The sequence below is a fragment of the Neovison vison genome, chromosome 12 (genome assembly GCF_020171115.1).
Source record: "Neovison vison isolate M4711 chromosome 12, ASM_NN_V1, whole genome shotgun sequence".
NCBI lineage: Eukaryota > Metazoa > Chordata > Mammalia > Carnivora > Mustelidae > Neogale > Neogale vison.
In genome coordinates, this window is record NC_058102.1 from 40,298,770 (window position 1) to 41,452,202 (window position 1,153,433).

A 1,153,433-nucleotide genomic window follows, 5' to 3' on the forward strand; every position below is an offset into this window, starting at 1 on the left:
CTACACAACATTATCTACTACCAAACCCACACATGCACGTGCACACACACATGTACACACACACTTGATATCTGTTATATCTTGGCTTTTGTTTGATAAATTTAAATGAGACAAGCTGGTGACTTATAGCTGACTATATGTATATCTATTCAGGACAACATATTTAGTAATATTGTAAAAGCTGAATCAAGGATAGTATATATGAATTTCATAGCTATTAGAATGAATAATATCTTAGTAAAATTATGAATAGCAACGTATTCAGGATAAGTATACTACCAATAGAATGCAGAAATATGATCCAATGCAATTACAGTTAATTTTGGAAGTACTCACATTTAAAAAAAAAGATTTTTCAAAAGAACATGAAGAAAGATTGCCACAAATATAGCAAAGAAAACATGGGGGGAGATAGGTCAAAGTAGAGGCGAAATAAATATTATACCTCCTATAATATTCTGAGACACAGAGCAGACACTGGAATAAGAGAGTAGTAGACTTCCTTTACAGTATCAGCCTAGCTCATTATGACCCTGTAATTTACCTCCTCAAAAACATACAAGGGAAACAACTAGGAAAACATGTTTAAAATCCATAACCTTCACTCTATGTCCACACTTTACTGAACTCTTACTGTATACTTGACCCAAGCTTCTGTCCCCTGAGTTTCTTTCCCCTGAAAATCTAGAATTTAAAAGGTTAAGAATTCTGGTTCAAGTAAACTGATCTTTTCTTTTTATCTTTTAAGCATGAATAAGCAAATATAAGCCAGACATTTTCCACAAGCCATATAGGCCATAAAAAGGAAATAGTCAGCCTAGGGTGCCTGGGTGGCTCGGTGGGTTTAATATCTGACTTCAGCTCAGTTCATGATCTCAGAGTCCTGGGATCCAGTCCCTCCTCCAGTTCCCCTACTCAGTGGGGAGTCTATTTGTCCCTCTCTCTCTGCCCCTTACCCTCTCTGTCTCTCAAATAAATAAGTAAAATCTTAAAAAGAAATAGTCAACCTTTAAGGGTAGAATAATACAACAAATATACAGAGGTAGGCTACAACATTTCTAAAAGTTATCTAATTCCTGATTGCAATCTCTCTTTTTGAGACTTTAGTACTTTTTTCTTTGGTTTCATGAAAGTTCTCTGTCCTATACTTTCTTATAATAAATTTCCTCCACTCTTAATCTTGTTGAAGTTTATTTCTCATACTTGTAATCAATATTCCTGGCCAATGTAGGGAGAATTGAAAATCTAGAATAGAAGAAATTTTTATCCAAATGAAGATATGTTTTTCAGGTTAAGTCTTTCTATATGTATATGCAATCAAGTAAAGAAAGTACTGGATTTGTTTAATGTGGCAGCACATAGATAAAATGTATTATGTTGTATGACTAAATGGTAAAGCTAGTACCGTTCTCCAAACACATGGCTACACTATGAGAAAGACCCAGAATTTGGCATTCTGAATGTACATGCACATGCACACACACACACACACACACACACACATTCTGTGTATAAACCTTTTCACGTAGAAATATGAAAGGAATGGGTAACTCAAATGTTTTGAAGGGTGAATCTGATTTCTTGATGATATGATCACCACTTATTGCTTCCACTGAATGTCCGATTGTAGAGACACAGCCTTAGCAGGCTTAAACACCAAGATAGGCTTCAAATGAATTTCCTGACATCCCTTTCCTTGGAGGCCATTAAGAGAACTGACAAGTACTTGCTTTTGGAAGAAGATTTCTAAGCTTATGAATAATCAGGGAAGTGGATAAAGTAGAGCTGAAATGATATAAAGATGTGCTTAAAATTTTTTTGCCATAGTTCCTCAAGGTTTATGGTAACTTTCATCTATGAAATTATTAATAGTATTACAGTAGTCTTCCCTTATCCACAGTTTTACTTTCCATGGTTTCCGCTACTCACTGTCAACCAAGATCCAGAAGTAACATGATCCTCCTTGTTACATATCATCAGAAGGGCAATAGTGGCCCAATATAATGTCACAATGCTCATGTCATTCATCTCACTTCATCTCATCACATAGGCATTTTATTCTCCCATAGCACCACAGGAAGAAGAGTTAAGTACAAAAAAAAAAAGAGAGAGAGAGACCACATTCACATAACTTTTATTACACTCTATTATTATCATTGTTCTATTTTATTACTGCTGTTAATTGCTTGTCTAATTTATAAATGAAACTGATCGTAGGTATGTATATATAGGAAAAACTATAGTATATATATAGGGTTTGGTACTATCTGTGGTTTCAAGCATTTGTTAGGGGTCTTGGAAAATAACCCCTGCAGATAAGAGGAGCTGCTGTAATTTACTATAAAAATTTGGGAAGGTTTAGGAGTGCCTGGGTTGCTTAGAGGGTTAAGAGCCTGACTTTGGCTCAGGTCATGATCTGGGTTCGGAGTCCTGGGATCGATCTCCACATCAGCATCCCTGCTCGGCAGGGAGTCTGATTCTTCTTCTGTTTCTCTCTCTCTCTCAAATAAATATTTAAAAATTTTTTGAAAAAGTTTAAAATCAGTATTTGACTGCTTCTTATATGACAACCTTTTCTCTTACCATAATAATAAATGGGAAATAATAAGTAGCAGCTACTAAGAGCTTAATATATGCATGTCAGGCATTGTGCTGAGTTCTTTCATTTTCCTTACTTTTGATGACAATTTATATACTTCTTACCCTTCGTATAATAAACAATTACTCTGTGACACAGACAAAAGCAAGACATAAAACTGAGATTAAGTAACTTGCCCTCACTTGGGATCTGAAGCCAGTTTCAGTTTGACCACAAAGTTCATGCTCTTCTACCCATGGTGCCATATTGCCATTATTCATCTTCATACCTCTGAACAATTAGAATTCATTTTGATCAAAACACATATCACTTTAACCTCTATGTACAGTAGAGTCCCACAGACTTCTATTTCAATGTAACTTGATGAAGTGGAACCAATCAGTTTATCCATACCGTGTTCTATGCAGGATTAATGACATTCACTTTGGTATCTTAGCTTTGTTTACTCTCTGCTTCTCTTACTGAAACTGTTTCTCACCTTCAGATAGTTTTCTGTAGAGTAAAATCAGTCTTTCTGAGGCCATTCTAAAAGAAACAATTGGGAGTTAAGATAAAGAAAGATGTATTTAAGTCACAAAATATTTTCTATCCTGTCTCCTCTGCCTTCAAAGATAGAATCCAGCCTTATAGGGATTTTCACCATTTGGAAAAAAAAAAATCCATTCTGACACAGCATATGCCAAAAGAAATATTCTTCTAAAATATCCTTTCTCCTCTTCTAAAATGTTACTTTGAAATGCCAGCCCATAATTTCCAAGCAGCATACACTATTGTAAAAATCAAAAGAAATTTAGTGTTTTTCATCTGAAAAATACATTCAATGTGCAAATTTAGTGCTTCAGTTTTGGATGTGGAGAGTTGGATATTCTTCAGACTTCTTCCCTGTAATTCGATGCGACATGTCTAGCAGCATGGGTATTCTCTTTTTTGGATGGAGAGACAAGATGTGAGGGTGGGTGACAATGGTTGTAGTGACCATGTGCAGTTAAGAACATTGTGCATAACTCAGGGAATTCCACTTTTACTATGTAAGTGTGCCACAAAATTCCAGTTGGGTACTCATTAGCCTGGGAGAGGAAAATAAAACAAAAGAAAAAAAATACCTCAAGATATATTTTTAATTTTCAAAGAGTTCCATTTCAGATCTCTTAAGTCTACAACAATATCTACTTTATTTATTGATACAGGTCCTATAAAATGCCTCCATTCAGTCAGCTGCTTTGGTTGACTTTGACAGTAATTTGACTTTAGGCCTAACTTCCACTTCTCTTTCTTGATGTCCACGATTAACTCTCATGTATTTGCCCTACTCAGAGAGCTGACAGATCACTTTTCAATCTTATTTCAGGCCCTTAAGAGTTAAAGAAGTCTTTCACTCTGAGAATGATGTTTATTTAAACTACTGAAAAAGACCTTAAAGACTTATGTATTTCAGATAACAATAACACACATAGTAAACCTCATGAAGAAACAAAAAAAACCATTTTTATGGAAACTAATGAATCATTACTTATTCCATCTTCTCTAATAATATGATATGCAAATAAACAAAGGCAAACAATTTAAACAAATGAGCCGATGGAAATTTGAAGGGTCAGAGTGGATAGGTGGAGATGACCGATGTTCCGGGGGTGAGGAGGAGACCTATAAACAAATGACAAAATCTGATCCAGATAATGGGAAGAAAATGATTGCTCAGTTAAGACAAAGGCTCAAGCTAAAAAGAAGCCGTGCAGAGGTACCCTAAGAAACAGGTAAAAGCCCCACCCAAAAATGTAAAACTGGTGTCATTTGTGCCAGTGAAGAGTGGACAAGATGTGCAACAGACTGTGGTTAGCCAGGGGTGGGTGAGGCTGAGGAAAAGTCTTGTTGGATGCCATGACTGACAGGCAGTAGCTGGATCAGAACTACCGCTTCTCTGAGGGGAGCTATATGAAGGTCATGGCAGCAGGAGAAAGTAAGAATACTTACTCCTGGGAAGCAGAAGCTCCCAACTGACAAAGTTTGTCACTTTGCTTGAGATTGTTTCTGGAGCCTAGATCCCCTTCCAAAGAGAGGAGGCTTCTATCTCTATGAGGTGGTGTTATCCTGGGCCTAAGTATAGTTGCTGTGGTAAAAAAATAGCACCTGCATAGCTCAGGCAATATATAGGTTTCTTGGAAGCTTTATGGATTCCTTGAATGGTGCATGAGTTGTTGAGGAAAGCCAGTTTAGTCACTTGAGAGCTAGAGATCATAAAGGACAAACTGAAAGGAGATGGAAGTTGTAAGATATCCCAAGTCATCCCTACACACCTCCACCCACCCCACCCCCCACACATGCACAGTTTAAACACACTGTTCTGGAAACAACAGGAGGAGCTTTGAAGAGTCCAGGTTCAAAATAATCTTGTGTTATCAATTTAGGTATGTACTCTTCCTTCCAGTTTAGCACTCATGACAAATTACAGCATTACTCGCTTCTCCACCTACACAGAATCTAACATGACTCAAAGTAAATGCCTAAGTTCTCTATGCATGACACACAGAGAAGCCTGTCAGTTCCTTTCTCCTGTTCCCAAATCTCGTGGTGCACACCCAGTTCTTTTAAAGTGTTCAAGGGTAGGGCATCTGGGTGGCTCCATCAGCTAAGTGTCTGACTCTTGATTTCAGCTCAGGTCATGATCTCAAGGTCTGGATCTCAGTGTTGTGAGTTCAAGCCCCACGTTGGGCTCTGCACTGGGTGTGGAGCCTACTAAAATAAAGTAAATATAATAAAATAAAATAATAATTAAAGGGCTCAAGGGGCATTTTAGTCTAACTTGGTCCTCTCCAGATGCAGCTGGTGAATCATGCCCTAATGAAAAAGGCGAGTTATTTTCCAGGCTTCTCTGATAGCCAAAGGGTCGAGGTATCTTGGTGACCTGAATGTCACATTTTCAGAGGGATGCTCACTCCCAGCCTAATGGTCACATGACCTGCTCTAGCTTTTCAATCTTAAAGATCTTACAATTCACTCAGTGTCAATGAAAGGGGGTTCTGTGGCTGGCAACAGGTGAAGCTGAAGGTAGAAAGGGTTATTAACAAAACTTTCTAGAGATCTTTGGGTTAAATCACTTATAAACCTACAGGATTTCAGAGGGATTAGGTAGCAGTGATTTGTCTGTAAATGGATAGAGGATTGGGCATTAAGATGCAGCTTCCTGAGTATGATACGACTCAAGAACCTGATGATTAACTGTCTCTAACAATCTAGACACGCTGTAGGAAGGACAAACACACTAAAGCAGACTTTTCAACAATACAAGAAGAAGCCAGAGACCATGGGATAGTGATACACAGTTCTGAACTGTTCTGAACTGTTAATCTAGAATCATGGACTAGCATAAACGTTCACCTGGAAAGGAAGTAAAATAATGACATTTCAGAAAAACGAAAACTGAGCATTTACCACAAACAGAGATTCAATAAAAAAAACTTCTAGAAGGAGAGTGAACCAAAAAGGAAAAAGCTCAGTGAAAGAAGTTAATGGTGATCAAAGGAAATCATAAAAGTGTAACTGAATCTAAGCAAATGATAATTGCATAAAGCAACAGAATTAATAATTATCTGGGAGGTAAAAACCAAGATTGTTCTGATGGAACTACAATACTGGAAAACAATACTATGTAAATTGGAAGGAAGTAATGGATGTCAAAGCATACTGAATTGTTTAGAATCAGCCTAGAGATATTCATTAACTTTGGATTTTGTTAAATATGCATGTTAAATTCAATGTTTAGGGGTGACCACTAAAGAAAAGAATTGAGGTTTTAACTTCTGAATCAGCAGAGGAAAGCATATAATGTAAAACTATCTCAAACATTCTGAAAGAAGGCACTGTGTATTAAAAAAAAAGAAGAAAAAGCATGACAAATTGAAAGCTAGAAGTAGCCATTAGAAATAAGAGCAAGTATCTTCATAAATAAAATAAATATAAAGTAATTCAATTTATCTGTTAAAATAGATATTTTTAGATTATGTTAAATTATTCTAGCTCTATTGTTTAAAGAGACAAATCGAAAACATAAAGACCCAGAAATACATTAAAAATGAAAAATGGGGCGCCTGGGTGGCTCAGTGGGTTAAGCTGCTCCCTTCAGCTCAGGTCATGATCTCAGGGTCCTGGGATCGAGTCCCACATCGGGCTCTCTGCTCAGCAGGGAGCCTGCTTCCCTCTCTCTCTCTGCCTGCCTCTCCATCTACTTGTGATTTCTCTCTGTCAAATAAATAAATAAAATCTTTAAAAAAAAAAAATGAAAATTACGACAGCTATATAACCATCAAATACAATAAACTCAAAGGTTAAAAAAAAGAAAAACATGCTAAAATAAAGGGGAACACAATATAACAATTAAGTAGTTAAATCACCAGGAAGACATAATATAATAATCCTAAAATTAATTTAAACATAATAACACAAACTTAGAAGGACATAAGGCAAAAAATGAAAGAATTACAAGAAGAAATTAGTGAGGCTAAGTTAAAGTAAGGAAATTATATGTACTTGGGTGCAGAAAATTTGAAAACATCATTCTTAGTTGATAGGTCAGCAAACAAAATAAATGTGTGAGTTTATAGAAGCTTGAACAATAGGATAAAAATATGCCCATGTATCATATGCTTGTATAAAATAGCATTCAAAAATTGAAGAATGGTCTCAGGAACAAATGGAACATTTATGCTAATTAACAACACAGTACATTAAATAATCAAGCCTTAATCAATCAAGACTTCCACACCAGGAAGCTGAGTTTGCCACTCACCCCATATTTTTGTTTGCTTGTTTACCATGGTAGCCATGAAAAAAATTAATATAAAACTCACAAGCACATTATTGAGAGGGAAAATTGTAGGACAGGTAAACATATGGAGCATCATACCATTAACAGTAAAAATATAAACCTGTATTTTAAGTTTTCAAGTTCGAGATGCCCACCTCTTAGAGGTAGTAAATAAAGAGTATGTGGTTCGAGACTAGGGAAACATTTTTTGTAATGTTTTATTTCTTGGGGCTGCTACACAAGTATTCATTATATCACTGTTTATGTCTTTTTGTATGCCTGGAAATTTTGTCATCAAAAACAAACTAACAAAGAAATAAATATGCCCTATATATCTCTTATAATAGAATTCAATTCATAACAACTTTCTTGAAAAAAGATAAATGGTTCAATCTCTCAAAATAAAAAGAAAGCAATAGAAGATAATTTTATGCTTGAGGATAGAAATACATTTCATAAGGTGAACAAAACAAAGTCAAAGTAAAATTAGAGTAAATTAACCATTCCAAAGCATTATGTCTTATTGGAATGCAGTAGCCAAAATCTACCATCATGTTTGTCCCCACACTGTATTATGAGATGTGTTAATGGGAATTCTTGGTGAAAGTTTAGGAAACATTACAAATTGTATCTCCTCATGGAAAAATCACAAGGCACATTATTACATGAAATGGCTCTCAGAAACTAGCTGTAAAAGAAGGCTGCTTCATTTTGTTTAGCTTCATTTCCCAAACTGATTTGATTATAAAACTCTTGTTCTAAGGAATGCCTATTAGCAAATCTTCAGGATGTTAATGTTCCATTGAACAAGTTTAAGACATATTGCCCTAAACATTTATTTCTTCAAGACATAACTAAATGGGAAATACTTTAGCCATTTATTTTTAATTTCTATAAAAAGGAAGGGGTACTCAATCATTTTTGAGGTGAATACCCCAAATATGTTTCTTCCTTCCTAAGCCTGTCTCTTGTCATTTCTTTAGTTAAAATTAAAAGAGAGAGTGTTTTGATTACAGGAAAGAACTTGTTAACCATCAGGCCTTTATTCTTAACTACAGGTAGTTTTTATTCAAATATTTTTATTCAGTTTGATTTTTTCACTCATTGCAAAAGCAAAACAGAAAAATTAAATATGAAAACAAATAAAGAAGAAAATAAACCTATTTCAAATACAGATATAACTACTGTTTTGGTCTTTTAGGTATGTTCAACTGAAACATCCTCTTTCTACTCCCCCCTCATTTCCCTCAAATAACCTGATTCCTATTCTAAAAATAATATATTATCATCCCTGAAAGCCAGCGTTTTCACAACTGACACACAGCATCTTAGATTTAATCAATGTAAGTTCATCACACAAGCTCAACATCAAAGGCATAGTTCAAGGAAGGCATCTTCAGTCAGGCTCTCAGCACCAGGGTTAAATTTTTCTCTTACCAAAAGAGCAATTCAAGAGCTCCATTGATCAGTCCTTTTATTGACTGTCAGAGGAGAATATCCAGCAATATTTCCATTATTGCTGTGTCACCTTCATTTCATTCATGTACCTATAACCTCATTTATTCATCCACATAACTAGAAATGCCCTCTACTTAACTTAAAAATAAAGATGTATGCTCCTTCCTTAAACTGAACTGGACTATATAGACCAGAGTATAGCATAGTGAATGTATAGAGAAAACAAAGAGAGGGAGAGAGAGAGAATTCAGTCTCATTTTGGCATTGGCTCTCAAGTAAAACCTGCAGCAATCAGAGCTAAATACCATTTCATTAATGCTATATTTAGGCCAGTGAAGTGTTATTTTGTGGAAATAAAAAATATGGTTGAGTTATATGAAACCACTACAGTCTATGAGCAGTCCTGCTGGCACGAAACTGATGGGAGACCCTCTCTCCTAGGCTCCTAATGATCCTGAAATGGTCTGATACTTTGTTCCAGCCCCTCCCAGCCTCACGTTAGAAACCTTCCTGCTAGCCCTAGAGGCAGGCCAAACTGCAATTGAAAAGAAGGCCCTAGAATGGACCTGAGGTTCAGTTTCTCCCAGTTGCGGTCCACAACAAGTTCAGTCCACTTAGAGACCCACTAGGAGACATACCCACCTGTGCTCCTGGAGGTAAGCCTATCAACCTCAGTATGACTACAGAGTCTGAAATGGTCTTGTAACTCAACATCAGCCTCTCTCAGCCATGGTCATGGAGTGGTCCTAACTACCCAGAAAGTGGTGGAAAACTAGTCTCTCTATGCCTCCAGAGCAAGTTCTATAAACCTCAACCTTGGCTGTGGACCAGAAGCAGCCCTAGAACTCAGCTGTAGCCCTTCCCAGCCAATGTTTGGATTTAATCCTCTCCACCCATCCAGTGTCCTGGCAGGAGCCCTCCCAGATATCCGACAGGAGCCATAGATCTGTGTACCTGGTAACAGATCTGCTATTTAAGGACCCAGCTGTGGACCCAGAAGTGGTTCCTTGTCCCAACATCACCTACTGAACTAGGTCCGAGAGGCAGTCCCTTCCACTTAGGGGCCAAACAGGATCCATGTATGCCCAAGACCCTAGTAATAAACCTGCCAACCAATGACCTCACTGCAGACCCAATAACAGCTTTATTTAAGGCAAAAATTAATAAAACTGAAGGGAGAAATAGATAGCAATATAGTAATAATAAGGAGATTTATTACTCCACTTCTAAAATTGAATAGATCATCCAGACAGAAAATCAATACAGAAATAGCAGACCTGACTAACACTACACACCAAATGGACCTAATAGACATATACAGAACATTTCATTCAAATGCATCAGAATACACATTCTTCAAAAGTGCACATGGAACATTTTCCAGGATAAATCATATGTTGGGTCAAAAAGAAACTCTTAACGGATTTAGGAAAATTGACTTCATATAAAGTATCTTCTCTGAGCACAATGGCATGAAACCAGAGCTCAAGAACAGGAAGAAAATTAGAAATTTCACAAATATGTGGATATTAAACAACATACTCCTGAGTAATCAATGGGTCAAAGAAGAAATCACAAAATAAATCAGAAGGTATATTGAGACATACAAAAATGGGAACACAACATATCAAAATTTATGAGAATAGCAAAAGTAATTTTAAAAAGGAAGTTTATAGCAATGAATGTCTACATTTTAAAAAAGAAAGGAAAAATTCAAAACATTTAACTTCTTAACTGAAAGAAACAGAAAAAGAGCAAACTCAGCTAAAAATAGCAGAGGAAAAAAATGGGAGAAATCAAAGCAAAATAAATGAAATAGAGACAAGAAAGACAATTTTTTAAAAACTCAGCAAAACTAAAAGCTGTTTCTTTTTTGAAAAGATAAACAAAATTGAAAAAACTTGAGGTAAACTAGAATTCAACGAAAAAGAGAGGACTCAAAGAAATTATAAAGAAAGAAAAGACATTACAATCGATGCCACAAATTATTTGCAAATCATATATATATGACAAATGGTTAATATCCAAAATATATAAAGAACTCATACAATTCAATAGCAAAAAGGAGGGGAAAAAAAAGAGCAAAGGACCCAAATAAACATTTTTCCAAATAAGACATACAAACAGCCAACAGGTAGATGAAAAGGTGCTTGACATCACCAATTATCAGGGAAATACAAATCAAAACCATAAGGAGATATCATCTCACATCTCTATCATCAAAGATACAAGAGATAACAAGTGTTGGCAAGGATAAAGAAAAAGCAAAATACTTGCTATGCTATAGCAAGGGAATGTATAGAAGGGAATGTACTATAGAAGGGAATGTAAATTGGTACAGCCATATGGGAAAAGTATGGAGATTCCTTAAAACATGAAAACTAGATCTACCATATGATCCAGCAATTTCACTTATGGGATTATTTCCAAAAGAAATGAAATCACTATATCAAAGAGGTACTGGCACCCCCAGGTTAACTGCATCATTATTTATAATAGCCAAGACATGGAAACAATCTAAATGTTGAATGAATGAATGGATAAAGAATATGGGGATATATACACAATTGAATATCACTTGGCTATCAAAAGGAAGGACCTCCTGCTGTTTGCAACAAAATAGGTGGACACTGAGCACATTATGCTAAGTGTAATAAGTGAGACAGAAAGACAAAACTGTGTGATCTTACTTATATGTGGAATCTCAAAAAGTTAAACTTATAGAAACAAAGAGTAGAATGGTAGTTTCCAGGAGCTAAGGGCTGAGGAAAATGGGATGTTGGTCGAAGAGTATAAACCTTTAGCTGTCAGATGAATAATTTCTGGAGATCTAATGTACAACATGGCAACTATAGTTAATAATGCTGTATTATAATAGTTAGAGTTTGCGAGGACACTAAATCTCAAATATTCTTACCACACACACACAAAGTATTTATGTGAGGTGATGGATATAAATGACCTTATTTTACTCATCACTTCATTGTATATTTGTGTCTCAAGTCATCATGTTTTATACTTTAAACTTATACAATGCTATATGTCAGTTACATCTCAGTAAAGTTTGGGGGAAAAAGAAGGTTATACTAAACAACTATAATTTGGGGTAAAGGAATACTGTGTTATAACTGCCTTATCTGCAATTTAGAGGTTTTCTTACTACTTAAATATATATCATAAATCAATACTTCTGGCTTCAGAAAGTATTATGTCTGCAACCTTATTATATAGGCACAGTTTTCAATTACTCTAATACATTTATAATAAAATATTAATTTAAAATCAAATAAATAGGTATAACTGTGATTATAAATGAAAAGAAGCTTGTATATGGTATCTTTGTCCTTGAATAGCCTGTATTTTTCAGTAATATGTTTATTTAATATGCTCTTTTGTTCTCAGTTGTTATCTTCATAAGTCATAGTGCACAGTCTACTACCATTCATAATTAGCTATACAAACTAATTGATTAGAATTTTATTTTTTAATTCCTCAAACTCATGGTCATGAGAAAAATTTTATGAATTTGGAAAGAATTCTTATTTTCCCCTTGAAAGGTAACTAAGTCAACCATGATATTGCTTTCAGATAGAGAACTACAAATGGGAGAGTTCACATTTGCTTTTGCCAGTAATTCTATATCAGAGTTGTATTCAGGCAATTTCAGAAATATTTTAAAGAGACAGTGGGAATGGGCAAGATGGTGGAGAAGTAGGGGACCCTATAACAACCCGTCCCCTGAATTGAGCTGGATATCTATCAGAGCATTCTGAACACCCTGAAACATCCTGAGATATAAGATTATACACTTCTGGAGCTCTATGGAGCCAGATGATCATCAGTGGAGAGGTAAAAAGGAAGGAGTTGGGACTGTGAGAACAGATATCAGAGGACAGACAGAAGGGGAAGGGAGCCACCAGAAGCCAGCCATTGGAAAGTAATACCCCAGTGAAAAATTGCCCTGCACTTGGGGAATAGTGATAGCTTGGAGACAGTGACTGTGAGATAAGAAGGGACTGAAAACAGCACTCAAACAGAACAAAGGGACTTAAGAGATAATTGTTGGGAAGATGGCTGGTCCCAGGATCAACCATGGCTGTCACCCAGACCAGTATCTCTCATGGTATTGGTGGCACAGGGGCACAGAGACAAGCATGATCTAGGGTCAACCACTTAGAAGACTGCTGGGGGCATGAACCACCTGTGGAAGGCTGCAGTATTCAACAGCATTAGCAGAGGGGGAGTCTGTGTGTTCTGGACCATTCAGAGAGGAACAGATTGTGGCTTCTCCCTGAGGCAGAGGTCTGGGTGAGACAGTTTACTTTGCTCTGACCCTCCGAAAAGGCACAAAAAGCCACCAGGGAACAAAAGCCTCTAGAAAACAAAAGCCTCCAGAGAACAAAAGCCAGAAAAACTGGTTTCCACGGAGCCCAGCCCCTTGATAGCAGGCAGGGCAACTCCACCCTAGCAGGATTAACTGAAAAATAACATGTCAGGCCCCCTCCCCCAGAAGACAAGCTGAAATAATAAGAGGACAACAACCACAGGGTCCCCATAAAACTGTAAATATATAACAGTATGTATGTATGTATGTATGTATGTAGGTGTATATATATATACACACATACACACATAAAATTGGTGTGTGCGTGTGTGTGTGTGTGTGTATATAGATATATAGATACATAGATAGATATTTCAGTTCTTCCTGGGTGTATCTTGTTATCTTTGTTAGAGAATTCAACTTTCCAGAGATACAGGGAAATTAAAACTTTATATATATATCGAGATATCGAGATATATCTCGATATATATCTCGATATATATATATAGATATAAATATCTATATCTAGATAGATAGAGAGATAGATATAGATATATATATATATATCTATCCATATCTAGATAGATATAGATAGATAGATAGATAGATCTCTATATCTATCTATATCCTGGGTATATCTTGTTATCTTTAATGTTAGAGAATTCAACTTTCCAGAGATACAGGGAAATTAAGACTTTATATATATATATCTATATATATCGATATATATCTATATATAGATAGATATAAAGATACATTTATATCTATCTATATGTACATAGATATAGATAGATAGATAGATAGATAGATAAAGTTTTAATTTCCCTGTATCTCTGGAAAGTTGAATTCTCTAACAGAGATAACAAGATACACCCAGGAAGAACTGAAATACCCTTCCTCACCCACATCAAGGGATTATGACCACCTTCCTGTCACCACCCTCTTTTAATTTTTATTATTTTTTTTCTTTTGTCAGTCATTTTGTTTGTTTGCTTTTGCTTTTGTACTTTAGAAATCTTACTCTTGGGGCTCATTCATGCTGGTGGTTTTTTTTTTTTTCTTTCTTTCTTTTTGGTGCTAATTTCTGATTGCTCCAGAATTTCCTAGGGTGCACATTGCCTGGATAGTGGTTGATATATTCAGCTATACATCTCCTCAACCACAACTCGACAGAATGACAAGGAGGAGGAATTCCCAACAAAGAAAATAACCAGAGACAATGGCCTCTCCAGAAGATCTAATGGATTGGATCTAAGCAAGATATCAGAAAGAGACTTCCGGGTAGCAGTTATGAAGACAATAGGCAGGAGAAAACTATTATTGACAATATAGATTTGTTAAAGGCAGAAGTGAGACCAGATCTGGCAGAACTTAAAAATGTTATCAATGAGATACAATCTCATCTAGATACTTTAACAGGTAGGGTAAATGAGGCAGAAGAACGAATTAGTGATCTTGAAGACAAACTGATAGAAAATGAGCAGGAGGAGGCCTGGAACAAACAGTTTAAAATCCATGAAAACAGAATTAGAGAAATAAAAGACACCATGAAATGTTCCAATATCAGAATTATTGGGATCCCTGAAGGGCGTGGAGAGAGAGAGAGAAGACTAGAAGATATATTTGAAGAAATTGTACCTGAGAACTTCTCTAATCTGGGGAGAGAAACAAGTAATCATGTCCTAAAGGCAGACAGGACATCCCCAAGATCAATGAGGGTAGATCAACCCTTAGGCATGTAATAGTAAAACTCACAAATCTTAGAACCAAGGAAACCATTTTAAGGGCAGTTAGGGGGAAGAGATTCCTTACATACAGAGGGAGGAACATCAGAATAACTTCAGACCTGTCCGGAGATACCTGGCAAGCCAGAAAGATCTGGTAAGATGTACTCAGGGTACTAAATCAGAAGAATATGCATCCAAGAATTTTTATCCAGCAAGGCTGTCATTCAAAATGGATGGAAAGATAAGAGGCTTCCAGGACCAGCAGAGACTGAAAGAGTATGTGACCACTAAGACAGCCTTGCAAGAAATATTAAGGGGGTTTCTATAAAAGGAGAAAGACCCCAAACCTGATATAGAACAGAGATATACAAAGGCAATCCATAGAAAGAAGGACATCACAGGCAACATGATGAAAATAAAATCTTATCTGTCAATAGTCACTTTCAACATGAATGGCCTAAATGTTCCCATAAAAGAGCACAGGGTTAAAAAAAAAAAAAAAAAAAGGATAAGTTTGCAGATTGGATAAAAAAACAGGACCCATCCATGTGCTGTCTACAACAGACTCATTTTGAACCTAAAGATACATCCAGACTGAAAGTGAAGGGATGGAGAACCATCTTTCATGCCAATGGACCTCAAAAGAAAGCTGAGGTATCAATTTTCATACTGCATGAACAAGATTTTAAGTGAAAGACTATAGTTAGAGATACAGAAGGACACTATATCATTCTTAAAGACTCCATCTAACAAGAAGATAAAACAATTGTAAATATCCGTACCCCCAATATGGAAGCAACCAAATACATAAGCCTAATGTTAACCAAAATGGGCATATTAATAATAATACATTAATAGTAGGGGACGTTAACACTCCACTCTCAGCAATAGACAGATCAGCTAAGCAGAAAATCAATAAAGAAACAAGAGCTTCAAATAACATACTGGACCAGGTAGACCTCACAGATATCACAGAACATTCCACCTTAAAACAACAGAATACTCATTCTTCTTGAATGCACATGGAACTTTCTCCCGAATAGACCACATACTAGGTCACAAATCACATCTCAACTGATACCAAAAGATTGAGATAATTCCTTGCATATTCTCAGACAACAAAGCTGTGAAACTGGAACTCAACCACAAGAAAAAGTTTGGAAGAAATTCAAACACTTAGAAGCTAAAGACCATCCTACTCAAGAATGTTTGGGTCAATCAGGAAATCAAAAAAGAACTTAATCAATTTATGGAAACCAAAGAGAATGAAGACACATCAATCCAAAACCTATGGGATACAGCAAAGACAGTCCTAAGGGGGAAATCCATAGCCATTAAGCCTCACTTAGAAAAATAGAAAAATCCTGAATATACAAATTATCTTTATACCTTAAAGATCTGGAGAATCAAGAACAAATTAAACTTAACCCATGCATGAGAAGGGAAATAATTAAGATTAGAGCAGAGATCGGGCGCCTGGGTGGTTCAGTGGGTTAAAGCCTCTGCCTTCTGCTCAGGTCATGATCCCAGGGTCCTGGGATCGAACTCCACATTGGGCTCTCTGCTTGGCGGGGAGCCTGCTTCCTCCCCTCTCTCTCTCTGCCTGCCTCTCTGCCTACTTGTGATCTCTGTCTCTCAAATAAATAAATAAAATCTTAAAAAAAAAAAAGATTAGAGTAGAGATCAATGAATTAGAAATCAGAAATACAGTAGAACACATTAATGAAACTAGAAGCTGGTTCTTTAAAGAATTAAAAAGCTCAATAAACCACTGGCCAGACTTATCCAAAAGAAAAGAGAAAGGACTCAAATTAATAAAATTATGAATGAAAGGGGGAGATCATGATTAACACCAAGAAAATAGAAATAATCATCAGAAACTATTAACAACAGCTATAATCCAATAAGTTAAGCAACCTTGCAGAAATGGATGCATTCCAAGAAACCTATAAACTTCCAAGACTTACACAGGAAGAAACTGACAACCTGAATAGACCAATAACTAGTAATGAGATTGAAGCAGTGATCAAAAACCTCCCCCAAAACAGAGGCCTGATGGCTTCCCTGGGGAATTCTACCAAATATATATATATATATATATTCCTATTCTTCTGAAGCTATTTCAAAAAATAGAAATAGAAGGAGAACTTCCAGACTCTATCAGGCCAGCATTATCTTGATCCCAAAACCAGGCAAAGACCCCATCAAAAAGGATACTTTCAGATCAATATCCCTGATGAATGTGGATGCCAAAATTCTCAACAAGATCTTAGCTAATAGAATCCAACAGTACATTAAAAGAATTATCCACCACGACCAGGTGAAATTTATCCCTAAGATGCAAGGGTGGTTCAACATTCACAAATCAATCAATGTGATAGAACAAATCAATAAGAGAAGAGAGAAGAACCACAAGGTTCTCTCAATTGATGCAGAAAAAGCATTTAGTAAAATACAACATCCTTTCCTGATTAAAACTCTTCAAAGTATAGGGATAGAGGGAACATTCCTCAACTTCATAAAATCCATCTATGAAAAACCCACAGGGCTTATCCTTCTCAATGGAGAAAAGCTGAGAGCCTTCCCATTGAGATCTGGAACACAAGAAGGATGCCCACTCTTGCCACTATTGTTCAACATAGTACTAGAAGTCCTAGCAACAACAATCAGACAAGGAAAAGAAATAAAAGGTATTTAAATTGGCAAATAAGAAGTCAAACTCTCTCTTCGCAAATGACATGATATTCCATGTGGAAAATCCAAAATTCTCCACCTCCAAATTAGTAGAACTCATATAGCAATTCAGTAATGTGGCAGGATACAAAATCAATGCACATAAATCAGTTGTTTTCTTATACACTAACAATAAAACTGTAGAAAGAGAAATTAGAAAATCGGTCCCATTTACAATAGCATCAAAAACCATAAGATACCTTAGAATAAATCTAAGCAAAGAGGTAAATGATCTATACTCTATGAAATTGAAAGAAATTGAAGACAAAAAGATGGAAAAACATTCCCTGCTCATGGATTGGAAGAATAAACATCATTAAAGTGACTATGCTGCCAAGAGCAATCTATATTTTCAATGCCATCCCAATCAAAATACCAATGGCATTTTTCAAAATGCTGTAACAAACAATCCTAAAATATGTATGGAACCAGAAAAGACTCCAAATTGCCAAGGAAATGTTGAAAAAGAAAAGCAAAGCTGGGGGCATCACGTTACCTGATTTCAAGCTATATTACAAATCTGTGAACACCAAGACAGCATGGTACTGGCACAAAAGCAGACATGTAGATCAATGGGACAGAATAAAGAGAGCCCAGATATGGACCCTCAACTCTATGGTCAACTAATCTTCAACAAAGCAGGAAAAAATATCCAATGGAAAAAAGATGGTCTCTTCAATAAATGGTGCTGGAAAATTGGACTCCTATATACAGAAGTATGAAACTCAGCCATTCTCTTACACCATACACAGAGGTAAACTCTAAATGAATGAAAGACCTCAATGTGAGACAGGAATCCATCAAAATCCTAGAGGAGAACATAGCCAATAACATCTATAATATGGGCCACAGCAACTTCTTTCAAGACCTGTCTCCAAAGGCAAAGGAAACAAAAGCAAAAATGAACTTTTGGGACTTTATCAGGATAAAAAGTTTCTGCACAGCAAAGGAAACAGTCAACAAAACAAAGAGGCAACCCGCAGAATGGGAGAAGATATTTGCAAATGACACTACAGACAAAAGGCTGACATCCAAGATGCATAAAGAACTTCTCAAACTGAATACCCAAAAAATAGAAAATCAAGTCAAAAAATGGGCAGAGAACATGAGCAGATACTTTTCCAAAGAAGACATACAAATGTCTAACAAAGAAATGAAAAAGTGTTCATCATCATTGGCCATCAGGGAAATTAAAATCAAAACCAGATCAAGATACCACCTTACACCAGTTAGAATGGCAACGACAAGGCAAGAAACAACAAATGTTGGAGAGGATGTGAAGAAAGGGGAACCCTGCTACACTGTTGGTGGGAATGCAAGTTAGTATAGCCACTTTGGAAAACAGTGTGGAGGTTCCTCAAAACATTAAAAATAGAGCTACCCTATTACCCAGCAATTGCATTACTAGGTGTTACCCCAACGATACATATGTAGGGAAAGGACCATATGCACCCCAATATTCATAGCAGCAATGTCCATAATAGCCAAAATGTGGAAAGAAACAAGATGCCTTTCAACAGATGAATGCATAAAGATGTGGTCCATATACACAATGGAATATTAGCCCTCAGAAAGGATGAATACCTAACTTTTGCAACAACTTGGATGGGACTGGAGGAGATTATGCTAAGTCAAATAAGTTAAACAGAGAAAGTCAATGATCATATGGTTTCACTTATTTGTGGAATGTTAGTAATAGTATGGAGGACATTAGGAGAAGGTAAAAATGAAGGGGGAGAAATCAGAGTGGGAGACAAACCATGAGAGACTATGGACTCCAGGAAACAAACTGAGAGCTTTAGAAGGAAGGTGGGTGTGGGGATGGGTAAATCTGGTGATGGGTGTTAAGGAGAACACAGATTGCATGAAGCACTGGGTGTTATACACAAACAATGAATCATGGAACACTACATCAAAAACTAATGATGTACTGTACGGTGACTAACATAACACGATAAAAAAATAAAAATAATAAAAATAAGATTATTATTTTTTTAAAGATTTTATTTATTCATTTGACAGAGATTACAAGTAGAGTGGCAGACAGAGAGGAGGAAGCAGGCTCCCCACTGAGCGGAGTGCCTGATGCGATGCGATGCGGGGCTTGATCCCAAGACCCTGGGATCATGACCCGAGCCAAAGGCAGAGGCTTTAACCCACTGAGCCACCTAGGCACCCCAAAAATAACATCATTTGTCAAAAAACGAGAGACAACCAAACACCAGATACACAGAAATGAGAATGGAAGGAATAAAAGTACTAAGTGCAAAAGTAATAAACATGCTATTGAAAGCCTTTGGGAAAAAGAAATTGATCTACGTTTTGCAGCTGGGCATTATTTTTTAGCCATTTGAAGAACTAATGAGCTTAAAAGTTAATCCTCCAGTTTTTTCCAAATGTTAGCACATTTAACCTAATTCATGAAATGTTCTCAGGTTTGAAGTTATCAACAGATTATTAGAGACTCAGTAAATTTTCTTCTTGCCACTCTGATAGCATTCCTGTAACCTCCAGTGTCTTTCATTAACACAGAGATCCCATTTTACAAATAAAGTGAAAACCAAACCAAACCAAACAACTTCAAATGTTCTGTCAGTTGTTGAAATATGTGATCAGCTTAGTTTATAGTGTATAGAAAACACTGATAAGCAAGTTAAATAAAATTATAAATAAGCTACTTCTCTAAAGCCAACCACAGAATAATAATGTTATATTTTATTTTATTTTTTAATGTTATATTTTAAAGACATATGCGAAAAAAATATTCTTGGCAAAATAAAAAAGAAATTAAGGAGGAAAAATGAGAAGTATGTAAGTCTATCTTTGACATCAATGTCCCTTTGTTCTCTCTGACCTCACTCCTCATTGTTCCTTCTTTCCCTCCATGTGCTAAATGCTGATTTTCTATCCTCTCTGACTCCAAATCAATTTATGTCTCAAGATTTTCTTCATCCTCTCTACTCCATTATCTAAGGTTCTCAATTTAAAGAGCCATTTTCTCTATGTGTTAGATTAGTATTTCCCCCACCTGTCTGAGAATCAGAATCATCTAGGTATCTTTAAAAATATAACAGATCCGGGCTCCACCTGAGATCAACAAATCCAAAATACTGAAATTAAGGTCCAGTGTTTAAATTTGCTTCCCTGATGATTTTGATAATCTAGTATGGGAAGACTGATCAACCAGCTGAGATCACTGACAAGTTTTAAAAAAATAAATCCAAGAAACAACAGATTGTTAAATTTACATACTTCAGGATCTTGTTTGCATTTTAACAGGACATTCCGTGGCAACACTCCTAAAGTAAAGTGGTAATTTTAGATATTTGGGGCATTTCCTTGCATAGTCATCAAATACTTACAGAGAACCATACTGGGCTTTTCCAGTTACTATACCAGACCATAGAGAAAGAAAAATGACTGAGGTGTTGCTTTTGCAATAATGCAACTATAAGAAGGGGAAAATAACAAGAAACAGATGAATTTTAAACACAATAGAAATAGGAGCAAAGACCTATGGGAGAAGTCTAGAAAGTAGGTAACTCTTCCTTGGAGAGTTAGGGAAAATGTTATTGGAAGAGGTGATATTTAAACAGGTCAAAAGATAAGTAGTTTGCCAAGTACGCAAAGACAAACACTACAAGATGGGAAAATGGTAAACGGTACAGTCTTCCTGGGCTCTGGATTATAGAGCTGGTGGACAGAGGGATGATACTGAAAGCATGACTGAAGAAGCCCCACTGTGAAGGAATTTGAATACCCTGCTATGTTGTTTCTACCTTAGCCCAAAGATAGATCAGGAGGATCCATTTGGTTGCAAGGGACAGAAATCTCAGATAAAACTGTCTCAGGAGGAGCATCAGTTTCTCCTTGAACCAGGAGTCCAAACCCCACCCCAGGACTTCTCTCTGACATCTTGGTTTCTTCCATGTTGTTTTTTATCTCAGGATTTACCTGGTGACAACAATATTGCCAGAGATGGACACCTGGGTGGCTCTGGTGGTTAAGTGTCTGCCTTCTGCTGAGGTCATGATCCCACTGTCCCACATTGGGCTCCCTGCTCAGTGGGGAGCCTGCTTCTCCCTCTGTGCCTCCCCACCCTTGTGGGCTCTCTCTTTCTCACAAAAATCAATACATAAAATCTTAAAAAAAAAAAAAAAAAGCTGCCAGAGAGTTAGAGCTACATTCTTCCCACGTACTAATCCAAAGGAAAACAATGTCAATTTTCCATAGCTCTCTTCTGAATCTCCAGAGAATCTTTCAAGTGTCCAAACAGTTGATAACTGCCTGGTGCTCGCAGGTTCTACTCCAGGCAGCCTGTTTCTTCCATGGCTCTAAAACACGTTCTAAGAACCAATCCAATTGTACCAATTCGGCTTACAGTCTGACCCCTGAACAAATCACTGCACTGGGAAATGAGAGGGGATGGCAGGGGAAGTTGATTGGTCAGGACTGGCCAAATAGCCATCTAAAGAAACCCTGTGATTAGGGGAATTTGGTACCCTCATTGAAAGCCCCCCCCAAAAGGGGGGGGGTTGAATGCTGAGTATCAGAAACAAACAATATATATTATAACAAGTAATTCTGGTAGCAGGCTGAAGAATTGAGTGAAAAGAAACTGACATCAGTCAAAACAAAATATAATAGCCTAAATTCAATTAGATGGAGTTCAGGAGGAGAAACAAAATATGAAATCATTTATTTAGTAGGATCTATTAAGCCTCAGATGATAGGGAGAGGGGGTGGAGGCAAAGGAGTTGATGCCAACTCAAGTTTCTACATTTCACTGCCACTAACATCACCGTTTATATGCACAACTGAGCCCCATGTTAGCGGTATCTTCACACTTTCTCTGGGTAGTCTCTGTGCTCGTAAGATCCAAATGAGTAGATGCCAAATCTCTCTGCAATAATTAAGACTATGAACACACTGAGAATCTTGCACTAATATACCCTCACATAAGTGCAGAAGCATACATTTTCTTGGATTTTAATCTATGTGCTGCTAATTAATGCAATGTTAATTAAAATTGTGAGTTTGTGATACTGTTATTGCCATTACAGCTGACTTTTCAGAAGAAACTTTTAAAAAGGTATCCCTATGAGTCCTTGAAAAGAAACATGACTCTGAAATGTTTCTATTATTTGATTTTAACTGTTCAAAAACATCCTTAATTACTGCTTGAAAACAGCTTCAGCAAAAGGTATTTTAAACAAATTGGAATTGTTATAATAGAACTAATTCAAAAACTCTTTGTTTACTTTAAAGGATGCTAAATAGAAAAGGTAAATTTTAGATTGAGCTAATCAAAGGATCCATTGGAAATAACATTTTTTCAGTCTTGTCTACTCCATTAGTCTTTCAACTTACTGCTCATTATTTAAAAAGATAGAATGTTTTATACACAATATGCAAGCAATTTAAATTACCTAAATGAATCCCTTTAAGTAGCTGTCATCTGTATCTGAACATTCCTTGACAGAGTAATTCCAGATCCCATTTAACTATGTTATTCAGTATTTTACTGACACACCACTTTCATGATTGTCTACACACTTAAAACGTATTACATCTAGATTTCACTCAAAAAGCATAGACAACGCATGTCTGCTTTGTACTTATTTGTTACATAAAATATATTCTTATAAGGAGACCATGTATTTAAAATGTGTTTTATGCTGCTTTGAGGGTAACTGTAAGGAGTTAGAAGTAGGTAGAACAAAGAAGGCAAGCTGTAGTCACATTCTTCAGATTCAGTGACTTAAAAATTAGAGTAAGAACATGAACAAGCCAGGATGCAAGAAGACTCTACAAATCTGCACAGAAATTGGCAATACTCATGATATTTTCATGGGGAATTCCAACTAGAAAAAACACCTATTAAATGGACACTCATCCAGGAGGCAAATATGATGGAAGTCACAATCTACAGAGACAAAGAATTCTTTTTTTTTTTTTTTTTAAGATTTTATTTATTTATTTGACAGAGAGAGATCACAAGTAGGCAGAGAGGCAGGCAGAGAGAGAGAGGAGGAAGCAGGCTCCCTGCTGAGCAGAGAGCCTGATGCGGGACTTGATCCCAGGACCCTGAGATCACGACCTGAGCCGAAGGCAGTGGCTTAACCCACTGAGCCACCCAGGCGCCCCGAGACAAAGAATTCTTGACCCTCAGTGTCTTCTCTGCCATTTGGGATCGGAGAAACAGAGAGGAGGAAGCCAGGAGAGAAGTTAAGGAAAGGTTTAATTGCATAAATGTTCAGCCAGGTCACATTTGGTTAAAATAATGATAAGTGCTGTGACCTTGGACTTTCAGTTCCTGAGCCTCATCTTCCTTGCTTACTAAATGTGGCCCATAATAACTGACTTCAAAGGTGATATTCAAAGTAGTTAAAAATTAGTAAGGTACAAGTTCCAATCAATCAGCACAGAAGTGTGACCAGTGAAAACAGATACAGATAGTGAATTACAGCTTAATATCTGCCTTCCCTCTTCCCACAAAGTTGATATGGTGATTCAATGATATGGCAATAAAAGCTGTAACAGCACAGTATCTAAATAGGAGGTCAAATTATTTATCTTGTTTTTCTGCTTCTTTTTATAACTTGCCCTTGACTCAGTGCCCGAGACTGACTCCATGTACCATTTTTATTTACAAGGACACCATTTCCAGAAAGTTCTACACTTAGATGAGGGCCTAAAAAAGGCTTTGTCCAACTCCAGGAGCTACAGATAATTTGTTATCTGTTAAAAAAAAAAAGTTAGCTTAAATGTCCTTTACTTTTGTAACTTCTTTCTATGCTCATTCTTTTAAAATTCCCTTAATATACCATCTAAGTACTGATGATTCCTAATTCTATGTCTCCAACCCAAATCTCCCCAACTACATCTTTAACGGTTATATTTTATTCATTCATTCACTCATTCATTCATTCAACAAATATTTATTTAGCAACTGCTAGATGCCAAGTCTCTGCTAAGCATTGATTATTTAGTAGTGAACAAAATAGATATCCCAACCAAAACACATCCCCCAAAAAAGCCAAATCTTTCACTAGAATCAGTTCATTTTTCCATCTTTCCTAATTCAGTGAGTGGCATCACCAATTAACCAATTGGTAAAGTCAGAGTCTTGCCTAACATACTTAATTCTTCCTCCTTACTCTCCATACTCCTCACAAAGCCAACCTCATCAATCATGAAGGTTGATTCTCTAAAACATACTGTTTCCATATACTACAAAGCTTTAGCAATCAAAACAGTATGGTACTGGTTAAAAAAAAAAAAAGAGAGACACATAAATCAATGGAACAGAACAGAAAGCCCAGAAATAAACTCACATTTATACAGTCAATTAGTTTTTTTAAAAGAAGGCAAGAATATGGGGCATCTGGGTGGCTCAGTGGGTTAAGGCCTCTGCCTTTGGCTCGGGTCATGATCCTGGGGTCCTGGGATGGAGCCCCGCATCGGGCTCTCTGCTCAGCGGGGAGCCTGCTTCCCTTCCTCTCTCTCTGCCTACTTGTGATCTCTGTCAAATAAATAAACAAAATCTTTAAAAAATATTTAAAAAAAAGAAGGCAAGAATATGCAATGGGAAAATGACAGTCTCTTCAACAAATAGTGTTTGGAGAACTGGACAGCTAGATGCAAAAGAATGAAACTATACTATTTTCTTACACCATAAACAAAAATAAATTCAAAATGGATTAAAGACTTAAATGTGAAACCCAAAACCATAAAAATCCTGGAAGAGATCATGGGCAATACTTTCTCTGACATTGGCCACAGTAATTTTTCTAGATATGTCTCCTGAGACAAAGGAAACAAAAGCGAAAATATACTATTGGGACTACAACAAAATAAAAAGTTTCTGCACAGTGAAGGAAACCTTCAACAAAACTAAAAGGCAACCTACTGAATGGGAAAAGATATTTGCAAATGACATATCTGTTAAAGGATTAGTATCCAAAATATATAAAGAGCTTATCCACCTAAACATTTTAAAAAAACCTCAAATAATCCAATTAAAAATGGGCAGATATTTCTCCAAAGAAGATATTCAGATGACCAACAGACACAGGGAAAGATGTTTAACATCCCTCATCATCATCATTAGGTAAATGGAAATCAAAACCAAAATGAGACACCATTTTATACATATCAGAATGGCTAAAATAAACAACACAAGAAACATGGTGTTGGCAAGGATGTGGAGAAAAAGGAACCTTCATGCATGCACTGCTGGTGACAATGCAAACTGGCACAGCCACTGTGGAAAACAGTATGGAGGTTCCTCAAAAAATGAAAAATAGAATTATTATATGATCCAGTAATTTCACTGCTGGGTATTTACCCAAAGAATATAAAACACCATCATAGAAAGATATAGGCACCCCTCTGTTTATTGCAGCATTATTTACAATAGCCAAATCATAGAAATAGCCTAGGTGTCCACTGATAGAGGAATGAATAAAGAAGGTATGGAATATGTACATACAAATATGTATGTATATGCACAGTGGAATATTAGTCATAAAAAAGGATAAAATCTTGCCATTTGCAAGAAACATAGATGGATCTAGAGGGTATAAAGTTAAATGAAATAAGTCAGTCAAAAAAGACAAATACCATATGATTCCACTCGTGTCAAATTTAAGAAACAAAACACAGAAAGAAAAAAGAGACAAACCCCTCAAAAAAAAAAAAAAAAAACAGACAAAAAAAGAAACAAAAAGCTAGACTCTTAAATACAGAGAACAAACCAATGTTTACCAGAAGGAGGTGGGTTGGAAGATGAGTGAAGAAAGTGAAGGAGATTAAGAGTACACTTGTCATGATGAGCACTGAGTCATGTGTAGAATTGGTGAATCACTATATTGTACACCTCAAACTAATATCACACTGTTAACTATACTGAAATTAAGGTTGTTAATAAAATTGGTTGCACAATAAAATAAAAATAAAATAAAATAATCAAATTAAAATAGCAGACTGTTTGCTGATGACTTTGTTAGGAACATATTGAGAGAAAAAGAATATTTGCATTCTGTACCCATTTTAACAATTTTTTTATTTAAAAAAACACTTTTGCAATGTTAGAGTGTGATGCTTTACATTTGATTATTTTTTTTAAATAAAATAAAGTAAAATAAAAGCACATTTACTTGACAGACAGAAAGCTTTTCCTCCCTCACCTCTTTTTTTCAGAGTCCTGAAGCATTATTGCTCTGGCCCTCGGTGGCCTCCATAGTACCTTAAATGATCATTTTGATATTGATTCCATCTTGAGATGTGTTCCACAGCAATTGTAACCTCTGACTTCCCGACTTTCCCATTGAAATGTGTACGTTTCATTCCTGCTAAGAAGCAACCCACATGTTTTGTCTTTTGAAGCTCCAGTCTCAGCCTAAAATTTTCTTTGCTATTACACTTTATATTCTATCAGCAAGAGGCAAGGTTCAGGAGGAGAACGCTGCTCTTTTGGCGGTGTTATATTCCATCCAAGTTTGCACAACATCTGAAATTGCAGACTGAAACAGGGGGTCAAATACATAGTAGCAACTGCTGGGCTTTGAAAAGCCTTTTTTCACTTTACTAAAAAAAAAAAATCCTGCTAGGCCCATGCTGTCCTATCACAGTTATGGCCTTTCTTTGAATAACTTTATATTCAAACTTTTGCTTTATTTTATGGCTAAGAGAATTTCACACATCAAAGAAGTTTCAGGCAGGTCAAAAGAGGTACCTGAGTAAATGCTAAGATTGTCCCTACAAGGCAAAGAACAATATAAAAACCAACATATACCCATAAAGCATATAGCTGCATATAGCAGCTGCATTTTTTAACCTGTTATATCACTTCACAACTTTTTGCTTTTTCAGAGTTTTAAATCAATACATAATCCTATCATGATTTAACACATGCTTACCAAGACTAGTCTGTGAGGCTCAAACCAAGCCTTTCTTTTAAGAAAGGGGGACATGAAATGAAGGAGTCGAGCTTTATTTAAAGAATAAAGAATATGCATAAAGAGCCTATTAAATTTGTTTATAGAGAGACTATCACTCATAGTCCCCAAATTAAAATTTACTCTCAATTTTCTTCTGGCCATTTCCTTGAATATAACAGAACATTTCAAAGGGAATCATACATGGTCTTCCTTCATAAAGAAGAACAGTACCATTGAAAGACAGTCAGACTGCCTCATGAAACCTAAGTGAATTTTGCCATAGTCTTTTGTTTACTCACTAATTCAGTCAATAAATATTGCAAAAGTACTTAAAATATATCAGTACTTAAAATATATCAGTGTTGCAGGCTGAGGTTATAATTGTAGTTAAAGCAGAAAAAGAGCCTGTACTCAGACATCTTAAGTTCTGATGGAAGAGGCAGGAATTAATGAAATAATGCTGCAAATACCCATTTATAACATGGGAAGAGTTATATGAGGAGATGAGGAACCTAATTTAACCCATGCCCTTCAGTTTTTGTCTACAGTGATTATTGCTTTATTCTTGAAAGCAAAGAGCCATTGAGAAGTTGGAAAGCACTGACTTCAGTCCAGGGATACATGTATACGGAAAACCCAGGAATGACCCATCTTTATTCCATATACCTCTGCATGGACTCCCATTTCGAAAACATTCCCACGAGAAAGGGTAAGAATAACCCCAACTTGTGTTCTTTCTGGTTGTCACGTTTCATTTTATCCCCAGCTACACCCTTCCTTCACTTTGAGAAGATTATTAGGTATCATGATAGAAACACAGGTTTTAAACTTTTTTTTTTTAGTTTATTTATTTGACAGAGATCACAAACAGGCAGAGAGGCAGGCAGAGAGAGAAAGGAAGAGAAGTAGGCTTCCCGCTGAGCAGAGAGCCCGATGTGGGGCTCAATTCCAGGATCCTGGGATCATGACTTGAGCTGAAGGCAGAGGCTTTAACCCACTGAGTCACCCAGGTGCCCCTAGAAACACAGGTTTTAGAATAGTGAATTCACCACTGGACAGTTTTTAATTTTTAATTTAATCTAATTTAATTTAATTTTTAATTGCTGCATCTCAGTTTCCCTGTCTGTAACAGGAGGATACCACTTTCCTTGAAGGGGTTATGATGGGGATTAAATACTGCAATTTAAGTATGAGTCCCTTCTGGTACCTGATAGACTTAAAACAGATTATCTTCTGGCGTGGGGCACTCTTTTCTCTTATAAAAATTACTGACCCCCTTTGTCTATGATTTCACCTCCAAACCATATACAACTGCCTATCTCATATCTCTGCAGGGTTATCTAAGATGCATTTCAAATTTAACATATAGAAAAACTGAACTTGAAAATTATCTCACTACCGTCAGGTCAACCCTACCCCATAGCCCTGCCATCTCCCATCCTGGCCCCCCAAATTCACCTAACATTGAAATTATACTCATCTTCTCTCTTTCTCTTAGATGCCATATTTAATTATCAATAAATGCTGTCAGGTTTACTTTCAAAATATATTATAACCTTACTACCTACCATCACTTTCCATGATGAAAATTTTGATATAAGCTCTTTCTGTATCTCATCATCTCGCCAATCTCCATGCTTCTACTTTTGAGTCTATGGAGAGTAGACAAAGCGATCCTTCTCAAATAGAAAAGCTATGCCACTCACCTATTCAAAGCATGCCAGTGGTTTCCCATTGCAATTAGAATAAAAATCAAAGTCCCAACCATAACTTATGAGCTCTTCTGTGATCTGGCCACTCAGGATCACCTCCATAATTTTTATCTCCCACAAATTTTCTCTTTAGTCATTCCATTTCAGCCACTTTCCCTACCTTGCAGCTTCTTAACTGTACTACTATTTCCTCTGCCTAGAATGCTATTCACAAAATATCCATTTGACTTATTCCAACTCTTGCAGCTCAAACTGCATTCCATTACTTTGTCCTTTTCTCAGCATCATCACTGAATTCTGCTATTTAAAACCCTCTGCTAAGTCCTTCCCTGACTTTAGAATACAGGTAAATCTTTTAGGAACACCATGCATGAGACTTCATTGTCTAACCATGACATAACTCTGTAGACTCACCTTCCACCATCCATCTGCCTCTACACTGGGTTTTTTTTTGTTGTTGTTGTTGTTGTTGTTTTTCTTCCTATGATACTTTTCCCATGTTGACTGCAAGAAATTCTTCTGGGTTGTAATTACAATATTTGAACTCAAGGCAACTTGATGCCTGTGGTTCTGCCTCTTTTCATCCATGGTTGGACACTTTGATACAAAACAAAGGAAAAATGTGCTCACTCTGATCATGTATATTGGCTTACTGAGTGCACTGTTGTTCTCCCCACAATATTTCACAGCTATCCTGCCTGATGTTATGCCCTCAGAGGGCTATGGACTGTTGTTTCCCCCTTCTTATGTCCTAGTAACTTCTTCCTGTCATCTCTCCGTTGCCTATACCTAGTTCAGTAGAGTTCAAGGGCGGCAGGCTGTTGTCCTTGCTAGCAGACGCTGCCATTCAGGAGACGACCATTGCTGCTTCAGGTCTGCCATATGATGAATCAGAGATAACGCGAATGGAACTCCTCCAGAAGACTATTTACATCCTCTGGGCGGGAACTAGAAAATGTAGATGAAAGATAACGGATAAAATCATCATGGATGACTCTATTTCTTTACAGTAAGTTTATTCTTTCTACTCAAATTCATGCTCATGCTTGGGTATTACTCAGCTACATTTATGGCTCCTATTTATTTTGTCCATTTGGTTGCCTATAAAATATTTATTACCCATTTCTGTTCACACATTGCTTCTGCCTGAGGATGAAGAAAAAAAAAAAAGAAGAATGAAGCACAGTGGCTGATATGTATAGGCACTGAATAGTACTTTTAAATAATAATAAAAAGGGGCACCTGGGTGGCTCAGTGGGTTAAACCCTCTGTCTTCGGCTCAGGTCATGATCCCAGGGTCCTTGGATTGAGCCCCACAATAGGCTCTCTGCTCAGTGGGGAGCCTGCTTCCTCCTCTCTCTCTCTCTCTCTGCCTACTTGTGATCTGTCTGTCAAATAAATAAATAAATTTTTAAAATCTTTAAAAAAATAATAATAATAATAACTTGATGACTGACAAACATAATATCTATCTCCAAAGACATTCTCTTTAGCAGAAAAGATAGGAAGGCAAGCACAATAGAAGAGCACTGCCTTTAAGGCAGTTATAAAATCCACCTAGAACAGTGCCTGTTATATAGTAGGTCACAGATATTTGAGGGATGAATGAAAATGAATGAGTAGGGAGGCACTAATTATTCTGAGTTGACAGAAAATTAAACACCAATCTCTAGCTCTATGCAGAAGGAATCACTGCACAGGTATCATCTGAGATAGATCTGAAGTTTGCTTAGCTATTTGCTAGATGCATCAGGGAAGGATGATTTGTTGAATATAGGAACAGTATGTGCTAAGCTGAGCTACAGAAATTATGGGGCCCTGCACAAGATGAAAACACGAGATCAGATCCCGTGTGCAAAAAGTAGGGGCGAAGGTGGTGTTAAAAGTACTTAAAATACAAACTTTTTCCTGTCTTCCATGGTCTTTCGCCCACTTCCCATCAGGTTTATTATTTGCCTTTTAATATTGTTCTAAGGAGAAAAATTTAAATTTTTAAATATGATCATAAATTGTGCTATTCATCATTTTATTTTTTATGATATCAGTTTTAAATGAAAATATAAAAACTTTTAACTTGTGTGGGGAGTCACTGAATCACAGATTTTGTATCTCACCACTCATATGTGTGTATCAAATAACAGAAGTGCTACGAAAGCGTATCAATTCTAGTTCACTTTTTGATACACACACATTCTACCACTCTCTACTTTCAGGCTTAGTGATGAAGAGAAGGGAAAGACTGAACGAAAAAGGACCTACGGGCTGTCTCTAACTTTCCCTTTTATTCCATGTCATCATTTCCATATAAGTAGTTGACTAATATAGAGAAGTAATACAAGTGATAAAGAATTTCACAGGATTCCCTGGTATTTTGAGTTTCTTACAACACCACTGTCTTCCTTTTGCATCTGAAGCCTACTCAGACTCAATAGGAAAGTGTGGCCTCTCAGGCTGCCTGTGACCCTGCTGCCTCAACTATAGATTTAATACACGTACCTTGTTTAGAGTTACGCTGACCTTCAACAACAACTTCCACTACATGCTGCATCCATGGGGCATTCCATGGGTAAATAAACAAAAGCAAAGTCAGATACATGTTGTTATTAATTCTCTCTGTTCGTGTTCATGCTCCCTTGTTCCTTGGAACATCACTTAAAAAACACAAGTTCAAAGTTAAAATTACGTACACTTTTCAGACCACTAGAGCACAGCATTCAGTGAAGCATGGGGCCCTTGCATGTATGGAACTCTGTCCAACCACACAGACTGCATGTTCATGAAGCATGCCCTTTTTCAAAGGCACAGAAGCATGAGCCAGAGGTGTGTCCAGGGAACCTGGCATAGTCCTGCTGTGAGGTCTTCATGGAGTGTGAAGGGAGTATAAGTGAAGTTGTGGCCAGAGAGATAGACAGGGTGAAGTTTCCCTTTGCATTTTGCTTAGGAAATTTCCCCAATTCAGGTCTGTGGGGACAAAGGACAGAGGCCCCGTCTGAGTGCATGTTCTGAGTCAGGCTGCCAGGGTTCAGTATCTGCTCCAAATGAGTCCTTGGAAAAATTACTTATATTCTCTGTGTCTCAGAGTCCTCATTTATAAAAAGTATAAGATAAGAATTGCAAAAGCATTAGTACAGTGGTGGACCTTTAGCAAACACACAATATGTATTAGGTATTATTACATAAACTCTAGGACCAGCTGTTCAAACACTTACTGATCATGTTATTCACCGGGTCTCAGGTAAACAACACTTACATAGAAACCTGGATGATGGCAATAAAGGACTGTCAAAGCAACTTTAATCATGGCAAGAGAAGGATCGTAAGAAAGCATACTGAAGTGATGCTCATCACAGCAGAAGACAGTATTAGAAACAGACACTAACTACAACTGGCCAGCCCAATGTTTCATTTACCAAGAAAGCAACTGGAGGATTTGTCAGCAACGTGAATGAAAGCAGCACACTCATATGGGTTAAACAAGTGCTGTGAAAATTTGATTCTTTAAGAGACCTTCAAGTGTTTAAGTAAACATCTCCATTAAATCGTGTAAACCTCAGATGACATGGACATTTCTCCAAAATGAGACCACCTTAAATATTTTTAAATATTTAAGACTACCTTTAAATATTTTTAAATCAGATTTTGACTAGAATCTTCGTGATAGACTTTAATAAACATTTCAGTGAGATTTCATTTATAACACATGTAGGTCCACCTTCTTATAAATGTTAATGGCCCATATGTGCAAATTGGCCCATTTGCCAATAGACAAATTTATTTGCAAATTGACCTATTCTCTCTACCCCAAAATTCAAATAAACATTTAGACTCATCTAGAAGCAGAAAAAATCATTACCATTCTTAGTTGGTACAAAGACTCTATCCATATTGGAAATGAATAAGCACCTATAATAGACTTTTATCTTTGCTCAACTATATTTCATGTCCAGACAACAGCTGAGTTTACAAATTATAAAACAAATATCACTTCATTACATGAAACCCTTTAATAACTTTCCATTGCAATTAGAATAAAACTAAAACTATTTAATATAATGTTAAAGATTGATATTACCTTCTATCTTCATAATTCTGGACTTCCAGATTCTAGAATATATCACCAAGCGCCTTCCCTTGTATTTGACATGACCTCTGCCCAGAATTCTCTGGTTCTAGGTCTTTCCATAGCTAACTTCTAACATCCATTGAAATCTCAGTTGAAATATCATTTTCTCACAATAACCTTCTCTGCCTGTTCTTTTAAAAGTGTTCCTCTCCTAGTCCACTTGCTATTCCATTATAATAGATTTTTTTAATCCTCAGAGCACTTTTATTCTTTAAAATTCTTATTTTGTGTTACATGTTATTGTCTTATCCTAGATACAAGCTCTAGTAATCAGGGTTTTTTTTTTTTTTATTATTGCTGCTATATCTCCATCATTCAAAACTGTCTCTGGCACCTAATAGAAACTTACCATAAATATTTGGCTGAATAAATGAACAAACGGATGCAAAACCTGCCTCTTTGATTTTATTTTTCACCCTCTTATTCTTTCCATTATAGTTTATGATGTTTTTCAGAAGTATAAGCAATTATTCATTTGGTGTTCTAATTGATTTCTGCTAAAGAGAGTTAATACTTTACTTTGGTTTGGAAAAGCCTTTGTTGTTTATCTTATTTGGGCAGAACACATTAGCTTATTCTCTAAAATACACACTCAAAAAACAATCAAATTCTTACAGAAGAATTGAAACAAATATTACAGCTCCAAACACTGTCTTAACCAGGGAATATTAGGAACTACAGCTATAAACAAATCAATCTAGGGGGCAGAAATCATTCATTCATGCTCCAATCTTACAAGGTCCTACTCAATCTCATAATATTGTGTGAAGCATCCCTAGAGCCCTCCACTCTTCTCAGTTCAATTAATCACTACTGAATCTAAATTCCTATATCTACTTTTTTATACCTACCTCTGCTAGAGTGCCAAATTTATATTTAACTATTTAGGTATCTGTCTCTTCTGCTAAACTAAAAATCCTTTGATGCAGAAATCATATTTGTTTACCTATCTAGCCCCAGTGCCTATTACAGAGAAGGACTCAAACATTTTAGTGAATGCATAGTCAATCTGTCTGACAATCTTCAGAGTGCTTAGAGACCTACAGATTTGCTAATACTGTATTAATGTCTATAGGAAAAAATATAAGCATAAATTTGGGGCTGGGAACTAGAAAGCCCTGTTTCATAATCCAGACCCACCCCTTGCTAACAGGGTGACTTTAAGCACATTATGCAACCCATAGAAGACAGTTCCATCACCTCAAGACAGAATTGTAAAACATTTCTAAAGAGTTTTCATGAGGATTAGATAAGATGACATTTCTGAAAAGTTTACCATAGTGCCTAGGACATAGCAAGTACTAAATAGAGAAGACAACTGTTAGAGGTGGGGAAGGAGCTTATGGTTAAAATGATGGGCATGAATACAAGAAACTGCACATAATTCTCTTTACTTCCTGTAAAAAAACCATACGGAACTAAAAGTTTGATATGTATTGAGGAGGAATGTTCCTCTGTACATTCACCGCTGATTTTATGGTCATCAGGGATTAAATTAATCCACAAAAGGCCATTTTTTTCTTATTATTGTTTTTATTGGGCCACAGAAAGTTTTTATTTTTGTCCGATTAACTGGCAATAACACAGACTATCCATATTGAATTTGACTTTTATAAAACTCAACAAATGTCCACTTGGGTTTAAAAATGTAGTCAGAGCCATATCAGTTGTTTTCCTGAAATAGGAGTCAACAATCCATGGTTCCGCTTGTGATCTAAATATTGGGTTTTACACAACCTACGAGTTAAGAATGGGTAGTACAATTTTAAACAGCTGAAAAAAATTAAAAGGGAGGCTTTTTCAAGACAACCTGAGAATTAGATATGAAATGCAAGTTTCAATGTCCATGAATAATGATCTGTTGAAACACAGTCTTCACAGAATAGTGTTGATGGGGCACCTGGGTCGCTCAATGGGTTAAGTCTCTGCCTTCAGCTCAGGTCATGATCCCAGGGTCCTGGGATTAAGTCCCACATTGGGCTCTCTGCTCAGCAGGGAGCCTGCTTCCTCCTCTCTCTCCCTCTCTCTGCCTGCCTCTGTGCCTACTTGTGATCCCTGTCTGTCAAATAAATAAATAAAATCTTAAAAAAAAAAAAAAAAAAAGAATAGTGTTGATAGAATTCAGTAACTGTGAGAGAATCCATGGCCAACAAAGTTTAAAATATTTATTGACCCTCTTCAAAAAATAAATAAATAAAGTTTTACAGCACTTACCGAAAAGCCAAGGATTGTCTTTATTTCCATACACTAAGAGAAAGGATTGCTGTCTCCAAAACTTCTTCACCTGCTCCACCGTATGCCGCCAACCCCCTGCGTGTGTCTTCAGTTTGTCTGCTCACACAGGCACTCCTACAGGAACATGAATTTATTAGCTCAGCACATCAGTCTTGTCTCCAATATAAGGTGATGTTTTAGGGGCCAAATCCAACACTTTCTTAATTTACTATACTTGTAAAAACTGCTTCAGATTCACTATAACTGACTTTAAAACTGAGGACATTCTCTTTATTTTATTTAACTAATCTAACCTGACTTTTCAAGAAGTGGGCTATGTGGTGAAAGAGCTGGAAAGACCATATGTAATGTTTGGCCCAAGCTATGCACCATTACTCGGCTTGATGTACACCTTGAAATAAAGTCAATTTTCTTTTTTGCTTTGCTAAGAGATAGAGAGATGTATTTGTTCTTGGGCTTCATGAAGCACCGGAATAAGTAAGTCGCCATTTCATTTACTCGATGATAAACTTCAAGGAAAATAAAAATGTAATAGAGAGAAAATTAGCATGTCATTTATTATACCAGATAGTCCTCCTGAGACATGACTGTGCTCTTTTTTTTTAATCCTTTGACTTCCTTACCTCCATTTTTGGTGCCCAAGACAAATCCGAATCAGTGAAAGCACTGAGCCACAAACTCAACTTTCCATTTCTCATTTTCCAAGGAAATCAACAAATTTGAACAGATAACAGAGCCAGAGAATTGCTACACAATACTATTGCCCTCAATTAACATTTCCTCTGGGCAATCCACACTGACATAAAAGTTCCCTTTGTCTCCAGTCGACATCTTAAGGAAACAGGTGTAAATTGATGAAAGAGAGAGGAATATTTTGGATTGGGCTTGTTAGGATAACATCTAAGCGGATATCTTTTTTTTTTTTTTTTTCTCTTAGTCAACTCTTAAAAGAAGAAGCAGAGTCCTTAAAATATTTCCCATTTATTTTGAAGTCATCATCGTCCAGATTGATTGAAATACTGCTCTGTGATGGCTACCAGACCTTGAACACTAAATTCCATATAAGAAGTGAAGCACATCATTGTATGCTTTCAGGATGAAAATGATCAAAATGCTCATCCAGGCACTGAAACAATCACTAAGGTCTTAAACGACAAATTCACCAAACACACAAACACACACACACACACACACACACACACACACACACACCCCAAAAGCATTTACACATAAATATGTAACTGGACAAAGCTAGATATTTGCGAACTAGTCCCATGAATTAAGACAATCCTTCTAGTTGCTGGAAAATGTAAAAATTGGAATGCTGTATGTGGGCTTCTCCGTAGCTTGCTCACTCTGTCTTAAGAGAAATAGCATTTAGATACTGTTTTCCTCAGACATGGAGCCAGAGAAAAAAGCATTTTACAATTTCAAAGCTGAAAAGAAGAGTGACAGGATAGAGATATATCAGCTGATAAAAGTAATGCTGACCAGGAAGCTTTTAAATTATTTTCAAAATCTTTTATCAAGCTATATTCTATTACAGAATATGGCGGCTTTTTAAATTGGATTTCCCTCAAGCTGCAAAAGTGAGCTTGTTGTTCTGCTACAATCTCCTTTGAGGGAGCTCCAGGGTTATTAACCCTCTAACTTAAGAAATGCAGACAATATTCCAAAGCCTAGTTCTGAGAGAAGTTGGCATGTGAGAATGTATGGAGAGCCTGCAGAGTGTGTGTTCACTAATTCAACTATTATTTATTGAGCCCAGTAGATGCTGCGGATATGTGGGGACCAAGGGTAGGCTTCCCCCAAATGTGCTACTTTGGCATATGAATTGTTTTAAATTAAAATCACTTAAGAAGAAGCCAGTGCAAAAAAAAAAGAATGCTCTGACCTCCTTTTGTCTCCAGAAAGCAGAATATAAATCTCCCATGTGAAAGGTAACTTCCTTGTACCAGGGGTTAGATAGATATCCTTATTGTCAGACATAGGAAATTTAGTTAGAAACTGCATAAAAACAAAAGTTGTTCTTTCTTTCTTTCTTTTTATTTTTTATTTTTTTTTTACTAATTTACTACCTCAGCCTAAATTCTGATTAGAATTGCTTCTTAGCTGAAGCTTCCAAACACACATTTTCTCTGTCTTGTCAATTCTCACAGATTTATGTTTCTTTGTTTAAAAAGTATAAAAATGCTTGTCTTGGTCATTTCTCTGGGTCTCAATTTCAATGTTGGCCTCCATGTGTACATAAGTAAACTTTGTTGTTGTTTTCTTCTCTTAATCTGTATTAGATGAATTTTACTGTTAGACCAGCTAGAAGAATCTTGAAGAAGAAGGAGGAGGAAATCTTCCAGCTAGAGGAATCTTGAAGAGGAAGAGGAAAGAATATCTTTCCTCTCCAAAGGATACATCAGCAGGAAAAAAAAAAAAAAAAAAAAAAAAGCAGACAAAAATCCCCACCAAAGTGGAGTTTACCTTCCAGTTGAGGGATACAGAAAACAAAAAATGTAACAAACAAGTGAATTACATAGTATATTAAAGATGTTCAATACAATGGAAAAAAAATAAAGCAAGGTAAGAAGGACTGAAGTTGGGGGAGTTACAATTTTAAAAGAAATAGTAAAAAATGCAGGCCTCATTGAAAAGGAAACATTTGAATATCTGAGTGGTTCTTATCTTGGAGAAGAATGATTCAGAGAGAGGACATAGCCTATACAATAGGCTTGAGGTCAGGACATGCCCAGTGAGTTTGAAAAATATGAAGGAAGCCACTAGGGGTTAGGCATAGAATGAGTGAGGGTAAACATAGTAGGCAAAGTACAAATTAAGGGAAAAAGGAGCAGGTCAAGTAAGTGTTTAGAGTAATAATCTGAAAAAAAAATGAGGTCTCACTGGCAGGTTTCAGGCAGAGGCATATTGTGATGTTGATGTTGTAAAATATATTGCCTTGAGATGGCATGAACATTTTAGAAAGTGAAGTTTATTCTCATACACGAAGCATGACTTGTCTCATATGAGATGGGGCACTACAAGGATAACACACTAAAACACCCGCTTAGAACACAGGAGAACTGAGTAGTGCCAGGTTTCCTGTGTGATAAGTGAGTCATTTAATTTCTCTATGTCTCCAAAAAGTTGTAAAGATTAATGCTACCTGCTATGTGTCTCTCTCAGAATGGTTTGAGGAACTGGGAAGATCATGGAAGAAAGATAAAGTGTCAGATCAATATGGGGTGTCTTACAGCTCGAGTTGATGACGATCTTGTGTACATTTTGGTTGTCACAGCGATTATAGTCCTTTCTATCAGGAGTGAGAATGTCAACGCTGAGGCTAGAAAGTCAAATTTTTAGAAGATCTTTATAGTTGTGAGAATGATAGGATATAAAGTATCTATAAGAGCTTTACAGGGATAATGTTGTAGAGGTGCTGACAGGAGGCCACAATGCTAGATGGCAGATCAATCCATCAGATGGAAAACTCAGAAGTGAATGTAAAATATGGGAGGAAAAGCTCAATCCCAAGTCAAGCATGTCACCAATATTAAGTGACAGTGCTTGCTACTGGGAAAACTAAGAACGAAAATGAGATTTGCCATGATGAAAATGTCTGACTTGTCTTTTTCCATCCCTACTCAGGCAGGAAGGTAGATTTTTGTGAGCCAAAAAATGAAATGAAATTAGATACTTTTTAATGTCAAAAATAGGAGTGAAATGTTTCCTCAGACATAGCTTACATAGGAAAAATATATCAATAGGCATAAATAAAAATGGTAGAATAACACTAGACTCTCTTGTATAATGTAAGAGCAGATAAAATCCTGCAGGTCATCTTTCACAGAATACAGATTATGGAAAACAAGTTTGCTCCATTAAGATATTTACTCTATGATTCAGAGATTTTTTTTAAATGGTTTTTTGATTTATGATTTTAAAAATCTATTACATTAACTGTATGTAGAAACATTAGCTCCTCCATGAAAATAAAGTGAATAGGTTTATCAAATATCTTTTCCTAAAAGATCTAGTAGGATAGACACATGAAATAGAACGGTCCAGGTACTAGTGAATAAAACCTGAGGAAAGCATTTCCCAAAGTGATTTGCTAACAGATTTTGCTGAAAGGGGTAGTTGGGGTTTATAGTCAAATCAATTTGGGAAATACTTGCCAAGATCATATCATGCATCTAAAAAGGGCAAACCAAATAGGTTAACATGGTAGGACACTCTGAAGGAGGAATGTAGGAATTTCTAGCTAGAAATCCAGTGAGAGTCACAATGCAAAGAGAAATCTCAACGAGAAAGTTTCTTAGTTTACACTTTTGCTGAATATACACCTGTCATAGTATATGGAAAAAAAATATTTTTAGAGCAACTGATATCCTCTTTTAGAGCTATATAAGCTGAGACTCCAAGAGATCAAGTGATTTACCTCAGGCCATAGAGCTGAGATTTGGTCTTAAATTCATGTCTTTCATCAAAGTAATACTCTTTGACTTCTAAACCTCTAAATATCATCTTAAAAATGAAAGATTCTTACAATAAACTTATGATACTCTTGTCTCCTTTTTGGTGGATTATTCCTAATGATTTTTGCCACGGGAGCTGAGTTTTCCTTTTTTGGAAGAGAATCTCCCAGTTCCTATTAAAAAAACTCTATGTACCTACCAAGTGTTCCATATATACAGTGAGCTAAACGTTTGGTCTAAGTTTTACTTTTTTTTTTTTTTTAACTTTCCCTTATCATTTTATCAATCAATAAAATTTTTATAAGTGTTTGCTGATCTGAGATAATTACAGAGATGTTAGAAAGATACTGTGACAATATATGCCATAAGACATAGATGTATCATAAGTTTTGATCTGATATGCAAAATGTACTAGGATACAATACATTCAAAGACAGCAATCCCGACAAAAATGTAATGCATCTACAGAGAGACACACATACACACATAAAAATGACTGTAGGCAAAAAGATTATGACAACTGAATAAGTTCCATAATCTAGTTAAATATTTTTGTACCAAGGTCAGTTTCCTGGTTTATATATTATGCTTATAGTTACATAAGTTGTCACCATTGTGGAAAGCTGGATGAAGATATACAGAGTCTATATATTATTTTTTCAACTTTCTGAGTCTATAACTGCTTCAAAATGAACAGTTAAAAATGGACAAAATACAAAAACAAAGAAAGCATAATTTGGAAAGGGGTCCGTAGACCTCCTCAGGCTGCAAAAGGAGCACATGGCACAAAAAATTCAAGAACCCCTGGCCTAATTTTTGGTAACCACAAGAAGAGGACAGAACTAAAGAGAAGACTAGGTATCCTCTGTAGGGCTCCTTCACTTTGAGAAAATTCAAGGAGATCCCTTTTCAGGAATCTTGGAGAATCTTTGTTTCTTCAACTGTTCAATGGTTCATTCCCAAAGCCCCATGTGATCCAGAAGCAAGAGAACTTTTGCAGTATTTTTGCTGAGTATTTCTGAACTAACTTGGACCTCTACAGACTTCCTTTTTTTGGCAAGGGGGGAGAAGCAGGCTCCCTGCTGAGCAGAGAGCCTGATGTGGACCCTGAGATCATGACCTAAGCCAAAGGCAGAGACTTTAACTCACTGAGCCGTCCAGGTGCCCCTAACAAATTACATTTCATAATTAAGTCTATTACTAAGATAATTGGCCCAAGAAATGTATTTTTCAAAACTATTTTCGTCAATAATATAGTTCCAAATAAATAAAACAAATGTAATGTTTGGAGTAGATATCTATGCATACCAAAAATGAAACACGAACATATTGACTGTTTAGAAGAGGTTGAAAATGTACTTAAATTTCTTCAAATAATTTTTGCTTAAATTGCAACAATGGGACATAACTTTGCACCTCAAATATGAAATGTCACTTTTAGAATGGAAGCTGAGCCTATTTGATTTTTAAAAGAAAGGGAACAAATTTCAATATCTCCACACTACATATAGTCATTCTAATCAAACAGATTCATATCCATTAGTGCAAGTGTGGAACATACTTTGAAAAGTATCTTGGAACTTCTTTTGCCTCTTAATTATCATTAGTGTTGAATGCAGAGAGCACATTTAGTAAGCTCAGAAAGAGTCCAGGCTGATTCCTCTAGCAGTGCCCTAAGGCATTTGTATTAGTTTGCTAAGTTTGCCGTAACAAATTACCACAAAGCAGATAATTTGTTTAAAACAACAGAAATTTATTCTGTCATAGTTCTGGATCCCAGAAGTTCAAAAATAAGGCGAGTGAAGAGCTCCTTCTGAGCCTCTGAGGAAAAATCTGTCCCATTCTCTGGTTTTAGCTTCTGGTACCTGGCAGCCATCTTTCCTGTGTCTTGGTTTAGCACTATGTAACTCCCATCTCTGCTTCCACATTTCACTTTCTCCTTTTTTGTATCTGTATCTTCAGTCTTCCTCTAACTTTCTATTATAGGGACACCTGACACTGGATGTAGGACCCAGTCCAAATCCAGAATGGTTTCATCTCAAGATCCTTAACTGCATTTAAGAAGAGCCTTTTCCAAATAAGATCACATTCACAAATTTTAAAGATTAGGATTTGGATATCTATCTTTTGGGAGGCTTTAGTCAACTCATCACTGCAATGATCTATTTTAAAACTAAACAAGAGATGCAGGTTGCCTGATTCCAGAATAAACTGATCACTCTAACCCATGAGAACTTTTCTCCTTAGCATGTGATAAAGACAAAACTTAAAAAAGAAGCTAGTGTCTGGATAAATCAAATACAGTCAGGTAAGTGTTGCCAGTAACAGCGTTTGAGCAACATAGACAAAAATCATCCAGACCAAAACCTAGACGATATTATGAAAAGGAACTATTGATACATGACAACAAAACTGTTGATGAAACCTCAGTAAAAGGTTTTTTTTTATTTTATTTTATTTTATTTTATTATTTTCCTTCTTTTTTCTTTTTTAGTGTATATATAATAGAGCAAATGATCAATGTCTGGATAATTTTGTTCATGAAGATAGAATTCTATTTTCTCAGAGAAAAGCATGTCTATTGACCTCTATATTTCTGCCTCTCTGTTATGCCTTACTGCAGGATTCCTCCCTTACCTCCTAGACAAAGCTGATGCTATATTTATCGTGTGAGATTCTGAAAAGAATCACAGATAACATGTATTTGACATCTTACAAGATTGTGTAAGATGTTGGCAGGATAAGATTTCAGTTCTCTGATGTTTTTAGAAATCCTGCATTCTCCTTTGCAGTCGAAATAATGACCATGGTGCCTTCCTTTATGTAAGGAGTTTTAATGGTCAGGGACCTAGAATACCTGATTTCGTGAAGTATGCCTTTTATCTCCCTAGAAATAGTGCCTTACAGTCTCTGACTACCTATAAAGCCATATGAACCTGAATTGTTCAAATCTTAAATTTGGACCTCTCTAGATTAGAACATTCTAAATGATATAATGAATCTATCTAAACCTGCATTCATCTTGCACACAGCAGGCTGACTGGATGAAAACACAGAAAGTGCCTATTAAGTTCTGGTCTAGAAGCATTCTACAATGAAATGTGTTCACTGGAGTTGATTTCCACAGTCAGCTACATTAATCACTAGGTTCTCAGCTGTTAGGTTTGGCATGTTTGCTGCCTAATATGTAAAAGAGGCTGGGTAAATCTTACCAGTTCTTTGACAAGCAGCTATATAGTTTTTTATTCTTTATTACAGAATAAGAATCCTACTAAAAAATGAATTTTTTTTGATCACTCAATGTCAAGCAAGTCAGAAAGTATTAGTTCATAATGTACTTTTCAGTGTTTAAACATTAAAAATGGTGATGTACAAAGCAATATGGAACAAATTGTATGCAGAGGATAAGGTGGGAACTTTAAAGGATTTGGGGAGAAAATTAGCCTCAACAGCACTGAGAAGTTTGCTTTCTTTCCTTTCTCCCTCTTTTCCTTGATGATGGAAGAGAAATAATTTTTTACCCTTCTAGGTTCTTGGCTAAGACCCATCCTATCTTGCTCACTGTAAAAAAAAAAAAAGAGAGAGAGAGAGAGAGAGAGAGAGAGATTAACAGGAGAAAAACAAACAGCAGTTTAATAACATGTACACCTCCTGCATACATGAGAGATACTCAGGAAAACTAAGTAACTCCCCAAAATAGCCCTATCCAGCAACTTAAATACTAACCTCAGCTAATGACAAAAGAAGATGTTGGGGAAGGCAGGGAGCCTAATCCTGGGAGGTTATCAAACAAAGCACAGTAAACAAGAGTATGATTGTTATGCACATTTAACTAAGTGCCTTCACCATTAACAGAGTTTCTAGAAATTTAGTGTTCTTTTCCTCTAGCTACATATAGGGACACCCTTACAAAAGAAGATTTATCTTATAAAGTTCTCCTACAAAAGGGTAACTTCTACCTGGTTTCCAGAGTTTCTTCCATGTCTTAGTTAAAAATAAACCATATATATATATGGTTACATGTATCCATATATATGGATACATTTGGAAATTCTGCTTTCTTGCACCTCTCTCCCTTTCTCCCTCACTGTTTCCTTCCCAACATCCCTCCTTCCCTTCCTTTCTCCCTTTTCTTCTTTCTTTCACTTTTTTCTTTCTTTCTCTCGTTCCATCCTTCCTTTCAACCTTCCTTCCTTTCTTTCTGTTCTTTCTTTTTTTCTTCCTTCTTTCTTTCATTCATTCTTTTCTCTTTCTTTCAAAGTTTGGAAATGCCATGATTTACTCCATACTTCTGACAAGCCATGAGACATACGGAAATAAACTTGGATGATTCACATTCAGTTGGATGAATCTTTATAGTTGTGAGACTGTTATGATAATAGGATACCTTTCATTCTTTTTTTTTTTTTACCTTTTTTTTTTTTTTACCTTTCATTCTTTTATACATTCAATAATGTCTATGACTACCCACTATGTGTCAGCGAATTAGACACTAGGGATTCAACAATGAACAAGATATTCAGGAAGCTCAGGTTCTAAAGAAGGAAACGACAAATTAAAAAATCAGATCTAGTTATGGTTAAACAGTTTGCTATGATAGAGTAAGAAGAAATAGTTCATTATTACAAACAATAACAAGATAGAGCAGAATAATCTGATTTGTATACCATAGTCAAACATAGAGAAAATGCAATTTTATAGTCAATTTTATGCTACTTGGCATAAGAGAATAATGAGTCCAGAATAATCAAATGCTGTAGTTGATGAAGTAATTCTTTGAATATCAGACAATATCAATATCACTTACTGAAAGGAATGTAAAATGTGTTCTGACACATGTGGATTGAGTATCATTTATATGCAAGGTACTGACTATCCAGTATAAGTGATACAGAGCTGAGTAAGACCTAGACTTTTTCACTTGTGAGTTTATAATTTGGAAGAGACTTACACACACAAATAACCACATTACCAAAAAAAAAAAAAAAAAAAAAAAAGCTGCCAAAAATCAAAGGAGCAATTCTTTTACAACATGAGTCAGATTACATCACTCCTCCACCGAGATTTTCAAATGGCTTCCTTTCTCACTGAATATAAATGTCAATGTCCTTGCAATGAGGTTCAAGGCCCTACACAATCTGTCTACTATTGTATCTTTGACCTCATCAACTCCTATCACCTAGCTTACTCTATTCGACCACACAAGATCTGTGTTGTACACAAATCACCAGACACTATCCCACATGAAACCTTTAGATCTGGTTCTTTCCTCTATATAATCACCTGGTTAACCCTCTCACCTCTCTCAAGACCTGTCTCAAATATTGCCTTCTAAAGGAGGACTAATGGCTCCTTTACTTAAAATTAAGTTACCGACTCCACCACACCCTTTTTCAAATTCCTTTATCCTACTCTTGTTTTTTTCATTCTATTATGATTATTATCTATTAGTGTACTGTAAAAATTACTCAGCTATCATGTGTGTTTCTTGTTCATCTCTGCCAAATAGAATATAAACCCCATGTAGATAGGGATTCTAACTGTTTCCTGTTTAATTCTTTGATTCATTCTAAGCATCAGATCAATATCTGAAACATAGTAGGTGCTCAATAAACAACTACTGAATAAATTAATGAATGATCAGCTTTGATTGGAGGGAAAAGTCAGTGGAAGAAAATCACTCATGACTTAATATATGAGGCGGTACCTTGATGATAAAGAAGAACTTTGACAGGAAGAGATGGTCTTCCTGAATCATCTATCCTTCTTCAGAGTATTACTCTTTCATCATGTAGAGGATATTTCTCAAACACAGGTAAATTCATAAAATTTCTCTATGTAACTATATAGTAGATAAGTATGACTTATAAGATATGATCATAAAACAAGTTTACTTTGTCCTTGTCATATATTTAGGTGTTTTCTTTCCACTGGATGAAATTCTTAGGATTCTTTTCATCATTCCAAGGAAATGGTCACTTTTTTTTTTTTTTTTTAAAGATTTTATCTATTTATTTGACAGAGAGAGATCACAAGCAGGCAGAGAGGCAGGCAGAGAGAGAGAGAGAAGGAAGCAGGCTCCCGGCTGAGCAAAGAGCCCGATGCGGGGCTCGATCCCAGGACCCTGCGATCATGACCTGAGCCGAAGGCAGCGGCTTAACCCACTGAGCCACCCAGGCGCCCCGGAAATGGTCACTTTTAATCAGAATTACTATCTCACTTTTATAAGTAAATTATTAAGTACAACTTTTTTTAAACACAGACATGTATCCTTTCCACTGTGGTGGGGGAAGTTTGCAGAGAGAAGGGAGCTCACAATAAAGAAAGGGGCATGGTTGAGCTTCTCCCTCCCTCTTCCCAGCTTGAAAATACTAGTTTCTGAACACTAGTGGGTTAAATCCAGGAAGGACAGAGCAGAATGGAGGACATAAGAGAACTTACTGTCCAAGCTGCAGTTCGTAGGTCTAGCAGCTGTTCAGAGCAGACTCTCCCTCATTAGAGCTTTCACGGGCTCTCTGGAGATTGCTCAATCGCTGATGATCTCTCACTGGAAGTTCCCTAAATCCAAACAAAAGCATCTTTAGTCTGAGTGCCCAGATACTACTTCTACATCCCACATAATCCAAATTCCAGAAACTCAAGTGTGTTTGCTCCTGCAGGCAGCCTTTTACATAAGACCTTAGAAAGAGACTTCCATTAGTTCCTGACCTACCTGGGGCCCAAAGAAAACACTAAAAAATTCAATCATTTTTGCTACAACAAAAAGAGCTTCTCTTTTACCCTAGCTATTAGGTTGGTTATCCAGTTGTTTTTCTGCTTTTAGAATTTGAAAGCAGGGGGCGCCTGGGTGGCTCAGTGGGTTAAGCCGCTGCCTTCGGCTCAGGTCATGATCTCGGGGTCCCAGGATCGAGTCCCACATCGGGCTCTCTGCTCAGTGGGGAGCCTGCTTCCTCCTCTCTCTCTCTCTCTCTCTCTCTGCCTGCCTCTCTGCCTACTTGTGATCCCTGTCTTCAAATAAATAAATAAAATCTTAAAAAAAAAAAAAAGAATTTGTAAGCAGAAGTCAACTATCTGCTTACTCTATCTCTGCCCTCCCCTGCAAAAATTGCAGAAAGTATGTATTAAGATATTGGAGTGGTCTTAAAAACACATCTTTTGATCGCAGGTGAAGGAAAAGCACACCCAACTCTCCCCATTATGAATGGATTTGAGACACATCACAGCCTTCTCTATTGTCTCTCAGTCTCCACTCAATGAACCTTATATATATTTGATAACCTTTTGACCAATGACTGTGGCAAACTTGAAAAGGAGCAGTGGCCAGTTGTTGTTTGTGAAAATTCTATAGGATTGTCTGCTCACTGCTTATTTCAGTCCCTGTTGTGGTACTTGTATTCTTAAAATTTGGCTGAAACTTTCATTCTAACATCCAATCCAATTACATAGGCAAAAATCTTCTCTACTCCCCAGTTACTCATAAGATAAAGTCTAAACTTGTGAACTAGCATTCACATGTTTACAATATAGCTTCATATTTGCTTCCCAATCTTGTCTTCCATAATGTACCTGTAATACTTTCAAGTGTTATAGTCTTTAACTCATTTATTCAACAAATACCTATTTAAGCACAACAACGTTCCAGATCAGGTTCTAGACCTTATATGCATATCAAGGGTGAATATGTGAAACTAGTTATCTTTTCCCAAATATATCATAAACTATACAGTTTTTTTTTTATTCTTCTCATGTCATCTCCACTTTATGGAATTCCATTTCATTCTTCTCTGAATAGTAACTTGAAATTCATCTTTCACTTCTCTAAAATCACCTTCTCTGTGGAGCTGACCCTGAATTCCCTGGCAGCATTCTTCCTTTTATTCAGTGTTCCTGCTGTGCTTTATTGATCCACGCCAACACATCATTATATTTTGAGCTGTATATGTCAGAATCATCTATTAGTTAAGAAGAAACATTATATTTCTAGATTTAATTTCTAATAACTTAACTAGGCATTGTTGTCTCATAATAGAATAAAAATGAACTGGGAAAGGAATGTTTTTTACTGGGATGTAGGTGGGTAGCCACAGACACACTTGCAGACCAGTAGATCAATCTAGAATGTAGTATGCATTAACTGGTGGAAGACAAGGCTTTAAATGTAGATCAGATCAATATTAGGTGATATTCTGACAGGTCTTGAATGCCATGGGGAGGAATAAATGTGTAGTTAATTCAGCAAGCAAAAAAGTTATAAAAAGCTTCAAAGAGAGGCATTATGAGAGTTGAATAATATGACAATATTACCCGAGTTGCTTTGAAGTAGGACAAGACCAAATAGTTATTAAAATAGTTATTAATTTGTAACATGAAAAAGAAGGAGACACTACATGAATCACTGTGATACAAGAAACTATCTTTAAGAAAGGGTCAAAAAGAAAAGTAAAAGATACTCCAATTAATCCTGAATGATTGGCAGAATGATAACATAATAGTTGTGGGAGTTCAGAAGGGAAAGAAGGTGATTCTTGGTCTAGTTTGGACATGTTAGTTTTGTGTGAAAAGTGAGACACTCTACAAAGATTTTCAAGAGGCAGACTGAAGCACTGACTAGTAGTGGGGTCCTTTATGAAAGATTTTGATAGAGAATCATGACAATTTGTAACGAAACACAGAGCAATGTTTAATTAAAAAACTATATGAAATGTGCATTTATTTGTAAGAGATAATTAACAAATAAAAAAAGGAGAAGAAAATCAATAAAAAGCATATAAGAAAGGGTTTCAGTGTAAGAAAAGGAGAACAGTGCCTGATCCAGTAGATTCTCATTCTCCTTAAGGAAAAGAAGAAAAAAACCAAAAAAACAAAAAACACCCAAATCAGTGAAACATTGCCCTTATAAAATTGAAACTGATGACAAAGATGAGGAAAACTGTTGATAAACAGTATACTTATTGAATTAAAGAACACTTTAGTCGGAATCAATAATTAGCAAACCTGACATCACAGAAAATTTAATTAGTGATTTACAGGACAAGACTGAGAAGGAACTGAGGAATCCAGAAGAAAAGAGCAAAGAGAGTGTACAGTCAGAGAAAATGAGAAAAATGGCAAGTCTCATGGAAATGCAGATAATATAAGAGATTCATAAAAGAAAGAAGAATAAGTACATTATAACAATAATCAAAGAGGAATTCTAGAAAAATACTCAGTTTTTAAAAATAATCTATATTTTGAGGTTGAGAGACTAGCCATCTTCCAAGCAAACTAATAACAAAATTTACACAACAAAAAATAGCTTGGTGACATTAGTGAATTCTAAGCATAAAGAATGCTTCACACAAAGAAAAAGCAAAGTGTAAGACTGAGCCAACATTCCTTTCAAACACCAAATGCCAGAGCACAAGGGAACAACACCCCTAGAGGTTGAAAGCAAAGACTGTGACCCATGATTTCCACATTCTGCCTAGCTGCTGTTCAAATGTGAAGGCAGTAGCTGGACAAAGTCTCGTAAAATAGACCATTAAGATATGATGAGCCTAGGGTGTTTTATACAACTGATAAATTATTGAACCCTATATCTGAAACAAATGTACTATATGTTAGCTAATAGAATTTAAATAAAAAATAAAAATAAAACAATTATCTATCCATCCAGTTAATATCTATCCCACATGTTTATGACCATCAAATCTTGATCTTCTACTTAAATCTGTTTCCTGAGCTCCAGACTCACATATTTAACTACTAACAGAATCGAAGTCCTTCTCCACATTGCCACCAGAATGATCTTTTCTAAAATGCTGTTTTGATCATTTCACTTCTTTGAATGAATCATTTGATTTATGGTTTGTTTCTTTGTCCTTAGGATAAAGTCCAAGCTTTTCCATACAATTGAAAGCATTATCTCAATCTGTCTAGTGTTCACTCTTGATTCCAGCTAAGGTCGTGATGTCAGGGTAATGGGATCAAGTTCCTCATGGAGGCCTAACTCAGGCTCCACACTCAGCAGGGGGTCTGCTCGAGATTCTCTCTCTTTCCGTTGCCCCCGGCCCATCTCCCTGCTCCCGCTCTGTCTCTCAAATAAATGAATCCTTTTTTAAAAAAGAATATTATGTTCTCTTTATTTTTTTTTAAAGATTTATTTATTTATTTTAGAGTGAGACAGAGAAAGAGCATGTATGTAGGGTAGGGGGTTGTTGAGTAGGAGGACAGAGGGAAAGAATACCAAGCAGACTCCCCACTTGAGCAAAGAACCTGATGTGGGGCTTGATCCCAAACCCATGAGATCATGACCTGAGCTGAAACCAAGAGTCATATACTTAACTGACTAAGCCACCCAGGCACCTCTATTATGCTCTGTTTAAATGGCAATAGAATGCATAAAATAATATCTGTAGTAATCCAAATTTAACTGACCATATGACTGACAGATTTAACATGTTATTATTTCTTACATTAAATAAAATATAATAAAATATTTTAATGATGTACTTGGTAGGACTGAGTTTATATATTTTTACCTTAAAAAATAAAAATTTTCATAATCATGGAAATATTTCTAAAAACAGATCATATAAGAGATTTCAAAGAAAACTTAAACAATTCATAATAATCTTATCAGTGGTTATTTTTAAGGTTATGAGTCACTTTAATGACTTTATATACATTCCAAAGTTTTTATAATTAGTAGATATTATTTCTATCAATAGGAAAATTAAGCCTACCTTTTAAAAATCTAGACAAAAAGAAAAATGTGGAATGGTTGAGGTAGATGAGGACAATACAGACCAGACTGCTTGATGATTAGATCATTTGCAACTTTTCCGAGAGAATGTTGGGAAAGATGCCAGATCACATGGCACTATGGAACAGTGAGACAAAGAAAGTGTCAGGGGAAAGCAGAGGAAACAAAAATGGGGTTAGAGAGTAATGAGAGTGAGGGAATTCCATGCCTGAAATATGATAGATTAAGTAAGATTAATTATCTTTTGCTTTCTTTTCCTCTACATTTCCAGCTCTCTAGAATTAATGACATCGTATGTGTCTACTTATTCCTACAAGTAAATACTCAGCATATACTCACCACATCCCTGAACTTTCTACATCCATCTAAACTTTCTATAAGAGGCACATTTCACCTTATTTGATTTTAGTAGTAGCATGTGACATTGGTAAAAACCTCCTCCCTCTTTTTTTCAAACAGATGCTTACTTTTTCCTCCTTGACTATTCTCTTGATACTCCTTCTGAATTGGCATCCATGTAGACAGAGAAGCAAGTCTAGACTTAGCAAGTCTGAGCAGATGGTGCTTAGAAGAAAGTTAAAGTATACAAAAATTAAGGTGTATAAAAGATTGTAACTAGAGAGAAGATTTTGATATTTTACTTCTTGGATTACAGAGATTACTAAAATATGTAGGTGGCTGAGACAGAAAAAGAAATTGTAGTTTTTGCACAGAGGGACTATGGCCTCGGAAATTTCAGCAGTATCATCAAGATGCTTTGTTGAACTGTATACAGGCTAAACTGGTTTTACAACGCATTCTAAATTATACTTGCATGAAGTATACTGTTCCCTAAAATTCCAGTTCAAATGTAGGTGTGGATAAGTGGTTAGCTCCTCAAAGTAATCCAGAATCTCAGGTTCTCTCTGTTTTGTTCCTTCACCTTCCCCTAGGAAGGTGCTTTCCTTTTCTAAATAGTCTGCAAGAAGCAGAAGAAGGGAAGCTTAAGGCAAGCAACTGACCTGGAAATCATATAGTTCTTACGCTCCTAGCCCACAGGCCAGAGCTTAGTCACATGGCATATCTAAGGAACATGGAAGACAGGGACAGTTGCAAAGAAGGTTTAGATCGATAGTCTCTGGCTGGTTGACAGTGTTCTAATAAATATAATGAGGTTCTTCATTAAAAGAAGAAATGAAGACTGCATATTGGAAGTCTGCATAAATATAAGGTAATTAGTAGTTTCAGAAACAAAGTTAAAATACAGGGTAGAACAAAGGACTGTGAAACAAATGTTGAAATCTTGAGGAAAGAATTATCTTCTCTGGGCAGTAGGCAGGTGCCTTCAAGACAACAAAGGAAGTGCAATAGGTAGAGCACATGAATTTTATTAAAGAAAATATCCTAGATTCCTCCTTGAGAATGTTCAAGTCTTTTTCTGAGATTGTGAGTTTTAGTGCCTTTGAGAAGAGGAAAACTAAAGAGAAACAGTATGTGCCGAGAGTGTGACACGTATTTACATATTCGTGGAAGAATGTGGACCCCAAATTTTAAAAAGGAAGATGTGAGCACAGAAGCCATTTTCTTTCTAGAAAGAAAAATTAGGTAAAATGAGAAGAAAAAAATGTTTTTGGAGAAATCGTGTCAATACCCAGGTTAGGAGAAACAGGAGAAGTGAGTATACATTGACTAAAAGATAACTGAAATGATATCCTCTTTTTTTTACATAGCTTTCTCATCTTTCATGTTGTCTTCATTTTAGCAGTTCTTTGGAAATTATTATGACCAAACTTAACTCTCCCTGAATTTGAGTAGAATTTATAAATAAAGCACATGAGATATGAGAATTATTATGACCAAACTTAACTCTCCCTGAATTTGAGTAGAATTTATAAAGTACATGAGATGTGAAAATTATTATGACCAAATTTAACTCTTCCTGAATTTGAGTAGAATTTATAAATAAAGTACATGAGATATGAGATATAAAAATAACAAATCGGGCAAAATTTCAATTACAGTGTGAATTTGACAAACTAACCAGATTAATCTGGACTATTGAAATAACAAATGTACTTCAGAAACTGCCATTCCCCAAGTGCTATCTCACTTGGTTGGTTGCACCACACCTCCTATGTTGGGGGACCAATGAGAAGACCGGGGGACAGCTGGCGTATATTCTCTGCCTGCTTGTCCAAGTAATTTTCCTGAGTCAAGTCACAGCTTCTGGTGTTGGATTTATTTTTCTGGTACTAGTGACAATAGAAAGATTTTAAGTAGTAGGTAACATGCCTTGATTGCATTTTAAAGAGTTAACTGTGGTGGCAGAGAGGAAAATTAATGAAAATGGAATCAAAAGGGAGAACACTTGAGAAATTAGCACTATAAAACCAAATGAGAGAAGATACAAAAGGAATTACTCTGTCCTGTAGGCCAGTAGGACATGATTATGACCACAGCTTATCAATATACTCTAAAGGCACAGAAACATAACCTAAATGATAGGGAATGAAACATATACCTTGTTTTACAATGGGTTTGGAAGAACCCAGAATCTTTGAATATGATAGCCAATGCCACTGAATCTTTTCTAGATGGTAGTATTTTTTATAAGTTCAGGTTTATTTTGAAATGCTTACAGGGTTGGTTAACTTCTACTACAAGATGGAGGATCCATGACCACAATAATACCTCATAAGAAATTATTTTGTTATTCTTATTTCTGTTTGGTGGACCTTCAATGCTATGCTTTTAGAAATGTAGTACTTTGGTATGTCCCATCAAATTTTGCATCAGAACACTTGAAAAGTTTGATGTCTGTTATTCAGTGGCCTCTTGACTATATACTAATAGATTTCCAGTCCACTGAGAAACCCTCACAGACACTTTTTAGACTTTCAAAGCTATGATTAAATGTGCCTTTACATCAAAAATCAATCTTTTTTAAAGCATGCAAGGGATTTGCTCTGCAGAGCAGAAACTAAAATGCTAGACAGGCTCTCCTAGACTTTCAAAATATCTGTCTCTTCCCCTTGCAGGAAGTCATTGTTCCTCGGGCTGTTTGTAGAGGCATATTTTCAAAGGCCCCCAAGCCTCAATTAAAATCACATTAGTTTAAGAACATGCTCATTTATTACAGGATATTCTTGAATTATACAAAAGTTACACGCTAAAAATATAGCAATCAGCAATTAGTAGATGTGCCTTTTTGATACTTTGGTTGTTTAGCTAAACAGCACATTGTCTTTATTTTTTGGACTCTTTCATATAATACATGTAAGAGATTTATTTTCAAGTAGTTCTACTAATTCGATAAAGCAAATAATAGTTTTCTCTATAGCACTGTCATAATAATAAAATAAAATATTACAGATAAATTTTTTCTAGCATTTATTGAATTCCCCATGTATAAGATACACAGATAATTGATTTTTATTTAGTTGTTTGTTTGTTTGTTTTTTAAATAATTTTAGAGACTTCCTGTGTTTGTTAACCTTTCTTCTCCTAAAAGGTATGTAAGCTCCCTGGAGACAAGTATTCTATCTTACATTCTTCTTAATTTCATTACCATATTTAGCACAGTACCGAACGCTCATAGGTAATCCTCAAAAGTACTAACAATGAACCTTTAATAGTACAAGTTATAACAATTCATTTTTACTTCGTGAGGTACAAATAATAGCCCCAGTCAGTTCAATAAGCAGAACAGTAAGTAGATTTTGATTAACAGGGTCTATTGTCATTGATCTGGCATTATAAATCATTCACAGTTTTTCATGTGGTCAAACTACAATGCTAAAGTAGTCAATAAAACCTTTTCACCAGTTGTCCCAAATATCATATTGACCTCTTACAGGCTTTGTGATATCATTGTCTCTTACATTTGCTTCAACTGTATCATTTTGTTATATATCTAAGCTTTAATTTGTACCACTACTTCTTTATTAAATATCAGGCCTCCCTGTGGTTTCCCACTATGTCTTCATGATGTTCCAATGCTAAATTATTTTGTTAATTTGCTAAAAACAAAACAAAACAAACCAAAAAAAAAAGTGAACTTGAGTTAATGGAAGAGATCTGCATATGATCATAGATTACTTGGCAGGTGCTGGCACAACACATCCCAAGGAAAGACTTTGATTATTTATCAGTTTGCAAGAAGTAGGTCCTGAAACTTAGAGATACTCAATAGGAACACAAAGTAAAATTCTAGAAGAAAGTGATTCACATTTCCAATGGAATTATCCAGAGTAACTCAAACTCAACTAAAATCCAACACCACATCTTCTCTCTCAAATCTGTTATATTTTGCAGATTGGTGAATACACCATACATTCTTTCATCCACACCAGCAACATGACTTCTTTTGCCTTCTTACACTCCACATTTAGTCAATAAATACTATTGATTCTGTCTTCTTGATATTTTTCAAATCTCCTTACTTCTTTCCACCCACACCCAAGGCAACCAGTGTATGTTGTAACTATTATTATCCTTCCCTTGGTGTACTTCAAAAGCTTCTTGACTCATTTGTCTGCCTCTAGGTTTGCTGCATAATTCCATTCACTGCATTGCTTCCATCATTTGTTTTCCAAATCAACTATGATCAAGTCCCTCTTAGGTTATATACATCCCAGACTCCTTGTAGCTTCCAAGATAAAATCCAAATTTCCTAGAAGGTCAATCTATGACCTTTCTTCATCTCTTACACCCAACCAGTGATCTTACACTTCAAGCAATTTTCATATTGGATTTATGTTGTTGTATCTGGCTGCCTACTTCAGCCAGTAGGAGTAGTTACTCCTACTTCAACTCCTTTATACCTAGACAACTTATACCTTAAATCTTCCACACAATTCTCTCTCTCTCTTTTTTTAAAATTCATTTGATAGAGAGACACACAGTGAGAAAGGGAATATAAGCAAGGGGAGTAGGAGAGGGAGGAGCAGGCTTCCTGTTGAGTAGGGAGCCCAATGCAGGGCTCAATCCCAGGACCTTGGGATGATGACCTGAGCTGAAGGCAGATGTTTAATGACTGAGCCACCCAGGTGCCCCCTTCCACACAATTCTTATGTTTCACCTCCTCTAAGCTTCATGCCATCTAAAGAACACTTTATTGCCTTATCTTCTATTGCCTTTGACTAAAATAAAGTTTTGAAAGCCTAATTCCAAGGAAGGCTGAATTTTTTGTTGTTGTTTTCAGTTTGCTTTTTATTTTATTTTATTTTATTTTTGCTTTTCTTTTTTATGAAAGATAAAATGATCTTTGGAATTTGTTAGGATTAAGAAGAAGAGAAAATGCAAGTTCTGCTACTTGGAAGTGTCAAGGAGAGGGAAAATAGTGAAACAGAAATAATGCCAAAATCATGTGTCAACTGACACATCAAATAAGCATAATTTTCAAACTGGAAACAGGGAATAAGAAATAACAAAAAGTCAAAAACGAATTAATAATTTCCCATTGCTACTATAAAAAATCATCACAAGTTTTGTGTTATCCTATAGTTCTGGAGGTCAGATGTGCAAAAATGGGTCTGTCTCACTGAACTGAATCAAGGTGTCAGCAGGACTGTAATCCTTTCTGGAGACTCTAGAGAAGATTTTATTTTCTCATTTTTTCCATCTTCTTGAGGTTGCCTTCATTCCTTGGTTCATATCCTCCTCCATTTTCAAAACCAGTATTGGCCAGTCAAGTCTTGCTTACGTTGAATCACTCTGATAATTGATTCTTCTCTCTCCCTCTTTCTAAAGCCTTACAATTGCTTTGAGCCTATTCAATAATCAAGGATAATCTATTTTAAGGTCAGTTGATTAACAAACTTAATTACTTCTGTGATCTTAATTTCCCCTTGTCATGTAATCATACTCATAGTTTCCTGGATCTAAGATGTAGACATCTTGGAGGTGGGGTAAGGATACATTATTCTAGGTACCACAACAGATAATGATATCACAAAAGTAGACATCCTTTTTTTTTTTAAGATTTTATTTATTTATTTGACAGAGATCACAAGTAGGCAGAGAGGCAGGCAGAGAGAGAGAAGGAAGCAGGCTCCCTGCTGAGCAGAGAGCCCAATGCAGAGCTCTATCCCAGGACCCTGGGATCATGATCTGATCCAAAGTTAACCCACTGAGCCACCCAGGAGCCCCTCTTTTTTTTTTTTTTTTTTTTTTAAGAAATCTAGGTTTGTTTATAGTAAGGTCTCGTGATTAATTTGAGAGATTCCGTAGTCAGAAATACCTTGCAATCCTTACCAGAAAAATTATCAAAACTCCCTGTATAGGAGGTCCCTAGTCTTGAAGTCTGGGGAAAATTAATTTTTCTCTGGTAGTGTTGTGGGATATACATGCTTTTAAAGCATAAAGTCTCTTCACACAATCACTGCATTGTAAAATGGAACAATGAGTTATTTTGAGACTTAAATGACTCAAAATATATAAAGTGTGAAATACATAAAATGGTCCATAACATGATGAAAGAGCTCAATAAATAATACTTATCAGCATTTTATGTCTCAGGGAATGGTAGCGGTTATCATTACAAAGCTAGAAAAAAAGTGTTTCTTTTAAACCTACCAAGAATTTAAGTTAGATGCCTTTGGAAAATATCAGAATTATTTTTAGACAAAAAACTACCTTATCTAGACATCTAAATAGGTGCTTTTAGGATTATGAAAGCTAAGGCCTTGTGGATGTGGTGTAGGAGGATAGTGAAGTAATAAAAAAAAACTACATTTGGATACAGGAGGGAATTTTGTAGAGATGGACAAGGCCATGGAGTGAAGGTCCAGCATTATGACAAAAGCAGAGGCCAGATGAGACTATTGGTCAGTGAAATATTCTCCAACACAGAGAAAGCTAAAAGACTTGTAAAAATCCTGATTATAACAATAGATATGTTGTTCTTTGTTCAGTACTGTGCCAAACACCTCTATTACCTGTTATAATTTTAGTAGAAGGTGGTTTCCATCAGCACTCTGGTTTTAGTGGCGCCATGGGGAATGAGGCAAAAAGGGCCAGTGATCAGCTGGGTACAAAGCAGCCTGAGCATGCAGTGGGCATGGTTAGATCAGGCACACAGAGAAGTGAAGGCCATATGGAGAGTGACTCATCAGGGATATGAGACAAATCTCTTTTTTTCCAAATGTACTAGAGGAAGGAAAACTGGTTTTTTTTTTCTTCTTTTTTGAGAAAAAGGAAAGCAGAGGGAGTTGTTCATTTCTGATCTCACCCATTTTCTGTTACAGAAATTAGTGCTCTCCAGATACCAGTTATTATTTTGGTGAATTATTCATGTTACGATGATGATTATAGTTTTTGTTATTATTTCCAGGTGATCTACATTATTTCAACATTAAGAAATATCTGAGAGACCCCTGGGTAGCTCAGTCGGGTAAGCATCTGCCTTCAGCTCAGGTCATGAACCAGCATCCTGGGATGGAGTCCCGCGTTGGCCTCCTTGCTCAGTGAGGAGTCTGCTTCTCCCTCTGCCTGCTGCTCCCCCTGCTTGTTCTCTCTCTCTGGTAAATAAATTTTAAAAAGTCTTTTAAAAGAGGAGATATTTGAAATTTTTTTCAGAGGCATCATAAGGAATATTTAAGAGATATTGGGATTACCCAAGAAGCATAAAAAGAATGAAAAGTGTCATATCACAATCCTCTAAAAAGGAAATATTTTATGTTCTAGTATATAAAAATAGGTTAACAATGTAAGTCTTCACAAAAACCTAAAATTTATTACTTAACTAAAGAATTGTACTTTGAATATATTTACTAGGTCACTAAGAATTTGAATAGATTCTCTCCACAAAAAAATGTCATGTGGAATATTTTTTCTATTTTAAAGAGATTTCTAAGCTTTATAAGGCAACTGAGTTTCCTAAAAAGACAATTTTTTTAAGATTTTATTTTTAAATAATCTCTATACCCAACCAGGGCCTTGAACCTACAACCCCAAGATCAAGAGCCGCATGCTCCACTGAAAGAGCAAGTCAGGAGCCTCTAAAAAGATAATTTTTGCCACAAAGGTAGGATGCAGTAGAAAAGTTTCTTCCAAAGAATAAATTTTTTCCAAAAAGTAATGTTGTTTCTTAGGATATTATGTCAACCTCTCCTGATTATTAAGTTATAAACATAACAGTTCTCTGTAAGTCCAAAAGATATATCATAATCTAAAAATATATAATGTAAATAAGATGCAGTATTTCCCAATCTGCTTCTATATATCTTATTTCCTACGATAAAAATATTTTAACCTCCTTCAGTTCTACAACCTACTGTAGATGTTCCAAATGTAGAACATAGGTGGTAATACTTTACTTTTTAAAGATTTATTTATTTACTTTAGATCCAGGAGGGGCAGAGGGAGAGAGAGAATACCAAGCAGAATCTCCACAGAGCACAGAGCCCAGAGCCCAGAGCCCAGGGCAGGGCTCTATCCCATGACCCTGAGCTGAATTCAAGAGTCGGCCACTCAACCCACTGAGCCACCCAGGCACCCCCATAGGAATACTTTAAATCATACTGTAAAATAAGGCAGACATCCCCAATTATATAAAAACCAGTGATTTTTTAATGGATCGTGTATAAACATATCTGCAGGAGAGATTCTAAGAGAGCCCCAATCATCCTTATCTTCTGGTACTCATGACGTTGTACAATCCCCTCTCCTTGAGGGTGATGATGCTGTTTCTAACCAATAGAATACAGCAAAGGTGATGGAATGTCACTTCCATGACATTCTTACATAAAGTTATGACATCTGTCCAGCTAAGAGTCCACCTCTCTTACTGGGTTTGACAAAGCAATATTGGGAAAGCCACATATGAATGAACTGAAAGTGGCCTCTAACTAACAGCCAGCATGAAACTGAAGACTTAGCTCTAACCATCCACAAAAAGTGAATACTGGCAGTAACTACCCGAGTTTAAAAGCACATTTATCAAGCTTTTAGATGAGAATGCAGTTGTGCCTGACCATTTGACTCTAGCTTTGTAGAGGACCCAGTGAAGCTATGCCTGAAGCTCCAGCACACAGAAAATGTGAGATAATGAATGCAAATATTTTTATTAAATTTTTAATTTTGAGATAGTTGTGGATTTCCATGTAGTTATATGAAATACTACAGAGATATACTATGTACCCTTTCCTCAGTTTCCCTAATGAAACATTTTTGCAAAATTACAGCATAGTATCTCAACCAGGATATTGATATTGATACCCTCAAGGTATAAAAAATTCCCATCAGTATAAGGACCCTCATGTTGCCCTTTTATGTTGGAGTAATATAATCAGTCTTAAAATCTGGTAGGCTGATTCCTCTTCATTATTCATCTTTTATAAAATTGATCACCTTTTTCAGTTCCTTTGCCTTTGATATAAATTTAGAATAATCTTGTCTATTTCTACAGAATATCATGATGGGATTTTTATTATGATCATCTTAAATCTGTATATCAATTAGGAGAGAATTGACATATTTACTATCTGAATCTCCCAATCTATGAAAACATCGTATTTCTCCATTTATTTAGATTCTTAGGCATAGATTCTATGATTTTTTTGTAATCAGCATTGTGTCATTTTCATCATGAGTCTTGTACATGTCTTTTTTTTTTGTAAAATTTATACCCATCATTCCTTTCATTTGTTTTAGTAATTCTGTCCACGTGTTTGCGAGCATTTAGAACTAAAATTGATTTTTGTACATTTATTCTGTAACCTGTGATGTTGCTTAAACTGTTTTTGTTTGTTTAAGAATTCTTGGATTTGGGGCGCCTGGGTGGCTCAGTGGGTTAAAGCCATGGCCTTCAGCTCAGGTCATGATCTCAGGGTCCTGGGATTGAGCCCCGCATTGGGCTCTCTGCTCAGTGGGGAGCCTGTTTCCCTTCCTCTCTCTCTGCCTGCCTTTCTCCCTACTTGTGATCTCTGTCTGTCAAATAAATAAATAAAACCTTAAAAAAAAAAAAAAAAGAATTCTTGGAATAATCTATGTAGACTATCATGTCATTTAAAAGGAAAGACAATTTTAGCTCTTTTTTTTAATCTGCATTTTTAAAATTTCCTTTCTTACTGTACTGGCTAAATTGTACTGTGTTAAATAAGAGTGATGAGAACAGATATCCTTGCTTTGTTCTTGAAATTAAGAAGGAAGCACTCAGTCTTTCTTCATGAAGTATAAGTTTGATTGTAGGATTTTTATATATGATTTTTTATCAAGCTGAGGAAGTTTTCCTTTATTACTAGTTTTCTGAAAGATTTTATCATAAAAGAGTGGGAAATTTTGTCAAATTCTTTTTCTGAAATGGGTTATGTGATCATGTGGATTTTCTTTTAGCTTGTTAGTATGGTGGATTATATTCATGTATTTTCAAATACTGAAACAGCCTTGCATCCTGTAATAAAGCCTACTTGATCATGATATATAATTATTTATGACTAAATTCTACCTGCTAATATTTTCTTAAGGAATGATGCATCTAATTCATGAGGAATATCAGTCTGTAGTTCCCTTTTTTTGTACTCCTGTCTTTGTCTAGTTTTTGTATCCCAATAATACTAGCTCATAAAATGAATTGGGAATGATCACTCTTTTTCTATTTTCTGGAAGAAGCTATTTTGAACTGGTGTTAATTCTTCTTTAAAAGTTTGGTATATAATTCTCCAGTGAAACCATCTGGAACTAGACTTTGTTTTGTTTTGTTTTAAATTGTTAATTCAAATTCCTTAATATTTATGGGGCTGTTCTAGTTATATATTTTATATTGAGTGAATTAAGGCAGTTTGTGTTTTTTGAAATATGTGTCTGTTGTCAAATTTATATGTGTAGATTTGTTCATGGATTCCTCATTATGTTTTTAATGTTTTCAGGATCTGTAGTGATGTACCCTGTTTCATCCCTGATACCAGTAATTTCTGTTTTGTTTGGGGTTTTTTGTTAGTTTTGATGAAGATTTGCCAATCTTATTGGTCTTTTTAAAGAACCAGACCTTTATATTGTTGGTTTTTACTATTCTGTGTTCAATTTTATCTACTTCTTTTTTTTATTAGTACAATGTATTTTTTATTATGTTCAGTTAGCCAGCATATAGCACATCATAAGTTTTTGATGTAGTGAATGAATTTTATTGATTTCTACTCTCATCTTTATTTCCTCCCTCATGCTTACTTTGGGATTTATTTTTCTTTTCTTTTTTAGGATTTCTTAGGAGGAAATATTACATTATTTCCAATATATTCTTTTAATACTATAAATTTCCTTGTTGGCACTGATTTAACTGTACTCCGCAAATTTTAATATGTTGCGTTTTCATTTTATCAATGAATTATTTTATCAATTCATTTGATCAATGAATTATTTAGAACTGTGCTGTTTAGTTTTCTAGGTGTTGGAAATTTTTCTGTTATTTTTCTGTTACCAATTTTCAGTTTAATTCCAAATAATGTATCTGATGAGTCCAGTACTGAAAAAACATAAAGAACTCTTACAATTCAACAACAAAAACAGACAACCAAATTTAAAAAATAGACAAAGGACTTGAAAAAAACATCTCCCACATACATAGTAATAGCCAACAGGCACATAAAAAATCCTCATCATTAATCATTAGGGAAATACAAATCAAAACCACAATGAGATAAAACTTCAAACCAACTAGCTAGTTGTAGCACTTATAGTAATAAAATGCTAATAATAATAGACAAAAACAAGTGTTGGTGATGGTGTGGAAAAGAACCATCATAAATTGAATACTGTAAAGTGTGCAGCTGTGAAAAACATTTGACAGCTCCTCAAAAAAGCAAACACCAATTACCCCGATGATCCAGCAATTCCACTCGTAGAGTGGAAAGACCCAAAAGAATTGAAAACATGTGTTCAAGGAAAAACTAATGCATGAATGTTCCTAGCAGTACTGTTTACATTAGCCAAAAGTGGAAACAATCCAAGTATTAGTCAACAAATGCATAGATAAATATATCCATATGAGGGAATATAATTCAGCCATAAAAAAGAATAAAATACTGATAGGTGCCACAACATAAATGAACTTTGATAATACAATACTAAGTGAAAGAAGCCAGAGACAAAAGGCCACATATTATATGAAATATCCAGGGTAGGTTAAGTTTGTAGAGAAAGAAAGTATAATAGAGGTTTCTTAGAACTTAGGGAAATAGGGCTGACAGCTAAATTATATAGGGTTGGTTCTTTTTATGGCAATGAAAGGGTTCTGAAATTGTGATGATGGTTGCACATAACTGGGAGTATAGTAAAAGCCATTGAATTTTACATTTGAAATGGACGAATTGTACAGTAAGTAAATTACATCTCAATAAAGCTGTTTTGTTTTTTTTTTTTTAAATATGAATGTGGGATGCCTGGGTAGCTTAGTCAGTTAAGTATCTGTCTTCAGCTCAGACCATGATCCTAGGGTCCTGAGATCAAGCCCTGCATAAAGCCCCCTACTCAGCAGGGAGTCTGCTTCTCCCTCTCCCTCTGCTGCTCTCTCCATCAAATAAATGAATAAAATCTTAAAAATAAATAAATAATAGAAATATGATTATGATTAAATTATAAATTATCATGTTGAAAAACAAATAATGTCATCTCAAAAAACAAAGAAAGAAAACTCGCAATCATGTCAATTTCTAGGTCCCAAGATCCCTAACCAGTCTACCTTCTTCTCTCCACCTTTCAGTTTCTTTCTGTTTGCTTTCTGTATAATGCCCAGGGATTTTACTTTTACTTATCAAAAAAAATAGGCAAAGTTATATCCATTCTATCTTCCTGGAGGTAGAATTCCCCAGTGTGTGTTATGTAAAGCTGATAAATTTGTAGTAAGATTGTTACACAACAATAAATAATACAACATGTAATGGTATTTGTGACCATTAAGCCCTAGGAGGTAAGTATTTATCACAGAGAATCACTGTAAGCATTAAATTACAAAATGTCAATAAGATGATAATAGTATACAAATATCCCCTATATCCCAGCTTTACATCATGGTAGAGCATAGATAGATAAGCATTCAAATACCTGTTCTTCCAATTTGTAAAAATGTCCACTCATCAGTGCTTCCAAACCCTAGTGGCATGTTACAAATACCTGGGAAAGTTTAAAAAATTATAAATACCTCATGAAAGAGTGATTAAATAAGAATATCTAAGCATGGATCCCTTGAGTCCAGAATTTTAAAAAGTTGTCATATAATTCTGACAAGTCAGTGAGTTTTAGGAAACATTCCTCTAAACCTCTCTAAAATTGTCTCTGCCTCTGTAAAATGATGATTATAATGGGATAATAACAAGACAATGATACTGGAGTCACTACTTGCTATAAGACATAAATAACCTAACTCAAGTTCCGAGCCCAGTACCAGAATTTTGAAGTTGCCAAAGTACGAGCTTTATTAATCAGGTTCATAAATACCTGCACTACTTCTTGGGTCTGCCACTGATCAAGTTACACAACCTGTGAGCCTCAGTTTCCTCATTTCTAAGGTGGAAGAAACTGTACTTAACTCACGGAGTTTATGTAAGGTGAAATGAGATAAAAAATATAAAAGTGCTGTACAAATTGTAGGTGCATTAATTCCCATACCTTCTTTCTTAAATGTCTCTATAAAACACAAATAAAAGAACATCTGTGTTGTTCAGTCAATTGAGATTTTAGCTCAGGTCATAAACTCAGGGTCTGGAATCGAGCCCCACCTTGGGCTCTCTGTATGATGGGGAGCCTGCTTCTCCCTTTGCCTGCTGTTCCTTACGCTTGCACTGACTCTCTCTGTCATATAAATAGGTAAAATCTAAAAACAAAATAAACAAACAAAAACAAAAAAGTACACACACGCAAATAAAATCACTCGTATCATGATATAAATTTTTGTACAGAGTTTTAAATGCTAGCAAGGAAAAACACACCTTATATTGGTCCAGCCATCTGGATGCTACTGATAATTCGTTGACTTCTTCTAGGCCTGGCAACTGGTATAGGAAGGTTTTCAGGGTAAGAGGTATATATGTTTGCCTCCAAAAGAAAAGAGTAGGCTTATTTTTCAGTTATCAATTTTTGGCCTTTGCTCATTACTTCCTCCACACTATTTTTTGTTCCTTTACCAAGATTTCTGCATATCACTCTTGTCCCACGAGTTACTGTGTTCAAAATGCCAAAATGCCATCCCCAGGATGTCTCCACTGACATTCTAAAATTACTGTGCATTTAAGAAGTCCTGTTGGGGAGCCTGGTTGGCTCAGTCAGTTAAGCATCTGCCTTCAGCTCAGGTCATGATCTCAGGGTCCTATGATCAAGCCCTGCGTTGGTCTCCCTTCTTAGTGAGGAGTTTGCTTCTCCCTCTCCCTCAGCCTCCTTCCACCCCACCCCCCAGATCATGATCTCTCTCTCTCTCTCTCTCTCAAATAAATAAATAAAATCTTAAAATAAATAATAAATAAATAAATAAATAAATAAGGTCCTGTTGTGTTTGTGAATTTGAGACTGTCTCCTCAAAAGTTAGCTGTCTTGAAAGATTTTCCAGGATATGCAAGGAGGAATTCTAAGATATTTCTCTGCACTGTCTGTCTTTTCTTCTAACCTCATGAAATGTGCTCAGAATCCACACAAGTGGGTGATATTATAGAACACACAACACAGACTTCTGGGGACCGGGACATGTCACGCAAACCCAGAAATGCCATGTTCCAGCTATCTATCAAGATTCACGGATTTCACATTTTGATTTAGGAAACACAAGGTTTACTCAGACCCCTACCAATCTGAGGGTTTGGTTGATTGCAGAAAATCAATAATTTTTGGAACTTTACCAAATTATTCCTTCTCTGGTATAGTTAATTAAACTGTAAAATATTACTTGACCTGTTATTTTACCTTTAAACAATTGGGCCAGTGAAAGCATGATTAGATTCTAGAGTCTAACATTTGGGATTACACGGCACACCACATCAGAAGTTGAAATAACCTACTGAACTCATTATAAGAGCTCTTAAGACAAAACCCCTCATTCTGTAATAAATAGACTTAATATAAAATGACAAAAGAATATATAATGCCCAAAGGAAAACAATTACATTTTCCATTTATGATTACCATTAGAATAACTATGTCACATTGTGCAAGTGAGATAGTAAAATGGCTTCTTTGAATAAGCTACTGCCAAGGTATTTTTGGAAAAGAATATTTTACAACAACAGAAATGAGTCATCCGTAAATACACATTATATTTTCTAAACAGATTCTTTTGATCAGGGTCTGGGTTTAATTTTTGGCCAACTTTTAAATGCTTTTATACAAAAGAAATATTTTTAGCTGAGTCATGATATTCTTTTCATTTTCGGAAATAGTTTTATGGGATCAGTGTTGGGAGGCTAAAAATAAATGGATCAGATACTAACAATAGCATGTAGAGGAGGACAAAAATGGCTAGCATTTAGAGTAGCGATTTTGGATTCCTGGATTTCTCTTGACTTCTATACCTTGAAAAAGTCAAAGCCTTTTATTTTCTTGAATCTAAACAGAAGTAAAATGGACTGTCAACTATTCTAATCCAAAGTAAGATGCTATTTTCCTACTAGAGAGTACTATTAACTCTCCCCTGAGAAAGATAGGTTATATAAGAGCCAAATAAATAAGACTCCCTTTAGAGGACCCTAAGAGTGCGTATAATGAGCCTTAAAATCAATGGGAGCCCCTTTGACAGCTGAAATTAGATGTCTCATAATGTTTGCCAGCTTCACAGAGCATTGTATATTTTGAAGGTACCCTCTCTGCCTTTGTGCTCCTTTATCTTCATTTCCTCTCTCGTTAAAAATACTATTTTGCCCTTTTGCTAACCTTTCATGGGCTTAGGGACTTTCTTTTAAAACCTAACAACAAAACCATGAATTGGTGGGATCAGCACTGCTAACAGCAAATTAACCTGGGAGAATATGCACCTTGGGGTTATTCAATAACACATTACCATTGGTAATTTTTATTTTGAAGTGTGGGCTTCTTTCCATTTTATGTCACATGGCATTTAGATACAAAAATGAATAAAGATTACAGAGAGTTGCCTAAAAGAAACAAATGCCTTATGATGTTGCAGTATCGGTGACATTCTCGTGTCTAAAGATATAGTAGTGAAATGTGAGGCACAGGTTTAGAGTCAGAAGAAGGAAATGGGAAACTAGCTAGCTAGTTCAAAGCAGGTTTCTTAGGGACAATGGAAAACTACGGAAGTAAGGTATCACCACTTATTAAACAGACGGACAAAGCAACATGCTATTTAATAAAATACCTTAAAAATAGATGTACTTTGCAAAATTTTTCACAACTTACTCTGAAAGTTTATTTTAAGGAAGAAGACTTAATGAGAAAATTATTCATTTCAGGCACTATGTTTTCTATTATAAAATGGTATGACCTACAGCAGCCTCTGAGGCCCTATCCTGACCACTCACTTAAAATCCAGCCCCTCATCTCCAACAGGGCATCCTGATTAACCTTAACTTGTTCTACTTTTTCTTTCTCGTGAATTCTAAAACAACCATGTAATTTACATATCTTCTGTGTTTCTTTTTTATTGCAGATCTTTTCCTATGAAAATATAAAATCTACAAGGGCAAAGGTCTTTGTTTTAATCATTTGTGTATCCCAAGAGTGTTGAATAATGCCTACACAACATATTTGTTGAACAACTGAATGAAAAGTACTATGATATGTATTAACCAGGATCTTTTTTTTTCTACCAGATAGAAATGAAACCACTGGGAGCATAGTTTTCAGTGTTGGCTCTAACATTTTGTCTCTGTATTAACTATTTACTATAAATTACTCTTCCTGCCTTCATTTTTTTTTTAAGATTTTATTTATTTATTGGACAGAGATCACAAGTAGGCAGAGAGGCAGGCAGAGAGAGAGACAGAGAGAGGAGAAAGCAGGCTCCCTGCTGAGCAGAGAGCCCAATTCGGGGCTCGATCCCAGGACCCTGAGATCATGACCTGAGCCGAAGGCAGAGGCTTTAACCCACTGAGCCACCCAGGTGCCCCCTGCCTTCATTTTTTAAACATAAACTGTATGGTTTGAAAAATACTGCATTTTCTTCTAGTCTCAAAGCATTTATGCAATAAAATCAGAAACAGACTTATGACCATATACACAATTATGTATAATTTCTTGTGGCAGCATAGTGTTAAATACTGAAAGTATTTAATCATCTGCTAGTCTCCATTCTTTTATTTATTTATTTTTTAGGATTTTATTTTGAAAGAGAGAGCATGCCCATATGTGCAAGTGAGGGTGGGCTGGGGAAGAGCGGAGGGAGAAGGGAGAAGGGGGAGAAAAGAGTTCAAGCAGACTCTGCACTGAGCATGGAGACCTTCATGGGGCTTGATCTCACAACCCTGAGATCATGACCTGAGCTGAAACCAAGAGCTGGATGCTCAACCAACTAAACCACCTAGGCACCCTAGACTTCATTTAAATTTAATCACTATTTTAAAGACACTGTCTCCAAATACAGTTACATTCTGAAGCATTGGGATTAGGTCTTTAACATATAAATTTTGAAGGAGGGAACAAAATTCAGGGCATAAGAGGAATTAGGATGGGTTGAGAGAGATTTATATAATCTCTGTGGCAAAGATCAGCAAAAAACATTAGAGAATATCTAGAAATCAGAAAAGTATACATAAATATTACATATATATATACACAAATATATAGACATATATATTTTTCTTACTTGAAAACAGTCTGTTCTATTCTATCTTCTAAAGTGGAATTAATGTTCCAAAACAGTTTCCTTCAATGAGCCAAGGAAAAGAAGGTGTCTATTCAAATAGCAAACATATCAGCAGGCATCTAATGCCAGTCTAGTGCCCTCTGGAGATGCTGTATATTGGCTTGCAGTCTATTTTCTTCTAGCCATATGGTTTTGTGCAGATGATTTAGCACGAAAATAACCTTCTTCAGTGAATAGTGGTACCGTGTGCAGAAAGCTCTGCCTTCCTTTTTTAACCACTCACAGAGGTGTAACCCCCACAGGAAAAGCATCTGTCCTCCAGCAACAGTTCAGAAATTGGAGGTTATAGATTTGACAACTCCCTGAAATGTCACAAAGAATCATTTTCTAAACAGAAATTTGCCATTCCTTATATTGAAGTTTAGAACTTTACAATGAGACACAAGCTCTTTCAAAATCGGTGGGGTTGAATTTTATATATATATTTTTTACTATTTAAATAAATATTTTATTCTGAGGATCCATTAAACCAATGCAGTCTACTACTTTTTCCCCACTTTCTTATTTTATTTGTTCTTTATTTAAAGAACAGAGGAGTGCTTGGGTGGATAGAGCCCCATGTTGGTCTCCATGCTCAGTGTGGAGTCTGCTTGAGATTCTCTCTCTCCCTCTCCCTCTGTACCTCCCCTATTTGTGCACATACTCTCTCTATATAAAATAAATAAAATCTTTAAAAATTAATTAACTAATTAATAGGATGAGGTCATTGTGAGAGCTCTAATTCAATCTAGTGTCCTTGTAAGAAGAGAAAATATGGACATAGGCATGTACAGAGGAAAGACCACGTGAAGAAAAGGAGAGAAGATGGCCGTCTACAAGTCACAGACTCCTCAAACACATTCTTTCTTTCCAGCCCTCAGAAGGAACCAACCCCTGTAGACATTTTGATCATGAGAAAATAAAATTTTGGGTGTTTTTATTACCTAGTCTGTAGTATTCTCTCATGAAAGCCTTAACAAACTAACACAATAAACAAGAATCTAAACACAGTCTTTTTTGGCATTAATTGAGAATAACTAGCAAATTGATGGAGGACAGGTGATTTCTGCTCCTATAAAGAAGACAACAATCAGAGGCCATTACCCATTTGAAAAAAAAGACCACTTAGGGATGAAAGTAAACATAATAGTAAATGTACAAATAATTTCAGAGAAATAATAAAGATAAATGCAGAGCAACTAATGTTTGCTGTGTACTTCTCCAAGCCCTCTTTTGTTTAATGCTATCAACCCTGGAAGTAGATTTCTAGACTTCAGTCTGCAGGTTTGCTTGTCCAGTATGCACAGCTGGGACTTGAACCCAAGTACTTTCACTTTAATTCCTATTCTATCATGATGTCACTTCTGTGTCCTAATTTTATTGGGCTTTTTTTTTTTTTTTAAGATTTTATTTATTTATTTGTGTGTGGGAGAGAGAGAGAGCGAGAGCTCAGGCAGGGGAAGCTGCAGGTAGAAGGAGAAGGAGACTCCCCATTGAACAGGAAGTCCAATGCATGACTCCATCCCAGGACGCTGGGATCATGAACTGAGCCGAGGGCAGACACTTAATCAGCTGAGCCACCCAGGTGACCCTGGGCTTAATTTCTTCTATGATAATTGTCCTTAGTGAAGGAAGTTCAAAAAAACTTTTTGTACCTTGGTAGGCAATGGCAATACTAGCAATCAGTATATGTATTAAGTAAGTTATTTATAATTGCTAATAATTTCAAATTATTAATTATATTAATAGTTATAATAACAACTAATTCAGCTCCTCAAAACACTAAGACCCACTCAAACTTGTAGGTTTATAATTTGTGCCTTAAAATTGAATGGCAAAATGTATTAATCACTATTTAGAGTACCTAAGATATAATGCAGAAATACCTCAATTAAGCAGAACTCTGTTACTGTCAGCATGATTACTGCTACATTTATTGTTATGGGGTTACAAATGATTCCTTTCTTTTTTGTTATTATCTATATTGTTATATAATGAAAAGAGATGTTTAGGAAGAGGGAATTGTAAATTTTCTAACATCGAATAGACAATTATATCTAGCAAGTTTATTTACAAATCAGGAAAAACTAGATAATATGTTTTCATTAAAGTTTTGACCAAAAACATTGGAAAATATAGCATGGTGTGTTTTTATATGGCATTTTATCACTTTATACATTCACTATAGTTTGTATAGACATGTTTTAACCTCTACTGATTTATAAATTCTTGAGAACAAGATTCATGTTTAATTCATCTTTGCAACCTCACTGATTTCTTTATAGTATGTGTTCAATAAGTACTGACTCACAAATGAGTCAATTCAAACCAAAATAGTTTTGTGTTTCACTCAGATATTTAAAATATGGGCTCAATCAGAATAATCCCCTGAGTAATTATTTCATATCAAAGAAAACTTGTGCATCAAAATAAGAGTATTTACACCTTAGATTCTAAACAAATGAAACACTAACATATGGTAGAGTCCTTTCATCTGTGTTAAACAGATCTTTAATATTAATTTATGAGTGGTGTTTATTAAATTTTTATGGCATGAAAAAGTATTCTTCCTTAAATCCTCTGTATTTGGTCTATGCCATAAGAAACCAAAGTCCATTAGTCTAGCTTTATTTATGTCATCACCTTGGCACACAGGACTCCCCTGGGATATTTGGAAAGTAACCATTCTCTCCTGCTGTTTCAATTAGCACTCTAGAACACTCATTATCTTTAGTAGAAACTATCTTTGAAACCCTTCAGCATGAAATATGTTTTTTGACTGTTCAGAGGTAAAAGGTTTAGGGTTTTTATTAAGGGACTCACATAGGGATGAAAATTATAAGTGGTGGAAGACCTTAGCCAAAACATTCAGAGAAAGTGATCGTCAGTCCCTCCTGCTGCTTAGCAAAATAGCCAAGTCCCTATATTAGGGCATAGCTGAGGTTAAAATGCTAGGAACACATTTTTCTAGCTCTCCGAATGAGAGAGACTTTGATTCCTAAACCATCTTCCTCATCAGCTAGATTACAAACCTGCTTTCTCATTCTGCCTGCCCTTGAGCTGAGAAGGTAAGAACATTTCTTTCATCTTTCCCCATTTGACTATGTGGCTCCAACCACCAGCCAACAAGGTTACTAAGCTCCTTTTCCAGGGAGAGGCTGTACTGCCATACATTATCAGCAGAGAAGAACTGGGGTGTGAGAGGAAATTATCTTTGCCTTTGAAGATTTCCAAACATGAGATACCTGGGCAAGTTAAATCCTGCATACATTTCTTTTATTGGACTATATAGAGAAAGACGCAGATTTGAGCATACTATAATGAGAAAGACAGGTGAGATAAAATAAGGATCCTTAGCTCACACAAATTGGCCTTATTTTTAGGCAAGTACCCCACATGAATTTGAGAACACATGCCATTTACTGAAAGGTGACCTTATTAGGAAAATTAGCAACTACATGCTGTAAAGGCATGAAATGTATGATAAAATGGTTCTAAAAATATCCTAGCACAGCCCTCACATTTTCAGAGAGAGGCTACTTGATTAATGCAGGTGAAATCAAGGTTTATCAAGGTTTATCAAAGTCTCATCTTCTTTTAAGCAAACCATTGTTTTAATATAAAGATTTAGAGAAATTCTTATCAAAACGTTTTATTTCCCATTAAAAGGTTGCTGGGGATATGCGAGTGTGTGTGTGTGTGTTTTATGTTTCCTACAATCTCAGCTGTTGTTGGAAGCAACTAGCAATGGTGTTTTGATAAACAGATAAAGACAATGTGCAGCAAGTCACTGAGAGAGGGAAGCCAATTTCTAGAACCATTTTGTGATAACTTTAATCTCTTCTTATATATTTTCCTTGCAATATGCCTTATGATCAATAAATAGGTTTCTCAATGTTCCTGAGATTGATTGGTTTCACCACAAGCAAGAAATTCTATTCCACCTAAGTTCACTGAGTACCATCCCCAACACAATTTTTGCTATCTTCCCCATGACCCACTCTATCTCTCACTTTTTCATAAAACATTTTGGTGAAAAGGGGAAAAACCTAAGGGTGATTAGGAACTGTGACAGGTATTTCTTTGCCAAACGTTGACCTCTGGAAAGTAGGGATTAGTTAACACTGAGTTTCTGGCTACACAAAAGTGAAAACCTTTTATAAAAGTGAAAGGTCAACACCTAAATTATCACATCTACTGAGTGTCAAATAATCAATAGACACCATTAAAACGGATTATAAACAGGTCATGCTTGTACAGGCCTTTATTTTACTGAAAGAAAACTCTTGAACTTTTGTCCTTTCCATGTGGAAATATGAGAGGTTAAAATAGCAATGGCTTCCCACTGGCAAGATATTTCTTCTTAATATTCTACAATAGTGTTGCCTGGAACATTTTCTCTTGAAATATTCAGCTAATGCAAACAAAGAGAGTTGGGAATCGAAGTAGATCAGGGAGATGTAGCTTGAAAGGAAGGGAGTGGGTGGTAATTTGATTAGGAAGTCAGGACAGCCAGTTCTGAAACAAAAGTTATTTCACAAAAGACTCACTGAAATGGACTAAAAGTAAAAAGGGAAAACAACTATAAGTTCTATAGTTAATATTTATGGGGAGTCTTATTACTTTGAAAGCAAGGTTAACTAACTTTATAAAACAAACTGATCTCTTTTTTCTTTTCTTTCTTTTTTTTTTGTAAGCGTCTAAATCTCAATTATCTTGGGATTCTATGCATGAGTAGGCCCTGATGGTGCCTTAGGTGTTACACGAATTCCATCATGTTTTCTTCTGAAGGAAAGGGAGATGTTTTATTTTTTTGAATTTGAATTTTATGTCCTTCATGCCAGAGAGCTTACTGTAAGTGCTCAGTATAGGATAACATAGATGTACACATGCTTAGAAAATTAGAAATTTATTTCTGGGGTGCCTGGGTGGCTCAGTGGGTTAAGCCGCTGCCTTCGGCTCAGGTCATGATCTCAGGGTCCTGGGATCAAGTCCCACATCGGGCTCTCTGCTCAGCGGGGAGCCTGCTTCCCTCTCTCACTCTCTCTCTGCTTGCCTCTCTGCCTACTTGTGATCTCTGTCTGTCAAATAAATAAATAAAATCTTTAAAAAAAAAAAAAGAAATTTATTTCTGTCTGCAGGAAGGGAGTTGACTAGAATCATTCAGTAATCCCACAGATTTATATTCAGTTTTTCTGGGTTTTAAGCAAACACAAAGTCAAGGAAAATGTAATCTTTGACCTTACAAAGATCACATTTTGTAAAAAAAGCTATATGATCCTTAGGTCAAAAATTACATTTTCCTTTTGTTAAATAAAACATATTCAAAATTATGAAAGGTTATAAAGTGCTGTGAAATTGAGAGGAATAAAAAAAAAAAGAAAAAGAAATAGTTCTTCATAGAGAAAGTAGCAAAGGTTTTATTGAAGTAGGAGCCCTTGAATTGGCCCTTAACACTTGGGCAAATTATACTAAGGATGAATGTTGGACACAGTGGATACATTAACAAGAACAAAGAGGCATGAGAAGGTGGATGTGGTTCCTGAGACTGAGTAATCCAGTCTGACTAGAGAACAGAGTGGGAAAAGGAATCCAGAAAAGGCAATTTGATAAATATCCTCCATGTTCTTGAATACCAAGCTGAGGAATTTGGACTTTACTCCTCAAGCAATGAATGACAATGAGAACTATTCTAGACAGCATGCATTTTACACCTTCTAAAACCAGTTCTGTACTTATGCTATATCATTTAATTTCCTCATCAGCCCCATTAGATAAACAACTTACATGCAGGAATCTATAAATGGGATTTAAGCGATTCTTAAGCCACAGCGCTTACCCCTACATGACCTCTTCACAGTCATGAACATCTCTGAGAATCTCAACAAAGCTACAAACTTCTCCCCAGAAAAATTTATATGCACATATGCAAGCAAAATCTTTCTGCACTTTCAGGATATTCACTAATACTGGTTTTCATTATCTGTAGAAACTCTCAAACTATCCAAAGATAGCACCTCGTGAAGCAATTCATTGTCTCTAATTCCATGATCCAGTAATATTTCAATATGAGGACATATCAGAAAATGTTAAGGAAGTAAGTTATTAAGTAAGTCATTATTTTTTTTCTTATCTATGGAAACAGAATATATAAATTAAATGACTAATTAAAACAATGTAATAATTTCACCCCAAATTTGGAAATGTTCCTCTTACAATGTAAGAACAACAGATTAACCTAAACAAACAACAGATTGGACCATACCACCACTTAAATCTCTTTAATGTTTTACTAGCTACTGTTCTATTTGTCTTAATATTTTATATAATGCTCTCTCATTTTTAAAAGCCTAAATATCATTGCAACTTTACCCATATTTTCCAATTCAAATATCAACATTTTTATCAATTGAGAATTCTCATATTTTAGTTGTTCAGAGGACTAGTCTGTAGGAACAGAATGTCTAAATCTGAGTCCCAAATCTGTACTTCCTAGCCATATGAACCTAGACACAGTACTGCTTTTTCCTTGAAAGATTATTATATCTAGAAAATTTCTAAATGATAGAAAAAATAGAAAGATCTTCTACTAACTCAACTCTACAACCATGTTTTAAGAACTTAGTTGGTGCAACAGCACTAAATCTGGAAATAAAGTATTTTAAAAAGGAAAAAGTTAAAAATAAGAACAAGCTGACAGCACACTAAACGAGAAAGACACGTAAGTAATAAACAGTATAGAGTATATAAAAAAGGTATCCATGAAAGGTCAGAAGAACACAACTGAAGAAATAATAAATGATGGCTGAAGTGGTATGATAAAGAGGGGATGTTTGAGTGGGGCCTTCCAGGAGGGGTTTTCTAGGTTGACCTAGCTTATTGTTGAAACAATTCTCTCTCTCTCTCTCTCTCTCTCTCTCTTTTTTAAGATTTTATTTATTTATTTGAGAAAGAGCAAGCTAAAGAGAGAGACAGCACATGCAAGAGCACATAAGCCAGTGGGGAGGGACAGAGGGAGAAGGAAAAGCTGACTCCCTCGGAGCAGGGAGCCTGATGTGGGGCTCCATCCTAGAACCCTGGGATCATGACCTGAGCAGAAGCAGAGGATTAATGGACTGAGCCACCCAGGCACTGGAAACAGTTCTCAATGTAAAATGGCAGCTTCCATCCTCACCTAACACATTAGTCCATGGAATAGAGTTTATGCTTCAGGATAAAAATATGTAAGCAAGAGAGAAATGCTATATCTCAGTTTAAACACTACTTACTCATCCTTATATTATGATTGTAAAAGCACAACACCTTTTCAGTTACACGGGAAAACACATTACTTATATGAAATTCAGGTAGGAGAAAAAGACAGATCATATAAATGATTTTCATAAAACAAGAAAACAAAGGTGAACTCAATTTTTTTCCAAGAATTTGAAATTCCCTTATTCATAATATAAGGGAAAAGTCAACGTTCCTGGCAACTCATCAACTCATATTTTTTTTAAATTTATTTATTTTTTTAATAAACATACAATGTACTTTTATCCCCAGGGGTACAGGTCTGTGAATCACCAGGTTTACACATTTCAAAGCATTCATCATAGCATGTACCCTCCCCAATGTCCATATCCCCACCACCCTCTCCTGTCTCCCCTCCCCCCAGCAACCCTCAGTCTGTTTTTTGAGATTGAGTCTTTCATGGTTTGTCTCGCTCCCAATCCCACCTTCTTTCATTTTTTCTTTTCCTACCCCCCAACCCCCCACATTGCATCTCCACGTCCTCATATCAGGGAGATCATCAACTCATATTAATTAATTTCCTTTTCTCGATTAAAAATACAGTTTTTAAGTAATTTTGTTTTCTATTATCTTTGGGGAAATGTGTTTTCTCTTGTTAATCATGAAGTAATTGCATTTTTTTAGTACATTGAAAGACAATTTGTATACTCTCTATTGGAAATATAAATGTATATGCAACATATTCTCACATGTGGATATTTCTGTGGAATAAAAAGTATTTGAGTCTGCATAAACTAATATATTTGCTAGCAATATTTTCTCACTCAAAACATTTATGTCAGTTTCTGCAGATTGGTGTGGGGCTGACCACTGTGAAATTCTTTACTCAATGCTCTGATGGGCAAGGTGGGTTGCAATCCACAACCAACCCAAAATGAGCCCTAACAGCTCTGGGAGGGCATCATGTGCTCAGACTAGAACATGAATAATATCTCCTGAAATTACAGAGCTAATGTTCTGGCACAGGGACAATTTGGGAGGCCAAATACATTATGTATCAACAGTTTCAAAATTCTTGGGCACCTGGGTGGCTCAGTGGGTTAAAGCCTCTGCCTTCGGCTCAGGTCATGATCCCAGGGTCCTGGGATCGAGCCCCGCATTGGGCTCTCTGCTCAGCAGGGAGCCTGCTTCCTCCTCTCTCTCTGCCTGCCTCTCTGCCTACTTGGGATCTGTCTGTCAAATAAATAAATAAAAATCTTAAAAAAAAAAAAACCAGTTTGAAAATTCTTATGACCTATATTGATTAACACTAAACCATACAAATGCCACTATTTCTAAATGTATATTCTGACCAAGAATGGGCATCTCCCCCTCAAATGACTTTTCCGACTTCGCCTGGAAACAGGACTCTATCACCAAGATTTATTGAATTTTTTAAAACATTTTTATTTATGTATTTGACAGAGTGATAGAAAGAGAGAGAGAGCACGCGCACAAGCAGGCAGAGTGGCAGGCAGAGGGAGAGGGAGAAGCAGGCTCCCCACTAAGCAGAGCACCTGATGCGGGGCTCGATCTCAGGACCCCGGGATCATGACCCAAGCTGAAGGCAGCGACTTAACTGACTGAGCCATCCAGGTGCCTCGATTTAATTAATTTTTAATCTGTACTAGTCACCATGTTAAGCATTCTGTAAACTTTTACTTCTATTTTCTATTTTAGAGAAGAAAAAAATCCAAGGTGAACAGAAATTAAGAGATTTGTCCAAAGTCATACACCTGGTTTAAGACGAGAACTAGAATTTGAATGAAGGATACACTACATTTCCAAATTTTTACCCAGCTAATAAGTCCTTGAATGACTACTAGCAAAAGAGTGAGGTATATACAAAAGATCCAATCCAAGTTCTACACATTTCTATGGAAGCCTAAACTGTTCTAGATTAGTAAATAAATCAGCAGAAATAACACCCTCGACGCTGGTAAACAACTGTTTATCCGGCAGAAAAGAAAATGTACCTTTGCTAATTAGAACTAAGGATTAGATTTTATTTTTTGCTTTATTTAAATTCAAGTTAGTTAACACACAATGTGGTATTGGTTTCAGGAGTAGAATTTAGTGATTCGCCACTTACATATAATACCCAATGGTCATCAAAACAAGTTGCCCATCACCCATTTAGCCCATCCCCCCACCCACCACCCCTCCAGCAACCCTCAGTTTGTTCTCTTAACTATAAGGTCTCTTATGTTGTGCCTCTCTGTTTTTATCTTATTCTATTTTTCTTCCCTTCCCCTTTGTCCATCTGTTTTGTTTCTTAAATTCCATGTTAGTGAAATCATATTTGCCTTTCTCTTACTTATTTCAGTTAGCATAATACACTCTATTTCCATCCATGTTGTTGCAAATTACAAGATTTCATTCTTTTTGAATCCATTCATCAGTCAATGGACATTTGGGTTCTTTCTATAATCTGGCTATTGTTGAGTAGTGCTGCTATAAACATTGGGGTGCATGCGCTCCTTTGAATCATCACTTTCGTACCCTTTGGATAAATACCCAGTAGTCCCTTGCTGGATCATAGGGTAGTTCTCTTTTTAGCTTTTTGAGGAAACTCCACAGTTTTCCAGAGTGGCTGCACCCATTTGCATCCCCACCAACAATGTAAGATCTGCGTTCTCAACATCTGTTGTTTTCGGACTTCTTAATTTTAGCCATTCTGACAGGTGTGTGGTCGTATCTCACTGTGATTTTGATTTGTGTTTCCCTGATCAGGAGTGATGTTAAGCATTTTTTCATGTGGCTGTTAGCCATTTGTATGTCTTCTTGGGAGAAATGACTGTTTGTGTCTCCTGCCCATTTCTTAACTGGATTATTTAATTTTAGGATGTTTATTTTGATGTGTTCTTTATAGATTCTGGATACCCACTCTTTATCAGATAGGTTATTCACAAATATCTTCTCCCAATCCATCAGTTGCAAGGAAAACAAAAGGAAAAATGAACTATTGGTACCTCATCAAGATGAAAAGCTTCTGCACAGTGAAGGAAACAACTAATAAAACTAAAAAGATTAGATTTTTAAGTTCTCTTATCCCCAGGTGGGCTTGAACAGTTAGTGCAGGGTCAAGAATCTAGCCGGTCAAGAATCAGACCGCCTCCACCTTAAGTTTTTACTCTTTACTCACTTGAGAAGTAACATAATCACTATGATAACCAATTGACAAGTGCCCTAACAACCAGCTGCCTGAAGCCCAGAGAATGGTTCTTCTCAATGTGCAATTTCTTTCAGTGTCACAGGAAGTAGGATTTTGCATCCCTGAGTTTTCCAAACAACATAAAGGTTATTCCACATTGCATAAAATCTTTTTAGCCTAGAGCCTTTTTGCAAGGCAGACCTGGCCATGAACTACTAAAAGTTTCCTTGAGCTTAAACCTAGGATTAGAGTTACAATTCAGAAGTACTAGAATACTACTTGTTTAATGAAAGAGTGGATAAATTAGTAAAGCCAGATTTGACATTTGACATGCTGACGATCACCTATTATAGCATATCTTAAGGTCAATGATCACATCTTATTTATTCTTTTGTCTCCTAAACTTGAAAGAGTGACGTCATATGGTGTATATTCAACAAACATTTGTGGACAAATTCTTTGGTCACTTGATATATCATGACCCTGCTTAGACTTCATAACAAAGGTTTTAGATATGCTATTATTATTCTATATTTTAAATGAGGTGGTTATATCTTTTTTCCCAAGAAGATGAAACTGGCAAGTGACTGAGTTGAAATTCAAACCAGAACTTCTGACCTTAAATCTAGTTTTCAAAGTGACATCAGTGACTTGAATGATTCAAAAATTTATAACCAATGACAAGATTTAACGTATCATCCCCAAACTGTGAGGAAACATCATTAGGCATTGTCAATACTCATTGAATCCTCATCACAGTCTTGAGAGGTGACTGTTATTATTCCAATTTCACAGATATAAAAAGGAAGCTTCGAAATGTGAAAACAGTTGCCCAAGGTAAGAGGACTAGAAAATGACTACTTACTATGTGTTGAGTGCTTTATATTTTTAACTTCTCAAAGAACTCGGGAAGGATTTGAACCTCAAAAATCAAACTCCAATGTCCATACTACATGATGTTTCTATAGTCAGTGAGATTTATTTTAATTTCCTGAATATAATAGTAAATATTTAGCTTCAAAGAGATTTTTAAAAATGCTAATACACATAAGATACAAATTCCCAGGTCTTTCCGGTTTAAAGAATTCGGTCAATATCCAGAACACTTGTTGGACTTCACAATCTGAAATCCATACTTCATCCTCATATACGAGGCTTCCTTCTTTAGTTAGCCTGTTTTGAATATTGAAATATAAACCTCAACTGTGGCACCTCATTTGATCCTACATTCATAAATAAAATAACGTAATTCAAACTAAAACATTCAAGATAAAATATTCACCCATCATATTAAAGAAAAATTAGCTTCTGTAGATTGCTTTGTGAATGGGTTTGATAGTTTAAAGACTCAGAGTTTTATTTCATGCAAAACAAGATAAGCGGTAACCATTCTAATAAAAGTCAACTTCTAAATCTAAAATTGAGGCTAACGAGGCGAGGTCCTGCTTTGATAACCTTGAACATTTTGGAGAAAGGAAATAGTTATCTGCCCTTTCCACAGCTCTGCAGTGAAGATAAGCCAGAAAGAAAGCATGACAGTGTGTATTTTGCACGGAGATGATTTAACAGAGATTTAAAAATGAAAAGTAAATAAAAAGGGATACCCTTTCCTTCATACTGGTAACATAGATATTTGCTGGTTTCTTTTGGGGGGGGTTGGTGTTTGGTTGGGAGATTTTGTTATTTTTAGTTTTTTAGTTTCTAAGCTCTTGAGAGTAAAGATTCGTGTTTCATCTATGCTGTATAAATCACCAAGCAACCTAGCCATGCTCCATAAATATATAATAAGATACACAGGAACACAAACATTACAGCAAGAGAACGAAGACCACGGTGACCCAACTTCTCAATTTATGCGTGCCCTTCAATTTCTTTTGGTTCTGATTCAAATTCTCAGGACCTCTGAGCTTCTTCCCAATGAGTTTCTCTTTCTGTATACCTAAAGACTTACCTTAAACTTCAAATCCAGCAGTTACTAACATTGGCTAAATCTTACAAAGTAATTTTGAAATTAGCATTTTTTTAAAAGATTTTATTTATTTATTTCACAGAGAAAGAGAACACAAGTAGGCAGAGAGGCAGGCAGAGAGAGAGAGGGAGAAGAAGGCTCCCTGCTGAGCAGAGAGCCCAATGAGAGGCTCAATCCTAGGACCTTGAGATCATGACCTGAGCTGAAGGCAGAGGCTTAACCCGCTGAGCCACCCAGGTGCCCCTGAAATTAGCTTCTTAATAGTGCTGAATTTATGAAGTACAACAAAGGTCTCTACTTTATCAAATAGTAGAAAAATAACTATAGTTAAATTGATCAACTTAAACATTATACTCCAATTCCAAGAGGATAAGGAAATGCGTGAAGACTTAATGAATCCAGAACTAAGGAGGGAATTCAACAGAAGAACTCTCAGACAGATTGCTTAGGATAAAAATATTAATGCCAAATTACATAAAATGATCTCCAGATGCAGAAACAGAGAGCATATGAGTATGTTCCTCCAAATGTGAGTAAGATTCTCTAAAAATTTCCAATGTTGGTCACTGCTATATAAAAACAGAGCAGTGATTTATTAAAAAAAAAGTGTATACAAGAGAATTTTTCATAGCTCCTTTCATAATTATTAAACCAAATATTGGGGGCAAAGGATTAGACACTCCTATGAAATTGTTTCCCAATTTATATCTCCTTAAAGAAATGTTATTAAATAAATAATTAATATTTTATCCCAAAAGCATATTAAACTACTACAGTAAAGTTCTGGTATAATGAATAATTGTGCTTAACTTTTAGTTTCCCTGGTGCAGAAATGCACCAAATTTTTATTGGATAAATTGGCTAATAACAAATTTATTTTAATTTTAGTCCTAATGGAGGGACAGTCAGATTCCATCCCCCCTTCACTTGTCAACTTGACTTTCTCCTGTTCTAAGCATTTGGATATTATATATACTTTTGATCTAATTTAGGTTTTAGAAATATAAACATGCTGATTCCTTTTTGGTATATGCAAATGAGGCATATATTGCAACTGAGGCAATTAAGTATTTAGGGTGAAAAATTGTAAGAGAAATTAGTTTGTAAAACTATAAAGAATCAGCTATTTTTTAAATTCTTATCTCCTTCTCTGAGGGAGATATAAAAAATCTCTGAGGCAGATTTTATTTCAGTTCACACATATTTCGTGACTCCTTTCAGAGCTCCTTCTTGCAGAAGGATGTTACATCTCCACCCTCTTTAATCAATTGACCATGTGACTTGTTTGGGCCAATAAAATGTGAGGGGGGTGATGGTATCACTTCTGAACCAAACTTAAAGAGCGAGTGCATGATTTGCGTGTTCTCTAATGTCTTTGTCAACTCAGCCACTGGGCAGTGTTCCAAGGAATGACTACTTGATCATGGATCGTGTCATAAAGATAACATGGAATAAAGCCATAGGTGTCCTACAATGGACATATAGTATGAAAAAGAATTTTTTTTTTAGGTAAGTCACTAATATTTTGTAGTTGTTGCCACAGAATTACCTAACCTATTGTCTCTAATATACTTTCCATCAAATTGCCTTGAAAATAGTTGATAATTTGTTTCGAGGGAGTAACTAGCCATTATTCACACATTAGAACCTCTAGAAGAATTTATTCAATAAGCTCACTTATTATAAGGAATTAATTGCAAACAGTGAACAAATTATTGTTGCTGTGGTCATGTAACAGGACATAGAAATCATTTTGCTTTAAAATTCTCTTTGTTAACCAGATTTTATCCAAGCCTATTAAATAAAATTATCACACCCAAGTTTAAGCCATGACTGTAATAATGTGAGCTTTCTCCTTTTAGAATATTTTCATATAGAGAACCAAGAGTGAAAAACATAATTGGTGAAACCACATATAATTATTCCACTTTCTGAAAGAAGTACGTACATTTAATTTTTTTTTCTAAGAACAACAAAAAAAGCCCTGCTCCCTGGTCCAATGAGAAACATTAAATGCAGGGGAAAATGTTCTTTGGTTCAAAGCCCAAATTTTCCCACTTCACTTCTCATTTTGTACTTGAAGTGCTGCGACTGAGGAGTGATTTTACAGTGTAAACATCTCGGTATTCCTTTCATTTCTAGTAGTTGTTAATGGGCTTTTATTGCGACTTTTGAGGATTATTTATTTATTGCCATATAACAGGTCTGATAGATCATATCTAAACTACAAGGAGGTGACTAGGTGCATATGCATAATTATGCAGATTACTGATTAGCATCAGTAATCCTGAAAGAGAGGTAGGGAGGGGAAAAGGAGAGGGATAAAGGAAGAAAGAGAGGGACAGAGGAGAGGAGGAGGAAAGTCAGAGCAATAAGCCACACAGTGGCCTCAGAAACGGAATGGACATGTTTTATTATATCACCTTTTCTGTTAAAAATAGAAGAACTTCAGAATATGCTTTTTGAGAAGGATTTGGAGTTAGGAAAGTCTTCTTTTATAATAACACATGGATAGATTTTCCAGCTCATTATAAAATGTGAGCCAGTAAAACAACAAGTTTACCAGACTAAGAAAATAAAAATATCAAGATGTTTTCTCAATTTAAGCTACACTGTGAAGGCCTTAATTGTATGCTATTCTTAAAAAGATGGTCTGTCCCACTAATAATTTTCATATTCTACCTTTAGATGAAAGATGGTCAGTCTTCAAGAAGTCCAGCAGTTACCCTACTATACCAGGCACCTAATGTCTGACTACGGATATGGTTTTGTTTTCATATCTGTATCAACAACATCTTTATTTGCAAGGTCTGTCATTCTGACTTGCCTGTAAATAATGATTTCCTCTTCACGAGTCTGTGCCCATCTCCCTCAGACAGGAGTCCGCAGCGAATGGAGGCGAGTTCTAACGTCCAGAGTACACAAACGTCTTGTCCTAGAAAGAGATTTTTAGTAATTATCATTCTGAGAAAGGGGTGGGGGATAAAAGTTAAAAAACGCTCTCGGTTCGATGAACCGTTTCCTATGTTTTCTCCTTCCAGAAAAATAAAATATACACAAATGAAAGGTATAAAAGCAAACAGGTATAGCAATACTGTTTCACTGTTCAGTGATCAGCAAAAGCTCTTCAAAAGCAGTTAGGGTGAAGGAAATCTCTTGGTCTTTGATGAAATTTGTTGAAATGACAATGATTAGAAATAAGAAATATCTGCAGGAAAGAAGCTAGGCTTCTCTCCCTCAAAAACCAGAGAAAAGACAAAAGACAGAACTTTGAATGATGTTGATTAGATACTAGACAGGGCAGCCAGAGAAACCTAAATGTCTCAGTTTGTTTGTTTGTTTGTTTTAAGCGGGAAAATGATACAAAAAATAAAATAAAATAAGAAAATAGTCTCAATATTCAAAAATAGAGTATGCTATTCTGAACTAAAGGAGTAAAGCTTCTGATTTGGATGATCAATTATAAGATGTTAGGAATAAAAGATGTTTTCCTAAGGGAAACTACTATGCGGCCGAGAAAGTATTTTCATATGGCAATATTATTTCTAATAATATCTGAATTGATAAGTATAACTATTTGATAAATGTGCCTGATCTCGGCCTCAGTATCAATCTTAGCTGTTCAGGAAAGCTACAGCCCACGTGGAACCATCTGCCTAAGTGTGTTTGCTTCTGTGCTATCTTTAGGGCATTATGACATGCTGGTCTTAATCCCTAGCCATGAATATGGCATCTAGTAGAAGTTGGCCAATGAAACCTTGAACTGAAGTTTTCACCTCTGAGACAGGCTTGATGGCACTGGCCTTTAAATGTCAGAGGCTGTGCAGAAAAGGTCGAAACACTCCTCTTAAAGATCTAGCAGCACCACGACCCTCCCTGCTGATGAATATGAAGCAGGTATCTCATTTTTTTTTTTAAACCTAGAAAATTTATGTTCCCCAAATTGCAAGCATGGGCCAACCTTTGTCTCTCTTGTCCTTCAACTAAGAGAAAACTATTATACTCAACAACTCTCCTAAAGGTAATCCTTAATATCCAAAAGATGTATCTGAATCATCTTCTCAAAGGGAGGGAAGTTAAATCTGTGACAAGTGGGACTCCTGGAGTTGCAGAACAGACATTGATTAACGGTAAACATGAAGAGCTTATACTCCTAAGGAAAGTGATATTTTTACCCCTGATCGCCTAGCATATGGGTTCTCTTTCTTGAAAACTGTTTTAAAGTTTAAAGTGGGAATAAGAAAAAACATATATATTTACAGAAAGGACAAATACAGCTCATTAATATTTTTATTTATTTATTTATTTATTGTGGTTTATTTATTTTTTATTTTTTTAATTTCTTTTCAGTGTATCAAAATTCATTGTTTATGTACCACACCAAGTGTTCCATGCAATACGTGCCCTCCATAATACCTACCACCAGGCTCACTCATTAATATTTTTCATTGAACATTTATAGGCATTTTTATAAATATCCACAAAAGTCAGATAGTGAATGGAAATCATTCATCTAGAAGAACACTGTCCAAAAGAAATATAAACAGAGACACCATATGCAATTTTAAATTCTCTAGTAGCCAAAAAAAAAAAAAAAAAATTCTCTAGTAGCCATATTGTTGAAGTAAAAAAAAAGAGAGAGAAATGAATTTTAATATATTTAAACTAATTTTATTTTAATAAATTAATATTAAATCAAACATACACTGTATTTGTTTTGAAATCTGAATTAAAATTAAATAAAATTAAAAGGTAGTCTTTCAGTTGTAATGACTACATTTCAAGAGCCCAATAGCCACACATGATCAGCAGCTCCAATATTATAATACACAACCTGGGAACACATCAGGTTCAATGCACACTCATGGAAAAGTTGAGGAAACAGAAGCTCATGTAGAAAAAAATGAACTTCTTAAGACTACATTGCTAGAGAGTCATGCACCCTCAACTATAACCTTTTGTGTGTGCATGTGTGGGCTTATGATATTTCTTCTATGTAAAGTTTTGTTGAACTGAAAAGTGCTAAGTTGACATTTCACACCCTAAAGTAGAAAATTTTGAGGACTAGCTCTAGTTTTTATTATTTAATAGCTCAGCTAGATGAAAATGAATTCATTGATTATGCTATAAAATTCTGAAGTTTCCAAATGAAGCTCTTTGTGACATATGCAAGGGCTGTCCAGAGGGGTGAGGAGAAATGGGCACTTTTCGGGCTCACATTTTACTCTTTTCCTGAAGTCAGTCAACTCTCCAAAAATCATCACAGGTCACCTTCTCATGATTTTGCTTCTCATTTTAGTTTGCCACATGGTTACAGGTTTTTACTTAGGTTGACTTGGGTTCTTTACTGAGAGTCAGCCACATTCCAGAAATAAAATACATGTCATGCCATATCCAGGTTCTTTTTTACAGTGTGTTTTCAGACAACTGGCCACAGGCAGAGTCACTTCAATTAACTCAACTGTACTAGATGATGGATCTCCTTCACTGTGGGACCTCTCATCCATCATAAGGCACACCCTGCCTCAGTAAAAATAATACATCATTACAGGGCTCAGGGCCATAAGAGCAAACAACCATAAAGAATAATATACAAAAGAATGTGTTTTATCAGCACAGAATAGGGCCACATCAAACAAAAATTTCAAATCCTCTTCAGGTATAAGTACATTTTCCTTACAAAACTTCTCTTGTTTGATGCCACCTTTGCCTGCTACAAACATACTCTGTTGCTCTGTAAAATTCGGAGTCATCTTTTGCCTTCTCAGACCTTATATCTCTTTCATTGAATTATCTTCTAATGCCCTGCACTGAACTGGGAACTATCCCAGCGCCTTGTCAAATCCTTTTATTTTTGTTATGAAGCAGGTTTTACCTGAAGGAGATGCCCATTTGTTGCCAAACTTAATTAAGGGAAGTTGGATCTTTTAGAGCAGGAAAGCATGTGAGTTGCTAAGTAGTAAAGGGCATTTTCTGTGTTTTTCTACAGCACTAACACCATGTTCTTTTTATCGAAGCAAATAGAACACTTCTAGCCCCTGCTTACATGGTGCCCATCATTTGATCATCATTATCCCCATTGAGCAGGTGAGGAAATTGAGATCGTGAAAGGTAATTGGAGCTACCTAGTGCTAGGAAGCAGAAGCCAGCGCTAGAAGTCATTAACTTTTGTCAATTTCCACAGCACAGCTGAGGCACTATGGTTTTGAAAAAGAACAGATGGTAAGTGAAGGAAGGACGAAGACAGAGTCCTTCCTTTAGTAACTGGGAAGGCTGTCGGGTGCTATTCTGCATGCTAAACAGCAAAGAAATTCCAGACATTGAAAGCAAGCCACATTGCCTTATAGGAGGCTGTAAAAATAGTTTTCTTTGTAAAGGGTGGCCTATATTTAAAATATCCTGTGTCCTATTTTCAGGGGGTTCAGTTCAAACAGGTGTTTTTGTTTTTGTTTCTTTTTAATAGCAGGTGGTCTTCTCAGTGGTCTGTTTAAAATGGATTACCCTAAGCAATCAGCTACCATCGCTTAGTGATTTCTCTCTCCCTGTCTCTGTCTCCCTCTGCCATTCATTTCGGCAGAGCATTCAGACAACTCTAATCCACAGATTAAGTCTATCCCTTTTTCCCCTGACAAATAGATTCCACCCTAGCAAGATTTAGCTTCTTGCTACAGAAACTTTAGGGGGAAAAAAATGCCTTCTGTAATGCAAACTTGATGACCAGGGAATCTGGATACTTTGCTATTATGAGATTATTTTCCATGTGCCCATGATGTTTTGCCTCCTTGATATGTAAGGGTAGTGTCACTTTAAGCTATGAAGTATACATTTTTTCTACCACACGTATGTCAATGATGTTTCAGATAAACTAAATTACTCAACTTTTAGCTACCTACTCTGAAGTGGCAGCAATATGGTAGCCTCCAGCTATCTGGTCCTATTAGCCCTTGAAATGTGATGAGTTCAAATTGAGCTACACTGTTCAGTGCAAAATACACACTGGACATTGAAGACTTAGTACAAAACAAATCAAAATATCTCAATAATGTTTAATACTGATTATATATTGAAATAATAATTGGGATACATGTGGCTAAAATTTATCTTTAAAATTAATTTTACCTTTTCTAAAACATTTTTTAGTGTACTTATCAGAAATATTAAAACTATACATGTGACTTATTCTATTTCCACTGGACAAGAATACTATAGAGCAGAAGTTGGCAAATTTTTTCTTGTGAAGGCTCAGATAGTAAATATTTTAGGTTTTGCAGCCATATGGTCTCTGTTCCAATTACTCATCTCCACCAGGATAGCATGAAAGCAGCCATAGACAATACACAGATGAATGAACATGGCTGTGTTCCAATAAAACTTTATTCATGAACACTGAAATTTGAATTTCATGTAATTTTCATGTGTCATAAAATATTCTTCTTCTTCTTTTGATTTTCTCCCAGCAATTTAAAAATACGAGAAAGAGTCTTCACAGGTCACATAAGAATGGATGGTGGGGGGGACAGTCTGTTAGAATTTGCCAATGGGACAAAGTTTGCTTATTCCTTTGAAGTATGGGTTACAGAAAGTGCAATGTAGGGACAATTCAATCATCCAACAAAGCTTATTGTCCATGCTAAACATGACCAAGTTATATTAGAAGATTAGGAGAGAAAAGAAAACCTTAAATGAGATTTGCAGGGTTGAAAAAAGAGGCAAGATTACCAGATTGATTTTGCATGTGTCACAAACCACAGAAATCCTTTTTTTAAAAAATCCACAGCAATTAATACTTCGATTTTTATCACAAATATTCTAGTAAATAGTAAATTTTTAAAATTTTCTTTTTTTATTCATCTCCACACCCAACACGGGGCTCAAACTCAAAACCCCAAGATCAAGAGTTGCAATGCTCTTCTGACTGAGCCAGCCAGGAACCCTGTCAGGAGATTTTTCTCATACAAGTCTTAAAAATGCAAGAGACGATGAAGCTGAGACAGAAGGTAGAAAAGAACTCACAGATGTTAGCTAATTCTCCTGCATAAGTTTCAGTTTGCCCTGCCTGCTGGGCAGTGGGTGAATTAGCCAGCGAGACTGAAAAGAGAAATCTGTGCAGAGTGAAGTCTGTGTCTTGGTAAAGCTGAAAAACAGATGACGTTTTTTACCCATCTCTTCCATCTTTGCCCATTAGTCCCTGACTTCATATAGTTTATAGTCTAGTAGACCAAGTGCGCTTCAAAGCAAATAAACAGATATATTGCTTAAGAATGTGAAAATGCTACAAAATAAGGGATGAGTGTACTAGAAGAGTGTTGGTCAAACTTAAACATCCATATGTTTATGTAATCTGAGGATCTTGTTAGACGGTAGAACATGATCTAGCAGGTCTGGGTGATACCTACATTCTACATGTCATACGAGCTTCTAGGTGAGGCTGGTATTCTTGGTCCTTGGAACAGTTCATTCAAATGCAGAGTTCACAAGGGTGGTCATTTGTGTCTACTGTTATCTCTGTGATTAACTTATGTATCCAAAGTACCTTGAACAGTGCTTAGTACATAACGGTGCTTAGGCACTGAGTAAATACTCAATAAATACGTTTTACATGAATGAAAATTGATATAAGAGAAAATCACATGGAGAGACAGATCATTTAGACTGAGGTATCTAAAAAGGTCTCTGATGGAGAAATGTTTTAGCTGAGGCTGAATAAATAACAATATCCGGAGCCCTCTTCCTTTCTGAATGTCATCACAGTGTCCCTATTCCCTCCATTGCTTATTCTCAACTATAAGAACGGGTCATCATGAAATAATTCAAATAAAGATAAAAATTATGGATAAGAGTCAAATATGTTGCCTATGACATTTGCATTCCAAATGTTGGTGCTGGGAGAAGGAATATTTTCTAAAGAATGACTCTCTCATGGTGGAGTTTGATGACTAATGACAACTGAATAGAGAAGTATTTGTCCTTTTATCAATGTCCTTTTGATTATACCAAATAATACAATTTACTAACAGTCTCTGCACAAAACTAGTGATACAATCATTAACAAGTATGAATCACGTTTTCTTCAAAAATTAAGGCTAGCACTATTTATATTAACATTTCCACTTACAGAAGAACTGACAAAATAATAGTATGTAAATGTTGCAAAGGATCTGAGAGATTATCTAGTTCAAATACTTTAAGATAGGAACTTTTTATTCTGTAGCCTGCCTTTGAACGGTCGTCCTGAGCTTCCTTAGGAAACAATCCATTCCATGACTAGTACCTGGCAAATGATACTAAGTTACTACTTGAATGATTTCTCTCTTCCTAAAACTTTCATCCTCTGGTTCTGGTTCATCTAGCCAACAGATGCTAAGATCCAACAAATAGCTAAGATATAGCAGTATAGTCATGCATGGGCCCCACTTATATCATTCTGCCCTCTGGAGCCCATCAGAATATATCTGATCTATCTTCTCTTTGACAGCATCTCATAATTTTGAAAGACAGTTATTCTTAAAGACATGGAAAGCTACCCATTCATCTTTATGAGAAGGTATTTTATTTGGTCGTTCTTTCACAACTGTCATGTGCCAGCTGCTGGCCTAAGCACCAGGGATATTGTTCTGCACAAGACAGACATGGTCCTTGTCCCCACGGACATTAAAGTTCATCTGGAAGTACTTGCATTCAACAAGTTGATACAATACTGAGTATGATGACAAGACAAGAAACGATGCTCTGAGATCCAGGTGGTCAGAGGGTAGGGTTCCTAACAAACTGACATTTAAACTGAAATCTAAAGGATTGAGGTTTACCGGTGTGGGGGGAAGAATATCCGAGACTAGGGAACAGCAGGTGCAAACATCCCATTTAAGAAAGAGAAGGCCACATCTGGAACAAAGATGGCTCAAGCATAGTATATGAAAGGAAAGTGTTAGTAAGACGAAACTGGGGTGGGAGAGTGATCAGGTCGTGAAGGACTTTGTAATTTAATTTGAAGGTTTTATATTTTAGCCAAAGGACAAGGGTTTTAATAAGATACTGACATGATCAGATTTGAATTGTGTAATGGTTGCTCTAGCTTTGGTGTTCAGAATGGGATGAAGATAAATAAAGCTAGAGGAAGGGGGATATGTCAATGTTTCTCAAAAATGTAGCATGCATGTAAATTACCTTGGGATCACAATGGAGATAATAAGTAGGTTCAGATGAGGGCTGGGATTCCATATTTCTAATAAGCTCCTCGGTGATGGATGCTAATGAGCTAAGGTCCTCACTTTGAGGACAGATAGAAGAATAGAAGGCTACTGGGTGAGAAATGGCAGAGACTGGATGAGGTGACAGCAGGAAAGTTGGAAGAGAAGTAGATGGGTTCAAGTGAGTTTTAGAAAATGGACTTTAGTTAGTCTTCATAACTGATTGCTGTGGGAGATGAAAAAAGGATGCCTCCTGGGGCTTAGCAAATAGAGACGCAGGGTTTGTGCTGTCTTTAAACATATTTTTTATAATTCAAAACAAAACTCTTAATAATTTTCAGCTTCTCATAAATATAACAAGTTTTCTCCAGTCCGTTGTCTCTGGTCTATAAAATCTGATATATTTATTCTAAAATGTGTTAAGTGGCTTAGAAAACGCATAAGCTTAGGCATATTGCCTTGATGCAGTATTTGGGTTTTTTAAAGACAAACAGTCTAGGGATTAGCTCTCTGTCTACATAGCAACATGCACACTCAGTATCTTTAGTCTCGCAAGTATACAGATCTATACACGTCTACAGGGCACTCTGGACTTCAAGGGACTGCATACCAAAGGGGTCCCTTTTTGGCTTTAGTAGCAGAAATGGGTAACAAGAGATGAAAAGTCTCATTTCCTAAATTTTTACTACTGGTGTGGTAGTAGTAGTGAAAATCACATTTCTGCAACATGGTTCTTAACAGCTAGGATTCCTTCTACACTCCCACAGAGCATTCCCTGGCAGATTTGTGTTAAACAGAAGAGGTAATTTAAAGGTTTGATTATTATAGATTTCTTGAAGTTTAGCACACATAGCAATTGCAGCCAGCCTTGCTAGAATAGATGGGGGTTGGGGAAGGAATCTGATATATTGAAACAATGTAAACTCTGAGAGACAGCTCATATCCATTTTGTGTTCTATGAACAAAGTTATTCTGGCATAGGATTGATGAGCAGGTCCTAGGCTTGTCAGCTGACTTGGAGAGCCAAAATATTTCTGGTTACGAAGTTTAAAAAAGATTGTTGTTTATGGTATATATTCCATAGTTTTCCATCTACTTAAATTGAAGTTGACAGAAATTCAAAGTCAATACCTTCCTTATAAGGTGATCCTTTGTGATGTAATTACAGAATGAAATCTCTTGGCTGAAATAGGATTGTCTCCCCTAGAAAAGACATTAAAAAGAAATAGAGATGACCAATAAACCATCTGAGAACCTAGATGAGTAGCCATGAAAGGAAGTTAAATCATTTCTTTAATTCTCTTGAATGCTGTCAGAAAATAACATAATTTGGTTGAAACAAGTAATTCAAACTATGATGCAGAGACCAAGACATTGCTGAAGTCCTTCCCAGGAAAAGCCAGGCAGTCCTCAAAGATCAGAAGACATCTTTGGGATAGCTGCCCAGCACTGTTTTTCTGACGACTCCCCTGCTGACCAACGAGGATGGGTCCCTGTGGCAAAGATAATTCTATTTCCTTTACTCCTTGGCTCAAGGGTAGAGAGAATTTCCCAGGCTCCCTTGCAGGCAGATGGATCCTGTGATTGAGCTCCGCCCATGGCAAGTGGGTGGAAGTGCTGAATGTCGCTCCCAAGCCTGGGGCCTGAAAACCTTCTCTCCACCTGTTGGCATCCCCATTACAGAAGATCCAGCAGAGAGCTCTGATACCATAGAAGAAGCTGAAGTCACAAAATCCCCTGATTCATTTTTATCTATTCTTTTATCATGGCAGTATCATACCATAAGGAATATAGTCTGGATGAACCATGTCTTACAACTCCAGGATCCAAGGTAATTGGCCCAAGAGTGAGTAGCTCACTCTTGTTGGGCCAGCTTCCCATCTCTGGCTGCTGACCTCTGAAACTCAGGGCATAGCAGTTTAGGAGCCTGGAGCAGCCTCCTTTGGTTGCATGCAGGTGGAAGCAAATAAAACCAGTCTGTGGAAATGGGCAAGCAGGCAGACTGCACAGGAGAGTGACCGTGAGGCCACAGAGAGATAATGTGAGATGTGAGGCAACAGCTCGGTGTCTTGAAAATCTGCTATTTCCTGGTTCTCTCTGCTCATGAAACCAATCTTCTCTTTTAACTGTAGTCTTGATGGAAGACTGGGAGTTGGAAAAATTCCTACAGAAGGCTTCCTATCAAGGCCATTTATTGCTCTTCTTCCTGAGACTTATAATTGAATTCATTCCAGTGAAGATTCAAGAATTCAAATTACACTGTTTCTGTTCAGTAATTTGGGTTATTCTTCCACAATTGCAATGGGGAGCAAGAACCACTATCCCATCTGGACTGCCTGTTGCTTAATTTCAAGTCACGCTGTTTGTTCAGAACAGTGAGGCCCATTAGCTAAATGAAGACCCCTCTGGCCTCTGGTGAGAAGAGGGAAAGAAGGAATGGGTTCAAATATTTTGATGCAATTTAGGAAGAAGGAAGGGAAGACAAAAGAAGTTGATGGTGGATAAGAAACATAGTAGCTGCAAGTGGAAAGGAAAAATAAGGCAGAAAAAAACTGAGAAAAGTAGGGAAAGCTGACATTGTACGCTCACCGATATGCCTCTTGCTGGCTGGTCAAGTTTATCACTAACGGGAGCATCAAAAACAACTAAAAGGAAAAAAAAATCTTTTTGCTCTTAAAGCCTCAACCGGTTCAATCTTCTTGGAAACAAACTGCTGTTATGAGGAAAAGATAAGAATCTTCCTGTGTTTGGATCTAAAGTATTGGCGGGGTAGTGGAGGGAAGGGGGTGCAGAGCTGTTGGGAAGTGCAGCAGTTTCTCTGTAGAACTGTTAAACCATGCATCTGAATGCTATGAAGATGGGAGGAGTGGGAATCGATATCCTGAAGGGAAAAGCAAGTAAAAATGTGCAGACTACTGAAAGATCTTTGTATAGATGAAGCAATTTTTAAATTGGTTGGCAAGCCAACCAATCATTATTTTCAAGCAATGATGATGCATGCTCCTGTTGTTCTAGATTGTGTTGCTTTGTTCATCTCTGAGCATCCTGTCTCTAGTACCTTCTGCACTCAACTTCTCTTGTTATATGTTAATACCATAAATCTGACTATCCATGTCTTGTATAAAAACTCCTCATGTCATGCCATATTTTCAAATTAAGCAGTATTTCCTAACTAGTGCAATGCAAAATGTCCTTAACATATACGTTTGGGCTTACATTTTTCTTTTTCCTAAATTCCCACCTATTTGGAAAGAAGACTTCATTGAGCCTGATGGTAAAAGGAATCTCCAGAACATAGAAATAGGACCACATTCCACAATTCATCAAAATGAAATGTTTCTTATATTCAAGATAGTCTTGCATAGCCTTTTTACACTCTGTTTTCCTATCTTTATTTGTGTTGTTTTGGGGCATTACCAATTAATATTGCTTTAGTATTGTGAATGTATAATATTTATATAATAATATCCCCCAATATATAGTGGAAACTTAAAGGATTAATTCTAATCTCTCTGACCATTATACAAGTTGATGTGAAAATGTTGGGATTTAGGAGCCAGTGGTCAAGAAAGAATTCTTGAGGTGTCTTTGGTGCAAAAAGGACATTAGTTTAATTAAAGCACGGGGCAGGACCCATGGGCAGAAAGAGCTGCACTGGGGTCATAAGGAGTGCCCCATTATATACCTTGAAGTTGGGAAGGGGTTAGAGATGCCTTAAGTCTCTAAGGAATTTGGGAGCAAGGTTTTCAGGACCTTGAGGAGGCTAGCTGTTGTTAGGAAAGGTCATTTTTTTCTGTCTAGTAAAATCTTAGTCATGAGACCCTTCAGATGTCTATCAGTGTGAGCCATATGCTTGAAGGATGATTGCTAATATATATCTTAGGGAGGTAGAGATTAAAGGAAGCTTCCAGAGGAATTTTTATTTGTTAAAGGAGACTAATAGGATCCTGGAGGTCAGACTAATGATAAGCTAAGGTTGCTTTTTTCCCCTTAGCACAGTATTAACATTGAGGCAGTTGAATTCCTAGAGGAAGGTCACTCTGCCTATCTCAAGGACTTGTCAATGGACTGTAGGTAGTAAAGAAATTGCCTTTGCTCTCCACATCACAAATGACCAGATATTGTTTTGATCCGATTAATTCCACGGGCTTTTTAATCATACAATGGAGACGTGGCTCCTTCCCTGACTTCTTTCTTGCTCAGTCCCTGAAGCTACATCATTTGTTTGTTTCCATCTTTCTCATAAGCAAATTTCAGCAACCAGAACAGCATAAGCAGCTTGCAGTCATTTAAAGGAAGGTATGGCAGATACTATACATTTCAATGATAGTGTGTTTGAAAAGTAATCTCTGAGCAGTTAACTTAAATAATTTTTAAAAATAAAAATTTAAAAATCAGGTGATTTCTTCAACCTAATAACCTTTTAAACTGCCGTTATTTCATGAGATTACTTTGTGCAATGGTTTTCCATGTTGTTTGTTGGACGTGGAACTACATAAACATGAAAATGGATAGCTGCTGTGTTCACTTCGAAATGAGCTATTTGGCTCTGATTACTCAACTCTTGTGACCTTAGAATTGTAGTGTATTTCCTCCAAAAGAAAGAAACATGGCACATAAATGTGCCCGAGACAAGCTTGTATCACTTTTTGCCACAGCACTGGACCAGACCATTCTAAACTTGGAATGCTGCACTGCCATCTGGGGGATAAAATTTTAAGAGTCATTTGCTGTTGAGCCGGGAGGGAGAGAGGGGCGAGATTCCCCAACAATCTGAAGAAATCTGGAACAATGAGAATGTTTCTCAGATACAATGTGAAGACCTGTACTCTACTTTGGATTGTTCACCAAAAGTAAAATATATACATCTAAATCCCTTCCCTTCTTTCAAAATAGGGGTTTGTTATTATAATGTGTCACTTTCTTTTTTAAATTATATTTCATTTCCTGTAAGTCATAATTTGAACTCAAATGAATTGTACGGGTTGTCTGTCATAAATTCCTAATTGCAGAGATAATGAAATTGAAGTCCAAATATTGCTACAACTTGCCATGTCATTATAACTTACTACTGGTGAATCCAAGAGACCCAAGTCCCTGTCTCCCAGTGGAATGCCCTCATTTTGGCAAGACCCTGTTCCCAATAATAGCAGAACATAGATAGTTCCCAACCTTGTAAACAGTCACTTGCTCTTCCAGTAGTAAAACACAAGTACAAGTTTTGACTCTAAGGTTCCACTTACATTTTCATTGTTGTTGGAAGGCAGATAAATAAGATACTAATGTAGTTAACATTATAAATTTACTTTTTTAAAGATTTTTTTATTTATTTGAGAGTGAGAGAAAGCATGAGCCCAGTGAGGGGCAGATGTAGGAGAAGATTCCCCGCTGAACAGAGAGCCCAGTGTGGGACTTGATCCCAGAACCCTGGGATCATGACCTGGGCCAAATGCAGATGCTCAACAGACTGAGCCACCCAGGCGCCCCACATTATGAATTTTAAAAAACAAAACAAACAAAAACAGAAAACCGAAACCACATTAATTTGACCTCTGTTTAGTAAGACAGGTAATCATTGGGTTATATGAGAAGCAGAAATAAATCATGAATTACCAAGAAACATGGCTCCTTGTGGTCACCTATTTTTTTTTCTGTTAATTTTTAAATTATTTGCTCTCTATATGCATCAGTAACACTGCTCGTTTCATTTGTTCATCAGTTTTTATAACATTCCTGTTCAAAAAGGACTGGGCAACGTACTGATAGGAACTAAAACTAACTTATCCTTACTTGCATTAAAATTCAAAAATCCTAAATCTTTTTCTTCAATGGACAGGATTCCCAAGGGTCTGACACTTCTGCATTGGAACCAGCAGAGTCATCCTGTGAATCCCTGCAGGGCTTCCTCTATCTGTCCAATCCTTTAGGCATAATAGATAGGATACCTTACTCCCTTAGCCAAACTTCTAGAAGCCTGCATACCAGACAGCTCAAAGCATTTTGCATTTGGAATAACTGGTAAAGGGAAGCAAAATTTACTGTACCAAAATATGCCACTTAGGCACGAGGATTATCTTGAGCTGGTTATTTTTGAGAAACTGCAGATACAGGGGAAGCTCTGAAAACTAGGTCAGCTTTCTGCAAGAGATGTTTATGTTTTCAAGAGAAAACTCCGTTTGTAAGGGTATCTCCCTCTCTATCCCAGGAAAAAGAAGAGGACCAAATCTCTAGAAAAGCTTTTCTTTCTTCCTTCCTTCCTTTCTTTCTTTCTTTCTAACTCTTTTTGTTTGTTTTTGAGAGAGAGAGAGAGAGAGAGAGCGCGAGCGAGCACACAAACGGGGGGAGGGGGAGGGGCAGAGGGAGAACAGATTCCTTCATCCCAGGACCCCAAGATCCTAACCTGAGCAGAAGTCAGACGCTTAACTGAGCCACAGAGGCACCCCAATCTGTTTTTTTATTATGGGGGGTCTCAGCCAAGAACCTAGAAGTTTTAAGAGGAAGTTGTTTGACCTTCCCTACACAGCTACAGATGTCCTGTCTAGGGAAAGCTGACAGCATAAATACCATAGAAAGGCATTGAGTTTATGAGCCCTTTATCTACTGAGGTGTCAAGAAGAGAAGCTTAGGAGACACGACATTAAAAAAATATTAATGGAATTAATACAATGGAACAGTGTAAACTTTTTAAAACTACAACCTGCCGCAAAAATAAATTTTATTGTCAATCACACACACATATATGCATAAAGCATCCATTCATATGCTGTAACAGAGAGACTTCTTTTTTTAAGGTTCTTTTATTTATTTGACACAGAGAAAGCGAGTACAAGTAGGCAGAGTGACAGGCAGAGGGAGAGGGCAAGCGGGCTCCCCACTGAGCAGGGAGCCTGATACGAGACTCGATCCCAGGACCCTGTGATTCCTGGGATCATGACCTGAGCTGAAGGCAGCCACTTACCCGACTGAGCCACCCAGGCATCCCCAGAGAGACTTCTTATATAACAATGATTTCAACAAGAGAAAAGTTCATTGCTCTCACGTAAAATTCCAAAAGGGTGACCCAGGCCTGCAGTGTTGACCCAGGTTCCTCCTATCTTGGTGTCCTGCTTTCCTGATCAGACCCCTTTTTGTGTAAGATCGGTGCTTTACTTCCAGTCACCATGCCCACATTCAATTAGTGGGAAGGAGAAGAGAAAAAGGTGACATACCTCTTCTCTTAAAGGACATACCACAGAAGTTATAAAAATCACTTTATTCATATTCCAGTGGCAGGACTTAATCATATAGCCACATCCAGATGCAAAAAAACTGGGAGATACAGGCTTGTACTGAGTGACCATGTCCCAAATTAATATCCTATTACATGCAAAAAGGTGTGTTAGATACGGTAACACTAGCTGCTATTTAAAAACAGAAAAAGAGGGGCGCCTGCGTGGCTCAGGGGGTTAAAGCCTCTGCCTTCGGCTCAGGTCATGATCTCAGGGTCCTGGGATCGAGCCCCGCATCAGGCTTTCTGCTCAGCGGGGAGCCTGCTTCCTCCTCTCTCTCTGCCTGCCTCTCTGCCTACTTGTGATCTCTGCCTGTCAAATAAATTAAAAAAAAAACCTTTAAAAAAAAAAAAAAACAGAAAAAGAGGGGTGACTGGGTGGCTTCGTTGATTAAGCATCTGACTCATGGTTTCAGCTCAGTCCTTGATTTCAGGGTCCTGAGATCTAGTCCCATTTCAGGCTCTCCATTGGGCGTGCAACCTGCTTAAGATTCTCTTTCTCTTTCCCTCTTCCTCTGCCCCTCCCCTGCTGCATACACCCTCTCACTCAATCTCTTAAAAAAAAAAAAAAAAAAAAGAGGGAGCGTCCCCTTCAAATACAAAATAGGTCAAACACAATAAAAGTTTCTTCCTCACTCACGTTTGGGATTTGTTCAGAAACCCAGGCTGATGCTGGCTCTGTCATATTCAATATATGAATTCTATCACTGGGGGGTGGCGGAGGGGTTGTCCTGTCCTTTCCAGCCATGAGAAAGGGAGGAAAGAGGATAAAGAAGGTATTCTTGTTTCTTAAACAACTTGGTCAAGAAATGACAGACTCTACATGTCACATGGAGTTGCATTCTTTGGCAAGTAGTTGGTTATGTGATCCCATCTGGGAATTAGAAGGGCTAGAAAATGTAGTCCCTGAATCCTGAGATTGACTCTGTCCTATGAAAGGGAATGTGAATTCTGGTGGAAAGGGTTTTCTCTGCACCAGAAAAGGAGAACAGATATGGAGGTCTACCTGTGGCTTTGCCTTCCTTGTCCATCCAGACCACATCTCCATTCTCAGCCGTCCTTAGAACATGCTCCTTCCAACCCACCAGCTGAGATAGACAACCCCAAAGATTCATCTAAGTCCTGCCTCCGGTTCTAAGTCTGGCATCTCTGGGTGATATGCATTTCTACCAAGCTGGAAGTGGCTTCGCATGAACTTACAATCTATATCTCAAAATTGAGTTATCCAGCCAGACTAATATATGGTAGTTACTATGTAATGGGATCAACATCATGAACTCAGTTCTGAAACAGGAAAAGAACAGCACCACAGAAAGAACTCACTATCATGGCAGTAATTTCCTATGTTAAGCTATCTGGCAGCCTTTGGTTCCCTTTTCTGGGGCATCCCACCTTGGTCTTTATCTTGCCAATGTGTGACTTTGCCTTGAGCGATGTTCTTGCATGTCCATTACTTTCCCAGCCACATAAGAGATACACATCAGAACGGATTCCCAATTTGGAAGCTTCAGAATTTTGGCAGGCTGCTTCCTCCTGGTTGGACAGGTTTAGGGAGACAAAGTTGGTTTTAAGGGGTGAACTATAACAGAATTTTGCAAGTCTGGCCCACAAGTTCTCTGGTTAACACCAGTCAACAAAAAACTACAGAAGGTCAATGGACTCTTTATTTCCATCAGTTCTGGTTGCAAGTAAATAAAGACCAAGTTTTCATTGGTACATTGCTTTTTAGCCTGAAAATTCTGGTCTTTTGTTTACTTGCTTCTGTGCCCTGTCAATCACTCTCTTGCTCAATTTAATAGTGACTACCTTCAGGCCAAATAAAACAATTGTCTTCAGTAAGAAGGCAACATCTTTAATCTAATGTTTCCCACTGGGCTGGCTTCTACTGTCTGATAGTCTTAATGGTTTGTCCAGTCGTATCTCCAGCAAAGACTGTTTCTTGATTTAGAGACTCATTTTATCACTGCCTCCATTTGGGCACAAATGGCATTGTTTCTTGTCAGAACTGATTTACAAGGCCCTGCATTATAAGACTCTCAATTTAGATGGCAGGCCAAAGAAACAGAAAGTCTACCTTGCCAGAACTTTTTTCATTGTCTTCTTTTCCTCCTTGCAAGTAGCCAGTTCTAACTTGAGTTCACCTCTCTGGTACATGTCAGTTGGGGAAAAAAAAAAAAAATGTTTTTAATTAAAAAAAATAAACAGCTGTCAGGGAGGAAGAACCTCTGCCCTATAAGGTCCTTATAGCTGGACTTAGAATCGAATTGACATGAGAACAATTAAAAGGGGAAACTCAAATTTAATAGGTGTACATACGGGGAATGCACAGAAACATGAAATTCCAAAGAAAATGAAGCAACGGGAAGTTTCTGTGACCTAAAGAGGGAGGCAGGGTCTGAGGATACAAAGGGAAGAAAGGCCATTAAGGGGAAGGTGAAGGAGATGTCTTAAAAAACAAAGGTTGCCTTATTATGCAGATAAGCTTCTTGATTAAGGGGAGTGTCTGTTAATTGCCTGGTACACCTCATCCTTTTCAAAGTAAATCTAGGCAGCTGAGTACCAAGAGCAATGCCTGCACCTACTGGGTTTTGATTACTTTTAGCTCAAAATAATGTTTGTGCCAGAGTGGCCCATCTTGGAGCAGCCTGCCTTGGCCCCTACACAGCCTATAGATAACACAAGTATTAACAGTTTGTTGGCTCATGATCTTACGTTCAAGAGCTCCCCAAGTCATTTGGCAAGTATTTTGTTACAACATACCGATTGTCAACAGCTTTCTAGTCCAACATTTATGTCTTCACTCCATGCCACCTAATCACTAAGCCACTATAATATTTTTAAGTGTTGTTTCTACAGCTCCAGTCCCAGATACCATGGTCTGTATTAATTGGAATATCAATTCAACCACGGTTAGAGAGAATCCAAAAGAGTAAAGAGAATCCAAAAGAATAAATAAATAAATAAGAGAGTTCTTGATGTCTTAGTTAGAAGTGAGCTAGAAAGTCCTGGGCTGATGTAAAGTTTCCATAATAATCAGGGATCCAAGCTCACTAGATCTTCTTATCTGGTCATTTTCAGTATGTGATTTCTGTTTAGTGGTTTGGCTACTCTAGCTGTCATCAGTATGTGTGCATTCTAGCTAAAGGGGAGGTCACAGAAAGGAAGGTGTTGCATTTCACTCCCTCAAAGGCACAACATGAAAATAGCATACTTCTGTTCATATCCCTTTAGCCAGAATTAGGATGTAAGGGAGGGAAATAATCTTTTTTGCCCATCCATCTTGGATTTTCCAATGGAAAACCGATAAATTAGACTGGCCAAAGACAGACTAACAAGAGAAAGACAAGCAGCAGTTTATTAACATGTACACTGTGCATGGGCACATGGGAATACCCATAAAGGCGTTCACCAAAGGGCTGATTAGAACTTGGGCTTATATACCACCTTAGGCAAAACAAAGGAAAAGAAGTTCAGAGGTTCTGGGCAGGGGACTTTGTTATGGGAATGATGAAGTTTTAGAACATAGGTGAGGTTCGGTGGGGTGAGGTCCAGAGCTGATGACCAAGAAAGAATTCTTGAGACATCTTTGGTGCAAAATGGTGGTTTATTAAAGCAGGGGGACAGGACCGGTGGGCAGGAAGAGCTGCTGCCAGGGATGTGAGGGATGTGAGGGATGGCAGGTTATGTACCCTGTGGTAGGGGGAAGGTGAGGAACAGGGGGGTTTCAATGGAGTTTTCATATGCTAAAGAGGGCCTACAAGGTGCTGAGACACTGGAGGTCGGAGGTCAGCGGTCCTGCGGCTTGATCAATGTCATCTTAAGGGAAGCCATTAACATCAAGATAGTTGGGAGATTCCTGGTAGGATATCACATTTCTGCTATCGAGCATCTTTGTTAGTGAGATTTAGGTTCAGAAGAGATTTAACTTTATTGTGTTATTGATAAGGTAACTTCTTTGTTTGTAGATCTCTAGGACATTTGTAAACCAAGGGAGACTCCGGTCCTGCAGGATTGTGATCTCTGCAAGTTAACTATTTGCTTTTCCTTTAGGGCAGCCAGGAGTGCCTGAGGAATGTCACACATATTACCGAGGGGAGCAAGCCGAGAGGGGGTGCAAGGTGCCAGCTTTTGCTTTGTCCTCAGCCAGCCTCCTGCTCCCTCATCAGGAAGATGTCCAGATAAGAATGATAAACAAATTATTTACTAAGATTTGTTATACATATTTAACTTAGGGGGAGGGGCCTTTCCCCTGGTAAATTGTTAAGAACCCTCCACTTCCTGGAATGGGAGAGGGAGACATCTTTTACAAATGTAAATTTCCCTTACAAAGGGAAGATGTGTGCCCTATTTTTAGAGCTTTTCCTGCCTATGCTAATTTTGAATGGGTGTTAGCTCAAAATAAGTCCATATGCCAAAGAGGCAATTTTGGGGTGGCATAGTACAGGACCCTTCGAAATGTTAAGCCCATACAGCTACAGGGTGCTAGGCAAATGTAGTTGAAATGTAGTTATATATTATTTAGAGAAGAGAAGAATAGGTATCTGTGAAAAACTAACAGTCTTTTCCATTCCTTTGTTATATAAGTGAAACAGAAATCCAACAACATGAAATCCCCCCTATTTGTGTAGCCCTGTAAACTGGGGAAGACCTTAGGATCTGAGACCTCAACCCAGCCCACCCAAAACACGTGGCTGGAGGCTCTTGGCCTCATCACAAGAAAAGATTCAAGGGCAGGCACAAACAAGAGGATAAACAGTACAAGGAAGAAAGTTCATTAAGGAAGAAGTATACTCTCAAGATGGGAGTGGGTGAGTTCCAGAAAGAGCTGTGCCCCCTGGGTTTAAGTTTCTATCTTTTATTGACAGTTGGTAACAAGAGGATGAAATATTGATTACTTAAGGCAGGGATTTCTTGGAAGCAGGGGTTATAGACTTTTTCTTCCTTATTTGTTCAGGGGTCTCCTGTCATGGTCCCTTAGACAGGCGATTTTAGTATGTGAATGATGAGGGAGCACGAGGCTGGCTGAAGACAAAGCAAAAGCTGGCGCCTTGCACCCCCCTCCCCATCCATTCCCTCTCAGTCATACGCGTAGCATCCCTCAGGCAGCCCTGACTGCCAGGAACAATAAGCAAATAGTTAACTTGCAGAGCTCACAATCCTGCTAGACAGGAGTCTCCCTTGGCTTACAAATGTCCTAAATCTCACTAACAAAAACGATTGATAGCAGGATTGTGACACCCCACCAAAAAGTCTCCCAACTATCTTAATGTTAATGGCTGGTCTAAAGACAACATTGATCCAGCCACAAGGGCAAGGCCTCCAGTAGGCCTGAGACATCCTGGCACCTTGTAGGCCCTCTTAAGCATATGAAAACTCCATTGAAACCTCCCTTCCCCTCACCTTCCCCCAACCGCAGGGTACATAACCTGCCATCCCTCACAACCCAGGGCAGCAGCTCTTCCTGCCCACGGGTCCTGTCCCTGTGCTTTAATAAACCACCACTTTGCACCAAAGATGTCTCAAGAATTCTTTCTTGGTCTTCGGCTCCGGACCTCAGCCCACGGAACCTCACCTAGGTTCTAGAACTTCATCATGAATGTAGTGTAATGAAGTAATGAAGGAATAATCTAAACTGTGGCCTACTTTGTCGGCCATCTTGGGGCTGTATGGTTTGATCTAGTTTCTTGAGGTTTTGTTTGGGAGTGCTGCCAGGACAAGCCTCTGACTTGCTCCTAATTGGCCAGGATTTCCTCTTTGCTGGCCTCTGGACATCCTTTTATAACCTAACTGCCTACTCTAGCATTTATATGACCCTCCAATATTTTCTACAACAGTCTATTCTAGTAATAATGCTAGTTAATCCCACAAATTTAATTTTGCACTTTGCAGGCTGTGGGTCTAGAAGGCAAATTTAAGAATTCTGTATCTTTGATTATTAAAAGAACCTTAATGATAATCTCAGGTGTGGGGTGGTTTCAGAACAACAACAAACAAACAGAAAAGCCTCCTCCCTGACACAGTACAAAATAATAAGCACAAAAGAGAAGAAAGGGAAAATAAATCTCTCCTATCAGCCTTTAACTGGAAAAAAAAAAAGTCCTCCACACTTAGATATAAAAAGCTTGGAAATGCAAGTACCTGGAGATATAAACACATGACTGTGAATGAGTTTCTGTGGATTTCACACCCTGCAGGGTAACTATAGTCTACTATATTTGCTATTCAAAATAAATAATAATACCCCTGCTACCATTCCTCAAAGTCTTAGGATCCCTCTGAGCTCACAATCACATCCTTTTCAGACTGCATTTATCCCCAGCACATGACTAGGACAGGAAAAAACAGCTGTCTTTTTCTCAGAACAGGTCTGAGGGTGTACTCCATATGGTTTCACAATAGAAAAAATATGTATATAAATGTACATTTTTTAAAAGTAATTGTTTTTCCTTTTTAGCTTTTTAAAAATTTCAGTTTTGGAATTACATGAAATCCCAGAGGAAAATAAACACTAATTCTCACTAGATAAAAATTTCAACAGTGAACAAGGTTTTGCGAGTGTTCAAACATAAATGAATTTTAGACAACGCTTTATTTTAAAACTGTGGTGGTTTGAAGCAATATATTGACTCTTCAGAGAAGGTGGTACTGCTGAACTCTGATGCTTCTGGTTTTTTTTTTATTATTATTGTTATTTAAATAAAATTGCTTTTAAAATAGCATATGCCATTAAGGTTTTTAGTCACAGAAATAATGAATTCAACATCTCATAAGTATTTCCAAGGCAGATATAAAATGCAAATCCATGTCTGAGCATTTAGGTATTATTTTATCTACGAGGACAAGCTAACAAAGAATCCCAGCTCTTTTTCCAGCCGCCCCCAAAGTAATGAGGACCATATCTAACACATTTATCACTTTTCATTCTTCTTCAGTTCAACCACAGTCTGAATTGATTACCACTGCTCTGATGTTCCCAGTATTTTGACATAATAAGGTATAATATCTAGAAACTATTTTTCCTTGACCATTAAAAGATGCTATTTCATAAGTGCCAACTTTTCTAACATATATAAGAAAACAAGTGGTAATTCCAAGCAGATGGCATTTAAGTAATTCTATTTCAGAATCACTACTCTTTTATGTTCCCTCTCTCCTGTACCCCTAACCAAGCTTCCCTTTGACCATGATAGAGAGGAGTCTAGCTGACCTGTTATTTGGCTTATACAAACTTCATAGTGACCCACATTAGTTGTATCTATGCACACAAATGTTAGCTTTAAATCCCATCCCTCTTTATCTCATACCTGAACCTTGAGCACTGTGCCGTCACCTAAACATTATATAACTCTGGCTCCAAGTGGTGCCTTGCTTTATTTGCGTTTATGGCATCTGATTTATTTGCGATTACTTTCCTGCTTTTAGTAATCCTAATGCCACCCCCTCTCCTGTATGCACCCTTAAAATCTCATGCTTACCTGGAGTTTGTATTTAACAGACTGCAATTGCCTCTGTTCATAACTGCCCTTTTACTCAGACCATGAATAACTTAAGAATGTAGCCTGTACCCAGTTCATCTTGTTTACACCAGCATCTAGAACAGCACCATACATAATAACACCTTCTCTAATGAATTCATAAACATGAGACTATGAAAGGGCTTGTAACAGCAAGAACACACAGTGCCATGGAGTGGGAGTGGAAGGAGCAGGAGGGTGGGGAGGATGAAGGGAGAGAATGTTTAATAAACTGCTACAGGAAAGTCACCATTAAACATTCACATCTCATATTTCCGACTCATGGGCATTTTCCAAATTTAAAGTTGATTTGGATGCAATTACAACATTTATAAAATACGTAAGTATTAAATTGGGTAAACATTTTTATTCTCTTAATTTGCAAAGGCTGAAATTTTGCCCAACTCAAGTAACAATCATCCTTAAGTCTCAGATTCTGATGCTAAACCTGAGTTTTCTGGGCTAGCAGCTAGAGCACCTGTGATAGCTCAAAATGGAAGTCATCTGGTGACTAACATCTACCAAGACATTAACAATCAGCCTCCCCGCTGAGCAAAGAGCCCAGTCCTGGACTTGATCCCAGGACACCAGGATCATGACCTGAGCCAATGGCAGAAGCTTAACTGACTGAGCCACCTGGGCACCCGTAATTTTCAATAAATTTTTAAATTTATTTCTATAGCTTCCTTAGCTACAGCTAGCATGTATACACTGTTTCCTCTTAGATAGTATTTAATCATTAAGAACTAAGATTTCTAGCATTTACACTGATATCACATGGTCCACAGCACACAGCAAAAGTGACTCACACTGTTATAAATTATATACCAATAATAATACTAGTAATAAGGAATAACAGTGGAAGGCAATTAAAACTGTTTTGTCCTTGGGAAGATTTGCCTAAGGCCTTCTGTGAGCCAGACTGATAAGAGGTAGCATTCCTCTCTTCTGCTATAATATGTCTGATATTTTTTCTTAGTAGTAGAGAAAATTTGGGACAAACAAATAAACAAACAAACCACAGTCACTTGAGAAAGAACCTCACTTTAAAGTGGTTTCACAAAGGGTACCTGCAGGAATTGACCCAGCTACAAAACCACAGCCAATTCCATATGATATGAGAAGCCACTAAGAAACTCAACCCTCCTCATAAATAAACAGTTGCTTTTTCCTGAAGCTTGCATGTCCCTACACTATCTTGCAAGGTAGACTCAAACAGAAAGAAAAAGAACAGGCTGTAATATCCTACTTTAGGATTAATCAGGCAGCAAGATAGAACTGGATTGCTTATTTACTTACCTGTTCAGAAAATATTACTGTTTGGTGTGTACTCACTGAGCACTAGCACCTGAGGCCAAAGTCAATCAAGATGAGTTGCTTAGAGTCCAGTAGGGGGAGACACACATGGGAGACAATGTATGCAATCCATTTTTGAACACAAATAGCAGTCTCTAGGCAAAAAGTCAGGACACAAAGAATTCTATCTGCTTATCAAGGAAAGTCCTCACAGGGCAAATAACACATAGAGAAATGTTTAAAAAAAAAAAAGGCAGAGAAACGAAAGAGATGGGTCAGGAAATAGAAAAGGACATCTGAAAAACTACAAATTTGTTGATATAGTTGGAAGAGGTAAGGAAAGGCGGCAAAGGAGTTAAGGTAGGAAAAATGGTAAAGGTTGATATCACCAATGCCTCTGCAAATCACACTAGGTGTTTGAATATCATCTTGAAGTCAACAAAGAGCCTGAAAATAAATTGCCAACAAGGGCACCCCTCAGGGAACTATTCCAGTGGTCCAAGAGGAAAATAATAATGGCTTAGATGATTCAGTGATGGTAAAAATAGATAAGAAGTGGTTAAATCAAGAAATGTTAATGAGAAAATATATATAAGCACTAGCTTGCTTCTGGGCAAATAGAAATTACTAAATATGTATTGACTATATGTGTTGTATTTATTATCTACAAGCAGATTACTTTTAGTAAAGTAGTGGGCTCAGAAAAATCTCCTGGTTGTTTAAGGTATTGATAAGGATCCTTCTATTCTCAACAATGCAACAGCAATAATGGCCCTAGATCTAAGCATGAGAGGTCTATGCTTGAGTATAGTACTGTAGAGAGCCTGAAATGTTTCTTTTCTGGCCACACCCATCTTCAGAGGGTAAGGAAGATAGATTCAAGGAAACCTGCCCAATTAGATTCTCTAGTCCTCCTCTTCTGTATCATACTCCTGGTACAAAGAAACCCAAATTCCATGTCCATGTGACCGTAGCCTGCCCCACATTTTGCTAGCATCTCTTCCTTATGTTGCTCATCCTAAGAGCAAAACTAGCCACTGGTATTCACATCACTAGGCTGGAATGGGAAGACTAAGGGACAGCTGTGGCTGGAGTCAGGGATGAAGCCGGGATGCAGGAATGCCATGTCTACATGTGAGTCAGAGAGTCTCCTACATTATGGGTTGGACACAATGGTGGATAGAAAAGCGGAGAAGGCAGCAGGCCATAGGCCAGGGCCCCTAGGGCTAGAAGATGGCCTCTTTGTAGCACAGATATATGAAGAGTCCAAGCATTCTAAAGTCAAAACTTGGTTTTTCATATCATTCTGAAGGTTTATTTGTTAAGACTGGAAGATAGAATGTATTTGATGAATTAATTTGTTTAAATATGTAGAGATATGATATATAGGCCTCTATTTACACACTTGTCCTAAGCCCTGCAAAGATCAGGGATGAAAGTTTATGTAAAACTGAATTTTCTTGAAAAACCTTAGTGAACAAAAATCTTAGATAAAATTCAAAAAATACTTACAAATACAGAAATGTTTTCTCAAGAAACTGAGAAATACTTACAAAATCACAGAAAAACAGAGATAGATAGAAAACAGAGAAGAAAAAATAACATGAGAGACATGATGAGAAATGTCTTTCAGACCAAAGAGGAGAATAAAAGGAAAAGAGGGGAAACAAAATTCCCAAAGAAGTAATGTCTAAAAACTTTAAGACTCCCTGTACTCTTTGGGTACAGGGAGCTCAATCCATCCCAAGCTGAATACACAAAAATGAATCAAAACCCAAACTTATAATAGTAAAAATTTCATTTTAAAAAAGGGAGAATGTCAAAGCAATGATAGGGGAAAGATGTAATATGCACATAGAGATAAAAGAACAAAGGAAGCCAAAAGCCAGAGGAATAATACCTTCAAACTTCAAGAACATAGTAACTGTTCACTCGGAATTGAGTCCACTAATAAACTACCATTAAAGAGCTAAGTGCAATAAAGTCATTTTCAGATAAAGGTGAATACTTTATTACAAATAAAACCTCATTTAAAAAACTTGCTTGGGGAAAGTAAGGAAACAAATCCAAAAACACCAAAGAATCGAATATATCATCTTAGAGCAAAAAAAAAAAATAAATAAACATAAATAAATTGAAAGAAACATTAACAGTAAAAGTTGATCATTACCATCGTGATAATGTCAAATTTGGGCAGTGTTATGGGTTGAACTGAGACCACCAGCATTCATGTATTAAAGTCCTTAACCCCTAGTAGTTCAGAATGTGACAGTACTTGGAGAAAGGGTCTTTGCAGAGATAATCAAGGTCATAATGACCTTATGGGGGTGGACCCTAATCTGACTGGAGTCTTTATAAAAAGGAAATTTGGACCCAGTGACATGCATACAAGGAAGCTGATACAAAGAAACAAAGGGAAAAATGACCTTCCACAAGCCAAGAAGAGCAGCTGAAACAGATCTTCTCTCCCAGCCCTCTGAAAGAACCAACACTTTGATTCTGGATATCTAGACTCTAAAACTTTGAGACAACAAAGTTCTGTGTTTTAAGCCACATAGACTGTGGCTAAAAACCAAAGTTAGAATTATAACTTTGTCATTAATGACACGTAAGACTGGGTGGCTTTAAAACTCTAAAGCCCAAGAATGTGATGAAGGTATTAATAGCAGATTTTAAGCACACATGGGAAAATTATGGAATGAATAACAGAAATAGGACGTGTACTTCCAAAATCAATTGGAGGGGGCAGAAGAGAATTGAAAGCAAAAGCTTAGTTTAAAAAGAAAGAAGGCAATAAATAAGAAGGAAATACATAAATACAGGGAAAATAGAAAGTACATAGTGAGGTGACTGCACATATTAATATGGCATTTATCTTAAAATAAACTAAATTCAACAGTCTAAAGAAAAAAATAAGATTAAAAAGTAAAATCTAGCAATATCACTTACAAAAAAACTTAAGAACATGCTCACATATAACCAGGTGTCTAAAGAAATTCTGAGAAGCTGTTTGGGAAAAGAATTTTAAAAAATATCATAGGGATGGTTATAAGAGTAAAATATCCTTTGGTATATCTTTAAAAAATGTGTGGCAGACAGGTGCCTGGATGGCTCAGTTGGTTAAGCCACCAACTCTTGATTTTAGCTCAGACTGAGATAGAGATTTCAGGGTCCTGAGACTGAGCCCCACCTCACAACAGGCTCTTCCCAGGGGAGTGGAGTCTGCCTAAAATTCTCCATCTGCGGCTCCCCCCACCCCATCCTCACCTCTCACCCGCACACACATGCAAGTGTACTTTCTCTCTCTCTCTCCCTCTCTGTGCATGTATGTGTGTGTGTAAAAATAAATAAAAATAAAATAGGGCGCCTGGGTGGCTCAGTTGGCTAAGCAACTGCCTTCTGCTCACACCATGATCCTGGAGTGCCAGGATGGAATCCCACATCAGGGTCCCCACTCAGCAGGGAGTGTGCTTCTCCCTCTGACCCTCCCCCTTTCATGCTCTCTCTCTCTCATTCTCTCTCTCTCAAATAAAAAAAAAAAAAAAAACTTAAGAAAATAAATTAAAATTCAGGGCATAGCCTTATAAATTATTTTTCAAGTAACTTAAGTAATAGTTATTTCCCATCCCCACTAAAAGGCGGCATATATTATTTATATAACAACAGATAATTAGGTAGAAAATATTAGTTCTTCTTTCCTTTTTAATAGCTGCAAAATATGTTGTTTTTAATAAAAAATTTACTTTCCTAAATTAAAACATTAAGGCTCCACAAAGACAAGAAACTGCTTTCTTAAAGTACCTTTTCTGCACTAAGTATAAATGAATATCATACGTTGTAAGACATAACTTTTGAAGCAAATTTGATAGTCATTAAATGATTAGTATAGTACCTGTCTAGAGATTGCAAAACGAAATAAAGTTTCAGCTAGAAACCCTGAAGTATATGTCTTCACTTTTTTGATAAATCATATACTAGGTCAGCTGGAAATTAATATAGTAATTACCTATAATTAGACAGATAAAAAAATTACTACTTACAACTCATCAAGCAAGCAAAGAATTTGTGACTCCAAATATGTGAAAAGAGATCATCTTAGAGATAGAACTTTTTTTAATTTGCTAGAAAAACAATCATTAAACTTTTTTTTTTTTTTTTACTGGTCACAGTATATCTGTTTCCCAAACTTAATGAAGTGGCGGGGGGGTGGGAGGTTGGGGTACCAGGTGGTGGGTATTATAGAGGGCACAGCTTGCATGGAGCACTGGGTGTGGTGAAAAAATAATGAATACTGTTTTTCTGAAAATAAATAAATTGGGGAAAAAAAAAAACAAAACCAGATTTTTTTCTATATTTTCATGTATGATGTACATAATGTATATAGTACTAAACACATTAAGATGTATTAAAATGAAGAAATTCTAGGAGTATCTGACTGCTTCACATTTAAAGCAATGGTCTTAGCACTAAAGGAAGTTTGAACTGGGTAATTCTTGATTGTCTGTGGGGAGGGGGAAGGAGGCTGTCCTGTGCACTGCACGATGTTAAGCAGCATCCCTAATCTTTATCGGTTATACACAGGCAGCACCGCCCTGGTTCTTCCCCCTCCTTCCCTGAAATTGTGATGGTCAAAAATGTCCACAGAGGCCACCTGGGCGGCTCAGTTGGTTAAGTTTCTGCCTTTGGCTCAGGTCTGGATCCCAGAGTCCTGGAATCTAGCCTCTCCCTCTACCCTTTACCCCACTCATGTCCGTGCTTTATTGCTGTCTCTCTTTCAAATAAATAAGTAAAAATCTTTAAAAGAAAAATGTCTACAGACATTGCAAAATGTCTTCTGCGGAGCAAAGTCATCCCTGGTTGAGAATTACTAATTTGAGTATTTCTAGCTTTTTCTTTTTTTCTTAGTGATGCTTCCATAGTCTCAATTTTATCTAATTTCATTTTAGATTATAAATATGCCCAACATGTAACTAAGACAAAGATTGACACTTGAATGGAAGCAGTGATATTTATATAAAGCACAGCTTTTACAAGGTATTTTTAAGTAGGTTTAAACATTTTTAGTTCTCTAATATGATTATTAAGAAAGCTCATAAGCATTTTTTGTGGCTGGCTTAATATCTCAGTTGCAGATAGGACCTCAGTGCAAATATGATTTAAAGAAAGGGGAGTTTGAGGATATCTTGTCCAATCCAAGGCCAGGAGACTATCTGGGATATTGTGAAGCCCAGAAATATTATCACTCCTGTTCTCATTATATGCCTACTTTATATTTTTATTTTAAACATTTTACCATGAAAATTTTCAATTATATACAAAATTCTAGGGAAGAGTATAATTAACACCAATTCACCCATAACTCAAGTTCTTCAATTACAATATTCTGTATTCTCGTCTCATATTTTACTTCCCTTTTCCGTTCTACGCTATTGAAGCATACAAAAGCACATTCTAAACATTAGAACATTTCATTAGTAAATATTTCTGTACATACTGCTGAAAGATGTGCACTGTTTTGTACTATAACCATAAACCATTATTACATTTAAATTCAAATGAAAATTAATTTGTTGATACTATCAAATATCCTATCAGTGTTAAAGGTCCTTGATTGTATCACAAATGTCTTTTAATTGTTGATTTGTTCAAACTAGTGTCCAAACAAGTTCAATATTTAGTACTTGTTTGATTTGTCACTTAAATGTGTTTCAATCTATAATACTTCCTAGGTCCTCTTTTTTTTTTTTTCCCCTAGTCCTTTTGATTGGTCAAAGAAACTGGATTATTTGTCTTATAGAATTTTCTAAAGTATGGATTTTGCTAACTCTATTTCTTTACCATTTAATATCCTTTGTCCTGTGTCTATCCTCTAATTTGGTATTTAGAGCTAGATGTTGATCAGACTCAGGTTCAAATTTTTGAAAAGAATATTTCATAGGTTGGGGGCACCTGGGTGGCTCAGTGGGTTAAAGCCTCTGCCTTCGGCTCAGGTCATGGTCCCAGGGTCCTGGGATCGAGCCCCGCGTCGGGTTCTCTACTCAGGGGGGAGCCTGCTTCCTCATCTCTCTCTGCCTGCTTCTCTGCCTACTTGTGATCTCTGTCAAATAAATAAATAAAATAAAATAAAAAGATTTAAAAAAAAAAAAAAAGAATATTTCATAGGTTGTACTACAATAGTTCTTACTGCATTATATCAGATGACCAAAAAATGTCAAATAGGGGCACCTGGGTGGCTCAGTGGGTTGAGCTTCTGCCTTTGGCTCGGGTCATGGTCTCAGGATCCTGGGACTGAGTCCCACATCGGGCTCCCTGCTCAGCGGGGAGCCTGCTTCCCCCCTCCCTCTGCTGCTCCCCCCACTTGTGCTCTCTCTCCTTCTCTCACTCTGTCAAATAAATAAATTCTTAAAAAAAAAAATGTCAAATAGTCTCTTTTTTGTGAAGTCCCCCATCTCTGCTTCGTTCTTTATTAAATGTCTATTTGTCCAAAATCATGTATCCAGCATCATGTAGCTTTAATGTGTGCAATGATGCCAACATTGACAACTAGTTTTGTTTAAAGTCACAGTGAGACCATTATCAATGACTCTCTATTTTTAAATGGATTCTAAATCGTGCTTGAGCAATAATACCATCATTGCAATAACAGGATAACTTCCCAAATATCATTTGAAGAGGCTAAAACGCATTCAAATGTATAATTGCTAGTAAATTTGTTTAAAACCAAAATGTCATGGTCTTATAACCACACTATAAAGCTGGTGACAACACTAATAATCATGATCCCTTAGATGGGACTAGTGCTTTAGACCTTACTAAGCAGTTTCACCTCCATAATTTTAATCGGTTCTCAAGACAGATGAGAGGCAATGCTGGGAAGCTGGCTTATGCATTCAGGATGGATACGGAACTGCATGCCTACCTGAGAGTCCATCTGTTGTCCTCCAGCAGAAGACACTTCAGGGTTGACAATATTGTCACTTTTGTAATGAATACAGTGTTTCTACCAGTGATTGCTTACTCAATTTAATAATCAACTTCAGAATAAGAAAACAAAAGTAGCAAAATTGAACTGGTCTTGACAAAAAATACTGTTAAGTCAGGATACACAGGTTAGCAGGGATCACCTACATCCTATTTTGGAAGAGGATACTGAAGCCAAAAGTAAAAAACATAAAAATGAGGTAATCATCTGTGGGTATTGTGTTTACATTTATTAATTTACCTAGCAATTTACTAAGTAACTATTATTAATTACTGATTCGTATTATCTGTGCATAGAAATGTAGCATTACCCAATACTACACTAGACTGAGACATTAAAAATTCAAAATTAGATCTCCCTGAGAAAATGTTGACAGAAGGCCTGTCAGCGAGATGTATGTACTAGTTCCTAGCCAGGCTGTTTCAAAGACAGGAAAAGAGTAAAAAATAAATCAAACATATGGATGCTCATGAAGACAGGAAAGATTATTTAACTTCATTATATTAAATATAACTATATCCTTTCTGGTTTGATAAATATTTAAGGATCTTGTATATTCAAGGATCTAAAACTGGTGTTATGAAAGCATAGCTATGGTTGGAAAGAGTCTGATTTCAAGCATGTAGGTTAATGTGAAATGTGGTAAGCAGTTAAAATAAACAATTAAAATGAAAGATAAATGTTGCAAGGGCTATTAAAATATTACAAGTAAAAACTATAGAAAGCTAATTCCAACTAGGGGTAGTTAAAAAGATTACACCAAAGAGGTGACAATTTTAAAGGAAGAATAACATTCAGGCCTTCTAGGCAGAGAAGAAAGCTTGAGCAAAACACGGAGGTTTTAAAAAAAGTTTGGGTCATGTAGAAGGAACAATACACATCATGGCTTGAGAAAAGAGTAATCCGGAGGAAGGATAAAGGCAAGAGATAAAAGCTCAGGGGGGTGAAATTGGGAGGGCTTGGATCCCATGCTAGGGAATAGGCTTTATTTTACTGACAATGAGATAGCTTCCAAGTATTTTTAGGAAGTACACACATGTTTAATACACTGATGTAGAAACATTCTTCTGTCACCTATATTAAAGAGTAATTTAAAGGGAAGAAGTGGGGACGCCTGGGTGGCTCAGTGGGTTAAGCTGCTGCTTTCGGCTCAGGTCATGATCTCAGGGTCCTGGGATCGAGTCCCGCATCGGGCTCTCTGCTCAGCAGGGAGCCTGCTTCCTCCTCTCTCTCTGCCTACTTGTGATCTCTCTCTGTCAAATAAATAAATAAAATTTAAAAAAAAAATAAATAAAGGGAAGAAGTGTAGGGGCAACAGGACAGTTCAGCTGGTTAGGCCTCTGCCTTTGGCTCAGGTCATGATCCCAGAATCATGGGACACTTGTGCACTCTCTCTCTACCTCTCAAATAAATAAAATCTTAAATAAGTAAATAAACAAAAGGAATATCAACAGATGAATGGATAAAGAAGATGTGGTGGGGTGCCTGGGTGGCTCAGTAGGTTAAAGCCTCTGCCTTCGGCTCAGGTCATGATCTCAGGGTCCTGGGATCGAGCCCCACATCGGGCTCTCTGCTCAGCAGGGAGCCTGCTTCCCTTCCTCTCTTTCTGCCTGCCTGTCTGCCTAGTTGTGATCTCTGTCTGTCAAATGAAAAAATAAAATCTCTTAAAAAGAAAAAGAAGATGTGGTATATGTATACAATGGAATATTACTCAGCCATCAGAAAGGATGAATCCTTACCATTTACATCAACATGGATGGAACTAGAGGGTATTATGCTGAACAAAATAAGTCAATCAGAGAAAGGCAATTATATGGTTTCACTCAAATATGGAGTATAAGAAACAGTGCAAAGGAACATAGGGGAAAGGAGGGAAAAGTGAATGGGAAGTCATCAGAGACAGACAAAATCCATGAGAGATTCTTAACTATAAGAAAAAAACTAAGGGTTGCTGGAGGGGAGGTGGTGGAGGGGATAGGGTAATTGGGTGATTGGCATTAAGGAAGGCATGTAATGTGATGAGCACTAGGTGTTATACACAACTGAACTCTGCATCTGAAACCAATGATGTAGAATATGTTGGCTAATTGAATTTAAATTAAAATAAATCAATAAACTACAAAGAAAAAGAAGTGTAGAGATGGTCGAGGAGAGAGCCAACCAATCTCTAACTTAAGAAATGAAGGTAGGGAAGAAAAAAAAAGCAAGTTGAAGAAAGAAATAGCTTGGCTATGACCACATGATTCCTAAAACTACCTGTCACATCAATTTGATGTGTCCATTTTTCAATCAGGCTTTTGTGTGTACAATTCTATTTGGGTTTCTAAATAATGTAGCTTTATAATAACATTAACCACATCAACTGGATAACGGTATAGATGTACATGATTTCATTCTTTCTGCCACAAAATGGTATCTAACAATGCCAAGCACATTTAATAAATTTTCACTTAGTGAATTTTTTAAAGGTCAAATATGAAAAAATTGTACTCTGCAAGCACAACTAAAGACCACAACCACTCAAAAGCCTGCCTGAAACTCACTTAATGTTTCTATATAAATTATATGGTTGAAAATAATATCTGAAAATGTCTATCTTTGGGGCCAGGATAAGTTCTTAAACTTGGAAAAGATTTGCATGAGAAAAAGAGGGAGAATTAATCCAGAAGTTAAATTTTATATCTGGGTGAAAATTTTTTAAAATCCTATGATGATAATCAGGTTGCTACCATCTAGAAAAAGCAGAAAGTACAACATTATATACATATCAGTGTTTACGATGATTAGAAAGAAAATATCTGAGAGTTTATATCTCTCTACACCGCAGAGAGGCCAGCAGGACTGGTGAGAGGAAAGCCCTCAACAACCTATGTAATGTCAGGACTTGCAACAGATTTTTGTTTCCATCTTATGTAAATTTCTGAATGCAATTTAAATCAACATCCTGTTGCAAGATATTGGAACAAATAGAAAGCCAGTTAATTTCTAGTGTCTTCCTGTCTCCTGGGTCCCATGGGGTCTCACTGAATTCTATTGCCACTCCATCTGCCAGCCTAGGGTAGCCCCAGGGGACTGTCTCCCTATTTTTGTTATATTTTGTTGCTTTTAATTATTCCATTATAATAGGGATTTTTTTCTATGTAGATTAGCTTTTCTCTTTCACATTTAAATATATTCCATCTCCTCCCAGATCAGACTAAAGCATGCATTATCTATGGCTGATGAAGAATCTGGGCAAGCTGGGATCATCACAACAGGAATTGTAATGATCTGATCACTTACTTGTTCACAGACTCTTAAACTAACCTGGAAGTGACCGTACTCTTCATTCATTCATTTCTTTATCCAACTAGTAAATATTTCCCGAATACCTACTTTATTCCAAATCCTGTCCTAGACACTGGAGGTACATTGTGAACAAAACTCTTTTCTTCAAGGAGCTTATGTACTAGTTATGCTTCCAGAAAAACAAATGGGTAATACTTTAGGTGGTGATACATTCTATGGGAAAACAAAGAGTATTAAGGAGAGTAACGTCAACTTGGGTTTGGGGTGGGGTGAAGGGAAAGTGCTATCTTTAAAGGGGACTCAGTGAAGACCTTGCTGATAAGATGACATTTGAACAAATCCCAAAGGAGAAGAAGTATTAAACCATGTGGATAAATGGTAGAAGAGAATTCCTGATAAATGAAAGAGCAAGACAAAGAACCTGAGAAGGAAGAGTGCTTGGTTCAGTTGAGGAAGTGTAAGAAGATTGACCAGTAAATCTGAAGGAGTATGAGGTAGCAGGGTGACTTGTGCCCAGGTGACTGAATGACCACACAGATTGGAAAGTATCAATGAAGGAATATATTGCTGATAGCTCCAGAGAGAAAGTGACATGCCATACCACGCAAAGCTACCTAGGGATGCGGTAGGTTTGTCAGGAGGTAGAAGCATGAGTGAGGGGAAAGCATAGGACATAGATTTTATTGGAGTTTCTGTGGGAAAAGTAAGGCAGGGCAAGGTAAATAGCTGAGGACTGGCTAGTTTCAATAAGTCCAGCAGATTTAGGAACATTGGAGCTATCTGTAGTGTTCTAATATCTGGCCCTTACTTGGTTAAGGGTAGGAAAAACACTGGCTTGGTGTGGGAGTTAGGTAGAGGAAGTGGTTGGGAATGTAGACTCAGGTTTGGCTGGAGGGTTTGCAAGGTAATCTTCACGTGCCTGTAAAAACTGGATCACCGGGGGATGTAAACACATTTGGCCATTAATTTGGCCCCATGATTAGTGGATGCCAAATAGACAAATACAGAATTTGGAAAAACACAGAACACAGTGGTAGGACACAATGCCAGAAAAGTCAAAGACTGCAGATGATTAATACAGGTGTCTATATGCCACTGCAAGTATTTTAGATTTTACTCCAGGTAAGAAAGCAGTTGAAAAGTCTTGAGTAAAGGGTGACATGACCTGATCTACATTTTAAAGGGAACTCTGCCATTGCTGTGTTGCTCTGGTAGAAACAGGTTGAGGGCAGATAGAAGAACATTGGTAGTTTGATTTTTTACTTATTAAGTTTGAGGTGTCTAGTAGATAACGTAGATGTTGAAAGGCAAGTAAGTTATATGAATATGTCCCTAATTATATATTTGGAAATTTTTGGTGTATTTCAGATTTTTTTAAGGCCATGAAACTGAATAAGGTCCTTCCAGAGAGCAGGCGTGGTTACAGAAGTATGGTTGAGCTCTGAGGGACCGCAACATTGTGGGGTCAGAGTAACGAGAAGAAACCAATAAAAAAGACTCAGAGGAACAGTCAGCAAGAAAAGAGAAGTATAGTGTTTTGAAAGCTATGTGGAAAACCTGTTTTGAGAAGGAAGGGATCAGCAAGTGTCAAATTCTCCTCAAATTTTTTAAGATGAGATTGACTGGATTTAGCAATTTGAGGTCTTTGGTAACATTGATGTGTTTTGATGGAGGAGCATGGATGAGATACTGGTTAGAGAAGATTCAAGAAAAAAAATGTGTGTAGAGAAATTTGAGAGAGTAGAGACCTTTTCACAGAGTTTTGTTGCATAGGATTTTGGAGACTGGCAGGGTAGAGGCTAGGCAGATATAGATAAATGCTAGGTCAAGGAAATTGTTTTGCTTTTAACACAGTTGCTGTCACAGCATGTTTTATATGTCTGTGGGAATGAGTCAGTAAAGTGGGAAAAAATAAAGATACTGAATAGAGAAGGAGAAATTAATGGGAAACGTTTTTAAGTAAGAGGGGAGAAAATCAGGTATGCAAATAAGAGGGTTTTTTTTTTTAAGATTTTATTTATTTGACAGATAGAGATCACAAGTAGACAGAGAGGCAAGCAGAGAGAGAGGAAGGGAAACAGGCTCCCTGCTGAGCAGAGAGCCTGACACAGGGCTCAATCCCAGGACCCCGGGATCATGACCTGAGCCAAAGGCAGAGGCTTAACCCACTGAGCCACCCAGGTGCCCCGCAAATAAGAGAGTCTTAAGTGCAAGCGCATTTAATCCATGGCAATAGTAGATATGTAATGGCAGAGGGCTGGATGTTATTTCCTGATCGCTTCATGTTTTCTTCAGTATAATAAGAAACTCAGATTGCAGAATGGAGAGGAGGTATTGGATCTTTTCCAGTTCACATCTCTGAAATATATACCATCTTCCCCTGAAGGACAAACAAGAGCTAGCCTACTTCAGGGTGCGTAGTTACTGGGCCACATTACTAGAGGAGGCTGTGCAGGGTACACCACAGCTAGAATACCCCCTTCCATGTAATTCAGATATGCCTCTTTGGAGAAATGTGGCTTTATGCCACCTCCACTGGGAATTTATTATTTAAAACAAGTTTTCTCTAAGGATACTCTGTGCCCCTTGCAAATATGTTCCCACTAAACCTATTGTACTATTTGCTAGATATGTCCAGGCTTTTGTGATTCCTAGAAATATACTCAATCCTGGTTCCAATGAGATGGATATTAATGTTACATAACTATGCATTTACCAATTCTGTCAAGTGTTGTGAAAGGAGGGGGTAAATATTGAGCTGAAGTCTGAAAGAGGAGGAGAAAAGGCAAAAAGGAGGAGAAGAAAGAGTATGCACAAAGACCCTGAAATGGGCCTTGGAGAAACTGGTAAGAGGCCAGTGAGGGAGGATCATAGAAAGGAGAATGATGAAAACAGGGAGTGACAAGGTTGGGAGAGAGGCAGAATTATGCCATTTAGAACATGCTAGGTCATTTTCTAAATTCTGATTTTTTTTTTAAGATTTTATTTATTTATTTCACACAGAGAGAGATCACAAGTAGGCAGAGAGACAGGCAAGGGTGGGGGAGGGGGAGCAGACTCCCTGCTGAGCAGAGAGCCTGATGTGGGGCTCGATCCCAGGACCCTGAGATCATGACCCGAGCCAAAGGCAGTAGCTCAATCCACTGAGCCACCCAGGCGCCCCTACATTCTGATCTTTATTAAAAGCCCAATGGAAAGCCAGTGAAGTCAGTTATGCAAAGATATGGCGTGATCAGAGTTGCCTTTGCAAAAGCAGTTCAGATCTAAGCCGGCCAAAGATGGAAGATTGGTTTTCCTTTTCCTGCAGTCAGCCCCAAGTGTAGGTACAGTGGTTTAAAGGAGACACAGAGAATCAGAATGTATGAGCAAATGCTCTAGGTCTTTAAAGGACAAAAGAATGAACATACGAAACAAAGCTGGGAAGGTAAGAGATCTATTCCATCATTTAATTCTTCTATTTTGCAGTTCTATCTCCCATAGACTTTAACCATCTCAGTATGTCTAACCAGAAAGTTCCTTTCCTGAATCTTCCCTTGAAGATTTACTGAATTTTTCCTGGATCCAGTGCTGATCTCTTCTTCTTTCTCACTGAATCTTAAGAAAGATCTTCTCTCCAGCTTTCCCAAAGACTCCATATGCTCAGAACTTACACTTTCTTACAGCACACCTTTCCCTCCACTGTACTATTTCTTGCTTCTGAATTCCCACCACTATAGGTAGTTGTACTTTCTCACTTCCCATAAATCACTCACAGCCTGTGAACTACAGCTGTCTTTTCCTCTAGCACTCTGTAAGAAACCTTCAATCTTATGGCAAGATCCAATGATGAAATGAAAGTATTGCCCAAGACTAAGCAATCATTTATTTTAAAGCAACCAGGTAGAATTAATTAGGTTGATAATTTGATCAATTTGGGAATTTCATCAAAATAACAGTGTGCTGAAGAATTGCTATGATACTAGATATTGGGTTTCAGCTATATTTCACCATTATATTGATCTAAAATTTCCTCACAGTTAAGAGACCCAATTATAGAGGAGAGAGTTTGATACAGTTTTTCTTTTAATATGGAAAAGTCACTGATTATGATGAGCATTAATCAAGTTGTTAAGGGACACCATAACCACTAATGAAGAAGGAAACAAAAGGTTAAAATATTTTTTAAATAAGTGAATAAATGTTTTTATATGACCAACTTGAAATGTACATATCATTATCTTAAAACATAATTGGTTTTATGAGCTTTAAAATGTTTTTAGATTAATTTGCTCAATAATGATAACACCACCATCTAGACTGCATATTTTTCACACAATATGTGTAGGTTTACACACATCAGCATGATTTTTAAATTATAAACCTTTTCATAGTGATACGGAATTACTAATAGGGACAATATAATAGCACTAATTCAAAAAAATCCCTCTGAAACATCTTTGAGACTTGCTTTCTATCTCTTCTTAGCGATTAATTTGATTGAAGGATCTCCTGAGTTAATTCCACAAGTGAGTTCTCATGGGTAACCTTCAATTTTTCTAGTCAATGGCAATTTGAAATGAAATTTCACCAAAGTTCAGTATAAAAGATAAGCTTTGGGCTAGGAAGATATATATATATCTATACACACACACACACACACACACACACACACACACACACATCCATCCATCCATCTATCTATCTATATATGAAACAGTCTTGTTCTTTGTATTTTTACATTAAAAATTACATTTATAAGGTGTGGAGGAGGACACTTTCAGTCATTTAAACAACAGACATTCCCTTCTCTGTCCTGCCCTTTATTGGTGGATCCTACTTTCCAAATCATAGAGGTGAAAAATGCCACATAGTCTCTAAAGTAGAGCATGGGCATATGACTCAACTTCTCTTAATGAAACCCAAGGTTAAGCTTGCTGATAGATTCCTGAGAAACACTTTTGTTCTTCATAAAAAAGAGGATATGCTGCCTAAAACTGTGGTAGCCTTCTAGTGACCATGAGGAAACATACCTATGAATACAAGCCAGTACATGGAAATTGGAGAGCAGAAAGGGGGAAAGCACTTGAGTCCCAAATGTCATAGTAAAGTCTCTGAAGCAACTTGGAGACATTCTACCCTTGTATGTATTTATGAGCTATTACTTTTCCACCTTGTGTAAACCATCTTTGTTTAGGAAAAATGACCTAATTAAGTCTCTAAAAAACATGTTAAACATCTTACTAGTAGTTACAAATAGAAAGGTAATGGAGAGTTCTTATCTCTAGATGCTTTTAACAGAATCTATCTTGATCAGATTGTTAATGGTAAACAAACCTGGAATTTATGAATTTATGAGGCATGACCAGCTACAAAATGTCATGGCAGCTACATAATTAACACAATATAAAATGAAGAGTTTTATGACCATCACATCTCTCTTTGTGTCAGCAATGCCCTGAATGTACCACTTAGAAAATTAGAATTATATTAAATCTGGGGCAGGGTGGATACTACTGTTTTAAGGAAAAGCATAGAAAACTGTGTCATTAGTCCTGGACTTTACCATATTTTACCCCAATTTCCTTTGAGTTATTAGAACAGTTTGATACAGGGTAGTATCTCTGGACTTTGTGAACGTGATTCAACAATTGAGCCCTTAATGGTATCTCCTTGTCAGTTTCTATAACTTTTATTTTTTATGAGAAATATAAAATAGCAACTCAAGCAAGACCACAGTATTTCAGAAGACATCTGAACAGCGATATTTGATGCTTTCTTCCCTCTAATTAACTCTGTATGAGTTCTTCCTAACAAAAAGCCAGATTCTGAAGCTGGTCACAGATCAAATTTTTATGGTGGTGTGAGATCTGAAGAGAAAGACTGTACATCCTGGAGAAATCCTGGATTTTAAGCTGAGTTCAGTAAAAGGTTGTTTCATTTGAGGAGGGGTTTGGGGAAGTATGCTTAAGTTAGAGGAAGGAGTATGTGTCTGGATATTTAATGTCTTATTGTGGAAACTAAAATTTGCTCTCAAATCCACTCTTTCCTTCTTACATAAGAATAGGGTTTTTGGTTGGGCACAAAGCTGCTTACTGTAAGACATTTCCCCACTTCCCTTACAGCTATGGACTCATGGCTAAGCTGTGGACTCATGGCCAAGTTCTGGCCAATGAAATGTGAATGGGGTTGTTGTGTCCAATTTCCAAATTATGGCCATAAAGGAAGGAAATATGCCTTCTGTTTTCCATTTTTATTCTTCTTTCCTCTAACTAGCAAAAATATTGTACCATGAGATAGAAGTTGTTTGTTAAAGATGAAAGGGCAACAGAATAGAAGGAGCCTGGATTTTTGATATTTAAGGAATTACCATGCTAGCCAGGACCAAATTCCTAGGCTTGCACATGAAAGAGAAAAAATTACCTTTTGATCAAGCCTCTATGATCTTTGCTTTCTATTACTGAGCTGAACCAATATTTAAACTATTATATTCATTCACCTCCATAATGATTTGGCATTCATCCTCTCTATATACATCTTATATTTGGTCCTTTATATACATAATGTTTTAATGTTTTTCATTTTTGGTCCTTTATATACATAATGTTTTAATGTTTTTCATTTTCTCTTTAAAAAAAACTTAACATGTTCAACAAAACGTGTTATTATAATGCAAAAAATGAATAGATATTGCACATCTAGCAATTTGTCATGTCAGATTATTTTAATAAATGAACAAAATACAATTTTTAGTGGTGCATGGGCTTAAAATATTATTTAACAAATGTATTTCTCAATTATCACCAACCACAGATTTTCCTCACCTGTTATTTTAAGAAATTGTTAACATTTGCCTAAAGTTCTCAATATAAACTCTTTCTTGCACCGTGAGCCTTCCCAAAAATAGTCAGGTAGTTTAAAATTTATTCCTAGAAAATCATGTTGGTTGGAAGAATGTCAATACAGAAGCTCCTATATTCATGAACTTTTAAAGTAACAAGTTTCGTGCATGTTAAAAAACTGCACTATACGGCAAAAGTACCAGAACTCTTTATAGGAATATGGAAGAGGGGTAATATAAGGTTATTTTATTTTCCTTCACTTTTTTTTTTTTTGTTCTGTTTCAGGTTGGCTTTACATATTTTACGAATTTATGCTTACCAACACTGGTAAAATGCAAAAGGATGTGAGAATGTGAAAAGTTCTTAGAAAAGAAGGTTTCTGATTTGGAAGGAAAATAGTATTGACAAAAATAAGGAATTTATGAGAAAATAATGTTGCATGTACCTAAAGAAATCATAGTACAAAGCATTATCTTAAAGACAAAGAGTAAATTGTGCAATGTATGGAAAGAGTTATGGGCCTTTCCAATATGTAGCCATCAAGTGATAAGAAAAATGAGTTACAAATGGGAAAGCCACATCTGTGTGGCTGGATCTCTACTCTAGCTAACAAACTTTACCAGATGTTGAACTCATTGCAAGGGCATTAAAAATATTGACTGATTTCTGCTTGCCCCTGCCCAGAGATTCTAATTTAATTAGTCTGTGATGTAGTATGTGGCCTGGATATCTAGATCTCTTAAATCTCTCCAAATAGCGCTAATGTACAGCCAAGATTGAGTATCACTGAATTAAGGTAATAGGTAATATTACCAACTAATATTAAGACAAGAGAAGTTTGGGAATTCATTCAAAACCTTAAATTTAGGATTGCAGAAGGGTCTGATTATAAAACTATATCAAGCCACAGGTCAAAGCCTATTACCCCATTTATAATGAAGTAGACCCTTAGATTCTATAAGGGAACACTGGCCAATAGAACTTTCTACAATGATGGAAATGTTCTCTATCTTCACTTTCTAATACAATACCACTTGCCACATGTGATTACTGAGGACTGGAAAGGGACAAACAGGACTGAAGAAATTACTAATTTTGATATAGTTCTAAAGTTTGGATATAATTTTGCTAATAAATATTTTAAATTAATGTTATAATTAAATTTTCATTAATCTATATGTAAATTTAAATAACCACAAGGGGCAAGTGGCTGTCTTACTGGATAGCACAGCTCTAAGACAAACTCAAAGAGCATCAAGTTGGAACATAATCTGATTCCAAAGATTTTCAATATTAAAAAAATGGGTGGCCTATTTTAAATAAATTTGTTGTACAGAGCATACATTTGCAAGGAAAAATACCACCAATTTTTTTTAAAGTTCCAAAAATATAGTCATATTCTTATAACTCCAGAAAGAACTAGAAACTTAAACCATCCTTTGTAAATCTTGAACTGCTATACAAATAGGTTTATAAACAGACTTTCAGAACAAAAATCCAGTTGTAAGTATGAATTTATGCATGGTCTTTATTTTGATGATTTTTATTAAATCTACCACTTAATCTATAAATGTAAAAGTACAGCAATGAGCGTCATGTCTAAAATAAATTCATATGATGGCACACATATGGATATAAACTAAGTATCTGTGCCAATAATATAAGCATATATTCTTTTTTCATCTTTACTTGAATAACTAGAAGTATGTACTTACTATAAGCTAGACACTGTGCTTATAAGTTTAGATGCATATTCTCATTTTATTCTCATAATCATCTACTGAGGTAGGTACTATCTATCATCCATATTAAACACATGAAAAAGGGAAGAATCATACCAGTTTGTAATTTTTAAAAATTCACCCAGTTCATGAATGTTACAGTGGAATGCTGCATTCTGTCTTTATTACAGTAACAATTGACAAACATTTATAATTACATAAGGATATTTAATAATGTTAATTTTATTGCTATTCAACATTTCAATACCACTACTGAAGTAAATGCTCTATTAGAAGAAAATAATTGCTTACGGTCTGACCATCTGAGCAAGGTGTTACTTGTTTGTATTTGTGAAGGCATTTTCATTTTGTAACTATACCACTTATATTTCTACAGCTCCAGCTCTCCAGCAGTACTTTGAACAAAGCCAAATTCTAGAAGCCACAGTAACACAAATTCATTTCTATTCATAAATTAGAACAATTGTTTGCTTCCAATTGGCTCCTGTAGTTTTGCCAAGGTAACAAGAACAAAAGAAGGATAATGATTATCACCCATGCCTTTTGTTTTGGAACTATTCATTAAGTAAAGATAATTTAGCCAAAATACACTTCAAAAAGACTTGCTGATTTGTGCGTTTCTCACAAATGCATTTAGCAAGTGACAATGGCATTTAAAATCTAAACTTATAGTAAAGAGATATCACAGGATTTTGAAACAGCAAAGCCATTTCTTGCTGCTGAAATGCAAGAATGAAGAGACCAAAAAAAAAAAAAAATGAGACCTTGTGAACATGTCTAAAAATGTGACACCAACACACTGAACATCCATCTCAAGCTGTCTCCTGAAAACTTGATGTACACTTAAAATGCACGCCACTGCCATATCGGGGACTTTTTCAAAATTTATCACCTGGTTTTGTATATTTTACTCTAGATTCCACTAGGAAGATGTAGAACTAACTGAATTACTGTCACCAGCCACTGAGTTCTTGCAAGGTTATTCTCCAAATACCTTGAAGATGAATACCTCCAAGGCCTCATCTAATAGACTAAAAGTGCCATGTTCAATCAGTGAGATGAGACAATACATTTGAAGACTTATGCTATCATATATCTTCATTGTTGCCTTTACTTTGAGTTAACATAAAAGTATATGTTCTTATTAATATTTTCAATCTTTAAAAAATATGGAGCCCTCTAAAAGTCCAACTATAAATCAGCTACTTATTGAATAATATATATGATATGTATGTGCTTGTTTCATCTCATTTAATCCTTTCAGGGCTATGAAGAAGACACCATTTTTCCATAGTTTTCCCATAAGGAAACTGAAAGTAAGAGGTATATGACTTTCCCAAAGTAACACAGCTAGTGGGAAGGTAAGCCTAGTGTGCCATGCTCTTGACCATTTTCCTCTATGCCTAGCTAGGAATGTACCTGGGGATAATTAAGTGTTCTAGTCCTTCATGTGTGAAAATAGACACATTTCCTTCACAGAAAAAACCTACTTTGAAAAAAACAGGAAATGTAACCATTTAATATACTCCAAAGCAATCCTTACTTTCCCACACGTTGTCCAGAATGGTCAACAGAAATCATTTCTTTCACTTTTATAACAGTGTGGAGTATTCTTCTTTTTCTGATATTAAATGAATTTAAAATCATAACTTTATGAACTTTAATCCACTGTATTATGTTTTTATTCTACACTGTGAATTGACTCTTTATTGAGAACTCAAATTGAGTCAAAAGTAAATTATCACATTGTTACAGAGCAACAGAACAGGTGGTAGCCCAAGTCTAGATGGTAAAACAAGACCATGTAAATAGAAGAAGAAAATACAGGCACATTTCTTTATTGCCTTAGAGTAGAGAAAAACTTCCAAATTACAACCTCAATTCCAAAGTCATTAAAAGCTGTATAAATTCAACTTTTGCATGAAAAACACTACAAGCAAAAGCAAATTACAAGTAAAATCTTCAAATGATATATCTCACAGAAAGAATATATAAGAAGCTCCTAGTGGATTAAAAAGTAAAATATGTATGTGTGTATATATGTGTGTGTATATATTTTATATATATATATATATGTAGAAAAATAGGCAAAGAAAGTAAACCTAATTTTTTTTTAAGATTTTATTTATTTATTTGACAGATAGAGAACATAAGCAGGCAGAGAGGCAGGCAGAGAGAGAGGAGAAAGCAAGCTCCTGCTGAGCAGAGAGCCCGATTTGATGCCAGGGCTTGATCCCAGGTCCCCGGGATCATGACCTGAGCTGAAGGCAGAGGCTTTAACCCACTGAGACACCCAGGCGCCCAGAACCTAATGTTTATAGGTTAAAAGAAAAACAAAGTCTCAAACATATGAAAGCATACTCAACATCTCTCAGAATAAAAAAAAAAAAAAAAAGCATACCAAAAACTATACCAAGATATAATTTTAACCCCTATAAATAGAGCAAAAATCTAAAATATACAGCAAACTCTCTTAGCCAGTTGTGAGGAAATAATTCCTCTAATATACTGCTTGTGGGAGTAAAAAGGTGTAACCCCAGTGGAGACAACTTGATGATGACTCAAAACAAAAATGCATTTACTGTTCAATCCATCCATCCCTACGTCTAAGAATCTAGTCTGCCAATTTACATATGTATGTATAATAGGGCATGTCTACAGGGTTATTCATTGTAATATTTTTCTGTAATAGCTAAAGACTGAGAATAAAAGCAACAACAGGCCTATCATTAGGTACGTATGTTATAACTGACTTAACCACTATCCTTTGGTTGAATTGTTTTCCCTTTTTCACCTTTCTCTCCCAATATTATATGCCCCAGCCAAGAAGGGAAACAACATAAATTGGGCTGTGACAGCATGGAATTCTGGGAGTGAGTGAGACCCAGAAAGAGCCAAATTAAAGTTGCTGAGGAAACATGGTAACAGAACTCACCTGACCTCCCTGCTTTGGAGAGAAACTGGCAGGGTATGATCACCAAGTCAGAGGACGGAGGCAAATTTGAGCTAGATCCCAGGCAGTAATTAATTTCAAAGGGAAGTATAACTCTAAGGAAGAAGACTGAGGTCATGGCATTAGAAGAAGAAACAGAAGGAAGAGTCATTTGAAAGATACACAGGTCTTTCAGAAATGGTGAGAAAGAAAAAAATATATATTTCAGATAATTTTCCTGAGAAATTTAGCTCATAATTTGAGGGTTATGTCAGAGCCCTGAGGAGATAAGAAATACCTCAGGACAAAAAAAAAAAAAAAAAAAAAGCAAATAAGCAAATACCACCTTCTTTCCTATCCCCAACCAGGTCAGGATAGATTTACTAAGATGTTGCCTGACAGGACTGCAGGATTGCCAAGCTTCATGTTTCTTCCCAGAAACTTTTGCAGTTGGTCTTAACACAGTATAGGAACATTTCAGAACTTGATTCATTAATGGTAAGAAAGCTTTTAACATATTACATGACTAAGAAATATTCTTACTTGCCAAGAAGTAGAGCTCCGGATCGTGGTTTTACCATCCTGTCAGGTTAAAAAAAAGAGACAGAGGGAGACTAACACACAATAAATACATTTTATTAATAAATTACAAGTTTATCTTCTGCTGATTAATACCTTAAGTTGAATTACAGTTACAAAGACAGTGACCAATTACTTGCTATTGATAGAGCTTTTATTTCAATAGTGGTATTGAAATGTTGAATACCATTTATGATGGGTTGGGGGGAGGGGAAAGACAAGAAATAAGCATTAATTATATCTTGTTTGTGGTAGGCAAAATGTCAACATGTGCCTTTCATTTTCTCACTTAAGGGTCACATAAAGATTAAAAATTAGGCATTATTATCCTTCATTTTGGAGATGAGAAAATTGGGATTTTGGTGGGTTTTAAGACTACTCTAGTGGCAGAGATCAAACGTGAATATGAATGGCCTGATTCTAAAGTTTACACTCCTCCGAAACTACACCACATTGTCTTTATACCAAAAGCCAAGAACAGAGATTTGCAAATTAACAGGTTAGTCTGCCATAGTTTTCATGGTGCTTGCAGAATACACGAGAATCCTGGATCAGAGACAGAGGATACTTTATTAGTCACAGAAATAGAAAAAGCCAGAATATCATAATTTTTTATGTATCAGTTCCTCAAGCTCCACTTCCCCCAGGGTGACATAAAGAAATGCAGGTGACACCCGCACATGCAGTGAGCTGTGTTACCAGAGGAGAACCCTCAGGTATTTTAATAATCCATATAATATGATAAGTACTACTGCCTTTAGCCCTAGGAGGAGACATCATTCCTATTATACTGAATAGTAAAAAGGTACTACCCCTATCATGTAAGGCGGTTTGCCATGAAACATCCTTGAAAAGATTAGTCACAAAAAAAAGCCATCTGTGGTTCTGTTCACAAAATGTCCAGAAATGAGAGACCTGTGAAGAACTGTCTCCCAACACCAAATGAAGGATCATATTGTACTATTGTTTTACAAAGAATTTGTAACAATTTGAAATTCCTTCTGAAGAGTTTATGTGTATAACTTTCCCAATAAATTCATCTGTACCTGGGTACAATCGTCTCTATAACACTATTAACTTAATAACTAAGATGTAGAATTATTCGCAAGATTGAATTGACATCTGTTCTACTATAAAATAATGATCCCCATGCAATTATATTTAATATTGGTATATTCTTCTGAGAAAATTGTTTATTTGTATGTTTCTCTCAGAACTTTAAAGTGTATTTTGAATGTTTCTTTATAAAATATAGATATTAATTGTTTGTATGTAGTAAAATGGCTTTCCATTTTGTCTTATTTTCATTTTATTATACCTTATAAAAAGAACTTAGAAGTTTTTTTGCTTTTGAATTGTGGAAGGCTCTATAAACACTTTCACTATTTTTTTCCTACTACCTCAATAATATAGAAATTACCTCACAGGATTGGTAGTTATTAATTTTAATTTCAGCTACTTTTTTAGAAAATTTGAGTTTATATTAAAATGTTTCTATATAATGTTTCTATAGATGTTGAATTATTAAAATTAAAGACTTAAAATAAACATATATTTTTCAGAGGGCTTCTGTGTATATTACTTCAATTACTCTCCAGAAGAAAAAATATAAATAATCTACAGAAAAATCTAGTAAAATGTGTAGGATAGAGGTCAGAGTCTTGGAAAGGATATGATCATTTTATCTTATCATCTATTTAACAGTTGAACTCCTGAAATGATATATTTATCTAACAACAGTCTAGCCTATTCTGGAATAACCCAAATTAGGAAATGATTATTCTTGAGTGACTCATTCTAACTTGGCATAGGATAACTCTTTTCCAAAAATCCCCTTTAAGTCAAGGCTAAACCTCTTTAACTTTCAGTTTCCTGTTTATACTGTTGGAACCATGTACAGCAGGCTTAGTCTCTTATTCCTGTGACAATGAAGAAAAATGTTATTGTCTCCCCTAAATCTACTCTCCTATAGCACGATCATCCCTCATGCCATCAATCCTTCTTTTTGTGTCTCTTCACCATGTGATTTACCATAACCTTAAACGTTGGAAAATCAAAATTCCAATCATAAACTGATTGATGAAAATAGAGAGCCATCTTGCCCATGCTGATTTGAAATATTATACTTTCACAAATTTGTAAATTTTCACTTAGATTTCAAAGGCTTTTTGGTCAGTTTTTGGTTCTGAGCCGTATCTCAATATCTCATTGTCCTTTTTTTCACTGGTGAAAATGGGCGATGTTAGGGTAAAACTTGAAGTCCTGGACTTGATTTATTGGATTCAGCCCAAAAAACTGTCATGGCATTTCACATCTTGATATAAAAATGCATTGCATTTGTAAGGCTATACCTTGTATCACCACAGATTTTATCAATATACCTACACAAATCCCCTATCTGTGGATACAATACTGGATCATATAGAAACCTCTAGCCTATATGAGTAGATACCTCCTTTCTGATTAGCGTGGTTATAATTTGTTTTCTCACTTAGTAAGTTACCTCATCTTTTTGCTGATACCCAAAGCTTAAACATGAGGTTTTCATGATAAATCCTCTTAAATGTCTTGCTGTAATCCAGATGTGCTAGCTTTTCATACTTCCATTATCTGTGCTATCCTAAGTACAAGGAAATAATTACTTATAATACTCATAACAATGAAGCCCACCTTTAAAATGCTGAATCTTATTCTAATCATACTGGCAATCTGGGCAATTGTCAGGAAATCAAAAAGATGCAGAAAAACTGAGCAGCAATCAGATATTCTAGATGTAGCAATAGGTCTGAATCAGTTATTTAGAAATTTGTTAGAGCTGCATTAAACAATAGCCAAACAAATTTGAAAAGAATCACTTCTGTTGTGCATAAAAAAGCAGAAGGAATTTTTCTATGTGCACAGGTCCAGCTGTAACTAGAACATTAAGTTTTCTTGTCCTCTGTGATTATTTAAAATAGTCTTGCAAGTGCTAAGGCTATAATTTCTGAATATGTAAAGTTTTAGGAGGCCATATTTTAGCTACAGAAATCTAACTGATTAAATCATTTTGTAATATATAGTTTAAGTTTCAATATATTAAGCATATATAAATCACAATTTTATTAGATGGAAGTTAGTAGAACTGAGGCTTTAAGATACATTGACTTTTAATTATACACACAATTGATAGGAACATTTCGACTTAAATGACTAGTTGATTAGTTCAAAAAGTTGTCAGGCTAATTTTGAGTTTACCAAACTTTTTTTTTTTTAAAGAAAAGTGATTACTTAAATTAACTGGACGTTTCATGCAAAAGAGTCTATTAAGTGGATAATTAATATTTTTAATTACTGTGTTTTATAGATGGACAAATGAGAGTTAACAATTCAATCTAATATGTATTTGTCCATTTATCTAATAACTTTTTTTTTCCTAAGAATTCCTATCTCCAATTACTGCTATAAGATGGAACCACTGATAAGACATATATATCATTCTGCAAAAAGTGCAGCACTTACTGGATGATGTAGGATATGATTTATTCTGTTTGGAATAATATCTTCTTATAAATAAATTATAAACAATTTCATTAGAAGGGTTTTTGAAAGTCTTGTTTATTGGACTGATTATTTTAATAGTCTTGCCATGTATTATAAAATTATTTGTTAGAGTGCTTATGGAATTTGAGCTGTAAGAATTGAACTAAATTAATTCTGACCCTGGAAATGTTATTAAATCATGAGACTTTGTCAATGTACTGCCTATGATGTCAGGATCAGATAGGATTTTGAAGAAAATGCCCATTTAAACTAAATACCAAAAAATGTAGATGAAGAGTATCCATTGCTGGGAGATTTCAATAAAATTCTGTGCTTGAGTTTTAGTAGATGTTAAGAGAACATGGCAACACAAGGGCTTTGTCTACAAAAGTAGAACAGAACATAAGTTGGTTATAGTACCTTTCATTGGTTAGGAAAAGAGGTATCTCTAGGACAAGAAGCCTCAAAGAAAACAGATAGAGACCCCAGACCAAATTCACTCTGATCATATCTTTCACTCATAGAATTTAAGAAATTTCAGGTATTCTTGACATATCTATAGATAGGAATCCTTAGAGGCCAAAAAGATTTGAAAAACCAGTTTTGAGAAGTGGTAAAAAAAAATAATAATAATAACCCCAACACTATTACACATAGTATGAATATGATCAACTCACCCTTTGGACTTCGGGCAAAGTATATCTCAATTATCCAGCAGCATTGTTGGCTGCTCTCTACATAGCTTTTAAAAATGGAAATACTGATATGCTAAAAAATATATTAATATTTTTTATCTATGGAAAACTGCTAGTTGTTTCCTGACATCCTTTTCTCCATCTTCCAAAATAATGGGATTATAGCTGAGTATGTGGCTACCTAGCTAGAGACAAAATTTCTCAGGCCCCTTGCAGGGGATGGTCGTAAGACTAAAGTCACAATAGAATGTGCACTAAAGAGCAACCCACCTCTTCACTTACTTTAAATGAAATTGATGCCCTCCACTTGCTGGTTTTTTTGTGGGGTTTTTGTTGTTGTTGTTTATTTCTGTTTTTGCTATTGTTTAGTTTCAGGGGTTGATTCATCAGCTGCATCCAGTGTTACATTACATTAAGTGCCCTCCTTAATGTCCATCACCCAATTACGCTATCCTCCCAACCCACCTTCCCTCCAGCAACCCTCAGTTTGTTCCCTATAGTTAAAAGGGTCTCTTATAGTTGGCCTCCATCTCTGTTTTTATCTTATTTTTCCTTCCCTTCCCCTATGTTCATCTGTTTTGTTTCTTAAATTCCACATATGAGTGAATTCATAGATTTGTCCTACTCGACTCTGACCTTATTTTGCTTAGCATAATACACTCTATTTCCATCCATGCCATTGCAAATGGCAAGATTTCATTCTTTTTTGATGGCTGGGTAATACCACATCTTCTTCATGCTTTCATTAGTCAATGGACATCTGGGTTCTCTCCATACTTTGGCTAATGGGGACATTGCTATAAACATTGGAGTGCATGTGCCCCTTTGAATCACTATCTTTGTCTTTGGATAAATACCCAGTAGTGCAATTGCTGGGTCATACAGTAGTTTTTATTTTTAACTTTTTGAGAAATATCCATACTTTCCAGAGTGGCCATACCAGTTTGCATTTCCTCTGACAAGATAGCAGTGTTCCCCTTTCTCCACATCCTCACCAACATCTATTGTTTCTTGAGTTGTTAATTTTAGCCATTCTGACTGGTGTGAGGTAGCACATTGAAGTTTTGATTTGTATTTCCCTGATGATGATTGATGTTGAGAATTTTTGCATGTGTCTGTTACTAGTTGTACATCTTCTTTGGAGAAATGTCTGTTCGTGTCTTCTGCCCATTTCTTGACTGGATTTTTTTGTTTTGGGGTGTTAAGTTTGGTAAGTTCTTTATAGATTTTGGATATCAGCCCTTTATCTGATAAGACACTTGCAAATATCTTCCCCATTTTGTTGGTGGTCTTTCAGTTTCGTTGGCTGTTTCCTTTGCTGAAAGTTTTTATCTTGATGAAGTCCCAATAGTTCATGTTTGCTTTTGTTTCCTTTGCTTCTGTAGACATGTCTAGTAAAAATTTGATATGGCGGGGTCACCTGGGGGGCTTAGTCATTAAGCATCTGCCTTTAGCTCAGGTCATGATCCCAGGGTTCTGAGATCAAGCCCTGCATCAGGCTTATAGCTCAGCAGGAAGCCTGCTTCTCCCTCTCCCACTCCCCTCTGTTTTTATTCCCTCTCTCACTGTCTCTCTCTCTGTCAAATAAATAAAATCTTAAACAAAAAAAAGTTACCGTGGCCAAGGTCAAAGAAGTTGCTGCTTATCTTCCTCAATTTCTTTCTTTACTACTCTAGGATTTTGATGGACTCCTGTCTCACATTTAGGTCTTTCATCCACTTTTAGTTTATTTTTGTGTATGGTGTAAGAAAGTGGTTCAGTTTCATTCTTCTGCATGTGGCTGTCCAATTTTTCCAATAGCGTTTATTTTTTTTAAAAGATTCTATTTATTTATTTGATAGAAAGAGAGAGATCACAAGTAGGCAGAGAGGCAGGCAGAGTGAGGGGGAAGCAGGCTCCCTGCTGGGCAGAGAGCCGGAGATGGGGCTCCATCCCAGGACTTTGAGATCATGACATGAGCTGAAGGCAGAGGCTTAACCCACTGAGCCACCCAGGTGCCTCCCAATACCATTAATTAAAATGACTGTCTTTTCAGCATGGTTCTGGCATAAAAATAGACACATAGACCAGTGGAACAGAGTAGAGAGCCCAGATATGGACCCTCAACTCTCTGGTCAAATAATCTTCGACAAAGCAGGAAAAAATATACAGTGGAAAAAAGTCTCTTCAATAAATGGTGCTGGGAAAATTGGACAGCTATATGTAGAAGAATGAAACTCGACCATTCTCTTATTCCGTACACAAAGATAAACTTGAAATGGATAAAAGCTCTCAATGTGAGACAGGAATCCATCAGAATCCTAGAGAAGAACATAGGCAGTAAGCTCTTTGACATCAGCCACAGCAACTTCTTTCAAGATATGTCTCCAAAGGCAAAGGAAACAAAAGCAAAAATGAACTTTTGGGACTTCATCAAGATCAAAAGCTTCTGACCAGCAAAGGAAACAGTCAACAAAAGGAAGAGGCAACCCACGGAATGGGAGAAGATATTTGCAAATGACAGTACAGACAAAAGGCTGATATCCAGGATCTATAAAGAACTTCTCAAACTTAACACACAAAAAACATATAATCATGTCAAAAAGTGGGCAGAAGACATGAACAGACACTTCTCCAATGAAGACATACAAATGGCTATCAGACACATGAAAAAACGTTCATCATCACTAGCTATCAGGGAGATCCAAATTAAAACCACATTGAGATACCACCTTACACCAGTTAGAATGGCCAAAATTAGCAAGACAGGAAACAATGTGTGTGGGAAATGATGTGGAGAAAGGGGAACCCTCTTACACTGTTGGTGGGAATGCAAGTTGGTGCAGCCAATTTGGAGAACAGTGTAGAGATTCCTCAAGAAATTAAAAATAGAGCTTCCCTATGACATAGCTTCCCTATGGCCCTGCAATTATACTACTGGGTATTTACCACAAAGATACAGATGTAGTGAAAAGAAGGGCCATTTGTACCCCAATGTTCATAGCAGCAATGGCCACAGTCGCCAAACTATGGAAAGAACCAAGATGTCCTTCAATGGATGAATGGATAAGGAAGGTGTGGTCCATATACACTATGGAGTATTATGCCTCCATCAGAAAGGATGAATACCCAACTTTTGTATCAACATGGATGGGATTGGAAGAGATTGTGCTGAGTGAAATAAGTCAAGCAGAAAGAGTCAATTATCATATGGTTTCACTTATTTGTGGAGCATAAGAAATAACACAGAGGACATGGGGAGATGGAGAGGAGAAGGGAGTTGAGGGAAATTGGAGGGGGAGATGAACCATGAGAGACTATGGACTCTGAAAAACAATCTGAGGGTTTTGAAGGGGCAGGGTGGTGGGGAGACTGGTGGTGGGTATTATGGAGGGCACATATTGCATGGAGCACTGGGTGTGGTGCATAAAAATGAATTCTGTTACTGAAAATAAATTAAATAAAAAGAAAAAAAATAATTACAGTAAAAAGTGAAAATAAACCTGAGAACTACAAAATGCAATATACAACATTTCAGCTTCCCTACTTTATACTAGAAAATACCCAGAGCTAGGTATCTACTTCCATTAAACAATGTAATTTTTTCCCTCTTTGAGTCGGAGATACAAGTAGCTGAGCCATTCTATCATTTTCATTTAAAGTGATGATCTCTCACCTAGCATGTGCAACTGTATCAGACAGAATCTAATGGCCACAAAGAGATTATAATAGTAATAATGCAGTTTCATAAACCTAACTTCTAAAAATGTTCTTTATCTTCTTATGAGATAGGAAATTCTTAAAATTGAAATGATTTTATTGAGGTAGTATATAGTGCATTGGGTAAGGTCACAAAATGTAAGATGATATAGAAACTGAGGGTTTTGGAGGGGAGGGGTGGGAGAGTAGGGGGTAGGGGAGGTGAGCCTTGTGGTGGGTATTAAGGAGGGCACATATTGCATGGAGCACTGGGTGTGGTGCATAAGCAATGAATAAACAATGAAACTTGAAAATGTGAAAAAAATAAACTAAAATTAAGATGTTAAAAAAATAAAAATAAAGAAAAGACTGCCTTTTTTCCATTGGATATTCTTTCCTGCTTTGTCAGAGATTAGCTGACCATAGAGTTGAGGGCCTAGTTCTGGGTTCTTTTTTCTATTCCATGTATCTATGTGTCTGTTTTGTGTCAGTACCCTAGTGTCTTGATGATGACAGCTCTGTAATACAGCTTGAAGCCTGGAATTGTGATGCCTCTAATTTGGTTTTCTTTTTCAACATTACTTTGACTATTTGGGGGTCTTTTCTGGTTCTATACAAATTTTAGGATTATTTGTTCCAACCCTGTGAAAAATGCTGGTGTTATTTTGATAGGAATTGTATTGAATGTTTAGATGGCTTTAGGTAGTTTTAGATATTTTAACAACACTTTTTCTTCCAATCCATGAGCATGGGATGTTTTTACATTTCTTGTGTCTTCCTCAATTTCTTTCATAAGTATTCTGTAGTTTTCAGAGTACAGATCTTTTTACCTCTTTGGTTAGGTTTATTACTAGGTATCTTATGGCTTTTGGAGCAATTGTAAATGGGATCAATTCCTTGATTTCTCTTTCTGCTGTTTTGTTTTTGGTGTATAGAAATGCAACAGACTTCCCTGCATTGATTTTATATCCTGTGACTATACTGAATTCCTGTATCAGTCCTAGCAATTTTTTGGTAGAGTCTTTCAGGTTTTCTATATATAGTATCATGTCATCTGTGAATCCATTTGCTGTTTTTATCACCTTCCAGATAGGTGATGACCCACTTCAAACACACATATTATCTGTGGGGGAGGAGGGAGAGAATGGAAGGAAAATTTCCCTAGTGCCTTCTCAAGCTGGTCTGCTCCTCTACCTATGACTAGCTGGATTACTAAATTAAAAAAAAAAAATAAATTACAGCATGTTTGAATAATTATATTTGAGGATCTCATTGATAAAGCAATTTAGCCTTGACCCTAAGGAATACAACTCTTCTCATCCTATTCAGTATAGCACCCTATACTGTGGAATTCTTAAAGGGAAGTAAACAACTTATTTACCTAATCCAAAGCCTGGCCCCCAGTAGGCTTCAAGAAATTACGTACTAAGAAATATGTACTGAATAGATAATAAATTCTCTCCACAGAGTAACTAGTTTTGGTAGTCTACCACAGTGTTACACACACACACACACACACAAACTTCATATATTTGAAGTTAGTAATCATATTATTCCTCTCCAGGTTAAATGCCAATTCTTTTAACCTTTCCATGTAGGACTGACTTTTCAACCCTTTAATCATTATGTCACTGTCACTCTTCTACAAATTCTGTACAGTTTCTAAACATTTATTTAAAATGTGATAATCAAATACGCACATAAACTGTACAGTGAAGGCATTTAGAACATGTCACCCCAAAATATGCTGCTTTACATTGTACTGTTGTGAGTTACAGGCTCTTGAAAAACACCAGAGTGCTGACCTCCTCTCTTTTTCTTAAAAGCAGAAAAATTCCAATATGAAAACAAGAAGCAAAGGGAATTACTAGGGACAAAAGCTTGAGACTGAGAAAAAAACTATATGGACCTAGTTAAAATAATTCTCATTTGCCTTTAGCTTCCCCACAATTAATATAAATATGTGTGCTTTTCTCCTGTTAATCTGCTGTTTGTCAGCTTAATTCTTAGGCACAGCTGAAAAACCCTGAGAGGCTCCAGGTAAAAATTTGCTTCCTCTGCAACAGGAAGATTTTGTCTAATGGAAATTAAAATGGAAGGATTATTTTCCAAGTACTACATGTGATATTCAAGCATATTGTAGCAGGTTGGCAAGAATGCTTAGTTGTTCACCAGAGAACCACAATAATAACTGTATTTACCTCAGGACCTAAAAAATGCTTTACTATTTGTCTAAGCTATTTCTTTGCCACTGTAAATTATTATCTTTACCATTAGTACCTACTTACTGATATCTCTTCTTCCTTTGAATTCCATTGTGTTTTGTGGGACTACATCATTTTTATATCTATAAATGTAGTAATCAGATTTTGATACCTTTGACAAGTTATCATAAAATTATCAAATAAGATAGAGAAGATCTCTATGAATTATCATCTGAATTATCATCTGAAATATCAAGTTGATCCAGAGCCACAGATAGCTACCTATGCTGTGATCTTACTTGTTATCAACATGTGAATCAACTCCATATAATAAAACTTGCTTTAATCAAACAGATTGTATTTCTCTCACCTAATAATAAGCCCAAAAATGGAACAAGGGATAATTACTATATCTGTCATGCATTACATGGGGACAGTCCAGAATAGAATTCCTAGATTATGGAGAATTTGTCATTAAGCAGAATAAGAACTAAAATCGGTAATTATCTCTTCTTTTCTATTAATCTGCATAACTCTGTCTTCACTAGCCATGCTACTACATAACACTAAACTAAGTTATAGCACAATATCTGATCATCAATTTTGGTATTTATGTAATCTATAATTTCTGAAATTCCTTATTTTACTCCTCACGAAAAACATTTCAATATTTCTCCTTAACCAGCCCTCTGGGACTATGAGGCCCATGCTGCCAAGGAACATCAATAAATAAATAAAACCATTTCTAAACTATTTGGGCCTTCACCCCCCCCAAAAAAAATTCTTCCTTTCCCAAATTAAGTCTTGAAAGAAGAATAGAACTTAATGAGTGGACTTACTAAGTCTCTGATCAGTTGTGTCTATGCAAAAATAGCTTAGAACAGCCCTATTTAATGTGGAATACTTTCTGAATATAAGAATTCAGACACACACTTTTAATATATATTTTTTAAGGTTTTGTTTATTTATTTATTTGACAGAGATCACAAGTAGGCAGAGAAGCAGGCAGAGAGAGGCGGGGCGTGGGGGGAGCAGGCTCCCTACTGAGCAGAGAGCCGGAAGCAGGGCTCCATCCCAGGACCCTGGGATCATGACCTGAGCCGAAGGCAGAGGCTTAACCCACTGAGCCACCCAGGCACCCCTAATATATATATATTTTTCTTGCAGGTAGTTTACATTCCTCATTCTGAATAGAACAATAAGCTTTTATGGTGCACATTTTCTATGTTTTAGTGTATGGCTATTTAATCTGTTCCCAAATCTAGTGGATTAAGGGAGATCTCAATACTTACTACATATTTTTCATTCAGGAGCCCTCTGACAGTATAATCAACCCTCAGAAGACACTGAACGTTCAAGCCATATGGCAAGTATCATGGGAAAATGTCTTGACTTTGAGATTAGATGTGCCTCTACATATAATGGGGGGACCCTCAAGTCATTGGAGCTTTCAGACCCTATATCCTTACCTGGGAATAGAATTTACGCTATCTCCCTGCAAGATAGGAATTTCAATGGTCCCACTCCATTACGGCCAGTCTTCATTATTCCTTCCTAGAATGTCTTACCAGAATTAGGATTTCACAGCAATTATTTCCAAAAACCTCACTGAAAGGAACTTAGTAAAAGACATTTTAGCATGCTCTGCACCTCTGAAAGTTGACAACCTTTGGAATGGTACACAAAGCCTATTATTTTCTATCCTTCTAGTCTCCAGAATTATAGATCTGTAGGTAAACAGTAGCTTCTGTCATTTTTGAAATATTTATTATTTTGCTAAAATAATGCACTAAATGTTGAAACACTGACAGCTAAAAAGATACAAGCCCAGCACTTACTCATTGTAATTCCATTTGAATCTCTGCCTCAGCGATGTGTTTGTCTTCCACTTTGCCTCTTTGTTTACGGTTTTTCACATTCGCACTGCCTGCACGTTTATTATATAAGCTTGTGCATTTCGGGTGTTTACTAAGTTTTACCGTAAGAGAGATTATTTCACAATTCTGTAAACCTTCCACTGTAAGGATGATATGCTTTATTCACATTATCTTGTGGCTATTTTTCAAAGTTTTTAATTTACATTTTACTATAGGAATTTTAATGCCATTTTTCAAAACAAAACTGTTCCTCCATATAGTGGATTATATGCAGTTTTAAACTTATCCCTGGATGCACAGTTAAACAGCTACTTATTAGTGAAAAACATGTTTTAAATAATTAGCTTCCAATATTTCCCTTTTAACTCATGTGCAATAATGGAGCTGCAGAGAGGAGAATCTATGATCTTCCCCATGAGAAGCAAGGGCTAGTCAAACTCTGTCTGCAGGCTCAAGCATGAGGCTGCAGGATGAATGTTTCTAGCTATGTGGGGAAGCCACTGTGGCTCAGGGACAGGGTCCTCCTCACTTGGCTTTTTCTTCCGGCAACTCTTCTTACAGGGACACAGTCCTGTTGGATTAGGGACCCACCCTTATGATCTCATTTAGCCTTAATTCTTTCTTCAAAGGCCTTATCTCCAAAAACAGTCATAGTCATAATGAGGGTAGGGCTTCAACAAATAACTTGAGGTGGGGGGGGGGAGTCAGGCGAGACACACAGGATTCAGTTCCTAACAACATCAGTGCTACCCATACTATATAGAAAAATCTGTCTCCTTTGCGAGTCAAAACCCCAACATACTAACAGAGCTTCACTGAAGGAACAAGAAATGTGTATTTCCGGGGTAACTATGGATGCACGCTGCAGAGGGGAGTGGGGAAATAATATAATTTGGTCCTGCATGCACACACTACACTACAGGAGAGACACTCCTTTCTAATCAGGGCTGCATTCTGAGGAATTATTAAAAAACTACTTTATTAGTCATAATAAGGAAAATCAGTTACGGGACACATACATGCACACAACAAATGTGCTTTGAGCATATACCTTTTCATGCAACAAAAGATGCTAGCTACAGTGGACACAACTGTAATTAAATCAGACTAAATTTCTGTATTCATGGCACTTATGTTCTAATAGCTCTTAAATATCTACTAATATTTTGAAGGAGGAGAAGAGAACTCCATTTTGTAAAAAAAAAAAAAAAAAAAAGTGACACAAGAGACTAATGGGGTAAACGATAACTCCTCCGTGCATTCGCTTCCTCATCTGAAATGTGAGGAGTTCAGATGAGAAGACTTCAAGGATTCTGGCTAGTTCCATGATTCTGTTCTGTTGCACCCACGGTGACATCTGTGACCTCCAGAGCCAAGACTCAATCTTCTCAGATGCCGCCAAGGGCCAGCATTTATTCCGAAGTGCCCCCGATGTGTGTTGACTGATGGAAACAAAGTAGCTCTGAACTACTCACAAAGCAGTGACAAAGGTGACTCTGTGGCACAGCCACATCCCACGGAAGAGCAGAGGAACAGTTGAAGACAAATGAATCCCAACAAGGATTTGGGAGGTTTGCCTTGCTTCCTTCTTGCCCTGCAGGTTCAGCCTAAGGAGAGCGGGCAGGTCTCAGGAACACAGTCCAGCCACATCACAGCATGGACCTCTGCAGTGCTGACTCAGAGCCCGCCCCTCCCGCCCCCCAACAGGGTAGGGATGTGGGGAGCAATTTACACACGTGTTCACCATCTATGCAAGGCTCTGGAGTTCACAAGATTTCTGTCCTCGGTTATAATAGGGAGCAGAGTGTGGGTGCAAAGCCTCTTTGAAATTCTCTTTGTGTTTTGCTTTCCATCCTTCTGCGACAGATCTCTGAGTTTCTCTGCAAGGAGGTGCTGAGAAGACAAAAGCCTACCTTTGGAGCCCTGAATGTGTGTCTCAATCATTTCCAAAAGACTTTGTGAAAGATGGCCTTTCTCTTTGCTTTTCTAGCACCGTTTCACTTTCTTCCTTCAAAAGAAGGACCTCTGCGGGAGGTTTTGTACCTCTCGTCCCATCCCGGCCCCTTCATGTGAATCTTCATCAGCAGTTCTAGGGCAGTGGTTCTCAAATTTTAACCTGAATCAGAATTACCTGGAAGGTTTGTTAAAGCGCAGATTGCTGGGCCCTGTGGGCAGTTTCTGATTCTGGAGACCCACCTGAGAATTTGCAGTTCTAACAAGCACCCGGGATGCTGCCCCTGCTGCCCTGGGGAACGCCATTCCAGAGCCCCACCTGGTTGGGGTACCCACCAAGAATCAAACTGCATATTATTTTCCACACTCTTAAGTATATTTTTAATGGCAAACTATTTTACTGCCCCCCGAATATCATTTTTGCTAACAGTACACATTTTGAAAGCCTGAAATTCCTAGCTTCATGTGAAAAGTAGACCCGTTGGCCGGCTTGCCTCAATCCCTGAATTACACAGAATAACAGGAATGTGAACAGACATCTGAGATGAGCCTTGATGACATCATGCCCCATCCACGGAGTTATTGGTGTAGGAGCATTAATCCAAGGGAAAGGATACAGTTCTTTCTCGTCTTCTTTCCCTTGCTGTAGAAGCATATCTTCTGTTTGTTTTCTCCCCCATAATAACCATCTCAAACACTTATAAATAAGCACACTATGATAAGTAAATTCAGGGCCTAAAAGAAAGAGAAAGTCCAGGGGCACCTGGGTGGCTCAGTCATTAAGCTTCTGCCTTTGGCTCAGATCATGATCCTGGGGTCTTGGAACTGAGCCTCATGTCGGGGGAACCCTGCTCGGCGGGGAACCTGCTTCTCCCTCTCCCTCTCCCTGCCCGGCCCAGCCGCTCTTTCTCTCAAATAAATAAGTATAAAAATAAAATCTTAACAAAGTAAAAAATTTTAAAAAGAGAGAGAAAAGCCAGTTCTTCCAAAGTGAAACTGTCCCCCAGATTCCCTATTCATTATTTTCAACTCAACCTTAGATTCTGATACAACACTTTTTTTAAAAAAACCACTTACAAAATGAGGATATAAGACAGGTTATTTAATCTCTCAAAGCCTCAATGCCTTCATTTATAAAGCAATAGTAATGCAATTTGCCTCCTCATATTTTTATAGGGACGAAATCTCTAACATTCCCCATCGCTGAGCCATGAAATTCTGCTGATTGCTTTTTCTCTTTTCTCTCTTCCTCCTACCTCTGATTATTCTAATATTTCATTAAAAGTAGGGATTAAAAACAGATATTATAGGGAAACAATATACTTTACCATGCTTCTATGTTTGGTCTTGGTGTAAAGTATAATTGTTCTGAAGTTAAGATCTCTGTTGATTAAGCTTTGTTTCTTGCTGTTAGCTTTCTAAGTTGACTTTAATTCATTTCCTATTTGTATTTATTAGTGTTTAAATTAGATGTCACCCCATTAGAAAAATCCTCCCTTCCTTGCATCCTGTTCAATCCATTTTCCAGAGTTTAATGCTTCCTTGAATTATTGTTAAGACCTTGAGCAGGGCAGAAAATGCTTAACATATTAATTTGTATGTTCTTTTTCATCTCTGCATTTATATTAGAAAGTATAATTGAGAATTCCCAGGGTTTGATAGGGATACAGCAATAATACACATTTCTGAGCACTTATTACATGACAACCATTGTTCTGTTTGCTCCTGCCTCCTTTAATTTTCACAATTCTTTGAGCTATTATAACCATCCCAATGAAAATGTGTAAAATGAGGCACAAAAAAAATCGGAGGACAGACAAATCTCAAAATAGGTTTCAGAGTCAGAATTTTAATCCTATCTGATTCCAAAGATCTTAGGTTAATTATTACACTAACTCCTGTGTTAAACTTGGAATAGTTTTGTCTTATCAACACAATGTCCAACTATTATGTAACAGAACAATTCCACAAGAATCACATCATGGATAAGAATGTGATTTTTTACTTGGTGCTACCAAAAAAATATATATAAAATTGATATATTCTCATTATATTCTGACATTTTAAAAATCTTCATTCTTTCTTCAAATTCTTCTCCATCCCTAGCCACCAGTCTCCATACTCTATACACATAATAAGAAATATATAGTCAGAAAAAGTTAATTTTATCAGCTACCACATATTAAAAGTCTAGTCTTTGTCACTACATTTTTATATATCAGATGGTGATAAAGGATGAAGCCAGGAAAGCTTACAATTTTGTCTAGCCTTTTAAACCACTGCAATAACAGTGCTATCTTGGTCCCCTGGATATGAAAGCAAACATGCACAAACAATCTGTGTCTTCGAAGTCAATCATTTCATATGATGCCTGGGAAATTATATTTGTTGCTATTAAGACAAGCTCCCAAACTCCTATTTTTTATGACTAGAATCTCTCAACATCTTTTGGCCTAAAAATTCTAGAAAGAAACAGACTCACCAGTTACCATTCAGTCAGATGGCTATGATTTTAGGAGGATGGCAGGTGCTAGCTATAACACATATTGATCATCACAAGGGGAAAAAAATACACAGATCACTAAAAACAGAATAGATTGCATTTGTCAGTCATCCTTTTTCTATATATTCCATTTGATTGATATTCCTCTATGTTAGGACCAGTTCTTAAACTAGAATTTTCTGGAGCAAAGGCCAGAAGTGGCAAGATCTTTGATGAAAGAAAGAACAACAACAACAACAACAACAGGAGCACCTGGATGGCCCAGTCAGTTAAGGGAATGACTCTGGTTTTGGCTCAGGTCATGATCTCAGGGTTATGAGATCAAGACCCATGTTGGGCTCTATGCTCCATACAGAATCTGCTTAAGACTCTCTCTCCCTCTCCCACTGCAACCCTCCCCCAAATAATTAAATCTTAAAAAACTAAAAATAAAAAACAAACAACAAACAAATAAAAACAAACAACAAACTTTAAGGTGTTAAGAGACACAATATTTTAGTGGGAAGAAAAGACACTTTGCCAACATGAAATCTGGGATTGAGAGTGAGGGCAAAGAGGGGAAGGCAGAAGGGAGGATATACAGGAGAAGCAAAAGCCACTGAGCTGAAGTTGATATATTTGCAACAGGATGACACAGAGAGCCAAGGGAGAGTGTTTACAGAAGGAAACAGAAATAATTCAAAGCCCTTGAGATGGCTTTTTCAGTTTTCAAGCAGCTGGTTCTCTACCAGGTCTCTGCACAGGCTGAGATGGGGGCAAGGGTGGGAGGAGGGATGCCAGTGAAGAAACATCCATCACATATTCAAATATCCCATATTCACCTGAGTCGGTAAATACCACATAGTCCAACCCTGTGATCCTCTGTGGATCAGTTTCCTGTGGCTGCTGTAACAAATGACCACAGACTTTGTGTCATTGAACAAGACGGAAACATATTCTCTCACAGTGATGGGGGCCTGGGAAGTCTGAAATCAAGGTATCAGCAGGGCTGGCCTCCCTCCGAAGATTCTATCTAGCAAAGATTCTTCAGTTGCTAGCCTCTTTCAGTTCCTGGTGGCACTTGGCATTTCTAGACTGTGGTGGCATCACTCCAATCTCTGCCTATGTGTCACATCACTTTTTTTTTTTTTCCTTTGCATTAGGTTCTCTCAAATCTCCTTCTTTCTCTTACATGGACACTTATTATTGGATTTAGGGCCCACCAGGATACTCTGGGATGATCTCATCTCAAGATCATCACCTGAATCACATCTGCCAAAATTCTTTTTTCCAAGTAAGGTAATATTAATAGGTTCCAAGGGTTTGACAAATGTGTACCTTTTGGACAAGGGACAGGGAGTGCCATTCAACCAACTACAACCTGATTAAATATTTCTCATAAATTCAGTCTCTGACAAAGTGCAACATGTTGTCTCTTTTCCTAGGGATAATTCTTCCCTACTTCAGATGAGTTTGAGCTCAGTCTTCTCTTGGTGCAAGTATGTGGGGGACAGAGAACAAAGAGAATGGGGTACAGCTATTCTTTATGAAAGACTGGACTTCTTCTCCAGCCCATATAAAATCCTAGTTCTTTGAAAAGTGTTCTAAAGATGGCTTCTTAATATTATGATACCTACTACCAACAGAAATATGTGAAGAAAAAAAAAACACCCTTTACATCACCAAAAGCAATTTTCTTAGGACAAGCTACAAGTTTAGAGCCAATCCTCACTCTTTCAGGCCACCAGGGATCTACTGAAGACCAATAACAGTCATAAATTCCAGGTCTGAACAACCTAAAAGAAAAATGTCTAATCTGCATCCAAGACCCAGAGTAAATCTTGTCCTTGAACATCTGGCTTGATGTGATACTGAAGTGTTTTTGTCTATGTTTCCAAAATGGGCATCGTCACCATGGGTGTATGCTGGAAGTGAAGGACTGATTATAGGTGACCAAACAAAAGGTTGCTTCTCTACTCTTATCTAATAGATTACATAAGAATAAGATTGTGGACTTCTGGAATGCAATACATTTTCTCTCCCAAAGCATATGGCCAAGGACTTCAGAAGGAGTTATGAATATTAATTACAATTAGACCCACTAATTAAGTTTTAAAAATCAAATGATACATAACAGAATGGACCTTATGAAAGTTATCGTGTTTCTTGGCAAACTAATAGTAGATAAATGGACATAAGCACTCCAAGATTTTAACTACTATAATCTATGTCATACCCAGGAAGAAGCAGAAAATAAAAATCAAACAACAAAAACCATGATGTGATGAAAACACCCGAGATCCATTTCAAAAACCCACTGCATGTCCTGCATTGTCCTTCCCATCACCCATGTATGGATACCCTGCAGCGAATAATTGGCAGTAGAAAAATGAAGCCAGTCCTTTGCAGAGTTTAGTTTCCAATGTAGTTATTTTTTTTTAATTCTGCAGAGGCCCTTCCTCTTAATTCGGTATTAATAACATCACAAAGCACCTTCTCTACTTCGCATTCACTCCATAACCTTCCTGTGTTTGCCTCTTTAAAGACAAAGCTAACTTGCAAACACAGTTTGCTTCACTGGAGGGAATAATACAGTGCGTACTGATGTGGGGAATTTCCAGCCCTCACTCTAAGGGGTTAACAATCCCGAAGACAACAAAAAATAGCTCTCTCTCCTCCCTCCATCCTCCCTTGCTCTCTCCTCACCCGTGGTGGTTCTCACTTCCCTGGCTCTCTGTCCCTAGGTTCCAAATAAGGTCCCAGCTGTCAGCATGGCGCTGCAGTGGGAGTGGTGTGAAGGCAATGAACAGGACCATTGATCATTGTTTATCTTCACTGCTTACAGAGAATCTCTGGGCAAGAGAAGAGTCTTGGCCAGGCAGAAAGAACTGAGAGTGCTGCATGGTTTTGGTATTTTGGAACAATGCATTAAGCTTATTAAGTTCAGAATATTCCGCAAGTTAAAATAGCTGTTTGCTTTTCATCATGTTTGCCTCAGTGAAGAAATATATGTACTTACATCTAAAAACATAAATCCAGAGTCTCTGTAAAGCAAATATGGGGAAGAGACTCTTTACCCCCACAGTTCTATACTGAAGCAATGTGAGTGACAAAAAAAAACAAAAAGAAAACCGCTCAAGCGTGACCATTTTAGTCCGATAGCTGTGCATTTTGTAGACAAAAAGAACAAAAGTAAGGAACACTCAAATTACCGTTTGCAAAATAGCATGAATTTTTAGCATATAGCATGAACCATGGAAGCGATACAAGTTGTTCTTTAAAAGCTTTGGATAAGCTTTTAAAGTTATGGATCTGCAACACAAACAAATTTAAACCCAAGAAGACATCCTGTTGCCATGACGACATGATACACTAGCTTCCTGTCATCATGGATCCTGGGCTTCTGGAATATGATCACACCCTGTACTTCAGCATTCTCTGATAACAATGTGCTGCTTTTAAATCTTATTAATTTATCACTCAGATGTTTGTTTTTAGCCTTAAAAAAATAGAATGTCACAGGCAAATAATCTAGCACAAACAAGTATCACATATTATTTCTTCCAAAATGATTGACCTGATGTTTGTGCTATCTGTGAACTTACACCAGAAAATCTTTAAATTAGACAAATAAAGTCCATTGTTCAAAAATGGTAAGTGTCACTTGTCAGAGTCGCTGGTTTTTAATGCTTCCATGACAAGCCATTTACTAATCGGAAAGCTCACAGATATTTATGGTGATATCTTATTCATTTCATAATAATGTCTACCAATACGCTTTTTAAAAAAGAGAGAGGAACAGAGGACAGGCCCTAACTTGTCACAAACAACCTGAGTCAAAAAGAATCTCTTTTGAAGCACAAGACAAACAGAGTAAGAGGATTTTCTATCTGTCCAGGCAGAGGACAACCTACCACGAGTCCCTCATCCTCTTCCCCAGATTTTCCTTGCCTTGTCCTTATCTTACTGTTTTGGAAGTGATAACAAATGGGAAGCTATGCTGCATTACCATTTTCTTTCTTTCAGTAAACATAGAACAAGCATTTTTATTTTTTAGTACAAAAAAAGATGAGAGAAAAACATCTCAGCCTAGAGAAAAAGGCAAATGTGAGAAAAATTGTAATTATATTACAATTTCCTTAAAGGCTCTAATCCTGAAATGTAGAAGATTCCATAAAATCACAGAGTGTAGGGCTCAAAGAGCCTCTTGGCACAGATAAAGCTCTAGAGGAGAGGTTATGTTTCAGGCAAGCAATTTTCCAGGCAATGAAGGATGAAAAGGAGAGGGACGATTTCAAGGAAAGGACACAAAACTTGGGGATTCAGACCCTATTTTGGGAATCCCATCAGGTCTGTATTCCTAGAGGGAGGTGCAGGTGGGCAAATAGTATTAAAAATGTTTAGCACAATATAGAATCCATACTTTGTCCTATAAAGTACAGGGACCCACCAAAAAATTACAAGACATGAGAACACAAACTCAAAGGGTTTTAGAAAGATTACTCTAAGAGAATGATAGAGGAGGCATTTGGGCTGAGGTGAGGTTGAAGACAGGAGGCTACTTTCACAGTCCAAGTGAGACAGACTTGAACAAATACAGTGTCTATAAGGAGATTTGGGAAAATTTTGAATGTAACTTCAACAAATCTTGGTAATCTAGCGAATATAGAGGTTAAAGAGGAGGAATTATTTCTGGCATGAGTGATTCGGTGAATGTTGTTACAGTTTTCTACAATGAGAAGTATGATTCAGGACATGGACATGGGCAGATGGATTAGTGAATTATAGAAAATCTCTACCAGTAAGACTATAAGAAGTGAAGAGAGAATATCAAATACCAAATGATGCTTATACAGAGGTAGACAAACAAGAAAGCCAGAAATGGACAGCTTTTCTTCAACGAAGGCATTTCAAGAAGAGAGTCTGCTATACTGAAATGTATTTAAATGCTTCCAGTGTGACAAAGATATCCATTAATATGAAAAAGATACATGTATATCCTATTTAACACTTTATAGTACATTCTTGTACAATGTACCAGTATCCTTTGATCTCTGTCACAAATCTGTGACTGGATTAGGTAATATTATTCCTTTTATTTTATGGAAGAGAAAACTGAAGGTCAGACAGGTTAGCTAACCCCCCCAGGTTACACTGCTGCCAGTCCAGGACTGCAAAATCCATATTCTTCAGATACATCATTAAATAATCGAGTTCTGCCTGAACTGCCTGTAAAGGTTTATTTCATGAAAGTACATAGAAAATCATTTCATTAATTAAGACCATTCCACATCTTCTCCAGTATAGAAGTGATTTAAATAGCAAAACAAATAGTATTTGGAGATAATTGTTCTCAGTAGGACTCTAAGCTTATTTTTACCCGGAATTTGTGGAACTGAGATATAACAATTATAAAGAGAAGGAAGGAAAAGTAGAAGGAATTGTCATAACATTTTCTGAAGAAGATATTTTTACTCAAGTCAGAGAATCAATGTAATTTTTACCCTCGAGTGAATACTGCCCACATCACGGTGATAATTATTATCCATTACCTCTTTCAGATGCACAAACAGAATACTCAGTTTTAGACTCACTAAGTAATGTGGCAACCTATTAACTGAGCCAAAGAAAATAATCAATAGAAAGGATAAAATTATTCCAAGGATTCCCTTAGAAATGTTTCAAAAATAGCACAACTAGGTCTCTTGCATAGATGTTAAAGGGTAAGTGGTAAAATGCTTGAAAAATCTGCCTCATCCTGAAAAAGTAGCACCAAAAACAATGAAAATATCTGATTAAGAGCTAAAACTAAAGCCTCACTTGCACAAACACCTCTCAGAACTCTAGCAGATTCTACAAAGGTCATTAAGAAGTCAGAAAGGATCCTAGGAGCTATCTTTATCATAGTGCGGTCACAGGGAATAGCAATAGGATCTTATTGGTCTTTGTAAAAATGAAAATTAGTACTCGTAAAGCTTAAACAGCACTTTGTGTCACTTAATTTTTTTTTTTTTTATTTCAGTCTAAAATTCTTTTTTGGGTTAGGTGAGCAGATACTGTTTCCACCATTTAAGAATGAGGAATTGTTGCCTTGGGGAAGTTAGTGATATTTGCCCAGTTTTATCAGAAGGAGAAAGAAGAAAGCAAGAATACGAATTCATGTGTTCTGACTCCTAAGTTTGTATATCCGGTCACGATACCCCTCTGTGCTTTTTTCTATAACCTTCTACTCTAACACTCCCACAGTAAAACCCATGAAATAATCTTTTACCAGATTGGAAGAAATCAAATCATATTGAGATGTCAGCTGTCTCACGGCAATTATGTTTTATTATGAGATTACTCATCTGGTGCATAGGCAGCTAATTCCTTTTTCTTTTCTAAACATAAAGCATGTTTACAAATAGCCAGGAGTGCGTCCTAGGTTCTATTAAACCCCTAGTGTGTTACTGCAGGACGTAGAGACTGCATTTTAATTATACACAGTGATTTCATAACTCAGTCCCATGGCAAATCATTATAATAAACACTTCAAAAGAAGCCTTATTTCTTTATGCATAATGCAAGTATCAAATACAATGACCTTTCTTGTATTTGTACATTAGTGATTTTATTTTAGTAAGGGTAATGAATTCCTTTGCTTCTCGATTTGATCTTTGTTTTTGTAAAATATTAATCATCTGGTATTCTTTATAAGTCAAATCTTAAAGTCTCTTTGCTATAACCAAAAATATAAACACAGAATTCTCAGACAATAATTATGGATTTCCTAAGCCTCTTAACAGTATTTCAAGTAGGCCAGCTAAAACATGTCTGCAAACAGAAAAGGAAAGTCCCCAGAGCTTTAATCCTGGGACTTTCTCAGGGAATGAAGTAGTTCTACAAAGTGTACTGGGCTTCTTTGGAGAGTCTTAAGAAATTGTGCCTCATGCCATCAATATTAGGCTTCCAGGGTAAGGCAAGTATTTAAGTTACTGATTAAGTTAAGTTTGGGATCCATGTGTGACATACTTCTATGTTTCTACCCGTAAGTCTCCCAGAATTCATGAGACCTGAGTTTGAACACTGTCAACAAGTATATTGCCCCAAAATACAGATTGATACACCATAATTATTATTATATTTAAATAATACTTATATAATTATCACAGTTATAGTTAACTATAATTTATTCTTTTCTTCAACACTTTTTTAAGCATCTACTATGTGCCAATCACTGTGCTGGGAGCTGGAAATATAAGGAAGAGATCATAGCCTGTTCTCAAGGAAGTGACATCATCTTCATCATCATCATTATCGTAATAACAAGTCCTTGTCATTATGAAACATATCTCCATATGAATGTAATTTTTCGAAAAATGATTCCACATTGAAAAACGATTTTCCTACACATAAACTGAGGTATTTCCTCCTGATCTTTAGAATTCTGGAACTTGAAGAGTGTTTCCATCTATTTTCACTCACCTCTGTTAAGATTTATACTGCTCAATTAACATTTTTGGGGGAGAAGTCAGTCCCTAAGTTCCTTTTTGGGGAATGAAAAAAAAAAAAAAATCCTGGGTATGCTCCTAAATGCAACATTACCACCAATTCTAAGAATTTAGGAGATGAGTCATACAGGGAAAGAGAAACATATAGGAAAATTGCTAGATAATTTGAAGCAAGGAGGACAAGGAAACTCAGAGCCAGAGAGAGAATAGATGAAGATTAAGATAGGAAAAGAGAGGAGGTGTGAGAAAAACAGATAACTGATGTTATTAGGAGGTAAAAAGATACTCAAGCAATATGCTTGACGGTGGTACCAACACATTAGTTCATCACATCACAGGTCACTAGTAATTTGTGAGATGCAATGCCTCAACTCTGATGACACTATATTATCTATACTTGCAATAAAATCTTGGGGCGCCTGGGAGGCTCAGTGGGTTAAAGCCTCTGCCTTCGGCTCCGGTCATGACCCCAGGGTCCTGGGATCGAGCCCCGCATCAGGCTCTTTGCTCCGCAGGGAGCCTGCTTCCTCCCCTCTCCTTCTGCCTGTCTCTCTGCCTACTTGTGATCTTTGCCTGTCAAATAAATAAAATAAAAATCTAAAAAAAAAAAAATCTCTGCATAACTATTATTCCAAATATAGTTACTCCTAAACCATTTCATGACAAATTTAATAATGATAACATTCACTGAGTTGTTTGTAGGTCAACATGTTAAATGCTAAGAAACATTATCTGTTCTTAATAATCAACTCTCCATGAGGTGTGTGTATACACAGAAACATACACAATTATCACACACCATGATGCAGCTTTCTGGTTGAAGAAATTATAAAACACAGGGCTTAATTCATCATGTTCCTTTCCATTTGCCCCTCCATGGCCTCCCAAAAACTTGACATAAATGCTGGAGTCTAAAAGAAGCGTTCAGATAATTAATGTAACCTTGCATAAGGTTATTTTCCCTCTTGAAGTCTCAATTCTTCATATTTAAAATAAATAAAAGTGAGCATATCAGTATCGCTGAAGAAGATAATTCATATAAAATTATTTCATTTATAGCTGGAAAAAAATAAAGACTCAATAAATAAATTAAAAGAGTTATTATCCTTACCATCATCATCCTCGTTAGCTGATTAGAAACCAATATTAAGCATCAAGATGGTAGGATTTGCACCCGCGGTTAACTGACCAATATTTTATATTTTATAATACATCAGGGTATATATTGGCTTAAAAATAAAAGGCTCAAGTTTCATATCAATTATGAAAAGCTTCTTTTTTTTTTTTTTTAAAGATTTTATTTATTTATTTGACAGAGAGAGATCACAAGTAGCCAGAGAGGCAGGCAGAGAGAGAGAGAGGAGGAAGCAGGCTTCCTGCAGAGCAGAGAGCCCAATGCGGGACTCGATCCCAGGACCCTGAGATCATGACCTGAGCCGAAGGCAGCGGCTTAACCCACTGAGCCACCCAGGCGCCCTGAAAAAGCTTCTTTAACAGTGTCTAGACTATAAGCCCTCAACAAACAACACTGAGTTTAATGTAATTAGGTGGAAATACACAAATACTGCTAATATCTGGCATTACTGCAAACAGCTGAGGACCTCACATTCTGGCCCATGCCCCTCGTGCCCATGGGTTCTGAAAAGTGTTGTAAGGGACACCATAGTGTTACAGCTCCTTTGATAGTACACAGGGACCAGTATATGATTACCTTGCTAATGTCTATCACGCAGGTTGCAAGGAGTAGAATAATATTTTTGCAAGAGTAAATAATTTCCCACTTGTTAATTTCCTCTTTTGCCCTCTGCTCAGCTCCTGCTCTGCCCTGGGAACATCGCCTCCCCTGGCGGCCATTCCATGCATGTGGTGGAGCTCTTCAGGACTTAACTAAGGGAGCAGAAAGCAAAGCCAAAGAGGAGTCCCTCAGCTGCAATGTGTTAAAGCTTAGTAGTCGTTTTAGGGAAAAAGAGAGAATTGTAAGCATAAACAAATTCTCTGAGAAAGGCAGGTTGAAGAAAATAGTACGGCCCAGAATTCTGAGTAACAAACAAAAAAGAAGGAAGACTGTCAGATCGAGCCCAATGTGGTCAGGTAAACGGGAAAAAACAGGTATTAAAAGAGGTTTGTGTGGACCAGACCAGTTAGTTGAGTGGATACCTACAAACTCAGACAACATGAAAAACCATAAGCTCTCCCTCTACAGGAATTGTCTTCCTCCCTTCAGACTGCTATCACAAAAATACCATGGACTGGGGGACCCATAAACAATAGAAATTTCTTTCTCACCTTTCTCGAGGCTGGGAAGTCCAAGATCAAAGCGCAGTCCGATTCCTAGTCCGGGCAGAGCCCGCTCCCTGGCTCACAAAGGGCTGTTTTCTCACTGTGTCCTTCCACAGAAAGAGCAAAGTAGTTCTCTGAGGTCTCTATTTTTGATTAATTTTTCTTAACAGGCCCTGGCAGCTGGGTGTGGTCCCCAAAAGCTCCTGCTTGTGACATGACCTCTTTCTACCCAGCCCAGACCCAGAACGGAGTCCACGGAGCCTGAACGCTGAGTCAGCAGCCCGCACCTGTGCAGTTTACACACACCGGCCCTCACTCAAGCTCTCCTGGCCTGTTGCATAGGGCCTGCCCTAGCTAACCAGGTCATATTCCTGGAGCCAGAGCTTTCCAGAACTGTGCCACTGATGAAGCTGATTGATGGCTGCCATCAAACACCTCTGGCTCTTCCATCTTATGGTCCTTGGGCCCCATCTGGCAATTGTGATTTCCAGTTGTCTCCTCTGGGCTCTCTTTATAAAACCACCAATCCTGTGCATGCGAGTAACACCCTCGTGACAGAATCTGAACACCATCGGAGTGGAAAGAAGGTTCCTACATAGGAATTTTGGGGAAACACATTGAGTTTGTAGCAGAGATAGTACATACATAAACTTCCAGTATTTAGCCACAATCCTAAAAAGGAGAGGTTCAAGCTGTTCTTACATTTATGTCATGTGAGAAATGTTACTACATTTCTGTCATGTGAAACTTAGATTGGAAATTGAATATTTCTATGAAATACAATGTTATTTTTTGTTGCAGCTGAATTATACCTACTCTACATATCCTAGTTCTGCGTCACTTCATAATATGTATTTAAATACACTTACAGACATATCAATATAGCTATACTATTATGGAGTTAATGTCTAATAAATTATACATAGTAAATACCACATAATTTTTTCCTTAGGGATCTATAAACATCTCAAAGGAAGAATTCTCTTTTATTCATCTTTATATTAGCAGGGTGTAATGCAATTTCTGAACTTGGTAAGTATCTACAGTATCTCTTAGACTATTAAGTAGTCATTGAGTTAAATTAAATGACTACTATTTAGTAGTACTTTTCATGTGTAGGAAAGTGACATGATCGGACAATGTGCCTTGAAAACATTAATTCAGAAGCTCCAAGTAAGATAGCCTGAATAGTTCAGGCTACTGAAACCAGGGGAGAAGGGTATAAGGATCTGAATTAGGTTGGTGACATTGGAAACAAAAGGAGGACCCAAATCAGAAGGCCAAGTAGGAACTGATAAAACTTGGCCACAATTTCCTGTTTTAGACCTAGACATTTGTTGGGTTGAGCCTAATACAGTTTCTATCTCTTGGCCAAGTATTTGAGGATACAAAGTAAATATTAGCTGTCAGCAATAATGAGGGACTAACAAAAATAACTTGAGACAGAATTCAGTTTTAGAAAGAATAGTATTTCAGCAGCATTTTATGAATTTAAATATTCTATTTATTTAAAAATGCAAAAGATACCTATTAAGACTTTGAAAATGCTCTATGTAATAAAGATCATAAATATGGTTCCAAGTACTCAACTTCAACAATAATAGTAAAAGCAATTATTATCTGTTTTCAATAAACAATCACATGAGTAAATGCACATGTAATACAACTTGCTAGATATACTTCTAGCATACTTCTAGATATACTTCTAGATACAACTTCTCTAGATATACTTCTAACTGGAATTAGAACTGTTGCCAACTCCACACTTAAAGAAATAGTTTTTACTATACCTGGGATCTTTATTATCTTTGAACTATGATGAAATGGAATGTATCCTAAAGAAGAAATAAAAGATATTCAGGTCTCCATGGTCAGATCAAGGTGAAGGGTAACACTTTATCACTACAGGATACAAAATTTAGCCATTATACCTATTAAATAAAAAAATTGCAAATACATTTTTATCATTCAAATTTTCACTATAAAAAAATAAGAAAAACTAGTCAAAAAATACCTTGAGTATATATAGAATCTTATAGCAATCCATTTGTCTGTAAATTTTATGCTTTATTTAACAGACTATAATTTAGATGGAATTGGTAGAAAATTACAATTCTGGCCCTTCTTTTGTGAGTTGCTCTGAAAGAGAATTGATTTTAATGTTCTATGAAATAAATTCGGAGGAAACCCAATCTCTATTTTGCAGAATTCTTTAGGGGCCATATTTGTACAACAGTTTAATACAATCCCAATAGTTATAATATGCAATAACGGAGTCAAATGATTTTATTATTTTTATGTTTTTAATTAAATCATAAAAATTACCCAAGTGCACACCAAAAAGTACTAGTTACACATGCAAACAGAGGCAATTAAACTGAAAGGCTTTAATTTTTTAAAAAACTGCAATTACAAAAAAGGCAGTTTATTAATTATTGAAATTAAATCATAAGGACAAACCACAGTGCTATATTTGGAAGCCTTAAGGACTTGCTGGGGGACTACTTCAGAGTTAAGGGAGTCCAGTGATGAACTGCCCACGATGAGAAAAATCTGAATGGCTCAGTCATTGTCTGTTTGGCTCAGGTCATACATAATCCCCGAGTCTTGGGATGGAGACCCGCTTTGGGCTCCCCGCTTGACGGGAAGCCTGGTTCTCCCTCTTCCCCTGCTTGTTCCCTCTCTCGCTCTCTCTCTCTGTCAAATAAATAAGTAAAATTAAAAAAAAAATCCCGGTGGAAGAAGAAAGCCACCTACCTCTAACAGCATGCCTCACCCCTGCCATATGAGTCACGCATGCTCAGACCCTACTGGCTCTCCCACCACCAGCTTTGCTAAGGGACATGTGGTTTCCATGCTTCCTTGCACACCTATCACAAAACTGTCTTGCATGCATAGAATGGGTCCTCATTCTTAACAAACATCACAAACAATTCATTACTGTGTTATTAACTTCTTTCTCGTCTTGGGAGGAATGGTAAGGATTGGAGAGAAAAAATAATAATAATAATAACCTGTGTGCTTGCCGTACCCACAGGGAATTCAGATGAAAATGTTCATGGCCACAGCTGTCTTCTGTGGAAGCTGGTGGCGTAGGCAAATGGCATTCAGGAGTACAGCCTGCTATGAGCTCACTCTTAACTAAAGGTAACTGCGCCTAAAAGGCTCCTTCATTTTCTGATCCACAGGATATCTCTAAATAGTTTCTGAGGGGCCAGGAATCAACCTGAAATTTCTTCAGAATTATTTGGTACCAACAGCCCTCACTGTACAGTTTTCTCTTTCTCTTTCTTTCTTTCTTTCCTCCTTTCTTTCTTTCTGATTCTGTTTATTTACTTATGAGTGAGAACTAGCAAGTAAGACAGCACAATCAGGGAGGAGGGGCAGAGGGAGAGTGAAAAGTAGATTCCCCCTGAGCAGGGAGCCCCACCTTGAGGCTCCATGCCAGGAACCCAGGATCCTTACCCCAATCATAGGCAGACACTTAATCGATTGAGCCACCCAGGTGTCCCAACGGACAGTTTTCTACAATCATGTTGGCTCTGCCATTGGCTACCAAACTAAAGGGTGGCTGCTGGTCTATGCAGCAAAAAGCCCTGCCCCAAAAGCATTTCTTAAACCAGATGGAGAAGTTCCAAATCAACCAGATTATCTTTTAAGGATGAGGCAGGCAGAGATTTTGATGATATTTGAAAAAGCCTTTAGAAAGCCAAAGCTATGAAAAATTAGAAGCCAGAGTGAATAATAATGAAAAAGTAATTATAGATCCCAGAACCTTAGAAGAAGACACAGAACAAAACAAGTCACCAAAATCATAGCACAGCTGGCTCCTGCATTGCTTTGACATACCCACTTCACATCGTGTGTATGGGAATACTACCTTACTTTCTGGAATCACAAGATGCTTCAGCTCATCTTATGTATTTATTGACTCAGGGTAAGAATTAGCCATTTCTCCAAGGAGCCCTTAAATTCAAAATCTATGCACTAGTTGTGCTCATCTCTATTGAGATGATATTAATGTAATTTTTTAAAAAGATTTTATTTATTTATTCAAAAGAAACAGAGATTACAAGTAGGTAGAAGGGCAGGCAGAGAGAGAGGGGGGAAGCAGGCTCCCCGCTGAGCAGAAAGCCCGATGCGGGAATCGATCCCAGGACCCAAAGTTCATGACCTGAGCCGAAGGCAGAGGCTTAACCCACTGAGCCACCCAGGTGCCCTGATATTAATGTAATTTTGACCAAAATTGTCAAAGGCTAACAAACCTAGCCTTATCATGCTGAAAGACCATTTACTGATGGGGAAATGTTGGAGTTCAGAGCCAAGGACCAAGAAAGAATTCTCTAGATGACTTTGGTGCAAAATGCGGTTTTATTTAAAGCACAGCACAGGACACATGGGCAGAAAGGGCTCCCCCAGGATGTGAGGAGCGACTGATTATATGCTATGGAGTTGGGGGAGGTAAAGACAAGGGAAGTCTCCAGAGGGGTTTTCATATGCTACAGAAGAATCAGAGGGTGCTGGCTATTGCCAAGCTAAGGCTGTTTTCCCCTCTACCAAGGTGTTAACCTTAAGACTGGGGAGTTCCTGGAGGAAGTATTCATCAAAGGCTGCCTCAAGTATTCCTCTACAGGCTGCAAGTTACAGGGAAATAGATCTACTTTTCCTTTTAGCCTTTCTCCCCCTCATCATCTACCACCCTTGCTACTCCACTAAACCTGAGTTCAACCACCAAATTTTAAATCCATTAGAACTATTGTATCCACTAGAACTTAGTCTATTCACTGAAGACAAATACAATGTGTGGCACAAAGTGCTTGGCTCAGAGTGAAAGGTTGAAAATATCCTCATACTGACCTTCTGAGGAAAGATAATTAACATCCCCGTTTACCAATGAAGAAACAACACAGGCAATTCTAATAACTTGTTCAGGTAACACAGATCAGACAGGCTTAGGTTGGAGTCCTCTTCTCTTCATCCCCACAGCAAACTGCCTCTTTTTTTTCCCCCCTAAAATAAGAATTTTCACTAATACTTTAATTCTTAAGGACTTCTCCTCTAAACCAGCCAATGAAGCCTGGCTTATGTAACTTTCCAGAACACAGACTGCCAGTTGGCAACTTGAACAGAGGGCAAATGTGGGGTGTTTCTGCAGATGGCAGATATCGCTGATAGGTTTTAGCACTCTGCCAATGAGCTCCTGCTGGCCCTCAAAGTCTTCCTCAGCAAGCTCCAGCCGCCACCATTAACAAGTCAAAGTCATCATCCCTGTGTAGAGATTGGCAATATCATTCTAAAAAGGTAATTACATGAATATATGAAGTTAAATGGATCTGACCAAGACACATAATGATTGCTCAGTCCCATTTAAAGCACGTATAATGAGTGGAAAAGCTGGCCTCAAAACGGAGATCCTTTGGACCATTAAATGAGCAACCACTCCCTATATTAAGAGCTGGCAATTAAGATCACACATTTATTTTCCCCTCCATGTTTTCCTGACTCTTCTCAACACGAGATTAAAGAGCTTTACAGACCAGAGTCCTGAGGTTGGGAGCTCAAAGTTAGGACTTCTCCAGTTTTATCTACATCCCCCTTTTCCAGTCCCTGGCATTGATAGAGTAGACAATCTTTGGTGATATATTGTACCATTTCAGCAAGAGAATCTGTTCATTTATATCAGGAATGGCACAGCCTTCACCTTTGGCAATCTAAACACTGAACATGAGAATTCGCAGAAGTTTCTACTGAGCAGAAGTTTACAACAACTTTACCAAACTCAAAGATTCCCAAAGGGAGAATGAATAAAAGCTTCAGGAAATCTGCATTGTCTGAGTCAAGGCATTAAATAAACAGATTACCTTCTTTTCTGCATTCATCTCAGACAAAACAAAACTGGCATTTTTGTTGCATTATTGAGATCCGGCCTCAGAAAGGTGAAAGAAATTGTGTCCTCTTAGATGGAATTTAGGAAGAATAATTGCTTGTTTGTGGGAAATTCCTACCTGCAAGGAAATAATCTAAATGCTGAGTCAAAAGTCTTCACAGGGATTTTAGCATGGTTCTGATGGTAGTTGAAAAAAAAGCTGTCCTTTTTATTCCTTTTAGAGAATTTTGATAGTCAGAAACCAAACATAAGAAGAGAATATAATGGAATCTGAAATGGAAATGTTGGGGTGCAGAGCCCATGACTAAGAAAGAATTCTCAAGATGTTTTTGGTGCAGAAATGTGGTTTTATTAAACTACCAGAACAGGACCCATGGGCAGGGAGAGCTGCCCTGGGATTGTGAGGAGCAACTGATTACACACAGTGGAGTTGTAAACTAGGGAGAGGTTAAAAACTAGGGAAGTTTCCAAAAGGACTTTCCTGTGCTTAAGAAAACTCAAGTTAAGGTGACTGTTGTTGTTTCCTTTAAATTCAATTAATTAACATAAACTTTATTATTATTTTCAGAGGTAGAGGGTCAGTGATTCATCAGTCTTTTATAATACCCAGTGCTCATTACGTCACATGCCCTCCTTAATGTCCATCACCCAGTTACCCCTCCTCTCACCCCCTTCCCCTCCAGCAAACTTTAGCTTGTCTCCTATGATTAAGAGTCTCTTGTGGTTTATTTCCCTAATTTCATCTTGTTTTATTTTTTTCTCTTTTCCCCTATGATCTTCTATTTTGTTTCTTATATTCCACATACGAGTGAGATCATATGATAATTGTCTTTCTCTGATTGACTTATTTTTGCTTACCACAACACCCTTTAGTTCCTTCCCTGTCGTTGAAAATGCAAAATTTCACTTTTTTTGATGGCTGAGTAGAATTCCATTACACAACACACAAACACAGACATATATATATCACATTCCACTGTGCGTGTATATATAGATACTAGTGTGTGTGTGTGTGTGTGTGTGTGTGTATTTTTTACATCTTCTTTATCCATTCATTTGTTGATGGACATCTGGTCTCTTTCCATAGTTTGGCTATTGTGGACATTGCTGCTGTAAACATTGGGGCACACGTGCCCCCTCAGATCACTACATTTGTATCTTTGGAGTAAATACTTAGTAGTGCAATTGCTGGGTCACAGGGTAGCTCTATTTTCAGCTTTTTGAGGAACCTCCATACTGTCTTCCAGAGTGCCTGCACCAGCTTCCATTCCCACCAACAGTATAAGATGGTTCCCCTTTCTCTGCATCCTTGTCAACATCTGTCATTTCCTGACTTGTTACTTTAGCCATTTTGACTGGTGTGAAGTAATACCTAATTGTGGTTTTGATTTGTATTTCCCTGATGCTGAGTGATGTTGAGCATTTTTCCATGTGTGAGTTAGCCATTTGTATGTCTTCCTTGCCAAAATGTCTGTTCATGTCTTCTGCCCATTTCTTGATTGGATTATTCTTTGGGTGCTGAGTTTGATAAATTCTTTGTAGATTTTGGATGCCAGTCTTCTAACTGATAAAATTTTGCAAATATCTTCTCTCATTCTGTTGGTTGTCTTTTGATTTTGTTGATTTTCCTTTGTTGTGTGAAAGCTTTTTATCTTAATGAAGTCCCAATAGTTCATTTTTGCCTCTGTTTCCCTTGGAAGCTAAGGTTGTTTTTCCCTTTAGCAAGGTATGGACATTGAGATTGGGAGTTCCTGGAGGAATGTCATACTCTGCCTGCCTCAGGTATTTGTCAATGGTGTCTGCAAGACATAAGGAAATTTAATTTTATCTACATATGATTTTGTCTTTGTCCCCCACATCATAATCCATAGAATAACCAAATTCAAATTTTAAAGTGATACCAATGTAAGCTTCTAACATATAAAACATATGGTATAATCTAACAGGTTCCAAATGGAGCAATTGAAGTAACAAAATAATCTAAAAAATTGCACAAGGCAATACAAACAAAGAGTCCTACATTATTTATATTATAAAAATATGTTCTAAAATTCCCCTAAAAACATATTTCATTGCAAGACTGCATGTTCTTTAAATGATTGATCTTTAATGAATTATATTTAAATAAAATGGTATTATTTTTCAATCTTAAAATGCAACATACTTATTATTAAAAAAAAATGAAATATTACCAAAAGCTTAAAAACAAAAGATAAAATGAGAAATATAACCATTCAGAGATAATAGCAAACATTTGGTTATCTTTTCAGAAAATCCATCACGCTTTTACTCTAAGAACATTACATAAATTTGATAAAACAAAAGTTACATTCTCTAGCTTATCTATTTAAAAAAATCATTGTTTATGGGCAATTTTATTTTTAATTTTTAATTTTATTTTTTAACTGTTTCAATATTCATTGTTTATGTACTACACCCAGTGCTTCATGTGATATGTGCCCTCCTTAATACCCACCACCAGCCTCACCTAACCCCCACCCCTTCTCCCCTCCAAAACTCTGTTTGTTTCTCAGAGTCCATAGTCTCTCATGGTTTGTCTCCCCTTCTGATTTCCCCCAACTCACTCTTCCTTTCCTTCTACTAATGTCCTCTGTGTTATTCCTTATGCTCCACAAGTAAGTGAAACCATACGATACTTGACTCTCTCTGCTTGACTTATTTCACTCAGCATAATCTCCTCCAGTCCCTTCCATGTAGATAAAATTCATCCTTTCTGATGGAGGCATAATATTCCATTGTATATATAGACTATATCTTCTTTATCCATTTGTCCATTGAAGGGCATCTTGGCTCTTTCCACAGTTTGGTGACTGTGGTCATTGCTGCTATGAACATTTGGGTACAGATGGCACTTCCTTTCACTACATCTGTATCTTTGGGGTAAATACCTGGTAGTGCAATTGCAGGGTAATAAGGTAGCTCTATTTTTAATCTCTTTTTTTATTTTTTAATTTAACTTAATTTTTTTTTCAGTGTTCCAAAATTCATTGTTTATGAACCACACCCAGTACTCCATGCACTACGTGCCCTCCATAATACCCACCACCAGGCTCACCCAAGCCCCTACCCTGCTCCCCTCCAAAACCCTCAGTTTGTTTCTCAGAGTCCATATTCTCTCATGGTTTGTCTCTACCTCCAATTTCTATGGGCAACTTTTAATATCCATTAACTATCAATCAACAGACCAACTTATAGTAGTGAAATGTTTCCTGTGTGATGGTATCATATTTAACTAATCCTACATGATGCACATATTTCCACTTTTTGTTACTATAAAGCTCTGAGCACACCTAATGTATGAATCTTTATGTGTATATCTGATATTCTTTATGAGAAATTCTTAAAGGTAGAGTTACTGTACTCAATTTATTCATTTTAAATTTGCATGGATTATGCCAATAGTGAAACTGGGTATAAATTTTCAAGGAAAATCTTTAGTTATAGTGGTTAGACTAAATTTCTCAAGCTCAGGGTTGCTATTATCTTGGGCTTTGCTCTATTCTCAATGTCAGAACTATGGCTAGCATGTAGTTAGCACCCAATAAATATTAGTTGAATAAATTAATAATGGTTTGGTTGACTTTTAAATAATTAATTTACATGTAATTAGTTTTATATTTGAAACTGACTCCAGCTGTTCTTAGCCCCTCTTCTTTGACATAACTGTTGAGAACATTTTGCCAAGGAAATTTAAGGATAAATTCTCTCTCCTCACATTCCACATGAGTTACGTACCCACTGTGCTCTGCTACTCACCAGTTCTTATGACCTTTGGCTGAATATTTAATATCTTTGAGTCTTCAATTTTCCATTAGTGGGATGAATATAAATAAACCCCACTTTACCAGCTTGTCAGGATTGTTGTGAGATTTAAACAATGTAAAATGAGGCAAAAGCACTCCATACACAATAAAATGGTCTACAAATAAAAGAGATTAACAATTAAAGACAGGTTTAATGTTCTGGAATGCACTCTACTCAACTCATATTAACCTGAAAAGATTTCTGCAAACATTCTCAAGCTCCAGACTCAGAGGCTATGGCTTCCAGTGCCCACCTACAGATGATGCATCATCATGGCGATTTCTTATAAGATTGGGGAAATGGCATTTGTTTTCACTTTTATCTGTTCTACTTAGACGAACAATGTTTCTTATTGATTTTCAGCAACAAAGTCACTTCCTTCTTCCAAGCGTGACATTTGCTATTATCTCTTTGCAAGCACACAAATCTAAAAGCAACACCATAAAAAAATAAAAAATAAAACCCTCATAGCTTAAGTATTGATTAAAATCAAGCTTGGTTCATTAAAAACACTGCTGGGATTTGAAGCACTTAGAGGTAATCTTTTCTTTTCCTCAGCATTAAAAAATGTAGTGATTTATAGATCTCCACAGTTCTAAGATAGGAGTTAGTTGTTATTTAAGTAAGCTTGGATTAAAAAAAATTGTAAGTTAGAGTCCAAATTTTTCCCTCATTCTATTTAATGTCTAAATAGGGGAAGATGATTTTTTCCTCTTAATAATAATAATAATATATCTTATCAATATTTGTAAAGTACTTTTTCTATCATAAGGATTTTTCATGTAATGTATCCTTAACTTTGACTTCTCCCTGAATTTCTTAGTCCTCCTCCAAAAGAGACAAGGTCAAGGATGTGGTAGAGGTGAGACTGAGCAGTCACTAGCTGCTGTCTTTAGGGATCCTCCCAGAGAGGGAAAAATCTGTGCTCCTGTCAAAAGGAAATATGTGTCCTGATCTCAACCAACAGCATTGTGTCCCTCTTCAAGCCAGGTGTCATCTTGGTTAGAAAGAAGAGTGGTGAGTCATCTGATGACCCAGACCCTTTGCCTTCTTAAAAGGGCATTCAGCTTGCACCCCACCATAAACAGAGGGAAATAAAGACATTGCAAAGAATTCTTAAACTTGCTTAAAACCCTCTGAGACTAAATTTTGTCATTGACTTGTGTATTTAGTTTGTTTTTTTGTTTTTAACACTGATTATCCTGTGCATTGGTGATCTTAATGTTCAGTATTAACACACATCCATAATAGTTTTTGTCCTATCCTTGTATTAACTGTACTATTATGACCTTACTTTAAAGGTGACAAATTTTTACTTAAAATTTATTTTAAAGGGAGTTTCAAATCTACATACTTTAAAACTGTACGGATAAAATGATTACCAATAACAGTGCAATAAAAACAAAATGGTAAAAACTTACTGTTGAAGCTATTTCTCTCTTTTTGAAAGAAAAGTGGTAGAAAAGTGTTAAGAGAAATAGTCCCAAAAATGTTTGCTCTTAGTTGGTCAGAGGACTGACAGAGAATTGGAAATGGAGTTATGTTCTTAGTCATTGTTACGTAAAACCATGTCCATGTACCACCTAAAAGATTTCTCTATATCCAGTGATACCTATCCTTTGGAAACACAGTAATGCTATATTTTTTCATGATGTGTCTTTTGAGCTATTTAACCTCCAATTCTGGTCTCCTACTTAAAAGGATAAAGCAGAAGTATAAAAACCATTTTAGTGTGCAAGTAAAATATCCAAATTGAATTTTCCAATTTTCATCTAGATTTACTGATATTGTTTGGGTATCATCTCTGACTTTGGCTAAAAAATCATAACAAAGACCATAAGAACAGAAGGTATTCTATTAACCCAGAATGACCTCCCTCCAAAAAAGTTTTAGACAAAGAAGCACTATACAGTGTTTCTCAAACTTTTGTGTGCATGTAATTTATTTGCAGATGTAAAACTGCAGGTCTGGGTGAGGTCTAAAGTTTTGTATCTCCAACAAAAGTTCAGATGATGTCAGTGATGCTGGTTAGGGTATGCAATCAAGTAGCAATGCATAGGTTCTTGATTCAGGTTCTGGAGTTATAATCCATCAAATTCCAGCATCAGCTTTTCATAAATATGTGAATATGAAAAAATTATTTAATTTCTTGAAGATTGCATCCTCTTCTGTTAAATGTGATCATAAGAAAGACAGGGAAACCTACTTCATAAAAGAATATTTCATCTGTTCTTCAAACAAAGATCCTTAGTAAATGGTCCAAATTCTATTAATAGATCTTGAAAACACCTGCAATATCTTATTATATTCATGATTATCTCTTATTATACTTCTTTAATAGCCCTTCTAAGGCTACAGGGTAGAGTCATAATTCATTGACATGGTTATGAAACTTAACCTGGCTTGGGTTGCCTGGTGGTTCAGTTGGTTCAGAGTCTGCCTTTAGCTGGTCATGATCTCAGGGTCCTAGGATCAAGTCCCGCTTTGGGCTCCTTGCTTATCAGGGAGCCTGCTTTTCCTCTGCCTGCTGGTCTCCCTACTTGTGCTCTCTCTTTCTCTCTGACAAATAAATAAAATATTTTTTAAAAAGAAACAAAAAGAAAAGAAAAGAAAGAAACTTAACCAGACTTGTAATTATACCTCTAGTACTACTTTCTAGCTCTCCATCTTTAGCTACACTAAAGTATCAGACTAAATAGGTCATGTTTTCTTTTATCTCTATGCCTTTAAGAGAATAAGAGCACTAGAAGTCAAGTGTATTTCACCTTCCAGGAAAATACAAAGTATCTTCCATGCAATAGACCTTTATTATCTTACTCTTTTTGCATTATATAGTTTATCATATGGATTTTTTTTAAATGATACAGTTACTCTCTTGATTCTCCCACTATTATATGGTACATACCTGGAAGCAACAGTCCTGCATCAGTGTACCTTCAGCAGTCTGTAGAATAGTGAGAACTTAATATTAGTTTCATTGTACTACTTGGTGCTAAATACTTGTTGAATTAATGATAATCAGAGCTAAAATGATATATTCATGCTTATAAAGCCATTCCTCTCACTCATTCAGGACAATTTTCACTCATCAAGGAATATAATAATGTTTAGCTAGCTACCACTCAATACATATTAAAAGATCACTATTGTAAATAATTTCTAAAATGATGTAAATTGACCCATTATTCATAATCAGTAATATTAAAACTCTTTACAAAAGAACTGTATCATGTTTGAAATCTTATGTACCCTATTATATAATGTATTTTTGTGTTGATTTTAAAACATAAAAATTTTACATTAATTTTCATAAAATGTTTTTTATTTTCTAATCCATTTCTGATCTCTTTCATTAATTAATGATGCCCTTTTTTTGAGAGAGAGAGAATACACGTGAGTGGCAATGGGGTCGTGGTGGGTAGGCTGGGAGTTGGTGAGGGAGGGAAAAAGAGAACCTCAGTCTGGGCTCAATGCAAGGCTTGATCTTAGGACCCGAGATCATGACTTGAGCCAAAATCAACAGGTCACTCAATTGTTCAACTGACTGAGCCACCCAGGTACCCCTAATTAATGATGCTTTTAAGATATCAACACCAGAAATAATTCCTGAATTGAGAAAAATCCACAGTATGTATCAGATTTTTCTAGTAGGAAATTTTTCTCTTTCTTTTTGAATATTTTGAGATCCCATGTTTAATTTTAAAACTATTTTTCTTACTAAATGAAACTACAAATAGTTTATATTGTTACCATACTGGTATTTTTGACATTGAGAAGCATTTTAAAGTCTTTGACCTTTGTGATTCTAATCGTTAAAATTTTTTCTTTAAATTGTGATGTGTGGGTGCCTGGGTGGCTCAGTGGGTTAAGCCGCTGCCTTCGGCTCAGGTCATGATCCTGGGGTCTTAAGATCGAGTCCCACATCGGGCTCTCTGTTCAGTGGGGAGCCTGCTTCCCCCTCTCTCTCTCTGCCTGCCTCTCTGCCTGCTTGTGATCTCTCTCTCTGTCAAATAAATAAATAAAATCTTAAAAAAAAATAAATAAATTGTGATGTGTGTGTGTGTGTATAATGTTACTTGTTAAAATCAATATTGTCTTGAACACAATAAAATTAAGTATATGGAAGAAAATGACAAGAGGTTTCTACCACTTGGTAAGCAATTTGCAGTGATTACAAAGGAGAAATGTCCAGAGTATTCTCTAAAACATTGTATAACATAGGTAACTGGTACTGGAAATTTTGATATGTATCTTCTTTTTACATGAAATTGCTACAAGTGTCTAGAATTCATTGATTCATTGTACTGAATGTCTCATATAAATACCCCTTGAAGATTTTTTTTTTTTTTTTCAAATAAAGAGGTAGGAGTACTACTTTTAACTCTGGCTATAAAGAACTAGTTTGTTTCAGACAAATCCTCTCACCAATAACAATATGGGAAGATGGAAAACAAATGTTAAAACATCTGTTTCAAGACATGGGGAAACTACTAAGGTACCTAAACTGATAGCCACGATTCTGAAGAGAAGTACAGAGGCACAATCTTACATTTAGTACATCTTTTGTTCGGGAAGCATTTGACAGTTCATTAGTAATGCATGAGCAACTGAGTAGCTTTTAGCAGTTTCAAAACAGGGCTAGAAAGAAGAAAAAATAAATGTAGTAAGAGCCTGTCAATGAGAGGGATTCTGGTAAAATTCCCAAATTTTCAATTAAGATGTTTGAAAGTCTATACTAAAGATTTAATGGAGAATCAGAAAGTCTTCGTAGTGTCAGAAACCTAATTTCATCTATGGTTGGTTTAAACAAACTTCTCCTAAGTCTAACTCCTGTTAGAGGCAAGAGAAAATCCTCAACAAAGAAAAATAACATATTTGAAAGACTCAAAGTATGTCTGTAATTTTTAATATATAATATTCAACATGCAGTCAAAAATTACCTGACACAGCAATAAACCACACCATTCCTGACATATCCCCTTGCCATAATAAAGGGTAAAAAAGAAAAAGACCTATAGGAGATTCTGATATTTGAGCTATCAGGCATGGACTTTGAAATATCTATGGTTAATACATTAAAGAAAATCAGGGGGTATATGATTAACATCAGCATAAAACCAGGATTTATGAAGAATTACTGTGGAAACTGTGGAAAATCTAGAACTAGAGAAGACAATAAATATCAAAAACAAATAACTCAATAGATGGGTTCAACAGCAGATTAGACACAGCTAAAGAGAGGACCAGTTGGAAGATGGAAAAGCTAGTAGAACATATCTAGACTAAAGCATAGACAGTTAAAAAGAAAGGAAAATACAGAACACAAGTCTATACACTAAACTACAAAATCTTACCTAGAGACATTAAACAACGCATAAATATTTGGAGGGATTTTCATAGATTAGTAGACTCAGTAATGTAAAGAATCAATTTTCTCCAAATTTATATATAATATCAATGAAATGTCAACTAAAAATCCAGATTTGTTCATGGAATTTGACAAACTGATTTTAAAATGACAAGGATAGCAAGACCACTGTGAAGAAAATAGAGGTTATATGATGACCTATATGTAAGTGACCATTCTCAATCTTCTCTCATATAAATTTGGTTATATTTTTTCTCAATATATAAGTTTTTATTTATTTTTTATTTTGAAAGATTTTATTTATTTATTTGACAGAGAGAGAAAGGGAGAGCCCAAGCAGGGGGTAGTGGCAGCAGAGGGAGAGAGAGAAGCAAGCTTTCCTCTGAGTGAGGAGCCTAATGTGGGGCTAGATCCCAGGACCCTGGGGTCATGACCTGAGCCAAAGGCAGACACATAACCAGCTGAGCCACCCAGGCACACCAATAAATAACCTTTTTTAAAAAATCAGTGAATCATGTTATATATACTATTTTTCCACCAAGTAATTTATCATCTATTATTCTTTAAATGGTCATGTTTTCACAGCCATTATCATAAAGATACACATATACTGAAGGCAAAATAGGACAATTCATATTAATGATATAATTCACCTGTGAAATAAAGAATCAAATACCATCATTGTCTCTTAACCATTTCTATACACATCTTTCACTACATTCAGATTGTAATTAAATAGCATTGTTTAATAAGGATTTTTTTTCAATTTTGCTGCCTTTTTTTGACCCAAACATTTTTTACTGCTTTTACAATATGTTATTAGTGACTACAATAATAAGTACCTAAGAAGGTAAGCTCACATAGCAGTCTAGAACTTGACCTTCTTAGGAAATGCTAAAGCTGACCTTGAAATAAACTTTAAGAAATTCTTTAATTTACTATTTTAAATTATTATTTTATTATGTTTTACAAACAGAACTTTTCTCCTTTTATCTGTAAAATCTTTGGATATTTTTTATTTAAATTTTCCATAGAAAAGACATACAGTTATGTAATTTTTGCTCAGAAGGCTGACTTACTTTACTTTTGGTGTTTATATTTTAAATAAGCATATAAATACATCCTCATCTTTCTTGATTGTTTATTGCCACTTATCATCAAATCACCTATTATGATTGGAATGATGATAATATCTACTTTGCTGTTGTCTTAATAATTTAATGTTCCTTTAAATTTACTGGATTATGATATATTTAGCAGGTTCATTCTTATACTTCAATCATTCTTTAATTTTTTTAATTTCTGAATTATTGTCTAAAGTTAATATTTTTTTAAATAAAGTGTTATAAATGGAAAATTATGGATGCAAGTGAATCACAAACCTGGAACTATTTGACACTTCTACTGAGAAAATAGAACAAGGAATACAACATGTAACCAAAAGATCTGATCTACAGTAGTTGCAGCTAGATAAATAGATATTTGAGAGTCAAATTTTTTTTAAGTAGTTAAAAGCAAAAATTAAGCTAGTTCATAAGGTAATAAATAAAATCTTCAAAAGAGATTTTCAATGTGATCCTCTTATATTTCTAACTTCAACAAGAAATTGTCACAGTGCATCTCTGCTATGTATTAGCATATTTTTGTTTAAGCTAATAGGCCCTGTTCACATTGATGCAACTGTACCATGGAATTCCATGGTACCACAAAAGTACTCACTGTTAAAAAGTATTTGTGAGATTGGCTGACACAGTAAAGTAGGATTCTACTGACTTTCCATATGAGCATGTATTAAAATACTTTTACAGACTAAATGCATTAAAAAAACATTTTTTGTTCAAATATTTAGAGAAAATTGCCATGGAACTGAAATGTGTTTTGTTTATCCTGCAGAAACTTACAGTATCCTAGGGGAAAGTCACTGTCATGCTTCTGTGAATGTCATCTGGAAGGTACTCTACCTTGAGAAGCATGACTTCAGGTGCTCTGAAATACACCACTGGTTTAAGCCAGGTCACCAGAGAACTGGCTGCATTAAATAGATTTCCTTGGTCTTCTTTATTCAAACTGTGCTTCAGTATGATGTTTTCACTAAATAAACAAAGAGGTATCTTTTCTGGATATGTTTTAGTTACTACTGTTACTTAATGGAAAACTCATTACTTTAAGAAAGTTCATTGCAAGATACACCTTGAAAATAAGAGAGATGAAATAAAAGGCAAATCTAAAAATAGTGAGTGGGAGGTGTTTGGTGATCAAGAGTAACTTCATTTCTGTACCTCTACTCCCTACCTTACCCTACCCCAACCTTGGTGCATATAATATGAATAAATGAGATGATTGCATGCAACATTAATACATAATGGGTTTTTAATTTACTTTTTTTATTGAATTGTAGTTGGCATATAATATTACATTAGTTTCAATTACACAACATAATAATATAGTCCTTCAATATTTATATACACTATGAAGTGATCACCACAATAAATCTTGCTATCATCGTACAAGTTGTTATAATATTTTTATTTATATTCTCTGTGCTGTATATTACATCCTTCTGCTTTATTTGTTTTATAACTGAAAGTTTGTACCTTTTAATCCCCATAACATTTTATTTTATGTCAGTAGGAAGACTTTAAAAGTAGTGAATGTAAGGCGCAAATATATCAATGAAAAATATCCAATCTTAGTTAACATATCCATTATCTGTAGAAATTATAGTTCTAACAGATAAGAAAGAAAACAAAAATAGAACTCAAAATCGAAGGGCTGAGAAAATATATTAGTTATATCCAACCAGTGGCATAGTCTCACTTCACTGAGGATTGCAGATTCTAATCTGACTTGTAAATTAGGCAATATTAAGTCTTAAATTCTCCATTTTGTGCTACCTGACCAATGTGCTCAGTGGTAAATGGCTATAAGAAAGGGTTTCATTGAAGTAGTCAAGAATGCAAAACAAACAAACAAAATCACCCTGGTTCTGAGCATCTTCAGAATATATCCCTGGATTACATCTCTGGTTGATAAGCAATATCAACAAAGAAAGTAACCTTAAAAAATTTACCTTATTGACACATTCCTAAATTAATTGGAACAAATTAGAAGATTTATCTCTTAGGTGATTCTTTGGGTACATAAAGAAGAAACTTAGTATTTTAAAGTTTATAGTTATAATATGTAAGTATATATGAAATATATAAAGGCATTTAACTTTCCAAGTTTATAAAAGCAATGACATATTAATCAAAATTTTCTTTAAAGTAATTGTTTACAATTCCTAGACTCACAAACAAAAGAACAATATTTATAAACCAAGCCTAAAATCTAAAGGAATATCTAACGTCTTTATAAATAAAATATAAATTTTAAAACCAAAGTTGAGGGGTGCCTAAGAGGCTCAGTGGGTTAAAGCCTCCGCCTTTGGCTCGGGTCATGATCCATCCCAGGGTGCCTGCTCAGCAGGGAGCCTGCTTCCTCCTCTCTCTGCCTGTCTGCCTACTTGTGAACTCTGTCAAATAAATGAATAAATAAATCTTTAAAAAATAATAAATAAATAAATAAATAAACCAAAGTTTAACTCTGAATAATATTTTGAGTCTGCAAAAGCCACTTTGAAGTCATCAAAATTCACATTAACAATATAAAATTTAAAAGTTGATGAAATTATCTTTTTCATAATCATGATTTGCACTATGGGTAAATTGTAACAGATATTATCAAACATAACAGGGGTCTTATTGTCCCTCTGTAGGAAAACAAGTTTTACATGCAATTGATCAGTCAGTAAACTTCACTGGATATGGTATAACTTGTGAAAACTTTCATGATATTAATAATAAGACATATTTGGGGCACCTGGGTGGCTCATTCAATTGTGTCTGACTCTTGATTTCAGCTCAGGTCATGATCTCAGGGTCTTGAGATTGAGCAAAATGTCAGGATCTGCACTCAACAGGGAGTAGAGATTCTCTCTCTCCCTCTCCTTCTGCCCCTCCCCACCTCACTTTCTCATTCTCTCTCTCTCTCATAAAGAAATCTTAAAAATATAATAAGACTTGCTCATTAACATGAAATAAATTTAGTCAATCTACCTTATAACCGGAGTTCAGATATTTTCAATGATACCTTTGCTATCATATTTAAATTTATAATGTTGCATAATATGCATTCAAGTATTTATTTTACTCTGTTGAGATTTGAATATGAATAAACTAGTGAAGAACAAATGTCTGTGAACGGTACAACCCCACAAGATACTTTTCATATTACAGTTTATATAAATAGTGCACCTCAGATTAGCAGCATGGCCACTGATCATCCATAGTCATAGTAATTTTTCCAAAAATGGTACATTTTACAAAAGTTGAAAAGTTACTGAATTAAGTGTTGTTTGCTTCCTATGGCTCATCTGAAGTCTTAATTTGCCATCTAACATGTTTTAACTTACAAGACAATATTTTATTTTTGATCTCCCAGTAGCATGCTGTTGTAACTAGACAGATTTTTTTTTACAGCAAAGTGAATTTTAGATTATCTAATATTGCTTCATAATGTTATGAAAGGAATTATAGGCATTGAAGTAATGCACATTACTCCCACATTTTTCACCTCACTGTGCAGTCAGCCAAATTATATATTTATTAATTTTGTTAAGCTGGCCTCATGAGTCAATAGATTGAATAGAGTCCCTGTTAATTAAGTTTGCTGATGAAATGACTAGAAGCTTGGAGAATAGCTTTGGAATTAAAAATGAGTTTAACCAGCTGGAGGGGATTTATGCATTGGATAAGGATTGGACCAGATGACCTCTGTGGTCTTTTTCAACTCCGGGATTCTATAAAAGACTGAGAAATCAATATAACAGGAATTTATATGGAATGAGTTCAATGTAACAAAATGCTAGATGAAACTAATTCATCAAAAATATATACATTACATATGATTAAAATCAACAATGAATGGTAGCCACAGACATGATTTTAGATTCCAACAGAGAGACAATCTAAACATACGTTAGCAAGTTAGGTTGTTTTAAGCATGATTCTAAGATACATTGCTTGCTACAGATTTTTCTATAGAATATTTTTTTATTATGTGTCAGAGTCCAGCAGGGGCTCAAACAACTTATAGTCTCTATATTAAGGTTAATCAGTAAGGTTACATTTTCCTATAACTAATGGAACTCCTGTAGCTAAATTAAATTTTGACCAATAAAATGTGTATAGAAGTGATATACATCAATTTCAGTCCTTCCTTATAAATTTGTCCTAATATAATCTCACATTCTCTTTTTCTTTCTTTTTTTGGATCACCTATCATAGAGTAACCTCCAAAGCAAATTTGGATGCCTTGAATCAAAAACAGACTCAGATCTAAAAAGATACATATACATATACAATCTTTACTTTTTTATGTTTTTAAAGATTTTATTTATTTATTTGACAGAGAGAGACACAGTGAGAGAGGGAACACAAGCAGGGGGAGCAGGAAAGGGAGAAGCAGGCTCCCCGCTGAGCAGGGAGCTGGATGCAGAGATCAATCCCCGAACCCCGAGATCATGACCCGAGCCAAAGGCAGATGCCCAACTACTGAGCCACCCAGGCACCCCCAAATATATGATTTTTAAATGCACAATTAGAAATAGCTGAAGTCACGAATAGGTATTTAAAAAGAGATATCAAAATATCCAATAAGGATATGAAAAGATATTCAACTTCATTGGTTATCAAGAAAGCACAAGTTAAAACCTCAATGAAATATTAATACCTACTATCAAAATGGTCATGATGTAAGAATAACTTACATAGCCAAGTAGTGGTAAGACTATGAAAGAACAGAAATTCTTATGTACTGATAATAAAAGTATAAATTGAGAAAGAGTTTGGTGATACTGCTACAGTTAATCATACACATAATCTGTAATCTAGCAATCCCACTCCTACTTATTTCCCCAATAGAAATGCATACACAGTTGCACCAAATGACATATAAAGGAATGCTCAAAACAACTTTATTCATAATAGACAAAATGGAAGAAAATATTCATAAACACTAGGATGGATATATAAATTGTGCTATATTCATATAACAGAATGTCATAGAACATCAACAACAACAAAAAGATTCCTTTATTCAAGGCAGATTTATATAACATTGAACAAATAGTCCAAAAACAAAGACCAACAAACATAATAATATTTATATGAAGTTCAAAAATAAGAAAATCAATTAATGGGAATAGAAATAAAACAGTAGTTACTTCCAGTGTGTAAAGGGAAATAGGAGACTTGAAGTGGATTGAAGGAGGTTTCTGGAATGCTCAGAATGTTGCAGGTTTGATTTGGTTTGTAATTCCATCAGTGTTTTCATTATAAAAATTTATGGGAGCTTCAAACCTAAAATTTGTACACTTCAAATTTTAAAAATGTTTAACAAAAAAAGTTAGTCTAATGAGCCTAGATTAAATGTCCCAAATACACATCTGAAACATTAAAACAGTAGAAATGTACAATTTCCTTTCTTAAAGGAGATTCAATCCTTTAAATGCAATCATGTCCAGAGCGAGGCTGAGAGATTAGATGACCTTTCTGGGTCCCTCTTGGCCCTATGATCCTTGATATTTCCTACAATGTGTTGTTTTCTTAAAACCCCCTTTAGTCTTTCCATTTTTCTAGTATTGTATTGTTCAGGACTGAATTTAATACTATAGGGGGTTTCTCACAAGGGCAACATAAGTAGAAAGCCTGTCACCACCCTAATAAGTAATATGATGGAATTGTATCCAGTGGGCAATCTCAAAGGCATGTGTGCAGTCCTGCTACAATTGGATGGATAATGCAAGGTCATACCCTAGTCTCTCTCTGCTCTCACCTCTGGATATTTACCATTATTTCTTCACAAGTTTTCCTTTATGTTGCATGCTTCATACTAGACTTACCCCCCCACCCCTGCCGATATATATAGCCTGTTTTTTCTGGAAGTTCCCCAAGTAAAACATTTACTCTGGAGTAATAAGCTTATAGATTTGAAGACAACTACATTAATTGACACTACAACACTTGTTCCAGACTTTTAAGGTTCTCCAAAGGCTGTCATTTTAGGACTTTCATTCAAACTTTATACCACTGAATGGTTTGGGGCAACTACAGAAAAACAGCATTCCGCTGGTATTGTGCATCTGTGTATATAGCAATCTCTAAATGCAACTAATGGAATCTCAGCGTGAAACCAGAAAGATTTTTCCAAACTCATTACAGTTGCAGGTTACTCTAGTTGAAAAATTGATTTTGCACAGGAAAGTAAAAATCTAACTTCACAGAGTCATCAATCACTGGGAAAACATAACAGAGACCTGGATGCAAAATTTATCCATTCACAATTCTTAGGAAATTTTTATGTCATTCAAATGCAAGCAAAATTTCAATATAATTTTAAAGAGAACGTATATGAATGCAAATATAATATTAATGCATATTTTACAAAAAATTTTAAGTAAAATGTCAATTATTAGGTATTGTAGTCCATAGAAAATTTACAAGAAAATACATAGTAACTAGAATTTATTTTCATTCAAGAACCTCCTACTTGGGACGCCTGGGTGGCGCAGTTGGTTAAACGACTGCCTCCGGCTCAGGGCGTGATCCTGGAGTCCCGGGATCGAGTCCCACATCAGGCTCCCAGCTCCATGGGGAGTCTGCTTCGCTCTCTGACCTTCTCCTCGCTCATTCTCTCTCTCACTGTCTCTCTCTCTCTCAAATAAATAAAATAAAATCTTTAAAAAAAAAAAAAAAGAAAAAAAAAAGAACCTCCTACTTAAGGTAATTAATCCTAAGTGATACCCATCATTTAGCATGCCTAATAGACAACTTAGGTTTTTTTAATTCATTTATTCACTCATTCATTGACTCCCTTAACAATTTTTTTTTCTTTTAAAGATTCAACTGCTTAAAAGGAAGGACAGACATTATAAACCATAATAGTAGCCTCGTGTTTCTAAAAAAGAATTCTGAAATTATTTCTCAATATCCATGGATTTCAAGGATCCCTACTAGAAAAACACTGGTCTAGTTTATTTCAGATCAATAATGATATCCTCATAAAGAGTTTTGCGAATGTGGATTCCTCAACCAGGCCTAAAGTTCTGTCTCCAGCTGCCAAACAGAGTTGTTATGTAAGTCAGAGAAGAATTTTCATTAATTTCCACTTCCTGTATTTATAAAGTTGGTGTTTTGGGTATCTTCCCCTTTAACGTTATACCAAACCTGCGGAAGGCAGCCTCCAAGATGGCTGCCAACATCCCACTTCCTGGTATTCACACCTTTGTGTCCCTTGAGTGTGGGCTAGGCTTAACTGACTTAGAACAGAATGCCGCAAAACTGACTAGAATGTTATTTCTGAGATTGTGCTGTAGAAAAGACCATGGTCTACATTCGGCTGCTTGTTCTCTTTTGCTTTCACACTCATTTGTTCTAAGGGAAGCCATTTGCCACATTGTGAGCTGCCCTATGCAGAGAACACATGGAAAGGAAAAGAAGAAGTTCTCTGGCCAACAAATATTAAGGATCTAAATCCTGCCAACAGCAGTCAAGGAATTCTCCTGCCAACAAGCCATCAAAAAATTAAATCCTGTGAGGAACTGAATCTTACCAACTACATTACTGAGTTTGGAAGTAAATTTTCTCCCACTTGAGCTTTTGGATGAGAACAAAACATATAGCATGATTAAAACATCAAGAGAAATCTTCAGGAGAGGCATTCAGCTAAGCTGTTACTTTCTAGAAACAGAGAAGTTTTAAGATAATAATGGTGTTTTGAGCCACTAAGGTTTGGGGCAGTTTGCTATACAGCAATAGACAATTCAGTTACTTTTTTATATCTCTAGAAAAATAGAATTAACTTATCATATCTTGTGATTAGATTCTGAATTTAAAAATGTTTTGAAAATATTAACAGTTATTAAAATTGGGTTATGAATCTATTGGGGCTTATGACATTCTTTACCTTTGTATGTTTTTAAAAAACACAAAACTTCTTAAAATGCTTTATATAATCTGAAAGAGAATCTACATTTCCACTTCTCTTTTTCTCTTCAGATTAAATATTCTTCCTCTTACATTTTCTTATAGGAATTGTTCCTCATTTTTTTAAATTAGTTTTTTCCACATATTTTAGAGCCTATTGATATAATTAGATACATTTATCCAAAAGCAACCTGACATAAAGAAGAAAGCCTTAAGAGATTTTATTAAATGTAGAATCTGTAGGATAAAAAGATTTCTAACTCACAAGTTCATGCAAAAAGTATGGACTTTATAATAAAGTAAACCTGAGTTTAAAACCATGCAAGAATAGTTATTATTACCAATCTTCAACTTTTAATCTTTAAAACTTCAATGAAACTTGCTTCATTGGCCTATGACAGAGTATTAAGATAACACTAGCTAACATTTGGTGAATAAATATTATGCAGTAAGCAATTATTTTTCTTTCTCTTAAATCTTATATAAAACATAAAAGAGGCAATGAGATAGATTCTGTTATTATTTTTCTACTTATCAATAGGGAAACTAGGCACTGAAATATTGTTAGCTTTCCCAAGGACACACAGATAGTAAGTGATGAAGCTGGGTAATGAACTGAAATTTTAATCACTAAACTATGCTATTAATAAGATAATTATATTATGTATCTAAAACAGTATCTAGCACTGAGAAAGCACCAGCTTAATTTCTTTCTTTTCATCATCCTCATGCAAATATAGATTTGAGAGGCAGTGAGATAACTGTATTTGCCATGTTTCTGTTGACATGTGTTATATAACTATTTCCAAATTTCCAAAGTTTAAAGCAACAAGCATTTATTTCATGCTTACAGGTCTATAGGTTGTCTGGGAATGTTCTCTTTTACACTTAAATTAGATTCAAGAACTTATTTCTCATTCTAGTCCCCCAAATACCCAGGTCAAGTGCTTTTCATTTCAGATCAAAGAATCTCCAAGAAAACTGAGCGAAAGCTTTTAATGTTTCTTGGGGCTTCAACTCAAAACTGGTATATTCTAAATGCACCCTCTTTCCATTGCCAAATGAAGTTACATGGCCAAGCCCAAAGTCAATGGCATAGGAAAATATACTAGGCTCACAATGAATCATGCTAGGGAGGAGAAGAAAGGAAGAATTACAGATAAATAATACAGTTTACCACAGAATTCATGGAAATGTATAAAATATACACTACATAGTTGGATATTTAATGTTTAAATTCTATATATCCTAAAATTCTACACTTTTAGCACAACTTAAAAATTGCTTTCTAAAAACATCAATAATAAATAAAAATTAATTTCTATGCAAAGGGGACTGTCAATAAAATAAAAACACAACCTACTGAATGAAAGAGGATATATGCAAATGATTTATCTGATAAGGGATTGATATTCAAACTAAAGAACTTACACAACTCAACACCAAAAATAATAATTCAATTAAAAAATGGGCAGAGGATCTGAACAGACATTTTTCCAAAGAAGACATCTATATGGCCAACAGACATGTGAAAATATGGTCAACGTCATTCATCACCAGGGAAATGCAAATCAAAACCACAATGAGAGATCACCTTATACTTGTCAGAATGACTAGAATCAAAAGGACAAGAAATTACAAGTGTTTGCAAGGACACGGAAGAAAAGGAACTCTTGTGCACTATTGGTGGGAATGGAAATTGGTACAGCCACTAAGGAAAATAGTATGGAGTTTCTGCTAGAAATTAAGAATAGAATTGCCATGTGATCCAGTAATTCCATTACTGGGTATTTACACAAAGAAAATGTAAACATGAATTTGAAAACATATGTGTGCCCCTATGTTTATTGCAGCATTATTTATAATAACCAAGATATGGAAGCCACCCAAGTGTCCATCTATATATGAATGGATAAAGATGTGGGGTGCTGTGTGTATAACATATTTATTACTAATGTTAAGTGTAATCAGTCAGTCAGAAAAAGCAAATACCATATGATTTCACTCATGTGGAATTTTAAGAAACAAAACAAAACAGATGAACAAACAATCAGAAAAAGAAAGAAAGGCAAAAGAAAATAGCTCTTAAAATTAGAACAAACTGGTGTTTGCCAAAGGGAAAGTGAGTAGGGGGCTGGGTGAAATAGATAAAGGGATTAAGAGTACACTTTTCTTGAGCACTGAGACATATATAGAATTGCTGAATGGTTACACCGTACACCCAAAACTAATATCACTCTACATGTTCATTATCTGTCTACCATCCATCTGTCTGTCTATCTATCTATCTATCATGCTTGTCCTAATTCTTTATTGGTCACCTCTAGGCCTGTGCTCAGCTAGGTGGGCTGTAAGGAAGGGGCCACCGCTCACCTGCTCCCAGCTGGGAGAATGAGAAGGCCTCGCTCTTAGCCTCCCAGTGTTAGGGATTGAAGGGGCAGGTATAGCCTTTCCTGAGCCAGCATGGGGTATCCATGTAAGAGCACAGGTGGGGGTCGAGAGCCCAAGATTTCCACCTGTGAGCCTAGCTGTGTTTGGAGTATTCCTTGCTGTCATCCATAGTGAGCTTTATTGTGTCATTGCCTGGCTTGCATCCAGTAGAACAGATTTCCCCATGCTCATTTGTGGGTTAGAAGTCTTGGACCAGCTGCAGAGCTGTGTCCATGGAACACCCAGAAGCAGATCATTGACAATGATTGGTGAAGTACACACTTGCCATGAATGATAAACAGGCCCCTGGAGGCAATGCCTTCGTCTTCCTTCAGCACACCAGAACCTTGGGACAAGCTTCTGGTTACATTGACAGGCAGGGGCATGTTCAGGGGGTCCAAGCCTCCTTCCTTCTCAGGAGGATCGGGCTTCTTGATCCAAGCCAGGTGGGTGAACTGAGAGTAGTCAGAGAGCCCAGAGCTACCAGCCTAGCTTGCCAAAATCCTCAGCATGTTCTCTGAAAATGATCTCCATGGATCAGACAAGAGGTGATGGTTCAGTAGATAGAAAAAGAGGACCAGAGTATTTACCTCTGTAGTCAGAAAGCTTCACCTCCTTGAAAGTGCCATGCACCACAGAGGTGTCTCAAGGTCTAGGGTGGGCTTTTGCTGTGCATGTTTTCTGAGGCTATGACAAAGCTGCATGAGCAAGGGTGGGATGTGCAGACTGGCAGACTGGGGAACACACATTTTGGTATGCCATTATACTTCAATTAAAAAAAAATTTTTTTAAAGGGAAAAAAATGCTTCCTACCCTACAAGTTATTCTCTTATTAACACTGTATATGTATTAACACAAGCCATCCGTTTCTATTTTTATACCATTTTTTTAAAATAAAGAAAACATGGATCTTGAGTCATTCTCAGGAAACTTTTGCATAACTCCTCAACTTATTGCCTATTGGCTCATAAGTAGTATCTCCAGCAACTGAATTATTTTAGACATTACGTCCACAGTTAATATGATTTTAAATGTATATTGTTTTCTAGGCACCTCTAAGTAAAAGCTTTCACAACTGTAGTCTGATTCCCATGTGTAGAATACAACTGATACTTGTTTTAATTAATTCTCCACAGCTGCCCTCTATTGCACTGGCAAACTTAAGAATCATCAGAAGACTTAGTGTTTCAATTAGACTCTTATTCCTTACCACTCTTTGGCTATCAAGGACAGTGTTGCTGCTATTGCCTTTACCCAGGGATACCTCTCCTCAGGGCCTCCATTTTATTCATTGTTTTGTTTGCTTGTTTTAGAATGAATGGTTTAGGTGTCTGTCTCCCTCAGTGAAGAAGCTGAATGTGATTTACCTTAGTACTATTTACACCTATTCCAGTGCCTGAAACCTAGTAGGTACCCAATATATGCCAATTAAAGGAAGATTGGCTGAATAAACAGATGATGCATTTCAATGTTACAGAGTGAAGTTCTATTTTGAAAATAATAGCTTTTGACTCAGAAATATCCAAATTGATTTATTTTATGTAGAAAACTATCACCAAGTAAGATGAAAAAAGATCAACTTTTTATAAATTTATCATGCAAGACACGTTGGGATCAAGATGGTATAGTCAAGGAACTCTATGTGGTTGGCATGAACTTCCACTGGCATGTAAGAAACAGCTCTAATTCCAAAGAATAAAGGCTACCATGCTATGTAAAATAGCAAGCATCCTAGATATACCCCAGAGCTCAGATCCACGGCTTCTGATTAGATGGAAAAATGCAATCCCAAGAGGCATTACTGGGGTGAAGTAATTATTGTAGAAAGAGAGTAGTCATTTTAAAAGCATATCAAAGTTCCTGCCCCAGGTTCACCTTTAGTACATCAGAGTTTAAGTTCAGGTTGGCAACAGATCTCAATTTCAACTGTACCTTAGGAAAGAGAAAAAGAAAAGGGAGAAAGATGGCATTACTGAATAGTATTTTCTAGGCATTGCCTTGAATGTCTGCACATACATTATTTATTTATTCAATACATGTTTAGTGAATGTCTAGTTGTGTTATGTATCATTTTATGTGCAAGGCAGAAATAAAGAACAGTATGAAGTCCAGTGAAGGATATTTAGAATTATATATAAAATAGTAAGACATTTCAGGTACAATTTGTTCTATGAGAACATAAGACTTCAACCTGGACATGAGGGCAATGGGAAAGCTTCCAGTGGAGGAAGTAGATATTAAGCTGAGAACTGGAGGGTGAATGAGAGTTAGCCAAGGGAGATTTCCAAAGAAAGAAAAACATGGCAACTCAATGTATTTCTTTTATAAGCCATGCTGTTCAGTTTGGACTGGAGAATTTGAGAACCACTGTCAATTTTCACTTGTCATTTTGACAGTCTCCTAAAGATTGATTGATTGATTTTAGAGAAAGAGAGCAAGCATGTGCAAGCAAGAGGGAGAGGGAAAGAATCTCAAACAGACTCCCCACAGAGTGTAGAATCTAATGAAGGGCCCAAGTACATTACTCTGAGATTATGACCTGAGCGCAAATCAGGAGATGGACACTTAATGGACATCACATGCCCCTGACAATGTTTTATATGAACATCCTTCCCTTTGGTAGAATTCCCAAAGGGAAGGTATGGGAATATTCCTTCCCCCAAACCCTGGAAAGCTGGGGTCCTATCAGGGGTCAAACTCGCTCAATCAGAGAAGACTTTGTCTGTAACATATTCTTGGTCACAGTTGGTTGCTCTTATTTGCAACCCAATTCCCTGATAATTCAGTCTTTAAAGGATTATAAGCAGAAAAGTGGCAAACAGAGGTTTGCAGTTTAGGACAATTTGTCTAACTGTGCAGTTTATAACATGAAGGAGGGTGTCTAGTCAAGGAGTCTAGTTCTGGGAGTCTGCCATCAGCCAAATTAGAGATGCCAATGGCCACCTATAGTGGTGTCACTGGGCAAGGAGAATAGCCAGTGGCCCTAAGGGACACTGATGGAGAATTTACAAATATGAAGGAGTTAAGGAGGAGGAAAGATGGTGGCTTGCTTCATTCCCATGCAACACATTTACTGACCAACTTCTGAGGACACGTTATGGTATAGAGGCAACTATATGGAAGAAATAATACAGGTGCAACAGTTAGAGTTTAAATAAGCAAAAACCTTTCTCAGAGTGACTTAAACAGGAATTTTTTAAATCATTTATCTGAGAGTTCAAAGATAAGATTATTGATTTTAATCTAGTAGCTAAATTAAATCTTTCTGATATTGTTTTTGTGTCTTTTCTTATTGGGAGGTATGACTAGGATTAGTGCATTTTGGAGCCACAAATCTGGGCCCAAAAATGCTTGGAAAAAACAGGGCCACCTCTTCTTGTATCTATCTCTTAAGGGAAAGTCCATATTCTCCAACAGTTCCAGAAAACTTCTCCTCCTTCATCACGGTTGTATATTAAGACATGTGTTCATTCATGAAATAATTATTATTGCTAGAAAATTACATGTGTTACAGGCTTAAGCATGGGTTCCTCTAACAAAATTTAGGGAAAAAATATAGTAGTAATAAATAGAGTGATGGTAAAAATAAACAGTATTAGCAATCTTAAGGGACAAGATGGTAATAGAACATAGAGTTTTTTTTAATCACAAGAGAATAGTACAAGTAACTTTGTGCCAATGTTTGAAAAGATAGACAAAATGGGCAATTTTAGGGCGCCTGAGTGGCTCAGTGGATTAAGCCGCTGCCTTGGGCTCAGAGGGATTGAGCGCCGCATCGGGCTCTTTGCTCAGTGGGGAGCCTGCTTCTCTCTCTCTCTCTCTGCCTGACTCTCTGCCTACTTGTGATCTCTCTCTCTGTGTCAAATAAATAAATAAATAAAATTAAAAAAAAATTTTTTTAAATGGGCAATTTTATTAAAAATATAAGTTACTAAAATTGATTTAATAAGTAGAAAAATTGAATAGACCAGCAGCCATTAAAAAACTGTATTGGTTGGGGATACAGGAGGACAAAAAAAAAAAAAAAACACAAGAGGCCTTCTCTAAAATAAGCAGTAGATCCAGATCATTGCACCCATAAGTTTTAATGGATGTTAAAGTTATTAATAACCCATGGGTGTCTGGGTGGCTAAGTCAGTTAAGTGCCTGCCTTTAGCTCAGTTCATGATCCCAGGGTCCGGGGATCCAGTCCCACATTGGGCTCCCTGCTCAGTGGGGAGTCTGTTTCTCCCTCTGTCCCTCCCCCACCTCATGCTCTCTCACTCTCTCACACTCTCTCAAATAAAAATCCAAAGAAACAATGACAAAGTTGTTAGTAATCCTTATACTACCAAATTATTTTCGAAACAAAAAAATAATGGAAAATGATACTCATTTTATGAATCTAATATAGAATATATGGGAATTAGGTAAGGTATAAAAATTAAATTATAGTTAAATCTCACCTTTCAAAAAACATGAAAAAATAAAAAGAAAGCAGAAATCAAATTCAACCCAATCTAGTAAAAAGTAGTAAAAAATACCAAAAATGTTTATCTCAAGAATGCGAGGTTGCTATAATGCATTTTTATTTATTTATTTACTTATATATTTGACAGACAGAGATCACAAGTAGGCAGAGAGGCAGACCCAGGGTGGGGTGTAGAGGAAGCAGGCTCCTGGCTGAGCAGAGAGCCCGATGCGGGGTTTGATCCAAGGACCCCGAGTTCATGACCTGAGCTGAAGGCAGAGGCTTTAACCCACTGAGCCACCCAGGCGCCCCATATAATGCATTTTTTTAAAAATTACCAATTCAATATAAAACATGTATGTAGTACCTCAAAGATCATATGATGAAGAAAAAAATAGGTGCAGAAAAATACCGTTTGAAAAATACAGCACCTATTTATTTAAAAAGCAATTTAGGAGTCAATGGGAACATCTTTACCTGATAAAGTGCTACCAAAAATCTGTAGGAATATTATTCCTGAGTCAAATGTAAGAATCTTTCCTACTAATGTGAGAAATAAAACAAGTATTCTGTTATCATTCAGTTATTGAACATCACATGGGTTGTCCTGGCCAATATTATAAACTCAAGAAAAGTAAATATGAGACACACAAATTTAAAAAGAAGTCACAAAATAGTTGCTATTTACATAGAATATCTAATACAATCTTAGACTGCATTCTATCAAATAGAAGTTTTAGTAAGTTTGTTGAATACAAAATCAACATACTAAAATCATTAGAATTCTTATAAGTAAGCAATAATAAATTAGAAAATCCTATGCAGGATATAAATATTCACAGTAGCAATGCAAATTATATCCACCTTTAGTACCTGTTAGGACTGAGTTAAATTGAAATTATGTGAAACAGTCAAAGAAAAAAATATAAATTATTAAAGTACACAAATGTGGATAAGTGGATAGATAGATCAGATTCATGTTTATACAGAAAGCAGAACATGTCCATCTTGGCCAATTTTGGGTGGCGCGCACACTGATATTTTTTATATTACTTATTGTAACTTGCTGCATATTTTTTTAACTTTTCAAAACAAAAACAAATCAATAAAAGGAGTTTCATGTTTCTGAAGAGAAAAATATATTCTACTACACAAATTAATAACATAAATTTCCTACCAATGCTTTTTGTAAGTAAAAGTTTGAACCTAGTATTTTATTCCTAAGACAAAGGCAGAAATGTTTCATAGAGTGTCTGCCTAAAAATATTTGCTGCTTGAAACCAGGAAATAAGAAAGTCTATTTAAAAGTACATAAAAAGTAGTATGATAGGATTAAAATCTTAAGTAAAAAATCCCAAAGTAATTTCCTGCCCCTGTTTTCATTAAAATGATTATGTCAATATAGAGTCTCAAGATAAGTATATTATAAAATTGTTGTACTCTTCACTCATTCAGAAAGAAATCAAACAAGTGAATATGACTGGAAAAGTGTTTATGAAGCAAAGTGAGGTAAGTTTTGAGGAAAATAATATTTTTCAAGATTTTTCCAATGTATTTTTTTAAGTCTTAATTTTATTCATAAGTACTACATTCATTCCTGCAAAAACACTAAATCACTAAATCATACATATCTTCTGTCTGAAAGGTATTAACACCTTTCAGCATATCCATAAAACAGGATTATTTTTTCCTGGAGAATTACTGAAGGATATTTTTCTCATCCTAGTTCCAAATATTATTAGATATTTGACACTTTTGGATGATTTAAATTACTTTTGATGAGCTCAAGATATACTTTTATCACATTGCTTCCTCGAACCAAGAGGAGAGAAAATTACATATCAGTTTTATCTTATCACCAAGATTAGACTAATCTAAAATGGGAATAAAAGCAAAATTTTAACAAAAAATATGTATTTGGGGGTCAAATATTGGCATGTATTGTAACCTTGACTTTAGTCCTTCTCCTCGTAAGAGCTGGGAGCTTGGGAAATCATTGATGGTTCAGTAAAGGATCCAGAGAGCTTCATGGCAATGAACTATAAATCCTGAATGTTTTCCTGTCCAAATATGTACTGGTATTGTCCCAACTGTTAATATTCTCCACATGATTAAAATCCAATTTAAATTTTATTGTTTCTTAATGTTTTCCCAATTGATTAAAATTAGATATGATCTCTGCCCAAAAGCTGATTTGGGGGTTTGTGCGAACCATGCTTAACAGAGTACTCTCCTGGATTTGGGAGAAACATTCAGATCATCTGGGTCAAGCCTCTTTCCAATGAATAAATTATTTCCTTTCGTAACAATGCCAGCAAATAAGCTACCTTCTACTTCAACACTGCTAAGTGCTTACTAACTTCAAAAGATACTTCCCATGGCCAATCTAATACCCAATGTCACTACCTCCCTTTCTCCTTACTCACCCAAACCAGAAAGCAAAGGGTCATAAAAAACAAATCCAGATTTAGATAAAGACTTTATTTGGAAGGAAGACTAGAGCATTAGGAAGAACTCACTGATCTCAGAAATCTAGAAGCATCTCAATATCAAACAGAAAGGCTTGGGGAGCCTGGGTGGCTCAGTGGGTTAGGCCGCTGCCTTCGGCTCAGGTCATGATCTCAGGGTCCCGGGATTGAGTTCCGCGTCGGGCTCTCTGCTCAGCGGGGAGCCTGCTTCCTCCTCTCTCTCTCTGTCTGCCTGCCTCTCTGCCTACTTGTGATCTCTGTCAAATAAATAAATAAAATCTTAAAAAAAAAAAAAAAAAACAGAAAGGCTTTTCTTGTAGAGGGAGTAAGCAGTAACAAGGAAAGTTAACAAAAAAATGCAGAGTAAGCAGACTGCATATTTTTTGTGGTTTGACAGAGAATGTCTTTCCTAGGTCAGCTACTTCTCAACCTAAGCTGATGAGGGGAGAGTTCTGCTTGTTAGTACTTGCTTAGGGGGCAAGTTGACATTCTCTAGAGAAGAGAGAAGCCTGACTACAGTTTGGCTGAAACAAAGCAAAGATTTAAAAATGGTCAATTCTGATCACTAGGTGAGAAACAATGACTTGTATCTAGAAGGTGTTTTTGTGATGTTGTCCTGGCCTTTGAGATGCAAACAGAAAATTATTTCTGGTTTTGTTTTCTGGATCAAAAGGGACCGACATGGCTGACAATATCTTTTGCAGATTTGATGACCTACAAGTAGGACAGTAACCCAAGGAATCTGAGAAAGAAAACTACAAATGATGAGAGACAGAAAGAGCCTGGGGTACCCGAGTGGCTCAGTCAGTTAAACATCTGGGATTGAGCCCCTGAGTCTCAGACTCTCTGCTCAGTGGGGAGCCTGCTTCTCCCACTCCCCCTGCTTGTGTTCTCCCTTTCCCTCTTACTCAAATAAATAAATAAGTTGCTGTTAACAATAGTCCAATTTTTGTTACTTGCAGCCAAACACAATCTTAACTGATAGGAGACACATATTTAATAGTCTACTCTGAACTTTTTGCCAAAAAATGAACATTATTCTTCTCTAAGGTACCTAAAATCTCCATTGTACTTTTCTTGAAAAAATTTTCACATTTACAAGACCTCAGTCCTGTGGATTTTCAATGATTTTTCAAACATATTTCCAAAAATGAAATGAAAGTAAATAAATATATATCTTTATAAGAAGCCAAATGTTAATGTTAATATTAGTGTGTGTGTGTGTGTGTGTGTGTGTGTGTGTATCTTTTCATCCTGCCAGTGCCTATGCAGTAAATACTCCATAAATATTTTCGAATAATTCCATGAAATTTCTAATTCTGACAAATTATAAACATTAAGAGGACTTGGAAAGCTCTTTGAGTTTTAGTGGCATTTCAAAACATCACCACTGTGCTAATAGCTACATGACAAGAATTAACTAAAACTAAATATGGTTATCTTTCTGAAAGTCTTTTTAAAAGTTAATCGAATTATTTCAATTGCATTAGAGAAGTACAATATTTAAAGAAATCCTGTGGTGAAACCTTTTCACAAATGTAATGTCTCCCTTGCCCATAATTTATCTGCTGGGTTTTTATATTGCTCTAAGCAGAAATTGGAAGACACTAACATTTGCTATAGTCCATTATATAAGCGTTAACCAGGATGTCAGCGAACAGTTTAAATAGTTGTCAGGGAGATAGAGGAGAAGCAAAAGGTAGTTCAGGGAAAAAGCCAACACTCTTCCAGTCAAGAATTCTACTTAATGAGGTGATCTTATCTGGAAGCAGCTTGATTCTACCAACCAGCTTTGCTGAGGGTAGGTCTAGGTGTCACTTTATGGTCTATGAAATGTTCGTCTTCTAAGTAACTCTGTATCTCTCCTGGTTTACTAAGATCCTCATTGTATCTATAAAGTTTCAAATTTTGAAGTTCACAAATTCCCTTCTATCAGATCTATATGCATTTGGGGGGGGTGATCAGAGTTTTGGCAGATATAAAATCTGATTGAGCCTTGATGCTGCCTGAGATGGAGTCCTCTAGGATCTGTATAGTATTATATAAGGACAATTAGAAAACAAAGACCAATAAAATATATAAGTCACTTGGATGAAATGTACAGCACAGGGAATACAATCAGTAATATTGTAATCACTTTGTGTGGTGATGGGATGTTAACTACGCTTACTGTGATAAGCATTTTGTAATACACATAATTGTCAAATCGCTATACTGTACACCTGAAATTAATAATATATGCCAACTGTAGTTCAGTTAAAAAAGAAAAAAAAAAGTTGCTCTTTGTCCCACATCAGGCCATTTGATGTACTTTGGCCAATGTAATTGAAACTGACCCATGGCATTTTTTGAACAAAATATTAGGATCCCACATGAGGCTCTGCCATTTCTCATTTCTATTTTTGTCTGTCACATATTTTTCTAACATCATGTACCAAGATATTAAGGTCTGTTTTTCCAGCTTCGTCCTGGATTGAAGATGTGAAGTAGAGTCACAGTCAAACTGAAGGTAATATGTAATATGATTAAAAATATATATATATTTATTGTTGTAAGTCTCTGAGATTTGGGGGTTCTTTGTTATCAATCTAGACTAAGCTAATATAGAGCATTATTCTAAAATGGAAGGAATAAAAATTAGAATGTCTTTTTAAAAAAAGGAAGAAAAGACCAGATAATCCGTCCTATCACTGTCATATTTAAACTAATTCCCTTAAGGAAGATAAACATCAAAATGAGTTTTAAATGTGACTCTCAATAGACTTACTGCATGCTCAATGAGGAAAAAAATTAATCCAAAGAGGGATGCTATGTTATCATATATCAAAAAATTATATCTTTCAAGCATAGTGAACGATTGCAAAAGTTTAGCATTACCCATTATAAGTATTTAAAATACATTTTAAAAGGTTTATAATTAGGAATTCAATAATTCATTCATTTATTTATTTGAGAGTGAGAGAGAGCATTCATGTGGGCGGGAGGAGCAGAGGGAGAGGGAGAGGAAGTCAATTTTAGACTCATTCTGAGGGTGGGGCCTTACTAGGGGCTCCATCTCATGACCCCGAGATCATGATCTGAACCAAAGCCAAAAGTCAGGCACTTAACCAGCTGAGGCAGGTGTCCCTAGGAATTTAATTATACATAAGTAAATGCATTCTTCTATATTTTGTGTGTCCAAACACAATAGTCATTATATTTTAGATATAAAACATTTAAGCATTTTAAAACACTTTCTTGGCAATTCCCTTTGAATAATTCACTTTCCTTAGCAAAACTGCTAATCATGAAATGCAAAATTAAGCTTCATATTAGGTGCTAAATGAAAGATAATACATTCTCAATTAAAATCTCAAATATGTGTAATACTGAGTTTTCTATCAGTATATTATGCTTCTCTTTATGTAAGGACACAAAACAATAGAAATATTAAGGGCAAAGTTTTAAAACGTAAAAACTGTCACTAAAGCCTTTCAATAAAACTGTCCTATACCAGAAAATGTCTGATATTATTTGAAAGGCATTCAATTCTGAGCACTTTCCTGGTATTTATAAATGATTTTTATCTGAAAGAAGAAATGTATTTCTTACAAGGCTTTTACAAAGAAAGTGCTAGATATTTTTTTATTGTTTTTAAACAATACTCAACTATTATATTGATCAAGTTACAGTGCATTTCAGAGCCCTGCATTTTGCCCAGAGTATTTGACCATAAGAGCTCTGTAAATCAAGTTTTTATAATGTTTATCACCGAGGTCTGCAGACTGAATTCAGGGAGGAATAAGAGAAAGAAGGAAGAATTGGAAAACAACTGAAAAAACATACCTATAATAACTGTATATTTAATATGGAATGAGTGATAATTATTCTGCCCAATCTGCCATGTTTTTGCAGATCAAATGGCAATTATTTAAGGAAAGGGAATATTATTGTACATTCTGATTTACTCATTATCTCTTCAATCCCTCTCAGCTTTTATGACTTTGAGAGATCTATATAAATATGCTATTTGCATTGAATAATTACATCAAGGGACTTGAACATTTAAGTATTGCTTTCTTTCAAAGTAGAGGGCACGTCAAGCCAGACTGGTTATGGAGACTAATCCTAACAGTCCTGGGGCCTGGGCTGGCTGCCGGCAGCAGAAAGACCTCTGCCACACTGTCATTATCATGGGCCGTCTGCTGGATGGCTGACCTCAGCTTCCCTCTGCTCCCCCAGAGCCCTTTATACTCAGTGATTAATGAACTGTAAAATAACAACCAGTCTTAGAGCAAGTCAGAATTCCTTCCCATGAATACTAAAGGAAATGCAGTTTCTTCCCTAAAGTTGTCAAGATTTTATGGGCAAAACTTTTTTTCTTTTTCTACCCTCTGGCTCTAATGACTATTTTGTTACCAGTCAACCTAGGAATCGTATGTCAAGCCAGATACTCCCAAGACTTCTCAAGTTCTGTAGCAACGCTAAGGTGCTGCTCTAGATTTTCATCCATTTATTCTAAACTCCTCCAACCATGATGATTGCTGATTAACGCTTTCAAAACTCCCATCTTGGGGCTGGACGTTGGCATGAGGGCCTTTGTGAAAGAGAAAGAAAGCAATGAAGCAAATGTAATTTTAGAGCTGAGAGGAGGCTGATGTCCTAAAGCTTGCATAACTGAATCAGAAATTCTCCACGTGCAGAGCAATGCTGCTTCTAATAATAATATTGTTTCTCTAAGAAGAGAAAATGCAACGACGGTGAGATCATAGCTAAGGGGAAAACCACAAGTTCAGGAAAAAAGAAAACAGAAAATCTAAGGGAAAAAGGATGAGCCCTGATTTAATGCCAGTACATTGATTTCTAGACTTCTCATCTAAACTGCATTTCCCAGCAAACCCTTTTTGCTTAAGAATCAAAATTCCAGTTGATTTCAAAGATTATCATAGATACTGAGTATGAACAACTAAAAGCTGACTTTAGCTCTCCCTATACTTGGATTTAGCAAACATTTTGTAATTAAGTTCTCTGAATGAAATAAATTCATTCTCTTTTGAAGCCATGCTTTGTCATCCTCCATTCTATCATAGAAAAATAGTAAAAGGTGAAGTAATACATAATGCCCAAGTATAAGCTCTTCTAATTCTAGCGCTGGTATATAAAATTGCACTGGCTAAAAACACATTTCTTATTTTTTTCTTTTGAATTATACTTTATCGCTTTTGCAACATTTAGATTTCCATGTAGAGTTCTTGTTTCTTATATTTCAAGAATAAATATTTTAGTGTTCTTTGCCCTGGAAATCAAATTCAAAACTCCTCAAGCATCTTACATTAAAATTTATTTCTTTTCCTTCCAACACTCATTCTTCCTTACCAATATCTATATTATAGATTATAAATATAATTATATATGTATTATTTTTTTCTGAGATCTGTGAATTCACATCATGACATATTAGGATACCTCAACACTTTGATAGAGCACAAACATTATTTTTGAGAATTTAGAACAAACATTAGTTACCCAGTAACCTTTAGTCAGTAATCTTGAGATACAGAGGCCAAAAGAAATTCTAAAAACTTAAGGCATCAGAAGATGTTTTAAATGATTTCTAAATCATTTTAGTGATTTAGAATTAAATCATTTGTATGATTCTAAATCATATAAAAATATGCTTTGTTCAAACAGAATCGTTCCATTTTGTGTATATGAAAAGGCCTTTCCTGATGAAAGTTTAGGTTCAAATGCTCTTTGCTTGTAGCTTCAGAATTACAATTGTCTTCAATTTCTCAGTGCAGGGGAAACAGCAACAAGAAATGAATATGACTGTGAATTGACCTATTGAGGATCAGTGCAGGTGTCTGGACTCTTAAATGAGTGTTCACTGTAAGATTCAAAATGACTAACAAAATAACTCAAAATGCTAGATTACTGTTTTCTCAAATCTATGTTTTCTTCACATAGATTATGGCCTTAGTCTCATAGGAGTTCAGGAGCTCAGAAATACAGAACACAGGCCTAAAATGTCTTAAAAGGTATCAAGTTTTTCACAACTGTTTCAAGAGATGAAACATGAGGTCAAAAGTTCTGCCCAACTTCATGTTGTTGTTGTTATTGCTGTTTTTCTTGATTTTTATCCATTCTCTGGTATCTATGTTAGGGAATGACGCTCCACAGGAAGGGCACCGAATAGCAGGAGTACTCTGAGGAATCACGGAAATGTGGCCGCTGGAGCAACTGTTCTCCTCATTGGTTGCATGGCACCATTGAGAAAGCATCCCATTGGTTGACTTTTTCTCTACCCACGTACTTCTTGATATAGCCATCAACTCTTGGGTTCTATATATACCCTAGGAACTACCTCTGCGAAAAGCAAGGTTCTGACAGAGGAAAACTACAAAAGAAATACATTATTTTTTCACCTCGTTGTTTACTTCAACATCCTTATTTGAAAACAAAATGAACCATGTATAATATTTACTCAAAGGACTCATATTATCCATTAAGGATGTATCAAAGATTAACGTATTGCTACCAAATCATCAAGGTGTAAGATTTATACCTGTTAGTTCTGCAAATAGATAGCCCATTCAAATATTCGTTCATCCAACAATATTTATTGATAACATGTTGGTTCACAGAAATTATTCTGTGTGCTGAGCATAAAGTAGTATACAGGGAAAGAAACATCACCCAATCCCAAAGACTTTACATGTAGAGGAAGGAGACAGAAAAGATATAACTTGACAGAGATGATAATTTCATAAATTGTCCTGATTGACGATAGAACCCGATGCTGTAACACAGTGTCTAAAATAGGAAGGAAACAACTTTAGAGTATTCAAGGAAGGATTTTTCAAGAAAGTATCATTTGAGTTGTTCACTTTGGGTATCAAGTTCCCTTCTATAGCTTTAGGGGCAGGGAATCTGCGTTGCCTACCTGTGCATATCTCACAACACCTAGCAAATTGTCTGCTTGGAACAATTACTTGCGAAGAGGACAGAAATGAGGAGGTGAAGTCAGTTCTCTATCCCATACTTTTCAGACAAATGAAGGAGAATGTGTCCAACCAGGAGAGAAGAACTTGGAAGCACGCGAAGTACTCTCCTTCCCAAGGAGGAGAGTGACATAACTAGTAGGGTCATTAGGGAGAAGAACCTGAACCTGTCAGTCCCTGCCCTGGTATTTCTTTCTAGCAGTGTTGCCTCAAGATACACACTTTCTCTGCTTTCTGAAAGCAGGGGCTGCCTCTACCAAGGGGAGATGTCCGCATTTCTGACTGTACAGATTTTATTCTAAAGGAAAAAAAAAATGAGGAGGCTTGATGGTATATGAAACACATTTTCTATTTCAGCTTATTTATAATACGGCTGTGATTTTTTGATCTCTGTCTCTCTCTTACTCTATCTTGAAAAAAACAAAACAAGACAAAACAAAACAGAACTCAAGACTGCTTGATGAATGAAATGAAGGAGTGTATACCAAGTAGAGGTGGATAACCCACCCTCCTGTCTCAGCCTTATATTTGGGCTTATTAAAAGTCACTACTCTTGGAAGATTCAGGAAATAAAATAAGAATCTAAATCAGCATCCTCTTTGTAAAATTGCCTCACCTGGCGGCCAAGAGAGCCACAATAATGTGGGAAAGATATGTTGTGACTTTTTTTCTCCAAACTAAAGACCTCTCAACTTCAAAGAATTGAGGTCTGAGTGCTAAATATCTTTGCAACCAAGACTAATGAGAACTTATATCAGGGAGAATGCTTCACATACAGAAAGAGGCAAGTTTCATGCATTGCTAATCAGCCAAATATCCTCATTTATTTCAATCCAGCTTTGTATGCCTGAAGACTGATATTTTAGAAGCTAGGAATTTTAAATTCTCAAAACAGTGAAATGAACCTAAATATTCCCTGATTAAATAATTGTTACATAGGATACTAATATCTAATATTCTTTCACTTAAACTAGAACTGATATAAAGCAGATACTCCCCAGACCCTCTTGAGGTTCTATTTTTTTAATTTTAATTTTATTTTTATTTTTTAGAAGAATTATTTATTTATTTATTTGAGAGAGTTTGAGAGAGACAGCACAAGAAGGGGAGACAGGTAGAGGCAGCGGGAGAAGCAGACTTTCCACAGAACAGGGAGCCCGATGCTGGAGTTGATCCCAGGACCCTGGGGTCATGACCTGAGCCAAAGGCATATGCTTAACAACTGAACAACACACCTTGAGATTCTTGAGAAACCTGCTTCTGTACCACACTTTAACTCATTGAGAAAAGCTTATTAGATCTTTTTAAGAAATATTAAGTAATATTTTAATTTAATTGATTATATACGATAATTCACAATGTCAATGCACTTGTTAGGGATAACTCCTCCAAGAAAATTCCCACCATCCCATCTATGTCTAAATACTACATTTCTAAAATAAAGACCATGAGTCACACCCTAGAATCCTAGTTCTAAAGGATCTAAAGTTCTAAATCTTAGTTCCTAAATTCATCAGCAAAGCAAAATACAAGTGAGAATTACTTTTTGTTTTAAAAAGTGACATTCAAAGATTTTCTTCTAATTCTCTTAAAGATTTAATGGTTTTTGTATTATTTCTTTTCTAGAACGATCTTTTTCTAGACCATTCTAAAGTGGCCACTTCTTCTAAAATAAACACCAGATGATTTCTGGGAAGCAGATTGTACCAGTACTATTCTGTTAGAATATGGCAATTACCTAACAATTTTACTGTCACTGAAAAAAAAATTTAAAAATAACATCTTTGCTGCATACAACTAAACATCCTCTTATATCCGGCAGGACATTAATTTAGATTTTAATTCAAATATTCCACCCCTTAAAACTTCTTCAATTTCCTCTTCATGAATTCAACATTTTGACTTGAATACACCAGAAGGGAATCAAAGCTTAAGCCATTATGGTCAGTGGGATTACAGTATTAGCCACCCAGGCACAGGCTCACCTGTTAACAATCTCCAACAACGTCTCAAATGGAAACACCAATCAATGAAATTATTCCACTGAAGCCAGGCTTCCTCCGTGATGATCTCACTCTAATGACGTTTTTCACAAGTTATCATAAAGACAGTGTTGGCTAGCAGGAAGAAGCACTAAGCTTCACTGAAACTAAAACTATCACAATCAAAGAGGCAATTTATAGCTGTCAGCCCCTTGGCATTGCATGAACACCAGACTGGACTAAAACATTACCTCTCTATGGGTCTCTCATAAATTTCCACATCACCACATGTTTATATACAAATTCTTACCCATTCAGAAATCTCTGAGTACCTAAACACCTGGTTGAGTCTTGGCCTTAGAGGAAAGGGATATTTAGGAAGTTTTTGGTGAGAAGAAGTTGGTCCCAAATCTCTCACATTTAAATGAATTTTCCAAAGGAGCACAATCCAGAACTGGGACTATCTCCAAATCTCCCATCTATACCATATGACATATGATCTAGGTCCAATACACCCTCTGATACCTCCACACCGGAGCACAACCAAACTCTGATGTGCAGTCTGATCTGCTCACCCACGGGCTTGCCCTCTCCTTCACAATGGTGAGTCCCAAGATCATTGCACTTTGATGCTCTTTTCTTTCCTTTTCCAAAGTCAACATGGCAAAAGCAGTTCTTCTGTTCTGCTAGTAACACCACTATCCTTTTTTTCTTTCCAAACAATGATCTACTTTTCCACTCATGACCCACATAGTGAGTTATGCATGTCTTGAAAATATGAAAAAGAAATCCTCAGACTTAGTGTTTCAGGCTTGTCTAAAAAATAATAATGTGAAATATTCGGGCAGTTATTCATGGCAATAATACAAGACAGATGTAGGATTTATAAAAAAAATATGTAACACTAATTAAAATAGGGTAAATAAATATGCTTTATTTAGAGAAACTGGGGGAGATACTTTTAAACATCCAGGATGTTTAAACATCCTTCTGGTGTTCCCTTTCTCATGGAGGGGATTCAAATAGGGTAACATTTCTAGATTTTCACTGTCCCATCACTTACTTCTCCTGAGGTATAAATAATGACTTAAAACTATTGGTTATCTTGCAATGAAAAACTGGGAAGTTCACTTACCTCTCCTTCTCTTTCTCCTTGGACCCAGGGTGTTCGCAGGATATACATATTTGTTTTGTTTCTCTATGTTCACATCCCAAGCATGAAGGACTGGCCCCAAAGCCAGGATTACCCGTGGCTAAGTCTATCTAAGTCTCTGGCTTTATATTAAATATTCCACCTTCCTTTAGCTATATGCCACCATCTACAATGTCAGTGTTATCAATATTGCTGCTTTCCTCTTTGTCTTATACCTCATTTCTTCAGAACTCAGGTAGCAAATTTATTTTTGTTTCCTATGCTCCCCAAACCCTAGATTGTTTGAAGAACCACAGCAAATTAAGTAAAATGTAATGATATCACCCACTAGAAGGAATAATCGAAAGATCATTACTATATGTTTGGAATAGTCAAATACCCATTCTTTTCTCATGTTGTTTTATTTTTTTCCCCTGACCTACCAGCGTATCATAAAAGCATTTTAGCATAATATGGCAATTACCTGAACCACCTGCTCAAATATGTAATAGGACATTAATATTTGCAAAAGTTAATTTTATTAACTACAGAGCAATAAGTTCATATGAAGTTATAGTCAAATGATAATTAATAGCTAACACTTTTGAATGCTCTGTGAAGCTAATCCTGCTGAAGACATTATATCTTATTTAAACTTGAAAACAGCTCTATTAAGAGCACTGTTGCCAGGTTAAAATTTAAGCATGGAAAGCCTATTGGAGGACATAGAGCTCTTTGAGGATTGAAAGCCACGTCTGGGGGCACCTGGGTGGCTCAGTGGGTTAAAGCCTCTGCCTTCAGCTCAGGTCATGATCCCAGGGTCCTGGGATCCAGCCCTCATCGGGCTCTCTCCTTGGCTTCCTCCTCTCTCTCTGTCTGCCTCTCTGCCTACTCATGATCTCTGCCTGTCAAATAAATAAATAAAATATTAAAAAAAAAAAAAAAGAAAGAAAGCCATGTCTGTTTACTCTCAAGGTCTGTGTGCTCTAAAATACTTGCTGTTCAAATCTCAACAATGTGCAAAAAAGCCCACATATCAATCAAGAACACGGCACTGCAAAACTCATAGATTTCATTAGAAACCCATTGTCTTTAAACAAAAGATTTGCCTAAAAGATAATATGTAAAATGAAGATTCTTCAGGTTTCAAGGAAGAGAGATACATTTCAGTAATTGGAGATCCATCCTCAGGACACATGGGAAAGAACTAAAGGAAGCAGTCCCAGTTGCCATGTAGTCAAACCCCTGCAGAGTTGAGATGCTGTTCAGCATCTTATAAAAACAAATTCAGCAGCTCCTCAATGTACTGAAATATTTACGCCCTGACATAACTGTGACTCAACAGCTCTATTCATTTCTTTTTCTCTCTCCATAGGCTTCTTCTTCCCCTTTTTTTTTTATTTTTTTTTTTTGGTTAATTCCTATTCTGCTCCTAAGTGCCTTTAATCTTCTCCACGACTTCTGCTTTCTGTGGACATCAATTGCTTCATGGCTTTCGTTACAGATGAGCCCCACTCAGATCGTTGGCTTTCTGACTTGTTCAGAGTCGAGCTATCACAGGTTGATGGATTATTGTTTTCATGCTTTTGACTTCATCCTCCTCTAATGCTATATAACAAGCAATTTTCTTCCTGAAGCAGACTTTCTTTTGCTTATCCTGAAACCTCTTCTTTGATGTCTCATCATGTTTGATCCTAATTATTTCAAAGAAAGACAATGCCTTTGATGTTATCCTTACTTGCTTAAGAGGCATATAGATTTGCTCTAAGACACAGTATGTCGCCATTTCATTTAAATTTTTTCTACTTTTGTGTCAGTCCACCAGTTTTTCATTGTGTTTTCTTTTAAGCATTATTGATGATGTTGGCAGGTGACTACGGTAGCACGAATTGGTATTAACATCTTGCACAGCGATACGGTTGTAAATATATGTTTTAGTTATTATTGCAATATAAAATTGAATTACAAGTTGAGCCATCTTTGGGTTATTTTTTTCTCAGTAGACATATTCTTCACCATCACCTTGGGTGGTGATACATTTCACCTTCCTGTCCATAGAGACAGACGTTAACCATCCTATCACCTGCCCCTGACCGCAGTAAGTGGCCCAGGAATGGATTCATGACCAAAACAAAATCAATCAGAGCCCTTTGCCGGTAGGCTAACAGTTCCTCTTTAGAAAAATTCTCTAATAATGTGCTTCCACTATTGTCCACTAACCGCTATTTTTACCACAGGGAAAAAAAAACTTGTCTACCATAGAAAGAAACTGAATCAAGGAGAGATGAGCAAAGAGAGACAGGCAAAAAGAGATGGGAAAGAGAGAGAGGAAAATTTCTGATTGAGGCCAAGCCCCAGTTCTTAATCCTTAACCCCCTCAGAAGTGCCTGAGCCCTGAAGTTGTTTCTTTATATTGTGGGTTACTCCAGTGCCTTTCCAAGAAATCCTTTTTATTGCTTAAACTTATTTGTGTTAGGTTTCCTTCACTTTGCACCTGAAAATGCTATGATATAGCATCCTTCTTAGATGGTCACACATCTGTGCTCCCTAATACAGAAAACCCCGACTGTGTCTTTCAAATTCTATCTGGTAGAAACCATCTTTGTTTAACAGACTTCTCATTCAAGGCCACTTGAATGTGCCTCTGATTCACCAAGGGTAACACAAACAAATTCATCCTTTATCCCCCATCTACGGTTCCTATGTAACTTCCTATGCATTTCTTCATTATCCCTTCAATTTCTTACTTCCTATTCATTTTTTCTGGAATAGCAGTGCAGATTCTTTTTTTTTTTTTTTCAGCATTGCAGATTCTTTATGCAAAGCTGTGTATCTGATTTCCATCTCCTCTGTCTTCTGTGTGCCACTCCCCACAGTCATCTATTTAGATGTCATTTTGAGCAACACCGTTCAACTTCAGATGAAATTTTAAAATCTGTACGCTAAGTCTAAACTTCTCAAGCTGAAATTCAAGGCTATTTTTGTGGCTATTCCTGTCATTTCTACCTAAGCTCTCACTATTTTCTTTCAGAAATCCCACAATGACCCACACAATGTCCCCTCGTCACATATTTTTATTTCTAGCTCTGCACCATCCATTTTACCTAGGATGCCTTCCCTATTTTCATTTTATTTTCTAAGCTTTGTCAAGCTCTGTTTTTTCCTTGGAGAATGTGTCTGCCCAGAGGCAAGATAAACTAATCAAGAAGAATTGAAACTAAGTGTGATGAGGGTGGAGAAAAACATTCAGATAAATATGTAAATCAATTTCCTATGGCAAACAAGTAGCTAATATATTCAAAGAAGGAAAACATTGTGGGAGGTGCCAGCAAGTCTTAGGAGAAAACAATTGAATGAGCAACCATTAATTACACTTCTAACCTCAAATGTAAATGTATATCATTGTGAAGGTCCCAATTAATGTGAGTTTTAATAGTTTTCTTTTTTTTTCTTTTCTTTTTTTTTAAGATTTTATTTATTTATCTGACAGAGAAAGATCACAAGCAGGCAGAGAGGCAGGCAGAGAGAGAGGAGGAAGCAGGCTCCCTACTGAGCAGAGAGCCTGATGCGGGGCTCGATCCCAGGACCCTGAGATCATGACCCGAGCCGAAGGCAGTGGCTTAACCCACTGAGCCACCCAGGCGCCCAATGTGAGTTTTAAATTGTAAGAAAAAAATTAAAATCAATGTGTAGACTTTGTAGAGTTCTATGAAGAGGGGAATACAGTGTTAGAAGGATGTGCAGACCAACAAAGAGTGGCATAGTTTTATGTTCTCCTAGAAAACCAGTATCTTAACAGGTAAAGATTACTGAAGAACACCTAGAAGATATATATATATATATATATATAGAGAGAGAGAGAGAGAGAGAGAGAGAGAGAGAGAGATAATTATATATAAATAAAATGTGATTGGGACTCCAGGGTGGCTCAGTCTGCCTTTGGCTCAGGATCCCAGCATTCTGGGATCAAGTCTGGCTCCTTGCTCAGCAGGGAGCCTTCTTCCCCCCTCTGCCTGCTGCTCCCCTTGCTTGTGCTCTCTCTCCGACAAATAAATAAAATCTTTAAAAACAAATTAAAGAGCAATGATTGCCCCAGTGAGATTTTGCTATGGGGTTAGAGGTTGGATCACAGGGTTAGTGTTGGAGATTGGGTAAAATTCAGATTAGGGCCACGAGATGGAGAATAAGAAACTCCTTCAGAAATAAGACTTAACAGTATGCTGAAAGAATCATTTCACTCAAAAAAGTGTCTTACAAGTTCTATATTAGCTTTGCTGAAAATTAAAACTCCCAAAGAGAGGAGGAATTATCCAAGGGAAATTATTGAGACTCTAATTAGGACCAATAAAGAGGACTGAATGGCAAAATGAGTAAGATGCAAAACTTGCAAAAAAGATGTTAAAATACCATGAACATGTTGGCCTGAAGAGAGCCGGCATGACTGTATTAATGGCAAGCACAGCATGCTTTAATATAAAAAGATTAGGAGATAAAAAATGGTCTCTACATAATAAAAATAATACTTAACAGAAAAATGTGACAATTTAAAATATCAGCATATACCTAAGAACAATCTCAGAATATGGTTGAGATGACTATCTAGAGAAATTAGAAATTCTGCTACCATAGTGGGAAATGTAAAAATATCTGCATACCTCCTGTGGTAATTGGAATAGTCGGTGGGTAAATAGTCAATAAGAATATAAAAGAGTTGAATATTATCTATTAATATATTTGGTCTGATGATGCATATATAGAACCACTCACACCGGGATTTAAGACTACATGATTTTTTCAAGCTCACATGATATTTTTACAAAAGATTTATCATGTATCAAAAATAAAATGAGTTTCAAGCAAATACCAAAAAATAGATATCATGTAGAGCACATTCTTAATGGTAAAGCAAGTCCCTTAGGTATACATGATTTTTAAATAACTTAAGGAGAAACCCATTTGCAAAGCATAAAAAAACATTAAACTCAGATTTAAAAAATAAGAGAAATTGGCATAAATTTAAAATATCCAAATGTGAAAATGATGCATGTTTAAACTTGTTAAACACGACCTTTCCTGATATGAATATTGAAAATGAACTGCAAATTTTCCTCAAATTCCCTACCTGAGTTGAAAAGTCCTATTAAAAATCAACATCTGTATACCAGGAAAAATGTTGAATTTATACCCTACCCAGGACCATAGAAGGCAATGTGGCTTCAGTCTATGCTGGATTATCTCCACATATTCCCTGGACACTATGGTTTGCTAATATCGGGAAACTTGGCATAGTATCAACCTGGGTCCAGTTGAAAATATCTTTAACCTACTATTTCATTGATTATTTATTTATATTATGGAACATACACTATGTATGCATTACAAATGTCATTTGCATCTGATACTGCATCTTTATTTAATAGTGAAAATAAAAGCAAAAATGGTTATAGATGTTTTCTATTATACAAAAAGCTTTGTATTAAAGTTTTAGTGACATGTGGAGAAACTTGACCAAGGGCTTTGGATGGTCTGAGAATGCATTTTGAGTACTATTTAAAAATCAGAATAGAATAGGCAAAAATGTTCAGTCCAACATATTTCCAGGTACATATTATGTATTGATAACAAGGGATGCCCATATTAACAATCATTGAATGAGGACAATGAAATCTTAATACCAGTCTAGATACAAACAACTAAGGAAAAAATAATGCAGGAATTTTATTTAGGAGCATAGATATAATAATCCTACATAAAATATTGTCAGAGAAAATGAAGCAAGGTATGTAAAAATACCATAAAATTTTATTTATCTTGCACATGCAAAGATTATTTTATAGTTGAAAATCCAACTAACTATGCTAACAGATAAGAGAAAAAAAGGGAATTGAAATTGATATGGGGAAAGGATTTGGGGAAAAAAAAAAAAAAAAAACAACTTTTGAAACTGGACAAATAGAAACCTTCTTAACCTGTTAGAAGGTACCTGAGCAAAAAAACTACAGAAAACATGCTTAAAAGTAAAACAGGAGAAGCATTTCCTTTAAAGTCACCAGAGGAGAAGAATCTCACCATTACCACTGTAACAGTTACCTACTGCTGCGAAACAACTGCCCCCAGAACTTTGTGCTGTATAAAAACAATGATTTACTGATTCTCATGATTCTGTGACTTGACTGGGCTCAGATGGGATGACTTGTGTATTCCAAGTAAGTCTCTGTGGGCCTGCTCATATTCGTTCGGGCTAAAGAATTCAAGATGGTCTCAGTCACATGCCCAGTTCCTAACCTGGGATAGTCGGGTCCTCTCTCACTCTACTTGTATGCTTTTCTCCTCTAGGGCCTCTTCTCCTGGATAGGCTTTCATTCCCTAGACTCTCTGTGTGTGGCCTCTTCAGTGGGAATGCTCAGGCTCCTTTACACTGGATCTCAGGAATCTCAAGAGGGAAAACGCAGAAACTGCAAGGTTTCCTAAAGTATGGGCTTTTGAACTCAGACAGGCACAATCTTTGCAATGTTCTATAGTTTAGCAGAAGCTAATACTAGGCCAGATTCACTGTAGGAGGAGATTACATGAAGGCATGAACATAGAGAAGAATTTGCTTGCTGGGCATCACTTTGTATTAATCTGCCACGGCCATTTCATTTCAAGTTTCATTAGAGATTTTATCCATCGTACTAAAATGAGAAGGAGGAAAAACATGATAAAGATGATAATGATGAAAATATTAATGATTGGGAGGAAACTTATTTAAGGATTATAGAATTGTATATACAGAAAATCCAAGAGAATGAAAAAAAAAGTAAGAACAAAACCATTACTGCCAATAATCTGAATATAAAATTAGTATGTGAAAATAATTTTTACAAACCATAAACACAACACTTTTAAATTGTTTTATTTTTTAATTATTTTAAAAGATATCTATATTAGCAAAAAGTCAACATGAAGTACATAAGAATATGCAGCAAAGATGTTCAAGACCTATTTGAGAAAAATGACTGATATTTAAGAATGCCAAGTAAGTGGCGAGAGATTGCAAATGGAGGATTCCCAGTATCATAAAGCAGGTAATGTTTCCAATATCAATCTGTAAATTTAATGAAATTGTAATGAAAATTATAAGATTTTCCATGAAACTTAATAAATTAATGTTACAATTAATGTTAAAGTGTGAAAAGCCAAGAACAGTCAAGACAAATGTGAGAAAGAAGACGAACAAGAGTTGGGGACTTGCCCTACTACATATCAAGACCTAATTAAAAATAGTAATTAAGCCAATGTGCCATTGTTGTAGGGATATGTCATAGGGACAAATGAAAACAAACAGAATAGTCTAGAAACATGCATTCATATCTTCAAAATTTACAAATGGTAGATGCGTGATTAGTAAGTAGTGGGGAAAGAATGTGTTATGATCTTGACACAATTATTCATCCACAGGAAAAAATACAGAATTTTATTCCTAACACATAGTGCATAATAATATTTCTTTAAAACAGATTAAAATATTTCATTGTATAAAGTAAAACACTGAAATGTTTCTGATAAAAGACAGGAAAAAATATTTTGTTAAAGATTTTATTTATTTATTTGACAGACAGCAATCACAAATAGGCAGAGAGTGAGAGGAGGAATCAGGCTCCCCACTGAGCAGAAAGCCCGAAGTGGGGCTCGATCCCAGGACCCTGGGACCATGACCTGAGCCCAAGGCAGAGGCTTTAACCCACTGAACCACCCAGGCGCCCCAGGAAAAATATTTTTAAGACTCTGAGTAAACAGGAAGCAAAAGCACAAGGAATAAAGTAAAAGAGAGATAAATGGGATTACATTAACAATTAAAAGCTCCTGCATAGCCAAAGACATTGTAAGAAACAGAAATTATAAACAACGGCACAAGAGAAAGCAAATGCAATGAATCACCTGATAATATATTATTATCAGAAAATATTTTAAGACCTTCAAATTAATAAGAAAATGAAGGTAAGATAGAGAAATGATCATATAATATGGACAGACAATAAAAGTGGGAAATCCAAAATGTCCAACAAATAAATAAGGGTTATTTCGTTTTTTTGAAAATGACAAATGAAAATTTAAAATGATTTGGCAAATTTTAAGCTATCTAAAGATTACACAAGTTTTTAAGAGAGTAGGGACATTCATATCATGCTCGTAGAAGCATGAATTTGTGCAATTTCTTTGGAGAATAATTTAACAATATAAACTTGAAAGTACCTAATGAAACCTTCACACATTTACCCTTGGACCATATAGACAAGAATGGTTCTTCAGCATTGTTTATAATAGCAGAAAAATGGAGTCCAACTTATCAAAGCAGAAGCATGAATACATTTGGAATACCCTTATAACTGGAGAGCGATAGCTGTAAAAATTGATAAAATAGAGCTATCTTATAAACACAGATGAATCTCATAAATACAATGTTGAGAGGGGAAAAAAAAGTAAATTGCTTGAGGGCTGTATAATTTTATACCAATTATATAAAGTTATAAAGTATTCAAATCAACCAAAATAATGTTTATGTATGTTTAAATGTCTAGTAAAACTATCTTTATATGATTTTGATTAAAAAATTCAACAGAGTAGTTAATTCAATTTAAAAAATATCTGTAATGTTTTATTTCATCATCTTGGTGGTAAACCTATGGATGTTCATATTATCCATGCTTTTGTGTACATGCCCTTGAAATATTATAAAAGTTAAAAAAATAGAATTATAGGAGCACCTGGGTGGCTCAGATGGTTAAGCATCTGCCTTCGACTCAGGTCATGATCTCCAGGTCCTGGGATCGAGCCCCAGAGCCCCTTGTGGGGCCGGCTCCCTGCTCCTCCAGGAGTTTGCTTCTTCCTCTCCCTCTGCCTCTCCCCCTGCTTGTGCTCGTTCTGTCTCTCTCTCAAATAAATAAATAAATAATATCTTTTAAAAAACAGAATTATAGAGACTGGGAATGACGCAGGAAATTTGAAATTTGGCAAATGATGATCTCCTATTTTAAAAAGAGAACAGGGACAGATTTTCCATTCATCTTTCAACAAACATTTGTTGTAATTCCACTGTGTGCCAGGCATAGTGCTAGGCTCTAGAAAAAACAGCAGTGAAAAGAAAGATGCCTTCAATGTTTACATGGTATCTATAATTGGAATATTACACAACCTACAGACAGGATTTCTGTGGTACTGACTTAAAAATTTTCTAACTCATGGTTAAAGTTCTGGTGGCTTATAATAAAACAGAACAAGTCACACCAGGCTAACTTTATTTATTTAAGGCTAACTTCATCTATTTCTTTTAAGGGTTTTAAGAGATCCCATTTTTTTTTTTAATACTGTACAACTCAGGTCTCTACTTTGATCTACTAACATAGATGTTTTGCTTGTTTTTTTAATGGCTTGGGCAACATTTTAGATGATATGTTAATTTCATTTTTCCACATAAAATTTGAAGAAATAAAAAATGCTAATATGAAAATACCAGTATACCAAATAAACCAAAATCATGTCAAAATTCTTTATTTTTTTCTTCCCCAAACCACACAGCTTGTCATAAATTTACAAATACTCTCATGGCATAAATATTTATAAAATCACTCTCTAAAATTCATTGCTATCAATTGCAGTGGTTTGATGGGTTTATCCCAACTAGTCATGAGTGACGTTGAAAGTTATATGGTTACAGCTAATGATAGAGTCCAAGTTTTCAAATGATTTTCTTTTTAAAAGAGCATAGAGAGTAGATACCACATGTATCTCAGAGAGAATATATTAATCACTGTTACTTTAGCATATATTATATATCATCACCACTTTTCATTTTGCTTGGCTTTTGATCATAGAACTTATTAAGAAAAATCTTGCAAAGGAGAGAATTGACCCTTTTAGTCACCAAGATTCCATGAAAAGAAAAGGTACCTCAGAGCAGAACATTTTGGCAATGCGTAAAACATTAGCACACCCAGGAACACTTCAGACACCCAAACAGGATTTGAATGCAGGACGTCTAAACTCCATAGTCTACACTCTACATCCACAGTGTACAGCTGATCTGTTGTACAGCTCCGCCCACCCCAAACTTAAGCAGGTAGGAGAATCACTTGGAAGACTTGTTAAAATGCAATGCAGCCCACCTCTGGAGATACTAGAAGTCAGATAATTTGCATTTCTAAAAAGGTGGTTCAGAAACTACTGACCCCTTAGTCTTTGTTTATTGGCTTGTGTCTTTAAAGCAAGAGAAACTTTATCACCCTAGCACAGTAAATTACAGCCTTACTTCACAACAGCAAGATGGAATAAACCCCTTTCAATCTTATGATTACAGGAAGCCCTTTCCCACAACAATGTGGTTTATAGCTCAAAGACAACCAAAGCATGGTTTACATAATAATTTAAAAAACATGTTTTGCCTGTCAAAATGCAGAGAAAAGGCGTACATACGAGGAGGCAATTTCTTATGATCCTTCTACAGGGAAAATAAGAGTCAAAAGACAGTAAGCATCCAAGCTTCTGGAATCTGTTGGGCTTAAGGGCTAAACTCTGTCCACTATCTGCTTACAGGTATAAACTCAAGAGCTAGTATTTCAGCCGAGACTGACTTCAGCTCAGGAAACAAAATGGGCATTTTACATTAAAGCTTCTCACACTCAATTTGGTTTCTAAAAGAGGAAGCTAATTTGAGGGAAACATGCAAATCTTCGCTCCAGAGATAGACTGAGGAGGTTGCCTTGAACAAAGCCTGAGCATTATATTAGTTGGGTTCTCCGGGGCCCAGCCTATCTGCAGAAAGACAGCTGCTTGAATTTATACACCAATTAAAGATTTCACAGGCTTAAATCACTTTCTTTTACAAGAACATTCAACTTGTGTACTTAGAAAGTAAATCAATGGAATATTCTGTTTAAGAGGGAAAAAAAGCATATACTGTGAGCTTTTTACCATAAGAATTAAATATTGGGGGAAATAATTCTCTCTCTCTCTTTCTTAAAGATTTCATTTATTTATTTATTTATTTGAGAGAGAGAGAGAGAAAGAGAGAGTGCACCCACACAAATGCAGGGAGGAGGGGCACAGTGAGAGGAGAAGCAGACTCTATACTGCACAAGGAGCCCAATGAGGGACTCCATCCCAGGACCCTGAGATCATGACCTGAGCCAAAGGCAGACGCTTAACCAACTGAACCACCCAGGTCCCCGTGGGGGGAATAATTTTCAAATACAGTAGCAATATAGTTTGGCTATGAAACCTCCTCAATTGTCTGCTTGGTAAGTCCGAAAATGACTAATATGTCAGCCTTCCTGCAGTAAAGTCCTCTACTTGAAAACTTGAAGTTTCAGGTCTTAAAGTTGTAATTTGCTGGTATGTTTTATCTTTACTTTACTGTCATGTCTTGGCACATAGCGATTTCTTGAGAAGTTAAAAAGTTTGTTTGTAAATACTGCCACTTCTGTGTTGAGAAAGAACTTTTGAACCCCCGTTTCCCATATTTTCAGGAACAATGAAAAACAATATATTTTGTGGTTTCTGCTCATTAAAAACCAACATAAAGGGGGTGTGGAGAAAAATGGATAAGCATTAATTCGTTCCAGTTCATGCTGTATTTCCAGTGTGTGTTATTAAAATGTTTTTGTTAGCTCTTAAACCTGAGGCTCTTGCTTTGGGGAACAAAATGTAGGCATATACAAAATGCTCATAAATTATGTTAATATTGATCAATATGAATGCATACCTTACAAGAAGCCTATAAAAAATTAATGCTAATGGTAAAAGGAACACAATGCAGATATCTAAAGGCCCTGAGTCAAGAGTATCTCTCCACTCAATTCCTTAGACAAATGAGGATGTACCCAAATGATTCCTTTCGTAACCTAGTGACAAGCCCATGAGATGCTGTAATTCTACTATGTTAAATCAGTTTTAATTTGTCCCTTGTTACTAAGCATGTAAGCACTATCAGGAGAGGAGAAAATGCCTATTTAGAAATTATTTGTGCTGACTACCATGTCTTAATTGTCTTTAAACTGCTCTGCTAAAAGATTCACTTTGAAATAAATATAATGATACAAGTTTACATCTGGGAGTCCAGTAAATATTTGTTTTGAGGAGCTTGCACTATCCAGGAGAGATTCTTTGGGGAGTCCATAGGAGAGTTTTTATCCAAGAGGAGAAAGATTTGGAGGTAGATTTTGAGGGCCTCCTTGAGCCCATGTAGCTATTTTAAATCATGGCAAAAAAAAAAAAAAATAGCCACACTCCTATATTCAGTCAGTTTCAAAAATTATTTATATGCATTTTTCTTGCATAAGCACTAGAGAAGAGAATTGTAAGAAGTATCCGGTGGAGTTAAACAAGGGCATCTTCCCTGGCAAGGAGGCAAGGTTTTTCTGAGGAGCTTTCAACCTGTGTTCTTCCAAGTTAATACAAATCAGCTAAGGGAGGGGCAAATGGAAAGGAGAAGGAAAACCATGATCCAGCCATAGAGAACACTGGGTGTGAAAACCGTGATGAAAGAAGTAGAGAGAGCTTGAGAAACAGAGTAACAGTCGCTGTGATGAAGGTGGAGAAACAAGGGCAAAGGAAAGCCTGAGATGAGGCTGGGAGCGTCCAGACCAAGAAGGTGTGGTTACTGACATGACGGAGCGCCCACCTACTCTAAGAGTGAGGGGGGACTCCTGAGGGTTTCAAGCAAGAAGATGTCATAACAGTACTCACCTCTTTCAGAAAACCTCTCTCCTTGCTGTGTGGAGAATTGATGGCTGAGTAAGAGGGGAGGCAGAGGGGCCATGAAGGAGATTTCCTTAGTCCAGGAAAATGAAGGCAGTCTGCACCAACTGGGTGGGAGGGGAGATAGACAAAATGCTTATTTATAGAGGAAAACGGAGGAAAGTAAAGAATAGGGGAAAAGGAGCTCTCAAAGATGAGTGCTGTATTTCTGGCTTAAGAAATGGTAAGGTAAGAGAAGCAGTAACCTGAACCAAGAATGGGGTTGATGCATTTATTTGGAAAATATTCATTGGATACTTGCTACATGCCAAGTACCATTCTAGATGCTTGAACATAGAGCCACTCTATCAGCATTGTAATAATGTTGGATATTCGTTGAGTTTTTAATATGTCCTAAGCACTATAATACATATGTATTCGCCTCACCCTTAGTGGGATAGAATAAGAACTATTTTCTCCATTTCGCAGGGGAGAAAAGTGAGGCATAAAATGTTTAAGAAACACACAGTAAGTAGTAAATTCAGAATCGAAACTAGGCAAACTGGCTCTAGGGTTGATGATTTTATTTTTTTTTTATTTATTTATTTTTAAGATGTACTTATTTATTTGAGAAAGACAGAGAGATAGAAAGAGCATGAGAGTTGGGGGGGGGGGACAGAGGGGGAGGAGCAGACTCTCCACTGAGAGTGGGGCTCCACTCCAGAAACCTGAGTTCACGACCTGAGCAGAAACCAAGAGTCACAGGGCAGCTGAGCCCCTCAGGTGCCCATGGAGTGGGTGATTTTAAACACTGTGCTGAACTACAGAACAGAAGCGATCATTGCACAAGTGTGGACTGAGCCACTAGGTGCAGCAAACACCTTCCTGTGCTCTCCAGGTCTAGGTCAAACAGGAAGGGTTAATAAATGTTGCAGTTGACACACATATGGAGACACAATTGCCTGGTCTCCCAACTGCAGGGGTTTCATCATGCAAACATGTCACTTTTGCAAAGTCAAATATATGTGATTAACACCAAAAGGGAGAGAAGAAAGCAATCACAAATTCAACAGTGTGGAAGTTGTCTGCTGCCATTCCAGTCAATGGAGGTTATCCCTGGGGTCAGCATAAAGTGAGAAAGGTGATCGCCTGTCAATTGAGTTCGTTCCTGATTGCCTCCCCAAAACATGTACTTCTCCCAGTGGTGAATGTGACTCTTGTGTTAAGGCTCACGCTCCATCCCCCCATCCCCAACCCCAACAGAAGTACTTCATCAGGTATGCATATGGAAGAACTAAGGCAGCTTGCATCGTTCCATACTAAGATATCACATATTGCCAATGTGACACCTTCTAAAGGGACGTTGTGCTAGATTGTGTTGTTGATCCCATTTGTGCTGAAGATTTTATTTTTATTCTCTGTTCTCTGCAACTCCCAGTAATAGCATCATACACCCCTACTCAGTGCACGTGACTTGAAATGTCTTTCCCGGTGAAAGCAATACCCTTCCCACTGTCATCATTTTCGGCCTCAGCCTTGTCACTCGCCTTGGACAGTGGGACATAAGCAGGGGTGAAACTTTTTATACCTGAACTCGAAGAGCCATCAAATGGTTTCCCCTTGGCTCTTTTCTCCCCTACCACAAATATAGTATGTACCAGAAAAGGACTGACTGTTCCTACAGTTTGGATCTCAGAATGAAGAAAACTTTTGGAATCAACTGGCAAGTAAATCTAGCCAACATCTAACATGAAAAAGAAATGGATCTTTGTGTTTAAACTTCTGAAACTGGGGGCCATTTTATTACTGCAGGATAACATAGTCTAAACAACACAAAAATCCAAAATTACTTTAGCCTGAATTTGAATGTATGAGAATTTCACTTTAAATTCACCTTTAGAAGCTATCCCACATTAAGATGCAGCTCCAGGTAATTTTAGGGAGTTTCTACTCACCCCTCCTAACTACAGAACTCAGATCTCATAACTGAGGTCATAACTGAGGTCATTAATAGAAGACCTACGAGCAGGGCAGTTTCAACCCCCAAATGACAAACTTTGTCTTTGGTCCCCACAATGAAAGCTGCAGATCTTCAGAGGGGCTGGCCCTGGGTGCCTATTTGGACTACTGGCTCCAGTAACTCGTGCTGAACTTTTCCCATTCTGGTCTTCTGCCACTAGGATTAACAGCTTTAGAAATTCACTGCAAAAGCTTTTCTGAGGGAAAAGGAATAGCAGTAATGACAAATACACACTCATGTTTCTTGTCCATTTGTTCTCCCTGATCTCGGTTCAAGATGAATATCTCGTTTCTACATTACAGACAGATGGCTGGCTGGCTGCCACATTCCTTAGACTGGAAACCTGATTTTGCCTTTTTTCAGAGGTAATGAATGTTTTCTTTATAAAGTCTGTGCTAATTCACGAGGTACACCTTCATCAACTCAAGGTCTTATATAAACTCCTGGGTTTTGCTACATTTTAGTCTTAGTATCAACTAACTTCAATCCTTGTCAGTAATGGAATCTTTCTCTCTCTCTGTCTCTCTCTCATACACACACACACACACAAATCCTCAGGTCATCGACCACTATTTCTGAATGTTTTCTTCTATACTTAATATCTGGCAATGACAAAATGTCATTTTGTAGAAGTACCATTAGCACAACACACCTGAGAGACAAGTTCTACACAAACTTGAGATGAGAAGAGGAAGACAGAGAAGAGATCCTTGGAAATTTTTCCCTGATGATATATAACTCAGTATAAAGAGATGGCAGTAAAATGACAACAAGGTCCCTTGATGAGCTTGAGCACCAATTATCTCCCTAGCCCTTGATTTTTTTTTTCCCATACACAAAATCACATAAAGAAACGGTCATATAGGTTTACCTAGGGAAGGAGGAAATGTATCCCTAGTAGTACCAATAGTTTGAAATTAAACAAAAAATTCCAAGGAAATAAGCCCATATGAAATTATCATTTTGACTTCAGCTGTGACAAAAAGATTTCTGATCACTGCCTTTCTGGACATTAAGTGGAAAGAAAGTGAGTCTCTCCCTTAGCATTCTTCTCAGGCTTTGTATGCCAATCTTGCTTAGGAGTTATGTTTTTTCCTTAAAATTTAAACACCCTTTTCCTCCCACCCACCAGATAGAATGCCAAGTGCTGTTCTCTAATCAGCTATTGATTTGGTGCCATCTGTTACCTAAGAAGCACGATTTCAAGAAAAGCAATGGTGTGGCATCTCTTAGCTTAAATTGTTCTAGTCAACCTCTACTTCCAAAGGACTAGACATAAAACTGTTTATTTCCTGTCTGCCACCTGATTGGTTTATGACTACTTATTATTTATAATTTGTATCTAAATGAATTTATAAAATATAATGGAAATTTGCACTTGAGTGGATAGGTTACACAGAAGACTTTTAAACCATTATTTTCTTCAGTCGGGAGGTTCTCATGGGCAGGTTAGTCTCCCAAGTGAGCTTCCTAATAAACATCCTTTCCCATAAGATTTCTCCACTTATTTCTGGCATTGCTAATTCTTATATTTCTCCCTCTTTGGGGTAAAAAAAAAAATCAATGAAGGAAATCTATACCATTCTTCAGTCTGAATATCACCATTTATTAAAAATACTGTAGTATGAAAGGATATTCTTTAACTGCTGGTCAAAACAGAAGTTTGATATGATGCCATCATTGAATTCATAATTATACTCATTTTAACCATATAGCAGTGAATGAACCAAACATCTCTATTATTTCACATGATACAAATTCTAATTTCCTAAATCTTTGGCCTTTTCCTTCTTTGTTTACCTAACCATCTATTTAATTTATACACATTTTCTCTAGTTATGTTCCCTTTGTTTTCAAGAAACAGATAAACCTTAAGCCAAAACAAAGAAAAAGTGAGGTTATTAATTATAACCATAAATATTGTGATTTATTGGATGCTCAGAAATAGAAACCAAAGTACCATTATATCTAACTGAGACCAAGACAAGAAAGTCAAGGATTAAGAGGACTGACTCTCTCGGGTCATAGTGTCTACAACACATATATATTGAATAACTTCTATGTGCAAGGCACAGTCTAAGCAACAGAAATGAAAAATTGGACATTAGCCAATTATTTAAAATACTTTACAAAAATAGAAAAACTGTAGGGAGTAGAAATAGTAGATATGCAGGGCTCAGATAAGATTGAGAGTATAGTAAAGTTTTCTTAGAAATGAAGATGAGCACTGGATATTACATACAACTAATGAATCATTGAACACTACATCAAAAATTAATTATGGGGGTGCCTGGGTGGCTCAGTGGGTTAAGCCTCTGCCTTTGGCTCAGGTCATGATCCCAGGGTCCTGGGATGAAGCCTCAAATCGGGCTCTCTGCTCAGCAGGAAGCCTACTTCCTCCTCTCTCTCTGCCTGCCTACCTGTGATCTGTCTGTCAAATAAATAAATAAAATCTTTTAAAAAATAAATAAAATGAAGTTGAGATTGGCATCATAAGAATAAACAGAAGGTAATCGGGCAGGTTGTGCTATGAACTTTTTAGTACAATTGTGTGTTGTCTCAAATTGATATGTCCGCTTCATTCTTCTGTCTATGCAGTTTCTTTTAGCAATTTATAAGTTTTGCACAGACCCAAAATACAGATGATTGCAAATCTGGAAATCATGCATGCATTAGACTGTTACAGGCAGACTATGGTCTCTCTTGTTTGATGGACAATCTAATTAACTTAGCCTGATCTATGAAGGATTTGGCTAATATTAGGCAATGCCACTAGTCCAATTAACGTCTAGAGGGGGATGAGGGCAGGGAAGGTCCTGAATTAAATGGCTGTGTTTATTAGTCAAGGGTATCCAAGAAGGAAAAGTAGATTGCAGCAAATGAGCTGATTGCCGTATCTAGAATGCACATCTTTTCAAGCGCACGCACACAGAGGCAGGGCGTCACGGGCAATTGTCTGTGGTTTTTCACTGGTGGTGAGCAGTTGCGCACACCCTAATCCAGCTCACTCTAGGATTGCTAGGCAGTGTGTGGCAAGAGCTGAGGAATGGCCAAAGGCAGGAACACTCAGTGGCTATTAAAATAAAACCAACTTCCTTGGTGAGGTATTCATGACCTTGACTTGACTAGTTCTGGTCTCTACCCATGTATAAAGTACTATTATGGTTTGAAAAGTATTCTGTTGATAGCTACAGTATATGAATATTTACAATAAAATTACTCTATCAGTAATAATTAGTAGTAAATCATTGGGTTCTAGAGTCAGACAGACCCCAACTTGGATCTAATACTATAATAGTTACCTAACATGGTCATGTTGTAAGATTCTTCACCCTAAAATGAAGGTAACAATGCCTGCATATCAGTTAAGAATTCTGTGGGATAGCATGTAATAGACAAATCAAGAGTGGTGACTTAAACACAGATGGCTACATCACTCTCATAAACGAATTACAGATAAAAGCAATTTCCAACTGGTATAAGGCTCCAGAAAGTTATCCAGAACTTAGGATCCTCTATCTTTGTGCTCTCTCTTGTTCAGCACAGGCTTCTGTCCTCAAGCTACCATGGACCACGATAGCCGCTGAGTCATTAGGAATCATGTCTGCACTCCAGAGAGTTAAAAAGAGAAAGAGGGGGAAGAGGGTGAGCTCAAAAAGAAAGACCTCCCTGAAGTTCCTTCCACAAGGCAAATCTGTGCACATGCTATAGGTTGGTACTCAGTCGTGTAAGTGCATGAAGCTGCAATGGAGTCCTTTAGCTAGTGTTTGTCATGTAGATAAAATATGGGTACAAAGGAGAACAGGGGAATTAGACTGGTAGGCAAGCAGTCCTCTCTACCACCATGTTCCCCCAAAGGACTGCATGCAGATTAAACGAGTTAATACACATTAAACCCTGAGCACAGTGCCTGATACATTGTCGCACTCAGAAGCCAGCCAATCGCCAGGTATATTAAATTCTACTATAACTCCTTAAAAAGGAAATTATCTATTATTCTGAAATATGTAAATACCCTTAGTCTATTTGTATTTATTGCATTTTAAAGGAAATGATTTTAAAAGGTCATAGAATATGGAGGAAATATAGTTTAAACCAAGAGCTAAAAACTGTGCTGAAAAAAAATTATGCTTTGGAGAGTTCATAAATCAACAAAAATTTATTAAATAAAAGATCTGAAAGCTAAGAAACTGCAGAAAACTACATATATAGGAAAGGAAATGGTTTCCTTGATGTCTAGAATATTTCTCAATAATAACTCAGAAGAGATGATAATAGAATGTGGGCTTTTCCTCAATACTTCACAGATTTTCACACAGTTCAGCACAAGTGCTTGTGTGGGTGGAGAAAGGAGGGGAAGCGGTGTGTTCCTGTTCTTCCTCAGACGTCTTTAGGCTCCGCTCACTGAGTCTCCTCTGTCTATTTTTCCATCCTCCCCCTTTTTCCCCTTTTCTCCAAGTCTCCAAGTCCTTTTCCCCCTCCCTTTGCATTCTCCTCTGGAACTGTTCTGTTGTGCTACTTTGCAATGTTTTTGAGGTTTGATGCAAAGCATAATCAATGTTTTTTATCCTTTTTTAGAGGATACATCATCGTGAATCACTGTTTCTAGGCAGGAGCTGGTGCCAAGTTCTCTTAATGCTAATTCTCTTGTTCAGTGCTCTCTCAAAAGTAAAATGGAAATAAACTGCTAGAAACACAGCAGAATGGGTTTCAGCATCATACAGACCTCAGTGTGTGCTACCATATGAGAAGCAAATTACTTGTTCTCAGCCTCAGTTTCCCTTTCCCTCAAACTGATGTAATAACAGCATATGTCACAGAAGGACTTATGATATAGATTGAATATGGTATAATATTATTATGGTACAATAAGAAACATGGAACAGATAAATGTTAGCTTTGATAATAATGATGATAATAATGAAAGATGACATCAAAATTCTATAGCTAAGCCCCTGGTATCTACAAAATATTGTTATCAAATAATTATTTTATTAAATAATAATTATTTTATTATACTATTAGGTCAATGAGAACTTTCCACATGGAGCCAAACAAATAAACAAAGCTACAAAACAAATATGGATTGTTTGATTCATCTTTGGGTGAATTTCATTCCCTGGTTGAATACCACAAATTGTCCAAAGTCTGTCTTTGTGGCTACATTCCCAGAGCTAAGACGGTTATTCGCTTTCTGTATGATGAAATACGATACCTACTCTCTGCCTTCCATCATTTCGTCTTACCCAGAAATAGATCATCTTTCAGTTTAACTTTTTCCTTGTAACTTGAAATCATTTCCTCACTGTTCATCATTTTCTCAACAGAATAGTCCAGACTTTATCTGGTAATCTATACAGTATCAGTCTGCACTGATAAACCTTTAGTCTAACTAGGGGGATATGTTTATCCTGTGCCTGACCATCTGAAATAAATGCTCCCACTCATTCACTTTCTTCCAAAGCACATATGGTGTTGTTCTGATAATCCTTTTCCCCAAGGCACTGACATATCTTCACAGACTTTCCCTACCTTTGTCAAAAGCAAGGGTTCTTAAACTGTTTGGGCTGATGGTTGTTTCTGAAAATCTGATGAAAAAGATTCTATTTAGGATGAGGGCAATTCACAGATGTTGCTACAGACTGAATGTGTCCCCCCACAAAATACATGTTAAAATCTTAAACCTCAAAGTGATGGAATTGAGAGGTGGGGCCTCTGGGAGGTGATTAGGTCGTAAGGGTGGAGCTCTCATGAACAGGATTAGTGCCCTTATAAAAGAGACCCCAGAGAGAGGAGTTTCCCCTTCCCCCCTATGAGTATAAAACAAGAAATCTGTATCCTAGAAAAGGATCCTCACCCAACCATGGTGGCACCCTGATCTCAGACTTCCAGCCTTCAGAACTGTGAAAATTAAATGTTTGTTGTTTATAAGCCATTCAGTTTATGGGATTTTTGTCACAGCAGCCTGAACAAACTAAGACATTGCTTAATCGCCAAGTGGCATTTCTACCTTCCTTTTGCATTTGTTTTTTCCCCAGAAGTTAACACTTTCAAAAAGTGGCCCTTTACATCTCATGAACACTCAAACTCCCTCCTGTGGCCCATGCTCTGATCTATTGGGTATGTATTTAGTATTTTCACACCTCCTCGGGAGGCTTGATAGTTCTGACAGTGGTTTGAATCAACTGTGGACTCACGCTAGCTCCCTTCTTCTCCCTCCATAATGGCTCATAGCCTCCTCTGCTTACCACAAGGCCTGGGGGCAGGAGGTGCTGGATGACAGTGTTAGAGACCCCAAGTTGGATTTTCCTGTTTTGGCTTTCTGTCTTTGAATTTATACAAAGTTTAAAATTCTCTGTAAATTATTTTTTTAAAGATTTTATTTGTTTATTTGACAGATAGAAATAACAAGTAGGCAGAAAGGCAGGCAGAGAGTGAGGAGGAAGCAAGCTCCCCGCAGAGCAGAGAGCCAGACATGGGGCTCGATCCCAGGACCCTGGGATCATGACCCGAGCTGAAGGCAGAGGCTTTAACCCACTGAGCCACCCAGATACTCCCTCTGTAAATTATTTTGAAGGTGTTGGTTTGGTATAGTTTTATTCTTCCCTCTTTGTTGATCTCTATTGTTTTAGGAAGAAACACTAGGACATAAGGACAGAGACAGCCACCCTTATCTTTAACTCTGAAATTCCTCACAGATAATTCTGTTATCAGTGTGAAGGGCAGGTTAAAAAAGAGGTTAAAAAATGAGAAGACTCACTTGGCGTTATTTCAATAGTGTACGTAAAATGTACTGAGGGCCATGATGAACTCTGGAAATGAAGTTATGGCAGGTTCAGATGATATTAAGAATCTGGTAAGTGACTCTGGGAAACAAAGCAAGGGTTGCAAAGGGGAGGGGGCGGGGGGAAGGGGTAACTGGTTGATGGGTATTAAGGAGGGCATGTGCTGTGATGAGAACTGGGTGCTATATAGAAGTAATGAATCGTTGACCACTACATCAAAAAGTAATGATGTTGACTAACGGAACATAACAATTGAATTAATTAATTAAAAACGAATCTGGTGTCAAGCAGACAGAAGAAAGGGTGACCACTAGGTTTCTGACTTGATCATTGTGATCACTATGGAGGAACCATTTGGAGATGAAGAAGACAGGATGGGGCAGATGGGGGAAGGAGGGGAGTACAGATAGGAAGGATTTAATGAGTTTCATTTCAAAACTAGGAGTTTGGGATGCCTGAGAAATATCCAGGAGGATTTTCTCACTGGGAATTTAGAAATAGAGAGCACACAAAAATGTTACAACTAAAGATAGAAATCTGGAAGTCCACAGCATAAAGCTGATAGAAGAAGCTGTGTTCATGTGTGAGGTTTTTCAAAGAAAAGGGAGTAGGAAAGTATGAAGGAGGAAAATCTGCCAGGATGAGAACTGGGAAGGAGCTTCTACCACTGGCAGTGGCTGAGGAAGAGGAGCCAGTGCTGAGATTTAGAAAAGAAGAGTTGGCAAGCCAGAGCAAAATGCAGGACAGCCCCATCTTGGAAGCTGAGGGTGAAATCAGTTTCTTGGTGGAAGTGTTGGTCCATCTTGTAAGTACCCTACAGAAAATAAAGGAGGAAGGGAAGATATGAATATTGAGTTGCTTGAGACTAAAGACCTGTCACAGTTCTTAGCATTAGGCCATTGGTGATGTTTGCAAAGAACACTTCTTATGGGTTGCTGAGGGTGAAGGTGAGGATCCAGAGAGTTGAAGAATGAGTAAGAGGTGAAGAATTGGGGGCTGGAAGCATAGACTTCTTTTCTATAGTGCTTTATCCATGGCAGTCCCTGAAGGACAAAATAAGAACTATAGTTAAAGTAATAGACCTAAAGACACTCCCCCAACATTTAACACACCTGACCTGTGACCCTTTGGGCTATATTTGTACTTGATCTTTCTTCCATTTTAAATGGGACGTTCCGGGGTTCCTGGGTGGCTCAGTGGGTTAAAGCCTCTGGCTTCGGCTCAGGCCATGATCCCAGGGTCCTGGGATTGAGCCCTGTATTGGCACTCTGCCCAGCGGGGAGCCTGCTTCCCCCTCTCTCTCTCTCTCTCTCTCTCTCTCTGCCTGTCTCTTTGCTCACTTGTGATCTCTGTCTGTCAAATAAATAAATAAAATCTTTTAAAAAGGGGGGGGCATTAAATGGGAAGTTCATTTATGGAAGAATATGTATCTAAGTTCTGTATGTATCGCCAGATGAACTCAATAAGTATCGCCAGTATGAACTCAGTATGATGAACTCAATAAGAATCTGTTGGCTCAATGAATGAACCAATGAGACTCTAAGAGCCAAGACCCGACTGTGTTCCAAATCCCTGGCATAACACTTAGTCCCATTTTCAGGTGTCCACTGCCTGAAACATTTAGCCTCCAATTTGAAACAATGAAGAGATACCCAACCCTTAGCTTATTTTGTGAGACGTGACTGACAGCCCCTGGCAGCCATAGTAGAGGAGCTATTAGGACACTAGGAACCCTGCCGGCATGCATCCTATGTAAATGACCACTCTGACAGCTCCTCTCTAAAAAGGGCCTTTCAGACCCTAGTGTGCTTTACCACTGATCTGTCGTTGTACAAGTAAAGAAATATTTTTTCATCTGTAACTTCCCACAGGCACTTATTTAATTTTATTGCTGCTCTCTGTCATGCTGCCCGGCAAATATCCCTTGAGCCTGTTTTGATGAGTAGCAGGGTTTGCCCTGATTGTGTGATTCGCAAGCACTTCTTAAAGTGAGACTCCAGCATGGACTTTCAGGTCTTATCCACGTCAGCTCTGTTTTGAAAGGAAGGCTCTGACTGATAGAAATTTAAGAGAACATACCACTGAGCATGAACACAAAAGCAACAGCATGTACACGGAGCTACAGAAAGGGACAGAACAAACGTGCCAGAGCTTCGTTTTTAAGAGGAAAGAACCAAAGGACAAATGTGGACCAAAATATCCAATGCAAGATTTCATAATCCTTTTGACTTTCACCCCAGGTGTGGCTTCCTATATAGGCCAGCGATTTTTTTTTGAAAGCCAAATAAATAAGTGCAATAAGAGTGTTTCTTGTTAGACTTGTAATCTAAACATCTGGCAATGCTTAATTGGGCCAGCTGGCTGTGGTGGTCCCATGCTTAATATTTGCATGACACTGGCTTGAATTCCTCAAATTTCCTATGATTATCTGGATAGAGATGTGGAAGGCAAGCTACATTTCTCCATATCAGTTCAGCTTGCTTGTCAATCTTAATTCCAAATTGTGTCTACTGTGTGTACAATCCTTTGTTCTAGACTCCACAGCCCTACCGGGTCACACATGGATACTTTTATCTTGCCAATTTCCTCCAACCCAAGATGACAAATATTGTAGATTTTATTTGAGAATTTGGAGACAAGAGTGCAAGAGGTAGATTTACTTAGATGCACAGCAGGACGAACAACTTAACATTGACTATTAGACGCCTCTGGCCTTAAAAATCCTGGAACTTACCCAGGGAATTTGTGGCAACCATTTTTTCGACCAGGGTTTTTGCTTTGTGCCGTGTTGCTGCTCCTTTTCTCCCCAAACCAAACTCACTCACCCATGGTTCCCAATAAGAGGTTTTAGATAATTTTTTCTCTAGAACCATTTAGCTAGCCCTCTGTTTTATTGCAAAACATCTGCTCATGCCCAAAGGGCCTCATCCTTCTATTTATGACCAAATAAGACTATTCTCTCCCTAGAAGGAGTTCTATACCAGTCCTTAAAATAATGCAATTTTTCCTCTCTCTGCTATTTCAAAATAGAGCTTGCATGCTGGGGCTGTCCCTGCTATGGAAATTTTGTACTTCTCTCATTACATTCTCATTAAAAAATAAATAAATAAATACATAAATAAAAGAAATGAAGACACAAAGATTTATTTTGCATCTTTTGCTTTTGCCCCTAAAGAATTTACCCTAACTCCTCCCCCCCATCTTGAGCTAATCTTTCTTTACAGAGTCTCAAGAAAATGTTTAAAGAAGGAAAAGTGGACTTTAGTTCTGAGCATGTTCCCTGTAGTCACCAGCCTCCACCCTGGTTCAACTCATCCAGGGGTTTATTATATACTCCTGTGATGATTAATTTCATGTGTCAACTTGCCAAGGTCACTGGATGCCCAGACAGTAAGTCAAACATAATTCTGGTGTCTGTGAGAGTGTTCTTGAATGAGATTAACATTTGAATCAGTAGACTGAGTAAAGCAGATGTAGTTCATAGAAGAGTTGTTATCATGTTAGTCAGATTTATGACCTTGTCATTGTCTTTATTTGAAGATTAAGCATGGTTTAAGTATGGGTACCAACTTGAAAAGGGATGGATTTGTGATGGTTAATTTTATATGTCAACATTTTTTAAAAGGTTTTCACTGACATTTTATTTTATCCATTTTAATGTAAGCAAATTTTATCAACTCAAACAAAAATACTGATTATATTTTGCACCTGTTTTTAAAGCAATGTATTTCTAATAAATAAAAGGTTTTCTGAAACACACATTTTAAACCAACCATAGCTTACATCCCACATAAGGCAGCAGTAAGGTCTTTAGAATTTCTCAGGACTGGGAAGATTGTGGTCATAATATCCAGCACTGTAAATGATGTGTAATTTTTAATTTTTAAGAAACAAAAGACCAAAAAAATGGATGTCGACATTTGGACAAACATTATTCTGTGTATGTCTGTGTGCTTTTAATGAGATTAACATTTGAGTCAGTAGGTGGAGTAAAATAGATTGCCTTCCCTAAGGTGGGTGGCCTTCATCCAATCAGTTGAAGAATTTGAATAGAACAAAAAGGCTGTAGGAAAAGGTTCTGCTTTGGTCTGACTGCTGAGATGAGACATTGGCTCTCCCTGTTCTCAGGCCTTTGGCTCCGATGGAACTTAAGCCCTATGCTAAGAGAGACAAATTTGTTCAGTGTAATTTTCTGAATGAGAAACTGCTATTTCCTAGACACTGTTTGGGTACCATATACAAAGCAGGAACCAAACAGACCAAAGTCTTCCCTCATATAACAAACACCCATTGGAGAAAGACAGAAATGAGAAAAATAACAGGTCAATTATTTAATACAATGGAAAGTGCTACACAGAAAATGAAAAACAAGGGAGATGAATAGAGAGTAGGGATGGCAGTAGCAATTTTTTTAAATCAAGTTGTTGGAGAATGGTTCAATGACAAGGTGACATTTAGGCAAATATCGGTACATTAGTTTCCTATTGCTGCTGTAACAAACTATCACAAACCAAGTGGCTTAAAACAACCGACATTTATTCTATTTCTGATGGTCACAAGTCCAAAATCAATTTCATTCGGAAGAAACCAGGGTGTTAGCAGGGCCATGCTCACTCTGGAGTCCCTAAGGAAGAATTTGTTTCCTGACCATTTCCAGTTTCTAGATTGCATTCCTTGGATCAGAGCTCCTGCTTCCATCTTCCAAGCCAGAAATACGGTATCTGGCTCTGGTGGTCACAGTGCCCTTTCTGCATCTACTTTCCCTCTGTATCCTCTTACATAAGTACGTTTACAGTTGTATTTAGGGCCCACTTGGATAATTTAGGATAATCTTTCCATCTCCAGATCCTGATTTTCATCACATCTGCAAAACTCTATGGCTTTATCAGATAACATTTGCAGGTACCAAGGATTAGAAACTGGCTCTTTGGGGGCCATCAGTGAAACTACAGCAGGTAGAAAAGGAGTAAGCCATGCAAATGTTGGGAGAAGATCTCTCCAGGAATATAGAATGACGATTACAGAAGTGCTGAGCCATGCAGATTCCTGTGTAGTCAATGACTCAAGGGAAGCCAGTACGGCTGGAGTGAACTAAGCAAGCACAGAGCAGCAGGTGAGGTCAGATAAAGAATGAAGAGCAGAGCGTCTACTGGCAGAAGAGAGTCCAATCACCCTTGTGAGCTTTTTAAACTTTATCTTCTCCTTAAAGGCCCTATCTCCAAATAGAATCACAGTCTGAATACCAGAGGTTAGGGCTACCAAAATAATACACCATCACTGAGTGGTATTTATTCTAGAAATATAAGATTGCTTTAATATTAGAAAATCTATTAACTTTATATATCATATTATTTTATCTAGGGGAAAATTATGATTATCTTCATAATTGTGGTATTGCAAATACCTTTGACAAAATTCAACACCCATTATTTAAAAAAAAAAAAAAAGCCCTCAAGGTAAGAATTGAGACATAGATGCTTTCTTAAAATGTGTGTGTAGGTGTAAGAAGTAATAGCTTACTTCTTAAGGTATTATCTTATTTAAAGGGGAACTACTACATGCATTTCTACTATCTCTTCTGCTAGTTAATATCATGCTAGAAATGTTAGTCAAAATACTTACACAAAAGTAGTTAAAAGAGACTAGGAATAATGAAGTAATACCATCTCTGGAGGGGAAGAGGGTGGGGAGATGGAGAAACCGCATGATGGGCATTAAGGAGGGCATGTGATATAATGAGCACTGGGCGTTATATATGACTGATGAATAACTGAACTCTACCTCTGAAACTATACTATATGTTAATTACTAGAATTTAATATAAACTTAAAAAAAAGTAATACCATTTCTACTTGCAGATAATATGATAGTACACTTGAAAATCCCCAGGGAATCAATGATAAAATTAACTCAAACAATAAAATAATTCAGTGAAGAAAGAAAATATTAAATTAACATAAAAAATCAATAGTCTTCATATACACATATAACAGTAGTTCAAGAACATAAAGGTAAAGGAAAGATCCATTTAAAATAGCATCAAATAAAATAGACTACTTAGGAATAAATGTACAAAATCTCTGTGAGGAAGAACTGTACAACACACCCAAAGGTCACAAAAGTCAATCTAAAAAACTGAAAGACGTTTTCTGTTCTTGAGTAGAATGCCTCAATATAGAGATGTCAACTGATTTACAAGATTAATGCAATCCCAATAAAAATGCAAACAAGCTATTTTTGCAGTTAAATAATTTGCTATTTAAATTCATATGGAAAAGCAAACATGTAGGAATAACATGGAAAAAAATGACTAAAGGAGATTTATGAGAAGACGACTAGCCCAGTAGATACTAAAACAGACTGTTATAGAGTCCCTATAATTAAGAGTATGTTACTGTGCATTTCTAGACAAATAGATCAGTGGATTAGAATAGAAAGTCCATAACTAAACAAACAAACAAAAAAACAAATGGAAACTTAATATACAACACAGACAGCATTGAAAATCTCTGCCTAAAGCTGGACATTTTTAAATAAATGGTGTTCAGTCAACTAAAGAGTTGTTTGGAAAAAAAGATAAAATTAGATCCATATCTAGCACCAGAAACAAGAATAAACTCCAAATGAATCAGAAATCTAATTGAAAAACGAAACTAAACAAATCATATGAGAACACAAAGATGAATTCCTCTTTAACCTCATTATAGGGAAAGGCTTTCTAACTGTGACTCAAAATCTAGAGGCTCTAAGAAAGGATAGGTAAACTTGACAGCAGTTAGGTTCCCCCCCTGTAATTTGCATGAAAATAAAGCCCTAAACAAAGTATAAAGAAAACTAACCGACTCTTTATACTTTGTTTAGGGCTTTATTTCACAAAGGGCTAATACCCCTAACATATAAATAACTCTTAAAATTTAGAGGAAAATACAAATAATACATTATTTCTTAATAAAAACAATAAAAAAATTAAAAGGAAAATTATAACAACCCAATAAAAATGTCAAAAAGGTATGAACAGACAATTCTCAAAAAAAAAAAAAAAGATTAAAAATTATCCTCAAACACAAGGGAAAAAAGTTCAAGCTCACTCCTAATGAAAGAATTGCAAATTAAGACAATGCAAAAATATCATTGTCCGTATATCATATTGCAAAAAAATTTCAAACACAATAGAACATTCTGTGAGTGAGACTTGGGAGGGGGAAATTGCCAGTAGGAAGGCATATAGGTACAGGCCTATATATAGGGAAATGTAGCATCAACGAACAAAACTACACACTAACACATCTTTCAACCCAACAGTCATACTTCTAGAAATCTACTCTGAAAATACACCACCAAGAATGAACACATATGCCTAAGGTCATTCATTGCAGCACTGTTTCTAGTAACAAAATATTAAAACAACCCAAATATCCATACAAAGGAAAGTGGTTGAGTAAAATCTAGGACATCCCCATGATGCAAGTCCTATGCAGCTGTTATAGAAGCATTAGGAAGATGCCTACGGACGGATATGGAATGATTTCAAGAATATACTGTTAAGGGCGCCTGGGTGGCTCAGTGGGTTAAGAATATACTGTTCAGTGAAAGACACAAAGCATAAGATTATGCTACCAGGGGATATAAGAAAAACACACTTATTTGCTCCTTTGTACAGAATAAGTGCTGGAAGGATGAACCAAAAACTAAATAGAACTGATTCCCTATAAAAAATGATGGAAAGGGGTGGCAAGAAGCAGGGACTAGGAAGGGGGTAGCAGGAACAGGACGAAATCATACTTCTCTGAGTCTATTGTTTGGTATAGCTCTGATGTATAGACCCACAGTAATGTATCACGTACCCAAAAAAGAAAAAAAGGAAACCAACAAGGATGGGGAGGAGCCCAAAATAGAATATAAACCCTGACAAGGGAACTCTATTCCATGAATTATATGAAGAGCAACCACACTCATTTGCAAGAGGGAAGAGGTGGGGGAAAAAGAACTAACCTATATAACTTTGGACATTGCAAGGCCAAAAGAACTGTGCATAAGTGCTGTGATCCAGGAATAAAAATATTTCTCCCAGTGGGATGGGTGAGAAATTCAGAAACAATTCATATGTATTCTAGATTCAAATAAATAAGTAAACATACAGTAGATAAGAAGAGCCAGGTTGGAGTTTGAAGCTAAAAGCCTAAGGAAGAAAGCTAAAAATGAACCCTAGTTTTTGGATTGAAAATTCAATTATCTCAGTGAAAACTTGTGGGTTTTAATTCATATGCAAGTATATTTATATACATAAATATAGGTATTTGAGTATGACTGAATTAGCATATATATATATGTATTCCTTACCTCTGTCTGAAAATAGGTGAAAAGCAATGACATCCCAGTAACAATGAGGACACGTAGTGCCCAGATCCAGTTTCTAAACGCTATCCTTCAATAAAAGGAACCAGGGATCCCTGGAGAAACAGTTGGTTGCAGGACTGAGGGAGTGAAAATATAAGATGAGCCTGAAAATTATGTGGTATCAGATAGTATGAAAGTGTTGAAAAAAAATAGATGGAGACTTGTCAAAAACATAGGCACCAATCTAAAGAAGTTTCTAATGGATAAAGCCAGAACAATTTTAGGCCCTCCTCAATAAAATAAATAATAAAATTTAAAAATTGTATTAGATTACAACCCATAAAAAATCCTAAAAAAATTAAAAAGAGGGGCACCTGGGTGGCTCAGTGGGTTAAGCCGCTGCCTTCGGCTCAGGTCATGATCTCAGGGTCCTGAGATCGAGTCCCGCATCGGGCTCTCTGCTCAGCAGGGAGCCTGCTTCCCTCTATCTCTCTCTCTGTCTGCCTCTCCGTCTACTTGTGATCTCTCTCTGTTAAACAAATAAATAAAATCTTTAAAAAAAAAAATTAAAAAGAGAACCAACATATGATTCACTTATGAATATTTATCCCAAGAAAATGAAAATACCAGTTTGAAGAGATATATGCACCCCTATGTTCATAGCAGTATTATTTACAATAGTCAAGATATGGAAGCAACCTGAGTGTCCATCGATGGATGAATGGCTAAGGAAAATGTGGTATATATAAAAACTGGAGTATTAGCTGTAAAAAAGAATGCGATTTTGACAACATAGATGAATGTAGAAGATATTATTCTAAGTGAAATATATCAGACAAAGACAAATGCTATATGATTTCATTTATATATTGAATCTATAAAACAAAACAAATAGATACACAAAACACAACAGAAACAGATGCACAGATACAGGAAACAAAGTATTAGTTCTCAGAGTAGGAGAGGCTGGGGAGGTGGACAAAGTAGGTGAAGAGGACTAAGAAGTACAGATTTTTAGTTATAAAATAAATAAGTCATGGGGATATAATATACAGCATAGGGAATATCATCAATAATATTGTAATACTTTTGTACAGTGACAGATGGTGACCAGAGTTATCATGGGGATCCTTTTGTAATGTATAAAAACCTTGAATCACTATGCTGTTCACCTGAAACTATTAAGATATTGTACATCAATTAAACTTCAATAAAACAAACAAATACATAATGGTGGAATAATGAAAAATCCACAAGTCCATATTGATACAAATAAATAATCACACATCTTTATTTAACACATTAGGAAGAAAAGATAGCCCTTTAAAATTCTATTTAATAATATAGAGAGAAATATGAATTCACTATTGGCAAATACCACAGTAATAATCTTTTGCAGACAAGATCAGCAGATAGATGCTAAAATTATTGATCAAACATTTGAAGAAAATGTAGATTTGTGCATTCTGAAAGTAACTTCCAAAGAAATTTGTTAACTGCAAAGGAGAAGATAGTAACTTTACAGTGAAGGAATACAGCAGAAACCACCCTAAACAAGTAATCAAGGTCAACATTCCTGGTAATCAAACTTATCAACATCATGAACATGATTTCATTTATATATTGAATGGATAGGATACATGATAGGATGTATTGAAGAGGACACAAATCATTTCTGTGGTCTACTTGCCAAAAAAGTATATCCTCAATTCAATTATGAGAAGACTTTAAGCATCCAAAATTGAAGAGCACTCCCCAAATAACTGATTGATAACCTTCGAAAGCATCAAGATCATTTTTTTTAGTATATGTGCTGCCGAAGCGAGCACGAAAGCATCAAGATCATGAAGGACAAGCAGTGACTTATAAAAGATAAGAAAAGACAAAGGGGCTGTTACCAACTGCAGGAGACTAAAGAAGGAATAAAATTTTAAAGTTAAAGGGGACTCTGAATGGAATTCTGGAATAGCCGACATCAGTGAAATAACTGGTCAAATTCAAATAAGGCTTTAGTTCAGTTAATAAGATTATACCAATGTTTATTTCCTGGTTTTAGCAGTTAAAGGATGGCTCAGGGCTATAAAAAAGAGAAAGATGAAAATTCTGTGCTATTTTTGCTAGTTTTCTGTAAGTCTAAAATTTATTTTATTATTTTTTTAAGATTTTATTTATTTATTTGACACACAGAGATCACAAGTGGGCAGAGAGGCAGGTAGAGAGAGAGGGGGGAAGCAGTCTCCCCCCTGAGCAGAGAGCCAGATGTGGGGCTCGATCCCAGGACCCTGAGATCATTACCTGAGCCGAAGGCAGAGGCTTTGTAAGGGCCTACTTAGCCAGAACAACTCCCTCTCAGTTAAATAGCCATTTTGTTGTTTGTGCAGTAAAACTTAAACTGACCCTGCCCCCGCCACCACCACCCAAATGAACTTACTTAAAAGCAAGTCTGGGAAACCAGTAAAATATGGTTGACCAGTCCCTGATAACAGAGCCCAAATACAAGGACGCGTCAGATCAGGTGGAGATAACAGAGCCCAGAATGCAAGGACGAGTCAGGCCAGGTGGAGACATCCAATCAGTAAAGCACACATACTATCTCCCTAACCACCAAAGAATGTAAACCCTGCCTTTTGGGCGCCAAACTTGAGTGCCAGTTCCGACCAGAGTGATAGGCTAGTTCAAACAGCTACTGTAGGGTAAATTGTAATTCAATTGGCCACCCATGTGTGACCTAACATGACTATGCAACTTTCTCTGTGTGTTACAATCTCACTGGCCAGTGGCCAGGCTCAACCACATGGCCTTTGCTCTATAAAAGCTAGTTTGTAAGGCTGGGGGTCATCTCTCTCTCTATAGGAGAGAGCCTCGACCAGTCAGTTTGATTCTCGATACTGGCACGAAATAAAGTTTTGCTTGACTTTCACATTGTATCAGTCTTGCTCCTTTGATAATGGACCCCATCAGCTTAACCAACTGAGCCACCCAAGCGCCCCTGTAAGTCTAAAGTTAAAATACACACACACACACACACACACACACACACACAAACAATTATTGGGCTCTGATTTATCACAACAGCAAGGTCCAAATAATCTAATTGTTTCTTTTTGCAACCCAAAGTCTTGGAACTCTCCTATGATATATCCTTTAAGAGTCCTGGTTGTTGGGCTTCTCTTTTGAGTATATGCCTTGCTGCCACATGCCTACCCAATAAGACATTCACTGGTGCTTTTATAGAGCACATCCAAAATCCAGCTCTGCTTGCTCATAATCCAAGAGACATAACTGACCCTGGCTAGTTTAAAGAATGACTTTTCGAATCTATTTTCAAGGTTTAGTTTTTCTATATACAAGTGGAAAATTTATTGAAAGAAATAATTTTAAATTTAAAGTGGGTTCTATGTGAGCTTTCCTTCTTTCATTTAATATAAAACGTTCACATCCTGTTGTCTTAAGAGTTAAAACAAGTTTTGAAATCTAGAGAAATATTTCATTATGAGTACAAGGAGACAGATGAAAGAAGTGGTAGTAGAAGACAAAGTTGACTTTTGATAATAATTTTTACTACTTTCAATTTTAATATGCCACGACTCAACTTCCTGTCTGACTACATCTGGAAGCCTCTTCTCTACTAAGTTATATAAACTGAGGAGTGATGTCAAACAGAGTGGAAGGTGTTTACTCACCAGGAAATATCTATTTCCTCATTGTGAATCTTCAACACTAATTTTCTGGCTTATTTCTCCTTCACTCCTATCTCTGCATCTCTTGCCATCTACCGAGGCTTCCAAATCTCTCTATCTCCACCAGGATACAACAGCACTAATTTTAAAAAATAAGAGTTAAAATACCATCTAACTGTGAATTTGCAGTAAGAACTCCCTGATTCTGATGTAGGTCTGTATCAGAATGCAAATATATTTAATGATAGGGCTAGTTTGAAACTAGGCAAAATTGTGAAGAAACTGAAATTTATCCACTTTTCTTACCTTCCTCATTTTTTCACTCAAACATACATACCTACATACATAATACATTTATTTACTTATTTATCTATTTATTTGAAAATTATATAGAGAGAGTGAAATGAGAAAACATCCATTAGAGTTTCATACTTTGGTAGGAAAACAGATAAACAAGCAAATATGGTATCATGTAAGGGCTATAATATTTGTATGAATCTTCTTTGATTTAAACAACAACATTGATCTGAATAAAGGATGTGCTTTTATACAAAATGTAAAGTTTTTTTAGCTTAGACCAATAAAAAGAAATGATGGTATAGACAAAACAACCATTAATTTAATCTCTTGTAATTTAATTGTTTTCTTCCCATGGCACTAATTCTTTACCTTTCTTGTGCTCATCATAGCATTCTGCTTTGTCTACAATTTATCTTCAAAGAACCATCTTCCCCAGTATTCTTGTGGTCTTTTAAAATGAAGGCTATGCTGCCCATTTCCTCCTGCTCTTAACACTTAGGGATATGCCATCTCCACTGAGAAGTTTTGATTGCCTGCAAATATTTCAGAACAAAACAAAACAAACACAAATCTTATTTGGTAAAAATCATTTTGGTTTGATGAATCTAGTCAAGTGAAAATATTGGGTTGGTTCCTGTGTTTAATGTCCTGTTTTCTCTAATAACCCTTCATTCTGTGGTGAGGGGCAGAGGAGCAAGAAGAACAAGGACCGTTATTTATTTTTACTCGACATAACTCACATTGCTGTCAACATGTAATCTAGGGCTGTCTGGAAGTCTAGAGTAACTCCTAAAGTTCTTTCCTTGGATTGTAGCTGTTCCTTGAAAGCTAAAACTTTCCAAGTGCTGGTTTTATACTCCTGGGCACTTGCCCACATCGATGTGTTGTCTCTTGGACATGGTTGTAAGTGATTACGTTTTGGAGAAACAAATTCGTGACAGTCATTCTTAGATTATAATCTAAATAATTAATTCCCTTCTGATTTTTCTATGAATTACTAGTCAACTCCTCTCCTTGTCTCTAGTCCATGTATATGCTAGAACATGGGTTATATTCATTGTGCTATTCACTAAGTATGTTGTAGTTATTAGCACCATTCACTAAAGAAGAGAGAAACAAACTTTTGTTGCATTAAGCTTCTATCGTTTGGGGATATTTATCACTGCGGCAAACCATAGCCTATTTTTACTGGTGTCCTGCTGAACATGCAGAATTCAGTATGGTGAACACAGTGATTTCCCCTCCAGGAGCTAAAGGTCTGGTGGCAGAAAAGAAGAGTTTCATCCTGGATGAAAGCATTCAGTCTTTACTCATCAATGAGTGCCTACTATGCACCAGTCAGAAAAATGGAGAGCAAATAGGAGGTTGCAGCCCGTCTTTATTGAGCTTAGGTAAAGTGTTATGACACTGCTAATGTAGGTGACGGTTATGGTGCAAAAAGAGTCACAAAATGGGGAACTTTGAACTGGCTGGGGAACTCCAGAAAGACTAACTGAAGTAGTTAGATGTGTCTTGAGATATGAATAATGAAAACAAATTAATAAGGTAAGGAGATGTAAGAAGTCTTCTGAGCACAGGGATCCGCATGTGCGAAGACACAGTAAGAAAAGCGTGAGCGGGAAGAACTCGAACAAGGCGGGGGTGATGGGAGCTGAGTGAACAAAGAATGAAGTGTGATGAGATGAAGCTGGAGGTAGTCCGTGTTGAAAAGTTGTGTCTTAACTTTTAAAGTGCCACAGAAGCTCCTGAAGAGTTACTGCGGGGGTTATGGAGATTAGATTTGTATTTCAAAAGAATCATGTGGAGAACCGATCTGAGCGGCTACTGGTAGAGCAGAGGTTATTACAGTAGCCTAAATGGAAATAGAAATAGTGGATTCACAGAAATCTAAAGGATAAAAATCAGCAAAGCTCAGTAATGAATAGGAATCAAAGATAAAAAGAAGTAGGAACAATTCCTAGGTTATTGTCTTGAGTAAGGCTCTGCTCATACTTCCCTTCACAGAAATATGGCGATACTGACAAAGGGGAGGAAAATCTTTCCCTCAATCCTCCTGTGCTCAATGGCTGGGGCCCATGAGTCCCACTGCTGAAAGACAGATTAACAAGAGAAAATATAGGCTTAATTATGTAAATATGCACAAAACTTCACAAAGAAACATGTGCCTCAAGGAGGCAGCCAGATGAAGGAGGTTTATATACCATCTAGGCTAAACAAAAGGAAAGGAAAGAAACTTATGGGAAAGGGAAAGGGGGAAATGGGTAGTAAGTAAGAGTTGCAAACTACAGTATACATCTCTCAGGTAATAAAAGTTCTCTTCAGAAATAGCTCCCTTCCTGATATTTCCTGAGATTTCTCCCTTCCTGAGATTTCTTTACAAATGGAAAATTTCTTTACAAAGGGGAAACTTAGACTCTATTTTTAGACAGGGGAAGGTGAAGAGCTTTTTCTGTCTCTGTTCTCAGTTGCCTTTAACTCAGAATAATCCAAATGTCAAAAGGGCATTTTTTAGGGAGCATATTCTGGCACCTTTCATGCCAAATTAAGGATGGCTGAGGATGAGTATGAGTTCCCACTGAGATGTGCAAGAAGAAATGTCAGCGGTATTGAATACCATTGATTATGTTTTTTCTTAAATCTTTTTTTTTTTGTTTGTTTATTTATTTGACAGAGATCACAAGTAGGCGGAGAGGCAGGCAGAGAGAGAGGAGGAAGCAGGCTCCCTGCTGAGTAGAGAGCCCAATGTGGAGCTCGATTCCAGGACCCCGGGATCATGACCTGAGCTGAAGGCAGAGGCTTTAACCCACTGAGCCACCCAGGTGCCCCTTGATTATGTTTTCTTGAAAATACTTTCTTCTCTTGGTATCTACCTGGTATTCTTCTTACCTTTCTATATCCTCTTAGGAAGTATATTTGCCTCTCCTGAACTCTAAATGTGGGAGTGCCCCAGCACTGTGCTTGGACTCCTCTCTTCTCTATCTTGCTTGCTCCCTACGTGATCTCACCCAGTGCCATGACTTCCCATACCACCTACCCTGTGACAGCTCACCAGTTGGGATCTAAGCCTCGAATGTTGTGTTATCGAGAAGCTGGCACCTACACGACAAGAATTTTATAGGTTTTCTTTCATGCATCTCCTGTTAACTTTCTTTCAAGATCTCCTGTTAACTGTCTGCCTCCCACACTGAAACACAGGGGGGCTTCCTTTGTGATCCACAGAAGAGGGAGGGCCTTGAACTCACAAATAAACAAACTTTAAAAGGCTGTTTGAAACAGAGCAGTCAGCAGACAGTTGGAAAGCATTCATATATACATTTGAAGATATGGAAGAAAATCACTTTTTTTAGAAGATCAAGAAGAAATATGGAATTGAGCATTGTTCAGAAGTTTAAAATGCCCACATAAGTAAAACAGAATATCTTTATGTTATTTTAGTTTTAATGTTCCGAATTGGTTCCATGGCGTCCTGGTGACTATAGAGGACCTGATTTCACAATATCCACATGGGAATACTTTGCAGAACTCCAGATTTATATCTGCAACCTCTCACCGGGCATCTCTGTGAGGATGTCAAATACACATCTCAAAGTCAACCTGTCAAACTCGAGCCTCTGCATCTACCCACCAACACCTCCTGCACCTGTTGCCATTGCAATTAACAGTAACACTGTCGTTTCATCCTCACATGCCAAAATCTTTGGAGTTGTCATAGTCTGAATTCTCTGGAGAAGCAGTGCACCAATAGGAAAGGAAACAAATATAAGGGGATGATGTGGGAAGCAAAGTCCAAAGAAAAAGATAAGTTTCTTTTCTGCCTACAATCCACTGACAAGTCCTTGAAACAGGTAAAGTGATCTAATCAGTTGTCTTGATGTTGACACTTTGCTAAGAGCAAAAGGAAATATTAGCTTAATAATATCTCGACCGCCTAGGATCCTGTGAGTCTAGTTTAAACATATAGAAATTCCTTTGGAAACTTCCTTCATCACTACCCGCCAAGATATAGGTTAGCAATTATCCTCCAAGCATATGGTCCACTGATACACATTTGAAAGGTCTCATGACTACAATTTTATGGAAGAGTAATAAATGACCTTTTTCTAACAATAGCTAGTCCCCTCGGGGTCCTGGAAACCTTGCTTCCAAAATTCCTTAGTGACTTACGCTATCCCTAAAACCCTCCCAACTTGAAAGCATAGAATCAGTCACCAGTCTCCACCCCAGGGCAGCTCTTTCTGCCCACCAGGCCCGTCCCCATGCTTCAATAAAACCACCTTTTTGCACCAAAGATGTCTCAGAATTCTTTCTGGACCATTTTCTCTTGAACCCCAACACTTCCACATCAGAGGACATGAGTTTATTTGACTGAAATGCAAAGTTCAAGGTGCAGGTGATTAGTGTGGGATGAATTTGAATTAGTTCACAGGAGCTGACTATAAAATGCCTTATGGGAACTTGATGCCAGATAATGGGGGGGGGGGGACACTGGAAATTTTAAGAAAGGAAGCGACAAGGCCTATTTCTATTCCAAAAAATTAAATCATAAACTTAAAATCGCAATTTAGACAATGTAGTAGAGAGGCCAAGAAGTTGAGTGGTTGCTCCTGAAAAGATCTTGCCTACAATAAGCTGACTGTCAGTGTTACTGTGTCTTCTCAAGGAGAGAGACACAAAAGGGCCAACAACATTATTAAACGTGGGAATCCACCTCCATGAAATATAAACAAAAATTATTACGAAAAAAGTGACATGATTATAGGTTTCTATGTTGCATTGAAATAAAAAGTCATTTTGAGATAATAAACAAATATCATTGTAACAATGATTTGGGTACACACGGGAACTGAGGAACTAATTATTTTCCCCCTCTAAAGTGTCTACTGCTGTTTATCAAGCTTGCGAGATAAATGCTTTAATTCATTGCATTTCCATAAATCCCCTTGCAGTGCCTTCTTTATCAGCACACTTACAAAATGAATTGGTTTTTCTAACACTTACTAACTTTTTTCAATTAGCATACTTATATTTGCACTTTATTTAATTCAGTTTTTCTTCAGTTAAAGTATCTTATCAACTTATCACCAAAAAGTGGATTCCAGAATCAATCAGAATTTAAAAATTTAATTTCCTCCCTTATGAATAGAGTCCACCTCTTCTCACTTCTGCATGATACCCACTGCTTTCATGAAATCAAAACCAGTAACTCTGCCCTTGGTAGGGTTAGCTGCTGTAAAAGAACTGAAAAATTAAATTGCAAGTTGGCACAAAAGCTTGGTATATCACGAAGACTGACTACTTTTCTTTTTTTTTTTTTCTTTCAAAAAAGAATTAAACTCTCCAGGCATGAATTTTCCTTAATGTGAATTGTTTTTTTCCTCCTCGGGACATAGAACTTAGTAACTTAATTTGTATTTACATTACAATCAAGAAACAACATTCTGCCTTTTATAATACTCACTATATATATCAGAATAATAAGTATCCATATACATTTTTGTTGTTTTTACTTCTCTAAGTACCTCCTAAAAGAGGATGAAGTAGCATTTCAGAAATGGGAGGAAGAAATAGAAGGATGTAGTTAAACTTTAAGCACATGAAAGAACAGAACAGATCTAAGGTGATCTGTTGTACAAAGAGCTCTTGGGTACTTTCAAATATTAGCCTGGACAAGAGAACAGCTGCCTTTTCCTCATTCCTTCTCCTTGGATACAGAGTGACTCAGATTTGATTTATTCGGCTCCTGTTTTTTATCCATTTCTGAGCCTTCCGGATGCAAATCCAATACCACCCACCTGAAGTCTGACCCCTCAGCTTAACTAAATTTTAGACCACCTTCTTCCTAAGTATAGGCTCCTGACATCCTTTTTCTTTCCTTCCCCACCCCCCCTCCCCGACATCCCTTTTCTTAGAGCATTTACTTTATTCTTTCTCTGACCATTTGGAACACAAATTTTCTACAACCCAGGAATGCCCTTCTCAGACCCATAAGCCACTTTTTTTGAAATGTAGTCAGAGAGAAAGAAAGAAAGAAGAGAGAAAGGAATGAATGAATGAATGAATGAATTCAGTCCCAGTCTCCCCATCCCTGAGGGAGGACTGGAGCCTAATTTAATGATAAGCACTAATTAGCAAACTCAGACGGGTTAATCACACAGACATCCATGGCCTTCCACTCCTTTCATTCTAGCTCACTTCAGTGCTTAAAACTCTCCCACCTTTTGTTGCAGTGAAATTTAGTTCATTCTCTCTCTCTTATTGCAATAACCTCGACTCTTATACTAATAGTCTTGAATAAAGTCTTCCTTGCCTCTAGAGCTCCACAGAAGCAATTTGACAGATCACAGGCTGATGTTGCCCGTTGGTGGAGACAGAGCTTTGTTTAGGCATAGTTTTAATGGTTAAGCCCCCAAAGGACCAAGAATACATAACTGGAGGTTTTGAGTGTGTGTGCCTGGGTGTGTGTATGCCTGGGTGTGTGTGTGTGTGCACGTGCACGCGCACATGTGTGCGTGTGTTGTATGGGTGAGTTAGGGAACATCTGACCCTTGGTTTCACTTTCTCATCTATAGAAGCCCTGTCTCATCCTTCCCCTCCGGGGGGTGAGGAGTGAATTGTTTATGCAGTAACCTTGAGAATAGAGATCTGTTGACAATAAAGCCAACTTGGCAGGGCAGCCTGAGAGAGTAAAGTAAGCATTATGTGTTTGTTAAATTAGTCAACTGAAATATAAACAAATAAGTTTCGAATTCAGGCACACAGCAGGTAGATCATTTCTGACATTCTCAAATGCTATTTTTCAGGTCAGTGCTTACAACAAATTGAAGATACTAAACTTACAAATTCTGTTAAAATACTTAAGGAGATTTAATTAAGTTGCTCAAGGAATTGAGTGTTTAAAAGAGTTTAAATCATTAGACTTGAGCTAATCAATATTAATTAAAGAATAAGTAAAAGAGTTAAGGTGCCTGGTCTTTCCCAAATGCAATATTTAGATTTATAAATGACATGATAAAATTTGGGAAAAACAACTTAAAAACTTAAGGAAAATGTGGCAAGAAATTGAAAATTTAACTGCAAACTGTAAAAGTATATTAATTGCCAAAAGGTATTCTAGAAACTCACATTAACTAATAAAATACAAATAATTCCAATCTTTCAGGGGTTATTTTGAAAAGCATGATAGCAGACGTGAATGCCACTAAACGCTCAATAAATGGATTCTGAATATTGACTCTGGGGAAATTATCTGTACAGACTTCTTTAGAAGATTTTATTTATTTCAGGGAAAGAGAGAGAGGAGGAGGATGAGAGAGGGAAGGAGAGGGAGGGGGAAAGAATCTTAAGATAATTAGGCACTGAGCGTGGAGCTTGATAACAGCTTGATAACTGCTCAAACCCAGGACCTGAGATCATAACCTGAGCAGACACCAAGAGACAAATGCTCTGGGCGCCTGGGTGGCTCAGTGGGTTAAGCCGCTGCCTTGGGCTCAGGTCATGATCTCAGGGTCCTGGGATCGAGGCCCGCATCGGGCTCTCTGCTCAGCAGGGAGCCTGCTTCCTCCTCTCTCTCTGCCTGCCTCTCTGCCTGCTTGTGATCTCTCTCTGTCAAATAAATAAATAAAATCTTTAAAAAAAAAAAAGAGACAAATGCTCTGACAGAGCCACCCAGTACCTTATCTGTATAAACTTTGAATAGTTTTTTTTTTTAAAGATACCAGTAATCAAAAGTTAATGGCCTTTTAAGATAAATCTTCTGTATTCTAAAATGTCAAGAAAAATATTATTTATTTTTAATTATATTTATTTTAGAAAACATATTGTTAAAAAGAAGACACCGGGCCAAAAATGGAGTCCTTTATGCCTCATATCTCCAAATCAAGACTTAATCACTTTCAGCTTTCCCAGAAATGGAAGCGTGAACCAGTCACATCCAAATCACCTGATCAGCACTAGTTAGGTAATCCGCCTCACAGGCCCCTGTGATCCCCTGCTGGAAAGTGACCTTACAATAGGCAACCTGCTTCTTTGTCTAGTTTAGCTTCCTTGCGCCCACTCCTTTCTGCCTAAAAGTCTTTCATTTTGCACAGTTCCTTGAAGCTTCTTCCTGTCTGCTAGACGGGATGGTACCCGATTCATGAATCACTGAATGAAGCCAACAAAATCTTTAAAATTTACTCCGTTGAATTTTTGTTTTTTAACAATATCAAATTTCAATAAGTCCTCCTTTACCCAGTGTCCCAATTCTACACATGAGTGAAATTTTTAATTTTTAATGTTGTCAAACCCACCTAACATGGAGTCATTTACACTGGGAAAAAAAATGGAGGAGGCAATTGCAGGCACGTGAAAGAAAATTTAAAAAATTTAGCCTTACCTAACGTAAGATGCCAGAATTCACAGCTCTTTTTAGAAATCAGCGGAGGGTACCTACTGAACCCCACAGGCCCGGTCTGTTGATGCCAGCTCTGGACTTTCCTTGTTTCCCTGACTCGCCTATCCTGACCCAAGCAAGGAAGAAGACCACGAGGCAACCAGTCAGCTGAAAAAGCCAAACAACTTCCACGTTTGCTTGTAAAAATTCCTTCATCTATAAGCAACTCAGAACTCACTATTCCTGTAGCCTTGGGTTTCCGGGATTGTAGGGTGAAACCCTTGCAATAAATTCACCTTCTGCCTTTGTTTTACTCAGTGTGCTGAGTTTGGTTTTTGACAGTGTTTTAAGGATATGAGACACCTTTTACTAGAAATAAGCATGACACAAATAGAGAACTGCCATCTACCTTTACTGTTTTAAATTATTATACAGGTAGAAGGCATTACGCTGAGTAAAACTGACTCACGGAGTATTTCTGTTCTAGTTGTATTGACACACACATACAAAATACAACAACAGCAACAACAAAACCCTGAAATACGAGAGCTACTCTGTAAAGAGATTTCATTACTTACTGGAGCCCCCAAAGATTCAGGTATATTTGGCTTAAGTTACAGAACAGGTAGGAACTGGACAGTGGCTGTGATGCAAATGCATTTTATATAACTAAATGTCCACTGTCACATATGTGATTTACCCAGTTATCAAACAGTCCCTATGGGTTACATAATACATTTCAAGGAAATCTAATATATTCCGTGAGCATCAGCAAATAATTTAGTGAAAACATGGGAACTTCCTCTACTCAGACTTATGAAGGCTGGTCTTGTTTCTCTGAGCAAATGCATCACAAAGATAGCATTACCATGTAAATGGATGCCATCAATGGAAAATCAGTGGCACTTAATAAAAAAGCTAATTGCAACACATTCAAGAAGAAAAACCTGGAGAGACTTCTCAGAAGCTAAGTGAAAAATAGCTTTGGGTTTAAGTGTCATTAAAGAAAGAAACTAAACAGAATGCAAAAATGTGGGAATGTGGGGAGGTAACAAGGCAGAGTGGAAGGAGATGAAAGAAGACTTCTGCAAACGGATTTGAGGGAGGAGAAAAGGAAAGAGGAAGCAGGAACAGTGAAATCCCCATCAATAACAAGGGGAGGCATTTCTCAAGGCCATTCCATGAAGTAGAAAAAGAGGACCCTGGAGAAAACAGCATGCCCCAAGGCCAATCTGTTGTACCGGGCACGGGCTGACCTAGCTCTGTGAGCTGTCAGGGAGAGAATAGTGTGTGCATAGCTGAGGGAGAAATTCAGACCTTTCTATTTTTCATTAGTTCAATAAAAACCAGGACACAATCAACATAACAAAAGGTGTGCCGATTACTTAATATAATTCTACTGCATTCATCAAAAGCCTTTCTCTCTTAAAAAACCTGTTCTCCACAAGTTGTTAGATGTCTTACAGAAAATGAAATGCATCATCAAGGAAACCCTTGTGCTCAGATGCATTAGGGAAAGCACAGACAGGAACACCTACTGGATATGCTGTGAAGTGCAAGGAGAGGTTCTCCATTTAAACATCCCTCCCCTCAGGGCTTGCTACGGTGGGGAGGTGGAGGAGGGGATTGGAAATCCTTCTTGGAGAGTCATGGGGTTAGGCATTCTTTGAAGTCCTCAGCTAGCTAACTGAAAGAAAAGCTAGACTTCTTTGTTAGGCAGGATCCTCATCTCTAATGGATAATAAAGCTGTAGATGGCAACATGGGGCTACCTCTCCAGCTTTTCTTCTTTGTAAAGAACCCCAATTAATATGAGTTGGCTGGAGAGAAACATTTTACTACTGTGAACCTGCCATCTTGATCAGAGCCCACTGGGCAAGGGAGGCTACATGATTCTAGCTAAGCCCATCAGGATCTTTTGCTTAAGAATTTAAACTGAGATACGCAGAAATGAGGAATTGCAAATGGAGATGAATGAAACAGTTCTAGGATTTTTGTCCCTCAAATCTGAATTACCTAGGCACCACTTTTAAGTGAGGAAAATATCATGGAATTCCAGTATGATCATAAAATTCTTTTATAAAATGACATAATCATAAATAAGAATAACCCTATATTTGTATTTATAACCACTATCCATTTATAAGATCAAAGACAGTTACAAATAAACAAAATTATACAATCACTAATAGTCAAAATATTAAAGATCATGTGAAGAGAATGCTGTTTTGCTTAAAGTAATCTATGGAAAGCTCAATGTGTTAAGATGATGAACCAGTTTTCCCATGACTGACCTTAATTCAGATAGCATGTGTGACATGACAGGTTGATGTTACAGACATCTCATGCACCCCTTGTTACAAAATAACTTTGACTTCCTTCTTTCATCAATAGTTCTTACCCTTTGGAACAGCACGCTTGGAGCTCCATTATAAATATCCAAATTCAAGGATTTAAATGAAGCACAGAAATTGATTAGCAGTATTTGGTTTTAAAATAGTTGCTCAAATGATTTAGAATGTGTTAATTTCTTTAAAAAATAATCATTATCCCAAACATCTCAAGTATTTAAATCTCCATAAAAATAACAAAATATATCCATGTTTTCCTAAGCCTTTGAAGGTCCCAATTTGAGTCTCATTACTCCAAAGCAACACTGTCTATCCAATAGAAACTTCTGAGATAGTAAGAATTTTCCATCTGCGCTATCTGTACAACAGCCACTGACCACATGTGGCTGTAGAGTTACTTAAAATGTAACTAATGGGATTGGCAAATTGAATATTAAATTTTATTTAATTTTAACCAATTTAAATTTAAATAGCCATATGTGGCTGCCAGCTGCCTTAATAGCCAGCAGCTGTACTTTCTTTTCCCGAATACCTGTCAAATGTTGGCTTTACAAAATATTATTAAAACGCCTCTTTGTATAACAAAGTACCCATGCAATTTAGTAACTTTAGACAACAAGCATTTATTTGCTCCCAGAGTTTCCATGAATCAGGAATTTGGGAATAGCTTAGCTGAACAACTATATGAAATATTATTATTAATTAATAATAATAGCATTAATTATGTTTATATAATATTAATACTTTCATTAATGTTTCATATAAATATAAAAATAGAGTGTCCCAAGTCATAAGTCCTATAGCACTTCAGTGACAGAAATGGGATCTGAATCCACAAAATCTGGCTCCAAAAGGCTATGCTTTTTCTTCTTCTTTTTTCTTTTTTTAAGACTTTATTTATTTATTTGTCAGAGAGAGAGAGGATGCACAAGCAGGGAAGCGGCAGACAGAGGGAGAAGCAGGCTCCCCAATGAGCAAGGAGCCCAGTATGGGACACTGATCCCAGGACCCTGGGACCCTGACCTGAGCTAAAGGCAGATGCCTAACTTACTAGCCACCCAGGCATCCCTAAGAGCTATGCTTCTAAGAGTACAGCTATGCTGTACTCTTCTGCTACTCTAAATGACATCCCTGTTCACAACAGAAAAAACTTCTAGACCTCTTATCCTGTTAAGTAGAGCCTCTACAAGCTGCTGGCCCACAACAACCCTTAGCTAATCCCATTACTTTAACCTTCATCAACTCCCGCCTTCCCTCCTACAGCCCCCAAGTACGTGGCCAACCGGCTCTCCACCACCTCTGTCTGCACCTTCATGCTTTCTGAACCTGGAAAATCCTGTTGAATGGGGTGTAAACACAGAGAAACCAGCACATGAGAAGCGGCAGGACTCCCAACTGCCACCGTGTCGTACATCTGAATTCTGAGGCTAAGGAATCCAACTTTGACAAACAATGTAATCTTTCAGACTGTTTTGTAAGTGTTTATTTAGACTCTCAGCTGAAGAACAGGGAAAATGAAATTTAGTGCCGAGCTGTGTGAACATGGTCTGACTCCTGGATAATTTATGTTTTATGACAGATTCTATTTTCTGCTGCTGGCATGATTACACAGGAATCCATTTGTCCACTGAAAGTACATTTGTGTCTTTTGCATGGGCTAACTCAGTGGTAGCATTTAATTTGTGCCATATTATTCACTTATCAGCCCAAAAGACAGTACATGCTCAGAATTACTAAGTTATTGAAATGTTATTACAAGAATCAGTCTTGAGAGGCAAAAGGAACGTTCATGTGTAGCCTGAGATTGTCTCATTATCTTTAAAGTGCAGATATCATTGAGATGATTAGTTTCCTGGATAAATTTAGGTTTGAAAGGTGTGAATATGTACTCCGTCAGAAAGGTTGTGTTGAGTGTTATTTATTGGGCAGTGCAACTGTGGAAAACTGAAATACGTACAGAGTGAACCTGGGTAGATATACACCAGTAGGGTCTGGTGCAGTCCATTGAAGAGTGACCTTCTGAAAGATATTGTCATTTATCAAGTCTCACCAATTGTTGTAGTAGTGGCACGTGGCCCAATGTTGCTCTGATTTTAAGAGGAACCAGATTTCTGAATATCTATATGGAATACCCTGATGTTTAAATGTTGATAAGTGTAGTAGGCATAATTCTAACAGTGACTCCTCATGATTCACTTCCATGTGGAATCCTTTTCCCTTAGAATGTGAATGGGCTCTGTTATAGGAATGAGATACTATTACTCCCCTGTTACATTACGTGGCAAAAGGCTGATTGTCTAGGTAAGCCTACTATAATCACAGACTATCAAAAGGAGAAAGTGCATGGACACCACAAGCTTTTGCTGGGTTTGGAGCTATGCAAGGCCACACTCAAGGACTGAGAAGCCTATAGAGGCTGAGCCCAGGCTGACAGCCAGCAAGAAAATGGGGACGTTGGTCCCACAACCCCAAGGAACTGAATTCTGCCAATGACCTAGATAAGCTTGGAAACGAGTTCTTCCCCAGAGGTTCCAAGTGGGAACTCATTCTAGCCAACACTTCCATTTTGGTCTTCTAAGACGCTGAGCAGAGAGCCTAACCGACCCAGCTGATTTATGACCAGCAAACAGACTCTGAGATAATAACGGCTGTTGTTTTAGGTTGCTATCTATGTGGTTATTTGTTAGCCAGTGACAGAAAAGTAATATTGTAAGAAATTAAAACTATTTAAGAAACTGTTAGTAGTCAATCAGTATGCCTCAAAGAAGCATTGGTTCACAAGCTCTGGTATAGCTCAGGTGAGGTGAGTCGGTTTAGACAGAAGGCGGTCTAGCATTCCTCCATCTTCTGATGGAACAAACTATACACTGTGCTTCTTACGGTTCTTACTTACGGGCATCTTAAAAGTTCAACTGTGATTTGAAATGCAAATAAAAAATGGCCACATTTTGGATAATGGGTAAAAGCATAAGATGATCATGTGTAAATGCATTACTAGAGACAGGTTTTTGGCTTTGTGGATATTTGCTCTGTTCGCAAGGTTGGTTCATTGAGGTAAATCAAGAAGACAGGGAATTTTGTTAACATTTTTTCCTAAAAATGCATTGGGGATAATTGTTTCTTTAAAACTATTGTTGGCCTACACAAATCTGCTTCATGTATTTCTTGATCGAGGATGTAAAATAGATGGTGACTGTTGGCATCCCTAAAAGTTCTCCAGCTTGAATACCATGTAGTGGATGGGGGCACGTTCAGAAATTCCATGAGAGGTAGTTTTTATTTGGGTAAATAAATTTTAGAAGAGTATTCCGAGTGGCTCTGGGAATAAACTTTTTCTCATTGCATAGATAACAACATTCTTTGGCTGAACTGTTTCTTAAATATAAAAATGATTAATCAGCAAGTACCTTCTCTGGCAGCCCTTCGAAGACTCTCCTTATCTATTCAGCATAGTTAACTGAACAACTGGTGTGTTCAAGACACTGTGTTGTGGATAAAACTCTGAGAACAAAGATGACTGAAAAGACATGCCTGCAGCTAGCTAGCTGCAAGGATCTCCTTTTTCTTCCTTCTTTAATCTTCCTGTTATAGATAGAAGTGAGCATGTGTGGGGTTCTGTTAAACATGTTACCAAGATTTCTTGGTATGTGTCCCGCCACTGCCCCCCACGACCATGCACACAAATATCAATTTGAAGACAGTTGGACTTCCTCAGTTGCAGGGGAAAAAGCTGGGGAACTTCCGCTCTCCCCCCCCCCCCCCCCCCCCCCCGTATTGGCTCCAACTGCTTGCAGAGACCCTGCCCAGGGATGCTTACTGCATACAAGCTGGTAAGCTGGATTTGCACACAAGTGGATTTAAGAGACCATTCTGTCCTCTTGGGCAGATGAGTGTTACCGGGTGCGTATCTTCCCATTCACTTAAGTTCCTCTTGGTCTGGGCAAATTCCACTAAACTGTAGGGCTTTTGAGAGCAGGCTGGGGCTCTGGAGAACTTTTGAGGGTAACCTGGCTAATAATCTTTGCAGGAGATTTTTACAAATGCAACTTGTTCGGGCTCTAGCTCAGCTCCCTCCTCCCCTGCACCCCGGCCCTCACCCTGGGGGTGGAGATGGAGAGAGAGAGTGTCCTTTCCTTCCACAATTCCTCCTAGGTGACATTTCTATTCCCTAGGCCCAAGACCAAAATGTGGGGAGAGGAGAAAAATTTCCCTTTCATTAGCACTTATTGTGTCTTTAAAAGCAGCCATTTGTTTACTCGGTAGAGTCATAAGGTAATGGATATTCATGAAATAAAACAAATGTCTAAATGTTAGGGACCACAGGTGATTCTTAGTTATCAGTTTGGGAATGCTGAAACTTACCTAAAATGTAACTATCACAGTATCCTTGTTGTTTCTTTTGGAATTTTCCAGTTAGTGTCCCAGGCATCTTAAAGAAGACATGCATTTAGCTAACTTGTTATCCTTTGATTGAACAGTAGTGTTTACGCTGGGATTCTTCTTTTTCTTCAATTTAGGTCCTATGTTTTCTATATAAAGTTATATAAGAGATTTTTTTGCTACTTTCTAAAAATTGGTTATAGACTACTTTGTAGAGATATTCTATGATATTATTAACACATCACAATATGCCAGAAGCTATAATTCTTCGGCCACAAAAATCTGTTGTTGTTGTTTTTTTTCTCTCCAAATTAACCCTGGGGTTGATTTGTCAATGAGAGGTAACAATGTAAACTTGCTTGCAGCATTTTTCTATGGTATGTTCAAACTCCTTTTCCACTTTTACCTTATTGGTGTTAAAATCTGCAACTTGACCTTTCTTTGAAATTAATGGTCACACAGTAACTGTAGGTTGGGTTCTAGCAGTATCAATATTTGCTTGGCTAGAAAAAATGTTTTCATCTGTTTGCCCATAATTTATTTTCTAGTTCTCTGAAGGTCCTGCATATCTTTTGCAATTCATTCCGCAAGGAGGAAATTTCCAGAGCAGACTGCAAATCCATGGTGTCCTACAGGAGCAAGGCGGGAGTCAACCTCATGTCGCCACCACACCAGCTGGTCACCCAGAAACTTTGCTCTCCACTGTTGTTTTATGCTAATGACATTTTATTTTCAGGCCGGTGATTCGTATAACATTAGCATCAATTATAATTTCTTTGATAGGGTAATTAATTCTTTTCACTTAAACCCTAATGTGTGGTGGGACTATTAATAATTTCAAATTTCTGAGTGTGCCACCAGTATGACAGACATCTTTTTCTCAATCTTGTTAGTAAAATGCTTGGTTCAAACTGAAAAAAGCAAATGGCTAAAGAGCACAGTGTATATATATATATATATATATATATGCTAATTACTGTGCTACTCTGGCAAGAGGACTACTATGTTCTTTATAGTCAGCACTGGGGCTTCTGCAGATGAACTAAATTTCTAATAGCAGCACTTTAAAAAAAGGTAGTTAAGGAAATAATGGTGTTTCAGGTCTTGGAAATAAATAATCACTAAGCTTTAATATGTAAGTAAAAGAAAGGAAAAAAAAATTATATTTGAGAAATACCCATGCAGTTTTCAGGGTTTCTAGGAAACCAGATTAACAATCACAATGTCATTTGGTGAACAGCAAATGTGGGCAAGAGAAGTGAATCGCCCCAGGGACGTTTTATGCAGATCATGAAAAACACCACTTTAATCTGCTGCTTCTCTCTCACTGAATATGCAAATCTATTTTTAGTGTATTGGTAGAGATTGCTGTATTACACTGTCTCCAATATCTTAAACCATTTTCTCTTCGTATTTATGTATGTTAATATTATCAATAGTTTTGCAGTGAAATTCTGATCTTGTGTTGGGAGTAATACTGCTATTTCAAATGTCTTTTGAATGGTTACATTTTTCTTCTTTTTCTTGTTCTTCTTCATTTTTTTTTTTTTTTTAATCTAGAGAAGAGAATCATTTCCTGTCAGGCAAAAGGACAATTTGAGCTAAGTTCCTTCTTTATCCAAATGGAGGATGAGTAGGTATCCTTCGTCCTGGGATGATAGAGCAAACTGGAATTCAAATTTTTAACTTAAGGGTAATTATCCAAAATTTAAACTTAAAACTCATATTCAATTTATGCTAACTATGTTTGGAACAACTTACTGTGTGAATCTATTTTTTTAACTATTTGATTTTTTTAAAAAGATTTATTTATTTATTTGAGAGTGCGCACACACACATGTGTGCACAGGTGCCTTGGTGTCGGGGAGACAAGCAGACTCCCCGATGAGACCATGCCCTGACCTGAAATCAAGATCTGGACACTCAACTGACTGAGCCACCTAGGTGCCCCCTAACCATTTTTTGAATTCTGAGGACAGATCAAGTTCTTCCAATAAAGGCTGTGTCCAAATTGACATGTGCTAAAAGAGTAAAATACATGCTGGATTTTAAAGATTTAGTTCAAAAAATAAAAGAAAATACAAAATTTTATTAAAAATCTTATTAAAAAGCATTTTAACCTGATTATATATTGGAATGATAATATTTCTGTATGATGGGATAATAAAGTACATTATTATAATCAATTTCACCTGTTCCTCCTTTTGTTAATATGGCTACTAAACATTTTTAGATTGTGTATGTGGCTCTCTTATTTCCACCATATGTTCTGCAATAGCCTAGATTATGAAGCATGAACATAGTCCATTGAGAAATCACTGGTGCTGGAAAAGGCCCTCCTCTAATTTCTATGTAGTGACCAGACTGGAGGATTTACCTTTAGTCACCATGAGCCTGAGTCTGGCTATTCTTTGTGCTTGCTTTTGGCCTCGAAAGTTCAACCAATACCAGGTTTCTGGGCAGCATTTCTCCATCATTATCAGAACTTCAGAGCTTCTAGCCCTACTAGTAACCTGCTGAAGAGCCTGCCCAGTGCCCATAACAGTGGTAACCCATGGGAGGGCTAGACTAGGGGATGGAAGCTGTATACCAGGACAGCCATTTGCCTTGGAACTAGGCAGCCCACCTTCTAAGAGGTGCTGATGTTCTGCAAATGATCTCTCCACTCCACTCTAGCAATGTACAGAGAGTTTGGTCCCGCTTCTCCACCTTTGACACTACCTTCTCAAACAAGCTTATACTCGCTGCCTCACATCGGCACGCTGGATTAAGACCAAACCAAATCAGACGCAACTATCGAAAATACAAGCATTGACGTGTTCACAGATGGGTTCTGACAGGACTTCTAAATTTTCTACTATCCCCTGAGAATATGGTTTCTGAGAACTGAGAAACACACATCTTTTGCATCGCAATGTCTAGAATGACTGCGGCTACACTGGGTGCCTTTAGTTATCTTATATACCCTAAAGTCTTTTATACCCTAAAGTTACCATCTTTAGGGTATAAAAATCTAGATGAATGTAAATGATGGGTTAGTTGATTATTCCTGGAAAAATCACAAAACATGATGAGAGTCAAGATTTCTGACTCTGAATTCAATGTGTGTTTTTTTTCTTTCTTCCCTTATACCCCTCCTTTATAAATGTCACATTAATGGGCAAAGATATGTATTATACAAATTGAAAAATAAAGGCCAGATGAATTATAAAGATGTCCCCCACATCTCTCAAATTTTAGTCTCTATCTTCTTCACTTGGTCAAGATCTTTCCAGTGGGAAAACATCCCAAAATGAAATTCACAACTTCACTTCTCATTTCTATACTAAGGATTCCTATTTTGATCTTTTCAGCCTCCACTTGTCTTCAAGGCTCTAGTGCTACATTTCCAACTGTTTCATCCGTTCCTCAAAAACCCCACACATTTAAATTGCACTATATATAACCAAGTAATCTTCAAAGGACTTGAAAAGCAGAAAGAAAAAGAAAACTTGGTAGAAAGTATGTAGTACATTACATCTAAAGGGAAAACAAATTCTAAGTGTGAGGCAGTATTTTGTCTTTACCGGATTACACAAAGCCTTGGGTTATCTACTTCCTTCCTTGGTCACCAAATAGCTTCTAATTAATCTGGCTTCCCAGGAAGCTCCTCACCTGAAAAGTGGTTCTTCTTGAATTTAATACGTTTTGCTTTACAGAAGCTAATGTTCTGTTGCTACCTCCACATACAGAAACATTTTTATTCAATTTATATGTAATGAGAATCACTATATTCTAAGCCTTGAAATTGAACAATTAAGTGGCATAAGATAAGCATATAAAATATCTATCTTATTATAGAATATAATAATATATAATTTCTAGAAAAGTCAATAAATCAGATTCTTGACCTAGTCTGAAGAACCAGAAAGGCTTGTCTAAGGTAATAGCATTTGAGAATGTATAAGGGCCTTGGGGTAAAAGGAAGTAAATTACTGTAAAAGAAATATTATTTTAATCCCGGTCTGGGATAAAACCTTATTGCTTTGATATAATTAGTAATCTCCTTATTTGAATAAATTAGAACTCTGATAATTGTTTAATTATTTGTGGGATCAATATTGGTCTTGGGAGACCAATCACTCATACATCCATCTGACAGCCACGAGTCTGCAGACCTTGAAACTGAGTATTTTTTGTCTAATCTATATAGTCTATAAATGCCTCTACTAGGAGAGAAACTTTTAAATTGGCCCACTAGAGGTTTTTCCCACGCAGGAAGGTTATAATAAACCTCTGACATGTGCTCATAGCTAAATTGTCTAGAAAGTTGTTGTTATTGCCTCAAGAATTCCTTCTAGGTGTATAATTAGGTTAACATCATACAGAACGCAACCAAAATGGGGGCACTGGATGTGGTGAAAAAGAAAACCAAGGGATAAGCAAAATAGAGATCAAGCAAGGAATTGTTCTTTGATATTTGGATCTTACTCATAAACACAAGATATAAAAAAGATAGGGGGGTGATTATATTTACATTTTATAGTGACCAGTTTTTCTAGGATATGATATCCAATAGGAATATAAACATGTGGGTCACCAATACAGCAACAGATTTAATGTAAATTTTCTAGCAGTCGCAGCAGAAAAAGTAAAGAGGATCAGGTAAATTAATTGTATACCACAATTAATATAACCCAAGATATTGACAGGGTTTTCATTTTAACATGTAATGAATGTAAAAAATTATTTACTCAGTTGTTCATCAACTTCAACTCAATACTGTGCTCTTCTAGAATAGAAGGTGAATTGTTGAAAGTTCCAGTAACAAAGGTTTATTGTTATTTTTTACAATTTTATGGAAAACAACTTGAGAACTTTCCTTTTTCCTCTAATAAGATTATAGTTCAAAATGTACTATGTTTAATTATGAATATGCTCTCTTATTGATGAGTGTCCGCATAAATAAGAGATAATGGATGCTTCAGGAGGAGATCCTCCATATCATTCTCCAGATCACTTCCAACAAATTAAAAATAACATTGCATTCAGAAATGCAATATTTTATGTTAGTGCCTCCCGCCATCCAAAAAACCAAAACACAATGGAAGCTTCTTTTAAAACATCTTAGCTTATGAAAGGCATAGCATTAACAGTTTTTGAGGTACCTTATTTCTTACAAAAATGTACGGGTTTTTTAAATGTGAAAATCCAAAAGGCTGAAATAAAAGCACCTGAATTTCTCCAAATTCAAATATAATACATTTGGCCATTCATTCTATCCGTGCCTGAATACAATCTTATGAAGAGATACTATAATTATGCCATTTTACAGATGAGAAAACTGGATGAAAGATGTACTTTTAGCAAGACTAAGGTATTACCTTGGATGTATTTACAAACTGAATCCTGAAAATATGTGTTGTACTACTGGATATAATTAACTTATTTTAATGACAGTGTCATTGCAGCAGCTAATATTTGTTCAAATTTTCCTGAGTAGGCATTGTTTTAAATGCTTTACAGATCCAAACCTAATCCCCCAGCATCCCTATAGGTAGATACGTTTACTATAAACTCCATTTTTTAAATGAGGGAATTAAAAGATAAATTCTTTAAAAAAAATTTTAGTAAGTTAAAATGCTTCACACATTGTTCTCAAGAATGTTTCAAAATAGTCTAATACATATTTTATAATTATTAGTTTATACTAATAGTTGTAAAAGCAGCTACATCTATGGAGGGCTTTGTAAATGTAGGGCACTGTTCAGGCATTTGGATGTAATAACTTACTTGATCATCATGGTACTCTGTGAGAGGGGTGGTACTATTATTATCAGTAATAATAATACTGAGGCATCCAGTAATAAGTAATCAATAATAAAACAGAGGCATCCAGAATGTGGGTAAACGGGCTAACATCACACACATAAGAAGGACAGCGGGATTCTTATAGTGCATGTGCCAAAACTGTATTCAAGTTTTGTATTAATTCAGTGCTTACCTGGTTAGGATGAAAGGTGGAAATTTCCTTCATTTTCCAAACTGTGAATGAAGAAACGAACGCATCAATTTTGGATGATTGACTCAACTTAACTAATGCCTTCCCCCTCCACAACTGTCCTAATCAAAAGTTTTCCTGTTTTAAAAAACCAAAACCCTACGTGTATCATCCAAATGTACATTCTTATTACTGGGGTTGTAACTCAAGATATTTCTTTTAAAAGTCTAATTTTAAAGGGAGTTTTCTTTTTCTAATCTCTATTAAAAGTTAAGCACCACCAAAAAAATTATTTGGCTTTAACATAATCTTTTAGAACTAAAAGTTTAGTTGAGGATTTAGTGAAATATATGCAAAGAAACACTTAATAAGTTGATTTAACTAATATCAACTTTCTATTTTACATTAACTTTTATTTTATAATCAAGCATTTAGATAGACTAGTGAGAGTTTTCTAAAAATATTCACTGAATAACTTCATTAAAAAGTGTATCTTGGGCCTTTAGTTAATTTATTTACTCAAAGCTATGTGATCCTCTCTCTAAGGTATATAAAAGAAACATTTACACACATCCCTACTGATGGCACATAAATAGTACAAACAACGGGCACCTGGGTGGCTCAGTGGGTTAAAGCCTCTGCCTTTGATTCAGGTCATGGTCTCAGGGTCCTGGGATTGTGCCCCACGTCGGGCTTTCTGCTTGGCGGGGAGCCTGCGTCCCTCTCTTTCTTCCTGCCTCTCTGCCTACTTGTGATCTGTCTGTCAAATTAATGAAATCTTAAAAAAAAAATTAATACAAGCAACATTTTAAGGCTGGACACTTTTGGTGCACGATTATTCAGTTTTTCCTCCATATATAGATACCACACCTTGTTGTCAATAAATAATTCCACTTTAATGGCAAAGTAATAATTTAGACAGATACAGGGTGCACATTTGCAAAAAAATATATGCAAGCTGGTTTACAAGCTAGAGGAACAATAAACCAATAGAAAATACATCATCCAGTTAAGTCCATTGACACCAAGTACTTATTATTGGGGCTTTACAAAGACTACAAAACTTTTCAGATGATTTATTTCACTGTTTCTGCCTATTTACATGATATGTTACATCAAAAATGTACAAAATATAAAATGTATACAGACAAATGTTTCACAAACTAGTTTAAGTTGTAAACTAGGTGAACCTACTGGGATGTATTGCAGGAATTTGTGTTTATGATCATGTTTGGACTGTGTTTCTCAAAATGACAGGGAAAGATTAGCAATTTCTTTTAGATCACGTATCATACAAGGGCAACTAGTCACTCATCCAGCTACATATACTGATGTTTTACGACAGCTCTGATCCATGTTTGAGGCTTCAAAGTCAGGGTGACAATTCTATGTGCATAAATTCAGTTCAGTTTTCCCTTGGGGCAATAGCACCGTGTAGGACCTATAGACTTAGCGACACTCTGAAAAGGGCTCAGAGGTCTCGTGTTGTTGTTGTTCTCTAGCAACTGACCCACGGGTGGTCACAGAGAGTAGCACCAATGGCACATCACGAAAGCAACCCATCTTCGCACGCCTAGAACAAGTCTACAGCATGGCCTGGCCCTTCGGTTCGGAAAACTCAAAACCCCGTCCTCTTGTGTGTGGTGGTAACTTCTCCCATGATCCCAACTGGTTTTCATGCACGCTCTTTAAAGCCTGCCACAACAGGTGCACTTTCGGACATTTTTACTTTTCCAAAAATGTATTGGCTTCATGGACAGTTTTGAAGCATGCTCACTCTAGCACTGAAAGCTCCTGCATCATCATAACCACTGTAAATACAGGACAAACACACCAGATAATAACAGCTTTGAGGGTTTGCATTCTGTATTTGTTTGCAATGTACAGGAAATCTCAGCAAGTGAAACACCTCTTAACACCAACAGGATTAAAGTACATTTGTGTGTGTGTGTGTGTGTTTGTTTCAATTTGTGCAAGATTTTTTAAATGATTATTTACAATACCTACCCAGTAGACTGTGCAAATCTAACCTTCTTTTACAGTATAAACGCTTCTGCTTCCACAGTGACGTCACTGCTTCAGTGTTCTTTAATGCTGAATTTCTCATGTACAACGATAGTAATCAAAACAACATGCTCAAAACCAAGAGAATTAGTAAGAAGAAGAAAAGGAGTAGGGGAGGAAAAGCCAAATAGTTGTGCTCATTTGCAACTAGTGCTTCCAGCTCTGCTGGGTAAGAATTCCCATTCTCCCTCCTTCTACAACTCTTTTGCCTAGAACTGGATGGAGGTAAGCCACATGTCTTTGCTTTGAAGTGACGGTCAAAGAGGGTTTCTGGGTTAACTGGAACATTTTGGAGGACAGACGATCTATTCCCAAAGCAAAAACACTGATTTTTTTTTTCTCTTGTCCAATTCTTCCGAAAAAAAAAAAAAAAAAAAGGAACCCCCAGACCCCCAAAACTGAAACAGATATCTAGAGGTGAGGCTACTGTGTTAACTTGTGTTGCTTGGTTAGAAATGAAAAGACAGTGAAGATTACCAATGGTTTAGGATTTAAACCAACTGTTAAACTGTCATAGAAATCTGTTTTAAGGCAGTGAGACAGCACCATAGGAAATGTTCCTTCTTTCACTGAAAAGGCTCCAACGAATAAAGCCCTAAGAAAGCCTTTTGTCAGTGTTGACTAATAATTGGTATAAAACTCTTGTTAAGGGAGTGGGCAGGTGGTTTAAAACAACCTTATAAAACCTGTGGTAAAAACAACCTTATAAAACCTGTGACTCATACACGAGAAAGTTGGCGGAGCACATCGTGTGAACGTGGCAGTTAGGAATGACATTGGCACGTCTCCAGCTTGCCGTGCTCGCGTCTGCCGGGCGGTGGCGCGATTCCGCTTGTGCTGACGGAGGACTGGCCTCTTGGCTTCGTTTCGGACGGGGGTGAGCGCACAGCACAAACGCCGCTGGAGCCCTGTGACCAGCACCATGTGGCACGAGGGAGGCTGGACGGAGAAGAAGGGGCCCCGCTCGGGGGAGGACGGGCCCCCTCAGAGGAAACGAAAGGAAGGGACAAAGAAAGGGGCTGCATTGTAAACTTTTAAAGAGGAAAAAACAGAAAGTCCAGTTTGGCTACCCCATGTGCAATCTATTCAGTGGCCCTGTCCTTAGGGTCCTTTCCAGTTGAGTAATGGAGCCGGACACCACTCCACGGATATTAAAAAACAAAAAACAAAAAACAAAAAAACAACTGCCTAGAAATAAAATAAAGTTAAGCTTGCGTTTCAATCGAGCATCTTGGCGGTTCAGACTTCGCTCTGCTCCTCGGAGACCACGACTCTGGGTCAGGGCCCTTGACAGGGTGCTTTCATACTGGCAGTGGTTTCGTGAAAATACCTTCCTTCCTTCCTTGTTAAACCTTTAGCCAAAGCATCCTCTCTTCCCCTAACTTCGTTCACCCCCTAGAGAGTAGATTCAAGAGATGAATCTAAAATGTCGTCATGGTGGCTGGTGCTATCGCTGTCACAGCTTTGTGTGCCCGAGTAATTGGCTGCTTCTTGGAGTTTCATTAGCATATTCATCTGAAGAAAGAAAAAGAGACATCGATGTAGGCAGTGATGCAGTGAGCGAGCCAGCCCCATTAACACACACGGCCCGGAGCCACACGCACGGACGCAGCGCGCCTCATCCCATCCCAGCGAGACGCGGAAACAAGGTCAGGCCCGTATGAGTCGCCTCCGGCTCCTGTCCCGGTTCTGCCCGAACAGGGCTACGACACCAAACCATAAGGACCCAACAGGGCCTCTAGATAGCTCTTTCATTTGGGGTTGTGAATGAATACGGCTCCAGCAGGGAGACTGGGAGAGAAACTGTATCACAGCTGGACATCTGGGCTCGTGGCTGGAGAGCACGCCAAGCTTCTCGGCTTTCTGGCGCGGAGAAGCAGAAAGCATTGAATGGCAAGTGAAAGTCGTGGATGTTCAGACACACACAGACGCGCGCGCGAGCGCGTGCACAGGCTCCCGCGAGAGAAGGAGGGGATGGAGTGGAATGACGCCAGCTGCTGCACACAAACGCACCATCTGCTGTTTAGGGGCTGACCTCGAAAGGGGTCACTGAATGAAGCCGACCATGAGCGTTTGAAGAGGGAGAGGGAGAGGATCACTGTCAAGTTTCTGTTGTTGTTGAATTTCTGGCTAAAATATGATTGATCTGTCACTGAAAACAAAAGCCACCTTCTGGAACAATAGCAGCTGTCTCGGGTTTCCCCGTTGATAGGGCAATGGTAATGTTTGTTCCAGAAAAAGGGACATACGCCTGAAAGCACCTGGGGAGAAAGACAGCCAGCGTTTCCATGTACTACAAAATAAAAGGCAGCCAGCTTGCTGGCTTTTGATAGATCTGCAGATCCACTGTTAGAGGAAAAAGGAAAGATTGCTTAAAAGCAAATTGTGGATAACCTGTTCAATGATTTTATTACAAAGTGCAGGAAAACTGGCATGGGTCTTCATGAAAGAAGTAAGACTTGTTTTCTTGTCGAGGGTTTCTAGAAGTGGTCCTAATCTTTATATTGTTTAATGCATAGTCATTTTATTATTTTATAAAGTAATCCAAGTTGTTCCTTTTTTTTTTCTTTCCCAAATTAGAGGACTGGAGAATCTGATCCAATAAAAAAGAGAAATCTAAAAAAAAGGATTCCTTAGACATATGTTAGGCTATGGATGCTTGTGTGTTCTGTGTAAAATGCATGTTCAATAAATGCTTGTGAAATAGATAATAGATGATAATCAACAATTTTAGCAAGGAGGCCTTTCTGACAGAGAGGCTACAGTGATAGCATATTTTAAAGTCATTTTAATATTCTTCAGGACAACATTTTTCAATATAATTGTTAGGCTAAGTCTCTGAATTTATTAAATCAGCTGTATACAGATATGAAATGAAAGTAGTTAGTGACAGCCTATCAAACCCAATAAAGCAAAAGCCTAATGTCTCCATAAACATGCACTTTCTCTCTCTTCTTACCCCTCTCTCTCTGTCTCTCACCCACACCCCCCCCACCATGCACATTCATATTGCCTCCCTCCTTTCTGATGTCAGTTCCTCCATCATTAGTCACTGGCTGTATGTTCAAGCATTTGGGTGAAGATAATTTGTATAACACCATTGTGTGTTGAGTGTCCTCCTGATTTACTAAGAGTAGAAATTGTAAATGAGGTCTATTTTAAGGGTTATGATTCTAACCTCGGTCAAATATTTGAAATCACTTGAATGCTGAATGCTGTAAAAGTTTTATGGTGTAATAGAAGCATCATGAAAATCTTGATTTTTTAAAATGGTGCCATATAGTAAATATGCTTTATTAGAATAAGTTCCAAGTCTTAGATTCATAATAAATGTACACATGGGATTCAATTTGCCTTCTCATAGTGTTGCTTTGTGCATTCAAGTAAAAGGGGATTACAAGAGGGGGCAAGGTTACAAATATGATCCAATAGTCACTGGGATAGATCATTATTCTCTGCAAAAGAATGTCCTTCCTCTCCTCTCCTCTGCTTTCCCCACATTCATAATCATAAATATAATGTCTATGATTTGTAATTGCTCAGTTCCTTATCACCTCTGCTATTACCAATCCGCTGGGCTCCTAGCCTCCATCCTCTCGTCTTTAATCTCTCTTCTGCTCTGTTACCAAAGAGATCTTGATAACCTGCAAATCCAGCTAACATAAGTCCCCTGCCCAAACACCTTTGATAGCTCTTCATTATTTATGTGATAAAGTTTTAACTTCCTACAAAGATAAACAAGCCTTGGCAGGCTTTTGTAGCTCTCATTCTTCTTGCAGACTTTTGTAGTTCTAATTTTTCTTGCCTTTTTGTTCTAATCCCATCCATCCGCAGATAGCGTTTTTATTCATATTCATTTTTATTACAGTGTTCTAAATTCACCTGCTGCTTCCTTAATTTCGGATGTATTCCATCCAATCACATGATGGAACATCTGTTCTTCCTTCTAGACACAGCTTAAGAGTCTCCTCCTTTATAAAGCTTTTTCCTAATCGCTTCCTCAGTGGACTCCCAACTTTATCTAGCATGTGACTCTACCATCATTTTACTATAATTTATATAGGTAGACGTCTCTTCCCAGTAATGAACTATGAGCTTCTTGAGACCAAAAATGGTATTTTATTTATCTTTTTTATTTATCTACCAAGTCTTGGCCCTGAGGATATACTTATTAATACCTGTTGAAAGAATGAATGCGTTTGTTGGTGAGGAATAAAATACTGTGAGATGCACCAAAAACTTGTATCCTTGTTCATATCCAACATATTTCTGACATTAAATAGTGGATTTTTTCCAAATATTTTTGATTTAGATTGGACTGCAAATGTGTTTTTACTCGATACCAGTAATTATAGAACTATAACAAAATAAAAGCAGATAGAATATTTATTTTCTTATCAGAAGGTGCCTGATCCGAAGATTGACTTTTGGATGATAAGTCTTTTGCTATTTAGCACACCATAATCTCCTGTTTCTTAAGAGGTTTAGTTGAGCAGCCATTTAAGAATCAGATTTTTTAACCCCAATTTTTATTCAGTATGGGAGACCCTGGATCTCTTTTCCATACTAGAACATAAGAGCATTCAGAGCCAGGGAAGAGTGTGATGGGTTTAGCTGATTGGAACCGGGAAGTTGAGGGCATCCCGTAAGGGTTCCTTACTCGACAGTTTAATTTTTCAAAACAAACTCTATAAAGCTTCTCCTTACCTGGAACAGACACAGTATATCAACACACAAAGAGTTTATAAAATTCAGATGTAATAACCCATACTTGTATCCTAAAGTTAATATTTTTTCTTAAATATGAACCATTCTATAGGCAATTAATTAGTATTTGCTCACAATTATGCTGCATCTAAACCAATTCCTCCATTACTGTTGATTTCAAGTTATGTCTGAGCTAAAAAGCCAACTACCTGTTAGAAAAAGAAAGATCCAGGCCCTTAAGGATTTTATGGTCTAGAGCAAAAGTCCAATTTGGAAGTCCTATATGAGTTCTCTGGACTCTAAGAAGAGCTTTGTAAATATTTCCATGACTCTACGGAACCCTTTGAAATAGTATGCACAATTTTCTGCCTCTGTTTTTGTGTGTGTGTTTGGTTTGTGTCTGCGCGTGCACGTGTCTTTTGCCCTGGAAAAGATCTTAAAAATCTATCATCTTGTTCACATATAACCACCAAAATATTAAGACTGGTCAGCTGAGATGATAATGTATATATGTTGGGTTGTGAGTACACTAATATTCCAAAAAATATCAAATCACTTTATGTTCTTGGGTATAGTCATAGGTTATGATTTTTAATAATTTCCTTTTTTGTTTTAAATAACATAATGGCCTTTATTTCAGTATTTTTTTTCTGTATTGATTGTACAGGTCCAATGACTTCTGTAACCATAGAATGGTAAGCTAATAAATGCATTACACCTGAAACCAATCTATACAAATTCATCTATAAATATGAAAAAAATACATGAAAAATAAAATACTTTTCCTAATAATACTACTTACTTAATAGTCTCAGAGTACTCATAGTTTGGAGTTTTATTGACCTTTATTAAACCATACAGAACTACAAATTAAGAAAGACAGGGAGAATCAGGGGGAATAACTTCCCTTTGATTTCCAAGTCAGTTTAGTCTTCTCAACTGTAGGCAACAAAAGACTAATTGTAAATCTAGTCAGAAGAGTTGATATATGTAAAATATTATATTAAGAACAAAATCCGGTTTTCTCTTAATACCTAGTGAATTGAGTCATGTAATGTTGAAGACTTATTAATTTACATAATTTTCTGCATAATAAAATAAAAATTATGGTCACAGAGTTCAGCCTGGTTTTAGTGTTTCTTGATTATTAAGCATACAAGTTTGGTCTTTCATTTTAAGAATTTAACCTAGGGAAGGTAAGCCAAAGGAAAAAGAATTAAAAACAGAATACCTGTATCAGAGCAGTCCCAAATACCACCTAAGATAACTAGTATCTTTGATACAAATGACTAAATATTGATGACAACACACTGTAGTTAAGATTATATTGGAAGAATCACATAGCAGCTTCTTACCAGAGGATCCCCTTCTGTGTCACTTTGTGGAATGTGCTTTGAGGTTGTGGCTTCCTTAGTGGATATGCAGCCCTCATACCCAACATCTTCTGGTCTCAACTGAAGTAATGCTGGACCATCCTGAGGCAGAGATGCTGAGCTCCATGGGTATGTGTCAAGTACCCACTTCGAGGGGTCTTCCCAAGGTGCCCGTTTCCCATACATCTACAGAATGATCATATATTTAATACATATCTAATACATTCCTACTCAGTAAAACAGGTGACCACTAATTGAGTGATTCCTTTGTACATTGAGTTCTTATGGAACTTTCAAGAGACTTGTGTCCATATACAATTTTCCAGTTTGTAAATATATGTCCATCCACCTAACTCTCTTTAAACTTGAAGGAGAGATAAAGATGAACATCTGGGATAGATAGTCAGCATTTGGGAGAGAGTACAAAGGGGATTTATTTTAAATGCATATAGAATTCACATATAGAAATATGCCCATATTTATCTTTATTAGTGATTTTATAAACCAAAAGAAAACTCAAAGTTGAGGAAGGAAAGTTCCAGTGATGGAGAATTGAAGAAAGCTGTGCTAGGCATTAAACAGAGTTCTCTACTAAGGTGCACTTTGCAAAGATGATAAATACAGTAAGAGACTTTCTCTTTTTCAACTTCACTCTACTCAAAGTTTCTTTGAAAATAAAAATAATTTTTCTGATAATCATTTTCTCTGGATTAATTTCCTCTAATAATCTCATTGGTTCCTGTAAAAACTCTTTTTTAGATGTTTATTTATAAGGCCAACAGTAAAAGAAGAGGAAAATGGGAAATGAAAGCATTCATGTTGTCAGGACCCAAAAGGAAGCAAGAAAGAGATGATAATGGATCACGTACTGGTAGTGGAGGAAAGGGGAGAAGATGAATGTAAGACATGTTACAAATTTTTAATTAGGAAGGGCACACTGCAGAAACAGAGGTAGAATGTACTTTATAAACAAGTACCAGACTGTAGGGGGACAGAAAGAAAAGCTAAAATGAAGAGAAGAGGGCAGTAACATGGGCAAACTAGGTCTTTGATGTACTTCCCTCAACCCTGCCTTGACCTCCTCCTCCTTCCCTTCTACAAGCCTGGTTACCAGGCGCATATATGGTCTCAGCACACTGGGAGGTGTTCTACATGGCCTACTGTGGTTCAGTGATCAAAAGCAAAATGGTGGATACTGACACCACAGAAGGTACATGAATTGCCTTGAGTTATCTTTCAGGTTTCTCCCAGAGGAACTATATGAGGTTGTGTCAGCCTTGCCTTCAGAAAAAGAGAAAGAAGGAAAGAGACAGCAAGCAAGCAAGCAAGCAAGCAGGCCAGGTCCTGATATCTGCGTATCCCTTGGGAGATGAAGGTAGGAGTAGCAATCACTATCACTATATAATAGATACATAGTTTATATGGCTAGTGAGAGTTTTGAAGCAAAAGTTTTTCTCAGTTAAAAACCTACTTTATAGGGGCGCGGCGCCTGGGTGGCTCAGTGGGTTGAGCCGCTGCCTTCGGCTCAGGTCATGATCTCAGGGTCCTGGGATCGAGTCCCACATCGGGCTCTCTGCTCAGCAGGGAGCCTGCTTCCTCCTCTCTCTCTGCCTGCCTCTCTGCCTACTTGTGACCTCTCTCTGTCAAATAAATAAAATCTTAAAAAAAAAAAAACCTACTTTATAAATCTAAAAAAACAGCTTGTATACAACTTAAGCTAACTTAAGGAAAATGTGTCATTCTTGGAAAGTAAATGTTACACAAAAATTATGAAGGTCTAGAATCAACTGATGCCAGCCTTTTGAAGAATTATACAAGATAGCAAAATTGGAGGTGACCAATAAAATGCTAAATAGGTCCAATACTAAATTTCAGTGTAAAACAGATGTTATAGAAAAATAATTGAAAGAAGATTTAAATATTAAAATATTATAAAATTATAAAATATTAAATATTTAAATAATTAGAATAATGTGAATTTGCTGTTGCCATTTCAATAAAGGTAGAATCATTAGAATAAAAATCAGAATCCATTTTATCACCAGTGTTTTCTTCCAACTAGAACATCTGACAGAGAGCATTCCCTATGGTTCCTCATCAGACCATGCATTTGAAAAGAGATTTTTCTATTCCACTCAACTCAGAGTTTCATCTTTGCAAGAAGACTTTGTTTTTTCATCTCTTGCTCCAATTCAAGGTTCTTTGTTACCAGTAGGTCCAAGGGGATTGTTCGTAACACACATGATTCCTTTTCTTCCTTTTCTTACAGAAAACATATATGGACCAACACTAGGAATATCATCTGCCAATGGGCTTATGGCTGAGCACATCCTTCAGTAGTAATGAAAAATGTCTACCTATTTTTCTTATCTCTCCTGGGTACTGGGCTTCCCCCCATACATTCCCTACACATTACGGTTGATTCAGCATTTACACTAACCTACTACTAAACATCTAGAACCACAAAGAGAAATGAGACGTTTTTTTCTCCTCTTCAAAAATAATTTTGAAATATCTCTTAATTTTAGTCTAGGAAACTGGTATTACTCTAAGGGTTATACTTTTGCCTAAATGAAAGCTATATAAAATTCTAATTCTCTGGATAGTGTTTTTTTTTTTTAAATTTATTTATTTATTTGACAGAGAGTGAGAGAGAGCACAAGCAGGCAGAGTAGCAGGCAGAGGGAGAGGGAGAAGCAGGCACCCCGCCAAGCAAGAAGCCTGACATGGGGTTTGATCCTAGGACCCTGGGATCATGACCCGAGCTGAAGGCAGTTGCCCAACCAACTGAGCCACCCAGGCATCCCTCCGGATAGTGTTTTAAAAATAATATTGACTTAAACATTTTTTAAACAAGAACTGAAACAGTTTTTAAAAATTAGACTTAAGGAAGCTAAGTAGTGTTAGGTATTGCTATTTTTGAGTTTAGGCAGTCTTCTTTTTCTTTATCTGTATTAGTAAACACATGGGAAATAAAGAGATTTTATATATAAAAACTTGGATGACAGCTTATTAATACTGAAACTATATGAAGAGAATTTTCATTTATGGAGTATTATGCCTCCATTGAAAGGATGAATACCCAACTTTTGTAGCAACATGGACGGGACTGGAAGAGATTATGCTGAGTGAAATAAGTCAAGCAGAGAGAGCCAATTATCATATGGTTTCACTTATTTGTGGAGCAGAACAATAACATGGAGGACATGGGGAGATGGAGAGGAGAAGGGAGTTGAGGGAAATTGGAAGGGGAGGTGAACCATGAGAGAATATGGACACTGAAAAAAAACCTGAGGGTTTTGAAGGGGCGGGGGGGTGGGAGGTTGCGGGAACCAGGTGGTGGGTATTGGGGAGGGCATGTATTTCATGGAGCACTGGGTGTGATGCAAAAACAATGAATACTGTTACACTAAAAAGAAATTTTAAAAAATAATAATAATAAATAAATAAATATTGGTTTAAAAAATATGACTTCCAGCATTTTATAAACTTTCACATAAATTTCTTTTTTGTATAAAATGATTGACATTGAGAAATTCAATTCACACCTTAGCATAACAGTTTCAGAGGAACCCAGAAAAGTGAGATGTTATATTTAAAAAATATAAACTTTTGGTATAGTCTTTTATTTTATTGGAACCAAACAACAACTGGGGCTAGATTGGCTCATAGCCTTCAAATAGGAAACTGTATTACTTAAATCTGGAATAAAACTAGTAGATAGTATGCTCTAGGATCATTATCTCTGAAGATTCTGAGCACATCTTCCAAATATTTATTCATCGTGTTCACCAGAACCATCGTGATGGTTCTAAATACTGCCATTCAAAGGAAAGGATAGGAAGGAGTATAGATCACCAGTGACTTTTTAAAGGATAAATACCTAACGCACTATTGCAGATGACAAATGTGAAAAGCAAGAACTGTATCTTAATTCTAGTAGCAGTTGTAATAGTCAGAGATAGAGATGCCTAAGCAAAAACTTCCTAAACTTTAGATGAGTTGTAGAAAAGATTAGATCCTTTACAATAAGCTGGATGATTATGAAGTAAAAATCTTAAAGATTCAACCTTGAGGTTTACAATTCTACAATTTCATGAAAGCTCAAATCCAATTTGAGGAGATAGTCAATTTTGTTGAGAAACAGAATTTTCTTATTAGTGATGTATTTTGAATTTTCCATTAAGAGTACATAGAAGAGACAGCGTAGGGCCTCATGACACGAGGTAGATGAGAGGAACAGCAGGAATGCTGCTAAATCAACCTGCCATAGATTTTAAAAAGTCAATTGCCTTAGAATGTAGAGCATTCCCTCCAAATAGTAAAGGATCTTACGAGTGAGGTTAAAGGGTTTCAGACAATGAAACATACAAAAAACAGGGAACCCGTAAGCAGAAACTACTTGTTGCAAACTATATGTTAAGAGAAGAAATGATCAAGGCCCATGTTAACATGTCTGTCTTATAAGATACAGAACTGTCCAATTAGCTGGCTTTCAACAGATTGCTATTATCCATGGCAATAAGTTTGTTTGGCCTTAAATGGGTAGTTATTGGAATAAAGGTTTTCTCCTTCTCCACGTATTAATTTTCAGAACAGAATACACAATAAATAGTTACATGCTAATTGACCTTTAAAACTTTACCAATATGTTTATATAGTTCATGCCTTCAGTTTCTGTATAAATACCCAGAGAAAAGAATGTTCTTTGCTTTAAAGGATGATTTTGCTTGTTTTTAAACAGTAAAGAATATTGAATACTATACCTGAAGACCTTCTCTCACTGCCTCCAGAATGTAAGGTACCAAAGAATAGTTCCAGAGATCCATGAACCACACTCTAGAACCTTCTACATCCATAGGGCAAGGAAGGAAAAGTCGGGGGCCTAAGAAGAAGCAAACCATTTTGAGAACCATTACATGTAACAACCTAAACACATAAATATTCGAGACATAATTTGGGGGGAGTTAATAATATATCTTGCAGGATTCTTAAACAATTACAATCTTAGCCATCTTGATTATTATCAAAGTATGTTTTTCTGAAGACTCAATCTCCTGAACTCTTCTTCCTTTTACCTTAAAATCTTAACATAAGAACATAACTTATTAGAGTTAAGAGAAACCCTAAAGGTCATAATCCGTCAACCTGCCCCATTTTATAGATGCTGAAACTGTGCTGAACTAAATTCCCAAATATAAAATATGTTATTATTTGCAGAGTGGGACTCAGCTTTGGTCTTCTGATCTCAATTATCAAATTCTTCTTTTTCATTTACCTTGTATCTTTGGTGAATATATCTTTATAATCCAGCAAAATAGGAAAGAGACTTTTATACATGCAATTTTAGAAGGATTAGAAAAATAAATATTTTTATGCCAACCAAAGAGAATTAATTCAGTTTTGCCTTGATGAAAAATATGAAACACCTTAGTTATCCATAATCTATAAAACACCTAAATTATCTCTAACTAAAATCTTCTCTCATAACTATATTTGATGTGAACCATTGGCTAAAATTTGTTTTTTATCATAAAAAGGGAATTTAAACAGATATAATTTATTTCAAATGGTTATCTGATTTTTATATATTTGGCTGTATTAAACTCATGTGATTCCAGTCAAATCTTAGAAAACCATAATTGTCAAGCATAATGAATCTAATCAGAAATATAAAGCTTAGAAGAAGGCAAACTTTCAGAAGGAAAAAAGAAAACTTAAATCTTCAGGAGCAAGAAAAAAATTAGCTTTTCTTGTTATTTTCTACCATCCAATCTGGCCATCTTACCACGTACTCTTAGTTCCTGGAAAATGGCATATTGCAGTTTTGGAACTCACCAATGGTAACATCAGAAGAACTGTGTGTTTCCAAAAAACTGTTGAGATGATGCCATGTCTTAGGAATCCAATCTATAATTTTGACTAAGTCATTATTGCGTATATTCCTTTCAATCTCTATCTCTATCAGTTTCCTTCGAAGGTATCTACCTAAAAAGCCTTTCACAGGTTCTGTGTGGTTTGCACATAGCACCCACCTACAAAAAGACAAAAAAAAAAATTATATATATACATATATATATATATATATTCAGAAATCTTTAAATAAATTAAGTTTTAAGTCCACGGTATTCTCTTTCCAATATAAATAAAGAATGTTCCTATGTCAATTGGTGGCTCATTTTAATGATCAAACGGGTTAGGAGATCTCTTAGCATTAGAGGTATACAAAATAACTTTTCTTTTTAAGCTAAAGCAAAGCTCATGTGCGTCAGAAGTGAGTGGGAGTCTACACGCTGAGTACTCTTCTGTAGGAGAATCACAAATCCTGAAATAGGAACTCTCTTCACATTCCTCACACTTTGAAGAAAAGTGCTCTACTTTAGCTGGTGACATAGTGAGCAGGACAAACATTTCTTTCCCTTCCTTTCTTTTTTCTTTTTCTTTCTTTTTTTTTTTTAAAGAAACAATTCCGATTACAGGTTGAAGATCACAAAATGTCTGCTTGAGAAAGAGTGTCAGAAGAAGTGAGAATTATTTTCACACCACAGGTCACCACTGGCAGGATCTGTCAATGTACAAATGGGAAAACACTAACCAAAAGCAAACAGAAAGAGACAATACAACAAAACAAAACAAAACAAAACAAAGCATTCAATTTATCTTTACCTGAAATTGTGATGCAGCTCTAGATTTGGTGATGAAGAAACTCCCTGATTCATTGTTCCAATAATATATGGACTGGAAAATAAAATTAAATATGTTGATGTGCTGAAGGTAGAAGAGATCAGTCTATTAAAATCGCCTTAAAAAACAATGTAGGTAAATATGGATTATTCCAATTAACATTAGGCTTTACAAGGGTGATTTTGTAATGTTAGGTGGAAAAATAACAAAGATCATTGAGCTGTAAATTTGGATTTGGGCTTCTAATTTCAGCTCTAACATCCTAGGAAAATCATTTTACCTTTCTGAGCCTGAGTTTACTCATCTATAAAATAAAAAGGTTAGATGGAATAATCACAGTAATCTCATTTCACTCTAATGTCTTGTGACTCTTATGATTATAATCAAATTCATTAATTTTCCCTCTTTCATTATTTCATAGATATTTTAAAGTTTCTTAATGATGAGAAAATTTGTATTCTTGTTTCAAAGCTGATCTTATGATGATCTACTTTTAACATATAAAAAATCTCTAGCAGAGATTAATGGGGATATTGCACCGTTAAAACTAATATTTAGGTTGCTCTTATATGTCTTTCCTTTAGAGGCCATCTTTAGTGGGTTTTCAGATTTTTTTATACCCTACTTCAACCTTTACTTTCATTGTAAATTTTTAAAAGTTAGACTCATTAATGATGATATATCTGAACGCGTTAAATTTATCTTTACAGAAGGTTGAATTTAAACTTCGATATGGAGGAAAAGTGAAACCAGAGCTCAGAGCTTCATTTTAATTCTTAATTTCCTTGATCTAAACGTTCTGTCATTGACATTGGTCTCCCAGACCTTCCACATATCCATAGAAGATAACACCATCAAGTAAATCATGTTTCCATAAAAGTTGCCTGGAACATAATTGCTGAATGAATAAATAAATGTTTCAAGAAATGCACAGGGATTTTTTTTTTGGGGGGGGGAATATGTTCTAATATTAATGAAGCCTTCTTAAATTCATGGCATCCACCACAGGTTTTAAAAGGTATAAAGACATTAGAAACAAATCAGGTCATTTTTTTCATATTTCATCACTCAAAATATTTCATAAGCATACCATTTGTTGTATTTACAGTTGAGAAAACCATTGAAGATATCACTCAAAGAGCCCACATGATGAAGGTTATCAAGAATTATTACAACAGGGAGCTCTACACCATTATTATCCGCACTGCACTGTTCAGCCAGGTTAGCAAGATACTGTTGCAACTCCTTGGAAAAAAAATAAAGGAAACAAACACATCAATGATCGATTTATACCAATGGCAAGCAATTCATAGTTTAGGAATAGCACACTTTGTCTGCCATCCAGTAACTTTGACTAAAACCCATAGGTCATGGCGCTGATATAAAACAAAGCAAAGAAATATAATGCTGAGAAAATATATTTTTTAAAGAAAAGAGCAAACAGAAAAGCCAATACAGAACAGTTGCTGCAAATAGAAAATTTTGAAAACAAAAGCATGTTTCTCTGTTGTGTCCCCTTAAAAAAAGAAAAAAAAAAAAAGAGGGGGCAGTGAGTTCTGCATATGAGCTCTTATAATAAACCATAAATATTGAGACTTTATTCTTGCTTTTGGTATTACAGTGTTAAAAGTGGATTTCAGCAAACCTTACAATAAATCCAAGGAGGCACACCTAAATTTCCACTAATACTTTAAATGTTTTAATTCTAGTTCATTTCAATAGGGTACATGAAATCACAGCCCCAGGACTTAGAGAGATGTATGGCTATTATTTATAATATTCATGCAACTTCTATGATTTTAAACAAAGACAAAATTTGTTGTGGTTCCCTGGGTCACTTGACATTAGCATTTAGCATTTCTTGAGCTTATTGGTTTTTTTTTTTTAAAGGTATTATTCCTTTCTAATAGCTTTTAATCTAAATATGATAACCAGTTCATTGATTGACTGCTCTCACAGATGGGTAGGCCAGACACATAATTAGGTTTCTTAAAATTATCCTAATCAGGAAGAACATTTCCATAATATTTGCATATTTACAATGACATTTTCAATTTGTAAATCCTGGTCAGGGTTAAAAAACCATTTCTGGCAGCCAGGTAGTTGAACATGGATAACCACTCATCCTAGAGGTCGCCACCCTCTGTCTGTAATACTACTTTTAGAACTAAAAGAAGAAGAGGTTAAGAAAACAGTGGCCAGGGTTTTGAGGCATTTAGTAATATATTAAGTTCAAATATAAAATTTATTAGAAAACTAATGCACTAGATAGCTTACATTGAGCCAATCACATTGAACAAATATAGCCTAAATCAGAGAATACAGAAAAATATGCTTCAACTAATGAATAGTCTGGAGAATTTCATTCATCTTAAAAGACAAAAATGGAATTTATATCAATAATTTACCCATGTTAAGTCATTTATTCATTTATAAAACACTGACTGCCTATCTTCTACATTCATCGCTCTAGACAATCCCCTGAGGTGTACAAAAATAATGGATCATCATTCAAGTTAGTAAGTTGAACATTAATTATGACTGAATCAAGTACTTTTCTTGGCATAGGTGTTGAAAAGACTTCCCTGGTAGGCTTTAAGATGATCACATTAAGTACTAAAATTTAAATATGATAAATCGATATCATAATATATATCGATTTAAATACGATATCATAATATATTATGAGCTACGAAAGGTCAGGAGAGGAGATTTTGCCTAGGTGGCAGGTTTCAAGGAAAGCTTTCTAGAGAAGGAAATGCTGGAGCTTGGGAGGGTGATACGTAACTCATGGTTATGGTAGGTACATACATAACTAATAAAGGTACAAAATGTAATACAAAACATCCCATTAGAGAGGTTAAAAGGGGAGTCGTGGTCTGTAGGAAGAAGAAGGATTAATTCCAGCTGGGGGATCCTGATGGACTTACATAGCCAGGTGAAATTTTGGGATGAATTCTGAAAAGTGAGAAGAATTCTAAATGATAATTGAGCGGTTATTTATCCTTTCCAAACACCTTAGCAAGCACTTATTATGCTCCAGGTACTTTGGTATTAAGGATTCAGAGAATATTTCTCCATTCCAGGAATTTAGAATTGATAAGCAGAAAGGCAGTTCAAAAAGTAAACCACAAAAACAGTGTGGTAAGTGAAATGCACAAAACATTATAGGGAAACTTAAGAGAGGCACCTCATCCAGACTTGTTCAGAGAACAGGGTCCTTGGGGACAAACTATTGAAGTACAAATAATAAAGAGTGAAAGCTGGAAGGTATGAGCGTGTGATGTGTTTGGGGAAAAATAAGTGCTCTGTTTTTATAAGAGAAATTGTGCATGGCAGTGGTGTTGCAATGAAAAAGAAAATAGACTTTGAATCTATGCAGAAAAATTTGGATCGTTCTACATAAACAAATGTGAACGAACAACTTTTTTTTTTTTTTCAGTAGGGAAAGAGCAATTTATCAAAAGTAACAGAAATACCAAAGAGATAATGATTAATTAGAAATGGAAAAGCATTCAAAAAAAAAAAAAAAAGAAATGGAAAAGCATTCAAGAAGCTTATTACCCAGAATAGTGGGTTACGTGTGTGTGTGTGTGTGTGTGTGTGTGTGTGTGTAAAAAACCAAACTGTAATTCACAGTAGAAAAAACAATGTAGGGTGCCTAGGTGGCTCAGTGGGTTAAGCCTCTGCCTTCGGCTAGGGTTGTGGTCTCAGGGGTTCTGGGATCGGCCCCCCTGTTGGGCTCTCTGCTCAGCGGGGAGCCTCCTCTCTCTCTCTCTCTGTCAAATAAATAAATAAATAATCTTTTAAAAAAGTCACAAAACCTATGTATCTGTGATGCCTGGGTGGCTCAGAGGGTTAAGCGCCTGCCTTCAGCTTATCCCAGGCTCCTAGGATCGAGTCCCCCATCGGGCTCCTTGCTCAGTGTGGAGCTTGTTTCTCCTTCTCGCTCTGCCTCTCTCTCTGACAAATAAATAAATAAAATCTTTTAAAAAATAATGTATTGGGGTGGCTGGGTGGCGCAGTGGGTTAAAGCCTCTGCCTTCAGTTCAGGTCATGATCCCAGGATCCTGGAATCGAGCCCCATGTATGGCTCTCTGCTCCTCGGGGAGCCTGCTTTCTCCTCTCTCTCTGCCTGCCTCTCTGCCTGCTTGTGATCTCTGTCTGTCAAATAAATAAATAAAATCTTAAAAAAAATAATGTATTAAAAGAGCATACATGAAAGATTTTGTTCAAAGCATGTAAACCTTACTTGTACTGCCGAAAAAGACTTTCTGGTGGTAGTATTATTTTCTACTAACCTTTTATTTTTAGGATTAGGTAATGTTTCGATGCTTAAAAATGGAAGAAGAGCTTTCCAAATAGAGGGAAAAGAGTAATTAAAGGCAGAAACATAAAAAAATGTGGTAAGAAATAAACTAGTAGTATATGTTTTGTGAATATAAATAATGTTAAGTAAATTGGAAAGAAGTGTTTGCAACCTGGTATGATTTGAAAGGTTACTGAATTTTTCCTACTGGCAGCAAAGAAACAATGAATGTTCTTCGTGAAGTCCTGAGTAATGTAGTCAGATTCATGATTTCAAAATGTGGTAAGTATATTGTAGAGGGGAAGAGGAACCAGTCAAGAGAATAACAAAACTGCTGAAGCCAAGAGAAAATATGGGACTCAATAGGGATGGTACAGGTGTGGGAAGATTTTGACTTTGTACAGAAAAGAATAGAAAAATGTTGCAGTGTTTAATGCAGTCAGACTTCAATAATGAAAAGATACTATATTTTTCATGAGATGAAGGGAAAAATCAGAGAGGGAGAGAAGGGAGATTTAACACAAGTTGTGAACCAAGCAGTTAGAAAACAGTTGCTGTCATCCCAGCGATAGTGTTAATTTTGGTGGGAGGGTGATGGGAGCGGAGATGGATGGAAGAAGATGGATTTGGTATTTTTTCAGAGCTGAACCTGGGTTTTCTAAACTTGTGTATGTGGTAGAAATGTATGTGTATGCTAAGGGAAAGGCCTCCTATTGAGGAGGGCAGGCTTGGCTACCAGTGTCCAATGTGAATCAATGCAAATTGAAATGAGGGGAGTTATGCAGGTGAGAACAGAAGTGGGAGAGAACAGAATGTTGGGTCGTCTTTTCATTTACCAGGAGGTGAAGGAGGCTGAGAAGGAGCTTGCTGGAGGGTAAGAAGGAAACAGAATGATAATCTCGAAAATTAGAGGAATTTCTAGAAAGGGAGGATTGTCTATGGCAATTTGCTATCCATAAGCAATAAAGAGAGAAAGAGAGAGAGGGAGAGAGGAGAGATACAGAGAAAAGAAGCAAAGGGCATTGAATTTGGTAATTAAGACATCACTGAGGGATTGTGGGAAAGTAGGGCCATTCAATTCTCATGATTCTCTCTCATCTTGAGAAGGGCAGTAGTCCTCTTTGGGAATCCAATGAAAGCTATGGCTGCAAGGGGACAAAGTTATACACAAACAATTTTGTCATATAACTTGAGTTTTTCTCAGACCCTTTTGAAATCACTTTATAACCCCCACTATCACTTAATTGGGGTTCAATCTTAGATCGAAGTACTGATGCATTAGCATTAAAATTTTCATGTCCAAGATCTAATTAGGCAAAAGAAAACAGGTGTATCTATCAGATGGACATTGATAATTAGATGAATCCCATACTCTGAAAATATACGGAGAGATCCGCAGTTCTGTAAAAGCTGTTGATCATTGCCTTCTTTGGTTTTGACTCTAGACCCCAAAAAATGAATCTGCCAAGACCAGTTTTCTGATCTTTTCCTACCTAACATTCCAAGTGTTTTCATCTGGCCACATATTATTTACTAAATCCATCTCTAGCCTTCTGGGCTCACTAGATCAAATGTCACAAAGTGTAATTGCTTATGTGTACTGCTCTCGATCAAAATATCCCAGCTGGCAGCTCAAGGGAGGGCTTTGAGAGCAGGAAGAGGGACAGGATGTAAAATGCAAGGGGGTACCAAACACGTGAAAAGATTTTTTTTCTTTTGATGGTTTTATTGTTTGACGTTTTTTTGAATCCATAAGTGTTTTTTTGGCTTTGTCTCTTCATTGCTTCCTATAGCCTAGCATATCGCCCGTCAGCCATGACATGGCTTCATTTTTCAGGGACAGGATTTATTACTTCATGCCTCGTTCTCACTTTACTTTAGTAAATCTACACTGTGAGCAGCTGCCCCTCAGACAGTCTCATCTACTCATCCTCACTCCTTTATACCATTCTCACTTACCCGCTCCTCACATAAAAGCAAACCAATGCAAACAAAAACCATTGCAGATTCTCTGAGAATTTGGCAAGAATTGGCTAAATTCTCTAGCAACGACGATATCCCGCATTGCTGACAGCTCATTCAGATCTTACAACAGAAAGAAACAATACACGTTTGGTAGTTGTATTTTGTGCTTTCTTGATGCCAAATGCCACATGATTTGTCCAGGGATTTTTCCTATTACTACTTCCGAGCCTCATTAGTTCTGTTCCAATGCTCTTGGCTAGGCTTTATTTGTCATTGTTTTTTGTAATAACAAACATTAAGCTCACCTACTAATGACACAAGTGATTTTATTCAGGAAAAGAAGAAAATAAGAGTGCTGGTAATATTTGGTGACAATTTTTTTTAAAGATTAGTATAATATTATTAAGAACATCTCCAAACACTAAACAGTTTTTTGACTGAAATAAAAAGAACCTAAATATAACAGTAGATTTGAGGAGTGAGGCAGATTTTATAAGTATAAATAACTTTCTAAGTATAAATTTTATTAGTGTAAATTACCAAATGTTTTATTATACCATGTTAAACTACATTCTAATGAAGCCCAAATCACTCTACTTGATGAAAAATTTGATTTTAAGTGATCCCCAACTTTGTCAAAATGACATGGTTTCCTATAACAAATCTATTATCTTTTTACCAACCACTTGTTTTTTTCATAAGGAAGTCACTTCTAAAGTCATACCAACATTGGGGGAAATTCAAAGAATACACTGAAGATGGTTAAGGGACATAATCCTTTCCTCTTTCTCGCTGAGAAGAAAAAAGAATGGTGGTAAAAATGCTTTTTTAAGTAACGTTCTGAGGAGACCTAAAATTTGCAGGAGGCATTAAACATGTAGGCTGAAGCAAACAAATGACTCTACTCTTTATACTTCTGTTTAGAGAAGAGTCAAATGTTCGACCTCAGGTTACATGTCTCTATTTCATTGAAATGAGAATGGGTGGTTCAACAATTTGAAGGGTGATGAGTTCCAAGAAAATATTTGGAATTCATGAGCTATATTTATTTAACTTGAAGAGATCCCAGCATATTTTATGTACATCATTGCTTTCCTTGAAAACTACATATAAGACAGTTTTGAACAAAGTTTGGGGGGTCATGTTTGCATGGCTCTGTATTTGTGAAAGAAATCTTCATTGAAAGCTATTATACATTAATTGCATATATATATCTCCCCCGTTCCCCACCACCTACCCCTATCCACCACCTACCCCCACACTCTTAGCTCTTACCATGCCCCTACTACTTTTTCCATATTACAGCTGGGAAAACCAAGCCAAAGGAAATTCAGCTATCTGCCTTAGATTTCAGTTGGTCAGTGATAGGGACTTAATAAACTACTCCATTAAGAACATTTTTATTGAGAAATAATTGAGATACATCCTTGCATAAACTTAAGGTGAACAGCATGATGATTGGATTTGCACATATCGTGAGATAATTATCACCATAGGTTCAGCTATTATCGTCCTTCTCATATAGATCCAATAAAAAAGAAAAGAAAGAAGAATTTTCTTGTGAAGGGAACTCTCAGAATTTACTCCCTTAACAACTTTTCTGTATGTCATACAGCAGTGTTAGCTATGGTCATCATTTTAATATTATATCCCAAGTACTTATTTATCCTGTAACTGCAAGTTTGTAACTTTTAACCATTTTCTTACAATTCCTGTCCCCCATCCTCTGCCTCAGGTAATTTTTTTTTTTTTGAGATTCCATATATAAGTGAGATCATACAGTATTTGTCTTCCTCTGACATTTCGCTTAACATAATGCTTTCAAAGTCTATCCATTTTTAGCAAATAGTAGGATTTCCTCATCTTTTTTATGGATGGATAATATTTCACTGTGTGTATATACATACACACACATACACACACACACACACACATATATGTATCTATACACCAATTTTTTTTTCAGGGACACTTAAGTTGTTTCCATATCTTAGTTATTGTAAGTAATGCTTCTATAAACATGGGGGGGACGCAATTTTTTTTTTGAGTTAGTATTTTTATTTCCTTTGGATACATTCCTAGAAATGGAACTGCTGGATCATATGGCAGTACTATTTTTAATTTTTGAGGTTCCTTCCACTGTTTTTCATACTGACTATTTCAATTAGCAATCCCTCCAACAGTCAAGGGTCCCCTTTTCTCTATATCCCTACCAGCCTGGTATCTCCCGTCTTTTTGTTATCGCCTGTCTTTTTTTTTTAATTAAATTTATTTATTTTCAGCATAACAGTATTCATTATTTTTGCACCCAGTGCTCCATGCAATCCGTGCCCTCTATAATACCTACCACCTGGTACCCCAACCTCCCCACCCCCCGCCACTTCAAACCCCTCAGATTGTTTTTCAGAGTCCATAGTCTCTCCAATTTCCCTTCCAATTTCCCCCAACTCCCTTCTCCTCTCTATCTCCCCATGTCCTCCATGCTATTTGTTATGCTCCACAAATAAGTGAAACCATATGGTAATTGACTCTCTCTTCTTGACTTATTTCACTCAGCATAATCTCTTCCAGTTCCAGTCCCGTCTTTTTGATGATGGCCATTCTAACAGGCATGAGGTGATATCTCATTGTGGTTTTAATTTGCATTTCCCTAATGACTAGTGATGTTGAGCATCTTTTCATGTGTCTGTTGATCTTTTGTATACCTTCTTTGGAGAATGCCTGTTCAGGTCCCTTGTTCATTTTTTTAATTGGTTCATATGTTTTCTTGCTATTGAGTGGAATGAGTTTTTTCTATATTTTGGATATGAACCCCTTCACAGATATATATGGTTTGTAAATATTTTCTCCAATTCTGTAGGTTGTCTTTTCACTTTGTTGATGGTTCATTTTGCTGTGCGGAAGTTTTTAGTTTGACGTATTCCCACTTGTTTATTTTTTATTTTGTTACTTGTACTCCAGGTGTCCTATCCAAAAAATCATTACCAAGACCCATGTCAAGGAGTTTTATTGCTATGTTTTCTTCTAGGAGTTTCATGGTTTCAGGTCTTACATTTAAATCTTTAGTTGATGGTATAGACTTGGGTTCATTTCTAGGCTTTTGATTCTGTTTCATTGTGCCTGCCAATTCTATGCATTTATTGTCATGGCAATACCTTACTATCTTAATGACTATACTTTTATAGTATAGTTGAAATTAGGAAGTGTGATCTCCTGCTTTGTTCTTCTTTCTCAGGTTTCTTTGTCTATTCAGAGTCTTTCATGGTTCCATATATATTTTATGAGGGTGTTTTTTTTTTTTTTGACTTCTACAAGAAATGCCATTGGAATCTTGATAGCAATTGCATTGAATCTATAGATAGTTTTTGTTAGTTTTAATAATATTAATTCTTCCAACCCATGAACATGTGATGCCTATCTGTCTTCTTCAATTTCTTTCATCAATGTAATGTAAATTTAGTTATGTAAATATTATGTAAAATAAGTTTAATTTATAAGCATTTTATTGTTTTTGATGCTACTATAAATGAGATCAACTTCTTCATTTCTTTTTCAGTAAATCCATTGTTGGTGTATAGAAACACAACTAATTTCTGTTTGTTAATTTTATATCCTGCAACTTTATTAAATTCATTAATTAAATCTAACAGGGTTTTCTGGGGGTGGAGTCTTTAGAATTTTCTATATATAAAATCATGTCATCTGCATATAGAGCCAATTTTACTTCTTTCTTTCTGATTCTGATATCTTTTCTTCACCCCCTCTCACTTCCCCTCCTCCTCCTTCTTCTCCTTCTCCTCCTCCTCCTTCTTCTTCTTTGCCTGATTGCTCTAGCTGGGACTTCTAGGACTATGCTGAATAGAAATGATGAGAGTCAGCATCTTTGTTTTGTTCCTGATCTTAAAGGAAAATCTAACAACATTTTACCACTGATTGTGGTGTTAGCTGTGGGCTTGTCATATATGGCCTTTGTTAAGAAGTGTTCCTTCTAAACATAATTTGTTAAGAGTTTTTATCATGAATGATATACTTTGTCAAATGTTGTCTCTGCATCTATTGAGATAATCATATGATTTGTGTTCATTCTCTGTGCCATATCACATTGATTAATTTCTCTATGTTGAACTATCTTTGTACCCTAGGGATACATCCCACTTGATCATGGTGAAAGATCTTTTTAATGTGCTACTGAATTTGATTTGATTTCAATATTTTTTTGAAAGCTTTTACATCTATACTCATCAAGAATATTGTCTATAGTTTTCTTTTCTAGCAGTATCACTTTCTAGTTTTGGTATCAGGAGGATGCTGGCCTCGTGAGTTTTGGATTGTCCCATCATCTTCAAAGTTTTGGAGGAGTTTGAGAAGGACTGGTGTTAGTTCTTCTTTGAATGTTTGACAAAATTCACCAGCGAAGCTATCTGCTCCTGAGTTTTCCTTCTTTGGGAGATTTTTGGTTACTGATTCAATCTCCTTACAAGTAATTGGTCTATTCAGATTTTCTATTTCTTCCGGATTCAGTCATGGTAAGTTGTTAAGTTTTTTTCCGTTGCTTTTTCTGTAGCTTTTCCGTTGCTCTTAGGTTGTCTAGATTTTGGTTTATTATTCATAACATTAAGAAATGTTTTGTTCACTAAACTGTATGTCTGGTTTATTTCAAGAATCCAATCCAAATTTTGTGACCTGAATTTATTTCTGAAAATTTGTAAGCCTGAATTTTCTGAGTCACTGGGTTAGTTTAGATCATCTAACCAGGTTATCTTTGGAAAAATGACATCACCCAGTGTCATGTGGATTCCATCAAGGTATTGCCCATAACAGACAAAGTTTCTTAAGAGAAGCTTAGGCTGAATTGATTGAGAATGTAATGTGTACTTATAGGCAAAAATATTCCAGCATTAGGAAATGTTAGGCATGAAGTATTTTCTTTTTAGGATTCTTTGTTTTACTCATAATGTATGAAAGTACTGGCTAGGTTTTATAGCCCCCTCATGCCTATTTAATAGCTGAGAGTGCTCAAGCTGATTATTATGGTACATTAGACCTTCGTTGATGGCAAAATGAAATATGGTTCAATTTCCTAAGGTTTTTAAGCAGAAATCCTATAGAAATAAAATGTAAGCAAATTGCTACTCCCAGAATTTCTGCCTAGACTATTCTAATCATACCCACATCCTCCTGGCTGTAACACCCCAGTTAATTCCCACCTATTTATTAAGACCCAGGTCAAGTATTGACTTTTTATAAAGCTCTAATTCTTCCAGGAAGAATTATATTTTCCCCTCTTGCTTCTACAGAACTCTGCATGGATCTCTTTCTACTCTAACACTTCCCAGATGGATGTCTAAGAGAAATCAGACAATAGAGACTTGTCATTTTCTTCTGTATATTCTCAATGCTTGAGAAGTACCTGTTAACTGCATGTTACCAAAGAGCAGTCTTGTTTAAACTCATGAAAAAGGGTTAAATCATCCACCAGATTTTAGTTTTAGTCAGAGAGGTGGTAGGCTTCCATGTTCAAAATGGGTTTCACATAATCTTATAGCTTAATTGCTTAAAACACTTACGATAAGTAGCAACAATTCTCTTAGGAATTTGTGACTTACCTTACTTGACTTGTGGTCCACATTAAAAGTGGCAATTGCATCCTCTGTTTTTTTCCTCCCAGATTTGGTTATTACATATTCAGCAAGTTTGTTTGCTAAATAGGTCTTTCCAGTACCACTGGGTCCTGAGAGTATAATTCTGTGATGCTCCATCAACAAGTTAAAGTACCTCTGGGTAATTGGTTTAGGAATCAGTGTATCAAAAACAAAACTGTCCAAACTGTTTTCTTCTACCCCTGAAGGAGAAACAAAAGGAACAGCATGCCTTATTGTTCTACAGAAGCTGGAATTTAAAATACAGTGTTAACCCACAACAGAGTTTTATTGGTCATGGGAATGCGGGCTTTGTAAAATGCTTTCCTTGATATTTCTAACTCACAACCACGTGTTGCCATTTTAAGACAAAAAAGCATTACTAATAAGGCAGAGTGAACATCTAAATGAACCTAAGTGCTTTCCTTTTGTTCAGGCTTTCCTCCACTGTCTACTTCAGGTTTCCCACTTACGTTTCCAGAGAAAAGTGGAAGAATTACTATAAATTCTATTATAATATCTTCCTTCCCTCTGAAGGTGGTAGTTTTGTTAAGAATAAGTGTACAAATTAAAATACATATGTATTTTCTTCCCTTTTTCTTCCTATTTTCTCTTCCTCTTCATTCTCTTCTATCTCTCATTATAAACCCCAGCTGTTCAACCACTTAAGCTTCGGAAGAATATGAATTGTGATATTTGGCAAGGAATTAAGAAGTAAAGCAATAGTATCCCCTTTTACTACTAACCCAAGCACCTTAATCACAAAATCAAATGTTGGCAAATTCCTCTATTAATCCAGTTTATAGAGATCTGTTCTGGCTCTTTAACATATATGAACAAAGAATTAGAGAGACAAGTATACTTCAGATATTCCATTTGCCTATAATTAATCACATCATCCAAAGCAAACAGAATTTCTTAGCCCCAATTCTTAACATCTATTCTCTATCCCCAGTGGGTATTTATTGGGTACACATATTTTAAAATCAAAGTACAGTGATGAATTTATTACTCTGGGATAGGCAAAAAATTCTTTGTGTCCTCCCAAAATGAAAGATGATAATGGGAAAAACCTAGAAATTTGAAGTTCCCTAAATCACATTCCTATTCTTGAGTCTTGGAGAATCTTCAAAATTACATTCCAAGTTTCACATCCCAGAAGTCAAAGAATTTCATTTACTTGAATTTTAGTGTTTTTAGTAAGATTTCAGTGTTTTAAAAATAAATATGTCCCATTTCATACTAAAACTATCAATGTAGTTAACACAATTTTCAAATACAAAAATCTGAAGTAAAACTAAAAAAAAAAAAAAGAGAGAGAAATGGAGGGAGGAGGGGAGGGATATGGGGAGGGAGGGAAGAAAGAAGGAAGGGAGGAAGAAAAAAATGGATGTTGGTTTAAAAAATACAGTTTGTTTTCTTTTCGTTTTTGTTTTTACCTTTCAGGTTCACAGTAATAATGTTATTATCTCCAACAAGGTATCCACAAGGCAGCAGTTCAGGCACTTCTAGGCTGTGAGATCTAATTAAATCTCCTATACAGTAGCTAGCAATGCAGTCAGAGCTCAGACCAAGGCTAGTGGATGTATCAATTCGGAACACATATTCCTAAAATGATACATACAAAAAGAAAGTCAAAACAGAGATTCAACTCATCTACAACAAATAAAAAACTCATGGGGATACGAAGCTAGCTGTCAAGAATTTTGGAATTGGTAATAAAAGAATTATTAATATCACGCAGCATAAAGAGAGAAAGCTTTCCTTACTACTTGAAATGGAGGCAAGAAAAAGCAGATGTGTCTACATTACTAAAGCTAAGGAAAGCATCTAAAATAAAGCATATTCAAAAATTAATATCAAGATATCTTGCACAGCTTACCTTAAAGAGACGTCTAATTACACCATCTAAGACATCCCACTTGGTTTTTCCACTAACGCCAATGGATCCTATCAAATATGCCTGAGACTTCTGATCCTAAAAAAGAATAAAATAAAACATGATAAAACCCAGTTATATGTCTTGTTTTATTACTCTATTTTCTAATAAAACACACTAATGTACTAATAATTAAGGACTAAAATGTTTATTAACCCTATGCTATGGATGTTATTGTAACAGACATGTATAGTTTATTATATAAAATAAAACATATCCCAACAAACTAAACAAATGAAGTAACATCAATAACAACAACAAGAAAGAATGAGATGAGATGAAGTGGAATGGTATGGAAAACTGATTCATGACCTGTTTGGTAGTAGGAAAAATAGTCTTTTTCTTTAATGCAGTGGGTGCATTCTGGAAGAGAAGCAGCTTGGTGGAAAGGAGAAGGTGACAGAGATGGACGAGAACTATTTCATATGAGCCCTAGAACTTCATCTTATTCATTTTTGATCCTATCTTTGCTAAGTCTAAAAATCACTTTTTTCATTTGTTAATTTAGATTATACCTAAAATCTAATCTGTCTTTTTTTTTTTTTTTTAAGATTTATTTTGTCTATTTTAGAGACAGAGAGAGAGCACTCCTGGGGGAAGGGCAGAGGGAGAGGGAGAATCTTAAGCAGCTTCCCCACTGAGTGCAGAGCCTGATGTGGGGCTCAATCTCACAACCCTGAGATCACAAACTGAGCCAAAACCAAGAGGGACATTTAACTGACTGTGCCACCCAGACACCTCTAAAGTCTAATCCATCTTTTTAGAAATGTGTTATTCACAGTAGCATGGCATTCACATATTTACAAAACAGTTCCCATTTTGAATTTATCAGAAAATCCACTAAAAGAACACGTCAGGGAATCCTACAGGACTCACTTTATCAAGGAAAGAATCCCTTTCAAAACAAAGAATGGTCCCAAATTTATTATTATTTTTTGTCACATGGGATTTTGAGGACTTTCTACATATATTGGACAAATAATTCCAGATTTATAGTCTAAGTGGAGCCTTTTTTACGATGACTGGAAATGGTCATGTAAAAGTAAGTATGAGGCCAGTAGATAGAATTAGCTTGTTGATACATTTCAATCCTGATTCTGGTCGCCTACTGCATTCACCCTTAAAAGGTGTTAGAATAATACCTAAGTCAGATATTAGGAGATATGGATTCTACAACACAGAATTACCTACCTAATTCTACTACCTAATTAAAGAAATGTGACTTTAGGTAAGTCACTTAGCCACCTTAGAGTCTCGATTTTTTATCTGTAACTTTTACCACTATAAGGGTAAATGATTATTGTCATCATTTAGATATAATTCAAGTTAGAAGCCAATACCTTTTCCAGAAAGAGTTAAGAAATTCACAGCAAACCATTGTGATTTTTTTTAGTACTCTTATGGACTGAATGTTTATGTCTCCCCAAAATCCATATGTTAGAGCCATAACTCTGTGATAATTTTTGGAAATGGAGACTTTAGGAAGAAGTCAGAGTAGGTCAGTAGAATGGGGCTCTCATGATGAGATTAGTAACTTATAAATACGGGAGGAGAGAGAGACCTCCATCTCTCTCTCTCTCTCTCTCTCTCTCTCTCTCTCCAAGTACACAGACTTTGGAAAGGACATAAGAAGACATATCAAGAAGTTAGCTATCTGCAATGCAATGAGAGATTCCTCACTAGGAACCAAATCAGCCAGCATCTTGATCTTGGGCTTCACAGTGATGATAAAACACATTTTTGATGTTTGGACCACCCAATCTATAGTATTTTGTTATAAAAGCTCAAGAAGACTAAGACAACTACCTTCAATGTTCAAAAACCTCACTTTTTAGAATTATTTTTAAAAAGAAAACTTGTTTCCCAGTATTATTGTTACCCAGGCAAAATGAATGCTCATACTATGTTTTGTAAGTAGCTGCTTTTAAATTAGAGCAAGTTTAAGCTTCACTGAGACTATTACAGCCTTTTGCATGAAGACCCACTTGGGAAAATCTGGCATAAATCTGCAGCTCAAGCAGAAAGTTTATGGCATTGGAATTCTTTGAATATTTGCTCAGTGTAAAAATTCACAAGTGCTATCTTACTTTTCAAGCTTCAAAACTTCAATTATTTTAAAATTCCAAAGGAGTTTTTGTTTTTTCTTTTTGATAAGAAAAAATTCAGAGACTTACAAATTTGTGTTCTTGGCCACTCAACTACAAATTCAGCTTAAAATAATACTTTTAGTTTTAAAAAAGGACTTGAGTCATGATAACAAAATTTGATTCCAGAAAAGTTAAAATATTTTCCTCATCAACTTAGACTTTGCTTAAAAAATGATACATACACGTAGCATCAATGGAATTATCATACTAAGTTCAGTGAATACTTCTTTCCAGGGTCTATAATATTCATACAGCTTATAGTCTCCTCTTTGTACAATGACTATATTGATAACTCTGGTAACATGTTACTACATATCATAAATACACCTGTATTTTAAAGGTGACACCAAAAGAATGTTAGACAAGATGTTGTTGTCAAACAAAGCAATGTTACTTTTTTGAAGTTCTAGAAATGAGAATGGTTGACAACCAATGTTGCCAGTGAATGAACGTGATGTACTGAGACACATTTCTACTTATATGATGGTATCATTTCTTTTAAGTCCCTAACTTCCATGCCTCTACAACATATTAAGCCAATGCCAAGATACATACGCTGATAGTATATTTACTAGGACAAACACTCAAATATACAATAGATTTGATTCATGGTCATGTTCATAATTCAGTTAAAGAATTTAAGATTAAGAACATACCTTTGCTCGGCCATAGCCCTTGCTTATGGAGACGATAATTTTCACACTGCGGCCATCTTTGTGTCCAGTTCCATCGCCAGCCTCATCTAGCAAAATATCTACCAAAGTTTCACACCACAATAGAGTCACATTAGCTTGGAACTGTTTATTTTCATTGTTTTCTCCCTCATAGTGTTATAACTTTCAGTGGGAATATTTGGTCTTTTTGTTTCCCATTCTAGCCTAACTAGTTTGAAAAATCTCAGCTTTCAAGAAGATGAATTAGTGTGCTTGGACTGAAGGTTCAGTCTAAGAATTTATTTCTGCCTTCAAAGACCTTCACCCACATGCTGGGCCATTGTCTTCAGATGAGGAAATAAAGGGTTTCTTTTTCTATTATACCCAGGTCTGAGGAATACCTGAGTAATACTCAGTTACCATTGTAACTGTGACAAACTGAAAAGCAATTTGACTTTTCTAACCAACCTAAAATATCCAAACTCAATACCCATGCAATTTACGAATGCTAAGGTGCTGAGATTGGCTGTCAACTGAAATTATTTTCAAGCATCTGGCACATATCCAGCTTTACTATTGCTTACCTTGTATCTATAATCGTTAGGTTATTGAATTTCAACCATAGCATTATACTTCCCTATGGAAGTACATTAATTATCACTTTCCTGTACCCTTCATGCTTATAGTTTTTAAAACCAAAATAGTATTTCTAGTAATCAGCTAAGACTTACAGAAGCATGATAAAGCTAGCTAACCTTCAAAGCACCAGCCTTTAAATGGAATTAAAGATTAATTTTCAAAATATATTATATGAGATTAATGTCCATTTGGATAATTACTAACATCAACTATCCCACATATAAGTTTTCCTTTGACAATAATGTTATTATAGAACTCAGTTACGTGCTAAAAAGCACATGTGTCTGGTGACATGGGGCCTCAATTACTCTGACTAAATTTATAGAGATAAAGGCTGTGAATGTACTATCAGAGAAATGATAATTTAATCAAATACCTTCTGAAAATGAAATGGTCCTATTATCTTAATAATTAAGAGTATGTAATTTCACAAAGGAAGAAGTAAAAATAATCAAAAATCAAGAGAATTTGAGGAACATGGATATTTTTGCTAGATTTTTTTTTTTTTATTGGAAGGCCATGCATTGCCTTCATTTATTGTAGCTAGAAATTTTTAAATCATCAAAGATAATCTCCTTACTAGAAATTTATCTTACCAGATCAATATGTTCAGAACCTCTCACTTTATTGCTTATCTCAGTCAAAAATAAAACTCTTTAGTAAGTGTCATTTAATCCTCTTGCTCTTTTTCTTAGAAGTTTAGAATAGATTACCATTGACTGCCTACTTCTAAATTTCTGGTAGGCTGTGACCAAATTATCTCTTTAGTGCTTTGCTCCATTAGTCATAAATGTTTATAAATATTCAAAAATATTTACTAAATGTAAATGATACCAGGAACTGTGTTGGGCATTAGGAATGAATGCTAAGAAGCAAAATGAATTTTTTGCTCTTTTGGAGTATACATTCTCCTAGTGTAATTTTAGAATGTGTTAAATGCAAGAAATAATGGGCATGAAGCAGTGAAACAATAACCAAAGGAAGTTGGCTCTACATGGATAGGTCATCCAGGAAGCCTTCCTTGAGGAGGCGCTGTTTAGACTTAAGACCAGCAAGACCTAGGAAAAGAGGTCCAGAAAACAAGAACAGATGCAAAAGCCTTGATGAAAGAGCTGGGTGTGTTTAAGGCTCAGACAAATGCTCTGCCTGGCTGGACTGTGGAGATCAAGTTGGGGGCAGGGAAGAGTAGTATGAAATGATGAGATGGACAAGGGCCAGGTCGTGAGGGCCTAGTTCTCCACAGCAAGACATTTAGTCTGATTTCTGATCTACTTCTCTGTTCAGGTTTGCTTTGGAACCTGTTACTCCTTTCATGTTATGTTTATTTTTTAAAAAATGTGCTGAAAATATGGAATTTCTCCTGAGAGCAGAAGTAAGTATTTACAATAAATGAATGTATGACTCTCCTCGACATATTGTATGTGGTTAATTAAAGCAAAATGAGTATAGTAGTAAAAAGGTCAGGTACTGGCTTCATACAGACCTGGGTTCAAATATTAGCTCTGCCTCCTACTAATCACATGATCTTGAACAAATTATTATCATCTCTTTTCTCAGTCTTGGTTTCCTCATATGTAAAATGGGGCTCACACAGCACCTACTACATAGGGTTACTGAGACCATCAGAGATAATGCTTTTATAGTACTTTATCCTCAGTGTTTAATAAGGTCAGCTGTTCTAACCATTATTCCCTTTTTCTGTGTGTTTATTGTAACTCCTTCTCTTCATAGTGGGGGGAGGAGCACATCATGACTCACTATGTGTCTCCCCCTGTTCCCAATATATTGGTAAGATGATCACCTGAAGAAACAACTCCAAGAAAAAAATGAAAACAGCAAATTTTTGAGGCAAAACTTTTCTATGGGGGTTGGTTTTATTTTTTTGTTTGTTTTGCAGAAAACCAGTTATGGTCCTCTGTCAATATTTTGAAGGAAGAATAAAAAGACCTGGCATTCTGGTTATAATCAAGTGAAATTCTGAACAAAAAAATGAAGGCTTTTCAAATTCTGTGTTTACTGGCTATATAGAATATGCAGTTATAAATCAGGAACCAAACATTTGTCAATTATCCACTGCCCTGCCTACCCCTCACCTTTTATAACAAATTGATCATGAACCCTAGAAAGTTTTTTTACTAAAAAATCTCAATGGAAAGGGACTTCTGATCTAATTTTGAACCCAGTAAATAAGAGTGAAGATGGTGAAAACCGTATCCTAGTCATGTGATTTAATCTTTTGTTACTTCAGATACAATTGTCACTAGTAAAAAATAATTAGGGAAATAAAATAATAATGAACTACAAAGAATTAATAAAATGAGTAATAAAAAGTACAATTTTGAAACCCTTCCCCCCAAAAAATTTACCTCAAATTCTGAATCATGGACATCTGTATTTTCAGTCTGAGAAACTATATTTGCTTTATTTAATTTATATTTATCTTTATGAATTTTAGTCTTTCCTGGACATGAATTTTAGTTTCATTTTTATTTGGCTTCAGTTTCTAAGCTATCTTTAGTATTAACTATGCCCCCTTTAAACCTTATTATATTTCAATGAGATAAAACAAAATCATGTAACAAGCAGGGAAATCTTGCCATGATGTTGTCCAGGCCCCTGTCTTTCCTTAGGAGTCAAGCCAGGACAAGAGAGTCACTGACTGCTTTTGGCTATGAAACCTGCTTCTTTTCTCCATTAGGTTCATCATGGACAAGCCAACACACAGGATATTGCTCAGGGCTCCCAGAATCTACACATTAAAATTTTCTGGTTTTTCCTTTTTTAACATCTTTTGAAAAACTTGGGTAATAACACCTTAGGGACAATTTACTCATCCAAGTTACTATCACAGTCCCATAGTTCTAATTTACTGTGTGGTTTAGGAGTTCATTTAATTATGACATCTCTTTATTTTCTCAGCTATTGATATTTATTTTACTTGATGTTTTTTCTCTGAATTCATTTCTCTTCCCCCAAACCTGCGAAATGTTTTTCTGAATTTCAAGGAGTTCCTACTTGCCTTTTTAGTCCTCACCTGTCTTTTCTAAGAAGAAAGCAAGTTATACATTTGAACCATTCATTTTACATTATGAGGGACAGATATAATGGTAGAATTACTAAAATTCTGACTTTGTAGAAGAGATGTGATTTAGTAACAATTTCATCAACATCAGCATGCTGTGTCTCTGTTTCTCTTCCTCATCTTCTGCTATATTTAGTGTCATTTAAGGCAAGCCTGGAAGAACTATATAGTTTTATAATGGAATCTACAGCTGCCCAGGAACATGTATATCATTGGTTTCCAAGCGTCATCTGGTGGCTAAGTTTTGCAATTACCACAGATCGTCGCGTAAACCTCTCCTAAACTCAATCTTCTATACATAAAATGATTCAGGGCCATAGGAGCTGTTACACTTTATAAATGAAGAGTTGGTCAGATACTAAGATAACATTATATCAGATGACTCTATTTGCTATGAAATAAAACTGTATCCTTGTCCCATTATTAGTACCCTTGAACACAGTAACAGAATCCAGTGAGTTCTTTTCATTTGTTTGTTGAAAATTTAATAGAACTGGGCCCTGGGTGATGTAGTAGACTTATGTTCTCTCCGGATAACATCATACAAGATATGGTCAAATTTACAGAGAGGTGCTGATATACTCATCAATGGGCTTCATACCCTTTAAACACCATGAAATTGCATGGGATTACTAGTATTATAGTCGTAAGTACTAATGCTTAGCGCTGAGAACATTATTTTTCTTTATGGTGTTCATAATCATTAAGGAGGTACTTTTCAAACGCAAGTAATTTTTTAAATGATATGAAAACCATGATCTCTTAGGTCCTTCACTCTTTCACAGAGCATGTTCTTTTGAAGTTATAATAAAGTAGAAGAAATGGGGCTATTTCCAAGAATTGAGAGGGCTCACATTTTTATGAGGGTAAAGTGAGAAGAGTGGCAGGTGAGATTCCCCAAATTCCAGCCCCCTCCCCACTCACGAAGTCACGGGAATGATGTGATTCAGGCAGGTGTGTACACAAAATTACCTGAGGTAACAGACTCTGTAATGTTCAGATTGTTCAGGGAAAGGCCCAACGACTGCCGTGAAGATGAGGACGATGCGGTGCTTGAGGACTCTGAGGGTGGGCGAGCGGGTTTGGCTGTGTTACCAGTTTCTGCCTTCAATCGGTCATTTTCCGCCTTCAGTATTTCAATTTCATTCTGTTGTGAGGGTGGGAAGTATGAAAAAAAAAAAAATCCAGCTAGTTGGAGTGAGAAAAATGGCACCAATGCTTTTATCAGACTTGATTATTTGGTTTATTAAATAAAGCATGTGGCGATATGTTAAGTAAACAATTATAAACTATGAAAACAGGATTTCCTCCACAGAAGGAAAGTCCACCTACTCTCTTTCTTACATACGTATATTTGTGTATTCACAAACATAGATGCACTAACCATTAGAATTTGTTTAAGCATTTTTTATATAGATCTTATATTTGAGGAGTCTTCCAGGACTTGATCCCATTTGAATCAAGAACAACAATTTTTAAAGCATTCATAAAATTTCTCATTTGAAGATTTCATTTATTTATTTGACAGAGAGAGACAGAGAGTTTGCACAAGCAGGGGAACAGCAAGCAGAGGGAGAGGGAGAGGGAGAAGCCGGCTCCCTGCTGGGCAGGACCCTGGGATCATGACCTGAGTCAAAGCCAAGTCAAAGACAGACACTTAATTGACTGAGATACCCATGTGCCCCCAAATTTCTCATTTTAAACATACTGTTAAAATCTTACAGGTAAATAATTCCATCTGTAATAATATCCTGAACTCATGGAGAGTTGAAAACCAGAGTCAAACAGAAACAATATAAAAAAGGTGATTTAAAATTATTTCAAAACCCCAGATAACATCTGAAAGAGTTTCTGTTCCTTCAAAATGGGGGCGCTAGGCTTCTAAAAACCACAAAGACCTTTTGGTGAATATACACAGTGGCAGATAAATATGCTCAGCAATGAGCTTTTCTTATTTCAGCCCTCTACGATACCCAGCGATTACCGGTTTATAATAATAAAATGTAAACTTAGCCTGAGCACAGACTGGTTCTGAAATTAACCTTCAGATGCTTCCCCAAATACAAAAGCTTTACTTCTACAGATGGCATTCCACATCACTTTTATTTTTATATTTAGAAAGCTTGTGTTAAACTTCTGTAGTTTCCTCATTACTTCCCTCCCCTCCAATAGAAAATAGGTAAAGGCAACTGAAAGTCAGATTTCAAAAGAAGGGGAAAAAGGCCAACACAAAGGTAAATCACGGGATAGTGAAGACGCGACGTTTGTCATAGTTTCTCGGCAAACTCAGCTCTCAAGTGAACCCAATCACTGGTACAAGTGTCTTGAATGGCCCTTGAGTGCAACTGGCCAGTGGGTACTCTCACTTCCCACCCTGGCTTTGACAAAATGCTCCATTCAGTGTTAGGAGATGAGGGGCAAAGCTTGAATAAACAGACTGTTTCCATGGTGGGTTTCAAAGGGAGATTTGTTTTTATAATAACCAAGAGTGGCAACGACATAGTATTTTTGTCTCTCCTCTTTGCTCCTGCAAGGTGGTCAGCACTGACCTGCATCCGGTTCATGGCTTCCCGGATCTGGTCAAGGTGATGAGCAGAGCTGAGGGCCTCTAGTCGAATATCTGTTAATTTTAACTCCTTTTCTCTGAGCTCGCTCTTCAGCTGCAGAATTATCTCTGCCTCAGCCTCTGTGCACTCACAGATCCTGAAGAAGGAAACAAACACAAAATCAGTTGCCAGGAGGGAAACCAGGGGATCAGGAAAAGCAATGCTTCCTTTAAGGCTGAACTGCGATATTATCCAGCAGCTACAGAGGTTCTGTGCTGCCAGCAAAACCTAAAGAGAAGGAGAAAGAGTTTTACAAACAGTAATACATTTCCAAGTTCAAAACTGGAATCAGGAACAGTCTTTTTCCTTTAATCCTTTCTTCCTATTTTTCTGAAGTTTAAAAACAATCCATTATTATTCAAGACCAATTAATCTTCAAAATATCCTTGCGGCTGATATTCATGAGACTGCATAGCATCACACCATCTCATTCTGCCATTCTTCAAGGGACTTAAATTTCTATTTGCAATTTAGGAAATATTTTTTTAAAGTACTCATGTTTTTAAAACTGATTATTATTATTATTATTATTTGCAAAACTGTGCAAAGTGTAACATTATTTGCTACCACACTGTCTTCAAGTTACCATGAAAATCCAATATAAATATTGTAGAAAATAAATCAGGGAGATTAGTTGTGGACATTTAAATAATGGATGAGTGTTATATAATCTCCCCGGTCAGCTCAGCTGATTTAGGAGATCAAAGCTAATGAAGCTAAATCACAGGTTTCAACCCATGCAAGTGGACTAGTCGAGGGCTCCTTGAAGGTCATCCACATTACTTCCTCATTATTTTGTTGTTATTGTTGTTTTGTGGGTAGTTTTGCAGTAAAGAAGGTGCGAGAACTTGTTTTTGATGAACTAGTATCTTTCCCATTTAAAAATATGAGGACTACCTTGTTGATTACAAAATGTTAGTGGTAGGTTCCTCTTTCCTACATAAGTGATGAAATTATCTGGGATACACAAGCATCTTAAATGGTCCTATTAGTGGCTCTGTTCTACATGACAGTGCAAGCCTAGTCATCATCATGGGCACCCGAAGAAATCCGATTTAAACAGTATATAAAACAGAATCACCTCATCAAAGCACACGTGGTACGTTCTCAAGATTTCATCCATTCTTGTAACATCAAACGGTGAGCTACTATAAAAATGCTATGCTAGGTTATCTAATGGAATTAAAGGCAAACGGATTACAGCCTGGTTTTTAGGAAAACAAGCTGGACTTCAAAACCAGGAAGACAGAGGAGGAGGTTTCTATCGTTGAAATGCATGCGAGGGATTTTAGAAAGAGCAAAGGCAAACGCTGCTGAGTTAGAACCGGCATCTTGGCAAGTTGCATGCATCACACGCCATTTTACCGGGATCTATGCTTGTAGATCACAGGGCCATTTTGCCGTTTCTTTGGTGGCCAGACAAGGGGCGACCTGCATGGAATGCACAGTGAGGCAGAGACATGGACAAAGGCCATTTTGCACAGAAGTGAGACTGATGACACAGAAGAGTGGAGCGTGAGGTGGCAAAGCACACGGACTCTCATGTGTGAAAAAGGAAGGAGAAACCAGGGCTGCCCACAGTTCTCAGGTAGATCAGAAAACCACCCGCACAGATGGTGTCACCTGACTGCATTTACAACACACACAGGGGCTTGGCCTGCCGCTGTTTTTAAAAGAGACTTCAGCATCCTGCGGAGGGGAGTGACTTACGCCGAGGCCGACTGTGAGGGCTTCATGGATGTGGACCCACAGTCCCCCGCGTGGTGGGGCACTTTTGGCGATGCTGGGAGGGATGAGTCAGTGAGCTCTTCGATGTCCGAATGGGAGGAAGGAGGCTTGGTGGACTTCTTCTTCCCAAAGGCTTGTTTGAATGAGCTTCTCAGCTGAAAAGAGGAGAGGAATGACCCTTCTTGTCTGTGTGCATGTGGAGAATTTGGCTTTGGGGCGTTAGTTTGCAGGTGCTATCCTAGCCACTGCCTGGGGTCAGTACGGACAAGCAGAGTATTAACAGGTGCAGCACGGTATCTCTAGAAAACAACGATACCGTGTTTTGTGTTTTGTTTTATTCTTATATTAATCCAGCGCAGCGCAAACACGGAAGGCTTTGAAATAGTGCAAGGTCAAGGGCATGGCTGTCAGAGCACTCATTTAAAACTAAGTACCTTGAAGGGATCTCCACTCCCAATGCTTCTCTCTTCAAGGCAATTTGTTTTAAATGGGCCACTTTAGCGCTACAATCAAGTCATGTCCTGCTGACAGTATAAACTTAAAAAGCAAAATGAAATCAAATTCACCTAACACCTCATTAATTGTGATTTTTCTATTCAAATTTTCAATTCCCATGCTATTCAAAACCGGAATTGGTATCCCCTACAGCTCTATTCAGAAAGTGTTTTTTGTTTTTTGTTTTTTTACCTCTTCTCTTTAAAATTTGAGATTAAAATGAAAAGACACAAAGAAAAGACATACAAGGTAATCTGTTTTTGAAAGGTATAAAAAGCCTACTGCCAAAATGAATAGCATTCATGCCAAGGTAGGGTATTTTTTATAGATGCATGCCAAATTGTCCACGGTTTATATTCACCTCACTTCCTCTAGAGTTCACCTTGCAGAAACATGAAAGAGTGTGGAATTACAAATCAAGGGAATGAAGGCTGATCAGTATTTTAAAATATTACCTTATAAACATTTTTTTTAAAACAAAGAAGATATTTCTTTCATTATTTATAGCAGGCACTCAGCAAAATCCTCTGGTAGTTATGTTTTGGATTTCATCAATAGTTGTACTTATTTAAGAAACTACCTTCATTTCATGGTATTAAAAAAAATCCTTTACTGCATGGTTTTTAAACATTTTGCTGTGATAGCGTCTTCCCCTCAATTTTTTAGCAATTGCTTAGTATCATCATAAATTCTATTTCTAGCACATGTAAAGCATTGTTCTGGGAAAGTACATTTCTGTATTTCTGCTATACTCTCTTCCAAAAAAAAAAAATAAAATAAACAAAAAACAAACAAACAGACCCAGAAAGCAGACATTAATGTAGTTGATTTCTGAGGAGGTGAATCTTTATTCACACTATATCCTGTTGAAGTGAGAGGGGGGAGGCTTTCAAGGTTTCTTCTTTCCCTTTCTTTACAATTCATTTCCTCTCCTCTTCCTCCATCCCTGCCACAGTATCACCTCCACACCACCATCTTTTCTTCTCCCTCATCTCCAGGGTAAATCCCTGCCCTGTCATTTATTAATAGATGTCATCTCAGTTTTCTTACAACAACTTTATAAAATCGGTATTAATTGTCCTATTTTTGTAGATGAGAAAACATAGGCCCCCTCAAAAAGTGAAGTCGCCTGCCTATGGTCCAAGTATTAAGGGGCAGAGTTGGGATGCAAACCCAAGAGTAGTCCTGACCAAAACCTCTCCTCCTCAGCACCAAGCCACCCTGATTCTGGTGAAGAGTACTGCCTTCCGGGGGACCGGTGACTTGAGGGAGTCCCTTTGTAAACTGCTACAGACTTCTAAATCTCCAAATAAAACAAACCTGACTCATCGTGCACTAATAAGCTTTTGAATGAGATGGATGACCAGGGCTTACCCAGTTTTTCTTCTTCTTTTTCTTGGAGTCAGCATCATTACCACTACCAATGCTGGAATGGCTTGTGGCACTGTTGATACTAGAAACACTTTCAGAAGAATGCTGTCTTCTGATGCGGAGATCTAGCAACAGACAGAACACCACATTAGCTCCCAAAGACTTTCACTGTGAACAAATAAGACTTTTATGCTTTCTTGAGAGGAAGTCTGCGAATAAAAGTCAACACGGCTTTGTACAGATCATTTCAGTGCAGTTTTGGATTTGTAAGTTTAATAAAGTACCACCTTATTTGCTTTAATTAACTGGGTTATCGGCATTAAGATTCACTGGTATCTCCTAAGTCTGTAGCTCTGCTGGTTTAATGAATTCTGAGTTTTATCCAAAAATGAAATGCTATGCTAGTGATTTCTCCTGAATACCTGGATCAAGCAGATCTTCCAAAGTGATTTATTCCAAATGATTACTTCCATGGCATAAATGGAAACTCATAATAGCATGAGAATTAATTGTGTCTTTTTAATATCAGTGCTTTGAATAAAGCTACCGAAGCCAAATATATTAATTTTCCATTTCACAGAATCATACCATAATAGAGTCAAAACAAACTTTTGAAGTCATTTAAGCAATTCAATTCAGGTGACGAATTTTTGAAGTGCAAAGAAGTAACTTAACCAAGGTCAAAGAACCTGTGAGGGAAAGGTGCTCAAGAGAGAAACTGCATAGATTGCATGTGTAAACTAAACAGGAAACATATTTAAGACAGTGCAATTCTTCCATCATAGTCCCACCCGTGACCTGGAATAGTAATAACGGTAATAATAATAACAACATGTAATATTAAAGCTAGCTTTTACTATGTGTTTACTCTGTCCTGGGATTATCTAATTTCATTCTGTTTTTTTTTTTTTTCTTTTAAAGATTTTATTTACTTATTTGAGAGAGAAAGAGAGCACAACCAGGGGAAGTAGCAGAGGGAGAGGAAAAAGCAGATTCCCCATTGATCAGGGAGCCCAACACAGGGCTCAATTCCAGGACCCTGAGATCATGCGTGACCTGAGCTGAAGGCAGATGCTTGACCAACTGAGTCACCCAGGCGCCCCTTATCTAATTTTATTCTTAAAGCAAAGTGTTGAAGTAAGTTTAATTATGAAAAGTAATTTCATCAGAGCCACACAGATGAAATACAAAAGAGCTAATCCAACAGCTAGGCAGACTCTAATATCTGTTGTACTAAATGCTATGTGATATGGGCTTGCCATACTTCTCAAAAGCATGTAGTGCTTCTTTAGTCACACAAGATAACTTGAAAAAAATAACATTTGATATTTAATCATGTTGAAGATACCCACTTATTCCATACAATCAGCTTATAAAATTTATTTATAATTGTTGAAACTGCAATTTCATCTACTTACTGTGAACTGATAATAAGTGTTAGTGGAGACACTAAGAAATTATAAAATTTTTTTAAGGTCAAGTCTGCTTTAAGGCCAAACCTATTACTATATTTAATCGGCATCAATTAAGATTTGTCAAGCAAAAAATCTCAGTGGAACTTCCAAGGTGTCAGAAATTATAATATAGCTTTCAAAAAGCTTCCATAGAAACAATAGTATAAAAGCAAAGCCTTTCCGGTTGACTGCTTTATTTAACATTACAACACCCCATGACAATGAAGCTATAACTGTTACTTTCAAATATAATAAGGGAGTATATGTGTGGGTACGTAATACATGTATACATATCTCTAACCTTAGAGTTATATACATACATATCAGTAATTACCTTAATTTTTCCATTAAGATAATAAGCATGGTGACAATTTCATAGGAGGGAAAAAATAAAACAATTTTTCAGGATCCATAGAGTTGGGCCTTTTAAAAGTCCTTTAAAAAATAATGATGAGACTTTACTGTGGTTACATGCCCAAAATATTGCTCAAAATACTATCAATGTCAAAACTTAAATGAAGGTGAGATGCCTAAATTATAACCATAACCGCTATTTCTGCTTCTGTACCTTCACTTGCTAACCCATGAGGAGATGGAAAATTACCAGTAAACTTTCTGGAGGCCCTCTGTAACCACACAACCCCCGCCCAGAATTGAACCTAGCAGAGTGGCCGCTCCTGGACCCCCACCGGCTCTGGGCCGAGAGATAACAGCCATCTGGCGCCAGAGAAACCCCCACCCAGAATTGGACATGACAAAGTGACTGCTCCCAAACCTCCCACCCAGCTTTGGGTATGGGAGATAATAACTATCTGGCACCCCGCCGCTTGACAGGGAGACCCCGGCCAATCCTGAGGTGACACATACCCTAGCGGTGCCAACCAAGCAGTTTGAAGAACAACAGCCCTTTGACCTAACCAATAATCTGTTCCCAGCCTTTTCCGGCTCTATAGCGCGCCAGTCATATTATAGAGTTGCTGTTTGATTTTACTGCGGTATGTAGTGATTTGTTATGAGATACTATGATGTATGCTAAGTCCCTGCCTCCCCAAAAATAGAGTATAAAAAGTGCTGTGATCCTGAGCTCAGGACCTCTTAGCGTCACCGGAAACGAGTGCGCGGAGGTCCGGGTTCGAACTCGTAATAAACGACCCTTGTTGTTTGGCTTTGACTCTGGACTCTGTTGGTCGTCTTTGGGAGGTCTCGGAATTTGGGCACAACAAAGGCATTTATTTATGCATGCTATTTTGATTGAACAATAAAGAAGCACAGTATCCCTTAATCAACAAATATGGAAGTTATATGAATAAAGAAAAGAAAAATATGCTGGTATTTATTTGTGTTTTGAATTTCTGCTGTGACTGTCTATAAGCTTTTGTGATCAAGATACATTATTTGTTAGGTTTTTCCCTAGTAACCGACTTTCACAAATAAAGCAATTATACTAGGTGTTAAAGTACTCCAGAGTTTTTATTATATCCAAAAATTAATAAATTGTATTTAACTTTGATTGACCCTCAAAATTTAAGAAGATGAGTTAATTCTTACTTTCGTAAGTCAAAAGTAGTCCTTAAGGGTATTATTTACTTTCAGTTATGATGGCATTTACCAATAAAGATTAGCAGAGGAATGATTTCAATGATATCATGGAATGAAATGAATGCATTTTACTCATCTCTAACAATTCCTTTCTAGTGCTTGTAAGTATTGATGCAGTACATGTGACATCATAGAGCTTTGTAGAGAATGGTTGGCCCAATGGATATCGACAATATGAGTGAATGGAGAAGCTTATTTTACAAGTCTGTATTTCAGTTACATACTTGTTCATCCATTCCTTTCCTTTTCTTACCCTCCATACCAGCACTGCCCGGGTTCAAGCTATCACTATCACTTACTTACCTGCTTGACAGCAAGAATGGCTGTCCAAATTTCTCACCTTCAAACCCTTCAATAGATGGTAACTAGAGAATTCTCTTTAAAAGGAAAACATCATCACTCCCATACTTAAGACTCTTCAACAGATTCCCATTTTAATAAGAAAGAAAGCATTCTAACTCTTAAACAGGGCCTAAAATTCCCTCAGTAGTCTGGTCAGTAATTCTCTCTCTAACCTGGTTCTATGTGTTGTAACTTTGCTCACTGTACCAGTCCCATAAAGGCACTAGTCCATTTTCTATCTCAAGGCTCTTCTGGAATAGTCCTCTCTCAATACTTGAGTTGATCATTATTCCTTGGAGCTCCCTTTAAATGTTGCTTTCTGGGGAAGGCCTTTCCTGACTATGAACCTCTAGGAGGTTCCCTGGTACCCTTGTTTTCCATGGGCACCTAGGCCTGTTGCTTTTATAACCTAACTATTTTGGCATACATATTCAGCTCTGTCAGCGATCACAGTTGTTTATTTCCTGCTCTCCCACAAGACTAAAAGCTTAATGGATACAAAGATTATATCTGTTTTGTTTATCATTGTATACTCGGGATGCTGAACAAATTATGGCAAGTGGTAGGCAATCAACAATCATTTGTAAGTAATATTATTATTATTCATTGAATATAACTATATTTGCCTAACATTCCTAAAACAGTATTCACTGTTGATAGCAATTTACTACATGTTTTGTTGAACTGTATCTGGCATATCACAAGGAAAAATTTTATTCTATGTTTGTACACAAAGGTAGTGACTTAAAAAACAATAGTATATTTTGAAAAATAAAAGTAAAATTTTCCATTACTTTAATTTTCATATATAGTTATATAGATGTATTTCTATATAGTTAAAGTTATACAGAGATCTATTCACATCTCTGTGGCAGTTGACTGTGAGCCCTTGAGTAAGGACTTTTTTGGAAATCTTTATATTTTGAGATATAACAGAGTGGATAGTATATACTAGGTGTTCAAAGAACATTTGTGCATGAATAAATAAATTTATTATATTATAGACTACTATTATTTATCATGCCTGGTTGATAAACATGATGCACAAATAGAAAATAGAAAGTTACATTCATTATGTGAATTTTTCATAGTTTGGCCTGCCTGTGTTGCCCCACTCCAAATATATATTGTAAGATTATATGTTACAAATTTATCTAAGATAAATATATAAAATTCTCAAAAGCCAAATCTCAATATGATTTCAGACTCTAAGTTTATAGCTTGTACAATCACCTTAATAACCAATGGAAAACAACACAATTAGTCCAAGAGACTTTATTTTCTCCATGTTACATCAATGGTCAACATAGTAAAAATCAGTTTTTGTTCACTGAATTGAATACGAAGTTTTAATATTACATAAACCTAATCTAAATATCCTATATACATTTATAATTCCTGTTTCTGTGCATTTTAAATCTTGTAAAAATATTTTTAAATCTTTCTTGACCAATTTGAATATTAACTGTTATACTCTTGCTTATTTTATGTGTCTCTCCCACATACAGCAGAGGAGTTCCTTTTTTTCAGTTCCAGTAGGTATACAAGGGTACCTGTTGGCTACAATAAAAAGAATCCTTCCAGAAAGTTTTACTTCAGTGACTTGTACTGCATTAAAGAAAGGATTAAGCCTTTTAAAATCCCTTCTGGACCTATTTACGACATGAAGATTTAGAACATAAGCTGCTTTATTATAGCTCTAAGATAAGCTTTAAATATGCAGTAATTTTCCATGCGGCATATAAATCAACTCCCCCACATGGAAAGTTGCTAAATTCTTAACAGAAGTAGCCCCTAGAGAACTAGTTTTTCCTTCAATTTAAGAATATCTCACTTTATATAATTTTTCCCTAAAATTTAAATTCAAGTGATTAAAAAATTACATTTTTAAAATCAAAATTCAAATAAGCCCCTTTTGTGTCATAAGGCATCATCATGGCCACTTGGATTGAAAAAAAACAAACAACCCTACCGTTGATCAGAAAAGGCTGAACTTACATAAATTAAGGCACCAAAATATACTACAAATTTGGATAGAAGCACAGTATTTCCAGAAAGATATCACAAGGGGACCTCTTCCAGCTTAAGGGTCAAGGAGGCATATTTAGTCCAACTCTTATAAGGTTTCAAAAAGTTTTTATGTTGAAAATTTTAAGGAGATATAACCAGAACACAAAAAGAACTTCTAGAGAATTAGAAGTAGTTCAGGGTAGCTGAAATATACAACATGACAAAAAAGCAGAGAATAAGGTCTAAAGCAGTGTCTAGCTAGTAAGTGGCAGCCAATAAATATTTGCTGAATGAACAAAGCTGGTGAAGAAAGATTATGTCATGTTAAGAAGTTTGCATTTCATCCTAAGGGCAATGGGACATCTGTATATATATGTTGTTGACAACAGCTTTGGTTTCAGAATGATATAAAGTGGTGCAGGATGAAAGGCAGGAAGGATTTAGGAGTTTGTGGTCATAGTTCAGGGGAGAGATGAGAGATGGTGTTAGGAGGATCAGAGAAAAGGGAACAGATCCGAGAGATATTTAACAGGTAGAATCAATAGAGCTTAGTGATTTAATGAAGAGAAGAGGATTTATGAATGACATCTGGATTTATGGCTATATATAGAAGGATGGAGGTACCGTTTACTGAGGCAAGGAACACTGAAGGCAAAGCAGGCGAAGAGGGAAGATGACAAGTTCAAATTTGGAGATGTTGAGTTTAGTGTGACAAACAGACATCCAAAGATAACCAAAGACAGCTCTCTCTGGGGCAGCTAGATTTACAGATCTGTAACTCAAAAGAGGAGCCAGGCCTGGAGAGATATATTGGACAGTTATCAACACATAAATGATAATTATAGCTAGAGGAGTAGATGAGTTTGTACAGACTTTTAGAGAGGATGAAGAGACTCACAGTGTACCAAATCTTAAAGGAAGTCAATTGAGGACTGGGTTTTTAAGAAATACCAACATTTAACAAACGGACATAAAGGAGTGACCCTGCAAAACAAACTTTGAAAGAGAGTTCAAAGAATCCGGAGAAAAACTAAGAGTGTGTAGAGATGAATGTGATTGGTAGGATAGAAGGACATCAATATCAAATGCTATTTACATGTCAAATATGATAAGAATTTTAAAACGTTGTACTGGATTTTGTGTCCTGTAAGTCATTATGGATCCTGGAGAGAACAGTTTTTTTTTTTTTTATTTTTTTTTTATTTTATTTTATTTATTTGAGAGAGAGAGACAGTGAGAGAGATCATGAGCGAGGAGAAGGTCAGAGGGAGAAGCAGACTCCCCATGGAGCTGGGAGCCTGATGTGGGACTCGATCCCGGGACTCCAGGATCACGCCCTGAGCCAGAGGCAGTCGTTTAACCAACTGCGCCACCCAGGCGTCCCCTGGAGAGAACAGTTTTGGTTTGATAGTAGGAGAAGCCATATTTCAGAGGTCTGAAGTGTGACTGACTGTTGGAGACATTAAAAGATTCCATAAAATGGTCCCAGGATTCACCTGGAAATGGGAAAGTACATGATAGGGCATTCAGGGTTTAGAAAAGCTTTTTTTTTTTTTTTTTTTTTTTTTTTTTGGTATGCTGGTGAAGAGTTAGGACATGAATAAGTAGAACCTATGCAAAGAAAAAAAAATGACATGACATGAATACAAAGCATCTCTTCAGTGGGAAACTAAGGAAGGTATGGTGGTAAATAAGATTATTTTATTATTATATTTTAAGATTTTATTTATTCATTTGAAAGAGAGAGACCGAGAAAGCACACAAGCAGGCAGGGAGAGGCAGAGGGAGAGGGTGAAGCAGACTCCCCGCTGAGCCAGCCAAGAGCCTGATGCAGAACTCGATCCCAGGATCTGGAGATCGTGACCTGAGCCAAAGGTAGACACTTAACCATGTGCCCCTATTATTGTTGAGAACTGATGAAGCATAGTAATAATGAAAAGTAGACTTTCGGTCCTTTTTCTTACTGTTTTTAACATTTCAGTAAGATATGTACCTGTCTATTGCCTCCATCCAGAATGATATTTTCCTCATACCTATTACTTGATATTTCACCATATAAATTATTTTATTTTTGTTTACAGATCTAGATTTTCAGACTCCTTACAGGGTGTGTTTTGCTTGAAGTCAGATATAAATGCATTAAGCAACCTCCCCTAACCCCACTTTCACCAAATCAAAGAGAAAATTGTGTGCATAGAGGCAAATTCCTTAAGGTTAACTAAAAAATTATTGATAAGGAAATCTATTATTCTTAATTTCTGGCATTTTGACTACATTAAGGCCTACTTATTCATTATAAAAGGCAGTGCCACTGAATAAAAGCAGCTTCACTCCAATAAACAAAATAAAATGGGTATTTATTATATTGAATGAAAAAATGGCAGTATTTCTAAATATACCTTTGGGAGGATGGTCTGGACCATTCAGTGCTCCCTGGATAGCAGCCTGGGCAGCAGAATTCTGGGCCTTCAGCATTTCAATGGTTTCTCTTAGTTCTATAAGTTCAGATTCCTGTGAAACAAACAGAATTTAGAAGTTTTAATGCCTAGAGAGAAAAATAAAATGTCCTTGTTCATAATTCACCATCACACGGGTTTCATTTTATGTAGTACTAATGTCTGGGGAGATTTGGATGCCTGACTGACCTTGTCAAGTCATATCTAACAACTTCTTATTTATCTAAATGTAAAGGAGAATTTTAGAAAAATGTCTTGGTTATTCTCATATAAATGTGATCTGAATAGTCTTTATTCCTTTCAAAGGGTAGCATCTAAAGCTGACCAATGCAACATAAAGCAAGACATCACACTGCACATTTGATACCACACTTATTAATACCACCATGATTAGATCAGAGAGTAGTGAGCAGAATTGCATAGGTGCCTCACATGGCATTTACTGTCAGCCGGAAACCCTGAATTCTTGTTGAATGAATGACTTCAGATTTTGTCTCCTTTATATTGCCCTTGGGGAACTGATTCTTTATGTTCAAGTATAAAAGCAGGAACTCATCCCTACCTTGCCTTAACTACACGTCATCTTATTAAATTCTGCTGGGCAAATCAAGGTCATCTTAGATTCTGATACTTTTCATCCAGTAATATTCCCAGTATGGAGACCCAATTTTACCAAGCCAAAGCAACACAGGATTTTTTTTTTTTAAGTGAATAGAAGTACATGCAATCTATAGCCCTTAAATGATACCAATTTATTAAAAAAAAAAAAAAAAGGTAGCCTACACATCAAATTGTTATGAAACATCTCTTTTCTTATTGAACTCAGGGTAACTTTAAGATGTGTCCCAATGAACATAGACATGATTTTTCACAGTTATCTAAGTGAATTGTCAGAAATGACTACAGGGAAAAATGAAGAAGATAGGATATATGCCTCTCCAAAAAAGGAAGTAGAATATTATTTCAGCATGGGCAGTATTTCCCTGAGGAGCTCAAAAACAAGGGGCAGTGGTGACAACTCTAAAAATTAGAATTGTTGTCAGCCTCTTAGAAGGAGAATCCCTAGGGAATGTAAATTGTCATTCATCATTTTCTGTAGCATCTTTGGCAGAAATTCAAAGAATCAGGCTCAGTTTCTTCACTCTATAGTAAATAGCTTATTCCTAGTCTCCATCTCCCAGAATATATTAAAAAGGTAAGATCACCACAATTGCTTTTGGAGGAAACATCTTCAGATGTAAGAACATCCAGAGACTAGTCTAACCCTAGACACTTAAAAAAAAAAAAAAACTAAAAAACTAAAAAACCCAAAAAACATAAAATAGGCAATGCTAAGTGAAATGATAGCCAAGTTTGGAATGGATACCTAGTATGTCCTATAACTATTTTCACTGGATATCTGACATATTTCTAATAGAGGACAGATAATTAAAATGATAATAAACCCTCTTACAGACTTCTAATAGTTTATAAGTCAAAGAATCTCATAATGAGCGATCTGTAGCAACCTTCCAGATTCACAGCTGGATCTTCAAATATTTGACTGTAATTTAATTTGCATATATTCATCAAAAAGGAAAAATAACATGTTTGTGGAAAATTTCCACTGCCATAATACAAAATTCAGACCCAATTCATCATAATTTCTCACTCTCTTCAAGTTCTATCTATAATTTTGTCCCTTGCTCAATCAGTAATAGGTAAGTTTTCCAAAATTTAATGTATTTTCCATTTAAAATAAATCTCCCAATAGTAAAATATTTACAGAAATTCATTCTACCTTTACCAGAAAACTTCAAAAAAGGAATTCTATAGTGCATACTTAATGAATCACATAATTTAAATAATAATTTTACAACATATAGACTAGAATACACATTAAATTTTAATGAAAATCCAATTTTCATCCTTGAATTTAAAATCAAGAGTGCTTGTACTATGGATTAAAAAAATCTGCTGAAAAATGTGGCCTTAGGTTGAAAGAATAAAAATGGAATGAGATCTCATGCAAAGGTCTAAAAAATACAGCTTAATTTTATGAGTAGGCTGACTTATTTCAATGTCTAAACTTTAAACTTTTCTAGAGAAATCTCTCCTCAAAACTGTTTTTAAAAAGATTAGAAGTGGAATGCTCAGGGAATATTGCTTTTTCAGAAAACTGCATTTAATATGAGATAGAAGAATGATCACTTTTAAAATTAAGTATCTTTTTTTTTTAAGATTTTATTTATTTATATGACAGAGATCACAAGTAGGCAGAGAGGCAGGCAGAGAGAGAGAGAGGAGGAAGCAGGCTCCCTGCTGAGCAGAGAGCCCAATGCAGGGGCTCGATCCCAGGACCCTGAGATCATGATCTGAGCCGAAGGCAGCAGCTTAACCCACTGAGCCACCCAGGCACCCACTAAAATTAAGTGTCCTCTTTAAAAATATTATTTATTTATTTGAGAAAGAGCAGACACAAGTGGCTGGGGGAGGGGCAGAGGAAGAGGGAGAAGCAGACTCCCCACTGGACAGGGAGTCTGATGTGGGGCTCGATCCCCAGACCCTGGGGATCATGACCTGGGTCAAAGGCAGAACCTCAATTAACTGAGCCACCCAGGTGCCCCTAAAATTAAGTAGCTTTAAAAACACAACAGCTATTAAGAGGCTAGTTGTTATACAGCATGGAACAATAGACCCAAAGGCAGAATAACTAGGTAACACGTACATTCATTATGTAAAGTGGGAAAATCATATGTATGAAAATCATATGTATGAAAAATGAAAAAAATACATATGAAAAAATTAGCCAAATTCATATTAGCAGTTCTTCAGGGGAACTTGATAAGTATAAGTAAGGGCCTATAAGATATTCCAGTGACTTTCATTAAAAAGATAGTTAACAATCTGAGGGGTTTGAAGTGGCGGAGGGGTGGGAGGTTGGGGTACCAGGTGGTGGGTATTATAGAGGGCACGGCTTGCATGGAGCACTGGGTGTGGTGAAAAAATAATGAATACTGTTTTTCTGAAAATAAATAAATTGGAAAAAAAAAAAGATAGTTAAATTTAACACTGATAATCTCTCCAAACCTGAACTAGGTGTCTCTTCATATCTGCAAAAATCCCTTCCTTCTTCCTTATTTCAGTTAATGAGATCCACCTTCCACATCACTCAAACTATCACTCTATCCCTTTCACTGAGTTTTCCCATATGATTTCTCCCTTTGCTTTAAGTATTTTTCTCACCATTAAAGGCCTGGTGAAATATCTTCATACACTTGAAACCTCTTAGCTTTCCTTTCAGATAAAAAAGTCCCTTCTCTGCACTTTCCGACCATTTAATGCATTCAGCTTATTTAGTTGTTGTAGACTTTATCTTTTCTCTGATATTTATGATCTCAGTACATTTTGGGATGATTTTGTTCAAATGTTCTGGTCTATGTTAAACAGGTGTTTCTCTCCTTCAAAGAATAATGTAAAGCTTCAATTCTACGTATGTTTTAACAATGGGGTGTTTGATCACCTACAGTGCCATATCAAAACATCTGTGATGTTATTGTTCATTCTAAACAGAAAGTCTGGATATGGCTAAGTCAGTGAAATCATTTCCTTCGGAAGGCAACAAAGTCAGGTTTCCCTTTCTCTCTTCCAGTAGTAAGTACATAAAGATTAATAAAAGCACTTTAAAATGAAAACTTGGCTGAGACTTAGAAATTGTTTTATAATAGTTTGTTTCTAGTCTTCTTTTCCTTCTTCTTCATAATTACAGTTGGTGGTTCACATTTATTTTTAAGCTATATATCTTTTTTAAAAAATATTTTTTTATTTATTTTAGAGAGAGAACCTAAGCAGGATGGGCGGAGGGAGAGGAAGAAAGAATCCCAAACAGGCTGTGAGCTGAGCACAGGGCCCCAGGCAGGGCTAGATATCACAACCCTAAGATCACTATCTTGAGATCACGACCTGAGCTAAGACCAAGAGTCAGACCCTCAACTGATTATGCCACCCAGAGTATCCCTTAATTTATATTTTTCTAAGATGACTATAATGCTTAGAAATTACGATGCTGCTTCCAAGTACAATTATGAAAGCCTCTTTTTTTGAGGGGGGGGGTGCCTGGTGTGGAGTAGATCAGAAATATAATAAGAAGCAAGTTCTAGAAATAGCCAAATATAAAATCATTTGACACTCCGAAATATTTTCATTTAGTCTCTTTATTTTGAAGGGGACCAAATAAAAGATACTTCAGTTTTGAGACTCTTTATTCAACTTCCAGAAGAAAACCCTGGAAAACGTATATGCCATCAAGATATAGGCTTAATGCCTCTTCTAATTCAGTAGTTATATACTGTATATACAGTATATACATTATATACTAAAGAGAAGACAGGACCTAGGATGATTCTGTACAGGATCTTAGGAATAGATGATCAGATTATACTTTGTTGGTATTTTTCCACTTTTCAAAAGTGGGAACTAAACTGAAACTTCCTTCACCTATAATAAGCTCTTCAAGATAACAATGCCCCAGACATCTGCTTTTTCCAAGACAGTTTCTCGTGTAAAACAAGCTGGATGGAGCCAGTATCTTTTCTAACTGCTTTGTACATGTCTCTGAGGCTAACCGAGTTATCAAGGTCAGACTTAGAATGCTTCAAAATGAGGTGATCAAATACTTTGTCATAATACTAGCCCTAACCTAGTGGCTCTTCCAACCTAATTTCCTAACTGCATCTGACCTCCTTCCAAATTTCTTCTGGACACAGGCCTTGCTGAAAATCCTACAGGCTTGGCTCAACCAATTTGACCTTCTAGGCAAGACTTAAAAATTTGCACTAAACCTGCTTTTGCTTCCTTACACTGGCACTCAGTTAATCTTACACTATCTAGCTGTAGTTTCTTTGAACATGTCCTACTCTCCATGCCTATGTATGTGCCTTGAAAGCTTGTAAATTTTTCTACTGAAATAACCCAACCAGCCCTGACTATAACAAAATGCTCTAAGTTCCCTGAATTCCAGTAGTGCAAGTAACTTGATTCCATGAATAACATGGATTCAAGCTCTCCTTTGCTCTAAAAGGCTAGTGAACATATTTTCTGACTCTAGTGATACATATTTTTTAAAGATTTTATTATTTATCTGACAAAGAGAGATCACAGTATGCAGAGAGTGAGGGGGAAGCATGCTGAGCAGAGAGTCCAATGCGGGGCTTGATCCCAGGACCCTGAGGATCATGACTGAGCCGAAGGCAGAGGCTTTAACCCACTGAGCTACCCAGGCGCCCCTCTAGTGATACATTTTCAAAAACACTTCTATATGACAAATATTTTAACCTGAAATGGGAAGAGTTAATGTAAAGACCCAATTCAATGAAATTTTTAGCTAGTTTCACATTATCTATTTTCAGATAATTGGCTTTGCATTTTCTCATTTTTAATGCTTAAGCGTCTATTCATCTAGTCACCAAAAAAGTAGCTTCACAGAGGTAAGAGTGAGCAAACCCCAGACTTCACAGTTGGCCTGAGGATCAGTATCTGAGCTCTACCACTTCTACAAAAAGATATCCCTCTGTTGTCTCTGACATTCCTGTTAATTAATTATTTTGAGCGAGAGAGAGAGAGAGAGAGAGAGAGAGGCAGAGAGGCAGAGAGAGCATCTTAAGCAGGCTTCACGCCCAGCAGGGACCTGGATCTCAGCATCACAACCCTGAGATCATGACCTGAGCTGAAATCAAGAGTCAGACATTTAATCAACTGAGCCACCCACGTGCCCCTGTGTTCTGACATTCTAAAAAGACTAACCAAGTACACCTCAATATATGTTCTAATGGCCTCTGGCACAACTGCTCCAGGGAAATAATTTGAAAGTCTTCAAATTATCAGTGAGTATAGCCTTAGTAAGTTCGCTGGAATTTAGCAGTAGTTCTGAAAAAAAATTCATTCATAAAAATACAGATTTGTAAAATTCTTGCCATTTTGATGACTTGCATTACAGCCTTTGCCATCTGGTATTCTAGAACAAAATAAGGTGCTGAACAAAAATTTGAATAGCATTTTTTTTTTCAGTTCTGACAAGGATGGTACAAAGGTTGTACCACTCCAGATGCAGAGAAAAAAGTTATTTTTATCACATATAATAGATATCTCGGGCCATTAAATCTTAATTCTCTCAAAGAATCTTGATGGAGAAGTGCTAATGAAGGGACAAGGACCATAAATCCAGGCAAAATTCTTTTTTTTCTTAAGATTTTATTTATTTATTTGACAGAGATCACAAGAAGGCAGAGAGGCAGGCAGAGAGAGAAAGGGGAAAGCAGGCTCCCTGCTGAGCAGAGAGCCCGATGTGGGGCTCGATCCCAGAACCCTGAGCTCATGACCTGAGCCGAAGGCAGAGGCTTAACCTACTGAGCCACCCAGGCGCCCCTCCAGACAAAATTCTTGATCAGACTATGTAAGTGTTGCCATCTGTTGAACCTTAGGTTAGGTATAGGGCAATACTTAGAGACAATTTCTCTGTCCAGCTAACAAGCATTCATGACAAGTATCTCAATTTTTCCTACTTATAAACTTACTATTATGTAGCACGTAGCCTTCCAGTCGCTACTGAGGATGCTATTAAACTGTCTGGGAAATCCTGATGAACTGATCTTCATTAACTAACTTTTATCATGTTAGTTTAGAGTCAAAAGCCTTGGAATGGCTCCTTGTTTTCAAGGACCAAATTCCCTAGACATCTTTCTAGCCTTAGTTTCACGTTTTCCCTCTCCAAGTCCCTTAATGTCTCCTTTAATGTCCCTCCTTGCTGCTCATGCTCACTGTGCCCCTTCTTCTACAACATGTAGTCCCCCGTTTTCCTGGAATTCTTCTTCTTCATCCTCCTAGAGCCCAAAGGGCCCTCTCGGTGCCGCATCTACTCCCATCTCCCACCCCACCATCTTCTACCCCTACCCCTACTTCTAACCGTGCCATCTTCACTTCTGGAACCAAAGTCAAGATTCAGTGGTCCCCTGTGAGCCCACTCAGGACACTATATTATTATATTTCCAATGGCACCCCAAATTTTCTGCCTCCCGAGCGATTCATACATGTCTTTTCCTTCTCACCAGGCTATAAATGTATAAAAGCCGTGCTCTGGTAAGAGAACCAGGAGTCCAGATATGGCACCTGGGAACAAGGAAAGATTTTAAGACACTATTCAAGGAAGTGGACTTGGTCTATAAAATCAAGCTAAAATTTTGATACAGCATTCAGGCTATTGATGCCATATGATTGTTGAAAATCATACTTTGAAGCCAGAAGAAGTCCAGACACTTGGATTTGAGTCCCAGCTTCATTTACGTTTAAGCATGTAGCCAAGAACATGTAACCATCTTGGCTTTTGTTGCTTCATGTGTTAGCATCCCACCTTGCCTCCCAACATCCTCACTCTCAACATTCTCAGTGGTGCTTATCCTCACCTGGAATCCTGTATTTATAATCCTAACCTATCACCTATTAGAAAATAAACTCTATTTTATATTATAACCAGTTATAAACTAGGATGTAAACAGCATGTGTGTGTATGTGTATATAAATAAAATGCATACATATATTATATGGAGTATATGTTACCTACATATATGTATTTCACTGCTGAATTCTCACTAGCTAGAGCCGTCTCTCATACACAGTAGAAATTCAACATGCTTTGGTGAATGATTAAATGGGCAAATGAGCCTTGGAACTTGAAGAACAGAGTTTCAAAACCTCTGCTCTATATGCACTAATCTTTTTCCCAGGATTGTTGGATCACCAGAGAGCAATATACCCTTTTATCTCAGCTCCCTAAAGAAATGACTTTACTGAAATATGATTAAATGTTATGCCCTCAGCTTTTAGAGAAATGTCTATTTGAACAGCGGTTTTGCCTTTTGTTATTCCATGACCCCAATTTAAGAAACTTTACAATAAATTTGTCCTTGAATTCAGTGCCAAAAAGTTTGTCTCTTCGATCTAAATTATGCTCTTCTGGTCAGAAAATGAGAACAGACGGACCAAGCAATCTCCCTTTGTGCCTTAGCCTCCTTGACATTCAACTCCTTTCAGGGCTTTGTGGTACTGATTACACAGGCTCAGGCATCTTGTTATATACATTTCTCTGCTTGTTTGCACTAGATTCTGTTATGGAATTGAGCCATTTCATATTGCAATTAATTTTATGATTCCCAAAGCCACCTTGGAAGTACGCAAGTTATAAATCTCAGATTAGTAAAATAAACTACTTACTAATGTTGTTGTGTGTGTACGGCTTGGATTGAGACATGCAATCACTTTATTTTCAGTTAAAAAATGGCAAGGCAATTTCAGACACCATGATATCTTCTGAGAAAATTTTATAGTTTTGGCAATGTTCCTTTATGGTTAATGTGCACACAGTTATAAAATTCCGTGTATTATGCAGATACATTTAAAAACACTCAGGCATTATTCAGAGGCATTACAAATTAACAAATGCATCATAGTTTTTCAATATCTATGAGAAGTTTAACTTATAAATACAAAAGAATCGAAGGAAATATGGGATGGTAAAAAATGCTAATTTTGATTTCTTGAAGACACTGAGACTTGAATACTAACCATGATTTTTAGCAAGACACTGGCATGTGATCAATGATGAATTTGGTTTAACCTACTTTTTTTTTTTTTAATGGAAAAAAGGAGGGAAATGTAAAGAAAGGTAACATTTTTTTTGGACTATCCACTGTATGTGGCCTTAGATCGTATCTTGTTTATTGCTCAGAGTGATTCTGCAAGGTAGTTATTATAAACCTGACTTCTAAAATGATGACCGTGAGGGTCAGCAAAAGAAGACTCGACAGCTCTTAAGAGGTTCCCCGAGATTCATACTCAAGCTTCCCTGGGCTCCAATATTCATATTCTTCCCCACTTGGCTGCCCTAAATGACCTCGTCATCCTGTTTGCTGAGCTCTTAGGTTATATAGTGAAGTGGTAAACTGGACAGCTTCTCTCCCTTTCAAAAAAAGATGAAGATAAAATTCCTGTGCCCAAGAGGCATTTGTCACCTTCCCTTACAGAACAGGTTTGACAGGGATGCACAGTATTCTCTTCCATGGGCAGGGGAAAATCTCTGAAATAGGAGAATGAAGATAAGGGCAAATAAAACAGAGTTTGCTAATTACACCAGGCTAGTACAGGAATATTTGGTTTTCTCCTGAGTTTAATTGGTCTGTTCATTCAGGTTTTTTTTTTTTTAATTTAACTTAAAAAAAATGGTAAACTGACAAAATGGTAACATATACTAGTTCTCTAAAGCTAATGACATACTTTACAGAACTGAAGACAGAGCTGAAGCCATTTCTCAGGACAGAAATAGGTACTGATTCTGAAAATATTCAAAGCCTTCTTGATTTTGGATCGCTTTGGAAATTAGACGAAAACTATGGACGTCTGCTCATATTATGCCCATATGCAGTTTTTACAAATGTTTCCATATAGTTTTAGAGACTTCATCTGTCTCTTACACTGATCCAAGGTCTCAGGTCAGGGTTACCAAAATAATGGCTGAGAGGTAAGTTACTGGTCCTCCAATGGAAAGTGTCCATATTCTTTCCTGGCAACATGAACCTTTTCGATATGTTTGCCTCATGAACTAAATTCTCCTGTTTCTTTCTTTTTAGAATTCCTTCCCCCCTTCCATAAAACCCTTTGGGTTTATTTTAAGATTTTTGATATGAGTTAACTTTACTTTTCAAAGACAGCAATTCAGATGCCAACTAACCCACATTACTCCAAAAGGACACAAATTTTCAGTTAGCATTCTGTATTTCTAAACTTCAGCTCAGGATCAGTGTTTCAGCCTCTTGTCCCACAGATGCTGTAACGTGAGCCCCTTCCTTTACAGAGTCCTCGCCTCTCCTCCAGACTTTTTCCACAGCCATCTCTGCCTATAGCCATCATCTGTATCTGGCCTACAGACCACGTGTTTGTGAAAATTCTTATCGGAGTGCAATTCTTGCCAACTGTATAACAAGTTGTTCCTAGAATATTCTAACTCTTCTCCTATACAACTGTTTCTCTTCCTAAACATTGGTATTCTTTTAATAGGTCCAACTGGGAGTAAAATAATAGACTGCCTGGGAAGAACTTCGTGTGTGTGGGCCCGTGTGTGTGTGTGTGCATGTGATGTGTGAGCTCTGCTTTGGGTTAAACTGAATCATATGTCTTTAAAAATTAAAATTTGAAAAGAAAAAAGTATTATCTTGTCATTTTCCAGTTTAGTGTGTAATGTATCCTCTGCCACATTATGTTTAAGGAGCTGTCCCTCATGCATTGTTTAAACATTCTCTGCAACTTGCTGTCTTATTTCAAGCCCCCCGTGGCAATTCTTAGACATACCTTCTGTTCTGCTGTCATGGTTAGACTCTGCAGCCGGCCAGTCATATTCCCTAAACTCTTCTCAAAAGCTGCTACGAGGTGAGCCTGGGAACAAAAATGGAAGGAACACGTTTTGAATGTCAGAACCTTATGTGGATGGATGACAACTCTTGATTTTATAAAATGCTTAATTTCAGGTATTCTAACTCTTTAAATACCAAGACCGTCATGGTTAGCTTTCAATGACGACTCTCCTTCAACGTAAATCTTTGTTTATGTCATTTCTAAACTTCAGTTTAAATTCAGCGCTTCCATCTCTTGACATTTAATGTGAGTTCAACTTCTGAAAAGGGATGGTATTTTGCAAATAACAACACCTTCTGACTTGCATATCACAGGGGATTTGACACCCAAAATACTGAATAAAGTTCAGAGTTGCCAAGTTTTTAGACTTAAAACTCAAGAGGAGGCCACTGCCACCACCGATGGACAAATGTTTCTCATTTTCATACGTGCATGATGACCTTTGCAGATACTGTTAGCTCCTTCATTGTCATGATCCTCTTTTTCAAGTGTCAGACATCTGCTGACAGTTAACACACCATCTTTCCTCTTTTTGTGTGTACAAAGAATGGAATCAGAAAGAGTTGTCTTCACTTTCCAAACTCCTTTCAATGAGAGGGCTTTTATTTCTACTTTATTCCCTTCAACTAAGGAAGTGCAGGGAGGCCAGCTAGAGATGATATTCAGTCACATTTTATTTAAGTTTTCATGGATTTGGGGTTTTATTTTAAATCTCAGGGAATTATACATATTGAGGTATAAGACACTAACTCTTATGATTAAGAATTATTTGACAATCTTATAGCTCTTGAATAGGCCAGTGTCTGTTGGCATGCCGTTATCCAACAGCTTCACTCACAGAATATTAAGCATGGAGAGGTGCTTCAATCTCTCACTGTTGCTGGAGGAGACCTACAGGTGCCTTTTTAAAAATTTTTTATTTATACATTTTAATTAACATATAATGTATTATTTGCTTCAGGGTACACGTCTGCGAATCATCAGTCTTACACAATTCACAGCATCCACCATAGCACATACCCTCCCCAATGTCCATCACCCAACCACCCTCTTCCTACCCCTCCCACCCCCCAGCAACCCTCAGTTTGTTTCCTGAGATTGAGAGTCTCTTATGGTTTGTCTCCCTTTCCAGTCCCATCCTGTCTTATCTTAGACTGATTGAATTTTATTATGCCCTCACAAAGATACAATGATAGAACATTCTACACCTTACATCTATAAAAAACTATACGTGTCAAGGGTGGGGAAATTTGACAATCCTTGGGAAAAGATTAATTTTTTAAGAGAAGGGAGTAAAAGGACTTATTAAAATACATCACCTTGTTACTCTAGTAGAGCTGAAAAGCTGAGGTAACTATTATCAGACACATGCCAGAAGTTCCAAGAATTAGGGCACTAGAAATTTATTCCATTAGTTGTAACAGCTAGAAGTTTATTCCACTACTGATAACAGCAAGAATTTTATTCCATTATTGGTAACAGCTAGAATGTACAAGTCTCTTTCATTAGTATCACATATAAAGGCGTCTTTGTTCCCAGCTCTGAGCTTATCTTGTGCTCCCTTTCTTTTCCTGACACAGCAATATAAAGATCATTTGTGAAGAATACTTCAATTAATCTTCAGTCCACCAGTACAAATCTTTATTCTTTTTCCACTCTCTCTTGCCTCCATCTCCCCACCCCCTGCCCCACCAACTGGCTGGCTCTCTCTCTCTCTCTCTCTCTCTCTCTCAATCTCATACACACACACACACATGCACATAACCTTGAGAATTATACTCCAAGGCTAGTTAGCAGATTTATTAGGATAAATAACACTCTTTAAGAAAAAAGAACAGTATCTCGTAGTTGAAAATGTTTCCAACAACAAGGAATATCCTTTCATCGGACTTACTATATCAGAGATTAGCATAAGGTTATGTTCCATTTTCTCTCATACATAAACTTTTCTATTGTAAAAAAAATTTAAGTGAACAAAACCATATTAAACCATATTAACCATATTAAAAGTGAACAAAATGAAAACGCACAGCTCACTGGTTTCTCAAGTGAACATTCATACACTCCCCAGCCACGTCAAGAAGATTGTAGAAGTTCTCCCTTACCTTTCCCCCGTCTTCCCCTCTCCCTGCCCCAAAGATAACCACTATTATTGTAACACTTATGATAATTATTTTCTTCCTTCTCCTTATAATTACACAACTAAGCTTGCATCTCTAAACACCATGTTTTAGCTTGTCTATTTTTAAAACTATCAGAGTGGAATCATATGCCACAATTTTTTTGTGACTGTTTTCCTTTTCTTAACATTGTGTTTCTGAGATTCAAACATGTGGTATGTCACAGGGGTTAGATTTTTGCTGGAATGCATTGCTTTATGTGATTTATAATATATTTGTCCATGATTGACCATTTGTGCCGATTTCCATTTAGGTTATTAACAATAATCCCACTGTGAGTATACAATGGGTTACTAACTCCTAAAATAAAATCTCTCACTTTCTTTTAGAATAGAGAAAATTCTGGCTGGAAACCACTGTTAATATGTACTTAAAGAAATGCAAGATTCTACTCAATATTGTAATTTTAATTCTCCCAAACAACTGTGCAGCTTTATTATCAGATATATAAACTTGAATGTATAAACTCAGAAGGAAATTTTACTTTTACCTTCTATGCATATTTTCTCAGTTAAGCAGGAGTTAAAATATGACAAAGAAAATAGGAATGTGAATATGCTGAATAAATATACTGCCTGTATTTTGTAGCTACTAGTTAATACAAAACATTCACTATGACAATGTCAGTTTTTAATTTTTGGAACATTGCTGTTCATTAATTACTCATACGAAAATGTATAAGAGGTTACCAAAGAACATTTTAAGTCACATTATTCTCCATGAAAAATATTTTGTGAGTATGTTAGTGAAATACTGCTTTAAATTTATGTGGTCTTGGCTTAGATTATCAGATTAACTTTGTTACTTTGAAGGTAATACAGGTTAAATTTCTCACCAGTTGGATTAATGGAAAGGGAGTCCAAGAGACCAATAACAGGAACCATTCCTACCAGTGATGATCTTTGTCAACTCAGTGGAAGGAAAATGGAAAGTAAAACCAATTGAGTATAAAGCAATAGATCTTACCTGAAAAACTTAATAAAATGATGACTTTTTTTAAATTGTGGATTTTTAGGGGGGGTATTGATCATGGTTTAGTTGCTGCTGACTTTTTCATTAACAGCTGCATAATTTTCAAGCCAGAGCAAAATTATATCAATATGATACAATCCCTGACTTGTATTAGGTAAAGTTTGTCAAGGGAATAAAATAGACACAGATGCATATTAGTTAAGGGAAGGTATTTCTGGTACATACTGTCTTTAGTTTTAGAATCCCATAATATAATCCAAATCTTTACATAAAGAGAATTATTGTGCTGCTAAACGGTAAGATGGAAAATTATGAAAAGTGCCTGCATTGTACTCACTCACCCAGAATTTAGTGACAGTCCATCAACCAAAAATGATATACATAGATTTATATAGAGATGTATATAAATGTGACTTTATATTTGTAAATCAACAGATGTACTGAAAATGATTCTGAAATTATCATAAATAAGGTTTTGCATTTCTTTTACACATCATAAAATCGTTCCTTCAATGTTTGTCGTTGTTAATACGTACAAAATTGTTTTCTGTAAAAGGAGATGCAGAAAAGCAAGAGTAACTGCCAGAATACATAAAAATATTAAATAGAGCAAAAAATAGGACACAATCCTAAACAAAATAATACCCGAGAGATTTTTGGCTAAAAGACATATGTGCTGAAAGGAAAAAAAAAAAAAAGTACCCTTTATTTTGTGACATATTCATTCAGTGGTATCTTTGAAAAATGGAAATAATACTGTCTTAGAACCCATTTCTAAATATGTAAGAGCTGAGGTTCATAAACAAAATATATTAGAACATAAACTAATGCTCCCCATCGGACTTGGCTGTAGGTGAGAGGCCAGAGGGCCCCTGGCCCCTGCATGATATGACCATATGTTCACAGATGCTTGCTGGGGCGCTCCTCTTTTCTTCCTGTTCATAGGTGGGGTACTGATTCAGAGAAGGCTGGACAGCAGTCTGCCAACATACCCTCTCTCCTTTCTAAAAACATCCTAGTAGAAAGGACTTTACAGAGAGTCCTCCAGGGGCTTTCTGAAGCTCTAATGAGAGAACTTCAAAAGTGGATGGGAAGACTCAGTCACATTCTACTGAATGAAGGTTTACTTTACCAGTCAAATGAGGAGTGAGTTGGTTGGACACCTTTCTAATTTACCATGGCTCCTTTTTTTTTTTTTAAGATCTGTTTATTTATTAGAGAGAGAGAGAGAGAGAGAGAAAGCAGGGGGAGAAGGAAAGAGAGTCTCAAGCAGAATCCACCCTGAGCACAGACCCCAACATGGGGCTTGATCTCACGACCCTGAGATCATGACCTGAGCCAAAACCAAGAGTCAGATGCTTAACTGACTGCCGTACCCAGGCGCACCTGCTGCTGCTCCTTTTAACAAAGTGGAGAAGAAGCATTTTAGTAGAGAAGCAGGTAAGTTTCAAACGTAAAAATTAAAACATGGGTTATTGTGTGGACTCTTTATAAAAAGATTATTGCCTGGACCAAACACAGATCAACTAAGAGATCAATTAAAAAAAAAACCCAAATTAAGGAAAATCATTTTAGTCTTGATAGAGTGATTAAATATTGAGTAAAAAATGAATATCTAGATACTTAAATAATTATTAAATTTCAAAAAATAACAATTAATTAAAATCTTATCTCAGGGCACCTGGGTGGCTCAGTCAGTTAGGCGTCTGCCTTTGACTCAGGTCATGATCCCAAGGTCCCGGGATGAAGCCTGGTGTAAGACTCCCAGCTCAGCGGGTAATCTACTTCTCCCTCTGCTTGCCACTTCCCTTGCTTGTGCTTGCTCGACCTCTCTCTCAAATAATAAATAAAATCTTTAAAAAATCATGGTTCCTTTGCTACTTCACTTCTATACAATAATGCTAATTGTACTGATCTTATTCAACAAGAAACTAAAAGGTTTACTCTTTTACTCTAAATAAAGCTTTTGTCTAAATAAAGGTTTTACTCTTTTAGTCTAAATAAACTAAAAAAAATACAAGGTTTATCTTTACTTCCAAATAGGATTACAAAGTTAAAAATAATTTTTGGCTTACATTAAAAAGTTCTGTACAAATAATTTCATTCAGTCTGTATTATGATTAATTTCTGTATATGTATAATATGTATATGTATAATATATATATATAATAAGCACATGTATAATATATGTATAATATAAGCATATATTACGCACATCAACAGATATTAGCAAATATCTGAATTTGTTACTTTGAATATCTGAACATACTCTCTGAATGAAATTTAAATGCAGTATTTTTTAGAACTATTTTTTAGAAAAAATAAAATATTAACAAAAAAATTCTACGATGATTCGTATGCTCTGAGATCTAAAGTGACATTGTAAACCAAATGGTAAAGAAAGTAAGTTCATAATGATTTACAGTGAATAGGTAACTTACGAGTAATTTGAATTTCTAAATGTATAAAGATTATATGTGTAAAAATACAAATTGACATAGACATACAAGACCACTGAGTAGAAAACCATGATAGAAATTTATCATGGTTTGTTTTATCCAATGACATATGAAGGGATATTTTGGTTGTTTGTGATTTTTTAAAAAATAAAGTTGCTATATATAGTTTTTTTCTGTGGCTCTTAGGTGATATCAGAATATTTATAAAATGTATTATGAAGTGAAAAAAAAGGCATGCAAAATAGGATATAATTTAAGCTCCCATCCTTATGCAAAAAGCACTACTAAGTGTAACATAGATGTGGCGAGGGGAAGCTGGAGACATTTGGGCATTTTCTCTAAGACCAGCACTTTTTAAACAAAATTGTCTATTTGACACTACTTCCTCTAATTCTGTATTCATTTCTTTTTCCATTATTGTTCCTTGAGGAGACACTGTAGATGCTTTTTTCCTAATAGTCCACTTTCTCCATGATGTTATAATACCATAGATATGTGGGATACCTGTTTATGTACTCTATGAGTAAATGTTTTATGGATAAAAGGTATAAGATTTTTCACCAAAAAAAAAAAAAAAAAACCTAAAAAACAATTTTCACCCTCTGGTGGTCCTACCAATGCTCTGCTGAGAGTATCTGAGGTAAGGTCATGAAAACACATCAGTGAAAATCAGTGTGGTCTGTATGACCGGAGAGCACAAGTGGTAGGTAGCCAATGACTGACACTTTTAAAATATTTTTGTTCCCTTTCCAAACAATGGCACAGGTCAAATTTCAGAACTGCTCCCTTATGTTAAAAGTTGGGTGCTTCTGTGTGTGTGTGTGTGTGTGTGTGTGTACGTGTAAGCCTTTGCAAGTGTGTACTACATATATGTATTCATGGCTATAAAAACAGATCAATGTTGAAAGGAAATACAAGAAACTAACAATCGAATATTACACGGCCATAAAAAAGGATGAGATTTTGCCTTTTGAGACAACATAAATGGACCTTGAGTTATTATGCTAAGTGAAACACAAATGAGAGAAAAGAGAAAAGCAAATGGCGTATGGTTCCACTTTTAAATGAAATCTGAAAAAAAAAAAAAAATGAACAAGCAAAAAGCAGAACCAGAACTATAAATACAGAGAATGAACTGATGGGGGCAGAGGGGAAGCAGGTGGGCAAATAGGTGAAGGGGAGAGGGAGACACAGGCCTCAGTTCATGAAATGAGTAAATCATGGGAACAGAAAACAGAGCATAAGGAATACAGTTAATGATATTGTAATAGTGATGTAATGGATAAGATGGTCACCAGTTCTTGCAGTGAACGTAGCATAATGTACAAATTTGTCAAATCACTAAGCTGCACACCTGAAACCAATGTCTCATCATGTGTCAACTATTACCCCCACCCCAACCCAACACCTATATTTAGGAAGGGTATCTGAGGGAAAAAATATATATATATTTTTTATTATATATTTTTTTTAGTTTCAGTTTTCCTTTTTATTATTTATTTATTTATTTATTTTTTTGAATTTTCTATTTTTTTTTCCAATTCAGTTTTCCTTTTTAATACCATATGCATGTAATGCTTTTTAAATGGCAACAGTTTAAAAATACTATAAAAGTTCCAATTCCATAATGTAGAGAGGATGTTTATTATGCTAATACCTGCATATATAAATTCATGTGAGAGACATTTACACAATAAAGTAAAATTCTGATGAATCATTAAAGACATCTGCAAATATCTTGGTTATTCAAGGCATAGGGCGTGTCACTGAGCCTTCCTCATAAAAGATAAACCCAACCCCGTGTGTTTTTGACACTTACATTTGACATTTACACTGTCATATGTCCTCTTGGTAAAGATTCAGGAACCCAGACAGAGTATTTTATACTATTATTCATCCAGCCTATAGTATAAAATTTATAGCTGCTTCTGAACTATTTAAGACTTATTCTTAGATGTAAACTATAGCTTAAATAATTCCGTTCTCTTCCAGTATTGCCCCCCAAATTCTCTAAAACTCTGAGTTTTAACAATCCCCTGACAACATCTATAAAAATAAATACACACAATCCCAAATGAATCTGATTCTCCCAAAGTTGAGAAGATAAAACCCCTTCAAACACACTGCGAAAATGAATCTACGGTGAGGGAAATGACTTCCTTACATGCTGTCGAAGTTATATTATACCATACTTTTTATCCTTAAAATCCCTCTTAATCAAGTCCTACCCTGTGGGACTACACCTGCTCTCTCTTGCTATGTCCTGCTTTGTCCAGGACGTAGAAAAACGTCAATGGAGAGTAGGGATTGGTGAGGCAGATGATGGTCCCAAAGCTACACTGAACAGATTAATGTTGAAGGGATGTGGCAGGACATATGGCAAAACAGCAGGAGCTTCCTTAGTCCTCACTGCTGCTCCTGACTCTATGCTGCTTAGGACCAGGCACAATGCCACACGGTCCCCTGTACTATTCTGCATCTGTTCTCAGGACTCCCTGGCACACTGAAAGATATCCAATAAATGTTAATATTATTGATGGTCTTTGTTGGCATTTTTTTTGCCATTCTCAATGGGTCAAACTGTTGTGAGAAGGCTGCCAAAATTTTTAAGAGAACTATCTCTCATTTACAGTATTGCTCGGATACCCAAATTTGGACCTAATTTTTTTTTGGGGGGGGTGGGATTTAATAGGATGCTTAAGTAATGGCCCAGTAAATTGCACTGAAGAAGTCAGGGCACATAGAATTTTTTATCTTCCAAAGTTAATAGCTATCAACCCCCAACGATATGGTGGCTTGAAAAAAAAATCTAAGGAGAGTAATAAAAATAAGACATAAGAAAAGAGATAGCTCTTCAAACTGTTACTAATATTTCCAACTTTAGAAGAAATAAAAATTAACCATGTCAAATAGGGTTTACATTTCATTACTCAGTGTGCAGGAAAGTTTACCTTTATATGAGTGACTGAAGACTGTTTTGAGACATTTAAAGTTTGCAAAATTATCCCATTTACTACATACAAATCTGTTTTAATATATCAAAAAAGAATCAAAAGTGACTTACATTTGCTGAAAGTTGAGATGTGAGGGTAGCAACTTTTTCTTGTGAGGCAACCAGTTCTCGCCGCAGTTTGTGGATTTGCTGAGTGTAATTTAAAAAGATCAGTTCAATAAGTTAGATTTTTCCTTAAAACTAAGAATTCAATCCAAGAAAGCAAATACTATATTTCGCTCATGCAACCTCTTAATTAGTGTATCAGTACTAACTCCTGAAAAACCAAAGAAATGTGAACACTAGCTAAATATATAGTAACAGTTGAATGCCACGTGTCAGGAGAGGTAAGTGACTATGTTCGAGGTTAGGACTCAAATGTGCGAATTAAAGGATGCTTGCTTGCTCCATGGTTCCCCTTGCCCGGCTCTAGAATCCGCTGACTTTCTCTGTTGATTCTTCTAGCTCTGGGAATTAGTGATAATAAAGCTCAAGCAGTAAAATATTTTCTTTTTAAAAACTAAATATACACGTACACATTTCTTCTAGGTCCTCATTTAGCCAAAAGTACTGAATATTCTAGCATGGTGTTTAGCATGGAGTTTTAGCAAAAAAAAATTCAGTTTTTTTGATGCATGCTTATTTTAATTTTCTGTAGTTTGGCAACTTCCAGAAGCTGTAGACTATCCTGGAGTCACTGAAAGTTGGCTTATTTCCAGATATATTGAGTCCATATTTGAAAATAATTTTATTAGATAGAGTTTCAATGACTAACACTCAGAGAAGTCTTCCCAAATCTTTATTATAATTCCTGTTATTCATTGAGTTACTATAAATTCAGAGAAGAAATGCTTTATAGATTACCTACAGTTTAAAACTGAGGGGGAATTTAGTAATACTGTTCAAATAATTAGATAAGCCAACAAAATAAATATGCTAGTTGCCTTCCTGTTTAGCTAAGTTCACAGTGGAATAAAATTGAACCGAATAAAGGCAATATTTCATATCGCATTTAAATGGTTAATATAAGCACTTTCTGCAAATAAATCTGCATGCCTCCTGTTGCTGAGACATGTAAACACAGATTAGTAAGGGTAAAACATCGACTACCATCTGACGCTAAGTCTATAAGTAGACTTCTGGTCTCAAAGGTTCTTAGTTACTTAGATGCCAAACATTGCACTCTAATTCTTCTCATTTCTGCAAAAAGAAGTCTCTGTTGCCGTGGGTGGACTTTTGGGATACTGTTTCAGTTTGAAAGAGCATTCCTGACATAGTTCATTAACTGTCTTTTTTTCTTCCCCCCTCTTTTGTGGAAAAGAAATGGTAGTCAACATTGAGGAACTCAAAGAAAGTTGTGGACTTTAAGCTGGAAGCAGAGACTGTGGACACTTACATAATTTCACCAAATGTGAATCCATTTTGTTCCTGGTTTTTTTTTAAAAGGCGATACACTAGCCCCAAATAGGACTTGACTTACATTTGAATGATGACCACATATAGTCCCAGAAAACAGACCATCTATTTTATCTTAAACCAATACAAATCCAAAGAGCCTTTCTCAAATTAATAGTATCTATTATAAGATCCTTTACAATGTAATCTTGGAAACATTTTAATAATGTAAATTATTTTTAAAAAACCATGACCCATTAAGGGGAGGAATGATACAAGGCGAGGTCAGAGAAGTACTAATCAGGCAAACAGGCAACATTTGAATACCTCAGTAACCATATTATAACCAAATTAGAAGTGTTGTCCTGTCCATGTAAATAAAATAACCTAGGGTTTTTTCCCCTAAACATATTCACTTTTTTGTATAGCAATTATAAAGATCAAATTGCTATAATCAATACTATTTTGATATTTTTAAACACAGCACAAATTTTACATAAAGCAAAGTGAGGCAAGGAGTTCCTTTGCAAAAGCTACTGCCAAGACACTGATATTCTCTGTGGTCTGATTGCCTCAGTGTAAGCCAATCAAATAGTCATTACCACACCCTGAATAAAGGCCTAATTAAAGTCCTGTTCTCCTTGGGTAGGACAATTATTTCACAAAGGGAAATAAAAAGAATATTCTCTCCAGGTTGCAATCTGATTTGTACATGATTGCGACAAAGTATTTGTGAAATGTGTGTGATTAGTTCTATATACCACACTAGACATAAAGTGGCTATTAGAGAAGCAAAATTCTGGCATGAAACAGATGGGCTGGGTTGCTGGTAGCTTCTATTGTGGAGGTCTGGTGCCTAAGATTCAACAGTTTCATTAATCCTATGCAGTTAATCTCACAGGCGCTGGGGAAAGGAGACTACAATAAATGTGCAAGACCACACATTCATTCGTTCAGCAGATTCAATGAGTGCTTAGTACTACAGGCAATTTGTTAGTTGTTGATCTCAAACTCCATTCTAGAACGTAAGAGGAGGGCTTGCTTTTAAAAACTTCCTTTCATTTTTTTTATGAGGAAATACCAAAGACCATTTAACAACTAGAGCATTGCTTCCATCAGCAGCACGGGAGAGCTATGCCACTGTATCATAGAGCCCTCCAGTGGTGGAAACATTCATTTCATCACAAATGTAAACAAACGTCAAATACAAGCATGCTACAAACTTTACCTCTGAATGAGCTTTTTCTTCAGCCTGTAAAAGACAAAAGGTAAAAAATCATCTATAAATAACCAATGTCATTTTGTCCCACAAGTATAAATGAATCATTCCATTGTATAATTAAGATACTATGATCCAACATAAGACTAGTAAAATACATACGATAGTAAAATACATGTTATTTTATATTATTATCAGTGACTGATACTTATATTGTATTTATACATTATAATTATGATGGTATTATTATATTATCATTATGATAGGAACCTTTAGTATTGCAATTTAATGCTTCCTTATATATAAATGGTATATTGAAAATGTAGGTCATTTGATTCATGGATATATAACATGCCTTAAAAGCAAAGTTGGAATTAAAGACGATGTTACTCTAAGATTCAGTCTATAAGAAACAAAAACAAAAGTAGTTATAAAATTATACTCTAAAAAAGGAAATGACACAGATTTTTTTCAGACATATAATAGAAAATGCACTCCATGATATTAGGGAGATCTTCAGCCAAGACTTGGGAGTCTTAATTTCACTCTGTGATTTACAAATCATTAAAAAAAAGCCAAATAAAGCTGGAGAGAACATATTGACCTCTACTGATAGCCACAGAAAAGCAGTTCATTAGTTTCTATCTTCTTTCACTGTCCCTAATGATGATTCATTAAGTTTACTGAGCTGCAAGTCAGCAAAACAGTAAAATGCCCAGTGTCAAGATGGTGATAAAAGTGGCTGGCAAACATCTTGAGTCATACACATTATGGCAATGAGGATTGCTGGAGAAACTCACAGGCTATTTTGGACTCAGTTACAGAAAATTCCTAGCTCTGTTTTTCTTCTTTGTGCTGGGCTGCAAAACGCCAGAAAATGAGTTATGTGCACCATTACATTTGGGAAGCTCCCTTACTCTGGAAAAAGCTGGAGAATGAAAATATCGCTGAACACTACAAATCTGCCTGCTCCCTTGAGCCATTTCAAAGCAAAAACAAAACAAAGCAAAACAAAAACAACAAAAAAAAACACCTCTTATCTCCTATCTCTCCTTTGGGGATATTTCCTGGTTAACTGATGCAGAAGTACGTGAACTACTTTTTATCCCCCCCCCTTTTTTTCTACAGAAAACATAAAATAAAACAAAGGAAAATAAATAAATAAAAAGACATTTTTATGCATAAGTATTTCTTGAGTGTTCTCTTTCCTGTATTTTCTCTACTCTTAAAAATAATGTATAGTTAATAATATAGTATTTAAATAACAGAGTAGTTAAACAGTAGAATCCTAATAGCCTTTATAAGGAAACTGTTTTAAAAATCAATGCTAGGTACACCAGGGTGGCTCAGTGGGTTAAGCCTCTGCTTTCGGCTCAGGTCATGATCTCGGGATCATGGGATCTCATGGGATCGAGCCCCTGCATCGGGCTTTCTGCTCAGCAGGGAGCCTGCTTCCTCCTCTCTCTCTGCCTGCCTCTCTGCCTATTTGTGATCTCTCTTTGTCAAGTAAATAAATAAAATCTTTAGAATAAAATAAAAAAAATAAAAATCAAGAAAAATCAATGCTAATGTAAGACTTGAATATTTTACATCCCAACTTTAATTTTTAAGGGAAAATTTTATTTTTTAATTCTAATAATTTTAAGGTTTTAGATACAGTTTGTTTCTAAATCAGAAGTAAAGAACTCATTTTAAGATAGAAATTTCATCTTAAAGCCAAAGAAAGCTGGAAGTTGTTTGCCTTAAGACATATGGTACAATTAACTGTGACTATTTGTTTTCCCTAGAACTTCACATGTTTATTGCCACTGTATTCTGCCCAAATCCTGCTCCAAGTCCTACCAGGATTATATAAAACTGATAATAAATAATTTGTTTGTTTAAAAAAAAGCAATGTATTCTATTTAACAAAAAAGTTAAGAAGATACCATATTTTCTCATTAAAATAGCCTCAAGTTATATATACTACCCATAAGCATAACCATTATATATATTAATTCTATAGGTATTATATATAATAATGACTTTTCTTGTCCTTGTGTTTTCAGAATTATCTTTTTCCTTAATCTTTGCCTCTGTTCATACCCCGTGGCTATTAATACTAGGTAAGGTGTTATCACCAAGCTGAGGCAGTGTGGCGGGATATTAACATTATGTTTCTTTCAGCGATTCAGGCTTGGGATTAATGATGATGGAACGTGATTACTTGCCATTTTTAAATGATGGTTTTGAACCAAGCCCAGTGTCCTGAAGGATGGTAAACAGTATAAAACGTTTTGCCTAAATAAAAATACATCAGATGATTCTTTATTCCATAAACCATTAATTGGCCATTCATTAACCCATTCAAAGTTACTAAAAAAAATTTCCTTCAGCATTAGCTGTGTATTGAGAAATATGTTAATGTACCAAATGTAGCTCCTGCTCTTATTACTATAAATTAGATTCCAAGTACAAAACAGATTCAATAAAATGTTTAGTATATAATCAGTCAGAAAGAACCTATTTACTGTAAGGATCAAAGGGCCAGGAATATAAAGAATAAAAAAAAGAGCTCTAGGGGCGCCTGAGTGGTTCAGTGGGTTAAAGCCTCTGCCTTCGGCTCAGGTCATGATCCCAGGGTCCTGGGATCGAGCCCATATCGGACTCTTTGCTCAGCAGGGAACCTGCTTTCCTCTCTCTCTCTCTGCCTGCCTCTCTGCCTACTTGTGATGTCTGTCAAATAAATAAATAAAATCTTAAAAAAAAAAAAGAGCTCTAGAATTAAAAAGAAAAATCACACACTCTTCCTCAGCCTATTTTCCCCACCTTTCATAGAGATATGGATAATAAGCAGTAGGTCTTTCCTATGAGAAAAGCAACAGCACAGTCATAACTAAGAACCCAAACTGAGTAAGAAAAGAAGAGGCGGCAGAGGCAGGAACCAGCCTGAGAAGACAGGCCAACATCTAAAGGGGGTAATGCCAAGTGACGGTAAACCTGGAGGAGTTTAACCTCAGGGTTGCTCCATATTCTGATGACATTAAAAGAATTTAGCAATTTGAATTTTTAGATAAAAGCTCCAGATTTCACAGTGTTGTCTTGGATTTAAACACAAGCACACAAACTCTTAAGTTTGCCAAAGGTAACAACTTGGCAGATGAAATTAGGCCTGTGATTTCCAACCAATATGCAAATTCCTGCAATCTTTCTGCTCAGAATTCTGTAAGGTGATATACTCAACTGTATAACAAGATACTCTGGAAAATTTACCGAACCATTAACGACAGAAGCTTTAAAAGATCTACAGGGGGAGAATCCTCCCAATGAGATTTGTTAGACTGATGACTTTATAGGTAAATGTTCTTTGCAACCAGCCATCGTTATTAGTTTTATTATCTCTAAGTGAAATACATACAGCAAATATATACTTCTATAAGCTATATACATGATGTTAGAGTAAACAAGGTTCATACTCATGGTTCATAAAACAGTATTTTGCCTAATAAGAGCAGATAGAGCTTAATATTCCTTTTTTTTTTAAATTTAGAATGCTGTTAAGTTCAGAATTTTTTTTTAAACATTTTATTTATTTATTTGTCAGTATGAGAGAGAGGACACACAAGCAGAAGGAGAAGCAGGTTTCCCACTGAGCAAGGAGCCTGGAGGGCTTGATTCCATGACTCTGGGATCATGACCTAAATCAAAGGTAGATGCTAGCCGACTGAGCCAGCCAGGAGTCCTGAGCCTAATATTCTTCTTTTAACCAAAAAAAAAAAAAAAAAAAAAAGGACTTTTTCTCCCCATAGACACTTAAATTATTTTATGAAGGCACGCCATGCAGTTGTGTTAGTTATATACTGCAGAACTTCAAAAGATGCAATTCACATAGACTATGATATAAACAGTGCTCTTAGAACCATGTAGGACACCATAATTTTTATAATTTATGGTATACAATATTTATTTATTTTCATTTTTTATAATTAATTTTTATTTATAATATTAATTTTTATAATTATGGTACACAATATTCCTGGTCTTCTCTATGTGAGACCCATGGGATAGATGGGATAGGCCTGGCGGTTGTTTTCCAATTTTATTCTACAGGTATAGTCCAGAGAGACTTAGCAGCCTGCCTGATGTCACACAATAGCCACTGATAGAGTTAGGCAAGAATGCAAATCAAATTAATCTGGATCCCCAGTCCTTAAAGGCGTGAAAAAAAATGATAAAATTGCCTTTGCCTTCATGGTTTAAAAAGCACTTTCACAGATATTTTCTCATTGCCAGTGGAATCTCAGTGCATGATAATGGGGGACGGAAGTCAAAAGGACTCCTCATTATCTCTGATTTTTCTCTTTATCAGTCCTCCAAATACGCATTTATTTGAATTAACTCTAGATTATTTATGAATTCAAGAATATAATTTCTGGGACGCCTGGGTGGCTCAGTTGGTTAAGCGGCTGCCTTTGGCTCAGGTCATGATCTTAGCGTCCTGGGATCGAGTCCCACATCGGGCTCCTTGCTCAGCAGGGAGCCTGCTTCTCCCTCTGCCTCTGCCTGCCATTCTGTCTGCCTGTGCTCGCTCTCTCTCCCTCTCTCTCTCTGATAAATAAAATCTTTAAAAAAAAAAAAAGAATATAATTTCTATCATGTTCTGTACAACTATTTGAATTCCCTAATATCCTAAAAAATCACCTTCTCATGTGGCTTGATCACCTAATCCATTCTTTTCACACATAACACAAGGGTGTTTTTATTTCTAAATTTTGGCATAAGCGTATACATATATAGTCACTTTATTTTAATCTCTGTTCCCATTTTGTATCATACTGATACTACAATATTTCTCTTTCATGCTTTCTGATTGACATCTGCTCTTATTTATTTATTTATTTAGGTGGGAGAAAATATATATATATATATATTTTTAAGACTTTTTAAAATATTATTTATTAATTTATTTGATAGAGATCACAAGTAGTCAGCGAGGCAGGCAGAGAGAGAGGAAGAAGCAGGCTCCCTGCTGAGCAGAGAGAGCCCAATGCGGGGCTCGATCCCAGTTCTGGGATCATGACCTGAGCCGAAGGCAGAGGCCTTAACCCACTGAGCCACCCAGGCACCCCTTAAGACTTTTATTTATTTGCCAGAGAGAGACACAGCGAGAGAGGGAACACAACCGGAGTGGGAGAGGGAGGAACAGGCTTCCCACTGAGCAGAGAGCCCGATTTGGGCTCCATCCCAGGACGCTGGGGTTGTGAAGAAGGCAGACGCTTAATAATTGAGCCACCCAGGTGCTCCAAGGGAGAGAGACAATCTCAAGAAGGCTCCATTCCCAGCATGGAACCCAATGTGGGGCTGGATCTCACAATCCTGAGATCATGACCAGAGCCAAAACCAAGAGTCAGACGGTTTTTACAGTTTCTACAGTTTTTTTAATGTCCCTTCTCTGTTCTCTATAAACCTGCAATATCCAATACAGTAGCTACTAGGCACATGTGCCTACTGAAAGTTACATTAATGAAACTCAAAAATTCAGTTCCTCCATCACACCAGAGACACTACAAATACTCAACAGCCACACGTGGCCAGAGGTTACTGTATTAGTGCAAGACAGAGCATTTTTATTATCACAACATTTTCTAGTGGACTCTGGTTACATACTAATTGGCCATTTGTCTTCCCTTAAACCATTCTCCTTTTCTTCTTGAGTTTTTCTCAGGCTGAATGAAGGTAATTTTATCCAAATACTATTTTTGCACATATTTAAAATATTTAATCAATCTGCATCTTTTTTAAAAGAAAATTATTTACTCATTTGAGAGGGAGAAAGAGCAAGAGAGGAGGGGAGAGGCAGAGGGGAAAGCAGACCCCTCACTGCGTGGGGACCCTGACATGGAGCTTGATCCCAGGACCCTGAGGTCATGACCTGAGCCGAAGGCTGAAACTTCACCCTCTGAGCCACCCAGGCACCCCTCATGCTGCATCTTTTGATGTTAAGCAGAGACTTCAACCACAATGGTTTAAGTCAGAGCACATCCCGCAACAAGCAGTGGCATTGGGCCAATTAGGAGGGACACTCAGTGTTAACATATTTCTTTTATCTGTTTTTTTCCAAAGCATTTCACCTTTCTCACTTCTTATCCATTTGCCAAAGCAGTAAATTTAAATAACAATAGTGATTTTTTCATTTATAGAGTGTAATTGGCAAATTAAAAGGAGAAATGATGAGAAAAATACTGTCTTTCCCAACAGTAGTCTGATCTTGAGTAACTATCCAAAGCAGTAACTATACAAGATGAGTTTTTAAAAGGAGGGCCCTAACATTGAAACCTAATGAAATGAGTAAAGCAATTAGTATTGCCCATCACGCTTAAATGGTCAGTGACAGCAAAGACTGAACTTTTTATGAACCTTTCAGTACTGGACTTAGGATTATTCACTGCTCAAGTCCCAGTGAAATTCAGTAAACTAAATAGATCTCACTCTTGGGATGCCTGGGTGGCTTAGTCAGTTAAGCATCTGCCTTCGGCTTAGACCATGATCCCAGGGTCCTGGGATCGAGTCCTGCTTCAGGCTCTTTGCTCAGTGGGGAACCTGCCTCTCCTTCTGCTCGCTGCTCCCCCTGTTTGTGCTCTCTCTCTCTGACAAATAAATAAAATCTTTAAAATAAATAAATAGACATCACCGTTATAGAGAAAATACCATAGGACCATCACCAGTCACGGTTCAGAGATCTGAACAAGGAAAACTAGTCAATATCATAAATTTATGGTACAGCCCAGTACATGGGTTCAGGGATTCCTAGTCATACCTCAATAGGTTTTACGAGATTCAGTTTTTCATGCACTCACTGATTTTCCTAAGTACACAAACGTCAAGTGAAGGCAAATCTAAGCGGGCCAAAGAGGGGCTGGCCCAGCGGCACCTGTCAGTGGATGGGGTATGAGGTCGCTCAGCACAGACCCTTATCTCACCGTGTAACTTCTGTGTCAATATCAATCTACTGAATCATCTGTGTGCTCGGAAACAGTAGAAGCTTTCTTTTCACAGCGGATACTTACTGTTGAGTAAAGAGAAGAAGTGCTGGAGACCAGTGATAATGAAGAACCGTGAACTGGAAAAAGCAAAAAAGAACAAGAGGTGATATAATGAAGTCCGCTCAGAACCAGCAGGTCTTTGCTGGAGAGTGGAGGATAGGGAGGCGGGGGAGTAAAATAGTAACAGCTAGATCTAAGAATCGGAGGGCAATTCTGCTGTTATTTTTTTGAAGTCAAATTGTTGAGACATGGGAAGGTCCCACACCTGTCCCCCTAAGATACCTCCTTCATCACGTTAGACAGGATTGGACAAACACAAGCCCTTTGAGAAGACCGTGGTTTATTTAAAGTTATAGTAAACATCCACAGAATAAATAACCAGAAAATAGTGGAAATCTAAAATAAAGTTGCCAAAAACTTTTAAACTTAAAAAAAAAAAACTTTATGTGTTTTATTTATTTCATTTTTATACAACAGAGATCCATTTTCACTGTTTTCACTGTATGCTTTCAGGGGAATAAGCATTTTATTGAACTTGCTATTTCAACATTATCTGTGATGAGTTGATTATGCTCTTTTAAATGGAAAATTATTGTTTCTTTTGTACTTCTAATCATAGAAAAAATGCTTATTTCAAGGTGGTGTCTCAGTGAAATTAAGAGTGGTTATTGCATACTGTCTTTTACTGAGGTATACCAAAATACCATTTTAAACAATTGATAGGCTGTTTTATATTTCTGCACATCTGATGTGTGAAGCCCAACGGGTGGTAAAAGTGTGCTTAATTATATTTGTAGAAAAGTCCTTCCTCTTTTCACTGTGGGGTAAAGTTATTTCTGAATATTCATCCATTCAACAAACATTAGTTGGGCCCACCCAATGTGACAGGCCCTTCCTAGTTTCTGGGACTATAAAACTGATGACACGATCCTAGGAGTTTAAAAAAAAAAAGTAGAAAGGTATACAACTAAGAAGATAATTACAATAGAGTAAAAAATACTCTCTGGTACTACAAGGGTATGTGGGAGATGCTCACAAGCTGGTCGAGGGGCTACTGGGAAAACTGTGTAGGATTGTGGCAGTGGGTCTCAAAAGATAGGGATGAATTTGAGGGACACCAGGAAGAACCTCTTTAAAACTGACTTCATTCATATAAACATGTGGTCAAAAGAGCAATGAAGGACAACTCCCAGATATCTTGCTCAAGCAACTGTCACCACTCTGTGAGGTGGGCAAAATGTTAGTCATCTAAAGAACACAATACAAATACAATTACACATTCTTTCAACCTCCAACAACAGTATGCACTAAGTATGCACCAGAATGCACTAAGATTTTTGGCACGGTGTGCAGAAGGCAGGTGGACAATGAATCGGGAGATCTTAATTCTGGTCTGTTGCTACTACCTGCTATTTAGGGGTCTAAACCTCCTACTGTGTGGCTGTTTCTTTATCTTCACGGTGATCATTGAGCAGAGAGGGCATCAGTAAAGCCCCTTCCACCTCACTAGTTCAATAATCCCTTGATTGTAGACCACAATGTAAGAATTAAAATAGTTCAGCGTTCAGTGTTCAGTGTATGGGCATCAGAAAGCCATCTTGCCCACTCAGACTGGTGTTCAGTAATTGAGATTATTTAAACCTCATACACAGAAGGCCAGACTTTCCCAAGCATATGAAGAGCATTCCATCTGTAAACGAGGCACTCTAGAAGAGCCATCAGTATGCACAGCAAATTATTTTTATGGTATTATAAGATGCCAGTCTGTGAAGAGAGTGATAGAACCATCTCAAAAAAGCAATGACTTTACATTTCCAATTAGTTCAATTTGGTCCATCTAGTCTGCCACAATCAGGAGACTCCCAGGGTGTAATCTACTGTCACGATGAACTCTGTGGTTCAGTTAATATCCCCAAAGGTAGTGGCAGTGACGGTCAACCGATTTAGTGTCAGCAGATTAAATGGACAGTAGTAGCCAGAAAGCATGAAATCAATGCTCATAGCTATCTAAACTTTGAATCGGAAGAGCCTTTAACAAAGTAGGAAGGAGAAAGAGAAAGGAACAGAACTACTCCCTCATTTCATTTTCATGACAAATCTGTGAGATTACAGATGCAAAAATTAGCACTGACTGATAAAGTTAAGAAATTGGCCGAAGTTCAGACCACAAATAAATGGATGACCAGAGGCTTACAACTTGATATATTTCAGGATCTGGAGTCCTTTCTTTTATACATAATCATTAAAGACTAAGATAGTTGGCTGATTTCATATTTGGTTTTGTTCTTTTTTAAAATTTTATTTTATTTTATTTAAATTCAATGAATATATAATGTATTATTAGTTTCAGTGGTAGAGGTCAGTGATACTTCAGTTGTATATAACACTCAGTGCTCATCACACGACGTGCCCTCCTTAATGCCCCTCACCCAGTTACCCCATTCCCTTCAGCAGCTCTGTTTGTTTCCCATGGTTAAAAGTCTCTTGTGGTTTTTCTCCCTCTCTGATTATGTCTTGTTTTATTTTTCCTGCCCTTTTCCTATGCCCCTCTGGTTTGTTTCTAAAATTCTACATATGAGTGAGATCCTGTGATAATTATCTTCCTTCGATTGGCTTATTTTGCTTAGCTTAATACCCTCTAGTTTTATCTATATCCTTGCAGATGGCAAGCAATTGCACTCCTAGGTATTTACCCCAAAGATAAAAATGTCTGATTTTATTCTGAGCAATTTAAACTTTTATGTTTACCCTTATTTTATTCTTAGCTGATATGCTTTATAGTATGTGTGCCACAATTTTTCTTTAGGGATACTTTAAAAAAATCATTCATTAAATTGAAGAGGAAAATCTCTCAAATATTAATTATCAAATTTCACACCTGCAGTTATACAGTTAAAAAAATTACATACCTTTGAACATCAATTGTCTCCTGAGTTTTTTGAATAGAACTATTATAAAGTATTCACATAGAACCTTATTACGTTGGATAAGAAAATGAAATTTAGAAGACTTAAAGTAGACATGATATGAATTCTATTATGATATAACAAGAACCAACACCAGAGGGAGTTTCTGAGAATACAAGCTGGCAATGTGTGGTAGTTTCATAAGGTAATTTTTCTGGTTCATGTATCTTTATGATTCTTTAACCGAGATGTCAGACAAAACTGGCTCTGATATTGGACACACCAGAGCAAACAGTCTCTAAAACAATGAGGATTTCTGTTTGAGAACACCAAATTTGTTCTGAACTGTTCTATAACCAAGTATTAATCTACACAATTTCTGGCATATTTCCAAATGCATAAAGAAACAGAAGGTAATGCAGACTAAAACCTCTTCAAGCTTCAGGGCTCCCTAAATGAGAGTTACACTTAACTCATTTATTTACTCTTCAGGAACCCTTGTGATGACAACTGATGTGACAGTTTTCATCTCTGAGTTAAATAAAGGAACTCCATCTTTATTTCCCCCTACGCCTACCTTCTTCCATGCTGTCTCGGAATGAGCCTGAATGACTGATGGCACGTGGCCTTTCTTCCAGAGACGTGGCACTCCCACAAAGCTGGGAGTCATCGTAGAGATCGAAGGAAGAGTCTTGGGCTGGGATGCTATTGGAACGCATCATGCTGGGCCCAGGAAGGTTAAATTGAGACAGATTGGTTGGGCTCACTGAAAAACAAAGCACACATAGACTCATTATTCTGGGGCTTGGATGATGAAAACAGTTGGCTGCTGGAAAGTGAGAATGTGATCCCAATTCTACGGAAACGTGAATTTAATGGGTGTCTCTATTGAAGGCAGGCTGACAGTCTGCCCCTGAAATGTTCAATAACAGTCTCAGGAGAGTCCCTCTTTTCTCTAACACTTTCAAGGCCAGCGGTATGTCCATTTCTAAAGCAATATTAAACAAAGCTGCCAAGCAACCTCTTTTGTTCATGCTAGAAATACAACAGCATGGTATATCCTGCTGGAGATTATGAAGAAAAGGTTGCCTGCGTAGGCTCTGTAGGTTTCTTTTCAAGAAGAATACACCTCTTTAATGGAAAAAAACAAAATCGAAAAGAAAACACAAGAAATGTCCCACGAAGACCCTTTTGAAGCTTCCAGACAAAGACTTTCATCATTCTGAGTTCTGAATTTATGTAAGTCCATGGTCAGCACCATCATTATTATCAGAGTTAGTTATAAAAGAAGAATATGAAATTTTTCTTTAAATGAAATATAATATATGTGGTTTATCGCTTATCATCAGTTTAATCACACTGAACTCTTCCACTGCATCTAAGACCAGAGTCCAGACGGAAGCCTGTCTAATGTCACAAACCTGTTATGTTTCCCAAACAGTATCTCATGTTCATAATTTGAAACAAGAATTTATTTACTTAGGGTTCATTGCCAAAGAGTTCTAATAACATCAGCTTTTTATGCCAACTGATAATTACGAATTTAAAGAAAGATGTGGTTGACTAAAAGTACACCTGCTTCAGAAGCAATACCATCTTTTAAAATGTGGAACAAAAGCAAAGCACAAAATTGAGAAAGATATTTATCACAAATGTTCATATTTAAGAAAAGTAAGTTGTTACAGAAATGTGAGGTGGGAGACAGGAACCACTTACGCCATCACAAAACCTGTGGGTACTTTAAAAAACTTAGGGAATGCACGTCACTGGTTTAGAATGAGTGATTATCATTTCAAAATTTGCTATTTTTTTCTTTGACATGGGAATTACATTTCTTTTTAATATAATGACTGGCTTTCAAAACAATGTAAAGTAAGAGGCATATATACTGAGAGGCAAATGAAAGGGAATATCTTCTATTTTCCAGACACTATGCTGGATGTTTTATAGGTTTTGATGAATTCATACACAGAACAACACTCTGATAGAGTGGTTGTGGATTGGAATAAAAAAAAAAGGACAAGAAAAAGGAAAGAAATAAAAGATTTAGAATTATATCTGTGTGTGCATATATGAAATACAATAAAAGATGAAAGAAATTGTGGATGTGCAAAGTGTGCAATCTGTTGGAAGAAAGAAACCCTGCAGGAAGGAAAGAAAGAAGAAAAGAAGGGAGGTGAGGAAGAGAGAGAGAGAGTGAGGGGGGAGAGGGGAGAGATGGGAAAGAGGGCGAATGAGAAAATAGTGGGGGTAAGAATTCAGTTACTCAAATTAATGTCAGGTATTGAAAAGATTGACAGGAGACAGAGGGTATCTAGCAAACTCATCATTCCAAGTAGTTGGGTTTTATTTCAGATGTTGCATAAAATTAAAGTTAATTTCATATTCTTATGAGTTTATAAAAAACATTTTCAATTTAGTTTTTGAAGTTAAAATTTTAAGCTTCTTGCTATGTTTTATAATTACAATTATAAGTAAAGGCTATACCATCTGTTTTCATTATGAGGCAAATAAGTGTCTCCCTGTGAAGGTGTAGCAGCAAAAACTTGGTTATTTAATAGGAATTCATTAGCTCATATGGACCCATAACCAAAATAATTGTTTTCTATTGCCAAAGCTTTATTCTGTAAAGCAGGAAAAATTATAAGAGAAAAGAAAGAGCTGTGAGTGTCCTATAGGATTGGAAAAGTTGGAAAGCCCAAACTATTCAAGAATTTGGACAACTGGTGGGTCCATTAGTAGAAAAATGGTTGTAGCAAAATAATAATAATAATAATTATAATAATGAGACTACTTTATATGTGATTTTATAGAATAGAAATCTAATTTTAAAAGCATTGGATCTATTAAATTAAAACTGGCATGTTTAGACTTTTTTCATTACTTTGTCACTCTTCCCTATGTTTTCTGTGACATTTATACCAATGATTTTACACTTCATACAAATGATGCTAAGCACAAAGTAATGCAATGGCTTAATTTGTCACTTTTTTTCCTTGTACTTATCAAAAAACATTCACAGGGAATATTCATATTCATTTTAACGAGAGCTTTGAAATTCTATTCATTTTGATTACCTGTAAAAAAGTGATCTTAGAGTCATGGAGTTACTTTTTCCTTCTTCTTATTTATAGTTTGTTTTTCTACAGCAGTATGATAAATTTTGCAAGGATTTAAAAAAATTAAGCAAATGTTTTTTCTTAAATGTTTTTAAAAACAAGCAAACTTGCTTGTTTTTAAGCAAAAAACAAGGAGATGTTTTACTGTTTTTTAAGAGGACTCTGAGAAAAACCCCTAAGCTTGAAGTCAGGTGTTCTGGGATCAATTCCTGCCTCTGACCCTTATGAATGGTGAGACCTTTTTGTGAGTGAAATGACCGCTCTGTGCCTCTGGATTCTAGACTGTAAAATCACAGCCGTCGCACCGATGTCAAGTTGTTGCTCATTGTCACAAACAATAAGCTGCATAACCTTTGGAAAGTGTTTTGTGACTAGCCAGCCATCAAACAAATAAAAGAGACTCTTAAGGTGTCTTTATCTTTTCCTTAAGTGAACATGTTTTATAATATGTTTTACGTAGAGATCGCAGTGCTCCTGTGAGGGCAGATGGTCAAAGAAACAAGACGAAATGGTGTTCAGAATATTTTACCCAAGTTGGAAAAGTGGTATTTTCCTGTGGCAGAAGATGACATGGCGGAAGGGGAGAGCAGAGGGGACTGGTTGCCAGCATCCTGCAGCCCTCCGGTGGAATGCGAGCGCAGCCACTCTTTGCCCTCTTCTTGGTTGGCCTGCCGAGACGATGGGGTGTATCTGCAAAACAGCACAGCTCAGACACTGAAGCACATCTACGGGGGCAAGGCAATACCAGGACAAGGAAACAATTGAGAGGAGCTTACTATTCAGACTGAACAACATTCTCAAACAGATTGAATCTAATTATAATTGCTTAGTTCTTCCAGATGATCTGACACCATCTGTGTGAATCTCACAGGGGGAAAAAAAATAAAGGATTTTGAAAGGAAAATTATGCTTCTGTGAGATATGTACTTGAAAATCATAAGCAATGAGCAGACAGCCAAGTTAATTGAGAGGGACTCAAAAGCACAGTGCTTGGAAGGATGTGAAGATGGTGAAAGCACAGACTAAATATGGTAGACAGTGCTAGGCCAGGAGCCAAGGGAACTGGGGTGATGGCCACAGAAAGGCATAGGAAATGGAACACAAATTGACAGATCTTTTTTGGAAAAAAAAAAAAGGAAAACATTAAAAAATACCACATTTATTTGGTTAAAATGGCACTTGACATCATGTCAGGATTTTTTTTTAAAAAAAAGGGGGAAAAATGGGCTCACTTTAGTAGAAAATAAATTTCTGGAACAAAATCTTGAAATGGAATAATTGCAAGCTGTTTCCTATTATGAAGGGACTGGCGAGAAAAATGATAACAGGGAAAGACCTATTTGGCCAGTGCTCATTTTCACCAGAGTAAATAAATTCTTAACATCGAAGAACAGTTGACTCATTAAGTTCACATGTGTTATACCTCTATTAGTCATTCATTTTCTATCCTCTCTTCAGATTAAATTGTATAGTAAAGGAAGGCCATGGATTAAATTTTCATTTTAGTTTTTATGATGAACTGAATGATGACTTTGAGATTATTACGTTATCCTAGACTAATTCACTATCTAAATGGACTAGCACTCCTGAAAAACCGAAATGAAAACTCCGGAGTTTTTACCAAAAGGATTCTTTAAAAATTCATACCTTAATTATAGTATTTGTCCTCTGATGATGAAAATGTATTTTCTTTGATTCAAATTAGAGCATCCTTCAACCTTTCAACATTAACTGGCCACATCTGTAGACTATATGGGTCGAGGTTTTGCAAGCATATGCCTCCAAGATGCAAACGTTAGGGAAGTTAATTTTATTTTAATTTATAGAAGTGAGTTCTGAAATTTACCAAAAATTGCTGCTCCCCAAATAATGACATTAGACTGGATTTAATTTACGTGGTCTTGACCTCTACCGGTATCTCTAACCAGAGGCTTATCTCATCAACTCCTCAGGCCAGAGAAAACATTAGGATTAAAATTGATGCCATCCTCAATGGCAGATACCTCATCGCAAACAAAGAAAGAAAGAGGGAGAGAGACAGCACACAAAGTTTACGTAACAACAGACAAAGGCAGCAATGGGGCTGAGAGAAATATCTACCTTAGTCCCTTTTTGGGTAGTGTATTTCTGTCAAGCTGCATGCTGTTAAAACAAAGAAAACCCCTAAGGACATAATGCAAACAAAACCTCCAAATTACACATCCAACAAAAACGGTTCTCTAAACTTCACAAAATAAAATTTTTGTCACACATATTTCATGCTTAACTTACTGGAAAAGGCCAACCAAAGGTGACCAGAGGTCTACTGTTTTAACATGTTCGATGATAATTTAGTGACAGGATTATGAGCAGGTAGACTAAGTCATTTGTTGACATAATTCCCCTGTAGGTTCTGTTTACCTACCGCTATGGTGGTTTTTGCTTCCGTGTGCAACTGACTAGACTTCCACTGTGATTTCAAAAGCAAGAGAATCATAGGTAGAAATCAGATAGATCTGTTCTCCCTAAGTTAAAGTGACAACTTCTAATGGGCAGAGGAGATATAAAATACCTTAATACTTAATTTTTGTATTTATATTATTTTTAATAAAAATAAAGACAGATCTATCCATTTGTATAGAAGAGAAGAAAAATATAATAAATATTGCTTGAAATGTAATGTTTCTGGCACCATTTATTTAAATATTTAATAGAATTAATCTATGCCATCTTTTGGAAATTCGAAGTTAGGTATTTAAAGGCTCTAAGTTTTATCAGGCTCTATTTTAAAGAATTCTCAACTGGCCATAGAAAGGGATGAAAGGTTGTGTCTGGAGAAAATGAGAAATGGCCTCTCTAAAAATAGAAGAGGGTGTCAACAGCTAAGTGGGACAAGTCTAGGGGTTTCTGTTACAATTTCTGGCATGTGAATAACCAAAGAATAAAATTAATTTGAATTTGAGGAATGATAGCTCTCTTACAGTAGAACCTCCAATGATCAAAATAAATACACAGGATATGCAAAATGGGGATGATATAACACAAATGCAAACACATCAATTTGAAAATTAATCACTCAAAATCAAAGCTAAAATGTTTTCTTCTATGTGTACTCCATTATTTAGCACTGCAGTAGAAAGCAACCAAAGACATTAAATGACTTTATTTATTGGGAATGTCCACATAAGGTAAATATCCTGTTATGCAGACACCAGTTCTAGTATACATTTTGACTACATAAGGTTTTTTCATGGTGTGCATAAGCAAACAAAAAGGAATCAGACTGAACAAATGTGAAAAACCTATAAATAGGAACTATGGTCAAACTAAAGCATTAATATGGTCAGGAAACACTTTAAAGGTTATCTTTTTCACGCGTGCAGATTTATTAAAGCTTGACCTTCCAAAGGAGATTGAAAATAGGCACTGTTTGCCAAAATTATCAACTGTCTAAAGTGCACGTATTTATATCACACAGAGAATTTAATGAAAGAAAAATTAAAAAAAAACATTTAAATTTGCCAATATAAGTTTTTTCAAACTTTAGAAATATCTGATTGAATCCGGATACTAATCATTTTATAATGTAGACACTTTCCACACACCCTGAAAGGTCACAAGCTCCTATGCCTGCAAGAACCCGCAGGCAGTGGCAACAACGAGGGAGAGGGGGGATTTTAGCCAACAGTCTGAGGAGGTCAGGCCCAGTCTGTTCCAAGCCAACAGAAGCTCTGCAGGGCTCCTTGAGCTGGTATTTCCAAACAAGCTAGCAATGTGTAAAGTTTATTACTACTTTAGATTATTTTTAAAGTTTGATTAGGTAAGAAAAAAAAAAGTTTGGTTAGGTTACAAAAAGCAAAACAAACTAAACAGAGTAACTGGGAACTGGTTATGGCTCAGGGGCCACCCATGATTTGGAGCAGCTGGAGGGAAAATTATTGAAGAATTTTTTGTGATTATTTATTATTTTATGACATTTTAATGAAAAAGGAATTTGAACCAAGTGAAAAGCTTTATGAAAAACTACTGATCCAATAATATTAAGATATGAATATATCAGTAAAATATTTTGAAATTGTAGATAGGTAAATCCTGAACTTTTACACATCTCTATCATATCACTCTAAATACTTTGTTTGCGATATTTACACATTAGCACATTTTCTGTCAGGTGTGGCTCTTTGGTTTCCTTAGCTGGCTGCTTAATTCTAATTAAGACTGGATCTCTCAGATGATCTTATTTTCTCTTCAATAGATCTTAAACTTTCTCAAATGTAACCTTAAAGATTAGAATAAATTGCTATTACCTGCAAATTTGTTCCCAAGAAAAAGTACAACCTCTCATATTAAAAATTATTTCAAACCAATAATATTCTGGGAGGAATTAATTAATATTTATATCATATATTATACCTAGGAAAGTTATTTTATTTTTCATACTTTACTATTCATCAATACATTGCACTAAGAATCAAGGGCAAAATATGAATTTATTTAAAATTAGCCTAAGCTTTATTTTAGAAAAATTGTTTATCTGGTTATTTTTAATACTGGAACACTTCCATTTGTAAAGCTGGTCTATTTCAAAAACTGATCAACAACAAGAAGATTTACTTAAAGGAAATTTGTGACTACATATTTGTCAGTGTATTTGTAAATGAAAATGTATCTTGGCTTCTGCTAAAATACAGATAAAAGTAAAATACTAACATTACATTTGTATCTATAAAACTCAATTTATTCTCTGGTTTGATTTGAAGTTTACTTGGTTACAAACAGTTGTCTACTTTTCTGGTTTTTTGATACCTGACAGGCAAGAATTCTACCACTGAACCACCAATGCCTGATTTTTTAATATCTGAAGGCGAGAGAAATAGGTTGATGGCTAAGTGGTCAGCTTAATACAGCAATATTGGTGATTTAAAAAATTAGTAATTTGGAAGGTGACTTGGGTTAATAAATAATGACCTCTTTGCATGTGCTTATGAAATTGTTACTTGGCTTCCTCGCATTATCAGTATACAATCAAAGATGCATTCGTTAAAACTATAGGTTGTTAACAGATTTTCAATACAATTTGATTTTCTTGTTACAAGTCTTAAAAATGTCATACGAAAGTGCCCATTTACCTTAAAGCATGGAAACTTAAATCCAAGATGCTGGAGGAAGCCTAATTTCTGAGCTAGAAACTTAAATGAAACAGTACTTGTTTTCATGTATATAGTTGATCTTTACATATGCTATCTATAATGACAAAACTAGAAAGGACACAGATGCAAATGGCTACAGTTTAGTCTCTATCCCCCTGTGTTTGTCTTGTGTCTCTTGGCCCAGTTTTTTGTTGATGAAGAAAAACATTATTTTATAATCAGCAGCCTACCATAGAACTATCAAGCATAAATGTTTAGAAAGAATTTAGAGAATATAAATAATTCTCTTATCAGGGGATGTCTCATGGACATGGCTGTCCGTGTCCATGAGGACACCAAGAGGTACAGTGGGAGGGAAGCCATGTTTTACATTTCACAAAGGCAAGAGAAATGGAAGAACAGTGGGAAATTTTAGATTGAGGGACAACTAGTGCCATGTGGTAAGAGTCTAGGTAAGACCTTTAGTCAATGTTTTAAAAAATGAATCGGGAATTAAGGCTGGAAGTCTGGAAAAGGGGTGATAGGTCATCCTCAGTAACAGACTGAACAAAAGCTTAGGGAACCATATTGGGCATTTCCAGTGGCTGGTAGTGCTTTCACAAACAACACAACTAAGATATGTGGCCAACAGCATTTTTAAAAGCTTTAGGTTTGTCAAGAAACAAATTACATTAAGTTTATCTACGAAAAGAGGCAATTCAGGACATTTTCCAGGAGGAAGAAGTCAGCACCAAAATACCTGAGAAAGGATTTTTGGGGTGAGAGAATCTAAAGACATTTTGGTTAACAGTGACATTTTCTGGTAAGTATATTTAGTAAAGAATGCCTCTTTATGTTTCTCATTGTAAATTTAAAAAAAAAAACTGCTTAAACCAATGGGAAACACTTTATAAAATGATTTATTTTCAAGAGGCTTATTAAAAATATTACTGGTGTTATTAATTTTCTCTAAGAATTCATATCTGACAATTGGCTTTTTTTCCAACTCAACTACGATTCCCCAGTGATCTTTTTGCTCTTTTCCTATACGAGCACTAATAAAGCAAACTTAACATATTGCTCAGAGCCCAATTGTAGAATCCATTTAAATACAGTCTTTAAAAATGCTCAAATTATCATAAGGAGCTATGTTGTCTTGGAGCTTAGGCCAAATCATTAACATGTCTTGAGAAGACATCATTTAATACATAAACATATGCTTCGAATTTCATTCAAATTGCCTGTTTGGTACATATGTATGCATTCATATTAAGAAACTTAATTATACAATTACCCTATTCTTCTTGGCTTTTTTTTTTTTCCTTCTACGAACTTGGTAGTAAGAGCAAACAAAAGGCCCAGCCTCCTTTATCTTCTATCCCTTTAATTTTATATTCCTTCACAGAGTGGCATTCCCACTGACATCAAGGAAATTTGGTGGGGGAGGAGGGTAGGCACAGCGTGGGGAGGAAGGAGGGGAAGACTTCATCAATGCCTCTAGGAAAGCTCACCTTTCTGAGAGAGTAGATCTCACACTACCCGTTCTCATGAGCAGGCTCTGCACCTCGTGAGTGCCTGTGGTCAGTCCAGACAGGGAGCCATGATGGCTGAGGGGGAGGTCAATAGACTCAGAGCTCGTATGGAGGCTAGTCATGGACTGGTAACTTGGAGTGTCCTTGCTGCCAGCAGAGGAACTGCTCAGATTGGCAGCCCACACGAGACCACCTGAGGTGAAAGAGTGGACCGATGCTGGGCTGGAAGCCAACGAGTGACTTAAGCTTATAACATCTGTAGTTAAGTCTGAGGGTTTATTGAAGAGAGGGCTGCTGCTGCCACTCAGCCCACCAGCACTGCCCATGCTGCCCGTACCAGACGACGGTGACTCCAGACTGCCTTGCCGCGCTAATGTGGTACTAGGACTGGGCATTACTGAGGAGGATTTCACACCCTCAGTATTAGGTGCAGAGGCAGATTTGCCACCTGCCTTGGCACCAAACAACCTAAAAGAAAAACAAATAACAACTTCAGTTGTTCCGAGACACTAATATCCACATTAAATATCTAGGGTTACAGTACACAGAGCCAAGTGTGCTTTGGCGCCTGAGCTGCCAAGCACTTCCTGTCTCTATGTTAATGAACTTTATAAGCTCGAACTTCTTAATCTCGTGCCAAAAAATCTCTCATATCACCATAAGTGTAAGTTGGTACTGGGCTGCCACCCAGGGGGTGGGGAGGAAAGGGGCAAAATAAAAGTAGATCAAACATGAAAATCCTTGGCTTTCACAGGTTAAGTGATTATGAGATTCTTTCGAGAAAATTAAAGAGTTTGAGCACACTTGCTGTTACCTATTTACAGAACCATTATAATGAAACAACTTCTACGCATTCGGTAGGTAACACTTAAATTGTTTTTTTTTTTTTTTTCTTTTCTTTCTTTCTTTCTTTTTTTCACTGTAACAGTTTATTTAGAAACTAAAAGGAGTGCTTAAGGCAAGGTTTGGAGGTTATGTTACTTATCTGGTGGCCTGAGTGACGGCAGTCGGTTAGAAATGTGATTGGACACTGTTGGCAACATGTTGGTTTGTGTGTATTTTCCTCAAGAGAGACCAGAGGTTTTATGTCCGTTGCCAGGGCTATTCAAGTATATATTTATAATAGTGATTTGAAACATAGTTGGTGCTAACTTAGATGTTGGAGTTCAGTTCAGAAAACATTTTAGTTTTGTAAATGGAGCAGATGATATAATCAAATTTATGTAAATATGGAAATAAAGTGATATGAAGTAATGGCGTAATGATTACTAACTAATTAAGTTGCAATGAAATCTGTATTTCCTATAGTGAAAAATATTTTATGACGAATATGAGAAATTGTTTCATAGGTAATGGGCCACTGGAGGGCACTATTGGCTTTTATTTAAACAACAGAAATAATTACTCCCACTACAAGTCATTATTCTTTCCAATGAGAATCAACATTTCAAAAAGCCAGTTTTTCAGAATTAGTATTTCTACTGAGGCATATAACATCTAGGTTTTCAAACAATCACGTATCTGAGATTGCTTGAAATGTAAATATTCCAAGACCCTTTATTTCCCAGTTATCAAGGTTCTTGGTTTATTCATTGTAATAAAAACAAACATTTAAAATACTTAACATATAGTGGACTCTAAATAGTACTCTATCATTTCATAAACAAGAAAACAGAACCAGAGAGGTTTAACCATTTGTCCCAAGTCTTTAATGCTATGTATTTTCTTGCCACTTAAAATATATTAGTATTTGAAACAATCATAGTCCACACATTCAGTACTAAAGATAGTCCCTCTACAGAAACCAAGTTATACTGCTCATCAGAGTCCTATCCAAGAAAGCTGATGAAGCTACAAATCCTCACCCACCCCAGAGTTGAAACCCTATATGAAACATCCAGCTGTTTTCAAATTCTGTCCATGATATACCTTGATTTTCATTCATATGTTAAGATATGGTGCTACACCATTTTCCAATCTAATCTCTTACAAGGAAAACAGTTTCATCTACATTCATGATCATTGACTCATTAAGAGCCAGCAAGATCATAAACACTGGAAATGAATACCAATAGTCATGAAGACCTATTTTATTTTATTTTTAATTGTGAAAAGGAGAGATGGAAATCTATGGAAATTTTACAAGTGATTATTTTATTACTACCCCTCGGTATTGCCTTCTATTTTTAAGTTTCTTATAAATGCTGTTTGTGTTGCTAATATTCGATGGATAGTGGGACTGAGAAGTTTGAGCATTTCTCAAAATGAACACCATTTTTTCCCCTAGCTATTTATAAGGTCAGCTCTTTAAAACTCTCTGCACTCAGAAACTAAAAGAATCTAAGATATATGAACTTTAGAACATACATTTAGGATATACATGTATATCCTAAATGTGTGTGTGTGTGTGTGTGTGCATGCACACACACACGTTTAGGATACAGGATTTAGGACACACGCGGATTATTTATATTTATTAAACAGTTCCCGTGAATCCTACAGTATAGCATTTTCTATTTTCCCAGCGTCATTTTACACATTCTTACCTTCGAAACGTAGGTGAGGCAATGTCAGGATACTTAGATCCTGGCTGCCTGAGCCCTTGTGTCCCACAGGCACTGGCAGAGGTAGGGCTGGATTTGGGGGAACCTGACAAAGAAACACTCTCTGAATCTGAGACTGCTACTTTTTCCTTCTCCTTGTCTGTCTGGTTGACAGTAACGGGGCTCGAGCGCCCTGACCCAATCTTAGTGGGTTCTCTGAGTTTCGAGGTGGAGGCACCAGCTGACTTGCTGCTGACGTTGGAATCGATGCTGCTGGTGCTGGACCTGTGGCCGCCTCTGCCAGGGATGCCGCTGGTGCTGGATTTGGAAGGGCGAGGCAAACTACGGTACTGGAGGGAGGTCTTGGAGCCCACATGCAGCACACCATCTTCCTGATTCTGGGAACCGTCCAGACTGGTTTTTCTCCCTGCATTTGACTTCCCACCAATGGCAGCAGATTTGGGAATTTTACCCAGGGTGGCTGACCCGCTTGTTATTGTTGCCCCACTGCTTGTGATCATAGTAGATGACCCTACTCCGCTTGGTTTCTTAAATCCAAAAGAGCTGGGAGCAGCTGATCTTCCAATGCCCGACGGGGGCTTTTTCCCCTCATCTCCGCTGCTTTTTCCTGCGTCTGAAGGAGACCTCTGTAGAGATGACCCTTTTAGGGGAGTTTTGCCTTTCTCTGAAGCTTTGGCATCATCCGTTTTCCCTAATTAATGAGAAATACACAAATATACATGCATGTGCATTTTGATGAACACAGTAACCTTTCTGTAAAGACATGTAAAAATGTGAATACATCTTAAATTACTTCAGTTTCTATCTATTTATTTAGATCTCAATAGGTACAAGCTTTAACATATCAAGAGGATTGCCTACAAAGCTATAAAAATACGGCTCTTCGAGGAAATGTGACGAGTGATGAAGGAGATAAAATGAAAACACATATTTTTGCAATTTGTTACTGTCTTATATCTCACAACTCTCTTCCTTTATCAGGATGGCACTTAATCTTATCAAGCTAAGTGCTAGAAAAAGAATTCATTTGAATATCTGGAAGACGCTTCTACTTAGAGTCCTCTGGTACAACAATACCTCCCGTGGCACTATTTAAAATTAGGCACCATTTTTAAAATAGGGAAAAAAATCTTAAAAAAAAAAAAAAAAGGAGAGAGTACAATTTGGCAGAAGTCTTTCACTCTCTTCTTTCTTAAAGTATAATTCACAAATGGTGTTTCAAATCTCCAGCCGTCCAACCCATCACATTAGTGTGATTGCTCTTGCCTCTCAGTGGTGATAGTGAAATTTAGTGGCATATTTAACATAAATAGTCCAAACTTTCATAAGGAAGGCAGAAGGAAAGCAATCTTATTTTTATTAAGCCGACTTCTTTTATTTCCGCATGAACAGAAATGACTATGACAGAATAAAGACACTCAATAGCCCCAAATTATAATGGTGCTCCCTCAAGAATGCCTAGATTGTTATATTCATGTGGACTTCTATGGTAAAGTATGTGAAATTTACATGGAAAAGAATAACTATACAGAGAAGAATATGATTTAATTAAAAATAAAGCTCGTATTAACGTGAACAAAGATGGAATGGAAACCGTAAATTAAAACATTTTTGCATAACAGCTGTGAAGTGACAAGCCTACCCGGGGTCTTGAGTGCACTCGTTCCAGCTTTCTGCCTAGAGGACGCTCCTCCTTGGGCAGACATGCCCCTTCTCCAGGAACCTGTCTGGGAGATGGACAGGGAGGCTTTCTGTGCTGTCTTCTCGGGGTCTTCAGGAAGTCCTGAGGAAACACCTTTCCACTTGCCAGTGCCATCCCCATGGCTGTCTAAGTCCTCCTCTGGTTTTTTCAGCTCCTCGGTAGTATCCCATGTCTCATCTGTCGTAGAACGTTTCTCGGAATCTGTCTTCAGCTATGGGGAAAATATTACAAGAAACTTTGGGCAGGAAAATCTATAAAGTGTGAATAGGCCCTGGAATGTACCTTCAGATAACTGGTTAAAAAAAAAAAAAAAGCACTGATTTATATTTCAAAAGAATTCCAAAGACTCCTATTTTTATCTCTGTCTTCATTTAAGTTTCATTAATTTTGGCCACGTAATTCTTACTTGCACATATTAGAGAATGTCAGAATAAATATGTGCAGAAAACCCCAAATTAAATACTCCAGAGAGGAAGGAATTTTCTATGTCAAATTTAACAAGGGAAAGGAGGACAAGATAAAACTTAATTATCTAATATCCACTCTTGATTTACCATTCTCAAGAGATGTAGTGATTTATTTCAGAGATCAATATAAAATTAATCAAGAACTATCTAAAAATGGGCTATTAAAATAATTTTTAGGGTTAAAAATATCAATATTATAAAAAGAGATATGGAACAGTAAGTCTTTCTGGGTTGGCCTGTAATCAATAGGAAAAAAACACATAAACACAAGTTACTTCTGTTTATACGATTATATCAGATTCAAAGGTCATGCTATATTTTAATCTCAGATGAAACGGTTTGGGGAGTAAACCTGGGAGAAGCACTGGAGAAAGAAGGCAGGCAACTCACCTGTGTGTTCTTCCTGGAGGGGACTGTGATGTTGGAGTAAGAGCTGACCGAGGATGTGGTGTTCAAGTCGTCCGTGCTGATATTATCAAGGGTGTCACTGAGACCACTGCTCACAGAGCTGCTGTCATCCCAGCTAAAGGCAAGACACACAGCAGCAATGAGCTACACACAGGAGGCTTGAGGGACGTCACCTATATTTCCATATAACATTTATCATGTATCAGGAAGATAATCCTCACTTTTTTAATCTCATGATGAAAAATTATTGACTTTCCATTTTAGGAGAATCATATTACAAAAGAAATTGAAAGTAGGCCTGAGGATAACCTTATCTGATATTTGCAAAGAACCACTGTTTAGTACAGATCCAGGCTCCAGGAGAGTATCTATAGAATGAATGAAAACACTAAAACAAATACGCCATGGTATCAGGAAAGAATAAAACCACCAATGATTTTCCCCCTGGAAAAAGCAACATAGCATGTAAGAATTCAGTTTTTGTTCTAAGAGTTTAAAAAACAAAACACACACACACACACACACACCCAACAACTGTGCTTCAGTTAGGAATCAGTAAGTCATTCCACATTCTTTCTCCTACCATAGCAACTACTAAGGATTCACCAACACTTGAACTTCGAGTTTCATTTCTATCATATCATCACTCCTGCCATACCTCACAGTTTCTGGCCTGCAATCAATAAACAATAACCTCTTATTTGGCCTTCCTGCCTGTGGTCTTTCTCAATACAACTTCATTGCTAAATTTGGGTCAATGATCAAAATGATCACAAAAATTCACATCTGGCCCTGTCACTTCCCTTCTTCAGAGACGTTTCTTTACCAAAGCCATAGATTCTGAAATAGAATGCACTCGCCTCACAGGATGAACAAGGCAATCCATTGGGACATAAGAAAAAAATATTTGAAATTCTGAATATATTTGTTTTTAATCTAAAGAAAAAAAAAAACAAAATAGGCTATATTAATATTCATGTGCAGGCTAATGTGTGCACTCTCATTGAGTCAATGTGTCAGATGATGTGGAAGTAACGTAGGATAAACAGGGTAACTTGAATGAGAATGGCATCTCTGCAGTTCAAAGGGGTGGGACCCAGTTCCCTCATTTACTGGCTGGTTCTCAGTCTGCTGTGCTGTCCTGCTGCTTACCTGTGCTCTGTTAAACAAATTCACACCCATAGGATACCTATATTAGATACAGACAAAAGTTAAGTTTCATAAAATGGATAAGTGTCTTTAAAAACAATGTCTGCATTAGGAGAATATCCATAATGAAAGCATAAGCAAACCACAGAGGAACAGTGGTGAACTGCTAGTTTTCCTCCTCTGGTATGTGTGTTTTATGAGGTGTGTCATAAATTCAAAACAACAGTGATATGTTGAGATCACACATGAAACCAATAAGAAATGCAACTATCAAGAAGAAAATAAAATTTGAATTTATAGCAAACAGTGTTAATGATGATCCTTCCCTAGCTGTATATTTTGTTTGTGATATTAGCTCCTGATAGCATAATCCAATGAAAAATGGGCAGAAGAAAAGACATTTCTCCAAAGACGACGTGCAGATGGCCAACAGACACATAAAAAGATGCTCATCATCACTTATCATCAGGGAAATGCAAATCAAAACCACAATGACATATTACCTCATACCTGTTAGAATGGCTAAAATCAACAACACAAGAAACAACAAGTGTTCGCAAGGATATAGAGAAAAAGGAACCTTCATGTTCTGTTGGTAGGAATGAAAACTGGTGCAGCCACTGTGGGAAACAGTATGGAGGTTCCTTAAAGACTTAAACATAGAACTAGCCTACACCAAGCAAAATAAGTCACAGAAACACAAGTACTGCATGATTTTACCCATACGTGGACTTGAAGAGACAAAACAAGTGAGGAAAGGGGGAAAAGAGAGGGAGAGTAGAGAGAGACAAACCAAGAAACAGACTTTTAACTATAGGGAGCAAACTGATGGTTATCGGAGGGAAAGCAGATAGTGGGATGCATGAAGCAGGTGATGGGAAGTAACGAGGGCACTTCTGATGAGCACCAAGTGATGTGTGGAAGTGTTGAATCATGTATTCTACACCTGAAACTAATGTAACACTGTATATTAAGTGGAATTAAAACAAAAACTTCAAAAAATGTAATTTTCCTCAAATTTTAAAAGTATAGTGTTATTTCTCTCTTCTCCTCTGGATTCCAGAATCTTCCTCCTAATACTGGAATTGCCTTTACAAAGGACAATAAATCCATGAATTGAGTGCTTACTGTGTGTCCTACTCTTCTAATTACTTTATATTATATAATCCTCAAATAAATCTATGAGACAGGCATTGCAAAGATTAAGGTAGGGGGTGCCTGGGTGGCTCAGTCAGTTAAGCATCTGTCTTTGGCTCATGTCATGATCCTAGGATCCTGAAACTGAGTCGCACATCAGGCAGGACGCTGCTTCTCCCTCTGCCTGCCATTCCCCCCTACTTGTGCTCTCTCTCTCTCTCTCTCTCTGACAAATAAATAAATAAAATCTTAAAAAAGAAAGAAAGAAAGAAAGAAAGAAAGAAAGAAAGAAGGAAAGAAAGAGGAGGGGGGAGGGAGGAAGGAAGGAAGGAAAGAAGAGAGGGAGGGAGGTGGTTTCAGGTAGGTTAAATGACATGCCTAAGAGCACATGATTGACTTGGGATTTGAACCCAGGAATTATGTTCCATGGCTTGATTAGCATTATGCTCCCCTGCCTCTGAGCTTTTCACCCCTTCTCTCTTGAAATATATCAATGATGAGTCTTCAAGTTCTTTGCAAAGTTCACAGAGTCCTGCAAATCCTTTACTTTTTCCTCTTCTTTGGGATTCCTTTGAATTCGTCAATATTTAGAAATTTTTTTTTTATTTATTATTTTTTTTAACATTTAAAAATTTTTTTCCCCAATTTATTTATTTTCAGAAAAACATTATTCATTATTTTTTCACCACACCCAGTGCTCCATGCAAGCTGTGCCCTCTATAATACCCACCACCTGGTACCCCAACCTCCCACCCCCCCGCCACTTCAAACCCTTCAGACTGTTTTTCAGAGTCCATACTCTCTCATGGTTCACCTCCCCTTCCAATTTACCCAAATTCCCTACTACTCTCTAATGCCCCTTGTCCTCCATGCTATTGGTTATGCTCCACAAATGAGTGAAACCATATGATAATTGACTCTCTCTGCTTGACTGATTTCACTCAGCATAATCTCTTCCAGTCCCGTCCATGTTGCTACAAAAGTTGGATATTCGTCCTTTCTGATGGAGGCATAATACTCCATAGTGTATATGGACCACATCTTCCTTATCCATTCATCCATTGAAGGGCATCTTGGTTCTTTCCATAGTTTGGCGACTGTGGCCATTGCTGCTATAAACATTGGGGTACAGATGGCCCTTCTTTTCACGACATCTGTATCTTTGGGGTAAATACCCAGGAGTGCAATTGCAGGGTCGTAGGGAAGCTCTATTTTTAATTTCTTGAGGAATCTCCACACTGTTCTCCAAAGAGGCTGCACCAACTTGCAATCCCACCAACAGTGTAAGAGGGTTCCCCTTTCTCCACATCCTCTCCAACACATGTTGTTTCCTGTTTTGTTAATTTTGGCCATTCTAACTGGTGTAAGGTGATATCTCAATGTGGTTTTAATTTGAATCTCCCTGAGGGCTAATGATGATGAGCATTTTTTCATGTGTCTGATAGCCATTTGTATGTCTTGATTGGAGAAGTGTCTGTTCATATCTTCTGCCCATTTTTTGATGTGTTTGTCTGTTTCGTGTGGGTTGAGTTTGAGGAGTTCATTATAGATCCTGGATATCAACCTTTTGTCTGTACTGTCATTTGCAAATATCTTCTCCCATTCCGTGGGTTGCCTCTTTGTTTTTTTGACTGTTTCCTTTGCTGTGCAGAAGCTTTTGATTTTGATGAAGTCCCAGAAGTTTATTTTCGCTTTTGTTTCCTTTGCCTTTGGAGACGTATCTTGAAAGAAGTTGCTGTGGCTGATATCAAAGAGATTACTGCCTATGTTCTCCTCTAAGATTCTGATAGATTCCTGTCTCACGTTGAGGTCTTTTATCCATTTTGAGTTGATCTTTGTGTACGGTGTAAGAGAATGGTCGAGTTTCATTCTTCTACATATAGCTGTCCAGTTTTCCCAGCACCATTTATTGAAGAGACTGTCTTTTTTCCACTGTATATTTTTTCCTGTTTTGTCGAAGATTAATTGACCATAGAGTTGAGGGTCCATATCTGGGCTCTCTACTCTGTTCCACTGGTCTATGTGTCTGTTTTTATGCCAGTACCATGCTGTCTTGGTGATCACAGCTTTGTAATAAAGCTTGAAATCAGGTAAGGTGATGCCGCCAGCTTTATTTTTGTTTTTCAACATTTCCTTGGCGATTCGGGGTCTCTTCTGATTCCATACAAATTTTAGGATTATTTGCTCCAGCTCTTTGAAGAATGCCGGTGGAATTTTGATCGGAATGGCATTAAAAGTATAGATTGCTCTAGGCAGTATAGACATTTTAACAATGTTTATTCTTCCGATCCAAGAGCATGGAATGGTCTTCCATCTTTTTGTGTCTTCTTCGATTTCTTTCATGAGTGTTCTATAGTTCCTCAAGTATAGATCCTTTACCTCTTTAGTTAGGTTTATTCCAATATTTAGAAATTTATCTTAACTCACCTTTTACATTCTTTCTTGGAAATTCCCTAGTCTTCCATAACTTCCATATCACCTCTGTGGTTTTGACATTTAGATTCACATCTTTAACCAGACTTGTTCCTGACTACCAAATAAGCATTTCCAGTCTTCTACTGGACAGTGTGTCTAGGATGTCTTTTCAACATCTCAAAATCACTCTGCTAGATTCCATCATTTCTCCTTAAAAATTATTCTCGCTTTCAGTTACTGACATTACCTATTAATCTTTCTGTCATAAAATCTGAGTATTTTTTCCTCTCTTCCTGGCTCTATTCTTAGTTATCACTAATCCTTGAAAAATCCTTCTCAGCTACAAATAACTCGGCCACCCTTTTCCATATATGCACTGCCTCTGCTTGTCCTTCCTTCCATAAAAGTTATTAGTAAGTATCCACTCCGTTTCATTAAACAATGAGTAAATTATAACCCCTCTACTTGAAGAACTCAGTGTTTATTGTTGAAGACAAAAATTTAAACAAAAGATGACAATATAACATCGTAAGCTGTTTTAATTAGAGGTGAGTGTAATATGTATGGCATGGCAAAGCTTCCATCACTTATTTGAAGAGTTGAAGAATTATTTCTCAATACGAATATTGTGGAGTGATAAAATAATCTATGTTAATCACTATAATGTAGCATCTATCACCTGATATATCCATTTTTTGTGCCTTTCTATATTCTTGATCATAATCTGATTTACCCAAAGTCAGGATTGTATTTGATTTATCTTTATAATCCCAGTACATTCCATGTTGTCTACTGCTGAAGAGATGACTAGTAGATGTTTGTTAAATGAATGAAATGATTTTACTTTGGAAAATGCTGCTTCTATTCAGTAATGTTAAGTTAGAACAAATCCCATAATAAATGTAGATTTTGAGAAAATTTTGTTCAACACATTTCTTTGCTAAACAAACTTAAAGGGACAAATTTTGATTGATGACAACATTATCTTCCTAATCTATCCTGTGATTTTGACTTTCATCTTTGATTTTTGTGGATACCAGAAATCTCCCTGGCTAGTATGCAATTAATCTTGTTTATTATGGCACACTTAATTAAGTTGAAAAAGCTTCATAAAAATAGGGTTTTTTTACTGAAAAAAAAGATAATTTACTCACATAATTAGCTCTGAGGTCTCAAGCCTCATCAATATATTTTCTCCATCCTTTCATTTTTAATTTCATTAAGATGTGCTAAGAATTCTTGATGATATTATTTATAAAAGGGCAACTCTCTTTCTCTTCCAAGTTACAGATCTGTTACTCTCCTAAATTTTTCTCAACAATCTAGGACAGCTCAATACATGACAAATCTGTGGATCTTATCCACATAGATTGCATTTACACATTGGATTGTTCCCAGTTTTTAAATACTATGAATAAAACTGTTAAGAACATTCTCCTATATTCTGCTTGTGTGACATTTTAGAACAGACGAAACGACAGATATGTGGGATGACCAGTGACGGCCAGTGGTCAGAAGTAGGTGAAGATTCATGGTGGCCATACATGGCTTGAGGCATATGTCAAAACTCAAAACTATAGGGAAAAAATTATTACTCAGTTAAAAGCCAAAAATGTAGCCAGTTAGCCTGTTGGCAAATGACAATTTAGATATACACTAGATTACTAACTGTTCCAAGAATAGAATGATTTTTTTTTTTTTGGGCATGTCTTTTAAGAGTGCGTATTTAAATATTCAATAACTCAATGGGGCTAAGGATCTATTTGATTTATCTGGTCGTGCATTTGTAGCTCTGACCCCCATATGTACCTCTGGATTCAAGCAGAAATAGACCTGCTTGAAAACAGATGTATTACATGTTCAAGGTCTGCTTTTTCTTCCTTTTTATAATGAAGAATTTTGAAATATTAATTAAATTATTATTATTACTATTATTATTCTATTGTTATTATTATTATTCTTAAAGAGAGAGAGAGACAGAGCAGGAGAACGGAGAAAGCAGGAGAATCTTAAGCAAACTCCATGCCCAGCACAGAGCCCAACACAGTCTCAGTCTCACAACCCTGAGATCATGACCTGAGCCAAAATCAAGAGTCAGATGCCCAACCAACTGAGCTGCCCAGATGCGCCTAACTAAAGAACAGGTAAAATAAGTTTGCAGATTTAAAACCAATTCTGGAGGAAAAGGCTATTTTTCAACACAGTCATTTTTCATGTAGTAGCAATTCATACAGCAGGTACTCAGCCAGGCTCTACAATGGTTCATATTGCCTGGTCAACTGTCCTACTTCTACATGAACAAGTAAAACACATTTTCTTTCAATAAATAATTCTGATACTTCAGGCATCTAATAGTAACCTCAATCTCAATTTGATAGCTCATTAAATATTCCATTAATGATCTAAATGAACATGCATATTACTACTGATTCCTCTAGAAGTACTGTGTTCTAACCCTAATGCAATTCTAATTATGAGAATGTTGTGTAGAAAGTTCTGGATACACTCATTCTTTCTAAGGGAAAAGTAGACAACATTTGCATAACAAAATGAAAGCATCACTTCAAAAAACACCCTATTCCAAGATAGCTTTGTTTTGTATTTTCGTTCTTTATGGCAATTTAAATAATACACAAAAGAAGAGACAGACACTTTTAAAATATATATATATACTTAGACACCATGACATCTGCAATAATAATTTAAAAAATACGAAGAATCAGGGGTCTATCTAGGCTTTGTGCTTTGGCACCATTATGTTAAACCAACTAATTTCTTCTCAAAACTAAATAAACACAAAACCACTTAGACTTATGCCATATCTTCTTTCTTTCTTTGTTTATCAGCAAACACAATGCACTACCTGTCAAGTTTGAGCATTGCAACCACTGAAGTGTAAATTCTATATTACTTCAGGGTCATTGACAGAAAGCAATGTAGTGTATTTCAAAAAAGATTTATTCAGCATTTCCCTGGAAAATATTTCATTATCAAGAAAAAAAAGACTTCTGAATTGGAAAAACCCAAGTATATAACAACAAGAACATGCTAAAAATAATTTTATAATTTTATGTTAAAAATATTCTTTTGGAGAGCCTGGGTGGCTCAGTTATTAGCAGTCCAACCCTTGATTTTGGTTCAGGTCATAAGGAATATATTTATTCTCCTCAAATTATAAAATGGTCATTAATTACAGGATTTTTTTTTTTTTTTTTTTAGTTTTAGTTTTAGCTTATACTTTCCGAAAGTGTTTTTTTTTTCTTTTTTTTTTTTTTTTTTAAGATTTCTTTCATTTACTTGTCAGAGATAGAGAGCAAAAGCAGGGGAAAAGCAGGCAGAGGGAGAAGCAGGCTCCCCATCAAGCAAGGAGCCCAATGTGGGACTTGACCCTAAGACTCTGGGACCATAACCTGAGCCACCCAGGAGTCTTACCTTCAAAGGTATTTCATCCTGCCAATGTTCATTAATTATGCAAAAATAGCAGAGTTTAGGAGCAAGTTTAGAATCTAGTTGTAATGTCTTTTTCCCTGTGAATCCTCTCATGAAATCCAAGGAAACTAATTCTTCCACATCTGTGTTTTACTCTAGCATGCTTCCACTGTACTGCAGTTTATCTGCTCACAAAGCTATTTTAGCCACAGGATAATGTTTGAGGGCAAGGAGAGTGGCTTGTTTCTTGGAATCTCTGTACCCAGGTTGGCATCTGGCCCATGACAGTTTCTCCACATTTGCAAAATAAATCAATAAATGATCTAGTCTCACATAGTAACAATCTATAGCCTTCATCTGATTCATTCACTCATCCTAACCCTTCAGTGGGCAAATAATTTTGAATTGTGGCTAAAAAAAAAAAAAATCAAAGGGAAAAAGTGAGGGAAAAAAATCAAAGGGAAAAACCAGTTAGAGGGACCTGCTAAGTTTGAGCAGGTAATTTTTGAAGAGGTAATTTTCAGTAAGCATTATGTAAACAAGCGAAGGCTGAAGAAAGGCCATCTGTGAAAGTGGAGGAGAGAGCATTGAAGAAAGAGGAGACAAATGTAAAGACCCAGAAACAGCAGAAGTCAAGGTACAGCAGGCAAGGGGAAATGGGGAAGTTCTGAGATTGCAAAAGTAGGCATGGCTAGCCCCTAAGGGATTTTACAGACAATGTGGAGAAACTCAACCTCCTTAGAGGCAAAATAAAAACATCAAATAGATTTAAGCAGTTAAATGACATTAGGATATATATTTTAACAAGTATTTTAGTATTATGAATATACTGGAGGTAAGGAAGAGTAGAAGCAAGAAGCTCAACGAGGAGGCTATTGTGACCTTGTTTCTGATCGGGGAAATACTTAAAAGAAGGCACTCACAAGATATATTTGGAGGTAAAAATGGTAGAATTTGTTCTTGGTTGGTGTGACATCATAATAAATATATATTTATTTCTCTCTTTCTTGGATTCCTGATATAGAGCTCCTAAACTTTTGTAATTTCTTGAGTGATAAGGGTACCAGGATCATCTCTTGTTCTAATATCTGGTCTTCAACCCCAGTACCTAACATAGGGCTCCTGAGCCTCTTGGAATTTCCTGAGTAATAGTATTATCTTCTGTTCTAATGAGGGAAACTTTGGTTGGCTGCAGATAGCTCACTGATTTTTTTTTAACCCCAATTCATAATCATTTGCACATTTAAGTGTAGAATGAGTAGATGAATTATAGTTCAGGCCTTACTTTGTGACTATGTAAGATGAGATCATTTATCGACTTATCCCACACCTCTGTCCTCTGGGATGGGAGAGAGACAGAATATTCAGTTAATAATGTATCATGCCTATGTGATGAAGCTTCCATAAAAATTCATAAATTACAAGTTTTGGAGAGTTTCCAAGATGGTGAATACATGGAGGTGTTGGGAGCCTCGTGTGCCGGGAGAGGGCATGGAAGTTCTATACTCCTTCTCTAATTTTTGCCCTATGTACCTCCACTATTGGCTGTTCAGATAATGTTCAGTATCTTTTGTCATATTCTTTATAACAAACTAGTGAATATAAATAGCTGCTACCCTGAGTTTTGTGAGGCATCCTAGCAAATTACCAAATGTGGAAGGAGTCGTGGGAACCCCCATTGTAGCCAGTAAGTCAAAAATATAGGAAGCTTGGACTTGCAATTGGTATCTGAAGTGGGGGAAGTCTTTTGGGATTGAAGCCTTAACTTACGGGATCTGATGTTCACATCCAGATAGTGCCAGACTTGAGTTGAATTCAACTGTAGGACTGGCAGCTGGGGTGAGAGAATTGATTGCTGTGGGAAAAGCCCCAAACATTTGGTGTCAGAAGCATTCTATGAGTAGAGACTTTTTTTAGTTCTCTTTTATTAGTTACAATGTGTAAAAGAGGGGGGAAAAAAAGATTTTAGATCTCTTTTATACTTTCTACCAGCACCAGAGGCATGAATGTATTTTCAGAAAAGTAAAGAATCCATCAGTAGGATTCAAAATATAATTTTAATCCCAAATTCAGTTTGCACTTGGAAACATTAGTTTCACATACCATGGGAAACTGATAGTCTACTGTATCATAATTTAAGTGTATAACTCTTGATAAATTGATAATTCATGTAAACATAAAGTAAAAACCTTTCTATTTTCATTATTTTTAGTATGTACAAAATGCTATGTATTTACCTATGAAACATTCATAGAGATTACATTTCTACCATGTGGGTTTTGGGTAAGGAGAGCAATCAATAAACTCAAGGTACTAAACTTTTAGTTCCCTTTTCTTTTCTCTAGAAAACAAATAATGAAGATTTATTATATTGTAGCATCAGATAAGGTAAGATAAATGAAAAATGAAAAGCCCTTGTTCTTTACAAAAGAAAGCCCTAAGTAGATGTGGTTAAATGGGATGAAGGATGTTAGCGTGAAATGAATTTAGGCAGTCAGGCAGATTTGTATGTTTTAATGATATCTGAAGCAGATAAGAAACATCTATTTTTGTTTTTATTATAATATGAGCTGAAATCACAAGAGATAAAATGATCTTACTTAAAATTACTTTGCAGAAACACATTACTAGCATAACGCTTACTGTAATTTTGCTAGCTTCTCCCAGTGTTCATTTTCATGATGCTGTTATATGGTTGGAATAGGTACAAGTTTATTTAAAAGTTTCTGTTAGTGATAAGCTGAGACTATAACGTATGACATGAAAGTTAACCCAAGGAATCATTAAGATCCACTGGCATCATTTTATATCTTATATTAATTTCAAAGCCAGTATGTGCTTGTTGTGTAAAACTAGGCAGTCCCAACAGATATAAAAGAGACAGAGTGAATCATCTGCAATCCCACTCAGAAGAAACAACCACTAACATTTTGCTGATTTCTATCCATTCATTTTCTAGATGCACTGTATGAACAGAAACCAATTAATCTGGCTGAGACCTTGCTGATTATAATATTGGTATCTGTTATTCATTAATCACTTATTTTATATGACATTTTCATGATTTTGAATGTCCTTAAAATCTTTCTGACATAATGATATCATATAAATTATTATATATTTAACCATTTCTGTTTTAGGAAATATGATATACTTGTAATTTTCTTACTCTTCTAAGTAAGACTTCAACGAATACCTTTGTACATTTATGTTTACATAAAAGGTTACATTCAAGATTATTTTCTTGGCATAAATTCCTAGAAAGGGAATTAGTGATTCACAGGATATAAACATTTGAAACACTACAGATGCAATGTAACTGCTGAAGAACACATCATTTTCTATTCTTGCCAGCCATATACCTATGTTAACCCTACAAAATCCTAGTAGTTTCAGGTAACATGGTTTTTGTCAGTAATCTGAAAATTGCTCAGTTTAGTTTTAATCTACATTGATTAAATTGTGAGATTAAATGCTCTGTAGGTTTATTGGCTATTGTTAAATCCATAAATCATCTGTCTTTTTCACAGTTTAAGTTATTTGTATTACATTTTTATATGTACAAATTCTTTCAAATATTTTTCCCCTCTATTTCTGGGTTTTTACTTTAATTAGTGATTATCTATTTTTTGACATTTTAATATATACGTTTCAAAAATATTTTAACCAATTCCATCAATCTTGCTTCTATAATATCTTCTCCCAAGAAATTTTAGATATATAATTTGATTTCTCTTCCTTTCCCTTCTTTGATATTCCATTTTTGTGGTAAGGTGAGAAACTTTGGTAATTATTTCTTTCTATTTATTATTATGATTCACTTATCAAGCCTTAATATATGACACATATTAGGGTATTTTTAATGATCATTGAGTATGTTCCACTGACCTATTTAGTGATTTCTTTAGTAATACAATGTTGCTTTAGCTTTTATAATGATGTTCAGAGGTTTTTCTTTAAGGCAGACTACAACTTTAAAATATATATTTAACTAAGAATTCAAGCCTTTCAAAAACCTTCTCAAAATTACTGAAATTAGCTGTTACTCTAAAAAATTATTACCATGCATAGTTTTACTCAGTAGTACATGAAATATTTATAGAATGGTTTCATTATGGCAGATATTAAGAATATAGAAAGCAGTATGATAGTATAGAGATATGACTTTTGCTTTATTGAGAAAAATGTATAATTCTTCCTTTTGAGAATTCGCAGGCTTTTTCGATATCTGAACATTTAGCCACAGGCATTTTACTTAATAAATAGCAATCACAGCTATTAATCCTTAGCTAAATTGTCTCCCCTCTCAAAAACCTTCTTTATCACTTGAAATCTTTTTGGCATTAGCTATTTCTTTCAGAAGAATAGAAGCACCCAAATGACTATAATTTCAAGGTTGCGTGGAAAGAGAAACATTATGTAGAAATAAAAGAGCTTAGATAAAGCTCAACAACTTAGCTGCAGACCTAACTGTGAACAAGGTTGAAAATGCAAACCTGTTCTGTGTTACCTTACTTGAAAGAGCCTACATTAAGGTTAAAGAACTCACCAAAATATTTTTAAGAGAAAAATATTTTTAACAATAAAGAAATATTTTTGCTCTGAGATATCTAAAATAGATAATATAAAAACATTTCAGATTCCTCCATCTTAAAACATTGAGAACACTGTCTTGGTAAAGAACATTCCTTAAAACAGTCACTTTAGTGAGTGAAGATCTCTAGAAGGGGGTGAAAGACAGTTCACAATTAGATATTTGCCAGGAAATCCACATCCCAGCTCTGAAAAACAACAGATGGCAGCAGTAACAATGAAAAGTTACAGCAGATCCTGTCTGGCACACTTTCAAAATGGTCATTTATATTTCCTATCACAAACAGCTAAGTGCTGTCTCCTTATACTGTATGCATAGATATAAAAGGAAAAAAAAATGCAATAATGACACTTGAATTGCCTTAACAGGGAAAGAAATAAACTTGAAAGCAAGGTTGAGGTGACAGCAAGCCTCTGGCCAGGTGTCAGATCCTGAGATTTCCCAGGCATAAACCCATTGCTGATGCTTTGCCCAAACTCCTTCCAGGTTTGAAAGCTTGCCAGTGTCTCCCAGGCTACTGTTATATTTCCCACACCTTTTCTCTGTGTTTCTGAGCCCTGCTTAGTAACTGTCATTTGATTCTGCTTCCTTCCAGAAGATTTCAGTCCAGTGGTTTTTGTTGCTGATCCTGAACCATAACATCTGATCAGATTTATTTGTGTTCCTTTCAGCAGGAGGTGAGGATTCAGAAAAGGTGATGCTTAAAAGATGAAACAGTGGTGGGTCAAGAGATCATCTGTCACCCCAGGCAAGCAAAGTGGAGTCAGGGCACACCCAAGAAGAAAGTCGGGCAGAACAGAAGCAAGCAAGAGAGAGGTCGCAGAGTCCTAGCACAGTGCAGAATTAGGGGATTTACAGGAGTTTAAAAGTCTCAAAACATAAACAGGAGAGAGGTGATATCCAGATGTGATTAAAAACAAACAAACAAAAAAGACTTTGTCATCCAGAGCACTCTTTGATCCCCAAAAAGGAGCATTTCTGGGATGCCTGGGTGGCTCAGTCGTTAAGCATCTGCCTTGGGCTCATGTCATGATCCCAGGGTCCTGGGATCTAGCCCTGCATTGGGCTCTCTGCTGGGCAGGAAGCCTGCCTCTCCCTCTCCCACCCGTCTGCTTGTGTTCCTTCTCTCACTATGTCTCTGTCAAATAAATAAAATCTTTTTTTAAAAGTGGGGGGAATTTCTATCACTAGAGCAGAAATCAACATCCCAGGGTTTGGTAAAGGCAAACAGAAGGGTCTGAGAGAAAGAATGATAGAAGGATCGGATGAAAAGCAACTCCTGAGGGGAGAGGCAAGATGGTGGAGCAGTAGCAGACTGAGATGCTATCAGGCTGCAGGAGTTCAGCTAGATATGTATCAAACCATTCTGAACACCTACAAACACAACAGGAGATAGAAGAAAAGAAGAGCAGTAATTCTAGGAACAGAAAAATCAACCACGTTCTGAAAGGTAGGATGTGCAAAGAAGTGAATACGAAGTGACAGGAAGATAGACCGTGGGGGGAGGGGACAGCTCCCAGCAAGCAGTGGAGCAGCAGAGCACAAAATCAGAACTTTCAGAAGTCTGCTCCACTGAGGGATATTGCTCCAGAGGCTAAGCGGGGGTAGAGCCCTCCGGGGACAGTGTGGTCTCAGGTCCCACGGAGTCACAGAAAGATCAGGGGTGTCTAAGTGTGCCAGAGCCGCCAGGTATTGGAGCAGGGAAGTCAGCTGCAGAGACAGAGCCAAGGAGTGAGCTTTCAGATCGGGGTTACCTGAAACCGTGATCCAAGGCACAGTTGGACCACTGTTCTTCAAGCAGGAACCCCACAAGTGGCAGATCCGGGGAGACTGACCTTCCTCCTCTGGAGGAGCAGTGCGACAGGAATCTGTTGTGTTTGGGGCCATGCATCAGAGACAGAAACACTTGGTCACAGGCTGGGTGAGCCCCAGTGCAGCCATAGACCAGGGAGATGGGAGTGATTAACTGCTTTTCTCTAAGGGCGCAGTGAGGGGAGGGGCCCTGAGCTCTCAGCTGCCATAGGCTGGAGACTAGGAGACCGCCATTTTCATTCCTGTCTTCCAAAGCAGCATGGAAAGCATTCAGGGAACAAAAGCTCAGAGAATGAACCTGAGCAGATTACTTAGCCCAGGCCCTGGCAAGGGTGGTGCAGTTCTGCCTCAGACAAAGACATTTGAGAATCACTGCAACAAGCCTCTCCTCCAGAAGGTCAGTAAGAACATCCAGCCAAGACCAAGCTCTCTGATCAAGGAGAAAAGCAGAACTCCAGAGCAAGGGGAGAGCAATGCATAGAATTCATGGCTTTCTCCCCATGATCCTTTAGTCTTTCAAAGTTAAATTAAATTTTTAACTTTTTTTCATATTTCAATTTTTTAACTTCTCTTTTAACGTTTTTTAACTAGGTAATCTTAACAATATCTTTCTAAAAAAATTTTTAACCCTCATTATTATATAATATAATATATTATTATATTCTTATTCTTCATTGTATTCAACCTTATTTTTTGTATACATATAGGGTGTTTTTTTTAATATAAAAAGTTTTGGGATATGATTTCTTCCAATAGATCAAAATATAACCTAAATCTAGCACAGGGCGTTGTCCTAGTCTTCAGCCTAAGCAAATTCTTTCCACTTTTTTCTTTCTTTCTCTCTTTATACAACCAATTTATCAATTCCTTTTTTAGAATTTTTTTAAAATTTTTATCTTTATATTCATATTCCATCTCTTCATCATGTTTACTCTTATTTTTGTATATTTATAAGTTTTTTTTTCTTTAAAATTTTGGGATATAGTTTCTTCTAAGAGACCAAAACACACACAAAATCAAGTGGGTAGCTCTGTTCTATTCACCCGTCATATATATATATATATATATATATATTTTTTTTTTTTTTTTTAATTTCTTTTTACCCCTTTCTTCTCTCCCTGGTTTAGGATCTCTTCTGTTTGGTTTGCATACATTTTTTGGGATTTTTTTTGCCACTCTTTTAGTATTTTATTCTCTCATTCATAAATTCATATCCAGATAAAATGACAAGGCAGAAAAATTCACCACATACACACACGGAACAAGAGGCGGAACTGACAGCTAGGTACCTAATCAATATGGACATTAGTAATATGTCAGATCTAGAGTTCAGATTGATGATTCTCAAGGAGATAGCTGGGCTCAAAAAAGGCATGAAGATATTAGAGAAACACTGTCTGGAGAAATAAAATCCCTTCTGGAGAAATAAAAGAACTAAAATCTAACCAAGCTGAAATAAAAAAAAAAAAAAGCCATTGATGAGGTGCAATAAAAAATGAAGGCTCTTGCTGCTAGGATAAATGAGGCAGAAAAGAGAATTAGTGATATAGAAGACCAAATGACAGAGAATAAAGAAACTAACAAAAGAGAAAAAAACAACTACTGTACCATGAGGGGAGAATTCACAAGATAAGTGATGTCATAAGATGAAACAATATTAGAATAATTGAGATTCCAGAAGAAGAAAGACAGAGGGGGCAGAGGTATACTAGAGCAAATTATAGTAGAGAATTTCCCTCATATGGCCAAGGGAACAAGCATCAAAATCCAGGAAGCATAGAGAATTGTCCTCAAAATCAATAAAAATATGTCTAGCCCCATCCATCATCTAATAGTAAAACTTACAAGTCTTAGTGACAAAGAGAAAATCCTGAAAGCAGCTCAGGACAAGAAGTCTGTAACATACAATGGTAGAAATATTAGATTGTCAACAGATTTAACCGCAGAGACCTGGCAGGCCAGAAAGAACTGGCATGATATATTCAGAGGACTAAATGAGAAAAATATGCAGCCAAGAATACCCAGCTACACTATCACTGAAAATGTCTACAATAGCCAGCCTATGGAAAGAACCTAGATATCCATCAACAGATGAATGGATAAAGAAGATGTGGTATATATATCCAATGGAATACTATGCAACCATCAAAAAAAATAAATCTTGCCATTTGCAATGATGTGGATGGGACTAGAGGGTATTATGCTGAGTGAAATAAGTCTAACAGAAAAAGACAATTATCATATGATCTCCCTGAAAAGAGGAAGTTGAGAGGCAGGGTGGGCAGTTTTGGGGGCAGGGTAGGAAGAAATGAAACAAGATGGGATCGGGAGGGAGACAAACCATAAGAGAATCTTAATCTCACAAAACACACTGAGGGTTGCTGGGGGTAGGGAGATAGGGAGAGGGTGGTTGGGTTATGGGCATTGGGGAAGGTATGTGCTATGGTGAGTGCTGTGAAGTGTGTAAGCCTGACATTTCATAGACCTGTAACCCTGGGGCAAATAATACATTATGTGTTAATAAAAATAGTTAATAAAGAAAAGCAACTCCTCCTTTCCTGGTCATTTGTGATGCAGGTTGTGATGTTATTCCTTGTTCTTCTCAAAGGAGAAGAACCAGGCTTTATTCTATAATCATTGCAGAATCCAGCATTGGTTGCAGCACATCCTATGTGATGTTGATTCATAGGACTGATCTTGAGAATTTTATGTCTCTTCCAAATAGTGAATTTATACTACCTTGTGTTAGCTTCAGTAATAAGATATCTAAAAAACTCATCTCAGGCTAAAATGATTTAAAATGTTAGGATCAACACTCAATTTTATCAGTAGGGTTTATTCCAATCTACCCCATCTCTGATTTTCCATATGGGTTCCTTCTAGGGTTGTCCATAGCTTGACAGCAAATGTCTTTATATGGTTCTAGGGGAGCATGGATTTGAAAGTAGTGTGGTCTAGATTTCAGCTACAAAGTCATTCAGCCATGCATATTTGAGCAGTGTACAACCTATGAAATCCTGCATGACCATCCTGGGTATCACCATGGGAGCACCTGCCCAGGACAAAAACTTAGAGTTCTCCATCTTGCATAACTTCAGTCTCTATATCCGATTGGTCACCAAGCTCAATCTGATTTGCATTGTCTCCATTTGCATTTCTTATCCCCACAGCCACTGTCTTAACTAATGATCTCTCCACTGCCAGTAGCCTACTGCCATCTCATAATTGCTATGTCTGTCTCAGGTCTGGGTTTTCAATGTATCCTCCAAAGAGCCAGAACAAATTACTTAGCATGGCTGTTAAAACTCAGCATGGTACAAAGACTCTTTAAAGTCTATAATTTAGGGGCACCTGGGTGGCTCAGTTGGTTAAGCAACTGCCTTCAGCTCAGGTCATGATCCTGGAGTCCCGGGATTGAGCCCCGTATCAGGCTCCCTGCTTAGCAGGGAGTCTTCTTCTCCCTCCGTCCCTCCCCCTTCTTATGTTCTCTTTCTCATTCTCTCTCTCTCTCAAATGAATAAAATCTTTAAAAAAAATGTATGGTTTAGCCTAGTTCCCCATTGCTTCCTTGCATACAGTCACACTGAGCTACTTCGCCCTAAGAGTGTTCTCTCAATTTGATGAATTCATGCATTCATTAATGCATTTCTCTACCCATACATTCTTCTCAGACTACTATGTGTCCCCAGTTATATTGTCCTCCCTCTCAAAAACCTTCTCCAAATGAACTTCCTCTATATTCTGAGAGTCTCTAGTTCACGTATTTATAATTTTCATTATAACACTTTCTCATCAAGTTGTTATTGCTTTTTTTATTTATCTATATTTTTCACTGGGAGGTGATCTGCTTGAAGGTAGTTATGGACAGATTTTTTATTACATGAAACATTTTGTAAAATATATGTGTGTGTATGTGTATGTATATATATTTATTGATATGTTTACAAAAGTCCCAAGTTACCTTAATAACAGGTTTATACAAGATTGGGGGATTTAATTCTCAGAAAGCTAAACAATTACAAGCCCTCTAATTTCTGCTTATCTTTTAAACAAAGTTTCTAAAAATAAAATCCCTCCTTCATTTTTTCTTCAAATGCTATCATGTGAAAGACTGGTTTGAGTCCAGTGAGGATTTCCGTGAGGCAAAAGGTGTAGATTTCGGCATTCCTAAGCCAAGTCTTTCCAATGATCTTCCTTCCTTTTTCATACCTCCTCCCTAAGTGGTCTCATTCAATCTCATTATAACAAAATCTTCAGTTCAGACCTATACAAAGTAGCTAAGTTTTACTGAGTGCCTAAAATACATAAAAGACAGTATGTCCAATACTAGATTCACTGCTTAACTCACTCTGTGGACAAGCAGAAACTATGACTAAGTGAACTACAAATATAACTCTCCATCTGTGCTCACACTAGAGGATGGGCTCTTTGAGGGGAGTGCTAAAATGAACACCAGGAATACTTCATGTTTGTAAACAACATTCATTCATGTTCTCTCTCTCTCTCTTACCCTTACTCTTCCATCAAGATTTGAGCTTGGATTGATTGAGGAAGTTTACAGAAGGCACTTCCAGCAACTGGATTATCTTCTTATGAAGCCATTATCACTTGCAAGACTCTTGGGAACTGAGGTCTCATTAAGTGTGCAAGGTATTGACAAAGTAAATGTATAGTAGGAAACACTTTGCCATCATACCAAGTCAGCTGGCATATCAAGAAATATTTTCTAATATCTTTGATGTGCAAGGCACTACAAGCATTATGTCCTTCTGCTTTATAATCTGGCAATTAAAAACAACTTTACTTTTTCTTCAATCTTCATCATGTTCTTGAGTTTTCTAAAGAATAGGACACATTTATAATTATGTATTTACAAAGTGTCATAATTATGACTTCAAAGAATTAAATGCTTTAGGATGCTCAGAATGGTATGGTAAGGCTAAGGTAGTCCTCGAAGTTTAAATATGTAATTTGTAACCATCTCAGTAATTATTGTAGTTTATCAGGTACAAATTTTTGATTTGGGAATTATTTTCTTCTCATTAAAATTTTATAACATTACATCTATTGAATCATTTCAACTAAAAACAAACACTGCATTACTTAACAACCTGGACATAATGTAAACATAAGTATTCCAAATTAATATTTTCTAGACTTACTATTGGGATCAAGGACAAGCCAACTTCATTGTTTCATGTTAGGAAGAAATTCTCAGCTGGCTCAAGACTTCACAATTATCTCTACAGGTTTTTAATAAACTCTTCAATGAAGGGAGACTAAATGAATACCTAATCCTCTGTATTCAAACTGGTACTTTAGAACTTCTTAAAAAATAAAACAGGAATAAAATGATTATTATTTTTAAGACCCATGTCTGGGGCGCCTGGGTGGCTCAGTGGTTAAGCCTCTGCCTTCGGCTCAGGTCATGATCTCAGGGTCCTGGGATCGAGCCCCGCATCGGGCTCTCTGCTCAGTGGAGAGCCTGTTTCCTCCTCTCTCTCTCTTCCTGCCTCTCTGCCTACTCGTGATCTCTCTGTCAAATAAATAAATAAATAAATCTTTAAAAAAAAAAAAAAAGACCCATGTCTGTAAATGACATTTCTTTGAATATGCTCTGGAATTAATATATCTCCTAATGTAAAAGTAAAGATGATTTTGGGTAGAGAATAATGTTTACTGGGAAAGGAAAAGCTTGTCTACATTTCCACTTAATGCTCTGCTGTCCTTTTGTTTTGTTTTTGTTAATCCCTAGAGTCCTTTTGTTTTGCCAAACTGAAGCACAGTTTCAGGCCTCTAATCCTTACAGCTTTTCCACTGCTTTGCAAATCTTTATACCATACTGATGTGTGTTTTATTTCCAAATATATACCTGGATTTGTTGTATCACTTCCGTCACAGCTTCATATATTATTAGAGTTTGAGTACTTTATTTAGTTAGTTAGTTATTAAAGATTTCATTTATTTATTCATGAGAGACAGAAGCAGAGAGAGAGGCATAGGGAGACGAAGGCTCTCCAGAGAGCAGAGAGCCTGATGTGGGACTGGATCCCAGGACCACGGGATGGTGACCTGAGCCAACAGCAGATGTTTACCCAACCGAGCCACCCAGGTGCCCGATTTTGAGTACTTTAGATTTCCTAACCAAAACTTAAAATGTCCCATCTATTCTTTTATTCCATTCTTGATTTATTGGGCACCATCTATATTCCAGGCTCGGTACTAATTCACGATTATAAAAGGGTAAATAAAAATTGGATTTTGTCCTCAAAAAGCATGTAAGATGGAGAAAAAGATAGATGGATAAACCTCTGTAACTGAGAACCTGAATTTTAACTTATTTTCAGTCAAATAACAGAAAAACAAGAATGCATCTTGTAAAACCTATATCTGAATTTGCTTGTTCTCAAAAAAACCGAACAAACAACAACAAAGTAACAGATCTAGCCATAAAAACTTGAAATGTCATTCAATGAATTGTATTCATTGTTTACTGTTTTATAATTTCTTTTTTCATTTATTCACTGCTCCTCCAAGGATTTGCTAGGAGCTTACTCAGCCTATAAAGATGAACAGAACAAAATCCAGCCACCTAGAAAGTGACCAAATGAAAATTATTGCAGGAAGTAGACATGAGTTAACAAGTTTCCTTGGGGGATATGAAAAACTAACTAGTTAACATTTAATCAACATACAAAAATAAAATACACACCTTGTGTGTACTAGGCAGCAGGGAGAAACAAAATGTCTGCATCCCTTAGAAAAAAACAGCCTTAGAATTTAGTTTAAGGCCCAAGTGAATGTGGATCAAGTAGTTTGGAAAATAATGAATACTTTCAAAGGGTGGGTTTCGTTTTTGTGTTAGAAATCTACTGCCATACCAACATGAGCACATGCTCAAAGATATATTTATATTATATATTACAATGTTCCTTCAACATAAGCCACTATTCCATATGGGGCTGACCTCTCCCTGCCTTCTCAATTCCCAATTTAAACAGGTTCCAATTTGCAATGTTACTTAAAATAGCCTTGAACTTGAACGTGAACTTTCCATAAATGTAGGGGAGCGTACAAAAAATCTAGGCTATGTGGAATTTGTGCCCTAGTTTATCTTGTGCATTATTGTATTCCCAATGCTTTGTATACAGTAGTTTGAATACTTGCTGGAAGAATAATGAATGAATGCCGAAGGCTGAAAAATATTAGGAAAATCAAAGTAGTACCATCTTCTTTCTCACCATCATGACTGCTCTTTAACTTTGCATGAGAGCTATTTTGATAAGGGACCGAGCATGATAGTGCTGTTATATGATGTCTAGGTTCAAAACGAAAAGTCAAAAGGAAGAAAAGGAGAAACCAAACTAGAAATGCATCCCATTAACAGATGAATTGCTGGCTATACTGTGATTCATACATTGTTTTAACTTAACACTTATTTTAAGTTACGTTTTTGATCAATTGAACCTGCTGAGTGGGGATTTATCATAGGATCAGTTGCTGAACTATTAATTTCCAACAGTTTAAAAATTGTCAGCATTTATCAAAGAACAATTTATTTTAGCAAGAAAGGGCCAATAATGCACCCCTAAAGAACCCATCAGAATCATCTTCTGAAGCCAACTTTAAGTTTATAAAACTAAGGTTTTGTTTTTTGGGTTTTTTTTCAAGATTTTATCCATTTACTTGATAGACAGAGATCACAAGTAGGCAGAGAGGAGGCAGGCAGAGAGAGAAGGGGGGAGGCAGGCTCCCCGCCGAGCAGAGAGCCCCATGTGGGACTTGATCCCAGAACCCTGGGATCATGACCTGAGCCGAAGACAGAGGCTTTAACCCACTGAGCCACCCAGGTGTCACACAAAACTAAAGTTTTATCCTCAAAGAGCCTTTAAATAAATGTCGAAACATCAGTAAGAATCAGTAGGTATTATTTCTATGACTTTATCACTTCAAGTACATACCCTCAGCAGAGTTTTCTTAATTAACTAGGTTAGTAAATCAGTTCTTTTTCAAAAAGGCATTTTTTAAATGTAAAACCTCACACTTTTCAATTATATTATGTCATTTTCCAATATAATAGTCACTTGAGTAAAAGCCCAAATCTCTTCAGAAATATTCTCTCTCTCTCTCTCTCTCACACACACACACACACACACATAGGGCAGAAATAGCTCAGGCACTTTGCAAGATACTATTCATCTTTCAATTGTATTGTTAGAGTTTGGAAGTGAAAAGATGGATCCCCTGAAAAGACAGGTATTTTCACATCTTTTTAACTTTAATCTCTAAAATCAATGACTTAGAAACATGAAAGCAACTATTATGGATCTTCTTCATCACTTTAAACATAGGTCATGAAGACAGTCCTATGATGTCCACCATAGCAGTTATTGTTTTAGAGAAAATTTAAAAAACATACATGGTTCTTACCTAATTTTAACAAAAGAACATACAAAGGAAGTACCCAGGATAGCTCTCTGAAAATGTTCACAGTACACTGACTACAAAGCTCTAGTCAATGTCAATGATATCATGATCATTGGAAAAATATCGCCCAAAGCTCATTCATCATATACTGCATATTAATCTAAGAGTTTGAATCATTTAAGACACAATTCCCATCATCAGATTTAACAAGCATCTTTAGAAAACGTGGTTAATATATAATAATACTAGAAAACGAGGCTTTAATTTCAGACAAGCTTAAATTAGAGACTCGGACAAATTTCTTAACACCTGTGAATTTTCCATTGTTTAATATAATACCATTTACATTCATCTGCAGTACAAGACCAAAGAAGTATGGTTGTAAGAACACTTGCAAAATAATTCAACTTTCAGATTATTTTTTGGATAGTCCTATATACAAAGTAAAGTAGCCATCACTTGATGTAGGGCATACAAGAGAAGGTACAAGAGAAGGAGAAACCTATGTAATAATTCTAATTTTGCAAAAAGGTGATTCTAATTTTGCAAAAAGGTAATAGAGGTTAATAAAACACATAAACAAAAATCATATAAAAGTTAGGCAGTGCAGATTAGAAAGAGAGAGCTTATACCAGAGTTTGAGAGATAGATAATTTTTCAAAAATCTTTTTTTTTTTTTTTAAGATTTTATTTTTGGAGCACTAGCGTGGCTCAGTTGGTTAAGTGTCCAACTCTTGATTTCAGCTCAGGTCATGATCTCAGGGTCATGAAACTGAGCACCATGTCAGGCTCTACTCTGGGTGGGGAGCCTGCTTAAGATTCTCTCCCTCCACTCTTTCCCCTGACCATCTCAAAAAAAAAAAAAAAATTTTTTTTTTCTCTTTAAGTAATCTCTATACCGAAGGTGGGGTTTTGAATTTGAGATCAAGGGTTGCATGCTCTACTCACTAGCCAGCCAGGTACCCCAGAGATAGGTAATTTTAAAAAGATATAGAAGGGAGAGCAAAATCATAGAAGGATTGAAGATACCAGCCCAGCTGGAAATCTAGCTGAAAAAGAATAAAATATGAGGTTGAGTAGATATAATGGAGCACTTGGGATCTGAAATTATTTCTTAATAGATGACACAGATGTAGTGGCTAAGGAAGAACAGTAAAGTAGGATATATATATATATATATATATATATATATATGGGATCCCAGGTATCAACATACATATGGTAAGGAGGAAGAGGGGAACCAACTTCCTACAATACCTAGTATCTCATCATAACTTCAGAGTCACAGTTTCCACTCTTACATCTATTACTAACTGGGCATTCAACTTGGATACTGAATTAGATTAAAAAATCATTCATAATGCTAAACCTAAAAACCATCATCCAGCTGATAAAATAACTGCAATGAAATTTATTTCATCTCAGAAAGAAGGGAATGAAACTAGATAAAAGAAACCTTTGGAAAGACAAATATAACATATCTTTGAAAAAAACCTAAGTATTCAGGGGACTTATGGGCTATTTTTTTTAAGGTTTTATTTATGTATTTGACAGACAGAGACTACAAGTAGGCAGAGAGACAGGCAGAGAGAGAGAAGGGGAAGCAGGCTCCCCGCTGAGCAGAGAGCCCAACGTGGGGCTCAATCCCAGGACCCAGGGACCGTGACCTGAGCTGAAAGCAGAGACTTTAACCCACTGAGCCACCCAGGTACCCCTTAGGAACTATTTTTTGACAAATCAGAAACACCGGTATGTCTTGGTTCTTTTCATATGTTAAGATGAAGTTTAATATGTTTGTATGTTCATCTGAATGTTTTATTATAATTATGACCTCACCGTATCACTTAACATTTATCTCTTCCTTGTTTGTTTCAACAGTATTAGCTATATCTCTACTGCAGCCTCAGAGGGAAGAACTTGTAGAGGGAAGATCTGAGCTTATAAATGGGTTTAGTCTATAAAGTTGTAAATTTGGGGGGGTAGGGAACAATGATAAGCTGGTTGACTAAATCACAAATATAAATTACTTTTTCTGCCATTTCTGCACAGTACAGTGCACAAATGTGTCTACTATGCTGATGTCAAAATGTAAAGAGGATAGAGTCTATTCATAATCCCAAATTCTAAGAGATCAACAAGCAGTTACTAACAATTAACTGTGTAGCTTCTTGTGAAATGTTAAAAGCTGGAAGTACTAATCCAAATGTCAGTAAGAGATGTTTGAGATTGTAATATGCATATATGTTTTCTTGGATCCCATCTTTGCTGGTACAGTTTGTCTTCTGTCCCACTATGTAGTGATTTGGTCCAGCTCATGTTGTCAGATTCTGGGTGACTTTCAAATTCTTTGGGGACCCCTGTAAAAGCAAACTGTTGCTGTCTAAGAGAAGGAAGACCTAGAGAGCTTAGCAGTCACAAAGGCAGTTGCATTTACATGAAGTTCTGATTAAGAGGGCTTTAGTTGCTCCCTGAGCTCCTCTTGAAAGAAGGACAAAAAGAGAAATGGGATAAAGGTCTTTTTGATTTTCTCTTCTGGAGAGGACACTATTAGCATCACCTGTAAGTTTACAGTCCAGTGCGTTTCAACAAACTCCTCAAAACAGTAACAGGACCAGATGCAAAACTAGTGTGATCATTGGGTCTTCCCTCCTTGTCTATTTAGTTGAGATAATATTGTTTGTAGTGCTATCCATTCACATACTCTATAATAACAGTGTTTTTATTTTTTTTCTTGGAAAGATATTTGGAAAGGAGAGGATGACTGAATGAATTTTACCTTTTTAACCTGTTATATTTTGTCTGTAAGATGCTCTATATTTTTCTTCACATACATTTCAGAACCACTAATTGATTTTAATGTATTTTATATATTGTGTGAATTACATAACAATAAATGTTATTGCTGTCATCATAAAAAAGATGTATATGTTAAATGAATAACCAACATATAAAATTGAATGAACTATCTAGGTGAAAACAAAAATATGCATATGAAAAAAGCTGTGGGGTTTTTCTCTATTGAGCAAAAGCTTTCTATGATGTTATTGATTTTGCAATAAAAAATAGTTTCTATTAATCATGTTGTTCTATAAATGAATATTCAAATCATTCTTTTATTAGGAGCTCATCTATAAAACTAGGGAAAATAAATATATCCTAATTAAATAAAAAGGATCTAGAGGACTCTAAAAAATAATCAACTGGCTGCTGTAATTCTAAAATACTTTGCACAATTTACAATGAAAAAAATCAAGAGGATAATTCATTTTAGTGTTTGTTCTTTATAAACTATTATTTCTAGAAAGAGAAAAGAAGGTGAGACCTTCCATTTTATGAAGAATCTTGACCACTGCTACCATTCACTAATACTGCTGTCATCAGGTTGGAAAAAAAAAAAATTACACAACGTAAAACCATATGTTAATTCCCACCCAGGTCACTACCCCACCTCCTAAATACCCATTTCTTGGCTGTGCATTGCAATTTGGAGGGATGTTACATTAATAGAGTATAGAGGCTTACGCATTCCTTCTGAATCTATCTAATGTCTTCCAAACTCATCTGTGCCATACAGGACAGAATACACATGTGGATACCAATGAAATCTTTAATCCTCCCTGAGGCTGTTGATTTCCAGCTAAAAGCCAGATTTCTAGAATTAGATCATACATGTCAAGGTCTGCTACAAAATCAGCGCTCATAGAAGATTTATGTATCTTGGCAGCTTAGCAAAGAAATCCCCAATTTCAGTGAGATCAAGAGAACCATTTTTAGAAAATCACTGCCAGACCTGAAGCTAATTTCCTCTAATTCTACGACATCTGTAAGCCTCATATGGGAGTCTGGGTTTTAATCAGCCCTGCATTCTAACAAATGGCTAGTGATGCTTAAAGAAAGTAAACACCAAATACCATTTCACAGGAAAACCACAAGATAGCATAAAAGAACAATATGGGCTACAGACCCTAGAACACATATTGTTTCATTGACAACTCTGAAGACTTATAGGCATTTAACTCAAAAACAGGAAAAAATGTTGGTGTCACAAAAGGAACGCTCTTCACCAAAGATTCTTTTTTGCTAGTATGAAAGATGACTGGAGAAACCACTGTATCCTTAACACAGAGCTATCTCTCAATGGCAACCACATTTCAATTAAAGAAGTGATGGTAGAGAACGAAATGCAAAAATGAATCTGGGACAAAGTGGGCTGCAAAAAATACTAAAAGTGAAATAGAGATCTCTTTTCAAGTGTTTAATTTTGGCCTTCATTATTTCTTCAAGTCAAATGGAATTGTCCCTTGGTGGTGCTTAATTCCTTTAAAATTTTTTCATCACCATATGCTTTTTCATAAATCATAAAGCTTCAGAAGCTGATGGTAAACAGTACCAACATTGTCCAAAGAACCTTTCATAATCTCACCATGATAAAAATTAGCAATAAATACACATGCTTACAGCCATACTTACACAAAGAACAAGAAATAAGCATTTGGGTGTAATAGATCTAGAAAGAAATATGTTATTACTCAAAGTGCTGCATACATTTTCTAATTTCATTTAATTTTTATTTGCATTTTTCACATAATTGGCTAATAACGCAAATCCCAGGCATTCTTGTTAAATTGTCAAACGAATTTTTAACTCTAGTAAATAAAGAACATGTGCTTTATAGAAAGACTTCAAGAAAAGCAAAGGTAAACAAAGCCAGAGTTAATGTTTTCTTTCTGTAATTCTGTTAATAATACTGCTAATACTGATTCGATATTCAAAACAAGCCAGGAACTACCTTCACATTTTACAGGCATAATCTCATTTAAGCTTCTCAACAATCCTGTAAGGTAAATATTGTTACTATTTTGCAGAGAAGGAAACAGGTTAAGAAAAAGGAAGTAATTTGCCCAATCTGAACAAGTTACAAAGGGGGAAAGGTAAACTCATACCTTTGGCCTGTGAGCTTGTGTTTTTAATTTCTATGACATATAAATTCATGTAATCCTGAATCTACCACTTAGTGAGTCTAGGAGACTTAACAGTGGATCACTGATCCACATTTCTAACAGGATGCATTTTTACTTCACATTTGAGCTTGGATTTTCAAAATTTGTGAACCAGGCTACTCTGTGTCCTATAGTTACACATTTCATCCTTCTTTGCCAAATGTAGGTGCTCCCAAATTATCTGTTCTTGGCTATATTTGAGATCCCCAACACTGACCTTTCCCTAAGTGCCAGATTTGCATTTCAAACTGCCTGCTTGAGTTCCTGGATGTTCAACTGATACAATATATATTTCTTATTGAATTCATCTTCTTCCTTCCCAAATCCATCCTTTCTACTAGATATTCTATTTCTGCCCATCATTCTGACAATCACTTAGGACAGAAACCAGTATGAATCATCACTATAGCAAATGGTATTATTCACAAATATTCTATCCCCTCTTCCCTGTTTGTGGCTTATACAAGCCAGTTTGACTTTGACATTGGTCATCTGGTGTGTTGAGCCAATGGGATGTAAGCAGATATGGCAAATCCTACATCCTTTAGGGAGTAGTGTACTATTTCTATCAAGTCTCTTGTTCTTCTTCTCTGTCTTAAGATATACCAAACAGGGGTGACTCCTTCAGTCTAGATCTAGGAATGAGAAAACAAGTCAAGCCATAGAATCCAACCCACAGTTTGGCATACATTGAAAACAAGGAGTAGATGTTATAGTTATTGCAAGCCATTGATATTAGAGGATTATCTCTTGTTACTGTAAATATAGACTTTTGTTTTACTTTCGTCTTGACATCAAATCCATTGCAATTTGTATTAGTTCTACATTTATAATGTATCTTCTATTTATTTATATGCCACCATACCCTCATCGTGCTGATCATAACCCATCTCTTTGGTGATTGTAATTCCTTATGTCTTTTTCTCTAGTTTCTGATCTATCTAACTGTTTCTGAAATGCAATTTGATATTTTACTTCCCTATTCAAATATCATAAATGATTCTCCAAGTTTGGAGGGGGAAGTCTCATAGAAGACTAAGTAACCAATTTATCAAATAGTGCTATAGGTCCCATCAGAAGAGCAATAAGAAATGAACATTGGATTTAGCAACATGTTTGACATCAACAAAAATCATCCTAACCTTAACAAGAAAGTTCATTTATTACTTTAGTAAAAACAGTTTTGGAAAAGTAGAGTATATTTAAGTGACAACAGGAAGAGAGAAATTAGAGATAGCAAGATAAAACTGGAAAGAGTTTCAAGAGTTTTGGTTTAAAAAAAGGACAGATAAAGAGGGTATGCTCAAGGGGAATATGGAATTTGGTGAGGGGGCTTTTGTTTTGTTTTGTCTGGTTTTGTTTGTTTGAGAAATCTCACATGTTGGTTCACTGATGATAATAACCTAGTGGAATGAAAATTGACCCTACAGGATAGCTTAGAAACAATGGAGCTATTAATGCTGAACAGAAGAGAGGGGATGGGACCCTCTGTCCTAACTGGAGAATTTGGCCTTAGATAGTAGCTGAGGCAATCCCTGCAGTGCAACAGGAGATAATATAAGTAAGCTATAAGGAAGGAGGTTGCCAGGGTGATGAGAGTTATATTTGCATTGCTTCTGTTTTCTCAGAGAAACCTTAAACACGCTAACTGAGGATAAGAATGGAAAGAAGAGATCAGAGGTTTGAGGAAAAAGGAACAAGTATGAATTATTTGCCAGAGAATGGAAGCATGAGTGGCTCAGAAAATGGAGGATTTCTGGGAACACCAGGATGACTAGTCCTGAACTTACTAGGAAATTAGTCTGCATGATTTATCAAACTTTCTTATTATATTCAGCTGGGAAGGTGCAGAGCAGAAGAAATGCTGGGCTCAGCTAAAGATTGAAGTTTTGCTAGTAAATTAAGCAAAAAAAAAAAAAAAGAAAGAAAGAAAGAAAGAAAGAAAGAAAGGAGCAGTAGAGTAGAAGGGTATCTATATCCAAAAAGATGTGGGTTTTTTTGTTTGTTTGTTTGTTTGTTTGTTTTAATGAACCATGGACTCTAACCTATACAAAGAAGAATATGGGGATGCAATGAAAGTATGGGATTCTGACAAATTTGGAATCAATAGACTACAGGTCCTGGTAGAATATTATTCATGATGCTGGAATGATAAAAGCAGTGAACTAGAAAAGTAGTAGTGGTTATTGAAAATATGATATTCAAAATTGTTTCAGTGGAGAGTGTGAAGCTTTTAGTAACAACCAGTTCTAGGTTGTGACAATGGGAGTGTGGCTAAACTCAAGTGGAAAGCAAGATCACTGGAGGGTGAGAGGTGTCAAGTTTCTGAGAAATGAGGCTGTTACAAAGTATATATAGTTGCTGATATATTATAACAAGAGTAAAAATCTTGAATAACTCAGGGAGAGTGGCTTAAGATTCTGGGAATGACAATACCATGGGGAGGTAACAGGTGGAGTAGACAAATGGTGAGGACTTTAAAACTGGATGTTTTTAGGGAGGAGAAGGAATGAAAATGTATTCAAGGAAGGAGGACATTTACCCTTCATGCAGGTCCAGTGATAGGAAGGTTGTGTGCGAAGGACTGTATGGAAATCAAGCACAGTGGGAAAGGCAATTCAATAACAATAGGGGGAAGGACGTGACTCAAGAAGAGATTACGGATAGAGGCAATGCTGCTGACAGTGGATTTGAATTCTAAGAAGCACAGTAAAACTACACCAGGTATTAGGGAGGTATGGAAAAAGGAGTTTTATAAGGGAAGATTTACAGAACTATACAACTATGGGGATATAGGTATGAGGGAGAACCTTTTAATTGCCACATTAAATGTATGTCTTAAAATTTTGATATATGTAAACACAAAGTTTGTAAAATAAATACCTTCTGTTAAAATGTTAACAATAGGGAAACTATACCATACTTGGCTTTCATATAATAATAGATGAACAGAAATCATGCACAGTATGTGTGAAACAAAGTTATCAAAGTATTCAACACCTAAGTTTGCCCTCAAGGTAAATCCTACTGGGCATGTGTGTGTGTATGTGTGTGTGTGTGTGTGTGTGTGTTGTGTGTGAGGGGGTGGGGGGGTGGAGGTGGGGAAGAGTTAACTCAACCTAAAAAACATGTTTTGGGGCGCCTGGGTGGCTCAGTGGGTTAGGCCGCTGCCTTCAGCTCAGGTCATGATCCCGGGGTCCTGGGATCGAGCCCCGCATCGGGCTCTCCGCTCAGTGGGGAGCTGCTTCCTCCTCTCTCTCTGCCTGCTTGTCATCTCTCTCTGTCAAATAAATAAATAAAAATCTTTAAAAGAAGAGGACAGGAAAGGAAAGAAAAGGAAACAAAACTAAATGAAACGAAACAGAAGGAAAGGAAAGAAAAAGTACCTTTGTGGTGTGATCAGAAGCAGAAACACACAGTATGGGTTACAAAGGGAAAGGGACCAGTAAACACGGAGGACTCAGCACTGAGATGCCTGACTCCAAGGAGGATAGCCAGTAGCTCTATGCCCTTCTCCTGAACAGAGCGAGAGAGAATCATTTCCACATAGGAAATGGAGCACCTCAGAAAAGATTTTCCCCACTTCAAGATCTGCCCCCATCAAGTTGCGCCTGTGTGTAAATAGGTCTCGGCCAGGAGGTTCAAAGAGAAAGCAGCAAGAGACCAAGAGAGTGAATGATTGTTGACAGTGAGCAAGAGACTGTCAGGAGGACAGACAGCTGAGAGGGACACTGATGACAGACTACATTTCCCTTATTCATCTCCTGCCATTCACATCCCATAAAGGTTGCAATCAGCAGCCTGGGGCCCTTCAGCTGGGCTGAGCACTGAGAACCGTGTCTGCGCTAGACACACCCTGAACCTTGCAGAGCTGAACGAAAAGGCATGTCATTAGCAGGACCTATCTATTGGCAATAATGAAAGGTTTCATAGTGTTTGTTGACTCTGACCAATAAATATTCCTTCAAAAAAAGAACATTCCTTTGAATCTGAAAAACCAGCCTCACTCTCTCTTAACATATTACAGTGCGATACAGTTCATCATATATTAGAGATACTATAAAAATGTAAATAACTGAATGTTTCATATACACATTAAACAAAGACTCCTATAACTTGATGGGTTTTTTTTCCCTGAGGGAGGAAGAAAAAATCAAACTCAGACTGCTTTATTTTCTGCCTTGTTGCTTTTCCTCTTCATACCTGCTAGCTTGTCACATATATATATAATCTCTAAAACACACCAGACTCCATTTATGATTGCTAAACTGCTGGTGGGTGACAGGATTTTGAATTAGCCTATTTGTTATTATCCTGTGCATGTGCTCTGCTAAATAAAGTCATAAGACAAACAAGTTTGAGATAATTAGATGGTGCTGATTGTACTTGCAGTATGCACTTGACTTTTGTGATTAATTCCGTAGTAAAGACTACACAGATTGTCCTCTGCGAAACAGAGCACTGCAATAGGAGAAAAAAAATCCAGGGTCCCTAAGTGACAATTTCAACACTATTATCTTAACGGGACCCTGATATCTTGGAAAAACTCCAAGGCCGCAGCCAATCAATGGTTATGATCTATTTTAGAAAAAAAAAACTAAACTATAACAGGAAAAGATAAAATCTAAAATCATAATCAATACTGATGCCCACTGTGTTAATGAGCTGCTGTTATTACAATAACAATGGAGTCAAAAGGTTAAGGAAAGTGTGGTGAGGAAGCATTTAATCCAAGAGAGAACATTTACGCAGGTGAAAATTTATTGTAAAAACATGTTTGAAGAGAGAAAACATTTAAAAGTTAACTTAAGGCTCACTCTATGTATCACACAGACAACTTAATTTTATAAAAGGGTTCCTGGGAATCTTTAGAAAATGAGAGAAAGAGACCTGTTCTACTCCTGCCGCCTGCTTGTCAAGGGAATGTGACATTCTCCTTTTCCACCTTCCACTAGCCCTTCGTACTTTCAGACGTCAACCCACACCATCAGTATCTACTCTGGAAAAGATAATTTTAAGTGAGAAGAATCTGATCTATAACCTATCCCTAAACTGCTCTAGTCAGAAATGTCAGAAAAGAAAGCCCATGCGGGTATACTTTGGGATTCTATTGTCAACAGGATACGTATGTGTGTGGAGGAAGGAACATGTTCTTAAGGTATTAAAATATAAACTAAACACATTTAATAATATAATGCGTTTGCTCTCCATGCTTCAGTTACCTTATTTGAAAAATGCAGAATACAGCATCTTCGACTACAAATACAAAGCACTTAGCACAGCATCTCTTATGTGGTTAGGTGAATGTTAAGTCTCCTTCCCTTTCTGCCATATGCAGGAAAGTGAGTAACCCTCACTTATCCTCTATGGAAGTGATGGAAACTCCATCTGGTGGACAGGCCTAGTCACTTTTGTGTTCTCTTTGAAGAGGGTTCCATTCTAGAGGTATGATCAGTGCACCAGGGTATCTAACTATTCTCTAATTAAAGAAGCCTCATGTTTGTTTTCTTATTTGTAGAGAAGTGAGTGTTTTAAAAAATCAACTTAGGGCACCTGAGTGTCTCAGTTGGTGAAGTATTTGATTCTTGATTTCGGCTCAGGTAATGATCTCAGGGTCGTAGGACTGAACCCCAACTTGGATGAACATGGAACTGGCTTGGGATTCTCTCCCTCTCCTGATGCCCCTCCCCATTCACTCTCTTTCTCTCTCTCTCAGAATAAAAATCAACTCAACATTTTCTTCTGGGAAGACAAAGGGGGAATTGTTCTTGGCACTACATAAGATACTTTTGTATATTATCTTATGTATTTCCTACAATAGTCCTATTGAAATAGGTTTGAAATGATGAAGCAAATAGTAAACACTAAATATTGAACAACAAGTAACAAAAAACACTGTCTTCTTTGCTGATTAAAAAAAAAAAAAAAAGTCATCTGGGATGCCTGGGTGGCTCAGTGGGTTAAGCCTCTGCCTTCAGCTCAGGTCATGATCTCAGGGTCCTGGGATGGAGCCCCACATTGTGCTTCTCTGCTCAGCAGGGAGCCTGGTTCCCTCCTCTCTCTCTGCCTGCCTCTCTGCCTACTCGTGATCTCTCTCTGTCAAATGAATGAATAAAATCTTTAAAAAAGAAAAAAAAGTCATCAGTCATGGAAATAATGCATTGATCAATGGCAGGTGAATTAAGACATCAAAGAGGGAGGATACCATGCATTGTTTTGAGGCATATTTCTTTAAAAATTGATGACTATGGGGTAATTTTTCTAAAGACAGTCTCAGATAGGTAAGCTATAAATCTAGGTCATTTATATGAAAGAACCTCACACAGTATTTCCACTAAAAAAAAAACCATGTAGAATTCCTGCGCTAACCCATCCTTGGCCTGGCTATAGGGCTCAATCATACGTAGGCTGTGCATGCTGAGAGCGCTCTGGCTACAAAACGCGTGACACCTCCCAACAACAAGGCACAGTCCCAGCTGGGGACTTCAAATGACAGATTGATTTTAGAGTCGATTCTGTCTGCTGCTTGGACACAGGAGGATATGATTTGTGTGAGTCTTACTCTTCATATACTTAGAGAACCAGAGAGCTAAGGCTCTTAACCAGCAGCCTATTTATCAGAAATATGACCCAAATGAGTATCTTTTCTTTATAACTGATTTTTAGAAATATTGCTGTCCTTTTGCTAAAATGAGGAAGCATTCAGATGACTGATACTCTTCCCCATTTTCTTCTGGGTGTTTTGTAAGGTGGAGGCAGCCACTCATACAGGGCTGTCTTTCCATTTTTTCTGTTAAGTTCTATATATCTGTTACTGTACAGCAGGGGTGCTGAGAGAGAAGCTATGGCTTTCACTTTAGAAGGACAGAAAGAGGGAGACACAGGTCTGATACTTGTTACTTTGCCTCCTACTAGCCATGGGGTTTGATGTAGCACAAAGAGAATGAAGGTGTTATGGTTGAACGGTTTGCCATTCCCCTTCCCCAGCCAATGTCCCAGTCCTAACCCCCATCACTTCAGAATGTGACCGGATTGGGAGGTGGGTTACTCAGTTAACGTGTTATTTAGTTACTTAGTTACAAAGTTACTTAGTTAAAGTAAGGTCGTTAGGGTATGCACTCACACAATATGACTTGTATTCTTAGAAGAAGGGGAAGTCTGGACATAGACACACACAAAGGAAGACAATGTGGAAGAGAGAGGACAGCAAATTCAAGACCAAGAGGGAGGCCTAGGACAGATCCCTCCCTCAAGATCCTCAAGAGTTAAACCTACCAACACCTAGGTTTTCTACTTCAATTCTAGCCTCCAAGACTGTGAGACAATACAGTTCTATTGTTTAAATGACCCAATTTACAGTTGTTTCAGCAGCCCTTGCAAACATACAAAGAATAAATATCAGGCTTAAAAATGCCTTGGAACAAGAGTCACTGAACCATGGGTATGGACCACATTCAAATTATGGACCCACGAGCTAAGAATGTCCTTTATATTTTTACATAGTTAAAAAGCTTGCTGCAATTTTTTTCTCTCATCATCCAATCAATTTCTTGATTTTGCCTCTTACTCTATAAAGCTTAAAAATATTTTCAGCCTGACCTTTTCCAGAAAGAAGTTGCTGACACTTGGCTTAGATAAGAATCAAGTTGAGTTCACTTTTAACCTTGTCATTTAATTATAAGAAGTTCAGTTAACTTTACTGAGCTTTCTTAATATAGAATAAGTCTTTTTAACAACTCTCTGGATTTCACAGAATTAGGGTCAAGGAGTAAACAAAAAATGACATTGTGGAATAACTTAAGAAATGTAAAAATGTCTATACACATATAATTATATTTTCCCAGATATATTAATATAAACTATATATACACCAAATTATGAAAGTACATACTTTCACTCTATAAATTTTCTAAACTCAGAGATCAGTTCTGTGCTATTTTAAACAAAATCAAACATACTTCAGACCTTTTTTTTTTTTTTTTTTTTTTAAAGATCCTCAGAATACTGAGGGGAGAGAGAGAGAGAGAGAGAACACAATTTGGAGGCAGAGGGAGAAGGAGAAGCAGACACCCTGCTGAGTGAAGAGCACCATGTGGGATCCAATCCTGGGACCCTGGGATCATGATATGAGCTGAAGGCAGACACTTAACCAACTGCGCCACCCAGACACCCCATACTTCAGAACTTCTGAAGAAAACTGCCTTTGGATATCCTAGTATTACATCTTGCTATTTAAGTTTTGGTTTGAGAGATACCTGGGTGGTACAGTCTATTAAGCATCTGATTCTTCATTTCAGCTCATGTTGTGATCTCAGGGTTCTAAGATTGAGCCTCACCATCAGGCTCCATGGTCAGCACAGAGTCTGCTTGAGATTCTCTCTTCTCCCTCTGCCCCTCCCACTTGTGGCTCTCTCTTTCTCAAATAAATAGATAAATCTTTAAGTTTCTGGTTTGAGTGTCCTGGTCAAAACACTTTTAAAAAGACCACCTGCTAGAGTAAAATCAACAGAATGTACTTATAAAATGTTATATGTCAATTACATCTCAATTTTTTTTTTAAAAAGAGGCAAATAGCAATATTCTGGATCATATGATTTCAAAAGACATTCATACATAACAATTCTTCTCCACAAAGTCTTCAAATGTTAACATCCTTAAATACATGCTTCTTTTTTAGACCTATGCTTTAAAAACAACTCTCCACAAAATAAAGAATAAATTCATTCATTCACACACTCACTCATTTATATAAATATTTGTTGCATAACAGAAATGTATTAGGCTCAATCTTAGATGCTGAAAATATAAAATCAGATAAGACATGGCAAAAATCATCTTGATATTATGTGTAGGTCACTATATAATACAAGATGCACAAGACAAAATGGGGTTTCAGGACAACAGATGTATATTTTGTAATAAGAACTGCATTTGAGACTGGGGGTACAGGGATGAATGGGATGCTGTCACTATCCTTGGATATGTCACAAGCTTCTGGGAGAGACAGACACATAAACAGAGTCTTCAAAATAGCAGAGTGAACTGTAAGAATGAAATATACCCAGTGCACAGAGATGGTACAATGAGATGCCTAGGGTTTTCAGGGGAGTTCATAAAGGACATAACACCTGAAGCGAATCTTGCAGAACAAGTAAGAATTATGAAGGAAGACAGAATGGGTATCCGGTTGAGTATGGGATTCCAGTCTAAGCAAAGGCAGGAAACAGCAGACTTAGTGGGGAGTCGGGGGACAATAACTAGTCCAGTACTTTCAAAGTGTAAACTGTGAGTCCTGGCAAGGCATGAGACGAAGTAAAGCTGTGAGCAGAAGCTAGGATGTCCAGGTTTGGAATAGAAGAAGGGAAGGAGGACACACATGCACTGGTAATTTTATAGATAAAACATTTTATAGATAAAGCACTGGTAATTTTATAGATAAAGTAATTTTATAGATAAAGATGTAAGCAAAAGACTTAGACAGTTAATGAGCTTTTGGCTACAGTGATTAGTTCAAGAATGTGCATAGGATAAGGTTTTTTTATGTCCAATCCTAGTAATTCTTAGGAACCTGGCAGAGGCATGCTTCTCTCCCACTGGACTTGAACCTTGAATTATATAGTACTGAGAATAAGCTGACTTAACCCAAGGAGCGTGAAGCCTACCTATACAAAATACTACAGTGGAGCTAAGAGATAAAGAAAACTGGATACTAGATCCAACAACATCCAAACTCAGAACTACCTATGGACTTTTCAGTTATGGGAACAATGCAAGCCTTTTTTTCTTAAGCCATTTTTGGTAAGATTGTCTGTCAGAATCATAAAAGGCCTAAGAATGTAACTAGCTATTATTAATATTTCATACAACTTGTGAGCATAAAAAATGAGGCTAAGAGCGGCCAATGGCTTAACTGGGATCAAAATCAAGAATTCAAACTCAAAACCCCTTTTGAATAACCAATTTTGCCAACGTCTATCTCACAATACTATGTTTTCTCCACATGTATACTGCTCATAGTGATGTAATGACATGTGGTCAGTAAGCACATGACAGATAGATGGGAAAAGCAGAGGGTAAATGATGCTGCTGATCAGATGGTCTCACACCTTGTTGTCAGGGTCATGGGACCAAGTAAAGGGGAAAGCTGAGAGTCGTCATGTTATCGTATAAGCCCTATTTAATTACTTTGTGGTCAGCCCTCAGCTGTACCCTGTATCCCATTGAGATGCCATATTTTTCTCTCTCCAGAGAATAATCTCAGAGAATCTTTTGCTATACTAGAAAAGGGACAGTTGCCTGGTTATTCGTGGGTTAGGCTAGAAATCTGGGGATCAGATTATTTCCTAAATACCCTTTGATCCAATTCCTTCCATTTTTACTTCACATTTATCCTTACATCCCAAGATAACCAATCCTAAAATTCCCAGCCTACGGGGGTGCCGATGGTGTGAACTGCCTTGCTTCCTGACCTCACTACAGTGTTTCACAGTGTGCTCAGTGCTTTCCTGCAGTTGCTGAATCAACAGCCTTTCTCCCTCTGTTCTGTTGCATTCACAGCTTTTTTTGTTATTGTTGTTCTCTGTATTCTGGCTCCTGTGGCTTTACATATTTAAGAAAATCTTTTCACTAATATATTGGGAGAGTTTTTAGTAGCATCAGAGCTGCTATGATATTTGAGTGTGAAAATAGTTCTGCTATAAAATCAACCACACCAAAGTATTCTAAAAAGAATTTAGCAGTTAATTTGAATCTGAACAGCATTTCTATTGGTTTTTACTAGGATCAGCCTGTTCTAGCCACTGGCTTAGAAAAGACATCAGGAGACATCGAATTGAAGCTGGAAAAGGTTTCAAAAAAATCAATATGAGTTTTAAATCTGCTTATCTGTTTTACTTCCACTTGTCCAAAATTATTTTTCTTTTTCTTTCTTTTTTTTTTTTTTTGTGGAGCCCAATTCAGGGCTTGAACTCACACCCTGAGATCAAAAACTGAGCTGAGATCAAGAGTCAGATGCTAACCCAACCAAGCCACCCAGGTGCCCCTATTTTTACTTTTATATAATAAATATTTGGGTTGTCAAACAGACATGGATTATCCAAACCATCTGGGAACAGAGTACAATATACTATTAGAGAAACAAGTAATAGGGTTTTATTCTGTAAGAAATGAGGTACCTCTGGATATTTAATTAAATTTGAAGAGGAAACACAGTTTCAGTCAACAGTGTTTACCTCAGCAGCAAAATCTGGCTGATAAAATATTGTAAAAGTATAACGAATTCACAAATTCTAAGAATATAAAAAACCCTAAATATATGACTGAAATTAAAAAAAAGCAAAAATAATTTATAAACTTTAATCATAAGGAAAGACATTTACATGGAAAAATTAAATTAAATTCCAAGTATACATACACACACACACACACACACACAAACATGCAACTGTAGACATGTGAGGCATCCTCTTCTATAAGCTCAACATTTTATCTTTTTAGAAAACAATACATGGGTATAGACATAAAACCAAATATGTAAGATTCTGCTAATTAATGCCTTTGCCAATTCAATCAGAAATTTGATGAATGTCTTCAATTTAATGGCTGATTACACAAACTACTTAGATATGTTCATTCCAAATGCCAAAATAGCATGCAATCATCATAAGTCATAATTTAAAGTAATATTTAATACTATGTGTATTGTTTATTATGTAAATTAAGAAGGCAGGATACTCTATCGTCTAGATGATGTGACCCAAACTGTGTAAAGGAAGTGGCTAGGACACGTTGGAGGAAATACATCAAAGCAATACTCTTGGTTGTTTGGGGATGGGTGGGATTCCTCTTTGTGGTCTTATGTATTCCTCTTTGTGGTCTTATGTATACTGTGAATTTTCCTCAGTAATCACAGAAAACTTTATATAATAACAAAATAACAATTTAATTCAGAAAATAAGTACTCATTTATAATGAAAACACTTACATGTGCAACTTATCTGCAAAAACATATGGAAGCTCTGCTAACGCTTAAAAATCCAGCTCAATGAGAATATTTTCAACCATTTCAAACACAAATTAAGTCAAGCAAGGAAAAGGAATATAAACGGAGTACATGTGACTCTATTAAACAAGTCCATGCCACCCACTCTATACAGCTGGACTGAGGAAGATACAGAATATATCAACTGCCAGCCGGAAGCCCTCAATTTAATGATCCCAAGTTGAGTGTCTCACCCCATCAGTTGGCCTGTTAAAAAAAGAATTCACCCTTAGTTCTTACAGGAAAAAAACAAAAACAAAAAACAACACAAAAACATACACAAGTGTTTAATGTTATATATGAAACTTCTTAAATCAAATTAAGCAACTAAATTAGATGCTACAGTTTCTCCTATTTTATTACTCTTGGGTTGGGGGATGTACTATAAAAGGCCCACATCACTTTTCCCTTCAAATAAATACTCTCTTAATATTTTTCTGTATAAAACCTGAATATATTTCTCCCCTTTCCATTTTTCTAATGTTTCCTAGAGGTTTTAAGAAATAAATATTTTGACATGCATTAGGTTTCAAGATAAATATATATATATATATAGATATATATATCTATATATCAAAACTCTGCGAAATTGTTTTACTCATATTAACAAACTAGCCAGCATTTGAGAATCTCTAATACATGTTTAAGTTCATTTTGCTTTTAGGTTTATCAGCAATCTGCACTAGAATAGAATATGATTTTATATATGTAAGGGAATATAGCAACATCTATGAAGTTGAATAAAATATATCTGTTCATATTTTACAGACATGTTTAAAATAAAATAGAAAAACGAGAGTGAGAGGCAAGATGGCGGAAGACTACAAGACTGAAATGACATCAGATCCCAGAAGTTCAGCTAGATAGGTATCAAACCATTCTGAATACCTACAAACTCAACAGGAGATCCAAGAGAAGAAGAGCAGAAAATCTAGGAACAGTAAATCGACACTTTGGGGAAGGTAGGATGTGCAGAGACGGGAACCCGAAGCAATGGGATGAGAGACCACGGGGGGAGGGGCCAGATCCCAGCAAGCGGCAGAGCAGGGAAACTCAAAATCAGAACTTTTAGAAGTCTGCTCCACTGAGGGACATCGTTCCAGAGGCTAAGCAGGGGTAAAACCCTCAGGGGGACAGTGTGGTCTCAAGGTCCCACGGGTCACAAAAAGATCAGGGGTATCTGAGTGTGCAGAGCTGCCAGGCATCAGAGCAGGAAAGCTGACTATAGAGACAGAGCCGAGGAGTGAGCTTTCAGATCATGGTTACCATAAACCATGATCCAAGGCACAGTTGGGCCACTGCTCTTCGAGCAGGGACTCCAGAGGTGGCAGATCCTGGGAGACTCACCTTCCTCCTCCAGGAGGACTGGCGCGGGAGCATGCAGCAGAAATCTGCTGAGTTTGGAGACTACAAACAGGGATGTGCACCAGAGATAGAAACACTCAGTCACAGGCCAGGTGCGCTTGGAGTATGGCCAGAGACCAGGGAGACAGGAGTGATTATCTGCTTATCTCTGAGGGAGCGCAAAGGACCAGGGCCCAAGCTCTCAGCTCCCCCAGGCCAGAGATTGGGAGGCCCCATTTTCATACCTGTCCTCCAGAGCTCTAAGGAAAGCGTTCAGGGAACAAAGGCTCCAAGAACAAACCCGAGGAGATTATTTAGCCCGGTCCCTTGCAAAGGTGGTGCAATTCCGCCTCGGGCAAAGAAATTTGAGAGTCACTGCAACAGGCCTTTCCCAGAGAAGATCAGCAAGAACATCCAGACAAGACCAAGCTCACCAATCAAGGAGAAATGCAGAACTCCAGAGCTAGGAGAAAGTAACGCATAAAATTCATGGCTTTTTACCCATAATCCTTTAATCCTTCAAAGTTAAATTTTTCTTTTCTTTTCTTTTCTTTTTTCTCTTATTCTATTTTTTTTAACTTTTCCTCATTTCTCTTTTAAAGTTTTTTAAACTAGTTTATCTTAACAATACACTTCTTTAAAAAAACATCTTTTTAAACCTTCAGTGTTGTGGTCATATTTTATCCCACCATTTTATTTAAACTTATTTTTTGTATACATATAGATTTTTTGGGGTTTTTTTTTGTTTTCTTTTTAATTTAGGGACTCAATTTCTTCTAATAGATCAAAATATATCCAAATCTAAGACATGGATTTTTTCTAGTCTCCAGCCTAAGCACATTTCCTCCTCTTTTTTTTTTTTCTCTCTATTTCCAACCAACTTATCAATTCTTTTTTTTAGAATTTTTAAAAAATTTTCATCTTTACAGTCATATTCCATCCCTTCATAATACTTGCCCTTATTGTTCTATATATATAAGTTTTTCTTTCTTTCAAATTTTGGAAGGTAGTTTCTTCTAAAAGACCAAAATACATGCAAAATTATGTGGGTGGCTCTGTTCTATTCACCAGTCTAAAGTGTGTGTGTGTGTGTGTGTGTGTGCACGCACGTGCGTGTGGGTGTGTATTTTATTTATTTATATATCTTTATACATATAAATATATATATATTTCATTTTTAAATTTTTATTTCTTTTTTTCCCTTGCTTCTCCCTCTACTTTTGGATCTCTTCTTATTTGGTTAGCATACATTTTTCAGGGGTCTTTTCCACCCTTTCAGTATTTTATTCCTTCAATCATATATTCTTATCTGGATAAAATGACAAGGCAGAAAAGCTAACCACAAAAAAAGAATAAGAGGCAGTACTGATGGCTAGGGACCTAATCAATACAGTCACTGGTAATATATCAGAGCTAGAGTTCAGAATGATGATTCTCAAGGTGCTAGCTGGGCTCAAAAAAGGCATGGAGGACATCAGAAAAACCCGTTCTGGAGAAATGAAATCCCTTTCTGGAGAAATAAAAGAACTAAAATCTAACCAAGCTGAAATCAAAAAAGTTATTAATGAGGTGCAATATAAAATGGAGGCTCTTACTGCTAGGATAAATGAGGCAGAAGAGAGAATTAGTGATATAGAAGACCAAATGACAGATATAAAGAACCGGAGCAAAAGAGAGACAAACAACTACTGAACCACAAAGGGAAAATTTGCGAGTTAAGTATACTATAAGACAAAAAAATATTAGAATAATTGGGATTCCAGAAGAAGAAGAGATAGAGGGACAGAAGGTATACTGGAGTGAATTATAATAGAGCAATTCCTTAATATGCCCAAGGGAGCAAACATCAAAATCCAGGAGGCAGAGAGAACCCCCTCAAAATCAATAAAAATAGGTCCACACCCTGTCATCTAATAGTAAAACTTACAAGTCTTAGTGACAAAGAGAAAATCCTGAAAACAGCTTGGGACAAGAAATCTGTAACATACAATGGTAGAAATATTAGATTGGCAGCAGACTTAGCCACAGAGACCTGGCAGGGCAGAAAGAACTGGCATGATATATTCAGAGCATTAAATGAGAAAATATGCAGCCAAGAATACTATATCCAGTTAGATTTTCATTGAAAATGGAAGGAGAGATAAAAAGCTTTCAGCACAAATATTAAAAGAACTTGCAAACACCAAATCAGCCCTACAGGAAATATTGAAAGGGTCCCTCTAAGCAAAGAGAGAGCCTGAAAGTAGTAGACCAGAAAGGAAAAGAGACAATATACAGTAACAGTCACCTTACAGGCAATACAATGGTACTAAATTCATATCTTTCAATAGTTACCCTGAATGTAAATGGGCTAAATGCCCAAATCAAAAGACACAGGTGATCAGAATGGATAAAAAACAAAACCCATCAATATGTTGTTTCCAAGAAACTCATTTTTTTCACCCAAAGACACCTCCAGATTTAAAGTGAGGGGGTGGAAAACCATTTACCATGCTAATGGACATCAAAAGAAAGCTGGCAATCCTTATATCAGATAGATTAGATTTTAAGCCAAAGACTATACTAAGAGATGAGGAAGGACACTTTATTGAACCCAGAGGGTCTGTCCAACAGGGAGATCTAACAATTTAAGTATCTATGTCCCTAACATGGAAGCAGTCAACTATGTAAACGAATTAATAACAAAATCAAAGAAACACATTGACAATAATACAATAATAGTAGGGAATGTTAACATACCCCTCACTGAAATGGACAGATCATCCAAGTCAAAGATCAACAAGGAAATAAAGGCCTTAAACAACACACTGGACCAGATGGACATCACAGATATATTCAGACATTCCATCCCAAAGCAACAGAATATACACTCTTCTCTACTGCACATGGAACATTCTCCAGAATAGATCCTATCCTGGGTCACAAATCAGGTCTCAACCAGTACCAAAAGACTGGGATTATTCCCTGCATATATTCAGACCATAACACTCTGAAGGTAGAACTCAATCACAAGAAAAAGATGGAAAAAACTCAAATACTTGGAAGCTAAAGAGCATCCTACTCAAGAATGAATGGGTCAACCAGGAAATTAAAGAAGAATTGAAAAAATTCATGGAAACAAATGATAATGAAACCACAACTGTTAAAATCTGTGGGACATAGCAAAGGCGGTCCTGAGAGGAAAGTATATAGCTACACAAGCCTTTCTCAAGAAACAAGAAGGGTCTCAAGTACACAACCTAACTCTACACCTAAAGGAGCTGGAGAAAGAACAGGTAAGAAAACCTAATCCCAGCAGGAGAAAAGAAATAATAAAGACCAGAGCAAAATCAATGAAATAGAAACCAAAAGAACAGTAGAACAAATCAACAAAACTAGGAGCTGGTTCTATGAAAGAATTAATAAGATTGATAAACCCCTGGCCAGACTAATCAGAAAGAAAAGAGGAAGGACCCAAATAAATACAATCATGAATGAAAGAGGAGAGATCACAATCAACACTGAAGAAATGCAAATGATTATAAGAACATATTATGACCAACAATATGCCAGCAAATTTGACAATCTGGAAGAGATGGATATATTCCTAGAGACATATAAACTATCAAAACTGAACCAGGAAGAAACAGAAAACCTGAAGAGACCCATAACCAGTAAGGAGATTAAAGCAGTCATCAAAAATCTCCCAGCAAACAAGAGCCCAGGGCCAGATGGCTTCGTAGGGGAATTCTACCAAATATTTAAAGAAAATTAATACCTATTCTCCTGAAACTGTTCCAAAAAAATACAAATGGAAGGAAAACTTCCAAACACATTTTATGAGGCCAGGATTACCTTGATCCCAAACCGGACAAAGACCCCATCAAGTAGGAAAATTACAAACCAATATCCAACAAACACAGATATGAAAATTCTTACCAAAACACTAGCCAATAGGATCCAACAGTATATTAAAAAAAATTATTCACCACAACCAAGTGGGATTTATTCCTGGGCTGCAAGGTTGGCTCAACATCCACAAATCAATCAATGTAATATAATACATTAATAAAAGAAAGAACAAGAACCATATGATACTTTCAATAGATGCTGAAAAAGTATTTGACAAAGTACAATATTCTTTTTTGATCAAAACTCTTCACAGTGTAGGGATAGAGGGCACATGTCTCAATATCATCAAAGCCATCTATGAAAAACCCACAGAGAATATCATTCTTAATGGGGAAAAACTCAGAGCTTTTCCCTTAAAATCAGGAACATAGCAGGGATGTGACTATCACCTCTGCTATTCAACATAGTACTACAAGTCCTAGCCTCAGCAATCAGACAACAAAAAGGAATTAAAGGCATCCGAATCAGCAAAGAAGTCAAACTCTCACTCTTTGCAGATGATATGATACTTTGTGCTCGCTTCGGCAGCACATATACTAAAATTGGAACGATACAGATGATATGATACTTTATGTGGAAACCCCAAAAGACTCCACTCCAAAACTGCTAGAACTCATTCATACAGGAATTCCAGTAAAGTGTCAGGATATAAAAACCAATGCACAGAAATGAGTTGCATTTCTATATACCAACAACAAGACAGAAGAAAGAGAAATTAAGGAGTCAATCCCATTTACAATTGCACCCAAAACCATAAGATACCTAGGAATAAACCTAACCAAGAAGACAAAGAATCCATACTCAGGAAAGTATAAAGTACTCATGAAAGAAATGGAGGAAGACACTAAGAAATGGAAAAATGTTCCATGCTAATGGATTTGAAGAACAAATATTGTGAAAATGTCTATGCTACCTAAAGCAATTTACACATTTATTGCAACCATCCATTTTTTTCAAAGAAATGGAAAAAATAATACTAACATTTGTATGGAACCAGAAAAGACCCCAAATAGGAGGAATTTTGAAAAAGAAAACCAAAGTTGGTGGCATCACAATTCCAGACTTCAAGCTCTATTACAAAGTTGTCATCATCAAGACAGTATGGTACTAGCACAAAAAGAGACAAATCGATCAATAGAACAGAATAGAGAGCCCAGAACTAGACACTCAGTTTTATGGTCAACTAATCTTTGACAAAGCAGGAAAGAATGTCCAATGGAAAAAAGACAGTCTCTTCAACAAATGGTGTTGGGAAAATTGGACAGCCACATGCAGAAAAAGGAACCTGAACCATTTCCTTACACCACACACAAAAATAGACTCCAAATGGATGAAAGGCCTTAATGTGAGACAGGAATCCATCAAAATCCTTGAGGAGAACACAGGAAGCAATCTCTTCAACCTCAGCTGCAGCAACTTCTCCCTAGAAACATTGCCAAATGCAAGGAAAGCAAGGGCAAACATAAACTATTGGGATTTCATCAAGATCAAAAGCTTTTGACAGCAAAAGAAAAGTCAACAAAACCAAGAGACAAGTGACAGAATGGGAGAAGGTATTTGTAAATGACATGTCAGATAAAGGGCTAGTATCCAAAATGTATAAAGAACTTATCAAACTCAACACCAAAAGAACAAATAATCCAATCAAGAAATGGGCAGAAGACATGAAAAGACATTTCTGAAAAAAGACATCCAGACACATGAAGAAGTGCTCCCAGTCACTCAGCATCAGGAAAATACAAGTCAAAACCACAATGAGATACCACCTCACACCAGTCAGAAGGGCTAAACTTAACAAGTCAGGAAATGACAGATGCTGGGGAGGATGTGCAGAAAGGGGAACCCTCCTACCTGTTGGTGGGAATGCAAGCTGGTATAACCACTCTGCAAAACAGCATGGAAGTTCCTCAAAAGTTAAAAATACCTTACGACCCAGCAATGGCACTACTGGGTATTTACCCTGAAGATACAAATGTAGTGATCTCGAAGGTTTATAGTAGCAATGTCCACAACAGCAAAACTATGCAAAGAACATAGATGTCCATCAATAGACGAATGGATAAAGAAGTGGTATACATATATACAATGGAATACTATGCAGCCTTCAAAATAAATGAACTCTTGTCATTTGCAACAATGTGGATGGAACTAGAGGGTATTATGCTGAGTGAAATAAGTCAATCAGAGAAAGACAATTATCACATGATCTCCCTGATTTGAGGAAGGTGAGAGACAGAGTGGGGGGTTTGAGGGTAGGGAAGGAAAAAATGAAACAAGATGGGATCAGGAGGGAGACAAACCATAAGAGACTCTTAATCTCATGAAACAAACTGAGGTTTGCTAGAAAGAGGTAGTGGGGAGAGGGTGGTTGGCTTATGGACATTGGGGAGGGTATGTGATACAGTGAGTGCTGTGAAGTGTGTAAGCCTGATGATTCACAGACCTGTAGCCCTGGGGCAAATTATACATTATATGTTAATAAAAATAATAAAAAATAGAATAATGAAAGACTTTACAAAATCCGACATTATACATCCAGGCATGATAAAAACATTTATCTAAATTAATAATGTTATGAATAATAGTAAGTGCACGGGAACTGGATTTTAATCTTCCCATTACAGTTAATTAACAAAGTGTTTACAGGCAAGTTTCTTAATCTAAGACTTTTTTGCCTCATAAAATGGCAGTAATAAGATCCATTTCATAGGGCTGTTGTAAAGATAAAATACAACAATATATTTAAGTAATATGGCATGTAGGCTACACATAACTATTCCTCAATGCTGATAGCTATTATAGCTAATTTTTATTATAACAACCTTGATTCCTCCCCTTCTTCCTCCTCCTTACCATCTTTGTAAGATTATTAGTAAATTGTTTTGGAAGGAGATATGGTAAAACTACTGCATAAATAAGAGTACTGATGACCATCTCTTCTGTTAGAAGAATAATCTATAATGGCGAAGTTTGGCCATATTTAATGTCAGGAACAGTCCTTCAAAAAGGTGGTAGAACTTAGAGTCACCTGGATCCATGTGCAGAAAAATATTAAAAGGTATCCCAAACAAAAGTATCTACTGCTTAGGCTAGTTGGATTGTCCAAGTATCCTTTCAATCTCAATGACTTTTAAACTTTCATAATCTCTACTCTAATTCCCCTGCATACAGGGCCCCCCAGGATTGAGCACAGTGCTTGGTAGAGGGTAGGTTCTCAATAGTTTTTCTTATGTGAATGAATTCTATGATGGGTACTACGTAACAATACTGGAGGTTTAACAGATTATTAAAAATGAGGTCAGTTAATTCTGAGACCTGGATCACAGGACAGAAGTTCAGCAGCCGTTCATAAGCCTACAATGGTGACATCCTACAAGGGTGTCAAAGGAAAGTTGTAAGGGCAAATAAAACTTTTTCTACATCTCTAATATTTTGCACTGGTCTCTTTCTACTTAGAGTAAAGAAACAAGAGCAAAAAAAAAAAAAAGGCAGGCCACTTTATTATGAAATGAAATAATTATATTTACTTTATCTATTTCCATCTCAGCTTATTCATCTTTTTTGTGTTTACTTTTAATTACAGTGGAAAGCCAGTAAGCTAATGAAGGGAATACTTAAGATATGGGACTATACTGATTCTGTGATTATATTAGAACAAATCAACACAGAATAGGATGAATTATTAGAGTGTACACACACTAGTGACAAGCATCATGAATCCGACCCCTCGAGATATTTGCTTGATGGCTTAGGAGAAATCTCTGTTGCCTTTACTTCTCCTATTTGGAGAACTTGTGGAAATATCAAAGGTCTCACATCCTTAGAAGTAACTCCTCATGTGATTTTGTGAGAATTTGCCATGGATGCTGTTGTAAAGGCAGTTTAGGATTCGGCACACTTATACTGTAGAAGTAGGGCAAAGGGATCCAAAATATACGACTGTGAAGAGTTTCCTTTTTTTGAAAATCCCCTTATTTTTCTAACCTTAGAGCTTCCACAAATAATTCATAAATCATCAATCCCCTCCCTGGGAGTTCTGTAACCAGAGAAGATTGACTCCTATCACCAGAGATGAGAAGGACAAGAAATCACTTAAACAGACATTGTCACAAAGCTATCGCATCTCTCATCTCTTCTAAATGTCCTTTTATTTTTCCCAGAAGTCCTCTGTTTTCCCTTCTTCCACCCTTTTCCCCTACTAGGAGAGTAAATGCTAAATTCTCATCACAAGGAGAAAATTTTTTTCCTCTTCTCTTTTTATTCTATTCATATGAAAAGATGAATGTTAGCTCAACCTATTGTGGTAATCATTTCACTATACATGGAAACCAAACCACCATGCTGTCTGCCTTTAACTTGTACAGTGATGTATGTCAATTATTTTTCAATAAACCTGGGGGAAAACAGATGTCATTTAAGTCCATATTGTAATTGCCTCCTTGAGTCACATTTTCTGTCACTTTCCACATACGTATTTGAATAAAAATATGTCTTGTTTCTTGCTAATTTCTTTTGCAGCATAATTTGAAGGCCCCAAACACTAAACCTAAGAGAACAGAGGAAAACTCCCTGGCCATCCCCAACAAAGGATTTAGTATGACTAGTGTTTTGTTGTAGGCTTCCCTTGATATATTGAGTTACAATGACTGATAACCTGAGGGCCATGTAAAATCATGACAATCCCTTAATGCCTTTTGTAAACTCTTCCATCAACTGTGATCTCAGCATCTGAACTGCAGTATCACAAACCAAGCCAATCTGTCTGTTAGCAAAATACAAAAATAACAATTTCTATGATGTATTATGCCTTTCTATTTTCAAAAGGTCATGATTCAACACACAAAAATCAGTAAAAAATATAAATAGTTAAACTGATGAGTTTACAACTGAAATTAACAATCATAGATTTAAGAATATGCCTTGGATAGCAATGTAACCATCCAGATAATCCAGAATGGGCCTGGATTTGTGGAATTTTGCTCATTTTCCAAAAAGAGTTTATCACCTGGAAATTTATCTTCCCCTCCTTTGAGACTCATTCTGTCATTATTGAGTTGTTGGTCATGTGGGTAAATCATCTTACTAACCAGATTTGGACTTCTCTGACCATGCTACTTGAGTACCTTGGCTATTGCTTGTACCTGGCTCAATCATCCAAGACACCACTACCGCTCCAGTGTTAAACTCCATACTATTATAGGCTATTATTTGGTATGAACCTTTTCCAATTAACTTCATTTGTCCATGGAATTTGACATTGCTGCCTCGTTCCTCTACTCTCTATCTCAAAAATAACAGTTAGCCCTATTTGTTCTTAAATTTTGTGTGAGCGCTCTTTTCTCTGCCTCATCAGTGGCTACTTTATTCTCTCTTTAAATATCAAGGGTTCATTCTCAGGGCTGGTTTCCCCAGTCTACATCATAGATACAAATGTGCCCTTAGCCTGCACAGTGCTGATTCACGTAGTGGTTTAAACAAGATTAATTAGCGCCACTGAGGGAGGCTATGGCTGGGAAACTGACCTGAGATTGTCCTGTCTTACATTATAAACTTGGAACTGGGCTCAAAGAGTTTTGCTGGCTTCTCATGACTCGTGGCATTTTCTTTCTGTATAGCTGATATCCTCACCAGCGTACCTCTATGGGTAACTTTAAGGCATTAGGAAGTTTACACAACCATACATGAAAATGTACACTGTCCCTTGCTTTATATAGGCTTCTCTGTAATTTCCTTTATTTTCTGCCAGTGAAGAAAATGTGTATCTTTAACTAATTATTGATCTTACAGATCTCTTAACACAGTTACCAGTATGTAAAAATTGGGAGATACCTCAACAAAGTCCAGAGTCAGACTTCACTTGAAAAATCAAATGGTCTGGCAATAATTAGCCCCTCCTTTCCACATCTCTGCATTTCCACAGGCAGCAACCTCTAGAGTTAATGGTGACCGCCCCCTTTAGACTGGTCCTGTTTAACATAGCCCTTCTGTTTCATTCATTTCACCTGATCTTCCTGACCCAGAAGGATTTGACCTTAATTAATGCACACACTACATACATATACATAGTCAGTACTTTAATCCAGCATTTATATGGAGATTAACCTGTATCACCAAGGATAAAACCACCTGGGAGTTACGCAATGGGATGGATTGAACTGTGACCCCCTTTCCTCAAAGCTGAAGCCCTAACCCTCAATGTGATGATATTTGAAGAAGGGCCTTTTGAGAGGTAATTAAGGTTAAATGAGCTCATAGTGGTGGGGCCCTACTCTAATAGAACTGACGTCCTTACACAAACAGGAAGAAAAGTGAGACATCTTCCGCTTTCTCCCTGAGGGAGCACGGAGGAAAGGCTGCGTGAGGACTTGGCGAGAAGGTGGCCTTCTACGAATCAGGAAGAAAGCTCTCACCGGATAATGACTTTTCCAGCCCTGCACTCATGGACGTGTAGTCTTTGGTACACATCCATTGTTTAAGCCACCCAGGCTGTGTATTTTGTCAAGGCAGCCTGCGAAGAGTCCCCATTCCCACTCTCCAGCTAGAAGCTCATCTCCTTTCCCCTGGACTTTTGTAGTTACTTTCCGAGCAGTCTGCCTATCTTTGTACCATCTCTCTTCGCTATTTGCTGTGGGTGAGTTATTATTAAAATACAATCAGCATGACACATGCTCTTGGTTTGAAATTTAAAAAGAAAACTAATTAAAATTAGTAAAATAGCCCCTTATCACTTCTAGGTCCAAATACTCTAGAACAGCCCTCCAGGTCCTTTGTTGTCATCCTTGTCCACATTCCCAGTGCCCTAGCAAAATCCCATTATAAATGGGTCTGACAAGGACTCTTTTTGACCAAACTTCACTCAGGGTCCTCTGAGGTCTCTTCTTGACTAGTCCTTGACTTTGACCCATTGTTGGGCCTGCCTAGCCCAGTTTTAGCAAGAAAACTGCCTGCTAGGGCATTTTAGAGAGATTCCTCCACCTTGATATGCGAGCACCTGTGATATCTGGTTATAGTACTCAACCCCCACTCGAATTACCTGATCACCCTGGCCTCTTTTCAGCAAGAATCTTAAGTGAGCTTAGCAAGAATCCCCCTACCCTTGACGTCTTCTCTTAGTAATTTTCCATCCACTGATCCCCTCATTCTGCTTATTGGCTATGAATCCCCACGTGTTCTTGTTGTATTCAGAATTGAGCCCAGTCATATATATATACTAAGATCTCCTTCCCCCAGCTGCAACAATTCCTTATGAAATCTGTTTTCACTGCCTTAATAACTGCCACTTCTAGTTTTCTATAATATCCCCTTAAACTAAACTCTTCAATGCTTCCATGCTCTCCAATTCCACATTTCTTTGAATTTCTCCCAGGCCATATGTCAAAAAGTTTTGCTTTCTTTATGACCCCATTTAAAACCTACTGCTTTTTGAAGACTTTCCTTATTCTCCTGGGTAGGAATAATCACTTCCCTTTGGGGTGCTTCTAAGATACTATGTGTATACATCTATTATGACTTAATCAATTTTATTTATCACTTTATTTTTTGCTTACATTATTCTGTATGACCATTAAACTCAAGGTCTTGCATCTTTATTTTTCTGTTTTGTTTTTACCCAAGGTGCTATTATTATGCTTAAATGCACTCAGGAGGTAATTATATGTTTATTTATCAAATTTATTAAATATTTGTTAATATTTGTTAATGCTAGCAGGGAAGCTAGTGTCAGGACAGTAATAGGAGTTAATAAAAACCAAAACAACAACTATTTTCAAACTTTTGCCCCAAATTACCATTTCAATATAGTGTAAGCCAATTGTTTAAGTGTATATGAATTAGGATTGACTTCATTATAACCAGGGCCAAATGGATAAAGGTCACACATTTTAACTGTCTGTTATGAATTTCCCAAACCGTCTCCAACATGTCTACAAGGATTAGTCCCATTCTGTAATCTTCTTTTGGTCAGCATAAAAAGGAAATGGGGATGGTATTGGATTGATATGGAAAATGAAAGAACTGTAATATCTTCAAGTAATAAAATACTTAAGATATACCACAGTTGTCCATTGAAGCATCCTCCTTTCCTTGGGGCTGTTTCAATCTGCTGGGAAGAAGATTTCAGCTGTTCTCTATTGCCCATCCCATTTTTTTTTTAAAGATTTTATTTATTTATTTGACACTCAGAGATCACAAGTAGACAGAGAGGCAGGCAGAGAGAGGGGAGGAAGCAGGCTCCCCGCTGAATAAAGAGCGCAATACGGGGCTCGATCCTAGGACCCTGGGATCATGACCTGAGCCAAAGGCAGAGGCTTTAACCCACTGAGCCACTCAGGTGCCCCTGCCCATCCCATTTTAACCAAACTTTGATTAAAGGGGAAACATTATAACCTTCACTAAATTAACACAAGCAATTCAAATCCATTGCTATCCTAGCCAGCTGCCTACTTTGCTCTTATGTAATGCATTTTCAGTGATCACGCTTATAGAGAAAATGTCTATGAAATATGAAAAAATAATAAAACACTTTTTTCTTTGCTCTTAAGGTGTTTTTTTTTTTTAACCAGTGAACTATTATAAGACCTACATTTACTAATTTACTAAAATGAACCAAGCACTAACATTTTTCATTTTATTTAAAAGACCCCTGACTAAGGTAGCTGGGAAACTGTTAAGTATAAGAGGTAAAAGACCCAAGTCTTTGCACTATTATAACTGTTAAATGAAGGTATTAGGCAAAATCAGCATTTCTTAAAATATCACAGGAACAAATTATTATAGAGAAGAAAATGGGGAAATCAGTGATAAAAAATGTTTTAGGGAGCACTGAATTAAATCTAATAGTTTTTATTTTGAAGTACAGGACTTCTCAGTATCTTTTCTGAGTAAAACTAAGCAAAGAGGTAGTACCTTAGAGCTATTCTTACCTATCCTCTTTGGAATGGATATCAGAATTAAGAAAGCTTTATGAAACAACATCCTGTACAAGGAGGTTTTTAAATTAACAGAAGGACTTACACAACTATAATATTTAACACTATACATTTTTAAACCATCTACATCCTGAATCACTTCCTGAATATAGGATTTTAAAAGATCTTCAGACTTATCTATAATAAAAGACGAACTCCTATCTCTGCTGATAGCAGGATTTTCCCTATGGTCTTATTGGTGTTTAATACATACAAGTGATTAAAGCGGTTTTTGGATTCCTTAAATTCTACAATTCTTTCAAAAATGCAATTCTCAGAAGCTGACTCTAACAAATGGAGACAATTTATTTCAGGGGCAATGTGTCATTAATTGATCTAATTTAAAGATTAGTGTCAGTGTTATTTTGATATTCTCTTTCCCCTGATGGAGTACAGCTAAAAAAAAGTGAATAAAAACTTCAAAATCTCCCTTTTTAAAAATTTTAAAATGTTTATGCTAAGTGTCTATGGTTTCATCAAACTGGCATCTAGTTGTTTATTTTAAGATGGTGGTTTGGTAATTTCAGTATCCGTAAGAATGAATCACCTGGAGGGCCTGTTGAAGATCACTGGGCCCACCCCAGAGTTTCCCCTTCAGTAAATCTTGGATAGAGCTAATCTGTATTTCTATCAAGTTCCCAAGAAATGCTGATGCTGCTGACTTAGTTACCACACTTTAAGAACCACTGCTTTCACAGGTCTCAATTTGTTCTACACACAACTGGGCTTTCCAGCTGGTCTGAGGTTCCTCTACCAGGCCCCAAGCTGGAACCTCATAAGAGCAAAGAGAGCTGGTTATCCCAACTAACCCCTTATAAAATAAGGATCCTTTGTATCATTTCCTAGGTTCTGCCACCATGATCTTATTTCCTAAAGACCAATGGCCTGTCCCTCTTCTTTAATATCTTCCATTGTCAACTAAGAATATGCAGGTCCTTAGTTTCAAAATGCAGTCCAAATTGTAGATTTCTTCCTCTTGAATTACTGCTTCCTGTTTTTCCACATAACCCCTTCCCTCTTTTGGTAATATCCTCACAGAAAGTTGGCTCTGGCCTCATTTGCCTCTCTACTCATTTGAACTCTATTGCTAGCCATATATGAATGTATAGCTTTTAGTCATTCCTTTGTTCTTTAACTCCATAAGTATTTGCTAAAGGCTCTTAATATAATGAATATGACAAAACTTCTGCATTCATGGGCTTACATCGTAACTGGGGAGATATAAGATAAACATGTAAAAAATAAGTAAGTATGAAATATTCCAGGAGTGATGGGGCACGTGGAAGAAAACAATAGAAAGTAATGAGTAAGAAAGTATATGTAAATCAAATGTATCTTAGACTCTCTGGAATCATTTCTCTGAGAAGGCAACATTCAACAATGTTGTGATAGAGGAGTTAATGCAGCTAATGTAGAAAAGGGCGTTCCAAATGGAGGAAGCATCAATTCAAGAGCAGAAAGAAGACCAGGCTGGTTGAAGGCATCAGGAAGGGAAAATGGCTGAAGAGATCAGGTTGGTGGTGGGGAAGCAAAATTTTTCATAATCTTTGTGTAACCACCTGCTTCTCTCACACATACCCGGTCTACAGACCAAATATGTCTATCTTAGTCTCCTAGTGGAAACTGTCTTCTGGCCAGCAGGAATTAAAATATCAACAGCATTATTTAAAGAGCATTTAGAGCCCCAAATCCCCTCCTTGCCCCAGCTCAGTGGATGGCAGGCATGTCTATTCCCACCCCAGTAGAAATCTGCAGTTTTATTCTCTAGAGAGGTCTCTGAACTATATGATACCAGGCACATCCCCTCACCCTAGATCTAAGAGAGTGGCTTCCTGAACACAGGAAAAGAAAAGCTACAAAACAGCCTACTTATCCTGGAGAAGACCCCAAATTTTTAAAAAGTGGTGGTATTTCTGAAAATGGGTGTGAAGATAGAGATAAAAACAGAGGGACTAACTGAATATCTATTTTAAAGAGTTAAGCCCTGGGACACCTGGGTGGCTCAGTGGGTTAAGCTGCTGGCTTTGGTTCAGGTCATGATCTCAGGGTCCTGGGATCGAGTCCCGCATCTGGCTCCTTGCTCAACAGGGAGACTGCTTCTCTCAACATAGTTTGAGTGAGGAGAAACTGATAACTGATATCAAAATCCAAACCTTCTGAGTTGGCTATGTTAAAATGTGCAATGAATTGTGCACAGTTTCTACTTCAGAATGTGGATACATTAAATCACAACCTTTTGTCCTCTTCCTCAGTGCTAACTTTAGTAAAGAACCACTCTAGGTACTGATATGTCATAGTTTTAGAAATGGCAATACCTTCCTGATGAATAAAGTCAAAATTCTGAGTGAAGAGAGGGCAAAATCAGGTCAGAAGTATGTCTTACAATACTGTTTTACAAGAACAATATTTTCTAACAGCAGTGATTCTGATCAAATTGACAAAACAACTTTGAGCAAAATAACTAGCACACACATGCACACGTGCATACACACACACACACACACACACACAGAGCTTTAAACATCCTGAAACAATTACAAAACAGAAATTAGCCTAAGGCAAGAGTTCTATGCTTTCAACAAACTCCTCAAGAAAACCATCAAGTTTATTGTACCTGATAATTTGAATTCTTATAATCTTTATATCATTAGCCTCCAAGTAAATTTGAGAATATCCAAACCTAAACAAACTTATCAGCCAGGGTTCTTTTCAAGGAAGGAACATAAGTCTATGTGTATCATTTTGCTTTTACAGATATTAAAATTTGCTGCTACATACTTAAAAGTTGTTAAATATTCTCACCAATGCAGTATAGGGAGCTAAATAAGTCTTGTAAGAAAAACTAGCTTAGTTTTAAGAACATTTCAAAATAATTATTATATTGAAATAAAAAGTCTTAACTTATACTGTCAAACCCTAGGATCTCATTTCTGAAATTGCTTTATGCTGTTCTCACTATCATAAATGCTGATAGCATTACCTGTCCGCATCCACTGTCACGTCATGAACTCCTCTCTGGATGGCCTCTCTGGAAGTAGTTGTGTCTGGTATTCTATTCAGACTTCTAGTATACAGGTTGAGCCCTCCATCTGTCATGTACCTGAAAGTAAATGTGTAATTAATCAACATAAAATTAAATGATCTCATCTGTGTAATTTAACAGGGTTCACAATTTTTAATAATTATGCAAATGTGCTTTATTACAGTTTTTTCTATAGAAACATTTTACTCAACAGGAAGAATTTGAGTATTTTTCAAGTTTATTAGGAAATCAATCTTCCTTACTATAACAACTAACTAGCCTACTAGCCTATTCATTTTTTCCCCTTTTGTTAAAATTTTGGACAGGCTTGGAGATAATTTAACTCTTAGAAAAATAAGAGCAAGATCATTTCATTTTATAAGTATCATTTTTGAAGCAATGAAGGTCACAAGAGTAATGGAATATTACTTAACCTAAAACTAGATTAAGTTATTTGATAAGTAAAATGTATCTTACCAATTGACCACAAGGATAAAATAATAGTCAAGATGCATCAAATGTTTGTCAGAAACTGTTCTAAAAAGTTTAATAATATGTTTAATATTATTAATATTAAATAGTTTAATAATATTTTTATCACCATATTAGAGAAAGAAAATAAGTAAGCACAAAAGGGTTAAGTAACATTTTACTCAACCAGTCATGGCAGAACTAAGAAATAACTCTAGAAAGTTGGCTCCAGAATTATTTTAACCACCACACATTACTATCTGAAGTGAAGGGTCACACTGTCTGACCCACTTCCTGTTTTTGAGAACTACTTCCAGGACATCACAGGAACACCATCATTGCACAGGGATGGTAGACCAAATACTACTGGCAATCCTGCTTCCACGGCTATGGACTAGGGCACATTGTTTAATCTCCTACCCCATGCTGGGCTAATCAGATTTTTCTTTCTCGAGAACTAGGATTAAAAGACAGCTCCTCAGGCTTTCTGTGTGAATACAGTTGATGATAATGAACACCCAGGAGATGTATTTATCTCCAGCAGACATAAGAAGCTACAAAGAAAGCTGGTCAGCAAAGTAAAAACAACCCCCAGGTGCACAAAAGGAAGCAGAGACACTTGGCCACGTGGTTTCAACTTCACAACTCGTCCTTGGGTTCTAAGAGGTACTCTTGCTTATTTATAATCATGACCGTAATTTGCTTAAGCAAATTTAAGTTGATTTCAATTTTTGTGATAAAAACTGTTTAATCATGACGATATTGAAGACTGACCAAATAGTTAAAGCTAGGATTATGAAACTGGCTAATGACTTCCATGATCAATAAATTCTGTCCTTACTAGTTGAAGGAACTTGAAGAAGTTTCTTAAACTGTGCCTTAATTTCTTCCTCTGAAAATGGGAAGAACAGATTTTATGATAAAGGAAAAATACAAAAAGATCTTAATATGAGAACCTCATAAAAAGTAGCTATTTGTTATTCACAGTCTCTTCCTCATATTTTGAAAAGGAAATAAATGAATTTTATATATAAAACTTAGGTCATACTGCATTATCCTTATAAGGGACTCTACATGGTGAGTTTTCTTGATCAGTAAAGAATTCAATCCCACCAACCGGAAAAAAATAAAGGAGGACTTTTGCTCCAAAATGTATTAAACACTGATCTACTCTTTTAGATAAGAAATACTAGATACAATTTCATTTTTTTTTTATAACTAATTCATGGTTAGGAGCATCAGTTAAATTAAAAGAGTGAAGGGACATTTGTCCTTCATGCATTTTCATTTGTCAGCTGTCCCATCTTGGGGTTGTAGTTCAGGGTTTATTCTTTTTTTTTTTTTAATGATTTTTTTATAGATTATTTATTTATTTGATAGAGAGAGATCACAAGTAGGCAGAGAGGTGGGCAGAGAGAGAAGGGGGAAGCAGGCTCCCTGCTGAGCAGAGAGCCCGACGTGGGATCCCAGGACCCTGAGATCATGATCCGAGCTGAAGGCAGAGGCTTAAACCACTGAGCCACCCAGGCGCCCCCAGGGTTTATTCTTACTTTCAATTTCTTACCATATTTCCCACACAGTACTAGACAAATATCTAAATGTTTTTATGGCCTTATAAGGTAGAGTTTGTGGAATTCCTGGTAAAGTAAAAGTGTTTAGTGGCAAATGTTTTTCTCAATCATTTTCCTTTTGAAATTGTGTTTCATGATTTTTTAATAGATTATTTATTTATTTATTTGATAGACAGAGAGAGATCACAAGTAGGCAGAGAGGCAGGCAGAGAGAGAGGGGCAAACAGGCTCCCTGCTGAGCAGAGAGCCTGACCTGGGGCTCGATCCCAGGACCCTGAGATCATGACCTGAGCTGAAGGCAGAGGCTTAAACCACTGAGCCACCCAGGCGCCCCTGAAATTGTGTTTCTAAAGGTTGAGGGTAGTTGATATTTCTCCAGATAGGTGAGCTACTCCCTTTGCCCTTTTTAAAAATACTACCAACATATGTGGGCGCCTGGGTGGCTAAGTTGTTTAAGCAACTGCCTTCGGCTCAGATCTTGATCTCAGAGTCCCAGGATTGAGTCCCACACTGGGCTCCCAACTCCATAGGGAGTCTGCTTCTCCCTCTGATCTTCTCAGCTCTCATGCTCTCTCTCACTCTCTCCCTCTCAAATAAATAAATAAAATCTTCTAAAAAAATAAAAAATAAAAACTACCAACATGCTTAATCTTAACCTTGGAGGAAGCTGTAACAATGTGAACCACTATGTTTCATATATGTCTCATTTCATGTCTGTTTTCTTCATCTGTGCATCTCCGAAACTGTTTAACAAAGGTTTTCCATATAACTGGGGATCAACAAATATGTGATTCAAAAGGCTTCCATATTATAAAAAGAAAGCATTATAGCTTATTTCAGTAACTTTACCCATAATGGTGATGCATGAAAATAAGAAATAAGATGACAGATCACTTCTATTAGAAATATAACATTCTAATTTTCCATATTTACAGAAGAGTAAGTTCTATAGACAAATATTAACTGTTTTTGAAAACTAATTTTCCAAAGGGAAAAAAAAACATGTGTTTAAAACCTCAATAAATTAAGAGAAAACCTATTTTTGGGGGAAACATTTCAAAGGATAGTCATTTTTCTTGGGCCCTTCAATTTTCCAGTTCATATCAAGTAGGTTTACAAGAGGTATTAATTGAATCAAAAAATACTCAGTTATATGAGGTGCCTGGTTGGCTCAGTGGATTAAGCCTCTGGTGTCTGCTTGGGTCATGATCTCAGGGTCCTGGGATCGAGCCCCACATCGGACTCTCTGCTCAGCGGGGAGCCTGCTTCCTTCTCTCACTCTCTTTCTGCCTTCCCCCTCCCTCTCTCTGCATGTCTCTCTGCCTTGTGATCCCTGTCTGTTAAATAAATAAAATCTTTTAAAAAGGTGCTCTGTTGTAATTCCTCTGTTTACACAGACATACTCTCATTTGAGTGTTGGTAGGGCATTTTTATAACAGAACCATGACTTTGTTACTTAAAAAACAATATACAGTATGGAGGTCCCACAAGCAGTTAAAAATAGGGCTACCATATAATCCAGCAATTGCACTATGAGAGATTTATGCCAAAGATACAAATACTATGATCCAAAGAGGCATCTGCAACTCAATGTTTATAGCAGCAATGTCCACAATAGCCAAACTATGGAAAGAGCTCAGATGCCCATCGACAGATGAATGGATAAAGATGTGGTATATATGTACAATGAGATATTATTCAGCCATCAGAAAGGTTGAAATCTTATCATTTACACTGAAGTGGATGGAACTGGAGGGTATTATGCTGAGTGAAATAAGTCAATCAGAGAAAGACAATTATCCACAATATATGTGTAATATAAGAGACAGAGCAGAGTACCACAGGGCAAGGGAAGGAAAACTGAATGGGAGGAAATCAGAGAGGGAAACAAATCATGAGAGACTCTTAAATATAGGAAAAAACAAAAACAAACCTGAAGGTTGCTGGATGGGAGGTGGATGGGAGATGGGATAACGGGGTGATAGGCATTAAGGAGGGCATGTGATGTGGAACGCACTGCGGGTTATATGCAACAGATGAGTAACTGAACTGTACATCTGAAACTAATGATGTACTATTTTATGTTGGCTAATTGAATTTAAGTTAAAAAAAAAAAAACACATCAGGCATTACACAAGTAAGACATATCCCTGATTTGAATTTTTTCTTGGTAATCCTTCCTTCTTTCATTCTTTCTGAAGGATTTAAAAATCTGTAAGAACATGAACTTCATAGCTCCTTTAGAAATATTATACTACGGTCTGGGAGCTATCAATGTTAGGGGGTCATTTTGAAAGAATAATGTAAAATTTAAAAAGTGATTTCCTAACAGTGCTATATCTAAACTTCAAAACTGTCAGCCAAGATAAATTTAAGAAGAGATAATAGACACAGGGAAGATTGGTACAAAAAGTTGGAACAAAACTTGTGAGGGTTACTGACAAAAAATGAATTACCTCTAACTATGAAAGTCAGAATAATTTTAGCCATGTTCAAATTCAATAAGTTGTAAAAGAATTCACATAAAAAAAAAAGTCTCACAAAGCATTTCCTAATTCTTTGTCACTTCTACTGACAGCCTGCTTCTTTTCGTGTCGGCAAATTTGCATACTCATGGCATTTACTTTAGGTGTCTACTATCCAAATTAATATTTCTAGACCATATTATTCCATCTTGCTCTAAAATTAGGTACTAAACTGTTTCTAATGCATAGATAGGTGGCTTTCTCATAAGCACTTCAAATATAGAAAAAAAACTGACCATATATTAACTTCACCACTAAAACTCATGTTCCTTTTGTGCATGCTATGATGGTTAAAGGGAAAGACACCATCTACCCAGTCAATAATCTAGATATATCACTCCTTCTTGTCACTCACTACCCACCGCTACTATAAGATGGAGTCTGTTCAAATCTGTGAATCTGCATAATTATGCTCTAATTATGTCTGGAATTCACTGAAATATGATTTATAAAATTTATTTCTTATATTGTTCAAATCCTACTTTCTCAATGAACAGAAATCCATACAATTCTACCATCAGAGTAATTACATACTTTCTGAAAAAAAAAAAAACAACCTTTTGGGGAAATATATATTTTTGTAGGTGTATAAGATATAAAAGTATATATCAAATAATAATAAAAATACTGACTTTCATGCACCTGCTACCCGGCTTCAGAAATACAACATTTGCAGTTTCTTCAACATCCATATAGGTTCTTCCCACTCACATTCCCAAACCTCCCTTCTGGAGGCATCTACTGTCCTGGATTTCATTAGCTTTCCCCTACTTTTCTTCATGGTTTTGCCACATGGGCTTGTATTCCTAAAAATATACTGTTTAGCATCTCCTGGATTTGAACTTTATATAAATCGAGTCATACTATGTAAAATCTTTTTTAACTTCTTTCCCTCACCCAAAATTAATTTTTGCAATTATCTATCTTCATGTGTATCATTGCATTATTCATTTTATAGTTTTATTATTCTGTTTTTAGAAATGTGCTGGTTGATTAATCCATTTGACTATTACAGACATTTGAGTTGTTTTTTGTCTTTGTGCTGCCACGAACACTTGCGTACCAACAATTTCTTGTGCTCAGAAGCAAGAACTTAACTAAGGTCTAGATCTAGAAAGGAAATCACTGGATCATAAGAGACGTATACCTATATTTAGCCTTACTAGTCACTGATAAACAGTTTTTAAAAGAGTTTCAGAGGGATGCCTGGGTGGCTCAGTTGGTTGGTCGACTGCCTTCGGCTCAGGTCATGATCCCGGAGTCCTGGGATTGAGTCCCGCATCAGGCTCCCAGCTCTCTCTCACTGTCTCTCTCTCAAATAAATAAATAAAATCTTTTTAAAAAAATTAGAAAAAAGAAAAGAGTTTCAGAATAAACATCTACTAGTCTATAGGTGAGAAGTCTCATTTTGGTTTGGTTTACAAATTCCAGATTACCAAGCAGGTTGATTATATTTTCACTTTGTTATAAGCCATTTATGTTTTATCGGTGTTGGCTAATGGAATTTAAATTTTTAAAAATGCTGATTTTATTAAAAAGACTCCATTTCAAAATTTTCAAGCAGATTGCTTGTGCAATCTGTAATCATGTGTAACCAGTCGTGATGCTTTCTAAGTGATATAAATATATATGACCAAGTAAATACAATAACCCATCAAAAGAAAGGTCTGTTTATATCTTTTGCTCATTTTTAAAATAGTATTAAGTTTTTAAAATTTTAATTCCAATCTAGTTAACATGTAGTGTGTTATACTAGTTTCAGGTATACAACACAGTGATTCAATACTTCTATACGTTACTCCGTGCTCATCACGATAATGTACTCTTTTTTCTTTTATCCATTTGACCCATCCCCCTGCCTACCGCCCCTCTGGCAACCACCAATTCTCTATACTTAATAGTCTGTTTCTTGATCTGTTCTCTCTCTCTCTCTCATCTTTCCTTTGTTCATTTGTTTTGTTTCTTAAATTCCACATATGAGTGAAATCATATGGTATTTGCCTTTCTCTGTTTTACTTACTTTCTCTTGCTCAGTTTTCTATTGGATACAATGCTATGTTCTGTTTTCCTTTTTTCTTTCCTCATTGACACTAATCCTTTATTAGTTACATGTGTTGCATGTATTTGTGGCTTCTATAGGATTTTATCTTGACACTTTTCTCCTGCTTATTTTTATGTGAAATTCATTTTTCTGAATAAAAAGAAACAATGCAGATACCTTTCCAACTTGACACAGTAATTGCCTCTGTTGTTTTTGTTTAGTGTTTTAAAAAGCAGTCATTAGGTTTTTGAGATTTTTGGATTCTGTTTCCATCTCTCACTTTCTTCCAGACTGTCACGTTCACCTTCGTTGCCAATTTTTTTTTTTTTCAATTTGCTTCTGCTCCCAGAAGATGTCTCTTAGTGTGGGGTCCTGTCCTGAAAGGGGGTTGTCATTGGGCACCTTAATGAACTAGTTCATAGGAACTAGACTATTCTATTCTGTTCAGACATGACCTTCTGCCTTTATTCTCCCTTGTTGGTCAAGGGGTCAAAAGCCCTCCCAGCTTCAGCTGCCAACTTCAAATGCTCTGTGAGTTTTCTAGTCAGTTTTTTGACTATTTTGGGTTCTTCTGTTCTTGTTACCAGATGCCCCAGTGCCTATCTCTGTTTCCTCTGAAACAGACAGTGATCCCACGCTTTGGCTCTTGGATGTCTGTCCTTAGCTGTTTACTTGGGGGCTGAGATGATACTTTGTCATCAGCTTTTATGTGTGAACAATGATTGTGATTTTTTGGGTTGTGCTAGCTGGTTGCTTTTTCTGTTTTCGTGGGGGATTTGGGAAGATTCAAAACCTAGACTTGCATAACTTATTAGAATTCTGCGTTTTTACATTCAAATTTCATGTCAGCCACTATATGTTACAATTCACTTTCTTTTTTTTTTTTTTTTAAAAAGATTTTACTTATTTGATAGAGAGAGAGACAGCCAGAGAGGGAACACAAGCAAGGGGAGTGGGAGAGGGAGAAGCAGGCTTCGGAGCTTGATCCCAAGATCCTGGGACCATGACCTTAAGCCAAAGGCAGATGCTTAATGACTGAGCCACCCAGGCACTCCACAATTAGCTATTTTTTAATGACATGAACACACAAGCTTTTCTTCTTCTTCTTTTTTTTTAATCCTTAAAGGCACAACCATTCGGCATCTTCTTTTTGATGAACACAGATAATATTAACTACTGTCCCCTAGATCATACATGCTAGCTTAAAAAAAAAAAAAAACTATACTAATAATGACTGATGGCTGTGAAGCTCTGTTCTTTTGTAAAAAATTAACTCCTAGGAGAGAAATGTGTACATGTAGACATGTTGACAGTCTCACAAGGTCAGCATGTCACAATGACGGAGAGTACAGACTGGAGACAGAATGCTGGGTTCAAGTCCAGCACTGCCTGTTTTTTTTTTTTTTTTTTTAATTTAATTAAAATTTTTATTAAAATTTATTAAAATTTTTTTTCTCCCAATTTATTTATTTTCAGAAAAACAGTATTCATTATTTTTTCACCACACCCAGTGCTCCATGCAAGCTGCGCCCTCTATAATACCCACCACCTGGTACCCCAACCTCCCACCCCCCCCGCCACTTCAAACCCCTCAGATTGTTTTTCAGAGTCCAGCACTGCCTGTTTTAAGAAATTTTAAATTCCCAGAAACTGGTTCATTTTCTGAGTTCCATTTAAAGTCACTTAAACTATTCATGCTTCCACTGCTTCATTGGTAAAATGGAGATAATAATCATAGATTTACTTCTTACAGTTACGGTGAGACATAAATGAGTCAACAAATGTCAAAGGCATAGAATGCTGTCTAGCACAGAATAAGTGCCATGTCCGTGTTGGCTTGTACTATCAACTCTCTTTCCAATAGGACCACCACCTCCACCAAACATAACTCTCCCGTCTTGAATATGAAAGGAGTAGAAGCATTACAATTAGGAGTCTTTGGTTTGTCACATATATTCTTTCACCCCAACACTTTAACCTGCCCTTCCCAATGGTACACATGCTTCAGATCATCAAGTTTACTAAGGGTGAATGGAGGGAGGATCGAGGGAGAAGAAGGATAAAAGTATTCACCTTCCTTTGTAAAAAGGCCACTTCTCAGAATTAAATTACTTTGTGTTCAGGCCATATGACTTAAAGTAGAATTTTAGGTTATGTTCTGACTCAACTATTTATACCGTGACACCTGCAGATCACTTCAATTGCCACCCAATTAAAAACGTAACTTTCTCCCCTATTTTCCAGCATGTTCCTTTTTTATTTCATAAATGGAGGTGTTTTCAGAGACTCATTATAAGAGGGCTTCTTCTGACTAAATCCTAATTACTGGCAGATTCACATTCCCAAGTGTTTAAAGTAATTTCAGAAAGAGAAGAAAAAGATAAGTCTTTATATGCTTCAGGAAATTCTGAATTCTCAGAATGCTGATTAACTAGTTTTCTGAGTTCTGTCTAAGGTACATGAGAAAGTGAAACTCCATTCCCATTCACTTCATGACATTCCTTGTGGTTACATGAGGAAAAAAATCTTAAATTAAACACCTTCGTTCATTACTGTGTCTTTTGAGCTCTTTGTCCCTTTAATCACTGAAACATACTTATAAAAATTGGGAACAGAAAATTAACTTTGTGACTCAATTTTTTCATGAACCATAGCACAGACATTTCAATGCCCTTTTTTCCTCACTTTAAACATCATCAAATTAAAATTCCCCCTGGGATATCTCTAACCCTCTCATCTTTGCTCCTTTTAATTCTGGGCTGAGGCATCGGGCTACATCCTAGAGATGTCAATGATTTTCTGTGTAAACTGGTGAGCAATGAAGCAGAACAGTCCTAAGCATGGTGAGTTACGACCAGCCGTATCATCTGCTGACCATGCCTTCTCACCTCCCACCCAGGGGACAGAACTGCCACCCAGGAACACTTTAAAATTCCAGTGTTCCTGGACTCTGCCACAGGAAAGAGAAAATGCCAAATGCTCAACAGGTCACCATCACCAGGGGAAACTTTCATATAGGATTTGTGGGTTTTTTAGTTTTTCTTTAAATATACTGAATGTGAATGACACCATAAAACACGTGGGCCACTGATGCATATTTAAATAGGCTCATTCTACCCAAGACTTTATTTGAAAGACTGGTAGGGAACAAAAGTGAACAGAAGTCTGAACTGGGTTTCCACTGAAGCAGGAAACAAGTAGGAAGGACAATGGATGTGACTTTATTATTATTATTTTTTTCTTCTTGTTTCTCATGAGTGAATTCAGCAGAAATTACCCAGATCTCATCAAACAACTTCCTCTTCCTTCTAGGCATAAAGCTGTACCATATTTGCTGGCCTTTCTTCTAATTAGATGTGGCCATTCAGCTGTTTTGAATAAGGGAATGTGTGTAGAAGTTATCTGCACCTTTAGTAAGCCTGATACATATGAAATACTCTCACACCAAGATTCTTCTTCTCTTTTGCCACCTGCTTATTGAATGTCAATGCTCAGGGTGATCCTGGGATTGTAACAGAATTATTCACTTCAGTCTTGTTCTCTGAGAGACTATATGGTGGACATTCCCAACTGAAGACAGAAATAACAGCGAGGGTTTTATTTGAAGGAGAAATCAACTCTGGGTTAAGTTACAAGATTTTGAGATTTCTTGCTTACAGAAGTAACTGTTAACTAATACAGTGGGAATCCTGGAAAATACAAAATGTTTCTGAGTATTGGTACACCTGTAATTTATATTATTATATATAGAACTCAGCTGTTTTTAAAAACTGCCTTAAGAGGGCACCTGGGTGGCTCAGTGGGTTAAGCCGCTGCCTTCGGCTCAGGTCATGATCTCGGGGTCCCGGGATCGAGTCCCACATCGGGCTCTCTGCTCAGCGGGGAGCCTGCTTCCTCCTCTCTCTCTCTCTGCCTGCCTCTCTGCCTACTTGTGATCTCTGTCTGTCAAATAAATAAATAAAATCTTTAAAAAAAAAAAACTGCCTTAAGAAAAAACTACTAATCTAAGAATGTATACACACATACTTACTTACAAACGTGTATGTATTAGTTACGCATTCACTGAACAAATGAGCTCCTATGAAAATATAAAAAACACTAGCATGGGGGTCATGTGGTATCTTGCCTATATTGCTCACTCCTGCACCCACAGCCCCAAAATGCTACCTGGCATACAGGGTGAACTCAGAAATATATTTTGGATACACATTTCACCTCAGGATCCTTCTCTCAATTCTTTTCCCAGAAGTCCACACATCTCCCACCATTTCCACTATCTTCTTCTATAGGAGACCACACTCGCCATCATATCTCTACCCTGAAAACTACTGCTTTTCCAACTTTTACCACAATGTCGTCCACTCTCTGTTTCTAACTCTACACTCATCATCTCCCTTCTGCTTTCTCAAAAAAGAAAAAAAAAAAAAGCCTCTTTTTCTGCCTATTTTCTCTAAAGCTATAATTTCCCCTTTCTGGCGCTTACAAAATGGGCATCTTATCTGAATTCACTGCCTCTCTTTAAGCCCTTATGAGTAGCACCTATCACTTTTTCTGGAAATTTCTCCTTCGTGGTATCTCCCATATCAGTTTTTCCGCTCCCTTCATCCCCATCAAAGCTACTCCCATATTTCTGGCCTATAGACCTTCACCTCAAGTTCTGCAGTAGTGTCTGAAATCTACCATCAGAGCTCCTCCTCTCAATACATTTTGCATATTTCCCCTGAGGGGGACTTTCAGAAATCATCTTCATGACCTCTTCTGTGTGGCTACTAAATAATCTTAAGAAACAGTGATTTCCACTGCTTAGAGTACACAGTTTAAATTTCTAAGCATAACGTTATTGAGGCCTGTCACAATAGACCCTATCTCTCAAAATTAAATATTCAGATTCCATGACTCTCGATTAAAGGAAAGGTCAGTGAATGTCCTCTAATCCAACTGTCCCTCTGATTCTAAAAATTATATTTTAGTCAAGTTCACTGAATGACATTCTTTCTACAATATTTCTCCTTTTCTTACAGATATTCTCTTAAAACATTTCCCTCCTCTATAGCTATTTAAATTAAACTATTTCCTTTTCTTATCCCCTCCTTTCTATCTCATGCCTGGATTTAACACTTTCTCTTTCTTCTGAACTTTTAGCTAAGTTCTTATCTGTACAAAACTTTTGAAATTACTCACACATTGCATTGTCCATGTCCATTGATTTCTGATTTAAATTACTCCCAAGATATGCATGTTTTCTCTCCCCAGATAAGCATTTTCTGTATATATAAATAAATAGTCAATCTTCATTATTCACAAACTCCATATTTACAAATTTGCTTACTTGCTAAAATTTGCAAATCAATAACTGCAACACTTCCATGATCATTCACAGACAGGTGCAGAGCAGCAATTTGAGTTGCCCGTGAGGACATTCCCAGCTGAGGTCAAATAAATAAGGTGACATTCTCACCTCTTGATTTGGCTCCCTTACTGTTAATGTCTCCTTTTTACAGGCTCTTTAGAGCCATATTTTCTGCATTTTTGTGCTCCCTGTTGGAGATTCTGCTGCTTAAAATGCCCCCTCAAGTGTAGTCTTGAGGTATTCTTTTGTCCCAAAGTGTAGGAGGGCTGTGGTGTGTCTCGCAAAAAACTATGACTTAGATAAACTTCATTTAGGCATGAATTACAGTGCTGTGAAGGCATGAGCTCAATGTTAATGAGTCTATAATATGTATTAATTCACAAATAAGGTAGCTTTAAATTGAAATACACATAAAACAAGATTATATTCTGATGAGTTGATAAAAATGTTGTGACCCAAAGCTCACAGGAACTATGTCTGTATTTCCCCTAGGAGCAATGGTTCAATATTCACTAATTCAGTATATGTGGTGACTACTGCAGATAAGGAGATTGACTGCCTGTGTGTGTGTGAGTGTGTGTCTGTCTGTCTGTGTGTATATTCTATGTATATGTATATATGAGTGTATACATTAATATGTGCATGTGTGTATGTATAAATATGCTATATTTATGTATATAATTAAATCTTTATTCAGGGGGATGGAAGAGGTCTCTCTGTAGTTCACCTGCTTGCTGTGCCCCGGCTCGGAGAGCAGTCATCGAACCGTGCTGCAATTCATGGTTTATGGCAACATCAAGCTGAGAGCCCACTCCTAGGCTAACTGATTGCAGCCAGCTCCCTTGCTCTAGTGCCTGGGAACTCTGATGCAGTCAGGCACCCCAATCTTCCTGTGGCCCCAAGAATCCTGAAACCACAGTGTCCCACCTAGCATTCCACCCCACCTTGCCACCTGACTCATGAACAGTTACTCAGCAAATTCAAATCAAAACCACAGTGAGATACCACTTCACACCAGAATGGCTAAAATTAACAAGACAGGAAACAACAGGTGTTGGCAAAGATTCAGAGAAAGGGGAACCCTCATACACCGTTGGTGGGAATGCAAGCTGGGACAGCCACTCTGGAAAACAGTATGGAGGTTCCTCAAAACATTGAAAATAGAGCTACCTTAAGACCCAGCAACTAAACTACTAGGTATTTACCCCAAAGATACAAATGTAGTGATCTGAAGAGGAATCTGCACCCCAATGTTTATAGCAGCAATGTCTACAATAGGTAAACCATGGAAAAAGCCCAGAAGTCCATCAACAGATGAATGAATAAAGAAGATGTTGTGTATATATATACATATACACACACACACATATAATGGAATACTATGCAGCCATCAAAACAAATGAAATCTTGCCATTTGTAACTACATGGATGGAACTAGAGGGCATTATGCTGAGCGAAATAAGTCAATCAGAGAAAGACAATTGTCATCTGATCTCACTGATATGTGGCATTTAAGAAACAAAAGCAGAGGATCATAGGGGAAGGGAAGGAAAAATAAATCAAGATGAAATCAGAGAGGGAGACAAGTCATAAGAGACTCTTAACCATAAAGATAAAGTGAAGGCTGCTGGAGGGAAGGGGTGTAAGGAGATGGGGTAACTGGGTGAAGGGCATTAAGGAGGACAGGTGATGTGATGAGCACTGGGTATTATGTAAGACTGATGAGGGTTGCCTCGGTGGCTCAGTCGTTAAGCGCCTGCCTTTGGCTCAGGTCATGATCCCAGGGTCCTGGGATTGAGCTCCACATCAGGCTCCATGCTCAGTGGGAAGCCTGCTTCTCCCTCTCCCACTCCCCTGCTTGTGTTTTCTCTCTTGCTGTGTCTCTCTGTCAAATAAATAAACAAAATCTTAAAAAAAAATAAACAAAAAAAAAAACCACTGATGGATCACTGACCTCTACTTCTGAAATTAATAATATACTATATGATAATTAATTGAATTTAAATAAAAAATAAATCTTCATCCAATAGTGAATATAAAAACACATATGCTCTCGGGGCGCCTGGGTGGCTCAGTGGGTTAAAGTCTCTGCCTTCGGCTCAGGTTATGATCCCAGGGTCCTGGGATCGAGCCCCCCACAACTGGGCTCTCTGCTCAGCAGGGAGCTTGCTTCCTCCTCTCTCTGACTGCCTCTCTGCCTACTTGTAATCTCTGTCTGTCAAATAAAAAAAAAAAATACATATGCTCTCACTTAAAGAGATGAAGAAAGAAAAGAGAAGGAGATAGGAGTGAAGAGTAGAAACAGTGGGTGAGAAAAGGGAGAGACAGGAGAAAAAGTTCATGCTTTCAAAAGTTTAGCTCCTGTGCTGCCCAAACTGGGTATCCTCACCCCCAGATGGTATTTAATATGGACAAAAATGATAACAATAACATCTACAAGTTAGTGTGATTATTAATGATAATAAATGGAATTATGATGCTGATGACAAATTTACTCAACTCTCATACTGTGACAGGCTTTGAGTAAGTACAATTTTGTGGGTTATTTCCTTAATTCCTAATAATTTTGTGGAGATTCTGCAATTTCATCCTTATTACAGAAAGCAAAGAGTTTGGGCAAATTAAGCCCCCATGGCATCCACAGACAGCAAATTGTAGAAAGGAATTTAAATTAGACTCTGACTCCAGCAGCATCTCAACTACCTCCTACCCTAACTGACCGCAATCTGTCTCCCGAATTCTAAACTGTTGAAATTTAGGCATCTGGGAAGGAGCACGAATGAAAGCACTGGATATGGGGACATCACAGCAGAGCTATACATCGAAAGCTCTTCTGTAATTTTTTTTTTTAAGTCTGTCACCTTTCAAATAAGATTTTCTTTTTTCTTTTCTTCTTTTCTTTTCTTTCATGAAGGATGTCAGGAAGGTTACTCATATAGAAGAATGCTTTTTGATACTGGTTCTCTCAGATGTATAAGGACAAAAAGTAGGTCAAATCCCTAAATTTAGCATTTTGGAAAATCATGAAAATTATAAACTTGATTTGGGAAGCTTTTCCTTGCATTACAGAGCCAAGGTTTTGAAGCCAGATGTATGTGACTTCTAATGCAAGTCTCCCTTTTCCTTAGCATTATACAATCGTGGCTAGTTAGGATAAGGTTTTGTATCTGTAAGGAATTATAATTATTTATAGAAGTAGCTTTAATAGAGTATCCTATTGCCTCCACTGGGGCTCATTTTCAGATTGGGCTGAATACTCCACATTGCCAAAATCTTTAAGAGTTTTATAATCACAACATTTTTTGCAGATTACAATAGAAAACAGAAGAAAAACAAAGGCTATGATTTAAAAAATAAATCTGATACTATCAAAAGAGATTGAAAATCTCAATTTTAAAACGATTTTCCCTCAAGTTAGATTGGAGGTGCATAACTAAAGAAAGCTAGAAAATATCTATCTTCAAAAAGTTAGAGGCAGTTTTGACAAACCAAATTGAAAAACTAAAATCTAGCAGCCCCGCAAAACTCCTCCTGTCCCCTTCCCACATCTTTTACTACAAAATCTGTGACTTAAGAATTGTGTGAAAATCACTCCAAAAAGCACAGGGCACATTTGGTTCTCTCAACTAACAACAGAAAGATTTAAGGGCATACAATGAAAAGATTTTATAGAAGTTTTAGATATTTTACTCTTCATGAATGAGCAGAAGAGAAGGTCTGATACATCCCCAAACAACCTTCAGTTTTTCATGAGTTCTAATGACTTTGTGAGCTGACCGAATTACTTTTTCTCTAGCTCATGCATCTTAGTAGAACATTCCCTGTCTGTGTAATGTTGGTAGACACCAAGGCCACTTACCCACTATTGATGTCATCAGCCCTGAGACTTTTCCCAAGGATATCACCGTCACTCATATATCCACCAACGTCAACTTCAGAAGACATGTCCAGGTCACTGCTTGCTTTCTCACTCATGTCAATTTGGGATATGTTTCCCAGTCGAGAGACAGCTGCCCGACGGAGAGGTGTTGTGTACATGAACCTTGAGGGGTCTGTGTGGATGAATCGGCTGGTACCACTGCGAGGGTAGCCAGCCCCCAGGGAGGGAGCATCTCCAGCCTGAAGTCGAGGACATGCCTGACCCAACCTCCAGGTCATGGGAGTGGGTCGGCTTGTCAGGTTGGGTATGGTCCTTCCATTCACTTCTGTTGTCACAGTGCTGTCAAATGTTGTCTCCAGGGTGCTGGCAAACAAAGGAAGAAAGAACTATACTCGGATTCACTTGGGATCATAGACCAAGAATACATGAAGACAGGAAAGGCTAGAGCTGAGTCATTTCTTAGAAGTATGTCATTTTCATGAAAGTCAAATTATACTTTCATGATGAGATGCAAAACGCCTCTGCAGATGTCAGCATGCGGGATGGGGCATTCATTAGAAGATTGTTGTTTTGCTTTTTTGCTTTTGAAAGAAAGGTCATTGTCACATTTTAGAAAAAGCAAAATTGTGTTTCACAGTTTCAACCAACCCTTCACCTAACCCCAGTGGCTTCCCAGAACTATTCTGGAAGTTGAGACCAATTGTGTTTCAGAGTCTCTCTGTACCCCCATCCCCACTCCTGCCCCAGATGCATTTCAACTGCAACTTCTGTCCACTGTTCTTTGTCACAGGCAAGGAAATCTACTTGGTTGTGATGGTGATAATTTCAGTAGCTATTTTAGTTTGAAAGGGATACTCTATAGAAGAAGAGATGGATGGGAAAAAAAAGTCCTAGGGTATATGCTAAGAAGTAGCCAGCTGAATGTCCTGTAAAATTTAAGTGAGAAAATAGTAAGGGGAAATTGAATTTTTTCTTTATTCTTAGAAGATGTTAAGTTCTTGATAGTCATTTTTTTTTTCTTTATTGGCCCAACAATATATAGAATTGAGAAAAAAACCTGTGGCTTATCTGGGTCCCACGAAGACTGGACATAGTCTCCTCTAAATTTTGCCTCAAATCTGCTATGTTTTTAACTGTTCTCATTCTTCTTGTTTCAGGGTCTTCACCTGGAAAAGTAACATAATAATATATTTGCCAGTCAAGTCATTTACTGATCTCAGAATAACTGCATACATAGATAAGTAATATAAATTCTTCTCCTTAAAAATATAACAATAGGTAGGAAATTCCAAATGGCTACTATCTGAAAAGTGCAATTCTTCTTTCTACATTCACATTCAATAAAATGTGAATAGAAACAAATGTATCATTACAAGTAATAACTGATGAGGAGTGATGATAATACAATAATACTTTGTAGATCCATGACCTTAATCATTGCGAAGTGACAGTGATTAATTCAGTAATATACTATTTAGTACTCCACATTACTGAGCTTAATTTAAAAATCTGAAATTATTTGGAACCTAATTAATCTCATAATTACCTATTTCTAGGTCTAGTCAGGAGAGTAAGATAAACTTACCTTGTAGCAATTACACATTTGGGCTCTGGGGAATAAGATAGAGGTCTTTTCTTACAGAGGCAATACCATTATAAGTCTTCTATTAACATTGGGAGGCTATATTTTTAAATAAAAATATGTTGATTTTTTCTACACTTTCTACAGGGACTCACAAAATACCCCTGTGCCACCAGAGTGCCAATAAAGTCCCCAGCATCTAAACCCAGCATGTGTTTAATACGCTTGAAACCCACAGGTTTCCAATGTGACAAATGCTGGCCTTGCTCAACCACCACCTCTCTTTCAGATGCAGAGGTGCCATTAAATGAGTTTGATTATGGACATGTAATACTTCCAAGCCAGTGGCCACCTGAAACTGGTCTATTTGGAGACTGAAAAGAACATGGGGACACAATAGAAGAAGTAGAGAAATTAAAAAAAAAAAAAAAAGAAAGAAAGATGAGGGGTAGGAGTCAAGATGGCAGAGGATTAGCAGACTGAGATGATGTTAGGTCACAGGAGTTCAGCTAGGTAGTTATCAAAGCATTCCTAACACCGACAACCCAACAGGAGATCGAAAAGAAGCAGCAATTGTAGAAACAGAAAATGGACCACTTTCTAAAAGGTAGGATGTGTGGAGAAGTGAATCTGAAGGGACGAGAAGAGAGGCCGTGGAAGGAAGGGCCAGTTCCCGACAAGCGACAGAGCAATGGAGCACAAAATTCTAACTTTTAAAAGTCTGCTCCAGACTGGGTGGCTCAGTGGGTTAAGCCTCTGCCTTCAGATCAGGTCGTGATCTCAGGGTCCTGGGATCAAGCCCCACATTGGGCTCTCTGCTTGGCAGGGAGTCTGCTTCTACCCCCCGCCCCATCTGCTACTCTGCCTACTTGTGATCGCTGAATAAATAAATAAAATCTTTAAAAAAAAAAAAAAGTCTGCTCCACCGAGGGACATCACTCCAGAGTCCAACCAGGGGTGGAGCGCTCAAAGGGACAGTGTGGTCTCAGGTGCTGCAAGGTCACAGAAGGATCGGAGGTGTCTGAGTGTAGCAGAGCTCACAGGTATCACAATGGGGAAGCCGGCTACAGAGATGGAGCTGAGGAGTAGACTCTCAGCTCAGAGTTACCTTAAACTGTGATCCATGGCATAGTCAGGCCCCTGCTTTTTGAGCAGGGACCCCACAAATGGCAGATCTGGGGAGACCCAACTTCCTTCTCTGGATGCAGGAATCTGCTGTGTTTGGAGACTCCAAATGAGGCTGTGTGCCAGAGACTGAAACGTTCGGTCACTTGGAGCGAGGCTGGAGGCCAGGGAGACAGGAATGACTGCTTTTCTAGGAGGGTGCACTGAGGAGTGGGGAACCAAGCTCTCAGATAATCCGGGCCAGAGATTGGGAGGCCACCATTTTCATTCCTGTCCTCCAGAGCTCTACAGAAAACATTCAGGGAACAAGAGCTCCCGAGAACAAACCCGATCAGATTACTTAGGCCAGCCACTGGCAAGGGGGCACAGTTGGACCTCGGGCAAAGACATCTAAGAATCACTAAAACAGGTCCCTCCTCCAGAAGATTAGCAAGAATATCCAGCCAAGACCAAGCTCACTGATCAAGGAGAATAGCAGAATTCCAGAGGAAGGGAAAGCAAAGAATGGAATTCATGACTTTCTCCTCATGATTCTTTAGTCTTGCAAAGTTAATTAAATTTTAAATTTTTTCTTATTCTAATTTTTTTAACTTTTCATATTTCCTATTTAACTTTTATTAACTAGTTTATCTTAACAATACCTTTCTTTAAAAAAAAACTTTTAAAATCTCCATTATTATAGTCATATTTCATCCTTCATTGGATCTAACTTTATTTTTTGTATACATATAGTGTTTTATCTTCTAAAAAATTTTTGGCATAATATTTCTTCTAATACATCAAAATATACCCTAAATATAGCACAGGGTATTGTTCTAGTCTCCAGCCTGAGCACATTCTCTCCACTTACTTTTTCCAACCAAATTATCAATTCCTGTTTTAGAATTTTTTTAAAATTTTCATCTTTACAGTCATAGTCAATCCCTTCATCATTTTACCCTTATTTTTGTATATATACAAGTTTTTCTTTCTTTAAAATTTTAGGAGGTACTTTCTTCTAAGGGACCAAAATATACCCAAAATCAAGTGGATGGCTCTGTTCTATTCACCAGTCTAATATATATATGTATCTATATATATAGAAGAACTATATATATACACATGCATATATATAGTTTAAAAAAATTAAAGAAAAATCAATTCTTACATATATATATACATGTACCCCCTCACCTCTCCCTCCAATTTTGGGTCTCTTCTGATTTGGTTTGTGTACATTTTCCTGGTGTCTTTAACACCCTTTTACTACTTTATTCTCTCATTCATATATTCTTATCTGGATAAAATGACAGGGTGGAAAAATCACCATACACAAAAAAGAACAAGAGGCAGTATTGAAGGCTATGGACCTAATCAATACAGACATTGGCAATATGTCAGATCCAGAGTCCAGAATGATGATTCTCAAGGTGTTAGCTAGGCTCGAAAAAGGCATGGAAGATATCAGAGAAACCCTGTCTGGGGAAATAAAAGCCCTTTTTGGAGAAATAGAAGAACTAAAATCTAACCAGGTTGAAATCAAAAAGCTGTTAATGAGTGCAATAAAAAATGGAAGCTCTTACTGCTACGACAAATGAGGCAGAAGAGAGAATTAGTGATATAGAAGACCAAATGATGGAGAATAAAGCAGCTAAGCAAAAAGAGACAAACAACTACTGGACCATGAGGGGAGAATTTGTGAGATAAGTGATATCATAAGATGAAACAATATTAGAATAATTGGGATTCCAGAAGAAGAAGAAAGAGGGGGGGGGCAGAAGGTATATTGGAGCAAATTATAATAGAGAATGCCCCTAATATGGCCAAGGGAACAAACATCAAAACCCAGGAGACACACACAACCCCCCTCAAAATCAATAAAAATAGGTCCATACCCTGTCATCTAATAGTAAAACTGACAAGTATTAATGACAAAGAGAAAATCCTGAAAGCAGCCCAGGACAATAGTCTGTAACATACAATAGTAAAAATATGAGATTGGCAGCACACTTATCCACAGAGACCTGGCAGGCCAGAAAGAACTGGCATTATATATTCAGAGCACTAAATGAGAAAAACATGCAGTCAAGAATACTATATCCAGCTAGGCTATCATTAAAAATAGAAAGAGAGACCAAAAGATTCCAGGACAAACAAAAACTTAAAGATTTGTATATGCCAATCCAACCCTACAGGAAATATTGAAAGGGTTCCTCTAAGCAAAGAGAGAGTCTGAAAGTAGTAGACCAGAAAGGAATGGAGACAATATACAGTAACAGTCACCTTACAGGCAATACAATGGTACTAAATTCATATCTTTCAATAGTTACCCTGAATGTAAATGGGCTAAATGACCCATTCAAAAGACACAGGTATCGAAATGGATTTTTTTTTAAAAAGCCATTAATATACTGTCTACAAGAAACTCATTTTAGACCCAAAGACACCTCCAGATTTAAAGTGAGGGGGTGGAAAACCATTCACCATGCTAAAGGACATCAAAAGAAAGCTGGGCTGGCAATCCTTATATCAGATACATTAGATTTTAAGCCAAAGACTATACTAAGAGATGAGGAATGACACTATATGGAACCCAAAGGGTCTGTCGAACAAAGAGATCTAACAATTTTAAATATCTATGCCCCTAACATAAGAGCAGCGAACTATATAAACCAATTAATAGCAAAATCAAAGAAATGCATCAACAATAATACAATAATAGTACGGAACATTAACATTCCCCTCACTGAAATGGACAGATTATCCAAGTAAAAGATCAACAAGGAAATAAAGGCCTTAAATGACACATTGGACCAGGTGGAATCACAGTTATATTCAGAACATTCCATCCCAAGCAATAGAATACACACTCTTCTCTACTGCACATGGAACATTCTCCAGAATAGATCCCATCCTGGGCCACAAATCAGGTCTCAACCGGTACCAAAAGACTGGGATCATCCCCTGCATGTATTAAGATCACAATGCTCTGAAGCTAGAACTCAATCACAAGAGGAAAGTTGGAAAGAACTCAAATACATGGAGGTTAAAGAGCATCCTACTCAAGAATGAATGGGTCAACCAGGAACTTAAAGAAGAACTGAAACAATTCATGGAAACAAATGATAAAGAAAACACAACTGATCAAAATCTGTGGGACACAGCAAGGGCAGTCCTGAGACAGAAATATATAGCAACACAAGCCTTTCTCAAGAAAGAAGAAAGATCTCAAGTACACAACCTAACCCTAAACCTAAAGGAGCTGGAGAAACAACAGCAAAGAAAGCCTAAACCCAGCAGGAGAAGAGAAATCATAAAGATCAGAGCAGAAATCAAAGAAATAGAAACCAAAAAAAAAAAAAACAGTGGAACAGATCAATGAAACTAGGAGCTGGTTCTTTGAAAGAATTAATAAGATTGATAAGTCCCTGGCCAGACTAATCAAAAGAAAAGAGAAAGGACCCAAATAAATAAAATCATGAATAACAGAGGGGAGATTACAACCAACACCAAAGAAATATATACAATTATAAGAACATATTAGGAACAACTATATGCCAGCAAATTTGGCAATCTGGAAGAAATGGATGCATTCCTAGGAACCTATAAACTACCAAAAATGAACCAAGAAGAAATAAAGAACCTAAACAGACCCATAACCAGTAAGGAGATTGAAGCAGTCATCTAAAATCTCCAAACAAACAAGAGCCCAGGGCCAGACAGCTTCCCAGGGGAATTCTACCAAACATTTAAAGAAAAATTAATACCTATTCTCCTGAAACTGTTCCAAAAAATACAAATGGAAGGAAAATTGCCAAACTCATTTATGAGGCCAGTATTACCTTGATCCCAAAACCAACAAAGACCCCATCAAACAGGAAAATTACAGACCAATTCCTTGATGAACATAGATATGAAAATTCTCACCAAAATACTAGCCAATAGGATCCAACAGTACATTAAAAGGATTATTCACCATGACCAAGTGGGATTTATTCCTGGGTTGCAAGGTTGGTTCAACATCTACAAATCAATCAGTGTGATACATTACATTAATAAAAGAAAGAAGAACCATGTGATACTCTCAATAGATGCTGAAAAAGCATCTGACAAAGTATATCATCCTTTTGTGATCAAAACTCTTCAAAGTGTAGGGACAGAGGGTACATACCTCAATATCATGAAAGCCATCTATAAAAAACCCGCAGCAAATATCATTCTCAATGGAGAAAAACTAAGAGTTTTTCCGCTAAGTTCAGGAACAAGGCAGGGATATCCATTATCACCACTGCTATTCAACATAGTATCAGAAGTCCCAGCCTCCGCAATCAGACAACAAAAACAACAACAAAATTAAAGGCAGCCAAATCAGCAAATAAGGAGTCAAACTATCACTCTTTGCAGATGATATGATACTTTATGTGGAAAACCTAAAAGACTCCACTCCAAAACTGGAATTCAGTAAATTGTCAGGATATAAAATCAATGCACAGAAATCAGTTGCATTTCTATACACCAACAACAAGACAGAAGAAAGAGAAATTAAGAAGTCGATCCCATTTACAATTGCACCCAAACCATAAGATACCTAGGGATAAACCTAACCAAAGAGGCAAAGAATCTATACTCAGAAAACTATGAAGTACTCATGAAAGAAATGGAGGAATACACAAAGAAATGGATAATGTTCCATGCTCATGGATTGGAAGAACAAATATTGTGAAAATGTCTATGCTACCTAAAACAATCTACACATTTATTGCAATCCCTACCAAATATCATCAAATTTTTTCAAAGAAATGGAACATATAATCTTAAAATTTATATTGAACCTAAAAGACCCCAAATAGCAGAGGAATGTTGATAAGGAAAGCCAAAGTTGGTGGCATCACGATTCCAGACTTCAAGCTCTATTACAAAGCTGTCATCATTAAGACGTATAGTACTGGCACAAAAACAGACACATAGATCAATAGAGCAGAACAGAGAGCCCAGAAATAGACACTCAACTCTATGGTCAATTAATCTTTGACAAAGCAGGAAAGAATGTCCAATGGAAAAAAGACAGTCTCTTCAACAAGTGGTGTTGGGAAAACTGGACAGCCACATGCAGAAAGATGAACCTGGACCATTTCCTTACACCACACACAAAAATAGACTCCAAATGGATGAAAGACCTTAGTGTGAGAAAGGAATCCATCAACATTCTGGAGGAGAACATAGGCAGCAACCTCTTTGATCTCAGCCACAGCAACTTCTTCATAGAAACACAGCCAAAGGCAAGGGAAGCAAGGGTAAAAATGAACTATTGGGACGTCATCAAGATCAAAAGCTTTGCACAGCAAAGGAAACAGTCAACAAAATCAAAAAACAACTGACAGAATGGGAGAAGATATTTGCAAACAATGTATCAGATAAAGGGTAGTATCCAATATCTATAAAGAATTTATCAAATTCAATACCCAAAGAATAAACAATCCAATCAAGAAATGGGCAGAGGATATGAACAAACATTTCTGCAAGGAAGACATCCAGATGGTTAACAGACACATGAAAAAGTGCTCCAGATCCCTTGGTGTCAGGGAAATATAAATCAAAATCACAATGAGATACCTCGTCACACCAGTCAGAATGGCTAAAATTAACAAGTCAGGAAATGACAGATGTTGGAGAGGATGCGGATAAAGGGGAACCCTCCTACACTGTTGGTGGGAAGGACTCTGGAAAACAGTATGGAGGTTCCTCAAAAAGTTGAAAATGGAGCTACCCTTGACCCAGCAATTGCACTACTGGGTAGTTAGCCTAAAGATAGGAATGTAGTCACCCAAAAGGGCACATGCATCCGAATGTTTATAACAGCAATGTCCACAGTAGCCTAACTATGGAAAGAACCTAGATGTCCACCAAAAGATGAATGGATAAAGAAGATGTGGTATATATCTACAATGGAATACTATGCAGCCATCAAAAGAAATGAAATCTTCCCATTTGCAACAACGTGGATGGAACTAGAGGGTATTAGGCTGAGCGAAATAAGTCAATCAGAGAAAGACAATTATCATATGATCTCCTGATATGAAGAATTTGAAAGGCAAAGTGGGGGACTTGGGGGTAGGGAAGAAAAAAATGAAACAAGATAGGGTCAGGAGGGAGATAATCTTTAAGTGACTCTTAGTCTCACAAACCAAACTGAGAGTTGCCAGGGGATAGGGAGAGGGAGGTTGGGTTATGGACATTGGGGAGGGTATGTGATATGGTGAGTGCTGTGAGTTGTGTAAGCCTGACGATTTACAGACCTGTCCCCCTGGGGTCAGTATATGTTTATTTTTAAAAGTAATTTAAAAGGGGCACCAGGTGGCTCAGTGGGTTAAGCCTCTGCCTTCAGCTCAGGTCATGATCTCAGGGTCCTGGGATCGAGCCCCACATCAGGCTCTCTGCTCAGCAGGGAGTCTGCTTCCCCCTCTCTCTGCCTTTCTCTCTACCTACTTGTGTTCTCTCTCTGTGTCAAATCAATAAGTAAAATCTTTAAAACAAGTAATAAAAAAATCTATTTGTTCTATTTCTGAGAGTTGCCTGTTAAAGTTTCTAGTGATGATTGTGAATTTATCTCCTTCCCCATTTAGTTTTGTCAGTTTTTGTTTTATGGACTTCAAAGCTCTGTTATTAGGTGTATTATGTTCAGAATTGCCCTGTCAGTTGATACATTCAATACTTTATCATTATAAAGTAAAGTATCTGTCTCTAACTTGGACAATATTTCTTGTTTGAAGTCTACTTTGTCTGATAGAAATGCAATTACACTAGCTTTCTTATGATTTGTGTTTGGATGGTGTATATTTTTTCTATCTTTTTACTTTTAAACTCTTTGTGACTCTAAAGTGTGTATTCATATTGGCAAGATAAATTTCAGTCTTACATTAATCATTCTGATAATCTCTGTTTTTAATTGTAAGTTTTAATCCAATCACATTTAATATAGTAATTAATATAATAAAAAAAGAAAGATGAATGAAGAAAGGAAGGGAGGGAAGAAGGGAGGTAGGGGTATGGATGGGCTAAGCGGAGGGAAGGTATGAGAAGGAGAGGGGAAGAGAAGCAAGTAAAGGACAGGGATAGCGGGAAAGAGAAGGGAATGGAAGGAAAGGAAAAACAAAAGGGAAAGTGAAGTTAGAAAATAGCATATATTAAACTTCTATATGAAAGCCATCACACAGACAGGTGAAGATGTATATCTACAGTCTGTTTCAAGAATATTGGTAGATATTTGATGTGTTCATTTTCTTCTACAGAATTCATGCCAGATTAAAAAAATATATATACAGCAAATGCACCCACTTAACATGTATAATATCAGCATAGCGCTGGTAGGGATTTCAGAGAATGTCTGTCCTTGCCTCTCAGCCAGTGAGGAAACTCATCTATGCCTCACTTGGGAGATAGCCATGGGCCTCTGCCTTAAACTTCCAAGATTGGAGAGGCATCCTCTCAGGAAGAGATGGCTCCTTCTACTCTTGGACAGGTCTAAATGTGAAAACATTTCTGAGGATGGACAATTTGTCTCCCTTTCATTTCCATCTAGTGGTCCTAGATACTCTGTAAGCCACTCAACTTTCAGAGACTGGAACACACCCACTGCCCATTCCTCTATTTTCTTCTTCAGCCAAACATCACTATGTTGTTCATTTTTCCTCATCCCAAATGGTTGCCAAAACATCCACCATTCTGCTGCCAGTCTGTAAATATCTACTTTTTAATTGACAAAATATTTGGACAATTAAAATATGCTTAAAAATAGCGTTATTACTTCAACCTTAGAAAGTATAAAAAATGCTTACTATATCATCAAGATAGAAAAATATGTATTGTACACTCATGCACATGGCATAAACTTTTCCTACACTATTTAAAGGCATGCAATCCCTAACTTCATAAATTAACGTCACTTTAAAACTCAAAGCTGTTAATAACCCTTGAGATTCTAATAATAATCTCTCCAGAACTTCATCCCACCCTTCTCATAAATATAACAGCATATTTGAAAAATGGCTAGAAAGAAGCCTACTTTTTACTTCTAAATAACCTGGTAAAACCCTGAAATAAAGAAGGAGCATGTAAGGAAAATCTTAAAGAGTAGGATATCATTACAGCCGAAGGAAAGGCAGAGGTGATCAGAGAGATTTTACTTCAAGTGGGTAAAAGAAATAGTGAAGAATGAAACAAAATTGGAGAAGCACTAGAGCCAGTATTAGACTACAAGATTCTAAGCGATGGTAAGAACTGAGAAGTCTTAAGGGCGGGAAATATTGAGATGACCTTTACAGGAGGGAGGAGGGAATACAGTTATTGACCCTACACAAGGTCACAAAATATACCATTACACATCACCTGTCCTTGGCCTCCTTCCCTCTGTGAGAACTCTTACACTGTAATCAAGTTGCATTTCAATCACTTGTCCCTACCCTAGCATGATATTTGAATTATTTTCAGTACCTTCTTAATATAAATTATAGGAACATTGTATTTTCAGAAGTTCCATTTCACTAAATGTTTTCTCACATCTTCATCTTTTTTTTTTTTTAAAGATTTTATTTATTTATTTGTCAGAGAGAGAGCAAGCGAGAGCGAGCACAGGCAGACAGAGTGGAAGGCAGAGTCAGAGGGAGAAGCAGGCTCCCCGCGGAGCAAGGAGCTCGATGTGGGACTCGATCCCAGGACGCTGGGATCATGACCTGAGCCAAAGGCAGCTGCTTAACCAACTGAGCCACCCAGGTGTCCCTCACATCTTCATCTTTTAAACACCCTTTCTCTGGGGTTCCTGGGTGACTCAGGTGGCATTGGAGTCTTGGTTTCGGCTCAGGTTGTGATCTCATGGGTTGTAGGATCGAGCCCCACACAAAGCCAGGCTCCCTGCTCAGCTCAGAGTCTGCTTGAAGATTCTCTCCCTCTGCCCTTCCCCACCCCCATGCGCACTCTCTCTCAAATACATAAATATAAATAAATAGATAAATAAATAAATATCCTTCTTCCAATCCAACAGCCATCTTAGATCCTTGGTTTTTCCAACTGCATACATTTTTGTTTATACAGCTTCTCTCCGATTTCAGAACCACAAGCTCCTTTCCTTCTTTGGTTTTATTCACCACGATATTCACTCACATGGCACTACACCGTTCATGACAACCAGACAGATATTTTCCTCCCAGTACTTAATTGAACAAAACATAATTGCTGCCTCATTCAGGTTATGGAAGATCACTACCAAGCCCAAATCTAAAGCAGTGAATGTTTTCAATGACCCACAAAAGTCAAAATACAATTAAATACACTTTACAAACCCGTTTAGGATTATGCAAATCTGAAACATCCTATAAATTTGTATCCAAATGATGTCTAGAAGATTGGGGGAGGGATGGGAGCCTCAACTGAAAAGCCCAAATGTAAAAGCACAAGTAAAATGACACATTTAGTGACAAATAAAATTTAGCAGAGAAAAATACATATGATAAATTCATTCAGTGTTATATCTCCTCTTACTTCCAAACTCTCAAAGCCATTAAGGCTCAGTTGAGACCCCTCTCTTTGCCCCACTTACAGAAGACACTTTATAAGCAACGAGAAAGCAGTTTACAACCATGTTAAAAACTTAAACTGAATTCCAAAATATGCCATTTTGGAAAATGTATGTAAGCCCTTACTATCCTGTCTCATAATCAGGAGGCCTCTTTTGGGGAAAAACAGTAGCTTTTACATTTTTGCTTAGGGGTAGATGGGCCACTTAATCTGTGCGGTCCTGCTCTTACTTTTTAGGCTTTAATTATATACATTGTAATTAACACTGCCAGCACTGTCATCTTTTAATAGGAAGTCAAATTATATATGAATGAACCTGACTCACAGAGAATTATGTCCTCTACATCACCTACTTTGCAAATGTTATTATTTAGAGTACAGCTGCCTGATTTATTTTGAGAACCCTAATTTTACAGATGTCCCCAACAGTGATTTGGATGGAAATTTTCAAATTCTCTTAAGATAGATACTTTGAGCAGAAAATAGCCAAAACACAGCCAACTACCTTTTAAATATTCTCCTATATAGTTGCAGCACAGACTCTAGTCTAATCTATTAGGATTCTCAAGACTAAAGAGATGAACTCTAGGAACCCGGCCTAAAAATTAACCTGGAAGAGGCCATTTTGAGTCCGAAGCAGAATCTATTCAAGCATGTGGCAGAAATCCTGAAATTCTTGTGTGCTCTGGGCTTGGATATATTTGCCAATTTAACATGCATCATTATTGAGGCAATTGTATTGGAGGGCTTCATTATCCTGATATGATTATTCATGTCACAACTATCTGAATAAATTCTTCCTTACTTTTTTGCTCGCATTTTGAATACTGGCACAAGTTGGGGTGGAGGAAGCCTTAAAAAGAATAATCCCATAAATATAATAAGCAGATGCTCAGTTTAAAAACCACGGAATATACAGACTCCTATTGAGAGATTACCCTCTGACGGTAGTGTTCCAAGTTATTTATGCACAAAAAGGCATATGTCACATACACACCCACATTCAGCATGGTATAATTTAGCAGAGCAACCAACAAATACTGGCAGGGGATGGCTCTCTGTTCATATCTTCAAGAGTACTTATATATAAGGTACTTAGAACGAGATAAATGCTATTACTTTCAAGGCAAAAGATGAATATTATTTGATCCTGCAGTTCAGAGGATCAAAAGAATAAAAAGATCCTTAAGGAGTAAGACTCCCTCCCCTGCCTTTGTACTGCATAGAGGACTTTCATGAGAAACAGTTCATCACAGATACCACACAATGGTGAAGAAGTCAATCTTCTACGTCTGAGCACCTGGTGCATTCAGATTCAGATTCAGAAATCACTATTCCCATGCCCGTGGAAACATTACTCATCTAAAGCCAAACAGACATGAAAAATCAAGCATTATTTGCCGCTGTCTCTCTAAGCTTTCTTCTTCTAAAGCTGGTTCACTAAGATTCCAGAAAGCTTCATCAAACATCTGGTAACAGGAGAGATTACACAGAGAATAAAACACATCCACATTTAGCATCAGCTATATGAACCAGAAACAAAGAGATCACTGGTCAGGTTTAATTCTTTCAAATATGGGGAGACTTTTATGAAGTTTTCTTGTAAACATACATATTAACAAAATACAATGTGGTCAAGAGTTTGAAACTTATGGATTTTTGCAGAAGATACCCTGTGATGGAAATGCACTTTGGTAGAACACTCAGTGAGAATAACAATTAAAATGGACCCAGGCTGGCTACTTAGGTAGGCAGCAAAGTCCAAACTGAAACAAAATAGAAGAATTACTCCAGATATCTTCACAGCTTATTAATTACAGATTATGTGAGAAGTTGTTACTAGACTTAGGCCATCAAAAAGGCCTACTTTGTAAAGTATAAATATAGTTCATAGTCACTGACACAGTAGTTGAAATAGTTATAATGTACACACTTGGGAGAATTTTTTTGCCAAACACCAAAAAAAAAAAAAAAAAAAGCAATGTGTGAGTAAAGCTGTTCAAAAGAGGCCTCTGCATTTCTGAAAGTGTTACTAGCATGCCTGGTGCTTGTCACTGAAGTACAAACGAGGACCATCTATTTGGATACCACTGAGGCAGCAGAAGAAACTGACTATACAAAACATTTCCCCAAGACATTTCCCCTTCACTGTTCATTGCATGTTTGTGGTGAGGTCACCTTGAGGAAAATTCAATAAATAAGTCCCATTAATTACTAAGTAACAAACATGTTTGCAATTGTAAAACATTAACCACTCCTTTATGGATGTCTAGAATGTCCCAGATACCAGGCCAATAGTGCCCAGGGCAGATTGCTGCTATCTATTTTCTCCACATAGACTTTACAACTGGTTCTCAAAGTTCAGCTTTACAAAGAAAATAATGGCAACAAGTAATTAATTTTTTTTTTTTTTTGAGTCACCAGCTTTAAAAATCCCCCGTCAGAAGAATGGAAGCTATTTAGCCAATGCAAATGGGCAGCTTCTTAAAATCCCATCCTCCTTCTGGGGGAACAAATCCGACTTACCTAACAAGTCAGTGTAAAGTGCCTGTTCCAGGTCGCCCAGCATTGTGAGGATCACATCCTCGTCCAGATGAGCTGTGCCTTCCCGCAGGCAGCTTTCTCCCTCCTCCTCAGCCCAGCTCCTGCTGATGCTGCTTTGCCTAGAGGACACGTTTTCATCTTCAGACCTGCTATCTTCATCACTCTCGCCTTCCAAGCCCTTTCTGGAAGACCAGCCCTCCAAGCCCTCACTGCCTGACTGGCTAGTGGGCAGAAGGCTCCAGGCCCCCGGACCACCGGTGTGGTACAGGGACTGCACAGAGCGCGAGACAAATCTGGACAGTGAACGCCTCTCCGCATAGTCTGATTCTCTCTGGCTGGCCTTTGCGGCATTTCCAAACCAGTTGGAAATGCGCACAGTGGGTCTCCTCTCCCCTTCGCTGGTGAGGGCAAGATTGGTCAGAGACTTCTGCTTCTGAAGGCAAGCTCCCCTTCGCCTTACTTCTTTGCTCCGAAACACAGAGAGTTCAGCCGGCCGCTGCATGGCTTTTCTAGGGGCTTCTTCTTTTCAACTGGACCTCATATTGTCTTTTACACAGAGAGAGCAACTGGCATTTTTGGTTTTAATTAACACATGCACTTCAGGAAAAATCCCAACAGGTGCCAACATTCACATAAGACTCTAGAGCGATGGTACAATTAGTCAATTGCCCACAATCAAGCTTGCCACATTCTCTTTCTAATCAGCAGTACTTACAAGCATTTTGCTTGAGTGTATCTGAAGCAGAAAAGAGTTCACCAAAGACACTGCTCCAGCCGAAAGTAGCACAGGAAGCCAACTACGTTTTCCAGTCTTCCTCCAATCACGTGTCTCAGCAGGACGATGGGTCCACATTTCCCTGTATCACTTCTGTGTTCCCAAACGCGAGGCACCAGTGATCTCACTCACGGTTTTTTGTTTTATTCTTTTCTTTTCTTCTCTTTCTTTCTTTCTTCCTTTTTTCCCCCCCTACTTCTCACCAGCCCTTCACTGATCTAGGTCTGCAGCTCTTGACTCTAGATGAGCTGACACATTGCAACGCATACAGCCTCCGCATCGGAGCCTCCGAAGAGCAGAAATTTAGCACCGGAGCCCAGTGCTGCACGAGCGTCTGGGGCTTTAGTATTCCACCTGCATTCTCAGATCTATGGCCCTTCCTTGCTGCTGCAGTGGATGCTGCTGGCTGCCATGGCAGCAAACATCCTGCTAAATTAGAACAGAAGCACGAAAGCGGCTGTCCAGCCTAGAATGCCACAGGTTTCAAAGCCAAGCCCGAACGAGAGGCTACACTATTAACCCTCTGCACATTTAAATCACTCCTGGCCACCCAGCCCCAGATGCGGACACACACACACACACACACTCTCACACACTCACACATTCTCTGATTCGGAGAATGACAGAGTAATTCTCTATAGCTGCAGGCAGCTGAAGCAGGCAGATCTGCCTTCTGAATGTTGGGATTTGTGCTGTAAAAGCACAAATCAAATTCAAGAGTGTAAAGGACCTAAAAAACGTAGCATGACACTCTCCACTGGCTGGCAGATAATGCTTTAAAGGGAAAGACTTCACCTCATCTGTCAAGGGCTTGTTATGCTGAAGCTATTTAGTAAAATCCTAACAGGACAATTAAAAAATCAAGACTTCTTCCTGTAAAAATTAGCAAAGAAAATAACAAGAGGATTTTCCCCAATATTTTCACTCAAAGCATAATTAAAAGTTGATGTCCAAGAATGCAGAAAATAAGTAATGACAAAAAAATATAAAATACAAATTGTGTTTTTTGATACTGAGCATTTTTTCTGGTCTACTATTGCAGCAGCAGTAGCTCTTTGTTTTTTAATATTTTAATAAAAACAGACAATTTATTATATTTATCCTGTACTGATTGTGTATATTCACCAGCACCCCAAAATTCTAAATTTAGGAAAACTTTTAAAATGCTTATTAAGTTAGTAGGAACCATGTGTACTATTTAAAGCTAAGGAGAAGAGTATTAAAAATTTTTTTTGAGGTTTTCTGCCCATAAACATTCCATATGAAAAAGAGGAAAGTGGAAAAAAATACATAGAAATAGTGGTGCCTTTCCAACTGATAAGTCCCTATCATTTTCTGAACTAATAAGATCAAATTACCTCTGAGCTTTCACTTCATATTGAGTACCTCAACTAAGGGAAATGCTCAATTTCTTAACTATATAAATTAGCATTATAATATACAGTGCCTATACCTTTACATATGATAATAACCTTCTTTGCAAAGCTAATTAATTCTTAAGATCAGCCCCAAGGAAGATCATAGCTAGATCTGTTTCACACACATATATAAAAGGAAATTAAATGAGAGGCAATTTTTTATGATTATTTGCAGAAAAGAAATTGCAGTTAAGCAAACAAATCTATGAATGTGAATACTGATTTTCAATTCTTCGGTCTTTAAAAATAAATTTCTTAATTTCTTATATGCAGTGTGCTTAAATGAGGGTACAAATGTCAAATCATAGAAACTGAGGATAGAAATTGATGATTATCCTTATAAAAACATCATCGTACAAAGTGTTTTTTTTAAAAGATGAAAATGCCACTCCCCTCTAGATTCCTAAGCAATACATTTCTTTTTCATTTGGAATTACTGTGACCCAGTAAATCACCAGGTTATAAGACTACAGATTTAATGATGCTATATAACTTTATTTTCTCTGACATGTATTACACTAAAGTACACACGTAGTGTACTCTTGAGTCTCACAGATTCATAAAAAAGGGAATTCTTATGCTTTAGACATCAAAATTAGTGAAAACAATAATTATGTCCTCTTCTTATACAAAGGAGCTTGTTACCAATCAGCTTAAACCAGTGGTTAAACTTCAGTCTTCAGAACTCTCAGAGGACTCATTAAGTTATAGCTTGCTGGGCCCCAGCCCCATCCCTACTCATTTAGTAGGTCTGAAAGGGGCTCGAGACTGCATTTCTAACATATTTTGGTGATGCAGATACTGCTGGTTCTGGGACCCCACTTTGATAACTACTGGCCCTAGACTCCTGTTTTTCAACTGGGTTGAGGATATTCAACTGGGTTAAGGCACATTCAGCAACATCGGAAAACATTTTCAGTTGTTACAACTGGGTAGTGTGGTGCTTCTAACACCTAGTAGGTAGAGGTCAGTGATGTTGATACCCCCGACAATGACAGGACAGCCCCCCACAACAAAGAATTATGCAGACTACAATGTCAGTATTGCCAAGGTAGAAAAATTCTGGCTTAGACTAAGTTATGTTGAATCTACAAATGTTTTAGAAATTCTAGTGGCTTACAAAAACAAAGATGCACTTTTGTTCACATGAACGTCCACTATGTTGGCTGCAACTCTGATCCAATTACCCCTAATACTAAGACCCATGCTAAAAGAGGAGGAAGAGTCTTCAGACATGTTCATACTATGACAGAGGAACAAGCAATGGGAGATCCAAGCAAACTGACTCTTAAAGTTTCTGTTCAGGAATGGCCCACGTCATTTTTCCACTCACATTTCATTGGTCAAATTAAATCACATGGTCTATCCTGGTTCATGGATCAGGAAATATAATCTTCGAGTACGGGTAGACCCAGGAAGGGGCTGATAAGAAGTAACTGGTTATTTTGAATAACCCTAACAGAAAACATCAAAAGGGTGTATCTTTAGCTAAAAATATTGTTGTCAACTTGCAGCTACAATCGTTTTTCCCCTGGAACCACATCAGTTCATCAATTTAAACTGAATAACAGTGGGGAACCCACTTCTTACTTCTGCAGAGGTAGCTATACCTGTTTCCTTTGGATGTGCATTCATTTATGGGTATAATTATACTTACTTGCATTCACCCACATAAATGTATGTTATACAAAGTAGAGGAAAAAGCTTTGGTGCATAGATGAATATACATTATCAATACTAAAAGTGAGAATCACTCTAATTTTACCAAGATTTAAATTAAGCATAGCTTCTATAATGTTCTAAAAAGGAATACTTTTCAGCTTTTAATAAACATAATTATAAAGTGGCCATTTAAGTAAGAGATCGAAACTGACTTAAATTACCTGAGCTTGATTTCTTAATCTTTCTAAATATTCAAGAAAAAGGCAACTTAAGTAATCATTCACAAAAGTCTTAAATACCAGATATTGACCATTATTCAAGACAAAGTCTGATAAGTCAGAAAAGAAAACACATGTAACCATTACCTTATCCTGCTTCATCTAAATTCTCACTTCTAAAATGATTTCCCAAATTCATTCAATTATGTTATTACCTTTTCACAAATGGCATGACAGCTTTGCTAATACCAAGGCAGTCTGGCACTTTCAATGTTTTTCAGTGAGTACAAATTTTAGATAAAGTTTAAAAAATGCATTAAACAGATGTTATACATGTTGGTAAAAAGCCTTAGGCACAAAATAAGGGCAAGGGTGAACCTATGTAAAAACAAACAAACAAAAAGCAAAAAAACAAAACAAAACAAAAAACACCTAAAAACTTTTCTGAATGATTCCAGTGGACTAAAAAACACAGCTCACTTTACATTTGGCAAGCTCTCTTGGAACTTCATAAAAGGGATAGTCTCTGAGGTCACATTCTTTCTGTCAATGAATGTAAGAATGAAACCCAAGCCATAGCAGTAAAATCTGAGCCACCACTCTGGCTGGACTTGGAGTATCGAAGTTGTGGCATGAATCTTGAAGGATAGGCAAGAAGCTCACTCACCCATTGCCACAAATTATTTAGTATTTTCCATCTGACTGCAATAATTAATGGAACCCCCACATTATTAGATAGGGTAAAAAAATCCCTAAGTTTCCCCCCTAAGAAAATGACAAGTAATAGGAAACTTGAATGATATACACAAAGAATTCCGAGGGATAGAAGGTCACCAAATTGAAAAGATCTTGCGTTTTCTCCCGTATGCCATTTTATTGTAATTCATTTCTGATATGTTTCTTCATACCATTTTTTAACTCCATTTTAACTTCCACTACCATTTAATCACAAAGACAGTGTTTTTTGTAACTTCATGTGAATTACCGTGTAGATGAAAGTGTAAAGATCTAAGCTTCCTGGCTAACTTCATGAATCTAGCAAACCTGCTTTTCAGTGTGAACCATTCAAGTCTCTCCTTAATGGTATCATGAATCATTACATGTCACGCCTCTTGCAGGTCATGCAATAGGGATGCTTTTCACATTGTTTAAGCATAAAAAGGGATTTTTCCTGGGGAACAAAACAGAAGAATGCAGGGAAGGGGGATGGATAATTTTAGGCATGGCTTGTGCACAGGGGGTCAGACATTACCTACAATGACCTTGAGCTCATTCTCTCCTGCTCTTGATTCCGTTTTTTGATGTTTATTTCACTTGAGGGTGAAGGTAACTGCCGGAAGGTCCTAGCTTCTTTTGATTTGTGTTGAGTCTACTGGAAAAACGATGTCTCTCTTCTAATAGCCTTAGGAAAAGTTCTGAGATTTATTCTCATTGGTTCTGACTAAACTGAATTGGGCCACATGTCCTTCTTGAAAGGGTCACTGTGGTTAAGGGAAAAGGTTGTTCTGATTTGATCTGCTTGTGTCAATTTTACTTGAACCACATAAGCAGTGATTGATAGGGCAATGGTTTCCCCCACCAGAAAAAAAGAAGAAGAAGAAGAAGAAGAAGAAATAAGATTAAGGTGCCATTATTATTAGCAGATAGGGTAAGGGATACTGGTCAGCCAAAACTATACCAGGATATCAAGGCATATTTACTATGAAGCCGATGGTTCTTAAGATACAGATCTTCTAACCAGCTTATGCTTCTTCCTAAAACACTACGTGTAATTTTATATTTCTATTTTTATATTATTTTCACACTCCCTCAAATAGCATAGACTTCAAAAATTCTCAAAACCGGATCTTATCCTGCCAAGACTAAATCCATCAGAGTTCTATATCATTAGGGCTACTTCTCTTGGAGAGCAGGACAGAATTAGTCCCCAGTGAGGCCCCCGCAGCAACCGTTACCAGCAAGAGTTCAACAATAACAATAGCACTGAAATTTCTGGTTATAAAAAACCAGTGAACTACCAAGATTCCAGTGAACTTAAGAAAAGTTCCCACTTTTATAATAAAAAAAAAAAACAAATGAAATTAATAAGTAGAATCTTTTTTTCAAATTGTTTTCATTGAAGTTGTTTCTTCCTGGAATATGATTTTAAGCCCTATCTAACTCTTCACGGCTAACTTAGCTGCTCCCAGGCCTCTAGTAATTTAATTATTTGTGGTGTTAACTTTTGTGTCTTACCCTTCCGTAACAGGGCTCATGTGTTAGTCATGTTTGTTTTCCCAATCCTTGCAACGCCCAGCATGGATAAGGTACCAAGCAAAGATTACTGAAAATATGGGTGAAGGAATAAAACTCTATCTCACAACAGTCCTGTGAGTTTATTAAGCATCACAGTCATCTCACAAAAGAAAAAAAAGGAAAACAAGGAACAATTAAGCTAAATGATGGCAGCGCAGAAGCCGGAAGTATATTTTTCTACTTCCTAGAACATTTCACTTCCCTTATTTCATCTTGTCTTTGAAGAAATATTCTGTGGGCTCAGCAACGATTTCAAGCACTTTTGTGGTCTGTGGTTTCTCTAGCAGCCAGAATACAGTAGGGACAACAGAAATCAGGAGAAGAAAGAAAGAAAGGAAGGGGTCAAGAGAAGTTCTGTTTTTGATTTTTTAAAAAATTAAAACAGGAGATAACTAGCACCCTGAGGACTACAGAGAATGATTTGGAGCAGAGGGAGCTATTAAGGAGGTAGAAGAGAAAGTAATCTGAGGAAAGGTGGAAAGAATGTGTATAAATGTTGTAGATGTGGTAGCAGGGGTGTATGAGATTCTTATCTCTCTGCTTTAATTTTTTGCAATGAAATCAACATCAAGGTCATCATTTAAGGGAGAGGATAGAAGAGGTGGAATGGTAAGTTTGAGAAGAAAAGGTATAAAATTGTCATCTAAGAGCTTGAGAGGGTTCTCAGATGGAAAAAAAAAAGAATGCATGAACTGAAGAAATACAAAATGATTACTAGGCAGCACTAAATATTCTTTAAATGTTGGGGGCCATAAATATAAAGTGAATCACATCACCATGGGACAAGTTTTCCTCCAGGTTCATTCAGTGCTGGTACGGAACTGGTGGAGGGTTGAACATAACCAGTACTGTGACTTTAACAAAGGAAGTAAGAGGGGAGCAAGAGTAAAGTGTATATGCAAAAGTCAAACTGCATTCAGTTACACAGGAGTTCAGTGAGTTAGGGTGGGGGGCAGGATGGAGAAAGAATATGCAGTTTGATGAGGGTTAGTGAAATGCTGTGGGATCACCATTTAGACCCAATAGGAATAGAATTTTAAAATGGGATCCATATTTAAATCAGCATTTAGAAATTCTAGTAGAAGCACTGGTAGAGTTGGACCAAAAGAAAGAGCACTGAAAAGCCAGGATGAAATCAGCAAGATTGGGATGCCTCGAAGTGAGTCTGCGGGGAAGCTGCAGAGACTGATTGATGATGCCTGCATGGAGGGTAGGACCATGAGCTGAAGTAACTCAGAAGGGATTAGAAGACAAGATCATTAGAAGAAAGACCAGGGTATGCTAATCATCCTCTCATCACTGGTCTACCTGTATACTCTCACCTAGATTCTTCCAATTACAGCACTCAATTTATAGCTTACTAATCATAAATGAATATCCTCTTCTAGAAAATCTCAAGTTTGCCTCAGAGAATTTTTTACTATTTTATCATTTTATTTTACTATTATTTTATTTATTTATTTGACAGACAGAGATCACAAGTAGGCAGAGAGGCAGGCAGGGAGAGGAGGAAGCAGGCTCTCCATGGAGCAGAGAGCCCAATGTGAAGCTTGATCCCAGGACCCTGGAATCATGAGCTGAACCTATTTTATCATTTTAAACAAATTACAGAAATGACACAGATAAGATTCATTTCACCATTTATTTGCTGTTTTCTTTATTATACTCCTATCTAGATCACAGACTCAAATCTATAATTTCATATAAATAATTAACAAAAATGCAAAGTAATATTATACCTCCAATAAATCCATTAAGTCATTATGTTGTGTTCAAGTTTAGTTTATATTTCACTTCTAAATGGTATATTTAAAACAGCAGAATATTAAATGGAAATATTAGCTGAAAATGTGAAAAAATGATCAAGCAGTGGACAGAATAAGAAACCAGAGGAAAAAATCAAATATGGATTATTTAAATAGAGATACTCAGTGATATATAAATTTCAAATAAACAATGTTCCTTGTGAAATTCCCATAAAGATTAGAATTCAAACTGTACTAAATGCATTTTATCTTACGTACTTGAGCTCTAGTATTTCATAGGTATCTTGATATATAATTGAAGACATTCATGAATACAGAAATGTCTGAAGTATATGAATCTTCATGCCTACTAAGTTTTAAAAATATCTAGTCACAATACATATATCCATCATCATTCTGATTATGAGACTACCTAGAGCTATGGGAAAGCCAAAGCTTCCCGCAACAACTGAAAAATCTGCAAATACCATCCCGATTTCTATGTCTTGCCATCACCTTTTCTACCTTTACTCAGTACTGGCCCACTGTAATCTTCACACAAACTTCTAATGCCTGATGATGCCACTGATAATTCTACAAGGACCCTTTGATGGTGTTATCAATGTTGTCATTATCTACTGGAAGATATTGTGTTAATGACTGCAGCCTGCCAAAGTATTCAAGTTCATCAAAGTGGAGAAGCTCTTTAGCACCCAAATTTGTGATATGGTTATTTTTATAAGCTTCAGGACAATTCTTTGAATCTTTGGGGTACAATAGCAAATTTTTTTATATTAAATATTTCTTTTTATTTTTTCTTCAGAATTTACCAGGGCTGACCAGAAACTTACTGGAATAACAGATATACCACTACTTCTAGGAATTCTTACATTTAGATAAAATGTTCTTAAATTCTTTTTCCCCTAGGAGCACGTATTTTGCTAAGAGCTTTCTTAGTTGCTCACAAATATGGACCTATATAATACAATTACACCAAAGGTCTTCCACATATGCCTATGTTTACCTGGGCCCTAGGAAAAAAAAAAACCTTAGAGTAACACAGAAAAGTGTGTTTTATATACTTAAAAGTCTGACAAATTGTGTCTGGGTATGAATATGGGGTTTTTTTCTTAAATTATTTCTATATAATGAAATATTTCCATAATTAGATTTTTTTTCCTAAATAAACATTTGGAGCCATCATGTAAGAGTTTTCTAAATAGTACAGAATTGAAAAAAGAGAGGGTTAGATTGGCCATGGAATATTTGCATTAACATCTGATCCTTAACATTTTTTAAATCTCCAAATATATTCAAGGGCTGTCTTATTTAACAATGGAAAGTTTTCTAGAACTTCTCTTATATTGAACTTGACTAAAGGTGAGAATGACTTAAAGATCTCAACCTCTAAAAGCGCTACCATTCTTTACAAAATTCTTCACAGAACAACAAAGAGATCACCCTGAGCAAAGTAGCCAAATATCTAAGAATCTCTGAAGTATGAGATGTACACAGTCCATTTATGCTTAAGAAAAAACAGTATAGCACAGTAACGCTTAATAAAAAGACTGACAGAGAGATTGCGAAAATTCTGAGGTTTGACCTACCCATCAATCAGGTCACTTACCAGATATCTCCTCTAGGCACTGCTTAGCAGTTTTATTATATGATAAATCCATCTTAGTAGGACTGGTACAGGAGTCAGCAGATGGTAAAGAGGTACCTTCATTTTCTGAATGTGATCTGAAATTAACCAAAAAGACAGAAACATATAGCAATTGTTTTCACCAGTGACTCAAATTTCTCTTGTACAAGCAGAAATCAACATGTTAAACGTTTTCTATCAAGGTAAGTAAGCATTTCCTAATGACAGAGACATTCCAAAACTATCTATTAGAGATAGTCTTTATTATACTTTTCATATACAACCCAAGTAGGAGTGAGATATTAAATCATATTTCCTAGACTTTCCTAAACCTGAAAGCTTGTAATTACCAGTAGTTGTATTTTGGAGAAGAAAAAGATGAAAAGATTCAACTTTTTTTTCTGTTGTTTTAGAAAAAAAAGTCTGGCTAAGTTGTGTTCTTGTCAGAATAACCAATAAAAGTACTGAAAGCACCCCTAAAATTATTTTTCCATGAAAATTCTAGAAAATATATCCTAAAATTGGAAGTATAAGTAAAAACAAATTTCAGAAAAGTTGAAGTCAATGAAAACCAAACTCTCATTAAAATTTCATCTACCCTGTTGGGGCGCCTGGGTGGCTCAGTGGGTTAAGGCCTCTGCCTTCGGCTCAGGTCATGATCTCAGGGTCCTGGGATCAAGCCCCACATCAGGCTGTCTGCTCAGCAAGGAGCCTGCTTCCTCCTCTCTCTCCGCCTGCCTCTCTGCCTACTTGTGATCTCTGTCTGTCAAATAAATAAATAAAATCTTTAAAAAAAATTGCATCTACTGTATATTTTATGTTTATGTGTGTGTGTATGCATTGGTATGTATTTGTGTGTGTGAGTAACATGTAGAGAGTAGGTCTAACCAAATGAAAAGCACGCAACAGACCGACTGCATATATTCTGACATTCCAATCTTACTTCATACATTGCTTCTTCCTTTTATGCACAGGTGAATGTTTTAAGAAGCATGATCTTTCTTGATGCAGCTTCAAAATCTACATATATTCGATCCAAATCACCACATTTAAAAAAATCTACCTTGTGAACTACTAAGACACAGTGGAGGCAAGGCACTATAGTATTGTATGCTAGACTGTGTCCTTTGGAGACTTCTCATTTGCTGGGCGTCCCATTTGTATGACCGGGTTTGGACCATGGCAAGAGGTCACTAAATAGTTCTCACTTTTAAAAACATCTATAGAGAATATTTATATGTGAAAGGAAAATGCAGTATGTTTTTTTCTGAATCAATTTTTAATTAATATGTTATTTTTATTCTATATCCTGGTGTTGTTTGAAAGGAAATAGATCATAATCACCAAAAATACTTTGAATTGATCTGACAGATATAAAAACTCTGAGCTCATTAGGATTTTAAGAAATCATGGAAAACTTTATGCTGTATGTATGGGTATATATGTATATACAGAGATTGATATAGAAAAGAAAGAGCTATGTAAGAATTTATACAAATGGTTTCTGTTGATTTCTGGCAGACTATCCTTATTTTATTCTAACTTAAAACTGAATATAAAAAGCGTGGCAAAATTAAGAAAGAGAATATTGTATCCAAGTGACAGGATGTACCATAAAGGCCAGTTTACCTCAATGTTCCTAAAATCAACACATCTTAGTCTTCACCTTCCTTGATGTTTTGGCAGCATTTAGAACAGAAGACCATTAGTCTTTTCATGAAATTGCCCTACCCTGGCTTCTATTACAAAAATCTTCCAGTTTGTATCCCATTCTCTATGAATGCTACTTTTCTCCTCTTTTGTTCTCTTTTACCCAATCATTAAATGTTTTTTTTTTTTTAAAGATTTTATTTATTTATTTGACAGAGAGAAATCACAAGTAGATGGAGAGGCAGGCAGAGAGAGAGAGGGAAGCAGGCTCCCTGCCAAACAGAGAGCCCGATGCGGGACTCGATCCCAGGACCCTGAGATCATGACCTGAGCCGAAGGCAGCGGCTTAAGCCACTGAGCCACCCAGGCACCCCCAATCATTAAATGTTTTTATGCTCTTCATTGTATCCCAATGCCTTGCCCTTGCCTTCCAATCATTAAATGTTTTTATGCTCTTCATTGTATCCCAATGCCTTGCCCTAGTCTCACATTATGCTGCACTCAGGAAATAGTTGATAAATAAAAAATCTTACTAGTAGTGACAATAAAATAGCATTACTGGAGCATAGCACGTGGAAGAAAGCATGGTATAAGGGTGCATGCACTGGGCTTCAGTGTAAAACTTGGCTCTCTAACTACCTACTTATTAACTCATGTGACCTTGTTAAGGTACCTATCCTACTTGAATCTCAATTTGCTCATGTATGAAAGCAAAGAAAAATATGCTCCTTGAAAAATAATTGTGAACTCAAGCATTATTATTACTCAGGGTTTGGAAAGGCATTCTCTTGAGGCATGTAGGATTCTGGTCGACATTAAAATGTGGGGAATGTATCTGGCTCTCTGTATAGCCCATTTCTTTTCTTCTCTGGCTCCCAGGTTCTCCTATAGCCCTGTCTATTGATACCCCTTGCTATTCACTGCTAAAGCCCACTATAGTTGGCTCCTCTACTTGGGCTCATTTCTCACCGGCCACTGTCCTTCCCTGACCTGATCCTTAGCCAGCTGTCTATGAATGAAGGGAAAAAATCCTCTGAAGTTTTCTAAGGACTTTTGTTACTCACTGAAGAAGTTTAAACGGAGAGTATGTAGTGAGATGGGAGACCCCAGGGAAAGCTGACTGGCTGCTTGCCAGGAAGGCAGGGTGCCTTGGTAAACTGGCTGTGAGCCAGGATTAGCCTCTAGTCCTGCAGACTCAGTATTCACACACTGATCTCTCAGAAGCTGAGTCACATTAAGTAGTTCACTGTGATGGCTGTCTAAAGCCCAGTGCCAATTGGTTCTTATTAGAACAAGATCAGCAGCTGTTGTAGGAGCCTGAATGCCTGTGGTCATGTTAGTTACAAAGATTCACAGTATCTCCCTCTGGAAAAATCTGCATGGAGCAAAAGCATATTCAGAACGTGTTTTGAGAGTACAAATTTTGCTTTGCTCTGAACAAACAGATCTTAAAAAGTACTGCTCAGGAGCTGACTGTGGCTATCTTCCTCAGTATGTGAGACCTGGTACTCTGCAGTATCAGCCATCTCCACACCCCTGTCTGAGTCTCTCTCTCTCTCTCTCTCTTTTTAAGAATTTCCTTTATTTATTCGACAGACAGAGATCACAAGTAGGCAGAGAGTCAGGCAGAGAGAGGGAAGCAGGTTTCCCACTGTGCAGAGAGCCCGATGCGGAACTCGATCCCAGGACCCTGAGATCATGACCTGAGCCGAAGGCAGAGCCTTAACCCACTGAGCCACCCAGGCACCCCGAGTCTCTTTTATAAAAAGTATGCATGCTTCTGACAGCTCAGTCTTCTCTCAGGAACCTTTGTTTTATTTTATTATATGAATCTGTCAGTGTGTGTTTCTGGCTGATTCCCTCTTTATTATCCTTTTTTATTTTAAGTCACAAGAGGCAATCTTATTTACCTTATTTTCAAGTTCTTTGGTGTATTTTCCATGGTATTCCCTATATCAGCAATGCTATCATTGGAAAAAGGTTGATCAAGGAAAGGAACATAGAAAGGTTAAATTTTAAATAATTATAAAAAGGACTTGGAAGTCATCTCTGGTTTGCATGGACATGTAAATGGGTCCAGATCTCTGTTTTACATATGTTATGAGCCATTCATTTCTCCAGGATTTCCACTCCAGTCTCCGGAGGGGCAATCACTGCTAACTGGTAAAGATTTAACTTTTATACAAATGATCAAAGAAGTTCAGGTAAATCTCTGAAGATTCCCAACATGTCCTCTCTTTTTGTGCATGTTTCATTCTAATAAAATAAAGGGATCTGGGGTTGCTGCATGAAACAATTTCTGAAGAGTTCAGAATCAATAGTGCTCTTCAATCAAAGGGTACATCTTGACAGATATAATAGATACTAAAGTGGCATCATCCACTGTTCCCACATAAACTGATACTGCATTTTCCTCATATTGATTGGAAAAAGAAAAAGTAAGTGTCATGATGTTCCTTTAAAATATTTAGAAGATATGTCCTGTGCAGACTAATAACTGCATTTACAACATGGTCAATATGTTACAAACACCCATTGAAACTGTAAAATACAGCACTGCAAAAAAATACCATTTAATTCATTTAGAGTGCTAATAAGCCAGGCTCTCAGTGTTAGTATCTGTTGCTAAGGGGATAGTGGTGAAAAATCTAGACTTCATTGATGATTTACATAAAAGCTCTTTCCTGTCTCTGTGCACTTACTATGTGTCAAATACTAGGCCTGGTATTCCTGTTGTTATGGAATGAATGCCTGTTTCTTCCCCCAAATTCTTATGTTGAAAACTAATCTCCAATATGATAGTATTAAGGGATGGAGACTTTGGGGGCTAGTTAGGTCTTGAGGGTAGAGCACTGATGTCTGGGATTAGTGCTGTTGTAGAAGAGACCGCAGAGAACTCCATTGCCCCTTCTGCCATATGAGAGCAGAGTGAGAAGATGGTCATCTATGAACCAGGAAGCAAGCTCTCACCAGACATGGAATGTGCCAGCACTTTGATCTCAGACTTCCTGGCCTGCAGAATCATGAGAAATAAATATTTGCTGTTTAAGCCACTTGGTCTATGATATTTTTGTGATAGCAGTTTGAACAGATCAAGACACTTATAATGTAGGTACTACAGATAAATTTAGGCTTCTAGAGATTAGTAATTTGTCTATGGAACAAGCTGGTTGGCAGTCATTCTGTATTTGAAACTGGCTGCCTCTAAATACTGTTTTTTAACTGCTACCCTCCAGTTTAATACCATCCAAATGCCCCTGGACACTATTTTAGTACATTTAAGTTCTCCTTCGTGGACACATACCTCACTCACTAAGTTAATAACACACAATATTTGAATGTGACAATATCTATTGGTCTACCTGAAATATTATTCTCTGTTCTTTACTACCTTAAATTTTTACTCTTGAGAAAAAGAAGCTATTATACACACCACTTAAAGGAATTCAACAATAAGCCTAGATACCATTAACTGGCAAATTTCAAATTTCATAACTATGGGTGTTTTCTTATTGATTTATATGAATCAAGGTATATCTTCCTGGGGTGCCTGGGTGGCTCAGTGGGTTAAAGCCTCTGTCTTTGGCTCAGGTCATGATCCCAGGGTCCTGGGATCGAGCCCCGCATCGGGCTCTCTGCTCAGCAGGGAGCGTGCTTCCCCCTCCCTCTCTCTCTGCCTTCCTCTCTGCCTACTTGTGATCTCTGTCTGTCAAGTAAATAAATAATAATAATAATAAAGATATATATTCCTGTGCATTCATCTTAACATGGATCTAGTCACAAATATGAACACAAGTAGAACTGGTCTTTTTTTTTCACAGTCTGTACAATTTATACACAGAGACAGGGACCCAGCCTGGGCCCCTGTATCCCCTACAAATATAGAGTTCTCTCTACAAAATATAGATAATTTAGCTCCCTAGAACAATGTGGGGGGGTGGGAGAGGGACAGCAAAAGGAGGAAGGTTGAGATCGACCCTCTGAGGGAGCAGAGGGCAGGGTCTGGAGGGATGAAGGCACCATCAGCACTGAGAGGTGAGGGAAGGGAAGGGGGCTACAGGAGGGTGGCCAGAGGCTGGGGGCCCAGGGTCTGGGTACACCAGAGTGGGGCCTCTGAGGTCAGTGTTTGTGAGGGGAAGGGGCTCACTAGTGTCTTTGGTAGGGGCTGAAGGCACCACTGGTAGGGACTGGGGTTGCACAGGAGTCATAAATAGAAATAGGGTGATGGGGGCGGGAAGCATCATCAGGTAGCAATATTAATTAATGTTCTTACAGTTCTTGATTTATAAATCCAACAAAGGCAAAGAAAAGTATCTTTCCAAAACCACCAATGGTTCTGCTTTCTTCTTTCCTTCCCAGTGGGAAGGCGGAATGGTGACAACCAGGGCCAAGGACAGAAATCTGTCAGGGTAAAAAGCAGTTCAGTGTGGAAGGGAGATATGTTAGATTCAGGTGGGTTGAGCAAATCAGAAAACATAGTGAGGGGGTGCCTGTGTGGCTCAGTGGGTTAAGACTCTGCCTTTGGCTCAGGTCATGATCTCAGGGTTCTGGGATCGAGCCTTGTACGCTCAACAGGGAACCTCCTTCCCCCCTCCTTCTGCCTGACTCTCTGCCTACTTCTGATCTCTCTCTGTCAAATAAATGAATAAATAAAATCTTTAAAAAAAAAGAAAAAGAAAACAAAACATAGTGAGGATAATGGAAGCCAGGTTTCTCCGTTGACTAAAGGAAATACAAGTAGAGGAAGGGAAAATACATATTGTCCTCAATTTATGACAGAGTTAAATTCCGATAAACCCATTGTAAGTTGGAAATATGAAAATACCGTAAGTTGAAAATGAATTTACTAATAGACTGAACACCATAGCTCAGCCTAGTCTACCTTAGATGTGCTCAGAACACTTACATTAACTTCCACTGGGCAAAACCATCTCACACAAAGCCCATTTTACAACAAAGTGTTGAATATCCCACGTAATTTATTGAATACTATACTGAAAGAGACACACGGGATGGTTGTATGGGGACAGAAGGGTTGTACGGGCATCAGTTTTTTTACTCCCGTGATTGCTGGCTGACAGGCTGTGAGCTCCTCCTGCTACTCGGCATCACCAGAGAGAGGACCGTACTGCATATCAGTCGCCTGGGCAAAAATCAAATCCCAACGTATGGTTTCTACTGAGTGCATATTTGCTTTGACACTGCTGTAAGTTGAGAGCTGTCTGTCTTTGTGTGTATATATATCATAGATAGCTCACAGATGCTGAAAAAAATAATGATATAAGTGTGTATGTGGGAGCACACATATATTGGGAGGAGTGAGATCTTGGTTTCTAAATATCACTCTCTACAAAGAGAAATCAGGACTCCTTAGTAGAAGCTGCTGCCAAGACAGGGAGAGGACAAGATGAGCCTGGAACTCCTTGAGCCAAAAAGAAATGAAGCTCTCAAAGAATAATGAGAGCAGAAGCCAGCTTGAAGAGGATCCCAGTAGTGAAATCTGAGAAAATGTAAGCATTAAAATAGTCATGTCAATGGATTATAATCCACTGAATACAATCGGAATCCATTAGACCACACAATTTGAAGAGAGAAGAAGGGAGAAGGAGAAAGCCAAGGCATAAATGCACAAGGAATGTGAAGGATTAGAAATCATTTGACCTCTATTAAAGTAAAATATTAATTTCCACAAGAAATCTCAATGGATGCTAAGCCTTACAGGTAAAAGTAGATCAAGGAATAGACTTTTCATAAAGAGTCTCAAAATATCTTCCCACAAAAATACTTATTAAATACAAATGGGGCAAAGTAACTCTAGAGTGAAAAACCCGGACAGACATTATCTTAATCAAGGGAGAAAATTTAACACCACCAAAATGGGAAGCAGAGATATTGTTGCTACCTGATAGGGTGCAATGGAAAGAACACAGCAGAATTTCTGTGACAAATTCTAGAAAACAGAAAACAAACATACAAACAAACAAACAAAAAACAGAATATGCAGCTAAACGTGAGGAAATCGCAGACAAACCCAAATTAAGAAACATTCTACAAAAGCCTGTCTTCAGCATATCAGCTTCACGAAAGCCAAGGAAAGAAAAGGACTGCTCCAGACTGAGGGATATTAGGAAAACCGGACACCCGGATTCAATAGTAATCCTGAATCCGTCAACGGGATCTCTCTGGCACAATCAGTGAAATTGAATAAAGTCTCTGGGTGCTCTGAGTAAAGTGTATGTGGGAGTTCTTTGTACTGTTCTTGCAAATTTTCTGTAAGCTTAAAATTTTTCCAAGAGCACATAAAATATAGAAAGAAGAAACAGCAGTGGTTCAATTGGGCAATCTGGCAGTAAACCCTGGAAGCTAACTACAGAAGGTATTTGATAAAGCTTTTCTGCTGAGAAAATGCCAGCTCTTAGCACTATCCCACACAACAGGCCTTCTTCTAGTGGTGTCTGTATTCCATCTTCAAAATACTGCTGTGTGAGGGAGTTTCAACTGCTACCCGACGCACCGATCTATATCGAATCTAGCAAAAGATCAGCTCGCCAAGGCAAGCATTCAATAAGCTGCAGTTGGTCCTGACGACCAATTATGTCCAGTTCACATAAAACCACAATTGCAGCCTAATCTGTAATGGTAGCTGCAGGGCTCACAGAAGCTTTTACTGCATGATGGTTATCTGCTCTACATTTCAATCTGGGTAAATTCACAGCTCCTCCTACTCAATTTACTGGTTCAACAAATTAGCCAAACTTAAAACCCCGTGAGTAAGCATTTTCAAAATTGATGTTTTGCATACTTTACCTTCCAAAACTTAGTATATTCAAGTGTCAATTTTCCATGTCACTTTCTAGGCAAATCTGAAATCTCGCAAAAACTGGTTACAACAAAAATTTCTCCTGAGAACCCATGATGCTATGGTATAAGATATCTGAAAGGAGAAAACCTCTAAACTCAGACTTTAGTGACCTAATTTTACAAATCAAGTGTGTATAGAGGGTCTCTTCTTATATTTAATTCATAGCTTTGAGATGCATGATGATTTTCTTCTCTGTACAACAACGTCTTGGCTTATCTAAGGGTTGGGCTCTTTGTGTGTGTGTGTTGTGTTGTGTGTGCGTGTGCGCACGTGCTCACACAAGCGTGTGTGTATTACCCGCACTCCTGATTCTGCTTCCCTTTGCCTTTAGATGTTTGCTTTATGTCCAATGCACACTATTTTCCTGGCATTTACCACGAGTGGTCAGAAAATAAGGAAAAGAATAAGCACTGCAAAATAACAACTTATTAATCTGGTTAATAGCTATTTTTAAATTTATTGCGGGTTGCTAAAAAGCTTGAGGTTTAGGAAAAATGTACAGGTCTCTCTTTTCCCCTTCTTTGCCTATCTACTTTACTATTTGACTCCATCTATCTTTGTAATCATGAAGAATATAGCTCTAAAATAATGAATACAAAAGCAATGTAAGAAAAATAACACAGGGAAAGAAGGGAGCTTAGGTAACAATTTTTTAATTCCAGGAGAGGAAAATAAGTTTGAAGGCAGCATAAAGGGTAGACCAAGAAGGAACACCAAGAAAGAAGGGAGAAAGACCAGGAACAAATGAAGCTTCCTTTCTTACTATGCTCTCCATTCTCCTTCCTTTCTTCCTGTAATTGGAACCTTTAATTCAAGTCTTAACAAAGATATCTCTGAAAGTTTGGAAGTTTCTCCCTCCTCTAGCCATTAAACATGGTATAAACTAAGCTGTCCTCTTCCATTAACAATCTATTTTCCACACTGAAGACACATCAATTTTTCTGACCATGCTTCACACACACACACACACACACACACACACACACGTGAGTCTAAGTACCTGATATTCAAGAATTTCTACTACAATTAGGCTCCAATCAACCTTCCTTTTCCAGGAAAATCCATTCAACTCACTGACTACCCTACGCATCTGGTGTTTATCCCGTTTTTATGGTTCCTTCAGTCTTGCAATTCCTTCCCTGTACTCCTCATTTTTGCATGCCTAAATCTATCTTTCAGAACCCAGCTCAAGTGCCACTATCTCTGATTCCAACAGCTAGCAGTAATTTGCCATGTTTTGAAGTCTCAATGTATCCAATCTGGTTTACTGCTAGAGAGATTTACACTTCCTGCTTCATTCTGTAGTGATCTTTAAGACAGTCTTTTGCCTACTGTATTATGGACGATGAAAGGAAAATGACATATGGACGTGTGTGTTTCACTCTATCCTTGATGCCTCATGTGTAGTAGATACTTAGTAAGTAGTCATTAAAGGAAGGGAAAAAAATAAGTAAATGAATGTTCTGAAGAGAAGATATTTTATTCTTTAAATATTTCAAAGCTGTTTATATTTCAATTAAGCATCTCATTTATAGGAAGAGGTTTCAGAATTTTCCCTGTTCCACTGCACATTTTTGTTAGCTGTTCTATTCTATTCAACCCGTGTTGATGGTGCCACATTCAACAATTTTATTTGGTGTCTCCTGTGGGTTGGGTCTATCCTGGGCCTTACGCTACTAAATAAAAAAGACAACACTTGCACTCAATGAGCTTACATTATAGCTGGAAATGGCTGAAATCATATTTAATAATAAGTTATCAAAATAATAACAGATAATGAGAAACTCCGTGAATTAAGTATAAGAGGAAGGGCACCTGGGTGGCTCAGTGAGTTAAAGCCTCTGCCTTCAGCTCGGGTCATGGTCCCAGGGTCCTGGGATTGAGCCCTACATAGGGCTCTCTGCTCAGCAGGGAGCCTGCTTCCCTGCGCTCTCTGCCTGCCTCTCTGCCTACTTGTGATCTCTTTCAAATAAATAAATAAAATCTTTTAAAAATTTTCAAAAAATTATGAGAGGATGATGTCATATGATTTGGTAAGAGGCATACTGAATGTTTCTTTGAACCAGATGACTAGAGAGAGCTTCTGGAAAGAGGAAGCATGTAAGCAGAGAGCTGATAAGAAGAAGTACCCTGCTTTGCTCTGGAAGAGAGTCATTATAGGTAGAGAAATTGTCCATGACTATGGCCCCTAAACAGGATAGGTTAGTTTGTTGAGACACATGATGAAGGGAGGGGCTCAGTGCACTACAGGGAGAATGGTATGAGTGTGGCTTGTGGGCTAGACAGGGGCCAGGTTAGTTGGGCAAGGTGTTTGGGTTTCATTTTTTTTTTTTTTTAAGTATAATGGATATTCAATAGATTGTCTCATGGATTGGAATGATATATATGATTTATACTTTCAGAAGGTGAGAGTCCCTGCTGTGTGAAGGATGTTACTGGAATGGAACAAAAGGTAGGTAAGAACTGGTGATGACGGCCTAGACCAGGACAGGGAGGGTGGAAATTGAGAGAAATACCTAGTTGAGGGTAAAATTGGGGGAAAGAGCCAACAGGAGTAGCTGAAAAAGAGATGTACAGGGACAGAGTGGCTGAACTGCAGAACAAAATATGGATTCTTTCTAAATTTTCTTCCTTAGTCTCCCACACCAAAAAACCATGCATCGCAACCTCTAGTTTCTGTAGTAGCTCAGTTACTAGCGTTTGCCCAGTACTTTTTAATTTGCCTACTACTTGTTCCATAAGGCTTGGATTGTAAAATTATAGAATGTCAAATTTGGATGATGCCACAACATTGACAAATTCTAACTCATGCTGTAAATCTTGTCTCTTGTCTTATCTCCTCTGGATACATTCACTGACTCCGTCCTCATGCAAGACTTAGGAAAACCATTCTACACTATTTTTTGTGTATACTTCCATAAGAGCAATGAGTTTTTATTTTTATTATATTCTATAATTATCTCCCATAGACTGAGCTTCCTGAAGGCAGAGGCTTAAAAAAAAAAAAAAAGGACCCTTCATAACTCTTATTCCATAGTATTGGCAGAATGAGTGATGAGTACATAAATGAAAAAGTATTTGGTGCTTTTCCTTTACCTAAACTAGGGCAACCTGTCATTCTATCTTTTTTTTTTTTTTTTAAGATTTTATTTATTTGACAGAGAAAGAGAAATCACAAGTAGGCAGAGAGGCAGGCAGAGAGAGAGAGGGGAGAAAGCAGGTTCCCTGAGGAGCAGAGAGCCCGACGTGGGGCTCGATCCCAGAACCCTGGGATCATGACCTGAGCCGAAGGCAGAGGCTTTAACCCACTGAGCCACCCAGGCGCCCCAATTTTATCATTTCTTAAATTATCTCTGGTAGTTACCTTAATACTTACAAAGGTAGCGTATTCCATTCCAATAGGTTTAAATATTGGGAACTTTTGACATTAAATGAAAATACTCTTTCTCAAAATTTTCACCTTTGACTTCAGTTATCTCCACTCATTAAATGGATAAAGATATACTAAGTTCAAAATGACTTTTTTCACATTGTAGTGACAAATGAGTTACAAAACCTTAATATAGAACATCCTTGCATTATATAGGAAGTAGGACTAATATGAAATCCATCAACTTCCAGAACTCAACATTATATTTATAGAACTCTTGACATTCAATTTGTAAGAAAGAGTATTATGAAGCATATATTAGAGTCCCAGAAGAAATAATTAATAACCTAGCCTGACCTCACTGGGCTGCAAAAAAGGGAAAAATACTACCATCAGCCATCTATATTCCCATTTTATAGAAGTTATTTAATTATCTCTAAATGTCAAAAATATGTATATTTAAACACATACATACAAATATATGTATCCTAAAATTATATTACTTCCAACCAATTAAGCATTTCCCATCATAAATGAATTCTTATTAGAAATTTTGCAATCTATTAGTCACATCTTGGCAGCCAGAATTTTTCTAGTAATAATACTTCATATTTCTATACACAGAGAAAGAACTGATGAGCAAAGAAGGGCATACTAGAGGTCTACGTATAGTTGGGTTAAAAGGCAAACCCCTACTAGTCCTGTGACTTTAAGAGATGAGTCATGTTCTGATTTGAAATCTCTGATTCTTCACCTCTGTAGAATGGAGATAACATTCTTTTCTCATGAGGTTATGATAAAGTTTAAATGAGAGAATGAACATAAATCTTGTAACATACAGACTTGCACTACCTACTCAACAACATTATAAAGTAGTTAATTATTATTATTATCTTATCAAATAATTAGCAACTCCTAGAAAGTCTGTCAGACATTTTGAAGGAAGAATTCTTAAATGGGCTTGGAGCAGGCAGAGTCCAAAGTACATCAGGGGGTCATATAATCCAAACTACGTGACTTTGTGATATAAATAGCTTTCACTGACAGTTAAAAAGCTTAACTGTTAATTACTCTACCTTGAGGAGATTTATATTATCATTTATAAAATTATTTTTAATTTATAGAAGACTCCCAGCAATTATTGCCTCCTACATAGACTATGATATGAAATTTTCTTATTAGATGGTTTTATTTCCAACTACCTTATATTATTCATAATGACACAACTAATTGTTGATATTTGTAAGTCATTCACTCTGAACCTGGCTCCGTGCTAAAGTCTTTACATGGGGTTGCCTTACTTAATCTTTAAAACACCTAAATAAGGTGTATATTCTTAACCACCACCCTTTATAGGGTTATAAACTGAAATTTGGGCAAGACTGTTCACCATGTGGCAGGTACTGTTCCAAGCCCTGTATAAATATTAATTCAATCTTCAAAATAGCTTTATGAGACAATGTCTATTATCATCCCCATTTTACAGATTAGGAATCGAGGCTCAGAATCTTTAAATATTTTGCCCAAAGTCCCATGGCTAATAAATGACCAACAGAGGCAAACTGATTCCAACACAGGCAAACTGGCTCTCGGGGTCATCTTCTCAACAATGCAAGATGTTGTTTCTGAACAATGACAGAACCAACAGACTTCACAGCCTATATTCTTAGCTACTTGGCTGAATTACCTCGGTTTTATAATCCTTATTTCAAAAAGGACAAATTCAGAGGTTGGACAACCTGGCAAGGACACACAGCTGATCCACGGTTGAAACTGTAAGCTGTACTCCTTCCTCTTTTTATTTTATTTTTTGTTTTTTATTATTTTTTTCTAAAGATTTTATTTATTTATTTGACAGAGAGAGACAGTGAGAGAGGAAACACAAGCGGGGGAGTGGGAGGGGGAGCAGCAGACTTCCCACTGAGCAGGGAGCTGGATGCTGGGCTCAATCCCAGGACCCTGGGTCATGACTGGAGGTAAAGGAAGATGCTTGATCACTGAGCCCCCCAGGTGCCCCTCCGCTGGATACTTTATGACAAAGAAACAAACAATCCTATTGCTACTTCCAGGACGATGCTTGCCAACCTGGCAGGTACAGTCTTTCTGCTTAGATTTGCACTTTCCTGTGAAACTCATTTGTGGTGATTTGAAATGACTGATGCTTCCACAGAATATATTAGAGATGCATGAGTGAGCTGAGTATGGCATATTTAAAACTTTGTGATTTTTTTTCTTACATATTTGGAATGTGAATTATGATTTGACATCTTAAATTCTCATTTGTCAGATAGGGAGTCCGGACTTAGAGCTGACTCCCGTATGATCCAAAGACAAAGGTTTTAAATGAATTGCTGCTACTAAAGGCAGAAAAGCAGACCTAAAAAAGAGCTGAAATGCAATAATTAGAAACTTGCTTTGCTGAGTACATGAAGCACCAGAAAAGCACCTACATTTTTCATTGAAGGAAAACAAATCCTTATAATTATTTTCTTTACTTAAAAAACCCATACATTTAACAAATTTAATATGCTTTTAAGCTATATAATATTGATGCTTATTTAATTATAGCAGGTCCTACTTCCTATTCAGAAAATTTCTTTCCTGTTGTCGAACTTCCAACCTGCCGAAAGGTCAGATGTTATTACTCCCTACGCATTTCCTCACAGAAAAGGCAGTGAATAAAAATGGAGACAAAGCAGGGACTGACATGTTTCTAATCAATGAAAACAAACCACACAACAGACAAAATGTGCTATTTTTATAACTATATAGTAGAATGAGTATTTTAAAATATAGCATATATTGACATATCTTAAACCTTATAAAATAAAGAATTATAATGCAAAAACTAATAAATTAAGCACAATTATAAGAATTATGTAGATGATTATTTGGGGCTAGGAACTTATGATTAGCTATAGGAAAGTAATATAAATTTTAAGCTGGGAGAGCAATGCCTTAAAAACAACATTTAACAAACACAGTGTACCAGAATATATAATAAACATATGCATGACCCTGTTATTCTTCTCAGCTTTTTACGTAGGTACTGTTACTCCTATTGACAACTGTAGAAAATGAGATTAAGAGATGTTAAGTAACTTGTTCAAAGTCACACAGCTGGTAAGTACCAGGGCAGGACATTTAATCCACAGGTGTCTGATTCCAGAGCCTGCCCCTTTAACCATCATGACATATTTTCTCTCAAGGGTGAAACAAAAATATCTGTGAACTTTATAAAACTAAGAATTACTTTAAAATACTAATAATAAAAGTAGCAGTAGAAGTCATAATGGTAATAGACAAAGGAGAGAATCATGGCATCTGGATTTTCCTTCTTCTCTGAGAACAAGAAAGCTAACTTCTGAAGGCTTCAAGAGGAAGGCCTACAAAGAAGGGTGGAGAGGACAGAAGATGGGAAGAGGAGGAAGAATAGGCCTAGAGCATACTAGATCTTTTTATTTTCTTAAAACATTAAATCCTAGCCCTTTATTTTCAGACCAAAGAGTTCCAAAATGATAAAGTAAAACACAGCTCTAGTAACTTTCATCACGATGCGCGGAGTAGGAAGAGCTGTAGGAGTTCACAACCGTGGATGCACAGCAGCCATCTTACCTGTAAATGAACGGAGCCACCGTGGCGGTGTTGGGGTGGCTGTGTTGTTGCTGCTGAGGGAGTTGGACAGCACCGTTCCCTGTGGTCTGCCCACCACCTTGTGCCACCAGTGCAGCACAGGAGCCAGGGGGAGGGGCTTGGCTGGCTTCCCTTCCTTCCAAAGGAGCAGGGCAATTGGATATGCTTGCTTTCTCAGTGGTCATGGGCTTGGGTAAGGACTGGGAAGGGCTTCCCTTGGTAGTCCTGAATTTTTCTGACTCTTTGCTCACTGCACTGCCAGGTGAAACGGTCTGCTTTGCTGTGGGAACCTTCGAGCCCGGTTTTGGAATGCCACTGGAAGAAGGGATTAAGCTTTCTTTCTTAGCTGCTGCCGTCTTGCTACCCTTTGGGATCAAGCTTGCAATTTTAGAAGTCTTTTTCGGAGCTGTCTCTGTCACCTGATCCTTCTCATCCTTGACCGGTTTTTCAGTGCAAACTTTATTTTTGTCCCTGTTCTTTTCCTCTTTTTCCTTTGGCTGTAGCAAAGACTTTTTATTGCTGAGATGTTTGCTTCCAGCTTTTGGAGGGGCTAATTTAGGGGACACTTTGGGGCTGCTGTTGGTTGAGCCACCGCTATTCAGACCACTGTTAAACCCTTCCGTCTCGCCAGATTCAGAAAAGGCATCGTCATCTTTCCCCCCATCACTGGTCCCTGAACTGGGAGGCTGAGGGGGACGTAAAGCAGTCCGGGCATTGACCAGCTTGAATTTTTCAAGCATGGATTTCTGGCCCGAGGAGGCTGTTTTGACCCCTTCTGATACAGGGGGCTTCAGTCTGTCTGCCGATGGTGTGGGGGAGGTGGCTGGGTTGGACTGTTTCACGGTCAGCATGGTGGAGGTGGCACTGTGCTTGACATTCATGGACTTGCTGCGCCAGGGCTTGCTGGAGCTCGGAGAAGGGATGGCAGACGCAGGGGGCTGCCCCGCTGTGCCAGGGGGCTGCGTGTTACCATTTACACCTGAAGATGGCTGAGGTCCTTTGGAGGAATCTGGACGTGAAGACAAAATAATAAAGAACAGGTTAATGATATTTGATCATGTATATCATAGCCCTGAGTACTTCTAACCACAGAAACAGTTAAGGATCTCTCCTGTGAGCTGAACGCAGCCCTGCTCCATGGCATCAGTCACCTTGGTGATATGGCTGTTTTGATATTGTACATCAAAAATTCAGGATCTGAGAGCCACTGATTTTGGAAAACAACTTTTGCTTTTGCTTTTTCCTTCCTAAAATTACTCTTACCTAGATAAACTTGGCTCATAGATATCATAAATATTAGATAGATAGTCAGAGATATCTAAAGACAAAATATTATCCTTCCCTTAAGCAATTCTTTATATTTTTTCCAATTACTGCTGTACCTCAGAGCAATAAATTGATTCTGCATATAGTCATATAAAATATGTTGTAAAATAAATGTTGAGAAATCATTTGACCTTATATGGAAACTACCTTTTTGTTATCTGATTGAATGTGCTTATGAATTAGGACTTAGCTCGTAGTTAATACTGTTAACTTTGATTTTTATAAAAAAATTGAAATTTAGGCTTATATGGGTCAGATATAATACATATATGTTGTACATATTATATATGTTATATATTTATATAAAATATGCATTTATATCTAGATATATTTATATTATATATGTATCATATAATATATATAATATATATTATATATTATACAAATCTATATAACAACCCTACAAGGTAGGTATTGATATTTTATCCCTATTTTATAAATAAAAAACAAAGGAAAGAAAAACTGCAGAACTTGTTCAAGGTCACCCAGCCTGGATTTGAACACAAGTTAGAGCTGGTGCTCTTAACCAGCATACCTGTAGCCTCCTGAAGTGATCTGAGCAAACCTTAAATACTAGTGAAAACTCAAGCTACTTTTGTGGGGCTATGGAAATAAGGCCTTTTTCTATAAGAACTTTATAATGCACGTGTTTACTTACTTTTTGCTCAGAAATCTCATTATGGTATGAACTATTCTATGACTCTTTGGTTCTAACACTGACTGATGTCTGATTACAAGTCTCATTTTTAAGTACAAAAAACTAAATCAAAGAGGTATTTTATAACATGGGATAGAATAGAAAGAACTGAGCTTGGAGTTTAAAGACCTCAGTATAAATGTTAATTCACATTGGGGAGCAATAGAATTCTGGTCATTTACCTTACACTTCATCTGTTGTAAATGCCTCCTTCTTTCTTTCTTTTTTTTTTTTTGGAAACATGAAATGATCAGTGACAAAATTAGATATCTAGGTAACAGAGGCATCATTTAGCACTGTTTACAGAATAGATATTGGTAAATAGATGCAGAGCTATTTTTTTTAAAGATTTCATTTATTTATTTCACAGAGGTCACAAGTAGGCAGAGAGGCAGGCAGAGAAAGAGAGAGAGAGAGAGAGAGGAGGAAGCAGGCTCCCCGCAGAGCAGAGAGCCTGATGTGGGGTTCGATCCTAGAACCCTGGGATCATGACCCGAGCTGAAGGCAGAGGCTTTAACCCACTGAGACACCCAGGTGCCTGCAGAGCTATTTTTGATGAAATAGCTCTGTTCAATGGAAATATTTTATAAATAATATCCTCTCTATAATATTCAGAAATTAGAGCCAATTTAATTCCATTAAATATTCACAATATACTACAATGTTTTTAATTTTAAATGTTTTCTTCAAAATGCATGAAAAATGATATGTGATCAAACCAATCAGTACCAAGTACTACTCTTAACAATTTTTCAGAAAAGGAAATTAAGGGGCTCCTGGGTGGCTCAGTGGGTTAAAGCCTCTGCCTTTGGCTCAGGTCATGATCCCAGGGTCCTGGGATCGAGCCCCACATTGGGCTCTCTGCTCAGCAGGGAGCCTGCTTCCCTTCCTCTCTCTCTGCCTGCCTCTCTGCCTACTTGTGATCGCTGTCTGTCAAATAAATAAATAAAATCTTAAAAAAAAAAGGAAAGGAAATTAATACACAAAAAGAGAAAATAAAGAAATTAGAGACACAAAAAGAGGTTAAATTATTAGTTGAATATTTGTGTGAGTTAAACTTTTTTAAACTAAGTGTGCCTAAAATGACATAAGATTTGTGAACTTTATGTTAACAAGAATGGACAAATGCATTTTATATTCAATAATTTATTCTGCCAAATTTTTATTTAAATTCCAGTTTGTTAACGTACAGTATAACATTAGTTTCAGGTGTAGGATTTAGTGATTTATCACTTACATACAACACCCAATGCTCATCTCAAGAGCCCTCCTTAATATTTGTTTTAAAAACTGGTATACTAGAGATTATAGATGATGGTGGAGGAGTAGCCAATGAAATATCATTAGGTTCCAGGAGATCAGCTAGATAGTAATCAGTCCAATCTGAACACCTACAAACTCAACAGGAGATAGAAGAGAAGAAGAGCAGCAATCCTAGGAATAGAAAATCGACCACTTTCTCGGGGTCTGAAAGGTAAGACAGGCGGAGAAGTGAATCTGAAGCAATGGGAAGATACTCCGCGGGGGGAGGGGCCAGCTCGGGACAAGCAGTGGAGCAATGAAGCACAAAATCAGAACTTTGACAAGTCTGCTCCACTGAGGGATGTTGCTCCAGAGGCTAAGCAAGGGTGGGGCCCTAGTGGGGACAGTCTTGTCTCAGGACCCGCAGGGTCACAGAAAGACCGGGGATGTCTGAGTGTGGCAGAGTTACCAGGTATCAGAGCAGGGAAGCCAGCTACAGAGATGGAGCCAAAGAGTGAGATCTCATCTCAGTGCTAAACCATTATCTAAGGCACAGTTGGATCTCTGCTCTTCAAGTAGGGATCCCACAAGTGGAAAATCCAGAGAGATCCCCTTCATCCTCATCTGGGAGGACCAGCGCAGGAGCATGTGAAAGGAATCTGCTGGATTTGGAGAATCCAAATGTAGCTGTGCGCCAGAGAGAGAAACGCTTGGTCACAGGCAGGGTGAGCACGGAGCACAGACAGAGACATGGCCTTTTTCCCCATGATCCTTCAGTCTTGCAAAGTTAAATTATTTTATTTTTTTTATTCTATTTTTTAAAACTTTTCTTCTTTCCTCTTTCAATTTTTTTTAAGATTTTATTTATTTATTTGACAGACAGAGATCACAAGTAGGCAGAGAGGCAGGTAGAGAGAGAGAAGGAAGCAGGCTCCCTACTGAGCAGAGAGCCTGATGTGGGGCTCGATCCCAGGACTCTGGGATTATGACCTGGGCCGAAGGCAGAGGTTTTAACCCACTGAGCCACCCAGGCACCCCTCTTCTTTTAATTTTTAAAACTATTTTAATAATACCTTTTTAAAAAAAATAAGATACTTTTAAAATATTCATTGTTATAGTTCTATTTTATCCCTTCTTTTTTTCTTCTTTTTCCAACCAACTTATCTTATTGATTCCTTTTTTAGAATCTTTAATTATCATCTTTACAATCATATTCCATCCCTTCATTGTGTTTACCCTTCTTTATATATATACATATAAATTTTTCTTTCTTTAAAATTTTGGAAGTTAGTTTCTTCTAAGAGACCAGAATACACCCAAATTCAAGTGGGTGGCTCTATTCTACTCACCAGCCTAATACATATAATTTTTTATTTTTTGTTTTTCTTTTTCCCCCTTTCTTCTCCTCCTGGTTTAGTGTATCTTCTGATTTGGTTACCATATATTTTTCTGGGGTCTTTCCCACCCTTTCAGTATTTTATTCCCTTTTTCATATATTCTTCTCTAAATAAAATAATAAGGCAGAAAAACGCAACCCCAAAAAAACAGAACAATAGTCAGAACCAATGGCTAGGGACCTAATCAATATGGACATATGTAATATGTCAGAACTAGAGTCCAGAATGATGATTCTCAAGGGGGTAGCTGGGATCAAAAAAGACATGGAAGATATTAGAGAAATACTGTCTGGAGAAATAAAAGCCCGTTCTGGAGAAATAAAAGAGCTAAAATCCAATGAAGCTGAAATCAAAAAAAGCTATTAATGAGGTGAAATAAAAAATGAGGCTCTTACTGCTAGGACAAATGAGGCAGAAGAGAGAATTAGTGATATAGAAGCACAAATGATGGAGAATAAAGAAGCTGAGAAAAAGAAAGAAAAACAACTACTGGACCACGAGGGGAGAATTCGAGAGATAAGTGGTATCATAAAATGAAACAATATTAGAATAATTGGGATTCCAGAAGAAGAAGAAAGAGAGAGGGGGGCAGAATGTATATTGGAGCAAATTATAGTAGAGAATTTCCTTAATATGGCCAAGGAAACAAGCATCAAAATCCAGGAGGCATAGAGAATTCTCCTCAAAATCAATAAAAATAGGTCCAACCCCATCATCTAATAGTAAAACTTACAAGTCTTAGTGACAAAGAGAAAATCCTGAAAGCAGCTCAGGACAAGAAGTCTCTAACATAAAATGGTAGAAATATTAGTTGGGCAGCAGACTTAACCACAGAGACCTGGCAGGCCAGAAAGAACTGGCATGATATATTCAGAGAACTAAATGAGACAAATATGCAGCCAAGAATACTATATCCAGCTAGGCTGTCATTAAAAATAGAAGGAGAGAAAAAAACTTCCAGGATTAACAAAAATTAAAAGAATTTGCAAACACCAAAACAGCCCTATAGGAAATATTGTACGGGGTCCTCAAAGCAAAGAGAGAGCCTAAAAGTAGTAGACCAGAAAGGAACAGAGGCAATCTACAGTAACAATCACTTTACAGGCAATATTATGGCACAAAATTCATATCTTCCAATAGTTACCCTGAATGTAAATGGGCTAAATGCCCCATTCAAAGGACACAGGGTATCAGAATGGAAAAATAAGATCCATTGATATGCTGTCTACAAAAAAGTCATTTTAGATCCAAAGACACCTCCAGATTGAAAGTGAGGAGGTTTAAAACAATTTACCATGCTAATGAACATCAAAAGAAAGCTGAGGTGGCAATCCTTATATCAGATACATTAGATTTTAAGTCGAAGATTTTAAGTCGAATATCAAAAGAAAGCTGAGGTGGCAATCCTTATATCAGATACATTAGATTTTAAGTGGAGGAGGGACATTATATCATACTCAAAGTGTCTGTCCAACAAGAAGATCTAACAATTTTAGATATCTATACCCCTAACATGGAAGCAGATAACTATATAAACCACTTAACAACAAAATCAAAGAAACACATTGATAATTATACAGTAATAGTAGGGGACTTTAACACCCACCTCACTGAAATGGACAGATCATCCAAGCAAAAGATCAACAAGGAAATATAGGTCTTAAATGACACACTGGACCAGATGGACATCACAGATATATTCAGAACATTCCATGCCAAAGCAACAGAATACACATTCTTCTTTAGTGCATATGGAACATTCTCCAGAATAGATCCCATCCTGGGTCACAAATCAGGTCTCAACTTGTACCAAAAGATTGGGATCATTCCCTGCATATTTTCAGACCACAATGCTCTGAAGCTAGAATTCAATTACAAGAGAAAAGTTGGAAAGAACTTAAATGCCTGGAAGCTAAACAGCATCCCACTAAAGAACGAATGCTTCAACCAGGAAATTAAAGAAAAAATTCATGAAAATGAAAAACAACTGTTCAAAATCTTTGGGACACAGCAAAGGCGGCCCTGAGAGGAAACTATATAGCGATAAAAGCCTTTCTCAAGAAACAAGAAAGTTCTCAAGTATACAACCTAACACTACACCTAAAGGAGATGGAGAAAGAACAGCAAAGAAAGCCTAAACCCAGCAGGAGAAGATAAATCATAAAGATCAGAACAGAAATCAATGAAATAGAAACCAAAAGAACAGTAGAAAAAAAAAATCAATGAATCTAGGAGCTGGTTCTTTGAAAGAATTAATAAGATTGATAAGCCCCTGGCCAGACTTATGAAAAAGAAAAGAGAAAGGGACCAAATAAATAAAATTATGAATGAAAGAGGAGAGTAATGACCAAAACTAAAGAAATACAAACAATTATAAGAACATATTATGAGCAACTATACACCAGCACATTTGACAATATGGAAGAAATGGATGCATTCCTAGAAACCTATAAACTACTAAAACTAAACCAAGAAGAAACAGAAAACCTGAATAGACCCATAACCAGTAAGGAGATGGAAGCAGTCATCAAAAATCTCCAAATAAAAAAGACCCCAGGGCCAGACAGCTTCCCAGAGGAATTCTACCAAACATTCAAAGAGGAATTAATACCTATTCTCCTGAAATTATTAAAAAAAAATACAAATGGAAGGAAAACTTCCAAACTCATTTTATGAGGCCAGCATTACCTTGATCCCAAAACCAGACAAAGACCCCATGAAATAGGAAAATTACAAACCAATATCCAACAAACACAGATATGAAAATTCTTACCAATCTACTAGCCAATAGGATCCAACAGTATATTAAAAGGTTTATTCACCACGACCAAGTGGAATTTATTCCTGAGCTGCAAGGTTGGTTCAACATCCATCAATCAATGTGATACAATACATTAATAAAAGCAAGAACAAGAACCATATGATACTCTCAATAGATGCTGAAAAAGCATTTGACAAAGTACAGCATCCTTTCTTCATCAAAACTCTTCACAGTGTAGAGATAGAGGGCACATACCTCAATATCATCAAAGCCATCTATGAAAAGCATGCGAAGAATATCATTCTCAATGGGGAAAAACTGAGAGCTTTTAAGCTAAGGTCAGGAACATCGCAGGGAGGTCCATTATCACCACTGCTATTCAACATAGTACTAGAAGTCCTAGCCTCAGCGATTAGACAACAAAAAGAAATTAAAGGCATCCGAACCAGCAAAGGAGTTAAACTATCACTCTTTGTAGATGATTGGATACTTTATGTGGGAAAACCCAAAAGACTGCACTCCAAAACTGCTAAAACTCATACAGAAATTCAGTAAAGTATCAGGATATAAACCAATGCACAGAAATCACCCGCATTTTTATACATCAGCAACAAGACAGAAGAAATAGAAATTAAGAAGTCGGTTCCAATTACAATTGCACCCAAAACCATAAGATACCTAGTAATAAACCTAACCAAAGAGGCAAAGAATCTGTACTCAGAAAACTATAAAGTAGTCATGAAGGAAATGGAGGAAGACACAAAGAAATAGAAAAATATTCCATGCTCATGGATTGGAAGAACAAATATTGTGAAAATGTCTATGCTACCTAAAACAATCTACACATTTAACGTGATCCCTATCAAAATACCATCAATTTTTTTTCAACGAAATGGAGCAAATAATCCTAAAATTTGTATGGAACCAGAAAAGACCCCAAGTAGTCAGAGGAATGTTGAAAAAGCAAGCCAAAGTTGGTGGTATCACAAGTCCAGACTTCAAGCTCTATTACAAAGCTGTCATCATTAAGACAGTATGGTACTGGCACAAAAATAGACACACAGATCAATGGAACAGAGTAAAGAGCCCAGAAATAGATACTCAACTCTATGGTCAACTAATCTTCGACAAAGCAGGAACGAATGTCCAATGGAAAAAAGACAGTCTCTTCAACAAATGGTTTTGGGAAAATTGGACAGCCACATGCAGAAGAATGAAACTGGACCATTTCCTTACACCACATACGAAAATAGACACAAAATGGATGAAAGACCTCAATGTGAGACAGGAATCTATCAAAATCCTTGAGGGGAATACAGGCAGCAACCCCTTTGACCTCATCTGCAGCAACTTCTCCCTATAAACATCCCCAGAGGCAAGGGAAGCAAGGGCAAAAATGAACTATTGGGACTTCATCAAGATCAGAAGCTCTTGCACAGCAAAGGAAACAGTCAACAAAAGCAAAAGACAACTGACAGAATTTGGAGAAGATATTTGCAAATGACATCACAGATAAAGGGCTAGTTACCAAAATCTATAAAGAACTTATCAAACTCAACACCCAAAGAACAAATAATCCAATCCAGAAATGTGCAGGGCGGGGGGCACCTGGGTGGCTCAGTGTGTTAAGCCTCTGCCTTAGGCTCATGTCATGATTTCAGGGTCCTGGGATCAAGCCCCACATTGGGCTCTCTGCTCAGCAGGGAGCCTGCTTCTTCCTCTCTCCCTGCCTGCCTCTCTGCCTCCTTGTGATCTCTCTCTCTGTCAAATAAATAAATAAAATCTTTAAGAAAAATTGAAAAAGAAAGAAAGAAATGGGTGAGGATATGAATACACATTTCTGCAAAGAAGACATCCAGATGGCCAATAGACACATGAAAAAGTGCTCCACATCACCCTGCATCAAGGAAATACAAATCAAAACCACAATGAGATACCACCTCACACCAGTCAGAATGACTAAAATAAACAAGTCAGGAAACAACAGCTGTTGGCAAGGATGCAGAGAAAGAAGAACCCTCCTATACTGTTAGTGGGAATGAAAGCTGGTGTAGCGACTCTGGAAAACAGCACGGAGGTTCCTCAAAAAGTTGAAAATAGAGCTATAATATGACTCAGCAATCGCACTACTGGGTATTTACCCTAAAGATACAAATGTAGTGATCTGAAGGGGCATGTGCACCCGAATGCTTATAGCAGCAACATCCACAATAGTCAAAATATGGAAAGAACCTAGATGTCCATCAACAGATGAATGGATAAAGAAGATGTGGTGTATATATATATATATATATATATATATATATATATATATATGTATATATACCTATATATACACACAATGGAATACTATGTAGCCATCAAATGAAATGAAATCTTGCCGGTTGCAACGACGTGGATGGAAGTAGAGGGTATTGTGTTGAACAAAATAAGTGAATCAGAGAAAGACAATTATCATATGATCTCTCTGATATGAGGAATTTGAGAGCCAGGGCAGGAGGGGTAGGGAAGGAAAAAATGAAAGAGGATGGGATCAGGAGGGAGACAAACCGTAAGAGACTCTTAATCTCAAAAGTAAACTGAGGCTTGCTAGTGGGTGGAAGGGTAGGGAGAGAGTGGTTGCATTATGGACATTGGGGACGGTAAGTGCTATGTTAAGTGCTGAGAAGTGTGTAAGCCTAACAATTCACAGACCTGCACCCCTGCAGCAAATTATATATTATATGTTAATAAAAATAATTAAAAAAATTGTATACAACTTTAATTCTAATACTCCTTGCTTTTCTACAATTCCATATTTCAACTGGCAAAAGTTAGCGTAAGACTGTACATACATACTCTACATGAAAATGTAATAGTTTACTGAAAAGTCAAAATGCTTACATGGTATATGTAAAGTGTACAGCCTATGATGATAAATTGATTTTTTCAGTATTTGTGTTAATTCTGTAATTGTGTCCATTTCTAGAATATTTGTAGAAATCTATTAGTTTTGTACATAAACAGTAAGGTGTTCTGAAAAACAGTTTTGACTAATTCAAAACAAATCCAACAAGCTTCAAAGTACCCAATGTCTCAAATACATTCACTCTCTGTTAGTGGATTTTAATCTTTTACTTCAATCTCTTTTAAATACAGGTACTTCAATCTCTTTTAAATATAGGTTATTCTAAATTTTTTTCACTTACACATTAAGATCCCTTCCAGAAACCGGTAACATTTCATCATAATTTGAATCATTCTCAGTAGCAGAATGAACACACTGACTACCTGCAGTTAGAAATGCCTACCAGGGGCCCCTGGGTGGCTCAGTGGGTTGAAGCCTCTGCCTTCAGCTCGGGTCATGATCCCAGGGTCCTGGGATCGAACCCCACATCAGACTCTCTGCTCAGCGGGGAGCCTGCTTCCCTTCCTCTCTCTCTCTGCCTGCCTCTCTGCCTACTTGTGATCTATGTCTGTCAAATAAATAAATAAAATCTTTAAAAAAAAAAATAAAGAAATGCCTACCAAATATGTCTTCAGAATATTTCCCATTTATTGGTAAGGTCTGAACTTTGACCTCACTTCCTTCGGAAAAAACAGCAACAACCACCACCACCAAAAACCAAAAAAGAAACCAGAAGCATTATCCCCACCCCCATTTCTGATCATCAAGTCCAGCATCAAGTCCAGATTCAGTGGCTCCTTTGCATTTTTCCATAGCTTATTATTTCCTCTCCTATAACCATTATAACTCCGGTAAAATTGCCTGTTTTGTACTATACTGTAGGTTCCATTAAAGCAAAGACCATGCCTATTATGATCGTGCACAGACTGTTTGACATCCTACGTGTTCAACTTAATAGAGGTTCTCAAAGTTTACTGTGCATGTAAGTGACATGAGGGCCCATGGACTACACACCACATTGTGATTCAGCAGATCTGCTGTGGGCCCTGAGATTCTGCATTTCTAACAAGCTCCAGAGGAAGAGGATGCTGCTGGTCACAAACCAGGTTTCGAATAACAAAGGTTGAATGGACTCAGAAATGCTGGCAATTGCTGACAGTATCAGCTCTCAAGAATGTTTCTTATGACAGTACCCAATTGGGCTGAATTTCTAAATGTTCCCTAGCTGTGCAACATGAATATTCTTTGCCCTGTGAATTTTCAGAACCTTATCCAGTTCTGAATTCACTGGGTGTTTGACAGTTTGTGGCAAGAGGCTCTGCAAACAAAAGAAGCCCATCAGGTTTTCCTGATGGCCACCTATTTAGTGCGGAGCTTCTGTGTATCTGCAACTCGCTTAAGAAGTCAGGAGACTCTTATCCCTGTGTGCCTGGGAGCTCTCATGGGAATGAGAAAAAGGTGGAAGAGAATGTGGCAGGAGGCTTCTGAAGTGTATAGCCATCAGCCAGATAGACTGCCACAACAGGTCAAGCGCAGAAGAGGAATTTCAACACCGCTACTCTCAGAAATGAGTCAGGAGAGACTCAACATTACGACATCCACATCCAAACCACAGCCATGGTCACAGTAACAGTGTAAAAGCATTCTCAGGTGAGTACCCACATAGAAACCACTTCTGGAAGCTCCACTCTCAATCTGTCCACAGCCTGTCTTACTGAGCAACAGTGAGGTGCTTCAGGTCTCATTAAGAGGGCAAATCATCGTTGTTGTACATCACAAAGGCACTGGAATAATAAGAGTCTCCTTGTACTCCTCACAGTCAAGCGTGCATGACAGCAGTGGAGGAAAAGCTAGCCAGCTCCTCGGAAGTGGGTACTGCCACAGATTCTAGTCTCTCTGATTTCCACGTTCAATGTTAAGTAGCCCGGTCTCACAGGTATTTTCCTGAATGTTGAAAACTCAGGTTCGGACTATGAATGAGTTGTTATCTAGGTATGAGGAAATGCCCAGATATCTAATGCACATATTTTTAAAGGCATCCTAGCAATGGATCTGCCTTGAATTTGCAGAACCTGTCTCTGCCTTCAGCCCTGCCTTCTGGTCTCTAGACCCTAAAAGAGAAATTTTCTTCTACTCATTCTCCTTTCCTTCCTCCTCTTCCTCCACCTCCACATACCCCATCATCAGTTCTGCTACAACCAAATAATATTGTTTATCAACTGCTTACTTGTTCCCCAAGCACTTTGATCCACAGTATCACACTGAAAGCTCTTCATACAGGGGATCTCACTTAAACCCTTAATAATCTGCAATATACTTATGATTTCTCTTATTATAAATGGGAAAACTGAAGCTTAAAAAGCAAAAGCAACTTGTTCCAATTCACACATATAATAAAAAACTTAGAAAAGAGAAAATCAAAATGGGAGCTCAGGTTTTTCTGACTCTAAATTTTGGAGGCTTTTCAATCTCTCTTGTTTCTATGTGTTCACTGCCTACCCAGAAATTCTGCTGGTGTGGCTCTCCAGAAAGCCACATTTTGTCACAGTAGTGAAGTTATTTGGGTAATTCCTTGAAGCACGGTGTCCCTCTTCCTCGATGAGCCAAATACAAGTGGGGAGAATATGATAGGAGACCCTTTCTACTTAGTACCTTATATACTATCTCCTTGGGCAACCTACCTGCATCATCCTTCTGAGTTGATAGAGGAATAAATTTTAATTCATGCTTAGAAAATATATAAATTGACAGAGTTAAATTTTAGTTATCTTATCACACACACACACACACACACACCCCCACACCCACCCACACACACACACACACACACACACAGTTGATGACCTGGAAAAAATGCCAATCTAGTTCTAGTAAAATTAATACACATGGACAAATTTAATAGTCACAACAGGTATATGGAAAGTTTAGATAAGGACATTTCTCTGTGGAATGTTAGCTAGCTTTAGAGTTTAGTGCCATGTTGCCAACACTGCCATTAGTCTGAGAAAGGACGCAGGCATGGGCTTCAACCTATTTACCTCTTCTTCCTTGCTGAATAGTATGGTGCTTAGAGGCAAGCAAACCAGCTTTCAACTTAAAAAGTAGCAACAGAATAACAATACACCAAGTAACAAAAATGATGACAATAGCACCATGTATTTTCAAGCATTCACTGTGTAGGGGACACGGTACTCCCTGTTATCTCTGATCCCTGCTAAACACAGGGAAACTTCAGTATCACAGGTCATTGTGAAAGGAAGGAAATGATTAATTGATGTGACCATGGCAATTAGTCACCTTAGATTCTCATTTCACAAGAACACACCAAAATACATTTGAACCATTTAAAGGATTATTTTTTTTTTTTTTAAATTTAAAAAGATGTAGCATTCAAATCCGAATATGTCTTGTTACCAACTGGGCCCTTGTTCCCCTGAGCACATGGCCTTCCATGAATGATTACTCGTGCAATGTCTCAATTGTCAACTTTAGGATGACCTAACAGAAACACGGAATGGGATTACAGGGAGCCTAGAGGAGCTATCCGTTCTGCTCATGCAATGTTACAGTGCCACTTTGTGGCGTATTGTGAAATTTAGGGAAGCTTTCACTCACCAGCCAGTTTTTGTAAAAAAAATATGTAATTTATGTATAGGCATGTATAATACGTGCACACCTCAACATGTAAGCATTTATACATAAGCAAACAACATATATTCTCATCTCTCTTTTTTAAAATTATTAACATATAATGTATTATTTGCCCAAGGGGTACAGGTCTGTGAATTATCACGCTTACACACTTCACAGCACTCACCATAACACATTCCCTTCCCAATGTCCATAACCCAGCCACCCTATCCCCCACCCCCAGAAACCCACAGTTTATTTTCAGGTCTCTTTAATTTATCACCTAATATATATACTTACTTACATTATCTCATGAAAATCCCTAGTTTTAGCCTATAATTTTCATTTCACATTTATTTTAGGCTTTTTAAGTCTCAAGGAAACAAAGCAATATAATAAGTAAAATATATTTGCATTGCCTCAAAAAGAAAATAAACAGTTTAGTTCTTTGATACTACAGTAATTTCAGAGCAATTAACAATAACAGCAATAAAAAAGAAGTAATTAAGAATCAGAAAGCTACATTTTAGCAGTCAAAGTTCCATGACTAATGCGACATTCACATTAAACTTATAGTTTTAAAATTTTAACAGCGATGTTGCCAAATTCTCAGTATCAATCCTTTTCAATCTATGTTGAGTATAAAGGAAAGTGAACCTTTCATAGCAGAAGACACTTTCTTAGGACCCAGGAGAACAGAAAGGACATCTCTCTAGTAGATGTGCAGGTACAATGTAAGAGTCACTTGGAAGAAACAATCAAAAGATGGCAAAATGCCCTCCAGTACCGTGGCACATTTCTTAGCAACGTAAAAAACAACTCTCTGCTACAAACTCTGTCAAGCAACAAGTGTTTACCGAGCATAATTCAGATACTGAATTCCAAGTAAATCTAGCGATATTTACATTCCTAATAATATGAAACTGTGTAGCTTTTTAAAATATTTAATACTCAAATTTTATACAACAAGAATGATTTCTTAAGATAAGCTGCTTCAAACATGGAAAGTGTAGATATAAATGAACCAGGGCACTCTTTTCACGTGATCCCTGATTTCCAGGGAACACATATTTAATTTTTCTTTAAAGCATACATCTTGCCCATAATATACAGGCAAAATGATAAATGCTGGCATCAGAACATATTACTCGTTGTCAGTATCTGAATGGCAGGTCACCGAGAGAAGAAACTGGAGACTCTCAGAAGAAATTCTCCACAAACAGCGATATCCTCACATCACCATTTCTTCTGGAAAAAAAAAAAATCTGTTCCCACATTCCATTTCAGCAGAAGGGTGCCACCCCATGGCCTCTGACTGTAACAACGTTTCTTTTCGGCCTTTTCTGCAAAGGAGCAGCTATGGTTCCATTCACTGATATTAGAACTCATTTGGTAAAAGGGTGAAATGAACACCCTAGTTCTTGAATTGTATTAGTAGCACAATGATATTAGATGGATTTTTCGAAGTGGTAGTTTTTGATTTCTCTATTTCCTTTCATCAGTCACACAACTTGAAAATAAGTTAGTTTTACAATGCTATACAGGTAGAAAGCTACTGTACTTTCAACAGTATGTTTTTTAATAGGGAAATGAAACTGTTTTAATTGTGAATAAATCTTTATTTCCTATCACACATTCTAGAGATTCTTCAAGTGGTTCATATAACTCATCACCCAAGACTTGTTAAAGAAAGTAGAAAGTATATTTCCACGTAGAAGCATTTGGGGAACACACTGCAGACAATGTGGTTAATCCCTCAAGTAAAACATCTTAATTTGTTAAATTTATATGTTATACTTTCTAATAACTAAAAAAGGAATAGCAATTGATTAGAATACTCAAGTTAGTACTTTCTGAATTCTGTCATTATAATAGTGTGACATATGAAAACTTTGACTTAGTTTTCACCTTACTTGATCATATCTAGGATATGTACGCAGGCCAGTCTGTGACAGAGATCAGCTTGTCGGTAGAGGAATCTTCTATTTTTATATAGATTGTGCTACCACTATAAATATCCATGTCAAACAGATTAAATAAAACATTCCTATCCAAAAAGACCATTCTAATAGGCTAAAGAGTAAATTATAAATTGTTTTGTGTGTGATGTTTATTATTGTTTTGTTTGCTCTTATAATTTAAGATAATTTTTTAAAAGATTATTTATTTATTTAAGAGAGAGGGAGAGAGTGTGTGTGCACAAGTGGCAGAAAGGACAGAGGGAGAGGGAGAGAGGGAGAATCTCAAGCAGACTCCACCTTGAGTGTGGAGCCTGATGTGACACACCATCTCACGAGCCTGAGATCATGACATGAGCCGAAATCAGGAGCCAGATGCTTAACCACCTGAGCCACCCAGGTGCCAAGATAATATTTTAGAAATACAAAATAGCATGGTAATTTAGAAACATTGATATTGGATGTATTGCTAAAGTTGTAACTCCACGTTAATAGAAAATGCCATGTAACAGTCATAGGATGCAATTTATGCTTCAATTCTTATCGGCAGTATATAATATAAATATATAATGCCTATATTGGACATATTATAAATCTTTCAATTCTATTGAATTTTTAATTATTTGGGAATTAAAAGTAATGAAAACCCTGGTATTTTGCTGTAGATGTGGACCTAAGGAAATCTGCTTCTTTGAATCAAAAACATTATAATGTATGTTGTCTGTCTCCACCTTGTGGGTATTATAAAGATTACTACTTCTTAATTTTGTTCATAAGAGAGGTTGAATGGCTATGAAAAAATAGAAATCCTTGTCTACCTTTAGGTTTTACTTTTAGACACCAGAAATACAGAAAAACTTTTCACATGACCGAAAATTTCAGATACATTATGATACCAAAGGGTTGGATTATCTAAAGCAATTCTAAATCTCTTTGCCAATGTTATTAGTAGTTCTTGCAAAAAAATTACATAATTGTAGAATCCTGTATTTAAACTGGGTATATGAACAGTCCATCCAACACACTGTATGTCTAAAGGAACTTTCCTTTAGACTTTCATAGCACATACAGACTTTGTATGACACTTCCTAGGAAAGTCATAAAACAAAGAAGAAAGTTTTTGTAAGTGTTGTCTCCCTTTCCCTTAGGAAAAGCACAGGTGTCCAGTAAAATTTCTTAGGTTCCTAAATCAGAGGTTTTATTTTAAATTTCAAAGACAAACTTTTGACTTCCAATTGTGCATTATTTTCTTTTCTTCCCACTCCGCTCAAGAACAGAGAATATTCTAGGGATCAAGACACTGCCTCGCTTTCAGGGATTTATGTTCTGTTCAATTTTGTTTTAAAGCATGAGAAACTTTCACTAAAGTGTCTGATTCTTATCTGTCAATTCATGTCTAAATTAGAGAAGGTTGTTAGATCACATCATCTGTATGAAACAATTTGAAATGATCTAATTTGAGCAAAAAAGTTCCTACCTGGTTGAATTTGCCAGCTATTCTACTAACTAAGCATGATCGTTACTTTTGAACTTCTTGTTTTGTTCGTTGCATAGAAAGTTAAATACTGTAAAGAGAAGTTAAAGTTCTTTGAAGTTGAAGAAACTACCAAAAGCCAGCCACAGGCCTTAGTCCCTCACACAGTCACTCTGCCTACGAGGGTATAGGCTCTTGATTTTCTTATGGTTTAGATGTGAAATGCACAGTCTCTTACATGAACCCATGCTCCACAGTGTAATGTATCAAGCAAGCCACTCATTAAATGTACACTGTGCACAACACAGAGAATTGTGTATCATCTGGTTAAAATATAATTTGCCTTTAACACAGATTTCTACTAAGTGTCCTTTTTTCCCAATGATTTTGTGATCTGGTATTTCTATCCTGTATTCTAATCGAGAAAATAAAACAAATAAAACAAACATGGATAATTTGTCTCTTTAGAGAAAACGAAGATCACATTATTTCTGTGTCCTGCTCCTATCAAAGATTAAATACCCATCCCAATTACAACTCAAGTTTTGATGCCCAGAACACTTATGGCAGTTATGTCAACTGAAGCTAAAGACTCAAACAAACCTAATACAGATTTATGATTTTATAATAATTGTTCCTAAAACATAAAAAGATAAAAGAAAATGCTATTTATATGCAACCAGGAGGAAATGTTTTGGGGAAACAGATTTTACACTCAGGTTTATAATTAGCTACTTTAAAATAAACGAGTTTACTCTCTTAAAATATTCTTCAGATAAAAAAAGCCCTGAAGAAAACTGGAATTCTGGAGGGGGCAGTTAGAAAACATGAAACCACACTGATAACAACTCCATTCCAAAAGGCATTAACACTGCTCAAATATTGGACTTAGCATGTAATTTACAAGACCAATACGTTAGACTTGTGCCATAATGATGTAACAGGCCAACACTTACCTTTTTCATTGCCATTTGCATAATTTGGAGGCTTGTTTTTGTCAATGCTGTTAAAGCTCTGACTTCTCCTATTTAAATTAGAGGCTCCCTGGACTTTGCTGTTGCTGCCTGCAGTTGGCACCCTAGAGGGACCTGGAAGCCTGAAATAATATAAGAAAAATTACATCATTTTTGTATATTACAAAAAGATAAGGGGTAAGAGGTTCTGATCAGGGAAGCTTTAGTGGAAAAAGCACAACATATGATGTTCTAAAATCTGTTTGGCAGAAAATGGTGGTTTAAGTGATAAATAAGCTAAACACAAGAATTAAGAATCTTCAGAGAAATCTTATTTTATTTTTCAATAAACATGCCCTCAAATGATACTAAGAATGTAGAGCAGTTAGAAATAAAGTAACCTTTAACTAAAAAAGTCATACTTACAACACCTCTGAGGAATGGCACTTTGACTTAAAAATACTGTAACAATTACATGAAAAGCAAGGGAAATAACTCAAACGTATTGTGTTCTCAAGGTGTTAATCACCTATTTGCTTTTGTTGTTAAGTGGTTCTTTTTGATGTATGGGACATTTGTTTTTCTCTTAGATAGCTGTTTCCTAAGTCAACTTGATAATAACAAGAAGAATAAAGTTACTGAACAAATTGCTAATAGCAAATGCTTATTGCATATGTAAGATAGTAAGCTATTCTGATTCAAGCATGATGCAGAGACCAAAGTCACGAGTTGATTTGTATTTTACAGGTCTGTCTCAAAAAAAATTTTTTTTCTTTAATCATTTTGCCAGAAATAAGCACCTAGACATTAGCTAATTATCTTACAAGTGTGGCCAGCTGATCACAAAGGTGATATGACAAGAAAGGATGCAGGTCTCCTAAGCAGAGAATCTCTGTTAACAGAATGCAATGTAAAATACACCTACAGGGACAGTGACTTCAGCTAGTCTTTGGAGATGAAAGACAGGACAAGAGGAAATAATAGGCAGACTGTGTTAAAATTAGGGGAAGTTTGACGTTAGGTTGTGATCTGCAGTTATTCTATGCAGACTAAATTTAAGTATCAGTGTGGATCATTTCTGTCACTGTTTAAGCAGTTTCCATCTTGAAATTTCAAGTATCAATTATTCATGAATTGTGCCTACAATATACAATCACTGTATTGTACTCTACCCTGTTAACATATTATATATGTACAGTAAACAATCTGGATAAATTAAGAACTAGTAATTAAGAACAAATATTGGCATTCTAATTCATATTTAACAACATGGTACTAAAGGATGTCAGCCTCTTTGCTAGCATTTGCTGCCACCATGTGAATGTCACTGTGTACTGCTCAGATAATTTCTATTTTAAAAGAAATGAAACTCCAGGCCTTATAAATGAAGCACAGAAATTTTTAATGTTCTCTATACTAAGTTTTTAAAATGAGAGAGCGTTTATATCTGATATATTTGTGCCCAATATATCACAATTTCAAGATCAGTTGTTACTATTTTCATATTTTAACTCACCTTCATAATTAATATATTATTTCCATAAATTATTAGGAAATCAAACTTTTAACACTCATAGTTATTTTTTTAAATAGTAACAGGTATTGCAACAGGGAATGAACATCAGGAAAACAAAAATTCCAACTTAAAAACAGAAGTGTTGCTTTCTTGGAATAGTTAATAGTTTCAAAATGTTGACTGTATTCTGGAGTTTAAATACATATGGCTAATAAATAGTTCCTTCAGCTATTTTGCCAATTAGAAGCTGTGCCATGTACAAGATTGGAAACTTTTCCAAATGATTCCAGCACTTAACTTTTACTCAGATGGATCTACAGGGTATGTAAGTATAGCACAAAACCACAGACACCAGGAATTTAGAGTACCAATGACTGCACTCTGAAAAAGGACTCAATTAATTAATTTGGCCAAATGCCCCACTCATAATAAATCCAAGAACTATCCCTGCAGACACAGCTACAGACTTAGAAAGTTCATTCCAAACTCACACGTATAAACAAATTTTGTCACAGAACTTGCCCTGCTTGCAATGAAACTTGACCTGTTTCTAGAAAGCAATTAAAATGCGTTTTAATCTTTATTGTGACCCATGAAGGCAAGTGATCTTTAGTTCTCAGAAGAACAAATTAAAACAAATTAAAAAATCCATTTGCTCTTCTCATTACCCTAATTTGACAGGCAGCCAGAGCTCCAGATCATTCATCAAAGTAATAAAAAGAGAAATGAGAATGAAGCCAACAAAAGACAGAGAGAGAGAGAGAGAGAGAAATGTTCTATTAAATTAATGTACTTAAAATATATTTTATATGCATGAGTCTTAGAAGTAGTAATAAAAAATTGTACAAGGCAGGTCACTGTTTTTTTGCACATTTGAATTTACATCATTTTTCCTACTTTAAATTAAATGCCCTTTAAATTTTTCTCTCCAGAATCATTTTAATTACTATGGAAATGAACATAACTTAGAAAACCAAGGCAAGAGAAAAAGCACATACCTCACGTCAAGGCATCATAAGCAGTCCCTGTGGTCAAACATTGCATAATATGATACATTATCAGAGCAGTGATTAGGAAGCCACAAGTGAGGGAGATGTCACATAGAATCACATAATAATCAAGGGTGCAAAACACATATGCTGTGGCTTTACTCAGCTGCACCATCATGCCTTCGGCAACTTAACATTTTTTTTTAATAAATCATACACTTTCAATATACATTTATCTATCAGTATTTTCCAAACAGTACATCATACAGTCATTTCCTATAACAGGCTGTCTTTAAAATATGTATGTCATAAAGAAGCAAAACTTTATACTATTATATGTAAAGGAACAATCCAGGTTAACTTGGTGACCTGGTGCTAACCTTCCCACAAAAAACTGTCAGTATTTCTCAATTCTGCCTCGAAATGTGCAGTAATTAATGTATGCCCATCTCCAAAAACAATTACATTCTTGTCATGTAACTTCCAGATTCTGTAACCTGGAAGGAATGGGGCCTTCAAAGTCATGTTTTCCCTGACTTTCTCTAAGCCTAGAAGCTAGACTTCAGCCCAGTCGTAACAGTATATATAACAAAACTAAAACAGAAGAAGTCAGAACCCATTTAATGATCTAACACAGACATGCTCATCCTGGAGAATGCATATGGAAATCCACTTGGAGGAATTCAGTCTTCTAAACTTTTCATCCAGAAGTATGTAATTTATGAAAAAAATTTAGTATGATAGGACAAAATATCACTGGGCAGTTACTTTATCATCACTAACAAGCAATAAATTAGAGATATTAACTGACCTAGTAGGCTTTTTTTGACTGGTTGCAATTCCACTGTGATTAGACTGAGTTGCATATCTGGCTGCCAGACTGTATGAGGAGAAACAGAGAAATTGAATTAAAGAGATTCTTTGAACATGGAAAGAAAGCACAACATTACAAGAAAACTATGAGTTAATGAAATGCGATTGGAACATGTATAAGCATGTATAAAGGATAAATTAATTAGAAAATCATGATAATGCAACATATATACTGTGACCTTTGATAAATGAACACACTATGAAACAATGCAGGGCACCCCATGGAATTAAGTGTGTCATCATTGACTTTAAAATTATGGCCATGTGATAGTGTTCATATTATTTTGAGTAGGATTTCATTTCATAAAGAAATTCAACCTTTGTAAATAACTGGAAAAATTTCAGGAAAGCTTAAGTTTGACTTTACATAATACAACGAGCTCTTTCTCAAAGAGGTTAAAATGAACAGAAAGAGCATGAGAGTCATTATTTTCTTTAGTAAGCTCTTCAAATTTGCTGCTTTCACTTGAATATCATTTCCAGAACCAAATGACTAAAATATTTAGTTTCTGACAAATGTATTGTTTGATCTCGAGTCCTGGATAGAAAGTTTTAAGGAAGCGAACAAAACAAGATGGTTTTCTAAAGAAAGAACTATGTAAAAGTTAAATGGAATAAATTGGAGTCAAATTCTCCAGCTGAACAACTGAACAACTATTAATGACAGTTTCTGGGCATTCTTGAGTTGTAGTTCTTAATAATTTTTAAATCAAAATCTTTGATCAAAGACACAAAAGAAAGCATTATTTAAACCGAGTTCCAAAGAACAGCGAATATTTTACAAACAAAAATGAAATTTTGCATTTAAACTAATTCCTGAATTACCTGAGTGTTCTGAAATTAGTGTTTTGAAGCATACAGTGAGACCCCGTTAGATCTGAAACATGTTCACATATCCTGCGATTGGTCATGGATTGATGCCTAAGTGGAGAATCACTTTTCAGGTGAATTGTGAGGGAGCACAAAGGCCCTTAAAAAGAGCCCGGACAGAAAAGAATATATCCTCATAGCTAGGAAGCTTTTCAGAACACTTATTTCTCACATTCGATATATATTATTTATTTGCATATAATAAATTCTGTATCCTAACTACATTGGACACTGAGAAAATTCTCCCAACTGCTTCAGTTAACAATGATAGCGAGAATAATGTAAAAATAAAAACCAAAGTGTCTGAATGAAATGAGATATTAATTTAAAATCTAAATTTCAAATACAAGCACCCAAAGTGAAGAAATATTTATTGCGCGTGAACTTCTCAGTCTATTTTGTCAATCCAGAGAAAGAGACCTACCTCAAGGTTCACTACTATGCCTTACCCTGTATTCTACAAATTGAACACAAATATTAGCTGGAGAAATGACAATGAAATAATGTACTTTCCTTCAGGAAACAGAAACCATCTCATAGCATTTTCTTGCATGATTTTAAGGAAGTTCAGTAATTTCCAGGATAGAAGTGGGGTAGGGGAAGAAAACCTAGAAAGGTCAACTGACTTGCTAAAATCAGTTTGGTTTTATGGCCCACGTGTGTTTTCTAATTTATTATGAGAGAACAATATTCTACATACTGCCTAGATTTTTGTTCCAAATTCTCATAACTTAATCCTTTGAAACTTGGCTTCTGTTCTGCTTCCCTTGCGCTAGCGAAACTGTTGTATGAAGAACACAGGACTTTAATTAATTCCACCATTCTCCAACATCTTTTATCTGACCCATATTGCTCCCTCTGCCTTTGTGAATCTCTCTCTTTCATAGATGGTAATACCAGTGAGCTCACTGGATTTGTCCACCATCATTCTCATTCATTTTCTCTTTCCTTCACTGAGTGCTTTTCCTTTATTGAGCTCTTTAAGGCATGATTTTTCATAGGTCCTCTGTCCTCAAACACTTGTATGCATTCTTTTGCTTAGCAATTCATTTTTTACCTCAGACTTTAAGTAAAATCTACTATAAACAAGTGTTAATATGTGAGTCACACTCCCAACTGCCAATATTAACTGAGGAAAAGATGTCCACTTCTATGATTTTCAGAGTCACCACTTTAAACACCATTTTTTTTTCTTTTAACCCCCTAGTCTTAATCGGATCCTTCCTCTAATTTCTTGATTTCTATTCACAGGATCATCATTTTCTTTAGTCCAATGGGCATGAAACCTCAGTAGTTGACTCTTCTCCTTTTCTTTTTAATTATTGTCAGTAGGCTGTCACTCTGATTCAACTTCTACAAATCCATTTACATTTATGTTCTCTTCCAATTTCCTTGTTTATTGCACTAAATCAAGCCCACAACACTTCCCACAATGCCTCTGGGTCCTTTTGTTTTTCTTAATCTTCTACCTGGCTCTGTCTCCACACTCAGTAGAAAACCACTATTTTTCCCCCATATTTGCTTGCAATACTATATCCCACATTTCAGACTTACAGTCTAGTCACAGAGTAGGTGAGGTGGTACAGCTCATGCAATTTATTGGTAAAACAGACACAAGAGACATGTAGACACAGCTCTGAGGCAAGACAGGGAAGATAAATAGAATCAGAACACTAATAAACTAGGAATTTTCAAAGTATCTGGATTGAGAATAGCGTATTTTTTCCCTGGAAAGATTGCCAAATGAGACTCCTTCTAGCTAATGGGTGGTAAAAATATCAGAACCAGAAGCACAAAAGAAATGCATATTTTGAGACTTCTTGTGGGTTCTATCAAAAAGTATCTGTTCATTTGATAAAGTAAAATATTAAGAGAGTGCTTTTTTACTTCCCTAAAATGGAAGACAAGAACGGAGACTAGAGACAGTCAAATGAATTTTTAAAAATGAAACTCATCTGGTGCTCAATACAAAGAAAGATCTAAACTACCAGAACTTTCTAATCGACCTTTATCACAAACTCCCATGTGGAACTATAATATCCACTTATTATAAGGAAAGAAAAACTTCTCCATGTAAACATATCCTGCATTTTAACTTACACAGTTTTACCAATTGCCAGAACCTTGCTATTCAAAGTGTTATCCAAAGACCAACAAAACTGGTATCACCTGGAACTTTTTAGAAGTACTGGATCTCAGGTCTCATCCTGGAGTCTCTGCATTTTAGCAGGATTCTGATGCATAATAAAATTGAAAAAGCTGTGCTCTACAGAATACCCACAAATATTCAACCTTGGAAGAAAAAACTTTGCAGTTTCTAAAGTGAAACAGCATAATCTAAACATCTCAGGAGTCATGCTTCATCATCTATGCTCTAGGGGCTCTGGATACTATTGATATCATCCTTTTAGAAATCCTTATCTCACTTAGCTTCTCTAATGCAACAGCTACCTCTACGGCTACTCCTACTTCCCAAATAACTGTTGACTCACTCCCACCCCCCCTACTTAATTGTTGTACTGTTACCACGAGTATTTTCAAAATTGTAATCCTAGGCAACAGCTGATCTACCCCTCTATTCTTTCTATCTCAGATCTACATTCTATACTCAAATCTCAATCCTAAACTCAATCTCTTTCTTAAATATCACCTTGAGATCCCTAAATATTATACCCAGATCACCTAGATTTCTCCCAGATATTCCAAAAATGTTCAAAACAACTCATTTTCCTTCTTTCAAACCATCCTCTCTCTCCAACTTTGCTACGTAATTTGACTGTCACCATTTTCTCCACTGAACAATACGGAGTTGGCTTGATCATTACCTACTGTTTTTCTTCCGCTGTGTCATCTCTCTTACAGACTCTAATAATATGTCTTCACTGGTCTCACTGTTTTCAGTCCATTTTTATTCCCAGACAAATCAAATCATTCCTCTCAGTCAACAGAATGCACTTTCCCAAGGAAAAATGAATGCCAGCTGCTTTCTTTGAAATTGCTGTTGACCGCCGTTGTCCACAAGATAAAATCCAAGCCCTGTGATTTGGTTTACAATATTTCAGTACGTCCCCTCAGACTCTTACAGCCTCATCCACTCAGCGTATTTCCACCCCATGTTCTCCACTGTCACCACACCTCTGCTCCTTGCCTACGGCCTCTGTTCCTGTGGGTCCATGGCTTTTCACATCAGGTTTCCTTCATCTGAAATGCCAGTCCTTCCCTTCCCTGCATTATAAAATCCTACTCCTAGTTCAAAATTTTGCTCAAATCTCGCCTTCTTGTTGAAGCATTTCTCAAGTTTCCCAGAGTTAATTTTGTCCTCTCCTGGTCCACGAATCTTAATTCTCCTCTAATTATTAGGCTAATATGGGAATTTATCATGGTAAATATCTGCACCCTGAGAAGATTGTTTTATTTACAAGGACAGGAATTATGTTATGTCCACTTTGCGTTCTCAGCTCCTTTCATGGGTTTATAATGTGTTCAGTAACTAAATAATTGATTTATATTTACTAACTAGTATTATCAAACAATGATTTATTATATCTCCAACTTTTAAGCAAGGGGGACTGTTTTAAGAAAGGGTTTATCAGAAGTATATTAAAGGAAGAAAAAAAACATTCATCTTCATTGTGTCTTTATTAAGTGATCTGCAGTTTATTTATTTTCTCATTTATCCCTTATAATAGTGCTACAAAGGTGACATCTGTTCCTGACTGGAAATATGAAACCATAGATATTATATATTAACTTATCTGTACAAATTATACATCTTAAAAATAACAGTACTAAAATTTGAACTTTGGTCTGTTAGAGTCTATACAATCTTTGCTATGTTCTGCCATACTATCTTTCTATCTTTTTTTACTGCAAATTGATAACAAATTGCAGTATTTTAATGCTTCTTTTTCTATTAATTCATTGCCCTGTGGATTTATGAATATCTCTAAGACATAATATGTCATTATTATTATTATTATTTCAATACTGTTATAAAATAGCAACTCTTCTAATATCAAATAAATCTACTTCAAAAGGTACTCTTTAGCATTCAGACAGATAATATTAATAATTTCATTCAATAGATCATTTTATAAAGAAATCAAGAATATGCAATAAGACAATTTGACAGAGTAAGATACTTTCACAGTATTTAAGCAACTCTCCTCAAAAATCTTCCAAGTAAACACTCTCTTTTGAATTTTTAAGCAACATTTAATTGGGGCTAGGAAACTGACATAATAATTATAGCCCACGGCTCCCATGTCCATTGCACAGATGATTAATCAATCAATCACAGAATTCTTTCCTCGTAAGCCCTGTGGTAGCTTCAAAATCCATGCCCAGGATTCAAGCAATCCTTATTAATCAAAAGAATTAGAATGAGAATGAAAACTAATTTGAATTTCTTCTTTATTGTCTCATCAAAATATTAAGATTTGAGTGGCTCAGTACAGGATTTTTTTTAAAAGATTCTATTTCTAGTATAGTTATTCTAGCAGTGAACTTCCATGTACAAATAAAAGTATATAATCTCATTCCTTAGTTTTTATCCTCAAAAATCAAACTGGACCCAGACATAACACACACATGAATCATTAAAAATCAACAAAACATAATATCTCAGCTTCACACAATCTATCATTCCTTATTTTCATTAGCTACTACCAAGTTTCTTCTGAAAAAATCTCAGTTGAAACAGTGGGTATTTGAATTGTCTCAATTCGTGTTTAATTATTATGATAATTAAAAACATTTTTTTCTTATTTATTCATTCTACAAATATCCTTTTAACACCTATTGTTTGCCCAGGTAAGAACCTGGAGAGCCACAACAACTTGCTAGGCAATTGGACCTTTGTCCTGAAGCAGTAGAAAATACCAAAAGTTTTTGACTGCAGAATAAATGATAAATTCTCAGACTGAAGAGATCCTCTCTTAGATATGTAAAGGAGGAAGTGGGGAAGGAAGGAGGTAGGGACATTTAGTAAGACCAAATTTCCCATTTAGGAGACCAAATGGGAAATTGCTGCTATAATTCAGGCATCATTTGGTGAAGTTCTGAAAGAAGACAGAAGTAGAGAATATAGAAGTAAATGATAAATGAGATGAGTTATAATGGTAGCTGTAGGAACTGAAGCAGAGGGAAGAATTTAGGATGGCTCCTGGGCCTCTGGCTTGAGTGGCACAGGATGGTTACCTAGAGGCAGAGTAGGAAAAGGAGACTGAACATCCTTGGTATAGTTTCTGATGAGAAAAAAAATCAAGACTCGACTTCTAGATTATGTTACAGTCACATAGTGAATAAAGTAACAGGATATACTTGGAAAGCTGGATATTCTGTGGTGAGTAAACCCACCTTTACAGTGCAGCTAAGGTAAAGATCATTTTATGATCTTACTGTAATGGTTCTCTTATAAAGTACATAAACACTTTTGGATGGTGAATGAATAAATAAATGAGAAATTGACTTCACATCCTTAAGGTTTTCAAAGTGGCAGTCTGGTAAAGATACTGTGAAATTAGATTCAGTTTTGTGTTCTATTTATTCTAATAAGCACATATTTATTGATGTAGTCAGGAAATCAATTATCATAGAAGACTTTTATTGATTGCCTATATGTACTGGCATTATGCTAGAAAAAGTCCATTTGGAAAAATTAGATTTATACATGCCAGGCTTGTTTCACTATGGAAAGTATAACCTTTAAAACCATGTATACTAATTCAAACTCCTTTCTTAAAAGTGTAATTTGATATTTAATGGAAAATGAATTTACCGCAACCTTGAAAGGCGCAATATAAGAATATTAGGCAGGTGTGTACAAGTGGTACAATAAAATCTTTCTCTTCCATGAATTATTAAACTAAAATATCAATAGTAAAAATCTAATACATTGGTTTGTAGCACAGAATTTAGAGTTGGGCTGCTTGCTCTACCTGAATACCAGCTTCGCTTTTGTTGTTCTCTGTCCCTGTTTCCTCAACTGTTAAATAAGGATGGTAACTTTACCTACCTCAAGGCTTTGTTGTTGTTGCTTTTCATCTTTTTTAAATTAACGTATAATGTATTATTTGCCCCAGGGGTACAGGTCTGTGAATCGTCAGGCTTACACACTTCACGGTACTCACTTCATATACCTGCCCCAATGTCCCTAACACAACCACCCTCTCCCTACCCCTCTCCCCTCCATCCCCCACAACCCTCAGTTTACCTCAAGGTTTTTATGGGGTTTAAGCTGTAAATCACTTAGAAGAGTGTCTGGCTTACATAAGTGTTATAACAGTTAAAAGGAAAATTCAGAGGAATTCAGATGTACATTTGAGAGTCCCTGAATGAACTAGCCCCCACAGGAAGCTCTATAAATATTCTGATGAATTCATACAACATAACTTCCTACGTTTCCCAATCCCTATAATTCCTCTGCTCTCTTGTGCTTGGTCTTCCCAACACATCTTTGGTTCTCACCTATCACTTCTGAGGTTACTCTGTTTTAGATTACTCCAAATCCCACAAGTATGGACCTCTCATACAGTAGTTGAGCTTCAACTCTGGTTCTCAGTCTCTAGATTTATAATTACCTTGGGACCATGATTTATTGAAAGCAAAGTTAATGAAGTCTCCTTCTCCCTCCAACGTCCCTGGATACTACACACTCTTCTCATTTCCTGAACTCAACAGTATGAATCTCTACAGGTCCCAATAAGACATCCATGAAACACCATTCCCAAAGCAGCTTGCGTAGGATGAGACTTTCAGAACCTGTAATTCTCAGCAATGTACATAATTCAAAAAGTGTCTCAAATACAGATTTTATTGAATGTTTTTATTGTATAATATACTGCTTAGATGAAAATACAGTTTGATATGCTTAAAAAATACAGTATATTTATTTTACTATTTCAACCAGTGTTTTGTTTTAGATTCATACTCTAGATTTTACATCTAATTTGAAAGACAAGGATAAAAAGTCTCAAAAAATGAGACATTCCTCAAAACAACCACAAAAACAATTTGCCTTGAAGAAGATACTGAACTAGCTACCGTAAGTCCGAATGTATTGTAAAACAAATGAAAAGAACCTTCTCTTGTTTGTTCACTTTACCAGTAAGTTCGGTTGCTACAATTTTGCTCTGAGACCTCCTTTTTTTGCCCAGCTTTACACTTTTTCCCTCAGTAATCTCTTCCACTTCTACTGTTTCAATTAAAACAAAAACAAAATAAAACAAAACAACCAAAGAAAAAACAGGGTCAAACAACTTTCCCATGTCTGTATCTCTGGCCCTGACCTCTCTTCTGGGCTCCAGAGACACTAGACACCACTATCTAGAATTCCCATTAAATTATCAAATTCATGAAACCCAAAGGTGAATTTTTTTTCCTCCACCTCCTTCTTTTCATCTGTGTCCACTATTTCATCATTTTTCTCCTTACTGAAAAGTATCACTATCCAACGAGTAAAAAAAATAAATAAAAAATAAAAACAAAATAAATGTTTCACCCTTACTTCCAAACCGTCCCCAAGTCCATTTTCCTAGTCAGAAACTCGTGCCTATTAACATTACTCTGTTCACTTTCCTACCATTTTAGCTGCAGTACCCTTCCCACTCCTCTCCCCAAAGCACATCTTTCCTCTATCCTGTCACCATGGTTATGCTTCTAAGTTATAAACGGCATCATCTTTCCTCTGCTAAAAAAATCTCCAAAACAATCGTCCTTTACATTCAGGAAATAAGTCCCATCTCTTAGACATAACAACCAAAGCCTCTATTTACTGTCTTCGGGCACCTCTCTAGTCTTACCTGTCATCATACCCTGTGGCAATTTAAACACAGAGCTATCATACACCCTTCTGCATTCCTTTCATTAGGAGGTAAAATCTTCATTCCACTGACCCTCTGCTTGAATCTGGGTGGGCTTGTCACTCCATCAACCAATAGGTCACCATGTAAGAAGCACCATGTTCTTGTGACTGCCATGTTGGAGAAGCTTTGTGTGGTTGCTATTCTGGCTAAGCTGCCAGGCACATGGAGTAAAAAGTCACCTTGGCAGTGGATTCTCTAGCCACACCTACTCCGCCTCCCAGGAGTCTATGACACCTCAGCCACTCTACCCTTCCCTGTGGAAGTCCCAAACACTGTGAGCAGAGACAAGACATCTCCACTGGGCCCTGTCTGATTCCAAGGCTCACAAAATCCATGAGTATAATCAAATGGTTATTGTTTTGCACAACTATATTTGGGGTATTTCTTTTCGAACAACAATGGATACTCAGAACACACTTCTATTTACACTTTTTCCTTGTCCAAATACTTGGAGTTTCCTGAATGTAAATAGCATTTAATTCATGAGTGCCCTCATCTAGGCTCTTGCCTCTGACTGCTCTCACTAAGTAACTCTGTTGGATTAGGTAGTGATGAGGGTGCACGAGGCTGGCTGAAGACAAAGCAAAAGCTGGCGCCTTGCATCCCCCTCTCCACCCGCTCCCCTCCGTAATGTGTGTAGCATTCCTCAGGCACCCCTGACTGCCATAATCGATAAACAAATAGTTAACTTGCAGAGATCACAATCCTGCAAGACAGGAATCTCCCTTGCTCTACAAATGTCCTGGAGATCTACAAACAGGGAGGTTACCTTATCAATAGCACAAATTTCCAGAGGCAAATAACTTTCAGTTCCTCAAGACTTAATGTCTCCCTCCCCATCATAAACAAAACTGGAGGAGGCTGAGGTAGAAGGGAATGTAAATGATAGCAGGATCACAACACCCCATCAAGAATCTCCCAACTATCTTGATGTTAATGGCTGGCCTAAAGATGACATTGATGAAGCCACAAGGGCAAGGCCTCCTCCAGGCACCTTGTAGGCTCTCTTAAACATATGAAAACTCCGTTGAAACCTCCCTTTCCCTCACCTTCCCCCAACCGCAAGGTATATAACCTGCCATCCCTCACAACCCGGGGCAGCAGCTTTTCCTGCCCACGGGTCCTGTCTCCATGCTTAAGCCTCTGCCATTTGGCTCAGGTCATGATCCCAGGGTCCCCGTGCTTTAATAAACCACCATTTTGCACCAAAGATGTCTCAAGAATTCTTTCTTGGTCATTGGCTCCGGACCTCAGCCCACTGAACCTCACCTAGGTTCTAGAACTTCATCAGTAGCATACCTGATTGAACTACCTGTTTAAACATCTAGGTCTTCTATTACACTGTCAACAATTTGAATAGTAAAAATATCACCATATCTGGACCAAAAATCTGGCATAACTTTTGGCACGCAGTGAGGGCTGGATCTTTATTTTTTGAAAGGTCATAGCTGAACTTTCAAATCACTGATGAAAAAGAACACTGGGCTCTAATGCAATATGTGAAGAATCATTAGGAACAATATCGTCTTTCATTCAAATATTTCATTTCATTTCCATATGGTATTTGCTGACTGTATAGTGACTGACTCATCAAAACATAAAAATCAGACACAAAACAGTTATTCTTAAAGTATACATACTTAATACAAGCATAATTGAATAAACTATGTTTATCAGAACAAGGTAGAATCTAAAGGCAATTTTTTTGTCTATGTAGGTATTTTAACTCCTCATCTATATTAAGAAATTGTATAAAAAATTATTTAGGAAACCCTTTACTCCAATCTTATCTATTTACCATTAAGTCTTAGAGCCACACAAACATACTATGAGTAGAAGTCCCTACACAGAGTCCCTCTACAGTCAGACATTTAGTGCTTTTGATATCCAAAGAAAGAGAAAAACACGCTTAATCATAACATCACATTTGTCCTTTTAACAGCACTATTCTTAAGGAACCAAGGAAGAATACAAAGAAATCACAAAATAGGAGGTAAAAAATTTCTTGGCTATGGGTTTTGTGGACAATTTATACCTTTCAATTATGGTTCTATTGGTACCATGTTAAAAAGGTAGAAATTCTCTCCTCCCAAATATACTGAAAATAGCTTGAGAGAAAATTAGGACGAGGTTACCCAACACATACTATAATTAAGTATATGAGAAGAAAGTCTTAAAAGATGTTTAGACAAAATAACAAATACAACAAAGTAACAAGTTTTGAAAATAGTAAAGCATACCCACTAACATTTTAAGATTAAAATATATTCCCTTATATTTTCCCTATAATTCCCTATAATTGCTAAAGGTAGATAGAAAACCATACATTCAGAATTAAGATCCAAAGAATTCTCTGAATCAAATTCTTCCTTTAGTGTAAAGACTTTCCCTTTTGCGGGATCCTTGTGCAATGTTATAAAATGGTAACTGATGTGCTAATAGCTCTAAGAAAGAGGGAGGTGTTCACCACTGGTGCAAAAATATCTTTTACACCTCAACACTAAATATGCTCCTTCAAAAATATTTAAGATGTTTTGCAACAGCTACATGCATATTAGAGTACGTGATAAAAATACGGTCCCTATATTTAAATTTTGCTGAGACTTCACTGAAAACAGTTATTGCCTAATCCATAAATGAGTCAGAAACTCAGCTTTCATCCACATGTGTTTCTTTTTAGTAGCTGGGTGGCTGAAATATCATCCTGATTATATGTGAGACAGGTTACTGTGATAACTTATCCCATTAGTGAAATATGGTATGTAAATATATTATAACCTCTGTGTTATCTTAAATTTCAACTGACAGTTAATAAGGCCACCTGCATGGTCTGTCTTTGTGGGATCTCAAAACAGTAACTAAAGAGGGAGATGCCTATGTAAGATATTACTGCATCAAAGTCTCATGCTCTTTTAGGAATGCAGAATTTTCAGATAAAGGGCAACTCAGGAAACCAGGCTCATATTTCTTTCACAGTCTTACCATAAATGAAATTTTCCAACAATGCTTTTACTTACAAATAGCTCAAAGCATTACCCTGCTCCATGGATCTTTGCAACTTAAAAATTATCAGTATGGAGTAAAATTGCATCACAGTAAATTGAGTGCTCCATTCCAAAAGATTATTTTAATGCAATGCAATCAATCAATCAATACCATATCTGGACCTTGAGTACTAGTAGACAAAGTTTTTTTGTTAAGCTAAAAATCTGAACAAGCTTTGGTAAAGACTATCCTGGTTGGTGAAAACGCTGAATTATTTAGTACTTTCAAAAGACAAAAAGTGTTGTACTAAACACAAAATATGTTAATGCCTTTCTTGGTACACAAGTTCCTGAAAATGGCCTTTAATTATTATACTTACAAAATAATTATATAAATGCATGTCTATGCAGTGTTTTTGAAGATCTATGAAAGAGTCTACTTTATAGAGTCTTTATAATTGGACTATCCTCAATTTATGGCAGAGCAAATGCAATCATCACTGTATTCAGTTTCATGCTAATAAGGAGTGGCTGGGGTTTCAAAACATCTCGATGCTGAGCTTTGGCCTAGAGTCTGCCAGGGAGGGAAGGCTGATTCTGTTTACACATCTTTTCAGACTGAAAGGTCAATCAGAAAGGGAGAGACTGCGGACACTGTCAGAAATTGCAGCACAGGAAATGGATGCTAAGAGGCAAATGTTGACAGTGTGCTTTATGGAGGAAAGGGATCCTAGACCAATAGTTAAAGTCTCCTGGGCGAGACTGTCTCAGCTACAGATATGTTACAAGTCCCCAAAATCCAATTATGAGTTCGTCCTGTCATTCCAGTTATTATTTGGTTTTCTACGTAGCTCTGACTGCAAGAAAATAGTTCAGTGGTCATACTGACATGACTATTATGGTTACTATAAGACTTGCATTTTCTATTGTTAAGTCAGTAAGCAGAATACAGTCTCTATTGGAAAACAGATTAATATAAAGTAATTTCATATGGTACAAGACTGAAGGTATAATAACCAAGCCTACATTGTCAGTGCTCTATTTGAGAAGAAAGTATACCATAAATACTAAAAACCAAATAGAGCCCAAACAATGTCGAGTGTTTGGGAGACAACGTTCATAAAATATATTAATTATCCTGAGTCATTGCGATGATACACGAATCACATTTTGGTTGTTTCAAGAACAAATGATGAAATACTGACTAACCATCGTTTTACATAGACATGTGTGTCAAAAAACACGTCTTAACTTGTAAATTAGTAGCAGTCTAATACTTTAAAAAGTATATTATATTCTCCCAGTTCCACTAAAAAGTTAGAGTATAATTGTGATATTTTTATTTTCTACCCGAAGAAATTAGGTTCAGTTAATTGACTTTTATTTTTTTAATGAAGAAAAGGAAATTAACAGAACCAAAAATGATTTTGTCCGTGTCTTCTGAGACTCAAATTCACATTATTCTCTTTTTCCTAATATGATGCTATTAACATGCTGAAAGGGGAATAATTAAAGTTTCCAACATCAAGAATGACAGGATTGAGAACAAGTGACATCAATAGACAAGAGACTTCAACAGACTTTGAAAAACTGAAAATAAATGGAATAGAATTAATGGAGAACATATAGGAGAGGAGTTTCATCCTGGTGTACACAGAGGAAGGTTTTAGTCTAGAAAAATAGGAGGGAAGCTGGACTAGGATATTGAAGAGAAAATGAAGGGATTATAAAAAGGAGATTAATCAAATATCTATGTCAAACACTATCAATGACCACCCTGTGGCCAGAACTAAGGAAACCAATTAGTTAAGCATCCAAATAAACAAGAAGCAATTTTAACTACAATAAGTGAATAATCCCAGAAAAATAATGCTGGCATAGATGGGTTCCTCAATATACCTTGACTGATCCCTCTAAAGCATCGTCAAATGAACTCTGGTCAATTCTTTAAGTTATTGATCAGTTTATGATTGCATTCAAACAAATACCAACGTTCAATAGACATTCAAGAAAGTCTTTGAACAGGAAAGAATCACAGTGTATACATCCTGATTCTATAGAACATATTGCTAATAGCCATTAGGTAAACACTCCATTGGTTTGAAAGCTTTTAGAATCAATCTCTAAATCACATGAACCTTAATTTTAAGAAAGTGCAGATGACAGAGATTGGAAATTGTTAGTGGGTGAGGGGAGAACAAGAAATGCCACTAGCTATATTTTATAACACAGAATGGCAAGAGATATACTACAGTTGACTAAGAAAGAACAAAGATGTTATTTCATTATATAAATTTATAAGGTTAACCAATAAAAGAACTAAAAAGAGTGAAATTTAATTATGTGGTAGCACTCCTAGAAAGACCCGTCCATACACTACTGACCACCTCACTTTTCAAGTCTCCTCTAGGAGTTCTTGCTATCACCCATTGGCTCAATACAAGTGAGCTTCTGACCCTAATCCTCGTCTTCTTCTCCCCATCTATACACATATTTTTGGTGACTTCATCACCTCTAGTCTCATAGTTTCTATTATTTCTATATGCTTGTATCTCCAGAATTTTTGTCTATAGCATTAAGCTGTCCCTTAAACTCCAGTCTTGCAATTTCAATTGCCTTCTTAGTCTTTCCACTTGGATATACCTAGCAGACACCATAAAATTGTCATGTTTATAGGTAAATATTTGACCTTCTCCATACCAAGCCTGTTCTTCCCACATTCTTTCCCTTTTCAGTAAATGGAAACATCATCTTTCCAATGAAGAGTCATCCCACTGCAAGTCTGGTCTAATTCCACTGATAATGTCTTCAAAATATATTTCAAACTGACCTTCCTCTCTCGGCTTCCAATATGGTACTCCAAGCTTTTCTCCACAAGTCCTTGTTTTCACCTCTTCCTCACTATAATCTATTCCCAGCAGAGCAGCCAGACTGACCCTTTGATTTTTTATACCTGTTTATGTTCCTCCTCACGCTATATGGTAACTTTCCATCCCTCCTGGAGTAAAATCCAATGTCCTTATAATGGCAACAGGGTATATTAGTGTCTCCCTGCTCTTGCTCAGAATTAATCCTACTCTTCTCCTGCCTCCTTCCTTCTGATCCATCCCAACTGTGGTATTTCCTCTTCTTAAAATAAACCAGACAGGCTCCAAACTCAAGGTCTCAGCTCTTGTCTTCTATCAGCCTGAAATTCTCTCCCACAACATAACCACAACCACTAACTAGTTCTCTCACCTCCTCTCCTCAGTATCATCAGAGTGAAGATTTTCCCAAAACCCAAATCAAATTTGCATGAATATAGCTTCTACACATCATGTTTCCTTTTTTCCTGGTTTATTTTTCTCCAGCATCAATGGTGCAGTTAGTGGTACATATTTTAATATTTTATTGCCTCCCATCAATAGGATGTAAGCTTCACGAGGGCAAGAATTCCTTTGTCTCTTTTGTCCTCTGCTCTATCTTTAGTGCCTGGAAGAGTGCCTCGAACATACTAAGTGTTTAATAAATATTTATTTGTTGAACACATTAATGGGAAATGGGAGAGATGGGGAGTATGTGAATCAAAAGATAATGATCAAATTAATGAATAAAACCTAGAGTCAGAAGTATTTTATTTGGCAACATGGGAAGACTACTAAAGTAAATACCTAAAATAATTGAAGGGCTTACCTCTGTGTACCTAGACTGGCATGAAAACGTCTGAGTATTAGGCTGTTATTTTTAATATTGAGGATATTATTACTTTGCATTACTTTTATATATTTAATAAACGTTAGAAGTGGAATGGACAGAACCGATCAGAGAAAATGAGAAAGTAGGGACCAAGGATGAGGCTGACTTGAGGTTTCCAACATGAGTCAGAATATTTCATTATACATGTGACATGATTGTAAAGAGGGTAGAAGGTAAGGTAAAAGTGGCTGGGTTGAGTGTCTATTACGTGATAAGTGTTATGCTATGGGGGGGCACTTTATACATGAATTACTCTGTGAGGTCTTCTCAATGCCCTCTTGAGGAAGTTATCTCCATTCTGACTGTAGAGGTAAGAACACTGCTATTTGAACAGGTTAAAATCATGTGCCCAATGCCACACCACTGGGGACTGGCAGGCAGAATTTAAACCCATGTTTGTCTGACTCTAAAATAACTAAAATTATATAGATGCTGCTTCATCTATCACAACAGAAGTATAAGTAGTTGTCAAGCTTTTAAAATGGCGAAATAAAAGCACAGAACATAAGGAAAGCATGTATGTTGTGTATATATGCTCTTTTAAGATTATGCCCTCTTGGTTTCCTAAATCAAGCAATTGAAGAGCAATTTCCTTCCCCTCAGTTCTTTTTCTCTAGGAAAGAAAAAAATCCTGCCTTAAAAAAAAAAAATTCATAAATGTCCTTTGTGTTTTGTTTTGTTTAAAGTTTAATTGATTCACTGACTTTTTTGAAGAGCACACTATAGGCCACAACACAGAGCTGAGTTAAGAAACTAATTGAAGCCAGGTTCATGAGGGCTTAAATTACCAGAGCCTTCCTGTCATCTTAAATTAAACGTCCTCATATACTTTGCAAGATTTATAACCCCAGGCTGAAAAGCTGTAAACTGTCCCAGTTTCTGAGTGAATCCCTCAGAAGGAAATGATGTTTCCTGGAAAAGAGAAAGGCAAATGTCCTTAATGGGAGGAGGGTTCTAAGAGCAATGTGTGTGGCAGGGGTCACGGGAACCTTGGCAAGGGACTACAGAGGAAATAGACAAGTCACTCAAAGAACATGTGTCCATAGATGTTGCTCTTTGACTTGTGAGTCCTTATTGAGAAAGTTCATCTAAACTGCAAGTGGATGCATATTTGATTTTCTCCTACAAATAAAAAGCAGAAGGGCAAATGTGGGAATCATAATCTCCCAAATTCTGAAAATAGCAATTATAATAGACTTATCAACATTACTGACTTTCATGTTTCTATGATGTACACAATTTCTTACCTGTCTCTACCTTTATAATCAATTTCTTTTCTTTTTATATGTTTTCTTTTTATAAAACATAAACACGTTTGTTCACACAATTCAATAATCACTATTTGTGAGTTCGTAAAATTCACTATTTATTAATAGGAAGGAAAACTATTTAATAGTCTGAACAACAATTGAGCTAAAAGGTCCACATTTTAAAGGAAAAACTACTTGTTTGTAAAGCTTTTAGAAAATAAAAATCATCATCTTTTACAAAGGCTTTCATGCTAATACTTCATACATAACTGAGCAGTACATAAGAAAAACGAATTTTCGGTATATAATTTTCTTTCACTATAATTATTTACCAGATAGACTCAAGAAAATTATCCATTCAGGACATACATTCTGCTCATTTTAGGTTGGTCTCATGTGCCAGGCATTGTGAAAGATTTTGGTGAAATTAAACTTCCTGTTACCTTTCATGTCAAATAGAACTTTCATTGTCAAAACTCACCACAGGGAAAAGTATGATTAGCAGAAATATCCTGATGCTCAAACCATATTTACTGATCAAATGAATTTTGAGTTGGAAAATATACCATTTATTTCTACTTTGCTTTCTAGAATAAGAAACTGGGGCGCCTGGGTGGCTCAGTGGGTTAAAGCCTCCGCCTTCAGCTCAGGTCATGGTCTCAGGGTCCTGGGATTGAGCCCCACATCGGGCTCTCTGCTCAGTGGGGAGTCTGTTTCTCCCTCTCTCTCTCTGTCTGCCTCTCTGCATGTTTGTGATCTCTCTCTCTCTCATTCTTTCTGTCAAATAAATGAATTTTTAAAAAAAAATTTTAAAAAAATAAATAATACTTCCCCATCTCTTAGTTAATACTTGGAGAAAATAACTATGATTTCAACTCTTAAGTAAGATTTTTATCACTTTATATTAAAACATTTTCACATCTTCCCAGTTGATTGAAGAAAGGACCTTTAATCTATTACTTTTTTAAAGTTTCTTTCTTTCTTCCTCCCTCCCTTCGTTCCTCCCTTCTTTCCTTCTTCCCTTCCTTTTTCTTTCCTTCCATCCTTTTCTTCTTTTTCTTTCTCGTTTCTCTTTCTTTTTTCCTCCTTGCCTCCTTCACTCCTTCCCTTCCTGAGTCCCAGCTTTATTTTAAGACAGATACTATAAGTGGATAATTCCAGTAACAATAATAATAATAATCTCCACTGCATACCATTTTGAAACTAACTGCAGTTCAATACCATGACCACGCCCAAAATCAAGAACAAATTTAATTATTTTTATTCTATAAATTTTATAATACACACAATTTTCGCTATGAATCACTTACAATTTTAAATATGCATGTTCTTACTTAAAATTGGAAGCAGCCATAATACAAATTTGTTAATTCTTACATTATCTTGTTGCAGAAATAATTGTTGAAAATTGTGTGTATGCTCTGTGTCTATCCCTTGGGCTATACCAGTGACCAAAATATAAAAAATACTGCTGAATTAATAGTGCCTACATTTTACAGGGAAACGACAATAATAAATGATGAATATAATAAATAAGTACATTGAAATTAAAGGTTGATTAAAGGCAAGAAAAAATAAAAAGTATGGCAAAGTACAACAGGGAGCGAACACGGGCAGCTTGTAGTAGTAAAAGGGTCTTAGTCAAGGTAAGCATCAGTGACAAGATAACATGTGGGCCATTGCCTTGAAGCAGGTGAGAGATTTAACCAAGCAGCTAGCAGACAGAGTATTCCAGGCAAAGGAATCAGCAAAAGCATGTCTCTGAAGGTGGGAGCAAGCCTGGGCTATTAGAGACCATTGCAAGGCTTTGAGCAGGGAGTGATGTGTGCCTAGTATGTTCAAAATGTTTTATACTGTAGTGACTCAGGGAACCCAAAAACAACCTCATAAGATGGATGCCATTTTTAATTCTTTTAACAAATGAGAACACTGATGCACTGAGAGGTCAGGTAAGTTACCTGAGGCCCAACAATGAGAAAGTGTTGAAATTCAGATCCAGGTGCCGGCAGTGTGATTCTAGCGGCAAACTTTGAGTAACTAGAGCTCTAGTTGCCACTGGAACAGGACACACACACACTTGCACATGTGTACACACACACGTGCGTGGGTATGTCCTCATGTATATGTACCTACATATCCACAAATATATATACACAAGAGTGGAGAAAGAGCTGAGAAACCAGTAAAGGAAAGTTTGTTAGGCATACTCTGGTCCTCCTGGTCCATGTTTTATTTTCTCTCTTGTGTACTTGTTAACGTTTAGGTCTAAGTGTCTGTTTAAATGAAAGAAGTTTCAAATGACTGAAAACATTTGGAATTATTTGCAAAATAGAAATTCCTAATGTATAAAATAAATATTGTGGGAATATATATAGTTACATCAGTTTATTTTAAATAAAAAGAACAAAACAAAACTCTTATTGAACTGAAATCATGTGCCCTTAAAATTTTTTATGAGTTGACAGAGAAGAAATATAAGAACATTTTCTGGCAAAATATCTAGAATAATATAGCAACCAGTCATTTAAGCTATTTACTTGGGAAGAGCTTTAGAATTAACAGAAAGTCTTCATAAATCATGACTTATGACTTATGAGTCACATCTGAAGCAAAGAAGATAAATGTGTCACTGGGTTTCTTTTTTTCTGCATTAATTATCTTTGTTTTACTATGTAGACATAAAGTAAACATCCTTTCTTATGTATATACTATGGCTTTTGAAAAATACTTAACATACATTGATTGTTGTACATAAATTCTAATTCATAGGCTGTTTCTCTGTACCAAATCTATGTAAACGGAAATAAGTATTAATGTTTGAAATATAATATTCTGTAAAACAGGTAATAAATTCTATTAAGATGAAGACATGTAACCCCTGTACATCAGGGTCATAACTATTATGTTTAGTACAGCACATACTCCACATTATCAACTCATTATCAGTCTGCAAAGTAATTAAAAGTAATTAAGTTTATCACAAGGCAAATTCCTTAAGAGTCTACCTCAGTCTCAAAGGACACTGGTGAAAAGAATACTTTTCAAAATCTTCCAATGAAAAGAAAAAAATTGCTCTCTCCAAAATGGTATAAAATTACCATCCCTACTATATATAGGGCTTTATATTTTTAAATAAAATATTGTTCCATAACAGCCCTGCATATCTAGCAAGAATGAGAAAAACAATCTCCCCAGAAGGGTCATAACCACTGAGAAATTCTAGGCAAGAAATTCCACATGGCAGATACAGAAATAGACTGAGGTAAAGTAAAGACAAATGATACTGCGTATCACTTCCAGAGTTAACATGTTTTGTATAATACCACTTAATTCTCTATGTTTTCCCAGCTACTATTCTTGCTTCTCGTCAATTCAAATAACTTAAACCAAACTCTAGGAAATATTATTTCTGGCAGTTTTCAAAATCTGGATCTCTTTCTACCAACCATCTCCCCCAAATAATCATAATAATAATAATAAAAAAGATATTTCCTCTCCCCCATTCTTAAAGAAATCCAAAGAACTTCCCCTGTGGAGAATTTTGTTTTCACTTTGACTTTTGTAGGATTTTACTTACATCACAAAAAGCCAGGACGAGCTTTAAGAAGAAAAGCATATCTGCATTACTGACTAATGAGAAACATCTTTTATCACTCCCTGAACCATGCAGTATATTCTATGTTTTTTGATAAAGTTACAATTTTTCTTTATTGACTTCATAATTCATTAGTGAGTCAAATCCGCCCAAATGAATAGAGGATACTTGGTCATACAGAGAAAAGAAGTATTGCTTAATATGAAGAAAGGGCTGGCTGGCAGATGAAAGAGAAGAGGAATTCTCAACTGTTGAATATTTGACAGTAAGTGGGGGCAGGGGAGGTGGTATGTGAATGTAATTTCGAATTTTACTCTAACTTTGTGAGTCAATACTAAATACCAAAAATAAACTCAGGGTACACTGAGCATTACTAGGTTTCACGCTTGCCTTCTAAGATGGAGAAAGTTAAATATTTACATCTTTTTGATATGTATATATACTCTTAAAGATGATGAATTTTTGCATATTAGACATTCTCCCTCTGAAGGAAAAACAATCAGCTATTTACACAATAGAGCTAATGACCCAATACCCTGGTCATTGGTGAGGACCAAATGAGCAGTGCGCAGGAAACTTGTTAATTTCATTTCATTCTGTGATCATTTTTTTTGATGTGTCAATTTAGCCAGGCTTACTCAGTCCACTTGTTCAATCAAACAGTAATCTAGGTGCTGCTGAGAAAGTATTTTGTGGAGGCGGTTAAAGCCCGTAGCAGCTGACTTTGGGCTCTAGGATAAGCTCCTAGATAATCTGGGTAGGTCTGATTCCCTGCTTGAAAGGTCTTAAAGGCAGGATGGAGGCTTCCTTGAAGAAGAAATTCTACCTGTATATGAAAGTTCTGGCACCCGCTGAGAGTTTCAGCCTGCCCTTCCTGCTGGGATGCCCTTAGGGTTTCAGACTTGCTCAGTTAGTCCCAAGGACCATGTAAACTAATTCTTCACAGTAAATCTCTTAATCCCTTCCTGATTCTGCATCTCTGGTTGATCCCTGACTGATAAAATCCCAAATTGGAAAACAGTGCTAACGGAAAAGGGAAGGAAGTTGCCATGATTTGTTAGCACCCCACCCCAGGCTGTGTCTACAATGCACCAACAGACTCAAGTCAGATGAACACATGCATGCGTGTTTAAAAATACACACACACGCACACACATGCACACAATCACACATTAAAAACAGTATGTCCCACAGACACTCAAATCCGAAAGTTTAACAGACCCAAAATTTTTAACAGATTTAATTAACTGAACACAAGCCTCAATTAAGAGATAACAACACAACCAGAGAGTAGGACTCATAGCCCATTCTAAACAAAAATCTGAAGAAGGAAACAACGGTGCCACGTCACTCACAAGAAATACATTTCACACACTTTGATACAAACCACCATTATCTTTAGAAAACAAACACAAATATCTCACCTCAAATTAATAAAGGTTGCTCATCCAACCATAAGAAAAAAGTGGTCTTAACGTCTATGACATTGGTCAAATTACATCATAACACGGATGCAGCTACATAAATATGTTTTCCAATCTCACAAACAGTAAGTCGTTAAAAAAAAAAAAAAAAAAAAAAAGGACAAACAAACAAAAAACAGTTTACGTCCAGACAAGTTAGTTTTACACACACGCCCTGCTTCCCTTCCTTACCTGGACTGCATATCTTGCTGGGTTTTGGCCTGACTGGCTTCTGCCTGAGGGGAGCCGTGGCTGACCCGCTGCTGAAGCTCCACCAGGGACTGGTAATACTGTTGCTGATGGTGTTGTTGCTGCTTGTAACGAGACAAACTGAAAAACAGCCCTAGAATGGCTTTTAAGTTTCCATTTCTTATTTCTGCATCAAAGGGAAAATATAAAAACAGTAGCATATGAAATGAATGCAGTTTTCCTTTTTATTTATTTATTTATTTATTATTTATTTATTTGTCACAAACGCAATTCCAGTTGCCATTCTCTTAGACTAAATCTGGGGAGATAGAAATGCACCTCGAGTCTCGAAGTCACAGATTCCAGCAAATCTGAATTTACTGAAGCATCATACATTTCCAAAGAGCCTGGAGCTTCAGGGACGGAGTGATGGGATGGAAGGTAGAGAGAACAAAACGTGTAGGAGCAAGGCTCTTTGCTGATCGTCAACTGCAATTTTTCTAGAGTTTGCTTCTTCCCAGATATGGATGGGCTTTCTGTCTTGTGCTAATCATGTGATTCAGCATTCTGCCTCCCTCACAAAGTCTCAGCTGCTACCAACACAGTGATGGCTAAGAACTGAAAAAGATGGCCACTTAAATGTCTGTTGTCCTACATTTTTTTTTTTTAAAGATTTTATTTATTTGACAGACAGACCAGAAGTGGGCAGAGAGGCAGGCAGAGAGAGGGAAGCAGGCTCCTGCGAGCAGAGAGCCCGATGCGGGGCTGGATCCCAGGACTCTGAGATCATGACCTGAGCTGAAGGCAGAGGCTTTAACCCACTGAGCCACCCAGGCGCCCCTGTTGTCCTACATTTTAAGTAAAGATGGCGTGGGTGCACCTTATAATGGCAACTAGATTTATAGCTGTCCTCCTAAATCACCTAACAATCAATTTATTAAAATGTTTATGTATTTATATGTATGACTATACATGTAATATCCCAAAAGTACATATAATAAGTATTTTAATGGCCCAATTTTTCTCTTGACTCATATTACATATTAATAAATAATAAAGATCAGCTTATTCATGTCTTTAGATAACAACTGAATAACTTAAATGTAAATCCTAGTTCTAGTACATGGAGCTCTTAAATTCTTACACTGAATAAAAACTTAAACACCCAAAGTAAGCTACAATCTGAACTTCTCTTTCTTTTACTTGTAGTCATAATTTAAAGTTTTGGAGAAACGGAAGTAAAATTTGAACTAAGGCTATGAAAACTGTAATTATATACTAAATAAAACATAACATTGGGAATAAAATACATCCTCTTGTGAAGCCAAGGTTTTATGTTTCCTTTTTGTAGTTTAGGGTATTAACAAACTATTCTGATTTCTTGCTCTCTGATGGTTTATAAATGTCACACCATATATGCAGTAGAATTATTCATTTAAAGTGAAAATGAGATGCACCCCACAAACTTTCTCACAGTTGTCATAATATAGAAGAGTTAGTCTGATCAATATGAAGCTATAGTAAGGAAGTATTAATGTTCTCATGTAAATCTAGATGATCTTAAAGGTTTTTAAAATTTCTTGTTTTCTTACTATGCATATTTTATTAACTTAGAAAATTATTTTGAGCATTTACATATTTTTAGAAGATAAATGAAAATCAATGGGTTTCTTTTACTAAAGAATGTCATATGAGAAGACAGAGATATAATATGAACAAAAGGTAACACTTTTAACTTACTTTTAACCACTGAAAAAGTAAAATATTTTCCTGGGGAATTTTATCAACTTTTATTCTAAGTTACAGAATCTCAGTTAGGTTTGAACCTAAGGTTTTTGGCCCCCAAATGTGTAATTTAATATTATATAACATATCATATAAGTGTAAAAGACAAAGGAAATTTCAAACAAAAAAATGAATATAGAAGAAAAATTGAGAAAACCCAATAATTCTACTAAATGTTCATTGTATTTCAGAAGCCACATAATTCCTCTTTTTCCAATGAGAGAAAATTTTTAAAACTTAGACCTGTCTAATATTTCAAGTATATGTTGGGGGAAAAGACTATTCAGAATAAGGGACTAAAGCAGAAGCATTAACCAATCTAAATTGTTGCAGCATATACCAGTATCTAGCAGAATTTTAGCATATAAGTTAATATTCTAATAAAATAGTGGTTATTGTGGATCCCAAAGACTTGCTATTTCATAGCCTTAGCAACTAGATTTTGTTATAGTACTTGAAAAGTTTTCCTAAAACTATGTGAAAGACAAAGATTTAAAAAAAAAAATCCCTCTTTTTCCAGTTTTCTGTATTTTAATTTTAGTAATGATCCTTTAAATCTTTAATGACTTTAAAGCTTTTACATAAGACAGCTATTAAATATTTTAATTGCTAATTATTTCAGAACTCATGATGACTTATTTAAACTTACCAAATATTTCAACTAGGACTACCAATTTGATATGATACTGACAAAATAATATTTGCAGATTAATTATACTATTTTTCCTGAATTTAGTCTATCTATAATGCAGTATTACCTATGTATCCATCCATCCCTCTACTTAAGACTCTAAAAATACTATACACTGATAATAACATAAAAATGTTTTGTTAATCTACCCCTCTCCCACACACTCAGTCATGAAAATAACAGTTTTGGCAAAATAAGGAACATATATAAGTAATTAAAGCATACATTAATAACCATTGCATTTATGTTTCTATTACTTTGGAAACTTGACTTCATGCATTAAGAAGCTATGTACTCCCACTTTACATTTCTTATAATACAAAAACTTTTTTTTTTTTTTATAACTTGGGTGTTATTTGCGACAACTGTGCCTTTTCTTACCTTCAGCAGATAGACCTTGAACATTTACTCCTCTGGCTGCTAGAAAACTAAGGCAGACATCAACATTTTCAATCTGTAACATGAAAAGCAGTGAAAAGGCAACTTAGAGGGTTATTTTTAAATAAACAAATGAGCTAAAATGAAACCAGAGAGTAAGATAAGGAAAGAATGAATACTTTACATTCATTTCATACTAGAGATCTTTACCAGAGTTTAACTAGAATTATTTCGGATAATTGTAGAACGAATATAAAGCTTGCATTGTCTGGGTTGGTAGTCATAAACAATTCATAAAGGCCTGATGAAGAATGGCATTCTCACAGATTAGCAACCCACCTACTTAACATAAAACTGGATTTTGTATTTCACAACTAGGTCTCAATGAAAGCATCCATACAGGAGGAGACCTGCTTATGCATGTTGTAGAATGTTAGGATGTGGGTAATTGGGATTCAAACAGAAATAGTTGGTCATTATGCCAGAGGGTTGGTATGAAACAAATAAAGCGTATTTTCATCTTGAACTATAACTAAGTCTTTACTTTAAAAAGTGTATTTGTACATTAACAGTTGTATATTCTTCTAATTAAATTTAGGTATTATCTTTATAATTTAAGATTGTGGTGCCATGGCTTTTAAACAGTTGGTTTTGATATGATTACCAGTTTGAAACCATTTAGAGTGATAGGTAGAAACAAAAACCCAAAAACTCTAAATGATTGATTTATGTTAATTCACAGGTTGATCTCAATATTGATGTATGGTGTTATACAGTGAAGTTAAACAGTTAAGACTTCTTTAAAAAAATGTAGGAAACTAGAAAGTTCTAGTTCTTTATGAGTCATCTCCCTGGGTTGTTCTGGTATTCCATAAATCTTGAAATTCTAAAGTAAATAGAAGATTTAAAGTTAATACTTGGCAAGATACTGTTTTCTATCCCATTAAATTCTCATCCAAAGCTATGCATAAGAACATACAAAATTCTGCCAATGTCCTCTCTAGCCTAGCTTCATAGAAAGGACAAAATGTCTTTTAAATAAAAGAAAAAGAAAAAAAAGAGACTCAAAATCTGTCCTTATACAATGGGCAATTATTTATATTCCTTTTTAAATATAATTTTATGCAAAACTAATATTCAATGAGATGTTCTTTGTTTAAAAATGATTGCAGCTAAGATATAAACATTTACGTTGAGGAAAATGATTTTTATTTATTTCAAAATAAGTGTTACTAAGAAGAAAAGTTGTTTTATTGAAATCATTCTACTAAAACAAAACAAAACAAAATCCCAAAAAACAGAAAATTGGAAGTCACAGAATATAATATGACCAAACAAATCTTGTTTTGCCCATCAGCATCTAAATATCCAATAAGGTTATGGTGCTTAAATCTTTTCTTTTCTTCACCTTTCACTTTGCTACTAGAAAATAAGACTGTATAAGGAAGAAAATAAGGAGAAAAGAAAAGAAATTGGAAAAACAGGATGTTCTACTGCATTAATCTAAAATGTCCTTTTAGGGGCACCTGGGTGGCTGAGTTGGTTAAATGTCTACCTTCGGCTCAGGTCATGATCCCAGGGTCCTGGGATTGAGCCCCACGTTGGGCTCTCTGCTCAGCAGTGGAGTATGCTTCTCCCTCTCCTATTCCCTCTGCCTCTGCCTGTGCTCACTCACTCACTCTCAAATTAATAAGTTTTAAAAAATGTTATTTTAAATTTTTTAGGGCCATTAAATACAATAAGAGAAACACACCAAATAATTATTGTGGTCTAATACCAAGAGAACTGAATTGAATATCTTTTAATGCTTGCCATAATAGTTCCAATGCTGCTGATTTCCTACCAAGTATATACTTTTTCAGAAAATAAGAAGATTCTAAACATATGCAATTTACTAAAAAATGTTCACAGGCTATTACTGCCTAAATTTTAGTTATTTTTATTACATACAAACATATTAATTCACTATAAGACCTACGAAAGGTTAACAAATAGCATCTTTAATAATATTGTCAGATTGTTTTTTGTGGCTACCATTTAAACCGTATAAAAAATAAACTAGTGTCTGGAGTGGGTATTAAAGACAAAGAACTCTTAGCACGCACCATAAACTAGGGAAAATAAAATTAAATAAATTTAATTTATTTAATAAATAAATATTTATTTATTTTCTTTGAAAATAAAATAATTCCTATTAGAGCCTTAATGGAGTAGAGAAAATATACTGACAGTATATTCAAGAATATTTGTTTATATATTCAGGTATGGGTTTTTTGAGACCGAGCCCCTGCATGACAGGGACTCTATTTTGTTCACTCATGCACCTTCAGCAACCTAAGGTATCTGACAGGGGTTCTGTGCACACTTAATGAAGGACAGAGATAAAAAGGAGTGGTGGCCAATACATCCCTATGGAAAGGAGTAGAGGGCTCAGGGATAGACACAGAAAGAGAGAGAGGAGGAGGAGAGAGAAAGAGGGAGAGTGAGGAGGAGAGGCAAAGGGAGAGAGGGAGAGAAGGAGGGAGTAGAAAGTAGAGAGAGAGAGAGAGGGAGAAAGAGGGAGAGAGAGATCATTTGATTCAGAGCCTGTAAGTTCAATTCTCTTTGGGATTTTTAGTAATAGACCACTCTGAAGTCCCTGACAGACTCCAGACCAAAAAAAAATAATAATAATAAAAAAATAAAAAATAAAAAATCAGAAACTCTGTGGTTTGGGGCTGAAATTCAGTTTGTTTTCAAATTTTAGCTCCCAGTGTCAGTCTACCTTCCTCTTTACAGACTAAGCAACTGACCTCCAGAGAAGATCTCATATAAAGATGAGCTAAAGAAGCCAACAAAAGTATTATATTTTCTATTCCCAATGTCCATGAAATTCAAGATGTACAAAATTAAACACTGAAAATATTAGAATAGTGATGAACTTTGGAAGGTTATAGTCTGGAAAGTTGTATGTGGGGAAGGGGCATGCTGGAAGTGTCCTTTGTTTTGATCTGAGTGTGACTATACAGGTATATACATATTAAAAAATCAACCAGCTATATACTTAAGATTGGAGTACTTTATATATTTTCTATGTTTGTTTTACCTTAATTCCTATTAGAGTACTTTACACTCTTATATGTGTGTTTTACTTCAATTAAAAATAAAAATAAAATGATCAGCCCCCTGTTTTATCGAAAATAAAGGCATACAAGAATAGAAGTACAGAAACATAATGGGAGACTGTTACAAGTAGTTAAGTGAATGATGATGGTGTTTTAGACCATCATGGTGACAGTGAAGTGACTCAGATTCTGGGTAGAAGTTGAAGAAATTTAGTTGGAAGATATGGCATTAATAACAATAAAAGGTGAGGAGTCAAGGATGACCATGATACTATATAATTCATGCACTTTACATTTTATGCCGTGGTATTTTATATATACATCGCCACATAGCAGTGACCCAGAGAAATTCATTTTCCGTTTTGTGGGCACCATGCTTCTGACATGGCTCAAGTCGCAGTCACATCCATAGCTCATGGATAGTCACTCCCAGGACTTTTCCGTCCCTACTCTGATGTCATGCACAATTTATTGGGTCTATATGTGGCTTACATTTTATTGGCTCGGCGCACCCACTTTGCCTCTCTTTTCCTGTTAAATTTAAGCATGGCTACATGAAATATATAAAAATATTGACTTTGTAACAAAAAAACCCACAAAGTTTCTAAGTTTGAAATCCAGGTTCTAAGTTCTAAACCCAGTCAATAACATCTAGTCAGAACTTTGAAAATCTCTGGGTGCACTGAGACTTGAGGCTTTTTGTATTCTATGAAAATATCTATAATTATCACAATGTATAAACAAAAAGTCATTTTTGCTCAAATTCACATGAAAATGGACTGCTGTGTGTGTTTTCCTTATCAAAGACACAAATTCAATAGAAGTTGGCTCATAGTTTTGGAATTCAGTAGTTTCTATTTGTGTAATAGTATTTTGGAGCACTACCATTTAATTTTGTTTATGTCTTATAAAATCAAATCCTTCAATTATTCATTCATCAAATATTTATTAAATTTATTTTATGTGTGGAATTATGCTCAGCACACAGATAAAAATTTCAAGACACAGCCATTATTCTCATATTTTCTAAAGAGTATTGACTCATTTCTAATATTTTCCACACTCTCATGAAAAATGAAAGGGATTTTTCAAAACAGATTTAATGTCTAATCTCATAATTGTACTTTTATCCTGACCGTTATGAACTTGCTAAATACAAGTATATATACTGCTAAATCCCAAATTGGGTTTCAAACAAGGAAAAGAAGTGTTTTCATTATCTTCATTTATGAAAACTCAGACAGTCATCATTGAAGTTGTGCTTTCAAAGTTTTTTAAACCTGAAGGTCAATATACATTCTCAACATACTAATCACAGAAGATTATACTGGAAATATTTGTATTTATTCATCTTATTGTTGAATAAACTATTCCAAAAATTGGAGAATTTTTAATGAGCACAGTTCTTTACTGAACTCCTACATATTAAGCTGCATGTTTTAGGACAGCTAGCCTTTTAGTATTTTTACTATAAAACTAGTACAACCTGTTTTGGAAAATGTGACTAGAGGCATCTTTCACAGTGTTAATGAAGTTATACCTTATTCATTCACATGTTTCTTTCACTTTAACTTATGGATACTTAATGAAAGCTATATTAGGTCCTAAATATCTGGTATGATTAATGTGAACTTTATATTTTGTGATTAAATTTAAACCATGGCACTACCACTTTAACAATGAATGATAAATTCATTCAGCAACTACTGAATGTTTATTATATGCAAAGAGCTCTGCTAGACGGTGAAGGGATATAAAAATGAATTATAAAGTCTTTGCCTTTGTGAGCTTGTAAAATAGCTGGAGACAAAAAAGACTGATAAATCACTATCACATAAGGCATAATATGAGAAATTTTAAAAAAAGAATTACAAACAATACAGCCACAGAGAGAATGGACTTATCAATTTTCACTACACATCTGGGAAAAGCATCAGAGAAGAATCATTAAAACTTGAAGGTTAGTCTGACTTTGGTAAGTTAGACAAGTGTCAGAAGGAGGATTGGGCATGCCTACCAGAGCAACCAACAGCAAAATTGCTCATAAAGATGTCTGAGAATAGATTGTGCCAGTCTCTACTTTCCGCAGTTATGTTTAGAGAGCTGAATTTGGCCTGCAATTGAAAAGCCTTTGTTGCCCTTGAATTCTGAAAACCACTATAATATAAAAAGTGAAATAATTGTAAACCAGGTAGCAGCTATAATACCTCAAAGTCTGAGTTCTCTCTACAGATACAATGCATCCTGGTTAGAACATGCCTGACCTACTTGATTATGTGGTTATGAATCATACATAGAGAATGTCTAAAAGAATATAAACAAAATTTAGCTTTTTTTTAAAATCTCTGGATGGTAGATTCTCTTGTGACTTATGCTATTTTTGATTAAGCACAGGTCCTACTTTTCTCATTATAACTGTGCACTGGTAATATCACCACATAATTTAAATAAATGTGATTTCAACCAAAAAAATAGATAAAATTGCTGAGTTTGAGTGAACCCCCATTCTATCATAGAATTCAAATAGTAATATAACTTTTAGCCTAAGATTTTAATCAGATATACATTTGTCTGGAGACCTTAAAAAATGCAGAGTATTTTTACATTGATTAAAGTTTTTGATTTTGGTTTTTGTTTACTCATTCAACGATTAGTTGCTCATTGGACATGTCCATTTCTTTAAAAATACATAGTTCTATAGGACAGAGATATTTCTAATGTAGTGCAAGCAATTTTATAGTTAGAGAAGCACGGACTCCTGAAGAAGCATGAAGGAGGGTCTACGCTGGAATAGAGGTCAAGTAACTAGGAAATAACAGTTGTTAGTAACTAAGACTTATCTAACATAGTTACAAAGATATTTTCATCCGAGGTTGCCATTACTATACCTTTTTACAATGAAGAAGATGTTGATCAGAGAATTAAATTGACATGCTCAAAGTCACACAGAGAAAATATATCAAAACCAGAGCGCATGTTATTAACCCCCACATTTTCCTCTTTAAAAGGAAGCTTGAGCTAGTCCCTGAAAGGTTATGAAATAAGAGGATGTGGCATGAGGCGGATCCAGGGAAGGAGCACTATGTGAACTGGTGATGGTTGAGAAACATCCCAAGTTAAGGGACCAGCAAAGAATTCAGAATGTTGAGGGTGAACTTCACCTAAATCTTTCTTCACGCCTTCATTGTTTACCAATGTGAAAAAAGGCTACTCCAAAAGGTGAAACCTTTAATCAGTTTCAAGATCCAAAGTGGGAAGTGAGATCACCAGAAGGGATGCCAGGAACAAGAATCTCGAAATCTGGAGAATCTAGTGGCAGGAGACAAGAAGACAGAATCTATCCCATAGAGGCTGGCTGGGGAACATCCTTCAGGACCTGGTAGGAGTCTGGGCTTGATCTCAAAGCCCAGGTAGCTAATGGTGTATTTTATGCAAAAGAAGAAATGGTCAGTGATGCTTGGAAGACATCTCTATTATATAATCACAGAGTTCATGCACAGATTTATCGATAGTCTTAAAGTTTCACACATCGATTTCTACTCATACTATCTGCAGTGCTCTCTGACTTTTCAAAATCATACTTTAATGTATTTTGTTTAACAAAGCCATTCCTAACACGTTACCTTCACAAGATAGTAGGTGAACAAGCTGCATTTGGAAAAACCCTATACTACATGTCAAGAATGGAAGCAGGGAGAATGGTTGGGAAGCTACTTTTCCCTCTACTTCTCAACAACCTTGCACAGGGAGTTCATGCAGAGTTTTAAGCCCAAATGCTAAATCTTTTTCATCTTCACCATCACCTCTGGTAAATTTTTATACAATTTTTCTGCATAACATACTTTTTATAAACTTACACAATTAATAAGTAGCAGAGCCAGACTTCAATTCAACCCCGTCAGTCTCCAGTGAGCTTGCTCTCTCCACCACACTAAGCTTCCTACCATTGTAATTTAGACCTTCTGACAGACATTTTGAGCCTCTGAATCAAGCTTTCTACATGATTGAAAGGCAGCTCTGATACAGTACTTGGCCAAAATAGGGGCTCAATAAATATTTGGTTGAGTGTAAAGGCAAAACTCTATAGTGGGAAGGTAAAGACAGAAATAGTATGCAAGATCTACTTGTTCTATACACACTGTCTAAGTTCAAGATTAAATTCTTCCAAATTAAATCTCAAATATCCAATGCACTTTTAACCCTGGCATATTAACATATAGAATGACTGATGTGGCCACAAGCCAAAGAATATTGGCAGTCACCAGAAGCTACAACAGGCAAGGAATGAATTTCTCCCAGAGTCTCTGAAGGGAGCACAGAACTGAAAATACTTTTGATTTTGGTCCTGTGGTACTGATTTCAGACTTCTGGCCTCTAGAACTCTGCGAGCTTAAATTTCTTTTGTTTTAAGCCCCCAGTTGTTTGATAATTTGCAACGCCAACCACAGGTAATGCATATAATTATCTAATCAAAAGGCATAGATTACACAATTTTAACAAGACAGAGTTAGCTGGGGTCTGTGAGCATGCAGATTTCCAGACCTTGTGCTCTGGATTTTGATTTGTTAAGCCTTTGGGGAGGGGATAAGACATGCAATTTAATGTCATTGTTATACTAAGCCACATATCTCCCTTTTCCATCTCAAGTTACTTTGTGTTGTGGGATAGGGAGAGGAGGGAGACAGTAATTTTGTTTTACTTTGGGGTTTGTTTTTGTGCTGAATTGGACTGTGGTTAGTTGCAAGGAGTTACTTTATTAATTAAGCAGTAGAGTATAATAATTAAAAGTTTTGCAGACAAGTAAAATGTGATTTACCTCCTACTATTGTAATTTATACAATGTAAGACATTGAGAAAGTTTTTATTCCCCTGAAGCCTCAGCTTCCTTATCTATGAAATAGGATTAAAAATATTTTCCACACGGGGTACCTGGGTGGCTCAGTGGGTTAAAGCCTCTGCCTTTGGCTCAGGTCATGGTCTCAGGGTCCTGGGATTGAGCCCCGCATCAGGCTCTCTGCTTGGCAAGGAGTCTGCTTCCTCCTCTCTCTCTGCCTGCCTCTCTGCCTACTTGTGATCTCTGTATGTCAAATAAATAAATAAAATCTTTAAAAAAAATTTTTCCACATAATATATGAGGATTAAAGGTGTTTATACTAGGCATCTGTGTATATGTATGTGTTTATACTTATGCATATATAGATATATCTAATATATATTATATTAGAAATGCTTTATATAAACAAATCTATGCTGTAACAGAATCTATGTGTGTATGTTTAAATAGATGGATATATACAATAAAGATAGATGTTTTTGTGTGTGTGTGTGTGTGTGTGTGTATATATATGGATGGATATAGATATAGATATGGAAAGTCATTAGTATTTTATCAGATAAAAGTTATTTTTGTTTAAATTCTACTATACTATTTTAACTGACTTGGTAATTAGAGAATAGTGAACATTGTTTAATATTTTTTGTGAATTATATATAGTTAACCTTAATAAGCTATAATTACTAATATATTATCAATATTAAATTATAAAAAATTACATCAGTATTCATTGACTTGAAGATATACTCTTTGGGTTTTAATGGATTCCTGCTTTTCAGTGTGTTTCAGAGAATAAGACAAAGAATCTTACTCTTTTACTATGAAGTTATAAATTTGGCTTGAACTTAAATAGCATTTATTTATATAGAGGACTAAAGTTACATATTTGCCAATTTGCTATTTTGTGATGAAATTATTTTGGCAAATGCAAATTTCTTTTTTTTTTCCAATTTATTTATTTTCAGAAAAACAGTATTCATTATTTTTTCACCACACCCAGTGCTCCATGCAGGCAAATGCAAATTTCATCACAAAATCTATACACTATTATTTATCTCACGCACCCATACCCTCCCCAATCTAACCAAAGTTTATATCCATAGATAGGAAACAACAGTATAGTATTTTTAAAAAATAATATATATTGCATGGGTGGGAGAAGGAAGGGAGAGGAACCAAAATATCAAAGAAGAAGGAAGTAGGGGGGCACCAGGGTGGTTCAGTTGGTTAAGCATATGCCTTCAGCTCAGGTCATGATCTCAGAGTCCTGGGATAGAATCCCCAAACTGGGGATGCTCAGTGGGGAAACTTCTTCTCCCTCTCCCACTGCCCCTCCCCCTTGTTCTTGTTTTGTCTCTCTTTCTGTCTCTCTCTCAAATAAATAAAATCTTTTTTCTTTTCTTTTTTTTTCTTTAAAGATTTTATTTATTTATTGGACACAGAAAGAAAGAGATCACAAGTAGGCAGAGAAGCAGGCAGAGAGAGAGGGGGAAGCAGGTTCCCCGTTGAGCAGAGAGCCCCATGCGGGGCTCGATCCCAGGACCTTGAGATCATGACCTGAAGAGAAGGCAGAGGCTTAACCCACTAAGCCACCCTGGTACTTCTCAAATAAATAAAATCTTTAAAAAAAAAAAAAAAAGGAAGAAGAAGAAGAAGGGAGGGGGAGAGAGGAGTAAGAAGAGGAGGAGAGGGAGGTAGAAGAGAGGGTAAAAATCCAGACTTGACTTCTTTTGTCAAACTTATTTATTAATAAGTTAAAAAGCAACTTGGTCTAGACTCAAAGAGACATGAGAACCAATACTGGTTCTTCCTGAACCTGTTCAGTGAGACCCTGTTCCTTTGTAGATTTGCTGTGATGCTAAATGAAAAATGCAAGCAAATCATTCAGCACAACACCAGACATACATGGCTGACATTCAATCATTAAAGTGGTTAAGTAAGTGAAGCTGATATTGTTGAGTGCTCTACAATTTGGTTTCTATGATATGATTTCAAAATATTTTTTGTTACATTTGAAACACAGCTAATATAAATCAAGTGGGCAATATGATTTTTCAAGGGTATTTCACGAATTTTTATCTGAATCTACTTCGATGAGTCAGTTTGACTCAATTTATGTTAAAATCATTTAAATATAATATCATAAAGTAACTAAGTTGGACATTTCTACTGATTTTTACAAATAATTTATCTCATCCAAGATAAACTTTTCAAGTGATTATACTGAGATCAAATGAACAAGACTCTCCTACTTCATCTCCTTTTTCTCTTTTTATAAAAGTAATTTGTGCATTATTTGTCATAAGTTTTTAAGCTAAGAATGTCTTAATTCTTTTTTAAAATGGCCTCATATCTTAGTATATTATCTGCGAAATTACAGTTTTTCAAAATTGTTCTGTTATATATTTTATCACTGAGTATGGTATGTGGTCATTTTCTATGAAATTTCAAAAAAGAGACTGAAAAATATGGAACAGTAAGTCCTTTTAAAAGAGATTAAATTATTGAAGATAACAAAAACTACATTTATGAAAGGATTGTTACAAAATATACTTTGTAATAATAGGTATGATTGCACTTTGTCTTTACTGGGATATGACCTAGTGGTAGGAAACAATTTACAGCAATTAAGTTAAAAATATCAGGATGGGGCACCTGGACGGCTCAGTCAGCTAAGCATCCAACTCTTAATTTTGGCTCAGTCTGTGATCCCAGGGTCCTGAGATCAGCCCTTTGAGAAGCCTTGACCTGGCTCAGTGATCAGTGGGGAGTCTGCTAGAGATTCTCTCTCTCCCTCTTCTCTTCCCCTCTGCTCCTGCTTCCCCTTCCTCTCTCTTTCTCTCTAAAATAAATAAATAAATATTTAAAAAATGGATAAAGAACATCCTAAATGTTTAAGAAATCCAATATATAGTTGGAATATTAACTATGGCTCACAATGGTTACTAGACATGCATATATAAAACTTACTATTTTTCCTCAAATAAAAGAAAAAATATATATATTCTCTCCAAAAAGAAAAAAGAAAAAAATTACACAGATTCTGAATCTAATTCAAAACTAGTTACTTCCTTTCAATGTCTATCTGTCCTAATAATAGCATGAACCAATATAAATATTGATACTCATGAACACATTTAAACTATTTATTCTGTAATATAAAGTAATGTAGCAAAACATTCTTGTATTTTGAACATTTATTTAATATCTTAATGGTAAACCAGACAACTCCAATAAAAATATGATTCCCATGATACTTTTGTTTTTCTTTGTACATTGGACTTAATACATTTTAAGATCTTATTTTACTTACTATGAAGATACTTTTATAAAGCTATAGAGAGTGAAAACCCAAACATATCTCTAAGATAAAATAATGAACAGAAACCATGGTCATTGGTGTTTTGTTAAATCAATCTAGCAAGTCAGCGTTCCATTGCTCTAATTTCCTCACTGCAGAAATAAGCAGAGACCGAGCATTCACTGAATGGGTCACACAGTCTGAATCAGAATTGGAATTAGAATTCCAGTGACCATTGTCCGTCCAACTTAACATACTTCTTTTAATGTTTCCATATTTTAACTTTTTTAGTAATATAGAACAACCTCTAGAGACAAATACAGTTTTAAAAATCATCAGGGTGATATTCTAATAACTTAAGTATAAATTTATTATTATTATTTTTTTAAGATTTTATTTATTTATTTGACAGAGATCACAAGTAGGCAGAGAGGCAAACAGAGAAGAGAAAGCAGGCTCCCTGCTGAGCAGAGAGCCCGATGCGGGGCTCCATCCCAGGATCCTGGGATCATGACCTGAGCCGAAGGCAGAGGCTTTAACCCACTGAGCCACCCAGGCGCCCCTTAAGTATAAATTTATTGACGCTAGTAGTTTATGCTTATTATTCCAAAGTTTGAACTCATATGAAAATAATGAAATTATGATGAAAACTACAAAGTAGAAATTTCTACTTAGCATTTCATTAGAGATCAGAGCTATATTTGTAGTAAAGCATTTGTCTTCATTAAGCTATCTTTTTCTAGCCATTCCAGAAGATGAACAGTTTCAAAAATGGCAGAGGATCATGTGAATGGACTAACTTAGCAATATTCCACTCCTCTGAGTCATAATGCTAGAATCCTGCAGTGTGCCATTTATAAGATTTTATTAAACCTTTAAGAGCATTCCAATATTTTATCTCTTCCCTATTTGGTCAGAAACCTCATCTTCCTATCTTACCTAAATAGATCCTTTAAAAGAGAAGCAATTATAAGCAGTGGCTAAAAAAATCAAAACTTTAAAGGACAGAATACTGATAAAAGCATAAAATACTTTTACTAGGAAGAACAGTTTCACCATCCAGATAAGTATAAAATTATTGAAATGGAATGAAGAGGTCTATAAACTCCATAATTGTATTATTCTGGAAGTCATAATCCCGTGGGACTTGGAAATGGAGAATTAAACCAAATTTTCTACCTTCAAGGAATAAAAAAGTTTAAGAGGCATAAGATTTCCCCAAATCCTCTTATCAGCAAATGTTAAACAACGTGATATGTTGGAAATTAAGACTGAAAGTTGTGGCTGAAACATAACTGAGCTATTACAGTGAGGTCATGGGAGGAGTCAATAAGAAGGTAGGATGAGTTGTGAACCCCATTTGTTAGATCCTCAGCTCTACAGTATGATCAAAATCTTGGTTTACTTCACATCATCAAATTTCCTAATCCCTCTATGCATTTGTGAAGCTCCTTCAATGTAATAGTCTATTTTAAAATAAAGGAAAATTTGTCTTCCCAACAACTTTTCCCCTACATGTCTTACATTTTTGTCTAAGAACCTAGCACTTGTGCCTCTGCTTTTCAAATACATGTTGGGCATTTTTCTGCTATTTTTAATCTACTGGGCATTCTGGACATTCCGAGTATTTATAGTTTACTAATTTATTTCCTTGTGTAATCTCACCAAAGTGTGGCATGCTGCATATATTTTGAATTCTGATACCACCCACCTAGAAATTACTCAACAGGTGCAACCCATATCAGTAACTTCATCTCTGGATAAGGTTAAATATAGTGTTGAATAAGCTCCTTCAAACTGAGTTCCGTTTTTAAGAATGAGTTTAGTCTCAAGTTTATTAAGAAACATAACCATGACTTTGAGACTTAGAATAAATGTGAATCAAATCTCTCAATAATTATGCCAATAAATTGGTACAAGGCAAGTTCATATTTCTCTTAATATGTGTTTGTTAGCCTATGTAACTTGAAAGGTTTATTGTTAAATTTTCCTCACCCATTTCGAGATATAATTGAATTTTTCTTTATATTATAAGGTAAGATAGAGAATCCCATAAAAAAGCATATTATTATTCTCTAGGACTCTGAAGATATCTTATTGATGAATTCCTTCAATTTCTATTTAATCCATTTTCAGATATCCACATTTCACACAATCATATCCCATTGTATCAACAAAGGAAAATGTATCCCTTTTTTTCCAATCTTCTACACAGACTCCATACTTCTTCCTTTGCCACTTCCTTTAGGATTTAGCATCATCTCTTGTCTCCCCAATCCCTGGGTCCTCCTCTCTCCTTGCTGCTTCCTCTTTCTCTACCAATTTCCCTCCTTCCAAAAACTCCCTTCATTTTTCTACCTTCTCAAACAAACAATTATATATATTTGTACAAATATATATACATATACATATGTGTGTATGCATATATAATTTTTCCCTTCAATAAGAAAACTCCTAGAAAGATTATTCAAGGCTCAGTGTATATGTGTACCTCTATTACTCTTTAATACATGGTTACCCTATAGAAGACATTTTCATAAAGGTCATTAATGTCTGTCCGATTGCTAAAACCAACTTCTTCGTTCCAACACACAAACTAGTTGGTTAAGTAGCATTTGACAGTATCTGCCACTTTCTGCTCATCTTACTTTGCCCCATCTCCCTGGGTTAGTCCAAATACTCCAGTTTAAGTTACCATAGCTACCCTAAGGATCCACAAACCATATGTGTGGATCCACCCTCTTAAAGATGGGCTCATTCTCTCACCAATCTTTCCATTTCTTGACTCTACACCTTTGCTCATCACATATATATTGGTATTCCTCAATGTGAGAACTTCAAATTTCTTCCCTCCTGACTTTATACAGACCTTCTGTTGAGATCTCATCCTTTTCCATGGCTTCAGTCATTACCTGTGTACCAGGTATATTCTAATACCTTGCTTGTCACCTTTAGGAACACACACCTAATTGGCTGAAGTCACCTTTCTGCTTGATGTCCCAGTGGATAGATCAAAGTCTCCTTTCAAAATTTGAATTTGTGGGCGCCTGGGTGGCTCAGTGGGTTAAGCCGCTGCCTTTGGCTCAGGTCATGATCTCAGGGTCCTGGGATCGAGTCCCGCATCGGGCTCTCTGCTCTGCAGGGAGCCTGCTTCCTCCTCTCCCTCTCTCTGCCTGCCTCTCTGTCTGCTTGTGATCTCTGTCTGTCAAATAAATAAATAAAATCTTTAAAAAAAAAAATTTGAATTTGTTATCCCCCCCTTTCTACCTTTAGTTGTGTTCTCCCTCTGTAGTAATCATGTCTAACAAAACTTATCAGGCCATATATGCGGGATCATTTTATACTTCCTATATTCTTCACCTCCCACATCCAAATGGAGACTAAAACACAAACTCTACAATTCCCAGAAAGCACCTAGGGTGATCTATTTTTAAATATTAACATCAAATAATGCCTCAGTCCAGCTCTAAAAGCCTTCCAAATGCTCCCCAACCAACTTAGAATAACATGCAAACTCCTTACTTTGGCCCTAGTTGATCAGGCTTCCATGATCCCATCCAAACACCTCACTGTCCTCAAACCACAGCAGTCTTCTATCTGTTGCAGGTATGCACAAAGCTCACTCCCTTCGTAATACTTTTTGTTTTTGCTTCTGCAACGTTGTTGGTATTATTTACTTCAATATTTGTCCCTCTGATCTCAAATAACCCTACATCTTGTCCCTTAAGTGCTCAGCAAATATTGGCTCAGTATGGATTACCTGGTTGTTATTCATCAGAATATTTATCAATGTATTATGGATCCATGCCAGGAGAGAACTTACATTCTTAAAGGCTTAGAACCGTCCAAAAAGGTTATCAAATTCGAAATTTAAAAACAAAGACAATTGGTTACTAGAAACAGTAGCACACCTAGTTTTACCTTACCTTTTGCTATTAAACACAAACAGCAAGCAAAGATCACAGAAGATGAGAAATACAAAAGGGTGTAGTGAAAGGAGTTCTGTGAATAAGGACAGAACTCACCGTTTTGGCTATTAAGCAATATAGAAGCAGGCAACATCCTGTTTGGAATAGATGTATCAAATTCATAATCCTAGCCATGCTCTCTCATGCTCTCTTTTCTATACTTCCTCATCTTAGTTAAAACCTGGAATTTTAATTCATTAATAATATAGTACCAATGCCAGTTCTTAAGAACAGAGGCAAAAATAATTCAACCAAAAAAGCTACATTTTTGTCATACGTATTATTCTGAATAAACACATAGAGGGCATGCCAATTTCAGATTCAAAATTCAACCACATCAGAAAAAAAATTTTTTTTTTAATGTAAAAAATGAGAGGATACAAGTCACTCTCTACTCAAAATTCAATGAGATTCTGACCAATACTATATGGCTGGAAAACTACCTTTTTCACAGCATTTACATTTCTTAGGCTTTGGTTTTTCTGTGTTTCATTTTTCAAATCAAAAGCAGAAAATATTAACATAACACATATACTAGATGTTATTTGACATTTAGGAGCTAATAAGGAGTAGGATGCAATAAAAAATTAACGGAGTCTGATACTTATGAGAATGTTTTCACAGATTTGCAGATCTTTGGTACAGATGTTTCAGATAAATATCTAGGACTAAATTCCTCTCCATAGTTATGAGTTTTGGAGATGCTCTTTCCCCCCACCCCCTTCTGTCATGGTTGTTTACTGGACTCTCTGTAATCAGAATCAGATTGGAATGACAGCACAGAAGATGTGTTTTAGTATCTAGAACTTCTATATAATTGAAATAATAAAAGAAAAACCAAGTGTTGAGTTTAAGAAACATAATATATGATACTCAGGGACCACAGAGCTCTTTAAGCTAAAGTCCTAAAAATCTTTAAGCAGGTGTTAATTCATGAATGCATCCGAATAGAGTTTGTAACAGCACTATTATGTATTTCCATATCAGTTTAGGTAGTAAAGAATGTCCGTGATTATATGTCATTATTATACCCTAATTAAGGTTCATTATACAGATGAGAAAGCTGAGACTCAGAGAGGTTACATCTCTTTTACAGTATCACACAGTGATTATTTTAGGAGGGTCTGAAGGTATTACAATTACTTTCAGTAAAACTATAATTAATTTTCAGAGAGTCACAAATGCACCCAGAATAATTAGATCAGGAATTTCCTTAAAACTGAAGTATTTTGTTTTTTTTAAGAAAATTGTTTTTTATGGCGATTTTTTCACAACAGTTACACAGAATTTATGATATTGTAGTAGTTTCTTAGAACATTTATTAATCACACACACACACACACACACACACACACACACACAACAACCAGATGTGCTAGTTAGTCACTGTTCAAGAATAAATTCCTTTTATTGTTTTGGATTTCAGTATTCTGACCTTAAGGAAAGTAAGTCAGCATACCAAAAGAGTTCACTTCTTTTTTTTTTTTTTTTTTTTTTTTTTTTTTTAACTCTTCCAATCTCTGACAATTAAGAACACTCATCAATTCGCTTAAAATGCCTATTTGGTGCTATAAAGAGTCTTGAAGGAAGCCTCATCTTATGGATTTTGGATATCACTCCTGATTATATCCACTGACATAATTTTAATGAAGGCATTCGTACTTCAGATTTTCCTATACAATTAAGTTGTGGCTATTTAATTTAGAGAGCAAGGAATTTTATCTTAGCATTTTATCCATCTATTTTTTTTAATTACAAAACTTTAAGCTTTACCATTTGGTAAAGATAAAAAGAGGGCTGGGGAAGACACACACCTTTAGATCAACAGCTTTCTGGAAAATGCTGTGAATCATATCTCACGATCAGTCACTCCTCAGAAAACTTCCAGCAGCATGCCTTTGGGGCCATTTCCAAAAGTGCTTAAGAGTCCATGTGTTAACACAGGACTGTTATGAACAAAGAAAATACCATTTATATATATTTTAAGATGCACATGGCACGTTCTGTTCTTCAAACCAGTTGTTCAGACAGAAAGACTCCACTTAAAATTGGAAATGTGATTCACTGCCAGCAAAACCAGTGTTAAAGTATTCAGATACCAGAACAACAACAAAAAGTCAAGATCTGAGAAAACACCTGGAGATAAGTTATTCAGGAGTTACACATATTCAACTGTGCTGATGCTATCACTTGTTCATAAATTGCATTCAAAGAAATACATATGATAGAATGTGATCAAATGATTTCTTAAGCAGGAAGGCATGCCAAAGAAATTTCTAGTCCATTTATAAAGGTAGTTTAACCGGAAGTGAAGATGAGCATTATATTTTAGAATAAATATGATTCTTACCATCTGAGATTGACTCCTAGGACATCCATTGATATCTTCAACTTTTTCATTTGCTAAAGCCAAGAAATAAAATAAAAGAGAGAAAAAAAGAATGACATGCTTAAGCAATGAAGTGAAACACAAAAAAAGGAGACTAAGAAAAACCAAACAAAATAAAAGAAAACAACAAAACAAGCACAATGCTGCTGCTACATTCACTCTGTCTCCCAAGCCATGTACGAGAGGACACACTTGTTAGCTGCTGCCAGTTCCATATGCACAAATCAGGCAAAAAAAAAAAAAAAAAAAAAAAAAAGTGAGTGAGAAGGAAGTTGCTGCTAATTCTTTAGCCCGTGCCAAATGACTGCTGACATGAAACCTTTCACAATTGTCCCTGCTGGATCAGGATACAGTTTCAAGGAATCTCCGAGTATATGAGTGGCTCTAACTAACAAAATGCGCGCATGGGAGACATATGGTTTAATGAAGCGTTCGTTTCTTACAGTTCAGTGTATGTAAAGATACAGTTCTAGCCATTTAAAAGTATAGCCAAACTGCTTTTTTCAAACACTCTCACATAAACATTTTTAATTAAACCCTGGGAGAGCTACATGGATCTCAGAGACTCACGGACAGAGTTCCTATGCATTCAACTGAAATTGTGTTTCACCAAGGCGGGTGGGGGCAGAGACTTCCACGGTTCTCCCCAGAGGGCAGGTCTTACCGATGATCTGGATGATTTCAGCTAGCAGGACTCCATCTGCAATGTCTTGTTGCAAATCCTTGATCAGCCGCTTGTGGCCCGATTTTGCTAGGTAGTGGTTGGCCCAGTCAGTATAAATCTGTTGAACAGAGGGGGAGAAGAAGTGCGATGGTGTGAGAGAAAATAGAGACAATAAAAATGCTTAAGACAAATGTTGGATTCAAAGGGAAGCTATTCTGGATCACATTCCAGTTTAAGAAGTCATAGCTCAAAAGGAAATAGTTGTAAAATAATTTTATACAGCTCTCTCTCCCACTTATCTCTTGTTTCAAAGGAGGATGATTCACTCTCTTTCAAAATCAGGGACTCGTCACTTGTGACACAGCAAAACTCCCTTCCCGGATGACTACTGAGGAAACTCCTGTTTGCAAATCAGTTGGGATTTCACTCTTTCCCTTGGTGCTGTCATACTGAAAATAATCCTGCCTGTCCTTGTAAAAGGAAACCACCTGGACTGATTTATACAAGAACCTATTATGAACATTTCTGTTTCTCCAAGACTTTATTGGATTTGTCATATGAGATACTGTATGTGACAATATTTTGGCATCACGCTATGATATAATCGCAAATGCCGAAGATATTTTACTTGGACTGTCATCTCCCATTTAAGCCTCTTGAAATGTGTTTATATAAGAAAATAGAGGAAGCAAATACAGTTATTCCATAGAAATTACAAAACAGAATTGAGGAGTGGATTATAAATTACAAGGTTGGCAGTCTGGCCTAAAGTAGAGGTGACTCTTCCATGGTAAATTAGGACATAGAGAAAAGCTGGAATTGTTAACAATTTTCACAAACTGAAACACTTCTGATTTTTCAAATGTTATGAGACACCTAAGGTCATCTAATTATAAGGGAATAAATAAGCATTAAGATGTTTCAGCTTTATGGGTGGCCCCTATAAATATATTAGTAAGTTTATAAAAAGGCAGACTAAGAAGAACACAATATCTGAAATGACAATAGAGGAGAGGACCTGATTGAGAAATATACGTACAAAAATGTGCTACAGAAACACGAACTGGGAACATAGTGGAACCTGGACACAAGAAGTGAAGGCAAGGGGCAGCTGGGTGGCTCAATCGGTTAAGTTTCTGCCTCTTGGTTTCAGCCATGTCCTGAACTCAGGGTCCTGAGATGGAACCCCCTACTCAGGCTCTGAGCTCAGCAGGGAGTCTACCTGAAGATTCTCTTCCTCTGCTCTCCCCAGCAAGGTTCCTGCATGCCTGCCAGTTCTTTCTCTCTCTCAAATAAATAAATAAATCTTTAAGGAAAAAAAAGGGGGGGGGGAGCGAAGGGCCTTCCCCAGAGAAGTGACCAGATAAAGAAAGGCAGAGTGGCAAAGGAATCAAAGACACAGTTGAAAAATTTATAGTTAAGGTAGCAAGTCTTAAATTAGGACAAATTAGACTGGAAAGATAAATTGAATCTTTTAGTCATAAGCACCGAATGCCAAGCAAATTATTAAAAAAATTATTACTTTTTGTTTTTAACAAGACCAATACATGTTTTTAACATGAAACAAAATAAATCAGAAGTATAGAAACTAAGACGTAAAAGTTTCCCCACAACTTGCAACCCCTACTCACTTTTCAATACTTTGGTATGAAAACTTCTAGAATTTTTTCTATGACTACACACTTCACCACATGACATCACATTACATACCTACACATACATAGACACACGACAGGATTTTTAACCAAAGATGGCTCAAATTTCACATATCATTCTGTGCTTCTCAACTTTTTACATAATGATATTTTAATAACACTGCTACAGCCATTTTACCTATATGTACCTCAATATTTTTGATGTTATATTGGACATAATATCAATCCTCTTGTTGAAAGATATTTAATTTGTTTAAATATGTTCCTATCACATCTAAAGTTGTAAGAGACATCCTTAAAATGTATCTTCACATACTTAACACCCTAGTAATTTTATAGGACCAAAACCTAATAGTGGGACTGTTGTTTTTTTTTTTTTTAATGGATCCTAGATACAAACATTCCAAAATAAAACTTAGAAGTCAGAGAAAGTATTTCCTTAGTTTAGAAAATACAAAGTGACATCTTAATGCAATGTAGTGGTGATTAAATTTCCTAAAAGACTATATATAATTGGAAGCATTCAACTGGATAAGAAAAAAAATAAGCACAACAATATTATACCTCCTTTCCCTATGTTCATGATCCTCTTTATATCAAAGATATTAGTGGAGAAAAGTTACTTGCATACATGTCTGCCAAATAAGAAAACAAAAACATGGTTCTTGGATACTCTTACTTGGGGATCATTTTCCTCAAAATTTTATTCTACTTGTATTTCCTGTTTTGCACTAGAAAAATATAATTTTACAAGGATATACTGTTCAGAATCCAAAATGTTGAGGACTTTCCCCTTATCGATACATCATTCAAATGATAGCATTAACTGTTGGCCTTCTACTACAAATTTTAGGTTGAGTCAGACTGGATTTGTGCCCTTATCCCCATAGGCAGTAAGTTATAGGGACCAGCTGACTTTAAAGCATCCCACAAAGATGAAGAACATGAGTTCTGGAGACAGTACACCTGGCTTTAGGCCTAGCAGACCTCTTACTGCCCTCTGCCCACCCACCAACCCAAGATGTTGGATAAGTTTCATATCCTTTCTAAACCTTAATTTCCCCATCTACAAAATAAGCGTGATAATAATTCTTACATTGCAGGACTGTGTCAGGACTAAATAAGATAGCACTTGTAAAGTCCCCTTCACAGAGTTAGACCTAAAGAAATGTCTGCTCTTATTATCGTCATTATGGTATCTAGTATTAGCCACGGTGGCTTTCCAGCAAGTATTTATTAAGGGTATTGTTTTGTAGACTTTAAAAATTTTGAGAGGATTGGCAGAAGATTGAAAGAAAATGGACTCCTTGTTTCTTTCTTTCTTTTTTTAAGATTGTACTTATTTATCAGAAAGAGAGAGAGAGGGCATAAACAGGGGAGGGGGAGAAGCAGACTCCCCAATGAGCAGGAAGCCCCACATGGGCTTGATCTCAGGAACCTCGGGTCATGATCCAAGCTGAAGGCAGACACTCAACCCCTGAGCCACCATCCTGCCAACCCAGACTCCTTGCTTCCGACACCACTCATGTCTCTGACTCCTCCTAACTTCTTTCTGATTCATTGTGGCCACGGATCTGTCTGCCATCCAAACTCAGAGGCATGAATCTAATCCCAAGGTTGCAGTGTTCTCATTCGGGTCTGCAACACCCCCTTTGGGATCCACGGCCACCAGGTTCTATGTTGCAAGTACTCTGTTTTACGAAGGCACTAAATTGTGCACAAAACACTTACTCAAATACACACAGACTGGAATGTATTAGAAATGAAAGTAAGAATACTTTCATTCTCCTAATGCATTCCACCAGCGTCTTAGCCTCTATCCAAATTACTTCTGGAACTTAGGTGAGAAAACAGATGGGACACTAGTTGATTGGTTTCAAGACCAATCAGGTTTCAAGACCAGGCCTGGAAAAGCCTCTGATTTAGCTCATGAAATGTTTTTTACTTGATCCAGGATTTCTTCCAGAGGATTCCCAAACCTAAGTGCTTTGACTTGTCTCGCATCTTTAATATGTGAAGCATTGCTTAGACCACAATCTCTGACTTCAGTTGCAACCAGCAAAATCAATTCAGACTATATAAATAAACTGAAGATAAATCTCCTTTTAAAAAAGACCTTGTACTTATTTTTTCTTAGTATGTGTAAAAGATACTTAAGCCCCTTCAAGCAAATTAGTACCTTGCAAATAGATGTTATAACCTAGATGAAATATAAAACAATTACAAAGTAACTTATAAATATATTTTAATATCATATTTAAACTTGTTTTTGTTGTTGAAAACCTTATGTATATAAATTGGAGAAAAAAGTGGTTGAAACATGAGGTATATCTAATGAAGATAGTCTTCAAGCAAAGGGTACAGAGTATATAAATATATGCAAAACTCACCAGTAAAATTATTGTACAACTCTGATAAAAGAGGATACAAACAACCTTGTCAACTGTTATATTAGAATCAACTCTTAAAATAAATACAACAGAATGGTAAAATCGTGTCCAGATTTTTGATCTGAACTCCAAGTTGCCTTTGGTTCATTGCCCCCTACCCTAACACATACACAAATCACAATATGTAATCCCTTGGCCTCACTTGAAATGAGCTACAAAATGAGTGGTAATGATTTCTGTAGGATTATGCTATAAAGTAACAACTATAGGTTTTTAGTGAAAAAATTGATATAATTGGGCACAATATCAAATTAATCATAAATTAATATTTAGTCATCAAGGCCTGGCTGAAGCTTTAAATAAAATTTATCTCTAAACATCTGAAGCCAGTTTTCCTCACCTTTTTAACTCCATTATTGTAAATATAAATGTCATCTCATATGGTAAATGTATTTTAGGAAATTCTGAAAAATTAATGAGATTAGACTTACCAAACGATACTTAGAAGTTCAGGTAAAATCATATATATATATATATATATATATATTCATTTACCATAATTAAATATGATAAAAATCAAAAGTATGGTGGCATAATTTATATTTCATATTAATCAGCATGAATTTTAGGACCTATTATGCAATATATGTATCCTTTGAGGAACGTTCTATATTGTTGGAATTTCTGCTCTGTCACGTGATGTCCATCTGAGCACTGACTGAACATCATTTTCTCTCAGTGTCAGAGCTTTTGTCTTCGGTAAAATGGTAATCATAGTATTACCCACTAATGGGATTATTGTGTGGATTGGATGAATTTATACTTTTGGAACACAGCCTTTCACTTAACAAGTATTTGTCAAATGCTGAATATTATTATTCTCTATTTTAATATATATTTATATTACAATGAGATTATTAATATTATGAGCTATTATAATTTTCAAATCCTTAAATCCTAGTTACCTGCCCAAAAATAGTTAACCTAACTAAGGAAAACTGCTGCAAGACCTAATGATCTCTTAGTTTAGTCATTTGCTCTTACAATATTTCTCCTACAGTGCTTATTTCTCATTAAAAGGTAATTGGTTCAAATAGAAGGAAATAAATGTGCCCATATGACTTCTGTCCAGTGAACTTGTCACAGCAAAAAAACAGCAGAAGAACATCTACTTTGATTCTCCACAGAGTCCTAAGTGTTTGTTTAAAGTATTATTTTTTTTACTATAATGTGACACATAGCCTTTGTATATCACAGCACACTGCCCCTGAAGTTTTACACCAATATTTAATTTGGTATTTGATGAGTATATTATAAGTAACCTAACAGTTATAGAAAAGTAATTATGACTTTTTGTTATTACATGCACTACTCTTAGGTATATAAATGTTTCAAAGAAATACAATATTTTTAATGAGTGTTAAATGATCAGAAAGTATAAAGTGGACTAGAGGAAAAGAAAACCTCATTTAAGAACCTACTTTAATAGAAAGACACAAAATTATAACCTGATTGAAAATATTATAAATGTCATCAATTGATTTTTAAATGTTAGCTGAGCTAGATTTATTCCTGCACCTACTTACACAACTAGTTTTTTCCCCAACATTCAAGCAGCAGCTATATATTCCTACAAAGCACTGCTCTCTGATATTTTCAAACTATTGGCTTTGAGAAGTCATATAAGATGTTTTAACCCACAACAGAAATTGTGTTGAAAACCAATGAATTCAACGGCAATAACTAGGCTTCTATATCTTCAAAAGCTATATAAGACTAAGTACATAAAATTGACAAATAAATGGTAGATTAGGGAAGTGTAATCATGACATAAGTATTTTTCCCACAAAGATGAAAACTTATAGTGGTAAGAGAATTGAAGGAAGGCAAGGTCCTGAGAGCTTACCTAACAGGCCAACTGTCTCGGCTGAGTTTCATAGTATCATTTGGACCTGAAAAGGGACTTTGATAGACAAGGTCTACCAAAACAATATCGAAAAGCATCCATTTTATTTCTAAAATCCTGAGAACCATATGGAATTATCAAAGAGGAAGCTAGTTATTCTAGAGAGCACTTGGAATAAGACAGGAAGGATGCATAGTTCTAATACAGGAAAGTAGTTAGAAGAGGTGGGGGGAGATGGGAGTACAGTTACAATGCAATTCTGACAGGTACTGTAAGTTTCAGCACTCACCAGACGGGTGTTGGTGGATACTAGTATCCATGGCAAGATGTCCCATCCTGGCGCCATGATAATTAGTAACCATGCTTACCAACCCTCCCAGAACCAATCATTCCAGGGAGAAAAGATGAACAAAGGAAGGTGAAGAATCTGGAACTGAGTGAAAGTTTTCCTCGAAGACTGAACTTCAAATCAGAAGCGACTGAATTATTTTGCACTAGGAGCAATAAATTTTTTGCTACTGCACATAAAGAGATGTTTGGGAGGTGAATTTATACATTTATTATTTTTAAAAGATGTAATTTTGTACATCTCAGTTTTAGGACTCAAAAATTCATGAATGTATGCAATACTGGATAAAGGAGGTTGAGAAATTACAACTTGGAATTTAGACATGAAACATTCTATTTTGATAAAAAGTCAATCACAGACTGAAACTTTAGATGCTGTTACAGAACTGGTATGAACAAGAGATCCATGGAGTCTAATCTCATGACCCTTACAGACATCTCAATACTGAAGACTATGTGGTATTACTAAGAAGGGAACTCATTCAATGTTTTTGGTCACACTGATATGGTCGTAATATATGCAAAAGATTCATCACGTAAATGGTTGAACTCAGCTGGTTTATTTCATTTTTACATCAAGGAAAATGCTGGTTTTTTTAATGGAGTTTCTCATTATTATGTATAACTGCAATGAAAGGAATAAAATATCTAAGAATAAATTTAACCAAGGAGATGAAAGACTTATACTCTGAAAACTGCAAATAAATTGAAGAAGACACAAACAAATGGAACAACATACCATGCCCATCAACTGGAAGAATTAGTATTGTTAAAATGTCTTTGCTACACAAAGCAATCTACGGATTCAGAGTAATCCGTATCAAAATACCAATAGTATTTTTCATACAACTAAATTTGATAATCCTAAATTTGTATAGGACCACAAAATACCCTAAAAAGCCAAAGCAATCTTGAGAAAGAAGAACAAAGCTGGAGGTATCCCAATTCCAGATTTCAAGATATGCTACAAAACTATGGTCATCAAAACAATATGGTACTAGGACAAAATAATACACATAGATCAAGAGAACAGGACACAATGTCCAGAAATACACTCATATTTATATGGTCAATTAACTTATGACAAAGGAGGTAGGAATATACAATGGAGAAAAGGCAGTCTCTTTAATAAATGGTGCTGGGAAAACGGGACAGCTACATGCAGAACAAGGAAAGTGAACCACCTTCTGACATCATATACAAAAATAAACTCAAAATGGTTTAGACACCTAACAGTGAGACCTGAAACCATAAAACTCCTGGAAGAAAGCACTAACAATAATCTCTGCACCATTGTCCGTAGCAACATATTAATGAATATGTCTTTTCAGGCACAGGGAACAAAAAAAAAAAAATAAACTATTAAGATTACAGCAAAATTAAAAGCTTCTGCTCAGTGAAAGAAATCAGTAAAATAAAAAGTCAACCTAATCAATAGGAAAAGATACTTGCAAATTAGTGTCTGATGAGAGTTTAATATTCAAAACATATAAAGAACTTGCACAACTCAACATAAAAGAAAAACTGATTAAAAATTGGGTGGAAGACCTGACTAGACATTTCTCCAAAGAAAACATATAGATGGCCAACAGACACATGAAAATAGGTCAACATCAGAGAAATGCAAATCAAAATCACAATGAAACATCACCTCACACCCATCAGAATGTCCAGTATCAAAACCACAAGAAATAACGTGTTGGCAAAGATGTGGAGAAAAGGGACCCTTCATTCACAACTGGTGAGAATGTAAATTGTTACAATCACTGTGGAAAATAGAATGGAGGTGTCTCAAAAAATTAGAGCCAATACCATATGACCCAGTAATTCCACTACTGGTTTATTACTCAAAGAAAATGAAAACACTAATTTGAAAAGATATATGTATCCCAAGTTTATTGCAGCATTATTTACAATAGCCAAAATATGGAAGCAACCCATGTTTCTATTGATGGGTGGATGCATGAATAAAGAAGATGTGGAAAATTATTCAGCCATAAAGAGAGTATGAGATTTTGCCATTTGAGACAACATGGGTGGATATAGGGGGTATTATGCTAAGTGAAATGAGTCAGACAGAGAAAGACAAATATCATATGATTTCACTTATACGTGAAATCCAAAAGAACAAAACAAATGAACAAACCAACAGAAACTCACAAAGAATAAACTGGAGGTTGCAAGCGGAGAGAAGGTTGGGTGATGGGTGAAATAGGTGAAGGAGATTAAGAAGTACAAACTCCAAGTTACAAAATAAATTAGTCACAGAGATGCAAAGTGTAGCATAGGTAATACAATCAGTAATACTGTAATAATATTGTGTGGTGACTATACTTATGGTGGTGAACATTGAGTAATGTATAGATGTGTCTAACCACTACGCTATATACCTGGAACTAATATAACACTGCATGTCAACTATACCTCAATGATAAAAGTTGTTTTAAAAAAAAAAAAAAAATTTTTTTTTTTTTTAGTTTAAATAAATCAAATAAAATGCATAAAACAACTTCGTAGGGGTTCGTTAAATTTATAGATTTTAATTATGGCAACAAATAAATATTGGAAAAGCATTTATTTTGACATCTAAATCTTTTGGGGACTCTGCAAGAAATAAAACTTCATATTAGAGAAAGAATTTTCAAGCTGAAATGTTTGTTTAAAATTGACTATTAATGAGCCAACAACTCCAGAAAATTAGTGAATGGTCTATGAAGGTAGGTAAATTCTAAAGTAAACATAAAACTCATTTTGATAATTTCCCTTAACTTTTTCTTTATTTCTCACATCCAATCTCTGACCCAGTTCTATTAATTTTATCTCCTTAATACCTCTTGACCCTTCTGCTCCATTACTGCTATAATCACTCTGGTTTAGCTTTTCATCACCTCTCACCCAAATTGCTTTACCAGTCCTAAAAACAGTCTGAGTGTAGGCAGACTAAACCTTAAACTATTCTATACAGTATAAATAGTGATTGCTTTAAAATGCAAAACTGATCAAGTAATTTACATTCCTACTTAAAATTCACCTAAGAGCTCCCACTTACTTTGAGAAAGGAAATTTCCTTATGAAGCCAACTTATTTTTTTTAACTGTTTGTTTCTTTTCTTTTTTTTTATGCTGTTAGTCAATAATTAATGATGTATGGTATGATGACTAACAAAGCCAATTTATTCTTTTTAAAAGCGAATTGGTTTAAAGAAAAGTAGCCAAAAGGGCGGGGGGCGGGGGAGGAAAAAAGGAAAAAGGAAGGTGTAGCTGTGAAGGCTCCAGAAGAATGAAGACTGAGGAAAGTCACATAAAAAGATGGGCTTTGATAAGCAGAAAAAAGGGGAAAGCATATTCCACCAGCAGATACAGGTATAACAGAACATAAAAAGGTCAGAGGTATGAAACAGCATACTGAATTCACTGAATACAGAATAATTCCATTTGGTCGGAGCATGGGGAAGAGGTACATGGAAAGACTAGGGGTAAGAGACTAGGACTCAGTGTGTGAGGGGAGGGGTTATATATAAAGTTAAGATGGCTGCATCAATGCTTTTAGGTGAACTTTAGCTTATTTATATATAGGGACTATAAACGTGACAGTTAAGACTGTATTTCTTTCTTTCTTTTTTTTTTAAGATTTTATTTATTTGTTTGACAGAGATCACAAGTAGGGAGAGAGGCAGGCAGAGAGAGGGTGGGGAAGCAGGCTCCCTGCTGAGCAGAGAGCCTGATGTGGGGTTCGATCCCAGGACCCTGGGATCATGATCTGAGCTGAACGCAGCGGCTTTAACCCACTGAGCCACCCAGGCGCCTCATATTTCTAAACTGTAGCTCTGGTGCAGCTAGAAAGGCTGGTGGAGATCAGAGAAAACGCGCACAAAAGGAGCTTACTTAAGAGGCTAGAGGAAGACTTCAACTTTCTAGATGGATAGAAAATACTTTTCTGCCCTGTGTTTTCTAGAAAATCTCTTTCAATACAGCAAGAGGAAGAAAACAAAACTCAAACTCTATTTCCCATGATCACAATACATGAATATGGAAAACAGGTGAAAGAATGATAAATGATTTAGCAAAGAGGAATAAAGAAAGAGTAAGCCCACAGGAGCCTGCCGAGGGAGACAGCATAGCAATGTCAACAGATTTTCCCAGAGAACTCCAGTGGAGCGCAGGAAGTGCGGGCATCAGACCAAACAGAAGGTGGGGTGAATCAGAGTCAAGAGATGTAGGACTACTTGCCTCCCCATCATGCTCTGAAGAGCCAGTAAATGTAGGCCAGGGAAAAGCCAGATTTGAGCTTCTAGGCAGACAGGAGGGTGGCGGCATAGGAATGAAAACGGAAGGTTAAATGAAATTATGCATCCTGATGTTGTGACTTCAGCAACTGTCTTCCCCCTTTTCAGAAATGCAGGGTTATATACCCCCCACCCTCAATCCAGCCAGAAATGGAAATCTTTCTCTGACAACAGTGGTCATCCCTGAGACCAACAGACATTCAAGTTCAAGGTGACCCATCAATCAACCAGCTGGCCTGTGGATAGTCTATAATGAATTCTAGAGGACAATAAGAATTGTGTGTTTGTAAGAGCACAGCTTTATACTGTCTCAACTTCATAAAAAGAGTTAGAGGTTACCAAATGTTTGATGAGATCTTTTAAAATAAAATATAGATGCTAGATAAACACAAAAAAGAAGTCAGACTAAAATACAGTAAAAATCAGGGGCAGAAGGAAACTTCAAGAAAATTATAGTATTAGTGTCTCCTACTTGGACTCCAAAAATAGCCGGGCTTATAGCCTTTATAACCGTCTTTACATCATCCATATAAATGACACACTCAGAGTTGCACAGTTGTGTGTGGTAGCCTTGATAGGCAAATATAAAAGAATTCTAAAAATGCCTTCATTTTTTTGTTTTTAAGAAAATATAAATATTTATTTAATTTTTTAAAAAAAAGTTTTGATTTTAGGTACGAAGGAGAAAACTTCTTAGTGCTGGCCCGTATATTAAAATTCTAATCCATGTCACATATATTAACAATAACATATTCCCTGTGAAGGGATTACCAGTCTTAAGTAAACATGAATAAGCTTCAAATACATGCATAAATGTCACTTTATATTAATACTGCATTTAACTTTCCCAGTTCCTTGAGAGAGAACTTCCTGACTAAGAATACACCTAAGCTGTCCATAGTATTTATTGTGGCCGTAAGCCAGATGGAACAAGTAATCACCATCAATATTTTCAAATCTGGCACATGGAATCCTATGCATCCCAGTGATACATTTCCTCGATATGTAGCTATAAAATGTACCCCTTAATTCAAATTTCAGATTTTACTGGAATGAAAATTATATTGATATTTTCACTTACAACTGCATATATCTGTTTAAATTTATAGCCACAAATTATTCGCGTGGACTATAATGAAATCTCTTTATTTTCACACTGTGGATAGGAAATTTTTAGATGAACAGATAAAGACCTCGAGATAAGCTGATAGGAAAAGAATGGATAGGGCTTATTGTGTGAACTCCAGTATGTTCTGATTTCTTTCACCTGTGGTTTCTTTATAGAAAAAAATAACCAAGGCCATAATATAAACCATGGCACCCATGATCAAATCAAACTGGCCAACACTGACTGAGCAGTGCTCCGCTGGGTATTGTAAGCAACACTAAAAAGTAAAAGGCACAGAGTTTGTCCTTGAGGAGGGAAGGAAGGCAGGGGGAGGGAACAGGTTAGCCAATTTTGAGAAACTTCTAGGTCTTCTCCATAATGATGCCTGCCTAGTCTTTCCCCCACCTCACCCATGGAGTGGCATTCCAGCTCCTGGACTCTCTGTCCAAATCGTCACTTCCCACACTCTTGTGAAGATTCCTCACCATTCACTTGAGGCCATATGTATTGCTCTCTAATCTTTCCTACTCCAAATGTAAAGAATACTTTGTCTCTCGAGTCCATTTTTCTCCCCTAACCTTAGGTATTAATCATCCTGAGCAATTTCATTACTGGTGTGGACAATCTATCAAACACTAGCCCAGAAAGTAAATATATAATGAAGAACCATCTACCCTGTCTTAAATGCACAGTGCCTATTTTTAATGATCTTTTCTTCTACAGATTATATGACATTTTGTAAATTTTTGAAAAGGACTTGAATATTAAGATTATGTAGCATGATTCTGGTATTAACGTGTATGTGTGGTGTGTATGTGTGTGTGTGTGTGTGTGTGTGTGTGTGTGTGTTCCAACCCAACGAAGGGCTTGAACTCATGACCCTGAGAATAAAAGTTGCATGCTATACAAACTAAGGTAACCAGGCACCCAATTTTGGTTTTAATTTAAATTTTATTTCACTTAACTTCAATTGCATTTCCACTACTAACAGCAGTATGACAGAAAGGGGAGGGGTGGCTGTGCAGAATTCTTTCTCCAAGATGATGTCTATTAGTAATAGTGTTGAGAGTAAAGCACTGTTTTAAACATGTAAAATGACTTAACTCACTCAATCCTCAAAACTCCCTAAGAGGATACTATCATTCCATTTGAGAGATGAGGATCTTGAAACAGAGAAGTGTTTTCCCCATGTCACAACAGTAAATGTTGCACCGAACCCAGATTTTCTGGCTTAAATCCACACTCTCAGCCCAAACAAAGGTAATATTTCATTTACAAGCCTTGCTTAATTCTAGCCTCTACAGTTATTTCCATTGTATCTGACATCCATCTCAAAATACGGTGAAAAACCTCCTTTATCTGACTGCTACAACATCTGGCATTTATAGAATGTCCTATGGGGAATGCATCCTAACAGCTTGCAAAATTGTAATAATGCAGGTGACAACAAGAGCTAAAATCTGCATATTAAACTGTACCAAAGAGTATTTTAGGAAATCAGTTAGGAGGACTTTTAGTACTCACACTTTTCTAGAGAGAAATAAGTCATGCTCCTTGAGATTCTTTGCTTTTATCTCAGTCTGTAATTGATGTCAATTGATAATGCAAAGGAATTCAAGGTAAATACTAGCAACCATCCTTTCAAAGACCAAATCAAGTGGCAGGAAATGCTTAAGAAAATAGTGCCCATGATGGGGCGCCTGGGTGGCTCAGTGGGTTAAAGCCTCTGCCTTCGCCTCAGTCATGATCCCAGAGTCCTAGAATCGAGCCCCCGCATCGGGCTCTCTGCTCGGCAGGGGGCCTGCTTCCTCCTCTCTCCCTGCCTGCCTCTCTGCCTACTTGTGATCTATGTATGTCAAATAAATAAATAAAATCTTTAAAAAAAAAAAAAAAAGAAAATAGTGCTCATGAAACATGAAGTGAAGAGAGAATAAACATGTCTATGTCTTAGCATTTCAGAGTTTCTTGGCTTCTGAATTGGGTATCTCCAATCACATGCCAGTAATAAGTGGTGAGGAATAGGCTTGAGAGAAACTCTTAGTGTAAACCAAAGTTTCACGAAGTATGGTCCAGGATCAACATCATCAGAATCATCTAGGAACTTGTTAGAAATGCAAATTCTCAGTCCTCAACCCAGATCTACTGACTCAGAAAGCCCGGAAGTGGGATCAGTGATTTGAGTTTTAACCAGACCTCCAGGTGATTCTGATGTGTACAGATGAACCCTGTTCACAGATAGAACTGCTTTTATTTCTAACACTTTAAACTGTATTTTCTTGTAAAGAGGATGCTATTCTTCATAAGGGAAAGGCAGAAAAGGCTTATGGTTTATACAGCATTTCCCCTTATCTCCTAAATGTTTCTTGCTATCAAGAAAAACACACCAGGCCCATAAAATACTGATTTGAAAATGCCCTTTGCAAACCATTCATTCCCATCTTTTAAATCCTTTAAATGATGAGTGATAAAGGTAGGCATCTATTTCAAAGGTTTTTTTTCCAAATTTAAAAAAAAAATGCACACTTCTTTATTTAGAAAGAAATGAAGGAGTGGTTTGCATTTACTTAGACTGAAAACATAGAACTTGGAAGCTGAGAGAGAACACTCTTCCTGCTGTGCTAAAAAGCCACAGTGGAAAGTAATGGAAATACAAATGCATCACCCTGGGGGTTATAATACATCCAGCCAGACCTCAGGAGGGAGCAGGAGTAAGATTTCTGGGGGAGAAAAAAAGGATACTTTTCAAAATATTTGTTCTCTTGACATCTTTCTTTCCTTTTTTAAGATAGCTCTACGCAAACGCAACACTATTTGGAAGATTTTGTTGAGCCTTACTAGAATATATTCTATTTTCATAAATACTGGAAATGCTTCCCAACGATGACAAATGATGATAAAATACACACACAAATGCGACACATGGTGAGATCTGTCATCTAGTGTTTTTTTCTCTAAAGACACTTTGATGAAAAAATAAATAAAAAATGAGTAAATTAAAAAAAATGACTCAATGGAGCCACGTTATATTACAATCAGACCCAATTATTCATCAGCTTCCAGCAGGTGGTTTCTCCTCCTGCAGGGACATGCTATAGCTCCACATCACCACGGGTAGGGGCTCAAGCCACATAACACAAGCCCATCAGTCGCTGTGGTCGCTACTATGCCGCTTTGTCACAAAGCAAAGGAAAACTGCTGACAGACTGAAACCACCACATTAGTCAGGCTCCCGACCACTAAGAGGGTATCAAGACTTTAGAAGCCACCACATTAACAGTCACCTTAAAAACCGCCCTATTTCATCTTGAAATTCTTTCATTTTTAAATGAGCCCCAATTGAGAGATCACTAAGAATACCATTTGCATCCCTTACAAATTATTGTACTGCATTAAATAAAATGGAGAAAAAGGTGGAAAAAAGAAACCAAAAACAAAGATTGTTCACTATAGGATTTTATATTGTATCTATATGCAAGTACAAGCAGAGAAAAACCAAAAATTCTAACTAGGCTGTTATTTTAAGTTCAAGCCCATAAACCAAATTTTACAGTCTGTTTCCTTATAAAACCTATTCCTATGATTGAAGTTGCTCCTCAAGAGGTATGTGAAATGTTGTGTGAAACATTCACCCAAAACGGATGACTCCGAAGTTAAACTTCTTACAAGCAGGGAGGCTGATCTGAGTAGATGTTCTTTAGCTCCTAAACCTTCCAAGAAGAAAGTTAAAGATAGAAAAGAAAAGATAAAAAAATAAAAAAGATAAAAGAGAGATAAAGAAAGGTAAAGTTAAACTGTGAAGGATTTCAGAGCCGAGAGGATAGAGCCTGGAGTCAGAAATTCGAGACTCCTTTCCCAGTCCCAACACTTACTAGATGATCCTGAGTTTCCTCCTTTTTGATGCAAGGATCACATCCTGACCTACCCAGTCTCTCTCCTAGGATTACTGTGAGGATTAATGGTATGAGAAAGCATTTGCAAAAGCACAATGTGTTACACATTATAAGGCATCGTTATTATAATCAGTAACATGTTATCCATGAATTATATTCGAAACCATATTCCCCCAAAACAAACATACCATTATTTCAAAGAATTTTGCCCTTGCATAGCAAGAGGGACTACTCTTTGTTTTTTTAATTGCATTAATATCACACAGAAACTAATTTGTTTCCATAAAATAAACTTACGTTGAATTTCTTCCCTGTTCATTAATGAGGTATTATCTAGTCTGTTCCAAGAAAAGTTATAATACTTCAGCCCTCTATTTGACAATTGTGCAACTACTCCTCAAGTTTTATGAAGAGTTGACCCAGCCAGGAATGCACTTCCAACTTCTTCATGACTGCTAGTTCCCCCACAGCCAACTCTTGTCAGGGAACTTACTACATTCAAGCTGCCGTTTGGCAAAATTTGTGCTCTACCTTCCATAGCATAGAATATTCTCTAGCAAGCACAGGGACTTCTTTCCTTACATGTTAAGTGAGGACATGCAGACTAGTTCTCAACAATGGAATGTGAGCTGGAGTGATAGGCTTCTTCTCCAAGCTTCACCCACACAATACTCCTTACCCTATTTTTCATCCCTTGTCTCCTCAGGTTGGCTAGAAACCCATACTAAGCAGGATGTAGAAGCTGCCTAATGAAAATGGCAGAGCTTCCATCAGTCTGAGTTTCTGTGTGAGTCCACAAAACAGAACATCTCAACTCTGGGGCGCCTGGGTGGCTCAGTGTTTAAGCCTCTGCCTTCAGCTCAGGTCATGGTCTCGGGGTCCTGGGATCAAGCCCCACATTGGGCTCTCCGCTCAGTGGGGAGCCTGCTTCCCCCTCTCTCTCTGCCTGCCTCTCTGCCTACTTGTGATCTCGCTCTGTCAAATAAATAAATAAAATCTTAAAAAAAAAAAATCCCAACTCTACACACCAAAACGAGGAAACCCTTGGTCTGTATGTGCTTGACAAATTAACAGCTATTGTGTGGAACCACGGAAATCTAGGAGTTTATTACAGACTAGTGTTAATTTAATTACCTTCTTGTAGCCAAAGACTCTTTGAAGAACACCTTCCTTATGTCCAAGAATTCAACTGTGCGTCCAATAGAGGGCTAACTTCCACTCCCAATATTTCTATTTCCCTTCCAGATGCCATTGCCCTGGACCCACAAACCTTACCAAGGACTTTCTCTTTATTCTTGATTATCTTTCATTAATTGACTGAATGTGCATTCTTTGAGCATGAGCTCATCACCACTAGGAACTCCTCTTTCCTCTTTCAGAAGCTCTGAGCTTGGACCCCCAGCAGCTCTATGCAGTTTGTTACTACCGGTCCTGGGATGTGGGGTGTGGGCATAGGTTGTCAAATTTCCATACCTGGGATCTTTGAAACTTGGTATAATATTTTGGGTGTTTTTTTCAACAATGATGAAAACATGACTAAGTATTAAACATCTGACATTTGGGTATTAAATTAAATTTGATGGCTTAAAATTATGTAAAAATATAATGTTTTTAAAAAATTCAGAATCTACACTCTCATAATCAAGTTGATAGAATTCTGCAATGATAGAGAATGTATTTTTTAATTTCTCAAATTGGATTTACGTTTTGCCATACACTCCTGTGACATTTCTTTACTCTCTTTTATAGATGGATCCATATGCAAAGAAAATATCATTTATAATATTAATTATGGTATTTAAAATGAAAATTAAATATCCAATAATAGGGAGATTATTATTAAATATGATTTCTTCACACTATAAATTATTGAGTAGGCATAAAAAATGGAGATTATGATCCTTGTATAGCAAAATGAAAAAGTAGGATGCAACAAAGTAGAAAATAAAACAATCTTGAGATGTGCATATAAAAATATTGGAATTAAAAACAGGTTATACTAGTATTTGGAATGAGAGTGATTAATTTTACAGATTTTTTTATATTTTAATTTTATATATAAGTATATATTATTTAATTTATTATATTTATGTGATTTATATTTAATTTTATATTTTAAAATTCTGTTTAATTATATTTCATATATAATTAAAACTGATTTCAAAGCATTACTTCACAGGTCTTCCAAGAAAATCTGTGAGAATACTATAAGAGAAAGTTTTGGTTTTCTAAGGGGAAACAAAATATGCAGTGTGACTTTGAATTTACATCAGCAGTATGAACTCTAATTATTTACTATCATTCCCACAGAGAGAGCCACAAGTTAACAAGAGGGTTTTAGACCACACATAGGCTGAGGAACGTATGTCAAGCTGACAAGAGTAAAGTCAACTCTGGACAAAGGTAGGGGCCAAAGCTTGCACACGGCTTGCAAGGGCAAAGTACTTGGGAGTGGTCCCTTGAGGTCCAGAAAGTCAGACCAATACTTTCATAGGGTAACAACAGAGAGCAGGCATGTGGGAACTGCAAAAGTCAGGATAAACGTGATGAGAGATTCTCCCAAAAGGAGCAGAGCAGAGGTAGGTGAATAACTAAAAGATCAAAGGATCACCCCTTGTCCTCCATGATATTTGTTATGCTCCACAAATAAGTGAAACCATATGATAATTGACTCTCTCTGCTTGACTTATTTCACTAAGCACAATCTCTTCCAGTCCCATCCATGTTGCTACAAAAGTTGGGTATTCATCCTTTCTGATGGAGGCATAATACTCCATAGTGTATATGGACCACATCTTCCTTATCCATTCGTCCGTTGAAGGGCATCTTGGTTCTTTCCATAGTTTGGCGACCGTGGCCATTGCTGCTATAAACATTGGGGTACAGATGGCCCTTTTCACAACATCTGTATCCTTGGGGTAAATACTCAGGAGTGCAATGGCAGGGTCATAGGGAAGTTCTATTTTTAATTTCTTGAGGAATCTCCACACTGTTCTCCAAAAGAAGCTGCACCAACTTGCATTCCCACCAACAGTGTAAGAGGGTTCCCCTTTCTCCACATCCTCTCCAACACATGTTGTTTCCTGTTTTGTTAATTTTGGCCATTCTAACTGGTATAAGGTGATATCTCAATGTGGTTTTAATTTGAATCTCCCTGAGTGCTAGTGATGATGAACATTTTTTCATGTGTCTGCTAGCCATTTGTATGTCTTGATTGGAGAAGTGTCTGTTCATATCTTCTGCCCATTGTTTGATATGTTTGCCTGTTTCATGTGTGTTGAGTTTGAGGAGTTCATTATAGATCCTGGATATCAACCTTTTGTCTGTACTGTCATTTGCAAATATCTTCTCCCATTCCATGGGTTGCCTCTTTGTTTTCTTGACTGTTTAGACCATGGACTCCGAAAAACAATCTGAGGGGTTTGAAGTGGCGGGGGGTGGGAGGTTGGGGTACCAGGTGGTGGTTATTATAGAGGGCACGGATTGCATGGAGCACTGGGTGTGGTGAAAAAATAATGAATACTGTTTTTCTGAAAATAAATTAATTAATAAAAAAAGAAAAGAAAAAAGAAAAAAAGATCAAAGGATCAGAGGAGAAGTGGGATGTTCACAGGAGCCCAGCGAAACAGAAAAACAATTAGAAGATCAAATGCAAAACAGTGGTCACAGCTCAGAGATTTTCAAACACAGAGGCAGTGAACTATCCCAGAGTTGCTACTCTGGCATATTCGGGGAGAGCAGGTAATTGGAACTGATGGCTGAATTAAGGAATCTCTTCAGGGTTGGCAGAGGCAGCAGCTTCCTTTAAGCAAATGACCAGAAACTCCTGCCCTTCAAATTCACTGACACGAAGATTCAGAGATACAGCTTTGATCTAGGTGCACAGTTCCCATGAAGTCACGATGGGCACCTCACCCCAGTATGGGACTTACTGCTATGTGCCGGCACTTTACGGTATTATATCATTTACCCTCCAAAGAACCCTATGACATCGGCATTGCTATATTCATGTTCCACAGGAGACAACGGAAGATCAAATCAGTTTACCAGCTTGCCCAAAGTCAATAAAGAGTTAGTCAAAGAGCCAGGCTGGAAATTGATTCTCTCTAATACCCATACATTTTCAACATTACCACACTATCTTCCTGTTGGTATAAACATTAAAAAAAGGTGACTTTGCATTTTTCAAGGTGTTTGTCCTTGGGATGCCCTTTATATGCCCATAAAATAACTGCTTTCCCCAAGAATATGTCACTTTAACCCTATGTTTTCTAGTAGATTTTTCATCTTTTCACATTAGAAGGCTCATTAACTTCAAGGTAAAGGAATTTAGCTATGAGAAAAAAAGCAAATTGTTAGACAAGACTTCTCAAGTCAGTCCCAAGCTGCAGCTGTTCAAAACAGCATTGTTTTTTGGTTATAATATATTTGGGTTAATGACAGGTTACCCCAGGCTGCCAGTCTCTCTGAGTGTGGAAGGATACCTAATTCTGAGCTGTCGAATTATAAAGGGCACCACTGTCCCATGGCTACAGTTCTCCAACTGTTCTGTGGAGAAGAAAGATGAAATGTGGGTCTTCATCGCTATGACTCCAGCAACTATTTGCAGTTGGTATTAATTTAGCAGAAGAACATTTACTAAACTAAAATTCTGAATCATAATTTGAATAAAAATTAACATTTATAGGACTCCATTTCTTTTTTTTTTTTTTTAAGATTTTATTTATTTATTTGACAGAGAAATAGAGAGCACAAGTAAGCAGAGCAGCAGGCAGAGGGAGAGAGAGAAGCAGGCTCTCTGCTGAACAGGAAGCCCGATGTGGGGCTCGATCCCAGGACCCTGGAACCATGGCCTGAGCAGAAGGCAGCTGCTTAACCAACTGAGCCACGCAGGCGCCCCTAGGACTCCATTTCTTAAAGATACATGTCTTCAGTTACTAGATGTATAATGACCAAAAATAAAACAAAACAAAAAACAAAACAAGACACACACAAACACACCAAAAACCAAAACCCTCATGTCTTTTCTCAAAGCAGTGTAAATTGAAGGTTAAGTCTTTGTCAAAATGTCTATTGAATATTTCACATAACCTAACCCTTAAATTTCAGATTCTTCACTGGCAGTTGACTCTTGAGACTGGGAATCCTTTTCATTTTTATAATGAGATCTCTAGAAAGCCATTTTTTCCAACTAAAATTCTCTACTCAGATCTACCTATAGTGCTCCATTCCCTTTATTGACAAGGGTATGAGCAGATACCACAAAGAACCAGAATGGTGACTTTTGAAGATCTTATACTTTTCCTATTTATAAGAAAAAGTGGTCACTAATGTCATTTCACTTTCTGACAATCTTTTCTCTCCCAAGACAAGTAGCATCCAAGCATATATTTTTTTAAAGATTTATTTTTATTTATTTGACACAGAGAGAGAAAAAGAGAGAGAGATCACAAGTAGGCAGAGAGGCAGGCAGAGAGAGAGGGAGAAGCAGGCTCCCTGCTGAGCAGAAACCCCAATACAGGGCTCGATCCCAGGACCCTGAGACCACGACCTGAACCAAAGACAGAGGCTTAACCCACTGAGCCACCCAGGTGCCCCCCAAGCATAATTATTTTAAAATATAACATTTTGTGACAAACATTGATGACTAACATTTGGATTTATGGTTGCAAATCAAGTCCAAAATGATGACAACTATTTGGCTATACGAGCTGAGTGTTTGAGTACTGGGGCATAAAAGGTAGTTCAAACATTTGCATTTGTCTTTCAGCAAGTTCTTAATTTCAAAATACAGCTGACCCTTGAACAACATGGATTTGAACTATGCAGATCCACTTATACACATAATTTTTACAGTAAATACAGTATAGTACTATAAATGTATTTGCTCTTCCTTATGACTTTTTTTAGAATTAAGATTTTATTGATCTATTTTAGAGAGAGAGAGCACACACAAGCAGGGGAGAGGGGCAGGAGAGGTGGAGAGAGAATCTCAAGCTGATTCCATGCTAAGTGCAGAGCCCGACACAGGCTCCATCTCAAGTCCCGAGACTATGACCTGAGCTGAAACCAAGAATTGGATGCCTAACCAACTGAGCCACCCAGGCTTAGTTATTATTATAATAATGGATAATAACATTATTATTATTGTTGTTATTTTCTTAATAACTTTTTTTCTAGCTTACTTTATTGTTAAAATACAGTATATCAATCTTATAATATGGAAAATATGTGTTCATCAACTATTGTGACAAGAGGCCACCAGATAATCAAAGCTCAATTAGGTTTTTACATTGAATAAACAGTGGCTCTCTGAAAGCCAGAATTCTGTTGATCTGAAAAATTTAAGCAAAAGGAGTATAATTGACACTAAGCACAGTATATATGCAAATTGTCTTGATGAAAACATGTCTATTCTTATAAGAAAACAGATGTTTGTTAAATTAACATGATTATTTTGCCTTGAAATACATAACAATGTTCTTCAGTGGTTACTAGGTAACTTATTTTAGTTTAAAAAATAAGCTAAATTACAGACCTTAGAACATTTTTAAAAAGATTTTTATTTATTGGGGCGCCTGGGTGGCTCAGTGTGTTAAGCCGCTGCCTTCGGCTCAGGTCATGATCTCAGGGTCCTGGGATCGAGTCCCACATCCGGCTCTCTGCTCGGCAGGGAGCCTGCTTCCCTTCCTCTCTCTCTGCCTGCCTCTCTGCCTACTTGTGATCTCGCTCTGTCAAATAAATAAATAAAATCTTAAAAAAAAAAAAAAAAGATTTTTATTTATTTATTTGACAGAGAGAGATCACAAGTAAGCCAAAAGGAGTGGGTTCCATTTTCTCATGATGATATGGAATCTACTTGTCTCTCCTTGAATTGAGACTGGCCATCTGACTTGCTTTGTTCAATGTGACTTTGGCAACATGATATAGGCACACTGTACAGAAAGATATAAATGAAATAGAAAGGCACACTGTATGATGGGTCTTCCCTATTTGCAACTCTTAAAACTCGGAGGTGCCATGTGAATAATCCTGGAGAATTGGAGGAAAGACCATGTGGCAAGAAGCCCTCGTTGCCCCAGCTGTATCCAATGAAGCCATTATACACCGAGAGCTTGCCGAGAGCCATACAACCCTTAGAAACAGTCACCTGGCTGGCTGGCAGCTGACCCCAAACATGAAAGCACCAGGAGCAGAGATAACTGCCCTGATAAGGCCAGCCCAATCATCAGTCCACAAAATTGTGACTCCGTAAACAGTTGTTATCTTGAGATAGGGAGTTTGGAGTCTGTTGGTTTTGTAGCAAAACCTACCTAATACACTTTCTAGTAACTCAACTTAGATGTGGATGTGCTAACAGAATCAGTAACTAATAGCTGTGGACTAGCCAGCATAAAAGACTTCTATAATACAGATTATAACCACACTCAGCCAAATGGTTTCTGTTTATAGATCAGTGGCTATAAGCAAGCTAATATGGTTCCTCAAAGAAAATAGCCTCCACCATGAAAGCTTGTCCAAAGGAAGGGTCACAAAGTGGTGTTTAATATGTTTCATTTAGGAAGAACTCTAATAATGAAAGTAGAAGGGATCCCTAGGGTCCAGGGAAAAGAGAGAAATATCACAACTGACCATTCCATATGGAAGGATAGATGCCAGAATATTGCTCTTCAGGAATAAAGTGCTAATGCTTGATTTTGATTAGTTCAATCTGTGCTTTATATAGTTTATTGATCCTCCTGCCTGAAAATAATGCTGTTGACCATCTATAGATGAATGGAAGTTCTACAAAACGCCATTCCATGCTTTCTACCTTAAAGAATAGAAACTATCAATTAAAAGGATTCATTTGACCATTGCCTTTATTTTTATTTTATTTATTCAACTTACTTTTTTTTTAAGTAGGCTCCACACCGAACATGGGGCTTGAACTCATAGCCCTGAGATCAAGAGGCACCTGCTCTACCAACTGAGCCAGCCCTTAGATGCAAAAAGTCACTGTACTGAGTCAGGGTCCAGTCAGGAAAATGGAACCCACTCCTGATGTTTTACATAGAAGGAACTAAATTTGTGGCCACTGATGACAAAAACAATGGAACAATCATGAATGCAAGGTGAAGCAGGGAATGTTTCCCCCAGGTGTTAGCAAGAGCAGAAGGCCACAATGACTCCTGCAGCAGGAGGGAAAATAAGTGTGGGATTCTGAATCCCTGAAGGAAGATTTAAGTGATGGAAACTAGAGCTGGCAGGATGGGAGACCACAGAAGGGGGGACACACCCACTGCATAAAATGCCAACCTACCACCCAAGAACAATCGCTGATTAAAGTACTTCCTGATACAACAGAAACAAAGGTGGAAGGTAGATTTTGCACTTTTTGTACTTTTGCGGAAATAAACACTAAAATGCATGGAAAACCTGCCTTCCTTCTCTTTCAACTAATGCCTGATCTTCTTTACTCTGTTTCTAATATAATCTCTACACCAGGAGCTCCTCTCCGGGTGGGATTTTAATCATTTCTTCTTCCTTGCTTCTGGGCCTTTCAGTTGAAAGGGCTAGACTCCCACAAGGTGCAATCAGAAAGGGGCTTTAGTCTTTCTCTCCATAACAGTCCTCTGGATTTGCTCTGTCCTTTTCTCTAAATGAAATACTGGGTCAGTTATATTTTCCTCATGATTTTCAAATAATAGATATTTCTTTATTTCCTACATTAAGAAAACTTGTGCAATCAACGACATCTATAAATCTAGTCTAGCTTTGGGGCATCACCTTCACTGGTCTGTCTGCTCATAATGGTCTTCCATGGGTAAACTGTCCACGTAGCCATTTCATTCATCTCTGTGCTCAAATAGGACAACTTCAGAGATGCCGTCATTAAATTCCGTGATAGAATACTTTCCCTACTGCAATTCTATCACTAAGTCCACATGTTGCTTTTTAACTTGTCTCCCAATTCCCTTCATTCCCTCAATTAGAGAAGCTTCCTGTCATTCATCACTCTGTCTTGTTCACTGCTGTATCTCCAGTGGCATGGACAAGGTTTAGCTCATAGGAATAAATAATGATGGGATAAATAAATGTCAATGGGGTAAAATGAATGAATGAGGAACGCATGACACCACAGTAAGTATCTTACCAATCTTACAACTTTTTTGTTGCTACAGCTCTACTAGAGAAAATAATATTGCAGTCAATTTAATTATTGCTTGGAGATAAAGTAATTACCACCAAAGATCATAAAAAATTTACCCTCCTGATCCTGACAAATTTTTGCAGATAAAAAATGGCAATAGTTACATTAAAAGACACAAAGAATACACTATTTAGTTGAATTACTTGATTCTGGCTGGAAGACCTTTTCTTTCTTTAAACATGAAGAGACCCAGTGGGAAATGCCTGGCTTGCATGTCTGTTTTTGTCAAACGTTCAACAGTAACTGATAATCTCTACATCTGTTATTTATTTGACAATTCTCCAGAGGGCCATACAAGTGGAAATTTCAGAGAAGCCCTAAACAAATTCTGTAGCTCTATACAATGCTAGGAAGAATTTGTAACTGTTATAGATGTGTTAGGTTTAATTCAATCATTCACACAAACAGCAGTTTAGTGCTACATTCTTCTTCTTAAAGTATGTAATGTGAAATGCTGTGATGTGTCCACTATTGCATTTAAAAATGAAAATTAATTACACATTGAAATTAAGCCACTGAGCTCAGGGAGGAGGTAAAAGTCAATGAAAACTTGCAGCTGGTCAGGAAGTAAATCCAGGGTGGAGAGATTTTTGCAGAGCTCAGGAAGATAGGAGGATTGTAAAGCATGAAGGAAGACATTAAGATTTTGTTATGATGTTTTCAAGATTGTTTCAACTTGAATGAAGAAGATGCAACCTATCTCCCTAAACTTACATTACATAACTAAACTCAATGATCTCAGAAATTAATGAGCTGCATTTGGCATGGATTTTTAAAAGCCATTAAATGATCTATTCTGTAAATAATATGTATGCTGTAACACATGCATTATGTGAAAAACACTGAGACCATAAAATAAAGACAAAACATTTATGCATTTGTTTGCATGGTAATGGGTTTTCATTAATAGTTTCGAGTTAAAAATGTCTGTTTTATGAATGTGAACAGATATCTGAAAATAGCTTTTTACAAGCAATTCATTTTAGTCCACAGTGGATGAGGCAAAACCCTATGGACTGTCACTCTATATTCATGCAAAAAGGGGGGCAGCGAGGGGGGGAAGCAAGACATATAGGTTATCCCACCAGGCACTAACTAATCCTTTGAGGAAATTTAATCCATGCCTGTGACCATAATTTATTTTAATGGAATCCCTGAACAAGAAGTTGTCTTTCCAGTATCATTTTTAAATCAAAGCAAAATCATTTATCTTGTAATTTCATGACAGAAGAACATCTGCAGTAAAACACTAGAGAGCACTCCTCACTAAGGTATCAAAGTAACTGCTAAACTCCAAGGCCCAGCTGAAGTACAAGCAGTATAAGTCATCTGTGTACCTCTAAAAACATCTTACACCTTCTCAACTGATTGACTGATTAACTGCTTGATGAGTGAATAAATGATTAAAGCCCTCCATAGGAATCAAAGGCATGATCTTTTTATGTCAAGAAGACCAAGAAGTATTAGCCTATGGAAGAGATTGTTGGATGATTCTCTCTTGAAGCAGTTGAAAAAGTTGGCATAGATACAAAATATAAAAATTATGGGAAGCATTAACCAGCTAAACATCTGCTGAAATTTTCATTCAATTAAAAGCAGAGCATCATAAAACCTCAACTGGCTTCCTTAACATGTCATGGCTCCAAGGTGAAGGGGGACTTCTGCTATGGATATGATTAAGAATCACAAAGAATTAAGAAAAAAAAGTCAAAATTCAATGACTCTACATTGTACACTGGGCACAGTGCTTAAAAAAAGGTGTGTGAGAAATCCAAGATCCCCATCAGACTGAAAAAGTGTACGTACAATCAACAGAAAAGAAGAAGAGGCACGTCACTAAGGAAACATAAACTTTCAAAATCCTCCATAAAAAGATGAAGCCCAGTATAAGTATTGTTTAAACACTGTAATTAGTTACATTCTAAAGACAGAACTTCAGTGAGAGTAGATAAAAACACTCAACTCCTGTTTTCCTTCCAACCTCTCTACCAAGAATGGTATGTATGTGTATGTGTGTGTATGTGTGTGTGTATATATATATATATATACATATATATATACATATATATGTATATATATATAATCCAATTTGACCTCCCTAGGTCAGACTATCCTGAAAACTTAAAGAAAAAAAATCAACGAAACAGAGTAAATACAGTGCATATAAAACTCTTAGAATAACGCCTCATACATTAGTATGTTACCTACAACCATCATCACAATCTTCATTATTATTATAAGATATATTAAACTTGGAGTGCTTTACTGAGTGGAATAAATATTACAGGAACTATTTAGAATTTTCTACCCATAACATGCACACCACTGTAAGTGGGCTACTATTGGAATACACATTTGAACTCTCCTTTTGTTTCTTCCTTCCTTTAGTTTAGCTAAATGGCTCTCCTCTGAATATAAGAACGTCTATGTTTATGATATATGAAGTAAAACTGTATATATATATGACACATAGCCATATACGACATGTTTTGGAGCCAATTATGCAATGTTAAGTGTTTTTCCCTTCACTATGCACATTTTTCATGTCACAATGGACGTAAGAAATTCTACCAAACAAGAGGGACTCAAATATTACGGCGAATCTGGAAATAGCATCATAAGGGTCACTGAAACAACTGAAGATCAGAGAAACTCCAGGAAAAGTTTTCTAGATACTTTAAACATGCTAAAATCCTCAAGTACACGTTACTGATTTTCCAGAGCTCTTGAAAAAAAAATACATTTTTAAAGCAGTATAGAGATAAGAACGACAACAACACACCTTTAAGAAATAGAGACTGATCCAATTTTCAAAACTGGGAAAAACGTGTGTGTACAGATCACTAGCTTGACGTGGACTTAGGGAAAAATTCTAGTGAGACATACTGAGCAATTGATTTGTGAGCACTTACAAATTAAAAGATATATCTAGCAATAAGATTTTGTTTACTAGGAATAAGTCAATTCAAATTAGTATCATATCATTGCAATTGGATTATTAGTTATTGGTTTATAGGCCCATCACTCCATTCTCTGCCTCCATGGGTACACTGTCTTTTCCTCATGTGCTTGTATCCAAATCTCCCTCTTTTCAAAAGGACACAGGTCATTAGATTAGGGCTCACTAATAATCCCATATGGATTAGGCTCCCATAATCCAGTATGATATCATCCTAACTTGACTACACTGACATAGACCGTATTTCAAAACAAGGTACAATAGGTTAGGACTCCAACATACCTCTTCAGGGGACACAACTTAATCCCTAACAGTACTATATTCAAGGTTTTACATCGTGTTGCCTCAATGGTTTCTATAAACTCAGTGGTGTAGATCTCATTCCCATCTAACTGATGACAAACAAGCTTTCCTAAGATTAAGGTATTTTCTTTAGAATGACACAGCAACTAAAAGGCAGTCTTGATATAAACATGAAACTGCCTTATTACAAAGCCTACGTTTCTGAAACTGGGGTATGAATACCATGGATTTAAAAAAAATTGTGGTCATCTGTCATACAAGAATCTTTTTGGTTAACATGGTCCATCTCATGGAAATCAACTTCATCTACCAACAGGTGACTTAAAACATTAGTTTTATGTTAAAATTAAAACACTTCATAATGGAATACAAAATTTACAGTGGGTATTATAAATAATTTTCACTTCAAATATATTATTCACGTCCAGAGGACTGATTTTTGGCAAATACGTAAGTACAAATTGACTCTATCAGTCTATAGATATTTTTTTTTTAAGATTTTTTTTTTTTTTTAATTTATCAGAGAGAGAGAGGGGGAGAGAGCAAGCACAGGCAGACAGAATGGCAGGCAGAGGCAGAGGGAGAAGCAGGCTCCCTGCTGAGCAAGGAGCCCGATGTAGGACTCGATCCCAGGACGCTGGGATCATGATCTGAGCCGAAGGCAGCTGCTTAAACAACTGAGCCACCCAGACGTCCCTATAGATACTTTTTAAGTTAACAAGAAACTAGAGAAGTGTTGCAGGAATGATAGGTGTCTTTGTCTACAGGATGGACCAGCACTTGCCAAACTCCCCTGGAAGAGGATGCAATTATATGAATCTAAACTGATAATAAGCCAAAGTACTCTATAATCTGTTGACATTAGTTGATCTTTTAACAGAAACAGACACAAGATTGCGATAGAAAATCTTAATTTGGGCATGATAGATCAATAGTTTTATAACTTGACTTGGTAGCAAAATTTCATGCTCTCACTAGTCAATAGGTTAGACACAATTTATGAAAATGCCAGATTTTGATCCTATTTCCTCAAGGGAATTCTAGATCTTCCAAAATCTAGGACTGATTACGCATCCGATTTTCTTTTATCATCAAGTTTTAAGGCACTGGAACACTTTTCTCATCAAGATGGCTTACGGCTCTCTTCCCTGCCACATTGCTGTATAATTATTCTTCAGCTAATGTTTGGTTAAAACAATACCCCACTTCCCTAAGGATATTCACTTATTATTCATTTATTCAGAATCTGTTTATTATGCATATATTATTTGCTAGGTACTATATAACTGGCTGATAAAAGTATAAAAAGATGGCAATTCACTTTTATCTCAAATACAGAAATTTGGGGGTTTTTCCTTCTACCTCTTTTGTCATTTGTCTCTACTTGTTAGCATCTATCTGTATCCTTGGTATGTAGCTCTCTGGCTTTCTCTCCAAGGTTTACTTATCATTTCTCTTTTTGTGTTTGTTTTGTTTTTTGGTTTGAAGGGTTTTTTCCATTCACCAGCTTTCAAGCAATATGGACTTGGAGGAATTGCACATTTTCTTCCTGAGCTCTCAGGGAGCATACTGGACACATATTATAGGGTACAGCCTGTGAGCTTTTAGCTCTATTTTTCCACAGAGGTCACTTTTTTGGGTGTCCTGGGATTTCTGTGTCACTCATTTCACATGTAGAGCCAGTTGTTGGAACTGCAGTTTCCCAGATAGGAGGATTGATTTTATTTATTTATTTATTTATTTATTTATTTATTTATTTGACAGAGAGAGAGATCACAAGTAGGCAGAGAGGCAGGCAGAGAGAGAGAGGAAAGCAGGCTCTCCGCTCAGCGGAGAGCCTGATGCGGGACTCGATCCCAGGACCCTGGGATCATGACCTGAGCCTCAGGCAGCGGCTTAACCCACTGAGCCACCCAGGCGCCCCACCCAGATAGGAGGATTTAATGCTGCTTGTGACAGATGAGAGCAAGTTGCTGAAGTTCAGGGCAAATATAAACCTATGCATATGCAAGAGAGAGTTTTAGATTATAATAAATTTTTAGCAATCTGTTAAACATAATACTCCATATTTGCTATCATTGAACTCCTGGTAGAGCATAGGTTAAGAAGACCTTAATAACAAAATAGTACAATTCTAGGGGCACCTGGGTAGCTCAATGGGTTAAAGCTTCTGCCTTCGGCTCAGGTCATGATCCCAGGGTCCTGGGATGGAGCCCACATCCGGCTCTCTGCTCAGCAAGAAGCCTGCTTCCCCCCACCCCCGCCTGCCTCTCTGCCTGCTTCTGATCTCTGTCTGTCAAATAAATAAATAAAATCTTTAAAAAGAAAAAATAAATAAATAAAATATTAAATAACAAAATAGTACAAATCTAAAAGAACCTTAAAATCATAAGGATCCTGTAAAGAGGTCTCAAGAATGACAACCGGCAAGACATTTAAATGATTGCTTAAATATGATTATCTATCTTAGTCCCGAAAGGCATCTATCCCACCAGGGGAAGGTACACTATGCTCATTTTTAGACATTCATTTTTGTATGACTAAAGTAAATTGTGATACCTTTAAAAATGTGCATTGTAACTATAGACTGAGCCTAGTTCAATCATTTCCATAGAATCTATGATAAATCATAAAAATGGAGGCAATTAGGGGCGCTTGAGTGGCTCAGTCAGTTAAGCATCTACCTTGGTCTGGGGTCATGATCTCAGGGTTCTGGGACGCAGGCTCCCTGCTCAGCGGGGATTCTGCTTCTTCCTCTCCCACTTCCCCTCCCCTGCTTTCACACATGCACTCTCTGAAATAAATTAATGAAAAAATCTTAAACTGAGGCAATTATTCGACAATAGTCTGAGGTATTCATGAAAAATTATTTGTATGAGAAAAATGAAAGTAAATTCTCCATTTCCACTGAATCAAAATAGAGAATGGGTGATGCTTTCAAAAGGTGACTGAACTTCATGCCAGTAGCTGATTTTTTGAAAGACCTAAGTATGTTGTGTGTTCCAATAAAATGTTCCAGAAAAGAACTACTTCTACTTAAAAGAGAACTAACAAGCTGGTCTGCTTTTCCTTCTGTGACTACAAACTCCAGCAGGTAGTACCAAAATATCCTTATCATATGATTTCTCTTTTTACATACGGAGTTGACATCTCTTGGGTTCCTTCCTTCTATCACGATTTACGTTGATCAACCTTGATCAGTTTGAAACAGTCTTTATATAGATGGAAATATTCCTCTCTATATTGAACTGATGTTCTACCAAAATCAAGAAAGAATAATGTCCTTGAAAAATTTTCAACCACATATGTTCTGAGACACATTTACTGATTTTTATTTCCTATTTTAAAATTTATTTCATCTTTAATTATCAAACTGTTACAAAATCCTATACCTAAATATGTAAATCTTGTAACAACAGTAGCCATATTTGGAGCACTTGTTACATGTTAGGACTTATATTAGGGGCTTTATATTCAGTATCTAATGTAATGCTCACAGTGAAACTACAAGGCAAATATTATTACCCCAGTTTTACAGATAAGGAAATAGCAACTAAGAAAACTTCAGTAGCTTGAGCAGTGTCAAACAACAAACGGTCATTATTTGAATCCAGTCTGCCTATTTTCACATCTATGTTCTTTCCACTGAACTATGGAATTTATGGTTTGTTTTTCCTTTCAAGTTCTTTAAATACAAACTGTTCAACCTATTTTCATAGGCAAGAGTAAAATGTTGTTATTAAACAGAAGGAGCAATCTGATATATAAAGTATGCAAAGGAGAAAAATCTCTTAGAATCATAACCTGAGTGTTTCTCTGAAATATTGTGAATAGTAAGGCAGTGGAAAAATCCATCTATTAATCAAGGTCATTTAGCTATACCTAAGCCAGTTATCAAAGGAAAGCATACATTTTTATGATGAATATTATTTTCAGAAAAAGAGTATAAAATCCAAATATTATTATAAAATGAAATTGATCCAATTTCTAAAACTACTTAGGCACCAGAAGCCATAGAATAACAAGAATCTATTGTAATTATACACACACACACACACACATACACACATACTGTGTGTATAATTACAATAGATTCTTGTGTGCCTCTGGTGCCTAAGTAGTTGTGTGTGTGTGTGTGTAATATATTTTAAGTTGCAGTCTCTCTCTCTTAAAAATATTTGTTTCATTGTTTCTTCTTCTTCTAACAAACACATTTATGTATATACTGATGTGATGCCCATTTGGAAAACATTTTGTATTTCTTAAATAACTAATTAACTAAATAAATAAAAACTTGCCAGTTTTCAGTGAAACACAATATATTTAGCCCATAAGAAGTCGTAAACAATATGTCAGCTTCAATACTTTCTAGATGCATATGCTATGCTGTTGGTTTTATATTATATTTACAATATGGCAATTTTATTATTTATGGATATTTTCCAATATGTAATTAGTAGTCTATGTGGAAACAAGTAATTCTGAAAATAAGTTATCGTGAAACATCCTGCTGACAAATAAACATATAATCTGTGATTGCTACTTACATACAAAACCTCATTTTATTTTAAAATGAGGATAAAATATAAGAAAATATGCCAAAAACCACTGTTAACCACAATTCTATAGTTTCTACATGGGGGTGGTTTATTTTTGGCTTTCCAGAATATTATGGAAAAAAATTATGTGGCAATCACTGTGTTCAATACATAGGCCACGAACTTTATTTAGCTATTCAGCACTGTGAAAAGAACGACTCTCCTTAAAGTTATATAGTGCTAGCTACTTTACTCCCAGCTAATAAAATGTTATAAAATAATAGTTTAATAGCTAACATCTAGATAGATTTCCTGTGAACCAAACATTCATGTGAGCCCTTATATGAATTAAATCATTAAGTCCCCACAACAACCCTGTGAAGTAGGCACTATTTTTACTCTATCCTACACAGAAAAAGAGGTAAGAAACAAACAAAAAAATCTGTCAAAATCGGACACCTAGTATGTGTTAGAGATCAGATCTGAATCCAGGTTGTCTGGCTCAGAGTTTTAATACTCTGCTACACTGCTTCAAGATTATTTATGAATCCTTTAAAGCTAGCCCAATACTCCTTCCAGTATTGGAAGCGTTCCTTCCAGGCAGTACTGATGGTCACCCTTATGTGGATTGCAATAAATGTAAACTCATGCAAAGAATTAGCTGAAAAGGGAGTTTATTTTGAAGATTCAGAGGTTTGTCTGTTCTAAGGACAGTGTGCTGGGCCTGGAGAACCCATAAACACATAATTGAAATTAATTGGAAAGCCCTTGGGGGAAAAAGCTTACTCTTTCCTTTCTTCTCTTCCCCACATTCTCCCCTCCACTCCCCTCTTCTCCATCTCTCTGTCTCTGTCTCTAATGTCTTTCATGACTGTTTTCCCCCACTTCATTCTTTGCTAGTATGGCTAAATTGGTTTCCTCTGTTCTGCGAGTCCATAGCAAATCCACATCTGATATTTCTGAGCTAATATCCAATACATATTAGCAATACAATACAGAAGAAATAAAATCGGCAGAGCTTGGACCAAAAGTCCACCCTTTATCTAACCAGAAGGGACCAGAGTGGGCAAGGTTCATGGCATGCTACCTATTCAGTAGACTGTGGGATAAGAACTCACAGAAGTGAAGGCAGCCAACACGCCCTCATGACAGATGTACTCTAGTATTTAATAGCAATCCAAATGTTCCAGTGAGCTCAGAAAGTTTCCTTTGTGATCAAAACACAAAAGTAAAAAGTAAAAATAATTTACACAAAAGTAAATTACTATAGGCACGCCTGGCTGCCTCAGTAAGAAGGGCATACGACTCTTCTTCTTGGGGTCATGAGTTCAAACCCTACACGGGGTGTAGAGATTACTGAAATGAGTAAACAAAAACTCAAAAAATAATTTTGAAAAAGCAAATCACTGTGGTAATATTTGTGTTTACATTTTTATGGGTTTGGCCAGCCACAGTTAATATAGTTTTTATTAAACAATGGAATAATTACTATTGCTATAAATGATAAACATATTATTTCTAGAGTCTGAGTTGCATTACAATTAATTCAAAAAACCTCCAAGAGTGAGAAAATGCATTAAACGAGGAAATAGAATTCCAGTGAATATAAATGTATAACTGAATATGTAAACTGAAAATATAAGCTGAATGTATTTGGAAGTCGATGTGAAAAAGGAAAAAAATGCAAACTGTTATGGCACCAAATCTGGACAAATCACTCAAGTTTTCCAGTTTTTTGCCATCTTATAATTTGACTTATACATTTTGAAAGCCTCTCTACTTTTAAAATTATACAGTACTTTTTTCCCTCCTACAAAAACAGTATTTGAGGAAATGATCTTAAATATAAAGAGAATTTCCTTCGAACAAAATGATTCATTGGCTATATAAAGACATATATGGAAAAGAAAACCATTCTTCCCACCTGTTCACTACCAGTAAAACAAATAAATAAATAGAAATTATATATTTTGGGAGTTTTCCCCCAAAGTAGTTTCTACAGCTCATACTACATTTATTCATCTTAAATCTGAATTTTCAGATTCTAGTTGGCATTTAAAGATTATAGGTAACATTTTGTTATGCCAAAAGGTGAGTTTTTAATGAAATAATTTCAGGAACATCAAAAGGTATTTAGAGATCAGGGGAAGAGCATATTAACTTTACTATCAATGAGCAGTAAATATGGAAAGAACTTTTCATTCCTTGATTTGCACATTGAATTTATACTTTTTTTAAAAATCTTTTTCTTAGTATTTTAAAAATGAGGTGCTTGCTTAAACTAATGCAGCCATATGGCAAGACCAGTACAGAAGGAAAACATACATTGACTCTTGTGCAGATAAAGTGTAGAAGGAAAATTAGAGTAGAGAGAAGTATAATGAAATAGTCATGACAACAACTTTTGGCTCTCAGCACAAAATAAGATAGGAAAAAAATTAAGGAAATATGGCAGTAGTTCTAAAGTAAATTTAACAAGTACTCCTGTGTCTTTCTAGTCCCTCTTCACTTGGTTTTCATGACCACCTACCTTTTGGGATAATCTTTACTGCATTCTTCATAGCCCCCATTTCATGGTCTACACAACGGAAAAACAACAAAATGGTTCATTCATTCTAATGGCTGATCAGCTAGTCAAATTAACGGTGTTGTGGAACTAATTTAGTTGAACTAATTCACAGAGTAAGCACCATCATCCAAAAGCCAATTTTGGATGTAGCACCATCCTAATTAAAGTAGATTAAGTAAGAAAGATAATTCAAAGAAATCTTGCCATCAATAAAATATCAAGTCAAAATGTCAGAGGTTAATTTTTTAAAGCAACTTAAAACAACCAAAATATAATGCCAGAAATAATATTACAAATATAAATCCCTTGTTTCAGAGATAGGAATAAAGGTAAGGACAGTTATGATGAAATCACTTACTATCCAGCTCCAACCCTTTTTCTCCTGGCGCCATATGTATATTCATATGGTGGACGAGTACTGCTAAATCGAGAGGGCTCTTCTATGTGGCACTCAGATAGACATTACTGGAGAATTTCAGAGCTGCATATTCATGCAAGTCCAGGGACTCCAAACAGAAATAAAAGAGAAGTTCTCCCCCTTAAGGAACTAGGGTAGCTCAGCTGAAAATGGTAGAAAAGGGAAGCTTCAGCTAAATCAGAATCTGAAGCAGAGACAAGGAATATAGCAAAACAAACAAACAAACAAACAATTATGGTTGACTCAGGGAACAAGAGAAGAAAGGATCTATGACAAAGATAGTCTAGATTTGGGGAATTATACAGAGGGAGCAATCTTCCCATGAGCTTCATTTTCCATGCTGGACTCAGGTAGGTTTTTCAGAGGCTGACATTATGTTGTTAAATTTCCTTTATGACCAAAATTTTTTACTTTTCTTGCTCTCAAGATGACTAGGCTGTGAGAGCAGAGATAAGGATGGCATAGTGAAAAAGATCAAATGAATCAAGCAATAGGACTGCCAGGTTCTCTTTCCATACAAAAGCAAAGAGGCAGACACCAGGCCCATCCTGTATGGAAATCTTAATGAGATTTTAAACTAGAAGAAATCAGATGAGAACAAAATAGGCTCTTTTACTGAGAAGTCTATTTAGCAGATTTGGAGTTGAAAGGAGCAAAACGATGATCAATATTTCAAGAGTAGCCAAAGAAAAGAAAAAGAATTAGTACATAGTCAAGGAATTATTCGAACACACAGAAGAAAAAGAGATTGAGGAATAGAAAGTAAGCGGACTAAATTAAGGGTCTCTGGTAACTAGTGAATGAACAGTGTGTTTTGAAAAAAGTATACAGATTTTAAAATTTTGAACACATAAAATATGCCTCACATAACCTATGATTCAAAGGTTATTAAAATTTTAGACTCTATACCCTTCCCTGCTCCAAAATTCACATTAAACCATCAGGAAGAATCAGTTCAAATCTGTTTCCTCAAGAAGCTTTGGACAAATCAACCTGAATCCCCAGAATTTAATCTTCACAAAGCCCTGGCCAGTGCATTTTATGACCCCATCTTCCAGCCCTCCCAATACACTGCCTGTGTCCAGGTTAGAGATGACTTCCAAGTGTTAGATTCACTGGCCAATTTTCAGTTCTCGTCTACTTGACTTGTCAGCAACTTTTGATATAGCAGTGTTCTGCTCCCTGAGCCCCTTCTTCACTTGGCTTCCAGGATAACACATTCTTAGGTTTTCCTTCTCTATCCCTGGCTGCTGTTTCTTGGTCTCCACTAATGATTTTTCTTCTTCTCTCTGACCTCTACACGTTGATATTCCTCCAGTTTCAGTACCTAAACCTACTCTCTTTTCAATTTACATTCTCTCGGAGATTTTGTCAGATTTCATGGCTTTAAGTACTACCCATACATTACTACTCCAAAATGATTAACTATAGTTGTCACCCTCCCCCTGATGTCCAGATGTCTTTTTCCAACTCCTAACCCAATATAACTATTTAGGTATCCAAAAAGTATCTTGTGATAGTGAATCTTATATGTCAGGTGGTTGGAGTCACAAGATGCCCAGGTATCTGTTAAAACATAATTTCTAGGTGTGTCTGTGAGGGTTTTCCCAAAGACAACATGAGAGTTTGTTTTTTGTTTTTTGTTTTGTTTTGTGTTTTGAGAGTTTGTTTTGAATATAAGAGTGATATTTTGAGTTTATGGCCCTCCCCAATGTGGATGGGCATCACTTAATCCTTTGAGGGCCTGAATAGAACAAAAAGGGAGAGGTGAGTTGAATTCACTCTATGCCTGACTGATGAAGCTGGGACATAGATCTTCTGCCTTAGCAGTCCTGTTTCAGGCCTTCAGACTCAGACTGGAATCCATCATTGGCCATCTGGCTCTCAGACTTTCATGGGGCCCAAACTAAGCCATCAGCTTACTTGGGTCACCATCTTGCAGAAGGCAGTGTGGGACTTGCCGGACTCCTAAAATCATGAGCCAGTGCCATATACTAAATCTCATTATATACATACCCCTTTGGTTCTATTTCTCTCTCAAAAACCCTAATATACATCTCAAACTTAACATTTCCACAACTGAGCTGCTGATCCCTACTTCACCCACACTGGCTCCCCTCTTACATTCTTTCCCATCTCATTTCACAGCAATTATACCCTTCCAACTGGTCAATCTAAAACCTTGGTGCGATCCTTGACTACCCTCTTACTCTTATTCTATGTATGATCTGTCAGGAAATTCTGATAACTTTATGCTTTAATTTATATTTCACAGGTGTTTAACTGAATAAAAAAATGATATTCATGTGGTTTGACTAGCCTGATGAGAGTCAAAATGCAAATGTATTATGCAAAGCTTTCTTTATCATGTTGTAAAAGATTGATATGATACGATTAAAAAAAAAACACCAAGGGCCAGAAATCCAGTATCAGGCCAAGAGTGTGTGGTCTTAGTCTACTAAGTCTACGAACTCCCATAATCATCATATTCTCCTCTTTGAAATGGTAATAGAATTATCCAATCTATAATGGCTGTTTTAAGAAATAAATGAAATATAAATCTCAAAAGAAATGAAGTGCCATATGAAAATAGGTACTTATAATAAAAATGATAGATGATCTGAAGCACTCTAGTATTAGGTCAGATGTGGATTACTTGGAGACAGAGCTATGAAGAAGCAAATGTGTGTAAAATAACAAGTTGAGCTCCACAAGAGTAGAATCCATAGCAAATACACAGATTTCCTCTCTGGAGGCTTCCATACAATTGTACAATCCCTACAGGGCTTTGAATAACATGAATACCAATGAACACAGACATTTATACATGCATACCCCCCACACACCTGCAAATGACCCCATGTCCATAATATGCCAATATAAAAGAAAATAAGAGGAAATAGGAACACAGGATTAGCTGATAAAAACTATATGTACCGTTCATGGAGATATAAAATAAAGAGCCACAATAACCAGATTAATACTTAGCATTAGCCCTGCTAAGTATTAATATATAATATATAATACTTGAAATTTGAATTGCTGTGACAAAGTCAACAAAAGGGTAACCAAGACCCAGCTAGCAAAAGGCTGCTTTGTTCCTGGGTGTAAGAGATATGAGAAAGTAGAGATGAAGCAAAATGGCAAGAAAGGGCAATAAAAAATGAGGTCAGAACTCTAAGACTACATGGAGAATGCCAGTAAATACTTAAACCTTCGGGGCACCTGGGTGGCTCAGTTGCTTAAGCATTTGCCTTTGGCTCAGGTCATGATCCTGGAGTCCCAGATTGAATTCTGCATTGGGTTCCCTGCCCATTGGGGTATCTGCCTCTCCCTCTCCCTCTGTCCCTTTTTCAGCTCATGTTCTCTCTATACCTCATGCTCTCAAATAAAATCTTAAAAAAAAAAAAAAAAACAACTCTAAACCTTCTATCAAATTAAAGGAAGGATGTGATATGACAGTATGCATTAGTCATTTAATGAAACACCCTGTAATGGTTTCAGATTTACTTTCATGAGGGTTTAGATGAAGTATCAATGATAATCAATAATGGGCATGAGACAAGCACAAGAAAAAAATAACAAAGGATAGACCTACAATTCAAAGTCACAACCTTTAGAGAAAAATCAATTTTTTTTATGCCTTTCTAGAACAGAGCTTGTCAAATATTCATGAGCCTAAAAATCCCCCAGGCTTGCTAAAATGCAGATTCTGTCTCTGAAGACCTGGGACAGAGCCCTACATTCCGTACTTTTTAAAATTTTATCTATTAATTGTTTTAAGTAATCTCACACCCAACATGGGGCTCAAACTCATGGTCTGAAGATCAAGAGTCACAGGTTCTTCCAACTGAGCTATCCAGGTGCCCCTGAGATTCTGTATTTTTAAAAAGTTCACAGGTGATTCTCTGGTCACTGGTCCACTGACCACAATTTCATCAGTGAGTTTCTGGTGTGTAAGCAATTTGAGAGACTAAATGGGATTTCTATGGCTGTTCATTCGCCTCCTGTAGGCCATAACCTAACAGCTTTACTCTATTTGACCCACACAATTTAAAGATAACATTTAAAAAGCAGACTTCCCCAAACAATGGGTTTCCTGGTTCCCTTAAAATACTAGCATGGCTGGCATCACTTGGTCTGAAATTTTATACCGAGTGAAAGTCACCCCATTTAGAGAAGGCATGCTCCCTCCAACTCCCATATTGCTATCCTGTGCAATTGTTAGGTTGACTTCATTTAGTAGAGAAATAGTTTTCCATATTCATGTATCTGTCAAAACTGAGAAAACAAACTTAAACCAAGTGGAATCATGTCATGGACTTTTCCCACAATCAATCATTTGTATTATCTGCCAATCCCCTTTATATTTTGACTTTGTAACACATAGTCTTATTCAACTACCTATTTCTAGTACCTAAGACAGAACCTGGCAAACAGCAATGTGAACTGAATGTCTAATAGAAAACAGAGACTCAGGGGTGCCTGAGTGGCTCAGTGAGTTAAAGCCTCTGCCTTCGGCTCGGGTCATGATCCCAGGGTCCTGGGATCGGGCCCCGCTTTGGGCTCTCTGCTCAGGAGGGAGCCTGCTTCCCCCACCCTCTCTCTGCCTGCCTCTTTGCCTACTTGTGATCTCTCTCTCTCTCTCTGTCAAATAAATAAATAAAAAATCTTAAAAAAAACAAAAAAAGAAAAGAAAACAGAGACTCAGAATCAAAGGCATTCTTTTGGAATCCTTTAGTGGTGCTCTGTTTTGTTACACCAATATTTCCACTGTGAACCTGGTTTCCACATGCAGGCAGATTCAAGTATTATACAACTACTTACAGTGAACCCATACATCCATAATTCATCTTTTAGATGAATTTTGTGAATTGAAGAATTAGAGGATGGGGCTACAGTGATTTGCCTCTTGAAAAAAATCATGATTACTGGTATCAGCAATGATGAAAAAATTAGAAGTCCAACTTTACCATATATTGCTTAATTCATTACTTTTCTAACACTAGCACTTTCTCAGTTTTTTTTTTTTGTTTTTTTTTTTTTTTAAAGATTTTATTTATTTATTTGAGAGAGAGAGAGAGACAGTGAGAGAGAGCACGAGCGAGGAGAAGGTCAGAGAGCGAAGCAGACTCCCCATGGAGCTGGGAGCCCGATGCGGGACTCGATCCCGGGACTCCAGGATCACGCCCTGAGCCGAAGGCAGTCGTCCAACCAACTGAGCCACCCAGGCGTCAGTTTTTGACATGTTTCCATTGTCCCAAAAAATGTCATAAAAGGGTGTTCCTTTTTCCTTTTTTACTGGAAATTGAGATCAAAAGGCAAATTACATTGCCTCAAAAGGTCAGAATAAAATTAAATCCCACTTTCAGTGGTTATAAATCATAATTTATGACTTTGCAAAGGAGAGAGACACATGACTCCTTTTATCAGATCTGTGTATTCTGTTTAAAAAGAAACATTTGGGTAAATGTTTCCAGACAGAATTTTTAAAATACTTATGTGTACACACACACACTCACACTATATATGTATATTATGGGACAAAGTAGCATGGAGGGAAGGCAGACCTGAAACAAATCATGATGCCTGCTTAAAGGAAACACTTTTAAATACTTAAAAATATATACACTGTTAATATATTTTATATAAAGCTTGCAAGTAAATTTTGCATTGAGAATAGAGCTGAGAACATTAACAAGGTACAATCAAAGCCAAAATAATATAAAGGCAAATTCTAATCAAAATACTTATCTTGTATTTGGAGAGTATATTCTATGTTTTCTATGCTATAGCATGTCCAAGAATAAAAAAAAAAAATGTTCCCTTTAGTGATTACCATAAAATGACCGACTGGCAAGTTTTCAAAATTATACCATCTATAATCTACATTTCCCTTTCTCCTTCCTTCCCACAAAATATACACACACCACAATTCCTTTCTTTTTAAAATCTATTTTAAAATTGGTCAGCCCCAGATAAACCAGCAAGTCTCTGCTGACTTTTCACCTATTTTATTCCTACTGCTGGTATTGTTCATACTTGATATCTCCATTCTCTTCATTGTACTTTGTCACTAGGGTCCTAGCTATGTGGGACCCCAACTGGATAAATCTGTGAAAATATATACTTTTCAAGAAATATGGCTGTCCTGGGGCTCCTGTGTGGCTCAGTTGGTTAAGCATCTGCCTTCAACTCAGGTCATGATCCTGGGGTCCTGGGATTGAGTCCAGCTCTTGCACAGAGGTGACTCTGCTTCTCCCCCTCCGTCTCTCTCAAATAAATAAATAAAATCTTAAATATATATATATTTTATATATATATAGTATATATATATATTATATAAAAATATAACTATATATATATATATATAGTTGTCCTTATCTGTTTTCTTCAGAACTCATGATCTTATTTCTCTTTCAAACATGTCCTAATTTGCTAATATTTTAATGAGTTACTCCTCTATACATGGGACATTTGATGACAAGTAGGTAGAATATGTGAGAAGTATCTGCCAGAGCAGAGGTAGAAAACTGGATTAAGCCCTCCCAAGATGCTTTGTCTGGCAAGCACAGTATTTTTAAAATATTTTAGCTAGTCTTTAAAACTCAGAATATTTCACATAAGATTTCAGACTTTTAGCTTCTTTTGAGAACTTTCTAAGGAAGTTCTAGCAACACTGGGCCCACATTCTTGAACGTCACTCATGAGCTGGGAGCCTACCCAAGTCAGCCAATTCTCTTCACCATCCCTTGTTGTCTTCTTATACTCAGCCTTTTGTATACATTTGCTTTTCTTGTCTGGTCATTGTAGACATTTGAGTTTACAATTCCTATGCTACATATTGCCACATTCTTTCTAGTTCTACTGCTGTAATTGGTAGGGTTGATGAAAATAATGAAGTCCTGAGAATCTGTTTTTCTTTTTCCTTAATAGTCAAGCCTGGTTTACTAGCAGTAAATTTTTCCGAGCCCAAATTACTGTAATTTTTATATTCACGTGAACTATGATGTAGAGCAAGATTTAAAAATATATAACATATTTTATTTTCCCTAGCTTTTATCTGGGCTTATGAGCCTGATTTTGAATCTTATTTTAGGGATAGGAACCTTTCCAGGTTGTGTTCATAACTGACATGCTGGAGCACAGTGACAACACTCTCTTGTTAGTTAATTGGAAAAACACTGGGGCAAAGTACCAAAGTCAACAGACTAAAGTAAAGCTCCTCTCCTTTCTGGAAGTCAGGAGGTAAAGATGAAGCTGAAGTTCTGGAATTCGGGTCAAATCATGTGCTTGAAAGAGGAAACCAGGTAAAGAACTTAAAGAAAGACAACAGCCCTGATGAGCAAAAATAAGTTTTCCTATGTCCTCTTTGACAGCTGGGCGCCTGGGTGGCTCAGTGGGTTAAGCCGCTGCCTTTGGCTCGGGTCATGATCTCAGGGTCCTGGGATCGAGTCCCGCATGGGGCTCTCTGCTCAGCGGGGAGCCTGCTTCCTCCTCTCTCTCTGCCTGCCTCTCTGCCTACTTGTGATCTCTATCAAATAATGTAGACATTATGTCTACATTTTTCTAATTAATTGCTTGACAATTTATCAAGCAATTAATAAAACCACTTATGCTTTTTATTGTAATCTTGGCTTAGATCATTCCTCCCTATCATCTGTGGGAATATTGTTAATATAGTACTCTGACCAGAAATTATCATCATTAAAGTGTTCTATGGTCAGATAAGTTTGAAAAAACTTGTGTGTAGGCCAATTCCTCTAAACCCATGAGACCAACAGAGTGGCTGATTTGCCTTCTCAAAGGCTTCAGCTAGACTAGTAAGAGGGGAAATTACATCTGCAAAGTTACTGGTCACAGAGCAGCAAAGAGGAGAGAATCGTGGGATCAATGACACATTAAGGTGGAGAAAAACAAATGGACTTAATGATAAATTGTTCTTCCCTGGAAGGCAGCATAATGTTAACAGAAGTGCATTAGATTGTAAAGACTGCATTAGGCTTCAATGCCATCCCTATAGCTGTTGACCTGTTTCATGGAAGGAGTATTTATTAAATTGCTATATTTGATTGTGACTTATTATACATTTTATACAGTATAATATATCATATTAAATCATTTAACTTGGGTCATTACTGTTTCAAAGAATGTAATAAGCCACAAAATAAAAGCACTGGAAATGTGCTGGACTGCACAAAACAAAAACAAAAATCCTACATTTGAGAGAAGAAAAGTGAAATGGCCACTACCCCAAAAAGACTTATATTTATCTGCCAAGAGTATTAACAAGGAGATGAGACAAGGCATTTTATGGCATAGTTTGAGTTCAACATAATAGGAAAACAATGCTCACTACAGAAATAGTTACTGAGTTAATATCAAAATAACCTTTGATAGTAAATTCATACTGAGTCACAATAGATAGAGAAGACCTTGTATAAACTACCAGGAAAATATATTTGATTTATTTTGTTAATTTGTTTGGTTTCACTTACCTATTTTTAAGGCAGTAATACTGAGAAAAAGTTCTAATATTTCATTAGAAACACTAGCTTAGTAGGGAGTCCTACTTATAAAATGGGATAATCTTGCTTAAGAAAGGATAGAAATTATGCGATTAACCACAGCTGCTTTGGAGAATCATCTTGTGTCTAAATTGTTACATAATTTGCTATATTAGAATGCTGGGCACAATTCCTTCCCTTTGAGCTAGTTTCTGAAATGTTACAGGCATTTCAGATTTGGTGTGACCTAAATCTACTTTTAGAAGAACTTACAGCTTTCCTACAGTTTACAAATAGCTCTTTAAGACACTTTGGATTTATCCAATGAACACTTTGTGCAAAAAGTCATCCACATAGTTAAAATACTAATCTTCTGATTTATATAGTGAAGTTTAGGGATATTTTCTAAGTCAAAATAGAGCAGGCTATTTACCGTAAGAAGAACTTATAAATACCAAAGCAAAATGGATATTGTATACATTAAAAAGGAAAGGTAAGAAATAGAATTTTTTTAAAGATTTTATTTATTTATTTGACAGACAGAGATCACAAGTAGGCAGAGAGGCAGGCAGAGAGAGAGAGAGAGAGGGAGGGAGGAAGCAGGCTCCCCGCTGAGCAGAAATCCCGATGTGGGGCTCCATCCCAGGACCCTGAGATCATGACCAGAGCCAAAGGCAGAGGCTTTAACCCACTGAGCCACCCATGCACCCCTAGAATTTTTTTTTTCAAAAATTCCAACCATGGCTAACTAGATATGAAATAGATATGAGCTAAGGCATAACAATTATATTTATTATCTTTATTTCATAATTTCTTTAAAATTAAAGAAATAAAAACAGATGCAAATAGCAAAGTTCTCATGCAGTTCATTCATTAAAAATACTTAACCAAGAAGTAAGATTTGATTAAATTTGAATTATATAATTTGTTTAGAACAAGAATTCATAAAATGAAGCCATATGGGACTAATATAGACATAATTAAATTTTATGAAGATTAGAAAGATTCATTTATCATTCTTAGGTTTTTCTCTTATTTTCACCTCCCACTGGTTTAAGTTTTGAATAGCTATCCAAACCAGGCTTCAGACAGCTACAGGGTAAAAGTGATACCTACAACATGTATCTATACACAAACTAAATTTACAGTAGCTGTTTCTTGTATATTGCAGAGAAGACAACAGATGCATAGGAATGGTGTAACTATTAGACATATTTCCCCACAGCAATGTGAAGACTAGAATTTTCTTCCACTATAGAAATACAATCTACTTTGAGGTATTTTTTAATTGAAATAAGTTTTACATATATATATGTAAAACTTACATGAATAAGGCACCGTCACTATCCTTGAGGGACTTACAATCTAATGTGTTAAACTAAGAGATGGATAACGTATATTCAACATAACTTAAGTATGAGATAGAGACACATCCACTGTGATGATAGTAGGGGGAGGTACAGAAGTTCAAAAGAGTTGGGAAAATGTAACCACTGAACAGCATGTTGTGTGAGGAGAAGCCATTCAGTGTTACTAGAGCAGAGAATTGAGGCTGTATATGAATGAACACGGGGACCAGATCACAGCATCCCTACATGCCATGTTGGGCAGGTGGGACTTCACCCTGCGGCAATAGGGAACATTTACATGGATGTGGTGTGGTTAAATTTACATCTTGCAGGCAACAGCTGAAAGATTGGTTGGGAGGTCTAAGACTGGATTGAAACTATCAAAAACGTGCCTTTAGAGAGTACTGATGAGAAATGATAATGACTGGAACTAGGGCAGTGATCATAGGGACAGTTGGGGGGGGTAGACTGAAGAAATGCTTAAGACATAAAATAAGCAGGACTTGGTGCCTGATTTCATAACAGGAATGAGGAATAGATATTTGGGTTATATAGAAAAACGATGTATTTAACGGGGAGGAGGAATTCCCAAAAAATTTTATTGTTTGTTTAAATAAAAGTATTCTTAAATGAAAAGATTTAGTTGCTTCCGTTGTCAAGAAAGGTGAGAAAGATCATGCAACTAGAGCTTTTATTCAGTTTGGATTAAATTTGGTCTTAAGCAAGAGGACAGTTAAGGGATGACATATTTTACTTCAGCAATGTTCTTTTAGGAATCTGATCCCTACAATATATCTAAGTTCATGTTAACGTGAAATAAATCACCATAGGTTGATAAATTTAGAATGAACATTAGCAGTTACTCTGAATTGGAGATCAGAGCATATTCAAACATTTTTGACTCATGAAAGGACTCCTATGGGGCAGATACAAACTACAAAAAGCAAGCAATCTCCATATATGACCAACATCACTTATATCTCTATGTGAACGCTTATTATACAACAAACTATCACACATTTATTGAGCACTTATTCTGCACAAGGTAATGCTGTGAGCTTCTGTCATTTCTTCCCTGAAAATAAAAAGCATATATACGTATATAGCTACAAAAAAAGCCAGTAGCAGTGCAATCTCTGGCAAACTGCTTGACTGTCTTAGACTTTAGATTGACTGTTTTTATAATTAGAAAACTGAATTCTAAGAAAGCCATTGCAACTCTGTGACATAAATGGGGAAATCCAGTCATACTTTACTATAATAAAACACTTATTAATTCCTAGAATGTTTTTTATTATTTTTTTCTTTTTTGTTTTTTTTTAAAAAAGATCTGTCTATCTGAGAAAGAGAGAACATGAGCAGGAAGGAAGGGCAGAAGGAGAGGGACAAGCAGACTCCCCACTGAGCAGGGATTCCCAATGCAGGGCTAAATCCCAGGCCCCTGAGATCATGGCCTGAGCTGAAGGCAAACGCTTAACTGAATGAGCCACCCAGACATCCTTAATTGCTTTTTTTCTTAATCTCTATAGGAATAATCTCATATTTTCAGAAACAATGGTGAAATACTTACATGGTTAGACTCCTTTACCTTACAGCAAATGACACAAAATTTGACATGATATACTAGCTATTGCAGATGTTATGTTCCATGAATGCAAATTTTTCCAACACTGAAGATAAGATTCCAGAAATGTTCCATCTATCAGCATTATCAACCTTATCATCGTACTTGGGATAAGATATATTTTTCATAATTTATCATTTCTGTAAATGAGGCACATTTCATAATAATTTGGCACTGTCAACATTTCTTTTCCTCCCTCTAAATTTTCATTAAACTGATGGTGAATCTGAGAATTGAAGGAATAAAGAAATTATCAGAGCTGCCATTTATTAAGACATGGAGTTGCTTCTAGGCACTGTGCTAAAGGGCACCCAGTTATTAATTTAACAAACTGGTCTTAGAAAGCAGCTCTGCCTTTGTTTGAATGACCTATAAACAAAGATCAAAGCTACGCTGAATACTAGGACTCCCATAAGGTTACTTTGGGCTCTGTTTTAAATTACTATAAAATTACCGGAAAAACATTTTAGGTGGCCAAATGTAATTTGTTTTATACCTTTTATAAAATAATGGCAGGAAAGTATAATCCATCTTTTCTAGGAAAGATTTTCAGTTGGAACTGTGATTTCTGGTTTCCTGGTGGTAAACTGAAAGTCAGGAAAAACAGAAAAAAACAAGTAACTAACTAAAGAACACAGCAAAAACCTAATTCAGCCGAGACCATCATTGAGAAAAAGAAAAGTAGGGGCGCCTGGGTGGCTCAGTGGGTTGGGCCGCTGCCTTCGGCTCGGGTCATGGTCTCAGGGTCCTGGGATCGAGCCCCACATCGGGCTCTCTGCTCAATGGGGAGCCTGCTTCCTCCTCTCTCTCTGCCTGCCTCTCTGCCTACTTGTGATCTCTCTCTGTCAAATAAATAAAATCTTTAAAAAAAAAAAGAGAAAAAGAAAAGTAACTCTTTTTAATGTGAAATACACTCTCTTGATAAACATCTTCGAAGAAAACAGCTTTTTAACCAAATACAATTCCAAACTGGGGGCTGACCAGTGGGAACGCTGTTAATGACTGACAGCCATATTCAATGAATGCTAATGGATGATTAAATCTGATCCTCACATATACGTCATGAAAGACTCCAGCTGAGCTAATAAGCATTTGGAAACATGGTAGTGACTTGAGATTTCACCTGGGAACACACGGCTTTCAACACTGGAGTGGGGTAGGGAGAAAGACCAATCTTATAGCTAGCTCCTAAGGTCAAAATCACTAGAATAAAACACCTTTAGGGGTGCCTGGGTAGTTCAGTTGGTTAAGCGACTGCCTTTGGCTCAGGTCATGATCCTGGAATCCCAGGATCAAGTCCTACATCAGGCTCCCTGATCAGCAGGGAGTCTGCTTCTTCCTCTGACCCTCTTCCCCTTTCATGGTCTCTCTCCCACTTTCTTTTTTTATTTTTTTTCTCTCTCTCTCAAGTAAATAAATAAAATCTTTAAAAAAAAGTTAAAAAAACCTCCTTTGAAAAACATCATGTCCACAATATACTCATATTTATCCTGAGATTCACTAAGTTAAACCTGAAGGGAAGATGAAAACACGAATATCTAGATATTCTGCCTTAAAAATAATTAAACAGTATCATTAACTGGCAGGTGGGTGAAAACAGCATTAAAGAACTGGTCAGATTCTAAGGGTGCAGTTCTCATGCTATGTAGATAGTATCTACCGAAGCTGTCCAGGAATTAGGCTGAGTAGTGCTACACAGAGGCGATAGGTAGAGAACATTAAAGGATTCCCACTTTTCTTTAGGGTTATCCTCCTTCTACTTAACAAGGAGTCTCTATAAAATAATTGCATGCTAACGGAATTGCCTGAGGTCCTCACAGTGAGGGGGAATCACATTTTACTGGATGTGACTCCACTAGGAAACATCTGCTATTTGCTAAAGAAAGGTTTCCTCCCTCAGGCTCCTTGCTGATGTTTTCCCAGAATGAGAAATACAACGAGAGGCACAGAATTATGCCACTTGTTACATCTTTATTACTCTGAAATGGAGATTAAGACAGGTTTTTATGAAGTGCCATTGGGAAGTTGGGAAGGCTTGGGACTCCTATTCACTCTTACCCATTGCAGAATCATAAAAGGAAAATTCATATTAATAATAACTGCTATCATTTATAAGGCACTTGAGCTAGGCACATTTTTATAAATGTGGTCACATTTATGGTATTCCTGTAAGGGAGACATTATCGCCATTATGTATCAGTAAGGAAACAGAGAGTACAGAACTCAAGTCATTTATCCAAGGTCCTGGCTACCAGGCAGGAGGGTCAGCTTTGGAACCCACACCCAAGGGACTCCATTATCACCTGCTTTGTATTACACATTATGTAAAAGAAGACATTGGCTTAACATGAGAAAATGCTTTTTAAAAAGTTATAGCTCACCAACAGTGAACCAAACTGGCTTGAAGTAGTGAACTCTGATAATTACATGTGATAATTATATGCATCCATATGCAGAGCACTTTATAGTAGTAAAAGATTTTTCACATCATGATCTCATTCAGCTTATATAGCCCTGTGGGTCAAATATTATTTTAATTCCTGTTAAACATGAAATCCATGAACATGAATCTTGCATTATGCAGAAAGCTGATTTAGATGCCTACTAAATCCCTATAGCTCCCCAAAAGTGTTGAGGAGAAATTTTGAGCCTGGGGACTTTCCAAGTTTCCTCGGTTAATCTGGACTCTTGTAATTCTCCCTTACTACCTCAGAAACAGTTCCTCTGGCATCAACTGTATGTGATGGCATAGAGCAACTGACCTCCAAGGCACTGTTACATTCCTCATTTGAGAGTTGCTTCCTCTTGAAAGAGTCAGTAAAATGAAAAAAAAATTTTGTCTGGGACAAAGTCGGTGTACACATACACATAAATATGTTCAACTAGAAACAAATCTATCAATGGAAGTATCTCTCTCTATAAACTCCTTATTGAACTGTATGACTCTTACAAAGACATTAAATTTTCTCAGCCATTCTCAGAAAGCAGTCAGGTCAGAATTTGATGGCCAAAGGCTGTTTCTAGAGCAAAGGGAAGAGAAACAATGAGAACTCTAAAAACCATTATACAATTAAAATAAATCAAATATAATCAGCATGTCTAAGCTCCATCCTACAGAGACATCAAGGTCAGATCAAATTAAGCTTTTTTTTTTACAAGTTTTCCAGAAAATTGAGAAGATAGTACACAGAGTTCCCATATACATAGCATCCAATTTCCTCTATTATTAACATCTTAAAATACTATGGATATTTGTTACATTTAATGAATCAGTGTTGCTACATTATTATTTTTTTTTAATATTTTTATTTATTTATTTTAGAAAGAGGGAGAGAGGAGTACCAGTGGGAAGACAGGCAGAGGGAAAGAATCTCTAGCAGATTCCTACTGAATGCAGAGCCATAGGACGGGCTTGATCTCATAACCCTGAGATCACAACCTAAGCTAAAATCAAGAGTCAGATGTTCAACCAACTGAGCCACTCAGGCATCCTTGCTACATTATTATTAACTAAAATCCATATTTCATTCAGATTTCATTAGCTTTGAACGAATGCCCTCTTTCTGTTCCAGGATCTCTTTCAGTATACCATGATACATTTAGTTGGCATGTTGGCTTAGGCTCCTCTTGCCTGTGCCGATTTCTCAGACTCCCTTTGAATTAGATGACCTTGACAGTTCTGAGGAGCACTAGTAAGGTATTTTATAGGCTGTCCATCTACTGAAATTTGTCTAATGTTTTTCTCATGATTATATTCATTTAACAGGTTTGGGGAAGGAAGACCACAGAAGTAAAAGCATTATGTTACTCACATCACATCAAAGGTAAATACTACCAACATGATTTAGCACTTTGAATATTGACCTTAGTCACATGGCTGAAGTAGTAGTGTCTGACAGGTTTTTACACTGTTAAGTTTACCTAACTCTCTTCACCACTACTTTCCATACTATACTCTCCAGAAAGTAGTGACTACTTAGCCTGTGATTGAGAAGGTGGGAGTTATGCTTTCCAATTTTGGGTGGTGTATCTACATAATTTATTTGGCAGTCTTACACACAGGAGGTTGTCTCTTCTCCCCATTTATTTATTTGCTCAATTCTTTGTATCACTAAATGCTCATGGATATTTATTTTATTCTGTAGGCTATCCTATGGTATTACTTTATTTTCTTCTTTAAATTGTTTGAGTTTTGACTATTGGAGGTACATTTAGTTGACTTCTGTATGCCACCTGAATATACTCCCACAAATGATACACACATTTTGCTTTCCTTATTTAATGGCACTACAAGAGCTCCAGTATCATCATATGCATTTCTTATTCTAGAACCATCATATGCATTTCTTATTCATTGCATGTGAAGGCAACATAAAATTGTTTCCAAACATGCAAAGCCTCATGAATATACTAAGCATTAAAATGAATTAGTAGAAAATTTATTCTGATATATTAAGAGTTAAAAGAAATACAAGTGAACAAAACCCACTGGAATTATTAAGTTCAATACATTTACTAATTTAAAAATAATTAACAATGGAATTAAAATCCCAAGGATCATGACATAGAAATGGAATCAGCTTGGGGGGGACAAAATAAAAGGGACATGTTCATTACATATATATATGTATATACTGTAAACTTTTCACAGTTTAATGTATTCTGGCTTTTCCTATGAAACTTAAGATACAACAAATCAAGATTTTATAAGAATGTAAAGTAGTAACTAAAAATTCTCAGTTAATTTCCTGCATGTATCTATAAATATTTCCATATTTAACTATCTGAATTTATATTAAGCTAAACATGAATCCAAGTGAACGTCTCCAATTTTAATTGAGGAAGGGATGTAGATATTCATGGAGCGTACTAAACATTTTGTGAGATATTTCAAATCAGACATTTCAAATTAAGACAATTTTTTTAGCAATTCTCTTATTTTTTTATTTATTTTTAAATTTTAATTACAGTTCAGTTAACATATAGTGTTATATTAGATTCAGGTGAATAATATGGTGATCCAATAATTCTATAAATTATTCACTGCTTATCATGACAAGGGTACTTTTAATCCCCTTCATCTATTTCATCCATCCCCCACTCATCTCCCCTCTGGTAATCACCAGTTTGTTCCCTATAGTTAAGAGATGGTTTTTTGGTTTGTCTTTTTTTCTTATTTCACTTGTTTTATTTTCTAAATATCATATATAAATGAAATAGCACGGTATTTGTCTTTCTCTGACTTATTTCACTTAGCATTATATCCTCTAAATCCATCCATGTTGTTGCAAATGGCAAGATTCCATTCTTATTTTTTTTTTAAAGGGTTGTAATATTCCACTGTGTATATACACCACTTCTTAGTCCATTCATCTTTCAATGGGCACTTGGGATGTTTCCGTATTTTGGCTCTTGTAAATGTAAACAATGCTGTAATAAACATAGGGGTGCACTTAACTTCTCAAATTGGTGTCTTCATATTCTTTGGGTACACACCCAGTAGTAGAATTATTGGCTCATATGGTAATTCTATTTTTTAATTTTTTGAGGAACATCAATACTTTTCCACAATGATTGCACCACTATGCATTCCCACCTTTTTCTCCACATCCTTGCCAACACTTGTTCTTTGAGTTTTTTTATTTTAGCTATTCTGAGAGGTGTGAGGTGATATCACATTATGCTTTTGAGGTGTATTTCCCTGATTATGAGTGATGTTGAGATCTTTTCATGTGTCTGTTGGCCATCTGTACATCTTTTTCGGAGAAATATCTGCTCATGTCTTCTGCCCATTTTTTAATTGGCGTGTGGGGTTTTATAGGCGTTAAGTTGCATAACTTTATAAATATGTAAAAAAAAAATTAGTACTATCTCTTTATCAAACATATCATTTGCAATTATCTTCTCCCAATCAATAGGTTGCTTTTTAGTTTTGTTGGTTATTTCTTTTTTTGTGCAGAAGCTTTATTTTTATATAATCTCAATAGTTTATTTTGCTTTTCTTTTCCTAGCCTCAGGAGACCATGTCTAGAAAAATGTTGGTATGTTAGATGTCAGAAAAATTACTGCCTATGCTCTCCTTTAGGATTTTTATGGTTTCAGGTTTCAACTTAGGTCTTGAATTCATTTTGAGTTAATTTTTTGTGTATAGTATAAAAAAATGGTCCAGTTTCAGTTTTTGCAGGTAGTTGTTCAGTTTTCCAAACACTTTGTTGATGAAATTGTCTTCTTCCCATTACATATTCCTGACTCCTTTATTGAAGATTAATTGACAAAAAAATGGTGGGCTCATTTCTGGGCTCTCTCCTCTTTTCTATTGATCTATGTCTATATTTGTGCTAGTACCATACTGTTTTGATTACTACAGCTTTGAAGTATACATTGAAATCTGAGATTGTGATACCTCTGGTATTGTTCTTCTTTTTCAAGATTGCTTTTTATTCAGTCTTTTGTGGTTCCTTACAAAATTTAGGAACATTTGTTTTGGTTTTGTGAAAAAGGGTGTTGGTATTTTGATAGGGATTTCAATAAATGTGCAGATTGCTTTGGGTAGTTTGGACATTTTAAAAATATTTGTTCTTCTAATCCATGAACATGGAATATCTTTCCATTTCTTGGTGCTGTCTTCAATTTCTTTCATCAGTGTTTTATAGTTTCTGTAGTAAAGGTCTTTCACATTCTTGGTTAAGTTTATTCCTAGGTATTTTATTATTTTGGAGCCATTGTAAATGGGATTTTTTTCTTAATTTCTCTCTGTGTTATTATTATTAGTGTATAGAAACACAGTGGATTTTGTATATTGATTTTGTATCCTGAGACTTTACTGAATTCATTGATCAGTTCTAGTATTTTTTTTTTAAGATTTTATTTATTTATTTGACAGAGAGAGATCACAAGTAGGTGGAGAGACAGGTAGAGAAAGAGGGGGAAGCAGGCTCCCTGTCGAGCAGAGAGCCCGATGCAGGGCTCAATCCCAGGACCCTGAGATCATGACCTGAGCCGAAGGCAGAGGCGCAACCCACAGAGCCACCCAGGTGCCCCAGTTCTAGTAGTTTTTTGTTTGTTTGTTTGTGGAGTTTCTGGATTTTCTGTATATAGATAGTATTGTGTCATCTGTAAATGGTAAAATTTTACATCTTCCTTAAAATTTGACTCTGACTTTTTATTTTTCTTCCTTTCTGATTGCTGTGTCTAAAACTTCCAGCATATGTTGAAGAAAAGTGGTAAACAGTGGACATCCTTGTCTTGTTCCTCATTTCAGAGGAAAAGCTATTAGTTTTTCACATTGGGTAAGATGTTAGCTGTGACTTTTTCATATATGACCTTTATCATGTTGAGGTATGTTCCCTCTAAGCCTACTTTTTTGAGGGTTTTAATCACGAATAGATGATGTACTTTGTCAAATGCTTTTTCTGCATTTATTGAAATGATATGAGTTTTGTCCTTTCTTTTATTGATGTGATGTATTGTGTTGATGGATTTGTAAATAATGAATCAACCTTAAACCCCAGGAGTAAATCCCAATTGATTGTGATGAATGATTTTTTTCAGCATATTTTTGGATCCAATTTGCTAATATTATGTTGAGGATATTTGCACTAATGTTCATCACAGATGTTGGCCTGTGGTTTTCTTTTTTTGTAGTGTCTTTACTTGGTTTTGATATCGAGGTAATGCTGACCCCCTAGAAGGAAGTTGAAAACCTTCCTCTCCTATATTTTGGAATAGTTTGAGAAGAATAGGTATTAACTCTTTAAATATTTGGTAGAATTAATCTATGAAGCCCTCTGGTCCTGGACTTCTGTTTTTTGGATTACTAATTCAATTTTATTGCTGGTAATTGATCTGTTCAAATTTTCAATTTTTTCCTGATTCAGTTTTTGTAGGTTATATAGTTCTAGGAATTTACCCATTCCTTCTAGATTGCTCAATGTGCTGACATATAATTTTTCACAAAAAATCTTATAATCCTTTGAATTACTGTGGTGTTGGTTGTTATTTCTCCTCTTACATTTGTGATATTGTTTATTTGAGTCCTCTCTCTTTTTAAATCTGGCTAAAGGCTTATTGATTTTGATCTTTTCAAAGAACCAGCTCCTAGTTTTACTTATCTGTTCTTTTGTTTTGTCTTTGTTTTTAATTTCTACGGCATTTATTTCTGCTTTGATCTCTATTATTTCCTTTCTTATATTTGTTTTGTTTGTTGTTCTTTTTCTAGCTTTTTAAGGTGTAAGATTAAGTTATTTGAGATTTTTCTTCCTTCTTGTGGTAGGCCAGTATTGCTATAAATATCTCTCAGAACAGTTTTATCTGTATCCCAAACTTTTAGGATTGCTGTGTTTTCATTTTCATTTTTCTCCGTATATTTTTTATTTCCTCTTTGATTTCTTGGTTGACCCAACCATTGTTTAGTAGACTGTTTTGTGTTTTGTTCTGTTTTTTAAGCCTCCACATATTTGTGTTCTTTCCAGATTTTTTCTCATGGTTGATTTCTAGTTTCTTGGTGGTGTGGTCAGAAAAGACACATCAAATGACTTCAATCTTCTTGAATTTATTGAAGCTTGTTTTATGTCATAATATGTGATCTATTCTGGAAAATGTTCCATATGCACTTGAAAGGAAGATGTATTCTGCTGATTCATGATGGAATATTCTGAATATATCTGTTAAATTCATCTGATCCAATGTATGCTTTAAAGCCCCTGTTTCCTTACTGATTTTCTGTTTAGATGATCTATTCATTGATATAAGTGTGGTGTTAAAACCTTCTACTAATATTGTATTACTATTAATTAGTTCCTTTATGTTTGTTATTGGCTGCTTTATGTACTTGAGTGCTCCCCTGTTGGGTGCATAAATATTTCAAATTATTATAACTTTTTGTTGGATCTTTCCCTTTATAATTATGGAGTGTCCTTCTTCGTCTCTTGTTACACTCTCTTTTAAAGTCTATTTTGTTTGATATAAGTAGTGCTATCCTGGCTTTCTTTTTGCTTCCATTTGCATGATAAATGATTCTCCATCCCTTCACTTTCAATCTGCATGTGCCTTTAGGTCTGATGTGAGTCTCTCACTGGCAGCATATAGATGGGTCCTGTTTTTCTTTTTATCTACTCTGTCACTCTGTGTCTTTTGATTGGAATGTTCAGTTCATTTACATTGAAAGTAATTATTGATAGGTATGTACTTATTGCCATTTGTTACTTGTTTTCTGATTGCTTTTGTAGTTCTTCTCTGTTCCTTTCTTCTCTTGTTCTTTTGTCTTATGGTTTGCTGGTTTCTTTGGTGATATACTTGAATTCCTTTCTCTTTATTTTGTTTTTTTTTTTAATATCTATTGATTTTGACTTGTGGTTACCATTAGGTATGTACATAATATCTTATGCATATAACAATCTGTTTAAAGTTGATGATCACAAGTTTGAACACATCCTTTACTCCTCTCCACCTGACATTTGAGGTATATGTGTCTTAGTTTACATTTTTTATTTTGTGAATCCGTATACTGATATTTATAGATATTCTTAATTTTACTGCTTTTGTGCTTCCTACTTTTCTTACTTTGATCTTTCCTTTCCACTCAGTGAGTCTCCTTAACATTTCTTATACTGCTGGGTTAGGGGTAAATAATTCCTTTAAATTTTGTTTGTCTGAGAAAGTCTTTATCTCTCCTTCTATTCCAATGAAAGCCTTGCTGGATAGAGAATTCTTAGCTTCAGGTTTTTTGTTTATGTTTTTGTTTTTCTTTTGGCATTTTGACTATTTCGTGCCATTCTCTTCTGGCCTGCAAAGTTTCTGCTGATATTTCAGCTGATATCCTTATGAGGTTTTCCTTGTATATAACTGTCTTCTTTTCTCTTTTGGCTTTTAAAATTCTTATTCTATCAGTACTTTTTGTTGCTTTAATTACTATTTGTCTTGCTGTGGACCTCCTTGGATTGATTTTGTTGGTGGCTCTCAGTATCTCATGAATATGGATGACTTTTTCCCTCTCTAGATTGAAAAGGTTTCAGTTATTATTTCTTCAGATAAATTTTCTGCCTCCTTTTCTCTCTCTTCTCTTTCTAGGATCCCTATAATGCAAATGTTATTACACTGGATGGTGTCACTGAGTTTCCTGAGACCATTCCTGAGTTACTTATTCTTATTTTTTAGTCATTTATTATTAGTAGTCATTTACTAATTAGTCTTTTTTTTTTTTCCCTCTCTCTCCCCATTTAGCTTGGTTCCTTTGCATTAATCTGTCCTCCAGGTCACTGGTCCATTCTTCTGCTTCCTCTGGTCTACTATTTATTCCATCTGGTGAATTTTTAATTTCAGTAATGAATTCTTTATCTCTCAATTGTTTCTTTTTTATGTTTTTTATCTCTTTGTTAAGGGTTTCACTGAGGTCCTCCACTCTTTTTGAGTTCAGTGAGTATCTCTATGACCATTCCTTTAAATTCTCTATAGGCATTTTACTTATTTCTATTTCGTTTACTTTTTTTGCTGTGATTTTGTTCTGTTCTTTCATTTGGGACATATTTCCCTACCTCCTCATTTTGTCTAACTCTCTGTGTGGTAAAAATGTCAGCTATGTCTCCTGCTCTTGAAAGTAGTGGTCTGATGAAGAAGAGGTCCTATGATGTCCTGCAGTGTCCCTTGTTCACCAGAACCTGGCTCTTCAGGCATTTTTCCTCTGTATGTTGCAAGCAGCCTCCTGTTGTAGCTGAGCTGATTTGCCTTCAGTCCATTTGTCTGCAATGGCTGTCTTTGTCTGTTGTGGGCAGGATTTGGTCCCTAAGTTGTTAGTGTGCCAGTCTGAGACCACCCTGGGTTTAAGTTGCATCAGATAAGGTGTTTTCCAGAGATACAGTAGCAGCAAACTTCAAGGCACGTTCCTTGTGTTGTTCCATGAGAAACTTTAGCTGGTGGGCGAAGTCTGTAATCAGACCAGATATCTGCCCCCATCCCACTTCTGGAACACAGTTGGACTGGTGTGTGTGGTTATTTTCCTTACCCATATGGCATGAGTCATTCTGAAATAGTGCTGGTCCCTGTTGGGACTGCTTGCATACTGCCAGGCTTGTGGAACAGCTTTGGATGGCCTCTGGTCAAGGGCATATTGAAGGGGACAGGTCTGTAGGAGAACATGGGGAACAGGTCATGGTGTCAGCAAGGTCCATGAGGGTCCACTGCAGGAGGGCACCTGCTTCCTCTGGAGACCAAGGCATCCTAAGTTGTATGAGGCAGATCCATAAAAGCATGCAGGAGTGGGGTGTACAGTGTTAGCAACATTTGTTCAGTTCTGCTGTGCGAGGGGACTGGAGTTGAGGCAAGGCTGGTGGAGGTGTGTCTTCAGGAGAACACAGGGGTTGGGTGTGCTGTTAGCAACTCATGTAGGGAATGTGGCATGGTAGCATGGTACAGTGTAGGTATCTGTGTGGGTAGGCTGGGAGGAGGGGAAGAGAAATGCACCAACCAGCTTCCTTATTCCTGGAGAAGTCTCCCAAGGATCTCTGCCCCTCCAGTATACACTCTGAGATTAGTAAATAAATCTTCTTCCCATATACCTCAGACATTTTCAACCTGCTACTTCCATGCCGGATATTTATAAGGCTGTTTATAGTGCTGTCTCTTTAAGGGTGGGGACTCAGTTTCCTCCTGCCTTCCCCACTCTCCTGAGCCCTCTGCCAATTTTTAAAGCTCTGCTGTTGGTGTTAACTCTTGCTGATTTTAAGAAATCACAAAATTTGGCTCCTCTGGTTTCCAAAGCTAAATGTTTTTAGGATTTGTTTCCTCATGTGAATTTCCCATGCCTGGTGTGAGGGTCTGTTTTTCCCCCCTCTCAGCATCCACGGCATCCCTCCAACCCACTGACAGTCCCACGGGTCCATTTAGCTTCCAACCATGTCTTTGCTCTTCCTACCCTCTTCAACGTGGCCTCTTCTCTACATTTAACTGTAAAGAATCTGTTCTGCCATTCTTCTGGTCATTTATACTGATGGGAGTGTTATCTAGTTATATTCAAGGGACAGGGTAAACTTAGGATCCTCCTACTCCACCATCTTCTGCAAATTGCCAAATTAAGACAATTTTTAAGTACTGTTATTAAGAACAAAAGTGTCCATTCTGTTATCGTTCAAAATGCATACTGAAGATTATGATCATTTTCATGTAGAACTGAGGGAAGAAAAATGACTTCTCATCAGTAACAACTAAAGCTGGGGCACCCGTGTGGCTCAGTCATTAAGCATCTGCCTTCAGCTCAGGTCATAATCCTGGGGTCCTGGGATTGAGCCCCACATCAGGCTCCCTGCTCAGTGGGAAGCCTGCTTCTCCCTGTCCCACTTCCCCTCAATGTGTTCCCTCTCTAGCTATGTCAATTAAATAAATAAAATCTCAAAAAAAAAGAAAGAAAGAAAGAAAGAAAGAAACACAAAAAGCAGAAAAAAATATCTAGACAATCAAATCCTAAAGACTTGACAAACTGATTCACCAGATTAACTTTTATATTAAAATAAGAGTCCAAAAATGGATTATAAGTCATCAATATATCTTACATTTATCATGGGAAACACAATTAAAAACACATTTGTTTTTAGCTATGATTTTTTTCTTTTGTCTTTTATACTTTCTTTTAAATGGAAAAAACTTCCCCCTTTATGTTGAAATGATGTTACAAATACATTCATCATACTTAGTGACACTTTCCACTAAATTAAATGCATGTATGTATGCATTATCAAAAACTATGAAAAACTCTTCAACTCAGTTAAAGGTTCATTAATAAAAAATAAAAACCGATTCCTCAAGAAACAGGATATTTACTTCATCTCTTTCATGCATAATCTCAAACCGTTATTATGTTAATCCCACTTCCCTATCGTCCTGCCCTGAATGCTATGAATGTTCTGAGTGTTTGTAAAATCAGAGCTAAGTAGATTATTTATTTTACATCATCTTTCATCCGATCAGTGTTGAAGAAGTGGAAGAGCAATGACCAATTTCTTTAATCATAAAATATGGTAGGAATGTTAATTTCAACTTTGGTGATATAACTTTCATGTCCAAAACAATTGACTATGAAACCATTTATGATATAATAAAATTATATATATACAAAACAATGAAAATAAAATACTAGTAGAAACATAAATCAATTACATTTCTACATTTATTTTCATATCTACATTATTTCTTTTAACAGTTTGATGGAAATAAAGACAATAGCAGATTAACAGCGCCACTCTCACTCTACCCTATGCACTGGAAAAAGACTAGAACTTGAAATACTAAGTTGCTTCTCCAATATGCCATATTTTTCTAAAATGACTACAACGGTGAAGAGGAAATCATGATGCATCTCTATAGCTATTGCTTGCTAATAAAGGAGCATAGAAATTGAGGCAAAGAACATTAGAGAAAACTCATTAATAATGACTTTGCACAAGAATGTGAATGGAGACATAAAAGTCCACATTGCGGACTATTCACTAATAATGCTAATAATGCTTGAAATGTATTATGTAGCATGTAATTTGTACACAGCCTAAATATTTCCAATCAAAATATATAACTCATGTGAGCAGGAATATAATAAAAATACTATTTATCAAATAATTACTTGCTTCATTTTTACTATATTCAATATTTTATTCAAAAGTTCACTCATTTAGTAAGTATTTATTGTGCGATTTGATATGCTAGTTGATGTCTTAGTAATGAGGAACATGACATTAAATGAAACAATCTCCTTGTTCTCATAGGACTAACATTTGAATCAGAAAATTAATTGATAATTACAATGCATTGATAAATGTTATGAAGAAAAATAGAGTAGGATAATTAGATGAGTAGCAAGATGTTCTTTTCAGAAATGTAGTCAGAGATGATTATTTTTCCCAAAATTTTATTTATTTAGAGACACCTGGGTGACCCAGTTTGTTAAGCATCTGCCTTTGGGTCAGGTCATGATCCCAGGGTCCTGGGATCAAGTTCCTCACTGGACTCCTTGCTCAACAGGGAGCCTGTTTCTTCCTCTGCCTGCCACTCCCCCTGTTGTACTCTCTCTCAAATAAACAAATAAAAATCTTTTTAAAATTAATTAATTTATTTATTTGAGAGAGGAAGAGAGAAAGCATTAACAGGGAGGGAAGGTCAGAAGGAGAGGGATAAGCACACTCCACACTGAGAAGGGAGCCCAATGCAGGGATCCATCCAAGAAGGTTGAGATCATGACTTGAGCTGAAGGCAGACGCATAACCCTCTGAGCCACTCAGGCAACCTGAGAAGATCTTTTTGAAAAGGTGGTATTTGAGCAAAAAAACTGTATGAAATAAAGGAATGAGACTTATAAACACTTAAGGGCTAGATACTTCAGGTAGAAGGGCAACACGTACAAAGGTCCTGAAGCAGCCATGGGTGGCATGCTCGTGAATAGCAATTTAAATGTTTATAATCTGTTGTTAGTTTAAATTTTAAATTTAAGAGAATTTCCAAAAAATGTTTTTGGGGGAAAACATACTTTAAAAATTATTAGTTCTATATGAAAACGAACAAAGATGACAACAAAGCCTTCCTTATACCTTTTTTGGTGACAGCTAAAATCTTGCTACCTTCATTGGTCTCTTCATTCTCTGAGTGTTTTTGTTTTTCAGAAGTCTAGCACTAAAAGTTACAATATACTTAAGTTAACACAAACTCCACGGTACTTTGGCAGCAATACGCAGGGCATTTTACCCCCATATGTTATCTCAAACATACTATGCCTCAAACATAGGCTTATGTTATTTAATATTCAGTTAAAGAAATAGCAATCTCTTCCTATACTAGAGGGAAAAAATGAACAATAAATTGTAAGCTGATATCATACACAAAACCATCATGAGTGGTATGCTCTGATTTAGGAAAATCTCAAATGCAATTGTTACTAGAGTTTCTTCTCTGCTTACATACTGATTTATAGAAGTTATTTTTTATATAAATTCTATCCACTTATCCCTTATTGAAATGTATTTCATATATTTAAATTGACTATGAGCTATTAAGGTTTAGCAAAGTTGATTCATTCTTCAGCCCATGGATCAAAGAGTAATTTCAGCTTTCAAGTCTTATTTTAGAAATACATTGCAAAGGTGGGGTTATGAGTGAAACAGGTGAAGAGGATTAAGAGTATACTTCGCTTGATGAGCACTGACTAATATATGGAATTGTTGAATCACTATATTGTAACCCTAAAACTAATATAACATGGTATGTTAATTATTCTAGAATTAAAATTCTTAAAATAAAAAATGAAAAATAAGAAAGGAAGAAAAGGGAGGGAAGGAGGAAAGGAAAGAAGGAAGGAAGGCAGGCGGCCAGGCAAATGTTTTATAAGGCTATAGTTGCCACAGATAATAACTCCTTGAATAGATCTGGACAGAGTAAATTGAAAACCTTCTGGAAAGGATTCACCATTCTAGATGCCATTAAAAACATTCATGATTCATGGGAGGAGGTCAAAATATCAACATTAACAGGAGTTTGGAACAACTTGATTCCAACACCCACGGATGACTCTGAGAGGTTCAAGACTTCATTGGATGAAGTAGCTGCAGATGTGGTGGAAATAGAAAGAGAATGAGAATTAGAAGTGGAGCTTGAAGATATGGCCGAATGGCCACAATCTCATGATAAAATTTCAATGAACAAGGAGTTATTTCTTATGGATGAGCAAAGAAAGTGATTTCTAGAGATGGAATCTAGTCCTCGTGGAGACGCTATAAAGCATGTCGGAATGACAGAGGCAGAATACTACATAAACTTAGCTGATAAAGCTATAGCGGGGTTTAAGCCCATGGATCAAGGAGTAATTTTTTTTTTTCTCTTTCCTTTTTCTATTGTGTTAAGTATAAGAATTTCCAATTCTGAAAGAAATTCTACTGTGGAATAAAATACTATCGAACAGCTTTAGCAATAAAGTATTTTTAAGATATTTTTTAAACAAAGCCTCAGTAAAGTTAGCTATATTCATTCTCAATTCTCACCACCCTTGTAAGTGCTTGGATTCAACAGCTAAAGCTAACATAAATGAACATAAATGAACCTACCATGGGCTAGTTACTTTCATGGCTAGGTTATTCCATCTTTCTCTTATCAGTGTGAGCATGCACACATGTGTGAGGATGCATATACAGAGGAGTATATTTTTATCCCTTTTGTCTTCAAAGAACAGAATCCTTCCTAAAGCAACATGAAAATAGTGAAAGGAAGCAGTGTTTACATAGGTTCTTACTTTGCGTTTAAGTTAAAGATAATGAATATCTGAGAATTTCATGAAAAATGACAGGTGTTTTTCAGAATTTAATTTAAACCCTCTTCCTCTCTTGGTTTATCAGATCCTCATGGATTAGCTTCTTCTTGTCAGGCGTCCCACTTTCAGTCTTCCTCTTCCTAATTCTCCTTAAACACTGGTTATATATTTTTTTCATTCTACCTGCTCTCCTGTCACCATCCACACATCTCCAGCATCACAACAGTAGCAACATGATGAACTTATTGACTTGTTAACTATCTCACTTTCAGTCCCAATATTTCTCCCTAATTCTGATTCCTAAATCTCTCACTAATAAAGATCTAATTTTTCCTTAAGAATATTTGCAAGAAATTTCCTGAAAAAAAAATTTCTAGGCTTTATTCTGACTTATTTGATGACCTAAATTATATATATATTTGATCTCTATATATTCTTGACTGAAAAGTATAGAGATGTGATGACTATTAGAAATTTTTATTCATACTAGTACTGTATATTATTTTATAGTAACATACTTATTATATTTTTTTTTGCTAAATTGTCATAGACATAAAGTTTGGGTTGGATAACAAGAAAAGGCAGAAACCCCCTCAAAATCAATAAAAATAGGTCCACACCCCATCATATAATAATAAAACTTACAAGTCATACTGAAAAAGAGAAAATCCTGAAAGCAGATTGGGACAAGTAGTCTGTAACATAAAGTGGTAAAATATTAGACTGGCAGCAGACTTATCCACAGAGACCTGGCAGGCCAGAAAGAACAGGCATGATTTATTCAGAGCACTAAATGAGAAAAATGTGCAGCCAAGAATACTATATCCCTCGAGGCTATCACTGAAAATAGGAGAGATAAAAAGCTCTCAGGACAAACAAAAACTAAAAGAATTTGTAAACACTAAATCAGCCCTACAGGAAATATTGAAAGGGGTCCTTTAAACAAAGAGAAAGCCTAAAGGTAGTAGATCAGAAAGGAACAGAGATAATCTACAGTAATAGTCACCTTACAGGCAATACAATGCCACTAAATTCATATCTTTCAATAGTTACCCTGGATGTAAATGGGCTAAATGCCCCAGTCAAAAGCCACAGGGTATCAGAATGGATAAAAAAAACCCCAAGATCCATTGATGATATGCTGTCTGTAAGAAACTCACTTTATCCAAAGACACCTCCAGATTGAAAGTGAAGGGGTGGAAAACAATTTACCATGCTAATGGACATCAAAAGAAAGCTGGAGTGGCAATCCTTATATCAGATAAATTAGATTTTAAGCCAAAGACTATAATAAGAGATGAGGAGGGACAAGATATCATACTCAAAGGGTCAGTCCAACAAGAAGATCTAAAGATTTTAAATATCTATGCCCCTAACATGGGAGCACCCAATTATATAAACCAATTAATAACAAAATCAAAGAAACACATCAACAATAATACAATAATAGCAGGGAATATTAACATCCTGCTCACTGAAAGGGACAGATCAGTCAAGCAAAAGATCAGCAAGGAAATAAAGGCCTTAAAAGACACACAGGACCAGATGGACATCACAGATATATTCAGAACATTCCATCCCAAAGCAGTAGAATATGCATTCGCCTCTAGTGAATATGTGACATTCTCCAGAATAGATCACATCTGGGTCACAAATCAGGTCTCAACTGGTACCAAAAGATTGGGATCATTCCCTGCATATTTTCAGACCATAATGCTCTGAAGCTAGAACTCAATCACAAGAGGAAAGTTGGAAAGAACCCAGATACATGAAGGCTAAAGAACATCCTATTAAAGAATGAATGGGTCAACCAGGAAAATAAAGAAGAACTGAAAAGAATTCATGGAAACAAATGAAAGTGAAAACAACTCTTCAAAATCTTTGGGACACAGCAAAGGCAGTCCTGAGAGGAAAGTATAGAAAAAAAGAAATGAAAAAGAAATAGAAAACATGAATAAACCTATAACCGGTAAGGAGATTGAAACAATCATCAAAAATCTCCCAACAAACAAGAGCCTGGGGCCAGACAGCTTCCCAGGGGAATTCTACCAAACATTTAAAGAAAAGTTGATACCTATTCTCTTGAAACTGTTCCAAAAATTAGAAATGGAAGGAGAACTTCCAAACACATTTTATGAGGCTAGCATTACCTTGATTCCCTAAACCAGACAAAGACCCCACCCAAAAGGAGAATTACAGACCAATATCCTTGATGAACACAAATGTGAAAATTCTCACCAAAATACTAGCCAATAGGCTCCAATAGTTCATTTAAAGGATTATTCACCACAACCAAGTGGGATTTATTCCTGAGCTGCAAGGTTGGTTCAACATCTGTAAATCAATCAATATGATACAATACATTAATAAAAGCAAGAACAAGAATGATATGATACATATGATACTCCAATAGATGCTGAAAAAGCATTTGACAAATATAGCATCCTTTCTTCATCAAAATTCTTCAAAGTGTAGGGATTATGGGTACATAACTCAATATCATCAAAGCCATCTCTGAAAAACCCACAGTGAATATCATTCTTAATAGGGAAAAACTGAGAACTTTTCCCCTAAGGTCAGGAACAAGGCAGGAATGTCCATTATCACCACTGCTATTCAACATAGTACTAGAAGTCCTAGTCTCAGCAATAAAACAATAAAAAGAAATAAAAGGCATTGAATTGGCAAAGAAGTCAAACTCTCACTCTCTGATACTCTATGTGGAAAACCCAAAAGACCAGTCCAGAACTGCTAGAACTGATACAGGAATTCTGTAAAGTGTCAGGATATAAAACCAATGCACAGAAATCAGTTGTATTTCTATACACCAAAAGCGAGGCAAGGTACCCAAAACCATACGATACCTAGAAGTAAGCCTAACCAAAGAGGCAAAGAATCTGTACTCAGAAAACTATCAAGTACTCGTGAAAGAAATGGAGGAAGACACAAAGGAATGGATAATGTTCCATGCTCATGGATTGGAAGAACAAATATTGTGAAAATGTCTATGCTACCTAAAGCAATCTACACATTTAATGCAATCCCTATCAAAATGCCATCATTTTTTTTTTCAATGAAATGTAACAAATAATATTAGCATTTGTATGGAACAGAGAACACCCCGAATAGCCAGAGGAATGTTGAAAAAGAAAGCCAAAGTTGGTGGCATCACAATTTCAGACTTCAAGCTCTATTACAAAGCTGTCATCACCAAGACAGTATGGTACTGGCACAAAAACAGACACACAGATCAATGGAACAGAATAGAGAGCCCAGAAATAGACCCTCAACTCTATGGTCAAGTAATCTTCGACAAAGCAGGAAAGAATGTCCAATGGAAAAAAGACAGTCTTTTCAACAAATGGAGTTGGGAAAATTGGACAACCATATGCAGAACAGTGAAACTGGACCATTTCCTTACAGCACACACAAAAATAGACTCCAAATGGATGAAAGACCTCAATGTGAGACAGGAATCCATCGAAGACCTTAGGAGAACACAGGCAGCAATCTCTTCGACCTCAGCTGCAGCAACTTCTTCCTAGAAACTTCCTCAAAGGCAAGGGAAGCAAGGGCAAAAATGAACTATTGGGACTTTATCAAGATAAAAGGCTTTTGCACAGCAAAGGAAACCGTCAACAAAACCAAAAGACAACTGACAGAATGGGGGAAGATATTTGAAAATGACATGTCAGATAAAGGGCTAGTATCCACAATCTATAAAGACTTTATCAATCTCAACACCCGAAGAACAAATAATCCAATCAAGAAATGGACAGAAGACATGAACACACATTTCTGCAAAGAGGACATCCAGATGGCCAACAGACTCATGAAAAAGTGCTCACCATGACTCAGTATCAGGGAAATGCAAATCAAAACCACAATGAGATACAACCTCATACAAGTCAGAATGGCTAAAATTAACAAGCCAGGAAAGGACAGATGTTGGAGAGGATGCAGAGAAAGGGGAACCCTATTACACTGTTGGTGGGAATGTAAGCTGGTGCAGCCACTCTGGGAAATAGTATGGAGGTTCCTCAAAAAGTTGAAAATAGAGCTACCCTATGACCCAACAATGGCAATACTGGGTATTTACCCTAAAGTTACAAATGTAGTTTTCCAAAGGGGCATGTGTACCCAAATATTTATAGCAGCAATGTGCACAATAGCCAAACCATGGAAAGAACCTAGATGCCCATCAACACATGTATGGATAAAGAAGATGTGGTACATATACACAGTGAATACTATGCAGCCCTCAAAAGAAATGAAATCTTGCCATTTGCAATGACGTGGATGGAACTAGAGAGTATTATGCTGAGTGAAATAAGACAATTATCATATGATCTCCCTGTTATGAGGGATTTGAGAGGCAGCGTGGGGGGTTTGGGGGGGTAGGAAAGGGAAAAAATGAAACAAGATGGGATCAGGAGGGAGATAAACCATAATAGACTATTTTTCTTACAAAACAGACTATGGGTTGCTGCAGGAGAGGGGCGGTTAGAGAGGTTAGTTGGGTTATGGACACTGGTGAGAGTATGTGATATGGTGAGTGCTGTGAAGTGTGTAAGCATGAAGATTCACAGACCTGTACTCCTGGGGCAAATAAAACCTTATATGTTAATAAAAATGATTAATAAAAAGAATAGGTGCACCATCAAGTGAAATTCAATAAATGTTCTGCTTGTAATTATGTGCCATATTATTTAAACTTATTTTTATGTATGATTTAAAAAAAAAGAATTGAAGACATGCATCTTACATTAATTAATATGTTACATAGTATGTCTAGTATATATTAAACATATAGAAATACATTGTTGGGCAAAAATATCACAGGTTTTGCACCCATAAAACTAATGGCCTAATGGGGATAAAAACATTCAACAAATAATTATAATCAATATATTCTTTTTTTTTTTAAAGATTTTATTTATTTATTTGACAGACAGAGATTACAAGAAGGCAGAGAGAGAGAGGAAGAAGCAGGCTCCCTGCTGAGCAGTGAGCCAGACACGGGTTTCTATCCCAGGACCCTGGGATAATGACCTGAGTCGAAGGCAGAGGCTTTTCCTGACTGAGCCACCCAGGCGCCCCTAAAATCAATATATTCTTAAAAATGTTGGAATGATGTGGACAGAGCGAGGGAGTATTATGCTAAGCAAAGTCAGTCAGTCAGACAAAGACAAATACCATATGATTTCACTCATATGTGGAATTTAAGAATCAAAACAAATGATCTTAAGAAAAAAAAGAGAGACAAACCAAGAAATAAGACTCTTAACTACACAGAACAAACTGAGGATTACCAGAGGGCAGACGGTAGGGGGGTTGGGCTAAATAAGTATGGAGATTAAGTAGTACACTTGTGATGAGCACCAGGTGTTGTAAGTAAGTGCTGAGTCACTAAACTGTACACCTGAAACAAATATGATTAATTACTTACCAATTTACTAATTACTAATATTACTAATAAATTAATTAATTACTAATTAACTAGAATTTAAATAAAACTTTTAAAAATGAGATAAGATCTCTGGATGAAAATAACATGTTATCAAAAGAGAGTACAAAGCAAAGGAAACTGATTTGACTTCCAGAGTGTTGACAGGTGGTCAAGGGACCTGAGGCAGTAAAGTCTGAGATAAAATCAGAAAATGAGTAAGAGTTAACCAGGTGGAGGGTAAGGGAAGAAAGCTACCAATAGAAATGGCATTTCCACAAATTCTCAGGAATAAGGGGGGGACATGCTATGTTCAAAATGGCTGATATGATCAGGATCATTTCTATTAAGATAAATTTTCATTTATTTAATGATCATGGACATAAACTGTCATTGCATTGGATGATTAGTTTCATAAAAACCATCACTACAATAACATATTTCAATACAATATTGAACATATAACATTTTTCAATATAATATTGTTGTTGCTTGACATTTATGGCCCCAAATGGGATATTTACTTACTATATGTCAAGAATTTTATATCATTATTTAATGGAATCCTGTAACAGCTGGAGAATTGATACTTACAGAGGTTAGGCAATTTGCCCAAGGTCACGGAGCTGATAAGGGGCAAATTTAAGAACTCAATCATCCCAGTCCAAAGCCCAGCTTCTTTCCACTTGGGCTTATTTCCACCATATTAATTAGGACTCCACATTCTCAGCTAGTAAGCAGAACATTCTCACTCTTCTTAAATGATTATTTTAAATGGTTTGTACTAATGTGCAAGGGTAGTTTTCACAGAGTGATGTGTATGGCACTCGTACAATCATTTAAATTAACCAGGCTTCATCCAAGAGTTGAGTTTCTTAGGAGGACCTATATTTATATTTAGTCCATAGGAATGTATGCCCTGGCTCTGTTTCTTTCCTCATTACAGTCCAGAGATCACAGCATGTTGTTTGTTCTGCTCAAATTCTACCTAATGTTAATAGTTCTCTGTAAAGTTTGAAGACTCAAAGAAAATGACTTTGGTTTACCATAGAACCAAAGAATCCACAATGCAGAGTTGGTGACTGAGGTATGTGGTATGAGCAGACTCCATTCCCTGGTGTTCCCTCGTGCCTCACCTACACGTGTCCTAATTTGAGTGGCCTTGGCACCCTGTAGTCTACTAAGTCAGTGCAGTCCAGAACTGCAGGCTACTTTTTACATTGTTTTTGACCTAAGAGATGAGCTCATAATAGTACCTTACTATACTTTGTGGTCATCCAAGAAATATTCATCGCTATACTACAGTTACTCAAACTAATAACCTTAGTGTTTTCATTTTTATTACACTGGTGGGTCTCATCAAGGGTTTAGTGTTATGGATCTAGGAATGGACTGCAAACCACATTCAGAAATGGTCGCATTTTATTCTTATGCTCTAGAACATTCTACATGTTTGATCCCGCTTTTAAAAAAAAAAAAAAAAACCACATTTTCTACTCCTTTCCTCACATCCATCTGTTCATTACTTTCAAGGGCCATTCAACACTGACCTCCTTGTAACTATCAGCTTCAGCTATATGTAATTTCACTTAGTTTAAATAATACTTAGGACTTTATATAGTAACCTGTATTTTATTTTATTTATTATTTTTTAAAGATTTTATTTATTTATTTGAGAGAGAGAGACAGTGAGAGAGAGCATGAGCAAGGAGAAGGTCAGAGAGCGAAGCAGACTCCCCATGGAGCTGGGAGCCTGATGTGGGACTCGATCCCGGGACTCCAGGATCACGCCCTGAGCCGAAGGCAGTCGTCCAACCAACTGCGCCACCCAGGCGTCCCTAACCTGTATTTTAATAGCAACTTCTACATGTTTTTAAAATGTATAAGTCCAGTATATGTATTTCAGCTTTGAAATGCAGACACACTTACAGAGAAATGATTAATGGGAACCAACATGTAATAAATACAGTGGTCAACCAGAACAAAGAAAAATTATGGGATCTTAGACTTCATCTACTTCCTCCTTCAATATTTGCATTTATCATTCTAAATGCCGGCTATCTTTTAAACTGTTATATTTATTGCTTGTTTTGACTGTCCGTTACTAAGTTTAATTCACACCAAGTTATCTGCATGTTCTAAAGAACAAATTTATCTTTTCATAGTTCTACTGAAAAGGAAGGTAAGTGTAAGTGAGAGGTTTTCAAAACATTATCTTCATTGAGGATAGATGTTTTCTCTTACTTGATGAAATAATTTAGCTATACACTAAAGCTTTGATGAAATATAGAAAGAATTTCTTTCCATTTAAAACTATTAAATGAGTTATTCAAGAGTTATTCACGGAGTTATTCAAGAATATACAGTACTGGGCGCCTGGGTGGCTCAGTGGGTTAAGCCTCTGCCTTCGGCTCAGGTCATGATCTCAGGGTCCCGGGATCGAGTCCCGCATCAGGCTCTCTGCTCAGCACGGAGCCTGCTTCCTCCTCTCTCTCTCTCTGCCTGCCTCTCTGCCTACTTGTGATCTCTCTCTGTCAAATAAATAAATAAAATATTTTTTTAAAAAAAGAGAATATACAGTACTGATATATCATTTATGTCTCAAACTTATGACATTTTAAATCCTAATCAAAAGGCAAACTTCTTGCAACTAACCAACACAGCAAAATTTTCTCGAGTCACTTCTCAACATTTTTCTGTGGTAGTAATTAAAATTGTGTAAAATCTTAATTATTGGTCTTGATGTGGGATAGGAAAAAAAATGTTTTGTTCAGCATCCTGTGGTTGTTGGATCATCTTGCTTCTCTGATTCAAATCAAAGTGCCTCTGTGCCTGCAGAGACCAGGAGGCTTGTGGAATGTGCATGAGCCAGTAGTCACTTAAGCTAACTCATTCCTACTGTACCAAGGTCTTTTTAAAAAACTCCTTTCTTACATCTGGTATCATTGTATGAATCCTCAAAACCATACTAATTGGAACTTAAGCCTTATGTGATCAATTTCAATTCACTGTGTTCAAAAATTACTTTTCTTATGGATTTGGATTTTTGCTTTTTTGTAGTTAAAATATTTTGTGCCTTCAAACCATATGCTCAAAACTTTGTTAGTAACATTATATAAAATATATTTGATAAACAAATAATAGAAAAAATGTTATCAAATATTGTTTTAGTGGCAGGCTGACAAAATCCCATAATGAAGGTCAATGAGCCATAATCCCAAAGCAGCTGGTTCTCTTTCCATGCATTTAAAAAGATATTTGTTGATTACCAACTATACACAAAGTAAGAGATCTCAAAACTTAGGGAAATGGGAGAAATGGATAGTGACTATTAAACAAACGGATTTCTTTTTTTTTTTTTTAAGATTTTATTTATTTATTTGACAAAGAGATACACAGCAAGAGAGGGAACACAAGAAGAACAAGTGGGAGAGGGAGAAGCAAGCTCCCCGCGGAGTAGGGAACCCTATTCAGGGCTCAATCCCAGGGCCTTGGGATCACGATCTGAGCCACAGGCAGACGCCCAATGACTGAGCCAACCAGGTGCCCCAAATGAACAGATTAGAGTGACAAAGAGTGCATACAGTAGAGGAGAGGCAATCAGTTGTCTTACATTGTAGAGTTATATAGTAGAAGTTTTGTTCATTCACTCGTTTCTTGTTAAATAATTTATCTTATAACTTATAAACATCCCTAAATACTATTCTTTAATATTACTCTCTTAAATTATAATACATAAAAAATTTAAGCAAAACAAAATTTTTATTAGTACTACTAACAAAACATTTTCAGGATCAAACATTAACTAATTAGCACATCTCACATACAAAGAGTCATAGTTCCAAAGAACTGCAAATTCTCCCTTGGAAAATATATTTGTGATAACAGAAGATTAGAAAAGAAAAACAAATTCCACTGTGTTTGTTGGAAAAGGACTTGAAATAGTGGTGATACAGACATTATGAGTGTGGAGGGAAACAACTATTCTTTCTTGCTCATTGGAAATGTTTCGCCTATCAGTTTTTCCTCTCACTTAAAAGAAAAATAAAATAAAAATAGGATAAAAACATACAGATCTGGGGCACCTGGGTGATTATTTTGGTTAAGCGTTCGTTGGCTCTTGATTTCAGCTCAGGTCATGATCTCAGCATCATGAGATGGAGTCCTGCGTCAGGCTCCCCACTTCAGGGGCAGTCTGCTTGACAGTCTCTCTCCCTGCTCTCTGCCCCTCCCCCTGCTCATTTTCTCTCTCAAGTAAATAAATCTTTAAGAAAGAAAGAAAAGAATACAGACTCATCTACATTAACTACAAAAGAATTTTGAATTGCAGAATGAATAAATTACAGTCTCATCATGTATTTTTACAGAATAGCCTAATGCAAATAAACATTCTAAATTTCCTCACCAACTAGTCACGTTCCAGCTAAATCCATCATTTGTCGACAATACAAATGCTACTCAAGACATAAAGGGGTCAGGGTTGAACAAGAATAAGACATGTAAGGTCTTTCCCCTCATGGTAGAGACATTCTTGAAAAAACAAATGAATAAGAGAATTACAGATTGAAATACATACTATGAAGGAAATTTTTTTTTAAAGATTTTATTTATTCATTTGACAGAGATCACAAGTAGGCAGAGAGGCAGGCAGAGAGAGAGGAGGAAGCAGGCTCCCTGCTGAGCAGAGAGCCTGATGCAGGGCTCGATCCCAGGACCCTGAGATCATAACCTGAGCCGAAGGCAGAGGCTTTAACCCACTGAGCCACCAGGCGTCCCTGAAGGAAATTTTTAAAAGGGTAATATGATATATAGTGGATTGGCAGTGGGGACTTCAGATAGGAAAGGGTTGCTTAAGAGGTAAGCAGCGTTGCCACTGGAATGTATTTCTGAGAGAAGTCCACTTCTATTCAGATTAGCCACAAGAATTTGTATAACCTTTGCTCTCTCAGACATCTCAGAAATTATAACTCTCTACAACAAAGCTTTATAAATACTTACCATATAGAGTGGCATTTGGACAGCAAGGTCCTCCTCTCCGTTGTACCAGGGAAATTCTTAGAGTGGAAATTAGCTAGACTACATGTGATACTTTAAAATAGGTATTTAAAATAAGAATTAATTGACATGAAAAGGACTCAAAGCCATATGATAACAAAGTATGTTATACAAAGTATGTTCATACAAATTTCATTATTATACTCTGATGCATTGGGAAACTACTGAGCCCTCCTTCTGAGTAGATATGTCATGACCCAAACCAATAGATTTTAGAAATATCTAAAATGTTCGGGCACCTGGGTGGCTCAGTGGGTTAAAGCCTCTGCTTTTGGCTCAGGTCATGATCCCAGGGTCCTGGGATCGAGGCCCGCATCGGGCTCTCTGCTCTGCAGGGAGCCTGCTTCCTCCTCTCTCTCTGCCTGCCTCTCTGCCTACTTGTGATCTCTCTCTGTCAAATAAATAAATAAAAATCTTAAAAAAAAAAAAAGAAAAGAAATATCTAAAATGTTCAATAGAATCACTTATGCTATTCTTTACATTAAAAAAATGCAATACCTAATTATGAAGACTTAAAAAACTGTCCACTGAATAGTGACTGTCAAGAAGGAACTACGAAGGGATCAAAAATTAAAAAAGTTTAACCAGTAGTCAGGGGTCTTTCCCGTAGATATCCTGACATCTGTTGAAGAGCCCTGAGCTTCTATGACATTAAATATAGGTGATTCACTGTAACATTCCTTACAAAAATAAGTTAAAAGTTAGCCTTGTCAAACAAGTATGTATTCTGAATACCTATCTTTAGCAGAAGTATTATTTGTTTACTCTTTACATTTTGTTTCTCTAGTGTTTGGACAGTTGGCACTCCCAGCCCTTCCATTTTAAATATAAACCTGTTGTATTTGGTATGAGCAGCTGCAAATAATTTAACAAAGATTTTCAAGATGTCAATTCCTTAAGTATATGCGTGCAGTTCATCAAGTCACTGGCAAAAAAGTTTTCATTAACAAAGAAGAAAGGGAATTCAGAATGGTAACATGCAGTGTTTAATATGGATAGAAATAAAGAAATGGAATACTTTATCATCAAGATATTTTTTCATCAAGATGAGAGAAAAAAGAAGGCAAAGGTTTCCTGACCTTCTACGATTGAGTGTGACAGTACCCTCCTTCATCCTGTCCCCATTCGAGTTTTAAAATAAATAGTTGCTTCATCCAAGAAACTTCTGCCTGATTTATATGGAAACATGAGATAAGCTATTGTTTAATCAAAATAATGTTTTGGGAAAAAATAAAAAGGTCTCATATCACCATCAATGAAGCAATGCTTTCCCTTTGGGCTTTCATTTATTTAACAAATTCAAACAGAAAGAGAATAATAATCTCTTTTTATACCATTTTATCATTTGTTTGATACACTCCTTGGGCCCTGCTAGGAAGGATTACAGGACAGATTATTAACTTAATAAATGTTTTCTCTCTTGGTTCCATCTCAAAAACAGAACATCAAGCCAAAGTAAACACTCTCAAATTATTCTACATATTCCATAAGCTGGCCACAACGGATTCAGCATTGATTTTTAGAAGATGCTCCAACTTTCTCTTCACCTCCCCACAAACTCCTTTGGCATTACAAAACGCTAAACAAATTCATCTTGTTGACAAGCAGAACTAATTCAAGAAAGGCCAGATACCTCATTACCTTTGTCATGAAACTTAAGAAAATTAAAATGTCACACCAAATTTTCCTTTGGACAAAAGCCTTGTCAGGGACAGATGATAAACTGCTCTTTTCTATACACTTAACTTAAAAGCACTTAAAAAACATCATTTTGATGATATGCAAAAGAAAATCAATTGTTACTTTTTTGGTACTCCTCCAAAGACCTATGAACAGAAATATAATTCATTTTAATGTGTGTCCCACATCTGGAGAAATCTCAGAAGAGCTGTATTTGCCCATTAATTAAAATAACAATCATCACAATATTATCCATTGCGAAAATCAGAAAACATGTCAGAAATGAGACAGCAGAACGTTATCTTTCTTGTGTGTGGAACTCCTTCTTGACCATCAACTGTATATTTTAAAGGCACTCCAGACAAATACAATTTATATGTCAGTTGACAAAAATGATTGAAATCCTACCCAATGTTTATGCACATTGGTAGTAGCCTGGTAAGGGAAGGACTAGTTTTCCAATGGCTTAAAAGAATGAACTTCATTCTACAAAGTTTAAATATAGTGTACGATAAAATATATAATAGTAAACGAGCTTAGAAAACTTATTTAAAATCTCAGGAAACCTCCTCTAAGATTCTGAGTTGTTCCGTTTATTTTTGTTTTGTTTCCATAATCTACTCCCTCCCCAACCCCAACAATTTAAAACTCAATTGGCTTCTATGATATTTGGCCAGAAGTTAATAGTAACCCTAAGGTATTCATCCGATTATTTACGCAGCAGGTTACAAGTATCCAAGAGAGACCTTCCACCATGTTTCATTTGTTATTTAACCATCTGCTTTATTTTTTCATGATACAACATGAAGCTTTACTTGCTGAAGCATTTCTGAATGTGTTCTTAAGACAGATATACAGGACAGACTCATGGAAACATCATTTCAGATATCTTAGTATTTGACTAGAGCATAAATGGCATTATTTAGCCCGTTAAGATCATCCTCTCTAATCATGACCAACACCATATAACAGGAAGATGACAAGTCACAAACCCTCTAGATAGGGTTGATTAAGTAAGGAGTTTCTTTTCTTTTTCTTATTTTTTCAAAGATTTTATTTGTTTATTTGACAGAGAGAGAAAGAGAGCGAACAAGCAGAGGGAGTGGCAGGCAGAGGGAGAGGGAGAAGCAGGATCCCCACTGAGCAGAGAACCCAACATGGGGCTCAATCCCAGGACACTGGGATCATAACCTGAGCTGAAGGCAGATGCTTAACATACTGAGCCACCCACTTCCATGCAAATGTGTGCACATATTCTCTCTCAAATAAAAAACATCTTTTAAAAAAGGGATTAATGGGATTTTCCAATATTCTGCTTTTAAGTGACTATCATTTTTCATAAACATATATCAAATGAATATTGTACAGTATAGCCAAATAATTCAGACAAATATGATCACGTTTACCCACTCTGTGAAGGATAGTTTTGATCTTCAAGCCCTTTATTCACTTCCCTTTAATGGGCCAATTAAAACAGCTTGACTAAGGATTACTGAAATGCTAAATTCACTGCCATTCAAAATTATATGAGACACTGCCAGCAACCCTTCCCACTTGGCTGTAAACCCATATGGAGCTCTACTTAAAAATTTAAACCTGACTTTAGGCATCTCACATCTGCATCTAATATTTTGACTGTAAAAACTAACTTCATTGTATTTAAATGTCAAATACAGACTTGGGAGTATTGTGTTTTATTCAAATAAAATAATGCCAATTTATTCCAATCCCAAAGTAATAATGCTTTATTAAATAACTGCAATTTCTGCCCTATACCAAGAAAAAACTTTTTAAGAAGAGAAATATTATTTAGCAATTAGAAAAATAAATATTTTGTTTGTTTGTTTGTTTGTTTGAATACTTATGATTGTCAATTCTGGTGTAGCACTATTTTGGAAATAGTTCTTCTTTTTTTTTTTGGTAAGATTTATTTATTTATTGGAGACAGAGAGTTAGCGGGGTGGGGGGGGAGAACAGAGGGGGAGGGAGAATCCCAAGCATACTCACAGGGAACATAACTCAAAGCTCAATCCCAGGATCCCAAGATTATTACCTGAGCCAAAATCAAGAGTTGAATATTTAACCAGCTCTGCCATCCAGGCACCCCTGGAAATGGTTATTTCTCATTCAAGTATAGAAAAGGATACAAAAGTTACTATTTAAACTTCAGCTATATTTTAATTCTCTAATTTTTAAATAGTATACATAAAATGTTTAACAATACACAATACATATATATGTCTGTTTATATGTATAGTTTTATATACAAATGTCTATAGTTTTATATATGTAATATATATTTATATACTTTATAAAAATGTGTGTGCTGAATGTGTACATATATGTGTGTGTATGTTTATGTCTATACTGGATATTCATATATCTCTAGATATATACCAGTAAAGTAAGCACCCCTCTATCCTTGATCCCTAAGTTTCTCAGTTTCCCTTCCCTCCGTGGAATGTTACTACTTTCATATGTATCTTTCCAAGGCTAGTCTGCACATAAATAAATGCATATGTACACATACATATACATATATTTTGTGTGTATTTGATTGTAAAAATGGAAGTATACTACCCATCATGCTCTGTACTCTACTGTTTCCACTTTCTTGTGTCTTTCATTATTAGTACATGTATAATCAATCACATTCTTTTTAATAAATACAGAAATATTTTAAATATGCTTTACTTATTAATAGAAGTTGATCTAACTTATGCTGAAATAGAATTAAGCACAAGATAAGTGAAAATGGTGACAGTGTGAGCAAAAGAAGAAAAAGAAATACAAGAAATATGAGGCATGTCAAAGTTCAAATTCAAGGCAAAAGTATTATTTTAAATATTTTCTTGAAAAGCAGAAATAGACAGCAAAAAGGTTATCAATATAGCCTTTGCTATCACTCAAAAAACTGTTTTTCCAATTGAGTCACATCTGATTTTCTTTAAGCCTAAAATATTTTCACTCTCTTACACAACCTTTGCCCTGGGGGCCAAAAGTCATATCTCATGGGACGATGCATTTTTCTTAGACAAAACTGAGTAATTTTAAGACTGAAGTAATATGTTGGGTTATTTCTGAGACACACCTGGAGTAAAAATTTACAAGGACTTATAATATAATTGCTAAAGTAGTAACTTGGGAGCATAAGAGATTCTTAAGGAAAGTTTATAATCATGATTAAAATATGCAAACAGTTTGATGAATTAAAGAAAATGACAACTAACTGGAAATTTTTTCTCCTCTCTTGAAAAGACTGAAGAGAGATTGCAAGCAGTCATAAAACTGACTTGGGTTTCTCATTCATTGTTAGGGTGGCTAAAAGTACGTTATAGTGAATGACACATACACATTTTCTAAAATTGTAATGAAAATAAACTAGAAGAAATCTTTGTCAACACATGACAGTCAATAAACATAAAAAGTTTTATAATCTCAAACCCTTATCTTACCATCATACAGGGTAAAGAAACTTGTATCCCTCTCAATAGAAAACCATAATAGAATTATCCAAGGCAACGTCTCCTCTGCTAATCACTCCACATGCAATTGTATAGTTAATGAGATTTTATAAGATAGTGTTTGGACTGGTTTGGGCTTTGATAGAGCAACTATTGTTATTCAGATAGGCATACTTATGCTGCAGGATTTTCCTTTAAATTTTCCTGGGGTTTAACATGAGCAAACTTTTGATTTGTGAGTTTTGCTTTCCCTGAAGAAAAGTGGTCATACTACAGTGAAAGAAAAGAGGCTCCCCTAGTTCTGGAAGTCGAATTCCCACAGTGGGAAAAACCACAATGAGATAGTGGTAATAAAATATGGCTGTGAGTTCCCGATCTCTCTTCAACAGAGCTGCTTTCTCACTGACTCTTCTGGTAAATCTCTATTAAAATTGTGTACATAAACAGCTAGAGTCTTAGATATTAACTTTAACATGGCAGCTATACACATTATACTTCCTGAGAACCTTAGGTATTACTGAACCTTGGGAAATCTAATTAATAACACAGTCCTCACAAAACATTTCTTGGAACATATGTACTTTGAGTCAAATTCTTCATCCACATGGAATCCAATCTTCCCTAAACCTCCTGTCTCCCATTTTCATTTTCTTTTCATGTTTTCCACCTCCCATGAATAGTGAATTTTTCAAGCCATACTCCAGAGCTTAAAATACTGCAATGTACTTTACAACGTGGATGATGGATAACTTTCTGAAATATTATAAGCTATTGTGTTTTATTTTAGAAGCCACTGCCAAAAGTAAAAATCACAGGCCAGATTCCTAACTCCCTTGGAACTCTCCTATAGACGTGACCCCTTGAAATTCCTAAGTCCATGAAATAAATATGGATAGTATTTTGTCTCAAATGCAAACTGTGTTTTTATTCTTGGCAAATTGCAGGGGCAACGTTTGGTATCTAATGTGAATTTTCTTTTCAGTCATGTTATTTGTATCCTTACAAAGATATCAAAAACAAATATGCAAACAAAAAAACAATAAGGAAGCTCATCGACTTCGTGTCATAAAAATATAAGCAACTCCGTGGCATCGTAAACCCAAGTATGGATATGTGGTAGGGGGAGGTCATTGTCATCTATAGATTTCATCTATGCAATATAGATTTTTATTATCCCCAGTTTCAAGGTATGCTCTTATATCTGAATATTGAATGAAATTTTTTGCAAGAACATTCAAATATGATTAATTTTTTTGAGGAAAATATTACCCAAGGAAGACTTTTTTTCCCCAAAACCTTGTTTTGTCTTGTCCTTGAAAAAAATCCAAGAAATGTCATGTATAACTAAAGATAATAGTTTAAAAATTCAGACAAAGAGAACTGTTAGAAACCAAAATGATGACCCTTTAACATTCAGCATTACAAGTATTGCTGGATATATGAAAGAAATAGAATTGATTGCATTTTCATTTGAGTGGCTGAATTAATGAGACTTTAATTTTTGAAACTTTTTAGTTTTGACCTTCCTATTTCATGTAACCATCACCACTAAAAAAAAGAAAGGAAGAAAAGAAAGAAAACAAAGACTTTCCACAATTATCATATGATTTCACAGAAAATTGAAATCAAAATCTTGGAGTACCTGACAGTAGTTATCACTCTTTAAAGGCCCACTTTATTCAGGTACTGTAAAAGAGACATCCAATTCTTATAAGAAACTCCATAAAGGCCACATTATAACCTCCATTTGAGAGATAAAAGACAGGCACTCAGAAAAGTTAAATATTCAAGGCTATTCCTTCAAAAAGTGGTAGGGCTGGGATTTGTATGTAATACTGTCTGGTTCCAACATTCATGCTTGAATTCCTCCCCAAGTGTATCAGAAACATGTAGGTTTGGATTTCCCAACTGGTATCTCATTTTTCAGATTATCATAATAAACGTGTTTGTTCTAAAACAGTTAAAGATTTATTCCACACAAAGCCAGAAAAATAGTTTTAAATATTCAACAAGGCTAAATGAAGTCTAAACAATTAGAATTTAATCTTTCTTACCCTCTCATTGTCCCAAGTAAGTAAAAATTTAGAACCCGTCAAAATCCATAAAGCTTATTTTCAGAAAATATCACTTCTTATTGCCAAATTAAACCATTCAAAGTGTAGAACACAGAATTGCACATTATTTGGGGGAAATTTGTAAAAACACCATTCCCTAATATTCAAATATTTAATGCTATTTAGAAAACAGATGTGGATAATTAGCTATACTTTCCCTGTTTTCAGCCTAACATTTTAATGTTATGTATTCCCAAACACTGTAAAATAATTTAATAGTGAGTGGTGCCTGGGTGGCTCAGTGGGTTGGTTCAGCCTCTGCCTTCAGCTCAGGTCATGATCTGGAATCGAGCCCCGAAATGGGCTCTCTGCTCAGCAGGGAGCCTGCTTCCTCCTCTCTCTCTGCCTGCCTCTCTGCCTACTTGTGATCTCTCTCTGTCAAATAAATACATAAAATCTTTAAAAAAATAATAATTTAATAGTGAGAATATTATTTTTATTAATTTACTTTTTGTTGCACCACTTAACTCTGTGAACTTTTTCCATTAGAAAATATTCCTTTTTTTTTTTTTTTAAGATTTTCTTTATTTATTTGAGAGAAAGAGAGAGTGAGAGAGAGCATGAGAGGGGAGAAGGTCTGAGGGAGAAGTAGACTCTCCATGGAGCTGGGAGCCCGACATGGGACTCGATCCCAGAACTCTGGGATCATGACCTGAGCTGAAGGCAGTCACTTAACCAACTGAGCCCCCAAGCGCCCCACTGGAAAATAATTGAAGCGAATATTTTGAAATTATTTCCGAAGTTAAAAACTTTAAGTGAAAGATTATACTGAGCCCCTAATAAGCCAAATATAGTCTCAATTCAAATAATCTAAATTTCCAATGTCTATTTTTACACTTGAAAACAAAGGTAACAACTCTAGTATGAGAAAATAGACCTCAAGGCTCACAAGATACCAAGAGCCAGCATTAAGAACTTATGAGCAATTTATCAGTATTTCCTCCAAATTTTCACCCTGCCATTATCACCTCATAAAGTGGTATTTATGCTCAGATTTAAATAGCTATGTGTTACAAGAACAAATAACAGGACTTGCAAGCCCTACTTTTTTATGACAGAGAACAAAGAACATGGTCTGTAAAATTCTTAACATATATCCAGAGGTAAAAATAATTATATAATGCCCCTTTTCACTCCATAGCATAGGTGCCAGAATAAAGTGTATTTTGAGAAATTATACTGATGTGAAATTAATGTTCTAGAACTTATGGAAAAGTAAATTTTAATAATAAAACTTACATGCAAATAAAGTTCATAGTATTATTAGGAAAATCCAGTACACATCTGTGTGAGTTGGCATTTGCTATAAAATATACTACTAAAAATTTAGTGAATTAAAACAACCTTTTTTTTTTTTTTTCTTTTTTGGCTCATGATACTAAGAGTTGACAGTTCAGGCTATAATCAGTTGAGCTGTCATTCACTTGAATTTGGCCAATCTCACACAGGTATCTACAGAATGCTGGCGAGCTGGTAGTTGAATCTGTCAGATGTCTGGCATTAGCTAGCCATTGGTTGGGGTCTTGTGTCACGTGCCCATTCATTACCCAGTAGGCTAGCCCAGGCTTACTCACATAACAGTTCCCAAGATCAGCAAGTGGAAAAGCTACAGGCCTCTTGAAACCTAGGCTCAGAATTGCCAGTGTCTCTTCAACTACATTCTATTGCTCAAAGCAAATTACAAGGCAGCCCAGATTCAGAATGGAGGTAAAAAGACTCTAGTACTCTGTTTTGATGGGAGGCGCTGCAAAGTATTATAGAATTTTTATATCACAATGTCACTAAATCAACACTTTGTGAGAAATTAGAAGAATAATGTAATGTCCTTTAGAAATATCATCGACTGATGAAAGCAGATTCTTTTTTTTTTTTAAAGATTTAATTTATTTATTTGACAGAGAAAGATCACAAGTAGGCAGAGAGAGAGAGAGAGAGAGGGAAGCAGGCTCCCCGCTGAGCGGAGAGCCCGATGCGGGACTCAATACCAGGACCCGGAGATCATGACCTGAGCCGAAGGCAGCGGCTTAACCCACTGAGCCACCCAGGCACCCCTGAAAGCAGATTCTAACAAATTAAACTTTTTCATTTTGTGACAGTGTTAATAAATTGGCATCCAAGGGAGTCACAAAGACATAGATATTTTGATTCTGAAAAAATTTCTGGAGATGATTTCACTGATTTTTCACAAAAACATACTAAAATTCAGCCTATACAATAGGGAAGAGTTGGATAATTTCAAAGGTATTTAGAGAATTATAACTAAAGAGTAATGATTAACAGAACATTGTCTACTTTGAATATTTTAGGGAACATCCAAAAGATATCATAATTAGCATTCCTAAGCAGTAGATGCTTACACTTAAAAGATTGAGATGGTAACTCATTCAGTTTAGAGATTAGAAAAGATACTAGAGGGGTGCCTGGGTGGCTCAGTGAGTTAAGCCTCTGCCTTTGGCTTGGGTCATGATCTTAGAGTCCTGGGATGGAGCCCCACATCTGGCTCTCTGCTCAGCAGGGAGCCTGTTTCCCCTTCTCACTCTGCCTGCCTACTTATGATCCCTCTCTCTTTGAGAAATAAAGGAATAAAATCTTTAATAAATAAATAAATAGCATGACTGATAAGCAAAGTGGAAATTAGCATACTTGGACTTAAAATCACATGCTATCATCTGAAGAAAAATGCTATGAACATTGTGGCATATATATATATATATCAGTAAATTTAAAAAATAAATAAATTTATATATATAGATATAGATATAGATGATATAGATATAGATATTTTTTTTAAATTTGCAAGCAGACTCCCCAGAGCAGGGAGCCTGACACAGGACTCAATCCTAGGACCCTGAGATTATGACAAGAGCCTAAATCAAGGGTCTGATGCTTAACTAACTGAGTCACCTAGGTAAACCTGGTACATTTATCTTTTTTTTTTCAATTTATTTGTTTTCAGAAAAACAGTATTCATTATTTTTTTCACCACACCCAGTGCTCCATGCAATCCGTGCCCTCTATAATACCCACCACCTGGTACCCCAACCTCCCACCCTGCCACCACTTCCAACCCCTCAGATTGTTTTTCAGAGTCCATAGTCTCTCGTGGTTCACCTCCCCTTCCAATTTACCCCAACTCCCTTCTCCTCTCTAACACCCCTTGTCCTCCATGCTATTTGTTATGCTCCACAAATAAGTGAAACCATATGATAATTGATTCTCTCTGCTTGATTTATTTCACTCAGCATAATCTCTTCCAGTCCCGTCCATGTTGCTACAAAAGTTGGGTATTCATCCTTTCTGATGGAGGCATAATACTCCATAGTGTATATGGACCACATCTTCCTTATCCATTCATCCGTTGAAGGGCATCTTGGTTCTTTCCAGAGTTTGGCGACCGTGGCCATTGCTGCTATAAACATTGGGGTACAGATGGCCCTTTTTTCACAACATCTGTATCTTTGGGGTAAATACCTAGGAGTGCAATTGCAGGGTCATAGGGAAGCTCAATTTTTAATTTCTTGAGGAATCTCCACACTGTTCTCCAAAGAGGCTGCATCAACTTGCATTCCCACCAACAGTGTAAGAGGGTTCCCCTTTCTCCACATCCTCTCCAACACATGTTGTTTCCTGTTTTGTTAATTTTGGCCATTCTAACTGGTGTAAGGTGATATCTCAATGTGGTTTTAATTTGAATCTCCCTGAGTGCTAGTGATGATGAACATTTTTTCATGTGTCTGATAGCCATTTGTATGTCTTGATTGGAGAAGTGTCTGTTCATATCTTCTACCCATTGTTTGATATGTTTGCCTGTTTCGTGTGTGTTGAGTTTGAGGAGTTCATTATAGATCCTGGATATCAACCTTTTGTCTGTACTGTCATTTGCAATTATCTTCTCCCATTCCGTGGGTTGCCTCTTTGTTTTTTTGACTGTTTCCTTTGCTGTGCAGAAGCTTTTGATTTTGATGAAGTCCCAAAAGTTTATTTTCGCTTTTGTTTCCTTTGCCTTTGGAGACATATCTTGAAAGAAGTTGCTGTGGCTGATATCGAAGAGATTACTGCCTATGTTCTCCTCTAGGATTCTGATGGATTCCCGTCTCACGTTGAGGTCTTTTATCCATTTTGAGTTTATCTTTGTATACGGTGTAAGAGAATGGTCGAGTTTCATTCTTCTACATATAGCTGTCCAGTTTTCCCAGCACCATTTATTGAAGAGACTGTCTTTTTTCCACTGCATATTTTTTCCTGTTTTGTCGAAGATTAATTGACCATAGAGTTGAGGCTCTCTACTCTGTTCCACTGGTCTATGTGTCTGTTTTTATGCCAGTACCATGCTGTCTTGGTGACCACAGCTTTGTAATAAAGCTTGAAATCAGGTAACGTGATGCCGCCAGCTTTATTTTTGTTTTTCAACATTTCCTTAGTGATTTGGGGTCTCTTCTGATTCCATACAAATTTTAGGATTATTTGCTCCAGCTCTTTGAAGAATGCCAGTGGAATTTTGATCAGAATGGCATTAAAAGTATAGATTGTTCTAGGCAGCATAGACATTTTAACAATGTTTATTCTTCTGATCCAAGAGCATGGAATGGTCTTCCATCTATTTGTGTCTTCTTCAATTTCTTTCATGAGTGTTCTGTAGTTCCTCGAGTACAGATCCTTTACCTCTTTGGTTAGGTTTATTCCCAGGTATCTTATGGTTCTTGGTGCTATAGTAAATGGAATCGATTCTCTAATTTCCCTTTCTGTATTTTCCTTGTTAGTGTATAAGAAAGCCACTGATTTCTGCACATTGACTTTGTATCCTGCCACGTTGCTGAATTGCTGTATGAGTTCTAGTAGTTTGGGGGTGGAGTCTTTTGAGTTTTCCATATAAAGAATCATGCCATCTGCGAAGAGAGAGAGTTTGACTTCTTCATTACCAATTTGGATACATTTTATTTCTCTTTGTTGTCTGATTGCTGTTGCTAGGACTTCTAATAATATGTTGAACAAGAGTGGTGACAGTGGGCATCCTTGTCTTATTCCTGATCTCAACGGGAAGGCTGCAAGCTTTTTCCCATTGAGGATGATATTTGCTGTGCGTCTTTCATAGATAGATTTGATGAGGTTCAGGAATGTTCCCTCTATCCCTATACTTTGAAGCATTTTAATCAGGAACGGATGCTGGATTTTGTCACATGCTTTTTCTGCATCAATTGAGGGGACCATGTGTTTCTTCTCTCTTCTCATATTAATTTGTTGTATCACATTGATTGATTTGCGAATGTTGAACCATCCTTGTAGCCCAGGGATGAATAGCACCTGATCATGGTGGATAATCTTTTTAATGTGCTGTTGGATCCTGTTGGCTAGGATCTTGTTGAGAATCTTAGCATCCATAGTCATCAGTGATATTGGTCTAAAATTCTCCTTTTTGGTAGGGTCTTTGCCTGGTTTGGGGATCAGGGTAATGCTGGCTTCATAGAAAGAGTCTGGAAGTTTTCTTTCTGCTTCAATTTTTTGAAACAGCTTCAGGAGAATAGGTGTTATTTCTTCTTTGAAGGTTTGGTAGAATTCCCCAGGGAATCCGTCAGGTCCTGGGCTCTTGTTTTTTGGGAGGTTTTTGATCACTGCTTCAATCTCGTTATTAGATATCGGTCTATTCAGGTTGTCGATTTCTTCCTGGTTCAATGTTGATAGTTTATATTTTTCCAGGAATGCATCCATTTCATCTAGGTTGCTAAGGTTATTGGCATATAACTGTTGATAATAACTTCTGATGATTGTTTCTACTTCCTTCGTGTTCGTTGTGATTTCTCCCTTTTCATTCATAATTTTATGAATTTGGGCTTTCTCTCTTTTCTTTTGGATTAGTGTGGCCAATGGTTTATTGATCTTATTGATTCTTTCAAAAAACCAGCTTCTAGTTTCATTGATACGTTCTACTGTATCTCTGGTTTCTACTTCATTGATCTCAGCTCTAATCTTGATGATTTCCCTTCTTATATGTGGAGTTGGTTTGATTTGTTGTTGATTCTCCACTTCTTTAAGGTGTAGAGACAGCTGATGTGTTCTAGATTTTTCAATTTTTTTGAGGGAGGCTTGGATGGCTATGTATTTTCCCCATAGGACCGCCTTTGCTGTATCCCATAGGTTTTGGACCGAAGTGTCTTCATTCTCATTGGTTTCCATGAATTGTTTCAGTTCTTCTTTGATCTCCTGGTTGATCCAAGCATTCTTAAGCAAGGTGGTCTTTAGCTTCCAGGTGTTTGAGTTCCTTCTGAACTTTTCCTTGTAATTGAGCTCCAGTTTCAAAGCATTGTGATCTGAGAATATGCAGGGAATAATCTCAGTCTTTTGGTATCGGTTGAGTCCTGATTTGTGACCCAGTATGTGGTCTATTCTGGAGAAGGTTCCGTGTGCACTTGAGAAGAATGAGTATTCTGTTGTTTTAGGGTGAAATGTTATGTATATATCTATGAGGTCCATCTGGTCCAATGTGTCATTCAATGCATTTATCTTTAATTTCAATATAGACAACACATACATACACACACACACACACACAATAGGGTTATAGTGATCATACAGCTTTATATCCTATTTTGTTCATTTATCTTTATATCAAAAATATAGTCCTATATTGTTAAATATTCTCAGAAAGCAAGGTTTCCAATAACAAGTAATTTTTGTATATCCTCAAACAAACTGAAAATGTAGGAGGACACTTGGGTTGACAATAATTATAAAATAAATCTAGAGGATTTATTCCAATTCAAGTTTAGTATGTACAAATAGTATGAAGCACTGCTAAAAAGAAGATAAAACTACTTTAGGTTGAATCAACGAAACAGGCTGGATGCAGTGTAAGAACTAATAGAATCATGGTCCTTTTCTTGGTAAAACCTCACAGAACTGCTGCCTTCTATTAACTTTTAATTTTAGATGTCAGTAACTAATTAGGCTAGACCAAAAGCAGAATAACCAGACAGTAAAGAACCTAGATTCCATATCCTGTACAGAATAAAGCCTTATGCTCTAAAAGAAGGATAAAAATTTTCACATCCCCACCTCCTTGTAAAGCTGAAAGTATCCTTTCACATGCCTGCTTCCCCATGTCTGATCTCCTCCAGACTTTTATTCACCTTTGTGCCCCTGAAACCTATAAAGTTTAGGATGTGATAGGACTCGTATACTCTCTGTTGAATAAATAAGTAAATGAAAAAATACATTAGTGAAGTAGAACCAGTAAGTGGATGTTACAGAGAGGTAGTTTTTACCTGAATATAAGAAAAAATATAATTTGTGAGACACTAATCCCTGGTCACGAGAAGGATTCTGTCTGGGTTCCTACATTAAGATGAGAAGTTTCATCAGATTACTTCATGGATTCAAAGATAATAAGACACAAAATAAAATGGACTTTAATTATTAAAAATGTGGACCTGGTTATCTCAATTCTATACTATGAATAATTCTGCATGTTTTAGTATATTTAATATCTTATTTATATAAAAGCAGCTATCAAATATATTATGCATTTTCAATTTTATATCTCAAATCATGTTTTCTTATATGTAGAGTAGCTCAGTGTCCTTTGAATAGGCAATCTTATATAAGATACAGAAAAATTGACATATGGGATTATATTAAATTAAGGATTTATGTTCTTCAAAAGAAATCATTCCTAGAGAGTGAAAAGGCTTCCACAGGGTGGAAAAAGATATTGACAAAATGTGTATCCAACAAAGGACCTACTGTCAGACCATTCTCTAGACCATTAAGTGAAGAAACTCATGACTTAGTAGAAGTGAGCAAAAATCCTAAACAGACACTTCACAAAATAGGATATCTAAAAAATCTATTCAATATATGAGAAGATGATCAATGTCATTAGTCATCAGGAAAATGTATATTAATACTACAATCTCACTACAAAGAAGAAACTATAAATCTGTGGCCTCATACCAATCAATAAGGATACCTATTGTGACCAGAGACGAGGAAAAGCCAGAGATATATGCAAGGTGGTAAGCAATGTGGTATGCGCACTTAGGAAAACCACAACAGTATCCACTAAAGTTGAGCATGTGCATTGTCTGTGCCCTTGCAGTTTCACTCCCAGGTATTTACTTAACAGACAGTTTCATATGTTCACAAAAGACATGCACAAGAATTTTCACAACATTATTCATAAAGCCCCCAATCTTAAACCTTCTAAATGGCTACATTCATGGAAGGATTAAAAAAACAAATTTTGCAGAAACGCATGCTCTGAAATAACATGAATTCTTTAGAATAAACCAGTCAAGTCCACCTACAGCAATATGCAAACATATGCAATGATAATGATGGAAAATGTAGTAGAACAGAATCCATATTTCATAATTTCATTTGTATATAAAGGACAAAACAGGCAAACACTAATATATACTCTTAGAAACTAGGATAGTGATGTCCACCACTAGAACTCAAGGGGGAGGGATTTCTAGGATGCTGGCAATGGCTGTTTCCTGCTCTGAGCAACTTATACAGATATGTCCTTTTTCTGAAAATTCATGGGCTATATATTTATAACATGTATACTTCATGTTTGTATTTATTATGCCTCAGTACAAATTTAAAAATAAAAGTTACAATGTTTTCTAACAAGCTAAATATTTTACTAAGTGATTTTCACAAACTTACAGTGAATGATAACATGTTATCATGTTTCTTAAATATAATAGAAACTTTTAGGACAGCTATTCCATTGTGAAGATCAGTTAGTCCACTGCTAACTTAAATTATGTGATGAGCAGGCCACATCTATCCATACTTTCAAGTATCAGCTTTTATTTCCTTAAAGTCATCATTTCTTTTATAGTCTTGCCCTTTTGACTCAATTCCTCCTTCTACCATAATAGTTCTCATTCTTCCACATACTTCAGAGGAATTACATAAAAGGCAGAATTAGCTGGGTCATTTTACTTTTGTCACCTGGCTCCTTTATGTTTTGGTTTCCTTGTCTGTAAAGCACGACTAATAATATACACAAATACTAAATGGAAATGCATTTAAAGTATCTTCACCAGTGTCTGGCGAGTATTACTTGATGAGTGATAGCCATTATTAGTAACAGTCTTTCATGAGTTACATAATAGACATTGAGACCGGTATTAAAAAATACTTTCAACAGTTTACAATGAAAGTTGGGAAAAAATACAATAAGCTATGAATTTCATCAAATCATGATGTATACATTCCTATATTTATATAGGAGGGAACATATTTTTGAGATATTAAAACAGCATATTCTTTTCCTTATTTATCTCTATTTTTTAGTTGATCTTTGGTTCCTCCATCCAATTGAAACAATGACAATTATTATTTCAAGAATACAGAATTCAGGCCATAAGAACAACAAAAAATCATGGCTCAACTTTATATCAAAAAAATTTTTTCAAGTTCATAGTGACAAAATAGTCTCGAAAGTCAGGATTTTCAACAAAATAAAGTGTTCTCCATGTTGCAAAAGCTTTCCTTTACCTTTCAAATGAAAATCTAGACCACAGAGTTATATGTTGAAACACAGCACAGAGCATACAGGAGGTATATTCAGAGAGGCTAACTGTGATGGTGAGATAAATAAAAGTTCAAATATCAGGAAGACAGGAGATTCAGAAGGGTTGTATATAAGATAAAATGCCATTAGAATCTGAGAAAGAATCTGCTGTCCCCATATCCCCAAGAACAGCCACAGGGCTGTTGAACAAGAAAAATTTCCAGGTAGATTGAAGATCAAGGTGAAAGCTAAGAGGATTTGTGTCTCACTTCCCACCTAAAATGTACAGTGTCCCTTGTCCATTTTGAATAGCCACAGTAAAGGGAAAATGGCAACAGGATGTGGTTAGACAGGTGGGCCTTGAGAAAGCACTTCTTATATATATATGAATTCAGAAGTTTCTATGTATCTCTATGGGGTTATGTAAAAATGTGGAGAGGACTATTGTACCCAAAGAGAGCTGGCATTAGGACAAGGTAGATGCGGAGTTTGGGCAATGTTAGCCACCAGTGGGCGTCCACACAATACCCAAAACCCAAGTCTCAGCAGAGAGCAGCATAGCATGCCCAGTAACCAGGCATATGGCGCTATCTTAGCACTGAACAGCAAGGACCCACATGGTAGCACGCAAACCCAAGTGGCTCTTTCTCCATACCTTATTACCCTGAGTACACACTAGCTTCCCTAAACACATTGCTTTGATTCATCCACAGACCCCATTTTATAAATGAGAAAAAAGATGAGAAACTTCATTAAGAAAGGAAACAGCACATATAAGAAGTTTGACCTTCAAATTACTATGCAGTTCTTTAACGAGGCTTTATTAAACAACAACAACAAAAAGTCCAATTTTGTTTTCTCCATCCTCACCAATCTCCTTTTCCACAACCACCATCACAAATGGCATTTCAGAGCAAGAAGAGATACGCTGTAGAAAATACTGAGTTATATTTTCTTGTACATCTAAGAAGTAGTATGTCTTAAAGCCCTTTAAGTAAAACATATAAATTACAATGCACTTGGCTGAATTTACTACACTACAATGGATTTGAGATTAGTTAAAGGAAGATTCAGACCATACATCACCCTAGACAAGGGAAAACTCTATCAACATCCATAAACCTACCCTGGCAATAGCACATGGGACATTGTTACTGAATAAAGTGATCTCACCAGTTATGTTCTAACTGACAAGAAAATCGAGGAATGCCAAGATGCTTTTAGGTGTTGGACCATGACTTGAACACATTCCACCTCCTTACTGATTCTCCAGCACACGGCTATGGTTGGCTTGCTATAAGACAGACTATGAGTCTTGGATTTAATGTAAAAGTTACATTCATTTTCCTAAGCAGGTTTGTAAGATAACTAAGTAATAGTTATGAACAAATAGAACATTCAGGTCATAGCTTTTATATTCACTTTTTAAGATGAAACTGTTTTAAAACAGTCTAATTCAGTTTGCTGGTCCTAATTTTACCAATGTACAAAAAAGAGATACTTGCATTAGAAGATCCTCCACTATCTCTTCCACAAGTAATATTTAATATTTCAGGAAATCATCATTGAATTAGGGTAGATTTGCTCAAGAGGGACTAGTATACTATACTGAAGCCAAAATTATGAAGATTTATGAAGATTTTGGGTGGCTCAGTCAGTTAAGCATCTGCCTTCAGCTCAGGTCATGATCCCATTGTCCTGGGATGGAGCCCCCACATTGGACTTCTCACTTGGTGGGGACTGTGCTTTTCCCTCTGACCCTTCTCCCACTCGTTTGCTCTCTCGCTTTCTCTCTCTCTTTCTGTCACTCTTGCTCTCAAATAAGTAAATAAAAAAAGAAAAATCTAAAAAAAGACAAAAAAATTATGAAGATTTTGACCTTGAATCACTAAAATAGCAGAAATATAATAAAATAGAAGAGCCAAAATTTATATCCCGTCATAAGTAGGATCTTAGGATAGTTCTTCGTGAAATACAGACATAAGGTAAATCATGAGACAAAAGAATAAAATTATAAAAAATTCAGTGTCTTTTTTTTTTTAAGTCCAACTGTTAAGTTTAAACCCCTATTATGTGCAAGGCACTATGTTATATTCAACAAATGATTCTGGAAACACTAGGCAGCTACATGCAAAAGAATGAATCTGGACTAGGTTCTTATAGCATACATGAAAACAAATTCAAAAGAGTTTTCAAAGACCGAAATAGTTTTAGAGACCTGAAACCATAAAACTCCTGGTAGAAAACATGCAGTAGCCCCTTTATCATCAACCTGAGCAACATTCCTCTAGGTATGTCTCCTTAGGAAAGTGGAACAAAACCAAAATGAAACTATTGGGACTACAGAAAAATTTAAAAAAAAAAAAAAAGCTTGCACTGTGAAGGAAACCATCAATGAAAAAAAGGCAACCTATGGAGTAACAGAAGACACATTCAAATGATGTATCTGAAACGGGTTTAATATCCAAAATATATAAAGAACTTACACAACTCAACACCAGAAAACCAAACAATTTCATTAAAAATGGGCAGAAGACCTTTCCAAAGAAGACACACAGACGATCAACAGACACATACACAGAGGCTCAACATAGCTAATTATCAGGAAAATGCAAATCAAAAGCAATGAGATATTCCCTCAAACTAGTCAGAATGGCTAGTGTCCAAAGATAAGAAATAACGAGTGTTGGTGAAGATGTGGCAAATGTAAATTGGTGCAAGCAGTGTGGGAAACAGAACAGAGGTTACTCAAAAAATTAAAAACAAACAATATGATCTAGTAATTCCAGGAGTGGGTATTTACTTAAAGAAAACAAAAACCCTAATTCAAAAAGATATCTCCCCTCCCCACAGGTTAATTTCAGCATTACGTGCAAAAGTTCAGACCCTGGAGCAATCCAAGTGTCTGCTGATAAATGAATGGATCAAGAAGTTGTGGTATAGTCATAAGAAAGAATGGAATCCTGCCATTTGTAAAATATGTATATAGACCTAGATGTATTATATAAAGTGAAATGAGTCATACAGAGAAAGACAGATAACATATGATTTCATTTATATGTGGAATCTAGAAAACAAAAGAAAGAAACAAACAAGAAAAGCAGAAACAGATTAAAAAATACAGAGAACTGGCTAGTTGCCAGAGGGGAGGGCATGGGGAGATGGGCAAATGGGTGAAGGGGAGTGGGAGGTACAGACTTTCAGTGATGGGATGAAGAAGTCACGGGGATGAAAGATACTGCATAGGGAATAGAGTCAATGGTACTGTCATTGTGGCAGATGGCAACTACATATGAGCATAGCATTGTATAGACTGTTGAATCACTATGTTGTACATCGGAAACTCATGTAACATGTGTGTTGACTATACTTTAATTAAAAAAAATTAAAGACACTGTTTTAGAGATCTCAATGGATGTAACCATGAGTCAAATTGACCTCCTCTTAAAGTAAGGGCTTAAGTGAAAAAATCAGTTCAGTAAGATTACAGAGAACCTTGAAATTACCAAGATTGTAGCTTTGCTAGGGAAGATTAATTTGTTAACAGTGTCTAGGAAGGACTAGTATCACTTTATAGCCACAAAAATCAAAGAAAACACTTCTGTCATACAATCACTCTGAGAAGTTCAAAACCTATGATCTATAAACCTCAAAAAACTGGCAAACATAGCACAGTCGGTCTTTTAGTCTTTTGGAGTATATATCAAATTGAATGGAATCATGCTGGGAAGACTAAGTTTCGTGGTCTTTCTTAAGGAGATTTTTCTCTATTTACCTGGATTCTGCCCTCTAAAATAAAGAGCAATAGCAGAGTTGAAATCACCTACTACTGGAGAACATTTGGCATATGTAGGACACATTTTGTTCAACACATGATAAGGTAAGTACCTCTGTATTCTTTATGCCCCTGCCAGGGTAAACCGTTCCGAGTGTTTAGTAAATTATGTGCTGTATTGAAAATAGTATGAGCTCATTATTCATTATTTGTAATAGAGGACAAAGTTCCTGTGTGTCTCCAACTTGACTACTTCCAACAGAGAAATGGTTTTGATTTATTTGGACTAAAATACTTGGGAGTATAATGGAAGGAGGGTAAGAACTTCTTACTGATTTTTCCCATTAAACATTCTTGGGTAAACCTGAGAAATTACTCCACAGGATGGATCTTATATTCGTTCAGTAGCCTCAGTTTTCAGTAAGGAGCAAAATTCACCAGCTTAACTCAGAGCAGTCTTGTTATTTCAATATGGCTGTTTCTATTTATAAAGTTACACAATCAAGTCGGTTCCTTCTCCCTCCCTGTCTGAGACACAGTTTACAAAACACACACACACACACACACACACACACACACACAGAGTCATTACATAATTGCATTGCCAGGAAATCAAAGCATTGCTTTCTGGTGGAGCATAAAAGATCTGCACCTTGACTTACATCTTACTCATCTTACTCATCCTAAATCACATCTGCTCTTTGGGGCACTTTCTCCTGGCTGAAGAATTTGCTCTGAAGTTTACTACGTTCATGAGAAGGCCGCTTCTGCTATTCTGACTATTCGTGTTGTGGTTTTACAGATGTCCTGCAAATGAAAGCCTGCTGCACAACAGGAAGTACACGCTGCCAAGTCCTTTGGAGAGGAGCAGTGTATCCACAAGAGGATCCAGGTGGTAAGACATTTGAACAAAAGCTTTACACAACTGCCTTTGAAAAGAAGAAAGCAGAAGACAAGGCAGACATTGGCACTCACTCTAACTCTCTCTTCAACTTAATGGCAGCTGCACCAAATGGATATGTTCATGCAACTCAATGTTGTGACAGGGTGATGTCTATGGGAACTTTCCTCTGGAACAAATAAGCTACAAGAAGAACAGGATGAGCACAGGGATAAAAGGGCAAAGACTTTCTTGCAACTTCTTAAAATGGTAAATTTGATTAAAATTGGATTGTTCTTTTTCAAAGCTTGAGAAGAAAAAGGGATATATCAGTGTTGTGATATCCATGCTCCACGTAACATCTTTTCTCATATTGCAAGCAGAATGAATTGCAGATAAAATCAGCACCTGAATCACTCTTCGCCTAGAAGGACTTCTTTCCTTCTGAATTCTCTGCAGCATTCTCTTCCAGTTGGATTTTATTTTCTCCCTTCCAATTCACTCAGCTTGATTCACATAGGCCATACATAAGGGCTAAACAAAACGTTTTTTGCCCGAGGGAATTAATTTTCTGCCTGGGATAATGAGACAAAATGTGATGCAATTCCTCCCTTGATTTTAAAATGTTTAGTTATCTTGAAGGCAACTGTCCTCATCCAATAAAAACAGAGAAGGAAAACGGATGACCTTAAAAAAACAGATTTCTGAAATCCAAGATTCTCACACACACAAATGCCTCTGATAATTCTGGGTGTAGACAGATGCTCTCTTCCTTTTTGTGCTTCCCAAACATTCTGTCAATGGTCTATTGTTAAAATGCGGACTTTCTCCCAGACCACATCCTGTCTGTCTTACACAGGAGAAGCATGCCACTGAAGGAAGCTGAAAGTCCTGTTCTTTGTGGTCTAGAAAGAACTAACTGCACATACCTCAAGGTATCACTTCATTCAACTCAGGGCCCATAGGAGTTATGCTGGAAATCACCCGATGAACTCAGAGCAATAGGCTACCTTTGTCTACATCTTCCACACAGAAGGAAGAATACATTCATTATTGTCAACACTGGTTAAAATTGTATGGATAAGGAAAGAGCAGATGCAAATATTTGAACCTCATTAAAAACATCATTTGTTTGAAAAACACAACATCCATAGAGATTACTTGCCATTAAAGAAAATATATGTTGTTATATCCGAACAGAGAACTGACAACGTCTGACCCCAAACTGTTAATTAAATAAGGAGATATTTTTAAAATGATTAATCAAAAATATATTTTGAACTACAGAATTGAAATGAATAAGTAGAGAATTATAAAAAGCCAGAATAAAACTAAAGAGGGAAAACAAGAACATCTGATTCAGAATTAGGGTGACTAACCATCCCAGCGTGTTCCAGACAGCAAGATTCCCAAATTAAGAAATCTGTGCTGATAAAATCAGGACAGTCTCGAGAAAACCAGTACAACTGGTCATCCTAAGTAAACTTGATCAAAATTTTTACTTAATGGTTTTGTATAGAAGGTACTGATGAGGACAGAAAACAATAACTAAAATCTGTAAAGAAAATATTGAGAAAGTTGTTATTCAAATTACATAGGAATGTCTCTAAAAATGTCCATAGGAAATATTTCTTTGTACACTAGAAACAAAGATGTGACTCTCCTGAGCAAATATTAGCTCATGCTTTAGGCACTGATTAAAACAGCACTTGCTTAACCTTTATGTATGAGCAACTCGAAAGCTCAGATTCAAATGTGTAGGTGACCTCCAGCTACGATACAAAATATCACGGCTCAAATTTGATATATTTTTATATTGCAGCCCTTCCTCTACCATTATCCTTTTCTGTTTTTTAATTCTTATAATCCCATTTTATTTGCAAATGTTTTGAAATCTTCTATGTTGTCTCTGCTTTTTAATTCTACTAAATCCTTTTTTCAAACAAAGCAGGATCTAAATCCATGATTCTAAACTGGGGGCAATTTTTCCCCCAGGAGACAGACCATGTCTGGGGACATTTTTGATTGTCACAACTGGAGGGGATAAATCTATTCTAAATTAAACAAACATACCCCAAATGTATAATAAAAGTAATGATTATTGAAAATCAGAATTGTAATTATTTTTGAGGTAATATTAATTTAAAATGTAATACTGCCATAAAAAGAATGAATATAAATTTCTAAAAGAGTCCCAGTTGTTGCAAGCATATTTCCTGTAAACCCTATCATGGTACATACACACATATACCAATATATACGTTTTGCCTTGTGCATGGCAAGTATGCAATAAATAGTTGATGATGGACTAAATGATTGGATGAATGAGTAACAAAGACAAGAAAAGTTACCTAGGATCCACGATGTATACCTAGAAGTGGCTATTGGAGGGATTTACATTTGTGAAATAGCAGCCTGGTTTTAGAATAGAATAGGTCTAGCCTGAATCAGAGGAAAACAACAGAGAGAACACATTGTTGGAGATGATAAACTCTGTGTTCAATGTAAGAAAGCAACACACAGTGTAGATATCAAAAAGTCAGCCACAGGAAGGAAGAAACAGCTATAAAAAGCAGATGGTTTAAAGAGAAAGGAAATGTGAAACATAACCCCCCAAAATATATGGGTCAAAATATTAACAAAAGGTTCTGGCAAAAGTATCACTGTAGAAATTCAATAAACTTTCCAAAAAAAAAAAAAAAGCACAACAAAATTATATTAAAAATATAAGCATTCAGGGACAATAAAGAGAAACATATAACATTTGTGTATTTTTTAGAGTCTAAAAAGTGAGCAATTTAAATTGATCCAAAGCTAAACAGTAAACCCTGGCAAAGAGAAATAGAAACCTGAATAGAAATAGTCCTATGTGCACAACTAAAGACCAATTAAGTCATATAGAAATTTATCTTGAATTTGAAAAGAGGTTGTTTTAGTATTGTTTCTTACAGTTGCATACCATGGTCTGAAAGGATTACCTTGAGTTGCTTCTTTCAATGATGATGATGGGTTTGTCAATGAACCATTTACACATTCCCACTAGGACCCCTTTGGAAAAATTTGTAATGTGTTGACAGAAGCTGGATCATGTCTTCAGGCCAAGAGAGCAGATACTCCCTCACACAACTATGCAGCCACCCGCTGGACCACAGCTAGAAGCCAGCCAATGCCTCCCTCCTGGGGTTATGTCCAAGTCCATCCTGATTTTCTCAATGACCCTTCTAGAATTCACATCTTATATTGCCTTGGATTTCTGGTTCCCAGCTCTAATGGAGAGCTTCCGTATTCAGCAAAAGAAGAATGCTAAAAACTGAGTAATGAAGCAAATAGAAACAAAGGTACAGAACCAAGATAGAGTTGCTTTCAGGATGGGAGTTTGGATCAGCAGATTGGAACAGGAGAAACTGAAGGTGGTTATCAAAATTGCAAGGTGGGGAGAAGCCAGAGGAGTCATGAGACCACAGTGAATTTTTTAATACTTGTGTATAAATGCACCCAGTCTATTTTTTTTAAGATTTTATTTATTTATTTGACAGAGAGAGATCACAAGTAGGCAAAGAGGCAGGCAGAGAGAGAGGAGGAAGCAGGCTCCCCGCTGAGCAGAGAGCCCAATGCGGGACTCAATCCCAGGACCCTGAGATCATGACCTGAGCCGAAGTCAGCAGCTTAACCCACTGAGCCACCCAGGCACCCCCCAGTCTATTTTTTTAAAAAGCTAAGTTAACTGCAAGATTTTCTCTATATACACTTAGTGACTTGAGTGCAATTATGGCCCTTCACATATTCATGTGTTATGTTTAAAGACACATCCTTATATTTCAGGACAACTTGACAACCTGAAAGATACTTTGGATTACCCAAGAATATTTTTAATATGGTAAATTCTTTTTTTTTTAATATTTTATTTATTTATTTGACAGACAGATATCACAAGTAAGCACAGAGGCAGGCAGAGAGAGAAGAGGAAGCAGGCTCTCCGCCGAGCAGAGAGCCCGATGCTGGGCTCCATCCCAAGAGCCTGGGATAATGACCTGAGCTGAAGGCAGAGGCTCTAACCCACTGAGCCACCCAGGCACCCCAATATGGTAAATTCTTGAAAATCTGACAAATTAGGCAGTCTCTGGCTAATAAACCATTTCCCTTAATTTCAAGACACACAAGTAGACTAATTCCTAGTCATTGTCTAAGTTCTGACCAACTCAGAGTTGGTTAGAATGGAAGTGAATGGAAGTGACATGTGAAATTTCTCAGTCTCTTATGCAATCTTCCATTTTTTTCTCTTTCACTGATGGCTACTTGGAGGTGGGATGATGGAACCTTAGACTGGAAGGAATCTGGTTGTTACCATATGCATGTGTCAGCAAACTTTTTCTATAAAGGGTCAGATAGTAAATATTTTAGTCTTTACAGGCAAGACTCTATTATAATTACTCAACTCTGCTATTACAGCACAAAACCAACCACAGGCCACATACACACACCAATGGCATGACAGTGTTGCAATAAAACTTCACTTAATAAAACCAGGTGCCAGCCCAGATTTGGTCTATAGACCATAGTTCATCAAGACTCACTATATGGAACAGGTAAATATAAATGAAAAGTAAATTCCTACAGTGTTAAGCCACTGAGACCTTGAGTTCATCTGCTACAGAAATTGGCATTACTTTAACACAATGCCATGTTGATGGCTCATAAAATTTTACACATTTCATGATGGAAAACTGTAACCTGTCCACTTCAGGTTTTCAGTTTTATGAGAGTCCTTTATGACACTGAAATAAAACAAAAAGTGATGGTATGGGGGCATCTGGGTGGCTGAGTGGGTTAAAGCTTCTGCCTTTGGCTCAGGTCATGATCCCAGGATTCTGGGATCAAGCCCCGAATCAGGCTCTCTGCTCAGCAGGGAGCCTGCTTCCCCCCCTCTCTCTGCCTTCCTCTCTGCCTACTTGTGATCTCTCTCTCTCTCTGTCAAATAAAGAAATAAAATTTAAAAAAAAAATTTTTTTTAAGTAATGCTCTGTCATTTTGTTTGTTTTCTTTTCTCTTCTTTCATGGAGACTGCATCAGTTATTTTATCGGGAAAATGGTAAATTTTTACCAATGCTCTCTCATCTGGTGACTTTATCTGCAGACAGAATTGCAACACTTTTTAACAAATCATTTCATTTACTGGGAAGAGTGGGGAAATCCTGCCATATATCCAATTAATGAACTCTCCCACAGATATTGAATTTCTCTATTGGTCCTAGTGACTAGAAATTCAAAGAAAAGTACTTTTTTAAAGCCAAAATGGAGCAGCAGTGGGAGCTGGGAGAGAGGAAACATTAAAAGTGAATCTTGTCAAAGATTAATTCACGATTCCTGCAAGAATCCATAGTTTCCCCCTCCCCATTATGTGACTAAGTGTCCACACAGATAAGTGAATAACATTGATTTTGACTATGGTTTTTAAATTGTTGTGAGAGAGAGAGGGAGAGGGAGACTGACACACTAAGGTTGAAATTCCTGCTCTACTTTAGCACCAATCTGAGTTCAACTCCTATATATGTTTAATTAGAATAATAAATTGGATATAGGCTATAGAATGTGATTAGTGCTCAAAAAGTATTAGTAATTATCATTAGTTTTAATTGCTACTTGCTATCAAGTTCACAAATTATCATTTCCAACCAAACTATAAGTTTTGCATGAAAAAAATGTAACCATCAAGACTTAAAATTCTGTGGATTACTAGTAATTAATAAATGTACCCAAACATCCAATGCTTCTTTTACTAGACTTGTCCCTCTTCCATTGCTCTATAGCTTGGTCTTCTGGTAAAAATTTTGCTTTATCACACTCTTCTTCACTTCTGTATTTTTTAGCTTCTCTCCCTTCATTTTTTCTATCTATGTTTCATTTCATCATCACCTTTCTAAAACATAGACTTATTCGTGTCATGATGGCATCTCCCCCTCCCCACCAAAATAAGTTCAAACAACTTACTGGACAGTCATCTTCCCAGTGCTTCGACTCAACTTCATCTCTTTAACTTGCATCCTACATTCTAGGATTGCTGAGTAATTAAAGTATACTGTTCCAAACACAGCACAATAGTACACATTTTGGTAAATACCTGTCTACGTAAAATGTGGGTTTTTTCCCCCCAGATATATCTGGCTAAACAAAGCCACCAGTCAACACATGGCAAGACTATTATTTTTCCTGTGCACAAAGAATTAACCACTACCTTCTTTGTTGTACTATCAGCTCTTACTATCACTAGTTTTGTGGTAAATTCTCAGATATTTTTATAATATTATATAATAGGTAAGTTGACTACCAAGTACATACTGGATGCTCTGTTGGAATATAGTTTATATGCAATATCTCATTTATTCTTCACACTAATTTTATGAGGTAGTTTATATTTTTGACATTTTGTAAATGAAGAAACTAAGGCTTAAGTACTAATTGACTCACCAAGATTACTGGGCCAGTAAATATTGGAGCATTCCAGAAAGAGAATTGTGGTCAGCAGATGTGAAGTGCTACAAACAGGATGAAAACGAGAGCTAAAATGTGACTAAAAATTAATTAAGTAATTAATTAAAATGTTAATCAAAAAGAGATGTCTTTTCAAAAGCTATTTCTAACCTCTAGGAAAACAGAATAGGAGTCAGAAATCAGAAAAAGTAAAGCAAACACAAAGCCTGGAATAGTGGCACTGAACAAATAATAACCTTTCAAGAAATATATATGCAAATTATTGACAGATGATCATCTGAAACAGACTGAAGGAAATAATGATAATATTAAAAAATACTAGGGATGAAACCATAAAACTCCTAGAAGAAAACACAGCCAGTAACCTCTTTAACACCAACCTTAGCACGTCTCCACAGGCAAGTGGAACAAAAGCAAAATAAAACTACTGGGACTACACCAAAATTAAAAATTTTTTCACAATAAAGGAAACCTACAAGAAAGGAAACTTTTGAAACAAAAGGCAACCTACAGAACAGCAAATGATATATGCAAAGGCTGTATCTGATAAGGGTTTAATATCCAAAATATATAAAGAACTTATACAGCTCAACACCAAACAAACAAAGAAACGGGCAGAAGACCTGAATAGACACACAGATGACCAACAGACACATGAACAGATGCTCGGCCTCCCTGATTATAAGGCAAATGCAATTCAAAAGCAATGAGATACTGCCTCAAACTAGTCAGAACGGCTATTATCAAAAAGACAAGAAATAGCAAGTATTGATAAGGATGTGGAGGAAAGGGAACCCTTATACTGCTGATTGGAATGTAAACTGGTAAAACTAGTGTGGAAAACAGTACAGAATTTCCTAAAAAAAAAATTAAAATAGACCATATGATCCAGTAATTCTACTACTGGGTATTACCCAAAGAATATGAAAATACCAATTTGAAAAGATAGATGGACCCCTATGTTTATTGCAGCACAATTTCCAATAGTGTAGAAATGGAAACAACTCAAGTGCCCATTTACAGAAAAGTGGATAAAGAAGATGTAGTATATATATACAATGGAATATTACTCAGCCATAGGAAAGAATGGACTCTTGCCATTTGCAACAACATGGGTGGACCCAGAAGGTATTGTGCTAAGTGAAATAAGTCAGCTGGAGAAAGACAAATATCATATGCTTTCACTTATCTAGGCAAAAAAACAAACAAGAAAATAAAAAGCAGAAACAGATTCATAAATACAGAGAACAAACTGATGATTGCTAGGGAAAAGGGGAGTGGAAAGATGGGGAAAATGGGTAAAAGGGAGTAAGAGGTAGTCTTCCAGTTATGGAATGAACAAGTCATGGGGATGAAATATACAGCATAGGAGATATATTTAATGATATTGTAATAGCACTGTGTGGTGTTGGGTGATAGCAAACTTGTGGTGAGCACAGCATAAATAGCAGGGTTGTTGAACCACTATGTTACACACTTGAAACTAAGGTAACATGGGTCAATTTTACTTCAATAAAAAAATGGCGAAAAAAAAAAAAAAAAGCAACAACTTGAGCAATTTTGGAAGCTGAATCTAAAGCACTGCTTCTCAGCTGGGTTTGATTTTGCCCTCTCTTTGGATACGTTTTACAGTGTCTAGAGACATTTTTGTTTGTCAGATCTGAAGAATGCTACTGGCATGTAATCACTAATAGCATGGATGCTGCTAAATAATCTGTAATAGTAAGACTGACCCAGACAACAAAGAATTATTAGGTCCACAATGTGCCAAGTTTGAAAAATCCTGATCCAAAGGATCCACTGGAGGAGGGGAGGAGATTGAAAAAATGAGATAAAAGAGGTAACTGCTAGGACAAAATTGGGAAGAAGGAGAAAGGGAGTGGATAAAAAACGTTACCTTCAGCAAACCTTTATCAAGAGCTATTAACTTCATTTCCAAGGATAAAGACATTGAAGTTTGGAGAATTTAAGTGACTTAACTTTTCAGGTTCTAGAAGAAGTTTAAGTCAAATCTCTGAGCTCTAATGTGATGTTCTTTTAACTATGCCATCTAATGCATTAAGTTCAAGATTGAAGATAATTTTTGGAATTGTCACAGCATACAACCATGAAGCAATTGTGCTTAAAAATTAGTGACATATCTATTGGTTTTATGTATCTACATATATTTATTGCCTTCCTTTATATCAAAGAAAAGAAACATGTCTAGTAGAAAAGTTTAAGAAATTCAGAAGAACATGCTGGGCAAATGGGCATCAAATATACATACAATATTGACAGCTGAAGAAAAACAATAAAAAAGTTGTATGAGATTTTCAATAATATTTAATCACTTTTAATTTACCCAAGAATATTTGGTAATTTCATAGTTGAAAGCATGAGATATAATTCTTTAAGGACTTTGTAAAGTACAAACTAAAATAACAAACACAGTATTAAATTGCTACAGTTCTACAAACAGTTACTCAAGAGAAATAAATGTATGATATTGAAAAGCTTAGGATTCTGCCAGTAGAGAAAATGTTAAAACTCAAGGATCATTACAACATTGTTTATACCACTGCTACCACAAAGGCAAAAACAATTAAAACAACCATTAACAGTTTAACCATGAAACATAGAATATGAGCCATAACCAGAAAAAGAAATACTCATGGTTCTTTAAGTACAAATAAGTAAATGTGCAAACACAGCAGAAACAGGCAAGGAAGGCGGAACATCTAGAGAGACCCAAGGGTTGACCTGTGCAGCTGTAGGTCTGGCAAGCTTTGGAAGTGCTACCATGTGAGCCAGCCAACAGGAGTGTCGACAGTCCTCAGCAATCAGGCATCTTCTCCAAGAAGGAAACAGCTGGAGGCCAGAGTCAGTCATCTACTTTATTGACATCTGCTGCTATTATTCTATCATGGGGTTTCTTTTATTTATTTCTGTTATTTGAAAAATTCAGTAGAGACCATGTGTCAACTTAATTGTCTTCTGAAAATTCTAGGCACTTGGGCACACCATGATTTATTTGCAATTCACTAGCAGTGCTAATCAAATATTTAAAACAAACCTTACTAGTCTATATAGAAATCAAGTCAATGAATAGTTCTCTCCCACTGACACAGCAAAGTCTTCACTGCAGTGTTATTAGATAAGAGTAATGTCTTCTGGAGGCACACAGCCTTGGACTGAATCTCTATTCTACTACACTTTAGCACTGAAATATTGGTAAGTAATATAACCCTCTCTGCCTCAGTTTCTTTGTCTATGAAATGAGGGTAATAACAGTACCTATAACATAGGGCTATTGTGGGGACTGATGGGACACTCCATAAATTGTCCGGCCCACTATCAGGCATATAACAAGCCTCTATAAACATTAGTACTCCTTTTCTGCTCTGATTTCTCCTAAATAACATTATTGTGTAATTTTGTCTCATTCTTACATTAAAAGCCTTCCCCAATGTCTATCTAATGAAGTTTGCTTCCATGTATAACCTGACCTAAACCTGCTCCTTTCCATAAACATTATCCTCAAATTATAGTGGTTTACTCACTGGGCATTCTCTGCCAATCATTCATTCAACAAACGCTTTTGTCCTTTCTATACTTGAGTCCTATCTGCCCATTGAATACCAACTATTTGGTGAAGTCTTTCCTTAAGGCTCCATTCAAAAAGGATTTCTCTCATCCCTAAAATCGACAAAAATATTGCCCTCAATAGCAATACTATTCATTCAATATATTTGCTTGTCTATATTGCTATTCATACTTTTAAAAAAAATACTCGACTTAAGGTTTAAGTATCTTCTGTTTTTAAAACAGCAGTGCTAACACACTATGAATGTAATATTAAGAACAAATCTCTACCTTAATTTTCCTTGCAACTGGTAGAGTAAGAAAATGAAACAAATGTCCATACTAACATGGTCAAGGAGGCCTTTACTCTTTCAAGAATTTCCTTCAGACCTCCCTAACTGGATGTAAACTTTTCTTCCTTTTAACCTCCACAACAAATTGTTTATTCTTTTCTTTAACTTCTGAACTGACTCAGGAGTTGGTGAGATTTGGGGGATAAGATATAGCTACAAAAAAAAAAAACTTCAATTATATCTTGAAGAGAAAGTATAATGTAATAAACAAAAACAAACAAACAAAAGCTTTGTAGGAGCAAACCTAGATTCAAATTCTGGATTTTGGTACTGGTTAACCACCTGATCATCTTATGAATGTCTCCCACTCTATCTGAGTTTATTTCTCTGTAAATGTGGATAATTCAAAGCCCTCTTTGAAATGTCATGAGAAAAAAAAATAAGAAATATCCTATAAAGAACAAAGTAGGTACTCAAAATTATTTTCTATAATAATGTAAAGAATCTTCAGTTTGCATGGGTAATCAAAGAGGGAAAAAATGAGTGGGCCCGAAACTGACAGTAAAGAGAGAGAAATGACAGTAAAAAGGAGGAGGAAAAGCGAGGTGGCGGACCAAGCTGGAACAAGGCTGGGGAATCAAAAAAGAAAGCTAATGTGATGGGTATGGCCAGGGGACTTTCATGAACAAGGATGTCGAATGCTTAATTGCATGTGATTTGCTGAGCTGTGACAAAATAGAAGCCCCTTTCTTAATTTTAATCTCTTGATTCTCGGTTTCCAAAGCAAAGTGACTCTCTTCATTATGTGGATGAATACCCAGGAAGAATGGAAAAACCAACCATATGAAGAGACACATTAGAAAAGTCAAAGAAAATAAGAATTCAGAACAAGAAACAGCTAGAGAAATATAGATGGAACTACAATAGAAGAAAAGGCGACAACAATTAAAGACAGGAATGGTTGCATAGGCCTTGGAATTGTAAACAGGCCCATTGGATGTGGAAGAACCTTTAATGAAGCAGAGTGTGTCTTTCTAAAGGAGCAAAACTCAATTATCCACTCAAGACTGAGAGACAGATGCCACAAACTGACGGGCAAAAGAGAGAGACAGGTTCCCTGACAATTTCAAGAAGCCACCCTACCAGCTATGGACTGCTTACTTTCATATATCCTTTACATGAGAATATAGGCTAAGTGAAATAAGTCAATCAGAGAAAGACCATTATCATATATGATTTTTCTCATATGTGGAATTTAAAAAACAAGACAGAGGATCATAGGGGAAGGGAGGGGAAAAAGAAATTAAGACAAAATCAGAGAGGGAGACAAACCATAAGAGACTCTTTACTCTAGGAAAAAAAACGGAGGGTTGCTGGAGGGGAGGTGTGTGATACATAGGTAACTGGGTGATGGGCACTCAGGAGAGCACTTGATGTAGTAAACACTGGGTGCTTTATGCAATGAATGGAATCACTAAACTTTACCTGAAACTAATTATACAGTATATGCTAATTAACTGAATTTAAGTTTTTAAAAAAGAAAAAGAAATAAACGCCTGTGCTGTTTATCTTATTATTAAGTTGAGTTTCCTACTATTTGCAGTTAAATCTGATTATCTCTAATGCAACTTTCTTGGTCATGTCTGCTATTTTCTTAAATTCTATTTTTTCAGAGTTTATAAGAATCTTTAAATATACTTTTTTGACATTTAAAAATATTCTGAAATGCTGACAAGGCATTCTTTAAATTTGTTTGAAAAAGTTTTTTAATCTGCCAAGTGGCATGTTAAAAACATCCCCTAACTACAACATTGCTTACCACAGAGTCTTATTGGAATATCAGATGTGTGATTGATATGTTTGTTAACCAAAGAGATGAACCAAAATTCTATTGCAAACAGTATTTATGATGCAAAAGTCTTAGGCCACGGCTGTTTAGCAAAATGGAAGTTTGACTAAACCTGCAGATCAGAGGCATGGTCAGCAAAGAGAAAGGGTCTACCTATTCTTTCCATCTAATCCCAACAAGTTGTAGTGGGTACATGGAACATTAAAACAGAACTTTGTGGCATTTGCTTTTAATTTTTTGCATAAAGTAAAATACTTTTAGTCTTTTGTTAATAATTTATCCTTCCTTTCGTTTACCCTGAATTACTTACATTAGACTGAGAACTATAAGCCTACAATTAACTTTTTAAAATATTCTATTTAGGTATTTGACAGAGAAAGAGATCACAAGTAGGCAGAACGGCAGGCAAAGAGAGAGGGGGGAAGCAGGCTCCCTGCTGAGCAAAGAGCCCAGCGCCATGTGGGGCTTGGTGCCAGGACCCTGAGATCATGACTTTAGCCAAAGGCAGTGACCTAACCCACGGAGCCACCCAGGCACCCCCAAGTAATTATCTTTTAACTGATTTTTCTTGTGTGATTGTCTAAAGTTTTCTTAAAATACAAAAGGAATAATATAACTTTAGAGCTACAAGTACTTTAAAAATCATTCACTCCACACCTTCTGTTTTAAGAGTAAATGATCCAAACAGTCTAATGAACTTAACGAAATCTTTGTCAGAATAATTCTTCATTGATTGATGATTGACTGATTGATTGATTGATTCATTCATTCATTCATCTATTAATCCATTCAACTACTGTTTAATTATCTGAGGCATAAGGCACTGGGCAGCGGGAGCCGTATCACAGTATAAATAAGACCCTGCCATCTGCATATTTTCAATTCACTAAGAATAGAAATAAATCATCCAGATAATTAAAATACAATGTAAATAAGTGTGCTTTAACTATTACTACAGCCAGAGAATCACAAGAGAGGAAAGGAGAGTAAGGGGTAGCTAGCAAAGACTTCAGGGAAAAATTTGCATTTGGCCGTTCCTTAGAAGACTTGAACAGGTGGAGCCGCACGAATGGAGATTTCAGACCAAAGGGGTGGCTCTCTTTGTAACTTCTAGATGGGATTTCAATACAAAGTTTTTTCTTAAATTATTTTAAAATTGCATTTGGGTGGGAAAGTAAAATCAAAGCAGTCCCTTAACCAGAAGTGAGAACAGCAACTTTGGAAACCCTGATGTCATAGTTAGTGCTGCATTAAAAGGTGATGTTTATCAGGATACAAATGGAGCTCCCTAAGGTTCAGCAACTGAAAGGCCATGCAAGTGTGCATCTGGAGAAAACAACTGCAGTATGGCTTAGAAACCAAGAGCTACGAACCACTGCTCAGAAAATATCGTAAATTAAATGACTGAAAAAGATGTCAGTAATAAGTAAAACAGTAGGGTTTCAATTTACAAGTGAAAATCCAGACAAATGTGCAATATCAAGGAAAATAATATTTCGTTTTTGTTCACAGAGCAATGAATTAAGAAGTCTAAGAGACATATATTCAAACAGAAAATGTTTAAAATACAAATGGCATTTAGAAAATGTGACAGCATCTGTATGGATTTTAACAGATAAATCTCCTTCTTTTACATTCTAATATACATGAATAATAGGTCCCTTTTTCTCATATTTGTGACTGTTAATGGCTATTAGTAACAAAGTGCTGTCTAAGACTAACGAGGCAATTCATCAATAAATAGTACTGATAACAAACATGCATTTTCAGAGAAATTTATCAATGACTTTTGCTACAACCATAAATTATCAATACACTTTTACATAAGCTAAATATTTAGCTTTTCAGCTGCACAAACTACTTACTTTTTTATACCGGTGTTCCTCTACCACTCCCCATTTCACAACATGCTTTACATTCCACCTACAAGGAAATCTGCATTTTAGCTCTGTAGGTCTGCAAGTAACCTTCAGCTACTAACCTTACTGTCTTCTGTCTCTTTAGCTTTTTCTTGGAGGAGTTTCTTCTCTCCAAATTCACAGGTTGATTTTAATGTGAGCTGACAAGAAAGCATTGAGCTCTCTGTTTCAGTAAGTTCCAAAGGTCCTGAAGAATAGGGCTGTGACCCAGTAGTGCCAAGATTTGGTATCAGAAGAGCAGTATGAACAGGCTTTGACCCAACAGCTGGCTGTCTCAGTTTTGAGGCAACCCCAAGTACAGGCATGGCTTCTATAAAAGTATCTTCTTGCTGCCAAAGAAAATGCTTCTAACCTCAGTCTGGTAGACTCCAACTTTAGTATTTCCAGAACAAATACTTTAAACAAAACTAGCGGTCATCATGATTCAAAAAGAAAAAAAAAAACAAAACCCTAATAATATAACTTCCAGGAAGAGGCAAAACTTCCCTTCATCTTTAGTAAGTATCTTTCTTTCTTGCTGGCTCAAATGGCTTATATTCTCATCATTCTCTCTCTCCCTCTTAGCCTCGCTCTCTCTCTGTTCAGTGAGTCAGTGCCTATGTAATATTAAATACTCCTTTGGGGAGTAAACTTTTCTTGAAGGTAACTGTTACAAAGCTCCTTCTCTAGGATTAAAGAGCTCCTAGTTATACTTTTTCCTCCCACTACAGCAGTCTGAATCTGAGAGCTGAGAATAAAAAAGAGGAGAGAAACAAAAGGAAAAGTCTTCAGTCCAACTGTCAAGGCAGCCAAAAGACCACAATAGTGGAAGGACAGGAGTTCTTCCTGACTTCAGAAATAACCAGTCTACATTCTCTTTTTAAAGAAAACTGTATTTCCCCCAGTTTAAAAAAAAAAAGAGAGAATGGACAGGATTAATGGCCAAAACAAACAGCTGTTGGAAGAACTTTTAGCCCGGAAACAATCTCAGCAATGAAGCTGTTTGTCTGATTTCCAGCTATTTTTCACTACTGACAGCCATGAACCACTGTGCTCATTCTGTTTTTATCCCATGAAATCAGGTTAAATTCATGCCACAGTGCAACTAGCTAAATGTGTTAAATCACTCAGCAGACTATACCTGCCTAGGTTATGAAAATACAGTAAATGCGGATGGCAAGACACTAGATACATAGCAATTATTGTTCTAAATTTAATAACAATAATGATATTAATATTCACAGCTAACATGTATGTGGAATGTTTTATATAGCAGTTACTTCACATTTCACCAGTGGGACCACGCAAGAATAGGCACACTTATTCTCTCCACTACAGAAAAAGGATAAGACTCAGATTCGTATAAGTAATTTGACCAAAGTCATGCAGTTAAAAAGTGCAAGGGCCTGTACTCTTTAGAGTAACTTAAGAAACCACCTTAGAAACAATTTAAAATAACGCTGTTATTCAAGCTCTTTAGGTCTAAACTGAAATCGTAATGTACTAAATATCCAAATATATACTTAGTGACTATGAACAATGCTGCTTCTATCCATAAAATTATTTTATTATATTTTGATTATGTTCTATTTCTGGTAAAAGCATGTCTAAATCCATAACAAAAGCAAGGGGTAAGTTTTTAAGAAATATCTGAGATGTGTGCAATAATGTCTTTAAAGTAGCTGCACTTAGTGGGTATACCAATAAATTCCTCCATCATTTAGTAAATATTATATTTATGGGATGGTGTTAAAATTTCAATAGTATTACCTAATAACAGGAATTTATTTCATATCCCTTGAGTTTTTGTTGAAGATTCTAAGACACAGATGTACTCCTTTTTTTTCTTTATTTAGAAAATCTATGTTATAGTCATGAAATATTTTAAGAATTAGTAATATTACAAGTGACGTTCCTAGAAAAATGAGTGTACATTTAATGGACATTCAATAAATAATAGCAATTATAAGAATCATAATTATTATTGTAGAAAATAATCTCTTTATAGTAAGAAATTATTTTTCTACTACTTCCAACTCTATATAAATTATTTTGTAGTTTTAGGTAAGAAGCAGTAATTTACAGATAAAAGCTAATAATTAAAGTTGAATTTGTATCTTCTTTTGATATAAACATGGAAGAAACTCAAATACAAATTAGAAATCTTGCCAACTGTAAAAAAGAAAGTAACTCAAGTGGGATTTACTCAATTGTATTGTAAGAAACAAACACAACACCAGAGGCAAGAAAGACATGATCACTCTGAGGAAGTAAGTTACTTTGTAATTAACAAGCCATTAATACACCATCCCTTCCAGAGACTGAAAGATATTGCAAAGCAGGATATACTCATGTTCCTAAAATGGGGTTTAAAGTATTTGAGAAGACACATGCATCCTGCAACCCCGACATAGCAAACAAAATGGCATACCCAAAATAATAGAACTTGTGAGGAAAATAACTTCTGGGAAGACCACCAAAAACATGCAACTTTGGGAACAGATCACTAGCAAACATAACATTTGTACCTTGGAAGATGATCTGGACCACCCAAGCAAGAAGGTCAGCCCAGAGCCTAAAAACATACAAGCAAACAAACAAAAAACAAAGCAAACAACAATGCTCCACAATTGAGGGGGAATGACTGGCAATATGTTAATTAGAATTGGCAGAAAAGGGGCACCTGGGTGGCTCAGTGGGTTAAAGCCTCTGCCTTTGGCTCAGGTCATGATCGCAGGGTCCTGGGATCGAGCCCCTCATCGGGCTCTCTGCTCAGTGGGGAGTCTGCTTCCCCCGCTTTCTCTGCCTGCCTCTCTGCCTATTTGTGATTTCTGTCTATCAAATAAATAAATAAAATCTTAAAAAAAAAAAAAAGAATTGGCAGGAAAAATCCAGCTGGAAGGCAAACTCTGAGCCAATAGGCTTGCCACTGAAATGGGCACAGGGTGGGGGGCAATGCAATTGCAAATATTTAAGAGCCACATTAAGAAAAGGGGTATGTTCCTTTGGTCATGGAGCCCCTGATATTGGTTCTTGGCTTTTTTTTTTAATTTTCTTAAAACCAAAAGGGCCCCCACTGACTATTTAGATCAAAGCTGAGGGCCTTCTTTTTCCACTCAAGGTTATAATTCAATTCTGATTCAATTCTGCCCACTTGGGGGCATAAATCACATATAAAGCTTTGCAACTTCTACATTATACTAACATGATTCTATTTACCAATTGCAGGTGAGCTAATTGGTATTTTAGAAACATATGCCAGAGCAGAACACACTGTATATAATCAAATTGAAAAAAGCAAAAACAATAAAAACAGTGCTTTCAGTCAGTAAGATGTCTTTTCACTTTGAAACACCTTTTGCTTATTGGATCATATCATTTCACTGAAATATAGGCTTGAAAACAATTGCCACTGTTGACCAATTCTACGAAATAACATCTATCACCAAGAGCAATAAAAACTAATTTATTCTAGAGAATTTTTGGTGTGCCAAGAACTGTCATCCCATTCCAACCTAAAAAACATCACCTTTGAGCAGGTGATGACAAAGGCCTGGAAGAGTTCAACAGTTAGCTTAAAGTCACAGAAAATGGTTTTTATTAATTAGTTGATTTATGTATTTGAGAGAGAGAGAAAGAGAGCACGTGAGCATGTGATAAAGGGGAGGTGCTGGGGAGGGGAAGATGGAGGAAAGAAGAAGCAGACTCTACACTGAGCACAGTAGGGCTTGATCTCACAACCCTGAGATCATGACCTGAGCCCAAACCAAGTGTCCAATGCTTAACCAACTGAGCCACCCAGATACCCCAGAAAATGGGGTTTATCAAACCAGGTTCAACAAACCATCTCCTACAGTGCTTGCTAAACATATAGATTACTGGATTCATCCTAAACCCACCATGTAAGAATCATGAGGACAAGAGAAAAATCTGAGAATAGAATTTAAGTAAACTGATTCTCCTATACACTAAAATTTAAGGTCTATATTTTAGATGATTTGTAAATTGACAGTTCAGGGAACAGATTAAAATTGTACTGCCTAGAGTCAAATCTCTATTTCCTCACTTATTAGCTGTATGAATTTGTAAGTTAGTATACATCAGTTTTACCACCTATAAAATGGGAAAAAATAATTTCATTCCTTTTACAATGTTGCTGAGAATTAAAAGAATTAAATGTATGAAGTCATTAGTGCATGATCTGCCACATAGTAAGTGCTCAGTAATGTTGGCTATTAACGTTATAAGACATATAATAACCTTAAAAATTATCGAGGTAAGGTCAAGAAGCATTAAGTGAAAAATTTGGCCCCGATCATAAAGGTTAACAGAACTGAGCTCAGGGGAAAAGACTGAAAACTTTAAAAAAAGATAAATGATTTGTCCTTTCCCTGAAATACACTACCATCTAAAGCCAAGATGAGGAATGCTTAGGTGACTCAGTGGGTTAAAGCCTCTGCCTTCGGCTCAGGTCATGATCCCAGGGTCCTGACATTGAGCCTCGCATCAGGCTCTCTGCTCAATGAGGAGCCTGCTTCTCCCTCTCTCTCTCTGCCTGCCTCTCTGCCTACTTGTGATCTCTGTCTGTCAAAAAAATAAATAAATCTTTAAAGCCAAGCTGAGTTTCAGGCAATAAGAAAATTACAACCTAGCTGAATTATAACATCAGTGAATTTAAAAATAAATAATAACACTTAATGAAATGGACAATTTGTTATTATTTATAAGAAAGAGAGAAAGAAAAAATAACCAACTACCAAGCAACACTAAGAACATGCTTACAAATGGACAAAATATAAAATATGATTGGCCTCTCAATTCGGAAGTTTGCTAAAATAAAGAGAGTCACATTTCCGTGAAATAAAAATTACATGTAAAATCCAGCAATTCTAAAGAAATAATTCAATGTAACCAGAACTACAATAAGATGGGAAATTTCCTTCATCCTAAAAAGTTCTCTCCCTGCCAACCCAGGCAACCAAAGAAGTATTTTCTGACATTAGTTTTATTTTTTCTAGGATTCCTTTTAATTGAAATTATGCAGTATTTTAGTGTCTGGTCTTTTTCACTTCACATGATGCTTTTGAGATGTATCCATGTTATGTGGATCAAGGATTCTTCTTTTTGTATGGCTGAGATGTGTTCCACTGTGTGGATAAAGCACAACTTGTTTATGCATTCACCAGTTGGAGGATATTGTAAATAAAGGTCTACCAATATTTGAATAGTTTTGTGGTGATATTTATCATATATTTGCATGGATAAATAACTAGGAAGAAATTGATGGCATATTTGATAAGTAAAGTATTAAATTGTATTAAGAAACTGTTAACCATCTTTCAAACATATCATTTTGACCTACCACTAGCAGAACTTCAATACTTCATATTGCAGAACTTTAATGTTAGCAATTCTAGTGAGGTGCAATGGTATATCAGTGCAGTTTTAATTTAAATTTTTTCTAATAATTTATTTCCATTGAGTGTATTTTCATGTTTATTTGCATGCAATCCATATATCATCTTTGAAATGTCTGTTTAAAATGTTTGATCTTGTTTTTTTAAATCTTATTATTGAGTTTCAATAGCTCTTTACATATTTTGGAAACATATGTTTGCTTAGATAGACACTTTAAAAACATTTTCTCCCAGTTTATACAAGGTTCTTAAGAGAAAATTCTCCATATATTTCTCACATTTTTACAGTCTTGGCACCAGACACCATAACTTACTTCACTTTTATGCTGAAATATGTTTTCAAGAATTTTTCTTGTTTTCAAGCAAAGAGGCATGGAAGATAGAAAAAAATAGGCTTGAAAGATAAAAATGGTGGGCATTTCCCTCTGAAGTAAAGAGTAGTCTTATTTACTGCCTGTTATAAAAAAAGATAATGCCTCCCACAAGCTAAAAATGTCAGGCAGCTTTGCTCACAACTAATTATAAAAGATTTGTGCTTCTTAGGTTCAAAGTTTCTCTTCTATAACCCAATTCAAGGCATGTGCAGACATCATCTGGTCCTTATCACACTGTCCTGTAGGAAATGGGGCTTGAGGAACTTGCACAAGAAGATGGGATATTCTCCTATCGCTATTGCTGTAAGTAATAAATTGACCCTAGTCTCTAAGGGAGGAGTGCAATGTCCTCTGCACTACAAACAGGTAGTGTGTTTCAGCATCTTTTATGAAGATGCAACATGTTAGCTTATTGGCTTGTAAACAGAGTAAAATCCCAGACCCTTCATAGCTCTTTACACCCTTCTGTTATCTTAATATTGTCTTTTAACAATATTGTCAGTTTTTGCTTTATGTGTTTTAAAGCTTTATCATTGGCCTTATGTACATTAAAGATTATTATTTCCCTTTGATGAACTGACTCCTTTAACATACTTAATGAAAAGTCTTTATTTTATTTGTTAATATTTGTTTGTTATTTGTTAATATTTCTTATTCTGAAGTCTATTTTCACAATGGATGACGATTCTTTTGATTACTGTTTGGTAGAACTTTTCCATCTTTTTACTTTGAATATGTATGTATCTTTACATGTAAAGTGGATTTCCAGCAGATGATGCATATTTCACCCTGTTCTTTGATTGTGTCTGATAATCTATGCCTCTCAACTGGAGTATTTAAGCCATTTCAAATTCATGTAACTATGAAGATGATTGGTTTAAGTCTCCCATATGCCATTATTTTTCTATTTGTTCTTTATTGTTTTTCCCCTTTACTGCCTTCTTTGGATCAATTCAATTTTTTTAAACTAAGTTAGAAATTTTCCTTCAGTATTTTCTTTCAGTATTTTAAAGATTTCTCTGTTTTCAATGTGCATGGTTTCTAAGAAGTCCGTTGAAATTCTCATCTCTGTTCCTCTCTATGTACTGTGACTATTTTATTCCGCTTCTGTTAATTTTTTTCCCTTTCACGCATTTTTAATATGTTTCTTCTATTTTGTGTTCATTGAACTTCTTTATAGCTTTGTCAAATTGGAGAAGTTTTTGACAATTATTTTAAAAAGTATTTGACTACTTCCCTCTTTCTTTCTGGGGCTCTCATTACACATGTGTTGGACCATTTGGTTTTCTTCCATAGGTTACTAATACTCTGTTTATTCTTTTTTTTTTTTTTTTTTTAAGATATTATTTATTTGAGAGAGTGAGAGAGTATGAAAGGAGAGAGGGTCAGAGGGAGAAGCAGACTTCCCCCTGAGTGGGGAGCCAGATGCGGGACTCCATCCTGGGACTCCGGGATCATGACCTGAACCCAAGACAGCCACTTGATCAATGGAGCCACCCATGTGCCTGTCTGTTTATTCTTTAAATCTTTTTAACTCTGTTATTCATTTTGCATTCAATTAGCTTCTGCCTCTATATTTTCAAGTACACCAGTCTGCTTCTACAATATTTAATCCATTGTTAAGCTCATCCAGTGAATTCTATTTCAGATAATACATTTTAAGTCTCTAGAAGTTCCATTGAGTATCTCTGATGATCACCCTTTCTCTTCTCATCATATTTATGCTTTCTTTTACCTTCATGAATTTCGGGGAATATTTATAGTAGCTGTTTAACATTCTTGTCCACTGATTTCATCATCTCTGTCATCTTGGGGTGTTTCTATTAATGGACCTTTTTTGCTTCAGGATATGAATCACTGTTATACTACTTTTTGCATGCCTGGTAATTTTTTACTGCATGTTAGACATTTTGAATTATACATTGTTGTGTGTTGGATTTTAAGGTGTGTTTGACTTTGTAACAGTATACAATTAAGTCACTTTTGAAACTTTATTATAAGCTATGTTAAAGAAAGCACAGAGAAGCTTATTGTCTAGAACTAATTTAATACCACTCCCAAAGAAATAAACTTTTTTGAACTCTAACAAATGCCTCACGCCTTACGTGGTTTCTCTACTTTCACTGGGGGAAATCCCAAGTATTCTTAGACTTGTGTGAGTTGTAGGAATTGTTTATCATATGGCTTCTGATGCTTCTTTCCCTGGCCTTTGCTTGTGTCCTCTCAGACATGCACAGTTTTATCCTCTATGAAACACTGAGGGAAACATCTAAGTTTTCAGTGTCCATTCTCATTCTCTCATTCTTTCTCTCTCCCATTAATTTTCTTTCTCTCTCTCTCCACAGTTTTTCTTTTATAGTACATTATGTGAAAAATTTCAGACCTCTATACTATCCTGAACTTTGATTTCAGTCTCTATAACTCAGCATGAATCCTGAATTTTATTTGAGTTTTCTATCTCTACTCTGTGATCTGGAGATTATCTCCAGAAATTCAGCTGACACAACAATAGGATTCTCCTTTTATTATCCTTCTCTCAGAAATCACAGAGCTGTGCTACCTTTTGTCCAGAGGCTGAATAATACTGTTTTACACACTCTTGTCCAGTTTCTAGTTGTTTCAGGTATGACAATGTATCAGATCCCTCTTAGTCTACAATGTCTAGAAGCATTAAGTAAAGTGTTATATTCTTACTTCTTTTTGTTTTGTTTTGTTTTTAAATCCATCCTGAAAACATACTGGGTTAGTTTTTCACATTAGACCTCAAAAACTTCCACTGTTTTTTTTTAGTTTTCTTCATCTAGCTAAGAACTAAACCTTAGGGAAGAAATATTTTGTACTGATGGCTTGCAAAGTGTTTGATCAACTGAATTAGATTGTCTTCCAAATATAATGAGGAAATATAAATAATAAAAAATATAAGATATAGTGATCATGGAGTTAAGACTATTCTCCAGACTTGTCTTGAAACACTTAAAACACTGAGGTCTATTTTAGAATATCTCTTGCCAGAATCCCTATTGGCATCATTTTTTTTCAGGGATCTGGGAAAAATCTGATACATAGAGAAGTATTAGATGTATAGTATATTTAAGGGGGCAATAAGCCAAAATATGCCTTTATTGTGGTACTGAGAATGGGAAAAGAAGGTAAACCAGCTGTCTAAAACATAAAGGCAGGTGATGAGTATAAAGAAGACAATAATAAAACAGTTAATGGACAGTTGAAAATGCACACGATGCCCATTCAAATGAGGAACAACTCAGGAAAGGTGGAAGCTGCTTATATCTGCTCTATGGCATACATTTACCATTTTACAGGCTTCCTTACAATATGCTACTGATATAGTTAATTGAGCAAATAAAATTCATCAAATTCAGAAGGCTGCTTAACCATGAAGTATAATGAAAAGCAAATGTAGTGAGCTTTGAAATGGCATTGCATGTTAGACTCTCCCTTTTAGAATATCACCCCCGGAATCAAAAATACATACATCTGGAGAAGGGACAGCTATTTTATTAAAACAAAATCTCTTCGATAGTCTTGCCAGATAAATTTCAGTGCTCCAACAAGGCAGTAGACCCTACAAATCTAAAAAAAAAAAAAAATTCAAAAAGGACATTGACAACTTTTAAAACAGTTATATTTGAAAGAACTGTTCTTGTTGGCATGCATGTACAAAAATACATTGTGTTATAAAGGTAAATAAGGGCATCTCTTAATCCAATTCATGAGAGTTTGCTTCTGGGAAGTGCAGCCAAATAATTTTGGGCATAACAATATATAAAACATTATTTTATAAAAGTATCTTTTTCACTACTGTTCCCTTGCCACTTTTATTACTTTCAGCTAGTTTTGAATATTATATATAAATAACACTTGCTTAAAATAAAAAGGGATGACCCATCAAAATATAACTGCTTAAAAGGTAAAAATAAAAATGTTTCTGGCAAAGGTTGTACACAGTAGTTGTGAAGAATCTGTAGGAATATCACTTGGAATACCGCATATTCTTACATCCCAAACACCCCAGGGCATGTAATATAACCACTGCCCTTAATCTCTCAGAGTAAAAGTGTTAACTATCCTCTGCTTTACTTAAAAAAAACTGAGGGTGCCTCAGATTTCTTTTAAGAACTGACAAGAAATAATTTCTAAAGTTCTCTTTTTAAGCTACTTATTTTTATGTTTTAACACAGGGTAGCAATACAATCACCTGTGATTTCAACTAAAAAACTGAATTAAATAAATTGCTGCCTGTGATCAGAAGATATTTCCCTTAGTTCCAGCAAAGGGAATTTTAGATATGCTAACATTCATATCCACTCTACAAGACCACCCAGAAAACCCACTCAAATCAACAGTTTCACAAAGGTGGTCTTTATCGAATCACGCAATATTTTACTGAGAACTCTGGGGATATTTCAAAATAGCTGTGCGCATGGGGCCAAGGAGTGGAGCAGGAGGAAGATATTGAGAGATTCGGCAAGATCTCCTTGTTATGCAACCTACCTGAAAGCATGGAAAAGAGAATGGGGAATTAGATGTGTGAAAAGAAAAACATGGGGTCTATTGATTAACCTCCTACTATTCTGAGTATATTATTCAGCTGTTTGGTCAGCAACACAAAATTCTGTATGTGTTCTAAGCATCTGTTTAATCCACTGAGCAAAACTAGTGATCCTGGGCCACCATTTGAGGTTGTAGTGCCTTTTACATCTGGAGTGTGGCAGGGCCCAATGTTCTCAGCTACATACAATGACCCTATTTTCAATTGCCCAGAAATAAGATGAAGCCAATAACTGAGAGCCATGTTCATCTGTCAGGAATAGCTCATCCATTAGATTCAGAAATATATAGAAAATAGACCAACAAGAGGAGCAAGCTTTGAATACATCCCTAGAAAAGAAAATCTGAGTGAATGAATTTGAAGATTTCCTCTTCCTTCTTATCTGCCTTCACCAGAATAATCTTTATGTATTTTCTTTTACTGACATTATTTTTATCCTACTTCACCATCTGTTTTCTGTGCCAATTAGTATTCTCAATCGAATGTTGATGTCCAGATATACATTTTATTCACTTCCATATTAGCTGAGTCTCAAGGGTTCCTTTTATTGAAATTTCAGAATGAAAGGATGATTTCTGATAGCAATAGAGACTGTTGTCTAACTCTTTCTTACATATTCTTTGGTTATTGGTTTTATGAACAACATATATGTTAACCTAAAATATCTCCTTCCTGTTCTAAATGCTTAAACAGTGAAAATGACTGAATAGAAAAGCGTAATGTTGAAAAGGTATGACAGATTTCTGTAAAGATGATTTTTAATTCAAGAACTTTTTTATCATCATCAAGATAAGATACATAGAATGAGCTTCTTATTTTTAGCAAAGTTGAAATTTTAGACTAAGACTACGATTTCTATTTGTGTTCTTAATCTTTTACCTTGCACTCATATATGCTTGATAAACATTTTACAACATTCTGTTTCTTATATCCCTACAATGCTTCCACAAAATATTTCCAAGCTTTAAAGGGTGGGCAAGGATGAAAATAGAAAAAAAAGAAAAAGATAACTAAGCTTAATACCCAAAATTTTAGTCTACATTTCTTATTCAATAGGTACAATTTTTTAATGAATCGGAGAAGTCTGCAAACTTAAAAGAAGTGAGAATGAAGAAAATTTTGCTGATAATCTGCTATTTAGTAGCTGGTGATAAATAAGATTTTTATCTAATACAAGAGGAAGTTCAACTCTTAGTAACATCAGATTAAAATTCTCATTATTAGTCAACTCTTGCACATTCAGGATGAGTAGCATATATATACCATAGTTATGTTAGTATTCAGTTCAGGCATAAACGCAAAAGGGAGTGAGGTGAGGGGGAACCACTAAAAATATTTAGAAGATTCCCACTGGTCTCATAAAAAGTTCCCAGATACATCTATTGCTGCCATGAGCTTTCTGTTTGCCAAGTTCTATAATAGCAACAAGAAGCTTTTGAAATCAATCAATTCCACTATCACTGACAGATACCATCTCAGTCACTGGAAAGGCCTGCAATGGATTTTAAGAATATAGGGGAAATTTGCACAGCCAAAATAAAATGAAATAAAGTACCATTAGATTTGCTGAAATGAGATGGGCTGAAATCTATCAACAATGGGTACAAAACATATAGCATGTGAACCTGGAATATAGAATTAGGAAAATAAGCCATATGCTAACTTTTAAAATAATATGACTTTTCATTAATTAAATCTGGCTATTAATGGGTACATTGATTTTCATATTCTTTATCACAAATAAACTAAAATCCCTCACATATATTTCTGAAATGTATAGAATAAAAGCTTCTTCTCTCAAATTCAGGTAGGATACAAGATAAAATGTCAAAGATGAAAAATAGTCTATTATTTGTCTCTTCTTCTGGAAACACTTGCTGATGGACTCCATCAGATATTAACCTAGATTCTTGCAAATGAAATGTCTTACTCCTGCCTTTCCTAACAGAAGTGTTAATTGAAAGGCCATTGAAAACAAATGGTGTTAACATTCACATACTCTCAATCCTGGGTACAACACAGCCAACTCCCCACACTTTGCGACAAAAAACGGGCAAAAAAAGCAAAACAAAACTCTTTGAAGAAACATAAATGGAATGTTTCATAATTCTAATTGGATAGGATAGATTCGTCTCCCATAAAGCCAATTTCCCTGTTTCCTATTAAACATTAAAATTGTTAATTAGAAATATATCATTTTCATAGGACAGTTTTAAAAACCATGCCTGAAAGTACATGCGTGCTCCAAGTTTAATTTCTGTAATTCTTTCTGGAATAATGGCATATTTGCATTTTCTACCGTACATACTCCAGATTCTCATGAAACAAAATATTTGGGATTTCTCTGAGAAGAACATTAGGAAAAATAAATTCAATTGTATGTATTACTAAGAGTTATTTAAATTATTAAACTCCCACTTTCATTGAAATTGCTTTTTGTTTATATTCATCAAAAAGGAATCCTTAACTTTCTCCTGCCTGTGTGTTTTCTTGTTGTCTTGCTCTCTTCCTCTCTCTCTCTCTCTCTCACACATACACACACACACACACAGTCTCCACACATATTTCTTTCACCGCACCTCAGCTACTAATTCACCTGCTTAATGCATCTCACTTAAAAAGTACTTTCTGGGGGCGCGTGGGTGGCTCAGTGGGTTAAAGCCTCTGCCTTCGGCTCCGGTCATGATCCCAGGGTCCTGGGATCGAGCCCCACGTCAGGCTCTCTGCTCAGCAGGGAGTCTGCTTCCTCCTCTCTCTCTGCCTCTCTCTCTGCCTGTCTCTCTGCATCCTTGTGATCTCTGTCTGTCAAATAAATAGATAAAATCTTTAAAAAAAAAAAAAGTACTTTCTGAAGAGCCTGGAGCTACTAAATGATAAAATCAGATTCTACGGATGTAGGCCTCTTCATACTGCTTAGGAAATATGCAAAAATATTGCCTGATCTCTCAAAGATTCTTAGAAACCCATTTCCCCAGTTGAATTTACCGCTGAGGGTTCAACGAAGATAAATGGGAGACAGGCGCCGAGGTTTTCCCCACCAGCTTGCATCCCTCAGATGGGTTTTAAGAACTATCTTACATAGCAAGCATGTGGAGACCATAACTGCTACAGTGTACATAAACAAGGAAAATAATGAAAATAACACACCATGAAAACTATAATAAAGGTGAAATGACCATTTAATTGCACATCTGGCAACATGAAGCAGTGAAAAAGAGAAAATGCTTTGCTGGAGAAACCTCAGGAGAGGTTAACATTTGCCTCTGCAGTAAAAAAGCAGAGTGTGGTCTTGACAGGAGTACTAGAACTTTGCAGAGCATTTTAATCAACAAGTAATGCTGTCAAGGACACTTTACAGGGGAAAAAAAAATAAAAGGAAATAAAGAAAGAAAGTGTTTTTTTTTTTTTTTTTTTTTAAATATTAAGTAAACTCAGAGCTTTTCCTCTTGAGTTTTTCTCCAGAGGATTTGATTTAAACAAAGCATCTCTGGCAAAGAAGAAGGCTTATTATTCCTTCACAGACTACTCAGTGTAAGTGTGAAATTACCAGTAAATCTTAAAGAGGGTAGAGCAATTTCAGGCAATGCTAAACAGGGAGTTCCATTTCCATGAGCTTTAAAATCTGCCTCTTCTCTCTCTGTCCCATTTACGTTTTACTGGGGCCATTTCTTCCTATGCGTTTGAGACCCTACATAAATTCCAAAAAATGGACCCCCAAAATGTCTACAGTAAATGAGAGTCAAAAAAGAGCCAATCAGAAGATGCAAAGAGCATGATAACAGATTAGAAAGGAAAGGATAAAAAAAACGAAAATAAAAGGAGCGAGCGCAGTCTGACGTAGGAGGTAAAACACCAGCTCTGCAGGTACACCTGCACCAGATCTAGCTTGTTAATCAGCAAGAATTCACAGCAAGAAACACATATTTGGAACTTTACCACTCTCTCTCTCAACTTTAAGCTTTAAAAGTTCACTGAAAAACAAGCACTTTGTCCATCATTTAGGGATCATAAAGATGCTTAGAATTGAGCCAAGAAACATAAAACCCTACACCTCCATTATTTATTTCAAATAACTTGTTACATATTTGCCTTTTAATATAAAAATCTATTTTTTTCTCCAATCCTGGCTTAGGGAAGGGGGCAGAGGGGTGGCAAATAATAATAAAACAGGGGCGCCTGGGTGGCTCAGTGGTTTAGTCCTCTGCCTTCAGCTCAGGTCATGATCTCGGGGTCCTGGGATCGAGCCCCACATTGGGCTCTCTGCTCAGCGGGGAGCCTGCTTCCCCCTCTCTCTCTGCCTGCCCTCTGCGTACTTGTGATCTCTCTCTGTCTATCAAATAAATAGATAAAAATCTTAAAAAAATAATAATAAAGCAACGTAAGCATAAAGCAAAGTAGAACAAGACAATGTTCCTGTCAGGGATAGTGAAAGCCTGCCATGTGCACTGGGTGCAGGAAGAATAGAGCTAAGCCAGTGTGGGGCCCACAGCTGGGGTATGAGTGTGAAGCAGAGAACTGTGCTTGTCAGAGGCTACCTGGTGGTTCCACCTTCCTTCCTCCAGTCATTGGTACTTGCCCCGAATAAAGATGCAGGATTTCTGGAGTGCCCGGAATGATACATTTATAGGAAAGTAAGCAAAAGGAAATAAATTCCATCATCAGAACCTATCTGAAAATATTGACTCAGTACCAACTCTTTTCTGAAAATGAGAACAGTGATTTTCCAGTATATTCACTTTTAAAAGGCTGACAAAGTCCTTCTCTTCACAAACATACACCTTCTCTGATGGAGCTAACACATTTATTTACATATTGACCACATTGGGGGATGGTCAACAACTCTGAAAATCTAGATGAATACATTAGATGATATAATAAGTCTATCTATGCTTCCAGACTTTCTGCTTCTGGTATATTTAACAGCTTTTACTCTTAATCCCTTTTGCACGAATATCACATTCATCTCCCCCTAACACATCTTGGTAATTATCCATGAATCTCCGCCTATCCATTCTTAATTATTCTTCCCTCAAGTTTCTTCCGGCCTTTGAAATTCTATCTTCTATTTCCTCCATACTCCTGCTTTTATTCCCTGCATTCTAAAATCACTTGATATATGAATCTAGCTCAATATATAATTTAATGCATTTCAGTTTCTCACCTCCCCTAGTGTACACTTAAATATTAAGAGGTTCCAAAATACCATAAATTATCAATAAAACGTTATCCAGTTTTCCTTAGACATCAGATTATTATTTTATTGGAATATCTAAAAGTTGTTAAGTACCACACCCAAGTTCTAGTTGTGATAGATCATACTTGGCAATCTAAAAATTACAGTGTACTGTTCAGAAAGGATGTGGAGATGAGAGGTATGAGAAAAAAAGATCTGATGAATTATGACAACTCAGGAAGCCATGACCACACTCTATATTAAAACTAAACTGTTCTAAAATCAAGATATAATTATATGAGACTATGACATAATTTTAAATGCTGCAACTTACTAGAGATCATACACACAACAATTTAGAAAGCTGTTCATCAGTGCACATGTCAGGATTTTTCTGATGCATTATATTTAACCCAGCTAATCATAGTAGAGACCAATAGTCTCTTTAAACATTTAAAAGGAAAGGTGAATATTTATTGTATGCTCCTGAAAATACATACACCATCATCCTAGCAGAGAAAATAGGAGCATCACCACATAGCCGTGTCTTCCTAGAATAAGATATTCAAGTTTCGCCACTTGGATTTTTAAAGTGATTGCATCACTGCCCACTCACGTATCGTCCTGCTCAAGGCAGATGTTCATTGGCTTCTATATGGACAATAGAAGAAACTGTGATGCCGTAAATAAGAAGACTGCACTGAACTAAATAGTAAGCTATGACTAAAATTACTTTCTGCAATTTATTTGCTTTTTGCATTATTTATTTATTCAGACTAGAATTTTACTTCAAAATAATGAAGAACATCTGACTTGTGGTGAATAGAGCCAGAACTAAAATTCAAGCAATGTGTAATCCTTCCAACAGCAGGGCTCAGCACCTTGTCCATGACACTGCTCTACTGGGACATGCCTAACAGTTCCCGTCCCTGACAGCTTTCAAGGACCCTTCCCTTATCAGTGCCACCTTAAATGATAGCAAAATTAGTACATCTTGCTGCGTGCATCTCCGCTCTCCGGGAAAATAAAAATTTCTCTTCCTCTCCCCAAAGTGGGGATCGCACTCAAGGCACTCTTGAAGTTTCCGACCTCCCTGATTCACAGAACCAGCAGCAGCATTCCAATCACAAGGCAGGACAGAGATGGTCTTGGTTGAAAGCTTGTACCTCCAGTGTTTTATTGTTTGGTTCTTGTTGGTTTTTAATCACAGGTGAGTCATACTAATGGGCAATTCCTGTCTAATAAAGGAGGAAAGGGGGCCTGTGCTAGTGAAGACTCCCATTATCAGGTTACACACTGCTTCCCCACAGTTTCTTAGTCCATTTCACAGAACCCACTTTTCTTCCCCCCTCCTTCTGTAACTGCCTCTGCTTACCACACATCAGTTGTTTTTATTGGCTCTAACCCAGCCCATCCTTTTGAATTCAGCCTCCTCTCCCAGTTGTTGTTTTCCTGGTGTAACATTTCAAATAAAGATTTCCATTGCTTTGGTGTCACTTTATTTATTTCTCTTTTAATCTGCATGGTGTAGAGTTTGGTGGAAGTAGAGTTCAATGCCAGACCATGGCAGAGAAAGCAGGACATCTGACTTGGAGACCACAGCTTCCCAAAGGATTGAGAAATCCGTCCTAGGAAGGGAAATGCTAAGAGCTGTTGGAATGTTCTCCCAAAATCAGAGTTTTCCTTCAACTTATGAAAGGCCATGCGTCTTCTTGGGCATCGACACATCACCACCTCTGAAAGATCAGACTTGTGACTGTTCATAAACCTCTTGCTTGACATTAGCTCAGTGTCTTTAACATTGTCTGGCTTCAGAATCACCTGGAGAGTTTGCTATAGCACAGATGGCTAGGGCCCACCCCCAGGGCCTCTGAAATTGTTGATCTGGGTCCTGAGGATTTGCTTCTCTAGCAAGTTCCTAAATGCCATTGATCTCAGGACCTTATCCTGTGAACTACTGTTTTGTAGTGTACCATAAAGAGCAGAGCAAGAAACAGGATCTACTTCTAAAAATAACTTAGATGCATTTACATTAGATGCCAAAAAAAAAAAAATACTGAATGATATGAGGACATTGGAGTTTTAAAATTTGCGACTCTTTACTGAAATATTTTTGATTAGCACCAGACTTTAATCTTTCAAGTACTTGCTATTATATTAGTCACATGAATCAATCTAGTACCGGCCATGTGGCCGCTGACCAGTCACATCTTTATGCTTCTTTTTGAACCATCGCTTAGGATACACATCTGTTCTGTCTTCTCTAAGCCCTTTTGTTTGGATGTGTTCTTCTTTCTCCCAGGCTACTTTCTGTGGGATGGCTTTAGAATTAAGAATAGATCCTTCATGTGTGACTGTAACTACTAGAAGGAGGATGCAAAGTTAGTTGCTAACCAAACTGACAGAAAAGCTTAATCAATGAAGCCTGGCGATATGAATGGCAGGAACTAATGGGCACTTCCAGGGCCTCCTAAGATCAATTCCAGATTTGTCTTTTACTCTGCTTAAAGATCATGTTCTTATGAAAGAAATTTGACTCATGAAACTTGGGTCACGTTCTATCCTTCAGCCAGGAGAAGTAAAGTACCTTGATATATCATCCCACCAAGACAGTATCTAATTGCAATGGCTAGTTTCCAAAAGTAAATGAGTGTGCTATCAGCAAAAGAATTAGCAATAAATGTCAGGCAGGTGAAAACAAAAGATGTCCAATGCACACAGGTTCCTTGCTTGTATATAAACTGCCTTGGTGCCAGTGGTTGAGAGAATCCCATTACCTATAAGAGTTCAGTGACTTTTTTTTTTTTTTCCCAATTTATTTATTTTCAGAAAAACAGTATTCATTATTTTTTCACCACACCCAGTGCTCCATGCAAGCTGTGCCCTCTATAATACCCACCACCTGGTACCCCAACCTCCCACCCCCCCACCACTTCAAACCCCTCAGACTGTTTTTCAGAGTCCATAGTCTCTCATGGTTCATCTCCCCTTCCAATTTACCCAAAAGCACATACCCTCCCCAATGTCCATAACCTTCCCCCCTTCTCCCAACGCCCCTCCCCCCAGCAACCCACAGTTTGTTTCGTGAGATTAAGAGTCACTTATGGTTTGTCTCCCTCCCTATCCCATCAGTGACTTTTTATTTACATAAATTGTCTATCAATTCTTGAGTTTGACTCAGTGATCAAATGTGGGTTTTATTATATTAGAAATAAAGTTCCTCAGTATTTGACTGGGACTAGATCTCTGATCTCTGAAGTGATCATGGAAATCAGGGTAGGAAGAAGAAATTTATTAAATTGCATTTCATTATTTAAGTTATTTATCATCATGTTTGATAGACTAAATGGTTGGGTTTCCATCAGAATAGGATTTCCAGATATTTCCAGTCCAAGGAGGGCATAAAGCAAGTCGAAGGCCTAGAACTGGAAGTTGACGTTTGTTCCAATTAAAGAATTTCAATTGCGTGGAGTTTAGCAACAGGATATGGGTTGTTATTTCAGGCTAGGGGCAGTAAAAGAAAACAATGGAAAATACACATCTCACGGAATGAAGGAATCCAAGGAGAATGGAAAATTTTTTTTCTACGCTTATGTTTACCAATTTGCTGAAAATTATGAAGAAACGTCAAGTCAAGGTTGAGGGTAAATAAAGATATGTTGACAATGGAATCAGGACTCATTGGTGAATTAATCAGCATCTCCTAAGAATAACCCTAATTGATGACCAATTTAGAGTATTATGAAGATAAAAAGGAAAGGGTTCAAATAAAACAAGAAGTAAACTTCAATTTTGAATTCATACACAGTAGAAAATAATTATAATGAAATAGGTTTATGAAAAAAACAATCATAAACTTAAAAAGAAGTTTTCCATTAATGCAAAAATTTAAACTGAATACAGTTTTAATATTCACAAAATGATCCTTTCTTAGTATATCAAATAAATAGTAGGTCATAATTTGTCCCTAAATCACTATCATGTCATAAAAATATGATCCAGCAATTTCACTCCTGGACAGATACCCTAAAGAATTAAAAACAGATACTAAAAAATCACACGCACGTGCATGGTCATAGCAGCACTATTCATAATAGCCAAAAGGTGGAAACAGACCAAAGGTCCATCAACAGATGAGTGGAAAAACAAATTGTGGTTTATACATACAATAAAATATGCAGCCATAAAAAGGAAAGAAGCACTGATATATGCTACAATGTGAATGAACCTTGAAAACATTACGGTGAGTGAAAGAAGCCAGAAACAAAGCTTATACAGCCTAGGATTCCAACTTCAATGAAATAGCCATTAGAGGTAAACACATAGACAGAATGCAGACTAGTGCTTGCCAGGGCTGGGAAGAAAGAGGAAATGGGGACCAACTGCTTAATGATTACAGGTTTCCTTTTGAGGTGACTGAAAACCTTAGATTGAGCTGGTCGCCGCACAACACTGGCAACGTGCTAAACGCCACTGAATTGTTCACTTCAAAATGGTTAACTTTGTGTTATCTTATTTTACATCACCGCACCAAATGTCTCTCTTCCTTTTTTCCACTTATCAATGTCCTTGTCATCTAGAGCCAGTTCAAATGCCATTTTACTTACTAGCAACTTCCTTGACAATTCCAAACCCGTTAACCTTCACTTTCCCAAGTGTTTATGTTGCATTTCACAGTCAGTCATTCCGTCAGCGGATATTTATTAAGAACCTACTATGTTTTGGGCACTGTAAAGACTTTTTGGTGAACCTGTTCTGACAACTGGAAAGAATTATTTAATCAAACTAAAGAAAGCCTAGCATCAAACCAACAAAAGTGCTTTAGTAAAAAGAAACATTCTTTAAGACATAAAACTAAATAACCTGGCTGAGATTTGGTAGAGGTGGTAATCAGGAAAGACTTCTCTTAATACATGTTTTATCATATGCTCTCTTAAATATGAATAACTATAATTAATTTATGTAATTAAATTATAATATCCTAGAGGTCAGGAGCTTTTATATACTAGAAAACGTAACCAGGAACTATGCAAATTATCACTCATAAGTGATACTGAGGAGAGCCTGAGCGGCTCAGTCGGTTAAGAGTCTGCCTTCAGCTCAGGTCATGATCCCAGGGTCCTGGGATTAAGCACTGAGAAGGGCTCCTTGCTCAGCATGGAGTCTGCGGCTCCCTCTGCCTGTGCCCCTCCTCTTGCTTTCTCCCTCTCTCAAAGAAACAGATAAATTCTTTTTAAAAAAAAAAAAAGTGATACTGAAAAAAATGGAAGAATGGTAAATGATGAGTAGACATTTATGGACAATAAAAACAGAGGGTGAAGAACTGTACTTAGAGAACTTTCTAGTAGTAGCTAAAAACCACAATACTAGTTAATGCTTTATTCTTACAGTTTTAAAAACTCATCCACTATGCATGTTTACATGTCATGTTTGAGGCAAATCTCTTAAATTGAAAAGGTTAAATTTTTGCATTTAAGAATTCTAATTGTTTGGAATATTTATTATCAGTAGTCGTATCGGGGGAATCTGATTATAAAGGTATTTGTTTTATGTTTTATCATTGTTTGCACATTTTAAAATGAGCAAGTATTTTGAATTAAAATGAGAAAATGGATTTACGATAAAGAAAATTTGTGACAATTAGAAAGAAACCTTAATTTGAATATTGGCCTACTTTTATTCATACTGTCTAGGCAGAAATATTTGTTAAGTGAAAAGAATTAAAACATTTTTTAAAAGATTTATTTATTTTAGAGTAAGAGACAGAGTACACAGTAAGGAGGGGCAGAGGGAGAAGGGGAGAGAGCCTTACTAGCCTCCCTGGTAAACATGAAGCCCAATGCAGGGCTCAATCCTATGACCCTGAGATCATGGCCTGAGCCAAAATCAAGAGTTGGATGCCCAACCAACTGAGCCTCCCAAGTGCCCCAAGAATAAAACATTTTTAAGAAATGCATTTGCTGACATTGTGCCTGAAATTTCTCAGTTCTACTGTAATTACTTCTTAAAAAAAACTGTTTAAACCTGGAAAAGAAAATCTGTTCAAGCCCTTGCTGATCTGTAAGACTGCCTTAAGTTTTAAAATACTTTCTCATTCTAAAAGTTATCAGTCTATTAATGAAATCATGTAATATTTTAAACCAATCATTCATTGAGAACAGATCAGATTATTAATTGGCACAAAATCATGTTCCTTACACATAGAAATGTGTAAAATAACTAAGAAATTCAGAAAACAGACCAAAAGAAAGAGAAATTAAACTGAAAAAGAAGGCAAAACCTGGATCAATCTTGAGCAGAACAGTTTGAATAGTCAGGCATTTGAGAATCTGGTTTTAATAGATCCTTGATTTAATATTTTTACAACAGCAAAGGTGACAAGCCAATAAAAATATTTGGCAATTCAATTTTTGCTGCATTGGAGCAACCAGGAACCCAACCAAAAACAGATCTGATACAAAAACCAAGTACATATCTGCCAAACATTAAAGCCAAAATGATTTGTAATTCACCGTGGAAAAAGCCACACAACAGTGGTTTTGCTGTGAAATGGAAATTAGCTATTTAACCCAATTTAAATGACAGAGTTCAAATATAAAGAATAAACAGCTCACATCAATAAAGCATTTTTTATTCTGAATTCTATCATAACTAAAAAAAAATCAAGAAAGATAGTAACTAATTCCTCAGGTTCACTGGTTAAAACATAAAATAATAAAGCAAGCAAGAAAGCTAGGCAGTGTGATATTTGCTATTAAAATGTCATTGAACATAGGATGTTATATAATAAATGTAACCTTCTAAATGATTAAGAAGTTTCCAAGTATTAAGTGCATAAGAAAAATGTAGTTTTTGAAGTTATTTTAGGCTTCATTGACATAATTTACTTCCAGGACGTTTACACTACCCTAGGATCCATTTTTAGAAACTAATTATTTGAATATCTCAGAGAAGGGTTCTGTTTTATTTTTGAATACCTAAGAATACTAGCAAACACATTTCTTCTTTTTCCTTATTTCCTTCCTAAAAATGTACAGATAACACTGATTGGGCTATAAATGTAAACCACACAGTTAATGTAATATAAAATTCATGACACACTTGGGGCAGCAGAGTGGCTCTGTTGGCTGGGTGACTGCCTTCAGCTCAGGTCATGATCCTAGACTGCCAGGAGTGAGTCCTGCATCGGGCTCCCTGCTCAGTGGGGAGTCTGCTTCTCCCTCTGCCTGCTGCTCCCTTTGACTGTGTTCTCTGTCCCCCTCTCTCATTCTGTCTCTTAAATAAATAAATAAATAAATAGATCTTTAAAATTCTTGATAAGCAACTTCTCAAATCTCCTATGTTTCATTTTCTAGAGTCAATTATTGTGGGAAGATTGATTACATTTACTATAAAAAGTTATACAAATCTTTTTAGCTTATTCCTGTCCAGTAACTGGTGAACATCTAGACTATGTTTGGGCTAAGAGAAAAGAGAAGAAAAAGGTGACATAGGTAGCATTAAAACCTATCCCAAGCCCTGTGGGCAAAAATCCTTTCCCATATTCTTATATTTATGCAATACTTTAATGACGGAAGCTTCTTTTAAAAGATGGATTATTTTAAATAGTGGTTTTGGCCCCTTTTATCTCTATAGATACAATTCAAGGATGTTCAAAATGGGGACCCTGAGAGACTAAATGACCATCCATCCAGTCACTCATTTATTAAATATCCAGTTAGCAACAACTATAAGCAAAAGTGCTATAAAGAGTGAGAGACAGAAGACATGGCATCTCTCACTCAGTAACTTACTAACTGAAAAGAAAGTTTAAACAAGGACCTTTTCATTTAGAAATCACTGAAGAGGGAAAATGAAAGGGTGCTACACACAAAAGGCTGGAGAATGGAGTAACTCTAGAACATGAGGGGCAGGACTCAGTTCTTCCAGGTAATATCCTGAAGTCTTAGGGAACAACTTAGAAAAAGCACACCGAGTTGTATTAGTAAGAACAAAACCCAAGAAAGTAAAATTTAACTTTATATACTCAGTTTTCCAATTTTTTAAGGAGCTCATTACTTTTTTAGAGCTTTAGTATAAAACATATTCCAAGTTTAATTTTTATTTTCTAAAGAAAGAATTTTTAAAAATACTAATGTTTTCTAAGCCTCTGAAAATCAGTGCTGTAAACACATACTATCAAGAGAGAAATTTCCAGGCGCACCTGAGTGGCTCAGTGGCTTAAAGGCTCTGCTTTCCGCTCAGGTCATGATCCCAGGGTCCTGGGATGGAGCCCCACATCAGGCTCTCTGTTCAGCAGGAAGCCTTCTTCCTCCTCTCTCTGCCTGCCTCTCTGCCTACTTGTTATCTCTGTCTGTCAAATAAATAAATAAAATCTTTAAAAAGAGAGAGAGAGAAATTTCCAGAGGTTCTGGAACAGCCAGCCTTCTCACCTTCTGGATCTATGTATGTACAAGAGAGATAAACAGAAATGGTAAGACTGTGGATTTGGAAAATAGGAGAGGAAATTAAAATTCACATAATAATTTAAGATTAATACATATCCAAAACCACTTTCAGTCAAGGTTTAGTTTTGTTTACAGTTTGTTTCATGTATTCTACATGATGATAGAAATGACATATTCGGTATGTTACACGATCATATAATTGGGAGAAAGGAATTGCCATTGACTAATGTCTACGTGACAGCCACTCTGCCAACTTGCTTTCATGTACTTAGTTCACTGAATCCTCAACTACCAAACTCCGAGGGAGGATATATCAATTTGTTATTGTTGTTGGAATTCAGATCCTGTAGGATTAAGTGCTGTACTCAAGGTTAGTCTGGATTAGAATCTAGATTAAAGAATAATTTTTTTCAGACTCTAATGCTCAGGTACTCTAATGCTCTAATACTCAAAGCAAAGAAACAGGTATTGGGTTGGTAAGAAAAGATGGCTGTCATGTTTTTTCTAATTCCTCTTTAACAAAATTATAGAATAAACTGAATAATCATAATGTTCTAAAAAGTGATGAGGACCATCCTAGATGAATAAAGGAACTTTTTTTTAAAGATTTTATTTATTTATTTGACAGAGAGAGATCACAAGTAGGCAGAGAGGCAGGCGGGGGGGGGGAAGCGGGCTCCCTGCTGAGCAGAGAGCCCGATGTGGGGCTCGATCCCAGGACCCTGGGATCATGACCTGAGCCAAAAGCAGAGGCTTTAACCCACTGAGTCACCCAGGCACCCCGAATAAAGAAACGTTAAAGAAAAAAAAAATCTAATAACCTCTCATAAAAAGCACAGAAATGAATAAGGAGTTTTCTATTCATGTGTTTCATCTCACATATCTGTATTTACTAAAAAGCAGATCTGAAAAATATTCTCCTAATTAATTCTTCACAACTTATTTTGGTATAATCTCAGATATATAGGCAATTTAACAGATGTCAGAGTGTGTTCTTCATGTTTTAAAAGTACAGTTACATAATTACTTCTAAGTAAAATAATAAATTGTTGATAGACCATAGTTGCTTCTATTGTACTTAAAAACCAAGTGAAAAAAATGTCTGTTTTCTTTCTTAGTAAATATTATAAAACTAATGCTACTATCAAGCCAATGACTTAGGCAGGAAGGGTGCAAAAGCTCTCATTACTTCATTAAGTATTTAGTAACCATCATATTTTTCAGATTCCTTCGATAAAAATATGAGCCCCAAGAATATCAGACCACTGTACATCTACTTTATACCATAGTAGAAAACACTTTCCTACAACAATAGCCAAACTGAAGTTGGTGTGATTTGTAGATGTGAATGCTTCAGTTTATTAGCTTTGGGAGTTAAGTTCTATGTTCCATTTCTGCTTTGGGAACAGTTTCATTCTAAAGCCCACCCATAAATATAGCCAGTCTCTTCCTGCATTACCCTTTTCCCTTTTGGCCTATTCCTATACTCGGCAAGCCAAATTGAATTTTCAGAATGGCTGCCAAGTTCAAGTCCTCAAAAGCCATTTCATGACATTACTGTTGATGTTCCATAAGAGCACAAGTTCATTATTATAAAACTGCTATTCACCCATAGTCTGACATGCTTCAACTAAGTTCTACCTCTCAGAAAGCAAGTGGATATGATGGTGAAAACAAAACCTGTTAGCACATTAATTGTGTCATCAAATTTTTCTGACATCGATTCCCAGCATTCACCAAGATTAATTTGTTGACATTCTGGAACAAACAAATGGACTGTAATTGTAATTAAATAAGTATAAATAAATTTAAAAATTATATGTATATCTAAGATATACACACAGTTATGATATTGCATGGGACACTAATCAAAAGTCTGTATTCTGCAGTTGGGTAGCCAAGTATCCCCATGTAACACAGTGGCAGCAGGCCCCATCCTAGTCAGGCCGGGGAGTACCCAGCCTCAGAGTGCCACGGCCACACATGTTATGCCTCTTGACTGCTGAATCTGGTGGCCAGAGGGGAGTGCATTTATGGGACCTACATTTCTGAAATAATCAGAGAAATAGCCCTTGGCAAGATACCATCTCCAGTGCACTGTATAAATGGCAGATTGAAACACAACTCCAGCTTCCTATGAAAAGAGCCAATTTTCTTGTCACGGAGACCAAGGGGCAACGTTTAGGTTTGCCACACATCCCATGGCTACAGAGATGCCCTCAGAAGACACGGGCAAGAAAACCCCATATTAGTGTCCTATTATGCCATCAACAAAGCTCACTGATACCTCCAAGAAGAGAGCTTATATATACATCTAAAGCCACAATTTGTGCAACTTTCACTCAGGGCATACCTCCAGATCTCCTGCTCTGGAAGTCAGCATGGTTTACAATTATAGCCCACTGGACAGTTTGTATTTATGTATCTTAAAAGCTGCTGTCCAAGAATCTGGCCTACAATTAGCCTGAAACTGGGCACTATCTGAGTCCCCTTCCTTTGGAACACTGACAGGTCTTGGAATAACCTCAACAATGGGGACCCATCAAGATTTAGATAATCATAAAGGTCCAAGGATCAACCAAAAGCTGGGGCAAATTTGCATGAACAGGTTCATCTATACAAGTTCCTCTCCTTTATGACTGGGAGAGATAGCTGTTTCACCTAATACATAGAAACAAATACAAAGAGTCAAGCAAAATGAGGACACAGAGGAAAATGTTCCAAACAAAAAGAACAAGTTTAGGAAAAGACCTTAATGGAACAGAAAAGCAACCAACCTGATAAAGAGTTCAAAGTAATAATCATAAAGATGCTAACCACACACAGAAGAATGGATAAACAAAGTGAGAACTTGAACAAAGAAATGTAAAACATAAGAGGGTAACAAACAGAAGTCAGAGAGTTGAAAAGTACCACAATTGAACTATAAATAAATAAATAAATATGTGTGGGGTGTGTGTGTGTCATATACATACATACATACGTGAGGGGTTCAACAGCATATTAGATAAAGTAGGGGACTAGATAAAGTAGAAGAATGGATCAGCAACCTGGAAGATAGTGTAGTGGAAATCACCCAATCAGAGCAGCAAAAAGAAAAAAGAATTTTCAAATAGTGAAAGTCTCTTAAGGGAACTATTGGACAACATCAAGCAGAAAAATATCCACATTACAGAAGTCCCCAAAAGAGAAGAGTGAGAGAAAGGTCTAGAAAACTTATTTGAAGAAATGATGGCTGAAAACTACCTTAACTTGGAAAAGAAACAGATACTCAGCTCCAGGAAACGAAGAGAATTTTAAATAAGATAAACTGAAAGACAGCCACACCAAGACAGTTTGTCATTAAAATGTCAAAATTTAAAGATAAGATATTAAAAGCAGCAAGAGAAAGAATAACTTGTTACATACAAGGGAACCCCATAAAACTATCAGCTGATTTCCCAGCAGAAAATTTGCAGGCCAGAAGAGAGTAGCAAAATATATTCAAAGTACTAAAAGGAAAAACCTTTTAATTAAGAATAGTCTACTCAGCAAAATTATCATTCATAGTGGAAGAAAAGATAAAGAGTTTTCCAGACAAGCAAAAACTGAAGATACTCACCACTACTAAACTGCACTTATAAGAAATGTTAAAGGGACTAGAATAAACTAAAAAGAAAGGAACTAACAAATAACAAAAAAAACATAAAAATAAAAATCTCACTATTAAATGCAAATATGTAGTAAAGATAGTGGATTAACCACTTACAAAGCTAACATTAGGGTTAAAAGACAAGAATAGTAAAAAATAAATATAATTACAACAATTACTTAAGGAATACACAAAATAAAAAGATGTAAAACAATGACATCAAAAAAAAAGAAAACTTGAGGGGGAAAAATGCAGTTTAGAATGCACTCAAACTGAAAAGACCATGAACTGACAACAGACTGTTACATACACAGGATGTTATATGGTAACCACAAACCAAAAATCTATAGCAGATACACAAAAGAGAATAAGAAACAAATCTAAAAATAGCACTAAAGAAAATCATCAAACAACAAGGGCAGAGAGCAGAATACACATTCTTCTCTTGTGCACACTAATCATTCTCTCAGATAGATCACATGCTAGGTCAAAAAACAAGTCTTAAAGGACTGAAATCATATTAAGCGTCTTCTATGACAAAAATGGTATAAAACAAGAAATCAATTATATGAGGAAAACTGGAAAAATTCCAAATATGTGGAGGTTAAAGAACATGCTACTAAACAACCAGTGGACCAAAAAAGAAATTAAAAAAAAAAAAGAAATATGTATCTGGATACAAATGAAAATAGAAATACAACAGTTCAAAAGCTATAGGATGGGATGCAGCAAAAGCCATTTTAAAAGAGAAGTTTATAGCAATACAGGCCTACCTCAAAACACAATATGAAATACACAATCTAACTCTATACTTAAAAGATATAGAAAAAAGAACATTAGAAGGCCATGGTTAGTGGAAGAATAGAAACAGTAAAAATCAGAATGAAAATAAATGAAATAAAAAGACAATGGACAATATTGATGAAATTAAGAGCTGGCTCATTCAAAAGAAACAAAATTGACAAAACTTTAGCTAAGATAGCCAAGAGAAAAAAAAAGAGAGGGCTCAAATAAATGAAATGGGAAGTAAAAGAGAAGTTACAACTAATACCACAGAAATACAAAGGAGAATAAGAGAATACTAAGATAATTACATCCTGGCAACCTATATGGAATGGATAAATTCCTAGAAACATATGATCTACCAAGACTAACTCATGAAGATACAGATAATCTTAACAAACCAATTATTAGCAAAGAGATTGAATCAGTAATCAAAACCCCCCAACAAACAGAAGTCCAGGGACAGATGGCTTCACTGATGAAACTTACCAAACATTAAAAAATTTAATATCTAAACTTCTGAAACTCTTTCAAAAAATTTGAAAGAAGGGAATGCTTCCAAATTCATTTTATAAAGCCAGACTTACCCTGATACAAAAACCAGACATGGACACTACAAAAAAGGAAATTATAAGCCAATATCCCTAATGGACTTGGAAATAAAAATCCTCAAAAAAAATTTTTTTTCTAAAGAAGACATACAGCTGGCCAACAGGTACATGAAGAAATGTTCAATATTACTAATTATGAAGGAAGTGAAAATCAAAGCCATAATGAGATAATACATTACACCTTTTATAATTGGTTTTATCAAAAAGACAAGAGAGAACAGGTACTGACAAGGGTGTGGAAAAAAGGAAGCCCTCAGGGTGCCTGGGTGGTTTGGTCAGTTAAGCATCCAACCCTAGATTTTTGGCTCAGGTCAAGATCTTGGAGTGGTGAGATCAAATCCTGCCTCAGGTTCTACATTTAGTAAGGAGTCTGCTTGAGATTCTTTCCCTCTCCACCCACCCCCATGCTCCCTAGTGCCCTCTCCCTCTCTCTCAAATAAATAAATAAATCTCTCCTTAAAAGAAGAAGAAGAAGAAGGTGGTGGAGGAGGAGGAGTTAAAGGAGGAGGAGGAGGAGGAGGAGGAAAAGAAAAACCTCACACACTGTTGGTAGCAACATAAATTAGTACAACTGTAACGGAAAATAGTATAGAGGTTTCTCAAAAAGTTAAAATAGAACACATGATCCAGCTCTTCCACTTTTAGGTATTTATATGAAGAATACGAAATAGTAAGTTGAAAAGGCACGTGCACCTAATGTTCCTTGCATTATGACAGCCAAGATATAGAAACAAAATGTATCCAATTATGGATGAATGGAAAAAGAAGATGTGAGATGACAGACAGACACACAGTGTAATACTACTCAACCCTAAGAAGGAAGGAATGCTTGCCATCTGCAACAACATGGATAGAACTTGAAGGTATTATGCTAAATGAAATAAGAGAAAGGTCAGTAGAGTCAGTATTGAACTACTTCACTTATATATGAAATCTAAATCAAACACAAAAACACATAGATTAAAAAAACAGATTGGTGGGGCGCCTGGGTGGCTCAGTGGGTTAAAGCCTCTGCCTTCGGCTCAGGTCATGATCTTAGGGTCCTGGGATCGAGCCCCGCATCGGGCTCTCTGCTCAGCAGGGAGCTTGCTTCCTCCTCTCTCTCTGCCTGCCTCTCTGCCTACTTGTGATCTCTCTCTGTCAAATAAATAAATAAAATATTTAAAAAAAAAAAAAACAGATTGGTGACTACCAGAGGGGAAGGGGATGGGGATTAGTGATACAGGTAAATGGGCTCAACTTTACGGTGATGGATGGTACAGACTTATGGTGATCATCAATCTGCAATGCACATAAGACAAATTATAGTGCTGTATACATGAAACTCATATAAGCTAAATATTGATTTTGCCCCCTCAAAATGAATAAATCACATGTATCCTGGTGAACACATTTTAAAAAGTGAGAAAAGCCTAATTTTCCTGAATACATAATTGATGATAGAATATGTCAGAACTGCAGACTGAATACATAACAGAGGGTATAAGATCATCGGAATTGCAGAAATCATGGGGCATCTGGGTGGCTCAGTCAGTTAAGCATCCAACTCTCCATTTTGGGCTCAGGTCTTGATCTCAGAGTAGTGAGATAGAGCCCAGAGAGGGTTTGGCATTGGGTCTGGAACCTGCTTAATATCCTTTTTCTCTCCCTCTCCCTCTGCCCCTCCATCCCCGCTCTCCAATAGCATGCCCTCTTAAAAAAAAAAAAAAAAAGAAAGAATTGCAGAAATCATTTTTTAAAAGGATTATTTATTTATTTGAGAGAGAGAGCAGGGTGGGGGGAAGAGCAGAGGGAGAAGAAGTCATAAGCAGACTCTATGCTGAGCACGGAGCCTGATGTGGGGGTTGGTCTCATGACCCTGACATCATGACTTGAGCCGAAACCAAAAGCCAGGTGCTTAACCGACTGCACCACCCAGTCACCCCTTGTAGAAATTATTTTAAAAATTGACTGCAGAAATGTATAGTGGTGATAACTGTACAACAATCCTAATGCACTAAATACCTCTGGAAATTAAACTTGAAAATAGAGTGGCAAATACTGTTTATTTTGCATCTAGTTCATTTGCGTTAGCTGTTGTACATACATAATCTCCACCCTCACGGACAGTATGAAAAAGGGTTATTATTTTCATTTCATAGTAAAAGGAAGTTAAAAATTTATAACAAGTTCACACTTTAAAAATGAAAGCAAATCACTACTCAAATCTAAATATCTCTGACCTTGCTGCATTATGGTCTGAAAAATATAAAGCCTGGTGTTAAATACCATAGTTTTATTTAGATAGATCGCTGGCAAAATCAATCTAGATCAATAGCTGGGGAGCTGATCCTGACTTGGGGACAGTTAGAGGTGAAGATCTTAAAAACTACTTAGTTCAAGTAACAATAAGAAAATGAAGCTCCTAACAGTTTAATTTATTTGCCCAAGATTTTACTGATCCTTAGAAAAGAGGACTTTTGGTTGTCCTAGAGAAACCAAGAAACCAGTAAGTTGATACCAAGATTGCTGCCCTTTTTTCTCTTCCTTTGGGGAAGGACACTAAAAGGGTATATGTGGAGAGGGGGGTGGTAGATAAGAATGCCTTTAAAAACATAAAGTAAGGGGAGCCTGGGTGGCTCAGTCTGTTAAGTGTCTGTCTTTTGGCTCAGGTCATGATTCCAGGGTCTTGGGATCGAGCCCTGAGTCAGGCTCCCTGCTCAGTGGGGAGCCTGATTCTGTGCCTCCCTTTGCCTGCTGCTCCCCCTACTTGTGGATGCTCTCTGTCAAATAAATATATAAAAATCTTTAAAAATAAAACAAAACAAACAAACACAAAAATAAAACATGAAGTAAATGGAGGAAAGCATAAAGATAAAGTGGGCCTCAGTCAGTATGGGCTGCCCAGAGTGGTGTAGTCAGGGAGAGAGCCTCTAACTTGCACTCCTGAAGGTACCTGCATTGCCTGGACTCTGAATTAAGTTACTGGGCCTACTAAGGGCCCTCTTGGTGGTAAATCCCATAGGTTAGGGGCAATGTCCAGGATCCCAGACCCAGACAGAAGATATTGTAAAGTCTCAAAGGCCAGCAAGCCTCTAAGATAAGCCAAGGTCTAGTCAACCAGAGTGCAAAGTAGGTTCTATCCAAACCACAAAGTTAGTCTACCCACTGCACTAGTAGCCGTCCTCACCTGCAAAGACTAAGAGCCAGGTGGACAAAGGTAATCCTTTAGGATCAGAGAAACCAGAAGCTTCAGTACCCAAGAAACCCAACCTTTTTACCCATGAGATTATCCAAGTCACTCACTCCTCATCACCTTATACTCAGACTAGTCTAGGAAACACTGTCCCTAGAACGGGAGCAGATGACTGAGCGATCCAAGATTATATACATTCTCCTAGAGATGCTGAGAATCGCCTAAATAGCCATCGTTATATAGCTTATCTATTTTTTTTTTTTCCCAGTGTGGGCCTTTAAGAAGGAAACCAACTCTGCTTAAAGAAAAAGAATGGGTCCACTGTGCATCTCAGTTTTGTGAGTAAATTTGCTATCATTTCCTCTATGGTTATTTCTATTACGAATGACAGTAGGGGTACCAAAAACAAGCTTATTCCTGCTGGTGGAAGCTGGTGTAGTAGTAAAAGAAGTTTCAGAGTTATAATATGCAAAACAGACACTTGCTGAATCTTGAAAAGCTAATGGGTAATCACCTCGCCCATGAAGAAATGTTCTCCAAACAGTGGGAACAGGAGGATAAAGTTAGGCAGTAGGTGCCAGAAAAAAAGGACCAAAAAAAAAGAAAGTAGCTCAGTCATAGCTGGAGGAAAAGGAGCGGCCAATGACTAATAAACCAAGTGACAACCTAAGCAAGAAGCATTTGATGAAGAGCCAGTAAAAAACTAGAAAAAAATTTCTTAAGGGATGGATATGATAATCAGATATATGTTTCAGGAAATCCTACTCCGGCAGAGAAATGGAAAATATATTGGAGAGGAGGTGGGGGGGGTTTAAGATCAGAATAAGGGAAATAGGTTCATTGGAATAAAGCATACCAAGAAATTATTAGAGCCTGAACTAACACTGTGACAACAGAAGGGGAAAAGAGGGGATAAACTATCAGATAAGTTGGGTAATATGGTCATGACTTTTGTTACTACACTATTGTGAATGGGGCACGAGGTAAGAGGGACACTTCTCTAATGGCTGCCAGAGCTCTAGCTGGCAAAGATGCAGAAGAGGACACCACATACGAGGTAAGGGAAAGAAAAGGAAGGGCTGAGGTCAGGGAGCAAGGGTATGGAGAAGATAATGAACCACTGAGGAGGAATATAAATTTTGTATTTATTTTGATCTACTATAAGGATTTCATCTCATGGAATCTCAATTACTGTGTCTTGGAAATGGAAGTCTTATGATTTCACCATCCTGAAGGCAGTAGTCATATTTGGAATCTCTACGGATTAAACATAATAGAAGGAAGGAGAAGGAAAAGGGAGGTGAGAAGGAAGAGGAAGAGGAAACACCTGCAAAAGTCTTTAAAAAAAAAAAAAAAAACACCTAAATGCTTTCAAGATAGTCCATGTGTAAAACTCATTATGTCAAAGTATATTGGAAGATTCATAGACTTTTAGAATTGAAAGACACCTTAGAGATCATGTAATCCAAGTGAGCATTTTTATAGATGAGGCAACAGGGGTAGAGAGGGAATAAGAAACCTGGCCAAGACCACACAAGGGAGATCAGCACAGGACTGGTCTTCCTAGCATGCTACCTGCTGACCACACTCAGTATTTACTTAAGGCGCAGTCTATCACAGACTGACAACAGAATGTGGCATGATTTTACCTACTGATATTGCTTCCAAACATTCAGGATTTCTAATTTTACTAGAAACATCTCAACATAATTATGAATACTCTCTACTAACAAAAAAAAAAAAAAAGAGAGATGTATAAATACATGCAATATACTTTCAAGAAATCCATAGTCAGGACATTATTTGGGTCTATAATTCTAGGAGAATTATCCATATTTTATAGCTGAGGCCACCAAGGTAAGTTAAATGTACTCCCCAGGGTCACAGAGCTAATAACTTCTAGAATCAGGACTTGAACAATGTAAGCAGAGTCTAAATTCTTTAACTCTCATACAATGTATCTCAACTACTTTTTTTTTTTGCCTCAAAATAACGGGGCTAATAAACATTATAATGATATTGAAATTATCTTCAACAACATGCTATTTAAATCCAGACCTAAGTATTATCAAGATAAGTCCATGAATAATTTTAAAGTGTGTGTGTGTGTGTATGTGTATACTCCATATTAATACCACTTGGTAAATCACATATAGATAAATAGTCTCCCAAAGACTGATAAATAACAACAACAAAAAAGAGATTCTTTATAAAAACTACTTAACTTAGCTCCAGGAATCACTACCAGGTAAAGGCTTATGATTTCAGACCCATTAGACAATGAACATGTCAACAAAACAGCAATGCCAGTAAAGTATGTTGATCACATCAGTTGTCTATGCATAACGTTCCCTTCAAACATCTACAAAGCTGCTCTTGGTCCTAAAGGACACGTGTGACAGATGAGCCACACAAATAAGAACTTCGGTGCTTCTCTTTAGTTGCCATTGGTCCATCAGCTCTTCAACCTGAGAAAGTCACAGTCCAAGCAGGTGGGGGAATAGAGGGAGTACTTTTTAACCAACCTAAAGTAACGCATAGTTCTAAGATTTCAAAGCTCTTCTTCCTGGATATTTTTAAGTAATGAAACAATCAGTGGTAACAGAACTGGGGATGATGTATGCTGAGAGCCTGAAGGACAAGACATCCCTTAGAAGAACACGTGATACTCTTAAGACCTAACTTCCACCATGAGGAAGATTAGAAAAGATGGACCTTGAGACATTAGAAATGACAGAAGCCAGCAATGTGGGGCTAGGAAAGAGCGGAGACTTAAAGATTCAGAGATTTCTTTCGTATAATCCTTCCATCTATGCCCCTAACTTGTAACACGAGCTCGAACAGGAACTTTCTCAAGGGTCTACCTCGTATGCTGCCTCCATCTGAACTGCTTCAAAATGTTAAAAGAAATCACACTTTTTTTGTTTGAAATACATGGCTGTTGACCTACTGCCCAAATGAACAAAAATGTTTTATTTGGCCCATTTTACAATGAAATAAAATGATGTTTCAAAAAACATTCTCTTTAAATTATCCTAGTGTTACAAGGACAAAAAAGTCACTGCAGTTTTAACATATGAACAACATTAAAATGACATATGAAAAATATTAAAATACATGTATAATAGTCAACATTTGGAAATGATAGCAGGCAAAGGAGTATATGATGAACAATCCAAAAACATAAAGCTTTAACTCAGGGCGGGGGGAAGCAAATAAAATACCAGTGTTCTCTTATTTCAATGTAATCAGAATTATCTTATTCTCTATCATCTACTTTTCAAATAGAAATAAGTAGTACCACACAGCAGTTAGAAGCATAACAAAATAGATAATTTCAGTTATTTTTGAGGAATCACTTAGAGGGGGTTTTGTGTGTGGGTTTTTTTGGTTTTTGTTTTGTTTTGTTTTGTTTTTGGAGAGACTATTTGGCAAAATCTCGACTGCAATGATTTTTACTGGAAAGATTTCATGGGCTCCCACAGCTTAGGTGAGAGAATTTGATCTCAGACTCCAAGCCAAAATTCTTATAAATCTACACTCATCAAAAAAAGATCACTCAGATTCTGCTAAGCCTTAACTTGTTTAAGGTTTAATATGACAAAACATCGCCTCATCTCAATAACACAGGGTTTTCTAGTAAGGGATTTGTACCAGAAGTAAAAGGGGAGGAGGGATGACCACTGGTTTCTTGTGTTTCCAACGTCTGTCCTTTGCAAACTGCCCTGATAAAAAGCCTCTTGAAGGTACTAGGCCATTAGTACCACCATTATTACTTTCATCAGAAAGGCCACAGAGTAAATAGCTCACACATATCCAGCACTCTATGCATATTAATAAGCTTACAAACAAGGTAGGAACTATCATGAGACTGAGCTTCTACTCATACTTGCCCAGCTATCTGGAATGTCCTTGTTCTCATTTCTTCAATGACCCTTCAAAGATCAGCTCAGTTTCTGCCTTCCCCTGGAGCTCATCTGCAAGACATCAGTACTGAAATTCGTTTCCAAAGAGCTTACCTTCTTTCTTTGTCCCTTGTCTTCTTTTGTTCCCTCTCTCTTCTTCTTACTTCTTTACCTCAATACCTCTAGGAAGACATCTAAAACCCTACTCTTTTTTTTTTTTTTAGATTTTATTTATTTATTAGTCAGAGAGAGAAGGAGTGAGTGAGCATAAGCAGGGAAAGCAGCAGGCAGAAGGAGAAGCAGGCTCCCCGCTGAGCTGGGAGCCCGATGTGGGACTCAATCCCGGGACGCTGGGATCATGACCTGAGCCAAAGGCAGCCGGTTCACCAACTGAGCCACCCAGGCGTCCCTAAACCCCAACTCTTTTCCAATTAGCATCCCAATCTCTGTTTAGGGGATCTCCCCTCGTTGTATATTATCTTGAGAAACGGTGCTTACTTCCCACTAAGGAAACAAAAACAGTAATATCTTCATTACCTTGTTCAGGCCACAGGCAAATCTGAGGCTCTCCAACGTTTTTAGAATAGCAAATGATACCATAATTAATATGGGGGCAGCTAGGGGTCAGAGTGGAGACATGAAAACCACATGACCTTCACTTTGGCTCTGGCTGATCAGCACTCTGCTGTGTCTATGGTTCCTGTCCATTTCCAAGTCTGGACCTCTAGCTCCCCACTGATTCACTGAACTTGCATTATCCTCATTAATTTCCATTTTGCTTTTGTGAGTTAGTCTCTATGACTTGATACTAAGATTCTTTGACTGATCTATCTCCTAACATCAACTCCATCCAAATTGATCCAGCCTACTGCTCCTCCAGCCGCACAATACTTTAGGTAACATAAGATACTAATTCAAAGAACTGCTTCATGACCAAATGGACTTTTGGCATAAGCTGAGTTCTAGTTCTGACTCTCACCTGTACCTCTACATTCACATGCCCTTAGCAGCTAACTTTCTGCCTTAGATGATAGTAGTTTTACTGTTCTTCTTTTAGTTACGTTGTCCTGGTTTTGTGTTCCATGCATACTCTAACTTCTGATAGCTCTATCTACCCATCTACCAACAATTTCAGATACTGATTTTAACCAATATATAGTTTGAGCCTCCATTCAAGGTGTGTATCTTTTTATGTTGATCAGTTCCTCCATCTTCTGTTCCTGCTGTTATTAATTCAGAATGGCAGGCTCCTATAAAAAACCTCTCTCAGCCTTGCCACCTCAAGGAATTCATTCTATTCCACAGTCCTTCTATATTTTTAGTTTCTCTATGCTTTTTGTTCCAGAATTATCCCTTTCTTCACTGATAATTTTGTTGCACATCCTAAATGACTTTAGTTTGAGTTCTTCTCCATGAGATCATCGGACTCTCTGCCAAGTCCAGTGTTCTAATCCATTTAGCAATAGGCTAGTGTGAACAGGGAAACAGGGAATGTTACATTCACATCCACAATTGAAGAGAGTAGCTGTGCTGACTTTGTGGGATTAACATCCTTCTATTTAGCATAATCATATTGTATTTAGCATAACCATAGCTCACAGAGTATTGTTATTGGGTGGCAGGTACTAGCCTAAGAATTTAACGTGTATAGTCTTATTTGATCCTCAGAATTTCCCTCTTAAATTGGCATTACAGTCCTCATCTATTGATTAAAAAAAAAAACATATCCTGAAGGTCAGAGGCATTATATATAGCTTCACATAATCAGTGGATGGCAGAATCAGAACAGAAAACCAAATTATTCTGATCCCAAAATCTGTTATTTTAACCACTACACTTTGACTTCAATCTGCCCCTATATACACACACCCATGAAAAAGTCAACAAATCCTACCCTGGTAATTGAGCCCTCCATGATTTGCCTCTATTTACCTTTCCAGGTTCATCTCCCCCTCTGTCCTTACCACTCTCAGCCACATGGAATCTGAACTCCAGGCAAATTAAAGTGCATGTGTCAACAAATAAGCTATACCCTTAATTGATATTCCTTTAGTAATGTGATTTCCTCTGATGTATAACAGTCTCACCCTTATAAACGCCATTTTCAGTCCTATATATTCCACTCGACCCAGATCAAATGCCTTTTTTTCCATGAAGCCTGCCCCATTCCCTGACTTTAAAATAATTTGCCTATTATTTTCAGTCCTATACCACTTTATTTTCTTGCTGCATAATTCACACCTCTCCAACTCAACTAGATGTTGAGTTCCTTGGAAGATCACATTGTGGTCTTCTCTTCTCCATATGTCCGCTTTGTACCAAACTCTTCTGTGGTAGGTTCAGCTGCTGGATTCACTTAAGTAAATTACTGCCTGATCATGTTCCCAGCACATCCTGTGGGAAGGGAATGTGGCTGTCAGATGCTGGCCATCAGAAGCCACCAGATCTACACTTGCTCTTCTTCCTTCATAACTGCAAGCTTCGTGCACTCCATCTGGGGAGGTTCTCCTACCAGACCTAAGAAGAAGGTCATGTGTTTATACTTTACAAGTACAAAGGAGAGGATTGGCTCCAATAGTCCTAATAAGTAAAACATTAAACAGCAGCTGGAATCTATAGCCAACACTGAAGTTAATACAGTACCTTATAAAAGGGCATCCTTAATATTACAAGATGAAAAACAGAGAGACAGTCACATATAGAAAGACTTGATGATATAAATGAATGTAAAAAATATTTTCCATGGGTAATTTGTGATGGGCCGCCTAACAACATAATGAGAAAAACAATCGCTAAGGAACTGCTTCCTCTCTTGCTCCCTCCCACCTCCACTTCACCTCCAGAGAGTCTGTAAACACAGCCTGGAACATTGCGTCAGCATATATTCCATCTTCACACTAAGATGGAAAAAATAACTGCAAATAAAAGGAGGAAAATTTCAAGTTTGTTCTCAGATGGGGAAAGCTCAACTAAGTAATAAATATTCTAGAATAATAGCAACATGTGACTTGGTCTGTTTTCATCTGGATACTATTTTAAGCTCTGCTAGGATTTTCTTAGGCTTTCCTGTTGCAAGTGAGATGATCCCTTTGGAGAAGATACAGCTATGAAAACCTCAAGGCGGGGCACCTGGGAGGCTCAGTCAGTTAAGCTTTGCCTTAGGGTTGGGTCCTGATCTCAGGGTCCTGGGATCGAGGCCCTGAATTGGGCACCCTGCTCAGTGTGGAGTCTGCTTCTCCCCCTCCTTCCGTCCCTCCCCATTACCCTTCACCCTGCTCTCTCTCAAATAAATAAATAGAATCTTAAAAAATTTTTTCAAGGATGTACAGAGGATTAAAAACTGTGCAGAAAAGTTTGACTAAGTTGTCTCTATGTGTCTCTATGCAGGCAGGGTAAGCTAACGGCTTAAAGGCTGTTTGCTCAAGACAGGGAGTCTTAAGTTCTTTCTAGGACAAGTCACATCATAATTATGGTCAAATTCATGAGGCTAAGCTTTAATTTATGAAGCAAGTTTTCATTTTAAATTTCATTTGAGTCATAGCTTTTCCAACTAAGGTGATCATAATTATTATCTGGTCTAATGTATTTTAAAATTATATTTTAAGGAAACAGAAGAACTTCATAAAAGAAAGGAAGGAAAGAGAGAAATGACAAGAGAAAAAGAAAATGAGAAGAGAAGAGAGAGAAGGAGAAGAGAAGGGGAAGCAATTAAAAAAGAAAAGAAAAGGAAAGACAAGACAAATTTCATAAAGAATTTCAACATGCTGCTTAGGTTAAAGTAAACATAGGGACCAGAGTTCTATAACGATGCTAACACCTCCATCCATCTCCCCAAACTGTTCCAAATGCAACTTGGAGTACTCCTAGGAATCTAAAATTTTATTTTTAGTGAAATTGCTTTAGTTTTACACATGAGGGAAGTGGCACATAGACTGTTAGGGTGGCCTCTTGGGGTTCACATCTTTGTGTAAAAACCTCTCCTGAGTGTGCGTGGGACATGTGAGTTGCTTCTAACCAACAGACTATACTATAGCAAAGGTGATGAGGCGTCATCACCTTTCCCAGGATTACACTATAATATGCAAAACTTCTTGCTAACCAATTTGCCCTAGTATCTCTCCCCTTTCCCACTTTGAAGAAGCAAGATGGCATGGATCCTACAGCCCCAGAGAAGTGCCAAGAATCTTGCCAAGAGCCAGGCAAGTAGAGGAAGCAGATGCTTCCCTAGTCAGGCTTCTAGAACAAAACACAGTCCTGTTCAACACATTGATTTCCACAGATCCTAAGCAGACCTCTGACCAACAGAAACTGTGAGAAAAATAAATATATGTTGTTTTAAGCCACTAAGTGTGTGGTAATTTTTATGCAGTATAAACAACTAATAAGAAGAACCAACACTCAAAAAATATACCTAAGCAAGAGTCAAGGTTACAAGTCAGTTTTCATGATGAGAACTTTCTATCTCCACATTACCCACAAGGAAAATAAATGTGACCAAGAGGGCCTTAAGGATCTCCTTAATTTGATTTAACTTTAGACAGATTTCTTTTTCTGTCTTCTCTTTTCTGGAGAATTTACTTAAGAATACTTGCTACTGTCAATTCTTTCTCTGTCCGTTTAAGATGTAACTCTTCCCTTGGCCTCTAGGCTATTCTACTACTTGGGAATATCTTTTCCAAGAACCTGGGAGCCTTCCCTTTGAAATGTAACAAAGAAGGATTGAGTCTCAATCTCCCAGCCTCTGTGGGAGTAGCAATCTAATTTAGAGACACCACCAGCTAGCAAACACACTGACCAGCCTCTCCACTAATGTCCTCCAGAACTTTCCCACTAGCTCAAAGCAAACTGTTTCAGTAGCACTAAACGCTTCTCTCTTCTATTGTATAGTCTTGAGCCTCATCGCAATAGTCATGTCTCCTCTTGGAATAGTTATGAATAAAGTCTTCCTTGTCTGTTTCACACCATCCAGGATGTGCCCAATTCCATGAGGTACCATTCATATATATTCACATCGAACTTCATGGAATTTTGATACATGGTAGTTGAACTGTACACAGTTCTTACCAATGGGCTGTTTAAAACAGTTTATAAAGTTCTCTTCTTCAGCACTCCTGGATGGTTTGAGTTTACATATAGGCCATATAGAATTCAACTTGAGAATATGTCCATTTTATTGGAATGGTTAGTTTTATACCCCTTGAGATGTTATTTTAGTGTTGGTTTCACCCAGCTCAAGGGTAGAAACCAAAAATTTAATTTATACCCTCTGGGTGTGATTTTTTAGGGTTGTGACAAAGTTTCAACCCCAAACTACAAATGTCAGTGATTTCACAACATTTATGCAAAACTGACACTTGCAGGAGAAACGATGTGACCAACTGCCCTAAAAGAGTCCATACAAAAACAAAATTTAAGTATGAACTTCAATAATACATTCTCACTTTGTTACAGAGTGACACAGGCTTGTACCTAAGAGACTTCTTTTTTTATTTACATTTTCAAAGTCTATTAATGTTATGTGTTTTATTAATAATTTGAGGAAAATACCAATTCCAACACATGCACTACATATTATAGTTTAATTTAGTCTTTGAGACATCCAATCTCAAAAATCACTAGACAAACTGATTCTGTCTCTCTTTGTCCCAAAGAGAACAGTTGACGCTATGTAATTACATACACATTTATTATCTAGGATTGAGAACTCTTTTGCTTAAAGACAATAATTTTCTACTTTACTAATATATATATCTTCCTTGTTCTAGCAAACTACTTTCTGTCATTTTAAAATGAACTTTCCCCTCAATTTTAATATAAAATAATACACATTTATTGCACCAATTTAGAAAACAAAAGTGTAAAACAACAACGAAAATGATCTATAATTTTACCAAAAATAATGGTTAATATTTTTGATATTTTTATTTAAAGAAAAAAAACACACCTTGCAATCATCCTGATTAAACTCTTACATCCTCAGCCATCCTCAGCCTTATATCTTAACAGGTTGATAAAGGATTTTTTTCCCCTAGGTGATTAATAATTCTTTCCAAACATCCTTTTAAGTGGCTACACAATATTTCATGGAATAAACGTATCATGGATCACTTAATCTTTGCCCTCCTACTTTTTAAAAAGACTTACTTTAGACAGAGAGAGAGAGAGAATGAATGAGTGGGAACGACAGAGGGAGAGGGACAGAGAATCTGAAACAGACGCCCTGCTGAGCACAGAGCCCCATGCAGGGTTCCATCTCTCAACCCTGAGATCAGGACCTGACCCAAAACCAAGAGTTGGCCTCTTAACAGACTGCACCACCCAGACCCTGCAATCCTTGCTTTCCTATTAAATATATGCTTAAACATTGGAATATGCTAAACAGAATCTGAACTGGGCCAAATGGATAAGGAAAAGAATCCTCCCATTTATTTCTATTAACCTCTGTTTAAAGAGTGTAAAACTCTCTGCTCTTGTTTAGACTGGTTCAGAAGCCATGTATATCTGTGGTGCTATCATAGAGCAGGACTCTAGTGAGCTTAGGGATTGGTGACTTTGAGGCATAAGGTTAGAAAGGTACCGTACCTTCTTAAGGCCATCATCACTCTTCTACTGAAAAAATGGTTGAATGAATGAAGCTCTCGGTAACAACAGCTGGAATTCGTCCCCTACATTTGGTAACCTGCAGAAATTCATAGAAAGTCTATATGCTTATACCCTCATGCGTCTTCCTAGAGAGGGATCACGGCTTTCACCAGATGTTCAAAAGGTCTGTGACCCACAAAAAGGATTTAGCTATTAAAATACAGGAAAATGGGGCACCTGGGTGGCTCAGTGGGCTAAGCTTCTGCCTTCGGTTCAGGTCATGATCTCAGGGTCCTGGGATCGAGCCCCGCATCCGGCTCTCTGCTCAGCAGGGAGCCTGCCTCCTCCTCTCTCTCTGCCTGCCTTCTCTGCCTACTTGTGATCTCTCTCTCTCAAATAAATAAATAAACTCTTTAAAATATAAAATAAAATAAAATACAGGAAAAGTTCAATACATATCAAAAGATTAATTTGTAATAAGACATATGTATCCTATTGCTTATCTTCCTTTTCTGTGAAAGAGCTAGTTATTTTTATTTATAGGGTTATAAAATGTTGCCAACCTGGAATCTACCTCAATAGCCTTTAGTTTGGTTTTCAGTGGTCAAGACACATAGGGCAGGTGAAATTCACATGTAACACACCAGTAGGGCTTCTGTGAATGGTCCAGCAAGTTGTACTTGCCCTAGTAGTTCCTGGCCCAAGAGAGATGGGGACTAAAATCCTTGTCATGCTCGGATGACAAAAGCACAAGTCTTGACCTTCAGATGTATTCTTTGGGAGGACAAAATACCTTCTTTTTAATTCATATGAAGCTACCACAAGGACTAGTGGCCATCACAGGTAAAAAGACAAACTTCTGTTTACGTGCCACTCCCAGCATTAGATGTAAATTTACCTCTTTCAGCACATTTGAGGAAGTGAACAAGGCTCTTATTTAAGATCACATTATAAGGACCATCTAGTTATCAACAATTAATATTAAAATATAACACTTTGCTATTATTATTTAGTTAGGTTTGGCCACAAAAATATTGGCATTTGTGACCTACCTCACAATACGTGGAGTGCAATGCTATCGTGAGAAAAATATTTCAAGCAACATGTATCTTGGAAGCTGTTTCTTGATTTATTTTTAATTTCATCTGTTGCCAAAAATTTTAAGGTAGTCTATATAGCTACTGAAATAAGACAAGGCATACATTTCAAAATAAATGAATAAAGAAATTAATTTGAAAGAACATGAGAATAAGAAAGATAAGTCAAAAGTGAAGTTAAAGACAATTATATATTGTAAGATGAAATCCATCTGCTAGAGACTGGTCATGAACTCAAATTAACTTTTGCAAGAGGCAAATAGACTATTTAAATAGAATATCCATGTCCAGAGCCATCAGTTCCTGATATAGAATTGTAGTTTGCAAATCTACTTATTTTTATTCACAGTAGAAGCACAACTAATCTTGGTACTAAGACCAGACAGAAATTTCTCCCAGAGGTCCTCATAGGAGGACACTGTGATATATAAATACAGTAAACAGAATCATGTGTTTCATATATCTTTATCTTTTAACTTTCTCAATGGAGACTGTCGGATTCACAATACATTATAATTCAGATATTAGATTTTAACAGAGATTAGAATGTGGTTTGGGTATATAGTCTTTGCCAGCCTATCTTAATAAGGGGGAGGTTATAGTCTATTTAAATGCAGAGTTTCAAAGCAATCATCTGCTTGCAGGAGTCAACCTGCAGGAGTATTCTGTGATGCTGAAGAGTAACTGTCCCTTAATGGGCATGTGACTTCCAGCAGCCCATAGGTCCCATGGTTGCCTTCATTCAATTTTGATATTTTCTTGGTTTTTCTAGTCCTTTCAGTTTGTAATACCCAGTCTACAGGAATGGATGATGTGTACCTTCTTCAAAGAATCTTCCATAAATACTCTTTCTCACTCCAGATTTTGATAAGCATTTTGGAGCAGTAATACAAAAATAATATCCTCTAAGAGGATATTATCCCAAATGTAGCTAGTCTATGTTGCTGACTGTGCACTGATTATACAAACAAGTAAGCAAGGATATGACCAGCATTAACTTATGAAGGCTAACAAAGTCTATTCTATCTCTTTTGTTGTTATTATTGTTAGGTATTTTTTTAAAAACATATAATGTATTATTTGCCCCAGGGGTACAGGTCTGTGAATCATCAGGCTTACTACACATTTCACAGCACTCACCATAACACATACCCTCCCCATCCCTCCCATTCCCCAGCAACCCTCAGTTTGTTTCATGAGATTAAGAGTCTCTTCTGGTTTACCTCCCTCCTGATTGCATCTTGTTTCATTTTTTCCCTCCCTATCCCCCATAATCCCCCACCTGCCTCTCAAATTCCTCATATCAGAGAGATCATATGACAATTGTGTTCCTCTGATTGACTTATTTCGTTCAGCATAATACCCTCTAGTTCCATCCACGTTGTCGCAAATGGCAAGATTTCATTTCTTTTGATGGCTGCATAGTATTCCATTGTGTGTGTGTGTGTGTGTGTGTGTGTGTGTGTGTGTGTGTGTATATATACATATATACCACTTATTCTTTATCCATTCATCTGTTGATGGACATCTAGGTTCCTTCCATAAGTTTGGCTATTGTGGACTTTGCTGCTATAAACACTCAGGTGCATGTGCCCCTTCAGATCACTACATTTGTAACTTTAAGGTAAACACCCAGTAGTGCGATTGCTGGGTCGTAGGGTAGCTCTATTTTCAACTTTTTGAGGAAACTCCATACTGTTTTCCAGAGTGGCTGCACCAGCTTGCATTCCCACCAACAGTGTGGGAGGGTTTTCCTTTCTCCACATCTTCACCAACATCTGTCATTTCCTGACTGGTTAATCTTTGCAAAGAAGACATCCAAATGTCCCTTCTATCTCTTAATGGAAGTGGAGGAAAGGAGAGCAATGATTGGATAACAGAAGGCACATCTTAATAGACCTAGTGCAGTTTTTAAGAATTTTACCATCTGAGTATCTAAGTAGATGACATGCATACTTTCCTAGCCTCTATAGCTTGGCAACTGTGCATGCTGTTCACCTGAACATAAAAATCACAACTAGTAATTGCTATTTGATCCCCCAGGAAACCAAATTCATCCATAATGATTCTGTAATATTAATAAAAACAGTATATGAACTCAAGCATTTTGTTTGTTTGTTTGTTTTTTAAAGATTTTGTTTATTTATTTATTTGACAGACAGAGATCACAAGTAGGCAGAGAGGCAGGCAGAGAGAGAGGAGGAAGCAGGCTCTCTGTCGAGCAGAGAGCCCGATGTGGGGCTCGTTCCCAAGACTCTGGGATCATGACCTGAGCCGAAGGCAGAGGCTTTAACCCAGTGAGCCACCCAGGCGCCCCGAACTCAAGCGTTTTTAACCCATGACCAATTTCCTATCATCGTGAAAGCTACTGCTTTTTATTCATTAATGTGACAGCAGGGATTGGTTGACATATTTAAAAATAAGATACGGTGTAATTACAAAATCAAGTTGGTAAAATATCAAGCTACATACTATATATGAGGCAAAGTTGCATGTGAAGTTGTCAAAATACATATTTGAAAACTAATCTATGAGAATTTTTCTATTAAAAGTATACCTCCTCATGTCCCTCAACACCAATCTCTACTTGCCTTTCCTGCCCTTGTTCCCCCAAAGATCTTACCAGTGTCTAACATATTACATATTTTACTTTATTTATCTTACTTATTATCTGACTCCCCTATTAAATTTAAAACTCCACTAAGACAAGAATTATTTTTCCACTTCACCAAGCCAGAGATTGCATATCTTCAGTATATAGAAATGTTCCCAGCACTTAGTAGGTACTTGATAAATATCTGTGAAGGAATGAACAGAATGATTTGCAGTGACTTTTCTTTAAAATGTGTAGAAGACCTTGCAAAAACCCACGCCAAATGACAGAGACATTATATAATTTTTCCAATATAAGATGTCATCTGTGTTGCTTTTCTTTTGAAATCTAGGCAGTAACAATCAAAGCCTTTCTCCTTTGGTCTACATTAATTTCAATACATTCTTATCTTTGAACACTATCACTAGAGAAAACAGTATAAAACTGATGACTTTGGCAGAGGGACTTCTGATAAGATGAGACTAAATAATCAACAGTTTAGGAAAAAAGAAATCTCTGATTGTTTTGTTACTCAAACGCCAACCAGATATATATCATATAATGATATATCTATTGTATTGGATGTCTTTGTAGCTAATAGGAACATTCACCTGTTTCTGTGACTAAAGATGATTAAAAAATTGGGATGATAGAACGTCAGAAACTAGCCTATTTTTTCACTATTACATGTCTTCATCTAATATATATGCTTTTGAAACATTTAAATTTATCTGTTGTTCATGAACGGTCATAATGCAAACAACTAAAGGAGACAGGAACAGCTGGTAGGAAAGACTAGCAATCTGTTTAGTGCATTAAGTCAGGTCTGGGTGCTATCATGTAACATGTGTGTCCCACAAGCACATTTTGGCCATCAACAGTCATCCTAAACCTCAGTAAGAATTCAACACGGATTCCAACTGCTTGAACCATCAAGGATTTTCCTTTTAAAACAGCTTCTCATGTGACTGTGAGGTTTATCCATTGAAATAGAACCTCTCAAACCAAGAAGAAACTTAAGATAAAAGGATAACCAAACCAAAAAACTCAGCTTAGTTTTCAAGTAATATAAAATTCCCTACCTGCTAGCATCACCTTACTAATTTTGTTCAGCGAAGTCACCATCAATGTTAACACTATCATTACACTTAACAAAGCTTTGCTTCTGAAATTTCCTTCTAGAAAAACATACAGCCATAAAATGAGTGGCAAGTAGAGTTAAAATCAAAGGTTTATGAATAAAAATATTTAGTTTGGTGGCAAGTTTTTGTTTTTTCCTAATTAACTACAAGATTTCAAAATTAAAGCATTCTCCCCTTACTTTTTTTTTTTAAATCATTTTTATGTTTTATGACGTGTTGCTCAGAAAGTATGGGGCAAAGTTCTTGAAAACACTTCACAGAATCAGTATAACTTATAGATCGGACAAACCTAAATTTGAATACTGGGTTTGTCCTGAATTAGCACTGTTACCTGAAGCAACTTACACACCTCTCCAAGCCCCATGTGCAAGAGGAACTAATAGTGTTACCAAATTCAGGGCTGATGTAAGTTCTAAATGAGATCATCATGCAAAACCCCTAACACAATACCTGATGCATCTTAAAAGGATGATAAATACTAGCTATTATTAATAGATATCAATGTTGAATATATGGTATAAATTTTTCATACCTGGTCACATTCTGGATTAATCTAAATCCAAATGGTGAAGCCTTAAGACTTCAGATAAAAGTTAAGGAATGAGTGGACAGGCTCCTCAAAGTTAGGGGTAAGTGTGACTGCTTGGCTACACCATTAACTATTCAGATCTGAAGCTCGTGGCAACTATTGGGACAAGGTGTATCTAAATCAAAGTCAACTTTCTGGGTCAATTTTTCAAGAGATCTAGAGAAGTTCAGACAAAAGTCCCTACTAAATAACACTCCCCTTGTTACCTGGGAGGACAAATTATTGATTGGCCTGATTCCGTGACATGCTCAACCCCAGAAACATCCATCTCCAAGGCTACTTTCAGCAGCAAACCTCTGGAGGTCTCTAACTCAGACTTCTCTTCATTTAGAAGTGCCCCATCTCTAAGATTGTAAACTGACAATCTACTCTCTTCCCACAGGCATTTTAGCTTCCTCATTTCTGATTTCTTCACTTCTGTGATTGTTCCCCTCAGTGCCACTATTTCTCTCACAAAACAAAGAATACCATCTCTATCCTCAGGCTCTTAATACCCTCCAATGCTCCCCCCACACCCCCCAAAAGAAAAAACAAAACAAAATCAAGAACTCTAGTCCTCACAGCTGTCATGCATCTTACATTTTCCTATGCCTACTGGTATCTCAAATACAACATACCCAAATTCAAGTCCACCACGTTCTCTAAAAAGGCAACTTCTCCTTCTTATTTATTTCTCTAGCTCTGTTTTAAAAGAAAGTAACTCAAATATCCCAGTTATTGGTCCAACATTCATTTCACTAGACATACGTACTGATGGTAATTTACTACCTCAAATAGGAACTGACAGGTTTGTTTTTTTAATTAACAATATTCACTATCAAGTTAAGTGGGATTAAAATCAATATAGGGTATGGTCAATTAATGTTTAATAATAATGATGGTAATTGTTTTGAAAATCACTTCCTTGTTGAGTCAGCTGACTTTCTAAAATGGCAATATATTTCAACACTAATGTCAGAGACATTAATTTAATTACAAAATAAGCCATTCTAGTTGAGAACATTATTAAATCACTATAATGATTCAAGTTTTATCTTACTAATTTACAAGAAGGCAATATCTTTATTTATTAACCCATGATCAGAATGTCTTCTCAAACTTTCCTTTGACTTCTCTTTGATGTGGATGTACTATTTACTCTTTCGGGACAAGGAAAGGTACAGAAGAAGTTTCAGATGTCAAAGTAGTTATCTGGCTAACTGTACAAAACAGATCAACATTCCCCTTTTCAAATACAGTAACTACTGCACTATCAGAAAATGCTTCTGACAAATGGTATGACCACTCTGGGAGCTGGCCTCTTCTGTTAGTTATTACTAACAAACTGTGCATTTTACATACGTCTAAAGTTATCCTAGAAATTATATTTGAAAGCTTGGAAGCCATATAAAGCTGGGCTTTGTATCAAATGTAATTTGTATTAAACACAGAATTTACTGAGAACTTTTTCATAAATATACAGCAACTACATGTGGTAGTTAAAAACAAAGGCTCTGGAACTGACTTGCCTGAATTTAAATCGGAGCTTGCTTCTTTCCTATAGGAGTTACCTTGAGCAGATCATTTAAGCTCTCTATGCTGCTTCCTTAACTGTATGATGGCAATGAAAATATCTGGTTTTTAATGAGGATTAGATACATTAAGTCATGTAGAACATATATTAATTCACAGTAAATTTTCATTCAGTATCTGCTAATAGTATTTTCCCAAGCAAAGCAGTATCAATGAGCAAAATGAATTTAAGGAAGAAGTGAGTCTCAAATATTATCAGGCACCCACATGTGCCAAGTTTGCACTAACTACTTTACAGAGATTGTCTCCTGTGGTTCCCACAATAGTCCTATAGGAAATTCGACACCTATTCATTATGGAGAAGTCAAACTGAGGCTTCGTGAGTTTAAGGAACTTAGGTAAGAGTATAAAACCACCACACCGGAAGCCAAGATCTGAACCTGCCTCTCTAACTTTCTACCACACCTCTTAATAGTCTTTTCTTCCCTTTTAGTAAAATTCTTAATTTACTAATTTTAGAACCCTCATATTTTTAAGCTGGATTACATCTTAAGTAGAACCTAATCAATATAGTCACTTTTATAAGTAGGAGACAGAGAATTTACATCCTTCACAAAAATGAAATCAAAATGCATCACAGATATAAACACAAAAACACAAAACTACAAAATTCTCAAAAGATGACCTAGATGACCTTGGCATGGTGATGCCGTTTTTGATACAACAACAAAGATACGTCCCATGAAAGAAATCATTGTCAAGCTGAACTTCATTAAATGAAAAACTTCTGCTCTGCAAAAGACAATATCGAGAGAGCAAAAAAGGCAAGCTACAGACTTAAGAGAATCTTCAAAAAAAAAATGATAAAGTTCAGTTATATAAAATATATACAGGTCTCCTAAAACTCAACAATAAGAAAACAAAAATCCAGGGGCACCGGGGTGGCTCAGTCAGTTGAGCATCTGCCTTCAGCTCAGATCATGATCCCCAGGATCCTGGGATCCAGCCCCACATCGGTCTCCCTGCTCAGCGGGGAGTCTACTACTATTTATCTCCCCCAGCAACCACCCTACTCATAGCTCATTTTCTCGTTCACTCTCTCTCTCAAATACATAAATAAAATCTTAAAAAAAAAATGGCCAAAATCCAGAACACTGACAACAAGAAATGCTGGTGAGGATGTGAAGCGACAGGAACTCTCCCCCTTGCTGGGGCTGCACAACGATACACCAGTTTGGAAGCTTATTATAAAACTAAACATACTATTGCCATGCAATCGGTAATCACTCTTCTTGGTATTTACGCAATGGAGTTGGAAATTCATGTTCACACAAACGCTTGCATGTGGATGTTTACTAGCCTAATTCAAAACTGCCAAAACTTGGAAGCAACCAAAATATCTTTCAATGTGTGAATGAAAAAGAAACTTGCATACGCCAACAATGAAATATTATACAATGGTAAAAAGAAATGAGCTATCAAGACATAAAGAAAAGACATAAAGAAAACTTAAATACAGGATGCCTGGGTGGCTCAGTCAGTTAAGCATCTGTCTTCGGCTCAGGTCATGATCACAAAGTCATGGGAAAGAGTCCTACATTGGGCTTCTTGCTCAGCGGGGAGCCTGCTTCTACCTCTGCCTGCAGCTCCTCCTTCTTGTGCTTGCTTGCTCTCTGACAAATCAATAAATAAAATCTTAACCAAAAAAAGAAAACTTAAATACATATTACAATGTAAAAGAAGACAATTCAGAAAGTCTACATATTATATAATTCCAATTATATAACATTCCAGGAATGCAAAACCTATGGAGACAATGAAAAGTTAAGGAATTATCAGGCGGTAGGGAGGGGGTAGGGAAATGAATAGGGCAAGGCATGGAGGGCACTTTACTTTAGGGCAGTGATAGTATATTGTACGTTTTCATGGTGGATATGTAACATACATTTTTCCAAACCCACTGAACGTATAATACCAAGAGTGAAATTTTAGGCAAACTGTGGATTAATCGTAGGTGATTATGATGGGTCATTGTGGGTTTATCCCTGATATAAAAAGAAAAATGTACATTTTGGTGAATGATGTTGATAATGAGAGAGGCTATGAATGTGTGGGGGCAAGGAGTATATGGGCCATCCCTGTACCTTCCTTAATTTTCCTATAAACCTGGAACTGCCCTAAAAAATTATAATAAAGTCTTAAAAAATAGGAGATGACTCAAGCCCAGAGTGTTGAAGTGTCTTGTCCTGAGACCATGTAGCTATCCCCTTTTTCCCTTTCTTCACTTATCAATATATTTTACTGCTACAATCATCCTCTTGGAATGTAAAAAAACAAACAAACAAACAAAACAGTTCATTGGCCATTATCTACATTAGACAGTGATTTGATGAATATGCATTAGGCCATGATAAACAGGGAATGAAATGGGCCAACCACTAAGGGAAGTGGAAGCCAGGTTCTGAAACTGACATAAAAAGAAGAGTTTTGTTGGTGGATTACAGTTGTGCCAAAAGGGGAGTTAAGTATCACTGGGAAAGAAAATGAAGAGAAAGAAATGGGTAGTGTTGATACGGAAAAGGAACTGACAGATTTTCTACCTCCTCCTTAAAACCAGTTGTAATTTCTTCCATGTCTTGTGTCTTCACTATCTTCCATTTTTCTAGCTCCATCATTTCTCTTGTATGATAAATGGGATCTGATATGATAAATGTATGATAAATGCGATCTATCTGGGAGCAACAACAACAAAACAAGTCGGCCTGGGTAAGTGTTCAGTTGCCACTTCCTTTCTCTCCTCCTTCAAGATGTGAGACCACTCAACTTCTCTTCTTTCTCACATCCCTTAAATTCCTCAACCAGAACAACTGCTCTCTCCCAACCAGTCAGCCAGGATAGGTCTTGCTCTGAAATTCAACAGTCATTTCACATTTGGTTTCACATGCCTCCTTCAAAGTTCACCACGGATTTCTTCCTTCTTTGTTGCATTTTTCTCTTCCTGTTTTTGTTGTTGTTGTTGTTTAAGATTTTGTTTATTTATTTGAGGGAGAGAGTGAGAGAGAGAATGAGAGGGGAGAGGATCAGAGGGAGAAGCAGACTCCCTGCACGGGAAGCCTGATGCGGGACTCAATCCCAGGACACCAGGATCATGACCTGAGCCAAAGGGAGTCACTTAACTGACCGAGCCACCAAGGCCCCCTCTTCCCATTTCTATGTTATAATTTTCTCTTGGTTCTCCTCCTTCTCTCATTCTCTGATGTTGATATCCTCTTCCTATCCAGTGAGTTTCCTCAAGGCTTCACTGTCTTCTTTCTACTTTGAGTCTGTCAGACGAACTTGAGTCTCCTTTTCTCCAAATGTACCATCTCCACCTTTCCTGACTCAGTTCTTACTACCTGCCACACAAATTCTAGGCTTGAGCCATACTGCTCCTCCAATATCCCATGTTCCTTTAGAACTGCATATCGTTCTTCATGCCATTTCTTTTATGTAGATGGTCCTTTTCTTCTTTGATTTCCTAGCAGTGTAGCTTAAAAATCATCTTAATTGAATGCTTGAAACAGTTTAAGCTGCTGCTGCTTCTGCGCTCTTACTAGTCTGCAGCAACTATCACATTCTTTGGAATTTGGACTCTTCCAGGAGAATGAGCTCTTCAAAGGCATCTCAAAATACATCATATATGTTCATCACCTTAGTGACTGTCACTAGGATTCACAGGCCCTAGGATTCACAGGCCCTCTCACAATTAGTTTTTGATATTTTGATCAGCGAGCAGATTTGGAGTTATGGGGCAAGTAGCCAACATGGATATTTAGAAAGGCAACAGAGCATAGAGCTGAGGCCAAAGTGGCTGAGAAAGGGATTTGTGGCTGAGGGTCTCAGAAAGGGCAGAGAACTTTGGGGTCTGAAAAATTCAGGTCTGACAGCAAGACTGCTGTCAGAAATCTTCCTTTAACCCAGGGTATAAAAATATTACGCTATTCCAAAAGGATTTTTGTAAAGAAGAAAGTTTAAAGGATTAGGATTTCTAGGGATTTCCACTTTCCAAATACCATTTTAAAATTTAATAGCCTTCGTAATGTTTTATGCTTATGAAAAGTTTTAAACAGGTTTCTTAACCTACCATAACTGACAACACATCATTAAGAGATTTTACAAGAGGGCATAGGGAGGACTGGCTTGCTAGTGCACACCCAGATACTTCCTGGATGAGGTATATATTACATGAGCTGGGATAGTGTCCAAAACAATGACACAGACTTGCTTTTACAAATGTCACCTATACACGGACATGGATATATAGCAATTTATGCTCCCAGTTATGCCATTTAAAAATGAGAGGTCCTGTAGATAATTCAGAGGCACAGACATCCTGTCAGAAAATAAAGAAGAAAATGTGGTAATTCTATTAACAATGAAATATTTTATTGGGTTTAAAATCAGTGTAAAACCAATTTAATATTCGCTCCTTCTATAATCCCATAAAGTAATAAAAAAATTAATGTCATGCTTAAATCATTGAAATCTCAAAGGCAGTTAAAACCTATTTTGGAACTTTATTAAAGTGATCCTGAAATGTTTCAGGGTTAAATCTGTCTTTAGATCCCTAAATAGATATAAGCAGTTTCTTTTTACCTTCCTTTCAAAATCATCAATGACTGGTCCCAGCTACAAAATGGTTAGGGTCCTATGTGTGGGTCTTAAATCTTACACCAAATCTCTATGACAGCCTATGTGGTAATATTTGCACTTGATAAGTGACAATTGGGGTGTTTTTATTGATTTTCAATAGATCCCATTATCCAGTATATGAATGTCATACACACACATAAACAATGCCGATAATATTATGTACAACTGAATTAGAAAAGACGGTGCCTGTGCACAAATGGTCACACACAGAAAAGAGCAGCATCTAAAATGCTGAAGGCATTCAGCATTCATTTCAGAAGGCATTCATTCACCTGTGAGAATAGTTAACAACATCAGGAGGACAAGTTTAGAAAAGAAAAGAGGACTTAGGGCAGAGAAAAAATTATTTTCCCATAATTAAATAGCTATAGTAGGTAAAACCACCTTTTAAAACTAGGCAAGAAAGGCCCAGCCCTCAGGGGCTTCCACATTTGAAATTGCTTCCTGGAAATTTTCTTTTTTCTTTTCCTTTTTCTTTTCAAAATAGCTTTATTGAGATAAAATCAATATACAAAAAATACACATAATTAATGTATACAACTTGATGAGTTTGGACATAGGCACAAACCCATGAAACCATCACCACCAAGTAATAGACTTATCCATTACTTCCAAAAGTTTCCTTCGTGTGTGCATGTGTGTGGTCAGAGCATTTAACATGAGCTCTATCCTCTTGACAAACTCTTAAATGCACAATGTATTATTAACTCTAGGTGCTATACTGTACAGCAGACTTTTAGAAATTACTCATCTTGCAAAACTAAAACCTCTATCACTCCATTAAAATTTTCACCTCTCTGGTGTCTGGAAACTGCCAAGGTCTGTAGTGCTACTTAGGTATGACACTCCAAACCCAGACCAGACCACATGGTATCCACTCTTACTTTTTCTGTTAAAGATCTTCTCTAATTCTTTATCCCAGGAATGGAGTCAGTGGGATGCTCTGAGGAGCTTAGGGACTCACACCTATCTTAGGGCTTAATGGCTTTGTCCTAGTTATAAGACAGCAGCCTGGTAAGTGATCCTCCCACTACTTAGTGCAGTGTTTCTTTAATATGATTATACAAGGAATTGTAAATGGGATTGTTTCCTTAATTTATCTGATAGTGCATTAATAGACCACAGAAATGCAAACGATTTTCACATATTGGTTTTGTATGTTACTACTTTACTGACTTCGTTTATTAGTTCCAAAAATCTTTTTGAAAGAGCAATAGGGTTTTCCTTGTACACTATATCATCCATCTACAAATTTTGATAGTTTTCTTTTTCCTTTCCAATTTGATTGCTTTTTTTCTTTTTCTTGCCTAATGGTCTAGCTAGAACTTCCAATACCACATTAAATAAGGCTAGGGTGGGCATCCTTGTCTTGTTCCTGATCTTAGAGGAAAAGCTTACAGCTTTTTCACTATTGAATATGATGTTAGCTGGGTGCCTCAGTGGCTCAATATGTTAAGTATCTGACACTTCATTTTGGCTTAGGTCACAATCTCAGGGTCGAAAGATCGAGCTCGTGTCTGGCTCCATACTGGGTATGGAGCCTGCTTAAGATTCTCTCTCAGGGCACCTGGGTGGCTCAGTTGGTTAAGCATCTGCCTTCAGCTCAGGTCACGATCCCAGGGTCCTGAGATTGAACCCTGCATTAGGCTCCCTGCTTCTCCTTCTCCCTCTTCCTGTTGCTCACCCTTCTTGCTCTCTCTCTCTCTTTTTGCCAAATAAATGACTAAAATCTTAGGGGAAAAAGAAAAATCTCTATCTCCCTCTGCCCACCCCCGCAACAGCTCGCAATCTCTCTAAATAAAGAAAAGAATATGTTAGCTGCAAGTTTGTCATAATATGGCCTTTATTATATTGAGGTATGTTCCCTCAATACTTTGTTGACTTTTCTTTAATCATAAATGGATGTGGACTTATGTCAAATTGCTGCTTCTGCATCCTTTGAGATGATGATGATTTTAATTCCTTCATTTTGTGAATGTGTTGTATGATATTCACTGATTTGTGGACATTGAACCATCCTTGCATCCCATAAATCCCACTTGATCATAGTGTATGATCCTTTTATGGTACTGTTAATATTACGGTACTTTGCTAATATTTTGTTGAGAATTTCTGGATCTATGTTCATCAGGGTTACTGTCCTGTAATTTCCCTTTTTTGTGGTATTCTTGTCTGGTTTTGGTTATCAGTGTAATGTTAGCTTTGTAAAATGAATTTATAAGAGTTTACTCCTCTTCCATTTGTTGGATGAGTTTGGGAAGAATTGGTACTAATTCATCCTTGAATATTTGGTAAAATTTACCAATGAAGCCATCAGGCCCTGGGCTTCTTTTGTTGGGAGGATTTTGATTATTGAGTCAAGCTCCTTGCTATTAATTGTTTGTTTGTTTTCAGATTTTCTATTTCTCATATTGAGTCTTGGTAGACTGTATGTTTATAGGAATTTATTATTTTCTAGGTTGTCCAATTTGTTGGCATATAATTGTCCATTGTACTTTCTTTTTTTTTTTTTTTAAAGATTTTATTTGTTTATTTGACAGAGATCACAAGTAGACAGAGAGGCAGGCATAGAGAGAGAGAGGAAAGCAGACTTCCTGCCGAGCAGATAGCCCGATGCGGGACTCGATCCCAGGACCCTGGGATCATGACCTGAGCCGAAGGCAGCGGCTTAACCCACTGAGCCACCCAGGCGCCCCTCCATTGTACTTTCTTACAATCCTTCCTATTTCTGTGGTATTAGTCATAACAAAGTCGCTTTCTGTTATTGCCTTCCCTCTACTAATTTTGGGATTCGCTTTTCTTTTTCTAGTTCCCTTAGCTGTGAACTTGAATTGTTTATTTGAGACTTTAGACTTTACTCATTTCTTGAGGTAGGTATTTATCACTATGACCTTCCCTCTTAGAACCACTTTTGCTGCAGCCCCCTCAGCAGCAAAGGATCAGAGTTCTTCCATTACTCTGTTAACAGACTAAACTACATTGTTTTGTGCAATGACTATGCGTATTCCCACTTAACATAGGAAACCATACAGTGTTGGTTGTAGGTTACTTGGTTTCTATTTTCTTCACTCTTCTCTCCTCTGAGCCATCCAGTTAATTACCATCTTCGTGTAATTCCACCACTTCACATAGTAATAAATATTCTTATAACTTGAAACTACTACTGAAAACTACTACTGCTTAAAACTACTACTAAAACAAAACAAAAAAACAAAAAACTACTACTAAAACTACTGCTATTACCATTACCACTACAATATTACTACTACTGCTGGTATTCTCACTACTGCTACCATTACTAATAAACTACTATTACTAATAAACCTAAGATATTCTCAAATACTATTTTGAACTTACATTTGACTTCTAAGTGAATTTGAATTCAAATGAGATTGTTAAGAGTGCCACTATATATTCTCCTAACATACAACAACCTAGCAGAGACCAGAATAGTAAAAGAAAGGAAGGTTGAGTATGTCCACATGTCAGACACAGTACTAATATAATCTTCATTTGGCTTTTTCTTTTTAAAATGGTAAATTATTTTTCTTCTTCACATTGTATTAAGGAGCAACCTTAAGGGTTGATCTATAGATACACCTTCTGTCTCTCTATTGGATCTAATGTAGAACCAATGTCCACAGTAATCAATCACAGCAGGACTCACTGTTACCTCTGATTTAAAGGTTCTGTGCCTGAGTCAATCTTGGCTCAGATTTTCAGCACCTTAGTGATACTTTCTTATGGTTCCATGGGTCTTGGGTCTACTTCCCAGATATGGTGCTCTTCCTATCATATGGGTCCTAAATTGCCCATACTTTTCCTTCATTACCAAAAATCTATGCATTGGGAGAAAAGTTTCCTACTCTTGTCTTTTGCAATCTGTAAACAGAAATGCGGTACTGCCCTATTTCCCATCATGTTTCCCTGATTCATTACTATGCCTAAGATTTTAAACCATTCTGGGACAAGGACTATACTTGGAAATTCATCTAGTGATGGGCACCCAGAAACCCCTCTACTTTATGCAATGCACTGTTTATGGAATAGCACTTTGCTTCTAATATGTATTCCATATTCATGCTACACAGGCAAGTACCTGCCACTTTCGGCATACCTATACTTTCTGCTGATGTGCTCAACCAGTTGGACCCCTTGCAGAGATGGGACTATCAACTTTAGTCACCTGGGGTAAGCTTAAGACCTCTGTCAGAGAATCAGCAGTAGCTGGGTGTGTTTTCTTCTGCTTTAAAGCGATCAGGACTTGACGTATCATAATTCATTTCCTACAGGTCCATCTATCTGGGAACACCCTATCACTCTGAACTAATTATGGTCCTATTTCCTAGTACTCCCAGTTTCTGGAATCACACTTGTGCTTGATCTTATTTTGGCACCCTACTGGCCCAGGGCTGTGATCATCTCCCTTTCTCCCTGCCTTTGGAGGCTCCGTATAGTCCTAGAATCATACCATACTAAGTCCAACCTATAAGTCAACACTAAAAAAGAGTCACAAAATAGATCTTATATGATTGATAATGTTTCTTTTGCTTTTACCAAGAATTTCATCTGAAATGGAGTTCATTTTCAATACAACTTCTTCATAATGATGGCTTTGAAGTTCCACTTACTGACAGCTCAAGCAATATTAAAAACAAGACTACTTATGCCTTTTCAAACTCTTCAGCTGCTGCTAATACAAGTGACACTAAACAATAGCCAAAAGCAACAGTAAAGGCTTAGAGATGCTAATGCAGGTTAACATTTTACTTTGAAATTCACACTTATGGCAAGAAACCCTGTCTCCAAAGCAAACTTGCATGCTGCTCTGTGGTTCCCCAGAAATCCATCTGTCCACTCCTACCCCATTCAGGACAGTGGACCAAGGCCAAGATATTTCCTCAGAATAAAAATCATCCCCACCTGAATGTGTAACTAAAATCCTGACAAAAGGAAAATTATTTTGGAGTAAGATTCAAAAGATTTTTGGGTTTTTGTTGTTGTTGTTTTTTTTTTACATTGCTACTCGGGACTTAAAACACACTGCTTTCCTCATACACATGGATATTTCCTGCCATATCTGGATTTAATATTGGTTCTAATCGAGACTCAAAACATTGAGCATACTCTATACCAGAGACCTTTTGATGTTCATAATGGTTAAAAGTCCAGGCTGTTCAAATTAACATTAAAAAGGTTCCCGTTCCCTTGGACTTATAACTGATCCTGGGAAGGAAATAAAAAAATATTTATATATAAATTTATATATATATATACACATATGTATATGTGTGTGTGTGTGTATATATATATATATATATATGATCACTTTCAATTTGCTCTTTGAGTATCTGCTACGTGCAGAAACCCACTGCCTACTGAAGCATAACTTTAAGCAGAAGTTATGCGACAGAGCTTCAGAATCCAGAAAACCAGCAGTACTGGGCAGACCAACTACTTTACTATGAAAAAAGATGTCCTGTAAAAGTCAGAGGGCCATATTTAGAGCCTCACATTTATTTCAGTTAACGTATGTTCATTACCTATTAAATTAAGTTCAATTTATAGATCTCTAGAGTCTGAAGAACACTAGACCTATAAACATATCTAAGTCAGTAAAAAAGTAAGATAGCTCTTGAAGTGTCTGGGTGGCTCAGTCAGTTAAGCCTTCAACTCTTGGTTTCAGCTCAGGTCACAATTTCATGGGTCTTGAGATCAAGCCCCATAGGGCTAGCCCCACACTTAGCAGGCAGTTGGCTTGAAGATTCTCTCCCTTTGTCCCTCCTCCACTCATTTGTGTGCATGCACCCATGCTCTCTTTCTCTTTCTAAATCCATCAATCTTTAAAAAATAAAAAAGTAAGATAGTTCTGAAATTGAATCCCAGCTCCACCATTTTAAGCTGTGTGAATTTAGACATTTTGTAACCATTCTGGGCCCCATATTCCTTTTAACACATTTCACTTTTTTGTGAAAAGCTTGAGAACAATTATAAAGCAACCCCAATAATCCTAGTACATAGATGGCTCTCAAAACTATACTTGTGATAAATCTTCCTACTAATCAAAAATGAAAATTAAAAATGATGAAACATTGTTTTCTACTAAACTTCCAAAAACCTAAAAACAAAAAACAAACAAACAACAACAACAACAAAACCAAGAGTTTCATCCACAGAACAAGTGGATTAAAGGTGCCATCCTAGAAATCATCTTACTTATTAGTATGGCAATTTAGACTGGAACTGTGATATTCAATATGGTAGCTACAGTTACAAGTGGCAACTGATCACATGTTAGATGTGGTCAATCCAAACTGAGATGTGTGGTAATCATAAATAACAAGGGATTTCAAAGAATTAGAACTAAAAATATAAATGACTTCATAACAATTTATATATTGACTATATGTTGAAATGATGCTTCGGCTTAAATGAAAAATCTTAGCTTATTAAGTAGAAAACCTTAGGTTATTAAACTTTTCAAATATCATAAAGTTAACTTCATTATTATTGAGTTTTTTGCTCTGGATTCAAAACACTGATTTTTTTTTTTCCCCCTCATCTGTTTTCCAAGGAAAAGAGCAATTTTACTTCTCTTGTTAGCTTATCTGTTTAAGTGTAGTTTACATTTCAAAAAAGTCAGTTCCTTTCTATAGGAAAGAACATGCAAAATAAATCCTTTTAGGAAGTACTATCATCATTTATATTTTGTAGTTCTTTATAAAGAAATTGCCAGTAATTTCTAACTATTTAGACTGCATTTACTTTGGTAATGACTTGGAATACACACACACACACACACACACACATATTCAATTATTATGTCTCAATCATCTTTTCTAGGCCAGTTTTTGTCTATACAGTGACAAAAAGAAGATATGGAGCCCCTATCTCTTTTCCTTCTGGTCAGTCTTAGTTTATTTTCTCTTAATTGATGATTATACGATACATTTATTTACTCATCATTAATGAAGCACCGAGTATGAGCCAGGTGCCATTGTAGGTACTAAAGTGAACAATAAGAAAAAAGAAAGTCTCTGTTTCTATAAAGTTTAAATTTCAGAAGGAGGAAAAATCATAAGCCAGTAAAGAAACACATATGAATGCCAAAGTGATGAGAAATCAAAACAGCCAAATATGTCAAGGTCAGAAGATAGAGTAATAGAAAAATTGATACCTTACATTGAGTGGTCAGAGGTCTCTCTAAGGAGATGGCATTTAAGCAGAATAAAATGAAATAAGTTTCATAAATACTGAAAAAAGAACATTCCAGTGGGAATAGCAGTGTCAAAGGCACCGAACCTGGAGTGTGCTTTGTGTGTTTTTGGGTTATCGAGAAGCCAAGATATCTGGAGCAAAGTAATAAGGGAGAGAGCCATGGAGCCAGATTGTTTTGGAGTCTGCAGAACAAAAGAGGACATCAGTTTTAATTCTGAGTGAAATCAGAAGTCTTAGAGATTTCTGATGGCAGTGACACAAGATATAACTTGCACAAGGATTTGTAACACATCACACATTGCACCAAGGGGTTTATATTTTTTATGTAATTTAATCCCAAATGTTCTAATATCTCCACTTTACCACTGTGGAAACTGAAGGTCAGAGAGAATAAATAATTTGACCAAGACCACATAGCTAATAAATCAAAAGGTACAATTCCAATCCTATCTCTCTTACATAAAAACTTTGAGTCATTTGAAATTTGGCATCATAAAAGTGAATGAGAAGAAGGTTTCAAGGAAAACATGAAAAATTCAGTATGTATAGACATAACAGAGAATAAGAGCTAAGAATGTCAACAGGTTTTTCTTTCAGTTTCTGATCCTTCATATTAAAGGATACAATTACTATAGAGACCAGATAGCAGCTGGTATTCAATATATGTTTAAGAAATGAATACATGATGGTTTCAAACTGGAGAGAGAAAGGCACATTTGAAGATATGTAAAAATAGCAATATCAAGGTAGTATGGTAGACTGTAATTAATAAGTGTGGTAGACTGTAGAATTCTAGACACCGCCGCCCAGCACCATCCCCCAACTACCATCCCGCCAGGCCAATTGCTAAAGGAAGATAATGTTTTCCATCTCACGGTTTTCAGGCTTGGCCATGTGACTGATCTGGGCTAATGAAGTGTAAGGGGAAGAGAAATGAGACTCATGCCTCCAGAGAGCAGAAGCTGTAAGAGCCAGCCCAGACTCTCACAATCTCCCTTTATGGATCTGCTCTGATTTTGGCATGGCCTTGATAATAGTAGCTCCTCAGCATGAGTCCCAAGACAAAGGGGAGCCTCAGACAATATTTAACATGGATGAGAAATAAAGCTGTGACTTCGTGAATTCATCCCTGCTGTATAAACTTTCAAAAGTCACCTAATATAAGTAAAAGATGAATGCTGAATAATTTGAAAACTGCAAGGCCTTCTTCATGGTAGTAGTGATTAAAATCTTATGCTACGAGTGAAGTTAGAAGTCTCAAGCAAGTTGAATGATTAAGAAATGTCTTTTCAGGAATGAGACAATTTTCCCAAATATATGTATTTTTTCAAATGGCAGGGAACAGTTAAATAAATAGCATAGCTAAAATGTACCAACTAAATATAGATGGGGAGAATCTGTGGATATCGTGTATCTCATAGACGTCCAAAGTACCTCTACATTTTCATTATTAAGAAAGCCTTACTTTCAAACAAGAAAATAAGAATAATTAAGAATATCAATTTTAAACCATTACTGAAATATTCAATCCCAAAAGAAAGCCAACCAAGAATCTTTGTATAATCTTCAGCCATAAAATGTAGAATTATGGATATTTCTTTTTTACATTCCAGACTCATAAACTACACAGCTCCTGAAGAAGCTTGTTTTACTGACATCACTGAGTGTAACAAGAGAATGGCCAAGATAATCTAGACATTTCCAACCACTCCTTTATTCTCATGTCTAGAATAACAAGTAGGACAACATACTGGGTGAAAAAATAAAAATACATGCTTCCTGGAGATAGGAGAGAGAACTGAAATTTTAAAAATAAATTTGACAGTTAAATAAGCGTGGTAGTAATAAACTTCAAAAACCATCTGAGCCAACATTGTGAAAGATGATTCTATCCTACAGTTTCCAAATTTTTATAACTTTATTTTATTTCCCATAAGCTTTTGGTTTTAATAACATTAATAATAATAAAAGGCACATGCATTAAGAACATACTTACTGGTAGACTTTGTGCATATTATTTCACACAGTCTTCACATACCATTATGAGAATGATACTTTCGTTATCTCTATATTTCAGAGAGAATAAAATGAGAATGCAAATGTATGATCTGTACCTGTTAAGTAACTGCACTAAGATTCAAAAGTTGATATTTCTGTTCCAAAGCCCATTCTAAGTATATTAGAATTTTTCCTATGCTGTCCTATACACATATGAAGATTTTTAAAATGTTTTTTTATTTTCAAATATTAAAAATACTTTCAAATTTGACTTACTATTTCAACCCAGTAAAGCTTATTATCCAATAGTTTCTCAAGACTGTAACTGTCAGCAGATAAAAGCAGAGGGCTTTGTGCCCTTCACATGCCCAGCACGTAGTTGGTACATAGCAGGAATGAGCAAAGGGGTCAGAATATCTGTAGTCGATAATAAATTAAAGTCATACATTTCATTTATATCTTAGAGGAGGCTTGTTAGGAAAATGTAAACTAGAGACCATGAATTGTGACACAGGAGATCACTATCAATGACAGGAAGAGTCTATTGGGGGAAAAAAAGGATTTAGTGAATAGGATAGATTTCAGGAAAAAAGGAAAAGACTTAAATACATCAAGATGGTGAGGTTTACATCTATTTGAGAAGGTCTACCTATCCTCTTCACAACTAACTGAGAAATGAGGGAAAATTACATTATAAGATTTTTGTTTTTTAACTCAGAAAAGAAACTTACCCTGACATTGATAAAAAAAATCATTCAGTATACCATATTTCAATCTCCTGATAAAAGATTCTCTATTCATGCCAACAACTATGAGTTTTGTTTATTTTTTCAATAATCATTATCTGACCATGTCTTTGGGTTTAGTGCAAAACTAGGAGCAAAATAACAGAATCATAAGCAAAATAACAGAATCATAAGGATGACGGCAGCACTTCTCTCCAAAGCAAGGGGGGAAAGCCTCATAGAATCATTGGTCTCACAAGCAATTCAGGCAAAGTTTCACATTAGCAGTTAATTCATTGGAAGCATAGCCAAAATGAATATTAACATTTTCCGAGGATTTCACAAAGTCTCACTGTTACTAGTCACCAGGGTGGCCTTCCTGCCTGTTTTAGAAGCAGCAAGAAAGAAGAAATTGTGATTTAGAAACCTGCTTTCTACAGCTGTCTGAGTTTTAGTGGAGAAGAATTAGATAATAAATTAACCTCAATGTCTGTGCTATAAAGAAATTGAGAGCAACAACTGTGTGCTATGAATTGAGACCACGGAAGAAAAAGACTAGACTAGGTAAGGTAGTCCTTTAGGAGCATTGAAGGTCATCATAATAATGCAATGTGGGGAAATGAAAATAGCCATACCTTGTATTGGGGTACAGCTTTAAAAGCACTTTCATATATGTTGTTATCCCTTTCCTGTGTGAGCACAAACGCGTAATTAGGCCAATGGATAATTCAGTTGATTTATTTGACACTGGTTTCATGTGACTGGGGACTTTGGTATTCCTAATGCTCTGTCAATATCAACTTGAGGAGGTGAAGAACCTTCATAAGTGGCTAAAAAAGAAACTTGAAATGGATAAAGCTGACAGAAAGTTTTGATGATACCAAATGATGAGATGTCTATGGGATGCCTTTGAAGAGCTCATTCAGAAGTATGTATTAAATAATTTCAGTGATAAACCTAAAATTTTTGTTTCTGAAATAAACTCAGCCTTTTTTTCCCTATTTTTTCCATTTACCAAATCTCAAAATCACAGTTAATTATGTGAAATTTAATGACACTAAATATGGGAGTCTGATCAATTCAAAGAAATTCAGATCGTTTTTAGTGAACTATGAGTAGAATGGCAAAACATCTTATTCAATTCTTGTTTAAATATAATTCAGTGCATGATAGCTTATTAAGCACTAATGATCTTCATTGGTAAAACAATTGTTCTAAGTAGGCTCCATATCCGATGTGGGGCTCCAGCTCACAACCCTGAGATCAAGAGGCGCATGCTTAATTGACTGAGCCAGCCAGGCACGCCATCTATAAACCAATTTTGCTTTAGACAAGAATTTCTTATGTAATGCATACAACTTTGGTGCCATTTCTTAAAAAGCAGTGAGTTTGGTATTGTAGAATAATGCCGATGGATCTCCCCTTCTCTTGCCTTTACTAAACTGTGGCAACGGATAAAAAAGAACGCAACACTTCATTTTTAATGCTATCATCATTCTCAATATGACCTAACCAGTAAAAACTGCAAAATCAGCAGCAGTTCCAGACCTAGGGATTGTCTTTAAGAAGAGAGACAGAAGAAACGCACATGAGCTGCTTCCAAGAAGCTGTCATTAGACTTAGGGATGAAGTTTGCTTTTGGCTACTGCTAAGCTCAGCAATTGCTACTTCTCCACTTCTCACTGGTTATCTACTTCAGAAAGAAGAGATTTCAAGAATATTTTAAAAGGAACCTTTCCTGTGAAAAGCTTGGTCATAAACTTCAGTTGAAAAAAATTTTTATTAGGTGTCTACAACGTACAAGGCAGGGAGCTCATGAAAATGATAAGTAGTTTTTTCCACTCTGTAGGTTCTAGACACTCAATAAATAGGAAAAAATGGATTGATGTGACAGGTCAAGGTTGATAGGAAGTCTTTTTTACTATTTCTGTGTGTTTTCAATTTCTAGCCTCACCATAGCTCTTACAGAAAACAGCTTGAAAATTGTACAAAACATGGATGAACTGAACTTACAAAACCTAAATTATTCATAAAATATAATTGAAAGTTTCACATCATAGAGGTGTATTAACACCTTCAAGTCACAGGGTTACTATTCCGTTTGCTGTGTAAGGAGTGTAAGACTATGTCAATGAGTTGGCAAGTTGGAGCAGTTGGGTAATGAAACCAGAATAACCAAAACTACCTCTTTAAAGATGCTAATCCCAAGTTTTGCCAAAAAAAGGAATATAACTCAAACATTCAAATTTTGAGAGACTGGGAGGAGGAGAATGATACTCAGTATCAATCACTGTACTGAGTCACTTTATTTAATCTTTACGAAAGTTCCGTGATAACCAAAACTTTTGATACCTCATTTTACAGAAAACAAAAGATTCAGGGAGGTTAAGTAACTTGTCTAGGTATCTAAGTGGTCCAATTAAGATTCAAACTCAGGCAGTCTATATCTAAATCCTATATAGTCCTGTAGAAATGCAGCAATGAAAAGCCACTGGGCTTAAGGGTAGTGATTCTCGGGGTGCCTGGGTGGCTCAGCGGGTCAAAGCCTCTGCCTTCGGCTCAGGTCATGATCTCAGGGTCCTGGGATAGAGTCCCACATCGGGCTCTCTGCTCAGCAGGGAGCCTGCTTCCTCCTCTCTCTCTCTCTCTGCTTCTGCCTGCTTGTGATCTCTGTCAAATAAATCATAAAATCCTTAAAAAAAAAGAAAAAAAGGCAGTGATTCTCCTGGATTGCTCTCCATTCCATTAAACTGAGATATTCTGATGAACATTTATCTGTTTTTACCTAAAAACTAAGAAAAATGGACGTTGCTTAGATTTCTTTCTTTCTTTCTTTCTTTCTTTTTTTTTTTTTAAAGCAGTGCCAACCCTGAACGTGTGAATTACGGCACATTCAGGTAGCCGTTCTGTCCCTGTAAGAGCAACACACACATCCTGTCTATATATTCCTTTAGAGAATGTCAGGCAAATAGTTTCCTCCCCAGATTCCATGTCAAAATGGAGTTTGTTTCATGTTTTACACCAAAAAGAGGATCCACGCCAAGTTTAAATTAAGAACAAAAGTCAAAGTAATGGTGCATCAGTTGTGGGTTTGGCAATAGCAAGAAAAGATAGCCTCAAAGAAAACTCATACCTTTTATGGAAACCAAATATCGACCACAATTGGCACACAGAAAACTGCACGGACAAACAAAACTGCTGGATAAACAAATCAAAATTACATAGGAAGCTGACACCCATTCTTTACAGTGGAAAACCAAAGATAAAAATGAGTCACAAATTTTATATTCTTGGAAAGGATAAATGTTCACCCATCTGGTAATGTGTTTTTTTTTTTTTAATTTTCCCTGAAGATATCTAGTATTTCCAATATTTTCTTTAATAACAAACTAAGAATAACTGCAATGTGTTAATGTCACAGAACAACTAACTATAAACTCAGTTGTGAGAGGGGGAAAAAAAACCTTGAACAATGTGTTATTTGTACTGAGTGATTTAATAATACAACATGATTTTCAGATTCATATAACATTTCTGGATTATGAAAGAAAAGAATGTATGTATCTCTACATGTGTCTGGGCAGGGGTGGATTTGGATTTGAGACGGGGAGAAAAAGAATCCTTTCAAAGACAGCTCTGTACAAGACTGGTATTTTTGAAGCAGAAGGGCTTCTAAGGGTGTAACACACTCATCATCTTTTTTGTCTCTTTTGTTATCAAGTGTCCTGTTTACTTTGCCCCAATCCCACACCAAACTAAACTTTCATAGGCTTACTAGATTCTAAAGAAATAATAGGATCAATTTGTTCAAACTAAGACCTACTATATCTTTGTGAAACTCCAAACAACAGAACTCTTTAGCCCATCAACTCTAAAATAAACAAAAAAGAGAATTCTAGACAATTCTTGCAACTGGTCTTGAGATTGTAGGAATCACTAAGCAAATCAGAAGGGCTATCATGTAACCATAAGCCCCTTCCTTTTCAATTCTTAATGAACTGTAATGTAAAAAACTATAATCCTGTTAGTTTGTGAAAAACTTTGAAGTGGATATACTACCATCTTTTGTGAGTTTCGTGTTTTGACTTGTTTGCCTGATTTGGGGGAAAGTCTCTGTGCCACTATTTCTGACCTCTTTTGAATGTTAACGGTATCCCCTGTGATATGCTGTTCTACCACGTGCCGCTATACGTCACAATTCTTGAAGTCGCCTCCAGTCTTTAACTGGAGACCTGAGGTCCGCACAACATACTTTAGGAAGCGCGGAAAGCTTACTAAGAATACTCATCTTGGTATTTACCCACGGCTGTCTTTCTTTTTGCATTCTCAAAATTTTATCTATATTAAAATAACCATGGCATCGTTGACTTTTAAAAGGAAAGCAGAAGCTATTCCATTTAATGTTTACCAAACCAAAGAATCCGCTCTACTACATTCTTTGATTGCAGGGGTCCATGACTTCCCAGGAGAATCAAGTTGGCTCCTTAAAGGTTTTATTTGAAAGAAAATAATTCTAGCATCTGTTCCATTGGCAATTCGAATATTTGAAAAGAAACAGTCAGCTTCTTTTGATCAACTCTGGTTTACCGAGTATTCTCTTAAAACATGGTCCACAGAAGACAATACAAGCCTGTGGATTCAGCCTAAGTATTATGGAGTATGATGTGACTTCTTTTCATCTTTACTGTGTTTCTATTGTGTCTAAGGTTTCTATTTTAAGCAGTTGCTTCACACTAGTGGCTCCTATTAACCTTACAGTCACACAAAAAGCCCCAGCTTGACTGTTTTAAGAAGCATCATTTACTAGCAAGCTTTGTCTCCCCTCTCCTGAAATTGGCCAAATTGATTTTTAAAATAAATATTTATGTTTAAATTGAATCCCATAATTTGTTGCAATCTGTCAACTCAACCCATTAACAGTGCACCGATTTTCTCATCCATCCTATCAATGCTCCCTCCTATATTTCTATCTTTTGCAAAAGCTGATTACATTATCTTTTATAAGGTAAGTTATGATAAGTTCTAATAATTTAAAAATAAGAGTAATGTGAAACCCAGTCTCAGGGTGATCCCTTCATGGTCTAATCCTTATACATCCCCCAAAATAATGAAACTGTTAGAAACGGAAGTTCCCTTTTCTGTTTACAATAGTCTCTTCTCTCTGTTCATCTGATGTCCATCAGCACAACTGGGTCTGAATCAGTCTCTTTAGAAATGTAGTTCATATCAGGTTTTCCCTCATCATGTCTGTCAGCATTAAAGAATAACATCTCTTTTCAATAGTTCTGGATGAGACTACAGTGGGAGACTCCTTCCCACTTCATTCTGTGGCATTGAGAGTTCATTGCCAACAATGCAGGATGGTTTTTAGCACTTGTCTAATATCACAATTAACTTAGAAGGCCAATTGGAATCTTATCCATAATCTTGAAAGTTTGATATACAATCTTTCATCAGCTAGAACTATGGAAATCTGAGATCCGACAATGAGTAAAGGAACAGTAAAGGAAATGGAATGTGTATATTGATTGTGTCAACCAGATTGCTCAAGCAGATTTATAGAGACACCACCATGACACTGAATAGTTGATGCTCTAATTTTCCATCAAGAATTACAGAGTGTGGGGCGCCTGGGTGGCTCAGTGGGTTAAAGCCTCTGCCTTCAGCTCAGGTCATGATTCCAGGCTCCTGGGATCAAGCCCCGCATCGGGCTTCCTGCTCAGGGAGACCCTGCTTCTCCCTCTCTCTCTGCCTCTCTGCCTACTTGTGACCTCTGTCTGTCAAATAAATAAATAAAATCTTTAAAAAAAAAAAAGAATCATAGATTGTGTTTGATTGAAGAATCACTAGTAAGAACTGCTAGTGCTGGGTCCTTCTTTTTTTTTTTTTAATTAACATGCAATGTATTACTTGTTTCAGGGGTACACGTCTGTGATTCATCAGTCTTACACAATTCACAGAGCTCACCACAGCACATATCCTCCCCCATGGCCAACACCCAGACACCCCATCCTTTCCACCCCTTCCCCTCCAGCAACCCTCAGTTTGTTCACTGAGATTAAGAGTCTCTTATGGTTTGTCTCCCTCTGGTTTCATCTTCTTTCATTTGACCTTCCCTTTCGCTATGATCCTCTGTCTTATTTATCAATTTCCTCATATCAGAGAGATCATATGATAATTGTCTTTCTCTGATTGACTTATTTTGCTTAGCATAATATCTTCTAGTTCCATCCATGTCATTGCAAATAGCAAGACTTTGTGGGGTCTTTTGATGGCTGCATAATATTCCACTGTATATACAGACCACATCTTCTTTATCCATTCATCAGTTGATGGACATCTAGGTTCTTTCCATAGTTTAGCTATTGTGGACATTGCTGCTATAAGCATTGTGGTGCATGTGCCAGCCCTGGGTCCTTCTAACATATTGTTACATGATATCAAAATGAAACAAATTTATAATACTGTCATTTATTTTTTTACATGCTACCTTCTAAAAATATTAGGTTTAACAATTTAAACTGATGATTTTAATCTGGCAAATGCTATATAGACTTATCCATTAGTCTTGATTTTTCTTAGATAAAACTTCACAATGTATATTCAGCAGACTTACTCTAATTTCACAAAAACGCATTTTACAATTCAGCAAGATTTTTACTTAAGAAAAGGAAAGAGTCGGAGTGCCTGGGTGGCTCAGTCAGTTGGGCATCTGCTTTCGGCTCAGGTCATGATCCCAGGGTTCTGGGATCAAGCCCCGAACTGGGCTTCCTGCTCAGCGGAGAGCCTGCTTCTCCCTCTCCCTCTGCCTGCAGCTCTGTTTGTGCTCTCCCTCTATCTCTCTGTCAAATAAATAAATAAGATCTTTAAAAAAGAAGAAGAAGAAGAGCAAGAGGAGGAGGAGGAGAAAAGAGTCTATATCAAATAGACCAAGACACTATTTTCAAGGCATCACATAGTTTCAGGAGACCATGACCATACCTGTTAAAGTGCAACTGAGTTTGAAAAGTGTCTATTTAATTTTCAGGTTTTTTCCAACTTTTAATAATAATTCAGGATACATGACATTTAGCAGAACTAAGCAGTTGAAATAATAATCCTGGAAAAATGAGTCATTATTTTGTCTTTCCAAAGCACGAGAGTAACTGAAATGCTGTATGTGAGAAAAAGAGTTCCCAGTTGGCTACTATCTCAAATTTCAAGTCCAAAGACAGAGAAATCCTCCTCCTGCTTGGTATACAGGCATTTTGTACTCAAAGTCATTAGTCACTTTTTTTTAGCAGTAATTTGTTGCCCAACTACGTGATAATTTATAATCATTTCTCTTGCCCTGATCTTCTATCTTCTTCTCCCTATCTCCTTCTCCAGACAGATGTACATTTCTTGGAAGACAAATTATTTCTTTTATTTCTATGTATTTCTCCGAAGGTCTGAAACAGTATTAGGTATGTAATAAAACATACACATAAACACACCCACGAACAGGCACAGAGGTATACAAACCTGTAGATAGGCTGAAAAAGGCTAACAACCCATAAACTAGGAAGTTTATTTTTAGAAGGACTTACATCACTGCTTACACTGAGACTTCTTTGTTTTGGCTTCTAATGGGGATCTCTTAGTGTTTCTGGGGAACCTCCTGCAGTTTTCATGTAAATGCACTTACATATTGACTAAGGCTGTCTTCATGCTATGATGATAGATCTGAGCAGCTGTGATATAAAATATGGTCTGCAAAGCAAAAAATATATGCTATGTAGTTCTAAAAGAAAATGTTTGTCAATGTATGATATAGGTAAAATATGCAGATTAGATCTCAACTAAGAGTAATGGTAGAAGCTGCACTACAAACACAGATTTTCTTTTAATTGCGATTTTACTGTTAGTATCAGCTTGCCAACTGGAAATCAGGCTACTGCTATTGAGTAGTGGATCCTAGACTAACTTTCCATATATATATATGTATATGGAAAGTTATTTAAAGATTTATATATATATAAATCCTTAAATATATATATTTTATATATATTTAAAGATCTTATTTATTTATTTGAGAAAGAAAGAGATAGCAAGAGAGAGTGAGAGCAAAGGGGGGGAGCGGGGAGAGGGAGAAGCAGGCTCTGTGCTGTGAGCCAGGAGTCCCTTGCAGAACCCGATTCCAGCATCCTGGGATCATGACCTGAGTCAAAGGTAGACACTTAACCGCCTGAGCCACCCAGCCATCCTAACTTTCTATATTTTGACCTTACGTCTTTAGCTAATCTTGTGGAGTCTGCATGGATTTCTAGCCTAAGTTTTCATAGTAGCGCTATCCTGATCCCTACCCCATTTTCCCATACAGATCCCTTTCTCTTACACACTTGAGAGTTCATCGTCCCACTTCTCTGTCAAAGACTACCAGAAAGGTTACAGTGCCATCCTGTTTGACTTAGAATAGGCATGTAACTCCACTGAGACCTCACTATTACTCAGCAAGCCTTTGATTTGGTCCTATTGGACTAATGACTGCATTCTCCTCCACAGCTGACCTCAAACTTTCTGAGTACCCTCAGATCGTCTGTCTTCCTTCCCTCCCTCAGTGCCCTCAACTCATTCAAGGAGTACTTACTAGACATTCAACACTCCTTAATTTAGAGAAGACCATGATCCCTGGAGATATCTTGCAATCTTCTTCCTCCCTACTCAAAGATGTGGTTGGCTTTATCTGCACACATCCTTCCATTCAGCTCCACTTTCCAAGTTGATGTATTTTATCTTTGCTCCTGGTCTTATCCCCAGTCTTCCCCTAGGCACTTGGGTCCATCAATTGCTCTTTGCTCCTTTATCATCATGTCTTTCTCTCACCCATCCAGCTGGCACAGACATTTCCAGCTTTCATGAGAGCCAATGATTTCTATCTGGCTGAGTCGTCCAAACTCCTACTGGGTTAATAAGAGGGCAAGAGATAGCCTCAGTTTCACAAAGAATGAAAGATACAGTATACTAACCACTAAAAAAAGTGTTGGTTTTAACTACTAACTTGTTTGATGAGGTCCAATGAGCTTAAAATCAGAAAAATTACGGCAACACTAGTTTTTAACCAAAGGACACCACCTTAATCCTAGACCTAGATTTGTTTCCGGACACTTTCCTCCTGCTTTTTAAAAATCAATTTACCATTAAAAACACTGGGGGAAAAAAAAACAATAGCTCCACATCATAGTCAAAAACTAAGCATTATTGGGCACCTGGGTGGCTTAGGTCATGATCCCCAGGTCCTGGGATCATGCCACATCAGGCTCTCTGCTTGGTGAGGAGCCTCCTTCTCTCCCTTTCCCTTTACTCTTCGCCCTGCTTGTGCTCTCTCTCTCTCTCTCTCTCTCTCTCCCTGTCTGTCAAATAAACAATAAAATATTAAAACCAAACAAACAAATAAACAAAAAGACCTAAGCAAAACCAACACATACATAAACTCCTAGGAAGTTGCATTCTCTACAAGCTCCCAGAAATTAGATTGCGGAGAAAGAGTCAGTGTCCTGTATACACTGTCCCTTATTAAATAGAGAAGCCCTTTTGCTATACATGAGGCTTCTCACGTACGCTTATAGCCCCATGTTCAGAAACTAAAGAACTCAAAAACTAGATCTAGATAGATATTTTTGTATTCTGTAAATACTAGCACCATCTTCTTTTACCACCTGTCCTTTACTCCAATCTTCCATATTCTACTTGGGCCTAAAGCCCAAGCAGGAAAAGGTAAGAGAAGAAAGGAAAGAAAAGGGTTTGCAGCCTGGGAGCAGTAGGTTCTCCTTAAAATACACAAAAAACCCTACAGATGTTAGAAGTCCATTTGTTGAAAAATCTTTCCTTAACCCATCAAATGCCCTTAGCATATTTGTTAAAAATCAGTTCACCATCTGTGGGTCTATTTCTGTATTCTCTATTCCCTTCAACTGGTCTATAAATTTATGCTTTCATCGTACCACACTGTTTTAATAACTAGCTTTAGAGCAGGTTTTAAAATCAAATAGTCTAAGTAAATAGCTTTATTTACCCATTTAAAAATCCTTTGCCTATTCAAGTGGTTTGTATTCCTAAATAATTACAGTCTATCTCTCTAAAAAAACACACCAACAAAAGCAGCTAGAGTCTTTACTGGGATTATTTTTGGATCAACAGATCAACAGATCAGTTTAAGTAAAATCAACAAACACCTTAATAATATTAAGTCTGCCAATCCATCAATATGCACCATTAAATAATGCTATCCTTTTATCTCAGCTAATTTCTCCTTAAAGTTTCCACCTCAATCTCCTATTATAGCTATGATTAGTGTTTTAAAAATACGCTCCTAGTTTCTATAGAAAATGACATAAAGATATGGTCATTGGGCGCCTGGGTGGCTCAGTGGGTTAAGCCGCTGCCTTCGGCTCAGGTCATGATCTCAGGGTACTGGGATCTAGTCCCGCATCGGGCTCTCTGCTCAGCAGGGAGCCTGCTTCCATCTCTCTCTCTCTCTGCCTGCCTCTCCATCTACTTGTGATCTCTCTATCAAATAAATAAATAAAATCTTTAAAAAAAAAACTTTAAAAAAACTTTAAAGATATGGTCATTGTGTTAATTTTCAGAATGGTGTCTCTTTTCCCGTGTTCTGCAATTTTTATTGTACTCCTGGTTTATTTTTTAATTATAAGATTTAAAAGTTCCTTAATAGATTTTATAAATGGAACTATAGCATGTGCTCTTTTATATCTGGCTTCTTTTAATCAACATATTCTCTAACCCATTTATCTTGTTGTATGTGTTAGCTGTTTTTTTTTTTTTTTTAAGATTTATTTATTTTCGAGAGACAGAGAGAGCGTGCACTAGGAGGGTGAGGGGGAGAAGCAGAGGTAAAGGGACAGAGAGAATCTCAAGCAGACTCCCTACTGAGTCCAGAGCCCTATGTGGTACTTGATCTTATGGCCTTGAGATCATGACCTGAGCAGAAATCAAAAGTCAGACGCTTAACAGACTGAGCCATCCAGGCATCCCCATTCGTTTCTTTTAATTGCTGAGTAGTAATCCATTTAACGGATACACCATATTCTGTTCATCCATTCACTTGCTGATGCACATGTAGGCTGCTTTCACAGTCTGGAAATTCTGACTAAAGTATCTCTGAATATTTGAGTCTAAGTGTTTCTGTAGATATATGCTTTCATTTGTCTTTGGGTAAATACCTAGGAGTGAATTGCTATGTTCACATGGGAGGTATACACTTAATTTTGTAACAATGTTGTACTTTTTATGTTGCTCTAGCAAAGGCAATAAAAGGAGATAATCTAGTTCAATGAGGAAGGGCTGCAAGGATACTAAAATTGTACCAGCTGAATTAAGAACACAACTCATGCTATGGTTAAAACCGTAGCATAGAGGTTAGACTTGAAAAACTCAAAGTAGAGAGAAAAAAAGCAAAGAGCTAAACACTATGCTGGAGGAGAATTTATATAGAGGATACACAACAGATCACTAATCAAAGATTTTTATATGTAATGAGTGAGGAAACCAGAAAAATAAGCAATGATATCCTCAATATTTATTGAAGAATAAATGATAATTATGAAAGGGAACTTCATGAAGCTGTATTTGAACATCAAAAGGGAACACTGTGTTTTTAACAAAGAAACAAATTAATTAAGAGCTTAAAACCAAAAATTTTAGATTTTCTTCTGTATAAAGGTCAATTAACATCAAGAAGCATGAAGTAATAAAAAATTAGTTACCAATGAAAAAAGAAAGACACTAATTTGTCATCATGCTCATCTGCAAAACCAAATTCCTTAAAAAAATAAAACCCCTGAGCAATGCCTATAATTTTAATAGCCAACCAATAATTTTCTATTTAGCCACATTTTTATTCATATACAAAGGTAAGAGAAAGATATTTATCAAACTACAAGAACATGTACTTTAGGTGACTGAGTAATGAGTCAAATGTAACAGATCTTGAACGAAGAAGAAATGCTCGTAAAAAACCAGTGAAATAAAGGTTATCTAATCGTAGTAAGAATGGTAAAAACAAAATTGAAAACAGCACAAAAAGCTAAAAGTACATAGGATAGAATATACATGTATAGAAATTAATAGCTTTAGCAGCAACCTATGCCCCAAACCTCAGATTATTATACATATAACAATAGAAAGTAATGGAGAAATTGACGTAGGTGAGGAAAAAAAAATTGAAACTGCTAAGTGTGTCATACTTTATACAGGTTCTGTTTTGTTCCATTTCTCCATTTCTTTCTCACTTTCTTTTCTTTTGCCATCTCTGCCAAAGGGATCTTGTTAATGTTATTTCAAAAATCAATGATAGTCCCAATCTTTACTGCCATGAGGAACAATATTTTAAGGAATATTTCTCACGTTAATGATTTTCTTCTTCTTCTTCTTCTTCTCGTTTTTTTTTGGGGGGGGGGATCTCTTTTACCCTGATAACACACAATCCATCTGCCAAACTTTTGACCACTTCTTTTTATCTGAAAAACTAAGGGCCAGAAAGTTGTTCAGGATTCTTCCAGTCCTTTTCTCCCAAGTAGGAATCCTTAGTCCTCGCATCCTTGATATGCTATCACTATGCTGAAGTATTCACAGTATCTGGGAGTTCACTCCTTTGCAGACCAGCTTGCATCATGGTTGGATAGCGCTAGGAAGAGCTGACGCTTCTCTTCCAGGAGCCATAATTCACTTTCCAACATTATTCACCCATTGGTTCTACTTCTGCCTGCTTGCAGCCTACTGACAGGCTTTCTCTTTTCCAAGACAATCACAGCAGCTTCTCCTCACTGGAAAACATTCAAGACCTCTTACCCTTCCATTTCATCTTTTAAAAAATGTCCTCTATGGATGGATCCCATACTCTAGATGTCATCTTAACTGGAGAATGGGATTTGGCAGTGTAGTACAAAGGCTGAAATATTTCCTTTAATTGAAAATCTGCCCTAGGAATGTATAATGTGTTCTAATTCCATTGTGATTCTGGTTTTTTTTTTTTTTAAACTGAACTATTTAACATATCATTTCAAAATTAATGTGTAAAAGAATAACCCTAAGTCCAATATATAGCACATGTTTTTTTCTTACGGATTTTTTTTGTGCAAAATCAGGTTTCTTCCAAACAACAATATATGTTTTGACTTCTATAATGCCCTTTATTCTACTACATATCATCTAATCATTTTCTAAATAGCTATTTGCTTAATATTTAAAGCATTCTGATACTTGGCATCAGTTTTTTGCATATTAGAAATGTCATATGAAAGAGGAAAAATCTACAGATTCAGTGAAGCATATTTAAGCTTTATTTTTTAAAAGATTTATTAATTTATTTGAGAGAGAGCACAAGAGGAGAGGGAGGGGCAGAGAAGGGGGACAAGCAGACTCTGCATGACCCTGAGATCATGACCTGAGTCAAAATCAAGAGTTGGGGGGCACCTGGGTGGCTCAGTTGGTTAAGCAACCGCCTTTGGCTCAGGTCATGGTCCCGGAGTCCTGGGATCGAGTCCCGCATCGGGCTCCCAGCTCCATGGGGAGTCTGCTTCTCCCTCTGACCTTCTCGCCTCTCATGCTCTCTCTCATTGTCTCTCTCTCAAATAAATAAATAAAAATCTTAGAATAAAAAACATAATAAAATAAAATAAAATCAAGAGTTGGACACTTAGCTGACTGCACTATTCAGGTGACCCACATATTTTAAGCTTTAAATTTAGTGCTATTGGTTTTCTCAAGTCTACATAGAGATAATAACTATATTGTAAAAGTTCTAATAACAGAAGACATGCAAAATCCACCAAGAATAGGAACTGAAAAATAATTAGTAGGCAATAAATGTAATTATCAGTTCCCAACCAAAAACTAGAAATAAAGTGGCATTTCTTTTTTAACTGTATAACTGAAAGAATAGACAATGTTATTAATTGACAATGGGTACTATCAACTTATAATTGATATAAATTTTCTTTTAAGGCATTGATGACATTATTCTAATACAGATGACTTCAATTAGATGTTACACTTTATTTTAAAATTTGACCTCAATAATTTAAAATTATAGTAAAAAAAGTCACTGTGTGAATCATTATAAAACACGAGGACATTTGTCTTTTAGATTTAATGTTTAAAGCTCCAGAACCATAGCCACTCTCTACTTATGAGACAATTATCCATGTGGATTTGAATTTTCCATCATCTGACATTATTCCAATTTATTATTACTGTAATTTTCTGGGATCTGAAAGGTTGAGCAGAATAGTTGAGGTTAAAATAAAATCTGTTTACTTCTCACAAACTTATTTTTGTATCATTTTTAAATTTGCTGTTAAAGGAATAGTTATGCTTTGGGTGGATTTGGTTTAAATCAGTAAGATACAATTTTCACTACTAGTTAGTAACACTCAATTTAATCAGTTTTTCCAATAAAAACTGTCTTTTTTTTTTTAAATCTCATATGATCTTATCAGTCAATGTGCACTTAGTCAGTGAATGGTGATTTTCTTCTTAGTATACGAAGCATCATATTAAATGCTGGACATACACAGAGGTTACAAAAAAGTATAAAACCTTTTTTCTCTGCATGGAAAAAGATGCTAACTAAGTAAAGATATGGGATTACATGGGAAAGGATATATATTTATAAATGTGTAATGTCCTTATTTTAAGAAAATATATCAAAAAATACTTAACAGTTAAAATTTATGTGCTATGTAAGATGTACCAAGCACTATTTTAACTTACCTCCCTGTAATGTTTACGACAAACCTCTCAGGTATTTTTATCAACATCTAACTGAAGAAGAAACTGAAATTCAGAGGCCAATTATTCATCTCAAATCACCCAGCTAATTGGTGCTTAAGTCAAGACTTGAACCTAAACCCAGTTCCAGAACACACAATCTTAACCACTTTGCTATTCTACTTCCAATTATACTTCTTTTCTCCAAGTAATTTATTAAGGTATGATTACATCTAGAAAATGCATACATCTTAAGTACAAAGCTCAATAAGCTTTGGCATATGTATATGCTTGTGTAACCATCACCCAAATCAAAATGTATCTGTGTGTGCCTGTGTGTGTGCCCACTTGCACACTTTTAGGTCTAGCCTCCGTTAATTACACTTTGGCAAATTTATTTAGAAATGCTAACAAACCTGGAGAAAAGGGGAAGTGTCATTAGGAACCAGTGATAACAACTAGTATTTATAGAGCATTCACTAAGTGGCTACCAGTGTACAGGGTACCCTACATGTAATACCTTCTATAACCTTCCCAACGACCTCAAAAGGAAGAGGCTGCAACTCTCCAATTCACAGATCAGGAACTGAAATACAGATAAGCTAAAGAAGATGGAGCAACCCTTGGCATTTCTCATTCTACTAACTCATCAATTAAAAAGGTAAAGAGGTAAAAAGAGACGACAAGATTGATGAATGTTATAAGAAATTTTTAAACAAAGCCAAAAGAGAGAGAGAGAGAATTTCATAATCACCAGTTTAAATCTGATTTGCCATCCATTCTTTCATTAATATGGTGTCTCACGCTGATTGATTTGTGAATATTGAACCACCCTTGCAGCCCAGGAATAAATCCCACTCGATTGTGGTGAGTGATTCTTTTAATGTACCTTTGGATTCAATTTGCTAGTATCTTGTTGAGAATTTTTGCATCCATGTTCATCAGGGATATTGGCCTATAATTCTCCTTTTTAGTGGAGTCTTCATCAGGTTTTGGAATCAAGGTAATGCTGGCCTGGTAGAATGAGTTTGGTAATTTTCCTTCCATTTCTATTTTTTGGAACAACTTGAGAAAAGGTATTAATACCTATTCTACCAAACATTTTTAAATGTTTGATAGAATCCAGAACCCATCCAGAAGTGGACTAGACTGCCTATCATGAGAGACCAACTACAGAACACACAGAAGGAAGCTGAAGTTAAAGCATACATTCAAGTACCTAAGGAAGAAGAATAAATGGAAGACAGGAAATACTCCTAAAGGATGCCCACATTAAGAAGGATGGGACAGGATATCAAGGGAAGAGAGGAGAGAAGAGCTAGCAAGGCAAAAGCTGCAGAATTGAGGAGAGGTAGTGAAACTGACTTTAACCCAAAAGAAAACTATAGGAAACGTTTGAACCCTTCCAGAAGATGGACAGACTTAATCATCAAATCAATGGGAAATACTGGAAACACCTGTATCAGAAAAATAGGGGCTAATGAATTTCTCATGGCAAAGGGTTTACTAATAGTTGAAAAGCCCAATTAATGGCTATGAGCCCTTCCCTGAAATCACATATATAAATCTTATCCTTATTTTGAGAAAGTTGCTAATAATCATTAGCTGTCCCTGCTAATATTCATTAGCTGTCTCTGTCCCAATGTAATGATAACATTACCAGGTCTGGCCTTGGTCCCTTGACTTTTGTTTCCTCAGATTTGGAAACACCCTTCTTCCCTTTTCATTTGCCTTTAGTTCTTAAACCTGAGCATACATCAGAATATCCCAGAGAACTTTTCAAACAGTATCAATGCCCACATCCGCCTGGGAGAGAGGGCATATAAAAGAAGCACCTGGGAGTCTTTCTAAGTACACATGCTTCCGTCTCCACCCCTGTGATACTGGGAGGCAAGGCAGAGTTTTAGAATGTAGAGTTTGCGAATGACCCCTAGTGAATCGTGATATATTGCCTTCGTCCTTAAAAAGCACTGTTGTAAAGGCTCCTCAGGTGAGTTCAATCTCCCCTAAGGCTTCAAAAAACCATTTCAATTCTAACAACTCCAAAATTAACAACTCCTGAGAGATCACCATTCTAGAGCTCTCTTATTCCAAACCCACATAGCCATGTGACTAGTACACATTTCTGCCTGTACATCCAAAGAAACATCAAGGTCAGCAGATCTTTTTAAAAACAAAAAGTTCCCTCTGCCTCCCTCCTCTGGGTGGATAGTGTTAACACACAAAGAACCATACTAAATTTCTCTTTTACCCCATATCTTTATTTCTTCACCCTCTCCCGAGTTAAAAGAAGACGGAAGGAAATTTTAGGAGGAAGGGGAAAAAAAAAAAAAAGAGCAGCCTATTTTTAGGCTCAAACCACGTCTTACCTGAATATTACTACACTACTTTTGAATTGGCCTCCTTGATAGCCTTGTTCTTCTGAAACCCATCCTCCCCATCACTGCCCAAGAGACCTACCTTGATCATTACCCTCATTCACCTAAATCATGGCAATGGGTCCACCCCACTCTCTTGGGAAAGAGCCAAGTTTCTTATGGTAACCTACAATGACTCCCAAGAGCTGTGAGAATATACACTACATATTGAATTTAATTTCTTTACAACAGTATGGCATTGGTGGCCCTAGTGAAACTCAGATTCCAGTGTTCGTGTTCTTGTTGGAGTTTTCTCCCTGTGAATCTCTGTTTCACTCTAACTATAATCTAAGCCTAAACTGTTATACTCATGAGAACTCTGAACTGACACACAGAAGATATAGCTACCTCCTCCAGGGGGACCTCATGGAGGGGTCTTGGGATTTCATAGAAGAAAGAAAAGCAGTCCCAGGGGTCCAATGGATCCCAGCCCCCAGTCTAATTGGATGCATCCACGTTGGTTCTTACCAGCAAGACCAGAGGAAGAACCATTCAGTTGAACCCAACCCAGATTCCAGAAATATGAGCAAATGATTGTTTTTCTAGGATATTAAGTTTTGAGGGATTTATTATGTAGCAATGAAAAACTAAAACAGCCTCTGCCTCGAGGAAGGGTTTTCTTATCTGTTGCCCCTATAGACGTGTGGTATATGTTGATCTACAAAGGGAGAAAACTGATTTAGTAATATATGAGTATTTGGTAAGACTGAACAAATAAAAAATAGCTTCTAATCCATATGATATGAATAATGTTTCCTTGGATATATCATACAGAGTACAACGTCGGTCAACTACAACGATGACAGATTTTCCCAAGTGTCTTTGCAAAATATAAGGAAGATAACAGTGCAAGAAGACATAAGTTAGCTGAACTGCTAACAAACTTGATACATACATTTTAGAATCTGTCTTCAGACAGCAGATGGGAAGTGTAGACATCAGAAGGATACAAGCATACTAGTCAAACCTATGATTGGTGGTGCTCCAGAATGTTCTACTATGATTTTGATAATTCTTTTTAAATATTTTATTTCAATTTTAAGCTGAAGTAGTGGCATTCACTCATTTATTACACACAGTACTTCATTTTATTAGTGGTTGTATTTGGAATTAGACAAGCAGGTTCAAATGACAGGTATGAAAAATCAAACTTCAAGGTAAAATCCCATGTGAGGAAGTAGGTTTTTATGATCTGTCTTCCCAAAATCAAAATTTATTTTCTTCTGATAACAATAATAAAATATTTCTAATAATTCAGGAAATTGAATATTTAAAATTATAAAAAGAAAACTAAGGAAGTCTTTAATCAACCTAAGACAAAAATGGACTCCTGCTAGGGGGCATCTTCTGTTTACAGGAGGGTTTAACGTGTTCCTTCTTATCTTTTTATCATTCAAATTCACTAACCATTGTTGAGCTCCTACTGTGAATAATGGCCTGCACTCTCCTTTAGGTTAATTCATTTATTAATAATATTCTTTACACATACTCACATGTATTGAAATTCAAATCCTATTTAAGAATAATTAGGGACGCCTGGGTGGCGCAGTTGGTTGGACGACTGCCTCCGGCTCAGGGCGTGATCCTGGAGTCCCAGGATCGAGTCCCACATCAGGCTCCCAGCTCCATGGGGAGTCTGCTTCGCTCTCTGACCTTCTCCTCGCTCATTCTCTCTCTCACTGTCTCTCTCTCTCAAATAAATAAAATAAAAATCTTAAAAAAAAAAAAAAAAAAAGAATAATTAAACTAAGTGTTTATATTCAAAGTTAAATATCATTTTCTAGCACTCCTATTATTATTAAAATGATATTATAAACAATTGTCCAGTGCACTCATTTTCAATATCATTTTCAACAAAGTCTTATTCAAGACTTAAAAAGACCCTGTCAAATTTTGCATAATTTTCCATTTATTTCATCCAAAATGTCTTCTTTATCCTGTTATGTCTAAATACATGAAGTTATATGAATAATACCAGGTTCTTGGTATCTGTGCAAAGGAAGGCTTATGATACCATTCCACTGCACAGCCACAGTGTACTCACTAACACTGATGTATCAATTTGCATACTATTTGCTTTTTCAGAGAGAAAATTGATTCAACTTCCTCTTGTCCTTGGTAAAAAGAGTTATATATGACTCTTATAAAACATCAAGGCCAGCAGGAAAAAAAAAATAACAAAACAGGATTTTCAAAGGCAAATGAAGGAAGTAACCTTATCACTGTCTTCAGTAGTAATTCTGCTGTTGATTTTTTTCTTCCTAATGTTTGTTTTTACTTAAAGGAATTGGCCACGCTTGACATATTAGTCGGCCCTGCCTAGGAGAGAATATTTTTAAAAGTAATTTCCTGGAGGCATGGCTTTGGGTTGTGTAGTGTCCCTGAAACTGGCAGTTTAAAATTCAAGATAGGCTGACTCATCCCTTCCACATTTGGAGGTTAAAAAAAATAATAAAAATAAGGCACATCTTACAATTTACTGCATGCAGATCTTTGAGGCCAGGTTGTAGATCATCTGCTCAGGCTGCAAAATTATATCCAAATACGCAAACTGAAAACCTCAAACTTAATTGCTGTAACCCTGACTTCTATAAGAGTCATCAGACAATCCTTTAAAATTCAGGTTCATTCTATGCCAAGTGTTTCTCATGTATAGATTGAGCAATCAGAAAGATTTTCCTTAAAAACTACCATGTGGGTAGCATGTACATGGAACCTAGGGTATTAGAAGGACAAATGGACATGTCCTATGATTTCAAGTTCATCATGAAGATAAAATATTGTAATATTGTGATTTCTAAGAAATACATAATTCGGTCCTATGAATGAATACATTTCTCATGTGTATTTAGTCTTCATCCACTGGGCCCGGCTTAAAGCTCCCCCAAATCCTTGAAATTTCCTAAGTATGGAAAGTGATATGTTAATGAGAGACTTTTGGAAAACACCTAAGGAAGAAAGGGTATTTGTCAAAGAAGCCAACTGTGTGATAGCAGGGTTGAAACGTTCAGTCCCACCCCCAAACTTCTGCAGAAAAAAGAGAGAGGTTGAAATAATCATCCATGACCAATCATTTAATCAATCAAGTCTATGCAATGAAGCCTCCATAAAAACCTAAAGGAAGCAGTTTTGGGTTAGTAAACACATGGAAACGAGAGAGCATGGCATGCATGGAAAGGTAATGCACAGTTCCACGGCCCTTTCCTCAGACCTTGCCCTATGCATCTCTGTAATCTGGCTGTCACTGAGTTATATCTTGTCATAATAAACCCGTTATCTAGTAAGTGAAGTGTTTCTCTGAATTCTGTGAGCTGCTCTAACAAATTACCTAAACCCAAAAGGAGGTCATGGGAACCTCTAATTTGCAGCCAGTCAGTCAGAAGTAGAAGTAACAACCTAGATTGCAATTAGTGTTTGAGGTCTAAGGAAGGGGTTGTGGGAACCTCCAGTTCTATAGCCGGTTGGTCAGAAGTACAGGTAACAGCCTGGGCTCTTGCATCTGAAGGTGTGTATGTGTGTTAGGGTGACAGGGTTTGGGGGGTGATTGGGCCAGGGGGTAGTTTTCTAGGACCCAAACCCTTAACCTGTGGAATTTGATGCTATCTCTGGGTTAGTAGTATTAAAATTGAGTTGAATTCTTAGATACCCTGCTGGTGTCCTCTTGGTATCAAAGAACTGTTTATTGGAGGTGTAGGAGAATCCTCCATACACACATATTGCAATTTGGGTCTCAGGACCAATTTAAGTACTCAAATGGAAAAGAACAAAGAAACGAAAAAAACAAGAATTCAGAGAAAAGAAAAATGACTTGCTCATGGAAGACGAAATGTAAAAAACGGAGAATCTATCACCTTGACACATGTGGCTAGATTTTCTGCACCAGGTTCTTAACTTTCATCCTCACAACATTTGCGCACATTTCTATCTAGAAGTTTCCCAGATCACACAGAATTGATATATTTCAAACTAAACTAATATTTTCCTTGTCTCCCAAATGCTCTTCTTCCTGGTATTCTTATATAGGTGAATGGTGTTTTGCTCACATAGTCACCCCAGCCAAAAATTGAAGGAATCATACCCATCCTCCCCTCTTCCAATCTTCCATGAAATCTAATTATGTCCCTTCCTTATCTCACTCATATTATTGCCTCCTCCTGTTCCTACTGGAGTTTCAGTCTCAGTGTTCTCATCACTGCATCCCCTTTTCAGATCTTTCCAACAATCTTCTGCAACGTCAGAGAACCTTTCTGAAACAAATCCAATCACATTATTTTCTCACTTAAAATCTTTCAATGGATCCTTACAGCTAATCAGGTTAAAGACTAAAGGTCTTCAATGTGACAATAAGGATCTTCATGGACTAGTTTCTCTGATGTCGACAGATTTTCTCTATCAGTCTGTCATATACATCTTTTATATATGCACCATACATCCTATGTTCCGTGTATTAATACTGACAGGAAGTGCTGAATTCTATGTTAAGTTTGGGGAGTATTTCACAAAAACAATCAAGCAACTTAGATGCAATGTTGAGGTCCTGCAGCTAGGTGTCACCCACTCAGGGAAGCACCTTCAGCAGCAGTGAGGAGAACCTCTCCTCGAATCTCCCTCTATATAGGAATGTACTCTGAGTCCAATTCTTCTCAAGTTCAGTTAAGGTCTAGCTCCCTTCCTTAATCCCTCCCCATCTGTTCTTCATTCTATTTCAAGGCCATAACCTTTTTCTGGAAATTTTCATCAACTGATACAGCTCAACTTCATCACTCCTGCACATAGCTGCAGAGTAGGCTACTGAATTTGTGGGAGAGTGGGGAGAAGGCACCAGGAGCCTTGGTAAAGAAGAAGAATATAGGGGTGCCTGGGTGGCTCAGTGGGTTGGGCCTCTGCCTTCGGCTTGGGTCATGATCTCAGGGTCCTGAGATCGAGTCCCGCATGGGGCTCTCTGCTCGGTGGAGAGCCTGCTTCTCCCTCTCTCTCTGCCTTCCTCTCTGCCTACTTCTGATTTCTCTCTCTGTGTGTCAGATAAGTAAATAAAATCTTTAAAAAAAGAAAAAGAATATAAATTTGCAATGGCTCCAATCGTCTGTGGTGATGTCAATGCAAACTTTACTACTCAGGAAATTTAATTTGCGGGTTCTTTCATTTTTTGCCTTGTTTTCAAACTCTCCTCTTTTCTAATTTTTCAGTCTCTATTCTTTAAGATTTTACCTATTTATTTGACAAAAAGAGAAACACAGCTAGAAAGGAAACACAAGCAGAGGGAATGGGAGAGGAAGAAGCAGGTTTCCTTCTGAGCAAGGAGCCTGATGCAGGGCTCGATCCCAGGACCCTGGGATCATGACTCGAGCTGAAGGCAGCCACTTAAAGGATGAGCCACCCAGGTGCTCCTCCAGTCTCTGAATTCTATACACCACATCAATCCATACCTCTCCATACTAAAATCATCCTTCCTTTCAATGCTAAATGCAGCAATGGTTCCTCACTTCTCTTTCATCTGACCCTCACAGCTTAATTCTAGCTACTGTCATCCTACATTGGTAATCCCCACTTCCTTAAGCATCCATTTGCTAAATTTTATTTTTTTTTTAAGCAGGGTCCATGTCAAGCATGGACCCCGATGGAGGGCTTGAGCTCACCACCCTGAGATTGAGACCTGAGCTGAGATCAAGAGTGAGATGCTTAATTGACTAAGCCACCCAGGCACCCCGAGCTCTAATTTTTAATTACTATTATATAAATATAATTTTATATTCAAAATATTACATGCAAACTTTCTAAAAAGTGGGACGCCTGGGTGGCTCAGTTGGTTGGACGACTGCCTTCGGCTCAGGTCATGATCCTGGAGTCCCGGGATCGAGTCCCGCATCGGGCTCCCAGCTCCACGGGGAGCCTGCGTCTCTCTCTGACCTTCTCCTCATTCATGCTCTCTCTCACTGTCAGTCTCTCAAATAAATAAATAAAATCTAAAAAAAAAAAAAAAAAACCTTTCTAAAAAGTTAAATACTACTGGAAATATTTTAATAAGAACAACAGTCCTCTGTGTCATCAATGAGTTCAGTTCCTTAAAGGCAATTATTTTAACTATTTAGTCATTCTTCTAGAACTTATCCCAAATGTACAAACAATATCCACACTATTTATTATTTCAAGGTTCAACAATCTCTTGAATTCCTATATAGATGAGGGTGCTTCTCTCCTAGTCCAAATTTTACTCCCCTGTTAGCTTTCTACAATCATAGTTTGGATAGAAATCAATATTCAGTGTTTGTATTATAGTAACTAAGTAATTGTGTTTACTGCTGGGTCATGTATCACATCATAAATTCATTTATTCTGTTATACAAGGTTTTGTTTCTCTTGGAATTAGTTGCCTCTTTGAAAAATCTGCATAGTTTTCTATATTCCTAATTCTTCTATAAATCTTTGAGGTACAGCACATAGGATAGATGATCCATCATTTCAACTTTTTCTTTCATTTCAAAGACCTTCCTCTCGCGCCCTCCCCTCCTACTCCTACTCAGACTGGCTGATGCACTAGCCGCGTAGACAGGCATCACCCTTATCTTCAACTTCATTTTTCTGGGACTTCTTCACCACTATTACGTACTAGATCTCTTCATTCATGAATGCCATGCTATCTTCATTCTTGATCTGGTCCCTTGATCAGATGGACTCTAAGTGGTGTGAGTGGTAAAATTTTAGTATCATATATTTTTTGAAATACCTTCTTTTTTTTTTTAATTTTTCAATGGAGTGTAGTTGACAGTGTTATATAAGTTTCAGGTATACAACATAGAGATTTGACAAATCTGTATGTTATGCTACCCTCACCAGTGTTGCTATCATCTGTCACCATACAATGCTATTAAAATATCATTGACTATATCCCATATGCTGTGCCTTTTTTTCCCATGACACTCATTCCACAGCTGAAAGCTTGCATCTACTACTCCCCTTCGTCTGTTTTGCCAATTCCTCCACTAACCTCCTCTCTGGCAGCCATATTTGTTATCTGTATTTATATGTCTGATTCTTCTTTTTGTTTATTCATTTATTCTTTTTTTTAAGGTTCTACATAAGAGTGAAATCATATGATATTTTTACTTTTCCATCTCAGTTATGTCACTGAGCACAATACACTCTAGATCCATCCATGTTGTCACAAATGGCATGATACTACTCTTCTTTATGGCATATAATGTTCTATTGTATATCTATACCACATCTTCCTTATCCATTTGCCATCGATGGACACTTAAGTTGATTCCATAATTTGGCCCTTGTAAACAATGCTGCAAATAAACATAAAGGTACATACATCTTTTTAAATTAGTGTTTTCATATTCTTCAGGTAAGTACCCAGCAGTAAAATCACTGAGTTATATGGTAATTCTATTTTTAACTCTTTAAGGAGTTTGCAAACTCTTTAACCAGTTTGCAATCCTTTCATCAGAGCACTACGGCTCCTTTTCCTCCATAAATCTCAATTATATCCTCCCCCATCTCTTTTACTTGAAGGTTTTTATTCTTTGCTAACATTTTAGTTGGATTTCAGAGAAAATAAAAACAAACATGTGAACTCAATCTTCCGTGTTTAAGTAGAAGACTTCTTCTTCCTTTCCAATTATGAAATCAAGCTTCAATCCTTTTCTTGACACTAAAGCTGTTTCAGGAAAAATAAACAATGACATTCTGCATTCTGAGACCAATACACTGATAACTGTCTAAACCTATGTGTATCAAGCCTAGGCATCAGTATGTACACGTGGGTTCTGGATATCATTTAGAAAATTGGACTAAAAAAAAAAAATGAAAATTGGACTCACTGTTTCCTCTATCCTCAAGCCATCACTGCCTTCAACTCTCCACTCAGGCTAAAGACCTAGGTATTTCCTCCACCTCCCTTATCCTTCCCAATCTAATAAAAAAAAAATAGGTATAATTGAGTTAAAAATCTCTATATAATTGTTTCCCCTCTATTTTCAATGCCACCAATGCTCTAGTTCATTTTTTCACCAACTTACCTAGGTCACAGAAATAGTCTAAATATATTATTTCTATCCCAAGTCTCATACTTTCCATGTTATTACAAAGTGAGCTTTTCTAAATACAAATCTTCATGTTATTTCTTGTTAAAAAGTAATGCAACATTTTTTTCTCACAAGCTATGGTAACCAAATCAAACAACTTTAGGCATTTTTTTTATTCATATGACTGAACTGCTAAAAGGGGACGCTTGCCCCCATCATAATGGAATGAATCACAGGTTGATTCAAAAAAAACTTCAAAAGACTCACTAAACCAACCAACCAAACAAACAAACAAACAAAACCACAAAAGACTCACTAGGTCTCTTCCCTTTTTTCCTTAGTGTATCAGGTTTTTGAGCTAAACCATGTCCACAAAACCGGAATGACAGTCACTTGCAATTTGGAGTATACATTCTACCAGCTCTGCTACCAGAGGACCAAGGATTTCTACTCCTATATTTCCAATTTTTGAAATCCTAAAGAAAGTTACTGATGAGGCCAGCTAGAGCTCACTGCCAACTCTGATAACCAATGGGAATGGAGATGATTGCCAACCCTCATTAAAATGAATAAGGGAGTAGTTTCCCCAAAAAAGAGTAATTATAAGAATATTGGGAAAATATTCTTGTCTACTATGTAATACAGACCTCCCTGGACTTGAGTCCCAGTGCAACAGCTCCCCAATTATATAAATATTTATTTATTCATTTGGGGGGGAGGAGGGATGGAGGGAGAGGGATAGAGAGAGAACCCTTGAGCAACCCCAGCTAAACGTCACCAAGGGACTGAGACCATAACCTGAGCTGAAATCAAGAGTCAGATGTATAACTGACTGAGCTACCCAGGTGCCTCAACTTCAGTTATGTAACTAGGGCAAGTTACTTTCTCAGTGCCTTAGTGATCTAAGATATAAAATGTCATTACCTCACAGGCTTGTTGATGTATTAAGTGTGAAAGTCTTAGAACAAACAGCTCCATGGTAAGTTTTAAATAAATATCAGTCATGTATAAGCAAACTGAATTCTTCTTACGTGAAAAACAAAACCCATTACAACCAGTACCCTGGCTAAAAACTTGAGCATAACTTCGTATCCATTCCTCATACTGACACTTCCAAACTCTGCTGAACAATATACATTCTCCATGACTCCTGGCCCTTGCTCACGCCATTCTCCCTGGAATGCCTTCCCTTAATGTGGTCTGCCTATTTGCCATGTAAGCTACAGTTCAATACTAAAATATTTATACCTTCAATATTACTTAAATCAAATATTACTTCTAAGTGATATAAAAATAGTCAAGTGTTTATGCAAAAATGTTATTGGGGAAACATGTTATTTATTCCTTTTAAGACCTGAAATAGGAAGCAACCCTATTTCTCCCCTCTCTTCACTTCAGTGCTATGCTTATTTTTGCTTTCCATAGACTAAAGACACCCACAGATGGAGCTCTAGCCCACAATAAACTCTCAGACATCAAATGAATTATTACACTGTCCACTGAACCTCCATGTTTAGGACTCAAAAGCCTCTCAAACTCAGTACTGAAGGGTGAGCTCAATCTTCCTACTGCAACTGCTTCTTCTCTGCCTATACCTATTCTAGTAAATGCAATCAACCTTCCAGTCATTCCTGCCACTCTGACCATCCACTTCATTAAAAAACTTATAGACGTTTCTCAACACAGTCCCCCATTACCCCTTTCTACTTCTATTCCCTTATTTCATGATTAGTGCTGCAGCCCGAGTGATCATTTTGAATGCAACCTTGCTGTGTTTCTCCTTTACTTAAAAGCAATCAATAGCTTTCCTTTGACTTTAAAAGAAAGGTCAATATTCTAACTCTGGCATGTTAAGTCTTTATGATCTAGACCCCGCCTACCTTTCCATCTTTATCTTAAGCCATTCTTGCCCTCATCAAGGAGACTTGTCTGACTTCTTCAGATTCTTCCAATGGGCCAAGCAGCTTCCTGATTTGTGAACTTCACTCATGCTCTTCTTTTTGCCCCACTTCTTAAAGCATATATATCCATCCATCCTTTCTGTCCCAGCTTAGATGCCACATGAAATCACCTTACTCCCTGCATTAGGAATGTCCTTCTCATTTTTGTAGCACCCCATTCTTCATTTTCATGCTAGGTCATAATTTTAATTCATAGTCTTTTAATTAATTCCTTACTTTCCTTTCTTTCCCATTTTCTCATAAACTCAAAGGCAGAGGTTTTGTCTTATTTATGACTAAATACATATTTCTTTGCAGAATATCTCTCACATAATTAGTACACAATAAATATCTTGTGAATAGGTGAAATGGGCATTAGGTAAGGAGGTAAATAATTTATAGTAAATTCTTGCAATGTAGTATTCTATAACTGTGAAAAAAAACACAGAAAAAGTGTGAATGTGTGCAAATGTGAACCAGAACTATAGGTGAAAAATGCAAAATATAAATTATATACATGGTTCTCTAATTCTGTAAAACTACACAAAACTTATGTGGTAGGCACAAAAATGACCCCCTCTCTATAGATGTCCACATTCTAATCCCTGGAACCAGTGAATATGTTTTATTACATGGGAAAGGGGAAATTAAAGTTGCTAATCCGTTGACAAAATTTATTTGATGTAGTCATAGGGGTCTTTTAATATGGGATCTGAAGCAGAAGAGTCAGAGTGAAGCAGGATAGGAAAGACCACTGCTTTTCAGCCATTTCTGGTTTTGAAGACAGAAGGGAAGCACAAGCCAAGGACTGTGGACAGCCACTAGAAGTTGAAAAAGTCAAGTAAATAAATTCTCTCAGAGACACCAAGAAAAATGCATTCTTAATATTATCCCAAGCAGGTCCATTTTGGACTTCTAAATTCCAGAATCTTGAGATAAAATATTTTTGGATTTTAAGCCTTTAGTTTGCAGCAGCTCATTTGTTACAGCAGCAATAGGAAGCTAATACAATAAAATATTTGTGTACAGGAGACTTCACTTTTTTTTTCCTTTTCAAATATTGTATGGTTTTGGAGGCAAGCTCTCTGCAACTTCTACTTTCCCTGCCTTTAGTCTTATCTTACCAGTATAGTTGTAGTACTGCACTTCAGACTATCTTATTTCTACTCAACACATGAAATTTAAAAAAAAAAAAAAAAAGTGGGGAATTATCTGGCTCAGAAATGCAAGCATTTTTCCCCCAAAACCACTGGATTTTGGAGTCTGGGAAGCATGTCATAGCTGCTGAATGGGAAAGAAAAGGGAAATCCTCAATTATTATTATTATTTTTTTAAATACCAGCATCTCCTAGATGCTTAAATTGTCTTGAAATGTACTATGAGAATAAAATACACAGGACACCTGGTAATATTTTATATTGAGTAACGTTGGAAGACAGCAGAGTCTTTAAGGATAATGAATTTACTTACAAGATTAGAAAATGCACTCTGGAATCATACTTTCTTTTTTTTTTTTTTAAAGATTTTATTTATTTATTTGACAGAGAGAAATCACAAGTAGACGGAGAGGCAGGCAGGGAGAGAGAGAGGGAAGCAGGCTCCCTGCTGAGCAGAGAGCCCGATGCGGGGCTCGATCCCAGGACCCTGAGATCATGACCTGAGCTGAAGGCAGCGGCTTAACCCACTGAGCCACCCAGGCGCCCCTGGAATCATACTTTCAACAGTACATACCACTCTCAGTTCTATCATATTTTGAGTGCAGGATAAATTGACCTTTGAAAGATGTGAAGTTTAAATTAGCATAAAACAAACTTTCCTCATAAAATTGATGTGAGAGAAGAATTTTAAAAGAGACATATAAAATATTATCAATCACGTGAGCATTACATTCTCTAATAATTCATACAATTATTTTCCTAAAGACTTTCCCAGTTATTTCCTTGTGAATAAACAGATTAAGAATCTGTTTTTGTTTCTGCATATGCCCAAATCCCTGAAACTTCATAGATGTCGTATTGAAACCATATGGAACCCTGTCACTGAGCATAGGAAATTACCTAAGAGAGACAGAACAGCAAGAGTAAAAGGAAAAACATACCACAAAGCATTCATAGGAGCTAGTTTCATTTCCCTCTAGCACCTTCTAGTGGCAAACATAGTGTATTGCTGATTCCTACAGCACTGAAGGAAGAATTTACTGCAAATAATATTTAAATCTTCAAATATTACTCGATATCTTCATTCCTCCCAAAGCAGTCTACATATATTTTTAACTTTTTCTGTAGTTCCAGGTATGCATTCATAATCTGAACATATCCCAAAAGATAACTTTAAAGTTTCCTTCCAGAATCGAACATCTTTGAGCTAATTTCCATGCAAGACACCATGAATGTTTTCAATCTCTGCTCTTTAAAGAAGAAAAAAAAAAAAAGGAAAAAGGGAGGATCAAGTATGACAAGACTATAGACAAATATACAGGCCCCTACATATAGGGTCTTAGCCTGGATTATATATAAAAGAAATAATTTTAAAAATGTGCCCAACTTTTTCTCATTAGATTGAGAATGTAGGGTTATTTAATGTTGGCAATATCTAATATTTTCTTGAGATCTTACATAAGTACCTGGAATAATGTTAAAATATGTCCTCTACAGGATCTCATCTGATTACTCAGTAAGATAATGAGCTAAGTGTTACTATCTTCATTTAATGTATACCAAAACGTAATAATTTATTTGGTGTATTTTTAGATAACAAAAACTTAAAAGACAAAGACAGACAAATATGCACTTTCATATTCAAATGAATGGATTCATTACTTAAAATCCCAAACACTGGGAATCTAACATGAAAAAGATTCATCACTGTACTGAAACCATTCACTAAATTGCAAAAGGCAGAAAGGAAACAATTAAAATATCACGGGAACTTTTGCGACCGAGATATATATATGAAATGTTTGGACTCCCAAGAAGATAAGCCCTTAATGTATATGAGGACACAGAAGGAGCATCAGCTGGTTAGCGATCAGAATTTGCCCAGTAACCCTCTACTTCCATGCTCATACAACAACCAAGGAACCATAATTTGGTTTTGTACTTGGCCATCCTGCAGGTTTGATAAGAAGCAGAAGCCAGAAGATTAGAAGCCTTCCCTGTAACTGTCCTAATTCGAAATGTGACATTTATTTATGTAAAGTGAACAGAGACAATCTCTATCTTGTTTATTATTGATTTCCCAACAGCCAACAGAGGCCTGGGCACATAGTGTGATTTGCTAAATCTCTGCTCCATGACTCCACATGGCCTAAGCATCCTGCCGGCCTTCATAAGGACATCTCCTCATCCCAATCCCTCAGCACAACACTATCCAGTATATATCCCAACATTTTCAGTACTTGCCGATACCACTAAGTAAGACAATTAAGTGGCATGATTCTGCAGAAGTGAAGGGCTAAGGCACACAATGATATACTCCTCAGTTTACTTTACTGATAGGCACTGCAAGAGGCAGAGCTAGGTAAGCGAAGGGGGCTGAGGGAAGAGGGTTTGATCTATCACTCCATCTCCTAAGAGGGCTAAGACCATGCTATTGTCACTGGGGCATGCTAGTACCCTGCTCAGTGTTTGGCCCATGGTACACAGACAGTCAGATATCTGTTGAAGGATAGAAAACAATATGTGCCACGTCTGTATATTCAGTCACAGCAGGAAGACTGTATACGTTCATCTGGACTCAGCTTCATTGAGGCTTATGCCAAGTACGTATGGCAAAGCAGGAGAAAAAGGGGCAATCATCTCTTAAGTCAGAGAACTGAATGCCATGAGTAAGGTTTTGGCTAAAAAATTGCTATCCCCATAAACATGTCATGATTTTCAAGGAACATGACAAAATTTCTATCAATAATGCCATAAGATAAATATTTGGCCTAATTCAAAAATAGTTCAGATCATTCTTTTATTTAAACCATTTCCCCATATAAACAAAGCATGGAAATAGCCTGGATGCTCTTCAAAAGACTCTAAAGAAATCAACGACCCATATAATAACATTATTTAACAAAATTTCTCCCAGACTATAGCAAAATAGTTTTCATTTTTTTCCATTACTGCAATTGATGTGTAATGTGAATACTGCCCATTTGAAAAAAAAGAAAGAAAGAAAGAAAACTCTCATACGCCTTTAGTAATCAAGAGTTATTGCTAAACAACATGACCAGCATAATGCTTTGTAGAAGAAATGGTTTAAATGCCAAAATTCTGAAAGCTATCACTTATCACTTCAACAATATTTCTATACTACCTGGTGTATAAATATAACGTATAAATATACAGCACATACTTTTCTTAAAATGGTACAAGTATATTAATTACAGGAAGTTTTGACTCCCCTTTTTTCTGAACAAAGTGTGTTTATAATTCCTATCAAATGAGTCATAGGCTAGTACACAGGGTAGAAAACTACTATCGAAGAGGACTGAAATAATTTTGATGTCTTTCCTTTTCTACAGAAATCTTACTCACAAAATAAAACAAGAGGATACACAAAAATAGGCGACGTGTTGAAAGGGTTGTTCATGGGCTACATTGCTGCTTTCTTCAGTGCACTCATTCGCCCAGCAGAAAATTTAGCTGAGTTTCATTTCCCTTTAAACACACAGAACACGTGGTTTAGGCAACTATTGGCACAGTACAAAATCACAATTGTTTTAGGTGTGCTATTCTTCCATTTCTTGCCCAAAGAACCCCAGAACAATGTAGCAGTTTCCAGGTCTGGTTTGGATTGGCTGTCCTGAATCAGAAAAGCCTAGGAAGAGACTTTTCCTTTAATTAAAAGACTTTGGGATCTTAAATAAAGGAAAAGTATTTTTTTTAAAGATTTTATTTATTTATTTGACAGAGACAGATCACAAGTAGGCAGAGAGGCAGGCAGAGAGAGAGAGGAGGAAGCAGGCTCCCTGCTGAGCAGAAAGCCCGATGCGGGACTCGATCCCAGGACCCTGAGATCATGACCTGAGCCGAAGGCAGCGGCCTAACCCACTGAGCCACCCAGGCGCCCCAGGAAAAGTATTTTACTTCACATAAATCAGATAATTGTCATAAACTGTTTTGCATTCCTTGAGGAAATGTACTATGTAATTGCTACATACCTATAAAGTACTTTCCCAAAATGGGTATATAGCAGCTAATATGGCTAACAGCATTTCAGATCTTGAATGTGATGTTTAATTATTTTACTGTAAAGGATAAATAATAAGAATTACTGATTCAAAGAAAAATTACTGATGCAAAGAAAAATAAAAATACTGATGCATTCATATATGTGACAGAATTAAGCTAAATATAAAGAGGAGGTACAATGAAATTTTAATTACTCAGAATTTGCAGTAAATTTGAATGTCTTTGCAATGCTAACACTGAGGAAAAAGTAGCTGCAGTCAAAATGAACTAATTGTATGAATTAGTTGGGGGAAAAAATCCACATATTCAGGATATATCCTGTAGTCCTTACACACAAAAAAAAGATCCATTTTTTTGCCTTCTATAAGAGACCCACTTTATAATTAAGGGCACACATAAGCTAAAAGTGAAAGGATGGAAAAAGACCTATCCAAATGCTAACCAAAAGAAATCAGGGATAGCCAACTTTTATCAGTCAAATTAACTTTAAATAAAAAATGTCCTCAGATAAGGAAGGACATTATAAAACAAGAAAAGAGTCAATTCAAAAGGTAGATACATCAGTTATAAGTACATATGGGCCGAATATTAGAGCAACCATATAAATAAAGCAAACACTGACAGAACTGAGGAGAGAATGAGACAGCAACACAATAATAATAGGAGATTGCAATACCTCACTTTCAATAATAAACAGGATATCCAAACAGAAGATCAATAAAGAAATAGAAAATGAACAACACTATAAATGAAACATACCTCATAAACATATATGGAATATCTACACAAGAGCAGTAGAATACACATTCTTCTAAAATGTATATGAAACATTCTCTAGGATAGACACATGTTGGGTTACAAAATAAGTGTTAACAGATTTAAGAATTTTAAAATTATAGCAAGTATCTTTTCTGATGATAATGGAATGAAACTAAAAAACCTATTCTAGAAAGACAACTGGAAAATTTACAGATTTGTGAAAGCTAAACACACTCTTAACAACAAATGATTCAAAGAGGAAATCAAAAGGGAAATTAGAAAATATCTTGGGATAAATGAAAATAAAACAAAGGCACAAATTACCAAAACTTATAGGATAAAACAGTAACAAAATCATAAAGAGGATAGTTTAGAGTGGCAAATACTTACATTAAAAAAGAGGAGAGATCTCAAATAAAGAACCTAATTTTATACCTCAAGAAACTAGAAGAAGTAAATTACATTAAACTCAAAGTTAGCAGAAGAGAGGGAATAATAATATTAGAGCAGAAATAAAAAAAAAATAGAGACTAAAAAGAGACAGTAAAACTAGGAATAGGTTTTGTGAAAAGATAGACAAAATTGACAAATCTTTACCTAAATTAACCAGACAAAAAGGGAAAAAACTCAAATAAATAAAATCATAAATGAATGAGGAGATATTATAACTGATGCCACAGAAATAAAAAGAGTTATAAGAGACTACTATGAACAGTTATATGCCCAAAGAATTGGATAACTAAAAACTGGGCAGAAGAAATGAGTAAGTTTTTTTTTAAAAAATACAATGTATAAAGAACTGAATCATGAAGAAATGGAAAATCTGACAGATTGGTGACTATATAAATAGTAAGGAGATTATAAATAGTAAGGAGATTGAATCAGAAATCAAAAACCTTTCATCAAAGAAAAAACCATGACCGATGGCTTCACTGGTGAATTCTACCAAACATTTTAAGATGAGTTAATGCCAATTCTTCTCAATCTCTTCCAGAAAATAGAAGACAAGGAACACTTGCAAAGATATATTACAAAGACAGAATTACCCTGATATGAAGCTAAACAAAGACACAAGAAAAGCAAAAACTAACAAAAACCAAAAACGGGCAAATATTCCTGAGGAATATACATGAAAAATCCTCAAAAAAAATTCACATGTATTAAAACTTTGACAACGTATAAGAATCATACGCCATAACCAAGTGGAATTTATCACTGGGAGGCAAAGATGGTTCAACATATGGAAATCAATAACATTAACAGAACAAAAGACAAAAACTACACAATCATCTCCATATATGCAGAAAAAGGGTTTGACAAAATGCAACACACTTTCATGACAAAAGCACTCAACAAACTAGGACAGGAAAGAAATTAACTCAACATAGTAAAGGCCGTATGTAAAAAGTCTACAACTAATATACTAAATAATGAAAAATGGAGAGTTTTTTCCCTAAGATCAGGAACAAGGCATGAATGCCCACTCTTGCCACTTTTATTTAATATAGTACTAAAGTCCTGGCCAAAGGAACTAGGCAAGAAAAGGACATAAATTCCATCTAAATTGGAAATAAGTTCATTTATTCTCTGTTTGCAAATGATATTATCTTAGATGTAGAAAACCATAAAGATTCCACATACACAAACTCAGCAAATGCAATGAAGTTGCAGGATACATAATCAACGTACAAAAATCAGTTGCACATTTATATCCTGACAACAAACAATCTGCAAATTATGGACATAATCCCATTTACAGTAGCATCAAAAGAATAAAATACCAGGAATAAATTTATCAAGGAGGCAATAGATTTACATACTGAAAACTGCAAAACACTGATGAAAGAAATTAAAGAAAACACAAATAAATGGAAAGACAATCTGTGTTCATGTATTGGAAGACTTGCTTAAGATTTTATTTATTTATTTGAGAGAGAGAGAGAGCACACATGAGTGGGGAGTGAGGGGTAGAGGGAGAAGCAGGTTCCATACTGAGCAGGGAACCTGACTTGGGGTTTGATCCCAGGACTCTAGGATCAGAACCTGAGCTGAAGGCAAATGTTTAACTGAGTGAGCCACCCAGACACCCCTGGAAGACTTATTGTTAAAATGTTCATAATACCCAAAGTAATCCAAAAGTCAGTGCAAATCTTAATGGTATTTTTTGCCAAGATAGAATAAAAAAAAGAATCCTAAAATTAATATGGAATCTTAAAACACCATGAATTGCCCAAACAATTTTGAGACAGAAGAAAAAACTGGAAGCCTCACACATTCTGACTTCAAAAGCTATTACAGAGCTTCAGTAATCAAGAGTATTGTACTGGCATAAAGACAAACATATAGACCAATGCAGCAGAGTAGAGAACCCAAAAATATACCCACACATATTTGGTCAAATGATTTTTTTTAATGGTCAAATGATCTTTGATAAGGGTGCCAAGACTACATTGGGGAAAGGACATCTCTTCAAAAAATGGCTTTGCGGGGGGTGCCTGGGTGGCTCAGTGGTTAAAGCCTCTGCCTTCGGCTCAGGTCGTGATCTCAGGGTCCCGGGATGGAGCCCCACATCAGGCTCTCTGCTCAGCAGGGAGCCAGCCTGCTCCCCCTACCACCACTTCTCTGCCTACTTGTGATCTCTGTTTGTCAAATAAATAAATAAAAATCTTTAAAAAAATTGGCTTTGGGAAAACTAGATACTCATATATAAGAAAATAAAACTGGACTCTTACACCATAGATGAAAATTAAAGCAAAGTGGATTAATGGCTTAAACTTAAGACCTAAGACCATAAAAATCCTAAAGAAAACATAGGAATAAAAGCTTTTTGAGACTGGTCTGATCATAACATTGAAATGATTTCTTGGATATGACATCAAAAGCAAAGCAATTAAAGCAAAAACAGACAAATGGGATTACATTAAACTAAGCTTCTGCACAGCAAAGAAAACAAGCAAGAGAGCATAAAGCCATCTATGGAATGGGAGAAAATATTTGCAAACTATCTATCTGTCACAGGCTTTAATATCTGAAATATATACGGAATACCTACAAATCAACAGTAAATAAATAATCCTACTAAAATGGACAAATGACTTGAATAGATATTTCTCCAAAGAAGACATACAAATGACCAATCTTTATATAAAATATGCTCAACATCACTAATAATCAGGGAATTGCAAATCAGAATCACAACAAGCTATCACTGCATACCTATTAGGATGGCCAGTATTAAAAAAAAAATACATATAGAAAAAGAAAAAAGGATGTTGATGAAGATATGAAGAAGATGGAATCCTGTGCATTGTCTCTGGTAATGCAAAATAGTGGAACCACTAAAGAAAACAACATGGAGTTTCTTTTAAAAATTTTAAAAAATAGAACTGCCATATGACCCAGCAATCTCACTTCTGGGTATTTATCCAAAAAACACTGAAACAGGCTCTCAAAAAGATACTTGAACTACCATATTCATTGCAGCATTTCACAACATACATGAAACAGAAAAACCAAAATGTCCATCAGTTGATGAATGGATAAAAAGAATATGATCTATACATACAATGAAATATTCAGCCTTAAGAAAGAAGGAAATCCTGACATATGCTGCAATATGGACAGAACTTGAGGACATCATGCTGAATGAAATAAACCAATCACAGAACAACATATACTGTACAGTTCCACTTACGTGAGGTGTCTAAGGTAGTCAAACTCACGTAAGCAGGAAGTAGACTGGTGGTTGACGAGGACTAGAGAAATGGGTAATTAGGAGTTGCTGTTCAATGGATATAGAGTTTCAGTCTTTCAAGATGAGAGAGTTCAAGAGATCTGTTGTACTATAATATGCATAGTGTTTTAATACCATACTACAGTTAAAAATTTTTAAATTTAAGAGGGTGGATTTCATGTTACATGTTTTTACTACATTTTTTTAAAAGCATAAAAAATTAGAGATGTTTGGGATGCCTGGGTGGCTCAGTTGGTTAAGCAGCTGCCTTCGGCTCAGGTCATGATCCCAGCGTCCTGGGATCGAGTCCCACATCAGGCTCCTTGCTCCGCGGGGAGCCTGCTTCTCCCTCTGACTCTGCCTTCCACTCTGTCTGCCTGTGCTTGCTCTCGCTCTCTCTCTGACAAATAAATAAATAAAATCTTTAAAAAAAAAATTAGAGATGTTCAATAATTGCTAGCATCCACATATATGCATATATTCATGCATAGACGTGTGTTTAATTTTCAGCAAGGGGCATAGCATAGTTGCATTAGTCATTTGTGCAGTACTTTCTTATAGTAACAGGCAGTTTCCTAAAACCTTGTTCTATAAGATTTCTGCTACCAACATAGGTGTCTATAAACTGTTTCACAGATGAAGTCTGCTTCATGCATATCTCATTTAATATTCGTCAAAGCCTGGTGAGGTGTTAGTTGTATATCCCTTTTTACAGGTATGGAAATTACAGCAAAGTTTTCTTAAGAAAAGAGATAATAAGTGGTATGGCTTAGATTTAAATTAGATCTGTTGAAAAGTCAAAGGTTCTATCCATGATTTTAGTCTATGAGACGAACTGGGTAATTTGGGAGCTTGATTTGTTACTATGTGACCTTGGGAAAAAAATAATCTCATTTTCACTTACATATTTGCAGCTCATAAAATGTAACATAAACTTAGTTATTTACAGGATGGCAAGAATATAAAAAAGTTTTATTTTTTTTCCTTTTTTTAAAAATTAAATTCAATTAGCCAACATATAGTACATCATTATAGTTTTTGGTGTAGTGTTCAATGATTCATTAGTTGCATTTAACACCCAGTACTCATCACATCATGTGATATGTAAATCACATGTTAATTGGTTAACAGGTTAATCTTTTGAAAAAATTATAGAAACACAAGAATTAGTGATTCTCACTTTTGCAGTATATACTTTGTACAACCCTATACTATGTGTATTACTTATTATTAATAATTTCCCCCTCATTACACAAGTTGCTTGAGAACAAGAACACTTCTCACCCATTCTTTTTCTCTGTGGTACAAGTACAGTGTTAAAATTTTGGTTTTAATAAACTTTTAAATAAACATTTTATATAATGTACATGTTTCTACAAACACAATTTACTACTTAAATTAAAATTCTCTGTCATTGGGAAAGTGATGTATCATTTTCCCAATAACATCCAGTATTTATAAATCTGTCATTCTTTATCTCTGGGAACTTATAAATGAGAAATGATTTCAGTTGCTTAGATAAGATACTTATAAATTTCTATGTCATAACTGAAAAATGTGCAGGAAAACTAAAGTTCATGATTATTTCTTCTATTCCTCTAAATCAGTGAGTGTATTCTAGACTGGACAAATGCAACTGCTCAGATGTGTAAAGAAAAGAAAATCTCATTATTCCTTTCTGGGAAATGCAATTAGATTTCTCAAAATCCAAAACTTACTTTAAAAAAATCATAGATACTACAATATTTAAACTCTCATTTAGAAAAAAAATTACTGATGACATCGAGATTTGTATACTTTGGAAGGAAACTTGAAAAATGAGATTGAATTTCATTGTAAGAGTCTGACAAACTCTAAGAAGTTCAAAGTTATAGTCATAGGTTTTACACTGTAAATATAACTTATAAATATATTGTACTTGTAAAGTACAATGATTTTTCTTTTGCCTCTAAATCTTGATAATGGCCTCAGCTCTACACAGCTCTGAAAATCTACAGCACAGGTATAAAGTAGTGCCTATAAATGTACCTAAAAAAATAATTTTATAAAAACCTCATACTCTCAAGATATAAATAAATGGGAGTCCTACAACAATGATTGAGGGCTACCATTTTTCTTCACTCAGTAAAACTGCACAATGTGCAGAGAGAACACACAACCAGAAGTAAAAAAAAAAAAAAAAAAATGTCTGGGTCAACAAAGCTCTGGTATTCAGCACACATATGTCTACTCATGTTTATGAGGCACCCTGTGGTATAGTAACAAAGACACTGGAAAAAGGACTTTACTGCAAAATCATCAATGGTTTAAAGTACTTTAAAATGGTGTCCTGGGGCACCTGGGTGGCTCAGCGGGTTGGGCCTCTGCCTTTGGCTCGGATCATGATCCCAGGGTCCTGGAATCGAGCCCCACATCGGGCCTCTGCTCAGTGGGGAACCTGGTTCCCCCTCTCTCTCTGCCTGCTGCTCTGCCTACTTATGATCTCTGTCTGACAAATAAATAAATAAAGTCTTTAAAAAAAAAATGGTGTCCTCAGTAATGGTCAATTTCATTGCACTGCTAACATCTATATCATAATAATTTAATAATCTTATTTCTTCTGGGGCAAAAATCATATTTTATCAGCTACAAATCTTTAAAATATTTTAACACTGTATTAATTAAAATAAAAAATTTAAAATATGTATTTTAATAATTTAATAACAACTATACATATAGACATAAATATTTTTTGAACATTTTTTAAAATATTGAGCATCTGTATTAAAAAAGCAATAAAAAAGGAAGTAGACATGGGGTGCCTGGGTGGCTCAGTGGGTTAAAGCCTCTGACTTCGGCTCAGGTCATGATCTCAGGGTCCTGGGATCGAGCCCCACATCAGGCTCTCTGCTCAGCGGGGAGCCTGCTTCCTCCTCTCTCTCTGCCTGCCTCTCTGCCTACTTGTGATGTCTCTCTGTCAAGTAAATAAAATTCTAAAAAAAAAAAAAAGGAAGTAGACATAATATAAAACATAGAAATCAAAATTTTGGGGGTTTTTTTGGTTTCTTTTTTAAGATTTTATTTATTTATTTGACAGAGAGAGATCACAAGCAGGCAGAGAGGCAGGCAGAGAGGAGGAAGCAGGCTCCCTGTCGAGCAGAGAGCCTGATGCGAGGCTTGATCCCAGGATCCCGAGATCACGACCTGAGCCGAAGCCAGTGGCCCAACCCACCGAGCCACCCAGGCGCCCCAGAAATCAAAGTTTTAAAGTTAATTTTGAAAGTTTAAATGTGTGCATTTTTACTTAAGATTTGGTTCCAGATCAACTATATATTAATGAACATTGACTAAAGATGTCATTTTTCAGTGATATGATAAAGATAAGGTATATTTTCAGCATGGTGACTTCAGTTAATAATACTGTGCTGTATATTTGAAAGTTGTATATTTAAAAGTTCCCACCACAAAGAAAAAATTTGTTATCATGATAGTAATGAATGTTAACTAGATTTATTCTGGTAATCATTCCTCAATATATTCAAATATTGAATCATTATGCTCTACACCTAAAGCTAATATAATGTTTTATTTCAATTATATTCAATTAAAAAAAGAAAGAATACATTTTCCTTGAATTTCATTGTCAAATCATACTTCCTATGATGCTCCCTTTGACTTATGGATATAATACCACAATTACCAAAATAGTTCTATTGATAGGATTACTGTTCTTGTGGTTACAATTTCAACGGGAAAGCCAAATCACTACCAAGTGTCACCTGCCATTTATCTACATTTATATGGCACTTAATACCCTAGCAATAATCTAAATTCTTGTGGGTTAAACAAATCATGAAAAGTAAATATATTGTTAAGTACTGATACCTGGTGATCTAAAAAAGCTGTATGTTCTAAATATAAATATATATATTTAATTCTTTATGCCAAGTATAACTTTTAATAATCTTTATAGAAACTTAGTTTCGTTCTAAAAACAAAACAAAACAAAAAAACTTAGTTTCTTCAGTCTAAGATGGTAAAGATTCCAAATTGTAAGGGATACTTGATAACAAAAGGAGGGGGGGATTTCCTTCCAGACAGCACATAATGTAATTGAGAATGAAATCTTTCAACCCCAAAATTTAAATAAAAGGAATTTAAAAATATATAGAAGTTTTATTATAAACAAAACCATAGATAAATGATATTGAAATTAATATATTTTAATGATTTCTTCAATATCTAATGGACAGATGCATTCTACTAGGTCCTATTACAGAAGTCTCTAAAGCAACTAATGTTCTAAGGTATCCTTATTCAAATCTATATGGGAGGAATAGGTAAGAATGTAATCTAACCCACACATGGGGCTGTGCCTTCAATCCTAAAGAGATATGACAGGCTGTAGGACATGAAGTTGAACAAGGTCCAACAGATCAAGAACTAGATCTATCAATCAGTTTTTGTGCATAGGGCTTAGTAGCATAGTTAAGCATGCATCTAGCAACCTAAAACAATAAAATACAGAGCTGACTGATTAAATTCTTAGGGTAAATTTGAGTATAGGGTAGAGTTGCATTGAATCTTCTCTGCTAATTCATGTGGTATTATTTTGGATAGTTCTTCATAGCTTTGATTCTCAGATTTCTAAGTTATGGAGATTTGACATCTCTATGCCTTATATTCTCAATTTCTGAGCAAGATTCTCAGAAGCAGAGCCTGTAACATCAATTTCTTTGGAATTTCTCCAAAAGCCAATCACAAGCTGTACATTACATACACATAATAAACTATATTCCCAGAAGAAAACAGAGAAAATATATCTTTTTATCCCCAGAAAATTGAATGATACTTTCTGCCATGCAGAAAGATAAAGTATTTCCTTAATATAAAAATGTTATAATATAATAACAATATGAGCAACTAACATCTATTGAGCATTTAATTTTGCTAGAAATATTATCCTCCCCATTTTAGAAATAAGAAGAATAAATATAAATGAATAATTATCTAGCCCACAACATCCACTGAACTGGTATATGTTAGAATCAGGATTCAGATGGAGTGTCTGACTATAAAGTCCATGCCTTTAGCCACGACAAGGTATTATACACATTTGCTATATTTCCATTTCTGGGTTGCATGCATCCATAATTAATCTTAGATTGGAAAGAGATAAAAAGGGTGCAACAGTGGAAATGAAGGCATCAAAAGGTCATACAGAAAAGATCTAAGGGAGATCACAGATTGAAACTTTAAAACACAATAAAGAGTAAAACAAAATAAGCAGGAATGTTTCTCAACATTTCATGAGCTTCATATGCTCTATATATTTCACTAAACACCATGTCTACTTCGAGGGTCACAGACTTTCACATAAATGTGGAATTAAGAACAGGCACATTATCAAGTTTTGGACTAATATTTTATGATGGCAAATCATTCACTCTCTAAAAACACTATATGAGATAAATATATATTATAAGCTAAATTTCAAACCTCTATCACTAAATAGACAGGTACAGATACAGAGGATAGTTAATTTCTAAACACACTTCACTTTTGACAGTGAAGATATATAGCTTTTATAATTGAATAGAAAAACAAGTACTTAAAGAATCAGAAACCAATGCATACATCTATCGACCTCCCTCTTTAGGGTGACCAGTTACTTGTGGTTTTATTTTCTACACTTAAATGAATGTGCAAATATTCATGTTATGTATGTGTATACCACTTAGGTCAAATGAAAAGGACACTTCTTGGTCCTAGCATAGCCTTAGGTGGAAGAAACCAAGCTGGTCTTACTGTAGATGCGGGGCTGGGGCTAGAACCCTGACTCCAGTAAGGCGGGCAGTCGGTGTCTGAACTACAGGCAGCTGGGGCCACAGACACAAGTAGCTGTGGGCTCTGGAACCATCACAGAAACAGACAATCACACAGGACTGAGTCACTTACTCACTTTGTTCAGAAAGTCAGCTATTAACCATAGAGCAAGATTTATGAAGTACAACTGTGTGTAACTGTGTTAAGTGACTTCCTTCAACTTGCTTGTCTGTTTATCAGCATGAGTAATTTTTTTTTTAAGATTTTATTTATTTATTTCACAGACAGAGATCACAAGTAGGCAGAGAGGCAGGCAGAGAGAGAGGAGGAAGCAGGCTCCCTGCTGAGCAGAGAGACTGATGCGGGGCTCGATCCCAGGATCCTGAGATCACAATCTGAGCCGAAGGCAGCGGCTCAACCCACTGAGCCACCCAGGCGCCCCAGCATGAGTAATTTGTATGTATGAGTTTTGTTTCCATGCAAACTCTAGTCCACAGAACCCTAAGGCAATGGCTTTGAGCTCAGAGAGATCTGAATTGTTTAGCATTTTATGTGAGTTAAAATGAGCTCCATTGGAAAAGAAATTATCCATGGACAAAGATGTACTACAACCACAGTTAGTAAGAATCCAACAAGCAAGACTAAGGTTGTAGGTACCTCTGGGTCACTCTAAATATATTCTAGCTAGGACATTAGGTTAATATTTACTAGAGTTTTAATTCTATCTAGAAGTGGCCTTTCATGGGGAACACTTTTTGGATGCCAAAATATGTTGGTCTCTAACTCATTAGTGATTGGGATCTTTCTGTTTCCTAAGTTTTAATGTAAGAAGGGGTTTGTCGGGGTGCCTGGATGGCTCAGTTGGTTGGACGACTGCCTTCGGCTCAGGTCATGATCCTGGAGTTCCGGGATCGAGTCCCGCATCGGGCTCCCAGCTCCATGGGGAGTCTGCTTCTCTCTCTGACCTTCTCCTCGTTCATGCTCTCTCTCACTGTCACGCTCTCAAATAAATAAATAAAATGTTTAAAAAAAAAAAAAAGGAAGGGGTTTTTCAATATATTTCACTTTGATGGGAGCCTGTGTACATTTAAACTGGTGTTTCCTGGAAATGATGAGTGTTCTTACAAGTGGAACAAATTCATGAGGGGCAAATAGTGTATGATAAACATAGAATGGTATCTTCCCTCTACTTAACCTGCAATAGCTTTCATTGGGCCAGTGTTTTCTCTCTCTCTCTTTGGGGTTTCCTTTAGTCTCTACTGCTTAATTTTTTTTTTTTTTTAGATTTTATTTATCTATTTGACAGAGATCACAAGTAGGCAGAGAGGCAGGCAGAGAGAGAGAGAGAGAGAGAGAGAGAGAGAGAGGAGGAAGCAGGCTCCCCGCAGAGCAGAGAGCCCGATGTAGGGCTCGATCCCAGGACCCTAGGATCATGACCTGAGCCGAAGGCAGAGGCTTTAACCCACTGAGCCACCCAGGTGCCCCACTACTGCTTAATTTTATAAGAATACACATCTTCTCTATGAAAAGAAGACTGTGGCTTAAGAAGTGGACCGAAGTGGGACGCCTGGGTGGCTCAGTGGAGCCTTCTCCCCCTCTGCCTGCCTCTCTGCTTACTTGTGATCTCTCTCTGTCAAGTAAATAAACAAATAAATAAATAAGTGGACCAAAATTGGACATGATAAAATGCAGTAGCAGAAAAAAACACAAGGCAGCTAAAAACAGTGTTTGCTTTTAACCAGTTATAGGTGTTTTAAATAACCCAACATTTGAAGGACAGATGTAGACAGACTTAATTCAAAAGAATCAAAAGCTTTATAATGGAGTTGTGGGTTTTGAGGGGAGAAAAAGAGAGAGAGAAGACAGAATGAAGTCACTAGACCTAGCAGGCTTTAGAAATAGCCCACCAGAGGGGTGCCTGGGTGGCTCAGTGGGTTAAGCCACTGCCTTCGGCTCAGGTCATGATCCCAGGGTTCTGGGATCGAGTTCCACATCGGGCTCTCCACCCAGCGGAGAGCCTACTTTCCTCTCTCTCTCTCTCTCTCTCTCTCTCTCTCTGCCTGCCTCTCTGCCTACTTGTGATCTCTCTCTGTGTCAAATAAATAAATAAATAAAATCTAAAAAAAAAAAAAAAAAAAAAAAGCCCACCAGAGAAATTGTAAAACAAAATACAGGAGGCAATGAATAGGAAACAGGAAGATCAAACTGAAGGAGAAAGAACCTCAGCTCTACAGGCTGGCATAGAGGCTTGGTCCAGATGACTAGAGGTTCCTGAGAGCTCATTTAGTGGTTCTGCAGTAGCTACTGGGATAGAAGCTTCCCACCAGCCAGAAGAGGATACCTAAACTGGGAAGGAAGACCTCTCTTCCCAAAGCCTGGAGCTGGAAAAGAGCCAAGTCCAGGAGCTGTGTTTAAGACAAGGGCCTAGGGGCGCCTGTGTGGCTTGGTCAGTTAAGCAAGCGATTCTTGGCTTCGGCTCAGGTCATGAACTTATGGTGGGTTGTGGGATGCAGCCCCAGCAGTCTCCATGCTCAGGATAGAGTCAGCTTCAAAATCTTTTCCCCTCCCTGTCCCTCCCCCTCTGCTTCTCCCCTCACTTGTGCGTGTGCATGCATGTGTGTGTGCTCTCTCGCAAATTAATTTTATTATAGTTAATTAATTAAAAAAAATAAAATCTTTAAAGATGAGGGACTAGAACTGAGAAAAAGGTTGGTAGAGCAGTGTCCCCAAACATACTGTTAAACATCACATGCCTGCATCTACCTATAACCAACTAATGACACCTGATTTACTACAAGCAAATATAGTTTGCATGCTGTGGTTTCCTCCCTCTGTGAGAAGGTCCAGGGACTTAAAGCGTGGACCTGGACCTCTAGGAGGCAAAGATGGAAAAAAACCACACATAGGCACCAAGAGTTCAGAGGGACAGAGACCTCCTTTCAGCTCCCAGCTGATACTGGTAATAAATTATCACTAGATTCACACCAAGGAGGATGCCACACAAACGCTTCCAGCCTGCAAACACCTTCCTCCTTCAGAGAGCCTCTGTGCCCCTGACTTCTGGCTCACCTCCTTCAGGCAGCTAAGGAGACAAGACCATCAGGACTTCAGGAGCACCTGCCCCTCAGTTGTCCCTTACACCACACTGGATGCCAAGGCCATGAAAAGATCAGATCCTCGTTGTAACTCCCTACAGTTGCTAAGCTGAAATTTTAAGATCAGTTCAAAGTTCTTGCCTCCTCTCCCAGATTTCGGGAGAGATGAGAAAAGAAAATTTACACAATATTCTTTTAGGTTTTGACCAATTCCCCTGAAGTCAGGGAGGGAAAACACAACAAGACAACAAAGAGAAACTAGGAATTTCCCTTGAGACTCAGGATGCACAGACAATGAAAGGCAGGGCAGAGGTCAAAGCTTTAAACAAACACACAAACCAACCAACCTCTCTACTTCCATCCATTCGTGTGGGGTTAGACCACATTAACAAAAATGAAGACTCTATGAATCTCTGTGGCTCATGCTAGTGATTTTCATGCAAAATCACAAAGGGAATGCAGATGACTGAGAGAGTCTAAGTGGGCTTGATGTTTCACAAAATGCAAAGCACTCAAGTCATTTTGTTGTGTACTGAGCTGGCTCCATCAGCAATTATTTCCAAAACACACAATTTTCAGTTACTTCATTTCTCTGAGAAGAGCAAAGTGACACAGTATTTCAAGAGCATTTGAAATCAGTTTGTTGTTTTATAAGGTCATTGGTTTGGGATGGAATCAAGAAATATCATGGTACAAAAGTTCTAACCAATAAAAATTGAATAAAAATTCTTAGAAATAATTTTTTAAAGCTATGTTTAAAGCTAGCTGCCAAAAAAGGAAAACCCCACTCAGAGAAATTTTGCCAAACATATTAGATTAGTTCATTTAATCCACTGCCAAAAGCTAGAACATGGAAAACACTTAGATTGTTTCTAGAAATATAAGTAACGTGAAGTGTTATTTTTCTAATGTGTCAGTGGAATTCTACGAAGATTTAAGAAAACTGAAACAAAGAACTCAAATCTTTATCTATGTGCATACCAGAAATACTCTATCAGGTCTTTGTTCTCTAAAAAGTACAGAACAACATCTCTACTAATTTGTTCATTAAATTACAATTATGTAATATATTTTTAATTACTTTTAAGTAATTTCTATTGGCACCTATGGGGGGCACAAATCACATTAATATCTATTTTCCAGATGTAAAAATTGGTACAGAGGACACATGAGTTTCAACATCACAAAGCACATTGGCAAATTCAAACTTAAACTCAGTTTTTCACTCCTGCTTTTAATCCACTGGATTGGTAAAGTGTAGGGCATCCAAAATATTAATTACTTGCCAAGAGCTCCAAAAAGGTAAAGTTGCCCAGAATCAAGTCCAGGAAAACTCAAAAGTTTTAGATTCACAAGCTAACTCTCCATTTGGATTTCTAATTTTGCATCATAATTGAAAGAGTCCACACAAAAGCATTTCATTTCTGAAGTGATTTCAAGTGTTTTGGAGTGAGATGAATCTTTTTAATGACTTGAAGTATGTTATGTTTGGAATACATTAGGATATTTAAAAGGAAAAATGCACACCCTAATAAGAATAATCATTGGCTGATTGGCTGTTATTGTTGCTGTGAGGAACTATTAAATAACTATTGGCTTTCAAAATGCAGCTTTCTAAGACATAACTACTATAAAAACAAGTTACTTTAACAAGTGTAAGCTGATATTTGTCTCCACTGATGCCCAGAGGAGGTCTAGAAAGTTCAAGATTCTATATAGCTCAACTGGATTCATATCATATAACTGGATCTATAAAGTTTGACTCAGTCCTTGAAAGTGACAAACTGAACAGAGATTCATAGATAGTTTGAAAATACATGAAAGCAAAACATAAACCTCTTAATTAAAACAAAATTTACTGAGTGTTTGCTCCATGTCAGGCACAATGCTAACTGCTGGAAAAAAAAAATCAATTTTGAGAAGGCTGCAATTTAGCAAGAGGGTTGGACAAATGAAATAGAGTCCTCACATTCACAAGCCCTTTGTCAGACTTTGACAAGGGGCATGTTACCTAATTTCTCAATACCTCAGTTTTTAAACTGTCAAAAGCATATATACCTAACTTGTCATTTTTCAGTAAGCAGAAGTTTCATATTTAAGGGAGTTTTTATAGTAATGTGATCCCTTGCTATACTTAGCAAATACCTTTATGGCACCCAAAATAATCCATTGAATTGCTATAGAAGCAACCCTCATTTTATTGCACTTGGCTCTATTGCATTTCATAGATAATTTTTTTAATATCTCTATAAAATGAAGGTTTGTGGCAACTCTGCTTTGATCAAGTCTCTCAGCACTTTTTCTCAACAGCATTCGCTCACTTCTTATTTCTGCCACATTTGGGTTATTCTTGCAAGATTTCATAGTTTTTCATTGTTATAGTATTTGTTTTGGTGATCCGCGATCAGTGATAATTGTTTGGGGGCACCACAAACCACCCCCAGTTAAGACAGTGAACCTGAATGTTGTGTGTGTTTTGAATGCTCCACCTCCAGGATCATTCCCTATCTCTCTCCCTCTCCTTGGGGGAACAAAACAATATATTGAATTGATTCAATTAGATTCTCATTCCTTGAGACAAAACAATTTATTGAATTAAGTCAGTTAATAATCCTACAATAGGCTCCAAGTATTCAAGTGCAAGGAAGAGTTACACATCTCTCACTTTCAATCAAAGCTAGAAACGATGGAGCTTGGTGAAGAAAGCATGTCGAAAGCCAAACTAAGCTGAAATCTAGGCTTCTTGTGTCCAACGGTCAGCCAAGTTGCAAAGGCAAAGGAAAAGTTCTTGAAAGAAATTAGAAGTACTACTCCTGTGAACACAGGAATGATAAGAAAGCAAAGCAGCAGCCTTATTGCTGATGTGGAGAAAACTGGAGTGGGCTAAACAGGAGATCAAACCAGACACAACACTGCCTTAGGCCAAAGCCTAAGGCTGTATTCAATTCTGTGAAGGCTGAGGGAGGGGAGGAAGATGCAGAAGAAAAGTCTGAAGCTAGCAGAGCTTGGTTCCTGAGGAAAGAAGCCATCTCCGTAATAGCAAAGTGCAAGGGGAAGCAGCAAGTGCTGATGGCAAAGCTCCAGCAAGTTCTCCAGGATCTGCTAAGACAATTAATGAATGTGGCTACATTAACCAACAGATTTTCAGTGTAGATGGAATAGCCTTCTATTGGAAAAAGATGCCATCTAGGACTTTCATTACAAGAAATGAGTCAATGCCTGACTTCAAAGCTTCAAAAGTGGGGGGGTACTCCCATGTTAGGGGCTAATGCAGGTGGTGACTTCAAGTTGAAGACAATGCTCATTTACCATTCTGAAAGTCGTAGGGCCCTTAAGAATTATCCTCAATCTACTGTCTGTGCTCTATAAATGGAAAAACAAAATCTGGATGACAGCACATATGTTTACAGCATGGTTTACTGAGTATTTTATGCCCACTGTTGAGACCTACTGCTTAGAAAATGAGATTCCTTCCAAAATATGTCTGCTCACTGACAATGCTCCTAGTCACCCAAGAACTCTGATGGGGACATACAATAAGATTAATGTTTTTATTTCTGCTCATACAACATCCTTTCTGTAACCCTTGAGTCGAGGAGTAGCTTCAAATTTCAAGTCTTGTTATTTAAGAAATCCATTTTGTACAGCCATAGGTGCCATAGACAGTGCTTCCTCTAATGGATCTGGGCAAAATAAATTGAAAATCTTCTGGGGGCCCCCTGGTGGCTCAGTCAGTTAAGCTTCCAACTCTTGATTTCGGCTCAGGTCATGATCTCAGGGTTGTGAGATGGAGCCCTGAGTGGGGCTGTGCACTGGATGTGGAGTCTGCTTAAGACTCTTTCTTCCTCTACCACATACTTTCACCCTCTGTCTTAAAAAAAAAAAAAATTCTTTGGAAAAGATTCACATTCGAAATGCCATTAAGAACAATTGTGATTCATGGGAAGATGTCAAAATATCAACATTAACAGGAGTTTGGAAGAGTGATGCCAGCCTCCATGGAGGACTCTGACGGGTTCAAGACTTCAGTAGTGAAAGTGACTGCAGACATGGCGAAAGATCAAGACGTACAGAATTAGAGATGAAGCCTGAAGTTGTGACTAAATTACTGAACTCTCATGATAAAAGCTTAACAGATGAGGAGTTGCTTCTTCTGGATGAGCAAAGAAAGTGTTTTGTTTTTTTTTAATGGAATTTTCTCCTGGTGAAGATGTTGTAAAGACTATGGAATTAATAATAAAGGATTTAGAATATTATTTAAATGTGATCAATAAAGCAGCAATGGGGATGAGAGGATTGATTTCAGTTTTGAAAGAAACTTAACTGTGAGCAAAATGTCAAAGAGCATCACGTGTTACAGAGAAATTGTTAACATCAAAGGAAGACTCAGTCTATGTGGCAAACTTCATTGTTGTCTTATTTTAAGAAATTGTCACAGTCACCCCAGCCTTCTGCAGATACTACACTGACCAGTCAGCAGCTATCAACGTCAAGGCTAGATCCCCCACCAGCAAAAAAGATTATAACTCACTGAAAGCTCAGATGATGGTTAGCATTTTTTAGTAATTAAAGCATTTTTTTAATTATGTTATATACTTTTTTTTAGCTATAACACTATTGCTCACCTTATAAGATTATAGTACAGTGTAAATGTAACTTTCTTTTTTTTAAAGATTTTATTTATGTATTTGACAGACGGAAATCACAAGCAGGCAGAGAGGCAGGCAGAGAGAGAGAGAGAGGAGGAAACAGGCTCCCCATGGAGCAGCGAGCCCAATGCGGGGCTCGATCCCAGGACCCTGGGATCATGACCTGAGCCGAAGGCAGAGGCTTTAACCCACTGAGCCACCCAGGCACCCCATAAACATAACTTCTTTTTTTAAAGGTTTTATTTATTTATTTGACAGACAGAGATCACAAGTAGGCAGAGAACCAGGAAGGAAGAAAGGGGGAAGCAGGCTCCCCACTGAGCAGAGAGCTCAATGTGGGGCTCGATCCCAGGACCCTGGGATCATGACTAGAGCAGAAGGCAGAGGCTTTAAACCGCTGAGCCACCCAGGCACCCTTAAACGTAACTTTTATATGCAGTGGGAAACCAAAAATTTCATTTGACTCACTTTACTGCAATATTCACTTTATTGCATGGTCTGGAACTAAGCTCATAATATCTCTGGGGTAAACCTGTAAATACTTTCCTTTTCTCTCTTTTTCATGTATCTTAAAGGTGCCGGATGTTTATAAATGCAATGCCTTATGGAGAAGATACATAGTAGGCACCCAGTCATGGGTGTAAATGAATGGGTTTTGAAGCATCAAGGGAAAGAAATTAAAACTACTTGGCAGTAAAAGGAAAAAAAAAAAAAAAAAAGTAGAATTCAAGCTGGTCCCTGAGAGAGGGAGTAGGAATTTAATAGGTAAACAAAGGAAAATAAAACACCCCAAATAGAACACACATACACAGACTTGCTGACCATCAGGATGCAAAAAGAACATACTTTTCTCTCCCAGGGCTTCTCATCTGGGTCTGTCTTATATTTTCATTTCTAGAGTGGAAAAACCCGTCAGGACTAAACAAGATAATCATGGTAACTTACTACTAGCAGGTCTTAGATTCTGCACAGTAAAACAAGAGTTTCAAAGCCGGTCTCAGAAATGGATAGAAGGGACAGGTCAACATGTGCAGTTGGCCCCTAATTTGAAGAAACCTTTTTTGTGTGTAATGAGAAAAGTTTCTCAAAGTCTTTGAACAACTTTTGGGAAATAGAGTATACACTTCTAGCAGTTTAACTCACTTATTAAAATTACATTATTTTCTTCAGCATTCATAATGGAGATCTGTTGTGTTAATTTAGTTCCCCAAAATGATTAACTATGCTCTCTGGGGTAGTTTGCCACTGATAGGTTTACCTGAAATTTCATTAACTTTTTATTAATTCATATCTCTTTTTTTTTTATTAATTCATATCTCTTAGCTACAAAACAGGGTAATCGTCTTTGAATTGAGGTATGAATCATGAAAGCTAGAGTTTGTTTAATAATAACTGTCTTGTTTTTATAAAGTAGTTATATCCTCCCAATTACAGATCTCATGGACTGTAAGCCACTGTCTGTTGTAATAGCTTTGGAGGGAAAACCAATCACAGGGGATAAACACATCAAAAACTCATTCCAAATGAAGAAATGAATACATATGAAAAAGCATGTAACTTAAAATCAGAAATAAGATAGTTACTGTAACTGAAAATTCATAAGGCTAAGGGAAAGAACAGCAACTATAATCCAACTGTAAGAAATTTCCATTATTAATAACAGAGAGCTCTACCTCCTCAATCTGTAGCTAGACAGAAACTCTGTGATGGCAGACTCTTTGTTATCATAATTTAGGACAGTACCTGTGATTTCAGAGGGGATAAATCCATTCCTGCAAATGACCCAACTGAAACCAAATGACGCAGTCCACCTTGCTGGAGCTACTGATAACCGTATGTCTCTTCTTCTCTCAACCATCCCCCCCAAAAAACCCTGTGCCCAACAATGGAAACACACAGAGAAAAATAATGCTAAGAATTGGAAAGACAATATCCTAAAAATACAATTTGGGGGAATGGGTCTAAAGCCATTTCATAATTTTAAATTTCCAAGTTCTGTTAGCCAACATATTCCCTTTCAATTTCAAGCTAGCAAGAACTAATTTCTGTCATTTCTTTCATTATCATGAAAGAGTTCTGAGTAATACATACTCAAATAGGACAAAGAAACCTTTACCTTTAGACTAACCAAGAAGTAGGGTTAGGGTAACATCAGGGTAGCAGTAAGATTTCTCTGTTCTGGTTATCACTGTATTTGCACCTTAAAAATGACTTACTATTTGCTATTAAGCTTTTAAAACAGTACTATAAAATCTTGCATCTCACAGATATAAACTAGATTTAAAATTCAAATATCCTAGAAAGAAGTACTACTACTCCAGAAACTCACATGTGAGTTGAATATTACTAGATGGACTAAGGGTCTTTGATCTGGTAAGGCAGGATGGAGAGAACAGATGAATAAATCTTAGAAATGTGAGAGGGGCTCCTGGGTGGCTCAGTGGGTTAAGCCTCTGCCTTCAGCTCAGGTCATGATCTCGGGGTCCTAGGATCGAGTCCCACATCTGGCTCTCTGCTCTGCAGGGAGCCTGCTTCCTCCTCTCTCTCTCTCTCTCTCTGCCTCTCTGCCCACTTGTGATCTCTCTCTGTCAATAAATAAAATCTTAAAAAAAAAAAAAGAAATGTGGGAAATAAAAAATTTCCTATACTTCTTCTTTAGTGCATTTAGTTTTTCTGTCTTTGTTTTTGTTTTGTCATACAGCTTTATCCAATCTAGTTTACTAATGCCCAGTGTGTTAAAGTGGAATCCGGTTCACTCCATTAGAGCAAATATCCAGAGTTGGCTTTTTATTATTTCCCTTAACAATTAACAATGGAGGGAACATCCACACTATTAACAAGAACATTTTCTCTGGAAAAGAAAAAAAAAGATGATATGTTTTGCTTTCTACGAGGCAATTTTTGTGGAATGGCATAACATTTTAAAAGGATTTAAGAGCAACAATTACCGGATTATCCTGGGATTTCCAAAGCATGTGTACCCAATGCTAGTTTGGAAATCAAGCAAATAGGAATCAGGACTGCTTGACTTAATAGCATTTGGGATAAGGCAGATTTCCTTTGTGCTTCAAAATGTAAGCTCTGTTAACAATATATTATAAACTCCAGATTGGCTCTACTGCTATTAATCCAATCTACATGAATCACTTGCCAATTATTTTTAAGTACTGCACACACACACACATATTTCTAACCTTAAACCTTTTAATAGCTTTAAATATTCAAACTAACAGAGGAAAAAGTTCTTTATCCAATTTAAAAATAAGAATGAACAAAAGATATGAAAATAGAATAAAAAAGACCTGCAACTGCATATCCTTTTAAATCTGTTCATTCAATACATGTTTCATTCATCTTCCATGGCTCCAGATGAAACTCAAAATGGTCGTGATCTCACCAAGATCATCCACCTCACTCCTCCAGTATTAGAAGTGAGAGAACTGTTACAAAGAGAGGTCAAATGTGGGGTAGAAGGTCATGCAAATGATGACCGGCAAGGCTAGGAGAAGTATTAGAATCAAATCCAGGGGCGCCTGGGTGGCTCAGTGGGTTAAAGCCTCTGTCTTCGGCTCAGGTCCTGGGATCGAGCCCCGCATCGGGCTCTCTGCTCAGCGGGGAGCCTGCTCCCACCCCTCCTCTCTCTCTGCCCACTTGTGATCTCTGCATGTCAAATAAATAAATAAAATCTTTAAAAAAAAGAAAAGAATCAAATCCAATAAACCAGCAGTCTTTCTACCTCTGTGGTATTTTTTCAGTGCTTTACATTGCAAAGAATATCATTATTTTCATCTGCCCAACAGTCATTCTTCTGTTTACAGGGTCTTATTTTCCTTGGAGAATTACTGCCTTCTCACTGAATTTAACCTCATGGAATTATCAGAAAAGGAATTCTACTCTTTCCTGACTAAGGTGTGCACATATGGCTGAAAGCAGGCCAATTCTCAAAAATCTGAAACATCAACGTTTGCTTGTAGAAATGGAAAATGTTAAAGATATTTTGAAAAATTTAGGCAGTTTCTTATAAAGCTAAGCATGCCTTTCTATATGACCTATTAAGTTTATGCTTAAATCTTTATCAAGATAAATATATGTCTACAGAACAATCTGGAAATGTTCATGTAAGATTTATACAAAATAGCAAAACCCAGAAAAACCCAACTATCTACAACGGACAAATGAATAAATAGTAGTACATTCATAAAATTGAATACTATTCCACAAAAGTAAACTACTAATATATGCAATACATGGGTGAATCTCAAAAATATGCTAAGGGACAGAATAGACACACAATCTTATATAGTATATGATTCCATTTATATAACATTGTTGAATAAAACAAAAATAGAAACAAAAAATTCAGGGACAGAAAAAAAAGATCAGCTGTTGTCAGGGGCCAGAAAGGGAGAAAGGGGTTGAATTCAAATATGCATGAAAAAAAGTCTTTGGGATTAGGAAATGTTCTGTATCTGGGTTGCTGTAGTAGGTATAGAACTGTATATATTAATCAAAACTTATTTAACTATACAGTTTAAGGAATGACTTTTATGTATGTACCAATAAACCTGTTGTTAAAAAAATTTTTAAGGAAAAAAAAAAGACATTCTTCAGATAAACAAAATTGAAGGCAATTGGTCACCAGCAGACCATCACATTACAAGAATTCTGAAAGAAAATCTTCAGGCTGAAGGGAAATGATACCAGATAGAAAATTCAAATTTACAGAAAGAAATAAAGAGAAAGGGAAATTTCTGATATGCAGATAAACAGAAAATACTAATTTCCCTATTAATTTCTTTGAAAGGCACTTGTCTATTTGAAGCAAAAAGAACAATATCGCATGGTGGAATTTTTAATGTTTATAGAATTAAAATACATGACAATAGCACCAAGATTAGGAATAAGCAGAAATGTACTTTTATATGGTTGTTACATTTTATGTGAAGTGATACAATATTAACCATAAGCAGACTATGACAGATAAGGATGAATATTACAATCCCAAGAGCAACCACTAGAAAAAATGGAAAACTACTGAAAAACAAAAAAGCCAGTAAGTGAACTATAACAGTAAAAAAAAAAGTTAAAATTTGATTAATCTGAATGAAACCAAGAAAAGATCTGAGAAAATGCATGCGGCAAATAGAAAGATTAGAGATAAAAATAAACTTATCCCAGATGTAAGAATAAAAACAATAAATATAAATGCACTTACTAGTCCAATAAGAGGCAGAAAGTGACAGACAGGATTAAAAGGCAAAATTAAATTATATTCTCTGTGGGTCATGTGGGTGGATCACTCAGTTAAGTGTCTGCCTTCGGATCAGGTCATGATCCCAGGGTCCTGGAACTGAGCCTGGCGTGGGGAAATCCCTGCTCAGTGGGGAGCCTGCTTCTCTCTCTGTCTGCTGCTCTCCCTGCTTGTGCTCTCTCTCTCCCTCAAATAAATAAATAAAATCTTTAAAAATAAATAAAGTATACTTTCTGCAAGAGACAGACTTCAAATAGAAAAAAATACAGAGGTATAGGGTACCTGAATGGCTCAGTGGGTTAAAGCCTCTGCCTTTGGCTAGGTCATGATCCCAGGGTCCTGGGATCGAGCCCCGCATCAGTCTCTCTGCTCAGTGGGGATCCTGCTTCCCCGCTCTCTCTCTCTGCCTGACTCTCTGCCCACTTGTGATTTCTCTGTCAAATAAATGAATATAATCTTAAAAAAAAAAAAAAGAAAGAAAAAAAAATACAGAGGTAGGAAATAAAAACAGAAAAATAGATGTTAAGGTTATGCTATGCAAACAGTAAGAATATAATATGCAAACTGAAAGCAAGTATGACTATATTGATGTCAGACAAAGTAATCTTCAAGAAAGAAAGTATCACTGGAGTTAAAGAAGGATATTTTGTACTGATGAATGGGTCAATTAATTAAAAAGACAAAAATCCTAAATGTGCATGCATCTACTTACAGAACTTCAAAATACATAAACATATAACTGAAAAATAAGGGGAGAAATTAGTAAATTCATAACCACAATTGAAGATATTAATACCTCTTTCTTCATAAAAAAGTCAATAAGGATATAAAAAGAGTGAAATTTATCAACTAACTTGAGTTAACTGATATACACAGGACATCATGCCCAATAACTAAAGAATACATATTTTGTTCCACATACACATGGGACATTCACCAAGATAAACCATATGCTGGGCCATATGGTTATGTTGGGCCATAAAATGTGTTAATAAATTTTAAAAAATAAATAAATCTTACAAAATATGTTCTCTGACCACTAAACTAACTGAATTTTAGGAGTCAACAGCAATATATAGGAAAACCACTCAAATTTGGAAATTAAACAGGTTTCTCCTAAAAAAAAAAAAAAAAGAAAAGAAAAGAAAAAAGAAAAAGAAAATGATGAAATCACAATGGAAACTAGAAAATATTTTGAACTCAAGGATAATGTAAATACTACACAGAAAAATCTGTGCAATGCAGCTCCAATAGTGATAGAGGGAAATTTATACATTTAAAATGCTTACATTAGAAAAGATGAATGGTTTCTAACTTAAGAAGATAGAAAAATCAGAAACTTAAAGCATATTCTGTTTTCTGACTAGACTATCATCTGCACCACTTTTTTACTTGTAAATTCCTCCTCATTTTGTACAGTCCTGTTCAATGATAACTTCTTTCAGAAAGCCCTTAATTCCTAGCTAATTGTTCCCAAACCTGCTTAAGCTCTTAGCACATTTTTTATTTCTTAACTTTTTGCCCTTTGTGTACCTGCATTCCAGTCTGTAACTTATTTCAGGGAAGGCATAACATCTTACTACTCTTATTATCCATGTTGTTTCTCATAGGAACTGCCATCTATAGGCACTTATGAAATATTTCTTGAATAAATGACTTATTAAGGGAATGAGAGTGAAATGCAAATCTATGAGTGCACATGATTCTGAAACAATGAAAACATGAAATTAATAGGACATTTCTGCCAGGTTAAAATGTGAGAAAGGGGAACTTAAGTTCAAAATAAAATAAAATAAAACATTATCATCTTTATTTTACAGATGAAAAAAACTGAAAAAGAAAGATTAAGCAACTTGGTCCTGGTTATAAACTCACAAGGAATCAGGATTTGTATCTAGGACGGTCTGACTCCAATGTCCCTAATGTTAGCTACTGTGCTTAGTCAGTTAGTTGCAGCCATTTCGACCTGTCCGTCACTGTCAGAAGATGCCCCAAGACAAGACTGAGGGCAGCTGTAGGGAGAGGGAAGAAAAGGTAGATGATGACACATTGATGGAGCCTCTAGAGTCACAGAGAGGGCTGGGGGAGTAATGGGCTCAAGGAAGCCTTAAGACAGAGGTGACTGGTAGGTAGGGAGGCTGTGCGAGTTAATCATACATCCCAGGCTCCCCCAGGCCAGGAGAGTTACAAAAGATACCAACATGAGCTGCTCCCCTGGGAGAAGGAAACTGGGTCAGATGCAGAGAAATGTAGCTCTGCAAGAAGGTGAAAAGCCCAGCTGCTAGAGGTAGGATACCAGCAAGAGGTTTTCAATTACATCACCAGAGATGAAGCTAATGAGCCAAACATATGCTGATTTTGAACTGGTCGTGGCTGGAAACAGAGAATGTGCATGACCCAAAATCTATAACCAAGCAAGAGTTAGTGATAAAGCATGCTTATTTCTAACATGGTTATATTCAAACAGCATTAGATTATAAACTGATGAATGGATCAAATGTAGGAAGCCAAATGCCTACACAGGACTCCGTGTCATTATTTACTCATCCAGCAAATTCATGTGTATGTATCATGTCTCAGGTGCAAGGATAGTCGCCAGAGATAATGGGAAGAAAGAAGCATGGTCCTTGCACTAAAGCAGCTCAGAATCTTGCCACTTGTCAGAAAGGAGAATGAGAGTATCATGTCATGTGTTTCCTACAGGAAAAAGATTCATACTCAGTGGTAACAGAGAAGGGGTACTTTAGGTTTGTCTAAGAATTAAAAAAAATATCTTGAGGACAAGGACTACGACTTGCCAAAAATCTTTAGGATGGAGCCAGTGCTGTTGATTAGGAAGCCAGAGCCAAGCTCAGGAAGGGTGAGGGAAGGAACTCAGGAAGCACCTAGCTAAGAGACAGACTTTCTGTGTTGGTCACAGCTCCCACAGAAAATTCAGAGAGCAATGAATGCCCCTCAAGCCCTTATTTACTGTATTAGATACTAAGCTCTTTGATGGAAAGTGTCATATCTCCTACTCAAGGGTAGACATGGACTCATCTAAAAATTCCCCTTATTAGAGTTCTCATTCTGTGAAAGATACAAAAGCTCCATGTGTAGCCTCCACTTTCTGTTATACACCTAAAGTACCAATCCCAGGACATGGTTACAAAAGAAGCTAGCTGACTAGAAAAGAATACACTGCAGCGATGGGGGGTGTTGTCCCAGCATGTGTTACTGAGAAGATATCAGCCATGGAGCATGGGGCCTGAGGTAGAGGCAGTACAAAGGGAAAATGTGCACAAGCATGTTAGGATTAGACAACTTTGTGCTCCTAATTTAACCTCCCAATTTTGCCAAAAGCTAACCTGATGTATTAATCATCTCTTGTAAGTTACAAATTACCACAGAGCCTTAGAGACTTAAAATAACATGTTTATTGTTTCGCGATTCCTGTGGGGCACGAGACCAGGAAGAATTAATGAACTGGGGCCTCTGCTTCAGGGTCGCTCACAAGGCTGCGCTGAAGGTGTTGACCAAGACCAGGGTCACATCTCAACTGAGGAGGAATCGGTCTCTGAACTCACACGGTTGTTGGCAAAATTCAATTCCTTCTAGGCTGTTAGACTGAGGGCCTCATTTTTTGCTGGCTGTTGGCCAGAGGCCCCCCAACCCTTAGTTCCCTACCACTTGAGTCTAACATAGCAGCTTGTTTCCTCAAACGTAGCAAGGGTTAGCATCCGATCTTCTCAATTCATGTAGTACCAGGAACGGTGGTATATGGGCAAAGGATAGCTTTTTGGCTACAGTCCCAGATTACGTGGAGTGGTAGCAAATCTTTTCAGGACATAGTGGCCATAGTTCTTCTTTTTAATTTCTATATGAATGAAATGACAGTTTGTGAGTTTGACATTCATTCATTTAACAAATATTGTTTTAAGGACACTGTTGTAAGTTTAGGAAACATACTGGCATCCAAATGAACAAAGCCCTGTCTAAAACCTCACTAGGGGAGCTTCTGTGATGATTTAGAGGTTTGATAAGAGGTTACATTTACTGTGATTACTGCGTGCAGTCAATGAATTAAATGCTTTGCATGTATTTTATCTTTAAATACCTCTTCTACTGTATACATTATATAATAACCTTGTATAGTAGATACTATTTTATAACCAGTCTGGAATAACCTGTCGGTGGTAGAATAAGTGGTGAGTATATGTTCTGATCCCTGGTCTTTTTAATTCCAAAGTCCCTACTTTTAACTATAAACCACACTTAGTTCAGAAAGCTATCAGCTGGGAAGAGATGAAACTATAAATAGAAAAAAAAAAATAGCCATTGACAAAGTCTCTTTCTGATCAAACCTTAAACAGGTTGCTTCCCTGAGCCTCCTGTTCAACTAGGACTCACCCTTGATCCCGGCCTTCAGTCTGCCTGGTCCAGTTATAGAAAGAATCCTCCTACCCCTGATGTCTCCTCTTAGTCTTCTTCATGCACTGATCCCTCACCCTGCTCCTTGGCTATAAATCCCCAGTCATTGTTGCTATATTAAACATTGAACCCTATGTCTCTCCTTTTTGCAACAGTACATATTGAAATCTTCTGTACTATCTTAACAAGTGTCTGACTAATTAACTTCTTTAAAAAATATGAAGTATCTAGGAGGGCTAGACTAACTAAAGACAGCTCAAGGAGAGACCATCCATATTAAAGGTGATCTAGTAGTTGGCCTTCATCTGTCAACACATGGGCTAGACACTGAAATTAGTTGTGAAGGTCTGCATGTAGGCAGATTATAGCTTCAGAAGACAAAGGGACTCCATTTAGAACCATCCATGGGGTAGAAAATATTGGCCATGACATATTCATAACAAAATTCTATTTCAGGTCCTAGGATTATAGAAAATAAAACAGGGATATATAGGAATAGAGATCATAGGTACCATAAAGCTTGATATTAAAGATGGACTAGGGGATTGTGCTGCTATAGAAAAACCCCAGAGACCTGCAAGGTGTCCCAATTATCTTAGTAGAACAATTGTGTCAGTTGGGATTAAAGATTTTAAGAAAAGGCAGATACTCTTATTTTTTTGATGGACATTAAAAAGGGCAAAGAGAAAAAGAAAATGAATGAAATCCAAAGGTTCAAAAGTCATCAAGCATGAGGACTGTTTAAGAGAAGAGTGAAAGTACAGGGTAGGAGGTAAAGTGGGTAATTTTGTTCAGATAACTACAAGGACAAGAAGTCTATGAACCTGGTGCCCCCAAGGGTAATCAGGTGTGTGGTAGATGGTAGAATCTAGGTGTGGAAGAATGGATGGAATAATTTGTTCGGACCCAAGATTACACTAACACAGTATGAAGGGCTAGTAGGATTTCCTATAGTCTAGTAGGACTTCCCATAGTCCACAGCAGGTAACTAGAAACCATAATAAGTAACAGGTTGTCATAAAGGTACCTCCACCTCAGTGATTTCAGGGTCAGCATGGAATGGCAGTTTCACAACATAGTCATTCAACTGAAGCCAGATAATGAGGTTGATAGATTTCTAGATTATAGACTGTGATTTCCAGATTACAGACTGGATTATAAGGGACACAGGGTTTTAGAGGGAAAGGAGCCCAAATTTGGGCTCCTGGGCTGAGACACTGGTATAGTGTACTTGCTCGTGGGATATAGGAATCTAGAAGTCACACCTCAGGATTCTCCATGGCTTGGCCCCTAACAACCCCTCCTTACCCTCTCCTTCTCCATGCTCTGGATACTCTTTCTTTTCGTCATTTAGAGGGTCTTTGTATATGCTGTTCCTCTAACAAAAATGTCACCGTTTTTCATCCACTATATCTACTTGGTTAACTTTTATTTTTCAGATTTTAACCCAGATATAACTTGCTCAGAGAAACTTCCACTGACCTTCTGGCTTATCCACTGACCTTCCGGCTTAGGTCAGGCCTCGATGTCGCTATGTTCTTAAAATTAGGTGCTGCTCTTTTTTGCCTTAACGTAATTATAATATAATTTCTGTGATTCCTTAATTAACATCTATGCCTCACAATAGATTTTTAAGCTTTATAATGGCAAGAAAAAATTCTTGTTTTTTTTAAATTGAGTTTTTGCACATTATCTTATACCATAATATTACTCAAAAACAACCGAAAATGAACAATGGAATGAGCTAATGAAATATAATTACTACACTTTTATATAAATAGCTAAACATGCTTCTCTGTTCTAAGCAATCACTGTAGCTCACAACAGTCGCTAAATTAATGGTGTTTTCGATGGTGATGGGAAGGAGCTATTCGACACACTATGAATAGTACACAACGCTAGCTTCAAAGCATATGCTCAGTAAAGTGCTTCAACAAATTCATTTGATCCTTAACATAATCCTGTAAGGACTGATAATATCATTTCCTTATTACAAATTTAGAATACTAAGGCTTAGAGAAAAAAATGATTTACTTAATTCCATAAAGCTATTAAATGATAGAGCAGTGCCTCTAACTCAAGTTGCTTGAGTCTTAATCCATTCAAAATAGCTATATTAATAAAATAAATCCTTATACCTTTAGTAAAACCATAAATCTAAAATATTTTACTAGTTGTCATGTAAAATTAAAATATGATCATTATATCCCCACAAAATAAGATACTGTATGAATGGATATACTCTCATTCTTCTCTTTCCTATATATATTTTAATGTTTATTGAGATACAATTTTAGGCATAGGAACTTCCCAAGTAAATTGTGTACTAGTATCACTGGAGAGAGCTGTATACAAATACAAAGTAACATTTGGCATCCATGTATTTGGCAACATTGCTAAAAGTAACACCATGGCAAGAAAGGTATTAGTCCCTATCTTTAAATGGACTCAGTTTAATTTTAAACTTGACATAAGGAAGTGATGTAAGAGCCTAAGAGGTTTGAATTCTGACACATATGATGGCAAAGCCTAGCTCCTCCATTTATTAGCTGTACAATCTGAAGCAAATTAACTTTCTGAGCTTCAACGACCTCATACACAAATGATGATATACAAATGATAACAATCTCAGAGCAGTCTAGTATAAAGAAATAACTCAAAAATGAAAACAATAGTATTAAGATACAATAAATATAAAGGTAAAAGATTACATGAAAATTCAAGGATAGAAAAATTACACTTGTTATAAAGGGTCACTGTCATTAATATCTGGTCATTCATATAAAATTTTATTAACAAACCCACACAAACAAAACATAACTATCACAAGATTTTCAATTAAACTTATGAGATAATTTTTTTTTTGAAATTCAATTTTATTTTCAAGTTGGTGCCCTAAGTATCTAATCTTAAAAGTTTTTAAATACTTCCTCCTAGGAAACAGCACTATTCAAACTTTTATAGAGATTATACCAGATCCTGCCATGAGTTTCCACTGTGATACCTAAATTATTAAAGATGCAAGTTCAAATACACCGCGCAGAAACAGGGGATTCCACTTACAAGGGAATGTCATACACTAATTGAATTATAAAGCCATAACTCATGACGATAATACAGTTGTTAATGGCTCTAAAAGAACTTGCTGTAGAATGGTCAAATCCCTTCTAACAAGCTTTCCCACCTGCTGCCCCATCTTATGATTTCCAGCGATTTGGTTTCTCCTGCTACTGTTTTATTTTACTTCAAAATTATAATTTTATATTTGTGCTATTTTAAATGTTCTTGAATTTTAAAAAAAGTATGTGACAGGACAAATGTTCACTCATGTAATCCTTATCAGTATAGTTTTACTTGCTTCCTTTTAGTACATGCATAATAGTAGCCAACTTTCTACTTGATTAAATTGAGGTTCCATTTAATCTGCTTTCATTTCATTTGCCAAGACTTGATTGACTATTCACTCAAGCCACGTACGAAGCAATTTGGCAGGTGCTAGGAAAACAGAGTAATAGATTGATCCCACCTTAACTATGCAAAATTTTTCTATTTCTTATCTGTCTGTAAGGCGATTGTGATTCAATAATATTTTTTCTGATATTACTTCATCCAGAATCTTTCTTTCTTTAATGATTCTATTATCAATATAAAAATAATGATATTTAGCTTGGATATAACTAAGAAATATAACAGGAAACAAATTTAGAACACAATTTATTGCTAATATTGCTAATAGTTCATTATTTAAATTTTAGCAATCAGAACCTAATGAATCATAAACTCAAACTAATACTGAATAACTGCTCCTTTTTACATAAGGAAAGAAGGAAAAAGAGACAACTTTTGAGTGAATATTATTTTAAATACGCCTATACTTTATTATTTATCATTCCCAATGACCCAGGGTTGTAGTTAAGATAATCATCACTTTAATGAAGGAGACAACTGAAGGTCTAGAAAGTTAAACAACTTGCCTAACATCCTTTTACTATATGATGGAATTGAGAATGAAATGTATAATTGTCTGGCTGAATAACCCAAGTTCTTTCCATTCCAACATTCCACCATGGAATGGTGGCACCATATTGCCCCACTTAGCAGAGATGAGATAAGAATGCCTTTGAAACAAAAAAAAATTTTTTTAAATGTAAGTTTCAGGAATTTAACATATATTTATATCAGAATGATGTTTATAAAGTATTAAAACATTTAAAAAGATATACTGCATCTTAATTACTTTGTCGGTAATGGCAACTAAATATTATCCTTTCTAAGCAATGACTTTTCTAGAAATTTTAGTAGTGCTTTTATATCCCAAGCTGCACACAATCAACACTAAATTTATCTATCTCCTCTGGAGTCTCTCATTTGTCAAAGTGACCCAAGACTTCCCTGGGGCATCAAGCTGAGACAGTTTGCTTCTTAAGTGTTACCTAGGAACCATCTGTATTAGAAAACTTGTGAAATTGGAAAATATTCATATTCAGCATCACTGAATCAGAATGCTTGAGAAAAGACCAGAAAATCTGCATTTTATCAAACACCAGAGATTACTCTGATATTGATGGCCCCTGAAGAAACTGACAAAGCTGAATATTGAATATTCCCTAAATGAGGACCACTTTTCTATGACAGGAAAAAAATAAAATAAAATAAAATTTTAAAAAAACAGCTCAATACTGGTGATTATTCAATTTTATTTCAGAATGGCAAATAGAAGAAAGACCTACTTATGGTATTTATTTTCAATATGATCATCATTCTTGAGGATGGAGACTGTATAACACTCCAAATGTATAACACTAATGTATAACACTCCAAAGTCTAATTGTTGACTTGGTGATAATTAGTCCTACTGTAATTTCTGAAAATATTAAAATATTCAATTTTATAATAAAATTCTAGTAGTACAGAATAAACACATTACTTAAAATGCTGACTCACCTTTTTATTATTACACCAAATAAAAACTGCAAAAAAAAATGAAACTCTACTCTAACAACAGTCATTTGGAAAAATTACCTTTATGATAAACCCTACCTCAGTTTAGCTTCCTATTTGTTTTTACATTTTACTACATCTGAACATCAGGATAGAGTTTCTGCAATCAGCACTCAGAGAAAAACATCTGAATACAGTGTACTGCTACAGTTGCTAAGGTAACCACCATCTGCGAGTCCATTAAAAGTTTCAAGTTCACAGACATCTTAACCCATCTTCCTGAAACCTCCAACGTAAAAGCCACTGCCTAGAGAAATCTAGGCTCTCTTGCATTGGTTATACATCTCAGACGACATCATGTATGGCATTGCATATGGTTGTTATTTTTAGTTTACAATTTTCATTGCCCTTCAACCACGGGTGGAAGACTAGATATGTTCTAAAACGGACTCTTGGATGAGCTCATCTTGATTCATTCAGAGATTTTAGTGCTGCTTTGACTGGAACACTGGTATATAATGTTGAGCTTTTAGATTTTTTTTCTCCTAGCAGCAGATGTTCAAGACATGAGAATAACATATTTTGCTTGGAAAAGAAGCAGCAGTTTCAGCAGGAAATGTTATCTTTTTTAGACTTGTTAATACTCGGAAATAGTCTCCTGTGTGTGTTGAAATCTTCCATATTCAATCCTATTGATGAGGTCTTTAATAATGCTCTCAACCTCATCACCTTCTTAACCCTTCTGCTATTTGAGTCTTAAATCCTGAATTACCCCTGTTATCCACTTCCCAGTATCCTGGTTTCAGCAGAAAGCTATGGAACTATTTAAATCTGGCCCACCAATAATTCAGATTTTCTAATTTCAGTTGGTTTCTTATCACTTCTCAGAAATCTTTTCATCCACCTCTTATTAATCATATAGCACAATGCTCAAAGCAGTTAACTATACTTTCCTTCTCCCTCCATGCCCACATACCCAATGTCATTGAATTTCTCTTTTCTTCTACTGCCTCTCCTTTTCATTAACCATTGGTTTTTAATATTCTCCACAATCTAACTTCCATTAACTCCATTCTACTGAAACTTTGTTCTCCAAAATCATACCATTGAGGTAAACGATTTGTTGTAACAACTGTGTTTTATTTGAACTCTAGTTTTTATAATACCCTACTCTAATAGTCACACTTCTTTCTGCCCTGTCTCTGCTCACCGATTCCTTATCAAAAATCAACTGGACAAATAATCACTAGATATCATGTATCTATAAATATATTAATGCCGTTTTGAACTTTTGTGGACTGATAATAATTGTGTGGGAGAAGCAGACCGGAAGGGATATTTTAAGAAAATGTAACTTAAAACCATCTGTTAAAATTGAGTGTGTACATATACTACTTAAATGGGTATCAGTGGTTTCAATTTGCTATGCACTGGATACAATTAGAAGTGTATAAATGTTTTATGTAAAGTCAATATTCATAATACACTGAAAATCTTATCCTTCTGGAGATAAAATGAAAAATCAAGATATGGATTATGGTACATTTTGTATAGAAATAATTTTGAAGAAATGGTCAAAAATGAGTATGATATATTAAAGTTTTTAGAAGTTGTTATTATGCAGTAAGATGATACACAAGACTTGTTCCTGACCTTCGCGTAGCTTATAATCAAGAAATCAAGCATATTACCATGCCTTTGGTAGAGAGTTAATGGAGCCTATCTAAGTTTATATTACTGTGCAGTGGTAGAGCCTAAGAATCCAGTATTTCTCATCATTTTTTCTTTTTACTATGCTAGAATGCTCCCATATGCTGTTTTTACTCATACCTGGCCTGTTTTTGAGCACCTAAGCAGACCATTTAAAATTCTGGCAGATATAAGCTTAATTAAGTCTCTTTCATTACCTCTAAACATTTCCTGGGTCTGTTTCCAAACTCTGGATTGTCTATAGATTCAGATATTTGAAGAGTGTTTATATTTTGGATTCTCAGAAATGAGTTTAGTATAGATTCACAGGTGGAAGGATAAAGTGTACATTGAAGGACTCATTGATGAATATGGGTTCTGCCACAGCTTTCACACACACACACACACACACACACACACACACATGTGCATGCATTCTCACATATGAATACATAGTGTATTCAAACAACAAAAAATATCCCTAATAAAAATCGAGTATCAGACTTAGGATAAGAAGATGCACTAGGGGGGGCGCCTGGGTGGCTCAGTGGGTTAAGCCTCTGTCTTCGGCCCAGGTCATGATCTCAGGGTCCTGGGATTGAGCCCCACATTGGGCTCTCTGCTCGGCAGGGAGCCTACTTCCCCCTCTCTCTCTGCCTGCCTCTCTGCCTACTTGTGATCTCTCCCTCTCCCTCTCCAATAAATATATTTTTTTTAAAAAAAAGAAGATGCACTAGGTTACTTCTTTGTTTTTATAACTGATTATATGTCATTATTTAAAAAGAGAGAGAGAGAGAGAGAGAATCCTGCATCTCAGCTGCTCATGTTCTTCCAGCCTGAAGGTACAGAAGTAGGAAACTGGGTTGACCAGAGATAAGGCATCAGAAAATGTTAGTGAGAAAAATCAAATTTTGTACTTATCATTATATTGTATATTTTAAACTTACACAGTTATTTGTCTATATCTCAATAAAATTCAAACATATAAAAAGAAAATTAATTGTGCACAGGCTAATATTTGCAGAAAATTTTAAGTTTAGTTAATGCAAGATGCATAGTGGTTAATGGGCCATGAAGATGGGAAGGGTGCTATGGAAAAAAGACCCCACTAAGAGGCAGCATTGCATTTTGGACATGAAGACACAATTAGGCTTTTGTAAAATTATTGTTCTCTTACAACTCTATGTTTATATATTATAACATAAATCTTCATTAGAAAAGAACTGAGATTTTAAAACTTCATAGAGCTTTTATATGGAAAGTCGTTTTATAGAAATAAATATCTGAAAAAGAGAAATAGGCGGTAATGTGTAGTAAGAGCTTGATATGAAGTCAGATGGACCTGATTAAAATACTGGCTTCCCTCTGCCATGTACTTGTGATCTGGGATAAGTTACATCAGCCCTGTAAGTGCTCCATAATTTCTATAAGTGAGGATAATAAAATGAAATAATACATGCAAAATGCTTAGCACTCAGGGATGTTATGTGTGGTCATGGACTCTAAGTCTTAACACAGCCTTACAAATCAAAGTCTGATAATCCAAATACTAGAAATAAATATCTAATGGAATATATACATGCACACACACACTTAGATGCGGTTTAAAACAACTGTATTAAGAAGAGACAAAATACAAAACCAACTTTAGAATATAGTCTTTGATTTTAATGCAAAAAAATACTTAATCATGATGGCTAAGCTTAGTCACTATGGTAAGCTTTGGATATTCATCTATCAGGACACTTAGAATCAGGCATGATGGAGGAAGAGGGACTCCACATCTAGATAATAACTCAATTTCTTTCCAAGTAAATACTGACTTTCAAACACCAGAGATTTGTACTTAATTAGCGATGCTAAAACAAACAAACAAACAAAAAATAACACTAGTGTCTTGGCCAGTAATAGCTCTATACCTGTAGTAAACATTTTCAAAGTTTTCTCAAGTTTCTTGAGCATTTTAAATGGCCAGAGTACAGGGAAACAAAATATATCCAGTGCGGTTAAATTTTTCTATTTATAAATGATTCCTTATAAAAATAATTTGCAAATTTGTTAAAGGGTCCTACTCCCCATTAGGCTTAGAGAATGCATTGAGTAGTTTAATAAAAACACTAAAATTAATTATCTTTAATGAGGCTTGAAACATTGGCAATGACCTGACCAAAAAAGCATTTTTAGAATTCTCTGAGGCTTACTCAGAGGAGATCTGAATCTTCAGGATCATTCCAAAGGGTCTTGGGAAGGGAGAAAAAAGTGTTGCAGTTGATAATTGGGTAGAAAGGATGAAAGGGAATAGGAAGCAAAGATATAAATGAGATATAGAAACAACAGTGTGTGTGTGTGTGTGTGTGTGTGTGTGCACGTGTGTGTGTGTGTGCGTGTGTGTGTGTGTGTGTTTAGGAGTATGTTAAAGATTGGGTTGGAAGATCTGTCTTTGAAGATGCTGAATGAACAATGAGAGGAAAGACAGTTAAGAGTTCATCATCATATAATGCAGTTGGAAACATCGATCAGCAGATGGCACAAGTGTCAGGAAACCTGTTTCACTGCACAAAAGAATGGCTCTAAGACACTTGACAAATTTCATAGCTTGTCACACTGCCTCTCAGAAGCATGGTGAAAAGATGCATATATGTTTACATATTTGATACCTTCAGTAACCCATTCGTAAAATTAGAAGACTAATAGGTTCTATGTAAGTACAAAGTAATGCTTATTTAAAATTACAGCTTCAGAATCTTGAAAAGGAATAATGAAACTAAAGGAATAACACTGCCTGATTTTAAGACTTAGTATAAAGCTAAAATAATTATAATAGTCTGGCATATACACGAGAATATACCAGTAGGTCAGTGGAACAGAGTTGAGAGTCCATCAACGACCCAAAAGATTTTTGACAAAGGTGTCAGTATAATTCAATGGGGAAAGGAAAGTCTTTCCAACATATTTTGCTAAACTAAATGTATGTCTGTATGAGAAAAAAACCTGAAACTTAATTCATACCTCAGGCCATATGTAAAATTAACTTTGTTAATTAAGTCTAGACTACAAACCTAAATGTAAAAGCCGAACTATAAAACTCATTGAAGAAACTATATGAAAATATCCTTGTGACCAGTTAGGAAATGATTTTTTAGATAGAACAGAAAACAACTAATCATTAAAGAAGTATAATAAATATGACTTCATCAAAATTCTGCACATCAAAAGTCACCATTAAGAAAACAGGGCAAACCATGAAATGAAAAAAAATTCCAATACATAAATCATATGCTTATATTCATGTTATTTTAATTATACCTGCAAATAAATAATGATGATGATGGTGATGATCAAACAAACCAGTTAAAAATGGGCAGAAGACTTGAAAGATGTTTCAGAAAAAGAAGTGTATCAGAATGCCAATAAACACATGAAAACATGCTCATTATAGTTACCAGGGAAATGTAAATTAAAACCACAACAGGATATCACTTCATGCTCATTAGAATGATTAAGATTAAAGAGAGTAATAACAGTTAATGTGGGAGGTATTACAGAAAAATAGGGCCACTCAATACTATTAGTAGAAGTTTAAAACAAAACTGATAATTTGTGGAAAATCATTAAGCAGTGTCTTTTAAAATCACATATATCTACCTTCCAATCCATTATTTTCACTCTTATGTATTTATCCAAAATAATAAAAACATATGTCTCCCAAAATACTATGCACAAATATTCACAAGTGATCTTACTCATAATGACCTAAAATTGGAAACAACCCAGATGTCCATCAACAGGAGAAAGGGCAACTGTAATACATTCATAAAATAGGAGACTGACTATTCAGTAATAAAAAGGAATAAATTCCTGATCCACAGTAAATAGATTAAATCTCAAAAACATTATACTCGGGAGAACGTATAATCCATTGTTGCAATGTTGAAGAAAAAATAAAACCTTTCTATGAAGAGAGAAATGGGAGGTGTCCTTGCCTCCAGGAGAGTGGGAAAAATTGGAAAGATGGCAATGCTCTGTATACTGACTGAGGTGTTGGTTACATGGGTATATACATTTATCAAAATTCATCAAACTACACTTAGCATCCATAAACCTGACTTTCTTAAATTTTATCACTAAAAAAGGAAAACACGTCCAGAGGCATAGGACCCCTTGTGTCAGAAATCTATATAAGGGGAAAAAATTGATTATTTAACATGTTACATTGCTTGTTCTTACCTCTTCTTAACTGCAAATGCTACTCAAATGCAAGGGGTTCAATCTAGGTAAGATTCTCTTCTGAATGAAATTCTTAAAACAGAACATTTCTGTAATAAAAGAAGCATTCATCTTACTGAAAATACACACTGGCTACTGTCCTTATGCACTGATGCTCTTTTTCCATTGCACTTACAGGACACACAAGGAATGTCAAGGACTTCCTGGGTCAGACTTGCTATTCAAGAAAGGGTTGCTATATTTGATATCACCAGCTTAAATGTTACCTCCCTGACTGTCACCAAACAGGCCTCTGAAGTATGTTTACTAAATTGAAGGTTTCTTATTTAGACTTCAAATTTCATTGCTCTAAAGAGAGATGGGGTTAGGAAACATTTTCAAAATTAATTATTAAATATTTTCAAATTAAAGGTGTTTAGAGTAAAGAGCTTATCAGAGAAGTGATCAGGCTATCCTAGAGCTAATTACAACAAAGACAGAAGTTTGAGGAATATTTAGATATATAACTAACTTCAGAAAAAGTTAAAGATAGGTAAGATCCCAGGGCCAGAAATCTAACAAAGAAAGTGACTAAAAAACAAACAAACAAACAAAAACTCATCTCATAACCTTAGTCACTCTGAAAACAATAAAAGAGAAAACTATTTTAATAAATTCTCTCTGGTGGATGTAAAATACCAATCAGTACTCTAAATGTCTACATTTGACTGTCTCTTCAGATTCTACTCCATACCCTACCCCTCCTCCTAGAAAGGGTCAAGGTCAAGACTTGAACCCAAAAGGTCAAGATCTTGTTATCTTTACACACACACACACACACATACACATAAAAATAAATATATATATACATGAATATATATGTGGAAATAGCTTATTTTCAATTATTAACCACTTTCCACATATCTTAGAACAAAAGTTTGCTGAGGGTTGCCAGGAGGGTGGGGGGTGGGCACAATGGGTGAAGGGGATTGGGAGATAAAGGTTTCTAGTTATAATGAATAAATACAGGAATAAAAGACAGACACAACATAAAGAATATAGTCAATGATACTATAATGGAAATGTATGGGGACAGACAGTAGCTACACTTTTGGTGAGCATATCATAATGTATAAACTTGTTGAATCACTAAGTTATACACCTGAAACTAATATAATTATTGTGTGTTGACTATATTCTTTAAAAAAGCAATAAGGGGCACCAAGAATAAGGAATTCCTCTTTCCTGAGTACTGAGCCATTTGAGAAATAAACAATAAGTCAATGAAGTCCAAAAATATCATCTTTCTTACAGTTGAAGCTAACACTGGAGACCATGACCAAAGTTTTAAGACTAGAATAAAGTTCTTAATTGAAAGGTCTGACCGAAAACCAAAACCACACAGTCTTACCAACCCAGGAACAGAGAAACAGAGAATTCACCAATGGAATGAGAGAGGAAAATGAACTACGAACACCTACTTTTTACAAATTCACAAACTAAGTAAATTATGCCTCCCACTTTCCCTGAAGAAGTGTGAGTAAGAGGAAGGAATGAAGCTTTGTTACTCTTATATTCTTTCCTTAGGGAAAGAAATACCACCATCAGGCTGGAAAAGGAGAATATCTCTATTTCCCACTCCCACCCCAGCGGCATAACTCCACAGTGACATGAAAGTATGTGTTTTGAGCTTTTGTCAGAAGTTAATCCAGACACGGATCTCTTGAACCTGTTATTTTCTCTGTCTACCAGTTATTCCCCCCTTCCCTAGCTTCCTTCCCCCTTCAGTAGAATAGTATGCAATGTCTGTTAAAAAGCCTTTCCTTCGCCCACGCATCCTCTTGTAGATATCAATCCTCTCCTTCCAGCCTTAGTTGAGCTTCCGAAGGGCACATAACATGATGTTCACTTCATACTGCTTCTTACTTCTCCATCCACTAAAATCTGGTCTTCCTCCCACGGACAGTACTGGACCTCAAATCAGCAACTGCCTCTGAGCACTCAAAGTTATGGGCACACATCACTCCTTATCTCACTTGACTTCAACGCCATTTGGCACCTTGACCATTCTTTCCCTCACACACATGTTCATTATCTTTTCTGATGCCCTCTTTTCCTGCTTCCCCTCAGATCTCTCAGGCTGCTGCTTCCGTGGTGTTCCTCACTGTCACATCGCTACCTTTCCCTTCTCACACTATACACCTCTGTTGAGGGGGCTCATTCTACACCCTGGGGTGAATGATCACTTAAAAATTGGTGATGGACATTGGGGAGGATATGTGCTATGGTGAGTGCTGTGAATCATATAACACTGAGAATTCACAGGCCTGTAACCCTGAAACAAATAATCCATTGTATGTTATTAATTAAAAAATGGTTGGGTTATGAACATTGGTGAAGGTATGTGCTATGGTGAGTGCTGTGAAGTGTGTAATCCTGATAATTCACAGACCTGTACCCCTGGGGCTAATAATATATGTTAATTAAAAAATTAAAAATTATATAAAAAAATAAAATAAAATAAAAAATTTTAAAAAATGGGTAACTTGTGGAATGTTTCAACTATCTTTAGGGTCTCTCTCCTGAGCTCCAGACTCATAAACTTACCTCTTACAAGTTGGGCAACTCAACATGACCAGAAAGGAACTCATCAAATTATTCACCACCTTATAGGTGCTTTATCTTCAGTGAATGACATCAAACTCTACTCATTTACTCCTAAGTTCTCCTGAGGATTCAACCTCTCATGCATCTCAACATTCCCAGTGAACACTATTTTTTTTGGATTAAGCAATAATTTTCAGTTTACTAGATGAAACAGACTTGCAACATAGTCTGCATGAACGCAAAATAAGCCATCTACAGCAAGTGAAAAGGAAACAGGGCAAAAAGAAAAAAAAAAAAAGCACACATTGCAAAAAAGATTCTCTCGAAATAAAAAAAATCAAACCATTATTATAAAGGACTTACCAAAAACTGCTATATTTCCCCATCCCATTTGCTGGAAGTCAATAAGAGCATCTAGCACTTTGTGTTCATGTCAATTGTCAGATCAGAGCATCATAACGCAAAGCAAAAAGAAAAAAGAGGGGGAAAAAAGGGAAAAAAAAAAAAAACAGAGAAACAAAAAAAGAAAATCCCTAACCACCACCCCCTTTTTTTCCTGGCAAAGCAAACTTTATTGTGGCCCTGAGGTTGGACTTTTCCCTCCAGGTTCTGCTGAAACTTGTGTTGGGCTGAGGGTCTCTTGTGTCGCCCCTAATAGCTCCATCCCATTCAGACTCAGATGGATAGAGGCTGGTGGGGGGGAGGAGGGGACCTGCAGAACGTGCCAAGGAAGGAAGGCCACCCTGCATGGTGCTCTATCTTCTTCATCTCATTCTATCCTTCATAATTTTCTCAGACTCTCTATTAGGGTCCTACCACTAATGTAGGTCTCCACCATCTCTTAGACTACTATAATATTCAAATTCATCATTTCAGTAACACTGAAATTTAACAGAACTAAATATAAAATGCTGAATTTGGTTTAAAAGAGAAAAAGATCCAGAGCTAGTCAAAGGCAAATTCAAATGAGTTAATGTTGAATAGTAACTGCTCATGCATCTAATATAGATACAATCACATTTCACATGCCTTCAGTTCACAAAATAATGCAAATTCAAACTATATATTTTTTACAGATTTGGAATTACTTAAAAGATAATTAGATACTTAAAGAATCTCAAAGGAAACAGGACCTCACAAGGCTCTAGAAACAGAAGCCAGAAAGCGTTTAGGAATCTGGGCACACTCTCTTCATCTCTTCTCTTTCCTCTCTGTCCTTCTGTTTACTTCTGATCTCTCTGGGATGAGATTTCACTACTTCTTAGGGTACCATATGGTATAAGATGGCTGAGGTACTGCTCCTGTATTTTTACAGCTCTCTGAATTTTAACCACAATAAGGAGACTGATATCAAATGTATTTAAAAATCCTGAAAAAGGGGGAAGCTGAAGAAACAGATCCACCTACAGCAATTAAAAGGTCATTAGGAAACTATGTGGAATTTAAGAAAAGGAACAAAAAAAAAAAAGACTCAAGTATAGAGATTTGGTGGTTGTCAGAGGAGAGGTGGGAAGGATGAGTGAAATAGGTGAAAGGGATTCAGGGTCCACTTCTCATGATGAACACTTGTGTAAAGTATAGAATAGTTGAATCAGGGACGCCTTGGTGGCTCAGTTGGTTAAGCGGCTACCTTCGGCTCAGGTCATGATCCCAGTGTCCTGGGATCGAGTCCCACATCGGGCTCCTTGCTTGGCGGGAGCCTGCTTCTCCCTCTGCCTCTGCTGCACTCTTCCTGCCTGTGCTCACTCTCTCTCTCTCTCTTTCTCTCTGGTAAATAAATAAATAAAATCTTTAAAAAAAAAAACAAAAGAATTGTTGAATCATTTTATCTACACCTGCAACTAATATAACACTGTATGTTAATTACACTTGAATAAAAAATAAATAAAACAAACTAATTAAAGGAAAAAGAAAACAGACATTTTCCCAACAATCATTCTGTGAGTTTGGGAAGATTCCTTTAAAGAAGTAGAGAATTCCTATGTTCCTTTAGAGTTCCCAAAGAGAAAGCAATTTTTTTTTTTAAAGATTTTATTTAAGAAAGAGAGAGATTGAGAGAATGAGTGGGAGAAGGGGCAGAGAGAGAAGCAGACTCCTGGGAGCCCAACATGGGACTGGATCCCAAGACCCTGGGATCATGACCTGAGTGGAAGGGAGGCGCTTAACCCACTGAGCCACCCAGGCACCCAAGAGAAAGCACTTTCAAGGCATGATATTCTTAGGGATAACCATGAGTTACTAATAAAAGGTACACATTGCTTAGTACATTCTATTTTCTGAATCAGATGTCTGCAATACTTAAGATTTCCATAGAAACAACACTTTCCATTAAAATATGTTAAAGCAAGCACTGCAAGTTTAAATGCTTAAGCTTCAGTTATGAGAAAAGTTCATATATCCATTCCTCTAGTACCCTGAAAGGGTGCGGTATTGTGCTTCTAATCATTTCTCAAGTAGGGTACTTTTAAAAAATAGAACATTATTTAATTATGTTTGTTCCTTCCTTCTAATCTACCACTCCAATTTATCCATCAGTTCCATCTTTTTTTACTCATGGGAGTTTATTTATAAATCTCTATCAAATGTTAATTCCTTAGAATACAAGCAATATTGTTGAATCCCAAGTAGCAAACCCATACTAATGAGGCCCAATATCAGAGCCTGCTAACTCTCCTTTAGAAAATCATTGCTATTTAGCAATCTTAAAGTTGTAAGAAAAAAAAAATTCCAAATTTAATTTAAATCTGTGGGGGAAAAGGTCCTTTCCACTCGCTGTGCAAAAAATAACCAGTCACTAGTAAATAAAGAGGTTGACAGTATTAGGGTAATATCCCAGATTTTTTTTTTTAAAAGACTTTATATTTATTTTACTTTAGGGCAATGAAATTCATTTCCTACTTCACTAGGTTGTTCAGACCTAAAACATAGTTTGGCTGCAAAACACATTCATTTATGTATTAGTGACAGTAGTAGCAGTTGCCAAAGTCTACTGCTTGCTCCATAGCTGCTAAGCAAGGCTCTCATCTCAGCAATCCCCTATAGGCACTGGTACGTCCCCATTTTACAGATGAGGCAATGAGGTTTAGCTTAGTCAAGTAACTTGCCTAAATGCTAGCAAATGAAGTCAGGATTAGAAGGCAAATCCCTCTGTTCACAACTGGCTTCATGGTATGCTGGGCCTGGCACAAAATGAAAATGTGGGGGATCCTTGTTCAAAAATGGAGAATTTTAGGATGATGGCAGCAGCAGAGCATTGAACAAACAGTGGGGTTTTTGTTTTTTCTTGTTTTTTGTTTTTTTTCTTTTAAGTGTGGGCCCTTCTAATACCACCCATGGACTCAGCCCTGCTTCTGCTTCACCAAATCACAAAATATATAAAACCTATTTTTTTAATCCATCTAAAATGATATCCTTCAAAAAATAAATCTTTGTAATTATATTAGCCAATTATAAATTCAGACTCAAATTTCATATTACAGGCTGAGCCTAGATACACTCAATAAATATTTGCTGAATAAATAACTTACTTTTGGGCCTCTAACTAAAGCCCTTTCTTCAATAACTCATGCTGAAAATGCCTGTAGTTAATGTAGGGATGGGTTAAGAAAAAATAAATGAATCATTAGGAATCCATCCATACCACTGGTGGAAACACTTCATGTTCATTTGTGCTGGTTTAGGAATTTTTATGACTGTAAGAAACCATTTTTACAATCTAATTACCATTTCTATCTAGTTGACATTTAAATGCTGGGGCTCTAAAGCAAAGCTTTAAGCAAACACTTTTCACTTCTCTCACTCCCGTCTCTAATATTTCACAACCCTCATCCCACCCCTAATTCCTTACCTTTCACTAATAAACAGTTTACCAGCAGAAGAAAAGCAAGTCCTTTCTCCTCAATCCACGCCCAGGTGAAGGACAATATAATCAATGTTTAAATTATACCTTTCAAAAGACATTAAATGGGTTAGGCTTGCAAGCTACAAAAAGAATAGTTCTGGAAAAATAAGAAAGAGAGGAAGCCCACACCTTTCTAACCCCGGTAGATTTTAGGAAGGAAAAAAATAAAAATAAAACCAACATTAGCTATGTGTTGGCTCTGCAGTGGGGAGCACTGAGGATAGCCCATCATCTCCTTGAAAGAGGCCATGAGAGCGTGTCACCTTGCTGGCCCCCCTCTGTTGAAGAAGGGAGCAACCACATCAAGCTGGTGCAGTGCTTGCAGGCAGAGGACAGTCTCAGAGCTAGCATTTGGAATCTACTTCCCACGTGAAGTGGATGTCTTGAGAACTAGTTGGGTTTACCACCAACCCCTCTTGATGACTGATAGACTATGGAAATTCCCAGGTTGAGGGACAAAGAGAAGGTAAAAGACAGGGTTAGAGGTTTACATTACTAGCCTCTGAGAAGAGTCTAGAAACACTGGCCAGGACAGTTAGTTGTATAGGACAGAAAAGCATACATCAACCAGGTCAATGAGAGGGAACTTTAAAACCCTCCCCTGATGTCGCATCTCATGAGACACAACCTTCCCAGAACACTCAGCCCTCAACCCCTGGATGTCATCATGGAGACAGAAGTAGGTTGAAAGGGAGGTAGTCTAAATGAGAGGCTGAGGTTTACCTCAAAGGGCTGTTTAATATTAAATGTAAAACTGGACTAATTTAAATTGTATTGGTGTGATGGTCATGTGTCAACCTGCCTAGGCTGCGGTTCCCAGTTATTCAATTAAACACTAACCTAGGTTTTGCTATGAAGGTACTGTGCGAATATGATTGAACTCCATAATCAGTAGACTTTAAATAAGAAGAATTATCCAAGGTATTCTGGGTGAGCCTTTCAGTTGATAGGTCTTAAAAGTAGAGCTGAGGAAAATTTAGCCTTTGGACAGAAGCTCTAGCTCCTGCTGAGAATTCCATCCCACTGTTTTTGAAAGCCTGCCCTGTGTATTTCCCTTACTTAACCTAGCCTAGCCTGTCCCCACAGTTGTGTAAGCCAATTATATGCCTTAAGTCTTTTAATATGTATCTCCTCCTATTTCTTTTTTTCTGGTCAAACTCAGACTGACACAATCAGATATTCACAAAGAGAACCGAATAATGATGAAATATATAAAATACATTTTTCTTCACATCCGGTGCACAGCATGAATATTTTAGCATATGTAAATACACCCTACATACCTTGAAGATTTCATGCATACTCCCTCTTTGCTTGAAATGCTCTTACCCTACTCCTTTTCCCTCCAAGTCCCAATCTAAAGATTTATTTCCCCAGGAATGTTTCACTGACCACCCATCAAGGTCAGGTTCTGCTGTTAAATATGCTCATCACACCTGTTCTCCTCTTGCATCTCTTATTATAGTTGATATGAATGCTTAATTATTCAACATTTATTTGTTTTGCCCTTTAGAGTTTAAGCTCCATGTAGACAGGGCTAACTTGGTCACCAATGTAGCCTCATTACCAAACATATCACCCAGGACATAGAGTGTGTGGTCAAAACATATTAACTGAATGAATGAAGAGGCTTAAATGGATATAGAATTTTTAAAAACCGCATATTCCAAATTTGAATGTGATTTGAAACTATCTGCATTTGGTTGCTGACCCTAAACTGTATTGTCCAGGGAGTCAGACTGTAACATTCAGAGGTAAGAAATACAGGTATCATTATCTTTGTCTGTGTAGGCAGGCCACAGAATATCACTGTCAGTTTGGGCTGTTATAACACAATAACAAAGAGGGAGTGATTTATAAACAACAGAAATTTATTTCTCACAGTTCTAGAGGCTGGAAGTCTGAGGTCAGTGTGTCAGCATGATCAAGTGAGGACCTTCTTCTGGATTACAGACTTCGTGTATCCTCACATTGTCAAAGGGGTAAGGGATCTTTCTAGGCCTTTTTCAAAACATTACAAATCCCATTCATGAGAACTACCCTATCATAACCTAATCACCTCCCAAAGGCCCCACCCCTATGACCATAACCTTGGAGGTTATGGGCAACCTTGGAATTTGGGGGGATATATTCAGACCATAATAATCATGAACTCCTTTTTAGTTAGCATGACCCAAATCACATGAACTAAGGATGGCCCAAAGCCAATGCTGCAGGAAGACCTCATAAATCTGTTTGCCCATTTTACATTTATGCAGAAACATAGATTTTACGGTTCTCCGAGACAGCTAAATGGCACAACATTTTATGACATTCTTAATAGTATTTTAAGATCCCTTTGGAAATAATGATTCATCTCATGACTTGAGATATTAATTTGGATGTTAAAAATTAGGTAACGAGAATATAGGGAGCTGTAAATATGCTTAATAAAAACCTATATTCACAATCTAAGGCTAACCAAATTCTTGTTCTTTTGGCACAGGAAGGTTGAAATATGAATATCAAACACCACTTTACAAAGCACAATTACACTGGGCATTGACATAATAGATTAGAAAAATATATAGATATAAAAAAGAACTTGCTTATAATTCTTCTCCTATGTATCACAGTTTGAGAAATGAATCTTCCCTGTTGAAAATTCTTCCCAAGAGAAAAGGATCTCCAACTACCTCTTCGTTTATTCTTTTATAAGTAGCTTAATCTTAGAAGAAGGTGAAAACAAACACACCACACAAAAATATAGGAATAACTATTCCTTTCAAATCAATTTGATGCCATTTGTGAATCAGATTTACTTGGGATGGTGTTCAACAAATTATTTCATCTTTAATATTCTCTAAGATAAATACCTTCATTGGCTCAAGAATAATTTCATGTTTAAAAGCTGACATAGGAACCTGAAAATATATGTTATACTTTGGGTATTAATAAAATAGAAAATCTTCTTAATGGTTATCAGTGGTGCTTACTAATGCTACTTCTCTCAATGGATCATAGGAAATGGCTATTCTAGCTATTAAGCCCTGTTGAATCATTCATACAGCATACTAATACAAGGTTCTTGCAATGCAATCTGATTATAAAAGAGTGAATTTTAGATTCAATATATGTAAAACAATAAAACCAAAACTCATCATCAATGGAGTTTTTTAATCACAGAGAGAAACCATTCAGTAAAAAGTTGAGGAAAAAAATGATATTCCCATAAATTAATACCTGATTTAATGATTAAGTGTGAAAAATATTTTTTAAAATTAGAATTTATAGCTGTACCTGGGTGGCTCAGTCAGTTAAGCATCTGCCTTTGGCTCAGGTCATGATTCCTGTCCTGGGATATATCCCTGGGTCAGGCTCCCTCCTCAGTGGGAAGTCTGCTTCTTTCTCTCCCTCTGCCACTCCCTGTACTCATGCTCTCTCTCTCTCCCCACTCTCTCTCAAATAAATAAATTTTTAAAAATAGAATTTATACAGCAAAATATAGTTGATTACTACTAAATATAAGAAAACACTTTCAGGTACTAACTACAAATTTGGGCAAAGCTATGAATCAATGTGCAAATGCCCATCTTTTTTTTTTTTTTTTTTTTTTTTAGTGTGGAAAAAAAACCAGGAAGAACAAAAGGCATGCATACTTTTTGGAAGTTTTTTTTTTTTTTTTTATTACCCTTCAAGATAATCCTAAAATAGTCATGAAATTTTTCAAATCCATTTTCACACTAACTAAAATAGCTCCTTTCCTACAAATTCCTGGAATTCCCACTTCACATGATCCATGAGAATGGAGACCCAAAAAACCCCGTTTGCATTCTGAAAATTAAACTTGAGGTTATTGTTTCCAAGTAAGTCAGTACTCAATCCTCACAAACTCCATTTTAGTTACATAATTTCTGCTTAATAAATTCTTCATTTATAAGATATCCTTATTTTATAGTGACCATTACATGTTTTGGCTTCTTTAAGAAATTAAATAGGAAACACCCAGAAAACAAATCTACTTCCAAAAGAAACCCACTGTTACCTACCATGACAAGTAATACAAAGAACAGAAGTATAATGAATCAAGTCAACCTGATAATAATTTCTTTCAAATAAATTCTATCCCCCATCTAATGTGAATATCAAAGCAGAATTCGAAATCAAATAAAAATACTTAATCCAGATAGAATAGACTTCAAGGAAGTATAATAGATATCTTTAGATAAGAGGATTTGATTCATAATTCAATACTTTAGCAGAATATTTAGACTTATTTAGTACAAGTCAACTGCTCTACAGTCTGAATTCATTCTCAGCATACATTAAATTGAAACTATCATTTTCCTGTGCAGTATTTTTTTTCTAATAGACAGTATTCATGACATTTGGCCTCTTTCACACACTACAGATTAAACCACCGTGTCCTTCATTTAATGTAAGTGATCTGACTTTGCAAGCTAGGCATTATAAATTCATTCACTCATTGTGCAATTATTTGTTCCTTGCCTCCTGTGTATAAGGCATTTGGTTCAACAGAAAAGTTACTGAAATCACAAATCAAGGACCAGTGTTCTGCTAGTAATTTGAATGTGATTTGAAAGACACAGTAAAGCAGTCTCTAACTAAATAAACTCACCACACAGATGACTGGAACCACTTGGGACTAGGTGCGTCTGCATGAATATATATAAAAGAATTTAATGTGGAAATTTGTAAAAACAGATAATTAGAAACAAAAATTAGACATATAAGTTATGATTAATAAACAATCAATTATAATCCTAATCTCATAGGTTCCAGTTTTCTCATTTGTCAAGTAAAATAATCCTAGGCGCTAGCTAAATATTTATTGAATGAATTAAAACGAAATGTATAAAGATTTCAAGATGTCATATGATATATATTTCTCTTCTAATTTAAGAAATTATCAAAGTAATAGCCCTTTGATAATTCTAGGCAAATCATTTTAGCTTGCAGTGGAATGTTTACAGTCCAAGGCTGACTTTTCAGCCTTGGACTGTATTAGCTGGGATCCCCATCTGTCTTTTGAATAACTGAGTAATTACTGATTGAGTAATCCTGGGAAAGTTACTCAAAGAAACTCAGCCTCAGGTACCCAAACTGCAAAATAGGAATAATCATGTATTGAATATGCCAAAAATGTGCCAGGTATAAAAGACTAGCATGCAGGAGTTGTTCAATAATGAATGCTTAATTTGACAACTTAATTTCAGAATATAAACGACTTTATTTTTTATTTTTTTAAAGATTTTATTTATTTATTTGACAGAGAGAGATCACAAATAGGCAGAGAGGCAGGCAGAGAGAGAGAGGAGGAAGCAGGCTCCCTGCTGAGCAGAGAGCCCGATGCGGCACTCGATCCCAGGACCCTGAGATCATGACCTGAGCCGAAGGCAGCTGCCTAACCCACTGAGCCACCCAGGCGCCCTATAAATGACTTTAAAGATCTGTGAACTCTAAACAGTCTTCATTTACCTAAGATACTGGAACATCTGACCAATAACAAAGACTTCCCCACAACTTCCTGATAGAAAAGACACATTTGTAGATAAGGAAAAGAAGATTCAGAAATAATGCTCTTTTTTTCCAGAGTAATACATAATTTTTTAAAATTTTAATCCTCATACACACGCAAAAAACTATAATATGAAATGACACAGGCCCACAGTGATTTGTCCCATCATACTAAAAATGTAAAACACAAAAGGCAGTAAGATTTCTGTGATGGGGACTACATTCAAGAAATTGTGAATCACTGATAATTGTCTCTAACTTTACAGAAATATTAGAATTGGATTTCTTAAAGCAGTAAGAATTATACTGTGGAGTATGTCCTTGGTTGAGCTTTAGAGGATCCAGTGACCTAAAGGACCTAGATACAAAATTTTACTTACATATGTTCCCACACACTTTTTGGAGAGGAAAAGTTCCAGGGTTTTCACAGATTCTTCCATAGCTTTTCAAAAGGGCAAATAAACCAAGCACAAAAGCTCAAGTATCCCCACTCCAGAAGTGTGGACGTAAATTACAACTCTTATGTAGGGCACAATACAGTGTTGAAAACTCGATTTCAGGAAATGTCACTCAATATTTTTAGTGTACAAAGATAATGTGTTATCAGAGAAGAATCTGCACAGATTAACAAGATTTTAGCACACATTTTGATTTTTGTTTTTTAATCTGAATACACATATATAAATAGTTAAGATATCAAACGTAACTGATAAATAAGTTTGAACAAAGATCTGTAGAGTAATACAGTACTTTACATTTGAAATTCAACAAAACTAATGAATTAGCAATTACAACAGCACTGTGAGCATCTGTGACTATAACAGAGTGCTATTGAAGTAGTATGTTCTTACTAGATCATATTTGTCATCATTAATGATATTGTCAAATTATCTATTTCTGTAATATAATTACAAGTGCTCAGTAAAAGTGTCAAAAAGAAGAAGTACTTTAAAATGTCCTCAAGAATTGTGAAGAAACACTGGATATCAGTCCACTGACCATTGAGCCAACTCTTCCAGGAAATAAAAGCAGTAATAGGTTAAACAGAACTTTATTCTTCATTGACTATCACAATAATTTGGTGTAGAACTGGAAAATTATATGTCAAGCAGGTTGATTTTCATGGGTATTTAAAGCAGTGTACCGTTCTTATATTGCTAAAATAAAATGGATCAAAATCTCCATTAAATATTAAACATATTACTAGCTATTTTATGTGTATACTTGCCATTGGCACATGACAAATTCTGAATGATGTCATAGCTTGTCATTTTGATTTTGTTTTCCATTATGTCCATTGTCATCAAACTATGTACCAAGCTAAAGTGTTAACACACAAAAAAATGGGTTGCATGGAGGAACTCTGAGAAATACTACATCATTTATTATGTACAAGACACTGCTACTCAAAGCAATAGCTATCAATCTATCCATCTGTCTGCATACACACTCACACACAGATACACAAGCACATGTATTTGTACATATGTATGTGTGTCTATGTAGATGTGTTGTATCCCCCTATATGCACATACATATACACAGGGCCAAAGTGATAAATATACATCCATCTTCATACAACTCAAGGGAGTGGGTACTGCTATTGTCTCCGTTTTGCAGACCAGAAACATGGCATCAGATAGTGTAAATAAATTGCCTATGATTACACAGCCAATAAGCAAGCCAAAATGTGAACCCAGGTAATGCTCTGCAAAGCCCTGGTTTTTACCCGTTGCTTATAGGTGTCTCTGGGAACAATGGTAATAAAGACACAAGGCAGGTGATAAGGATGCATGAGTTGTTTGGGAAGTGGTGGTGACACTGAAGGGATACTATTTCGGTAAAAGCCCTTGAGTTAATGTGGATTATACTCTGGATGTACTATTAGAACAGACATCTGATTGAGCACAGTTCCAGATAAACACCCATGCACTCACAGGGTAAGCTCACTCCCTATACTTAAAAGAGATGTTGCTTCACAGGTAGCATAATCCTTACTTGTTGAAAAAGTTAGCTTTGTATGTTTTGCTTTGTGTTTGTTGATTTTTTTCTTTTTGTCCTTCATTTCCAACTGATGCAGTTTCAGAACTGACAAACTGAAAAAAACTTCATCAACCCACCTTTGGCTTGAAGAGGTACATTTTGACATTTCTTACATAGTAGTCAAATTATGATATATGTTTAGCATTATATCAGCTAATACTGTGGGGGAAACAGATGTTTGTGTTTTATGTAATCAAAATCTTTGCTCAGAAATTAAGGAAAGAAAGATCGTCTTATTAAAATGTAAGGTGTTTAAAATGACTCAAATTGTTAGTTTAAAAAAAAAACCTAAGTGGGACGCCTGGGTGGCTCAGTTGGTTAAGCAGCTGCCTTCAGCTCAGGTCATGATCCCAGCGTCCTGGGATCGAGTCCCACATTGGGCTCCTTGCCCCGCAGGGAGCCTGCTTCTCCCTCTGACTCTGCCTGCCACTCTGCCTGTGCTGGCTCTCTCTCTCTCTCTCTGTCTCTGACAAATAAATAAATAAAATCTTAAAAAAAAAAAAAACCCTAAGTGAATAAAAAAGATTTGTACTCAATGTTTTCCTAAACAGGGTAATTTACAGCACTTAAGTGAAACTTAAATAGATACATTGGTGCTATAAATTGCAAATTATGCAATAAACGTGATAAGGCATAAGCATTTTTCTTTCATGGAATCAAAGCCTGACAGTAAGAAATTCATTCTTAATGCATTTAGTATTGATCACATACTCACTTAAAATGCTCATCTTTTTGAGGGAAAAAAAAAAAGCAAAAGGTGCATCTTATCACCAAAATGCTCTCGAGTAAAATAAATCTATTTTATTGCCGACTTGTGGGTTTTCTTCCTTTTTTTCCTCACATTGTCTATATACCTTAGGAAAAAAGTCTAACACAAAGCCATTTTCAGTGCAATTGTAATGAAATGTAAATCTCATTTTTATAAAGTTAAAATACTTATTAATTATAGTTGGAAAAACCATAATACCTTGAAGAAATATATGCAAAAATCCATCCCATCATTCAACAAGCACATATTAATGCTAGGCACAGGGATCTGTTCTATATGCAAGGCACAGGGATCTGTTCTCAAGGAGCATATACAGACTATTTCTGGAAGACACTCATATCTTTTAAAAATTCCTAAGATAATGAATACTGTTTTTCTGAAAATAAATTGGAAAAAAAAATTCCTAAGAGTTTCACAAAAAATCTACTAGGATATTTGTTCTATAATGTAGCAATATTATAAGATACAGGATCAATATAAAAAAAAACAGTTGTTTACAATAGGAAAAAGAATCTTGAAATGTAGTTAGGAAAACAAATGACATGCAAAAATATTAAAAGAATAGAGTATTTAGGAATAAATTTAACAGAAGTGTAAGACTGTAAACTGAAAACTATAAAACATCACTGAGAAAATTTTAAAAGACCCCCCAAAAAGTGAGATAATGCCAGTTCATAAATTAGAAGAATCAATATAATTGACAGCAATTCTCCAAACTGATCTCTATAAAATTTAACAGACTCTCTGTGAAAATCCCAGCAATCATTATTATAGAAATTGACAACATAATCATAAATTTTACCTGAAAGGCAAAAGAATAGTTAAAGTAACTTTGAAAAAGAAGGTTGAATTCAAAGGATTTATATTATTGGATTTCAAGTCAATATAAAGCCACAGTAATTGAGACAGGATATTATTTTTGTAAAGATAAATATATATATTAATGGAACCGAAGAAAAAGTCCAGAAATATACCCTCTAATTATGTCAACTGATTCTTTTTTTTTTTTTTTTTAAGATTTTACTTATTTGACACAGAGAGAGAGAGAGATCACAAGCAATCAGAGAGGCAAGCAGGGGTGGGGGGGAAGCAGGCTCCCTGCTGGGCAGAGAGCCTAACATGGGGATCAATCCCAGGACCCTGAGACCATGTCCTGAGCTGAAGGCAGAGGCTTTAACCCACTGAGCCACCCAGGCACCCCTGTCAATTGACTCTTGACAAAGGTACCAAGGCAACTCAAGGGAGGGAAAAAGCCTTTCCAGTAAATGATACTGGAATGATTAATTATTTACATGAAAAAAAAATAAAGTTAGATTCTGGTTTCATACCATATATAAAAATAAGCTAAAAATGGATCATATATCTGAATGTACAAACTATAATCATAAAACATCTGGAAGAAATAGAAGACAACAGAAAAAATAGGAGAAAATCCTTAGCTTTGGGATTAGGCAAAGATTTCTTATACCAATGGTATGATTCATCCAAGAAACAAATTGTTAAATTGAATTTCAGAAAAGTTAAAAAACCTTTCTCTTCAAAAAACACCACTAAGTAAGTAAAAAGACAATCCACAGTCTAAGTACAAATACTGTAACTCAGATATCTAATAAAAATCTTTGATTTGTAATATATCAATAACTCTAATAATTCAAGAAATAAATCAAATAAAAGTGGCAAAAGGTCTGATTAGCTATTTCATTGAAGACAACATATAAATGGCAAGTAAGTACATAAAAGCACTCTCAACATCATTAGTCGTTATGTAATACAAATAAAAATTTCAATAAGATACCTCTACTCACAGGAGAATGGCTAAAATTAAAGACTTACACTTCTAATTTTGTTGAGGATAAGGAAAAGCTGGACATCTCACACATTGCTGACTGGAATGTACAATGGTGCACCCACTTTGGAAAATAAATTTGTCAGTGATGGGAAGGAGGACTGACTGCAAATGGGCACAGATGAACTTCTGGTGAAGACAGCTGTGCTCTAAAAGTGGGCTGAGGTACTTAACGCACACAATTGGATATACTTCCTCAAAAGGGTCATGCTGCAAATACAATGGTAAACTGTATAGTAAGTTATAGTTTTAAAAAAGTTGTTGAAAATCAAAGGAATACCTTTAGACAAATCATGTACAAACCTCATGTATAAAAATGAGGAAATATCTAATCCATCTGTAGAAACAGAACTGGTTCACAGATGTGACTCTACTGTTTTTTTCTACAGTTCTGGCTCCAGTATTTCATTTTATGATATCACAATATTTGATTAAAATTCTGAGATAAATTCCATTCAAAATTTTAAAAAATGGAAATCATCTTGTTAAAATTTTTCTGTTCTGCGCAACAAACCATAACTTTAAACTGATGGTGGTAGCTGATTTTAAAACTTCAATTAGGGGGGCACCTGGATGGCTCAGTGGACTAAAGCCTCTTCCCTCAGCTCAGGTCATGATCCCAGTGTCCTGGGATTGAGCCCCACATCAGGCTCTCTGCTCAGCAGGGAGCCTGCTTTACCCCCTCTCTCTCTCTGCCTGCCTCTCTGCCTACTTGTGATCCCTGTCAAATAAATAGATAAAATCTTTAAAAAAAAAAAAAAAACTTCAATTAGGGGCACCTGGGTGGCTCAGTCAGTTAAGCGTCTGATTCTTGATTTTGGCTCAAGTCATGATCTCAGGATCGAGAGATCGAGCCCTTGAGTTCAGTGCAGAGGCAGCTTAAGACTCTCCCTCTCCCTCTACATCTCCCCATTGCACTCTCTCTCTCTCTCTCTCTAAAATAAAAAAATAAGGGGCGCCTGGGTGGTTCAGTTGGTTAAGCATCTGCCTTCAGCTCAGATAACAATCCCAGGGGTCCTGGGATCAAGTCCTGCTTTGGGCTCCCGGCTGGAAGCTACTCCCTCTCCTTCCCACTTCCACTTGTGCTCCCTCTCACTATCTTTAAAAAGATAAAATAAATCTTTTAAAAAATACAACTTTAATTTGTTCCACCCATTGTAAGTAATTTCTGAGGAATTTTTTTTTTTTTATGTAATAACCATAAAATAAGATGGCTATCTGACATTCTTACTTCAGGGGACATTTGTGTTTTTTCTTGATTCAGAAAACCAGAATTTTTCAATACACTTCCCAATAAATGCATATATGTGTTTTCAAACAAAAATATATGCACATATATATTGGGAGAAGATATTTGCAAATGACAGTACAGACAAAAGGTTGATATCCAGGATCTATAATGAACTCCTCAAACTCAACCCACACGAAACAGACAAACACATCAAAAAATGGGCAGAAGATATGAACAGACACTTCTCCAATCAAGACATACAAATGGCTATCAGACACATGAAAAAATGCTCATCATCATTAGCCCTCAGGGAGATTCAAATTAAAACCACATTGAGATATCACCTTACACCAGTTAGAATGGCCAAAATTAACAAAACAGGAAACAACATGTGTTGGAGAGGATGTGGAGAAAGGGGAACCCTCTTACACTGTTGGTGGGAATGCAAGTTGGTGCAGCCTCTTTGGAGAACAGTGTGGAGATTCCTCAAGAAATTAAAAATAGAGCTTCCCTACGACCCTGCAATTGCACTCCTGGGTATTTACCCCAAAGATACAGATGTCGTGAAAAGAAGGGCCATCTGTACCCCAATGTTTATAGCAGCAATGGCCACAGTCGCCAAACTATGGAAAGAACCAAGATGCCCTTCAACGGATGAATGGATAAGGAAGATGTGGTCCATATACACTATGGAGTATTATGCCTCCATCAGAAAGGACGAATATCCAACTTTTGTAGCAACATGGACGGGACTGGAAGAGATTATGCTGAGTGAAATCAGTCAAGCAGAGAGAGTCAATTATCATATGGTTTCACTCATTTGTGGAGCATAACCAATAGCATGGAGGACAAGGGGCGTTAGAGAGTAGTAGGGAATTTGGGTAAATTGGAAGGGGAGGTGAACCATGAGAGACTATGGACTCTGAAAAACAGTCTGAGGGGTTTGAAGTGGCGGGGGGGTGGGAGGTTGGGGTACCAGGTGGTGGGTATTATAGAGGGCACAGCTTGCATGGAGCACTGGGTGTGGTGAAAAAATAATGAATACTGTTTTTCTGAAAATAAATAAATTGGGAAAAAAAAATAAAATAAAATAAAATAAAATAAAATAAAATAAAAATATAATTTATATTAAAAAAAATATATATATGCACATATAAAGAGCAGTAATGCATTTATGTGTATGCATGTAGACACATATCCATTTTACACAATAAAATTATATTTGTATAAATATAAAATATAATATTTTATGTATGAAATATTATAAAAATATATAATCTTTAATAAACATACTATAGGTATATAGCTTTATTTTGTAGTCACACAAAAGTACTACACTATTCTCTGGCAAAAGTTCCTTCTGGAAGCTCCTCCCAACAATATTCCATGTCAAGAAGAAACACAAAACAAATGATGCTTTAACTTTTGTTTTGCACATGTCAATAAAGGTGCATGGCTATAATAAAGTTTGTTCTGAAGATATTTCTAATACGTTAAAATATCAAGAAATTTATTTTCAGTTAATTTAAATTTTATTATCAATCTAATTAGAAAATCTAATTAGACTTTCCATTCTCAAATCTAAAAGAAAAGTTAGAGCAAGAGTAATTTAAATCCAGTTTTTAGTCAGCCTCTTTCCATATCATCAAGATATTAAATACTCCATCATTTTCTTTAGGATTCTTTCAATACTTAATCATTTATTCACTCAGTCAATAAATACCCAGTGAGTACTGTGTCTGTATCATGCACTATGTTAGGTACCAGTGATAGAAAGAGAAACAGGGACAGCCTCTGCCCTCAAGTGGTCTAAGAGTCCAAACAGGAGGACTTGTAGAAGTCAACCGAAGTATTTTGCAAATTTGGTACATAAGAGCTTCAAGGGACAGGGTAGGGTTAGTTTAAGCAATGCTTCATCCTATAGCCCTTCTTGAAAATTAATAAAATCAAAGACTCTGAGCAGTCCTATAGTAAAGAAACCTGTTTCACCTTTTAAGTTCTAGAGTTTCTTAAATTTACTTGACTACAGATTTTTTTCAGCTATTAATCCTAATAACATCCATTGAACACCCTTTGAAAAACACTAAGACTTTGTAATTCCTTGTATAAAATCTATAATTCTTTTATAAAAGAGAAGCAGACACATCCAGCATTGCTTTCATTTCTCAGACTCATGCTGATTATAATACCTGTGGATGGACAAACACTGATTGCTTGATAATAGTTTCTACCATTTTGCCAGCTAGTGGGGAAGTTACGCTGAACAGTCTATAGTTCACAAAGCGTTCTTTTACCAAAGATGGACATAATAATTACCTTTTCCTAGCCCTTAGATTTAGATTTATTCCTTATCCTTTTCTAAAATCAAAGATTATATTTTTGACTCAAGTGTTTGACTAAATTTTCTAATACAAGGCATCAAGCCTATGGATTTGGGTGCATTCGTGGGGTATGTGTTTTTTACTTCACATTCCAGACCCACATCCTTTTGGTGCTCTACTTTGATTTTCAATTATTGCTGTTTTGTTCACATTTTATTGCTTCTGAAAAGATAGGGAAAAAGTGCAGAACTTCGGTAATTGTGGCTGAAAGACATTCATGCATTCAACACTTACTTACTTAGTGTCCTCACCAGTAGGTAATTGAATTTATCCTCACAGAGCCTATAGGCTTGGTTCCCTCACCTACAGACACAATAGTCCTGGGGAAGTAACAAAATTAATGTGCTAAATGCTCCTAGCTATAAAATAAAGATATGTGTGCCCAATGAGGTTGTTGCAAGGATCTAGAACAGAGTCTGGAATTTTAAAAACATAGACAAACACTATTGGTTTTAGAGGCTTCCATCCTTCCTGTATGCTGGTTATATATTCTTCTTTGGACAGATGTCATTTTTATTTAGCTTTTTCTCTGTTGGTAGGGAACAAAGGACCCTCACTGCACTTTCCTGTTTCCCAAGATGCAGTAAGCCCACAAGGCTCCAGAATCAGGCAGAGCTTAGTTCAAAGCTCAGCTGCCACCCTTACTCACTCTGTGGACTGGACCACAACATTTAACCTCCCTCCACTGTATTTTTACTACCTGAAAGATGGGGATCATCTTTTTGGCCTCTATGGAAGCCTGCAAAGATTAAATCGAGCAACATATGCTATTCCAGAAAAAAATGTTACAGTTTGAGATGACAGGGACTAAAGGAGTAGAATTCATACTTTTCTTTAAAATGATAGCTGTTAGAAGAAATACTATAATAAAGAGAAAGTTGACTTTACAGGACTAGGCTCTATGGAACTTTGGAGCAAAATGGCAAGGTGGTGAAGGATGAATGCTCTGTAATGACAGAGATTGAACAACAGATCAACCACTCCTTATTGTGACTCTAGGCTAGGTTACTTAAACCTCTCTGAACCATAAAATGGAAATACTAATGACATTGAGTGCTTACTATTTGTTAGAGCCTGTTCTAAGTGCTTCTAGTTTCACTATTGCTAGCAACTTAAGAAGTAAGCAGTAATATTATTCCCATATTAGAGACAAGGACACTCCAGAGAGCTTCATCCCAGAAAGCAGAGCAGAAAGCTACTGTTTTTGCTTTCGTGGGATCGTTCTACTTTCTTCTGCGCATTCTGCCCACCCTATGCTTTGAAAGCCACTCTTTCTATACTAATACCTGTCTTTCCCTAGCCGCAACTGGAGAACAGACCAAATACTATCCCACTAGATTCTCCTTGAAATTATATTCCCAAGCACGGGATGTGAACTCCTGCTACACAAAGCCAAGAGCCTCTCTAACCCTTTCTTTTTCAAAGCCTAGATCTTCAACTTTTCCTTTTACTACATAAATTACGAGACATTCTTTCCATAAATTCAATTTTTGTTTAAATGGCCACCTTGTAGTCTCCTGTATGTAAGTGAAATAGACTAAGAAATAAACACCAGCTCAGCTAATAGTCCAATTCTAGCCCCTGGAGCCATATGATATGAAAAGAACACTAGCTATCTGATGCAGTCATTACTTACTCATAAACTCATATATACCGTGTACAGATATGGGTTCAAGAAGTTAAGGGCAAAGGCTGCCCCAACTATGGACTAGATTTCAGAGGTTTTCCTTTGGGGAGTATGTATATTTATGTGTATTTAAAGATATTTCAAAACCCTGTGGCTATATTATAATCTACTGCAATCACATTCATAGGCTGTATGAATAATGAAAGAAAAGAAAAAAACATGGGAAAATATGTTGGGAGTCGCAAACTAATCAACACCAAAGTGGAGGAAACACAAGAATCGATCAGTCGTAAGTATGGAAGAATTAAGGGCTCACGGAGAAAAAGTAGTTGAAATTTTACCTCAGTAATTTTTAACGTCAATATAAACATGATGGGGAATTCCCTTGGGGGTTAATGGCTCAAATTTCCTAAGAAATTGATAGAGTTATGTTTGCTAGTAGGTCATTAATGTAAACAGCAGAGGCGAAATGTAGAAAAGTCTTACAGTTAATTTGAATCAAAGGGATTGTGTCAGGGGCGCCTGGGTGGCTCAGTGGGTTGGGCCTTTGCCTTCGGCTCGGGTCATGGTCCTGGGGTCCTGGGACAGAGCCAGGCATCCGGCTCTCTGCTCTGCGGGGGCCTGCTTCCCCTTCCTCTCTCTCTGCCTGCCTCTCTGCCTGCTTGTGATCTCTGTCTATCAAATAAACAAATAAAATCCTTAAAAAAAAAAAAAAAAGAAAGGCCTTGTGTCGTCCCAGGAATTCTTCTTTAAAATGTATCAACAATGTACAATATAGTTGCACTTTGATGAGTCTAAAATGTGACCTGCTAGTTTAAATAACTATCGGAGTCATCTGGCTGAATTTCGTCTAGATTTATAATGACTGTTAAAATTTGTAAGAATATGTTTTCTATCCTCAGTCTCTCACTCAATTGGATCACATCACTTAAATAGTGGTAGAAAGTTTGGAAGCAGTGCCTATCATTATCAGGTTCTTTATTTTTTTTTTTAAGATTTTATTCATTTATTTGACAGAGAGAAATCACAAGTAGATGGAGAGGCAGGCAGAGAGAGAGAGAGAGAGAAGCAGGTTCCCTGCTGAGCAGAGAGCCCGATGCGGGACTCGATCCCAGGACCCTGAGATCACGACCTGAGCCGAAGGCAGCGGCTTAACCCACTGAGCCACCCAGGCGCCCCTCAGTATCTTTATTTTGATTCTTAATCCTTTCAGTGACCTAATCATAGGTACTTTGAGAACCATCTCTATGAACCTTATTATCCTAAACAATAAAACAATTAAACATTACCATGCATGAGAAATTTAAGTCATTAACTGTAACCAACGTTTACCAGGTTCCAAAAACATCTTCAGGCTTACTACACCCATGAAACTAAATATCCTTTTACAAAAGTGAATCACAATTTAGGTAATTTTTAAATTGAAGTAATAAGCCTCACTAAACAACTTCACTAAACAAACTCACTAAACAACTCACGTCGAGGACATATAGAAATACTGTAATGATTCATAATATATGACAAAATGCTCCTCTCTCCATCAGAATTTTGCACTTAAATCTTTTCTCTTCAAATCATGCATTAGATTAATTCAACATACCCAATAACAAGGCTTCCAGCTGTACCTCCTTGAAAGCTAGCATCAAGTGAAATATCTCCTGACAGCAGAGGAGTGGCAATTAGAGATTCTTCTCATTAAGTTCTTTGTTCTCTCCAACTGAGAAATACTCAAGGCTTAGCTTAAACGGCTTTTATCTTCAAGAAAGACTTTCTTCATTCACCCCCTCCTCCTCAGCCTGGGGTAAATTCCCCAATACACCTCTTATTGCACTTCATACTTCTTCTTTCAAGATACTAAAACAAGAAATTAAATTACTACGTGTGATTATGTGTGTAAGGAACATTTTTCTACCATCAGATCCAAAGGGGATGTGATTAATTGATTCCCTTTCCTACCCCTAGGAGCCAACACAAAGCCTGGTACTTAGGAAATACCTAAAGAGGGGGAGAAACAGAAGGTTTAACATGAGCCAAATCTGAAGGAGACCATCTTACAAGACAAAAAGACAGGGTGGAAGGATACCAGGGCCATTCCACAGAAATTAAACACCATCTCTCATCATAACTGAACAAAAAGTCCTTTATTTTGGCATATTCTGGCTAAATGATTCATGAAGGAGCCCAAAGTGAAATAAAAGAGGACTTCAAAGTCATCTTAAAACTATTGCAAGGGGAAACAAACGTGTAGACTTATCATTTTTAAATGATTAAGTCATTCATTTTCAAAGGCATATGTGAAAAACTTGAGTCATACAAAATATAGCAGAGAGAAAACAATATGGGCAAAATGATCTTGTCACACTACAGAAGAATGCTCAAATTCAGTCTGTTATAACAAAATCATTTTAAATAAAATTACAATAAGGTCACAAAAATGTATAGTCAGTGCACATGAATTTCATGCTTTTATTTTAAAATTCAAATTGAAAGAGGGGCGCCTGGGTGGCTCAGTGGGTTAAGCCGCTGCTTTCGGCTCAGGCCTGATCTCGGGGTCCTGGGATCGAGTCCCACATCGGGCTCTCTGCTCAGCACGGAGCCTGCTTCCCCATCTCTCTCTCTCTCTGCCTGCCTCTCTGCCTACTTGTGATCTCTCTCTGTCAAATAAATAAATAAAATCTTCAAAAAAAAATTCAAATTGAAATATATTTCTGATTTATTCCTCTTGCATGTTGAATTGTACTTTGTGAATCAAAGGAAATCCAAGAACTCAGCTGCATAATTTGATGCAAACAACATGATGTGCTAATTTATGCCTTTAATTAAACAAGATAAATTAAAATTTGAAATAACAATGGAACAAAAAGTAATATAACACATGGTGTAATATTTAACCAATTATCTTTACACCTTATTACTAATACTCAACATAGAAATTGACACACACAAATATCATCAGAGTTTGAACAATCTAAGTTCAATAACAACCTATGTTTTATTCACTAAATTATCCTCAGTACTTGGAATACCTCCCATATAGTAGGTGCTCAATAAATATTTGTTGACTGACTTGAATGACCTTCTCATTTCCATTCTGGGTCCATCTATGTGGCAGTGTTCTCTCTGCAGAGGTACTGACTTAAACAAGGTCTAATCTAAATTACATTCTGAAATTTATTTAGGAAATTGAGGCTGAAATAGCATTGAGGAAGCCCAGATACCAGGGATAATCTATGATTACAGTGTGTCACCTGAGTCTGGTTCTATCTGGATTACCTCCCTGGTAATTTCCTAATTCTCAAATGGCTTACTCTATGACTTGCTGCAAGAATTAATGATGTCAGAAACAATTTATGGTGAAATCACAGGATTTATAATCAATTCAAATGATAAAACTTATTTCTTCAGTAGACACCATAGCCAAGATCCTTGCTAGCAAAAGTAGGAAGTTTAGGAGCTAGCATCATAGAAAATAGAGTTGAAAGAAATTTTAGATGTTCTCCTCAGGTCTACCCTTTATGCATGATGCAAAACTGAGATATTACTGAAAACAAGTAAAGTGTCACCAAAATTTTTATGACATCTATTAGGGGACCTCCTGTTTGAAGATTCTTCATAGTTTCTTCATAACTGGATAAACAATCTTGAGTTCAGAAGACCTCTCCTCCACTGAGCACCACACTCATAGTCAAGAAGCAGAAATACCTGAATAATCAATTGGTCCTGATCCATCTACTGCCATTTAATAACCAGTCAGTAACATACTCTAAGACTCTGTAATTTGTGAAATATAAATACTACTATTAAGTTGCTTGTCTGCAATGTTCACCACCTTTGATGTTTCTGATTTAAAACACCAACCCAGTAAATTAACCAGAGCTACAACCAAGAGCCCAGTGAATTAAAATTAGGGGTGTTTATGTATGTGTGCGTGCCTGTGTACGTTTCTGAAAAAGTAATAAAGATCGGGTCTCTAACTACAGCTGAATTATAGCATAATTCAGGATCAGACTCTGTTTGATAATAAATTCCAGCAGCTTCTTGGCTTTTAAACTGCTCCAAAGAAATTCCTTTGAAATCAGGACTTACTTTTACTGGACAAAAGTGAAACACTGGATTTTATTTTGTATGCCTTTTCAAATAGGCATAATTTTTCAAATAGGCCAAAATCACTCTTTGGCCAGTGATGGAGAGTCCAACATCAGGGAAAAATCAGGATCTGTTTTCTTCTCTTTGTTATGTCATTATTTTTGAACGGCTGCCAGGTTTCCCCTTGGTCTTGGGGGCCTCGAATGTAATATTATTGCATTTCCCCATCTGTTTTAGGAGAAGCTGGGATGTACACTGTAAATTAAAGTGCAGAAAACCACATTCTTCTTTTATATGGCATAGGAAAGGTAGAGCTGTGTCTTTAAATCAATTTTCTGACTGCAGGCTTTATTTTTCTGTAGTAGTAAAACATAGCACAGTAGTAATATTAGTAGGAACAGTGGTGCGTCTATATTACTTCGTTCCATCCCTCAGAGGTGGTATAGTATAACGACAGTATAAGCTATAAAATATTAATAACTCACTTCATTTTATATCAAATAGAATAGGATCAGAAGCAGCACTAAACAAGCAGCGGCTTGATTCAGGTCACGTGCCTTTTCAAGTGTTTCTAGAAGGATGGAAGACATAAAATGGAGATAAATTCTCAAGTCTCAAACTTTCTCAAATTTCTGTCTATCCAGTTTCAGGAAAGAAAAACATGCTATAAGTCTGCAGCTGGTCACGGCACAGAGCTGTTTTAGACTAATGAGTTTAGCTTACTGTGATTTTAGCTGATGCACAGAATAAAATATAATTTGGTGTAACAGCAAAGGCATTTGAAGCCTCTCTAATGCTTGGGGAGGCTCTCCCCTTTACCAAAAACAGTCACTTCCCTAATTATTATTATTATTTTTTTTTACTGCAGTCATTAAATACTTAGTTTTTTACTCTTTTTATTGTATGACTATGCCATAATTTATTCTTTTCTTGATGACACTTAGATTGTTTCCAATGTTTTGCTACTACAATTGTGTTTGTTGCCACAATTCATGGATAAATTTTTCTAAGACATATGTATACACACAGGCCTGTATATAGGAATATTATATATAGGGCTACATAACCATTATATATCTATATATAAAAACCATATAAAACTGTCACTGTTGTGGTTTAAGAACAGCTAAACATCAGCAATTTCAGATGCTTCAACCTAAATACAAGTGAGACCAGTAGGTCACTTCAGGACCCCTGGGTTTTACCAAACTGCTCTCCAAAAATGTTTTGCAATTTACATTTTCTTCATCAGGAACACTTCAAAGAAAGTTTTATTCTACAGTCTCCTCTACAAAATGATTACTCATCTCCCACCAAGGAATTGTTTCTTCCTGTGTGTTGCAATACAAGCCTCTTTCTTCTCTCTGTTCTGCGTCTCTGTGATTAGCCTTCTAAATCCATCATTTCCTTTGTACAGTATACTTGGCAATTACAGTCTTCTGCTTCTCGGGAATATTTTAATATCATAAAACTTATTTAATGGAAACAAAGGAAGCATATCTGTACAATGGAGGAGGTGCCTGCTGTGAGAATCATCAACAAACCAGATCAGTCACAAACTCTAAGACCCAGACCCAAGAATTCAGAAAAAGATGGTCAGGAAGACTCTATCCAAGTACCTTTGCCTGTGCCATTCCTTCAGCCATGGAGAATACTCTCAACTCATTTACATAACCAGAGTCCCCCTCTGAAAGCTTAGAGCAAACAGTTCTCCTTGTCTTTTTTATGCCTCCAACCAGACTTAATCTCTGCTTCCTCCCTGCCATCCTAGGAACTGAACCTGTGCTACATTTCTGTGTGTGCAACTGTGGCTAGATATGGGGTGTACAGATAAGGAGGGAATTAATGTTAAGCCTAGAGTCCTTAAGGCCACTGATTGCTTTCATCAGTCAAACATCATTTTCTTCAGGAAGCTACTCCCCTCAGACATGTGAGCTTGTTATTCTGCTTTTGCTTCTCCAGGCCCCTGAGTTCTTGTCTGCTGTTGCATATAAACTTCTCTCAGTAAAATGCCTCTTCTCACAATGGCTTTCCTAGTCCCTCTGGTTCCTTTACACTTGGCACTGGGCACCCTCATACTCCATAGGTAAGTATGAGGTGTGTGTCTCTTCACTTTTTTCCTTCAACATTGTCTTCATATCATGAGGTAACCACAATTCTAGCTGTTGGAGTTTTAGCAATGACCAAAGTAGACAAATCCTTACCCTCCCTGAATTTCCAGTCTGGATGGAGGAGACAGCCAATAAACAAAATGATGAACTACAAGGTATCAGATTATAAAGAGTGTTACAGACAAACAGAAAGTGTATTAAGTAAATGGATGAATGAACCATTTAGTTTCTGGTGTATTAAGTAAATGGATGAATGAACCATTTAGTTTTTCCTTCAGTGTTTCTCTACAGATTATAAACTGCCCAAGAGCAGAATGGGGCCATCTTGTTCATTTCTGAGTCACCTGCACTTAGACAAGTGCCCGTTATCTAAACTGCTAACTGAAAAAATTAATAAATGAAGAAATCTCACATAGTCCTTTACACATATGAGGGCAAACAAAAGTTTGTTTACAGATCCTAGATCTGTTGGCAATCCCAATCCAGGTGGGGACAGTCTAGTTATCCCAAACTTTACCTCAACAGGTGTTTTCCCCAAATCTATCTAAAGGGTTCTAAACCACTGTGCCACCTGTCTATCCCCAATTATTTCCCATGTGAAAATTTTGTTCTGAATACACATATCATTACTTCAATGATCTTACTTTTTTTTAAAGATTTTATTTATTTGTTTGATAGATAGAGATCACAAGTAGGCAGAGAGGCAGGCGGGGGTGGGGGGGTGGGAGGGAAGCAGGCTCCCGGCAGAGCAGAGAGCCCAATGTGGGGCTCGATCCCAGAACCCTGGGATCATGACCTGAGCCGAAGGCAGAGGCTTTAACCCACGAGCCACCCAGATGCCCCCTCAATGATCTTTAAAAGAACTTTGGACATGCCATGTGCAACACAGCAGAGGTAAAACAAACAAACAAAAAGACAGCATGGGTCCAAATAAATATTGTGGCCTTTCTAGAGTATGAAAATATTATAAGTACATTAAAGAGCCGTTTTAAGATTTTTTTAAAAGTGATTCTATTCAAATACAGACACAAGATTTAGAATACACAAGTTCACAGGATATCTGTGATCTGGCCATTGCAGACGTCTCTACGGTGATGCACTAACAATATCACTGATTTTATCGCTATTTGGAAAGTTTTAATCTATGCAAGTATGATGGCAAAACTATTAGTATGTAAAAATGTCACAAGTTCAGAAAATAGTGTAAAGATCTTCTTAAGTTGCTCTATTTTGCAATCAATATTTTCAGAATATTGAGAAGGTAATTTGTAAATGAGAGGATGGCAGCTCATGCAATGTCTTCTCTAGACTCTGTTGAAAGATTGAGCAGGCCCATTACACGCAGAGAAAGCAGACTTTCACACCCAATGCAACAGCAAAGAGAAGATAATGAAGAATAGAACAGGTGTGAGGTGGTGGGGAGCTACCAAGAAATATACTACACAGATCCCTGGACTTGGAAGAGAATAATGATGTAGTAGACCAAAGACCTATCCGTTCTCGGGACTGGTAAGATACATTAAGCAAAATTCTAAGAAATCATCCTTTGCTTTCAAACAAAACAGAAGAAATAATTCCCCATTATTCTTGGCAAGAGGCTGCATTAATGAAGTTTGACAATTCATAAAAATCATTCAAAGATCCTGTAATTTTAATTAATGCCTTTAATTGGGACAAGACATTAATTTCTCTCAAAAGGCTTAGCTATGTTATGTTTTTCTATTAATGATCAATTGCTAAAGAAATCCCTAAGGACAAGAAACATTATGTTCTATGCTCTAGTGCACAAATAAGATGACAAACGGCGTCAAAGTATACCACAAAGGTTGCTTTATGATGCATCAAACAATGTCTGTTGAGAACCTTTGACTTGTTAATTAAAATGTCAATTAATTCAGAAATTTGCTATGACAGTATTCAAATAAAGAAATAAGGAAATACTATTTAAAAAGCACAATTCTGCCATATCACAGCACAATTAAAAAGTTATTATATTCTTTGAAATACAGTTAGTATAAATCCATTTCTTAATAGAACACAGGATGCTGTGAAATATATGTAATATATTTAAAATAAAACACTGACTGAACTATTGAATTAGGTATTTGGAAGACAATGTGTGAGAGGCAGCATTGAACACAGATTCTGGAATTAGCTGTTGTTTAAATCCAATGGTTCTAATTACCAGTTACACAAACATGAGCAAGTTTTTTGTCTTATTTTCTTTTCTTTATAATGAGGATAATAAAACCTACCTCGCGGGGCTCAATATGAGGATTAAATAAGTTAATATTTTAAAGCCCTAATGACAATCTCTAGAATATAGCAATTGCTACATATCTGTATGATAAAAATGACTTAATATATATACGTGTGTGTATATGTGTGTATATATATATATATATATGTGTATACATATACACATACTTTTTAAAATTTTTTATCCACATTCAAAACTGCTTTGATTCTAGGTTTGAATATCAAAAAAAAAAAAAATGCTGCAATTTTCCTGATCACAGATACTTTGATCACAGGGATATTTTTCTCTGAAAAATTCTAATAAATAATCTTCACAACTAAAAGCAGCATAAATAACTTTTATATCTTAGTGATGGTTTAAATATTTTTTGTCAGAAACATCAATAATAGCTCAATGTCAAACATTTATAGAGCTGATTTATGGGTTCCTAGATATTTATAAACCAGTTGGTTTTTTTTTAAAGATTTATTTATTTGAGAGAGAGCACATATGTATGTGCATGTGCACAAATGGGAAGAGGAGCGGAGGGAGAGAATCTTCAAGCAGACTCCCGCCAACCACAGAGATTGACCCATGTCTTGGTCTCACAACCCATAAGATCATGACCTGAGCTAAAACCAAGAGTCAGATGCTTTACTGACTGGGCCAACCAAGCACCCAAACTAGTTCAATATTTGTAAAGAAAAATCACGTCAGTACTTCTTTTGTAATGAAATAGTAGATTAGAAAACAAGAAGACAACTTTGGAATTAAACTAAGATTTGAGTATTGTACCAGTCTTATATTAATTCTGTAACTTTGGAAAATTTATTTTGTTCTCAGAGTTTTAATTTCCTCATCTTCAAAATAGGAATAATGGTTGTTCCAACTTCACAGTATTTTTCTTTTCTTTTCTTCTTTTTTTTTTTTTAAGATTTTATTTATTTATTGGACACAGAGAGATCGCAAGTAGGGAGAGAGGCAGGTAGAGAGGAGGAAGCAGACTCCTTCTTGAGCAGAGAGCCCGATGCGGAGTTCGATCCCAGAACCCTGAGACCATGACCCGAGCTGAAGGCAGAGGCCCAACCCACTGAGCCACCCAGGCACCCCCACAGTATTTTTCTTAAGATGAAATGAGGTTTATTCGACTATAGTGTTCAATCTCAGAGCCTAGAACAATGTACATACTCAACAAATTTTAGCTGACAGTATTAATTTTTATAGTCAACTCCTGTCAAATCAGTTTTAAGGTGCCTCTTCAGTAGGTTAGAGAAGTTAATCAGTCCTCACTTATCAGGAGGTCCCAAGTAAAGTTACTGTTATGAAAGCTTTAGACATCAAAAAACATCTCCTTATTTTTTTGTTGTTCTAAAGAAACCACTGCTATTAATACAAAGCTGTCATATAAACATCTAAGGAGAAAATTTTATTTACATATATTTTCCCAACTTAAATTATATTTCTCATCTTACATAACCACTTCTCTCATTTAGAAGGCAATTTTGTCCTTAAAATGACATTTGCTAGGGTTATATTATGAAGATCACCACTTATAAATCTTTACATACAAATGATTTTCTCATTTCTTTTCTTAGACTTATACTGTCTCAGTAAATTTTATCAGTCATATAGATAATGTGTTTTGTTAACTACTGATAAAACTATAGGATGCATAAGAATATGGAATGTTCATCAATGAGAAAAATGCAAAAAACTTAAAAGACAATTCCAAAATGGAATAAAAAAGTGACACCCATGCCAAAGTTTCACACCAAAGATGAGTTTGAGTTTCATGTTTTACATATTAAAACGTCTTTTTGTGTTCTTAAATATGCAAAAATTGTCACTGGTTAAAAGTGAAGAAGCTGCAAAGAAAAGAGCATTTCTTCTTTCAACATTTTTTATAAACATCTTCATTACACTAGTTGTGGTCCCATGTCAAGATTACTTTACAGATTGGTCCCCTTGCAGCAATCTTTATGGTATGAAAGCCATCACATAAAAGCAAGTAGCATTTAATCACAGATATTCAATAAATGCTATTTACAATTTAATTAATTAATTAATCAAATCACCAAAATAGAAATGCATGCAATTAATGCTGGAGAGGATGTTATATAGATAAAGACCATGAAGTCTGAAAGTGGAACTGCAGAAAACAGTTCTGCAGAAAACTGCAGAAAACAGTTCTGCAGAAAACTGCAGAAAACAGAAAACAGCCACTGCTTACTGAGGACTTGCTCTGAACCTATCATCAGTTAAGCTCAACAGCATATATCATTTGAACTCTCAAAAACTCAAGTGATTCTTGTAAAACAAGCTGAATTAAAAGACTTGCCAAGGTGGCTGGAAACAAGATTAAAATATACACGAAGAAAGGAATAAACAAATAAATGGAAGGGAAAAAATACTCCATTCACGTGAACAACAAATCCATTAAACACCTAGAAATAAATCTCATGAGACAGACAGGGATTATATGAAGAAAACATCAAAATAATTTAGAAGGATTTAAAGTAAGATTTGAACAATTAGAAACTCGTTTCATGTTCTAGGATGGGATTTATCATGAAAATGTTACTTAATTTGACATGATTCCAACTAGCACTCCAATAATACTGTTTTTCAAATGGAATAAACTGAGCACATTTTACCTTACCTAAGCATATCCTTACCCAAAAGAAACAGGTGGCAAACATAAATAGTTTTCTTGTAAATCCTTTCATGAACAAAATAATGGTGTACATTTAAAGTATTTTTTGATCCAACTTCATACAAGAACTATCAAGCATTTTAAAAAATAACTGCTCAATGCTAATAATAATTCATAATTTCCAACCCCAATAATAACATAAGATGTGATTCTGGAATGCAAACTGGTTTATCTACTTTCTCCTTTAGATTTTTAAAGCAAATTATTTAATATTTGGAAAGTGCTTTGAATCTTTTAGGTTTAAGTTCTATCATAGTGTCAAGAATAATACAGTTTCCTTTGATGAATATTTTTATGAACTTCAAGAGAAATACCAATTTTTAAAGAAAAATTACTTATTTTGATTAATTCATTAAGAACAACTCTTGCTATGTTAGGTATACTATGGCTTTAACATAACTAGTAAGAAAAAGTGTCTGTCTAATTCTTATAATGGGAACAGATTCTTTAGAACACTTTTTTCTGCTTAAATAAAAAAACAGTGAGGGGTGCCTAAGTGGCTCAGTTGGTTAAGCATCTGACTCTTGATTTTTGGCTCAAGCCATGATCTTAGGGTTGTGAGCTTGAGCCTTGCATCAGGCTCTGGGCTGGACATAAAGCTTCTTTGGGATTCTCTCTCTCTTCCCACCCCTCTAAAAAATAATAGTGATAATAATAAATCAAAAAATAAAAAAGGTAAAATAGTTTCAGATTCATAAAAGTACTATAGCTGCTGTCTAGACTTAAGATACTAAATAGATAACAGTGAAGCACAACCTTTAAGAATACAGTGAGGTAATATGGATACAAATTTATCATGCTGCCTAGCATATTATAAGAAATCAATACAATTTACCTAATAACTATGTTTATTCTGATAGAAATTTTTTTTTCACTTCTCTCTGAATACAAATCTCTAAATCAAAACGGGAATTATCTAGAAAAGTAATTTTTTTCAAATTAGTATCATTACATGAAAGATAAGAGAAGACGAGTTGCAATGACAGCTAACATTCCTGGGTGCTTAGTAGGTGGAATGCTAAATGTTAGTAAAAGTTTTAAATTATGGAATATGTATGCTTTACATTTTCTAAGATATATTCAATATACTATTATCCAAAAACTTTTATATGTGACTTATTTTAATTTATATGTGCTTTATTAAAATAAAGTATAAAGTAAGGCACATATAAACATATATAGCTTACCCAAAAACCCCATATATAGCTTACATACAAAGCTTTATAGAATAGGAGGGAAACCTGATATATTGCTCTTAAAAGCTTCTTCACAACTGGTAGTATAAAGGATGGACTTTAGGGGCACCTGGGTGGCTCAGTGGGTTAAAGCCTCTGCCTTCGGCTCAGGTCATGATCCCAGGGTCTCTGTTCAGCAAGGAGCCTGCTTTCCCCCTCTCTCTGCCTGCTTCTCTGCCTACTTGTGATCTCCATCTGTTAAATAAATAAATAAAATCTTAAAAAACAAAAAAATAAAGGATGGACTTTAGAATATTTTCTTTGAAATAGCCAGTAAAGATAATAGAGATAAGAATAAACATTTGACAATGATATATATAAAGGCATGGAAAATGTAAACTTACTTACTTTTTTTTTTTAAACAAATAACATCAAAAGATCACAACCCTTTTGAAAAAAAAAAAACACACACACATGTTACCATTCTTATTTTAGTTAGATAAATGGATGAATATTATGGTAAAACTACAAGGTGTGTCTCTCAGTGGAACAATTTTTTTAAACTCCTAGCCTAATCTCAATCTTTCCACCAAGCTCCAGATCATGCCTGCAAGGACAGACAGATCATAATTGTGTTCTCTTCTACATTCCATTCAGTACCCAGCCAACGACTAGAGATGTGGAAGGTATAATGATTTTTGGGGTCCCTGCAATATGCAAGGTAATTTAGGCAAAAATGAGAGAAAGGAATAGGCCCTGATATACAATCACTGGCGCTGTGACATCAGATACCTTACTTGATCTTTCTGTGCCTCCATGTCTCTCTCCCATCTAGTAAGCTGAACTATATGAAATTACTTTCTTTAAGGTCAAAAATTATTAATGCTGAGGTTCCACCAAATAGAAGAGGGAAACTGATTGCTCTTAACACATAATTGTTGCACTTTGATATAATCACATACAGGGTAATAAAGCCCAAGAAATTATTCAGTGTCAATGTTATTACCATCCTCATAATGAGGGGAGTTGGTGTTTGCAGTCTCAGACTTAGCATAATGGTTTCAGAATTCGAACTTAGATTTTGGACTTCAAAGTCTTTGCTGTTGCTTCTATACCACACTGTCAGCCACAGAGTCCGAGACTGCTGAAAATATCTAAGTGCTTTCTCTTTAGGAAAATTAACATAACGCAAATCCTGCTTTCCAGGGACATTTAATAAATTAAAGCAACACATATTTAATTGCTATGAAATGGCCTTTGTTTCTTTCTTTACCCCACCCGCCCCATGATGGATTAGTTCCCTGGAGTAGCTATTTGCCAAATGGTACCCTGGTGTCCTGAAAGAGTTAAGGCAGCTTGTATATTTGCATAATTTACAGGCAGGGAGTAGCTGGGGACTAGGAGAATCTGGTTCAGTAGGCCATTTGAAAATTCATTAAATTCATTCACTCCTTATGCTTTTTCTGCTTATGACCAGAACCTGAAAACTTTAAAAAATGCATCTCCAAAAGTAAAGTAGAAAATAACATAAAACCAATATGCTTACGTCCGTAACTGTAAACTTTTAAATCACCCCATTGTTTGGGGGCCTTTTCCTTAAACACAGAAACTTATTCATATATTCACATTAGGCAGTTAATTGAACAGAATAGAAGTTGCTATGGAAACAGTGTGGTATGCCCTAGTACTTAGTGAGGAAATGAACACTACTAATTATCACCAAATGTATGATATTTCTGCTTTTGTACTCTATAGTTTTTAATATACAATCTGTTTAATGAGCAGCAAGTTGTCCACCCAGCATGCAGAAAGTGAATGAAGCCTAAAAATAGATGATTAAATCATCAGGTGTGAATCTGCAAAATTTATTGAAATAAAGCAATAAAAGACTTATCTTCCTCTCATTTATCTTAGCATGAATGGTAGGCTTATTGAAGCCTAAAACCTTACATACAAGCAGTTAAGACAATAGAAAAATGCTGCTACAGGAAAAAAAAAATTAGTTTTTCCCTCACTTTATTAAGATATTTCACACTCAAAAGACAAGTATTAGGTGCTTACTATGAGGCAGGTACGGGGGAGGAATGGAGGCCTGGTCTGAAGGTACGTGGTTTTACTCTTGCAAAACCAATTCTGTTAAGTTCCATAAAAGAGAGAAAAAAACGTGCTACTGGGAACATAGAAGATAAACATTAAATCTAGACTCGGAGACTGAAGGAAGCTGTTTTCAGCTGGCATCTTTGAAGTATAGTGAAACCCCCAGCTGACTGAGGTGCTCACAGCTGCCAGAAGTAATGACTCGCTCATCATCAGGCTCTGAACGCCCCAATAAGATGGTACAGATACTGAATTAACAGGTTCCTTCACCATGAGTGACAAGAATGGGGCACTGGACTGGCCTGCTATTCAGATGCCAACTTCAAAGAGTATTTAAAAGAGAAGCTAGTGTCAGCTTCCCTAGCTGTGACCCTGGTCGTTTGAGTCCTAGAGTCGCGTCCAATTCATGATGGCTGCTTTCCTGTCACCTGGCTTCCATAACCTCCTTTGCTGAATCCAGGGGCTCCTCCTCCAACCACCACTTCTGCAACCACTGTTGCCATGAGTTGGCCCCAAAATAGAGTCTCTTAAAAAGCCCTGGGTTATACCATAATGGAAATTTTGAGAATACTGGACTTAGTGTTTTTGGCAACAGCCTGTCAAGAAGTCATTCTTACTACAGGTTAATTCTTCTCCCAAGCCAACTTTGTTCCTATTTTCAGCATATGAGTACTCCTAGCATATCCAAAAAGCCGATTAACAACTAGAATATCACTTTAAACAGAAAAGAAAGTTTCAAACTGAGGGAGAAAAAGTTAATTTGGCATACATTTAAGATATATAGTATATAATTTTGGTAAAATGGAGTACTATTGCATAAGTAGCATCATGCTTGCAAAGGGGGGTTGGTACATCCCAAAGAATATTTCATGCTTGAAATTTTATTCTAGGAAAAAAAAGAGAGTAAAAGGTATTGTAACAGTCTAAGCAAAAGAAAAAGAGAACCAGAGATGAACCATATTTACCCACAACTTTACAAGTGAAATTCCCAAAGTCTAATCACAATGCACATTAAATAATGTATACTGAATAAACATTTGTAGATGACCCTGATGTTGACAGTTTCGAAATGTCAAACTAAAGGCCATTTATCACAATTACAATTTAAAAGTCAAATTATTTTCTGTCATTTGTGTGATTCAGACAGCATTTTCAAAATTTGTTTTACTTCATTCAGCACATGAAATTCATAATCAAACATTAATCATACCACAAATATTTATTGTGTACTTATGTTCCAGTCAATTGGAATCCTGTAACTAGATTCTAAAGAAAAAAAGTATTTATAGAATTGAAAATAAGCCAGCCCTCATTTTCTACAACTTTATTATTTCTATGCTAGGATAAAATTGTTATTAAATACTATATGTATTAGTCAATATCTTATAAACTGTGTTTTAGGCATTCTTAAGAACTTTCTTCAAAATGATAAAATTATTTTCAAATATGTGAGCAATTAAGTTTCACTTTGTTTATTCAATTTAGTACCACCAATGAATTGAGTGTGTCAGTAGGGAACTGAAAATCCCAGAAAATGCAAAAAAATATATTTAAATTTGGATTCCCAAAAAGCAATTTGCAAAACAGGGGGAAAAAAACAGTAATGTATAACATAATAATAGTTTAATGATACAGGTTATAATTGAAAAATTGTTTCTTTTGCTGCTAATGTGTTTCTTCTCTCAGGTTACAAATCTAAAACATGTTGATAGGCAAGAATAATCCGATATAATTTCAAACTTTTTACTTATGAACTTACTAAGTTTTCAGGTTTTTTTTTTCATTAATTTTATATAGAGCTCACTTTCAATTATTCATTTGGCTTGCTCAATTTAAGGGTTATTTATTCCTTTTGTTTTTCTGAAGCTGCCTCTTTTTTTAATTTGAATCACATATCGGTTCTTATTAGCAATGATATTAATAGGTAATAAAAATCATTAACACTTACTAATAATTTACTATGTGCCAAGCATTTCTCAGAGCATTACATATGTAGTAAACCATTAAATCCTCACAACAATCCACTAAGGTAGGGAATGTTATTATTTCTAATTTACAGAAGAAGAAAAAGAGAGTAACTAATTTCCTTAAAGTTGCAAAGCTCATTAATGTGATATCAGCATGTAAATCCAGACAGTCTGCTTCTAGAACTCATACTCAGCAACTTCATGATTATTTATACTTCATTCATCCATAAGGTATTTCTTATATGCATTTTAAACTTCATCCTGTGTACTATTTTATTAAAAAACTATGGAAAACCAAAGTCAAAGGTTAGAAAGATATCCAATCTAGAAGAAATCACTAAAATGTCCCAGAGGATTAGGGATGACTGCCTTGAATAATAGTGCAATATTTGGAAGAGCTTGAAGAAGTTAAATCTAATAGATAATACCAATTTTAATTTTGTAATACAATGTTTCTCAAACAAGCATCCCATAAATTGGGTGATTCATAAGCCTTAGAGTCTTGATTCTTCTCTCTCTCCCAGCCTACAGCATGTTGTCGACTTTATCTTCAACAGTCACCTTACAACTTCTGTGCTTCCACCGGTCCAAGTCAACCCTCATCACTCATAGACTATGGTATCCATAATGTTTGAGTCCACTCTTGCAAGACCATGAAAACACAAAGAATGCAGAGGGATCCTTTGGAAACATTTGTCAGATTGTATCTCTTATACTCGGGATCTTCTGGTGGCTTTTAAGGCAACTCTGAAAAAAAGTTGCTCTGTGGGCTATCGTAGAGTTCCCACGTGTTTAGAACTTGGTTGCTTTTCCAACTTCATGTCTACGACTTTCCCCTTGTTCTGTGGTCTCTTTTTTGGTCCTCATCATGACCAGTGATGCTCAGAACTTTTACTAAAATCTCTCTACTGGACTGCTTCTCTCCCACGCGTATTCATATACGCTGGTACCAGCCCTTACTTAGCTCCTACTCAAAATACCACTATTCAGTACCTTCTTGGCCAGCTCATTTAACACTTTCCATCACTGCACTACCTGACATTATTCATTATTGCCCCCTTTATTCTTAGGTAAGTAATCAAACCACAAATACATGCTTGCCACTTAGGCAAATTTGCCAGGTGCTTAAATCCTAGAACAGTGCCTGAAACAATGGATGCTGAAAACATGTATGCTGAAAGAATGGATGAGGTCAAATATGAAATTTCTCATTTTACTAGTGTAGTAGGGAATGAATCTAGTTCTTTGTCTCTTCATATTTTCTTTTAAGGAAATTGATCCTTAAATTCATACACTTGAGTTTTTTACAGATTTTTTTTAATCTATAATTCTCCCCTGGAAAACACTGTCAGTTATTTAAAGGTTGAAATATTTATTTGTTACTAATAGAAATTATCTTGATTCTCTTTCAACAGAAAACTCAAGGAAAACCTTGGTGTTTGAATATTCTGTAAGGTGAGAACAAGTATACAAAGATGCCTCTGTCTATAAACATGCTAGACCTTAATAACGGTACACAGAGAAAAAGCAGGCTCTCCTGAAATTTCTCATTCCTAATTACACTGCTTGGAAGATAATACCCTCCCAAAATCCTACTGACTCTTTACTTAAGGGTTATGCCTGGACTTGGGTAGAAAACTCTCTGTTCTGCAGAAGATCTCTCATAATGTAGGATGTTTTCCTTTCCAGATTTCCACAGACTCAACAACAGAGGCATTCCGCAGGCACAGTAATAACTAAAAACATCTCCCAACACTTCCACACCCCCAACTAAGAAACTGTGATAAACTCTAAGGCCTTGAGGTTCACTCTTGTCCCTCTGTAATATTCTCCCTTTAGTCAGTCAAACTTGATTCTGTTTGCTCACAATCTATCGAATATATTATCATCATATTAAGCTCCTGAAGCTAATGGCTAATCAGGATGTCCCCTGGCTCTCTGGGGCCTAAGAGACACTGTGTAAAAACAGACCTCTGTTATCTTTACATTTATTTTTATTTATTATCTTTGGTCTTATTTAGAATTAAAAAACGAATCTGTTTTCGGTAAAAGAAAACTACAATAATTTGAAAAGAACATTCATGCTAACATGTTTGGGCCTCAAAGCCCATCCTATACAAAAATATCTATACGAGACACATTGATGAATCATTCTTCCCCCTGCTCCAATGTTTGCCAAGTCACACTTTTATCAATACAGTTTTGTATCCATCACTTTCTATTGTGACAGTGCCTAACATGAAATTGCATTATAAACATTATTGACTAAAAATCACTGTGTATAAATCACATTCTCTGGCATATACAAATATGCACTCTTGTACCTATCTAGATGATAAGAGAATTACTACGTCTGCATCTAAATCCCAGCATTGTTTATAACACCAGATAATGTGGTGGAAAAATAAATTTTTAAACTGCATAAATTATAGATATGTGTATATATACAAACACACACACACATATATATGTATCATCTTTGTTTCATAAATTCGCCACATCTAATTTAATGTGATTAATATAACACAATGTGCCAAGCCAGGAACTATAATACAAGAGTGTTATTGCTTTTCTAAATATTCTGGAGCAACTACAACTAGCTGATGCATCATGTTTTCTTGGGGCTTGCATAATCATTTCTCCTCCAACTTCCAATGAAAAATTCATATGGTTGAGCAACATACAAAGCACAATGGACCTTGATCAATGTGATTTGGTGAAAAAACACTGAAGGCTTAGAATTGGGTGCAAGGGTCTCCTGCTTCCTCTATTCAATTTCCTGCTCTGTATAATGAAATAATAATAATGACTAGGGCAAGCTCTATGCTAGAAAGACAAAGGAGCCAAAACAATACTGTTAGAAGACGATGAACTTTAAATTTGAATGTGTCTACCATTTCCCACCCTCTTCATAAAAGCCTTTATACTGTATTCACCCAAATCTGATTTCTCTGGTTCCAAGATATAAAATGATATAATCATGGGTGGTGAAATGTGAATTCTGTGATTGTTATTTCCTTCTTTTCATAAGACTTCTCAAGCTCAAAGGTGGTATATGCAATGGAGCTTATGGTGAGAGTTTGAGGTTCAATGATGTTGCATTCACTTCTGGTTTCTTCCTTAGGGCTTAAACAAAGTGATGATTATACCCAGAGGCTATAGAGATTCATTGCTCAGTTTTGATGAGTTGTTGGATGCGTTGTTGAGTAGGAGGACATTGCTTGTGTATGTCTGTCTGTAATCACAGCAACAAAATAGAGGCCAAGAGCTGTAGGAAGACTTCTTAACTAACCATCCCCTGGGATTTTGTAGTAATTGATTCCAAGAAAATATAGGGGAAATAATTTTATAAATGATAAACATGATTGTCTGCTTATCACTTCTACTATATCTCACAGGAGGACTGAGTTTCACAATGAACTCAAACACATAAAAAATCCAATCCTTCTTCAAGAACAGCTTATCTCAAGCACTAAAAATGTGAGTCACTTGCTTTGCTCCTCCTCTCCTCCAATTTTGCCCCTCATCCTGCCACATCCATGCTTGTTGCAAACTTTTATCATGAAGTTACCTATGCTGCTCAACTCTTTAAATTGATTCCCGTATTTGATGACTTTCAGTTTTCATAATTTGCTAAATTTTCACTGTCCATTCAATTCTTTGATATAAATACCAAAATATTTTCTTTTTGTACTCTTTCAATAGCCAGCTATTTTGGTCCTTTTCTCACAAAATGGATGTTCAAAATCAGAAACGGAATTTTAGAGATGACACAAGCACAAGTAAACCTCTGCAAACAGGTTCCACTGGTGTATCTGCATTTTTCAAAAGATTATTTATTTATTTGACAGAGAAAGACAAAGCGAGAGAGGGAACACAAGCCGGGGAAGTGGGAAAGGGAGAAACAGGGACCCACATGTGGGGCCCAATCCCAGGACTCTGGGATCATGACCTGAGCCGAAGGCAGACGCTTAAACGACTGAGCCACCCAGGAGCCCCTCTATATCTACATTTTTGACCGAGTGACACCTGCCAACATCATCGTGATGAGCAAAAACAACTACATTTATTTAGCAACTACTATATATGGTATAACATGGGATAACCAGTCTTTATCAAGCATAATCTTCATAAAACCCCTTTACAAGAACCAGAAAGGTGAGGCTCAGGGAGATAATAAGTAAGTTGCCCAGTGTTTCATAGCTAGTGAGTGGCGACGCTGAAAACTGGAGGACAGAACGGCTGAATTTCAGGTAGGTGACTGTAACATCTGAAGTATTTCCAAAATGTGTACTTAATTTTATAATTTGTCCTAAATGTTGCTCTCTGAATGAAAAGCATCCTTAATCTTATAATGAAAAATTTTTGTTATATTTTAGCAATAAAATTGAATTCAGAATTTTCTACCTTTCACATCCTTTTAAAAAATTCTAGGGGCGCCTGGGTGGCTCAGTGGGTTAAAGCTCCTGCTTTCTGCTCAGGTCATGATCCCAGGGTCCTGAGATTGAGCCCCGCATCGGACTCTGCTCAGCAGGGAGCCTGCTTCCCTTCCTCTCTCTGCCTGCCTCTCTGCCTACTTGTGATCTCTGTCAAATAAATAAATAAAATCTTTAAAATAAAAAAATAAAAATTCTAGACCGGAATGGGATGTTTAAACATTTGTAAACGTCCAGACCAGATGAATGAGTAAGTTAGTGTGTGCGTGTGCGTGTAGAGAGAGAAAAAGAGAAAGTGCATGCGAGAGAGACAGACAGACTTAGAATGTTTTTGTTAGGCAGAATTGCAATTCCCCTCTTCCCTTAAAAAATTCTTCTACTCCAAAGTCATTTTGAGAATGGAATGCCTCATGTTTCTTTTAAAACAAGAGATACACATGAATAAAAATGGTGATTTACAGAAAGTAATTCATACCATGACAACTCTACTTATTCATTTTTCTTTCCCACGTGTTCCCTGTGATAGCAAAAGCATTTATCCCTTCTTTGTCCAAAAACAATTAATGTCATACATCATGCGTGAGTGCAACAGACAGGACAGAGCAGCTGCAGCAGCTGCGGAAGGCCTGCTAAAAGGCCAAGCACACCTGCAGTCAAAGCTCAAGACAAGAATGGATGCTAAGATTCACAGCGAGGTTTTTAACACATATGCTTTATTTACTTTACCAAGAGGAAATTGTCAAGTCTGATGGAAATGATGACATACAATTGCTCTGGTCAGAATAAAGGACCAGTAGAAAAGAGAGTCTGAGTTCTGGATCTGCCTGATGTGGTTTATGACCTTCATCAGCAGAAGTACATGGAATCTAAAAAATATGACTGATGGATATGCACCATTTTAAAATAGTTCAGGAAGCTATGTGGCTTTTAATAGCATTCATAAACTTAAGCAGGGACCATAAGGAGACAGCTTTATTTTCTGAGGATGCATGAGCGTCATGGTTGACAGTAAACATTATGTTGTGCCAATATCATAAGCCCCTTTTCCAAAGATGGCAAAGGATAATAAAATCCTTTTATAAAGGAAGAATCATGTTAAGAATATTCCATACAATACTAAACTGATTTATAAAAATATATTTCCGATGATTATGATAAGATTCTTATTTTGTGGAGTGCCTGGGTGGCTCAGTGGGTTAAGTTGCTGCCTTCAGCTCGGGTCATGATCCCAGGATCCTGGGATCGAGCCCCACATTGGGCTTTCTGCTCAGCAGGGAGACTACTTTCCTTCCTCTCTCTGCCTGCCTCTCTGCCTACTTGTGATCTCTGTCAAATAAATAAATAAAATCTTTTAAAAATAAAAAAGATTCTTATTTTGTGAGACTATCTCCTCACTCAATGTTAATGTTGCTTGGATTTCAAAGCCACAGTTCTTGATTATATAACACAAAGCTTATCCCAACAATGCAACTTAAACAGAAGCCCCTTTAACATTAGAAGCTATGGACAACCAGTTTATTTAGACTTGATGAGCTTTCAATTCTTGAGTTGTAGACAAGATCTAATAATATTTACTGCCGTATCTTTCTTTCTTCCTTCTTCTTCCTGTATTTCTCTTTGTCATTAATGAACACATTTTATAAAATACTAACACAGAAGTATTATTGAAGGATTACGACCATTTTTTTGTTAAGGGGAAATCTCTTCAAGTTATTTTGTTAATATTAAGAGAAATCATATAAATATGTAAAAATGCATTGCAAGAGTTTAGAAATGAATTTAAATCAATAGTTTACCAATTGGATATCCAGGATCTATAAAGAACTCCTCAAACTCACCACACACGAAACAGACAATCAGATCAAAAAATGGGCAGAAGATATGAACAGACACTTCTCCAATCAAGACATACAAATGGCTATCAGACACATGAAAAAATGTTCACATCACTAGCTGTCAGGGAGATTCAAATTAAAACTACATTGAGATATCACCTTACACCAGTTAGAATGGCAAAAATTAGCAAGACAGGAAACAACGTGTGTTGGAGAGGATGTGGAGAAAGGGGAACCCTCTTACACTGTTGGTGGGAATACAAGTTGGTGCAGCCTCTTTGGAGAACAGTGTGGAGATTCCTCAAGAAATTAAAAATAGAACTTCCCTATAACACTTCTATTTTATAAATGCTTTCCATATATCTCATTTATTTTAAATTTAAAACATGAATGACTAATGATAAAAACAATTTATAGAATCATTGTTATAAGATTGAGGATAAATAAGAACCATATTCCATTTCAAAAAGACAAAATAATATGCAAAATGCTTAATATTTCACATGTGTTTTAATATTATCTATGTAGAAGTTTAAAATCATTCCTAAGGAGTATTATTATTGCTCAGTATGACAAGTTATCCCCAAACCTAGTGTCTTAAAACAGTAAACATTTATTATTTGTGGTGTCTGTGGGTCATGAATTTGGTAGCAGTCTAGCTAGGCTAGTCTAGCTCAGCATCTCTCATGACACTGTAGCCAAGACATTGGTCAAGGTTTTCAGTAACCTGAAAGTTTGACAGGGGTTGAGGGATTCCCTAATGGCTCACTTACAAGGTCTAGACGGGAGGCCTCAGTTCTTTACCATGCGCTCCTCTCCACAGAGAAGACTTATAAGAAGGCAGATGGCTTCTCCCAGAACAAGTGATCCAAAAAGGGCAAGACAGAAGTTTGTAATGGGTTTTATGACCTAGCCTGGTAAGCCATGCTCTGTCTTTGCAGCATAATTCTATTGGTTATACAAGTCATCCCTATTCCATGTGGGAAGGAACTGCTCAAGGGCATAAATAACAGAGACCAGGCATTATTGGGGAACATCTGGAGACTGGATACCACAATCACCTATCTTATAAGATGGGCAAATTTTAAAACAATTTGATCCACTCTGGCAAATTCAATAGTCATTTCTCCAAAGAGCTACTAGTAGGTGGAAACTCAGTGAGAGAAACTATGAAATGTGTCCAAAAAAAAGTCACAGAGGGACCTGGGGGGTGGCTCAGTCAATTAAGCATCCAACTCTTGATTCTGGCTTATGTCATGATCTCAGGGAGTTTGTTTGAAATTCTCTCTCCCTCTAACCCTCCCCACTGAGCTCACTCTCCCTCTTTCTCTCTCTTTAAAATAAATAAATTCATCTTTAAAAAAAAAAAAGTCACTAGATGTCCTCAGGAAGCTCACAAGGATGACCAACATTATTGATTATTCAATATTATTATAATTGATTATCCAGAATCATGTAAATGTTATGATGGATTCTACATGTTCTTATTGAATTATAAAAAAGAAATGAAACTAGTTACAAGTTCAAATAATCAGCACTTTAAGTCTATCAGCAATAGCAAAAGGATTATAAAATGCAAAAGAAATAGAAGAGAGGGGAGACCTGGGTGGCTCAGTTGGTTAAGCAGCTGCCTTTGGCTCAGGTCATGGTCCCAGCATCCTGGGATCGAGTCCCACATCGGGCCCCTTGCTCGGCAGGGAGCCTGCTTCTCCCTCTGCCTCTGCCTGCCATTCTGTCTGCCTGTGCTCGCTCTCTCTCCCTCTCTCTCTCTGACAAATAAATAAATAAAATCTTTAAAAAAAAAAGAAATAGAAGAGATATTGAACTCTTCTGCAGAACATCATTCTACCTTCATAGATAATAAGAGGTCTTTGAAAAGGAGGTACATGACCAAAGAGAGTACTCTTGATCATAACTGTGATAGTAGGAAGAGGAGGTTTTGGAATCAAGTAGACCTGGTTTCCCTACCCAGTTCTGATGTTGAGTCAACCTAGACAAGTAACATTTATAAGCCCAATTTGCTCACATAAAAACTTGTCCTACCTACTCTATTGGTTTATTTATGGGTCACAGAAGTTAATGCATATGGTGGAGATGGCACCATGTCATATATATATGTTAGAAAGGGGTATGGCTTGTTTTTGAATATTACCCTCAAATTACCAGGACAGCTAAGCATTCATCAGGAACTGTCCAAGGATGAGTAGATCTCTAGTCACATACAGATAAGGTAGCTAACATGAATATGAAAGACAGAACAAAACCTCCATTAGATAAAACCTATGCTTCAACATTATTTGTAAAGAAGCAAACAGAAGTAGGAAATAACCAGGCTCTCCTCCATCTGTGACCAGAAGGAATCCTAAAATTAGACAAGACCATCATGTAGTTCTCAAGGAAAAATAAAAGGTTCATTTAAAATCAATACTTCATTAAGATGGTATAAAGAACACTTCATAAAACTTTTCTGATAGCAAAATAAACTTATAAATTATAAAGAATTGTGGACTCAGTAATACAAGCTAAAAATATTACTGCGTTTTTAAATATTTCAAACAAAAAAATACTTAGTTTCTGTATCACAAATTACACATAAAAGAAAATGTAATACTTTTGCTAGAGTGCCCTTCTCCCTGCTCTTCACTTCACTATCTTTTGGCTGACCTCATCCTATGTGGCACAGCTCAGTGCTTATCTTTTCCAGAAAGCCTTCTGATGTTACTATCATCCCCCTCTATCCAGGATTAGGCGCTATTCTCTTTCATGAGTACAACACCCTTGATAATAGTGTCGTTGGTACAGATAATGAAAAGATCTACCACAACCAATATGATTTAAGCACTTACTACGCATCACACAAAATATAAGTCCTTATATTTTGATTTTGTTAAATTTGATCAACAAGTGTGTGAAAAGCAATTGGTACCCTTACTACCATTTTATGATCAAATAGAAATATTCATTGTTGAAGATCATACAGCCAGAAATGCTACAATCAGTGTTTGATTCTGGGCAGCCTGAGTCTAGAACTTAAGCTCTTCACTTCTAAGTGAACACTGCCTGTATTGTCATTCGAATACTCATTACACAGGACTGTGTCTGACTGACACAGGCCCTCAACTCCATTTTTCAAAAAAAAAATAAATAAGTGGTTTAAAATATAGGATAGTGATAAATAATTTTAAATACTACCAAAAAGTTTTTTCATATTGATATACTCAGACCAAAGATGAAATATTTCTAGAAGGGTTCCCAATGCCCCAATAAAGGAAGACTCCTGCATCATGAAAGGCTATATGTACAATAAATATCTGTGTCCAGACTTTCTTTCCCTGTAGATTGATGATTCTCAACTAGGGGTGATTTTGCTTCCCAAGGTTACATTTGGTCAAGGCTCAAGACAATGTGGCTGTCACAAGTGGAAAGGTGATGCTACTGACATCAATTGGGCAGAAGCCACAGGTGCTGCTGAGCATTCCATAATGTGGTGAATCACCCAGCCTAATAGATCAGCTATAGACCAAGACAGTCCTGAATACATATTTCTTCCTAAACTTTAATATACTTACTAATATTTAAGGAAACTCGACTAACTACCAAATGCCATAATGTTTTATAAGCTAAGTAGGAGTTAAAAAGCACAGTTCCAAAGGACAAAGAGAGGTACCAATATTTTGGAAAATTATAACCTCTGGGAAGATGAACAACAACCTCAGAAAACACTAGAACATCATAAAGTTTGATTCATAAGGAAATGTTGATGTATATACTGAATACAATGATTTGGTTCAGGCCATGGCCAAGACATTCAGAAATATCCCAATCCCATGTTCTACAATGTTTCACTCAAAAAGGAACCCTGTTATTTCACTCAGCATAATCTCCTCCAGTCCCATCCATGCTGATACAAAAGTTGGGTATTCATCCTTTCTGATGGGGGCATAATACTCCATAGTATATATGGACCATATCTTCTTTATCCATTCATCTGTTGAATGGCCTCTTGGTTCTTTCCACAGTTTGGCGACTGTGGCCATTGCTGCTATGAATATTGGGGTACAGATGGCCCTTCTTTTTACTACATTGGTATCTTTGGGGTAAATACCCATTAGTGCAATTACAGAATGGAGGAGATTATGCTGACCGAAATAAGTCAAGCAGAGAGAGTCAATTACCATACAGTTTCATTCACTTGTGGTGCATGAGGAATAACACAGAGGACATTGGGAGATGGACAGAAGTGAGTTGGGGGAAATCCACAAGGGGAGACAAATCACAAGAGGCTGTGGACTCTGAGAAACATACTGAGGGTTTTGGAGGGGAGAAGGGTGGGTTTGGGTGAACCTGGTTGTGGGTATTAAGGAGGGCACTTATTGCATGGAGCACTAGCTGTGGTGCATAAACAATGAATCTTGAAACACTGTAAAAAAAAAAAATCACAAAAATAAATAAATAAATAAATAAATAGAAAGGAACACTGTCTTAGAAAGGCAAAGTGGCTTTCTGAGGTCACATGTTCAATAAAGTAGCAAGGCCCAGACCTATGGGAGCTTAGTCCAAAGTCAAAGCTCCCCTTTACATGATCACACACTTAATGTTACAGAGAAGGCGGCCAGCAGGAGAAAGAAACAGCCGGCCTCCCTAGTTCATACCAACACATATCAAATCAATAAACAGCTATCAGATCAGTTTGATTTGGAGTTAAATAAATGGTTTCTTTGAAGAAAAATTCTGACGCTCCTAACAGACAAAAAGACAACCTCACAAAGAAGCATAAAAAGTCAGTAATTTACCATATGAAATATAAAACCAAATGACAGCATGTGTGGGTTTATATTGTGAAAAGGCCATTTATTTTCCATATACTACTCTTCCAGCCTCACCCACAAATACTGAGAACAATACCCTTTTCTAGCTCAAAGGCAAAAATACTGGAAGGATAGTGGATGCCTTGCATACCAAGAATTTCCCTCTACAATTTTCTGTAAAGCAAACACCAAATAATGGCAAAAGAGAATAATGGGAAATGAGATGGCCGACTTCAAGAAGAAAGGACACCTACCAAAAGCACAATTTTCAAGTAAAAAGACTGTTTACCCCTCCCTGAGGCTAAAGGCTACTAACTTCATTTTCCAGATTTCCCTCCTCACTGCAGTGTTCCCAACACTCCCTAACTATGCACCAATATAATACATGTACCTCCACACCAAAAACACCAGTAAAGGGAAATGAAAGTTGCTGAGTTCCTTTTAATGGAAGAACAAATTAGAATATAGAGAACTCATAGGTACATAAAATCTACTCATTGCACCATTTAGAATTCTATTCTGAGCAAAATATGCAAATAACTAGTTGATAAGTAGATTAATAAAATCTAGTTTATTCAGCTCACAAGGCAAGACAAGTCCAGTGGTCAATGAGAGATCATTGCTGCTAAAAAAGACTCCTTCGGGGGCACCTGGGTGGCTCAGTGGGTTAAAGCCTCTGCCTTCGGCTCAGGTCATGTTCCCAGGGTTCTGGAATGCAGCCCTGCATAGGGCTCTCTGCTCAGCATGGAGCCTGTCTCCCTTCCTCTCTCTCTGCCTGCCTCCCTGCCTACTTGTGATCTCTGTTTTGTCAAATAAATAAATAAAATATTTTAAAATAAATAAAATAAAAAAATAAAGACGCCTTCAAATTGCAGGGGCAGTATATTAAAAATGAGAAGAAAGAAAATAGGTCATCAAAGGTATTTCTGGAAAATGGTAATTGTATAAAATAATAAAGAATGTCAGAGAAAAATAACTCCTGGCTTGTAAAATCTGTTGGAGTACCTTGAGAATCTATAGGTACTGAGAAATTCAAATAAATGCATGCCCTCACTAAGTCACATTACAATGGAAAATTAATACTGATGTGACCAAGGGGATATCCAGTCTCTCCTGCTGCCTCCCACCTCCAGAGTGGGTAAGGAAACACTAATTCAGAGAACAAGAGACTGCAAATGCAAGGGGGAAGTTGACAAGGTCCTTGACCTGTGAGAATATACCACGTGCCTTCACATAACCAGCTCTACCTGGAAGAAAGGCATCATTACAGACATTACCCATCTTCCCACAGTGGATGAGATACTTAAGCTTCACTCTATAGAAACTCAAAATTGCATATTTTCTGCATGTGCAGACCATGATTGGAGACACGTTTCCCATGAATGATTGATAAGTGATCCTTGCAAAATGAGGGTCAAATACTGACTGTATTACCACCCAATTTACAAAGGATAGTATATTTAAAATAATATTGTAATATAAAATAATTTCTCTATCACACTTCCAAAAGTCTGTCTACACTTTTTACTATGCGATTATGAAATGACAATGTGTAATCTTTTCTGGAAAATCACCTAAAAATAATTTTTTCTAATAGTTAAATAAGAATCAAAAGAGAAATGCACGATGAAATCATATCAGTAAATGCAATCCAAAATATCTAATATGAAGTTTCTGCGATCATTATCTCCTTCGTTTCTTCACACCATTTACATAATTTTGAAAAGCCACGAGTGATAGAAAATTTCTTTGAATAAATAAACACCAGCTTCCTGAATCAACATATTAAGCCATTCAGAGAAGTTTCAGTCCCTTTTTTCACAATGGATAAAAAACTTTTAGTCTGTTTCAGGTTTAAAAAAGAAGTTTACTTAATAAGCTATACTCAATTATTTACTTCTCCTCTCTTTTGATTATAGCAGATTTTGTTAATTTTTAAGTATAAACTTTAAAAAATATTTCAGGAAAAATCAAGGCTTTGTAAAGTATAATTCAATTTCTGCTGTGTATGTGTGCTACATATATTGAAAAGATACGCAAAAACCTGTTAACAGTGGCTGCTTTTGGAGGCAAAATTGGCAATTAACAGAGGATTTTTAAAAGCTTGTTTGTGGGGTGCCTGGGTGGCTCATTGGGTTGAGGCCTCTGCCTTTGGCTCAGGTCATGATTCCAGGATCCTGGGATCGAGCCCTGCATCAGGCTCCCTCCTCAGAGGTGAGTCTGCTTCCCCCTCTCACTCTCTGCCTGCCTCTCTGCCTACTTGTGTTCTCTGTCTGTCAAATAATAAATAAAATCTTAATAAATAAATAAATAAATAAAAGCTTGTATGCATTTGAATTTCCTACTATGTGTACATATTTCTTTTAAAATAAAAGTTAAACTTGTTTCAAGTTAGTAAATATTTTATAAGAGAATAGTGACCATTTATTTTTAACATTTCATTTTTTTGCCTGGTCTCATCAAACTCAATAGAAACTACAATTTCTTTTTCCCAGAAGTAAATTATAAAGATCTAGGCACTGGAAGTAATTTTCTCCAACTTGAGAAGAAAGCTTTCTGACAAAAGGAAAAGATAAACAAAATGGAACATAAAATAAATGGAAATTAGAAGGCAAAATTGCCAGTCAGGACCAAGATTTCACCAGCAACAATGAGCCTGCAGGGTGCTCTGGTTAAAGTAGTTTATTTTCACCCTCTGAGGTGGGTTATTAGGTATAAGACAAATCTTTCTCACACTGGTGTTTAAAATGAAAAAAATATTATTAAAGTGTTCAAAATTAGCAAGCATGAACATTACTATGAAGTAGAGCTAAAAAAATTTTTTAAGTAATATTTTTAAAAATTATCTGAAATTTGGGTATCCTCTGTCCTCAAGAGTTTGGTTTTTACTTTTCTCTTATTCTACTTGCCAATTTCGAAAAGTGTATAGAACACACACCTCTTTGCTCAAATATATATGCCTCTTCAAATATTCCACTTCCTAAATAAAAAGACAAAAAATAGGTGCTTTGCTCCTCTCTTAAGTCCATGGAGACCAGGATCTTATGTATTCCCAGTTCTATCTACAGAGCTTGATTCTTTCTGTGCTGCCAGGTGAAAGGAAGCCTTAGTTCTAGGCACTTATGAGACGTTCTTTGAAATTTTCTTCTGAGTCTCAAAAACAGAGCCCAAGTGATTGCAGAGAAAGCTCTAGGATGCGATCTCAAGTACAGAGTTACAGCTCTGTCATCCATTCCATCTGTGCCCAGAGCAACTCTTTCATCGTACCTGCCCTTGGACTATATATCTACAGATGCAAAATGGAATGGATTAGCCAAATGGACAGATCTCTTCCAACATTAACCTTGTGGCCCTGAGTGAACTGTGTCAGTGATGGCCACTTTTAATTTGTGAACAAATAAAAAGTTATAAAGCCAACAGCAAACAAAGTGAACAAAATACCCTATGATGCCAAAGCTATTTATCTACCCAGAAAGCTGAAAAGGAAAAAATGGAAAGCAAATAAAAGGTATAGTTAAAAAAAAAAAAAAAAAAAAAAAGCAAAGCGGTATCAGGACCATGGTCAAGATAATTTCAAACAAAATGTATTCTAAGTGATGGCACTTGAGGTTAAGAGTGACTAAAAGAAACACTCTTTTTAAAAGGTAGGCAATAATTAGTCTATCTTAGAGATCAATAATTCAATGGCATAGTTTATCTTCCTGAAAATAGTACTCAGCAGAGCCCTTTTAAATTTTAAATAGAAATATTACTCAAAGAATGCCTCGTTCGATTAAAAAAAATACACTGGAAGGCGGAATGTAAAGCCATGAGCAAAAAGTAGAAAAAAAATATGGAAGAAGAAATTTTCAAGTGATTGACATTCATTCAAAAAGGTATATTCAGGGGCACCTGGGTGGCTCATTGGGTTAAAGCCTCTGCCTTCGGCTCAGGTCATGATCCCAGGGTCCTGGGATCGAGCTCCGCATCAGGCTCTCTGCTCAACAGGGAGCCTGCTTCCCTCTCTATCTCTGCCTGCCTCTCTGCCTACTTGTGATCTCTCTGTCTGTCAAATAAATAAATAAAATCTTTTAAAAAAATGTATATTGCATTTCCCACTCTTACACAAATCACTGAGCCACAGACAAGGGGATAGGATGTTATACAGAAATGACATAAAGTTTCATGGAGCTTACGATCTAATTTTAATCCAAGTATTATAATAGTGATAACCAAGGTAAAAACAAAGTGCTGGGCAGAATATGGTGGAAAGAGATCATTTCATCTGGGTCTTCAAAGACTGATCTATGAAGGCAGTATCAGAATGGTGGTAAACACACCAATAGGTAAAGATGTTGGAGTAAGAAAGTAGCATTCTAAGGCAAGACATTAGCATAAACCAGTGGTTCCCACAGTGTGACCCCTGGACCAACACCATCAGCATTACATGGGAAATGCAAATTTTCAAGCCCCACCCCTAAGTTATTGAGTCAGAAATCCTAATGTTGAGCCTCACAATCTAAATTTTAATAATCATTCCATGTGATTCTAATGTGGACTGAGGTTTGAGAATCATAAAGTAAAGGCAGAGTGAGGCAAATACAATGATTTCACAGAAAGCCATCAAAGTGTTAGGGTCTTTTAATCTCTTGGTTGAAATATAACACCCAAGTATAGAAATGTGCACAAGTCATACTTGTACATCTCAATGAATTATTGCAAAATAGCTAGTACAGAAGGTACATGAGCCGGTAAAGCAATGCTTCAGAAAGATTTACAAGGCAATGGTCAGGAACCCTGACTTAGGAGGCAGCGATTCCAGTAAAGGCAACAGATAAAATGTTATTACACCTTGGAGTGTAATATAGCAGAAGGACAGGTAGAATGTTTGCAGAGGTTTCACAGAATGTTAGCTGGAGGACCTTGTAAGTAGGGGAAAGTGAGACCAAGAAGTTCTAGATGACTTGACCAAGATCACACATCTCCCAGAACGGGGTATTACCCTTATATCACATTGCATGCCAGAAAAGAATTTTCTTTTCTTTAAAGATTTAGTTGTTTATTTATTTGAGAGAGAGAGAGAGAGCACAAGTTAGGGAAGAAGCAGAGGGGGAGAGAGAGAACCTCAAGCAGATGCCCCACTGAGTGTGGAGCCCCACGTGGGGCTTGATCCCATGACCCTGAAATCATGACTTGAGCCAAAAATCAAGAGTCAGACACCCAAAGGACTAAGCCACCCTGGCATTCCACTAGGATTTTCAAAGAAAGGACTAATGTGACATGGTCAGTGATTAGATGAAGAAAATAAAATAGAGAATTCTTAGTTTACCCTGGAATCCATAGATCTGTGTGAGTGCAGAAATGGTGCCACCAGCCTGGAAAGATTAGGTTGGAGACTTAGCAAATATCTTTACAACATACAAGATGGTGTGACCTCAGCCACTTGGCAGGTTGAAACCCAACAACACCAAAGATTCTCTTTCTTTTACTAGCATCCTGCTATGGCCTAACTCTGCTTCTAAAACAAAGCCAATATTTTGCATATAGGACATAACAGTCTGTTTAAACTACCCAGAAACGATAATACTGTGTCAACTGACACTTGTGATTTAATTCTAATAAATACTTGCTGTAGAAGGTTTTTGGCAGAATGTTCTAAGTTGACAGTTCACAAAAAACAACGACTTCACTGTTTACAACAAATATGGGAATGATAATGGTATTGTACCATCTCTCCTCCCTGCCCTGCATCTACTTAAAAAGAATGTTTTGAATAACATTATCATCTGTCCATATCTTAACATTTTTACGGATTTATGGAAGCAATATAAAAGCAGTGACACACTCCTAAAATGTCTTCCTTTATTATCAGTTTGTTTGAAAGCCATTATAAACTTGGCATCAGAAAAGCAATGAAAATAATTTCAAATGGTTCTATTCCCTTTGAAAGCCTTTCAATAGTCTCCTTTCTTATTGGATCTTTTTCTTTGCATGTCAAAATTGAAGTTTTCATCAGAGTTTCATAGAGGAAAAAAGAAAAAATGTTAGGTAAACATTTTCACATCACTGTGGTCCGATCATCATTGCTCAGGTCCCTGTGAAATGAATGATTTGATCCAAATCTCACAAGCATTTCTTCAGCACCAATGATTTACGGAGCAACTCTATAGAATGCCCTGGTTAATTCCAGAGAAAAACTAGACAAATTCCTTGCTCTCAGAATGCTTACATACTCTTTAGGGAAACAAGACATGCAAATGCAAACAGTTAAATGATATTGCAAGGCAAGTAGGAATAAGACAAAAATAGATCAGACAATAGGATTTGTATGGGGTTGAAACAGAAGGGAGGTGGATGGCCATGGAGGCGAATACTTGATAAGCACACAGTCTACAAGAAGATGACTTAAGTTTTATACAAAATTAGCATTACCACACCATGTTGGTTTTGGCTTCCTGGTTATAATCCCCTCTCTTAGACATTTCATTCATTCATCTATTTCCTTCTAAAATGTAAATGCTCATACAAAATCAATTTTTAAGAAATCAGAAATACCTGGCATAGATCTAGGAAAAATTGTGAGTCTGCAAAGTTTGATTTCTTCCATTTTCCCTGTCCCATGATTGCCTTCCCTTATGCAGTTATTTGGGATCTTCCTATTATCAAAAGGAAATGCACCCCTTATTGAAGGTTCCTCATGGATTCAAGGGAATAAAATGATAGAGGAATTGGAAGCGATGGAAGATTTTTCCTAAATTGCAGCATGACGACAATTGCCCACTACTTTGCTAAGGTAAGTCTTGGATTTCAGTCAACTGTATGCTGCCAGAATTATTTCTAACACACTTAAATATACTTGTGTAAACATGTGTGCAACTATTTTTAAACTACTGAAGAGTGATATTTTTTCAGATTTAAAACAACTTTTAAAAAAAGGTTTCATTTCCCTTTACTTCATTAAAATGCACTAGATCCTTGGAACTCCATCGATTAATTGTAGTGAATGTTTTTTTGTTTGTTTATTTGTTTTTATAATTTGTTTGCAATCATCTCCTGACTATAATTAGTTTTCAGGGATAAAACACATAATCTTGGCAATGCCAATAATCAGTATATTCTATATCCGATGATAGTTACTGTTCAAGGACAGCATGTGACCTAAGAGAGTCTGGTAGGAATGAGCGTCAGGACTGTTCCTAGCAGTTCAGGGCACAGAATATGTCTTGCCCTAAATATGCAAAGTCGCATGCTGCAGCCATTTTGCTCCCTGAGGAAAGCCTACAGAAGAGTGAAGTTTTGACATGGAAATGTAAAGGGCCAAACTGCAAAGAGAGGTGGAGGGAGTCTTGAGCAAATTAGGCCTCAAGTACCAAGCCAAATTATTTTACTGTTCAAGGCATTCTCCCTTTCCCTGCAACTAAAAATGTATGACTAATGAATTCAGGAAATGTTCGTTGAGCACACGTTATGCTCTAGGTTCTAGCACTGCAGCAAAGAATGACACTTAATCCCTGCCCCGAAGCTGCTAACATTTTAGCAGAAAAGATTTAAAAAAAAAAAAAAAAAAAAAAAAAGGACTAAATCAATAGTGTTCTAATGAATTAAGAAGGTTAAACTCTATAATAGGATAATGAAACGTTAAAAATGAAGGACACCCAAACCAGTACTGACTGGTACACTAAAGACAAGTTAAAAAAGTTAACATCAAGGGGCATCTGGGTAGTTTGATTGATTCAGTGTTCGACTCTTGATTTTAGCTCAGGTCTGATCTCAGGGGCTTCAGCTGGAGCCCACCACTGGGCTCTGTGCTGAGCACGAAGCCTCCTTAGGATTCTCTCTCTGCTCCTCCCCACTCCCACCTCTTTAAAAAAGTTTAAAAAAAAAAAAAAAGTTAACCTCAAATTGTCAAACTAAACCTCATCACTGGTTTATAGACAACCATCTGTCTGTGTTTGTTTGTTTGTTTGTTTAATTTTCTCTTTTTTATTTATTTGACACACAGAGAGCGATCACAAGTAGGCAAAGAGGCAGGCAGAGAGAGAGGGAAGCAGGCTCCCCTACTAAGCAGAGAGCCCAATGCTGGGTTCGATCCCAGGAACCTGAGATCATGACAGGAGCCAAAGGCAGAGGCTTAACCCACTGAGCCACCCAGGGGCCCCAACCACCTCTCTGTTAACAGCATGGCTAGTTCTTTCATAGTCAATGTGAAATGCCTGTGACTTGAATGCTATATATTAATACTCTCGCCCAATATTATTAGCCCCTTGAATTCACCAACTCATTCCTGAAACAAAATGTCACTTATCTCATGGCATGAAAGGACATTTCCAGTGGACAAAATGCAACATAATGACTCTTAGGCCACTACCAGGTAATTTATTTTACCTGTGCAGTGTTTCAGAAAGAATCTCCGTGGACCTGAAAGTCAACAAATACGGTGAGGCAAAAATTAACTGCTATTTTAAAAAGCCAAGGTGGAAAAATGGTAGTTGGGTGTTAAAATATCTTTCCGTATGGCTGGATGATCCTCATGGAGTCACAAACAATACAGGATACGAAAACAAGTTACAGATTATAAAGCACTCAGACAAATGCTGGTTATTGTCATTCTTCTAGAGTCCACACTGTTATTATAATCAGAGATGCAGGAAGTACAATTATCTCATGCTGTTACCTCTAAAAAAAGATTGTATCTTTCTTCTTAGAGCACAAACTGAACATGTTAGAGAAGTCCTGATACAAATTAATGTGCTATGATAAAGAACTATAATACTACTCTACTATTCGTCTTACTTGGGTTTGTACAAATACAACCAAATGGTTTAGAGCTTTGCTCCCTTGATTTTTTATCACTGAGAAAGAAATATAATGCAGATCAATTAACTGGCTAACTGAATCTTCTAGTTTAACAGGAAAGTGGGCAAGAAAACTAGTATTTAGAGGTAATTATCATAGGGTATTATTAACTATCTTCTTGGGATGATCATTCCCATTTTACAGATGAAGAGACTGAGACTATGAAAGCTCAAATACCTGACTGACTGAATGAATGACTATCGGGCATTTTGTTAGAGAGGATTCTAATTTATCTTATAAATTACTAGAATTGTTTAGAATTGCTATATTAGTATTAGAATTGCTATAGCTAAGGGGCATTTCTACAACAAAGAAAAATGGGCTGTTTTTTAAATGAATCATCATTACTGATGAATAAGCCTTTTCTCTCTTGCCCCTGGGTCCTCAGCCCATCTTTTATAATTTAAGTTATTGTTTGATTTAATATTGGGCTCTCAGTAAATGTTGAATAAAGAATAGCAATGTAAGGTCAACTCCTAAAACAAATAACCATTTTTTAAGTGCAACATCTTGAAATAGTTAAGTCTTTAATTAAATTTAGAGTTTAATGGAACAAAGTTTATTTCACAGTGCTAATACAAGAGTCCAGTTCTGTGAGAGATAATGAGTAAATCCTCTTAATACGCTACTTAAATATCCCCCAAGCTAGTTGTAATTTTACCAATAAGCACCATTTATACACAAAGTTTAAACTTGTTTATCTAAATAGGGGCAACAGAAACAGAAACGAACTGAGGACCATAGCAGCACAAACTAAACACTCAAAAGAAAGGAAACGTCATCAAAGAAAAAGCAACACATAATCCAACACCCAATTTAGGTCTCAAATGCATTCTAAAGAGTTATTTTTCTCAAAATGCTCCCCCCAAAACTACATAAGAATACACTGGTGATTCCTAGAGGGGGGAAAAAAAAACCCAGTCACTTATTTAAAGAATATTTATTTGTGACTTCTCTGTACAGGCACTGTTCTAGGTTCTGTTGCGAGTTTTATTAAGGTATTAGCAGGTATGGTTTTAAGCATTTATCTTTTTCTGAATGCTAATCCTGTCCCATGACTTTAACATTTTCATTGCCAACCGCACTTACTTTCCTCGCCCATCTAGAACCTCAAGTTTTCCAGCATTCTTGATTCACTTTTTCTCTGCTATATACACCCGCCTAGATGCCCTGGAAAGAGAAGTTAACTGTTCAATTGCAATGTTTGCAATTGAAAATGTTGCTGAAGAGCATCATCTGTGCAGTTTGGCTGTGTGGTGGTTTGTGACTCTATCTGAGCCATGGGCACTGGTCTGCCTCATCATTTTTGTCTGCATGGATTTTTTTTTTTCATATCCCCCTGCAGTCATCTCTCTTCTGTGTCTTCTGCTCCAACCATCCCATATACTCACTGGATAAGCTGGCTCTCTAATTCATAGAGAAAAAATATCAAACAGGAGCTCTCCCAGCTTATCTTCTCAAATACCATCTGTAAACTTACCCAGTACAGACTATTTTCTTATACCCTTTGTTCCTACCTTTCTTATGAAAGACTTCCTCTATACATTAAACATCTCTTTTCTGTACTTTAAGCATCTCCTTTTGCACTGGCTTCTTCTTCTATAATCACATTTCTATGTACTTTAAGCATCTCCTTTTGCACTGGCTTCTTCTTCTATAAACACATTTAAAACTCCCACATGGAAAGAAAGAAGGGAAGAAGGAAAGCAAAAGAAAAGCTATGATTTGTTGTAGGTTTGCCCTCAATTTAAGGGTCTATCATTCCTCTTGCACCCTTCATCATGACCATCCCTCCAGCTTCTGCTCATCTGCAAAATTTTTGAAAGCATAACCTAAACCTTCTATCTACATTGCTCAATTTTCACTAATCTGCAATTTGAGGTGCCTTCTCAACATTTTCAACCTTCTTCTCAACCTTCACTCCATACTTCACATACCAATGAACACAAATTGTTGTACTTACAGGTGAACCTGAGGGCCAGCACCACTTACTGAGAGTCAAATAGCCAATTCTAAAATCTACCAGGCTTGGAAACCAGTAGGTACTATATCAGAAAGTCTGGGATCCCACAGCATCGTTTTTATAATTTCCTCAATGGCAATAAATAGAAAGAAAAGAGATGGTAATAACAAGATAATATGTGCACATTCCATGCTGGGGTTGACTCTGAAGATGCTAAGTGGTAAATTATTGCAAGGAACTGAAAGATATTATGTTATTCAATTCTCTGAATTGAGCACTAAGTGCTTCAGAATTTCTTAGTATCCTTTGTTGCACTGGTCTTTGCTTTCATGAATAAAATAAGCAATAGGTGGAGGCCTAGATTGAAGAGCACTGTGATTGGACTCTCAGAATCTGAAAGCTGTTTTCTGATAGGTAGGAGGCTACAGAGTAGAATCACTTTTATGAGCTCAGTCATCTGTGCAAGGATATTGCAGTCTGCTGCTACAGGAATAGCGAAATGGGGACCAAAATTTTGAAGGAGTATTCTAATATCATTCTTTCCTATTTTTCTGCCCATCCTGGCCCCCTTCCCTACTCTCTTATCTCAGCAGATTGGCTTCTGTCCTGTCTCCAATATATCCCTTCCAACATGCTGTTCTTTAGATTTGCTCTTAGTCTTCAATCTTTGCTATCAATGCCCTTCTCAGTTCATTTGACACAGCCTCAAATTGCTGATGATTGTCAAATTTTTCTGTCATGATCAAAATCCTTATTTCAAACCACCTGCTGGACATAGCTATTAGATGGTTTCACAGATCCCTACAGTTTAACATATCCAAATGGAACTCATTATCTCCCTAAATCTGTTCTATCTTGTCCACCTCAGATTTCTGTTAGCATGGTTATCAGACACTATGCAGCTAAACTACAATTGTACCTCAACATCCATTCTCCCTCTCTTCAACAATGGAATGTCTATTTTTGGCTGGATATGTGGCCATCTAATAAAGACTACAATCCCCAGTTTTCTTTACTTCCAGAAAAGGTTATATGACTAAGCTGTGGCCAACAGAAATGTGAGCAGTCACCTAGTCATGCTGCTTCTCCCATTTGTTCCCTCTTATTTGACGGACTATGGAGGTCTTGGTGATGAGACCTCTTCAACACATGGATGAGGTTATCACCTTGAGAGAGAGAGAAAACAACAAGAATATATCCAGGTCTGTAATACCACAGAACCCATATTATCTCTAGACTGCTAAACTTGGATTGTTTGGCTGAAAGAGAAATAAACTTGGGTGTTGTTTATTCTAATAATTGACAATTAAAATTATATACACTTAAGTGATACAACTTGGTAATTTGATATATGTATACATTGTGAAATAATCACCAAAAACTAAATATCTATAACCTCATATAGTTACATCTTCCTTCCTTCTTCCTCTCTCTCTCTCTCTTTCTTTTTTTTTTTTTTTTTTTTTTTTTTGGTGTGGTAAGAACACTTAAGACTTACTCTTTTAGCAAACTTTGAGTATAAAATACAATATGGCATTGTTAACTAGTTGTATGTAAGTTCATCTTGCATAACTGAAATTCTATACCCATTTACCAGCAATGCCCCATTTTTTTCTTCCCTCCAACCCTGGAAATCACCATTCTATTCTCTGCTTCTAGGAGCTTGAATATTTTAGATTCTGTATATAGTTAAGTTCATACAGTCTTTGTCTTTCTGCAATTGGCTTATTTCATTTAGTATAATGTCCTCAACATTTATCCATATGGTGGCAAACGGCAGGCTTTCCTTCTTTCTTAAGGCTAGAAATTTCAAAGGTCGTAATCAATATACCTCACCCTCTACCACCAATCACTTACCAAATCTTGATTCTCTCAGAGAAAAGTATCTCAAAATCATTTCCTCTTTTCCAAGTACATGGACACTGCTTGAGCCCTAGCTGTAAAAGCCACAGGCTTAGAATTTTCTAAGTCTCATACCTGATAACGTTTACATTGTGGCCTATTCTCCAATAGCCTATAGCACAATCTTCCTATCACACACATCTCCTAATATCACTCTTCTGCAGTATTACTTCTGAAGGCTTCCCAACCAATATCTACCAAATACAATACTAATCACTTAGCTTGGCATATACAGATTTTTTTTTTTTAAAGATTTTATTTATTTATTTATTTGACAGAGAGAAATCACAAGTAGATGGAGAGGCAGGCAGAGAGAGAGAGAGGGAAGCAGGCTCCCTGCTTGGCAGAGAGCCCGACGTGGGACTCGATCCCAGAACCCCAAGATCATGACCTGAGCCGAAGGCAGCGGCCCAACCCACTGAGCCACCCAGGCGCCCGGCATATACAGATTTTTTAAATCCTTCTCACTTGTTACCATTCCTCACTACACACCACATGCTCCTGCCATACAGGAGTCCCCGTTATTTCCATAATTATTTCAGCCTTCCTAAAATGCTATGCCTTTGCTCATGGAGTTTCTTTGACTGAAATATCCCTTTTCCTCTTCTTCATCATGGAAACACTTATTTAACCCTTAAGTCCATTACAAATGTCATATCTTTAATGAAGCTTCTTAGAAATCTCCCAGTAGTGATTACTGCTTTATTATCTATGTTCTATTATATGAGTTTGCTCATATTTTTGTAACAACAGCAGTAAATCATATTTTAACTTACCCATTCGCCTGTCTGACTCACTTTAAATTTCTGAAGAATAGAAAGCATTTCTTATTCATCTTTGTATCTCTGTCACCCTGGTATATATTGGATAGTCATAAATATTTGTTGAATAACTAAATGAATCCTTCAAAACTTCAGTACATCTGCAAAGATTGATTTAATGAATGAAAGAAAGCATCTTACCAGAATAAAAATGTACAATGGTGAGGTACTTAGATGGCTCAGTTAACCGTCTGGTTCTTGATTTTGGCTCAGGTCATGAGCTTGGGTGGGGAGTCTGCTTGAGATTCTCCCCCTCCCTTCCCCTCTATCCTTCTCTTTGCTTGTATCCTTGCTCTCACTCTCTATAATAAATAAATCTTTAAAATAAAAAAAGTACAATGGTGATAGCCCTCCCTTATATTCAGATGGACTCCTCCTCTCATAATCCTTCTTTCTGGTTAAAAAAGATAAAAGCATTAGTTGAGGCAGTAGCCTATATGTCATAAAGTACACGCATGAACTTTGAAGCCACAGTGCCTGACTTTAAACCCTAACCCTACTACTTACCAGGTATATGCCATTCACCTGGGCATATCCCTCACCCTCTTTGTGCTTTAGTTTTTTCATCTGATATAAGAACAATAATTTTTCCTAATCATATAGTATTTGTCAGGATAAAGTGAGTTTGGATTTGCAGTAAGTTGTAAATATGTAACAAGTATGCATATAAAGCAGCACTTAAAACAGAAAGTGCACACCAAGCACTATAAAAAAGCTGGTTGTTACTACAATTTCAAAAAGAAAATGGTAAAGGAAAGCTAAAGAGGGTCTTAGCATCTTTGAGTAAACAGAAAGGATGGCTAATTATTTGTATCTTTTTCTTTTTCTTATAATTATTATTATTGAGTAGGATAGTAAGAATACTTTTCTAAAACTGGGTACAGTTTTGAAATTGTTACATAAATAATTTCTTGAGTTTCAAGGGTTATAAAATACCTGGCAGAAGTCTGCCACTTTAAGGCCCAGTATGTGTAAAGATACTGGAAGCCAGAGCTCAGTATCTGCTAGATAGATCCTGAACTAGACCTTCATCCCTATGTAAAGGTCATCCATCACTATGTGTCCTGAGATGAAGCTGACTTCTCTCTCTGACCAAAATTTATACTCTTCTCTCCAGCTATGCCATCCAATGGATGCTTTTCCTCTAGCTTCCAATTCATATATTAACTCCCTGATTTATGATAGATTCTCCCCTTCTGAGCTAACACACTTACTGGTTGTGTTTCTGCTAAATTCTCTTGTCGCTGGTCTAATCTGAAGACCATATCCACCATCGTGGCTTTTCCCCATACCCAAATGCCCGTATTCCCATTGTGCTACAAAATTCCTGCTTTATAGGTTGTATTGGAAGCTTGGGGAAGACTTGAAGGTTGAAGAATGAGGTGGAGAGAAGAGACAGTCAGGAAGGCAGAAGGACCTGTGTTGGAAAGTTCAGTTGAAGAAAGAACTGAGATGTACTGGGGCAATGATCAGTACTAGATCAGAGACCCAGGCCAAGTACATCAGTGATCTTATGTAGAAACTGGCTGAAAGAAGATGAAAATGTCAAAGACAAGCTTTGCCAATTCTGCCTAGAGCTGGCCTAGATACTAAATATTTCAGCACAAACATCAAAACTCTAGTTTTGCATTCCCTGGGGTAAACTTACATTTATGCTGCATTACTTTGACCACATGTATTACACATTTGCTTAAGCATCAATGTTTCTAAATATATTCCAACAGCAAGTATGGCTACAAAGGAGAAGAAAATCTGTGATGTTATGTAGTTTTTCAAAGATCTGACAAGCTTCTTTAAAAATTAAAAAGCTGCGCTACTGGCCTAATGGCAAAATATTTCTGCAAATTGACTTTCTATTCGGAGAGCGAAAGGATTGGACTAAATACTGGATAATCATTAGCGTTCCTTCCCGCTCTATTCCTTAAGGCTTGTTTGTATTTGGTTTCTTATAAACTGGAAACTAACCAAGTTAAAAATTTATGATCTCTCAAATGTAAATCACAACATTTTTGAGAGAAGAAAACCTGATCTGAGTCTTTTTAAAAAATAATAGTATGTTTAAAGAAATAAGAAAATCTGAGAAATTTATTGAGACTTTATAAATTGTAACTGTTGAGAAGACTACAGTAAGTGATGATGTAAGTGATAAAAACAAGAGTTTTTAAATGCCTGAACAAATATGCATCACAACTACCCAAACTTTAAATATTGTATGTTGGAATGGTTCTCAGCATACAGAATTTTGTTTTATTTTTTGACTAAGGAAAAATTGGGGGTACACAAATTGTACTTCAGTAAATGGAATCCGCATGACATTATAATTCACATTACTGGTAAATATACCAGATAAATAGTCCCAGAGTAGAATATTCACAAGTCATGCTTAAATCCCACTTCCAGATATATTCCAAAAGAACTGAAATCAGAATGTTGAAGAGTTATCTGCATTCCATCTTCACTGCAACATTATTCACAACAGCCAAGATAAGGAAACAACTCAATGTCCAGTGACAGATGAATGGATAAAGAAACGGTGGTATATACATACAATGGAATACTGTTCAGCATTAACAGAAAAGAAAATCCCGCCATATGTGACAATGTGGATGAAACTCAAGAATGTTATCCTAAGTGAAATAAGCAAATACTGCATGATTCCACCTATACGAGGAAACTAAAATAATTCAACTCATGGAAGCAGAGACAAGAATGATGATGGCCAGGGGTGGCTGGGAGAAAGCTGTTCAGTGGGTATAAAATTTCAGTTAATGCAAAATGAGTCTAAGTTCTAGAGACCAGATGTACATTATGCCCATAGATAATAATAATGTATTATGTAATTAAAACATTTGCTAAAATGGGCAGATCTCAGATTAAGTGCTCTTAACACAAAAACAAGAAAAGGGCATGAGGAACTATCTGGAGGTATGTTTATTAACTTGATTGTGGCAATAGGCCCATGGATGTGAAAGGTCCCCCAATAATAGGTCCATGATCCAAGCAGCAAGACTGATACAAAGGGAAAGTCAAGCAAAGCTTTATTTCGCGCCAAGCATTGAGAATCAAACCCACCATTCAGGGCGCCTCTTACAGAGAGGGCAACCCCTCCCAGCCTTACAGACTAACTTTTATAGAGCAAAGGCCATGTGGTTGAGCCTGGCCACACACAGGTGGCCAGTGAGATTGCAACACACAGAGAAGGCTGCATAGTCCTCCTAGGTCACATGTGGGTGGCCAACTGAATTACAGTTCACCCCATAGTAGCTATTTGAACTAGCCTATCACCTTGGTCAAAATTGGTGCCCAAAAGGCAGGGCCCACGCTCCTTGGTAGCTAGGGAGACAGTATGAGCGCCCCACTGATTGAATGTCTCCACCTGGCCCTACTCGTCCCTGCATCCAGGTTCTGTTATCTTTACCTGACCTGACCCACCCTTGTATCTGGGCTCTGTTATCAGGGGCTGGTTGACCATATTTTACTATATAAACAACACAATGGCTGTTTAATCCCAGAGATGGAATCGCTCTGGCTAAGTAGGCCCTTACAGATGTACACATGAAAACAATGTAATCAAATTGTACACATATAAATGACATTGAAATAAAGCTAATTACACATAAATAAAGAAACAAATAAATAAAATGGTATGCTTAACATTGTTATGCAATTTCTGGAAGATAATTAGGCACTACAAAGTCCTTCAAATATATGTATGCACTATCATCTAACAATTTCATTTCTATAAAGTTATCCTAAAACATTAAGGATATGTTGAAATATTTAGCAAATATTCAGTCATTTCAAGTGTCAATGACATCATACATAATTGTCACAAATACTGAAACAACAATACTCAAACAACAATGAAATGGTTATTAGATTGGGATACATCCACAAAAAGAATACTATTCACCATTTAAAATGATATTGTAGACTAACACTTAGATATTTTTTAAATGGCCACTTATCATGAAACAAAAAATTTTCACTAACAAAAAAGGAGATAAAACAACATTCTGGAAAAAATGATTTAACTTTCCATAATCTATGTATTTAGCTATATAACTTATAAAACAATTTTAAGCTATTTATAGGAAGATGGAATGAATTTTTATAAAACTGAACGAATTTTATGAATTTCTGCAGGGTTGAAACTCTTCCTCAAAAATTTATCACATCTGTACCTGTCCTGTTCCCACCTTTTCCCTTTTTCCTTCTTCTATCAAGTCAAAGATGTAAGGAGGCTTTCTTTTTCCTGTTTGAGACCAATTCCATCCAGATCCATTCCCCGCATTACCACCTGAAAACTAGTATCTTGCTTCCAGGTCAAACATTACATCCTCTGTCAAAGTTTTCTGCTCATCTCAAGTTGACCTGGATGCAACTTGATCTTATCATATTTTGAACATACCTGTTTTCTTATTGTATTTCAATTGTTTGCATATATCACAAAGCAGAAATTGGAACTTGATACAAGAAAACATTTATTTTCATGTTTAAATCCTGCCATTCAGGACAGTGCCCATGACCCAATATTTGTTCAGTGACTTTTGAATTAAAGTATATTATAACACCTACTTGAAAATAAAATCAAGTAACTAAAGATTCCCTAAATTTTTTTTTTAAGATTTTATTTATTTATTTATTTGACAGAGAGAGATCACAAGTAGGCAGAGAGGCAGAGGAGGAAGCAGGCTCCCTGCCGAACAGAGAGCCCAATGTGGGGCTCGATCCCAGGACCCCGAGATCATGACCTGAGCCGAAGGCAGCGGCTTAACCCACTGAGCCACCCAGGTGCCCCAAGATTCCCTAAATTTAATCATCTATGTAATCACCATGCTAGCCAAGATCTTTTTCAATTGATTAAAAGAGTGATGTTTTTCATAATATCACTGAAAATTCCTAATACTTAAAGATAAAGAATATGAATATTTATTGAGTACCTGCTCTGTGTCCTGGAGATAATCCAGACTTCCTGGCTTAGTGCAGGAGACAGGAACAGAAACAAATCATTTCATATCATATGGCCAATATTGAATGGAAGCCACTGCAACTTGATTTGGGAAAACAAAGAAGTCAGCAACACCATACCGTGGTAGTGTCAAACACATCCCAACAAAGAACAGGCCAAAGAAAGTTGTTACTTTAGACCCTAAATATCATTAGCTCTTACTAACTGTCACTTTGAAAGAACTGTTCAGGGTTTTCACCTTGCATGTTAGCTGTCACCATCTATCTTGAGCCCAGAAAATGCTGGCTAATTTTTTTTTTTTTTTTTTTTTTTTTGACAGAGAGAGATCACAAGTAGACGGAGAGGCAGGCAGAGAGAGAGAGAGAGAGAGAGAGAAGCAGGCCCCCTGCTGAGCAGAGAGCCCGATGCGGGACTTGATCCCAGGACCCTGAGATCATGACCTGAGCCGAAGGCAGTGGCTTAACCCACTGAGCCACCCAGGCGCCCCAATGCTGGCTTATTTTAGAATAATGATGGACACAGATCTCTGTCAGCACATTTCTCTTCTTTGAGTGGAAAAAAGTGATCATGTTGTTGCAATGCAGAGAATGGAATCAGTCGATGCACCGAGAACTAGCCACACTAGACCCTTCATTATTTCACTTTACCAACAACTTTATTTCACCTCTCTCCATCTCATCTTTCAACTTCACTTTCTGGCAAAGTCAAACTGCGTATGGACGCCCAAACACACCAACCTGGTTCAAGTCTCAGGACCTTCAAACACAACTATGACTTGTATCTTGTATCCCCCCACAAAATAGCCACGGAACTCCACTCCTTCCATAGTTTATCACTATTTCCTTGATGTTACCTCTGTGCATTATTATATAAGCTTGTCTTGTTTCATTAAGATTACTCCATTAAAGCATTTTTCTCTCTTAGTCTCTGTGTGCCCTGAAAGATAAGAAGGTGTCATTTATATCCCCTATTCTCAATGGATAGTGACGCATCTGGAGATGACTGCTTCATGAATAGAGTGTTTAATCTTTAATTTGCAAATACAAAGATATGCTAAAAATTCTGACTTAACTCTATAACCCATGAACCTGGAATAACATGCAATGTTCAGAAATAAATCTGAATAAAGTTTATGCAATTTTACTTGATATCTAAGAAATCTGAGCTGTGAAGATTTCTTGGTAGCATTACATTTAAATTTTTATTTTACTGTTATTTATAGCATAAAATATTTATGATCTAATATACCAATCAATAAATAGTAAGAATGATTTGATAAAAGGCTAAATTTTTATCAAATCCAGGGTCTTTACAAAGTAAAATCAGCGTTCTTTTTTTATCTGCTCAAATAATCAAAATTTATGATTTTTTCTTAAAGTTTTTGCCATGCATTACAAACCTCCTAAAGGCTTAAATACATTGCTTCATTTATCTAACTTTTAACCATCCGTGGTTGGTTATTCCCATTGACTGTATTATTATTTGCATTGATTATAAGAGATTCAAAGAGATCAAGCCTCTAATCCAATGTCAACCAGCAATGTGGAAGAGGTGAGATTTGAACCCAGATTTGCCTGGCCCCAGAGCCCAACCTTTTAGTAACTAGTTTATGACTAAAAGGATGTTGCTCAAAGATTCCCAGAATGCACCAAACAACTGAATAAAAACTACAAATTCAGTGAATCTCCAGTGCTCTTAAGGTAAGTTTCCCCCTATTTTAAACAATTTCAAGTGCATTACCTTCCTGTTCCTTATTACTTATCTGCCAGTGTAGGTGTCACAAAGCCAGTTAGAACTATATGAATATGACAAATATTCAAATTATACATATACATACCAAAGCAAATACACTTCACATTTGTAATATGATGGCTTATTTCTTCTGCAAACTTTTGTTTGGTGTGATAAAAGATGAGCTGAAAATAAATATAAATTATGGAGGGATTTGTTCAATACGTTTCGTTTAATAACTACCGTATGTCAGCAACTGGGCTAGAGTATAAAAACTGGTAGGATACATTCCCACAAGGCATTCTCAGTCTACTGAGGAGTCCATCTTAGTAGGTACAATTAATTAACTGCTGCAATTTGAGGAATACCAATAAGGAGGTCGTGCCAACATATCCTACCGTTTGTATTTAGTAAGAGTGACCATTTTCTTAGAACACATTTTTCTTAATGCCCCACAAGAAATGTATGCTAACACAAGATCCACAGAATTAAAAAGACAACAAAAATATCCTCAGCTATGTTTTACGGTCCAAAGTGCAATCTGTAACTTAGAGCCCATTTAGAGAAATCAGTTAGGGTGAGAGAAAACACACTGTGAACTTTCTTTTGTTGTCAACACATACACCCATGTCAAATCATACACCCATGGGAAAGTCAACTAAACCACACAACAAACAGATACACACACCAGACAGGTTAGCTAGGAAACAAACCAAATAACAGTGTTTACCATAACCATTAGTACTGAACTTCATTCAGTTCACAGATGCAATTTGGCAGATACTATATTTTAATAATGAATTCTTTTTTTTTTTTTTTCCTCATAGTTGGGTTTTCCTTAGTGGCATTTATAAAAGCAAAACTCCCATTTAAGAAAATGAATAGCAGGAGCACCTGGGTGGCTCCGTGGGTTAAAGCCTCTGCCTTCGGTCAGGTCATGATCCCAGGGTTCTGGGATAGAGCCCCGCATCAGGCTCTCTGCTCGGCAGGGAACCTGCTTCCTCCTCCTCCTCCTCTCTCTCTCTCTCTCTCTCTGCCTGCTTCTCTGCCCACTTGTGATCTCTGTCTGTCAAATAAATAAATAAAATCTTAAAAAAAAAAAAAACATGAATAGCAGGAACACCTTGGCAGCTCAGTCAGTTAAGTATCTGCCTTTGGCTCAGGTCGTGATCCCAGGGTCCTGGAATTGAGTCCCTGCTCAACGGGGCACCCCACATCAGACTGCCTGCTCAGAGGGGACTCTGCTTCTCCCTCTGCCTGCTCCTCCCCTGCTTGCGCTCTCTCTTTCTCTGACAAATAAATAAGATTAAAAAAAAAGAAAATGAATAGCTAATTACAAATCATATGAAGTAAAATAATTATACTACAATCACTGTGTGTTTCCATTTTGAAACCAGTAAGGAAGTCTAGAAAAAATGTCCTCTAACCTTCAGTCCATGTGTTCTAAGTGTTCCTTCTCTTCCTCATTTCCTTCTCCTTATTTCTCATCTTCTCCTCATTTCTTTTACTGACTTACTTGCCTATCGTCATCTATGCGTTTTATGCCCAGAGCAGCCTGATCTGGCACTTTAGTGCCCTAAAACCTAACCGTGAACTTATTCTGGTTGGGGAACATTCCTTCCGAGTAAATATCCAGGCTGTTTTGCCAGATGTTCAGCTAACAAAATCAATTACTGTACAGTATTTCTGTCCAGTCTTGCCGCCGGCAGACCATTATTATACACAAGGATTTTTGACAAGTCAGTGGAAACCGGTTAAAATAATTGGGCACATTCATTTAAACACCAGAAGAAGGACTAAGCGGCTTTTTTTTTTTTTTTTTCCTTAACAGGGATAGATGATTCTAGAAGATGATTATAGAATTCTGTGTGGCTACTTTCTTTGACGTGACAATATTTTCAATAGGTGTACATGAGCTACTACCTAGTTCCCACCTCCGCCTCCCCTGTGGGCAATAGAAATGATTAAATAAAGTGTCTGTAGTTGTAAATGTGTGAGATAATACCCAAAATTCCTCTGCTAAAAGACAATTTCCTAACCTCTTTTTTATTATTGTTCCAAGAGCATGGGGACTTAGTAAGATTTTCCTTTTATGATTTTGTTAGTCATTGGCATTAAATAGATCTGCTGAAAATGAGAAGAGGTAAAAATCATGTATAATTTGTTCGAAAATTAGTAACCAAACATATGACGGAGGCTGTGCCAGTAAATGTGTAAGTTTCACATGCTTTAGATTGCAACCGTGGAATACGATGTAGAAGGTTAAATATCAAGAAGAAAGCATTACATTAGACAATTTAACTAGCTATAAACACCTTCTTTTTGCTCACTTCTGCCCAAAATACTCCCTCCCTCCCACCCCCACCCCCCAAAAATCTCTCTCTCTCACACACACACACACACACACACACACACACACAATCCTTTGGCTGTTTGGGAGAGAGAAAAAGAGGGAAAAGGAGAGATGGGGGAGGGGTGGGTAGAGAGCAAGGGGAGGAGAAAGGGGGGGAGAGACAGATTGAGAGAGAGAGGGAAGCTAATGTGGTGGAGTAAGATCTAATCAGCTTAATATTGTTTAAAATCTAAGGGATAAAAATACACACACGAGCGCTCGCGTGCACACACACACACACTCCATAGAGTTAATGAGTGTTAATAGTGTTGGTACGACAGTGGCATTCCTTTTCAACAGATCCATTATTTTTAAAACTTGAATCGTTTCTAGCCACCCCAGGGTGATGTGGGTTTCTCTTTTCTCTCCCAGGCCCAGTCTTCCCTGAAAGCTGGCTTCTCTCCTTGCTGCAGGCTGGAAAAAAGCAGGGCTGTTTCCATGGCACAGCACCAAGCCCTTTAACTCAGAGACTCATGCCATTTAGAAGCTCAGTTTTTACCATCTCCATCTGCTCCCCAAGAAGAATTAGATCCCAATTGTCTAGGCCACTGAGAAAGGCTATTTGTAGAATTCCTCTGGCATTTCCTGAACCCTCTGGGCTTGCCATTCAAATGTCAGCACTTTCTTTTCCTTCAATGGGCTTTGCTCAACAAAAATACACCACTGTATAAAATAGTCAGATAAAAGCAGGACAAATTCCCAATACCCAGTATATGGGCAACCTGGTTAATCAACTGCCAGAGGAAATCATTCAGCCAAAATATTTGGAGAAATGTAGAAAAGTTTAGCAATTTAGCATATGTAAACAAGCATGACATATGTAGTAGCACCAACCAAAAATACCAGACCAGAGACTGGGAACAGTTAGGCTACAGGGCAAAATCTGATTGTCTTCATTAAGGGAAGGCGAGCAAATAAATCATCCCTTGAGGCTCTATTACAGAAGCCACTGAGTGGGCAAGACTGCTGTGAGACAAGGAAAGGACAGGGCGCTACTTCAGTGAAAGCTTCAGAGAAACACAAAAGGAATCTCTTGATTCAACTCTAATAGTATATACGTGCCATCAAGGAATGACCATTCTCTCACCCAAGCCTTGTTCAAAATTTCCCAGACATATCTATAATGGCAGAACATCCTGAAACTGATCTACTACCTCTCTGGGGCTGCTTTAGAGCAGGAACGTTACGCAGCAAGTCCTCAGCAGCATTAGAAAGCCCTTTTCTAGGTGACCTTTAGGCAGCGTGTGGACAGTGCCTCACCAGCCCCCAGCCAGCTTTCAGTCCCATGTTGACTTTCACTAAGCTTCCTAATGACAGGCAGCAGCTGGCCTTCAGTTTTCTGATCAAAAAACCTGGGAGGAAAGCCCAATGTGCTAGGCAGGATCCAAAGCTGGTCTCAGAGCCAGACACTGTGCAAAGCACCTGCAGAGCTTGCCCAACAAGAGGCCCAGAATTTCTAGTCTCTAACAACAATGCAGTGACCCACCCCTGAATCCTGTTTCAGATGATCTGCCTCAGCAGAACGAAAAATATATTTCACAATTCCTAAACCAGTTCAGAAATTCATAACATCATGTTACTAAAAATCAGGTAGACTTTCTTATTAATTAGCATGAATATCAAATATGAGAGTGTATTTACACACATATGAATGTATCTGAGTATATCTAAACACACACATAGATAAACACACATATAATACGCATACATAAATCTAAGATCATATATATACATATATATACGCATATAATTTTATATTCATATAGGATTGCATCCTGGGCCATTCAGTTTTAGATATGCAAATCTAGAATAATTTGCTATACGTTCAAATGTTTTTGAAATCAGCTGACACACTTGAATGTGATGGGTCAAGTAGAAGGCTTCCAGATCAATCAAGGTATTGACATTGGCTAGTTCAAAAATCTGGTTATTCTCCAAGCACCAGCTTCTTCTATCCGTGTAGAGTTTAACAGGATTGACTGTACGTATATTTTATATATCTCCCCAAAATATCTTCAACTTTGGAGTTTGCACAAAATAATTAAATAAGGAACATCACACTCATGCTGTAAAGTTTCCCACAGGAAATAATCCTAAAAACCTACAAGGAAATCCAGCAGATAAGATTTATCCCATTGTCCACAAGAGTTAATAAAATAGACAAATATCTCTCAAAGTGTTTGAGACGGATAGAAGTAACAGATTTTTAAATTAATCGTAACTCTCCTTTTAAGAAATTAGGTTTCAAATTGAAAATAATTCACTGAGGGACTTTGTTAAGAAGACAGTGATTTTAATGAACAGTGAGCTTTGTACAGTGAGACTTAACATGGCTTATCACCCTTATTATCATAACCGTCTAATGATATGACCCCCATCTTTCAAATGAATAAACTGAGGCTAAAGGAGATATGACCACAAGGAAAAGACAGAGTAATCTTGACAATCATACACAGATCGATAGGACAACAACATGCCGCTAATCACTGCAAAATTTTGTGCCTATTCACAAATTCCATATAAGCTTCTATGTATAATCCCCTGATGATCAGTCTCCACGAATAAGCACACTGATATGAATTATTAAAACCACAAGTGTGGGATCTTAACATCATTCCTCCTGCTGGGGAATCTGCTGTTGCATCTTCTCATCTTAATCACGGAGGGCCCAAGCAAAAGGAAGACCAGCAGCTTACCCCATGGCTGACGAACCATCCACAATCCTTCCTCCAGCTGCCCGCTCTGCCTTCACCTGACCTAATGGGCCAAATGCAGATTTGGGTACGCAACCTCTTTCATTACCTCCAGGAAGTGCCCTATACCTAGCCAGCTTTTTCTTCACTTGTAGGGCTTTAAAACTGTTTAAGTCTTGTATTATTTAGGGCTTATAGTAGTCAATAAATCTAATCTTTACTAAATGCTTATTCTTTTCCAAGCTTATGTGAGGTATCTCCCTTAATGTTCTCAAAAACCCTATGAAGACAGATTATTACTGTCCCTATTTTGCAGATGAGGAAACGAAAGCACGAGACTAAGGCACCTGACCAGGCTGATGCAGCTAGGAAATAGCCGAACTGATGCTTGGATCCAGCCTGTCCCATTTCAGAACTCATGCCCTTAACCTCTATTTTTTGTAAAACATACGTGGTGGATGACTAAAATTCAAGGTCAGTTTAAGATGTCCTCCATTGTGGTTCTTCATTATTGTTTCTATGTAAAAAACAAATTGTTTTAAGCTAAGACTTCAGCAAGGGACTTTATATGATTTGATGGTAAAGTCAAACTGATCAACTAGGTTAAAACTCCTTTCTCCAAAGTCCACTGACCTCCTTGTCAGGGGCAAGGGTTTTTGTGACCCTTCTCAGTAGTCCGTGGACAATTATCTTCTTCCATAATTATAGGACTTAAGCAGCAGCAATCCCTCACCATCCTCCACACCACTCAACTAAGTGTCACAAGAGTCCAAAAAGAGGAACAAAAGTAGGTTCTCTCCGTAAGAACACTGGGAAATGATTTTTAAGAAGAGTGAAATTTTAATTTTCTTTTCAACTATGACCCCAATATAAAATAATACTTTCAGGTCTTAAATCAGTTGATTTTTGTTACATATGACATTTCCCTGATTATAAATTAACCTGTCATTTTCAGATATTCCCAACTGGCTATGTACAGGGTGTATGTGTGTACATGTCTGTGTACTATGTATCACATCCATAAATCATACTTGATGGACAATATAATAAGCACACACACATCATATGCACTTATACACTCTGTTGATCCAAGTATGGACAAATATTATTTGCAAACATTCTTTTAAGAAAGTGTACTTTTGGGCGCCTGGGTGGCTCAGTGGGTTAAGCCGCTGCCTTCAGCTCAGGTCGTGATCCCATGGTCCTGGGATCGAGTCCCGCATCGGGCTCTCTGCTCAGCAGGGAGCCTGCTTCCCTCTCTCTCTCTCTGCCTGCCTCTCTGTCTACTTGTAATCTCTGTCTGTCAAATAAACAAATAAAATCTTAAAAAAAAAAAAAAAAGAAAGTGTACTTTTCAGCTTTTTTGCTAAGATGATGTCCAATATATTTGTTGGAACGTAGTGTTACTTTGTCATCTACAAAATAAAGATAATAGAAGTGATTTTAAAAGAGCATCCACATTTGCCCTATGTAAGAGAATGCTTGCTGACTAGTAGTCTCTGGGCAGGCGATGTTCTGGAAAGGGAAACTAACATTACAAACCCATTTTACAGATAAGGAAAGCTGAGTCTCACTATGGTTAAGTTATTGAACTAAATTCACAGATCTATTAAGTGACGGAGCCAGAATTTGAACTACTACCTCTTCAAAGCCCATGTTTTTCCTACTATTTCATGCTACCAAGATCATCTTACAGGGGAAAAATTAACAAGTTTTTTCCTAATGCAATCTTTCTTTCAATTTTTAGATATTTTATCTCCAGCCTCAGCTAATCTGGGCTGTTTCGCTTTGATGGGACTTGATGCTCCTACTGCTTTGAGAAACTCAGATTCCTGGATGCTGACCTGTCTTTACTTAAAGCTCTGGAATATTCCCCAAATGGACAGTTTCTTTAGCTTGCTCCTACCAGTCATCCCTAGGTTTTACTTTGCTATACCTAGTGCTAACTTACAGCCCACTGCCTTCATCGCCTGCTACTCAGTGTCCAGAGAGACAACTATAATTCTTTCCTAAAAGGGATTTGAAATTTGGGGGGAAAAAGTTTCTTTTTTTTTAAACAAATCAAAGTTACGTAATTTTGTTTTTCTCATCAAACAAAAAACAATGCTGTATTAACATTAAAATTTTTCTTTTAGAAGAAGAGACAAAAAGGGTATTTTTAAGTTTCAGACTATATTTTTCATGTGAATTATTTTTATAGATACTTAACCAAGATGAGATTTTTACAGGATAGAAGATTCTGACCGTTCACTCATTCAGTCAACAAAAACAGACTGCACTAGGCCTAAGACTAAGCACCAGGATACAGAGATGCTTAAGACCTGGGACTTAAAGTACCTGAATAGTTGCAGACACCAAACAAAGGTATCTATGAGGAACTACAACACAAGGTGGGGTGTGAACATCAGTGTCTGAAATTGGCAAGAAGATGGCAAATGAAGCTCAATTCAAGTGTACTACTGGGTTGTTCCTATCCTATCACTGGTCACCTCTAACAGTACACATGTATTGGCTCATAAAATTAAGACAAGCATTTCAGAGAGTGTTAAATTTGGGAATTATTGGTATATATATATATATATATATATATATATATATATTTATGTTTTTAAAATGTAGGAATTACGAAACACCTGGGTGGCTCAGTTGGTTGAGAGGCTGCCTAGGGCTCGCGTCATGATCCCAGGGTCCTGAGATTGAGTCCCTCGTTGGGCTCCTTCCTCAGTGGGAAGCCCGCTTCTGCCTGCTCTGCCTGCTGCTCCCCCTGCTTGTGCTCTCTCTAACAAATAAATAAATAAAATATTAAAAAATAAAATAAAATAAAATGTGGGAATTATAAGATGTTAAATATTATAACGGACTGCCTGATTTAAAAAAAAACTAAATCAGGGCTCCTGGTTGGTACAGTCAGTTAAGTGTCTGCTCTGGGTTTCTGCTCAAGTCGTGATCTCATGGTCATGAGATCAAGCCTCACATTGGGCTCCACGCTCAGTGTAGAGACTGTTTGAGAATCTCTCTCCCTCTCCCTTTCCTGCTCAAGCTCTCTCTCTAAAATCAATAAATACATCCTTAAAAAATTCAATTCAATTTAAAAAATCAAAATCAACTAGTGGAATCAAAACTATTTTTGTATGTATCTTTGATCACAGTTCTGACAGCATTCAATAGTGTGAGCTTGAAAAAGTCACATGGCCACCCTGGGCCTCAGATTTCTTACTTTCAGAGTGAACTATGCCATCCCTAAGGTTTTTTGGGGGTTTGGGGGGTTTTTTTGGGAGGTTTTTTGGCTTTATCATTCTGTAATTACTACATGGAACACACAATTCAGTCTGCTGAGATTTCACATTTCTGGTAAATTAAGTATTCATGTATCTTATTTGTATCAATATTTAAACTCCATGATATTCTTTCATTTTCAATAAATATAACAGTTTCATCAAGCTTTTCTGAGGCACCATTGGTTTTACAATTTGTACCAAAAGTGATCTGATATGACCTCAGGGAAAATGGGCTTCCATAATACCCATTCTGGAACAACACCTCTAGAACACAAATTTAACTAACAAAGCCCTTGCTGAGTGGGTAATATTTTTCTTGTTCTAGCTTTAGTAAAATTTCTGTCCAAGAGGAGCTTAGGAAACATATGGCTTTGTGCATCTTATCATTTGGCAAAAAGACAATAAAATATATATGACAAGTTGAACTACAACATAAATGGATATAAACATGATGTTAAATCATTTGCTAAAATGATAAGGAATATTACATGTATTTTTGCAAGTATTCTGAGATCCTTTTTGACCTCTGTACTTTTGCCCTGAGACTCATTTGTTGGCGGACAACCTTGTCATGTTCTAAGATTTGAAACAGCATTCAGTTCCCCACGAGATCATGGAAAGCATTTTTGGAAAGTCTTCATGTTGGTTCAGTAGTGAAAGTTTACTATCAACTAATTTATTATGGATAAGAGCTTATGACAATTCAAATTCTTTTCTTTATATATAACGCATAACTGATCATCCCACTCATTGCTCAGGGTACACTACTTCTTAAAGTAGGGTGCTTTGGATTAGTCCATGTAAGCAAAAATAAGCAATAAAAACATTTTAAATATTAACTTGGTAATTGGTCTGACTTTTAACATCTTTTCAAACACTTTATTTTACTAAATTAGTGGCAAGCAAAAAGGTTATTATCCCCTTTTTCATGAACAATGATGGCTTCCCACTCCAACTTTGTGTGCAAAAGGAAGACCAAACACCTTCCATGACGGCTCTTGTTCCTCTGACTTTCATTGTTCTAACTCTGATTCTGATTCCCCTACTTTCCCATTCTATATTGCATTCTAACCAGGACTGTATTTCAGTAGTAATGTCCAATAGAATTTGCTATAAATATGTAAATGTGTTTTCCTATATGGTAGCCATTAGTCACATGTAAAGATTGAGCACTTGAAATATGCTTGTTGAAACTGCAGAACTGAATTCTTTAATTTTTATTAATTTAAATTGTAATAGCTACAGTGCCTAGTGGATACTGTATCAGTAAGCACAGATAGAGCATCTGAATACTTTGTAAGCCCTGTTTTCTACTTTGAAGTAGCTGCTCTAGCTTTGCTTTCTTTTAGAATAATCCTAAATTTATATCAGGTGCTCTCAAAGATTTTTAGAAAAAACTAAATAACACTTTGGTTAATCAACATTCTATTAGAATTAAGTTCCTCTCCATAAAAGCCTATTTTTAATTATGTTTGTAAACAAGAGTATGAAAAGCCCATTATCTTTGAGAAAAAAATAAAACAACAGTGTGTGCTAATGGACTCCCAGTCTTTCTGAATATTGGAAAGAATCTAGCTGTATAAAACAAGCATATAAAGAGCTAATTATATTTTCTTACCCAGGAAAGTACTCTCCTAACTACCAAAAATAAAGTTTTTTTCTTCAAGGAAAGAATCCTAATACTTTTGGCCAAATGATATTATCAGAATTAACAGATTAAGACTTCAGGTGCAAGAAGCTAGCTGGTGGTCAGTATAAATTATAATACTACAGAATGTTTCTGAGAATGGATATGCTTAATACTACAGAGGTAAGGAAAGCAACACATCTGTTGACTAATGTACTTTACACAGCAGCACAGCTCATTACGGAATATATTGGTATAGTTTTCATATTGGTATTTTCTCTTTCCTAGCATGTGAGCTGCTGGAAATTACCCTGGAGTCATTGATTCAGACTCTAGAGCTTAAGGAAGTTTTAGAAGAAGCCAACTACCCAGGTAAAGGGTGTAAAATCAAGCATATTGTGTTTGTTGGTAGAAAAGAAAAATGGCAGTCAAAAATGAGGTCTAGGAGACAAAAATGATATCTAAATGCCTGGAGAACAAATACCCTGGAAACAGCATCCCTGGTGCTGGCCAATGGGTATTATCTTACCTGAATAGAAGGAATATTGAATACTGCAGGTACAGTGGCAAAAATATAGCCCAGCTTAGCCCTAGGAAGCAGGATCATATTCTGTCAGAGAACATCCTAAAGCACCACTAGTGGCCATTACCAGTTCGGCTATAAAGAAACACCTGTCAGCACCATCTGGCAGCAAAAAACAATAGCATGGACTGATGAGATGGGTTTAGCTCTACTTGCATGGGTAAACAGGACTGACTTTGCCCTTTTCCACTCTCCACTAAATAATCAGAATTCTGGACTACTACTCAAGAAGTTGATATTAGTGTCTGTGCTAAGATGATAGGTGAGGCACCTATAATGATTAAATAATAACTTAAATAAAATTGGACTATCCTTTTACCCTATATTTGTGAGAAAAACAATCAAACCTTACATGTTCAATAATGTTAGCCTTTTACTGTTGATACTGCTTAAATAGACACGGTCCAAATATCACAGAAATACTTAGATCAGTCAGTATCCAACCATCTTAAATCCTAAGAAGTATCATCTCTTCTACTTACAAAATACCATGGATTAATTCATAAATACATCGCTAGATGGTTTGTAATGAAAGTACTTAAACTTTTAAACCTGTTGTTTCTCTCACCTTCTAGAGCTGAAAGGCTTCAGAGAGTCAGTGAAAATAAAGGAGGCTGCACAGATAGTTGTGTTTTGAAAATTCCACTCTTGAGGCACCTGGGTGGCACAGTCAGTTAAGCCTCTGACTCTTGATTTCAGTGTGGGTCAAGATCTCAGGGTCATGGGATGGATCCCCAAATCCAGCTCTGCCCTCAGCCCAGAGTCTGCTTGAGATTCTCCTTCTCCCTCAGCTCCTCTCCTGCTGTGGACTGTCTTCTTTTCTCTCTCTCAAATAAATAAATCTTTCAAAAAGAAAATTCCACTCTGCCCTCATAGAGAGAAATAAAGTTCCAAGGGTATGTTTGGGCAGAGAATCTTCATAAGCATTTACTCCAACCAAAATGCCCCTGTCTTGGGTGAAAGTTTGCCCATTTTCATATTTAATGATTTATTAGAGAACTGCTTGGGAGTAAGATGTTTTTTTGTTTTTGTTTTTGTTTTTAATCTTCCTTCTTTCGTTTTTTATCAAAAAATAACCCAAATTTGGCAAGTACTCATGAAACCTTTGCTGAATAAATGGTTGTCTGTGGATTTACATGGATTTTTCTCCTTTGTTCCACAGCAACAGTTCTTGAGTTTATACCACATGCAAGGTTTCCAACACAATGCTGACCAAGAAAGACAGTGTCCTTAACCTAATAGAGGCAGACTATAAACAAGCAAGCAGTTCCATGGGTAATAGGACACATTGAAAGCATTACTAGAAAGAAAATCAACAGAACACAATGATGGAGTGGATGAGGAAGCACTTTCTGGAGGAAATTACATTAATACCCTATCCCTGAATGATGAGAGGTCATTCACGCAAAAGAATAGAGCAACAGATACTTCAGGCAGAAAGAACAGTGCAAAGACCTGAAAGTGAGAAAGCCCTTGGTTGTTCAAAAAACGTGTACTGACGGATCATCAACAGGCCTCATACAGAATGAGGGAGAGAAAGGTGGCAGGAAATGGGAGGGAGAATGAGAATTAGATTACGCTGGACCCCGATGGGCCATGTCAAAGAGTTCAGATTATAATCAAAATGCACTAGAAAGTCATTTCAGAAGGCAAGTGATAAATCCGGATGCATTAAAAAGAAAATCATTGTTATATCCATGAATCCTCTTGGTATCATATACTTAGCCAGAACACTAATTTGATACCTGAAATGGATATGAAAGACATTTCTAAAATGACAAGTGGGACTAAAATGTGAAGGTACATTTTTATTTAACTTTTATTGTACTCTTCCCCCAAAGCAATGTGGAAATCATTGCATCAGTTCATGATTATATAAAATATTTTACAAAGCAAAGCAGACTAAGACATGATGTTGTTTTTCGAGTTTAACCCTCATCCTTTCCCAGTGTTAATTAGAGAGTAACAAGTCCCTGCAAGGTGTTGTTTATCTGTTATTTGCAAGCACGACGATTTGCCAATACCAGCAACTGTTAAAAGATAGAAGCCCTCCTTACTGAGACAGCATGAAGTAAAAGTACTACATCGCACCTAACAATGCTGTTTCATCAAGCAGCTAGTAAGAGTTTCAAGGGAGAACTAATGTTAACAAAAAAACCCCAAAAAACAAAAAACAAGGTGTAAAATTAACTACCAGCAGCAAAATGTGAAAAATAAGCAGGAGAATTCATGGGCTTTCAGGCACATTCTTAAGGAGGGGCCGCCTTGCCTCAGAACTAAGTGTGCCCATTTAAATTAATCCCTTAAGGTTATTAGTATGTGTGAAAACACACCTAAAGGAAAATGTGATTCTTGTAACTGGAGCACTATTGAAAGATATTTATTACAGTATAAAGTCAAAATGGCTATTTATATAGAACACTATTCTCATCTTCATTTTGCATTAGATCAATCAAACGTCCTATAAATTAGGTCCAATGATGGACACATATCCATTTTTTTTTTAATATTCCCTCAAAAATGATGTGGACATGGGTTAAAATGGCTAACAGTCTTATCTCCAGGACAGATCCCACTTTCCATTCATTTCCACCATGATGAGCAAATTCTGAATGTGAATGTGGTCCAAGAGAACATCCTGCCTCCCTCCAGGAGAGCACAGTGGCTTACATACCTGCGTGTACTCACATGTGTCACTGGCACAGCCAGGAGACCAGGGAGCCAAGTTTTGCGGGTTATCTGCTGGCTGATGAGAAGCTGAGAGGGAGTGTGGCCCTACCCGTGTGGACTGGCAATGATTTTTCTCCATGTAGCCTATCAAATTTAAATGTGACCTGTGTTCCTTACAACATATTTTCCTAACAATTAAATGAAGCTTCCTAATGTGATTTAATGAAATACGTCACCTTTAATAAGATAGATAGAGAACCTTGAGTGTAAGTTCCCAAATGTGACAAGTCGAATGTGACCAAACCAGGTTGAATGCCAATAAAGAAATGCAGTTTCCCAAATCTGGGCTCACATTTTTCACATCTTTTCAAAATCATTTGGGAGGGGCTCTTGAAAAACATTTGCTTAAAAAAAAAAAAAAAAAAAGAAAAAGAAAAAGAGAAAAGAAAACCACTTGCTTAGAAAAGTATTATACTCAGACTCACATAGCATAAAAGTTTAGCAGAAACACTAGAAAGTCTTCCATAGATTTATATCTTTCAAAAATATTTTTAACAATACATCAATATGTTAGATTAAGAAATGATTTCCATGCACATAGAAAACATGCTATACATAGGTAGATAAACTTTAAAATAAAATCATAGACCATTGAGCCAAAGAAGGAGGTACAACCTGGTAAGTTCTCTCGTCTAGGACAAGTTCATTGCTAAAATGGACAGTAAAAGTATTGGAGCCACAAGTTGTGAGGGTGGACAGAAATGCAAGGAAAAGTCCTTTGTAAACTACAGATTGCTTGCTATTTAAATATTAATTAGAAGCCCAACCCGCTTTGTTATGCAAGGCGGAAGTGATGGATATATATGGATGTAGCCATTAGTAATGCAGTTAACACAGTAAAATGTATTACTGTTATCTACCAAAGAGCATTAGTAGGCACTCAATAAATATATAAATACACACTGAAGTCAGTCAAAACATTGTATCTTTTAAATCTGTGCTTGATTCTTAGATTGATAATTTCCATCTTCAAACAAAGTATTATGCTACAATGCAATGTGTAATACAACTAAAGGCAACAATACTAACCTGAATGCACTAACCTCCATCTCTGTTTCTGAAACAATGGCTTAGTTAACTGGAAGAGAGCAAGCAGTACGGAGAACCTTCTGTAAAAGAATGTGTAGAACGTTCTTCGCTAAGGACTGCATCCACTGGGCACTAAGGAACAACTTTACCATTACACAAAAACACTCACAAGAACTACTTCTAAACAGGCAATATAACGGTGCCCATTTTTATTAACTTTTACCCAGCTACACTGTCTACCATGATATGTGTCAGGAAATATTTAGAAAGAATAGCTAGTTCCACGAAACATGAAAACCAATCATGATAAATGATTTCGAAAATGATAAAAAGGTATTTTATTGTGTTAATTCTTGGAACTGACATCTTCAGATTTAAATTGAAGTATGATAATTGTGCTCTTCTATGAAATATACACATGATTAAATATACCAAATTTATTTTTAAGTTAAGGAAAATCAATACAGATAGGGGATGGATCCTATAATTGATTTTTAAGTCAGTGGTTGGAAATTGTGAATATATTTCCTATATATATCATGTAAGAAACACTGCTTAGGGTCCCAGGCCAATTGGAACAATACCCAGTGCAGCTAAAAGACTAGTAATACCAGTCCCGAGTCAGTGTCTCTCTAAAATCTCAAAAGCTCTCTTGATCCCTAAGTTATATAGAGGAGGAGAGTCAAGCTCAGGAGAGTAAGGCACAGAAATTATAGATATCCTACTAGAATGTAAGAACCAAGAAGCATCACTTCTTATTAATATATTCCCCCATAGTTTTTATACATATTCTCAAACATACAGAAAAGTTTAAAGAATTTTACAGTAAACACTTATATGCTACTAGACTCTACAGTTAACATTTTACCATGTTTGTTTCATGAAATACCTGTTATACACATTTTTATGCTCTCAATCTCAGGTTAGAAATGAAAGGAATAAAGCCTGTGTCAACTGAGAATTTTTCCCAAGTTCAATGTTCTTTTAATCCTCTTAAAAACAGAAACAAAATTCATCCTAAATATTTAGGATTTAGAAAGTAAATTTTTATTTAAAATGTACCATGAGTTAAGGATAACTTTGTATTTATCAATACGCTACACCCAGGAAATATTGTGGTTTATCAACCTTGTCATCTTAAGAAAAATAAAGTCTTTGGGATGCCTGGGTGGCCTCAGTCGGTTAAGTGTCTGCCTTTGGCTCAGGTTGTGGTCCTGGAGTCCCGGACTGAGCTCTGCATTAGGCCCCCTACTCAGCGAAGAGTCTGCTTCTCCCTCCCCCTCCACACCTCCCCCACTCAAGCCCGCTCACTCTCTCGCTGTCTCTCTCATTTGCTCACTCTCTCCAGTAAATAAATAAAACCTTAAAAAAAAAAAAAGAAAAGAAAGAAAGAAAAGAAAAGAAAAAGAAAGTATTTGAACTCTCAAACTTTTCATCTGACCAGCTCTAGAGTTTAACTCTAGTGTCATGTGGTTAAAGCTATATCCCTATTTCAAGGGATCAACTATCCTAAGCACCAACTACCCTCTCTCATCTCTCCAGGTAACAGGCAAGCTAGGCCTAGGACTCAGAAGAACCACCTACACCAAGTTTAACATAAATCAAGAAAGAATGCTCAGACCCACAGGGAAGTTCTATCCTGGGCTAGGGCTAGGGTGGATAATCCGGGACTGATTAGTTACACTTCCATTTTTTTCAAGGTGGGGGAGGGGGAAGTGGAGGTTGTTCCTAAACCCAAATAAAGCAGCCCTTTACACTGTGCAGAGCCTCATGTTAGGAATGTTTAAATTGTTAAACACAGATGGTAGAGAGAAGTCTAAAATGAGCTGCTGTGATGGGAGCTAACCTGGAAATCATTGCACCAGCATTTCTGGACTTCATAGGTCCAGAAGTCAAATCAAGGGATGAGAAGGGAGGCACTTTTGCCCTTTAGCTCACATTCTGGCCTCTGCTCACAGAGGAGAAACCATGCCCAACTGTAGTTCACCCTTCAAAACTACCAATTATTCAGTGTTTCTTAGGTGCAAGACATTGCTCCAAATGTTTTATATATGTGGTTTTTTTTTTCTTCAATACTCCCATTCTATAAAATAACGCAACAAAGAAACTAAGAGAAGACAGAGGTTCAGTAATCTGAGGATGCACCAGACCCAAGAATCAAACTCAGGTAGTCGTATTCTAGATCCTTTGCTCTTAACTATTTACTAGGCTACTTTTTTACTGGATCCTCCCAAAGACACTGCTAGCCTGACTGATGAGGTCATGTGTGAAATACTGAGCCAAGTTTTATTATTGGGCCGTGTTTCTTCCTACTTAACATAAGATCATGGGTATCACCATTTTTTTTTTCTTCATCGTACTGCTCATTTGTGATCCATTCCCCTAACAGAGTCCTCCTCTTGGGGCAGGTTCGCGATTCATCTTCATCCATACAACTAACACGGTTAGTTCAGATCCATTCACTGGAGCTGTGATTCCAGCTTTGAGGATAGTAGGAAACCAGATCTGGCTCTGGGAACTGAGGCATTACAGTTTCTCAGAGAAGATCTACTTTTAGGAGAGTTTAGGAGCCTTTATATGGATACTCTTTTTATAATGCTAGTCCTTCGTTTCCATGTAGAGATTGTTTTGTGTATATAGAGCTTCTCCAACAAGGAATTGCAAAGGAAAAGAGGAACAAATGGAAAGATTTCACATAAGAACCCACCCACTCCAAACACCAGGTTCAATAATTGTGTCTTGTTTGTTTTTTTAGTTAATAAGGTGAAGGCAGAAGATGGGAAAAGGTGCTCACAGCTCCTCCAGCGAATTCTTGGGTCAATTAGCCATTTGTGCAGAGGCCACTGACAATGGTCTGGCGGTGGGAGGTGGCAGCAGCTGGCCTAGGTGCAGATCACCTGTTAATTGACAGGGACTGTACAGTGTTGATATTACTATCTGGGTGTACACTGCAGATATCCAAGAATAAAACAGGAATGAATAAAAGAGGTAGAAGAATTCTTGAAAAACTTGAATTCCAAATAACTATGCTAACATAGAGTCCAACACTAGCTGACTGAAACAAATTAACACTACGGATACTAGAACCCTAGTATAGAATGTCTTAGTTTAGGTTTCTGCCAGAGTAGACCTTGAAACGATGATTGCTGTGAAAGTAGTTTATTTAGCTGATGGTTCCAGAAATACTGGGAGACAAGTCGGGAAAGGAAACGGGAACCAGAAGATAGAAAATAAAGGGCATCTTATTGCAACAATGGGTAACCAAAGCTTCGTCCCACTGAGGAGCTCTCGGGCATGAGCTCTAAGCCGGAGCTTCTCCAGTATTACTGTGTGAGAATCACCTGGAAATCTTGTGAAAAAGCACATTCTGATTCAGCAGGTTTAGTGTAGGGCCTGAGACCCTGCATTTCTTACACATTCCCTGATGAGAATACTACTGCTGTTCCTCAGAACACACTTTGAAGATCTGATGGTTTTCTGTTTATCATAAAAATTTTCCAAATTTGCAAATAAAATGGACAGAATTTCTTATGTCCACTGCTTTTATAACATATCATTAAATTTGCTTTTTTCATGTAATTCTTATTCCAGGCATGGCATATTCACTAACTATTGTGCCTGGGAGAAATCTGGTCAGTCCACGTGTAAGGAAAACAAAAAATTCTGTCTACCCTGTCCCAGGGCTATGAAATCAGATGGCTCTGCTCACCAACAGGTAGCCTGCTGTACACAGAAACACACTGGGCATGTCAATCCACTCGGGGGTCATCTCAGGCTCCTCTTCTCTGTTTATATATCCGGTTCTTGTTTCCCATTCCATGCCGGTACCAAAGTACACCCCGATTTTGTGATTAATCTCATCTTTGGCCTTTGGAAATGAGCAAAAGTCTTTTCCTCTCCCACCCAATTTTAACATTCAACACTCTTTAATGGTATTTTTACATGCATTCCAAGGTTTTGCCCACTTTGCTACCTCAGGGTAAGATTTGTGAAATCTCAGTCCACCCTTTTATACTTACCTGGAATCTCAAAGGAGGAAACAGATATGGTTAAACTACTGTTTCAAAATCATTGTGTTATATTCAAAAGTATGCATTTATGTGATCAAACGGAGAAAAGCCCCAGGACTTTTAGGAAGACAATCTTAAGGAGAAACTGACAATGACATGATCAGCCATTCAAAACAGGCCACACAGTATTATAATCTTTGCTTTAAAAAGTTGTGTGTGTGTATAAATATAAATATTATAAACATTAACACAGAAATCTATTGAAGGATGTACGTATGTATAGAAAGGTGAGAGGAAACTGGTATATTAGTGTATTTCAAGTTTTTTGCATTGCATATGTTCACATTTTTCCAAAATATTTTAGAAGAAAAATTTAGTCTCCATCATTCCTTTATGGAATGATAAAAATCAGAACTCACATGTTAATATCAAGACAAGGAAAAGGATTTAAGAAGAAACAGGAATTAAAACTTACTGAATCTTATAGTTTAGTAGTCATTGTTGAGATCACAATTAATGACAACTAGTAATCATAACAAGAATTTACATATAATTCTGTCTTCAGAATGCATAAAACAGGTATCACAAAACTCAAGTATCATCTAGTTTGGACCTGCCTGTTGTATCTATCTATTTCTAGGAAGAATATGCAGTCATTACATCTGTTGATATCTAAAATCCACCAATCAGGAAATGGAACATGGTCTAGTTTAGAACAAAAGAGTAGAACTACTGCATGGTATACAGTATTCACTTTTATCTATTTCCAGTTCTTCCCATTAGTCCAAGTCTGTTGACATTGAAAATGTATGCTGCCAGGACCCAAAAGGCAGGTAGCCATATAAACCACCTATGATATGATAGAAGATTTAAAAGAAATTCTATCCAAGTTCAGATCTGAGAGAGAAATTTCTAGAATCACTGCTTCACAGAAAAGCCCACCTTATATAATTCATCCTTAGAGAACTCCTGGTAAAGTGGTTGGCGACCGTTGTTTGCAGTACCCTTTTTTAAGAGATGATGAGGCAGAGGGAGAAATAGGGACAATCTTTAATGATATCATAGTATGCCACAATTCCAGTACTAGTTTCTTGTGAACATGACATTCATATTTGTATTTGTACATGGATTCCAGATTTATACAACAGAATTGCATAATGACTGCTCAATGAATTTCAAAAATTAAAAGTTTGGATAACCAGTAACCAGATGACTAATCAATTTTGTTGAGACCACTAGATAATCACTCATATTAGCAGTCATGCTTCACAATCAGATGATTAATAAATGATGTAACTTTGCTTCAGAAACGTCATTCTCCCTAAAGGTCCTTTTAACATACCTCATAGACACTAACAAAAAAGAAGTCAGGCAGATTTATAAAAATAAAGCACCATTTAATGAGTCCATCCTTCAAGAAGATCAAAGAATGAAAAGCCTGGATCTATCCTAAGCCTTCTCTTCTTGAGTGATTTATCTTCATATTTTCTCTTAAGAAAACAGATTTTTAATCAATTTCCAACAGAAACAATATCAAGTAGTTCTTAACACCTGTGATGAAAATCCCAATATACTTTTTGACTCTAAAATGATGCTATTTTACCAATACTGCAAGAAAATGTGACAGGGACGCCTGGGTGGCGCAGTTGGTTGGACGACTGCCTTCGGCTCAGGGCGTGATCCTGGAGTCCCGGGATTGAGTCCCACATCAGGCTCCCAGCTCCATGGGGAGTCTGCTTCGCTCTCTGACCTTCTCCTCGCTCATGCTCTCTCTCACTGTCTCTCTCAAATAAATAAATAAAATCTTTAAAAAAAAAAAAAAAGAAAAGAAAATGTGACAGATGTCTAAAAGAATCAGCACCCTAAAAAGAAAGATACTAAGAGAAGAATTAGGCTAGATTTAAACTAATAAATTGTCTTTACTCTCTCAAGCACTGGTAATCTGTCTTTACTCTCTCAAGCACTGGTAATCACAAGTAAGGTTTTCAGTAAAATTACTGGAGTAGCCTCACATTGTATGCAGAGATGCGGCTGGACCACACTTCTGTCTGAAGTCAACTGAAAAACAAACAAACGAAAACTATTCTATGTGGAGAGACACTGTGGGAGCCCTCATTGTCACGGGCAGATGAAGCTTTTTCTAATCTCCAACCTAACCTTGATGTTAAGGCCGCAATACCAGTGGGGCTGCCCTTAAAACAGCAGGCTTTCTCCAAATCAGCACCTCCTCTTCTATTAATTAACTCAGGTGTTTCTCTCACTTAACATGGCTTTCCACATCTCAGACTCTCTCACTCACTAGACCCAGACTGTGTTACTTCTGAAACAACCTCCATCATATATAAAGACAAGATGTGTTAGAATTTATCTGGAGGATCTAGCAAGGCAGTGTGAAAATAATGCTAACTAGCATGTAAAAGACCTGATTTTAGGCAATGAGAACCTGTGATGACATCAATCTTAGACATTTCCATGAATGTCAATCTCTGCAAACATGCAATAATACTGTCATCCCTTTCTGCTTTAAGGAACAGAGAAACAAAAGCATTCCAACCGGTCCCTAAATACATATTGCACTTCATTGTTACAATTTCAAAATATGTATCCTGCTATCCTTTTTAGCAATACCTAGCGAACTGTGGACTAGGACAAATGCTTTGGTTTAATACACAAAATATTCATGGAGCAATAATGCAGTGTCCCAGGGCTGTCTCAGCTGTAAACTGCTGCAATTAGACTGACAGTAAAATCTACTGAGCTCTGCTTTTCAGTTCAAGGTCACAGTTAATTAAACTGAAGTGACATTTTTACCTACTGGGCTTTCACTGTTCCAGGGGCTTTTGCAGAAAGAATCCCACAAAACGATGAAATTAGTCGAAAACAATACACCAAACACACTGGCATCAGTGAGAAAACATGGGTCAAAAGGTCAAGTTTTCAAAAATAAAACGCCACATTATGGGCATGCAGGAACTCAGATGCCACGAAAATTTTCCCATCTGGGGCATTCCAGAAACGGAATGCCAAAAGCAGGGATTATGGGCCAATCTTGACTGAAAATTCTACTGATAAACATCTCAGGAATCAAAAAGTGAGTTGAATCTCACCCAGCCTTACACTAATCCAAGTCAATTTGAGATTCTTAGAAGTATTCTCAACCCCTGTAAGATCCACATCTCGGGTTTATCCATAATGAAGAGTACTTCAGACAGCACTTGTGGATATGATATCTTTTAACTTTCAAGTATGTTTTCCAGATTTAGTCAGGTGATGGGGTATTATTTGAAGAAGCCCAAGAAGTCATACACACTTCTGAACTCTGTAGTTTTGAATAATGGTATATATATATTCTTATTATTGTATAAATATTTCTAAGGAACTGATCATTATTTTTATAGGACCAAATCTCTTAAGGAGATATAAATATAAAAAAGGTAAAAAAGCACCTTTTATCTTTGTAGAAATACATGTTCTTCACAAACTGGAAAGGACCAAGCATGCGCCTGGTATAGTAAGCACTCCATAAATTTCTCTCTTCCCTGACATTCACAGGCTCACTGCGTACAGCAGAACCATACCCACAAACTCATACGCTCAGTGTCCTAACAGTTCCTACTCAGAAGCAGAGCATACAAAGTACAAACTCATATATTTTAAGGTGAGAACAAAAACTAGTGAGCTATTCGTAGACTGCATAAAAAAATCAGAGGCACATTGTCAAAACAGGAGCATGTACTGAAGCCAGTTCAATTCACCTTGCTTTAAATAGCTACCACATGCCAAACATTGTGAGAAGAACACATTTTTCAGTTACACCAAAAAGACGCTTCACCTCTGGATTAAGTCATGAGTTGGAATAAATGCATTTTATTTCTCTGATGTGGAACACTGTGCCTGTTAAATTAATTCATCATGAAGGACTACAAACACTTGAAGTAATTACATGAATGCTCTTATAATCTCTATGGGTAATTGTGTGGTGGCAGGGCTGTGCCCAGAGCTTAGTCTGCAAAGATTTACGATATTAACGTTTCCTTTTTCTCCTTAATACAAACTCACAAAACTGTCTTTGAGACTAGATATCCCTGCTGACACTGAGCAAATTTGAATCTGAAGTACTGATCAATTGATCCATCAATATCTGAGGTTCCAGCTTACTCAGTGTGAATACTCAAACCAACTGGGTAGCTAGGAAATCATTAGAATCCCATTTTCCCCTTGATAATGCTCATTGTAAATGTTCCTGCCTCCCCCACCTCCCTATCAACTAAAAGGTGAGGTTTCAGTGAAATGGGGATCTTCTTATCCAACACAAACAGAATCATGGCTCTCCATAGTTTGTCTAGACGCTATTACTTTTCTCTATGAGCTGAACAACCCTTTGTGAACTGGCCTGGGAAACTAAGTATCATGACAGATCATTGTTTAAAGTTCCATACAAGGAATTTTCAGAATGATTTTGAGAGAGTTCATTCCATTCTGTAGCTTGCAATCCCTTCTGTGTTTGCAGAAAATATTTTTTTTTCAGGAAAGAAAATGATAACACCTGCAAAGGGACTTCCCTTCCAGAAAAGAAAGACTGCCTTCAAAAATCAGAATTCTGTGGTATTAATTGCTTACCTATTACCCACTTCCTTGTCTCCAGTCTGAGAGAGTAATCCATCAGGGTTAAGGACATTTTAAAATTGTAGCTAGAGAAAAATGATTAAATTGCTCCCCATAGTTAAGAAATTGCATACTGTCCTTTGGACGGAAAACTGATCTTCCCATCTCCTTTCGAACAACACCCTTAGTATCAGCAGAAGAAAAAAAAGTGCTGACCCATTTGAAACACCAACAGCATTCTTAGTAACACATTTACTTTTGCAGAAATCTATATCCACATTGAAGTCAAAATGGATTCCAGGCATCTTGGATTTTACATTACTTAGTATTTCCATGATTTACTTATACTGCAGGTAAACCTAGTGAATGAACCAAACGGGACATTAATAGCACACCCTTTCTTGCTTGGAGTCATGCAAAGGGTCACTGTAGCACCTTTCCTAGTATCCCTGGTCTAAATGTCAGAGCAAATTAACAAGCTATTGTCTATATGACCTCTTCTAAACATCTTACTCCAAAACTGCAAAAGAGCTAGTTGTCTCCTGGGAGTACCAGATGCCTAGTAAGCAAATTTCTACGCCAGATGAAAAAACAAACTTTAATCATGCCCCCTAGATCCAGGTCTGACACAAAATATCCTTTCTATTATCTCTCTATTCCTTGCTTTTGTGCTTCAGCGACTGACTGGGTCCCCACACACCTCTCCTATACTAATGGAGTCAATGAAAGCACTACAAAAGATAATATATTTCATTATGAGTGGGACTCCTCCCCTGGGCACCATCTTTGACCCTTCTGATGACCCTCACCACTGTACAGCAGTTTAGCAGGTAAGAATGTCTAAGAAGGTAGAAAAAATGAGGTTTAAGTGCAAACCTCCATACTCAATTCCCAGCTTCTCACTCAGAACTTCTCTAAATCCATAAAAATAAATATATATATATATATATATATATATTAGCACAGCCCTATTTTGATATTTTCCGTTAGTTCTTTCAACATCACACATGAAGAGTCAAACCAAAGCTCACAGTTTCCTCATGACTCTCTTTCCAGGCCAGCTGTAAAAATGAGAAAGCTTATGTTGATGTACCCCAAGGACATGAAACTGGAGAACTGCAAATGCCAACTGAACCTTCTACTGGTAGCAAGGCAGGTGTTCTCCTTTAGGAGAGCTCCAACTTGCTCCATTACTCCAGCAATGCCCCATGAATCATACCTCACCCTGGATCTCAGAAAACTGTTCCATGAGATCAGGCCAGCAGGTCACTAGGATTTCTAAAAGTCAAGAGTGAGAGAACACCATAGAGTCCTTTGCCAACCCACTGGATGGATGAATTCAGAAAACTTCAGAAACAAAACCACCAACCGGTAATGAAATCCAAACCCACAGATACGCTTGGCTATAGGGTAGGATTTACTTCCACGAAATAGTATGTTACTTTATTTCCTAAAGCACATTCATTTTCAATTTACAAACTTCTCTCTAAGCATAAACAAAAAGACCAAGCAAAAGAAAATTGTCTTACCTTCTTCTGATCTTCTAGCTTGTGACTCACTGGATTCTTCCCATGTCTGTTCATCTCTGAAGATAAATCCATCACATTAGATTCTTGCTTTTCAAAATGGAATCTCTTCAAAAAAGCAGCAAACTAATCCAAGATGCAATCACTAGGAAAACACTGGCATGCCACATTTCCCATCAAACACTGTCTCCGAACTTCATCAACTCCAGGGAAAGATTAAAAAGTCCATTGATTGAATGGAAAAGATGAATTTTGCAATTTACTCCCAGGACTTTCCAAATCAGCATATCGTTTTTAAATGCTGATGTCTCAAAAACAAAATATTCATCCAGAGCTTTAACTCCAACTGCTATCTTTTCCTTTCTTCACAGTTTTCCATTTTAATAAATAATTACACAGTTCCTGTAAACCTGTGATTAAAGAAAAAAAAAATGCACTGTTAATTCTCCCCCATCGTTTATAGTACAAACAATAAAAAATTCTTATCTAAAATGTGAAATTTAGAAAAAAAAATTTAGGCATTGATTATATTTCACATAAAATCAATAGCAAGTGAAAGGCAATATTCTTTACTCTTCTAGTCTTTAAAAAACCAAATACAATAACTGAATTAAAGCACAATATTAAAACCAGGGATTCACAGGTTATCAGAGTTAAAAATCAACAGAGAATAAACATATACACTCATCAAACATGTGCATTTGCTCTGTGGATCCACTCATTAATTTCAGTATTTGCATAACGAATTTAGAAAAAAGCCCAATACATGTTGACATGATGCTAGACTGACAGTTTTCATAAATAACTTTATTTAAATTTTATTTAAATTTAAAATTTAAATTTAAATTTAAAATTAAATTGTTAGTCTATTTTAAGATGAGTTTGAGAGGGTAAGTAAATTTTTGTAGTTTAATAAATAAGTAGTAATAAGACTAGAATTAGAATTCAGATTCTTTTTAATCCAAAACCCATTCTTTGTCCTCCACATAGTTGCCTCAATTCACATTATATATTTTGTCCACAAGGATCCCATAAATGAGTTTGCCAGGTGCCTTGCTGAATTATGAATGCATAAGTCATTCTTTTTTTAAAAAATTGCATATTATCTAGTGGTTTCCAAACCCTGCTAGAAAATGGAATAATCTGGGAATACTCCTACTCATAGAGACTCCTTGTGTCCACCCAACACAGCTAATGTAGAAGCTACAGGGTAGTGCCTGGAAATGTGCTTTTTTTTTTTTTTTCCCCCCCAATCTCTTCAAGACACTCCTGATGCAGTAAAACCACTGAGGAGTTGAAATCTCCCTCTACTATAGGGCTTCCCAAACTTGTCTGCATTTTGCAATCATAGGGAAGCTGCAAAAATTATTGATTCTTATATCCCATACCCAGAGACTCTGATTTAATTAGTCTAGATATGACCTGAGTCTTGGAACCACTGCCCTAATACACAAAATCCCTTAACATAATTGATGGACCACTGCTTGAATACATTAAACAAAAAGAAACAGTATCTTGGGAGGCAGTTCCTTCCATAGCAAAGCAGTTCTGGTCTTTAGACAATTCTTCCTAATTTGGATATAAATTCTGCTTTCCTAAATACTTCTGTACATTATATTTTTGTGATGATCATTCTTGGAATCATCAATATACCTAAAATACTATTAATTTATTCTTCTATCTGACAATTCTTCAAGTATCATCTTAGCCAGGTTAACCATTTCTAGCATCTGCAACAATTCCTCATCACCCTGGTTATTTACTTGAGAGGTTCCAATTTTTATAGGACTCATAAACTGTGCGATCAAGAGCTGAGCACAAAGGTTCAGCATGATGTGTTCCCCTTAAGAAATCACTGCCAGATTCCACAAAACAAGCAAGCCAAGAACAAAATACATGATAAAGTAGATAGTGTTTGAAAAATCAGCTCCTGAACTAGATTTTGGCCTTTCCATACACTGTCTCCTGTCTAGCCATTATTTTGACAAGCCATGGTCTTTCTTGAAGTCCTCTGATACACTGCAGAGGTTTATTTAGTTTGCATATTAATTGGAATGTCATCAACAAAGAAAATAGCATGGGCCAAGGCTTGGACATGAGGGAACACAGGGCTAATATGAGGAGTTCACAGAAATTCAACGAGGAGTCATGGAAAATGTGTAAGAAGAAACGAAGCATAATAGAATTTCCGGTTTTAAAAGTTCATCTTAATTTCAATATGGAAGATAAATGGAAGGGAACAAAACTTGTGACAGAAAAATCTTATGGGGATTGCTTAAATAATCAAAGAGAGACAACAGTATTCTGAACTGAACTAGCGTAGGAACTGATGGGATGGAAAAAATGACAAAACTAAGTAATGTGGTATTTAAAAGGTGTAGTTGATGGAATTGTTAATTGATTGGACATGAGTGTGGGTGTGTGATGCAAAGGGTGCATGAGCACAGGGAGGATTATATCATCTAAAACAGGAAATACCAAAAAAGAAGCATTTTGGACAGGAGAGGATAAAAGAATTTGTAAAGCGAACTACAGATGCTTGCTAAAATTAGAAAATTAGAAGTCAATCTCACTGTTGGACAAAGAAGCAAAAATCCTAAAGGAACATTAACAAACTGAAACCAGCAGTGTCTAAAATGAATCATATATAAATTCCGAATTGGTGCTATGCCAGGAATAAAGATTGGTTTAAGATTTGAAAATCAATCAGTATAATTCACCATATTAACAAAATAAGGAAGAATAATGATAGGCTCATCTCTACCAGAGCATTAATATAATTTGACAAATTAAACATCGATTCATCACACACACACACACACACACACACACCATGCACGCACAAACTCTGAGAAGACTAGAAAAGGACTTCCATAATATTCCTTCATCTGATAAAGCATATCCACAAAATGTCTACAGTAAACATCAGACTTATTGGTAAAAAATTAAAGACTTTCCTTTTGCTGAGGAACAGCACATAAATACCTGCTAATATAAATTCTATTCAATATTGTACTTAAAGTCCTACCATGCAGTGATATAAGAAAATATGAGAGAGAGATGAATGGAGGGAGCAGTATGCAGGCAAGCAGTATAAGCACTGGAAAGGAAGAAGTACGACTTTTATTTATAAATATTATGATGATGTATACAGAATATTAAAGAATAAAGAGATAAATTACTAGAATTAATATTTGAGTTAGCAAGTTTCCTAAACACAAAATTAACATATAACATCCCTTTATATTCCTTTATCACAGCAGCAAACATTCAAAAAATGAAATTTTAGAAAGATACTGTTTACAGTGGCATTAAATATATAAAATATCTAGGAATAGATCTCATAAAAGATGGTAAGGACTTTATGATGAAGCAATAAAACATCAAAAAACAAAAATCTAAATAAAAGATTATGCTACATTCACAAACTGTAAGATTTAATACTGCAGAAATGCCAATTTATTCCTAAAAAATTTATAGACTCAGTGCATTATCAAAATTCCCAGTTTTATTTTTATAACTTCAGAAGATGCTTCTAAAATATATATGGAAAAACAAATACCATTAAAATCCAGGACATTTTTGAAGAACAAGTTGCAACTATTTGCTCTGCCAGATGTTAAGAAACATAAACCAACAATAAATACAATGGTATATAACTGGTACAAGGAGAGACAAGTTAACTATGCACACAGAAAGCCCGGAAACAAACTCTTAACACATACGGGTCACTTGATTCATTACAACGTTACATTTACAAAGCCACAGGAATTTTTTTTTTAAAGATTTTATTTATTTATTTGACAGACAGAGATCACAAGTAGGCAGAGAGGCAGAGCAGAGAGACAGGGGGGGAAGCAGGCTCCCTGCTGAGCAGAGAGCCCAATGCGGGGCTCGATCCCAGGACCCTGAGATCATGACCTGAGCCGAAGGCAAAGGCTTAACCCACTAAGCCACCCAGATGCTCTGCCACAGGAATTTTTTCAATAGAGTTCTGGCTCAATTAGATATCCCTGTTGGTTAAAAAAAGAAAGAAAGAAGGAAAGAAAAGAAAAAGAAAAAGTAAAGAAATTTGACCTCTACTTCACATCAATAATAAATTCCAGGTGGACTGTGAATGTACTTGTGACAAGATGGGGAGAATAATTTTATAATCTGAAGGAACGGAAACAAGAGGTCAAAAGCACTAAATGTAAATAAAAAGATTATAACTAAGATAGTATCAAAATCAGGAAATTTTATTCATCAGATTACACCAATAAGAAAATATAAATGCAACCCATAGAGTAAGAAAAGATACATGTTATGCATATAACTACACCCAAAAAAAAAATAAGAAAACATACAAAAATATTTCAATAGGTGCTCCAAAAAAAGAAAAAATAACAGACATAGAAAATAGTGGTTGCTATGGGTTAAAGACGGGGAGAAAGTTGTGCTAAAAGAGTTAGCGTAAGGAAGACTTGTAGTAAAAGAATAATTCTATCTTGATTCTGGAGGTGTTTATATCAATCTATACATGCAATAAGATTATTGGAGATACACATAAATGTGTATATATAAAGCTGGCAAAATATAAGTAAACTCTTGTAATTGTACCAATGTCAGTTTCCTGGCTTTGATACTATACTATACTATAGTAATACACAGTGTTACCATGGGGAGAAACTAGGTACATTAAACCTCCCTATACTTTATTTCCCAACATTTTTTGTGTATCTAACATTATCTAAAAATAAAAAGTGAGAAAAAAAGATGATGTATAAAGGACCAAAAAACATTAAAAAGTAAACACCCTCATTAGTATTAAGAAAATGATAATGTAAACCAAGGTTTATAACTTCTCATCTACCCAAGGGGATTTTAAAAAGTGACAACACCCTAGCAAAGTAGTCTTAAGGGAACATACCACAACATAATAAACACAATATATGAAAAACCCATATCATACTTCATGGTGAAAAACTTAAAACTTCCCTTATAAGATCAGGAAAAAGATGTCCACTCTCACCACTTTTATTCAACATTGTACTGAAAGTCCTAACCACAACAATCAGATAACAAAAAGCAATATGGGGTGCCTGGGTGGCTCAGTGGGTTAAAGCCTCTGCCTTCGGCTCAGGTCATGATCCCAGGGTCCTGGGATTGAGCCCCACATCGGGATCTCTGCTCAGCAGGGAGCCTGCTTCCTCCTCTCTCTGCCTGCCTCTCTGCCTACTTATAATCTCTGTCAAATAAATAAATAAAATCTTTTTTAAAAAAAAGCAATAAAAGGCATCCAAATCAAGAAGAAAGAAATGAAATTTTCAGTATTTGCAGTTGACATGATACTATATATAGAAAACCCTAAAGATTCAACTAAGAAACTACCAGAATTGATAAATGAATCTGATAAGGTCAGAGAATACAAAACCAAAACCCAGAAATTAATTGCATTTCTATACACTAATAATATTGGTAAAACGTCCATACTACCCAAAGCAATCTACACATTTAATACAATCCCTATCAAAATATCAATAGCATTTTCTTTTTTTTTTTTTTAATTTTTTTTCCAATATATTTATTTTCAGAAAAACAGTAATCAATAGCATTTTCACATAACTAGAACAAGTAATACTAAAATTTGTTTGGAACCACAAAAGATCCTGAATAGCCAAAATAATCTTGAAAAAGAAAAACAAAGCTGGAAGTATCACCATTCCAGATTCAAGATATACTACAAAGAGGTAAATCAAAACAGTATGGTACTAGCACAAAAACAAGACACATAAATAAAGGAAACAGAACAGAGAACCCAGAAACAAACCCATGATTATTCTGTCGATTAATCTCAGTATAATCATGGGCGATGAGGCACCTAGGTGGCTCAGACAGTTAAGTGTCCCACTCTCAGTTTTAGCCCAGGTCTTGTTCTCAGTGTCATGAGATCGAGCCCGTGTGTGGGGCTCCCCATTCAGCTTGGAGTCTGCTTGAGATTCTTTCTCTCCCTTTGCCCCTCTTTCAGCTTGTGATCTATCCCTAAATAAATAAGTAAAATCTTAAAAAAAAAAAAAAAAAAGGCAAAAACAAAAAGAGGCAAGAATATGCAATAGGAAAAAAAAATCTCTTCAACAAACTGTGCTGGGAATACCAGACAGCAAATGCAAAAGAATAAAATTGAACCACTTTCTTTCACCATACACAAAAATAAACTCAAAATGGATTAAAGACCTAAATGCGAGACCTGAAACCATAAAAATCTTACAAGAGAGCACAGGCAGTATTTTCTCTTACATCAGCCACAGCAACATCTTTCTAGATCTGTCTCCTGAGGCATGGGAAATAAAAGTAAAAATGAATTATTAGGACCACATCAAAATATAAAGCTTCTGCACAGTAAAGGAAACAATCAACAAAACTAAAAGGCAACCAATTGAATGGGAAAAGATATTTACCAATGACCTATCCAATGAAGGGCTAGTATCCAAAATATATACAACTCAACACACACACACACACACACACACACCAACAAATAATCTGATTAAAAATGGGCTGAAGATGTGAACAGACATTTCTCCAAAGAAGACACGCAGATGGCCAACAAACACCTGAAAATATGTTCAACATCACTTATCATCAGGGAAATAAAAATCAAAATTACACTGAGATATCACCTCACACCTGTCAGAATAGCTAAAACAAAACAAACAAACAAAAAAGAACATTAGCAAGGGTGTAGAGAAAAAAGAACCCTTGTACACTATTGGTGGGAATACAAATTGGTGTAGGCACTCCAGAAAATAGTAATGAGGTTCCTCCAGAAATTAAAACATAATTACCATATGATGTTATCTCACTACTGGGTATTTACCCAAGGAATTCAAAAATACCAACTCAAAAAGATGTATGTACCTCTATGTTTATTACAACATTATTTACAATATCTAAAATCTGGAAGCATCCCAAGTGTCTATCAATAGATGTATGGATACATCTATTGTGTGTGGTGTACACACACACACACACACACACACACAGGAATATTATTCAGCCATAAAAAAGAATGAAATCTTGCCATTTGCAACATTGATGGAGCTAGAGAGTAGAATACTATATAAAATAAAGCAAGCAGAGAAAGACCATATGATTTCATTCATATATGGAATTTAAGAAACAAAACAAATGAACAAAGGGGGAAAAAAGGGAAAGAGGAAAAACCAATAAACAGACTCTTAACTATAGAGAACCAATGGTTACCAGAGGGGAAGTAGGGGAGATGTGAAATAAATGATGGGGATTAAGAGCACATTTATCATGATGAGCACTGAGAAATGTATAGAATTGTTGAAATGCTATATTGTATACTTGAAACTAATATAACACTGTATATTAATTAGACTATAATTAAAATTAAAAACCGAGTAAATTTTTTTTTTTTTAAATGACAATACCGGGTGCCTGGGTGGTTCAGTGGGTTAAGCCGCTGCCTTCGGCTCAGGTCATGATCTCAGGGTCCTGGGATCGAGTCCCGCATCGGGCTCTCTGCTCAGCAGGGAGCCTGCTTCCTCCCCTCTCTCTCTCTGCCTGCCTCTCTGCCTGCTTGTGATCTCTCTCTGTCAAATAAATTAAAAAAAAAAAAAAATCTTTAAAAAAAAATTTAAAAAAATGACAATACCAACTGTTGGCAAAGTCATGGAAAAACAAGAACATGATGGCCAAAGTACAGACTGGTACAACAATGTTGCAAAACAAGTTACCTTTTTTCTTTTCTTTTTATTTTACCAAAAATTGGTAACTGTTAAACGTATTAAGTTTGAAGCTATACATACTTTATGACCCAGCAATAATACTCTGAGGTTTGCACTCTTCAAAAATATATGTATATGTGCATCAAGAAAAATGTGTAAGATGTTTCCTTTAGGATTACCAAAATTATGGAAACAACACAAAAGTCCACCATTACAATGGGTAAATAAACTGTGGTATATTTATACAAGAGATAAACATACATTAAATAAAATGAGTAAACTATAGATACAAATCAATATAATTATCAAAAATATTAAGAATCTGAAGTCCAAACTAAAAGAACTTATACTGTATGATTTCACTTATGTAAGTTCAAAAAATATGTATAACTATGGTATTGTAAGTCAGGATAGTGGTTACCTTTGGTGGGAAGGGGACAGAAAGGGTTTTTTTTTTTTAAAGTATTTATTTATTTATTTATTTGAGAGAGAGAGAGAGATGAGTACAAGCATGGTGGGGAAATGCAGGAGAGGGAGAAAAAACACAAGCAGATTCTAAGCTTAGTGAGGAGTCAACATAGGGCTCAGGGCTCGATCCCACCACCCAGAGATCACAACCTGAGCTGAAACCAAGAGTCAGACTCTCAAATGACTGTGCCACCCAGGAACTCTGGGACAGAAAGTGTTTGGATGGAATTTAATTGGAATGCTGTCAATATTCCATTTTGTGACTTGGGTGGGCACAACTTGGATAATAGCTTTGTAATGATTCAGTGAGCTGTAAATTTACATTCTGTGCAGTTTTCTTGATGTCTAATAAGTCTTGTGATAAAAAAAAATAAGCTGAGAAAAAATTCAGATACAACTTTTCTTTAGTAGTCCCATTAATGGTCTCTCCAATAAGCAACAAGTAAGTATCTAAGTTAGACTGATGGGATCTGTTACTGAAGGGCATCATTCTTTTTTAAGGTCATGGACCAGCTGTTTGATTATGGCATAGAATTTTGCCCACGAACAATGTCAACCTTTAACCATTACATGGTCTATCAAATGTCAGAAAATGTACTCATGAAGCCCAGTACCTGAGCAAGGTAAAGGGACCTGTGGTGTCAGGCTAAAGTGATCATCTGAACAGTAAATTACAGTCTTCTCTGAATGCAGATCAAAGACACGTAAACCTTAGGAATGAGATATGGAATTTGTGGTAGGAATGTTTGCCTGAATTCATTTATAAAAGGGACTCTGCTTGAAAGAGTAATTTGTCAAGGTAAGAGAATTCCTGCAGGAGGAAGCTGTAGGTACCACTGGGAAGGGAGCTGAGGAGAGATCTGAAATGTCCAGTTCAAGAAGATATCATTAATCAGCTCAGGGGCCATAAGATCAAAGGGACTCCATAGTGAAATCTTCAAATATCAGGCAAAATAACAAAGAGAGAGTCAGTTTAAATAGTCCCCAGGCCTAGAGAATGAAGCCTTCTTACCATAGTAACAGCCAATAACAAAACTTCTACCTCTGTACCTCTCACCTGTTCCCCATCTTCCCTACAGAGACCCCAGTGAGTGGGGGGAGGAGGTGAAAATATGTTCTTTCCAAATAACGGGAATGTAGTAGTAAAAAGCACTAGCAGCCAGTTTTGGTTTGGGTGAAGAGGGAGAAGCTTTTGAATAAAAATGAATTTATAAATATATTGGAATAAATATTCTAAATTGTAAATGGAATTTTTTTGTCACCTAAAGCGACAAGAAACAACCCAAATTTACATCCAGGGACAGAGAAACAATTAATTCTACTAACAAGTTTGAAGAAACAGGAGAGATGTTTGGAACAGATTTAGACTTAGGAATCACCAGTCTGCAAAGGAGACCATACATCGACGTTATAAAGAGTAAGAAAAGTATGAAGGGAAGAACTCCAGGGGGAAGATCCAAACTATCTTGATAATACTGCCAGAATTATTTCCCAAATGCAAACCTGATCACAACACTTAAGTAAAATCAATGGGTCCCTAACACCTAAAAGTAAAGAGAAAATCAAAATCAAAATTCCTTAGCATGTCATTCAACACTCTCCAGATCATGACTCTTTTTAACTTTCTAATTTCATATATTAGTGCTTCTCACAACACTTTTTTGTAGTTATACCAAAAACCTCAGAGTCCCTGAGGACAAAATATCATTTCACACCTTTAGGACTAATGTATCTATAAGAGCTACCTAATCCACTTGCCAAAGTCTTACTTATCCTTAAAAACTCTCCGCAAAGCTATGTCTTCAGAAGGTTTCATTTTATGTCCCTAACTCCACTGTAGACAAGCCAGGCCCTTCTTCCCCAATATTCTGGGAGGGATTAAATATCCACCCACCTTGCTTTCGCACATACTTACTTGTCCGTCAGCCCTGATATACTTTCTTAGAATCCCCAAATTATAACACAACACCTAGAGGGTGTCAATCATTCATTAAAGGACTCATGTGATTCTGAAAAAAAATATGAGCTGAACACACACACACACACACACAACTCTAACCAATAATCTGTAAACCTAAAAAGCTTATACAAAAATTCTTTCATTCTAACAAAAAAAACATATATATTGTTTAGAAAGAATAAACCTTTTCTGAATTTATTTTATTTTTTTAAGATTTTATTTATTTCAGGGAGAGAGAGACTGTGTGTGCAAGCATGAGTGGGTAGAGGGTCAGCTGGAGAAGCAGACTTCCCACTGAGCAGAGAGCCCGATGCGGGGCTCGATCCCAGGACCCTGAGAGCATGACCTGAGCTGAAGGCAGAGGCTTTAACCCACTGAGCCACCCAGGTGCCCCTAAAGTACAAAAATCTTAAGTGTACAGCATATGATATGGTAAGTTAATCACCACCTACATGAAGATACAGAACATTTCCAGAACTCCAGAAGATCCCTTCATTCCTCCCTTCCTTAATAGGTAACCACTACTCTGTTTTATCACTGAAGATTTATCTGTCCTTAAAATATCTTAAGCGGAATCATAAATCATGTGCCCATTTGTTTCTTCTTTTTTTAGCATTAAATCTGGAGGATTCATCTGTGTAATTGCAAATAGCAATAGCTCATTCTTTCGCTCTATGAAGGGGATGGTAGTGCTTACAGGTCCCAATTCATGTAACTGACCAAAATAAAGTCCATTTCAACAATGGAATCTTTCATTATCTTGAACTCAATATCCTAATTCAAGCTTTCTGGACTCTTCATTTTTACAAATAAAAAAATAAGGAGGTTTGCTTTATTTCACATAGTTTTCCCAGGCTCTGTGACCTCTATTCAAGCCCATGAGAATGTAAAATAATCAACAGTTGCTGTGGTAAACACTGACAAAGTAACAAATCACACCACGAGAAACCATTAAAATTACTGGAAATTGCTTTTGGAATTTTAAGTATTAGAGGTGAATGGTCATTGTCTAACTTTTTAAATTCTGATACTGAATTGTTAAATATTCTTTATATGGCTAAATCAGTATTTCTAAAGTGAAAAGAAAAGGATCCAGGCACAATGGAAAAGGTTAAGGACTTGTTCCAGTAAAAAGGCTCTTGCGGTCAGAAGTGCCACTTGCCTTTCCACTGCTGTATCCCAGACCAAAGACTCCAGTGTTGCCTACAATAAAGGACTTTACCACTGTAAAAATATTGGAAAACTACTGTAATACTTTGACTCAAAAAAATGTTAAAGATTTTTATAAAAATCAGTATATGTACAGCATACATATATATATATACCTATAAGTGTGTGTACAAATTAAAACCAAAATTCTTAATAAAAATAAATAAAAACAAAGATGACAAATGGTCCAGCAGAAAAAGGAGCCCAAGTATATGAATAGGCAATTCCTTCAAGAGGAAATAGGAATGGCCAATGAGCATATGAAAAGTAGGAATTGAGAAAATACTTTTTTTTTAAAAAGATACTATATCCTACCTAATACAGTGTTAAAAACATTTTAAATGCTACTGATAGCAACTGATGGAAGAGATGCAATCATTCAAATACTTCCATGAATTGCTGGTGGGTGTGTACCTGCTCTGCTGGAACCTTGTAAAATCTAGTACAATTAAATGTCAGCAGACTATTTACACATCAATTGAATTCCTAAGCAGAAATCCATATATTAAAAGATGTGTATAGGAATGCTCATTATTGCATCCTTAGGATTGGTCAAAAAATTTCAAGTAATCCAAATATCCAGCCTCAGAAATTAGAAAAGTTGTGGCTTATATCTGTATAAGGACATGGTTTGTAGCATTTAAAATGAACGAACTAAAGTCCTACACATCCACCTAAACAAATCTTGATAGCATAATTACTTAACAAATAAGGAAGTGAGTGTGATATCATTTGTAAGTAGTTTAAACGTATAAAGAAGTACTAAATACCATTCAGAAATACATGCGAGTATGGTAAAAGCATAAAAACATGTAAGAAGTAATGAATCCAAAATCAGGTTAGCAGGGTTTTTTCTGAGGTGAGGACATGGAAATAAGATTGGAGACGATTGCAGAGGAATCCTTAATCATGATGCAGTATTCCACGTCTTCAGAAAATGTCTAAAGCAAATATTAAAATATGGTAAAGTTGGATGTTGAGTACCCAGAAGTTAATCATTATTATATCATTCTGCTTTTCCCAACACAATAAAAATAAATGTTTTTAAAAAAGGAGTTCTAGAATGTAAAAATACTTGTAATAGACGAGTCCATCACCCAAAAACTAACTATGGGACTCTAGCCAGTGGGTTTCTGCAGGGCTAAACCCCTCATAAGTGGCATTGGATAATGTGCCAGGGGACAGGGGACTCTTTTCAGTTGTTGCAAGAATAGCTGCTGACATTTATGGGATGAAGGGGGAGAATGATCAAATGATCACTAATTTCAATGCATTGCTACAGTTCAGGTCAAGGAAAAATTGTTCCTAGATTTCCTGCTGACAGTTACAGTCACCACATCACGCAGCCTTGGAACACGCCTGACTTGACCACCATGTTAGCTCAAATCCCTTATCATGAAAAAATGGACTCTTCTTTGGTATCCTTCCCTTAACAACATTTTTTTTTTCCTTTCTCAGAGCTTCCTATGTGTCAGAGATCGTTCCTGGACCAGAAAGAAAAAATATGCCTAAGGTTCTACCCTGGCCCCAACCCCTAAGCTGAGTTCCCAGTTCATCCCTTCATCTGAGGGCTCCATCAAGTTAACTTCAGGAAATCTTTCTGCCCTACTTGATTTAGCTACACACAATTAAACAGACACCTCGTGCTACCAGTTACCCCATAAATGCCCCACAAATAAATCAGTCCCCTTTTGCAACATCATAGTGAAACTAGCAACCAGAAAGTCAAAACTAATAGAACACAAATTTTGTGGGTTAGTTTGCAGAAAACTGCAACCCAATTATGTAAGGCAAAACAAGCTTCTCTGTTGTATAACAAATATTTGGGGAAAGTACTTAAAGAAAAATTAAATGCCATGCATCGTACTTCACCAATTAAATTCTTATAAAGTTCCATCTTTCTCACTTGAGATTTGCAGAACTAATAAAAACAGCAGGGAAAACATTATGTTCCTTGCAACATGGCTGCTCGCTTCATTGCTGTACTGGAAATGGTAGGTTATTTGCTTTATCAGATAAATTGGCTCTGCAGCCCACATTTAAAAGAACATACATGGGTTTTCAGGAGGAAGTTTGGACTTGATTAGTTCAAGATAAAAGTACACAAGAAAGGTTGAATATCATTCTGAGTCAATTAATGTATGTGTAATGGAGATGAAACAATATAAAGCATTCATATTCTTAGGTACAAACGATAAGTAGAAAAAAAAAAACTTGTGTCTTTTAGTTAAATTCGCTTATTGTCTGAAAACTCAATGTATTAATTCAAGGCCAAATGACAGGAAATTACAGTTTCCTGGCTGACATCAATTCAATCTTCAGTAATAGTTCTGACATGGAGTTTCTAAGCCTTGAAGAGAAGGGGGAAAACATACATATGTACACAATAATTCCAGTAATTCAGGTCACAACCCAGATGATAAGGCACACATTATGTGCATAAACTTATGATGCATGCTTACAAAAACTTAGTGCCTTATTATGTCATTTTAATCACACTTTTTATTTGATCAGTTTCTTACATTTAGTCTATACATTAAGTACATGGACTTGGTTATTTACAGAATACAGGCTCCTATAAGGAGATGTGAAACATATGGCTGTTTCTTGTTATAACAGCAAATAGGCATTTTTTTCTAGATAATCATAGAAGTAAATATACTGAGACTTGGTGAGCTAAAAAAACAGCTTTAAAATGTTTTCTAGTTTTCTTGCTGTGGAAGGTAGTTATCTACATGGTTCCCCCCAAGTGAAAGGAGCATCCCTCCCCTTTTCTATCCATGCTCACTCCCCCCTATGTATAATTAACTCAGGTTAGGTACTGCTTGGGATTCTCTCCCTCTCCCATTGCCTCTCCCCTTGCTTGCATGCATGCTTTCACCCTCGCTCTAAACAAATATAATTAATCTTAAAAAAAAAAAAAAAGATCTACCACTCACAAGGAATGAAGCCATCACTTTCCTTATTAAATGGCAGAGCTTTAACCTCACAGTCAAATTATAGAAGGTAGCTAGCATGATATAATTTTAAAACAAAACAAAATTTAAAAAGAACAACTCAAAACAGGTGATTTTGATGCTGTTCTCTGGGGGAAAATATTGGTTCCAATGGATAGCATATCTTATTCAATTAAACTGCAAACAGGAAATCCTGCAGAAATATCTGCCTAGCTCTGCATTAAAATACAAATATGATGGGTGCCTGGCTGGCTCAGTCAGTAGAGCATATGACTCTTGATCTTGGGGTCATGAGTTCAAGTCCCTCTTCGAGCATAGAGTTTACTTTAAAAAAATATGTGCACACACATATAAAAACACACATACAAATATATATTTTATTTACATAAATGATTCAGCAACGTTAGTTCACATGGTAGTACCATTTTTTGATTAATTTAAAAAACGGCTATATTAAGGTGCTATATACATTTTCTTTTGATGGACTTTCATAAAGGCAATTTCTCACTCAATTTATTTAGCAATAGTACAGAAAATCTCTTCAGCCTGTCAATAAAGATAATTCCTTGATTTGCTTGTAAGGACTAGTTAGTTCTTCTAGGACCTAAAAACACATATTGAGCTTAAAGGAAGAAATGTGAATTCTATTGGATTGAAACTCAGCTTCAACGATGATCCTTTAGGTACTGTTGCTATCAGTACTAGAGTTACTCTTCAGCCTTATGCTCTTCTTTCAAATGAACTACAGCTTATAATAGCTTAAATACACAGCATTTTCTATAAGCCATGCTCAGTACCATGTTCATCTCATTGAAAACCTGTGAATTTGAGACTTTCATTCTCTTTAGTTTACAGTATGGTATACGAAGGTCAAATAAGCTACCAAAGTTCATCTGGATAGTAAGTGGTGGAAGGAGATAGCTTGATTCTGAATTAAAATGGTGCTTTTATTCAACCTACAGAATGGGAGAAAATACATGAAAATAAATATCCATAAAGGCTTAGTATCCACAATATATAAACAACTTATAAAACTCAGCACCCAAAAAAATGAGTAATCCAATAAAAAAAATAGACAGAAGAAATGAGATTCACCTACAATGAGAGATCACTTTATACATGTCAGAACGGCTTAATCAACAACACAAGAAAGAACAGATATTGACAAGGCTGTAGAGAAAGGGAAACTCTCTTGCACTATTAGTAGAAATGCAACCTGGTGCAGCTACTCTGGAAAACATTATGGAGGTTCTTCAAAAAGTTAAAAATAGGACTGCCCTACAATCTAGCAATCACACTACTAGGTATTTACCCAAGGAATATAAACATAATAATTCAAAGGGATACATGCACCCTGTTTATAGCAACATTATCTATAATAGCCATATTAATGAAACAAGCCAATGTCCACTGAATTATGATTATGTAAAGATACATACATAGACATAGATATATACTACAGAATACACACACACACACACAGGCAGGCACACGCAGACGAACAATGAAATATTATTCAGCCATAAAAAAGAATGCTATCTTCCCATTTGTAATGACATGGACGGAGCCAGAGAGTATTATGCTAAGTAAAATAAGTCAGAGAAAGACAGATACCATATGATTTCACTGACATGTGGAACTTAAGGGGAAAAGCAAATGAGGAAAAAAGGAGACAGAGAGGAGAGAGAAAAGGAGGGAGAGAGAAAAAGAGACAAACCAAGAAATAGACTCTTAACTACACAGAACAAACTGGTGGTTACCATAAGGGTAACCATCATAAGGCGGGTAAAATAGGTGATACGGTTTAAGGAGGGCAGTTGTGATGAGCACTGGGTGATGTATGGAAGTGCTGAATCACTGTACTCTATACCTGAAACTAGTATTACACTGTATTTTAACTAAATGAAATTTAAATAAAAACTTTAAAAATAGTGTGCTTTTATTGTATGGTGACAGATGGTAGCTATGCTTGTGGTGAACACTGTATAGAGTTATTAGATCACTATATTGTACACCTGAGACTAACACTGTAACATTGTATATCAACTAGATTTCAATTAAAAAAAAAAAAAAAAGAAAGAAAGGGAAAAGAAAAGTATGGCTTTAAAACTTTACTTTCCGGGGCTCCTGGGTGGCTCAGTGGTTTAAGCCTCTGCCTTCGGCTCGGGTCATGATCTCAGGGTCCTGGGATCGAGCCCCGCGTCAGGCTCTCTGCTCGGCGGGGAGCCTGCTTCTCCCTCTCTCTCTGCCTGCCTCTCTGCCTGCTTGTGATGTCTCTCTCTGTCGAATAAATAAATAAAATCTTTAGAAAAAAAAAAACAAAACTTTACTTTCCTCCAGAAAAGTGGGTCTCTGGGGAATAATTGTTAGATGAGTGAAAGAAAGGTAGTAATAATAACTTGCAGATATAAAATACCAATTGATTTTTGTTTTTTATTGTTTTGGGGGGAGGCAGGGAGCAGCTAATTAAACATACACTGTTATATTAGTTTCAGTACAATATAATGATTCAACAATTCTATACATTACTCAGTACTCAAGCTTAATGTACCCTTGATCTGCATTATCTATTTCACCCCTCACCCCTGCTGGCAACCATCACTTTGTTCTCTGTAGTTAAGATTCTGTCTTTTGTTCATCTTCCTATTTTTGTTTGTTTTAAGATAGCTTCTTAAATTCCACATGAGTGAAATTATATGGTATTTGTTTGTCTCCGGCTGACTGATTTCACTTAGCATTAAATCCTTTAGGTCCATCCATGTTGCTATAAATACCAAGACCTCATCCTTTTATGGTTGAATAATATTCCATTGTATATATAGACCCCATCTTCTTTATCCATTCATTTATGGCTAAACACTTGGGTTGGCTCCACATCTTCACTACTGTAAACAATGCTACAATAAACAAAGGGGCGCATTTATCTTTTTAAATTTGTGTTTTTATCTTTGGGTAAATACCCACTAGTGGAATTAGTGGGTCATATGGGTCATATGGTGTCTGTAGTTTTTTTAGTCAGGGGGACAGAAAGGGGTGAGGGGCAGAGAGAGAGGGCAAAAAAGAATCTTAAGCAGGCTCCATGCCCGGCATGGAGCCCAGCATAGAACCTGATGCAGGGCTTGATCTCACAACCGTGAAATCATGAACTGAGCTAATGTCCAGAGGTTGCCTTTTTTTTCTTTTCTTTTTTTTTTTTTTTTTTTTGAGGAAACTCCATATTGTTTTCTACAGTGGATATACTGATTTGCATTCCCACCAATAGGGCGAAATTAAACTATCGGGACTACACCAAGATAAAAAGCTTTTACATAATGAAAGAAACCATCAGTAATAACAAAAAGGCAATCTACTAAATGGAAGAGAATATTTTCAACTGATATATCTAATAAGGGGTTAATATTCAAAATATACAAAGAAATTTCACATCTTAACACACACGCACACAAAAACAAATAATCTAAATTAAAAATGGGCAAAGGACGCAAATAGACATTTTTCCAAGGAAGGCACACAGATAGACAATAGACACATAAAAACATGCTCAACATCACCAGGGAAATGCAAACCAAAATCACAATAAGATATCACCTTACACCTGCCAGAATAGCTAAAATCAAAACAACAGGAAATAACAAGTGTTGGTGAGGATAGGGAGGGAAAGGAACCCTCATGTTCAGAACAAGTGTTTTTTTTTTAACTTATGAACCAATTTCATATATCATATTCTAATTTCAAAGGCATTTTCCTACCCCTTATCTCACTAAAATACCTTCTTCAAATAACAAATTACTGCACGATTAACAATATAATAGCATAACAGTTTTAATTTAAGCCCACTGCTTCCATCATATTTTCAGGTTCTTCCTCTGTAAAATAAGAACCCCAAAGGACAACTAAATTTCGATGATTCTCTAACTCAAAATAATTTGCTCATAGCTACTTAGGGCATGTTAATTATAAACCCAAATCTTTCCCATGTAAATCTCTTAGTTACACATCTTCCCTCAAGACTTGCTTCCTATAAAAGTTTTGAGCTGTTCGGCCCCAGCTAATGAACTTTTGTTCTTTATCCTTTTTTTCCCCATCTTCTTTATGAGGGATTTACCTGTTACTTTTAAACATTCAATTTCTCATGCCAGTACTTCTTTGGTATTTCATTTCTTAATGGCAGTTTAACGAGATAAAGTTGGAATATAGGACTCCTGTTGAACAAGTTGCCCTACTTTTAGACAAATGTTTTATCTGTCACTAAAAATACACAGACCTCCCTAAAAACGGTCTTAAAGGGATTAAGAAAAAGCTTACTGAAAAAGCTGTCTCTACTCCAGGAGCTATGTATTCAGTAATTTATATCAGTATGGATATTTGCTGTATTCTATGAGTTATACTCCAACATTCTCATTATTTATTGTCTTGTTCAAATTGGTCTTGTTTTGACCTAGAAACTCTTCAAGTTGGCACCTATTTCCTTTAAATTTCTCCATTAGTTCTGTTTGCATTTCCATCCCCATGGCTCTTTTACCTGTAAAACTGAAACTCTGTATCTATTAAATAATTCACTATTTTCCATTTGCTCCCAGGCCCTGGTAACACCCTTTATGTTTTCAATTACTCTAAATACTTCATATAAGTTTAGAATCATACAGTAATTGTCTTTTTGTGACTGATTTATTCACTTAGGATAATATCCTTAAGGTTTATCCAGGTAAGAGTGTGCAGAATCTATTTCCTTTTAAAGGCTAAATAATACTCCATTGTATGTATGGTACATTTTATCCATTCAACTGTTAATAAACACTTGGGTTGTTTCTGTTTTAGCTATAGTGAATGATGCTATGAACATGACTATACAGATAGATACCTCTTTGAGATCCTGGTTTCAATTATTTGGGGTGTACCCAGAAGTGGAATTGCAAAATCCTATGATAACTCTTTTTCATTATTTGAGGAACCTCCATGTTGTTTTCCACAAGAGTTATGCCATTTTACATTTCCATCAAGAGAAGGCAAAAGTTCCAATTTTTCCACATCCTCACCAATATCTGTCTTCTATTTGTTTTTTTTTTAAGATTTTATTTATTTATTTGACACACACACAGAGAAATCACAAGTAGGCAGAGAGGCAGGTAGAGAGAAAGGGGGAAGCAGGCTCTCCACCGAGCAAAGAGTCTAACGCGGAACTCGATCTCAGGACCCTGACATCATGACCCGAGCCAAAGGCAGATGCCCAACCCACTAAGTGCCCCTTCTATTTGTTTTTAATAGCAGTCATGCTAATGGGTATAAAAGTGGTATCTCATTGTGCTTTTGATTTGCATTTCCCTAAATGACTAGTGATGTTGAGCATCTTTTCATGTGCTTGTTGGCCACTTCTGTATCTTCTTTGGAGATACATCTAATCAAGTCCTTTGTTCATCTTTTAATCTGCTTATTTTGTTGCTGAGGTTTAGAAATTATCTATATATTCTAGATATTAATCTCTTAACAGATACTTGATTTACAAATATTTTAACATATGCTGTGAGTTGCCTTTTTACTGTTTAGAGTGTCTTTTGAAATGTTTGACATTTTTCATAAAGTCCAATTTGTCTATTTTTCCTTTAGAAACTGGTGCCATTGGTGTCATATCCAAAAATCATTATCAAATACAATGTTATAAAGCTTTTGTCCTGTGTTTTCTTCTAAGATTTTCTCATTTTAGCTCTTACATTTAGACTCTTGATATGTTTTGAATTAATTTTTATATATTGTGTTAGATAAAAAGTCCAATTTCATAATTTTGCATGTGGATATCCACTTTCCAGCACCATCTGTTAAAGAGTGTCCTTTCCCTGTTGAATGCTCTTGGCACATCTTCATAAATCATTTGAACATACACGTGAGAATTTATTTGTGGGCTCTATTCTATTCCATTGGTCTATGTATCTGTCTCTATGTCAGTACCACAGTTTTGGTTACTGTACCTTTGAAAAATACTGAAATCAGGAAGTACAAATTCTTCAGTTTTATTTTTTTTGAAGATTATTTTGGCTATTTAGAGCCCCTTGAGATTCTGCATAAATTTTAGGGTGGATTTTCTAGGGAAAAATAAAGTCATTGGGATTTTGATACAGATTGCACTAGATCTGTATATTGGTTTTGTTAGTATTAACACTTTAACGATATTCAGTTGTCCAGGGGAGCCTGGGTGGTGCAGTTGGTAGAGCAACTGTCTCTTGGTTTGGGCTCTGGTCGTGACCATGACCCTAGTGAGGGTCTTGAGATTGAACACCACGTCAGGCTCGGTGCTCAGTGCAGAATCTGCTGTAGATCCTCTCTCTCTTTTCCCCTCCCCACTTCTTTCCCTCAAATAAATAAATCCTCTTTAAAAAATTAAGTTATCTGAACCATGAACATGAGATGTTTCATTTATATCCTCTTTAGTTTCTTTCAGCAATGATTTGTAGTTTTCTTTGTGTCTTTCACCAATTTGATTAAGTTAATCTGTAAGTACTTTATTCTTTTTGATACTATTATAAATGGGACATTGTGATTTCCTTTTCAGATTGTTCATGAATATAAGTACAACTGATTTTTGTGTTTCATATCCTATTACTTTGCTGAATTCATTTAGTTCTAACAGGTGTGTGAGTGTAATCTTTAGAGTTTTCTGTGTATATAAGATCATATCATCTGTAAACAGATAATTTTACTTCTTACTTTCCAATTTTGATGCTCTTTATTTTTCTTGCTTATTTGCTCTGACTAGATTTTCCAGTAGTATATTTAAAGTGATAAAAATGGCATCATTACTTTGTTCCTGATCTTAGAGCAAATTTTCAGTCTTTTCTCATCGAGTATGATGTCAGCTATGGGTTTTTCATAGATAGCTTTTATTATTTGAGGTAGTTTCCTTCTATTCCTAGTTTGTTGAGTTTTTACCAATGCTTTTTTCTGCATCAGTTGAGATCATCATGTAGATTTTATCCTTCCTTCTGCTGAGGTGGCATATTACACCAACCAATTTTCATGTTGAAGCACTCTTCCATTCTGGGAATAAATCCCACTTAGTCATGGTATATAGTCCTTTTTAATACACTAAATCCAGTTTGCTAAGTGTTTGGGGAATTTGGGGGTTATTTTGGGTGTTTATTTTTTTTAAGATTTTTGCATGAATGTTCATATAGGATACTAGTTTACAGTTTTGTAGTATCTTTGTCTGGTTTTGATATAAGGACAATGCTGCCCTCACAGAATAAGTGAAATGTTTCCTCCTCTTCGATTATTTGAAGTCTGAGAATGATTACTATTATTTCTTCTTTAAATGCTTAGAAGAATTCTCCAGTGAAGCCATCAAGCTTTTCTTTGTTGGGAAACTTTACTTATTGCTTAATCCTTAGTAGTTTTATCCTGTATTTTCTATTTTGTTTGGAAGGGAAGGTAAACCACGAGAGACTATGGACTCTGAAAAACAATCTGAGAGGTATTGGAGAGTTTTTTTTTTTTAATTTTTTTTATTTATTTGAGAGAGAGAGCATGAGAGGCGGGAAGGTCAGAGGGATAAGCAGACTCCCCATGGAGCTGGGAGCCCGATGCGGGACTCGATCCCAGGACTCCGGGACCCTGACCTGAGCCGAAGATGGTTGCTTAACCAACTGAGCCACCCAGGCGCCCCGGTATTGGAGAATTTTTTAAGAAAGCAACATCTCAGGGGTATTCACTGCTACTAAGATATCACTGTTAAGCAGACAAGGTTGGGAAGTACAGGTATGTACACCAACGCATGTGCATGCACACACACACACACACACATCTACATCTATGTTTGCATTTTCTTATTATATATTAAAAACATGAACTCACACTGACAGCTCCGATTCTCACCAAAACCATGGGTTCATATGAGGTTTCTCTTCTACCTTTTCTATTTGTGTCTTCTTTCTCTGAGAAATCTGGCTCTTTATCCACAATATACTCATTTACTTCTTCAGTTCTAATATGCATGAAGTAATTAAAGCAGACACCTGTGAAATGTCTTAACTAATAAAGTATAATATTTGGATTATGTTCATCTTTGTCTCCAACCTTACGGTACACGGCCAAATACATTTTTCAAATTTACCTAAATCTTTTCTTTCCTCATCTTCACTTTGATGATAGCATTCATCTATAATATAGTTATGTTCATTTGTTACTCCTTAAACTCCATTTTGGGTTCTCCCTACATCCTGATTGATTTTAATTGTTTATTTGGTGAAAGATACGTGAAAGATTATGATGTTTATAACTCTCACAGCTATGCATAATCTATATTAAGTATAACTCTCATTTCAACCCTCTTTTCACTCTCCTTCTGCTGGTAACAATCTCAGTTTCTGGTTTATCCTTTCCATATTTATTTTGGTCAAATAAACATACATCCTATATTTTCTTACACTCCCTATTTCTGATACACAAAAAAATAACATAATACAATCTTCTTCACATTGTGGTTTTCTGCTTTATAGTTTTCCTTGTTTTTGTTTTGCTTTTTGCTGTTGTATAGTATTCCACTGTGTAGATATAACACTGCTTACTCAATCATTCTTACATATGTGAACATCTGGGTCATTTCCAGTATTCTGCAATTCTAATTTAACTTGCAGTGATACCTAAATGTGTATAGGTATTTCCATACTGCTATAGATGTATTTACAGGGGAGAGTTCTAAAAGTGCAGTTGCTGGTCAAATGTAATAGCTTATATAATTTTGCAAGGTATTTTCAAATTCTCATTCAGAAGGACTGTACCATTTTGCATTCCCACAAGCAATGCTGGAGAGCACCTATTTCCTTACAGACTCACGAATGGCATATGTTATCATACTTCCTCATTTTCAGTCAACTGATGGTTGAGAAATAGTATCTCACTATTATTTTGCTGGCATTTAATAATTTGGACCTTTTTTTGCTATACCTAAGGGACATCTTTTATCTTCTCTCACAAATTTCAATTGGCTATATCTTTTCCCTTTTTTTCTTTTGGAGTTCTGGCGGGGAGGGGTTTCCCTATCTTTCATAATTTACTTATTTATTAAGAATATACTAAGCCCTCTGTGGCACCTGTTGCAAATATTTACTGCCAATTCATCAGTTTTCTTTTACTTTTCAAATGGTATTTTATCCCCTGAACTGCATGCGTTTGTGTATGCACGTGTGTGTGGTCGAATTATTATTTTTTTACATTGCTTTTAATTTTGTCATAATTAAATAAGCTTTTCTTTATAGCAAAGAGGAAACTTCCATGTTTTCATTAGTATGTATAATATTAGTATGTATAATATTAGTATGTATAATAACTTTTATATATAAAACATTTCTATGGATCAACTAGTAAGTGTTATTAAATTACAAACAATAGAAGAGGAAATTCTTAGTTCCTCTAAAGAGAGTTTATTTGTTAAAAGGAAAATTAAAAATATCCACTTTACTTATTGTTTAATCCTTAGTACTTTTATCCTGTATTTTCTATTTTGTTTGGAAGTCATCATTAAAAAATTCAGAGCTTGCAGTAAAACTTGCAATGAAAGTACAGCAGAAATTTCAGGCAAGATTCCCCAGATCCTTCACATACTGGGAAACCTAGGCCCCAGAACCAAAAGGAAAATAAAACAGTCTCAGTAAATTTTCCAAGTCAAAATGATCATCTCTGGTATGCTGGTATAAAAATGCTACTTGCTTTCTTAATACTTGGCGTGTGAGAAACATTTTTTTTCTTATAATTCAATTCTTATCTACAAGGAGCTCATAGTTTAGTAAATACATAAAAATATAGACCAGTACAAGGTAAAAATAGGTAAGTAACAAAAAAAGGAGTGGGGTAAACAGAGCTAACTGCAATAAATGGGAATCTCGTGATTAGAACTAGGTTTGTATCCCACCTAAGAACACAGTGTCTTCATCTATAAAATGAGAAAAAATAACATCACCCTTCATATCAAGAGTGATAATCAATATGATGTGTAATGTAAATACATACCCTCACATATGGTCAGGGGTATGCAAGGAGTTCAAACTATTTAAGTGAATTAACTACAGATAACAATTTCTATTCATATCAGAGAAGGGAGAGACTATAAAAGGTATATCATTAATTACATATCTGCAAAACTGTACCATATTTGTAGGAAATATAGTATGGAATATTTTCCTGCTCTGACTATAATTAAGGTAAACTGAGTATGCTTAAACTTTTCTACAAATTACCTTACCCATTTATGTATTGTTCAAGGGAGCTATCTAGTTCATTTGCATGCCAAAACAAAATAAACTAAATAAGTTGTTTATATTTTAAGGTTTAAAAGATCTATTTCCTAATAAGGCAACTTGGTTTATACTTCCCTAATAGGAAACATTTATAAACACATACACAGAGTGTGTGTGCATCTACACATGTTTTAACGTATGTTTGCCTGGATATCATAAAGGGTAATTAATTATGTGAACTAATCAATTTTAACATAATACTGTTTACTGAAGTACTACTAGAGATGTGATTGAAAACCAAAATGAATTCATACAATATAATCTAAGAATTATATCCTTATACTGTGAAAGCTTGACAAATCCCCAAATCTATTTTTAATGTACAATAGTCAACATTATCATCACATAAGGTATTAAAATAAAAATATAGAATGTCTCTATTATTTGAGAAATTGCTTTGAATTTATCAATGTCAGAGTTGAAAATATTTAGGTTACATTCAGATGTATAGTTTAAGTTATATTTATGTTTGAATAGAAAAATGGTATACTTGCTATGACTCATTATATATTTTAGTCTCACACAAGGTTCAGAGAGAAAGTATGTGTCTTGGACCACTAATTTCAAATATTAAGAGAAAGTCAAGTGCAAAAATAAGAAAATAAAAACAGAAAACAATTTAAAAAACAATGAATTAAATAATTCAAACACTTGTCATCTTTTCCTTGTATGATACCCTTCTTTCTTACCCTCTTAATGGATATATTTTCATGTATTCACTTAGTATTTACTAGTCATACAATACAAGCTAGGAACCACATTAAATTCTGGAATAGTAAAATGAGTAACAAGCAACAGCATCTACTCTCAAGAAACTCACAACTTAGTGGTTTAACTGTCCTTGCTGTTATCCCCCACATACCCCATGTCAACATTTTAAGATAATACCCAGTCACTTTCTTGAAGGCAATCTCTCTGCATCTGCCAGTTATAACAGATGATAAAATGATATTCCTCAGGCTCAGTGAGTATCAGCAGTAGTGTGGATTCACCCAAAGCATGGACTGATTAGCATGCACATCTCTGGAAGAGACCACTGATTCTTCATGAATATTCATCATCCCCTTCTTCCTTAAAAATCCCAAATTAAAAGTTGCAAATTAAACAGATAAACAACTATATAACTAGAGACACTTCCTGGCCTCCCTTGCATCTAGGTGTGACCTTATGACACATTTCTGGCTAATGGAACCTAGTAGAACTGTTATGTGCCACTGCTCTTAGAAGAAATGGCTATAGGCTCACCTGAACTTTCCTCTTCCCATTACCTGGAATATGTGTAAAGGTAGCCTGAGGATTAACAGAACAAACCCCATAACTAGAAGGAGAGAAGATGCCACATCGAGGAAAGTAGGAATGGGTGGAGGCTTGGAGGAGGTGGCTTGGAGGAGAAATAGATTGCAGATGCAGCAGCAGGGAAGGGAGCCCTGGTCTTGGAGAAAGATGAGAGCAAGTGGAGCACATATAGGAATATGTAAAAGGAGAACAATTACCCCAAAGCTGTTGACTGGGAAAATGAGAGGTGCTGATTTTCCTGAGCTTTTGCAACCAGCAGAGCTCAAAGACTAAAGTTTTAGAGGTCAGCAGGCTCGTCTGGGGTAAAGCCCTAAGGACACTGTCCTACTCCTGGAGAGAAGGCAGACAGACAACCTCCCAGCAGACAGTACCACCTGAGGACCACCTGAGGTACACAGAAACAGAATGTTCTCCCAGCATCTGTGAGAGGTGGCATTCACAGAGGCCTCTTGGGAGATAAAGGAACCCTTGGTTGTCATTACCCTCCCCCAACCCTCAACACAGGAGCAGAGATATCCCCTGAGGACAGCTAACCCGAACAATGGCTAGTTAGCCTGCACTGCTCCAAATTCCATGGCCCTGTGCTCTGCCCTTCTCAGTCAAACCTGAATCCATCCCAATGCAGTAGACCCTCCCCCAGAAGAGCAGCACAGGTCCCCACCACACCAGATCCCTAAAGTATGGAGTTTTAAAAGTCAGCATACCTGGCTGGGATAGAGCCTAATGTGCACCTCACTGCTCCAGGCAGACAAGCAACCTGGAGAGGGACAGTGTGAAAACAGTGATCTGAGAAATGCCTAAATGCCTGGGATATACAAGGGGAAACTAGTCACTCTTCTGGGAGTGCTTCTCTGAGAGGAGCAAGCACTGAGTCTCCTTTCCAAGGACAAATGGTGCCATTTCCCTCCCCTGCCAGTCAGCATAAACCAACTTCAGTAAACAACACAGAGCCAACAACGTTTGTAATCCTGCCCCTGTGCACTCTGCTGGTACTGCTTTCCTTAAGCAAGTGTGCCTAAGCATCGGTGCGTGGGTCCCTTCCCCTAAAGACCAACACAAACCCCTACAAGAACCATGTCCATGGACCATAGAGTTCTGCAAGTCTTCGATTCTAGTGGAAGTGGCATCAGGTCTCATTTAACAAGCAGACCAGAGTACACCTAATTAAAAGTTGCCATAGTCTGGCCACAGTCCAAACACTGCCCACTGCACTGTTTCATCCCAAAGCAGCAGAATACACATTTTTTTCAGGTGCACATGGGACATTATCCAGAATAGATCACATACGAGGGCACAAATCGGGACTCCACAAGTGAAAAAAGAATGAAATCATACCATGCATATTTTCTGACCATATTCTGAAATTTGAACTCAACCACAAGAAAAAAATCTGGAAAGACCACAAATACATGGAGGTCAAACAACATGTTACTAAAGAATGAATAGGTCATCCAGCAAATTAAAGAATAAATTTTAAAAATACATGAAAACAAATGAAAATGAAAACTTGATGGTCCAAAACCCTGGGGATACAGGAAAAGCAGTCATAAGAGGTAAGTATATAGCAATACAGGCCTAATGTAAGAATAAAAATCTCGAATAAACAACCTAATTGTACACCTAAATAAATAAGAAAAACAAACAAAGCCTAAAGCCAGAAGAAGGGAAATAATAAAGATTAGAACAGAAATAAATGATACAGAAAGTTAAAAAAAAAAAAAGGCAGTAGAACAGATCAATGAAACCAGAAGCTGGTTCTTTGAAAGAAAAAACTAATTAAATCTATAAACTCCTAGCCAGACTTATCAAAAAGGAAAAAGAAAGAACCCAAATAAATAAAATCACAAATGAGAAAGAAGTAACAACTGACACCATAGAAATACAAATAAGAGAATATTTTGAAAAACTATGTTAACAAATTGGACAATCAGGAAGAAATGGACAAATTCCTAGAAACATAAACTACCAAAACTGAAACAGGAAGAAATAGAAAACTGTGAAAGACTGACAATCAGCAAAGAACTTGAATCAGTAATCAAAAACTCTCCCAGCAAACAGAAGTCCAGGACCAGATGGCTCCCCAAGGAAATTCTACCAAACATTTAAAGAAGAGTCTGTACCAATTCTTCTCCAACTATTCTAAAAAACAAAAAAGGAAAACTTCCAAACATTTTATGAATCCAGTCTCACTCTGATTCCAAAACCAGACAGTCTCCACTAAAAAGAGACAACTACAGGCCAATCAATACCCTGATGAACGTGGGTGCAAAAATTCTCAACAAAGTACTAGCAAATCAAATCTAACAATATACTGAAAAAAATTATTCACCACGATCAATTGGGATTTGTCCCTGGGCTGCAAGTGTGGTTCAATATTTACAAATCAATCACCATGATACACCACATTAATAAAAGAAAGGATAAAAACCATATGATCCTCTCAATAGATCAGAAAAAGCATCTGACGAAGTACAACACCCACTCATGATAAAAACCCTCAACAAAGTAGGGATAGAGGGAACATATCTCAACATCATAAGGGCCATATACAAAAAACCCAAAGCTGGTATCATTTTCAATGGGGAAAAACTGAGAGCTTTTCCTCTACTGTCAGGAACAAGACAGGAATGTCCACATATACGTCAGCAAGGAGGAAGTCAAATTTTCACTGTTTGTAGATGACATGATACTCTATATAGAAAACCCAAACAATTTCACTAAAAAATTGCTAGAACCGGTACTCAAATTCAGTAAAGTTGTAGGAGACAAAATTAATGTGCAGAAATCTGTTGCGTTTCCATATGCCTATAATGAAGCAGCACAAAGAGAAATTGAGAAATCAATCTTATTTACAATTCCACCAAAAATAGTAAGATACCTAGAAATAAACCTAATGAAAGAGGTAAAAGATCTATATTCTGAAAATTGTAAGACTGATAAAAGAAACTGAAGATGACACAAAGAAGAGGAAAAACAGTCCATGCTCATGGAGTGGAGTAATAAATATTGTTAAATCATCTGTACTCCCCAAAGCAATCTACACATTTAATGCAATCCCCATTAAATTACCAACAGTACTTCTCACAAAACTAGAACAAACAATCCTAAAACTTGTATGGAACCATAAAAGACCCTCAATAGCTAAAGCGATCTTGAAATAGAAAAGCCAAATGCATCACATTTCCAGACTTCAAGTTATATTACAAAGCTGCATTGATTTAGACAGTATAGTTCTGGCACAGAAATAGATACATTGATCAATGGAACATAATAGAAAACCCAAATATGGACCCACAACTCCATGGTCAACTAATCTTTGACAGAGCAGGAAAGAATACCCAATGGAAAGACACTCTCTTCAACAAACAATGTTAGGAAAACTGAACAGCAATAGGCAGAAAAAGGAAACTAGACCACTTTCTTAAATCATACACAAAAATAAATTCAAAATGGATGAAAGTACTAAATGTGAGACAAAAAACAATGAAAATCCTAAAGGAGAACACAGGTAGTAATCTCTCTGACACTGGCCACAGCAACTTTTTTCTAGATACATTTCCTGAGGCAAGGGAAACAAAAGCAAAAATAAACTATTGGGACTTAATCAAAGTAAAAAGCTTATGCACAGCAAAGGAAACAATCAACAAAACTAAAAGGCAACCAAGTGAATGAGAGAAGATATTTGCAAATGGCATAGCTGATAAAGGGTGAGTATCCAATATATATATAAAGAACTTATAGAAAAAAAAAAAAAAAAGAAGTGAACACCTAAAAAACAATCCAGTTAAAAAATAGGCAGAAGACACGAACAGTCATTTTTTCAAAGAAGACATACAGATGGCCAACAGACACATGAAAAGATACACATCATTCATCATCAGGGAAATACAAATCAAAACCACAATGACATGTTACCTTGCACCTGTCAGAATGGATAAAATTGGGTGCCTGGGTGGCTAAGTGGGTTAAGCCTCTGCGTTCGGCTCAGGTCATGATCTCAGTGTCCTGGGATTGAGCCCCACATCGGGCTCTCTGCTCAGCAGGGAGCCTGCCTCCCTCTCTTTCTCTCTGCCTGCTTCTCTGCCTACTTATGATATCTGTCAAATAAATAAATAAAATCTTTTTTTAAAAAAAAAAGAATGGCTAAAATTAACAACACAGGAAACAACAGATGTTGGTGAGGATGTGGAGAAAGGGGAATCCTTCTACACTGTTGGTGGGAATGCAAGCTGCTGCACTCACTCTGGAAACAGTATAAACAGTACGGAGGTTCCTCAAAAAGTTAAAAATAGAGCTACCCTAAAATCCAGCAACTGCCCTCCTAGGTATTTACCCAAAGGATACAAAAGTACTGATTTGAAAAGACACATACTGATGTTTATAGCAGCATTATCAACGACAGTCAAACTATAGAAAAAGACCAAATGTCCATCAGCTGATGAATGGATAAAATGTGGTGTATATACACACACACACAGAGGAATATTACTTAACCATAAAAAAGAATGAAATCTTGCTATTTACGACAACATGGATGGAGAGTATTATTCTAAGCAAAATAAGTCAGTCAGAGAGAGACAAATACTGTATGATTTCACTCATATGTGGGATTTAACACATAGAATAGAGGAACATGGCAGCGGGGAAGGGGGACACTGGCAAACCATGAAACAAACCCTTAACTATTAAAAACTGAGGGTTGATAGGGCAGGGGATGGGTTAAATGGGTGATAGGCATTAAGGAGGACACTTGGTTTGATGAGCACTAGGTGTTGTGTTTGAGTGATGAATCGCTAAATTCTACACCTGAAACTAATATTACACTGCATGTTAACTCCCTGGAATTTAAATAAAAATGAGAAGGAAAAGAAATCAAGCCTTTTGAAATAAAGGAAATCCCTTATTTCCAAGGATTAATTCAAACATTTATGTTTAGCAAGCTACCAAATTAATGTGGGGAGTAGACTAAGTCTGTTGACCTTACAGGAGCTGGCCAAAAGTGTCTCACTTTGGTTTGGCAATATGTTTCAAAAATATTTTTCTACTTTTTACGTGGGTCTGGGAATGAGTGAAAATTTTCAACAGAAATGTAGTTATATAACAACTGAAAATTTAATGTACATGATAATTTTACTAATTTCTTACAGGGTCTAAGTTGGGAAATTAAAACACAAGTAGACAAAAGAATTATAGAATGACATTATATTTGAAGGAAATATTAAGATTTTTACTAAATGTTGACATATCTTCTGATATTGGAAGAACATCTATGGAATTACAGCAGAAGTTAATATAAAAGATGATAGCATATAACAATACTAAAACTAAATCATCACTCAATTTTTTTAAAGGTTTTATTTATTTATTTGACAGACAGAAATCACAAGTAGACAGAGAGGCAGGCGGGGGGGAGGGGAGGCAGGCTCCCTGCTGAGCAGAGAGTCCGATGAGGGGCTTGATCCCAGGACCCTGAGATCATGACCTGAGCAGAAGGCAGAGGCTTTAACCCACTGAGCCACCCCGGCGCCCCTATCACTCAATTCTTAATTGCGGTCAACCAAGCACAGAATTTTAAAATAGGCATTAATGAAAAAACTCACTGATCATAAATTTTGTTTGTGCATTGATGTCATGTCCCAGCCACAAACCAAGCTAGCAACTAACCTGAGAGCTGAATTCACAATAAATCCCAATCTAAAAATATAGGGCTTTAAAAGCCCGGTTTGGCTTTAAAATATTCTAAGTTCCTGCCCTATACCAGGAACAAACACAGGTCACTGACTCTGCCAAAGATACATAAAAATCTTGCTTGCTCCAAAATTCTACAATGCAACTCACTGATGCTTTTGCAGTGTAGACTGTTTCCTTACAATCATATTTCCCTTTTCTCTCATGTCTTGCTACCAGAGCTCAGTGCCCAGACCTGCTTCACAAGTACTGCATCAAATTTTATTGTCACAGTGTAGAAAAAATACAGTAACACACAAATATTAATAAAGATAAATGTTTAAAATAAATATATATGAACAGAATTCATGGTATCTGGAATGGTAAACTCAGCATGGTAACAACTCTGTATTTGCCTAATGTACTGAAAAAAATATTCAAGAACAATTACCCATGCAAAGTAAGGCTAGTCCTAAGAAAATGAGCTGTACTAAGAAAAGGGTTTTAAAAAGTATGCAGCCATTTTCTTCATGAATGGAAATGAATTTCCCATAATCAATGTGATTCTTTTCCACACCTGGACATACACCTACTTCCAAGGTTCGAAAATTAGTGTAGTGCTAAGAATCCTTCTCACATGCCTCCAGAATATAAAGCCATTCATGCAAAACTGAAAGCATAAGAATTTTTTCTAAGGACCAAGGTAAATAGTTACTTTGAATATCTTTAGAGCAAGTAAGAGATTTATAAATAAATATCTTTATAGGGATTATCATTCTGGAACACTTAGCATCTAGAAAATCCTTTGAGTCATGTTACCCAAAGAGGTAAAATAGGACAGCCTAGAAATTTTGTTTCAGAAAATACTTTATTATTGCCTAGATACTGGAAAAGAACTTGTATATATGAAATTGACACATGCAAGAGCTAGTGGCAGTCCAGTTCTTTCAGACTTCGCTCTCAGAGCCAAACATTCCGAGGTTCTTACTCAGGTTTCTCTCCATTTCTTTCAGAAGAAGAGGAAGTAAACAGTACAAAGGAAGAGAGAATGACATTGAGGAAGCCTCCCTATTTTTTCTACTTTTCCCCACATATCCTATGAAAGATATGCAAGCTATCTAAACACAGAACCAAACACAAGAAAATTCTAAGATGTATCCACAGTTTAGTGCCAATGAACGTAACACTTTCTTGTGTTTTGGAACTGAACCCCCATAATTGAGTACACAAGTCAGTTCCTCACCACATCTGACCACCCAACAACAAGCCAACAAATTTGAAGTGGGTGCTTTGCACATGACCCTGCCAAGGATATTTAAGAAGAGCAACCTGGTCTCTACCAGCCACAGAGTCTCTACTGGAGCCTATTGGATCTACCACCTTGGGGGAGCCAATTTTGTTTAAATTGAAAAGTGTGAGTATGTGGGCGCCTGGGTGGCTCAGTGGGTTAAGCCGCTGCCTTCGGCTCAGGTCATGATCCCAGGGTCCTGGGATCGAGTCCCGCATCGGGCTCTCCGATGAAATGAAGCGGAGAGCCTGCTTTCCTTTCTCTCTCTCTCTCTCTCTCTGCCTGCCTCTCTGCCTACTCGTGATCTCTCTCTGTCAAATAAATAAATAAATAAATAAATCTTAAAAAAAAAAAAGGTGTGAGTATGTGTGTGTTTTTATGAATATATGTATGTGCAGAAGAAGAAACAGTTATCTCTGAGAAGTTGGACTATAGGTGTTTTATTTTTACTTAGAGAAATATTCAAATGATAGAGAAGTAAAGTAAACAGCATAATGAATCTGTGTACCCAAAACTTATCACAGCAAATACAGCTTCAGCTAGATGCTACTTCTTTTTTCATTTAAAAGTATTGTGAAGCAAATCTCATCATGTATCATCTTCCTACAAATGCCTTTCATTAAATTTTTATTGAACATATTTTCCAAAGTTTTTAACATAATGATTACTTTTATATTAGAAAAAAAACAGTAAATGCGATCAAATTAAAAATATGGAATCCAAGGCAGTACCAAGAGACCATTAACAAGTAAATGGAAATGGTAAACCAACATTAATAAGGAATAGGGCTCATGATTATAATGCTTATGGACTTGGCATTAGAGAACTCTTACTAACATTTCTTATTTCAATTATCTTTTTACCTCTCATTGCTTTCAGTTTGGGAGAATGTACAGGCCTCTAAACTGACAATAAACAACACAAACACATGAAATAAGGGTCAAAATACTAATTTCTCTCTCAATACCTGGCTGTAGATTTTCCTCTGCCTTCTCTATTTTCTCCATCTTGTGCCCCACATGTGTTAGCATCATCCACATGTCCTTTATCCAATCCAAAAAGAATTAAATGCCAAAGAAATCATGACCTAAGGTATTTATGTATTTAAAGCCTAACAAAAATCACACACAATTCACAGTGTAGCTTCAAACTATACATTTTGTTCATTTTAGTATTTTTATTCTCTCATTCATGTATTTTTATCTGGATAAAATGACAAGGCAGAAAAACTCACCACAAAAAAAAAAAAAAAAAAAAGAAAGAAAGAACAAGAGGCAGTACAGGCTAGGGACTTAATCAATATGGACATTGGTAATATGTCAGATCTAGAATTCAGAATGATGATTTTCAAGGTGCTGGCTGAGCTCCATAAAGGCATGGAAGATATTAGAGAAATGCTGTCGGGAGAAATAAAAGCCCTTTCTGGAGAAATAAAAGAACAAATATCTAACCAAGCTGAAATCAAAAAAGCTATTAATGAGGTACTATAAAAAATGTAGGCTCTTACTGCTGGATAAATGAGATATAAGAGAGAATTAGTGATATAGAACACCAAATGATGGAGAATAAAGAAAGCTAAGCAAAACAGAGAGAACTACTGGACCATAAAGGGAGAATTTGAGAGATAAGTGATATATAAGATGAAACAGTATTAGAATAATTGGGATTCCAGAAGAAGAAGTAAGAGAAAGGGGGGCAAAAGGTACATTGGAGTGAATTATAGTAGAGAATTTCCCTAATATTCCCTAATATGGCAAAGGGAGCAAGCATCAAAATCCAGGGGGCACATAGAAACCCCCTGAAAATCAATAAAAATAGGTCCACACCCCGTCATCTAATAGTAAAACTTACAAGCCTCACTGACAAAGAGAAAATCCTGAAAGCAGCCCAGGACAAGAAGTCTGTAACATAAAATGGTAAAAATATTAGATTGGCAGCAGACCTATCCACAGAGACTTGGAAGGTCAGAAAGAACGGGCATGATATATTCAGAGCACTAAATGAGAAAAACATGCAGCCAAGAATTCTATATCCAACTAGGCTATCATTGAAAATAGAAAGAGAGATAAAAATCTTCCAGGACAAACAAAAACTAGAAGAATTTGTAAACACCAAACCAGCCCTACAGGAAATATTGAAAGGGGTCCTCTGAGCAAAGAAAGAGCCTAAAAGTAGTAGACAGAAAGAAACAGGGACAATATACAGTAACAATCACCTTACAGGTAATACAATGGCATTAATTCATATCTTTCAATACTTACCCTGAATGTAAATGGGCTAAATGCTCCAACCAAAACACACAGGGTACCAGAATTGATTAAAAAAAAATCAAAACCCATCAATACACTGTTTACAGGAAACTCATTTTAGACCCAAAGACATCTCCAGATTGAAAGTGAGGGGGTGGAAAACAATTTACCATGCTAATGGACATCAAAAGAAATCTGGGCTGGCAATCCTTATATCAGATAAATTAGATTTTAAGCCAAAGACTATACTCAGAGATGAGGAAGGACACTATATCATACTCAAAGAGCCTGTCCAACAAGAAGACCAAACAATTTTAAATGTCTATGCCCCTAACATGGGAGCACCCAATTATATAAACCAATTAATAACAAAATCAAAGAAACACATCGACAATAATACAGTTATAATAGGGGACTTTAACACCCCCCTCACTGAAATGGACAGCTCATCCAAGCAAAAGATCAACAAGGAAATAAAGGCCTTAAATAACACACTGGACCAAATGGACATCACAGATATATTCAGAACATTCCATCCCAAAGCAACAGAATCCACATTCTTCTCTAGTGCACATGGAACATTCTCCAGAAGAGATCCCATCCTGGGTCACAAATCAGGTCGCAACCGGTACCAAAAGACTGGGATCACTCCCTGAATAATGTCAGACCACAATGCTCTGAAGCTAGAAGTCAATCACAAGAGGAAATCTGGAAAGAACCCAAATACATGGAGACTAAACAGCATCCTTCTAAAGAGTGAATGGGTCAACCAGGAAATTAAATAAGTATTAAAAAAATTCATGGAGACAAATGATAATGAAAACACAACTCTTCAAAATCTATGGCAGTTTTGACAGGAAAATATATAGCAATACAGCGTTTTTAAAGAAACAAGGATGGTCTCAAATACACAACCTAACCCTACACCTAAAGAATCTGGAGAAAGAACACAAAGAAAGCCTATCCCAGCAGGAGAAGGAAATCATAAAGATCAGAGCAGAAATCAATGAAATAGAAACTGAAAGAATACTAAAACAAATCAACAAAACTAGGAGCTGCTTTTTTGAAAGAATTAAGATTGATAAACTCCTGGTCAGACTTATCCAAAAGAAAAGAGAAAGGACCCAAATAAATAAAATCATGAATGAAAGAGAAGAGATCACAACCAACACCAAAATAATACAATCATAAGAACATATTATGAGCAATTATACACCAGCAAATTTGACAATCTGGAAGAAATGGATGCATTCGTAGAGGCCTACAAACTACCAAAACTGAATCAGGAAGAATAGAAAACCTGAACAGACCCATAACAAGTAAGGAGATTGAAGGAGTCATAAAAAAATCTCCCAACAAGCAAGAACCCAGGGCCAGACGGCTTCCCAGGGGAATTCTACAAAACATTTAAAGAAGAATTAATACCTATTCTCCTGAAACTGTTCCAAAATATAGAAATGGAAGGAAAACTGCCAAACTCATTTTATGAGGCCAGCATTACTTTGATCCCAAAACCAGACAAAGAGAATTATAGACCAATATCCTTGATGAACAAAGATGTGAAAATTCTCACCAAAATACTAGCCAATAGGATCCAACAGTACATTAAAAGGATCATTCACCACAACCAAGTGGGATCTATTCCTGGGTCTGCAAATCAATCAATGTGATACAATAAATTAATAAAAGAAAGATCAAGAACCATATGATACTCTCAATAGATGCTGAAAGAGCATTTGACAAAGTACAACATCCTTTCTTGATCAAACTCTTCAGAATTTAGGGATACAGGGTACATTCCTCAATATCATCAAACTATCTATGAAAAACCCACCGTGAATATCATTCTCAATGGAGAAAAACTAAAAGGTTTTCCAAGGTTTTCAGGAACACAGAAGGACACCCATTATCACCAGGGCTATTCAACATAGTACTAGAAGTCCTAGCCTCAGCAATCAGACAACAAAAAGAAATTACAGGCATTTGAATCAGCAAAGAAGAAGTCAAACTCTCACTCTTTGCTAATAATATGATAACCTTATGTGGAAAACCCAAAAGACTCTACTCCAAATCTGCTGAAACTTGTACAGGAATAGAGTGAAGTGTCAGGATATAAAATCAATGCACAAAAATAAGTTGCATTTCTATTCACCAACAAGAAGACAGAAAAAAGAGAAATTAAGGAGTCACTCCCATTTACAATTGCACCCCAAACCGTAAGATACATAGGAATAAACCTAACCAAAGAAGCAAAGTATCTGTACTCAGAAAACTATAAAGTACTCATGAAAGAAATAGAGGAAGATACAAAGAAATGGAAAAATGTTCCATGCTCCTGGATTGGAAGAACAAATATTGTGAAAATGTCTATGCTACCTAAATCAATCTACATATTTAATGCAATCCCTATCAAAATCGCATCCATTTTTTTTCAAATAAATGGAACAAATAATCTTAAAATTTATATGGAACCACAAAAGACCCCGAATAGCCAGAGGAATGGTGAAAAAGAAAGCCAAAGTTGGTGGCATCACAATTCCAGACTTCGAGCTCTATTACAAAGCTGTCATCATCAAGACAGTCTGGTACTGGCACAAAAACAGACACATAGATCAATGGAACAGAATAGAGAGCCCAGAAAAAGACCCTCAACTCTATGGTCAACTAATCTTCGACAAAGGAGGAAAGAATGTCCAATGGAAAAAAGAGCCTCTTCAACAAATGGTATTGGGAAAACTGGAAGCCACATGCAGAACAGTGAAACTGGACCATTTCCTTACACCACACACAAAAATATACTCAAAATGGATGAAGGACCTCAATATGAGACAGGAATCCCTCAAAATCCTTGAGGCGAACACAGACAGCAACCTCTTCGACCTCAGCCAAAGCAACTTCTTCCTAGACACATTGCCCAATGCAAGGGAAGCAACGGTGAAAATGAACTATTAAGACTCATCAAGATCAAAGGCTTTTGCACACTAAAGGAAACAGTCAACAAAACCGAAAGACAACTGACAGAATGAGAGAAGATACTTGCAAATGACATGTCAGATAAAGGGCTAGTATCCAAAATCTATAAAGAACTTATCAATCTCAACAAATAATCCAATCAAGAAATGGGCAGGGGTCATGAACAGACATTTCTGCAAAGCAGACAACCAGATGGCCAACACATGAAAAAGTACTCCACATCACTTGGCATCAGGGAAATACAAATCAAAACCACAATGAGATACCACCTCACACCAGTCAGAATGGCTAAAATTAACAAGTCAGGAAACAACAGGTGATGCAGGGGATGTGGAGAAAGGGGAACCCTCCTACACTGTTGGTGGGAATGCAAGCTGGTGCAACCACTCTGGACAAACAGCATGGAAGTTCCTCAAAAAATTGAAAAAGAGCTACCCTACAACCCAGCAATCGCACTATAGGGTATTTACCCCCAAAATACAAATGTAGTGATATGATGGGGCACGTGCACCTGAATGTTTATAGCAGCAATGTCCACAATAGCCAAACTATGGAAAGAACCTAGATGTCCATCAACAGATGAATGGATAAAGATGTGGTACATATATATACAATGGAATACTATGCAGCCTCAAAAGAAATGAAATCTTGCCTTTTATGACAACATGGATGGAACTACAGGGTATTATGCTGAGTGAAATAAGTCAATCAGAGAAAGACAATTATCATTTGATCTCCCCAATATGAGGAATTTGAGAGGGAAAGTGGGGGGTTTAGTGGGTAGGGAAGGAAAAAAATGAAACAAGATGGGATCGGGAGGGAGACAAACCATAAGAGACTCTTAATCTCACAAACAAACTGAGGGCTGCTGGGGGAAGGGGAGGAGGGAGAGGGTGGTTGGGTTATGGACATTGGGGAGGGTGTGTGCTATTGTGAGTGCTGTGAAGTGTTTAAGCCTGATGATTCACAGACCTGTACCCCCAGGACAAATAATACATTATATGTTAATTTAAAAAAATAAATTAAAAAAAAAGAATCATCCTATATTTGAAATATAAAGTAGAAAGTAAAATGACCTTTCATTTAAAATTACTACCTAAATCCAACATTGGCTGCCTGTAAGGTCCCAGAGTGGCCCATCATTACAAATCATCTCTGAAGAGAAGTGCACTCTCTGTACTCAATCATTTTCTTCCAGGTCAAGTACAGAATATAGGAAACCAAGGTTCTAATGAGAGAGGGAAGGTCCAAATGGGATACTATAAATAAGAACGAACATATTCTGTCCAAAAATTTGTGACTAACAACAAATATCTGACCCCTGGCTTAATGCAGTCTGTGTAGCATATGTCGCATACCCCTCTGCGTAATCTGCACTCCTCACCTGAAGAAAGGTTCGAAATGGGGAAAGTTAGACCTGTCAGGGGAAAGGGGTGGTTTCCGCCACTTGAATGCATTTCCATCATGCAGTCCTGGTGTAGAGTACAGCAGTTTCACAGAAGAATGGACTTCAGGAAATACCCAAAGATGCTTTCTGATTTAATTCTGACTTCAATGAAATACTGACTGATATCCTACTATGTACTATTTTAAAACCGTCTCCTCTTGCCTTCTTTTTCAAGCCTACTAGAACAATCTAAAAGTGATGTTGCTAGTATTTCTAAGTCCAGTAGGAATCATCAATGAAACATATAAATAACCCTCTCTGAAAAGACCTGTCTTGTCACTTGTTTTCGGGATTATGAAACTGTAGCTTGTGTCACAGCCACGCTCCCTGCCGAATCAGACCACGAAATGAGTTTCTCAGCAGCAAAGGCACTTTTACATCTGCTTGCTGTCAGTCCTGTCTACCGATCATCATTCTGAGGTGGGTTCCATCGATCGGTTCCCAGTCAGGCATAACACTCAGGGGTCAGGCACCATGACCACATATCAACCAGAGACGTGTCCATAACCTGGCCATCGAGCACAGGGTACTTCAGCGGCTGACCCCAGACCACCTTCCATCTCACAACCTGAATTCCTCTCACACAAAACCATGAAGAAAACCAGTCCAGGTATGAAAAACAACAGAGAAGCAAGAACAGTGGGCTGTAGAAACAACTGGCTTATTCTGAGGCAAACAAATTCTTCGATGGCAACGTGTACAAGAGAGAATGTATTATTTATTGAACACTCATACTACAAGAGAGCAAGAGGGCAAAATGATGCCTTAAATGAAATAACAAATCAATAAAAATTCACTCCATTCTACTTCAATAAGAATCTCAGAGGATTGTTCCCTGATTCTGTAATAAAAAAGGTATACCGCTCTGTGCTAGCACAGCAGTAAATGGTTCATTTCCTATACTTCTTGCTTTTGCAATGGGAGGCATAGGATTCCTAACATTTTAAAATGAGAGGATTCATGTGATGTTTCAGTTTGCAATGTAAACAGAAGATTCATATTTCAGTTCCTACATCTCCATATTTGAATATTAATTTATGATGGACATTATTCAGCTCTTGCTATGCCTTTGCAGGCCTCATTATTCTTCAAATATAAAGTCTGATTTTTGAAAACCCTATATTTAAATAATATTACAATCACATAAAACTTCTAGCATACCCTAACAAAAAGACATAAAAGTAAAATATTCAGAATAATATATATGACTGCTTGCACACAATTTTTTTTAATGAACTGCTATCTTTGATTTTAAAAATTCATAACCTACAACTTTATTTCTGCTGAAGATGGGTACTAACAGGCCTCTAGAAGCAAGCTTTACTATGAAGAACAATGCTTTGAGGGTAGGAGTTGGGTAGACTTTCCCCCAGAATGTATAAGACTCCTGATAGGAATTTAATTTTTTTTAAATTTTTTTATTTATTTATTTGACAGACAGAGATCACAAGTAGGCAGAGAGGCAGGCAGAGAGAGAAAGGGGGAAGCAGGCTCCCTGCAGAGCAGAGAGCCCCATGCGGGGCTCGATCCCAAGACCCTGGGATTATGATCTGAGCTGAAGGCAGAGGCTTTAACCCACTGAGCCACCCAGGTGCCCCCTGATAGGAATTTAATGTTTCTTTGGGAATATCAAATGTTCTAACCTCAGATGACCTCACTCATCACATCAGGTACAACGACCATTCATCTGCCCTGAAAACCAGTATCAGGAAGAACAATGATGCCCATGTTCACAAATGATGTCTTTTTCCTCCTATGTGATACAAATACATTTCTTCTTACACAGTATTCTCAAAAACCTCATGTATTTCTAGTGTAGTCCAGCACTATGTTTTTAATTCACTTTATTTACATTTAAAAAACCACTAACAGGGGCGCCTGGGTGGCTCAGGTCATGATCCCAGGGCCCTGGGATAGAGCCCCATGTTGGGCTTTCTGCTCTGCAGGGAGCCTGCTTCCTCCTCTCTCTCACTCTGCCTGCCTCTCTGCCTATTTGTGATATATGTCTGTCAAATAAATAAATAAAATTAAAAAAAAAAAAAGATAAAAAACCACTAACAGGAAATATCAAACATTGTCTTAAAAGCTTCACAAATACAAACCCTTCATCTTTATAATATCCCTAATAAGGTAGATGATACGATCATCCACATTTCACAGATGATGAAACTGAGATACAGAGTCTCGCATTTTCCCAAGGTCAAATGGCTATTATGTGGCAATGCTGAGATTAGAACCCAGGAATCTGACTCCACGAAAAAGAGTTCTAAGACTTCCTACTAATTGTGTGTAATACTGATGAGGTACAACCACTTCATGCATCTTTTCAGAAATCTTTTTTTTTTTTTTTTAAAGATTTTATTTATTTATGACCTGAGCCGAAGGCAGCGGCTTAACCCACTGAGCCATCCAGGCGCCCCTCTTTTCAGAAATCTTAAGGTGAGAATGTGATTCTAAAATTCACTTGAAGGTTAAATATACAAAACAGTAAGAAAAGTTCAGGGGGAAAAAAAGTAATGCTTTTCCCTACCAGGTGCTTAAAAAACATGAGCATTTCATATACAAAGATGATCATTCAATTCAAATCAGCAATGAGAAGGAAAAATCTTTGAAATGGTACTGAGGCAAACCACTTTCCCAGTATTTAATTTGGGAAAGCAACTTAAGATACCTATAATGGTCCTGTATAATGTAAATATTCTTTTAATATATTAAAATACATTAAAACACAGTAGTTTCATACTCTGTATTCTAGATTCTGCCAAAGCAAAGGAGAGGACATTCATACCTCTAAAAGCTTTAGCATCAAAAACACAGATAAAGTTTAAACAATGTCTGCTTTATACACTTAAAACAATTTTTTAAAGATTTTATCTATTTATTTGACAGAGAGAATTCACAAGTAAGCAGAGTAGCAGGCAGAGATGGAGGGGAGGGCGGGGGGCGGGGGGAAGCAGGCTCCCCGATGAGCAGAGAGCAGGGCTTGATCCCAAGACCCTGAGATCATGACCTGAGCTGAAGGCAGAGGCTTTAACCCACTGAGCCACCCAGGCGACCCCACTCAAAACAATTTTTTAAAAATAACCACTGATTTCATAAATGCTCTGGTAGAGATGTCTAGTGCTCCTCATATCTGACTCTCCTCTTCCTCTAGGTCCATACAGTTTGCTGGGCTAAGTGACTGGTTGCAGCCAATGAGACAGAAAAACTCAATCACAGTGCTGTGACTGAAAATGTAACATATCCCAGATGGTGCTGGTAAGTAACGGTGGGGTTCCATCAGCTTGGGTCACTGAGCGGCTGTGAGAAGCAAAGCACACCATCACCTTCAGATGAATATGCAGCATGAAAAAAAAATACACTTTTTTTCTTTAAGCTACATAGATTTCAGGTTTGGTTATTTATTCCTGTTGCATAGGCTAGTCTATCCTAATTAGTATAAATCCTAACATGGCAAAATAATGTACTAATGCAGCTGTATAAGAGAATGATGGGTTATTTATAAAGACACACTGGAATTCAAAAGAACATTAGAGATGGTAAGCAATAAACAATGTAAAATTCAAATCAAGAATTATCAGTCAAATTTTACAGACTTTCCAAAAGTGTAAAGAAAAAAATTAAAAAGTTGACTACAATAAAGTTAATGACAAGATTAAAGATAGATTTTTAACACATGGATTACAGATCCATTATTTTCTTGACAAAGAAACTAAAACAAATAGAAGAAATATAGTAACCCATCATATTTTAAAATAGAGCTAAATAAAGACCTGTAGAATCAATTGAAATGACACTGCACATGCAAGTGAATAATAAAAGATAGAATAATGGGGTTGAATTGGATTAAAGAATCATTCCAACAGATACATGCAAAGAAAAAGAAATCAGGCCATAGACATTTGCTTGGAGATAAAACATTCAAAAGATAAGAAATAAGAAGGATACCAAATATGGCCTTGTGGTTCAGAATTTTAAGCACTCAGCCAAACAACATTCATAATTCACGTTTTTCTAAAAATGAAAATATTCATAGGATTTATAGGAAAACAAGAGTTTAGTTGCTTTTTATTTATTTTTTGTCAAAAATCTTAAACACCATAAATGACAGTGATATCCCAGTTACCCTATAAAAACATGAACAAAAAAGAGGTCCTTTAAGAAAAATGATTGCAAAACTCAAGACCATAAAAAGAGTCTGAGTGTTTGAATACTAAATCAGACATGCTTCGCATATAAGTGCATGTGTATGTAGGACTGTCAGTCTGTCAACATTTACGCTCAACTTAGAAAATTGAAAAAAATTATCATACATTTCATTTTCTTCATATAGTTTTTTTTTTTGAAGCCACAGTAGAATTTATTGCAGCTGGCAAGGAATTTCAACATTGCTGTCAGTGATAAGAAACAAGTGAGAGGAGTCTGATTGGTTTGGATTTACTGATAGAGATATGATTACATTTTATTTCAGAAAGTTCTATTTGTTGCAATAATAAGGAAATAATTACTGTGCAGAAGATTTTATCAATAAATACTTCATCCATTTACTGGTCCTCTGCAGAGTCAATATATAACAAAAAATACATATGCAATAGTTTTCTGATAACTTCATTACACATTAATGAGAATAGAAATAATTTCCAACATATCAAACCTCCCAGGCCTAGAGGTTAGTTTGTTTGAACTTTACATAATGTTTATCCTTGGCAGAATCCACATTTACGTTCTATGTTATGGACATCTCAATCAGTCAAAACCTTTATCAAATCAACACAACTGAATACCTTAATAAGATACAGAGGAACAGAAGGTAAGGTACTCCCAAGGGCTTAATAATAAAGCTAATGAGGACTAACAAAAAATAAAGACATAAGAAAATAAAAGCAAAACCCCAACACACTTCAAAATTGATGTAGCTGAGGGCAATGCATGTATAAGTACCAAAGAGAAAGCTTGTAATTGTTATTTTGGTGACAGAAATCAGATGGGCTCCAAGGAAAAATTGAAAAATTATGTACAATTTTTTAAATGGTTATATGCATTTTAGAAATACTGACATAAAACTGGAAACTTAAGAACAAGAGTTGAAAGTGCAAAATGTATCACTTTTCCCACTCAACCATGTTTATCATCAAGTCCTAAAGATACTATTAGGCTGGGGCATCTGGGTGGCTCAGTCATTTGGATGTCTGGCTTAGCTCAGAGTCCTGGGATCGAGCCTCGCAATCTGCTTCTTCCTCTGTCCCTCCCCCAGCCCGTTCTCTATCCTTCTCTCTCATAAAAAAAAATTTTTTTTTTTTTTAAAAGATACTATTGGGCTGGGGGCACCTGGGTGGCTCAGTTGGTTAAGCAACTGCCTTCTGCTCAGGTCATGATCCTGGAGTCCCAGGATCAAGTCCTACATGGGGCCCTCTGCTCAGCAGGAAGCCGGCTTCTCCTTCTGCCCCTCACCCCTCTCATGCTCTCTGTCTCTCAAATAAATAAAATCTTTAGAAAAAAAAAAGACACTATTGTGCTGAAAAAGGTCCATGAGCATTGCTCAATTTATGGCTATCGCAGTGGCTGGTACCAACAACTAGACAGTATTCCCAGGCATTGGTACATTAATCCTGCAAGTTCTTCTCATCTTAAATAACTATATTCACTTACTCACAAAGGCTTGCTGATTTAATCTCTTAATTCTTCTTCAACCTAACTTCTTTATAGTTCTGCTGCCTCAGACTGACCTTAAACCTCCTTCATTCCTCACAGGAATCACTAAGAACTTTCCTTCTGAAAGGTTTACCTTACCCTTCTAAAATCCACTATTCATACACAGAGTCATCTTTTTTTTTTTTAAATGCCAAAGCATTTTTTTAACTTAAATTCAATTGATTACCATAAAATGTATTATTGGTTTCAGAGGCTCAGGTCTGATTCCTCAGTCTTATATAATTCCCAGTGTTCACCACATCACATGCCCTCCTTAATGTCTATCACCCAGTTACCCTATCCCCCTATGCCTCTCTTTTCCTACAATCCTCAGTTTCCTCCTATGATTAAGAGTCTCTTATGGAGGGCGCCTGGGTGGTTCAGTGGGTTAAAGCCTCTGCTTTCAGCTCAGGTCATGGTCCCAGGGTCCTGGGATCGAGCCCCGCATCGGGCTCTTTGCTCAGCAGGGAGCCTGCTTCCCTTCCTCTCTCTCTGCCTGCCTTTCTGCCTACTTGTGATCTCTGTCAAATAAATAAATAAAATTTTTTTAAAGAGTCTCTTATGATTTTTCTCCCTCTCTGGTTTCATCTTATTTTTCCCTCTCTCCCCCTATGATCCTCTCCTTTGAGTCTTAAATTCTACATATAGGTGAGAACATGTAATAATTATTTTTCTCAGATTGACTTATTTCACTTAGCATAATGCCCTCTAGTTCCATCCACATCATTACAAATAGCAAGATTTCATTTGTTGACAGCTGCATAATGTTCCATTTTTTTTTAATCCATCTATTGATGGACATCTGGGCTCAAAGAGTCACCCTTTGAAAATACAGATCCCATTATGGCAGTTGCCTCGTGAAATGGCATTCATTGGCTTCCTATTTGCCTCAAAGAAGCCCCAACTCTGTAGTGTAACTTACAAAAGTCCTTAAGAATCTGGCACTGAGGATCTCTCTGGTTACTCTGCACCCACACCCCCCTGCATTCCATCTCTGCTCCAAACACACTGAAATGTTGAATGGCAGGTTCCCTTAAATAAACTATGTTCATCTTTGCCTTTTTTTTTTTTCCTGGAAACTCCCTTTATATCCCTTTTTACTTAAATTCTACTCAAAGTTCTGACCTTGGCTCAAATGTTATCCCCTCTGGGTTTTTGACACTGACCTCTCACTTTTGATTAGGTGCTCCTCATAACCCAGCCTCCACAGCACCTGATGCTTCTTTCTATCATAGAACTTACTACCCTGTATTTTATATGGACTGATTGTTTCTGTCTCCATCCTTCAAATTCATATGAAGTCCCAAACTCCAGTGTAATGGTTTTGGAGGTGGGCCCTTTGAGAAGTAATTGGGTTTAGATGAAGACATGAAGACAGAACATGCATGGTGGGATTCATGCCCTTATAAAAATATTAGACAAGATTTCTCTTTCAGTGCATGCACCAAGGAAAGGCCTTGTGAGGATATAACCAGGTGCATTAATCCTGTAAGTCCCTCTCTTCCTAAATAAATGAATTACTTCCTAAATTACAGAATAAGGACTTTCACCAAGAACCTGACCATGGCAACCCAATCATAGATTTCAAGACTCTAGAACAGAAATATGTGTTATTTAAGCCACCAAGTCTGTGTTGTTATAGTAACCTTGAACTGAGATGACATTGTAATTACCTGCACATGTAAGAATCCACAGCTGGAAAGCACATGCCATAGGCACAAGGATTTGTCCATCTGGGTTCAACACCAGTCCTAGCACTGACATTCCCCCTGCCATAGCAGCACAGTCAATAATGAAACTCACTGCAAATAGCAAGCCGATGTGGCATATTAACTGTATTTCCTGACAGAAACTTCACTAAATTCAATTAAAACTCTTTGGTGCATTCTTACATATTGAAAACACTTTAACGTTTACAGTGTTATCCTAGAACAAAGTTACGAAGCATAATGTTCGGAGAAAGAAAAAATGGTAACAGAAAAGATTTAGAGAACCGAGATAACTATTTGCACAATTTCAGTCAGAAATTAAATTCAAGGGAATTCTTCCTTTTCTTAAACAAGGCATCGTAGCCTTAAAATTTCACCATAGCTATGCCACCTTTCTCCATTCAGTAGGAGGCAAGGCAGATCATGGAGTAGACTGTAATTCCAAGTTTAAGAAAGACTACGTGAGTATCAATCCTGGTAATGCTATCTTCCTCCATCAGTAACTGAGCGATAGACCTGTGACCCAGTTCTGGCCAACAAGGTGGGAGACGTCAGAGAGGGTCAAAGGTATCAAAGGAAGTGAGTGCTGAATATGAATGAGGAATCGAGCAGTTCCAATGGCCACTGCACCATCCCACTGCGTGAGAAGTAAGCATGGTGATGTGACCAAGAAAGAAAAATCTCAGTGACCCAAGAGATTCAGATCTGGGGCTCTAGTTGACCTGCACCAGAAACTCACTTTGAATTTCCCTCTCACGAGACAGTAAAATCTCTTACGTTTAACCCAAGGGAAGAGTGTTTTTGCTTCCTGCTGCCTGCTTCTCACTCTTCCTGGTCCACAGTGTACTCATCTATTAAGTAAGTGTTCAAAAAAACAAACCCTAAAGCTGATATTTTCTCAATGTGGTCCAACAACCACATGCATCAAAATCAAGGAAGCACACTTAAAAAAGACAAATTTAGTAGGTCTCACATTAGATCTACCCAACCCGATTCTTCAGAGATAGGTAAGAACCTCCATTTTAAAGCAGCATTCCTAGCTTTACAACAAAATTAGAGACTAGACTTGGTACATGAGAGATACACATGCTTTTAACAGATCTAATTGTCTTTGGTTTATCTATCAAAATGATTTCTCTTCCAATAGTTATGAATGTATGAATATCTATGCAAAAATAATTGATAATTTAAAAAAATTATAAATTATTCTGATGAAACAACAGTCAAGCTTACAAATGGGTCATATAAAATTAGAATTATGAGGTCAGCAATATAAAAAGGTGAAATTGGCACTTTCATTTTGCCTAACAGTGGTGACAAGAGATCATTTTTTGCCTCTTGCTACTTTACCCTGTCACTAGGAAGAGTAACATTAGCCTAGTGTTACTCTGGCAAACTTAAAAGATTCACTACACCTGAATTGTATTTTTAGCATTCAATTTCGAGCTTTTTGTGCCTCTCTGAATAAACAAATACAATGCCCATAGGAAAGATGTATTAAGTACTTACTATCTACAAAAACTTTGCTGTGCATGTGGAGGGCAGGGCTGGGTATGTCTCTAAAATACAAGGTAGTATAGAAAAGCAAATTGATGGCATAACAGTACAACTTTTTATTTTTAAAAACATATTGCTATTTTATCATTATTCCACTTAAAAAGCATAGAAAGTAAAAAGATCTACACATTGAAATCTGGGCTTCAACCAAGGTGCACTTCTTGGTTTGGGGTACAGAGGTTATCTCTTCTCTAGCATGTAAGTGACAGGATCAAGGCTAATAGAAGGCGGGAGAAACATGAAAACAAACAAAACAACCTAACAGTTTCATTTTATATGTAATACATTGGAAAAGTTACTTGCTGTCAAACCAGCACTGGAAAATCCTTGGAAGTCTCATCTTTATTTCCTGCTTATTCCCCATTTCCATCCTTATTTCCTCCCTTCTATCTATTCCTTGACCAACCTCCATCACCCACACACAAAAGAAAAAAGTCGGAAATGAAAGGCCATTGTATTATGCTAAAAATTGATAACAATTTTTTCTTAACTCTCAAAATGTCAGACTCAGCTTGGTTCAATGTGATCGTGATTTAATGCAGTTATTGAATTACCTGATACCTGCCCAATTTTATGAAACAAGAACTCATCTTTACATCTTTTTGGTTTTTTTTTTTTAAGAAAAACAAAACTGAGTGCCACTATGTTCTAGAAAAAGAGCTTAAGATACACATCAACAACTGAAATATGGAAACTCTTTTGAAAATTTCACATCCAATGTAATTTTATATTATATATAATTTATTCCTGAGATATGTTGCTGTGTTCCCAAAATTGTGATAACTGCCTGGGTTTCTAAATAAAAACAGGGTTCCTGGGGTAACTCAGTGGCTCAGTGAATTAAAGCCTCTGCCTTCGGCTCAGGTCATGATCCCAGGATCCTGGGATCAAGACCCGCCTTGGGCTCTCTACTCAGCAAGGAGCCTGCTTCCCTTCCTTTCTCACTGCCTGCCTCTCTGCCTATTTGTGATCTCTGTCCATCAAAATAAATAAATAAATAAAATAATAAAAACAACAACAAAAGGTTGTTGGTTCCTTTTGTTGTTGGTTGAAGGTTCCTTGGTCCTTCTTTTGACCACTAATCAATACTGCTTCAGCAACTTTCCAAGTACAGCAGAAATAGGATTCTTTCCAAACATAATTTATTGGCACTCCAAGAATAGACATACAAGGACTATCATTTGAATAATCAAGATGATGTGTTTAAAGCTAGTGGAAGCATCTTATTAAAGGTATAAAAATTTCAATAGGTTGCTCATACCACTGTTGAGAAACTATGTTCCACGAAGATTTTCATGTTTCTGCACATTCAGGACTTTCTGAGTAAAAATTACTGGCAATCTGGGTTAAAGGATGATTGAATGGTAACCACACATTGGAAGTTAGAGATAAATTTTTCTAGAGAGATTTAAGGGCTTATCTCCCTCAGCACTACTCGTGTACATTTTATGGGTAATAAAAATCTAAGGACCTTTCTTTCCCCTCCCCAGACAGGACTTCTCTCTCCGTGCGGGAGTAAGGGCTCTGTCTGCTGCCCTATATAAGTTCCGAGCTTCATCATTTGGGCGTCCCTCTCCATGGATGCATTTCCCGCATGAACAGATACACCTAGTCGGCATAGCACAGCCCCGTGGAGAACTGCAGCATGAGGAATTAGTGCTGTGAAAATGCTCTGTGAATAAATGGTCTGTTCTCGAACCCAGAGTCTGGCGTTTCTGTTAGTACATATATGCACACATGCTCTCACAGGCAAGCCTCTTAGCTGCTAAGGAGAGTGATATCTCAGATCCGTACAGTTTTAGATTCAACAACTTCCCACCAATGCTTTTGATTCTGACTCATGGTTTTCCACCTGCACTACTGCTGTAACCTATGTTTCCACCAGGAGCTTCCTCTACATTATTACTGCAATATCTTCCCTAAGACACATCTCACATTGGCCTCTATTCCCCTCCTTAAATACTGGCTTAGCCAGGCTGCAAAGTCTTCTACTATTTAGGAGCAGAATCTTTGGAATTTGACTCTAGGTGGCTCCAAATGTGGCTCTGCCAATTATCTGTTATATGACCTTAGTTAAGTTACTTAGCTTCTTCAAGCCTTAGTTTCCCTGTCTACCAAATGGGACTAAGATAATACATGTAAATAACTTCATTTGTCACCCATGGTTAGGCCTCAGTAAAGCAGCTATTATAATCACCACTTAGCACAGTTTCGCAACACCTGAAGAATGAATTATAAAGCGGGGCGCCTGGGTGGCTCAGTCGGGTAAGCCTCTGCCTTCGGCTGTGGTCGGTCATAATCCCAGGATCCTAGGATCGAGCACCACATCGGGATCCCTGCTCAGCAGAGAGCCTGCTTCCCTCACTCTCTCTGCTGCTCTCCCTGCTTATGCTTTCTTGCTCGCACTCTCTCTCTGTGTCAAATAAGTAAATACAATCTTTTTAAAGAATTAAAAATCTTATAAAATGAGAAAAATGATTAATGAATGATAAAGGGCACAGTGTGCCATCGGGAGGCATCATCACGTGGCTCCCAGTGTTCTTACTGTGCCTCTCAAACTGTAAGCACACTGCACCTCTCATCACCTCGAAGCATCTTCTATTTCCACAGCTCCGAGCTTTACTTGTGCTCTTTCATACATAACGTCATTTATACTTCTCTCCCATGGAAGCAACTGCTCAGCCTTCTAATCCCCGCTCTACCATAAAGGCTCCTTCACTGGTGCCCTGGGCAGAGTCAGGCCCTGCAGCCTCTTCTCAGGCATTGCATGCCTGTCTGAGCTCTCGGGGCACTCCCCGTCATCATTATTATTTATTTAGGCATCTGTTTCCCACACCAGACAGTGTGTTACCCAAGACATGGCCAGTCTCAAATTCTGCCTGTCCATCCATATCCAAGGCTTTTTAAAATAAAGATAGCATTTCTTAATCGGATTCTCCTAACAGAAAATTTTCCTGAATGAATAAGCATAACAACGTCTATTTTTTGCTCATTTTTCTACAAGGTGAAAATTTTCCAACTCAAAATTTGCAGTTCTAATTTTTTTTAAGGCCCTTATCCATCCATTTGAGAGACCCAGTGTGAACGAGCATGGAGGTGGGGGGAGGGCAAAGAGAAAGGGAGAAGCAGAGCAGGGCTAGATCCCAGGACCCTAAGATCATGACCTGAGCTGAAGGCAGCCAACCAATTGACTGAAGCACCCAGATGCTTCTGCAGTTCTAAATTTTCATAGTGAAGGTTTGATTCGTGTATCATTTTTATTGTTTCCCTGTAAAATATCTCATTTTATTCAAGTTTCTGGAGAAACTATCCCTACCATCCACTGCTGGGAAAAAGAGTCTAGATACAATGCCATACCTTTTTTGGTGTTCCATGTGTGCATATCTTAGGAATTCTTTGTGGTAAAGAAACATAAAATTTACCACCCTAACCATTTTTTTTAGTGTACAGTACACTAATGTTAACTATATGCATACTGCTGTGCAACAGATTTCTAGAGCTTTTTCATCTTGCAAAACAAATTATGCCCATTGAACAACACCCAATTTCTGCTTCTCCTTCAGTCCTTGCTAACTACATTCTACTTTCTATTTCTTTGAGTCTGACTACTTTAGATATCTCATATAAGTGGAATCATGCAGTATTTGTCCTTCCATGACTAGCTTATTCCACTTAGTCCTCCAGGTTCATTCATATCTCAACATATAAAAAAGCCTCCTTCCAAAATTCCACTGTATGTAGATACCACTTTTCTTTGTCAATTCACCCACTGATAGACACCTCTTGGACACTGTAAATAATGCTGCAATGAACACGGATGCACTAATACCAATATATTCAAAATAATACCAATAATATTCAAAATAGTCAAATTATTCAATATTCAATTGAATATTCAATATTCAAAAATTCAATAATACCAATAATATTCAAAATCCTGTTTTCAGTTCTTTTGTACATACAGTAAATCTTGAGTATATAAATGGCAATAACTGCTCAATAATCAGATTTTACAGTATCCATGTTTTTAACTGAAAATAGCATGCAAATTGTGGCACAGATAAGCAGTAATCGTAAGATTTTTCTTTGTGTCATGTACTTAATTAAATAGGGTTACAGTGCCTTCTTTTTCCTACCAATAATCTTCCAATTTTTAGATAAAGCAAATACAAAAATGGGACTACACCCACCTCCTCTTTCATTTTTATATTGAGTGTCATTGAGCATAAATATTGCTTAACATTGTTGGTTGGACCAAATTTTTTGGCTTAAATTATAACAAGTTTCTTATAGCCTTATGTAGATATTTATTAAACTCAAATGCAGATATATTAGTAAAATCAGTCTTTCTCCTTCTTCTTCTGTTTCTGTTTCCCCATTCCTTCGCTCATATGCATATACCCTGATGTTGAAAATATTAAGTATACTTTTGATCCTAACTACTCACTATAACGTTTTTAAATTCAAGTACCGTCGACACATACCGTTGACACACAATGTTACACTATAACATTCTGTGATACTTCATTACTATGCTCTGAATCCAAAAAATTATACAAGAGAGGAATTAAAAATACTAGAATGACATTTACATCTTTCTCAAAATATTCAAATATGTCTGCATTCAAACTCTCTTTGGAAGGAATATCAGGCACGAAGCCTTTTTATTGGCTAAACTCACTTTTCACATAATACCCTTAACAAAGGCACCAGGAAAATGCCACAGTGTTAAAAACAGAATTTTTTAAAAAAGATTTTCTTTATCTATTTGAGAGAGAGAAAGAGAGAGAGAACAAACATGCAAGTTGTGGGGGGCGTCACACAGGCAGTGGAAGAGCAGAAGGAGGGGGAGAGAGAATCTCAAGCAGACTCCTTGCTGAGCATGGAGCACAACGTGGGGCTCTATCTCACGGCCTTGAGATCATGACCCAAGCTAAAATCAAGAGTTGGACACTTAGCCGACTGAGACACCCAGGTGCACCAAAATCATATTTTTTTTAAATCCTTAAGAAAGTTTTTGCATATCTAATAAACACATGGTAACTGTCAAATTATCTAGAACAGAGAACCTATTATGTATGCATTTCATAACACTTGCTGTAAATCATGGAGCTGTGGATACTTAGCATGAACAGGAAAATAATACTGAGGTCTTTTTTTCTAACATTCTCACCAGATAATCTCTAAGGAATCTTATGCATTATTAGAAAAATGAAAATATGACAATTTTCTTATAATAGTATAAACCAGGTAATTAATATATTTACAGAGAAGTAGCCAATTTTTCATCTTTGGGTATGTTTATATTTCTGGTAAACCAAATTAGTAGGATGAATAAAATAAATTCTAGTTACCTTGAAGAATAGATTTCTAAAAATTAATCAACTTTTTTTTTTTTTTCCCCGAAGTATAAGACAAGTGACTATAGCGAGGGATGAAAATACTCTGGGGTCTCATATATTTTCTAATAAAATACATGTTATATAAGCCATTGTATTTAATAACTATATATATACATATAGTGGCTTTCATGACTACACATTAAAGAATATACATAATGCTTTGCCTTTACAAAAAATCACTGAATAGCACAGATCAAATTGAAAACTATCAAATTCTGTTAGCAGAAAGTGTGACTGGAAGCAACTGAGAACATGAAAATATGCCTCAAAAAATGCCTCGAACCTTTTCTTTGACACTTAACTAAACTCATTCTTCCTATGTTGTCACTGAACTCATTTACGCTGCTTGCTTTAAGTCCTTTTCCTGACAACCCTATTTCTTTTACTGAATACATGTGTCAAAATAATCTACTCATATCTCATTCTTTATATCTTTGTATATTGACCACAATGTACATGTTTTTCCCAAAAATGGGAAATGAGAATAGGAAGGAAACATTTACATGACGAACATAGATTTTCTGCTTCTCACTAAATTAAGTTATAACATAAGATAATGTTAATTAATCACTTCCTAGTAAAATATAACAGAATGTTAAAATTTTATTCAAAATATAGAATTATCTTTGAAGTATGCTAAAAATATAGATTAAAGCATGTAACTCAGTATTATTCAAATATCTAGAAAGATTATTAAAAAGTATAACATACAAAATATAGTAGGCAAAAAAATACTCTGCTATTCTTGCATTACTTGCAAGTTATTTGCTTAACAGCAAGAAAGCCAATTACAGCATTAAATATTCAAATGAAGTAAATAAAGTTATCCTTAATATGAAAATTAATGGCTGTTTTTTATTCATTTTAGTATTTCTGTTGAAATTACATCAAATTCAATTCAGAATAGAGATGCTCCCTCCCCTTCACTGACCTCTAGCTATTTTGTCAGCGGAAGTGTGAACTGAGACTCTAAGCAAGTGACTTTCTGAAATAATGAAAATAAATCACAGTTACCCTTCCATCTTTTGTCTAACACACAGGCTGTCATACACCAGGCACTCCGTGAATGCTTGTTGACTTGAACCGCATGCAAATGTTTACCAAATAATATTCTGTACTTCCTTCTTTGGGTCACAGCTCTTGAAGGGTAAGGAAGGCCCACATTTTCATGCACGACACCTAGAGCCAGCACAAAGCCAAATCACACAACATACCAGAAAATCAGACTCACTCTTGAAAATGAAGGCCACAGGCGCCCTCCTCTCATAATGAGGTAGCTAAACAAATCCAGATCCTGATGACCATCTTGTCTTTTTTGTTTCCCTCCAACAACAACTTTTATTAGCATGTATTTTGCATGCCACAAAATTCACTTTTTTAAAAATTTATTTGAGAGAGACAGCATGAGAGAGACCATGCGTGACTGGTGCAAAGAGGTGGAAGGAGAGGAGGGAACGAGAAAGAATCCTCAAGCTGCCTCCCAGCTGAGCAGGGGCTTTACAAGGCTGGATCCCAGAACCCTGAGATCATGACCTGACCTGAAACCAAGAACCAGCAGCTCAACCAAGTGAGCCACCTAGGCACCCCAAATTCACTCTTTTCAAGCATACACGTCAGTGGTTTTTAGAAGATTCATGGAATTGTGCAACCATCACCACTACATAATTCAGAACATTTTTATCACTTAAACAAACAAAAAACTAACAAAAAACCTTTGGACCCATAGGCAGTCATTCCCCATTTCCTCCTCCCTCCAGTCTCTGGCAACTACTAATCTACTTTTTGTTTCTGGGCATTCGCCTAAAGTGAACATTCTGTATAAATAATGAAACAATATGCTGCCTTTTATAACCGTCTTCTTTCAATTAGCATGTTTTCCAGGTTAATTTGTATTGTAGTACGTATCACTAATTCATTCCTTCTTAACGCCAAATAAACTTCCATTGTATGGTTACATCATATTTTGTTTACCCATTCATCAATTGATGGATATTTGGGTTGTTTCTACTTCTTGGCTACTATGAATAATGCTGCTATGGACATTCAGGTATAGGTCTTTGTATGAAAAATAGTCCTCTTGGGTATATACATAAATTGGAATTGCTAGGTCACATGGTAACTCTATGCTTAACATTTGGAGCTAACGAGTTTTTCCAAATGACTGCACCATTTTACAAACCCAGCAGCAATGTATGAATGTTCTTATATCTCCACCTCCTCAAAACACCTGTTATTGTCTCTCATTCTGATTTTAGCTATCCTAAGGAGTATGAAGTAGTATCTGACTGTTGTTTTGATTTGCATTTCTCTGATAACAAATAACATGTATGAGTGTTTACAGGACATGTGTATGTCTTTAGAAAGATACTTATTTTCAGTTGGGTTATTTTATTGTTGAATTGGAATAAATCTTTACACAGCACAAATACAAGTCTCTTATCAAATACATGAATTGCAGGTATTTTCTACCACTCTGTTGGAGAAAACAGACAAAATCCACTGTAGGTTGTTGATTCACTTTCTTGGTGATGTCATACTTCAAAATATAACAATTTTTAATTTTGGTAAAATCAACTTTATCTATTTTTCCTTTTGTTACTTATACTTTTGGTGTCATACCTAAGAAAACATTGCCTAACCCAAGATCATGGAAATTTACGACTCCACTTTCTTTCAATAGTTTTATAGTTTCCACTTTGACATGTACACCTAATGACACATTTTGAGCTGATATTTGTATATGGAATAGAAGGTCCAAATTCATTCTTTTGCACAGAGATATCCAGTTGTCCCAACACCATTTGCTGAAAAGTCTCTTCTTTGCTTACTGACTTATCTTGACACCCTTATTAAACACTCTGTGTCTTCTCAGAGGCAAATGTAGAGCTGTTGACAATGTAATTGAATTTTTATTACTTTATTAAATATTTTTACAATTATAGTTCACTTTTATAAGATTTTCTTGTTGTTCTATCCCCAAACCCTCTGTTTAAACTGGTAGTAACCCTCAAGCAATTTTCACTTCAAAAGCAATGCTTGTTGGGGCGCCTGGGTGGCTCAGTGGGTTAAACCGCTGCCTTCGGCTCAGGTCATGATCTCAGGGTCCTGGGATCGAGTCCCGCATCAGGCTCTCTGCTCGGCAGGGAGCCTGCTTCCTCCTCTCTCTCTCTGCCTGCCTCTCTGCCTACTTGTGATCTCTCTCTGTCAAATAAATAAATAAAATCTTTAAAAAAAAAAAAAAAAGCAATGCTTGTTTTAAAATCTAATCTTTATTCACTAGGTAATGTCCTAAGCATAATATATTGACTCTTTACAACACTAGGAAGGTCCAAAACACATATATTCAGCTAGTTATAACCTGGACTATGGTTGTTCACTCTTTTAAAGAGTGTATATGAGTAAAAGCAGGACTACTTATGCAAGGCCAGACTGCTTTCCAGCCCTTAAATAAAATAGAATTTTAAAAAAAAATCCTACTATGGTGGATAGCTCTTGCCTTGAAGCTGCTTAATGGGCATCCAGTTTCATTTTAGGAAATAACTTTCTTTCCCTATGCCATAACTTGGTGGAACAGTAAATCAACGTAATTCACTCTTCTACTACAGATCCCCAAGGAGTCCCTGAAGGTCTTCATCACTGACTCTTTCCTCTAACCATCCATATACAGGTAAAGTGCGGGGCAACCTAAAATTCTAACTCTTAGAAATTCAAGTAAGGGAATGCAAGGGCAGAGTGAGTATTTTAAGTTCATGTATCCCATGAAGCTGCCAGAGAAAGATGGTTAAAACTTTCCTATTTCCAATAGCCATGTGAGTAGGCCTGATTCCATCCCAAGCCTGGTTTATAGTAACATTTTGAATACTGGGAACTATACCCAAAGATTCAAATGAATGCATTTTTTTACTTAAGCTAACCATGGTAATACACTGCTTGGGGAAAAACAAAACAAAACAAAACAAAACAAAAAAACAAACAAAAAAACCCCTAATTTATATAGTCAATTCCAAAGGTGTTACCACAGATTTCAATCTTGTTTTCTAATATGATTTCTCCATGAATGAAAACTGATAATCTCTCTTAGAGAGTCTAATAGCTAGGTCAACACAAATTACACAACGGCTCTTAATTTAATGAGCATGTTTAAGCAGGTGGTTTCTAAAATCATTAATATCATAATTTATCTCTTTATCTGGGAAATACCATCCCATCCCATCAGATGCAGAGAACTCTGTCCCTGTACACATTTCTCACATAGTTTTGACTGAAATCAGCCAAGCTGCTTTCCCAGCACTTTTCAAGGGAATATTAATTAGTGGAGGATACCAAAACCAGGGGGGAAAATGAATATTGGTATGTTTCTTCAATTTGAAGAAAAGAAAAATTGATGATTTTTTTTTCTGTCCAAATATGATGGATGGAGGCTCACTATGTGGGAACTACCACATTAACCTGATGAAGTGACCTATTGCCATAAGATTAAGAATCTCAATGGCGGGGCGCCTGGATGGCTCAGTGGGTTAAAGCCTCTGCCTTCAGCTCAGGTCATGATCCAGGGTCCTGGGATCGAGCCCCACATCAGGTTTCCTGCTCAGCAGGGAGACTGCTTCCCTCTTTCTCTCTACCTGCCTCTGCCTACTTGTGATCTCGGTCAAATAAATAAATAAAATCTTTAAAAAAAAAATCTCAATGGCATTCATGATGCAAATTCCTTACTTCTTAAGGCCACATTTCTGCCAAAGAAAAAGAAACAATCACACCAGTTCTATCAGATTAGGGTCATTCCCTAACACCTTACTTACCAGTAATTACTCCCTCAAAGGTCCATCTCCAAACACAGTCACACTGGGGGCTAGTGCTTCAACATATGAATGGGGTATGGGGAAGACAATTCACTCCATAATATAATTTTATTTTTTTTAAGAAGGCTTATTTATTTGAGAGACAAAACAAGCAGGCATGAGTGGGGGAAAGGGGGAGACAAAGATAGAGAATCCTCAAGAAGACTCCCTGCTGAGCTCAGGGCTTGATTCCAGGACCCCAAGATCATAACCTAAGATGAAATCAAGGTTCGGCCTCTTAACTGAAAGAGCTTACCAGGTGCCCCACCATAACACCATTTTAAAACTTCCATAGGGTTTATGTTCATTCTGGTTCCTCTCTCTTTTCGTCTTATAAACTTATACTTGTTATATATTTATCATACATTCCCTCTACATCTTCTGTTCTTCAGCTTTTTATAGACTAGAGACATCACAACACATAAATGAGCATGCCTTCCTGGGGTGTTCACAATAATAACCCTGACACATCATTGCTGCTCATTAGTAATCACTGAGCATATCTGCTTATGTAAAGAGCTAATGACTGAAAATCTGTATTTCCTTAGACGCACAAACTTCTTACCAGTCTTCATAGCTTATTTTTTTCTGATGTTCCTCCCTATGAGTTGACATTATTCAATTCAATCATGATACAAACCTTAAGTACCTTGAATTCATTCATTAAGTGCTTATTATTTGTCAAACAATGAAGCAGACTGTTGATGAGCGAGACATATATGGTGGTATAAAACTACAGCTACAAGTTACGTGAACCTCTTCTATCAAGAAGTGAGTCTATGTCCTCTTGCCTTATCCAGTGGTGGTGAGAATACAGCTGGGGCTCTGGTCTCTTTGTGGTGATGATTCAATCTCTGTGTAAGCAAGGACTTTGGGGCAATGTATGCAAGAACTTTCTGTCAATACCAAGTCTTACAACCTCGTCCCTATTGCCAAGAGTGACCTAGAATCTGAGTGGGACTGACTGGAATAGTCCCAAAGATGTGAACATTTTAATTGTCAAAACCTGTAAATACATTATGTTTAATGGCAAAAGGGAACTGAAGTTGTTGTCATTAAAGATGACCATCAGCTGACCCTGAGATTAGTGTGCAGCTTCTGCTTTCTTCTGACTTGCTCCTGGAGCCCTGAGATGCCATAGAAGAAACCTGGCATTCTGAATCTACCATACTCTGAAGACACCAAAGAACACAGGCCACAGGTTGCCACTCTGTGAACAAACCCAGTGAATCAGGTCTTCAAGCCTTATCAGCCTAGGAACCAGACACATGGGTAATAAAGTCTTCAAATGATTCCATCCTATATCTACTGCCCTTCTAGTCTTTCTAGTTAATGCCTCACACACCATGAAGCAGAGACAAGTCATCCCATATTTGGACTGTGCCTTGTCCAAATTTCTGACCCATGTAAGCCATGAACATAGAAAATGATGGCTGTTCCACATACAGAAGAATGAAACTGGATAATTTCCTTATATCACACACAAAAACAGACTCAAAATGGATGAGAGATATAAATGTGAGACAGGAATCCATCAAAATCCTTAAGGAGAACACAGGTAGCAACCTCTTCGACCTCAGCTGCAGCAACTTCTTCCTAGGAACATCATCAAAGGCAAGGGAAGCAAGGGCAAAAATGAACTATTGGGACTTCATCAAGATCAAAGTCTTTTGCACAGCAAAGGAAACAATCAACAAAACCAAAAGACAACTGACAGAATGGGAGAAGATCCGCAAATGACATATCAGATAAAGGGCTAGTTACCAAAATCAGTAAAGAACTTATCAGACTCAATAGCCAAAGAACAAATAATCCAATGAAGAAATAGGCAGAGGACATGAACAGACATTTGTGCAAAGAAGGCATCCAGATGGCCAACAGACATGTGAAAAAGTGTTCAACATCACCCAGCATCATGGAAATAAAAATCAAAACCACAGTGAGATACCATCTGATACCAGTCAGAATGGCTAAAATTAACAAGTCAGGAAACAACAGATGTTGACGAGGATGCAGAGAAAGGGGAACTCTCCTACACTGTTGGTAGGAATGCAAGCTGGTGCAGCCACTTTGGAAAACAGTATAGAGGTTCCTCAGAAAGTTGAAAATAGAACTACCTTATGACCCGGGAATTGCACTACTGAGTATTTATCCTAATGATACAAATGTATCTTTGAAGGGGCACATGCCCCCAAATGTTTATAGCAGCAATGTCCACAATAGCCAAACTATGAAAAGAGCCTAGATGTCCATCAACAGATGAATGGATAAAGAAGATGTGAGATATATATATATATATGTGTATGTATATATGTGTATATGTATATATGTGTAGGTATATATACAAACATATACACAATGGAGTATTATGCAGCCATCAAAAAACCTGAAATCTTGCCATTTGCAACGATGTGGATAGAACTAGAAGGTATCGTGCTAAGCAAAATAAGTCAATCAGAAAAAGACAATTATCAAATGATGTCACTGCTATGAGTAATTTGAAAAACAAGACAGAGGATCATGGGGGAAGGGAGGGAAAAATGAAACAAGATGAAACCAGAGAGGGAGATAAACCATAAGAGACTCTTAATCCCAGGAAACAAACTGAGGGCTGCTGGAGAGGACGGGGATGGTAAGGATAGCGTGGTTGGGTGACGGACACTGGGGAGGGTATGTGCTACAGTGAGTACTGTGAATTATGTAAGACTGATGAGTCACAGACCTGTATCCCTGAAACAAATAATACATTATATGTTAATTTTTAAAAAAATCAAAATGATGGCTGTCTTATACCATTAAATTTTGAGGGTTTGTTGGTTTTAATATTAACTGGAACAAATTTGGGTTCCTGGAAGTGGGGTGGGTACTACCATAACAAAACTAAAACATGAGGCAATAGATAACCAGAACATTACATATGGTCTCATCTCTCAGTCCGCTGGGAGGTAAAAACAAGTAAGTAAGTCGCAGTAATGGTGAATGAAAAGTGCCACCATACAGATGAAATGACTGCATTGCATATGGGCAACATGAACACCTAACCTCGTCGGTGCTACTCACAGGAAATCTCTTCTGTGCAGTCACATCTCAACTGAAGACTGGAAGGTAGGAAGGCAGTAAGCGAAAGGAAGATCATGTGTGAAGAGGGGAGTTGCCAAATAGCCATGTGACATTTGAGAACAGAAATCAAGCTTCTGTATGCCTAGAGCTTAGAATGTGAAGGAAGAAGGGAGTCTGAACCTGAAGAAATAGGATGTCGGGCCTCAAAACATTTATACAACATGCTAAGTAGTTTGTGTTTTATCCTAAGGGCAGTACCACTGAAGTTTAAAGCAGGGAGATGGCATACATCATGCTGACTGCAGGGGAAAGAATGGGTTGAAAGGCAGAGAGAATGCAGAAAGCCACAGCAACAATGTAGGGCAGAGACAAAGGACTGAATTAAGTAGGGCCTAAGAAGACAGAGCTCTGAGCAGACTCTAGAATGAATTAAAGACAGAAGAAAGAGAAAAGTAAGAGTCAAGCCTCAAGTCCAGTTTTCCACCTTGGGCAAGGGACTGAATGACATCAGAACCTGAGAAAGGGAATCAAGAACAACTGGCAAGAGAATATGGTAGTTGGACGAGATGCGTGGCTCCTTCTCAATATAAAACGAAAAAAAACTATATTATAACCTGCAATATCAGGGCGCCTGGGTGGCTCAGTAGTTAAGTGTCTGCCATCAGCTCAGGTCACAGTCCCAGGGTCCTGGGATCAAAATCCTATCAGGCTCCCTGCTCAGCAGGAAGTCTGCTTCTCTCTCTCCCACTCCCCCTGCTTATATTCCCTCTTGTTGTCTCTCTCTGTCAAATAAATAAAATTTAAAAAAAAAAAAAAAAAAAGAACATGAGATACTGACAAATTCTCATACGTAAAAACAGTTCTTCAGGGATTTTAAAAAAATAGATGCTTAAAAAAAATTCATAAACATCAAATATTTGTGAAGATTAAAACCTTTAAGATATCCATTATATAGGTAAGGCGTCAAGTCCTGCAAAAAAATCAAAGATGCCTATTTCCAGTTTTAATATTCAATCTGTAAATATCCACATTAGAAGGAAAAAATATTTTAAGAGACTGTCTCTTCAAAAAGGAAAAAATACCCAGATTCAGCTCTCTAGTCTTTCAGGAAATGGAAAATCAATGAGAATCTTCAATCCGGCATGTTTGAAATTATTTAATAAGCCATCATTCGGCCAGTCAGCCAAATTATCTCTCCTATCACAGCACAACACCCCTATACTGAGAGGCCAGATTAGCTATACTCATTGACTAAAAATAAATACTTCCTTCCTTACCACAATTTGCTACTTAACTCAGCTGGGTAAAACAACATAATATTCATTTTGATTGACAGAATACTTTCAGATCTAATTATAATTTCCACCCGTTTCTAAATATGTTGCATTTTCCATATGAATTCCAACACAATGGAATGATTTGCACGTCAATATAAATCTAGGGCACTGGTGAGAACAAATGTCTGTATTGCTGTGTACGCAGATAATAAATTGGTAGGATCCATTTGTTTATTTTGTTACAGAATAATGTTAACAAGGCCAAGGTTAAGAGCTTAGTCCATTTTTAGGGAATTCAAAATTGCTTTCTGTAGTCTAACCCCCTCTCAGAGGTTAATATGTTCATAAATGCATACCACCGATTACAAGAGCACCCTGGCATCAAGGATGCACTATGAAAAGTCCATTGACACTTCTGGGAAATCAAATTAATGTTTACGGCAGGTGACCGCGTGAAAAGCTATCATGTTGGCCTACACTATTCCATAACCACAACACAAAAATGGCATTCTTTTTTTTTTTTTAAAAGATTTTATTTATTTATTTGACAGACAGAGATCACAAGTAGGCAGAGAAGCAGACAGAGAGAGGAGGAAGCAGGCTCCCCGCTGAGCAGAGAGCCCGATGCGGGGCTCGATCCCAGGACCCTGGGATCATGACCTGAGCTGAAGGCAGAGGCTTTAACCCACTGAGCCACCCAGGCGCCCCCAAAAATGGCATTCTAATACTAGCAGTCTTCAGCCTTTCTGCTGAAGCATTTACCTTAATTTGTTTCTTGCCCTAGTACTTATCTTCTAATTCTGTAGACTTGTGATTTTCTGATTAGTTTCTGCATTTGGAAGTCCACTTTGACCCTGGTACCTGGCAATCAGCCCCATTCCTGCAGCTACATCACTCTGCCTCCTCATGCAAGGACGATTCAGACCCTCCCTCTCACCACTTGGCCTCCAGCCACCATGATTCCACGTTCCATATAATCCAGCCTGGCGCATGGGCCGCTCTGTCTTGGTTCAAGCCTTCATCACACTTCCCCATCAGCTCCTGATGCAAAGCCAGCCAAAATCTCTCTAAACTCTAGAGCTGAATTGCCAAAGGCCTATTTAATATGCTCCTTGAATGTCTTCCAGGCATCTTAAGCTGAAAACTACATTTGGAGCCTATTCCCCAACTTCCCACCCATCTTGATAAATAATTCTTTCTTCCAAATGGTTGCTTACACCAGAAATATGGGAGACATGCTTGGAACTCTCCTTTCCCCCACCCTCATCAAGGCCTGTCCTGTCAATTCTACTTCCAAAACCCATTAAAATTTCTCTTAACTATTCTACAGTTACTGTGAGGTTTACTGATAGCCTCCATTACTTCTATATGAAGACACCAATTTATGGCTACCGCACACTGAATGTTTACACAAAGTTAATTTCTAGTATCACCCTATATGATAACTCCCTCCAGTCAAATGATATCCATGCCAGAACTAAGTTGTAATTTTTTTCCCAAATCTGTTTATATCAGTATATACTTATTAGTGAAATTATGTATTTTAATTAAATATTATATAAACTGGTAACACTTGAATTTTAAAAAGTTTAGTTCTATAAAACTATATGAACTATTTTTAAAACTTCCAAGAAAAAAAAATTTAAGATTTATGTATTTATTTTAGAGAATGAGAGAGAGAGAGAGAGAGAATGAGAGGGAGGGGCAGAGGAAGAGGGAGAGAATCTCAAGCAGACTCTGCACTGAGCACAGAGCCCAATTCGGGGCTCTATCTCATGACCATGAGCTCACGACCTGAGCTGAAACCAATAGTCAGACACTTAACTGACTGTGCCACCAAGGTGTCCCCGCCAAGAAAAATTGTTTTATAAATTGTTTTTAAATCACACACTGGTAAAAACTGGAAAAAAAAAATCGTTCTCCGTTTCCATCTTCACTTTTGTCTTACAAAGACATCTAAAGATATCTTTAATTTCCTGCTGAACTTCAAAAGAACCACAAACTATAAATCAGAGGATACATCTATGAGTATGGGTCATACAAAACTAAACCCAACAAAATCCATTGAGAACTACAATTCACAGACTCACATTCAACAGATGATCCCAACACTGCATTAGAAGGTTGGCAGTGAGTGTTTATATGCTTTAGGTTAAAACATAGAACATGCTTATATATTATTTACCATTTCCCACCTTTAACCAATTTTTGCAATTAACTAATTGACTAGTACAAATTCCACTGAATAACACAAATGATAACAGCTAATACTTACTGAACCTGTAACCCTGTATCAAACACAGCAACTGTCCCCATTTTACGATAATGGAACTGAGGACTTGGTCTGTGTATCTTGGCTCTGTCGACCTCTGTCCTTCATCGCTTTCCCTATCCTCTGTTGCTTCAGTAGCCTCTCTGCCAGTCTCTACACCTGTTCATACCTTCTCCAATTTCCATTAATCCGTGAATAGCTAAGAAGAAAAAATATATATTTTTTTAAACCCTGATGTTGCCATCCCGCTACTTACAACTCTTCAATGTCTTTACACTTGGAAAAATGTTGAAAACCCTTACAATGGCCTCCAAGGTACTTCATGACCTGTCACCTACACACAGGTCCATCTCTAGCTCATAAAGCACACTCTTCCTTACTCACCGCATTCCAGTTTCCTGGAATTCTTTCAATTCTTATAATGCATCAATTTCTTTCCCATCTCTAAGAATCTCCCCACACTGCTTCCTCTGTTAGGAGCATTGTTTTATCTAGTCTTTCTTCACCTGTTAGATCTCAACTTGCTCATCAACTCACCTTTAAATTCCCAATCTAGGGGTACCTGGGTGGCTCAGTGGGTTAAAGCTTCTGCCTTCAGCGCAGGACATGATCCCAGGGTTCTGGGATCAAGCCCCACATTGGGGTCTCTGCTCAGCAGGGAGCCTAATTCCCTTCCTCTCTCTCTGCCTGCCTCTCTGCCTACCTGTGATCTCTGTCTGTCAAGTCAATAAATAAAATCTTTAAAAAAAAATAAGTAAATTCCCAGTCTAAATTACCTTTTCTTGCTAATATGTAAATTCACAACACCCAATACTTTTATAAGATTTATTACAATTGATAAATATGGATTCTTTTGCGTTATTATTTACTCCTCTTTCAGGAGGGCAAAGGCCATATATCTTTTAGTTACCTCTGCAGTACTTCCCACAGTATCTTTAATGGAGTAAATTAACTCATAAATAATCATTCAATGAATCAATCCATCAATATCTGAAATAGAGAACAAAGGAAGAGCCAAAGAGTTTTCAAATGGTCCAATGGCCAATAAAACCTCCACTATCAAAGCATTAACTAAAAATAGTTGACGGTCATTCTCGAGTTTTACTATGAAATATGTCCAGGGATGGGGACTCCTCATGACCCATATTATATCGTGCTCCTATTTTTACTAACATTATATTTAAGATGTCTAATTTACAAATTCAAAATTATATTTCTCCTATTTACAGATATAGCGAATCTCAGTTATATCTGTGTAGCATTCACATTTACACTCAAATTCTTCACTTAGCCATCTATTTAAAATAGAAATAGGCTCTTTGATGATATACTGGAATAGTGTACAGACATCAAAACTAGTTCCTGCAGCAGAACTCTCTAAGGGAGCTAATATCTCATTTATATATACTAACACCTTATCCCATGAATTTCACTTGAGGAGAAAACATCAAGTCCTTACTCAAGCTCTATTTAAGTGTTATTTTAGACACAATTCCAGGGAGCATGGCTTTTAGTCAGAATCAACAAATAAAGAGGATTAGCTTTCTAGAAGCTGACACATTGCCAATGGTAAGGAATAACAGCAGACATGAGAATTCACAGAAAGACAGCTGTCTGGACTCATTTAGTACATGATCAAGAAGGGCTACTCATCTTAATATATCCTGAGGACAATGCCATGTCACTGGGCAGTATACTTAAAATTCCTAATGATGACCCTGTATTATGAAGAAAAATTTATGTTTACTATGCACTGCTCCAGGAGACAAGGAAAAAAATAATTCATTACAGGGGAAATCACCTTAAAAAAACACGTTTATCGGGGCGCCTGGGTGGCTCAGTGGGTTAAGCCACTGTCTTCGGCTCGGGTCATGATCTTAGGGTCGAGTCCCGCATCGGGCTCTCTGCTCAGCATGGAGCCGCTTCCCTCTCTCTCTCCCTGCCTGCCTCTCCGTCTACTTGTGATCTCTGTCTGTCAAATAAATAAATAAAATCTTTAAAAAAAACCACACATTTATCTAGAATATATCATTTCTTCACAACATGTCAGAAAATCAAGGTATTACCATATCTCAGAGCTTCGCATCCTATGACTTATTAAAACAAAATAAAACTAGACTCTATAAATTTCAAGTATACAACTTGCTTTCCCATTATTCCTTTAAAGAAGGGGCACAAATATAAAAACATAAATTACCAAAATGAATGATTCTCATTCAGTGATTTTATAATTGTAAAGTGTCCATCTATTAAGGACAGGGCTAAGATTAACAAGGAAAATAAGGAAATAGCATACAGCACACAATTTTCATAAGAATTTCCAAAATAAGCACTTTAACCTGAAAACCTTGCAAACAAATGAAATGGGATGAAATAGTTTCACATTTCAAGTGAATGCAACATGACTAAATGATTTTAATATGTGTATGTATGTATATTTATATTTGATTCTCATGCGTAATATCTTTGGGTTCTCTCAAAATATATTTTTTACAAATTATTGAAATAAGATCTAAAGTAACTACAGTAAATGAAAACCAGCTTGATCAAGAATCAGAAAGTCTAATTCAAATATTCTGATTCCTAGAAATATAATTACCAATCAAAACTAAACAAATTATAAAAACTATTATAAAAATAATGTTTACTATTTGCCAGATATTGTTCTAAGTAAGCACATACTATTATATTATAATCTCCAGTTAAGGTTGAAAAACCTAAGGCACAGAGAGGTGTTTAAGTTGTTTAAAAGGCATACAGCTAGTAAATGATGGTAGTAGGAGAATCCTGGAACTCCATCTTCAGAATGTACTTTTAACCACTTCCAAAACACTAATAATGAGGACTTTATGCCCATAAAAGAAATAGCTTTAGGAGTACCTGGGTGGCTCAGTCAGTAGCATCCCACTCTTGATTTTGGCTCAGGTCATGATTTCAGGGTCTTAGGACTGAGCCCCACTGTTGTGTAGGGCTCCCCACTCTGCAGGGAGTCTGTTTGTCTCCCTCTCCCTCTACCCCTTCCTCCAAGTTGCACTCTCTCCCTCTCTCTAAAATAAATAGTTTTTTTTTAATAGCTTTATTTTGTTTTTATAGTTATTAAGTTGAATGGACACAAAACTGATACCAAAGAAAATTTTGGAGAACACATTTTCCCCAAAGTGTTTGTTATTACATATAAAGAAAGACACACAGTGCCCATTATTTAATATAAAATAAAGGACATCCAGTGATCTTCAAAAAAAATCCTACTTCAGCAATCTCAAATATTTACTGTTTTAAACAAGATGTTATAGAATATCTCTGTATTACTGGGCAGAACATTCGTGGGAGATTGAAAATACAGACACTACCTGTTCTCTGTTACTGTTGATATTCACCATCATTGTAAGGAAATTTCAGTGGGAAAATAAAAAGATTTATTTGTAAAAAAAAAAAAAAATTAAATAAACTAATTTATGCATCAAAAACCACAACAACAACAAAAAAAAAACAATAAGAGGTTTAAAGAAAGAGTAGCAGCATGCTCTTCTTCAAATTGCCTCAAATCCCAGAAGACAGTGGTCTATACACAGTGAACGACCATATAAATTAAGAATATAACATAGAGTCATAACTAATGCTTTAGAATCAACACAGTCAAAAGACATGCAGTAATGTTGTAAATGAGGACAGGCTGAATTTAATTTCTTCCAAAATCTCAGGTAAATTTATGTAAAAGCATTATTGCTTACAAAAGAGGTATTTTGCCTAGCAACTGAAATACTGTATTTCCAGCTAACCAACTACAACTCTCTAACAAACAGGAAGTAATATTAGACAAATCTTGTTCGCACCAGAATTCTCTTTGGCTGCAAATTTGCAAAAGATTCTGAAATACACAAAAGCCTCTCTGCTGTTCAACAAGTCATTCAAACGCTCTCATCGTGTTGGCTACCTTAGTTTCGGTCCTATATTTGATTTCAACTAAATATCAAATTATTTCAATTAAATAAATTTCAGACTTAAATAAGAATTATTAAACTGGTAGAAGGTTTATGGCCTTTTCTTCTTTCTGTCCAATTTCTTCAGCAATTTCTGGAAAGAGGTAGAAAGGGGAAATAAAAGGACCAAAATTTAAAATTACTCAAGTGTAATAACAGACACATTATTCCCTGCCTGAAATGCCCTTTTCCTGTCCTTGCCAATCTCAGTCTTTTGTTCTGAGCTGCCCTATTATATACCCCTGACTCCAGTACCTTCCTGGAATTGAATTTAAATAGGCTGTTCTTCTTGGAAATTGACTGTTTTGATTTGTGAGCTCCCTGCGTTTGGACAGTTAACCGAATTCTGGGCCAGACAAAGCAAAGAGCAGAATTACTGAAGTGTATTTGGAACGTATTTGGAACTTGAACTCACAAGACACAAAGAGGGATATGGGCACCTGATGGGATGGCCGTTCATTCACACCCCTCCACAGCCACGCCTGCCCAGTTCCTTGGTGACAGAATATTGCTGAGAGCCTCTGAGACATGCTCTTCTACATCACAAGGAAGCCTTGTAGACCCGCAGCTATCTAAGCAGACTGGCCTCCGCAATGTGAGTGCATCCCTGGAGTCCAGTGGTACCATTGTTTGTTTTCTTCTGTTTTGTTTTGTTTTATTTTGGTTTGTTTGTTTTTGGACCTCTGCAGATGCTTTGGATCTTAAGAACAGGCAAGCAGAAATCAGAGCACTGGGGACTGACCAAACAGGCCCCAAACCAGTTACTAAAACTATCAGTGGAGCATGAACTAAAAGTACTCAGTAATCATATCTACATTGCAAGGGTTCTAAGAACACTGTCGGACTACCCCAGATACTCCTGCTTCATTCACACACATGAGTGGGTACCACACAGAAGTGGGAGTGGAGGAATCACTTCTCATTACACATCAAGCAAATTAGAAAGGGATACTTCTGAGATGTATTCATATATATACCAACATTTTTATGGAGAATTAAAAGTTCCTTCAACATTCAATCAACTGATATTTATTAAGTACACACTGTGTGTGTTCATAACTATCCAGCTCCAGGAGAGAGTCCGTTTGATTTGAAAAATTAGGGATTTTAGAAAATTAGAGATGACTGGTGGCACAGACAAAACTGTTTCAGTAGAAAGAGAGAGAGAGAGGGAGTACAGGAAAATTCAGAATGAAATTGGGTTAAAGACAGCAAATGGGGACATAAAAGATAAATGTAACCTATTGTTTGTTTTCTTTTTTTTTTAAGATTTTATTTATTTATTTGACAGACAGAGATCACAAGTAGGCAGAGAGGCAGGCAGAGATAGAGAGGAGGAAGCAGGCTCCCTGCTGAGCAGAGAGCCTGATACGGGGCTCGATTCCAGGACCCTGGGATCATGACCTGAGCCAAAGGCAGAGGCTTTAACCCACTAACCCACCCAGGTGCCCCTGTTTTCATTTTTAATGTGATACAACACATCCAAATTTGCCACTTTTATCCATTTTTAAACGTACAATTAAGTGATATTAAATATAAATGTACCCTTTAAGAGATTCAGGAGAAGAATTGTAAAACCTACACATACAATCAGAGGCCAAGAAAGCAGGTGTGTTTGCCTGAGACTGCAAGAACATGTGTGTGTGCACGCGTGCATGTGTGTGTGCATGTGCACACACATATGGGTGCCCCTGCACACATGCTCATTTTAAAGTTGAGCCAGACGGCTTATTTCTAGCCTTAGTGAAGAAGCCCAAACTGCAGGAGGGGTTGAAAATTAAATAAAATGAGGAATTAATTGAAGGAATCCATTCTTGGAGAAAACAGGAAGGAAGTGGACCAAGAGGAATTTGCTTTCTATATGAGAGGCCTGGGAGGTTATTAAAGCATAATGTCTGTGGGGGGAGAAAAAACACAATTTTTGAAGAAGGACTTCATAATGCTATAAAGTGCATGGAATAAGTAAGACTATAATACTCATATTGTGAAGAACATTCCATACATGGACTGAAAAATGCACATGAAAATTAGGGCTACATATCTTTCCAGACACAATGCAAAATGCCATTTATGGCACAGTATTTTCCTTTATTGTTCATATGAAACAACACTCATGAAAAGGCTTTTTTATTAGATTTCCCTAAAAATATATTCCCTTTGGTAAGAGAATTTTCATCTTATATTAACAACTTCATTGTTACTAACAAAAAAAATTTTTAAAAAAGTACTCAGCATAGTGGAATCTCTGGTCTGTTATGAAAATCAAAATTTGCTTAAGAAGCATTATAACTTGCCATAGGAAGGATAAGATGTTTTAATTAAAGATTTAAAAAAGAACCTCCCTACTGCACAGATTCAAAAGATGTATTTGGGCCTAAATAAAAACAGAAATAAAAATGAAGCACTCCTTTTTCCATATAAAATTAGATTCCTCACTCCAAAGAATAGGAAAGAGATAGGGAAAATCGAAACTTTTCAGTGGAGAAACCCCAGCAAACACTACCTTATACAAGTGATCAAGATTAGTATCACCAGGAATAAATCATGTTGATGCCATGCATCTCTAAACGTGGATAAGCAGGAGGGACCTTCATCCCTGTGATAGCTGTCCCCAACCCTCGCCACTCAGATCTAACAATGATAAAAAATATGTATCAAAACTCAATTAAGAAATACTCCTTTTTTTTTTTTAATTCAAGTTAGTTAACATACAGTGTGTTATTAGTGTCAGGGGTAGAATTTAGTGACACATAGTCGCATACAACACCCAGGGCTCATGACATCAAGTGTCCTCCTTACTGCATCACTCAGTTACCCATCCCCCCCGCCCCACCTCCCATCCAGGAACCCTCAGTTTCCTAGTTAGGAGTATCTTATGGCTTGTCTCTCGCTGCTTTTATTAAATAAGGAATATTCCAAAACATAACTGACCAGGACCCCTGAAATACGTCAAAGTCATGCAACAGACAAGGAAATACCAAAAAATTGTCACGCATTAGAGGAGACTAAGAAGACATGATGATTACATGTAAGGTGGTAGCCTAGATTGGATCAACGGACAGAAAAAAGGACATCAGTGGAAAAAACTGAATTCCAAATCAATTAAAATCAATGTGCTAATACCAATTTCCTAGTTTTCACCAGTATTTATACCATGGCAAACCTTTAGGGAGATCCGTAAATGTCTAAGGAAATGGTCTACTCTCTTCACAACTTTCCTACAAATACAAAATTACTCCAAAAACACAAAGTTTATTTAAAATTAAATTTATTTTTTAGTTATCTCAATTTAGTTATCTGATTTTTTTTTCAGAATTACCTCAGATTACAATTAAACTATGGCCAAAACAGAAGGAATCTGTCCCCAGTTAAATTATAAAAACAAAATAAAAGGTTAATTTTGAAGTACATTTATAAAAATCTTGAAGCAAAATTAGCAACATGAAATCTACAGTCTACATTAAAAATCTACTGTTTGTTGTTTCTTTCTGCTGTTCTTAAGCTATTTCTGCCATTTTATTAGCCTTAATTTTAAATGTTTCCAAAAATATCATTCTTTATTGACTCTCTTCTTATAGATGCAGATTTTATACAACTTGAGCCAAATTGCTATGCTAGTTGTGCTCTTTAGAAGGTGAAGTCACCTTGAGCAAGAACTCTAATATGAAAAATAAACATGTAAACAATATCCAAAACGGGGGTGCCTGGGTGGCTCAGTGGGTTAAGCATCTGCCTTCAGCTCAGGTCATGATCTCAGGGTCAAGCCCCACATCAGGCTCTCTGCTCAACAGGAAGTCTTCTTCTCTCTCTCTCTCTGCCTGCCTCTCTGCCTACTTGTGATCTCTATCAAATAAATAAATACATAAATCTTTTAAAAAATATCCAAAAAACATAAAGACTATCACATGATTCATCAAACAATAACATTTATTTAATATTTCCACTCAATAATAAAATAATATTTCCTTTTCAACAATCTGAGATCTAATTCATATATTATAAAATTCACCCATTTAAAATGTACAATTTAGTGGGTTTGGGTATATTAGTAAAGCGGCACAACCATCACCATGATCTAATTTTAGAACATTTTTGTCATCTGGAACAGAAACCTCGTAACCCTCAGCAGCCACTTCTCCTATCCTACCCTACCCTCAGCTGTCAACCACTGGTCCACTTTCTATCTCTATAAATCTGCCTATTCTGGGCATTCCATGAGAAGGAAATCACAGGACACGTGGTCCTTTGTGACTGACTTCTTTCAGCTGACATAATCGTTTCAAGATTCACCCACCTCATAGCATATATCAGCACTTCCTTTCTTTTTACAGCCAAATAATACTCCATTGAGTGAATATACCACATTTTATTTATCATTTGACAGACGTTTGGGTTAGTTCCAATTTTTGGCTATCATGAACAATACAGCTACGCACTTGCATTTGTGAACAAGTTTTTATATGGATGTATATTTTCACTGTTCTCACCTATATATCTGGGAGTTAATTTCCTGCACCAAAGTTAACTATTAAACATTTTGAAGAACTAAGCCATTTTCCAAAGTGGCTGCACTATTTTACATTCCCCTCAGCAATATATGAGGTTTCCAATTTGTTCTCACCAACACTTCTCATTATCTGTCACTAAACATGCATATTAATCCTTATAATTTCTCTTAGTCATCTTATTCCCAATTAAAATTGTTTCTGTGTTTTACCCTCCTTTCCACAGAGCCTCCTGTATTGTCAAACAATGTTACAAAACAAATCTTAAATGAAACAAAATACACTAAATCCATAATCCATCTTAATCCTATTATTGTCTAAGTGTTTCATTTCATTCCCCTCTGACCTAATCATTACCCTTTTTTCTTTCATTAATAATTACTTTAATAGGACTTTTCAAAATATAAACTCCCACTGAAATAATTCTTAGCAAAGCAATTAATGTGACATGCATTTATATGGGTGATAGAAGCATATTCAGTCATGTAGCCATGTTCACAGACCCCACTCTCTCCAACAGAAGATAATTGTGTAACTCAGTTTCTCACTGCTGTGCATGACCCACTGATGAATCATCAATCAACTGGATGGATCATAACTGAAATTCTTAAGTAGAGGAGGAAAGGGGTAGAGTGGAGCAGAACGGAATAAAATAACATAGAAGGGTTAAAGGTCACTGCATTATCTTCTGACACTTTCCACTTATTATATGTGATCAAGAAAGTTAGAAAGCCACTGCTGAAGTCACAAGTTTGATTCTCCCTTACCTCTTCCCTAAAAAGAAGGAATTCTTGCCCAAACTGAAAGACTTGAAACCACAAATTTTAAAAATTTAAAAGGTGTGTTGTGAAAAGGAACTTGGAGAATCTGGAGAAAAGAGCTGTAGAAGAAAAGGGAAGTTGGACAAAGGCTGATTCTGAGCTAGGTCTTCAGAATCTTTAATGTCTGTTGAAGATCAGAGCAAGTCAAGAGTAGAATATATTTTTTAATTATCTTGGGCTACTCACTTTGTTTCATGCCGTGCTGCTCAGATACTAAGTAATGGGTTTCTAGGTTATTAGGGTCATTTAATATATGCATACTAACAAATATATGCTCACTCTATGTAAGCAACCATTTATTATGATGGGAAAAGATGACTTAATAGCTCTCTAAGGAAAAAGAATTTGTCTTTTTCAAAGATGACAGTAGCTTATAGTTAAGAGCATGAACTTTAGAGTCAACCTGACTTTAGATAATCTCAACTTTAGTTCTAATTATATATGGTGCACTAGGAAAATTACTCAACCTCTGTAAGACTCAACCTTCTTCTGGAAACCCACTGGGCTATTTTAAAAAGTTAAATAATTATAAAGATTATTTTTAAAATTAGGTACTATATCCTGCACCAACAACATAGTAAGTAATCAATTAAACTGAGGTTATTTTTATTTAAATAATTGTAAAAGTCTTAAAATATTTTAAAGCAGATACTCTAATGATATAGTCAATTTTAAACAAGAGAAAATAATTGGTACAAATGAAAACATCACTGGTATATGCAAAGACAAGCACCATTCAGTGATTCCATCTTTACTGCCAGTTCTTATAACTATATTCATTATAAATTTTAAAATTGAGATGTGACATATTAAAAAAAAGTTATATCATTCTTTGTGTTCCAGTTGCCAATAATGAAAGGTAATTTAAGCTGTAATCAACTGTGTAACAGTCCACTAACAGCACAGTAATACTCCAGGTGTGCACCAGCCAAGTAAAATTATTTAACAGCAAAACATATACAGGAATAGGATACTGAAAACTTAATTATTACTCATGTATTTTTATAATACTAACTGAAACATGCCATATCTCTCAAGATAAGTAGACTGACGTAAACATTATTTGTTAAATGTGAAGCAATTGGGGGAAAATAAAGATCAGAAGATTTGATCGAGAATGTCTACGAAATCAAGGGCAAAACAAAAAATTCAAACTACTCTGAGTTCACTGTCTTGTTTTAACTTGGCTAAGTCCTTTCTAATCAGCTCATTTAGAAAATGTCACGGACCAAGGTCCTCTATATGCTTGTTCACACAAGGGAATTATATAATGTGAGAGAGATTCCACAGTGACCCATAATCATTCCCAGGGTTCCCACCAAGGGTATAATTCCTGAGACGTCTCTGACTTATCTAGCAAGCTGCATATTCCAATGTTGTTTGATTATAAATAATTGATAGATACTATGACCAAAAACAAATTTTCAACAAAAACACCATCGAGGCTGTTGTCTAGTAGGTGACAGACTATGTCTACTGAGGTAAGAAATCAGGCAGAGTATCTACTATCTATTTCATTTCATTCTCTAATAAAAATGTTCCCAAATTCAAAAAAAAAGATTATTTCTTTAATTTTCAGAAAAAGAAAACCCACAAATATCCACTGCTTATGTACTGCCTGTACAAAGGTTTGTACTGAATATTAGAGCCTCATGCATTTAAAAAGAGGAAAGAGGCATAAAGGGGCTATTAGTTCATAATAATACTTAAAGAAGAAAATAAAGAAAAAGGATAAAAATAAAAACAAATTAAAATTATTTGGATGCCACCAGAGAATGTTAAGGTACCAAATTATTTCTCTGAAAATTAGAGAGGAATTAAAATTTATGCTGCTCTTCTATTTAATTTGTATTTCTTGGTAACCATAATGGAAGGTCTACATGGAGGAATTTTACCTCCTAAATGGAAATAGAAGAATTAGACTGACACCATTTTTAAATATCTAATTAACCGATTCATACAATAGTCCTCAATGAATGCTAAAGCCATTAGGTGCGAGTTGATAGGAAAGTTTATAAGGAAGATATTGGGTTGTCACCTGTCACCATCTGAACCCAATCTAAACACCATTAAAAGTCAATCAACCACACATTATTTACCAACTATATGATGAAATGTGAAATACACAGTACTACTTACTTATGAATTATTATTGCAAAAATGTACATAAGTTAATTAAACCTTCCTACCTAATTTCCATTCTATAAGGGAACATGAAGAATAGAGGAATAAGTTAAATGCCTGGACAAAGAGGAAGTCAGAATTCTAGACTCCAGGGGCGCCTGGGTGGCTCAGTGTCTTAAGCCTCTGCCTTTGGCTCAGGTCATGATCTCAGGGTCCTGGGATCAAGGGCTTTGTGCTCAGCGGGGAGCCTGCTTCTCCCCACCCCACCCCCAGCTGCCTCTCTGCCTACTTGTGATCTTTGTCAAATAAATAAATAAAACCTGAAAAAGAAAGGAAGGAAGGAAGAAAGGAAGGAAGGAAGAAATCAAGACAACTGGCTGACTGCTTTCACAAAACAACAAAATAGGAGAAAGAAAAGAATAGGTGAGGAGAAGAAAAGAGGGACGAAGAAGGAATGAAGGAAAGACAGAGGGGAGAAAAGAGAGGGAGGGAAGAAGTTGCTTTTTAGATGAAAATAACCCAAAAGACAATACAGACAAAGGACATAACCAAATACAATGAATGGATCTTGTTTAGAACCTGATTTAAAGAAACCAACTGCTTAAGACACACAGGTTTTAGATAAATATATGTGAATTTGCTGAGAATTGCGAATGACTTAAGTATTGCTCATTTTATCTGAAGGGACAACTGAATTGTAGGTAGTGGTGTAATGATGACGAAGGGATGGCTGTAAGTGCTCTACCCTCAGCTAACTACAGTAAAGATGGGAAGCTCCAAAGGAGAGGGCCCTCATTTATTTTATTCACATCTGTATCCTGAGTGCCTAACAGTGTCCACACCCTGAACATTTAGGATCTACTGAATGACCGTATCTAGAACAGACTAAAAGGGCATCTCAGAAGCTTGCCTGAGAGTCTTAACAAGTCAGCAATAGGAAATACCAGAAAGCTTTCAAGAACATGCAAATTCCTGGGGCATCTGGGTGGCTCAGTGGGTTAAAGCCTCTGCCTTAGGCTAGGGTCATGATCCCAGAGTCCTGGGATGGAGCCCCACATCAGACTCTCTGCTCAGCAGGGAGCCTGTTTCCCTTCCTCTCTCTCTGCCTGCCTCTCTGCCTACTTGTGATCTCTCTGTCAAATAAATAAATAAAATCTTAGAAAAAAAAAAATGGGGCACCTGGGTGGCTCAGTGGATTAAAGCCTCTGCCTTAGGCTAGGGTCATGATCCCAGGGTCCTGGGATTGAACCCCACATCGGGCTCTCTGCTCAGCAGGGAGCCTGCTTCCTCCTCTCTCTCAGCCTGCCTCTCTGCCTACTTGTGATCTCTGTCTGTCAAATAAATAAATAAAATATTTTTTAAAAAATGCAAATTCCTTCAAGTAACTGGAATTTCATGCACATCTGGTAGAAGAATGAGATGGAGCTGAAGCAGTAAGGAGGAAGCAAATCATACTTATACTCTACATGCTATGAACTTCCTACTTTACCGTATTGGCAGAGTCTGGTCAGTGAAAGGATCTGAACACATAAATTAGAATGAAGTTTTAGGGTGCCTGGGTGATTTTGGTTAAGCAACTGCCTTTGGCTCAGGTCATGACCCCAGAGTCCCAGGATGGAGTCCTGCTTCAGGCTTCCAACTCAGTAGGGAATCTGCTTCTCCCTCTGACTCTCCCCTTCTCATGCTCTCTCTCATTCTCTCGCTCTCAAATAAATAAGTAAAATCTTAAAAAAAAAAAAAAAAAAAAAGAATGAAGCTTTAGCAAGCTTTCTCTAGAACAGTGTTTTTCAATATCTACACTGTTGACCCTTTGGCCAGGTAATTCCTCATTTGGGGGGGCAGTCTTGTGCATTCTGGGATGTTTGGCAACATCTCTAGCCTCTGTCAACTAGATGCCAGTAGCAACCCCCAACGGTGAAAACCAAACATGTCTGCAGACATTGCCAAATTTCACCTGGAGGGCAAAATTTCTTCCAGTTGAGAACCACTACACAAGAAATTTGATGCAGAGGGTAGTGCTCGCTTCGGCAGCACATATACTAAAATTGATGCAGAGGGTAACTCAAGTTAGGGACAAAGATGAGGATGCTACCACAAAATAGGAAGTAATAGGTGCCAGAATTAATGCAGTAGCATGGGCAATGGAGGGAAAAACTCAGATTTGAATAACATTTGAGAAGTAAACACAACCTGACCAAGCAGCAATAATGCCCAGCTGTCTTGACTGAGCAACTGGACGGTGGGGCTTATCAATCAAACAGGGACCACAGATGAGAGTGGTTTCATTTATTCATGGATCCAGCAAGCACTTAGCCACTCTCTAGGCTTTAGCTAATGTGGTGAACAAGAAAACCAACACCCTTCTCGGGGGGAACTTAGATGCTAATAGAGGCAGGTAAGTGAACGGATGCAGGAATAACACAACTCTGAGAGTGGGAACTGCTATGAAGGGATGGGATAATGTTTGTGAAAATGTTTAAAGAAACTGAAGCTAAAGACAGATTATGAACATCAAACAGTGATTTTATCATGTAGCCTTGGAATTGGAAGATGCGAAATTCGATACCAATTTTGCTTTTAATTGCTTGTGTCATTTGACTTAAATCTCAGTTTCCCCAATTATGACAGGAGGATAATAATAGATAATAACAATTACTTAACAGAATCATTAGGAGTCATTAACAGGAAATAACATATTTGTATTTCTGTGTCCATGTGCATGTGCCCAGGTACGTAGGTGTACACGTGAGGTGGTGAATTGTGCAGAGTTCAGAAAGCACTCAGTAATAACCATTATTATTATAATCATTCAGTAGTATGGGGTTGAGGGTAGGATGATAGATAGTGTTTAAAAGCCTTTCCCAGGGGCGCCTGGGTGGTTCAGTGGGTTAAAGCCTCTGCCTTTGGCTCAGGTTATGATCCCAGGGTCCTGGGATCGAGCCCCACATCAGGCTCTCTGCCTGCCTCTCTGCTTACTTGTGCTCTCTCTCTCTCTGTCAAATAAATAAATAAAATCTTTTTTAAAAATAAATAAATAAATAAATAAAAGCCTTTCCCAAAGCCATTAAGCACTTAGGCGTTTCGTGCTTCGTGCCTTCATTCAACAAGTTTCCATCATGTGCCCACTCTGTGGTTAATACTGTTCTAGGAGCCAGGGACCCCACAGTGAACAAGACAGACAAGGTTCCAGGCTTCGGAACCAAAGCTGTTCCTGGCAGCTTCATCCTTCTCAGCAGCTGGGTCTTTTCACTTCACAGCCTGTCTGGATGGCTCCTTGATGTAAAATCAGCTAAATTTCCAGCACGACCTCAGAGGGGTCCATTTCAAGGGTGACATATAATAGCTAAAAAGCTAAAGAGAAAACCAGAGAGCTCTTTCACCCTTCCCAGTCTACAATGATACTAAGTTTTAAGTTGTTCAAAAGAGAAATAGCTTGGCTCTATGGAAAGCAATTCCAGTCAATCATGGCAGCCAAGCTGGAATCTTGCTAAAACTGCATCCTGGGGCCAGTTGTGCTCTAAATAATGACACTTACATCTCCTGCATGGGAGCAAGGGGAAGAACAGCTGAGAGTACAGAGCAGAATAATGGTGCAGCCATTTTTGAACCAATGAGTTCCAGGAGCTGGAGGGTTGCTAACTGCTATCCCAGGACCCCATGTGAGGGACTGCTGTGTCAGGATCTGCTGAGTCAGTAGTTCTCAATCTTGGTCATACATCACAGTGACTTGGACAAGTCTTAAAAATAGCCAGGCCTGGGCCTTATACCCCCCAAATATTCTGATTTAATTGGACTGGGTCAGGTCTCGGAATTGGAGCTTTTATCAAATTCTAGGTGATTCTGAAGTTTGTAAACTTTTTCGTGAACTGCTGGTCAGAGTAAATACTGAGTATAATTTAAACTGAAATGTCTGTTAACAAGGGCAAGATATAAGAAAGTCAAGTTAATTAGAAGAAAAATTAGAAGGTATATTTTATCCAATTCTCTCTGGGTCTTCTTCAAATTTGGGTCTTGACCTTAGAACACTGATGACTAAACTAACAATCCAAATTCATTAACAAAAATTCATAGTAAACTAATAACTATTTTTAACAAGCTGCCTTATTTTTTTTGCATGTTTTAAATTAACTATAAATAAACTATAATAAGTATAAATAAACAAATAAGAAATGGATTGGCACCTGGGTGGTTCAGTGGGTTAAAATCTCTGTCTTCGGCTCAGGTCATGATCCCAGGGTCCTAGGATCAAGCCCCACATTGGACTCTCTGCTCAGTGGCAAGTCTGCTTCCCCTCTTCTCTCTCTGCCTGCCTCTCTGCCTACTTGTGACCTCTGTCTGTCAAATAAATGAATAAAATCTTTAAAAAAAAAAAAAGAAATGGAAATCCATTTTTTAAACTTCTTGAAAATAACCTTATCCCTCAAAAAATAATTTCTTTTCTTTATCTCTATCATCACCCTGCCACACTCTCTCATAAACTGGATATCAGGATCTAATTTAATATACAATAAGTGCCCTGTATTATAGGATAACGTTACCAAAAGCAGTCAATTAAAATACATAAATCAATATTATAATAATGATTGATAAAAACTGAACCAAAAAAACAAAAATAAGGAAAATAAGTTATATATATTTTTAAACTGACCAAAAATAAATCAGATACAAATTTCAGAGGCAAAATTTTTCAGACAATTGCCTGAAAACATTTACAAGACATTGTTCATTTTTGATTCACTCAAAGAGCAGTCATTTCAATTCCCAAGCATTCATACTGAATTTGCATTATATTTCAGCAAGTAACTACCCACTGTGGAATTTGATACCAGGTGTAGGTAAAGATGGCATCATTAAGCATAAGAAATGTCTGAATGGAGACTACTTTTTGAGATAAATATCAGTAAAAATCTTAATATTATAGCCATTTTTGCTCTGTACCCAACCTTATATATGAATAACAAGCACTCTGTGTATTGCTTTGAAATCATGATTGTAGAGAAAAATAAGCTGATTAGTCACTAAAACCAAGATGACCAAATTAATATATTACTAAGAAGACTATATTAAAGGTGATCTCTCATACAACATAGCCACTAGCTCTAACAGCAATTCGTTTCAAGGTCCAATACAACTGTTTTGAAATCAAACATTGACCTTAAAATAAAAGAGAACATATATGAGGTACAAGGGATTTTGTCTCAGCTAGCAACATAATATTCTACAGTCCCAATTGCTGCCAAACAGTATTAAATGATAGCTATACGATACTGTAATACTTTACATAGTGTTGCACAGATTAGATTATATAAAAATAAGATACTATCACCTGACTTTACAGATAGTGGAAATTGAGGCTCAGAAGCGCTAAGTAACTCCCCTAAGAATGATTAGAAAAAAGTAGAGAAGAAATTCAGAGCCAGATTCTCTTGGCTCCAAACATAAAGGTTTTAGTTTTCTAAATAGTATCACTATACTTATTAAAGAATATTCCTATTTTTCCTAACAAAAAGGCCAGAGAAATATCTTTCCTTATTCTTTGGGAAGGAAACATGTCTCTCTAAATAATGGGACCAGAAAGACAACTTTATTTTCTTTTTTTTTTCCTAAGAGGGGAAAGTGGGCAGATTTGCCATAAAAAGGACAGAACTTACTAAGAAACACCATTTTAAAGCAATTTCCATCATGTTTCATTCATAACTGTCCATGCAAATATAAGGAGAAAATTCTTTCAAAGCACTCAAAAAAAATGTCATCATCAAATCCATATTTTAGCTTCTTTCCTAAGTTCACTGAGCTAAATCTTACAACTATTCAGGGCCCCCCCCAATTCCCCAAAACACATAAATAATGACCTTTACACATCATCCACAATAGAAACTGTCACCTACTAAATTAAATTATGCTAGACCTAGCACAAAGCAGGTACTTGTGTATCTTTTATTAAGCTGCTATTCTCATTACATGTGTTTGTGTCTGACATTTAAGTTCACACTTGTGTGAACATTTAACTATTCTAAACCCTCCTTTACACTAGAAACTCACAAGAGCCGGGCCACACATTTTCCTGTTAATATTTACATCCCCAGAACAAAACATGCTACCTGGCACACAATTGGACCTCAGTCCTATTATTAAAGACTACTGAATACATAGCTCTTAGAATAGTGGAATATCTTCAGACCTATAGTAAGTACCCTAAGCCTTTGCTGTTGGTGTTTGTTGAACAAACGAGTAAATCACTGGCAACCTTACTACAATCTAATGTAGAACATAAGGAAGCTTTTACAGTCTAGATTCTACAAGATCTTTTTTTAAAACCTAAAGAAATAATATAAGTTGACCAAAAATACTTGGCAGGGATGTATTCTGTAATGCCATCTCATAGGGATTAAATGAATCAGAGTAGGATCTGATTAAAAGAAGAGAGACATATCTAATCTTGGCAGTTCCTAAAATATGGATCAAATCAGAAACTTGCGACCATAAGGAGCAGACAAACCAGCCTCCTGAGCTTATCTCAGTCTTGACTAGCATCCAATTCTTTTATTCAGCATGGCAGACTCTGTTTTTAGAGAGTAGCAACAATATCTTCCTTCCGGCATGTTCTTCTGCAATGTGACCTACTCACTCTTAAACCAGCAGGTTAAGTCCATTATCCCTTCCCTTCAATTTGAGCAAGTCTTAATCATTTCTCTGATTAAAAGAATATGGCAGAAGTGAAGTCCTGGGACTTACAAGACCAGAAAACAGTCCGAAGTAGAGGGAGGACCAAGATGGCCGAGAAGTATGAGACCAAAATATCCTCATGTCCTAGAAGTTCAGATAGATAGTTATCAAACCATTCTGAACACCCACAAACTCAACAGAAGATAGAAGACAAGAAGAGCAGCAATTTTAGGAACAGAAAGTCCACTAATTTCTGGAAAGTAGGACATGTGGAGAAGTGAATCCAAGGCAACATACAGGAAGAGAGACCACAGGGGGAGGGACCAGCTCCTGAAAAGTGAGAGAGTAGCGGAGCACAAAACTGGAATGTTAAGAAGTCTGCTCCACTGAGGAATGTCACTACAGAAGCTAAGTGGGGGTGATCCCCTCATGGGGACAGTATGGTCTCAGGACCTGAGGGGTCACAAAACGACCAGGGGTGTCTGAGTGTGCCAGAGCTCCCATTTATCAGAGCAGGGAAGCTAGCTAAAGAGATGGAATTGAGGGGACCCTCAGCTCAGGGTTACCTTAAACCATGATCCAAGGCACAGTTGGCTCACTGCTCTTCTCACAGCCCCCACAAGTGGCAGATCCAGAGAGACTCCTCCCAAAGGAGTGGTACAGGAGTATGCAACAGGAATCGGTTGGATTTGGAGACTCCTAATGGGGCCACACACCAGAGATAGAAACGCTTGATCACAGGCCAGGTTAGCTCGGAGTGTGGCTGGAGACCAGGGAGAAGGGAGAGATTGACTATTTTTCTCTGAAGGCACATTGAGGAGTGGGGCCCTGAACTCTCAGCTCCTGTGGGTGGGAGATCGGGAAGCTGCCATTTTCATTCTCATCCTCCAGAGCTCTACAGAAAGCATTCAAAGAAGAAAAGCTCTTCGAAGGTGAAGCCGAGCATATTACATAACCTGGACCCTGGAAAGGGCGGTATAATTCCGCCTCAAGCAAAGACATTTGAGAATCACTGCAACAGGCCCTTCCTGCAGAAGCTCAGCACAACCATCCAGCCAAGACAAAATTCACCAATCAATGAGAACTGTGGAACTCCAGAGCTAGGGGAAAGTAACACATAGAATTCATGGCTTTTTCCCCATGAACCTTTAGTCTTTTAAGTTAAATTTTTTTAATTTTAGTTTTTCTTATTCTATTTTTTAAATTTTTCCTATTTCCTATTTAACATTTTTCAAATATTTTATATTATCAATACATTTTTAAAACATTTTTTAATTTTTATACTCATATTTTATCCCTTCATTGTATTTAACCTCATTTGTTATATACATATAGCCTTTTTTCTTTAAAATTTTGAAATACAGTTCTTTCTATAGATCACAATATACCCTAAATCTAGCATAAGACTTTGTTCTAGTCTCCAGCCTGATCATATTCTTTCCTCTTTTTTTTTTTCCAACCAATGTTTCTTATTGATTCCCTTTTTAGAATCTTTTCTAATTTTCATCTTTATGATAATTTTCTGTCCTTCTTATTTACCCTCATTTTTGTATATATACAAGTTTTTCTTTCTTTAAAATTTTGAGAGGTAGATTCTTCTAACAGACCAAAATATACCCCAAACCATAGGTATTTTGCTCTATTCACCAGTCTAATATATATATATTTTTTTTTCTTTTTTTCCCCTGTTTCTTCTCTCAACAGTTTTGGGTCTCTTCTAATTTGGTTACTGTATATTTCTCTGGGGTCACTGCTACCCCTTTAGTATTTTGTTCTCTCATTCATCAGTTCTTATCTGGATAAAATAACAAAACAGAAAAACTTGACAAAAGAAGAAGAAGAAGGAAGAAGAAGGGGAGGTACCAACAGCTAGGGACTTAATACGGACATTAGTAATATGTCAGAACTAAAGTTCGAAATGATGATTATCAAGGGGCTAGATGAGCTCAAAAAAAGCATGGAAGATACTAGAGAATCTCTTGCTGGAGAAATAAAATCCCTTTCTAGAGAAATAAAAGAACAAAAATCTAACCAAGTTGAAATAAAAAAGGTTTTAATGAGGTGCAATTAAAAATGGAGGCTCTTACTGGTAGGATAAATGAGGAAGAACAGAGTATTAGTGATATAGAAGACCAATGACAGAGAATAAAGAAGAGACAAACAACTCTTAGACCAAAAGGGGAGAAATCAAGAGAAAAGTGATACCATAAGATGAAACAATATTAGAATAATTGGGATTCCAGAAGAAGAAGAAAGAGAGAGAGAGAGCCGGTAGGTATATTGCAGCAAATTAGAGCAGGAAATTTCCTTAATTTGGTAAAAGGAACAAGCATCAAAATCCAGAAGGCACAGAGAACCCGCCTCAAAATCAATTAAAATAAGTCCACACCCCATCATCTGATACTAAAACTTACAGTCTCAGGGACAAAGAGAAAATCCTGAAAGAAACTTGGAAAAAGAGGTCTGTAACATACAATGGTATAAAACTAGATTGGCAGCAGACTTGTGCCACAGAGACCTACGAGGCCAGAAAGGACGGACATGATATACTGACAGCACTAAATGAAAAAAAATATGCAGCCAAGAATACTATATCCAATTAGGCTGTCATCAAAAACAGAAGGAGAGATAGAAAGCTTCCAGGACAAACAAAGTTATTAAAACAAAAAAAAATTAAAAGAATTTGCAATCACCGAACCAGCCCTACAGGATATATTGAAAGGGGTCTCTAAGCAAAAGGACATCCTAAAAGGAAAAGATCCAGAAAGGAACAGAGACAATATACTGTAACAGTCACCTTACAGGCATTATAATGGCACTAAGTTCATATCTTTCAATAGTCACCCTGAATGTAAATGACTAGATGCCACCAATCAAAAGACACAGGGTATCAGAAAGGAAAGGGAAAAAAGAGAGAGAGAGAGAGAGAGAGAGAGACTCACCAATATGCTGTCTACAAGAAACTCATTTTAGACCCAAAGACACCTCCAGATTGAAAGTGAGGGGATGGAAAACAATTTACCATGGTAACAGACAACAAAAGAAAGCTGAGGTAGCAGTCCTTGCATTAGATACATTAGATATTAAGTCAAAGACTATAATAAGAGATGAGAAAGGACACTATATCATGCTTAAAGAGTCTGTCGACATGAAGATCCAACAAGTTTAAATATCGATGCCCCTAACATAGGAGCAGTGAACTATATAAACCAATTAATAACAAAATCAAAGAAACACATTGACAATAATACAATAATAGTAGGGGACATTAAAACCCCCCTTACTGAAATGGACAGGTCAGCCAAGCTATTGATCAACAATGAAACAAAGGCTTTAAAAGACACACTAGACCAGACAGACATCACAGATATATTCAGAACATTCCATCCCAAAACAACAGAATACACATTCTTCTCTAATGCACATGCAACATTCTCCAGAATGGATACCATCCTGGGTCACAAATCAGGTCCTAACAAGTACCAAAGATTGGGATCATTCCCTGCATATTTTCAGACGACAATGCTTTGAAACTAGAACTGATCTCAAGAGGAAAGTTGGAAAGAACCCAAATACATGGAGGCGAAAGACTGTCCTACTAAAGAGTGAATGGGTCAACCAGGAAATTAAAGTAGAATTGAAAAAATTCATGGAAACAAATGAAAATAAAAACACAACTGTTCAAAATCTTTGGGACACAGCAAAGGCAGTACTGAAAGGAAAGTACATAGCAAAACAAGCTTTTCTTAAGAAATGAGAAAGGGCTCAAACACACAACCTAACCCTACACCTAAGAGCTGGAGAAGGAACAGCAAAGAAAGCCTAAACCCGGCAGGAGAAGAGAAATAATAAAGATCAGAGCAGAAATCAATGAAATAGAAACCAAAAGAATACTAGAACAAATAAATAAAACTAGGAGCTGTTTTTTTTGAAAGAATTAATAAGACTGATAAACCCTGGCCAGACTTATCAAAAAGAAAAGAGAAAGGACCCAAATAAATAAAATCATGAATGAAAGAGAAGAGATCACAACAAACACCAAAAAAAATACAATCATAAGAACATATTATGAGCAATTATACACCAGCAAATTTGACAATCTGGAAGAAATGGATGCTTTCCTAGAGGCCTACAAACTACCAAAACTGAATCAGGAAGAATAGAAAACCTGAACAGACTCATAACAAGTAAGGAGATTGAAGCAGTCATAAAAAATCTCCCAACAAGCAAGAACCCAGGGCCAGACGGCTTCCCAGGAAATTCTACCAAACATTTAAAGAAGAATTAATACCGGGGCGCCTGGGTGGCTCAGTGGGTTAAGGCCTCTGCCTTCAGCTCAGGTCATGATCCTGGGGTCCTCGGATCAAGCCCCACATTGGGCTCTCTGCTCTGCAGGGAGCCTGCTTCCTCCCTTCTCTCTCTCTCTGCCTGCCTCTCTCTGTCAAATAAATAAAAAAAAATCTTTAAAAAAAAAAAAAGAAGAATTAATACCTATTCTCCTGAAATTGTTCCAAAAAATAGAAATTGAAGGAAAACTTTCAAACTCATTTTATGAGGCCAGCATTACCTTGTTCCCTAAACCAGGCAAAGACCCCAGCAAGAAGAATTACAGACAAATACACTTGATGAACACAGACGAAAAAATTCTAACCAAAATATTAGCCAATAGAATCCAATAGTACATTAAAAGGATTATTCACCATGACCAAGTGGGATTTATTCCAAAGCTCAAGGTTGGCTCAACATCTGCAAATCAATCAATGTGATACAATACATTAATAAAAGAAATAACAAGAACCATACAATTCTCTCAATAGATGCTGAAAAAGCACCTGACAAAGTACAGCATCCTTTCTTGATCAAAATTCTTCACAGTGTAGGGATAGATGGCACATACCTCAATATCATCAAAGACATCTATATTAAAAACCCACAGCCAATATCATCCTCAATGGGAAAAACTGAGAGCTTTTCCACTAAGGTCAGGAACACAGCAGGGATGTCCACTACCAGCACTGTTATTCAACATAGTACTAGAAGTCCTAGCTTCAGCAATCAGACAAACAAAAAGAAATGAAAGGCATCCAAATTGGCAAGAAAGAAGTTAAACTAGCACTCTTTGCAGATGATAGGATACCTTATGTGGAAAACCCAAATACTCCACTCCAAAACTGCTAGAATTCATATAGGAATTCAGTAAAGTGTCAGGATATAAAATCAATGCACAGAAATCAGTTGCATTTCCATACACCAACAGCAAGACAGAAGAAAGAGAAATTAAGGAGTCAGTTCCATTTACAATTGCACCCAAAACCATAAGATACCTAGGAATAAACATAACCAAAAAGGCAAAGATTCTGTACTATTAAGTACTCATGAAAGAAAGGGAGCAAGACACAAAGAAATGAAAAAATGTTCCATCATGGATTGGAAGAACAAATATTGTTAAAATATCTATGCTACCTAGAGCAATCTACACATTTAATGCAATCCGTATCAAAATACCATCAACTTTTTTCAGAGAAATGGAACAAATAAACCTAAAATTTATATGGAACAAGAAAAGACCTCAAGTAGACAGATGAATTTTGAAAAAGAAAGCCAAAGTTGGTGGTATCACAATTCCAGACTTCAAGTTCTATTACGAAGCTGTCATCATCAAGACAGTACGGTACTGGCACAAAAACACACACATAGATCAATGAAACAGAATAGAGAGCCCAGAAATTGACCCTCAACTCTATGGTCAACTAATCTTCGACAAAGCAGGAAAGAATGTCCAATGATAAAAGTCTCTTCAACAAATGGTGTTGGGAAAACTGGACAGCCACATGCAGAACAGTGAAACTGGACCATTTCCTTATACCACACACAAAAATAGATTCCAAATGGATGAAAGATCTCAATGTGAGGCAGGAATCCATCGAAGTCCTTGAGGATAACACAGGGAGCAAACTCTTCGACCTCAGCTGCAGCAACTTCTTCTTAGAAACATCGTCAAAGGCAAGGGAAGCAAGAGCAAAAATGATATTGGGACTTCATCAAGATCAAAGGCTTTTGCACAGCAAAGGAGAACAGTCAACAAATCCAAAGGACAACTGACAGAATGGGAGAAGATATTTGCAAATGACATGTCAGATAAAGGGCTAGTATCCAAAATCTATAAAGAACTTATCAATCTCAACACCCAAAGAACAAATAGTTCAATCAAGAAATGGGCAGAGGACATGAACACACATTTCTGCAAAGAAGACATCCAGATGGCCTACAGACACATGAAAAAGTGCTCAACATCACTCGGGAAATACAGGGAAATACAAAGCAAAACCACAATCAGATACCACCTCACACCAGTCAGAATGGCTAAAATTAACAAGTTCAGGAAACGACAGATGTTGGCAAGGATGTGGAGAAAGGGGAACCCTCCTACACTGTTGGTGGGAATGCAAGCTGGTGCAGCCACTCTGGAAAACAGCATGGAGGTTCCTCAGAAAGTTTAAAATAGAACTACCCTATGACCCAGCAATCGCACAACTGGGTATTTACCCCAATAATACAAATGCAGTGACCCAAAGGGGCACATGCACCTGAATGTTTATAGCAGCAATGTCCCTATAGCCAAACTATGGAAAGAACCTAGATGTCCATCAACAGATGAATGGACAAAGAAGATGTGAGATATCTATATCTATATATAGATATATATAATGGATTACTGTGCATGCATCAAAAAAACCGAAATCTTGCCATTTGTAAGGATGTGGATGGAACTGGAGGGTATTACGCTAAGTGAAATAAGTCAATCAGAGAAAGATAATTATCATATGATCTCTCTGATATGAGGAATTTGAGAGGCAGGGCAGGGGATTTGAGGGAGGGTAGGAAAGGAAAAAATGAAACAAGGTGGTTTCGGGAAAGATACAAACCAAAAGAGACTCTTAATCTCATGAAACAAACTGAGAGTTGCTGGGGGGTGCAAGGGGAGGGATCGGGTGGCTGGGTTATGGATACTGGCGAGGGTACATGCTATGGTGAGTGCTCTGAAATGTGTAAGCCTGACGATTCACAGACCTGTACCCCTGGGACCAAAAATACAGTTTACATAAAATAAATAAGTAAATAAATAAATAATAAACTCTTTTAACAGAAAAATGGAAATCACAAATAAATGATTTGAGAATTAAAAAATAAAAATAAAAAGTCCTGGAGCTTCTACGTGTACTTTCTGGAACCATACAGCTGAGGCCAGTGAGCTCACAGAACCGTGACAGATAATAAATGGTTACTTATTTATTACTAAGGTTGGTAATGATTCATGACACAGCAACAGATAATGAAAATTCAGGAAAAACACATAGGACCCCTTACTATATGCAGGCACTTGCCAGGTTATGTATGTGCTACAAAACTATTTTGGGCAGGGATGGAATTCAGAACTTCCACAAGTATTAACTGAAGGTATCTGATGGCCCAGGTTGTCATGATCTGCTTATTCTGGCCTCTTGGAAACTAGCATCAGGGTTGCTTATTTCCAGGTGATTCTTCTGTCACTTATCTGGACCCTCTGCCTGGAAAGTTCAGGCCATCCCAGACTCTTCATTCAACTGACCGCTACTCAGTTTCAGACTTAATCGTTCTCTTCTTTTACTTACACACTCATAACGTCCTGTCCTCCTTCACTGTAGTCTTTGTTACATTTCTAGTTAATGATTTATTTGTGTGATATGATTTATTTATGTGATATGCTTACTGTTTATCCCAACAAACAATGAATTCCATGAGAAATGAGGTCAGGAATTTATTTATTATAGTATCTAAAAGATAATATAATGTAGCACAGTACTCTGCACATAGTAAGATTTTTTCTTTATTTCTCTTCCCAAATGAATGTACGAGTTGTCACAGCTACAGACCATCAGGAGAAAGACACCTTCTCTCATAGCCAAGGCTTCCTTACTTTGTTTTCCCCAAAGATGACAAGTATAGTTTCCAAAGAGCTCTGAAGGCTCTAACAAGAGGATGGGCTGGCTCAGGTATGTCTTGCACTGTGAAGTGCATCTTGGTGACAACAGATCTGTAATTCAATAGCCATCATCATCAGCTTCCTCCCTGCATGCTGCCTGAAGACCTCAGATATTCCACTGGGTTACAACTTTACTCTAAGGTATAAGTGTGCAGTATCTGAGATCAGATGAAATCAGACAGATCTACAGACAGCTTCTACTTCTACAAATTACTAGCTATATCACATCAGGCAAATTATTTCTCGGAGCCTCATTTTTCAATACACAAAAAAGTGGAGATAATATATTGTCATGAAGTTATCAAGATTAAATAAAGTAATATATGGGTAACTCTTGACATGCAGTACCAGTAGGATACTCAATGAAGTCCTTCCCCTCTTTTTTGGAAAGTATACGCACCATTCTACAGTGTTTCATAATGGATATCACACAGCAAACCACTATGAAAATTAAAGTAAAAATATACATCAGCTTCTCTTAAGATGAGAGAGTACCGCTTACTGGATTTTTATCTATTTAAGTGTAAGTCATCTATTAAAAGAGGAAACATTTGTGCAGCTAGATGTTTAAGATGCAGACAGGTGAGGAGGTAACAGCAGGCTAGCTGGGGGCTCCCTTCTGCACTGTTCTCAAGACACATCAATTTTTGCCTCTGCATTTTGAAGCTGAACCCAGGATTACTCTTTGTGTTTGAAACTGCAATTTGGAGACGCAGCTTAAATTCCAGAGAGGAAAGAATGCTTCATACTTCACACTGACTACAAACCTGAGGGAAAGGAGTGACAGCCTCATTGTCACTGTCTCAGAACCTGGAACTGACACATTCTCCAAGAAACTAAGTCATCCTCATCTTCCTTCTATTACTACCACTTGGCACAATCATATGAGAAAAATGCTAATGAGGCAGATACAGAAGGTGTCAGGGAGAAAAAGCGTGTAACTTTGACTTGAGTATTATCCAAGCTCTACAGTCTCATCAAAATGTTTCTCTGCACTCATAGCTCTTGTCACTCAGTATCTATTACTTTTGACTATTTATTTACCTAACTAAGTCAACTTCAAGCTTAAGAATAGATTTGAAAAATTTTACAATAAGAACATTTAAAGCGGAATAAGGGCAGTTAAGATACAGATTTCTGAGAGATCAGAAAACATTTAAGGCAAAGGAAGAAAGATACTGGAAAATGGTATGACACTGCCGCAAATGGAGATCAAATGTAGCACTTAGCTAAAATTCTGTGAGGGATTTCACATTACCCTCTGCAACTGAGTTCATTTGAGAGGCAGATTTTGTTGGCACTGAGGTCTAGGAAGAACGCATTTTGTGGATCCTTATATGTAAGGGAGTTGTTGAAAATGAGATGAAAAATAACTTTTAAAAAAAATACAGGATTGCAAAACTATCTTTTTTGGCCATTTCTTCTAACAATGTTTGATAAAGACTAAAGACCAAACAGTAAGTTTAACCAATGAAGCTTAAATAATATGTTGCTTTCTGGAAGATAGAACCTCATGAAGAATTTAGAGAAAGCAATGAAATATTCTCTTTAGGTACTTTTGACCTGTGATTCTAAAACAGTAAAAATGTCTACTGAGTAAAACCGGAGCTGGGAGGAGAAAATAACACAAGTGGAAGGGTTTACCGAGTGCTACTTTTGACAGAGAAATATTTTTTATGTTTATCATAATCATTTAAAAAATAAAAGCTATTTGAATAGCAAAAGAAAAAAGTTGGAATATTAAGTTAAAGGGTTAGTCCTTTAGTAAATTTTATGAAATGTTTGGTAGATCGCTACATAGTTTGAACATGTATTTTTCCTATTTGTCACAACCAGTAAAAGGTTTGCTACAGAACAGCACCAGAACAAAGGCTTTGGGGATCAGTGCCTCAGATAATTTTCCGTTTTCTAATTTTCCTTTTTTTATGTTCAGTTAGCCACTGTATAGTACATCATTAGTTTTTGATGTAGTGTTCAAGGACACCCAGTGTTCATCACAACACATGCCCTCCTTAATACCCAACACCCGATTACCCCTCCATCTCCCTCCCTTTGAAACCCTCAGCTTGTTTCCTGGGGTCCATAGTCCCTCACGGTTCATCTCCCTCTCTGATTTCTCCCTCTTCAGATTTCCCCCCCTTCAGATTTTCCCTCCCTTCCACTCCGGTCCTCCATGCTATTGCTTATGTTCCACATATGAGTGAACTCATGTAGCTGTCTTTCTCTGCTTGACTTACTTCACTTAGCAGAATCCCCTACAGTTCCATCCATGTTGATGCAAATGGTGGGTATTCATCCTTTCTGATGGCTGAGTAATATTCCATTGTATATATGGACCATATCTTCTTTAACCATTCATCTGTTGAAGGGCATCTCGGCTCCTTCCACAGTTTGGCAATTGTGGACATTACTGCAATAACCACTGGGGTACAGGTGCTCCTTCTCATCACTACATTTGTATCTTTGGGGTAAATACCTAGTAGTGCCATTTCTGGGCCATAGGGTAGCTCTATTTTTAACGTCTTGAGGAATCTCCATACCGTTTTCTAAAATCATGGTCAGCTTCACAGATAAGTGGCCTGTGCAGTCTCATAGGGGTCTGCCCTCAGCAATATTGCCTAAAAGACTGTGGGAATCGTGTATGTGTCAAAATAACCTAACAGTAAGTATAGAATTCAGTTTCTCGTGAGTATCCAAAGTACAAACATAAAACTGCCCACTGGAAAGAGAGGGAAAGCCTTCAGAAACAGGCAGTCATTTTACGTGAAAACTCTGCCAGCTGATTCCACCCAGATGTCACTTCGGTTCTGAAGAGGCTGTCGAGATGCCTTAAGAGAGAAGGCCCAAGTTTTTCTAAAGGAATAAAAGTGTGAGTCACTCGAGGGATGGGCCCAGTACTAAGCTGAGCCTACACAGTCCTGGCCCAGGGAACACAAACAAACATTGAGCTAGGCCAGGAAAATGTTAACATCCTTTATTATCGCTCCTCTAGCACACAAGACCACTTCTTGAAAGGCCTGCCAGAACGAATGACTCTTACTCATCAGTTTTATGTCCAAAAGATATGGCAGGTAGATACCCCATTATAACTCTTACTAACTCCCAATACACTGGGAATATGTCCCAATATGGTCATTGTTCCAAGTCCAGAGGGCACTTCCTGGCTGGCACAGATCCTTCACTGTTAGCTCTTCTTGAGATACTGAATAACACACCAGTATCTGCTGATGTGTCTGCTGCCCCCAGTTTTCTCATTCTGCAACCCCCAAAGAGCAGAATATCCCTGAGGACACTGACTTTGGACAAACTACTTAGCCCCACGCAAGTCAATTCTGATGAAACAGGGGAGTCCCTGACTTGGCCTGGGCTGAATCAGCTGTGTACGATGTGGTCTCCTTCACTTCATACAGATTAATAGGTATGGATTAATATCCTTGGAGGATTTAGATGTTCCATTAAAATGATCCATGCCTGCCCCCACTAGAGTATAAATCCCTTGGGACAAGGGGAGTGGCCTGTTCACCAGCTTTGTCCCACCAGTGCTCATCATACAGCACATCTACCTCTCATGGTCTGTAGATTAAATGAAACAATGTCTAAAAAAATAACTAGTAAAGAACTCAACCCCAAGTAGACTCTAAATAACTATTAGGGACTCTCAAATTGTATTTTCGTTTTCCTTTCCACCAAGTAAGGCTGGGCAAAAAGCATTTAGCCACTTATTTTCATGTTAAGTATTTTACTTGACTCTTGTCTTTGAACATCAGGTATGTATTATATGTATTTGAGTATTTCAATTCTGCAGTGTTGTTTTGTTTTGTTTTTCAATTTAAGCCTAAAGGTCATCACTAGAACAATGGCTTCCAAATACTAGTGGCTTAATAAATCATTGATTGGATGAATGAATGCATGAATGATTAAGGACTTTGCGATCTACTCTATCATCTCCCTTCCCAATCACTATAGATGTAATTAAAAACTTAGAGCAAACCAGTATTTCTAAACTCATGAAGACCAAAGAACACATACACAGTCTTACTCACATTCCCTTCCATGGAGGCAAGTGTCCTTTGTTTTACAAGAATGCCTGAGAATAACCAACAGAATTTTCAGGGTTTATGCAAAATTAAGACTGAGCTTAATTTTTCCTCAGGAGAGGAAACTTTTGGTTTGCAATATACTGCAATGTAGAGAGTTAAGTCTATGGCACTCTATCATCTTCATTTAAAAGCTCAGCTTAAAAAACCTGCACATTAGGTATATTTCACCAACAGTAATTTATTATGGCTTTATACAAAGTCCTGATAAACTAAAAATATCATGCATACATTAATAAGAATATCAAAAGAGCTATGAACAAGGATGCTAATACAAATTTGCTTCTCTGTAAAATGAAAATGCAAAATGCAGAGTAGTTAAAAAAATTTATATAGCATGGATTATGGATTATCATATCTAAGTACTACACAGATAAAGATTTTTCTGAAACACATTTTTAACCTCAAATGTATTTTGTCGCAAAGCTCCAATTTCATAACGCTTAATTATCTTATAAAGCTTTATAAAATACTGGGGCACCTGGGTGGCTTTTGTGGGTTAAGCCTCTGCCTTCAGCTCGGGTCATGATCCCAGGGTCCTGGGATCGAGCCCCGCATCAGGCTCTCTGCTCAGCGGGAAGCCTGCTTCCTCCTCTCTCTCTGCCTGCCTCTCCGCCTACTTGTGATCTCTCTCTGCCAAATAAATAAATAAAATCTTAAAAAAACACTTTATAAAATACTATAAAATGTAGTAATGGGTAGTTTTTCACAAACAAAAAATTCCTTTTAACAGACATCAGCTAACCAGAAAATGAATTTATGCTTAAGATGGTTTCTCTTTTTTCTGCCCCTTTTTCTCTCTCCACTCTTCTTTCTTCCTCTTAGAATTCTGGATATTTTTAAATGAAATATTCAGTAATTCAAAATGAAAAGCAGTGATTACTAAATTGCCTGGAAGAAACAGAAAACAATATTCAAGGTGATGTCTCCAACTTACAGGCTTTCCCTGGGCTATACCTAAAAGAGAGAGGAGAGAAACCAAAATGTGTTTTTCAACTTCTGCTTCTCCCACAGCACCAAGAAGACCTCCTGGCAAAGCTGTCACATTTAATCTTACTTTACATTCCTGGATGCCCTTTACTAACCTCTTATTTGGTTTTCAGCTGACAAGCTGAGGAGCACAACTGCGGTTTCTCGTTTTGATTGTACTCTTTTTAACTTCAGTCTTCACTAGCAATTCTATTGTCCAATAATCTCCCGACCTGAACCCATTTGACTGACACAGTGCAAAGTAGCAAGAGGGACCACACATTCACCAACCTCCAGTACCTTCCCTCCTTTTCACTCAATGGCCAAGTCCCTCAAGACCCAGGGATGCAGATCAAACTGTCATAGACCTGTATTTTAAGAACACTGAAGCTGGAAAAGAATGTGTACCTTTGCCCACAATCAGACGCCTAGCAAGTACTAGAAAGAACATTTGATCTCAGGGCTCCCTGATTCCAATAGTCCCTACTATTAACCATTTTTGCAATATTTCATTTATCTCTAAATACATGTGAAAAAGGAATTACATTTATTCTTTATACTTCTTGAAATCCTGACTTAACAATTAAACTAGTTTTTAGAATACAGTAAATATTTACTCAAGTAGAAGTTACCGGGCCATCTGTTAGAATTCCTGTTTGAATAATAGATTAGTATATTAATCCTCAAAGATACTAGTCTCTTTTTGATGTGATTCTTTGTATTTGCAAATGACATACACTATAAAGGGCTAGCACCCAAAATGTATAAAGAGCTTATACAACTCAAAACCAAGAAAACACAAGTAATCCAATGATAGAGAATAAACTGAGGGTTAATGGAGGGGGATGGATGGGGGATGGGCTAGATGGGTGATGGAGGGCACCTGCTGTGATGAACACTGGGTGTTACAAGTAAGTGATGAATCACTGAATTCTACTCCTGAAACCAATATTGCACTGTATGTTAACTAATGAGAATCAATATATTTATTTATTTATTTATTTATTTATTTTAAAGATTTTATTTATTTGACAGAGAGACAGTGAGAGAGGGAACACAAGCAGAGGGAGTGGGAAAGGAAGAAGCAGGCTTCCTACTGAGAAGGGAGCCCCATATGGGGCTGGATCCCAGCACCCTGGGATCATGACCTGAGCCGAAGGCAGACGCTTAATGACTGAGCCACCCTGGCTCCCCAACTAACTAGAATTTAAATGGAAATTTTTTAAAAAGAAATAAAAAATTTTTAATTGGTAAAAATAAAAAAAAGTAAATAAACAATAAAATAAAATAAGAATGGGCAAAAAACACAGACATTTCTCCAAGAAGATATGCAGATGGCCAACAGACACATGAAAAGATGCTCAACATCACTCATCATCAGCGAAATACAAATCAAAATCACAATGAGCTATCACCTCACACTTGTCAGAATGGCTAATGTCAAAAACACAAGAAATAACAAATGCTGGCGAGAATGTGGAGGCAAAGGAACCCTTGTGCCCTGTTGGTGGGAATGCAAACTCATGCGGCCACTGTGGAAAAGAGTATGGAATTTCCTCAGCAAAAATAAAATAGAACTATAACATTTACTAATTCTACTAATCAGTATTTACCAAAGAATAAAAAACATGAGAAAAGATATATGCATCTCTACATTGTCTGCAGCATTATTTACAATAGCCAAAGTATGGAAGCAACCAAGTGTCCATCAAAAGATGATTGGATAAAGAAGATGACAAATACACGCAAAGGAATATTACTCAGTCATAAAAAAGAAAAAAAATCTTACCATCTGCAACAACATGGATGGAGCTAGAGTAGATTATGTTAAGTAAAATAAGTCAGCCAGAAAAAGATAAATATGTGATTTTGCTCATGTATGGAATTTAAGAAAGAAAACAAATGAAAAAAAAAAAAAAGAGAAACCAGAGAAACAGACTCTTAACTAGAGAAAAGCCAATGGTTACCAGATGGAAGGTGAGTGGGGGGTGGGGGTGGTGGGGGCAGGTGAAATAGGTGAAGGGGGTTAAGAGTACACTTGTCACAATGAGCACTCAGTAATGTACAGAATTGTGGAATCACTAAATTATAACTTGAAGCTAATATAACACTGTATGTTAACTCTACTGGAATTAAAAAATAAATATATAATTCTTTAAAAACCCATGTCTGAGGCAAATATTTCGGAATCAGGTACAGTTCCAAGGGAACTGAACTATCTATACAGTTCTTTGAGCCACTTTTCTCTCATTGGTCAGAGCAGCCGCAAGTCATAATAATCCTCTAATATTTCCCATTTCCTTCATCCTGCCTTCCACGCAACTGCTGGAACAGAAGCCAGACTCTATGAACTGTTCGGACAGCACCTCTTCTAAGCCTGGAAGTTTTAAGAGGGCTCTCCGTGAGTCTTGTTAGTCTGGACCTAGAGGTTGGACCTGGGTGTCAGAGCTGCTGTGGCCAGGCCTCACCCCAGCAGAGAATGTATTGTGAGATAAAGCAGTGACCATGTGGTGAGGCCTCCCCTTAGGCAAGTTACTAAGGCCCAGTGAGGCACGGAGCTGGGTCCAATACAGCTGCTTAGACAGAAATTCTTATGCTCCCTCAATTTCTACCTACATATTTAAATTAAAACCTCTAATTTGTAACTGTCAGCTTACTTTTTCCCCTAAACATCTCTGTGTTTTCCAACATGGCCAGAAGACAAACTGGGACTCTTGGCTTCAAGTGTGCAAATTCTGATTTCAATCAAGTATGATCCCAAAGGGTACCATCCTACACATCTTCAACTGAACATCAGTAAGAAAGATTTCATCTTGAATTTTCTTCTGAAGGTAGCAAAGAAGTCCTGGAACTTATCCTACAAGACATCCCTTTTAACTTAGCAGCAGCATTTGGTTTTTATCTGCCTGGGAGATTTAATGCACTGACCTAACAGGAGGGCTCTCGGCTCAAGTCTTATATTCCCTCTTCCACATTTCTTTGTTGGGCAAACTGTATTCATATTTCTCTACAAAGCTCCAGTTGATGTCCAGCCTGCTGATTTTAACATCAGTCTTTACTGAGTGGGCTCCCAGTAGGATAATTGGCAAGACATGAAAATATTCTTTATCCTACTTGAGGAATTATCTTTATTATCTAAAAATGACAGTAGATCGAAAATACTGGAGGAAAAAATCTTCTTTTCAAACTCTAAGTTATATTCTATTAAAAATGATGCCATTTGTTAAAAGAACATGGTAAAGTTCAAGAATTTCTTCTATGATCCAGATACATCTATAAGACAGGCACAGATGAGTGGAACCTTGCCTTGTGGCTGAAGTTGCAATTTGTAGTGGTAGTTTGCCATTGTTTGCAATCTACCCTCATAGACTCCTGGTGAACTCCAAGTTTTTTGTTGTTGTTGTTGTTGTTGTTGTTGTTGTTTTCCTCTTTTAATTTGGTAAGAATGAAACACTGTACTCTAAAAAAAAAGTTAAAATGTATATATTCAGTGTTTTAATATACATGGACATAGTGAAAGATTACTACAGTCAAGTTCACTGCCATCTGCTCCAACTCAATAGTTACCTTTTATGTGTGTGTGAGAGCACCTGAATCTACTCTCAGCTAATTTCCAGTATTCAATATAGTATTATTAACTACACTTATCACACTGTACATCTCTAGGTTTTTTCACCCTACATAGCTGCAATTTTGTACCCTTTGACCAATATCTCCCCACTGGCAACCATCCTTCAACTCTCTGATTTTGTAATTTCAACTTTTTTAGATTCCACATAAGTGAGAACATGCAGTATTTTCCTTTCTGTGTCTGGCTTATTTCACTTAACATTATGTCCTCTAAGTTTATCTTATGGTAGGATCTCTTTTTTAAGGCTAAATAATGTTCCCTAATATTTTTATTCACATACATATCTATGTAGATATTTATCAACATATCTGTAATATTATTCTATATTTACATATATATCCAGATATGTATATTCTATGTAGACATACATAAATATGTCAGATACATTGGCAGACACAATAGATGTATGACAATTTCTTTATCCACTCATCCATCAGAACACATTTAGGTTGTTTTCATATATTGGCTATTGTGAATAATGGCACAATAAACAGGGGAGGGCAGGTACCTCCTCAAGGTACTCCTTTCATTTCCTTTGGGTATATCACAAAAAAGTGACCTTCCCCCTGACCTAGAATTTATAGCCAAGCCCAATGAGCAGGCTGTTCTTTTAATTTCTGATTATACTCTTTTTCTGAATTCTCTCTGGCTCCATAAAAGCTACCTGGCTAGATGTCTTCTGTCAAGTGTTCTATGTACTTAGATATTTAGACCAGTGGAGTTTCACTAGTAAGGAGAACTGGGGGAATGTGGAAACATCCCCCCACAGGAGAGGGATGGTCCATGGTTTTCAGGAGAACACTGCAGGGAGCTCCATGGTGGAGAACACACGGAAACATGGATGCAAATGTATTAGTGGTTAGATGCCTAAGAAACACTCCTTTAGATTCTATCCCAACTTTACATAACTTTAGGTTCAGGCTAAATTCTCTAGAACACATTCTGTCTGCCAATCCACAACCTCGTTGGATCTGTTTTTAAATTTGTAATTACCATTTATATACTACCTAAATCAGTAGCATTTGGTTATATCTTTCAACTATGCAGTGTCAAGAAACATAGTTGTATACAGGTACAAGCTGTCTGAAGAGCTGGGAAACACTGGAAAACTTCTTTTTAAAATAGAGTTACTTTTTAAAATATAATACACTCTGTGCATTTTATTTGAACTCCTAGAAAACATTTCAGGTAAGTGTCTCTAAATTTAAATCAGCGAGTGCAATTGTTCAAATACTACAGGGTATAAAAAATCTGGAAACACAGAGGAAAATGTGATTTTACTTTCCTCTGATGAACAACTATTCAGACCTTGAGTACAATCAATATGTTTTTCCCTTACTCAGTGAAAAGAAGATTAGACAAGTGATCACACAGTTTTTTGTCTCAATTAGAGGGAAAATGATGCTATCCTTCAAATTCTTTTCAGCCCTTTATCTACATTTGGAGATGCAAAACATTATGTCTAAATCATGGCAAAATGCACACAAATCCAACTGGCTTGAGTATACCACATCTAAGACCTTAGCACCATTAATTTTTTTTTTTTTTACTGAGCTTGTGAGTAACCAGAAATAGGAAAAAATAGAGAACAATAAATAAAACCCATGGGTTATTTCTCAAATGCAAATATTTTGGCTCAAGTTGAAGCATTATATTGTTTCTAGACACCGTATTTTAAAACACCAAAACCAACATTCTCTTAAAATATACCACACGCTGAGGAGAAAATACATAATCTATTGAAATATTGAGCAGAAAATCCGTTCTCATGGAATACGACCATGTGCATGAGGAAGAGTAATAAATATTATGTTGACAAGGTTACTGGAGAGAAATTTTTTCTATTGGTAAACTTTATTATCCAAAATAGGATACACTGATTACCAACTTCCATTAATCTTATATATTAAGATCGCTTTATATTCTACTAAGATTCGATTTTCTAAATAAAAAAGAAAGCAAATAAATCCCCATTGCATTGACTTAGTATCTTTGACAGTAAAGTGTTCCTGGACAAGTTTTGCATTTTATGGCTCAGATCACCACTTAAGTTTATGCACATTACCTGGTGACATCAAGCTTTGGGACCAGGGGAGGAAACAGAGTCCCTGCTATGCTGGAGGTCAGTTATTCCTATGGGCCAAAGTATGAACTTCTTTACCTACTTTGTTATAATGTTCTTTGAAAGTATAGACTTCATCAGCATACATTTTCCTTCTTAAAAGCCCACATAGTAGTTAAAAATAAAGCATAGCTTTACCATCCCCATGAGATGTTCAGTAAAATATATAACAGTGGGTGGAATGACTGATATATCCATGTTTTATTAGACAATTCAACATTCCTCCATCTTCCAGAATATGCTGAGTCTACATGCCAAAAAAAAATTTGCAGTTTGAAAAGATATGTAAACAAATGACCAAAGAAATAACCCAGAATCAAGTCATATTGTTGTACCCCTTAAACTTATACAATGTTAAGTATCACCTGTACCTCTATAAAGTTGAAAAGGGGAAGAAATCAGTGATATAGTACTCTAAAACTTAGCAGCTTAGTTCTGGGCATAAGAAGTCAGGTCAATTCATGTTAAAAGGAGCTGTAAGGGGTTATCTACCTGTCTCCCAGAACATTCCTGCAGTGGTCTTAGAGGTATTCCTTGCTAGAGAAGAATCTCATGCTTGTAGCAAAGGGCAAGAAGTGAGCCCAGGTTTGTTGAGAACTTTCAATACAGAGCTTCAGAACAATTTACTGAGATCCTGGATGGATTCTTCTATCAACATGAAGCACACCCGTGTTTGTGGGGTAAGGAAAAGGCAAGCACAGTACTACGAAGATTTTGACAGCAGCCTGCCCTTCTGCTTCCTCTGGAGCAGAAAGCACCAATTTCTGCCTGCTCTTGCAGGAACTTTCTGGATTCAGACTTCTCTGGCTGTAATTCTAATACATCAATATTTGCTATAAAAATATGAGCATCTGACCTGTTAAACTCCTCCTAATACATCAACACGCAGGCAGACCGTCCATATGTCTTAATGTTGGTTTTGTTCAAATGTAGCTACTCATTCCTCTTTCCAGGCCATGATTTATTCTACATACACACACACACACACACACACACACACGTGCGTGCACAGAAGAGGAGGGTCATTAGGAGTAAGATAATGATGGTGTTAATGATGTTTAAACTATCAACCAACCCATCTCTTTGTTAATGATCTGACCACCTTAAAGCTAAATTTCCATCCGTAGCCCACATTCCATAAACCAGTCTGCTTGAGTTCCAGGACAGGCCTTGCCATATTGGCTTTCACTCCTTTGAAATCTGTCAGATTTTGGATTGACAGTACTGCCAAGGTGATGTGCACTTTAAATCCATTCAGCCCCAGAAGATTTCAGTGCTTGTGCATGTGAAGGTGCATCCACGTGTTCATCATGACTTCCAAACTTAACCCCTTCAAAAGAAGAAAAAAAAGCAAATTCCTATAGAAAGAACACTTGTGCCTCCTCCCAACTCCTATGTTGCAACCTAATCTCCAGTATCATGTTAGGAGGTAGGACTTTTGGAGGTGATCAGGTCATGAGGGCAGAATCCTCATGCATGGGATAGTGCCCTTATAAAAGAGAGTCCAGGGGTGCCTGGGTGGCTCAGTCAGTTAAGCATCCAACTCTTGATTTTGGCTCAGGTCATAATCTTGGGGTTGTGAGGTCAAGCTCTGTGTCGGGTTCTGTGCTGGGTGTGGCATCTGTTTAAGATTCTCTCCCTCTCCCTCCCTTTCCTCCCATCGCCCACCTCTCCTTCTCTTAAAAAAAAAATTAAGAGAATGGTCAAGTTTCATTCTTCTACATATAGCTGTCCAATTCTCCCAGCATCATTTAAAAATTTTAAAAATAAAAATAAATAGGGGCACCTGGGTGGCTCAGTCCGTTGAGTGTCTGCCTTTGGCTCAGGTCATGATCCCAGGGTCCTGGGATCAAGCCCCCACATCAGGCTTGCCGCTGAGCAGGGAGCCCGCTTCTCCCTCTCCCTCTGCTTGCCACTATGCCTACTTGTGATATCTCTCTCTCTCTCTCTGTCAAATAAATAAATGAAATACTAAAAATAAATAAATAAAAATAAAAGAGACTCCAGAAAACACTCCGATCCCTTCCCTTCATGCGAAGACACAATGAGAGGTATGAACCAAGACATGGACCCTCAACAGACATGGAATCTGCTGGCACCTTGACCCTGGACTTCCCAGCCTTCAGGACTGTAAGTAATAAACTTTTTTTAATAAGGCATCCTATCTACGGTATTCTGTTATAGCAGCCCAAATGGACTAAGATACAATTACCGTTCCAAATCCATTTCATGCCATTGCGACTGTGACTCTAGCCTCTGTCCCTTGCTTGTTTAGAGACACCGGCCACTTGCAGAGAGCCCGTCAGCACCGCCTGACAGAGCTCCTTGTCAGCGTTGCCAGCTTGTGGAGCTTTAGTTCCTATTTCTTGAATTTTCCTTTTTTATTTTTTAACCCATGTAATTTTCTCCTTTCTTCTGTACTACAATTATCTTTACTACATTCTACTCCTTCCAAAATGGCTTTGTATTAGATGTCACTTCTCACCTTTAGATCTGCTAAATGGCTTTTCACTGTCCTCAAACCCCTTGGTCGCCTGTCCATACAACCCGGGCCTTTACCAAACCTGCGCATTCGTGTTACCCAGACTTTGGGCTTTGCTTCTCATTTTTCTTTGCGTGTGAGATTATCTATTTCCATTCTCCCTAAAACCTTTGCTCTTGTTTTGTATTCTCTAGAAAAAGAAGTTACTTCTAATTTCATTTTCAGCTCTTCACATATCTCCTATTTTCTTTCATGATTAATTTATGTTAATGTCGGGGTTTATTACAGCTGTCTCTAGCCAAGTCACTAGGGAGCTTGTGTAATATAAAGGTAATCAATTAATAATTACAGATTGCTAAAAATGTTTTCCAGTCTCTGCAATTCAAATGCACTTATAAAGGGGGAATTATTTAGAAAAGGAAAAGGGAAGTAAGACAAAAAGGCTTTATCACCTGACACTCTTGCACACAAATAATGAAATACAAACTTCTCATCACCCCACATTCCATCATGGTGGGAGTCTACTATAATTCTGATCTCTTTGAATCAACAAAATATCCCTTTGAAAACAAAGTAATAGATTTTAGAACGTAGCTCACAGAACTAGAGAATTAAAATTTGTCTTCTACAGGAAAGTTAGACTGAAAGCGTACAGCATACACTAAACTAGGAACAAAGCATCCTGGATGAGCTCAAGTTATTTTCATCACACTCTGAATAGGTAGCCTTGCCAGAAATATGCCATTAAAGAACAAAATGTGGAGACCTCAGACAAGTTATGTTAATTAAGTGTCATTTGCAAGTTATGTAAATACCTCATTAAAAACTATAAAGGATTAAACAATTACTTGTCAGATTTTAATAATGAATGCAATATTGTAGAATTTCACTTAATTCATTCTGTGCACCAGACCCACAGATTTCTAATTAGGTATTTACTCTAATGTGTCTATGAGTCATCATGGTAAGCTTTCTAGCCAATATTAACTACAGCCCTGATTTTCATTTCACCAACTTCATTTTAATATAATATTTGGTCTCTTTACTAAAGAAAATAAACTCTGACCAAAGTTCTTAGCCTCTTTTTGGTGGGGTGGTGGGAGTGCCATGATCCCTTTGAGAACTGGATAGAAGGCATAGACTCTCCTCCCAGAGAGGCACATGGGAGCCTGTGCATGAATACATCATTATACACTCACATGAAGAATTTTAGCTAAAATTTCAGGGATTCCTCAGAGGTCCTAAGTATTCATGGCCAGGGAAAGACCCCAAGGACACAGTGTGACCTCAATAACACTGGGACTATTCTGCTAAAATTTCTAAACAGCCTTCTACACGATACATGAAGAAATCCTTCTAAGATTTTAAATAGCAACATACAAATGTGAGAAATAAACAGAAACCATATACGCTTCATTTTTAGTATTTAAAAAAAACTTTATGTTAAAAAAAAAAAAACAACCAACAACAACACATACCTTCACTGTCCAATATAATCACTACTAACCATGTGGGGATACTGACCACTAAAAATTCGACTAGTCTAAGTGGAGATATGTACATTGTTAATTGACCAAATTTTTAAAACTTAGTACCAAAAAATATATAAAGTAGTTCAGGGGTGTCTGGGTGGCTCAGTGGGTTAAGGCCTCTGCCTTTGCCTCAGGTCATGATCTCAGGGTCCTGGGATCAAGCCCAGCATCAGGCTCTCTGCTCAGCAGGGAGACTGTTTCTTCCTCTCTCTCTGCCTGCTTCTCTGCCTACTTGTGATCTCTGTCAAATAAATAAATAAAATCTTTAAAAAAAAAATAAAGTAGCTCACTCATTTTCATTTGATTACCTGAAGAAATGATAATTTGGAAATATTGGGTAAAGTAAATAATACGACTAAAACTGTTTCCTCTCGGTTTCTTTTTGCTTTTAAGATGTAGCTATTAGAAACTATTTTTTTTTTTTTTTAAAGATTTGACAGAGAGCACAAAAGAGTGTGAGCGAGCAAGAGCAGGGTGGGGTAGGAGGGTTGGGAGAAGCAGACTCCCCAGAGCAGGGAGCCTAATGTGGGGCTCAATCCCAGGACCCTGGGATCAAGACCAGAGCTATAGGCAGACGCTTAAATGACTGAGCCACCCAGGCGCCCCACTACCAGAAAATTTTAAGTTAAATCTGAAGCTTATACACTATTTCTCCTGAACGTGCTGGTCTAGGTCATGTAAATCAATAGTTATTCATTACACACCTAATCCTGCAGGACTAGACTGTCACTATCTTTCAGCTACAGGCAATACATACCTGACTTATTGTGCATTTCTGATATGTAGATGTGAAAAACCACTATTACTCACTGCTTTGTCTCCTTCCTCCTCCATCAGTACCACTAACGCTACCCCTTCTGCTTTTCTGATCTGGGTCATCTTTCCTTCCATCACTGCCCCGCCACTACTGTCCAGTACTAGAAGACTGGAATATTCCTACCCCACCCCATGACCCCTTCAATCCTGGGGCATGTAGCTTTTTAAAACATTGTTGGGCTTAGTATTCATTCTCTTATTTACTCTCTTATTTCCTCTCAGCATGACACAGTTTGTATTATTCAGCACTGGCCTCAAAAAAGCTGATAATTCTTGGGATTTTCTATGATCCCTGCCCTGAAGAGGTTTGCCACCATATATGAGGTAAGACATTCAAATATAAAACACTAAGTTCAAATTTCAAAGAAGAAAGCAATCAATGGGTGACATTTGTGGGCTGGACCATAATTACAGATCATAATGATTTCCTTTAAAAAAAAAGTATAAATTATTGCCTACCAAATTTCCATCTTAAATGTCAACTGCTAGAACCAGAGACAACAAGGTTATCTCTGTATTGTTCCAAAGCATTTGACTAAAATGTTAAAAAAAAAAAAAAAAAAAAAAAAGTTGGGGGGAGTATTGATTTACAGAAAAATAAAAGAAAAATATTTGACTTTAACATTTTAATGAAGCAAGGACTTGAATATCATCTCAGGTATCATATAATCACATACAAACTCAGGGTTTTATTTGCTTGCAAACAAATGCATGAAGTGTTTATATATGAAGAATTAAGGTCCCTGAGAACTTAAAAGAATTCTGAGGAAACTTCAAAGCAAAAACTGGAATTTTTTTATTTGTTATTTAGAAGGAAGCAACCCAGAGTTCCAACTGCTATGGACCTAAGTAGATGAAATATTATTTTCCCAGTATTTTGTTAGGTGTATCTTCAAGTTGGTCAGTTTATGTCAGTTCACAAATTTCTTTCAGTAATGTGTATTGATCACCTACTATGTGATTTTTCCTTTTTTTTTTTTTTAGGTAATGATTTTCAACCACCTTGTTTACAAATCAAAGGATAGCATTTAACAAGTAGGTATGTCTGCCTGTTATAACTAATTCTTTTTTTTTTAAGATTTTTTTTTTATTTATTTGACAGACAGAGATCATAAGTAGGCAAAGAGGCAGGCAAAGAGAGAGAGAGAGAGGAGGAAGCAAGCTTCCTGCTAAGCAGAGAGCCTGACATGGGGCTCGATCCCAGGACCCTGGGATCATGACCAGAACCGAAGGCAGAGGCTTTAGCCCAATGAGCCACTCAGGTGCCCCTGTAACTGATTCTTTTTTTTTTTTTTTTAAGATTTTATTTATTTATTTGACAGAGAGAGATTACAAGTAGGCAGAGAGGCAGGTAGAGAGAGAAGGAGGAGGAAGCAGGCTCCCTGCTGAGCAGAGAGCCCGATGCGGGACTCGATCCCAGGACCCTGAGATCATGACCTGAGCCGCAGGTAGCAGCTTAACCCACTGAGCCACCCAGGCACCCCCCTATAACTGATTCTTAATTTCAATCAAGCAAACAAGTTCCATGTTATGGAGCAAAGTTCACAATCTCTCCAAGTCTTCAATCTCTATCCTTTCTGAAAAATCCATATGTCATACAGCATTCTGAATGCAATTCACTTTCCAGCTTAACCTTGGCCTTTGCCCTTAATTATAAAAGGCCTGCATAATAGCAGTAATTCAGTTTATTCCTGTTCGTGTGGCAAGGCAATCGATATTGCTGCAGCATTTCACACATCGTCTCCTAGTTTCACTCTATTCATTCTGAAGTACCTGTAAGAGTCCACATAGGGTCTCTATCTTGTACTCAGGACTGAAACAGCAGTTGTCAGGAGACACATACTCATACCAAAGGAATTGAAAGAAAAGCAACAGCAACAAAAAACTCTTGAAACTGCACGGTAAGTAAAAACATGACAGAGAAAAATAAAAGTACATAATAAATCACCTTATTTTTGAAGCTCATAAATGCGAAATTTGTACATATTAAAAATGTGTTGGACAAGAAAATGGGAAAGTATATTACTTGCCACTATACACATGAATTCCATGCTTTTCTATATTCTATGTTTGTTTCTATGTTTTAACTCCTGTATTTTTTTATATATCAGAATGTGCCTGAATGCATGTTTACTGCGTTGTACACAGATTAAATCTAGAATGGACATAGAGCGTTTCAAGTAGCCACACTCCATAAACACGACTTTATCTATGTTATACCACATGACACACAGGTAGTCAGTAATTTTTTTTTGGGTCAGTGAAGGAATGAATGAATGATAAATGCCCAAGTACGGAATCCTGAATGTTTCCTCAAACAGTGTTGACTGAAAACTATGAATTAATTGTGCTATAGATTCTCACTGGTTCCTTTCCCCCTAGAAAACAAGATGGAAAAATTTCCCAAAATGTACTCTTAATTGAAGATCAGTGGGTGACAAAAAAAGGGGGGGGGGGTAGAAGCTGGGAGAGTAGAATATTCAAGCCAATTTGATAATATCTGTTTCCTGTAACAACGATTGGCTCACCGGCAAAATCAGCTTCGGGCCTATTGTTTCATATTTTTAATTTGGTGATTTGGAAGGAAAATAAGTCTAGCACATGACACATTTTAGATATACTACACACACCAGTGAGGTCACAGAAATAGAAAAACATAGTCTAGAATCAATAAGAAGAAGATTCTCCTCTCCCTCAAGTGAATTTGTGGTTCAGGGGAATCCAAGACAAAGTGACTGAGATAGCACAAATACACACACACATGCGTGCACACACACAAACACACATTCACAGCAAGAAGAGTAAAATTATAAATATGTATATATGGTCATGTAATCAATCTTTTTCCTAATAGATTTACTAAGGTATTCTTGCCAATTTCATTTAATCTGCTGTGGTATTACAAAATTAAGAATATGTCTACAAATATCTAATTGATACAAGAGGAACAATAATTTTGAAGAGTGTATGTATCCATAGCTGACCAGTTGAATCTCTTTCCTAAATGTAGCCAAAGAAATATGTGGCAACTCTTTGCAAGTTTTTTTTTTTTTCTTCAGATATTCGTAACCAAATGAAACCATTATTTCCCAGAGCTTCTTGGGTTCTCTGCACTAGTAGAAAAAATGGACAATTACTGTTTAATGCAGTGGCCTCAAATGATTTCCCCAGTGCTTATTCATTCAAGGAAAATGTGTTCTTGTGACTCTTGCCTTTAGAAATTAAAATGAATAATTTGAGAAATTATTATATAATTGAAAGTCACAGAATGCGTATTGGCAGTTTAACCACTGATAATTTCACCAGTCATGTACACCTCACAAACTCTCTAGTGAACATGATGATCAGGTGAATTAAGTAACAATGATACAGGTTTTCTTCAGATGTTTAATAATAATGCTAAGAACTTTACAGTACAAAAGAGAATTCCCCAGGGAATAATTTGAGTATGATTGATGAACTAATGGCTGAATTTCTGGGTTTGCCCTTGCTATAGTTAAAGTTTTTACACAGGGAAATGAACCTAAATTTCTTCATTTTTATTTAGTTTTCAGTGGGAGGAGAACCACATCAAAGTTTTACCAGGATGGCTTTAGGCTTTCACTAGACACTAATCAAGAACGAGGATCTGTGAAAATCTGCTCTCTATTCTTTTTGTTGTGGGACAGAGAAAAATACTGGCAACCATGTCTCGTGCTTACATTTTAAAATTCTTCCTTCCTTATGTTCCTCATATTTTTCTTGCTCTGGTTTTTACATATTAAAATATTACTACCCTTTTCTGAAGAAAGCCAAGATGAGCACTGGCTCCCCAGGACCAATGCTTACAGTCAGATAGATTAACAAATTAATACTCATCACCAAGGGTGAAAAAAAAACAAAAGAGATCTAGACCATTTTCAGCCATGGATGGATGGCAGAATAGAAGAAAAGTGTAGTCCACAAAATACAGGCTGTGCACCCACATCAGCCGATGAGGGGTGCCTGGGTGGCTCAGTGGGCTAAAGCCTCTGCCTTCGGTTCAGGTCATGATCCCAGGCTCCTGGGATCTAGCCCCGCATCACATAGGACTCTCTGCTCAGTGGGGAGCCTGCTTCTCCCTCTCTATCTGCCTGCCTCTCTGCCTACTTCCGCCTACTTGTGATTTCTCTCTCTGTCAAATAAATGAATAAAAAATCTTTAAAAAAAATGAACAAAACTTATTAGGATCACATAATGTATTAGAGACATCATATTCACTGAAACAGTAAATCTTAGCTACAATTCTACAAAGTAGATACTATTTTTATCCTTATTTTAGACTAGAAAACAGCCTTAGAGAGGTTTAGTTACTTGTTTAAAACCACATACACTTTAAGTGGCATGAACAACCAGAAAGATCTCTCCTATTCTTTAGATAAATTTAAAAAAAAAATCAGAAGTTAAAATTATATCAGAAGTAAAGGAATAGCTGAGAAGATTTAGGAAGGCAGCCTCAGGAGTGAGAATCCTCTAAGCAACCTAATTATTCTTTTTTACATTCTTCCAACATTCCCAGATTAACAAGCAGTTACTGGAGTAGATTTGGTCCTTGCTCAAAACAAGAGCCGTCTTCTCCTTCAATAAAGCGAATAAAATGCACTACCTGGAATTATCAACATCCACTCATAAGGATCTGGTAGACTGCATCAAATTCAGATTTCTCAGGAATGAAAAGAAATCAAGGTGTAGTACAGTATTTCAGCAAGAATGCAAAAGAAAGGGAGTTAGCTGGAATGAATGACAGTGGAAACTGTCAGGACAGAACAGCACTTACTATGAGGCCACTTTTGGGAAAGAAGATATGGAGATTTGTAATAATAATAATTATTACTATTAGGATAATAATAGCAGTACCAACAGCAACAACTACTACTACACATGTTCACATTTATAAGGTACTTACCATGTGCCATGCATTGCTCCAACAGATTGAAGTGAATTGACTCATTTAGTTCTCACAACAGCTCTATAGGTAGGTATTAGTATTAGCAGGTAGCCAGCAGGTAGCAGGAGCAAGGATTAATTCTCAGACAGCCTGAATTCTCAGCATGTGCTCCAGATTACGAAGACCATGCCCCATAGGGCAGCCCCTTAGTCATAGGTGGTATTTCCAGGATAGAACACACAGGCCTAATGCTTACTACCTATTCCTTCCATCACCTATCATAAGCTGTTTGAAGAAACCAAATGAACCTCTTATATTTCCAGGGAATGAGTCAATTTCTATGTTATTGAAGGTTTCTAATAAGAATCATATCAATTACTACCTGTGCAAAACCGTATAAAAGTAGTGTCTGAAAGTGTGCCTATCAAGCAGAAGGGGCATGCTTCAAAAGAACATAACCTAAGAGGGAGGAAAACAAAAGAGAACTTAGGAAAATAACTACTGTTTCCGTCCTGCATTTTAAGAAACTCTTTGCTCCAACTAACTCTAAAATCACTTTTTACGGACAGTATCATCTATTCTTTTCAAATTTTGAGGGCCCAAGCTAAAGGCATAAATACAAATGAGTATTCAAGTAAAGAATTAGCCTTAAAGAGACAGCACTTTTACAAATGCTGGAATCAAATTCTAATTAATTTTAAAGAAAAGAGCGTGGGGGTAGTAAGTATGATGTTTGAATGTTTCGAGCTGTGTCCTTAACCGCATCGTTGAAGTTTTTAGAACACTAAAATAAGAATGAATCTAGATGCAGCTAACTCCAGGGGGAAAAAATAGAAGAAAACTAATAAAATTACAAAGACAGAATTTAGAACTCTTATCACTCAAAGCCACCATCTAAAAGCATAATGAAGCACTCACATTTCTCTCAGAAGGCTTTAATTGCTTTAACTTCATTATGTTTAACATTTTTCTAACTCAAATCACAGCTATGAATCTTGCCACTGATCCTGGCTCAATATTCTCCCAGTAGTTCACTGCTAGTCAGGTTTGCACCTGCTTTCTGATTGCCTGCACCCATTTCCAAGTTGAAATCAATGAAACCCATTAGCATGTTCTCTACTCGGCACTTCAATTTTGGATAGAGATGTATTATTAATGTAATCATCCCGGCAAGCCTGGTTTAGCACAGAAGTAAAATTGAAGGGTTCACGATAGAGAACATTAATAAGAATACTTATTAAGTTGTATTGAAATCTAAATAATTGAATGCATATTTGATACAAATTTTAAATTGAAATGGATCACACCAAAGTAGAGGGTTATCATTGGAGAACAGAGATCCTTTATACCTTCAAAAGACAAAGTATGATTACAATCATGTACCATTGCATTCATGATATATAACACAGATCATTTATTTCCACATCTAAAGATAACCGCTCCTTCTTTTATGTTTTTACTATACTAAGCATTTTCTATGAATAAAGCAATCCTTCTTCTTCAAGTCAGATAAAGACAGTGTAGAATTATTGTATTTCTACCTCAGAGAAGTTTGAATCAAGAGAAGCCAGGTACCAATTTTACTTTACTTAAAATGTAAAGATCCTCAAGAAAAAAAAAATCAGCAAAGGTATTGATGAACTTACCCATTGTCCCCCCCGCCAAAAAAGAGGAGCATATTAATGTAACAATTAACAGTTAGAAGATACTTGGTTAGTTTTTTATTCAATCTTCCTCACCAAGAATCTTCTACTATTTGAAGATTATTGTTCACTTTCTTTTAAATTTGCCTTCATAAATATTAATAGGACATTATCATAATTAAAATAAATTTATTAATTTCCAATATACTCCACCCTGTTTCAGCAATTCACTTTCTTTATGCTGGGCACTTATAATCTAAAACAGCCACCAAAACAGACATCACAGAAGCAAAGCAACAGAAAGGCATTAAAACAATTGTTGTAGTATATGTACATAAGCAACTGCCATACAATGAGCATGCCAGATTGAAGAGCAAAGTCTTGGGAAAAAATGTTTTTAATATATGTTGTAAGAAGGAAAAATGCAATCAGAGGCACTTTATTGAAATTTGAGATATGTGCATATCTTCTGATTGCATTGGTAAGGTGAGGCTAGAGAGTAAGGTTTGATATAGGAATCCACTGCACATATATAAAGCCCCTGCTTTATATTAGAATAGTGCACTTCTCCACGCATAAAGTTATGGTAATCCTCCTGATAAGCCTCATCTTTTTGGGTTTTTTAATCATCTGCCTATATTTCCTCTCCTATATAAACCATCAGACACCAGAGAATATATTTGAGAGGTATCCAATGGGAAAAATACTTGGAAGATAATTACAACACTTTGCCTAAAAAATACGAGTGCTCAAAGAAGGTTAAATACAGTGAGGATTAAAAAGATACATTTGAAATGTAATTATGAGGGGCGCCTGGGTGGCTCAGTGGGTTAAGCCGCTGCCTTCGGCTCGGGTCATGATCTCAGGGTCCTGGGATCGAGTCCCGCATCGGGCTCTCTGCTCAGCAGGGAGCCTGCTTTCTCCTCTCTCTCTCTGCCTGCCTCTCTGCCTATTTGTGATCTCTCTCTGTCAAATAAATAAATAAATAATCTTTAAAAAAAAAAAGAAATGTAATTATGAGACCCAATTGACTAAGATTTGTGATTGATTCATTGTGGGCATGAGCAAGAAGGTAGAATCAAATATGATATGAGGTCTCTAGTTTGGGTGACTTACTAGGCAATGCATTCCTCCAACTGACAAAAAGAAAACTGGAGCAGGGGCGCCTGGGTGGCTCAGTGGGTTGAGCCTCTGCCTTCGACTCAGGTCAAGATCCCAGGGTGCTGGGATCGAGCCCCACATCGGGCCCTCTGCTCAGCAGGGAGCCTGCTTCCTCCTCTCTCTCTGCCTGCCTCTCTGCCTACTTGTGATCTCTCTCTCTGTCCAATAAATAAATAAAAATCTTTAAAATATATATATATCAAAGAAAACTGGAGCATTGTCAAAGATGATGATGGGTTTAGTCTGAGGCCTCATAAGATGCCCAGAAGGATTTCCAGCAGGATTTTCATGCTTAAGATTCCAGTGAAGGGTCTGCACTGGAGACAGATTAAGGCAGCCATCAGCATCTTCTAGTCCTCTCAAATAGAAACATGACGCATTTCACATATGAAATTTAAAATTTTCTACTAGCTACATTTTTTAAAAGTTATAACATATTGATAACAAATAAAGTTATATTTTATTTTACCAACGTATCCAAAATATTTTTTCAGCATATGGCACTAGTTATATTTCAACTGCTAAGTAGCCATATGGGACTAGTGGCTACTGTATTGTGTACTGCAGAGCGGGGGTGGTTGAAGACTTGGAAATGTGTGTGTAACATGGAGAGTGTAAACTGAAAAAGAAGGGAGGACTAGAACTGGAACCCTGGATAATGTCAGTAGAGATAAGAAAACAGCCTACAACTCAAATGAGGAGGAACTTTCAAGAAACCACAGTAACTGCGAGAAATATGAACCAAAACGAAAAGCTTTTCATGGAAAAGAGATTAAGAGCATAATGTACAACAAAGTCCAGGCAAAACCTTAAATGCTGTAATTACTGATCATTCTAGCAACAACATTTCACAGAGTATTTGGCAACAGAACTTAGGGCATATTCAGATCTCGTGGGACACAAAAATTAACCAATTTTAAAGTCCTCTTTCAAAGAAAAATATTATGAATACAAAATTGCACAGGACCCTTACAGCAGCCTAGAAAAAGCCGCTTACAAATGAAGAACCTTCATCTTGAGGCTTTGGTAGTTTCACAGAAAATCTGCCTTCTTATGGATGTGCAGTTTTAGTGGAAGCTAAGAACATGGAAACTTTCTCAAACATATTTTGAGAAATGGAAGAAAAGAAACTGCATGGCAACCACAGGTATATTCTGGTTAAGATGAAGGTTCAGATAGAGGACCAAGTCCATACAGTGTAACATGATCGAAACGAGGTGAGGTGGGTAGGGACTCCAAAGAGCCAAGAATGAAGCTAAAAATGTAGCTTCATGTCATTGAAAGGCAGTCCATGCTCGTACATCTGCAGAATGTACTCCCTATTGGATATTCAAAACATAAAAGAACTCTAAGTGCTAGCTTCTCTTTCCAAGTAATTTAGATTATGCAAAAAGTGTCTTCAAATTCAAATGCCTTTAATGTCTAATTCTTTAATGTCTCATTTAAAGACTCATTAAAGAAAGCACAGGTATCTAAGATTCTGTCAGCCTTTACCCTATGCTTGTCATCACATCTAGCCCACGTAACTTTTCCACAATCCTTTTGCATTTACTTAGTTTTCAGAGTTCATTAAAACAAAATGAGATAAAAGGAAATCTTCATTACTCTTCCAACAGTAAATACAGGCTTACATCATGTAACACTTTGGCAATATTTATTCTCAGAATAAAGCCATAGATCATAATTCTGTATAATTTAAAAACCCAGCCAAGTGTAACCATCTACAAATTTCTGAGTAAAGCTTTGGGGGAGCTACATGAGAAAATGAATGAAAGATTGAAAATGAAGATTCTTTAGTTTCAAAAATAAAGCTTTCATTTAGACTAGGTCCTTTGCCATATGGGACCACCTGGCTGCTTACAGCAAAATCTTATCACCATGACTACTGAGCTCAAACTTTCCATAATGTCTCTGGGATTCTTATGACATCACCCAAAATAAACTGTTAAAGCTACACTTCCCAATAAACTATTCCTTTACAAAAATAGAAAAAGCAATTATCAGAATGTCCCTCCATGAACCAGATGAATAACCAACATAGAGCACAAACATATACTTCAGAGCACCAGCTCCTTCGCTTGAATCTAAAGGGCCATGGACTGCGAGAAATTTTGATATTCAAATGCTAATGAGGTTAAAAAAACAAAACAGTATTAAAAAAACAGTTCAGAATATATGTAACAATTACATGTGGATCAACCTATTCAGGCTTCAACCACTAGGAAACAGGAACTTTTTTTTTTTTTTAAATAAATGAGGAAAAAGTGGTTCAGAGAAGCAAATAACTTGTCCCAGTTTCAGAACACGGAGGAAAAAAAGAATAAAAAACCTACTGGCTCACTCACTCATTCATTCATTCATTCATTCATTTGCCGGTTACACGCACTGAATTCCAATGAAGAGGATAGGTTTGATTTTGTAGGAAGGCTGTAACAATGCACATGACTTTACAGCCACTGACACTCGGAATGATACTTATTAATAGCAAGAGTGATCTTCATCTCCAAAGTGACCAACCTCTTCATTTCAAAAAATGGTCAAAAGATAGCACATTTATTTTTTTTTTTTAAATATTATTTATTTATTTATTTATTTGATAGAGAGAGAGATCACAAGTAGGCAGAGAGGCAGGCAGAGAGAGAGAGGAGGAAGCAGGCTCCCTGCTGAGCAGAGAGCCCAATGCGGGACTCGATCCCAGGACCCTGAGATCATGACCTGAGCTGAAGGCAGCGGCTTAATCCACTGAGCCACCCAGGCGCCCAGCACATTTATTTTTATCTTATTCTCCTTCATGTATATTTTTTAGGTTGGAGGTTTTCTCACTCTCCCTTTTAATACATTCAGGCATTTGGTCTTCAGAATGTTACAGCTCATTAACACAGAATTTCAGAAATCCTAAGAGAATAATTAATGGAATAGAATCCTTAGCTCCCTCATATACATTTTTAATTTGACATTCAGTGAACAGTAAAATTATTATAGCCCCACCAGTTGTGACATGTAATACCTATGTAAGCTTAACCAAGAAAAACATATCAAAGTCAATGCATTGGGTAAATTACAGTATTCACTCATCACAGAAGGCCCCAGATCAAAGCAAAATTAATTCCATTATCATGTGCTTTTCAAAGTGAAATTGGAAATAAGGCTTAAATAACAGTGGAAGCAAGACAAGAGAACAGTCACAAGTAAACAATGTGAATGAAACTAATTCTTAACCAAATGCCAAACACATCTGAGAATATTTGGAATGATGGTAATAAAAAGGGGGGGAAGGAGACATTTCTAATCAATTGTACATAAATGCTAATAAAAAGTCCTCTTTCTTGATCTGTCTCATATTAGTCTATAGCCAGCTGGTGTTTATTCTATTATAATTGTCAAATACCTTACACCTTGCTTTTTTAATCCTCTAAATGGAAGAAACTCCTCCTCCAAGGACTGTTATTCCTGAGGAGACCAGAAGGGGTGCTGTGGGGCTCTTCCCTCCATCTCACCACCTAGCTGCTCTGAGATACATGCCATTGAGCTCTGTGATTCAGTACGACTGCAGAATGTTAACCATTTTGAATGCTTTAGTTGTCTCATTCATGGAAAGGAGAATCAACCAAAGGTATATAGGAGCCACAGAGGCCTTCTTGGTAAAAGAAACATGTTTTTTTGGTTTATTTGCATTTTAATGCTTCCCAATATAATAACTTTCCTCATGACGAGAACAAGACTTTTATGTCAACAGTATTTTTTCAAGACAGCATCCTACTCCCTGCTCTTAACAATTTGGGATAAACATGTATTACAATCTCCATTCCGGATATCACCAAGACCTGGACTTTCTTTTCAAAATAGCTCTTTTGTTATATAAAATAAACAGACTAAGTCAGGTTGCTTCCTGGGATTCATTTTCTAAAAGGTGCTCCATTTACTATGACAAAAATAATTTACTGAAATACTAAATTTTCTGTCTTCCCTTGTGATTCCTTATTTGGGAGATTTGGACTGGCCCACTGAAAGTAATTTTGAAAAGACCTGGGGTGGGGAAGGAGGATTTCCTGAGACTAGGATGGGGACAGAGGTCTGGGGACTGACACCTGTTCTCCCCAAGGAGGTGTCTGGGCCAAGTAGGGGAACTATTGTGTGGGACACAAAAGGAAAGGAGAACTAGTTACCATGGCTCCTGGATTTTCAACTTTGCTTAAGATCTCTGGGCCCAAACTGCAGTATGGAATTAATGGAGAGATGATTGCAAGGAAACATCTGGTCTAAAAACATGGGTATCCCTCAAATCACTACCCCTGGACTAATCACCAGTGACAAGAGGGCCCACATCATTGTCATGCTGGAGTGCATAACCTTGGAGCTCTGCAAAACTGTGGAAGAAGGAAAGCACATGAAATTTCTAAATGAGCTTGATTTTCCTACCCTGTTGTTGCATTCCAAAAATCAGAATTCTGTTAATTACAGAATGTGAAGAAATGCAGTATCTTCACTTCTCTTAAGTTTGTGGAGGGTGACTCTAAATAGCTATCGATTTTGATATTTTCCTGAGTTCATCAAATACTTGCCAGGTTAAGCCCTCTTACTATCCTAGCTTCACAGAAGATTAGGGCGGTGATTTTATGGGTCAACTGAAAGTACGTTTTTCATTTCCCAGTATCATTCTTATGGACACTAGGGTGATACAACTCACATTTGACACAAACCTGGCAAACGTCTCAGCATTGAGATTGGAAGGATTTTCAACACAACGTATTACCTTAGGTTTGGTTATATATAAAGATCACAGGAAAACCCCTCCTAAAGCTCCCGACGGAACCAAATTTGACTGTGATAACAACTAAAAAGCAGCTTCTAACCAATGATACCACTAAAAGCCTCAAAAAAGCAAAGGAGCATCTTCTTGTACAAACAACTGATATATGTGAACAGAAAAATTTAACCAATAGACGAGAAGATAGGAAATATGGATTTCATAATATGCCTCAAACAATAGAAATTACCATTTGCAGAGTCTACAAAAGGTTAAAAACATGGATTGTAGAGTCTGTATGAGAAAAAAGAGCTACCCTCAGAGACTCCGTCATTCAGTATAACTCAGAATGAAATTCTGAAACTATCATAGCACATCACACTGCCAAGCATCAAATATTCTTAATTATTCATATAAAAGCAAAGCTCATAAACTGTGTCATGTTCCAAAGAAAAATGCCTCAGGACCTGAAATATGTCGTTAGCTGCAAAGATTTAACTAGATCCTAGCTTTGCCACTTACCAGCTACAGGACCTTCTGCCAAGTGGTAGGAACTTTTCTGCACCTCAGTTTCTACTTCTACAAAATAGCGAAAATGATGATGTCTAAATTTTAAGGTTATTTTGAGGTTGACGTCAGAAAGTATGTCAGGCATTATGCTGGCCCACTGCCTCCAAAATATGTTAGAGAGTGTTGTTACTAGTGCCATTCATGTTACTCATAAAAAGCTGCAAATCAGGGACGCCTGGATGGCTCAGTTGGTTAAGCGGCTGCCTTCGGCTCAGGTTGTGATCCCAGCGTCCTGGGATTGAGTCCCGCATCAGGCTCCTTACTTGGCAGGGCGCTTGCTTCTCCCTCTGCTTCTGCCTACCACTCTGCCTGCCTGTGCTCACTTTCTCTCACTCTCTCTCTCTTTCTCTCTGACAAATAAATAAGTAAAACCTTTAAAAAAAGAAAAAAGAAAAGAAAAGCTACAAATGAGAAGTGCCTGGCCACCTCAGTGGGTAGAGCATATGACTTGATCTCAGGGTTGTGGGTTTGAGCCCCATGCTGGGCGTAGAGGTTACTTAAAAATAAATAAAATCTTCTATTAAATATAGAGCTACCCTATGACCCTGCAATTGCACTACTGCGTATTTACCTCAAAGATACAGATGTAGTGAAAAGAAGGGCCATCTATACCCCAATATTCATAGCAGCAATGGCCACAGTCGCCAAACTGTGGAAAGAGCCAGGATGCCCTTCAACGAACGAATGGATAAAGAAGATGTGGTCCCTATACACTATGGAGTATTATGCCTCCATCAGAAAGGAAGAACACCCAACTTTTGTATCAACATGGACGGGACAGGAGGAGATTATGCTGAATGAAATAAGCAGAGAGTCAATTATCATATGGTTTCACTTGTGGAGCATAAGGAATAATATGGAGGACACTGGGAGATGGAGAGGAGAAGTGAGTTGGGGAATATCAGAGGGGGAGATGAACCATGAGAGACTGTGGCCTCTGAGAAACAAACTGAGGATTTTGGAGGAGGCGGTGGGAGGTTGGGTGAGCCTGGTGGTGTGTCTTAAGGAGGACACGTAATGCATGGAGTACTGGGTGCAGAGGATAAACAATGAATCTTGAAACACTGAAAAAATAAAATTAAATTAAAAGAAACAAAAAATTAAAAATAATTTTTTTTTAAATCTTAAAAAATAAAAAATCTGCAAATGAAAACTAAGGTGGCTCTATTTTCTGTGTGTCAACAATACAACCAACAAATATTCTTAGAGCACTGATGATACAAATATATAGGAAATCCAACAGCAACTAGAAAGGCAAGCTTGATCCTTCTCCTGGATCTTCCATTCTAGTGGTGAAATGGAGAATGACAGACAACAGATACATAAGCAAACAGCAACAGCATTCTGCTAAAATGTGTTTGTTATGTTTTCACATAAATCGATGTAAAAAATAAAGCCGAGGTAAATGAGTGACAGGGAGAGCTGCTTTAGTTGGGGGTGAGGAAAGAAGTCTGAGAAGTAAATATTTCATTTCCACACAGCAGAGAGCTACCTTTCTAGAGAAGATCTGGGTCAGCAGCTTCCGGGGAAGAGAATATTAAGTTCAGAGGCCCTAAGGCAGAAAGGAGCCCCAGGGACCTTCAGAAGAGCTTCTCTCCCAGAATTATCCTAACAGAGGAGTAGATACCAATAGAAACTGTTTTGTTCATATGCAGCATGAATCTTCAGGGAGAGGTTTCTGCCTCTTGTTGCTGTATGTTGAGCCAAGAGTCTCAGCTGAGAACCTCCATCACTTCGCACGGATATTCTTTATTGTGGTGGAGTGTGCAAAAGGGGCCACTGTGTTTGTTTATTTTATCCCAAACGTCCACAACAATCTCGCCTTGCCAATAGTTAATACGTTGTTTTTCTTCTCATCATGATATGTACCCATCATACTTCAGTTTAGGAAATTATTGTACTGGGACTTTATCCAGCAGATAACGGGGCAGAAACTATTAAATTTTTCCCAAAGTCGATTGTTAGAGATAGTTGTCAGGAAGATTTCTGAGGTCAAAAGCAGAAGTCAACCTTGATAAATTATTTGCAGGGTCACTCTATCTGGACATTGTTGTAAAACAAGACAAAACAAACCCCAAATCAACAAACTACTACTCTATCTACCCTTTGCTCTTCTTCTACCTACTTCCCTAATCTTTTTTTTTCCCCCATGCTCATGTTTAACAAAGTAGATTAGTCCTTACTCAAGACTATGGACCTGAACACCAGATGGTCCCCATCATCAAGGAGTCACAATGAGCCACTGATAAACTCTAAAAACTTTCTTTCCAGAATGACTGCAAGGATATAAACTATCGTATGCACCATCTCAAGAGTCAGCAGGCACTATGTCTAAATGTGCATCTCGCGAGTCTCAGAGAAGGAAAGCAATGTTCTCTTTTACCAACAACAAAGCAGAATGAACTGGAAATCTTACTGACCACTGACAAAGTAGAATCAACCAGGAATCCTTACACCTGGCTCATATAGCACAGTGATGCACAATAGGCACCATATTTGCTTCTAAGAGAGACAGACTGGGCATTATATTTGCTAGAGGGGCACTTCCAGTATCACAGTCTTCTTTTTGTCATTTTCCCTTCCTACAGCTCTTTACTGAAAGGATTTTTAAGCAAGATTAGACAGACTTACTTTGCATAAAATACAGACTCACAGAACTGCAGGGTTACTAAGCATTTGTTTAAGATTTTGTGGTGTTTTATTTTTTATAGTTTTTCTACCACCCTGGCTTCCTCCATGTAAGATAGTGACACTCATCATAACCTAGTTTTATTTATTTACTTACTTACTTACTTACCTACTTATTTTAAAGTAGGCTCCAAGCCCAGCATGGCGCCCAACCCAGGGCTTAACTATGACTGTGAGGTCAAGACCTGAGCTGAGATCAAGAGTCAGATGTTTAAACCCATCGAGCCACCCAGATGCCCCTCCTATTGTTATTTTTAATACAGAGGTTCCACCTGCTAAATGGAATCAATTTTTCAATATTTCATCCCTGCTTCTGATTTTTCTCTTACAATCCACAATCTCAGTATTAGTATGGTTCTGAAGATCCAAAAACAGCTTGGGGGAAAATTACACAAAATATTAAGTCAAAGAGTCACTTCAGTATTGAAAAGGTACTATACAACCACAAACCAAATGGAGTTAAAGTCAATGTTTGGAAGACTGACTTTTGCAAACAAGCCTAGAGAGGGAAATGGAAATATAGGAAGTGATTAATTACCAAAGGTCTTCCAATTAAATGGTGGTTTGCTTGAATGTACTCCAATTTCATGTAAAGATACACGTTAACCATGTGATTAGAGAGAACCATACAAAACATCGATTTCATTATGGTTGCTGCATGTTTGTACACAAAGCCAGTTAAATTACATCTTCGAGGGTCCATTTCAAGGCCTTGAGAAACTAGATGCTATTCCAGCGATGAAAGCACCATCAAGCTTTAAGAGCTTGACAGACAGAGAGGATCATTTCCTCTCCTTTTTAAGAAAATAACTAAAATAGGGGAACTCAGCTGCAGTAGAGTATTAAAAGTGTGGATTCAACGGAGTTCTTCCAAATATCAAGGTGAACTTATACAACCACCTCCTGGAAGAGAGGCAAGATGGCAGAGAACTGGCAGATTGAAATGACATCAGGTCCCAGGAGTTCAGCTAGATAGTTATCAAACCATTCTAAACACCTACAAACTCAACAGGAGATAGCAGAGAAGAAGAGCAGCAATTCTAGGAACAGAAAATCAACCACTTCCTGAAAGGTAGGACTTGCAAAGGAGAGAATCCAAAGCAATGGGAAGATAGACTGTGGGGGGAGGCGCTGGCTCCCGGCAAGCAGTGGAGAAGTGGAGCACAAAATCTGAACTTTTAGAAGTCGGTTCCACTGAGGGACATCACTCCAGAGGCTAAACAGGGGTGGAGTCCTCACGGGGACAGAGTGGTCTCAAGTCCCACAGGGTCACAGAAAGATCAGGGGTGTCAGAGTGTGGCAAAGCTCCAATGTATCAGAGTTGGGAACCGACTACAGAGACAGTGCCAAGGTGGGGGCTCTCAGCTCAGAGTTACCTTAAACCATGATCCAAGGCACAGTTGGGCCACTGCTCTTCAAGCAAGGACCCCACAAGTGGCAGATCCGGAGGGGCTGACCTTTCTCCTCTGGGAGGAGCAGCACAGCAGGAATCAGCTGGGTTTGAAGACTACAAATGGGACCGTGTGTCAGAGATAGAAATGCTGTGTCACAGGCCGGGTGAGCACAGAGCACAGTCGGAGACCAGGGAGACAGGAGTAATTGACTGCTTCTCTATGAGGGCGCACTGAGGAGTGGGGCCCTGAGTTATCGGCTCCTCCAGATGGGGAGACTGGGAGGCCGCCATCTTCGTCTTCCTCCTCTAGAACTCTATGAAAAGCCATCAGGGAACAAAAGCTCCTGAGATCGAACCTGGGCAGGTTACTTAGCCCGGCCCCTGGCAAGTGAGGCGCAATTTCGTTTTGGGCAAAGACATTTGAGAATCACTACAACAGAAGATCAGCAAGAACATCCAGCCAAGACCAAGCTCACCGATCAAGGAGAATACTGGAAATCCAGATTTAGGGGAAAGCAACATACAAAATTTATGGCTTTTTCCCCATGATCCTTTACTCTTGCAAAGTTAAATATTTTTAATTTTATTTTTTTCTTATTCTATTTTTTTAAACTTTTCCTCTTTCCTCTTTTAACATTTTGTAACTACTTTATCTTAACAATACTTTCTAAAAAAAAAAAAATCTTTTTAAACCTTCTTTGTTAGAGACATATTTTATTCCTTCATTGTATTTAATCTTATTTTATATATATATATATATATATATATATTCTTTTTCCAAAAAATTTAGGATAGTATTTCTTCTAATAGATCAAAATATACCCTAAACTAGCACATGGCTTTGCTCTAGTCTCCAGCTTGAGCACATTCTCTCCTATTTTTTTTTCTTTTTCCAACAAATTTATCTTATTAATTCCTTTTTTAGAATTTTCTTTTAATTTTCATCATTACAATCAATAACAGTCCCTCATCATATTTACCCTAATTTTTGTATATATATATGTTTTTCTTTCTTTAAAATTTTCAGAGGTAATTTCTTCTAAGAGACCAAAATACACACAAAATATAATTTTGGCACCCCAAATATATATATAATTGCCACCCCAGCTTTTTCTTACACACACACACACACACACACACACAAAAAGCTGGGGTGGCAATTCTTATATCACATAAATTAGATTTTTAAGCCAAAGACTATAATAAGAGATGAGGAAGAACACTATATCTCAAAGGGTCTGTCCAACAAATCTAACAGTTTTAACTATCTATGCCCCTAACATGGGAGCAGCCAACTATATAAACAAAAATCAAAGAAACACATCAGCAATAATATAGTAATAGTAGGGGACTTTAACACCCCTCTCACGGAAATGGACAGATCATCCAAGCAAAAGATCAACAAGGAAATAAAGGCCTTCAATAACACACTGGACCAAATAGACATCACAGATATATTCAGAACATTCCATGCCAAAGCAACAGAATATATATTCTTCTCTACTGCACATGGATCATTCTCCAGAATAGATCATTTCCTGGGTCACAAATCAGATCTCAACCAGTAGCAAAAGATTGGGACCATTCCCTGCATATTTTCAGACCACAATGCTCTGAAGCTAGAACTCAGTCACAAGATGGAAGTTGGAAAGAACTCAAATACATGGAAGCTAAAGAGCATCCTACTAAAGAATGAATGGGTCAACCAGGAAATTAAAGAAGAATTGAAAAATTTCATGGAAACAAAAGGTAAGGAAAACATGACTGTTCAGAGTCTCTGGGGCACAGCAAAGGTAGTCCTGAGAAGAAAGTGTTATAGCCATACAAGCCTTTCAAAAGAAACAAGAAATGTCTCAAGTATACCACCTAATCCTATACCTAAAGGAGCTGGAGAAGGAACAGCAAAGAAAACCTAAAACCAGCAGGAGAAGAGAAATAATAAAGATCAGAGCAGAAATCAATGAAATAGAAACTGAAAGAATACTAGAACAAATCAACAAAACTAGGAGCTGCTTTTTTGAAAGAATTAAGATTGATAAACCCCTGGCCAGACTTGTCCAAAAGAAAAGAGAAAGGGCCCAAATAAATAAAATCATGAATGAAAGAGAAGAGATCACAACAAACACCAAAAAAATACAATTATAAGAACATATTATGAGCAATTATACACCAGCAAATTTGACAATCTGGAAGAAATGGATGCTTTCCTAGAGGCCTACAAACTACCAAAACTGAATCAGGAAGAATAGAAAACCTGTACAGACCCATAACAAGTAAAGAGATTGAAGGAGTCATAAAAAATCTCCCAACAAGCAAGAACCCAGGGCCAGACAGCTTCCCAGCGAATTCTACCAAACATTTAAAGAAGAATTAATACATATTCTCCTGAAACTGTTCCAAAAAATAGAAATGGAAGGAAAAATGCCAAACTCATTTTATGAGGCCAGCATTACCTTGATCCCAAAACCAGACAAAGACCCCAGCAAAAACGAAAATTACAGAACAATATCCTTGTGAACACAGATGTGAAAATTCTCATCAAAATACTAGCCAATAGGATCCAACAGTACATTAAAAGAATTGTGCATCACAACTAAGTGGAATTTATTCCAGGGCTACAAGTTTGGTTCAACATCTGCAAATTAATCAATGTGATACAATACATTAATAAAAGACAAAGTACAGAATCCTTTCTTGATCTAAACTCTTCAGAATTTAGGGATAGAGGATACATTCCTCAATATCATCAAAACCTTCTATGAAAAACCCACCGCAAATATTATTCTCAATGGAGAAAAACTAAAAAGTTTTCCAAGGTTTTCAGGAACACGGTAGGATGTCCACTATCACCAGGGCTATTCAACATAGTACTAGAAGTCCTAGCCTCAGCAATCAGACAACAAAAAGAAATTAAAGGCATCCAAATTGGCAAAGAAGAAGTTAAACTAGCCCTCTTTGTCGATGATATGATACTTTATGTGGAAAACCCAAAAGACTCCACTCCAAATCTGCTAGAACTCATACAGGAATTCAGTAAAGTGTCAGGATATAAAGTCAATGCACAGAAATCAGTTGCATTTCTCTACACCAACAGCAAGACAGAAAAAAGAGAAATTAAGGAGTCAATCCCATTTACAATTAAACCCAAAACCATAAGATACCTAGGAATAAACCTAACCAAAGAGGCAAAGAATCTATACCCAGAAAACTATAAAGTACTCATGAAAGAAACTGAGGAAGACAAAAAGAAATGGAAAAATGTTCCATGCTCCTGGACTGGAAGAACAAATATTGTGAAAATGTCTATGCTACCTAAAGCAGTCTACACATTTAATGCAATCCCTATAAAAATATCATCAACTTTTTTCAAAGAAATGGAACAAATAATCTTAAAATTTATATGGAACCAGAAAAGACCTCAAATAGCCAAAGGAATATTGAAAAAGAAAGCCAAAGTAGGTGGCATCACGATTCTGGACTTCAAGCTCTATTACAAAGCTGTCATCATCAAGACAATATGGTACTAGCACAAAAGAAGACATATAGATCAATGGAACAGAATAGAGAGCCCAGAAATAGACTCTCAACTCTATGGTCAAGTAATCTTCAATAAAGCAGGAAAGAATGTCCAATGGAAAAAAGACAGTCACTTCAACAAATGGTGTTGAGAAAATTGAACAGCCACATGCAGAAAAATGAAACTGGACCATTTCCTTATACCACACACAAAAATAGACTCAAAATGGATGAAAGACCTCAATGAGAGACGGCAATCCATCGAAGTCCTTGAGCAGAAAACAGGCAGCAACCTCTTCGACCTCATCCACAGCAACTTCTTCCTAGAAACATAGCCAAAGACAAGAGAAGCAAAGGCAAAAATGAACTATTGGGACTTCATCAAGATCAAAGGCTTTTGCACAGCAAAGGAAACAGTCAACAAAACCAAAAGACAACCAACAGAATGGGAGACGATATTTGCAAATGACATGTCAGATAAAGGGCTAGTATCCAAAATCTATAAAGAACTTACCAATCTCAACACCCAAAGAACAAATAGTCCAATCAAGAAATGGGCAGAGGTCATGAACAGACATTTCTGCAAAGCAGACAACGAGATGGCCAACAGACACATGAAAAAGTGCTCCATATCACTCAGCATCAGGGAAATACATAGCAAAACCACAATCAGATACCACCTCACACCAGTCAGAATGGCTAAAATTAACAAGTCAGGAAATGACAGGTGCTATAGCGGATGCAGAAAAAAAGGGACCCCTCCTACACTGTTGGTGGGAATGCAAGCTGGTGCAGCCACTCTGGAGAACAGTATGGAGGTTCCTCAAAGTATTGAAAAAAGAGCTACCCTATGACCCAACAATCACACCACTGGGTATTTACCCTAAATATACAAATGTAGTGATCGAAGGGGCACATGCACCTGAATATTTATAGCAGTAATGTCCACAATAGCCAAATTTTGGAAAGAACCTAGATATCAATCAACAGATGAATGGATAAAGAAGATATGTTTTACACACACACACACACACACACACACACACACACACACACAGAGGAATATTATGCAGTCATCAAAAGAAATGAAATCTTGCCATTTGCAACAACGTGGGTGGAACTAGAGGGTATTATGCTGAGTGAAATAAGTCAATCTGAGAAAGACAATTATCATATGGTCTCCCAAATATAAGGAATTTGAGAGGCAGGGCAGGTGGTTTGGCGGGTAGGGAAGGAAAAAATTAAACAAGATGGGATCAGGAGGAGACAAAGCACAAGAGACTCTTAATCTCACAAAACAAACTGAGGGTGGCTGGGGGGAAGCGGTATGTGTAGAGTGGCTGGGTTATGGACTTTGGAGAGAGTATGTAATATGGTGAGTGCTGTGAAGTGTATAAGCCTGACGATTCACAGAACTGTACCCCTGGGGCAAATAATACATTATATGTTAATAAAAATAATTAATAAAAAAAAAAAACTTACCTCCTGGTCAAGCATATTTTTTTTTTAAAGAACCTTTTTTTTCTTTTAAAAAAAGATTTTATTTATTTGACAGACAGAGATCACAAGTAGGCAGAGAGGCAGGCAGAGAGAGGAGGAAGCAGGCTCTCTGCTAAGCAGAGAGCCCGATGCAGGGCTCGATCCCAGGACACTGAGATCATGACCTGAGATAAGGCAGCGGCTTAATCCACTGAGCCACCCAGGCGCCCCATGGTCAAGCATATTTTTGATATGAGAGTGCTCTATTAGGTCTCAGCCACAGAACCATTATGCTAATGACAGGCACACCCTTGTCTGAAAATAGTCACATCTGGAGCAAAATAGAGTCATTGCTCACAATTCCTTAAGGATACCACATATTCCCTGAAATCCAAGAGTTAAGAAAGATACTTCTTCCCTCAAGTAAGCAGGAAAAAAAAAAAAAAAAAAGGCCAACAAAAAATAATATCCTTGTCTGCATAGATGAAATGGACAATTTTAGAGTCAAAACAAAATACACACACACACACACACACACACATAAGCACCCATAGTCTTTTACAACAATAATCTAGGGTGAAAATAAAGCCTAATATATCAAAAATACATTAGACATGGTCATTCTCTTGACAAAATTATGCACAGTAGGGAAAATGCTTTCATCACATTAATTATTATATCAAAGAGACTACTGTGATGGCAGTTAATTTTAAGTGTCAACTTGATTGGGCCATGAGTTTCCCAGATATTTGGTGAAATGCTCTTCTAGATGGTTCTAAGAGGGTGCTCTTTTGTGAGATTAACATTTAAATGGGAAGACTTCAACATTAGATTAACATTTCATTAAGTAAGACAATAGATTGCCTTCTATAACATGGGTGGGCCTCATCCAATCAGTTAAAAGTCTGAAGAGACTGTGGACTGACCCTCCTCCAGGTAAGACAGAATTCTCTCACTAACTGCCTTCAAACTTCATCTGCATCATTGACTATTTCTGCATGATAGCCTTCGAATTGGAATGCTGGCTCTAACCAAGTCTCCCAAATGACCCTGAAGATTTTGGACTTCCTAGCCTCCATAAGAACATGAGCCAATTCCTTATAATAAATTTACATATACTAACAAATATTTATTTCCTTCATATATAATATATTTATATATTTTTAAATTATATTAATCAGTTGTAATAAATCCTAATTATACTGTATGAATATATCTTAATGTATCCTATTGGTTCTCTTTCTCTGGGGAACCCTAACAAAACTGTGATCATAATATTAATAGCTAATAGTTCCTGAGCACATATTTAGTGAAAGACACTATTACGTGCAAAATCTCACTTAATCCTTACCACATTATTATTACATTAGTACTATTATTCTCATCTTCCAGTTGGGGAATCTGAGAAATTAGAGTTCCAGTATTTTTTCCTGTTTCCTCACCCACATATTGGGGAAAAAAATAAAATCTACAGAATAAGTTGGGAGTGATAATTAAAAGAATAAATATTTGTAAAACTCACAATGGTATCGGCACACAGTGTTGTGTGTTTGCTCTTATAACTAACAGTAGCACTGGTTACGGTATGTTGATCAATATCCCGCCGCTATCATGTAGCAGCACTGAATTTTGAACTGGAGCCCAGTCTCAAAAAGCCCAACTCCAATACTCCTCTACACTACCACTCATTATAGCAAAGGGGACAGGTTGTAGGAAGAGTTCATCAAATGGAATATTTGCAGATCCTTCCCTCATATGACAGGAACAAGATGGGCCATGATTAATTGTGGTGATGGTATAAAAAGCAGCAGCTAATTTCTGAGGTGAACAAGGCCTAGATTATTTAGGGCTTGATAGACCATAACCAGCTTCCTGAATTGCACTTGAAAGCAAATTGGCAGCCAGAGCCCAGTGAGTGAAGAACCTCGGTATAATGTGCTCCCTGCGGCTCGCTCACTTAGCACTTTATACCACCAGAGTTTGTTCTATTTGCTTAGTTTAGAAGTCAATAAAACTGTGCACAGAGCTGCTAAGCACACATAAAACACAAAAATGCAACTGTCGAGAAAAAAGTAAATCAAAGAGAAACAACGCTGCTATTCTTTCTGAATCCTCAGGATCCGGCCAAGGTCCAGAAAAGGTCCCACCAATAAAATATGCCCTTGACATCTTCCCAAAGAGTTAAAGTTTCATGCTGACAAACAAACCCCTTTAAGACGATCTTAGTTACACATAGTTGGTTGAAATAGACCCTAGATTTTGTCACTAAGTACAGCTGAATAAAGAGCTACTTGGATACCATGGATAAAAGACTACTATATTTGAACTTCAACTTTAGCCTCCCCCAACTTTTCCTGGAGTTCTTGGGACAGGAAATATGAAAGAATATGGCTTAGAGGGAAATGTATTCAATCATGTGAGCCTTTAATCCTAACATTATGAATCCTAACACAAGAATGCTCACCAGGCATGCCGCGGCTCTCTGATCTCAATTTAGAGCTCTCTAAAATCAAGGAGAAACCTTCAGTCTTGCACCCAACTCTTGTGTACCCCCATGTTCCCAGAGCTGGGGGCCGCGACAAGGGATTATATTGATAAAAGCATGTGTCCCCAAGTGGGGGAAGTATTCACATAACCTTACGACCCACATCTAAGTTACCCAGATATAATTCTAACCATCACTATATCACATATCCTTCTGATGCTATATAAGAAAAGCACTTGGTAAGACTCAAAGGCAAACCAGCCAATTGCTACAAATAGTTTCAGTGGCTGCAAAGGTTCGAGGTCTAGGTTGTAGAGTTTTAATTCCATTATGACTCAGTCTAATGCTGCCACTTTTCACTGTTTAGAAAGGAAATGTCCTACTTAAGCTGTTACTGTCCTAGTTGTTTTATATGTTCTTCTGATTTGGAGTGTGCAAGTTATTAAATTGCCTTGAGCTTTCTGGAGTTATAATGCATCTGATAATCCCTCAGGTTTAAAAGCAATAAGGAGGACACTCAAGCCACTTTTGTTTCTTAGCTTGGGGAATCCAAAACCCTCTTCATCAAATGAATTAAGAATATAGAGAATAAAGAATGACTAAAAATAATGCCAAAGAACCAGGGGATGTCGAAACGACATGGTCAATTGCCTTAGTGTAAGAACCAAGTCTCTCTACTTGGTTGAATGGAGATTAATACCTGACCTATGGAGCAGACGTCTCTTGAAAAATAACTGCTAAAAACGTATCATATAGCTAATAAATAAGACATACCATATAAATATATATATATATATATATATATATATATATACTGTTACTAGATAAAGCTTTAGATTAACTAGAATCTCAAAGTCAAATGTGCAATTGCTAGAGCACATTAACGTCTCAAATGGGATCTATGTAAAACTACAATTAAATCAAAGGAGAATTTAAAGAGAAATCAATAGGTATCATTAAGACCTATCTCTGCAGTTCTTATGATTTCCAAGGCATAAAACAGCTTCGACAATTTAATGGTGCCTGTTTGGAGGCAGGTCCTCTGTTTTTTCTATCTTTCCTACTGTTCTTCCAGCTGTCAGACTGAATCTACCCATAGGCAGGACATGGCCATACCAGGCAATCTGTGAAAACAAATGGAATGAAAACAACAAGAGCAACATCAACAAAACTAGATTCAATTCAGTGAAAATGATATTATTTCAAGCTTATGGATATTTCATGATCATTAATAAAATCTTACAGATGTACAGTGAGTTCCCTCAGAGCAATGCCTAGGCACACAAGATTACACTCTCCAGTCTTCTTGCATTTCTATGGGGTTATGTAACTGAATTCTAGCCAATAAGAACATGGGTAGAAGAGAATTGTATCACTGTTACACTTGGCCCCTAAATCTGCCTGCTTTATCTGACATACTCTTGATCTCCATCCTCAGTCAGCTGGATGGGGGGTGCAGCTGATTTCCAAGGAGGGTCTAGAGCACAGAAAGAAACATGAGAGAAGGATTCTGAATCCCTGAGTCACCTCTTGAAGAACAGCCCAGGTAAGCCTCTCAAATGGCAATCACCACTAATCTCCTATACTAATATAGCTATTCATATTCCAGCTGATTTTAAGATTCCCAAACTCTGACCAAAATGTAGGGAGAGTGTGAACTTATGTTCTTAAAAATGAAAACTAACGTTCATCAAGCATTAAATATTTGCCAGGCAATTCCTAAGTGTTTCCTATATGTCATTCAGTTCTCCCAAGAATCCTCCATGCTTTCCTATCTCCACAAGGAAACTGCAGCTAGCAAGATTCCGCAAACCTCTGTGGTTACACAGCAAGAAGTAGAGCTTGGCCGAAACTAGGCAGTCTCGGGGCGCCTGGGTGGCTCAGTGGGTTAAGCCTCTGCCTTTGGCTCAGGTCATGATCTCAGGGTCCTGGGATGGAGCCTCGCATTGGGCTCTCTGCTTAGCGGGGAGCCTGTTTTCCCCCCCTCTCTGCCTGCCTCTCTGCCTACTTGTGATCTCTCTCTCTTTCTCTGTGCCAAATAAATAAATAAAATCTTAAAAAAGAAAGAAAGGAAGGAAGGAAGGAAGGAAGGAACAAAATGAAATGAAACTAGGCAATCTCTCTCTGGATCCTACATAACAAAGCTCCATGGAGTCACTACCCAGTACACCTTGGGCACTATCCCAAGTAACCGAGACAGAGAATAAAAGTAGGGTGCCTGACTTTAATCAACTTATAGCAAAGCGGAGGAAGAACTGAAAGTAAACATTTTGACTATTTTCAGTCTCCTAATCAATTCCCTAATACATAACTACCTCATAAAAAAATTGAAAGTGCAAGTAAAATAAAAAGAACTTGCCAATAAATTTGGAATGGCAGCTTTGTGTGACACAATCACTATTCTTCATTTGAACAAACAGAGCCAACTCCTAAGCACTACCTTGAGGCTTTCCCTACCCTGAACCCCTTAAGGAACGAGGGGAACAGCAGGATGTGACATCCATCTCCTGCATCTTGGCAGGACAGGTCTTTGAAGGACTTCAAGTAACCTGGGATTTAGTTACCTATTAAGTTACCTCTTTAAAAAAAAAAAAAAAAAAAAGATTGATTTATTTATTTCAGAGAAAGGGCACAAATGGGAAGGGTAGAGGGAGGAGAGAAAAACTCAAGCAGACTCCCCACTGAATGTGGGGCCCAGCACAGGGTTCGATATCATTACCCTAAGATCACTACCTGAGCTGAAACCAAGAGTTGGACGCTTAACCGACGGCACCAACCAGGCACCCCATTGAGTCACCTCCTGATTGTGGCCTGCCCAACTGTTGATAAGTTCAAAGGAAGAAATGTTGTACTCTTCAGGCTCAAACTGTGTTTCCCTAAGTGCTACAAAAGTAAAAAGTCTCTTTGGCTCACCTTAATTGTTTCTTTGCTAATCACACCATTCTGTGTTTAACTTGGTGACTTACAACTGGATCACATTTCCTGGTCAGTCAAGCTACAGCCAACTATGAAGAGCCATGCCTCGTGCATGAACAATTCCTGCCCAAGGGCTTAAACACCAACATCCTTTCCAAATGTTTAATTTTAAATACATAAAAATATTAATTAACTTAATAGATATTTACTGACTACCAACTACTCCCCAGAGACTGTGCTAGGAAGTTGTGGAACATAAAGATTAACGACATACACATTCCCAGCCGTCATAGAACATACAGTTTAACAAATGAACAGACGCTAATGAAACCATTCTGATAGATGCAAACTGAAATGGTGACAAGTACCACGAAGCAGTACGTACCCAACACCTCAAAGGCACAAGATCTAGTACAATAGGATAAGGAGGAGAGGAGAGGAGAGAGTCAACGAAGCTTAAGTAGAAACTGATTAGGCCGAGACTGGTAGGAAAAGCGTTTTATACTGAGGGCCCAGCTTGTGCAGGGCTGCGTATCAAGAGCGAGCATGGCCAAACCTAAGGGAATGAGAAAATGCAGAGAGTGAGGGGGAAGTTAGGACAAGATACAGTTGTTAAGGTGGGCAAAGGCCAGGTCACACAGAGATTCAAAGATTCTGTTAAATATTGGGAGATAGAGAAGATTTTAAGTTGCCCTACAGCTGCTTCTAGAAGTATATCATGAGATCACATAGCTATCAGAAAACTGCAGAAATCCATATTAAATGAGGTTACCCTTCTTACCTGGGGGAGCTACCCAGAGGCATAACTAACTTGTTATTTATGGACACCCTGTGGGCAATTTTTCCTACAACAGGAGCCATCTAATTAGAAAAAGTGCTATGAAATGGATCTCTGACTTGAGCTGAAGTGATCAGTGATACCAAATAGGCCCTGGAAAACATTCAGGTCAGCTTCAGCTCACTGCCCAAGGCTGTTATGGATGACAGAGGTGCCCTGGACTTACTCCTGTTGGGCTGAGGCTCTGTAGATACAATCACCAACACATCCAGCTACACCTGGATTAATGTTAAACCAAGTGGAAAGGTCAACAGAAAAACTTAAAGAGAAAGCCATCAGGTTTTAATGACCCTGATATTTTATGGAATTTGTTCAGTTAGCTAGGTTTGGGACCCTGGAGAGTAGGGTTGGGCCCCTGGAAGAGGAGGCTGGCCTCACCACACTGCTCAGAATGCGTGGAATGCTGTTGATAGTAGCGTTAATTAAATACTCTATGAGATGAATTAATTAAACAGATTCGAGGAAGCTTCTGTTGGCCACAGTAGAGCAGCCCATGGTGTGGGATACTTAAGGGACAAGTCTCCAGAAGCCAAGAGGGAGCAGAAATGTAGAATAGATATTGGGAAACAATTTTCCATAAGTCCCTTGTGTTTATATACATCTTGCAAGCAGGAGCATTAAGAGCTTTTGTTCTAGACCATCAAGGATGCTTGTGTAGAAAATAGCCTTAGGAGACAAATTATCTTGGGGTGCCTGGGTGGCTCAGTGGGTTAAGCCTCTGACTTCGGTTCAGGTCATGATCTCGGGGTCATGAACCTGAGCTTCCCTGGTCTCTCTGCCTGCCTCTCTGCCTACTTGTGAGCTCTCTCTGTCAAATAAATAAATAAAATCTTAAAAAAAAAAAAAAAAAAGAAGAAGAAGAAGACGACGACGACAAATTCTCTCTCTCTGGAGGAAAAGGCATGTTTGTTTACTGTCCGGGATAATAAAGATGATGACTCTGTGCAGGGCAAAGGTCAGGCAGATTTGCTTAGAGGACACCAGAAAAAATTCAGTTTCCCTTATCTTGGTTGGGTGCTCCTTTTATATAATGCAACCCACTGCATGTGCAGACCTCATCTGGCCCTCTCCGCATTGCCCTGTAGGAACAAGTGCGAAAATTCCTCTATCACTCTCGTCGTAAGAAAGCCCTTTGTAGCTGAATCAGGAGCCTTGTCCCTTTTGCCAGCAAACATGGACTGTGGCAGGCTAACGTACTGGTTTGCCAAGTACGGTAAAACCTCAAACTGTTCCCATTTCTTGACGGTCATAACCATCTGAGGCAGGCATTTTTCTGATGTGGTTCTACCAACTCAAGTGCAGTGTCTTCAACTATTCCTTTAATTTTTTGATTGATCAAACTATTTCAGATATGCACCCAGGTGCGATGCATGGGTAATCTGTGCCCCTGGGCATGATTTCAAATCTTCTTCTCCAGACACTCATTGTTAAATATGCCAAATTCACTTATTTATTCAAAGACAACTGTTTTATTGATGAGCACTAATCCCCTTATGAGCCAACTAGTACATGAGATTTCCTTAACCACAGGGGTTGGCATGTGGCCTATGTTGTTTTAAATGAAATAAATCCTAAGTCTCCCATTCTAGGGTAGAGGAAGAACATTTTCTACATTTTCAGATGGAGTGATACAGGGTATGAGGCCTAGAGCTAGGCCAGCCAGCTTCCTTAAGAGAAAGTATTCCAAAGAAAAGACAACTCAGAAATAAAGACACAGATAAGATAATTACAGATAAATAATTCTGGAGTTGAGATCAAATCTAACTAGAGGAGAACATATTACTGGACTTCTGGTTATAGGAGAAAAAAAAAGTCCTTAATTAAAACAATCTGCAATGCATTTTCTGAAACTTGCAACTGTTAGGATACTAATTCATACGGTCCATCCAGCTTTAGGACACACCTTCATAAACACCAAACTATACTGGCTCTCACTCACTTTTACCACAGCCCAGCACCCAGAAAGCTTTGACTTGTGCAACACTACAAGAAATCAAGAAATGGGAAGGGTAGGAGGGAAGGAAGGAAAGAGAGAAAGAGAAAGACAGACAATAAGCAATAAATAATTATCTCAAAGGTTTTTTTTACAAGTTATGAAAGAAATAGTCTTCCATTGTCCAAGGCCACCGGCATGAAAATGATTCAAATCTGATACACTGATAAATAATGACTAAGAACAAAGAAGGACAAAACAAAAATCTCTGAAAGCTATCTAAAATCTTTGGAAGGCATAAACAGACTTCTAGCTACTAATACCAAGGTCATCAGACATCCAGAAATAACTATCAGGATCCTATAAGTAAATCTCAGAGTTAGATTCAATGGATAAGAACATGCAGTGTTTGAGGAATTTCAAATAGTAAAATGTTCATGCAGAATAGAGTGGTAGGAAATTAATCTGGAAAGGCAGGTACCTAGGGAACAGATCATAAATGGCATCCTGATACAATTGTGGGCTAATCAGTTCAGTCTTTATCTTTCAAGTCAGGTGATTTAATTGGGAACACATAGACGATAGATGTGGTCTCTGAACACTCTGAGACTATAATTACAATGTGTGTGCAGGTGTGTGTGTGTGTGTGTATACACACACTGGGAAAGGATCTACAGAGTCTTTACATTCTAAAAGGGGTCCATAAATTAAGGAATGTTATGAAAACTGTTGGGAGTATCTGTAAGGGAATTTACCAGCAGGTATGCTTTGGAGAGATGAGTTTGGTTACGGAACTGTATATAGATTGGGCAGACAGTGCATAACACTAAAGAAGAGGAAATCAGGTAAGAGACTATAGGAAATGCCCAGGCTACAAAGGATACAAGACAACATGCTAAGTGAGGCAACTAAGGAAGAATTCCTGCTGAATAAAACCAGTAGGCTACAATGTCCTTGTGATAATCATGTGTGTAACCATAATGGGTCTATGAATATATACACATTTTAAATAATCAAGGATACACTTACAAGGAATAGCATTATATACAAATAGTTTTCTGGTAAATCCCTGGATTAATTTCAATTATAATTAAATCTGAGATCTTTTCTTTTCACCTTGATAAATGTCTCTCAATTTGCAGATTACGCTAAGTATTTCTGGCTAGTAAAGTGCCAATCTCAGAAATAACCTGCAAAAAGACTGCACAGGGCTCTGTTAGTGCAAAGAAATGTGAGCAAACGTTCTTAGCCAAAATAAACCAAACTATGCTTGTATGAGAGTGACTTACAAGAGAATCATTATACAAAAGGAAAATACACAAATGAAAAGATGGTCAATATCACCAACAATAAGGAAAATAGTCTTTTATAGCAAAAAGTAATAAAATTATTACAGTCTGATAATACCAGGTGTCCACAAGGAAGCTGATCGACTCTTACACTACTAGTCAAAGAAAAATTTGGCAAAACAATTTTGGAGACCAGTGTGCTAACACCTAGTAAGGTCACAGATATGTACTCCCATGATAGGAGGAATAATGGCTCCCCCAATGATATCCACCTCCCAATCCCTGAAACCTATGAATATATTACATTAAATGTCAAAAGAGATTTTCCAGATTTGATTAAGGATTTGAGATGGGGAGATTATACAGATGGACTCAATGAAATTACAGGGGTCCGAATAATAAGAAGAAAGTAGAACAGTCAGGGAGCAAACACAGAAAATATTGAGATTTGTGAAGTTGTGAAGTTGAGCAGTGAGTATGCAAAATTTTGACATTCCCTTTCCTTTACTCCTTGCTGACTTTGACAGTTTCAGACCCAATATTCTGTTGCAAATTCCCCTCCCCAGATTGTCCCTCCCTAAACCAGTCAACTGTTCCTGGAGATCTATCAGAAAACAGAGCATTGCTTTTTGATCTTTTTTTACATCAGAAAACTACATAAAAGTATCAGACACTAAAGAGAAAATATTTATAAAGCCCACTATATCCAGGTGCTGGAACTCAAAGAAAAGAGTTCAAGAAAACACAGGTTTAGGAGGCCTTATAAAATGTGTACAAGGCAGGTTCTTCTCAAGTTTGGGGGCTCAGAAGGCTTGCAAACCCTTAAAATTTATTGAGAACCACAGTGATCTTTTATTTCCGTGGGCTGTAACTATCAACATTTACCTACAAGAATTAAAAGTGAGAAGCATTAAATATTTGTGAATGCATTTTAAATAACAATATTATGCCCATGGCATGCTTAAATGTAAATACATATCTTTTGTGGAAAAAAAAAAATAGGCACACTTTCTAAAACAAAAATAATTAGTGAAGAGAGTAGCTTTGTTCTCCATTTTTGTAAATCTTTTTACTGTTTGGCTTTATAAAACCAGTAGATGCTGTTAAGATATATTGTTTTGGTTGAAATATATAAAGATAATCTAACCTCACAGAAATGCTGCAAAAGGGAAATGTTGTGGACCTCAGAAAGACTTGGGGGACAACAGGGGTCCTCAGACCTAAGTATAAGAACCACTGGTCAAGGGAGGGTTTCTTTACACTCAAAAGCTGAAGCAGTATTTGATCAAAAGTATGATGATGTTACAGTAAAAACAGGCTAAAATTATCTGGTATCCTGACTACTCAAATTATAGAAGACCAAAACTATAATTTCTACCTGTGCCACTCACTCATCTTGAAGCTTAAAACATAAAATTTTTTGGACAAAAACAAGGAAGGGCTACTTTTATCATTAGATGACAAATTCAAGCTTGAAAAAAAAGAATGCAAAAAAATGAACATTTTTTAAGGAATCAGATAATTTTGATTCAAAGGACTTTGAATTACTAACAGGTGATTAAAAAATTACTAATAGGTGATTTATGATGGCTAAGAGAACAGAGTAATATTTCAATCCTCATAAATGTTCTGTATCCAAAAGAAGTGAAGACAAGTAAAAAAAGTATTTCCTCATTTTACCTACTACTTACTTTCTATGGAAGAGAAAAATCATCCAAGAAAAAGAAAATCAAAATACCGAATTATTTGCAATGCTGCTATAGAATTTCATGACTAGTCATGTTTTAGATGATACTCATTTGCCACGGAAAATATCATTTAAAGGAGTACTCAGATAGCTAAATAAGGTTATTTCAGTCCAGAAATCAGTCAATGAGATTATATGAAAAATAGAAACAAGAGCAACCACACTACTATTCTCTTCCTTGGTGCTCCCCGGCTGGGGGGGGGGGGTACAGGGAGAACTGTAAGTAAAACACAGCAATCATGGAGAATCATAAATAAGGAACAGCTACAAGTCCATAGTCCATGTTCATCCTTTTAGCTTACAACTCACGGTACCAGAGAACATTTCCAGGGCCAGATCCTAATAACTCCTGATAGAAATACAAGAGCCAAAGTCTTACATAACTAACCTGGAGCTTATCTAATAAAATTCCTGAAGGGACAGGGTGGGGGTGGCGAATTTTCACAGAACGGTGGTCCCTTCCTCTGGGAGAAATTTAACTCTATGTCAACAGTTCCAACATACAAGATTCTTGGTTTAAATATTAATTGTGTAACACTGCCAGAAAATAAATGTGATTACTTTTCTGCAAATTAACAATCTAAAAGTCAACCACAGATTTTTGAATAAGCTTTGTTTAGCCTTTTAAAAATCAAGTGAAGAAAGTTGATGAAATGTTAGCGGTAGCTGAATACAAAAGAATAAGCTAAAGAACAGTATCTTTTTAGCATCATAAATTAAACAAATTAATAAATTAGCAAGGCTGCTAGGTACACACTGTAAAGTTTCCCAGCACAATTTGCATCTAGCTTAGGACAGGTCCAGTGCATCTTATGGGAATCCACCATGATTAGCACAATCTTCCAACTTTCAGATTCATGTGTTGATAGCAACACTATAAATTTGAATTCTGGAATAATGCCCAGAATTTTTTGTTAACTGAAAACCAAGCATATCCCTGATAGATAGAGGTCTCCTCCCTCTGTGGTTAATGCACATTTTGCATCTCGATAGTTCTGGCAACAGATTCTTGGGAGTATTTCTTTGGCCTGGCTCTGTGACACCAGTTCTCAAAAGAGATAGGTGTTATTAGCACAATGGGTGGGCAATTTTCAAAAATACCTTAAACAAAACAGTAAAATATGATTCAGTTTAACTTTAAACAAATATTTGACACCTGGCATCCTGAAGAGGGAAAGAAAGTCATAAAACCATATGGCATACTGTAGGAACATAGGACTATTACAACACCCAATAAGCTGTCACTATCTGAAATGACTGAGATCAGATTGTTGCAGAACTCAAAATTTTTTCAGATATTAGGAAGGTAATACAGGAATATTCTATTACACAACTCTGTGTGTGGCGGGGAGAGAGGGTTAGAGCAGCAAGATAAAATCAAACACATTAATATCCTGTAGTAAAACACAGGAAAGGGGCACCTGGATGGTACAGTCGGTTAAGAGTCGCCTCTTGGTCTCAGCTGAGGTAGTGATCTCAGGATCATGAGATAGAGCCCTATATTGGGCTCTGCACTCAGCATGGAGTCTGCTTGAGTTTCTCTCTCCCTTTCCCTCTGCCCATATCTCCCCAAGCTCTCTCTGGCTCTATCTTAAAAAACAAATAAACAAACAAAAAAACCCAATTAAAGAAAACAAAGAACAAAAACAACACACATTAACTGGAATAAATGCAGGTTAAATATTACAATTAAATGAGATAAAATTAAAAAAAAAAGCACAAAGAAAAGTGAAAATAAATATAACAGAGAAAATAAAAAAGTCTGGGCAAAAATTAAATGCTATGAGGGAGCAAAGAATAAAGAAAGAAGGCATGCTTTCTTTTATACCATGCTTTCATGGTATAAACGACTAGAAGAGACTTTTAAGAGTTCATGGCCCAACATACAAGCAAACTGAAAGATCAAGGTCATACCGCTGGCTAGTGAGGGAGACACTAAAGAGAACTTGAGCTGTTCTTTGGTTTGTTTCTATTGCCATCCTAGTAGGCAGAATGACATCCAATGGATGTCCAAAAACCCTAATCCCTGGAGTCTGGGAATATGTTACATGGCAAAGGAGATTGTACAGATGGGGTTAAGGTTACAAACTTTTAAGTAAAGACATCAGCCTGTGTTACCCAGATGAGCCAAATCTAATAATACAAGCTCCTTAAAACAGGGAACTTTCTCTGGCTAGAATCAGAGAGATCTGACCCACTGCTGCTGAGGGTGGAGAGGAAAACACAGAACACAGAGAGCATTTGAAAGAATGCTGCCAGACTCCAGCAGCAAAGACTGGCTCTGGGCTGATGGCCAGCAAGGAAGCAGGGACCTCTGTCCTACCACTGTGAGGAACTGAATTCAGCTAAGAGCAAGAATGAGTTTGGAAGTGGACCCATCCCCAGAAAGGAACAGAGCCCACCTAACACCCTGATTCACCAGTCCTGTGAAACTGAAAACAAAGAACCCAGCTGAGCCATACGGTAACCAGGTTTCCGTCCCACAGAACCGTGAGATAATAAATGTGTGTTGTTTTAAGTCACTAAATCTGTGGTGATTCGGTGTAGCAGAAAAAGAAAAGTAATACAGCCATCCCTGTGAAAAACAATGTTGGCCAACTGGTGGCTGGCCATAGAGAGAGAGTCATCACACATATGCGCTCATAGTGAATTTAAACAGAAGAAAGCAACCGGGATGATTCAATCTGGCCAGAGCAAAGCACAATTTAAATATACCAAAATATTTTTTATCGACGGTCTATTACATGCTGTCAGAAGGTACACTAAAATTTATATAAATGATTGTTTTTATTATTCAAAGTCAAAGCTCCACTTTTCTACTATGTATAGATTACCATCAGGAGGAATTATAATGTGATGATTCTTTCACACAGATTTGTAAAATGAAATAAATGGGATGAAAAATTTCTCACAGAAAAGCAGGGGTATATGTATGTATCAAAGATAAAACAGTATAATATAAAGGCAAAGGTTTTCATTCAAACTAACTCACACTTCAGCAAACATTCAAATATCATTTAGCAAGTGATTAGATATTTAAGTATATTATTTTTGGAAGATGAATGCTAATGTTGACAATAATTTAGAGTTCAATGCATAATTAAATTATGCCTCAACAAGCACAAATTGCCTAAAGTTTTATTTTCATTTAGTGAATTTTAAGACACATAGAGGATTGTGTTGATAATTTTCTCATTATCTAATAGCCCTGGCTCCTCTTCCTACAACTTAAATCAAACAAGCCAACACAGTTTAGGAATATTGATCTCTCCTTGGATGTTAGATCTGAGAACCCAAAACCAAAAGAAAAATAAGGTTTATACTCCTTTGACTAATTATTTTTCTAAAGACTCTGTAAGCTCATTTAAGCAAAATGAGTATTACTTTATAACTGGAGCCTGAACTCATGTTCAAGATTCAAGCACCTTTTTTATAGAAATGACTATATTTATCCATTTTCAGTACTATAGGTATAGAAATTTTCAAAGTTCACAGGAGTAAAATATTCAGTAACCAATCATATTATATATTACTTAATATGACCTGAGTGCCATATAACTGGAGTTTCTATTATTTCTCAAGTGTAGTGTCATAAAATTCTTAAAGGACTCCATAGTAATATTTTTTTTTTAAAGATTTTATTTATTTATTTACAGAGAGAGATACAAGTAGGCAGAGAGGCAAGCAGAGAGAGAGAGGAGGAAGCAGGCTCGCTGCTGAGCAGAGAGCCCGATGCGGGACTCGATCCCAGGACCCTGAGATCATGACCTGAGCCGAAGGCAGCGGCTTAACCCACTGAGCCACCCAGGCGCCCTCCATAGTAATATTTTTTACAATATCATCAAAATCATGTCAGGCCTCTTCAGAATTTTTAAGACTTTTCCTAAGCATGTTTTACTTTCTTGTAAAGTTATAAATTCCCTTATATATTCCCTTTCCAAATCAAATTGGTCTTTTTCAAGCATATTCAAAATAGGAATTGTCTTCCCAAAACTGGCTATGCAATGTACAGCCCTCCTTTCTTAAGTTTGCCAAGTAGTATGTGCCTGTAAATTTTTAATTAGTTGCATTTTTTCTTTTTAATCTAAGCCATTAACTTATTGAAATGAAAAATTAGAAAAATCAAAATAGAAAATTTAAACCTAAGCATAAAATACTGGGTGTGTATGTTTAAATGTATTAATATATATTCAGAATATGAGGGATATGTCATGCCCCTAATATTTTTTTAAAAGATTTTATTTATTTATTTGACAGAGATCACAAACAGGATGAGAGGCAGGCAGATAGAGGGAGAGGAGAAAGCAGGCTCCCTGCTAAGCAGAGAGAACGATGCGGCGTTCGATCCCAGGACCCTGGGATCATGACCTGAGCTGAAGGCAGAGGCTTTAACCCACTGTGCCACCCAGGTGCCCCTCAGGCCCCTAATATTAGAACGTCCAACTATCAACATATATTTACATTCAAAGGATATTTAGTAACTATAGCTATGTATCCAACAAAGGAGATTAGTTGATAAAATCCAGAAAGCAGCTTCATTCTAATAGGCAAATTTGTGTTAATCCTGCATTATCACATGGTTAATGTTTAGCATTTATAATATATTTCTTCTGCGTTGATGGACCTAACCAACAAATGAGTCACCTACCTCATTCCATGTCCTTCTAAGTCATTTTCCACCAGCATTTGTGATTTTTCCTGAGAAAAACACCAACCTAAAAGGCTTAAAATATCTTCCTGAGTAATGGTCATGTTCTTTTCACTTAAAGACTGGGTAAAGGCAACTACCTAAAAATAGATTTACATTCCCCTGCAAATGAGCATTGGTCCAGAGGATGAAACTGATCAGACTTACAAGAGAGCCACAGAAAACCGAGAATATTAATAAAAGATGATGCCTGTCGCCCACCCTCCCCCCACCATCCCTGGAGCTAATGCATATGCCTCAGGACACAGACGTTCTCTACCTTCTGATTTGGAAAAATAAAAATTAAATTTTTGCAGATTGACCTTTTTCTGGGATTGAATTAGTTTGAAGCAATCTATAAAGTTTACTATTCTTCAGGGCCCTCAAGGTAGTTTACAGCCAAATGTGTACTTTTTCTTAAAGCAAATGGTAGCCTATCTCAGATAAGTAAAAACATACCCATTTTAGCTTGGGAGAAGTTTGCATCACATTAATCACTGTCTTCCCAGAGAGCAGGCCCAAATAGGAGTTGCTTAGGTATAGCAACACATTCATTAATCCTGGTATCGAGCACAGCACCAAAAGATAACCTGGCACATATCTTTCATTTCTCTCTCCCCCATTAAAGCAACAGATACCTTCCATTGTTAGTATATAATTTTTTTCACAGGAGAACGTCCTACAAAGAAATGCATGTAACAGCAAAGGAGAGAGGAACCAGCTTCTTATGGCATGACGCTCAATGACAGAATGAACACTAGCATTATGTAAGTGAAAAGTAAAACGCTGGAAAAGCAATTGGAAGATGATTACAGAAGTCACAGACACTCGCCTCTAAGTTTCTTCGTGTTGTAGCTCATAGACTTGAAATCTCATGCAGCTGAAGGTTAAAAATGGGGGCTGGGACCGTGACAATGCTCACTTGATGAAGCTATTCAGAATCCAGGATGGCCGGATAAATCCAAGATTCTCATGACCCCTGGCAGCATTCACATCTCATCAAGGCGAGGAATGTCCCGTTGATGGTTTGGAGAGCATCGATCACGTCAGCACAGTCTGCCCTTGCTATAAACCATCTCTGTGATTTATAGGCATCGGCAGCCTGATGGTGCCCTTTCAGCTCTGCTGGGCGCGACAGGAGCCTCCCAAGTCATTTCGCTGAAAGAAACTTACAATTGGCTGTTAAATCCCATCCTTTGTGAGCTGACTTCTCATTATCTCACACACATAGAAGGGATTTGCCTGTAAGGTTTCAGTACCTTTCAAGACCCATCTCTTCCCTGTAAGAAGCTCCTGAAAAATGTATCACATAATTATTCTGTAGTCTCTTTTCCAGTCCTATATGCATAAGTCTGGAGTTTCATTTTTGTCAAAGAACTTGGAAAAATCGAACCTATTCTATAGATCACCATTTCTGACTTACTTCCATTGGGTAGCCATCCCTCCTTAAACCCAAATGAAAAATTCAGTGGCCCCTGAAGTTCTAACTCCTTGACTGGACATCTTGGCTCTCCACGATCTAGCTCAGGGTCTCTCAATCTCACTATTGATGTCTGGAGCTGGAAGGTTATTTATTATATGGGACTGTCTTATGGATTATACAATATTTAGGAGCATCTTTCATGACCCACCAACTACATGCCACTTCACCCCTCCAATTACAACAACAAAAACATCTCCAGACATTGCTAAATTTCACCCGCATGGAAAATCACTGACCTAGCCACACATCACCTTTCCAGGAAACTTCCTCCCAATAGGCCCCTACAAAAAGCCCCTGATCTATCTCAGTTCTCAGTTGTATTCTAGAATATTGCTTGGACTTTCTCTGGTCCTTTGCCAGATATCCTACCCATATCTTCTTCAAGATTCATTGTGATCTTCCCATTTCTAAAAGCTTTTTCTGAATATGTCAGACGAATGTTGGAGTTTATTTTTTAAAGATCTTCATTTGACACCTGTAGTACATTTAGTTAATTATGACTTCATGTAAGCTTCCTTAATCTCTAACCTGTTTCTCACAATTTAATGAGGATGATATCTAGCCTGTGTACCTGGTGATTTTGAGAAGCAAATAAGATGATATACACAGAAGTACTCTGACAATGATAAAACATGAAAGAAATGTAAGATATTATCAATACATCATAAAATGCTTTCTGCTCTTTCACTTTTCATAGCTCTTGTTATTTAGCTCTTGGACTGCGATTTATGTGTTCACAACCCTATCACACCTTCATTATGTGAAGACAAAGAGGATTCCCAGATTTTGAGTTTTCGATAATAACCAGAACAATTTGGCACACAGTAAATATTTTTTATTTAATTAGTTTACTTCCTTAATCACACCCATTGCAAGAGGAGGTAATCTACCTTTAGATTCCATATCTTTCTACGGTCATCAATTATACCTAAAAAAGTCCCATTTGGTACAAAAGACTGTTTGGACTATTCCATCATTCCTCCCCCACCTCCAAAAATAGAACCAATCTGGTATTTCATTAGGAGATCTGCAACCAATTCTGAGAATTTAGGAAACATCATTAAGATATATTTGAAAGAAGAAAGGAAAGTGAAAATAATCAGGATGGGGATGAGATAGTTCTATCTCATCTGGCAAATAGCAAACTTGCACCCTTTCCAACTTCTGCCCACTTTTGACAGTGGTAAAGCTGTTTCTGTTTTTAAAAGCCTCCAAAGTCATCAATAATTATGGTTCCAAAGCTGAACTATCTGAGACTCCCTGTCACTGTCACATGAGTATCTTTATTATTTGAAAATAGATTTAATATTTGGTTATAGCCAAGCCATTCAGACAAAAGTTCATGAATGAGGGTGGTACCACTGTGCTTAGTAAAAGTTAATTAGCTCTATAAAGTTAACTGGTATGACTAAAACTCTGTATGTAACATTTCAAAATAATAACAAAAAAATGTTTGAGGAGCAACTGGGTGGTCCAATGGATTAAGCATCTGGCTCTTGGTTTTGGCTCAGGTCAGGATCTCAGGGTCATGAGATCAAGCCCAGCATCAGGCTCCTAGCTCGGCACAGTCTACTTAAGATTCTCTTACTCTACCCTTCCCCCACCAACCACGCATGTGCATGCACTCTCTCTCCTCTCTAACACATACACACACATACACACGAATGTCTGAAATAGTGGCAACATTTGTTGGAAAACTACATGACCTTCCATGTGATAATTTTACAGTCATATTCATTTGTATGATTTTTGATACTCCATTATAAAAATAATTATAGTACATAAAAGCCAGTGCTCACATGGGAAAAAGGAACTACTAGTTATAAGCATTGCCTTTGAAATATAATTAAGATGATATGGAATTAATCCCACTGTGTTCTGCACTTTATGTATAAGTTTATTTCACAATAAGGTATATTTTAAGTAAAACACAAATACAATTGGATCATTAATGCTTTTGAAGGACCTTTTAGTAAATACTGTCACAGAACACAGATTTTTTTTTTCTAATTTGGACCATAAGTAACCTAAAATTCCTATTGAATTAATTTACTCAAAATAGACAATAACTAATACAGATTGTAAATAAGCAAAGTGGGTTTATTTAAAAACCTTTACTATCTCTAGTCCTGAAATGTATCTTTCAGAAATAAATGTGCACTCTAAATACGGTGCCTCTATTTCCTGCTTGCATTAAGCATGAAATACTCATGGGTGCTCATTTAAAAAACAGACCATAGTTCACCTCAAACTGTACTCCAGCATCATACTGGCAAAGATTGGGAAACTGTCTGAGTTACAGATCGAGTCTGTATGTAAATATATAGAGATACTCTTGTGGTTTATAAGTTCTATCTAGGATAAGAGCCTTTTAAAAAAATCAATATGTTTCCTAATTGATCCACTAGAAGTTTGATGTTGACAGTGAAGAGTAGAGTCAGTGGTTGATTTAATTCAGCACTTTAGAACAGTGGACCATGATTCAGATGTGGTTAGAAAGAAATCTACTGAGACAGAGAGTTGGATTTTAGAGGCTGTTTGATTTCTAAAGCAGTAAACTTGACAGCTAATTGATAACTTGGCATTGTAGATGAGTTGTAAAGTTGGGCCGATTTCCCTAGGGCTAAAGAGAGAGGTCATACAAACCCATAATGGATCTGAATAAATTCATTTAAAAAATATCAGGATTTGAAAACGAAGTCATTGAAATCTCTGTAGATCCAATGAGGGAGAAAAGGTCTTTTTAACCCTTTAAGATCAATTTTAAAATACTCATCTAATGGTCTATATAGACTCTTGGAAGGTAATGTTCAATGGCTTTCTGTAGTGCTTGGCTCAATATTATCCCATTCACTAAAGCCATAAGAATGCTTTATGATGCCTCAATATCAAGAATTAATAAAGACTTGATAGTCCAAAAGTGCTTAAGAAAGAAAAGAGCAATTGTAGGCTCTTCTTATATAAAATAAATTGTTTTAGCTAAAAAGAAAAATCCCAAACTCCCTTTTCATCAAAAAAAATTATAATTTTCAAGTCTAAACTGGCTACATACTAGTATTGTCAAGGGTCATATTAATCCGTTAGAGACTATATTCAGTAGAACTCTGAAAAAAAACTGGTGAACATAGGAGTATCCTGTCTATAATTTATCCTGTCTCCTCTAGACATAAACATTATGGTTTTCCTGGGAGCAAAATCTTTAAAGGGTTCTGATGAAGAAAGTAAGTCAATCAAGGTCAAGGGAAATAAACCAAATGCAAAAGGCTCAAATTCATATAAATAAAATAAGCACTTGCATTTCCAGAAAGCTTGTCCAATTCTGAATATTTACATAGTTTAGTAAAGCAAAGGACTGTCACAAACTCACTTTTTAAAAGCCACTAGTAAAAGCTAAGATGAGGGGAGCCTGGGTGGCTCAGTCGTTAAGCCTCTGCCTCCAGCTCAGGTCATGATCCCAGGGTCCTGGGATCAAGTCCTGCATCGGGCTCCCTGCTTGTCTTCTCCCTCTCCACTCCCAGTGCTTGTATTCCCTCTCTTACGGTGTCTCTCTCTGTCAAATAAATAAATAAAATCTTTAAAAAAAAAAAAAAAGCTAACATGAATAAATCCATTAACCAGGCTCTTTTCTAAGTTATTTACATCTCTTTAACTCTCCAAACAGGTTAAGTGCTTGCTATTAAGGCCCCCAAGGTCCCATGCTAATAAATGGCAGAAGCAGGCTTAGCCACTACTGTATATGCCTCTGCAAAAACAAGTATCTATATAACCATAAGGAAAGAATAAAGCCTAACTCTCTCTAAATGAAAAAGGCTAGTAATCACAAGCAAAAGGTTTATTCCCAAACAACGAATGCCGATAACAACCCGCTTCGCCAGAGGGAACTTAAGAAATAGTTCTCTGGGGATTAAATCTAAGCAACAGCTATCACTACCTCCTCTTAAGAAAAGTCAGAAAGTGTAACTGATGTACTTACTGAATACCTACTAAGTGCCCAATACTACCAGGTATTGTGGGGAATAAAAGAGAAGCCAAAGGCATGTTATGGACCCCAAAGGACATTAACAAAGATTATTCCAAATACCCTGTTAAATGCAAGAACAAACAAGGCCAGAAATAACTAAGGAATAAATTCATAGGTAACAAAGTATGAATAACTGCACCCCAGACGGCAACGACTCTTTAAAAAAAAAATCTAGTTTCTACTTTGGAAGAGCAATGCAAAGTTGTGAAAATTTACACTGACCTATCTGCAATTTACAAGGTCCTACACAAGTATATTAAGATCTGAAAAAAATCTGGGACATATGAATGCCTTAATTGGCTGGGCTTAGGCTCAGGTCATGATCCTAGGGGGGAGTCTGCTTCGCCTCTCCCTCTGTTCCTCCCCCCTGCTTGTGCTCTCTCTCTCTCCCCCTCTTTCTCTCAAATAAATAAAATTGTTTAAAAAATATATCAAAAAATCTATGTGGAATAAATGTTAATAGACTATCACGGAGAATTACAACAATAGGGATCAACAGGAAAAGAACATTCTAGGTTTATTATAAATGTGTATTGATGTAAGAGTTAAGCCAACTTAATAGTGGTTATTTTCATGACTTTCCTGGCTCTTCTCACCTCTTCCACCCAAATGGAACAAGTGGGGAATGAGTGTTGAGGGTAGTAAATATAATTTTAATGAGCACCTTGTTACTATAAGGAGTCTACAAGCTGCTGAAGAGATGGTGAAAACAGAGCTCCTAAGTTTTCCCCCCTACTAGGCAGACTGCTTAGATTTTTGCTATGGAAGAACCACAGAAAAATAACTTCTTCCTGAACTGTTCTCCTTCCCTCATTGAGTACACAAACCAGAAAACTCCCTCTTATTCTCTATTTCTATCTTATTTATGCTTATTTAACAGCACCCCGGCCATTGTCTCCTGGGGCCAAAGAAAAACAGACTCATGGATTCCTCCCATCCAAAGTAAATGGCTAATTTAGAGGTGTTCACCAGAGCAAGCTATAGTGCATTGTTGTGGCCCAGAAGCAATTATGGTGATACAGGAGGCTCAGGAGTTTGCATAAATGTGCCATGACTATGGTAAATCCTCAGGGACTATTATCAATCCTCAGCTAATTGCATACCTTTCTCAGCATCCTAACTTCCCAAATCTGGGATTTTGTCTGAAAATTCAGTCACTAGCCCTGCTGTCAACTTTATGCAATGATTACCATTAAAAAGTGAGCACCTGAAAAATCTATAATGGTTTGAATCTTTTTTTTTTTAAGATTTTATTTATTTATTTGACAGAGAGAGATCACAAGTAGGCAGAGAGAGAGAGAGAGGAGGAAGCAGGCTCCCCGCTGAGCAGAGAGCCCGACGCGGGACTCGATCCCAGGACCCTGAGATCATGACCTGAGCCGAAGGCAGCGGCTTAACCCACTGAGCCACCCAGGCGCCCCTAATGGTTTGAATCTTTTTGGACCTACTCTCAGCTCTTGGTGAGGACTCCAGCCCTTTGTGCCAGTGTGGAACAACCCATGTAGCATGCTCCAGAACACGTGTGGTATGAAAACCTTTACATTCATTCCTCTTTCATTTACCAAAACAATCACAGACCTACTTTGCCATAAAATTTGACTTCTGAAAAGCTAATTAGGGTAGAAAAAAATAAAAAGATGACTCAAACCAGTTCTGTACAATTCAGAGTACTTGTACAGGTGAGTACTCCTTGAATATGATGGATAGGAAGGCTTTCATTGTCAAAAACCTTGACCTCAACATGGAGATGCTTGAACTTCATGAATAACTAGGGCTTATAAATACAAACACCTTCTCACGGACTGCAGAGATTTTTTTCCCTAATGACTCTTCAGTCTGAGGAGTTTGAGAATAAATTATTTTCTATTGCACGATACTTGTAGTGTTATTTATTTTATTCTGGTATTAAAGAAGCAAGGATGTTCTCAATGAGAATAATGTTCATGATAAAGGCTAACACTCATACCTTCTTTTTTTTTTAAGATTTTATTTATTTATTGGACAGACAGAGATCGCAAATAGGCAGAGAGGCAGGCAGAGAGAGGAAGGGAAGCAGGTTCCCCGCTGAGCAGAGAGCCTGATGTGGGGCTCGATCCCAGGACCCTGGGATCATGACCTGAGCCAAAGGCAGAGGCTTAACCCATGGAGCCACCCAGGTGCCCCATACCTTCTTAATAAGGGAGTGCCTGGCATGGTTCAAAGCATATTTTGTATATTAACTCAGGTTAACTTGATCACACTGCATGAGGAGAGGTGTTGTATTATCTTCATTGGACAGGTAAAGAAACTAAGGTACAGGGACTAACAACAAGGAAGTAGCCAAGCCAGGATTTAATCTCAGGCACTGAGAGTCCGGACTCCGTGTCCTTCATTCCATGCCACCTCTCAGCTACACTCCAAATGCCATCCTGATACCTCCTAATGTTATTCAGCTGAAGACTCATGTGAAAACATACTATCAGACTGACTTTTAAAATTTCTTTGTAACAAAAAGTATTCAGTATTTACTTCTCAACATCTTTCCTGAAAATACATCTTCCCTGAGGCTATTTAGCAACATTTCTACAATAAAGTTGAAGCTTAAATAGGGTGCAAAAGAAACAATTATTATCTTACATCGCACTCAAAGTTATGAGCTTTTCAGCAATTCCTTTATGTACCTAACTTGTGGGAATGAAATAAGCATTTTGTCTAAACATCTAGAGTCTTACCTCCCCCAAGGATGTAATAATATCAATGGACAACAATGTTCAAAATGGTTGGTAATAAAAGCAGTAAGTCCTGTCCAAGTCTCTTGACTTTCACATAGAAGTCAAAGCACATGAAGAAAGAAAGAAAGAAAGAAAGATGCAATGGTAAACATCTTTTTGTGTTTAAGAATTTTAGTGCTGGGCGCCTGGGTGGCTCGGTGGGTTGGGCCGCTGCCTTCGGCTCTGGTCATGATCTCAGGGTCCTGGGATCGAGTCCCGAATCGGGCTCTCTGCTCAGCCGGGAGCCTGCTTCCCTCTCTCTCTCTCTCTCTGCCTGCCCCTCAGTCTACTTGTGATCTCTGTCTGTCAAATAAACAAATAAAATCTTTAAAAAAAAAAAAAAAGAATTTTAGTGCTGTCTTTACATTCCACTAAACTGCTTTGGTGATGAACAAGGTCTAGCAGAAACATTTCCTCAAAAGAATGTAAGAATTAATTGTCCAACTGCAACCCTTAGAATTCGAACACCCTTTTACAGGGCATCTTTCTTTATAAAACCCACAAGCAACTATTAGTGAATGGATTAACTGGTCAGGATAATAATTGGCTCATCAGATTATATGCAAAAGAGGTACGGTGAACACAACTTCCTAACCTCAAGAACCAAATATTACATATAGTATTTAAAGTTATATTGTCTCAAAAAGTTCAGTAAGTGAAAAACAAGACAAATGAAATGCTGTACTATTTTATTAGTGAAATACTAACAGCAACAAAGATTTTGGGAAACTAACTTGGAGCTTCTCTTCAGACCAGGGGGACCACACACTCAACAAAGAACAAGTGAGGAAGGGTAAGAACTGAGGTGGGAGGTGAAGTGCCTATCTTGACATATGTATAACCTATGACTTGAGGTATTTTTTAAAACCATGTTTAGAGGAAACAAACACCTGTACAGATGGAGTGCAGTCCATGTGCACCTCCGTTCCTAACTCCACCTGCAAACCCTAATCCCATCTCGTTCCTCATCAAAACCTTCGCACTTGTTACTTTCCCTCTTAGACCTTGTATTTCAAAGAGCTGTCTGTAATTTCAGCCCAAACTACAGGATGTTTAAATAGTTTATGCAGCAGTAACAATGATAAATACATTGTTTCTCTTAGAGTTTTTGAGAATGGAAACAACTTACATGCTCCCTTAGAGAATGCTTAAATGCAGGCTCTGGGGGCAGAACCACCTTGAAGTGAATCTCAGTTCAGCCACAGTCACATATCAATTAGGCATATGATCTTAGCCATGTTTCTTGATCTCTCTGTACCTCAGTTTCATAATCTGTAAAATGGGTATGACAGCACCTCCTACCTCATAGGACTGTTGGAAGAGATTAAATGAGTAAATACTTGAAAAACCTAGCATGTGGTGAATCGTCCACAAAGATAAGCTACCACAACTACCATATGAATACAAATTTCTAAATGTCCATAAACTGACTACAGATAAAACCACTACATTGACGTCTTCATTCAAAAAAAAAAAAAAAAAAAAAGAGTCCCCAAACACCCAAACATCCTTCTATGAGTTTACTATGAAACAAAGTACCTCAGTGGAATGGTGTATTAACAGTTAGCAATCTTTGCAGATATGGGTTTATTTTCACTTATGAAAAATAGGCTAATCAGAGTTTGGGTACAGTCTTGACAGATGTTGTCTTATGTTAACATTGAGCTTTAATTCTCCATTTGCTGCTTTCATGGTTTCCTCTTTATTATTTCATTATGGCAACATATGTTTTAAAAGTGTCATACTACATTTTATATACCACTATAAACACTTTATGTCTCCATGTGGAAGAATCCTAGTATCATTTCCTGTGATGTAACATGGGCACCTTCTCTTTAATTTCAGTATTCTGTCCATGAAACCAGGCCTAAATCATGGCTACTATTTCCCTTCTCAAGATTAGTATTATCAGATGGAAAGAAATGACATGTTTGGATTTGAGTGATAGCTAACATCTACTTTATTGAGCAATTACTATGCACCAGGACTGGCAGTAAACAATTCACAGACATTAATTCTTACAAAAGTCCTATAAAATAGAAGTGATTGTTACCCACATGATATGAAGAAACTGAAAACAAAGAGTTACATAATCTGAGAGGCCACATAGCTAGAAAGTGGCAAAGTTCAGATTCAAACACCGGCTTATTCCCAGAGCCTGTGCTCGCTCATGTGTGTGTATGCGTGCGTGTGTACACGAAGTGAATCTGGTTGGAAACAGCATTTAAGCTCTACATTTGCACTTCCTTATCGTGTATGGGTAGATCAATACCTAACTCAGGCTGTTACAAAGTCTAAATAATATACAAGGACTGTATAGTACAATGCTTAAGACAGAGTTGCCATTCAATAATCATTCCTCTTCCTTTACTCTCCAACTGTGGGGCTAAGAATCTCACCCTACAGAATACTTCTCAGCACTTTGCTGAAAATATCAAACAAAAATGCCATTTTAAAAGTTTGTCATTTATCAGACGCCTAGGTGTCTGTCGTTAAGCAGCTGCCTTCAGCTCAGGTCATGATCCCAGAGTCCTGGGATCGAGCCCCGCATCGGGCTCTCTGCTCAGCAGGAAGCCTGCATCTCTCTCTCCCACTCCCCCTGCTTGTGTTCCCTCTCTCACTGTGTCTCTCTCTATCAAATAATAAATAAAATCTATAAAAATAAACAAAAGTTTGTCTTTTTTTTTTCCCTCAAAAAAATAGTGCTGGAATAATTGGATATCCACATGCAAAAAATAATAATAATCATCTAGATGTTACATTATACTCATTATAAAAAGTAAAATGGATCACAGACATAAATGTAAAATACAAAACTATAAAACTCCTAGAAGACATTATAAGAGAAAATCAAGTAAGAGGAAATCCAGATGATCTAGCATTCAGCAAGGGCCTTATAATACAACACTACAGGCACGATCCATGGGGAAGGAGGAAGACAAAAAAATTGATAAGCTGGATTTCATTAAAGTTAAAAATTTTTGTCTTGCAAAAGTCATTGTCCAGAAAACAAAAAGAGAAGCCATAGGGAGAAAAGATGCATCTGCTAAAGGACTGTAAACTATTAAAACTCAAAAATAATAAAACAAATGACCTAGTTAAAAAATGGTCCAAAGATCTTCATAGACACCTCAATAAAAGAGAAATAAAGAAGCAAATAAGCATCTGTAAAAACACTGCCCATTATATGTCATCAGGTAAATGCAAACCGAAAAACACTGAAATATCAGCACACACATGTTAGACAGAACACTGGCAACACCAAGTGTGAGTGAGGATGTGACCCAATAGGAGCTCTCGTCTACTGCTGGTGGGAATGCAAAAAGGTGCACTCACTTTGGAAGACAGTTTGGTGGTTTCTAAGGAAACATGGCATGCCCTAACCATTGGATCCAGTGATCACATTCCTTAGCACTCATCAAAAGCAGTTGAAAATTTATGTCCACCCAAAAACCTGCACACAGATGTTTAGAGCAGCTTTAGTCATGATTAGTAGAAATTGGAAGCAACTAAGACATCCTTTAGTAAGTAAATGGATAAATAACTGCAGTACATCCAAACAATGCTTTCAAGATGGTGCTGAAAAGAAATGAACTATCAAACCATGAATAAGACATGGAGGAAACAAAAATCCTATTATTAAGTAGAAACACCCAATATAAAAAGGCTACCAGTTATATGATCCCAACTATATATTTTGGAAAAGGCAAAACTTTGGAGACTATAAGAAGTCCAGTGGTTTTAAGATGCTGGTTGGGGGAAGGGACAAATCAGTAGAGCAGAGAGATTTTCAGGGCAATGAAACTACTCTTTATAAGGTTGCAACAGTGGATATGTATCATAAATTTATTCAAACCCATAGAGTGTACTACACCAAGAGGGAATCCTTATGTAAACTATGGATTTTGTGTCAATGTAGGTTCCTCAGTGATAATAAATGTATCACTCTGATGAAGGATGTTGATGATGCGGGTATGTGTTTGTGGGTGTAGGAGATATATGGACAATCTCTGTACCTTCCCCTAAATTGGCTGTGAACTTAAAACTTCTCTAAAAAATAAAGCCCAGGGGTGCCTTGGTGGTTCAGTCAGTTCAGTGACCGCTCTTGGTTTTGGCTCAGGTCATGATCTCAAGGTCCTGGAACTGAGCCCCACATCAGGCTCCCACTTCTGCTGCCTGTGCCCCTCCCCCAGCTTCACACACACACACACTCTCCCTAAAATAAATCTTTAATAAAATGAAGAAATAGAGCAGCAGCTCTTCCTGCCCACGGGTCCTGTCCTCGTGCTTTAATAAACCACCATTTCACCATTTTGCACCAAAGATGTCTCAAGAATTCTTTCTTGGTCATCGGCTCCGGACCTCAGCCCACCGAAACTCACCTAGGTTCTAGAACTTCATCAGCAGCACCTCCAATAATAAATACCTTCAATTTTCAGCTTGAAAAACACAGATGCTTTAAAAAAAAAATAAAACAAAGGGATGCCTGGGTGGCTCGGTCGGTGAAGCATCTGCCTTCGGCTCAGGTCAAGATCCCAGTGTCCTGGGATGGAGCCCCACATTGGGCTCACTACTCAGTGGAGAGCTTGTTTCTACCTCTCCCACTCCCCCTGCGTGTATTTCTTCTGTCACTGTCTCTCTCTGTGTGTCAAATAAATAAATATTTAAAAATTAAAAAAAATTAAAAAGCAAAACAAAACCCCCCCCAAAAAAAATAAAAAATAAAATAAAATGAAGAAATATATATTTATTTTTTCTTTTAGAATGTAAATTCAAGATCAGGGATAATATAGTCTAAATGTTCTATTATGCATAGTACACTAAAAACACTTAAAATGGATAAGAGGCAGTAAGTATTGATAAGGGTTAAAAAAATGTAGATCTCAAGACTAAAAAGGTAACTGTTAAATGTAGGCATAGTGTGTGTGTGTGTGTGTGTGTGTGTGTGTGTGTATGAATACATACACATATACATGCTATCAAAATCCATATAGTCTTACGTATTCTTACATATCCATATAGACTAACATAACAAAGATCAGTGACAGTCCCCCCTGCCTCTGGGGATTCTGGGAAATAAGTAAAAATGTTAAAATGGGGCTGTGGCAGACTAGATTTCTGTTCACCTATATGTTTGTTCTGCTCTCCCCACTGTCCCCTGCCCCATGATGTCCCTTCACTGCACAAAGATTTACCAGTTTAACTCAGCCATAGCCTCATGACCTGACTTGGCCAATGAAATGTAGGCACAAGTGGTATACCCCATCTCTGGCTTTAAGAACTGGTGCGTTGTGCATTAACTCTTTCTCTTTGACACAAGATCAGCAATATCCTCCTGCCTTTCGGGCAGGGAATCCATTGAAGAAAATGCAGAATGGTGTTAAAGCTGAATCACAACAAAAATTTTCTGTGAGAAAGAAGCTTTTATTTTTATAAGATACAAAGGTTTGAGGGTTGTTCATTGTAGGCTATGCTGAAATTGGGGTGCTGCCTTGAGAGCTTAAATTTGGGAGGTCAATCTATATACAAGCATCCCTTGGTTCTGTCAACCACTTCCCAGCTTACACACATGCTCCACAGCCAGAACAGTGTAGAAGTCTGACTCCATTTCTCTGTCTTAAGAATTTTTTATTTAATGTTCCTAGGTTTTATTAGTGTTACTTACGAGGAGAGGGAAAGTCAAAGAAAAAATAAATCATATTCAAATTTCACTCCGAAAATCTTGAAAGCCTTCAAATATTTAGGTCCTATATTTTATTTAAAAGGATGATCAAAACTTAAAATTCTAGGATCCATGAAATTATTCAAAGTATTTTCAATGAATAATTAATCACTTAACTTTAACCGCAAGTACACGGGGTGGAGACCTTTCATTTGAAATGAGCAGACCCAGGTGTGCATTTTAGACCTGCTCTGTAGCAGCTCTATTTTGAGATGCCAATCCTATCCACACTTCCCTACTTGGAAGGGACCCCATCTTACTGCCCCTGTGAAAGTGCTGCCATGTTTGTGACAGGTGAATGGCTTACCTTTATAACAAATGACTTCAGACAATCAGCTCCCAGTCTGCCAGACGAGGCACCATATGGTCCAAATAGACTTCATTTCCAAGCTTTCAATGTACGTGAGAATGCATCGTAACAAATATCTCTTATGATAAATTGAGAGGGCTTTTTAAATTTGGATTTTAAAAAAATCTTGATTAAAACATGTATGCTTTAAAGTGAATTACTTCGAGTTTTGGTCTCCTGAGTTGTGGAATGGACTAAAACATCCTCATGTGGTTGTGAGATTCAAGTAATGTGAATATGTGCAACCAAATGGAAATGATGAATTTTAAAGAAAATTTCAAAGTGGCAATTCAAATCACTGATCATTCTTCTAAACGTTCAGGCAAGAAAATTACTGGTAATCCACTATTTAACAACTGTACCTGCCATGTGTAATTATATCAAATTTCATGTGAGTATGTAACTTGTATGAAAACTCTCTATATGATAGAAATAAAGTATTTTTAAAGTCAATAAACATGCTTAAAAGCCTAATTTTAGTATTTTAGACAATAGTGAATTTTAGTTGAAATCCAATGTTACTCTTTGTTACAACTATCTAGCACTTGTTTAGAAACTCAACACCCTTTGAAAGCATTTTTTTCTTTGCAAAAGTATACTGTGCTTTATGTTTCCTGAAACTGATTATATAGCAAATGTTCAGAAATGATAGGAACCCACCTTTGGAGAAAGAGAAAGGAGTACATTGGGTTTAAGATGGTCTTTTAAGTGCCTAGAGGATTTTTATTTTCTCTTCCAATGTACAGCCTGGAGAACAATGCTGACTGGATGAGCCAGCATTCTGATTACCCACTTAACCTTGCAGATGTGATGCTTAATAAGAACCATCCTTACGCAAAGGGTGTTTTCTTTGCAGAGAAACATTGACGTTTTCCTCCAAACTGACTGGAGAAACTCAGCAATCATTTCCAGAAAATTCATCTTAACTATAGCACATAAATTCTAACATGTGGCTCTGCTTCTAAAAGCAAGACGAATATTAACCGCTCACGAAACCAAACTAAACACTTCATTTTAGATACAATCCTGGTAGTTTCTGGATTCTCTTTTTTTTTTCCAGGACTCCAAAGGTTGTACTTATCAGCCTATCGTGTTGTTTTGTTTTGTTTTTTAAAAGATTTTATTATTTGACAGAGAGAGAGAGAGAGGGAGAAGCAGGCTCCCCACTGAGCAGAGAGCCCGATATGGGGCTTGATCCCAGGACCCTGAGATCATGACCTGAGCTGAAGGCAGAGGCTTAACCCACTGAGCCACCCAGGTGCCCCCAGCCTATCATGTTTTGACTTGTCTTGTCAGAGACAGTTTTCAACATCGGACGTTACTTTTTTCACCTCTATCATCTTTTTGTAGATCCAAATTTGTAGTGTTACGATTTGCTCCATCAAGTTCATTTTTAATAAAATATCTTAATCTTAAAGATATTTTCAAGCTATCTCTTTCTTTTATGTGTCTGAAAATTGCTTGATAGTGCAAAATTGTTTGGAAGGACACTTAATAAAGGACACTTAATGAAGTGGCATCCGAATGTTGAAGTTTAATGACTAAAGTAGCCATGATTCCAGCTTGAGCTCGATCTACTTCAATCTCAGCTACATAGGGACAAATACACAGAAAGCGTTTACAGCCACTCTTGGAGCCATTTGTTATATCCTAAATGTTATTTACTGCATAGATTTCTCAGTTTCCTTTTCACATTAAAATGCTTAGCTCATTGGAATTTTCTCTGGAGTCAACTTAAGAGAATTTAACCAACACAGGACTGATCAAATTGAGCAAACTAAGTACCCATGATCATTCACAAGAAACTAGAAATATCTTGAGCTCAGGCTCCAAAAATAAATATACCATAAAGGTAAAATTCTACAGCAACCATGCAACCAATATGACTGGCTTCCTATTTCTGTAAAAGTCACAGGAAGCAATTCTACTTGCAAATACAACAGGCAGTTATGGAGCTCATTAGAATATCTTTAAATCAAAATTAAATTATTTGTGTCGTTTCCAAGGCATTTGAAGTTCTAAAGCAGTGATTATCAAAATATGGTCAACGGATCGTTGGTGGTCTATTGATATCCACCAGGTGGTGTTTAAACAGACATGCAATACTATTCATGTTTTGAGTATATTAATGAGTGCATTAAGTAATTTGTTATAATTGCTGCTGATGAGGCATTAAGAAAGAACATTGCCCATCACTCCACTTATAATAGCCAACATCTCTCCTGTCTTTGTCTCATCTCAATTACATGAGAAATATATGACACAGCACCCTAGTTTTGTCTGGAATAGTGAATACTGAAAACATTAACAAAGAAATGAAATATCACAAGTGTCCTTCAAAAAACAAGAAGTCTTTCAATGGAAGGATAGTCTGACTTGGGTTGCTGAGAATAATTGAAGACTTGATCCTCCTGGCCAAAGGGGGAGATGTGTCTGCAGAAGAAGCTATATACCCCATTTACAGAGTGGTATCTGTACAGGGCCTGCTCCTGTTTATGTGGATTACATGTTGCAGTAACTAATTTTGACACTTAAGACTTGCACGTACAGTAAATTCATACATATTGGGACTATTTTTAACACATAATGTGGCTTAGTTGTCAAGATAGTACAACAGTATTTTTAATGGTAGATATGAGAACTAATTAAATGTCATATAATTTCAATAAGAGGCAATAATTCAATAGGAGAGATTTTATTTCTATTAGTATGGATAAATCTGTACTTGAGCTCAGAAATTTAGAGGTGTAATTATGAGAGGAAATATATGTTAGAGAGAAATTGGGAATTTTAAGCATGAAAAAACACAGAGTCAATTTATCTTGCAGTTTTCCTACACTTTTAGTAAAATTAATCTAAAAGACAGAAAAACCAATCTTTTGAGCAGCTGTTAATTAAATAAATTACTTTAATAATGAATGATACATAAATATCAAGAAAGAAACTATTCACTTCATGTCTAGGTTATCTAATGATGTTTGAACTTTGCCTACTGTAATATAATAGAATTTTAACTTGATTTTATGTTAAAGCTGCAATATCTTAGCACCTTTTAATAATGAAATGTAGAGAGAATTTTGTGTTCAGGCTTAAAAATGTTGCATAACTCATATCAGAAAGGAAGTGTTATTTCAGAGAAAGCAAAAACTGGTTTGGCTCTTCTGACCTTGCAAGTTTTGAGGGTCCAGGAGTACAAATAAATGACTTAAATATGGGAATTCCACAGACCTCAGAACACTCTGCAGCTTTTACAGAAGGCTCAAACCTCTCAAAGATAGAGGCTCCCTTCATGCTAGAACCCTCCCCCCATTAAATGTCTTAAAAATTCTATTTTGGAGGATATAAAAAGAAGAAGAGAAATGTATGTATCTTGAGAAGAGAAATGCATGAATTCCTACCTGGAATATTAGGGAAAAATCAACAACACTCTCCCGCCCCCCACTTAAAAAAAAATTAAGTTTCAGTATCGTGTTCAGTCTATCTGTTCTATCTCCAATATGACTGTTTTTCCTTCTTCAGATTTCTGTATTTAAGGGTTCTCTGGATCATCAAGCATCTAGAAAATAAAACGTTAACAATAATAGTAACAATGTCCTATCTCCAATGAAGCATCTGTCATATGTTAATCATGATGTTTGGTGATCTATGTGCATTTTCTCTCCTTCTTAAAATAATCTAGTACAAGTAGATATCATGACACCATTTTACAAGCAATGAAATCACAGGCTGATGAGGTCAAATAGCCTGTCCAAGGTCATTCAGCTAGTAACTAGAAGAGCTAGAAATCAAATTGAAATTAGCTGAAAGCCCTCACCCCAAGACCAAGGGGTTAGACAAGTTGTGACGGGATCCTATTACAATAAGGTAGAAAATGCACTGAGAAGACGGAGATGTCTTCCCTGCACTACCTCTGTCCTGATGCTACTATCTCAGTAGCAACATCCTCTACAGCACTCTGTATGTGACAGCATGCTTCTGGAACACGACTGCTGCAGGCATCCGTCATTCCTGGTATTAATACTAGCATGCTGGTTAAGAGCAAGAGAAAAAAATCCACAGAATAGTGTCACTCTGTGTAACAAATCCAAAAAGTGGAACGTCTGGGTGGCTCAGTCGGTTAGGCCACTGCCTTCAGCTCAGGTTATGATCCCAGGGTCCTGGGATTGAGTCCTGCATCAGGCTCCTTGCTCTGCAGGGAGCCTGCTTCTCTCTCTGCCTTTGCCTGCCCCTCTGCCTGCTTGTGCGCTCATGCTCGCGCTCTCTTTCTCTGACAAATAAATAAATAAAATCTTAAAAAAAAAAAATCCAAAAAGTCAAGTTAAGTTAGATGAGACTGCTTCCAAAAAGGGGCTTCAAAGATCATTAATATATATTACTTTTTTTTTTTTAAATAACTGAGCAAACAACAAAATGCCTAAAGACTTTTAAAACATAACCTTCTCGGAAACACGTCATTACCAGAAAAATCTACCAGATTTTTTGCTCTTTATAAAAGTAAGCTTGTATGCGATACAACTAGAACGTTAATGTGATGAGGGACTCCATAGAGTGGATATTTCTCCCACAGAGGTTTTACCATTTTTCTCATGCAAACCAGTGTCAGTACAAGGACTCAGTCATCACAAGAAGCCAGGCCAGCCCTTGGGCACCACCACTGTTCACAGGGACCCAGTAATCCCAGGTGCCAATGCAGAGTTCACAATCATGCACTGTAACCATCAGCTAAGGTTTCTTTCCCTTAATATTTCTTACAAAGAAAATTTCTCACAGGACATCCTTAATGCCCTATTTTACTGTTTCATTTTTCATTTTTTAATTATCTAAACAGGTTAGTAGGGATGCTGAACTCAAAATCTATAATGATATCAATTAATAATACCTTGACTCCAAAAATCACAAAGCCTAAAATTAAAAAACTTAAAAAGTGGACTTTAAACCTAAAAACTTTTCCACTTCAAAAACACGAAAAAGAAAATGAAAAGACAAACCGGAGTGAGGAATTATTTGTAAGTCATATAAAGGGCTTGTATCTGGAATATATTAAGAACTCTTACAACTCAATAATAAGTAGACAAACAAAACAATTTAAAAATTGACAAAACAATTCAATGGATATCTTACTAAAGATGAAAAATGGCTAATAAGGATCTGAAAAAGTAATCAATATCATTATTTATTAGGGAATGCAAATTAAATCCACAATGAAACACACCTATCAATTAGAATGGCTAAAATCAAAGACAGACAATACCAAATGTTGGTGATGATGTAGAAAATCTGGAATCACTTGTCTGTTTCTGGTGGAAACTAATCTAGATACTTTGGAAAATAGATTGACAGTTTTGTCAAAGTGAAACAGACATATGATCCAACAATTCTACTCCCAGGAATCTAAGAAGAATGAAAACACATGTTCACACACATACTTGTACACAAATGCCCATAGCATTATTATTCATAACAGCCAAAAAAACAATCCAAATGTCCATACATAAGTGAATATGACATATTCATAAAATGGAGCAATATTTAATAATAAAATAGGAATGAATTACTGATAATGTTACCTCAGAAACATTATGCTAAGTGAAAGAAGCCAGGCACAAAAGACTTACACATTCCATGATACATTTATATGAAATGGAAAAATGCAAATTTATAAAGACAGAAAAGATATCAGTAATTGCCCAGAATGACAATAATTATAATAATACCCACAGGGACTTGGAGATTGATGGCAATTTTCTAAAACTGAATCGTGGTGATAGTGGAACAATTTAGAAATTTATTAAAAAGCACTGAATTGTACACTGCAACGAATGAGTTTTAGGGTAGGTACGGTTTACCTAAATAAATTTTTAAAATAATAATGCCTTACATGGCTATAGTTTTTATATCCCGAGAAGCCCAAAAAGCTACTGTAAGAGACATCAATGTGTCGTCAGTCACCCAGAGATAAGCCATGTTGACATGCTTTATGTTTTTTCCGGCTGTTTTCACGTACATTATATATGATCTACTTCAGTTCCAGAAGGGTGGCAGAACTGCTGTCACCTAAGTACTTCCTAAGTACAAGCAGGCAGCAATGTCGACAGAATTAAATAAATCTAACAAAATTGAAACATTTTTAATAAAATTCTAATTTGTTGTATTTCTACTATTCCAAGTTCTTAAAAAAGATTTCCTTCATTTATTTTAGAGAGAGAGAGCCTGAGCACGGGCAGCGGGAGGGACAGAGGGTGAAGCAGCCTCTCCGCTGAGCAGGGAGCCTGATGTGGGGCTCAATCCCAGGAATCCAGGAACATGACCTGAGCTGAAGGCAGATGCTTAACCAACTGAGCCACCCAGGTGCCCTCTAGTTTTCCAAGTTTTCATGCATTTAAAATTGAAAAACCTGGGGCATCTGGGTGGCTCAGCGGGTTAAAGCCTCTGCCTTCCACTCAGGTCATGATCCCAGGGTCCTGGGATTGAGCCCCCGCATCAGGCTCTCTGTAAAGCAACAAGCCTGCTTCCCTTCCTCTTTCTCTGCCTACTTGTGATCTCTGTCTGTCAAATAAATAAATAAAATCTTTTTAAAAAAATTGAAAAATCAAACAATTCACCTATTCCCATAATTCATAGCGAATTCCAAAGAACTAAAGATTGTTGGAAAGTTTATTCTTTCATAAAATATGAGGTCAGTCAGAATGGTGAGTTCCTCATTCTTATTGGTAAATCTTATTTGCAACTTTGAAAATTTATCATGTACCCTTTCTGCTCCTGTTTCTTTCCTCTTACAAAAAACGTGAGGAAAATATGCCTTTCTCCCTCAGTGGGGTTGTGACAGCCATCACAGTCAAATTAAATTCATATCCTGTAGATCTGTAACTAAGATTTTAAAGTTGTAATGAATCAAATGTAAAACTTCACTTCACTGGCTATTGAGAAAGCCCCTCAAAATTATTGCATATGTTGTTCAACCTGAACTCCTTGAGTCAGATAATAACGAGGGTCAAAGACATGAGCTGGCAAGAGATATCCCTGTCCTCAAGAAACTAATGGCCTGAACTGAAAACAAATCTTTTAGATGTCATATGGTCAGCTCTTTTTTTTTTTTCCTCTCTCCACTTAATACATGCATAGGCAATATTAGAATATATTTTTTTCCTATAAAATTTTATCTATGTGCAAATTGTTTCAATCCTGCCAAACTAAAGTGCTACATAAGAATTTGGTAGGTCTTAGACAGCTACCTCTCCATAAAAGGAATGCTTCAAGACATCCTGGACTGGGCAGAATGGACACATTAAGTTGCCCGCTATACGTAAGCATCTTGTTTGTCTGTCCAAAGAAACAACATACTGTTGTCTGAAGACAACTGTCTTGGGTAACAATGAGTTACAGACACAAAATCTAAATCTAAAGTTTCAGAACATAGTTTGATGATATGTATTTAAAATTGGAAGTCCTGGGGCCCAGGTCTTGATCTTGGGGTCTTCAGTTCAAGCCCTCCGATGAGCTCTATGCTGGTGTGGAGCCTAGTTTAAAAAAAAATTTAAATTAAATTAAATTAAATTGGAAGTCCTGATTTAAGGGAAAGGGAGAAATTCCAGTTCTCAATAGGATTTCTAATGAAAAGTTTGTTCTAAGTTTAGATGACTGAACCAAATACATTTCCACAGCTTCTCCAATTAAATAAGGATAACTTAAGTCCACAAAAACTTTTTTTTTTCCATTTTATTTCTTTCCAGTGTTCCAAAATTAATTGTTAATACACCACACCCAGCGCTCATGCAATATGTGCCCTTCTTTTCTTTTTTTTTTTTTTAAGATTATTTATTTATTTATTTATTTGACAGAGAGACATCACAAGTAGGCAGAGAGGCAGGCAGAGAGAGAGAGAGAGGAGGAAGCAGGCTCCTTGCTGAGCAGAGAGCCCGATGCAGGACTCGATCCCAGGACCCCGAGATCATGACCTGAGCCGAAGGCAGCGGCTAAACCCACTGAGCCACCCAGGCGCCCCAATATGTGCCCTTCTTAATACCACCACCAGTCTCACCTAATCCCCCACCCCCTCCTCTCCAAAACCCTCAGTTTGTTTCTCAGAGTCCACAGTCTCTCATGGTTTGTCTCCCCCTCCGATTTCCCCCAACTCACTTCTCCTATCCATCTCCCAACATCCTCTGCGTAATTCCTTATGCTCCACAAGTAAGTGAAACCATATGATAATTGACTCTCTCTGCTTGACTTATTTCACTCAGCATAATCTCCTCCAGTCCCATCCATGCTGATACAAAAGTTGGGTATTCATCCTTTCTGATGGAGGCGTAATACTCCATTGTACATATGGACCACATCTTCTTTATCCATTCGTCTGTTGAAGGGCATCTTGGTTCTTTCCACAGTTTGGTGACTGTGGCCTTGCTGCTATGAACACTGGGGTACAGGTGGCCCTTCTTTTCACTACATCTGTGTCTTCGAGGTAAATACCCAGTAGTGCAATTGTAGGGTCATAAAGAATCTCCACACTGTTTTCCAAAGTGGCTGCACCAACTTGCATTCCCACCAACAGTGTAAGAGGGTTCCCCTTTCTCCACATCCTCTCCAACACTTGTTGTTTACTGACTTGGTGATTTTACACCATTCTAACTGGTGTAAGGTCGTATCCCAATGTGGTTTTGATTTGAATCTCCCTGATTGCTAAGTCCACAAAAACTTTTGCATATGGTCTCAATAAAAACAACAGTGTCTTATAGATTCATGCTTGGGGATGAATCAACTGCCTGGTTGTTCCTCAAGAAGTTGAAATGCACACCACAACAATAATCTTCAATATACCCCCAAATCTACCTCCTCTTCCACTTCCAAAATGTCAGGACATTCCTCTAAATCATCGAAGTGTTCCACGCAGACACTTTTGCTTGAACACTTATCAACGTTGCGCATTTTTTAAACAATGAGCTGACCTTCCATTTATCAGCCAGATAATAAGAACATTTCCAGACCCTCGTTTGCCACTGCAGAGGCAAGTCTCCATCTATCCCTGAGGTTCCCCTGCTGTCTTCTGCTTTTCCCTAGAAGCTTTAATGAATAGAAAGTTCTTGGCTTCCTCTCTTTATAGGGAATAGCCTTGAATAAGAAGATAATCAATAATAATAACAAATGTTTTACATTTCCATGTTGTTAATGTGAATAGACAAACATTTTTTTAAAAATATAGGAGTCTCTACATCCATTTTTGAAACTGAGCCATCATTAAGGCAGAAGAGAGGAACTCATCAAGCCCTCCAGTATTACTCAGCTAACCAAAAAAATACCACAGGCTGGATGACTCAACACCGGCCCCAAAAAGGCAACCAAGATTCATTGTCTACTACCCTGACTTTTGATTTCTGGAACACTGTAACATTTCAAAGTGTTGTCTGGCTCCAAAAAGCATTCACTTAACTTTCCTATGAATATATGTATCAGGAACTTTTTCATTCCATTCAACCATCACTGTGCCAGCATGTAGAATGTTTTGGCCATTATACTGTTAAATACAAAACAAATGACAATGAGAGCGGATTTTTTAAAAATTGAATAGCAATGACATTCACAAAACTCAAAACAGACACATTTAATGAGATATTGGAGTCTGAAAATTTGGAAAATCATTACTCTGGGACTTAGACATCTGAAGAGTTCATGTTTAATCCTGCACCGTTATTTGACCTGTGCTTAAAAAGTGTACCACCTCCTCTTCTCTGGAACCAGTCAGGTGGAATGGCCTTGCCAAGCTCGATACACAGCTGTGGAATACTGAAGGTGATGAATTAGGAGGTGGGCCATTATTCAGAAACCACCGGCAAGGCAAGTTAGTGATCCTTGGGGGATTCTGTCCCTGGAAAACTATAGGAAAATTTTACTTTCATTTCCATATTCTGGGAGGATAATTAAATCTAAGAGTCCCCACCACACCTCAGATTGGCCATAACTTCATGACTCCAAATGGGTTTCCAAAAGGTAGAGACAATAGCAATAAAGCTATTAAGAGACAGAAACATCCCAATCCCAACCCATCCATATCCCAGACCCAACCAAATTGGGCAGGGTCAGGCTAGACACTTAGACATCTCTTAGACTCTCTGTGGTTTTTAATGCTATTAAGACTACTACTTGGCCAACTCATTTTTCAGAATTCTCAGAGTGAAGACGAGAATTGTTCCTGCTTTAAACTGTTACTATAAGTGTATTCAATGTTAAGATTTTCCTAATACAATTTGGTACACAGTCTCATGTTTCCTCAAGTCGATACATAATCAGTAACATGGTACTGTCTCAAAAGTACATGCCATGTTTTCAAGGTCCAAAATAGCATTTAAGATGTCACTAAAAACTTAAAGAAATCTAATGGTTACAAAGATAATTCAGGGCCCTGGGGACTAAACCAAAGGTTTTCAGAAATCTACAAAACTCTCGTGTAAATCTAGTCCATCTTCATCAAGAGAGTGCCAATTTCCTCCATGACAGATGCAAGAAAATACCTACTAGTGAACAGAATTCTACGTTTTATCTAGCAAATTTGATTTACTCCAAAATCTAGTTAGAATCAAGTGACCTGCTCTTGAAACCAAATTTTTTTGACACTAAATTAGTTTCCAGTGTTTTCCCAGGAACATAAATCCCTGAGATGATTGATAAAGAAGAGTTATGTGGTCAAGTAAGTTTGAGAAACACTGTACTCTCCTGCTAGATATTCTCAAAGCACATAGCATATTCAAAGTTCTGAGCATTCCCTCAGTGAAGAACCCTTTTAAACTATTTAACCCAGCATTTTATGTATTTACTAGTCAAAGAAACTTTTTCTCATATGATACCTTTTTTTCATAACTATAGTCCATGGCACTGGTATTCCTAACACACAAATTTCTGCTAACTCTGCTTGTGCTTTAATCTATGCAATTTCTCAACCTTATTTAAATAACTGAATAATGAATAGTGATACAGATCATTGAGAGGTTTGTTTACAACTACCTGGTTTATTGTCCATATCCCATAATTTATTTTCAGTAAACAGTTTCTAAATGAATAAACATCCTCCACATTTCCATCATCAGATGATTTCATGGGTTGAATCATCCCCGCCCCACCCCTGCCAAAAATACACTGAAATCTTAACCCCTACTACCTCAGAATGTAACCTTATTTGGAAATAGGATAAAAATGAGGTCACTAGGATACCATAATTCAGTATGCTGGCCTGCTAATAACAAAAGGGTTTGGACAAACAAAAAGACATGTATAGAAAGTCAATGATGTAAAAACACAAAGAAAAAAAGATGGCCACATGACCAGAATGATATGTCTAGAAGTCAAACACCAAGGATGATAGCAAACACTGCAGGCTGTAAGAGTCAAGTCCCTTGGAGCTCTCATAAAGAACATGGCCTTGCCAAAACCCTCATTTTAGACTTCTACCTCCACAGTTGTTAGACAAAACATTTCTGTTGTCTTATACCACTCAGTTTTTGATAGTTCATTACAGAAGTCCTAAGAAACTAATACAGTTGGCATATCTACAGGTGGTTTCTATTTTTTCTTCTGTGTTGGCTTAATAAAACAAACTATGTCAGCAATAAATTATTTTCTTTAACAGCATTTTTCATAATAGGTTCATTTATATATTGTTTTTACAAGTTAAATTTTAGATTTCATTTAGCAAATCCATACCCTTCGGAGAAAACCTAAAAATCAAGGAAAATAATAATCAAAATATAAATTGATGTCTGATGAGCATATTCTGAAATGCAAGAACTCTAAAGAGAGGATCTCACAACATTTTCATTGGATATACTATATTTGATACTCCTCACATCTGGAAAACCTCTGGAATTAGGTCTTTCCATATATTGCAGTGGCTACTGCAGAATGCAGATAGAATTATCCTTCCCTGAAATGTTAGGTCATGATCATCTTCTTTTAAACTAAACAAATAGGGTCATGAAAGTAATACAATCATGTATTTGAACCAAAACCAACCATATGTTTTTTAAAGAGATGTTATGCTGATTGAGGTCTTTTTCACTTTCTTAATGCACAAAATGAAATTCCTCACAGGAAGAACTGAGGGACAGAGTTATTCAGGAGTTGGAAAGATACATAGTAGCTGATAGATCTATAGATCTGTGTTTGTTGCAGAAAATTTCATTCTACAGCTCAGAAATAAAGAGGTCCAAAAGAAAAGACATTTTCTGAATTTGGTTACCTTTCCATGTATTCTGTCAGAGTCAACAAAGACAACATTCATCTTGCTAGTCCTACCTCAAAAGTGGTGACCTCCAATCTTAGGAAGATATAACTAACTAGGAGCCCTGATAGCCGTGGCTGTCCCGGGCCCATTAACCATGATAGCCAGAAAGGAAGCAGATGCTACCAGTAAGGCATATTTCTGGTTGAGAAAGATAGGTAATTTTCTCAAGAATATGTTATACAAGTATCTAAGTTTGGTATTCCCTGTCAAAAGTTAAAGGATAAAATTTTGTCTTCCAATTAATAAAACAAATTTTCAACTAATATCTATATCCACATTTTAATTATTACTAATATAATTTAATATGGATAACGTGTGCTGTACAGAGGCATTGTACATCTATGAGTATATACACACACGTATATTATATGTATCACTATCTTATAAAAATCTAACAACTATGTAATCCTTGTTGAATGCCCAACTGTCTTTGGGTGATAGTAAAAACGTGCACGCGCACGCACACGCACACACACACATTCATATACTTACATACATATATTTACATATACATATTTTTAAGTAGACATACCCAAAGAACATTTAAAAATGCAGAGATGCAATGAATAATTATTTCTGATTGATTCAAACTGATAAATGAAGAATTTACCAGTAAGAAACAACAGAAAGATTTATATAGTAAATGGCTGACTGGTTAAGATTATCTTAATATTTACTCCATATGTTAGTACTGAACTATTTTATAAGAGGGTCTTTATTGGTTCCATAGCATCTATCCCATGAAGAATATATATTTTAGGATCCACGGTTGGATTCATGTCCATATATCAGTGGATTCCATTCTTTTCCTTTTTTAAGTTTTTACTTATTCATTTAAGTAAACTTCATACACAACATGGGACTCAAACTCACAACCCCAAAATCAAAAGTCATATGCTCCTCAGACTGAGCCAGCCAGGCACCCCAGGATCTGCTTTTTTGAAGTGGGCTGATCAGTCTAAGCCCACAGCTGCTGGCATCAGTTTAACCCTGATAAAATAGGAACTCCTTATTTTCTAAGTATTTGCAAGGCATCAGCCGTATATACATCTCTTTCCTAATGGGCTATGACTGGGCACAACCTGCATTAAAAACATTGCAGTGAAGAATAAAATTCTAGTACTCTAGATCCAACACCTCATTATTTATTAATTAGGGAAGCATATCTAATGTCTCAGCACCAGTGAAAATACACTAATACTCAGGAAACAAACATGATGGCTTATAAGTGGTAGATATTTTAAACCCTAGCTCCGGAAAGAGATTAGTTCAGTCACTAGCATTGTAATGACCTTATAACCTTATGCTCCAATCTAGATTTGTAACAGTTCACTTTGTTTAAAAGCCAAGGAATCTCAATCTACTTCTCTAATATCACGATGTTTGAAAATAATACAAGGACCAGGAAGTGCCAAAATACTTTAAATTTCATGCCACTATTGGCTTTTCAGGATATTACCACTTCAGACAAAATCAGGAATGTCTGAGTACAGAGAAATCCAAGCAATCTTTGATGTTCAGTATCAGACAGGGAAATGCTACAGACTGTCTGCTCTGTAAACATCAAGCTGCACGCCCTGGAACGATGCCAAAGAGAAACAGACATTAATGAGTTATTTTCTATTGTTAACTCACTGTATGGTGTGCCTTATAATTATTCAAACTACTGAAAGGACAATTTAAAATCTAATCAGGATTAGGAAAAATCCTTACATTATCGTATTTTTTTTTATAAGCCACATTTGTTTTAGGATCTACTTAGCTCAACTCATTCAGCGTGTGTCCCTCCTATAATAAATCTATTTGAATTTATTTCGCCTTTCGTTTTTCTTTATGCAGTACAAATAAAATGCGTTAGAAACTGACCTCCAGAAAAATTAAGTCGGACCTCGTTAGTTTATATTACATTGATGGCTGAGGAAAAACTGAATCAATAGGACTTTTTTAAGGCTGCATTTTTCGCATCCAGTTCAATCATTTGAATCCTTGCAAAATATCAAATTAAGTTGTTATGAAAATGCTTGAATCACAATGTAGAACACTAGATTGCTTAATATAAAAACGCCGGAACAATCACTCCGAGACCAAACTTGACACAATGAATCAAATTCAACAGAGTATGCAGGCTTTTGAATTGATTTTGTAGTTCTTGGCTGGCAAAACTTCAAAATTACTGTATTATAAGATATTGAGCTCCCTCCCCCAAATTGTCTTTTCATCCAAAAATCAGAGTAGTTAGCTAAAAGGCAATACATTCCCTATTATAAATATTGATATACTTTGAAAAAGGACTGTCTACTCCTAACAAAAATCTCTGGCAACAGAGAAGGAAGAAAAATCAAAGTCCTCTTCTCTTCTAAATCCTATTCCTATTTCTCAGGGGTAACACACTTAATAGTTACATTTTCCTTTATATATTTTCTGTATAAGGAAGAGCATCCTGCAATTTCTTTTCACTTAATAGGCCTTGGACATCTTCCCAAGGGTCTCTGCCATTTATTGTGATGTCTATACTTCCGACTGTATGGATTTGCTATGATTTCGTGTTTGTCATGTAGGCGCATTTCTCTGCAGTTTCAGATCTGTTATCTAAAAATGCTATCACGAGCACAACTGTTCATAGATCCTAAGACTTTATTCTTTAGCTGTACAAATACATGGATGGCAATGTTGGGATGTCAAAATTCTCCAAACTGCCTTCCATAAAGTGTGTCCCGATTAACACTCTACCAATCATTGGTATGTGAAAACTCCCATTTCCCCACGCCCTCACTCATTTCTATTAGCCCAATTTTACATCAGCATCTTACACCATGATGTTTCCTTTACTCTTCTCAATACCATCCTGTAAGTTTTGAATTATCCTTCTCTTAACAGATGTGGACACAGAGATTTATTAAAGTTGGGTTGGTGCAAAACCAAGATTAAAACCTGAAATACCTCATTCCTAGATTCAAGCTTTTTCCAGCCTGCTAAGTTCCTATATGAGTCAACAAACATACTATGGGTTCTTAATTAAAATTCTGGAACCTGTACTACCATCTGTCTTCGGAGGATTCCTTGAATAAGGCAAGCAGTACATGCCTGGGATGTAATAGTAGCTGTAGAATTTCCATTTAGAAGTTGCACAGAGTCACTATTCTGATTTTATTAGCCTCATAAGTAGGAGAGAAACTAAAGATAGAACAAGAAATACTTTTATTTTCTGTTTTTGACTCTTTGAAAAACCTCACCAGCACCCTTAGGTGAAAATAATGAAGTACTTACTCTTCTCCCTCTTATGCTAGGACACCTTCCCAATTACCACCTTGTGACAACCAAGGATAAGGAAATCTGTAGGCACAGCATCATCTCAGCATCCTCTGGTTGTTTTGTTTTGTTGTCCAAGGACACGGAGGTTCTGCACCTCCTGGATACCAGGAATCAACAGTATTTTTAATCAAATGGGCCCATATTACATAGGAAAGAGCTCCAATTTATATTTCATTTGACCAATTGCTTTTAATTTCCCAATGCTTCTCCTATCGAACTTGGAAAAAGAATTTCTAAAATGGAAGACATATCTGATCATTTCTCCCAGAGTAGATTTAAGTTACAAACTACAATAGCAACAACAACAAAAAAAAAAAAAACACCTTAAGAAATTATCAGAGAAGCAAAGAAATAACATAATCTCAGTCTTGTTTATCTATTTACATTTTTTCCAGAAAGGATTTAAAATAGACCTATAAATATCTGGGAAAGTGAGTTCTTAAAGAATAAGAAAAATTATAATTGAAGAGCACTAAAGAGATTCACAAAAAAATAAAAATATAAAAAGCAATCAAGAGCGGGGCACCTGGGTGGCGCAGTGGGTTAAAGCCTCTGCCTTCAGCTCAGGTCATGACCCCAGGGTCCTGGAATCAAGCCCCACATTGGGATCTTTCTCTGCTCAGCAGGGAGCCTGCTTCCCTTCCTTTCTCTCTGCCTGCCTCTCTGCCTACTTGTGATCTCTGTCTGTCAAATAAATAAATAAAATCTTTTTTTTTCTTTAAGATTTTTCATTTATTTATTTGACAGACAGAGATCACAAGTAGGCAGAGAGGTAGGCAGAGGAGGAAGCAGGCTCCCTTCTGAGCAGAGAGCCTGATGCAGGGTTCAATCCCAGGACCCTGGGACCATGACCTGAGCCGAAGGCAGATGCTTAACCCACTGACCCACCCAGGCGCACCTAAATAAAATCTTAAAAAAAAAAAAAAAAAGCTATCAAGAGCTTAAAAGAACATGGTGAATCAAGGAATCAGAGACCTAGTTTTAAATGCTATTCTGCCAAAACTACCCGCCCTACAGATTATGAGGCAGCAATGTAGCTGGTACAGAGCTGGTCTCCAATAAACATTTTCCCCCAACTCCTTTCACTCTATGAGTATTTTCTGAGCAAATATCACGCCAGATCCTGAGCTGTCCAATATGATAGCCCCTGGCCACATGCAGCCACTGAACACTGGAAATGTGGCCAGCAGGAGCTGCCATGTGTTATAAGTGCAAATACACACCAAATTTCCAAGGCATATTTTGTAAAAATACAGACTATCTTACCACTTTATATAGATATGCTGAATTTAAAATTACCTATGTGGCTCGCATTCATTCTACATCTATTAGAACACAGTTCTAGATTCACGTTCCCCAAATTTTAATGTGCACAGAACACACCTGGATTCTGAATAAAATGTAAATTCATGACTCTGTACGTCTGGGGTGAAGCCTAAGGTGCTACATTCTAACAAATTCCTAGGTAATCCCAACGTGGCTGGTTTGGAGACCTCACTTGGAGTAAGTGAGGCTCTGGACATGTGCTATCAAAGTGTGCTACACTGGCCACTGGTCTGCAAGTGTCTGTCGTCAGTCTAAAATGAGGGAGGTACAAAATATGAGGAAAGTGAGGAGGAGCATTTAGACAGTATTACTGAAATCTGACATTGCTGCAACATCCAACTGCAGGATCACTGAACTTCACAAATCAAACAGCATAAGGGCCAGTTTAACACAGTCAGACTCACGTGGTACAAGCTGTGGATACTAGTCAACATGAGTAGTCTACTATGAGAGATGAGGTGTTAAAAGTTAGTACTTTACCATAGCAGTTTCTGAAGCACTGCTTTAGAACTTAGACCATCCTGGCCAAAGACGGTTCATGGAACACCAGAGTGTGGCATATTAAGATATGTGAAAACTGCCTGGTTAAATAAACTTAAAAAATATTAATTTAAAGAAACTGAAATTGGACTCTTTACTGCAGGACTTCTCAGAGCCTTCAATATGCTTGCATCCTTTTGTATTTCCAAGAGCACTTCACATACAGTATTTCCCAACTATTTTTGGCATAAAAATAACATTTTGGGATCAAAAAAATCCCTCACTCTACACCACCTGCATTACCATATCTCAAGAAATAGCACTTTGTAGAATACCAGTGTATGAAATCATCCTCCTAAAATGATTTAATCGAGGTACCTTGCTTTTCTAGCCATTTGAAAAATAGTGTTAAGTACTAAGTAAAATTAACCTGGAGTACATTTATTACTATGAACCTGAATAGTTTAAGCAATTTAATTTGCAAGAAGTTATTTATGTTTCTCTAAGATTAGATTCAGTCTAATAACAGCAGAATGGTTGCTTTGGCATGTAAACACATCAGTATAAAACATAATTTAAACTTTAAAAAACACACATTGACAGGACACCACAGTATTTTAGGGTCTTACAGCAATACCATTTACAAAGTTATTATAGAGCTAATTTAGAATTTAATTTAGGTAACAGTTTGCAATTGTCGTCTCTCCCTCTCACCACTAAATTCAAAATAAAATATATCACTCATCCACTTGGTATCTGAAATTACTAATTGGGCCTAGTTCTCTTTTTATAAAATAATACTTCCCAACTTTACAAGTAGAGACGTTTAAGTATAAACCATGCCTCAGTTATAGGGCATGATAGGTACACTCAGTGTCTTGACAAACTTAACCTCCAGGCCTAAAATTTCAGAACAAATGGAATGAGACTGAGCTCTACAAGTAAAAGGTTGAAAATGAAAGATGGTCCTCAACATCTTTCCTTTTAACCACCATTAGCAACAGAAACACCTTTGGCAATAAAAATTACAAGTCCGTAGAAAATATCCATGTTCATTTTGTGAAGACGATAAAAGTAATAACCTTTTTGTTTGTTCATTAGGGAAGGGCTGCTAATAGGGACAGCAAGTTCATTCTAGTTATATAATCTCTACAGGAAAAATCTGCTTTTATCTTCCAACTATGCCTTTGGAATAATTAATTTAACACCTAAAACAGGGTTTGACAGTAAGCATTCAACAATTATGTTTTAATAAATATGGAGGGCTCTTATATGCAAAACAATATAATACAAACTGAGTATAACGCACCTGTTGTAGAAAGATGAGAAAAAAGACAGCATCTAAAGATGAAAAGAAATATTCATAATCCTCATGGTTTACCTTTAATGTCTATTTGTCCCTTAGTGTATATATTCCAAGATATATATATTTTCCAATAAACACAGAATCATACCCTCTATGCTACATTCTCCCAAATGTTATTGGTACTAAATAAGAACACAGAGCTTCATTATGAATGGCAATGTGGGCAGTCTTCTATAAATACAGAAAATTAAAGAAACAGCTGTATTCTTGAAGACTTAAATTATTCTTCCTCCCCTCTCATCTTTCCCTCCATCTGGAAAGATTCTTCTGGTCACGTCTTTGCATATCCCTAACAGTTTAGGAAACATTCTTGAAAAACAAATGGACCTTTTAGAACCTTTGTTATACATTTCCAAACTATCCTTTAGAAAAGCTACCATATATTAGACTAATCTACAGAATTTTGACTAAAGGTCAGAAGTTCTAACTCCAGAATCTCACATTTTTCACCTTCTACCACACCATCAACAAACAGCATCCATCAAACCACAACCTGACTGTGATGGCTACTTCAAGAATTTTTTAAAATCTAGCCTTTTTTTTTTTTCAGGAAACCAACCATATTTTTAAAATAATATAAAACAAGTATTTGTCCTGAAGTACAGGGTAATTTTTAAAAAATCTCAGAGCTCAATATGGAAGAAATAACTCCATGTGAAAAATGTAAGAATACAAGAATGAGCTTCATCAAGTAAAATTTTAGTCTTTAATTCTGTGCCAATAAGAGTATTAAGATAATATACTGAAAATTAGTCATTTATCTCACTCAGAAGAAGTCAGGTTCTCAGTAATGTTTGAGGGAGTAAAGGTGAGATGCTTGGGGGAAAAGGCATATGTTCCTTCTTTTCTGTGGTGGAAGGACCATACACAGGTAATGTTCTTAGCAAAGATTACTAGGTGATATTCCCAAGAAAAATTATTATAAATAAGGCAAATCGGGGAGCCTGGGTGGCTCCGTCACTTAAGTGTCTGACTTCGGCTCAGATCATGATCTCAGGGTCCTCATGGACCTGGGATGGAGCCCTGCATCAGGCTCCATCAGTGCAGAGTCTACTTGGCCCTGCCCTTCCCCCAGCTCATGCGCAAGCTCACACAGGCACACAAACTTGTGTTCTCTCTCAAATAAAAATCTTGAAAAATATATTAAAAAAAAAAAAGAACCCAGGCAAATCAGAAACAATCCTATCATATTAATTTAACAGGCAACATCAATCCTAGCACAATAAATAAAAAGGGTGCAAGCCTTTTGATGGTTCAGTAAGATCATCAATGTTTAACACATAAATTTACCCAATGTATGGTGAGCTGACTCATGTCAATGGACATGATAACTCTTCAGGGCATGAGACACAAATTTCCTGTTCACAGATCTGTTTATTGGGGTCCACTGTACCGAATGTCAGTCACCTTCCAACAGATGAGAGTCTAACATTAGATTCCCCCAAACAACTTACCACTCAACTAAGTTACTTTCAAGCAGTTACATTCTGATTTATAAGATCTTTCAATAGACCCTAGTCTACATCACACTCTTACTAAAAATACAACCATTAGCTGATTTGAAGGCCCCCAAAGTCTCAGGGGAGAGTCTAATAGGAATACGGTAAGGACTTTAGAAACTGGGTTTCAGGGGCGCCTGGGTGGCTCAGTGGGTTAAAGCCTCTGCCTTCGGCTCAGGTCATGATCCCAGGGTTCTGGGATGGAGCACCGCATTGGGCTCTCTGCTTGGCAGGGTACCTGCTTCCCTTCCTCTCTCTCTCTCTCTGCCTGCTTGTGATCTCTGTCTGTCAAATAAATAAATAAAATCTTAAAAAAAAAAAAAAAAAAAGAAAGAAAGAAAGAAAAAGAAACTGGTTTTCAATGAGACAGAGGTGGTATCAGTCTGCTTAAGCCTAAATCAAAGTCAAGAAACGGGGTGTGTAGGGGGACAGGTATATTAGTCTTTAAGTCTAATTAAGTTTTCTGCAAAAGCCATGGCCTCTGCCTGTGGCAGAAAATACATCCACTCCTATGACAACACTATCTACATCTCCAAGAGGCTCATTCTCTGAAACACTCATTTGTGTGAGGACCCTTGCATAACTGGGAAATCTACAAGAAGGGGAATAGTGACTGACTTCAAAAATTGGGGGGTAAATGTGGAGGAGAAGGAATGTTAGGAAAATCATCTGCTGATGCCTTCTTTCACATAAGTATTCAAAATGCAACAAATTTAAATACTGAGTTTTCATTGAAACAGTATAGGAAACTCCCACAATGACAAATTCTTCAAGCATTTTTCAAGATACATAACTTGTGTTGATTTTCCCTCCACAATAATTGGGCTTTTATGTAGAAAAAAAGAAAAGGTTGTTGGATCACATCTCGATCTTAGTGAAAATTCCCGGTCATATGGTTATAATCAAGGGTCAAATTGCTAATGACATCACAATCAACGAGAGCCCTGAAATTATTGGGTGGAGTCCACTTGTCTCCCACACCCACCTTAACTCCTTTTTTAGGAAAAAAGAGACTTTAAGCACTCTTGTTTCTTGGGTGGTTTATTTAGAACTCTGTGGCATGTGCTGCTACTCCCTATACTGTATTCAATTTTTTCACCACACAAACCCTACACACACACACACACACAGGGGGTAGGGGAAGAGAGAAAGGAGCAGGAGAAAAATTCAAATGTCTTCTGACCTCAAGATCTGGAAATAAGATATAAACTGGTAGGTTTCATCTAAAAATGTGCCAATTTCATGTAGCTCAAACTAACTACATAATCTTAAGGAGACTTTTCTGAACTGTGTTCTTAAAAAAAAAAAATCAAGATATATGTTATGCTGCCTCTAATAGAGATTAAATGACTAAATTTTGATTTTTGTTACTGTGGGTTTTAAAAACTATCTTACCTGACTACATTTAGTGAAACGAAACTTATCAGGAAAATATAAGGAGTTTAAAACAAGTAATTTGACCTCTGATTATAAGGAGAGAAACTATTACAAAGTTGGATGGTTGTGGAAAGTTAAAAAGCTTACTTTGGAGACTGAGTTTCATCCTGGATACATATTTATATTAATAATAAAAGATGCCTGGCTGACTCAGTCAGTTAAGCATCTGCCTTCAGCTGAGCAAGGAGCCTGCTTCTCCCTCTCCTTCTGCTGCTCCCCCTGCTTGGGCTCGCTCTCTCTCTCTCTCTCTCTCCTTGCCTCTGACAAATAAATAAATAAAATATTTTAAAAAATAAATAAAAATAAAAGGATATTTTCTTTGGTTATTCTGTTTACAACCTAGAAGCTAGATTGAAATCCTTTGTTGTAACAGTAATGTTTGCCTTTATTACAAAATGAATTAATTAATGAAGTCAATAAAATTTATTGAGTACTTCTGCCATTCTGAGAACTAGAGGTACAACAAGGGCAAAAATGTCCACCCACACAGAATTTTCATCATTTGGACTACATTTTAATTCAAACTCTTACTGTGTCCAAACACTGAACTGCAGCAAGTATAGAACACTATATAATAATCAAATAAATCTCACCCTCAAGTTACAATTTACTTATTTTTTTCCTGATAACTATTTCTGGTTTTTTTAGTTTTATAGAAAGTGAGTCCTAGGGGTGCCTGAATGGCTCAGTCATTAAGCATCTGCCTTCGGCTCAGGTCATGATCCCCAGGGTCCTGGGATCAAGTCCTGCATGAGCTCGCTGCTGGTGCTCCCACTCCCCCTGCTTGTATTTGCTCTCTTGCTGTCTCTGTCAAATAAATAAATAAAATCTGAAAAAAAGTTAAAAAGTGAGTCCTACAATACTTAGACCCAAGTTAGCCTGCCTAACAAAATAGCTTAATAGATAACGACTTCAGTACTAAACATCAAGAATTTCCACTCATTTAAAAAAGTTTTTTTTAAACAAAAATTAAACAAAAATTCAAAGTTATATAGAAGCAAGTGATCATGTTAATCAATCTGATTCATTTAGAGCGGTTAATTTCTAAGGACTCACCTACATTTTTAAACTACTCTCCATTCCTGAACCTCCACATGCACGATGAGGGGATCGGGACTTGAAATAGTGCCATGAGTAAAAGGAAAAATGATGGAGGAGAAGAAATGGGTTTTGGATTAAAGAGCTGGCACGCACACCACGGCCTTAATGGGCAGCGCTGACAGGGATCCATTATAGCGGAGCGTGCAGCCTCATTATTGCCAGTGGCTGTCACTTAGGGCACCGGTGCAGAGGAGAATCCAAGTGACTGCAGACAAAGGGAAAGAGAAATACATGAAAACAAAAGACGTTTACAAAGCATCTTTAGGAGGAAAGACCCAACCCTCCCCCAATACATACACACACCACACACACAGCCAAGTACATACACATACGTACACATACACATGCTCCTCAGTGCCATTTGCACACATACACACACCCACAGAAGCACAAGCTCTTTGTATTTACACACAGTGAAGTTTCCTCCAGCTTGGCTTGCTAACTGATTATTACAGGAGGGCTTTTAGGCAGAAATATAATTAAGAGCTGGTGTCAAGGCAATTTTTTAAAAACTGGGACCTTAAATACTATCCCTACAAAAAATAAACCCACGTTAAAATTGTAACTCATTTTGCTGGTCGCTGGTGCCCTAGAGTTCCATTACTCCACATTGTCTTACTAACAATTATCACCCTTTACTACACAATTTTCATTACATAGTCAAATAAAAAATTTTAAAGGAAATATTTTGATTCCCTGAATAGATACACGCAAATTTTCTAGGCTATTGAAATTCTCTTCATGTTCTAATGTTTAAATAGAGGGAGAAAGTGCTAAATGGAAATTTGGTAAGGCCTGACTAATAAAAGTTTCAACAATGTGTGAGATCAAGTCTTGCCACAGAAAATCCATTTCTAAAATGCATTCCATGAATTCACTTACAAAAGACAAAAGGCTGTCTCTCTTTCCCATGAAAAATCGTCTGTCTCTACAAAACAAATAAACACATTAACTGATTCAAAAACAGCAGCTCAAAGCATGAACACCAAAAATAATCAGAGGCATTAATATAAAACAATTAGATATCTACCATACACTTATACAAATTTAGTCTAGGAAATTTTAACATACAAACATGCATATCAAGTGTCTAATATATAGTATATTCTTATGATAAATAAATAGCAAATTATAGTACTGATATTTTTTTCTCCAAATGAATCTTAGCAACCTATCTTTAAATAATCATTGAATTACTTTTCAGTTATCTATGACCATTCAGAAACAAAAATTAATCTTAATGGGGATAATTCAGGATATCCTATAGTGTCTTTTAAGAAGAAAAAAAAAAAAAAAAAACAGGATGCCTGGGTGTCTCTGTAGGTTAAGTGTCTGCCTTCAGCTCAGGTCATGATCTTGGGGTCCTGGGATCAAGCCCTGTGTTGGGCAACCTGTGCCTCCCTCCCCCTCTGAGCCTCCCTCCCATCACCCCCAGCTTGTGCATGCTCCCTTGCTGTCTTTCAAATAAATAAAATCCCTAAAAAATGAAAAAAAGGCTTTTTCAGAGGATAGTTCCCAGCTCCCCTTCCTGAACTCATAATACATGTGTTATGGTTGAGACTGATTTAATCCTAGGAATATACACCCCCAAAATCAGAAGGAATAATACACAAATGCACAAGGCACAGATTACTGGCTCAAATGAAGCTAAAATAACAGGAAATATGCAAAAAGAAAATGTCTCAAAAGAATGAGCTTTTTTTTTCCAATTTATTTATTTTCAGAAAAACAGTATTCATTATTTTTTCATCACACCCAGTGCTCCATGCAAGCCGTGCCCTCCATAATACCCACCACCCGGTACCCCAACCTCCCACCCCTCCACCAATTCAAACCCCTCAGATTGTTTTTCAGAGTCCATAGTCTCTCATGGTTCACCTCCCCTTCCAATTTACCCAAAAGCACATACCCTCCCCAATGTCCATAACCCTACCCCCCTTCTCCCAACCCCCCTCCCCCCAGCAACCCACAGTTTGTTATACCAACCAAATTATCCCTTGAAAAAAACCAATGTCCTCACTTTTTAAAAAAATGGTTTAAAATACCCATTTCCTATAAGGGATTCATATTATGACCTCTTGTAATATAATCTGGTGCCAGAACCAAGACACAGTCATGATTCTAAGTGGAAAACACAATAAAATCAACCATAAGATCAACATCTCCATTTGTTTTTACATTACCACATGTATTCTCATTCTAACACTTTCAGGTAATTAGAGCACAAGCAAGATTAGCTTATCTCAACAAAGCATCCTTTTACCAGGGATGGTTACCCTCTGGCGATAATTTTCCCATTTTCCAACTTGAAACATTAATGCAGACCAAAGGCAGCCTGTCAGTCAGCCAACTCTGTCACAGGCCAGGAGCTCATCCCGGCATGTTCTACTGAGGGCATCCCAAGTTGTGAGTACCAGGGAGCTCGAGGTGTCAGCCTCCTAGCCACCGCCATCCTTCCTGTCTGTCTGGAGTCTACCCACACCGTCTCCTCACTTCTCCACATTCACCTTTCAATCTAGACTCTCACCTCTCCCACCAATGGAATGACCTCAGTATTTCCACACTAGCTACAATGTCAACAGGTTGCACCACAGGCACCCAACAAAATACCAATGAACAAAAGAACCGATCATGTTAACACCCACAGCATACAGAGAAGAGCCAGAGAGCACTGCTTTGGAGAACTCCAAATAGCACCAAGTAATAGCCAGGAACATGAGCAAAGGCCAGACACCTAGTCCCCTAAATTTAGAGGCAGAGAAATCAAGGCAACCTTTACAGAGTTTTAATAGGATACAAATACAGAAAGAGTGAAATGTATCTTCAGTATCTACATGTAGAGCTCGGCTACTGCAAAATGTTGATTTTCCTCCTCCTTACCCCTTACGGTAATGCATGACTTCATTTTGTCTTAAGACCCATGGCACTTTGTGGCTTATGTCCCATCTCGGATCTGCCAAGCTAAACCACAAAAGTGTAGGATAAGGACTGCCGCAGCTTAAGTGCTGTGCAACCACTAAAAATATATTTTATATATACCTCTGATCTCATTGACATAATTGGCACAGACCAAGATATACTGCAACCCATCTCATCATTTCCTGCCTACAGAGTGCTAGTAATTCATAGAAAGAACTCAACTTTCGGTCTTTTTATAGACTTAGTAAGCCCTATACACTTTTTATTCAGAAGAATTGTTGTTACTAAAATGTGCTTGTGTTCTCCTCTAAAAATTTCAAATGCTATCATGAATAAATTCTTTTTCTCCTGAAATATGGAAAGCTACCTACATACTATAGTACAAAATGATTTAGATTTTTATGCAGTATTTTATTTTTTTAAATTTTATTTATTTATTTATTTATTTGACACAGAGACAGAGAGAGCGAGAGAGGGAACACAAGCAGGGGGAGTGGGAGAGGCAGAAGCATGCTTCCCACCGAGCAGGGAGACCAATGCAGGGCTTGATCCCAGAACACTGGGATCATGACTTGAGCCGCAGGGAGTCACTTCACTTCACGACTGAGCCGCCCGGGGTTGTGTTACCATTTGAGTAAAATTAACAAAAGTCAACAGAAAATTTTTTAATTAAAATTAAATTTTAAATTTCAAAAGTTAACAAAAAATAACTATTGACATTTCTCCAACTATAAGATGGGTGGCTTCCTATTGTTTCCAGCAGAAAATGTATATTTTACTGTTTCTCATATCTCACCTTAGCAAAACCTAATGCTTTAGTACTGGTTCTATCTTTGGGCCTGGCCCCAAAGTCCCGGGTTCATGCACATCTGGGGGGAATATGTGTGTGCAATAGCGCCTCATCTGACCTAAGAAATGGACACAGCTAAGCCAGACTCTGCAAACAGCCCACCAGTAAAATGCTTTTCCTCTTGGGAGTAAGATTTGATTGGTTTTCCACCCCCCAAGAAGCTGGCTCACCTTCAGCCAACAACATTCATTTCCCCAAACTTAGCTGGGGTCTTCCACTCTCACAAGACTTCCAAGTCCCTGATCCATTCCAACCTTTAACAGCTCCCAGACTCTATAGTCAGCCAGCTTGTGTTTCACCCCTAATTGTAAACAAGGTCCCTCATGCACATGCCATAAAACCAAATGCCAAGCAATAACAGAGGTTTTAACCCAGGCAACCACTCAAGATACTATCTCTTCCCTTAGCCCTCCCTCTCCCATCACCAAAACAGACCAACCCAAACTCACATGCCCTTCTTTGATCCTGATCCTATACTCCAGCTTCCCAGGCTCAAGATGCCTCACTCTGTGTACCCTCATTTCAATTTGGATTTAAGGCCCATTCCATCGGAGAAAGGTAGATGAGTGTTCCTAAACTCCAAGGTATACACTACCTTAGCTCAGGCTGCTATAACATAGACCCGAGGGCTTATAACAACAGACATTTACTTCTCCCAGTTCTGGAGGCTGGGAAGTACAGGATCAAGGCAGCAGCAGATTCAGTGTCTGGTGAGGACCTGCTTGCTGATGCTCATAGACCACAGTCTTCACTCTGTAACTTCATATGAGCGAGGCAGCAGGGAGGGAGCAATCTGTTCCAACTGTTCCTCTTTTATAAGAGCGTTAATCCCAATCAGGAGGACTTCACCGTCTGGACCTAATTACCTCCCAGAGGCTCCACCTCCAAATACCATTACAATGGGGGTTAGGTTTCAACGTATGAATTGGGTTGGGGGGGTCAGACCCATCATTCAGTCTACCAGCAAATACCAACAACCTCAGGAGCTAAATATGCAGATTACTACGTCTGGGTTGTGCCTGGGATTCTGCATTTCTTTTTCTTTTTTTTTTTTTTTTCTTAAAGATTTTATTTATTTGTCTTCCCCGGATTCTGCATTTCTAACAAGCTCCCAGGTGATGCCTAGGCTGTAGGTCTTGCTACTTTGAATAGCCTATTTCTGTACATCCCTTAGTTTCTTGAACCTTAACACTTCTAAATTAGGCCTCGCCCGCTCTTCCAGTGTGGCTACTCCTCTGATTAAATATGAGGTACCCTCGTCCCTTCCTACATGTTATCAGTGACATCCTGATACAAACATAAGGCTGTGATTATTTAAGATCAAGGTAGCTATGCTCAATGGAAAAAGTTAAGATATTTTAGGTCATGAAGCCCCATTAAAAAAATCAACATCCTACTTATCTGTAGTTGGGCTATGAGAAAATTTTGAATTGCCCAGTCATTCAAATTAAAATAATGCATATTAGATATATAAACTTAAGAAATCTCATCTGGGGGCACTTGGGTGGCTCAGTGGGTTAAGCATCTGCCTTCAGCTCAGGTCATGATCTCAGGGTCCTGGAATCAAGTTCCACTCAGCAGGGAGCCTACTCCCCCTCCATCTCTCTTTTCTTTTTTCTTTTTTTTTTTTTTTTAAGATTTTATTTATTTATTTGACAGAGAGAAAGATCACAAGTAGGCAGAGGCAGGCAGAGAGAGAGGGGGAAGCAGGCTCCCCACTGAGCAGAGAGCCCGATGCGGGGCTTGATCCCAGGACCCTAAGATCATGACCTGAGACGAAGGCAGAGGCTTAACCTACTGGGCCACCCAGACACCTGCCTCTGCCTACTTGTGATCTGTCAAATAAATAAATAAAATCTTAAAAAAAAAAAAAAAAAAGAAAGAAAGAAAGAAAAGAAATCTAATCTGGGTCCCATTCTCTGATCTCTCTTATACCACAATACATTGGTCATACATTATATAAATGAAATTTATAGGCATGATTAAGATTTCCTGTGAATTTCCTAAACTGTAGAGCTCTTGAACTTCATAGGAAACCGCTCAGTACTACTTTACTACACAGCTGCTTCTTCCTTTAACAATTGCATAGGTTACATAATAATAAAATAAACCCATGTATGAGTAAACCACATGCCTCCTTCACTATCCTCTAAGGGATCTTTTGCATGAACATAAAAAATCTGCTCTTTTCAAAGGATATAAGGGAAGGGAGTATCAAGCAATGTTTAACACCACAGTTAGCCGCTCAGACTGCTCCAAATCCTCGAAGCACACATCAATAAAGCTAGATTTCATTATGGGCCTGACAGCATTGTATAGCTCTAAATTTTTTATTTTATTTCAATCCCACACAAAAGCAAAGAAGAAAAGAGGTGCTTGAAGAATAAAAGAATGCATATGAAATAGCATCCTAAGAAATAAAAAGAATGCCATTAAGCCAAGAAATACCTACAATGTGTTTAACAGTTTCTCAAAAATATATGAAAATTATGTCTAATCCATTGCTCTTCCTACATTTTAATATGAGTTCCTTAAACTGGGACCTATTTTCAGCAGTGGAAGTCTGAGAACCAAAAAAGAAAAGAAAAAGAAAAAGAAAAAACCACAACCATCTTCCAATGATTCTTTTTGGACCAATGACTTCTCTTTGCCCACAACTCCTTTACCTCAAATTATGACTCCCTAGTCACAGATTTTCACAGATCATGACATCAGTGACTCCTTCTAGTTATAAACAGCTTACTGTGGTTTTCTTCTTGCCAGAATACCTCCAACATACTCAGTAGAGACCCCAGGAGAGTCTTGAACTCCTTGACTTTGTATTCTACAACAACCAATTCCTAGGTACCTCAGATTTGCTTCCAAGAATACCCGGTCCTCATCACGGTGTCACAGAATAAGGGATACGAGTGACATGAATGTGAAGGATATGGGTCCATGTTTACCACTTTGCTTATAAGTGAAAAAAAAATTTCAACAGACCTTGGAAAAAATTTTGTGCCAAGACCCCAAATCCTGGAACTTTATCTAGAGTTAACTATTTGCCCTTTTTCTAACTTTTTTCTACCTTTTTCTAACATATTAGAGAAGTTAACATCTACCTCAGAGACTCGAAAACCCTTCACCTTCATTTCTAACACCAATTTCTCCTGATGTTATATATGCTCTTTATTCTTTAGAAGAAGAGATGACTATAAGAATGGATGACATTTACTGTCTTCCTTCCAACTGTTCCTCATGACCTTACAATTTGTGTTTAAATCACCATTTATTTATCTGCATGTGAAATAATTGTCAATTCCTGTTAACTTTTACTCATAGGTCCTATTCCCCAAACCATTAGTCATCTTCCAGATGCTTCCAGGAAAGACTATTGGAAAGGGATGACTAGTGATTCCTGGATATCCTGTCCTGTTCAAACATCCCTTGTTCTGGTTTAGCCGTAAGAAGGTAAAAGTAAAATGAGTTTAATCAGGGGCTAAGAGATGTGTCTCTTAGGAATCATTTCGACTACATTAAGTCAGGGAACCCTACTACTTTTAAATACCAATAAATGATCGGCATTCTGATTCCAAGCAAAAAAGAAGGCTAAACTCACAACATGTAAGGTTTACACTGCCGTGAAAAGAATAAAATTCAAAGACCTAATTTTAATTGGTTCCTAGGAGTCATATAATTGTAGCTTTTTTTTTTTTTAACTCTTACACATTTATTCAACCATTATGAAGCTATGACCAGATTCCAGGCACTACACATTTAGTGGTCACCAATACATTCAGTACAGAGACGGACCAGAGAGCAGGCAACCTGACTGTAACTTTTAAATATGTGTTTAGTGCAAAGGGAAGTTCCCCCATTTCGAATCTGGAGTTTGAAAACCTTTTTACTCAGTCTTCCAGAAACTCTCCTTTTTAATGTAAATAGATCATTTGTGATCTTCTCTAAATACAACTCTGGAATTCTCTTTCTCACAATGATAGCATTGCCATTTATTTTTCTAAATAAAAGGGAAGCAGAAAAAACTTTCCCAATGTTATAAAATTGGATGTAATCTCAAAAAATGACAGAGGAGGTTGGACAACTCCCACTCCCTTCACGATTTTGCTCTTGCTTTATAAATCAAAAGCTGGAACGTAAGTGCCAGTCAGACAGATTCCACCTGGGATCTGAACATCCTGCTACATTCTTCCTGCTTCTAATACTGCCCCAATAATAGAAGTTCTGCAATCATAATTTACATTACTGACAGCTTTTGGAGATAATGCCAGGAAAAAAAAAAGGTCCTTGCTCTTTCTTTAGATTTGGACTGCTTCTTTGATGCCAATACCAACATGTACTTATCTTTTATTTTTCTGGTAAAAAGAAATAGGTATACTTCAAACACTGTGGGTGAGGACATCTTCCGTCTGAATGTGCCTTTTGTACATCATCACTTTTCTGGATATCATGGGCTTTTCATCTCAAACCAGTCTTGCATTTTCTGAAGTTGGATACAGACCTCCATTTTTACCTTTTTATTTCCACACAGAAATTATATCTGTTGATATCCCTTATCATACCATTTCTAACCTTATCACAGTCCACTTATCGAAGTCAGGTTAGAGTTCAGTGAAAATTATTCTTCCAGAGTAATTTTGTTTTGTTTTGTTTTTTTCCTGGGATGGGGGTAATGTTACTACAATTATTATTATGTATGGTGCAGAACTACAGGCAAATGAGAAGTGCAAGAAGTGTGGTAATTTAACCACATTTAAACAAAAAACAAAACAAAACAAAAAAGATGAATGCACAAACCTACTGCTGCTTAGATCAGTGCAGCTTCTAGGACCCATTTTCTTTTACTGATTTAAAAAGCAAACAAATGAAAAAAATAAAGTAGTCCCTGAGAAAAAAATTTATCTGTAGGCTGGGAGTACAACTCTTACCTGATTGCATTTTCTTTGCAGTGGTGGCAAGAATGACAAGACAGTAAAAAATGGTAGCCAGGAACTCTGAAGCCCTAGACCTGTGGCTCTTCAAGCAGCAATAATAATTACTCTTGATTCTTTTACCATTGCCACTATTCTGGATGCTACAGGTAACTGAAGAATCCATCTTGTTCTGTACAGTAGAAACCCAGGGATACCTTATTCGCAAGATGGAGTATGGGTGCTCAATCTCAACTTAAAAGGCTACCCTCTTTAGTGCAAACAAGTAACAACTGTACAAGCAAAACTCAGTGAAGGGCCCGATGAGACTGCTTTCGAACCAATCCTGTTCTCTTCAAAGAGAATTACCAAGAAGCCCTATCATTAGAGATAACTTCTCCTTTAATAGACTTTAGAAATTACCTACTCCAGGGACGCCTGGGTGGCTCAGTTGGTTAAGCAGCTGCCTTCGGCTCAGGTCATGATCCCAGCGTCCTGGGATCGAGTCCCACATCGGGCTCCTTGCTCGGCGGGGAGCCTGCTTCTCCCTCTGCCTCTGCCTGCCATTCTGTCTGCCTGTGCTCGCTCTCTTACCTCTCTCTCTGATAAATAAATAAAATCTTTAAAAAAAAAAAAAAGAAAAAGAAAAAGAAATTACCTACTCCAGTTCCTTCATTTTATTGACATGAAACCAAAGTCCTGGAGAGGAAGCGTGACTTGCCCAAAGTCACAGAGGGGTTGCAAGACAGAGGACTCAATCTCTTTGCAAGTCGGACATTTTACTATAGGATAAGGACTGACTGTATTAAACCATCATTAACAATCTACCTCTGATCTTCCTGTCCTGAGCCTCTCTCTCAACCTTGGCCCATTTGGAATTGCCAGAATTTCCCTGAAGAAAACCAAGGGAGGAGTTCAGCCTCAAGAACCCACAAAAGCAAAAGCATGTGGGGGAACCAATTGTAGGTAGGAAGACCCTCTATGACAGGAGAGTCGGCCCCAGGATTTTATTCTGCTTTTGTCAATTCCCAAATGATGAGAAGATCCAAAAACTGCACCACTTGCTGATGAGATGTGAACTCTGAATCAATCTTTCAGAAAAGTGTAAATGGGGCAGGGTTCTAAGATCTATCAAACAACACGAAATGAATCCAGAGGCATTCTGGGCCACTGCCCCGCATATATGTACCATTTTATGTTTCTCTTGCCTTCAGTAACTTCCTCTGCAGCTGACCCTATGCGGAGCATGGTCTAGAGCAAAGGGGCTTCACTTGCATTTGTATTCCAAGCATGAGGGTCTCTAGCATTGTGCATGGGTTCTATTCTAATCATCATGCTTTTGCAAACTGAGAAAGCAAACTATAATTTGGAAATGGTTGCTGTTGTGTTTGTTTGATTATTTGTTTCCTCTTTCACAGCCCCAGCACATAGCAAAATACATCAGATATTGTACGCACTTAACAAAGAGTTGTTGAAGAATTCTCTGTTTTTTTAATGGTCTGTGCTATCTGTGACTGTAGGGCATTTTGACTGCATCCATGCTGCCGTGTTCCTAAAGACTGTCCTATACAACTTTCAGGAATAATGTAAAGCAATACTGATCCCCTCAATGTGACTGTATTATTATAGGATATTTTAAAACATCCAGAAAGAAGGCAAGACCTAAGAAGCCTAATTAACCTTATGAAAATATTTTAAGTGATAAAGTCACTGTTGAATGTGACTCAGATTCGCGTTGAGTGTCGAGCCTGTGAACACGGAATATACTCAAGCACAGAACATATCCAAGGAGAGGAGGAAGTAGGCCCAAGTTTTTGTCTAAAACAACTCTCATTCTGCAGTTGTTTCTGTTACATGATTTTTGCAGTAATGAGGTCCAGAGAAGAGACGGCTCCTACTGCATTTCTGGTATTAAATGGCAAACAATGCCGCTTTCCCAGCTTCTCAAGAATGTCATCTAGTAATAACAAGAGTATTAGACTCAGAGGGGGAGCAAACCAATACTCTCATTTTTCAGATCATATAGAAATCCTCCCAGCCCTCTTTTTATATGCAAGGCAGCAAATATTTTTCTAGTCTGTCTACCCCCAGTCGTCTTCTTTATAACATCCTCACCTCTGCCGCGTACAAATGTTTTTCCAGCTGTCTTTCCTCCTCCAGAGTTATTTAAATCTTCAGTATAAATTAACTCTTTCCCACAACCAGAACTGTACCACCCCCCTCTACAAAGCCTCCCACGTAATTTACATAGTATTTTAAAACTTCGTTTCTCTCTTCCAGTGGCCTGCCTCAATGCACAACCTGTCCTTCCACTCAACATCCTTCTCTACTCACAGACCATGAATAGCGCACCACCCCGAGTAGCAAGAAAAATTAGTAGAATCAGAAGAAAGAATCATACCAAGTAGAGGAAGACTCCAAGAAGTTACAAGGATAGCAAAAAGGTGGGACAACTTCTACTTAAAAACTCTTGAAAGGTGCCTGGGTTGCTCAGTCAGTTACGCATCCAACTCTTGATCTTAACACAGGTATTGATCTCCGGATTATAAATTGAAGCCTCACGTTGGGCTCCTACTTTAAAAAAAAAAAAAAGAGGGGCGCCTGGTTGGCTCAGTGGGTTAAAGCCTCTGCCTTCAGCTCAGGTTGTGATCTCAGGGTCCTGGGATCGAGCCCCACATCAGGCTCTCTGCTAAGCAGGGAGCCTACTTCCCGCCTTCTCTCTCTGCCTGCCTCTCTGCCTACTTGTGATCTCTGTCTGTCAAATAAAGAAATAAAATATTTTAGAAAAAGAAAAAGAAAAAAACTCTCAAAATGGGTGTTGGTTGAGAAGACGTGACTTACGAGGTGCAGGGAAGACTCTTACATCTGAAATTATCTCACCCGTTTGCTGACAATTCTTCATTTCACTATAGCAAAACCCCTGAGACTTCTCAAAGTTAGAAAGCTGTCCTTTTAACAAAACACACATGCTAAGAGACCCAATACGGTGACTCTTCTGAATTATTTCCAATTTCCAGCAAATTTGATTGAACATCTGGCTCTCCTATTCATTAGCTGAGATCCAATGCATACAGAACTCCTTATAAAATGAAGATTGACAATAAAATGTTGTGCATTACAGAAGGGCAGCAGGAATAAGTTTGAAGTTTGGAAAGGGAGCATTAGGATATAAGAGAAAAGAAAGAGCAGGAAGCAAGACTAATGTCACTTGCCTCCAGTTGACAAAATTCTATCCTTCCTTCGAAAGGACAGATTTCCTTTGCTAAAGAGGAGTAAAAATACTACTTTTACTTTCTGGGAAACATGTCCCTTGGGACTTATAATCACTGAACCATTTAAAATAGCGTTGATGCTAAACCTTTGCCCTCACACAGAGCACTTTAGTAATTCCCTCAACCTAGCAAATCGGTATTCTCAGAGGGAAAAGAAGTGAGTGAATATGAACGACAGGAGGAAAGGAAGAAATAAATGAGAAAACTCTATCATTAGTTAGAAGGAGACACTATCTAGCAGGAAAGAGACCTAGATGGGTTTATATCAGGTGCTCTCAAACCAGGGTGGTTTTTGTTCCTTGGGAGACATCTACAGCATCTGGAGACATTTTGGATTGTCACAACTGGAAGAGAAGGAATGCTCCTGGCACCTAACAGATAGGGTTAGGGGTGCTGTCCAACATCCTCCTGTATACAGAACAACCACTCAAAATAGAGAATTATCCAGCTCAGAATGCCAATAGTGCTGAGGTAGTAAAACTCTGGTCTAGACATGTGTAAAATATGAAAAATGATTGCAGGAACAATTAAACAAGGATCTCTTGCTAGGCACACAAAAGTTTTCCAGAGATTTCACTTTGCTTATATTCATCTGCACAGCCCAGAATCAGGCCTAGGTTTTCCCCCAAAACTTTAAGACAAATGTTGATATTCGTGTGAAAGGATCTAGTTCTTATCTAAGGCTTCATCTCCAACTGACCAAAGAAAATGAGCCTGAGTCAGTGCTCTGGCATTCAAATATGCAAAGTGATTTGTCATGATGAAGAATCATGGGTTGGACTGATATCACGGTCTTAAGAACTGCACCATATTGGGGCACCTGGGTGGCTCAGTGGGTTGAAGCCTCTGCCTTTGGCTCAGGTCATGATCTCAGGGTCCTGGGATAGAGCCCCACATTGGGCTCTCTGCTCAGCAGGGAACCTGCTTCCCCCCTCTCTCTGCCTGCCTCTCTGCCTACTTGTGATCTCTGTCTGTCAAATAAATAAAATCTTTAAAGAAAAAAAAAAAAAAAAGAACTGCACCATATTTAGAGATGTAGCAAAAGCAAACATTATAACCTCAGAGTTTTTAGCCCATCCTATGAAAAACATAGAAGTCCAAATGAATTCAGATGGTTATGACCATATCAACCAACACAGATTTGAGACTTACTATGTGCCAAACAGGTGCTAAATTCTTTACATGCATAGTATCTTGTAAACTATCCACTCTACAGTTAAGGAAACTAAGGTCGAGATGAACCTAGAGGGTATTATGCTGAGTGAAGTAAGTCAGAGAAAGACAGATACCATATGATTTCACGTATATGTGGAATCTGAAAAACATAATAAATGAACAAACAAACAAAAAGAAATAAACCCATAAATACAGAGAACAAACTGATGGTTGCAAGATGGGTAAAGAGGAGTAGGAGATACAGGCTTCCAGGTATGGAATAAAGAAGTTGTGGGGATGAAAGGTCAGCACAGAGACTACAGTCAATGGTACGAAAATGGCACTGCATGGTGACAGATGGTGGCTACACTGTGGTGAGCATAGCATTATGTCTAGAGTTGTCAAATCACCACGCTGGACACCTGAAACTGATGTCACATTGCACGTCAACCATACTTTATTAAAAAAAAAAAAAAAAAAAAACCACTCTGAGACTCAGAAGGAGAAGGTAATAATCAGAAAGACAACATTCAAGAGACAAATCTGAGTATCTCTGACTCCAGAGTCTACCTTCAACTATTGTGCCATGGTAACTTCCTAAGGAATCGGAGCACTGATCTGACAGGAAGAAAACAGCTAATATTCCTTCATGGATCCCTCAATTATTTGAGCACCTCCTAAATGCTGACAACACAGCAATAAAGAGGACACACGAGCTCCTTGATCTCAGACAATTAAGAAATGAGTAGTTATACAGAATGGGCAGAATGAGATCCTATCACCAGACTCCAACCAACCCATAAAGTCCACAGGTTGAAACAGAAACAAAAGCCTAGTGCAAAGCAGAGTGTACTCACATACTGAGTCCTCTGCGCTGTTAAAAACAATAATGAAACCTCTCCCCCCTTTCAGAGAGGAAGCGCTCTCCTCACCAAAGATCATTTGATGGCAAATTACAGACAAAGAGTCTATATAAGAACCTGCCACTTGCTATCTGTCTAACTCTAGAGAAAATAGATTTAGGATCTTCTTGACAAGAATTTGAAGTCCTCAGATCCCAGATCTCCAGTCATACAGAAAATGACGAAGACATGAAAATACTACAAAATTATAAGGAAAAGAAGCTGCGGAAGCAGTTGTTGGATGGGACAGCTGCTGCCTGCACATGAACCAGCCTCATGCATTATAAAGAACACAGTACAACAGGAAAATCCCATCAATTAAGACACAAAAGACTGTATTTCAAGTCACAGCTTTATCACTTACTGGCTGTGACCCTGGGTATGTCAATTAACCCTCTCAGAATACCCATTTTCACACCTATTAAATAAGAATAATAGCTTCCCTGCCTACATTACAGAAATGCAATAAATAAAATAAAACATATAGAAGGCTATATATACATATAGAATACATATAGAAGGCTACTGTCAAGGTTACCCATTATGCTTGATATCCAATTTCATCATCTCTAATTCATGGAAGCCAAACATTTGGTTAGAAACATAGGTGCTTAGCAGAAGCATGCCACAACATCCCCATCCATGCTGTCACACCCCATCACCATAGGCCACCAACAGCACGGCTGCACAGGCAAGGACAGGGCAGAAGCTGACCGTGGCCATCTCTCCACGAGGTGGCGCTAGAGCTTCCTTGTTTCCAGGTTCCATCTTCATTCTCTTGCTCATAAACACAGAACCAAATAGTTGACTTATTTATTTATAGTCATGAACTCTCATATTTCATGATTGAGCATATTTTTCATGATTATTTTGTACACTTTTCTCCCACCTCCACCGCAACATTTACGGTGGGACTTTACACTTTGATACATGGAAGCTCTCTATAACCCATTATAGCAAAGCAAGAGGTCTTGTTTATCCCCTCACCAACTATGCTACCAGTACAAGCCAAGTGTAGTTCCAAAAAAAAAAAAAAAAAAAAAGACTATCAAAAATGTGGTTCAAAAATTTAGCCTGCATCTATTCAAGTACTATTAAAATATTCTGATGAATGTCTAACATACAAAGTGACAAATAATGTATCTCTGTAACTGAGGACTGAGACTTAGTTACTTGTAGATCTTATCTGAAAACTATCCAAGCATCATGGTCCTTCACACTGAGGTATGCCTTCTTCCCAGTACAAGCTTAAGGTGACTACAATAGTGTTTGAAAGAAATGATGTCAATTATGCAATGATGGTTAAACGTATAGGGTCTGGATTAAACTACCTAGGTTCTTATAAACACTCTACCACATGACCTTGAACAAGTGCCTGTGTGATCTTGGACAAGTGACTTAACTTTCTGAGTCGCACTAGTGTATGTGTAAAATGGAGATTAACAGAACTTCCTAGGGCCATTGAAAGGATGAAATGAAAATATCCATGTAAAACTAATGTGACACTGTGCCTGTCCTTACACGATATACTCAGGAAAGGTTCCTTATTACAATTAAATGATCATCAACTAGAGATATGCAAGGTTTTACTTTTCCTACACAGATAAATGATCTAAAAGAAATCCTGATTCCCCTCAGGTGCACTTAAATTGCTAAGCATAGATTCAAGCAGTGAACACCTGAGGGTAAATTTTCAAAAAGCATGACAACATACCAGCAGCAACGTAGGAGGCACGAGCAACCAGTCCATACAGAAACCAAACCACAGCAAGGTCGTTACTCAAGGGAAAGCAGAATCCGGGTAGCAACTGTAGGACAGGACTGAACTCCCAGCAGCCCTTGCACTCATGGAGAAAAGGCGTGATAGGAGAGGATGGAAGGCGGAGGAAAAGCCAGGCTACTGACAACACAGTGGACAACTCCCAGGAGTGACAAGGGTCAGAAATAGACAATATTACCACACTGAAAATTGCCGGTGGGGTGCAAGGAGGATGCTGAAGAGACCAGAACTGCCAGGAAAGCCGGTAAGGTCATGAAAGATCATATGAACTTGCTATAGGTTCAACAGCAATATTACTCCACTGCAAATATTAGAAAGATGCTGGAGACAGAAATAGAAGTCCTATGCTGGAACCACACCCTACATCTCTGGCCACTCCGGGCATGTCTTGTTATCCCCCAAGAGTATAATACAAACCAGTCGATTCTGTTACAGTACTTGCTGTGTCCCAACATGATTGACCATATTAGCAAACAATTTAGCATAACCAAATTCTGCATTTGGTTAGGTGCAATTTCATCTTTGGGAAAGACTAGGTGAACAAAGAGAAGGGCACCCAGTTAAGACCAAGCCACAAAGGAAGACAAAACCAAATAAAAAAGCACACGCATGCACATTTTGACATCCACCAAGTTCCCTTCGCTCCTATATTATGAGCCACACATCTGGTATTACAATTTTCGCTCCCATTTCAGATAACCCTCTTGCCACCACTTCACAATCATTCACAAGTTCCAACTCTTCTGACACCAACTTCCAAAAGCAAACTTCAGATCTTGTTCAAGCCTGTGTGCTGTATTTGCTGCAGTATTTATGTAATTCTGAACCTTCTGATATGTGTAAAACGGTGCTATCATGTTTATTAGATTCCTACTTTTCTTCTTCCCTGACATGCGAAGCTCGAATGCGGTGTCTCGACCCCTTTTTTTCTCATAAGCAAGTTTGGTTGGTTTTTTTTTCCATTGTGCAGTTTTGTGACAGTGACTTTAAGAATGCACAGGTCGGGGGCGCCTGGGTGGCTCAATGCGTTAAGCCGCTGCCTTCGGCTCAGGTCATGATCTCGGGGTCCTGGGATGGAGTCCCACATCGGGCTCTCTGCTCGGCAGGGAGCCTGCTTCCCTCTCTCTCTCTCTGCCTGCCTCTCCATCTACTTGTGATTTCTGTCAAATGAATAAATAAAATCTTTTTTAAAAAAATGCACAGGTCACATTAGTGCACAGCTAACATACCTTTAGTGAAACATACACTCTCCCGTTTTACACAACCACGTAAAATTGTGCCCATTGACTGGTGTTCTATCCTACATCTTAGGCTCAGGCTCATTGCTCCTTTCCTAGTCAAATCCTGCTTCCCCTTAAGACCTAACCTATCCAGGAAAAATCCTCTGCTGGCTGACCAGGCTTGCTATCTTGGCGACCTTCCTCTGAGCTCTTAAAACAGTTGCCATGCATGTGTCCCGCATTACAATTACCACTATATACAGAAATTTGCCCTTGACAGCTATCTCCACCATTGCTTTGAACCTCAAATGGGGAGACGTGTTCTTCTGTATTTAAGTATCTTGGCACAACATAGACACTTACTAAATGTTTGCTGAGGTAAATGAAACAGCAAAACAAAGCACTTCTAAGTTTAATAACTCATTTGATGTCTCACAACTCAGCAACAATATCTTTACAGAATCTCAAGAAGAAAAAAAGAAATTGAGAAACCAAGGATCATTCAAAACAAGCTGAGTATGTCCAAAGCCATCGGATCAATAAAAAAGGTATAAAATTAAGAGGACTCGATAGAAAAAGGCCATACCAAGGGAAACACAGAAGAATGCATATACGTGTAGGGGAAAGTATCTGACATTATAAAAATGGGTTTAGGGGTCCCTGGGTGGCTCAATCATTAACCATCTGCCTTTAACTCAGGTCATCATCCCAGGGTCCTAGGATCCAGCCCCGCATCAGGCTCCCTGCTTAGTGAGCCTGCTTCTCCCTCTCCTCTGCCTGCTGCTCCCCCTGTTGTGTTCTCTCTCTGTGTCAAATAAATAAAATCTTAAAAAAAAAAAAAGAAAGAAAGAAAGAAAAAGAAAAAGAAATTGGTTTATAAATAGTGAGTTCCATATATAAGGAAAAAATGAGACTGTACTGTACGTGCACAATGACCTCTTGCTGAAATTTTCCTAACAGCTGCTACATAATGTTTACCCTTACTAAACAACCTTTTGGCTTTTAAGTCAGATTTTTCATATATGCCAGGGGAAGGGCAATACAGGGAAAGCTTAGTAACTTCAATAGGAGGTAGATTTAAGCCAACCAAAGGGTACATTTCTTGGTCTCCCCTGAATGGAGACTAAAATGAAGCATAATAAAAAGTTCCTTCTAGTTTGGGCGACATATGTAAATGAGACACATGAACATTAAAAGTTTTATCATAGATTCAGAACCCACACGTATCACAAAACACTTAGTAAAGAACCTAACCTAAAGATGTTACAGAATTTTTGTAGAGATGAGGACTATAGTCCTGTTTCACCAAATGGAAATTATGCTTTATACTGCTTTTAAGGTTGCCCCCCACATGCAATGCAATAATTGGCCTGGAACTGGAGAGTCACTCACTGCTCACATGTGAACATGAGAATAAAACAGTATAAAAACTGAATTACATTCATTTCAAGACTCTGTGACTGAGGGAAAAATTTTCCTTCAGTTGGTAAGGAAATGAAACAGGAAGAAAGGAGGAAAAAACATATCACAAAGCCACATTATAAACAAAGGGAGAACCTCAATTCACAAAACATAGTAAGTTCACACAAAAAGAAAAAGGCACTCCAAAGAAATAACAGAAGAACTACATAAATAACATGAAGGAGGATGCCAACAAACCAAAACGCTGAAACAAGCTTTATTTTATAAAGCCTGTTCAAGAGGAGACTCTTTCAAAAAGGCTGCCACAGGTTACAACCAGACTACAAAACCTCAAGGGTGATTTAAATTAATTTATATGATGATGAGCTGTGATAAAGGAATGAGAAGTTTCAAAGGGAACAGAAGTGCTTCCTTGGATATGGAGAAGGTGTAAATGAAAAACTTGAATGATAGCCCTGGATAAAGAAATTGCCATCAGACTTCGGTTTTGTTTTTTTTTTTTTTTCAGCCTATGTATAAAATGCCTCCCACAAAGCAACCCTCAATGGCTATGCAGATCTTTATCACAAAACCCTCCTCATTCCTTCTTCTCTCATCCTCTGACCCCATAGAAGTCAGTGTTTGTTCATTTTTAAAGCGGCACTTGACCACTCTTCCGTGTATTTTAAGTGCTTTATATATATTAAATTACTTACTTCTTACAATAATTGATTATGACTGTTCCAATGAAGAAAATGAGGCACAGAGTGATTAACTGACTTAGCAAGGATCCACAGAGCCAGAAGGCAAACCTCAACAATCTTGATCTACAGTGCACACTACTGCTGACTATACAAAATAATAAAGATTGTAACCACTTAAATGGACCCTCCCCAGATTATACTTAAAAATCTATTTTAGAAGTGATGTCCAAGACCAACAAACCCTTGTTTGTTTCGTGATGTGAATTCCTGATACATGTGGAACCAACATGGCACCAGCAGTTACTCAGCTATAACCATGGGAATGGATCCAAGAGACTCACCCCAATTTGCTGGAGTGCAGCAGAGTGTCATTCACCCAGCTAGGAAGAGAAAATACACACAGATACTAGGACCAGCTCCAAACTGAAAAACAGCGTGCTTTAAATTAACATTTCCCTAGAGACAATACTTTCTCCTCTATTCAAAACTGCTGACAAAAGTTACCTCTTTTGCCCCTGAGTAATGTCAACTACAACTTGTCAATAGCCAGAGAGATGGAAGCTCACCAGTGAGTAAGCTGGGCCTCACATAACCTCACCTTAACAACCTGCCTCCTGCACTATTCCTGTTGGCAATTGCTCTTGGCAAACATTGATGGCAATACTGTTCCCACTTGGCCTAAAAATACAAAGGGAGGAATAAAGCTAGGTGCCCTGCATAAATATGCCTTATGGATTTGGTTGTAGATTCCAAGAAGAGCTCTTTGGATGCTCTATGCTGTTAAAGATAAAATGCCAGAAAGAGAGAGGACAGAGTGACAGAGTAGTAAGGTGCAGAGTAAGAAGGACATACTTGGAAACCAAGTGCTAAGAGCTAAACACTCTTATCCAAAAGCACAGAAGGATTTTTTTATATTCCAAATTATAATTCAGGAACATCAACATTTAGTTCTAACTGCCTCCAAAAAATTACTCCTGATTCACCAAAGTTACTCTAGATACACTCAAAGAACCTTCCATTCACTCTTATCCTGGTACATTGTACATTTACAGTGTCACCTACAATTGCCTGTTGACTTGGTCACTTCATCCCTGGGCTGCTTTCCCTGTGAGGTCCCTAGCAACAGACACAGGGTCTTGTCCTCATGTATCCTATATGCCTGACGTATTAATAGACACTCAAGAAATTTTTTGAATGAATGAATGAATGAATGCAGACCAAACCAGCTGGCAGATGCTAAACCCCGATCCTTAGATCCAACAAGAACATGAACTGGAGTCAACTCCTGAAGAATTCAGGACCACCTCAACCATTCCAAGCTAGCACAAAATATTTTTTTAAATGGGAGTATAAAAAGGTAGACATTTGCCCCATGATAGTGCTTCTGGAAGAATGTAGAAGGATAATTATTAATAATAAAAAATGAAAAACAATATCGGGGGGGGAAAGGTGAATGGTGAGGGATCACAATTCTAACTTTTAACTTACAGTCCATATTAATAGGTTAAGATGCAAAAGAAATGCATGTAGCTGGATACTCCAGTGAGTTATGTTCTCTCTTTATTTCTGCCTTATATTCTGTTTTACTTACTTGCCTACATTGGATTCTATGGACTTTTTACCTGAAACCAAATACCTACTTGGAAAATATTAAAATCTGTATTTAATAGAGTTTGGGTGTGTCCTAGTGAATTTGGGGGAGTGAAAAAAGCAAAAAGCCTAAGCAATACTTTTACAGATAAACAATTTTACAGCCTCAAATACCATTCCCCAAAAAACCATTTATACATTTCATCATTTTTAATCTGTTTTTACTTAACAAGAGTGAAATCAAATGGTTCTCATAGTACTTTAATGGACCAGTTGTAAAATAATTTCAACCATACATCCTGAAATGAAGAACTTGAAAGAACAGGGGGGAAGTGTAGAAAAAAAAAAAGAGAGAAACGACAATAACAAAAAGCATTTACTCCATGACCCACACCATCAGCTAACCCAAAATACACAAATATTTGTGTACTGTAGACATATTCAGCCATAGCCAGAAATAACTGCTCAAGAATTTGTGACCATTTTAACCTTGTTCATCAGTGACTGTTATCATAATGTGAACAGAAGGGTATTTCACAAGTAGTCATTCATTCATTTATTCATTCATTCATTCATATATACACATTAATTCAACTCACCAGTGTTTCTTAAAGTCCTACTATGCATCAGGCATTGTGTTGGGTTCTGGAGATTATGCATGGATATCTCATTTGCAGAGTTCATAATCTGCTGAAGGGAGGAAACCTATAGGCAAATAATCTGAATGCAGCTTAATCAAATATATACACTACTGTAGTGAGTGGAGTGGTCCAGAGATTTCTTCAGGAACAAACATCCTGAAGGAAAAAATGACACATCAACTAAATTATATAAGACATAGGAACTTACAAGTGTGTGTCTGCTTCTGTTTTTGAGGAACAGGAAATATGTAGCAGGGGTAGGTGAAGAAAGAAGGAAGCAGAACATAGAAAGGAAGAACATAAATAAGGATCTGAAGGCAAGAAAGCACATACTATAAATGAATGTTTGAGTAGGCCTCAAACTAAGGAGGTGAGAATGGTAAGAAATAGGGCATCACAAATAAGCAAGGCTGATGTTAAAATGCCTTTTATGCCACAATAAGAAACTTGCACTTTTCCCCATAAGCAAGATCCAGCTAATAGGTCTTAAACAGGAAATTGAGGTGGTCATAGTTGAGCTTCTCAAGGGACAGTCTCCAACAGTGCAAGTCTTACAAAGTCATGAGAGCACCATGTGATCAAGCTTGTAAGGGACAAGACAGGGTTCAGAATAAGAATGTCCTGGGTGATGAGCAGAGTCTTGATTAAGTACATAAGGTTCAAGGGAGTAGACAGAGCCCTGCTTCAGATCAGGACTTCTAGAAGATGTGTGGAGCAATCTCAATTGCCAGGAATTAGGCACTCTAACATTAACACCAGTGGAACAGTTTGTTGGTAAGATGATGGTGTTATACAATTCATAACTACATAACAAATCCCTTAAAGCATTCATACCTTCTGAGTTAGTAATTATGCATCCAGAAAGATATCTTAAAGAATAATCTCAATTTAGAGAAATATTTATACACAAAGATGTTAATCACAGCAATTTTTTGGTAGCAAATACTTCAAAAACAAATGTCTAACAATAGGGGAAAACAATAAACTATAATGGATTTATTCAATGAACTCATTATAAACTCATTGCAAGTATAATTTTAATAACATTTAAAAAGCTTCCTTTGTAATAAGTGAAAAAGAGCAAGACACAAAACTGTGTTTAATATGGTCAACTCTAAAAAACTTATGCATTAGAAACTGAGCAGACCAGGTATACAACAAAATGTTGGAGTACTTAATTTTAAGCTGTAGGATTATAGGTAGTTTAAGTGTAATTTTGTATTTTCCAGACTTTCCATATTGTTATTATATTTTGCTATTTGATTATTAGAAAATAAAATAATGTTTAATTTTAAAAACATTATTTTGTGCTCCTGATACCAGCCAAGATAGAATAACTCTACTATACCTTCTCTCTCAATGACTAGAACTAAAAACTCTGGACAAAACAGAAAATGCAACTACTTGAAAACTCTGAGAAATAAAAAAGAGCGAAGATTTAGGGAGAGAAGTCAAAAGTTAAGGAACAATCAGTACAATGGTTTCCCTGCTTTGGCCCAAGGCTGGGTCTGGGTCCCTGAAATCCATAGTGGATAGAGATGGCAGAGAACTCCAAGAGAAGGTCTCTCTCTTTCTCTCCAGATGAGCGCAAAAGGGACCCCTGTGAACAGAAGAGTGTGGAAGGAATCCTTGCTTTTTCCCTTTCCCAGTTCTGCTCAGAGACCTCTTGCAGTCACAGTCTTACACTACTGCCACAGCTGTGACACAAGCATTTAAAATCTGGAAAGAAAACCTATCTCTTGATTCAAAGGAATGGAGCTAATGAACACAAGTGATCTAAAGAATGTGAAGATATCAGCATTTTTCTTCTGTCTCTGTTTTCCCCCAAACTTCCCACCCCACCCCTCCATTGCTCAATCCCAAAGGCAGCCCAAATAGACAGAACTATAAAACACACAGAGTGATAAACTGAGAGAAACACTAGACTTTTTAATGAGAGAAACAGGAAAACAGAGTATTAGGAGTCAGAAAGTACTGGAGAAAATCCAATGAGAAAAGACTGGAGAAGAGATCCTCTAACAGGGTATGTCAACAATCCAAATCCCAGGTCCACCAACCTGCACTTTCATGACACAGACACAAAGAAACCTAACAAAGGTTTTGAGAACTAAGTTATGACCAAAACCACCACCCAAGTCCCAAATGAACCCCAGAGTGGGAATGTACAAAATGGACCCAAAAGAGTACAGCAAAGCCCTGGAAAACAGAACATTAAGCAAACACCCACCGAAGTAGTACAAACCTAAATGGGTTCACTGCCAGCTAAAACAAAGAAACAAAAGAAGTCAACAATCTCAGGAGGACTTTAACAAGACTCAGTCTCATAAAGTAATATTCCCAAAGTCCAGAATATAATTCAAACTTACTCAACATATGAAATACCAGGAAATTCTAACCAATTCATAAGGGGAAAAAAAAAAAAACAAACAATAGGGGGCCAGCCCAAGATGACCTTGATCTTTAAATTAATATAGATCTTTAAAGAGGCAATTATAACTGTGGTAAATTTGAACACACTCTTGAAATGAACCAAAAGAGCAAGGTCTCCCCAGAGATAAAGAAACCATAGAAAAGAACAAGCACATTTACTAGTTTGGTTTTTCCGTCTTTAGCTCCTTATATTGACCCAAGAGCCTAATAATAAAAAATAAAAAAATAAATTTTTTAACACACAGACACACACACACACACAAATACCCTGAAATTTGAAATTCTGAAATTCAAAAATTCAGGACATGGTCTCAATAGCAGAACCAAGATGGAAAAGGAAATGGTCAGTGAACTTGAAGACAGATTAATAGCAGCTGTCCTCTCTGTTCTTCAGATTGGATTTTTTTTTTTTAAATGAACAGAATCACAGAAATATGTGGGACAATATCAAAAGGACAAACATTTGTGTTATGGGGCTCCTGCAGGATAAAAAGAATGACAATGGTGCAGAAAAAAATAGTAGAAGAAATAATGGCCAAATTGGGTTAAACACCTAAGCCTGGTGAACCACAAATAAGATAAATTCAAACAAAACCACAAATGAAACAGACAACTCCTTGAAAGACAGGAACAACCAAACTGAAAAAGATAACCTGAAGAGGCCTACAACTACTTTTAAAATTCAAATCATAATCACAATCCTTCCAACAAAGAAAACTCAAGGCCCAGATGGTTTCACTGGGAAGTTCTACCAAATATTCCAGGAAGAAATCATAACAACTCCACAAAATCTCTTTTAGAAACTGGAAGAGGAAAGAACACCTCCCATCTCCTTATAGGAGTCTGACATTACACGGAGACTAAAACCAGAGACATGCAAGAAAAGTACAGATATTCTTCATGAATACAGATGTAAAAATCCTCAAGAAAATATAAGATTATGTGTGTGTGTGAACACACACACACACACACACACCATATACACATACATTATTTCATAATTAACTCGGGTTTCTTCCAACAACACAAATCTACTTCAACATTCTAAAAATAAATGTAGTTTACCATATTCGCAGACTAGTAAAGAAAAATCATAGGATTTCATCAGTAGATACAGAAAAGAAATTGAATTTAACACCCACTCACAATTAAAAAAAATATATTAGCAGCATAATATGTATAAAACGGAATTCTCTAAACCTAACAAAGAGCATACACACACACACACATCTACAGCTAACATCAGTCTTCACAAGAGACTGGATGCCTTCACCTAAAATTGAGAAAAATATAAAGATAACTGCTCTCACCATTTGTGTTTAGCATCTCATTCAGAGTGCTAACCACTGCAATAAGATTAAAAAAAGAAAAGGCATATAGACTGGAAAGGAAGAAATAAAACTATTCCTATCTGGAAACATGACTGAAAATTTCAAGAAATCCTCAAAAGAAGTTTCTAAAATTAATGAGTTTTAATAAGGTCACCAGAAACAAGGTAGAAATGCAAAAAATAGTGATATTGCTATAAGTAACAATGAGCAACTGGAATTTAAAAAAAACTTAAGTACCATAATAGCCCCCCAAAATATTTAGAGAAATGAAAATTTAACAAAATATGCAGTATCTGTATGCTTAAAATTACAAAGCACTGACGAAAGTAAGAAGATATAATTTTTTAAGAGATACATCATATTCATGGATTGAAAGATTCAATATTAAGATACAGATTATCCCAAAATTTATGTATGGAAATTGAATAACAGTTAATATAATTCTTATAAATATGCCAGGAGGTATTTTTTTGTAGCTATCAACAAGTTGATTCTAAAATTTCTATGGGAAGACAAAGGAACCAAAATACCAAAAACAATTTTGGAAAACAAATTTGGAAGAATCACAGTACTTGATTCTAAGTCTTTCCATAAAGATATAGTAATAAAGAGAGTACAGTATTACAAAAAACAGATACATGTAAGTGGAGCAACATAAAAGTACGAAAAGTAAAACCACACAAATATGATCAATTTTGATCAGGCTGCAAAAGAAATTCAAAGGAACAGCTTCTCAATAATTAGTGTTGGACAACTGAACATCCATACACAACACAAAAACAAAATAAAAAAAACTTTGCCATATACTTTATACCTTATACAAAAATTGAGAATAGCTGATCAGATCTAAATGTAATTTATAAAACTTTTATAAGAAAACATGGGAGGAGGTATTTTACCTTAAGTTAGGCAAACACTCCTAAGAAACAACATCAGAACTACAATCTAAAAAAGAGACAATATGGATAAAATGGACATCAAATTTAAAAGTCTTAGCTCTACAAAGGCCTCTGAGACTTAAAAGACAAGCCAAAGACTGGGAAAAAAGTGTTTTCAAGTCACATAACTGACAGAGGACTTATATCCAGGGGACATGAGTAGCACTTAGTAAGAAAAAATTTTTTTTTTTTAATGTGTAAAAGATTTGAACAAAAATTCACTGAGGATATATAGATAACAAGTACATGAAAAGATGTTCAACATTAGTCATTAGCAAAATGCAGATTAACACTATAATGAGATACCATTACATAACTATTGGAATAGCTAAACAGAAGGGGATGGAGGGGACAAAGGGAGGAAGAAAGAAAAAAAATAGGGGCACCTGGGTGGCTCAGTGGGTTAAAAGCCTCTGCCTATGGCTCAAGTCATGATCCCAGAGTCCTGGGATCAAGTCCCACATTGGGCTCTCTGCTCAGCAGGGAGCCTGCTTCCACCTCTCTATCTGTCTGCCTCTCTGCCTACTTGTGATCTCTGTCTGTCAAATAAATAAATCTTAAAAAAAAAAAAAAAGAAAGAAAGAAAGAAAATAGCAAGTGCTAACAAGGAGGAAGAGAAACTGAGAAGTTCATACTTTTGCTGGTTGAAGCAGTTCAAAATGTTACTTCGAAAAAAATAAAGTTTGTCAACTTCTTATGAAGTTAAATATGCACTTACTAAATGATCCAATGATCATACTCTTAGGTATTTATCCAAGAGAGATAAGTACTTATGTTTACACACAAATTTATATCCAAATATTTACAGTTGCCTATTCATAAGTGCAAAAAACAGGAAACCTCCTAGATGTCTCCAGTGGTGAGTGAGTGAGCAAACCATGGTACATCCATACAATGGAATTTTACTCAAAAATAAAAAGGAACTACTGATACAAAGCTTACATGAATCTCAAACGCATCATGCTGAAGGGAAAAAGGCTCAAATGTAAAAGACTACATATGAGTCCATATAGGCCAACATTCTGGAAAAGGTAAAATTATAGGGAAGAACAAATATGCAGTTGCCAGGGGTTAGAAGCAGGAGAAGGGTTTAACTTCAAAGGGACAGCATAAAGGAATTAGGGGAAGGGAAAAAATTATTCTGAACCTTGACTGTGCTGATGCAATTTGTCATAACTCACAGAACAACACCTCAAGAAAGTGACTTTTAACATGTGTAAGTTTCAGGAGTTTCTGGTGGTTTCGCTAGTTAAGCATCCAACTCCTGATTTTGACTCAAGTCATGATATCAGGGTCGTGAAATCAAGCCCCACGACAGGCTCCATGCTCAACAGGGAGTCAGCTTTAGTTTCTCCCTCTCTCTCCTTCTGCCCCTCACCCCCCTTAAATAAAGTCTTTAAAATTTTTTTTCAAAACTACATATACAAATTTCAAAAGTAAGTCGTCTTTATACCCTAAGTCTCCCGTTGCCTTTAATTTAACTACAGTTCTCCCAAATCTTACAAGAAAATGTAGCAATCACATTTGGAACAAGAAAACCAATAAGCAAGCACACACACATCAAGCACTTAATCACAATTCCCTGGTTCATCAATTATGTATATCTGTCTCCACTTCTTAGAAAGCAGTGAAGCAAAATATACGTTATTAGTGTAACTAGAATCAAGATGCCCAAATGTAAAAGGCCTGTTTTCATCTTAGTTTGGCTCTGCAAACGGTAATGCTTATTTGTTTACCACTGGAAAGGCCAAGCCAAGGTAAATAAAACATTTCCAAAAAAGGGTGAGTTTTCATCTAACAGAAACAAGAATTTCAGGCTTCTGCCTGTTGTTGAGAACTGAATATGGACGACAGAGGAAAAGTCAATGTCATCAGAATTTCTACACAAAGATGCCTTACCATGGCAATTCTGCTTTAAGTGTTACCTGAGATAACAAAACTTAGAGAATTTCATCTGCCTTCTGCACACATCATAAGCTTTTGAGTAAAAAGCACACACCAAAACAGTCAACCAACAGCAATGAACAAGTAAGATATTACAAAATTGAAACTTTATAGTATTTTTTGCAAAAAAAAAAAAAAACTACTAACAGCATTCAACAAAAGTTATTAGAAGTCTGAAACATTTTTTATATATTTTTTGTAAAAAGAAAAAAAAACTAACTATTACGAGAAGGATCTTTCAGTTAATCAAGTAATTGCCATTATTGCAAAAGAAAGCCAATCAGTCAGACAATGACATCATTGTAGCCGCAACACCTCCATGCGCAGCTCTCAGTGGTTAGGGGAGAGCTGAACCTTTATTTACAAGCTACCTGGATTTCCTGAGGTACCGGACTGGCAACACCAAGTGCCTACCATTTAAAAGGCCAATGTAACTGTAACAAACCAGATGAAATGGAACAAAGGGCCCTGCTTGTAGCAAGGTTTATACTCTGTTATTGTAACAGAAGGTGCAAAGTAAAAATCTTCAGATGTTTCTCTGAAGAGTAAGAGTGACAGGAAAACAAAGGCAGGCAAATCAACAAAAGCAGACATGGAGGTAGGACCGATTCCTGGAGAAACGCTAGGGATTAGTGCATTAGGCTCTGCCTTCCTGATTCTAATCGGCAGGATTCCCTTCCACACAGACTCCACGGTTGACAGTGAAAGACCCTCGGGGGCTCCACTGCGGATTTAGATTTGGGCGGAAAAGCGCCCCTCATTTTCTTTTCTATATTTGCCTCCAATGGTCAAAAGAGCAGCTCAATTTTCAATGTATAAATGAAGACAGAAATTAATCAGCCTCTAATAGGAAGATATAAATATAATAACATTAGTATGAATAATTGCCTACTCTATCAATTGAATCTATTATATACAGTGCAGTTGCATGAAAAAAATCAATACTGTCCTTCATCTCAATTTTTTTGGCTTACCCTAACCTAACACTTTAGCTATTTAATAACTGCAAGTGTTGACAAATAAAAATGAGGATGAGCAGTACCTACTCCATACTAGGTCTCTGGCATCCATTAATTCTTTCAATCCTCACTATAATGTGGGGAGCTAGGCATTATCATCTCTTCCCTACAAAAGAAGGATCTGATCCAAAAAGGTAAAGTTGTTTGCCCAAAATTAAAGAGTTAGTACAAAATAAGGCCTGAAATCAAATACCAAATATGACTGCTAGGGCATGATTTTCTTACCCCAATCTGACTCCATTAAAACTAAGGGTACAGACAACTGAATTTACATAGATTTTTCTAGCACCAGGCACAATGTCTGAATGCAATTTGAGAACTGATGAACTACATAGTAGGATAGTAGACAACAGGGATGAACCTGCAGACATTACACTGAGTGAAGTAAGCCAATCACAGAAGGGCAATTCTACTTATTTGAGTTATCCAAAGTCGTCAAACTCAGAAGCTGAGAGTAGATGCTGGTTGCCAGGCACTAGGGGGTGATTGGAACTGGGAGCTAGTTGCTATTCAATGGTTATCAAATTTCGAATGTACAAGATGAAGAATTTCTAGAGATCAGGCATACAATATTATGCCTGTAGGAAACAATACTGTATTGTATACTTAAAAATTTGTTAAGATGGTAGATTTCATATTAAGTGCTCTTGCCACAGCAACAATAAGAATATAAAAAGGGAACTGGGAGAAGTTATGCCTTCTTGAACAGTCATACAAACAGGACAGACTCTGGCATGACAGAAAACGGGTGTTGAAAATCCAGTTCAGCCACTTTCCAGACATTTAAATCTTTCTTAGGCTCAGCCCTCTTATCAGTAAAATGGGAATTATAACACTTCCTAGGGTTGCCCTCAGGATTAAAGTATGTATGCAAAGACCTGCCAGGTTACCTAGCACACAGCAAGGGAGCAGTAAGAACTTGCAGTCTTCCTTTACCATGTGCAATTTTCCCAAACATCTTCAAAAATGTATCAGAATGCTAGAGCTAGTGCCTCTGAATAAGAATATAATGTAATAAGGATAATGGACACGGAGACCAAGAAAAGTGAACTGAGTGAAGATAACACGTAGATCCAACCGCCGCCTTTATAAACACTCTTTCAGACAGAGCTTCACAAGCTGGTTGACTGGCCCCAAGCCTCCAACTTTCACTCTGGCCCGTAAGTAGTGCAAAGTGGTTCCGTATCTGGCAGCTGCTCAGCATCCCACATGAAACGGCAGCACTCACGATTCAGGGCAGACCCTACCGCGTCGGCCCTATCACTGCGTTCCACCACAGTTCGGCAGGAACAGGCCCCTGCTGTAGGCTGCTGTTCCTATAAAAAGAAGGATGGCAGGGAGAAATCTTTTTCTTTGAAAACTGCTAAATATCTACAGTGCCTCCTCCTCGGCTAGTCACTGAATACCAAGATCCAAAACTCATGCTCTGTGCGGGAAAGGGGATAGGAAATGCTCAAGGGCTTCCCTTCTTCTTCCCCTCTGTCCCTCATTCCCTCCCACCTTCCAATACAGACAGCAAGCACCATGCTCAAGCTCAGTGCAAACCTTACAATGCACTATCCCTGGGCAAGGAGGCTGGATAGGATGTTTCCAAGATATAATGATGGACAGGTGCTTACTAATGTAATGTTGGATCACCCTTTTAAAACAGGAAAGAGGAAAATCCAACTCCTTCTAAGGACTGTGTAGAAGTGACTGCCTTATTATGATCTTAATGAGTTTTTGTCTCTCTCACAAGGGAATTATTATAGTTACTGCCTTTAACATTTAGGAATGCACTTTTGGTTCAGTTGGAAGAAAGACGTTCAAATGCAATAATTAGGAAAATACTAACAATTTTATTATAATAATACATGGGGGTTTTTCTCCCCTGCTGATTAGTTCTAAACATATGTTCTTTAATAAAACGCAAGACAATTATATGTTAAATCTGTTTTGGGGAATGACCTTCTGTTATGAGTAAATGTAACTGAAAATACTAGTACTCCCTACATCCATATAAAATACACTGGATATATGAACTTTGCTCTTAGAGAACATATGTTTTTACTTAAAGTTGTCATTATAATTTCAAGAACGCACCCTTCTTATAAACAAAAGTAATTTCCTTTCAGAATCTTGGCCTTGTATTCTAATTGCTTCACAGCAAACTCACCAACAATGTTATCAAGATGTTACCTAAACCTAAATCTAAACGTCATGTTATAAAATTTTGAGACACAATTATGTGTGCATATTTAAAAATGAAGGCAGAAAACAGCATCTCAAGATATACCATTTAAAGTTCAGAAAATCATGATAAAGAAACTGTCAAATAACAGTGTTAAATATTGTTCAAATGTTAGAATTAGGTGATTTGGATCAATGTGGATACATAATTACATAAATCTACATGTTCAACTCAGCATGAAGGTCTCATTAGAAAAAAAATGTTTAGTTTCACAGTATTGAAAAACTAGCTTTTACCTTTAAAAAGAAATACTACATACTACTACCATATCAAGCCAATTGGCATTGGCAACAAGTTCAAGTCTAGAGTCATAAAACGTTACCTTCAATATGACAGCAGTCCCTTTCCATTCACAAAGACAATAATATGGTCATATCAAATCTATAGTGTCAATAGGTTTATGATCGCAAACCCTTGATAAGCTGAACATTGTACCTACCCTTCAATAATGCTCGCAGTGTGACAGGACCTGATGGTTACCATAGCAATCCTGTGGCAGCTTCTGATTTATTACCTTGTTCCCCAAGACTGGGATGGCTCTTCGGCTATACCTTCAGCAGCAATTTCAGATTTGAGAGCTACACTATGATAAATGTCCACTATCTGAAATATATACTCAACAGAATGTAACCTTGGAGAGCAGTGCTTTAAATGCAAATGGCCAGCTTTGCCTTCCTCTTAGAATATGAAAGAGTGATTCCAAAGCCATGAAAAAGACAGACCTCTGCCCTCTGACACACGGATTCTGATCCCTAGGGAATGTCCTTTTCAGGGACACCACCCAGTGAATGGTTAAGCAGTCTGAAATAGAAAATGAGGCAATAAATCCTGCTGAGCCTAGCCCAAGGAGCACACAGATTACGAAAGCAGGCATGCGTCTGAGCAATTAGCGAGGCATTCAGTTATGTGGTGCCAAATGTTCAATGTATTTAGGAAGTTATCACCACAGGTCAATAAATTATGTCATTTCATCTCAACTAATTGACACAGCTAACGCTTTCACACGGAACCCTGAAAAGAGCATTTCAGGGAATGAATCTCATGGCCGGGTGTCCATTTGCCAATGCTTTCTAGTTATACATGCCAAAGCACGAGTTCTTATTAAAACAAAACAAAACAAACAGAAAAACACTACCAGGTTTTATCTGATTTTTGCTTTAGGAAAACATATCACATGCAACACCAGTGATATGTCACAAGTGTTTGTCAAGCAACTAGCTAACACATAGATAAATGCTGTCGTCGCTACACATGTGAATTAACATCCTTGAAAGATTAGGATATAGATCGTTTCATTCCTTTACATTGTTTCTCTCTATTCTTTCATTTGACTCCATGGCAAGGAAGTACTGGGAGAATACGGCCTTTCGAGCTTATGAAGCTCATAAGCATCATACATTAATTTGTATATTAGCAAGTCCTACACGGCAACCAAGTTATTGATTCTGCATTTAAATCCCTTGCTCTAACAGGAAGCATATTGCTTTTAGGGATAAATAAGACAATCCCCACAATCACTTATGTTCAGTTCTTAGATTTCTGTTTGCAGAAATCTTTTCTAAGGATGAAAATGCACACAGTATTTTCAAAGTATAATAGATAGCACAAATGAAAATCAGTTTCTCTTTTGCAGGACTGATAATAAGACATAAACACAGCCAGCGAGGAGTTTCTTGGCTCACAAAACTCAGGAATGGGAATGTACTTTCCTTTTTCTGCTTTGTTGATTTATCAAATCTCTACGATTCCTGTCTGTGCAATACGTTAACGGGCTCCCCATAAATCATTGCTAACTTAATCAAAGGCTTACTTGATACTAACTTTTATTTTGTTTCACTGGTGAATGGGATGGAGCAAAAGATCAAATAAAACAAAAAAACTTTCCACTTTTAATAACTGGAATAGAAATATTTGCAGCATAGTTTAAGGAAATATTTTCAAATTTCAAATCCTATATCCCAGTCAAGCATTTGGAGGGGGAAGGGAAAGAAATTTATTACCTTAGTTATTTGATTTTTTACTGGGTTAAAAAAAAAAAAAAACTCAATAGATTAGAGAAAAAACTACCTACCTACCCTCTATGCCCCTAGCTCTGTAAATATTGTAAATTGGTCAACTGGTCAACTATAAAAGTCTGCAAGTTACATATGAGCAAGTGGAGTAAGCTATTAAATTGACTCTAATCCATCTGTTGTCACAACTAGGAATTCCAGGCACCTCACAGGATGCTGGTTTGTCATTAGTATCATTGTATTTCAAATCTGATACACAAGAGAGATAATTCATATTCTAAATCACAAGATATCAGCATCCAGAATGGAATAATAAATTTAAAAACTATCTCCATAACTTTGATAATAAGTACCCTCAAAGTTAGAAATTTTAAAACAGGCATACCTGTTCTACTGTGAACAGGATTAAGTTAGCCAAATACATAATTTGCAAAGATGGCTTAACTTTTGCCAACAGTGAACTAGCATTTTCTTCTAGGTCTCCACTCCGCTAATGTCCTTATATTTACAGCATCAACCCCAACATTCCCAGAACCTGGTGGTCCAAACGCGTTTTCTGTGTCCAAATCCTCATTGCTAATACAGCACCTCTACCTCCACACCCACAACCAGAAATCTTTCTCTAAGAACAAGGAAAATACGAACGGCTTTTTCTAACATCTCTCTACCCTGTTCTCATTCCCTTTTACCACATGAAAGGCCTTGAATACAGGGGAAACATGTGATTAAAAGCAACATAGAAAGCCAATCCATCAGTCCCTCCTGTTACTTAATTCTGAACCAGTTAGATCACCACCAATCCAGACCCAGTGCTAGAAAAGAAAAAAGGCAAAAAAAAAAAAAAAAAAAAAAATTTGTTGACAGAGGTCCCTGGTCTTCACACCTTCTGTTTCAGCAGCTCCTGTGAATTCTATCACTTCACTTTTCTTACCTACATAGCCCACTAGGAGTTAACAACTGTCAGCCAGGCAAGAGTCATTCTGGCCCAGAGGTCAGCAATCTTATTAAATCCCTATGCCACCATTGGGACAGAGCAGTGCCCACATTGCTCAGTGCAAGGCAAGGGGAAAATGATTGAAGAGGGAGTTAGAAAAGCCAGAGGGAAAATGAAAGAATAGAAACTATATGACAGCAAGTGGTAGAGAGAAAACCACCAAATACGTCCACACCTAGGCTGTTCCTATCCTTCTAAGAATTCACCAATGAAGAAGGCATTTGGTGTAATTAAATAAACACCACAACAGGGAAACTCCTCTAAGACAATCTTACATTTTTGTAATCGATGTCATTCTCCTGTGAATATACTGCCCACACCCAGAAGTACTAGTGTAGTCATCCTCTGGCATTTTGCAGACAAGTGTTAAAAGTCTGCAAGTACGAAACATATTGACATTTATTTTTATAATGGCAATGCTCCAAAACAGAATGAGCCGTTTTTCATTTTAACAAACAGAACTGGGCTGGAGCAAACGCATGGGAGATAGTTTCTCATTTTTAATCTCATTTATGTATGCTAAAGACATTATTACACAATCTTTCTAGCATTAAATCTCAGCTATGCATTTTCAGGTTTATGTCCCTTCTGTTTGTAAATGTTTATATTTGGGGGGAAACCCATGATCACTGAATTGTTGTAAAGATCACAGTAGTAGACACAAAGGACCATTTTCAAACACACTACAAACTGAAGAAAAGGGATATTGGGATGTTTGCTTCATTTGTTAAGATAAAATTGTTATTTCTCAATACACGAAACTTCACTTATTCAAACACGAAGCTCCTATAATCATATCCAAGAATATAATTACTCTCTGCTCATGTTGCCTATGATTTTTTTTAAACAACATGTAACAGAAGAGATGTATCTAATCTAAAGACACTAAGAGAGTAGGGGGTCCAGCAACAGAACGTGAGAAGCAGCTGAAGGTCTATGGTTAATTAGTCTGGAGAAGCCGACAACTCAAGAAGGGAGATATATGTGAGGGGAATTAGACAACCTCTTGATAGCACCAGATATCAAACCAGTAACAATAGGTAAGAGGCTTGGGCAAACAGAGGATAATAAAAATAAGGGAAATTTTTATTTTGAAAAATTAGACTTTTTTAAAAACAAGTAAAGTATAGAAGAATCATCTAGAAAGAACACCTGAGAAGAAGGTTATGGAGAAAATCCAAATGAGAAAAATGACTCCATCACACTTCAGGTCTTTCTGGACCAGATAGACTATATCTCATCACTGGAACTATCATTAACCAAGAGTAGAAAAAAACTATATCCTCTACTCTGAAACACTCTAAGAACTAATTAACTACCCAGTTATTACTTGCTGCTAATGCCAACTGGTCAACTATAAAAGTTATTAATATTTATTTCCTCTTTTTACAGAAATATGGTTTTAATCAAAATAGGGCTAAGCAAATGAACAAAGCAAATGCACTAACATTCAATATGGCACCAAACACAGCTCAAATGTTTCATAACCCTTTCTTTCTCCTATTCCTGAGGCCATTTTCCACTGGCAGAAAAGATGGAACAGAAACAGAATAAACACAATAGAAGAACTGCTTCTGATCTCTCAAATCAGCAACAAGCCACTTTTGTGCCCCTTCAGCTGACCTCACAAATCGCTTTAATATAACGTAATTTTCCGTAGTTCCCATATAAACAATGCTTTAAGTTGGGGGCAAAGGGGGAAAGAGCCTGAGGAAATGGTCCGTCCTTCCTCACTGGTGTCACAGTCCTACGCTTCCTGTGACAATCTCTGAACTAAATATTCTACTAACTGACATGTATGATACTCACTTTGTAGCTATTCTGTGGTGGAGAAGCTGGACTATAATACATTAAAGTTCCCTTCCAAACCTTAGAGTCTATAAGCTCATACAACTTGGAAACTAAAGCTGAATCAAACTGTAAGCAATATACAAAATCTACAGAAGAATTTTGAAATACTGATCTTTCCCCCATCTCCCCAGGAAAGCAGACATTGTTATAATTATTCATTTATTCCCAATTTATGGAGCACCTATTATTCAATATTTATTCAGTACCTGGACATTATTCCAGAAACTGAGCATGTAGAAATAAACTCAAGAAATCTACCGCCCTCATAAGCTTATATGCTAGTGACACATTTAAACAGTTCTAAAATACTTAAACCATGAAAAACTTAAATGAATTTTAACACTCATTTATAAAGGCTATATAATGTACATACTTCATGTATAAGTCATATGTAAAATATGATCCCAGAAGTTGGGGAAAAAAACAAGAATTCTGAAGAAAGTTAAGAGATTATACACACTAGATGGATCTAACAAGTATCGAAGCAAATACTCAAAAGCTAAAGAGCATCATTCCAAAGTCCAGATATATGGTCCCATAAGACACAGATGATGTGATCAGGGACCACTTCTTATGAATGCTTTTCTGTTTACTATAAGCTTTTAGTCATCACATCAGCACTGGGTGCCTAGCAGACATTAACTCTACCATCCACTCATTCTGCTTACTATGTGCAAGATACTATGGGGGGGGGGATCATTTTCATCTTTTATATATAAAAGACATGGTCCAGGCACCTGGGTGGCTCAGTGGGTTAAGCCTCTGCCTTCGGCTCAGGTCATGATCTCGGGGTCCTGGGATTGAGTCCTGCATCAGGCCCTCTGCTCAGCAGGGAGCCTGCGTCCTCCTCTCTCTCTCTCTCTGTCTCCCTCTCTGCCAACTTATCTGTCAAATAAATAAATTCTTTTTTAAAAATATAAATAAATAAATAAAAGACATGGACCCATGTTCAAGGAGCTCAGAGTACACCAGTCAAGTTTAAACAAATATACACAAACAAAAATCATAATATAGTAAAAACAAATTACCATAGGGAAGTTTGATCGTACTGAATAGTGTAAACTGTTGGAAAGAAAAGTCAGAGGCCAATTTTGGAGAGCCCTGAATAACAAGCTAAGAGAGACCTAGGTGGTATTCAAGGTATGGTCCCACAGGTCCGAATCAGAACCCAAAGCAGAGAATGAGGGAACAGAGCCCCAGACCCCATCCACCACAAACAGGGACAGGTAATGCCAGCAGGGCTCTATAGGGAATTTCCCAAAGAAAGGCAGCATGTGGATCCTACTACGTAGCATCAGACCACAGACACAAGCCATAGGCAGGGAGGACCAATGCAGGCCAGGCCTGGATCCCATAAGATCGGCAAAGAACTATTACATAGGCCGCAGCATGATAAGAAAATACACTCAGCTACTGACTTCAAAGTCTGTCCACAAGAGAACCCAGTGAACAGAACACAGCCACTGTAAACAGCAGGACCAGTATCATGATTAATTTTATGCTAAGCCAATCAAGATAATTGGCTGGGTTTCTGAAATTTCCTCTAAGAGAGAGATTCCCCTCAGTGACTAGAAAGAAAATAATCCTGCAAACAAGAGCTGAGGAATCCCAGCTATGGAATTGGGATTGAAACTGGAGGAAGCCAGGGTCCAAGGGTATCATTTCAGCTGTCCTGAAAGAACTCTTCTAATAAGCTGAAGGACAAAACTACTACACGCATATTGAACGTCAGCAAATGCAAGAAGATAGAACTTCTCCCCAAGAACTATGTAATTTAAATTCATATGAAATTCAGAGCAAAACTCATCAAAATTTTCATTTAAGGTATGCAGTTTCGGAGAATTACTAAAAGATTTGCGGTCTTGCTTATTAAGAAAAAATATGTATTTATTTCATGGAGAAAATAATTTAAACTAATGAGAAAAAAATGACCTTGAGCAATTAATATTACCAAAACTTCTATAAATTAAACATGGTAACATGTCACTATGAGCATTAAATGAGATGGTAAGTAAAGAGCTCATGCAGGTACATATTAGCCTAGCTTTTACAAAGGTATATCAGTGAATATTCTGTACCAACCATAAAATGTACTATAATGTTATAATAAGAAAATGAGAAACAATATAAAATAAATACCATAATAGGGAAGAAAAGAAAAAAGTGCCAATTAAGATGCATCATTGATTGTAATCAGAGATCTTAAATCAGAGACCCTGATTTCAGAGATCTTAAAATGTGGAAAGATGTGTTTTAGCATTAAAGTAAAATTATACTAACTTTAATGAAATTAACAGCTTCCTTAAATTCAGGACCACACCTGAAGGGAAATTATCCATGCTAGTATGCTAGCGGTGAAGATTAACTCCATCATGACCTTTATCACAGGACACAATGACAGCAGGATACAATGTCAATTTCAGCATCACATAAAGTACCATATTGGCCTTGAAAGGGATCTCAAGAGAATGCCTTCTTGCCAATATTCTGATTTTGTACCTCTCTGATTCCCAACCCCTCAGAGACAATTACTCCCATAACAATCTGCACATGTGTTTGTCTTTCCCTGCAGTTAAGAAACTACAGCTGTGCTTTAATTTAAAGGCTTTTAAGGGCAAAATTATCTTGTTGACTTTTGAATCCTAGTTCTGTAACTGTTTGATGAATGGTTAATGAAGGACTCCCTAAGACATCTGAAACATCCAATACAACCAGCTTAACCACATCAAGACATATCTGTAAAAGGTAGAAGGTAAGCAGGACAGAAGAGTTGCAAATACCCTAAAATTTACTTTTCTCAACCCCAGTTGCCATGAAGTGAACTGTGTCCCCCCAAAAACCCTTACGTGGAAGCCCTAACCCCCAACATTTGGAAATGGGACCTATGGAAGGTAGTTTCAGGTTAGATGAAGCCATGAGGGTGGGACTCTCAGGACAGGATTAGTGGCTTTATAAGAAGCCAAGAGAGAGCACCCTCCTCCATGTGAGGACCCAGGGAAAAGGCAAGCAGAGAAAAGGGTCTTTACCAGGAAGAGAATCCCCGGATACCCTGATCTTGGACTTCACCTGGACTACCCACCTCCAGAAATGTGAGAAGTACGGTTTTGTTGCATAAACTAACCAGTCAGTGGTACTTTGTTATGGCAGCCTGGGTAGACGAACACACTAGTTTTACCCTAACCATATTCTGTCAAAGAACTGTTCGCCAGTATTACTAAGAGAGTTATAAATAAACCTGATCTCCTAACCGACTCGAGTGGGAGTAACATATCTGAAACAAGGGTGAAAATATAACTCTAAAGACATGAAGGGAAAGGAAATACTTGCAAGATAAAATCCTAGACAAATAGTTAAATCTGAATTGGGGGTTGGGCCTTTCTCCCTTAATGACAGCATAAAGGTCAGCAGATATGTTTCACATTTGAGTTGGAATCAAACACGCATCAGGTCATTGGGTGGGGACATATAAAAATTAAGATCATGTTAACAACTGCGAAATACCTCAGTAATACTGTCAGGCCAAGTAAAGTGAACACAAAGTGACCGCAGTGTCTCTAACAAGCAAAAAATCGGAGTATGAAATCTGTTGGGGTGTACGTTTGAAAATGGGGCTATGTAGAGGAGAAGCCCTGAGTTACTGATACTACACATGGGAATCTCCAAGGGGTTTCTTACTGACTGTGATGACAACAGAATTACAAGTTCTCATTTCTTATGTGCCTACCACGTGCCAGGTACCGTGTACTGTGCTCAACACTTCAAAAAAATCTATTATCTCATTCAATTCCCACCACAATCTTTTACTCCTCATTTCTAATATGTTACTGAGTCTTTAGAAACCTAGCACCTCGGGGTGCCTGGGTGCCTCAGTCAGCTGAGCATCTGCTTTCGAGGTCATGGTCCCAGGGCCGTGGGATCAAGCCCTGCATTGGGCTCTCTGCTCGGTGGGGAGTCTGCTTCTTCCTCTCCCTCTGCCACTGTTCCCCATGCTTGTGCTCACTCTCTCTCACTCTCTGTCAAATAAATAAAGTATTTTTAAAAAATAAAGAAGAAGAATCCTAGCACCTCAATTTCCCATTAGCCATCCTCTCCCTTTCCATTTCCACCACCAGGATCTTAACTTAGGCCAGCATCTCCTTTAAGTCCTGGGGCACCTGGGTAGCTCAGTCAGTTGAGCATCTGACTCTTGGTTTTGGCTCAGGTCATGATTTCAGATTCCTGAGATAGAGTCACATGTTGGGCTCCATGCTCAGCATGAAGTCTGAGATTTTCTCTTTCTCTCCTACCCCTCCTGCTCATGATCGTACACTCTATTTCCTTTGCTCTCCTGCTCGCTAATAAATCTAAAAAAAATTTTTTTAAATAAAGTGCTGAATGGTTATATCATTACTAAACTCCTACTTTCTTTTTTTGTTTTGTTTTAAATATTTATTTATTTATTTATTTATTTGACAGAGAGAGAGAGATCGCAAGTAGGCAGAGAGATAGGAAGAGAGGCAGGAAGAGAAGGAGGGGGAAGCAGGCTCCCCGCTGAGCAGAGAGCCTGATGTGGGGCTCGATCCCAGGACCCTGAGATCATGACCTGAGCCAAAGGCAGCAGCTTAACCCACTGAGCCATCCAGGCAGCCCCTAAACTCCTACTTTCAAGCCTTAGCCCTCTTCAGACTCTTCCCCCAAGCTTATTTTTATAAAAGACAGGCCTATCACTCTTTCTCCAATGCCAGAGATTCTAAATCCTTAAGCATAGCATGTGAGACCCTGCTTTATATGGTCCCTATCTGCCCCTGGAGACTTAAGAAAAAAACAAACAAACAAACAATTGCCCCTTCCAACCATGTGCTCTAGACTCAAACAATTTAGCACTCTCAGCACAATTTTAGTATCCTACATGGGCCATCCTACCTCACTTCTCCATGCCTCCTGAAAACTCTTACAAATCTCCTAAGACTCAACTCCAACATCTCCTCTGAAAACTTCTATGACCCTCACCCACCCACCAGAAGCCACCACCAATCAAGAAATGACAATCAAAAAGTAGGTATTTCTTCTTTATGCCCCAGAGGGCACGCCCATTCTATGGAAGTCATTTGGAGAGTATGTGGTGCTGAAAAGGAGAAGATGGATGCCCACCCAAAGGGCACCCTTTAAACTCCCTCTGTCACCAGAATCCAGGGTATGGTTCTTGCTAAGTCAATTCTATCAGTGACAAAAAAAGAAGAAAAAAAATGATCAGACTGGAAAAGCTAAAGCTTATCATAGTAACCAAAGATTAAATGACACAGAGATTCAATGACAAACATACAAAGATTTAATGACATACGTTAGATGTTTTATCCCAGCATCTAATGAGGATTGAAAAAAAAAATAAAAATAAAGCATATGAAATGACAGTGTATCAAATTTCTTCTTGTCTTTATTGTATCTAACTGACTCTCACTGGGTTCTGATCCTATTCATGCCCACAGCAGGTCTGGTTTTTACAGCTTCATTGAAGCAACATAGATGATTTCTTTCTTTGTCTACCCTGCCTTGGGAGATAATTTTCAAAAAGCCCAATCCTTAGATCTCTTTTCCTTCTCATTTTAATTGTCATAAAGACATACTTTCACCATATCACGCCAGGAAATGAGTAACCCTGCTAACAGCACCTAAAAAAATATGCAAACTACTAACATTCCTGAAGCCAACGAAGATTTTTAACACATTGTCTTTATCTGATTTCCCTCCTAAAAATAAAAATTGAGCGACTGTATCATGAATTATGTCTTCGACGGGTAAATATATATGTCTTATGTATGTTCCACTTTACTCCAGCTCTTCCAAATTTCTTCCAAGAAATTATGTACTCATATGAAACTAGTTATTATGTTTATTGAAAATAAACAAAGTCAGCATTTCAGCAGTCACACACATGAGTGGCTATTTCTTTTCCCTGAGCTGTGTATAATACCCAAATATTTCAGAACATCTTGGGTTAACACTTTGGGTTATTATCTGTTGATTGTCCCAGCTCTAATTTTGTATCACCAGAGGAGAAATTACTTGAAAATTTTAAATGAAAGTATACATTTGGATGCTCTATCATCAAGTTACTGTAACATACAATTCTCTTGGCTAACAATCTAGACAGCGCTGGATAAATCCAACCCCCTTGCTTAGAACCACAGCCACTTTTCTAACCAAAATGTAAATGCAAAAATCCATTACCTAAAAATGCCAGACAACGTTGTTTTTGGAATTTTTTTTTTTTTGAAGGAACAAAGGAAGAAAGAGGCACATTAAATTCTAACAAATGGGACATGGGGAAGCTTCATCAGACAGAGATTAACAATTGCCTGACAATCATGGTATGGCACTGTTATTTGGATAATGTGAACCATGAGCAGACAACACAGTACACAAAAGCTGTTCTGAATTAGAAAAGCTACTGACTCTGCTAAATCACATACAATACACTGACCACTAGCACTCATGGGATTGTGGTCAAATATCCAGCAAGCCAGCTGGGCCAGGAACGGATCTCAGAATATCTACGGAGTAAACAGTAGTCGACAACTTTGTTCCTCCATATCCAGTAACCCGAATATGCTTTCTTCACAACTTCTTTGAACTGGAAGAAAACAAAATTAATACTGGATAATACCTTGGGTAGGCACGTATACTGAAAATCATCCTAAAAATTCCTTACTCAATAAAAGCTATCTTAAACAGTGAATGTGTTAGAGAGTCAACAAGGAGGAGGACATTGATCTTTCCTCCTTGCCTGTTTAGGAAAGGATGCCATCAAGGGGGGTCTCCTATCTCTTTGTTACGTATTTTTGCTTAGTTCAATTGTTTAAAATTACCAACAAATAAACATGGAAAGGCATTCTTAGGAAGTCAAAGTTCCAATTTCTATAGCCAGTTTTCTTACTTGGCAATACTGAATAACTCCTATTTCTAGGCATGAGTTTTTTGCATCATTAGAAGAAGAGAAATATTAACTTATTCAAAGATTCTCTCCAATGTACAGACAGCTTAGAATTTCTTATTAAGCACCAGACTTCCATGTTTTTAACTGAAATAATTATGCTGAAGTCTGTATTTTTATCCTATGTATTATCTGTTTCTTAGAAGACTGAACCATAGTCATCCCATAAAAATGGTCAGTACTTTTCCTTAGAATTCTCCAAAGGAGACTTCATAACCTTCCTTAGCAATGAACTCACATATTAAAAGAAAGAAAAGAGGACAGAATGTTATACAAGTTGCTCAAAATCAATGCATACATGGAATCCTGGAAGGCACAAACCACAAGAACGTCCATTTTAAACATTTGGAGAGGGAAGCAGAAAACACATCAGCTCATAATGAAGAATTTCAGTATTGAGTCTGTCCCATAGCTGAACCACTACAGAAATGGTTAGGAACAGAAGGTGAAATTCTGGCTTCAGTTTCTTCTTTATCATTATTGCTCTAAAGCACCATTTCCCAGTGTTCTAGAAGATATTCACAGATGTTCTGTTGGAAAGGGGGTCCCCACAGCCCCCGTGGCTGAATATAACAGTTAATTAAATAGGTTTCTCTGCTGCTGGACTTTTCAGAGCCTTGGGATGTGAATATAGATTCTGTATCTCCCAGAGAGGAATAAAAGAATGCCTCATTACCCTGTCTTTTCCTCCCCACCTCCCTAAGGAATACCTATTAATCCTTCTTGAAACAGAGAGCACTTTCATACCTACTAGACTACAGAACAAAATCTTTCAAGTCTCCTTCCCCTCAAATTCCCACCAGCCCATCTATGCAAATTTTCCCCTATGCAAAAATTGAAATTCTGCTACAGGTTACAGATCATCAAGGCAATACTAGACATTAATAGTTTAGTGCATATAAAATGCTTGAATGAAAAAAATGAATCCTCCCTTTGACTGCATTGCCCACACCTTTCCCAGAGTAGATCAAATTTACTGCATAAAGAGTGAGATTAAATTTAACATCATTTCAAGCTTTTCTTTTTCTTTCTGGCAGTGACATAAATACACCGCTATGATACTATGATAGTCTGCTTCAAGAATATGGACTCAGCCATCTACTTAGATCTCTCCTATCCCCTCCCCCACCACACAGACCTAGGATTTCCTGATAAAACAGCTCAGGAACAGAAAAGCAGCACAATCAGGGTGCTACTCCAGCAGCTTGTCTTTATACAACCTGCAGCTTCAGAGAAGGTCAGCAACATGAAAAAAGTGGGGGAGGGGGGGATGACTTTGAAATGTGTCATGAAACAGAGCTGTTTATCAATATGCCTGACAAGAGTAAGGTGAGAGCCCATTTCAGCCGGCCAGAATGACTGCTGTACATCACACTGGGAGGCAGGAAGCCAAGACAGAATGAGTATTACCAAGTTGTTATGGTAACTAAATTGTGCCTGGTTCCATAAAACATTAGCTTTCCATTGCAGAGACCGTGTTTAAAATTCAATGTAAGTCGGGGTCTCTGCTCCAAATGAGGCAGCAGTGGTCACCTCAACCCACACGAAGGCAACCCGAGAACTCCACTTGGAGAGAAAAGAGTAGAAGCCACAAACCAGGGTAGGACTGGGGCACTGGGCCAAATGCCATCGCCCATTAAATGTCAACACTATGACATCAGGACCTCAGGGACAACCTTCTCCACCTGACCTCACCAAGAAGCAAGCACGATCCGGAAAGGAAAAACCAACAAAAACAACAAAACAAAGGTTATGGAAACCACAGCTAAAGACAAAAATCTCGGGAGGGCCAGGGTCTGACATCGGCACAGGCAGAACAGCACTGCAGACGGAGGCTTTGGAATCCAAGAGGCGCAGCTTGAATACTGACCTTGTTTACTGACTACCTGTATGAGCCAGAGGAGACACCCTCTTTTTTTTTTTTTTTTTTTTTTTTTTTTTTTTTTTTTTTTTTTTAAGATTTTTTTATTTATTTATTTGAGAGAGAGAGACAGTGAGAGAGAGCATGAGCGAGGAGAAGGTCAGAGAGCGAAGCAGACTCCCCATGGAGCTGGGAGCCTGATGTGGGACTCGATCCCGGGACTCCAGGATCACGCCCTGAGCCGAAGGCAGTCGTCCAACCAACTGAGCCACCCAGGCGTCCCAGACACCCTCTTTTCACTCAGCCTGTCTGTACTGAAAATGTAATAAATGTGGAACAGGGTAATGGGTAAGAGTATGAGCACTGCCATCAAACAGCCTGGACTGCAATCCTTTGTCTGCAGCCAAGTGGCTTGCCCGACTCTAGACAAGTTACTCAACCTCTCGGAGCCTCAGCGCCTTCCTGTAAAATACCAACAACCCCCAGTTGTGGTGAAGATTCAGTAAGACCCTCCTCCTGACTGGAACGGAGCAAGGACTTCATACATGTCAACTACTGCTATGGTTCTGGTAGCAGGAGCCATCACTACCTACCAGAGACACTATAGCAGCCCCCCAACAATGACCACATCCTAATCCCTGAACCTGCTGATACATTCATTTACACGTCAAAGGGACTTAGATGGGATTACATAAAGGATCCTGAGACTAGAAGATTATCCAGGCAAACACAGTGTAATCACAAGGGGGAAAAAGATGTGAGGACAAATGCAGAGATCAGAGGAGAGATTTGAAGAGGAGCCATTGCTGGCTTGGAAGACGGAGGAGGGGCCACGAGCCAAGGAACATGAACAGTCTCTAGAAGCTAGGAAAGTCAAGAAAACAGACACTCCCCAGAGCCTCCAGGAGGAACACAGCCCTGCTGACCCCTTGATTTTAGGACTTATGACCCCCAAACTCTAAAAAATGTGTGGTCCTTTTGATTCATAACTATATTAAATTTATTTTCGTTGTTTTAAGCTACATATTGGTGGCAATCTGTTACAGCAGCAATAGGATACTAATAACCACTTTATCAATGTATTAAATGGGAAAGCATGTGAAAAAAGCATGGCACATAGTAGGCACTGAATAAATGATGTATTATTCAAACTGTTCAATTATTTTTGAGAGACGCCAGTGACTAGAGAGACCTCCCGCCTCTCTGAGAAACCAGTCATGCAGTTTTCCACTGCAGCTAATGTCTGTTACCTGTAGCAACCTGGATACCTCCTACCACATATCAAACAGCTACAGATAGGGTATCATCCTCTAGCCATTCATTCTCAGATCATTGCACCTGAAATAATCCAGACAACTAAATGAACCAGAAAGGGAAGTACCATCAACCAAAAAGCAGCTGAATTCCAAAGATGAGCCAACGTAGACAGGAGTATCATTAGCCCAAGGCAGTCTTGTAACTTAAAGCAGAAAAAAACCATAGTGCATTAAAAAGAAATAACCAAAAAAAAAAAAAAAAATTGTCTGCTTGCCTCAGGTCTAAGACCACTGAGCCCAAGAATCTGAGGGCATCCATGAGAAGCCTCCCAAAGATCACAGAGAAGGAATGAGACACAAAAATGTAAGAGCCTGCCCCAGTCAATAATGAGAGAAAACAAATACAGGATCAGAAGCTTGTTTCTCCTCCCTTTTGCCGCAGCTAATGTCCAGTGTGAACGGAGTATTACATTCGCTCTTGGCAGCATGTCTGCCAGTACATCACTGACATGGCCGGAGAGCGGGGGTTGACTTCATCCCCCTCCCTCTGCAAGGACCTTGGATTCCTGCTGCCTGGACGTTACAGCCCTAGAGGAGAGGCAGCTTTAATTGAGAGAACTGTCGAGACACAGCGATTAGGGTGATCTTAGAAACAACACTCCAGATCATGAGCAGAAAGATGGATGGGATGTCTGCAATACAGAGACTTGGGAAGGGACGAGAATACAGCAGAGAAACAAGGAGATGGAACAAATGACAGAATTAACTGATTAGTTGCACTGGGGAAATAAGTAGGCAAGTCAAGGTTATTACTTTCTTGTGTACCTTCGTATACTTCCCTGAAAACAGCCTTCTGTTTACACTGCATATGACCTAGGGTCTCCGCACGAGGATGTTCTTCTTCATGACTATGGAGGGTCAGGGAACAGCCCAATCACTTTCATAGGCACAGAGAAGAATTTCTCACTTACTTTTTGTTTTTAAAGGCTTTATCTAGGTCTCCATTCCTAAAGGTACATTTTGAAGGTTCAGGTCTTTCGAACAAACAAAGGTAGGTTAGAAAAAACAAATCTGCCCAAGCTCCTACCACTGAGAGAGCCCAGTAGGAGTTCAGGGAAAGCACAGAGACGATGATGAAACCGGAAAGGAATACCCCATGGCCTTTTTCTTCTGCTAGGATTTGCACTGGCCCAATACTTAGACTTCACATTTATGATGTGGCACAGGGATCCAGCAAAGGGCGAAGGATGGGTGTAAGACACAGACGGAGTTTTGGAACTGCTCCAGAGATCCCTCGGGATCATAGGGCAGGGTGCGCATGGGCGGGAGGGTGGGGAACAGGATTGCTTCAATCTGAGCTTGCCTTCTGTTTGTTTTCTATTTAGGCTTCTTGAAGGAAAAGATCCTTAAGAACATCTAATCATCCAATCCAATCATCTCATTTTACCGACCAACAAAAAAACTGGAGAGAGAGTAACCGGTTTGCCCAGAATGGGCTTTATGCCTGATGACCCACTGTAATTTTTGAATAACACCCCCACAAAGGGACAATAAGTTACGTAGTCACCCACATGAGAAAGGTTATAGATCTGCCTAAGACCCCACATTTTCATGTGGTTCAGTCTGTATCAGAGCATCTCTCATAAGATCCTTCCTCATACACAGAACTATTCTCTAATCAAATAAATAATGTTTTATTTGCTTTTTGTTTTTATTTGTTCCACCAACAGGGAAAAGATTTCCATTATCACCTAGTAACAGTCATAGAAAGAATTTAAACAGTCACTGGACATTTTTCCTTATTTTACACCACACGGATTCTTTGCCTTGAATATTAATCAAAGAGTGCAAAGCCTACTTGTATGGTCCTTTTGAAACTTACATCAGACTGTTGATTTTTCAGAACAATTAAGACTTCAGTTGAGGGATAAAAACCATCTGAACATGACCCAGAGACATCCACCAAAGGACAGGAGAATTCCAGTATAAATGGTTCTTATTTCTAGATTTTCAATTTTATCTATTTTTGAGTAATGTAACTAACAACACAAAAATTATGAAGCAGAATGTAAAATCTGTATTCACTTTTAGGGTGAATTGTGAGATTTCAGAGCAGTTTCCTATTTGTTGCCATGAACCTTAGGACACGTATTTGCAGTCTCCATCTCTGGGAGTACTGCAAGTTGATAAATGTTTCTGCAGGTGGTTTATGACCCCTCTTTATGGTGGGTACCCCCAACATGTCACGAGTCACTGTTCTCGCCTTTCAGAATGTGACCTCATCTGTGTATACAGCATCCCTTATGTTGTGCTTCCTTAAAAAAGGCAGTCTACACACCCAATCCTTAGGACCAAGGATCTTGGGCCATTCACATCCCAATAGGACTTCTTCCTAGCTAAGAGAAAGACAGACTCCTGAAACACGCTCAGGATGAAATTGTGCACTGCTCTGCAAATGTGGACCCCACCGCATCACCTCACCATAGCTATGCTGCCTTCATATCCAGAGCCCCGCCAAGAACATGCAAATTCAGAGAGAAGACAAGGATTGAGACAAGTCCCTTATTAATATATTCCCAGTATCACACCCTCCCAGGTTCCTAGCAATATTCGAACACACTGCAGTGAAAAAATCTTGTCAATCTCTACTCTTTTCCTAATGCTCACATGAAATCTTACTGGTGACAGAAGAAAAACTAAATAGTAGAAGTAGGCAATAAGCAATGGAACAGTGATGAGAAAAGCTACAGCATATTTTCCAATAGTCCCTGCATTGGAACAATAGGTTATTTTCTCTACTCTTCCAGCTTTCGAAAATATTTACAGCATGTGCTCAGGGTAATAGATGCCTAGCTTAGATAGGACTTCTTAATGTAATCGAGACTGTACTGTAACAAGGAAGATGGATACATTATTTCACCTTGGCAGTTGTACTACCTTTCAATTTCCTAGTTTAAATGCAAAGATCCAGAAAGAAACAGACCTGTATTCCTATCTCCACTCCAACACAAACCTGCTTGTGCAAATCTCTTAGCCTCCCTGGGCCTCAATGAGGTGAACATATGTAGGACTTAGTTCGTAAAACTGTATGAGGTTTATTTGCAATGTCTAAAGCCATATACAAGCAAATGGCTTTTAAAAAGAAACACAGGACATTGAAAACTTTTCTGTAAGATCCAGGAAATGGTCTCTATGATACACTGATGTTGTCACCAAAGAAAAGGTTTTTTTTCTTGGCCTTCTGAGCCTCAGGACACCTGGACAACTTGGAAGGGAGAAAGGTTACTACAGAGAGGGGAAACATGGAGATTCAAGAATTTAATGGCAGGGTTGGTGGGGGAAGGGAGAAGAATAACTAATTCTCCTTCCGAGATACAATAAAAAATTTCCCATATTCCTTCCAAAGTAATGAGTAACTATTCCGAAACCTGAAAGGCATATACAACTTTAACCTTGTGAGCATGATTTCCTCAAAAAACTACTTTCTTTGTGGGGGAGGCACTGAGGACTGTACACTTAAAGAGAATTATTCCTCTCCAGTCATTTGTTTGGCAGGAAAACCTGATCTCCTATGTAATTAGATGATTAAAAGTAGTATTTGAGGGACACCTGGGTGGCTCAACTGGTTGGACGACTACCTTCGGCTCAGGTCATGATCCTGGAGTCCTGGGATCGAGTCTCGCATCGGGCTCCCAGCTCCACAGGGAGTCTGCTTCTCCCTCTGACCTTCTCCTCGCTAATGCTCTCTCTCACTGTCTCTCCCTCAAATAAATAAATAAAATCTTAAAAAAAAAAAAAAAAGTAGTATTTGATTGAGCCCTAGCTATACAAAGTGATCTTGAGTTGACTGAAGGACACATTCAAACCCTTTAGTTGACAATGTTTATGTTTGGGATAATATATCTTTACTTAAGGAGAGGATAAACATTTCCTATTTAAACAATTTTAACACCTATAATAATGTATTTATTCATCCCAGAGGCAGGTTTTATTAGTCCCTTGTGAAAATGGAAAGAACATGGTAATACTTTAAATCATACACTCCTGGGGGGAAAAATGATCGAAATATCCACAATGATCATTTTCAGTGAGAAGAGCAACAAAAATTATCAAACTTAGATCGATTTATGAAGAAAGAGACTGCACTATGTAACTATAATTCACCATTCACTCGGAAAACTACCGGCTTTGAAGAAGCATATGTCACACATGAGACCCACTGACCCCAGAATACAAGTAGAAGTGTCTTAAGGAATAGTTCTTTCCATTCGTGCCATGTAAAACCAGAAGAGCAGGCTTTTTTCCCCCTCTTTCAACTGTCATTACTGATTTTAAAATATGTATGGCTTCCCTCAACATTGCAGAGGCATAACTAAAGACCAATCATGGGGACGCCTGGTGGTTCAGTCCCTCAAGTGTCTGCCTTCAGCTCAGATCATGGTTCCCGGGTCCTGGGATGGAGTCCCACAATGCACTCCTTGCTCAGCAGGGAGCCTGCTGCTCCTTTGCTCCTTCTCTCTCTCTGACAAATAAATAAATAAAACATTAAAAAAAAAAAGACTGATCATGGTTGAGGATAGCCCAGAAATAATGAGTAGTAGAATCCCTGCCCCCTTTCTTAATCACAGATGTGAATTCACAAGTCTGAACACTAGGGAAACTGGGTGCTAATGCTACTCTATCACTAATCACTTTTGTGAATTCAAATAAACCGCTGAACTTCATTCCAAGCCTCAGTTTAGTTGCCTATAAACTAGGAACAAAAATATTACCTACCTTCCAAACTTGAAACTATTATATGCCAAACTATTTCAGAAAAAAAGCAAACTCTAACAATGCAACAAATACCAACTAGTTATTTCCTATGAACATTAAACTGCCATGGGAACAGAAAAATATTTTTTGCAGTCTTCCTAGAGATTTTTTTCTGAACCAATTTGTAAAAAGAGGAAATAATTTATTGTATCTCACATACTTTAAAGGCTGCCATTTTTAAAAATTATTTTTAACTGGAAAAGAAAATAGAATTTGAACACTTTGAGTCACCAGGCCTTAGGGACTCTTCTATTTCCTCTAAGAGATGGTCTGACCCTGGCCATAGGCTATTTTAATTTACCCCCCATTGTCACAGCTAGCTATCATGAAGACTCAGTCCTTGGTGAAATCAATCAGGCCCTCAAGAAGAATAAAACCAGTAGGAACAGGCAGCAGATGAATCTGGTTTAAGAGTCAGATAAACTTAACAATAACAACATCAACAAACAGTTGGCTGCAGTAGCATGTAATTGTACCCCCTTATACCCAAAGCTAATCAATTAGCAGTGCATTGTTAGAAACTGCCCTTTGGTTTGATCCTTTGGAAGTTTCCAAAGCCTCCCCTTCCCAGCATACAACTGTGAACTGTTTCTAGTAGAAAAAGATGTTGGCGGCTCCAACCCCTCTGTCCCTCTCCATTTTCTCCTCTCTCAGTCCTGCAAAGCTTTAATACCTGCACAAAATACCAGGCTTTACACTACTTGGCTACACACGCAAGAAATAAAAATCCGTATAACTCGGATTCTAACCATAAAACCATTTGCGCACACGGTATTCCCATCATGCCCAAAAAAAGACATTTGGGGGCTGAAATGTAAACGAAATTATTTATTTGCTAAGCATGACAGGAGGGAAAATAAAAATGCAGTACTACGATCCTCACAATTAGAACTCGGCCAATTTATTGTCCAGTGCCCAAGTGCTGAATTTAATCTACTCTTTCGATGTAGCGTTCACATATATACGCATATACAAACACATGCACACAGACACAGAAGGGTTGAACATGAGGCACACAACACAAATTCTATTACAGTGGAAGCAAGGAAGACATATAATGAAATCTTTTTCCTGTCTCCAAGGTCATCTTTCTAGTTCATGGAATTCATTTAATCCTGAAGTCTAATTCAGTGTGTCCTCCTTTACAAATAAATCCATACAGGCTCCTAACAAGGGTCCTAAGAGGGGGTTCAGAATGCAAATGAGAAAAACAACCATAACATGGCCACTGGTAAATTGTTCCTTTTGGTAAGCAACACAAAAGAAGCATTTTTCTAATTTAAATATCTTTTAGATAGCAATAAACTGCTTTATCAAAAAAATTAAACTGTAGCTCTAAGCAAAAAAAAATGAAAATAATGTGAGCTAGAGGTTAATTTTCAAGGGCTTGGATCTATAATTTACCACCCACTTCTTTTTCATTAATGGCACCAACTTATCATTAAAAACTTCCCTAGACTGTGCCTTCCTTTGGTACTAGTGATTCATATGACTGAGAGAGTAACAATTATTCATCATTCAATCTTTAGTAACTGCTCAAAAGAAAAGACCAAGGTCTGACTTCACCTTTATATTAGACAGATTATATAAGAAGTTACAAACACTTAGAAGTCCTGCTGTTTAGAAACAGAACGTTTCAACATGAATTGGAAAGTCAGGGAGATAAAACCACTCTCAGCCCAAGAAATTATCATAGTAATTACCTTAAAAACCTTGCTCCGGTAATAGAGAGCTAACTCAAAACACTTTTTAAAATAGCAAAGAAAACAGAATTATCAATTAATAAAACTATAAGTATGCTATGAAGTGATCAGTCTAACAAAATATTATTTGGTATTTTACTAACAGAAAAGCCAATGATATATATAATACATCTTGGTATACAAAAGTACTGAAATTATGAGAATGTTTTTGTTTGTGAAATACTTTGTACTCACGAATACATACATTTTGGGCACCTGGGTGGCTCATAGGGTTAAGCCTCTGCCTTTGGCTCAGGTCATGATCTCAGGGTCCTGGGATTGAGCCCCGCATGAAGCTCTCTGCTCAGCGGGGAGCCTGCTTGCCCCTCTCTCTCTGCCTGCTGCTCTGCCTACTGTGATCTCTCTCTCTGTGAAATAAATAAATAAAGTTCTTTAAAAAAGAGAGAGAATACACACATTTTAACCAAAACAACCACTAAATCTGTCTTAGTCTTTCCTGAAAAATTTTTATTACATTTAAATGGTTATTATCTCCTGACCGACCCATATATCCAAGAATGGTATGTGAGGGATTTTCGAATGAATATTCAAACATAGTTTTGTGGTTATCCATAAGTCACTGACAATTATTCAGCCTTAATGAGCCAGCAGAAGCTATGACCATTTTGTGCCCTAGGCCTCGACTCACATGACTCTGGACCAACTGAGTCAAGGAAGAGAAAACTCTTTCAACCTTAAACATTCCCTGTTTTTTTTTTTTTTTTTTTTTGTAGATCACCTCATGTAATGATTCTACCTTTGCTGATACTGAGACACAGTAATGTTTACTGTGGGATGGGATTTCAATACCCTCACCCACACCCAAATCTGGCTAATCCCACTCAGGGTCCCAAACACTGTTTGACACATTAGCGCTTCATTTTTCATTTCTACCACATCTCCTTTTCTAATGCTCTTTCCTCAGGCAGGTAAACAAGACAATCTCAGATTTCTGAAAATATTTAAAATTCAGCTCTTGGGTTTGGGGACCTTGTTATAATGTTAGAATAATACACATTGTAATTGACTTGTAAGGAAGCATCCAGTTCCTACATTGCCAATCTCATGCTGGACACCTATTTACTATTCTTAATAAAATAAAAATGCATAATAAATGCAATTTAATTACTATGCACTTACTACATTGAGTTCTTTAGCAGCAACAGCCCGCCTAAGTGCCACATCAATTCTGAGACAGGTATTATTATCATTCCCACCTGCAGATGAAGAAACTAAGATTTGGAGAAATTGAATCATTTGTCCACATACATACAGTCTATAAGGAGTGTTATCATATTGTAAAGACTCAGCTCTTTACATGGTATTGCCTCTATTAAGCAATCATATATTAAGAACTTATAATTCTAACATCTTTCACACAGAATTCTATACATGGCATCCCTGTTCAATATTCTTCAATGATCACCACTACCTCCAGAATAAAGTACAAACTCCATAATCTAGAATTATATGTTTTCTGAGCTGCCTCCACCCCCCACAACACCGCCCCCCTACCCACCCAGCCTCATCGGCTTGCACCTGACCTATGCATATGTTTGCTCCTGGGGACTCACTGTTCCCAAACTTTCATGTTCCCTTATGTCTTTCTATACTTGCAGAGTCACATCCTGAAACATCCTACTCCATTTTGTCCATCTGGTAAGTTCCCACTCATCTTTCATGACTCAGTTCAAGCATCTTCTCTCTGGGCATCCTTCCCTGATGCCCAGCCACCAGGCAGAATGGTCACTCCCACTTCTGCTTTCCTGTGCATCTTGTTCATACATCTAGATCGACTATGAAAGCTTCATATTAAAACTATCTTCCAGGGGCTCCTGGGTGGCTCAGTCAGTTAAGCAGCTGCCTTTGGTTCAGGTCATGATCCCAAGAGCCCTGGGATTGAGTGCTGCATTGGGTTCCCAGCTCAGCAGAGAGCCTAATTCTCCCTATCCCTCTACCTGCTGCTTTGTCTACTTGTGCTCTCTCTGTATCTCTGACTCTCTGTCAAATAAATAAATAAAATCTTAAAAAGAAAAAAAACTATTTTCTAGTGTCTCACCAGCAATGAGCTCCTTAGGAGAAAATACTTTGTCATCTTTGCCTTTTTGGCAATAGAGGTGCTTCAAGAATAAGTAAAGGAAGTGGGGGGCGCTGAGGGGGCACAGTCAGATGAGCTTCTGACTCTTGGTTTCAACTCAGGTCATGATCTTAGGGTCATGAGATGGAACCCAGGCTGGTTTCTGTGCTCAAGAAGGGATCAGCCTGAGATTCTCTTTCTCTGCCCCTCACCCCTGCTTATAAGCACATATGCTCTTTCTTGCTCTCAAATAAATCTTTAAAAAAATAAATAAATAAGCAAAGGAACAAATGTATAACCAGCACTAGTGGAGCTGAATAACAAACATCCCCTACTACAAGCTCTGGAATTCTTGGACTTTAGAGTTGGCAGCACTGAACAAGTACAAAGATGTGATTTACAAAAGGTAATGTCTACATCATAGAACAAGTTCTTAAAAGAAAAAAAAAAAAAACCTTCTATATAGAAAGCTCACTGTACAGCAACTGTACCTGTTAGCACAGGCCCAAAGTGGAAAGAGGACACATAGAGGACACTACAAATAGTTTCACAGCTGGAATGTAAGGTAAAGAAGGCCAGAAGCAAGAGGACACAAGGCCAAATCCCAGGGCTTCTTATGCCATGGAACAGATTCAATTTTGCTTGAATACTTTACTATCGCATTTCCCAGTTAGAATACCCATTCTTGTATCTCTGCATGTCTCAAGGCTACCCTCCATGGTTCAAAAGCCACTTTGTCCACACGCATTCTGCATTTTCCCCAGCCAGAAGAGGTCTTCCTCTCCTTTATCTCTTCCCCTCCATGGATTCTTGTACTTGTCTACAAAACTTGCCACATTTCCCTTTGCTAGACATACACCTGTTACGGCCAAAGTCTACATCCCTAGTACAAAGCCCCAAACCCAATATACTGTGGTGTGAAGAATCAGGCAATCTGGGGTGCCTGGGTGGCTCAGTGGGTTAAAGCCTCTGCCTTCGGCTCAGGTCATGATCCCAGGGTCCTGGGATGGAGCCCCGCATCGGGCTCTCTGCTTAGCGGGGAGCCTGCTTCCTCCTCTCTCTCTCTGCCTGCCTCTCTGCCTGCTTATGATCTCTGTCTGTCAAATAAATAAATAAAATCTTAAAAAAAAAAAAAAAAAAGAATCAGGTAATCTCTGTATTCTGAAACTATTTTAAATACACTTGAATTAAAATTCAGCAATTAATAAGTGTTGAAATAAATTTATGATTATAGATCATAAAGAAAGATGTCAAATGAGAAAATGAAGGAAAAACAGTAACACAACCACACACACACAAACACACACACCAGACAGAGTAAGTCTCAGTCTCCCAGCACCTGGACTTCAAAAGAATCAAGAGGGCAACTGATGTTCCCAAAGACTCAGCTACAAATCAAAGACACTGTGAGGGGCATACTCAAAGTTAGCATTTTAATTTGAATCAGGGCTAGTACCATCATTCTCAAATATTTCATTGAAAGCATAACCTTCAAACATGAGTCAGACAACTACAGTCAGTTCATAATAATGGGATCTACTACAAAAACACAGCATCAGAAGTAAACAAAACACTGCATTTTTAGTGTAAACTGTTACCCTGTATTCTAAAGTGCACTTCATACTTTGTGGAACATTTTCTAGGAAATTTCCAAATGCAGACTTGGCCCAGGATTCTACCATGAGAAAAAGCAGAACATGGCGATTTCTTCCTCACTTCACATTTTAATGTAATTAAATGTAAATGACTGACAATGAGGTACATGGTACAATGAGGTACATGGGTGAGCCCAAAAGTATGCAGTCTTTTTGGGCTGAGACATTCATTCCTGATGCCACCCGATAGAGACTTGACATAGAAGAGAAGGATTCTGGCTGCCAGAAGGAGGAGACAATACTGCGGCCACATTCATAACATCATACTGCAGTATTTCTTCTCCCGCTAACCCCCAACCTTGCTAAAAGGACAGGAGGCTGCTGCTCAATAATAAATACAATCAACAAGGACCAATCTGTATTTGCATAGTGCCCTCACCACACCTGAGGTCCACTGTTAGTCAAATTGGCCAGAGCCATCACTGACCATTGTAAGATCCATAAAGGCAATGGAAATGAATACAAAGAAATCAGCAAAGGCTCAAGTATTAGGATGGTAACCATTAAAAGGCTTTCTTCTAAAAAGCTCCTCTTCCCCTGACTATAAATTCAAACATCATGAAGTTCTCCAGTGAAAACACCAAGATTCCTGATTCCCTCTACAGGTCTGCAATCCCTAAATGCAAACCATAATCTAAAAGCTCAGAAAATCGGGCGCCTGGGTGCCTCAGTCAGTTCAACATGTGCCTTAGGTTCAGGTAATGATCCCAGGGTCCTGGGATGGAACCCCTCGTAGGTCTCCCTGCTCAACGGGGAAGCTGCTTCTCCCTCTCCCTCGGCCCTCCTCCCTGCTTGTGTTCTGAAAAGTCAGTAAGTTTTTTATAAGCCAACCTAAAGTAAAATAAGGTTACATACTCTTTATCTCACTGTATTAGTTTTCTATCACTGCTGTAATAAATTACCACAGTTTTAATAGCTTAAAACAACATGAAAGTACTGTCTTAGAGTTTTGAAGTTCGGAAATCAAACCGGGGTCTCACTGAGCTAAACTCACTGTGAAGAGGACTGCACTCCTTTCTACAAGTTCTAGGGGATAATCTGTTTCCTAGCCCTTTCTAGCTTCTACAGTGGAGCATTTCTTCACCCATGGTCTCCTTCCCCCATTTTCAAAGACAAGTCACACCTCTCTGACCCTGTTCTCATCACATCTCCTCCTCTGACCACAGCTGGAAAAAATTCTCTGCTTTCAAGGACCGGTGGGATTAGATTGGGCCCACCCAAATAATCCAGGATCACATCCCCATCTCAAAGCCCTTAAAACTTAACTCTAAGTGCAAAGTCCCCTTTGCCATGAAAAGGAACATAGCCCAGGTTCTGGGGGTTGGGATGCGGATATTTTGGGAGAGGGCTATTATTCTATTTACTACTCCCACTTATTCTATGGATATTCTTACAGAAATAGTTATTTGTTTGACAAAGAGTTGCGGCCCCAGGCCCTAGTCGGATTGTTATATAATAGCTGTGTGTGTGTGTGTGTGTGCGCACATGCGTGTGCACACACGCATACACACTATATACACACACACACTCTACTGAGTTTCTAAAATATGGAAATGTCCATTTCTGAAATATTTCTTAGGTTTCAGTACAAGATTGTGACCTATACTGTAATTTATTCATACCGTTTCTCCCTTTCACCTCACCAGAGTCCCCTCTGTCCATGCCCTTCAAAGAAGGACTTGCCCTTTTATTAAGTCAGAGCCAAAAACAGTGCCTGGACTTTCATTATTAGCAAGCAGAGTGATTATGCTTTAAAGAACATAGGGTCCTTTAAACACTTAGTGTGCCTGGTTGGCTCAGCTGGTTAAGCATCTGACTCTTGATTTTGGCTCAGGTCATGATCTCAGGGTTGTGACATTGAGCCACGTGTCTGGCTCTGTGCTGGGCATGGAGCCCGCTTAGGATTCTCCATCTTCCTCTGTACCCCTCCCCAAATAAAAAAGTAAAGCACAAAACCAAGGTCTACTCCCTCTCGCTCTCTTGACTTCCCAGTTTTATATGGCTACTGAGTTGAAAATAGGGTCCCTCTTTCTCTTTTTGACTTCCCCTTCTTAAACTGTGGCTAGACCAGAGCATATCAAGACCAAATGTATTTACATATTTGGACTCAAGACTAAAGTATGCGTTCTGAACCATCACCTTCCGAAAAGCCCTGCATCAAGGGTAAACTGCACCATCTCAAGCTATTAATAAAGTGGTATTCTGATTACCATTTGGCTGCTCCTACCTGCATAAATCTTCCCTAGGGTCCTTGCATAGGGATGGCAGGAACTGGCAAGGAATATTCAGGCATTTCTAAGACCCTAACATACTACTAAAAAAACCCCACCTCGACTCTCAAACTACAATTAGCAAGCACTAACATCAGGAAGTTTAAAAGTTCATGAGATGCATTTCCACTCTGGTGGGAAAATAGATATATATATTTCCAACGTATGATACAGACATTTGCCCTATAGGGAATACTCTGAAGAGACATTATTAGTTAGCAAAAAAGGAAAAAGCTATAGGTAATGGCATAATTTCTAATTCAACTTCCTGTGACCTTATTGAGAGTTTATCTGCTGTAGGCAGAAAAGCCTTTGTGGTTATTGAGGCCATATATAGGAGACCTTCAAAAGAGCATTAGCATTCATTAACAGTGTAGAACCCAGGGTAACTCTCAATTATGGTAACATAATTCAACCCGATCTTGTGTTGAGTGCAGCTTAACCATAATAAATTGTAAAGTCTAGCTATAAATAAGCAGCCAAACACTCTGAAAAATAAAAAATTTAAAAAATTTAAATTAAGCACATTCAACTTCCTCCAGGGCAGGGACCAAGTGTCTTCATTCCTATAACCCTGACATCCTCATCACACCACAGAAAGGCAATTAATGTGTATCTATAAACTTTAGTTTTGTTTAAACCCCGTGTTTACTTTGTGAGGTAAATGAATGCAATGCCAAATGTGCAAAGCACATAAAACAAGCACATAAGATGGGACCTATTAGCCAACAAATAAACAAAAGCAAGCTTATCAAAAGACATCTCGGACAACACTCTCAGACTTTACACATGTCTGCCATAGGTGCTTTTCACGGACAACTTGGAATGGTTGCATTTCCACACATTTCACAAAGAACAAAAAAATCAGGTCTGTGTCGTTTAGGCTCAATTCTAAAGGTAGTTCTTTTTGCACTCTGTGCTCAAACAGAAAAATATCAAGAACTAGTAACTTTGTTAACTTTTTCCTGAGGCTTGTGATACAATTCATTTGTGATGTCCTAAAAACTAATTTCTGAATGACCGCTTTATGGTGTTCCAAGTCCTCCCAGGTGAAGCTTGCTCAAACAGCTAAGGAATGGGGGGGAAATCAATTTCAATTCCCAGAAAGCATGATATTGGTGTAGGCCAGTGAACAGCATCATTGTTTCATACCAAGATAACCACGGATCTGAAAAAATTCCCAGGGGCAAGAATCCTATTAATTACCCTACCTAACAATGTACACAGAAAGAGTACTAAAACCTCACACTCCAAACCATGAGAGTTCTTCTCATTTAGGAGAAGGACCTAATATTTACACCAACTTAAAAACTCAAAAGACACTTCTTAGTATTTATTCTGCAACGTTCTTAGCACCAATTTATACACAGTAATGATTCAGTCACCTTTTAAATTTTATGGATGGTAATTTATATAGATAAAACAGATTCATTAAGTAAAAAGTGAGGATACTGCCTTTTCTTGGTTCTCTGATCCACACCATATCAGGTATGCCAAAACTCTGCACTTAAACAGAATCTCCTCTACCTATGACAATATCCAAGTTTTAGAGTGCATTAAACTTGTGATAGAACAATGAGAAAAACAGATTGATACATACAATCCAGAACCCCGTTTAGAAGGAAAACCTAGCAATACACACAAAAGCCTGAAGTACAAATTCATAAAGAATGGCAACATGAGGCAACCTCGTCAGGGCCACATTTGGGCCATATTATATTTTGGGCACTTAAACCTGACCCTATTCAGTAGGCAAGAGAAGAAAAGCCTGTAGGACAATGAAAACCTAAATTATTAAGGACTTTGCATGTGCTGGGAGGAACCTGCAGGTAAACTAGGATATTATGTCAAAGTTTACCTAAGTATCAGCTAAAACACGTCCCAGTCCTCAACCCCCAGATGATAATTACTTTCAAAAGTCCAAGACAGTTAAAATTTTAACACATACCATTGCCAAAAGGAAGGGCTGGGATTAAGTTCCAGGTTAGCAACTAATGAACGAAGAAACATCATGTCTTCTGTCCTCATTTAATTACAGATAATGTCCACAAACGATTCATTCTGAGGAGTTTAAGTGTGAAAGACCAGGATGCCAGTAATTCACTAGGGTTAAGTGCACACTTTAAACAGCATTCTGTCAAGCAGAACACTATTAACTGGCACTTCTACCTATCTATAAAACAATAACCAGTATTTATAAGAACAACCCTGAGGCAGTTTAAGGTTGTTATACTGCAGCTGCATAACAAATTACTCCAAAATTTAGCAGTTTCAGAGAGTAAACATTTAATAGCTCAGGCAGTCCCTGTGAGTTACAAATTCACAAGTGCCTTAGCCAGACGGTTCCCACTTGGTGTCTCTCAAGAGGATACAGTCAGTGGGTAACCTAAGACTGCTATCACCTGTAGACCTTACCAGGGCTAAAGGACCCTCTTTCCAAGGTGGCTCTTTCAGATGGCTGATCAACTGGTAAACTGCCCATTGTTAGCAGCAGGCGTGACTGCTACATAAATCTCTATGGACTGCTGAAATGTCCTCACAACATGGCGGTTGGCGTCTCCCAAAGCGGGTCATCCAAGAGAACAAGGCATAGTGTCAATGTCGCTCAGGACTGAGCCTCAGAAGTCATACATCGTCACATCTGCCATATCCTATGGATCGCATGTAACGACCCTGATATTATGTGGGAGGGGACTTCACAAGGGCATGAATAGCAACAGGCAGTGATCCCTGGGGACCAGCTGGAGGCTGGCTGTTAGTACAATCTTGAAATAAGCTTTCAAATGAAAGAAAGAGAACACGTGATATAGTTCCAGAACTCTTTTTTTATAGTCCAATGTCTTGAGCAGTATGTTATTTTGACTTGCCATTAAATGCTCAGCACTGTAATTTAACAACCATATTCTTTTAGAATATTGATTTAAAAGCAAATATTCTAGATCCTCAAAACCTGAGTAGAGTTTCCATGGTCAAAGAATCACAGAATCAGGAAGGATCTTAAGAGGTCACCTAATCTGTCGAAGCAGAATGATGGGTCCTTAGGAATCCATTCTATCATCCTTTCTACTTTTGTGTTTATTCAAAACTTTCATAATAAAAAAAACTTTCAAATAAGTACAATATGTTCATATACTGATAAAGATATTCCTCAATATGTAAAGAAATTTACCTATTCAATGCAGCTCTTACTATTAGAACTCACAAAAGAAAGATAAAAAGATGAAACATGACATCTTTTAAACAAATGACATCTTCTTATCAATAAGACCTCAAGTAACTTCAGAAAAAAAAAATGTTGCTTTAGGGTTCCATTAGGGTAACAGTAGTCAGTTGTAGTTTGTGAATAAAAAGCACTATAACACTAAAGCTGGGAGTTTTCTGTTGGTCGGGTTGTTTTTAGTGGATATAACATTACCATACCTAATCCTGATTTCCAGTTTCAATTACTGAATTAAAAAAAAAAAATCTATGGTTGTGGGGGAGGCTGCTCTGTGGCTCAGTCATTACGTGTCTGCCTTCGGCTTAGGTCATGGTTCCAGGATCCAGGGATCAAGGCCCGCATCAGGCTCCCTGGTTCTCCCTATCCTTCTTTCTGGCTTTGTTCCCTCTCACACGGTCTCTCTGTCAAATAAATTGAATAAAACCTTCAAAAAAAAAAAATCTATGAATAATCCTGATACTACATATAAAAAAGATTAGAGTAAACCTTTCTGGAAACTAGAAGAATGGCTCCTCCTCCAACAACAGAAGGACTCTTTGCTCCCAGAGATCTGGTCATTATTTTCAGCTTGAGACTATATAAGGAAGCTAAAGTGGGGTGGCAGAGAAGAGGGAAGGAATGGAGTGTCATAGCTCCTATGTGGACAAGTGTTCTATATGGGTCACATCAGATTTGGAAGGAAAAGTAAATCTAAACATAAAAATAGCTATAGCCTTCTGATACATTTCAGAAAACAGCAGCAATAATAGCAGTGAATATGCAATGAATATTTACTGCAAGTCAGGAACACTCCTAAGTATGATATCAGTATATTCTCTCATGTAATCGTCACAAAAGTCCTTCTCAACTATTTTATGGATGGGGAAACAGATTCAGATCAAGATAATTATCAATGATAACCTACATAGTAGGTGGCAGAGTTGAGATTCAAACTCAAGCAGTTTAGTCCGGAACCTACATCATTAAGTGTTGTGCAATATTGCCCTAAAATGGAACCATAAAAATCAAGCAGCCATGGTTTTGATCCCATCTAATAAAGTAACAGAAGAAGGTGTTCAAGAACAACAAAATCTTTTTTTAAGATTTTATTTATTTGAGAGAGAGAGAGAATGAGCGAGAGAGAGCATGAGAGGAGAAAGGTCAGCGGGAGAAGCAGACTCCCTGCCCAGCATGTCCGATGTGGGACTCGATCCTGAGACTCTAGGATCAAGACCTGTGCTGAAGGTAGTCACTTAACCAACTGAGCCACCCAGGTGCCCCACAATGTTTCTTTTGATTGAAAAAAACTCCTAAGGGCATGACTCTCTGGTCTCATTTGTGTTTGCAACATGAGCATATAAAAGATACCATTTCTTTCTCAATGTTATCCCCACAAACCCACCAAAAGCACCAAGTACAGTTGAAGACTTAGGTGACCTTTCCCAGAAGGGAAAACGGAAAGCTGAATATGAGGCCCACGGTTCCATATATAAATAGACCACATATAAATATGTACAAAACAAGACCAAAAAAAATGTAAAAGTTTGCTTCTAATCCTAACAACACCTGAACGGTTATAAATTACTTCTTGTCAAAATACTGATTTTTTTCCCTTCTTTGCTCAAGAAAACTTTGGTCGTAGGTCATTGGCAGCATTTCCAAATCATGAAATCTCGAGGTCCCCATTATGTCAAGTACTTATCCAAACGAGCACAACTAACAATTGTCCCAAATGTTATGCTCTTAAGAAAACACAGCACAGATTAGCAAAAAGTATCATTGTACAAACACTGTTTAATGACATGAACAGCCAGATTTTAAATCCCTACAGGGACCAGGCTTATTTTCTCTGAACACTGTGAAATCATTTTAAGATAATAGTAAACACATATAATTCTAAAGACGGGAGTTTTTTTTTATTGTTGTTTTTTCTTAAACAAGACTGTGGAGTTACATAACCTTCTTGAATGATGCATTAAATTCAGAATCTATGCTACTACATTGTTTGTCCTGAGACTTCATCTGGGACAGAGAAGGATGGTGACCTATGGAAACATCACCACCAGAGGCTTATATCGGGTATTATTGTTGACAGTCAGGCTTGGGAGGAAAAATGAAGTCTGAGCAGAAAGCAAGCTCTGGGGAGTTTTTCCTACCCTCAAGTCCACTTAACCTTACAGAAAATTACTTTTCCTTACAAAATGGGGGAGGGGGAGAGGGAGATCTTAAATTGTTTTTTAAAAGTGGGAGAAATTTATTACTCACTTGCATTCAAGTAAAAGGCTGGGATTATTCAGTTCTGCACATTAGGTTATGTGATTAGCCATTAACGACGTACTACCTATATCTCTAGAATACAGAGAGTAATCACCTTCTCCTAAAAGGAAAGAAATATTCAGCACCATTACCAGGTATCTGTCAATGGTATAAGGAAAGATTTCTTTTCTCTGTTCAGAAGTCTTGTCTGCTGCCTCTGAATATGTATGTGGTATGCATCTTAGTATCCACCATGGCTAGATATGTACACCTGTGTGTGTATATATAATTAGGTCATACATACACACACACACACACACATATATATATATTTGAGAATTCAAAAATAGGAAAAAAGAGGATTATGCCCATTTTTCTTCTGGATATAACTAAGCTAAGTGACATCTATGAATAAGGAGACCACCCCAAGAGTAACTCTACAATACAGTGAAAAGTAGGACTATAACCTTTAATCTCTTGGCTCCTGCTTCATGCACAGTTCCCTGATTCCCTGTATTTCTAAGTTTGTTAGCTTCTCATTTGAATTGGGAATATTCTCATCCTAATTATCCCAGTTACACGCCAAGTCAGACACACGTGCAAACGTCTCCATAAATTCTCCTCTATTACAAAAGGGACACTTAGTGTATGTGTCTTCTGAGAATTTTAGAACACTCCTCAAGGATAAGGAGCTAAGGAGAACTGCCAACCCAGGCCTGGGAATGACTATTCTGACTGAAACCAAAAAGTTAACATCAGACAATCCATAGGAGCCAGCACGCTTTTCCCATTAAGTCCCCGAGTGATCACAAAGTGTGGATTCGCGTCCACATTTCAGCTAGTGCCCAGGACAACCATTTCCTGTTGCCATGGGTTACAAGGATGAGTCACTTGGAGCCCTCCAGACAACTTGAAAGATGTCTTATCTTGTACCATGTTCAGAATTAACAAAATATATTCTTGGTAATTAGTAGTGCTCAGAAATACAGTCTATTAAAATATCAGATCAAAAACATTTGTTAATCCCTCTGCATGAAAATGGAGACTTGAGGTAAGTAAACGAGAGATTTTTTTTTTCCCCTCTTATAAAACAGATAACTCATTATTACCTACTTTCATTAAATGATTCGTATATAGATGCAATCACAGGGGGAAAAGAGTTTCAGGATCAATGTACTAAGATAAGAGTAATGTATGGCTTGTCACTCATATACCTTTCAACTTCAAAAAAAAAAAAAATCATGCAAGGCTTAATCAGAACAGACTTCATGTTGAACCCTTCATGTACACACACAAAAAGAGGGACAGTCACACCAAATATTAAATGTACAGGAGGGCATGATAGTTCTTAAACCAAGAGGGAAAAAAAAAAAAAAACACAACAACAACAACAACATTTTATTGCACCTACAATTAACTGTGCATTCAAGTTCCACAGAGTCTCCCAGGGGCACCTTGTACAGATCAGGGGAATCCACCCAACCAGGAAACACCAAAATCAGGAGTCAGGTAAAAACAATAATGTAGGAACATTACTACTATCATTGCTCACTACAAGGAAGAAAATGTAGAAAGAAAAATTGTTTTTCAGATTTCTCTGGCAAGGGAATTTTAAGTCTTTTGTAAATATTCATCTGAACTGGATAAATATGACCTATGGTATGAAAAGTATTAGGTGTAGAATTAAGAAGATGAAAATATATCTAAAACCTACAGCTTCTTAATTGGCCAAAAACAAAGCCAACAGTGTGGAAGGACATGGCAGTAATTATCTTTTCTAGATTAGAATTGATTCTCTTTTCCAATCTATCAGCAGTTTCTCTTCTTCCTGATCCATGCTCTGCTCCAAGACCCTTTCTTCTATATTGATAGTTGAATGCAAAAACAAATGTGCAGACAAAGGAAAGGAGGCAAGGAGAGCTCACTAAAAGAGAGATCTTTTTCTATATGAACTATGTATATACCACTGAAACAGAGTGGAGGATAATCATTGATTCATATTTTTCACCCCCAAAATATTTTGACTTCAGGAAAACTTAAGAGCATAACAATTTGCTCTTTTGGGAAACAACTAAAAAATTCCATATAAATCCTATTTCTGGTTAAAAAGAAGCTGTCCTGTCTTATCCCTTTGTTTCAACATGATACAGACCTTTTATGTTTCAAAGGGGGAAAAAAATCATCCTGAGGAAGTGCATCAACATAAACAAGACAGAATGGGTTCTATACTATAGTAGCTCCACTTTTAAATAAGTTCTAACTTATACCTACCTAGCCTAGTTGGATACATGCTAAGAACCAAAAACAAAAGTCTGGTTTTATTGTGCTATCATGTCCTCAGTACTAAAGTCTGAATCTAGTTATGGTTTTGTGGGGTTTTTTCCCCCCACACAGTTGTTGTGCCTTATCTAATCTCTGGCAAGGTCTGTCTACACCCCCCATCCCCCTGATTCTCTTAGCACCTTCCACTAGAGGCTGCCCCTTCAGCCAGCTGGGACTTTGGGAAGCAAGGTTCTGGACCTTCATTATGAAATACTCATTCCAGGAACTGGGAAGTGTAAAACTGAATGAGGGTTAAAGAGAAGATAATTAAGGCAACAGAAGTCACATGCTCCTCATAAACTGGGGTGAGGGAGGCGGTCTCTCAAGTCCCCTAAAATTAAATATCGAAGAGTGGAAAGTGTCTATCAATAATTAAAGAGGGGAGTTTCAATAGAATAAGACTGGATTTTTTTAAAACATAGATTTCTTTATATCCATGGTATATGTGGATTTAAAAACATATTCAGCCCTTACAATACATGCCATACTTGGGAGCACAGAAGCGAGCTGCAGAACTCTGATTCTGACATACAGACGCCCAGCTCAGAATGCATTTCTGCAGAATCGAGCGAGATCAATAGACTCAGGAAACAAATATGTTGATGGATGAGGACAAGTCTGAAAACGACCTGGTTGAGGTGGCCACGCTGCAGGTCTCACAGCTCTTCCCATGCTGGCAGAACCGAAGGGTTACCAACGATCCCCCTTTCTTTTAAGAGGGAGACGAAAAAAGGAAACGAGGGGAGGAAAAAGAAGGGAGGGAACAGAATGGAGCTGGTGATGAGAAAAGGAAGAAAGACATGAGAACGGGGAAAGAGAAAGAGAGAAACCCAAAGAGGGGCGGGGGAGAGGAAAGCTATGATGTTTGGACGCTCGCCAGCCACCCAGCCGAGCGCTTCATCGCCCCCAAGCCTGCCTCCCTCGCTCGTCTGGAGCCATGGGGTTCCCTGGTAGCGTCGCATGGTGCGAACAGCCCTCCCCGCGACCCCAACCCGGCGCAGGCCACGCGGTGCTGCCCCCAAGTAGCCCCCCGCACCCCGCCCACCCGAGCCCGCCACTCCCTGGCCCGCGCTCGCCACCCCCGCCCCCGACTGCTCCCCGCGTCCCCATCACTAGTCTAGGGGAAAGCGAGAGATGGAAAAATCAAAAAGGGCATGGGGGGGCGACCAAAAAAAAAAAAAATTTTTTTTTTTTTTTTTTTTAAAATAATGTGATCATAGGTCCTGGGGGAGCAACAGGGAAGAGACCCGTGGCAGGCACCTGGGAAGGAACACGTTGTTGCAAATACCCCGGGCTGCGTTGGGCTGGGCGATTTTCCACAAAAGGAAGTTTGGAAGGAGCGCAGCGGTTTGCGATGCAAGGGACCAGGAGCCCAGCGTTACCTGACTGAGGTCAAGCCGGCGGGCCGCGGAAATCCTCAGGTTTGCGATACTGAGCCACTTGATCAGGTTACTATGGAAATCGTCTTGAGAAGGAAAAAAAAAACCCCAGCAGCCCAGACACATCCTCGTCACCCCGAAAGAAACTGCTGGGGCCGCCGAGCGCGGGCGCGGGACCGGGCGCGGCGCCTCTCCCGGCCCGGCTCGCTCTTTCTTCCCTCCTTGGCCGGGCCGCGCCTCCCCGCCCCGCGCCGCCGCCGCCGCCGCCGCCGCCGCCGAGCAGCCCGCGGGCCGAGCGAGCCCTCCGCGGCGCGCTGCCGGGAGCGAGAGCGCGAGCGAGCTCGCAGCCGCCAGCCGGCCTGGGCGCCGAGCGGCGCTGTTTCCCAGCCGCGCAGCTGGAATTTAAAGAGACAGACGCCTCGCGTGGTCTGGGGCCGGGTGTCCTCGAGAGGAGCACGCAGGGCGCCCACTCGTCTCCGCCCGGGCGGGATGGACAGAGCGGGGTCCGGAAAGAAAAGTTTCCTGCGGGGACTGCGGCGGGAGCGCGTGAAGACCTGCCTCGGCCTCCTCTCCGGAATGCAGAACACAGGCTGCAAGGAGAGAGTAAGAGGGATTTTTTTTTTTTCCCCCTCCCTTGGAGACGAAGGGGGAAATGATTTGTATGCTCAACAAGTCAGGCACCTATTTTCAGCTGCGCTCGTTTTCGTCCTTGTGCACCGACTTTTTTCATTGAGAGCACAGAGACGAATGGGGGTTCATTCCTTGTTTTATGTCAGTCTCCAAGCAGAGAGACACATGGGTTTGGAGGGAAGGTGGTGGCGGGAAGATACAGCTGTCAAATATCTTGAAAAATCTCCTCTCTCTCTCTCTCTCTCTCTCTCTCTCTCCCTGTCTCAGCCAGCGAAGCATCTCCTTTTCTCTCTCAGCCCTGGAGAAAAGGCTTCAAGGTATATTCCAACCTGTAGTTCAGCATCCTCCAACAGACCACCTTCCAGCCGGCACCTTTTCTCTACAGCCATGAATGCAAGCTTGCTCCTGTTGCTTCTGAGAAAATAAGCAAGAATCCAGCAGAAAGAAGCATCTAATCCGGCCCTTTTCTATCCCTAGCTAAGCCAGCTTTCACTGGGCACTTCTCTCACTGCTGTTACAAATAAAGCTCACATTTGTGCCGTTCCCAACATACAGTCCAAGGAGAATGTGTTTATACATTTATATGGTTTAATGTCACTACGTATTTCTTTGGAGTGTCGGAGAAACTATCCAATCAATGTAGTTTGCAGTTCTAACAATCACCTTTTACTGCTTTATATTCTCAACAGCCTTTTCACGGTACCAGTTCAACCCAAATTTTCCCAGGGCATGGGGGACGGGGGGCGGTGGGGATAATAAAGAGACTCTCCCTTTGGACTTGTTCAAATCAACCAAAGTGATTCCACAGAGTAGCTTCTGTATAGAGTAGCAGATGCTCATTAACCTCAATAAATGTGAAGGATACTCTTTTGTGTTGATAGAAAGTATTCTCAGAAGAATGCAACTATGTCTAGATTAGCAACACCTTGTGGGCAGGAGTCCTATATTATTCCTATGTCTTAGACTTTATATACATTTAAGAGCCCTGCACAAAGCACGGAGGCTACATTCTAACTCAGTGTCTTAAATTTCTTCTTTACCTCTCCCTACAGTCTTACCGCCAGTACTCACACCTGCTCCATACATCCATCTTGCTTGTCTTTCACCTGGCTTCCAGAGCAAAGCCTTCAAAATATAGTAGTCATATTTAAAATTCTTCTATAGTTCTCCATTTCCTTCAGGAAAATAGCCATTTTTTTAAATCATGGACTAGAACAGCGTTTCTCAAATTTTAACATGCATCAGAATCACCTGGAGGCCTTATTAAAAGATTTCTAGGGCCCATACTCATGCTCAACTTTTCTCTTTCAACAGGTCTAGAGTGAGGCATAGGGACGTATATACTTAAGATCCTAGGTGATGTTGATGCTGTCAGTCTGGCAGACACAGTTTGAGAACCACTGGCATTGATCATTTATGATCTGGCGCCTGCTTTTTTCTCCTGCTTCATTGCTCCCACCTGCCTCACAGTTCCCAAGCAAGACACACTTACTAATTTATGCTGTACTTTCCAAATAGTGCCCACTCAGCCCCACTTTGTAAATGCTGTTCTCTGCCAGGAGTCCTCTCCCTTGCACTGTTCCCCATGTCCCACTGCCTCATCTGGGTAACTTGTTCAACACCTAAAAACTTCTGGATAACTTGCCAAACACTCCTGGACCCCACATCTGAGTTTAGGTCCCTCTCTGTGCTGCCCCTTTAACCACTTTTCACACTGTAAGTGTAATAGCTGTATATTTATTCTGCTTCTTCACTAGCCTGGGTATGCTAAGGGTGGCGACTATAGCTTATTTATCCCTGCATCCCCAAGTGCCTCCCACATTGGTCAAGGAGTTGCAGCCCAGTAAATGGGAACAGGGGAGAGAGGAGCAAATGAGAGTAGGAGAGGTGATATTTTTTCATTGCTGAGGATTGTAATGATATTCAAAGACAAAAGAGTGTTATAAGCTAAGTACTAATAATATTAGAAGGACAGAAAAATTGAATTAATATTTCTTAACTTTTAGCATATATCAGATACTGAGTTAAACGCTCTGCATACTTGCTATAGCCTGAATGTGTCCCCCCAAAATTCGTATGTCAAAACCCAACCTCCAATGTGATTGTATTTGAAGGTGGGAACTTTGGGAGGTGATTAGGTCATGAGGATAGAGCCCTGATGAATGGGATTTAGTGCTCCTGTAACAGAGACACCCAGAGAGCTCTGTCACCCTTTCCTCCATTTGAGGACACAGTGAGAAGATGGCCATCTATGAACCAAGGGGTTTGTCCACACCAGAAACTGCCAGTGCCTGGATCTCGGACTTCCCAGGCTCCAGAGCTGAGAGAATTAAATGTCTGTTGTGTAAGTCACCCAGGGTCTGGTACTCTGTTAGAGCATCCTGAGATGACTAAGACAATGTTACCTCATTTATTCCTCAAAGCAGCCCTGCAAGATAAATACTACATAACATATGAGAAATTCCAGGCATGGAAAAGTTCAGGAGCTTGCTCACCTCCCATAGCCGGTTGGTGTCTGCTACACAGCAAGGCGTTGGGTGGGGGGATATACTTCACTATAATCACCACAAAGGCAATTTTCCACAGGCGAAAGTAAGTTTAATGGGTATCCTGTTAACATTCACAAGTTTTTGTTACTTTGATTTGGAACACATGACCTCCCACTTCCCCCCTCCCCTCCAAAAAGGGGTCTGGCTCACAGGCTAGGGTAGAGACCTCTATGGCTTTTTGGAAGGTCCTCTGACTCAACAGTCTGCTGAGATGTGGGGTTCTCTGGCTGCTGCTGAGTGCTGCTCTACTTTTGTATCGTATCCTCAATGCTATACAGATTTTTAACAGCCCAACCAAATCAGACAGGTAAATACCTGTTAGAGTGGCACAACCAGAGTAGAGTCCTTCACTTGTCTGTATTTCCATTATACTACATTTTACTATTGTAGAGGTAAACATTACCTGGCAAGAAAATATGTAAATATATTAAAAGTATGATAAGTAAAATCTGTGCTCCCTTTGGATATTTATCCAAACCACAGAGAGAGAGCGAGAGAGAGAGAACAAAGGTGAACTTGTTTGAAAGTGAGTGGATATTATGAACATTTGGAATAAGTCTGCAATTAAAAATTAAGCTAATTTTCTATAAATGTATAAATTTTCATTAATAAAATCAGTCCTCTATAAACTTGGGAATCACAGGACTATGGAAATAGTCAGTACTTCCCTACAGTGATGTTTGTTTTCCTTGAAGGTTGTATGCTTTACATAAGATTAGCTAAAGTCATGAAATTCTGACAGCCAAAGGGGATCTTTAAGGAAAGTGGTTCATAACTTTAGCTGCATACTAGAATTGCCTGCAGAGTTCTCACAACTCTCAATGTCCAGGTTGCTCCTCAAACCAACTCTATCAGAACCTCTAGGCTTGGCATCTTGGCTTCAGGATCTTTAAAGCCTTCCAGATGATTTTAATGGGCAAGCAAGACTGAGAATCACATCTTTTGAGATGATCTGCAATGGAACGCAAACCTGGCTGTTCATTGGAATCACCTGAGAAAATGTAAAAGGCACCCGTGCACACACTTACCTACTGAGGTTCTGATTTGGTCTGGGTGGGGCCCCGGCCTTCCTATATGTAAAAGCAACCCCAGGTGATTCTGATGTTCAGCCAGGATTGAGAATCACCATGTCAGAGCCATGATTCTCCAAGCAGAGTCCCCAGAACAGTAGCAAGGGCATCGGCTGGGAATGTGTGAGAAATGCAGACTCTTTTTTTATTTTTTTTTAAGATTTTATTGATTTATTTGACAGAGAGAGAGAGATCACAAGTAGGCAGGGAGGCAGGCAGAGAGAGGAGGAAGCAGGCTCTCCGTGGAGCAGAGAGCCCGATGTGGGGCTCGATCCCAGGACCCTGGGATCATGACCTGAGCCAAAGGCAAAGGCAAAGGCTTTAACCCACTGAGCCACCCAGGCACCCTGAGAAATGCAGATTCTGACTCCACCTCAGATTCAGGGACTCAGAATTGCTTGCAGTGGGCTTCAGCACTATTTCTACAAGTGCTCCTGATGATTCTAACACACACTCAAGTCTGGAAACCACTACCTTATAACATGGTATTAGTGGTGCCATTCTCCTTTAGAATTCAGAGTTCTGCATTACCTTCAGCAAACATCTATTGAGATCTTACTATGGTGGTTCTGACAATCATTTCTAACGAGTTTCTAGTGATGCGCATGCTGTAGGACCAGGCATCACATTTTGAGAACCACCGTCCCACTATGTGTCAGTCCCTATAACCGAGTATTAAGAATCCTGAGATTTTGAGGGTTGCGGGAGTGGACGGGTTGGGAGGGATGGGGTAGCTGGGTGATGGACATTGGAGAGGATATGCACTATGGTGAGTGTTGTGAATTGTGTAGACAGATGAATCACAGACCTGTACCCTTGAAGCAAATAATACATTATATGTTAATTAAAAAAAAAAAGAATCCTGAGATTTGTTTTATTTTTCATTTTCAAAAGGGACTATTGAGGTGAAAAACTTCCTTTCTTCCCTTCTAGCTTCTTTGGTGGGTCTAATGGTTAAAGTGACACAAGGCAGATGAACAAGAGAAAAACTTCTGTATGTATGGGAGCCCCAAAGATGTAAGATCCCAAAGACGGGCATTTAAGGCTCATACACTAACTTGAACTAAGGAGAAGGGGTTAGGGATCTGAGGCTTCAAGAGGGAAGAAGACAATTCACAAGAAAATGAGAAAAGCAAATGTTTAGTAAACAAATGTTTTCCATGCCACACAGATAAATACTCCTAACACAAAAGTTATCTTTGATATCCATTCCCGGTCTAGGCCTTCCATCTAATTTCTTTTTAATTTAAAAAAAAAAAAAAAAAAGGAAAAAAGATTTCCTTGAATCTGATGGGTCTTAATCACCTTCAGCTCAAATAATCCACATACCAAAGTGCCATGTTTTGGGGTTATGTACTTTGCTGACCCTCAGAACTTATCCCAAAATGAAACCAATGTGTTGTGGCTACATCAAGCTAATGAAAAGAAATTTCTTGTCCCTAATTCCTGAAGTAAAAAGCTATGGGAGGATTGTGTGTATGATTGATATATATATATATATATATATATATATATATATTTTTTTTTTTTTTTTTTTTTTTACCTACTCTTAGATACTAGCTCCAAAAAAAAAAAAAAAAACTGCAGGCACCACAGTTGTAGATATGGCTGTGAAGAGTTCAACAACTGTACTAGATTACACAAAAACTTTAGGAAAAAAAAAAAAAACAAAACAGTGCTCCCTTATCACCTTGAAACAAACCACCAGCTCCAGAGCACAAAAGCTGATGAAAAGCTTGCCCTCACTGGCTACACAGATGAGCCGATTTGCCTTCTCCAATGAGGCGACCCTTCTTTCTGTAGAGCTTTAAGAAGAAAGAAAAACCTGGTCATTCTCAAAAAGTAAATACTGTTCTTGGTGCCTTGGTGTGAAAGTAGCTCTGTAAACCCTGTCCATCCTAACCTACAAACGTTAAAAGAACCCCTGGTTCCCACAGCCCGGGCTTCCTTCCAGGGAAAAGCACCGAAGCACAGATCACTGAAAGCGAGCACTGTGTCACTAATCTTTGCCTCTAGTCAGGCAGCCAAAGAAAACCCCCAAGCAGAGACTCAAAAGAAGACACCCCAGACCATGAAATCTCCTTTTATCCTTTTAGCTGCCTGGATTGATTTCAGGCTACGAACCTGGATCCTTTAGGGGAGAATCTTTTGGGGATAAGCTCCTTTTCTGAGGATGAGACCCTGCCTCTCTACTTGGCAATTGCTTTTGAAAAGTTCCGAGACAGACTGCAAAAACCGCATTTTCTTTCCGACACTTCTTTAGGATCAATGGCGTTTCTGTGTTTAACAGATGAGAGCTCCAGGAAGAGGGTCCTAAAAGAGCTGCCAGCCACCACATCAGGTGGCGAGTTGCTGACAGGAGAAAAGGCTTTCTAAGAGTAATCTACCAGCCTGTGCTTGTCTGTGCTTTTTCAAATAGCCACAATGTTAATCACTATATGGGCTACTGAACTACTTCCTCTGGAAAGCTCTACAAGTTTGAATGAAGTCTCCTCCTACCAAGGCTGGAAGAAATAATAGTCATCACCCAACTCGCAAAATGTCACATAGATTTCTTTTTATAGGCATACACACTTATATAAGCAATGCAGCGCTAAGAACTGTAATAGAGTTGCTTAAGTGAATGGGAAACAGCAGTAAGTGGCCTTTAAAAATATCAGTTGTGAAGGGGAAATGTAAAGGGAACAAAAAGCAGATAAGGATGATGACAAGAAGGGCATGTAGGAACATTCGGGAAGGGAGTTGCGGTGAGTGGCAGAATGGCCTTCATTTGGACAATGTCGGTTATACACAGATACCCGGGGTTGTTTCGTCTCGGAGTTGACCTCCTTAGAAAAGATAATAAAAAGCTCAATTTTCAAATCAGAGGACTCTTTAAAACATCGATTACTACTTGAAAGTGAAAAAAGCAGTGAGGTTACATAAGAAAATGTTCCTGTTTTTTTGGAGATGTCAGTTGAACTTACACTGAAATGGCTGTACCCTAACACACACAAAAAAAGCTTATTTGAGAATCAGAAGGTTTGTTTCTTACTTGAACAGGAAAATAAGAAAGTATCTTCATCTACATGTATGTGGAGAGAGGATACAATCATGACCAATGTTAATGAAAGGTCACAGAGGTGAAGAGAAGTGACTTGTAACTTGTAACTTGAAACGTGAAACGTTTCCGCAGGTTTAAATTTTTTTAAGTTGAATTTTTAATTTTAAGAATTGATTCATAAAATGGCTGCAAAGGCACAACAGGAAACGAGCTTACAACGAGGGTCCTGAAAATAGGTTTCAGTCTGTTCTAAAAACAATGAATGGGAGATTGGCAATGTGTTCCCCTCCTGTGTAAAATTATTGTCATCAGAGATGTGGCACACAGGTTTAGCACATCATATCTTCAAGTATTGCACAATACTTCTCTGCATCATGGTGACCTTTTCAATATTCTGCAAATTGATTTCCAGGCCATTCCCACTACCCCTTGTTTATAGCCTTGGTTACCCAGAAGAAAATGAGCAAGCCTGGTCAGCTGGGCGGCCGGCATTTCTGTGCTCATCAGTGCTCGGAATCACATTGCTCTCTCCCAGAGGCCTCATAACAGCCCTTTATTATTGGTCTGGAGATCAGCAGCACCAAGAACCTTCTATAAGGACATGTTGAAGAGCTATAAGCATTTATGTGAGTCCTTCCGAGGTGCTCAGTTGAACACGAGTAACAGTTGAATACTTTTCTGTACTACAAACTATGACAGTAAAAGTAAAAACCTCTAGAAAATGTAGAGTGTATACAACTCTTGAAACCATGATGTAATCACGTTATTAATGTCTTTTTCCACCATTAAATCACCTTTGCTTGTTCTCATGAAATTTTGAGGTCCATAGAAATGTCCTTTCTTATGCTAAATTTGCACCCATGCTGAGGTCTCCTCTAAAAATCCCTGCAGCAATCAATCCCTACCCCCCAAGTTACACCTAAATCATGAAATTAGAGGAAGTTGGCACCTGCCTTAAGCTTTATGACTTAGAATCCCCTAGCAGACCCACATCCCCATAAATAACAAATCAAAATGGAATCAAAATAAGCCAGGGTATTCCATTTCTTCAAGACAGCAGCTCTGTTTCTGTTAGGTTTTCTAGGCGGTGGGGAGAAAAAAAAAAAGATCTTGAGTTCCAGTACTCGATCAACCCTTACGTGCACAGATTTCTTATCTTTTGGGGAAACAAGCAAAAATCGAAGAACTAGCTAGCATGAAAATAAAATGGAACAGAGAGTGATTTTTTTCCCCGCATGCCACAGAATATAGAGAAAAGATAAAGTTAAAAAAGTTCATCACTTCTCGCCTCACACTGATAGTGTGAATCGAAATTTAAGATGTGTTTGCAAGGTAGACACACAGAGAAGAGAACGTTCTCTTTTCCTTTCAGAAATAATCAGGTAGGGGAACTTCTATTTGAGTAGTTCAATATATAGGCAGAGGAATTATACATTCAATTGACCTTATCAGTAAACACAGAGCCACACTCTCAAGAAAAACTCAAGAAGTATAAAATAAGCCATACATGGAAAGGTAGTGTCACCCCTTAATTATTCAGCCCTGTTGAGAACCTAGTTGCATCTGTGAAAAGTTCAGAAACATAAGAGTTTTGCTTTTCAAGTCAACAGGTCTTTGGAAAATGTATTTCCTCTACAAGGAATCCTGACTACTTCTATGCGTCTGAAGTTCCAAGTCCTAGGGGAGGTTTCACGGAACAAGAGGGTGAGGGCACAGTCCTGAACTTCTGTAGTAACTGGGGATGGGTAGAGAGGAGTAAAATTTTACTCATTTTTATTCCACCAAGCATGGTGCCAGGACTGCACCTTTTTCTAATCGCAAGGGATTGACTAAGGTCCATCTGGGGAGGAATTTCTTTAGCTTAGATTTATGGTATCTTTTGATATTTTCAGCAAGACACCTTTAGGAACTAAAATACCAGCACAGACCAGCATATTGATTTGCTTATTCTCCTCACAGAGTGTCCCCATCACCATAGCTGTTGGGAATTCAGACATAGAAAAGTTAATTATACATATATATATATGCATACACGCACACTCACGCACACATGCACACACACATGAATAATGGCAATAGAAGATATAGCCCTTGGGCAAAATAATTAGTTAAAAATAAGATGAAGACTGCTGTTTTTCCATAAATTCATCTAATCCACAGCTACTCAGTAGTGCATGCAATCCCAAAATAGTAAGCTACACATTACAGTTTATGTAATATAGATTAGATAGATATTTGAATCTATATGATAAATGTGATTTCCCGCATGAAAAACTTTTGAACCTGAATTCCTAATATATGACATGTTAGAGCCCAGTCCACATGTGTGATAAGAATGGGCTCTCACATTTCTGATAGTTCATTAAAATTCACTATTTAAGTGCTTCCTTATTGACACCTAAATAGTATCATAAGCATGGGTATGAGAGAATGCATGCACACAGGGGCTTTGACTTCCTAATCTCAGAAAATCCTCAGACATTTTCTGTTTCTTCAAAGGAACCTATTACTCAACTTAATAAGCACCCCTGCTCTGTTTATAACAAACCAGGGTACTCCATTGTGAAACCCCAGACATTTTACTCACTGTACAACTCTTCCGCAGGAACACTTACTCAAGTCACAATCTGCAATCGGAGATCCTGAGAGGATGGATAGGGACTGAATCACATGACCGGGAGTGCGGAGTCATATCTCAGCTCCTATAATAACTGTCATAGGAGAGCAGATGCGAAATGCTAATGTCTGTCTCCTCGATGTTTTGCAGACTAGTGAGGTTTTCCTAGTAATTTATAAACTTGAAGTCATAAGCACTTGCGAAGCCAGTTTCATTCCCGGCTTAATCAGGAGTCTCACCTAAAAGGGTGACGCTTACTACTTCTGTCACCTATGTTTGTTCTGTGTTAATACCAGTTATCATCAATCCACAGGAGAATCAAAGCTTATTTAAGTCTCCCACTCTCAGAAGGACACAGTATCCAGTTAGAACAATGGCTCCCGGGGCTGGTGAAGATAAATGACCATCTCCTTTACAAGAAAATTGTATTAATATCTCTAGAAGCATCTAGATAAGAACCGTTTCTTTCCTACCAAATGCTACCAAATAGGGTTTGAGTGGAGGAATATAAATCGAACGCTGGTCATAAGCACACATGCACAAAGAAGATTTCATCAATTTAAAAATGAAGCAAAATTGAACAAAAATCTAAGAGGATGGATAAGTGATAAGAAAATAGATGCTCCTTCCAATTTATTTCCTGAACTCTGAGATTCTTAAGAAGTGATGAGATTTTCATGAGGAAAAGCTTAAAGTTATCACACAGGCATATATTTGTTCCATTGAAGACAAGTGTAAAACCCCAGCAAGCCACATACTTTGAAACATATATATCCATAAAATTTACTCAGGAGCATCGGACATCTTTGAGAGTTAGAGGAGATGACTCAATCAATATATTCATTTGAAAACTGAGACCCAAATTCTGTTGTCAGGATTTATGACCATTTTATTACTTTTTCCCCCCCCTAAACTTTTCACCAGCCCTTCCACAGGCTGTTACATCCTGATGTCTGTGGGAGGTTTCCAACTCTGTTTCTAAGTTCTAAAACAAAGAGGGTTTACAGCATGTTATTTCTGTAGACCATCTAACTATTGAAATCCTTCAAAATTATTTAACAGGGACTCTGTGAGGATGTACTCTACCCACACAAGTTGATAATATTTGTGTCTAAGATATCAATTAAGAAAATAATTTTGGAAATAATCACCAGGATTATAACCTATAATTTCATGATTTGTGAGTTTTCCAAAGTACATATCAAGTAACCAAAACAATAATACAATAATACATATTTTCCCCTGACCTTGTTCATTAATCTTATTTGGATTTACATTATTTTTAACATAGCAAAGACCTTTACTTCTTGCAATAGAAATACTTCAAATACGGTATTTTCTTCTGTTTGTTTAGATTTCTTCATTTAAATATAGTTTAAAATTTTGTTTAAAATATTCGTTTGTTGCCAAAGTGCAAATTAAAATGTATCTCAGACATTCTCCTGGGGTGGAATTGTAAAAAGGCATTTTTTTTTTTATTTTTTAAAGGCATTTCTTAAGAATGATTAATCAACTGGCAAATTTATAAGTGGCAGTGTGACCCATACTATAAGAAATGACCAAGGTTAGAAATCCATTCCTGCTCTAAAGAAGCTTTTTGTCTACCTGGGATGACAGCATATGAAAATAAAACACTTAAATTGTAATGCTTGAGGGACGCCTGGGTGGCGCAGTTGGTTAAACGACTGCCTTCGGCTCAGGGCGTGATCCTGGAGTCCCGGGATCGAGTCCCACATCAGGCTCCCAGCTCCATGGGGAGTCTGCTTCGCTCTCTGACCTTCTCCTCGCTCATGCTCTCTCTCACTGTCTCTCTCTCTCAAATAAATAAATAAAATCTTTAAAATAAATAAATAAATAAATAAATAAATAAATAAATTGTAATGCTTGAGAAGATGAACTACAAATGAGTAGTCTGCCATTAAGAACAACCAAAAACAATTCCGCAACACTTAACTTGAATGTTCTGAGGAAATGGGGTTAAAATAGGCCTTTAATGGGGCTTCAAGAGCCTTGATACTCAAACTGTAGTACAAAGGACCTGTGGCAAATTCATCACCTAGAAACTGGAAACAAAATGCAGAATCTCAGGGCTCAACCCAGACCCATGAATCAGAATCTTCATTTTCACTAGATACCCCAATCAATTATATGTCCATGAAATTTGAGACTATCTCATTAGGAGAAAGTAATCCTTGATCTGGACCTAAAATAATAAAATAGGTAAGATTACAGTCAAAAGCAGAGTCTGCATAAGAAAGGGCCCTGAAAGTCCAACGCACATATTTTGTGTATTTGTGGTGATCAAGGTTAGGCTGTATAAGAAAAGAGATACATGAAGAACAAGGACCCCAGCAGGAAACCATACCTGAAGAAGATACACCATGTATCTTAAGGATTGCCCAAGAAATTTCCTTTCTTCTGTGAGGATTAAGAGCTGAAGACAACAATCTTACATGCACCCAAAAAGGAGACAAGTGAATCTAATTGATCAGAGCTTGAGAGTCACTGAGCTGTGTCTTGCCAGTAGGCCTGAATTCTGTTCTTCAAAAGCATGGAGCACTGGGTGTTATACACAAACAATGAATCATGGAACACTACATCGAAAACTAATGATGTACTGTATGATAACTAAACGTAATAAAAACAAACCAAAACAAAAGCATGAATTAGCCTGGTGGCTTCTTCACTAAAGAACTATCCTATACTTCCTGTTTTTGTGAATTAAACACACTAGAGCAGAGTTCACACATCCCATCCATCTGGGGTGGAAAACTCTGTCTGCCTTCTTGGCATAACAATGGACATGTGGGGCAGACTCCTGGTCCTTGCTGGGAAGCTTGTTAATTAGATACATTTCTGTTGGTCAGGTAGATACTAGCTGGTCATATATATTCAAAATATGCAGGGTTTTTTTTGTCTGAGGACCAAAGTCCCAAATTCTAGATATTTTATGGGAGGTAAAAAGCCATGCTTCAATCCAACACCCCAGAACTGGAGATTTATGATGAGAGTAACAATATAATATATCTTGCTAAGTAAGAAAACTTTGAGGATAAAAGATAAAATTATTCAAATCTACACCAGTTTAATAGGCATAAACCAAGACTATCTTGAGCAAACCTATGTTACCTGATAAAGTATAGTGTGCTTGCACAAGAAACTAGTATAAAATTCTCTAAAAACTTAGAATGTAACTACAATGAAATCTCTTCTGCTTTTCCAAATAATATCTTGAGCCCCTGATTTCTTTACTTATTGGTAGTCATGTGTCTTCTTCAGAGCCCACCTTCCATCCACCACAGCCACCAATGTTCACACAACCCAACTTGCACACAAAAAGCAGGAAGAACACTGCTGCTTGTGGTGGGCCCTGTTGAAGCTAGTTTCTTGAAAATTCCAGAGTAAGTGCCAATCCACCACTGAAGTAATGACTTGACGATTCAGATCCAAGCACAGACCACTACAGTTATGCAAGGAAGCCAGAGCCCACTCTCCCAGTGCTGACCAAGAATAAGAGTGCCCTTCCTTGATCTCCCGACATTTGTAGTTTTTAACACTTTGGGGTCTGGATTGGTTCAGTGTCAGCCACCCACAGATCACTTCAGTTTCCCTCCCCAGTGTGTCAGGAAACTTTTCATCTTATATCCTCCAAACCCAAAGTTGCTACTCCTCTGAGGAAGGTAACACAGTGAGTCAAAGATAGTTTTACCCTACTACTGACAAACACTTACAACCTTGTAGGAAGATGGTTGCTGACACCTTTTATGATTCTGGCAAAATTTTGGCACCTGTCTTGAGAGAGATTTTTTAAAAAAGTAAACTCTGATATTCTACTATGCACAGATTAATGCAATTGGGAAGCATGCCTGCTATTTGCCAAGAGAGTATCTTGTGATTTAACAAATACCTAGATAAAGTATTAACTCCACTTTGGTGTTGGAGATGGGAATGATGGAACCATCAACTAGAGCCATTTTACAAGAGAGATCTTACTGAATCTAGAGGCTGATTGGGCTTCTTAATACACCAAAAAAAGAGGGTGCCTGGGTGGCTCAGTGGGTTAAGCCGCTGCCTTCAGCTCAGGTCAGGATCTCAGGGTCCTGGGATCGAGTCCCGCATCGGGCTCTCTGCTCAGCAGGGGGCCTGCTTCCCTTCCTCTCTCTCTGCCTGCCTCTCTGCCTACTTGTGATCTCTCTCTGTCAAATAAATAAATAAAATCTTTAAAAAAAAAAAGGCTTAAGACTTAAAAAAAAAAATAAAAATACACCAAAAAAGAAAATGGGGAAAGACAAAAAGAAGGTCAAGTATGAAACAAAGTGATGAGTCTGAGTGATGAGAATAATACTAATGCTATGAACAAGTGAGAGTTAAGTAAATGTAGATGATTTAGAATAAGAGATTATTAATTTAGCTGAAGAAATATTACTATTGAGCTAATAGTAGAATTTGCAAGTGGAAATATCTATTGGACAGTTTGAAATTTTAAAGAATAGAGCATGGCTAAGGATTAGAAGTGACTATATAGAATTGGGAGTCTTTCACTTTTAGAGGATTATAGCCTCACAGATGAGCTGATTGATGGTAAAGAGGGGGATGAAAAATACGAGTCATCAAAGAGGTCAAAGAAAGTATGGGCAGAAAGACAGTGCAGTGTTTACTTGGAAATGGAAATGAGTATTAGTGAAACACAGAAACCTGAAAAGAAAGATAACATGGAAAACCTAAGAAATTCAACCACATGGAAGTCAACAGTATTGAATGTCATGGGGAGATGAGAAGAGACAAGAGTCTGAAAATAAAGCCTTGGATTTTATACAGAGGAGAAGGTACAAATGTTTGGATGCCAACTATGCGCTAGGTATAGGTTTACTTACATGAAATGTTTTATTTGTTTTTTAAAATTTTATTTATTTATTTGACAGAGAGAGAGATCACAAGTTGACAGAGAGGCAGGCAGAGAGAGGGAGAAGCAGGCTCCCTGCTGAGCAGAGAGCCCAACGCAGGGCTGGATCCCAGGACCCCGAGATCATGACCCAAGCTGAAAGCAGAGGCTCAACCCACTGAGCCACCCAGGCGCCCCTTAAATGAAATGCTTTAAGAAAAATTTCCAGCAGTATTCTTGGATGTGGAGACTAGACAGAGAAATTTGGCAAGGAAAGAAGGAAGCAACATGAAGTAGGGCCTCAGGGAAACAGTAGGGTCAAGCTAGATGGGATTATTGTTTTGTTTTACTCTCTTGTATCAAGGTGGGGCAAACTACTTGCTTGAAAGCAGGAAGAAATCTAGAGGGAGAATGATCGGAGGGGTTATGATACAAGCTAAGCGATTCCAGTGGTAAATGTTAAAAAGTAGAAGTTTTAACATTAATTAAAAATAATTAGCAATTTTATATTCTCTATCAAAGAGTTAATTTCATTTAATTATGCATGGAATGAGTCCATGGTTCTCTGTCAGCTCTCCTTGTCTCCCTGCCCTTTGCTTTTATGGCTTTGCATTCATAAAAACAAAGTCTTTTTCATTCCATTATACCCTGGTGAACAGTTAACCAGCTTTACAAAGAAATATAAATTCTGAGTAATCAGCCTAATTGTTGACCCATTTCTACATTTATAAATTATTTAAAAAAAAATACACTAGGGAATTTTGAATCTTCTCTAAAAAACAACCAGATGTTGTTCACATCATTTATTATAATAAAAAATTTTCAAAGGCTTTGTCTCATAGCAGTGATACTCCTACTCCCCCCAAATGGTTTTCCTTTCTAACACACTGATGTATTCTAAAAAGTATATAAATGTATCTGTGAAGTAGAATAACTACCAAAAAGTAATTTCCTCACATCTTGCATTACTAAGCACTTCCAAATACCAAGTATTATAATGCAATTTTCTAAAATGGCAGTTTATTTCCTGTATTCAGAGTAAAATATTGTCTTATCTAGACCAAAATGAATACCTTCTCATCCTTGTCATTCCTCTAACCACTAGCAGCCCCATTCCCTAGGACTGAGAACCAGTCTCAGCTGCATCAGCAGCTCCCTGACATCCCTTGGCTTACCTCCCATGCCTAAGTGTCCCTTGGGCAAGATAAAATTACAGTGTGATAGGATATCATTTTCTCTTACAATTAAATCATATCCTAGACATGCAGATACAACAGCAACTTCATCTCTGCCAGCTAGTCACTTCTGGGTGCTGATTCCTTTTTTTTTTTAAAGATTTTATTTATTTATTTGACAGAGAGATAGATCGCAAGTAGGCAGAGAGGCAGGCAGAGTGAGAGAGGGAAGCAGACTCACCTCTGAGCAAGGAGCCCAATACCGGGCTTGATCCCAGGACCCTGAGACCATGACTTGAGCTGAAGGCAGAGGCTTAACCCACTAAGCCACCCAGGCGCCCTGGGTGCTGATTCCTAAGTACAGCTACTTCCCCAGAAACCAGAAGCAGAGACGCGGATGAATCACACATGGGTATTGCACACGGAAAGGAAGCAAGTGGAGGGAAAAAAAAAGCAATTAACTGCCACATTAGATATAAAGCAGAGTAGAATTCAGTCAACAGCAACAACAAACCGATCTACTCTTGGTGGACAGTAGAACTAAAATACTTGAAAATAATAAAATGATTCAAACAGAGGCAATAAATATTTATTACCTTTAAATTTGAGCTGACTTTTTCTGACTTGAGAAAGGTGAAAATACAAGCAAAGTCCTGGGAGCCTCAGTCATTAAGCAGCTGCCTTTGGCTCAGGTCATGATCCTGGGGTACTGGTGAGCCCCACATGGGGTTCCCTGTTCAGCTGGGAACCTGCTTCTCCCTCTCCCTCTGCTTGCTGCTCCCCCTGCTTGTGCTCTCTCTCTCTCTGTCAGATAAATAAATAAAAAATTGTTTTAATTTTAAATAAACAAAAATGTATTTTAAAAAAATTTATGTTCTAAAAAAAAAAATTTATGTTCTGCCTGCTTGTGCACACTCTGTCAAATAAATAAATAAAATCTTTAAAATTTTTTTTCAGAAATCTTGTTAATCCTTAAGGATAAGCAGATGTCAACTATAAGTATAATAGTATTTAGAAATTGATAAATCTAGAAATTTTCTAAGAATAAAAATTTCAAAGGTAAATTTCTTTCTATTTGTCATTGCAAAATTATTCACCAAATGTTATGCAGAATTCTTAAAAAAAAAAAAAAAGCCTTGTGTTACAATCTCCCTATTATGTCTCTCATGAAGTATTACTGTCAAATAATTATAAGGTTCTTTTATACTCTTCTTCAGTAACACAGATTATAGGCAAGACTTTAAATACTCTAAAGAAGTGCTTCTCAAATTTAATGTGCATACAAATCACCTGGGGATCTTGTTAAAATGCAGACTCTACTTCAGTGGGTCTGGGATGGGCCCTGAGAGCCTGAGATGCTGCATTTCTTTTTTTAAGATTTTATTTATTTATTTGACAGACAGATCACAAGTAGGCAGAGAAGCAGGCAGGAAGAGAGAGGAAGCAGGCTCTCCGCAGAGCAGAGAGCCTGATGCGGGGCTCGATCCCAGGACCCTGGGATCATGACCTGAGCTAAAGGCAGAGGCTTTAACCCACTGAGCCACCCAGGGGCCCCAGATGCTGCATTTCTAATAAGCTCCCAAATGAAGTCAAAGCTGGTAGTCCAGGGCCAATCTTCAAGTAACAGGAATATGAAAAGAACGACCAAGGGTGCCTATGTGGCTCAGTTGGTTAAGCGACTGCCTTCGGCTCAGGTCATGATCCCAGAGTTCCGGGATCAAGTCTTCCATCAGGCTTCAAGCTCTATGGGGGGTCCACTTCTCCTTCTGACCTTCTCTCCTCTCATGCTCTCTCTCACTCTCTCTCTCTCAGACATGCCCAGAATAATGTTTGCGCAAATATCCAGGCACCCCACGCCCAGTCAAGTTGACACATAACATTGGCCATCACAAGTGCTATCGCTGCTCTAACTTATATGCTCTTTATTTCAGCCAAGTACCAATAATCTAATTAAAACAATTCCAAAGAACTTATTTCAAGATCCTAATCTATTAGGATCCTGAACCATAATAAATTAAGGAGACAAATAGCACTGACTGATGTTAGTACTTGACTTTAAAGGTAATAAAAATATTCCTTCTTATTTAAAGGCAATACTTACCTCAAAAATGCAGTTTTAAGATTTAAGTAGGCCTGTATTGAACATCTTTTTCAAAGTTGTATTATGAACTGGTGTGAAAAGTACAACATCAAGTTATCTGAGACATAAGTTTATAGAAAACGGGCATCATAATATTTACACAAAAACTAATTTTCTACTATAAATTTTCTTAGTGTCTTTAATATACTAATCATTAGCATTGCTATATGCTAATTTTTAGAAGTACATAACCATTAATATATTCCAAGAGGGAAATATATCATATTTTATTGAATCTAAAATGCCATCTAGGGTGCCTAGATGGCTCAGTTGGTTAAGCGACTGCCTTTGGCTCAGGTCATGATCCTGGAGTCCTGGGATCGAGTCCCACATCCAGCTCTCTGCTCGCCAGGGGGTCTTCTTCTCCCGCTGACCTCTTTCCTCTCAAGCTCTCTCTCTCTCATTCTATCTCTCTCAAATAAATAAATAAATAAATAAATAAATAAAGACTTAATCATGTATCATTCACATGTATATAGAAAAAGGGAAAGATAAGTAAAGGTTATTAATTACAATACTAACAAAATTTCTTCGCATTCAGTCTAACTTTTCCGAATCATTTTTCAACTTAGTTTCACTATCATTTTTCCATATACTATTTTCCCCTAGAGCACTAATGATGCTTGACAGTGTTTCATTATTGTCTCTAGGATATTCTTCCAAGCCACTTACACCTATTCCAGAGGTTTTGAGGTTGGCATATTCTTCATTAGATGTCAAAGAAATTCTCAGAGAACAGTCAAGAATTCAAATATGTCACCTGTATATAACCTGTTAATTAGCTGTTAACATTTGTAAGGCACATCTTGAATTCAGACATGATAAACTTGAAAACATACAAACACACATACACATGCACACACATTTCACCTTAGAATCAATGGCACTAGTTATTCCCAAATTTGCTTAATGAAAGAAGAATCCCTCACTTTTTAAAGAACTATATCTCAAGATACTAGTGCCTCATGAATCTTATTTTTTTAAAAACACTACTTAAATGTATTCACGCTCTATACCACATTACCTTTTGGCTATGTTGATCCAAATGATTTATTTTTTTATTAGTATATAATTTTTCTGAATAAAAAAGTATGCCTATTTCTTCTCCCTTCTGCCCTTCCCACAGTGTCTAAGACACTGGTCATTATACTTGAGGTGTTCACTAAAAGTTCTGCTAAGAAGGCCCAGGACTGAACATCACAGAAATTTTCCTAGCCTGCTTCTAAAACAAGTTTAATTCTTCTTCTGTTCTGCCTAATAACTAAAACTTTCTTCCTAGAAATTCCTGTCAAATAATTTCTTGCCTTTTATTCTTATCCACTTTTCTGGACACAATTCAGTGATCATTATCATAACCTAATTCTAACAGGCTGATGTTTACAGATATTCAAGGGTGAGAAAATATGAGTTCTAATTATAACCTTGCCATTTGCTATGAACATTATCTCCTCCAATCCTCAGTTTTCTCCTAAGTCAGATGAAGATAACACTTGTCCAACTAGCTTCACAGGACTGTTGTCATCATCATTAGGTAGAAATATATGAAAAGCACTCTAAAGGTTACAAAGTGCTATTTCTGCTTTTATTACATGCATTATATTAAAATTCTGTCCAACCCTCAATCTTTGGTTCTGTTATTCATCCGACATAAACTATAAGCTCCCCAGAGAAACTTTATGAGTACTTTCAAAGTATACTTTCCACTGAAAAACATCATTAAACAGTAATAGTCATGAAATTTCTGAGAACTATTCTATTTGAGATAATAACCGTAAACATATAAAAGTGAGTTCCCTGGAGCTCAGTGAATCCACTCATTGTGGACTTATTAGCTATGTTAATTAAAAATCAAAGGTGTGCTTTTGTTTGTATGAAAGAAATACAGGAATAATAACAAAATCCTCTTCCTTACTATTAAAGAACTCTTAAAGAATAAAATTCCTTGGCCAACATTATCTCATTGGAACTTTACAAAGCTCTGGCAGGTATCACTATCACTGTGTTTTACAGATGAGAAGACTACAGTTCCAAGAAGTTTACCGCCAGGAAGTAAATTGTCCTGCTCACAAATTCAGAGCAGAGCTAAGGTTTTAATCTCAGAATGCTAGGCTTCCTTCTACAGGAGGATTTCTCAATCTCAGCCCCCTCGATCTTGTAAACTGGGTGATTCTTTACTTGGGGGGCGGCGCTGTCTTTTGCATTTCAGAATGTTTAGTGCATTAGATAGACACCAGAAGTACCCCTCCCCCACCTGGACACCAAAAAATGTCTGGATATTGCCAGATGTCTTTTAGGGGCAAAATCACCCCCAACTGAATACCCCCATATACCAAACCACTTTTATAGCAGCACTTTCATAATTTTTCCAAGAATTTTTACATGCTTGATCATCACTGTACGTCAGATGACAATGGTAACTTGGAACCAAACGGTATTGGTTTCCTTGTGTCCATCATAAAAAAATTACCACAAATTTGATGGCTTAGAATAGGAGATTTATTCTCTCAGAGTTCTGGAAATAAGGAGTCCAGATCAAGGTGACTGTCGAGCCACACTCCTTCAGAGGGCTCAGGGAGAATCTTACCTTGCTTTGCCCAATGTCTTGGCTCCAGGTGTCCCTTGGCTTGTGGCTGCAGAACTCGAATCTCTGCCTCCATCTTCACAGGATCTTCTCTGTGTCCTCTCCTCTTCTGTCTTCTATAAGAACACTTGTCATTAGATTGAAGGCTCACAGGAGAATCCAGGATGATCTCAAGACTCTTAATTACATATGCAAAGACTTTTGAAAATAAAGTCTCATTCACAGGTTCAGGGTGGATGCCTCCTTTGTGGGGCTACCATTCTAATCATTTCACAGATCATACTCTCCACCCAAGAATGAAAAACACTTTCCGGATAATCTCTCATCTCATTAATTTCACAATTGCTCTAGAAAATAGAGAGGAATGGGGAAGAAAAGGAAGCACAAGAAGATTAGGGGCCAATTTGCTGAGGGTCGGTGAGTTAGAGATTTACTAAAATAACCTAGAATCCACGTCTGAGACCTTCCCCACGGGGTCTATCGCAGGATGGTTGAAAGAACCAGCTGAATTACATCCTGCTTTAGGAACCATATAATTCACAGTTGCCTTCTGGTGGAAAATTGAAAACCAAAAGAGAACACAGCTGGATATTTAGATCCTTTTGTTGATGTTTTAAAAAAAATACTGTAAATTTCTAAAATCAACAAGATTTTCTAAAATCAATCAAGAAAACAAACATGGAACCCCATTTAATAAAGCTGCTTCTCAATGTATAAGGGTTCTTTGAAATATATTCCTTATATGTGCTGCATGTTAATTTTTTTAAAATCTGTGTTTATAGAGTCATGAGCATGAGAGATACAGAGCATCAGCTTTCATAACGTATGATATTAATCACTCTCTCATATACAGAGACTGATTGCACAAAAACCTATGAGATCATGCTTGGTCACGGAGTAATGGTCTGCTGATTTCCCAAAAATATTGCCTTTCTCTTTTTTGATACCACCACATTTTCATTCTAAGCGGTGTTGACATTTTTACCAGAGTATCCAGTAAGTTATGAATCACCACTCGACATCGAATGACTCACTTATAGAATTACAACCGTGATTTGTATAAAAATCCTCTTAAAATATATCATAACTGAACAATCCCCTTCTTGATCTCTCTTGCAATAGTCATACCCTTGCTTCTAAAGGTTAGTATGAAAATGTCCAGTCACTTACTCATTTTCCTGATCTCCACTTAGAACTGTGAGCTGAATTCACCAAAATTACATCCTTATTACATCCTTTGTTGCATGCCCTAGATTTTATTTGAACGTTTTCTTATTTATTAAAATTAAGATATCACATGGTTTATGTTTTTTTTGTTTTGTTTTTGCTTTAAACAGCAAACAGGGGTATAGGATGCAATGTGTAAATCTCCCACCAAGCCCAGGCCTCTGTTCTAGTCCTGAGAAGAACTCAGTGTTAATAGCTTTGAGGGTTACCTTTTCAGAAATATTTTACACATTCTCAAGTCTCCTTTTAGAAAAGCCATTTCTAGTAAAGCACAAATCATTCTTTCTTAATAAGAGAGTTCTCACAATTTTAGACGATGGTCTCTAACAGGATTAACCCTAACATGCCCCAAGTCTTCTGAGTGGATTTAATCAAGTCATTAGACTCAGTAGATATCATCTCACAACTTGGAAAAGAAGCATATTTTAAAAAAATATCTTATTAATGAATAATCCTCACCAGACCCTATTCTTAATGTTCTGTGTACCATAATCAGCTCACTCACATGTTATCCTATAAGGGCCTTTTAAATTTTATTCTCAGAGAGAAATAATGTATCTTCTTAATAACAAACTCCAAGTGACAAATCTCTTGCTTGGAAAATAAAATATCCCCAGGTTTCTCCATTATTTATTCCCAGGGATGACTAAACCCTTATATTTACTTTGAATTTTCTTTCGAGGGTTGAGGTTGTTAATGAGCTTATTATCTATTAAGGAAAAAAAATCTACAAGTATTGGTAAACCAGATTTGGATTTACACGAGATAATAAAAGTACACTATACAACTACAGATGCTAACACAGGGCCGGAAGGAAAGGAGACAAGATTTAAAACAGGTGAAAATTTAGCTTTAATTAAATATTATGAATGGCCTAAGAACTACTCTTTAGTTGTAGATTCTTTTTGCTTTCTGCTACAGATTTATTATTAAAAGAGCATAAGAGAGCATAGTGATGTTTTATAATATAGTCAAGGTGTCTGAAATTTAAGGGTTCTGTCACATTTAAGGATTCTGACACATGTCCACTCTAGAAGAGAGAGAGATCAGAGACAAGGAAGGGAGGACATTCTTAGCAGGACATTCTAAGGGAAGTTTGGAAAGATCATGATGGGTGGGCGGGAAGGTCCTCAAGCCAACCTTGCCTATCAGGGGAGTCTCATAGTTCCCAGAAAGAGGCTTGCCCTAGCCTCCAGGTGTGCTCAGTCACTGGCTGGGAGTAGGATATGGGACATGTGGGCTCAGTACAAACTTGGTAATGAATTTCAGAGCTTGACATCTGTTGACCCTCAGTCAATTATCCCCCTGTAACTGGCCATCTAAGAAGTTCAAATGCTTCTAGCCTACGCACACCATCTCAGGTGAGACCTATCACTCCAAACTTATTTTAGGCTGATCTTTATAGCCATATACATAAAAAAAATTGAAAATACTTCTTTTCAGAGTTTCATCAAGTTGCCCCAACTCCGAGATGACTCTCAACAAAAATATTTCAAATTCTAAACTTTCTCTTGGTCAACAGAACAATTAGCAATAAACTAACCACACTGAGAAGGGAGTGATTCACTATACTTCCTGCATAACGCTTCTTTAACTTGCCAAGTTGAATGGATCTTTATTGGTGGATATATTTTTATTGAGTAAACTTTACATACGGCGAAATACACAGGTCTTATGTGTACAATATGAGGAATTTTGGTATTATCTACATTCCTGTAACTACCATCTCACTCAAGATTTAGGACCCCCCCTGCCTGAACTTCCCTCATGTTACCCCTCAATCAATTCTAGCCTTCCTATAAATAACCATTGTTCTAATTTCTATCACCAGAGATTAATTTTGTCTGTTCTCAAAGTCTGAATAAATGGAATCATACAAGATACACTTTTTGTGTATCTTTTTTCCGCTTTGCATAGTATTTTTAAGAGTCATTCATGCTGCTATAATTGCACCCAGTAGTTCATTCTTTTTTGTTTGTTTGTTTTAAAGATTTTATTTATTTATTTGAGAATGACAGTGAGTGAGCGAGAGAGCACAAGCCTGGGGGAGTGTCAGAGGGAGAAGCAGACCTCCTGCTGAGCAGGGACCACAATATGGGGCTCATTCCAGGACTCTGGGATCATGCCTGAGTTGAAGGCAGATGTTGAACCTACTAAGCCACCCGGGTGCCCCAGTAGTTCATTCTTTTTATTGCTGAATAGTATTCCATTGTGAATATACCACAGTTGATTTATCCATTAGCTTGTTGATATATGTTTGTTTCCACTTTGGGGCTATTATGAATAAAACTGCTTTGAACTCTCATGTAGAAATTTTTGTGTAGACATATGTTTTCATTTTGGGGAATTAACCTGGGCCATAATGTAGGTGCATATTTACTTTCTAAGAAAACAGTTTTCTAATGTTTGTACCATTCTATACACTGTAACTGGTAGGATTTTGAGAAATAACAGTTGGTATTTTAGGTCTTCTATCAAATCATACCACCCAACTAAATTTACCTAATAAAAGATTAATCCTGGCAAGATTAAGAGAAAGAAATTATTTCTATATCTCTTTGTTCTAGCCAAAGCATACAGATGTTCTAACATCTCATTATAGTGGTGGGAAAACAAAATTCAGGAAATATTAAATCTTGGTCGAAGTCAAACAACTGATGAGTGTAATCAGGATTCAAACTCAATTCCACTCCTTTTATAGCTAAACCAACTGTCCTTCCCCAAAGAAAGTTCCAGAGCATAACACTAAGAGAAACCTTGGCTTTAACCAAAGGCTAAGAAAGGAGAGACTCCAGATGCAGTTGCAAACTCTTCTCTACTTACTGCAGAAAGGAGGGTGGAGACCACCAGTTCTCTTTTATCAACCTTGCCCAGATCTATGTAAATTCCATTCGTCATTTCAGAAACATCGGGAATTTGTAAAGGACCTTCTGTCCACCTTGTTTGTTTTTCCCCCCAACGCAATCTGACCCAAGGGATTATTATTGTTATTGCCAATTAAAGATAAGGAAACAGAGTCTCTGTTTGCATAATTTGTTGGAGATCACACAGATTAATGTGTCTTCCCTTAATACCCTCACTGTCAAACGTAGTACAGATGAAAGTCCAGGCAGACAGTGCATGGTGAATCAATGGATGGATCACAAACAAGTTTTCTGGCTTTACGTTCAGACATCTTTCATTAGACTGTATATACTAAAACCTTATTTTCGTCTAATTTTTAAAAACAACAGACTGGATGAGATGACTTCCGAGGGTTTTGTTCAATTTAGAAAGCCTAGGATTCTCTGTTTGCACTTCATACAAACCTTACAGGAAAAGAACCAGCATTTTTCTCTGACAGCACCTGAAAATTACCAAACACAGAAATCTGAACCCTTGAATGCAGGAGAGAACCTACTGTGACTAATGAGTAAAAAGTCCCTTGGGATGAAGTCTGTCAAGAAACTAAGAGCCCATCCAAAAGTGACATTGAACACATTCCCCTCCTTGGACAACAGAAATATCAGATTTCTAGTCTTGGCGGATGACAGAAGTTCTGGGAAAGTCATTTTCATGGAAAATATTAACACCTTATTTGCATATGTAATAGCATTCTAGGAAAAATAGAATCTAGAAATATAAATTAGAGAACATCAGGAAGAGAAAAAGCTATGTCCTACACATATAAATCAATGCTCAAAAACTAAGTCAAGGTAGACCAGTCATCTCTTGGTCATGTGTACAACTCCTGGCTGTCCCTAATAGTGTCATGCTCTTCCCGTTGGTCCTTTGTCAATCTCATTGCTGTCGTGTTCTCAAACATTGGAGCTTTGCTGCTTGCCTTGTATTAGACTGAAGACAATAGTTTTGTCAGGCTGCTGTCCCTGCTATCAGCCAAGTCTCCCTTATAAAGGTAGAATCATTCAAAGAAATGAAACTCTCCACTTTCTCTTTTGAGTAGAAATCCTGCCAATCCTGTCCTTCCAATCCATGTTTACATTTTCAGTCCAGACACTTAGGCAGCTGAGAAAAGTCCCTTTCTTTTTACGTGAAACATCAAGAAATCATTCATTATTCAATCTCTTCGTTCTATGACACATATATCAACAAATTTTAATCTATGAGTTTAGATCACCAAAAATAGCAAGCTTCTCTGATATATTTTACATAATTTAACAGAAACTGCATCTTTCAATCCCCTGGGAATATAATATTACCATCTTCAAAGTGTTTTCTTAGGCACAACACTCAATCTCCCATCAAGCCAAATGATCTTACCCAAGATGATAATGAAAAGACCTCAAAGGTCCTTCAAGTAAGCAATTAATACTTCTTAGAATAGACTGGTTTATCTCTGCTTTTGGGAAGGTTTCAGTATGCACAAATTGTACCTTCTTTCTTCAATTCAGAATCCTGTTGTTTCTGAAAAAAGAATACTCTTGCTCCTGTGGAGAGTAAAATTGACCCTATTTTTATGTCTGGGGTAGCTCCTATTTGTGTGTTTCACCGTATGTGATGACAGGAAACACTACAATTAATTTTCTAACAAGCAATAGCTTGAACTGAGAAAATAAGCCAAAGACAAATTATAGCATTTTAAATGAACCTCCACCCCCAATTCCCTTCTTAATCATATCAATGGGTTTTCATTTTTCATTATTATTGGGGGGAGACATAACTTGTTCCTCTATGCTGTGGAAATGCATGATCTCATAAGTCCCCTCCCTAGGGCCTCCTATCCTTTCTTCTCCAGCTTTCTATGATCTATTACATGCCCCTTCTTCCAGTTTCTCCAACAAGTCTTTGTTTCCTTCCACCTCAGAGACTTAAAACATGGTGAAAAAGTAGTCTCCGCCCCTGACCCTTTGATGTACCCTACCCTGCAACTAGTTAAGTCTAGATACTCTATTCCTTCCTTCAGATTTCAGCTCTGTGATCACATCCTTCAGGAAAGTTCTTAGTTTACTCAGTCTGATCTTCTTCATGTGTTTCCCCTTTTATCAAAGTAGTCATTTTATTTGTGTGATTCTTTGATAAATATCATCACCCCCATCCCATGAAGCAAAGCCAAGGCTTTTTTAATGGTCATCAGCACTCCTTCCAGCACATAGTGTTCAATAAAAATATTTATTCAAGAAGCTGAATTTTTAAACACGATCGGCAGAAAGAGGATAAGACAAATTCTAGTGAGGAAGATCCTGAGCAAGGGTAATCATGATATATAAAGAAATGCTTTTTTCCTGTAAAGACATTGGAAGAGGACAACTAGTAGAAGCTCAAGGGAAATGTAATTAATAGTGACTTTAAAGAAGAGCAATTATGAGATTTTCTTGGTGGAGAGAAGAACTCGAGTAAAAATTGATTTGGTGATTCTGTACCAAAGTTCCTGGTGTTCTGCTCAGTTATTTGTATAAAAATGACTCATTCTTCCTTTTAAGCAACAAAAGCTCAGTATCACATTTGACAATGTCTGCGGCACAATTATTGCTCCAACATTTGAACTTGTAAGAAAATATTTACAAACCTGTGTATGAAAGATATTTTCCTCTGACTTGCATTCCTAGTCAGGACAAATAAACATCCTATTTGTATACATCTTACAAGGCATAGGTAACTGAGCTCAACTGTTTCATTTAAGTAGGCATAATAATATAGAGGGACTAGTAACATGTGAAAACCCAAAAATCATGATGAAAACTGGGGTTACCAAACTTTATTTCGCTTTTTACTGAAATCTTGTCTTTTAAGATTTATATTCTTTGTTTTCCATGAAACTGCTGGGTGTCTAAGACATGGATATCTTAAAGAAAAGTGAGCAAACTTATAGTAACTGACACAGAAGCAACCATCCAAAATGCTACATTGGAATAAAAAAGTATCCTAATAATGGGGTATGGAATTATTAGGAGTACAGGTGGAGTACTTGGGCCACTAACCAATGGAAGGAAGCAGAAATTCCTTCTCTCCCACTCACCCAACCACTCTGCCCAGTAAATACATTGCTCATTTCTGTCTGTTGACTGAGTGAATAAATGAACAAATTAATGAACAGATAATTTGGATGACACACAGCGTGCATTCATAATGCATAGTATACCCAAATGCTATTTCTATTGGGAGCATCAGAACCTCACCTCAGGGAAATTACACTTCCGGTAGAATGGCTTAATTATTTAATAAAATCTGGAGAGGGTCTTTAATCTGGGAACACTGTAGGGAATACAAAATGTCAAATAAGAGTAAGTAAAGCTAAAACCCGAATGAGACTTTTAGAATAAATTTGACCAAATTTTGTAGTCAAGTGTTTGTCGACATTACCCAATCTTTCTGCTAGATAATCCTTATCAGCTAAGTCTCCATTCCATTGTAGTTTCTATTGTATAGTTTGCTCTGAACACCACTTCTTGCTGATTCCAAATTCTGCTGTTCTGTGACTTATTAGATTTACTATTATTAGATTTAGTAATAATAATTTTAAGTTATTAATATATAAGATTATTAATTATTGGGTTTACTATGAGGCTGATTGTTGCAATGAACCACCCACTGATTGCAGTGGCTTCATCCAACAAGGGTGTCTTTCTTGCCTGGGTCACAATCAAGGCAGACTGAGTGAGCTGGAAGAGTGGTCCCTCCACATAATCACTGAACGACCAGGCTCCTTCCTACTGGTGGCTCTGCTGGGGCTCTAGTAGTGACTAAACCTCAGAGCCCATCCCTAGAATCTCTAATACAGACCAGCTAATGAACAAAATTTGAGAGGGATCAGCAGGCTTTCATAATAATGCCATTTGCCCCTTTTATCCACATGCCATTGACCAGAATGGAATCACATGCAATGGGTAGGTAAATTTAGCAAGGCAGAATACCAAGAGAATTTGAAACAGTTGTATCTCGTCTAGTTTTTGCCTTAGTGCCCTACATCTTCTGGCCCCTGTTGCCCTCTTCTGGAATGTCACCCTTTTGCTTTACAGGTATCACTTTCAATCTCCATTTATGGACTTGCTGGACTAGTTGAAAGTTGACTTATAATTATTTATCCATTTTTTTCCTTTTTTTTTTTTTTTTAAGATTTTATTCACTTACTTGGGGAGAGAGAGAGAGAGAGAAAATGAGCAGGGGAAGGGGCAGAGGGAGGAGGCTCCTGCTGAGCAAGGAGCCGGATGTGGGACTCCATCCCAGGAACCTGGGATCATAACCTGAGCTGAAAGCAGACAATTCACTGACTGAGCCAACCAGGCATCCCCTATTTATCAAAAAAAATTTTTATTCCTAAGGATATTTTCTCCAACTAATGTGTTCTATAAACATTGATCATGAATGAGCTATTAACCTGGACTGGCTTTTCTCTGTTCTAGCTCTGAAAAACGTGCTGCTGTGAGTCTGCCTGATATGTATTTTTGCACCCAGTGATTAAAGGGTGTTTGAAACATTCTCTGAGGCAGAAGAAAAGGAGCTAAATATGGCCTTCATCTCCCACTGAGTGGAAGAGCCCATTAAAAATCCCCACACTTGCAACAAACACAAAGCATTCCTTCCTAATCCTTTTATCGCCTCATTTTTACAAAAAGTTATTAATATTTATGTTTGTTTATTTGTTTTTATCTGAGACATCTGCGAACCTTTACTCTTCAAGCATGATTCTTCCTTCTCTAATCTACTGCTTCCTTTGGCTCAGAAAGCACAGCTAAAGAATGGCATCAAATGAATCTTTGTTTCCTGGATGAATTGCCCTCGAGTCTTGAAAAGCTTCACTTGCATTTGTGTATATCCCGCTCCGAAGGCGGTTGGTTAATCCAAACCTTTGCACTTTTTTTTTTCCAACCGGAGAAATGAGAAGACTGTGCTTTAATTCTATCTCAATGATAAGAAAAATTAAAGTTACTCTGTATTAAAAACCTTAATATGGTTTGAAAATCTCAACAATTTTTTTTATCATCTGAAATGACTTTAATGGATTTTCCTTGGTATGCCATTAATACAAATCCATTTTGTTTTATTGAGGTCAAACTACATCCCTTGTCTTGTTCCCTAGCAGAAGGAAATTAGGTAAAAATTAGCTCATTGTGGTTATATTTGCTCTGTATTGTGGCATAAAGGAGAAGACTAACTAAAGGGCAAGCTGATCCCTCACAAAGATGAAGCGCTCCAGATTAGGCCAGAGTTCCTGTGATGTCAAGGGGAAATGAGAGTGAGAAAGACAGTCTATAAATGAAAGACTCAAAGAATCACCGAAGGTGGAGGTTATTGACTTTGGGAAGCTTTTCTTAAAAATTAGCATGTTTTATGTATAAAGGCAACAGTTACTAAGCTGCACAGAACGTCAACTTTGCTCCATTTCCTTCTTTAGCTACAAGTAGAGCTAACTACAAAGATGTATATATATTTTTCCTATCAGTGTCATTATCTTTGTGCTTTAAGCCTACTTCATCATCTCAGTTACAGGTTAAGTAAGTACGACACACATACACACACAGAGTACAAATATATAAGGCACATTTACACTTCGCAAGGTACAAATCTATCAACACATGATACAGCTACATGACACAATTCCATATAAATGACCACATGCAAGTCAATACCACAGGGACATGGTAGATATTAGAGGTTAGCTTTAGCTTTTTCAAGCTCCATTCTATCTTCCTAGTTGGAGAGGATGGAAAGCTCAAAACAAAATATTTAGACTCCCTTGAATTTAAGATTCTTGATGCAAATTCAGTTATGCCAATTGGATGCTCCTATGTGAAATTTGGGAGACAGAGTCAGGTGGAAGAACTGGTCTGTTCCTTTTTGGTTCTTTCTACCGGCAAGCAGTGCTATGGAAAGGGAAGTTGCTTTCTGTAGCAATGATCCAGGATTTGTTCCGTGCATCAGCTGTGTAGTTGTTAAGAAATGGTGTGGCCTGGGCGCCTGGGTGGCTCAGTGGGTTAAAGCCTCTGCCTTCAGCTCCGGTCATGATCCCAGCGTCCTGGGATCAAGCCCCGAATCGGGCTCTCCGCTCAGCAGAGAGCCTGCTTCCCCTCTCTCTCTCTCTCTCTGCCTGCCTCTCTACCTACTTGTGATCTCTCTGTGAAATAAATAAATGAAATCTTAAAACAACAAAAAAGAAATGGTGTGGCCTGAAACTTGCAGGATGGGAGGTGGGGGGAGGGATGGGCTACCTGGGTGATGGGTATTAAAACAGGCATTTCTTAAGATGACTGGTGTGTTATATATAAGTATACAAGCAACACATCACTAAATTCTCCTCCTGAAACCAATATTACATTATATGCTAATTAACTTGAATTTAAATAAAATAAGATAATCAAATACAATAAAGAATTGGTTGTGTCATCTCTTTCTAATCTTCAGATCACAGTTATGGGCCCATTCTCCAGATTCCTGGGAAATGAAAGGAAGTTGTCCACAATGCAACAGCTTTGTTACAGAACTGGTTGATCATCTATAGTTGACAACCATAGATGACTAATCTGGAATCAAAGTTATGGGGTGTGTTCTTAAACTCGTAGCACCACTTAACTCTCCAGAGGTGGTAACTCCCCCGTATAAATTAGGGGCTCTTCTGAAATTTATTCCCGGAGGTCCATCCTAGAACCAACTTCTTTCCTTCTAATAATTTATAAACACCGTATGTATTTCTTGTATTGCTAATGAAAGGCATGGAGTGGTTTGTTCCTTGCACTGAACCTAACTGATGCAATGGGTGACATTTTACATAATTTTTCAGTGTATACCAATGTACTCTGTGTAATCCATCTGCCTGAATATGGTACACCCAATGCAACTTCCCATAGGTCTGCTCACAACTTCCCTCAGAATAATTTGGTCCCCTTCAAAGCTCTGCAGCCAGTCTTCTTCATTGTCCTAGGAATTCCAGAGACATCTTTGTCCAAGAGCCTCCTCTCTGAACTCTAATTGCAGGTTAGTCTCTCATGCTTTTTGCTAAACTTCTATTTAAATTCCTTCTGTGTCTCAATCCTGGTGCCACCTTTACGCTCAAGATATTTAGTGATACATACTTTCTGCAGTTTTGACAAGGTTATAGTTTTCTTCTTTTTATCTTGGATAAATATAAATTTTACAAGAAATCCCTCTGCTTTAAATTTATGGAAGAAGAATAACAATAACAACAAAGTAGCAAAAATAAGGTTGTTCAATATGATCTCCATTCCCTGTGCTGGAGAAATTAACCAATCAAAAAGGTGAATCAGTGTTTCAGAATTAGATCTAGAAAGGGTCATTTAAAAAAAAAAAGTCTGCATTTCTTGCTGCTTTACTCTTTTCTCCCTGGAATGTCATCATGAATTTTTCTACATTTTTACCCTGCCTTTCTATTTCTAGTGAGTAGAGTAGAAAGACTGGTAAGTTTTCACCATGGAAGCTCTGGTGAAATTCACAGGGACAGATCCTGTCCTCTCTGTGAGCTAAGACTCTTATGACAAGTTAGGGAAGAAAAGTCGCTTTTGCCTTCCAGCCCCCAAGCCAAGATCTCAGGGTAAAGTTTCAAAACAAAACATTATGTCTACAGCAGGGTAAATGTAGCATCTCCAAGGAGCAATGGTGCATCAGAAATAGACTACTGCTGCTCAAAACCTTTGTGATAGGGGCTCCTGGGTGCCTCAGTGGGTTAAAGCCTCTACCTTCGGCTCAGGTCATGATCCCAGGGACCTGGGATTGAGCCCCCCCCACCCCTTGGGCTCTCTGCTCAGCAGGGAGCCTGCCTCCTCCTCCTCTCTCTCTCTCTCTCTGCCTCTCTGCCTACTTGTGATGTCTGTCAAATAAATAAATCTTTAAAAACAAACAAACAAACAAACAAAAAAACCTTTGTGATAGTCCTCTATTGTTTGTTGTTGTTACCAGTGAGGCAAAGAATCCCTTCCTTTAAGGAACTTCCCCTTACCCTGCCATGCTTTGTTGGAACCATCACTGACAATATTCTACCCTATCTTACCCACAAGGTGGTCTTTGATTCAAGCCAGGCTAGTCATCCTCTCTCTCCCAGGTGTTTGAAGACTGAATGGAGACCCAGAGGGACTAAAGACATTGGAGCTGGGGCACTGGTTGTTAGAACTCTCCAAGATCTCCCATGCATCTTTGTTTCTGTCTTGGCCTTTGGCCTGGTTGTTTCAATAAGCAGTTCTTTTGATTTTAAGAGTGTTCTAGTATATTTTCGATAAACTCTACTTTATTTAAATTTTTGAGACTGAGTTTTGTTTCCTTCCAACCAGAGGACCCAAACCAAACCTCCTTCCTTTTCATTTCACACAATCTAATAAACTCCTGACTGCCAGTAAAATCCAGCTTAATAGTGCTAGACAAAAACATCCTGTCATTTATTCATTCAGTAAATATAGATGGAGACTTTTTAAAGTGATCCGAAGTAGGAATACAAAGATGAAATAAAACAGTGCCCTCAGGCAGCTCATATTCTAGAAAGGGACAATGCAATATGAAATGAAATTTAGTGAAAGAATTACCAGAAGAAGGAACATCTGAACTCTTGCAAAGAATTTAGGCACTTTACCAGGTAGAAAGGAAGCAGGGAGCCAAGAAAAGAACTTAGACAAAGGAAGGAAGGAGCCTTGACTTTAAGAACTACTAGACACTGAATGAAACTAGAACCCAAACCCAAACTGGGAAGTAATGGAAAACTGGACTTGAATGGGAAATGGAGCCAGATTAGTAAACCTAGGGTATTCTCTTAGAATAGAGAGAGAGAGAACAGATACCACTTGTTGTCCTCTTTGCCATACTCCTTCTTCCTTCCCATAGTATTAGTATTCACAATTTTAAACTGGACGCATCAATGCAAATAACAAAGAATTCATTGGCCAGCTTCTCTCAAAAACAAGATGTGGTCATGTGACCAAGTTCCAGCCAAAGGGAAGTGAGCAACAGTCCTTTGTGCAATTTGGAGTCCTGTTTTTTACAGGAAGCTTGCCCTCTCCTTCCCTTGTTCTCCTTCCCACTGAGAATGTAAACGTAGTGATGGCGTAGGAACTTGGATCATGCAGATGAGAGCAGCACACTGATAATGGGAGCAACTAGATTGAAGATGCCTGGGACCCTAGCCTCACACAGTTTCCACATGTGCCCTGGGCCTGTTTACACTTGGACTGGTACACAAAAATCAATACCAGTGTTAATCCAGTGTAAACCAATGCAGAGTGGCCACCAGTCACAGCAGGTGAATTAACAGCCTAACCATAACAAGAGGACTTAGAAAGATAGAAGATGGAGAAGTCATAACTAAATCTGCTCTACAACAGAGGTCAGCAAGCTACGGTCTGCCAGCCAAAGGCTGCCCGCTTCTTGCTTCTGTATGACCCATGAGCAAGATTTTTTTAACATGTTTAAATGGCTGGAAAGATCAGAAGAAGAAGAAGATTTCATGATACCTGAAAATTATATGAAATGCAGTGTCCATGAAAAACATTTTACTGGAACATAGCCATCTTAATTTCTTATGTATTGTCTATAGCTTCTTATCCACTACAATTGGCCAGCTTAAGAGATGCAACAGAGATCATGGGGCCCATTGTCTTAGAATATTTATGGCCTGGCCATTTATTGAAAGAGTTTGCCAATTCCTGCTTTAGATGATTACATCAATAAATGCAGCACCTTTACTGAAGAATGAAAGAAATAGAATCAAATAAGAGCCAGTGAGAAGGCTACCCAGTGGTCTAGGTGAAAGAGATAAAGGAGGCCAAAATGAAAGCAGTGGGCATAGCATAGGGGGTGTATTAAAGAGCTATTTAGTAAAATTAACATGATTGAGAAATTTCAATTCAGCAGAGGTATTGAGGTCACAATGAAATATGAAAATGGTCCTTTCTCCAAAATTCTTTGTGTATGACAAACTATTAAATTTTTAAAATAAAAACTCTTACTCCACTCAAAGTTGATACTCAAACCCCTGCGGGGGATCTACAGAGGATGTCCAAATCCATGACTACTAGCCTCTCTGAGCTTTGCCAACATTTGTTTACACCCATTATATTGAGTCCAAACTTGATCTTCAGCAGGAATTTCTCCTGCCTTGTCTTAAGTGATAATGATGTGGGAAACAGAGGCAGAAGAAAAATTATTAAATTTCCTTACCCACTGACAAGCCCTTGAAAGAGGCAGAGTGACATTTGTCTAAGGACACAAGTGTCTCCACTTTGACACTTCGCTAAGGGCAAAGGGCAATCCTAGCCTGACTGACCCCCTACCCCCAACCAGGATCCTGTAAGTCTACTTTAACAATTCCTCTGGAAACTTCCTTTATCTCTAAACCTTCTAAGATATGAGTCGACAATCATTCCCAAACATATGGCTCACTGATATATATCTAAAGGGTTTTATTACCGGAATGAATAAACTTTCCCCCAAAATAGCTAGCTTTTCACAGTCCTGGAAACCTTGTTTCCAAAATTCCTTAGAGAATTACATCATCCCTGACCCCCTCCCAACTTGCAAGTATATAATGGACCATTCCTCACAGCCCTGGGACAGCAGCCCTTTCTGCCCACAAGTCCTGTCCCTGTGCTTTAATAAACCTCCATTTTGCACCGAAGATGTCTCAAGATTTCTTTCTTGGTCATAAGCTCCAGAACTCACCACACCGAACCTCACTTATATTCTAAGACTTCATCAGTAAGACTTCTAGAATGTGTCTTTCTACTTCCTCTTACCCAGGCAGCAAAGCATCCTTAGATGGCTTTGTTGGTGCTCAGTTTATTTCAGACTTAAAAAAAAAAAATTGTTGTTCTCAGGCTCAAAACTTATACTTATTGCCACAAATACTTGGTATTTCTGGAAAATGGGAACTGCATAAATTCTAACTTATATTATCATTCGTGTCCATCCTCTTCCTTTATAAATAAGAACCAAGTTATCACACAGATAACTTTAATCAGTCTGAGATCAATCTGTCAAGTCCCATTTTAAGGCCTCCCCATCAACGGTTAGACCAAAACAAAACACATGACTTTACCCCTGACACTGCAGCTCTGATGTTCTGTCTAGGCATATGTGACTTCAAAATTAAAACAGAGCTGTAATTCAAATCAGGTTAGATGGTGTATATGTGGTGGCAGTTCACTCATTCTTTCATCCATATAACAAATATTTATTACATACCTATTATGTTCTAGCAGGGATGCCAGAACCCAGGAATATCAGACAAATAAGGGCTTTCTTCCCTGAAGCGTATGAAAAAAAAAATTCCAAAGTGAAGAAAGGGTTGCTAAAACATTCATTCAGAATAGGGTCTGGAGAATGTTGAGGAAACCAGGCCCATCTCCTTTCTCAATTTCTGAAACGCCATGAATGCTTGACTTTTGCCAATTGCCGCTTGTCAACTGCAATTCAAGCACTTTCAGGAAGATATCCTCCTACTTCACAATGATAATGAGATACTGTAACACCTGTTAGCTAAATGGCCATTCATGTATTAGTCAGTTTAACTCTGTCAGCCCCAATCATAATTCCTCCAGAACAAGTGATGTAACCTTGTGAATTTTGCCCTTACAAACCTACAGTCCCTCACTTGAAATTCGGAGCACACTTTCAATTCCGGTCCATTCTGTGTTTCCCAGATTGCATTCCCCTAAAGACCCCAAAGAAATGCTTCTGATTGTTTCACGGCCTCTTCTTGGTGGACTGGAGCATGTGATTTAGCGAGAGATCTAGTCAACAGGTTGTCATAAAACATTGTAATGAACACCAGGTTGTGTGGAATGGGGCAGTGGATACCTAGAAAAGAAGTACCAAGCCCAGATCAGGGGAGATGGGGAAAGGCTTCCTATCGGAAGTGATGTCTAAGTTGAGGCTAGGGTCTGAGTAAGGATTACCAAAGAGACAAGGGAAAAGGAGGAAAAAGGAAAGGCATGAGGGCAGACTGGGAAGAGGGAACAGAAGAATGAATGGCCCTTTGAATCACAGGTAGATTCTGGGGCTAACAAAGGTGATATCAGCCACTCTTCAACCTTCCTTC

General features: G+C 36.9%; 1 protein-coding gene and 1 pseudogene across 7 annotated transcripts; both read right to left on the reverse strand.

Moving 5' to 3' along the window:
- Positions 1–182,432: 182,432 nt before the first annotated feature.
- On the reverse strand, positions 182,433–245,321 carry LOC122890880 (annotated as a pseudogene).
- A 9,823-nt stretch (positions 245,322–255,144) lies between these two features.
- Positions 255,145–866,836, reverse strand: NAV3 (neuron navigator 3). 7 transcript variants are annotated; one of them, XM_044228600.1, is made up of 39 exons: positions 866,441–866,836; positions 527,917–528,034; positions 527,214–527,266; positions 509,660–509,732; positions 506,806–506,989; positions 484,790–484,858; positions 481,477–481,616; positions 463,131–464,157; positions 447,616–447,731; positions 424,133–424,241; positions 423,055–423,438; positions 407,196–407,315; positions 349,994–350,126; positions 349,077–349,347; positions 347,417–348,125; positions 344,850–345,338; positions 340,331–340,372; positions 338,760–338,920; positions 335,689–335,877; positions 332,230–332,282; positions 325,193–325,216; positions 322,642–322,719; positions 313,904–313,987; positions 303,473–303,584; positions 295,672–295,793; positions 294,659–294,679; positions 293,785–293,957; positions 292,018–292,171; positions 290,441–290,615; positions 285,751–285,848; positions 282,891–282,986; positions 282,448–282,616; positions 280,976–281,211; positions 270,186–270,340; positions 269,078–269,149; positions 268,250–268,446; positions 267,178–267,296; positions 262,394–262,597; positions 255,145–257,846 (listed from the first exon to the last, which is right to left on the reverse strand). In XM_044228600.1, the coding sequence occupies exons 1-39, from the start codon at positions 866,510–866,512 to the stop codon at positions 257,727–257,729; spliced, it is 6,921 nt and encodes a 2,306-aa protein (XP_044084535.1). In that variant the 5' UTR covers positions 866,513–866,836; the 3' UTR covers positions 255,145–257,726. The 7 variants fall into 7 exon arrangements, with proteins under 7 accessions (XP_044084535.1, XP_044084540.1, XP_044084541.1 ...); XM_044228605.1 differs by lacking the exon at positions 484,790–484,858; XM_044228606.1 differs by lacking the exon at positions 344,850–345,338.
- Between the last annotated feature and the right edge of the window lie 286,597 nt (positions 866,837–1,153,433).

Bases quoted from the DNA above. Each gene is read 5' to 3' on its own strand.
- NAV3 (XM_044228600.1), bottom strand. From the start codon at position 866,512: ATGGATTTATCTTCAGAGATGAACAGACATGGGAAGAATCCAGTGAGT. The intron at 528,035-866,440 runs GTAAGACAATTT...TCTGTTCAACAG, and splicing joins AGCTAGAAGATCAGAAGAAG to ATTTATACTGACTGGGCCAA. The intron at 509,733-527,213 runs GTAAGAATCATA...TTCATGTTACAG, and splicing joins CTAGGAGTCAATCTCAGATG to ATTGAAAATGTTGATGTCTG.